The 1,153,433-nt window shown below is 39.2% G+C and overlaps 3 protein-coding genes and 2 pseudogenes across 6 annotated transcripts; 3 read left to right on the top strand and 2 right to left on the bottom strand.

Annotated features, from left to right (window-relative positions):
• Nucleotides 1-75,953: 75,953 nt before the first annotated feature.
• On the top strand, nt 75,954-459,479 carry BMPR1B (bone morphogenetic protein receptor type 1B). Of its 2 annotated transcripts, none has more exons than XM_036340048.1 (13): nt 75,954-76,087; nt 244,026-244,127; nt 301,343-301,437; nt 395,042-395,201; nt 407,109-407,211; nt 407,733-407,835; nt 423,895-423,991; nt 425,048-425,186; nt 429,081-429,273; nt 430,462-430,759; nt 447,297-447,472; nt 450,416-450,546; nt 455,577-459,479. In XM_036340048.1, exons 4-13 carry the CDS (start codon nt 395,059-395,061, stop codon nt 455,700-455,702), a joined length of 1,509 nt encoding a protein of 502 aa, XP_036195941.1. In that variant the 5' UTR covers nt 75,954-76,087; nt 244,026-244,127; nt 301,343-301,437; nt 395,042-395,058; the 3' UTR covers nt 455,703-459,479. The 2 variants fall into 2 exon arrangements, with proteins under 2 accessions (XP_036195941.1, XP_036195946.1); XM_036340053.1 differs by having other exon boundaries at nt 395,045-395,201.
• Nucleotides 459,480-462,967: 3,488 nt separating this feature from the next.
• UNC5C (unc-5 netrin receptor C) lies at nt 462,968-835,653 on the bottom strand. 2 transcript variants are annotated; one of them, XM_036340076.1, is made up of 17 exons: nt 835,202-835,653; nt 620,917-621,138; nt 588,214-588,357; nt 569,134-569,237; nt 537,750-537,930; nt 536,356-536,523; nt 533,936-534,100; nt 516,384-516,440; nt 514,174-514,365; nt 513,180-513,524; nt 510,279-510,366; nt 499,610-499,778; nt 495,738-495,971; nt 480,713-480,862; nt 478,354-478,518; nt 470,906-471,084; nt 462,968-469,772 (listed from the first exon to the last, which is right to left on the bottom strand). In XM_036340076.1, exons 1-17 carry the CDS (start codon nt 835,323-835,325, stop codon nt 469,607-469,609), a joined length of 2,853 nt encoding a protein of 950 aa, XP_036195969.1. In that variant the 5' UTR covers nt 835,326-835,653; the 3' UTR covers nt 462,968-469,606. The 2 variants fall into 2 exon arrangements, with proteins under 2 accessions (XP_036195969.1, XP_036195960.1); XM_036340067.1 differs by lacking the exon at nt 516,384-516,440.
• A 139,410-nt stretch (nt 835,654-975,063) lies between these two features.
• LOC118654374 lies at nt 975,064-975,792 on the bottom strand (annotated as a pseudogene).
• A 78,483-nt stretch (nt 975,793-1,054,275) lies between these two features.
• On the top strand, nt 1,054,276-1,055,451 carry PDHA2 (pyruvate dehydrogenase E1 subunit alpha 2). 2 transcript variants are annotated; one of them, XM_036307550.1, is made up of 2 exons: nt 1,054,276-1,054,800; nt 1,054,882-1,055,451. In XM_036307550.1, exons 1-2 carry the CDS (start codon nt 1,054,276-1,054,278, stop codon nt 1,055,449-1,055,451), a joined length of 1,095 nt encoding a protein of 364 aa, XP_036163443.1. The 2 variants fall into 2 exon arrangements, with proteins under 2 accessions (XP_036163443.1, XP_036163348.1); XM_036307455.1 differs by having other exon boundaries at nt 1,054,276-1,055,451.
• Nucleotides 1,055,452-1,098,662: 43,211 nt separating this feature from the next.
• On the top strand, nt 1,098,663-1,099,898 carry LOC118655618 (annotated as a pseudogene).
• The last annotated feature ends 53,535 nt before the right edge of the window (nt 1,099,899-1,153,433 follow it).

Below are 1,153,433 nucleotides of genomic sequence, written 5' to 3' on the forward strand. Positions count from 1 at the left end.
TTTCCGAGTATAAACTTGGAAATATAAGTCGAAGTAATTCCGGCTTTACAAACTGAAACTCGCCATCCATTTTGTTCTGTATAAATGATTTTGCTGCTGCTGAATAATTTTTCTTTCCTGGCACCATTATCAGTGCTTCAAATGAAGCATGAACTTAATAAGCACTAAAGTGAACCCAGTGCTTCTGCCCCAAGAAAAGATAGAAGTCAATATTGTGACTCTATTATAATTTGCTTACTCATGAATATCCAGGAGGTTCAATCTAGATGCTCTTTAACAATATCCACATGGTATAGATGTGAGAGTAAATCAGAGCTTAGCGGGGAAATGGGTTTGATTACTCCTGGGGGTCAGACAGGGTCCAGTCAGGAGGCAGAAATCGCACAGTAACTTAGGAGAAGTTTAATGTGAAGAATTACTAAGCTGTATAAGAAAATAACTGAAAATAGAGGACTCCAAAGGTAACGTAGGGCTGAGAGAGAGGACCCAGGGAAGGACAATCTTCAGAGGAGTTCCTTGTTGGAGACTGCAGCTGTGGTTTCCTGAACTGAAGGGCAGAGTGCTCTGTTTGCCAAGACTGGGCCTGGGAACAAGGCAGCAGCCCTCCAGAATGCAGGTGAGCCAAGGTGGGTGGGTGTGCAAAGGGAGTTGGGGTGCTGCTGTGGGTCTGAGGCCTGGAACACAGGGTATCCGCATCCAGAGGGCTGTAGCAAGGTGGCCACCGGCCCCGGCCAGGGATGTGAAGTCACCGATGTGTGCACTCTGGTGCACTCTGGGGCAGAGCTCCACCAGATGTCCCCACACGCACACCATGGATGGACCACGCAGCCAGAGCAAGAAAAAGCCAAGTGCAGCACCTGGGACCAGGAGAAGGCCTTTCCTTCTGAAATATTGCCTCAACTCCCTCGGCTGATGGCCGACAAGCTTCACACACTTTCAAGGAGAAATGCTTGGGGTCCAGTTTATTGTCACAGAGCAGGTAGTGAGGGTAAACTTGGAACTGAAAATCAATAAATTGACAATTGGCATATCTGGGTGCAAAATAAGATTTTCAACTATATTGAAAGCTTCATAATCCAGGACACCTATGCATATTTTTAGGGAAATGGAAAGTCAACACTCAATTCTTCTTTTATAAAAAAATCTCTGATATTATGTCTTCAGTATGAAAAGTAAACATAATGTTTCATGGACTGTGTTTTTCAAGCTCTATCCTCTAAACATCCAGTATAATTGAACAGTTCTAAATATTTCAGAGATTTAATTAGATCTGTGCTAATAAATAAGCAATGGGTTTTAATGGGTTAATTTTATTATATACTCTAATGCTTTTCCTATAGTTAAAACTAATAAAACCTTCTTAGTTGAAGGTTTGGGTTTGTTAATTGAGATTTCAGAAGTTTTTATGTATCAACCTAAACCCTTATCATATAAAAATGATTATTTTCATATTCAGTAATAGAAAGAAACATATTTACAATTTCCCTTTCTCAATAAACTAAACCATGAAGGATGAAGCCCCATGGGTCTATAAGAATGCCATTTTTTTCTATACTCTTTGTAATTCATGTGATATATTATCTGTTACACTAGTATACTGCAAGGTTATAAATTTGGAAAAACTCCAAGAGGCAAGTATTTTTAACACACATATTAGACATGAGAAAATTAAAACTCAAATAATACTATGAAAACATAGTTATAAACTGGCAAATCCAAGACTTAACCTTTCTAATAGATTCTAATAGATTAGAAAGAAAATTTACTATAGCATCCACATTCTTTTAGAGTCCCTCTTATTAATAAGGGACAGTCCCAAGTTTTCAGTTAGTAAAGAATAGGTTTAGGAATTACTTAATTTTGATAGAGTATATAAAACTTAAAAGCTGTATCTCTGACTGATGCAGTTGCCTGCAACACAGATGTCAATATTTGGGAAGTTTGCAATCGGACCATCTGTTCTGCAAGGGTATGTGTAATGTGGTCGGCCTCTCTGCAATGCACCATTTGCTGTTCTTTGTGCTTTTGCTACATTTCAAAGAAGTACAGGAATCAGAGTAAGTTGGTTTGAAGTGTAGGTAGCACCAAATGTGATACCGCGCAAATGTTGGGAAGGCTGTAGGAAATGCAATAAAAATTACTTCCACATCCAGAGCTCAGTAATAGCTCTTTATAAGAAGTTGGAAAACAGTCTAGAATGGGTGCCACCTAGCTCAGTGTTACTTTGCAGTGTGATAAAGTTAGTTCCAGGCTGTGAATCTGAAGAATGGAAGATGGCAAAGGTGTGTGACCTCAGTGAGAAACTGCATATACGTCCAATTACACTGACAAGGTTGCCTAAGGTTCTTTTTTTTTTTTTTTTTTTACTCAATTGAAATAAAATCTCTCTGCAATTTGGTAATGGCAGGCACCGCTGCTAGGGCTGCTGAAGCATAGCTGGAAAATCCAGCCGCCCTCACATCTGTTTTGCATGACCTTTCAATCATCAGCAAATACTTGTGCCACTAGGAATGGAAGTCTGGGTAGGTTATGGCTATGTGACTTTCTAAGCTATCGCTATGGAAAACATATTGAAACAGAATTCACGCATGCCATGTATTGTGCCCAGAAATTATAGACTTGTCTGGGTGGTGTTAAGGCTTTGACCTACCAAGAGTGCTCACACCTGCTTCTTACATTCAAGTTGTTAATCCTTTGTTCAGAAAATGAGACATATTGTGAAATATGTGAATGGACTGCTATGGCTGAAGTCTTAAATGTTTAGGATCTGAAAGTGGTTCCCAGTAAAATAACCTTGATGAAATATTGTCGTTTAGCCTTTGAAAGCTTACGTTTACTATACATCAGAAACCTGTGTGGCTTGACTTGGCTCCCAGCTTCTTTGAAAGCCAGGACTGCGTTATGCAATGCTTGCTTGAGTTCCAGGTTGGAGTGAAATGTTCTGAAAATAAAAGAAGAATCTCCTGAAAAGATTGTAATGAAGTTTACTCTCACGTGAATAAATCTCCTTCTCCCACTAATGGGCTGGGGGTGGGGGCAGGGAGCCACTGGAGTATGTTCAAGAACACAGTTCAGTTTATCTCAAGATCAGTGCAAGCTGTTGTGCAAGCAGAGCTTCTCCAGTTACACTGAACATGGGGGACTGTGTGTAAACGCACGAGTCAGGTACTCACAGAGAGGACTTCGCTTTGAAGAACCCTGAAGGGCACTGGCATTTGACAGACCTCTCTGAGTGTGAATCTTGACTGCACCCAGTTGAACATGTATGTAGGGTTGCCACAGGCAGGCTGATTTTGAATCACCTCCAAATCACTGGTGTCACTTGTTTTGCTTTTTATTCAACATTTAAGTAGAGGGATGGCTGAGCACTTTGTGGAGAGAAGGAGGAGGTGGGGGAATCCCTGGAAGCAGAGAGAACCTCCTAGAAAGCTCTGGCCCACTTCGCTCTGCCCCATCCTTGTCCACCCCACTCAGCAAAGCAGCCCTTAGTCAGGGGTGAGCCGGTGTTGCTCCACGATCTCCCTTAAGAGTGTCGGTGCCTGACTCTCCGAGGCTTATCAACCCCATCCAACCCCGTGGAGTTCTCTCTCCAAGGATCACCCTCGTCAGTTACAATGTTTTCCATCTTATAAAGTTCCCAGAGATGATTTTAGAGCTTCTTGTGGATTGGCACCCTGGGCAGTCCACCAACTTCTTTAAGTGGTATTCCCTCACTCATGAACCTCTGACTTTGGAAAAGCTACAGAACATGTCGCACCCTTTTGTCGTTGTTGTTCTACTAGAGCAGTGATGGCGAACCTATGACACGCGTGTCAGAGGTGACACACGAACTCATTTTTTTGGTTGATTTTTCTTTGTTAAATGGCATTTAAATATATAAAATAAATATCAAAAATATTAATCTTTGTTTTACTATGGTTGCAAATATCAAAAAATTTCTATATGTGACACAGCACCAGAGTTAAGTTAGGGTTTCTCAAAATGCTGACACGCCGAGCTCAAAAGGTTCGCCATCACTGTTCTAGTGTGTCCCCTCACCATCTTGAAGGACACTTCTCTAACGTCTTGGAGACTTGTTGCAACACTTAAGTGAGGTAGTGTGTGCACATACCGGAGCCACAAAGAACCTCTTTTTGAGGAGATAGTAAGATGAAACAACTAAAAAAAACTAATTAAAGTTGTCAATCTTTTGTTCATAAAATGAGACATAGTATGTAATATGCAAATGACTGCTATAGCTTAAATCTTGTGTTGCCATGTAAATTTGGAAATTGCCATCAACTATCTCAAGAGATTGACAATGTGCATGTAAGCTGAAGAGTCTCGCCATGAAAAATTTAGATAGGTGCTTCCCAAATATATTTGACCACAAACCCCTTTATTTATAGAGCATCTGGTATGACCTTATTCGACATAATACAATTTGGAAAATACTGGCTCATGCTTTCCCATTTTTAGGGTGAATGCCCTGAGTCATGCCTTTCTTCACATTTTAAACTAGTGGTTCGCAAACTCTGGTGTGCGTCAGAATATTCTGGAAAGCTTGTTAAAACCACCTTGTTAAGCCCGGCTGGTGTAACTTAGTGGTTCAGTGTCGACCCATGAACCAGCAGGTCAGGGCACATGCCGGGGTTGCGCGCTAGATCCCCAGCAGGGGGCGTGCAGGAAACAGCCAATGGGTGATTCTCTCTCATCATCGATGTTTCTCCCTCTCCCTCTCCCTTCCTCTCTCTCTCAAATCAATAAAAATATATAGTATACTTTTTAAAACCACCTTGTTGGGCCCCACTCCCAGAGCGTCTGGAGCCAGGTGAAAATCTGCATTTCGACCATGCTCCCAGGTGCCGCTGATCCTGCTGGTCTCGGGAAGCCTAGCGAAGCACCTGTTCCAGATCCACACCAATGCTGCCACGTCAATATGCTGAGCGGCACCCCCAGGCCCACCCCAGAGATGCTGGCCTCCTCGAGGTGGGATGGGCCCAGGCACTGCCTTTCCGAGGCGCTGGGTGATGCCACTGGCAGCCCACAGGCCACAGAAACACAATGGTGAGGGGCCTCCGGAGACTCCAGGTACAAACCAGCATTTTCTCTCTTCTTCTTGTGTCTAAAACCAGAGGCTCACTCTCCTGTTTCCAAAAATTAGATGCATAGAAAACGCGATCTGCTGGGGAGTTTGGCAAGTTTATTTGAGAGTCTTTCCTTCCCAGACGCCGGTGGCACTGTTGGGAGCAGGTCCCCCGCAGGTCAGGCCGGCCGTGCCCGCGCTGGGCTGGGCCACTAGACGCCTGCAGTGGACTGCAGCCTGCAAATGGCAGCTTTGGTTTTGATTTCATCATTTCAGATCAGGCACGTTCATTTTCCTGACCTTTAAAGATGAACTTTAAGCGCAGGGGGAGGAGCAGTGAGTTACGGAAGAGTCAGGAGTAATGGATTTGAGCATTGGCCCAGTTTGATCACTAATTCTTTCTCTGATCCTGGAAATGGTACTTATCCAATCCTGACCAGACCTTCCTTTCCTATAAAAAGTAACTGGATCAGTGGTTTCTACACTTTGTTTGTAAGTCTCTTTTGAAACATTTTCAAAACCTAACAGAAAACAGGCAAGGGGTGAGCACTTGGCACTTTCATTTCTTAATCTTTTAGCCGAAGAAACTTCTAATCTGCAAAAACAGTAAAGAAACCCTGGATTCCCCAGGTTCTCAGGAACGGGATTTGTACATGACTTACCCGGAAGGCCGCCGAAATTGCTTCCAGTCCAACGTGAAGCCACCTGTGGGGTGGTGGGCCTGTGCTTAGGTCACCTTCCCTGCAGTGACCCTGGCTTCTCCTAAGGCGTTGTTGTTGTTTCTGTTTTTAATCGAAATCTATTTCTTCAATGCTTTCCCCCCTAAAACTAACAAGCAGGGACTTTTTTTTTCTCCCCAAACTATTGAAAACGACTGTAGTCTGGGCGGGAGAGGTAAGAAGAAAGGTTGTCTGCAGCCACGCAGGGAGGTCTGGGACTTGCTTTGTTTTCTTAGCTGTGCTGTGCAAATGAACTGAAGGTTTAACACGTAGGTGCTGTTTGAAGCTCTAATACAACAGGGCCTGGAGGTGGGAGCCCAGCAACACGGTTGCCGGCCCTGCCCAAGGCCCCTCGCACAGCTGTTCTGGAAGCTGCGAGGCTGAAATTTGTTGCCATGGCTTAGACCTAAACAAACCCGCGTCTGTTCTGGTACGTAGGCCCTGTTCTTCGAGGACAGCGCTGCTCGCTCACTCTACCTCCATCTGTGGGACATACGGGTTTCAGTCATTTCTCTACCGGTCCCGTTCTCAAGGGGCAGTCTGTTATATGATATAGTGCCTTGTCACTTAGCCACCGACGCTGTGGGGTTGGAATCCGCCCATTCCCTGGCTTTTCCCGGCTACACTGCAAGCTCTGTCCTCGGGGACCTTGCTGTGGGACCACCTTGCAGGCGTTAATACTTTTCCCACTAAACCTGCTTGGACACAGGCCAACCTGAGTGCTGTGCTCGGCGGAGTAATGGAGATTCCAGGGCACCCTTGGTTCGTTTGGAGGCAACGGAGCACAGTATTGCCCTCCTCCATCAGATCTCAGAGCCGCCCTCTTAAAAAAAATAATAATTTAAATATATATATATAGTTGAAAGTATTACAGATGTCTCCCATTCCCCCCCCTTTAGCCTCCTCCTCTCAGCCACCCCCTCCCCCTGCCAGATCTTCGCTACCCTATTGCCCATGTCCATGGGCTATGCATGTAAGTAAGTAAGTTCTTTGGTTTATCTCTTCTCGTCCCCATATTGAGGTATGCCAGCCTGTTCCATGCAGGGCCATCCTCTTTTAATTCTCTCTCTCTCTCTCTCTCTCTCTCTCTCTCCACACTGCCCGCCCCCACTGCTGCAAAAACACACACTCTCTGGACATGACCCTCCTTTTGGATTATAGCACAATGATATTTGGCCCTGGTTTTGAGTTTTCTCCATCTCAGAGAACTTAGAAGCAATTTCAAGGAGTAGAAAGTCTCCTAAGAAACAGTAAAATCATATTACTTCTCATTCCACGCAACATAGTGAGGAGCTAGAAAATGCACACGCAATCTTGTAGCAACATAAAGTAGAAACACAGCAAAGGAAAACTATAGCACAGACACAAAGCACAGGCCATGTTAATTAGGACAGCCTCTCTACGCGCGCGCGCGCGCACACTCTCCACGTATTAGTAACAACAATGGCATTAAGTTATTTTCCTGGCAGCTGAAAGCAAGGCGCGATGTGGTCTGCACAGTCAGGTTTAAAAGATGCAAACAAGCGTCATTCCGGGGAAACCTCCTGGCCCTGGATTCTGGAAGGAATGTATTGTGCGGGTCCTTGTGTGAGAGACCTGGGGTAACAAAACGGCCCATGTTTTCAGAGGCTGAATGGCTAGGAAAAAACCATCCTTTCTGTGAAGTCGTGTTTCATATCAGCAGCTTCTGAGAGCAAAATAGTAAATCTCGGCTCAAAACACAGATGTGCGAGGGAGTGAAGAGAACATGGCCCACATATGTTGGTGCCTCATCCAGTCTTTCACACATTCATTTATTGACCAAATAGGTATTGGAGCACCTAAGAATTTACATTGTACCATTTGGGTCACCAGGGATTTAACACAAGTCCCTTCCCTCCAACAGCTTACATTCCAGTCAGGAGAGACACAATCAACACTGATGGTGCAGAATATCAGACGGCAAATGAGAACTGAAGAAGGGGGAGGGAAATGTCAGTGTGGGCTAACCAGACAGCAAGGAAGGGAGGGAGGGAGGGGAGGAAACACGTGGATATTTGAGAGAAGGTTCTTCCAGGCAAAGGAAAAATCTTGGCATGTTCAAGGAACAGCAAAGAGCCAACGAGGTTGGAGTGAGTCGGGGAGAGAGAGAGGAGACTGGGGAGGGGGTGTGGGAGGGGGTGGGGAAGGCCCCAGAGTGCCTGGTGGACCATTTTAAGGACTTTGGCTTTTACTTTAATGATAAATAGTTAACAAGTCCTTTAGGCTGGTATATGTTATTCATTCTCTCTCCCCCCCTCAATCCCCACTTGTGAGGCAGGTCTTTGGCAACTGGAGGGCCACATTCCACTGTCGGAATGAATGAAGGCCTGAGTGTGTCTGTACCATTACTAACCACCTTTGACTTTTACTGTGATTTGCTCACAGGGCAGGGCTTCCTGAGCACTCTATTTTTGGCTTGTAAGAGAAATTATGTAGTTCTCATCTTGATGAAATTTCACAAGTCTGGACTCCCTCTCATTTCCGTAATACAAAATTTAGTAGTCTCCAATTTTCCCTTTCTTGTTTCTTGCTGTTTCTGGGGCTGGAGGAAGTTCATTCTCACAGGACCACCGCGCTCTGAGGTGGCCTCTGACGATCCCTTGTTCAGATCAGCCCTGAGGCCCTGGGAAGGGGCCCCCCATGGAATTCTTAAGGCCCAGGATGCGTGGGAAGTAGGTGAGGTGACCAGCTGTTAAGTGGCTGGCAGCCCAGGAGGTGAAGTCGATGTGCCCGCGTCCACAGGTGAAGGGAATGGCGTCTGCCTTCTCCCCAGGAGCCCCGGAAGGAGCGGTTGTGGAACTCCACTTGACTTTAAAATGAGACTCTTGTCTTTTTTTCAATTTCATCGGCCCATAGTCTTAAAGCGATTCTAACCACTGTCCTAGAGACCCGCAAAGCTTTTGGGGAATCGCAGTGTGATCCCACCCCAAACATTTTTGTCCAGAAAAAAGAACTATCAGGAGCAGTTCAGAGGTAGAAGGGGTCCATAAAACATATCGTGAATGTCTGCGTGTTAAGAGAGTATCTGAACATGTGAAGACTTTGGTGTTGGGGACTGGCTCGGTGGTGGAGGGTATGGATTTAGGTGTGGCTGGGCGCCTCAGACCCTGTGCGGCACCGTCAGTACAATGGCTTCCTCCCTCCTGCCCTTTGCTCGTCTTCTTGAGTGTCCGTCCAGCTGGACAACGTTCACCTTGTTCTTCAAACTGCTTTCTGGCCAGGGAACAGAGTGCTCCAAGCTCTACACACAATCGCCTCTAAGCACATGCAAGAATGTCTTATACTCACAACACTATTTGTGCCTGCTGGACTCCAAGCGCACCGTGAGCATTTGCCAATGTGTGTGGCTAGTTATTAGGAGCTTCAGGATGTTATGAACATTTGACAGCTGATCTTTTATCCCGTGTAAGAAGGGCTCGTGTGTGTTGTGTCTTCCATGACCACCCGCCTGGGCCCATCCTTCATCAGAATAACCCCCAAACACGTCTCTCCAATTCTGCCTCCAGATCACCACCTCTGTGTGACATCATGGAAACTCGGTGCGCACAGATCTCCAGCGAGATCTGTGCTGGACAGATATTGAAATGGATTGCTGCAGGAGGGCCTTGCTTATCTCCCTCCAGAGCGGGGCTTATCGCCCCAGCGAGGCTTTGATGAAAAACACTCCCCGGGCTTCCGCGTACCTCGGTGCATCCAAAGCATTTCACCATCAAGTCTGAACACAGCCCAGAGCAAAATGAGAGCCGGATCTTGTTAGCCGCTCAGAACGAGGGCCATGTTTTGGGGGTAGATGAGGAAGCAGCTGTGACAATACATTCTAGGTGTTTCTGTTATCGATGCTGTTATTGTCATTTAACTTGCAGGGTAGAAGTAGTTCCTGGTCGTGGCTGTTGCAGTTGGTCCCCATTGGTTTTGAAAAAGCAACCACCAGAAAGACATGTCTTTTCCAAGTCAGAATCGGCCTGCACGGGAGGTTGCTATGACTGTAGGGTTTATGTATGGGATGATGCTTACGACCAAATCAGAATTGGAAACCTATGCAATGTCTGAGTGTTTACTTTTCAAGTAATTCCACTCCTTCCGAGGTTAGAATTTGGTAATGTGAGGTGATCATTTTCAGCACGTTCTCTGAAGTCCAAAAGGAGACAAAGGAATGTTAGACAAAAAGAAAGATTTTGGGTGATGGCGAAAACAAGTGCTTGTGGGGGATTTCACGAGGTCGCCTATGGCAGAATTAGACCTTCTCTTGAAAGCCCATGTTCTATGCCCTCATCCATAAATCAGGAGGGCTGGACTCAATTGCTGATTTCAAGAACATAACGGAAAGAAAAGGTAGTTGGGGCCTTAACTAAGTCAGGGCAACATGATAGTCTTTTTTTCTTGTTGTTAATCCTCTCCTGAGAGTATTTCCTCCATGGGTTTTCAGAGAGTGGAAGGGAAGGCAAGAGACGGAGAGAGAGAAACATCCATGTCAGAGAGACACATGGATTGGCTGCCTCCTGTGGGTACTCGGGGATCGAGCCCACAGCCCAAGTATGTGCCCTTGACCAGAATCAAACCCAAGACCCCTCAGTCTGCAGACTGGCGCTCTAACCACTGAGCGAGCAACCAGCTAAGGTGACAGTCATGATGATCATAATTTTTATCTTTTATCACCGAAACTGGAAACAAACAACATGTCCACTGCCAGTTTTGACCTTTATCTGGCCATCAGGTTCTAAATGTTTTAAACATAGTTTCCAACCATACAAATTCTGAAGATTGTACATCCAAAACGTCAGATTTCTGTTCTGATCTCAGAAAAGAGAGCCTGGGGCTTCCTGACATGCTGGAGCCAAGTGGCTGCTTGCCCTGGTCCTGACACGACTTCCCCTGTGCTTCTGTGACACGCCGAGCACTTCGCTCGTCCTTGCTCTCCGCCTGGCCCAGCAGACACTGAGCATGAGGCCCCTGACCTCATAATGAAGAGTTACGGAGGGCGCTCAGGAGAGTAACATCGTTAAAGGTTGAAGAAGCAAGGAAAGGGACCAAGCGATACGTGAAAACAGATCTTTAAATCTGCGGCGTATGGCTGTTCGTAAAGTGGCTGGGAATCCTTCATATCCACTGACCTTCGTTCAGATCTTCCCACGGAACAAGCTGTTTTGGGGAGTGAAGTGCTGTGTGTCAGCTCAGGGGCCGGCGAGTGCGCCGTGTTACTGTGGGAGGCGCTTTCCCGAGGGTCTGACCCTGGTTTGGCTGCCGTTGAAGGCCCATCTAGGAAAAGCAATTGTGCCCAAGGTTACATGACGGGAGAACTGCTCTCTGTAGACTGTGGGTAAGGAAGTTCATTCCTGATGGTGTAAAGTGATGCAAAGTACCAGGTTCTGAGTAAAGTTCCTAAGGGAACTATACACCACGAAATGAGTCTGATTTTTTTTTCATGTTTTATGAACAGAAAGTAATGTTACACCCTCCTCAGTAGATGTCCAGGGTTATGGTGTGGAGGAGGCGGTGGGCTGTGGCTCTCCTGTTAGCCCTGAGACTGGGCCTGAGAATGTGTTAAAGGCCTGGGTCCCACGTCCCTCTCCTACCCTCCCAGTCTTTGGCAGAGGATAGGAGCCAGTCTACCTGAGAGCACATTGGTGGCCTGCAAAATAGAAAACATAGTCCATTTTTGGTTCTCAGGCTTTGGGGTTTTTATGCAGCATTTACGTTTCCAAAAACAGCAAAATTCAGAGGTTGTCAATTTTTAAATTTTCTGCAGATTGACAACTATCATTTGCTATGCAAATCATTGCATTGAAAAAAAAAAGACTATTTTAATATCGAAGAAGTTGTAAGGACATAATCTCAGAATAATTGACAGTTGTTCCCAAATATAGATTGTTGGCAATGTAGCCCTGATGCACGTAAACGCATGTGTTTTTACAGATACAAATTTGCCTGATCTTGCTCTGAATGAGTGAATGTTTTAACATAATCTGGTATTTGGGAACATTTGTTCTTAACAGCACCCATTTACAAATTGAAATATTTTTATTGCCACTGTGATTGAATTTTGATTATTGCTTTGTTTTCATGTTAAACATCTGCCAAGTTTTGTTTTTTAACTTCACATTATCCATCTGCCAAGATTTTTCCCCAACTTTTAATTACAAAAGCCATTATCACAACATCTTCCTGTGCTTGTAGAAATGACTTACAGATATTTATAGTCGGAGTTCTGTGTCACTTCTGAGCACATTCCTGAAACCTTGCAGAAAAGGGCCTGTCTGCCCTATGTTCTCGAATTCGCAGTTCTGCCTGTGGTTGCAGTTTGATTCCTTTTAATATAAGCCGTGTAGTGGAGGTGAGTGCTGCTTGCTGGTGGTCATGGGTAAGGCAATTATGAAGTCTGACATTATTCTTGGAATGATTTTAAGCAAAATATCATAGTTCATCAAAATCTGTCTGCAAAAACGCCAACAAGTTAATAGTCATTTATGTACAGAAGGAAAAAATTATGGCTGCCAGACCACCTTCATGTGGGAGATTTGGTCATAAATTTTAAATATCCATTGTGAGAATTATATTATGTGTAAGGAAATCAGCATCCTGCAGTTTTACAAGTGGGCCTAGAAGGGCATAATGCACAAAGAAAGATTTAACAAGAAATGTGAGCAGAACAGGCAAGTCAGCCATTCTAAGCCTTCTGGTGCCTGCTAGAACACTTTTGCATAAGGGCATCGTTCCTAAGGTGTTTTTTTTTAAGTCAAAAGCATGGCATGGAGTCCTGAATGTCTTAAACACAGTGTTGCTACCATTTTTGAATGCTTTCTAGGTGCTAAGTGTCTGACGTAGATCGCCTAACATACGCTTTGGAAGAGCCAACGAGTTGTAGATAGTGATGAAGCTCGAGTCTACTAAGAGACTGGTAACTTGCCCAAGATCTCAACCTGGTAGGCTAGCCTGTACCTGGCACTAGTATCATTTTTTTTTTAAAGGCCCTATCTAAGGTTAGGCAAATCACAGAAGTTTGCCCCACTGGACAAAGGAGTTATAAAAAAGTGTCAGCCGCCTATGTCCATATAACCCCCTCTCCAAAAAAAAGGGGGGTGGGGAGGATTCAGCCAAGACATCGTGGGCACAGATATCATCTTTATAAAAAGGAAGTGTCCCCAGAGCAGACACAGTGCTGAACCAGGGCATAAGGCTTGGTGGGCAGTAGGCTGAGATTTAACTCCAATTCTTGCCTTACTCCCTCTGTAGCTTCGATGCGTTACATCAACTGCCCTAGGCAGACCACGTAGCAAATAGAGCTCCTGGGAGCCAAACCCAGGCTGTGTGAGCCTGGAAGTACATGCATGATCTCCCTAACCTTCCTTACTCACCTTTAACCCCTGGGTCAGCCCAATGGGTGGGTATCTCTATCATCCTTGCACAGGGCAGCCCTGTTTCTTCCTTTCTTCCCCTTTCCGCCAGCATTCTGTTCCCATACCAGTGGTCGGCAAACTCATTAGTCAACAGAGCCAAATATCAACAGTACAACGATTGAAATTTCTTTTGAGAGCCAAATTTTTTAAACTTAAACTATATAGGTAGGTACATTGGTATTAACTTAATTAGGGTACTCCTAAGGCTTAGGAAGAGCCACACTCAAGGGGCCAAAGAGCCGCATGTGGCTCGAGAGCCGCAGTTTGCCGACCACGGCCATAGGCCATCTTTGCCTTTACATCCCCAGTGAATGAGGCAGCATGGACCCTGCACTCACAGAACTCGTGTTCTAGAGACATCACAGTTTCATAAGCAGTTAAACAAACAACTGATGCCCATGCTGGTGAGTGCCAGCAGAGGGGACATGGAAGGAGCCCAGGAGGTTAGGGAGGGGCACCTCATGTAGACTGGGCATCAAAGGAGACTTCCGGGGCAGCTGGGGCTAAGTTGGTAACTGCAGAAGCAAGAACAGGAGCTCACCATGAGAAGGGGGCAGGGGGGCACGAGATGTGGGCCGCGGAGAGAAGCAGGGCGAGGATGATGAAGGACCTCCCTGGCCACTGCGAGGAGTTTGGAAGTTATCGTGGGGCTAAGGGAAACCATGGAATGTTTTTAAGCAGAAACATGATGTCTTCTATAATCCTGCGTGCTCATGTTTCCCTATGACTTTAGAAGTTTGTCTTTACTTTACACTCATATTGCATAACATGTTATCTGTTTTTTAAAAATAATTTGGAACCATTTTTAACAACATTTCTAATCTTCCCCCAAAAGGTTACTCTGGTCTGCAGACCAGACTTGGCCCTCCCCCCCCTCGCCCCCGCCCCCCGTCCTCCATCACAGCATTTAGCACAGTTCTCTGCAGGCTCATTTCTGCAAGGCTTTGTTTGCTGCTTCCCCGATCTGAATATAAGCTCTATGTACTTAGCACAGTAAATACTCAATAAATATTTGTTAAATAAATATCCAGTGACTCCCCAACAGATGATCCTTGGGAGCTGGAGCCCGAGGCATGATTTGGAAACTCCCTGCCACTGAAGGGGAGTTTAGAACAGGCTCTCAGGTTGTGCACAGTTAACACTGTCTTCCATGCGGCCCTCCCTGGGTTGACATTACGCTGCCATTGTGTCTCCTCTGGGGGAGGCCATGGCTCTCATGCTCTCATTATGAACAGACATAACTTATTAGAGACATTTGCCAGCCTCTGAAGAAAGTAGGGCTTTGGCTGCTGGAGCAGAGGGATGCCCAGTATCTCCCTCAGTTTGGAGGCCTCGGAACTGAAGCCTTTACAAACTCGCATCTTCACATCTACTTACATCTCTTGTTTTGGACTGCAAACCGGATTACACATTGGCCCTCATCAATTCAACAAACAGTTATTAAGTACTTGTGTTTCTCAACATGGATCTGGTTCTAAAGTAATCAGGAGTAGACACTCTCTTTGGCCACTGGGCTAGTTTCCTATTTGTGCTATAACATTTTTCACAAACTTAATTGATTAGAACAACAAAATTGTACCTTACAGTACTAGGGGTTCAGAAGATGCTATATTGTGATTTAGAATAAATATGTATTCAGTCTTTGTCCCTATTCCTGGCCCAGAGCTCCTAAATCCCTTGTAATTTCCTACATGAGAGCAACAGAGGTGTCTTTTGTTACGTTAATGAGGTAACTTTTGAAAGCACCTAAGGATGGGGGCTGGTTGCCAGGGAACCAATCTAGTGATTGAAGGTTGACCCCAATGGCCAATGATTCAATCATGCATATGCAATGAAGCCTCCCCCAAGACCCCAAAGGATGGGGTTAGGAGAGCTTCTGGGTTGGTGAACCTGAGGAGGTGTTTGGACAATGGAGCGCCTAGGACAGTGATGGCGAACCTATGACACGCGTGTCAGAGGTGACACGCGAACTCATTTTTTTGGTTGATTTTTCTTTGTTAAATGGCATTTAAATTCATAAAATAAATATCAAAAATAATAAGTCTTTGTTTTACTATGGTTACAAATGTCAAAAAATTTCTATATGTGACACGGCACCAGAGTTAAGTTAGGGTTTTTCAAAATGCTGACACGCCGAGCTCAAAAGGTTCGCTATCACTGGCCTAGGAAGTAAACTGTTTATATGAGTTCTGTGAGCCCCTGTAGCAAATTAATCGAATCTGATCTGTAGCCAGTTGGTCAGATGCACAGGTGACAGCCTGGACTTTCGATTGGCCTCTGAAGTGTGTGGAACTGAGCCCTGTGGGGTCTGACGGTCTCTCCAGGTGGATGGTGTCAGAATTTAGTTGAAGTGTAGGACACCCAGCCGGTGTCTGCGCGTGACTTAGTGGTGTGGGAAAACATACACACTGGAGTTGAAATTGGTACCGCACTGTAGAGGTCCAAAATGGATCTTGGAGGGCTCAAAACAAGGGCTTGACCGGGCTCTGTTACACTTCTGGAGGCTCCAGGGACACATTTATTTCTTGCCTTTCCCAGCTTCTGGAGGCTGCCTGTATTCCTTGGCTCTCAGCCTCTTCCAACAATTGTATCACTGTGACATCTGCTCCCAGACCCGCGCCTCCTTCTCTCACTCCCCTCTTTCATGTATAAGAACCCCGGTGATTGCATTGGCACATCTTCATAATCCAGGATCATCTCTCTATCTCAGTCTCCTTAATTTAATCACATCTTCAAAGTCCCTTTTGCCGTGTAGATACCATGTTCCCAGGTTCTGAGGGTTAGGATATGAGCCCTTGGGGGCTGTTATCTGCCTACCTCAGCTGCTACATGGTGTTTCTATCTAATTGGTTTCTTAAAAATGATGTGGATTTTAGACTCAAATTAGTCAAAATCCTGATTCATCCCCCCTACTTCCTAGAAATACAACTTTAGGAATGTTATTTATCTAAGCCTCGCTTTTCTAATCTGTCAAATGGGGAGAATATTACCTTACTTCATAACGTTATGAAGTTAATAGATAATAGTACATGTCACTGCCTGCACCTAGTAAACACTCTAAATGTTAGATATTATCATTGTTAATTCCTTCTTCTTGAGCATCATCTCTGATAGCACATGATTCTCTTTGAATTGGGGAGATTTCCCAAGGTTTGCCATATTTCACTATTTTCTTCCCTAAGATTTTGGTTAACTTAAAATTTTATAGTTTTCATAAAAGGGACCTATAAAATACTCAATAAAAGTAAGTTCAGAAATAGTCACTGAGTGCAATACCAGTTTTTAAAAATGGCTTTCAATTCCACAAAGAATTTTATGTAATTTAGAAACTGAGTATGCCCTCAGAAATGTTTTAAAAGTGCATCGCTGCCATTTCAGTACGTTCAAAATTCCCCTCCGCCTTGGGTGCTTGCGGTCTTTATTAGCACCTACTTTCCTCTCCTGAGATTTGGCCAAAATTGCTTCTGGACTCTTTACTAGAATCATCATGACATATTTAGGGCTTGCACTGTAAATTAGGCCGTGCACACCCCTACCCTCCTCTCTAAAGCTAAATTCCCATAGAATAAGGCTCATTTCCTGCTGCTTCTTTTCCAGCTGACTTTTGGATAATCAATTTCCTATAAATTCAAAATGAGATGCCAGTTTGCCATAAAAAATTTAGAAAGATCCTCAACAGCTGCCTGACGCTGCCTTAAGGCAAGGTTCTGTTAGCCTCTTTCATTTCCTTTCTCCTTGTTGGAGAGCAGGCTCCCCTGCTGCAGGACGAGCTCTGCTCTGCTGACAACTGGCACTTGGAGTCTCCACACTGAGGTCTGTGGACGTATTTTGAAAACCTTGCCAGGACAGAAGGAACAGTGCCTTTGTTGAGGCCATTTCTAGGACCTCTGAGCTTCGAACAGGACAATTTTCGCCTTACATACGTTTACAGAAGAATTACAAAACTGAAGTATGATTATAGAGCAATGAAGTTGGTTTCTAACAACATGCCAGAAATTCTACATCCAATGACTGTAGATCATCTATTCATTCATTGCACTTCTAGGTATGAAGTTAAAAGATATTGTTAAATGACCAGAATTTTTACCCATGAGTAGTACACGTTAAACCCTATGACCACACAGTAAATGTAGGTTACTGCTTTTGCAGAATAGATGGTTCCTGAAATATTATGTGTTAGATTTTTGTAGTTAAGTTGTTATTAATGCCCTATAGGATTTAATCATTTTAAACCTTCTTTCAGTAAATCTTTTTGTATAACTGATACGTTCTAAAACAGTAATTGGAGTAGTGTTGACACAAGCATAGACAAACAGTTCAATAGCAACAAGCAGAAGGTCCAGATTTAAATCCATGAACACAAGAAAAGTTAATCTACATCAGCCATAGAAAGTCACCTTTTCAATAAATGGTGCTGCTGTTACTGGTTTCTCATGTAGGGGGAATATTGGATTTATACTTTTCATTACACACAAAAACTTATTTCAAGTGTATAAAGATGGAAATGTAAAAAGTCAACCTTCAAAAGCACTAGAACAAAATGTAGGAAAAATTTTTATTACTTTGAAGTAGCATAAAAGTTGTAAAATATCTCACACACATACCTAACTTGTTTCCATATCTTGGCTATTGTAAATAATGCTGCAATGAATGTGGGGGTACATATATATCTTTTTTAGTTAGTGTGTTTGTTTTCTTTGGATAAATACCCAGAAGTGGAATTGCTGGATCATATGGTGGTTCTATTTTTAACTTTTTTTGAGGAAACTCCATACTGTTTTCCACAGTGGCTGTACCAATTTACATTCCTACCAAAAGTGCACAAGGTTCCATTTTTTCTTTTTTTTAAAAAAATCTTCACCTGAGTTATATTTTCATTGATTTCAGAGAGAGAGAGAGAGAGAGAGAGAGAGAGAGAGAGAGAGAGAGAGAAACATCAGTGGGCGAGAAAAACATTGATCCTTGCCTCCCGTACGTGCCCCTACCAGAAACCAAATTTGCAACCTGGGCACGTGCCCTGACTGGGAATCAAACCTGTGACTCTTCAGTACAAGGGATGATGCTCCAACCAACTGAGCCACACCAGCCAGAGCACAAAGGTTCCCTTTTGTCCACATCCTTGCCAACACTTGCTAGTTCTTGTCTTTTTGGTAATAGTCATTCTAACAAGTGTGAGGTGGTGTCTCATTGTGATTTTGAGTTGCATTTCCCTGATAATTGTTGAACACCTTTTCATGTACCTGTTGGCCATCTGTATGCCTTCTTGGGAAAGGTGTCTATTTAATTCTTCTGCCCATTTTTTCATCAAATTGTTTGTTTTGTTGCTATTGAGTTCTTCCTACATTTTAGACATTAACTGCTTATCAGGTATATGATTTGCAAATATTTTCCCCATTCAGTAGATTGCCTTTTTATTTTCTTGATGGTTTCCTTTGCTGTGCAGAAGCTCTTTAGTTTGATGTAGTTCCATTTGTTTATTTTTTGCTTTTGTAGCTTTTGCTTTTGGTGTCAAATTAAAAATATTATTGCCAAGACTAATGTCAAGGAGCCTACCACTTATGTTCTCTTCTAGGAGTTTTATGATTTTATGCTTGTCTTTAATCCAGTTTGTGCAAGATAGTAGTTCCTTTCATTAAGACAATAGTTTTATTCTTTTGCATGTGGCTATCAAGTTACCTTAACACTATTTATTGAAGAGACTGTATACAATTCACCTATTGTGTATTCTTGACTCCTTTGTCATAAGTTAATTGACCACATATAATATGTGGGCTATCTCTGGACTCCCTGTTCTGTTCCAATGATTTGTATGTCTGTTTTTAGGTAAATTCCATGCTGTTTTGATTACTATAGCTTTGTAATATAGTTTGAAATCTGGGAGCATGATGTCTTCAACTTTGTTCTTTTTCCTCAAGATTTCTTTGGTTATTTGTGTTTGTGTGTGTGTTTTCCTACAAATCTTTGGGTTATATTTCTGTGAAAAATGCCATTGGAATTTATAGAGATTGCATTGAATTTGTAGATTACTTTAGATAGTATAAATATTTTAACAATATTCGTCCAATCCATGAGTATGGAATATCTTTGCATTTTTGCATCAACTTCAATTTCTTTCACTGTCTCATAGTTTTCAGTCTTTCACCTCCTTGGTTAAATTTATTTGTAGGCATTTTACTTTTTATTGATGAAGTTGTAAATTTGATTATTTTCTTCATTTGCCTGTCTGATAGTTCATTATTAGTGGATAGAAACACAACAAAACTTTTCTATTGATTTTGCATCCTGCAACATCATTGAATTTATTGGTTCTAAAAGTTTTTGGTGGAATCTTTAGGGTTTTCTAAATATAATATGTCATCTGCAAATAGTAACAATTTGACCTTTTTTCTTTCTGATTTGAATACGGCTTGTTTCTTTTGCTCGCCTAATTGCTCGAATGGGGACTTTCAGTGCTATGTTGAATAAATACGGTGATGGTGGGCATCTTGTCTTGTTCCTGGTCTTAGAAAAAAAGCTTAAAGCTTTTCACCATTGAGTATGTTAACTTGGACTTGTCCATATATGACCTTTGTTATGTTGAGATACATTCCCTCATTTTATGCATTTTGAGGCTATATTCTGAGGTGCATACACATTTAAAACTTTTGTATTTTCCTGGTGAGTTAAGTATTTTGTCTTTATTAAATTACTGTCTTTACTTATAGTAATACTTTCTTTTGGCCTTAACATATAATATAGTTATGTCAGTTGGGGGCACTGCTGATATAGAGCCACCTTAATTTTCTTATACAACCCAGGTGGTGTGAACTTGGACTACAAATCCAGGCCAGGGCTGGCTGGCCTGTGATTCTCAACCGTATCCTGAAGGTGTGGCGCATTTGCACCCCTGCTTGTTGTGGGAGGACTTCCTGTATGCGATCCCTCATTTCTATTTCATTTGTCAGGCAAGGCCATTAAGGACCCATTTGCAGATCTGAACCTCTTAGAGCAGTGGTTCTCAACCTTGGCTGCACACTAGAATCACCTGGGAATCTTTTTAAAATCCTGATTTCCGGGGCTCATCCTCCGGAAATTCTGTTTCTTTGTTACTAATGTTGTGGCCTCACCCCATAACAAAGAAACAGAATTTCCGGAGAATGAGGCCCGGAAATCATGGTTTTAAAAAAAATTCCCAGGTGATTCTAATGTGCAGCCAAGGTTGAGAACCACTGTCTTAGAGGAAGAGGCATCAGCCACATTACTAAAAGCTATATAGATGCCGAAGTTTCTTTTATTCTCCTATGCTCCTTATATTGTGAATTTTATAAAAAATACTGTTATGTGACTAGCATGTGGTGAGCTTAGGATTCAAATCCAGACAGTCTGACTCCAGAGTTTACAGAAATCAGGTGGATACAATAAAAAGTTAATCAAAGTAAGAGCTCTCTTCTGGATGGTAAAACCTGGCCCTATTTCTCCCTATCATGTGCCCATCTAAAAACACCTGTTAGAAAACCAGGATTCCACATTTATCACCATAATAAAAGCCTCCTTAATCAGGTTCTCTTCTTTGAAATTCAACAAGTCTGACTAAAACAATTGAAAAATATTGTTAGAGAAATCTTTCCTATCGTCAGTCAGTATTTGAACAAAATGAAGGTGTGTTCTCATTAACATTACACAAATGTACCGCATAAATCAATATTGTTTTCAATTCACAAAGTACATTCATATTCTATACAAATGCTGTCCTTGGAAATGGCTTCATGTTCTTTGCCCCGTTAAGAACACAATATTTGTTCATTTTCCAATTTTGTTTAAAGAAAGTAAACTGGGTGTCACCTTCTGAGGTTAATATATTCGTAAATTTCTGTTAAGTTCTTCCCAGTTCTTAAACTTTACTCTGAAGTAAAACATCCTGTCTTCCACCCTCGTTTTCTGGCAACAATTCTTTTGCTCATGGTGCACAATAATGAAAGTCGGTATAAAGGTTAGCATATTTCATACATTTATTTCCTTGTCTATGACTAAGCCATGTTTGTAATTTTTCGTAAGCCTGTCCTTTAGAATTTTCTCTTTTTTCAAATTGTGGAAACTTTGGTACTATTGGCTCTTGATCTAATGGTTACAAGAGAATATTTAATGGGTTGGTGGCAGTTTTATTGCCCCTTAAACATTTAATAGGTTTTCTGCATAATTTCTCAATGTGTTCTTATTTGTTTACTTTTTTATATTTTTGGTGTAAAATTGAAAACTTATGGTATTGAATTTTATGACATTGGCACAATTCCTCCTCCACAGTGGTAACATATACTTCCATTATACTCTCATTTCTAGGGGCTAAAATACGGACTTAACAGCACAACATGGCCCCGATCCATAAAGTTTTATATTTGGATCACTGTTACAAATTGAAAACTTTTTCTTTACTAAACTAATAAGGTTAGAGTTTCTTTTTATTTTCATTGTCACTTAGTATAAATACACTGGCAAACTCTGGAACTACATTTTGTTATCTTTTTTTTTTTTTAATTAAACATCAGTTTGATCAACTTTGTTGTGCTTGCCTAAGTCTGTTCTAATGGAAACGGCACCGGGTGGGAAGTCAGGAAATTCAGATTCTAGTCATAACACAGCCGCCCATGTAGATGCTGCGATCCTGAGCCTCTATGCAGAGATCCAACATTTCTTAAGGCAAATTATATTTAAACAAAAATCTTACAATGTGAACATCAGACCATCTGAAAGAGAGTGCAATGTATTATCCTTACGGAGTTATTTTATAATTCCAGAAGGATGCAGTTTCCTTGATCAAGCAAGTCAACCCTTACCAGAGACGGGGCAGAGAGGATTTTTTTTAGTTGTTTGAAATGACTATTTTGCTCTTCATAGTTATTTAATTCACAAACACAGTAATTATTCGCTTAGAAGGTACCTTTGTTAACAACTTTTGCAGATCACTTTATAAAAAGCATTCTATCAGTCTGTGCACCACTGGCATCTCTATTGGTATTTATATTCACAATTTAGCAAAAATAAAGTTTAAAGAGGCATTTTTAAAAGTCCGTACTTTAAATGGGAATAATCCTAAGTAATACTGCAAGTGTTTTAGTGTGGTGTTTAGACTTTGTATAAGGGGCACAGACATAAATGTTTTTGTTCTCACATTTCATACATGAGAAAGTTCATGACAATTTCTTCTCTTGTCCTTTGGAGAAAGCTCCGAAGGAAGCTGACTGCATTTCTCAGTTGATTTTACTTTGTTTTATTTTTTTCTCAGTTGATTTTAGCCCAGCCATTCCATGCATAATTCAGAGCCCACTGTTATGAGACAGAACGCCATTCTGTTTCGTTGCAGGAAAGCTGAGTGTGAATGCCCACTCTACCTTTTTGTTCATGTCTCTGCAGTCTCGCTGGGACCAGCACCCACTGATGTCTTTGTGCACTTACTTCCCTTTTGGTGACCTAACCCCATCCTTCATCTGTGCCCCCCGCAGCCATCCCAGAGGGAGGACTTCTCAGCAGCTGTTCTCCCTTGGGGAACCACTCCCTCCACCCTTGCAGGTTGTTCAGGAAATCTACCCAGGATCTCACTCATAAACCTCCTTATTCCCCTCCTGTTTTTCAGTTTCCGAGCAAAACTTGAAGTTGTCAGTGCCCGTTCCTTCGCACTGGTGGTTTCAGACCCAGTCTTGCCTCCTGCTTTGCTTTCGTGATGCCCCACAGACCAAGCCTCAGCCAGCCTGGCCTCACCACCCCTCCCAACCACTGCATTGCTCTTGACCCTCCCCAGGAAATCCAGGAAGGGAGAAACAGCCCCTGCCTGCCCTGCTGCCCCGCCCTCCCCAGGAAACCCAGGAAGGGAGCCCTCCTGAAGGGCAGTGCCACGCAATCAGCACCACTTATAATTATGGTGTTGCTTTTGTGAGTTGAATAAATTCTAAATGAAAGATGAGTTAATATTTAATTAAATTTATTTATGTATTTCAGAGAAAGAGCAGAAGGGAGGGGGGAGAGAGGGAGAGGGAGAGGGAGAGAGAGAGGAAGAGGAAGAGGGAGAGGGAGAGGGAGAGAGAGAGAGAGAGAGAGAGAGAGAGAGAGAGAGAGAGAGAGAGAGAGAGAATGACTTGTTCTTCCACTTATTTATGCATTCATTGGTTGTTGCTTCTATATGTGTCCTGACCGGAGGATTGAACCTGCCACCTTGTTGTATGGGGACAACTGAACTACCCAGCTAGGGCATGAGTTTATGTTTTAAAGTTACAGTTGTTTAGGCTGGAATTCTTCTTTTAGTTCAAAGAAGGACAGAAGAGCCCTGCAAAATTAATTTCTTCTTTTTTCTCCCTGCTGGCCTCCAAATCAGCTAAGACTTTTGGAAAGCTTGTTTTGCTATGACCATGTAATACAAGTCCTCTTCGGATGAACTTAACCAATGTTCAGGTAACAGTTTTGGACCCTATTTTATGTGTACACTGAATTAATTTGTATTTAATTTAGTAATTTTATTCTTGATGCTTTAATGAATAATTCATACATAGTTGTAGCACTGAAAGGAACTTTGGTCTATGTAGGTGGGCAAACATCTGAAAATACTGAAGTAACTATTATTTCTCTAGTAATTCATTTCTTTTCATTGTTTGATGAAACAACATTTATTAGGCATTTATGCTCTACAGGATCCTATAAGGGAAAAGTTTACAATCTAATGAACAGGTCAAAATAATGAAAGTTCATCCCAATATGTATTTCTCCCCTCTGTTAAAAATCAAAATTCAACTGAGTAAATCTGAAGACCCGATTGGCTTTCATTAGACAATTCATGAGTCAGGAGTGCCCTTCTACTTGCTAGATGAGAGGCTGCCTGGTTCATGTGTATTTTTGAGATGGGTGGAAGCCTTCCCCTGCCATATGGCTGATACCTTCAATGGCCAAGAAACTTTTAGAAACTATGTTTTCACCTTTAGACCAATGTCTACTAGCATATGACCTTTTGTTGACCCCTTGTCTCACACTGATATGACCAGCTACTCTGGCTCTTAAAGGTTTTATACTGAAGTCCATCAATAGCAGGTTAAGGAAGATATACAAGCCCTCAATTCAAGGGGCCCTGTTGGGTAGAGTCTAAAGCCCCAGGACTGGGTATTCTAGAGGCTTTATCAGAGAAGCACAGCCTTCTAGCCCCACCAAAAGGCACCTGACCAGGTACTCCTGACCACTAACACACTTGCAAAACTAGAAGGCATCGAGCCTTGGGCTCACATCTCACAGCTGAAGAAGGCTTCACCTTCTGATTCTTCACACCAGCTAGAGACCCCCAAATCAAACCGACTACGATGAGAAATAGCTGACATCAATGTAGACTGCTCCCACCCAAGATGCCAGATGAAGACTTCCTACCTTAGCAACACGCGAAACCCTTTTCTTCTGTTCTTTTTTCCCCCTGGCATTGGACTACAAACAGCACCATCATCCATATCTCCCAGGCCATTGCTAAGGGAGGTAACCTCTGTAATTTAGAACAACTTTTTATTTCAGGCTAGGATAAAATTACTGGACCCTTGGCTTGAATGGGAAAATGTACCCCAACAAGATTTATCCTTGTCTGTATCAATTAGCATTCTCCTGGAGTCTACAAATGCCTAGCTTGCGGGTGTAGCTGAGAACGCCTCTTAGATTCTCTAACTGTGCTCTAATTGTTCTAGAAAGGACATGCCAGGAGGCACAATCCGTGATTTAGGGTTTTCTAACTTTGGCAAAGCCAGATTTTTCTGGTTATAGATAATAATAGGAATATCATCAGACACCTCTTCTTAACTCCTGGAGACATCATAGATCCCTTTGCTAAGGCATTAGCTGCCCAGGAGGGATCCTTAGACGGTCACTGAACAAGGAAGTATCTGTGCTATGGCCAACACCACCTGCTCTACCTGGATCAACACTCCTGGGAAAGTTGGAACATGGTTACATAGCATCATTGAGAAAGCCATTTGGCTTAAAAGGATGACTCCTGCAAAGGGGGTTTTCTTGGTCTTGGTCTTGGGGGCTATGGTTCTGAAGTGCACTCCTACCATTGGGAATTATTCTTCGTCTGGTTATCATAAAGCTCTCTCTGTATTCTCTCAAAAGCTTTAAATGTGTGTTTGCAGCAGCTAACTGCCAAGCCAGTGACCTCCCTAAGACTGGAATGTCAAAGAGGGAACAAGACCGATGTATGGATTATGAACCTGGAACCATGACCTGTGAAGGTGACAGCAAAAAGGTCACGTCACACCAAGGAACAGCAGAGCTGCAGAGCAGCAGCTGAGGGTGATGCCAATGCCTCCCTTTTGTGTCACATCTCTCAGTTAAACTGAGAAGTATGATCCAAGGGCAGGGGGGTGGGGGTTACTAAACAGAAAACTGGCCCCAAATGGTGTCACTTGTGCTGAAAGCCCATGATACCAAACATAGACGGAATTCCCAAACTAACTGCCGTTTCCGCCTCTCCCCAAAACTGTCTTAGGCAGCCTGGACTTTTCTGAGCAATGCTGGTGAGGTGCTCTGCCAGGTGAGACCCACAGCCTCCGCACTTGCTTGAAATAACCCGCACTTTCAACTTCTTAGTCCTACCCTAAGCCACTTTTCAAATTTCTTAGCCCCACCCTCTTCCTTCCATTGCATACAACTCATCGGAGTGCCTCTCTGGTTGCTAGGTGGGACGCTGCCCATTCATGGATGGCTAATGAAAGTCAATTAGATCTTCAAAGTCACTTGGTTGAATTTTGTTTTTTAACACTTCCTTAGATGCTTATCTTATATGCTTATTTGTCTTCTTGCAGGAAGGACAAAATCCCTCTTAAATATACTGTTTTCACTAAATCATGAAAGATGTTTTATGTCATGGTTCCACATAAAAGCTTCAGTTCTTATACTGTTAAACACAGTATTATGTCTTAAACCCTAAGCATTCTTGCTTGTGAGCTGAAAATTAAGAATCAGGATCCAGTCAAGCCCTTCCAATTGCTTTTGGAACAGGTGTGGGGGCAAAGCTGTGAAAACAGAAAGCTGAGCACCAAGAATTCCCATGGCCTTCAGAACGGCGCGGACCAAACCGAAGGGTGGTCCAGCAGCCCCTGCCAAATGGCACAGCGTGCTCTAATCACTGTATATTTTGAGAGCAAATGCCCTGGAATAACAAAACATTTTTACTTTATTTTTACATTTTGAAAAATAGGAACTATGACAGTTGTGAGAATTTTCTGTGTTGGAAAGAGAGATTATGGGGAGGGCCCTGAGCTTTTTCATTAGGGAAGCGAAAGAAAGACACAGGGGTACAGTCTCCTAGGACTCCGTAGCTCGAGGGTCCTCACAGCCAGGAGTGCTGTGGGAGAAGGCAGAGTGTGTCACTGTGTCCCACACAGCGCTCCCAGGCCTGCCACCACACTGCGACTCAGGCCCCTTCAGGTGCTACCACCCCTTGGGCCCTGCCCTCAGTGCTGCTGGAGCCCTCTTGGTCAGGGAGCGGTAGGGACTCCGTGCTCAGGGACCCCAAATCTTGTTTTGCTCCATGGACCAGTCAGTAAGCATCTGTGGGACTCCATTTCCTCATTCAAACAGGATAAATAACACAGGCCCCTCGCGGGGTCAAATGAAAGGATGTATACAAATGGACTTTTCAATGCCCAAGTCTAAGGTGTGAAGGTGGGTATTTTGATTTTCACAACGAACTGCCAGTCGCTCTATGTGCTTAGAAGTTTTAGGGAGGGAGATCAGGAAAACAAGAAAGGTGTTAGTTGAGAAAAAAGAATTAGAAGAGATGTAAGGCCAAAGTAAAATGAAAGTAAGAGGAGGGTAAGGGGGAAATGGACAAGCAGTCAGAAGTGGGAGGTGAGCTCAAACACTGAGTGTCTACTGTTGCTGGTTACAAACCATGAAAACACACTGCAGGTTGTGCTGGGGCGAGGGGCTGGGAGTGTGAGGACAGGAGCAAAGGACAGGAGTGTGAGGAGGGAATTTATAAGTGACGTGGGGACAATAAGCACACTGTAAACTCCTAAAACAGGAGCCATTTTTATCTATTTACTTCACCTTGTCCAGAGCAATAATGATTTTTAAATATTTAAATAAAGTCTTAAATCTTGCAAAGCAAAAACAAAGACACCTCTGACAATCTTAAATTAAAAAAAAAAGTCATTTATTGGAAAGATACTGAACAGCTCACAGAGATTCTAGGAAAAACCAAAGGATCAGGGATGCTTGCAGGGATGATGGGAGTCTTTCCAGGGCACCAGCAGTGGCCATCCAAGCTCTTATTTCCTCCTCCCTACAGTGCACAGAAAGGAAGAAACAGCCTAGAGATCTTATGTTGAAATTTCATGATTTCTTTTAACGTTTTATTGTGAAGTAATTTAGACTTAAAGAAAAGTTGTGCAAATAGCACAGTTCCCGTATACCCTTTCCCCAGCCTCCCCAGTACTAACATCATGCATAGCCATAGTGCAATGATCAGAAGCAGGAAATGGACTTTGGTGCAATACTATTAAATAAACTGCGGGCCGTATTTGGGTTTCACCAGGTTCTCACCGAGGAGTGTTAGTTATACGGAGTCCCATCCAGGGTTCCACTCTGCATCTCCTTAGCCTCCTCCGGCCTGTGAGGTTCCTCATTCCTTCCTGTCTTTCTTGACCTTGACACTCTTGGAGAGTACTGGTTGATTAGTTTATAGAATGTCTCCCAATATGGGTCTGTCCAATTTTCTTTCTTTTTTAAAAATATTTTTATTGATTTTAGAGAGGAAGGAGAGGGAGAGATAGAAACATCAATGATGAGAGAGAATCATTGATCAGCTGCCTCCTGCATGCCCCCTACTGGAGGTCAAGCCCACAACCCAGGCATGTGTCCTTGACCGGAACCTAACCCAGGGCCGTTCAGTCCACTAGCCAACGCTCTACTCCCTGAGCCAACCAGCTAGGCCTGTCCAGTTTTCAAGGATTAGCTTTAGGTTATCTGTTTTTGGCAAGAACGCCACAGAAGCAACGTTCCCTTCTGAGTTCATCACATCAGAGTTTACGGAATGTCCATGTGTCTTCTTACTAGTGATTTTAACTTTGCTCATTTGGTTCCTGTGGTGTCTGCCAGCCTTCTCTACTATAAAATTCCTACTTTTCCCTTTGTTATTAGAAAACATCTTGTGAGGAGATACTTTCAGAGGACCCACTATACTCCTTCTCATTGCAATTTTCTTCACTAAATTTGATAGCCATGAATAGTTCTTGCCTTAACACAATGTTTGTCTAACAGTGATTTTTCTCACCCCTTTCTCTATTTATTAAAGAATTCCATAATTTCTTAATATTTGATTGAGGTGTAATAATGATATCCATATTCAGGAAAACAATATTTTTACCCAAAACAACAATATTGGATATCAAAATACAGGTTGATTTACTGAGACTTTTTACTGTTAATAGCTCCCAGTTACTGCCTAATCTATTAGTTTATTGAATGTCTCCAACTATTGTAGCCTAAAAGCCATTTTTAAATAACCATAGAGAATCTGGAAAAATTAGAAAACTACTTTGCAGTAGTTGAAAGCTATACACTAGGATTATGTAATGTAATGAGATGAAAAAAAAAAAAAAACCCACAGAATTAGAAAATGGTTATGATTAAAGGAATCCTAATTGAATCAGATGATATTTGTTTAAATCAGTTAAATGTTCAGGCCTGGCCAGATAACTCAGTTGGTTAGAGTATGGTCCCAATATGCCAAGGTTTTGGGTTAGATCTTTGGTCAGGGCACGTACAAGAAGCAATCAATGAATGCATAAATAAGTGGGAAAACAAATTGATGTCTCTCTCTCTCTCTCTCTCTCTCTCTCTCTCTCTCTCTCTCTCTCTCTTCCCCTTGCTCTCTCCTTCCTCTCTCTAAAATCAATCAATCAATAAAAAATAAACCAGTTAAATGTTCAGACTTATATGACATGGTGTGGGAGGAAATATATTTAAAATACACATAAATCGTTGTAAAGAGGATATGTAGTCCTGTTAGAAAACCAGAGGCCAATGGTAGGAATTGTTCCAAAAAGAAGCAGCTTTCAGTAAGTGTGGGGAGACTTTTATGAAATAATTTGCCACCATTTTGATAAAAGAAAGTACACAGGGGCTCCACACTCTAGCCTCTAAGTCAGGAACAGCCCTGGGGGAGAAAAATTAAGAGCCTAGAGTAACTAGAAGGTGTTAAGGAGGCAATAAAACCTTTTCCTCTACATGGCAGCCAGGAACTGGCTGAAGGAGAAGGTGCCAGGGGCCATGAAAAGGTCCAATAACTTGAACCTGCGGCATTATTTCAGATCACAAAGTGTAGGTGGAATAACTGATAAACACTTTGCATAAAATGAAGTAAATGTTCCTAATTTATAGGGTCAAGGGGAAAATGAAAGAAAATAAAACATACTTAACGATGGCCGGTATTCAGTAAACAGTGAATAAATAGTATTCATTTTCACAACAAACACCCAATTGAGTGTTCATGTAGTTTTACATTAACTGTTTGGGCCCTAGTCCTTTGTACTCATAGTAATGACTTCTGAAGTGCCTTTTAACTCTGAAATGCTATGACTACACGGCCCTAAGTGGGGAATTTGAAACAAAAAAAAAACTGCATGTTGGACTTGTAGAAAGGCCGACCCAACTGCCTTCATTTATTTATTTATTAAACACTGGCTATATGGCAGGCATTATGCTAAAGGCCAGAAATTTTTAAACTAAATAAATGGCACTCATTCCCTGACTTACTTCAGGCTCGCACTCTATTTTGACAGATGACCATGCAAACAAAGTACTGCTACGTAGTATGGCAGAGCAGTGGGCAAAAGGGGTGGTCTTCCTGTGTGCGTGGGGGCTGGCCCATGACGAATGAGAAGAAATGTATCCAGCCCTAGTTCGTTTAGCTCAGTGGATAGAGCACTAGCTTGTGGACTCAGAGGTCCCAGTCCCAATTCCGGTCAAGGGCACATGCCCGGGTTGCGGGCTTCATCCCCAGTAGGCAGCATGCTGGAGGGAGCCGATCAATGACTCTCTCTCATCATTGATGTTTCTGCCTCTCTCTCCTTTTCCCTTCCTCTCTGAAATCAATAAAAAAATATATTTTTTTAAAGTTTTTATTAAAAAAAAAAGAAAGAAAGAGAGAAATGTATCCAGGAGAGGACAGTGCACATTAGGTAGAAGAGTTTGTTTGAACCAAGGCATGGCATGGGGATGTGGAAGTGTGGGGTGGTTTAGTGATGAGTATCATTCTTGAGTGTGTAGACAAGAAAGTGGTTGAACATGAGTCACATTCATTTGGCAAGTCTAGAGTTTGACCTCTACAGGCAATAGGAAGCCATTGAATATTTTTCAGTAAAAGAGTCACAAAATAGGTAATATTTTATGAAGTATTTTTCAGCAGGGTAGAAAATAAAATTAATGGGGAATGACTTGAGGCTGAGAAAACAGTTTGAAAGACTATTTCAACAGTTCAGGTAAGAAGCTATGACTTCAACTATGGCAGGACCCATGGAAATAGAGAGGAGGGGAGGAATTTCATATGTATTTGGAACTATGGTAGCCTCTCTGAGCTCCACATCTGTAATATGGCTATCAAAGTATTTATACTAACCTTCTCACTGAAAAGAACTACAAGTGCTGTGCATGTGTGTATTTTTTTAATCATCAAAATGCAAAAAGAGAAGAAATATTAGGCCAACACCCATGTAAAAGGCAGTAACCAGAAAGGCAAGCAGAGCTGTTATGCTGAACTTGGCTTAATTTATCAAGGCCTTGGGGAGTGTGAAGGGCAGAAGACAGAGCCCTTCTAATGTAAAGCTGGGCAGTCTCACAGGCAAATTCCTAATATAACTGGGACCTCAAAGGGTTATGCCACATGTGTAAGGATGTCAGAGTGAACTAATAATAAACTCTCTCTGCTTCTTTCTCTCCCCCAACCTCAGGGGATTGTAAGAATTGCAAGAAAAGTTATTGGGCAAAGCAGAGTATGGGGGAAAATGAATAAAGCAATCTCTGAGAAGTTTCAACCACAGGCCTGTGCTAAAAAAATTTTTGTAGGCAAAATTTACATCTTTTGAGAGCCTTTCCCCCACACCCCCCCCCCAAAAAAAAGTTCAAGCCTAGAATTTAACTTAAAGTGTTCCAGGACTGCTGGTACCCCTGTGTAACTAACAGAAGTAATACAAATCCCTGTGGAGAGACCCACCTACATTTAGGACTCAAAAAATTAAACTAGAATTTTTCAAGGGAAAAGAGTAGTTGACAGTGAAAGATAATGAAGCACACAAAAAGATAAAGTACCATAGGCAAGAACAGCAGGAAGCAAAACAAGATCAGTATAAATTTCAAATATTGATATGAGACACATTTTAGTGTAAACATAAGTATAAATTTATATGTTTAAGGCAAATCATTTTAAGGAAAGAAAAGACAAACTTAAAGATACTTGCAGGGAACAGGAAAACATTTTTCAAAAGTCTAAGCAGATTTTACAATGAACAAAACAGAGCTAGACGAATGATAATTGAAATTAAAAACTCAATAGGCAGCTTTAACTGCAACCACAGCTGAAGACAGAATTAGTGAAGTTAGGGGCCAGGAAAGACCTTATTAAGAACCAGAATTTGCAAAAATCTAGGGCAAGAGTATGTCAGGTAGAGGGGATAGAAGAGCAAAGAACTGGAGAAAGGAATATGCTTACATGTTAGAAGACAGAAAGAAGGCCAGGGATCTGGAGCATAGCAAGTGAGACAGAAAGTGTAGAAGTTGAGGTCAAAGGAGGAGGTGAAGGCTATAACACACTAGAGGCCCGGTGCACAAAAATTTGTGCATTCGGGGGGGTCCCTCAGCTTGGCCTGTTCCCTCTCGCAGCCTGGGACCCCTCGGGGGATGTCCACCTGCTGGCTTAGACCCGCTCCGCGGGGGATCGGGCCTAAGCTGGCAGTCAGACATCCCTCTGGCAGCCCAGGAGCCCTCGGGGGATGTCAACTTGCCAGCGGGGAGCAGGCCTAAGCTGCAGTTGGACATCCTTAGCGCTGCTAAGGAGGCGAGAGAAGCTCCCGCCATCACTGCTGTGCTGGCAGCCATCAGCCTGGCTTGTGGCTGAGCAGAGCTCCCCCTGTGGGAGTGTACTGACCATCAGGGGATAGCTCTTGCATTGAGTGTCTGCCCCCTGGTGGTCAGTGTGTGTCATAGTGACCAGTCATTCCCAGTCCTTCTGCTGTTAGGGTCAATTTGCATATTACCCTTTTATTATATAGGATAAAGGCCTGTTGCATGGGTGGGGGCCAGCTGGTTTGCCCTGAAGGGTGTCCCGGATCAGGGTTGGGGTCCCACTGGGGTGCCTGGCCAGTCTGGGTGAGGGGCTGAGGGCTGTTTTCAGGCTGGTCAAGACCCCCAGCAGGGACCCTCACCCCTTAAAGGTGTGGCCAGCCTGGGTGAGGGGCTGATGGCTGTTTGCAGTCTGGCCACAGCCCCTTCAGGGTGGGGGTCCCCTGGGGTGCCTGGCCAACCTGGGTGAGGGACTGATGGCTGTTTGAAGGCTGGCCACAGCCCCTTCAGGTTGGGGGTCCCTGCTGGGGTGCCTGGCCAGCCTGGTTGAGGAGCTGATGGCTGGTTGCAGGGTGGCCATGGCCCCCAGCCACCCAAGCTCCCAGTGGAGGCTGCCTGGAAGCAGGTATCTGGGATTTATTATCTTCTGTAATTGAAACTTTGTTGCCTTTAGTGGAGGCCTCAGCCGGCCAGGGCAGGCAGGAAGCTTGGCTTCCTCCATCGCCGGGGCAACCAAGCCTCCTGCTTGCTCCAGCTCTATGGCTGCTGGCCGCCATCTTGGTTGGGTTAATTTGCATATAGTTGCTCTGATTGGCTGGTGGGCGTGGCTTGGGGCGTAGCAAGGTATGGTCAATTTGCACGTTTCCCTTTTATTAAATTAGATAGGACTTCCTGTTCATAGGACTTCTTGCCATGTGGAGTTGGATAGTACACTAAGTGTGATTGGAGCCACTGGAGAAGAAATTTTAAGACAGTCTAGATTATATTTTAGGAATCATATTCTGACTATATTTTATACAGAGTGGATTGTAAGGGGATGATAGTGAAAACATGGAGAACATTTAGAATCCCACTGAAAGTGCTCACTTCGGCAGCACATGTACTAGAATCCCACTGAAGTAGTGTCAGTGAGATGTGATTGTAGTGCTGATTAAGGTAGAAGGAATTATAAACACTTGGATATCTGATTTATGGTGGAGGTACTGGGACACGATTCTCTGTGGGTCTCTCATATTTTTGCATGTCTTGTAGAAGAGGCACTGGTGGTTTTGCTTCTGGACTACCTTTTCTGGACTATATCCCTCTGTAGAGGGAACAAACTTGGAGAACAGAAATAGTGTCTTTCTATGGAGCAAAGAGCAGGCATGCCTACTGGCCATTAGAAAAGATTTGGCTTCTTTAGGTTCAGTGTTCCTCTCCTAGAAAGCAATCCACTGTGTATGCAAGTGTCAAGCTGTGAGAACTGGGTCTTGAAGAACTGGTGTAAGAAAATGCAAGTTCTCTGGCTCTAACTGTTGAGTAATAAACTTCTTTGTCTCCAACTGGATATCCTTCTGCCTTTGCCAGCATCCATAAAACTGAGGCATGGTAACCTGGTAGGTTGCAAGTTAGGGAGTGTATCAGACCTTCCAGAGCTCTTGACAAGAGGTTGAGACTGACTAATGAATTGCACAGTGAACAGCACAATCCCATAAGAATGAGACATTGTATGAGAAGAGTTCCCGGTAACAGAAAACCCAAGGTTGGGGGTCCTTGGAAGTTCTGGCAATTTATAGAAGGAAGAGTCAGCCATAAGAAGGAGAAAGTAGACCCTGACCAGGAGAAAAAGGACAGAATTGTATACTAGGGATGATGATTGATAAGAGCAGGATAGGACTTCAGTTCTAGAAGTGTGCCAGAGCACTACATTAGGGTGTGAGACGTTACTTAAGCAGAGGGATCACAAGAAAACCCCAGTTATACGAATGAGGGCGTGTGGAGGAAGAAAACCCAGACACAGAAATACATGCGTGAGCGGTTGAACAGTGTGGTGAAGTATCAGACAAGGAGGTTAACATTGGGCAAACAGTGATGAAAGTGAGAGTCAAAGGAACACAGTTGGCACACTGTGGGAAGAATGTGGCCACAGAGCTCTGACCCGGGAGCCCTGGCCCTGGCTCATGTCAAAGAGGGAAGTACTCAATGGAGCTTCACCGGAAGGGAGGCCGGTTATGGCTCAGGCTGTTTTAGTTACCGTCTGCTGCGAATCTGGATGGATTTAGGACTCAGGGTGTGAAATGGGCAGGTCACTTGTTGGGGCTGAGAAAGTCAGAGGTATTGGAAGTGAGTCAGGTGTTGACATGTGTATTCACGCTACAAGCCAGTGCCATCTAAGTAGGTTCTCTCTTTGCTTCTTGTCAAACATGCCCTCATCAACTGAAGCCTTGGCAACAAATGTCAAAAGACAGGAATTTGTAAATCTACTAACTATGGGTTAAGGTTATTAATTAATTATTGAGAGAGAAGCCCCTTTACCGTGGTAATTATAAACTCCATTTACCCAGAGCATTCAAGTGCCCGTGTCTGCAGGATACAAGAGCAGGGGCCAGCACACTCACCAGAGGACACGATGTTTCCCTCGCGTCTTGGACGTTCACCACAGACTTGGAATGTGTGGTGGTGCTGGAAGGGTTTGGGAGCCCAGAACCCCCAGGGGAGTGAAGCTACTAAGTGTGTTAAACAGTTCAGGTTTGTCAAGCGGGGTAGGTCCAGCCCTGCTGTGCGTGTCGTGGGGACTCCACTGGAGAAGACAAGGGTGAGAGTGGCCCCACAACACGTGGGTGCAGTGAAGGAAGTTCAGGGATACGCTTGTCCCTGGTCCCCGACACAGGCTCTGCACCTGGGAGGAAATGACTTCTGACATAAGGCAAGTTTATGATGTTTAAAATGCCTGGAGTATTAAAGTAAAATAATAATTTTTTAAAAATGAGTCAGAAAAGTCCTGCTTCTAGGACTCCATTCTCTTGCATTGATGCCTTCCCGTTTCTTAGCATCGCATGCCACAAATCTTTCAAATCTGCTTCTCGTTTCTACCTTTTGCATGTTGTAAACACTTGATATATACAGTAACGATGTCCTCAGCCCTTTTTGACTGTTTCCAAGACATATTTCCCTTAAAAACTGGTTTCTTAAATAAATTATCAGTTACTTCTGTTTTTTTCTTAATCTTTATTGTTGAAAGTATTACATATGACCCCCCTTTTCCCCGTTGACCCCTTCTAGCCTGCACCCCCAAGGCATACTTTCAATAAGAAGTAACAGAATACCCAAGTAGCTGTGGGTTAAGCAATAAAGACTTCTGATTATTTTACACAACAGGAAAAGTGAAGGTAGGCATTTGCAGGTTTCATGAAGAAACAGCAATGTCACCAAGTTCCCTGGTTCTTTCTACTTTTCTATTCTATCATCTTTCATCATGGTAATAACAATTTGGCTGTAACTTCCTCACTTGGGGATGCAAAGCAGAAAGAAAGGGAGGTAGTAGAAGGCCTTTGCCCAAGAGGTTGTCTTTTCACCTGGGAAGAACACTTGTTTCCAGATGCAATGTGCTATCTCTCCAGCATCCCTTCGGTAGAACTGGATCCCTACATATTAGCCCAAACTGGGCCACATGCCTAGCCCAGACCAATCTCTAGCAAAAGAAAGGGATTATCATGATTGACATAGAACAACATGTAATGTCAATCATGTAATATCAACATGGATTAAAATTTGCTGCATATTGTAATTACCTTTGGAGCTTTAAAATAATATGGATACCGCAGACTCATCTCCAGAGATTCTGCTGAAATTGTTCTGGGGGGTGGTCCAGGCTGCAGATCGGTTTGTTTCCCAGGTGATTCTAATATGCAGCTGAGGTTGACAACTGCTACCTAAAACACCAGTCATGATCTCTGAGGGCTGGAAGAAGGGCCTTGCTTTTTCAAGGGCTCTTAGCTTCCAACTGAATGAAATTGAAGTAGGAAAATGACTGCTGGTATGCTTAGATTCACATTTTGTTCAACCTAGCCAATCCAGGGGAAAGGTTCTCTTTGCCAATATTTCCAGCAGAAGTCCAGAACTGAGTCTCTGTCTTTGGGTCTGTGCCATCCTTGAATCAATCATTACGGCCAAAGGGATAGAAAATACTAATGAACCAATCCTGGGTCAGTGCCAGGAAAGGAAATTACATCAATGGAGCCAAGTAGACTGCGAGTGGGAAAGGGGAAGTGTTCTCCCCCAAAGGAACATGTGGGTGCTGTTATTAGAGAACAGGGGAAAGAAAACCCAGGAGGCTCACTAGTGCTCAGTTTATATTTATTAAACGAGTGAGTTGTAGAGTTCTATGAATTCCTCATCCTTCCCGCCCCTAAATGAGCACAGGGCATGGTTAGCACACCTCAGCCTTATTCAATCTGAGTTCTATTCTTCACAGGGACTCTACTGATTCATAGGATGTGGATCTTTGAAATACAATTTCTTTTCTCTTCATGTGTTTAGGATGATTATTTCTATTCTCAGGCAGTGGAGGAACTTCCACTAAACATAATGAGGACAGTGGTGTGAAGAAAGACATACATTTAGGAAATAAAATTGAGTGTTTTTGTTCAAGTTCAACCCTCCGATTATGACAGTACCAATTGTGCAGCTGTACTTGTTAAATGTTTAGTATCATAGACTATCATACCACCTGATTATCCATTTTCAGTAAGCAAAAGTATTTCACCTGAAAATAGTTGTTTTCTTCACAACCAAACCAGAGTACGGCTTTATTACTGACACTTTAAAAAACAAAACAAAAACAACTAAGTCCTATTGTGGCTTGTTATCCTGCCTTTGTTGTCTATTTTCGTATTAGCATAGCACTCAGTTACAACCCCCACAGGTCCTGCAGGATTACCGGGGGCACAGAAAGCACAGTCACGAAGAAGGAAACGTTAGGAAGCCAGAAGCATTTCACACAGTTTGTATCCTGACTCTGTGACTCTCTACTGTGGATTAATCATTAGCTTTAGGGTAATTGCTCTGCCTGCTGAGTTTTTTAAGCATTTTCCAAAAGACATAAAAACAATATTTTCATAACAGCTTACATGAGGGAACAGTGAGGTGCCTCTTACAACCTCCAGGTAGGGTAAATGGAGGGAAAAATGTGGTTTTCTCAGCATCACTTGTGGCACTCAACCCAAGTCAAGCTGGGAAAGGAGAAATGCTGATGAGTCTTGTAGGGTTTTTGTTGGTGGTGGTTGGTTTACTTATGTGTTTGATTTTAATATCCTATATAATAAAAGCCTAATATGCAAATTGACTGAACGGGGGAATGACCGGTGCCTCTAGTAATATATAAAACATGTTTTTGCTAGCTTGCATAGGTCTATTGACTCAAAGCAAACAGCAAAGGAAATGAGGGTTTCATTGTCTTGTTTCATTCTGAGTACCTTGAAAGGGAAGTATTCTGCAGAGTCAAAGTTTTCAGTACTTTCTAGGGGTGTAGGCACCATGGTGGTAGGAGAAGCAGGCACTCGTGTGTGTGTGTGTGTGTGTGTGTGTGTGTGTGTGTGTGTCGGGGGAGAGGGTTGGTAACAATACACGGGACATAGAACACAAGGATTGAATTATGTCTTTAATCCCTGACACTCTAAAAATCACCAGCTAATCCCAACGAAGGAAATTTTACACATAATCCTTTGATTTTGCATCCGTGTGAGAAACCTCAGTCCCACCTCAGTTATATTTCCTTTTTTTTTGCTACTTTTCATTGGAAATTTTAAAAAGATAAATGCATACAAAGAAGAACATGACATTTCTACCACTCAGGATGAACCAATCTTAACATTCTTCCTTCCTTCATTCCTACTTTCTTCTTTCAACTTAATCATTCTTTTATTTTTTAAAAAGGATACATATTGACTATAAACAATCCAAACAATGAACATAAATACAAAAATGAAAGAAAAAGAGCCAAATTGCTCACTCAGAAGTTACCATCATTAACATTAGGTGAACATCAATTGCAATATTTTTCTTTCCATGTAGAAAAACAAAAATTCTTTTATAAAACTGGAATCATACTATAGATGCTGCTTTTAATTATAAAAGTATTCATTAATTTTACCTGACTTTAAGAAAAAGGAAAACTGAAATGGAACAGAATTAGTAGTTTAATACATACTTATACATATGAATATACATATACACCTCAGGAGATATTGTTTTCTCAAAAATTATGCTAAGGCTTAAAAAGGATGGAATAATTCAAAGTTGGTATTGTCATGATTTTTTAAAAATTATTTTTTAAACAGTAGAAATTAGCCCTTGGTTATAGAAGCTAGAACATGAGAACCCTCATAATACCTCATTTTCTCTCCTTCACATCCTGACTTTTGTTGTTATATTATTGCCTTTATATTGCCCAGGTTTATAATATAGCACTTCGTACTGTAGAACATACGCTTGTTCTTATTAATTCTATGTTTAAATGTACTTAGTGCTACTATCATCTCATCGCAACATTCTCATTTCTACATTCAGTATTTTGAAACAACTCTTAATGGCTGGATTTCATCATCAAGTAATTTTTTTCAGAAGGGCTTATAGGACTGTATTCTTAAGTTCCTTTCTTGAGGTGGTGTTGGTTAATAAAATTATATAGGTTTCAAGTGTACAATTCTATAATACATCATCTGTATATTGCGTTGTGTGCCCACCACCCACAGTCTTGTCTCCTGCTGTCATCATAGACTGCACCCCCTCTACCTTCCACCACCCCCACACCTTCTTCCCCTCTGGTAACCACCATGCTATTGTCTGTCTGTTAGTTCCTATCTCTTATTCATTCATTTGTTGCTTTCAGTTTTGTATTCCACATATGAGTGAAATCATATAGTTCTTGACTTTTTCAGTCTGACTTATTTCGCTTAGCATGATATTCTCAAGATCCATCCATGTTGTCACAAATGGCAGTATTTCATCTTTTCTTATGGCTGAGTAGTATTCCATTGTATATATGTACCACATCTTCTTTATCCAGTCATCTATTGAAGGCCAAGACATGGAAACTTATGTTCCTTTCTTTATCTGAGAATTCGGCCTGTTGCATTTATATTCGAACATTTTGATTGATAGTAAAAGTTATGGGTCATGCTTTCCTTTTCATCAGAACTTGGCAAGCATTGTTTCATTGACTTCTAGAGTTGAACTTTGCTTTAAAATAGATTGAAAATATAGGCTGATATTTCTTTCCAAGGAGATTTCTTTTTCTTTTTTCCCCCCTGTAACCTGAAGTTCAATAATTTGTGTGTGTGTGTGTGTGTGTGTGTGTGTGTGTGTGTGTGTATAAGGCTTAAGATTTCTGTATCAGATTTCCTGAAATATAGTTTGTATCCTGCAAATATCATTTTTTCTTTATTTGAGAGAAACTTTCTTATGTTATCTTTGAATATATCGTCTATTCTTTTTATGGGCTCTTTGCTTCAGAGAACTCACTTATCCTTATTTTGGAATTGACTTTGTTTTCCCAAGCTATCAACTTTGTTTGATTTAAATTGCAATTTTTTTTCTCTCACACACAAAGTTTCCCATCCTGAAGATCTTTTAAAATTATGATTGTTTTGTTATTCTCATTAAGGTGAGCAGTGCAAAGCACTTAAAAGGAATCTCCTTCTGTGTATTGAATTTTATATTTTTCTCTCTTGAGTTTTTGTTCATTTGGGTTTGCTTTGAATTTTTTTGGTTTGTTCCTATGCTCTTGCTTCCCTTTGTTGGTAGGATCTTGTTTTTTGTCATTTTAATGTTTGCACATTGCAGAGCTGCTGGGCTGTTTCTTTTTGTACTAACAATGTGTGAGTGGTTTCTGAACTCTTTCCATAATATCTGAGGGTTGTTTTTTTTCACTTCCCACCTACAGCTTGCGATTCTATATGTCCTTACCCTTTTCTCTGTGCCTGTAAGGAATGCGGGGGACAGGAATAGTGTGTGGCTATGTTAGAGAGCCTGGGGTCCTGCACCTTTTTCCTGAGACGTTATTCCACATCCCGAACAAGAGTTCGCTCCAGCTCAGTCCCATTTACACCGGGGAGGTCTCCTGGGCTGTGGATGGCTTTCTGTTTCACCCATTTGCCCCTTAGGCCCGTTCCCACTATTTCGCAGTCAGAAGAGGAATTTGAAAGTAAAACCAACTCAGTTTCTTTTCCTCCATATTTGGAAGTTTTTGTGGGAATTCTCAGATTTTTGTGAACCCACCGTTACGCTTTCTGGACAGCCGAGGGCTGTCTTCTGACCAAGCTTTGTCTTTCACCATCACTTCATTCTGAACCCGGTGGTTTCTGACTGCAGTGCTTATGTCTCTTTCCATGTTGGGCGATTTGATAAGTTTTTCCTTTGTTGGTTTGCACATTTTTTTAAAAACCTATGAAAGGCAGCTTTAATGGTGCGGATAAAGCATGTACTCTGGAGCCGCCCTGCCTGGCTTCAGGTCTCTGCCACTTGCTCGCGCTGAGACCAGGGGTCAGATATTCAGTTTCCACGGTGTTAGTTTCCCAGTCTGTCAAGTGCCTTTCTGACAGAGTCATTACTAAGATTAAATCAGTTGATATATGGAAAGCGTTTAGAATAACTTCCAACATATAGTAAGCACTTAATGAATGGTAGATGATCTTTTTGTTTTTTTATTATGGCTAACTTTAAGTATTGAGCAGTGGAAAATTCTTTTCAACCTATTACTTAAACCAGAAGTCTCTGATTCTAGTGTTCAATTTCATAATCTTTTTGCATCTATGATACACACAGGCTAAATCCACAATGAAGTTACTCAGAGATTGTATCCATCAGTCCAAATTTTCATTTGCAAACTCAAATCATATCAGCATGCCCATTTTTCTCCATCTTTCTTTTTCTCAAAAAAAAAAAAAAAAGCTGTCACATGTTAAGAGTGAGAAAATCTATGACTTCGGGAGAGTTTATTAAGCACTTAACAAGATCTGGTGTATAGTAGGTACCAATCAATGTTTACTGAATAAAGATATTTAAGAGTTGCTTCACACGGGGCGTTTTTTGTCCCTCTAAGGGCCATTTGAGAGGCCATGCCATTCTTTTATGTATTGTGCATCCTGAAAAGAACCAAATAAACTAGTCATCTAGACATCAGTTTTTATTGTTAACATGGTATATTTTAAAGTATTTATTTTGGCTCTCTTTCAAGAAAGCTGACCTCTACCGGCTTTTCCCAAATATCGGGCCTTACAGGTGTGCCACAACCAGGTGCGCAGGCAGTACTATCGATTCCTTTCTGCAGGTGGGCTGAGTCTGGGAAGCTGGAACTCCCTGCCTTGGGCCTTTTCTGCTTGGCACTACCACAGTGATCACTGAATACGTGCGCCAGGGCATGGGAGAGGTTCGGAAGCATGAATCTATGCGGTCAGGAGGTAAATTATGCTGCACAGCAGGAGCCCTCAAGTAGATCCAGGACCATCAGGCTAGAAAACCAATGACAGGCTTAAGAAGGTCCACAAAACCCCGAAAGTTTTGTGCAAAGTTTGGGACGTTGTTTTTCTGAGCAAAGGGTTTGTAGTTTACAAAAACCTCAAGAACAGTGTTTTTAAAATGCAATCTGAGATTCAGAATCATCTGAAAACAATGATATTAAAAGCATAAATTCCCAGGGCCCATCTTATTGGATATTAAATCCTTTTAAATTACTAAAATAAAAAATCCTTGTGTCTAGCAGTGGTTCTCAACCTGTGGGTCGCGACCTCTGAAAATACATTCTGTATATCAGATATTTACATTACGATTCATAACAGTAGCAAAATTACAGTTATGAAGTAGCAACGAAAATAATTTTATGGTTGGGGGTCACCACAACATGAGGAACTGTATTAAAGGGTCGCGGCATTAGGAAGGTTGAGAACCACTGGTTTGAATTTTTTTTTCCTGTACAAATGTCAATTTTATTAAAATGAAGTAGGGTAATGCTTGTGGCAAAATTGTAAAAAAAGAATTTATGGTTTGTATTTGACAGTAAGTCTGGATTTAGTGATAATATAAACAGGTGACAACAAGTTAATAAGATCTTATGCTTCACTGATAAGAGTTTACTTATAAATAAGAGAGATGAAAATTTCCTTTAATTCTCCACAAGTTATATACATTTCAAAAACTTTGAATGGAAGTTATAGAAAAACTAACTTTAGATAATAAAAAGAACTTTCTCTCAATCAAAGCTGTTTAATGATGGAATGGGTCCTTCTGGGCAATAGTAATTTTCCATCTCACTAGAGGGATTGAACAAAAGGGCAAGTTCACTTCTAAGTATACTGTAGAGGGAATTCAAACTTCAGGAGTATTGGGATTCCACTGTTGGGGTAGTGCTTGTGGCACATAAATATATGGAAATGTTTTTCCTATAGAATTATATTGTGCCCAATGGTTTAAATTACTTTTTCACTTGATAATAATATATTCTGTTGATAAATCTTACTTAAAATTTAAAAAACAAAAATTATATCCTATTTTTCAATTACAGTTTACATTCAATATTATTTTGTATTAGCTTCAGGTTTTCAGTATAGTGGTTAGACAATTAGAATATAATTTTAAAAATATATATATTTTATTGATTTTACAGAGAGGAAGGGAAAGAGATAGAGAGTTAGAAACATTGATGAGAGAGAAACATTGATCAGCTGCCTCCTGCACACCCCCTACTGGGGATCGAGCCGGCAACCATGCCCTTGACCAGAATTGAACCCCAAACCCTTCAGTCTGCAGGCTGACATTCTATCCACTAAGCCAAACCACTAAGGGCTAGAATATAATTTTTAATGTTTACCATTTATTTAATCTTATGGATAGTCATATGATAATATTCTTTTAGTTATTCTCTGATATTAAATGTTTACATTTTTCTTACTCTTGGTTATGATATACAATATTGCAATGCACATCCATGTATGAAAATTTTGTATATATCTGCATTGACTATTGCTGTACTAACAAATTACCCCATACTTAATGGCTTACAACAACAACAATGGCTTAATATCTTCACATTTTCTATGAGTCAGGTTTTAGAGAGAGGCGTAGCTGGGTGGTTCCTAGGTTGTAGTCAAGATGTCAGCTAGGGCTGTAGTCATCTGATGTTTTTGTTTGTGTGTGTGTTTGTTTGTTTGTTTTAAGCATACAATACAGTGTTACTAACTATCATCACTATGCTGCACATTAGATACCGAAAACTTAAAATTATTCATTTTATAACCAGAAGGTTTATACTTTTGACCAACATCTCCCCTTTTCCTCCCGGTAACCACAAATCTTTAAGCTTGGCTCTTTTAGATTTCACGTATAAGTGAGATCATATGGTATTCATCTTTCTTTGACTTGTTTCATTTAGCATAATTCCTCAAGGTCCACCCATGTTGTCACGAATGGCAGGATGTCCTTCCTCATGGCTGAATAATATTCCGTCACATAGAAAAATACATATATTCTCATATTTGCTTTGTGCATGCATCCATTAGGTTGTTTCCATATCTTGGCTATTGTGTAGTATGCAATGTGCAATGAACTTGAAAGTGCAGATAGCTGTTTCTGAACCTGTTTTTATTTTCTTTGGTTATATAACCCAAAGTGGGATTATTGAATCCTATGGTAACTCTATTTTTAAGTTCTTGAGGAACCTCCATACTTTTTACCATAGTGTCTGCACAAATTTCAGTCTTACCAACAGTGCACACGTGTTCCCTTCTTCCCACATCTTCATTAACACTATCTCTTGTCTTTTTGATGTCAGCCATTCTAACATATGTGAGCTGATATCTCATTGTGATTTTGATTTGCATTTCCCTGGTGATTAGTGATGTTGGACACTTTTTTATGTACCTGTCGGTCTTCTTTGGAAAATTGTCTACTCGGTACTGCTGCCCATTTTAAAATAGGAATGTTTAATTAATTTAGTAAATTTATTTACTTATTTTTTGCTGTTGAGTTATATGAGTTCTTTTTAAAAATTTTAAAAATATATATATGTTTTGATTTTAGAGATAGCAGAAGGGAGAGGGAAAGAGAGGTAGAAACATCAACGAGAGAATCATCCATTGGCTGCCTTCTGTAGGTCCCCTACTGGAGCTTGCAACTTGACCACGTGCCCTGACCAGGAATAGAGCTGGTGACTTCTTGGTTCCTGAGTCAACACTCCACCACTGAGCCACACCAGCTGGGTGAGTTGTATGAGTTATTAACTGCTTAGGGGCTGTATAATTTGCAAATATTTTCTCCCATGTCATAGGTTGCCTTTTCATTTTGTTGATGGTTCCTTTGGTAAGTTTTTTAGTTTTAGTCCCACTTGTTTATTTTTGCTTTTGGTGCCAATCCAAAAAGGCATTGCTAAGGCTGATGTCAACAACTTACCCCCTGTTTTCTTCTAGGAGTTTATGGTTTCAGGTTTTATATTCAAGGCTATAACCCGTTTAGTGTGTGGTGTCAGTTAGAGGCCTAGTTACATTTTTTGCTTGTGGCTGCCCAGTTTTCCCAACACCATTTATTGGAGAGTCACCAGAAGTCTTGCCAGAAGCTGAAGACTGACTTTCATGGCTTACTCTCATGGCCAGCAAGATAGTGTTGGTTTCTGGCAGGAGGCCTTAGTCCTTCCCATGCAGGCCCCTCCACAGGCTACTTGAGTGTTCTTACAACATGGCAGCTGGTGTCCCTCCCCAGGCCAATAGATCTGAGAGAGAGAAAGCCAGACAGAGCTGTTCTTTTCATGATTTAGTTTTAGAATTCATATAGCAGCGTATCTGTCATGTCGTGTCTGTTAGAAGTGAGTCTTCACTAAATCGGTCCACCTTCAAGAGGAGATGAATTAGGCTCTATCTTTTGAAGACAAGAGTATTAAAATTTTTTATGTGTGCATTTTTAAATCACCCCAACAGTTAACCTTAAAATAAATTCCTAAAGATGAGCCTTGAAGGACCAAATGATATGGAATATGTTAAGGGTTATGTATATTTCTGAATTGCCCTTCAAACAATTTATACTAATTTAACTCCTATAGCAGTACATATGAGTTTTTATTTTTTTGAGCCCAAGGAAACACAGAAATTCTCTTTAAAGCAGGGCCTTCGCTTGTCCAAAAGGTGCCTTTGTAAGAATAAGAAAATGTTTTTCCTTCTGTGGGCAGACATAGGCCCCCATCAGGGTGTATGGCATGGTATGAGGAATGCCAGCTGGTTTTCAGCTCTCCCTGGCCTCTGGATTTGACACCCTGGTACAGTGGCCATGTTCAAAGTTTATTTTTTTCTGAACTAGACTGTCTTTTTCCTACGCATTAAAACATATTTGAGTTTTCTTCTCATTCTAATCATTAAAGAATGGCCCTGTCTAATTTACACTTTAAATTTATTATTATGTATACTGGAGAATAATAACAACTTACTTCCTTAACAACCTGTTCTATACACATTTTACTAAATTGGGCTGGGTTTCTTATCCGTGCTTGCCCTGTTTCTAGCCACTATCCTAAATAAGGGTAGTGCTGTGTCACCATATTATGACAAAATTGTCTGTGATTGAAGTGATTCTCAGTTTGTTATGATACAGGCGAGATTCTAAAATGCTAGCCAGGAAAGTTAAGTATGTACTTATAAGCATCAATTGCTATTGACTATATTCACAGCTTCTGCTTTTCTTTCTTTTCTTTTTTTTCACCTTTCATTTCCTGTAAGGGGATGTGATAAACCACAAAACTGGCTGTGAATCTTACACCTCCTACCCCTTGCCATCCTGGCACTTATCTATATATATAAAAGCCTAAGTGACCTTTACGACCAAAATACTGGAATGACCAGTTGACCTGTCGACCAGTCACTATGATGTGCACTGACCGCCAGGGGTCAGATGCTAAACACAGGAGCTACCCCCTGTTGTCAGTGCACTCCCACAGCCAAACTCCCACAACCCCTCCCCCTGAGTGGCCCCCCGATTGGCCCTGATGGGGGGAGGCCAGCTGGCCAGGCTGAGGGACCCCACTCATGCACAAATTCGTGCACTGGACCTCTAGTCTTTCACAAAATATGCAAGCATATCTATGCCAGTTGATGTAGGAACACAACAGCCTATTCACATGTTTTCTATTAGAAAAAATATTTAAATTACAATGCTGCTTAAACCAGGCTATAATTACCATCCATTGTAATGTAACCCTCTCTGTTTTTGTACAAGATCAACATCAATTTTTCCATAGTTTTATTACTGTTACTTTCAATCATCACTCATGTCACATCCTTCTTAAGATTGAAAAATATTTTCTTTAAGTGGTAAAAGAAAGATTTTATAACTGAAGTTTTGGGAACCTTGTCTAATATAAATGTGGATGATATTGTTAAACAGTTTGACTATTTTAACTGATCTGACCCCAGCGGTGTTTTTGTTTGTTTGTTCATTTGTTTTGTATTAAATTGACCATTCAGTTGAATCATAAACAATACAACTGTTTATGTGGTTAGCATAATGAAGCCAGAGACATAGTTGCTGTTTCTCAGCTACAATATTTGGGCATGATATTATCATATTCAGTTCTTCATTAAATCTACGCTTGGCAGTAGGTATTAAGAAGAAACAAGAGCTCAGATTTACTTCCACAAGACTCATGGGAAGTATAACTGAAACATTACTTAGAATGTAATTGCTTTTCCATCAGAAAATTTAAAACGGAGAGATCACTTTTCCAGGTGTCAAATAAGCAATGAATTTTTTTTAAAGTGACAGAGTTGTTGACACTTATCAAAATATATTCTTTCTATCAAACAAAAATGAGTTTCACTATCCCAAGAGCATCCAACCTCACTCATAAAAAATATTTGAGTGGTCACTGCTAAATAGATATGAGTTAAGTAATTTTCATGAAGGTGAACAAATCCTAATATGACTAAAACAGGAAGCATGCTAGTGCCTTAGAATTCATTCTGAAATAGTCCCATTTCAATAGATCAAACAGAAGTATTTTAATAGACATCTCAATTCTCCATGTCATCTGTATTATATTGTAAGAAATCTCCTTTCCTCTAAAATGTGAGTGTCCTTTCTTTAGTTGTCAACCTGAACTTTACATCAGCGGAGAAAATGGTGTGAGAAAACGCGTTAAGTGGGCCAAGAGTTTTGCTTAAATCAATTTCTGTTAAAGTGCTTTCTCATTTATCACCTCTGAAAGGACATTGAACAAAGGCCCTCTGAGGTAACTTTTGTCAGAGTACCAGGTAAACTGCTGCTTAAACATTAGCTTAGTCTAGAGTCTGAGTCTTGGGGAAGGAGGGGGCCGTCTTCAAATGTTAATCTATTAGAGGAACTAAATTTATTTTGTTGAGTAGTGAACTTCTTTTTCAAAAATACAAATCGGTCACTTGAGGCTTAACAGTTTCATGTCCAGGGTGGGAACTACAGTGTGAAGCGTGATCTAGGCAATTAAGAAATTTAAAGGTTAAAAAAAACAGATGGGTGGATCGCTGGAAAGATCCTTTCCAATGCGACAGTATAAAAGGTTTTATGTGTACTGTGAACCTGGAATATTTGGATCTTGTGGGGGAAAGTTGACTTTGCTGGCAGAGTTTGCCGACTTTTTTTCTTCTTGTTTTTATGTTGTCTTGGTATGTGGCACCAAAACCAGACTTCAAAGTCAAGTGCAGATTTTATATATGTGGGGAGTAAAATCATGTCTATGAGGCGTTTTCACAGGTTTTGTTTTATTTATGCAAGTGATCAAAGTCTAAGGGTAAAACAAGAAAATGTAAGGTGAGATGCCACTTGGATTAAATGGTCTTAATATTTAGGGTACAGCTGTTTTGAGGGCATCATGTATCTGAATTAGTCCCTTCATTCTCCGCATCTCCTTTTTGGCAGGGACATTCTGAGGGTAGACCAAATTAGAGGTAGGCAATAAATTGGAACACAAAAGGAAAGATTATGCCTCCACCGAGCCTGGCTGCACCACCAATGTTTATTGGAACTTTTTCTTTTTTATTACCACTTGGAATTTGAAAGGAAAAAGAGAAAATCTTTTCTGTTTTATCACTTATGTTGGATGTAGTCAGGAGGAAAAAAAGCACCTGTGGGGATTTTAGTATTTATTTCTGTTTAAATGAGAATATAAATAGAGCCAGAAAACCCTGACTGTACGTGTGTACGTGTGCTTGTATGCGTGCGCATGTATACAGTCTCCCACCCCCTCAGAAGTGACTGTTACTCTGAGTGAGGGAAGCACAGGTTAGGATGCTGCACAGAAGAAAATCTACAATGATAGACAAAACTTCCAAGATGAAACGCATTGACCTTTTATTTTTTATTTGATTCTTTTTTGTTGTTGTTGTTAATCCTCACCCGAGGATATTTTTCCATTTATTTCAAGAGAGAGAGGAAGGAAGGGAGAGAGAGACAAAAACATCAATGTGAGAGAGACACATCGATTGGTTGCCTCCTGCACATGCCCCAACCTGGGGCTGGGGATTGAGCCTGCAACTGAGACACATGCCCTTGACCAGAATGGAACCTGGGACCCATTGGTCTGCAGGCTGTCTCTTTATCCACTGAACAAACCAGCCAGGGCTGATTCTTCAAAATTCACTTTGAATAATATATAGCATGCCACGCTGGCACATTAGGTCCTCGATAAATATTTTTTAATAAATTATAAGCTAAGTTCCTGCAGGCCTCGTGACCGCTGCACGAAGAGCAATAACTCTTGCTCTTTGCAGGCTAGCTGCAGGACCAGCTCCCCTGCAATCTCACCCTGTGATTTCTGGGAGTTTGAAAGGAATGTCTCACATGAACTGAATAGCAGGTCTGCATAGCCTCTGCTGCAGCCCTCTTCCCGATTTCTGCTGATTAGAAGCTGCTTGAGGGGCTCGCCATGGCCATGCTGATACCTTTGCTAAGCGGCAGCCTCTGGCCTTCTGAGCAGGGTTGCTGAAGTTCTGTAGGTCTGTGTGGACCACAAAGGCTAGGCTCTGCACAGCCTCATGGAGAAGCACATTCGTGCACTTTCAGGTAAAGGGCACTCCCTGGAGTTGTGCCACAAGGAAGCTCTGCTTGCACCTTCTGCGGGTATTAAAAAATGGTACTGTATTCCCTTGCGTCCATGCTATGGCGATGGCGTGTTGGTGAGAAAATGGGGAAAATCCTCTTTCCCTCCATGCGATACACATGTGGCCACCTGAGCACTGAAGAGCCCTGCTGTGTCCTGTCTCCTCTGACAACAGCAGCTTCAACTCCTGGCTGCAGCCTCTCTCTACACAGGCCCCGTCAGGTGCAGGGGGACCAAGGTTCCAGAAGGGTCGATTGCTGACCCGTTCTCCTAGTCCTGGCTCCACGAGCCATGAAAAGATTTCACTCACCTTGAAGAGAGCCCGGCACATCTGTTTATTAGGCACGTTTGTCATGTTTGATTTTCTGTTTGAGATCAAGCTTGGACTCTGGCTAGATTTTGGATTTTGAGTAAATGAATGAGTGAGTGGATTTTGGTGTCTGTACCTACACCTATATCTGTATTAAACTTGGTTTGTGATGGGAAAAAAATAATAAAGCCTATATGTGGAACTGGTGGAGTTTAAACCTGAGATCTATCATCAGTGCCTGTAGGAAAGATAAGTTCATTATCTCTATGTTTTCTGTTTATTTAGACCCTCTCTGTATGATTGGATGAAACACCTTTGAGTTTGATAGAGAAACCTCACTAAACTTCCTAGTAAACAGGCCATTGAATGAACAGTAGGAGACGCCCCCCATGTTCTCTGGGGGAATTCCTATAATGTCAGGGCTGTTTGGGTTGCTTTACGTGATGGATACCTAATGGTCCCTGGGGCAACTTTAGTGTAAGTAACTTCACCCTTAATTTCAAAACAAAACCTCGGTTACCCTTAAGTCACAGGAGAATTGTGGTTTTCTATTTAGAGGTGCATTCACAGTCTGGAGCCCCTGCTGTTCCCAGGGGCCGAACACCCTAATGGAAGAGCCAGGCCCTCCAGCCAGAATGCGGTGATCAGCACTCACACTCACACTCACACCAGCCCAAGGCCCTGCAGCAGGGAGTCTGCGGATGCAGGTTACAGAGAACGTGCAGATTTTAAGGGTAGTGGTTCTTCAGTGGTTCTCAACCTTCTGGCCCTTTAAATACAGTTCCTCATGCTGGGACCCAACCATAACATTATTTTCGTTGCTACTTCATAACTGTGATGTTGCTACTGTTGTGAATCATAATGTAAATATCTGATATGCAGGATGGTCTTAGGCGACCCCTGTGAAAGGGTCGTTCAACCGCCAAAGGGGTCGCGACCCACAGATTGAGAACCACTGTAAGTCGCTACTCCTTCTGTGATATCTCCCAGTTTACCAGGGGTATGCTCATTGGATTGATTCAAAGCTTTTGAAAAGCATTCTCTATTCCTGATAGATAAAAGTTTAAACCCTTCAATTTGCTAACAAGGCACTGAGTAATGTGGCCCCCAACCTCCCCTTCCCCACTGTTTTATAACATCTCTGGCTGTATGGCCTATGCCCAGCCAACACTAGACAGTGTCATTGCGAATCTACATCTGACAGCCTGCTTGGCACTTCTTCTGTCTGGAACCATCCGCCTTCTCTTCTTGCAACATGGTCTCATTCAGCCATAATAACTATAGACTTTAGGGCTGTTTACAGATGACCAGTTCCTCCTGCTTTCAGACCCTTGGTAGGATTGCTTTGCCCCTACCCCATTTTAATTTAGACATGGTCGTGTGACTTCCTTTTTCCAGTATGCTGTGAACAGATGTGTTATGTATCAGGCAGAAGGACTCAGAGTCCCTATGAACCCCCGCCAGCCCTGCCACCACCCCCTCCCACCCCCCACGGCTGTGACAAGGTATGTGTTGAGATGAAGTATCTGCTGAGCAGCAGAAGTTCCCTGCCAACTAGAACTGGATGTGTAAGGAGAGAGAGAGAGAGAGAGAGAGAGAGAGAGAGAGAGAGAGAGAGAGAGAGAGAGAGAGAGAGAAAATTTGGAGTCTGTGTGAAATCAACAGAAATTTTGGTGCAGTTGTTACCTAGCTTACCCTGATTGACATACTAACTAAACCCAATTCAAATGTTAGTTTATCTAAGAACCCGGCTCGCTCAGAGGAACCCTCTGTCTTCTAATGATCTTTTCTCCATTCACTGTGGCAGAGCCGAGAACAAACTAGAAGCTGAGCCTTCAGCAGCACAAGCTGTATTCAAGGGCCAGAGAAAGGAGAGGCGGGAGTGGAACTCACATCAACTTCTGGAGAAGTCTGGGGGAGGGGGACCACATAGTGAAGGGAAGGCATGTGCATTACTTTTGGGGAGTTGGGGCATCACCCCTTCCTTCCCTTTTAGGGTCAGAGTTGGCTCTCTCAGGGCCAGGTGGGTGCGGTTACCATGCTAATGTATTATAATGAAGCTCAGGGTCTCCTGGAGGTCAGGCCAGCTCTGCTTGTTTTTTGTTATTCTAGCCCTCTTCCCTCTTACCCTAGACCTGAAATGGAAAGATAAGTGCACAGGATTTCAACAGTGAGGGGCCACTACCTCTCCCTCAAAGGCACATTGATCACAGGGCTCAGCGCTTCCCTAATGCTTTGTACATAACTCCATGGCTGCACTTGCCAGGGTGCAGTGATTGATCTTTATTGACTAGACTCTTTCCCCGGTCACACTTTGAGCAGCCCCAGGAAAAGACCATATCTTCATCACCATGGTTATCCTCCCCTGGCGTCGATGTTTACTCATTCTCTGGAACACTTTTTGGCACATGGTTGATATTTAATGACTATTTTTAAATAAATAAGAAAAAAGGACATCAGGAAACCCACTTTCCTCTTATGATTAGAAGAAGGTTTTTAACAGCTCCTTTGTTCAAACAGGGAAAATAAACTCATTAAGTTATTGGGGCAAGCTTTTTTTTACTGTTATTCATTTAAAGCCAAGAATGTACTAAATTTAGGTAAATGACTATTTTTTCCTAAAATAATCTCAAAGGTTGATAGTTAATCATTTTATTGATTATGTTTAAGATCATTAAAATCTGCCTCTGATAAAATCAAGTTATTTCTTACCTCAATCGCATTAAATTAATCATCAATATTGTGGTTGCTTATAAATATTTCATTAATTCAGTAAATATTTATTGACTGTCCATGCTGTATCTGGCACTGTGCTGAGTACTGAGGATACAGAGATGAGTTAAACACTGTGCCTAATGTCAGGAAACTTACAGCTTAGTGGCACAGAGATATAAACAATTAAAATACAATGTGTAACGGCCATGACTGAAGCACACACATGCATCATTTATGAACACAGAAGCAATAGTCCAGCCTGAAGAGTTTAAATCAGGAGAGTGACATGATCATATTCACAAGGGGAATCAAAGATGGCTATAGGGTAGTGCCAGAGATGAAGACCATGGAAATAGAAGCACATGTAGATGAAACTTAATAGAATGATTTGGACATGTTGAGTTTGAGGTATGGGTAGGATATCCAGGCTCTATATCCTGTGGAAAGTTGAAGATACAAGTCTGAGCTTAAGAGATACCTGTGCTAAAGACAAGGACTTGGAGTTAGCAACATTCAGTTAGAACATAGGTCCCAGCATGTAAAGAATAGCAAAGGAGAAATTCAGACAGACCATGGTTCTCAGAAAGGGAGAAGAGCGATACTGCCTCAAAAGGGGGCATTCTGACCATCACGATGATTCAAATTGGAAGTGTTATTGGAATTTACTGTCCTACAATGAAAGGAGAGTTCTACTCAATAAAAATTATCTTGCATTGGGTGTGACTTTTGAATATCCTGGTCGACACTGATGCAGGTAAAAACATGTTCTGAGTCCAGAATTGACTCCATTTTATATGTAAACAAACGGTTTATTTTTCAGGGTTTTAATGTATAACGATTTTCCAGAAATGTAGCTACCTGATAAATAATTGTGTGGTTGTTTTTTTATGCCTGGAAGTTTTCCAAGAGTTCCTTACCATTTTAGAAAATCATACAGTTGATGACAACATCATTCATGGTATTTGAGTTATACAATTGTATTAATCTATGTTATAATTGTCACCATTGATAATCAAAGATATAGGTTAAAGAATTTGATTATTTAATTATGGCTTTTAGTGTAGTTGAATCAAAGTATTTACATACGGAAGTATGTACTAATTTATTATTAATTACTCCCTTCTCATTATATTAGTTAACATATTTTACTGACTATTTTTAAACTACATGTTGAAGAAATATTATTCATTCATTTAATTTCAGGATTCTAAATGGGGTACCACATGATGTATATGTATGATAAAAAGGGGGGCATTGGGGCTGAGTGAGTCTGGTAGGTTATCTCCAAACCTGAAAAGGCCTGCGATGTACTGTGCTGCGTTCTCAGTGACAGCAGAGCCGAGATGAAACGATTTGTCATTTATTTTTGAAGGGATTTCCTTGCATGCCCTTAAAATGGTCACTGATGCTGCAGGCTCCTGAGCTTCAGAGATTACCTCCCATCCTCTGGGGGGCGTGTTTCTAGCAGGGCAGAGGCCTTTGCTCATCTTTCAGAAAGGTTCGTTGCACTCGTCTTCAACAGAGAGGGCGGGCCACTCGACAGGCCCAAAGGGTTCAGCAGAACCTGAGATTTCGAAGCTCTTGAGTGCGTTGACTGAGCTTTTACGATCCCAAGTCTCAGGCTCTTCCAAGACTGGTGCTGTCATCAAATTGACTTGTCAGGTTTGAGAATGCAAGCTGTCTTTCTAATCCAGGTCAAAGCCCGACCCCCTGCTTTTTCTGCCCTTGAGCCGTGGGAGATGAACATCTTTGCCAAGGAAGGTCTATTACTCGTACTTCTCAAATTGGTGATTCATTGCCATTATCTTCACTGCCTTTTTCTACTGCATCAATAATACCCAACAACAGCCATCTAATTCCCTGGTGCTACAACCAGTATATCCCTGTACTTCTCAAATGACTGAGACAATAGCACCCCTCCGTGCATTCCTTCCACCATCACCCGATACTCCTTCATGGCGGTGAACAATGCCTTGCTGCAGCATTCCAGGGGCTCTCATAACCCACCTCTGAGCTCTTCCAAGCCCCATTATAGAATTGTTCCTAGGACCACCTCCAGTTCTGAGTCCTAGGTTGGATTTCCTGGAAACCACTCTGAGGTGGAGGTCTGCGAGTAGCAGGTATCTTGGGGCGTGTTCCTGGAGTAGCACCTGCGAGGAAGGCATGACTGGGCAGAGAAGTCAGTGGTAACAGAGCCTCAGCTGATGCCACTGGGCGGGGGTCTGCAGGTGGGAGTCTCCCAGATTAAAGCAAGGAGCTCCGGGGACTTTAAAATGTCACATTAACCAGTGATTAAGTGAAAGCAAACCTGAGGAGAGGACCTCACACTGGGACATTACCTTTGACTAAAAATAATTCCCAGAGAAGGATGCCGTTATGACCCATAACAGCCAAATTATCGTTATTACCTCCAGCTCTAGGGGGCGGGTGGGGAGGCAGAGGTGCCTTTGTCCTGAGGGGACCACCTGTGTGGTGCACCGCAGCAGCGCTACAGTTAGGAATAGCTATTTTAGAGGTCCTGGGAGGGGAAAGGGACATGAGGATTCCAAGCAGCGGGAGCAATGAACAGAGTCGTGTTCTTCCCTGGACCCCTTTTTATTGCCACTTACTAATTCAACCAAGATAAGGTGGAAAGAGCATGAGCGTGGGAGGCAGACAGACCTGTTTTCAAATTACAGTCTGAAACTTGCCAGCTGTGTGACCCCAGACAAGGTATTTTAATGTATACTTCAGTGTTTTTACCTGTAAAATGAGGCTAGAAATGCATTGACATGGGGCTAGCATAACCATTAATGAATAGTTGGCATTTATGAGTTTTTGTTCTGCACCAGGAGCTCTTCTTAGTGCTTCTCATGTATAAGTTCATTTACATGGACTAACTTTATCAGGGAGGGATTATTCCCAGTTGTTTCACAGATGAGGAAACTGAAGTGCAAAGATGTTCAGTACCTTGCCCAAGATTTCAAAACCAGTAAGTGACAGGGATGGAGGTTTGAATCTACATAGTCAACGTCACAGCCTTGACTTTTAACTATTATTCTGTGTTCCCTTGTAAAGTATTTTGGTGAAAGAACTCATGAATGTAGAGTACCTGCCACACAGTAGGCACTCAATAAATGATCATTTCTTTCCAGTTTCCTCTTGGATGAATTTCTGGAATTGTCTAGTGTAGCTTGGTCTTCTGGCCCATGTCACAGGCCTCATATGACCAGAGCCTATGCGTTTTATTCATGTCATGTACTCATATATTATTGCAAAATGCTGAAAAACATTTATTAAATAAGTGAAAGAATAAATGACAATTTTAAGAAAATAGTGTCTAGTAATAATCTGTAATATGATTGTGGTCTTGGTTATACTACGATATACACTGTCAAAATGTATTGCATTAAACACTTAAATGGGTAAATTTTATGTATATTATTCCTCAATAAAGCTGATTAAAAATAGCTTCAACTCTTAGAGAAATAAAAAAGAAACATTCTGTAATACATTGAGTCACCATGGGATGCTGAGAAGAGTTTTCTATCACTAGAAAGGGAATCTAGTAATACAATTAGGTCATCCATTGCAGGAAGATTAAGTTTCTAGTTCAACCAAGATAATATAACAACTTGAGCTCAATGTTTCTTTAATTGATTTACCGTTTACTCTCTGCTGCTGCCATTATTCTCAGAATACTCTGAGTAAATTGTAATTTTAATTTTTAACATGACTTACTAAATTTTCTAGGAAATTGAACCTCACTAGCATGGTCATTTTGGCCATATCCATAAAACTCAATGAACAGGAAATGGCGTACTGTTCTGTAGTCCCTAATAGTCACATACAGTAATCTCAATCAGCCATGTTAACACGGGAGGATATTCCACATTAATGTTATGCAGTCTGGAGTAGGAAGACTCCCTCAAATGCTATTATTTAAAAATATATATATTTTATTGATTCTTTTTTTATTATTAATTAAATCTTTATTGTTCAGATTATTACAGTTGTTCCTCTTTTTTCCCCCCATAACTCCCCTCCACCCAGTTCCCACCCCACCCTTCTCCCTCACTCCCCACCCACTGTCCTCATCCATAGGTGCACGATTTTTATCCAGTCTCTTCCTGCATCCCCCTCACCCCTTTTCCCCCCAAGAATAGTCAGTCCACTCCCTTTCTATGCCCCTGATTCTATTATAATCACCAGTTCATTCTGTTCATCAGATTATTCACTTGATTTTCAGATTCACTTGTTGATAGATGTGTATTTGTTGTTCATAATTTGTATCTTTACCTTTTTCTTCTTCTTCCTCTTCTTAAAGAATACCTTTCAGCATTTCATATAATATTGGTTTGGTGGTGATGAACTCCTTTAGCTTTTTCTTATCTGTGAAGCTCTTTATCTGACCTTCAATTCTGAATGATAGCTTTGCTGGATAAAGTAATCTTGGTTGTAGGTTCTTGGCATTCATCACTTTGAATATTTCTTGCCACTCCCTTCTGGCCTGCATAGTTTCTGCTGAGAAATCATGGGTACTCCCTTGTAGGTAATTGACTTTCTTTCTCTTGCTGCTTTTAAGATTCTCTCTTTGTCTTTTGCTCTTGGCATTTTAATTATGATGTGTGTTGGTGTGGTCCTCTTTGGATTCCTTTTGTTTGGGGTTCTCTGTGCTTCCTGGGCTTGTAAGTCTATTTCTTTCACCAGGTAGGGGAAGTTTTCTGTCATTATTTCTTCAAATAGGCTTTCAATATCTTGCTCTCTCTCTTCTTCTGGCACCCCTATAATTCGGATATTGGTACGCTTGAAGCTGTCCCAGAGGCTCCTTACACTATCTTCATATTTTTGGATTCTTTTTTCATTTTGCTTTTTCTGTTTGGGTGTTTTTTGCTTCTTCGTATTTCAAATCGTTGACTTGATTCTTGCGATTCTCTAGTCTGCTGTTGGGAGTCTGTATAATATTCTTTATTTCAGTCAGTGTATGCTTAATTTCTAGTTGGTCCTTTATCACGACCTCGAGGGTCTCATTAGATTTCTTGTAGGTCTCATTAAGTTTATTGGCAGTTTCTAGAAAATTCTTGAAAAACCTTAAAAGTGTGGTTTTGAACTCTATATCCAGTAGTTTGCTTTCCTCCATTTCTGTCATTTGTGTCCTTTTTCTTTGTCTCCGGATTTTTTCTGCTTCCCTGTGTTGATAAAGTGGTTTTCTGTGCTAAGTGTCCTCTAGGCCCCAGTGGTTCAGCCTCCCCAATTACCTGAGGAGGACACTCTTGGTGCACCCCCTTGTGGTCTTTGTGCACAGTCTTGTTGTAGTTAAGACTTGACTGTTGTAGGTATCACTGGGAGGAATTGACCTCCAGGCCAACTGGCTGTGAGAATCAGCTGTGTCTGCAGTGGTAGAACTTCTGTGCTGGAGACACCCCTCCGGGGCAAGACTTGCTTCAATGGGGCTTTGGTGCTCACTGAGTCTGCCCCCTGAGTATGTCCTTTATGGTTCCACGGAGCTGCAAACTGGATGGTCCCACTCTGACCTCTGGGTACACTGACTCCTGGATCTCTAGGGAGGTGCTAATCTAGCCTCTGCCTTAGGCTATCCAGCAAAAGCCTCCCTGCAGGGATTGGGTGGGGTGGGTCCCACGGGATCAACAGGGCAGGGCTAGCAGTTATGGCTGCTCTCAGAGGCTCCGCTTCTGAGTGTCCCAGTAATCGCTGCAAGCCCCTCCGAGAGAAAGCTGCCCTCGAGTTCCGACCAATGCCAGACAGTCCCGCTTCTCCCGTATGAGTCTGGGTCCCCAGAGACTCGCCCAGAACTGGAGCTCAGAGCCTGAGACTCCCTCCTGATTGAAAACGACAGCCGCGCCCTCAGCCGCCAGCCCACTCCGCGTGCGCCTCTGTACCTTAGTATTTTACTTCCGCACTGCGCCTCCTCTGAGTCTCAGTATGCTTTTCTCTTTCCTTCTAGTTGTAGAATTTCCACTCAGCCAGCCTTCCTGTGGTTCTGGATGATGTCCATTCTGTCTTTTAGTTGTATTTTTGAAGTGGTTGTTCGAGGCAGCAAACTCCGGTGTTTACCTATGCCACCATCTTGGTTTCTCCATTTTATTGATTCTTTACAGAGAGGAAGGGAGAGGGATAGAGAGTTAGAAACATTGACATCGATCAGCTGCCTCCTGCACACCCCCCACTGCGGATGTGCCCTAAACCAAGGTACATGCCCTTGACCAGATTTGAACCTGGGACCTTTCAGTCCACAGGCTGACACTCTATCCACTGAGCCAAACTAGTCAGGGTGCTATTATTTTTTATTATCAGAGGGATGAGGTGGTTTCATTAAGTAAATTTGTATGTTATTTTCTTAAATTGTCAAATCCTAAACATTTACTTTATGTTACGACTACAAATGATGCCACTGAAAATTATACCATTTGGTTTGGAAATAGTTAATAGTCAACTTTGAGAATCAATATTGAAAGTTTTTATTGTGCAAGAACAACTTAACTTGGTTTTCTACAGTATTTATTCCCTCAGGAATTGATCTCATGATAATAAGATAAAATGCTGTATTGCGTGTTTCAAAAAGTTTATGGTTATATGTTTATAAATAGAACTTTGTTAAAATTATATAGGGCAAATAATGATGTATCGTGTTGTATTTAACTCCTGGTTTAATGACTTTTTCCTTCTAAAACGATTTGCCAACTCTGGAACTTTTCAGAGTTTAAACTTCTCATATATTAAATATGCATGAACAAATTTTTTCTGGGGTCCTCAAAGTTTTCTTTTTTTAAGAGGATCAAGTTTTCCCAAGACCAATAAGTTTTAGAAATGCTGAGGTAGACAAAAAGACCCAATATCTCAGCCTCTCAGTTTCTTGCCTTTATTGAAAGTGTATTTATCACCTAAGTATAATGGAAGAACAAAGGGCAACCATTCATGTCTGATCTCCACACAGAACACCCAACATAAGCAATTTCCTTCTTAACATCTCCAATTAGGTGTCTCAGGGGCACCTCAGGCTCCTCATGTCAAAGCTAAATCTCTTCATGTTCTCACAAAACAAGTTCTTCTTCAACTTTTACTGTTTCAGAAAATGGCATCATGATCCACCCAGTGCCTTAAATTAGAAGCCTAAAAGTAATCTTCTATGCCTCTCTTTCTTCCACCTCCATGTTTAGTCATTTATCAAGTTTTGTCATTTCTGCCATCTTTTTTTGTGTGTTCACCTTTAAAAAATATTTTTAAATTTTATTTATTTACTTAAACTAAAATATATTTGACATACAACATTGTGTAAATTTAAGGTGTACAGCATGTTGATTTGATACATTTATATATTGTAGTATGATTGCCCTTGTAGCATTAGCTAACAGCTGCATCACATCACATACTTCATGCATGCACGTCTGTGTGTGTGTGTGTGTGTGTGTGTGTGTGTGTAATGGGTCAGAAAATAAAGGTCTAATTTTCTAGGAAGCTTGATGTTTAATATAATATAATATTAATATAATATAATATAATATAATCCTATATAATAAAAGTCTAATATGCAAATTGACCAAACGGTGGAACTAGTGGAATGACTGGTCGCTATGATGTGCACTGACCACCAGAGGGCAGATGCTCAATGCAGGAGCTTCCCCCAGCCTGCAGGCCCCCAGGCCAGCCAAGGCAGGTGCCAGTGGGGGGCCTCCCGATTGCCCCGCTGGTCGCCCCCCAGAGGGAGGCAACCAGTGGCGGCAGGTGGGGCCAGTGAGCAGGCGGTGCCAGGCCAGCCAAGGCAGGTGCCAGTGGGAGCCCTCCCCTCATTTTCCCGCCAGTTGTCCCACAGATCATCCCAGATCTCTAGCCAGGGCTAGGGACCCTACCTGTGCAAGAATTTCGTGCGCCAGGCCTCTAGTATAATATAATAATATAACATAACATAACATAACATAACATAACATAACATAACATAACATAATATATATAATATAGTATAGTATAGTATAATATAATATAATATAATATAATATAATATAATATAATATAATAAATATAATATAATATAATAAATATAATATAATATAATATAATATAATATAATATAATATAATTAATATAATAATCACTGAACTTTGCATTAGATCTCCTGGACTTATTTATCTACTAATTGCAAGTTTGTACCCTTAAACATCTCTTCTATTCTTCTCCCACCAACCTCTGCCCCTAGTAATCACCATTTTACTCTCTGTTTTTACAAGTTCAGCTTTTTTTAGAGTCTACATAAGTGATATCATACAGTGGAAATCTTGCCATTTGTGACAACATGAATGGACCTTGAGGTCATTATGCAAATGAGATTAGTCAGAGAAGGACATTTCTAGTTTCTTAATGGCTCTCAAATCTGTCTACTACTAACCTCCAATCCCAGAGTCACTATCTTAAGTTAGGACCACCAGCAACTCAGATTCTGATCACTGTGACAGACTTCCAAGTGTCTCTTTGTTCCCCTCAAATCTGCATTCCACATCTTGCACAGATTGTCTGAAACAGTGGTTCTCAACCTTCCTAATGCCGCAACCCTTTAATACAGTTCCTCATGTTGTGGTGACCCCCACCATAAAATTATTTTCGTTGCTACTTCATAACTGTAATTTTGCTTCTGTTATGAATCGTAATGTAAATATCTGATATGCAGGATGTATTTTCATTGTTACAAATTGAACATAATTAAAACATAGTGATTAATCACAAAAACAATATGTAATTATATATGTGTTTTCTGATGGTCTTAGGCGACCCCTATGAAAGGGTTGTTCGACCCCTAAAAGGGTCGTGACCCACAGGTTGAGAACCGCTGGTCTGAAACAAGCTAGTCGTGTCACTTTCTCATCAAAAACCTTTTATGGACTCTCCATTCACCTTAAGGCAAAGTATAAACTTCTTAAAATAAAGTATGCTCACTAAGCGATAGTATCCATTTGCTAGGTTGTCTTAAGGGGAATAACTATTATACCTGTTATCGTCCTCTTTTAAGATAAAGAAACTGGAGCATGGTGTGGTTATGTAACATGTCCAGCTTATCAGTCAGCAAAAAAGATCCACTTTGAGTTAAGAAGTAAGGAATTTATTACAGTATCGGTGTAGTATTATGAACTGTTGGAAAGAAGTTCTTAAAGGAGAAGCTGAAAGATCAGAGGGGTCACCAGCTGGTCAATAAGAAAAGCCAAGCACATTTAGCCATTCAAGTGGGACTGTGAGAGTGCTGGCAGGTAAGTGTGTGGGAGCTGATGACTTTGTGGGTCTGCAGTTAAGCACCCAGGGGTGCTCCTTGGACTGTTCTTGGTCAGAGAAGCCAAAGTTGAGGAGGAAGAGAGCTGGGAATAGAACAGAGGATAGTGAGGACAAGCTGGAATCCTCCATACACCTCTAGGTCTGTCCATCACTACATCCAACTATGATGACCTTAAGAGGGTAATGGCTTCAGCTTCACTTCCATCTCCTAAATCTTGCACAAGCTCCTTATCTGGTCAAAGCTAACAGAGGACTAACTAGGGAAAGAGAATATGAAGTATGAGTCTCAAGTTGACCAGGTTGATAATAGAATGATTCATCAAGACACAGCTTATAAGTGTTTCAACCAGGATTTGAACCCAACCAGCCTGTCTCAAGTTCTATGATGGTCCCCCTTATTATGGCCTTCCTGATCTGATTCAAGATTGCTTTACTGACCTCTGCTTTTACAGATTCCTGTTGTACATGCTCAGCATCAACCATACTGAACTACCTCTGTTTCCCGACTATGGGCTGATCTCTCTGCCTTTTGGGCAAGTGCATCATATACCCTGCCTTTCTTCCTCTGTTGTCTGGCTGAGTGTTATTTTCCTTTCAGGCATCCCTACGCTATCACTGCCTCCATAATGCCTTCCTTAGCCTCTAAAGCAGTGGTTCTCAACCTTGGCTGCACATTAGAATCACCTGGGAAGCTTTTTAAAATCCTGTTTTCTGGGCCTCATCCTCCAGAAATTCTGTTTTCTTTGTTACTAATGTTGTGGCCTCACCCCATAACAAAGAAACAGAATTTCCGGAGGATGAGGCCCAGAAATCAGGATTTTAAAAAGATTCCCAGGTGATTGTGATTCTAATGTGCAGCCACGGTTGAGAACCACTGCTCTAAAGGTTGATTTAAGTACCCTATGTGTGATAGGATCTAATGCTTGATGCAGTCTTAGGACTTACCATGTACCCTCTACCAGGGCAGATGCCTGACTGTCTTGCTTACTGTAGTTACCTAACACCTAGCACATTGGCTAATAAATCATGAATAAATAACCACAGTTTACTAATTTCTTATTTATTTAACTTTCTCTCTGAAATATAAACTCATTTGAGACAGAGATTTTTGTCTTGCCTGATGTACCCTCAGCATCCACCATAATGTCTACTTGTATAATATCTGGTGAATTAAAGAGGCCAAAAACAACTGGGGAAAACTTAAAATTCAGATAATCAGTTGAATATGTCCTCTACCTGGTAAGTTTGGTAGACAAAGAACTTGTGAGAATTAACGACTACTTGAATATTCTTCGGGTTATATCATTAGACTCATTAATCACTCTTCTCTATTCATCTTTTCAGGTATGGTTATCAAGGTAAATGTACAGCATGATATACTAGGTCATTCTCTTTCTGGGTTTGATAACACCACAGTGAAATTGCTTCGTAGGAGATTCACAGGTGGGCAGTAAAGATGTGAATAAATTATGGTTATCAGAGAAGGGGGAAAACTCTCTGACTTCCTTTGACAATTCTTGTTGATTATCTTGTTAGGTTCAATTACTGGGAGCGCTGGGTTGAGCAGTTCTGCTGGCTCATGAATTCTGATAAAGTCCAGGAATGAAGTAATTACGGTGCCCATTCAGAAGGAGGCTGCAATCCAGATGTAGTATATAGAAAGGTAAAGTTACTAATGTGTTTTCTATGAAAATACACTGGTTTAAATAGGAAAACCAAAGCGAAAGAATGTGCTGCACATTAAAGTGAATCCCAAATCTTATAAATCCCTCTATGAGGAAAAGAAACATGGAGGAGGAAATTACATGAACTAGAATGTGATCTTGGAAAAGATATGTAATGTATTCTTAGTGGCTCTATTGGCATGCCACAGGAGAGGGAGATGAACATTTTTTAAAGGTAAAATCAATAGTATCAGCCACCTAAACTAAACATTAGGACAAGATAAGCTTTTGAGGGATAAAGGAAACAGTTTTAAATAAATGATTAACATGTCATAAAGTTTTACTTATTTTAACAAAAATGCAACCAGAAGTGTTAATTAGCAAGTTTATGAATCCAGGTTCTGTTTATGTGGTCTTATGAAGAATAATTATTTGTTAGTATAAGATTTGTAGTCCTTGATACGGAGTGTCAACAAAGGCGAGTGTTGGCTGAGCCTGGTGAAAGATGAGATGTTTATGATATGCACACAATTGTGGAAATTCAAAATCAGACTTCTTGTTTAAACAAATGATTATGGTTAAAGTAGAAGTGTAAACAGGACTACAATTCATGACACATTCATTCTTTTTCATGCTGCAGTCATTAGCTTTTCACCTTCACAGTAATGCCCATATGACTAAAGACCATGACTAAAGGATTTGGTAAGACCTTGCTTTACATGAAAAGAACAACAACAACAAAAACCCAGACAAGACAATAAGCAAAGTGCTGTGAAGTGGTGTTTAGTGAATTCCCTAGGCTATGGGAATTCGACTGTCTGAATCTTCCTTCTTTTCCAAACATGTTATATGTATATTGACATATTCTAGGTCTACATTATATAAATTAGTCAGATACAGGACTTAAATAGTTTTGAATGAATGGAAACCTTGGCATCAGGGTTTTCCATTTGTTGTCATAGCAAGATCTATATTACATGTAAGGAAAATGGTTGAATGCAGTCAACCTGGTCATAATATATAGAAATAAATGCTGTTTTTTTTTTATTGTGGTAGATTGGTATACAAGGTCATATATATTTTATAAGTTTATAGCACCAGTACTAAATTCAGAAAAAGATTATATGCATTTCAGGTGTACAACTTTATAATTCATTATTTGTATACACTGCATAGCGATCACCACTGTAAGTCTAGTTACCAACCATCACCATGAATGCTGCTTTTTAATAACATAGTAAAACTTAGGAATCTTAAAATTAGAAGTCTATTCTCTCATGGGTATGCTGAAACAAGGCCTTCAAAATGATTATTTATTAATTGGAAGGTGCTAAGTAGAATGGCAAGAATTCTGAACTTAGTGCCTTTTTGGTATAACAGATAGCAAGGCTGGTAGGTAACTGGATTCTAACCTTGTTACCTCCCGATGAGCATCACACCTGGGCACTAGTCTATCATACTCCCAAGGAGAAGTCATCCTGGAGAGCCAAGATCATTAAAAGAACCACAGCAGCCGCAAAAACAATATTGTGCTTAATACCCTAGCCACCTCTACACTATTTCTAGGTACATTACACGTTTATCTGCTTTCACAAATCTTGTATTATAAACACAAAATTGTTCAGTTGCTAAATGTAAAAATATTATCAATAATTTTGAGATTATGATGAGTTGCAGATACAGTAATAATTGTTTAAATTTACCTTTATTATTGAAAGCACTACAGATGTTCCTCTTTTTCCTCCATTGACCCAGTAATAATTCATGTAAGATGTTCTATTGAATGATTTGAAAGTCATTAAAAGCCCTCACAATCATTAACTTTTTGGTCAACTGCCTTAATTACTTTCTCATTAAAGTGCAATGGCTTGGGCAGTGTAAGGTGCAACTTTATTAATGCCTGTTCAAAAGCAAAAGTAGTCTTTCTTGAAAAGAGTATTTCTAGAATACTCTTCGTGCTCATTGGGTGTCCTTTGGTTTGTTAGCACTATTCTAAATACTATTTCTGTAAAATGTGCACAGTAGGCTATTGTCACAGGTTTCTTGTCAGCTTTGAGAAAACTCTCTCTCTCTTTCCCTTTCTCTCACAGAGCTGATACTTGGAGTCTGAAGGGTGATATGCCTCTATTTCAGGACTCATGTTAGAGTATTAACATGGTTTAACTCCATTTACCCTTTAATTCTGATCTCTCTCTCTTTCTTTCCTCTTTCCCCTCCTTCTTCCTTTCTTCCCCCTCCCTCTCTATATCTGTATCTATCTCATAAATATAGGACAGAACAAATATACTATGATTTCAAAATGAGATTAGAGTTGCCTGAAATATATATATATATATATATATATATTCATTAAACATGTATTCATGTTGATTAATATGCTACAAAGTGTGCTTCACGCCAGGGGAAACAAAAATGCAAAGATATAGTCTCAACCTCAAGAACTTTAGCAGTTAGAAGAAGAGAAAAGATGAAATAAAAACTTAAGATTTAATATAATTTCAATGCCTTAAAACCTTCACTAGAAGGAAAGGGAAATGCTAAGTTAAAATATTTCCTTACTATCTGTTAAATTTGGAATTTCAATTAGGCATAAAATTATATTTTTAACATCAAACGATATTGAAAGTCCTCTCTGGTATCTGCACGATAGCTTTCATTAACATTTCACTGTCTGTGATATCATCTCCGTAGGTCACAGCGGTGAAGTAACTTTAAGAGAGTGAAACATGATAAAATAGCTTCAATCATTAAGTGTTTTCCTGTTTTTGTTTCATGGTAGAACAGTATTCTAAGGTATGTCCATGGTTCTAGATGGATTTGTTGCTAAGAGCAAAAAGAACGAAACGATGTATTTGGTTAGAAGTGCACTAGCTTGCACTTTTCATTATAGATAAATGTGTGGCAGTGTTCAGAAGTTCTGGTTAAGAATGTGAGCTTGCAGAAACCGGTTTGGCTCAGTGGATAGAGCGTCGGCCTTTGGACTGAAAGGTCCCAGGTTCGATTCCGGTCAGAGGCATGTGCCTGGGTTGCGGGCACATCCCCAGTGGGAGATGTGCAGGAGGCAGCTGATCGATGTTTCTCTCTCATTGATGTTTCTAACTCTATCTCTCTCCCTTCCTCTCTGTGGAAAATCAATAAAATATATTTATAAAAAAAATTAAAAAAAAAAAAAAGAATGTGAGCTCTATACCCTAAAAAACCTGGCTTTAAATAACCACTCCATCATGTACTAGTTCTATACTTTAACAAGTTACTTAATTTCTCAAAACTTCTTTTTCTTCCTCACTAAAATGATGGCATTAATAGTATCAAGGAATAAATGAGATAACAAAGTAAATGTATAGTACCTAGTACATTAAAAAGCAATGAATGAGTTATATCCATTATTTTTACCATATTATTGTTCTTGGCATTTCAGTTCAGTCCAAATATTATTTCATTTGATCTATAATAGCAGTTTGTGTGAGAAAAATCAATTTTTATTATTCCATAAGAGCACTTGGTAGTTGAAACAGTAATGCTATGAAATTGATATGCATTGTCATGCTAGGCTATTCATTCATTCTTCATATGTTTATCAAATCCTTAATATGTACCAGGTGCCAGATTACTAATTGTGTGTTTGTGTCCTCAGGAGCTGTCATTTACATCAGAAAGGAACTTGGAACACTGCGTGTTCAGATAGGAATGCTTGAAAATCTGATGACATTCTCGGCAGTATATAATTTGATGACTGGTTTATTTTTACCATTTAGAGGTAATAGTTTTATTATGGACTAAATGCCTCCCGCTCCCAATTCAGATGTTGAAATTCTAACCCTTAATGGTGAGATTGAGCCTTTGGGAGGGCAGAGCTCTCAAGAACGGGATACTACCCTTACAGGGCAAGAAGGGACCAAAGTTTTCTTCTTTTGCCATGGGAGGGACAGTGAGAAGTCCGTCATCTGAAACCTGGGAGGGGCCCTTATCGGAACTGGACCATGCTGCTACCCTGATCTCCAACCCCTAGCCTCCAGAACTGTGAGAAATACATTTCTGTTGTTTAAGCCACCCAGCCTATGCTATTTTTATTGTATCAGTCCGGACGGTCTAAGAAAATAGTCTTTGAATTCCTGAACCAGGAATGAAGTTACTGAGACAGTAACTCCCAGGCTTGACTGAACTACTACCATCTAGGCCTTCTCCATTCCATACCTGACCCAAATTACTACTCAGGTTGGCCTGGCCATTCTGTGCAAGGCCATGGCTTGCTCTGACTGCACAGTAAATAAAATTGTGTGGCTTTTACCTTCACTTAAAAAACATTTTTCTATTTTAATTGTTTTTAATGAATCCCAAACAGAACTCCATGTATCTATCTGCCTATATAACACATTTGTAGGGTATTAATTGTTAGTTCAAACGACCTCTTCTGAGTGGCCAATACAGTTAGAAATCTACAGAAGGTTCTAAAATCCAGCCTCATGATTTTAACATAATTGTGACGTTTTGTTGTTCTATCTTCTTTCAACAGCAAAGATATATGGAAAATCTATTATGTCCTAGACACTGTGACATGTATTAAGAATATTAAAAAGTATTAAAAAATGACAGTGGTAATGCAGAAGTGTGAGGAGTGACCAATTTGCCAGGGAAAATGAAAACCTATTTCGTGAATGAAAAGACATGTGACTAGGGTCTAGAACAGCGGCTCTCAACCTGTGGATTGCGACCCCTTTGGGGGTCGAACAACCCTTTCACAGGGGTCGCCTAAGACCATCGGAAAACACATATATAATTACATACTGTTTTTGTGATTAATCACTATGCTTTAATTATGTTCAATTTGTAACAATGAAAATACATCCTGCATATCAGATATTTACATTACGATTCATAACAGTAGCAAAATTACAATTATGAAGTAGCAACGAAAATAATTTTATGGTTGGGGGTCACCACAACATGAGGAACTGTATTAAAGGGTCACGGCATTAGGAAGGTTGAGAACCACTGGTCTAGAAGGTGAATGCCAGATGATGAAGGGATCGTGGTCAGGGGTCCAGATGGTATATTAGCCAGAAGAAATGGTGGGAGGTGTAAAGACATCCGGCCAGCAGTCTGTGAGGTTGAAGTTTTTGGTAAGAGATTCGGCTGGAAGGGGGATAGTGAGCCCAGATTGTGATGCACCCTGAAGATCTTATTGGGATGCGTGGACCTTTTCATAGACAAATGAGAAACTTAAAAATTTTTGAGCAGGTGAGTTATAATTATATCTTAAACATTTCATGTATTCTGACCTGTTGTGGAAATATCTAACTCAATTGAATGAAGAGTGCTTATTGACCAAATCACAAAAATGATATGAATTCTTTCTTCTAGAAAGAAAGCTATCTAGATATATTTGAGTGATTGACTCAGTTTTCCTCCTTGATCTTTTGCTTCCTCATTCCTGTTTCTTTTTGTTTGGTTGGCTACTTGGAGGACTTGTTTTCTCTGTTGGTTCTGTCCTCCTTAGACTTCAGTTATTTTCCTTTTCATTAGTAATAGCATGAAACTTCCAGAATTTGTTGAATATTGCTAATGAGGTCTGTGGCTTTGTTCTACAGTATGCCCTGGAGAACATCAATTTAGCTATTTTGTGGTATGGAAATCTATATGCCTTTCAATGTTCTGGTGTGGCTATCTTCCCAATAAATAATTTCAATGCATATTATATTCTTAAAATTAGGAATGTCAACAAGAAATTTCTAAAATGTCATCTTTGAGTTAATATGATCATATACAATATTATTTCTGACACTAACACAGTGTTAAATCTTTCTGAATACATATGAGGCACAATCGAATTCACGGGACAGAGGTTCATTTTTTCCCCTCCACTAGCTTAAAAGAATTTTCAAATTTAAGAACATACGATGTAAAGATAGGCTTTCAGTTAGTAAGAGTCAAAACCCATTCTTTTCCGGTAGCTTAATAGATTTACTCATGTGTTTTTGTTCTCTAACTTTCTGTTCTCTCTTCTAGTACAGAAGGAAATAGTTGCTGTATATTTCTTCCTGAGGCACACACTGTAAATATACTGTGAGTCAGGGAAACACTGAAAAGTTCCAGGGTTGGCAAATTATTTTAGAAGGAAAAAGTCGTCAGGAACATGAGACTCCAAAGAAACAGATGTAAGAATTACTTTTTATAAATTTTGTTGCAGAACTTTTTTCCTATTTTTCCAGTTTGAGGAGTTATGTAGGTGTATGGAGTAAGATGGTTCAGAAAAAAAAAAGATGCTTGGGCTTTAGAAATTTAGAAAATAAATTTTTAAAGTTGAAAAGAAATGACATTGTATTCCAATTTAATTTCAAAAAGATTAATTTATATCATCAGCTCTGGATAATTTGCAGCTTATAAGTTGGTGGGTATTATGTCTGCTTTTATTAAAAATTGGAACAATGCTGACAGCTAAAGAAAGTAAAATTATTTTAGCATTTCTACTTCAGGTGTTTTTTTTCATGGCTTGTTTCTGTTTCAATTGAGGAATTCTATTTTTCTTAAGCTTGCATATCGAACAAAATTAATTTGTTATGTAACTAGAATAACTAGAATTTGTGTGTTTTTTCCCCATATGCAATCACAGGTGTTTGTTATAAATTGAAATAAAGAGAATAGCAGAAAATAGAAGTTTTAGGATATAAGCTTGGGAGTACTTTGAGGTGTATTTTAATTGTGAGATAATCGCTGACATGTTTTGCACCAGAATGAATTACTAGCAACAGAGTCATTCATATTAATATTAAAGTTATTTAATATCCACATTAATATTAACAATTATGTGAATTATGTATTAATTATATTTATGTTGATATTTGTATTAATATTTTACATTGTTCGCATTAATGACCTTAAATATAGATCCAGCATGGCATGTAGAAAGGGGTCTTAGAGATTTTTGGTCTGCCCTCCCACCCACTGTAGCAACCCCTTCCATAATATCCCATCACTACCTTTCCTTGAATGTTTGTAATGGAATCTCCCTACCTTATGATGAAACTTCAGCATGAAAAAATCTGATTTTGAGCTAAACGCACCCATTTCTAGCCAGCAAAAATGGTTATGTTAAAAAATAATGTGGTTGAGGAGAATAGGAAAAGACAGGGAAGGCATCCTCAGGAAGTTCACAGCTTGGCATTAAGTGCTGATCCAGGGAGGGAAATGTTCAAAGCCACAATCCCAGTTGTCCCATGTTCCTGGCATTACCAGCTTCCCCCAGCAACTGTTTAGCCCTCCAAGAGCTTAGGAAGCTGCTTAACAAAATGTAAAGGACTCAAGTACTTTGACTTTTTATACTGTCTAGGACCAGGCTCATACATTATCTTAGATTCAAGATCTTTATGTCTTTTTGTGTAGTGTCTGTTCATTAGATACTTTAAAATGATCTCACTGCTCTGGAGTCGTTTAGTTCACTGACGAAGGCTCAGGTGCTGTTGCCACGTTGCCGGGGCTCATCTCCTGCCTCTTCCACTTTGTAGCATGGCTTTGAGCGTGTTATCTGACCTCTCTGGGCCTCAGTTTCCTGATATGAAAATGGGTATAAAATAGTACCTCCTCTGAGACTTCAATGTGTTAATATGTGTGAAATGCTCAGTAGTGTGCCTAGCACACGGTAATTATGCACTAAATGTGGCTTTTATTGGAGAAGCCACACATTTCACCAGTACTTATACATTCTTATATGAACAAGTGAGGATTTAAATGCTCAAATTATGGAGAGGTTTGACCTTTCATTTTATGTATGTAGAGTCAATGCATTAGCAGTGGGTTATAAAACAACCACAGCAGTATGAATTGTGGGGAAAAAGAAAATATTTCTTCCTTCCATTGCGATATTTCTTTCACTTGATTCCCAAAATATCTCAAAAAAGAGACAATCTTTTATTCCACATTTAGAGAGAAATAATTTAAAAGCGCATGGTCTAGAATGTTACTTAACATAGTATACCTTGATTTATAATAAAATATTAATGGTGGTCAGATCCTATTTAGTTTTGCAAGAGGAGTAGAGGCAAAGGGGAAAGATGGGGGTATAAGGGGTATCAATAGAGAAGAAAGAGTTGGAGAAAATGGGAAGCTGAAAGCACAGAAGCCAGTTCACATTACCTTGCTTCCAGGTCTGTCCCATTTAACTTCCTGTGAATTCCCCATATTGAGTCCCGTCGAGCTGAGCAAATGTCTCCCTTAATGGGAAATAAGCCTGCGAACTCACTCTGAGTCCTTCCTCTTGCTGCCTTGGTGTCCTCTCCTGAGATGCTTTGCACTTTTAGATGATTTACATTTACAGTTGGATAAAAAAGAAATCGTGCTTTTGCCCAAACTTGTCAGGCCACCAAAGTGAGCTGCTCTCTCCTATCCTCAGTAGCTCCTTCCCTAGTAATTCCCGTTGCAGTCCTGAGCACACACCCCGGTAGCCCTGTCACTGTCTTGGCTAAGATCTTTACTCTTTGCATGAAAGACTCCTAATTGGTTCTGTGCTTCCATTTCTCCCCTCTAGGCACTTCCAAAGGATCTTCCCCAAATCCCGAGGCACCAGTTAACTCCTTGGTTTAAAAATCTCTAATGCGTCCCCATCGCCTTACAAGGAAGAGCCTGTTTCATTAGCGTATCTGATGAGTCCATTCCTGAACCCTGCTTAGCCTGAGATTCATCTGCTGTATTTGCTCCTCATGACTTGGGAACAGCATTGGGCCACCAGCTCTCCCTAAGGCACCGTGCTTTTTCACACGGTTCCCTCACCTAGAAAGCTTATTCTCTTTCTAACCACCCTCGGTTCTCTGAACATCCCCTGATAAAATGGGACAATTCTGCATTTTTTTCCTGGCTTTCCCAGGTTGAACCACCTTTTCTTCCATGATCCAAAAGCCGTGTGTTGATTACTTCTCAGAGAATGTCCTAATTTAAAAAAAAAATCTTGTCTCTTATGAGTTTCAAGAAAGAATGGAGAGGGTTTGAGTCTCAAACCCCAGTGTGTGGCATGCCCTGGGTACTCAGTAAATGTTGATTGCTTAATACAGCCGTGGGCAAACTACGGCCTTCGGGCAGGATCCAGCCATTTGAAATGAATAAAACTATTGAAAAAAAAGACCATACCCTTTTATGTAATGGTGTTTACTTTGAATTTATATTAGTTCACACAAACACTCCATCCATGCTTTTGTTCCGGCCTTCCGGTCCAGTTTAAGAACCCATTGTGGTCCTCGAGTCAAAAAGTTTGCCCACCCCTGGGCCTTAATAGCTTATACCTGAGATTCCACATCCCCCGCCTATTGGAATCCTGCTTTCTAGGGCCCAACTCAAAAAGTTTCCTTAATGGTGCCCTCTCTGATTCCCTTCCACCCAGAATGCTTTTTATTTTCTATCTTCTTCTTAAAAAAAAAATGTTTTTATTTATTTGAGAGAGAGAAAAGGGAGAGGGAGAGAAATACCCACCGGCTGCCTCCTGCACGCCCCCTACTGGAGATGGAGCCTGCAACTCTGGCATGTGCCCTGACCTGAATTGAACCAGTGAGTTCTAGATGCACGGGGATACTCAACCACTGACCCACACTAGCCAGCAGAATGCTTTTTCAAAAAATGAAAACCTATAGAATTTTCTTTATTCCTTTGATCTGGATTATTTTTAAAAAGTTCTTTATTGTTTAAAGTATTACATATGTTCCCTTTTCTCCCCATTGACCTCTCCCCAGCTGCCCCCCCATGGATTTTTTTTTTTTTAAATATCTTGTAATTTTCAAAACCTACCTACTTTTTTTGGTAAGTTAATTGAAATGGAATCTCTGTGTCTTCCCTACACAGAGATGTCTACATTCCCTGGATCAATGTTTGTGTCCAATAGATGCTTAGAAAGATACTAGGGGCCCAGTGCAAGAATTTGTGCACCTTGAAAGGAACTGTGGGCCACAGGCTGCGTTGGGCACAGGGGTGGGTCGCAGCCCATCCTCTGTGCCCCTGCCTGGCACCTCCTGCAGCGGCCCCTGGTCCCCTGTCTGCTGGCAGCCCTGCTCCTGCCACTGCCACTTCCACATGCTGACAGCGCTGGCCCGCTCGCACCTGCTGACAGCGCAGAGCGATTGGGGCCAGTACCAGCAGCAGGTGCGGGTGGGGCCGGCGCTGTCAGCAGTGTGAGCAGTAGCTGCTGCCCCGATCACCCCTTAGGAGCAGGGGGAGGTGGAGAAGCTCTCAGGGGCGATCAGGGCCGGCAGCTGCCACTCACACCCGCTGACAGCACTGAGCTATCAGGGCTGGCACTGGGCACTGGCAGCAGGTGTGAGCGCTGGGCGGGACCCTGGTGCATGGGAGCAAAGAATTTTCAGTAACCACCAGAGGCTCGCCCCAATGACATGACAGGTGCCCTGCTTTGGTCTGGTGCCCCTACTCACCTGCTCCACAAACTTGCAGTGGCCAACGCCCGCCATGTTCCACGCATGACCCCTGGTAGTCAGAGCACATCATAGCAACCGGTTGTTAGGTTGTTTGGTTGTTCCACCATTTGGTCTATTTGCATACCAGCTTTTTATTATATAGGATTTGCTGTATAGAGTTAAGCCAAGGACAGCCAATCCTTAGTACAGCTTCTGAATAGATGTGGGCAACTCCAATACACTCTGTTACAAAACGTTCCCTACAACATTGGATTTACTTCACTGCAGTTTGTGAGGACTGAAATTCTAAGAGGGAAAATGTATTTGTCAAATTAAAGTTATCAGTAATTCACACAATAGGAAGGGATCCATTCACTCAGATTTCTTTCCTCTTTAAAGCCAGTTAATATCAGAGAATAGAAATGATAGAATATTTGACTAAGGACCAGGAGGAAGGTGACAGAAGAGCAGAGAGGACTTAGGGTGAGGGAAAACTGGTGGACTCTACCTTGGGAATCTTGGGACAATAAGATAAGTACTGGTGCTAGGGACTGGAATGAAGGTGGAGTAGGGGTGGTGAGATGATACCAATGGCAAGTGCTACTTGTTGAAAACTTTCTAGTGTTAGGTTAAACAGAACTTTTTTTTGTTGCAGTCTGGCTTGGGAACCAGAATACAGGTTAGTTCTGAAAATAATGTGGTCCAGATACATTTTGGGGCAAATAGACTTTCATGCGGACCCTAACATTTCTTTGATGGTAAAAATGTGCTCACATTTCACAGACTCTTCATAAGTTCCTGGAGCACCACCTGCTTCTAAGTGGGAGCTGCATAAAATAAATTGATACATATTTGAATTTATGTTCTTATTGATAAGTTCCAAAGATTATATTTACTGTCTAGTATAAAAAAGATTTAATGGGAATAATCTAAGAAAAGGGAGGAGTTGAGAGAAAATAGTAGGCTAAGAATTAAATAGACAATAGAAATATATGTGAAGAAAGCTGTAAAAGCCCAGCTGGTGTGGCTCAGTGGTTGAGCCTGGCGGTCACTGTTGGATTTCCAGTCAGGGCACTGGAGTTTTGGGGCTCCATCCCCAGTAGGGGCGTGCAGGAGGCAGCCGATCAATGATTCTCTCTCATCATTGATGTTTCTCTTTTCCTCTCTGAAATCAATAAAAGTATATATTTTAAAAAGATATTGAAAAAAAGAAAGTTGGAAAAAAGCTGTATCAGTGAAATTGTATTACACTACTTAAATCACACACTTGATGCTCACTGGAGAGGGTTTATCAATACGTACATTAGGGAGATGGCAAAATTTTACATGAGGAAATTAATTCTGGAGGATAGGCAGCTGAAAGGCATTGGGAGGAAACAATTATTTGGAAGTCATTAGCTATCTCCCTGGGAGATAGAATTGGCAAAAAGACTGAGTTTAAAAGTCTCCTGAAAGACTGCGGACTAGCTTAACATATATTTATGTTCTTAAAAAATGTTTCAACACTTAAAGATTTAGCAAGGAGACCACAAAGTAAAGACATATACTTTTCCAAAATAAACAGTCCTAATTGTAAAATTTCATCAAATACAAATGGAAGGAATTTCCTTTTGGGGTTAGTTCTTGTTTGCTTGTTTTTTAACAGCTTCAAGATATTTGAAGAAAGGACATATTTAATTTCCCCAGGAGACCCAACTCTATGTTTCAGGGTTCTTCAACTCCCTGTCCAGAACCGCAGGCATAATTCGATGTGCATATGTATTGTTTATACGAAGCGTGTCAACGTCTTAGCAACTTCTCCAGGGTCCATGGCCCTGAAAAGTTTAAATCTACTGCACTAGGTCAGCTTTGGGGGCGCCCTCCCAGCTCTCAAGAATCTTTGTGCTTCAAACACAGATTTGAAAATAAATAAATAAAATAAAAACCCCTTCTTACACACGAAAAAGCGAGCATCTCTGATGGAAATGCAAGTGACACTCCGTGAAGCACAGTGAGCTTCGAAACTTCACCCCTGACCCAGGGCCGGGGCCTGCGTGACGCCCCGCAGCACCCCAAGGCCAAGGGCCCTTCCTCGGACCGGCCGCGTGCCCTGGGGCAGCTCCAAGTGCGCCGAGCAGTGTAATCCCTCCGTTAAGTGCTTGGCTCGCAGTCTCCAATCACTAGTGGGAGCTGGAGAGGGCGAGTAAAAAAAAAAAAAAAAAAAAAAAAAAAATTCCAGCGGCCGCGAGTTGCAGAGGGAAGAAAAGTCCGGGGCGCGCGGCGGGGCGGCCACTGCAGCCGGAGCGGACGGTCGCGGTGCGGGCGGCGCGGGGCGCGGAGTGGGCGCGAGGCCTGTGCGGGCGCCGGGCGGTGCGGGACGCGGGCCCCGCGGCGCCGGGGCAGGGACGACAGTGCGGAGCGCCGCGCCGGCCAAGGCGGTAAGACTCGGGCGGACCGCGCGGCGCCCGGCGTGCGGGAGGCGGCGGCGCCGGGCGGGAGCTGCGGGCGCCGGGCTCGGGGTGGCGCTCCCGGCGGGAGGGAGTGCGCAGGGGGGTGAGGACCACCGCGGGCGGCTCAGCCGCTGGGCGGAGGCGACGGGAGGTCTGGGGGTGGCCGCCGGGGCTTTGTGCGCGGGGGGCTCCGCCGGACCCCGACAGCCCGCGCCCGCGTTGGCCGGGGCCGGGCGGGCGGACACGTGCTCCGGCGCGGGGGGTCGGGACCGGCTGGCCCCGGGCTGGGGTCGGAGCGGAGCGAGCGGAGCGCAGCCGGGAACGGGGACCTGGCAGGGAGCCCGCCGCCGGCCCGAGAGGCACGGAGCCCGCGGCCCCCGCTCGCCAGCCACCTGCCTCGGACGCGGGGACCCAGCCCCGCAGCTGCGGACGGTGCGCAGCGGGCGGGTCCCGCGTCCGCACTTGCTCGGACTCTCCTGCCACTACCTGTCCCTGCCCTCGGTCTGCGGCTCTGTCTGTCATGCTCCCAGCGTTTCTGTCTGGCTGCTTCCTCTAATTCTCCATCCCATTCCCTCTTCCCACCCCCTCGGGCTCGCTCTCCCTGGTCAGCTCGTCTCTCTGTCTCCCTCTCCGGCTCCCACTCCTTCGCACTCTCATCTAGAGCCTGACTTTGGGCTCCTGGTCTCTCCTTCCTCCTGTCCCTGGCGCTCTGCGCGCATCAGTCTACCTGTCCCTGCTATGGTCCCTTGCGGGGTTAAGATTTCGGACGTGAAGAGAAGACCCCCCTGGAAGTTGCCCGGTGGGTGTCTTACTCCCTCTGAGCCCCGCTCAGCTCCTTCGGGGCCCTTGAAAGTACTTTTCGGTAGAAGGGGAGCGCGGTGGCTTCCCCGCTACTGTTAGGAATCGCTCTCGTCACCTTCCCACCAGGGTGAGGTCAGTGACGGAGCAGCCACAGAGGTGCCCAGGGAACGAAATCAGGAGAGGAGGGCTGCTTAATGGCCTCCAACATGTCAGGGGGCTGCACCCCACAGACCTGCAGCGAAGCACCACCGCCTGGGAAAGGTTCCTGACCTCCCCCAAGAAACACAAAGGCTCCACCACTGACGGGAGGGCACAGCTGGAAAGCACTGGAAAATACTTTGAAAAAGCACCTACGAACATTTCTTGCTTCACTAAACTGATGCCAACCTGTTTGTTTGTTTGTTTGTTTTGTTGGTGTTTTTTTTTTACATGTATTTTTAGGGTCCTAGTAACAACTCTCCTAATTATTGTTTTGGGAACCTCATGAGAAATGTTCTGGGTCAACCGGGACATGTGTCTTTAAGAAAATACTCGTCTTTGTACTCTTACAGCTCTTCACAGTCTAGTGATCAAGAAAAATTATTTCTACCTGCAAAGAAAATAGGAAAGGATTTGTCAGTAATTTTGAAACCCGAGACTTTCCAGAGATCAATAATTTCTTTGGAAAATTTTCTCTATCAGGATGTTTTGAAGGATATTACATCTTAGTGAAATATGCACGTTATTACACACTTAGGTCATTGTGCGATGCAGAAGAGGGTTGTGTGCTGTACGCAAGGCATAGTAGTGATGTTTTATTATTTTTTTATGGGAAACATAGCTGGGAAATTAATTGCTCTGATTTTCACTGTTTTCTTTAGTCATGTATAGTGTACCTTTGTTTTTAGCCAAATATGGCCCAGGGCTACAAAACTTGATACAGTGTGTTATTTGTCCAATCTGAATTACCATTTAGAAAACCACCTTTTCCTTTTGGTCACGATATAAGTTGATATGATCTCATTACTCCTGTGGTGGGGTCTGCTGATGAATTTTAATGGCACTGCTTTGTGATTCTAAATCAAAATGTTAGTGTTTGGTGAGTTAAAATCTTGATTTATGTCATGTTAGTGAATCATCACTATTTATGGGGGCTTTGCCACCTTGTCTGCCAGGTGCTGCCCAGCCTGTGGCCCAGGCAGGGCTGTCGGAAGCTCCCTGTTAGGGTATTGTCCCTGAGTGACGTGCTGCCTCTACTGACGGCGTGTTCATATACGTCCCCCTCAGAATGTTCCAGTCATTAAATAGTATTTATTAAAAGGAAATTGACTTAATATTTCCCTCATAAACTTTGAAAACTGTGTGCAAGATGGCCTGATAAATTATTTTTATTATAGTAAATGCTGATTTTTATTATTTGTTTATAAGGCAATTTAAAATGTGATATCTTTTGGTGCATGTAGCCACCTCCACACTTCCTCGGCGCTCAACTCCTGCTTATCATTCACGTATAAAGTCAGTTGTCTCCTACTCCAACCCAATTTTCGTAAGACCCCTCATGGCTGCCTCTTAAGCTTCTGAAATCATCTCTTTCAGTATTCACCTCTCTGCGGTATAATTACTTGCTTGGCTCTTCGTTGCTGGGCTGTTTTCGCCTTGATCTGGAGGTAGTATTCCTTTACTTTTTTTCTCTGAATTTCAGCGACCCAGTAAAGTACCTGGCATATGAGAAATACTCAAAAAATCCTTGAAGGATGATCTGTTCTCCAATTTGTCTCTACCTTGCGGTACTAATTCTTTGTGGTTGCTTCAGGGAAATACTTGAGCATGGAGTAATCACAGATCGTAGAATGAGGGATGAAAAGAGTCTTCGAAAGCATCTGACCACACACGTTAGTAATGACGATGAAGCAGATGAGGCTCCAGGAGCTTGGACACCACGCTCAGAAGTAGGCAGCAAAGCCACCTGGGCTATAGAACTGAGACCTTGTGCTCTTTTTCCACAGGCCACAGTTCCTGTCACTGGACTCATGCTTGCCTTCCTTCACTAGAAATTGATAAGTCTGTTGTTCGAAGCTAACAGTTGTTATATGAGCACTGAAGATTTCTTCTCATGCCACCCAGAACAAGATCATGCATGAAATGTATCATCTGCAGTAACTGATAATCATTTGTTACACATATGTATGGCGGTGATATTTGCCTTTTTAGAACACTGACTTCTCCGTTTTATGTTTTGAGTGCTGTGTCATCTTGGGCAGACCAGTTATTTCTACCTGCAGAGAAGATTTAGGTTCCTTGCGACTTAAATGTTCTCTTCTATAAGTTTCTGCCTGTGTGTTGAAGGGGGGTGGGGAGAAAAGGAAGTTTGGACCAGATTAGGGGTTCTTTTTGAAGTTATTCTTCAGAGACCACCAGTTTAACTCCCGGAACAACTGCAAATTCATCTGTTTTACATATCAGACTTCCTTGTGAGCTTTTGTTTGAAAAAAGGCTAACACAGTTTAAAAAAGGCTTGAAGACCACTTCACTTGATGTTTTCCAATCTGCCTTCCAGTACTTGAATTTCATAATCAAGATAATTTCCAGCTTTTAAATCTGGGCATCTGGAGGATGGGCGATAAAGGTCTTAAGGATAGGAGGAGAAACTGAGATTGCATGAGAGCTATTCATTCCAGGTTTCCATGTGGCAGATTTGATGCAGTGGCCTGAATAGGGGGGAAGGGGGGGGGGGCCGGGAAGGGTGAGGGGAGGGAGGGGAGGCGCGCATGGGCCTGGCTAGAAATACAGATTCAACAGTTATTCACAGGAAATTAATGATTAAAATTGAGGAAAACAATAACTTTTTAGGTATCTGGGAAGAGAAAGAAATGAAGATTTAGGGGTGGACAAGAGGGACATTTTATGATACTTCTGAATATTTTTTAAACTCATGTATAGTATTAAGATAGAAAAGGATAGATAATGCATAATTTACATCAGACAACAATCTCTTTTCATGATTTTTAGAGCCTCCGCTTATATGTCAATTATCTTAATTACATCCATTTTTGCTTAGATGTTTGAGTGCCTACGTTTGCCCGGCATTATTATATGCTCTGAGGACACGCAGCCATATGAGACCCAAGGTCCTTGCTGTCATTGAACTTGCATGCTAGAGAGTGAAACACAACGAACTATAAACAAGCACACTAGAAAGATCATTTCCAGTAGTGAAATTGTCATTAGGAAAACAAGATAGGGTGATATGACAGCAAGGGACGGGGCTACTTTATACAGGGTGGTCAAGGAAGGCTTCTCTAAGGATGTTCTGAACAACAAGAAAGAGCCAGCCCAGTGAGGATCTGGGAGGACTTCCTGGCAGGGGCAACATTAAGGCTGTCTCTAAAGGGGCTGGGTGCACACTGGACTCAGGCAATTAGGGGAAATGGTAGGAATGAGGTCAGGGAGATAGCCAGGCCCATGCTATGAAGTGTGCATTTCATTCAAAGTACATTTTATTGAATCCCTGGAGAATTTTAAACAGAGAAGTGAACAAATCTGACTTAGCATGTCTGTCTGTAGTGTGAGCAAGAATGTCTGGAGATGACGTGGGAGGCTATGAGAAGTCTTTAGCTGAGCGTTTGGTGGTTTGGCCACCGGTGGAACCGAGCGAGATTGATCCGACATTGTTCTTATCACAGAATGAGTCATTGAATTGAATCAGGCTTCCTCTCCCTTTCTTTTTTATTTTTTTTTACTTGATCTACATTACAGCAACCCACTGGTTCAACAGTTGCTTTTACTTTTAAATGCAGACCTCAGCACCTCACAGTTCCCAGATGTCACATAAAGTTTGTGTTCTGGTTACAAAGGAAAGGAAGCAAATCAGAATTCTCTAATCAGGTTCCAATGTCATTTTTCTCTACCCCTCAGCTTTGAAAACTTCGCATGTTTCTTGAAAAACTTCACTGTAAAGTCTGCTTTGTCAGATCTGGAACTCACCCTTCATTGTATACCCAACTCTTTGCAATGAACTAGTATACAGTAGGCATTCAGTAAATATTTATGGAATGTTGTTGGATGGAGTCTGTTAGAGACCCATATTTTTTTAAAAAGATTTTTTATTGATTTTTAGAGAGAGAGGAAGGGAGAGGGAGAGAGAAAGAGAAGTATCGGTTTGAGAGCGAAACATTGATCGGCTGTCTCCTGCACACCCCCTACCAGGGATTGGCCTGCAACCTGGGTATGTGCCCTGACCGGGAATTGGAATTTCAGCCTTTTGGTGCATGCGATAACACCTAACCAGCTGTGCCACACTGGCCAGTTTTGATTCAGCTGACTTTGTTTTGCCTATGTATCAACAAGTATATGGCTCCGTGGGCCTTCAACTTTAGAAGATACTAAATAGCAAGTTTAGAGATAAGTTTTCTGAAAGCTGTGTTTATTTAGTGGCTCAAGGAAAAAAGATACAGTCCAATAATTTCTATAACATCTCTTGCCTGGCTGTCTTGAGATAAACATTTTAGTCATTTTTATAGCAGTTAGATAGATATAAACTTAAACAAGTACAGACACATCTGTCACTAGTTAATTTGTTGATTTATGAATCTGAAACAATTCCAAGGAAGTCTGTAATGATGGTGCCTTCGTCTAAATTAATCTCTTGATAGAAATCAGTGAGTGTTATCTAACTAATACACTTTACAACTGTCTATAAAAGGTACTAAATTATCTAATCTGTTCTTTTTCTGGAACAAACTACTTCTTCAGCTGTTGTCCAATAACCATTTAGCTGTAATAGTACACATAGTGGGGAAATACCCTCTTACTCATCCTGTTACAGAATGTAGCACTCTGCTCAAATGGGGTTGCATACAACTTGGACACATTTTTATATATCTAGCTATTATCTTTCACTGTTTCTTTAGCACCCTTTCCATTAGCCAAGAGTCCCTGCTATACCTGAGTGTCTTTTCTTACTGTGTAACTCAATTTGCTAAAACCTCACACATCAGTACTTTGGCCTCTATGTCAGATGCCTTCTGTTGGCCTCCAGATCCTCAGGCAGTTAGGGGAGATGGTAGGAATGAGGCCAGTGAGATAGGTAGGCCCATGCTATGAAGTGTACATTTTATTCTCCCTATGTTCTTTGCCCACTAGGCTACCTGGGTGAACAGCTCTGATTCAAGATGGCTTAGGGCAGTGGTCAGCAAACTGCGGCTCGCGAGCCACATGCGGCTCTTTGGCCCCTTGAGTGTGGCTCTTCCTAAGCCTTAGGACAATGATGGCGAACCTTTTGAGCTCAGCATGTCAGCATTTTGGAAAACCCTAACTTAACTCTGGTGCCGTGTCACATATAGAAATTTTTTGATATTTGCAACCATAGTAAAATAAAGATTTATATTTTTGATATTTATTTTATATATTTAAATGCCATTTAACAAAGAAAAATCAACCAAAAAAATGAGTTCGCGTGTCATAGGTTCGCCATCACTGCCTTAGGAGTACCCTAATTAAGGTAATAAGAATGTACCTACCTATATAGTTTAAGTTTAAAAAATTTGGCTCTCAAAAGAAATTTCAATCGTTGTACTGTTGATACTTGGCTCTATTGACTAATGAGTTTGTCGACCACTGGCTTAGGGCATTGGGAACCCCCAGCAGGAGATTGGAGTGGAGAGGCGGTATTTTTTCTCTTAGCTCCTTCCCTGCAGATCAACGTTTGCTGCCTGTGTCCAATGCTCTCTTAAAGGAGTCTTCTCTGTATTATTCTGTCCTTCCAGATCCCAGTAATCTCTTGAATAGCTCCTCTGCTTTTACTATCCTGATTTACTCTACTACCATTTAGGTTCTTTCACATCCCTGCCTATACTTACTAAGTTGTTTGTAAATAAATCCCCTTCTACTTATCAGAAGTTGTAAGAATTAAGTGCCCATTTTCTATTGATTCAGCTTTTGAAAGCCTCCTCTTTTTTTGGAACCTTCCTGGATTGATTGGTAAGAGCAGTTGACCTCCTTACCTCTGTTGGACATCTGCTTTCCAGTCCAAATTATATGATTCCATCAGTGCAACAGTAGCATGGAAAACCTAGGCTGTCATTATATAAACACTATTCTGTTGACCAGTTTATTGCTTTAACCTTCTTACTTGATAGCCTGTATGCACATGTAATTTGTTGTCTCATTCACTCTTTTTTTTGTTTGTTTGTTGTTGTTAATCCTCACCCAAGGATAGTTTTCCATTGATTTTTTAGAGAATGGGAGAGAGAAGGAGAGACAGAGAGAAACATCGATGTGAGAGAAACACATCAATTGGTTGCCTCCTGCAGGAGCCCTGACCGGGGCCCCGGGCCAGGGAGGAGCCTGCAACCAAGGTACATGCCCTTGACTGGAATCGAACCCGGGACCCTTTGGTCCGCAGGCTGATCCTGTAGCCACTGAGCCAAACTGGCTAGTGCTCATTCACTCTTTTATTCATTCGCTACTGCAGTGCCATATTTATGGAGTCACTTTTTAGGGCAGGCGCTGTGCAAGGTGCTCTGGATACAAAAAGGCAGATGTTTGCCCTTAATTGGGATGAGGATTAGGGAGGAGATAGGAAATCAAAATAAACTTAATGTTTACAAATCCAGTTTGTGATGAGGGCTGTGATAGAGAGGAGCAGAGAGGGCTAGCATTTGCTTGAGATCACAAGCAACTGAAAGGCCGAGGCTTTTCTGAGGGGCTTTTGCTGACCTGCATCTGTTATGCAGCTTTTCCAAATAATACAAACAGTAAATCTTCTTGAGAGGAGAGTTAGAAATTGCAGGTAAACCTACAGAAAATAAATTGCCTTAACCTAGTACCTAAAGTTAATATTTTAATATATATATATACCCTTTAAGAATTTTCTTGTGCATTTTTATGTGTTTTTAAACAAAAATGTCATGTATATTATGTTACTTGCATTTTTCAATTAACTATAATAATAATACCATTCTATATCAATATATTCATTTTGAAACGTAATACTTAGTGAATAATAATTTAATGTAGAATCACAAGCTTCCTCGTCTCCCTGCTGGTTGTATTTTTTCAAATTGTTTGTTTGTTTATTTATAATCCTCATCTGAGGACAAGTTTAGAGAAAGGGAGGGGGGAGCGGGGGCGGGGAGGGAGAGGGAGAGAGAGAGAAACATCTGTGTGGGAGAGGAACATCCATGGGTTGCCTTCTGTACATGCCCTGAACCCAGGTATGTGTTGTGATCAGGAATTGAACCTTCAACCTTTCGATGCACAGGATGACGACACTCAACTAACTGAGCCACTCTGGCTGGGATATTAGAATTTTTTAAAAGTTACATAGGCATGAAGAAGAAAATAAACATGACTAGTAATCCCACCATTAAATAAGCTTTAGAAATTATGAGACATTGGAATTAGAGAGTATAGAAATGGCCTAAGTCATACAAATTTTTATTTTATCATAATCCCTTTGGTTTATAATGTCTGATCAATTTAATTAAATAACAGAGAGGGAAAACAATGTAACCAAACTTCTCTTGTTAGTCATCATGTTGTAGGGATTTTTAGGTCTAATACCATTGCTAGTTCTTTTTGTCTCATTAGATATTAAATGTAAAACTAGAGTTTGAAGTACTATGAGCTATTTGACTAATTCAGATAAGCAATTTGTATATAACATTTTGTTTGATTTGATTGCATTTGCTTTCTCGGGGTGTGCCATGGAACAGCGATTTTGTGGAATGTCAGGTGTGTAGCCAGCGCAGGAAGGATCCTATGGGCGGCAGCAGAGCCTACTGGGTAATGGTGGGGACTGGAGTTGGCCTATCTTTGAATTTTGGCTTTATCACCTGTTAGCTGTGCAGCCTTGGCCGAGTTACTGAACCTTCTGTCTCAACTTCATCATTTGTAAAACAGGGATGACAATACTAGTGATTACTTTATAGGCTTGTAGGAGGATTAGACTGGCAAATATTTGTAAAGCACTTAGAGCCATGCTAGGCACATGTAAACACCACGGAAGCATTGATAAGTAAATAAATGCTAAAAGAAATCTGGGAATTGCGGATCTTTTAAAACCGCAAGCCTTCTTTGAGCCTTTAATGTGCTGATGTGCACTGTGACGGTGCTGAGGAGGGGTATTTGACCATGGGGCACGTAGTTTTCCCTGCATATGTCACTGGACTAATAATGTTCCTCAGAACACACTTTGGGGAAAGATGGATACAAATAATCGGCTAAACATTTCACCGTTCTTTTGCCAGCACTTGTTACTCTATCCAGCACACCTATCAGAGAGTAGGAACCCAGGTCTTGCTGTGTTTTTCCTTCTCCTTTTCTTTTTAGAGGTAAAATGAATGTTTTACTTCATTGCCCGGAGAAAGGCGTTCTTGCCAGTATAGATATGAGTATCCCCTGGGGATCGCTGAGCCCCAGGTTTACAGTGTATAATGTTTTCTCAAAAGCTGCTTATTATAAGTTTTTCTAATAATGTCCATATTCATTGACGTGAACGTGGGAATTAATAGGGAACTGTAACAAATAAAATAAAAACCACTCACTCTACCACACAAAGATAGCCACTATTATGAACAGTTTGGGTCTTTTTTTTCTTTCTTTACAAAATTGGGAGCATAATATAATATGGTTTTGTATCCTGCCTTTTGTCCTGCTTTGACTTTATTTATATGATGTTCTCCATCCCAGACGTGCGGTGATTTCTGGCTTTCAGATGATTGGTAATCTACATTTCAAAAGAGCTTCCTTCCTTACGTACCAAATTCTGCGGCCAGAGACAATATGAAAATAAAATGGTGCATCTAGCATGAGTTTCTCTCTTATGTTAAGTATTCTCGGAAATTGGAACCACCTGGTAAGCAGTTGGCAGTTCAGTTTAAAAGACCTGGACTAGGTGACCTCAGGTTGCTTCATTTTTATGAGTCACTCCAGTGTTCTAGCCAGCAGCCAGACGGACGCATTGGAATCCACGACTAGGCTGGTTTGGAGGCATTACTGACTCACCCTGAGTGACTGTAAGTGAACTTATATCATGTTGAGATTAACTAGGAAAAGTTATCCAGGGACGCCCAAAATAAATATAACTACTCTTTACGTTTTAAATGATAAATCTGTTCCCTCCATTGCATGTTGAAGGTAGGGCTCTAATAATATACCAACATGGAGGACAAACATTGTCTCTGACTATTTTATCTTGTCCTATAATTTCGAATAGGAAATAATATTATATTCATATGGCATCACATAACTAAGAACTTTAAAAATACTAATTGTTTTCAGTTTTTACTCTGTGTGCTTCATGAAGTACAGATGGATGCCATAATGATTAAAATATATCAGCTCAGTAAGCCCTTTTTCATTCATATGTCCTTCTTCAACGATTTTGAATCTTCAGCTCACTGGAGATTAAATTAATCACTCTTTACAACACTTATCTTTTACATCAGTTAGCAAATTAAAATATTTAAGGTCTCTCTGAAGAGAAAAACCATGCTATGTTGTTTAATTGAATTAAATTAGCTTTTCATGGAAATTTACCTAGGAGCTGTTTCTGGAATCAATTTGGAAAATGATCTTTGTATTCTGTGGCATTTATGTTTGATTATGTTTTTCTTAGTAATTCTCAATGGGCCTGATTCACTCCTTGCTTTAGTCATCAAACCCTTGCAATTTTTGTAGGCAAATTAGGCATTTCCTACCCCATAATTATGCGTGTTTATGGATAATGTATGCTTCCTCCTTATGGTAAAGAATTCTTAATTCTATAACTTAAAATTATCTATTTTATCATTCTGTAGAATATGTTAAGGCTGAGCTAAAAGTCACATGTAAATTAACTTCTTCCAAAAAATGTTTTGTAGAATTTAAGTTTTGATACCTTTACCAATCACAGCAGGTGCTGCTGCTTGTAAAAAAAAAAAAAAAAAAAAAGAAAGAAAAGAAAAAAAAGGGCAGATAATCTAAAACTTCTTTCAAATCTATTGCCTGGGAGCAATCTGTATCTCAGGCACATCAAAGATTTTGTGCACTACATTTTTTGCATTCTCTCTTGCCCTGTGATCTGTGATTTACAAAGTCATGAAGCAATGGAAAATTGCTTACTAAAAAACTCAATTTTCTAGTTTTTTTTTTTTTTTTTTTTTTAGCTGTAACGTTTATCCTTTGTGATCAACAGCATGAAAATATATTTTATATGCTTGGACTATAACTTAATGCCTTTATTTCTTGACTACTTCATATTTAGCAGTTTAAAGAACTTCAAAACATATTTAGCTTAAAAAAACACACAACCTTTGCAGTACCTGCCACAATCTGGATGTTAGAACTGTGTTGTTTTTCTCCTCAGTCCTGTGAATACAGGAGTGTTCATTGAACTCTCTTTACTTCCCTTCTCTTTTCTTCTTCCTTCTCTTTTTCTCTCACTTTTGAACTTGATTTGCAAACCCTATTTCCTCTACTTTTTCTGAACCAGAGGGTGGTTAAACACATACTGGTTTTTATGATCCTGAGCCTCCAGAGCAGCGGTTCTCAACCTTCTGGCCCTTTAAATACAGTTCCTCATGTTGTGACCCAACCATAACATTATTTTCGTTGGTACTTCATAACTGTAATGTTGCTACTGTTATGAATCGTAATGTAAATATCTGATATGCAGGATGGCCTTAGGCGACCCCTGTGAAAGGATCCTTCGACCGCCAAAGGGGTCGCGACCCACAGGTTGAGAACCGCTGCTCCAGAGTATTTCCGTAGTCCTTACTAGCTTACCAGCCTGTGATGGATTGGAGTTTTTGACTAGGTTAGCATAATGACAATTGGTATTCTGTAAACATGATCTTAAAATACTTTAATAATACTATAGACAGATAATAACAGTAAGGTACATTTATATTTTGTTATGAATCACTTATTTAATTACATAATTTCATTCAAAATATTTTTATGAAATGTCCATTTAAAAATATATTTTTATTGATTTCAGAGAGGAAGGGAAAGGGAGAGTTAGAAACATCATTGATGAGAGAGAATCCTTGACCGGCTGCCTCCTGCATGTCTCCTCCCCCCGGGGACTGAGCCCACAATCCGAGCATGTGCCCTGACCGGGAATTGAACCATGACCTCCTGGTTCATAGGTCGACACTCAACCACTGACCCACACTGGCGGGCAAAATGTCCGTGTTTTAAACATTGAAACAGATGCTTACAGGTAAAAAAACAAAACAAAACTAAAATGGCGCAGATATATATTATATAAAATATATTATAGCTATTACTTGGGTCTAGACAATTTTCATTCCTTTATATAATCTGATATACAAAAATCTAAAATTTTATTATATAGGGTTTTCACCAAGTACTCTCAGGCTCATATTTTATTGGAAATTCCATGTATTTATAATTGTGGTTTGAAAACTCTTAGGCAATCTTGAACACTTTTTTTTATAAGTTACATGCAGCCTGACTAACCATGAGACTGTAAATTCCATTTTTGGCTCATCTCTCCTAAACCTGGAAGGTGTAATGCAGTTTAACAATAATATTTTACATCTTTAGTTTGTGAATAATGTCTTTCTTACAAGTGGGATTATTAAATATTTATGCAGTATGAAAGAACTTGATGCCATATATGTCAAAGAGATAGTCATGTCTTGCTCTAAGGGGAAAGATGTTTAAAATTACAGAAAATACACTATCAAAAAATAAATGCAGAGCACAAATAGACTGAATATGAGAAAAATAAAGTAAGTTAAGAACACTTATGAAGTGCCAAATTGACTCAGTCTATTATTCTGTCTTTAGGCGATGCCAACAGGAGATATTTTAGGGAAGTCTAGGTCTGGTGTTTCATGATTTCACTTTCAAAATTTAATATTATATCCTCCAAATATCTTAGTTTTCCTCAATATAAACCACTGCTCTCTTGTGGAACTGATGAGAATTTCTTAGTTTGTTTAACTTCTTGGCTTTATATTTCATTCCTTAACCAAGTTGAGTATTATAGTTGAAATATAGCAGCCATAGCTTAATATTTGTCTTGTCTATACTTTCCATTGTTGCATAGAGTCTTGTGAGTCTTGACATCTATAATATTTCCTTGTGGCCTTCACCTTTCTAGACTCAAAGAATGCTGATTTTTCTTATTTTACATCATAGGCCTATTCTGTGGACCACGTGGTCATTTTATTTTTATTTGGTTGGATTTTCCTCAGTTTCTAAAAATCCCCTCCCCTTTTCCCTCTTTTTTGGAGTAGAGTTATAATTTATTTATTCAGCAGCAGATATTTTTAGAGTGCTAGGCAGTATTAGACTAGAACTGCATCTAGTATTTCAAGTAGAGATGCCCCATGGTTTTAAATAGGATAAGAATCATGTGTTTCGCCCTAACCGGTTTGGCGCACTGGATAGAGCGTCGGCCTGTGGACTGAAGGGTCCCAGGTTCGATTCTGGTCAGAGGCATGTACCTTGGTTTCGGGCACATCCCCAGTAGGGGGTGTGCAGGAGGCAGCTGATTGATGTTTCTCGCTCATTGATGTTTCTAACTCTCTGTCCCTCTCCCTTCCTTTCTGTAAAAAATCAATAAAATGTATTTTTTAAAAAAGAATCATGTGTTTTGTTCTTGGTTGATGTTGGTGTCGTTGTTAGCTTTCTTGGCTATGGGAATGCATTCATTCCGTGACTTTTAAGCTCCTTTCTGTTATCACTAAGGCTCATTATTTTGAGCAGTACAGTCTGTATATTTCCTCTCCTACATGCATAACCCTATAGTATTCTGCGTTGAATCATATTTGATGTTTCCCCCTAGTAACTCATAAAATTTTGGAAATCTTGTAGGTTATCCCACTAACTTGGCATTTCACATACTGGAAAAACTTAGTATCTTTTGCAGACCTGGAAAATTTTATCTACATTTCCTTTTCTACATCATTTATAAAGATGTTAAATAAGACCATTTCCAGCACCTTCCCTATTTATAGTTTTCTGCCAGAGTAATGCCTTTTTTTCACTGTCTTCTTTGTTTCTCCAGTAAAAAGTTCACCGGATCCTATGGTGATTCAGTTCTTTTTAATAACTTTTGTGGTAGTACCTTGTCAAGGGCTTTTTAAAAAAATGGAGTAGATTATATCTACTGATTTCTCCCTTGAGGCTCCACTCAGCTTTTAATTTGCCAACACATGATCACCCTTGAAAAAAATCAAAGCTAGTCCCGCCCCATCATTTGCTAAATTCTTCAGTGACCTCATGCTTTTGCATAGATGGACCTCACAAATGTGTCAAATTGCCAAGAAATAATTAATGCACTAAGTTGAGGGAATGTGAAAGGCTGTGGATAAAAGAGATGAAATTTAGCATCAATGTGGATGGTTGAACTATATAAGCAAGCAAAAAATAAAGAGGTTACCTTGTTTGAGTCTTTCTTGTGTTATAGGCAATGTGCTAAATATTTTCTTTAACAGAGTAGTGATTGCTATCCCATTTTACATATAGATAAAAGAATTTAAGGCACAGCGAGGTTCCCAGGTGGTAGTCCAGGATTCTAATATAGAACCATCTGATTCTAATTCTCTATTTAAATGTTGGAGTACTGTTAGAGCCAGGCATCGTGTTAGTTATTGGTGATACAAAGATGGCCAGCACCCTGATGGTTTGAGAGCTTGGAAAGACCCCAGAGGGAAGGAAAAGAACTGTGCGTAACAACTGTATGAGATGGTAATTGTGTGTGAGAGCATAGAGAAAGGTTGATCATTGAAGAGTGTTTAAGATAGAGGCTTGGGTTATTGATCCTATTTTGAGAAGAGGAATGGATAAAGAAAGGAAATGTTCAAAAACTTTGGAAAAGTATATTTTGAACCTTAAATGTTATAATTTTCCCTCTCTTTCTCTCCCCCCCTTTCAGTTATGTATCATTTCTATACAGAGTACTGGCACTGTTTTTTTTGTTGTTGTTTCTTTGTTTTTTAGAGCAAATGTACTATGTCTTTACTAAAGTGGACTTCCATTTGATCCACATGGTGTGTGTGTGTGTGTGTGTGTGTGTGTGTGTGAGAGAGAGAGAGAGAGAGAGAGAGAGAGAGAGAGAGAGAGAGAGAGGTAAGGTGCATTTAACATGGGTTAAATATAGTGAAATTTTTTAGTGAATTTGGGAAATCAAATAGCTCTGGTAATTTGCTAAGAATATAGACATGCAGATGATGAAAAAAGATAATTTAAAATTGATCAATTTATCTGAAATGACATTTAAAAATTTAAACAATTAGTTTGAAGGAAGCACCGTAACATATACCTAATAGTAAACATTGGATTGTGAGGCTTGGCCAACGTGCAGTTGTTGGCAGGAACCAAAAGGTATGCACTAAAAACATAATAAAAATCTTCAAGGAGAGTTTGATCTTGAAATGCTTGTAAACTGTTTTTCCCCTAATATTTAAGTGGACTCTAGATCACCATGTGTAATAGAGATATTACCTATATTTTAATCTCCTATTTTGATTTGTCAGAATGTGCTAGAGTGAAATGAAATTACTTCAGTAGCTTTCCAGGCTAGTTTGCAACCTGCTCAAACTAACGTTGTCTGCCGGTCAGATAGTTTACTTCATATCTCTTCATGCGTCTCCTGTATAAAGAGTCATAAGACCTCTTTTGCTTTAAGCATAATACCATTGTGTTTACAGAGCAAAATGCAATGAGGTCTTTTGGCTGTGGCCATGGAGTTTAGCTAAGGCAGAATTATTAAATTAAAAAAGAAATCTTTAGTTTTCCACATAACCAGATTAAATGTGTATTTTACGTGGAGCCAAAGTTCTATGGGGAAAGTGAAGTTTAAAATAGATTTCGGCATTAAAAGTAAAATGGTAAATTTATAAAATTTTACATTAAAATACTATATAATGTTAAATCAACACATTTTTTGGAAGCCCAGTAATCACCATTTGATTTTCCAAAGGAATATAAATATCACAAAAACATACTAAGCTATAGTATAATTTGTAACAAATCGAAAGCTTCCTTGGAGTGACTTTTTATATTCCAAAATACAATTTTCCCATTATGGAGAATTGTATTTATGTTGAACATAAATAATCAGATATTTGCTTCACTAATGATCCAGATTATTTTAAAATCATGTTACTGGATTTAACGATACGACCTCTGTTCTGCAACCTTGTGTATACTGGAGGCTTGTTATGCATGCCAAGGGTATTTCCTTTTATTTGTTTTCATTTTACCTGCCATTTAAATCATTGAATGACCCTTCATAATTTTATTACGAAACCATATAATAAGGAAGGACTAGTCGATTATTTTTTACTTTAACTTTCATAATCTTATATAATTCAGATCTTCTTTGTGTTCTCATTTCTCAGGTCAAGTAATTCTTGTTTTGCAATTTCTCATCACAGTAATGAATGGGATGGAGTAATATGTTTCAATATATTTATTGTACTTATTTACCATTTTACAGCTGTTCTCTCTTTCAAGGAAGGGGGGCAAGTAGTATGTTGAAAAGAACACAATTGGGAGACAGGAAAGGCCATAATTAGTTTTGGAACCTCAGACTGATCACAGAAATAAAAGATTGGCCAACCTCTCTAAGGTCTTTCTGGCTCTGAAATGCTATGATTCTGTAACCCAAACTGGCAAATCTTATCATAGTGTGGCGCTAGTTTCTGGAGAGCAGGGCACCAAAACTGTTTCATGGTTTTGTTTTTCCTCTCCAGGTGGTTTTGCAATTTCAGAGACAAAAGAGAATATTCATGAGTTAAGTCCCTTCCAAACCTTATAACCTCTGAGATTTTATAATGATTTACAAGAGAGACTGATACTTACAAATTATGTAATTATACTGTGTACCATTTTACATCTTGTTTAAATCTTTTATTTGGGGGTTGCAAATAATTTTGGTTAGTAGGAAGTAATTCTGCCTTGGTCAATACTGTACTTTTTTGGAATTATTTTCTAAGAACTTTAAGGCACGTGTTGAAAAAGGTTTTGTTTAGAAATCAGATTCAGTTTCATGTTTGACTGCATTAGCTTATAATGGCTAATCTTACTATAAATAAAATATGCAGAGCATGCCAGCAATACGGGTTAGTTTTTTTGTGATTGTAATTTTTCGCTAATCAATAAGAGTGAGTTTTTTTGTGTGACTTACTGTTACCCATTCTCAGTATTCTCTTTTAAAATCCTTTTTAATATAGAAGCAAAGACTTAACTGGGTTGAAATGTACATTTAAGCTGGTTCTATGAGAATTTAGATTAATTAATGCCCAGTGTATCTTTTCCTAAAATATTCTTTTTTTTTCTTATTGTTCTAGGGTTAGATTAATGGTCAGATTCCTTTAAAATATCTAGGACACTTGATATGTTACTATTTTCAAGTTGAATAGTAATTTTCTTTTAAGAACCATATTTTCATACAGCACTCAACTCTTATTTTTGTATGTGGGAAGATTTCAGTGGTATTTTCTAGATTATCCATAGCAAATTTTTAATGCCAGCATGTTTCTGGGCAACCTTTCCCTAGAGCAGTGATGGCGAACCTTTTGAGCTCGGCGTGTCAGCATTTTGAAAAACCCTAACTTAACTCTGGTGCCGTGTCACATATAGAAAGTTTTTGATATTTGCAACCATAGTAAAACGAAGACTTGTATTTTTGATATTTATTTTATATACTTAAATGCCATTTAACAAAGAAAAATCAACCAAAAAAATGAGTTCACGTGTCACCTCTGACACGTGTGTCATAGGTTCGCCATCACTCTAAGGATGACTGCTCTAGGGTTCGCCACTGCTCAGTACAATTGTACTTACCGAGCTGAGTAAAATAGAATTGAGTAAACAAATTATCGGTGCCCCTCGAATCCTTCCTGGAGCATTTGCTTTTCACGTGAATCAGGAAGCCTCTACGGAAAACGATTGAGTTGCTTGTTTTACACGACTTAATTGCTCTTAGGAGATAAGGGAAACAAGATGAAGGAAAAAACTGAAGTTCTTAAGAAGTGCTGAAAACGTTCTTGACCTAAAATTCTTGAATCAGAAATGAGAAAGAAGGTGAAACAGAGTAAGGCCCCTTCATGTGGAACTTTGGAAGTTGGATTGAAAAATGAAAACATAATCTAATTACCTTTATGCCCAACACATATCACTTTACTTATGAATTTCTCATCCTGATACTATTCTTTTTGCTTGTGATTTCCTCCTCTTTTGAATTCTGATTTATAGTTCACTTTCAGAAAATATTCTCTGAATCCCATTTCACTGGACTCATGGCTTCCTTTTGTCTGCACGCACCTGGTCTCCGTTCTTATGTTCTTTTCTGCACTGTATCGATATGTGATTACTCGTTTCCTGAATCAGTGTAATTAACATCCTCACCATTTTAACTGTATTGAATGCTAAAAACTGTCTTTTGTGTCTCTGATTTTCCACATGTTTCACAATATGGGTACACACTCAAAGATTCTTGGTCAGTGTTGATTGGCGTCCCTCATTTGTATGGTTCTAAGCTTTATTTCCTTATCATTGTGAAATTGTTCTCTTTGAAAAGAGATAAGGAGCCTTAAGACTTAAAAAAATCTATCATTTGTTGTATTTGTTTTAAAAATACATCCTGGGGCATGAAACAGAAAAAAGTATTCTCTTCTGTATTTTGACTAAAGCCAGTGTACAAGTTGTACACTGGAATTTGGAGGCAGATGCCTGGCTCTCTCACTCATTGTCCTGATCTGTAAAATGGGGATAAGAAGAGCACCTCCTTAGTAAGGATATGTGGGAATTAAATGAAACACCTGGAACTCCACCTTATACAGTAATTGTTCAGTAAATGTTCACTCTTATCCTTTATTTTAGACTAGTGGCCCGGTGCACAAATTCATGCATATTGAAAGGAAATTAATTAGAAGAAATATTTTAATATCACTATTTGCCCTTTCTCTATAATAGAGTGTCAACCAAATTCATGATCGGCAATGACAGATGGAAACACATGTGTGTGATTGGTGCCAGTGAGAGCTTTATATTTATAGTGCGTGTGCGAATCAACTTAGCCTTTTATATATATATAGAATAAACTTGCTTAATTAGACCTGCTTTCTGATTTAGCTAAACTTTTTTTTTTTATATTTTATTGATTTTTTACAGAGAGGAAGGGAGAGGGATAGAGAGCCAGAAACATTGATGAGAGAGAAACATCGATCAGCTGCCTCCTGCATGCCCCCCACTGGGGTTGTGCCCGCAACCAGGGTACATGCCCCTGACCAGAATTGAACCCAGGACCCTTGAGTCTGCAGGCCGATGCTCTATCCACTGAGCCCAACTGGTTCTGGCTGATTTAGCTAAACTTTTTCCAGCCCAGTGAAGCACCCCAACTTCTCTTTCAGGTAATTGTCAGCAACACAGCAGTAAATATCAACATGAGGCAGATTATTATTGTAGATCATGCAGGGAGAACAAAGGGTAAAATATTTAACTGCAACAGTGTTTGACTACAGTGGGGCCTTGACTTACGAGTGTCCCGACTAACGAGTTTTTCGAGATACGAGCTGTCTCTCGGCCGATTTTTTGCTTTGAGTTGCGAGCTAAAATTTGGGTTACAAGCCAGCTTCAGATACCCCACCGCTAGTTGGCGCAGCGAACATCACAGTGAATGCCACAACATCAGCCCAGCATCACGTGTCTCACTCGTTCACTTTATGATTTGACATATGAGTAATTTGAGTTACGAGCTCCGTCATGGAACTAATTAAACTCGTAAGTCAAGGCCCCACTGTATATTCTGTGCAGTGAGAAAACCTGAAGTCATTTTCAAGGTCCACCATATCTCACTTCTTTTCAGTCGGGTTAAGTTTATAAGCTTTCTAAATCTCCATTTTCTGGCTAACGAAAAGAAAATATGATTCCACCAAGTCTCTTATCTACCTACTCCAGGACTTACATGAGGATCAAATGAGATGAGGCATGTGAAAACGCTTCACAGACATTTGGTTACAATGTAAAGTGTTTCCACCTGGCTATAGAGCAAGATGTGTTCCTGGGCTGAAGAAACTCCAAGGAGGCTAGTCACTAGGAAGAGGAAGCTGGGCGTTGCTACATGACGTCATTATCTGGATGGTCAGACACTTAGCATATTAGTCTTATATATATAGATTGCCAGTATGCATCATATGTACCAGCTGGCCGGTCAGTTGGACGGTCGGATGGACGTACGGTCGGTCGCTTAGCCTTTTATATATATAGATGTCTCTAAGTGGCATTGGAACTTGGCCTACTTTACCAGGTGTCTGTAGGAGATTGTTCTGCTGAAACAGAATGAAGAAATTTTACAGTTAACCAATTTTAATAAGAAATAATTTTCTTATAATATGTTTCCAAAGGCAAAATTTTTAGGGCACAAATATTCATATTAAAATGTTAACTGTCTAGTTAGAAACAAGAAATTCCTAGAGACAAAGTTATTTCCTTCCCTTTTTATTCAATCTGGTATCCTTCTATTTCTATTTCAAATGCTTCTAAAAAAAGTTTATATAATGAAATAAGAAGATAAATTATGTTCTTATTAATTTGAATGACATTTTCCCCTTGGATGAATTATGAAAAGTCTGGTTAAGTTTAACATTAGTGGAGCTTGAAGAGATGTTAATATTAAGCAAGTGTTTAGTTGCATGACATGATCAGTTTACACTATTGCAGAACCTTAATTAAAGTTTTATTAAACTGTGTAAACCATGATCCAGTTTGGATTTGAGAGTAGATAGACATCTGTTTCAAATATTATTACTACAGTTAGAAATTAATAGCTCTTTTCTCTGAAAGTCTGACAGTTTCCCTTTTGAATCTTTTGTTTCTGTCTTCTCACTGTTCCCTCTGTATTAAAATTTGTTTGAGATGTTAAGATTATCTTAAAAAATCACATTTATAATCTGTCAATATCTATGCAAAAGAAAAGCAGAGAAGTGTTTGGGGGTGCTTATAGAAGAACGATAAAACAAGACTCCTTTTCGTTTTATGTTAAAGCAAATTTCTGCCGCGTTGCATCAGAAGCATTGAAGACAGCTTCCTTGACTGGGGGCCCTGGTGTCTCATTCCTCCCACCTCTTTCTTCTCTTCTCCCTTCTGCTTTTTTTTCTTTATGAATTCAAGGCTAATTCTAGGTAAATTTTGGCGTCATTTTGCTCACTTAAGCTGTAAGCATAAAGTGCTCTAATTTTCTTATATTGTTTCTTTGCCTTACATTAGAAAATTCTCCAGTAAATGCTTTTTTGTTAGCTAACTGTGTATTTGTTTTATTCTTAGTTCTGGAAAGGAATCTTGGTATCATATTTCACTTAAATGGAATATGAATGCTATCTAAAAACATTAGAATTTAATTTTTTTAGTAAACCATGCTCACTAAAATGGTAGAAAACACTACTTGGAGTCTGTTATTTGTAACCATTTTGATATGTTTTTCTCACTCTCATGTATTATTTTTAGATTTTAAAAAAGGTGGAAGTTACCATCTTAATTTTACTGTGTAAACCATGTGTATTTATTTGATTTTTGCTTGAAATTATATAATGAATGTTTTCTCATGTCATTAAATATGCTTCAATGTATTTTAATTAATAACTGAAAATATCTATTTACATTTTTCTTACTTTTCATCATAATTAATACATTAGTGGATTTTTTATGAATAGATCTTAATTTTTTTATATGACAGTTTTTATATATAACATCAAATTGCTTACCAGTGAAGTTATTCTAATTTATAATCCTACCAACAGTATGTCTATTTAATTTTACTCAGAGTTTTAGGTGTGTTAATAAATATTTCAACTATATTCACAAAATCTCAATTAGGCTCAGAAAAGACAAAACAAAATATGAAAGACCCAAACAATGAAGTAGTTTTGAATAAGTAGGAACATGCTCCATGTTATTTTTATTTAAAAAAAAAAACGAAAAAAAACCCCAGTTTTTACTACTTACAAATACTGACCATTACCTTTGAAATATAATTTCATAAATTTATACATGAAATGCAAATTAACTTTAATCATTTTTCAATTATATGATTCTGCATTTTAATTTATAACACTAGAAATGATTTAAGGAAAAATCTATCAATTCACACAAAAATCTTTGAAGTCAAAGGCAGAAGTGACCTAGGGGGGAAAAAAATCTCATCTAAATTTTCATTTGATATGCAAAGGAGATTTAAGATGGTTTTGTGCTTTGTGAAAATACCCTTGTATCATGCAATTGCTTTAAGAGGGACAGACTCATTTCTGCATCCACAGAGAATACTGTGCTGCATACTAGCCCAGGATGCAATCAGAAGGGTGTGCAGCCCTGTATGGTTTTGACAGGTCACCTGTCAAACTCAGGACATTGGTAGGGACAGGGTACGACTCTGAAACTGGGAAGGGAGACATTTGGGTAGATGTGCTTACTGTATGGAAGCCTCAAATTTCCCTGTATTTTTTGGCCAGAGGAACATAGCCTTCCCTTCTCTGGAGTCTATACAGTGACCTTACCTGAAGTTAGTGCTTTATAAGTTGAAGCTAATACTTCTTGAGACCTCACATGATCTCTCATTACTTTCAGGTTGAATAGTCTGCGTAGGGTCTCATCTTAGCACAGGCTAATTGGGGATCCCTGCTCCAAGAGGAAGGTACTGTATGTGAAAACAATTGCAAGGTAGTATGTCCTGTCAGGGATCATGTGAACATTTGTGGGAATAGATCTTAAGGATATTAAAAGATGGTTAAGACATGGACTATGAGACACTATTGGGTATAAATTCATTATCATATGGATACTTAACTGTGACTTGTGAGTAAATGTTCTGGCTAGGGCGTGTGGAAATGTCAGAATTTCATTAGCATGTTATTGAGGAAAGGGTCATAAATCTTAGCAGGATTAGAAAGGATTTGCTTCATAAGACTTGAGAATCCACCACGTACATTTCCTAGGACATTCCCTTCACCAAGGCAACAAGGGATGCATTGCTGAGCCTTTTGCTGACGGCCTAACCTGCTGTAGCGATAGATACTGAGCCCTCGATATGGCACAATCCGGCCAGCCCCTGGTGGCAGATGGGTTATCTTGGACGTGTTTGATCTCAGAAGAGGTAGAAAATTGTCCTTACCCGGAATTGACATATATACCAGATAGAGGTTTCTTATTCACCTGCTTGCAGAGACGGGCCAGTATTATCATCTGAGTGTTTAGTCTACTGACTGTCTAATATATTAACATGATACCCCATGCGACATTTGCTCACACCACGGGGCCTATTTTATACTTGAGTCCATGATCACAGGATTCTTGCATCTTATTATGTCCCCAACACCCAAAAACATGTGGGAAGAAGGTGGAGTGGCCTGTGAAATAGAGGAAAGGCTCGGTGAAGGTAGCAGCTGTGGACAAGTCTGGGTTTGGATGGACTATATATGGTGCTGAGTTAATAGGTGATAGATAGATGATGGATGATAGATACAGAGATAGAGAGATAGATAGAGCTGAGTTGGTACAGATGAAAAGAATCTGGAAATGAAGGTTGAGAGTTGGATTTACCTTCTACCATCAATCACAGTGATGCACTTGCAGATTTTATACTTCCTGTCTTTGCAGTTTTGGGCTCTGATGGGAAAGAGGCCCTGGTTCCTGGAGGATGGGATAAAGAGCACTGTAGCTGGAGTTATCAGTGAGAATTCCATTGGGTGGAACCTGAGACTACCACCTGTTCACTGTGGGCTTATGACAGTGCACCGGCAGGCATAAAGACGTTGCAGCTAGACCAGCCAACCTTGAACACCAGGGAACGTTAAGGTCACTACTACACAGTTGGTACAGGGAGCAGCATCCTGGTCCTGGGCAATTCACTGGGCCCCACGCGGGTGCTTCTCTGCCTGTGGTAATTGTGAATGGATGATCTACGCAACCATAGCCTGGCAAAGACAAGGCAAGTAGAGGCCCAAAGCCCCTTGGGAGTAAATGTCTGAGTCACCCCAGAAGGCAAAAACCCAGACTACCCAGAGCATGGGTTAAGGGAGAAGGAAATGTAAAATGGGACGTGGAGGAGGGGATGACAAATACAAATGTACTGAGCCAGTTATGCCTAGCACGTGAACTGCCGCTTGGTTTACGACTCCCTTTTTCCATGATTGCGAGGCATCACCATGACCTGCACCCTCCATCCTGGAGGAGAGGCAAGGGCCGCCTCCTGCTTTCTCACAGGAGATCTGCATGTCTTAAGGGAGTGCAAGTCACCTGAGTGGCACCAGAGGAGGATTGCACGTCATCCAGTCTATGTGCCTTCTAGGCCCTCTGGGCCCCGCCTGCCCACATCTCAGCAGCTTCCTCTGCTTCCTCTTCGGAGCAGCCCTGGGATATCATCTGTCTGCCTGCCTCTGCCACCGCCTCATCTTCGTCACTTCTGTCCTAGCCTCCTCTGAGGAGATGAGGGCCTGGCTCTGCTGCCTTCATCACTCCCCTGGGACAGGAGTGTCAGTAGCCCCAGTGCCGAGGTGCCACCTGAACAGAGAGGCTGTGCTGCCCAGGAAGCACAGCTTGGAGTCTGAAGGAGATGACACCCTGGGGTGGCAAACTGCCTACTAAGAGGCAGAGAAGGGAAGGAGACAAACAACTGTTCATCTTTCCTTCCACAGCTCATTCTAAGATGCAGTGGTGCCACCAGCCTGTCTGTGTTGTGAAGGCTGAGTATGCATTTAACAGGTAAACTGAGGCAGGAGGCGTGAGAGGTGTTCCAGAGAAAGAGCAGCAGCCTCTGTGGCATTATTAAGGTTGGAAGAGGCAATCTTCTTTTTAAATTTTTTTAAAAATGTATTTTATTGATTTTTTACAGAGAGGAAGGGAGAGGGATAGAGAGTTAGAAACATCGATGAGAGAAACACCGATCAGCTGTCTCCTGCCACTCCCCACTGGGGATGTGCCCGCAACCAAGGTACATGCCCTTGACCGGAATCAAACCTGGGACCCTTGAGTCCACAGGCCGACGCTCTATCCACTGAGCCAAACCGGTTAGGGCGGAAGAGGCAATCTTAATGTGACTGAGGAATTGGAATAGTTTGGTAAGTTGAGATCATAGGAGAACTGGAAAAAAAAGAGATTTGAGTGGCAGATAAAGTCCCGATCTTGAAGGTTTAAAAGTAATCTTGAGTTTAACAGTGATTGCCAAAGTGGTGAGCTTGTTCATGGAGGCGGAGGAAGAGAAGAAAACTTCTGTTAATATTTATTTTCAGTTTCATCCTTTATAAACTTCTATTTTATGTATATAAATATATTAGTATAGTAGGTCATATCTTATAAAATACATATCTTATAAAATATTTGATAGAAGCCAAGGAGAACCAATATGAGTTGTTACTGTTGCAACATAGTGAGCTAACATAATCCGATGCCACTTTTATTTTTTTTAATTTTCAAAAGGATTTCTGAAAGGAAGGAAGAGGGAGAGAGAGAGAAACATCAATGATGAGAGAGAATCATTGATCAGCTCCTTCCTGCATGCCCCTCCCCCCCCCAAGTGGGGATAGAGCCTGCAACCCAGGCATGTGCCCTAATCGGGAATCAAACTGTGATCTCCTGGTTCATAGGTCAACGCTCAACCACTGGGCTGTGCCAGTTGGGCAGATGCCAGTTTTAGAACAGTAGCTCTATTGAGTGCCAGGATAGGTTGTGGGGTGGGGGTTCTGAAGGCAGAAGAGCTAATTAGGAGGTTTATGACTTCCAGATGCTGAGGATGCATCCTCACCACCTCCTCCCTTTGTGCTCTCCCATCAATGGCACTGTTCAGATAGTCACAAAAAGGGGAAAATATGGCGTAACTAATTTCCTAGGGAAGGATATATATAGAAAACCTGTTATTGGAACATTTTAAAAAACATGGGTCTGGATTAACTTAATAGAAATGAAAACTTATACCACTTTGAGTTTACTAACACAATTGGGGAGGTAGGTTACAATGGACAGAACTACAGACTGTGTCGCCTCAGGTCTTGCTGTTTGAATTTCTGTTTGGTAGAGCCACATTGTATTTGTAAAAGCAGTGATAGTACTTTGTATATTTGGAGATGGCCAATAAATTGTCTGGTCAAGTGTGCGTGCGCTTTTAAAAATGCTGTCTTAAATTTTTTAAATGCTGTTTTATTCTGCAGACATACCAGAGTTGGTGGTGTTTAGGTGAAGTAGTATTTGCAACAGTAGGTCTGGCTGTTCTATTGAACAGTAAGTTGGGTAAAGTTCCACTGTGACAGTTGTTGGCGGCATCAAAATGTTTCTTAACAGCCTGGACATCCAGTATGGGTATATATTGAACAAAACAGTATTGTAAACATTTCTCTAGTTATTTACAAATTATGGAATAATTCAAACCTTTGAGAGGAGATTTTAAAAATGTTTTTAAAGTTTTACGTTGATTGAAGATCAGTCTGAATGAATGGAATAAAGGACATTACTTAAGCACATCTCTTGATTGTTCTTCAGCCTCATCATGGACAGACTATAGATAACAGATTTTCCCAGGAGAATGTATTCTTTCTGTGCTTTTAGTTTGTGTGTTGCCCATATGTCTTTATTGGACTTCCTCACGTTTCTACTGATTACACAGTTCCAATGATTACTGCCCAGTGTTCCTGGACATTGTTATTGTGTGCTGTAAGGAGGCAACAACAACAAAATAATCTGCAAAGTAATTTTTGCTTATTTCTCATTTATCTTTAACCTGCAATTATGATCAGGTTAAATAAGGTTTACCTATTTATTTAAATACTGAATATAATATGGAAATATATAAAGTATAAATAGTTTGGCCTTTGCTGGGGTACTCCGAGTTCAAGAGATATATGTAAGATATTAATATAATTTATTTGGAACCATGATTTTATCTATTTCTAGAATATTTATTTTTAAAGTGCTAAGGAATTATTTCAGGAATGTATATTGCTGAGGTATCTATCCTGTGAGCAGAAATGCAGTTACAAATGTGTTGTATGGAAGAAATGATACAACTAAATACTAAATACGAATTTAAAGGTGTAGGGAACTATTGAGGCAAAACTGTGACTAACTTTAGGTCTAGAGATTAACAGTGAAGTGGAATTCACATTGACCTAGGATGGACTATATAGTATTTCCCAATTTTTCCTAATAACAAGATTTTCCTGGGTGGTAGTGGTGGTGGTGGTGGTGTGTGTGTGTGTGTGTGTGTGTGTGTGTGTGATTGTGTATGTGTGTGTATTTTAAAACACTTCCGGGCCCTTCCTGGAGAGATTCTGATTGAGTAGAGTTGGCATGGGGCTCATGAGTTTGTATTTTTAACAAGTACACTATGATTCTTCTTATTTAAGCATGCTTGGCAAACACTTGAGTGGGTGAAAGAGTTAGACTGGCAAAGAGTGTCTATTGACTGCAGCTGCCAAACGAAGAGTAGTACTTAGGCTATTTTATGAGGACTATTTGCCATGTTAGTCAGTGGTTGAATTTATAATAATGATGATGGGGAATAGTCCTAGTCATATATAACTATGTTGCTTCTTCATCATAACAGCTAGTGTTTGCCAGATATTGTATTTATTTACCACATGTAACATTTGTGATTATTAGTTATATGTCTCATCTGATTTTTTATTTTATTTATTTATTGTTTTAACAGTAATACTTTTGAAAATAGTTAAGATTTCTGCAGCTCTTATTTTTTTAAATATATTTTTTATTGATTAAGATATTACATATGTGTCCTTATCCTCACGTTACCCTCCCCCCCCCCCGCTCATGCCCTCCCCCCCCCCCCCCCCCCCGTTGTCCGTGTCAATTGGTTAGGCCTGTATGCTCGCATATAAGTCCTTTGGTTGATCTTTCCCCCTTACCCCCACCCTCCCCTACCTTCCCTCCAGGGCCCGACAGTCCAATCAATGCCTCTCCGTCTCTGGATCAGTCCTTGTTCATCAGTTTATCAGTTTATGTTGTTCATTATATTCCACAAATGAGTGAGATCATGTGGTATTTATCTGCTCTCCAGTTCCATCCATGCTGTGGCAAATGGTAAGAGTTCCTTTTTCTTCTTCCTCTTCTTAAAGAATACCTTTCAGCATTTCATATAATGCTGGTTTGGTGGTGATAAACTCCTTTAGCTTTTTCTTATCTGTGAAGCTCTTTATCTGACCTTCTATTCTGAATGATAGCTTTGCTGGATAAAGTAATCTTGGTTGTAGGTTCTTGCTATTCATCACTTTGAATATTTCTTGCCACTCTTTTCTGGCCTGCATGGTTTCTGTTGAGAAATCAGCTGACAGTCGTATGGGTACTCCCTTGTAGGTAACTGACTGTCTTTCTCTTGCTGCTTTTAAGATTCTCTCTTTGTCTTTTGCTCTTGGCATTTTAATTATGATGTGTCTTGGTGTGGTCCTCTTTGGGTTCCTTTTGTTTGGGGTTCTCTGCACTTCCTGGACTTGTAAGTCTATTTCTTTGACCAGGTAGGGGAAGTTTTCTGTCATTATTTCTTCAAATAGGTTTCCAATATCTTGCCATCTCTCTTCTTCTGGTACCCCTATAATTCTGATGTTGGTATGCTTGAAGTTGTCCCAGAGGCTCCTTACACTATCTTCATATTTTTGGAATCTTTTTCTTTTTTCCTTTTCGGTTGGGTATTTTTTGTTTCTTCGTATTTCAAATCTTTGACTTGATTCTTGGGATCCACTTGTCTGCTGTTGGATCTCTGTATATTATTCTTTACTTCAGTCAGTGTATGCTTAATTTCTAGTTGGTCTTTTTTCATATCCTCCAGGGTCTCACTAAATTTATCAGCGGTTTCCATAAAATTCTTGAAAAACCTTATAAACGTGATTTTGAGCTCTATATCCAGTCGTTTGCTTTCCTCCATTTCTGTCATTTGTGACCTGTTTCTTTGTCTCCGCATTTTTTATGCTTCCCTGTGTTGGTAGAGTGGCTTTGTGTGCTAGGTGTCCTGTGGGGCCCAGTGGCTCAGCCTCCCCAATTACCTGAGGTGGACACTCTTGGTGCACCCCCTTGTGGGCTTTGTGCACAGTCTTGTTGTAGTTATGCCTTGATTGTTGTAGGATCACTGGGAGGAATTGACTTCCAGGCCAATTGGCTGTGAGAATCAGCTGTGTCTGCAGTGGGAGAACTTCTGAGCTGGAGACACCCTTATGGGGCAAGACTTGCTTCAGTGGGGCTTTGGTGCTCACTGAGTCTGCGCCCTGAGTGTGTCCCTTATGGATCTGAGGAGTTGTAATCTGGATGGTCCCCCTCTGACCACTGGGTACACTGGCTCTTGGATCTAAGGAGGTGCTAATTTAGCCTCTGCCTGAGGTTACCCAGCAGGAGCTATGAGGAGAACTGCAGATTCCCCTTCCTTTTTTGGAGTTTGGAGGTGCCCTGATGAGGCCAAGCTGTGAAGCAATGCAAGCTGCTGTGGGGCCTTGGGCCTTCTCTTGGAAGTTCTGGGTCTGTCTGGCCCAGCTGCAATTTGTTAGGTAATTTTCAGGTTGCAAAGGACCAGGGCATATATATGCAAAAGGCTCTGCCGCAGCCTGGGTGGGGCGGGGTCTCAGGGAATCAAAGGGCGGAGCAGGCAGCTATGGCTGGTCCTCAGCCCCGCCCTAAGGGGCCGCTCGCGCGTCTCAGTGTCCCGGTAATTGCTGCAAGCACCTCTGAGGGAAAGCTGCCCTCAAGTTCAGAGTTCTGCCTGCTGCCAGACAGTCCAGTTTCTCCCCGTATGAGTCCTGGGTCCCCAGAGACTTCCTGGAACCGGAGTTCAGAGTAGTCGGGAGCTTGTGACTCCCTCCCCATTCAAAAAGACAGCCGCGTCCTCAGGTGCCGGCCCCTTTCCACACGCTCGAGCCTCCGTACCTCTGCACTTTACTTCGGCACCTCCTCTGGGTCTCAGTGTGCTTTTCTCTTTTCTTCTAGTTGTAGAATTTCCACTCAGCCAGCCTTCCTGTATTTCTGGATGATGCCCGTTTTGTCTTTTCGTTGTATTTTTGAAGTTGTTGTGGGAGGCAGCAATTTCCCGGTGTTTACCTATGCCACCATCTTAGTTTCTCTGCAACTCTTATTTTATTTTTTAAATAATTCCTTAGTGTTGAAAGTATTACATGTGTCCCCTTTTTTCCTCATCTAATTTTTAAAAAAATATGTTTTTATTGATTTGAGAGTGAGAGAGGAAGGGAGAGGGAGAAAGAGAGAGAGAAACATCAATGTGAGAATATTGATTGGCTGCCCTCTGCACACCTCTACTGTGGAGGGGGTCCCTGGCATATGCCCTGGAGTCAGTGCAAGGGCTGACCCTAAGCCAACTGAGCCAAATGGGCCAGGGCTCACCTAATATTTTTAAAACATTTTTTTAAATGATTTTTAGAGAGTAAGGGAGAGAGAGAACATTGATGTGAGAGCAAAACATTGATAAGATAGGCTGCCTCCTTAATGCCTCATACTGGGGATTGAGGCCACAACCTGGGCATGTGCCCTGACCTGTAATTGAACCAGCAACCTTTTGGTGGACTGGATGTCTCCCAACAAACTGAGCCACACTGGCTAGGGTTAAATTTTATTTTTTAATCCTCACCTGAGGCATTTTTTAAATTTTTCTTGATTTTTTGAGAAAAAGAAAGCAAGAGAGAGAGAGAGGGAGAGAGAGAGAGAGAGAGGGAGAGAGAGAGAGAGAGAGAGAGAGAGAGAGAGAGAGAGAGAGAGGGATATGTGAGAGAAACATCAATTGGTTGCCTTCCATTCTTACCCAACCAGGGATCAAACTCAAGACCTAGGTATGTGCCCTGACTAGGAATTGAATCTGTGACCTTTTGGTGTACAGGACAATGCTCCAACCAACCGAGTCCCCCAGCAAGGGTTATATCTCATCTAATTTTAATCTCATTGCATAGGTATGAGGAAACCAAGACTCTGAGAGTTAGGACTTAACTAGCGTCAAATTTAGTGAGTGGGGGAGGTAAGATTTAAACCCAGGCAATTTGTTGCCAGAGTTAGCACTCTTAACTCAAGTATAGATTTATTGATTCCCTCTTTCTTAGAAAAGGGTTTCCAATTCCAGGGTTCCTCAACCCCAGCATCCTTAAAATAAGAAAGCAATTCTGGTAAGAGTCACTTTTGGGAGTTTTGTGAAGGGACTGTTGCCATTCCCAATGAAAGGTGGCCCTCAGCTCTCAAAGAGTGCTTTAGTATGCAGAGAGGCACAAGTAGCCTGACGTGGTCCTAGAACAGTGATGGTGAACCTTTTGAGCGCGGCGTGTCAGCATTTTGAAAAACCCTAACTTAACTCTGGTGCCGTGTCACATGTAGAAATTTTTTGATATTTGCAACCATAGTAAAACAAAGACTTATATTTTTGATATTTATTTTATATATTTAAATGCCATTTAACAAAGAAAAATCAACCAAAAAAATGAGTTCGCGTGTCACCTCTGACACGCGTGTCATAGGTTCGCCATCACTGTCCTAGAACATTCCCATTCTTAGTTGTGAGTCTCCAGATATCAGCTGAGAATTATACATAAAACATCCATTTTCTCCACCCCCTCACCCCCAAAAAAATCCCATTATATGAAGCCTCCCACACATACACTTTCTTGAAGCCAGGAAGCATCGTCACATGTGTTTTTACTTACTGACAGGCCTTCGGCAGGTTTAGCTGCCTCAGTCCTGAGGGTGAGTTTTATGGTGACATCTGCCTGTCAGCCAGAGCTGCAGAGTGGAGGGTTTAGTCCCGGTGCTGATAATCTGAGGTGTTGACTGTGGGTGAGGTCAGGGGTGGGAGAGTGTGATTTACGCTTTGAGTCCTCAGGATTATAGACACTGAAGGTTTCTCTTCTCCTAGCCCTACTCCTCCCAACCCCATGTTTTAAAACAGATTAATTAATCTTAGTGTTGAGATCTGCTCACTCACACGGCTCTTCCAAAAGCCGCATCCAGAGAGGAAGATAGCAGACAGGCACTATCCTCAGCAGGATACTTGGGTTTGTGTGTGTGTGTGTGTGTGTGTGAGTCACTGTGGTTTTCATCTAAAACTTCCCAGTGAGCATCCCAGGCGTGTTTTAGTGTCGTTTCTCAGACTACCCCCATAAACCTTTTCTCTCCAGTCAAGTTTGAAACGAAGGCAAGATGACAGTACTCATAATATGCTTCTAGAATGTAACTTCATTGAAGCTTTCCCATCAGTCATTCTGGTGCGAACTTGTTCTCTCTGTTGCTCTCCTGATGTCTGAATAGATCATATCTGAATAGACTTAATGGTCACGACATTGGATGGAGGCATGGACTCAACCTCTCATCTCCAGGGAGAGAAGACACTAGGAAATTCCTTCAGACGTTTTAGACAAAGGGGAACTGAAAGCCAAATTTAAAAAATAGGTGATTTCGCTCTTGTGAAGATGACTGTATGTGTTTTAATTCTTGATTTCCCCCTCTTGTTTTGTGTGCATTTGATTCGGTGGGTGTCACTTTTTCTAAGTGGAATTCAGTCAAAACGTGTAGTATTGGTGATTGGGATAAATGTTCTCTTTTTAGACAGAACTAGAGGATGCTCCCAGGTTTCTTTCATCGTTGCCTTTGTGCTGTCTCTCGCAAAAGACATTCTTTCATGGCTGTGTCTCCGGACAGACATTCCAGACTGTTGGCAGGACCTCACTGGCTACGTTAAGTCAGGAGTTGCTCTTTTAGCAAGGTTTACACATTTATTATCAGAGATATCATTTTTGTAGGAAGAGCTTTTGGATCCAGATGTGAGATTTTTATAGTAGTTTAAAGTTTATATTTGAAGCGTGTGTAGGAGATTTATTTTATGCCATTTCAGGGATTGGGAAATAGCCTAGTATAAGAGTTTACTTTAAGGCTTATTTAGACATTTACTTGTGGGAAGCAAAACTATTTTAAGGTCTTTTAGTTGTTCTACTGTTTTCTTTTGGTCAGCAACTGGCCTCTCCGGGAACAAGACAAGGACTATTAAACACGTACTGTGAGCGCAGTGCTCTTCCCGAAGGCACGGGGGCTGCCGTGCAGGCGCGAAGCCGCATGCCTGGGTGGCCTGCTCGCCCTGGCCATTCATCAGCTGTGTGACTTCAGGGCAGTCCCTCCCCATCTTTGGACTTTAGTGTCCTCAGCTGTAAGGTGGGTATCAGATCACAGTCGCTATTTGCCTTCCTGACTGGGTTATTTTGAGGATCAGGGAAAGCTATTCTTTTCACCTATTAAATGATTATCTAAAATTTTATATATATATATATATATATATATATATATATATATATATATATATAATTACAATTTGTTCATGTGAGCAGGGTTTATGTAAAACAGATATTTAAAGAGCAGTGTAAAATAGGCTACAACCAAATGCAATTCTTTTTCCACAGTGTCTGTTTTGAAGATCAGGAAGGGGAGAGACGGATGGAGGTGGGTTAGTTGGAGGGATTGGAGCTGGAGGGGTAAGTGTGGATAGGACACAGAGTTATCACGGTGGTAGGAAGGAAGGTAGGTAAGCTGATCAACCTGATTGTTCCCAAGGCCATTGAAAAATTTCTGCCTTCATCTGTCATTCTAAATCCTTCATAGCGGACCCCCGTGGTGCCTGGGACTCTGCTTACTCCTTTGTCCATAGTATTTCCTCTTCCTGGAATTTCTTCCCGCCTCTTCTCCTCCCAATCCACTGTCATATTTCTCATGACTGATGAAGTGCCAGCACCCAGTGCCCTTGCTGCACAATTGCGCCCGCCCCCTCTGCTTTCCTACCGTACTTTCTGGTGGACTCCATTACTGACTACCCTTTGTGCTTGTTAGATGTGGTGCCCTGTGGCTTATATGTATCATTTCATCATTATAATGGCTTCATAAGTTAGGTAGTAATATTCTTATTCATATTTTATAAATAATAAAAAACATCCCGAGACTTTGGAAATTTAAATTTGTCCAAGGTCCTCTAGCTAATACTAAGAATATGTACCTATTCTGTGCAAGGATGGAGATTTGAAAGATACTATCTAGGTACTTGATTTTCAGAAGTTTTTACACACAAATATGAAAGAATAAAACGAGACAAAAATAGTCTTTGAAAACTTTCCCCCTGGATTTTGCTGAGCAATAGATAAAATGTACTCTATGATTAAATAAGTAATATGTTGAATTAATTAAGAGTTAATTATACCAGAATCAGGTCTTAGGAATGTATTTTCTCTTTTTTTCACTGGTGATACTTTATATGATTTAGGTCCAAAGAATTCTCTTTTTTAAAAAAAATGTTTTTATTGATTTTAGAGAGGGGGAGGGAGAGAGAGATAGAAACATCAATGATGACAGAGAATCATTGATTGGCTGCCTCCTGCACATCCCCCACTGGGGATTGAGCACGCAACCCAGCATGTGCCCTTGACTGGAATCAAACCTGGGACCTTTCCATCTGCAGGCCGACACTCTATCCACTGAGCCAAACTGACTAGGACCAAATAATTCTTTATTCTGGTTATAGGGTTCTGTTATTTCATATTTTAAAATGAACATACAACCAAGCAAATTGATTGTTTAAAAGTGATTTGGTTTGCCCTGGTGTGGTTGAATGTCGACCTATGAACTAGAAGGTCATGGTTCGATTCCTGGTCAGGGCACATGCTTGGGTTGTGGACTCAATCTCCAGTGTGGGATGTGCAGGAGGCAGCCAATCAATGATTCTTTGTCATCATTGATGTTCCTATCTCTCTCTCCCTCTCCCTCTCTGAAATCAATAAAAATATATTTAAAAGTGATTTGGTTTATTTTTTGCTGGGAGGAATACTTTTCCAGGGGACAAAGCATGTTTTATAGGTAGTTGTAGTAGTTGCCTTGTGTAATTGTGAGAGACAGGTGGGTAGGCATCATATTTGTTGGATGTTTGACTTCCTGCTTTTTCTAGGTCATTGGTTCTGGCTGCACCCCAAGCATTTGTGTTGAGATTGGCGTGACCTAGGACTGTGACAGAAGGACTGTGCTCCTTGGCAGCAGGCTTCAGGAGCTTGGTAAACTAGGCCACTCTGGGAGACTCTTCCTTTTTGTTTGTTTTTTTAACAAAGGTATCTTTGTCATCCCAGGAGTTCAAGCATCTAGCCTAAAATTACCTTTGTCCAAGGAGGTCGGTGAAGAGAGAGATGAGTAAGGTAAAAATAGAAGACTTTGTGGTAAATGTGGAATTTGAGCTGAACCTTGAGGGATGGTAGGTCTGACTTGGATGTGTGGCACAGAGGACATGAGCATAGATCTAGAACTGATACCCCATTGAGGGTCTTCGTGGAAGTTTTCATATGGTTAGAGGAAAATGTTTCATGGGGCCATAAAATTCACTTTTATTAAAACTCAGTTGTACAGGGAAATATGTACTTTATTTTGTGTATAACTGATCTTGACTTTCTAGCAAGGCTCATTTACTCATTGCTTAAAGAGTGATAAAAGAAAACAAAACCACCCATTGAGCCAATCTAGGTTAAAAATAGTTTGAGTTTATAATTTTAGCAATCTACTTGGGTAATAATACTTCTCACTAGGAAATATCACTCATCTCTCAGGTATCTCATCCTTCTTCCTAAGCACATCTCCCAGATGGTGCGTTGCACAGGATGCTGGGTAGGGGAGAGTTACTGGCTTTGTGCCCATTGCCCACCGCCCTTCTCTCTGGGGCCATGCCTCTTGCTTCCCGCGTTGCTAAATGCGCTTTTACCCTCCAGTGCTCATGGTTGCACCTGGTGAACTCATGTTCCACTCTTTTTCATTCTCTCACTGAGTACTCACTTGCTGCCTCCAGGCTTCTCCTTGGCTCTTGCTGGACCATGGAACCCTTGAGGTCTGGCTGTGAGATGCACTAGGTCATGCCTGAGTGGTCCACCTCGCAGACCGTGTTCCAGCACTACCTCAGTTTATGGCAGTGATCTCCCTCGGAGAGGCTTCTTGGCCAGATTCTTAGCTGTGTCTGGGTCTGGTCTACCACACAAGGTATTCCAGTGCAGTTCAGGAAAGCTAACCCTCAGTAACTCCCTTCCTGCCAGTAAACTGTGGTTTCCTGTGATATGGCTTCATCCCCGTTCTGTAAGAGCATCCCAAGACTCTCCAGTGAGAGAGGAGCTTGTGAGCATAGTGGGATTATGAGAAGTAAAGGAGCGTGAACACTTGTCTACTCATCTCGGTTTTCTGTCCTCTCCTTTCCCCACAATTCTCCCAGTGTCAAAAACAGGCAGGATTCTTCCTTCCTCTTCCTCGCAGACCTTCCTTGTGTAGGATTCTGTAGTTCAGCTCAGCAGAAAAGGCAAAGACAGTGATAAAGGGGCTTTATGCTATCTTCTCTCAAGATAATAACTTGGTTTACAAAGCTCTCATTTTGCTGCAGAAACTTACTCTCTGAATGTTACAAGTAGAGTATTTCTTGTCTTGCTTTACCTTTGCAATTATTCTCTGGTACATCCTATTCTCTCCATGATGGAAGGGTGGGACAGCTATGGGAAGAGGTTATGTGCTCAAAAAGTCAAAAGGGAAAAAGCACATTAACATTTCAAAGTATGTTCCTTACAAGTGGTAAAAAGTGACTCAGAAAATTGACCCAGGATCTTTGAACCAGACTTTCTGTAATTTGTAGGATTAGTTGATAGCATGTTTACAACTAGGGGCCTGGTGCACGAAATTTGTGCACTGGGGGTAGGGGTCCCTCAGCCCAGCCTGCCCCCTCTCACATACTGGGAGCCCTCAGGGTATGTCCTGCTGTCGGCTTAGGCCTGCTCCCTGCTCCCCTTGGAGCCAGCTCCGCCCCTGCCCCCTCTGATCACCGGCTCCACCCCAGCACAGGCCTGAGACCTCTGGCCGAGGCCTCTGGCCTGGTCAGGGGACCCCCAGCCCCCTCCGATTGCCGGCTCCTCCCCTGCCCCCTCCGATTGCCAGGTCTGCCCCTCTGCCCCCCTCCCCCCAGCCTCCTCTGCCACCTGCCTGGCCAACAGGCCTGGACACTTCAGCGGTGGGGCTGAGTGCCACCATCTTTGTGATGGAGTGATGGCTAATTTGCATATTACTCCTTTATTAGATAGGATGATACTTTCCTAAAGGGATGTATGCCCAAACAGCATATCTGCCTCTTGGACAGTTATAACAAATATTATCTTATTAAACTTTCTAAAAAGTCTTGCATTAAAAAATGTATTTATTAAATTTTTTACTTCAAGGCTTAAAAATATTGTTAAATACCTACTGATTCTTAGAGCTCAAAACCAAACAGAAATCAGAGATTTGAATGGCTGTTTATACAACTTGCTTTGTCATTTGAAAACTTTTTTTTTTTTTTTTTTGCCAAGGACCATTATTGAGCCTCTAAGGAAGGTATTTTTCAAAGTTTAAGTGTATAGTTCATACCTGTTCATCTAGTATTTACTTTGAACTGCACTTCAGGTAGAAATCATTTTATTTGCGAACTTATTTTTTGTCAGAGTAGTTCGTGTGATGTGGAAACCATTGTGTAACACATATGCCTAAGCAGTGAGCCTTCTGTTAGATCCAGTTAGAATTTTCTCTTCCGATTAAATGTGAAATTTGAAATGTTGTTTCACTTGGCTATAGGCAAACAAATTCACTGGGGACCTCTTCTGTGCCAGCTTTCTGCAGACGAAGAGTGTAATATTAATAATATTTACGTTTACATAATTCTGGAATTCATTATAGACAGAAAAGGCTAGGAGGTACACTGGCTGAAGTAATGTACCAACTCATAGTGCTTATTTGAGACTTTTTCTATGACCTACAAAATGAGTAAATAAATATGTTGTACCTGTTAAAGGGATAGATGAAGACCAGAGTTAAAGAAATAAGGACACGCAGATTTTTGGAACTGGGAGGACTGAGCTAGTGTCGTTATATACCGTGTATTGAAGCAGAGAAATGAGGTCTAGAGAAGTTAAATAATAATTTTAAGATTCTGAAGTGAGCACTAAAATGTAAGTTTACCTTTGTAGGTAAGCTGAATGATGATTTAACATGTAAGTAAATTTGTTTTTGGATAAAACACTACACTGAAATTCAAGAAATTTTATTTCTTTTAAGATCTTAAAACAAATGCACCTTATGGATGTTAAATTCCCCTATTTTCTATCTATATTTTATTTACTGAAAGGAAGTATATTTGAAAAAACTTATAAATATGAGAATGAATAGTTTATATTTTTATTTTGAAAATAAGAATATTTTGTGATTGATGACAAAGGAAAACTTCACTTTGTTGCAGAAGTCTTTTTGTCCCCTAGGTGGAATGGTTTGTATTGAGCCACCGGGAAATGATCTGTATATCATACGTATACTGTTGTTCCCAACAGTTGCAATGGGTAGAAAAGTTACAGGATAATTATGTTGTTCTGATGGGGGTAAGAGAGTTAATATGAGGAGTAGTGGGAAAACAGTGCGGATGTAGATGGAGACTTTTATTGTTGAAATCTCCATGTCCTAACACATGGGAGCTACTGGAAAGTTATATGTAGAATGAATGAAGAAAATACATGAATGAATACACATGGATTTAGAAAATTGTAGCCAACAATAGTGTACCAAAAGAAGATTTTCCATGCAATTAATACACTGAATTCTCTTACATTTACTTGATATTTTCTTTGCTGCCTGGATATAGCAGTAAACCATATATATTGGAATCCAGTGCAGGGCAATAAATATTCTCCCAAGCAATACGTTTTTCAGAGATGACTTGTGTTGTTCAATTCAGCTTTATTCAAGGAAACCAGTCTTTTGTGATATACATGGGATGTTCTCCTTATTGTGCCACGCTGATCGTAGGGGCATATATAAAATACACTCAGGCTGTGCCGAGGCACTTTTAACACCATTCAGCGAATTCCGTCAGTGTCCACAGTGAGTATCTATATCTCAGGCCCAGAGTTAACAGTCTTCTTCATCCTAACTGGGAATTTGAACAGACTTGAGTAGTTGGCTCAGTCATTCACCTTGACCACGTTGTTGGTAGCAGACTGTTAACTGCTGGGCTTTAAACTACTTAAGCTCAAAGACTGTTTCCTCAGGAGCAATCAGAGCAATACCTGCCTCAGAGGGTTTGGGTGAGGATGCAACGGATCATTTCATTTGTCACAGTTCAGGAGGAGTAACTAGAAATTCCTTCTTTACTTTCCCTCCTCTGGATTCTGTTACTATATTGCAGGTCAAAATGTAATTAACTCAGTTATGCTTCCAATGTTTTGATATTCCTTTCAGTACTTCTAGGGCTGCCAAATAAAATACAGGACACCCAGTTAAACTTGAATCCCAGATAAACAACGAATAAATTTTTAGTATGAATTTGTCCCAAATATTGCATGGGCATACTTATACTAAAAAATTATTCATGTTCATCTAAAATTCAAATTTAACTGATATCTTGTATTTTTATTTGCCTAATCTGGCAACTTTATTACATGCTGAATTTTACATTATTAGCAATTGATATTCCTTTTTCTTTTTTTTAAAAAAAAATCTTTTTTTTATATATATTTTCTTGATTTTTTGCAGAGAGGAAGGGAGAGGGATAGAGAGTTAGAAACATTGATGAGAGAGAAACATCGATCAGCTGCCTCCTGCACAAACCAAGGTACATGCCCTTGACCGGAATCGAACCCGGGACCCTTGAGCCCGCAGGCCGACGCTCTATCCACTGAGCCAAACCGGCCAGGGCTGATATTCCTTTTTCTTATGACATTAAAGACATTACTATTATGTAAGCTCATAATGAATAATAAATATGTAGTTGCCAGTAATTCGTGCATTATAATATTATATAATGAAAGTCATATATAGTAAAATAATCAGATTTGATATAAAAGTTTGGTATGGTTTTTATTGTAAATGCCTGTCTTAATTCCTTAATTTTTGAATTAAGAAACTATTGAGAGAGAGAGAGAGAGAGAGAGTGTGCACAAGAGAGAAGTTAGAGAGAATGAATCAGTTCAGTAGAGAGAAACTGTGAATGTAACTTGGATTATAAATAAATTAACTAATGAAAGGAATCCACTTAAGTAATTAAGAATAATTTAACATCGACAGGTGAAATGTAGTAACGTGTCAGCCATAACTGGGACATTGTGATTGGAGAGAATAACATCATGATACAGTATTTTTGTCTGTGAAGAATAGAAAGTATATTCCACCTGGACCCAGCATTATGTTTAATGGAACTTTGTTTTCTATTGCTTCAGCATTTAAAATAGTAAATAGTTTGCCACAAACTCCAGGTAGAAATCATTTTCTTTGGGAACTATTTTTTGGTAAAATAGTTTATAAATATTTAGACATTTTTAGATTTGAAAATTAAAAACTGTAGACTTTTTTATTGCAACATTGTTTTATTAATATTTGCAATTTTTAAAAAATATATTTTTATTTACGTTTTACAGAGAGGAAGGGAGAGGGATAGAGACTTAGAAATATCGATGAGAAATATTGATCAGCTGCCTCCTGCACGCCCCCTACTGGGGATCAAGCCTGCAACCAAGGTACATGACCTTGACCAGAATCGAACCCGGGACCTTTCAATCCATGGCCTGACGCTCTGTCCACTGAGCTAAACCAGTCAGGGCAGTATTTGCAAATTTTTATTTTGTAGTTTTCTGCAATTGTGACTTTGTAGCATTTCTAAAATTAAATGAACATCCTATTTGTTTCTAATGCTACTTTAAAGTTTTTTGTATGTTCTTTTCTATATAGGCATTTTGTACACAATATAAGAAATATTTTTCTTATGGAAAAACCAGACAGAAAAATTACTCATGGCTCCATTACCCAAAGAAAACTACTGGCATCTTTTTAGTATTTTGGTCTTCATCTTTATCTCCATATGTATTTTAGATTAGTCATAATTATACTATTATTTATAATATAGCAACATTACACAATTATAATTTTAATGGCTACTTAATGCTATATCTTGCTGGGGTATAATAACTTACTAGTCTAATATTGTTAGGCATTTAGTGTAGTTGCAATTTGTTTTTATTAGAAGTAATGTTGATAGTGAGCAGTTTTGGCATATGGATTTTTATATGGGCAAGATTTTACTTTAGGCTAGTTACCAATGATAGACTTTAATGATTCAAAGAAACATATAAACATAAGGTTCTAGATACTACTTTAAAGTTATCTGAAAAGATTGTGCTTATTTTTGTCAACACTGGCAGTCAGTGCTGAATTCCTGCTTTTATGCCACCATTTCAGCATTGACCTTCCTTATATTTTCAGTAGTTTTTGCTAATTTGATAATTAAATAAAAGTAAAATTTGTACATTTCTTTGATTAATTATTACTGTGATTAAACCTTTTTAGGGGTGTTTGACCCCTGACTCTTTTTTTGTTCATTTTACTTTTTATGATAGTTTAATCAAATTTTAGAGTAGCAATGTGCTATGTAGGCATGTGAGGGGACCTTAATAGGTGCTTGTTGCTTGAATATTGTAGGTAGGTAGGACATTAGATAAAATTGTCCTCTTTGGATACTTTTTAGTTTCACCTCCTATACACCATCATAATTAAAAACCCTGCAAGTTTGCTTGAAATGAAGTTATTACTCCCCTGTGAAGTGTACTAGCCCATCAGTTCTTTCATAATGTATAAGATGATGTCACTTTCGAGTCTGAGGGTCATGCTGAATGTAAGTCAGACGACAAGCAACAAATTCTAGTACAGCTGTCTTCTTCCTTATTTCTAAATAGTGCTTCCCCCATTCATGTATTTTGTCTCCATTTTGCATACACTGTGCAATCCCTCTGTGCCAGCATGTAGAAAAGAGAACTAGTATTTGCATGAATAGTTTTGATCCTTCTCTTTCTAAAACACATTTGTTTTACTCTTCAGAAACAGTGGCCAAGAATCTGAAGGACTCAGAAATACCAGTCAGCTTTCTACAGTAGGAAAAAGTTTTTGCATAAAGCTAAATACCCATCTGGTCTCTGACCGTCTCCAAGATTTGAATTAAAGTACAGCCAAGTGTGTACCCACGAGGAGAGGGAGGGACTCAGGGAGCTGTTGTTATTGCACTCTTGAACCTGAATTCTCCAGAGGAGCAAGTATGTGTCAGTCCCACCTCTCAGTTGTATTGCAGTTGTCTCAAACCACAGAGGAGCAGGTGAATTTATAGCTTTTTTTGGACCCTAAAACAGGTTGGCAATGGACTAAGATCCAGATGGCATAGTGTTTTTTTCTGTCTAATGAGCTTTAAACTGAACTCTAGAGAAATGGGAAGAAAGTTTTATGCAGGCTGTCATTCTCCATCTAGCTGTAGCACTTTGAGGCACATTCCCTTGTCATTCTACATGTTGGCATTTATTTACTTCCAAGCCGAAGTATTTTTACTATTTTGTGTCAATTTGTTCATTGTTTGTTGGGAATATACTGTCTTTAATGAGTGCCATATTCACTTAATTATACTCAGAATGCTAAGCAATAGTATGTGGAAATTTGAAAAACACATAACTTACAGCACGATGAATAGATTATAACCAAATACAGCCAATAGTTGAAGAAGTCATTGTGTTCCTGTCTCGTAGAGTGATGTCTAGTCATTTTCCAGGGTTAGAAAGCCAGTGCAACGGGAGAAGCTTGAAATTTGGTAGGTGAATGGGAATCAGCAGTAACTGGTGTTGTGTTTTTGTCCCAAGGTCAGAAATGCAGCAAGATGGGCATGTAATCAGATGTTTCCTTACAGAGACAAAGCAAATGCAATATTATTTGTGTTTTGTATGGCGTGCAGAGCCAGATTAAAAAGTCTATTCTCGAAATACATGAAATGTACTTCATACCTAAACCTCCCCTACTGTAAAGATGTTGGGAATTGGATATATTGGGGATTCCCAAAAAATGGTACACACTTTAACAGCTGACAACTTACTTGGTTTTCACTCCTTTTCAGGTTTAACTGATTTGAAATATTAGTGAAGCCAGACTAAGCTTTGAACAAAGAAAATGTATCTCAAAGTGCCACTAGACTTTTTTATGGGGACACATAAAAGATTAAGATTAGGGTACAAAACCGGCAACAGTTGACAAATTGAGGGCACACAAATACTGAACAAAATGAATCTTGATGTTTGCGATTCCATTGTTTCACATTATCAGGTGTGCCTAGACCAGAATGGTCATCAGTTTGAAAACAGGCATTGAAAAAAAAATTATTCATTTCTGTAGATTGTTTTAAATTTTGAGAATGAACTATATGTTAATAAACACTGACTTTATACTCATTCAAAATGTGTATACATTTTTTGGGGATACCCTGTAGTTATTTTTTCCAATGTCTCTTCTCTTTAAGATTCTAAAGAAATAGACAAAAAGTGGTAGAACTGTAATAACGAAGGATGAAACAACCTTAAATCTTTAAAAGAATAAAATTGGGTTACTTATTTAAAAAAAGTTAAATCGTGTTTCTTGAAGCTCTTTATTACAAGTAAAGCCAAAGAAATAGGCCAAGTATGCATTCCTACTGGGATCCATATGCCATTTTTAAACCTCGTGTGCTGAGTGGCTACCTTGGTGTCAGGCACGTAGTATGGTTAATTGATGCTAATTGGGTTAGTTGGGTATGATTGTTTAAAGCAGGGATGAACAATATTATGTGTTGTATAAATTATATTTATTTTATAAATTATATAGAATGGCATGTATTTAATGTGCTTTACATATATTTTTTATGCTTTATATACTTATATATAAAGCAGGGATAAAATATCTGTATTCGTTATATATAATATGTAATATATATGAGGTATATATAAAAATCTTTTATAGTGCCTAACATACTGTTAGGAAGATTGTGTAGAAGATTTACTGATTACAAGGAAAAATCAGATGCTCATATGATTCCTTATGAAATGAGAAACAGTAGTATAATACTAGTAAAGGTGACTGAATACTTACTGAAATTTACAACTATTAATTTTAGACTCAATGAGTATATCCTAGTTACAAAATTGCTGACTGTTGCGTAACAAGGATATCCCAAATTGTGCAGTTCTTAGCCGTTAGAAGAGATAGAAGTTTATTTCTTATTCACATAAAGTCCAACACAGGTTTTCTTTCTTTCTTTTTTTTTAAAATATATTTTATTGATTTTTCACAGAGAGGAAGGGAGAGAGAGAGAGAGTTAGAAACATCGATGAGAGAGAAACATCGATCAGCTGCCCAGGTACATGCCCTTGACCGGAATCGAACCCGGGACCTCTCAGTCCGCAGGCTGACGCTCTATCCACTGAGCCAAACCTGTTTCGGCCAAAACAGGTTTTCTGACCAATTACTGGTTCTCTGATAGTGACTCAAGGACCCAGGCTAATAAGGACTCAGGCTAATGACTTTCCATGTATAACCCACATGGGGCTTATGTGCATCAAGCCAACTGCGGGGATATTGATGTTGGAGTTTCTCCCCCCATGTCTGAAGGTGCTTCACATCCCGTTGGCTAGTCCTCATCTAACCGCAGAGGACTGGGAATATAGTCTAAGATGCTAGACTATAGATAATGAGCGGCAACCCAGCCTTTTTAAATCACTGTTTCTTTTCATTCGTGAATAAAATAAATCCAATCTGATTATTATACTCCAGTCTGGGCTGATTATTAAGAGAATTAATGTGTTTTTTTTTTTAAATCAAGCTTATGTTGAATGTTTGAGTACAAAACTCCTAATTTTAAGAACTGCTAAGCTTCAATAACTTGGTCATGACAGCTTTCTCCAGTGCCAGAGAAGGAACATTTGAATCCAAATATTTTCTCTGTATAAAAGGCCCACCCACAATAACATTCATTTGCAGAAGGAAATGATTTATTGCTCCCTGTGAATGAGTGCCAAAAAAAGTTTTCTACTGAAATATGGTGCCAGTGTTTCCATATAAACACAATTTTACCGTATTCAGAGACGTGGAAATGTATTTTTTCATAGAATTTATAGGTTTTGAGATGTAAGGGGTCCTCATAAAGCCTTTGTGCAGTTCAAAAAACTTGAAAACATTTAACTTTTATAGTTCAAAAATGCATCTTCTAGAAATGATACAAGCAATATCTAGAGGACATTGAAAGCTTTTTTCTTTTCTTCCAATTTATGTGGTCTGCTGACCAGAGGATATTGGCTTACTGTTCTCATTCATTTAACAAACATTTTTTGGCATGAACTGTGCCCTGTGAGATAGACACATGCTTAGTCCCTAGTCCCCCAGAATTTAAACTCATTTAAGGAAGAGAAGGGCTAAGCTGTGAACTGTAACATGATATCCATCCTATTATAGAGGGAACAGTGAAAGAGGAAGAGACTAATGTTTTTTGAGGAAAGTTTATGAAGTTTTCATAGATGATAGCATATCATCTTGTCCTTGAATAATCAATTGGTATTTGCCTGGAATAGAAAGAGGTTAGAGAATTCAAGGCTATGGGCAGGATGGGCAAAGTGACGGAAGTTTTGAGAATTCCTGGCACAATTGGGATCCTGGAATTAATTTCAAAAGGCTGGAAATTTAGCAATTTGGGGAGAAATTGTGGAATGTGAGCCTTTTTTCAATAAGTTGAACTGGTTTTATACATCATACTGAGCCTTTCTGCTTTTTCTTGTAGGTACTGGTTAGGTATGTGAGTTTTTATATTTTTATTGATTTCAGAGAAGAAGGAAGAGTGAGAGAGAGAAACATTAATGATGAGAGAGAATCATTGATTGTTTGCCTTCTGCATGCCACACACAGGGGATCGAGCCCACAAGCTGCCTGGGCATGTGCCCTGACCGGGAATTGAACCGTGACCTCCAGGTTCATAGGTTCATGTTGGCCAGGAGGTATGTGAGTTTTTAACTTGGGCAATGATATAGTCAGATCTGTATTTTAGAACAACAACCCTGTTAGCTCTGCAAATGATGTGTAAATGTTGAAAAGACCAGAGGCAGGGAGAGTGTAATCATTGGGAGTGGAGAGCCCAAACTGGTTAGTAGAGAGAGCCCACAGGTAGAATTGCCAAAAGTTCATCATCAGTTTGTTTCTGAAAGTATTTTTTTTTTTGGTTTGTCATGAGAAATTACAAAGATAACAATGAGTTAAATTGAGTAGCATATTTGACTCACACTTTAATAAATTTTTTAAAATACCTGGTTTATAGACTTTGCAAATCCAGGAAAACAAAAATTAAAAATATATAAGAAAATTAAGATAACCCTTATTTTTTCTTGTTGTGATAATGTTTGCTATTTTACCTGAAGGCTTCTTCCTTTGCTTCACCTCATGAAGGGATTTTAACCATTGTCTAATTTTATTAATTGATGTGTTAATCCTATATAATAAAAGGCTAATGTGCAAATTGTCTCCTCCTCTCGACCAGGAGTTTGAACGGGAGTTCGACTGGGAGTTCAACCTGGGGGCAGGGCCGGCTGGCCAATTGCCTGTGGCCCCTCCCCGCTTACCCCCTGCCAGCCCGGCCTGCTAAGCCCTGATTGGGCCTCTAGTTAATTACATAAATGTTTACAGAGCACCTGCATACAGTCAGAGATGATAGGTCAGTGGTTCTCAACCTTGGCTGCGCATTAGAATCACCTGGGAATCTTTTTAAAATCCTGATTTCTGAGCCTCATCCTCCAGAAATTCTGTTTCTTTGTTACTGATGCACCACATGCACCACATTAGTAACAAAGAAACAGAATTTCTGGAGGATGAGGCCCAGAAATCAGGATTTTAAAAAGATTCCCAAGTGATTCTAAGGCACAGCCAAGGTTGAGAACCACTGATCTAGGTTGTGAAGAGAAATTATACCACTCCTGCCTGCATGGAGTTTAATATTTTCTTAATGGAGACAGATAACATATCAAATAAATAAGAAAATCTATACAGTGGCAGGTGGTCATAACCTATAACCAAAGCAGCGGGAGCCACATGGCAACAGTTGAAGGGTCTGTTATTTCTAGACTCATCAAGGAGAGCCACTCAGAGAATGGAACACGAGAGGAGAGATCGACAGGTCGTGAGGAAATAAGCCATCGGACTCCTACAGGGATTTCCAGGCGCAGAGAACAGCCAGTGCCAAGATTGAGGTAGAAACCACTGGTCTACAGGTGAGGGACACCAGGAATGGAATAGTATGACAGGGAGGGAGAGGAGGTATGAGAGGGGATGGAGGCCAGATCACTGGAGCCTCAATGGCTGCTCTTAGGGTTTTGGCATTTTCTCTGAGTTTAACAGGATGGGAGAGTTTGTGTAGTGATGTGACATCATCAGACAGAAGTTTAGAAGGAAAGCATTGGCTGCTGTGTTGAGAGTAGACTGCAGCTGGCCAAGGTGGAGGTGGTGAGGAGCTTAACTTGACAATCAGTTAAGAGGGAAAAAGGTGGCTTAGACTAGAGTGGTAGCGGTGGAGGTGGGTCATATCTGTTGGCAGATTGCATACATGGTATCAGAGAGGGGAGTCAAGGATGACTTCCCTCTCTGATGACTCGCCAAGGTTCCAACTGGAAGATGGAGTTAGCAGTGTCAAATGGGGAAAGCAAGAATGTGGGGTGGAAAAAGCAGGAGTTTAGTTTGGGACATCTTTAAGGTGCTCTGTCTATAAGACATGCAGGTGGAAATGCCAGGTAGGCAGCTGTCAAGTAGATCACCTTAGAAGTCTGAAGGTTAGGATAGAAGTCTGAGTATGTTGTGATTATATTTGGGAGGAGGCGGAGAGAGAGAGATAGAGGTTTGCAAAAACCTCAAATGTCATCTGTTCATAAATATTTAAAAATATAATATTTAAAAATGAACAAGGATATGTTATAATGACAAAAAATATTGTTTTTATAAAATTGTATTTCTCAGGAACCTCTTTCTGTTTTCATAATATTATCTTAAAATTATCTTTTTAAAATAGATTCTCATTTTTAGAAATCTGGAATTTGGTAAAGGGGAACTGAAAAGATGATTTCTCTTTACTTTGGGTTCAGAAAGTAAGCTTTCCTCGCCCCACAGCATGCTCCTGCCATACATAAACATTGTGCTTACTAATTGTTTACCTATGTCCTTACCCTGCTTTCCAGGAATAAGCGTTTTTGACAGGGTCACACGGTGAGTGCCAAAGAGCAGAACGGCGAAGTGGTTAAGAGTGTGGGCTCTGGAACACGTCCTGGCTCAGCAGTTTATTAGCTGGCTGAACTCAGGCAAACTCCTTACTGTCCCTCCACCTCGCCCTCCTTGATAGTAAACTCACTTGACATAACGTAAGTATAGGATTGTTGTGAGGATTATAGATGTTAATGCATAAAAAGTCCTTAGAAAAGCGCAGGACATAGAGTAAGTGTGTAAATGTTAGCAATTATTATCTGCTATTGGTTAGATGGTTACTCTTTGCCAACATTTATACTGGGTCCTTTGCATATATTATTGCACTATATAATTTTAAACTATGTTTCTGCACAGACTATCTTTACTGCACAAAGTAACAGCATTCATGGGAAATTAAATTTAAAAAATGGTGTGACCTCTACACCTAAAATGAATAAGGTCTTTTCATTTCTTTCTAAGTCCCTCTGAGACCTGTTCATTTGCATATTTAATGTATCTTTTTGGCAATTTTCTATGTTGTAAAATGGTCATAATGATTATACATTTTAATATAACAAGAATTACATTACACAGTTATACCTCTGTTCATGGATATTTGGACTTTATAATCAGTACTGCTATATAATGTGAATTATGCATATTGTCCAGCAAATAATTCTCATTTATTCCACTTATTTCCCAAGGTTATATTCCTGAAAGTGGAATTATTGGAAATTATTTTGTCTTCTTTCTCTAGAAACATTTTGCTAAATTTCTTCAAAACTGCACCATATTCTCCTATTAGTGATGTATAGTCAATATTGGTATCAATATTAGTAATATTTTTTTATTTTGCTAATTTGGTGGTTATTAGAATACTGGTAAATTGGTTATTGGTAATACTATTCTTTGTTTTGGTAATTTGAGGGGACACTGTGCTCAGCTGGAATTAGGCTGTCTGCATTCAAATCCCAGAATTGCACCTGATTAGATGTGTGAGCTTGGGAAAGTTACTTATCTATTCTAAATATCGGTTTACTGGTCTGCAAAATGTGGAAACACCATAGCCTGCCTAATATGGTTATTTTAAGAAGTGAATTAGATGATATGTATAAAAAGCACATAGTATCTGACATTTTATCAGTATCTGACATACACCCAGTTATTTTCTTTCTGTACTTTTGACTACTAACATGATCAGTGATGCTGATTTCAAAACAGTTTTGATACTTGTTTACATTTTTATTTCTTTTGTGTGGATTGTCTTTTTAATGGCCTTGGCCTATTTTATCCTAAATAATTAGTATTTTTTCATAGGATGTAATATATATGTTGATATTTTATCTGTCATTTTGGCATTTTATAATTTCTTTGGTATATTGGTTTTTCTCCCTTATATTTTATTTAAAAACTATATGTCATTACAACCCCTTCTTATATATCTGATAGTTTATGTTAGTTTTTATATAATTTGAACTGTTTGGATATTCCTCTGCATTCTATTTGGAATTTTTTATAAAATGTGAAATATGGTTCTAAATAGTCCTACATTGTTGACCATTATTCTTTACCATTATTTTCAATAGCTCAAGCTCTTCTTCCTATGGAAATAAAAAAGATGATATAAAATGCTTCCTAATAAAAATCCGGCTACTGCATTGTTTACTATACTTTACCTTTCAAAAAGTGAAGTTTACAGAAGTTACAGTCAGGTAGCTTAGAAAGCACTACTATTAAGGAAAACAAAGTGGCCCAGGCCCATCCCACTCAATAAGCCTTTAGTTGGAAAAGAAAGGTGCAAGTCGTTTTCCCCCGTGTGCCTGCTTGTGGAAAGATAGTAATTTCACACCTGTGAAGTCTTTTGAGCATTCTTGGCCAGTACAGAAGACAACAGTTTAATTATGAGAAAAAATGTAGTATAAATTCCTTAGAAAATTTGTCATCAGGCACTGAACTTTTCAAATACTGTGTGTTATTTTCCTTTCATAGCTTCAGAAATTTCCCCTTTTCATTCTTTGATTACTCCCAGTTCTGGCTTTACTGTTTCTTAGGTTTGTGGCCTTTGACACCTTAGTCCAGGGGTGGGCAAACTTTTTGACTCGAGGGCCACAATGGGTTCTTAAACTGGACCGGAGGGCCGGAACAAAAGCATGGATGGAGTGTTTGTGTGAACTAATATAAATTCAAAGTAAACATCATTACATAAAAGGGTACGGTCTTTTTTTTCAATAGTTTTATTCATTAGCCTCAAGGCCTCACTTTCTCGTCCTTATCTGCAAAATGGGAGTCCTAATACATCCCTTATAGCAGTGGTTCTCAACCTTGGCTGCACATTAGAATCACCTGGGAATCTTTTTAAAATCCTGATTTCTGGGCCTCATCCTCCGGAAATTCTGTTTCTTTGTTATGGGGTGAGGCCACAACATTAGTAACAAAGAAACAGAATTTCTGGAGGATGAGGCCCGGAAATCAGGATTTTAAAAAGCTTCCCAGGTGATTCTAATGTGCAGCCAAGGTTGAGAACCACTGCCTTATAGGCATGGCTTATAATCAACTATATAGTACTTTGTTGCATTCAGGTGGTGTCACTCTGATTGATCAGTGCCTGTGTCTCACTGGTTGTTAAATATGTTTAAAATTTCCCCTGCTTGCAGGGTTACTGTGAGGATGCGAGACAGTGTCTGCTATTTGCTCCAGGCTCGAGAGGGTGCTGATGGGAGATAGATGCTTTTCAAGAGAAGGCATACAGAAAATCCTTCCTGATGGCTCCACCCTTCTCCTCTGCCAGCCGCATTCTTGAGGAGTTTCTCATACAGACGGAATGTGTTATATACCTCAAACGCGTTGAGTGGAAAAGAATGGAAACCGTAAATCGAGCTGGGTGGTTGTTAACTATTGCTTCACAGTAGGATCACCTGGGAGGCTTTTAAAAACGAAGTTAGAAACTCTGACGTGGGGCCCAGGCAGTCCCTTCTTACAAAGCTCTGCGGATGATTCTGTTGTTAATCTAGGTTCGAGGACAAATACTCTGGATTATTTTTCTGTAATAAAAGCAGTACTGCTCTTTGCATTCTCTCTCTATTTGATCACTTTATTAGGACTTCTTTCTAGATGTCCCTGTGGTCAGTTCCTTACAGTACCTTTGTCTTCTGCTTTTATTTATACTCTTGCTATTTTAGTTTAGCCTTCTGGGTTTCCTTCTTTATTCATAATAATAATATCCAATATTTATATACTGCTAACTCTGTGTCAGGCTCTAAGGACTCTCTATATTTAACTCATTTAATTTCCATGAGAGCTACAGAGGATACTTGCTATGATCACCCCCATTTTTATGTGTGAGGAAACTTAGGCACAAAGAGGCTAAATGCCTTGCTCAGGGCTACACAGCTAGCAAGAGACAGAGCTGGACCTCATGGGTAGAGTCTACGCTTTTAGCTTCCAGGCTCTGCTGTCTCTGTAGTTGTCCCAGGGACTGTTTTGGGTGCTGAGATGAAAGCATCGGTTCTCAGATGGAACATCTACACTCGGTGGAACATACAGTTTAGTGGAAATTGTAAGCGTGCTCCTGATTTTTGAGTCAAGATCTTGTGTTTCAGCAAATGCTCCAGCCCTAAGCTATTCCCTCACCCCACATAATTACTTACAGTTGTGTATAATTGAAAATATATAGTACTCCTACTTCAAGAAATGTTTTATTAGTCTAGCCTGATTTGGAGGTGAGTGGACATTTATAGAAAAAAGTCCCATATCCATTCTCTAGACCAGCAGTTCTCAACCTGTGGGTCGTGACCCCTTTGGGGGTCGAACGACCCTTTCACAGGGGTCGCCTAAGACTATCAGAAAACATATATATAATTACATATTGTTTTTGTGATTAATCACTATGCTTTAATTATGTTCAATTTGTAGCAATGAAATTGGGGGTCACCACAACATGAGGAACTGTATTAAAGGGTCGCATTAGGAAGGTTGAGAACCACTGCTCTAGACCTTTTAGGTCTGTTTAATTTTCTCTTCTAGGGTTCGTCTTGGGCCGGAGAGTACAATTTTATAGTTAAAACTTGCTCAGTCCTCTCAGGGAGAATGGCTTTGATATATTTTCCCCTCTTCCCCTGCTCCCCCCTCCCCCAACTGGACAAAAGTCAAGTCTTCAGACCTTTCTTAACCTTCATTCACCATTACAACTTCTCTTCGTGGCATCTCATTCTTTCTGAGCCCTGTTAAATGACACAAGTGGCTAATGAACTAATTGGAGCTAAAATATGGCTGATAGTAGCTTCAAGAGCTACCCGCTCTGACTCCAGTTGCGCTTTAGCAGGCGTTTCTTCGTGAGCTCCAAAGCAGGGACCGTGTGGGAATTCCAGGCACCGGGCACAGCCAATGGAATTATTTTTAGCTCAGTGGCCCTTTCATCACCCCCTCCAGTAACACCACTTAAGCAGCAGCTTACTCCCTGTGTGTGTAAACAAGTTCTTCCCCTCCTCGCCAAGGACCTAGATGTGAGCCCCTTATTCAAGCCTTCACAAATGGAGCATTGGTGGGGACCGTCCACTCTAATCTGAACGCTCTTGAGATTTTCAAGTACATGCTGACAGAGATTTTGTGGGAATATGTAAGTATCTGCTTCATGGTGAGAAGCAAGTTTTTAACAGGGAGCTCACCCAGTACTGTACATTTGGACACAGTTGGTCAGACCTTAACAGTGCACCAGAATTTACTTATTGGTGTTTTTTTAAAGGTTGGCTTGAAAACATTTTATTCAGTTATAGTTAGAGGAGCGCTTTCCTGCCAAAAGGTACAGTTCCCAGAACAGACTGTCATTCTGAGCTTTTATTCTCTTCTTATTCTCCTTAGCACCATCTATTCCCCCCCTCCCCCGCCCCCCCCCCTCACGGTTAGTGAGTAGCTAAACGAATAGAAATTTCCTGGGTTTATTTTCAGTGTTTACGACAAAAACTGTAGGATCCTTGCAGCTTGGGAAACACATCTTGTTCTGAGTATTGCTCAGTACCTCCCCGAGTGAGGCCCATGGAGACCCCGCTATAGACCTGAGCGAAGAGGTAAGGAAAGCTAGAGCGAGTCTCCTAGGACGCTCAACCTTGACTCTGTGGAGCAGGAATGTTAGCCAGGTGGCCCCATTCCAAAGTTTATGGCATAACTTCACCAAAAAATAAGTTATTAAATGAATTTAAAAACAATTGGGGTATATGCCACCCACAATAAACCTTTGTTTTCTTGGAGAGCCTTGCAGAGCTCATGATTCTGAGCAGTTTACCGGTGGAGGACACCTGACTGCCGGTCTGCCTTTTCTGTGGGACTGTAAACTCCTCCAGGGCAGGGAGAGCGCTTTGTTCATAGTTTATTCCCGGGACGGTGCAGGCTGTTCCATGGAAAAGTGTTTTTTAAGTGACGTAATGTATGATTCAAACATTTTCCTCATAAAGTTTCAGCAATGACTTGCATCAACAACAGAAGCCTTTTCTCTGAGTACTTGAAAGAGATCAGAACTTTTAAAGAGACGAACTTGTTCTCAGAGGGCTGTTGTACCTAGGATTCTAAACTCAGGTTGTAAAATACCAGTGACAAAGTCAGAAATGTAGGTATATTTTCAGTTTTATAGGCAGTAACAAAGTTGCATAGATACCTAATCTAATGGATACTCAGAAACTTCATGTATTAGAAGAGGTCAGTTTAAACCGATTAGGAAAAAAGAACCCAGTTCATTTTACTTTTAGCATTCACCTTCAACCAAAGAACATACATTGCTAAAATTGGAGTTTTCAAAAATATGGTATTCCCAATAATTAGAATAATGGGTTCTAGGAGAGATCATTAGAGCTCACGGTGTACTGTAACTCTTTCCCGCTGTGACAGGGCACGCCATCGCCCTTCCTCAGATTTTGCCTAGAAGCCTTAAAAGAATCTGTTTATAAACTGGAACCAATACTTAAGTGTCACTGGATTAACACTTCAGAATTTCATGTTTACACATCTATTTCACAACTCTCTTTAATATGCTTTAAAGCTGGCTGAGACTTATTTATGTGTTGCACAGCTATACGGGGCTCCATAATCTATAGCTACTTTTTTTGGAAATTAAATTTATTGCCACAGAAAATTGTGGCGAAAATAAAGCCAAAAGGTGTTGCAACCTACTAATTGGAAACATGTATTCTGTATCTAGTAAGCATTAGTAAGCACTTAAGAGGTAGGTTTAATTTAGCATATTTGATGTATGTTCAATACTAACAAAAAAAGATTTAAAAATATTGCTAGTAAAATTTTCTCAAAAATAACTTTGGTATATATATATATATATATATATATATATATATATATATATATATACACACACACATATGTGTATATATAATTTCTTTAAAAACTTAAAACAATCTAAACTCTAATCCCAAATGGAATTCATAAAAAGTGTTAAGTTTTGGCTTAAGCTAATGTTGGAAGTGGGTCCTGTCTGTAAGGATCTTAAAACAATGAGATCAATAGAGTTCAGTAAAAAGCAGTACCCATGCATGTTTGAAGTGCATTCCATAAAACTCTGGAGTTCCTACTGTTTGTGAGGCATTGTGCTAGGCTATATGGATATAGGAATGGACACGCTACAAGTGCTAAATTGTATGGATTTAATTATAACTGGAATAAGGACAAGGTTCATAAATGCTTTCTTCTGTGGCCTGGGTGGAGCCGCATTGTCAGCAGCTAGTTACAAGAATGGGTTGCTTGTGGCCAATGCATCGGTTCAGGTGTAGGTGAGTGAGTCTGCAGCTGCCTTTGTTCCCCCTCCCACACTAATGAGACACTCCTTTCTGTGTGCTGGTACAGAGCTCCCTGGTAGCACTTGTGTAGTGACTGCTTATCTGTCTGATTTTTTACTGGACTTTGAGCTCCTGGAAAGCAGAGACCACCCTTAGGTTTACAGTCCAGAACTTCGTGGCACATTGAGCATTGTTAATGGTGGTTGGATTGATGGGTAATGGAATAAGTTGGCAAGAACATGGAAATTGAAAAAGAGAGAAGAAAGACTAAGGAAGAAGATGGACAGGGTAGAATAGAAGGAAAGGAGGAGCAATAAGAGAGAATAAGAGATGGCTTACCTCCTCTTTCCGGTCCTTTTCAGATAACACTAACTGAACTCCTGTCCCTGGGGGTGGAGAGGGCGTGATATGGCTTTGCGGCTGGGTTTGGGCTGAGGTGGGTCCCCAAAGGTTATGGAAATGTCAGTACCATAGGCATGACACATGACTAGTTTGGGTGCATTCCAGGAATACAGGCTAAGCTAGGCAGTGGGGGACCTGTTCACCCCTATTTAGTCTCCTGAATAGCAGCTTTACCTCATCAGCTGCTGAGCCAGTGGGAAGGATACACCAAGACTTTTCTAGTGTGATGCTCTCCAGCCCAGCATTCTTTCCACAAGGCTGTGGTGCGGTCCCTGTCAGCTAAACTGTGGCTGGTGATTGCATTTGAATGGGAAATCGTATTCCCAAGGTGTGTACTTCAGTCGAATAATATTTTTGCCTCCTAGTTAAAAAGCATTCATGTGAAAAAATTAGTGTCTTCAGGTTAATTTTTGGTGTTAACGTTTGGCAAACGTTTCCCCAGGCAGCCCCTGTTGGTGCCATACTGTAAGCTTTCTTGTTAATCAGAAACTCTTCGAAATGCTTAGTTGAAATACTTTGAAGTCATCTGTTACTGAGGGAGGCTGTGTTAAACTTTCTCAGCTCACATCCTAAATTTGGCTCACTGAAGTGCAGCATAAGTTTTTAAAGAATTCTGAGACAAAGCTACTTTTCAAGATTTTGTTTAAAACGAGAGTGGCATGGACAAAGGGAAGGGCTCTTTGCCGTTGAGGGGTTGGTGGGAAGACTCACTGAATGGAAAATTAGCTTTGGTTCCCTTCTCTTCTGTGCTTCTCCCCGGGGGGCAGCCAGGCTCCCTGGGTAGAGGTGCGTGAGCCATGGGAAAAAGTGGGGGCAAATCTGTTTTTAGATCTGTGCTTTGAGGAACTCTGCCCCCACTTCAGGGAACCAGTGGCTGGAAAGTGATTCTGAGAGATAACTGGCAGAGGAGAAGAAAATAGTGGTTACGGTTATGAAGAAAATATAAAAAGACCTGATTACATGCATAAGATACATTACACAGTGAGCCCTTCACTGCACACACAGCCCAGGCTCTCTGTATGCCAAAGTACTGACCCTACATGTATTTCCCGGGGCTGGTTTCTGCCTGAGATATGAACTAGAGAAAAGGTTCGTGTACCTATCTGAGCAGCCTACAGATTGGAGAACATATTTATCTTGGTGTTTTTTTAGTTTTTAGAGTTGAAAGTCTTATTTGGTGTTTACATTTCTTTCAAAACTGTAGTGAAGTAAAATTAAATGCATAATGGAGCTACTAATTTAAGTGGTTAACAGTTTAAAGCATTTTTGTTTGGGCGTTGATGCATTAACGCACGGTATAATTTTAATTGGCCTCATCACGGCCAGCACTGCCCCGACATCCATCTGTTCAGCAGGAAGTTGAGGAAACCTTCCCACCGTAGCTTTTTCCTTCGTTGTGATCACCCCAGTTAAGAAGATACTCCTTTCTTTGGGCTGGTACATAGCTCTGGGGAGCATTTATTTTATTAAATGGTGGTTGTCTGTTCCATGCCTGATTCCTTTAGTGTACCATGAGCGTGTGAACATAGCAGGTACCTAATCACCTGTGCAGCTTCTATGCTTTAGTCAGTTCATGGTTTGGCCCTAAGCACATCCATGTGCTATTGGAACTGACTCATTCTTAAACATCCTAGTTATTTCCAAAAACCTCACTAGATCTAATAAATTATAAAACTCTCTTTTACGTGATGTTTAGAGGCTTAATTTTGTTTGAGAGAATGAAAACATTTAATTGGGAAAGAAGACAAATACCAACCTTATTCAAAACTAGAGGCCCGGTGCACAGATTTGTGCACCAGTGGGGTCCCTCAGCCTGGCCTGTGCCCTCTCGCAATACAGGACCCCTCAGGGGATGTTGGACTGCCAGTTTCAACCCAATCCCCACAGGCCAGGCTGAGGGACCCCAGGCTGCGGATATCAGGCCAAAACTGACTGTCTGACATCCCCCTAGGGATGTAGTAGTGCATGAAGTGGCAGGCAGCTGGGGAGGAGCCCGAGCTTGGGCCAGGCGCTGCGCCACTCCCACTCATCCTGGCCCCGCTGTGCCTGCCGCTGCTGCTCAGTAAACTCACTGAGCGGTGCTCCTGCTGTGGGAGCGCACTGACCACCAGGGGGCAGCTCCTGTGTTGAGCGTCTGCCCCATGATGGTCAGTGCGCATCATAGTTACTGGTCGCTTAGGCTTTTATATATATAGATTAGAGGCCCGATGCATGAAATTGTGCAAGGGACTCGGCTCTCACAGCCCTGACCAGCCCTTGCAGCCCCTTGTAGCCTCTGCCAGCCTTCGCAGCCCCGGCTTCATATGGAAGGTGGTCCAGACGGTTGTCTGGAAGGATGTCTGGATGGTCGTTCTGTTTGGCCTAATTAGCATATTAGCTATTTATTATATAGGCCTAGAAGCTCAGTGCACAAAATTTGTGCACGGGGAGGGGGGGTCCACCTCAGCCTGGCCTGCACTCTCTCACAGTCCAAGAGCCCTCAGGAGATGTCCGACTAACGGCTTATGCCTGATCCCACGGGGAGCAGGCCTAAGCCAGCAGTCGGACATCCTTAGCACTGCCGTGGAGGTGGGAGAAGCTCCCGCCACTGCTGCTGCGCTTGCTAGCCATGAGCCCAGCTTCTGGCTGAGTGGCACTCCCCCAGTGGGAGCACATTGACCACCAGGGGGCAGCTCCTGCATTGAGCATCTGTCCCCTGGTGGTCAGTGCATGTCATAGTGACCGGTCGTTCTGCCGTTTGGTCAATTTGCATATTAGCCTTTTATTATATAGGATGTTTGAGTCACAGAAAACTTTTCTGTTAAATCAGGAAAACAGTAGGGGAACCTTGGTGGTAAACTTTTGAGTAAACACATTTTAATATTAGGTAAATTTCTGTTTTGGTCTGTAAATTTGAAGCTATATGTAGTGTTCAAATTACTTTCTAGTTTGTATTTTCTAAAAGAATTTAGTTACTGAATGTTATAGATATGAATGGAGCCCTTGAGTCAGTTTAACTAATCTAAATTGACATTGTATTTCATTGGTGTATCAATAATTTTGCATTCAGAGAGAAAATTCCAATTCAGACTGACTTGAACAAGAAAGGAGTTTATAATCTCTCTTAAGTGGATGTCGAGTGCTGGAGCTGATTGGTACAGATGAGAGGCTCAATATTTTTATTGCAGACTGGGATTTTTTTGGTGGTAGTTCACCGATAGTCTCTGACTGTGTTGACCTTGTCATTTTGCTATTAGCATCACACACCACCTTCACATATGGGAACATTTTAATACATTGTTTGCGGGTAGTTTTTAATCGCGCGCTAACAGGTGGCACGGGCCATTTTTGCAGTTGAATAGATTGATTACCGTTATACCTGGAAGTACATACATAATTCACCATTGTATGTGTTAGAGACCCAAATTTTGTCCTTTGGAATTCATATATCTGCATGTTAGCATCCCTTTAGAGCAATAAAAAACTATAAAAATAAACGTATTTATATGTTACCCGCATTCTACAAAAAACGTATTAATACGTGTCCCGCACTCTACTACCAGTCAACGTAAAACGTATAAATACGTTTCCCGCATACAATGTGTTAAGAGGCAGAACAGGTACCATCTCTTTTTCTGTGTCCTTCTTGGTATGGAAGAAATCTTGCCCAGAGCCTCAGAGAAGACTTGTCCTCTCTTATTGGGAAAAATTGGGCCACTTGCCCATTCCTTAATCATCATTGACAAAGGAAATGAATGACAGTGACTGGCTTACACTTACCATTTGTGCTAAAATAGATGTTGGGGAGTAAATCAAAGTGGCTGCTCTAGTAGGTAAATCTATACTGCCTGTGTACAAATGTCAGAGTGCTTTGCTGAATAGGAAAGCAAAATGTATTTCATTGCACATCAGTGAAAATAGTTGTATAAGAAAAAAAACCCCAAATCTGATAAATATATATTACTTTTGTAGAGAAATTAAAAAATACGACAACCAGGAAACTTTCCTCTGGTTTTCTGAACTTTGGAGCCACATACATGATAACATTTCTTTTTTATTTCATGCCTTGCATTAGGGTATTACTCTCCATGTCATTGATAACTGGGACAGGGCCTAAAAGTTTGATTTTACTGTGTGAAAAATACTTGAAACATTTGTATGAAAAGAATATGAAATATTTTCTTTCTTTGTTTTTTTGTTTGTTAATCCTTACCTGAGTACATTTTTTCCATTGATTTTTAGAGAGAGTGGAAGGGTGGAGGGGAAGGGGGAGAGAGATAAGAGACAGAGAGAGAGAGAGACATCCATACATCAATCTGAGAGAGACACATTGATTGGTTACCTCCCATACTCACCCCTACTGGGGCTAGGGATCAAACCTGCAACCCAGGTGTGTGCCCTTGACCTGGAATCGAACCTGCGACCCTTTGTTGCGCAGGCCAACGTTCCAACCATTGAGCAACACTGACCAGGGGCATATTTTGTTTCTTATTTTCTTTGCTCATAGCCAGTGAAGAGATAAATGGCTTGACAGAATGGCATTGAGTGTGGAACTTAGATTTTTGAAGATGCATTGTGAAGCATAAATGAAACATTAGTTACTTAAATCTGAAGTAAGTAGAAATCTCACAGGAGGCTTTTGGCTGCAGTCTATTGGTAGTAGAGTTTATAGCTGGTGAAGAATGTTAAGGTTAAGTCAGGGTTGAAGGGATATTGCAGATGTTATTCTTCTGTCAAGGGCAGCCATTTGCACACCTGCAACATTGGGGTCTTCTTTCAGTGAGCATAAAAAGCTCACCAGGGGCCAGACTGTTTCCAGATTTACTTCCTGTTCACTTTGTTCTCTTTCCCACTGTGCTTTTCTGCCGTGTCCTCACTCTCATTTGTTTAAGCCATTTTCATAAGGGATGTTGTTCTTGTGGAGTTTAGATTTTCTTGTAATATAAAAAAATAGGGAATCGTTGAGATTCCTATTAAAAGTTTTTTTTTCATTTAATTATCCTTACTATTAATAAGGTGATTATAAAGGGAAACTAGTAAATGTATTCTTTGGGGAACACCAGTGAAGGAGGAACATCTGGAAAGTTCTGTGCAATAATAAAAATGGAAACAGATGCATAATCGCTACCCTGCCTCCTGTCACAGTCTCTGTTATTAGTAATTTAGGAAAAATTTTATTCTGTCTACCCACGAGGAAAGGTAAATATATAGTCATAATATTAAATTGTTGAAACTGAACTCAATACTTTTATACTAATCTTAGAGATTTCAGTGAAAGGAATCTTACATTTCCAAGGGTAACAGTTTTGCCAGTAAAATGCAGGAATTAAAATATAGTAACTGTGATATGACTAGCCAAACAGATGTAAATTATTTAACTAAAATAATTTACATGATTAAAAAAATGCAGCATATTACTACTTTCAAAATGATATAATTATAAAAATAAACCCAAATTACTGAATCCTAAAAAAAAAAAGTTTATGGATTTTTAGGAAGTAATTTTTCTAATATGAAATATAACCTAATTTGGCTCACTAAATGAATACTCTTCCTAAAATGACATTCTATGTCGTAGGTGTTCTCTTTGCCCCATTTCTTTTTCTTTTTGAAAAAGCCTATATTGTTGAAAGTATTACATATGTTGTGTCCCCCTCTCCCCCCGGTTGAACCCACCACCAGCCCTCACCACACTATTGTCTGTGTCCATGGGTCATGCATATACGCATGCAAGTCCTTTGGTTGATCTCTTCCCACCCGCCTTACCTCTGAGATTCCACAGTCTGTTTCATGCTTCGATGTCTCTGGATCTATTTTGTTCATCAGTTTCTTTTGTTCATTAGATTCCACATATGAGTGAGATCATGTGATACTTGTGTTTCTCTGACTGGCTTGTTTCCCTTAGCATAATACTCTACAGGTGCTCCATGCTGTCTCAAAGAGTAAGAGAGCCTTTTTTTTAATAGCTGCATAGTATTCCATGTTGTATATGTACCACAGCTTCTTATCCTTATTTCATTTAGCTCTTCTTCTGGAGAATTCTCTTGTTCTTTCATTTGGGGCTTTTCTTTTTGTCTCCCATTTTGGCTGCCTGTTTGGGCTTCAGTCTGTGTATTAGGTAAATGTGCTAGGACTCCCGGTCTCTGGTGCAGGACAGTGTCAGAAGCTGTTTGTGACTGGCCCTGGGTATTGTTTAGAGCTATCAGCAACCCATAGCTTGTGGCTCCCTCCACTGGAGCTGGGTGCCTTTGGAAAGGACCAAGACGTGCACCAAGGTCTGCTTTCCTAGCCCAGAGTTCAGAAGGAGCGAGGCAAATGCTCAAAGCCTCCAGGATCCACCTCTGCTACAGTCTGATTGTTATTCTGGGCCTCTTAATTTGCCCCAGGCTATGGACTCCACAGGGTGGGTGAGAGGTTTTCCAACAGGGTAGGGCAATTGCTTCTCCCCCAGGCAAAAGCTGGCTAGAAGGCAGCGGTCTGCAGAAAGAGGGAGTGACTTAGCACAGGAAACCCGGGTGGCTGCCCTCTGAGCTCCAACCCCAGAGCCCCCAACCCTGGACTCTCCTCACACAGCTCTAGTCCACTCTGCCCTCCTTCTGCCAGAGCCCAAGGTGAGTGGCTGTGCACGAAATCTTATGCATTGACCCTTCAAGAAGGTACCTGAATTTCTAGCTGTCTCTCTCTGGCAGACAAAAACCCTGCTGCTTTTCACAGCCAGATGTTGTGGGCACCCTTCTTAGTTCTGGTGCTGTGGGATGTGGGGGGTCCTGCTCGGGATTTAGACACCAGACTTCTGAGTGGGAAGCCCCACAGCTGAGATATCCCTTCGGAACTTCAGCTGCTGTTGTGGGAGCCCTGCCAGCCCTTCACACTTCCTACCTGTCCTTGGTTATCAGGGTTCTTTCCAGCTAGTTTTCAGTTGATTATTCAGGATGGTTTTTTTCTGTATTTTAATGATAGTTCCAGATTGGTCCTCTCTGCCCATTTCTAACCCCCACTGTGTTTCTCTGGTTGTGTTGGTTGACACTTGAGCAGCAAAAGCATCTTCTTTTGTAGGATAAGAATTTCAAGGGATAGTTCCTCTGTCTTGACATTAATCTGATGATGTTATGTAAGGTCCATATTACCCTTTGGAAATCGAAATAATCCTTAAAAATCAAGTTTATATAGAGGACTAAGCTCCCTCAAACATATGTTTCTGTGCTGTTTTGAAATTGCTGCCTCTCAGTCTTTTACTCACAAATTCAACAAATATGTATGGAATACGTATAGTGTGCCAGGCACTGGATTAGTCACTAGAACAGACAAAAATCTTCTTCCTCACTGAGTTTACATTCTTTAAATCCTATTAAATATTCACTGATGCCTTCTTTTTTTTAAAAAAAATATATATTTTTATTTATTTCAGAGAGGAAAAAAGAAGGAGAGAAAGATAGAAACATCAGTAGTCATTGATAGGCCACCTCCAGCATGCCCCACACGGGGACTGAGCCTGCAGCCCAGGCATGTGCCCTTTACGGGAACCGGACCTGGGACCCTTCAGTTCTCAGGCCAACACTCTCCACTGAGCCAAACTGGCTATAGGGCCACTGATGCCTTCTTTAAGAATTAAGTCTGTTCTTTCTTTTTATTTCCCTAGAAATTTATTGTTGCTATTCTTATGGCAGCCAGCAGTGCTTAGCTTTTAATACAGCACTATTCGTGCTATACAGCACTGATCTTTCACTATAACATGAAATATTTTAAACATGTACTAGGTGTACCGGTTAATAATGGCGGATTTTTGTAATCAAAGAAAACATGATAATTTCAAGAGAAACATCAAAAGTGCTTTATTCAAAGTAATGTCCATGGCTAGCTACACATTGCCCCATCTTTCAGGTAATTTGTGGATACCGTCCCAATAGAACTTTTTTTATTTTGAGGCAGACCATTCAGAGACCCAATTTTCCACTTCTTCGTACATTTTGAAGTGCTGCTCAGAGTGCGTGTGCCATCGATCCGAACAAGTGGTCATCTGAAGGAGCAAGGTCTGGTGAATGCGGCAGGTGGGTTAATACTTCCCAGGCAAGATGTTTTAACGTGTCTTTAACTGGTTTTGAAGTGTGTGATGGTGCATCATCATGAAGCAAAATTACTTTGCCGTGTCTTCTGGAACATTCTGGTCATTTCACGATCAAAGCGTGGTTCAAATTGATTATTTATTATCGGTAGCGATCAGTATTAATGGTTTCACCTGGTTTTAGAAGCTCATAATACACCACACCTTTCTGATCCCACCAAACGCAGAGCATTGTCTTCTTTCCGAAGCGATTTGGCCTTGCAGTCAATGTTGATGGTTGACCTGGATCAACCCATGATTTTTTGCATTTGGGATTCTCAAAATAAATCCACTTTTCATCGCCAGTCACAGTTCGATGCAAAAAAAGACTTTCTTTTGTGCCGTTGAAGCAACATTTGACTGATGACTTTTCGGTTTTCCATTTGTCTTTCGTTCAGTTGATGTGGCACCCATTTTCCTTCCTTTAAAATCTTTCCCATTGCTTGTAAATGATCAGAAATTGTTTGCTGAGCAACGTTTAATCTTTCTGCAAGTTGTTTTTTAGTTTGACACGCATCTTCATCCAATAATGCTTGTAATTGTTGGTCTTCAAACTTTTTTGGTTGACTTGGACATTCTTTGTCTTTCACATCGAAATCATCACTTTTAAAGTGTTTAAATCAGCGTTCACAAGTATCTTGAGATGGAGCATGTTCACTGTAAGCTTTCCAAACTATTCAGCAGCACTTTTCTTCAAAATAAAGTAATGACTTAAAACTTCCCGCAAATGCTCTTTTTTTGGCACGAAATTTGATATTTTTAGTGTAAATATATCTATGATGTTAACATCTTCAGAACATTTGACATATGAAGTTTTGAAGCTTGTTGTCAATACAACAAAATAGCGTACATATCAAATCGCATATATATCAATATATGTGTAACTCCATCTATTGAAAAAAATCCGCATTATTAACCAGTGCACTTAGTAATCACAGTTTTTGTGATTAAAAGGAAGGAGAAAAAGAAAAGTTGCTGGATAAGATGAGTACAAAAGTTACCAAAGAGGCAGTGCAGTGTAATAGAGAGATGACTAGAGTGTGAGTCAAAAGACATGTCATAACTTAGTTCCATAAGTTGGTGACTCACCCTGCTGCTCCTTTTCTAGGTGAACTATAACTCATGGTAACACGCAGGGAGGAATGACACACAGTTTTACACAAGGTCTTTATAAACCGTAGATATGATCATACGTGAGAAAATATTTTGACCTGAACATACTTAAGGACTTTTATTCCATTGCTTTAAATATTTAATTAGTAAATGTGAACAAATAATACAGATTTGTGGCTGTCCGTATTTCAGATTCAAAACAGTGTTAAATTATGCATAACTTTTAATTAATGGATTGATGATTGAAGCATTGAGAGAATTTGATATTCACACCACAAAGTACAAAAATTAGCTTTGCAAGAAAGGGTATTCATGGTTGGATGATCCATGCCTGATCTGAGGTTGAGATGCTGTTATTTTATTTGGACAGGATTTATACATGGTAAGAAGTTGGATTATTTCCAAGGACGGAATTATTTTCTGCTGAAATATATTTTAAGAAACAGTTCTAAAGAGTCAAATGTTGGTTTTTCCAAAGTGTATTCCTCAGAGTGTGGTAAGATGTTAATAATTGTTCTTTGATTGAAGGATTTCAGGGTTAAACAATTTTGTTTGGTAAACAATCTACAACTGTTAACTTACAGCAGAACTTTTCAGAGCTTTTAATATGCTAATGTGCACAGTGAAGTTTTAAGAGGGCATCCAGAATATGTTGCATTCTCTCTAACAGTATTTGAGAATGGATATTTTCATTTCACAAAACATCTACTAACAACACACCGAGGTGTTAGTCCCTGGAGTGTGGTCCAAGACCAGCAGCATCCGCCATCATCTGGGCCCCTCCCCCACACTTTGCCTCAGAATCTCTGAAGGTGGGGCCCAGCAGTCTGTGTTTTAACAAGCCCTCCAGGTGACTCTGATGCATGCAAGAATCACTGCACTGGGTTCCTGGAACATACTTTGGAAAATAAAGATCTAATGAACTTAAACTATATATGCTTTTAAAATAAAGCCAGCATTCTGTTCTGAGTAGTGATGTTTAGATCTCGGCTTTTCATGCAGGGGTGTGTGTGTGTGTGTGTGTGTGTGTGTGTGTGTGTGTGAAATCATCAAAGAAAAAAAAAGTAAATGTATTCTTGCCAAGTAGAATAGGTGTGGTGGAATAAAAAAAGGTGTTGAAAGTTTATGATTCAGGATTTAGTAAAAGTGAAGTTGGATTAGCTTTAGATTTTGCATCTGACCTTACGCACCACACCCTGACTACTTTAGATTTATGCTTCCATAAATTGAAGAAGTGCATAGTTGCACACCGTGGATTAGGAAGAAATTCTCAGGATTTTAATTTTCATGAGGAGCTTTGCCTTTATCCTTTTCTTAAAGCTTCTTGACTCCCTCAGTTCATTCCAGCAGGTCATAATTTCCTTACGATGTTGCTCTTAGGAAATTCTTTTAACAATTACTTACTGGCTTAGTAGGGACTTGGTAGGCACTGTGCTAAGTGCTGCAATATGTTGGTAAATGGGGTGCTGACCATCACACAGCTTCTTGTGTATGGACGGTAGAGGCAAGGACACAGTGTTGTCTAAGGAGAGACGTGCTCTGGTAAGAAGTCCAAGATGCTAGGTAAGAAGGAGGGGCACACAGCCTAGACCTGGGGCATTGTGGAAAGTTCCTTGACAGAAATGCAGAATAAAATATTATGATGTAATGTATGAAGTTATTTGTATTGCACAGTGTTTAACTTGAAAAATAATATAGGAATCTTCTAAAGTGTTTCTAAATTTGGGAGGGAAAAGCAGTACTTAATTTGGGAGCATGTCTGTGAACAGTGGGCACGTCCTCATGTAGGATAAATTCAGGGCATCTGTCTTTTGTAAGTTGGCTTGTAGAAAAAACAAAGACCATAAGAATCTGAATTAAAAATTTTTGGAATTGAAATTTAATAAAATAAGTATATAATGATGGAGTTATCTATTATAAAAAGAATATTTATATTAAATAAATAACTCTTGTATATATTTTAGTTGTTGTGAATGCCCCTGGAAACAAATAACAAGTTATTTATTCAGATATCTTCCAAAGGGAAAACTCCAAATTTAGGGAAAATATTAGAAATATGTATGACTTTCTCAGAGATGTTGATGTGTAAATATGATGTGTGATTAGAGAATTCTATCTGTGTATATTTTACATTTATGTGCTTCAGTGTATTTCATCATTTGTGAATATAACTGTCTCTTTAGACACATAAGTTGTACATACTGTGTGAATAAATCTAGTCTTAATGTTGAAGTTCTAATATTTAAAGTATTTTTGAGTCACTCATCTTTATTAATTACCTGCTAATTATCAACATCATATATAGGACTTGATTCTTTATAGATTATAATTTTAGATTCTTCCGCCCTCCCTTTTAAAAAACTCTTTTAGGAATTGTTATTTTACTGGGGTTTCCTTTTGGGAAATTTACCTCTACTAGAGATACTGCCATAGTGTCTGAAATAGTAGAGGTGGATGTTAATTATATAAGTATGTATATAAGTATTATTATTATTTTGATTTATTGCTGGAGGGAAATACTTACCTATTTCAGACACTATTATTCCTCCAGTTAACTAGAATCCCTAAGCCTTGATGGAGAAGGTGTATTTGCTCCATGGAACAGCTGGCTTACCTGCATAATCAGATCGGTCTCTTGTAGAAAGGGGCGTATACAAGTCACACTGCATAGGTCAGATCCCCGCTCTGCTCGCACATCGAGCATGCCACATAACTTTCCTTTACAGAGTTTCCTCACCTTTAAAATGTAGATAGAAGTACGACCTGCTTCATAGAGTTATTATGAAGATTAAAATGGTTAATTAGTATGAAGAACTTAGAATAGGCCCTGGCACATACTCAGTGATCAATAAATATTAGGGATCACCATGCTTTATTTGACCTTCAATAACCTTTCATTATTCTCAGGGTAAAGAAAATACCCTTAACAAGGCCCATGAAACAGCCCCATTATCTGGGCACTTACTGTTGTCCACATTTCTCTTTCTTTTTATTGTTTGGGGGATTTTGTACCTGTTTGTTATTCTCTACCCTGAAATGCTCTCTTCCTCATCCTCCCTTGGCCAGCTGATGGTTTTCTCATGGTTTTAGCTCAAAGGTTACATCCATGCTTAGCCCAAAGATAGATAATAGCCCCACTAGCACTCCACACTCACAAACTAGATGCTGCCCCTGTTACTGGCTGTGTTCCATCTAGAAATTTCACTGTGTAATGATACAGTTGGCTTGTTTGTCGTCTCTCCACACTACAGGGTCTTAGGGACCCACAACTGTTCTGAGCACATAGTGAGCACAGAATAAATATTTGGTGAGTGTGCAAGTGAGGAAGTCAGTAAATTATGAGTAAATGAATTGCCCTGTGTACACTTGGGTATTATGCATATTTGGTTATTGTAAACACAATCACCAGATAATTCCTGATACATGAGATTAGACATTTTTGTTCTTGAAACTTGAGAAGGTAAATGCTTCCCTGTATGCAGGTGTGTTTGAGACATACCCACACAGAGTGTAATGTTTGGTTTAAATGAAATCATTTCTTTCAATATTTGCAAATTGTGCAAAATAGAACAAAATATTATTGTGCTTAAAATATGCTAATCATGATTTGAACATTGCCAGTCGTTCCCCATTATATGTGGGGATTTCAATATCGCAACTTGAACAGCTTTCCCAGGCTGTGGGGCTGTAGGAGGCTCAGCTGTGTCCCTGGGGGTGTGCCTGCAGGGATCACCCTGAGGCAATTGACTGCAGGAAGTCATTGAGAATCAGGATTAGTTGGATGCCAAAGGCCTTACAAGTGTAGTGGGCACAGAGCACTTCCCTTAGGTCCTCTCCCTTATTTTCTCCTCTCCTCCTTGTCTCCCTTAAATTTGTCGCACCGTCTTCCCTACTTTTAGCATGTTTCTCCCTTCCTTTCCCCTCCTTCTTGCAGCTTTGTACACTTGAAAACGAACCCCTGCTCCTTCCTCTTTGGTTTGAAAAACTGAAGGGAGGCTTTTTTTTCCCCTTTGAAATTCTTTTTTTCCCTTTTGAAAGATTTCTCTTTTGAATGAATCGCTGAAGTCTGCTATAATAAGCAGTGAAAAACTGGTCAGAATTAAACCTGTTCAAAGACCTCAAATTCCTGTTTCACTAGGAGATTAAGGTTTAGTGTAGGAAATGAAATTCTCCAGTTTAGAACATTATGAACCAGAACCAATAAAATGGTTCACCAGAAAGGGAGTGTTTTATATTTTCTGGATCATTGATTATCCAGTACAGAAGGTTCAGCATCACCGACACACAGCAGTTAGCCGCTCCTGCAGATCTTACTCTGAAAGGGAAGTGGCGGTGGCTACTTGAGATATTTTGATAATAAAGGGGACTAATTTTCCCCCACTGATTGGACAGTTCTAAGGAAGGCTGTCATTAACATCTCAGGGGCGTCTGAATATTGTGCCATGTATTTGTTTTTCTTTGGAAATATTCTTTAAAGATAGGGAATAGTCATTTCTCCTCAGCTTGTTATCCATTTGACAAATATTTACCTTTGAAGTTTCTTGGCCAGTTTTAAAAGACATAGATTTTTCTATAAGGGGTTTTAATTTTGTATAGAACACCCAGGCTTATCTTTACAGCAATATTAAAAAGCAAGACATGATTTGTTAACACTATTTTTTTGGGGGGGGAGGGGGGCAGCAGTTTGCACACAAGCTCTTCAACTATAAAGTTATTCCCAGTACATGCCAACACCATCTGAAATTATCTTCTTAAAGAAATGCCTTTAAAAAATGGGATGACGCCGAAACCAGTTTGGCTCAGATGATAGAGCGCCGGCTTGCAGACTGAAAGGTCCCAGGTTCAATTCCAGTCAAGGCCATGTACCTTGGTTGCGGGCACATCCCCAGTAGGAGATGTGCAGGAGGCGGCTGATCGATGTTTCTCTCTCATCGATGTTTCTAACTCTTTGTCTCTCTCCCTTCCTCTCTGTAAAAAATCAATAAAATATATTTTAAAAAAAATGGGATGACTTTCTAGTAGGGTTAAAACATTTTCAGAATTGCAATAAATTACATCAGTTGGCAAAACATTTTACTTTGTCATAGGGGTAATCTCTTTGGCGATTAAGCAGATATGACCAGAAAGATGCAATAATGTATTTTTAGATGCCAATTCATCATGTGTCAATTTTGTAAAACTCTACTATATAAAGATTCTGTCTCCTAAAACCATGCTAATTTTTCTTAAAAAGTGAGATTACTAGTTACTTAAAAGCCATCGTTTTTCCGATTGTCAGTAATGACGGTCCATGAAGTGGTTGTCAGTATTGTTTCTTGGTTTACATTCAAATCTTACTTTAGGGGAAGTCTTTCCTAGAGAGCCACTTTAAGGAGATGACTGCTGGAAACATTGAAGGACATTATTTTAATAATGACTCACCTACTTGTGGTTCTTCAGCATGGGTAGATGCTTTAAGGGCTTGGTGCAACAGACTAAAAAGGGCTTAGAATTTTGGTTTTAAAAGGTAAATAATTTTGGAGACAGACTCATGGATACAGAGAACAGCTGTCAGAAGGGAGGGGTTCCAGGCTGGGTGAGAAGGGTGAAGGGCTTAGCAAAGAAAAAAAAAAGACTCATGGACACAGACAATAGTATGGTGATTGCTGCAGGGAAGAGGGCATGGGGGCAGGTAGGAGAGTGGAAGGGGGTGTACATGGTGATGGAAGGAGCCTTGACTTGGGGTGGTGACCACACAATATAATATTCAAAAGATACTATATTTTAGCCCAAAGGGCATATCCATGTACATTCAGAATTGTATACCTGAAACCTATATAATTTTATTAACCAACTAGAGGCCTGGTGCATGAAAATTCATGCACTGGAGGGGGGTCCCTCAGCCTGGCCTGCCCCTCTCACAGTCCAGGAGCCCTCAGGGATGGGAGGTGACCCGGCGATAAGGGGAAGGTGACGCCCCATCACACCTCTGCTGCTGCCACTGCCTGTGCCTCGGGCTGGCCTTGCGTGGCTGGGGGGCTGAGGGGACTGGGGGACTCCGGAGACAGGCGCGTGGAGCGGCCAGGCCCACCTGGGGGCGGGCCCGGTCTTTCCATGCGCCTGCCTCCCTGGCGGCACTGAGGGGACTGGGCGCCACCATCTTGTGGCTGTGGGCGGCTGTGGGCGCCACCCTCTTTGAGGGCGGGGCAGTCAGTTAGCATATTCCCTCCTTATTGGCTGTGGGCACCGCCATCTTTGCAACAGCGTGAGGGTCAATTAGCATATTCCCACTTTATTAGACAGAATGCTACCCCAATTAATCCAATTAAAAGAAGATAGCATACAAAAAAATAAATAAAAAGTAAGTTATTTCATTTACTAAGTGAAAAGGTTTTTGGCACACATATAAAACTTAGCAGCGACAAAACTGAGCTTCCTCCTGCTCCTGGCTCCCAACCATTTAGATGTCCTCTTCAGAGACAGTTCTGCAATCAGGTTCATCCTTCCGGAGATTTAGTGTGTGTGTGTGTGTGTGTGTGTGTGTGTGTGTGTGTGTGTGTGAGATACATAGATGCACATGATACCAAATAGTGTATTTAGCATATATATTAGAGCAGCTATGTATCTTGAAATACACTGTTATATATCTTGCTTTCATTTAATGTATTTTGTTAGTCATTCCACATTACTACATGTAAACTTACATTATTATTTTAAATGCAGGGCATAGATCTGATATAATATTTGGTTCCCCAGTCATTTTCTATTTACATAGATGTGTGCACAGAACCGCAGGAGCGTACTCGTCCCTACTGAGCTTGTACCGATTTCCACGCCCACCCACACTGTGTGAGCTGTGTCCTTTCCTCTGTGCTACCACTGAATATCTTAGCAAGCTCTCCAACTCTTGCAAAGCTGATAAAGAAAATGTTATTTCGTTGGTGTTTTAATTTACATTTTCTTATTATGAGAGAGGTTCAGCATCTTTTCATTTTCAATTTAAAAACCACTTCTGTTTGATTTTTTTTTTGTAAAACGTTTCTTCGTATTATTTTTTTATGACTTGTTGGACTTTGTTCTTGTTTATTTTTTAGGCACTTACTATATATTAGGGAATAAATAGCCCTTTGTGCAGATTTGGAAATATTTACTCGGTTTGTATTTTGACTTGGTTTATGATTTTTTTTTTTTTGGCTCAGAAGCATAAGTAACTTATTTTTGCCATTTACTTTCTGCCAAGCACCCTTTAAAACCCTTTAATTCATCCTCATAAACTTATTTAATCCTCAAAAAATAAAAATAACCCTGAGGAGTTAAGTGACTTTGCCCGAAATCTCACAGCTAAATTGAACTCACGTAGTCTGGCTTCAAAGCTCACACTCTTAACTACTATACTGTACTGCCTAAATCCATTTTTCTTAAACTTTAAAAATGAAATGCTTCTGAATTTCTTTAAAAAATATAATTTGCCAGGTTATTTCCTCCTGATACGGGCAACTGGTTATTAGCAGGTATACATTTTAATAAAAGTTTTCAAACAGAAATACAGGGACAGTTTTACTACTCACTTCAAAGTAAAATGGACAGTTATTTATTCTTATACTCAGATTTTTACATTAGATGCAAGGAATTTTAGGCAGAAACTGATATCTGGAAGGTAATATTTATAAACAGTAGTGCATTGTGCTTTATCTTTTTGTGTCTGAAAAAAATATGAATACTTATTTACTGTGAGTGGGTTTTACATGAGATGTAAATGTCAGACTGTTAGGAATATTCTTTGGCATTGCAGAACCCTAAGGCAACACATAAATGTGGAGTCAGGTTTCTATGGGATTCCCACCTTCAGAAAAGTGGGCAGAGGCTATAGTGCTATCTATAACCTTAGCTCTCTATTACGCTTTCCTGGATAAGCCAATTATTGAGCAAGACCTTCTGTGAATACACTAGTTGGTTGTTTTCTGTCTTACATGTAAAAACCCTTTAAAAAAAAAAACCAACAACAACACTGCTTTTTTTTTTTTTTAACCTGATTGCAATTTTTAAAACTTTGCTGCCTTGAAAACAGTATAATTTAAGGGCTTATCTGTAGTCAAGTTTTATGGGTCTGCGATAGAAATCAGTAAATCGTACAGCAGGTCCCAGAGGAGGAAGACAGTTTCACCAGGGAGTGAAGGAAGGCAAGTGGGAAGGGCTATGGGGATGAGATGGCCCCTGAACTACTTATTGGAAAAGGAGAAGGAAGCAGAATTGCAAATACGGAGTTACACACAGAAGAGACACACTGTTCGCCTGAGGGCTGCAGGGCTTTTAGTGTGGTCTTGCAGGAGAGAAGACACAGCAGTTGAAATTGGTTGCCCCCGGGGCAGTGCTGTGCAAAAATATATAATGTGAGCCACGCAGGTGATTTAAAAATTTAAGTTGCACATTACGGAAAAGTAAAACAAACAAACAAGCAGGTAGAGTTAATTTTCCACTTTAAGTAGAAAAGTTGAATGGCCTTTATTGGTAGAAAGGAGAACTTTTCCCCTGAAACTAGGAGGCGGAGGAGGGCAGGTAAAGATTCGTGTCTTGTTGGGGGTTTTGAAAGTCTAGGGAAAATGGAAGATGATTTCTCAGGTATAGATTTTCAGGAAGAAAAGGAAACTTTTACAAAATCCAAGTTGTTCATAAGTGAAGAACTCTATTACCTTTGTTCAGTTTCTTCACACCGAAGAAATGGCCTGTGCTTCCGAGTGCCACGGAATATAGATGGCAAGAAATATCAAGAAAGAAGCAAACACAGTTTCATTCAGATTTTGGGAGGGCGATTCTGGGCTGACTGTGCCACAGACAGGATCTTGGAAGTTTTAAGCTAAATCATAAAGGAAGGGATGGGTGTGGACTGATGGGCATTCTTGATGTCAAGCCCTAGGAATAGTGATGGAGAGAGAATGTGGAGAGAGAAAGCAGAATTGACTTGGATACAAGAAAAGATGAATGGATAATACAGTCTTTGCTCTCTTAAGGCAGTGTTTATTCAACTTTTTTTTTTAAGAAAAATATTTACAACTTGTTACATAAAATGTATCTCAAACACTTAAACAATGAAAGAAATGTACTGGCTCACAGGATCTAAAAGGTCAGAGGTATCAGGCTCAGGCAAGGTTCCCCGGAGGCTCCAGGTGTCACAGGGACCCAGCTCTGTCTTCTGGGATACTCTGGGCTCTGCTCTGCTGCGCCTGTTGGGGCGGTGCCGTCCTCAGATGGGATGTCCTCATTACGTCACATCTTCATGCCTTTACTCTCCAGAGGAAGAGCCAAGTGCATTTGCACCAGAGATTTCAGTGAGTGTGCTGAGACTCTGATTAGATGGCAGCTAGATTGTGAACTCCCACCTTGGGGCCGGGAATGGAGTTACGGTCCCTGGGATTACATGGGTCCCCAGTGGAAACCAGGGCTTATTGGGGAAGGGGAAACGATGCTGGTGATACACCGAGAGTTCCCACAGAACCTGTGGGAAAGGCGAGTGAATACTCCCCAGGGACCTTGGAAGCACAAACTTAAAAAAAGCCTCCTGTTTTATATTAAACTAGAGGCCTGGTGCATGAAAATCATGCACAGGTAGGGTCCCTAGGCCTGGCTAGCCATCAGGGCCGATCAGGGCCTTTCGGCTGCCAGCCGGGGCCTTCCTTCGTTCCGCGCCACCCCCTGGTGGTCAGCGCACATCATAGCGAGCAATTGAACTCTTGGTCTCCTGGTCGAACTCCCAAGGGGACACTTTGCATATTAGCCTTTTATATATATAGATATTAATTACAATTCTACATTATACTTCACAATACACTTACATAGAAATAAAAAATTCTGCTTGATTCTTTGAGTAAAAAGAATGATACAAAGCTATTGTTTAACCTGTGCCTTTAAACAGCCTTTGGTACCCATAAGTGTTTGTAAGCAGGTCTTACATCATTTTAATCTGATGGGCTCTTTAAAACACATGTTTATGTATAAAATAAGGAGAACACTGAAGTATTTGTTAAGTATTATATCCTAGATATGTTTTAACCATGTTTTTATTTTATTTTTTAAAATTACGGTCCATTTTAAGGGCAAGTTACCCATATTTCACTTCTGTTTACAAGTCTTTGGAATTAGCCACCTCTTGAATATTAACAACCATGGTAAAAAATATTTGAGAACACGTGATTTTTTAGCATGTTTTGTACCCTTGGCCATTACTCTTAGTCTGTGAATGTGTTTAGTAGCTGTAATTGTGCTGCAGAACATTTTAAAAGCTAGAAGTGAACTCTTAACCCCAGGTTTCCTCGGAGATAATTACAGTATGAAAAATAACTAAGAGAAAGAAAATCCGTCTTCATTAATAAAAATGCCTTACTGGGAGTACTGTTTAGGACCTTTTACATTTAATGATATTTTCGTTTTATACATACATAAGCACACGCTTACGTCTGCCTGTCTGTTTTTAGGAAACAGAGTTAGTTATCCATTTACTCTGATACCCAGATCTCGGGATGGGACTTGGATAGTAAAGAGACCTCTGGATTATTTCCCATCAGGAATAGGATTTACTGTATGCCAGTCACTGTCCTAAGGTTTAAAATATAATTACATTTAATACTTATATCAACCCTGAAAAACTCAGGCTCCAGCACAGCCAGTAAATTATCACGTTGTGGGATCCAGGCAGCTGGACTGTGGTGTCCCTGGTCTCAACCACACACTGTTTTATTCTTAGTTATTCTATTAATAAACAGGAAGCCTCTGCCAGGTAAAGCTGTGGGAGTTCATTATGAAAACAGTTTGCGGGGATCCTGTTCGGAGATTTTCCACGTTTGGGCTCTGGCATCAGGGCAGGCTGGTTCCCAGAAGCTCACATCTGTGCGGTGCCTTTTGAAGTCACGCTTTGCTGGGTCTTTGATGTGTTTCCTCTGTCCAGGTTCCTTTCAGGTGTCTAACTTCAGATGAATGGCAGTGGAGCCATTCTTCCCCAGCAGCATAATGGAGCTGGGGCTCTTTCATCCTTGTTACGCTGGTCAGAACAGGCTGGATTACTGGAGAAGTTTGTTTGAACTAATCAGAATATTGAGTTGGAGGTTTAGTTTTGGTTGTTATTTTATGTGTTTAGTTCACTCAATGACAAATTAAATTAGAAACTTAAAAAGAAAAGTGTATGGAAGCACCAAGGGCTCTATTCAAAAGCAGTGTGGTGAGTGGTTTCGTTTTTGTTTTGGTAAGCAAGGACTGGATGAGAAGTCCTAAGGACAGTTTCCTCTCTGGGCTCATTGAGATGCAGCTTAGTGTCACCTCCCTTATGTTGGGCACTCATCTCATGCTTCAGTTTCACAAAGCACTTCCAGTCTCGTTGGCACAGTGTGGCTACCACCCTAGACACAGAACTTTGAAGGAGTATTAAATGCAAGTATACTTTTCTTTCTGTTTTGAATCATCAGTATGATTTTAATAAGCATAAATTATTTGAATTATTTGAATATTTTCAGTGTGGATTGTTTACTTTGAATCATTTCATTATGGATTGCTTTTCCATTGTGGATTTGCTTTTTTTTTGCCCCCTATCCCTGTCCCATTCAGCTCCCTCTATTATAGTTACAGGAAACAAAACAGTCTTAAGGAAAATAGGTTTATTGGGAAGATTCAGAACAGCTCAAAGGAAAAGTTGAACAATGAGGCTTTAGGATTGGAGCCAATTGCCTCTTGACTTATCTCTAGATATTCCCAGGTGTGGATGACTTGTCTCTGATCACCTTCTCTGCTCAAGATTACAGTTTCTGGGAGAATGTGTAGGGGGACCCTAGTCAGTTCCCCATTAAGCCCCTCCCCTGGGCCACAGGGATGGGGTGCACCCAGTAGGGGAGCTGCTGCAGAAGGCTGGAGATGGGATGTAGGCCAGGTCTCTCTCTCTGCCTTCCTCTTTGTCTTTGTCTCTCAGATTCCACCCACACTCCCAGACATAAGCAGTCTAATTTGATGCAGGATTTTGCTCTAGGGAAGAAAGACATGCTGAAAAAAAGAAGTAATGGCTCTGAATCCCAAATCACTTTCATATTGATCGCTGGGTAATTCTCAGTGAGCCATGGTTTTCATTAATCAGGAGTGCAAATTGATAAGATTAATGAATGTGGCTGAGAGGATAATAGTGGGCCAGAACCTAGAAACCATGTATTTCCACCTGTGCTCTTCAGGGGAAAGCCAGAGAGGAAGGAGGAGGAAGAATTAGATTAGTAGTTGTGCTGGTTCCTCTGGTTTAGCTCCTTGGAGACCTCTCTGCTGTCACCACTGAGAGCAACATAGAATGTTAACCCTCAAGGACGAGAGAAAGAAAATCCTCAATATATCACAGATGACATGTTTCATAGAAGATTTTTAACTATGTAATTTAAAGAGTAAGTAATTAGGTAAAAAGTTACATGAGGGAATAGTTTTCCTAGGCTAAATTTATGGTTTTTTTAGTCATTTCAGTTCAGTACCAAAAAGTTTTGCATTTTAAGGCAGTTCAATATTTTTTTTTAAAAATATATTTTATTGATTTTTTACAAAGAGGAAGAGAGAGAGAGATAGAGAGTTAGAAACATCGATGAGAGAGAAACATCGATCAGCTGCCTCCTGCACATCCCCCACTGGGGAAGTGCCCACAACCCAGGTACATGCCCTTGACCGGAATCGAACCCAGGACCTTTCAGTCTGCAGGCCGATGCTCTATCCACTGAGCCAAACCGGTTTCGGCGGCAGTTCAATATTAATTGTTTGCTTAGAAAAGGTGAGACTGACAATAACCAGGAAATTCATATTTTAAGAAAGACTCTAAAACTTAGGGAGACTCCTATTTGTTTCAGTCACAGCTTAAAGTTTCTATCTCATATCTATATCCTTTATTAAAACCCGTTTTTAATTAAAATGCTGTCTAGGTGTAAGCAAACATGTGGGGTGTAGTACATTGACATGTAACCCTTTAAGAAGACATGCTAACTCAGTGAGTGTTATTATTTTGACTTAATAGGCTATCAGGATACAGGGGAAAACTGTACAAGAATTATTTTCCCCCAGGAATCTGTATTTAATCTTTGTTAACTTATCAAGTATATTAAAAGGTGTCTTGCAAATTGCAGTGAAAGTAAGCATAAAAATATCCAGCTTAATATAATTGAAGTATTGGCAGATGAGTTCTAGCCTATCTGTCATAATCTTAGGATTCAGTTAGGAATTCATAGAAAGGGTAAGCTAAGTTTCAGTTAAGCTCTTCCATTGAGTCTATGCAAGTCATTTTAGGAGGGGAATTAAAATTCATTGAATTGCTGTGTATAACAGTTCTCTGTAATTAATCCCCTTAAGTATCCAGTGGGGGCATCTTTTGGTAACAGAAGTATGAACAGGGGGGAATTATTTTAAAGAACTAATCACTGCAGTGACTTTCATGGAATTTTAGGGGGAATGCAGAATTCATCTTCTGTGGGGGAAGAGACGTCCTGGGGAGGGAGGGACAGGTGAAGATAACCCGAGGCGGCAGTGCTGGAAGCCCAGCAAGGAGGCCAGCCTGCCTGGGGCGCAGGGACCCCGGGGGAGAGCACCAAGAAGGCATTCGGAGAGCTGACCGGCAACACGGTCATGCTCGGACTTGCAGGCAGCCTTAAAGACTTCAGCTTGTATTTTTAGAGATATGGAAAGTCCTGGGAATGTTTTAATCAAATGAGTAACATGAGTTGTCATTGGCTTTCAAAAGAGCATTCTGACTGCTGCATGGAGAGCAATGCGAGGACGAAGGATGGGAACGGAGAGACCTGCTGGAGCCGCCTGCGGTTATCCCGGTGCGCCGGGGTGGAAGGCATGGCGCTGAGGACAGAGAGTACGATCCCATGTATTTTAAAGGACGAACTGAAAAGATTGAGTTGGATGAGGGACATAAATAATAGGGGAGCATCAAGAACAAGTGCAAGGATTTTTTTTTTTTTTTTTAAGATCAAAGGATGACTATCCATTTATGGGCTGGCCAAGGGAGCCCGAGAGGTGAGGGTGTGGGTGAAATCAGGAGTTCGGTTTTAGGACATGTTGAGATGTTCATTAAAATGTATGGGTGAGGCTGGAGCTCAGGGAGGAGCCTGGCTGGAGATAGGAATTTGAGTTGCATTGCATATAGGTTTTTTTTTGCTTGTTTGTTTTGTTTTGTTTTTAAATATATTTTGTTTTTTTTACAGCAGGGAAGGGAGAGGGATAGAGAGTTGGAAACATCAATGAGAGAGAAACATCGATCAGCTGCCTCCTATACACCTCCTACTGGGGATGTGCCCGCAACCAAGGTACATGCCCTTGACCAGAATCGAACCTGGGACCCTTCAGTCCGCAGGACAACACTCTATCCACTGAGCCAAACCGGTTAGGGCACATATAGGTTTTTGCTAAAGGCACTAGAGTGGATGAAACTAGAGAGTAGCTAGAAACTAAATTTGAAGACTGACCCTGGAGCTCTCTGAGGTCTGGAAGTTGGGGAGATGAGGAGGAACCAGCAAAGGAGGTGAGGTAGAAGGCCCTGTGTGTATCCAGGCAGTCATGTGAGGAAAGTATATTAAGGACTAGGAATCGATAACCTTAATGAAATCCTGTTTAAAGCTCAGCAGCAGGGAGGGTCAGCTGATGACCTTGATGAAAGCAGGCTGGCACGTGGAGGGAAAGCCTGATGCAGTTGGTTTCAGGAGAGGACAAGCGTGGAAGAAGACGTTGTGGGCAGCAAGGGTAGGCGGTTGTCTTGAGGAAAAAGGTATTTGGAGTAGGAAATGAGGCAAGAGACTTTTTCGGTTTCAATTTCGTTTTTTAAAACATGGAAGTAAATCCAGCATGGGAATGATCCGGTTGCGAGATACAAGGGGGTGGAATGACTGCTGTGGTGCTGTCCTTGCGTTGGCCAGGGGACATGGGATCTAGTGCAGAAAAGGCACTGGGGTGGGGGCCTAGTCTGGATGGACACACACACTGGTTAGTCAGGAGGAAAGTCAGAGTGTGCGGGCACAGACGCAGGTCGGTAATTAGATGTGGCGGGTAATTAGATAAAGTGCGAGGGTTTGGGGGTATTTACTTGTTTATGTAGTTTGGTGTTTAGTTCTTGTGGGCTGCCCTATAGAGAGGACGGAAGGGTGTGGAAATGGGAAATAAGGGCTGGAGAGAGCAGCCAGAGCTAGAAGCAAAGGAAAGGCTAGTGGTCAACGGATTTTTCTAACAGCGGTGGCTTGCTACAGGGTGTATTGTATTCTCTCTCCATTTATTCCAGTCCTTCAGTCAAAACCTCCAGCACATAGAGGATTGTCCCGATTTGCTTCTTTCCCTTCCGCTTCGTTCCTGTTGATGCCGTTCCATCAGCCCCGACACTGCACATGAACACCAGGGCTCTTAGTGTGCAGCCAACTCTGACTACAGAGTTGAGACAGTGCAGGGAGATGACAGCATAGCCCTTCCTACCTTTTTTTTAATCCTTCCCCTCATGCTTCAGAGCAGTTGTTCTTCCGTTTTTGTGCCATGGCTCCCTTTGGCAGGCTCGGGAAACGGATAGATGCCAAGATAATTTTTAAATGAAAAAAAAAATTCATAGTATCACAAAGGAAACCAGTTAATGAGATACAGTTTTCAAAATATAAAAAATACACATGAGTCTTTTTGTGCGTGAACCAATAAGCTCTAGTGACATGACCGCCTCAGTTTCAAAGTAGTTAATAAGTAAACAACATCGTGAGCTCTCTGTAACAACTGAGATCTGATATGAAAATAGATTTCCACTGGTGACAAGGTCACAGGTATTGATACTGTGACTTGTTGCCTACTTTCATAATTAAAGGAAATGCTAAATTTCAGCTAAATATATATTTTAAAAAAAACACAGAGATGAAATCTTTCCACTCATCCACGTTCTAGCCTGCGTTCTGTGAATGGACCTTTAGGGAGTGTGTAGACTTCAGGTTAATCACTGATGGTCTAGCCTCCTACCCCCATTTTTTCTGAGACCTGCCCCGAGGGGGTATCCTAGATTGCTTTTATACCTTGAATGTCTTTCTCTATCCATGTGTTGTTTTTTCCCTTTCTTCTTAGAATAAACTTGCATTTCTTCTCTCTCCTGTCTCCCAAGAGTCAGGAAATAGCCTTACTTGCCTGGGTGTGGCCAGCACAGTGATTGGCATGTGTTCTTTAAATTTACTGCTTGTAGAAGGCGCTAATTAAATGTTTATTGACTAAATAAATAGATGCTCTATTTCCAATGGAAATTCACAAACCTTTGTATAAATTGGAGAATGCTAGAGTAACTGTCTTCCTGCTAGTGAGGGGAAGATCCTTATAGGATTAATGGACATCATGCAAGCCCTATTGGTAAACTCAGTAGAGTATTGTAAATTCATCAGTTAACATGAAAGTTAACATCCTCAGAAAGGAATATGCTACACTTCCAAATTTAAGTAATTTTGATTTTAAAAAAAGTTGAGATTGACGCTCTTTGTCAAACCAATTCGTGGTTTCCATGAATGTCTGGTAAAGAAGATAATGTTAAATGATTTATAACTTGCTGGACTTAATAATTAAAAGTATGGTTAACCTTAATTTGTTTAAGTCATATGTTTCAAAATATAGTTTTGATTTAAATTTTGCAAATTAATGTAGACATGAGTTATCTTAGATTAAAAGGATAGATTTCAATGGCAATAGAATTTAGTTTTGAGAAGAAGTCACTATTAATAATAGAGCATGTTTTTTGTCCTTAATATAAAATTATTTTTATTCTATCAATTTCCTGAATTAAATTTTCTCATAATCCAGTAACTGATATTCTTTGAATACATACCTCTCATTTAAATAGCTATTTTATCTTACTGTTGTTATTTTCTGTTATTCTTAATTATTGAATTGTTACTTGAATTTTTATATGTTTATATTTATGCCAACATAAATGAGTCAGTGGAGGCAATTTTAAAGCTGTTAGATCAGTGCGTGGCATATAATAAGTCTTATACAATAAAAATGAGGAACCATAAACATACATATAAAGAAACATTTATTCTCTTCAACTATATTAAAACCTGTGTGTAAGCTCTTGTGTGTCTTGTAATCTCCTGTCTTTGTCTTGTACGTCTCCTTCTCCCAGACACACCAGGCATAGTGTCTGGCCCCTAGTAGGTTATCAGTGAATATATGTTGCAAGAATGGAAGCCCTAAAGAGGAGTGGTCATTAGAGTGGAACAGATGGAGAAAATATGTATTTTTCTGGTAACTCGTGCTAAAGGCGAACACACTTTTCCTTCTTACCCATGTGTGTCCAGTGCAATTAGTATTTCTCACACATTCAAAATGATCATGGATATTGCAGGTTGCAGAGGTGGAAGGAGGTACAGTGTTCAGCTAGGACACTGCAAGGCTGTCTTGGTTCTTTACGGCCAGCCTCCACTCTCATTGGCTCCATATGGGCCACATCAGTTGGACAGCATTTTGAATGTCAACTGTGGGCATAAGTGAATATTTGGAAGAAAATTTATTCAATTAGTCTGTATAGATAGAAGAGGTATGTATGTACACACATATATATGGACATTACTATATGTCTGATATGAAGCATCAATATAATTTTAGCATATAACCAATAGAAACAATTTATAAATTAAAACACCTATGTAAATTAATTTCTTCAAGTCACAGGTTTCAAAATATAGTTTGTAAGTAAGCTATAGTTTAATATGACTAAAAATAAGGTATTTTAACATGTTACTTTCCCTAGTTCCAAATGCAGTCATGGTAATGAAAGTATGTGATTGGTTTTATTACATTTAGATACTTGCCAGTTCAGTAGGGAATTCAAATATTTTATAGGGCCATGAAAATTAATCAGTAGTATTTCCTTCATGTAATGGTAAGCACCCACATTAAAATGATCTCATTCCATATATCTTATTTTTTGATCATCATTGTCTTATTTCTCTCCTTAAAACATAGACAGAGCAACTACTGCAGTGTATATAAAGTAATTTTATACTTGCCAGTTGATCTTCCCTTGGGGGCTACTGTAGTTTTTATAAATTGCTTGCTGACTTTGAAGAAACATAGTCCTGTTCTTAGGAACTCATCTGGAAAGGGCATTTCTTTGGGGATATGGAGACCATGTGTGGAATTTCAGCTACAGGAAAAATTCTGGAATTTAGAAAAGGAAATATTGGGTGGTTTAAAATTGAAAGTCCATTTGTGAAAAGTTGGTTTGCTCTTAATAGCCATATTTTGTTTTTAGAACCTAATATATTGTGGCCTCCTGTCCCCAGTCTGGAGTTTTCAGACTCCTAGGGACTTGCAGACACAGATTGGTACCACTAGTTATATTATCCCTGTCAAACTTAGTGATTTGAAGTAGTATAGTCTTGATTTATTTAAAATGAACAAATACTGTTTATTACTTGAAACCAGCAATTTGTTTTGGTTTACTAAATTTTTCATGACATGAAGTTCATAGCGTAAAAATAACAAAAAGGTCCCCAGGGAAAGACTCATGTCATTTTGAAGTTTGACCAATACAATTGTCAAATATGTGAGATGTTCCCTCTAAAGATTTGTATCGATTAATATATGTTAATTTGTAAAGCTTAAGAACATAAACTATGTAACTGAATTTTACTGTTTTTGAAAAATGAGATATAGGCGACCTATATTAGTTTCAGGTGTACAACAGAAGATTTGCTATTTGTATACATTGTGAAGTGACCACCACAACAAGTCTAGTTAACACCCATCACCATACCTCAATGCTTTCTTCTTGTGATGAGCACTTTTAAGACTTAATTTCTTAGCAACTTTCTACAGTAAAGTATCATTAACTCTAGTCACCATGCTGTACATTACGTGCTGTACAGAACGTACATATTTTGTAAGTGGAAGATTGTCCCTTTTAGCCGCCTTCACTCGTTTCTGAATTGTGCTTTATAGTGGGTATCAGAGTTTGGCCTGGCCAGGTAGTTTAGTTGGTTAGAGTGTTGTCCAGATGTGCCAAGGATGAGGGTTTGATCCCCAGTCAGGGCACATAAGGAACCAACCAATGAATGCATACATAAGTGAAACAACAAATTGATGTTTCTCTCTCTTGCCCTCCCTTCTTCCCTCCATCCCTCCCTCACCCTTCCCTCCCTTCCTTCCTTTTTCTCTCTAAAATCAATCAGTAAAAAAAAAAATAAAACAATTTGAAATACTTTTAAAATTCTTGTTTAAAGTTGCAAATGGTTGTATTATATTTTGGTGATATGTGTATATTTATATATTATTGTCCTCAATTTAATGGATATAATACTAAATTCATATTTTTTAAAGCCACTGTTATAGTACTGGGATTAAAAGATATCCAAAATAAGCTTTGCTCTTTTCAGGGCCAGTGTTATTTCTTCTTTCTTTGTTTCTTTTTAGTTTTTTTTTTTAATCTTTTCCTTGCAGAGGTGACAGGAGGTCATGGTTGGACTAGCAGCACATGCCACAATCAGGTTTTAGGAACTCTGAACAGATATCACACTTCACCCTCAGTTGCTCCCCATCACTGTAAAAACACTGAAGCTGTTACTGAAGACTGAATTTTGTATGGATGAATTATGCAACATTGTGGAGTTAAAAAAATAAATAAATAATTGTAGAATTTTTTACAGTCCAGTTTAATTTTTTTTTTTTTTTTCTGAAGGAAGGGTTTATATAGCCAAAATGCTAGCAAGAAAGGACCAGGTCCTGGTGCATACTGAACCAGCAGAAGCAGGCAATTTAATTTTTAAGAAAGCTTTGCTCATTACATTCTTAAATATGCTGATAAGAAATTTCTCATTCTAGTGATTTGTATTCCTTTTCTTCAGGATGCTGTTTTAAAAATACCTAGCCTAAAGTCTTTACATTCAAGTTATACTTACTCTTTCCTGTTTAATCTGTAGTTGAAAGTAAAGTAACTGAGTTATTGCATATTTTATAGTCTAACTTATGTTTGAGGACTACCACGAAGCTGTGTAGCTCTATATTCCTTCAAATTCGATGCTGTCTCGTCTATTTTTAACATCACCTTAACATCCTGAGTGATAAAAGTTGATATGATACTCAACTGTAATCCTCATAAAATAAAGCAAAAGTCTTATGAAAATAAGTTATTTTTTATAAAAAATTTTAACACATACATTTTATTTCTTTAATCCTCACCTAAGGATATTTTTCCATTGATATTTAGAGAGAGTGGAAGAGAGAGGGAAAGACAGAGAGAAATATCAATATTGAACCCAGGACCCTTCGATCCGCAGGCTGACGCTCTATCCACTGAGTAAACCGGCTAGGCTTAATACATACATTTAAAAAAATAACATGAATTTCTATATGGAAATAATTGGGCATGACTATTCCAAGAACTATGAAATAGATTCTTGTATACTAGTATATGTGTAGCATCACTATGATGACCATAGCTACGATTCAGGCTAAAAGAAAATTGTTGTATCAGAGATGCAGAAACAAGCAGTATTGTGATTGTGGGTGCAAGTGTTTGATGGGACGAACCACTTTTGACAAGACTTTGAACAAAACAAATTGCTTGACTTGCATAGTTGTGTTCTTGAAAAATTCAGTGCATATTGAAAACCTTTCCTAAGTACTATGTGTTTCTGTAAAATGGAGTAAGTTCTATATTCTGATAATTATAAACATATTTTTCACTCTCATGAGTCTCTATTCATTCAAAGTCTTGAGGGACCCAATAATATTCTCCGTTTGGAATTCTCCTTTGTGTATTGCACTAAACTTAAGCAGACCTCTTTTCAGCCCAGGAAAAGCAGGTAATATTTCCTTGTCATTTGGCGAGCCAAAAATGTGATCACTTATTTTCATAAAGGCCAACCCCAGGTGATTCTCTTGAGAATCTTTGCTCTAGGCTCAGCTCTTAAACATAGGCCTATTTCCCAATGCATCGGGGTGTTTTTTGTTTGTTTGTTTGTTTGTTTTTCCTCCTCTGTAGACTACCCACTTTTCCCTATTTTGTACTTTAATCAAAAAGGATAAGGTATTCACATTTGCTTCTCTTAGAATAAGCTTAGTATCCATTGAATGGTATAAGATCTAATCATCTAGGTGTAAAAAGAAATCTTTAGGCAAATTACTGATTACTGACAAACCATTGGAGTTGATTACCAAAGAGAGCCTTTCCTCTCCTTTTCTCTAGTAAGTGCAGATTCACTTCATGGAAAGATCGAGCATTTTATTTTAAAATATGTGGGGGGATGATGACAACACGAAACATTTATAGAACGCTGATCTAACAGCTGTGTTGCTTGCCTTATCTCTTTAAGTCTACTGACCATCTGATGAAGCAGGCATGGTTAGAGCCATAGAGAGGTTAACTACTTGGCTCAAGGTCACACAGATATTAAGTAGTAGAGCCCGGATTTAAACTCAGGGTTCTCCGACTCTGCCACAGTTGCTGATAAGTTGCAGTGGTGTTCAGATGAGTCTTTTCAGAAGTGGCTCATCACAGTGAAAATGTGTCTAGTACAGACCTTCAGAGAAGCTAATTTCGAATAACATTGATCTGTAATCCCCCTTCTTTTACCTTCTTTTGAGTCAGCTAGATGCATGGGATATAAAAGTAAACTGTGCACAGAAAGTCTACTTGGTGTTATTTAAGTGTCAGAGTGGCAATGAGAAATTGATGGGGCCGAGTCCTTCAATCTTGCCAACATCCTGATGCTCATCTGTGATAAGCGAGCGAGCTTGGCCTGCCTGTGTGGTCTAGAATGGTAGAAAATATGAAAACACTGCCATGTTACTTAACAAAACTATGTGAATCACAAAACCCAGAAGGCGAGAGATAATGCTTATTTTTTCTTAACCCCCTCAACTTCAACTACTGGGAAAGCCTGCTCACTTTCCATTTTTCTGGTGCGAGGTACCAGGGGAGAAAAGGAGCTCGCCTTGCTGCCACTGGTGGTGTGTTTGTGACTGCTGGATAAACAGTGCCTGCGGGTCTCCTGTGTGTTGTTCTTTCAGCGTTAATAAATTGATTTAAAATAAATAAAGTTACATGAAGGGATCAAATGAGTTCTTGTGCTTGACAGTGAAATAATCAGATTTTAACTTACTTAAAATTTAGAGAGGCTTCCCATTAAAAATAGCATTTGATTGCAGTTGCCTACACAGACAGCCTCTTCCAATTTTCTGCTAAAAGACGAATGAAGAACTAGAAACAAACAAAGGCATTAATGAGGAGGAAAAGAACTAAATTGCTTGACATTTTGATGCATTTCCTTTTCCTGCAAGGAACTGGGCTGGGAAACAGAGCCAATCTCAAGCCATGATCTTTGAACAGAGCGGAAATGGGGCAGCTCTCTGCTGAGGCAGGAGTGCTGCTTTTCTGAGGATGCTGTTGTATTCCCATCACTTAGGCCTCCATTATCTTACATCTGTATAGCAGCTGTCAGAACAAAGAAAGCAGCAAGGACATGAAGCAGAGGGAGAGTTGGAGCCACTAACTACTCTATCCTGAAAGGAACAGGTCACCTCAGGTAGAGGGATTAAGGTGGGAATGAAGAACGGGAGGGTAAGGCATTTTAGTCTGTGGGTGATTCTTTTCAGACCAACAGTGTTTAAAGCGAAGGTCCCTCTGCAAACCAGAAGACTAGCTTTAAATGAACTTAAGTCACTGAGAATTGGGCTTGTACCTCTTTGTATTTATCTATATTCCAGCTACAGTATTGAGAAGGGATTTCTATAACCATCCAAGAGCACAAGGCAAGCCCTCTGTTTGATGGTGGACACCATCATCATCACAGGAAGAGGAAATAGAACAACTCAACTAAGTGGGAGCAATGAACATATACTGTTGTACTTCAGGCTAAAGTCATGTCATCCTGGAGATGCAAGAGAAAAGCACATTTTTGCAAATATTTAGAAGAACATTTAGAAAACAGTTCAGCATAGCAGAAGGTAGAAGGTATGGTACCTTGGAACTGCAGCAGAGAAAACATGTTTTAAGAAAGGTAAGGAAAGATTGAAGGAACACTGAAACTGGGAGTAGGATATAAGTCTACAGAGGAGGCGAGAAAGAAGAATTAGTGTTTTGAAATACTAAATGAATGATGTGGACAACAAACTTGAGGAACTTTTATAGATTTTAGAGAAGAATCAAGATTGAAAACAGTGAGATGAAAGATGTGGGGAGAGAGAACTAAAATTCAGTCTAAAAAAGATACATGCAAATGATAAAAATCCAGCCTTATTGTTAGGCAAATAAATGTAAATGAAAATTAAAATGTGTTCTCACTTTGTGCCAATCAAATTAACAAATATTTACCAAGTGCTACACTTTTGACACAAGTTCTAGTGAAAGTGCTCTTTGAAATGTACATTAGTTTGGTAACATTTTCTTAAAAAGGTTAGCATGTAATCTGAAGGAACAAATCATATGTAATAAGATTTATATATAAAGATAACAGAAATTGGAAAAAAATTAGTAAAGTATGGGAGACTTAAATATAGTGATAATTTATAGCTATAAAATTATGGTTTTGAAATTATTTCATGATATAGAATGCCCTTCCCATCTATATGTTATAAAAGCCTAAGTGACTATTCGACCATTCGACTGGTAGCTATGATGCACACTGACCACCATGGGGCAGACGCTCAATGCATAGGTATGAAAACATGGAACAGATTGATGAATCTCAGAGGGAAGGGGGGAGGGGAAAGGGTGGGAAGAGGTTAACCAAAGATCTTAAATGCATATTAGAGGCCTGGTGCATGAGCACCAGTGGGGTCCTTTGGCCTGGCCTGCAGGGATCGGGCCGAAACCGGCAGTCTGATATCCCCCAAAAGGTCCCGGATTGCAAGAAGGTGCAGGCCAGGCCGAGGGACCTCACCAGTGCACGAATCCTCAAGTACAGTGGTTCTCAACTTGTGGGTTGTGACCCCTTTGGGGGTCAAACAACCCTTTCACAGAGGTCGCCTTAGACCATCGGAAAACACATATATAATTACATATTGTTTTTGTGATCAATCACTATGCTTTAATTATGTTCAATTTGTAACAATGAAATTGGGGGTCACCACAACATGAGGAACTATATTAAAGGGTCGCGGCATTAGGAAGGTTGAGAACCACTGCTCTAGTATAATATAATTTTAGTGTTTCCTCAGCTGGATGCTGATAGGTAAACAAGGAAAATAAATTTGGGAAGCTGCTTGCTACCCAAATTAGTTTTACTTCCTAAGGCATTTATGATTTGAAAAGTCATAATAAATGTTAGCACATTATAGACTGAGAAATTGTGCAATGAAGATATCTGCTAACTTTGCTTAAACTGCTTTATACCATTTAATACCACAGAAGACTGCTTTTAGTGAAATAGATATTAACATGATATTATCATCTGCAAGAAGAATGTCCTTTAAATACCAGTTTGGGAAACAATATATTAATTTAATAAAAATGAAAGTAAATATACACCAAATAAACACCAAATAACTTAAAATTATCTCTGAACAGTGGAATTGTTTTGTACATATATGGATAAAAATTTTTTAAGTAAGCCAGTCAGAGAAAGATAAATACCACATGATCTCACTCATTTGTGGATTATAGAGAACAACATAGACTGATGAAAAGGGACAGACCCAAAGACTGAGAAATAGCGATCAGGCTATCAATCCCCAGAAGGAAAGTAGGGGACGGCGGAGGTAAGGGGAAGAGATCAACCGAAGGACTTGAATACATGTATATAAGCCAAACCAATGGACATGGTCAACAGGGGGATGGGAGCATGAGTGTGTGGGTTGGGGGGGGGGGAGGTTGGAGGTTAATGGGGGGGATGAGGACACATTTGTAATACCTTAACTAATAAAAAATAAAAATTTTTAAGTAAGAATTTCTTCAATAGCAATGTAATCCCTTTTTTGTTGTTAATCCTCACCCGAGGATATTTTTTCATTGATCTTTTAGAGAGAGTAGAACAGAGAGGGAAAGACAGAAACACTGATATGAGAAAAACATATCCATTGGTTGCCTCCTGCACACACCCTGACAAGAGCCTGAGCCGGGGAGGAGCCTATAACCAAGATACGTGCCCTTGATGGAATTGAATTCAGGACTCTGGTTGGCAGGCTGATGCTCTATCCACTGAGCCAAACTGGCTAGGGCATAACCCCTTTTTTAAATAAGAAAACACAGTAAATGTATTATTAAAAAATAGATTTGGAGAACTGCTGGTGTAAAACTCAGTAGTCATTAGAGGATATAAAATGGACCCATAATTCTGGTGGAATTTTATGGTTATTTGCTATTACAAAATTTGGGATCAGGTATTTAAAAACTAGAGGCCCACTGCACAACATTCATGCACCGGTGGGGGAGAGGGATGTCCCTCAGCCTGGCCTGCACCCTCTCGAAGTCTGGGAGTCCTTGGGGATGTCTGCCTGCTGGCTTAGGAGTGAGCCTAAGCCAGCAGGTGGACATCCCTTGAGGGGTCCTTAGCACTGCTGCAGAGGCAGGAGAGGCTCTCGCCACCGCCGCTGCACTTGCCAGCTATGAGCCCGGCTTCTGGCTGAGTGTCACTCCCCCTGTGGGAGCGCACTGATCCTCAGAGAGCAGCTCCTGCATTGAGTGTCTCACCCCTGGTGGTCAGTACACATCATGGCAACTGGTTGTTCCTCCGTTTGGTCAATTTGCATATTAGGGTTTTATTATATAGGATGTGGAGAGAGAGATTTTGACCAAATATTTAATGACACACAGAGTTGGTTCCTCCTTAACTGTGTGGATGATGAGTTCTAATAGACCAAAAACTTGAAAGAGTTATCCTGAGTCAAGTAGAGTGAACATAGTTGTTTTACCAGTATGTTTCATGATTTCATTCTAATCAAAGAACTGAATACAGTCCTTATCTTATTTGCTATTAAACCCCAACCATGAAACATGGGGCAGGAAGGTTAGCCATTGATGGTGGAGGGGGTATGTGTGTGTATGCTCCTGTGTGCATATGTGCACACTGTGTTTAAGCTTTCTAACTTCTTCCTCATTTTTTCACTTGTAATATGTCAGTGGCTCTCAACCTTCTGGCCCTTTAAATACAGTTCCTCATGTTGTGACCCAACCATAAAATTATTTTCATTGCTACTTCATAACTGTAATGTTGCTACTGTTATGAATCATAATGTAAATATCTGATATGCAGGATGGTCTTAGGCGACCCCTGTGAAAGTGTCGTTCAACCACTGAAGGGGTCTCGACCCACAGGTTGAGAACTGTTCTAATACATCAAAGTGAAAGACACTGTAATCTTATCTCTTCAGTCTTTTTCCACCCTTTCCAAATCAACTTAAATTCTTCTAATTATTCACAGGTGAGATTAAGTCCAAAAGAATTCTTGTCTATGTTATTGTATTTCTCTTCTTTCAGAGATGACTCCTTTCTTTTTGCAGGTACGTTAATAGATAGGCATGTCAATATAGCTTACTATTGCCATATCATATTATTGTGTTAATGCAAGAATTTTAGACTAAAAGGCAAATCTGGAAGTGATTTTGCTCCTTGCCTTTTTGAAGAATTTGAATTGTGGTCCCATCAGACTGTCTAGAGCATGTTAAATTGGGAGGTGAAAGAATTAAGCTTCAAGATGTTACACTTTATGTTACAATGGGTACTATTCACTTTAGGTTGTAAAGCGAAGTTGAAAGAAATGTATATTCTAATCTAGTCAATAATTCTTTTTAAACACACAAAAACCCAGCTTTTTCTGTTTTCAATTATTCAGGTTAATTTTTGTGTGATTTAAACTGAAGATGGTAGCACACACTATGAACAGCTTTCTCCTGAGGTGTGTTTTAATTCTCACATCAATAAATCAGCCTTATTTTATGTACTGTGGCATATATAGGTAAAAAGCATTACCCCTCCCACATTAATTAAGTAGGTAAAACAATTTCAGAAGACCTTGTGCACCTTTATTTTTTGAACATTCAAAGATAGGAAGTACCGGAATCCTCATATGGTCAGCTCCTGCATTCTTGATTTGGTGAACACTTTGATCAGTGTAGTGTGGCAGTTTTGCAGCCAAATCCCAAACCAGGTGGCATAAAGATGATGAACTTTAAAACAGCAGGCTTCAGGGACAAGGCTTTTTTTAAAAGAGTTAATATGCAGTAATAATAATAATAACTGAGAAATATGTGAAAATAACAATAAAACAATTTTGAGTAACTTTTGCCCAGAATGTGAGCAAATGACTTAATAGCATTTAAATGACTAAAGGCTAGTGTGGTTAGGATTTCAAAAGGAAATCACTTCCATTTTATCCAATCAAAAATCCTCTTCCTGGGTCTCCAGGAGCTCAGCTAATGATTTGCATTGTGACCAGTGTGGTTTTGGGATCTTCATCTGTAACTAATTAGAACTGTGCTTTGTTTTGTTTTTAAATCTGGAATTCCCACCTGGAACTCCCTAATTGGAATAAGAGAAGCCAGTTTTTCTGCACCCATTCTCCCTTCCCAAATAGTTCCCTACTATTTCCTAAACTGGGTGAAGTACTGCTGTTGAAGGGAGAAACTGAAGGTTGAAAGAATTAACAAGGCTTTTTATTTTATACAGATTTCCCTACAAAGGGGAAAATTCGGTCGCCTTTGGGAAAGGAGGAAATAAAGTGAGGTGTAAGAATCAGATGATATAGGCTACAGACTTGGGGAGCAAAAATTGTGTATTTAGAAGAATGTGGAGTCCCAGAAACATCATTAAGATGCTGAGCAAATAAATACTGTTTCCAAAGTAGTCATCAGATGCTGTGGAATGAGATAAACATAATGTCACAAAGGGCAGCTCTTGAGGACAAGGGGCACTTCCTGTTTATTTTTTAATTCTTAGGTCTTAAACAGCAGTCTCACACAATAGGTTTGCTTAAGTATCCATCAAGAAAATGAAAAAACTGAGGCATATGATTCATTATATGGATTAAATTCTTTGTCTCTATCTTCTTAAACTTCTATCTGTTGGTCTGTGTAGCGAGGTATATTCCTATTTTTAAGAAGATGTCTGCTATTTATAGATACTCATTTTATTCAGTTTTTGCAGGAGTTTGCTCTTCTTCCTGTTAATAACATTGAGATTACAGTGCAGTAAATTCTGTTTTTAATAGTTAACATGGAGTCTTCTGAGTCATGTTGATTCTATGCATTTCTCTGCCAACCCATCTTACAATACGTTCTTTGAGTCCACCGGAAAGTTCACTTTTGTATGTCTGTGTGTCTTTTTCTTGCACAGATTCCCATTCTGTTCCATTTCATCCCATTCCACTCTTTATTCTTTCATATAGGTGTATAGATTTTTCACTTTTGCCTTGAGAGATAATAGCATAGCATTAAAAAAAAAAAAAAGAGGATCATCATAAGGCTGACTTTCATCCATGTAGGTGAATAGGTTGCATTTACTGCTTATCATTTTAGTGGAAATAATAACAGTAGTTGCCAACTTTCTATAGTATTTACTATGTGCCCTATAGTACCTACCTACCAACACTGAATCTTGACTGAAAAGTCTTAAAAGAAGGCAGGATGACTTGGGAGATTCCAAAATGTAACTAAAAATTATGAAACTTAAAAAAATAAAATATTTTAGTTTACAGAGTTCTGTGTTTAATAGAAGCAGTGCTTCTAGATAGCACACCGTGCTGTATCTGTCCCTGCAGGACATTGGTTGATGGTAGTCGCCACACCAGGTAAAGGGAGACAGTGGAGGGACTGTCCTTAGCACTCTGTGGTGGTGAAGAGCAGTGCTAGGATGTTCTTTCCCATAAGATCCTCACTAAGATCTTCCGGCCGTCCACACTGCAAGGTGAAGAAATGACCAGCACTCTGTATTTATTTTGCAATTGCTATTTGGTTTCTAATTTGGGTTGTGTATTTTCCTTTAATGCTTCATTTTGACATAATGTATTTTAAAATGGACTTTTCCTGTGGATAAACATTTTATGATAGGATTTTTCTCAAGTTCTAGGCGACAATGTGGCTGTGTTTTATTTACTTGAATCATTTGTGATGAGAACCAGACTCAAACTTATTTCAGAAATAGTGTTAATTATACAAATGAAAGAGGCAGATATCTTTGTGGTTCATCTACACATTTCATAGTTGCTCTGTAGTGCATTCCTGTAGCCACATCTAAATAATCATACAGCATCTTTTAATGTTAGCAGATATTTTATACTTGCCCATTAGAAGTTGTATTTATTTAATGACTATACAACAATGCCTGGTTTCCAGGCAAAATGAGATTCAGTACATGGGTAGGTAGTATATAGTAAAGAGGTTAAAGGTAATGGAAGATACATTCAGATATACATGAGTTGTGTATTTAAATTGTTCCTTTAATTTATGTAGATTTTAGTTGATATCATAATGGTACTTACAAAAACAAAAGTAAAAAAGATGGCAGGTCAGGATATGTTCTCAAGCATCAACATTTTGTGTGGGCACAGTTCCAGGAGTAGGTATTGTAATAGCAATATTGTAAAGAAACAGTAGTCTGTGGCTCGAGTTCCCACTGCACCCTGTCTCCAGAAGACCCTATTCAGATTGGATCTCAGCCTCTCTCCTAGTTTACATCTCCTCATAGCAGGTGGGAAGTAATGGCGACTGGTGGGAGGAGGTCAGACTAAAGATCAGTACTTAAAAAAAATTGGATTATTAAAAAATCACCATCAAGAGACTGTTGAGAAGGTTTTGGCGGGGAGGAGTAGAGGTAGAGGGAGGATTGAAAAGTCATTCCGTGTATTAGGATGACTTGAATTCCGTAGGAAGGAAATGTTAGTTTAGGTACTATTTCTGAGCCATGCAGTTTTGCTTTTTGTTTGATATTTTATATTATACATAAAAGTATTTTAATAGCTTATTAGCATATGGAGGTTTGTTTTATCTGTTACAAATGATATACTTTAGTACAATAGTTTATAGAATTGTTTAGAATTTTCAGGTTTATATGTACATGTAGATTCATTCAGAAGAATAAATGTAGATTTAGTGATTTTTACTATTAAAACAAATAGGAGAATGTAGTACATATTTCAGAACACAAATCTGTGTATCCTGTTTCCTACTTAAGATCTTTCAACAGTTCCCATTGCTTCAAGGTGAAGTGTCCAACGTCTCTATCCTGGGAGCCTCTTATTTTTCAGTTATTCATTTGCAAAGCATGTGCCCGTCTCCAGTCTGCTCCTTCTCCCGTTCCCAACATGGGGTTAAGACGTCATCCATCTTCTCAAGCTCTTACATCAACATAGCCCCGTAGCTTTTCAGAGGATGACAGCTTCTTTTCTCTGATCGAGAAAATACGGGTCATGAGAGATGTCCACCAGCATCTGCCTACATCCCCACACATTCACACTGCCTTCCCTTCTTTCTCAGCATGAAGATTCTCCCCTGTCTGAAGCAGTTTTTCTATTCAGTCTTTTTCTATTTTCTCTACTTCTCTTCTTCTCTGCTAATTCCTTCTTTACCAACTCTTTTCCCTTTCAAAACTCTTCCCTGACCCAATGGCAGCCTCTAACTGCTGCTCTAACTCTCTCTGGAAGGAAGTTGTCCATGTTCTTGACCACCTTTCATTGTTTATTTCGTTGTCTGTAGCAGGAATTGCTGTCACTAATGACCATTGATTTGCCAAGTCCCATAAACACTTGTTTAGGCCCTGTCATATCCCCTATATCCAGTGGTGCCACATATCGAGCACAATAAATATTAGTTAAATGAATGACATTTTTCACTTATCTTCTCTTCATCTTATTTATATGACTGCCCCTTCTATAGGCTCTTGTACTGGCTTTTTAATATCTGTGTTCTCTATTGAAAGTATTACAGATGTCCCGTTTGTTTTGTTTTTTTGTTTTGTTTTTTCTCCATTGACTCCCTCCTCCCTGCACCCGCCCCTCCCAAGCTTTTGCCACACTATTGACTGGTTCCATGGTCTGTGTATACATGCATATAAATGTATCTTCAACAATAAAGATAAATTTTAAAAATAATACCTGTGTTCTCTAGGTTCTGAGAGACCACTTTGTCTCTCACTCTAGCTTGATTTACTTTTTCTTTGGATAGACTCACATTCACAAGCATGCCTCTAGACATGTACTAGTAGCAGGTCTCTCACCTTAAGTCTTGACCCTGGATAAAAGACTTCAGTTATTTTGTGTATTTCATAGATACCTCAAACTCAGTATGGCCAATTTTGAACACCAGATCAATCCCATCAAGTGTGATTCTTTTATATTATTACCTATAAGTGAGACCCCTCTTAGTGACATCACTAGGTACATTAACACTGAAACCAGAATCTAGTATATTAATTTTGAGTCTTCCTCTTCTCTTTGTTCCCATATCGTAGGGCCTTGGCTCAATGACATCTCAATTTTCAGCTGGAATGGCCTTAGTTTAGTCTCTCTGCCTGCCTCTCTAGCTTTGGCTATCTATGTTTTGTTATTTTAATTCTTTTTGAACCTAAAGAAAACTTGTTAGAGTTTCACAGGAATACAGGACATTCTTTCTTTTCTTCTGGAGTAAATTAAAAATACTAGTTTGCCAATCTTTGGGAAAACAGAATTTTTCAGAACCTCAAAAAGTGATTGACACATTGCTTAGTGTTTATGGCTTAAATATAATTATGGTATTTTTGAAGATTAGTTTTAACTGCATATTAAGACAATAATGTACTTTCTTATTTAGTAGAAAAGAGGGCTGGCTCCCCACTGTCATTGGCTCTGGGCATGGGGAGACTAATGGGATTACATTTCCTTGAAAGGGGCCAAGAAATGTGCTTTGTTTCCAGTGTTGAAGGTTAAGCATGACTTTAACTGTTGTATCTGAGGGAAAGGCCAAGCTAGGCAGAGAAAAGACAAAAGCCAATGTTTAATGCTGTGAAAAGAATCAGGGTGGAAATGATCTTGGAACATGAAAATGTTTGAGTTTATCCAAATGCATTTGACTTAATTAATCAAAACTATTGCATAAAAAGATGAGTGTTTATGTTCAACTTAATTTATTTAGACATATATTTCATCTCAGGGATTCCAAGTTTGGTAGAATAGACATGATGGATTGAATGTTGCCCTTTAATTTCTTCCTTAACTCATAATTTCTTGTTAGTATGGCTTATTTACATAGTAGCATGAGTCTTCATGCAGTCATTTAAAAATTCAATGAGTTCTCTGAGGACAGGGCTAAAAAATCAAAGCCTGTATCTTAAATTTCTGTAAACCCATTTTTTAAAGATAAGAGCGTTGTAATTTGTGTAAATTCTTACTGTCTTATCCACACATATAAAGGAGGAATGATTTGTTTTGCTACTTGCTAGATAATGTGTAAATTTCATTTTACTCTTTTCATCAATGTAAAAGATAAAACCTCCATAGCTTTTCTTTTAAAGTCTAGTCTAGAATCATTATTCACATAATGTATGAAAACAATTTTACACTTTTTCCCCCTTCAAACCTTTTTCCTTTATATTGCTAAACACTAGAAGAAAGTCAGATTTTCCCTGTGATGCTAAAATTTCTTCCAGATCGTATGCTGAAGTACCCTATTCCCTTTTCCTTTGAGGCCCTTCTTAAATGATCAGCTGTAGACTTTTAAGTATATTTGGCCAGCTCTTTAATCTGAGTTACTTTGTCTAAATTTATACTCCTCAGATAGCATGCATCTTCAGTTTTCAGCTTTGTAAATGGGCTATACTTTAACTAGGTAGTATTTCTCTCTCTTTTAGGTTTGATTAAAATTATATGTGTGTTCCATCTGTATTGTATAGGTTCAAAACACCTGCTTGGTTTTGAAATACAATTATTCATTATAAAATATAATGTGACTGTGTTTCTAAGTATGCATACTTTTCCTAATTGGTAACATTTTAATTTATTTTCCTGAGATCATATAAATATCTCTTTCAAAAATTTAGTTTTTATCGAATTGTTTATGTTTTATATATGCTTGGTCTTTATTCTTTCTAAAGATGTGAGGATGAGTGCTTTTAAAAAACAGCGGTACCACTCTCTACTTTGAGGTCTGGTCAGTATTTGTGTAAAGCATAACAAATGTCTTTTAGGTTGATTACATCATTAGTAGTACTTTCAAGGTGATTTTTAGCAAGTCTTATGGATAACAGAGTCGAAACTACATGTAGTTTACATGTTTAAAAAGTTACATTGCTAATGAAAGAAGTTGTAGAGGAAATTTAGATTTTTAAGGAAAAGAAATTTATCTTGTCCTAAACAGCCTTTAAAATTCTATTTTTATAAATTCTGTCCAGTCTTAACTAAATTTTGCTTTTAAACCTTTGGACAAAAATGCATGTTACATGGTTTCCTGCAGTGTGAACTTAATGCCGTATTTGGGCTTGTTTTTGTGATTTTCTTCCACAAAACTTGGAACGCAGTCTTGAAGAAAGGTTTTTGGCTCTCATGGGCCATCATAGTCACACAATAGTTCTTCATCACTGTAGAGTGTCTTGCTGATGTATCTCTCAGTTTTTTGACTTCCCCTTCTCTCTATTTACTCTCTATTTACAGCCAAGACTTCTTGAAATGTTTCAAGGAGAGGGAGGGAGGGAGGGAGGGAAGAAGGGAGGGAGGGAGAGAGAGAGAGAGAGAGAGAGAGGAGAGAGAGAGAGAGAGAGAGAGAGAGAGAGAGGCAGTTTTACCATTTGTGATAGAGAACAGGTTTACCTGGTTATGCTATTTGCTGTGCGATGATTATGGAATTACTGCTATAATAGAAACTGTCAGCTTTAAGTTATCAATACATGTTTTGGATTAATAGCATCCTTAGCTTTTGTTTCTCCTCAGTCCTTGTGCTTGTTTCATTATACCTTACACATTGGAGAATTAGGAAGAAAAAGAAAATGATTTAATGTTTCATCATTTAATTGAACTTTTCTTGAATATGAAGAGAGAAATCTATATTTTCTTGTTACGAGGCTTTTGCATTATTTGTGGAATTCATAGTCTCCTCCCCAAAATTATCCTCTGTTAGCACAGTGATACTTAATCGCTCCAGCAACATTGAAGATCTTGCATTGGATTCTGACCTTACTCTGGAAGCGTTTTCTCTACATATGAGATGATGCAAAGGTTGACATAACTTAGAGTTTGAGGTTTCCCATGGTGGTGTGGATGGTGTCTGATGGTGTGCTCTTGAAGGACAATTGGGGAGCAGTGGAAATAGCCTCAGATGAGCAGCTGAATAATCTGAGTTCTCAAGTGGACTCTTGTTGACTAGGAGTTTCAGGCATTGACCTTTAAAAGAGATGATTTTTTTGGGGGGGAGGGGGGCAAGGGAGAAGTATTATATTAAATGATGTCTGTGCATTATTTTACTTAATTCTTATAGTAAATGTGAGTTAGGCATTCTTGTCCACGTTTTACAGATGAGGAGAACAGGGTTAGTGAAGTTGAGCAGTTTGCTCAAGATTGACCACACAGCCAGTCACTAGAGCTGGAGTTCACATCCAGGGTCTATCTGACTCTAAGACTTAGCTCCTCACTGCCCTGCGTTCTGCTTCTTGTGAAGACCATGTGCGTATTGTGCAGACTAAGTAAGCTAATGTGTACGTCCTTTGTAAAGTACGCTATGAGTCTCGGTATAGTAAAATAGGAACATATTTGGAACTTGGAACTGTTGTTAATCCCTTCTGCTATTTTTAGGCTTTCCATTTATTTCATAATTTTATATGTAAATATTTTACACCATCAGGATTGTTAATATTTTGCCAATGTCATGTCTCTTGATTTGTGACATATTTGTGTTATTTTTAAAACCTTTACTAAGAGGGAAGAAAATCTATGATTCCCACCCCCACTTTGTATTCCATGGAGTTTTGTTCTGGAAAAAAAAATCAATAGCTTTTTCCTCAAGCTTAGGATTTTCTGGACTTGAGAATTTAATAATTTTTTACATCATTTACTTATAATTTTGTGCTACAGAACAAGATCTTTAATAACACTTTACTCTTTTGAACAATAGTACAAGATAAACACATACAGGAAAAGATAATTGCTTCAGTAAGGATACTGAATGGTCAAAACATTTTAAACAACTTAGTTTACTACCTATGTACACAAGCTATTTTGAGGGTTGTGTATTGCTGAGGTACTTGAAGGGCTTATTTAGTTAGGATGCATTGCTGAAATACCCTAAGGTTTGATTCTAGAATGCTTGAAAATTTTTAAATTGCAGGAGGCTAACAAGTGAATGCTTACTCATGTTGTAACACTTTTCTGTAATTTCCCTCAATTTCTGAGGTTGTCCTCTGGTACCTTTTTTTTCTTCTTCAGTTTAGGAATAGATTTTAAGTACTCTTGATTCCAAGTAATTTGTCTAATTGTCCTAATGCTATCTTTATAATGATTTTAAGCTGCGGCACTAGGAGTGAGTGCCCAGGGGCTGGATAACTGACATCCAGGCCATGAGGTCTGCTTTCTCTTACTGGCCCCTGGGCAGCCTCTGTGACCTCACCAGGGCAGTTTAAAACATCTTTTACCCTCTAATCGCTTTGAAGGCAGAGTTTTAGAATATGGTTTGGGAATTCAAAAATGATAGTTTAAGAAAAAGTAAATGTAAATATTTGTAGACAAAGCTCTCAAGTTTAAACTAGTTTAAATACCCTCTAAAACTATAAAAAAATTTCAATATTTTTTTAAATGCAGGAGCAATGTGGTAAAAAAGTCTCTGATTAGTGTCACATATTGAGTAAAGGCTATAAGTATTTGTTTAGAGTAAGTATTTTGAAATTATATTTTTTGAATACAGTAGAAGTATATTAAATTATTAACCTTACTTTATGGTGCATCTACTGTTTTTTGTTATATGTAAGATTCATCTTTTATTAACCACATTTATATACCTCATTTTGTTTATGCATTCATCTGTCTGTGGACATTTGGGTTGCTTTCACCTCTTGGCTATTGCGAATAATGCTCATGTGGGTGTGCAAAAATTTCAAGTGTTTAGAACAGCCCCAAGTAAACATTCGGCAATAGATAATCACTGGTTGCCGGTGACTTATAAATGCTTTCTGCGGGCATACAACTGAAGGGTTTAAGATAATTTCTGCTTCTAAGAAGTTTGAAGTGAAGACATTTCAACTTCATACTATTGAAAGGTAATACAAGTCCACACTGACTGTAAGAGGTTTTGTGGGCTGTGTCTTCATTTATGAGAAACCCAGCTGATCAGGTGGCCCACCTCCTATGTGCCTAGACCAGTGATCGGCAAACTCATTAGTTAACAGAGCCAAATATCAACAGTACAACGATTGAAATTTCTTTTGAGAGCCAAATTTTTTAAACTTAAACTATGTAGGTAGGTACATTGTTATTAACTTAATTAGGGTACTCCTAAGCTGGCCTTTGCTAAAAACGTCCTCAATCTGATTGAGGTACGTTCGCTGAGGTCGACCCCTTCCAACTCTCCCATCCACACTCGTCTTGTATACTGGTTTCGTCTGTCTCCTTTCCGAAAACCGACTTTTGCGCATGGGCCACGAAGTTTCAATCGCACTGTATGTGCGTGCCAGCACGTGGTATTTTGTGGAAGAGCCACACTCAAGGGGCCAAAGAGCTGCATATGGCTCGCAAGCCACGGTTTGCTGACCACTGGCTTAGACTATACCTGGAAATATTCTGCCTGAATTTTGCTCACTTTAAGCCAGCCTTCCTGGGTGAGCTTTGGGCAACCTTGTGACAAGTGTTTCTGATGACATTCTCTCTCTCACCTCTCTGGCCTGTGTGGTCAGAGAGGTATATTTTTCTGTCATCTCAGGGACTCTCCTAGAGTTCTGACCACCTCAGTACATGCCCTCAGTCTCTCTTTCTAGTTTATCTTCACCACTCTTCTCTTATTTGCCTGAATTTTTGCTTGTCTCCTTCAAGTACTTTTGTGTAGGTTGGATCATCTACCTGGTCTTCTCACGCCTTCTCTGATTTACTAAATCTTATCCATGTACTTCAAGGATATGAATCCTGACTTTGTAACGTCATTCATGTTACGTATTACCTATGTCTTGTTGCCTTTAAAAATTGTGATAGAAAGTACATAACATATAATTTACCATCATACTCATTTTTAAGTGTGCAGTTCAAAAGTGTTAAATATATTTATTTTGTTCTGCAACAGATAGCTTTTTATTTTGCAAAACTGAAAGTCTATGCTCATTAAACAATACCCCATTTCTCCCTTCTTTCCAGACTCTGGCAGCCACCATTCGACTTTCTGTTTCCATGAGTTTGATCCCTTTAGGCATGTCATATTAGTGGAATCATACAGAATTTGTCTTTTTGTGACTGGTTTATGTCGCTTTGCATAATGTAGCATGTGACGGTATTTCCTTCTTTTTAAAGGCTAAATAATATTCCATTGCTATGTATATACCACATTTTGTTTATCCATTCATCTGTCTCTGGACATTTGGCTATTGTGAATAATGCTCCTGTGGGTGTGCAAATACTTCTTTGAGATCCTGCTTTTAGTTCCTTTTAATAAAATTTATCTTTGTTGTTGAAAGTATTATAGATGTCCTCACTTTTCCCCCATTGAATCCCTCTAACCTGCTCCTTCCCCTCCCCCCTAGGCCTTCACCACACTGTCTGTCCATGGGCTATGCATCTATGCATGCATACAAGGTCTTTGGTTATTCTCTCCCTGACCCCCCCCCCCCCCCGCCTTTTCCTCTGAGATTCTACACTCTGTTCCATGCTTCCATGTCTCTGGATCTATTTTGTTTGTCAGTTTATTTTCATTATATTTCACATATAACTGGGATCGTGATACTTGTCTTTTTCTGTCTTAATTCCCTTAACATAATTCTCTCTAGGTCCCTCCATGCTGTCTCAAAGGGTAAGAGATGCTTCATTTTTATAGCTGTATAGTATTCCATTGTGTAAATATGCCCCAGCTTTCTTATCCAGTGATCTTCTGATGGGCACTTGGGCTGTTTCCACATCACAGCTAGTGTAAATGTGATGCTATGAACATATGAACATAGGGGTCTAGAAATGGGGTTGTTGGATTATATGGTAGTTGTATTTATAATTTTAGAGACCTGCCTTGCTGCTTTCTATAGTAGCTGCACCATTTTACATTCCCACCAACAATGTACAGGGGTTCTAGAGTCTCCATATCCTCTCCAGTGCTTGTCATTTTCTTTTTTTTAAACAGTAGCCATCCTCAGAGGTATGAGGTGGTGTCTCCTTGTCGTTTTAATTTGCATTCCCCTGATGGTTAGTGACGTGGAACATCTTTTCATGTGCTTATTGGACATTTTGTATATCATCTTTGGAGAAATGTCTATTAGGTCCTTTACTCATTTTTTAAAATTGGATCATTTTCAAAATTGATATGTCAGAGTTCCTTATATCTGCTGCATATAAAACCCTTGCGAGCCATATAATTTGCGGATATTTTATCCCTTCCGTAGTTTGCCTTTCCATTCTGCTGATGGTGAAGTTTCTGAAGTCTGGTGTACTCCCATTTGTCCGCATTTGCTTTTGCTGCCTGTGCTTTTGTTCTCCTATCCCAAGAACTCATTTCCAAATTCAAGGTCATGAAGTTTTCCCCTTATGTCTTCTTTGAAGAATTTTCATTTAACTCTTAAGGTTTTTAATCCATGTTGAATTAATTTTTGTGTAAGGCAAGGGTCCAACTTCATCCAACTTCTTCTGCTTGTGGATATCCAGTTTTCCTAGCACCATTTGCTGAAGAAACTGTCTTTTCCCCATTGAGTGGTCTTGGGACCTTTGCCAAAGGTCACTTGATCAAATATGTGAGGGTTTGTTTCTAAGCTCTCTATTCTGTTCTATTGGTCAGTATGTCTTTCTTTATACCCATACCACACTTTTTTCCTTGGCTTACTGGAGATTTTTTTTTTCTTTTTCAGGATTGGTTTGGCTATTTGGGGTAGCGCCTTTAAAAGCTGTTGTTGGCATCTACACATGTGTTTTGTTTTTGTTTTCTAAATTACATTTGTAAAATCTCCATGTTCAAAATAATCTGTTTTGCTTGTTTCCTTTCTCTGAAAAAGACCTCAGTGTTGGGCATTTCTATAAATAGAGGTTACAAACAGTATATAAAAGAAGTTTTTATCCATAAGTGGCGTAAAAGCAATCCTATATAATAAAAGGCTAAAATGCAAATAGACCGAACAGCGGAACAGCCTGTCGCTATGATGTGCACTGACCACCAAGTGGCATGTGAGATCATGGCAGGTGCTGGCTGTGGCGGGATGGTGGAGCAGGTGAGCGGGGGTGCCAGACCAAGGCGGGGTGCTGGTCGCTATCATCGGGGCGAGCCTCTGGTGGTAACTGAAAATCCTTTGCTTCCACACACCAAGATCCCACCTGGTACTTGCCCCTGCTGTCAGCGCCGGCCCTGCTCGCACCTGCAGCCGGCACCGGAGTTGCCATTTGCACCTGCTGCCGATGCCTGGTGCCGGTCCCGATCACTTGGCGCCATCAGCGGGTGCAAGTGGCGGCTGCTGGCCCTAATTGCCCCTGAGGGCTTCTCCACCTCCCCCTGCTCCTGAGGGGCAATCGAGGCAGCAGCTTCACTTGCGCCCACTGCTGGTGCCGGCCCCAATCGCTCCACGCCATCAGCAGGTGTGAGTGGGGCCGGTGCCGTCAGCCCATGGGAGCAGCGGTGGCAGCAGGAGTGAGGCTGCTGGCAGACAGAAGACCAGGGGCCACGGCAGGAAGAGCCAGTTGGGGGTGCGGAGGATGGGCCAAGACCTGCCCCTGTCTACTGCAGCCTCATGGCTCACAGTTCCTTTCAAGGTGCACAAATTTGTGCACTGGGCCCCTAGTACTATAATAAAACCAATAACAAAAAAAAAAAGGGCTAATATTTGTAGCTTATTCATGTTTGTGTCTCCTGGACTTGTTGCAATGTCTGGCACACAACAATTATTTAGAAAAGACTAGTTAAATTACTGCTGTAAGCCCCTTTTAAATTGAATTTATGTGAGTTGGATTCTCTGGTGAAGGGCCAAGTATTCTACTCATTATCAAGGTGTTCAGCTGGCTGATCTTCCAAAATAGTTGAATTATATATACTCAGTCCATGTATTCTATTTGTGTTGGATGGAAGAAATGCAGCTGAGTAGTGAAAATGAATTTTCACTACAAAATAAGCAAGTGAAGGAAACTACAACGTCCGAATACTTGTCATAATAAAATATATAATTCTTAGAGGATTTTCTCTGAGAATATAAATCAAGACTCCTTGAGTTAAGAGGATAACAAGTTTTCTGGTGTGATAAGAATTAAAATCATTAATCCTGTTTCAAACAAACTCTTCTTTGGCGAATTAAAAAAAATCAGTGAAGATCTAGATTCTTAAAAAGTTAGAACATAGCACAGGTAAAAAGCCTTCCTCCGTAACGGATGTGTTTTTCACATTTATTAAAGCCCTGATGAATGACAGGAAATGTGACTATGTAATTGCTTTTTGCTGTCTGTGAATTCAGCCCCCTAAGCAAGGAAAAGGTTTCTTATTTTAAAATAAATTCAACACAAACAGGTAAGTTAATGAATGAACAGCTGATGTTTACTTTTCTTCAAATTGAGTACCTATGGTACTCCTCATCATTTGCTCAAACCCAGATTATCAGTGGTGTAAAGTGGTTTAAAATTTCTGAAATTGAATCAATATTGCTTCCTGTTAGATATATTCTCTTACGATATGGTCATGGGAATTTCTATAGAAATTCATGAAGACTTCTTTTTGTCCTAGCATCTGTCATTGGGTCTTGGGCGTTCTGCTTCCAGAGTCAAGGCAAATTATCAGTGAGGACTAAGGCATGGAGTTTCTCTGGAGACTTAGTGCTCACAGTGAGAACTGCCAACCCAGGAGGTTGTCCAGCATAAAAAGATTCCTGAAATCAAACAAGCAGTCCTTAGCCCAACAGTTTCATTTTATCAGCACTGCTATCCTTTTGATTTTGCTGTTAGAAATCACATTTTCACCTCTATGTTTTCTTGAGTTTAAGTTTATAGGAAAATGTCTGGAAGACATTGGGGACCTTGATCTAAGCCATGCTATCTCAATTTCACAGAAGGTTGTTAGTTTCCCACAGTCAAAATTCACTTTTTTAATTCCTTTTTTTGGGGAGAGGGGCAAAAAACCAGCATCATGTGATTTAGAGATGTGTGCTTGACTTAAGACTTTTATAAATTATTAGTGTTTGTATTTTTTGATAGTCATGAGTGCCTCACTCTTTAGGAAAAGATATTGTTATGGGAAGATGGAAAATAAAATAAATAATAAATATTTTGTTTTTTAAAAGTTGTAATACTGGGTTATCTACTCAGTATAAAAATTCCTGTCATATCATAAGTAGGCACTCAATATTTATTTATTCAGTGCACAAATAAAAATTTAACGTGATGATCTTGAAAATTATCTAATTTATTGCATTAATCATTCTGAAGCTAACATTTATCATTGACTATTAGGCATTTTCAAAACACTGTGACTTTTTATAGATGAGGGGATTGAAGTCCAGAGGAAGTTGAGTAACTCATTAAGGCCAGGATGAGACATGTTTATCAATTCATTAATTCCTAGTTACTAGTCAGATATATGCTCTGTACCAAGACAATATTTCTAAGTGAATTGGTCTCATGTAGGCATTTCAAGCAAGATTACCTATTCTATGTAAGCATTTCAATTTGATTCTCTTTGTAGAGTGATGTGATTTATGTTGATTGTACCATTTATTAATAATTTTTCTTTGTGATTGGAATACTTTTAAACTTGCTATGGCTTTAAAATATAGGGTTAATAAAAACTAGATCAACTAATTTCATATTTGGCATCATAACCCCATGAAATTTTGTTTTTCAAACTATGAAAATGTTCTCTTTTGTGAATCTAAATCAATGTCTCTCCTGATTTTGGGTTAAGTATATTATATTCTAACAAAATTCTATGGTAACTTCGAATCAACTGTATATAAAATTGATTTTATTTTGCTTTGGAATTGTGGGAATTTTATTACACTAAGTTTGGCAGTCAAATCACTTTGTCAATTAAATTCAGAGTTTAATTTGTTGGCCTACTTAATCTGAAACTACTATAATGAAAAAGTTTTTTATGGTCTTATTTTTGACCTTACCTGACTACACAAGCATTTTGCTTTTAGTCTTCTTTCTTATTCTATGTCTCTCTTGTTTATGTCTTTTAACTGGAAAAACATAATCATACCTAATTAAGATCTAATCATGGTTTATACAAATGTTACTATAATGGGATTTTGGTGATGTGAAAACTAACAAAGGACTGTGAAAATTTGATAATTTGTCTTGCTTTCTATATTTTAGGCAATAAAGTTGATTAGAAAATTTTCTAGATGAAAATATGGTTAATTTACTCTCAAAGTTTGTGGCTATTCTTTCAAGTAAAATCTTTGATTTAAATAACATCCTTAAATTACGAGCATATCTAGACTTTATATTTGCTTTTTTTTGAAAGATGGCAGTCAAACTTCATACCGTATCTGTAATTCTATCATATGGAGTGTACTATATTTTTTATGTTTATAAGATAGGAACTCAAAAATTAGTTCAAATATACATTTTTTCCGAATTTAATTATTACATTGGCTCTGCATTTAAGTTGATTAAAGGTCACCCATACTTTTCTCAAGCCAATAGATTAAAAGTAATAACAACTCAATTTTTCCCCCTTTGTTGACAGGTTGGAATTCAACTTACTCTTTCTTAGATGTGAAAGGAAGGGAAGGTCATTTCTTGCTTTGTTGGTAAAATTAAGGTCATAGTAATTATTAAAGAGTTTAGGATGTTTGTTTGGCATCATTTTTGCTTTTTGACATTTTGACTTTGTGGTATGCTGAAGTCAACTGAACGATAATATATTTTATACAATGAATGGAATGTACAATTGTTCCTTTAATTAGCAGTAAAAACACATAAGATAAGGAAACTGGTATAAATCAACAGGACAAAGTGGATGTCAATATGTTATATAATGAGAAATTAACTTGTACCCTTTCATTTGAAATGTTAGCTTACACATTTAATCTGTTCAGCAAACATTTACACTCTTAGTAATAACCTTTTCCAAAATATTGCTGATATCATCATGATAACATTTTTGGAATTATGCTGTTTTCAGGCAAATGCAATCCATTATACTTTCAGGCCAATAGTTCTAGTTGGCTGCACTCATTTGAGAGGGCAAATGTGAAACAGGTGGTATGGACCTCAGAGGCCCAGCCCTGAGGAGATTGCCATTGACCTCGGTGACTTCCTGTGGAGGCTGTTTTCTAACCAGTTTGTCCCTCTGTATAGCTGCTTTTTATAGTGAGCTGTAATGTTCGGGCAATGTTACAAATACCTCTTATATTTTCCATTTAGTCTTTACAACAGCTTGGTAGAGACTATACTGTTAATACTTTCCCATTTTAAAGATGATAAAACTGAACTTTGGAAGCTTAAAGAAAACCTGTCCAAGATTACCTGGCTTGTAAGTGATAGAGCTGGGATGAAGTTAACCACTGCGTGATCTTTATTGCTAATGTTATACTGAAAACCTATGATATCATTTGAACAGTTACCCACTAGCAGACTGTTGGTTGTCACATATCACTGACAGCTTCAGCTGCAAACTCACATCCTTGGCCAAATCCTGCATTTGGGTAAAATTCTATATTTCTCAAATCTCTTCAATTTTGACCACCTAATTTGTTTTCAGTCAACAACAAATATATAAATATTTCTATGGGAGTACCAATATTGACTCTCCTTTAAGTTAATCTCCACAGTTCTGTTCGTGCTTTTAAAGAAATAAATTGTAATGAAAGTGAGAATAAGATTCAATAAAAGAGAATAGAATTTTAACCTTTTGGTTAGTGACTCATTATATTTTCTAGTTTTCTTTTTAAAAATTGTTCAGGAAAATATTTTCTTTATTATTTTATGCTTCCTGGAATATTTGTTTAATATTGCAAGGTTAATGGCAAGTTCTATGAGAGGAAATCACTGCATATTTCTTTGAAAATGCAATACTTAGGAACATGAATTAAATGCTTGTTTGAGTGAAGAAGTTAACATTCATAACACGATAGGTTTCAGACACAGGAAACTCTGGTCAGAAAAATCTTCTGAGTAAAGAGTAGGAGACTGAGGAGATCTGAACACCTGTTCACCAGGGCTGTGTCATTTTCAAATGTATTCTACATTATAATTTTATTGGAAGGATTCCAGTAATTGTTTAGTTGCTCTCTTTTTAGAGTCTTCAAAAAATTTAGTGAAATTGTTCACCCTTTTAAAAAACATATTTTATTGATTTCAGAGAGGAAGGGAGAGGAGAGAGAGATGGAAACATCAATGATGAGAATCATTGAGCATCCCACACTGAGGATCTAGTGCACAACCTGGGCATGTGCCCTGACCTGGAATTCAATCGTGGTTCATAGGTTGACACTCAAGCACTGAGCCATGCTGGCCAGGCTCATTTGCTCTTTATAAATGCTCTTTCTGGCACTAACTAATTTGGCTCAGTGGATAGAGCATTGGCCAAAGGGTCCCTGGTTCCATTCCGGGTCAAGGGTATGTACCTTGGTTGCAGGCTCCTCCACAGCCTTGGTCAGGGTTAGGGCTCATGCAGGAGGCAACCAATTGAGGTGTTTCTCTCACATTGATATTTCTTTCTGTCTTTCTCTCTTTCACTCTAAAAAAATCAATGGAAAAATATTCTTGGGTCATGACTAACAACAAAAACAATATTGCTCTTTCTGTAATGAAGGTAGTGCCATCCACCTGGTGGCAGCCACCTGAATTATACATCTAGTACAGGGAGAAAATGAGAAGGCTCTAGAACAGTGGTTCTCAACCTGTGGATCGCGACCCCTTTGGGGGTCGAACGACCCTTTCACAGGGGTCGCCTAAGACCATCGGAAAACACATATATAATTACATACTGTTTTTGTGATTAATCACTATGCTTTAATTATGTTCAATTTGTAACAATGAAATTGGGGGTCACCACAACATGAGGAACTGTATTAAAGGGTCGCGGCATTAGGAAGGTTGAGAACGACTGCTCTAGTAGCTTTCGAACCTAAATCTCTTGATCGACATCCCGCTACACCTAAGGTGAATAAACACCTCTTCAACATGAGGCAGAAAATGTTAGGTGAAGAACAAGAGCAGTGAATGTGAATTAGCTTTTAAGGATCTGGATGCCAGAGAATTGATAAGTCAATTTAGAGAGGTGCCTAACTTGCTCTTAGGAATTGGAGAATAAGTGAAATCTTAATGCAACTTGAAACAAGAATAAGAATTTTTCACCAGGTGCTTCCGTGAGATTGAGCCAGTTCAGGTTCTATAAGAAAAAGGAAAGAAAAGATGAGAACACGAAAGAGTTGATTGACACTTGTTCTGTGTGAACATTGCAGGGTGAGCTGGTGCATAATAACGATGGGAAGATGTGCTTTATTTTTCCTGTATCTTTTCTAATAACATGAGCAGTAGCATCGTAAGAGTTATACTCTTGATGTGTTTGACTTTAATTTATCACAGCAAAGTCTATCAAATTTTTTAATATCACATCTGATCAAACTTTTCCAGAAATAAAGTGAGAAGAATTCTGCCAAAAATTTTTATATCATTACTAAACATACTTAGTAAAGTTTTCAGAAAGTTACTCATTCCATATTTATAAAAAGTTTATTTGCTTGCTTTAAAGTAACAATTTTAAAACACAACAACACAATTTTAAGAATGAAAAAACAAGACAATTTAGAACTATTATTGTTACTGCTTTTTGGGCTATCAATACAACTTAATTTTTCTCCCCCCAGGTTAAGGGTTTTGAGGTTACATTTTCCACTTGGTAAAGTCTAGTACATTATGCCATTATACTGAAAACTCGACATTGACTTGGGTATCAGAATCATGGAAATTTCCTCTTGGGGAGAGATGGTAGGAGAGCGAGCCAGAAACAATAGGTCTTGATCTGGCTGCTGCTTGCTTCCAAAGTATAGCATCTGGGGCCCGGGGCAGGGCTGACGTGCCAGGATGAGGAGTTTGGAAAAAGTTTCATTCATTTATGAGTCATGTTCCAAGTTGTTGATGGGATCAGGGGTTGGCTTCAGGGTTGGGATTTCTTGCTCGTCAGTGAACCAGAATAAATTGTAGAAGCAGGGAGAACCTCAGCCTGTGAAGCGGGCCCTCATCATTCTGCTGGGAGTGAGGATGCCTACAGACTCCTTTCCCAAGGAATAAGGTTTAGGATAAATGGAGACTGTAGGTTTAATCTTGACCCCACCCTTCAGTATGCAAGGCTTCTAACAGAGTCAACCCTGAGAGTTGCTCAGCCCATAAGTTAAAATCTTCACTATATTTATAAAACACTGAGAACAAGGAACATAGGAACTGAAATGCATATATATTCTTCCCGTGATGTCAGCTGTCAAATGTATTGAATTTCATTTCATATATGTATTGTCTAGAAATATATTTAATCAGACACTTAAACATACTTTTATTGGTGAAAATAATTCATGTTTATAATAGAGATAGCAGAGGTAAAAGGAATTCTACTAACTCAGGACTATTTATTTAAAAAAACCTGTCTTGTGAACCTATTGGATAGCCAAGTTTGGAATTATTGGCATGAAAAAGGCTCATATGTTGCCATCGTTTACTGTTCTTTCTCCATTGAAGGACTGGGGAGGAGGACATCTTTCTGTATATTGTTTAATTTTTTGTCTTTCTTTCCATAGAGGGAAATTATCTTAATAGCATGCAGAGGGAAGCATGATCGTCTTTATGCCTTCCCTAGTCCAGGAAGCAAGAACTAGTCTATCACTAGATCCATGCTTTCATGTGGGAACACATATAGCTTTGCCTGATCTTGGAAACAAGAAACACTGTTCACCTCAGCAGAGTTTAGCTTGAGAGAGTGAGATCTGCCACTTCGCCTCTTCCTTCCATTATTGTTCTTGTTTGTTAAAAGTGCCTTCTACTTGTCAGGTCCTGTGCTAAGCACTCAGCAAACACTGTTTCATTTCTTGTCAAGAAGTCTTTAAAGGAGAGGAGATATTATAATCTGTTCTTTGTACAGAGGATGACTTTATTAACCAGGCTCAGATAACCTGGCGGGAATTGAATGAGTGGACATTTGAATTTAGGTCAGTCTGACTCACAGTACTTTAAAAAGATGCGGTGTTTGTGGTTTTCAAATAGGGTTGTCAGACTTCTTCAGAGGTCTTGATATCTGAGCAAGGTTTCAGGAAAAATATTGAATGCATGTGTTATTCAAAGCATTAGACCAGCAATTTAATGGGACAGTTTTGCAAGTGCATAGCTTTTCAGGGAGGGGGGGAAAAGGTGAAAAGAAGGAAGAAGGGTTCCTTGGCAGTTGATAGTGAAGGGGGGAAAAGAAGGAAAGGGGCTACATTTTGGATTCTATAAAACAAAAGAAAATCACTGTGATCTCTTAGAACCCACAACCCTTTCCCCCTACCATCCATCAAATAAATAGACATGTGAACCATACTCCCCAGCTAAAGTACCAGCATCATCAGTGCATATAACACATCATCTGCATGTTGCATTATATATTCATTTTGCCAGACTGACAGAAGAGAGCACCAAAAGTATTCCGATATCACCACTCTAGCAGAAGGAAAATAAATCTATACAGAACGAGTGAGAAAATCAGGAAATGAATTTTTGCACAAATCATTAGTGCAATTGGTTGGAGGAAAATAACTCCCATGCCCTGAAAACAACCAAGAAATGGGGGGAAAACCCCCCACAAACAAACCTATGTCTACACTTCAAACAGAATTCAAGGTACTCAATAAGTATTTAAGTCACCGTAACCGGTTTGGCTCAGTGGATGGAGCGTCGGCCTGCGTACTGAAAGGTCCCAGGTTGGATTCTGGTCATGTACCTTGGTTGTGGGCATATCCCCAGTAGGGGGTGTGCAGGAGGCAGCTGATCGATGTTTCTCTCTCATCGATGTTTCTAGCTCTCTATCTCTCTCCCTTCCTCTCTGTAAAAAATCAATAAAATATATTAAAAAATAATAAAAAGTATTTAAGTATATTATAACCCACCTTTAATCAGATGTTTTACAACTAAAAACAAATTAGGGGAAAAAAAGCAAGGAAAAATGAAAAATAGTATTGAACTCAGAAAATACATGGAAGAAAAAAGTTATCTCAACAGTAAAGATAAATTAAAAAGCACCCAAAAAGGAATATACGCAAATGAAATTTAATAAAAGCTATCAAAGAAAGACAGGAAAAGTACCAAGAGAATGCAAATGACATAAAGCAGCAAAACAGATCAGAGAGAAAGTAATGAAAATGGAGGACAGGCAATGAAAGAATAATTTGACCTCCTGAAGAAGAAAAACAAATTTATGTATAGAATAACATAACTCTTAAAACTACAGTACAGGAAAACTTTCAGAAATAGAAAAACACCCTCAATATCTGCACATCAAATATCTGTTTATAAGGGAAATTTAACCTCAAAAAATCAACTCTGAGATTTAGCCTATAATCTATAAAGGCAAAATAATTAGACTGGCTATCAGACTTTTCAACATCAACATACAAACAAAGCAAGGCAACAAGGAACGGTTTATTATTATCATTAAACTCAATGAAAATAAGAAAAATTTAGTCCTTCCTGAGTACTATTCCAAATCTTTTAGCATAGCAAACAACAAACACCAAATGTAATAAGTTATACACAATTGCACAAATTAATGACACATTTCATTAATTAATGATACACTAAATGTATCAGCCATACCCATAAATGTGAATGGGGTTAACTCAATTAAAAACATTTTAATTTTGGCACACAAAATAAAACCCAACTATGTACAATTCTATTAGAGCAGTGGTTCTGAACCTTCCTAATGCTGTGACCCTTTAATACAGTTCCTCATGTTGTGGTGACCCCCAACCATAAAATTATTTTCGTTGCTACTTCATAACTGTAATTTTGCTACTGTTATGAATCGTAATGTAAATATCTGATATGCAGGATGTATGTTCATTGTTACAAATTGAACATAATTAAAGCATAGTGATTAATCACAAAAACAATACGTAATTAAATATGTGTTTTCCGATGGTCTTAGGCAATCCCTGTGAAAGAGTCGTTCAACCCCCAAAGGGGTTGCGACCCACAGGTTGAGAATCGCTGTATTAGAGAAACACCTAAATCAAGATGATTTTAAAACTCTAAAACAGTGGTTCTCAACCTTCCTAATGCCGTGACCCTTTAATACAGTTCCTCATGTTGTGGTGACCCCCAATTTCATTGTTATAAATTGAACATAATTAAAGCATAGTGATTAATCACAAAAACAATATGTAATTATATATGTGTTTTCCGATGGTCTTAGGTGACCCCTGTGAAAGGGTCGTTCAACCCCCAAAGGGGTCGTGACCCACAGGTTGAGAACCACTGCTCTAAAACTAAAGGGATGGACAAGAGTGTACAAGATAACTGGTAGGGGTCCTGTTATCACACAGAGTGGAATTCAAGCCTCAAAGCTCTAAGTGTAACAAGGAAGGACACTTTTTAAAAAATATATTTTTATTGATTTCAGAGAGAAAGGGAGAAGGAGAGAGAGATGGAAACATCAATGATAAGAGAATCATTGATCGGCTGCCTCATGCACGGCCCACACCGAGGATTGAGCCTTCAACCCAGGCATGTGCCCTGACCTGGAATCGAATCACAACCTCCTGGTTCATAGGTCAATGCTCAATCATTGAGCCATGCCAACTGGGCAAGGAAGGACACTTTTAATCCTAAAAGCCACACTCTACAATGAAGTTATAATACTTATGAGCGTGAATGTTCCATATAACCCTACAACAATCCTATGGAACAAAACTAGAGGAGAGGCAAGAAGACAGAAACCCACTGAAAATAGATGACTTTAGTACACGACACTCAGCACAGGACAGATCAAGTGGACAAAAAATTAGTAAGGAGATAAAAGGTCTAACAACATAATCAGCAGAGTGGGCCTTATGGATATATACACATATATTCATATATTCATATATTCATATATATAGTCTATACTCTGACAGTAGAGACTACACATTCTTCTCAAGTACCTATCACATGTTCACAAAAGTTTATCACATATCAGTCATCAAGAACACAGCAGTTGCTTTCATAACTTAAAAATATGGCAGATAGCTTTCAATCACAATGCATTAGGATCAACCAAAGGACTTGTATGCATACATACAAGCATAACCAGTGGACTCAGACACTAGGGGGGTGAGGGCATTCGCTGTGGGGAGGGAGTGGGGGAGGCCAGGGAGAGGTCAATGGGGGAAAAAGGAGACATGTAATACTATATGTAATACTTTAAATAAAAAAGAATTTTAGAAAAAGTAGAATTTTATAACAAAAACATATTAGGGGCTTTAAAGGAAATAGAAATGACCAGTTTACAGAGAGAAGACCAGGAGCTATGCACCAAGTTTGTGGAACGGAAAGGCTGTGAATCTTCATTGCTGTCAGGGTCACAATGTTGTTGGGTTAAAGAAAAACCTGCCATATTAGAATTGAATAAAAATTTTAATGGGCCAATCCTGATGCCTAATTCAGTAAACTTCCTATTTTTCCTATTATGTGCCAAACATTTTGTGTACAGAGATGCAAGAGAAACTCTTCTTTGCCTTGGAGAAACTCCCAGGGCATGGACTGAGTAATTATAGTTATTATTACAGTGGCAGAATGGACTGAGTGCTATGGGAAAACACCCGGCATCTAATCGAGTAGTTCTACAGGTTTTCTTTGCTATGGACCAACTGGGATTTCATGTAAGTAGAAGCTCTCCATACCCTGTGTTGTTTTTCTGCTGTACCTTGTGGCCTGACTACTGCAAATCCTGTTTCACAGACTGCACACAGTAGGCATTCGGTTCAATTAAAACCCAACTGATGATTTTTATTTATCTCAGTTTTGCAGCTTATAAGTACTTTATTTTTTTTTTTATTGATTTCAGAGAGGAAGGGAGAGGAATAGAGAGATAGAAACATCAATGATGAGCAGGAATCATTGATTGGCTGCCTCCTGCAGGTTGGACCGAGCCCACAACTCAGGCATGTGCCCTTGACCAGAATCAAACCTGGGACCCTTTGGTCCGCAGGCTGACGCTCTATCCACCGAGCCAAACCGGCCAGAGCATTATAAGTACTTTTATATCGTTTTATTTTTTTATATTTCATAACAATCTTTTAAATAAAAGAAGAGGTTGTCATTCCACTTGGTAGATGAGAACTTTCTTCTCAGCAGGTATTTTCTGAGCTGCTTCCTGCTCAAGGAGCCCTTCTCTCACTGATTTTGGCATAGCAGTGAGATGGCCACTTAAGTCTTCTTTTTATTGGTAAAAAGTAACTTTAAACTTTTTAAATTACTTGAGTTAGACTTGTTTTAGCCCAACTGGAAAGTCCAAATTCGAAAAGAAGAAAATACTTCCATTCTTTTGTCACCCAAGTAACCCCTTTTTGCACTTTGGTCTCTATTCTTTTTGTCCTTTCTCTCACATTTCCTTAGCAACTTCCTTTCCTCCTCTTTCATGTGCAGCCTCTATATGTGTGTAATTAAAAAGATTGTATGTATGCACTGTTCTTTTATATAGTGTGATGGTGGGGCCAGGGACAATGATAAGTTACAAGTGGGAAGTTAGAGGAAGCCATGGAGAAGGCGACTTCTGATCTGGGCCTCAGAGAATAAGGAAGGGTTTTTGAAAGGCAACAATGCGGCAGAAGGTGATATCATGGTAGGTCAAGTTCTCTTACTAAAAGCACAGGGGCAGGGAACTGTAGATTGTGTTTGCAAATGCAAGCAATAGCGGCTGTATTATTGTTCCTTACATAATGGCATGAATAATAACAGTATTGATGGCTTTCTATGGACTAGGCACTGTTCTGAGCACCTTGTAGACATTACTTAACTCTTTCCAATTGCATGAGGTAGGTGCGATTATTAGTCATGATTCAGGGGTCCTCAAACTATGGCCCATGGGCCACATGCAAATACAAATATTGTATTTGTTCCCATTTTGTTTTTTTACTTCAAAATAAGATATGTGCAGTGTGCATAGGAATTTGTTCATAGTTTTTTTTTAAACTATAGTCCGGCCCTCCAATGGTCTGAGGGACAGTGAACTGGCCCCCTGTTTAAAAAGTTTGAGGACCCCTGAGTCATGTTGTAGATAAGGAAAATAAAGCATAGAGAGATTAAGTAGTAACTTGGTACAAATGACCCAAAATTTCTAGGCTACTCCCAATTTCAAAATTTGTTTAAGATTATTTACATGGATTTGAATTGTTTCATTGGATTTTATTGTTAGAAAAGTTACTAATGATAGATCTCTAAGGAAACCACTTAGTCTGTTGTTTCCTGCACTGAAAATCTGACATTTTACCCATATTGAAATATTTAAAATTTTATAATATACAGTAATAAACTGAAATAAGTAGTTTTCAAAAAATATAGGCTTCAGTAGCCTTATTTTTCTTATTTTAAATGTATACTGGAGACTCAAAGAATGAGAAAGACATTTATAATGTAGTTCTTTTAGTATGTCAGTACCAGAAGTGTCTCGTGGGTCTAAAAGAGACCCCCATCTTAACAACTTTCTGTTGTAAATGGAACAATAGTGATGTTTCAAATGTGTTATCCAAAAAGGAACTTAGTGAAGTTTTAGTAAAGATAGTTTATCCCTTGCCTTTTCTATTTTTAAATACACACACACACACACACACACACACACACACACACACACACACGTTTCAGAGAGGAAGGGAAAGGGAGAGAGAGAGAAACACCAGTGATGAGAGAGAATCACTGATTGGCTGCCTCCTGCATGCACCCCACCAGGGAGCTGGCAACCCGGGCATGTGTCCTGACCAGGAATCGAACCACGAAGTCCTGGTTCATAGGTTATGCTCAACCACTGAGCCATGCCAGCCAGGTGCTTGCCTTTTCTCTTTTTATCATAATTAGGCTGTGGTTAAATTTTTTCCAATAACAACACATAGTATACTAGATTTATCAAGTATCTTGCATGTTTGATAACTGTATTATTTCCGTTTCTCAGATGAAGAAATTGAGGCTCAAATTAGTAAAATGAAAATAAGTTAAGATTGAAATTTAGGTTTGTGCAGCCCCAAAGCTCATTCATATTCTACTCAGCAGTGCTAACATTTGGGTCCTTTCAACACACACACACAAAACGGTCCTTGAAAAAAAAAAGAAAGGTTTTTACTCTTTGTTCTGATAGGAACCGAGGAAGTGCTATTCTTCCTGGGTCTCCCCTGGTTTTTCCCGTTGGTCCTGCTGGCAGTGGAGAGCTTTCCCATCCGGAATCACCGTAATGTCCCACAGCCTTCGTGCTCCCAAACAGGAAACCTGAGAAGGAGCCACAGCCTCCCTGTAAGCAACAGATGGTTACTGTTTAAAGGAGAGTAAACTCTGGATCTCATCTGTGAAGTGATTTTAGGGGTTCGTGGAGCGGGTGGGTTTGGAGGCTTAGTTAAGGGAACAAGCTAGGAACAAGATTTAGGAGGAGGAGGAAGAAGAAATAAACAAACCCAATTTGTCTGTAGCTTTTTCACTCTTATATACTCCTTAATCACAATCACATGGCAGGTTGTATTTTTCTGCCCCCTCCTCCACCCCAAACAGAGGGGGAGGGCATGGCAGGCTGTCGAAATTTGTAGTGTGTTGGCATCCAGCAAGTGAGCTTTGCTCTGGGGTAAGTCCTGTGGCTTGTTTTCTGCCTTCGTGAATAGAGCCTTTCCGTCTTTGCCAAGCCCACAGTTAATGCGGTCAAGGGATTTATTATGAAATGTACTAAATCTTGGCATGGAGCTAATTGCATATAACAAGAAGCATGCTAGGGGCTGGGACCTGAGGAATGACACATGCAAGAAGCATTCTCTTTCTGATGCTGCTGAAAGAGGTTTTGTGTAGGGGAATGTCTGCATGTCTGCGCTTATTGCTAATGAGGTAACCCCTCACCCAAAGCCTATTTCTGGGTTACTTGTTAAAGTGAGTGCAGAGTTAGTTCTCGTTCTCTCTCTCTCTCTCTCTCTCTCTCTCTCTCTCTCTCTCTCTCTCTCTCTCATTTATGAACAATTGGCAATTCAAGAATGAATGTTTATTTACTGATTCCAACTTCCCCTCTTACTATATCATAAAACATACATCTATGGCAATTTAAACCTATGTAAAGGTATAAAAGGCAACTAGATAAATCGTGTTAGCTCAGGCTCCCATAACAAAGTACCATGGTGTTGGTGGCTGAAACAACAGAAATTTGTTTTCTCGTGATACTGGAGGCTGGAAGTCAGACCAGGGTGCCACCATGATGCACCTGATGAGGGTTCTCCTGCTGGCTTGGAGGTGGCTGATTTTTCACTGTCTCCTCACTTGGGGTGGAGGTGGGGTTGGTGAAGGTGAGGGTAGGGAGCTCTCTCCTCTCTTCTTCTAACAGCACTACTCCCATCATAAGCCCCCCAACTCCCACCTCATATAAACCTAATTATCTTCCAAAGGCTCCCTCTCCAAACCATCACATTGAGGTTTAGGGCCTCAATACATAAGTATTTGAATGGGGAGGGGGCAGGGCACATTTTAGTTTATAACAGAAGTATATAAAGGAAGAGAAAAGTAATGCATCTTTCTTAGTCCATTGCATATCCTTAAAACTTTATTCATTTAAAAATTTTAATCTAAAAGTAATAATTGAATAATTTAAAAATAAAAATGGAATATTGTGTATCCTTTTCTAATGGTTTCATAATATTTCACAATTTCTAATGTTTGCTGTATGAATTTTCTCAAAGCTTTATTTGGGATATTTATCACCCTAATGTATGAATTGCATGTCATAGTGCTTAATACTTGTTTGGTATATTAAAAACTTATACTTTTAGCATTTTTCCCACAGTACATACCTCATATGTCTTAATTTACTGAAATATACAGAGAAAAACCAATAAAAGTTGGTTCAATGAACCATTTACATCCATTCTTGAATATTATGAGAAACATTTGTCCGCATAACACAAAGAAATAACAAGAATTGGTTTAAAAGGGCACATTTAGGAATTAATGCAAAGTTTTATTTCTATCTTACTAGATTAGTAATTTTTGTGTGCACACAAAGCTAATGTCTTGATACTTAAAAGTAAACGGGAAGAGAATGATCTTAGCGGTTTCTCTCACATGGTTAACACTAATCTTTTTGGTACTAGTGGTTTTTGAAGTGGAAGTAATCCTTAAAACAAAACAGCTTGGCCACAAATTTCAGTCCTGGCACAGCAAAAAGGAAATGTTGGAGTGAAAGTGTTTGAAGCATTTGAAAAAAAAAAAATAACATTCAAAACCAGAACAACACAGAGATCATTTGTATCATCCCTCTAACACTGTAAATTCATTCATATTCAGGGCTTATCACATCAGTTTGAATTTTTATCAAGTGCCACAAATTAGCATTGATTGCGATGGAAAAAAAAAAAAAACTTGATGAGTTACAGAGAAGTGACGGTTTGTTTGCCTGCTCATTCATTCATTCAACATTGATTTACTGAGGTTCTCCTGTGTTTGTGGCACTATGCCCAGTGCTGTGACAGAGAGATAAACAAATCAGCGATAGCATTTACCCTCGAGTACTTAATTTTGTACTTACTTCCCTAATACCAAATTGAGTCCCTCCTACACGTACAGTACTGTCCTGCCTGTTGTTACTGAAAATACAAACTTCATTAAGGATAGTCCTTCCCAAAAAAGCTTGTGCCTCATCTAGGGAAATACACATAAACACATAATTGCTCTTAGTTATTAAGTTTAATCACTGGAGGTTCGGTGCCAGGTCTAAATAGAGGTTAACATTTGAGGAGAACATATGGTGTTGCTAAACCATTCGCTGAGTCTGGTATGTGCTACCCCAGTCGTTTAAATCCTTGCTACCCTAAGGGTGGTCTGAAAAGCAGCAGCATTGCCATAACTGGAGAGAGGTTACTGGAAATGCACAACCTCAGGTCCCACTCCAGATCCGCGGACTCAGAGTCTGCATTTTAATAAGAAGTTTTGCATGATTCACATAGGTGTTGAAGTTTGGGAAGCTGTAATGCAAGTTTTGACTTGTATTCATAATTATATGAGATGAGATTTTATCTGATCTCATAGCTGAGCTGTTTTATTTGCACATGTATTCTTTTAACAAGCATTTGTTGAACACAAAGATTTATTGAACATGCAACCAGGTGCTGTTGACCAAAAAACTGATGACCAAAAAATAATAATAATAATAATAATAATAACTTTTAGCCACAATTAATAGCTAAATAAGTTCTGTAACCTAGTCAGTCTGGAGGATAAGGAAACTTTATAGAAGACTTGATACTTGACCTGGACCTTCTTAAAAGATCCACAAGGATTCGTTTAGGACAAGAGGGAGAAATATCTCAGATTCTTTTCTCAGATTCCATTTATCTGTCAACTTTTGCATAGCTTAATTACTAGATATAGGTTGTTGAAAGTATTTTAAAAAATTAGGTAAGCTCCCAAATCAAGGTTTGTATATTTTGGCGCATTTTGTGAATGAGATATTACCTTTTTTTTTTTTTAAAAAAAAAAAATACACTTTTATTGATTTTTAGAGAGAGAGGAAGGAGAGGGATAGAGAGAGAGAAACATCGATTGGCTGCCTCCTGCACGCCCCCTACTGAGGATCGAGCCTGCAACCTGGGCATGTGCCCTGACTGGGAATAGAACCAGTGATCTCTTGGTTCATGGGTCAGTCACTGAGCCACACCGGCCAGGCTCTACTACTTCTTAAAGAAATGTTATCTAATGAGCATTTGAGTCCAGTGTGAGTAATTTTTTACATTCTGAGCCTCAGTTTCTTTATCTGTAAAGTGGGAATATCAGTTCTACAAGGTTTTAATGAAGATTACAAAACACTTAGCACTATGTAGTCCAATAAATTATAATTGTTATTAATAATTATAAGAACAATTAATTTTTTCTTGACATATGTTGCTAGTTTATATTAGAAAAAGGAAAATACAGTGTAATACATGTTTAAAATAAAAAATATTCCTCTATAATAATAAGTAAATAGTAAAACATCTTCCTGTACAATCTAAAACACGATAAGGTAAAAGTGAGAAGTCATGAGTCATAATGCCCCAAAACTGAGGACATATTTTCACCTTCTCAAAGAGGAAACTTGCAAACTTTACATTCTCCTTTGGCTCCAGACTCTGTACTTGACTTTTTATAGTCAATTCAGGACAGGCTTTCTCTGTCTATAGTAATGGGCCATTTCGATCCTTCTTAATGAGGCTTCACTCTACTGCCTTTCAAATATTTGAATAGTAAATTTGTGTGAAGTGGACTCTTCAACGTATTGTGGGTGGGCTTCCCAAGAAGAATTATATGCACCTGCTCTTAGAGAAAATAGGACTTTTTCTTTTTCTTAATTCACAAATTTGGGAAGCACATTTGAGTACCAAGTTGATAAATAGCCTTTCTCATATAAACAGAAATTGAATTGGTTTTCTCTAATCGGCGAGCAAGAAGTGTTCTTTATTCCGCGCTCAGATACTGGGTTCACTCACTGTTCTATAGTTTGACTCTCGTGACTTCACAGAGATTTCTTGGTGCCTTTCCATCCGTGTAAAATGGCCATCTGAGAACCACCAGTCGAAGGAAAATGTCAATGGGAGGTGTTAACCTGAAGGAAGGTGAGAATGACGGAGAGCACCGACTGCTGTGCGGCCTGGTCAGGAATGGACAACAACATAAAGGGGCCAAGTTACAGAACCGGAGGCCCACAGTGAAATGTGCTGCTCTCGGTCAACAGTCCATTGTTGTCGTTGGCAGTTCTTGAGAACCTTGTCATGTTAATGTAGTTACTGAAATTGAATTTGGAAATTGTAATGTTGCTCTCATATTTCACTTAAAAACAGTGCTAACTCCCACCTTGAAAGGGATCACATATATCTCATGAGCAGGGCACTGCTAATATTTTAGTAACCCCACAAGAAGGATAATGAAATGAAATACTGTACAAGCACAACCAGCTTGCATTTTCTTTTCCAAACTTGCCTGCAATGAGATACATAATGTAAAAATAACCCACTACCAAGTTCTCTTTGCAAATGCCCAAACGGTACCCATTGTGTCAGAGATCACCCTGGGTTTGTGTGACCTTGGCAATGTTTCAAGGGTTATATTTCACAGGAATCAACTGTTCTTGAACAGTTTCTCCAGTGTATTGGCACAGACCAGGTTTCCTTAAACAGTCAGCATTTATATCTCCTTTTCTCACCTATTTTCCTTCAGCAAACATAGCCATTATGGCATTTATAAAAGCAGAGAGAGACGGGGAGACGTGGAGAGAGGGAGGAGAAGAGAAGGAGGAGGAGGGGAGGAGAAGGAAGAGGATGAGGATAAGGAGGAGGAGGAGGAGGAGGAGGAGGAGGAGGAGAAAAGAGAGAGAGAAAGGAAGAAAGGAGCTCTTTATTACCATTAGTGCAGAAATTTCCATATAGTCTCAGGGCAATGCTGTGATAACTTTTTGTATTTTAAGGGATTGGTTCTTTAAGGACTTCCTTTTGGGAACACTTTATTTTGCTTATTACTCTCCAATAGAACAGTTTAAGATATATTTATAAAGCAGGACATTTATTTTCTTTGACATATCTTTCGGTCATTTTTCTCATAGTGAGTCATTGATTTGAATTTTGGTTATTTTGGAATTATTTGAAGAATAATTATTTTCAAACTTGGTAATCTTAGGCATTGAATACTAAGAGAGGCTGCTAGCTATTTTTTTTGTTCTTTCACATTTGAGCATACTTATTAAAAATGGCCAAATAAAGGCAGTCCTTTGATCATTATGGGATTTAAAAATTATATTAAATTCATGATGAAATTACTAATTTCCTCCTCTTGGCTGTCTAAGGATTGGGCTGAATAGTTATTCTGGAAGTACTGTGATATGGAAGAATAATAGTAGAAAAGAAAAATAGTTTATATTGATGTCTGAAGTTCTTGAATATAACTTCTCTTTGGAGAGACTTGGTAGTATCATGTCCACTTTTTAATGTAAACAAGTATCACAAAATTCTTTTTTTTCTCTTGGTTTTACAGCTGTATAGCTGGTCCAAAGTTGAAAATGTGTTTGTTCTTGAAAGAAAAATAGCCCTCATTGCTTAGATTAATGGTGCTTTAAGACATGTTTATTCAAAGATGCCAGCAAAGAGGTGAATAGGCTAACCGCTATACATTAGAGATCATTGTGTCATTCACAACAGATGCAGTCAGTGGACTGTTTATGCAGCAGCCTTCAATTTTTCTTTGATTTATAATCTAGGAAAAAAATAGAAATGTTTTATCTTTATTTTTTCCTTTTTTTAAACAAAAATATGGGGAGTTTGGACAAAAATCCATTAATTCTAAAAATTAATTTATGAAGAAAGCTTAGTTTGCCCCACTTCAGCTGTGATGTTAAATTATACATTCAGGGTCTTTCAAGAGTTCCATCGTACAGTTGGATCAAGGAAAATTATCTTGATTTTGGTATCTTAGAGGCAGCTTACAGGTTTACACATATAATCCACTGGTTACATTTGAACATATTGCACTTCAAAGTAATCATTAAGAAATACGCTGGTGTTTAGAAGATGTGTGACATTTGTCTTTTTTGAAGGGTATAAAAAATATGCTGTATATATAGCACTTAGTTGTTTTTTCTTTAAATCAAGATTTTTCCTAAACTGTTACGCTTCTTTTTGTGTTCAGTTACTGGAATTCATCATATGAGCATTCTAAAATTGGCAAATGTGATTGCACTATATGCTTTATTTAATGCTAAAATGTAATACAAGCATATCAATCATAAAAGGAAAGGGAACTAACCGATCTGTGTTTATATGTAGGGTTTCTCAAGAGAGTTTCTGGTTGGCATTTGAGTTGAATTCTGTTGGTGACATTTTATATATATATATATATATATATATATATATATATATATATATACATACATATATACACACACTAGAGGCCTGGTGCACAGGTTCCTGCACCAGTGAGGTCTTTCGGCTGTCCTGCATCCTCTCGCAATATGGGACCCCTTGGCGGATGTTGGAGAACCAGTTTCAGCCCAATCCCCAGGCCGAGGGACCCCACAGGTGCACAAATCCATGCACCGGGCATCTAGTATGCATATAAGATCTTTGGTTAATCTCTTCTCGCCATCACCCCTCCCCCCTTCCCTCTGAGATTCATGAGTCTGTTCCATGTTTCCATGTCTGTGGTTTCTGCTCCTGCGTTGAGTGTCTTCCCCCTGGTTGTCAGTGCACATCATAGCTATGTGCTATGCCAGTCACTTAGCCTTTTATATATATATACTAGAGGCCCGGTGCACAAAAATTTGTGCACTGGGGGGGTCCCTCAGCCTGGCCTGTGCCCTCTCGCCATCTGGGACCCCTCGGGGGATGACCACCTGCTGGCTTAGGCCCGCTCCCCGGGGGATTGGGCCTAAACTGGCAGTCAGATATCCCTCTGGTGGCCCAGAAGCCCTCGGGGGATGTCCACTTGCCAGCGGGGAGCAGGCCTAAGCTGCAGTCAGACATCCTTAGAGCTGCTGAGGAGGCGGGAGAGGCTCCCGCCACCACCGCTGTGCTGGCCGCCGTCAGCCCAGCTTGTTGCTGAGTAGAGCTCCCCCTGTGGGAGTGCACTGACCACCAGGGGGCAGCACCTGCATTGAGCATCTGCCCCCTGTAGTCAGTGTGTCATAGTGACCAGTCATTCCCAGTCATTCTGCTGTTAGGTTCAATTTGCATATTACCCTTTTATTATATAGGATAGAGGCCTGGTGCATGGGTGGGGGCCAGCTGGTTTGCCCTGAAGGGTGTCCCGGATCAGGGTGGGGGTCCCACTACTAGTGTCTGGCCAGCCTGGGTGAGGGGCTGAGGGCCATTTTCAGGCTGGCCACACCTCTTTCAGGGTGGGGGTCTCCGCTGGGGTGCTTGGCCAGTCTGGGTGAGGGGCTGATGGCAGTTTGCAGGCTGGCCAAGCCTCCCAGCGGGGACCCTCACCCCATTAGGGTTTGGCCATCCTGGGTGAGGGGCTGATGGCTGTTTGCAGGCTGGCCATGGCCCCCAGCCACCCAAGCTCCCAGTTGAGGCTGCCTGGAAGCAGGTATCTGGGATTTATTTATCTTCTATAATTGAAACTTTGTTGCCTTGAGCAGAGGCCACAGCCGGCCAGGGCAGGCGGGAAGCTTGGCTTCCTCCATTGCTGGGGCAACCAAGCCTCCTGCTTGCTCCAGCTCTATGGCTGCTGGCCGCCATCTTGGTTGGGCTAATTTGCATATAGTCGCTCTGATTGGCTGGTGGACGTGGATTAGGGCGTAGCGGAGGTGTGGTCAATTTGCACGTTTCTCTTTTATTAGATTAGACTAGTGGCCTCCTGCACAAAATTCGTGCACGGGGTTGGGGGAAAGGTTCCCTCAGCCCAGCCTGCACCCTCTCCAATCCAAGATCCCTTGGGGGATGTCCAACTGCCGGTTTAGGCCCAATCCCTGATTGCCCCTAACCCCCTGCTGGCTTGGTCTTGCCCCCAACTGCCCTCCCCTATCAGCCTGATCGCCCCTAACTGCCTCTGCCTTGGTCACCACCACCATGGCTTTGTCCAGAAGGAAGTCAGACGTCTGGAAGTTGGTTGACTGGTCTAATGAACATATTACCCTTTTATTAGTATAGGTGTGTGTGTGTGTGTGTGTGTGTGATCAGTCTCACCAGTATTTCTTTAGATGTAACTTTTAGAATGGATAGCAGTAAAGACTTTCTGCTTATAGATATTTATTTTTCATTTAATGATGTAGTTCTAGTTAAAAGCTTTTGGGGGGCTTATAAAAATAAAACTATTAACTCAAATGATAAAAATGAATAATATCTTTACAGATTTGAAAAATTTGTCCTCTTGTTCTGTTGAAGTTAATGTAACTTTTCAAATTTATTATTTATATATATATATATGTATATATATATACTAGAGTCCTGGTGCACAAAATTTGTACACGGGTAGGGTCCCTAGGCATGGCTGGTGATCAGGGCCGATCTGTGGGGTGACCAGTAGGGTGAATGGGGGGGCCCCTCCTGGAACCTGCCTTGGCTGGCCTGGTGCTGCCTGCCCCCTGGCCCCACCCCCCGCCGCTGCCGCTTGTTGCCTCCCTCTGTGGGGTGACCAGTGGGGTGATCGGGGGGCCCTCACTGGCACCCACCTTGGCTGGCCTGGGGCCTGCGGGCTGGGGGAAGATCCTGTGTTGAGTGTCTGCCCCCTGGTGGTCAGTGCACATCATAGTAATGGTGGTTCCACCGGTCATTCTGCTGCTTGGCCAATTTGCATATTAAGTTTTTATTAGTAAGATATATCACTAACATATATCACTGGGTCTGTGCATATATTCATACCCCATAAGTACAATATTTTTGAGAGTTAAATCTAGGCTTGATGATCAAAACACCTGTTTCAGTACAGAAAAAAAGATTGGGAACAGAGTTTTAAATTCACATTTGATAATTGGTTTTATTTGATTGTTTTTCTGATGCTCTGAAGCTTGCTGCATTCAAATATGAAAATACAAAATTAGTTCTAATTTGAGCCTGGTTTTCCTCCACCAATTAATTATACTAGTAATTATCATTTCTTTGAGAACTTATTAAGTTCAAAACTAAAATATTATAGAACTCTCTAGGGTGTATTTACCAATATAAAATGTCTGTAAATTGATTCTACAATCTAAATGAGAATGTAACATTTTGAAAAAACTTTACTATGTTGTTACATTTTTTGTGTATTTTAGGTTACATTAAGTTTCTAGAGTTTTACAGGAGTCATTTTTTTTTGTTTGTTCCAATAGGTGAAATTACAGCTATGAGCAAATATTTGTCAAAAATTATTGGCTTTCGATTATTAGGATCTTTATATATAAAAACCTAATAGGCAAATAGACCATAAGGCGGAACAACCAAACAACTGAACAACCGAAAAACCAGTAGCTATGACGTGTGCTCACCACCAGGGGGTGCGCGCGGAACATGATGAGTGTAGGCCGTGGCGGGATGGTGGAGCAGGTTAACCAGGGTGCCAGACCAGGGCAGGACGACAATTGCTGTCATCAGGGTGAGCCTCTGGTGGTTACTGAAAATTCTTTGCTCCCGCGCACTGCGGTCCCACCCAGCACTTACACCTGCTGCCAGAGCCGGAGTCACTGCTCACACCTGCTGCTCTCATCTGGTGCCAGCTCCGATCGCTTGGCGCTGTCAGCAGGTGTGAGCGGTGGCTGTTGGCCCCGATTGCCCCATAGGAGCAGAGGTGAGTGGAGAAGCCCTCAGGGACGATCAGGGTCAGCAGCCATTGCTCACACCCACTGCCAGCGATGGCCCCATTAGCACCCACAGCTGGCTCCAGAGCTGCCGCTCACACTTGCTGCTGGAGCCCGGTGTTAGTGGGTGTGAGTAGCGGCTGCTGGCCCTGATCACCCCTGAGAGCTTCTCCACCTCCCTCTGCTCCTGAGGGGTGATCAGAGCAGCAGCCATCGCTTACACCCACTGATGACACTGGCCCTGCTTGCACCCACTGCTGGCACTGTCCCCAATCGCTCCATGCAGTCAGTAGGGCTGGCGCTCTCAGCACATGGGAGCAGCAGCAGCAGGAGTGGGGCTGCTGGCAGAGAGGGGACCAGGGGCTGCGGCGGAAGGGGCTCAGAGGATGGGCCGAGACCCACCCCTCAGCCCACTGCAGCCACGTGGCCCACAGTTCCTTTCAAGGTGCATGAATTCGTGCACTGGGCCCCTCGTATGTTATAAGATGATTAAGTGTCAAAAACATGACTCTAATGTAAGGAAAGACTTGGGACCAATAAATTAAATTATATCCTGAATCTAAATAAGTGAAACGCAGAGATAGTGCTGATTTGAAAGGTTGGATATCTTCTATGTATTTATGCTTATATATAGCAGTCAATATTCATGAAAGTCTGATTTATTGATTCCTTGGCTTACTCGTGAATCTGAAAGGGTTACAGGGAAACCTGAAACATTTTACCTGATAGGATTTTCATGCTTACATGTATCAGCTAGTCAGAATGGGTTTGTGGCCTCAGCCTTGTTTTCCTAAAGTTCTCTGGTCAGGAGAGCTACCCTGTCCCCTTGGCCAAACCTGGCTCTGTGCTGCACCGTCATCATGATGACTGGGGATTCAGTCTGCAGTCTGAAATGACCACAGGTGGCTTTGTCCCAGCTCTTCCTGCTTGTGTAGGATGACCTTTAGTGGCCTCCAAATTGTGCTCCCAATATAAAGTGATAATAATATCCACCTTGTGTGACTCAGGGAGATTCAAGGAGATTCAAAGACATTGTAGGTGATGTGATACATTTGAAGGCATTTGGGAATTTTGGTTGGTACGGTCTTATTCTTATTTACAAGCAGCCCGATGCACGAAGATTCGTGCAAGAATGGGCCTTCCTTCCCCTGGCTGTTGGCACCGCCTTTGCTCTGGCCAGGAGCCGTCTTTCTGTCTTCGTTCCGGCCCGAAGCCACCTTTCCGCCTTCCCACACTGCGCAGAGGCCTGGAGTGGCTGGGGCATGTGGAACACCTGCGTCCTGCCCTGCCCCCGGCCGCTTGGCGCCTGCTTATGCAAATTAACCCACCAGCTTGGTTGGGTTAATTTGCATACTCACGCCTGATTGGCTGGTGGGTGTCACGAAGGTATGGTCAATTTGCATCTTTCTCTTTTATTAGTGAACACTTGAGGCCCGGTGCACAAAAATTTGTGCACTCGGGGGGGAGAGGGGGTCCCTCAGCCCAGCCTGTGCCCTCTCACAGTCTGGGACCCCTCAGGAGATAACGACCTGCTGGCTTAGACCTGCTTCCGGGTGGCAGAGGGCAGGCCTAATCCCTAGGCGCAGCCCCTGGTCGGGCTCAGAGCAGGGCCGATTGGGGAATTGGGGCGCTGCCCCCTGTCATGCACACAGCAGGGCGGATTGGGAGGTTGCGATGCCACCCTCAGTCACGCTCAGGGTAGGGCTGATTTGGGGGTTGGGACACCGCCCCCTGTCACACTCAAGGCAGGGTTGATGGGGAGGTTGCGGCACCACCCCCTGTCACGCACAGAGCAGGGCCAATCAGGGGGTTGGGGCGCTGCCCCCTGTCACGCACAGAGCAGGGCCGATCAGGCGGTTCGGGAGCTCCCCCCTGTCACGCACAGAGCAGGGTCAATCAGGGGGTTGGGGAGCTCCCCCCTGTCATGCACAGAGCAGGGCCCATCAGGGGGTTGGGGAGCTCCCCCCGTCACGCACAGAGCAGGGCAGATCAGGGGGTTGGGGCACCGCCCTCTATCACCCACAGAGCAGGGCCGATCAGGGGGTTGGGGCACCAACACCATCACACTCAGGGCAGGGCCGATGGGGAGGTTATGGCTCTACCCCATCACACACGGAGCAGGGCCCGTGGGGTGGGGGGGTTGGGGCGCCGCACCCTGTCACACACAGAGCTGCAGGGCGATCAGGAGGTTGGGGAGCTCCCCCCTATCAGGCACAGAGCAGGGCCGATCAGGGGTTGGGGTGCCTTCCTCTGTCAGGAACAGAGCAGGGCCGATAGGGAGGTTGTGGCCCCGCCCCCTGTCACACACAGAGCCGCAGCGCGATCAGGGGGTTTGGGCGCTGCCCCCTGTCACGCTGATCCCGGTGCCGGGAAGCCTCTGGGCTCCGCTGATCCCAGTGCTGGGAGGCATATTACCCTTTTACTATATAGAATAGAGGCCTGGTGCATGGGTGGGGGCTGGCTGGTTTGCCCCGAAGGGTGTCCCGGATCAGGGTGGGGTCCCCACTGGGGTGCCTGGCCAGCCTGGATGAGGGGATGATGGCTGTTTGCAGCTGGTCACACACCCTTCAGGGTGGGGGTCCCCACTGGTGTGCCTGGCCAGTCTGGGTGAGCGGCTGAGGGCTGTTTTCAGGCTGGGACTGAAGCTCCCAACTGCTCCTTTTTTTCTTTTTTTTTTCTTTTTTATTCTGAGCCAGCTTTAGCTCTGAGGCTCCAGCTCTTAGGCCTCCGCTCCTGAAAGCAGGTATCTGGTTTGTTTAGGTTCTACAATTGAAACTCTGTATCAACTCCAGGTCTGAGATCCCGGCTAGCTGAAAGCTGGTTTCTGGGGTTTTGTTTAGCTTCTATTTTTGTAACTATGTTTCAAACTGCAAGCTCAGAGGCCTGCAGTGGCAGGCGGGGAACGTTGGAGTCCTCCGTCACTGAAGCAAGCAAGCCTCATGTTAGTTTCAAGCTGCCTGGCTGCCGGCCGCCATCTTGGCTGCCAGTTAATTTGCATTTCGCCCTGATTAGCCAATGGGAAGGTTAGCGGTCGTACGCCAATTACCATTTTTCTCTTTTATTAGATAGGATGTCTTCTGATCACCCAGAAAACTGTAGCATTTGAAGCTGCCACCTATCCCCCCCAACACACACCCTCCCTCAAAGTATCTGGTGTATTTTAGTAAAAATTTTAAAAAATGAAGCAAGGTAAAAGTGAGCTATAACCCTGTATATTTCTTTCCAGTCTTTCTATAGATTTGAAATAAGAATTAAAAGCAATAATGTATAAATTCTTTTTCATGCTGCTTTTCATATGTAATATCATACCATGAGTTCTTTTCCCCCAAATTCTTTTTTAAAAAATATATTTTTATTGGTTTCAGAGAGGAAGGGAGAGGAGAGAGAGATAGAAACATCAATGATGAGAGGGAATCATTGATCAGCTACCTCCTGCATGCCCCTTACCCACGATCGAGTCTGCAGTCCAGGCATGTGCCCTGACTGGAATTGAACTGCAACTTCCTGGTTCATAGATCAGTGCTCAACCACTGAACCACACCGGTGAGCTCCCCAAATTTTTTTTAAACAGTATATTTGAGGAGTGTATAAAATGTTTGGCCAAGGAGCCATACTGTGGCTTACTTAACCCTTCCTCTATACTTGGATGCTTAGATTGTTTCTAGTTCTTCATATTATAAAGTGCTACTAGGAACATTAAAAGCCATAACATTTTATCTGATTTGGGTATGTATTGTTAATATTGGTTCTTAGCTGTGGAATTACTGAATTAAGGAGTAAGAGTACTTTAATGATCCTGATATTTACTGAGAAATCATTTTCTGGAAGGTTTTCATTGTAGTTTAAATTTGCTCCCTGGACTAGGCATTCTCTTGACTTTTCACACTTCAAACCCTCTTCACGTTTCTAGGTCTCGCTCTTTCAGAAACCCTTCCCAGACTTTCCCCAGCACTCTTGAAGAGGGCCTCTCATTTTCCCAAGTGGTTGGGGACCTCTCATACTCAAATTTATTAATTTAATTTGGGAATTCAGTGTTATCTTGAGGTAATAGCAGGTATATACTCGTATTAGTTTCTTGAGGCTGCAGTAGTAAATTAGCATGTTTAGTGGCTTAAAGTGATAGGAATGTATTCTTTCACAGTTCTTGAGGTCAGAAGGCCAAGAAGGACTGGTTTCATGAAGGCTAAATCAAAGTGTCAGTAGGCCCCTGCTCCTCCGGAGGCTCGAGGGGCGACTCCATTCCTTATCTCTTCCAGCTTCTGGTGGCTCTTGGCATCCTTTGACTTCAGGCCTCATCACCCCAGTGTCTGCCTCTGTGGTCCGTTATCTTCTCTTCTGCACGTGTGACATCTCCCTCACCCTCTTTCTTCGGGACACTTGTGAGGGCACTTAGTGTCCACCTGGGTATTCCAGGATAATCTCCCTGTCACCCTGTCACAGGGTCCTTAATCAACCTGCGAAGACCTCATCATATCCGGTCGCATTCATAGGTTCTAGGTAATAAGACCTAATGTCTTGAGGGCCACCATTCAGGCCCTTACGATGATATGTTACTAACATGGGTTTAGTACTTTGAATAATGATTTAATTTCTTTAAATCTTATGTATTAGAGCAAATAACTGATACCACTGGAAAATGATATAGTTGAATATGAAATGGGAATATGAATATAAAGATGTGAAGAGTTCTCTTTAGTATTATCTCACTAATAGTATGTGACCTGCTATTATGTGATTTATTAGAAATTTCCTAACTCAAATTCTTGAAAAGTTACTGAGAAAATTTTTAATAGTGTCAAAATTAAGCATATTAAAAACATTTTTTAAAATGGGACTATTTCTTCTGGAATAAATTGGGCATATTTTTTCTTCCTATAAATACGTTTGGTGTCAAGTAAGTTTCCCTGTTCACCCACACGTTGTACAGTTGTAGTTTCAGGTATATATTTCTGACAGTTTATACCAGGCACAGAGATTGCTACTCAAATCGCTACTGTGCAGTTCCTCAAAATAGCAGGTTGTCACTTCTAGACTCCCCGTACGAGGGAGGAGCTCGGGGAAAGGCAAGGGTTAGAAATAACCTGCCAGTTCTAATCTTCAGAACCTTTGCATAAACAAGATTGGAATGAAAACAGTGTTGGTTTTTTTTTTTTTTTAAATTTGGAAACCTGTAACTTATCCAATCATAACATTCCATGCTGAGTGCATGTACACTTTCAGAAAGACACCATATTGTAATGCATTAGGTCCCCAAATCTGCTTCAGTACTGGCTTTGTGTATAACTTGAACTTCAGACGTCAATTGGCTGGATGATGTATTTTGATATCGCATCCAATAAAATGGAAAGAAAAGATAAATAGCCAGAAAATTATAGTCAGCATAGCAGTAACAAGGTTTAAGAACATTTTATGTGTTAAATCAAAATGTTAAGTCCTGTACTTATAATTCAGAATTATAGATGTAAAATTTAAGTTTCCGTATGTATATACAAATATTTCAAATAAGCCAAACATCCTAAACCCAATTATTTTTTTCAAGGATGCATATATTTATAGTATTAGTTGAGGCCATAATTGGGACAGTAAAGAAGATGTCTGTGTGTATTTGAATGGTAAGAAAAGCAAGTAATAAGTTATTTGGCTGCTTCTTGTTGGCACAGAAGCAATTTTGTTATTTTTTTTTTATGGCAAATCTTGGAACTCAAATAACTTAAAAAATAGAATATGCTTGCAGGCATATTCAACATATACTCCTGGTCCACACCTATGAAAACTGTAAGACAATTCACCAAAAGATAAAGCAGAACAAAACAAAACAATAAAATCCCAGAATAGTTAAAATAGCCTTTAATAAGAGTGTCAGACCTCGCATGATCCTGCCCTGTGTCATCCATGTCAAAGTAAAATAAGCTTTTGTAACAGTAATGGGCCAACCTTCTGCAACGCCTTGGGCAGAGGTTGAAACTCACAAAACATTCTCTTCTTTCTAGGTGAATGTATAGAAAAGATCCATTGGTTTTCATGTTGAGTGTAGTGACCCATTAATGGGGCTATATCATCAATACAATGGTTTATAGCTAGCAATTCAATAGATTAAAATAAAATGGAAAACACTAAAGTGCTTCACACATAAGGATAAGCATTGCTTTGTGAAATTTTGTTTATAGTCTATAACAAGAAGATTTATGCTACGTAAATCTTCTAATAAATTATTCTTAGAGCTCTCCCTTAGTGGGCAAGGAGTGCCTAATATACTGCTAGACCTTTATGTTCAGATCTTGGGAGGGGTGGAGACACTATATGGAAGTTTATTATTGCTGGTAAGTAAATGGGGTGGGAGCAGATACAGAATGTTCTGAAGTGAATTTAACATGACTGAGAGATTCTTGACCAGCTATTCACTCTCCTAAAATTGTGGATAGGAAACTCAAAAAGTTGTGTCTAATCTAGGAAATAGATACTAAAACAGCAATGAAATACCACTTTATACCCATCAAACTGGCAAAAAAAAAAAAAGTCCCACACAAACAAACCAGTATCTAATATCCCTAACATTGGCCTAAATGTGGTGAGGGAATTCTTTTCTATAACTTTGGAAAGCAATCTGACAAATCTTGGTATAGTTGAAGATGTGCATATCCTATGACCCAGCACTTCCTTGGCTATGTGTCTACTGAGGAGGAAGGAACTCTCTTGCATGTGCACAAGAACACTGTAGTAGAGTGTGCATTGCACCATTCATACATGTATGTATCTGTATGTAGATAGACATATCAAGTTATAGATACATACTGACTGCATATAATACATGGATAGCTGATTTCTGCTATACTCTGTTTCATTAAAAATAAAGAAATGATTAAGAGGGTAACCAAACTTGCTTTGAGTTTTTTCCTTTTGTTCTCAATACACTCTGTGCAAACTGTGAGTGTGTATGTATGTGTGTGTACAAGAAACAATCTGACCATCCTTCTATTGAGGAACAAATAACAAAATAAGGTTTATTTATCCTGTAAATACACTAGAGCAGTGGGGTCAGTGAGTTAGATTTATCTGTACCAATGGGAAGATAGAAAAACACTGCAAAGAATTCAAATAGTTTATTTATATAAAACTTACCGTTGTTTGAACCAACCAGTATGTGGTATTTTCTTTTTATGGCAGAAGGCTAGAACACTAATACACTTGTGAAAGTGAATAAATATGTACACATTTATGTTTTATTTTGTAAACTCAATTTTATTAGATAATGAACATCTATTTATATCTTACTGAAATATGGAATCCTTATATTAAATATGTCACATGTGTATTCTGGATGGTAATCCTATATAATAAAGAGGTAATATGCAAATTGACCATCACACCAACACACAAGATGGCCGTCCCCATGTGGTCAAAGATGGCCTGCAGGGGAGGGCAGTTAGGGGCGATTGTGCCAGCAGGGGAGCAGTTAGGCGTCAATCAGGCTGGCAGGGAAGTGGTTAGGGGGTGATCAGGCTGGCAGGCAGAAGCGGTTAGGGGCAATCAGGCAGGCAGGCATGCGAGCGTTTGGGAGCCAGCAGTCCTGGATTGTGAGAGGGATGTCTGACTGCCCCTGTGGGATCAGGCATAAACAGGCAGTCGGATATCCCTTGAGTGGTCCCAGATTGGAGAGGGTGCAGGCTCGGCTAAGGGACACACACCCCCATCCCTGTGCACAAATATCGTGCACCGGGCCTCTAGTACTTTATATAGTTCTTTGTACTTTAAATACAATGTCATACATCACTTCATTAGCTAGCAAGCTGACACCAATGACTTACTTTAAAATGCATTCCAGGGCATGGCAGTATTACAGTATATATTTGGCCATATGACTTACAGATGTGCAATTCTATAATAATAATTAATGCTTTTGGTAATGACTTGAAGTATTAATACCTCTCAGGCACTTTGTCTCCTTTGTTAGATTTACTATTAATTTTATTTTATTCCAAAAAGTGGTAAGCAATGCATATAAATATGGTAGGAAACAGTAAGTTAGAATGTCAGGTTAATTTAAGTGATCATTCATTGCTTTGAGTAATAGCTAAATATTATTTACTACATTGGCCTTGTAGTAACTAGCTGTGTTGGTTTCCATTCAGCCTCACCAAGTGATTTGTGAATTACTAGTAAGAGAAATCAAAGATAAAATTGTGATCATTGGTGAAGCAATTTTTTGCTTCTAAAATGAAATGTGACAAAAATGTAAAATATTATTTTCTCTAGTAGCAAGCTTGGAGGTAAGCACTCTGGGGTTTTACGATTGTGAAATTTAGGTATGATAAAGACTGATTCTGAACCTACTCACTTTTTTAGCTTTGCTTTGCTTTTATTCTACAACATGGCAAAGATCAAGAAAACAAGCTTGAGTTATTGCACTCCTCTATTACCTGTTTTTGTTCCCCATCCCTCAAAATTCTGTGTTTACTTCAAATGGTACAAGAAGATAAAGGGAGTATTTTATATGAAATAGACTTCCCTCAATTTTGACTACTCTATTTTTAATAGTCCTGAGCTTTAATAGTCTTGGAAACTTTAAATAATCCCTATTTTTGGCAGACATCATGAGAATTGTTTTGGATAAATTATTTTAAAATAGATTTCTTCACTTACCTCGTGTACTATTTGTGAATTCCTTCACAAACATTGTCCAAAGACAGGGACATTTTCCTGTTAGTTTAAGGTGGTCATGACTGTCAGAGTGTCATGAATTTCTCTCCTGACCTAATAGCATGCGTTGACTTAAATGAATTTTCTTAGTTTTATTCATTCAATAGCAAATTATTTTATTTTTCATTTCCCAATTTTAATCATATTCAGAATATATATATTATAGTTTCACTTCCTATTGCTTCTGTAGTGGAGGCTACTAATTACTAACAGAGTAGTTAATCCTTTGTAAACTATAGCTTTTATACTTTAAAAACAACTCTTTTTTTTAAAAAATATATTTTATTGATTTTTTACAGAGAGGAAAGGAGAGAGATAGAGAGTTAGAAACATCGATGAGAGAGAAACATCGATCAGCTGCCTCCTGCACATCTCCTACTGGGGATGTGCCCGCAACCCAGGTACATGCCCTTGACCGGAATCGAACCTGGGACCTTTCAGTCCTCAGGGCGACGCTCTATCCACTGAGCCAAACCGGTTTTGGCTAAAAACAACTCTTAACTCATATTGTTGATACGGATTAATCATTAAAATTAATCTATATTTTCTGTGGACTTGGATTTTATAACGTCAGGTCTTATTGTTACATCGCTTTCCTTCAATTTCCCCTTTAAGTAACTCCATTATATATGTACCCAAAAGGTAGGCGGTGGGACCGTGGTGCACATTCTGCATTCATTTGCATTCCTGAGATACTGAAGGCTCTGTACCCAGAATACCTCTCGTTGCTCCAACTTAGCTAAAGGCCAGTCCATCGAAGCTGGGCATGCGGAGGGCAGGGGAGCACATCTGTCTTTCTGATTTTATTTGAATTACTTCTCTGTCTTGATGGAAAGTTTGGAATTTTTACATTTACTAGGAGAATAATGACTTATTTTACAATTTAAATAGAATTTATCTTTTTTTTTAACTGTTCATTCTTATTTTTCACTAATAGCAGTAATTTATTTCCTTTTGGGATACCGTAAGCTACAAAGGAGTATTTAAAGCATAATAAAACTTACAAAGTAATTTTGGTGATTTTAAAGAAGTATTTCACAACTAAGTTTTCTTCTTCTCAGAGAAACTCTTAGCTTCTGCTCAGCCAAGATTTTTCTCTTCTGAAAAGTATTTGGGTGTAATTCACATTATCTCCGGTGACACTGCTTTTTCCTGGCCGCTGAAGCTGAGTAACTGTTCAGATTGAAAATTTGTTTCTGTAGATATTTTGATAAATCAATCTGTTTTCAGTCACGTCTGGTTGATTTGGGAATCCAAATGGGTACGTGCCTTGGAAATGCCTCTGTGGACCAAATTAAAATTAAAACCTTATTTTGTTGTTATGCTTGATATTTGCTATTTTTGTTATGTCAAAAAGCCCAGTTCAAATACCAGTGCATTTCAGACCAGACATTGGAGTTTTACACAGGCAAAAATTACATAAAATATTCATACTTCAGGGGCAGCAGCCAAAAGCAAAACATTTCATGACTCACTGGTAGTCTTCCTGACTGTTCATCCAAGAAAGACACATCCTTTTATTTTACATCTCTCTGGCCTAATCTGTTAGTGCTGAATTCAACACTGGAGGGCAATCATATGTCTTTTACTTTCAATTTTTAGGGGAGAGCTCACATTTCAACTCCTCAATCCAAACAAGGTCTATAATATTTAGGCAAATTATGGGTTTTGCAGAGCAGCTGCTGGATTATAATCTCTGCCAGGATTATCCCACCTATATCCTGGCAGATATCTCAGAGTATAGCAGGTACTCAAACCTGCTGTCACATTTGAGTACCTTCCAGCATAATGTTTGAGCCGTAGCCCTCAGACCAGGTCATGAACTCTGGGCTGTGAAATACAATCAGTCACGTGGGGAGGTTTTTCAGAATGGGCATGCCTGTGCTGTCCTACACCTGCCCCCTTATCATTTCAGAGGTGGTAGCTGGGCATGTGCATTTTGGAGAAGCTCTGTGTATTGTGACACACTGATGTATGGTGACCAGGTGTTGACTCTACCACATGAGTATCATAAACTCTGAAAATATGTCACTGGCATTACTCCTGTTTTCAATGAGATGAAGGCATCATTTGTGGTTTCCTATGACATTGCCTATGACAGGTGGAAGGGAATCAGGCTCTATTAACAGTAAACAATTAGTCGTTCAGCATTAAACTTCTCATTCAGGAAGTATTTAATTGGGTGCCTGTTATGTGCTTCAAGCATTCAGGATTTGATACTCAGGCCATAAATATATGCCTAGTCTGCTGTCTCCAACACCCCTCTTCTCCATTCCCTCTTTACCTAACTAACTCATCTCTTAAGACATAAATCAGGAAATGCCCTCTTGTTTCAGGGGACCTCTGGGTAGAATTAAAGGCCAACTCTCTATAGCTCTCTGGAATCCTTAGCCTATTGCTGTCATCTTTGTATCATACTGTAAATAAATGTTCTCATTATTTATGGCTTACTTGTATGTGTTCATTCATTGAGGGTAAAGGATGGTGACTTACAGCCTGGGAGACCTTTATGTCGCCATTGCTGAGCATAAAGATGGCTTGTTAGTATTCGCTGGATGACTTATAAGTTTCTCTATCTAGTAGTAGGATGAATGGGAATGCACACCTGGCTGGAGCCTTTACAAGTTAAAAGGTAAAAGGTCTTCAGGGAACATAGATTCTAAAGAACTACGGGGGATTTCACCTGTTAACCTCAAACAGGAGACAAGGAGAATTGCAATTCTTGAACAGGAGACAAGAATTTTTCATAAGTATTGCATTTTTAGACTTAATTAGACTTAAAAGTATATTGGAATTTCAGAACTTTGTAAAGGTAAATGTAGCATATTACTTAGTGTATGCATCTGATATTTTACATTTGAATTCGGCTTTTTGGTCACTTGTTACTTGTTCAACAAGGGTTGTTTGAATCCCCTTCTAAAAACATTATTATCGTGTGTCCTCTGGGAAGCTCTTCTTTCCTGGTAACCTCGAGACTCTCAGCTCCTCCATCTCTCTTGCTTGCTTCTCACCCTAAACTTCTAAATGGTAGCGTTCCTTAAGATTATGTTCAGATCAACTTCTCATATTTTTATACATCATTATCTGTAATGATATTATCCTTTCTCAAGGTTTATCACATCATTCACATGTCAGTGATCCCCATTTTTTTTCTTCATCTTCAGTCTTATAGGTACTAGTTCATTTCAAAAGCTCAGTCATGATTAAAGGGTGGACTGATGGTTATCTGCAGCTAAAGGCAGGGCCTTTCATTAAATCCAGTGGTGCTTCATTAATGCGTTCATGTTAGCTGTCTTTTCTCCTTAAAAAAAGATGAAAAACCCATATTCTTTGCTTTATTAACTCTTCCATGTGTATATTTCTTGTTGACTCCTCATGACCTTACTCTCTGTATTAGTTTCCTAGGGCTGCTATCAGAAATAATCACAAACTTGGTGGCTTAAACAACAAACATTCATTTTCTCATAGCTCTGGGGCCAGAAGTCTGCAATGAAGGTATTGGCAGTGCTGTGCTCCCTCTGCAGGCTCTAGAAAAGAACCCTTCCTTGCCTTTTCCTGGTTTCTGCTGGCTTCTGGCAGTTGCTGGCATTTTTCCATTTGTAGCTGCATCAGCTCAATGATACAAATCATTGGATTTAGGGCCCACCCTAGTCCAATATGATCTCATTTTAATTATTTCTGCAAAAGACCCGATTTCCAGTGTTCTGGGTGGACATCAGTTTTTGGAGGACCCTACCTTCTATACTCTAGGATTATCCATGCTGAATACCCAACACGAGAGGCAGCTGCCATGTAGAGCCAGCGGACAAAAGCTAGGAAATGAAGGCCAGACTTTACTGCTTATGAAGGTGTGGCCTTGGGCAAGTTACTTAATCAATTTTTTGCTTCAACTTTTTCATGTGTAAAATGGAGTTAGGATAATGCCCATCTCATGCAATTATTGTAAAGATTAAAATATTTAATATATGTAAGGTGCCTAGAATAATAGCTAGCACAAAGGAAGCAAATGGTGTAAACTGCCATTGCAGGCTTCTTGCTTAATAAACCTATAAAGATTCTTTCCTGAAAACTTGCTCCCTCTTCCTGATCTTACACATTATTTCTCCTCACTTTCTTTCTCACTGTGATGACTTCTGAGGTGTTGTGAAGGGTATACTATGATAGAGCGCCGGCTTTTGCACACCTTCAAGGTCAGTTCTGAACCAGAACCAACCCCCTCAGAAGCCTGTGCACGGCTGAGTGGCTGGAGATTGTGGGGCCGATTGTGCCTCCAGATGCCCGCGGTTGCATGGGACCCCTGGAATGCTAATTAATGTTCATATTTCCTTTTAAGTTACTTCCATCGCTACAACAAAGGGTTTCTGAGCTGGGTCCCAGAGTGGCATTCTCATTCACTAACACCCTCTTAGAAAACTGTATTTGAAGCTTTCTTGTCATTTTTAAGACTCTTACTAGTAAAAGGCAATCTAACTTTGCAAACCTAGTTTAAAATAGGCTCTGGAACTTTAGGTGACATATTCACACCAAAGATGCTAGGATTACTTTAGACTGTGTGCCTTCCAAGAGTGACACAGATTGATGGCAACTAAGGGACTCTAGATAAAGGTAGGTACTCTCTTCTTTCCTCTAAGAACCTTCTGCCTTTATTAGAAGGGATTTTTGCTTCAAAGCATGACTCATTTATACTGTTCTCTGCAGTATTTTTCCCCCTCAAAATTGAAGGAAAAACACATCAAGAATCTGAGATGATGGTAGTGCTCTGAGCTTACTTTGGGACTCCAGAGGTATTCACTGAAATAAATTCAAGTCTTTCCAGCCAATAGAGACCAGTGACAAAAAGTGAGACTTGGTCAAGCCAGTAATTTTATATATAAGTTTGGGTGTTCAATATGATTTGTAAATATATATTTTTTAGATATAATTGCTTATTTCTACTATACTTTGAATTTAAACTACAGTATTACACATTTTAGGTAATTCAGTTTAGAAATTCTTTTTGATAGAAAAAGAGAATTCATTAAACAAAGTTGACTCATCTAGTACTTATGGCAACCATATATATTATACCCTGCTTTTCACTTTATTGACTTGTTTTTGGATATTGATAGATACTAATGTATTCAAAACAGACTAGTCTAGTCTTCTGTTTTTGCACCGTGGGAGGAGCTGAGAAAGTTATTCATTCATCAATGTTATTTAGAGTGTAAATTTTATTGACTTGATGTCAGACTCTAAGGATATAGAGATGAATGAGACTCCACCTTATTTTTCAGGTGAATCTGGAACAGAGAATTGATGTGTAAACTGTTAAATTACAATGTAGTGTGAAAAGGGCAAGAGATGGAAATGATTAACTCTATCTAGGAATGAGGATGGGGAAAAGAGCTGTGTTTTAAAACAAGGGAATCTTGTTGGCTGATAGAAACGAAGAAAAAAGTGAGCAAGGGCTTCTCAGAGCCATGCATCAAAAATAAAAATAAAATAGAATTGTGATGTATTAAAGAACTACAAGCAACTTGGTTTTGCTTGAGTTTATAATGCATGCCTGTTCTGTTTTTTAGGACTTGTCTAGTTGCTACAGTCTTTGGTGTAGTTTGTGGAAATGAAAGAAATGTTATTAACATCATGATACTTGCCAAATCATTTGAAGAGGTAATATCAGTGGAATGAGTGAGATTAAACCCTGATTACTAAAATCACAAAATTAGAGGTTTGAGAAATATTAGCGAATACTACAGTCATACCATTTTCAGTCTCCCCCTGCTCTAGTACATCTGTGTAATGCACTCCCATGTGTAGTGGTGGCTCACCAGGACAGTAACTCTCAATCCTGGGCACTGGTATGGGGGTATGTTCAGTACATGTGCTAAGGACAGTCTAGTATTTATAAAAGGTAAATCTCCAAATATGAGTGGATTCATACACTTGATATTAATTTCTCACAGAGTAAGATTGTTGACTAGTGGAAGGATATGAGGTGGGTGGAGGTTTGGTGAGGAGTGGGCTTGGCTCCATTTAGTTGCTCAGGGATCCCCGCTTTCCAAAATTCCTTGGATGTCCCCAGACAAGTGCCATACGGGAGAAGAGAGATTGTGCAGAAGGCCCATCAGTTTTTTTATCTGCCCCCAAGTCCTGAGGTGACATACATAACCTTTGCTCATGTTCCCTTGTTGAGACTCAGCCACAAGTCCCCACCTAAATGCAATAAAGAATGCGGAATGTGGTCCCCTTTTCAACTAAACGCTGTGGGAGATGACCAAGGATCTTTGCAGGATAACCAGCCGCCCTTGCAACCAGGGTGTATTATAATTTCTAGGGGGAATAAGCGGGCTTGGGAGTAATATATAGTTTGAGAAAGGCTTGCAGGTGATTCCAGTATGTCCTCTTAGGGTATCTTCCTCTTTTCAACTTATTAAAATGAGCCAAATGCCTTTCTTTGCAGGTATGGATCCTAAAATTTAGGGAGGGTAAGTCTTGGACAAAGTTAAATTTGATTTACTATTTCATGTATATCCTGATTTTGCTTGTTTTTCTAAGAAGTCATAGATAGGGTGGTGGTGGGATTGCTGCTGCTTCTCCTCCCCGTCCTTTTCTCTCTCCCCCTCCTCCTTTCCCTCCCCTCCCCACTCCACTTCCCCTCCTCCTTTTCTTCCTCCTCTTTTTCTTCTTTCTCCTCTTCCTCCTCCTCATTATTATTTTTATGCTTTTTCCAGCCAATTTTCAAAGGCTGTTTTCCTTAAAATTAGAATTCTTATAACTCCTGGAAATAATCACCTTTAAATACATCCGGAAAATTATATTGCTTTTGGAAGAGGTGAAAATCCTTGGATTCATGAGGATTTGGTTTAATTTTTTTTTAAATGTAGTTTTAGATATACTTAGTAAAGATTCCATTAGGAAATAATTTCCAAGTAGACAACATATATGTATTGTGTAGCTCCTAAGCAGAGATGGAGTGTGCTTTTTGCTGTCCATCTCCAGTTCAACAGCAGATGCTGTGAGATTTACATTATTAACATGTAAACTTACTTATCTAAGAGGCACTATGAGTATGAAGACTAACAACAACAAAAAACCTTGGAATGAGATGCAGGATTGCTGCCACTGCTGATAATTGGTTTTGTTTTGAAAAAAGTCATTTCCTTTTGTTAGCCCTTGTAAGGAGTGGACTGGAAAGTAAATGAGATTTGTAGTGGGACAGATTTGAACCACAGTTTTCAGTCCTCTGAAAGCCATTCTATTTAGGTATGTAAATTTTGTTCTGCTTTCTAGAGAAATTCTTTTAAAGAATGATAAAGAGATGTGCCAAATAATAGATGGTGTTTAGAAGATGATTTCTGGTCGTTGTTCCATTGTCTTAGGCTCATTCTTGCTAGTTAGTTCACTGTGTGTGTGTGTGTGTGTGTGTGTGTGTGTGTGTGTGTAGCATCCTATGTTTCAGGCTCTGTTCCTAGTCTCAGGTGGTCTCTGGTGGGTACAGCATGCTCTCATGGAGCTGATGGTTTAGAGCAGTACTCTTCAATAAAACTTTTTTAATGATGAAAATGTTGTATATCTGTGGCCACTAGCCACATGTGGCTGTTTAGTACTTGAAATTCAGCTAGTGCAACCAAGGAACTGAATTCTTTTTTTTTTTTTTTCTTTTTTTTTAATATATTTTATTGATTTTTTACAGAGAGGAAGGGAGAGAGATAGAGAGTTAGAAACATCGATGAGAGAGAAACATCGATCAGCTGCCTCCTGCACATCCCCACTGGGGAAGTGCCTGCAACCCAGGTACATGCCCTTGACCGGAATCGAACCTGGGACCTTTCAGTCCGCAGGCCGACGCTCTATCCGCTGAGCCAAACCGGCTTTGGCTGAATTCTTAATTTTATTTAATTTTAATAGCTAGACATGCTGGCTGGTGGCTATTTTATTGGACAGTGCAAGTCTAAGGGAAAATTATACATTATTCAGGCAATCACACCATAAAATGTAAAGTGTCCAGACTGGTAAGTGGTATGAAAGAGACAGATATACTGCTCACATGTATAGAGTTTTATTTGGCTTATACAGGACTTTAAAGGTTTACGTTTGGGTGATAGAGATGGAGAGAAGTGGACAAATTTGAAGGATCAATAGGGTGTAAAATGAAAGGGATCTGGTGATTACTTTTAAAAATTGGGTGAAAGTAGATGGGTCCAAAATGACTTCTAGATTTCTTGTTTGTGCAATGAATAGAAAGGCCTATTCACTAAGAGAGAACACTGAAAAAAGACCCGATTTGTGAGTGAAGCGGATGAGCTTGGTTTTGTAACATTGGGTTGGAAAATACAGGCTTGAAACACAGAATAGAGGATTGAGATGGACATAGCCATTTGATGATTAAAGCTCTGAGCTTCAATTTGAGAGTTCAGTGCTTTATTTTCTTTATTCAAGTAAACATTTTGATTATAATACATGAAAGCAGTTAGCCCATGTGACAGAGTACTGTAGTCTGTGGTTTGCTGTAGCCTCCTTGTCTCTAAGATGAGCAGTTTTCAAAGTGATTCTTCAGGATCTGACATCGACACCCATCACAGGCTTTCCAATGGAAATGCATGAGTCTTTCTTCAGATGCTGTGTCATTTTCTCTCACCCATTTTATCCTCCGTTACTTATAAAAACCCCACTCTAAATGCAACCTATATTATACAGTTAATAAAATGGAAAGTCAATATATATTTTTCCACATTAGAAAGAGAGCATTAATTGAGCCAAGAGGGCCCAGGACAAAGTGAGAAATCCCAGTGCTTAATGGTGGGTAAGCATATGAAGGAAGGAGACAGATAACAGCTTCAGAGAGAACGGAGGAGTCTGTGAACTTGAGATTCCAGTGAAGTCAAAGAATGATCTTAGTGGATAGAGTTGAGTGAGTAGGCTTAGGGGAAAGAAGGTGATGGTTCATTAAAAATGTTTGAATAAGTGAATTTGATAGGGAATGTTGGGGGGTACTGATAATATTCAGGATCTGCCTACAGGAATTGATGACCAAAATAGAGAAGGTGATCATAGAGATTAATGGAAAAAGAGACCATACTAATTGATTAAAGTGAAAACATATTTAATTCTATTTTGTCTAAAAGGCAGTCTAAAACTATTATTAGAATTATAAGGTGGCTAAATGTATTTTATAATGTGCATATTTTTAAGTAGTAAGACATATTTTATGAAATTCATTTGGTATGTTACATAATAAAGCTAATGATCACATAATATCTTTTAGGGAGGTTTTGATCATTTAAAAATTGAAGGTTTTTTTGTAGAAAGTCATTTGAGAATGATTAAAGACAATTTATCCCATTATGTTAAAAATTTATGTACCTCCTCAACCTTGGCAGGTTCCATTAAAAAAATGCCTGAATATTGTATTTGTAGCTTTGAAGGTATTATTATAAATTAAATCACCCACCCATGCTTTGAAATCTTTAAAACTGAGTATTTGTTCTTTTTTTTATTTTTATTGGCTTTGACTGTTTTTGGCTGTCCTTACATTTTTGCTTCCTTTTTAAAATAATTAACTAAAACCACAACCTGGAAAGAACATGAGTTATTTGAATCTTATTCTGAAAAAGCCATTGAAGTTTTAAAACCTTCAGGGAAACAGATAGTTATCAAAAACATTTTGAATCACTCTCTGAACCAATTCTCACCCCTCCCCCCATCCTTGCAAAAATCACACATATATGAGTTGGCCTTTCTCCTGAAGGCTAAATAGTAAAATTTAATTCTAAAATCATATTAAAAAGAAATTGAATATAATTGTTCAGTTTGACAAATGTTACTTCTTGTTTTGCTTCTCTTTAAATGTTTTAATACCAAGACATTTAATTAACATGATGAAAATATTAGTACAAAGGAATGAAAATACCAATTTTCAGTTGTGATTTATTTGATCATTTCTATTACTTCATAGTTGCTACTTGTTTGTGTAATGTCAATGGCTCCACAGGTAACAGCAACAAGATGTTTTTTCAATTATTCTAGAAGAAAGACATTGCTAATTTTACTCAGACTTAAATGTTAAGGCAATTACATTAAAATTGTACGAATATACTTACATAACAGCACATTAATAAAAAATTGAGTTCCTTATTTCCTTATTCTCATGGGTAGCTTCATCCTTTTTTTTTTTTTCTGTTAATCCTCACCAAAGGATATTTTTTCCATTAGTTTTTAGAGAGAGTGGAAGGGAGGAGACGGGGCAGGGAGAGGGGAGAGATAGATAGATAGATATATAGATAGAATAACATCGATTGGTTGCCTCCCAACTGGGGCTGAGGATGGAACCTGCAACCCAGTTATGGGCCCTTGACCGGAAATCAAACCTGAGATCCTTTGGTGCAGGGGTTGATGCTTAGCAACACTGATCAGGGCAGATCAAGTCATTCTTTTTTTAAAAAAATATATTTTATTGATTTTTTACAGAAAGGAAAGGAGAGGGATAGAGAGTTAGAAACATCAATGAGAGAGAAACATCGATCAGCTGCCTCCTGCACACCCCCTACTGGGGATGTGCCCGCAACCAAGGTACATGCCCTTGACTGGAATCGAACCCAGGACCTTTCAGTCTGCAGGCTGATGCTCTATCCACTGAACCAAACAGGTCAGGGCAAGATCAAGTCATTCTTGATAAGGAAATGGGGTTACTGTTAGGTCTGATCAAATAATTGAATGGATACTCCCTCCCCTGGGAACTGACCTTTAGACTACTTCACAACTGACATTCCCTTTAGCTTAGATCCGTGGTTGGCAAACTGCGGCTCGCGAGCCACATGCAGCTTTTTGGCCCCTTGAGTGTGGCTCTTCCTAAGCCTTAGCAGTACCCTAATGAAGTTAATAACAATGTACCTACCTATACAGTTTAAGTTTAAAAAATTTGGCTCTCAAAAGAAATTTCAATCTTGCACTGTTGATATTTAGCTCTGTTGATTAATGAGTTTGCTGACCACTGGTAGACCACATTCCACTTGCAAAGACCAGATCCCACTTGCTAAGACCAGTGTCTTCCCTTTAGGACCCACCCAGAGAATTCTTTGCCCAGAAAAAGCCCAACTACAGTCCTTTAAAATCTCTGACTTCCCATCCCTGGGTTCTGGTGCCATTTTGGTTTTCCAGATGACCTAATACATTAATCATTCTTTATCCCTTTCGGCCTCGTGCATTCCTCCTTTGGTGCCTCTTAACAGTTATGAATAAAACTATGTTCCTTTATTTTTCTAAAACTGTCACCCCAAGACCATGCTTAGGATCATGCTATTATATTAGGAAGTACTTTGAGTCATTTTTGTCTGTTCTGGAAAAAAAAAACACCACTGATGAATAAAAGTGAGGACAGTAAGGTCATTTTGGCATTATATTATTTATTCTATTATTAGAAAGTATCTTTTAGTTGTTTCTGAATATTAGTAATTATTTAAACTTAGTGGAAAAAGTATGTATTTGGAAGATTTCACTGCCTTTGGGTTAGGAATTTCCAGAGATTTTTTAAAAACACAGTTTATATGAGTTTTAAGAACATATGTGGTGAACTTATTTATCGTGTAACTAGAAGTTTATACTTTTTGACCACCTTCGTCCATTTGGCCCACCCTCTGCCTCCTGCCTTTGGCAATCACCCGTCTGCTTTCTGTGAGTCCTGGGGATGTAATGTACAGCATGGTGACTATAGGTAACAATACCGTATTGTATATTTGAACATTGGTAAGAGAGTAGACCTTAAAAGTTCTCATCACAAGAGAAAAATGGTTTGTAACTGTGTGTGGTGATGGATGTTAACTGAACTCACTATATTCATCATTTTGCAATATAGACATATAGCAAATTGTAATGTTCACGTAAAACTAATACAATGCTATGTGTCCATTATATCTCAATAAAAATTAAATGGTATCAGAAAGTCAGAACCAGAGCAGATTTAGTGGGTTCATTGAAAAAAAAGAGGAAAAGGGGTGTTAATTGTGTTTTCTGTATTAAAAGGCATTCTGACAAGTTGTTCCAAATCTAATAATCAAAAATACCATACCATGCACAAGGAAACCCTATTTCTAAGGAGCAGCTATTCCAGCTTCTTTTACGTATGTAAACTATTGCCCAGGTTTCTTAAGGTTGTTCTTTTTTTATTGCTTTTTGATTATTTTTATTGAAATGCTGATTGTCTGTTGTTAAATAACTACATTAATTATACAGCCAGGGCCCAGCTTCTCAACCTTTTCCAGAAGAAGCCCCTCGTTTCCATTAAAGAGTTTTATGGGGGCTCCCCACACGTCAGATTTCACACAGCCGGCTACACTGACTTTTTATAAAGGTCTTTGAATGCGATGCCAAGGCCTCCCACTAATTGGTTTATGGGCTCAGTGTGGGATCTGTATCCCTGCCTGGGGAAGCCCATGTTAAAGGACTGTGGGAGTGAGGAGTTGTCAAACATCCCCAGAAAGAGCACTAAAAAGTCCTGGTTGGCTGCACTGTTGTTGCCAAGGAGCATAAGCAGAACACGAAACATGCCAAATGCTGACTGATTTTAAACAGTGACCCCTATTTCAGACTATACTCACTTCATTACATTTTTGGGAGCAAATCAAATCCCAAATAGCTCCATAGTGAATCTGAGTGCTTATTGCAAGGTTTGGCACTGGTTAATTATTGTTTTCCAAGTGGTTAAACAGTTCAACTAACTAGTTATTTTTATGTATTCTTTCAAGGGGAGATAGCTCATCACGGTTATCTGTGAACATTTAGTCTTGGGATAATGTGCTCAAAGCTGAGTGCTTCATCATCTTCTTTTCCTCGGCAAAGGTTAAGGAAGCACGAGTACCCATTAAGCTGCATGTATCGACACTAAAAAGAGTGAGTTCTAAACTTTAAAGGAGAATTGCTGTGGCAGAATGAAAACTCCTACTCCTTCGCCAGGCCCTGGTGTTTTCTGTGTCTCGAGAATCTGCTTGGCATTCTGAACCTGTCTTTATTCTAGAGACTGAACCAAGATGTTTGTGAGGTGTCGGTGTAGCTTCGGAGAGTGCTTCAGTTTGGTTAATGTTGACATGTGAACAGAATTAGTAGAGCCATGCTTCGGTTGGCTTAGAGTATGGCATTTTGTAGGCACATAAGTACAACCTGTCTCCTTGAAGGTTGATAGCATTAAAACTAAATGACATATTGAGATTTTGGTGAATTTTGAAATTTCTTTTCTTTTTTGGAAGTTGGTGAAGGAGAAAATTAAGTAAAGTCCTTTTTCATGTGATACAAATGTGCTCATTTTGTTTGTGTGATACTCTCATGCTATTCTGTTATACTATTAATATAATAGCAATGTGTAATATAAGCACAGACCATAACTAAAGCATTATGCGTACTAAGTGCACAATTAGTTTAGTTCTGCAAACTATAAAAAGTAATATCAGTAGTCTGATAATAATATTTTATTTATTAAATATGTTTTTATTGATTTTAGACAGAGGAGAGAGCGGGAGGAAGAGGGATAGAGACCGAAATATCGATGAGAGAGAGACATCAATTGGCTGCCTCCCACACGGTCCCCACCTGGGATCGAGCCTGCAACCTGGGTATGCACCCTGACTGGGAATGAACCAGGGACCTCCTGGTTCATGGGTCAATGCTTAACCACTTAGCCACACAGGCTGGGCAATAATCTTTTATTAATGCAACTATGACTTTTGTTCTTTCGAAGTTGGTCATAAGATTGCAAAATCTAAAGCAGAGAGGAACCTTGAATGGTAATTTCTTTACCATGGTGACTCCATGATATTTTTATCTCCATGATAATATGTATTATAATTATCTTAACATATGAAAATTATGTTAGCCTGCTATTATTTATTGTGTAAAAAATTACTTTTTAAAATCAGATTTTATCTCTGGATAACTCCTTGCTATGTCTTTATTTTGAATAAGGATCAGCTTTTATAGTATGATCCATAAAACCAGCCTTACTAATGTATATTAAAGATAAACATTAACCTACATTTACAAGTTCTTTTATGAACTTAAACCCCAAATTATGATGCAATCTTTTAACCATTGCTAACATTCCTTCTCTAAGTTGTACTAAAGAGAAGGGCCAAAATGCATAGAATACTTGCACTGCTTCTGTGCTACTATTAGATTCCTACCTCTCAATAGAACTCACATCAAAAGTGCTATTTCATTGACTCATTTCCAGTGTAGGTCTCTAGAATGTTTACAATCATGCAAGATATTCTTGTGTAGAATTAATCCATCTTTACACAGCTTGCTTTTTTTCATCAGACACTTCGCTTTATAATTGTTTTATTCAAGATCCTTCTGTTCATTTTTTTAATAAATATATCTTTATTGATTTCATAGAGGAAGGGAAAGGGAAAGAGAGATAAAAACATCAATGATGAGAATCGCTGATTGGCTACTTCCTGCATGTCCCCTACTGGGGATCAAGCACACAACCCAAGCATGTGCCCTTGACCTGAACTGGACCCGGGACCCTTCAGTCCACAGACTGACGCTTTTTCCACTGAGCCAAACCAGCTAGGGCCTTCTGTTCATTTTTAATGAAAACAAAACAAAACTGTGCCACCTGGTAATAAAATACATATTTGTGTTTTGAGTTATTTCCATTTACTATTACCAGTTAACATGTATTTGACATTTTCTCAGTTCTAAATGTACTTCATATTTTTAGTCTCTTTTAATCCTTCAGAGGTAGCACTACGTTATTTCTCTTCGAAGATGAGAAAATTGAGGATTAAGAGAGTTAAGAAGCTATTCTTCAGTCTCTGAACAAGGAAGCAGAGTTGGGATATCAATGCAACAGGCTTATGTACTCTGAACATTTTTGTTTATGAAAAGAAATACTGAACTTGAAGGTGTTCTTTAGATACTCTGATACATTGCTTTTTGGTGACTGCAGACTGGCTTACAGAGACTGCTCTAGGTACATAGTAATAGTAGATACGTAATAATTGTTGAATGAATTTCAGAGTCCAATTCTGGTGTTTATACTGGATACTGAAAAATGACTGAAACTTTTTGGATTTAAGTTTCTTAGATTCAGTTAGAAAAACAATGAATTTAGGTGTTGAAAAATGGGACATCCACATGCAAAAGAATGAAATTGGACCCTTATCTTACACTATGCACAAAAATTAATGAAAATCAACTCAAAATGAATGAAACTGTAACTGAATAACTGCTAGAAGAAAACATAGGGAGAATCTTCATGTCATTAATCTTGGCAGTGATTTCATGGGTATGCCACAAATAGCACAGGCAGCAACTCATCAAACTGCAAAGCTTCTGCACGGCAAGGGAAACAAACAGCAGATTAAAAGTGCAACCTACAGAATGGGAGAAGATGCTTGCAAACCAGATATATAATAAGAGTTAATCTCTAGACTATATTAAAAACGCCAAAAATGCAATAGCAAAAAAACTAATAACCTGATTTAAAAAATGGGGTAAGAAGTTGAATAGACGTTTCTCCAAAGAGGACATACTGATGGCCAACAGGTAGATATTAAAACACACACACACACACACACACACAACCATGCTCAACATCACTAATTATTGGGGAAAACAAATCAAGTGAGATATCACCTTGGACCTGTCAGGATGGCTGTTATAAAAGAAGACAAGTGTTGGCATGGATGTGGAGAAATTGGAACCCTTGTACACCGTTGGTGGAATATAAAGTGGTGCAATCACTATGGAAAACAGTATGAAGGCTCTTCAAAGAATTAAATATAGAGCTACCATATGATCCAGTCATCTCACTTTTGGGGATTTATCCAAAGAATTGAAATCAGTATCTTGAGAAGATACTAGCACACCCACGTTCTTTGAAGAACTGTTTATAATAGCCAAGATGTGGGAGAAATTAAGTGTTTATTGACAGATGAATGGATAAAGAAAATATGGTATCCTATCTAATAAAAGAGTAATATGCTAATTAACCATCACTCCTACACAAAGATGGTGGCGCTTAGTCCTCTCAGCCCTGCTGGAGTCCTCCAGTCCTGGGGTGGCTACTGAGAGCAGGGCCTGGTTGGCCGTCGCCGCGGCGACCTGGGAGTGGCCAAGCGGGACCCGCAGACAGTGCACAGCGGGGCCCGCTTGGCCGTCACCGGCGATGACCCGGGCAGCAGCCAAGTGGGCCCTGCAGACAGCAGAGAACTATGGGGAGCGGGCTGAAGCCGTCAGTAGGACATTCCCTGAGGGCTCCTGGATTGGAGAGGGTGCAGGTCGGGCTGAGGGAACCCCCTTCCCCCCACCCCCCAATGCATGAATTTCATGCACCGGCCTCTAGTATACATATAATGTCATACTATTCAGTCTTATAAAAGGAGGAAATTCTGCATTCTATGATAAAATGGATGAACCTTGAGAACATTTCACTGTATGTGAAATAAGTCAGTCAGAGAAAGATAAAAATACTGTATGCTTTATCTTAGTATTACATGAGGTATCTAAATTAATTAAATTCACAGAATTATTTAAGAGTGGAATGGTGGTTGCCAGGGGTTGGGTGAAGAGGGAAATGGGGAGTTCCCAATCAACAGGCATAGCGTTTCATTTAAGTGAGATGAATAAGCTCTAGAGATTTGCTTACAATTGTGTTTGTTACCAACAATACGTATTGTACACTTAAAATTTGTTAAGAGGGCACATATGTTGTGTTTTTACCACAATTAAATATTTAAAAAAGAAAAAAAAATTAGATTAATTGTCCTTTCAGATACAGTGATCTTTGGTCACATGAAATATTTTTCAGAAGCTATTTTTTTTTGTAGACTGAATAAAACCAGGCATGTTCTTCTTAGAGATGTAATGGTGGGAGGAGGGAGTGGCTGCAAAAGCTCCTTTGCTCTGTCTGCTTTGCAGTTTGAAATGTACTAGATTAGATGGTCTTTCAGCACAAGGGTAATCTGAGTTCTAGGTCTCCTTGATCGTGCTTTTCTGAAAGTCTGTCTTATACCTGGGAAGGGCATTAGGAAAATGTGCAGTATGGAGCTAACTAACACCAATAAACTACCATCGAGAGGGTTGCCTTCCAGGGTCAGTTGTTTCCAATTACTATGGCATTCAGTTTCAGGATGTTATGTCTTGACTAGCCTGTGCTGTGTTGGAGACTGTGGTATTCTCTTTCATTTTTGGAAGAAATTTCTCTTCCTTCTGAAAATACTTTTCCTTTTCCTCCCTGCCCTTAGGTATTTAAAACATTTACTTGACACATCTGTATTACTCCTATGTGGCCACTTGAGTTCCTTGTTTTCACTTTTGTTGCGACAAGCAAGGTAAAGTTGGAGTTTCAGAATTAAGGAAATCATCTTACCATCTGATATATTTCCTTTATAGTGACTGCTTGCTTTTATATTTTTAGGCAAAATTTACTGTACTCTTACATTGGAGAAAATATGTAGTATTTTGCTTTTTCAACATTACAAAATCTCAAAACAGGGACTATAAAAAAAGGGCAGAGGCAAATGTCTTCAGATATAGGATCAGAATATGTTCCAGACTTCATTGGTGGGGTAAGCTCTTTGATTGCCTCCCACCATTTATTTGCCAACTTCTCTCCTACCAAAAACTCATGTTTTCCTTCTGATTGTCTGTGAATTTTCAGGGAAACTGATTTCACCTTCTGCCGTTTAGATCAAGACAATCAGGGTATTTCATCCTTCTGGCTCCAGTGAGGTATGCAGGGTGGGTATGCGACCTAAGCCAATTCAATAAACTGAATCACAGGGCTTTGGTTGATATTGCAGAACAACAATGCTTTCTTTCTTGGTGAGCAAAGGGACTAGTCAGCCTCAGGAATTGCTGGCCCCTGTGTTGGAATAATGAGCTAAAACGGTATAGTGGAGAAGTGAAATGGAGCTGGGTTCTTGGTTATTTCATTGAATCATTGGATCAGGCCTTATCAGAAGCTCATACATACTTCTTAACTAACTTTGCAGTAAGGGAGCCAATAAATCTCCTTTATGTGTAAGTTAGTTTGCGTAAATCATTGCCACTGAACGAATTTTGCCTAATACTTCAAAGCCTTTGGTACTTTTGCCTGGATCTTTCTAACTTAGTTTACTTTCCTAGAAGTAAAATCTCCTGTCTGCCTTAGACCTTAGTTTCCTCACTTATTAAATGAAGAGTTTGTATTGGACTGTACAAAATATATATTGGATTACTTTTTCCCTCTGCTTCCAAGAAGTGAAACTCATGCCTGCTTGATCAGACATTTGTTGACCTCCCTCCACCTATTTAGAAAGACTCTAGGAATGTGGATTTCTCCCATACTATATGTAGAACAGCAATCATGTTATATACGTTTAGTCAATTTTACAATCTATGATCAACTCTTTTTGTTTTTGTCCCAGAAATATAAGGACAAATGATAGGGCTAAGATTTATGATGCCAAAGTTAAGCAGCCTGTCCCAATATAAATCAACTAATTTTGCTGTTTTTAAAAAATAACATACTGGCTTTCTAACCTTAGTTAGCTATATCCTAAGTGTTGTCAATAGTTAAAATAATTATTTGAAAATAGTTTTACAGATCAGCACAGATCTTTCACTTCGTATTAGAAGAATAACTCAGAGCAGATGTCTTAAAGATTTCTGAGTCCATGTCAAATTCACATGTAAAGAAAAGTACAGAAGTGCTTTGAAACTCTGACATTGTACTGGGGAAATTTTAATGAGAGTTTGGAAATTCGTAGGGACTTTAACCATCTATTTAACAAGATAAGCTAAGGAACCAAGCAGATTTCTAAAGCTGAATGGGTGGTGATGGTGGTGGTCGGTAGGTGTTGGTGGGAAATAACTTTTATTGGATTGTGCCCAATGGTGACAGGCAGCAATCAGGGCTTTAAAAGAATTCAGTGAATGGTAATTTGCAGCAATCCAGTTTCATGTAGCAAAGATTACCTGCAAGGCACACATTTCTTTTTCTTTTTGAAAATGACAGCTTTGATATGTGTGACTCAATGATGAATGACTTTGTGAAATACTATTTATGAAAAATAGATGTGCTCCTCCAGATTGCACTGCAGGGCATTTAATGTTTTTTTAATGAGCATATGTTTTACAGATTTTGCAAATTTTTGTATCAAACTCTTCTTGGTCTTATCTATAAAGCAAAAATCACATGATCATATTTGGGTCTTATATTGCTCTATTTTTTTCTGTTATGCTTGCTAACTAGACTTTAACAAAGAGCTTTCCTGTGTTCTGAAGTATTACTTAAATTAAAAATGTTTACACTTTACAATCTTAATTTAAGGCCAACCATAATATTAGCCTAGAGGAGTTTGCCCTGGAGTTCAGATGCATCTGCCATTTTGAATGGATGCTCCGGGGACCTGTCTTATTTTGTTTCTCTCAAGAACACCTTGTTAAATTTGGTGATCATGTCCAAAGTCAGCAATGCATGCTGAGTTTCATGAGTTATTTGGCTATACATTGGGTTGCATTTTTTAAAGCTGTCACTATTTTCATTGAATCTTATAGTGTTATATTGATTTATAGCTTGTGTGCAAGTGTGTGTGTCTGTGTATGTGATGGCTACATTTGCTTTCTGCAGTTTAAGAAATAGTTTAAAATAGTATCTTTTCATCGTGTTCATAAGGTGAAAATCTAGTAGATGAAATTTAGAAAACAGGGGCCCTCAAATTTACTTGTGTTGCTTTCTAAAACACATGTTTAATTTAAAGCATTTTTTTTTCGTTTTAACTTATTGAGAGATTACTTTTTCCTATGGTAGAATAATAGGAGTTACTTTAAAAAAGGTATCTCCTGTCTCAAAATTGGCCTAATATTTACTTTCTCTGTTTGAAAGTTATTTGTATGTAACCTATTCATCCAAATTTCCTAAGTTTCACTGACAGTTAACTGGTAAACTCAGATAATCTGGACACAACCAGCAGGAATCAGCATGGTTCACAGGAAAGGAGCCGGAAAAGCTCTAAAGGACAGAGCAGTTCATTCACTCCTTGTGATGAACTGATTTGCCTCCAAACCTGCATTAATGCATGAGCATTTTCTATTAAATGCAGCAAGTACTGACAGTGTTACTATGATCAGATTATTAGGTGCCTTGAGATGAGAAATAGTTGTGGCACATTTCCTGCCCTCATGGAGCCAATGGATCACTAGTGGCAGAAGACAGAAGCAAAAATCATGCCAAAGACATATGTAGGAAGCAGAGGGGACACAGGCATTCTATGAGGGCTCCTCGAAGGACAGGTCAGAAGCAGCTGGGGAAAGGAACCATTATGAAGGAACCAATGCTTGAGATTATTCGTGAAGCATTAAGTAGCCTTTTTGGGTGAGAGGAGGTGGGGGAAGGCTTTCAGTTGGCAGAAATGCCCTGAGTACAGACTGGGAGTTTCAGATTATTAGGCCTTAAGTAGGTTGTTCATGAAGAAAACTGGCACGTAGTTGTGTCTTAAACGCCAGGTCAAGGAGTGTTTCATGTACGTACTTCGCTAGGCAGAGGGGAATCACTCGCAGCTCGAAAGCAGTCACTTGGAACTGGACTTTATGGGGAGCAGTTGAAACTCCTTAGGAAGAACTGGAACGCATTCGGAAGTTGCTCAAAGAGTCAAGGGCCTAACTGCATCCCGGAGGAAGGAATGGAAAGAAAGACAAATGCCTGGCACATTGGGAACGTGGAATCCATTGTATTTGGCGATTATTTGAATATAGAGGCTGAGGGAGACTGGTGTTAAGGAAAATTCCAAAGTTTTGAGGCTGTGTGTCTTTGGAATGTTGGTTGTTATTATTTTAAAAATATCTTTTTATTGTTTTCACAGAAGAAGGGAGAGGTAGAGAGAGATAGAAACATCAAAGATGAGAGAGAAGCATTGACCGGCTACCTCCTGCATGCCCCACACTGGGGTTCCAGCATATGTTTTACAGATTTTTCAAATTTTTTGCATCAAACTCTTCTTGGTCTTATCTATAAAGAAAAATTACATGATCATATTTGAGTCTTATATTGCTCTGTTATATTTTTTTTTCTGTTACGCTTGCTAACCAGACTTTAACAAAGAGCTTTCCTGTGTTCTGAAGTATTACTTAAGTTAAAAATGTTTATACTTTACAACCTGGGCATGTGACCTGACAGGGAATCGAACCTGGACCTCTTTCATAGGTTGATACTCAACCACCGAGCCACACCAGCCATGCTGGAATGTTGGTTATCTTATTGACAGAAATCTGGGGGTTGGTGGTTAGAAGAAGGAGCTGTTTGTGGAGAGAAAACAGGAATTAGGTAAAATGGACTTCACATGTGCTCACCCCCACCCCATGGTTCTAGCACAGTGGTTCTCAACCTTGGCTGCACATTAGAATCACCTGGGAATCTTTTTAAAATCCTGATTTCTGGGCCTCATCCTCTGGAAATTCTGTTTCTTGTTATGGGTGGGGCCACAACATTAGTAACAAAGAAACAGAATTTCCGGAGGATGAGGCCCAGAAATCAGGATTTTAAAAAGATTCCCAGGTGATTCTAATGTGCAGCCAAGGTTGAGAACCACTGTTAAATGCCTCATCTGATGAGTAAGTGTGTGTGTGTGTGTGTGTGTGTGTGTGTGTGTGTGTGTGTGTGTGTGTGTTTAAATGTTTGTATCTGCAAGTCATTCTAATTGATACATGAAATTCTTTTATACATTTCTTAGATTTGGAGTTATATACAAATACCTGTATGAGCTTGATGGCAGACCAGTTACATTTTAATCTTGGTAAACGGTATAAGGTTCAGAGTTGAGATCTCATCTAATTTCTAATTGGTTCTTTTCAGACAACACTGGGTGGGTCTGTCATGCCAGTGAAGTCTTCTGGTAAGAAAAGAGGAAAGTACTGTTTGGTCAGGCGCTAGGGAAGAAGACAGCTGGCCTGGACTACTGACTTGGTCTTAGATACTAACACATTTTAAGAAGACATGTAAAACAGGGTCCTTACTTTTGCTTTTTGGTCTTTAGTTCATGCGAGATATTTTACATTAAGATACTTTATTTTTTCAAGGACTTTTGAGTATGTTCTTTACAAATGATAAAATGCAATTATTTAATTCTTATAAGCTCCTAGACTTAATTGCAATATTTAATGGGTGATATAAAGATAAAAACCTCCTGTACTGCAATTAATATTTAATAATAATCAATTAAGCGATGAGTTAGGGTGACTTTACTACATCACACAAAATCTGTGGCCCAATTCAGCATGATGATATGATTGTATTTTGTAAGTTTTACAAATGTTTTAGATAGGGCTAAAGTGATTTTACTGAATCCCTTAAGATTTATTAAAAAAACACACACACACACACACCACACAAATGAAATGATTTGTGACACAATTCATTGACTAATTTTCTTAACACATACACCTAGAACCAACCAAAGCTGTGCCTCCTAACAATTATGACTTTAAACTGAGGAACTTGAAAACTTGGATAAAGTAATGGTTTAAATGAATCTTAAGTGCTTATTGTAATGAGTATCCCAGAGAACTTCTCTTTCTGCCCACTGAGGTTTCGATTGTAGTCAAAGCCATCGTAAAATATTTCTTGGTATTTCTTTGGGAGATTGTGGCATAGTTTTAAAACTTGGGCAGGGTGACATGAAGTGGAACTATGTAAATTAGAAATACTTGGTATTCTTAATTTTCATCCATGTTGTCTCAAATGTCAGTATTTCATCTTTTGTATGGCTGGGTAGTATTCTATTGTATATATGTACCACCTCTTTTTTAAAAGTTATTTTTATTGCTGAGAGAATTACAGATGTCCCCCATTTTTTCCCTTTTGCCCCATTCACCGGGCTCCCGCCCCACCCCAGGCCTTCACCACACTATTGTCTAAAACTAAACTATTGTCTGTGCCCATGGGCTATGCATATAAGTTCTTTGGTTAGTATCTTTCTACTCCCCTCCCCCTTCCCTTTGAGATCTGTCAGTGTGTTCCATGCTGCCATGTCTCTGAACCCATTTTGTTCATCAGTTTATTTTGTTCATTAGGTTCCACATATAAGTGAGATCATGTGATACTTGTCTCTCTCTGACTGGCTTATTTTTCTTAGAGGGACTCTCCATGTCCCTCTACGCAGTCTCAAAGGGTAAGAGATCCTTCTTTTTTTACAGCTGCATAGTATTCCTTGTATAAATGTAACACAGCTCTTTTATTCAGTCATCTACTGATGGGCACCTGGGCTATTTCCAGATCTTAGCTATCTATCTGTCTATCTATCTATCTATCTATCTATCTATCTATCTATCTATCTATCTATCATCTATATATATATAATAGAGAAATATGCCAATTAATGAGGACACCCTAATGGGTGGACTGGACAAGAGGTTGTGGGCTCGCAGCATCAGGGGCGGGGCGGCAAGGGCCTCCATGCACCTGCGCTGAGGGAGGGCCTGATCAGCAGTGGCCACAGCTGCTTCAAGGGCTGGAGAGAAAGGAAGGGCTGGACTGGAGGGTGGGTGGCGCTGGGCTCCTAGTTGTAAATAAAACTGCATATGGGTGCACACATTCTTTCTGATTGGGGTTCCAGACTTCTTAGGATATGCTCCCAGAAGTGGGATTGCTGGATCAAACAGCAGTTCCCTTTTTAATTTTTTGAGGAAACTCCCTATTTTTTATCCATTCATCTATTGAGGGACACTTTGGTTGTTTCCATGTTTTGACCACTGTGAATAATGCTGCAATGAACATAGGGGTGCACATATCTTTATGAGTAAATGGATCTTGAGACTATCATGCTAAGTGAAATAAGGCAGTTGGAAAAAGTCAAGAACCATAAACTTTCACCTATGTGGGATTTAAAACTGAAAGCAATAAATGAACAAACAAGACAAACAAAAACTTATAGACACAGACAACAGTATGGTTGTTATCAGAGGGAGGGAAGGTGAGGGGAAAGTGAAGGGTAGAGAGGGCCAAATATATGGTGTCTAGAGGAGAATTGACTTTGGGTGATAAATATACAATGCAATATGCAGATGATGTATTATAGAATTGTACACTTGAAACCTATATGGTCATATTAACCAATGTCACCCCAATAAATTGAATTAAAAAAGGAAATAGTTGGTACATTTCATATGTCCAAGGTGCTATGCTAGAACTTTTTTTTTTTCTGTTCTCACATCATATTTATCCTCAGCAGCTTTTGTTTCTCTTCTGTTATCATCTAATCGCTAAAACTATTTTTGCCAACGTCATGGATTACCTCTTTTGCTGAAAAATCTGTTGGCCTCTTTTTAGTGCTTTTGCTGTATCTCAGGATCATTTGAATCTTCGGTGTTCCCATCTCAAAACTGTTCTCTGTGCTCTCCTAACCCACTTCTCACCACCTGTGCCGATGCTTCTACGTCTCCTTGGCAGGTTTCTCCATCCCTCTGCCTCCTGCTGGTGCTCCCATGAGTTTAGTCTTTGGTTTTCTTCCCTGGTCCTCTCCTGGCTCATTCGGTCCACTTTCCTAACTTCATTTATTAGTGTTAAATGCTAATGGCTCTCATATCACCAGAACAGGTCTCTCCCCCACAGAACAGGCCCTCTTGTGTGACTTCTACACATCTGCACTTGGAATGTCCACTGGAGCGTCAGGTTTGACATACCCCATGTCCCAAGCTAAAGCCATCTTCCTTCCTTTAATCCCAGTGGGTTTGCTGCTCGTCCTGTGTCCTCTCCATTAGCAAACTGCACTGTTATTCTCCCTGTTGCCCAAACCAGGAACCTAGGCATTGTCTATGATATCTTCACTGCTGTCTATCTCCTCAACGCAAGTTTTTAAATCTTTCCTGTTTTATTTCCTTAATACTTCTCAAGTGTAGCCACCATTCTCTGTTTTGATTACTGTGGCCTTAGTTTAGGACCCCTGCTTTCTCACCTTGAATCACCATACATGTCCCTTAACTGGTCTCCCTGCAGCCAGTTTTGCTCTTTCCATTCTAGCATCTGTTTGTCAAGGTGACTTAACAAAAACTTATTCTTAAATAGTTCCTCAGAATAAAATGCAAAATCCTCAGTATGGCATATGAGACACTTGAATATATGGTGCTGCTTAAATCTTCTGATCTTATATTTCATCACATGTCTGTGATTAGCTCCCAGTGGTCTTCAGAACCTAGCTGAAGCATCCACGGTAGCTCAGATCTGCCCTGTGCCCTGCTGTTCCAGGTGAGCTCTCTGTCCTTCCCTTGTGCTCCTGTGACACATGTGTTGAACTCTAAGACAATGTATGGCAATAATTTGTTTGTTATACTTTTAGTTTTATGGAGAGGGTCTGTGATGCTTTGCCATATATACTTACTATTTATAAGTATTTAACATAAAGCCATTAAGGGTACAATAGGAATGTTAAATGAATTAATGAGTAACCATACTAAGATCAATAGAACCTACATTCTATTCTGAAGTAGCTCACTGCCTAGTGAGATTTATAAGTACAAGTAATTTAGAAAAGCCATCAGCAATTATGCTAGAATGTGGGATTAGCTATTAAAACTCATGTTTTTAAGTAGGAAATGATTAAATGCTCATATTTCAAGAGACTATCTCTTGAGGATCCTATATAATAAAAGCCTAATATGCTGTGTCTGGTTGTCCGGTCAGCCATTCAACCAATCAAAGTGTAATATGCTAATGATATGCTAAGGCCACTCAACCGCTCACTATGATGTGCACTGACAACCAGGGGGCAGGCGCTCCAACCAGTAGGTTAGCTTGCTGCTGGGGTCCTGTGATCAGGACTGAGTGAGATGGCCAGACATGCTCTGGAGCCCTCCTGTGGTCTCTCCCTGGCTGGCCAACCTCCCGCGTCCCTCTCTGGCCCTGATCATGCACTGGTGGGGCCCCTCAGCCTGGCCTGTGCCCTTTTGCAACCCGAGACCCCTCAGGGAATATCAGAGAGCTGGATTTGGCCTGATCCCACAGGCCAAGCCAAGGGACCCCACTGGTGCACGAATCCGTGCACTAGGCCTCCAGTATATAATAAAATGACACAGAAATATTCATGACATTCAACCGTCTCTTTGAAATGAGGCATCATTGTAACATTTAAGGTATTCAGAGTACTTTACAAAACATTTTTATTGACTCTTTAAAACCTGTCTTTTGTTTTGTCAGTTTTAGGAGAACTCAACAAATGTGCAGCAGGGTGTATTAAATTTCTGGACATTTAGTTGGCTAGCTAGGATGCATGGGGATCAATGCTTGTTTTTCTTTTCCTTTCTGAAACTAATTATTATTACCTAATAAGATTTCACATGATTCTGGCCTCTGACTCTATGCTTTATAATTAATTCACTAATTACAAGAAATATAGTGCTTTTTTTCCCCTCTGTCAAAAACAAATTTAAGAGGACATAATGCAATTTTAAGAACTTGGGCCTGTTTGGTGACTCCCAGAGTTAAAAATCAAGGGGGCAAAATTTTGTAGAAAATAGTTAGCGATGCCTAACAATTTTTAAAGTTATAAATGACTGTGTATCATGGACTTTTACATTGCTTAGCGTAGCCGAGACTGTGAGTATTAACTCTTTGATTCCAAGGACAGGATCTCTTTCATTGGTTTTCAAGTCATGATTCCAGAGCCCTAGAATTCTGACAGATGTTTAAGGAACCTTGTGAGGAAGCCAAGGAGTAGGTGGGCAGGCTGTTGGTAGATCTCTGTGGCCCTGCCTTGCATCTTCCCCTTTTCGATCACATCCGCTGTTTTTATGTTGTCTATTGGAGGTGTGTTTTTTTTTTTTTTAAGGATATTATTTAAGAGTGGGGCGGGGGGACTTCTAAAATACTTTGGAAACCATTGGTTCACTTGATGCAAATATTCGAGGAAATCATTTTGTTGACAATCAGGAAACCCATGAAAATAGAAAATATACAACATTTCTTTCATTAACTACTGTTTCCATGAGTCACCTACAGTGACATCCTCAGAGATTTGGGGGAGAGCTGTACAGTTAAGGTGTGACATGAGCAAGGTGTCCTGTCTCCTTTGTTTTCTATCACTTGCAGTCAGCCCATGGCATTTCCATGTCTGGTCATTAGAACCTTTGGACCAGGGCCTGACAAGGATTGGGGGAAGTGGGAGGTGGGAATTTGGGGAACAGCGAGAAACAGAATTTTAATGCTTCCTAAGAGCAAGGGAAAGGGTTGCTGATTTTGCCAGTGTCATGGTGTTCTCATCATAATGCTAAGTACTTTCATTCCAGGAAACTGAAGACTCAGGGCAGAGTTTTATAGATTTTGGCCAAAGGCTGTTCCAGGGGAAAAGTTAATGTTTAAAGGTGCTGACCATTCCCCTAACTTATTTCATTCTTTTGGTTCCATACTTTTCTTTCCCACCCCAAATAGGATTATCCTAGGTGTAAAATCCAGATCACTACCATAGTAACCACACAAATACAGCACAAAAAAGTGCTATTTGTTTTGATTTCATAGTGATGGAAGGGAAACTACACAGGGAGCTGTTTAAGGGACATAGATGATGGTACAAAAAACGTTGTCTATAGGAGATGAGTTGGAATGCACTTTGCCTATACAATAATTTGTATCTGAGAAGTAGAATCTGGGGAGTAACTGTATCTTTTATACAGTTAAAAAAGTTGGCAACGTTGAAAACAACCCACTTTCAAAATGATAATTTTTAGAGGAGGAAAATTGAACTGTTAATCAGAAGGATGGGATTCTTTGCAGCAGAGATGGAAAAATACGCATTGCCATATGTGAAGAAGGTTGAGGGCAGTTTATCATAAACAGATAAGTATGTCAAATACATCCACACACACACCCCTGTTTTGGCCTCAGAAGACAAAATTTTATGGCCACAGATAGAGAAATATTGCGTATTTGTACATCTCTCAGATAAGTAGGCATTTTATTTATGCACATATTAAGAGGAAACAGTTTAAGAATAGGAATTAATCAGACCTGGTGCAAAGATATTGGAGGTTATCAAATTTGCTGGACCTGGTTAGAATGAGGTCTGAGCAAGTGGTGAGAATGTCACCCGAAGGTTCTGATTCATCCTTTATTCCACTGCTGATTATACATGAAGCATCATTGGATTCCTGGATTCAAATTATTGAAGTGGCTACAACCGCTTCAATTCTAATTGTAAAGGCAATATGTATAGAATATAGTTCTACTGCCCAAAGTAACCTCTGTATACACTTTGATGTCTTCTTCCTTCTTTCGTATGAGTGTGCATCTTACATACAACATTTATATAATACATTTTAATATAATGTGAATATTGGTATTAAAATTTGAATGAAATATGCACGTGATTTCCTAAACTGCATTGTGGTTTATTCATTTAACAATTCTTTATTTTGTGCCTGCCATAACCTAGGGATTCCTGGAATTCAACATTCCCTGAAAGCATGGCATTTAATGACTTCTTAATATTCTATTACATGATAATTTATTTAACTATCTCCTTATTGTTGGGCATTTATATTGTTTCAGTTTTTTTTATTATAAATGATATTAAATTATTATCTTATCTATTTTTTTCTATGTCAGGATATCAGATTTTTTTCTGAAGTAAAAGCCCAGTAAATGTAATTATATTTTAATAATCCTCAATTTAATGGTGCTGAGTTTGGAGAAAATTAGCCAAACAATAGGGTATTCAGGAACAAATGTAAGACATAATCACTGTCTTTTCAGTCATCCAGCATTCTGGATGGAGTTTACATGGCCTGGACGTGAACATCACTTTAGTGTGGGTGTATCACCGTTGTAGCATAGTGCAGTTGCCTAGTATGTAACAGATATTTGTTATGACAGATGGTGTCATTGTACACCAAGTTATTCATCTCTCATTATTGTTCTTGACATTTCAACACCCAGTTCTTATGCATAAACAGCTCTTAGAGCCTACCTGAGCTCTTACACTCTTCTGGGTCATCGATGCTATAAAAACACTTCACTGTACCATGGCCCCACTGAACAAAAGAGAGGGAAAAATTTAAAGAGAAAAGAAAATTCCTGCCCAATGCATAGGTGTTCTGTTGTCTTGCAAGATAATAAACAAATTTTGCTTTTATTGAATTTTGAACTATGTATGGTATTTGGTTCTTTTAGAAACACCCTGCAAGTAGCTAATGGCTATGAGATAAAAGATAAGCCATAGTTCTCTTTCTCCCTCCCCTTTCTCTTCCCTTTTGTGGGTGTGTGTGTGTGGGCGTGTGTGTGCACGTGTGTGCATGCTCACACATTCTCACATGTCTGTTTTTTCAAATATGCGATTCGGTTCATTCATTTCAGTCATTTGTAGTATTCACAAACATTCAGTCCAAAGTGTTTAATCTTCCCACGAAGCGCTTCAGAGATTCGTCATATGAGATCATTGGTTTCTCTTTAGTGCTAAGTCATAGCAAATTATCATCTTTTTTTAGGTTGATTTTGTAGAGTGTTAAATGCCATTTAAATTTCCCTTAGATATGAAGCCATTTATTTTTCTCCTAATCACTTAAAATAGCAAGAACTAATCAACCGGAGTTTTCCTCCTTGTTATGAATACACCAATCTACCCCTGACTCACGTGCGTGTTTCTGCCTTTAGGTCAGTGGGAACTTGTCCCAGCCGTGTTTTCTTTATTTCCCTTCATTCCTAATTTCTCTGAGGAACAAATGGCAGCATAGTTAAGCATTAGGAACTTGTTGCCGAAGGTGCTAACCTAAACATCAGTGCCAGGATACGACTGAGACTTAATAGACTAATTAATTTGTCTACTGCACCCCTGACCTGGGGATTTCGTACAATGGGCTGTACTCAAGGAACTGAGAGTCTGGTATCCAAAGTAGAGAAATGCAACTTTGTGTGCTTTATACATCAACATGCAATTAATACTGGGTTCTTTAAGAAAATAGATTTTGAAAATGGAACTTTATTCCATCACATGTTTTTGAAAGTACGATACTGCAAGATTCTGTGTGCCTTTTTGTTTGTTTTCTTCTCTGCCATTTTATAGCCGTGCTACACAGAACCCTCACGTTATTTGACCCAAATGTGCAGCTGACCTCCAGAGGAGCCTAATTATAGAGAATACCACAGGTTCTGAATTACCTATTCTAAGGGAGGATGCCCTCACAACCACAGTAACTCGTAGGAACAAATAGGAACTTAAAGCTTGAATGACATTTTAAAAAGTGTTTGCATTATGAATTCCTGACTGTGGTATTCATGTTCCTTTCAGTAAGAAGATTAGTTTTATTTCCTCTTATGTTCCTTTTCTCACTTCTCCTTCATGTTGGAGACAGTTTAAATATACTTCAAGGGCAGTTAACATTCGACTGCCACTGAATCCAAGGCACTGGATAGAAGCTCAATTGAATAAATCTATTCATATTAGTTTGTCAAGCTATGGGTTATGCTTCTCTCTGGATCTTGAGAACCCACAGAGAGGTAACAAATAAATGCTTTCCTGTTAGGATTTTATTTAGAACGGAATTTGTGAATTTGGAAGCATTCATTAGACCACCAAATGTCTGCTGAGCAAACAGCAGGCACTGTGGTAGGCACCGAGGATAAAGCAGTGAACAAGAATGACTGTTCCCAGCTCTGCTGCAGCTGATGGTCCAATAGTGGAAGTCACACAGAGAACAGTGGTTACCCCTTATTCGAGGTTTCACTTTGCATGATTTCAGCTATCTGCAGTCAACCGCAGTCTAAAAATATTTAATGGAAAGTTCCAGAAAGAAATAATTTATAATTTTAAATTGAGTGCTGTTCTGAGTACGGTGATGAAATGTTTTGCGGTCCCGCTGCATCCCTTCTGGGATGCGAATCATGCCTTTGTCCAGAGGAGCCACACTACCCGCCCCTTCCTTACTGAGTTGCCATCTCAGTTATCATCTAACTTTTATTTTGGCATACTGTTACAATTGACCTATTTTAATATTATTTATTGTTGTTAATCTCTTAATTTATAAATTAAACTTTTTCATGGGTGTATTTGTATAGGAAAAAACATAGTATTATATATGCATCCCCTCGGGGGCATCTTGGAACATATCCCCTGTGGATAAGGGGGACTACTGTGAACACAAAGAATAACAACAGAACTCAAGACAAGGCTGCTGTGATGCAGACAGTGGAACAGGGTAAAGGGACAGAGAGCAACTGGAATGTGTGTGAGATGTTATGTTAGCCATGGTATTAGGGAATAGCTTTCAGGAAGGCTATATTAGGCCTGAGAACTAAAGGATGCGATGGTAGCCTTATTGGCAGTCAGTTCACCTGAAGGCAGCATATACAAGATTTTCATGCACTTCTCAGTACAGGTGTGCTGCATGGACATACACAGAGTCCATAACGCTCAGAGCTGATGCTCAGAGGATACTAGCTAAATGAACAGAATAAATAAATATTGGCATATGATTTCAGAGGAAATTGCTTTGTCTTTCGAAAGTTATGTTGCCTCCAGTAGTGGAGTAAAAGATTTAGGTGTGTGCATTTTTGTTTTGTTTTTATGGAAATGTGAAGTGAGCCTCACATGGACAGTTTTTGTAGTTATATATTATTTCTTTTATTTTGCAGGTTTCAGCGTGGTCAAGAGAGTGCATGTGTCGGAAGTGGGTGTACCTTGCATGAATCATCAAGAGCATTGTATGCTGTAAATATCAGCGGCATATTTATCTGGTTGGTATTCTAAATCAAGTCAGACTTGGCCCGATAGTACACCTCTTAGAAATTAAACCATTGATATGAAGGGAAAGACCATAAATTGATTTTGTGTATCAGCTTATGTTGAGACAATTCACCATATGTCTAGCGAGGCCACATACAAGTTAGTTGAGGTGTTAACAAAGTCATTTGAATTCCTGTGGGGGGGGTGTGTGTGAAGGGGGTGGTACTGGTGAAGGCAAGAAGTCAAATTGCGTAGAGGTCAAGTGAAAAGAGTGACTGGGGACTTTAGGTACTGCCTGCAAGTGAATGTTATTTGTATCCATTTTTAAAAGAAAACCTGGCGAACAGGTATGTTTGCAGCCCTTTGACAGGTTGGGGGTGGGCAGGGGAGATGAACACTGGAACATTTAGTGTTTGAAAGACAGTCCAAGATCAGTAGATAGATAAACATAGTTTCCAGTTTAGGCTTTAAAGTTATTCTTGACCTGTTTCTTCTTGTTTTTTTTTTCATTGGGAACTGCAGTTTTAAAGGTAGAAACAATATTTCATTTATTCTCGAACTTAGAATGGATTTGATTTTCCGTAAAAATTCATGTTATACGTTGATGGTGTTCAGAGTCTTTTCTTTGGCTCTTGTCTCTACTCACTCAGTTTAATTGTATTCACCCACAATTGTATGCTTACAATGATTATGATTCCATTCCTCGAATCCCTTAGTTCAGATCCTTATCATTTCTCAGTTATACTCTAAAATAGTTTCTTAATATCTATCCACCTTTCTCCTTTCCAAACTGTCCACCATTTTGTTAGCAGAAAGGATATCTGATCCGACCACTCTACCTTCATTGACATTCGATGCTTCCAGGATTATGGCCTTTGGCATATATGTCCTTGGATGCCTCCAAGATTATGTCCTTCAGCTTCATCTCATCCTTGCCTGCCATTCTAATCTTGTCACTTGGCTCTATCCTTTCTGTACCTGTACGCATAGCCTATGAGTTTTCTATAGTTTCTCAGTTCATCTGCTTGCTCATTCTTTCATGGTTTTGTTCCTTGGCACTTTCTGTTCCCTGATTCTTGAATGCCATTCCTACTTATTGTTCACTTGGGAAATTTTTATTTGTCCTTCATGATTATATTTAAAGAAAATATTTTTTCTCTATTATTCTTTCCCTGGCAGAGGTAGACACTTCCTTTCTCTCCTTCCATAAGCCTTGAATACATCTCTGGTTTGATTGTCCATATAAACTTTAAAGTGTTTCCTTAGCTCTCTTAGAGTGCTCTGTAAACCCCTTCTGGATAGACACTGCCTTCTGTTTTCCTCTTTATCCCCAGCCCTCAGCTCATTAACTAGTAGGGCTTCAACTGTCATGTGTTGAATGAGCAAATTAATACATGCTTCATATTTAGCACATGATATTTATTATGGAACAAAAATTATAAGAATATGATTTAGTTCCTCTCAATAAGGTTGTGATTTTGTTTGGTGGACAAGACTTAAACACATGAAATAATTAGGGAACACAAGATAAGGCATAGTGTACAAAGGAATTATTTATATTATAAAAGTTTAGTTAGTAGTAGATATACATACACATATACTCATACAGGTACACACATACCTACATACAGTAGGTAGAGGAAGAGCAAAGGTCAAGTTTAAGTATGACAGAGGCTCCATGAACTAGATAAGAGTGTGATGGGATAGTGAAGGAGTGTACCTTAGTAAGTCTTAGATTGTTTATATAGGTTTAGTATAAAGCCAAATATTGATCGTTTTTATTTGTAAAGGGCCACAGATAAAACAGGAGAAATTAAAACAATGAATGAAAGTTGAGGTGGGTTCTTGGTATGTGTTGGAAAGAGATTAATCCATGCATAGTGAAATCTGCACTGAATAATTAAGTCTTAAATGCAGATGCCTGAGTAGGAAGGGGAATGATTGACAGAAGGATCTTACAGTGACAGTAAGGTAACTTCTCTTGGGCTGGGTTTAAACAATAGCTGTAAACAGTGTTTATTGGGATCTAAGATGTTATGACTAGAACACTGTTCACCCATGTGGGGAAAAGGAAAACAAAACCAGAAATGAAAGCAACAAAAACAAGTCAGATTCATTCGTTTGCAGTTTGACAGTGAGAAGGGTTTAAGTTGAGTAGATGAGTGGATAATAGAACTGTGGTACATTTATTCAATAGAATACATGCAGTTGTAAAAAAGAAGGATCTCTGAACCCCTGAGACATCATGGAGGGACCTGGAGAGTATTATGCTAGGTGAAATAAGCCAGTCAGAGAAAGACAGGTATCATATGCCCTCACTTACATCTAGAATCCAATGAACAAAAGAAACTGGGGAGCAAAATAGACCCAGAGACATTGAAGCATGCAACGGATGTATTTCAGAGGGAAGGGGTGTGGAAGGTGGGACGAGATTAACCAAAGAACTTATATGCATCTATGCATAACTGTGGACACAGACAGTAGTGCAGTGAAGTCCTAGGGGTGGGGTGAGCTCAGGGGAGAAAGGATTAATGGAGGAATAAAAGGGGACATCTGTAATACTCTCAATAATAAAGATAGATTAAAAAAAGAAAATGAAAAGACAAACAAAAATTAGTTAATGAAGAGAAACCATCTCCCTGAGGAGTCAAAAAAAGAGAGAATGAATCGGAGTGAGCAGGAGGTTCACAAACAGCCGGTGATTAAGTCTACAAGGGCTGAAATCTACAGCCACAATATGTACTGTACATTTCTTTTTCATATTAGTTTCCTGAGTATATTGAAGATAAAGCTGACTCAGTCCAGGATGTATGAGGCAGAAAGAAAATTTAGGGAACTGATACCCATATCGTTCCCCAAGGTCCTTTGCACGTTCCATGGTCTTCTGTGCGTGTTTTGTAGATGGTGTCCAGAGTTTTTATTTGTCCTCCTGGGAGAAATAGCATGTACTTATACTCCATCTCAGTCCAGAATCACTGCGATTTTTACAAATTCTTTTTGGTCCTTGGAACTTAGGATTGGAATATGTTCAAGCTTTTCAAACATAGGGAGATAGTTGCTTCAAGGTACTGTGGAATCTGCGGCACCACAGAAAACGATTCAGGGGTGGGCAAACTTTTTGACTCGAGGGCCACAATGGGTTCTTAAACTGGACCGGAGGGCCGGAACAAAAGCTTGGATAGAGTGTTTGTGTGAACTAATATAAATTCAAAGTAAACATCATTACATAAAAGGGTACGGTCTTTTTTTTTTTAGTTTTATTCATTTCAAACGGGCCAGATCCGGCCCGCGGGCCGTAGTTTGCCCACGGCTGGATTAATAGCTACGTTTACCACATACCAAACCGCTTTCAACGCACCTTATAATTTCCACAATACCCTATTTCTATGACAACCCTATTTGGAAGGGAGACTAGGACAAAGAGAGGTTTTTGAGCTTTGCCCAAGATCCCAGACAATCTGATTCTATAATCTGAATTTTTAATCACTGTGTCCCCTCTACCATTTGAGAAGGAAAAATATTTTTTAAGGCTCTGAGATCCTAAAGTGGGAATCAACAACTTTCAACAAATGATTAAGGAAATTGATGATGGAACCAGATTCCTAAAGTGATGGATTCTTATGAGAATTCTGTATGTGAGCCAAAAAGAGCTACAATTAAAATTTTTAATTTTTCCCACATTTCTCCTTTGCTCTAGAGTTAATTTCACAACTTCTATAATTAAGGGGTAACCCAATACTATGAGTTTAAAGCCAGAGTAATAACTAAACTTTTCAACATGAAATTAATGGTTCTTGACAATGTAGTGGTCTGTGATATTATTAGGTTGTCATGAAAATTTTAAAATTGCAATTTGAAAGTGATCTTGAGTGCCTATTGTACTTGCGAATTTGGAAATTTTCCTAGACTAATGCAGTATGAATCTGTGCTTGATTTTGTCAAGTTTGTAAAAATTCATAAACTTTGTTATTTAAAGTCAGGTCCAGAGGAAACTGATAACTCATATTTCATATCTAGCCATAACTTTATTATTTTCTCATAATTCCTTGATAGAGGCAATCAGGTAGAGGTGATATATTACTCATACAATTTTGTAATATGTAGCAAACAATCTCAGTGGTCTTTTTAGAGTTTTTAGGGTTAGTGATTATATTTTCTGATTTTCAGAGGTTGATGTAACTTTCTCCAGATATTACGTAGGAAAATGTCTCGTTTTGGTTTGAGACATTTTAAAGCAGAAGTCATTTTAGGATACCTTGACCACAATTGAAGAAAGCCAACACTCATGAAAGTACCTGGAGAACTTCAACAGTGTTCTAGTTAGTGCAGCCAATGCTGTAATAGGAATTGTTAGTCTTGAATCAGATACTGATTACAAATTAATCTGATACTACTCCCCCCCCCCCCCTTTCTTTTGGTCTAGGAACTGGGCCAACAATACTAATGCATTTGGAGGATGATGATGATGATGTAAAAATCAAACATTTATGAAATAACAGAATACAAATTCAAGATACAATTAGATACTGGATTTGTTTTGTTTTTTGTTTTTTCCCTCTGACTTCTTATAAATAAACTCAGGCTTTTGCAATATTGCTTTTGGGATCTTCACCATGCCTTAGTCCCTGCAGATAAAAATTTCTTTAGTCTTACCAGAGCTTTACGTTTTTAAAGATTTCTTTTTGTCTTTGCCACAATTGTTGAAGATGTGAAGAAAGAGTGTTTACTGAGTTGTACAAGACACAGAGGCTGCCTTAATATGAGCTAGTTAACTTAGATTATTATTCAATTCAGTGTTTTGGGATTTTTAAAAATCATGTCAGCTATGCATTTAGTCCACTGTAACTACACCAAATTTATTCCTCTCCTTTATGCCGAATTGACTATATTACCAAGCTCTATTATTTTATCCTGTGTTGGTCTCCAAAATTCACCCCTAAAGTTCATTCTCACTTTCACAATTTTCTTCACAATTCTTTCATTCTTGAATGACTGGTGTTTGGCACAGACTTTTAACTGATTTCTGTTTTAGTTTTCATTAACCCACTACATAAAAGTTGCTCTGAATTTTGAGGTACTTGGGGCAGGTGTATTATAACAATGCAGCAAATGATTATTGATTGGTTAGAAATGAGTTCTGAGTTCTCAGAGATAGAAATTTAGATACTTCATTTGAATGTTGGGACTTTTAATGATGACAATAAATGCAATGAAATACAAGTAGGTTCTTTCTTCACTACTTTGTATATTTTAGTTATAAAACTTGAACCCTGGCTATCCTATAGGTGATAAAAGAGAAAAAAGAAACTGGTTATTTATTTTGAGTGAGTAAACATTTAGTAGTTCAAAATGGTAAAGCTAAAGTTAATATTTTCTTCATACATATTTCCTATATTTATTTGTAAAATATATTTAGACATTTAAAAAGATAAAAATTGTTATGAAAGTTTTAGCAGGCAGTATGGGCAACATAAAGAAATAAAAGTCAGCATTTTTATAGAACTTTTTCGCATATCTGTGAGAGATTGTTGAATTGGCAACCATTCATTTTTGGGAGCTTATTTTCACTGGATTGCTCTGTGTTTTCGAGAAAAGAAAACCCCAAAATGCTCATCTAATTCTAGTTTGTTTCTTTTTCATCAAAGCGCTTCAATAAACTTTTAATTGTTGATGCTGAAAGCGTGCAGCAAAGGTTGTGTGAGCAGGGCTTGGCTTCTATTGTTTTGTGTTTCAAATATCACTCATCCATTTCCAACAGGTGTTCTGCCAGCTGTGCCCCAAACGTTTCAAATGATTGAGAATCTGTTTCCATACTTACCTTGCATTGTGGCTGTTTGCTGTAAAAGGAGTTCTCTGATTACATAGTTTTCTGACACAGCCGAAGACCGGCAGAGAGAAAAGCCAGTCTAATTGGAAGTGTACCTGCATGTTGTTATTGCATCCAAAGAAGGAAGAAGTGGGAGGACTGGGATTGTCTTGTGTGTAGCTCTGGTGCTGATAAATGGGCTTTTCTTTTAATCGTGTATATTTTGGCACATATATTTATGTTGTGGCAAGAAGGAATTTAAATGGAGTCAGGATAATTTTATTTTCACAGCTGCTGGAAGATACACTATAAGAGTTTGAACACTCAAAATTTTAGAGCTAGGTGGCTTATTAAAATGGAGGGAAAGATCTCTTATATTTTGCCTGTTTGATGAAAGGTAAAACAATTACAAGGTCTTTTCTATCTGTAAAATTACCTGGTTTGTGATCATATGACTGGATTGAAAACATGTAGGACATTTTATGAATAGATCACACTTTTGTCAAGATGTTAAACAAACTGTTGAACTTCTTGAATATTTATGTTCTACACTACTGAGATTAAACTATCCTTTGTTTACTTATTATTAATCCACCAAATAAACCCGTCTAAATAGGCAGTACATTAAACAAATCCGTTTCCCAGGGTGATAAGTAGAGTTTTCCTTCAGCTATAAATAATCATGTCCGAAACATCTCATTTTCAAACTGTAGTTATTTGTAACTGATACCATGTTTAAATGTCATTTTATAGCTGATATCAAATTTAACCGTTGCTGTTACTTTATGGTATACCATTATTGGAATGAATTCTAGCCCTCAGCACAACTCCAAATATAAGCAGGCGTTAAGAAATATTGCCTTACAGTTGCAGGCATAAGATACAGTATGTCCATGCAGATAAAATAGTCTTATTTGCAACATTGAAATATGTTTACATTTTATGGAAAGAATAAAACTGATGAGGAACTAAGGGAAATATCCAATACTTTCTCCAGTTATATACGGTACTGGGTTGTAAAACTGCTGTGATCTAAGGTACTGCAGTATCCTCAGTCATTAAACCTTCCACTAGTAAGTGCTGACTTTTCCTATTTACTAAAAAATTAAAACAATTAGAACTTTCCATTCCATAGTATATGCCAATATATGTAGTCTAGCATGGTGGTAGGAAAAGCTGGCTCTGGTGTTCGCTGTTAGTACGTGAATTCTCGCTCTCCCATTCATTTCTTGTGTGACATTGTGTAAGCTGCATCACGGGCATGTTCCTCCATGCCTTTACCTCTGAATGAAGATAAAAGCAGTGCCTACTTCATAGGTTCGTTAGAAGATTAAATGAATTAATATGTGTACAGTGCTTAAGGCAGGGAGCTAGAATGGCTTAGCTGTCATCATTCTGATGCTTGGTCCTCCGATACCTAAGGAACGTAGGATGAGAAATACTATTGTGGGGAAGTGGAGCTTCATATATCAGTGTTTGTCATGGTATTCATTTTAAAGTTGCAGAAACTAAAATTGAATGCTGTTAAATATTTTTTTTCAAGATGAAATGATTAGTGGCAGATTTGGGACTTGAGTTTAGGAAATTTTCAATGTCTTGCATCTGTTCTGTTTTTTGTTATTTTTTTCTTGAGCACTCAAATAATTTTAATAGTTATAATTTACACTAGAGGCTCGGTGCATGAAATTCACATGTGGGTACATCCCTTGGCCTGGCCTGCGATCAGGCCCACCCCCCGCTGCCATCCACCCCTGGTTACCTGTTAGCCATCAGGTGATTGGAGCCTGCTGGCTGGTGGGAGGAACCAAGAGGTCGGCCGTTCCTGCCTGCTCGCCGGCCCCACCCCCACTGTGGGTTGCCTGCTGTGTGTGGGGCGACCAGCAGGCCGGGGGCCTGGGTCTGGTGCTGCCCATGTCCCCTGCCACCCACCCCCGGTTCCCTGTTTGCCATTGGACGATTGGAGCCTGCCGGCCAGGAAAAGGGACAGAGAGGTGGTCAGTGCACCTCATAGTGACTGGTCAAACGGTTGTTCTGGTCATTCTGTCATTAGGGTCAATTTGCATATTACCCTTTTATTGTTTAGTATAGAGGCCCAGTGCACAGGTGGGGGCCGGCTGGCCTGCCCTGATGGGGACCCTGGATCGGGGTAGGGGTCCCCACTGGGGGGCGGGGCCGGCAGGGACAAGGGACCGCAGTCATTCTGGTCTCTGGTCGTTCTGCTGTTTCACTCGCTGGGCTTTTACTATATAGGGCTAGAGGCCCGGTGTACGAAATTTGTGCACTGTGGGGAGGGGTGTGTCCCTCATCCCAGCCTGCACCCTCTTCAATCTGGGACATCCCTCTCACAATACAGGACTGCTGGCTCCAAACCGCTCACCTGCCTGCCTGCCTGATTGCCACTAACCACTTCTGCCTTCCAGCCTGATCACCCCCTAACTGCTCCCCTGCCAGCCCGATTGCTCCTAACTGCCCTCCCCTGCAGGCCTGGTCACCCCTATCTGCCCTCCTCTGCAGGCCTGGGTCCCCCCTTGCAACTGCCCTCCCCTGCAGGCCTGGGTCCCCCCCCAACTATCCTCCCCTGCAGGCCTGATCCCCCACAACTGCCCTCCCCTGCAGGCCATCTTATGGTGGCCATCCTGTGTCCACATGGGGGCAGCCATCTTGTGTGTTGGAGTGATGGTCACTTTGCATATTAGCTCTTTATTATATAGGACAGTTGTTGCTCTAAGTTTCTCTTTTCTCTAATTTGGAACTTCACTAAAATAGTTAAAATGGTGCAAATGTATAGAGTGCAAACTTTTAGAATATTCATGCTTTTCTAAAATCACTTCAAAAATTCTTACTTGGGAAATGGTCTGTATGTTTTCCTGTAAAAGAATACTAAAATAAGGAAAACCAAACGCCTCTTTTAACATCTCCTTTTCTGACTGTGCCAGAGTGTGAAACTACTTAACATTCTGTGCCATATGTAATACATAGGTAAGCTCTTAAAAATAATAGTGTATTATTGCTTTCCATTTCTTTGAAGACCAAGATTCAATCCATTATGCTTCTATGTAAAAATATATGATAAGTAAAGGGAAATAGTTTTCTTTGTTTAGATGACCTTATATAGTTTCCTTCAAGGGCCTAATGATTTATATTGTAACTAGTGGCCCGGTGCACAAAATTTGTGCATGGAGGGGGTTGTCTTTCAGCCCGGCCTGCCCCCTCTCCAATCTGGGACATCCCTCTCACAATCCGAGACTGCTAGCTCCAAACCACTCACCTGCCTGCCTGCCTGATCACCCCTAACCACTCTGCCTGCCAGCCTGATCACCCCTAACCACTCTGCCTGCCAGCCTGATCACCCCCATCTGCCCCCCACTGGCCTGCTTGCTCCCAACTGCCCGCCCTGCTGGCCTGCTCACCCCCAACTGCACCCCCCTGCCAGCCTGCTCACCCCAAGTGCCCTGCCCTGACAGCCTGATCGCTCTCAACTGCCCCCTCGCCCCCCGCTGGCCTGATTACCACCAACTGCCCTCCTGTCGGCCTGCTCGCCCCCAACTGCCCCCCCCTCCCCTGCTGGCTTGATCACCCTAACCACCTCTGCCTCGGCCCCGCCACCATGGCTTTGTCTGGAAGGACATCCGGAAGGTCTCCCAGTCTAATTAGCATATTACCCTTTTATTAATATAGACTAGAGGCCTATTGCATGAAAAGATTCGTGCAATAGGCTTTCCCTTCCCCTGGCTGCTGGCACCAGTTTTCCTCTGGCACCCAGGACCCAGACCTTCACTCTGGCCACCGCCTTCCATCTTCGCTCTGGACACAGTCTTCACTGTGGCTGGAGCCTTCAGTCTTTGCTCCTTGCTCCGGCAGGAGTCTTCAGTCTCTGGCCAGGGCTGCTCCTGTAGCTCCTTCTGCCCCCTAACCTCCCCCTCATAGCTTGATCACTGCTTTGCCTGCAGACCTCGCCGAGGGGCTCCTGGGTTTTAGGGGGCCGCCTTGCCTCTGGATTTCCGATCCAAGATCACGGGCCACAGGGAAGGCAGCTCCTGGGTCCCGGGGGTGCCGCCTTTCCAGCAGCCGGGCTTTCCGGTTGTGATCAGGATCACCGGCCGCAGGCAAGGTGGCTCCTGGGTTCCGGGGTGCCGCCTTGCCTGCGGCCTGGCTTTCCGATGGCGATCACCAGCTGGGGGGTGGGCAAAGGTGGCCCTGGTTCTCTGATCCAGGGCCGGGGGGCAGGGCAAAGGAGGCCTTCAGGGCCGCCTTTGTCCTGCCCCCCAGCCCTTTCCTGCCGCCTGGGTTTCCAATCACCGTTCTGTCCTTCCCCTTTTGCCTCCCATCATTGCGGCTAAGTATGCAAATTAACCGCCATCTTTCTTGGCAGTTAATTTGCATATCACCCTGATTAGCCAGTGGGAAGTGTAGCGAAGGTACAGTCAATTACCCTTTTTGTCTTTTATTAGATAGGATTTTTGCAAAGTTTTGTGGTTCACAATAGGGTATCAGACCGTGAGATGGTGGTGATGCTACTTTTTGTGTAGTTCCAGTGGTAAGTGGGCTTCCTAAAGGCAGAACTGTAAAGAGGCCCTCATTACCTTCCCTCGGTGATTTTCTTTAATGAACTTTTTGCTTTATTGTAATGCTACCATAATGTTTACAGTGCAACCTGTATACCTGCATCGAAGAGACATTGAATGGCTTGGCTGTCTGCAACATGTAATACATTCCAGCCTTTTTCCGTGACATCATTGTTATAACAGACTACTTTGAGAATGTGAACAGCAGCTGTATACTTGTGTGAGTTTTACTTTATGAACCATAACCACCTTTTCAGGTCTCTACAAGTGATAGGGCAGCTTGATGCTTAACCAATGAAGCCAAACTCTGAGCAGTGAAATTGTGAACAGATCTAGTAATGTCATGGGCCCCATGTATGGAACATTTTGTAACACAACAAAGGAAAACAACAAGGGGACTGCAATTTAGCACGTTGGCTAAGAGGGTTTTCTTTATCTCTTTCTCAGTATAACTTCATAGAATCAAAGTAGAATTGCAGTTTGTGTCAATAGATATAGCATATCTTTCATTGGATTTTATAGGGAAACTTGATCAGATTTTCCAACATTTGACTGTTCTATTTCCCAGCTTTTAAAGAGAAAAGCAAAAAATTCTTGTTTCTTGAAGATGAAAAATATAAATGCTTATTCTTACCATAAAAGTAATATTTACTCTAATATGGTGGGTAATAATCTCTTGATTAAGTATCTATGGATTATTTATGTATAGGAAAATAGGTATATCTATTTCTAATCTGTATAATAGTAAAGCAAAAATAAACCACTTTAACAGAGAAATTTACATAACTGTTATAAGCCTACCTGAAAAGTTCCTTACTTTTTGTGTCTCAATAAACATTTTCTTCTTGAATAATAATTATTACTGTGATTTTCAGTGACAAACTATATGCTTTCCATGTGTCTCTTTTCTGTAGATAAAGTAACCTTGAAATAATGTCTTTTCCTTGGATGTTTAAAATTCTGCAGAGAATTTATATAAGAAATCAAAATTCCTGAGATTGGAACATTTTTATAAGAATATCTTTTATAATTCCCTATTTTATTTTAAATCTAGACTTTTAGAACATCAGCAATCTCACAAATGTATGACCCATGCTAAAAGTAGTGAGTTTTGCCATGGAATATTAGTGAGTATAGTTATCTCTTTGAATCTTAATACATTTTTAATACATAGGTAAGCTCTTAAAATTAATAATATATTACTGCTTTGCAGCCTTGAGCTCTAATTTTTAAGACTGCTATTGATGTCACTTTTCTTTGGGGATTAGTTGCTTCCTATGTAGCAATGTCAGAAGACAGAAATGTTTATTTTTCTTTTTCAGATTCCCAGTGAAAATGAAAATTGTTTGTGGTTTTAAAAAATATCAAATCTTGAATTTTTTAAGGAATAGTAATTCTAAACTTCTATCATTTTTTCCATTGTTTTCATGTGTCTTTTAGTTTGAAGTGAAGGTTAAAGGAAAAATGGCTCTGGGAAAACTCTTACAGAAGGCATTGCAGCAGTTTTGAAATAAGCTACATAAAATGAACTTTTCTTAGTGGCAAGGTTTGAACCTATAGTATATATTGTTAAGAATAGCCTAGAATTATGAATAAATGGCGAGTTTACAGTTTTTAACTTCAATTACTAAATTACTTCCTCCAGTTAAGCAAAAGGCCTACATTAAATACTAGTAGATATGCTGTTCTCTTTCAAATGCTATATTTTGAGATTAGAACTTTAGTTTATATCATGATATTCAGGAGGGCAAATTCAGATTAAAGACCTGTCTTTAGTAGAAAGGATGTGAGGTCATAATCTTTGTGTTCTTATGATTAAATTTGGATTGATTATTACTCAACGTTGAGAGATTTAATGGTTTGTTTATTGAATATGTCACAGCCATTTTGTGAACTTCTTTAAACAAGTGATATTTTCTTAGTTAAGAAAGTTGCAGTTGTGCCTGCCAGATTGCCTTACCACTACTTACATGCTTATCTCATAGTGAAGGTAGCTTTAATAAATTGGATAAAGTGAGACTTATTAGCGAGAGATTGCTTATAGAGTATTAGTATGGAATAAGACCATCTTAAAAATAGTCACAGTTCTTCCCAGATGCCTGCTTGCCTGTTTCTGAGATAATTAGTGACTGTCTTTCATGTGTATTAATCTTTTTTCTATTAGATTATAACAGGGGTGGGGAACATCCGGCCTGTGGGCAGTATAAGGCCCCCAAAATCATTTGCTCTGGCCCTGTCAAGGCATTAGGAGTGAGTTAATTAAATGTTTGACCAAATATAGCAGGCTAATTTTTAAGTTGATGATTTTGTATGGCCCGCAGATGATGTTATAAATATCCAAATGGCCCTTGGTGGGAAAAACGGTTCCCCACCCCTATATTATAAGGTCTTTGAGGATTGGAACATTTTTTTACTTGTAACCCCTCTACCCGCTCCCTGTGATTGGGATGAGAGTAAGTGTTCAATACAAATGTGTTAACTGAAGCAATATGCTTGTTAGCCAGCTAGTATTTGGGAGTCAGGTCACATACCTTGTGTGGTTGGATCAGCTGGACAGGTAGCCAAGGATGGTGTAGTAGTAAGATTTAATGTTCTGGCTCATCTTGGCTCATTTAGCGCCAGTCCTTGCAATTTCTTCTTCTTTGTTAATGATAGTGTTTATTTATTATGAATTTATTTATCTGAGAGAGAAGGAGAGAGAGAACATCAATTTGCTGTTCCACCTATTCCCCACCTCTTCATGCATCCATTGGTTGCTTCCTGGAGATTGAGCCTGCAAACTTGCCACATCCGGAAGATGTTCTAAGGAACTGAGCTACCCTACCAGGGCTGCAATTGTATTTTATTCTTGTAAAGAGGCCCTACAACCTGCACCCTCGGGCTATTCATGGCTTTAGTCCTGAATCACACTTTCTCTAATCGTATCCCTCTTCCAGTGACTCACAAATTCAGATCATACTACAGCAGGTCCCTGAACAGCATCATTTCATTCAACACCACGTTGGTATAATATTGATTAGAAAAAAAAATCAATTCCCAGCTGGGGCCACCGTCTGGGCGGAGTTTGCACATTCTCCCCCGTGTCTGCATGGCTCTCTTCTGGGGTCTGGTTTCCTCCCGATGGCAAACCTGCGCAGGTGTGAGATGAATGGCTTGTCAGCATTATCCCGGTCTCAGTGCCTGTGGGTGTGAATACACGTTGAGCTGCCAGGATAGTCCCTGGCCACCCTCGACCTTGGACGGGAATCAGTGGGTTGGAAAAGAATGATCTTACTTGTGTTTATTCATCTTTCTTCAATGTATGTGTAGCTCACATGTATTCCAGTGTTTAATATTAGAAGTATTTTTGGTCTTTATTTAGAAGTTTGGTGATGTTTTGTGACCAGAAATATGACATAGGAACCTAACTCTTATTTATATCAACTAGCCTGTGGTAAGACTGGTTTCATTATGCATCATTTTGCTTAAAATCACAGTTTCCAAGAACTATCCATGTCCTTAGAGACTTACTACACTGGGATTACTACTACGAGCTGTAACTTTTGGACTGCCATTATGTGTTAGGTACTTTATTTCTATGCAAATTCACTTAATTTTCAAGGACTTCACATGTGGAAACAAGTAACATGTCTAGTGACACCCACCAAACAGGGTCCCGCCAGGGCTTTCTGACTCCAAACCTCTGTCCTTAGCCTCTTCCTGGTCACAGCCCGGTTCCCCTGTCGCCTGTTCCCTTGGATTTCTGTAACTGTTAAAACCCTTCTCAAGTGCCTTTGTCCACCCCAGGTGTGTTTTCTACAGTAATACCACCAGATTCATTCTGAAAGGTCCTAGAAGAAGAGCATGTTGCAAAGTATGAATGAAGAAGATGGAAGACAGGCTGAAATTAGGGCTAGACTAGAGAAAGCAAGAGAGAATCCCAGTGCCTCAGTCCCTGACTGCAAGTTTTCAGTTTCCAAGTCAAATACTGTATATTTAAGCACAAAACCAATATTTCTGCCTAAAACTAAACCGAGTAAGTAGGTCTTTCGAGGCAACTAATCTTTTTCATCCAGATTTAAGCTAAAAACAAAGAAAGAGGAAAAGAACAGGGACATAAAGAGACATGGCTCTCTAGTCCCTATCCTCGAGGAGCCCAGGGCCTTTAAGAATTCATATGACCTGAGGTCCTTCTTAGCCAGCCATGTGACCTTGGGCAACATCTAAAACTGAGCTTAAATTTCATTATTTGTAAAAGGGAGATTGCAAGTCCAGATTCTGGCTGCACAACAGAATCTCCTGGGATCTCCCGTTCTTTTTTAAATATACTTTTATTGATTTCAGAGAGGAAGGGAGAAGGAGAGAAAGATAGAAACATCAATGATGAGAGAGAATCATTGATCGGCTGCCTCCTGCATGGCCCTAATGGGGATCCAGCCTGCAACCTGGGCATGCGCCCTTGACCAGAATCAAACCCAGGACCCTTCAGTCTGCAAGCTGATACTCTATCCATTGAGCTAAACCAGCTAGGGCCCACCTTCTTTTTTAAACTACAGGTGTCTAGATTTCTGCCTAAATTTGCTAAATCACAGTCTCTGCCTGGACTTGTGTAGAGGTAGGGAGTTGAGACGGGGTGGGGAGGTAGTGACGCATGCCTTGCTCAGGAGTGTGGGGCTTGATTTGTAGCAGGCAGGGAGGCAGGGAATGTTTTTAAGCAGTTTACGGATGTTTTCTTACAACAGTGAATGAAGGGAGGCAAAATATATGCCATCAAACAGGTAGTTAAACAGGTCTTTATTTTCTGAAATGTATAGTTTAGATTAAACAAATTTGTCAGCACATTCTCTGAAAAGAATAAAAGGTGAAGTCAGTTAAGAGACTAGCCTTTCTTTTCATGGATGGATTTATGTATCTAATTTGTTTGCAAATGAAAATTAATTCATTCCTTTTATTCGTTCAGGAGCATGTTAATTGTGTGCCAGACACAAATTACCTTACTCCCTCAGAGAAAATAATTTAATCTTACTGAGCTGCTGCCTATGTGTGGAGTAATTGAATTGGGTGATTTTGAATCAGGTGAAGAAGGCTAGATTCCTTAGGACCTTTTAATTGATAGGAAAAATGTGTTAATTTTCTGTCTCTCATTTGTACATTTCTCTTACATAAAAAGACAACTGTAATTTTTAAAAACCACAATTGTATTAGCCTTTGATTTCATTATCAAATGCAGAAGGACGTGCCACAGATGGCATTGTTTCTCGTTTGCAGTTTTTCTGGTCTAGTCTGCAGTTCCTGCTGTTTGTATTTGGAACAGGTTGCATTCCTTTTCCAGAAACCTTATTATGGGGGACAAACAAGTCTCATTTAAACTTCGGCTTTAGTATTTGCCATTACATTTCTTTCATCATTGATCTTAAAATGTTGGTTGAGGTTCTTTTTATGAAATATATATTTAAAACTTTTTTTCATTGATTGACTTGAGAGAGAGAAACAGAAACATCAATTTGTTGTTCCACTCATTTATGCATTTATTGGTTGATTCTTGTATGTGCATATGTGCCCTGACTGGGGATCGAACCCACAACCTTGGCATATCAGGCTGATGCTGTAACCAACTGAGCTACCCGGCCAGGCTGGAACATAATTTTACAGTAAGCTGGAAGCATCTCGAAGCTATTTCAGTTTCAACTAGCAGGCGGTAGAAAAGAGTAGCTGCTCTGGGCTTTCAGTTAATATTTTTTTAAGGGCCAAAGATCACAAAGGTAAACCTATTCATCCAGATTTATAAATTGATTGATACTGAATTGATTGATACTTAGGGGCTTGAGGCACCATGGTTTAGTGGAAAGAAAAGCAGTTTTGGATTTGTCATAATGTCTCCAAGAGGCTACAAGTTGCTAGACTTTCACCTTCACAAGTTCCTTAAGTAAATTTCTTCACCAAGACTCAGTTTTCTTGTCTACAAAATGGCGGTATTAATTCCTATCTGACAGAATTGCTGAGGATAAAATGACTTCTACAAATATGTATCAAATTTAATATTTTCTTTTAACTTTGTTTTATTTTTCAATTACAGTTGACATTTAATATATGACTTTCAGTTGTACAGCATAGTGGTTAGACATTTATTTAACTTACGTAATGATCCCCCCAATAAATCTAGCACTCACCTGACACCATGCTTAGTTAGCACCATATTGTTGACTATAATATTGAGTCTGGATAAATGTTATTTTCCTCAGAGGAAGGGTTCCGGCCACTCTCTAGGAGCATGGAAGTGTACATCACATGGGCATACCATGAAACCCAAGAGTTCTGTTATGGTTGATTGATCATTGATTTTTATTGACTTTATTTTTAAAGAGCAGTTTTAGGTGCAGAGCAAAATTGAGGTGAAAGTACAGATGTGTCTCATATGTCCCTGCCCCCTCATATGCATGGCCTCTCCCCCATCATCAGCATCCCCCACCAGGTGTAGCTTTGTCTTGGTTGATGTGATTAAATGGTAGGACATACAGTCAGACCGACAGACATCAGCAGGAGTTTAGAAGAGAGCCATGTCTATAAAAGCTGTGTTCAGTGAGAAGAGCTTCCTGGGGTTGCACCTTGAATGGAGTTGTATGTGAATACACCACACCAGACTGGGCCTTCAGACAGTGCTGGCAACGCTATTTGTTAAGACTAATAGCTAACACTCATAGCTAATATTAGTATTATTCCTAAGGGCAAAACACTAACATAGGATACTACGCAAGGCATTGTTCTTAGTGCGTAACATGTATTAACATATTTAATTCTTATGTTAAATATATGAGGCAGTAACTGCTATTATCCCCATTTTAAAAATGATTAACGTGATGTTGCCAATAGATTTTACTTAGCTGTGATCATGGTGATACGTTCATTTTTCACAAATTCACAGTGAAATGAAAGCCTTTACAATACCTCAAAATCCAACATTTAAAATTGTCTCATTGTATTCTTAATCGTGCCCTATAAACTTTCTTTTTAAAGAAAAGGTCTTTTTTATCATAGCCTCATTCCCATAAAGACATAATATAATTATTAACAACAACACAAAAGATAAAAGGCTTTCCTGGTTTTGGAATGTGGGGTAGCTTATTTTATAATTTTATAACTTCTTTTATAATTTAGATCAGCACATCAGATTTGCATGCTTCCTTATTTGTCTGATTAAAAACAACTGGTGAAGCTCATCTCTAGTGAGAAATAGAACAGAATGTTGAGTTTGCAAAATGTTTACGATAGTAGGTTTAATTTCTAGTTACTTGGGTGCATAACAGGCTAAACTTTTCTTTTTAACAATTTTGATAGACTTAGTGTGCTCTTGTCAGACTTTGTAACATAAATTGTGTATCGCTGGCAAATCCCATCAGTAGGTTTTTTGGCAGCTTTTTGGTGGAAACAGACTGATTTTTATTGTGTTGTTTAAAGGAAAAAATAACTGAAACTAATCTATCATTTTTTTTCACTCATCAAAGAAGCTGAGTTTCAATTTGATTTGGTTGTAACTTTTTTTCTAGTGAGATGTAGGCTGTATTCTTTGTGACATCAAAGAAAATCCTTTAGCTTCTATCAGAAATAGAAATTGTTTACGACATAGCTAAAGATGAACAGATTTGATTGTGATAAAAAGTTTTTTAAATTGTGGGTTTCTTTATTGGTGCACACAGCATTCAGTAATTGGTATTGGTTTGTCCATTTGCCAAAATAACAGATAAAGAGTCAATAGGGCCAGTGTGGAGTCCTCTAATTGGGGCCATATTTCTTGTGGGTATTAACTTATCTTTCTTTCTTGTTGTTCACAGACCTTGCTGTGGATTAGTGTTAACAATCCTGTGTTTGAGCATAGCTGTGAAACTGGATGCCTCACCTAGGAGGCCTGCCTTCCAAGGCAGTATATGGGGTGTGATTATAGAGTGTGAGATTCGCTTCCACTTGATGGGCATACTGTGCCCATGGAGTTTGCCCCTGTTGGGTGGTTTTTCGTTTTGCAGTGTGTGTGTGTGTGTGTGTGTGTGTGTGTGAAGGTGTTCACGAATTCTGTGTGGCTCTTCCTTTTTGTCTTTTATCTTGCAAGACTTCAGGATGTTTGAAATGAGCTCTGGTACTTATCCTGCCAAGTTTGCTATTTCATTGGCTCTCTGTTGCTCCCCATTCTTCATTGTCTGCACTGTAATTTTGGATGAGAAACATTTTTTTGTTAGCTGGCCCACCTCTCCTGTATGCCTTTAGCTCATCACAGGGATGCTTCAGAGATGATTTTGTTACCATCCATTTTTTTCACTCAAGTCTAGGAGGTAACTCCAATTAGTGAATTAAAATACATCATCCATTCTATGATGTGTGTTCTAATTTCAGAGATGTAACAGGGTGGAAATATGCCTATTGCGAAGGTAAAAATGTTACTGATATAAGATGTATTTCTATCAAGGATATAAAAATATTTTTAAAAATCCACTTATTTCACTACACTATTTTGACACATCAGTGAAATATGGTGGTTACTATGGGTTATCACTGATATTTGATATATAGTAGAAGAGGCATAATATGGATGGAACCCAGATAAATATATATATGCCAAATTCTATTCTTTGAGCATTTCTCTAAACAAGTCTGTTTTCAAAAGAAAAATTTTTTTAAATCCTCACCCGAGAATATTTTTTATTGTGTTTTTTTTTTTTTTTAAAGAGAGAGGAAGGGAGAGAGGGAGAGAAACATCAATGTGTGTGATCTGTTGCTTCCTGAACAGACATTGACTGGGGATTAAACCTGCAACCTGGGTATGTGCCCTGACTGGAAATAGAAACACCATCTTTTGGTGTACAGGGTGACATTCCAACCAACTGAGCCATCCGGGTAAGGCAAGGCTTTCTACTTGTTAATCCACCAATTCTTCAACCATCAGCATTCTACTGAAAAAGCAGCAATACTAGTAGTAATGTTATCATTGGGGCATTTACATATGGTCATTAAAACATGGTGTTTAATACCATAAGCTTTAGGGGAAAGTAGACTTAGGTTCTACTTTGAGCTTGAGCACATTACTTCATTTCGTTCAGTTTTTGCACATAGTAACCACACTTTCTACATAGAGCTGTGTTCTGGGTTACACATTAACATAAGGGGGACACTTTCCACAGTGTCTGGGCATGTGGCAGCTATCTTAGTCTGCTAGGGCTGCCATAACATACCACAGACTGGGTGGCTTAACTATAGAAATTGATGTTATCACAGTTCTGGAGGCTGGTAGTCCCAGATAAAGGTGCTGGCAGGGTCAGGTCCATAGGGGGTTGTAGATGGCCACCCTCCTGTTGCCTTTTCCCATGGTCATCCTCTTTGAATGTGCATTCTTGGTGTCCTAATCTCTTCTTTCAAAGACAGCAGTGGTATTAGAATAGGGTTCCTTTTTACAGTCTTTTAAAAAAAATGTATATTTTATTGATTTTTTACAGAGAGGAATGGAGAGGGACAGAGAGTTAGAAACATCAATGAGAGAGAAACATCGATCAGCTGCCTCCACACTTCCTACTGGGTATGTGCCCGCAACCAAGGTACATGCCCTTGACTGGAATCCAACCTGGGACCCTTGAGTCCGCAGGCAGAAGCTCTATCCACTGAGCCAAATCAGTCAGGGCCCTTCTTACAGTCTTGTTTTAACTTAATTACCTCTTGAAAGGCTGTCTCCAAATGCAGTCCCATTCCGAGGTACTTGGGGCTTCAGCATATGAATGTTGGTGGGATGCAATTCAGCTATAACAGTAGGTCCACAGTATTATTTAGAAATGCTCCTGGCTTACTTACATAAAGACTTCTTAGGTTATGCCTGGTGTCAAAGTAGTGTGGTATCATTGTGGTGAAATAAGTGGACGTGGTCCAGGACAGGTCACTGAGAACATTGGGGTTTTCACTGGGTGGGGAGGATGGTAGTGCGAGTTTCAGCAAAAGGTCAGGAGTTATAAATAATGTCTGAAATCTTGAGTTTTGAATGAGAATGGTATGGTTGGAAAAATTGTGGGAGAAAGCTGATTTGGCAGGAAAATAGCTTCATGTTTGTAAGTCGTGAGGAGATAAATGCCTATAAGATAAGGGGAGACCAGCTTTTAAGAGTCACTTGAAAGCCTGGTTGTTGGTTTTTTTTGTTTGTTTGTTTGTTTTTTAACTCACAGTAAAGACTATTGAACTGGAGAGTGATATGAAAAAAATTTTAGGAGGTTATAAACCTTTTTTTAAATTTTTTTACTCTACAAATTTCTCTGTTTTTAAAAAATTATCATGTATTTTATTAAGATAAGCAAAAAGTATTATAAAATATTTAAGGATTTGGAGTCTTTCTCATGGCCTTTTATTTTTATTTTATTTTTTCTCTTTTTTTTATTGTTGAAACTATTACAGATGTCCTGTATTCCCCCCACTTTGCCTTCCTCCACCCTGCCCCTCCGCTCCCCGACCTTCATTACGTTGTTATCTGTGTCCATGGGCTATATTTTTAACATGAAAAGTAAATATGTATTCACATATTACTTATATAATTAAAATAAATGCATTTTCAAAGCATTTGAAATGGTCTTGCTAGCAATCCATGATGATGGTTAGATAGTTAGCAGCCTCATAAGATGAGGAGCACCTTGAAACAATGTGTTCAGGGGCTCCCCTCTCCCTCCTCTGTGAGGTCTAAGAATTTTTCCCAAACCAGTAAGGTTGGCCTCCTGGGTAAGCCCTGAGTGAGCCAGTAGGCATTTTACAGAGACTCCTGAAAGTTGAATATTGCTTTGGATTATTAAAATATTTCTTACTTCTCACATTTCTGTTAAATATTTTTGCCATTATTACTGTCTGAGCCGCATTGGCTATCTTTATAAGGATAGCATTCTTTCTTGAAATGTAATATAAAATTTCATTACAAAATATGTAGTTGAGTTCCATTTCATAAAGTTAATTTACTTCACAGAGCGTTGGAAATGCTTTAGCTAGTGAAGTTTTGATCTTTGATTAAAATGTCAGGTAATAAAAATATTATGTGAGTTGAGATATATCTGAAAATCTAGGGTAGAGAGAATGACTTTAGTTACAACTTGGAAAGTTTTGTGAATTATTTATTTTTGAAATCCCTTTAAAAGTAATAAAATAAAAAGATCAATGTGAGAGATCATTTAAAAATTAGTTTCCAAAGATTTAAATGTTAATTGAATTGTCTACATGCTTTCAGTGTCAAAGTAAAAGCTTAATAGTTTTTGAATTATTGTTTAAATCGAGAGTTAGTGTCAACACATGTTGAATTATTGCATGAGCCTAAGGACCAATCCTCTCTTAACTTGCTAGAGTAATCTGAGATGCTTAACTTTTATCTCTTTTAGCTAATATGAAAGGCCAATAACTTAGTGACTCTTGCTTTATGATTGCAATTTTAGTCATAAATCATCTTTTAAGGAAAGTAAAATAATGTCTCAATAAGAGGAAATATTGTATCTGTGTTACCAGTTCTAAGTGAAATATCTTGTCATAATGGTTGTATTATTAAGGCTCTTGTTTACTTTAAATATAATTTCACATCACAAATCTCCCGTGTGCTAGAATCTTTAAGAGATCTAATCTTTGGTCATTGTTGTTTGTTTTGTTTTTTTCCTTACATGCTATGTCAATGAACTGTATTCACGGACAACCAGAGTAAATGGGGTCAGTTTCTTTTATGTCCACGTGTATTTGGAATAGGTGATAGTAATGTTAGAACACAACAAGAGAAAACTATTTGACATCCTGAGGCAATTAGGTATAAGGGTCTGCTTTAATTTTAAAAACAAAAGCTCTACTGTTTCTAGCCAGAAAACCAAATATCTTGGAGTTAAACATGGAAAATGTTTATAGTGTTGTATAGTTTTATTACTTCAGACAGAAGGAAAACAGTTTATTGAGTAACTTTTCAGCCAATAAGAAATTTTATACAGGCCAAAGAGGTGAATCAAAAAATATTTTCTGGTTTAGGGAGAATGAATGATAAAGGCTCAAAACACTTTCGCCATTCATTTTGAAATAAGTGTAATCTGTTTGTTTTGTTTTTGGCTTTTACATGACAGTAGACAGCTAGTCAAGTAGAAAGATTTGTGAGTTACAGAATTGTTCTTAAAGTGAAAAGGTTTGCCTTTTTTTTTTCCCCCTTCTTATCTGCTTTGCTGAAGTGCTTATGTGATGGCTGGAACTCAAGCAAATACCTTGAACCAAGAGCAAGCAGTGACGTGTTGAGGATGGTGGGGGAAAATGATACAGAAGGAGACGGAGTCTTTTGGGATTGTGGAGTTTTCATACCAAACCTGTCTGTTACCTGGGGATTTTGTTTATGAGAGAGAAATAATTCTTTTTCTTGTTTGAAGCCATTATTTTTGGTTTTCTATCACTCACAACTGAACATACTAATGACAGATGCACCGGCCCTAGCTGTATCTAGTCCTGGATCAGTCAGCTGTGCTCTGCAGGTCTGGTCCAGCCTACTGCCTGCTCTGTTCATAAAGTTTTATTGGCATACAGTCCCACCCACCTGCTTCCATAGTGTCTACGGCAGGTGTGGCTGCTCTCCTGCTACAGTCAGAGTTGAGTAGTTGTGTTAGAGACCATGTGACCACAAACCTGAAACATTTATGACCCGACCATTTATAGACAAAATTGTCTCACCTCTCATCTAGTCTATTGATTGACCTCATTTGTTTTTCTTTGAAAATGTCTCCTTTATCTTTTCTTTCCTTATCCCTTACCAGACTAAACATTGTCATCTCATATCTGAACTACTTTAGATGTCTTCTTGGAAGCGTCATTAAATCATTGATAGTTTTATGATTTATTCAATTTATCAGATATACTACAGCATAGTAAGCTTTCTTATACTTTATATCACTCCTCTGGTCAAAAATTTCAGTGACTTTCTTTCTTGTAGCATCAGGTTATAACATTTTTGCTTGTCTTTTCTGATTCTTTATATTCTTTCCTTTATTTAAGATGCCAACATTGCTTTCTATTCCTTTATTTATTAATCACTTAGCATGCTTTTTGAATACCAAAGCGTGCTAGGAAACATAAGAAAGCACCAGTTCTAGTTATCCTTTGCTTGTGAAATAGGTGCAGCTTCTGATTGGTCTCATTGCTGGTCTGTCATGCACGCTGCCTGCTGGGTGAGTTGTCGGGAAGGCAGTTCTGACCCTGTGACACTCCAGATTCCAGCCTTGGATATCCCCACATCACCCCAAGGCAGAATGTGCAGTTAAAACTCCATTTGTAGGGTAGTGTGCAAGGCCTTGTCTGACTTGGCCCTTGCTATGCAATATTTTTGTAACTTGATGTCTTTTTTTGAGGCAACCACCTTTTACCCTGTCCTTGAGGATGGCTTATCATTATTTGTTATCCTTTGCTTGTGAAATAGGAGCAGCTTTTGATTGGTCTCATTGCCACTAGTGTCACCAGTTCTGTTCCTGTGGCACATGCAGTACCTCTTTCTGAGGTATCCTTCTTTCTCCCCTTTCCTGCAAGAACGTGTCCTTTTTAACTCTTCCCAGGTGAAGCACGGATGCCACCTTCATTGCTAGGTGTCCCTTCCCCCTCTGGTTGAGTTCAGCACCGCCCAGTCTTGTTGTTATAGAGCAGTGGTTCTCAACCTTCTGGCCCTTTAAATACAGTTCCTCATGATGTGACCCAACCATAAAATTATTTTCGTTGCTACTTCATAACTGTAATGTTGCTACTGTTATGAATCGTAATGTAAATATCTGATATGCAGGATGGCCTTAGGCGACCCCTGTGAAAGGGTCATTCGATCACCAAAGGGGTCACGACCCACAGGTTGAGAACCACTGTTATAGAGTCTTGTGCATACTTATTGTTGAGCAGTGAGTGATACTTGTATAGTTGTTGGTTCACACAGTGCCTTCACCTCTACTGCGACAGTGGCTCTTTAGACTTAAGTTTCCTGTCATATATTCTCCTTGCATCTTTCACCCTTCCCTCATGCCAGATATCATAGCTGTGTTCTGTTTTTCTTGGTGTTATTTGATTGATGTCCTTCTGGTTTACCACAACCTGACCCCAGGCCAGAAACCCGCAGCTTTGTGTTAACCATTACATTTCCCACTGTAAAGCTAAGTACCTGACACACAACATACATTCAGTACTTGGGTTGTAGAATAAGTAAATAAACTAGTGGAGGGTAAAGACTTTTTTCTTTTCTATAATATTTGTGTCTGTGTCACATAGCTCAGAACTCAACAATGTTTATCCCTAATGAAACCTTGAAGATTTTTTTTTAACACCAAGAGACTCTTTTCTTCAAATCTTATCAGGAGTCCAATATATAAAACAAATAAAAGCAGAGCCATCATGTTTGAATACTGCCTCCCCCCCCCCCCCCCCCCGGCTCCCCACTGGACTCCTGAGGTAATGTCACAGAATCCCTGGCCTGGGGTGCAGTTAGGAAATGAAGGGAAGCCATAGTTAGAGTGGGATCTGCATTGGCTGTACAAGTAGGTGAGCAGTGCTTTTCATTAGCCCTGGCTGTCACTGTGCGAGCAGGCAAGCCATTCACCACTCTGGGACTTGTTTTCTTATCTTTGAAATGAGAGTTTCCTCTAATGTTCTTAGTGTTTCTTTCCAGCTATGTGAGCATGTTTAAAAGTTTCAGGTTTAGCCCTAACCGGTTTGGATCAGTGGATAGAGCGTCGGCCTGCGGGTTCGATTCTGGACAAGGGCATGTACCTGGGTTGTGGGCACATCCTTAGCAGGGGGTGTGCAGGAGGCAGCTGATCGATGTTTCTCTCTCATCGATGTTTCTGACTCTCTATCCCTCTCCCTTCCTCTCTGTAAAAAAATCAATAAAATATATTTTTTAAAAAGTTTCAGGTTTATCTCAGCCCTTGATCCTCACTTAGATGCCATCTCTTATTGGAATACCTTTCCCTCTCCTTTATGCTAATGCTGTTTCTCTCGAGCCCAAGACAACTTCCCACTCATCTTAGAAGTCTTCTCAAGCTACTCTGCTTACTGCATCTATCACATTCATTGTCTCCAGCACATAACTAGATTCTAACATGCAATTTCCCAGGACAGAGTGTCCATGCAGGAGCAGGTTTTAGCAAGTGCATTGTCCAGTCACCCATTTTGCTTACCTTTAACAACTAATATTAGTTCAGAATATTAAGGTACATTCTTAATATGTATGTTATTTACTTCTGAAGTTATGCACATTTTATAGGAACACTGTGTAAAGTATCTTCTATTGATCAATCACCTCAATTAGCTTTATTTGATTAATTGCAGAGACCTCATCTTATATTCCACTGTACTGCCTATCATTTCCGATTTACTTGTTGATTGATCATTTGAAAAGCAAACACCTGTTTAATTGCTCAAGTTATAAATAGAAGAAAATGTGTTTTGTATATCATTTGCTGATATTGTAATTCAAATGAGATTGTATTTACTTTTACAAGGGGGACAATCCATTAAACCCTTCTGTGTCCATTTTTCATTAGATAAAAGATAAGCACAGAAGAGAGACCTACTATTGTAGTCCTATTGGTTTTGATCCATAGCTCTGCATACTTTTTGTCAAATTGAAACCTCTTTGACTTTATATTCCTTATTGTTAAATGAGGGAATGCCCACTTTCTCAGGCCTGTTGTGAAGATGACTTGAACTAGCATCTGTCAAGAGCTATTCATGTAATAGGCACTCCACCAAGTTAATTGTTTATGGCATTTCTTACCCCTGGAGAAGTCTGAGGTAAGCTCTCTATAACCAAAGAAAAAGATGTAGATTTTCGAGAGAGTTCATGCAATGTGAATCCATTTATCTTCTTCCTTGGGTTATGAAAGATATTTCAAATTAAAGTGACAAGGCTTTTTCTTTTTCTTTAGGCTAGTTTTCTCCTAGTTTAAGAACACTGAAAAAAATTAGAGAATATAGAGAATTAATAACTTTAAGTGTTTCAAATTCTGCGGGACTGATTTTTTTTTTATTTTGAATTTATTTGGTGGTACACTGAAGAAATGTTCTTTCTGGTGAATGTGTTTCAAAGAAAATATAGTTTGATTTAGACTGAAAGAGTAAATTGTGTATGTTCTCATGTTTACATATATATGCACAAGAGTATTGATATGATAAATATATCGTTAGGCACTCAACAGCTCTGAACAGTATTTAAAAAGTAACAACCCTGTGATCCAACAATGGAACATTTGTGAAATTGGAAAAGACAAAGAAACATTGGAAAGCAAGGTCATTGGCACACAGGGAAAGCATTAGCCAGCAAAGCACTTAGAGTGAATGGACATGCGACCACACAGTTGTAGAAAAAAGATTTTGAATCTCTCAACACAAAGTTTTGGCTTTGGACTCCCTTAGTTTAAATATTGACTTTTGAAATGGGATGAAAGTTGATATATGCCGTGTTGCAATATCTTTCTCACCACATGTTAAGTGGCAGTAATGCAATCTTGTTGGATAACTAGTACTGTGTTTTTCTGATTTACAGCCCTGGTAATTTTTCTTGTTCTGGGAATACATTGCATGAGAACACATGTTGAAGCTAAAATTAGCTCCAAACCTACCTAAGTAAAAGTAGTTATTCTTCTCATATAACTAACTTACAAATATTTAGATTTTAAATGGTGTTTAAATCTATATATTTAATTAGCTTTCTCAGAAATTATTGAAAGAATAAAAATATGAGTATAGAAGCAAAAATAGCACCAGGAGTAATTACAATGAATGATAGGTCAGTTTTAGAAGAAACTAGAACACTTAAATACCCATGAAAAAAAATGTAAATTTTTATTATTATAAAAAACAAGCATATGTCCACTTATTCAAAGGATAAGGAATCTACTGTGAAGAAAAACATACAAACTTTTGAATTGGTCATAATATTTTTTTCAATAAATAGTTCATTATTCAGTGGATATTCTTTAAGTCATGAGTTCTTCATACTGAGCTATATGGAAATCCTCCCAGTAACTGGGTTGTTTCATAACCTTCACTTGATACGTATATATAGCATAAATGTTCTTGAGTTTATGATTTAATTGTCATGCTCAAGAAATTATAGCATTTTATTAGCTTTAAAGCACAGATAGAGTTGAAAACCTCAAGTTTGATGACTAAATTTAGATTATATGCAGTCATTGAAAGTACTTTATATCCTAGGTTTATACTGGAAAATTTTTATGAACATACCCAGGTGTATCTTAAGAAATGGTGGGGAAGTTGAACATATTCTGGAAGTTCCATAAGGGGAACGACTAACATTTGGAGAAATGTTAGACAGTCTGTAATGAAGCAATTATTTTATCTTAGGAAATGCCAAGAGGGAGCAGAGAAACCAAGTGTGTGAGATAGTTCTATATACAGGGGTTGGAAAAAGTAGGTTTACAGTGGTGAGTACATGAAACACAGAGTTTATTCTTGTATTATTATTGATTCATTATTGCATTATTTATTTGTATTATAACTGAAAACCTGCTTTTACCACCTCTGTAATACTGACATGCAGCAAGGAGATAAAGATCTCAAAATATCTCAAAGTTGGATTATATTCAATCTTTGTAGGTTTGTAGAAAAATAAAACTATAGAATTAAGAGATAGTTTTCTCTTATATTTTTGACCAAGCCTTTTTAGATCTTTTGTGTACTTTTCAAGTCTATTAGGTAGACATACAAACATATTTAACATCTTTCTCAGGCATAATGAATAATGGTATTTGAATTGAGAAGGCTGCCTAAAACTAGAACCATTAAGAAAGTAGAGACTCTTATAAATGCAACTTTACTGTTATAGATTATGTACATCAACCACAATTACTGCAATTTTCTAAAATTGCGCTCCATTTTCTTATTAACTTCTGTTAAAGAACAGGTAACTTTCATTTGCATGTGTTTTTGTCCATATGAAGGAGATTAGTTTTCTTTTTACTATTTTTTTAATAAAATGGTAAGAACATTCAAAATTCTGGTTGAAGTACTGAAAGAGCTCAAAATAAATCATATACAGAAATTTTTAGAGATCCTGAGATATCACACATAAAGGAAGAGTGACCCTATTCTTTATCTCACTTAGAAGGTATCTCCATAAAAAGTAGTGGTAACATTTTAGTAGTTTGATTAATTTTCCCATTAGCTATATAAGTACAACTTTATATTCAGGGAGATATTGTTTCTATTCCTTTTTCTCACTTTTGGACTTTCCTGACATCTCTCTAGATGCTAGTAATATTAGTAATATTAGTAATATTAGTGTGCTTTTATTAAACTTTATTTTCTCAGGAAGGAAGGGGTAGCCAGAGACCAAAGTGATTACAGCTTGCTAGTCAGAGTGGCTTCCTCCTGCCAATGACTGTCCACTTCACTCCCATGACCAGACCTCACTGAGCCTCCATGGGGAGGATCATTGTAAGGCTAAGCTCTGGCACGTGGTGAGTAATTAATTTTTATGAAAGTAAGGGCAAGTTTTAGAAAGCTATTTTTTATGGGCTGCCCTCTAAAATGAAATAATGAAAAAGCTATATTGAATTCTGGGCAAAATATGTTTATTTAAAAATTAGATATCCTACTTTTATTGGGTAGAAGAATGTCAGAGAGAAAATTTTCACTGCCTTTTTAGCCACTGAAATGTGAGCATCTTATCTAATAAAGAGGGAATATGCAAATCGACCGTCACACCATAACCATCAAGATGGCTCTGCCCACAGCAGAGGCGGGGATTCCATAACACAATATGGCTACGTCCACAGTGGAGGCTGAGTTCCTATAACGAGCCTTAATGAGCAATCAGCAGGGACCTGAGGCTGTGTGGCACTGGGCTGGGGCAGGGGACCTGAGGCTGTGCCTCCTGCCTGGTGGGGCTTGACGGGGGACCTCAGGCCACATCCCCTGCCCCAGTGCCAGGCTGGGGGCCCTCAGGCTGTGCCCCCTGCCCCGGCACTGGGCCAGGGAACCTGAAGCCACACCACCCACCACGGTGCCGGGCCAGGGGACCTGAGGCCGTGCCTCCCCACCCGGCGGGGCTTGACAGGGGTGGGGTCAGCCAGGTCTGAATCTAGCCCAATGGGGTGGGGCTGGCTGGGTCTGGATCTTGCGTGATTTTGAGGCACACATCAGTGGGCCGGGACTTGACTGACTCTGGTTCCCGTGGCATGCCCCAGACTCTGACAGGAGGAAGATTTTCATATACATTTTACTAATTTTCTTTCATCTCTGACACTTCTATTATAGAGAAAGGGCAAATAGCAATATTAAAATATTTCCTCTAATTAATTCCCTTTTAAAGTGCACAAATTTTGTGCACCAGGACACTAGTGGAAGAATAATTGAGAAGTGGCAATCTCAAAGTCACTTTATACCCCCTCAGTTCGTTTGAGCTTTGATCCTTATTCTAAAACTTCTAGGCAGCTCATGGTGTTGGGCAGGTGGCAGTCAGCTCTAGAATCCGTCCTGTGCTAGGTCAATGAGAATTTAAGATCTTTCTTGATTAGGGAGTTTTACCATTGGCACCATTATATTCTTTTACCTTTGTTCTGTGTTTCCAAGTAATTAGATCTTTATTCCTTGATATCCACGTCTACTCTTCACTCCAGTTTCTGCTCTTGGGTTTCTCTGGTGTTCTACATGCTTTTCCCAGCTTCCCCTTTTACTTGCTATGTGGATTTTCCAGGAAAACTGCATATTCATCTGTACATTCCAGGTCTCCTTGCATGGCAGCATTCCACCAATCCTTGTGAGTGCATTCTGTTCCAAAGCAGAAGGTCGTTTTTCCATCCCCTCCCCCCCTTTTTTAACATTGGGTAATATTCTCAGAAAACTCATAGCCCATCACAAAGCCTTTGTTTTTCATTCTAGTTTAGCCCAACAAAGTCCTGATTGCTTTCAAACTTCCCTTTTGCATTTTGGGATAAGGAGCCTATGTTCTTACTGGAATCACAGAGTCAGTAGAGCAGAAATCTTCCTTTTCTGTTTTGGTTTGCTCCTTAGCATTTATTACTAACATATGATGCAGTTCACTTTTGAATGTTGTTTATTATTTGTCTTCCCCACTAGAATATAAGCTCAATGTGGGCAGGGAATTTAGTCTGCTTTGTTCTCCTCTGTATATTTAGTTCTGTAACAAAGCCTGGTTTCCTATACTTTTAAAAGTTTGAACATTTACCACACGTAAGATTTACAATTATAGATTACAATTATAACTAGAGGCCCGGTGCACAAAAATTTGTGCACTCGGGGGCGTCGGGGGGGGGGGGGGGTCCCTCAGCCCGGCCTGTGCCCTCTCGCAGTCTTGGACCCCTCGGGAGATAACGACCTGCTGGCTTAGGCCTGCTCCCGGGTGGCAGAGGGCAGGCCCAATCCCTAGGTGCAGCCCCTGGTCGGGCTCAGAGAAGGGCTGATTGGGGAGTTGGGGCGCCGCCCCCTGTCATGCACAGAGCAGGGTGGATTGGGAGGTTGCAATGCCACCCTCAGTCACGCTCAGGGTAGGGCCGATTGGGGGGTTAGGGCACCGCCCCCTGTCACATTCAAGGCAGGGTCGATGGGGAGGTTGCAGTGCCACCCCCTGTCACGCACAGAGCAGAGCCAATTAGGGGGTTGGGGCGCTGCCCCCTGTCATGCACAGAGCAGGGCCAATCAGGGGGGTTGGGCTCCGTACCGTGTCACGCACAGAGCAGGGCCCATCAGGGGTTTGGGGAGCTCCCCCCTGTCATGCACAGAGTAGGGCCGATAGGGGAGTTGGGGCACCGCCCCCTGTCACACAAAGAGCAGGGCGGATCAGGGGGTTGGGGCGCCGCCCTCTATCACTCACAGAGCAGGACCGATCAGGGGGTTGGGGCGCCGCCACTGTCACACTCAGGGCAGAGCCAATGGGGAGGTTATGGCTCTACCCCGTCACACACAGAGCAGGCCCGTTCAGGGGGTTGGGGCGCTGCCCCCTGTCACACACAGAGCAGGGCTGATCAGGGGGTTGGGGCTCCGCACCCTGTCACACACAGAGCTGCAGGGCGATCAGGGGGTTGGGGAGCTCCCCCTGTCAGGCACAGAGCAAGGCTGATCAGGGGGTTGGGCGCCTTCCCCTGTCACAAACAAAGCAGGGCGGATTGGGAGGTTGTGGCCCCGCCCCCTGTCACACACAGAGCCGCAGCGCGATCAGGGGGTTTGGGCGCTGCCCCCTGTCACACTGATCCCAGTGCTGGGAGACCTCTCGGCTCCGCTGATCCCGGTGCTGGGAGGCATATTACCCTTTTACTATATAGGATAGAGGCCTGGTGCACGGGAGGGGGCCGGCTGGTTTGCCCTGAAGGGTGTCCTGGATCAGTGTGGGGGTCTCCACTGGGGTGCTTGGCCAGCCTGGGTGAGGGGATGATGACTGTTTGCAGCTGGTCACACACCCTTCAGGGTGGGGGTCCCCACTGGGGTGCCTGGCTAGTCTGGATGAGGGGCTGAGGGCTGTTTTCAGGCTGGCGGGTGACTGAAGCTCCCAAATGCTCCTTTTATTCTTTTTTTTTTTTTATTCTGGGCCAGCTTTAGCTTTGAGGCTTGGCTCCAGCTCTTAGGCCTCTGCTGCTGAAAGCAGGTTTCTGGCCTTTGTTTACCGTCTGTATTTGAAACAATGTTGCTATCCTGTTGGCTGAAGCCCGGTGGACTAAAGCAGGTTTCTGGGGTTTTGTTTAGCTTCTATATTTGTAACATAGTTGCTTAGAGTTGCAGCTCAGAGGCCGGCAGCGGCAGGCGGGGAACGTTGGAGTACTCCATCACTGAAGCAAGCAAACCTCATGTTATCTTTTAGCTGCCTGGCTGCCAGCCGCCATCTTGGCTGGCAGTTAATTTGCATATCGCCCTGATTAGCCAATGGGAAGGGTAGTGGTCGTACGCTAATTACCATGTTTCTCTTTTATTAGATAGGATTTTCAGATTCTGGCAAGCAGGATTATGTTTTTGTCATATATCTTATTTTACTTTTTATAGCCCTTTAATGTTTGTAGCTTGTAAATACATTAATATCAACCAGACCCTATTAATTGATCCTAAGACACATAGTCTTAACACACTTTACAATTGTTGAATTTAGGATTGATGTCCACATTTGACAATCATAGCATTTTTTTTCCCAATGCTACATCAAATGGTGGTTGGTACATCATATAAATAATGATATTTTACATTCTATGAAATACTTTTTAGTTATGTTTTGAAGGTTTGGATAGATTTTAAGCATCATTAAAGTTTAGTATCTATAGTTATTTGTTCCCATTTGAACCACAAAGCTACTAAGAGACTGTCACAAAAACACTTGGTAGTCTTCATAAACTTCATACACTTCAGTTACTGTAACAAAATGACATTTTGGAGGGGAGTTTGCTATTACTGAGTGTTCAACTAAAGGGAGTGGTTGATCACCCAGCAGTGATTTCGAGGTACTCTTCTCTCTTCGCAGGTAACAGAAACCTATCCATTGGCAATTTGACAAATGAAACCAACTCAACTGCACAGATTCAGAGCTTTAGAACTTAAGAAGGCAGGTTACTGAACAGGCTGTTCTCTAAGGGTTTCTGGAGGAAGGGGCCCTGGTGCTGAGAATGTAGACAGATTTCACTGCCAACTCAGATGTTTCCTAATGTGTGACCTGCTCCGTAAGGTGCTCTGTCCACCTCTGAAATAAACCAGAGGTGCCCTCTGGGGGCCTACACAATTTTTAATAGCATATTAGAATCATATGTTAAACAAGTGTTTGTGAGAATCTGGAATATACCCCTAAGGTAGCGAGGCAAAGAACTGGTAAGAACTGTCAGAGAAACTATGTCGAGTTGATATTCTATGAAATACTTTTTAGTTATGTTTTAAAGGTTTTTCCTTAAAGTGACAAGTAATAAACTACCTTAGTAAGATTTTGAGAAACAAGTTGATGCGTTTTATTAACTGATTGGCTTTGTAAAAAGTCACCCAACCTTTCCGGGCTTCAGTTTCAGTACGTCTGACATGAGAGAACTGGATCATGGAATCTATATATATAAAAACCTAAGTCACTGTTGCAACCGAAACAACCAAATGGACGACCGAACAGGCCTTGTGGGGCGACCAGGCTGGCAGGGAGGGCAGGGAGGGGTGACCAAACGACTGAACAGCAGGCTGTGTGGGGTGACCAGGCTGGTAGGGAGGCAGTGAGGGGCAACCAAATGACTGAACAGCAGACTGTGTGGGGTGACCAGGCCAGCAGGGGAGCAGTAAGAAGTGACCAGGCTGGTGGGGGAGGCAGTTAGGGGTGACCAGGATGGCAGGGGTCAGTTGGGGATGATTATGCCAGCAGTGGGGGCAGTTAGGGGCGATCTGGTAGGCAGGCAGGTGAGCAGTTAGGAGCCAGTGGTCCCGGATTGTGAGAGGGATGTCCTGGATTGGAGAGGTTGCAGGCTGGGCTGAGTGGAACCTCTCCCCCCCCACCCCCCGCCCCTCTCGTGCATGAATTTCGTGCACTGGGCCTCTAGTATGATAAATAAAAGTAACTGTTTTCCGTCTAAAAATGGATGAGTTTTAGAAAGGTTCAGTTTGATTTAAGTAAAAAAAAAATAAAAAAAAATTCTGCGTCTGTTGGTTGGAATAGAATGATCTCATTGGTGTTTGAAATCAATTCTAAAAACTAAATCTTACTAAGGTCGTTTATTACTTGTCACTTTAAGGAGAAACAATTTAGCTCTCACCTCTGTCACCTGTGCCAATTAACTGCAGGGTATAGTTTCCTGTGGCAATTAAAACATGATGGATACACATGTACAGTTCTAATTTAATTCAGAGATTCCTCAATTGCAGGCAACAGCTCCATATATATTTCACGTCCTGATCATGCCTGGCAACAGTAAAAAGATCCAGGCCTTCATTTAGAGTTAGTTAGTTTAAATCTAAGCATGTTAAAAAAAATTTTTTTTTATTACTGATTTTTTAGAGAGAGAGAAAAAAACATCGATGTGAGAGGGAAACATCGATCAGCTGCCTCCTGCATATGCTCCAACCCAGCATTGAACCTACAACCTAGGTATGTGCCCTGACTGGAAATTGAACCCATCACCTTTTGGTGTATAGCGTGGTGCTCTAACCAACTGAGCTACCGGCCAGGGCTAAATCTGAGTATATTTTAATTTGCCTTTTTTTTTAATACCTTGAGGTTGTAATATCTGACCACTTTTTGGTTTCATTTAATAATTTCACCAGAAGATTTGTAGACAATGTCTTTAAAAATTTTTGTTTTCCTTTGTAAAGTTTGATCAGAATATCTATTTCTATTTTTAGTAATTTTATGACATTTTCCATTTGTAGCCAGAACAAGATGTAATAATTTGTGCTTTTCATTTCTGTTGTTTCTAGCTGAAAACTAAATCACAGAGTGACTTCAAACTACAACTTATCTCTTACAATTTTTGTGGGTCAGGGATTTGTGTAGGGTTTTGCTGTTTGCTTTTGGTTGAGGGCCTAGCAGTGGTCGGCAAACTCATTAGTCAACAGAGCCAAATATCAACAGTACAATGATTGAAATTTCTTTTGAGAGCCAAATTTTTTAAAATTAAACTATATAGGTAGGTACATTGTTATTAACTTAATCAGGGTACTCCTAAGGCTTAGAAAGAGCCACACTCAAGGGGCCAAAGAGCCGCATGTGGCTCGCGAGCCGCAGTTTGCCGACCACGGCGGACTAGTGCATTTGCAGGCATGCAATGACTGGAGTTGGGACCGTGGGCAGCTGAGGCACCTGGGGGCTAGTCTAGCATCTCTCTCTTTTCATGTGCCTTCAGGGCCTGTCCGTGTAGCCTGTCCCCATGGCCTAGTCTGGGCTCCTGCACAGCACGCAGCTTTGAGACAGTGACATTGCTAGGGTGGCAGCTGAAGGCTTGGAGAATGAATGATACTGGGAGCAGGGTGAGCGTTGTCTTGCCCTTCTACGATCCAGTTGTAAATGACACAGCTTCACGTAGGCCATAGTAAAAATTGAAGGTGAAAGAATATCAGCTCTGATACTTGGTGGTTGGAGAGTGTCAGTTACATTATAAGAAGAACGTGGTGGTATGGGAGATATTATTGGAGTTACCGTATTTGGGGGACATACAACCCACCACTGTTCATCCCTTGACCATCATCATTTGCATCCCTCTCACATGTAAATATGCTTATTCATGCACTCAACGCTCCTAAGTCTCGTTTCGTTACTGCATTAGCTTGAAGTCCAGGACTTTGTTTCTAAACCAAGTCCAGTCCAGATGCAGATCCTTGGTAAGGCTCCTGAATACTGAGAACACTTGAACTATAGGTTCTTTTGAAAACCTGTGAGCGAAAGAGATGAATTATCTGCTTTTCACACACCCCAAAGTCAGTGGTGTGAGAAGCATAAAAATATTCTATGGTTCCTCTTGTTCAAAGAGGGAGAAATGAGAGGTTCTTATACTTCATAGCAAATCTGAAATCCAAATGTCCCTGCTGCCATTTGCTTAATTAGGGCTCTGTCTCATTCCTGGGAATTGTTCTCTGTGACTCTTGGCTCCCCCAAGAGTTCTTGTTTCCATTCTCTGAATCATCATTCTTTAAACACACACACACACACACACACACCAACCCCCTGCTCCCCCCCCACCCCCTGCCTTGCATTTATAGCTGACCTTCTCAACCTTCTTCCTATGCAGGGAAGTTCGCGGGTCCAAAGGACACTCTGACTTTGTATTGTCTTTGTTTCTGTTTAGTTCCAGCTGGTATAATTAAAAAATCTGCAGGGTTTCTTATGTATCAATTTATAATCTACTCTGTTAGCAAAAGCCACACCCAGAAAATTTTTGAGATAATCACTCCTTTGCCAGGTGTTCCCGGTGGGGATGCAGTGAGGTAACACCCTTAAGATTCTTAGTAGTTTGGTGGTTTAGCAGAGAATGTTACCTGTGCCTTTAAGATCCTTAGAAAGCCGTTTGTCTTAAGGGATCTATGGGGCATCATCTGACTATTCCTGAGGTGTTAGAAGAGGGTATCTATAGTAACATGCATACCTTTATTCATAGACCAACTCTCTCTGACTACACCTGGCATTTTATTCCCTGAGGCTTGCTCCTATTTTGAGACTCTTTTGCTCTCTGAAGTAACAGGAAATGAAAAATGGTTTTATTTTCAAACTCAGAAAATAGTTCTTCCAAATTTTGCTGTCAACCGAACATTTTCTTTAACTCATCTATCTCTACCCACATCTAGTCTGAAGTAGCAAAAGACAGGCAGGTGTTCCTTTCAGTGTCCTGCCTGGATTCCTCCTGAGCTAGTTCCTTGGAGCTCGTTAGGTACATTTCCTGTTTTCCACATCGTGGGTTGCAGACAATAGTATTGCTGAATGTTCTGCTACTATGTAACAAGAGTTTTATATTCTTTGCCTTTAGAAAACATAGTCCTTATTTTTCTGGAGCCCTTATAGTCCAACTCTGAGGCCTCCCCGGCCGCCACTCCTTTGGCTCGCATCTTCTCTCTGGTCCAGAGGTCAGTACCGCATGTCTCGAGTTTACTTTGAGTTTTACTTTATTATTATTATTATTATACTTTATTATTATTATACTGCTTCAGTTCTGGTATCAAAGTATATTCCAGCTATCGGTGCTTTTAAAAAGATAACTGTAAAGTCTTGTGGTTTAAAACAGCCGAACCAAAGTTATCACCTCCCCTGATTTTCTGGATCAGGATTTGGTGCAGAATTCAATCGGGCGGTTCTGGGTCAGGGTCTCGTGCTTTTGCAGTCAGATGGTGTCTAGCACTGGAACAGCAGGAGGCTGAAGCGGTGAGACGCTCTGCAGACTTAGCTGGTCTGTTCATGTAGCCTCCAGGCTTCTCTGATTTCCCCACATTGGCTAGTTTAGTCTTTGTTACAGCAGCGTGCCTCCACAAGGTTAGACTGCTAATGTGGCAGCGAAAGGCTCCAAGATCACGGATTCTGATGAATGAGTTAAATCACATTTCATTGCTTGGCCTTGAGGCACATAGTGTCACTTCACCATAGCCATAAGCTCATCCAGTTTCACGGAGAAAGAATTGAGATCCCATTTCTCAACAGGATGCAAGAAGAGCAGTTGGGATGGGGGAATATTGCTGTGGCCATCTTTGAAAAATAGCACCTTCTACACTTCTTTGTACCTAATCCTTACATGTTAATTCCAAAGTGATAGAATATAGATATCCAAGTCAGTGGAGATATAGACAGTCTTTTATGGTAAACAAACAAACAGACATGCCCTAGCCCAGTGGTGGCGAACCTATGACACACGTGTCAGAGGTGACACTAGAACTCATTTTTTTGGTTGATTTTTCTTTGTTAAATGGCATTTAAATATATAAAATAGATATAAAAAATATAAGTCTTTGTTTTACTATGGTTGCAAATATCAAAAAATTTCTATATGTGACAGACACGGCACCAGAATTAAGTTAGAGTTTTTCAAAATGCTGACACGCCGAGCTCAAAAGGTTCGCCATCACTGCCCTGGTCGGTTTGGTGGATAGAGCATCAGCCTGCGGACTGAAGGGTCCCAGGTTCGAATCTGGTCAAGGGCACATGCCCGGGTTGTGGGCTCGATCCCCAGTGGGGGGCGTGCAGGAGGCAGCCAATCAATGATTCTCTCTCATCATTGATGTTTCTATCTCTCTCTCCCTCTTCCTTCCTCTCTGAAATCAATAAAAATATTAAAAAAAAAACACCCAAACACACACACACACACACACACACACACACACACACACACACAACTTGATCATCCTTGCTTTCATTGTCAAATTTTGCTATTTAAACATTCGGCGAATTTCTGGTTACAGCATTTAATGAGACCCTAAAATTGATGTTTTCCTCTTGGCTAAGCCAAAATTATGATTGTGGGTGGTGCATGTTTTAAGTTATATCAAGTTCTCAGACATGCAGAATTTATGAATGGTAATAGTTTGAACTGGCCAGCTATTGAAACCTTGTGTTTTTGTAAGAGAAGAGGGAAAATGTTTCCTAAAAATGAAGAGAGAAATTTTAAATCTAGCTCCGTATAAGTACTGACAGGTTGTCCTATTGATTCTTAAAATTAATCTTTTAAAATATCAAGAGTCATTTGGTTGAGCTTCATGACTATGAACAGTGAAAACTGCATTAAAGGTGATGAATGTGCAGCTGCCAGCATCTCCTTTCTGCTGGGCCACCTCAGCTCAGTTGGCCTCCTGTCACTGCATGAACGTGCGCTGTGGAACGTTTCTGGCCGTTGCAGATGTTTAGTCTGCATAGGCTTGGACCCTGTTCACTGCATCTTATTACCTGGGTTTCCCCTTCTGCTTTTAGCAACAATGCTCCCCAGCTAGCCTGTGTGGGCGAGCCAGGCATAAAGCAGCTTGTGAAAGCCAAGAAACCAGAAAACTGCTACTTGGGATGACTGTGTCTTCACAGGGCTGTCAGGGGCCAACTTCCATTCAGCCCTCTTCACAAGATCAAAGGTGACACAAAAAGGAATGGAAAACACCACAATAAATCATCACCGCTTATTGCAATGATTGTACCTAGGAAAACACACCACTTTTTAGCCATCAACCTGGCTTACTGACAATGAAATTTTGGTCATCGCTAAATTGAAGGCAGTGCTACTTAGAGAATTATTGATCTTTTAAAATATATGCAAAATACAATTAAATAAATTCCAAAATAGGATTGATTATTTATGTCATAGTCATAATTTGCCTCAACAGTTTACCTTCAGGTAAATTTTTCTGAGATAAAATATGAATTCCGGCAAACAACCTAGTGGAACTGACAGTAAGTTTGTTCATTTAATTATAACCTGATTTTTTAAATAATTGAATTGTGTTTTCAAACAGAGGATGTTAGAGCTTTAGGGAAATAGTAAGCCTATAAAAGCAACAGATTACAAAAGAAAACGAGATCATAAGTAACATGAGGTGACAATTGGAATGTCAAATTTTGATAAAAATATTTTCAAATCATTTCAGTTTACTTCAATTAGTAAAGTAGTTGTTATACAAAAAGGAGTAACAATTTAGTTTATTTAGTGTTATTATTTATTTATAAAAATTGAACCTGTCATTCAAGTAAATGTTTTATTGTTAGTTTTCTACCCATATTCTAAAACTTGTTTCTTTTTTTTTTAATCTTTATTGTTGCAAGTATTACATAAGTCCTCCTTTTTCCCTCATTAATCTCTTCCAGCCCTTTCCTGTCCTCCCCTTCATCCCAGGCTCTCACCACCCCATTGTCTGTGTCCATGGGTTATGTATATGTGCATACAAAAAAACATTTCTAAGAAGGTCAGTAACTTATTGATTATTGGAGTAGTAATTATGTTAAGTATATGTGTTCAGCATTGTGTAAGGTCAGATAACCCAAAATTTGTTAATAATTAAAATTGTTTAAAATTGATTTTTAGAGAGAGAGGAAGGGAGAGGGAGAGAGAGAAACATCAATGTGAGAGCAAAACATCAATTGACTGACTGCCTCCAGCACACCCCCTACTGGGGATCTAGTTGCAAGCCAGGCATGTGCCCTGACCAGGAATCCTCCAGCTACCTTTTGGTGCATGGGACGATGCCCAACCAAGTGAGCCACGCTGGGCATCATTTTAAAACAAACTTTTTAGGCCTTTGTGTTTTTTGCTCCCCTCCCCTCCCAGCCTTCCGGCCATTCTCCACAGAGCTGTATGTGTAGCTTTTAAAACTGCTCAGCGGCTTCTAATTGCCAGGCAGATAAAAGGTAAGGTATGTTTTCATGACAAACCAGGCCTTCCAGGATCAGGCACCTTCTTCCCTTACGTTATCGCCTGCCTCTCCCTGCACTGGAGCCTTGCTACATCACAGAGACTTGCTTCACATCCTGGCACAGACTATCCTGTCAGTCACAGCTATGCCTTTGCTCTACCTCTTTCTGGAATGGTTCTCCCCCTGCCTCTTCCTCTCCAGTGGTTCTCAACCTTCTGGCCCTTTAAATACAGTTCCTCATGTTGTGACCCAACCATCAAATTATTTTCGTTGCCACTTCATAACTGTAATGTTACTACTGTTATGAATCGTAATATAAATATCTGATATGCAGGATGGTCTTTGGGGACCCTGTGAAAGGGTGGTTCAACCGCCAAAGGGGTTGAGACCCACAGGTTGAGAACCGCTGCTCTAGACTAATTCCTATTCACCTTGTTAAGACTTACTTTCACCTTACCTCCCCAATGATTTAGGTCCATATATCTTACCACTATGTGTAGCTCTTGTACTGCTCTTATTACTATGCATTATAGCTTTTGTCTGTGTGCTACTTGGAAGCAGTAGTTGTGTCTTTTTTTACATTTGTCTGTTACAGTGCTTGGTATATATTAGATATTCAAAATTGTTTACAGAGTGACTGAATGATTTATGGTTCTATTTTATTTTTCATTTGAGTCTGCAGTCTCTAATCTTTGAATCGTCTTTCTCCTTGATCTAGCCTTCTTATTTGGAGCACAGCAGTTACCTCTCATTTCATATTTTCAAGTATTTCTGACTTCTCTTTATTTTACCAAGACGGGAGAGAATAGTAGTCAGGGCCCTGAAGTGGTAATGTGTATTTGCAGAAGTTCATATAAGAGCTATGCTGCTTCAATGTGTCTTACCTTCAACAGTGGAAGGTTAAGTCTTCATTATACATTCATTAATTAGGTGTTTCTTTAACCCCACCTAGAAAGGTACTGTGAATATGGAAAAATGCATAAAACATAGCTCCTGATTTCAGTTAAGGTATTGTTTTCTGGAAAAGGGAAGCCAGATATAATACAAGTTGGGAATGCTGTAGGTCTTCTAAAGGCACAGAAAGAATTCAAAGGCTGTTTTGAGGTAGATTACCTTGGCTGGCTTTATCAGAGAGAGAACTTTAAGAAGAAAGGGTTGAGTAGAAATTGCCATTCTTTTTTACTCACATGCTGTGAATTCCATAATAAATGGACTGTGTGGAGAATGGGTTGACTTCTTTTTTGAAATACCTTTAAAGAAAAATTGGGGGTTGTGTAATATTGATACATGCAATTTTTGATAAAATACTGTTTGGGGGCATGCAAATAAAGGAATATGGGTGTATGTTCTATGGAGTGGTTGAATTGTTAAATGAAATTCCTTCAGGTAGTTAGTGGATTTTAATACGCTATTAGACCCCAGAAGACATGCTATATCAGCAGAACTCTGAGGGCTGGAGCTCCACGTGATTGTTAAATTAATTTCCAGCTGATTGGTTTGCTTTCCTGGAGTGTGAGCAGGATTTGGATCGCTTTTGCTTTTCTTACAATTTAATTTTGGTTCCTTAGTTTGTGCATGATTATTAGTTGTTAAAAAATAAGAATTTAAATTGACACTAAGATTTGGGGAATGCAACCTTTTACTACTGTGAGGAGACTTCATTCTCTACTAAATACACTCCAAGAATGTGTTGATATGAACAATAGATACCAGAATTATGTGCCACAAAATGATGTACCATTTACAGCAGATGGGATCAAGTACTCATGTGACCCATATTAGAGGGATCCCATGGTCAATGTTACATACTAAAAAAAAAGAATAATGTAAGCAAAATTTATATACTGTCTCAAATGTTTTGTTTATCGTTTTTTTCTCTCAAGAGACAGTGAAGTTACTCATGCCCTGGCCACCAGGCTCAGTGGTTAGAGTGTTGGCCAGTGCACCTGAGGATCTTGGATTCAATTCCCGGTCAAGTGCACGTACCTGGTTTCAGGTTTGGTCCCTGGCCCTGGTCAGGGCTTGGGGCATGTACAGGAGGCAACCAGTCTATGTGCCTCTCTCACATCAATGTTCCTCCCTCTCTCTCTCTCTCTCTCTCTCTCTCCCATTCCCTCCCTTCCTCTCTCTCTAAAAGTCAATGAAAAAATATCCTCAGGTGAGGATTAACAAAAAAAAAAACTTATTCACAAATGATAAGCAAATGTATTCTAGAATATATAGGGCAACTACATAAAAGCAGTGAATCAAACATGGATATAATTGCATTGGGCATTTCCAGGACAACTTTTTACCTGAATGATTTGAATTTTTAGAAGGAAGTATTTCAATAATTGCTTTTGTTTTTGTTGTTCTGGAGAATGTGCTTTGGAAACTAACATATTCCTAAAATGTATTTCTTCTTTTTACCAGATTAGATATGAAACACTTTACTTGCCTGACAGAAATTTCAGATGCAATTTTAATCTTTCAATGGCTGCTTATGTAATTAGACTAAAACTTAAATACCTTACTGTGGCTTGAATTAGTGCTTATCACTTGGGGCTGCGAGTCAGAATTACGTGGAGGGCTTTAAAGGTACTGGTCTCTGCCTCCTGCTCCAGTGATTCTGGTTTAACTGGTCTGGGATATGACCTGGGCATCTGGGTTTTTATTTTTGTTATTTTTAAAATTTTAAAAAAAATATATAGATTTTTATTGATTTCAGAGAGGAAGGGAGAGGGAGGGAGGGAGAGAGAGAAATATCAATGATGAGAGAGAATAATTGATCAGCTGCCTCCCGCATGCTCCCTACTGGGGATTGAGTCTGCAACCTGGGCATGTGCCCTTACTGGGAATCAAACCATGACCTCCTGGTTCCTAGGTCGGTTGATGCTCAACCACTGGGCCACACCAGCCGTGGGAGCATATGGGTTTTTTAAAGCATCATAGGTGTTTCTAATGTGCAGAATAGTTTCAAAACCACTGGCCCAAAACACCCACATCATTCCGTCACTGTCTAATTATTTGACTTCATTGTGTGCCAACTCTTGCCTGCCCCTCCTTTTTTTTTGTCACTTGAATACCCAGGGTGGTTCTTACCCAAGGGTCTTCCTGTTAGCAATTTCTTTTTCCTGGAATGCTCTTCCTCCACGTCTTTACATGGCTGTCTCCTTCTCATCATCAGGCCTCAGCTCCGGCAAGACTTTTCCTACTCACCCCTGTGGAAGCTTTCTTTTCCCAGCACCATCACTTCATTCTGTGTCACTGTTATCACTGCATGCCCTTTCTTTTTCTCCATGAGATGTTATATTCATTGGTTAGTTTCTTTTTATTGGCCACTAGAATGTGAAGTCCAGGTGGGCATGCCCAGCATGTTTGGTTCACCATCATCTTTCTAGCACTTAAAACCAAGCCTGTCATATCACAGTTACTCAAGAAATATTTTTTTGAGTAAATGAATATAAATGTTACCCTGACCAGTTTGGCTCAGGATAGAGCATTGGCCTATGGACTGAAGGGTCCCAGGTTTGATTCTGGTCAAAGGCACATGCCTGGGTTGTGGGCTCGATCCCCAGTGTGGGTCATGCAGGAGGCAGCCAATCAATGCTTCTCTTTCATCATTGATGTTTCTCTCTCTCTCTCCCCCTCTCCTTTCCTCTCTGAAATCAATAACAATATATTTTAAAAAATGAATAAAAATGTTGAGAAAAAATGATTACGGGAATACACATTGTTATATCTCCCCCTAAAAAATAGCCTTAAAAAAACCTGGGATCCCATTTTAAAAAATGAGAATAAATCATAGGATGAAATGAGTGAAAATGTCAATAGGCAAAGACGAAGTAAACCTAGAAATGCAGCAACACCCAAGACAAACTCTAAGGGAGGTGATATTAAGCCTGGGATAGATTCCACCAATTGAAGCCCTCATTCACGCCATACTTTGGGGCAGTGTGTGTGTGTGTGTGTGTGTGTGTGTGTGTGTGTGTGTGTGTGTGTGTATGTGGGGGTGGGGGGATCTTACTATCATCCTGTAGTGCCACACATTTGAAATTGTCATATACTCTGTGGTTAACTTCTATTTTAAGGAATCAGATGATCACCTCCCTCTCTAAAAACCTTCCCTGAGCTCAGTGTCTAGGAAGAGTCAGGTTTTCTGTGCTGTCTGTCTGTACCATGGCCACTGCCATGCCCTATTATAATGATCTGTGCACCAGGCCTCTGGCCCCTTTTCCAGCCTCCAGCCTCCCTGAGAAGAGGAACTGTGTCTCTAGTGCCAAACCCATGACAGGCACTCGGCAAGTGTTTTCTTGAATGAAAGCATAAGTAAATATGAAATACTCCACAAGAAGCATTTCAACTGCTAATTAAAATTATAAAATAGCCCTAGCCGGTTTGGTTCAGTGGATAGAGCATCGGCCTGTGAACTGAAATGTCCCAGGTTCATTCCGGTCAAGGGCACATGCCCGGGTTGTGGGCTTGATCCCCAGTGGGGGACTTGCAGGAGGCAGTCGATCCATGATTCTCTGTCATCATGATGTTTCTATCTCTCCCTCTTCCTTCCTCTCTGAAATAAATAAAAATATATTTAAAATTATAAAATAGTTTTGTCAGGAATATGAGGAAGCTGAAATAGTTTTTAATAGAGCAAAGCAATAAATAATGGGGGTGTGATGTTATGCACACTTAGGAAATTAGGAAAACGTGGCTGGTGCCAATAAGTCTGAGCACTAGTTTCTGACTAATATGTGGCTTGTCATCTGAACAAGGTTTTCATCACTCACATGGGACTTTTTATACATTGTTTACCCTTTTTGATAAAGTTCTTTTTAATAGCTGCTATTCAGATGGATGCATTTTCCAGTAACACCTGATATGCATTTTAAAAGTAGCCTTTAATTGCTATTGAATGCTGGTAAACCCAAAGATAACTTTCATCCATGTACTCTGAACTTTGATGTTCTGCCCAAAAGAAAACGTAGCCATCTTTGGGCATATAAATGTTTCAAAATTCTCTCTGTAGAGGCGCTATTATTTCCATGGGTGCTCTTGTCACAATTTTAGCACTTAAATACTACTTAGGGCCACTTTTTCAGATTATATCCTGCTTCAAAATCTCGACAGTTCTACTATGCATAATTTTATCTGAAAGTTGGATTAGTAGGTATTTCAAAAGGGCATTTACTCAGTTGAAATGAACATATTTTGGTTAATGTTGTGCAATTATTTATTGCCTCGTTTTCTGTCTGTAGTGCCAAACCCATAACAGGTACTCAGCAAGTGTTAAAAAAACAGAGAAAGAAGAGTGGCTACTCGGGACAGAAATGCTGGTCAGGTCTCCCCAAATCATCCTGAAATGCACGGTGGTGTCCCTGCTTTGCTGCCGGCACTCCGGGAACTGGTATGTGCGTTTTCCCTTCTGTTTTTCAGAGGGATCACTACCAGTGCCAATCAAGCCTTTTGACATGTTTTTAAGAAGGAGGTGACAAGCAAAGAGAGAGAGGAGTCTTGAGTCACAGCATCCAAAGAAGTTTTCTCTTTTTAAACTTTAATGTACATTTCCATATAGTTGGAGCTAGTCTTATACCAGCTGCAATTTCGTAGAAATAGAAGTTTACAGAAGGTCATTTTATGAAGAGACACAGAAATGTGGAAGAGCTGTTATATTCAGGATTTCCAGCAAGCATAACATTGGGCATGGTAGTGTAATGTGGGATTTGTGGGCCAAAGGGAAATGAAACCGAAAGGGTAGCCCCAGGTCAGGATAGTGGAGAGGCCTGTATTCTGTGCTGAGAAGTTTGAACCCTCTGTTGTTGGCTAGAGGAGGTGTTGAAGAACAATCTTCAGTGGGGTAGTGGCGTTGTGGGAGATTGGCGGGGCAGCAAGGAGCGTGGTGACAGGAGGCTAGACTGTGATTGTCTCAGTATTTAAGGTTCCATAAAAGCTCAACCTGATTTTTGGTAGGAACAGAGGGAAGGGAAAAGAGGGAACGAACTTGGGCGTCTATATTTCAAAGATAGACACCTGAGTATGTAGCAGCTGATTGGAAATAGGAGAGAGCAGAAGTGGGACGTGGAAATTTTTAACTTGGATGACTGAGTGGTGGTACTGTCATTACCCAAGTAATATAATGTGTGTGTGCTGCCATTCTCAACAAAAATATGTGTGCTTCAAATTGGAAGACTTCAGTCTGTCCCCTAGAAATTATTATTTTTTCCACAGGAAAATAACTTTTTGAAGACGGCCCCTCTGATATTATTGAAAAGTGTAGTAGTGAGGGCCAAGGACTTACTGTGAAAGGCCCTGAATTCAGTTTCTGTCTCTGCTTTCATACTCTGACACATTGGGCTGTTCCCTTACCTGCTTTGAACTTTGGTTTCCTCATACATAAAATGGGAACACTTTCTCATTGGCTTGTCCTGATGATCAAGTGAGATGAAATGTGAAAGAATACTTCTTAAATACAAAGTGCCATGTACATGTGAGTTGTGAGATTTGTACATGCTATTAAGAGTTGGGTAGTGAGAGGTTTTACCCCATGAACAGGGATCCCTTGACCCTGAGGGTATGTTTTGAGATTCCTGTAGAATATTATTTCATATTCTCTATTGGTGCTACTTAAGCATCAAGTTTCAGGTCCACTTTTCTAAACACAAATTGTTATGAAAAAAACTTATTTCAATTCAGTGTTGAAGTTCAATACGAATTGTCTCCAAAGTAAAACAAAACAGCCGGTGTGGCTCAGTGGTTGAGCATCAACTCAGGAACGAAGAGGTTGCAGGTTTGATTCCAGGTCAGGGCACATGCCCGGATGCTGGGCTCGATCCCCAGTAGGAGGCATGTAGGAGTCAGTGAATTCATGACGTTTATCTCTCGTGGATGTTTCTCTCTCTCTATCCCTCTCCCTTCCCTTCTCTCTAAAAATCAATAAAAACATATTAAAAAACCAAACCAAAACAAAAATACCAGCAGGTTATTACTAAGTAGAGGTGCTGTTTAACATTATTTCATCTTTTTATTGGAGCATAAAAAAATTATAAGGATATTTTTTATTCTTTTCTTTTCTCCTTTTATCATCTACTTACCCTCAGGCCAATTCTAGCTCTGTTCTTGGTCCCTTTAGACCAAATACCAGAATGAAGCAAATGGGAGTGGGGGAGGGGAGAGGGCTCATCATTCCCTCCTGTTCCGGTTTCATCTATTCTGAAGCAGTAGGACTTTTTCCGTATTTAGTCTCTTTTTCTGTGTTACACCTTAGTTCATTTTGATAGTACATTTCAAGAAAGTTTCAGGTCCTTTGAAGCAGAACAGCCAATAGAAACATTTTATATGTGAACCAAAAAAGAGTAGTGGTTAGCTCATCTGTTTCTTGTTAAAATTAGTTTGCATTATTTTCTTCCTGTTTTGCTTGCTTTCTTTGGAAATTTGTTCTGATTAGAAAAAGTGGCTTTAGAGTGAATAATTCTATTCCTCAGCTTTACGGTCTAAATCCTCCCTCTGGAAAACAGATTCATCATAGAGTAGTGAAATAAATGTTTTATTTTATGAATGATCAGACAATATACATTCCCATTTTCACCGCCTGATCAATTTTAACCATTCAGTGATATTTTTATGAGCTACTGCCTTATGATGAATGAACAGTGAAAAAGGTCAGCTTAAATGTGGTAAACAAGTCTCTCCCTCCTCCATCGTGTTGTTAGTTTTTGCAGAATCCTTCCTGGCTGGGATTCCTCCCTTTGCACTCTCAGCAATGCATGGCGTAGCTTGTTTCCTGCTCTCCTTTCCTGCCTTAGAGAGGACACCTACTAATTTATCCAGATTTCAGGTCCACTGTCCAAAAAAATGTACTGTAATTTTCTCTAGAAATAAATATTTCATTAAATTAATATCACATTGCTTATCATGGGTATCTATACTAGTATAAATGAAAAGATCCTCAAATGAGTTGTTCTTGAAAAAGTAACGAGCATTAAGAGTTCAGCTACATGTTTAGGATGAAAGAAAACTATTCAGAGATTAATGGAATTAAAAATTCTCATCATAAAGATTCTTATTATCTCATAGATTTAACCTAATTTCCATTTTAGAGTGATGGTAGCAAAATTTAAATTAGAATTAATTCCTTCATTTTCAGAAATGGGTATTAAATTTATATGATGAGTTTAAGAATTGTATACTTTTTTAAAAGTAGGAAATGCTTGATATTATATTGCAAATGCTTGCTATATTAAAAACACTTTTTGATATTATCTTAAGTAGTATATAAATATGTGTGTGGCTATAAAAGCAAAACAAATGGAAATACTAATCCATAGCTGGGAACTCAGATATAATTAAGCATGAAGAGGCACTTGTATAGTTTTGATTTAAGTCCATTTAGCAACAACTGTCATATTAAAGTAACTTGATATTCCTGATGCTTTTCACTCTTTATATCACATTATTTTATTAAACATAATTGAGCTTTATTATTGATTCTGGTTATATGTGTTCTATACAATATGAATTTCAGAACAATTCTTACTTATAAATGATAAAATGTTTTATTTAGTTTGGTGCTAGTTGGAAAGTTAAAAAAGACATCCATTCTGGGCTATGGCTTTCTTATTTAGTATTTTTCTTCTTTCAATTTATATACAACATTGTTCTAGTTGAAAAGAACAAATCACCTATTTATTAACTGTACAGTCAATACTTCTGAAACTAATCATGGGTAAGTAGAATAAACTGGCAGCAGTGAAGGTTAGTAGACTTGTGTATGATTTTCCTATGGGTCCCGAGAGCCCAAAGTATTTATTACCTGAGAACAAAAAGCCTTAGAGTTAAAGGTAAGTGACTCTGTATATGATATGACTAGCCATAGGCCCATAGAGGGAAAAACAAGGAGAAAACAGACCATTGTAGAGTCAGTTTTCTTTTCTCCTCAGTCATTCCACTGAAAGCCACATATCCCCTCAGGTCTTTCTGAAATATGACGAGGAGCTTGGGTTGCTAATATTTTCCTGTACCCATTTGCCCCTGAGGAGTATCTCGTTATTTATAGTGGTGGATAAATCTGTAGTATTCATTCCTGATTAAGTTTGTCAACAACATTTAAAAAATCATTCACTACTTAATCAATATTTTGCTTTTTTCACCTCTACCTTCAAGGAAGCACTAAATGAAAATATTAATGGGTAACTGGATTACAATTCTAGTTTCCTAACATTGATCTGATAGAGAGCTTAGTATTACCAGACTAAAAATACTCATGCAGATATTTACCATCATACTAAACAAAGGATTAGCAGATTTTCTTGGTAATTGTATTTTTTTTAAAGTTTCTTTTCCTTTGAAAAGTTTCTCTTACTTTCTATTGAAATTGCATAAAAATTCAAATGGTTAGTTAAAAAACAAACAATATAGTAATAAGTCAAAGATTTTAAAATTCTAATATTTTATTTGTTTATTAGTTTAATCATTTCTTCAGCTAACAAGTGAGTGGCTATATCTATGCCAGGTACAACAAGCTGGACCCTTAAAAATATGTTTTAAGTTTTATTTGGTCCTAGAATTTTCTGAAATTCTATTTAGTGGAAGTGAAGAATAAATAGCCAAAAGGCAAATAAGTACTTGAAAAATGCTCAACATTATTAGTCATTAGGGTAATGCAAATTAAAACCACAGTGAGATTCTACTTTATATTCACCAGTATTGCTGTAATAAAAAAGACAGATAATTACAGGTGTTTGAAGGATGTGGGGAAATTGGAACCCTCATACATTGCTGGTAGGGATATAAAATGATGCAGCTACTTTGGAAAACAGTTTCACAGTTCTTTAAAATGCTAAACATAAAATTACTATATTACTTAGCAATTTTACTCCTAGGCATTTATCCAAGCATAATGAAAACATATGGTCACATAAAAACTTGTACATTAAAGTTCATAGCAGCATTATTTATAGTAGTTCAGAAGTGGAAACAACCCAAATGTCCATCAGCTGATGAATGGATAAGTAAAATTGGCATATCTATACAATAAAATATTATCCAAAAATGAAAAGAAATGGGCCACTGGCACTCAGTGACACAGGAAGTAATAGTAAACCCATTTTATTGATGAGGAAACTAAGGTTATATAACTTATGTAACCGAGACAAACAAAACTCAAGTCAGCTTGATTTTAAAACATGTCACCTCGATACTGTAGTGAGTTGTTGGTGTTCTATCTGTTTGTGGTTTTAGGTTGTTACCTTTATCTTTCTCTTTTCGTCCTGGCCAAACTTTGAAAGTGAGATTTTATTCACTTGCTTACCTCTCACCACCAATGGAAACAGCTCAGCCGCCATTGCTCTCTTTCTAGCTTTTTAAATACATGCTTTGTTGAAATATAATTCGTAATATGCTGAAATTCATCCTTTTAGAATGTGCAGCTCAGATATTTAGAATCACAGTGCTTGGTGAGTGTTATGTTTAATGGGCTGTTTTCAATCCCTTTCCTATTTGATCTTTCCGTGGCATCATTGTTGACCGCTCCTTCCTGAATGCTCCATCCTCATTCATTTTCTCATTTTCTCATCCTGCTCCTACTTACACATATGTATTACAGTCTGTGGGCTTCTGTTTCTTGACCCACCTTTTAAATGCTGGGTTTGGGTTACTTTTCATTATCCATTCTGTCGCTGAGAGACCTCTTGTCTTAAGGAACCACCTATGTTGGCCAGTGGCTCACAGATCTCTAAGATTTTGTATAGAACACAAAGTTATTGGGTGTTTATTGTGTGTAAGACCCAGTTTAGGCACATGAAATCTGCGCTGTCACTGAACTTACATTCTGTTGGGAGAGACAGGCAATAACAATTAAATGATAAATAAGGAAGTTTGTCATTTTGAATAGTATGGTAGTGGTAGGATTCCCCGGAAGTTATTTGAACGGGGACCTGAAGGAAGTGAAGGAGTGAGCCCCAAAGCTGTCTGCAAGAGAACATGCCAGTGCAGGAACAGCAAGCTGAAGGATATGAAGGGCAAACTTGTCAGGTTCATTAAGGAACAATAGAAGGACGCGCGGGCTGGAGCTGAGAAAATGAGGGGGCTGTAGTTGACGCTGTCAGAGACATAATGAGGGGGCAGATGCAGTAGGGCTTTATGCATTATGAGAAGTTGAGCTTTTACTCTGAACAAAATGGGGAAGCAGGTAGGGCTTTGAGTAGGAGGTGAATATTACCTGAGTGAATTTTTTTTAAGTGACTACTTTGGTTTCTGTGTTGAGAATCGCTTATATTGGTTTCCAGCCCCAAAACAAGAATAAAAGGCTACTGAGTTGGTATCTTTCTCTCTCCTGTATTATAGATCAATATATTTGAATGCTTTTTGAACATATACACTTGGTTATAGCAGATACATCAAGTTCATTCCATTAAAGACTAAATTTATCTTCCAAGTTGTTTCTGCTTTCTGTATAACTCTGCCTTGGCAAAACACCCAGCTACCAGGAGGAGAAGCCACCTTTGACTTTTTAAAAACTACTTTTTTAGAGAAGTTTAGGTTTACAGCAAAATTAAGAGGAAAGTAGAGTTTTCCCATATGTTCTCTGCCCCCACACATGTGTAATCATTATTATCAGTGTTTCCACCAGAATGGTACTTTTTGTTGCACTTGATGGGCCTACACTAACACATAATTTTTACCTGAAGTTCATAGTTTAAGGTTCACTGTTGGTGCTATACAGTCTATGCGCTTGGAAAAATATGTAATGACATGTATCCATTATTATAGTGGCATACAGAGTATTTTACGCTCTAATAACCCTCTGTGCCTTGCCTACTTATTCCTCTCATCCGCATCCCTTACAAATCCTAATCTTTTTACTATTGCCATAGTTTTGCCTTTTCTAGAATGTGCAGTAGGTGAAATTATAGTATGAGTATATATCCTTTTCAGATTGGCTTCCTTCACTTACTAAAAGGCACTTAAGTTTCCTCCATATCTTTATGGCTCGATAGCTCATTTCTTCTTAGTGCTGAATAACGTTCCATTGTTTGGCTGTGCCACAGTTATCTATTCACCTACTGAAGGGCATTTTGGTTGCTTCCAAGTTTTGGCAATTATGAATAGAGCTGCCATAAACATCTGAAAGTTCCTGTTTTTCTGCATCCTCTCTAGCATTTAGTGTTGTCAATGTTCCAGATTTTGTCTATTCCAATAGGTATCTGGTGGTATCTCATTGTTGTTTTAACTTCCATTTCCCTGATGACATGTGATGTGGAACATCTTTTCATATACTTATTTGCCATCTGTATGTATATTTTTTTTGGTGAGGTGTCTGTTAAGGTCTCTGGCTCATTTTTAAAAGTGGTCTGTTTGTTTTCTTATTGTTGAGTTTTAGGAGTTCTTTGTAAATTTTGGGTAACAGTCCTTTATCAGATGTGTCTTTTGCAACTATTTTTTTCACAGGGAGGGTGAGAGACAGAGAGAGAGAAACATCCAATGTGAGAGAGGCATCAATAAATTGTCTCCTGACTAGGGCCAGGAATCTAGCCAGCAACTGAGGTACATGCTCTTGACCAAAATTGGACGAGACACTTTAGTCCATGGACCGACATTCTATCCACTGAGCAAAACTGGCCAGGGCTGTCTTCTCATTCTTTTAACATTGTCTTCTGCAGAGGTGAAATTTTTAATTTTAATGAAACCACTTTATCAATTATTTCTTTCATGGATTGTGCCTTTGGTGTTATATCTCAATATTCATTGCCATACCCAAGTCATTTAGGTTTTCTCCAACATTACCTAGGAGTTTTAGAATGTTGAATTTTAAATTTAGGTTTTTTTCAATACATTTTGAGTTAATTTTTGGGAGGGGTATAAGATCTTTCTCTTGATTCAGTATTTTGCATATGGATGGTCCAGTTGTTCAGCACCATTTATTGAAAAGATTATCTTTGCTCCATTATATTGTCTTTGTTCCTTTGTCAAAGATCAGTTGACTATATTTATGTGAGCCTATTTCTGGGCTCTCTGTTCTCTTCCATTCAGCTATTTGTCTATTTTTCCCCCATCACAACACTATTTTGATTATTGTAGTAAGTTTAAAATTTTTTTTATTTATTTCAGAGAGGAAGGAAGAGGGAGAGAGAGAGAGAAACATCAATGATGAGAGAGATTCATTGATCAGTTGCCTCCTGCATGCTCCCTACTGGGGATTGAGCCCGAAACCTGAGTATGTGCCCTTGACAGGGATTTGAACCATGACCTCCTGGTTCATAGTCAACGCTCAACTACTGAACCAAGCTGACCTGGCAACTGTAGTAAGTCTTGACGTCTATTAGTGTCAGCCTCCAACTTTGTTGTTCTTCTTCAATATTGCATTGGCTATTCTGAGTTTTTTGCCTCTTTATGTAAACTTTAGTATGGGTTTATTTCTACAAAATGACCTCCTGGGATTATGATTGGAATTGCATTGACTCTATAGATAAAATGTGGAAGAACTGACATTTTGACAATATTGAATCTTCACACTTTTGCCTCTTTTTTTAAAAAAAAGTATATTTTATTGATTTTTTACAGAGAGGAGGGGAGAGGGATAGAGAGTTAGAAACATCGATGAGAGAGAAACATCGATCAGCTGTCTCCTGCACACCCCCCCCACTGAGGATGTGCCCACAACCAAGGTACATGCCCGTGACCAGAATCGAACCTGGGATCCTTCAGTCCGCAGGCCGACGCTCTAGCCACTGAGCCAAACAGGTTAGGGCTACACACTTTTGACTCTTGATGTGTTCCTTTCTCTTCATTCGAATTTGAAGATAAAACCCTTTAAGTTCTTCTTAATAGGGCATATCACTTACTTTAATTTTGTCCACTGGTTTCCATTGATTAATTTGTTAGTCTCTTCTTTGTGCTACCGTTTAACACTCAACATTAAAATTCTCGCAGTTCCTTAAAGAAATGCAGGAAGAATCTTTTTATTCCTTCTGATTTTGTTAGGGTACTGTTGAATCCACTTCCTTGCCCTGCCTGGACAACCTCTATCTTATTTAAATGACCCATATAAAGGCAGCATGTGGTACTGTAGTCCTGTATGGTTTGGGCTGAATTTCAAATATGCTATTCATGAGTTATATGATTTCAGACAAACCCCTTAATTACTGTAAGCCTCATTTTCTCCATCTTCAAAAAGGCAAAGGCATACCCGTCTGTCAGGGTTGTATTTAGTTAGAGAATATATTTATTAAGCCCCTGTTAGGTGATAATTGCTCAATAAATTATAATGCTCCTCTCTAGGCACATGCTTTAGAAAGACAAGAGAAAGATTTAACTAAAGTCCATAGTTTTCATTGGGGCTCTCGCTTTGTGTGGTACAGTTCTAGGATTTTGCTAAATGCATAATGTCACGTACCTACCATTACCCTCTCACACAGAATAGTTTCACTGCCCTGAAATCTCCTTAGAGGGAGAAAGGTGATGAAAAGTTTTATATTGCAGGTTAAAAACTTGGGTTTTATACAGTAGGCTAGCAGTCTCCAACTATTTTTGTTCACATCCCTTTAAAAGAATTTTGAAAAACTATGTAACCACTCACACATTACCAAGTTAACATCTAAAGTTTTTCACCTGTGGTAAAATATGTACTTGCAAAGAATTTAATTTCTACCCTATTGGAACTATTGGACATTTTAAAATAAAACTTGTATCAACTATTTTAAGAATACTCAATGGAATCTAAATCCACAGTAATTTAATAAAACCATTATTCATTTAAATAATAATGAATAGACTCTTCTGTGAAAAGCTGAAAAATTTACATTACTATTTTATTTTCTTGACCTGTATTTCCATCTCACTTCCTCATAGAATTTTTATGTGATATTTTTATAGTTAAAAGTCTTTAACTGTTTCTCTATCATACTTCTCTTCAACAAAAATGTAAGGAATTAATTGAAATTTTAAAATTATGAATTTTCTGTGACCCTAGCGCAATCTACTATAGTAATATTTGGGATATATGAGAGTGTCCCTTTCTTCTGTGAAGTAAAAGGAAGGTTGTTGTGAATAAAGCATCGCTGTTAGCCGGATATTAATAAAGAGTTTATGTAGAAGAGAATTTGGAAAATGACTCCATTAAAACTATCCATTCAATTGCTAACTAAAAGAAACCAGTCTGAAGAGGCTATAGTGTATGATTCCAACTATATGACATTCTGAACAAGGCAAAACTATAGAGACAGTAAAAAGACCAGTGATTCCAGGGGTTGCATAGGGGGAGAGGAGTAAGTGAAGCGCATTCTTTAAAAATTTTTTAAACAAATGTATTTTCTGCTTCACATTCTATGCTCCAGCAAGAACTGCTTGAAGTTCTCTGTCATGCTTTTCTATGCCTTTGTCTTTATTGTCTTACCCTTTGCCTTCTTTGCCTCACTGCCTTCTACTCATATTTTAAGATGCAGAAGTCTCCATTGAAGAATTACTTATTATACCTTTACTTCATATTGTCTCAGATGCCTGTGTTTCATATGCTCCCTCACTACTCTCCTATAGTCTCCCTTATTACATGAACACATTTTTTTTTGTAGTTAGGTTTTCTTTCCCCTCTGAAATTGGACTGGAAGATCTCTAAGAGTAGGACTTACATATTATCTTTGTCTTTTCAGCAACTGGCTATGTACTTTTCCTGGTAATAAGTTTGGATAAATATTAATTATTGAATGAAACAAGGCAAAATGGATTTCAGTTGTTAGAAAGTTAATTAATTCTTGTGCACAACTCTTTTGGGTCAGTTAAACTGTAAAAGGCTATTTTTGTTTTATGCTAGTTATTTTTCTGGCTTATGGTAAGGTTTCAGTAAAATTTCACATGAAGATAGGATTTTGAACTTAAAAATGAATTTGAGAACCATTCTTGTGCTAGAAAGAGCACACCATTGTGAGCAATAAGGGAAGGACTCTGGTTTTAACTCTGCTGCAAACTTCCCTTGTGACATGGGAAGTTAACCAACCTGGGAGTCCACTTTCTCAACTATAAAATGAGTTAGTGACCAAATTATTTCTGAACTTGCCTTTATTATGAATTTAACCAAGGGAAGAAATTTTAATAAAGCAAACATATGACTATTCTTGGCTAAAAGAAAAAAAAATATGACCTTGATTTATTTTCTAATCATTCCTACTGTGGATATTGTATGTGGCATATGTGTGTAATGCTGACCTAGTTCATATCATCTGCAAACATCATGGCTTAGATTTTATCCTTAATCTGAAAAATGTATAAAGTAAAATAATTATAATTATTTTTAATTATTTATAATTATAATTCTCATGATTAAAAATCTAGTAGTAGTTAATATAATATGTTGATTCATATAATTTATGTTTTAGCTTTTTTCACCAAATACATAATTTGATCTTTATTAATATTATACTTTCCAGTGCATTTCTATAATTCTGGAACACAATATCTCTGTGTGTTCCATTACTCATTAGGATTTTGAACTAAAAAATGCAACCTTTTTCAATGAGGAGCATTAACAACTACGGCAGAAAATGCTTTTCTCTATCTTTTGCTCATTCACAATATGTAGAAATTGTAGTATTTCAGTTTTGTGAAGCTTGATGGAATGATATTTAGGTCTGACCTTTATAAAGGGTTTGAGATTATGTTGTTTGGCCAAAACAAAGGCAGTATTTCCTTTCTTGTCTTCCACTGTGCCCAGCCCCCCTTCTTTCCACCTGCTTGAGGAAAACGATTTCTTCAGACAAACCTCATAATTGCCCTTCTGTGCCTGATTTGGGCCTCAGGAAAGGCCCATAGCATCTGTAAAGCTGGCAGCAAAATGGTATTTCCAGGCAGGCACAGGGTTGCTGGGTAGTGAGCCAATCCCCAGCTTTGTCTGAGCAGCTGAGAACTTTGCCTGCGCATTACCACGGTGTTCAGTAACACAGACCTGTGCCATGAGCAAGTAAAGCCCAGAGCAAGTGTCAGGGTCAATATTTATAGACCACGACGTAGCTTGCCTTGCAAAGAGAGAAAACGAGAGGCACGCACAGAGGGCAAGGAAAGAAAGACTGCCGTGCAGGGGGACGTTCATTTCTAATGTTTGTTTTAAATTAAAAAAGTTCTTTTTAACTGTCAGGTTCAAACCTCTGCTGAATCATAACCATTTGCCGCTGAGCTATGACAAGAGAGGAAGCAAAAAGTTAGACGAGCAAGCCTGCCCTAAGTGAGAAGGTAAGTAATTAGCCAGCTCCGTCTCGCTTTTACTCGTAAACTCCATCTCCCTGTTGGCTGCTCTGCATCAGGGCGCATGGGGCTGTGCAGCGTGTGAACGCTGAGAGGGGGGCTGCCTGCTGTCTGAGACGGTTCTGGGTGGAGTGTAGTTGTGTGTGCTGTTCTTAAGAATGCCGTGTGCGTTCATAACACGCTTAAATAACGTGGGCGGCGGGACTAGGGCGCCAGTTTCATGGTGTGTCCTATCAGCAAGTTTCTGTTTCTTCATTCTGTCAAACTTGTGGTCTTCCTGTTGATAAATTCCTATTTGCTTTCTACCAGATTTAGAACATGAATATTAGTACATTTCAGTAGCCTGTGGTCTAGACATGGAGTAGGGGGAAATTCAGGTGAACATGTGAAGATGAAGTAGTAGACCTTGTCAAAATGCCCACGCTCACGCCCCTCTGACAGTGCACCGAGTGAAATGATGGTCCTTGTGGGAATAGAGAGAAGGAGTGATGGAAACTAGGAACAGTCCCCTTAATCCACGGGGCAGAAGACTCTGCATGTAGGCGAGCTTCTCAGCTTGTCCAGCGACTTGTGAGATTGGTTCTTACAAAAGGCAATTCTCTACTAAAGATGTTGGCTTAACATCCCTTGCTCTACACATTCTTAGTTTGTTTGTTCCATTTGTCACACGTAGCACTTTCACACACGCTTCTGGGGGGCTCAGTGCTGGAGTATGTTCATTTAACATCATTGCTTTGCGTATCCCAGGTTAACACGAAGAGCAATGGTGCTGAAGGGGGCAGAAAAATAGTTTTTGATGTATTGTCTGATTTAGAAAACTCATGGGATGTATAAGCCTGTGCTCTATGTCTACTACACATAGCTTATAAGGTAACTGTTGCTTTGCTGGAAGCATGGTGTTCTCTTGATGAGACTTACCTACTGATGTAGTGAAAGCTTCCTTGTGGCTCTGAGTTTTGTGTGTGTTTTTTTTTTTTATTGTGGAAGATGAGCATTATCATGATTATTTAAAAATGTTAGGTTAGGTTATACATTGCAGATGATTACATAATTCCAAAGGATTTGACTTTGGGCGGTGGGCATACAACGCAATATACAGGTCATGTATCACAGAAATGTGCACTTGAAACCTATATAATCTTATTAACCAACGTCACCCCAATAAATTTAAAAAAAGGAATTTCTGGATTACATATTTAAGTTAAAAACAAAATAATATTAAAGTTGCTGTACAGCTTGACTGTGGGCCAAAAGACATACAAAGAAAAACGAATACGCTGGCACAGGTTTGTGTTAGGGCTGATACACAGGAGCCAGCTCATTCTAAAGTGAGATAAACTCCAGAGCAGCAGCTGGAACAGGTCTACGTGTCATCAGATGAGGCCAGTGGTTGTAGAGCATCTCTTCTGAAAATCACGTATAATTTTTAAAGTAATGCAAAATGTTTTAAAATTAATTTTACTAATTCAGAAATGCTTTAAGGCTAATCTAATATCTAAATTGAAACTATATTTTAACCTTCATTTAATGCTTGTTTTAGCCTCTGAATCAAGCTTTTCCTTTGTACTTTTTCAAGCTCTGCATATCTGTTTATTAATGAGTTTGATTTAGATTTTTGACAATAATATATTTATTTTGAAAATGGAGCCATGATTGATCTAGAATGGGCATTTCTTAATTAAATTTTTCTTTTCTACTGCCTCTGGGTAATATCTCATGATCAAGATTGTAAATTCAGTTCTTAATTCAATATCTTCTATTTATTCACTTTATACATCGTATAAATATATGATATTGCTTGCTTATGCCTTTCTTATTGGTCTTATTTTTATTCCATCTGGTATGTTGTTTCTGAGGTACTGTGTGGAAATTTTTGGTGGAAACAGGCCAAATAAAATTACTTCAATAAAAAGAAACTAAAGAAAGTTGTCCCTTGAATTAAGAGAAAAAATATAAAATTGTGACATTGGTTGACAAGGTCTAAAATGTAATATATTTTCATTGAAGGTTGGTTGAGCATAATAAAACTTGAAATGCCTTCTTAATATATTTTGGCTTTAATGTTAATCTGATATTGGCTATTTATCACATTTGTAAATAACATTTTATATAAAGATATATTATAAAAATGATACGAGGTCCTTTGTATCTTGTGTTAGCTATTGAAGCAAGATTAGTGAATTTAGTTTGAAATGTTAATTAAAGCTACCCTCTAATGGATCTCAATGCCCCTAGTCTCATAATCTCATTCCATCTGCTGTATGACCCTTAAAGGGGTCAACCCCCACACCATGACCACTTCACTATCCATGACCACTTCACTGTCAGGGTACTTGGTACAGTGAGTCTCTTCTTGATCCCACTGCTACTTTTATTCTGCAGTCACCTTTTGCTCTTCTTACTGGCTTATTTTCTACATCTCTCTTGCCCCCATGAGAGTATTCTCCTTTTCTTTGCCTTATGCTCCAGTGATATTGAACATCTTGTATTTCTCAAAACAATCCATACAGTTTTGCCCTTTCCTGGAGTATTTTATGGTGCTCCCTATACCTTGAAAACCCCCTTTCTAGTCTCTGCCTTTCAATCATAATGAAGGCGTCCCTCCTCCGCATCCCTGCTGGTCCACTGTCCGTCTCTGTGGTCTGGCCTCCTGTATAGACCCTCTGTCACAGAACTTTGAAAGTCTGATATGTTTTGTGTTTCTTTTTCAACACGAGACTGCAAGCTACTTGTAGCCAGGCTATACTTTTTTTTTTTTTAATGTTGCTCCAAGATCTAGCACAGCACAGAGACTCAGAGCTTGAACTAAGGAAAAACTTTATTATGTTGATCTTTAACCGCCTTTTCTCTTTTTAAAATTTTATTTTTTTCTGTCATCATTTATCTCCTCCATGTCTTCTTCCACCTCCACCCCTGAAATCACCACACTGTTGTCCATGTCCATGAGTTTTCTCTCTCTCTTTTTTATTTTTTGCTCAATTCCTCCCCACCCCAACCCTCACCTGTCTGCCTGCTCTCTCTTCACATGTCTTTATTTTGCTTGGTAGTTCAGTTTGAGTGAAATTCCACATATGGGTGAATCATATGGTACTTGTCTTTACCTGACTGGCTTATTTATTTAGCATAATATTCACCAGGTCCATCTATGCTGTTGCAAAGGGTAAAATTTTCTTTCTTTTTATGGCAGAGTAGTATTCCATTGTGTAAATGTACCACAGCTTTTTTATCCACTCAACTACTGATGGACACTTGGGTTGCTTTCAAATCTTGGCTATTGTAAACAATGCTGCAATGAACATAGGGGTGCATATATTCTTTCAAATTAGGGTTTCAGGTTTCTTTGGATAAATTCCCAGAAGAAGAATCACTGGGTCATAAGGTAGTTGCACTTTTAATTTTTTTTTTTAAATATGTTTTATTGATTTTTTACAGAGAGGAAGGGAGAGAGATAGAGAGTTAGAAACATCAATGAGAGAGAAACATCGATCAGCTGCCTCCTGCACATCTCCTACTGGAAATGTGCCCGCAACCCAGGTACATGCCCTTGACCGGAATCGAACCTGGGACCTTTTAGTCCGCAAGCCGACGCTCTATCCACTGAGCCAAACCGGTTTTGGCGTACTTTTAATTTTTTGAAGTAACTCCAGACTGCTTTCCACATTGGCTGCACCAGTCTGCATTCCCACAAACAGTGCACGAGTTTGCCTTTTCTCCACATCCTTGCCAACACTTGATGTTTGCTGATTTATTGATGATAGCCTTCCTGACAGATGTGAGGTGATACCTCGTTGTGATTTTAATTTGCATTTCTCTGACAATTAGTGACATTGAGTATTCTTTCATATATCTATTGGCCATCTGTATGTCTTTCTTGAAGAAGTGAGTATTCAAGTCTTTTGCCCATTTTTAAAATTGGATTGTTTGTTTTTTTGGTGTTGAGTTTTGTAAGTTCTTTATAAATTTTGGATTATATCTCCTTGGTCAAGGGAAACAAAAGAAAAAATAAACAAATGGTAGTACAACAAAGGAAAGAGTTGTTGCACCAGCAAAGGAAAACATCAGCAGAATTAAAAGACAAACCACTGAATGGGAGAACATATTCGCCAATGATACATCTAATAAGGGGTTAATATCCCACACTGTCTTTTCTTTATAGACTTTTATTTTAATATGCTTTTAAACTTTGATTAATTGGATTGCAGGAATGCCCCTCAAGTAGATGATAAGTGCTTTTGAAACAATAACAATGATTTAAATTTTTTAGTTTGTTTCTCTTTCTACCACCAATCACAGTAACGGAAGACAGTGTTACACCTTCGAAAGGCCCAGAAAGAATTTCAGGAGATACTAGGTCCATCCTCATGTAGCTACAGAATTACAGAGTGGAATGGCTCCCACTGTTATTGATAAAAGTATATACTACCTAATTACATTTACTACTAGGGGCCCAGTGCACGAATTCATGCACCTTGAAAGGAATTGTGGGCCATGAGGCTGCGGTAGGCACAGGGGCAGGTCTCAGCCTATCCTCTGTGCCCCTACCCAGCCTCTCCCACCACAGACCCTGGTCCCCTGTCTGTAGGCAGCCTCGCTCCCGCCCCCGCTCACCTGCTCCACCATCCCACCGTGGTTGACGCCTGCCATGTTTCTCGCATGGCCCCTGGTGGTCAGCGCACATCATAGTGACCGGTTGTTTGGTTGTTCTGGCTCCACCGTTCAGTCTATTTGCATATTAGCCTTTTATTATATAGGATTGTAGAGATAGTAAGGGATTTTGAAGAAATAATAGAAAATCATGGTTTAAAAATTCTCAAACCTTAAAGGGGATATTTCATTTCAATTAGGAGAATTTGCTCCTCAAATAGAAATGTTGAAAGAAAAGGATGTCAGTGATTAAAAAAAGTAGGTAAGAAACACAGCTGTTTCTTTTAGTTCTGATATTCAATAAAAACAAAATTAATTTGCCTTTAATTGTTTTACTTTCCTACCATACATAAAATACTTACTTTGATTATGAAATATTTCATAAACCAGAAACAAATGTAAAGCTTCATGCACAATTTAGAGTGATTCACAACCTTTAATTTGATTATTTTTACTTCTTAGTGCATGCAACCAGCAGTTTCCACTACTGTTGAAAACTTATAAACCTCTCCCCGACATTGAATATGACTCTTTTGTTTGTTTAACCTTGAATTGTATCTGTCTTAGGAATGAAAACAAGATTGGTATTTTCATAGGCAAATGTAATCGCCTATTAATTTGCTTGGAGTGGATTATAATTCTATATAGAGTTTCTCTTCAGATATTTTTCACCCATATAAGTATCCTGCAGATAAATAGGTATGGAGAAGGGGACTTACCAAAGAGTTATAAGCATAAATTTTATGGGACTCCTGTCATATCAAATAATGTAAGCATTGTAAAACTGGAAGAACGGGTTCCTTTGGTTGTGGACATGGAAATGTACCTAGTTCCCATCAGCCAGTGATAAGAGAAACTCAAAGTTGCCTCAGTACTAAAAGATTACTATAAAAATAAAAATAAAACGTAAGAACACTGCCACCAAGATGAGGTCAAAGAACTTTGTGGTTAGAATGAGGCATAAAGGATTTTGGCAGAACAATAAAGTCTTATTTTAATATTGTTAGCAGCCTAAGTTGCCAAAGTTTTTCTATAACTGCATATCATTGGATTCATAGAACATTAAAGGAAAAGAATAAATTAATCATGGATATGGAACCTTAAACCTCTTCTACTTTAACTTTTATTTTATAGATATGAGCAAATGTGATATGGAGAGGCAATGTAACTTGCCAAATACTGCTTTTAAAATAGCTATTTCACATTTTGATTAAAAAATTATATTTTTTATGGCTTTTTCTGTTTGTAATTGTTCTACTTTTATTCTGCATATTGCATGTAAAGCTCAATTTGTCATATCTCTGTGTTTTGTGTTGTATTAGACACTTTTGCATTGTTTCATAACTCCCGAAAGTTAAAGCTAATAATTACTGCCCCCAACTGGGATGGGGTACTTTTCCACTCCTCACCGTAACATATATATACTGGCTTTCATGGCGCCCCCAGTGCTCTCTGGTAGTGCAGTCGGATTTATGCCCCGTAACTATACTCCTTTTTAGCAGAACATGGCAGATAATCCCGAAGCAAAAGGCAGAAACTGAAAAAAAAGTTGACGACATCTAAGGGATTCCAACAGAGAATATATGGTTACATTTTATTTTATAACTTTGTTTTTAAGATGATTCTTTGTTCTAATTAATGGTTGGAAAACTTTTCCATTAAAGCAAAAATCAAAGAACCAAATGTGCTTTTGCAGAGTACATTGACTTTCATCTAGGGTTCTTTAAATAATGTAAGTAATTAAAGGGGCAGGGAAGGTCAAAACAAGCTTGTTTTGTATGTGTCAACATCTAGTAAGATTTGGCTCCGTTATTTCTGTTCCCACCACTCCCTCCCCCCTCAAAATGAGGTTCTTTGGTTCCTTTAATTTTTATAAATATTAAGATCCCTGAAAAAAACAAACACTTGTATATCTAAAGATGAAATAATTTTTGAGCAAATAGCTGAAGGTTGTTCTCAACCTCAGGCTATGATTTCTCTATCTTCTGTTTCCTCCTCCCTCAATTCAAAAATCAAAGTGACCATCTCAATCAATGGTAAAAGTCTGATTAACCCTTAGTGAACATTGTTCATTAGACTGGTACTTTGCACTTCAAGTATATATCACCTATCTTTGCAAACTCTTCCCTGCTAAGAGATTTATAATTTTAAATATTCCCTAATAAGATAGAGGAAACTGATATTTTATTTAATTACTAGTGAACTTGAATCTGATGGCAGTATTAGTTACTAATATTTTATTCTTTATCATTGATCTACTTATATGCTCACTCTTTTTTTCAGAGCTGTATTTCTCTTGGGTTAGAAGAGTCTTTTTGGTAAATCAAGGATCTTAATTCTTTAAAGCCCTACTTTTTAAGTTTGTTTTATACATTTTAAACATTAAGTATGTTTTGAAATATATTTATAAAATCTAATCAATATAGTCTTCATAGCCTTTGAAACTTTAAAAGCTCTTTTCTATCCAAAAATAGGAAAAAGTTTTTTTTTTACATTTTTTAGCTTAATTTATTCAACTCTTAATGCTATGATTCACATGGACTTTATTAAACAAGTGCTTCAGTACTTTTGTTGAATTATTATTCCCCTTTCCCCCATTTTTTGTTGCATTCACCTCTATATTGTATCCTGTGCTGCAAATTTAAATCTTCATGTTACCTCTCAAGTTGTTTTGCATTAAAATTTTTATCTCTATGGACTAAAAGTTCATGTTTCTTGTGAAATGAAATTTAAGCATTGGAACATGTTAAAGTGTTGTTGGATTTAACTTGGCATGCTCCTTGAAGTTACTGTAGACAGGAGGCTGTGTATATTACTTATGTTAAAACAGACCTAATAAGAATATGATTCTGTGTGAGTAAGAAATTATGCATTAATAATAGCCACCATTTATCAAGGTTTCTAGATACATATATGGCATTAAACCAAGTACTTTATATGATTTCATTTAATCCTTGTAACAGACCCTTGAATGACTTATTCTGATTTCCTCTTTTCAGAATAAAGAAACTGAGACCCCCACATGTAAAGTAGCTTGATCAGCCTCACATAGCTAGTAAGTGATAGGGTCAGGATTTAAAGTTGGACCTGGCCAAAGTCCATCTCTTAGAGAAGCATTGCCAAAACCAGAAATTATTCTTTTCTCCAGAAGTGATAATAGATGTGTGTCAGATGGCAAAACCCTTCTTAACTTGGGTCCATCTGTGAAAAAAATGAGCTCAGGAACAATGACGTTCAGAGTAAATAGGCAAGTCAGTGGAATCGGTGCTATAAAGAGGCTGGTGTTATTTGGGATCAGCCCCCAAGATGCCAGAATCTTAAAAATGGCAGGGAGTAATCCTATGCTTTAAATCAGAGTGAAAGATGCGAAAAAAGAAATCTTTCAACTTCTTCAAATGTTAGTACCCCGATTGGTTGTATCATTTTCTTCCCTTTGGAATCAGCTCAGCCTTGAGTCCTGCCTCATATGCTTCACACACAGCACCATTCCCTCCCTCACACACCTGCTCATGACCTGGGCAGGAACATGGGCACGGACCTGCCAGGTCAGCAGGGAGTGACTGTGCCTTCTGGGTCCCTGCTTCTGGAACTACACGTTTCATTCCGGGGAGAAGTGAGTCTACCTGACTGGCATTCTTCATTCTCATCTCTATTTTCAGCTCCTCGGTTGAGAGATTCAGTTGTTGCTGTGGTATAGAGCTTTGGTGTTTAAAGCAGAGAGGGAGTTGCGGTATCATTAGATCTCAGTACATATATACTAATTGGTTACCTTGAAGACATAAAAGAGGAGGGCTTAATCTGCTGTGAATGGAAATACCTCATAAATACAGTTTTTGTTTGTATACGGGTTTGTGTGTGTGTGGGGGGGGGGGATCCATGTAAAAATTTATAGAAAGAAATAATTTGCAATCTTATTTGTTATACATTTGGCCACCATGAAGTTATTTGTTTTGTTTTTCATTGAACTCAAGGCAACCTATTTTGCTTAAAGATAATGCAGGACTTTTTCTCCTTGGGTCACTCTGCCCTTTGTAGATATGTTCATATATCTGTGGTGAGATTTACACTACACTTTGCTGGGTTTTTTAGTTTATAGCCCTGCCTTGGAAGTAATTATACTTTTTATGTTATTAGTTATAAAAGTATGAATGCGTCAGTATATGTACTAATTAACAATCTTAAACATTTTAAAGAGATTATTCTTGTTATTTATCCTTTTTTTCTATAATTTCTTTTTAGCTTCCAGCTTTATTATATAGATGAGTAGAACTGCCCGGTGCATTTCTCCCTTTACCAGCTTTAACTTCATCAGTAAATCAATATCTCATTATTCACAGTACTAGTTTAGCTTACTGACCTTGAAATTTACTTGTCTGTTTATTGTCAGAGCTTGTTGACACATTGAACTTGACTAGAATAGAGAAGGAAATCATGGTGACTTAGAACACATTGTTCTACTGAAGTAATTCACAATTCTTGAAATGTGTATTTTTTGTTTATTGGTTTATATTAGTCAACAAACAATGACTATAGTCTTTTGTAATCCTTTTAAGTTATTATTGACTAGAGGCCTGATGTATGAAAATTCGTGCAAGAATAGGCCTTCCTTCCCTGGCTGCTGGCACCGGCTTCCCTCTGGCACCCGGAACCCAGGCTTCCCTCCTCTGGCCACCCTCAGGCACCTGGGACCCAGGCTGGCTTCCTTCTGGCCCTGGCTTCATCAGGAAGGATGTCCGGAATGATGTCTGGTCTAATTAGCATATTACCTTTTTATTATTATAGGTAGAGCCCTGACCAGGTAGTTCAGTTGTTAAGAATGTCATCCCAATATGCCAAGGTTATGATTCCATCTCTGGTGAGAGCATATACAGGAATCAACCAATGAATGCATAAATGAGTTAAACAACAAATCAATGCTTCTCTCTCTTCCCCTCCCTTCCTCTCTCTCTAAAAAAGCAATCAATAAAAAAATATTACTGGTAGAAATAGACAGTTACTTTGAATGGCATTTTTTCTTGTGCTGTTGTGGCAGTCTAAAGTAGATTGGTTCTTTAAGCTCTTTAAGCACAATGTCAGCTTAAAGTACGTCTATGAAAACCATGTGTTCTTAACTAGGGGAGCTGATTTTGTGGTCAATTTGAAGCCATTCTTATACTTCATGTTTCCCCTAGTAGAAAAGAAATGTGATATTTATGCTAACATGATTTCAATTTCTTAATAATCCAAACTGCATATGGTATGCTCCAGAGGTTGAAAATCAATTTTTTTAAGTTTTGGTTAGATTTTCATGAAATATTTTCTGTGACATACATATGTTTCTGTTTACTAACCGTGTATCATCAGTAGTATTAATTGATGCTCTTAGAGACTAAAGCATGCACCAGATCAAACACTGGTTCACAAACATTATAAGGCATGTAGAGCACACAGATGGCCACTTGTCCTTTGTGTTTCTGTCCTGCGCTTACCGTATGGCTCCTCACATCGACATTGGACAGTTCAACAAGCAGGCTGACCCGGGATGACCTGGTGAACAGCAAAGGATCGACCCCGTCCATCCAGGAGCCATGCAGGCTATCAAACCCCAGCCCCCAACCCTGTTACCATCGTCCTTTACCGGTTCGCTCGTCTTCCCTCATCTTCCTCCTTTGTTTCCTGGTCATTTTTTAATTTTATTCATAAGTGTCTGTTGCATCTTAGCCAGTTACGTATCATACCAAGTTGTGTGGTTGATTTTTTTAAAAAAAACTTTAACATTTCTGCCCTAACCGGTTTGGCTCAGCGGATAGAGCGTCAGCCTGCGGACTCAAGGGTCCCAGGTTCGATTCTGGTCAAGGGCATGTACCTTGGTTGCGGGCACATCCCCAGTAGGGGGCGTGCAAGAGGCAGCTGATCGATGTTTCTCATCAATGTTTCTAACTATCCTTCTTCCTTCCTCTCTGTAAAGAATCAATAAAATATATTAAAAAAATAAAAATAAATAAAAAGCTTTAACATTTCTATCGTTTTTCTTCCATTTGTCACCCAATTATATCAGAAAAGTCTTTTTTGGTACAATTTGAAGGAAACCTTTGCGATTTTAATGGAAATATTAAATGCCTACCAGTAAGAAAAACTTGTATCATAAAATGTTAAAGTGCAGTTAGTATCTTTCACAATTTTCCTGAAGTCATTTACTCTCTGATTTCATAATTAATGGTAACTTGGTCAATATTATGCCATGGATTTGTATATAGGACAAGAATCTCATTTATCCTAGTCATTCTGTGAGCTGTTTCTTTTTTTATTACTCTTATTTTAAAAATGAGGAGTAAATTCAGGGAGGTTAAATAATCATGGCTAAGATCACAAAGCTTGGAAAGTAGGACATGTGGGATTGGAACCCAGTTCTTTCTGATTCTAAGAACGTTGCAGTAGAGAGTATGGTTTTCTTTTAAGGTAGGTAATTTCACTTTCCCACTTCTGTGCTTTTGTAACTGCTTGAGACCTTGCATAGCAGTGCAGGCCACTTTCCAATGTAACCGAGGTCCAAACCAGGGAGGGGGCTGCAACTTTATTCCCTGCAAGGAAGACGAGGCTCTGTTGTTACTTACAAACAGAAAAAGTAAATCTTAATTATTCTCCTTTCATTCCTTACTTTTCTCACTTCTGTAACCCTTTCAAGGTTCATTTATGTAAAGAGGTAACAAAACAAATACTTAGGAAAGTATGTTCTTTCCAAATAAATCTACTCTGTTCTCTCAAATGGGTTTGTGGCAGGTAAATCTTCAAGTGTAATCGCTACACTCTTTGATTTCAGTTAGAGTTAATAGACTTTCTCATTAGTTATAAATCACACTGGGATGAGTTACATTGTAGGTTAAATGTTTTTCCTTTTCCTTGCTGTTTTCTAGGAGCTTTATTAGAAATTATGTGGGGCAGGAAATAACATTTAAACAAATATAATTTATTTTTAGACTAGTTAAGAAACTTTAAAAAAAAGACCATATGGAAGAAAGTAAAATAGTAGGTAAAAATGACCTTTAACAATTATTGATATTTTTCCATGACCATTCTAGCCCCATATTTGTAATATGAAATTAATATGTAATTTAATGTTGTTATAAATTACTAGAGGCCCAGTGCATGAATTTGTGCATGGGTGGGGTCCAGCTGGCCTGCCCTGATTGCAGCTGATTGGGTCAGGCCAACAAGGGGTAGGGGCGCTGGCTGGCCCCGCCCCCTGGTCAGACTCCTCGTCGAACTCCTGGTCGAGGGGACAATTTGCATAAGCCTTTTATTATATAGGATAATTCATATTTGTAATTTTTTAAAGCATTTCCACACCCATCTCTCTTTTGACTTTGCTCACCAAATGTTCTGAAGCAAGTATATGCATTTATGAATGGAAAAATTAACATAAAATGAGGGTGGGATGAAGATCCCAGACTGGAAAGCTAAGAGTTTTGACCTTACCAGAATAGTTACTCACTCAATGAACTTAATTATAATATGTGAAAATATAGGAAAATAAATATGTAATTATGTTAACCCATAGCAGACACTAGCAGAAGTAATGAGTAGCAGGTGCAAGTCATTTAAGAAAAATAAATTATGAGAGTGTTAATACTGAGAACACTTTATGAATTTAATTTGGTTGTTTCTGAAACTATGAATTTAATATGATTATAGTGGCAGAACACCTAAACTGAGCTTGTAGGAGTCCAGTTGGAGACTCACTGATTTATCACATAAAAATTCTTAATCAGTAGTAATATTTTCCTAAAGATTTTCATAGAAGTGTTGGTATGTCGATAAAGCATTTATAAGGAATACAAGCCAATTTAAATAAACTACTGAATGTCGTCTTACTCTATATGGGGTAAAATGCAGACAGTATGATAATGATGAGTTATATGAGCTATGTAAAAAGCCATAAAATTTGAATGAAGTGCATTTATCAAATTGTTTTTTTTTTCCTTTAACTCCTTTTCTTTCTTCTCTCTCTCTCTTTGTTTGTTTGTTTATTGATTTGAGGGGGGAAAGAGAGAGAGAGAAACATTGATTTGTTGTTCCACTTTTCTTGTGTGTGCACTGACCAGAGATCGAACCCTCAACCTTGGCTTATCCCCGTGGTCGGCAAACCGCGGCTCACGAGCTGTGGTTTGCCGAGCCACAGTTTGCTGACCACTGGCTTATCCTAACAAGTCTCTAACCAACTGAGCCACCTAGCTAGGGCTGTTTCTTCTCTTTCTTATCATCTGTAATGACATGCTATGGGATTCAACTTTTCAGTGCGTCCATCCAAGGCAGACACCACCAGTCCATGGGTTTTCTCTCCTTTTGAGCCCCAGTGAGCCTTGAATCTGAGCTTCCACTGAAGAATCAGTGATTAGTTATTTGTACTGAAAATTCAAATTGAACCATACTCACCTCATTTCATCAGCAGAAGCAGATTCTGCATGGAAGAAAGACTTAGCTATGAAAAAAGATAGTTTAATATATTTAGAAAAAGATTTATTATTGCAGGGTAAGGTAAGAATTTATTTAACTAGACGTAAACAGAGGACACAATAGGAAAAAGATTAATACATTCAACAACATTAAAATGAAAAACTTAGAATGGATTTTTTAAGACTTGTCAGCTAGTGTACTATTTGACTGAAAGCTGTCTAGGCTGCTGTTTTACTGCAGTAAGCATTTAATTATGTGTACGAGTTTTCATCTGTGACCTAGAGTGTACATGGAGACCCCGGACAGTCCAGCTTTTGTATAAGAACACATTGCTGCGCCTGCAGTGCTGTAGACACTGTGGTTGTTAGCTGCATCTTCTTTTCTTGCGCAGTTTCTTCTTCCTAAAGGAGAGGTCATAGTAGGTTAAAGTTGATTTCATGGAATTGAGGAAATATGATATTTAAGAAGTATTTATGGTGTATATGGCAAGCTCAAGCATAGTGTTCAAGATAACCTTATTATCTACTTTGATAATTTATTTGATAGAGTCCTAAGATTTTGATAAGTAATTAAAAGGGTAGGCTCTGAAGTTAGAGAGCTTGGGCTCTCAGCCTTCCTCTACCACCAAGTAATTGCATGAACTTTAAAGACACTAGTTAACTTTCTGGGGCCTCAGTTTCTTTTTCTTGAAAAGTGGGATTTTGCACTTGGGAAGAGCCCCTCTCTTGGCGTGAAGAATGGGTGAACAGAATGAGACCTAATGAAAACGTTGACTTAAGACAGAGGCAGAGGGCTGGAAGATAGGGGGAATGATAAAGACTTTTTAAAAAGCAAAAACCAATTAGTAGGGAACAGGAATAGTGACAGATACTCACATGTTGTCTGACCTGGCCAATTGGATGGATGCTGGTATGGTTTATCAAGATAAAAAATATAGCAAGGGCTATATTTTAGAGCAGCGGTTCTCAACCTATGGGCCGCGACCCCTTTGGCGGTCGAACGACCCTTTCACAGAGGTCACCTAAGACCATCCTGCATATCAGATATTTACATTACGATTCATAACAGTAGCAACATTACAGTTATGAAGTAGCAATGAAAATAATTTTATGGTTGGGTCACAACATGAGGAACTGTATTTAAAGGGCCAGAAGGTTGAGAACCATTGTTTTAGAGGAAGTGTTGGTACATCTCCACGTGTAAATAGTCATCTCGTACTTGGAAAGTAATACGCACCATCAGTCACACGGCTGTGATTGTGTGCCTGCACTCTGTGTCTCTCCTGAAGACTGTTTACATACATTCCCGCAGATGGCTGTTCAGTGGTGTGTTTTCTGCTCCTGCTGGGTAAGTCCTTGCGTGCCCTGAAGCAGTGCCCTCTCTGTTTTGGATTAACATCCTCAGTTATCCACTCTATTGCAACCAGTCTTCTCTAAGAACCACATCATCTAGGAGGGCCTTATTTTGATGATCTTCCCTTTCTTTTTAGTGTCTTGGTGGACTTTGCTCTCAAAATCACCCCAGTTCAGAAAACAATTTCAATACGTTGAACTTCAATAACAGTGGAGTTAGCATCTCTGTTCCTCAGAAATTACTTGGTCCAAATGAAGCTTCAGTAGACCAGCCCTTAGACCAGCTCTTTAAACTCCAGGGCACTGAAAGCAACCGAGAGCTCTATACCCACGTACTCCAGAGCAATGGCGTGTCTTTACGTTAGGGCTTCTAATAAGAAAACCACTCAAGTATTTAGTAATAGCTAAGGAATATTGACTTAATTGTAAGTTTTGGTGTCCATATAGATCAAAGTTGTGTTAGACTTGTAACATCTTATGTGATAGACTAGGGTCATCCTCAACAGCTATCAGGACACAGTGTATGTGTTTAATGTCTCATCTTCTGTATATAATCTTTCTACCATTTAGGAATTGCTTTTGGATGCAAGTAATGGAAACTGGAAATAATGGTAGAAAAAGAGAAGTTTATTTCTTTTTCATATAAATAAGTACAGAGGTAGGCAATCCAGGGAGGGTGTGGCAGTTCCATAGACATCACGGATCTAGTCCCTAGCACGGGGCTTCCATCCTCAAAGACACATGATGGTCCTTGGTTGCTCTTGCTGGTCCAGCTGTCACGTTCAGTTTTTAGGCAGCAGGACAGAAGGAAGGATGAGGGGTAGGTCATATGGATAAACCTCCTACTCAAGTACCTTCTGGTAAGCAGCGATTCAAGATGCCCCGCCTCTGGTTACATTTCCTGGACAGCTTGTAATCAAACGACCACATCATGGTCTTTTAGTTGGTTATATTGCTGCCCTGACAAACCAGGATTCTGTTGCCAAGGAAGAAGGGAAGAATGAATAATGGGTGATGACTAGATTTTTTTTGGCCTCATATATTCTACTTAAGATATTGGTGGAAGTATTTTATAGGTAAGTAGAAAAATGGACGTTACTCTTTCGTCATAAATTTGATGTGCAGGTGCCCTATCCTGGATTATCACTGGTGGATAGCTTTAACGTTCATTAGCATTCTAAACTGAGAAAACAATTCTACTTGTTTGTTCTTAACACATAAAGTTAAAATGCATGGTTCCATGTAGAGATTAGAATCACTATTCCTGTTAATATGTTAGATATTGAAAAACTCAGGGACCAGCTAAAGAAGTCTGTGTTTCAAGGTACAAATATGTTCAAAACCTTAGGTCTGCCCAAGAAAAGCTATGTGTTTTAGGCAGGAGAAAATGAGGCAATAATTTGTCAAAAGACACAAATGAATAAATTGAATTATTTCAATAATTACAGGGCTTATGAATCAAAGGGAAATTGATTCTTGATATATTTGATTCATTTGCAGTCTTAAGTATAAACATTTAACCTAGCCATCAGACAATTTTATATGACTTTACCTAGGCTGCTTCTAATTAATATTGATTTTGAATTAATATTAGCTTACAACAGTTATTTTTGGTACTTTTCCAGCTGTGTAAATACTCTTATTGCATAAACAGACTAAATTTAATCACAGAATTTACTGTGCTAGCAGTATTTATAACTTCATTGTGGGCCCAATGTTTTAAACATCTGTCCTTCATTTACTATATCTTTTATAGACTTTTATAACACAGGCTGAATTATGAGTATTTACACAAAGATAGCACAATAGTACGTGGAGGAAAGAACAAAATTTCTGAGAAAAGAGTTTCTTTATAATGAACACTGTTTAGGTTAGCAACGCTGACTCCCATAAAAGCAAATAGGGACCGGTCTGAAATAAGTAAAGAGCATTTTTAAGAGAGCTCCTGGAAGACTACATTTTTATAATATTAAAAATGTCAAAATCAGGTTTTAAAGGGGAGAGTTATGTTGCTGGTTGTTATTTTTAAATGTCTTTGTCTTGTGTTAAAACCATCATGCAGCTTTTCCATTAAGTAACAAGGTCTTCAACCGAAGTAACATTGTATGGCCTGGGGAGAATTAGGAAGGTGTACAAAATAGAGGAACAGAGTTAGTGAATAGGATTTTCAAAAGTGATTTTTCCCCCCCATCCAACAATGGGAGACAGTATCTGTCCAGTTTGGTTATGTAAAAGTCGTAGAATTTTATGTTTATAGTTCACTTTTCAGTTCCAGCCCTGCAAGGCTCCTCATGTATTTCCTCCAACTGATTTTATTTCGGATAAAATAATTTTTATCTGATTTTCCTTTGAGAAAACATAGACATTTGCTCCTTGGCTGCCTGACAGGTACGGCTGAGCACTAAAGGACCCACGTGCATTAGCCGCATGAGACAGCCCGCCCCACACAGCGATGCCCCCCAGGCTAGCTGTTTGTCTTCTGCAAGAGGCTGACCGGCATGAGAAACAAGGACTGGGACTGCTCTGCTCCTCACGATCTCACACATACTGTACAGCTAAGGGAGCGAGCAGTGTTCCTAAGGATGATTGAAGAAAATCAGATGTAAACTTCTGGAACAGTACCACGGGTGCATGGGAATAGAAGCAAATAGTAAGGGCAAAGAGGTGGTGGATTTGGAAGAGACGCTGTTGGAAGTTATCAACCTGCATTGGAATCTGGATGTCTGTTGCACTTGTATTTTATATTATAAGATTAGCATTTTATCGTACTGTTTTGTATTATATATCTGCTTACATATGTATATATTATTTTCCCTAAATAGACTGTGGGTTTTCTGTGGAAACTACTATCTTTTACTTCTCTGGGATCTTCTCTAGCATCTAGCATCGTCTCAGATACTTTGTTAGCCTAAAATACAGATAGTTAGCTGGACCTGGATGGCAAATTTGGTTAGTCATTGCTCCTTGGTTCAGAGTTTTGAGGATTCTGAGGCTATGTCTGTGTCAGTAGAAAACAACTGAGTGATCAATTTGCCAGGGACTCTGATTTATATATTGTTATATATCTGGAGCTTAGAGTGGTTCCTGACAGTTATGTAAGTACTAAATCAAATATTTGTTAAATGAATGAATAAATGATTCTGTAATAGTTGAGAGAGAAAAAAGAATAGCAACATTTTTGCATCCTGTTACTAAATTAACGCTAAAGTACCTTCTAATTCTAAATTCTATGATTAGTATTTGTTAATTCAGCAAATGTTATATCAGCATCCAAATTCAGAAGCTGGAGTATCTTAAAATTAATAGACTCTGTCCCCAAAATATAGGTTCCAGGGTAATAAGAATAAGTTAATAAAGATTATCTTTTCTGAGTGTTCAGTAACATGATTTAAGAAGCAATGAAAAAAATTGCACCTATATTAACTTGATTAATATGTTTAAATTTTAATATTATGCTAAAATCCAACTAATATGCAACTAGTTAATTGAGTGACATTCTTCTTCAATTTACTTGCAGTTATATAGAGTGAAAGCTTATTAACCTGCCTATCGATAAGGTTCAGGGAAGACTGAGTTCAGTGTTCTACGTGAATACAATTGTATTAGACCATTTACCTGATTTCATCATTTAACTTCAGCATCCTAGAAGAGACTTTCTACAGTTTCAATTGAAATCCTTTACACATAAAGTGGATTCCTGGAGATCAGGTGATTAGAATTGCAGATATTTACTATCAGGGTTAACTAGTGCTCCGATCTCCTGACTTTAAAACTGATGCCTTTTTGAAATGTCAGTATTTCCCAGTGATTTTTCTCCTACATATTAGTTAAAGGAGATACTCTGTTAAAGAACAAAATGGCTATGTGCTACCCAGAGTGTCATCCATGAGGGTTGTGTTGGCCTGGGGATACGGGTGGGCTCTCTAGTACATGTGAGAAGGTGCAGCCAGAATAGTGGCCTTCAAGATAGTCTCTGGACTGCTAAAAGGTCTCCAAAAACCTTTCAGGGCATGTGTGAATTCAAAACTCTGTTGATAATAATACTGAGATGATACTTACCTTTTTTACCGTGCTCATTTTCTCTGATGGTTCACAAGCAATGGTAGAGAAAACTGCTGGCATCTCAATGCAAACCAAGGTAGTGGTGGCGGCAGGTGTACTGTTCACTATTGTGTTCTTTGCTGCCACACCCCTGAAGAAAAAAGAAAAAATGAACTTTTAACCTTAAAAAGTCCTTCATAAAGTAATGAAAATTATCAACTTATTAAATCTCAACTCTGAGTATATACCTTTTTAATACGCTGTGTGATGAAATGAAGGTATGCCTCGCCCTTTCACTGCCTACTGAAGAGACTGCACACTGCAAGTACAACAGTTTTACTCAAGGAATCGTTGTTGAACTAATTTCTTTTTCATGGATCAATATTTTTAATAAAAGAGTGACTGACAGACTAATTATGGCAATTTAGGCTTGAATATATTTGTGCACATGTCTTAAAAATGAATAAAGTGAGCCTATCAAGGAAAAAATTGACAGTATTTGTGCTGCTGATATATTCTGAGCTTTTAAGTAAAAATTCAAGTAAGTCCAGATCTGAAAAACTTGTCATTGCCACCATGAGCTTGAGAGTATCCAAATATGTAAAATATCTTTTTTTCTCTTAAAAATATTTTTTCCTTACAGTTTACATTTCAGTATAAACTCAAGTTCAGAAATCCATCCCTTTTTTCTTCTAAATGATTTTTGCCTAGTTAGTTCAGGATTACACATTGTACCATAAATGAGGAATTATAATAATTTAATATTCATACTACTGTATTTAGTTACCAGATTGATTAATTTTTTTTCTTTGATGTGACATTTTTATGATATTGGTGCTGATAGTAACAGATGTGACTTCTTTTTGTTATTGCATAAATAAATATGTTAACTTTTGCAAGTTCTCCATGAGTCAGTAAAAACATTATTTTTGTCATTTATTGATATTTTCCAAGTGATTGATGCATAATATTATAATGGATAAAATATTTATTCAAAGTTCCAGGAAGTAGAATGCTTTTAATGTAGCAAAATACACATATTTTATTGTTAGGATCAGATTTGACATCGCAGTTAAATTTTAAGAAACTACTACATGTTGAGTTTTGGTGTAGTACCAAGGAAGAGCATCCACAATATCTGAAGGGCTATTGAAATATTTAACCCTTTTACAGTTCTCTTTATCTGTGGGAGACCGGATTGTTTTGATATTCTTCAACCAAAGCAACTTAATCACAACATATTGAATGCAGAAGCAGAGTTTAGAATCTGTCTTCTGTTAAGCCAGATACTTTTCACCACATTATTTTTATTTGAGGGAACATGGCTATTATTCATGAAAATATTTATGGTAACATTTAATAGATTTATATTGTTATTTTAAAATTAATAATTATATATGTCTTAGTTTTAATCTCTAATATGGAAAATAAAAAATCGAAAAGAAACAGACAAAAATAAACATAAACGAAAGTTCTTTGCGGTTCTTAATATTTTTTAAGACTGGAAAGGAATCCTGAAGACAACAACTTTGATAATTACCTAGACTCTAGATTAGAGCAGGGGCCTCTTCACCTCGGTAGAGAGTGATGTTGCTTAGTTTTGTCTCAGTAAAAATTTTATTTTCTTTTTATTTTTCATTTATTGATACATTCAAGTAATAATTACTATATACCTTTTGTCTCCCAGATACTTATTAGGTGGTGGGAGTTATTTCAAGTAAAGATTGTGTCCCCTGCTTATCTTTAAGCTCCTCTAGTGCCAGGTTCATGTGTTATATTTCTCTTTACCCCGTTCTGGTAAAGTTGTTGAATATCTTTCCTATTTTCTTCATCTTGACAAATACGGAGATGTAGCTTGGTATTTTCATGTTTTGGCCATTTGCTACTATTGCAGTGATTGGCTAATACTTGAACAAGTATGTCATGTTTTCATTCCCCTTTCTTTATATATGGATTGTAAAGAGAAGACACAAAAATGGCATGGGAAAGAGAGAGGTAGAGTATTAACAAAAGATTTTCAAAGTGTTTTCCAGATCTACCCCTAACTTTTGCAAAGCCTGGGGCAAGAATACAAATGGAGAATTACATACCATGTGCCAAAATATTTAAAGGTTAAAAATTAGACTAACATAATATTATATAAAATTTGTTTATTCTTTTACCCTGACAAATATACCATCTAACTTATTAGAAAAATATATGTAAGGCAACAGTTTATGCCAAGTAACTGTGGATAGCACAAATTCAGAATGATCATCTTTCCACCAGTTTATTCTAGGGAGATGCAGCAGCATTGATCAGACAAGACAGAAGTGTAGGGAAGAGGATTTATCCTCATTTTTTGCCATTCCAACCTCTTCCAAACATTTGTTGACACAGAGAAAACACCCACTTTTGCTTTCCTTGTATAAGAGAAGGTTCTTTCTTCTCCACTCGGTATTCAGCTGTGCGGCCATCTTGTGCTCTTCCCTTAACCCCACTATCGAAGACATCACATGTAATGCCCAAATGAGGAGTCTGCAAGGTTTCAAATCTTCAGTCTTCAGCGAACCATGCAGGCATCTCCTCTTCCTGACAACATTGCTCCTTTGAAGTCTTCAAATGAAACTGAAGTTGGAAGGCTAAGTTGTTCCAATGGAGAGTCCCCATATTTATCTGAATCCTGTGCTGGACTACTGCTGGCTTGGGAGAGATGTCTGACCCTGGTCCTTGCCCCCCGCCCACCCCCCCCTTGATCTTCCCCTCTTCCTTCTTCCTGTGCCACCAAGGACTTACCTTGCATATGTGGATATCTCAGCCCTCTTGTCCAAATCCTGTCTCACATGGCCAGTACTAGTTGCTCTTGGATATCCTTTTGGTTTAGGATTGTTCTCTCTGGCTCTTTGGGAAGAGAATTCTGGGGTCACAGGTATGCAGAGTGAGATCTGAAGGGAGGGATGGTAAGGTACAGATAGGCACATCCCGTTGGACCCTGGATCATGCAGCCAAAGAGGATTGGAGCCAGTACCTCCAAAGTGTAGTCCTCAAAATAGGGACCCTGTGTTCCCATATCTAAGGGCACTACTGGTTTGGGCCACATGTTACTTGTATTAGAATGACCAGGTGTGCTCTTTAAGGATGCAGGTTCTTAGGCTTCCCCATACCGGACTTAATGAACAAGAGAGCAGCGTGGCACAAAGATGGGTGTTAGGAGTGTTGCCTGTCATAGGTAATGTTTCAGGTGTTTCCTGGGCAAACTACTGCAGTTCCACTTAGCATTGCTATTTAATTGTGGCCTTCCAGGAATCTTCTTAACCATGTAATCTAATTTAACTCTTTCAGCAGCTCTTTGAGGTTATTATTCGCATGTATCACAATGTATGCTGTAATATCATTGTGGAATTTGGGTCTTAAAATGGCCTTGGGATATAGCTTTCAGGCCAAGGTTCTACATTTTTTCATGAGGATTTGAAAATATTATTGTTATAGAATACATTCTCTTACAGTTATGGTGACTCTAGAGATTAGATAAACTTACATTTACATCAAAGAGAAAAATACTATTGTGAAAGGGGTAAACAGATGTAGAAGGCTTTTGTGGAGGGAAATCCTCTGTAAATTTTGAGGAAAACACTGTCATTTTAATAAAATCAAGTCACATTAAGTAACGCAAATTTTATTATACAAGTAAAATTGGCATATTAAATAATGAAATTTAGTTATGAAAAACTATATTTGCCACCTGTGTACACCTGTAACAATGTAATAAAATTTTCATTTTCATTTTGTTCATAATTTGTATTTATGGTGCTTTTTATTTTGAGAAATAATTTTAGGTTTCCAGAATAATAATACTATCTATAGAGAAGTTACAGATCTAGCTGGGAAGTATTTGGAAATACCTATATTATTTTTGGAAAATACTTTTTAAAAAGAGTGACTGGTCGAATGTAAGAGTAACTAATAATAGTTCTAGAAAACCAATAATGAAGCCATTTACTCTACTCACTTTAAAAAATCTGTGGTCTTAGGCCTGTAAACTGTTATTTAGTAGCCGGGGGTCGGGGGGGGGGGACGTTGCTAGTTACTGCTAACCATACAGTACTCTAGTTGTTTTCCAGAGTTAATATTAACTACCACAGAATTGTAATTTATAATGGGAAAGTATTTCAGTCACTGGAATTATCTGGATTATTTAGTATTTTGCATCTCTGTGAAATACTGAATGGCCACTTGTTCATGGAATCATAGGAACTTTTTGGACAGCTATTTTGGAAACTATTTCATACAACTGAAGTGTCTTCCTAATGATACTGTTTCCCTTTTAAAAAATCGCCTTGGATTCAGTTTTGGCTTGCATAGGCAAATCCACATAGTCCGCTTAAATAATGGGGCCTGAATTGGAAGAGTTAATCTTCTAGTTCAGCTTGAGCTGTGTTTACTGATCCTTTTCTGTTTCTTGTTAATTGGCACCTCAGACTATGTACTAATTAATGGGAGAGCAAGGGGCAGGTGGCGCCGTTTTATTTTGATAATCCTTGTCAGCAATGTCTGTGTAATCTTCTTGTTTAATTATAATGAATGTGCATTTGGGGTGCATGAACTTTCAACAACTTTTTTCACTGGAAGTTCACTGGTCAAGGACAGTTTTGCAGCTGTCAACCACTGCTACATATTCCATACAAAGCCGTTTGTTTTACCACTTTAGTTACGGGCTCACACAAACGAGTGTCTCTAATGGAGGTACTGTGTGTTTCTTTGAAACTAGACAAGTATAACTCTATCCAGAGAAATGAGAGAAATCTGCGCTTCCTCTAATTGTGCTTGTGTGTGTGCAGCGATGGTAAGAAATTTTGTTTAAATAGGGGCATTTAACTTTTAGAGTACTTAATGGATGAAAATATTAGAGTAATGTTTTCTCTGGAAGGAAGCGCCTAGGCAGGAAGTCAAAATAAATGGAACTGATTTACTTAAGAATTTGCAAGTTTTAGTTGTGAAATGACTAGATAAATGATTCTGTTGGAAAGGAGGTGTACCTCCTGGAAGATGCATATTTTGCTCATTTCCATTTTAAAGAGACTGTTATGCTTGCAAGTGTAAAGGTGGGTTTAGGCAAAATAAATTCACAACAGTTTCGAAGTTTGGGGATCAGTCTTAAACTTATGTTCCAAGCAATGCGTTGTTTATTTGGGGGAAGCAGGAGAAAGGGAGGGAGGAAGAAGTAAAAAAACATCTCCCTGTTCATACCTTGAAACTTAGTGGAAAGGAAATAACACCCAATTTATAAGAACTCCAATGTAAACAAACAGGAGCTATGATAGGAAGTAGCACTGGGGCCAATTTATAAGGCTTGGTCCATGCTCATTTTTCAGATAAAACTTCCTGTACTTACTCCTAGCCATTTTGGGCCAGACCATAACCAAAATAAATCTGCCTCAAGTGGTGAAAGGAAACATCTTAATTGGTGATATTTTTGAAAAATCAGATATAGTTGCTTCTGCTATTGATACCTTGAGGCAATTTAATGTAAGTATTATTTAAGATAAAAACGTAAATTTATATAAGTTTGCATGTTAATTATATATGTATAGTTTAATGAAAATATTGACATTTATTGGTTTTGTACCTAATCAGAGAATCTTCACTTAATTTAAATTTACAATTAAAATGAAAATAAAAATCTGTGAATTTCACCTAAATATGTGATTTTCTTTCTTTTTTTTTTTTGTGATTTTCAACCCAAAGGCATCTTTATTCCCTTTCTCCTGCCCCAGGGGACATTTGGCAATGTCTTTATTAGATATATTTTATTTTTACCTATCGGAGGAGGTGCTACTGACATCTAGTGAGTAGAAATGGGGGATGCTGCTAAACATCCCAAAATGTACAGAACATTCCCCCACAAAATATAATTATCTGGCCCAAATGTGGATATTGCTGAGATTGAAAAACCTGCTCTACCTAAATGATGCCTTCTACTGATGAAACACTATTTATAATCACTGGATTGTGAAGATGATGGAAATTTCCCATGAAATACTATACAATTAAAGAAGCAATCATATGTGGATATGTAAGTATTGGGTTGTGTGAGATTATTTAATAAATAACATAACAGAACAAGGTTGGAGGGATCACAATACCAGATATCAAGTTATACTACAAAGCCGCTGTAATAAAAAGTCTGGTACTGGCGCAGGGACAGGCGTATAGATCAATGGAACAGAACAGAGACTCCAAAAATCAACCCAACCCATTATGCTCAATTAATATTTGACAAAAGAGGCAAGAGCATACAATGGAGTCAAGACAGTCTCTTCAATAAATGTTGTTGGGGAAATTGAACAGGTACATGAAAAAAAATGAAACTAGACCACCAACTCACACCATACACAAGATTAATCTCAAAACGGATAAAAGACTAAATGTAAGTCATGAAACCGTAAAATCCTAGGAGAAATTATAGGCAGAAAAATCTCAGACATCTCTCATAGCAATATGTTTGTGGATACCTCACCTACGACAAGGGAAACCAAGGAGAAAATAAACAAATGGGACTACATCAAAATAAAAAGCTGTACAGCAAAAGAAACCATCAACACAAGGAAAAGGGAGCCCATGGTTTGGGAGAACATACTTGCCAATGATACATCTGATAAAGGGTTAATATCCAAAATATATAAGGAACTCACACAACTTAACAAAAGGAAGACAAACAATCCAGTTAAAAAATGGGCAGAGGGCTAAACAGTTTTACTATATTTATATTCAAAATGTAAGAAAGCACAGTAGTTACTTGGCTTAGAAAGAATTTAGTGTGACCAGAACAGGTGATATGTGTCATGTCGCATGCTGTTGTGTTTATAAAGCTTGTATTATTTCCTTGGTGCGGAGTAGCTATGTGTTAGAGATTTTCAAGAGGATTTTAGCCAGGCAGCTAAATTCAGGCCTCGGTTCATCAGATTTGAGATATTTATTCTCACCTCTTACTCATAGGTGATCTTTTTGTCAAGATAGGATCATAGAGTAAATTTAAACCAGGTGTTTAATTACAATGGAAACAATATCTTGATTCCAAATTAAACAGTTGAAATTTCATCTACTCATTATTTTTCATTCATGACACTAATACAACTACATATATGCTGAGCAGTACTTATCAAACACCCTTTTTTGGCATTCTGGCATTCGTCGTTGGCCTACCAAAAGTTGCCAGATCAGTTCTTACTGATTTCCTTGTATAATAGGGCAGATACACTATGTACACATTTAAAAACTATGCAATATTTTACACATACTATCTAAGGCATATGTAAGCAGTGCAGCATAATATTTTTCTGTACAACAGTGACACTGTAGCTCAGAAGTTTAAAATCCCCATTGTTAATGCTGCTTGATACTTTGGCTGACATAAAGGTGCTGGTTTGCTTTTTGAACTCCGGTCTATTCTCAGGTATTTTTGGCAAAGTGTGTTGTATTCAAAGAGCTGAGCAGAACATTAATATATACTGAGTATGTGAGAAGTGGGAAAGATTTTTGTTAAAATATATATTCCCCCCAAAAATAGTTTTCTCAGTAAATGAAAGGTAAGTTGTTTAGAAAACGATTCAGTCATCTTTAATGCCTCACTGCTGGGAGAGGAGAACTAGGACAGGCCCTGTGGCCCACCGAGCCTGGGAGACGCAGGAGGCTTTGTCCACAGAAACACGAAGGCGCATTCAGCTTGGTGCCTGCAGTATATTTTATAAGGAAATCTGCGTCTAAAAATAGCTGCTGAATGAAACTTCTTTTAGAGCACAGGACCATATGGTTGTTAAAGGGCCACTTTGTTTTATTGGAAAGAAAATATGAAAACTCCCCATTTGGAAGCAAGTCTTAGTAGTGGCTGTTAGAAAACACCTTTTTGTGCAGTTACTAGGTAAGTGTTCCAAAACAGATGTGTTTGCTAACTACCTTGATTAAGAAACTACCTTAATCAGCATTTCTCAATTTCTGTTACAGTGTGCTTTTTATACAATCATTTGGCACATTTTGTTTTGTTTCTGTGTATTTTGGCAGATGTTCAATATTTGAACCAAAATATGAAATTGAAGAAAATTGTATTGAAGTTCTAGGTGATCTTTGCTATTTAGTCTTTAAAAAGTCACATGATCTGCCCAGTCCAGACATGCAATGTTATCTTCTATGAGAGGAATTTTTTATATCTGCAATGCTTATAAGTGCATGTGCCTATGAAAAAGTCCATTTCTGTTGCATTAATGCAGTTTTTGAAATGTGAGTGTATAAAAAGACTGGGAATTGAGTTCTAAATGTGACTTTATTAAAATGATATCAAACAGTATATGCCACAAAACTACTACCAATTTAAATGAATTGAAAAGATGTAATATAAAGTTATTTTCCTCTGACAGAAGAGAAGAGAACAACCTGATTTATTGTAGGTAGGACTGTGTTATGGATTACCAGTAATCTCTTGGAGCTGTTAAGTATGTAAAGAAAACTACCCCGTTAGCAAAATCATATTCTAAAGTTACATGAGGAAAACTTCAAGTGCTTTGTTTACCTCTGTAAGTGCAGTATATCTTATTTATAGTAAATTGCCATTATGTTTATTCTCTTAAATGTGAGAGTATTTCCTGTTTCTAATGAAAACCCCATACAGTCCAAAGTAAATGAAACCTAACATGTTTCCAGCTTGAACACACACATACACACACCAAACTTTTTTTTTTTTTTTTTTTTTTACCTCTTCATACCTTTCTTCCCTCTCTCTCTCCTCCGGGACCTCTGCCTTCTATACAGCACATGCCTGCCAACAAAACTTCTAGTATGGCAAAATGTTTTAAATTTATATGTTCTTTCCGACTATTATGTCAAAGACCCTTGAACTTACTTCAGATCTAGAAGCAATGATGGAAGCCTTCAACACTCACTTCTTTTAAAATGTGTTTATACGTGTTTGTGTAATACATTTTGGGGTTCCCTGGTTTTTGAAGCATATGCTCCAGTGAAACAGACCTCTCAACAAAACATATTTTAACATATGCCTGTTTATACTACATGAATGAGAACGTTCTAATGGGAGGGCTTTAATTTTGTGCACTATCTTACAGGTTACAGTCACGCTTTCACATGGGATATGTCCTTTGGTGTGTGTGACAGTATTGTGAGGCATAAGGAGGTTTCTGTTTCCTCTCAAGAACCGATGCTGAGGGACTAATTGCAGTGGAGCTGGGATCTGTGACCCTCAGTCCAAGGCCCTTTCCATTAGACCACGCTAACAATTCTACTTTAAAATTCAGCAAGATGAAACTACTTACGAATAGTAACTAGTTGCATTCAGATTTGCTGAAACTGCCTGTATAGCCCAGGAGGCCAACATTCTTAGCTACTAGAGTAATGTTGATTCTAGTAGCTAATATATTAGAATCTCTAGTTGCACACCACATATTTTTGTGTATTAAAGGAAGAAGTAACATGAATTTATCTGATCTTACTCTAGATTGATCTTGAAAATGGAAGATATTTCATGCTTTTCAGATTAAATTTTTTTCTGCCAGGAGAGTGTCCCCGCCTTTCCCAGGTCAGTGCTAGGGAAAGCTTTCCGAAGCCTCATGGATCGGGAGAGGGGTGTCCGGTGCCAGTACCTTCCCCTGTAACCCATGGTGCCCGCCCTTGTGAGGGTTGCCTGCTGAGTTACTCAGTCTGTGGCCCAAGCCGTTCCAGAACACAATCAGCAAGAGATAATTGCATCTGTAAATACAGTATGATAACCCACCTTACTTCAGACATTCCAAAAGTGTCCCTTGTGCCAATTGTGTGCCAGGCAGAGTTATAGATGCTTTGGACTCTGTGGTGAACATGACCAAGTTCCTGCCTGCAAAGTGCTGATGTTCAGGATGAGACAGATAATAAGTATATAAACAAAGATGATCAAGCCAGGAAGAGACAAATGATCTGAAGGACAAAAAATAAGTTAGAAAAGTCGGTGGTTACTTTTGTTAAAAATGGTCATAAAACTGAAACCTAAATAATGAGGATAAGCTAGGAAAACAAGTATAGGAATCATGAAAGGAAATGAATGTGGTGTGTTTGAGGGGTAGGCAGAAAACCAGCATTCATGGAACACTTTGGACAAAGGGGAAAGTGATAGGAAATGAAGTTAAAGAAGCAGGCAGAGGCCAAATCATGTCGGCCACTGTAGCGAGTGTGGTTTTATTTGTAACTGGAGGTTTTAAGCAGAGAAGTAATATGTGACTTACACTTTGTGGATGTAACTTTGATTGCTGAGTGGAGAACTCAGTCGGTGGCAGGACATAGTAGAATCAGTAAACTAAAGAGCAAGCTTCTCCAAGCTTCCACAAGATACATGATGGTACCCTGAGCTAGTGTCTGTGCAGTGGCAGTGGTGAGAAGTAGTTCATAGTACTACCAGGTCTTGATATAATGGATTGGATATGAAATTAATTGGAATTAAGAGAGACCTAATGGTTTGTGAACAGAAATATATAGCTTTTAGAGCAGTGGTTCTCAACCTTCTGGCCCTTTAAATACAGTTCCTCATGTTGTGACCCAACCATAAAATTATTTTCATTGCTACTTCATAATTGTAATGTTGCTACTGTTATGAATCATAATGTAAATATCTGATATGCAGGATGGTCTTAGGCGACCCCTGTGAAAGGGTCGTTCGACCGCCAAAGGGGTCGCGACCCACAGGTTGAGAACCGCTGTTTTAGAGCGTGAAATGCTGATGACTTGGTTAGCTGGCTTGCTTGCATTCACTCATTCAGTTTTGTAGAAGTGTAGGTACCCTGATAGACTCAGCATTTTGCACAGGAATTCCTTTCCAGAGGCTGCTGCTTCAGGAGGTTCCAGTGCACTTTGTCAGAAGGAGAGAAGGTGAATGGGATGGATTTCTGAGTCAGTTTTTAAATTTCAAAGTGATTTTCAGGAACATCATTTTTGCTGGGAATAACTTTTTGACTATCTGTGTAATTGTGTTCAAACTTTCTATACACTGGAATGGTGTTTTTTTTCCCCTGTTTATCATATTTCTGTTTACCATAGTTTGGTTTATCAAGAGAAAGTGAAGAACATTGACCAGATTTATCCTATGAATTAAAAAGACTTGATACAATCTTAATAGCTTATTTTAAGATAGCAAATCTCATTGTTAAACTCTTGTCTAGGTGTTTTATAGCTAGCATAGGTCTATGATTGCATCTTTATGTATCACAACACACTTGACAGTATGTCAGGGCCCCTCGTATAACCAGTGTATACATTATATCTTTGCTCATACTTTATGTAGTATATGGAGGTTGATATTTGAATCTTTAAAAATTTTATCGTATATATCACATTTTATCATATATAAGATTCAATTCTGTAATCTTAGGAATTCAATCACAAATTATAACACTATGAACAACCCTAAAATTACAAAAAGGTGTAGACGTCAGATCACCTTTGTAAAGCTGTACCTCTGTACAAAATTACTTTTTCTCTATACTGGCTCTATCCAATTTATGCATGATTTCTCACCATTTCATACTTCAGGCACGTTTTGTCTTTATGTTCTTGGTGTTATTAGTAGTATTTTTCATTTTTCTGAAAAAAAATTTCTTTAATCTTTATATGAATTTTAGATAACAAAAGTTTTTTTCATAATGGCTATATTATTTTAGATAAAAATGATAATCAGGATTATTCTGAATCTCATTTTTGTAAAATGTGGTGAATCATGCTACAGTATGTGTGTGTGTGTGTGTGTGTGTGTGTGTGTGTATACATATACCATTTTAAAAGGAAAGGCAGATTTTTCTTAACTAAATATTTAAAATTCTTCATAGTCCAGGCTATTGCTTCTTTCTCTGTGGCCAATTACAAAAGGAATGGTGCTCTTTTAGGGTCAGAAGATCAACTAGAGTTTTTGTAAAACATGAAGAAAAGCAGTATTCATTTCCAAACCCAGAAGAACCTATTTCCGCAATTGATTTTTTTTCTTATGTGTTTTTCTTTTTAAATAATTTAAACTAAACTAAGTTAATTCTTGGATTAATTTCTTGGAGTCTGAGATGTTAAACCAGTTATCTGAGATTATCTGATTAAAAACAGGGATAAGAGAAAACCAAAATTCCTCCATTTCTCCTGCCCAAACCCCACATGCTTTTTCCTCAGTGTGTGATTCTGAGCGGCAAACCCAGCTTGCTTTATTATTCAACTTTCCTTTTGAACCGATGATAAAATGCTGAGCCTTCATGTCAAGCCTGTTCTGAAGATGTCCAGAGTCACAATAAGCCCATTGTGATGAGAACAGCAAAGGGTAGCTACTTGCAAAGTTGAAAATCCTTACTTATTATCTATATTCTAATTACTTTGTGCCTCAGCAGTCTTCAGCTTACTGATTGGGAAAACAAGAGTCAAAATACATGATCTTAAGTAGATTATAAATGTTTTCACTTTCAGTCTTGTACTTCAATACCCAGACCACTGAGATAATATATTGGTACATGAGATGCCTGCTTTTATGCACATATATGCATATGTTGTCTGTAATGTTCTATTCTTTTTACTAGGGGTGCTAATAATTAATGGCCCTTTATCTGTGTATCATTAACTTTCCAATACTTTGTATTGTATTGAAGAGGCAAACTTTCTACCATGGAAGAGCCACCAGAGTATACTATTATTCAAATAAATTTACTTAATGAAGATCATTTCTTCAGTGCAGAGGCAGAGGAAGGCAGCCCAGAAGCATTTACCCCAGGAGGTTTTATAGGGGATGATTGCAGACATCCCTAAAGACAATGAGGCACTGGCATTTGCTTAAGAGAGGGGTATTTCACTCTGAGGACTCATGCTGGAATTAACTGGTGTCATTTTGAAGGAGGGTTTTGCTAATTGGCATCTCCCAATTGTATATAATGCCAACACCTTTTTCTATTAATTATTTCCCATAAGCATAGCTCAGTAAAGCCAGCACTCAGTAAAGCCAAACTCTCTGCAAAGTTATTAAGGTTTAAGAGGAACTGTTGCAATTTAATTAGTTTCCAAAGCCCTATGTGAACTGTAACAGTTGGTTGGGATTACTGGTATTTGTAAAATTTTTGTTGTTTAAAGCTGGAGGCATTATGTTCATGCATTGTGGTGATGGCCTGCTGAGCAATTGCAAGGTTCATTATGCGACCAAGACTGTCAAGGGGCATTTATAGATATTCATGTGCAGTGAACCCTTGAACTTGAACTGGTCATTCTTGTCTCCTGTGGCTGGAACTGTGTTTACGCTAAACGGCAGGAGAAACTTTAATTATGAAGCTAGAAAAGAGGCACAATTACCTCAGTTTAAAATGGCAAATGGACTGTTCATAAATGTACCTGCAGTTTTTCTCCTCTACTATAATAATGCTTTCTGTACTCTCAAGGAAACTCATCATAAAGCTAAGGTTTAAAATTTTTAAAAGATGCATTTTGGGTGGTAAATATAGACTTCCAATATTTTGTGTTTCGGTGTAAAAGGATATTAAAAATCCATTATCCAGGAATTCTATTTATAGACCAAATATAAATAAAATTTTAAGTATTAATATCAAGTTTTAAAATATGGTCTAAGCATTACACATCAATTTGAAAACATGGAAGCAATTAAAAAGCCAAGCTCAAGAAATATGCATATACATATATATCAGCACATAATTATGTGTCAACACTAAAGTATATATCACAATAATTAGAATGATGTCTTAGTTAGTGTGCCTCAACTAACTTTTAAGTTCTTGAGAATAGAAGCATTTTCATAAGTAATCTCCGCATACTAGCTCACAATGCTCAATGCATAGAGCATGTTCAATGCAATTTTGTGAAACTGAATTGAAGAGAGATATGAGAGAGACTGTGGTATGTTAGAGAGTATTGCAATTGGGAATAAAAAGTTACTGTTGGGGTGCATGGAGATTGGTAGCAAGAGATGGAATTAGAGAATTAGGCAGGGAAGTTGCTTCTCTTCTCAAGTGCTTGGCTTACCTCCTGGAGCCATTGCAGCACTTTCAGCAGCTAATCACTCTGACAGCAATGTGGAGAATGGGAATGGGGCAGAAGTAAGAAGCCAACAGATTCATCCAGGCTGGGAAGTGGTATCCTAGAAGCCTGGGCTAAACAAAGGCTTTTTTGTTGCTTGTTTTCCTTAAAAAACAAACAAACAAAAAAACCCAAAACCACTTAAAATTCTTATTGTGGTAAAAGCACACAACATAAAAAAATTACTACTCAATCATTTTTACGTTACAGTTCGGTAGTATTAAATACATTCATATTGTTGGGCAGCCAATCTCTAGAACTCTTCATCTCTGTGAAAGTGAAACTCTGTCTTAGTCTGCTCAGACACCAATACTATAATACAATAGATTGATTGGGTGCCTCAAATAACAGACATTTATTGTTCACACTTTTGGAGTCCTGGTCAAGGTGCCAGAAGATTGGGTTCTTTTTTAAAAAATATATTTTTATTGATTTCAGAGAGGAAGAGAGAGGAGAGAGAGAGAGATAGAAACATCAGTGATGAGACAGAATCATTGATCAGCTGCCTCCTGCATGCCCCGCACTGGGGCTCAAGCCCAAAGCCCTGACCAGGTATCGAGCCATAACCTCCTGGTTCATAGGTCAATATTCAAACACTGAGCCATGCTGGCCGGGCAAGATTGGGTTCCTAGTGAGGTTCCCCTTCCTGGCTTGTCATACTGCTGTCTTCTTGCTGTTTCTTTACATGGCGCGGAGAGGGCAAGAACACAAGGGAGCTAGCTCCAGTCTCATTCTCTTTTTATAAGGGCACTAATCCCGTCATGGAGGCCTCATCTTCATAACCTCATCTAAACCGAATTATCTCCCAAAGATCCCGTCTCCAAGCCATCATAGCAATAGTAATCTTCCGTAACTGGCTTATTTCACTTAATATGTCTTTAAGGTTTATCCATGTTGTTGCATGTCTCAGAATTTCCTTAAAAGAATATTTTGTTGTAAGTATACACTAAACTTTTTTGTTCATTCAGCTATTGCATTGCTTTCCACATTTGGCTATTGTGAATAATGTTGTTAGGCACCAGGGTGTATAAATATCTTTTCAAAACACTGATTTCACTTCATTTGGATATATATACTCAGAGGCAGAATTTATGGATCATACGGTAATTCTATTTTTAATTTTTCAAGGAGTTATCATACTGTTTTCCATAGCACCTTCATGGTTTTACATTCCCATCAACAGTGCACAAGGGTTCCTATTTTTCCACATTCTTGCCAATGCTTCTTTTTTTGTATGTGTGTTTTTAGAGTAGCCATCCTGCTGGATGTGAAGTGATACATCATATGTTTTTGTTCTGCATTTCCCTTATGATGAGTGCTGTTGAGCATCTTTTCATATGCTATTGGCCACTTATATACCTTCCTCAGAGAAATGTCTATTCAAGACCTTTGCCTGTTTAAAAATTGGTGGTTTGTTGTTTATTTTTTGTTTTTTGTTTTGGTTGTTATTGTTGAATTGTAGGCATTCTTTATATATTTTGGGTAATATAACCCTTTATCAGATATGACTTGTATATATTTTTTCCGTATTAGCTTGTCTTTTCAAGCTATTTATTATATCCTTTAATGCATAGAAGTTTTAAATTTTGATGTGGTTCAGTGTATCTATTTAAAAGATATATTTTTTTATTGATTTCAGAGAGGAAGGGTGAGGGGGAGAGAGATAGAAACATCAATAATGAGAGAGAATCATTGATTGGCTGCCTCCTACACATCCCCTACTGGGGATCGAGCCTGCAACCCAGGCATGTGCTGTTGACCAGAATCAAACCTAGGATCCTTCAGTCCACAGGCCAAAGCTCTATCCACTGAGCCAAACCGGCTAGGGCTAATATATCCATTTTTTATTGCCTGTGCTTTTGGTGTCATATTCAAGAAATCATTGCCAAATACAATGACATGAAGCTTTTCTCCTATGCTTTTTTCTAAGAGTTTTATAAATTTAGTTCTTAGATTTATGTCTTTAATCCACTTTGAATTAATTTCTGCATAAGGTATAAGATAAGGATCTATTTTTTTTTTTTTTTTTTGCAAGTAGATATCCAGTTTTCCCCACTGTTGAAAAGACTGTCCTTCGCCCATTGAATGGTCTTGGCAACCTTGTTAATGTTCTTTATGTACTGCTGGAGCCAAAGGAAAAAGGGGCCTTTGGTGCATGTAAATGAGGGAATGACCTAAGACAGAATCTTGGGGAGCCACTAGAGACTTTCTAAATCAGTTAGTCATGGAGGCAATTCCAGAAATGGAATGGCGAAACCTTGTCAGATCAAGAGCACAGAAGGAGGGACTTAGAGCAGCTCCCTACACCAGAAAGAATGTATATGCAATGTTTTGTTTTTTTACCAGGGTTTCTGAAATAGGAGGAAATGTTACAAACATGGACACAGGTGATTGGCAGGCACTTCACCCAAAGGAAATATAAACTGTAGTAGGAAAGGCAGCATTCAAAAATAGTTATAATGCAGGATAAAATAATAAGATATCATGAGAATGATACTGATAGAATGCTATGGAATCTAGAAGAAGAAACAATTACTTCTGCTTTGACTAACAGTTGGGTCTTCCTGGTAGTGGCAGACATAACCACAGAGATTGCTGACTAACCAAAATTTCAAGGTCAAAAGCAATAGAAAGCAATCACAACTAATTTACACAGAAAACAAAATTACTCAGAATATATGTCCTAGTTCATAGAATCTCCAAGAGTATATGTGAATCCAGCTTGGAAGAGATATAGCCTAGAACAATACTTAAAATCCCATCCCAGAATTTATTTTGCGGTAAGGACACCAGTGTCAGAACAGTTTAGTGAAGATAGTTCAACTTATGCTGCCCTCATCATCAGTGCTAGATCTGCCTTTGGAAAATGAATGTTACCGCTACTGCTCCAACTACTACCAGTCACAATGAATGTCCTGAGATCCTCTCTTAGCTTCGTATAAAGTCCAGACACATGCATCTGATTTGGAGGTTTCAGTCAGGTACTCATGTCCCAGCTATAGGAGAGGCAAACACAGTATCTGGGGTTTGTTTGTTTTTTTAGCTCTGTTTTGATAGAGTTCTGTCCCAGACAAGTGGAAAATGGGCAACATATAAGAAGTGAGAAGGGCTTAAACCTAGGTGGCCACAAAGTATGACAACGTCCACGGAGATTAGAGAGGTTGTATTTGAATTGCTGTAGAAGAAATAATAATATTTAGTCATACATTTAGAGGTGGAAATATGGGGTTGGCAGTTCAGAAAAAAAGATTTACCCTGATAGTCAAAGTGATATTAGCTGAAGCCTTGACATTACAAGGGAGCATGTTCAAGAATAAAAGAGATCATTGGGAAAGAATCATGATCACCTATATTTATATGAACACAGAGGAAGAAACTGGAATGGCTAGGCCCTCATCATGAAAAACGAAGGAAGGGCTTCTAGTAAGTGTCTATTGCATTTAATTTGTTCAGCGTAGAATAAAGAATTTTATTAGAATGGTGAGAATAGAGGTCCAGTCGGGTCCAGTAGGGATTCGGGGAGGGGTTTGTATTGGTGAATAGAGCAGTAGGGTAGGCTTCATGGAGATGAGGCTGAGCGAAGACTTGTGGGAGATGAGGGAGGAAGCGAAGTAGATATTAAGGGAAGAAAGTGTTTTACGCAGAGGAGCAGCAGATACAAGGCTCTGAGCCGGAGCATGGTGTGTTCGAGCCACAGGATGAGGAAGAGGGAGAATAATAGAAGAGTCCAATGAGATCATAGGACCTTGTAAGCCATCACAAGGACTTCGAAAGGACATCCTAAGCACTACCCGAGGAGGGTAGCACTTTGATATTTCCTGTAGCCCAACATGAAGTTAATCTATCACGTTTCATACAATTCAGAAAAACTTCAAACTTACTTTCCATAGGCTATTCCTATTTGTAACAATATCTGGAAAGATAACAAACACAAAGAGGTGATGTTATATAACCAATACAAAGTGAGGCAAGAGTCTTTATTGAAGAGGCGAGGTTCAGCTATGCTGAATAATTTGTAGTCCTTTCAATGGAATCCATAGAGTGAAGGAAACATTTTGTTGTTCAATTGTCAATTTCTGATTATACACATATCATCTTAATCAAAAATTGAGAATTCTTTTTAAACAACTATTTCTAAAAGAGCAGCTACTTCATAAGAACTTTCTTTTTTTCTTTGCATGTCCTTTGGCGGAAGTGCTAATGAGATGTATTGAGGTCTTGAGGTGTTTCCACTGTAAACTTTGGGGAGACTTCAGTGTGGAAATGATGATGACTATTTAGGTCAGATTGGTCATCTTAATGGACCCTAAATCATCAGGATAAATGCAAGTTTTATTCATTTTGGTTAAGGGTAGATTTTAATGTTTTATTTGGCATAGGCCTTAAGATAACTCAATACTTGACTAATTTTTCAGCTGGGTATTTCGTAGTAGCAGACATAACCACAGAAATTGCTGACTAACTGTAACAAATGTAGAGCAAGGGGGTCAAATAAAGGAATGCCTATGGAACTAATTCTTTTGTATTAGACATGAATAATATTACAATTTTATGTGTTTCCATTGGACTGATAAAGAATTATTTTCCTGTCTAAATAGGTCGCTGGTTTTATCTGATATTGTGATCATTAAAGCTCTTCCTCTTCACCTCCATAATTTAAGCCTCTTGCTTCTCTTATTTCATGCACATCAAGTATTTCCTGATTTGCCCTGACCGGTTTGGCTCAGTGGAGAGAGCATTGGCCTGCGGACCAAAGGGTCCCAGGTTCGATTCCAGTCAAGGGCATGTACCTTGGTTGTGGGCAAATCCCCAGTGGCGGGGGTGTGCAGGAGGCAGCTGATTGATGTTTCTCTCTCATCGATGTTTCTGACTCTCTATCCCTCTCCCTTCCTCTCTATAAAAAAAAAAAATCAATAAAATATATATTTTTTAAAAAAGTATTCCCTGATTTTGCCACAATGGTCCAGATCAGTGGTTCTCAACCTGTGGGTCGCAACCCCTTTGGCGGTCGAACGACCCTTTCACAGGGGTCGCCTAAGACCATCCTGCATATCAGATATTTACTTTACGATTCATAACAGTAGCAAGATTACAGTTATGAAGTAGCAATGAAAATAATTTTATGGTTGGGTCACAACATGAGGAACTATATTTAAAGGGTTGCCAGAAGGTTGAGAACCACTGCTTTGGATAGAGCACAGGAGAAAGGGTTGTACTAAGTCTGATTTCAGTGTTCTGTGTCATTCTCTGATCGAAAAAGGTCTGTAAGTGGGGGGTTCATTTCATTTCTTTTTTTACAAACTAGTAGTTTAAACATTCAAACCAACCCCCAGTCTTGTGAAAAATTATCCATGTATGGAATCTGTTAGAAAGGCTTCAGTGAGATTATCAAAAACTGTTACTTCTCATTAAAAAAATTCAAAACACTAAGCAGCTGTGCTTTATATCTGGGACAGGTGAAGGAAGATAAGGGGATTGTATTTATGTATATTTGGGATACAGTATGTTCCAGGCATCCTTTTGGTGTCAACCATCTGTCATTAGGAGCATATTTGAATATACACAGTTGACTTCTGGTTGGTACAAGAGATGAAAAGTTTTAGCATGTCAAGAAACTGAATTTGAAAACCATGGCAAGAACATACTTTATTTTTATGAAAATCTTTCTTTATATGCACGTAGATTTAAATTGTCACTTTAAAATAATTAACTTTCTGTAGTCTTTGTATTTCTTCTAGCATAAATTTTTAAATGCTTCTAAGAAATGGACATATTGCACTGTTGTTGAGACTATCTATGGAAAGGCTAGTATATGCTAAATAAAAACAGAGCGTTTCTCTGTTATGAATGTCTCTTTTCGTACTTTAAGAAACTTTTATCATGTCATTCCTTATATACATACTTAAGTATTTTCCAAACAGTGAAAAATAGATTGTCCAGGAGCTGTCTTCATATGGTGTGTGACCTTAAGCCTCGATTCTTCAAGTGTTCAAATAAGTGCTATGCTTTAACTCCTACTGTATTTTTATACGTATATTAAAGTGTTCCTTCTTTATTTCTCACATACAGTCAGAGGGAGTTATGAGGAATTATACAAGATAAAATAAAATTTTATTGACATTATTGTTCCTATTTAAAATTTTATCTTCAGTTTACTTGGTGTTTCTTATTAGTTCAAGTTGGATTTGCATGAATTTAAGGCACAGCTGACTTTAGAATGAAGTAAGAGTGATAGTAACCCTCTTTAAGGGGTGGTTTACGTATGAAAGTATGTTCAGATTTTTCTAATGGCTAGCATGGGATGCACACAGGACTAGAGATTTTGATCTTCTGTTCAGGGATGTGTTGGAACTAACGATGAAAAGATCATATCTTGTGAATACCTCTGCAACGGAGCTGCAGGCGAGTCAAGTTACTGCTTCAGTGGTTCAAGATGTTCCCATTGAGTAACTTTAATTCTGAGGAGTCTGGGGCCAAAGTGGTAACAGTTATGATTTTAGGATAAACCCCTTTCTCACATAGTGCCTTGTAGTGGGGCAGAGTGGATCCAGAAAAGCCTTCTCATCATGTGAAGAAAGCAGCCTCTTTTGTTCACTCCGACTCATCTGCTGGGGAGGGCTACCTGAGTGGGTTCCATTCACCCGCTCATTCTTTCTCCTAAGCCTGCAGGGCGGCCTCACTATGCCTCCTCATGCACAGGCCTCTTTCAAGAAAAAGAAAAACAGAAACCAAAAAACCTCTTCTCCGTTCCAAGGCACCCCACTCACCTTAGTTGCTTCACTTATAAAATGTGCTTGATGAAACCTGCATCAAAGGGCTGCTGGGAAAATTAAATGAAATGTAAAGAAGATACGGCTTTAATTTTGTGATAATATGTATCTTTTAATTATTGTCATTTTTATAAAGAAAATAGGTATTTTACAAAATACATATTTTATAAATATGTATCTATTTTAATTATTATTATCATCATTTTTATAAAGAAATAGGAGAGGTCCATCTCTCATTTGATCTGAACCTGCTGACCTCTGAATGCACTGCCATGGCTTCCAGAGTGTCTGCTGTCCCCCTTCTCTGACGTGGACAGGTTTGAGATTCAGGGTAAGAATTTATGGAGGTCACGTTCCCCGAATGAATTTCACCAGCCCCCAGAGTCTCTGAGTCCTCTTCCTACTGAATGGACCGTTTCTGCTTCAGTTATTTCTGACGGAGCAAAAACATAGGGGCCCTCGCTAGTGAAGTGCTGATATCAGATCCTGCCAGCCCTCACCAGTTCCAGGCCTTGTTGACACAGGCACTCAGCATTCTCATCTGTAAATGGGGGTGAGGATGCTGACAGGGAGGCAGTGAGGATTCAAAGAGGTAGCATATATTAGGTACATAGCACAGTGCCTAACGAATAGTTAGAGTTCACCAAGTTCATCATCATCATCGTCATCATCCTATATTCTATCTAGAAATTACTTCCATAACTTGCTTCCCAGCTCCTGCCAAGACATCTTTCTCCCATTCAGTTTTAGCTTTCGGTCTGAAATAGTTATATCGACCAGGTCATGGATTACTCCATAGTGATTAATGTCAACAGTAATCTCACATTTTATGTGTCACCTAGTTCCCTATTACTAGGGTACAGGTTTGACCTTATTAGCTGTTGAACAACACTGAAACCAGATAATAAACTAAGCAGAATATGCCTCTACTGGGTTAAAGGGAAGTCTGGAAGTTTGTTTTGCTCTTATTAAAAATTAAATTCTTTATTGTTTAAAGTATTACATAAGTCTCATTTTCCCACTATTGACCTCTCCCTGGCCACCTCTACCCCCCAGGACATGCCCTCACCCCCTTCCCCCTGTCTGTGTCCATTGGTTATACTCATATGCATGCATACAAGTCCTTTGGTTCATCTCTAACCCCCTCACCCCCACCTTCCCTCATAGGTTGGACAGTCTGTTAGATGCATCTATGACTCTGGTTCTAGTTTTGTTCATCAGTTTATGTTGTTCATTATATTCCACAAATGAATGAGATCATGTGGTATTTATCTTTCTGCAACTGGCTTATTTCACTTAGCATAATGCTCTCCAGTTCCATCCATGCTGTTGCAAATGGTAAGAATTCCTTCTTTTTACAGCAGTGTAGTATTCCATTGTATAGATGTACCACAGTTTTATAACCCACTCATCTACTGATGGGCACTTAGGCTGATTCCAAATCTTAGCTATTGTAAATTGTGCTGCTGTGAACATAGGGGTGCATATATCCTTTCTGATTGGTGTTTCTGTTTTCTTGGGATATATTCCTAGAAGTGGGATTACAGGGTCAAATGGAAGTTCCGTTTTTAATTTTTTGAGGAAATGCCATACTGTTCTCCACAGTGGCTGCACCAGTCTGCATTCCCACCAGCAGTGCACGAGTGTTCCTTTTCTCTGCCTCGCCAGCCAGCACTTGTTGTTTGTTGATTTGTTGATGATAGCCATTCTGACAGGTATGAGATGGTACCTCATTTTCGTTTTGATTTGCATCTCTCAGATTATTAGACTTTGAGCATGTTTTCATTTGTCTCTGGGCCTTCTGTATGTCCTTTCGAAAAGTGTCTGTTGCTTTGGTTTTTAACTGTAGAGCTTATCTTAGCAAATTAACTGAGTTAATTTTCATTGGTAGTTTAATCACGCAAGTGGCCTTTATTTCTCTTCCTATTCTTTAATGTTAATTGCTTTTTGAGTATGGTCTGCTTATATCATATGCAGGCTGTGCATGTCCTTGTTATATTCATGGTCTGAATGAGCTTTTAAAAAGAACTCTGCAATCTCCAGGTAAGTGATAGTGTCATAGATTTAAGATACTCTATTATAAAATTCCATGAAGCATCTTGCTCTGATGAGTTTGGCTGTGCACTGATGGCCAAACAATGCCCTCCTAGTACACAGTGTTCCAGTGTTTTAGAAGATTATAGTTTAAGGCTTATTTGTTCTTTTTCTAAAGCTATCTCAGTTCTTTTGAATGAGTTGCGGGGGGATAGGAAAGTTAAAAGACCAACATTGAAAGCCTATATCAGATGATATTGCCATGTCCATTCCATAATACTGGGGTTCTACACTGTTAATAATAATAACATTTATATTAGGTGAAAAATGTTTTATGCTATTGATTGGTGTTTAGTTTATATTAAGATATATGTAGAGTATTTTACAAATGTATCTCCTCTATTGCTTTCATAAATTCTTCAAAAAGAGATACCTTTGATGTGTGGTTGTTATACAAAGCTATGTTTCCAGTTCTTGAAATATATACTTAATGAACAATTAGTTTTGAAAAATCTTCTAAAGCCACTGCGACCCGGTTTAAAGTAAAAGTTTTAACATTGGAAAGCTTGGGGTGAAATCTGGATGTCTTTATATTTGTGTGTGAATTTTGTTTGTTGCCACTGGTAACTATAGAGAATTTTTTTTCCCAAACAGCACCCTTTTAATAACAATGGTCTCCCCAAATATACTGTGGCATAGCTTTAAACTTGATTAAGTCTGTCTTGGACTCCCCCCGCCCTCTCCCTGAGTAAATGGAAGAAAAGTTTGGCAGGTTCCATGCTGTGCACTTGATTGATGTCCAGAACATCTGAAGGACTTTTGTGTCCTGCCTGCTCTCCATGAGTGCATAATGTGTGAATACTTAAAGAAGGTCAGCCCTGATCACATGTAATCTAGGCCTGAAAGCAGATCAGCAGTGACAGTCCTATCCCATCAGAAAGAACACAAATCATTCTCTCCATGCTTCAGACAAGTTGTGGGATATTTTCTCTCTCTTTTTACCCCTTCCCACTCACGGGGACCTTGGCAGAGCCATGAAAGCGGAGGGAGGACGTGCTCAGAATGCTGTGTCCTTTGCTGGAGGGAGGAAGGGATTGTTTATTTGTAGGGATGGGATGGGCTTTCACTGTGCAGCTGAAGGGAGCTTCGGGTGGTTAATGACCAGCGATGTGGAATGCTGCAAATGAGAACGGGGTGAGAAGGCAGGAGGCAGCCTGAGAGCGGGCTGAAGTCCTGGTCTTTATAAACTCCAGAGTCAGGAAAGACATTTCTGTGCAAGTGAGTTCTAGTGCTATTTCCCCCCCCCCCCCCCACTCCCATATGGAGTAACTTTTTATATCGTGACGTTAAGTGTATAGCCAACATCCAAAAAAATAAAATGAAATTTTCTGTATCGTTCCAAGTGCACTTTTCTACTTTTGGCACACCGAGCATGGAAGTTTGAAAAAGATTTTAGTGCAAAACTCCGGCATGGTAGGGACCTCGAATCTGTAGCTCTCAATAGCAAGAAGGACCTAGCTGTTGTTTTTAGGTGTCTGTGTGTTTGAATAGAAGTTTAATTAAAAAGTAGATGTTGATCTAAATAATATTAGCAGGGATGTTCAAGTAATAAAGGAAACGTTCGCCCCACTGTACTCGTTAAGGATAATGAGGATATTGCTCCATTTTCTCAGATAAAAAAGGAAAATATTTCTTATTTTACCTCAAAAACTTGCCTAGCTCCTTTTGAAATATAATCAGCTGCAAGAAGTAGTTGCGGTCAGTTCACACGATGTGCAAATACCTCCTTCAGAAATGAAGGCATCGCTTCCTTGTCTGCAGGTTCAAATCAAATCAGGTTATGCCCAACGTCTCCCTTCGACTCTTCCAGCCTAAGGCCGCTGCTCTGTTGGCATCTCCAGTCTCAGACTCTTGTGTTCTCTGCAAACACTGCTCTTTTTCTCACTCCTAAATGTCTGTGCCATCTGTTCTCTTAGCTTAGTCTTGCTTGGCCCCTCCTTCGCCCTGTGAATTCCTTCTTATCTTTGAAGACCTAGTTCAGATGCCTGTTCCCCACAACTCCACTCCCCACCCCCAGAGTTAATCTTTGTTTATCCACTGGATTTCCCATGTTCCTTCCCTATAGCAGGCAGTAACTGTATTGCACTGTCATTGTTTGATTGTATGTTTGCCTTCACCCATCCCAGGGTAAGTTTTGTCCGGAAAGCAAGTACTATTCTTTTGAAAATACATCATTTTATTACAGATTTTTAGGAGTCTGTGTGTTTGAACAGAGGTTGAATTAAAAAATAGATGTTGTTCCAAATAACATAACATTAGCAACACTCACCTCATTGCTCAATACTCTCAAAGACCCAAAGTTTACTACTGATGCTAATTCCTATGAGTTTGCTGTGCTGTCATACACAAGTCAAGAAATTACCAGTACATTTTAGAAACATTTAATATCAAAAGCCATTAAATCTAATTGTATGGTAGCCCCTCAAAAAGCTACAACCTGCATTTTTTTTAAAAAAGTATTTTTCTACAAAAAATCTTATCTGCTATGCAAAAACCTATACAGTTTTTATGCTGAAGGTAACACTGAGCTGCACTTGAATTCACACTCTTAGCAAAACAATCACCGGAGAGCACACACATACTCCACACACATCATTACTTTGTAATGTTCTCATATCCCCTCACTAGACACAGTCCCTCATACCGTTTAAAAACTGTATACAGTGGGGCTTTGACTTACGAGTGTCCCGACTAACGAGTTTTGTGAGATAACAGCTGTCTCTCCGCTGATTTTTTGCATTGAGTTGATAGAGTAATTTGAGTTAACGAGCTCCTTAATGAGCTCCTTAACGAACTCGATCTCGGAACGAATTAAACTCGTAAGTCAAGGCCCCACTGTAAATACAAAGATCAGGAGATTGGGGGGGGGGGGGCGTGTGTGAAAATAAGTCACGAATCAAAATTGTTAAAAAGATAGCGTAATTTACAACTGTTTCATGTACTTCTACTTCAATTATGTGAACATTTAATGAATAAAGTACCAATTACTTGAGTAAATAAATATTTGCTATTGAAAACTTCAAAAACTTGATTTAACATCAGAAACACTTTGTATCCTTTGTGATAGGAAGGAGCAATTTGGTAAATGTTACATTAAAGAACATTATTGCGAATCAGGGTTTTGTGGATTATTTTTATCAGAAGGCAGGGGAGTAGTGAGAATTGTCAGGAAATTGCTGACCATTTTCTGATGTTCTCTTTTCTGAGCGCTGTTGTTTATTTACTTATTTAATCGTATAAAATCTTCACAGTTAGGTAATGAATAAACTGTAGAACAGAGTTTAAATAATTTGCCCAAGATTATACAGATAGCGTACAAGCCTCTCTCTGCTCCACAGCACAGACTCCATTAATCTATGATGAGTGGGTCTGTGTAAGAATTCTGTGTGACATGTAGCGATGACATGTCCTATTCATATTGGTAGTGCAATCTGAAGTCGTCCTTTCATATTTCCTTGTTTTTCTCTCGTGTATATTTTCAAATTGAGACCTTTCTCTTAATATTGTCTCAGAGCTTTCTTTGCAGCCTCACTCATTTGGTGTGTATTTTAAGGTAAGCATGCTGAATCATAAGCAAATTGGGATTGTTATGCTAAGCCAGATTTCTGATCTACCTTATAACAATTTTATTAGATCTTTCGAGCCTCGTTGTCTGGAACCTAATTACGCATTTTATAGAACATTGTTGGCACCCAGCATATGTTAAACCATATAGGCAAAATGGAAAGAATTAATAGGGATAGGTCTTGAATTTCTTAGCATTGTAAATGAAAGAAAGAAATCTGTATTAACAAAACGTCTGACTACTCAGTGGAGACCTTTCCCCAGACTTTTCATCTAACTTTCAGTTCATCTCACATAGTTGGAAGTTTAAGTTCAGAGACCCATCCTATATGCTAAAATCTGAAAACTTTTAAAAAAAATGATCAATTCTGATATTTATTTATTATCAAATACATAGTCCAAACTTGTAACCTGTATTCAGAGTCCTGAACAATCTGGTTCTCATCTGTCCAGCTTTCTCCCCAACCATTTACTAATAGGAACTGCCTGCTCCAGTAACATTTTTCTTCTCATGCTGTTGCATAAATGAAATATTAATCTCACCACTAATTCTTGTTCTCTCCTCCCCATCTCCTCTATTCTGTATATATCAGTTATATTAGTTCAGTTCATATTTCAGCATCCAGATGTCCCTTCAGTGTTTGGCCTAGTCTAACCCTTCCCCTACTCTGATTTCCCATCTTTATTGAATTCATGATGAATTTATCATTTCTATGATTAATTTATCTTCATCGTAAAACATCTGACATTTTTTATTTAGTTCTCTTATGTATATATAAAATGCTTATATTGCTTTTTCTGTGGTATTACAAATTTCTTCAGAAAGCACATAGTACAAAAGCAGAAAGGGTTGCTGATACGAATTGCTTAGAACTGAATTAGGATTCCAGGAGGAGAGCAACAATTCTCTCTTTATGTTTGAACCATGTATGGATGCCCATACCGGGGAAGTGTGAGCGGTGGGAGCTGTCCCACGTTTCAGCCATTCGCTCCACGTCCAGAGAGCAAGGCTGGCTTCCAAATTGGCAGTGGAACCATGTTGTGATGTGGCTCTGAGCCCAAAACAGAAAGTTTGAACAAGAGATCCTATTGCTTGATTTTTGTCTGCTTTTCCCACATGTGACCCCTCTGCTCCTCATCACTCTGATTCATGTTAGTATGCCTCAATCTCCCTTCTTAGCTTAAAGGGATGTGGATAAATGATACTGAAAGACTACCTCGTTCACCACCCCCACTTCCATTTTCCTGATGTGTTAAGTGGCATGACTTCTGTAAGATACAAAACGTGTGGGTTCTTAAGCGTAGGCTGCTCCAAGATATCCTACATGGTTAAAATCGCTGTGCTTCTGTTAAATGCCATCTCATAAAAGTGGGAGGTTTGGGTGTTGGGTTGATAGCAGCTAGTACGGTAATGCTGGGAGATGGCAGTATGTGTGCGTGGAGGGGTATGGGTGTCTCTTAAAAATAAAGAAGATGGCAGAGATGTTTTTCCAAGGTAATAAATCTTAAAATATTAAGTAAATACATCTGATGACATCTTAAGAGTTAATCATTGCAGTATGTCTGTGGTCTCATAGTCATGAATCCTTAATAACAACTTCTGTTTGTGCCTGTCTGTGGCAACATTGCAGTTCCTACACATACTGGCAATTCATTTATATCTCTTGCTATTCTTTTATTATTGTCAATTCTCAGAGCAAAAGAAAACAAATAGCCTTTTGAAGTTTTTTTGTGTTGAAAAGGTCACCAGAATATCATGGAAAATCAAATTTTACAAAATGTTAATTGTTTACTTTGAGGCACAGTTACATTTAAAATATAAAATATTGAATAACTTACAGTGGTTTTATTTACATAATAAGTGGTTAGTTTCACAGTAGTTCTTATTTTCTACATAGGAAACTTCGAACTGTAGTCACTTAAATTAATTGATTAATGAGTAGCTTAACTAAAACATTTTAACCTAAAATATTCATTAAGGACGTGTATTTTAGGTGGCCCTTCTTCCTATCTGTGCACTTGATTCATAGGCATTTGCTTCATTATTTAAATGTAGATACAGGGTGAGAAAACTGCCATAGCATGACACTTGATGGGTTGCAATATTTCTATTACTTCATTAGAAAACAACCACCATTTTTTTCTGCTTGCCTTTCTTCAATTCCCAGTGAACAATGTTAGCAGAGAGAAATCCTTGAGCAAAGACATAGTTTCTTTCATGACAGTAAAGTGTAGGTGTGCGATGCTTTGGAATCCCTTCCTCCCTGCCCCAGAGATCTGGGGGATTTGGCGTGGCCAGGGCAGAGGGAGGTGCCTGCCTGTGCTGGCCCCCGTGTGGGCAGCTGGGTCAGGCGCTTTTCTTAAGAAAACAATCCTGCTCGGGGTCCTCACCGCCCTTTGTTGTCCTCCCCACGAGGTGATCAGTGGAAGCCTCTGTGGTGACAGCACCAGTCTGTAACAGGCTTGTCTTTCACGGTCCTGTCTCAGGCTTGCTGGCAGGCTTGCCTGCAGCTCTGACGAGGGTGGCAGCAGAGGCGTCTCAGGGAAAGAAGGGAAGGCGAGAAACAGGAGGCTTCCACCAGGCAGGTCGCACTTACTGCTCTCCTGCCGCAGTGGGTTGGCTGGAAGAACTACCCTGGCAGCTTCACATTGCCTTGCTCATCCTTCTGTCTATGCACACCAGGGGTAAGAGGACCAGTGCCCCACAGAACAGTGCTGACAGGGGCCTCCGTGAATGTCTGCTGTTGTGGCTCTTATCACAGAACGCAAAGTTCAGGGCAGAAGTTGAATGGCGAAAGGTTTTCAAACCCCATCCTCCAACTGCTCTGTAATTTAACTAGTTTCTCTGTGAGGGCAAAGCTTTCTAGGTAGGGTATTCAAATAATTTTAAAGTGACTCAAAGTTTCTGTTTTCTCTAGTAATTAAGAAAAAAGTACAGCCCACTTTGGAACTTTGATTATAAAGATGATTGTCAGCATACTGTCACAGCTTATATGGGGGAGAATTTAAGAAAATAACACTAATAAACTTTGTTTTGATCATTTTAAGTTGAATACGGTTAGATTTTTTATAGATTAGCTAATTAACTTTGAAGTTTGTTTGAATTTTTATATGGATGCATGGAGTAAATCTCTAGTTTTATAATGGCAGTAATTATAATTTGTGAATATGTCAGAATTTATGCACATTTAAGAACAGGGTTTGCTTAGTGATCATTTTGTCCAGAAGAATTATTTTTGTATAAAATTGACTAAAGGGTAGCACAATTTTTTAAAAAAATAAAAGAGTAATTATAAGAGTTAGGTGAAGTATTTTCAAGTTAGAAGAAAGGCGACTTAATGAACATGAAACAACTATCTGTGATAGTGATTTGCAAGGAGGAAGTCATTGCTAGGTTGGAAATAAAGAGAAAATGGCTTTATAAAATTAAGCCAGGGGACAAAGGGAACATGTATGAGATCAAAATACATTGAGAGTTCAACCTCATGTACTTGCGAATGCATTTTACAGAACCTATTGGCCATAGTATTTATTTAAAAGTGTGTATTATCAAATGGCATGTACTTTTGATTGGCACTTATAAGATTGTTTTTGTAATCTCAAAGTACTCCATGGCATTATTGCAATATTGTATTTTATGGCTTGGCTATGGGCGATGCTTTTAATTTCTGATCTAGATAAATGTAGTTCAAAGGAGTTTTGTGTATTTATCTGAAGGAACAATGGGTAGTTCATTTACCTGGTTTGATAGTTTATTTTCCAAAAATTGTTATTATCTGATACCTTGTAGAAGACTAGAAAGACCTTAGGGTAAATATTTCTTAAGAATGTTTCATGAAGCTCAAAGCATGATGTATGTGAGGTGTAATTCTTATTCCTATATTCATGCTATCCTATTTCTTGATTGCCTGAGGTAACTTTTCACTTTTAGCATTTTCCTTGAAACATATGCATACCTAGTTCATTATTGAGATGTGTCAATAAAAAGCAAAGAGGCCATATGCTAAAGACTGAATCTTTGAATCATAAAACTTAGGCTTAGAATAGACCTGAAAATAATGGATAGCTGCTTACTTTTCCAGGAAGGGAGTTGCTTCCTTCCAGGTAACATAGCCTTTTGGCTCCTTGTCCAGGGCACTTTCATGTGTGTATTTGTGTGTGAGTGTATGTTTCTACTAATTTATTCTGTAGCATAGTGGTTAAGAATATGAACCCTGGGCCCAGGATGCCTGGGTTTGAGTCTTAGCTCTACCACTTATTACATGTGTAAACTCGAATGAGGTATCTTAATTAGTTTCTCAAATTTGTCAGCTGTAAAATGGGGATAATAATATTTGCCATAGGGTTGATTTGATTACTAAATTAGTACACACACATAAAGTGTTTAGAATAGTATCTGGAACATATGATTAGTATCATTATTAATAATATTAACTTATGCATGAATAGGAGACAACCAAACTGGAAATGTAAATTGAGATACAATTTCAAAAGAATCCCATAGCTTATTTTAGTATTATCAACATATTGAATCTCAATATGTATTCTTACCTTTGTCAACAATGAACTTTTAATTTTGGGGGGGAGGAATTTCTGTACCTATAACTTTTTATAAAAAATAAGCTTCATGGTTCTTATGATTTTTCTCTGATGAAGAAAGAATGTGCTATAAGCAGAGACCAAGAGTTTAACCAAGACTAAACAACTTTAACTCTCAAAGTCAAATATTCATTGACATCTTGTAATGCTTTGCAATGATTACTTCAGAGAGAGTGATGATCACAAAAATAGATAAATAATAAGCACAGACAGATGATGTGGTTATGATTCTTTTTTTTTATTGCTTAAAATATTACAAAGGGTATTACATATGTGTCCATTTTATCCCCCCGCCCTAACTTGATTCTTAAGTTAATGACAAAGCCAAGATTAATATTCTGACCTTAGTTCCATATTTCAAGTAATTATGTTTAAAAATAACTTGAGACATTTGGAGAATATGAGGTTCAGGCTAATAAAAAATTTTTTAAAGTAGATATATGGAAACCTAAAAGTTCTATATGGAAGAAATACGTACACTAGTGCCAAGTCACAGTAAATGGAAGGAACTCTTCCCACTTGGAACAGAGAAGCTGGGGTGACCTGTGTGTGGGGTGATTCATCAGCCTAAATCTTATCACTGCTTATATCTTATCTTCATTGTTTTACTTGAGGAGACACAGGTTTAGAAAAAAGGAAGCAAGGGCACACCTTGGTAGATGCTTTGAACAACATGTTTTGTATATTGGTACATTGTGATTGCTTCAGAAATGCATTTTTTAAAGGTAGGGATCGTGGGATGGAGAATTGCCGTCTTGTTTAAAAGTGAAAATATGAACTGTAATGGTGAAAATTTGTAGTTCCCATTTCTACTTAAAATGTACTACCCTGCTTCTTACTTTTCCAAACACAGAAGGGAATCACAGGCAATTAAGTAAATATAGTGCAATGTGCAAACAGTATTAAAGCATCATTTTGGTCACTACCAGTCTTCTTAGTTCTGCTGAAGGAATTTAGTGAGGATGTAAATATGATGGGTTGAGAGACCTAAAAACTAAAGGACACTTTCTGTTTGTTTTTTTTAACACATTGGTCGCAGTAATGTGCCCTTCCTGACATGGATGGGCCTCCTGTTATGGAATTTAAAAAGGTGAGATATTTATTTAGCTTTCTGTTAAATGTATATGTGAACATTTCTACAATGTTTTTCCCCCTTATAATCATGGTAGTAAATTATTATAGCAATCAGATAAAGATCAAAATTGGCAGCCAACTTTTTTTTTCTTTAGATTAGGACCAATTCTATGCCAATAAAGACTTATAGAAAAAATAGGTGAGATGGGAAGTAGGAATCAGATCTTTTTAAATACATAAAATCCCCAAATCCAATGAATAAAAATAGCTCCCCATCTTTATGGTTCTTACATTTTTATATAACCTAGATTTTACATCCTGCCTCTTCATTGCCAGGTCATATTCCATAGATTTCCTATTGCAATATTTGTGTTTGACCTGGTTAACACTAATTTAAATTCAGAAAAATAAGTGTTATTAAAGATTTTTAAGTAGGACTAAGGCAAATAAAGAGTGCTATAACAGGAGGATAACAAACATAGCTGTGAATGTGTAGTTTCAAAATTAGAATCGTAAATATTGCTATAGGGCATCCATTTTTGGTAATATTTTCAGTGAAAAATGATCTGTGTTACCATATGGCAAAATACAGTGAAAATCTGAACTGTTAGACCAACACAGCTGTTAAATGCGTAAATGCAGTTCTGTGTTTAAAATATTTTCTTCTATAGCTATTATGTGGCACTTTCAACAATTAACCTCAGCCTATTAATCGGTAATAGCTGCAAGTGGTGAGCATCACAGATGTAAGAAATTTGATCTCTGCGGTAATTTACCTGGGAGGAAAGTGACTAAACTGTTTGAGACTAGCTGTGCATGTACATCTTTCATTTGATTCTTGGAAATTAATATCTGAAACTGTTTTTTGACCCCTCCTGGGGTCCAGAGTAAAATTACTGTACACATCTAGCTTTTTAAAAAACCTCATGAGTATGTGCAGAAAACTGGCTTTAGTTCATAGGTTTTTACTGCCTGACAGTATCCTGTGGTACATAATGTTCCCGTTCCCAAATTCATCTTGGTATCTTCACAATTTTTATGGGAGTTTTACATGTAAGGAAATAGTGACTTGCATCACTTGTGCATCAATCATTCAACTTCTGTGATGTGGGAACTGCACTGATGCGATATCAGCCAAATGTGAGACAATTGAATATAACAAGGCATCTTAAAGTTTTTCTGTTTTCTTTCAAGTATAAGGTACGCCAAGGCCAATAGCGTGCAGCCTCAGAAAAGCCGAGGCCAGCTTTGTTTTGCAAACTCTGCATGAAGTCATCTTTCTGTCATGTTTGTAGGAATATTTGTGATCAAACTATGCCGTTGCTAAAGTGCTTAGCTTTATTTTGGTTTCTCTTTAAGCAAAACGAAGGCAACGTTGTTTTTCAAATCTGAAAAATATCTGCCAATTCTAGATGTATATAATTTTAATGATTATGCACCTTTTTATGGGGCTCAATCCCAACTGAATGTTTGTCTTGGTTAAAGTTAATATACTCAATGGAGTATTGTTTTCAAATTCCATTACAAAGTCTTTTTATGCTTCTTTTTTTTTTTTTAAGGTTAGTGTTATAAGAGTAATATGTTGTATTTACCCATGAACTCTTAGCTCGTTTGAGTGAGGGAATGGCAGCAGCTCTTTGGAGGAATATTTGAGTGGTCTCTGAGCTTCACGTAGGCTCTGAAATCAGCTGAGCAGTTGAGCATTGTGCAGTGACCTGGAAAACAACAGGAGTTCCATCGTGACATGGTAACAGAAGGGACGATGCCATCTAATTGAGGCTGCTAAACAAATTGCCTTTTTACTTCCACACATTCCTATACATATTATACGTAGCCACACACATATGTTTCTTATATATTTGTTTTCATAGGCTTATTACAGCTTATTGAAATCAGGGAATATCACTAAATATTTCCTACTTGATTTCCTATGCCCTGAGTGAAAACTTGTTCAAATTGGAGGCGGGGTCTAAAGGAAAAGGACCCTCTTGCTAAATCATGTGGTTTCACAGACATATGACTTTTTTTTTCCAATGGGCATTTCTGGATATTTGTTTTTGGCCTGGATTTTATGAATATATACTAAGCAGTTTATTCGCAACATGCATTTTAATAGCTGTTATGAATATTATTAATCTATTCTACTTTACCTCTTAGAGTGAAAAATATATTTTCTGTCTTTTTTTTTGTTGTTGAACAGACTTAATGACAAACATCTTGCAAATTCAATTTTCATATATTTCATCTCTTTCTTATGCCCAATTTAATCTATCAAAGCCACACATTGTAGAAGACATCTGGTATTGAGCTTAAGCAGCTGGGTTTCATTTGTAAAGGTTTTGAGCAAATTTCAGTGCTTGCCAACAATAATATAGTAGTTGGCCAATGTGTTTTCTTTGTGGCAGCTTGGTGCAGTGTGGCAGAAGAGTCCTGAATTCAGGGTCAGGTGACATGAGGCTTTTCTGCAGATGTTGCAGGAGCACTGGCTGCCGGCTCGCTGCAGTGGCTGTTGCAAAGGAAGCAGCCTGAGAGCGGTGTGCGATCAGTACCATCCATCCATTTGAGAAACAAGGAGTCCACAGTTTTCCTCACGTCCTGCTTCAATGTATTTCCTGTATCAGAATCACTGTAGGTCATTTTTAAGATGTACTTTCCTGTACCTCACCCCAAATCTACTAAACCAGATATTTGGGAGCTGAGCCCAGAAAGCTGCAGTTGATTAAGCTGCCCCCTCTCTAAGGGATTTGGTTCACCCCAGATTACAGTTAATACATTTCAGTTCATTCTTTACCTACAGACAAAAGCTATACCCCTTCCCTTTTCTTTTCTGACCAAGAGAAGAACCTATTTTATTATCATGTATTTCAAAGAAATAGGAATTGATTTCAAGAATAAATTACCTATGTAATTCAGAATATCTTTCATAAAATATTACATTAGTACGGCCTATTGTTTAATAAAAGAATCCTGGCACTATTAAAATACTAGGGGCCCAGTGCATGAATTTGTGCACCTTGAAAGGAACTGTGGTCCGAGAGGCTGTGGTGGGCACAGGGGCGGGTCTCAGCCTATCCTCCACACCCCCACTCGACCCCTCCCGCCACGGACCCTGGTGTTGTCTGCCTGCAGCCCCGCTCCCGCCACCACCACTGCTCCCCTTTGCTGATGGTGTAGAGCGATTGGGGCTGGCGCCAGCAGTGGGTGCAAGCAGCAGCTGCTGCCCCAATCGCCCTTCAGGAGCAGGTGAAGGTGGAGAAGCCCTCAGGGGCAATCAAGACTGGGCTCTGGCTGCGGGTGTGAGCAGGGCTGGAGCCTGCAGCAGGTGCAAGCGCCGGGCAGGGGCAGGACTGTGACGCGCAGGAGCAAAGAATTTTCAGTAACCACTGGAGGCTCACCCTGATGACAGCGACTGGCGCCCTGCTTTTGTCTGGCGCCCCCGCTCACCTGCTCCATCATCCCGCCGGGGTCAATGCCTGTCATGTTCTGCACTCTGCCGTCTGCTGCCGATGCCTGCCTGCCATGTTCCACATGTGCCCCCTGGCGGTCAGCGCACATCATAGTGACTGGTTGTTCGGTTGTTCTGTCGTTCAGTCTATTTGCATATTAGGGTTTTATATATATAGACTAGAGGCCTGATGCATGATATTCATGCAAGAGTAGGCCTTCCTTCTCCTGGCTGCCGGCACCAGCTTCCCTCTGGCTCCTGGCAGGCACCTGGGACCTGGGCTTCACTCTGGCCCTGGCTTCAACCAGAATGATGTCTGGTCAATTAGCATATTACCCTTTTATTATTATAGATTGCCCCTATTAATGAAGAAGGGATAATAAGTCTTAATATACTTGGAACAATCCAGGTATGAACTAAAGGATTTCTGGGAGAGTGAAATAGAGATGAGAATCCTAAATTTCCTCTTTCTAAGATATGTTAATTAAATAATCTCTATGGTCTTTGGACACCTGATAGGCTCCTGGAATTTTTTTCAGAGTTTAACTCTGTGAACTACCCCCAGAAAGCATCCTATTGTCATTTGGATGTTCCTAAGCCTTATACCTACCTCTAGTTACATTCAACGTGTTATTCCCAATGAAAATAGTTTGCTTATGAATGCATCTTCTATTATCTCAAAACATATTATAACTTAATTATAACTACAATTCCATAACTTTCACTGGTTATTAAATATTACTGTGTCTTAAAAATTCTTAGAGGACTACTGTTTCAATATTAAGTTATAATTTCCCCCCATGTTTTCCAGATATAAATAAACAAGTTACATTTAAAAAAAAGAAAATAGTTTGTCTTTGTAGCTGTTTATGCCATTTTGGGGACTGTTCTGGAAATAAACCAAGTTATAACTCTCTGCTTCTGCTGGAAATGCTCTGTGCCAGAATCCTTCCTACTCCAGTTTATCATTCTTGTTTTGCTGGTTCTGAGTCCAGAATTGAGTTTTCCAGATAAACACTGTGAGGTCCAGGGCAATATGGAAATATATGCAGAGAATGTGTGGTTTGTGTGAGGATTGCTTCTTTGGAAGGTAACAGGTAGTGACTGTCTGTTATTAAAATGTCATTAACTAGAAATGTGCTTTTTACTTTGTCTTTCTTTGGAAATTAGCACTCAACCTAGTCACTTTAGGGAACTCCTGCATTCCTTCAGGGGTTTGATTTAAAATAAACACAAACATATATACCCACACATACACCCCATGCCGGAAAATATAATATTAAGAGGGTTCACTTGGGACTGTCTTGTTCCAGGGTCCATGTCATTCATGGGCTATATCTGCAGCTTTTTAAAGTTTCTGGAGGAAGCTCTGAAATGCAGCTGTCTCTAATGTACTGTGAACCTTGAAAAGGAATTTCCTTTCAAGTAAAAACGGAAGTAGTTTGTGTGTGGGATGATGGAGCTAGAGGTTTCTTTTAACTGGAAATAAAGTGCCATTATATAAACAAACATCTACACAACCTAATGTAAACCCAGTAGGAATATATGCTACTGGCACCCTCACTTCTACTTAAAAGATCGAGTTAACTTTAATGATCTACTTGTGTTTTCTCATTTTTACAAGTTGTTAGATGACTTACCTAAAGTCTCACTATTACTTCTAGAGCCAGAACCAGTACTTGGGATTCCAGAGTTTTAGTTTTTGTTCTTTGATGAATGACATTTAAATTTGACTTCAGAATTGTTATTTATGCTGAGCATTTAGAGAGTCAGAACAAAGTCTTTGCACATAAACATGCTATTTAAGAGAGAGATTGCAAAAACACACATCTCCACCACCAGGAATAAATAACCCAGTATATGAATAAAGCTCAGAGCTCATAATTTCTGCTTTGATTTTCCTATTTATTCTAATACATACTAGTTTGTAAAAAGTACTCTATATTCAACCACATTTAGGCTATCATAATTTGGTGCTCAAGGGAATGCAACTTAATTTTTTTTTTTTCTGAGCCACATTATCTTAGCATCTGACGTGAGGAGAAGATTAAGTTAGGAACACATTGGAGTTGTTTTCTAGGAAAAACATTTGCATTCTGCATTCAACAATGGAGGATACTTATCTTTTTCCTATTCCTGAGTTTTCTTGTAAATGTTAAGTTGAAGAGACTATTTGCAAAATATCCTATGCTGCTATGACTGCAAACAAGAAATGTGATCTGCAGCTTTATACTTGGAGAGTGAGTGCCAACACCTCTACAGGTTTATTTCTTAGTGCTAAAATTACAAGGTTATTGTTCCTTTCCATTGTAGGGTATCACTTATACTGAGATCCTTTAGATGTGCACATTGGACTTAATAGTTTGGGCAGTTGCTATAGAATGTTTTAGAATAATTGATGAACTGTCTTTACCAGGTAAAATCTCTGCACTGTTGATCCTAATTTTTCTTCCTTTCCTTTGACTATTTCTGTAGTAACTGTGAAGCTAGACTGTGGCTTTTGCAAACTGAATGAGAATACTTGGTCTTTTGTTCTGTGGCTTTGGTTTGGTTCTTTGCTACTTAAGGGGTGTTAAAGATCTGTTGAGGATTTCATATCATCTTTTTGTATCTGCAGGATACTTGGAACAAAATCACCCCCCAAAGTTCTCTAATATTTTACTTCTCAGACTAGATTGTTATTTTTTATTCCTATGGCTTTCAGTGAATCATAACCTTATTATTTACAAAATAATTGAAAAGATCTGCAGTGGTCGGCAAACTGTGGCTCGCGAGCTACATGCGGCTCTTTGGCCCCTTGAGTGTGGCTCTTCCACAAAATACCGACTTCTGCGCATGGGCCACGAAGTTTCAATCGCACTGTACGTGCGCGCCCGCATGTGGTATTTTGTGGAAGAGCCACACTCAAGGGGCCAAAGAGCCGCATGTGGCTCGCGAGCTGCAGTTCACCAATCACTGGTCTAGGGGTAGAAAAGTGGCATTCTATTTTTTAAAATACATTTTTTATTGATTTCAGAGAGGAAGGGACAAGGGGAGAGAGATAGAAACATCAATGACGAGAGGGAATCATTGATCGGCTGCCTCCTGCACGCCCGCACTGGGGGATGGTGCACGCCCCCACTGGGGATGTGCCCTGACCAGGGATTGGACCATGACCTCTTGGTTCATAGATTGATGCTCAACCACTGAGCCATGCCGGCTGGGCAAAAAAAGTGCCATTCTTATATATAGTTTGTATAGATATTAATCATCTCATAGATAATAACTGGCATATTTCATTTGTGATTTTATAATTCACGATTCCAAAGATGCAAATGTCAGCATTCTTATCTGTTAATCTGTTAATTTGTGAACGACTGCATTTGTAGATATTAAGTACAGAGCAAGGTAGGGATACCTGCTCTTCTTCATATAAAAACATACATGGTTTACAGTTTTATAGCTGTAGTAATTACAATAGCGTGGTTATCACTACGGTAGAAATAGACCAATTGAACATAATAGAGAGTCATGTATATGGGAACAGTATGTGCAAAAGGGGACATTGAAGATCACTGGGGACAGGTAGACTATCTGAAAAGTTCGCCTTATAACATGTATAAAAATCAGCTCCAAGTATATTAGAAAACTAAATGTAAAATTCAAACATTGAAAATGTTAAGAAACTAATAATAGCTGATGTTCCAGGTATTGATCTAATCACTTCACATATTTTAACTCATTAGCATTCCACACAATATGAGATAGGTGTGATTATTAGCCCCGTTTTTTAAATGAGAAATGGGTTAAGAGAAGTTAAATAATTAGCTTCAGATTACAAATTAATACATGGTAGAGTCTAGATTCAAATTAAGATACCTGGTTCTTGTGTCCATTTCATTAGCATCTATACAATAGAACATCTCTTAGACGAGAATATTTATATAACTTAACGTTTAAAAACATGTAAAAAACTCAAAACAAAAAATATTTTATAATTTCTTAACAGTAAATTTAATAATAGTTCAACATAGTAAATCACAAATAAGACACTTGGAAAGTGTGTTGTAAGACGTGTAACTGAGAAATTATTATTATTATTAGTTGTATATAAAGAATGTCTTCAAAAATGAAAAAATACAAAAAAAGTGGCAGAAGGCATGAGCAATCATTCATAGAGAATAAAATGGAAATATAGAGGGAAAAGCTAACTAAATAGAGAAATGCAAGTTAAAATAATATAAACTACAGAGTTTTAGTTAACAGATTGGCAAAATAATGAACTTTCTGAAATCATCAAGGTTTGGCAAGGATGTGCAGAAACGGAAACCCTTAATGACTGTTAATTGGAACATATACTCTTTCAACTGTTGAAGAGTGATATGTCATTTATAGATCTAGATAGTAATTATATAAAATATTCATAAGGTTAAGTAATAGTTTTTTATATAACAAAAGCACAAGCAAAACCAAAAATGGATTTCATTAATTTAAAAAAAAACACTTTTGTGCTTCAGAGTACATCATCAAAAAAGTGAAATAAGACCCTGTAGAATGAGAGAATATATTTACAAAAAGTATCTATATAATAAAAGCCCAGCGACCCTTATGGTGGAACTACCAGAACCACCAGTCACTATGATGCAAAGGCCCCAGGGCCAATTGCGCAGCTGCCACCAAGGCACCGGTAAAGAAGAACGGAAAGGCGGCCAGCGTGAGCGTGCAGCTTGAGATGAAGGCCCTGTGGGACGAATTCAATCAGCTAGGCACCAAGGTGATCGTCACCAAGGCTGGCAGGACAGGGCACCCCTCTCCCTGCTGCGACTCTCCCTATGGGGCACCAATCTTGGGCAGCGGACTTTGGCCTGACCCACGCGAGTGAGGCTGAGAAGCGGGGTTGGGGGACATGGCCTGGCCACCTGCGGGTCCAGCTCCTTTGCTCTCCAAGTCCCGACTCTAGCGACAGCCGCCAGGCACGCCAGGCCAGAGTACTGCTCAGGAGGCCAGGAAGGTGGCAGAGAGAAACCCTGTGGACCTACCACCGGACCAGCAGCCCAGGACTGAGCACTGCCAACAATGGGCCAGCTCAGAGCACACCGAGCTTGGGGGGGAAGGCAGCCGCCAGTGAGGGGCCTTGCCACCAGCCGGCTCCCGGTGGATCCCACTTCAAAGGAAACTCGGTCTTTGGTTCCTTAGTTCAGTGTATCCTGGCTAAAAAGGAGCAGCTGGGCACATTTTAGGGGAGAATTAAGATTCTAAAACAGTGTGTTCTGTTCTATGGAGATTGCTACCCAGTTGTCTTAGGCCTAAATTCTGTCACTGAGATCCGTGTCTTCCAATTGGCCTGTATTTGTCGTAAGGGCCCAAAGAGAAGAAGGGGAACAAGTTTTCCCATGCAATGGATTTGACCAACAGACAAAGGAGAGTGTGGGCTGTGCCTGATGTACACACAGAGACACCAGCTCTGAGTCCTCCTGGCCAAAGGGAGCTCAGGGCCTGTTTGCAGAGCCTTCTGGTGGTTTCTGTTTCCTTGATGAGGGCGTCTGCCCTGGGAAGCCTGGGGCCCATGCTCAGCTCCAGCTTAGTGGGTCTTCTCCAGGCTCCTCCCCTCAGCCAGCCCTGCCCCTGATCAACCCTGATCGGGGCAGGCTGGCCAGACCCCACCCATGCACGAATTTGTGCACTGGGCCTCTAGTATATTTGATAATGAACATGAATGTAGATTGTATAAAGAACACTTCAAAATCAATAAGAATAAGATAAATAACCCCAGTTAAAAATGGGCAAGTATCTGGATAGACATTTCTCCAAAGAATATATACAAATGACCAATAGTCATATGAAAAAGTGTTTAACGTTATTAGCTGTTAGTGAAAATCAAAGCAAGACCACAATGAGATACTACTTCACACACTAGAATGGCTGTAATACCATGTCTTGGTGAGAATGTGGAGAAATTGAAACCCTCAGACACTACTCCTGGGAATGTACAAAGGTGCAGTCACTTTGGAAAACAGTCTAGCAGTTCCTAAAAATGTTGAATATTAAGTTACCATATGACCCAGAAATTTCACTCCTAGATATGTACCCAAGAGCAGCCGTGGGCAAACTACGGCCCCACGGCCAGATCCGGCCCGTTTGAAATGAATAAAACTAAAAAAAAAAAAGACCGTACCCTTTTATGTAATGATGTTTACTTTGAATTTATATTAGTTCACACAAACACTCCATCCATGCTTTTGTTCCGGCCCTCGGGTCCAGTTTAAGAACCCATTGTGGCCCTCGAGTCAAAAAGTTTGCCCACCCTTACCCAAGAGGAATAAGAATCTAATGTCCACAAAAACAAACAAACTTGTATACAAATGTTCCTAGCAGCATCACTCATAATAGCCCAAGTTAAGAGCAATCCAAAGGTCCAAATGCATGGATAAACAAAATGTTGTATGTCTACATAGAATATTATTCTGCAATAAAAAGGAATGAAGTACTGATACATACTGTAAGATGAATAAATTTTGAAACCATTATGCTAAGTGAAAGCCAGATGCAAAGATCACATGCTGTATTATTCTGTATATGAAAAGTCAAGAATAGGTAAAACTAGACTGTCAGAAAGCAGATAAGAAGCTCTAGGTTTCTGGGATGGGATGCCGGGAGCAAAGAATGGGGAATGACTGCTAATGGGTATGGTGCTTATTTTGGGGGTGATGAAATGTTGTAAAATTAGGTATGGTCGCACAGCCCTGTACATATACTAAAAAGCTTTGCACTGAACATGTTAAATTGGTGCATTTTATGGTGTGTGAGTTATCTATATATAAAAAAGCCTAAGTGACTGTCCAACCGGTAGCTGTGACGCGCACTGACCACCAGGGGGCAGATGCTCAACACAGGAGCTGCCAAGCTGCGGTGACTTGGCAGCTGCGGTCCTCGGGTGATGCACATGGAACCAGAGAGGAAGGAGCCCAATTCCGGGGTGCATCACCCGAGAACCGCCCTCTCACAATCTGGGACCCCTCAAGGGATGTTGGAGAGCCAGTTTGGGCCCAATCCCTACAGGCCAGGCCAAGGGACCCCCGTGCACCAGGCCTCTAGCATTTCTATAAAGTTTCTAAAATATTCATAGGAAGGATGAATAGCAAATTTAGGAAAATGGGCAGAAGGGGCCAGTACTTATTTGATTTTATTCTATAATATTGTATCCCTTAATGATAAAAGATGTTAAGGTTTTATAAAAATGAATTGTGAGAACACAGTATGCTCAGACTTCTTTTTTGTATATTCTTAGAGGTTTCTAGAATAAAAAAGACAACCAGAAACAAAATTAAGTACAGATCTGCTCTCCCTCTCAGTTGGAAAACATTCTGGGCTTTTCTTTTCCCCTAATAATTGAAAACTTTGGTCCCAGAAAATATTCTCTACAAATGAAACGTTGAATTAGGGCTCCTTCATTAACTATTGTTTATCTCTTCTGATATCAATTGTAATAATATCTTATCTCTGAAATCAGAATTTTAGTGAGGCTGTTATATTTGCCATTTTATTAGTTGGTTTATGAGAAAAATTCTTTGTGATTAAGAGTTAGCATTAGTTTTGGTTAAAATCAGATCATTTTTCCTTTGATAAAGACTTAGAGTAGTCCACCTGCAATCCTGCTTGCTCAATTAAAGGGAAAAGATATCTTTTGGGGACAGCTGCTATCGATAATTCTGAGTCTGGGCCTTGTGGGAATCTGTTAATTTACTTCTGAAGCTTTATCATGAACTCTTCCTACACATATTAAGATTGTCTGGGGGACAGCGAGCACACCTATAGGCCAGAAGGATAAATCCTGAATCAGAAATGCCTATTACTTTTCTGTTTTTTTCTGTCATGGGGTAGAGTGGTTGGGCAAGTGTCCACACTGACAACCCCTTCGCAGATTGGAGGAACTCATAGTCATAACAAAACATTTCCCCCCAGACTGTTGTTTCATGCTTCTCCCACTCGGGGCCTTGGCTATCATTAGGTGGGAAAACAATCTCAATGCTTGATGTTTTTACATCAGAACATTAATAACAAGTGAGGCTGAAGCTGCGTCAGGGTAAATTGGACTATAGTGTGGCCACATCCACATACAGTTGAATCATCTTCTGTCACCATATATTGACCCCTTTCTACCCTCCCACCCCTGGAAGATGATTTGGCTTTGGGTGGTGGGCACACAATGTATACTTGAAACCTTTATGATCCTATTAACCAATGTCACCACAATCCTATATAATAAAAGGGTAACATGCAAATTGTTTACTCAACCAGGAGTTCGACCTGAGCTCGACCAGGGGGCAGGGCTGGCCTGCCAACTGTCTGGGGCCCCTCCCCCTGGCCAGCCCCACCCCTAATCGGTCCCCCCCACCCATGCACGAATTCGTGCACTGGGCCTCTCGTCAATTTAACAAAAAAAACATGAAATGATATCACAAGCAACATAAAAAATATATAGTTAAGCTCTGGCTGGGTAGCTCATTTGGTTGGAGCGTTATCCAATACACCAAAAGATTGTGGGTTCAATTCCCAGGTAGGGCACATACCTCTGTTGCGGGTTTGATCCCCGGTCGCGTGCATATGCGAGGCAGCCAATGGATGTTTCTTTCATTTCCGATGCTTCTCTCTCTCCTCCTTCCTCTCTAAAATCAATAAACATATCCTTGGGTGAGGATAAAAAGAAAAATAGAACTGAAATACAGTTGTCCTGTAGAGGACAAGTTAAGTAAAAGTTATTTTAACCCCAGAGTCTATAAACAGGAGCGACTAGAATAGTTAAACAAAACCAAAGGATGAGAAAATGTGCAGGGCCAGAGTGTGTGGGGGGGGAGTGTAAATTGTGACTGGCTGGTGGTTTTCAAATTGTGGTTCTTGTGTCAGCCTTACCTGGGAACCTGTTGGAAATATAAATTTCTTGGGTCCCAATCCAGATCTACTGAATCAAAAACCTCAGGGGAAGGCTCCAGAAATCTGTGTTTTAACAAGCCCTCCAGAGGTGATATGCACGTGCAGCTAAAGTTTGAGAGCCACTGGACTAAATTATGTTGCTTTGGCAATGCCAGGTGAGGAAGCTTGAACTTGATCCCACTGGCACTGGAAATTAGGGAAGATTTGTGAGCAGAGTTGTGGAATGATTAGTGTTTTAGATAAGGGAGTCTTCTGCTTTATTTTTCTAGTAAAAGCAGTTTCATTTAGGAAAATATAAAAATGCCACAATATCTAGTGATCTTATTTAATCCATACATTTCAGAAGGATACATTAATTTGTAGTTTCTGATAATTAAATGTGACAGTTTTTTAATGACTCAATAGAACTTTGGAAGTTTCCAACTTAAGTGATTTTTATTCACTATAAATTATTGAGTGAAGTTTTCTTTTGTATGTTATTTTATTCTGTGAACTTAAAAAACATTTTTGCAGACTTGATAGGATCTAGGTGTACTCCTAAATCCTAAAGATATTGTCCAAATAATTTTAGAAAATGGCTGAGGCCATTCCCCAGGTCACTTAACTGTGTAATTTTTCCCCAAGTATGTTTTGCATTTTAAATGTTTTCATTTTTCTCTTAATCTTATTATGTATCAGTAACACGTGGTGTGCTGGCATCTTCTGGAATAACACATTTGTTCCAAGTGAAAAGGACTAGGTTCAGAAAACCTAGTCAGCCAAGAAGTTTACCCGACAGAGACCTATATTGGGTCTAAAACTAATGTGCTCACATTTTCCATCAGAATTAAAATGGAATGAAACCAAGAAGGCACTATGAGAAGTTTGCTGGTCTCAGACCTGTAAGAACCGCATTAACTAAATGTGCCATTTAGTCCTCTAGGCGATAGACCGCATGTTGAAAAAGTTCTTTTACCTGAAAGTCTGAGATAGGCTGACTATTCCCAACATATGCTGTTCCTTTTCCCTGCTTTATTTCTTTAGATAGCACTTATCATATATTTTCTGGGAACTACTCTAAGCCTCGTCAGCAAGGCATTATGCCTATTACTCCACCTCCCCACTGTGCTATGGCCTTGGGCCTGGAACAGATCCTGGTACCTGGTAGGTGCCCAATAAATAGTTGAGTTAAGCAAGTGAATGAATATGTCATGTAGAAAATTGTGATTCTGGCTGTATTGTAAAGTTGGATAAAGGAAATTAGGAATAGAGAGCAGAGATCAGGAGCCTATTGCAGGCAACGGGGTAAGAAATGATGAAGGCCACATTTAGCATCCCTTCAACAGCATCAATGGAGAGCTGCGGAAGGATTACAGAAAAATTTAGAAGATTAAAATGATTACGTTGTTGATGGATTGGGTGTTTTGGATGTGAGAGAGGGAGACGGCTAGGAAGATTCTCAGGTTTCTGGCTTTGGCAGCTGGGTGGATGGTGGTTCTGTTCATCAGAGAGATACTGAAGGAGGAGCAGATTTAGAAAGGAGAGGGCTAGGTGGAGAGGCTTCAAGGAAGAAGGAGAACCTCAGATCTAAATTTCTGAGTTTGATGTATCAGTAAGACCTCTTAGCCTGAAATGATAGAGACCCTGTAGTTGGCTGAATGTATAGAACTAGAGCCCAGAAAAGGACACTTGGGAGTTAACTAGTGCCTAGTAAGGGTGTTAACTAGTGCCTACTAAGGGGGTTGTGACTTGATGTAGGCTAGTGATCTTGCAACAGTCAAACCAGGAAAAGCCATATATTACTCTGTGTTCTGTATGAGCATAGGATTTTTTAACTGTTGTTACTATTTCTTCTCTAAACTATTTTTTAAGTTATAAAGAGAAAGCTTTGAAAAAGAAAATTTTTAAAAATATATCCGTGATTAATTTTTGTTGGTACATTTGGAAAGAATGGAAAGGCATTTATCTTAGGATGAAGTGTCTGAGTACCCCTAGAGTGCAAAGAATTTACCTTTAGCTTGTCCTGGCTAGCCTCAAACTCTATATTTCACTTTCACAGCCATCTTCTTTTATTGAAAACATGTTGAAGTACTTTTTTTCCCTTTTAGTCACCGGAAATAAGTAAGCTCTTTAGTAAAACATTCAGAATGCATGCAATGAAAAATGTCTACATGTATTGAGTAAGATTTCTGGCATATATGTATCTGCTTAGTAATATAAATGTTAAACGGTTATGTTCTTCCCCAACACATTTTTCATGTATTTTGAAGCTTAGATTTTTGCCAATACCTTTTATAACTCTGGTTGATTTTTATTACCTTATTTAGTAGAAGAGAGTTGAGCATCTTGAACTGGTTTTCAACCTAAAATTTATTTTAAAAATTTGATTTCTCAAGGGGGAAGCACTGTTGAAAAATACTACTATATACAGATTCCCAGGCCATTTGAGGATAGTGAGGGGAGAGACACTGCCCAGTGAAATTTACAGAAACTAAAACAAAACCACTCTGATCTGTATCTATTAGTTGGTGAGTGCACTTTAGCTTTGGGTGAAATCTTTGACTTGTTATTTGAATTTAACCCTTGCTGCTTATTCTCATTTGACACTTTGCATTACTCATACGATGTTGATGATCTCATAGTCTTAGCTTGCATTGGATACTCACTACTGCACAGAGGCATTAGGGCAGGGGTCCTCAAACTTTTTAAACAGGGGGCCAGTTCACTGTCCCTCAGACCGTTGGAGGGCCGGACTATAGTTTAAAAAAAAACTATGAACAAATTCCTATGCACACTACACATATCTTATTTTGAAGTAAAAAAACAAAATGGGAACAAATACAATATTTGTATTTGCATGTGGCCCGCGGGCTGTAGTTTGAGGACCCCTGTATTAGGGGCTACACCGCCTATATTGCTACCAAGAAAACATAGATTCTGAACACAATATGTGGGATCTAAACTAGATTGCCAACAGTGAAATTATAGTTCCTTATTAGATGGAAGAAATTCAATTGAAGGGCCAAAGATAATCGAGATTTTATTATAAGAACCTTTTATATTTACTTAAAAGAAGCCTGGGTATTTAAGGGCGCTAGGAATAGCTGTTAGATTTCTCCATAGAAACAGAACCAACAGGAGACATATATTAAAATTATAATATAAATTAATATATATTATAAAGTAAGCATGCATTCTTTATAAAGAACAGGCTCTTAGGATTATGGAGGCTGATAAGTCCCAGGATCTGCAGTCAGGAAGCTGGAGACTCAGGAGAGCCAGTGGTGCAGTTCCAGTGCTGTGGCCACAGGCTGGAGGCGAGGAAGAAGAGCTGATGTTTCCATTTGAATTCAAGGGCAGGGCTAGGTAGTTTGTTAGTCCCTTTTCTTGTTTCTTAAAGTAGGCCTGTAGCGCTATTAACTTCTCTCTCAGGACTGCTTTCACTGTGTCCAACAGGTTTTGGTGATTATGTGTTCATTTTCATTTGTTTCCAGAAAGTTTTTAATTTCTTGCTTGATCTAGTTGGTAATGCAGGAAAAAACCCCTCTGTCCCAGGTTGAAGGCCAGCAGGCAGGAGGAATTCCCTTATAGTTGGGGTAGAGTCAGCTGTTTGGTCATATTCAGCCTTTCAACAGATGGCATGACGACCATTCACATTAAACGGGGTAATTAATCTGCGTTAGAGGATCTGTCGATGTAATTGTTAAACTCATCCAAAAATTCCCTCACAGAAATACCAGAATATTTTTTGATCAAATATCTGGGTATCCTATGACCCATTCAAGTTGGCACATAAAATTAACCATCACAATGACTTATTTTAAATCTGTTTAAATTCATTCAATCAATAAGCATGGCTCATTCTGGGTTTCCAAAGAAGGAGACAAGTGTTAAACCTTAATAAACCAAAATAAAGTAATATAAAATAAAAAATACAGGTTTTTCGTGTTTATAGTATTTTTTGTTGGTTTGTGTTTTAATCCTCACCCTAGGATATTTTTCCATTGATTTTTAGAGAGAATTGAAGAGAGAGGGAAAGACAGAGAGAAACATCGATGTGAGAGAAATACATTGACTGGTTGACCTCCTGCACACATCCTGACCAGGGCCCGGGCTGGGGAGGAGCCTGCAACTAAGGTGCATGCCCTTGACCAGAATCGAACCCAGGACTCTTTGGTTCACAGGTCGATGCTCTATCCACTGAGCCAGACTGGCTAGGGCTCATGTTTATATTCTTCACCAAGACATTTCTTTGTGTGTATGTTGAAGCTAAATACATGGACTAAAATGGACTTTCTTATTCTGAACTTGAAATTGTTGAACAGATGTTAAGAAAATCATATACTTGTTTTTTCCTTGTTATTTGCTTAGATCATAATACATATTCACCTGTAAGGTGGTAACATAATCATAACATAATGAACTAATAAACTCTTAGTCTGTTAAAAATGAGTACCATATCTAGAGGATACCACAAAAATGTTTTCTTCAGCATTTTTGGCCCCTGAGTTACATTATTCTATTCTTACTTCGTATTTGTGGCCCACTTTTTCTGCTGTGTGTTTCTGAATTCAGGCAGTGTAAAACGTTTGTGTTTACTGGACATAGTAGATAAACAAAGTTTTTATGTTATTTTTTCTTTGAAAAAGCATGAGAGTCCTTAGAAACATAATATTTAGCCACAAAGTATAGCTTATCACAGACTTGCCCCTTCTCCCACCCCCACCTGCACTCAGCCTTCTCTACACTTTATGAATTGAAAAGTACCAGGCAATTGGAGAAACAATTTTAAGAATTTAATAAGTGTATTTAGACACCGTGGAGTCAAATACAAAAACAAAAATTATCTGATTATTTTTATTTTAAAAATTTAAAGCATTTAAATGATTTAAGAATTCTGAAGTTGGCTCATATTGGAAATTATAGAACTAGGAACTCCATTAAATAAACATACTCATTTTCTTCATAGCTATGTCTTAATTTCTCCAAATTTGAATGATATTTCTTGTTTCTGGTTACGTGATAATGATAAGGTAGCTGCTTTTACAATGCAAAGGCTTTATGAAAGTGCCTTTATAAAATGTGTGTTTATCTCTCTTGATTGAGGAAACAAAAATTGAAGAAGAAAAGGGGGGAAAACCATTACTGTACATCTGGAAAAGCAAACGCAGTTCCCCTCTTTTATAGGTACCTTTGTCAGCCTGACTCAGTGCATCAGATGTGGTGCGATTGGAGTGATTTGCTCTCAGTGAGTTAATATTTGACTTGCCAGCCGGTCTCATTTTGTAGGCTGACCTTGGGAGCACTGCACTGCCATGATATCTCGTGGGCATCTCCCCACTTTGGGTAGCTAGGAAGTATTTGAGGCTGTGGCTTCATCCCGAGAAGTCCGTCTGTGTGATAATAGTCCAGACTGCTGTGTGGCCTTCAAGTAAACACCACACTGTGGTGAATGCTTTCTCTGAAGACTCAAGTCCAGTATGAAACCCATTTTTTTTTCTGAAAAAGGTTTGTGGCACTTATATCATAGCCAGGCCTGCCCTGTTGATTTAGATCAAAATCATTTCCTGCCAACATCATAACCATTTTTTTACGGTTCAGTGGTGCAGAAGGCATCATAAAGAGTTGGTGAAACGTTTTGGATCATTTGGAATTGAATGGGTGATAAAAATGAAAATATCTTCAACAGAGGTGAAAGAACTTCTTCTAAGGGCGGAAATAAAAGTATCTCCACACTAGGAATTTTCTAACGATATGAACCATTTGGAGAAACATAAAAGACCAAACTGAATGTTTGCAATTCCACTTAGTCTTTCTTCGTGTCTACTCTACAGTGGAGTCTTAACTGTTTTCTCTTTCACATTTTCGGGAAAGGATTCATGACTCCTCTTAATGCTTAATTAATATTTATGAAGTCCTTTGACAATGAAGGACTCATTAAAATTCACTTCAAAAGAAAAAGAGATAAAAATACTTGAAGACTAAAGCAAAATGTGGTGGCAACTAGAAATTCACATCTCTTTTTCATTGTGAATTGCCAAGTCAGGAACACTGCAAACAAGTAAGATTCTTAAAAAAATGATTCTATTTTAAAAAAATGATTCTGGGTAGTAGTTAGACTATAATCCACATATTTGATTATTATATAGTGACTTTAATTTTGCATTGACTATTATCTTAGATGAGTGCTTTTTTTCTGAAGATACTAGGAAATTCTACTTCTATGTAGATGGCATATCACAGAAGATCAGACTTTGGAGTCAAACTTTTTTGTGTTTAAATCTCAGTTTCAACTCTTCCTAGCTCTATGACCTTGTATATTTAGATTACTTAGGCATTTTGGAGTCAAATACAAAAACAGAAACTGAGGCACATCCTCAGTGACTCAGTTTCTGTATAGTAATTTGGGGAAAATAATACTGCATGACTCATAAGCTTGTTGGAAGAAGCAACTGAGTTAACACATGAAAAACACTTAGAATAGTGCCTGTCACACTGGTGTTTTTGCCTCAAGAAACTTTCAATTTACACTTCTTTGGCCCTAATTAAGGCCCTTTGGAAAGATCTTCCTTTTCCCTGGCTAAGGTGGTGCAAATGCTGCCCTCACTGATGGGCAGCATTTTAGCTTCCTTTCTCATTTCAATTTCCCTCCTCTTCCCAGAACGTCAAGGCACTGTGTCCTACCACTTAGAGCTACCTCGGACTGCAGCTGTTCTCTTGATGGAAACATGACATAGAATATAGGAATATCTACATATATATTCAGTTGCTTTCAAAAGCACAGTTTTTATGAATGAGAAGTTACTGAAGTTCAACAAGGTGTTTTGAAGCTAGAACAGTTATACCATTTTGGTGTTACTCCATGTAAACCATGGCTCCTTGGTAATGGAAATAAAGAAAGACCTGAGCATGAAATTGGGTAATTGACTAGAAAGTTACTCGCCTGTTCATCATTACTTTAAATATGAAATAGAAGTATTGAGATGAGCAGAGAAATACTAAGGCATCCATCCACATATTTCTCTTTCTGTGAGGCTTAACATTTGCAGAAGTAAGCACTGACCTGGAAACCAAACATTTGTGGTTCTGTTGATAAATGTATTCCTCTAAAGAACATCCCATTTATTCTGAAGTAATTTGCCATTCTACTTTACACACTATAGGTCATAAGATTAAATTTGTCTTCGCAAAGAGCTGAGTTGCTGTTATTTAACTCAAACCTTATCTTTAAGACAAGCCTCATAAATTTAATAACAATTAGTCATAGTTTCCACTGGAATTTTTACTGCTTTCACCATCTGTCCTTCTCAGTCTATATGCTAGGTGTTGGATCTGTTTCACAGTAACTGAATAAACTCCCACTTCTAATAACTATTTTCTGTTGGAAACATGATTGCTATATTTATAATTTTTGAGAAGATGATAGTGAATCTGCTGCGATTTATTCTTCAGTTTTTAGATGTGTCATAGGGATACTGTCTTTTCATTTGTTAATGTGTGCATGATACCGTATTAGTAATGACCCGAGGTTAGGATATATAATCCTTTTACCATTTAGTGGCTATTGTGGACTTGGTTGTGTACTCCTAGTTTTGAGTGCTAACTTTGCCTTTAAATTTTTAGCCATCTAGTCCTCATTTTGGAATGGAAATGCGTTAGTTTAGAGAACGCAACTAAATTCTCTCTACATTTCCAAGGTAAGCACTCAGGGCACTAGTACTGATCAGTTTGCTTCTTGGTGTTTGCTATATAATAAGGCGACTGTTTCCCAGCTCACTGTGATTCGTGGTTCCCTTCTCCTATCCAACCATTATCAGAACCCGGAGTTCACTTCCTTTCTAGTTGTCAAAGCTAATGGATCCAAGTTGTCGCGTTGTCTAATGCAAAGAGAAAAAGAAGAGAAAGAGGTCCAAGTGTTGAACTATGCATGTTCTGTAATTGTAAAACAGGCTTAAGTTTTTTGTGTAAATGGCAGAATGCTCAGAATGTGAAGAGAATTTCTAAACTGTGTGCAGAAATGAAAATGTTCAGTGAATAAGCTTATCTTCCCCCAAGAGTCCTACCTTGATTTACAACTCTCAGTTCACTGTATATGCAGTAAAATTTCAGGATGAAATGGTTCTTTGCTTGGAGCGATGAGATTATTTTGTGCTCTGCAGAAATCCATTCCAACTTTATTAGTATTGCGCTCTAGGAAGGTCTTATAGTATAGTTGGCTCGTCTTTTAGTCCATTATGATAATGAATATGTTTACTTATATAAAACTACTTTGAAAAGCTATAAAGTAATCTAGCTTTTTTCAAAAGTGTTTTTTTTAATATACTAAAAACTTACATGTCTTTCAAAAATTTGCATAGGCTAAAATTAGAATTGGATGCATATGTGAGCCAGTTAACATCAAACTGTAATTATTTGTTCACAAAGTTCAGCTAATAATAATATACAAATTGCTCATGCTTCTATGGAGCAAACTCTGTTTAAAGTACTGTTCTAATCATTTTACATCTATGAATTAATAAGTACTATTATTTCTATTTTGCAGATGAGGAAATAGAGGTTCATGGAGATTAAGTAAATAGTTTGAGGTCACATAGCTAATTATTCAAATTAATAATTGGGTAACCATATTTAAGTAAACTGTACTACTTTTAATAAGTGGATGATAATTGATAGGCCAGGATATACATTTGCAATTAACTTGTTCAAGGTGGGGTAACGTATATAACATGGTAAAGTTCCATGGAAACATCAACAAAGATGCATATATAGGGTGTCCCAAAAATATATATATACACACTTTAACAGCTAATCTATTACATTTTGAAAATGAAATGTATTTTAATAAACTGCCTTTATAATTATTCAAAGTGTGTATACATTTTTTGGTACACCCTGTATTTCTGATTGAGAAATGTTATATAGATGGTGAAGGAGAGGGAGGCTGTTGTGGGCTGAAAGGATATTATGAGCAAAGGCATGTGGATATAAAAAACATGGTGCATATAAGAAGAATAAGGTGTTGACAGGGAGAAGGTCATGGTAAGAGATGAAATTGGAAAAGTAGGTTGAATCAGTTCATGAAGAACCCTGAATGCCTTCATAAGAACTTTAGAACCATTAGAGCTTTTTGTTTGTTATGCTTTAGCTTTTTGGTTTTACAAGTTTATGCACCTGTGTTGTTATTTTTAGAAGGCAGCAGTGCAAATAATGGGCTATAGAAGTGGAGGGAGATCAGAGAATATAGAAGTAGCACTGATTAGGGACAGGGATAGAAATGAGAGGCTCTGGTTATTAGCTTATATTTTGCCATAAGGGAGCTTGTATTTTGCCATAAGGGAACAAAGCAGGTTTAGGAAAACCTATTCTTGTTACTGGAAAAAACAACAACCCAAAGCTAACATCATCATCATCATCATCATCATCATCATCCAGGTGATTTGGTTAAAATAGTTATGTGGAATAGTGAAGATCTCAGCTCAGCCTTATAACCTTATATCTGAGCCTCAGTCATTCATAAAAATGGGGATAATTGTACCACCGTGGTAAGTTCTCGGTAAAAAGTAGTTTTCTTTCTCTTATTTGTGGATCATTTCAATAGTTATTTACGTGCCTAAAGTGTACACAGCATACTGTGATAGTCGATGTATACAGTAAAGGGTTAATTGACAAGCCACTTTCTACATACAATCTTTATTGTCTTCTTACATTTTAAAGTGAATGTCCACATTACCTATACATCCTCTTAGTTCTCTTCCTATTAAAAATGGGACATTAGAATCCAGCAAAGTTATATAACTAGATTTATATGATTTTACAGGGTGCGGCAAAAGTAGGTTTACAGTTGTGAGTACTCAAAACAGAATTTATTATTGTATTATTATTTATTATTGTATTATTTTCCATACGAACAACTGTGAACCTACTTTTTCCCCACCCTGTATATCAATGGAAGATCTGAGGTAAATGATTAAGTATAGGTTAGTTATAAAACTTCATTAGCACTTTATGTGGATATTATAGAATGTATATGTGTATAATTTTTTAATCAGTTTAACAAACACATATATGTTCATGTACGAATGTTGCCAAGTGCAAGATGCTAGGCAGATCTACCAAATTGTTAACAAGTAGTAGCTGATACTGCCTAGCAGTTGGCGATAACTCATTAGGTGAATTGAGTATGGCATACAAGGCATCTGTTTTTAAGATGCACTTATATAAAGTGCTCTGAAGGCAAAGCTGATAATACAACACTGAATATGAGTTGGTAATGTTGGCGATGCATCATGTTCTGTCCTGCTGTTTCTTTGAATGGTGACACATGTATTTATCAGCAGTGGCAAGAGCCGTGTCTTCTTTTCATGCTATAGATATGAAAAAAGAATGCATATCAGCCAAGTCGAAGTTATGTAGAACCATCATGTGTTTGAAGTAGAAGGGAGGTTGGAGAGCATGTCTTTCTACCAACTCATTTGACTAATACGGTAATTCAGGATACACAGATAAACTATTGTGGCCCCTAGGTTGCTTTGAACCTGGCAGCATTTTTAGCATGATTGTCCCCATCTTTTCTGAGCCTTCTATTCTTCTTTGCTTGGCCAGGCTAAAAGAACTCAAGTATTTTTGGCAGGAACTAGACTGACTTACACAAATGACAATGAAAACAAAAACACACAAAGCAAATGAGACACAGGACTGAAAGGCTATGGTAAGTAACCATAACCTCCTGTGACTACTGGGTGACAATCATAACAGATTATGTTCAGGCCTTTGGAACTCAGGACTTACTAGAAATTTAGCTGAAGTGATTTTAAAGGGGGCAATACTGCAAAAAAAAAAAAAGCGAAAGGAACTGGAAGTGTTTGAAAGTTCACATGACAGGATCAGACAACCCATCTCTCAGAGCAGGCTAATAAGATTTCAGGGTAACAGTATATTTCAGTGGCCGCTAGAGGAGGGCACGTGCTATGATGCTGCTGCTTCCTCTCTTCATGCACAGCCCTACAATACCTTACGGAAGAGGGAATTCAGGTTTTGGTGCCACTGCTCTCTGATGTTTGTTCTTTTTTGCTTTGTAATGTATTCCCATTTTACTAACACTAAGAAGAATTAAAAACATAGACTTAATCAGTTGAGTTAATATTCTGTATCAGAGCAAAATTCACCCTTTATTAACTATAGTTTATAATTCAGTTAGTAAAATGCTCAAAGGAAGTAAAAGTTATTTCCAGACTAATATGTTAGTTTAATTTTGGAAATTCACAACTGCTGTTCATTGTTGGCTTGTCATTTTTCTTTCTTTCAGTATATATGGTTTCTTTAATCTATCCTAACCCCTTTCTCAGTAAACTCATTAATGCAACTCACAACATAAATTGTTTTATATGTGTGCAATATTCTGTAAATATGTAAATGTAGGTATCAGCCTTAAGGTCTGCCTGAAATTAGGTGGGTAAAGTCAGGGAATATCCATCTATACATCCATATGTAACATATAGATACATGGACTTAGTTGTGAAGGATTTCCCGTGTTTGTAGCTAGGCAAGCTTGGATTTATTTTTATTTCTCTGTCCATAACTAGTTATGATCTTAGGCAATGGGGCTTGGATGCCCTTTCCCCAAATTCTTTATTAGGTAAAGGAAGTAGCTGGAAGTAGTTAGAGGTGTAACACATTACAGTGTTTTGGAATGTTTTGGTTACCAGAGCAGCCGCTACTTTCTGCACATGATTCCTTTCTTTAGAAACACCCATTATCACTCTCTCTGTTACCCATCCAGGGAATGTGGTCATGGGAATAGCAGTTACTGTGGGGCACTATTATATGATGGTGTTGCCCCGGGTCATTTCCTTCACACTAAATTTCTAATCTGGACAGGTATGTTTGGCTGAGTCTTGTCTAGTGAGCTAATTCATTCATCGGTATTTCTTCCAGAAACATATCCTGAGAACCTATGTTTACCAGCTCAGCTTTATTTGGTAAATCGTCACCATGCTGGTTTTCCAAACCAAACATTCTGGCCATTCGGGAGATTTCCAAGTCAGTAGCACGGCTGGGGCAAGAAATCATGATTCCAACACCTGTTTCGAGCCGTGTTATCCTGTTACACGTGTGACTTGGCCTATTATTGTAAGAGCCGGTGCTCGGTTACATGTTTTGTATACAAGTGACTGCATTTTGGTATAAAGGCATGAGCATAGCATCGCAGGTGTTCCTTTCAGGGAGGGTCCTTTTGCCTTTCTTCCCAATACACTTACTCTCTCTTAGTCCTAAAACCCCCTTTCAGGTGGGCTGATCTAGGCTGGGAAAACAACTCCTTTTTTTACAACCCAGAAAGGAAATTGTGAAGGCCAGCCACCCTCTGTGAGGCTGACGGGGGCCCTGGGTGTGTGAGAAGAGATGGGATCCAGCAGCCACATGGTGGGGGGGGGGACTCCCCTGAGATGACACACGTGAATAAAAGTTCACAGTTAGGAGGTCTGTGTTGAATGGAGGGGGGCAAACAAGGATATTCCACACCTGGTGCTTCCTGTCTTCGCAGTGAGAGTGGGAGGGGAGAACGACAGCTGGGTCTTCAAGAATATTGAGGTTTTTGAGAAGCCACTGGGATTGGGAGACAACACATGACAAAGGGAGGCAGAGGAGAACCTAGGATCAAACCAGCATATTCCGCTCGTCTGCTCCAGCAGAGAGAGCCTCTGCCCCCGTGTTCCCCATGCACGTGGAACAGGGAGTGGAGGCCTCTGGGTCTGCTGCTTACTGACTAGAAGAGTGAGGCTGAGAGACTTGACGTGTGCAGTTATGAAATGTGTACGTACATTTTTCAGCCGCTCCCCAAACTGCTCTCAGAGTAGCACTGTGCATCCTGCTCAGAGCATTAGCTCTTGTTCAAGGCCCTGGAAAAAGAAAATACAAACATGTTTGAAAGGTTTCAGTTTTTTTGTTTTTTAGCATTAGCCTGGGGGGTTGTTCAGTAGTGAGATATTTCTGAGGTTTGGAAAATACTAGGAACATTTGGCAGAAAGAGGGGTTTGTGGGAATAATTTGTTACTGGTAGATCCTCACTGTGGACATACTTGTGGGAGGGTGTGAAAGGAAGGATTATACAAATACTGAATCTTTTGAGTGAATGTGAGTATGATTGATAGTGATGTTTTAAAGGCTCAGTGTGATTATTCTGGATCATTACTAAACGTAACTAGAAGGCAGACTTTTTCTAATCTTGATTGGGAACCCAGTCATTCAATGGCTAGCCTTTCCTTTGGTGACTATTTTTTTTTTTTTTTAAATAATGTCACCTTTAAGTCTCTGTCTGAGTCTAATGCAGGTTTTGAATGACTAAGTACACCGTTTTTAGTGCAAGCACTGATCATATACCATTTGCTGGATATGCTACTGCCATTTTTCTGATCCAGGCTTGTTATACCAGCAGTGAAAATACAGTTTTCCCAAGACCAACTAACTTATCATTATTCTAAGCATTTGCTATTGATAGCCTAACATTTAATATTTTGTGTGGGTTGTCTCAGTTCTCTTGGTGTAACAGACACGTATGTTGATTTTGAATATTTTATTGTTGTTCAACCCGTTATATGATTGGTGAAACAGCCCAGAAGAGGTGACAGTGGAGAAGGCATTAAGGTTGGCGAAGAGGTGGCGGGCGTTTGATGTTATGCAGCAGAGATGCTTTTGAACAGTCCTGCTAAAAAATACACCTCAGGAGATGCAGGATGTTTTCTCAAAGGAGTCCGCATCGGTGTGCTGTTCCTTCAGGGAGCGTTTGTAATGCGCACAGGAATGTGTTGGTGGAGGGATCAGATTCCAGGCTAACCTTCAGTTGCTTTCAGTAGTTGACATAACACACACCTGTGTGTTCTCTTCTCTGACCTCAAATTGTTTTGAAAAGCTCCTGACATCTGGAGGTGTGAAAAGGAGCAGATTGTGATATGGTTTCTGACAAGTAGGAGAAGTAAGTTCTACATGTAGTGTTTTACCTGAATGTGGCACTTGATTTATCTCATGTCCTTCTAATCAACTGTAAGAAAACCCCCAGTGTTGTTCCCAGATACATTGGTGTTTTTCTTGAAACATTGGAACATGCTAGAGAGAGAAACGTGTAAACATATTTCCATGAAAAATAGCACTCATGTAGTGTTTCATTTTCTTGAGAGGAGTCATTTTAGAAACTCTTTCAAAATAGGGGAATTGTTTGTGAGTAGCAATAGCACTGACAAAGGAAACAGACCTAATGCAACCTCACCTTCGACACAGTAGTAAGTAAAGCTTTCCTTGGTAACATCAGCGTCAGCATTGCCGTAAATGTTGTCACTTAAGAGAAAATATCCATCAAGTATCAGTAAATTTCCTTTGACCTTGAACTATTTGACAATAACTTTGGCAATGGAATCTGTGGTCTTTTTATTTTCCCCCTTCTTTGGTCATATTTTCTTTTTTATCTTTTTATTTTGTCTTTATTGTTGAAAGTATTACAGATGTCCTCCCATGGCCTTTTAACATTTTATGTATTGTATTTATATTATAAAATAAAATGTTTAATATTTTTATATTTCAACATCCCTGGGATCCTAGACTGATTTTTATTAAATTCACAGATTTTTCTTTTCAAAATTGGGCTTCCCTTGGTTTGGCATCAGTAACTTATTCCTTGCAATCTACTTAATTGAGTAGCTTCTGCTGTTTATCCTAAAATGCAGATAAATGGCTTTCAGCACAGTGTTTATAGTTTAATAGTTCCTAAAGTGAGTCAACATTATCTGCTAGCGCGTACGTGTCATTACTAATGATCTCTCTGCTTATACTTTCGTGCTAGTCAGGAGACACTGAACTCTACAAAGGCAAGAGCCTGGCACAGTTGGGGGTGGGTGGGCTGTTTGGGATGGCGCCTATTGGCAATACGTTCTTTCCCCTTATTGGTATGAAATGGGAAGAGAAATATGTGCTTTACCACAATTTTAGCGCGCACAAAATTGCCACAGAATGCCATATTCTAAGGGCTGGGGTGAAGATAATTTAGGAAGTGGCTATTAGAGTTGTTTGATTCCAGGTTATCTGTCTAATTAATAATCAGCACAAGTTTAATACTTTTCTGGTTAGGCTGTTTGACTACGTGATGGAAAACGGGAGCCACTGGAAATGTTCATATTCCTAACAAAAAGCTGCTGTGGTTTTAATGACGAAAACACATATATTTTTGTTTGCCAAGAAAGATGGAGAGAAAATAAATAAGTTTATTAACTAATCATTTACCATAAATAGGACTTGCTCCTTTTGAAAGATCATCTTGCTCTTTCCTTATGGAAAACAAAACAAAAAAACAACTGAGACTTTGCTCAGAGGAGGATCCAGCGGCCTGATGACCGAATGAGTTAAAACTGACGAGTTGTACCGGTCTCTAGTTCATTAAAGAGTGAAAGTTCTTGCCTGCCACCCCACAGGATTTCCCAGCTGGTTAGGTAAACGTCAGAGAATGGTTTCCCATGGCTGAAGCACCAGCTGTTAAATGTTGGTAAAATGTTTTGTTTGGTCTATGTTCTCTGTGAGTGTGGAAAACTTTCTAAGTGAAGTGGCGCTGCGCGTTGTCCGTTGTTTCCACATTAGTATCATTATGGTTTGGGAGCACTTTGGTCATTTAAATAGAGCATGACTTAAGGATATATTTCTTACCTTCTTAATCTGACACTGATATTTAAGGTCATATCTCCACTTCATCAAAATATCTCAGGCAAAAACATAGGATACAAAGGCCCATCTAACTTATGTTGGTGTGTATGGCTCAATATACAGAAACACCTGAAGAAAGGGTTTATGAGAGATAATTACATTTCATGTGGCATCTTAAATTCAGGTTTCTTGTTCTTTTTTTTTTTTTGGTTGTTTATTGTGAAATCCCATACTGATAATTATTTAAAAGAGGAAGAAGGAAACATTTTGACCAAGAATATGACGTATGTGCAGGTACATTATTGGCATACATGAAGAGATATAAATTGGATAAGGAAAATTTAAAGGTAAGATCAATAAGGCTTTTTAGAGACTAGGCCACTCAGTCTACTAGGCTTTATATAATTAAACACACACACACAAAAAGATTGCTTTTAGAGAATGTTTTGAAAACTGAAGCCATTTGTTTATCGAAAGAGGGACAGCTTGAGCAGCATCAGGCCAGAGTGTTCCTAAGTGTGCCATACTCAGATTGAAGATAACACAATCATTATACTAACAGTCTCAATTCAGACCTTTCCTCAGTGTTTCTGCCCAGAGTCAGCAAGATTGTCTTTTGGCATCTTATTCCTATAAATCACAGGGAAGTGGATGGTGCTTCAGAATCTCAGCACTATTTTAATATTTAATTAAGTGTAATTTTGGGGAAATTTTTTTATAGTAAAATATCAGGAGTCTGTATATTGCTAGTCACTTAAATACATACCCAAGACCCAGTTCAACCATCCTATTTTACTTTGGATGCTCAAACCAGATTATGGGAATAGTTAGGAGAATATTAATATATTTTGTGGCATACCTTTTAAATCTTGGTCCTCCTTTAGTTGGCCTCAGAGTATGACTAGGGACTTTGATGCAGTATTACCAACACTAATGTCTGCATATATGAATGTCTGAATATAGGGAAAAGCTATAAGACTTGCCAAATTCTGATGAGAAGAGAATGTTTTTATGGACATGGAATTCCTTTTGACCTAGTATATATCATATGGAATTTTCTTAATAACACTTTTTATAGACTGGTTGGCTTAGCAGGGAATTAATATCTAATGAATGAGAAAATAAAATATTGAGCATTTTCTTTAATATACACATTTAAGTTATATTTACATTTTAAAATTGATATTTTTTAAAATTTCAACTCTTTGTATATATAAATGAATGTTTTTTGGTTTTTAAACCATCTGCTATTAGGAAAGGGTATCTGTTTTTTAGATAAGGTTTCAGATTATTTATTTAAAATGGCATGGATACTAGCCTGGGAGACAGATGGTTTTGTGTTTATAGAGAGTGTAAAAGGAAACAGTGAAAGTTTTGGTGGGAGTGATTCGTCAGCAGCCTTTTTATGACAAAAGAACAACAATAAAAAAGGTAACTTCTCACTCACTCTCCCAGTTAGATTTTAAGGTTTGTGGGCATAGCAGTCATTTCATCTTCATCTCTGTGAAACCCAAAGTGCTATGTAGGCAGCCTTGTATATGATAAATATTTCTTTAATCAATCTGGATTGGTAGCAGTTTTATGCTAGGTTAAAACAAGTTGTTTTGTGTTTTGTTTTGTTTTTGCTGTTTTACCATACATGGTTAATAGGATAGTTGTGTCTGAAACATAAACTTTATGTAAAAAAATTTAATGAGTCAAGTCGATATGGTGGGATTTAATAAATAGATAAAATTAATGGTAATCATTTAGTTGTCATTTTTCCTAACATTTTGAATGGCTCCAAATTATAAAAGAAGTTTGACATTTAGTATAAGTAAACTTCTTAAAAATGTTTATGTAGCTGATCAATTTGTGAGGTTGTGCTTACTTTAAAAATAAACTTAGGAATTGCATGTTCAAGTACCCTTCTGAATGTCAAAGGATAATATAAAAAATAGATTTCTAGATATTCAAATGTCATCTATTTTTCTGCCTTGCATAGAATCAGAAGCAGCTTTTAACCATCTGGAAATGTTACATAATACACCGTGGTCAGTGACTTTCTTTTGGTTTCTTCCTTTTTGTTTATTTTATTTTTGATTCTAAGGTTTCCTTTCTCTTTTACCTTTCCATTGTCATATGCCATGTATCCTGCACATAGCTCAGTGCCTGGCCGGAATAATCTCTCTTGCCAGCTTATAATCAAAGGGCGTACTGAGCAAAACAGCTGAGCTGTATTAGGCAACCACAGTCTGGACTGCATTGCTTAACTGCTGAATAACACATCACAGGTGCAGGATTAGTGCTGCCTATGGTGCTGGTCTTTTTAGTGGAAACCCCTAGCAATTCTGTGCCTCCTCCTCATGTCTCATCCCAGGGAACCTGGCAATGATCTATCAAGCGCACAGAAATCAAATGTGAGTAGTGGGAAAGGCTTTATATCTTACAGAGGCTCCTTTTTCCCCTCCAGAAATTGTAAGCAAGATCAGTTAAGCCAAATCTGGCACAGGCACAAAAGATGATAGAATTGTCTTTTGGCATAGAGAATGAAATAGAAAAATTCGGGGGGAGGGGTGTCAAAAATTTTATGCACAAAAAATCACATGGCAAGGAAATGCAGTTTAACTTAGCTGCCCCAGCAGTGTATAATTTAGCTGACTTCTAAACTACTAACTAAAATGTCCACATATATTGCTTTAGCTTTTGCATTGCATATGTGTTGGAGTACGTGGTGTGCTTGCCTCTACACATTTTCAACACTGCCCTGGCGAAAATTAAATGTTGTGGCTGTGTAAAGTCCTTGTGGTATAATTTAACCATTCTTAGTTTGTGGCTCTGTGAATTCTTCAGCTATCTAGGACATATGACTAAATTCACGGATTACAAAAGTCAAGGTTGCTTTCTTGCAAAATGGCCTTTAAAAATGCAAAAATATGTTAAAATATAAATTAAGGATATGAATATTAAAACAAATGAATGTTTTAAAAATAAAGTAACTAAGTCATTTACTTTTGATCAGGAAGGTTAGGAATTGTTTTAGTGAGGTCAAGTATATTATCAGCAATGAAGGCGATTTTAGTAATTTATATCACTTTTGGTATCTATCTTAGAACACTTTCTATGAAGCAAAGCCCATGAATGTAAACAAAGCCCAGTAGATAGCACTGCAGGTTTTGAACAGTTGTGTATTTAGTTTAGTATTTTTTTTTCTTAAAACTCTATAATGGCATTCTAATATTCACATTGTTGTTTTAATTTTTATTTTATTTTTTTAATTAAATCTTTATTGTTCAGATTATTACAGTTGTTCCTCTTTCCCTGCCCCCATAACTCCCCTCCACCTGGTTCCCACCCCACCCTCTGCCCTTACCCCACCCCCTCACTGTCCTCATCCATAGGTGTATGCTTTTTGTCCAGTCTTGCTGATTATCATTATTCCATATTGTTTCATCAGAGATAGATCTTTAAGTTTATTGATGATGGTAGTAGTTGATAACAGTGCAGTCTGTGATATTTTAAAAGTATGTATGTATTCTATGCCTCAAATATTTATTTTTTGCCTCAAATATTTAAACACTTGAAAGAGCGTTGTGTGTGTATTTTTAGGTCGATATGCTCTTTAACAATTATTCAGTTAGAGGATGCAGACAGTATGGGGAACAGAGAGATCCTAAATGCTTTCCAGGTTTTTTCTGTGGGGAAAAAGAATAGCATGAACATGGTGATTTGCTTTTTGGTCTGTCTGGCTTCATTGTCACTTCTCTTCTCTACATATATGAGTCTGTTCAAAGTAGTTTTACACATCAGGCTGACTTGGAAGTGCTTTGCAAAGCGGCAGAGTACGTTTTAGTTTGGGGGGCAAGTTGAACATCTACTTTGATTAGCTTCAGGACTCTGTGGAGCAAAGCATTGATAGAAACCTCTCTGAACAGAACCCGAGCGGCTGGCCTGGCAGGCTGCCAAGTCTTTGACATTATTGTCGAAGAGACCATGTGTCATTTTCTTTTCCAACAATGTGGATTTGACCAGACACATTAAATATTTTTAAAAACACGGATATTTAGAATTTTTTAATCGTTCTGTCAGCTATGATTATCCTATTTGATGGGTATAGATTGAGTTGGATGTTAACTTATCTTGAAACATTGTGGCTACTTGCTTGTCAAGCCCCTTATTTCTTATATTGATGCTTTTATTAAACTACTTATACTCATGTTGTGTTTGGAATATTTTCAAAGATTTTTAGTTTGTTTGAACATTTTGGATGATTTTCTCCAAATTCAAAAGCATCTTAACACCTGAGGGAAAGGTTAACTGCTGTTTTACCTTTGAAGATTGTATGTGTGATAACCAAAGTACTGTCATTGCTATCATAATAGATTATTATGCACACTTAGGCTCAGAACTCTGTAGTAGGTGCCTATAAAACCAACAAATATAAATGTCTATATTGTCTGTTCACATTTATGTAATCTATTTAATCTTTTCATGATTTGCACAGGTCATAATCTAGTATCCCATACAACAAAACACTTGAATGATAGAAGGTTCCACTTTTTATCCAGGTGGTTTGGAGTCTCTTGGCAGGGTTTGTAAGATATACTGGTAAAATGTTGAAAACATGATTATTCTGCAGAACCTGAGTGATGTGGTAATGTGGATGTGTGTGGTGAAAAGAGAAACAATTGCCATTAAATGGAAACATGTAGAAATATTTGATGATAAAAGCCCCAGTGTCTATAGACAGCCAGCACATCTCCAGCATGTTAAAACTAAATGTGTTTTTCTTAACTTGCTCAATAGTGTTAACAATGAACCACTGAAATGAAAAACTGTCCTTATGTCTCCCTGGTTTTGCTGCTTATGTTTTCCATAAAAGATTGTGGTTGATTACTGCCACCCGTAGTAATCTTTCCTTCTGTGTACTCCTACCTAGGACTTACTTACATTTGATAATTGTATGTGGCATTGTGACATCTATTTTATTGTTTTCATATACTATTTTTGGGTTTCCATATGTAGTTGATTTTTCTTACCATGCCCCATGTGTAGTTGATTTGTCTCACCAGCAAAATTATTATTTTATTGAGGGTACTTCCAGAGCTCAGGGCCATTATGTTATGTAGATGGAATAGGTTTTATGATTACTTGCTAAATAAATGAATGTACCACAGGAAAAAAGAAAATTAATAACAATACGTTAGTTGACTCTGAACAAACTTTCAATGTTTCTTAAACCAAAAGGCTCTGTATTTTTATAGACTTTTGCTCACAGTGATGAATCTAGAAAGAAAGGGAAAGTAAAATAAAATAAAATAAAATGAAGTAATATATTTGAAGAAGAAAAGGAAGAGAAGTAGAAACATATAGGAGAGTAGTGGTCCGGTGCACGGATTTGTGCACATTGAAAGGAAATCAATTAGAAGAAATATTTTAATATCGCTATTTGCCTTTTCTCTATAATTGAAGTATCAGAGATTAAAGAAAATTAATAAAATGTATATGAAAATAATATGTAAATTGTTAATAAATAAACAATAATGACATGATATAACAATAACAAAGACATGATATAACAACAAAGACATGATATAAAAACAACAAAAACATATAAAAATAACAAAAACATGGTGTAAAAAAAACATTGATAAAAATAATGACTGATAAATTGATTAAACTTATTCTAATATCTCCCTGTATACCACATTAAGAGTAAAAACACTTTCAGAGTGCTTGACTAATTTCCCTTGTGATGAAGTATTTATAACATTAACTTCAATGTCACATGCTCTTCGAACTCGAGAGAAAGCAACATATAACTGAGCATGTCCAAAAACGGGTTCAGGTAGAATATTCCTTCTTTCTCTAGAGTTTGTCCTTGTGAGTTATTAATAGTCATCACAGATGCTGGCATCACAGGAAACCGTCTTTGAATTAATGTCAATGGGAGGCCAGTGTCAGATGGGGTCAAATAAATTCTTGGAATCAGAACAACTTCTCCTTCCGCAGATTCTGTTAATACTTCAGCTTTGATTATGTTAGGTCACAATCTTTTGATAATAAATCTAGTACCATTACAAAGATCCCATTTACTATTAAGATTTCTCAGTAGCATGATGATTGCACCTACTTTCAATTTTAATTTATGACACAGCATTTCCAAAGGAGTAATACTATTAAGAAATTCAATGAGAAAATTTTCCTTTTCGGCATCATCTGTTGAATCGATGGAATCATCACTCAAATAGGTGTGAAAATCTCCATCAAGTATACCCAAAATTTCTTTATTTAATTTATGAATGTGCTCATTTTTAGGACAAAGAATTGCATGTTTAGATATATTTTTAATATTATCTATAGATATACTATTTCCAAAGGTAGCTTCAGTAATAGATTCATTACAAATCATTTCACAGAGGATTTCAGTAGTATCCATTCTGAGAGCTATATATATATTGCGCATGCACGAGTCAACGTTTATTTTTAAGTTGCCAATGTGCGTCATATGTACCGGCCGGCCAGTCAGTTGGGCGGTAGGACTGATGTACGGTCAGTCACTTAGCCTTTTATATATATAGATGAGTGAACAGGGACCAGAGGAACAAAAAATAAAATAAAATAGGAAAAGAGAAAAATCTGAAGACTTAAACAAACAAAAATAGGAATAGCAAGTTTCTGCTGCCCAAAAAACGATTCACTCTTACTATGTGCAAGGAACATAGTAGGTGCTTTTCTTGGACTATCTCATTCAGTTTTCACAGCAAACAGATGAGTGCTGCCACTCTCCACATCCTCTGTAAGGAAGGTTAAGTGACTAGCTTAGGCCACAGAGCAGGAAAGTAGCTGAACTGGGTTTGAACTGTTCTGTCTGTTTTATACTCTATCCTGGTCAAGTCTGTATCCACTGCTCGGTGAACACACCTGATACTGGTTTCTCACCCGACATTTCATCCCCCTTCACCTTCCCTTGTCCCTCTTTCCTCTGACTCCTGAAACTCTTGAAGAAGAAAGATTTCCATGCAGGTAACATCACAGTTAATAATAAGAAAGTATACCGTTCCCTTATAATATACTAGAGGCCCAGTGCATGAAAATTCATGCACTTTGAGGGAGGGGGGTGTCCCTCAGCACAGCCTGCGCCTGCTCGCAGTCCAGGACTCCTTGGGGGATGTCCACCTGCTGGCTTAGGCCCACTTTCTGGGGGATTGGGCCTACGCTGGCAGTCAGACATCCCTCTGGCAGCCCGAGAGCCCTTGGGGGATGTCCGACCGATGGCAGCGGGCCTAAGCCATTTGTCGGACATCTTTAGTGCTGCCGAGGAGGTGGGAGAGGCTTGGCTTGTGGCCGAACAGAGATCCCCCTGTGGGAGCACACTGACCACCAGGGGGCAGCTCCTGCGTTGATTGTTTGCCCTCTGGTGGTTAGTGCATGTCATGGTGACCTGTCGGTCTGCCATTAGGGTCAATTTGCATATTACTCTTTTATTATATAGTATTATTATATAGGATGTGATTTTGCTTTGGTATTTTTGAATCAAAATTGTATTTATATTTTGTTACTTTTCAAAAGAATTAGGCACATATCCTAACTTTGTAGTAATCATTGGGTTTCATGTTGTTTATATGTGTGTGTATGCATGTTTGTGTGTGTGTGTGTGTATATATATATATATATATATATATATATATGTTTTTATTACAAACAACATAAAAATTTATTTGAAAACGTGTTAATAAAATAAAAACAGGTTAAGCAATGAAAATTGAGGAAGCTTAATAGACAGTAAATTAAATCATCAAATTGAGTGAAATGATTCAAGATTTAAGTGATAAAATAAAAATTAGTTATCTATTAAGTGTTCTTATTTAAGATCACTAAAAGTTATTTTTAAAATTAACATTATTTTTAAGCTCTGATTTAAGTTTTATTCCTGTTTATTATAGACTCTTGTGTTTAACAAATGTATTTAAACCAGTTTTAGTTAAGAAAGGAAATAGGCATTGCTTCATGTCATTTATTATCATACACGATAGCTAGAGGTAGAAAGGATCATTCCCAAAGCATTGCTGGCTAGTCCAGGACTTTCAAAATTTTCTTCCATTCATCTTTTTACCAAAAATACTTAAATGCAAACTAGTGTGATAAGAATTGCAATTTCTCTTCTTGCTCCTTGCCTGCCCTCTGGTGTAGAGGGGATAGAATAGTGAAGACACAAAATTTTATTACTTTTATATATTCAGAGAGCTAAAAAATAAGCAAAAAAGAAAATGAAGGAAAACAATTACTAAGTAGATCCTGTGGCACAAAATAATAATGTCATTTTAAAATGAATTTTGATAACTCAAATTCATTTCTAAGCATATTGTGTATTGATATTTAATTTTCCTTGAATTACCTTTGTTGTTCATAAAGATTGCTCTCTATGTATTTTAATGTTGGCAATGGATTCTGATGTTCTCTTCACTATGACATATAAAAACTGAAAATGTCTCACTTATGGTATATTTGCAGTGATAAAAATGTTACTGAGAAAAAAAAATAATCAAAATTAAATATAGCCAAAACATTTTGGGATCTAATGGATGAACATAGAATTTAAAATTTATTTGTTGTAGAGTTGTAGTAGAATAGTACATTTTTTTAGCATTTCACTTTTGTTTTGTCTCTGATTTTTCTGAAAAAAAATCTTGTTCCATTTTTCTTTTGTAAAAATCATATGGAAGAGTTCATAATATCATAAAACATACAGGAATATTTTAAAAATAATTTATATATTAAGTTTATACATCAAAAATAGTTATTTTATTGTTTATACCAAGTTTCTAGCTAATAATTGTCCATTAATTCCAAATAAGTAGTTTAAAGAAACTCTGCCTTATTTCCTAACTTATGCAAGAGATGCCATACAGAACTTCATATAACTATACACAAAGCAGCTGAAAACATGTATAGAACTATAACATATATCCCAGAGAAGATATTCAAGATTCAAGAAAAATAACTTTCTATTTAACCTTTGTAATTGAACGAAAGTCACATTATTGCATGCTAATTATTAGGTTATTTCATGAAATTTGATTAATTTGCCTGGAAATCTATAAATCTCTTATATATGGAAGTCCTAAGTAATATAATTTAGTTTTGATTCATTAAGAGTACACACACAGATAAGCACACATGTCTGGAAGTGATTTTGTGGTTCATTTACCCCTAAAGGACTAGTGGTCCTTTGAAAAATGAGAACCAATTTACATTGGCTTCCACATGCCTTACTTTGTATTATCTTAGTAATTTGGATAGTTAACTCCCTGGGTTATAATGTAACCAGCTAATCTAAACAGGATGCATCTGAAATATCTGGATTCACACGATGGGACTCAAGATTGGTCATGAGAAAGAGAGGAGGAGTGAGGGAGGAGAGAGAAGGAAGGTGAAATATGCGATGAGCTCCTAAAGAGTGACGCATTCAGTATAGGATTTATTCCGTGGAAATTTCTACAAAGTCTGACTTTTCTCAGTGTTTTTCCTTTACGTTTTCCTGTCAGCTTTATTTATAATTCTATTATTAAATATTTAAAAGCCGAAATTGCCCAGAGTGCTGTTGGGAAGAAATAATCAATTTTGTTGAAATTCTGTTCAATTTAATTAAATAGAAGCCTTTCACTTTTTAGCTTTCCTTGGTGGAAAAATCTTTTAAAGATTTAACTTACTAGTTTAGAAAATAAAATGTACTAAATTATACTTAATGTTTCTTTAATGGTTAGTCATCTTCCAATTGTTTCAATGATTAGCTTTTCTATAAAATTTAACACAAAATTAAGTAGCATGAGAATTAATAAAGACCTTACATTATCTTAGTGAGCTTACTAAATCAAAGTTTATTATCTGTTAAAGTCTGCCTTTGTTGTGTTTCAAATGGAAGGACACTAAAAATATAATAAAATGTGAAAAATACATTTTGATAATTGGACATTTGATATTTGGGATATATCTTCATTACTGCTACTCTATTCTTCATCTTGGATATTCACCATTATCATAAATACATATCTTTGTCTTTCCTTCTAGCTCTTACTTCAGCATCACTATTATCAGACTGAATTCATATCTTTATAAAATGATTATTCTTTGTCAAGCATTTAATTGCCTTTTTCATGTCTTAGCTTTTGTCTTTTTTTTTAAATGTATCTTTATCATTGAAAGTATTACAGACGTCCCCCTTTTTCCCCCTTTAACCCCTTCCACCCCACACCTCCTCTCACCACACTATTGTCTGTGTCCATGGATTATGCATATATGCATTTAAGTTCCTTGGTTAACCTCTCCCTCCTCCAAACCTCCCCTTTCCTTCTGAGATTCGATAGTCTGTTCCATGCTTCTATGTCCCTGGATCTGTTTTATTCATCAGTTTATTTTGTTCATTGGATTCCACATATGAGTGAGATCATGTGATACTTGTCTTTCTCTGACTGGCTTGTTTCACTTAGCATGATACTCTCCAGGTCCCTTCATGCTGTCTCAAGGGTAAGAGAAACTCCATTTTCACAGCTGCATTGTATTCCATTATGTAAATGTACCACAGCTTTTTTATCCACTCATCTACTGATGGGCACTTGGGCTGTTTCCAGATCTCAGCTATTGTAAATAGTGCTGCATATATTCTTTCTGGCTGATGTTTCAAGATTCTTAGGATAGATTCCTGAAAGTGGGGATCACTGGATCAAATGTCAGTTCCATTTTTTATTTTTTGAGGAAATTCTATACTGTTTTTCATAGTGGCTGCACCAGCTTGCATTCCCACCAGCAGTGTATTAGGGTTCCCTTTTCTCCACATCCTTGTCATTTGTTGATTTGTTGATGGTAGCCATTCTGGTGGGTATGAGATGTTTGATACCTCATTATTGTTTTAATTTTAATCTCTCTGCTGATTAATGACTTGAGCATTTTTAAATGTCTTTTGGCCATCTGTATGTCCTGTTTGGAGAAGTGTCTATAGAGGTCCTTTGCCCATTTTTTAATTGGATTGTTTGACTTCCTTTTGTCAAGTTGTATGAGTGTTTTATATATTTTGGAAATTAACCATGTATCAGATGATTGACAAATACATTATTCCACACAGGGGGCTCCCTTTTCATTTTGTTGATGGTTTCTTTTGCGTCTCTGTGATGTATATATCGGGTTCACCTGTCCAGTCTTCTGCAGGTGGGGGAGGAAGGTTACTAGCCTCTAAGGACTGCGACAAGATAGCTGAAGTTCTAACAACTTCTAAACTAGATTTAAGCTTCCTCCTGTTTTCAATACTCCCTTCTCTCTCACTTCCAAAACTAATTTGTGGTACCAGTATGGAGATTTCCGGGTTGAGTGGTAAAACTATTTCGACTCTTGGCTTTTTTCCACCTTTGTCTTAGAAGATCAGCATTTTGGGCTTTGTTAAATTAATTTCTGGCCCTGTTTCGGTGGTTCAGTTGGTTGGAGCATCATCCTGTACACCAAAAGCTTATGGGTTTAATTCCCATTCCAAGCACATACCTAGGTTGTCGGTTCGATCTAGTTGGGGCACTTAGGGAGGCAACTGATCGATGTTTCTCTCTCTCTCTTCCTCTCTCTCTAAAATCAATAAGCATATTCTTGGGTGAGGATAAAAACAATCAGTTTCTGCTTTCTAGGTTTTTATTGCTAGTATCTTCTCTTTATCTCTTTTACATTGTAGGTTCCTTTTTTAGCCCCTTTTGCTGTTATAAAAATAAAATTTTTGTTCAAAAGGACAGGACCCTGTAAATCTCCCCTTTTCAACAAAAATTACATTTTAATAGTCTTTCTTGTCAATAAATATACTTCTATAGCAACATTTTAATTGTTTCATAGGAATCTCATTTTAGAGATCTAACTTATCTCCTGTTTTAAACAGGTTGTTTTAAGCAATATTGCAAAGAATTTTCTCATAGCTGAATCTTATATCATTCTTTAATTTAAATAAATTTTAATTGTGACTCCTTTAAAATGTTTCTTACAAATTAGCATCTTATTTCCAATAGTATGAGGATATTTCCTTTCTAATGTAAACCATCCTATGTAAACATTTCATTTATTAACTTTTCTCACCAAATGGTTAATTCAGTGTATGTTTAGTTTATTCTACTTACAGGCTATACCTGGAACAGGATAGGTACCCATTACATATTTTAAGTAGGCATATTCACAATAAACGAAATTTTATTACTTTGTTTATAACTTTGAAGACATGGGGTCTGGTATAGACTGAAAATATCGCATTTGCATCACTTTGTATTTGAGGTAATTCAGGCCATAACATTAGTAGTATTGAGAACCAGAATTCAATTAATTAGCTTAATATACAGAAAATCAGGAAAAATCACCACAGATCTTTTTCTAAATTTCTCATTCTCTGCTATACCAATGGCTGAAGGTATCTATTTGCAGTTTTTAAAAATAACACATGCACACTCTACACTTCTATTTTGTATATTGCACTTAGGCCTAGAATTTTATTTCTTTAGCCTTACAATCTGTTAGATAATATTTTTGTTGAAATTTGATTTAATTAAAGGCCAGCTGCATGTGCTGAGAGAGATTTAAAATCAAACATTGCTCAGGGTGACAATTTGTGCAGTGATATTGCATGTTGAAAGCTTTTACCCCAATGTCTAGAAACATACAATATTGATTAATGTGTGCGCCCTTCTCAGACATAATTTCTTTCCAGAAGCAGTGATAGTGAAGAAGGAAAATAAGGAAACTATGTTACATAATGAAACATTGTCTCACTATTTAAAATGTGAAAAAAATTATTTTATATAATATCAACTAACATTTATTAACTATTACTATGTAACATATATATTCTAAACTCTTGACATGAGGTAGGTGCTTATAAGTGTCTTAGTCTTAAAGGTAGGGAAATAAGACACAATGAGATTATTTATAAAGTCGTCCGAGGTCAACTAACTGATAAATCGCAAAGCCTAATTTTGACCCCAGAATATCTGACTGTAGAGATCATGTCAACTGGAGTGTCTTCCATCAAAATGTAGACTCATTGATACTAACATGAGTAGCATTGGCATGAGTAACTTTTGCATAAACTGATGGGGAAGATGTATATTTTGAAATGTTATCTTAATGATAAGTTTTCATCTTCCTACGCAGTTTTTCAGGTTAAATATTTCAAATAATTTGTTTAAAAAATACATATTATACCTAAAATACAGACTCTTAAGAGACTGCTGGAAAGAGAATTTTAGGGGCCAAGTAATCTAGGTTTAAATGCTGGCTTTGTGATTTTTTATTTTATTTTTTTTAGATGTAAAGCTATAGGACATGTATTTTGTATTTAAATCTAGAATAGCCAGCATTTATGTTTTTTATAAACTGTGCGATACGGTTACGCGATTACAGTGACTCTGTAGCCCCCCGAGCGTCCCGGAGGGACCCCGCGAATTAGAAGCTGGCATGTTCATGTTATGTGATAAATGTCTAACGATGCTGCTGCCAAATGTAGTGCCGGGGCGCGCGGAGGCTCCTGTGGGGACACCTTTGGCCGTCACCGGTGGCGTCGGCGCCTGTCTTACACCGACGGCGCCCCAAGCCTCCGAAGCGGCAAGTCTGCCTTCGTTTTAAGAGGAGCAACTTCAGCTTCAAAGATCCTTTTAAGCTTCCAAATGGATCGTTTAAACTATTTCTTTGCCCAAGAGCTAAACTAGAGGCTCAGACGTTAGCTTGTGAAGTTAATAGACTTTCTTAAAGGGGTAAATGCATCCCGCTGGCCAATCGATGTCCGCTCCTGGCGAATGTTGGTGTCGCGCTATAAAACACGCCATCGATGGTCCCTAGATTAGTCCCAACAGTAGGTGGTTTTTCCCTTCACCTGAACCTACGTGGTCCGGGACTGCGAGGTGTGGCCAGACAGAGAGATGAAGGGGCTCGTCCCCTTGGAGCTCCGCGCTGAACACTGACACGTGGCTCTTGTGAAAGAGCCAGGTTTTGGTTTTCTTTCTTTGTCACATGGATTCTCCTGCGGGTGGATGGAGAGTGTGAGAGGAGACTGTCAGATCTGTTGCTGAGTTTTGTACCTGGATCTCATTTTACAAGAGACTCTTTAGGCAGGGCGTGTTGTGACGTGAACGCTTCCCTTCTTGGCCACTCCAGCGGAGTGGGGAAACTGAGGCCTGGGCTGTGACCCCAGAGGTCACAGCCAGAGGTCACGGAGCCCCTGGCGGTGGAGAAGGGTCTGGAAAGCTTGTCTTTGCGATTCTCCACGTCCTTGGTACTAGTGCCAGCGCCTCTGCAGGCTGGCCAGACCCGAGGAACCCCCCTCCTAGGGCCCCCCCACCCTGGGGCCTGGGCGGGGACGCTCCCTTCCCGGAACATTTTCCCAGCAGCAGCCCTGGTCGCAGGGGGAAACCGGCGGCCTGCCCGGGGCCCTGCCCACCGCCAGCTGCAGGGCACGGCACCAGGCTCGGCTGCCTGTTCCCAGGCGCTCCCTCCTCCACCTTCACCCCGGTGTCACCTCTGCCCTCTCCCTGCCCCGTGTCTGGCTTTGTGATTTATTAGTCATATGGAAATCACTTCAACTTTTAGTCTTAATTTTCTCATTGGAATATGGGGACGATAATATCTACCCATAGTATTACCATACAGATAAAACTAATCTATATAATGATGTCTCCTTGAGCTCCTTGCGCCCAAATACAAGATAGTAATTTAATCAAAGAGTTATGAGAATTTCCACATTTTACATGTGACATATAGTTATATATGCTACCTATAACTATATAATCTCTTATTTATAGAGTATAATTTTAATATAAAAACCATAAAAATACCTGTCTTCTGTTTGAATCTTTAAATGTCATTCAATATTTTGTTTGATGTCACATTATTCTTTAACAAAAGTCTTTGGCTTGGCTATGCCATAAGCTTAAATGCTTACCCTTTCTCCTTTTCAGCAGACTTCCTTGATAACATGCTTTTGCGAAGTTCAGGAAAATTAAATGTGGGCACCAAGAAAGAGGATGGTGACAGTACAGCCCCCACTGCTCGTCCAAAGATATTGCGTTGTAAATGCCACCACCACTGTCCGGAAGACTCGGTCAACAATATTTGCAGGTTGGTCATCTACATTATCCAAACCTTGTGTGAACAGGAAGTCCCTACTAAAGAGTTGTATGCTAGTGTTTCCAAGAGCACGTTTTAGGGAATAGTGCCCAAGCCCACTGACTCTCAGAGTTGTACTTATATTTAGAGAAACCAGGAGTTGCATTTTTCCTAAAATGCTGCTCTGAGTTTCTCCTTCCTCCAAACATCACACATGCACATAAAATAAACATAGAGCACAGGTCCCAGGCTCCATGTCAAGGAGCAAAACCCAATTATTTTCTTTTAAAAGACCTGATCCCCCAAATTAATTCAACAGCAGGGAGTATCAAATGTGTGTTTTTTGGTTTTGTTTTGTTGTAACCATTTGTCATGCTGCTGGTGCTAGTGTTTTGGGAGGAACTCCTAAGCTGCCAGGATTTATTCAGAAACAAACTCTGGGAAGCAGGATGGTGACAGGGCTTATGAGAGTCTGCCAGATGACAGGAAAAACATGGTCAAAGTACTAGACAATACACTCCTCAGCAGATAATTCTGTTTGCATAAATATTTTCTAACATTTGAACCTGGATGCTTTGCCTCCTTCTTCCATACACATCTTTATGCACCTGCATCCATTTCGCTGGTCATTGTAGCTGCACTTTCTCTCCTGGATGAGGACAGCATGGGTTAGAGGCACAGTCCAATAGGCACGGTGGCCCAGGGCGAGTGGGCCCAGGTAGCCAAACAAGTGCAGGTCTCAGAAGTTAAATGTCAGAGAAGCACAGCCTGCCTCAGGAAGGATAATGGACCCAATAAGGAGTCGGCTGCTAGGTGAGAAGTGCAGGCAGATACCTGGGCAGCCATGTGGGGGCCTCATTATCCAGAAAGGAGCATGAAGTTGAATGCATTTTTCCTTCCTGAAACCGTTTTTTTGTTTTTTATTTCTTACAAAGTGGATCTCACATAAGCTTATCAGTATGTCAGGAAATACATATTTCAGGAAATAGATATTATTAACTGCATGACAGGGAGGGAAGTGGGGCATACTCCTATGTATGTATTTCCTTTAATCAGCAAAACCACTGAGCATGGTAGGGGATGCTTATTTCTTACCATTGGACGTAAGGGCTTTAGGATCCAGAGAGGCCTGAGAGCTTGGCTCTTGTACAACAGAGCAAGGTTGGGTTCACTGAGTCTCGAAAGGTAAAATGATTCTAAGCTCAGGCACTATTTCCTGGGGAACAGTGCCTTTTTAAAATTTATTTTTATTGATTTCAGAGAGAAAGGGAGAGGGAGAGAGATAGAAACATCAATGATGAGAGGGACTCATTGATTGGCTGCCTCCTGCACGCCCCCCACTGGGGATCGAGCCTGCACCCCGGGCATGTGCCCTTGACCGGAATCGAACCCGGGATCCTTCATCCCCACACTGGCGCTCTATCCACTGACCCAAACCGCTAGGGCAACAGTGCCTTTTTATAGTGAATAGAAAAAGTATCAGGAATTTTACAAAGTTTACTGAAGACAGTTAGCAGGCGGAAGCGTATTAGGGGGCTAGCATGCTTTTTTTGTCTGAGTCTCTAGTAACTAAGAATAAATCTGTGTGTGTCATTTAAATCATCGTTCTGGTGATCATACGTTCAGGCTTTCTAAAACTATCCCAATTTCACGTTTTTGTCCTGTTTTCCTTATAGGCCATTGAAGTGTCAGGTTCATTGGGAAGACGGTGTTCAGGCAGGGCTAACTGCAGTGCGAATTCTCTGTGTGGGAAGGGGAAGCGTGGTGTTCTTAGAGTACAGGGGGAGGAGGCGTGGAAGGAGTTGAGCCTGGAGACTAGGGAAGGATTGCCAGTGGCCACGTGGGCTGTGTCACAGATGTTGGTCTGACTCCTGAGAACACAGGAAGCCATGGAAGCTAATGTTTAAGCAAGCAGGAGAAACAGTGACGATTAGCTTTTTTGAAAAATTTTCTTTTCTTCAGAGTTTTGGATGTATTCGAGGGAAACAAAAATGAATTTGAGAACAACAACGGTTAGGTTAGGGAAATTGGAAATGGATTCAGGAAGGACAGTTTGTGCGAGAGAAGATGATCTTGTAGAGGGTAGTGCTGGCGCAGGAGAGGTGGGTGTGTTGGAGAACTATTTAGAAGGAAAGTTTTATGCTGGTGAATTGTATATGAGAGGGCTTCACACGTTTCTGGATGTACATTTAGATGCCTATTATAGCCTTTCAAGGAAGAAGGACAAAGGAAAACAGTTGGGTTCCAATCTAGACATGTTGAGTTTAAGGTTTCTAACACATCCAAGTGAAGATATCAAAGGGTAGGCATAGGGTGTGGATTTGGAACTCAGATACAAGGTTGGGGAGGGAATGTGGAATAAAACGTGAGTCAGTTTTTGCTATGGAACAAGCTCAAAATCATAGTGGCTTACAACTAAAGACTATTTATGTATTTATTTTAATCCTTGCCTGAGGGTATTTTTCCATTGGTTTTTTAGAGAGAGTGGGAGGGGGAGAGACAGAGAGAGAGAGAAACATGGATGTGAGAGAGACACATCAATTGGTTGCCTCCTGCACACAACCTGACCAGGGCCAAGGATTGAGCCTGCAACCGAGGTAAGTGCCCTTGACCGGAATTGAACCTGGGACCCTTCCATCAACAGGCCATGGCACTCTATCCATTGAGCCAAACTGGCCAGGGCTATTTATTGTTATTTTTTAAAAATTCCTTTTCTACAAGTGGGCTGCCGCTGTGTTGAGCTATGCTGGATTGGGTGCGCTTGGCTTCGGTCTGCTACTTGAGCTCAGGCCTACTCCACATGTTTCTCCATTCTTTTTGGACCAGTAGCTACCCAGGGCATATTCTTTCTCACATGAGTGTGGGGGAGCCAACTTTTAAAGCTTCTGTTTGTGTCATGTCGTCTAACATTCCATTTACAAATCATGTCATAGTTAAGCTCAAAGTCAAGGAGACTATGTCTAGGGTGGGGCATGAAGAATTGAGAACTGTACTAGAATAATCCAATCTACCAGAGGAAGACAGCCTGGAGGCATGACATGCTTGGGTAAAGGAGGCTCTCCCAGGAGACTGAGAATTAGCAGTGAAGTCTGGTGTCATTAAAGCCAAGTTTACAGAGGGAGGATGCTGTTAGAGGTCAAATAGGATAAGAACTGAAATGCAGCAATCACATTTATTGATCTTGATAACTGCTGTTTAGAAATATTTAATGTGGAAGTAGCAATGGAAGCCAGATGGGAATGGGTTGTGAATTACATGGTTTCAAATTTTGATTTCTGACAGCAAAAAAACAAAAACAAAAACACCACTACAACCCCCCAAAAAAACCAGCAACAGTAACAATGGAACCCCTCAGAAAACATGGGTATACCATGACAGTCAACATGAATCAGTTAACTTGTAGACATCAATAGAAAACTAATCGTTATTGAGTATTTTTATAAACTCTAGCATGTTTATTTTATAGCATTCCCTATAAAAAATGTCACATTATCTACATTTTTCAGGTGAGAAATCTGAAGGTCTGAGGGGTTAAGTAATTTTTACTAGGTCACTGTTCGTGCTGATATGATGAGAAAATTGTGGCCAATATTCCAAAGTCTTGAATCCTTGACCAGCAGCCAACGCCTGACACTGGCTCTCAAAGGAGTGAATATTAACTCTTAAGTGAAAATGTAAATCTATTTGCTAATGATATATTGACTCTAGTTGAGTCTCCTGTGCACAGAGATCAATTGTGGGTGAATCACAGGGGCTACTTCTGGTCCTGTGCTCTAAGCCCTGGAATAAGTCCAGCCTTTCTGCCTCCATTCCTGGAAGCCAAGGTTACACTTGTTGACCTTCAAATCAGTACTTGTCAAACTATCTCTGTTGACAGACAGCCTCCCTCCTCCACCCCCGCACCCCCAATAACTTGTACACTGGTACTTTTCTAAATATAATAAAAATGTATTAGAGATTAATTAGAAAAATAAATTTAAAATACTTACAAATTATGTGCTCCTTTTTTCTATTTTCCACTAGATTCAACAGCTAAACGTATCGCTATACAAATTTCAATTTCTGTGTTAATCTCACAGACCAATAATAAGCTGTTTGCTGACTTGAAAGGGAGCAGCACCCTTTGAGTAATACGACACTAAACACAAGGGTGTCCTCGCTTGAGGCTCAGATAAGGGCTGGTCTAAGCTGTCTGGTTGTCTATGAGGCACATCTTAGCCAAGTTGAGTGTCTAGGTCAGGGGTGGGCAACCTTGTTGTGAGTGCGTGCCAAAACCAGCAAAATCTCTGACTCAAAATTCTTCTGCGTGCCAACCCTAATTTTTTGAGAACATGTTACGCCTACTTGATATCTCTTAAGGTGTACATATGTGAAGAACCTTGAATAAATAATAAAATTCATTCGTGACAAAAACACAGTATCTGATGATGAAAAATACATTTATTTTTTAATGTATGCATGTTATGTAAAATTACTTATTTATCTAAGATGCACCTACACTGAATTTATCTGAAAAATAAAAAAGTCGATATTAAGAAAAAAATTATAAATGGAACATTATAAGAGAGGGTTTCGCGTGCCAGCAAAAGTTACTGGCGTGCCATGTTTGGCACGCGTGCCAGAGGTTGCCCACCCCTGGTCTAGGTAGATCTCATGCTCATTACCACTCCCACATTCCTAGAGAGAATAATCCAAAACGTGGCCCAGATTAAGAGCGCATCATAGTTAAGAGATTCTGAAATCCCACATAGTAATTGAGAGAACCTGTGCAAAGTTTAGAGGGTTTTTAAGTTCTTCCTGAGTACCATCAATGATTTACTAGCCAACACCAAGGCCAAAGCCATGCTTGGCCTTGTTTCCTATCAGGTGCAGATGTGTCTGTTTCCAAATTCCATGCCATTTCCACAGCCTGATGGCGTGCATGTTGGAGGATGTGGTGTAAATATATCATGCATTGAGCCTTTTTAATATCCATAGTTCAGAGTAAGAAGTGAAGCCGTTGTCATATCTCCCTCACAATAATATCTGTCTTCTAAACATCTTTCCAGGTGTTATTTCACACTGTTAATCTTTCCCATTCCATTTCCAGATGCTACTCCTGGAACCACAGACTATCACTGCTTATCACTGGGAAGCTGCACAGTCTCCTTCAATCATTCTTTTTACATGACTTTCACCATGCCAAGATTCTGTCTCATTTTCCTGTCCTACCAAGCCTGCTTTATTTTTTTTCTCTATATGGAATCTGGTCCCACTTTATGTATTTTTCTTTGTTTTACTTGATTTGGTCTTTAATAGTCATTTTTGTGCCTGAATCATCACCTCTCTCAGGTTCCTCCACTCCCTCACACAAGTTTATTCATTTCTAAAATTTATTTTTTTACTCTTTTCCAGAGACAATTTTAAATACTTTCTCCTTTATCTTATCGAGTTCAGACTAAAAATTCTCCTGCCTGGGCGGTTTTCTGGGGTTACTGGTGTAATCAGCCGCATCAGATGTTTGCACAAAGGATGTGTAAGTGACACCAAGCTGCCTACATGAGGAATTAGATGAGTCTCCAGCTGGGCTTTGAAGAGTCACAAAGGGTAGAAGGAAAAGCTTAGGGACGTTGAGCCTTTTTACAAAGTTTGTATTAGCCCAGGGCTTTGAAAGCTCTTGCTGAATGTGGCGGTGTGAGTTTTTAGACAGGTGCTCCTGACCCAGGGTCTCCGAGTGTTTAAAGTGCACATTGTTCGCATTTGTTTATGTAGCTTCCATTGCATCCCGTTGATCCCACTGCTGCCCAGGCCATCTGAACACTGAGCTTTAAGATCTCTGTTTATTTATTTTTAGTGGATGTGGAGTTCAAACCAATGCAATAATGAGAGTGGTGGATCCTGCATCAGAACTGGTAATTTAGTAGGAAGAGGCTATGACTTCAAATTTGCTTATGAAGTCTCTTACAAGGAGTAACTCTCTTTTTGTGCCTCTCATTAGTGCTAGATGAGAATGTTAAGTGGCCCATTCATTGTTGCACTTAATAGAAAGTGAACAGCGTAGGGTTCTTTAAAACCATATATAGTGAACCATTGGAGATTTCTGAGCAGAGAAGGGGAATGTAAGGTTTATCAGGCAGAATCCAGAGAGAGGAGCAAGGGAGTCCTGCTGGAAGGCTCTCAGGGCAGTCAGATGAGAGGGAGTGAGGATACCTGCATCAGGTGGTGGGGGTGAGAATATACAAGTGCTCTATTAATATGAACATTGAGACTGCTTCAAAATATCCTGTACCTCACTGAAAAAAAAAAAAGAAAAAGAAAAAGAACAGACTAGAATGCTAAATCATTTGTTTGGCTGCCAGAGAAGGACATATGAGAGTTACACATCCTTGAGGATAAAGTAATACAAAGGCATCTCCTATATTGGCGCCTCAGAGGAAAAGCCAGAGAAGAGGGACAATCGTAGTCATATGTATTTCCAACCGTCCAGTAAGAACTAATGAGAAATTGGGGTCCCAAAGGCTGTTTATGGTGCATTTGACCGTAAATGAGAAGAGCCAAACCTTGCAGGTTCTGGGCGCATACCCGCCAAAAAAGAGTAGCTCTCGTTCCCTCAAAACTGAAGCGAGGTGCACCCCTTTCTTTATTGATAGTCAATGCTCACTTGGGCACGCCCAGCATCTCTCGTGGAAGTTATTCCCTGATGATCTTTCTACATGTTGCAGACACTTGCTTACCTTTGGAATATTGGGCAGATCCAAGGAGTTTGAATCTATAGTGCAGCGGTTCTCAACCTGTGGGTCGCGACCCCTTTGGTGGTCGAACGACCCTTTCACAGGGGTTGCCTAAGACCATCCTGCATATCAGATATTTACATTACGATTCATAACAGTAGCAACATTACAGTTATGAAGTAGCAACAAAAATGATTTTATGGTTGGGTCACAACATGAGGAACTGTATTTAAAGGGCCAGAAGGTTGAGAACCACTGCTGTAGTGCCATCCAAGGGCTGTAACAAAAATGTTATTATCACTGCTTTGACCTCATGTGACTTTTAAATTCTCAAAGGCTTTGCCTTTTCATTAGTTAACATTATGTAGAGAGGCATTTCAGTATTGATCATTTTGGGATTCAACTCTTGTTCCATTTTGTCAATTACTTTTCTTTGCCTATAACTCAGGGGCAGCATTTTTTTAAAATATATTTTTATTGATTTTAGAGAGGAAGGGAGGGGAAAGAAATATAAATGATAAGAGAGAATCACTGATTGGCTGCCTCCTGCACGTCCCCTACTGGGGAACGAGCCTGCAACCGGCTGCACTGGGAATCGAACTGTGACTTCCTGGTTCATAGGTTGACTCTCAACCACTGAGCAACACCGGCCAGGCAGGGGCAGTATTTTTAATTTGTGGTCCTTATTGGAATAAAATGATTGATCCTACATTTCTGTATATATAGCACCACTTTCAATTTTGTCTAAAATGATTGCTGCTTTTGTTTTCTTCATGATCTTCACCTCTTGTTGTGATCACTTCCAACACTCTGGGAATGATGTGGCAATAGCTGAACACATGTCAAAACTAAGCTTAACATGGCAGCCAGAGAGCAGGATGTCCAGACAGGCTGGTGGGAGGAGTTAGTCGCCTCTTGTGCCATTCAGCAGCCATCCCTTAGTGGGAGGTGGAACTGTCCCGCTCTGACTGGAGCATAGCTTTGTTTACATTTGTGCTTGCTGAAGAGTTGAAAGTCCTCAAGTAATTCTTAAGCTTTTATAAGAATAGAGTTAAAAGGACCAAGGCTTGGGTAAACCTTGTAAACACTGTACTCAGTAAAATAAAACAATGCATAGAGCACCTTCAAGTTTCCTTTCTAGCTAGCAATTTCAATGAGAAGCTTATAAATTATTTTTGCTTTGTTGCAGATAATATGCACTTGATATTCTCTCACCCTCTTGCTCTTACTCCAACAACATAGTTGATCCCTACCTTACTTGATGACTGTGGGACACTGACCCTTTTCTCCAGGGTCTCTCTCCCTCCCTCTCCATCACCTCTCTATAATTTTACTAGGGGCCCAGTGCACGAATTCGTGCACCTTGAAAGGAACTGTGGGCTGCGAGGCTGCAGTAGACACAGGGGCGGGTCTTGGCCCATCCTCCGCACCCCTGCCTGGCCCCTCCTGCCATAGTGCCCCCCCCCATCCCTTGTCTTCTGGCAGCCCCCCTCCTGCACTGTCATTCCCACATGCTGATGGCAGCCGGCCCCGCTCACACCCACTGATGGCACAGAGCAATTGGGGCCGGTACCAGCAGTGGGTGCAAGTGGCCCCTCAGGAGCAGGGGGAGATGGAAAAGCCCTCAGGGGCGATCAGGGCTGGCAGCCAATGCTTGCACCCGCTGATGGCGCCGAGTGAGCGGGGGCTGGCGCTGGCAGTGGGTACGAGTGGGGCCAGCGCTGACAGCAGTTGCGAGTGCCGGGCGGGACTGCGGTGCACAGGAGCAAAGAATTTTCAGTAACCACCAGAGGCTTGGCCCGATGGCAGCGACTGGCGCCCCGCCTTGATCTGGTGCCCCCTGCTCACCTGCTCCATCTCCTGCTGCAGCCAGTGCCCGCCATGTTCCGCACACGCATGTGGTGGTCAGCGCTTGTCATAGTGACCGGTTGTTCGGTTGTTCCACCGTTCAGTCTATTTGCATATTAGCCTTTTATTATATAGGGTTTCCACCTTTCTTTGCAGACAAGGGAATGTGTTTTTAACATATTTTTATTTATTTTAGAGGGAGAAGAAAAAAGAGAGAGAAACATTGATGAGAGAAAAACATCATCAGTTTCTGCCTCCTGCCCGCCCCCTACTGGGGATCAAGCCTGGAACCCAAACATGTGTCCTGACTGGGAATTGAACTGGCGACCTCCTGGTACATGGGTTGATGCTTAAGCACTGAGCAACACTGGCTGGGCGGGAGTGCATTTTTAAAGCTTAAAATTACCCTCGCTGATGTTTCTTTATATTTCCTAGGACACTGTAACAGTAACTTGCCAACAAGTTTACCAGCTTTTTCTATTCTCATTTTGACTCTTATAAGATACTTAAAAGTGCATTTCCATGTATTCAGATTTTGAGCAAGGGGAACTCATGATTAAGAAGGAATTAGTCTTTTTGGATTTAACATACTAAATCAGCTTTTCTAGTCACTATGAATTCCTACGGTCAGAAAATTAAGATGACTTTATTTCTGAAAATTCCTGAATTTTACTTTCAATGAGAAATGGAAGTTACACACATAATCGAAATGTGTAGGAAAGGAATAAAACACACACACTTTTGCTTATATTGTTTGCTTATATTGTTTACAGTAAATTTCTAAGGGACAGCTCTTGTACTTAAAGCCTTCAGTATTTACATGCTTTAGATTGTCATAGCAATATCAGTGTATGGGCTAAAATGCCCCAAATAAATTTAAGCATGGGCTGCTCAGAGGAAGTCTTTCTTCCACAACAATATTCATGCATTTGACCTTGCTCTAAAAAAGGGAGATTTATCACTGGCCCTCCCCAGCCATTTATTAATATGTTGGAACTTGGCTCTGCTAGTTTTCATAAACTGAGATATTTTGGATGACTTGAGGCTAATAAGCCAAGTGAGTAATACTAAGGGTGTTGATGATAGCCGAAGGGCTAAGGTGTGGCAGAATGCTGCTGCCACCAACACAGAACAGACCAACCCAGAAACCATGGCTAATAGAATGCTCAGAGCTTGCCTCCCTGACCTTTGAGGACTGTGCTGTCATGTCTGTCTTGGACACTGAGCATGCATGTACACGAGAAAAAGATGGGATAGAGTTCAGGCCTTTATTTCGTAGCTCACACAGCAGGGGTCTATGACTTATCTTGGGAGTCTGCTGGCATGCCTCGCACAAACTTGTGAAGACAGAAATGTTTGTTTATAAATATTTCTATATATAACAGTTCTTGTTTTCCATTTTTAGTCCCAGGAGGGGACAGTGGAAAAATGTGTGGGAAAGAAGCAAGAGATTCTTGATGAAAAGCCTGCTTCTGTAACTGTTTGCTTATTAGACTCTCATAGCTTTAATTTCCTCGTCAGTGAAATAGAAATAATCAGTTCTCATTGTTGTTGAGAGGACTAAATATGATAGAATAAGTGAAAGTTCTTTTTAATCTAAAAACCCATACAGAAAAAGAATATATCATTTCTTTACTTTCTAGGCCCGCGATTTTCAACGGTGTACTGCAAGAGGCACACTGGTGTGCCGCAGGAATTTTTAAAACATGCGATGCCTGACTATTTAGTCAGGGGCACTGACCTCTTTTCCCTTTGATTATTAAATTTAAAAAAAAAATTACAACAGCCAACGCAACAATAACTGTTCGGTGTGAATGAGTCAAAATTATAGTTTGTTTGGTTTTGTCAGATCAGCAAAAACTCTATTTTTTGGCATGCTGCATAATTTTAGTAATTAGTTTTTGTGTGCCATGAGCTGAAAAACCATTAACAATGATCTTGTTAAAACCCCTTCATTTCATTGTCCAACTTTACCCCACTTCCAATGTAAATCCCGACTGCTGAAAACAAAACCTGATGCTTTCATCTGACAGGCCAGCCCCGAAGCACAAGCACCAAAAGGCAGAATCTTCGCTCACTTCTGCTGTGCTGATCCCTCCTTAGTTTAGTTTGTGTGCCTTGGTAAGAGGTGAGTTTATTTCACAACCTCAGAACAAGGAGAGCCAGCAGAGACATTCACCTGCGTGGGTTCAAACCTCTGCTGCGCATACTCTCACTAGCTGTAGGCCTTTGAGAAATTACCCAAGTTCTCTGAGCCTCGGTTTCCTCATATAGAAGGTAAGAATAGTGCCACCTTCCTCAGAGTTGTTTTGTTCTGGGGGCAGGAGGTAACAATCAATGATTCTCTATCATCATTGATGTTTTCTATCTCTATATCCCTCTCCCTTCCTCTCTGAAATAAAATTAAGAGAGAGAGAGAGAGAGAGAGAGAGAGAGAGAGAGAGAGAGAGAGAGAGAGAGAGAGATCTACCCCAGCTGGTTTTGGCTCAGTGGATAAAGCATTGGCCTGCAGACTGAAGGGTCCCGGGTTCAATTCCCAGTCAGGGCACTTGCCCGGGTTGCAGGCTCGATCCCTGTGTAGGAGGCATCTGATCAATGATTTCTATCTCTCTCTCTCCCTCTTCCTTCCTCTCTGAAATAAAAGAATATATATATTGTTTAAAAAAGAGAAATCTCTTTTCAAGGACCAAAATAAGTGTTTAGTAATTGGTATATATGGTTATTAATTGTATATGTGATATGGAAATTCTGGGTACTTCTTTCTCACAGTTTTCTGTACAGAGGAACTATTACAAAATGTTTATTGATAATTAAGTCAAGTTCCATGAAAGGAAGTTTCGGGACTCTCTCAACAGACTGTAACTTGTAATGATCATTGAACTTCTTGACTTTTAATGAAACAAATGATGAGCATCTTCCTTTTCCCCTACACACACACACACACACACACACACACACACACACACACACACCACACCCCCCACACACACACACCACACACACACACACACACACACACACACCACACCCCCCCCCACACACACACACCACACACACACACACACACACACACACCACACCCCCCCACACACACACCACACACACACACACACACACACACCACACCCCCCCACACACACCACACACACACACACACACACACACACACACACACACACCACACCCCCCCCACACACACACACCACACACACACATACCACACCCCCACACACACACCACACACACACACACACACACACACACACACACACACCACACCCCCCCCACACACACACACCACACACACACACACACACACACACACACTTACACTCACACTCCTTGCCTGTTTGGTCTTTAGCACAGATGGATATTGCTTCACGATGATAGAAGAAGATGATTCTGGGATGCCTGTGATCACGTCGGGATGTCTGGGACTAGAAGGCTCAGATTTTCAGTGCCGGGTAAGGAAGAAACTTGATTCCACTAGATTCCAAACAGTCAAGTTTCAATAAGAGAAAGCAATTGTGTGGGGTTTTTTGTTTGTTTATTTGTTTGTTTCACTAGCCTATTTTTAGTGATTTGGAAAATAATTTGAGCATTTTCATTGGGCCAATTCTCCCTTCATTTTGAAATGAAATATGATGTTTATTTTTGCTGTTAATTTCTGGCTTAGTGTCTCATTAGACCTTCTTGCTCAAATTCCAATTTAGTTAACTGCATTATGCGTAGCTTTCTTCGTGCGCTTACACTGTGCACACCGGTTATTACAAATGTAGTAGTAATTTTGTTGAAATGCAGACATAGAAGTAAGGTAATACAGGATAATTTAAAAGAAATGACTGAAAAGTAAACAATATTTTCAACATGTTTGTGCAACAATTTTAAGTAAGTTACCTAAATAATCTTAATTTCTTAAGTTTGAGGTTATGTGCCTATGACATTTAGGGGACACCCACTAATAGTTTTTCGGGTTTAATTTTAGGACACTCCCATTCCTCACCAAAGGAGATCAATTGAATGCTGCACAGAACGCAATGAATGTAATAAAGATCTGCACCCTACGTTGCCTCCACTGAAAAACAGAGGTAAGGAAAGGCAGGCTTCCAAGCTGGAAAAGCCTTAGGCATAAAGAACGTAAAGACATGGATTATCCTTTCTTTTCTGAATGAATCTACCTGAACCATTTTCCACTGTTGGGGCAGAGGACAAGGCAAGACGCCATAATGAAACACTCAGAAACATGTGCAAGTGGTTCTTGGGAAAGTAGTCTTACATGGCTTCTCTCCAGCGAATCTTATTTCATAGCCTCTCCCCTCTTCTCCTAGAAAACTAGTTTCTAGAGCGTGTAGTGTATTTCCGAAGGGCGGAAGAGGGGGACAGAGCTTTATGCTTATCCCTAAATATTACTCAGAGGGTGTATTTCCTTCAGAAATGAGTATTTGTCTACATTTATTTAAAAAATAAAGGGCCTTAAAAAATTAAATAAATAAATAAAAATAAAGGACCTTAGAAAGGAGCACATCAGATTATTTCCCGGATTGTGTTTCCTTTTATCTATGCTAGAGTATATTTTTAGTCAGATTTCATATTATATATTGATAAAATATATAAAATGGAGAAAACATCTACAAAATTTAATTTCAAGATTTATGCATTTAAATTAGCACCCCCAGAGACTTCTTGTTAAAAATAGCTCTCACATTTCCTTTCCTCTCCTTTTTCTCACCAAAAAATAAGTGATTTGTAATTGTCACAGAAATCTAAGTCCAAAGACATAGATAAGTGGTTTAAAATGATTCTTCATGAGAAAAATTTTCCAACAAAATATAATGACATTTCATGGCTTTCATGATAATATTTTATAACTCTTGTTCCTACTGTAGCCTAGAAAGCTCTATAAGGTTATTCGTAATAGTTCACATCAAAATTCAGTCAGTTGTTTTGTTTGTTTTTTGTTAATCCTCACCCGAGGATATTTTTCCCATTGATTTTTAGAGATAGTGGAAGGTAGGAAGGTGGGGTGAGAGAGAGAGAAACATGGATTGGTTACCTCCCACATGCGCTCCTGATCCAGGCTGGGGATCAAGCCTGCAACCCAGGTACTTACGTGCCCTTGACCAGGAATGGAACCCGTATCTCTTCATTGTGCAGGCCGATACTCTAAGGACTGAGCAACACCAGCCAGGGCAAAATTCAGTCAGTTTTAAAAAATTTGCCAATCAACATGCTATGTCTTAAGGATACACAAATGGATGAAGGGAATTTTTGCTCTCAAACTGTGCACAGTTGGTTATGAGAAACATGTAAATAATTATACAGCAGTAGAGTTAGATTATAAAGTATAGTAAGAACACAACAGCGTGAGTGGCTCCCTCTTTCTGGCATGGAAAGATGTCAAAATATCTTCAAAGAAGTGATACTAAACAAGACTTTAAGTGAATAAGGCAAGAATAAAAATTTAAAAAACTAAAATGGCTAGTACAGCCAAGCATTATGCTAAGTTTACATTAATTAACCCATTTGAGCCTCACAACAATCCTATGAAGTATTTAGGATTATTAATCGCCATTTAAAGATGAGGAAATTACAGCACAGTGAGGTTAATTAACTTTCCCAAGGTTGCACAGCCTGTAAGTAGCAGTGACTCTAAACAGAGGCAATGGTAAGTGCAGAGGTTTGGTTTGTGAAATTTGAGAAACAGTAGCTAAATACAAGCATGTGAAACAGTTGTTTGAAGCCTCACTATTCAGAATGGGCTTGTAAACTAGTACATCATTATCATTTGGAGCTCCTTGGAAATGCAGAATCTCAGGCCCCATCCCAGACTACTAAACCCACATTTTTAAACAAGATTCCCCAAGTTATTTATGTACACATTAAAGTTTGGGCAACAAGCCCTAGCTGGTTTGGCTCAGTGGATAGAGCGTCAGACTGCAGACTGAAGAGCCCTAGGTTTGATTCTGGTCAAGGGCATGTGCCCAGTTGCGGGCTCAATTCCTGGTTGGGGACATGCGGGAGGCAACCCAGTGATGATTCTCTTTCATCATTGATGTTTCTATCTCTCTCTTCCTCTCCCTTATTATCTGAAATCAATAAAAACATTAAAAAAAAAGTTTGGGCAACAATTTTGCTAGAAAAAGACCAAGAAGTTTACAGAGAAGTTCACTGATATCAAATTGTAGTAAAATTCTAAATGTTTACTTTCAGTTTCCATAGTTATTTCTTTATGAACCAGTTTCAAAAAGTAGGTGGTCTGTGAACAACATTTTGAATAATAGCACTAGTACATGGGCTTATGGGTTAGTAGGGAGGGAGAGTGGAGAGGGAAGAGGGGCTGGTAAGGAAGGTAGAAATGATAGATTTTAGAATCTCTTTGTCAAGGAGGAAAGATTTTTAATGTGCAAGTGGAAGTGATGTATCCTAGAAGTAACAATTGGGTTTAGAAAAATTAATTCATTCTTTCAGAGGCTGAAAGGACTGCAGTGCATGTGTTGTCCTGTAGATGGAGCCAGGTTCTAGTTAGGACCAGGCAGGTGAAGGGGTATTCTCCGAGGAGGTGGAGGATGTAGGGACTTTAAAAAAGAGTGGGATAAATATCTAGAGAACTGAGTGAAAGGTTTGAAAAGAAGGACAGCAGCACTGAGAAGACATCCTTCGTTCAGGGCATTGGGAAGAGGATGCAGATGGATTATACTGAGGATTATGTGAAGTGTCTGCTTGGGTGGAGTTTAGTGGCATTAGGGTTACCTCCTTAAACGCTGGGGATCCCAGGCAGTGCCTAGGCAAGGTCTCAGTGGACGCTAACTCACACTTTTGTCACGCTCACTTTGGTGTGCAGTAAAGTCAGTGCAGACTGTGGTCTGAAAGCACTGGCATTTTTTACATAGTTATGCCATATACTAAGGGGTTTTTGTTTGTTTGTTTTTTGCTTCCACCATGTACGTTTTTATTGGAAGTGTACTATATATCTTTACTGGATATCAGTAATGCCTTGGTCAGGAACATTAGAGTTGCAGCCATATTGGATTGTGTTTACACTAGTGCCCTGGTGCACAGATTTGTGCACATTGAAAGGAAATTAGCTAGAAGGTGGCCAGGGGTGGAACTGGGTGAGACTGGCTGGACACACCCTAGAGCCAACCTCCTGCGGTCCCTCCCGGGTCGGCTGCAGCTGGAGTAGCGCCATGTGGCTCGAAGGGCATCTGCGGAGTGAGCAGGGTCTCTCTGGCAGGTAGGGTCCCTCGGCCTGGCCTGTGGGGATCAGGCCAAAACTGGCTCTCTGACATCTCCTAAGGGGTCTCGGATTGCGAGAGGGCGGTTCTCAGGTGATGCACCCTGGAATCGGGCTCTCTCCTCTCTGGTTCCGGAGTGTGTCACCCAAGGACTACCACTGCCAAGTCACTGCAGCTCAGCAGCTCCTGCGTGAGTGTCTGCCCCCTGGTGGTCAGTGCACATCATACCTACCGGCTGGTTGGATTGTCGCTTAATCTTTTATATATATAGATATGATATGTTAACTTCAAAGTAAAAGGCCAAGGTGAAAAGCAACAAGCATTTATTTGAGATTCAAAAGAATAGCTATTCAGGAAGCATTTATTCAGGCGGAAATCCAAATTGTGTTCCCCTTAGGAGGGGAAGGCATGGGGTTCTTATGAGAAAGGGAAGGAGAACAATAACATGAATAGAAGGAAGGAATTTCTGTAGGTGCAGATAAACTAACATAGTGATGCTAATTGTAAAGAGTGTCTTTAATTTTCATATCTGCTCTTAGTTATTTTTGCAAACAGTTATTTGTAGTATAGTTCTGCTTTCAGGCCCAGTCCAAAGGTTATTTTGTACATTTTTAACATTCCAAAGATTTGAGGAGTCAGACTTGCAAGCCAGTTCCTCTTGGATGGCAGCTCCAACTCCATTTTGAAGCGGCTACATTTATATTATTTTTCATAATTCATATTGAAGATATGTGTGTGTGTGGTTGGTATAAAACCCAACATAAACAACAGGGATGATATTAAAGAGTTACAGAGCCACCTTTTGATATTTTTAATTTTTGCTATTTTTTTTTTAAATACTTAGAACTATCCCTAACTGGTAGAGCTGGGGTAGTAATATAAATGTATGCCCACATATCATTTACCTACATATTTAAAACTCATAAACCAATATAGAAGACTGGTAAATGAACTACATTAGATTAACTTAACAAATACAGTCTCAGAATGATGATGGGAAACATCAGGTTGGCATTTAGAATGCTGGATCTACTGAGACATTCTCTCCAACATGGGTGTGAGTGGTGGGGATCCCCATTTTCATTTTTCTCCTGCACTGTGAGGTGCCTCTCAGGCATGCATGTGGACACCCGTGCCGTGCTGGTCTCAGCCTATGGATGGCGATGCTGTCAGCTGGAACGCCTGCAGCCCTCACCTGGGCCTGCAGTGCTGTGGCAGCCCCCACACACATTCCCCACCTGGAGTCAGTGCTGTGGCTGGACTGGGCCTTATGGTTCTTATTATGATTGTAAGACACCTCAGCAACAACTGTCGGGGTGCTTTGAAGAAAAAAAAAAGATTTATTATTCACAGGTTTTGGAGGGTATAGGGCAGTGATGGCGAACCTTTTGAGCTCGGTGTGTCAGCATTTTGAAAAACCCTAACTTAACTCTGGTGCCATGTCACATATAGAAATTTTTTGATATTTGCAACCATAGTAAAACAAAGACTTATATTTTTGATATTTATTTTATATATTTAAATGCCATTTAACAAAGAAAAATCAACCCAAAAAATGAGTTCGCGTGTCACCTCTGACACGCGTGTCATAGGTTCGCCATCACTAGTATAGGGTATGCCTGAGGGCTACACAAGGTCATGGGGGCAGGGGAGAGAGAGAGAGAGAGAGAGAGGGAGGGAGGGAGAGAGGGAGAGAGAGAGAGAGAGAGAGAGAGAGAGAGAGAGAGAGAGAGAGGAGAGAGCACTTGGATCTGAGGTTCTGTTTTTGTTGGACTGAGTGCGTGGTGCCTTGGGTTTTATAGACTCACTATTGGTGAATTTAAAGCAAAAGAGCGATAACTAGGTTAGGGTGCAGATAAGAAGAAGCAGGGTTACCGGAGTGGCCAGTTGTCTAGGTTATCTGGGGCTTTCTGAAAGGAAACTTCATGGTTATTGTGGTCTGGTATCTCATCTCACTGTTTTTCTAGTGGCTGTGTCTTACAGCTGGCAATATGGTTATTGGAGATTGATGTCTTTGAATGGATGCCTTAGTGATCAAAAAGCTTCATTATCAGGCACTTACGCCAGAACAGTCCAGCCGTCTGGTTTATACTCCACTCACATGTCTTGCTTCAGACACCCTTGGCCACCCCTCAGGACTTGAGGTACACACACCCTCTCCTTGTCCACCCTCGGGGCACAGAGAAAAGGAGAGGGCCTCACAATTCCTAGACACAAACCCAGGCATGAGGCCTGTTAAACAGGAGAGTCCAGACTTCTGGGCATCAGCCAGTGGTTTACATGGAGAGCGGAGTGGGCCAAGTTCAGGGTGGACACATCCTCTAGGTCCTGCAGATCCACTGCTATATGGAAAGGAGCGAGGTTGGAGAGAGCCAGAGCAGGGCCCTCTGAAGCTCAGAGCTCAGGCCAATTTTCTGGCATAACGACAATGGAAATTATCATAATAATCGTGATTATTGCTTATGTGAGAGGAATGCATACTTATTATGGCTCTTTTTAAGTACTTGGCATATACTAACTCATTTCATCCTCATAACCACCCACAGAAGAAGGTACTGTTATTATTATTCCTATTTCACAGACCTGAAAGCTGAGGAATTCTGAGATTAGATACTGTGGGAAATTTACACAGCTAGAATAGGTGGTGGAGAGAGGACATGGGCCAGTGTGTCATCTCACTGAATATTCTGTAGAAAGCTCTGAATGACATTCTAAAAAGATGCTTTTCCCCATGTGAGTCAGAAAACTCTAAACAGTGGTATTTCACATAACAATGGACAAACAATCAATATGATTATTTTCAAATTATATTATATTTGCCTTACACAGAAACTCTCAGACATGCATGATTACTATTTTTAGAATCTAGTTTTAGAGGTTGCTTGCTGTGCTTCTTGAATGTCCAGTGTGTGTTCTTATACTCCCTTTCCTTCCCTCCCTCCTTCCTCCTCTTCTTCCCTCTAATTTAATAGTTATTAAGTCCCAATAGTGTACTAGGCCATTGGCTTTCAAACTTTAAGTGCATCAAAATTATGTGGTGGCCGTGTTAAAATGCAGATTACTGACCCCCACCTAGTTTCTGATTTAATAGGTCCGAGTGTGCCCCAATAATTTGCATTTCTAAGGAGTTCCAGAGACAACATCTTGGAAAGCCCTGTACTATGCACTGCCTAGTAGATTAATGTATGTTATTATAGATTTACTAGAGGCCCAGTGCACAAAATTTGTGCACTGGAGTGAGGCGGGGGGGGAAGTCCCCCTCAGCCCGGCCTGCACAGTCCAGGATCCCTCTCACAGTCTGAGACACCTCGCTCCTTACCACCTGCCTGCTTGCTGCTCCTTAGTGCTCAGCTCACTGCAGTGGAGGTGGGAGAAGCTCCCGCCACCGCTGCTGCGCTCGCCAGCCATGAGTCCGGCTTCTGGCTGAGTGGCGCTCCCCTGTGGAAGCACACTGACCACCAGGGGGCAGCTCCTGCATTGAGCGTCTGCCCCCTGGTGGTCAGTGTGCATCATAGTGGCCAGTCCTTCTGGCTGTTCCACTGTAACAGTTGCTTAGGCTTTTATTATATAGACTAGAGGCCCAGTGCACAAAAATTTGTGCACTCAGAGATAGGGGTGTCCCTCAGCCCGGCCTGTGCCCTCTCGCAGTCTGGGACCCCTCAGGGGTGACCACTTGCTGGCTTAGGCCTGCTCCCCGGGGGATTGGGCCTAAGCTGGCAATCAGACATCCCTCTGGCAGCCTGGCAGCCCTCAGGGGATGCCCACTTGCCAGCGGGGAGCAGACCTAAGCTGCAGTCAGACATCCTTAGCGCTGCTGAGGAGGCAGGAGGGGCTCCCACCACCACTGCTGTGCTGGCAGCCGTCAGCCTGGCTTGTGGCTGAGCAGAGCTCCCCCATGTGAGAGCGCACTGACCACCAGGGGGCAGCTCCTGCATTCAATGTCTGCCCCCTGGTGGTCAGCGTGTGTCATACTGAACAGTCATTCCCAGTCATTCTGCTGTTAGGGTCAGTTTGCATATTACCCTTTTACTATTTAGGATAGAGGCCTGGTGCACGGGTGGGGGCCAGCTGGCTTGGCCTGAAGGGTGTCCCGGATCAGGGTGGGGGTCCTGCTTGGGTGTCTGGCCAGCCTGGGTGAGGGGCTGATGGCTGTTTGCAGCTGGCCACACCTCCTTCAGGGTGGGGGTCCCCACTGGGGTGCCTGGCCGTCTGGGTGAGGGGCTGAGGGCCGTTTTCAGGCTGGCGGGCGACTGAAGCTCCCAGCCTCTCCTTTTTTTTTTTTTTTTTTTTTTATTCTGGGATTTATTTACCTTCTATAGCTGTCACTGGAGCTGAAAGCCGGCTCCAGCTCTGAGGCATGGCTGGCTGAAAGCAGGTATCTGGAACTTGTTTAGCTTCTATAATTGCAACTTTGTTGCTTAGAGTGTAGCTTAGAGCAGGGCTGCAGCAGGCCAGGAACATTGGCTTCCTCCATCACTGGAGCAAGCAAGCCTCATGTTCACTTCAGCTGTGTGGCTGCCGCTCGCCATCTTGCTTGGCAGTTAATTTGCATATCTTGCTGATTAGCCAATGGGAAGCGTAGCGGAGGTATGGTTAATTACCATGTTTGTCTATTATTAGATAGGATTATAAATCTATGTCAAGTTACTATAAAAACAAAGACTATGTTATTAGAAGAATAGAGGGAAGAAAATTCCACCTCACCATTTTTTGTCGTTGTCGTTCTTTAATAATTACTCTTCCAAAAAAGTTAAATAATTAGCCTTATGGCAAGACATCTGTGTTACTAGATGCTAAACAATAACAGGCTTCTGATATGAGAGGTTAGAGATGTACTGAGTGTAGGGTGAACACCTACAAGTAATTTGTCCTTATTACAAACAGATGCATAGGAAACCTTTGCTACCAGTCCAGAGTTTTCTCGGATTCTCACAATCACATTCAGCAGTACTTATCAATGTAAATTTATATCCTTTAAATTTTATTTGTCATCTTTTGTTTCAAAAAAAGAAGATGCTGAGTGGCCAGAATGCAGCTAATTTTTTTAGGAATATTCATTTTCCTTTGCTTTGCTGATTCCATTTCAGCACCAGCAAAGCAGAATACCCTAGGAAAAAAGTCTTTCTCCTGAAGGAGGAAATGTCAAAGGCAATTAGATCAAATGCAGCATCTTCATCCTAAACAATAGGGTGTGATCTGGGAAACTCAGTAACACTGGGGCTGGTGCTGAGAGGAAGAAGAGATGTCTGTGTTGATGGAGACGCTGTAGGGAGCAGTGGCGGTGCTGGTGTCTGGTCTCTGCCTGCAGAAACAGTGGTGCTGGGGGAGATGGTTTAGGCCCTGACTCAGCATCAGGTGGTTGGACCAAGACTTTGTGAGTAAAGGATCCTCCTAAAATGGCATGTAGGTGGGAGATTTGATAAGCTCTCCCTCAAATTACTCATTATAGTCACTTGTTTTTATTGAATTGTCTTAAATGGGCACTTAAAGCAGTGAAAGACTGGTGTTGAAATGAACAGAAGCCCTTGCTTAATCAAATGGGATCCAATAATTTGGCTCTTACAAAATAAAAGTTGATATAATTTTTGAAGTAGGCATAAATTTCTTTAAATATGGGAATTACTCATATATATTACATATTTATTTCATAAAAATGTATCAGACATAAGATTCTACTATGAAATATGGTAAATCCATGTATTTTAAGGCAAATTATAGAATTTCCAAAGTTAAAATTTACCTTATTTTTTTTTTACTCAATTAAAAAATATATTCTGATCAGTTTACAGATTTTTTAAAAAATTGCTATTGGTTAGTTTAAATATGCCCGTTACAGATTAAACTCCATAGGTAACAGGTATTTAACGAGTGAAACACCTCCAAACACAGGTAGATCCAGTATATGATAGTGTCTAAAATGCAAAGGGCAGAATTTTCCTCCTTACACCTATATAACGCCATAGCAACATAAACCAATACTGAGCTATATTCCTTGCCGGGGAGTAAATCTACCATTCTTTGAAATGTTCAGCTCCTATTTTGGAATTTCCAGTTAGCACTGTATTGAAAGGATTTTAGAAATAGTCTTTTTATTTCTCATTGAACAAAAGTAATCTGGATATAAAAACTCTGTCTTAACTTCCTTTATTACCAAAACATTTATTGCATTTCCTATTAAAATTATTATTGCGATTATGAACCATCTTCTGGCTTCATAAGCACGGTCCTGTCATTTTAAGCAGTGACAGTCCAGCTAATTATCAAAGAGGAGACAAGTAGCGGCAGAATGCTATTGGGAGACCACTGGTGACTCTTCCTTGCCTCTCAGGGTGGAGCAGACTTCCCTGGAGAGTTCTCCGTTCCACTTACCTGAGCAGCTAGAGGGACCGTGCAGGTTGAAATCGGCTGCCCTAGGGAACTGCAGGCCCGTTCCTCTCCTGATAGGCATCTGGACGTGTTCGCTTTCCAAGACTCTGGCAGTGACTTGAATGTTTACATTGTTAATGCTCTGAGCACGGGTAATGGCAGATTAAAACATGACCAGCACGAGGGACAGAAACAAAGGTTTATTGATAAGGATCACCTATTCATGACCGAAGACAGGGAGGCAGAGATGAGGCTGCAGGGGATAGAGTTATTGGGGCAAAGAAAAGGAAAATGGGACGGTAATGCTAGCCTTGGAAAAGTGCTGGATGGTAAGGAAAGAATCCCTTCGGCCCTTTCAGGTCGCATTGCTCTCATAAATCAGACATTTGATAAGATGAGCAATAGATATAGAGTTCTTACAGGTCAGAGTGTATTCGGCATTTACATGGGAAATAAAAGGCAGTGAGGCTGAGAGTTTTAGTAAAATTATTTCCCTTGAATGAGAACGTATTCTGTATTCATATACGGATAATACTTTATGCTTATGTAGTTAGCTCCTCTAGTTTTGATTGAGTATCCAGCATTCTTCTCTTTGGTTTTCTTCAAATTTCAGGCCTTTTGTTTTTGTTATCCTTAAAATTGGAAATGCATTTTAAGCCAAGTTTCAAGAGATCGTATTTGCACATATATGTGCCATGGTATTTGCACGCCTGCACATGTAAACATTGTGAATCGGACTCTTACTGGCAGAGGTATTGTGCTCGCCTTGTGTTTATTGTTAACTTTGCCTAGAACCTAAGGGAGGTGGAGGGTAGAGAAAAATTTTACGGGGACAGTTCATTGTGTAAAGTCTTAGCCTACTTAGTTCTAAGAGCCCACAAATTATTTTCAAGATTTCCTAGGTAACACTTTTCAATTAATACATGTCTAATTATATCTGATTCCTGTTAATATTAAAGCCTTAAAGGCCTTTGGGAAATGTGTTGTAGTGAGTCAAGTTTCTGAACTCTTTTTTTCTGGACCATTGACAAGGTTTCTGAATTTGTTAATGTAAAACTGCTTATTTTATTTATTTATTTTTAGAACTAGAGGCCTGGTGCACAAAATTTGTGCAGGGGGGGTTTGGGGGTCCCCTCAGCCCAGCCTGCACCCTCTCCAATCTGGGACCACTCAGGGGATGTTCAACTGTGGGTTTAGGCCCGATCCCGGGGAACAGGCCTAAACCAGCAGTCAGACATCCCTCTCACAATCCGGGACCACTGGCTCCTCACTGCTCACCTGCCTGCCTGCCTGATTGCCCCTAACTGCCCCCTCCTCCCCCGCCAGCCTGATCACTCCTAACCACCTCTACCTGCTGGCCTGATCACCCCTAACTGCCCCCCGCTGCCGGCCTGGTTGCTCCCAACTGCCCCCCTGCCGGCCTGGTCACCCCATGCAGCCTGCTGTTCAGCCGTTTGGTCATCCCTCACTAACCCCCCTGCCAGCCTGATCGCCCCACACAGCCTGCTCTTCAGTTGTTTGGTTGTCCCTCACTAACTCCCCTCCCGGTCTTGTCGCCCCACACAGCCTGCCAGCCTGCTGTTCAGTTGTTACTGTTACTGTGACAGCGTCTCAAACAATTTTCATATGCCTCTATTATTAGTATAGATATGTATATTTTTATTGATTTCAGAGAGAAAGGAGAGGAGGAGGAGGAGAGAGAGAGAGACATCAGTTATGAGAGAGAATCATTGATTGACTGCCTCCTGCATGCCCCACACTGTGGATCAAGCCCGCAACCCAGGCATACCCTGACTGGGAATCGAACTGTGACCTCCTAGTTCATAGGTTGATGCTCAACCACTGAGCCACACCGGCTGAGCATAAACTGCTTATTTTAATGGTGTCTCATTTAGTCTTTTCAGATGCAGACTATTTCCAGTAATGTTTGGCCAGTAGTATAGCTCATAACTAATTGTTAAACATATATTTTAGACTAATGAGTATATTATAATGTTAACCATTATAATATTAGGGAAAGAAATTAATAGAAAGATATGTGGATTTTAATTTATTATAAATAATCTAAACTCTCTGAAATATTTCAGAGTAAGCTTGATTTTCAACATATGTGTTCATGTTCACTTCCTGATTTTGGTAATTAGATTACCAGTTGGTGAGGCAGTGTCCTTGTTCCCAGGAAGGGCACTCAGAAGTGTTTATGGGTAGGTATGGTATGTCTGCAACTTCAAATGGCTCTCCAGTTATAAACACATGCAAATAAATAAATAAACATGAATGCAAGTATATCCAGCGATGCATCACTTAATGATGGGGATGCATTCTGAGAAATGAGTCATTAGGTGATTTCATCATTGTGGGAACATCATAGAGTGCACTTACACACACCTACATGGTATAGCTTACTGCACACCTAGGATCCATGGTATAGTCTGTTGTTCCTAGGCTACAAACCTGGATAGCATGTTACGCTACTGAATACAAAGGCTATTGTAATTTGTTACACCACACTGTTAGGACACCTACCGTGACACTAGGTGATAGGAATTTAAGTTTCACTATACTATGATAAGATTATATAATCTGTCATGTATGAAGTCATTGATTGAAATGTCATTATGCAGCACATAACTGTGTATATAGAGATAGGCACAAACACACACACTAAGAGAACAAGAGAATTATAAAGTAAATATGGTAAACATTTTTTAGGTTGGAAATCTGTGTGAAGGGCATATTGGAATTCTTTATCCTTACAGGTTTTCTGTAAAACTTTATTTCAAAGTGATTAAAATATGTTCCTATTGATGGGGAAATAGAAACTGTGGCAGTCTTTTCTTTAGGAAATTTTGACAATGTGTATAAAAGGACAAAATATATATCTTTTGAACTAATAATTTTGGTAAACTAACAATTGTGGCAAAATACATAACATAAAATGTATCATCTTAACCACTTTAAGTGCACAGTTGTGTATTCAGTAACTTCATAACGTTGTACAACCATCACCACCAACCATCTCCATAGTTCTTTTCATTTTGTAAAACTGAAATTCTACATCCATTAAACCTTAACTCTCCCAATTCCACCTTTCCCCAGCCCACCATTCTACTTTTCCTCTTTATAAATTTGACTACCCTATGCACCTCATATAGTGGAATCATGCATTATTTATCTTTCTGACAGGGTTATTTCACTTAGCATAATGTCCTCAAGACTCGTCCATCTTGTAGCATATGTCACAATTTCCTTCCTTTTTAAGGCTAAATAATGTTCCAGGTATTTATAAACCACATTTTTTCTTATATATTCATCTTTCAGGGGACACTCTGATTTAGCTCCATGTTTTAGCTATTATGAACAATGCTCTTATATACATGGGTGCATATAATAACTTTTTGTGAAATATTTTGTTCATGAACTTTTTTGTTCATTGAAATGATACTGCAAAGGCATAAAATAAAATGTTGGTGGTAATTTTCCTAAGCAGTGAGGTGATGGCAATTTAATTTATTTTTGTTTAGTTTGTGGTAATTTTTTTTTCATGGAACATATCATACTTTTCATTGAGAAAAATAAGTTGCATTGGGTGGTATACGTTCCCCAGCCTAAGAGTTTAGGTAGCCGTACAGTTAAAGGTATACAGCACAGTTGGAAAATTTCTTCTCTGTGGTAACCAAAGTCATAAATTACAAAACTACCATTTAAAATTCAATAATAGTAACCACACTCTCAAGGATATATGATGCCCTTAATAAGAATGGTGCTAATATTATTACTATGTAAGTGTACCTGATTGTAGGCCAATTTTGTCAAAATATGTACCCGAGATTACCTGCGTATAAATCACTTAAAATTATAGTAAAATATATAAAAAAATACTTTGAATTAAAATCTCTGGCATTGAAGTCAGTTAATGTGCATTTGTATAAAGTTGTCCAGGTCATTCTTATTTCTGTGATGTTTGAGAAATCGCACTGTACATAAATCTCATTTGTTAGGAACCTGAGGTAAAACAACATGAATAATCTATATATATAAAAACCCAGCGACCAGAACAGCAATTGACCAGAATGACCAGTGGCTATGACACGCAGTGCAGCAGCCAACCAGCCTGATCCAGGCCCCAGTCGCCACCCCTCTCCCCCCAGCTGGCCCAGACCCCAACACCCTGATCAGGGGCAGGGTAGGCTGGCCAGACCCCACCCGTGCACGAATTCGTGCACTGGGCCTCTAGTATTTAATAATTTTCTCTTTAAAAGGATCACACAGTAATTCTTTGAGTAGACCATACCCATTCTTTTAATGAAAAATTGAAAAATTCATGTATGTATTTTTGAAGGGCATCTTTATTTAAAGTGAGGTGCATGCACATATACTGTATTTGGGAACATTTGAGGAATTCTATTCCTTTGTGTCCATCAGAAGATGACTATGTTTTATGTACAATGAATATAGATTTTTGAAAATACAAATTCATGATACAAACCACATGAGGAAAGCCTGTAAACCCATCAGCTGGATCTGAAATAACGATGAACTACCTAATTATATTCTAGGAGCATTGATCCATTTATTTAATTTGTTTATATTCTGTACTTATATCTTACTAGAAGCCTGGTGTATGAATTTGTGCACAGGTGGGGTCCTTAGGCCTGGCCGGCGATCAGGACCCATCAGGGCCAGGCCGATTGGAGCTGGGTCGATTAGGGCCTGTTGGCTGAGGGAAGGGACGGAGGAGGTTGGCTGCTGGCCCCAAGAAGGGAACTGACCCTTGTCCCCCCAGGGAAAGGGGCCATGTCCTCCCTACCCACCCCCAGTTCCATGTCCCAGCCCAGAGCCCAAAGGCCCTGGTGGGGTCAGGAGAGGAGGCGACAGTTGCTGGGCCGGGCACATAAGGAATGGACACTGAAGGCCGCTGGAGGTGCCCTGCCACCACACGGTTCCCCCCTCCCCCCTCCTCCTCTCCCTGCCACTGTGCCACCACTGCGGTGGGTGGGTGGTCCCCAGGGAAGTGAGAGGATGGGAGTGAGACAGACCCTTGTGTTGAGGGCTGACTTTCAATAGATCGTAGCAAGGGAGCTGCTCTGCCACATATGAAACCCCGACCCAGAAGCAGATTGTCTACAAATGGTTTAGCACCAGGGGCCAATGGGGGGCTGCTGGCTCGGAGGAGGGGCCATGGGAGGTTGGCTGTGGTAGTACAATGACCACTAGGGGGCAGCTCCTGCATTGAGCATCTACCCCCTGGTGGTCAGTTTGCGTCATAGCAACTGGTTGACCAGTCATTCTGGTTGTTCAGCCATAATAGTCGCTTAAGCTTTTACATATATACTAGAGGTCTGGTGCATGAAATTTGTGCATGGCGGGGGGTGGTCCTTCAGCCCGGCCAGCATCCTCTCCAATCCAGGACCCCTCAGGGGATGTCCAACTGCTGGTTTAGGCCCGATCCTGCAGGAATTGCCTCTGCCTCTGCCTCAGCCCACCACCGTGGCTTTGTCCAGAAGGATGTCCAGAAGATGTCAAGTCTAATTAGCATAAACTGGCAGTCAGACATCCCTCTTGCAATCCAGAACTGTTGGCTCCTAACCACTCACCTTCCTGCCTGCCTGATTGCCTCTAACCTCTCTGCCTGCCTGCCTGATATACCCTAACCACCCCTGCCTGCCGGCCTGGTCACCCCTAACTGCCCTCCCCTGCAGGCCTGGTCGCTCCTAACTGCTCTCCCCTGCCGGCCTGGTCGCCCCTAACTGCCTCTGCCTTGGTCCCCGCCACCATGACTTTGCCCAGAAGGAAGTCCGGATGGATTTCCGGAAGACGTCCAGTCTAATTAGCATATTACCCTTTTATTAGGATAGGTAGACTACAGGCCCAGTTGCACGACATTCATGTACTCGGTGGGGAGGGGTTCCCTCAGCCTGGCCTGCCTCGTTTCGCAGTCTGGGAGCTCTTGGAGGATGTCCGACTGTCAGTTTAGGCCCTCTTCCTGTGGGGAAATGGGCCTAAGCCACAGCTGGACATCCTTAGTGCTGCCGCAGAAGTGGGCTGCTGCGCTTGCCAGCCGTCAGCCTGGCTTGTGGCTGAGTGGCACTCCCCCTGTGAGAGTGCACTGACCACCAGGGGGCAGCTTCTTCATTGAGTGTCTGCCCCCTGGTGGTCAGTGTACATCATAGCAACTGGTTGTTCCACTGTTCAGTCGATTTGCATATTACCCTTTTATTATATAGGATAAAGAATGTCAAGTACATTTCTTTCAACGTGCTCTTGAACTAAGTGCCAGATGAATGATGATTCTTGCTAGCTGAAATTATTTAATTTTGGATATATAGACATGGTGTACCCCCCAAAACATATATACACACTTTGAATAACTATTAATTCCAATGGGTTAAATCTGAAGAAAAAGAAACATCAATTGAGCTACCAGAAAAAAGTGTGTATACATTTTTTGGGAAATCCTGTGTGTGTGTATATAGAGTTGCTTCCTAATTTTTAGGTGAAAATATTCTCTTTATCATAATGCTACTTACTTTCTTTTAATTTCAGATTTTGTTGACGGATCTGTACACCACAAAGCCTTACTTATATCTGTGACTGTCTGTAGTTTCCTGTTGGTCCTTATCATTTTATTCTGTTACTTCAGGTAAGTTTCCAACTTGTAGAGATAGAATTTTGAGTTTATCTTTGTTAACCTACTATCCTACCCTTGGCTCTGCCACCCCAGCTTCCTTTAACCTAATTAGATCTTAGATTTCATTGATAATATTGTTACTATTGATGAGTATTTGTCCTAATGAATCTATTAATAGATACTATCTCATTTGTACTTCAGATATCAAAATCACCCAGATAAATTTCACCCTTACGGAAATTAGGGCAGTTAGGGAATTAAGGAACTAGTTGCTACTGAGTTTGATTCTAAGCAGAGAAATGAGCATGTTGAACTTAGATTGTTCTAGTAATTACTTATTTACTGAGTTAACAATTTCTCTGGTATTGAAAGATTTTTAAAGATTGTTTTAGATAATCACATTAAATAAATTTAGTTACTATATTAAAGTTAAGTATGGTGGTTATAAATTAAACTTTTAGTCACCTACAAACTTATTTTGTAGTTTGTGTAATATCAAGGACCTTTAAATTCATGTTTCTTGCCTTTTTAAATACTCATTTATGATACAATTCCTCAAATGGGAGTTGATTCAAATAAATTTATTTCTAACCATTGATAAAAAATTTTTTAAAGCTTATATTTACTTATCTGTATTATTGGTCTATATATTACCTTATATGACAGGTAAGGTTAGCCATAATGTCTTTTGCACACTAAAAATTGATATCTATATTAATTAGGGGGACCTTAAATAGGGAAAGGCTTTAGGGCATGAATATAATGGAACTATACAGAAACATTAACAGACTATAGCCTGTTGGGAAATAATCAAAAGGAATGGAGAAGAATTGTAGATGGTTAAGACTGAGTAAAAACATGTAGTTTACTTTAAAGAATCAGTTAGGAAAATAATTATAATTTGTGTTTTGGAAATCATTACTGAGGGAAATAAATACCGAGCATTTAATCTTGCATTGTTTTTGTGTGCTAAAGTAAAACCTGCCAGGATGAATGTTTTCTCTGCAGTGTTTTGCCCGTATCATTGCAACTCAGTGTCTAAAATGATGTTCCTCTGTGCATCTTTAGGTATAAAAGACAAGAAGCCAGACCTCGGTACAGCATTGGGTTGGAACAGGATGAAACTTACATTCCTCCAGGCGAATCCCTGAAAGACTTAATTGAGCAGTCTCAGAGCTCAGGAAGTGGGTCAGGCCTCCCTCTGCTGGTAGGAGAAGGACATATTGAGTTTAAAGGAATGTTTTCTGAGAGGAAATGTCAGTAAATACAGGGTTTCATTTTACTGAAACAGATAGGGCAGGACAAAGAGGACGTTCTGTGCAATCCGTTAGATATCAGATCTCAGATGCGGGGCTTCCTGATAACATTTTGACATATTGGGGGTAAGGTGATTGTTTTTTAATGTCAGTGTATGGTTACAATCCAGACCCTCAGACATTCTGATAAAGAGCAGATTAGAGAACATGAAACATGGGGCCATCTTCCCTCTGTTTTCAGTCAGGATAGTATGACTGCACTTTGGCCTGGCTTTTGAAGGCAAAAGGATTACAACCAGCGGGGATCTGAGTACTTTTACAAGGGAAGAAGGCTGCGTTTCAGCCGGAGGGTTTATGTTTCAGGGTGAAGTCCTGGCTTTTCCATTCAGGAGAGGTTTAATTTTCTGATGCTCCACACTGCCAACCTGGAAGAAAATATATACCGAGTCCAAGGCACTTGCCTTAATGAGAAAAACATTCTGTTCCTTTATGGACCAGGCCAGAAAACGGTTGTTGGGACTCGGGATGGAAATAACAATTTTAATGAGAAATATTTTCCTTTATAAACTCTTACGATTGATTTTTCTAATCTTTGTTGTCTGGGTCTGGCTTTGGATATCTTGTTTACTTTATTCCTTAGGCCATTTTTTATTTAGTACTAAAAGTAACATTAAAAATAATCTCAAGGCAAGCATTTATCTTCTAACATTATTTTTGGATATACAAAAAGCTGTTTATATTTAATGAATACAACCTGAAGAGTTTGGAGATGAATATATACCGGAAACATCACCATAATCTATGCCATACACATACCCACCACCTCCAAAAGTTTCCGCATGTCCTCTTTGTTTACTAATATTATTTTATGGTGACACTTGATGTAAGATTTACTCTCTTAGCAAATTTTAGAATACATACACTACTGTTAACTGTAGGCACTGAAGATCCGTGGGACTTATTCATCTTGCATAACTGATACTCTGCTTGTTGACTAATACCTCCCCTGAAGGTCATAAACCAGACAGAAAGCCATTTGTGAAGTAGTCACTATGACCAAACTGATGCTACTGAGGATGTACATTCTTCTTATGTAAAAATCCTTATCAAATTGTTTGATTTTTATTTTGGAATTAATACATATCAAATATAGTTCTTATATTTAAGATATTATACATTTTTAAGACAAGTACAAATATTTAAATCCCTTTTGGTATTAATGAATCAGATACTGGTGTTCTTGGACTTGAAAACTATTTTTTTTCCTCCTTCTAACCCATCTTTCTTATTACTATGGAGCTATCTCTCTGAAGTCTTTGACCTTATTATGTTACTTCCCTGGATAAAACATTCTAATGTCCAATAGCATTTATGGGTCTTCTACATTAGCCTGGTCTGCATGGCATATATCATCTTCTACCTCTTCTCTACCTGCTCCCCGAGCCCTAGCATCAGCCTTGAGTAATGGTTTCTCAAACGCAGTAAGTCCTCATTTGACGTCATCAATGGGTTCTGAAATGACAACAAAACCAATTTTACCTTAGGCTAATTGACATAGACAAGAGTTAAGTCCCTACAGCATCTCTCCAAGGTTTTAATGAAACGACATAGAATGAAACAATGATAACTTTATGGGGAGCTCTTCAGACTTCTGGCTCGTGGCCTACCTCACATTTTATCTCTGTGACAACTTAACCAAACTGAGCCAATCTATTAATCCTCTGTCATAACATTTTACTTATGGTGTCAGTATAGCAGATTAAAATACTGTTAAATTGATGTTCATATGTCTATGTCTAGATGGGCTCTCACTTCTTCAGGGGTGGAGACTGTACTTTGTTCACTTTGTATCTCCCCATTTGATTAAAGGGGCTGTTCAATAATTTGTTTTAAAAGCTTTCAACTCCAACTTTTAATGTCCCTAAAAATACTATCTTATTTCTACAATCTAGATACAGAAAAATAGCATTTGGCTTATATCAAAAAATGATTAAGAACAGCCAGATCGCCATGGTTTGAATCCTGGCCAGATACTGGCCTTTATAGATTTGATCTCATTTAATCCTTATAGCAACCCTGTGAGGTAGTTCTCAAACTATATCCCTGCATTACATACCAGGGGCACAGGCCTAGATAGGTCCACCAGCTAGTATGTGGAGAAGCCAGGATTCAGACTCAGATGATCTACCTCTGGAATCTGTTTTTTTTTGTGTTGTTGTTTTATTTTTGTAATTTTTAAAAATATTTTTATTGGTTTCAGAGAGGAAGGGAGTGGGAGAGAGAAATAGAAACATCAGTGATAAGAGATAATCATTGATGGCTGCCTCCTGCACACCCCCTACTGGGGATCTGCAACCAGGGTATATGCCCTTGTCCAGAATAGAACCCGGGACCTTTCAGTCCCCAGGCCAACACTCTATCCAGTGAGCCGAGGGCTGGAATGTGGGTTCTTGATGTTTGTGAGAATGAACCAAATGTAAGTTAAATGAACCTAGTGAAGGAAAAATATCAATATTACAGATTTAAGATCTTGTTTTAAGACAATGCAAAGTGTGCAAAAATATGTATCTCACCTTGATACTAATTTGTTATATATTTTAACATAAGGGGAAAATTCATGCCCTATATATCTTTTTGTCAAATATCTTTATGTATCAATTTTTAAGGAAGGAATATCTTAAGGTAGTTGTATAGTTGTAACAATTAAGGTAGTTATGCCTGGCATGTGTGGTTCAGTGATTGAGTGTTGACCTATGAACCAGGAGGTCATAGTTCTAGTGCCAGTCAGGGCACCTGCAGGAGGCAACCGGTCAATGATTCTCTCTCATCCTGAAGTTCCTCTATCCCTCTCCCTTCCTCTCTGAAATCAATAAAAATATGTTTTTAAAATATAGTTTGTGTCTTCCCACTATATATATTCATATATGCATTTATTGAATACATAGTATATATTCAATAAATGGTAACATTATTTTTTATTCATAACCTATTTATCTGACCCTATAATGGTAAAGAAAGTGAAGTAAATTCTCTAATTGAACATTAAGCCTCTTAAGTGAAGAATCTTTTGTGAAAAATCTTTCTAGCCATGGCCAGCATGACTCAGTGATTAGAGCATTGGCCCAAAGGATCTGGGGTTGGATTTCCAGTCAAGGGCATGTACCAGGGTTGCAGATTTGATCCAGTTGGGACTTGTGGGGAAGGCAACTAATTGATGCATTTCTCTCATATTGATGTTTCCCTCTCCCCCTCCCTCCATCCTCCCTTCCATTCTCTCTAAAACTCAGTGGAAAAACATATCCTAAGTGAGGATTAGCAATAACAAGAATATCTTTTCAGTATGTGTTATTAACCCAGCCTTGATAAGCAAAGTATTCTAAACTGTATATTTGTGTGTAGGGTGTGTGTGTGTGTGTGTGTGTGTGTGTGTGTGTGTTGCTAATTCAGGGACGTGTTAGAGAGTACAGAGCATTATGTACAGCTGTATGTTTTTCAGTGTTTATATTTCTGAAAGAGTGGTAACTCCTTTATCATAAAAGCAGTTGTACCCATTTTACATAAAATAATTCTTTTTTTTTCTTTTTGGAGTCACAATTATAGTGATTGTATCTTACAGGCATTTTATTTATACAATCAAGCCTTAAAAGAGATATCTGAGAATGAAGTATAGAATGAAAGTTTAGGTAGAGAAAGACCAGAAACATTTGCTAAATCAAATAAAAACTTAAATAAACCGGCTAACTCTAATTTAGATGCAGTAATTGTTTCTTCTCTGGAGGGGAAAAAAGATTAAACAAATCTGTAGTGCTATGAATATACTAACAGTGTGTTTTGGGGTCTAACAGGTCCAAAGGACTATCGCTAAGCAGATTCAGATGGTGAAACAGATTGGGAAGGGTCGCTACGGGGAAGTTTGGATGGGAAAGTGGCGTGGCGAAAAGGTGGCCGTGAAAGTGTTCTTCACCACTGAGGAGGCCAGCTGGTTCCGCGAGACAGAGATTTATCAGACGGTGTTGATGAGGCATGAAAACATTTTGGGTGAGTGTATAGAGCGGTTCAGGTTTTTCTAGCTTTTCTCTATTTTTCTGTTAACATCTGCATATGAACTCATCTGTCTTGACCCATTCTGAAATATATAGACATTTTCTTCTTGGCGTGAGCCCAGGGACATTGTAAGCTTCCAAGGGGAGACCTCACAGGAGGCATGACTAAGGCACTTTTGTGAATGAGCAGTGGGATGGACATGGAGTCCTCTCCAGGAAATGCAAATACAATATAAGCATTTCTTCAGGTTGCTGAGGGTTTTAAAGGAGCAAATTTTTTGTTTAAATGTTGTGGAAAGTTGTAAGAATTTTATCTGAGTTTATAATAAAACTCTGGTTTATTATATCCAGAGTTGATACGGTTAATTGATTCTTTTTTATTTTCTCAAGTTAGAAATGACCTAGGTCAGTGGTCGGCAAACTCATTAGTCAGCAGAGCCAAATATCAGCAGTACAACGATTGAAATTTCTTTTGAGAGCCAAATTTTTTAAACTTAAACTATATAGGTAGGTACATTGTTATTAACTTAATTAGGGTGCTCCTAAGCTGGCCTTTGCTAAAAACGTCCTCAATCTGATTGAGGTACATTCGCTGAGGTCGACCCCTTCCAACTCTCCCATCCACACTCGTCTTGTATACTTGTTTCATCTATCTCCTTTCCTAAAACCGACTTCTGCGCATGGGCCACGAAGTTTCAATCGCACTGTACGTGCACGCCCGCATGTGGTATTTTGTGGAAGAACCACACTCAAGGGGCCAAAGAGCCGCATGTGGCTCGCGAGCCGCGGTTTGCCAACCCCTGACCTAGTTGGATCATTCAACTGCAAAGGGTGGAAGTTGATCTGAAGTGTGTGCTTTGACTGGGGTTCCTGTTTTATAAGCAGTGGCTTGTGTATGACTATAATACCAGGAGCTATATACTGTTAATTGGAAAGCATTTAAATATCCGCAGCTGATTAAAAAGAGGTCATGTTTTCAGATACAAACTCTTAATTGTTCTCTACCCCTCTTGTTTTGATTGATATTAGTAAGTTCATACTGTGAGGGGCATAGTCAGAAAACGGAATGAAATGCTAAACAAAAGACACCTATGACAAAGCATGGTAGTTGAGAATATGAATTATTTCTGATAATGTCCAGAAAACACTTAGCTCCAAATCTTTTTATCTTCTTTTCTTTTAGGGTTCATTGCCGCCGATATCAAAGGGACAGGGTCCTGGACCCAGTTGTACCTAATCACAGACTATCATGAAAACGGTTCCCTCTATGACTACTTGAAGTCCACCACCCTGGATGTTAAATCGATGCTGAAATTAGCCTATTCTTCCGTCAGTGGCTTATGTCATTTACACACCGAGATCTTTAGTACCCAAGGCAAGCCAGCAATCGCCCATCGAGATCTGAAAAGTAAGAACATCCTGGTGAAGAAAAATGGCACTTGCTGTATAGCCGACCTGGGCCTGGCTGTTAAATTTATTAGGTGAGTAAGCGAGGTGAACAAATGCACTTATGATTCTTTTCTGTCCCTTTCTGTAGATTATACATTGTGTAGGTCAGTGCTTCCAGGACATTTAGTAGAGGAGGAATTTTTATTGATTTTGACTTTACTTGGGAGGGAAAAAGAAGAAATACTTTCTTTCAGCACAAAGTGTTTGGGTCCATGCTACCCATTTCTATGCTCATCAGTGTCCTGGCTTCAAAACAGTGTTTGAACATCATTGGGTTCATAGCTGTCATGAAGCTGTTCAGAAAAGAGGAAGCTAATGTCTCCGATGATGTGGCCAGAAGTCTTGGTAACATTTTAAGTAGGAAAAGGTTTCAGGGAAGATCTACAGATTATGTAGTGATAAAGGCAATTTTTTTTTTATCTGATAAAAGAAAGATAACTTGCACAGGTGTTTTGTGAGAAAGAAACGAATAAACTAATAAACAGAACACAGCCCGTATTCAGCACTATTATACTATCGCTTAACCAATGACTATAACATCTGACCGCATAAATCAGCAAGTGCTATAAAACAGGGGTTTTCAGATCCTGATTGGGGAGTGGTTAGGAGGGTGTGGAGTTGGGGGAGCTGCATGGAGTGATACCAGTGGCTTCTACAGCATGGGGAGGAGGAATGCTCAATGGCTAAAGCTCTATTTTGCTTACTCTCTCTATGCAGAGCAGCCCCTTTTATCTTGCAGATGATTTAGTTACAAGAAATGGTCCCTCTGCTGTGAAAATAAAACAGCCACACAAAGTGAGTTTGCAAAGCACTGGCTTAGAGGGATCATCATATACCCACCTTATAAAGACTAAATTTAGCCCTAACTGGTTTGGCTCAGTGGATAGAGCATCAGCCTGCAGACTGAAGAGTCCCAGGTTCAATTCTGGTCCAGGGCATGTACCTGGGTTGCGGGCACATCCTCAGTAGGGGGTGTGCAGGAGGCAGCTGATTGATGTTTCTAACTCTTTATCCCTCTCCCATCCTCTCTGTAAAAAATCAATAAAATATATTAAAAAAAATAAAAGCCTAAATTTAGGCTTTGTCCTTATTAAATTGTTAGATCCTCCCTTGGACTTTTTTCCAAAGATGACTCTGTAAGATGTAGGAAAGGGCACAAAGGGAAAGCCATGGAGGTGATTAAAAGTTTGGAAAATGAAACTCACGAGAAAGAACTAATGAATTCGTATTTTCACCCAGAAGTGAAGACTGAGCAGGAATTGAATAATAGTCCCCCCTAGTAGAGGAAGGTCTTCACCATTAGAGGAAGGCAAATTGAAGCTCTTGATCTTTAAAACAGCGCACTAGGAAATGAATGGAACTGTAGAGTTAGGTTAGAAATATGAACCTCCTGCCAATAAAGATTATTAAATCCCCCCTCTCTTTTTGAATTTTTTTTTTGTTACCTACAAGCTTTTTCAAGACTTTTTTACAAAAAAAAATTCCCATCTTGCTTCTCAAATTAACAGCCTCTCTCTTTTCCTCCCTGTTAAATTTCTTGAGAGTTCCCAAGAATAATCTGCTTTCACAATCCAGTAATTCTTCATATCTGGTAATTTGGCTTCTCCATTCTCCACTGAATCTCCTTTATTGAGGGACAGCCTTGGTCTTGGTCACCACACGGCTTTCTGAATGTCCTCTCACTGTCCGTGGCATCTAAGCCTTTCTCCTGTTTTTGTAAAGTGCCTTTTTAGTCCAAGTTTGCCTTCTTTCTCTCTCTACACCAGTGGTTCTCAACCTTCCTAATGCCGCAACCCTTTAATACAGTTCCTCATGTTGTGGTGACCCCCAACCATAAAATTATTTTCGTTGCTACTCATAACTGTAATTTTGCTACTGTTATGAACCGTAATGTAAATATCTGATATGCAGGATGTATTTTCATTGTTACAAATTGAACATAATTAAAACATAGTGATTAATTACAAAAACAATATGTAATTATATATGTGTTTTCTGATGGTCTTAGGCGACCCCTGTGAAAGGGTCGTTCGACCTCGAAAGGGGTCACGACCAGAGATTGGCGACCCACAGGTTGAGAACCGCTGCTCTAGGGTCTGCTCTCTGGTTACTGCTTAAAGGTGTTCCCACCACTAGGTTTCCTGCAATCGCTGCTTTTCCTTCCTAGTTCCCAGTTTGGGTTGATCCATTCTAAAATGTGATGTGTGGGCCTGCTGGCGTGGCTCAGTGGTTTAGCGTTGACCTATGAACCAGGAGGTTATGGCTCGATTCCTGGTCAGGGCACATGCCTCAGTTGTGGGCTTGATCCCCAGTGTGGGGAGTGCAGGAGGCAGCCAATCAATGATTCTCTCTCCTCATTGATATTTCTATTGCACTCTCTCCCTCTCCTTTCCTTTCTTAAATCAGTAAAAATATATATATATTTTAAAAAAATAAAACATGAGGTGCAGGACATTTCCTTTGTCTGGAAGTTTTTGGTTTGTGTAACTGAATAAATCCTGTCGCATGATCTTCCCACTTGAGCTGGGCCAGTTGGGTCCTCTCTACCATGTTTCTAGGCTCTGGAGGAAAGCATTTTGTAGTTGCTTCCAATTACTAATTTTTTTTTCTATGTGCAGCTGCCAGATTTATTTTCTTGAAGCATAATTTTGAACATTATCATAATTTCATCATTTCTTATGGCTTTGGGTTAAAATTGAGCTTTTATTCTGAACACTTTTTACTTTCTCACATCTTCAGGTGTTTTTAACATGCATTTGTCTTTACCTGAATACCCAACATCCCCTCTTCTACTTTAGATAACTATTGTTATTCTCTTACAAATCTGACTTTAAGTTCGTCTTTCTTACATACTCCCATGTGACCCTGTGCACACTCTCATGACATTTCTCACATTGTCGTACAGTAATCATTGACCACTTATCTGTCGTTCACATTGGAGACTGAACGCCATGAAGGTAAAAATCATGTTTTTCTGAAATTTGCATCTCCAGTGCCTTTCCTTGGTGCCCATTACTTAAGCGTTGCTTCAACATTTTGTAAAATAGATAATTGAATGATTTCATAGGGACGACAGGATGAAGGAGGGGCGGGGCGGGGGGGACCTCTTCTTTTAGGTCCAGAGATCTTACACACTCTGGATTACATCCACCTTACTAGTTTTGTACCTACAAAGTTTCCAGCTTGTATGCTCTCTTTAGCAAACCTGAAATACTTGCATTTTTTCCTTATATTTTTCCTCCTGCCCTGTTTTTTATTGCATGATCTATAGATTAGAATGCCCATATTTCTCCATTTACCTTAATCCAATCTCAGAGTTAGTTGCCTTTAAGTCACTGTTATTCATCCCCCAGCTAGAAATAGTGATGTCATCTTTTCTAGTCTAATTCCTGGCCCTTGACTTCTCATATTATAATTATTTTAGCACATGCCTCATCTTTTTTACTAGTCATTGGGCATCTTGAGAGCAAGATCCATGTACAAATTAATTAATGTATTTCCCATTCACCATGACATAGTGAGTTACCCATTATAGGTATTCCAACATCATTTTGAAATAATAAATATTGGCCATATAAAACTAATTGAGAACTCATCTTCTGTATAGACCTTAAAACAAATAAAGAAAATAGGTATCTATCATATTTATGGAACTTAGTTCTGCTGAGTATAGGGAAATAAACTGAATAACCTCTAAAATTTCATGCAAACCTTGAATCTAAGAAGTGGAGAGGAGCCCAGCCTGCATGGCTCAGTGGTTGAGCATCAACCTATGAACCAGGAAGTCACGGTTCGATTCCTGGTCAGGGCATTTGCCCAGCTTGCGGGATGTATCCCCAGTGTGGGGCTTGCAGGAGGCAGCCAATCTATGATTCTCTCTTATCATTGATGTTTCTATCTCTCTCTCCCTCTTCCTTCCTCTCTGAAATCAATAAAAATATGTGTTATTTTTTTAAAAAAAGAAGCTGCAAAACTTATTTCTTTTTTAAAAAGTGGAGAGGAATATTTTAAGGGCTAATTCAGCAATGTGTTTGGCATATCTAGACTAGTTCACCAAGAAAGGAACTATTTGAGGATGCCTGTTCAGGTGTGCAACTGCGATGGCTGTGGGAAGCACAGATCTCATATGACTGAAGAATCACGGTGGGACCATTTACCATTCTGGACCTCAGTCTTCTCTTCTATTAAGCATAGTTGGCATTTGATAATTTCAGATGCCCTTTCACTTTTATATTCTACTAGTGGCCCGGTGCATGAAATTCGTGCACATTAAAAGGGACTTAATTAGAGGAAATATTTTAATATTGCTGTTTGCTCTTTCTCTATAATAGAAGTGTCAAAGATGAAAGAAAATTAGTAAAATGTATATGAAAATCTCCCTCCTGTCAGAGTCTGGGGCATGCTGCGGGACCCAGAGTCAAGTCCCTGCCCACCCGCATGCTTCTCGAAATCACACGAGACCCAGATCCAGCCAGCCCCGCCCCCATCAAGCCTGCAGGGCAGGGGACACAGCCTCAGGTCCCCCATCAAGCCCTGCCGGGCAAGGGGCGCAGGCTCAGGTGGCCTCGGGTCCCCCAGCCCTGGTGCTGGGGCGGGGGGGCATGGCATCAGGTCCCCGGCCCCAGTGCCTGGGCGGGGGGTGCGGCCTCAGGTCCTCCGGCACGAGGGCACAGGGTGTGATAACCATTTGCATATTAGCTCTTTATTTTATAGGATGTTTGAAAGGAACTTTGATCTTATCAATTTTTGAGCCTCACTTTTAAACCATGCTTTACATATTCCTTTGGCTCCCACTCTTTGCCTGACTTGCCTAATTTAGGGGTGCATGTCCGTGGGTATGCGCACACACAGATATTTAGAGCTTTTTATTACAATTGGGGTCAAAGCTAACCCAGGTTTGAGTTCTTAGACGTCATATGTGACCTTCCTGTGAGAACTTAACACTTGACACTACATGGTAAGTGTTCTCTCAGGCTTTTAAGTCATTTCTGGGAGGTTCCAAGGGAAATTAAGAGCAAACTGTGCTTTAGAGATTTCCTGCACATGTAATTTTTTTAAAATCCTGAATTGGTTTCTTCATACACTGTCCTGAAAGTGATGTAAGTGCTGTTGCACTTCCTGGCCAGCACAGATTTAATCCAGGTGATGCCGTGGCAGACATTACCATTGCCCAAATCTCTCTTGGGAGGAGAAAACAGGACCCGTGAAATCCCTAGGAGGAACTTAACAAAGCTTTTTATTGTGTATCTGGAGGATCAAGGAGCCCTTCTGGTACTACAGTGTCAGAATAATGTATATTTTTAGGGGGGAAATAAATCCTGGTTTGGGAGCCTCTCGGGTATTATATTTTAAATAGAAAACCTACAATGAAAACTGGGCTGTAACACGTGTCTCCCAATTGGTGATTGTCAGCTTGTCCAAGTACAAAGGAGACAGAGTTGCCCAGACCAGAGGGCACTAAATTTCCTCAGAGTCTTTCTGATGTCGCTATTTTTAGCACTGTGTCTGGTTTGTGTACTTGGTGGTTTTTGAAAAAAAAGGGACATGGCTCAATGACTTGCCAAAGTCACAAAACTAAGCTAATTAGGGGCTGAGTCAGCTCTCCCAGTCAAGGTTTCTGCAGCCACATCCACCTCCTATTGAAGAGTTTTCAGTTCTGAAGTTCTGTGTTTAAGAAACCCTAAGATTGCTCAGGATTTAATCACGAAAGCAATAAATGCTGTTGAAAAGTGAGGCTGAAACTCTCCTCTTTAGTTAGCATCTGACTGGGCAGAGCTCAGGGCAGCAAATCAGTCCCACAGCTGTTTGCAAGATGACCAGAAACACTATGGGCATGCACAGCCCTTCTTCTGGGGGCTGCTGAGGATCATTCATGCCCTGGGAGGTCACTTTAGTCTCCCTCAGAGGTGATTTAATATTATCTGGTATATGTGGTTAATTTCAAACCCCACTTGTAAGCTACACGCAAACCCATGGCCTCCCTCATATGTCTTTTGCCCCCAATCCTTCCTTCACTGTTCTTAAGAATTCAGTTCTTAACTAATTAATTAATTAATTTACTTATTTATTTATTTCAGAGATAAAGGGAGAGGGAGAGAGAGATAGAAACATCAATGATGAGAGAGAATCATTGATTGGCTGCCTCTTGCACACTCCGTACTGGGGATCAAGCCTGCAACCTGGGCATGTGCCCTGACATTTAACTGTGACCTCCATGGCTCAACCACTGAGCCACGTCATCCAGGCTTATATTTTTTCAAGCGTTTAGATTATTAAAGTGCACATGTTTGTTTCTGCTCTTTCTCTATTACCTTTTTACCTCCCTTCTTCCTCTCCCACCTTTCCTCTCTGTTTTAGGCATCAGCAACATCTACCAAAAGACCCTGCATGTGTGCAAAGGCTCAGTGAGATAGAGCGGCCTCGTTGCCGCCAACGGGGGTTCCTAACTGGCTCCCTGGGCCATAATGGGTTCTGCATGTGACTTTCACAAACCTGTCAATCTCCCCGCAGTTGCTGGTCCAGGGGGAATGTGCACTGTGCTGGACCAAGCAGGGGCTTTTCCCTTTGCATAACACTTCTTGGAAGAATTCCTGCTATCTTATATAATAAAAGGGTAATATGCAAATTGACCAAACGGTGGAACTATAGGAATGCCCCTGGCCCCCCACCCCAGCCAGCTCGCCCCTGTTGGCCCCTATTGGGTGGGTCGGCTGGAACCCACCAGTGCATGAATTTGTGCACCAGGCCTCTAGTGGATATATAATTAGGAGAGGCTTAATTACCATCAAAAATATTTAATACAAAGCAAGGTGAAGACAGATACTAGGTTTTTTAAGATCTCCTTTATTTTCGGACACCAATATAAAAATGTTTTGCCTGCCCTTCATCCAGTGTATGACACTGACGTTAAAAGGCGTTCCCTGCTCCACGGAGTCCTGTGGGGAGCTCAGATTCATTTTTTAGACCTCTCAGGATCCTATCTGGAGGCTCCACTTTCAGCCTATCGGATTCAGCAGTAGTTCTGTGATCGCCTCCCTCAGTTACTCTAATCCTGTGGTGCACACACACCACTCTAGGCACCAGGCCAAACCAAGGAGGACACTGCAGGCAGCCTGCCCAGATGCAGGCAGTAAAGTGGCTCCCTGTCTGTAGACAGTAAAACCAATAATGCCTGGCTCAGTTGGTTAGAGTCATACCATGCACTGGAAGGTTGCGTGTTCGATTCCCAGTCAGGGCCTGTGTGTCTCTTTCACATTAATGTTTCTCTCTTTCCCTCCCTCCCTCTCTTAAAAAATTCAATAAAAAAAATAAACAAAAAAAACAACCAACTAAACTAAAACCAGTAGCAATGATCACCTTGTGCCCAGGTTCTAAACAGTGTCAGTGATGACATACATTTCCCAGCAGGTGCATTGCTTCCACCTTCCCCTCCTCAGTAAGCCCCTCCCTGGCACGTGCAGAGAAGAAGAGGAACATCTTAGTCTTATTTCATTTCTGCCTTTCCCTCCTCTCCTCTCCGTTTTTCTTTGTCTCACAGCATCACAGTCTTTGCTCCCTTCCCGGGGCCTGAAGCAGTTGCCTTGGGAGCTCTCACTTGTGTGTCCTCCTGGGTGAGAAGTGCCATTCAGAGTGTGCACACCCTTAGGAGGCCTCTTGGTCTTCAGTCTAGACCTCTTACTCTCTGTGCTGGCTGCTGCTGCTTCTTCTTTTTTTAATTAACATACAACTGTCATCCAGGGAACTTTGGTCAGTAATATAGCTGTTTTCATGCCTCTTTATGCAATCCTAGCTGAGGGCACTCTGCGTTTTAAGATTCATATACAGATAGACTTCATCATCCTCATCTCACCTAGTATAGTAAGGAACTCCATGTCATTCACAGTTCTTTGCCATATCAGCCCTCTCCCTCCCATGTATGTTGTACCTTTTCTACATGATGTAGCTACTGGTTCTTTTCTTCCCCAAATACCATCAGCTCAAGGTACATGTTTTGTAGGGTATAGTGTAAAATTTAGTGATAACATTCATGCTATCAGAATATTTTTCCTGATTTTTTTCTTACAGGGGTTAACATCTTCTCATGACCCTAGGGCAGAGGGGAGACCCCTCTTCTCCCTAGCTGACTTGCTCATTGCCTCCAACCTCCCAAGTTACTGTTTATTTATTTCTCAGAAAACTTTAGGTATTTTTATTTTATCCTGCCCCAGCTCTACTTTCCCTAAAGTTCATAAAGAAAAACACCCATTAAAGTGAAAAGTGTGATTTCAAAACAAAGGAAGTTTTTTCCTTGAGAGTAATCTACTTGACATCCCTTAATTTATTTTATTTTGTTTAAGTTATAATTTTATTCTCTTCCAATTCTACTTAAGTCTGTATCACACCAGTACTCACATTAACAGGGACAAAGGCTGTGGTGGATCTGATGGTGGCATCCTATATAATAAAACCCTAATATGTAAATAGACCGAACAGCAGAACTACTGGTCACTATGATGCGCATTGACCACCAGGAGGCAGATGCTTAACGCAGGAGCTGCCTCCTGGTGGTCAGTGTGCTCCCACAAGGGGAGCGCCACTCAGCCAGAAGCCGGCCTCATGGCTGGCGAGTGCAGCAAAGGTGGCAGGAGCCTCTCCCACCTCTGCTGCAGGCAGGCAGTAAGGAGGGAGGGGTCCTGGACTGTGAGAGCCCTGGACTGCGAGAGGGACATCTGACTGCCGGCTTAGGCCCAACCCCTGGCAGGTGGACATCCCCTGAAGGGTTCTGAATTGTGAGAGGGCACAGGCTGGGCTGAGGGACCCCTCCCCCCCAGTGCACTAATCCGTTAATTATAAAATCTAGTTAATTATAAAATCACAAATGGGGAACAATGACCCTGTAATTCTGGAACCCAATTCTTCAATCATGAAAAGTGAGAAGAAGTTTTCTGTATAGTGAATGCAGTGCCCATGATTTTGTTGGGATATTTTCAGTTCTTTCTGGTAGAAACTTTTTTTTCCTGTAATTTTGTTGTTTATTGAGACAGTTTTTGATGGTTAGAGCCTTCTGCCTCTAACCTATGCCTTCATCATTGAAACGTATGTCTTTCTTGTTCTTGATCCTCCTGAGTTCTTTTTAATTAAAATATATCTAATTCTAGTTTATAGGGGTGGAGAGGAGCAAAAGTAGGTTTACAGTTGTGAGTATGGAAAACAGTTAATTCTTGTGTTATTATTTATTAACTAGAGGCCCGGTGCACAAAAATTTGTGCACTCGGGGAAAGGGGTGTCCCTCAGCCCGGCCTGTGCCCTCTCACATTCTGGGACCCCTCGGGAGATAACGACCTGCTGGCTTAGGCCTGCTCCCGGGTGGCAGAGGGCAGGCCCAATCCCTAGGTGCAGCCCCTGGTCGGGCTCAGAGCAGGGCTGATTGGGGGGTTGGGGCACCGCCCCCTGTCACACTCAAGGTAGGGTCGATGGGGAGGTTGTGGCACCACCCCCTGTCACGCACAGAGCAGGGCCTATCAGGGGGGTTGGGGCTCCATACCCTGTCTCGCACAGAGCAGGGTTGATCAGGGGGTTGGGGAGCTCCCCTCTGTCATGCACAGAGCAGGGCCCATCAGGAGGTTGGGGAGCTACCCCTGTCATGCACAGAGCAGGGCCGATCAGGGGGTTGGGGCGCTCCCCCCGCCACTCACAGAGTAGGGCCAATAGGGGAGTTTGGGCACCGCCCCCGGTCACACACACAGCAGGGCGGATCAGGGGGTTGGGGTGCCACACCCTGTCACACTCAGGGCAGGGCCGATGGGGAGGTTATGGCTCTACCCTGTCACACACAGACCAGGTCCCGTGGGGGGCGGTTGGGGCGCAACCCTCTATCACCCACAGAGCAGGGCCGATCATGGTGTTGGGGTGCCGCCACTGTCACACTCAGGGCAGGGCTGATGGGGAGGTTATGGCTCTACCCCGTCACACACAGAGCAGGACCCGTGGGGGGCGGGGGGGAGTTGGGGCGCCGCACCCTGTCACACACAGAGCAGGGCTGATAGGGAGGTTGTGGCCCCACCCCCTGTCACACACAGAGCCGCAGGGCGATCAGGGGGTTTGGGCGTTGCCTCCTGCCACGCTGATCCCGGTGCCGGGAGGCCTCTCAGCTCCGCTGATCCCGGTGCTAGGAGGCATATTACCCTTTTACTATATAGGATAGAGGCCTGGTGCATGGGTGGGGCCGGCTGGTTTGCCCTGAAGGGTGTCCTGGATCAGGGTGGGGGTCCCCACTGGGGTGCCTGGCCAGCCTGGGTGAGGGGATGATGGCTGTTTGCAGCTGGTCACACACCCTTCAGGGTGGGGGTCCCCACTGGAGTGCCTGGCCAGTCTGGGTGAGGGGCTGAGGGCTGTTTTCAGGCTGGCGGGTGACTGAAGCTCCCAACCGCTCCTTTTTTTCTGTTGTTTTTTTTTTTTATTCTGGGCCAGCTTTAGCTCTGAGGCTCCGGCTCTTAGGCCTCCGCTGCTGAAAACAGGTATCTGGTTTGTTTGGGTTCTATAATCGAAACAATGTATAACTCCAGCTCTGAGATCCTGGCTCGCTGAAAGCAGGTTTCTGGGGTTTTGTTTAGCTTCTATATTTGTTACAATGTTTCAAACTGCAGGCTCAGAGGCCGGCAAGGCAGGTGGGGAACGTTGGTTTCCTCCGTCACTGAAGCAAGCAAGCCTCATGCTAGTTTCAAGCTGCCTGGCTGCTGGCTGCCATCTTGGCTGGCAGTTAATTTGCATATCACCCTGATTAGCCAATGGGAAGGGTAGCGGTCATACACTAATTACCATGTTTCTCTTTTATTAGATAGGATTATTGTATTTTTTTCCATAGGAACAAGTGTAACCCTACTTTTGCCCCACCCTGTATTTTAAACATAAAAAAGTTGAAAAAAATAATGAAACATTTATGCAATAATTTTTTTTTTTGTTATAAATCCTCACCCGGGTATATTTTTTCCATTGATTTTCAGAGAGATTGTAAGGGAGAGGGGGAGAAAGAGAGATTAGATAGATAGATAGATAGATAGATAGACAGACAGACAGACAGAGACATCAATTGGTTGCCTCCATCACACTCCCTGACTGGGGCTGGGGATTAGGCCTGCAGCCCAGGTAAGTGCCCTTGACAGGAAATCAAGCCCACAACCCTGCAGTGCGTGGGTCAATGCTCTAACCATTGGGAAACACTGGCCAGGGCTCATATAAAAATTTAAGGTCACCAGATGTTACCAATTTGCCTTATTTTATCTGGTCTTTCTTTTTAAAACAAATACAGTGTTGAAGATAGCCCTGTTGCATTCTCTTCCCTACTTTATTCCCCTTTATCCCTGGCAGAGGTAATCAGTATCTGAAGTTGGTATTTATCTTTCCTGTATATGATTTTAAAAATTGACTCCATGTGTGTGCAGCCACTCCAATACATAGGGTTATGTTGTGGGTTTGGAGCCGTTTTCTCTGACTCTGCTCCCTTGTGAGTGTCCATCTCTTCTTGCCAACCTTGTTTCTCACCCCTCCCCATCCCTCAATGGAAAAGGAGGGGGTGGGACGCTGAAGGTGCCCTGACTTTTTCTGCCTTTTCTGCTTCCTTCTTTGCTCTTGGGCCCTCCTCCAGTTACTCCCTACCCCATCCTTGCATACTCTGCATCATTCCACTCTACTTGCCATCTCTCTTTCTCCCTTTCTTTTTGGTGCCCCAGTGTTCAGTGAGTTTAATTTCTGTTTGTGGCCTTGAAGATTACCAAGCTCAGTTTTTCTCTGTCCTTATTTAGGACAGGTAAGATCATGTTTCTGAAAACCCAGGAGAGAGATGCAGGGTAATTACTTTCAAGTACAGAAACCCTCCTGAGGGAAAAGGCAGAGCTCTATGTTTTGGAGGATCTGATGTTTTATAATATCAGATGTGAATTACTTACAATTATCATGGTTGTTGTTTCAGTGTAGTGCTAAAGGCGTTTGCCTTTAGGTTAATAGTAATCATTTGCAAATTAATTGGCTTAACAAAATTCTATTTGTCCTCTGATTATCAGTAATATCTCATTTTATGATCTATACATAATAGAGATTTTTACATTTATCCTTAAATTATCCAAAGTGAACTTTACTGTAAACAGTCCTCTTTCTTCTTTCATTTAAAGCATATAATTTGCCTGCCTGGTTCAGCGCAGGCTGTGAGTGGAGATGGATCAGTGCTCTCCTCTTTAGGGACAGACCACCTGGTTGTGACAGATAGTCAGGGCTGAGAGAAGTCTACAGTCTTAGGCAGAAGACAGATATTTGTACAGATACTACAAGTGAGCATATTTATTCGGGTACCATGAGGAAAATCACCTAGGGTGGAAAATCACCAAGGTGGACGAAGGACAGTCGTGCCCAGAATTCCTAGTCTGCGTAGGAACTGGTTTTGGAGGATTTGATGGGGATACAAAATCCTTGACTGTATGTTCTTCAGAGTTTGAAGGTTTAAGAGCTTAGAGGTGAACTATAAGTCTGGCCATCACAAATCTTGACTCTTTTATAAGATAACAACTAACTTTCAGTTTCCCATTGATGTTTCAATGTCACACATTCCATTAGCTCTTCCTGACCTCTTAAAAACAAATAATGCATTAAGGAGCTAAGAGTAAGAATGGAAAGGAGTTGCCTAAAATCTTTATCAGCTATGGTCAGAGTATATCTTTGACCTGAATGCACTCCTGTGGGGCCTGTGCTAAGATGGTTCTTGGTTTCCTTTCGCAGTAATGTTCTGGAACGTAATTTAGGCTCTTTGCTGTCTTTCCATCTGCAAACCCTCAGGTTTGTTTCTCTGCATAGAACTCAGAATTCTGTAGCAGGTGTCACTACTGTCTTCCTCTAATGATTCATAATTATAAATTACTAGAGGCCCGGTGCACAAAAATTTGTGCACTCGGTGGGGGGGGATCCCTTAGCCTGGCCTGTGCGCTCTCGCAGTCTGGGACCCTTTGGGGGATGACCACCTGCTGATTTAGGCCTGCTCCCCCGGGGGATTGGGCCTAAGCTGGCAATCAGACATCCCTCTGGCAATCCGGCAGCCCTTGGGAGATGTCCACTTGCCAGCGGGGAGTAGACCTAAGCTGCAGTCGGACATCCTTAGCGCTGCTAAGGAGGCAGGAGAGGCTCCCACCACCACCGCTATACTGGCAGCCATCAGTCTGGCTTGTGGCTGAGCAGAGCTCCCCCATGTGGGAGTGCACTGACCACCAGAGGGCAGCTCCTGCATTGAGCGTCTGCCCCCTGGTGGTCAGTGTGTGTCATAGTGACCAGTCATTCCCAATCTTTCTGCTGTTAGGGTCAGTTTGCATATTACCCTTTTACTATATAGGTTAGAGGCCTGGTGCATGGGCGGGGGCTGGCTGGTTTACCCTGAAGGGTGTCCTGGATCAGAGTGAGGATCCCGCTGGGGTGCCTGGCCAGCCTAGGTGAGGGCCTGATGGCGGTTTGCAGCTGGCCACACCCCCTTCAGGATGGGGGTCCCCACTGAGGTGCCTGGCCAGCCTGGATGAGGGGCTGATGGCTGTTTTCAGGCTGGCCTGTGACTGAAGCTCCCAGCCTCTCCTATTTTTCTTTCTTTTTTTTTTTATTCTGGGATTTATTTACTGTCTATAATTGAAACTCTGTTGCCTTCACTGGTGCTCCCAGCTCTGAGGTATCTGGGGTTTGTTTGGCTTCTATAATTGAAACTCTGTTGCCATCCTGCTCGCTCCAGCTCTGAGGCCACGGCTGGCTGAAAGCAGGTATCTGGAGTTTGTTTAGCTTCTATAATTGAAACTTTGTTGCTTTCAGAGCTCAGAGCCGGGTCGTGGCAGGTGGGGAACCTTGGGTTCCTCCGTCACTGGAGCAAGCAAACCTCCTGCTCACTTCAGCTGCGTGGCTGCCGGCCGCCATTTTTGTTGGCAGTTAATTTGCATATCTCGCTGATTAGCCAATGGGAAGTATAGTGGAGGTACGGTTAATTACCCTTTTTGTCTTTTATTAGATAGGATAGCACACACACACACACACAAACCACAGCATACTAATGAAATACCTACTGTGTGCTCACAGGAGAGGTGTCAGTGGAGAGACCTTACTTTATAATTGCAGGTGGAGCTTTTGCAGCATCTTTTAAATCTGATATTTTCCCAGTTTATCATTCAACCTCTTCTCAGCTCACTTGCCTTCCTCACCATTTATGACTTAGGTACACAAATGACATTTGTTATTATACCATGTGGGTAAATACTAAGAATTTATGTTTTAACTTCTTTTCCTAGTCAGAAAAGAATTCAGAACACTAAGACTTACATTTACAGATGATAAGCAATACCAGCTATTTAGGTTTTTTTTTTCAGTGTTATAAATTTACACTTTAACTTTTAATTTAGGAAAATAGAGTCCATAAGTCAAAGCTCCTGGGAGATCACAAGGGGCCTATGGGTACACTTGTTCCATGTCTGCTGCTGTAACTCTAGAGTAAGGATTTTAGCTGGAAGTGAATTTTAAAAGGTTCAGAGAAAGAAGCTTTGGATTTATAAGTTTTTAGTAACTATAAACAGTTTTGAGATCTACAGAGGGGCATTTGCTACCCTTTAAATTTTCCTAAGTGACACTACATATTTTATGTTTAGAAGACAGAGACTGAGGCAATAAAATCAAGCCAAGAAGCTCCCCTCCCCCCAACAAAAGGCACTAGTGTTTTGGAAAGCCTGGTATTGCCTGTGACTCAGCAAGACAAAGGTGATGTTCCATATTTCTAACTCTTCAGTGTTGAGGAGAAATAACATGTCAATGCTTGAGAGTCAATGGAGTGTGATGAAAATAAAAATAAAAATAAAAAAACCAAACAAACACTTTCTTGGGAATCAGGAGATAGGCACGTTTATCAAAGATGTTCCCCAAACTTCAATTTAATGAATTTTTGTACCTTTTCTGTTTTATAGTTTCTTCACCCATCAGCACTAGGGTTTATTGCTCTTCTTCCTAGTCCTATTCATTTTTATTGAGGTAGTTCTTGTTAAACCTACTATGTGCATACTCCTGTGCTGGCGGCAGTGTTACATGTCTCCTTTAATCATCAACCTGTCAGGCAGTGGTAGTTCAACCACTTTGAAACATGGGTGCAGCACTGGGGCGCCAGCTCCCGGCACGGAGGCAGTGGTTCTGCAGGCCCAGCCTGCAGACTAGGGTCCATTCATCACAAATGTCCTTCCAGTCTATAGGAGGAATTACAAGTGGGTCATGTGAAATTTTCATAAAGATAAAGATATATTCAACTAGTGGCCTGGTGCACAGATTTGTGAACCTTGAAAGCAAATTGATTAGAATTCCTGGTGCTGCCGCAGCTCAAAGGGCGTCTGCAGAGTGTGTGTGTGTGGGGGGGGGGGTGGGGGGGGATGGGTGCGGGGGTGGGGGAGTAGAAGAAGAAAGAAAACTCACGCTAGGGTCTTCTGGCTCACAGAGCTGGCTCCAGTGCAGGGACTAATGTAGTTGGTCCCAGGTGGTGGCCGGCAGGGCAGTACTGGAAGAGATGGGCCAGACATGCCCTGGAGCCAACCTCCCATGGTCCCTTCCCGGCCCCCAGCCACACCTGGAGTGGCACCTTGGCTCGAAGGGCATCTGCAGAGTGAGCAGGGTCCCTCTAGTAGGGTTCCTCAGCCTGGCCTGTGGGGATCAGGCAGAAACCGGCTCTCCGACATTCCTCAAGGGGTCCCAGAGTGTGAGAGGGAACTCTGCAAAGTTGCTGTCATACAGGGTGTGGGATGCAAATGCAAGTGTGAAGTAAACCAGATTCAGGGCCAACAGTGCCCAGCAGCAACATAACCCACTGCCGAAGGAGGAATTGCGGGGCCCCTCGAGGACCCCCACAAGGAATCGGGCTCCCTCCTCTCTGATTCCAGGGTGCATTACCCGAGAACTGCCGCTGCCAAGTCCTGCATTGAGCGTCTGCCCCATGGTGGTCAGTGTGCGTCATAGGTACCGGTTGGTCAGATGGCATTCACTTAGCCTTTTATATATATAGATTACTCCTTCCATCCTTTTATTAAAAATATATGCTATTTGATTCATGAAATGTCATAGTAGAAAGCTTTTTTAGGTCCCTGCTTATCAAAGTAAAACATTTACAAGTCTTTGTTGGTTCTCTGTCCCCCTTCCCTATTTTCCTTGTTTGGCTATCTAAAAGCTTCATAATACTTGGCTTAAAAAATACTGCCTCAAATAATCCAATTTTGTATTGCATAATTCATTTTTTTCAGAAGAAAGTTATTGAAATATGAAGGAAAGGGAGATATTTTTTAAGCATTTAATTTACGTTTAGCAATTATGTAGAGTTTATATTTGATCTAGTGGTAATGCAATCTTGTATTCTGATTGTCATCTTTATTGTGTTTTTACCTGTGAATATTTAATATAACTCTTGGCTAGGAATGTTTTTCCAGGAAATGGTTTTCCCTGAAGGGATACCTTTTCCCATCTTCCACTAACGCCCTGGTTCTGGAATCACCTTGATTTGACACTTGGTTCTCTTCAGTACTGACGGTGCTCTGCTTTACTTTTCCTTAGCGATACAAATGAAGTTGACATACCACCCAACACTCGTGTTGGCACCAAGCGCTATATGCCTCCAGAAGTGTTGGATGAAAGCTTGAATAGAAATCACTTTCAGTCTTACATCATGGCCGATATGTACAGCTTTGGGCTCATTCTTTGGGAGGTGACTAGGAGATGTGTATCAGGAGGTAAGTACCAGTGGTACCATTGGGCTACTACAATTCCTTTTTTCTCTCTCTTTTTTTAAATCCTCACCCGAGGATATTTTTCCATTGATTTTCTTAGAGAGAGTGGAAGAGATAGGGAAATACAGAGAAACATCAATGTGAGAGAAACACATCAACTGGTTGCCTCCCACATGCACCCGGGCCCGGGCCCGGGAGGAGCCTGCATCAGAGGTATGTACCCTTGACTGGAAGTGAACCCGGGATCCTTTGGTCTGCAGGCTGATGCTCTATCCACTGAGCAAACCAGCTAGGGCCAAATCCTTTTTTCTGATCAGAAATCAAAGTTGTCTACAAAATCAAATTTTGTCCTTTATTTCTGTTGACTCAGTCATGATCCTTCTAGGAAATAATACTTCACATCATAGAATTACCTTTGACTGCATTCTTCTCTCCACCTATGACTGAGGCATCTCTTCTAGGCACATTGTCAACTTCCTCTGTCTTTTTGAAGATCACCCTGTTCTATTATATGTATTGTCTCACTCTTGAACTCTTTCTCTAGCCATTGCTTTATCAAGTTAACCTCCTTCTCTACCCCTTCCATCTTCTTCTTACCAATCTGCTGGGCCCCCTGCCCAACTCTAGGGCCCCATTTCCTGTGGCTTCCTCTGCTCAGATGAAAAGACATAACTGTGGGGTGGGACACCCATTATTTAACCCCCCGCCCTACTTCTTAACTTTCTACAATACTTACTCATAAAGCAATTTGAAAACATCGGTTTTTATCAAAATGAAATTAAAGCATAAGAATATTATTATTGGTCATGGTAATCTTTTTACAAACATAAAGTTTCCCTAGTAAGGCTAACTAAGGAAACATCCTTAAATATTCAGAGGTGTTATTATTGCTTGTAGCATTGTGCCTACTGCGGCATAATTTGTCTTTTAGTAGATTCCAGCACCTTTCAGTTGAGGAGCTGAGTCTGAGGCTCTTTGGTATCAAGTATGTTGTTTATGGTTCTAGTCATGGTTGTGCTTGATAAGTAAATCCTGGTACTGCTGCTCTTCTTCTTGATGGAGGTGAGTTAAACTCACCTTCATGAAAACTGGAGCATGCCGAATATTCTGAAAGTGTAGCCTACAGTTAACGAGTCTGGCACTTGTATCTGGAAACCTTTGACAACTTACTAACTTTTCTTTCTTTCAGTTTTCTTATCTTAAGAGAGAGATGGATTATTGCACTACCTCAGGGGGTTGTGAGGTTTTTGTGATTGTAAAGAGAATTAATATTGCCTGACCCATAAATAGTACTCAATACATGTTAGCTGTTATTTTAAATTTTCACTTTGGTTGGTAGAACCTTAACTTACATTTAGAATCCTATTGAAATATAAAGGAGAGACAGTTAATCAATAGGCATTCATACTTCTGTAGCAAGATCATCTTCAGTGGTGCAGTGTCTTCTAATCACTCTAGAGATTCTGAACTTCTCATTAGCTTGAGTTGAAATAGAGCACATCCCCTCTGAAGTAAGAGAACTCTTTTTGGTCCAAAGGGAAGTTAATGTAGAACATTTTTCTGATTCAGATATTGAATAAATCTCCCAACATATTATGAAGAAGAAAAGGAGTAACAAAAACATAAATTAACTAACTGCCTATGCTTTGATTTTGTTTTGTAAAGAGGAAGTGAGCATGTTTTTGAACAAAATGTTTATACTTATTTAAGACTAGAGGCCTGGTGCATGAATTCATACACAGGTGGGGTCCCTCAGCCTGGCCGGCAATCGGGGCCAATCGGGGCTGTCTCGCCCAGTCCCGATCAGGGCCGGCCAGCGGCGGGGAGGGACCACGGAAGGTTAGCTAGCTGTGGGGAGGGACCCTCAAGAGGTTGGGACCATGGGAGGATGGCCAGCTGCAGGGTTTTGGCTGTGGGACCACACTGACCACCTGGCCAGCTGAGGGTAGGGACCGAGGGAGACTGGCCAGCCTCAGGAGGTTGGCTGTGGGAGCACACTGTCAACCAGGGGCAGCTCCTGCATTGAGCGTCTTCCCCTGGTGGTCAGTGCGCATCATAGTGACCAGTTGATTGGTTGTTCGGTCAGCCGGTCGTAATGGTCACTTAGGCTTTTATATATAGAGAGATAGGTTTATAGGAGTTGAAGGAATAGGATAATATAAGATTACTTTTCAAATTATGTTTCCCTGGAAATCTAAAGCAATTAGGGCAGCAAGAAGCCTGTATTTGAAAGCCTGTGTTTGGAATATGGGCAAAATGATTCTTAGCTTAAAAACAAGCTGGGGTACCCTGGCCAGAGTGGCTCAGTTTCTTGGGTGTTGTCCCATGCACCAAGTAGCTGCTAGTTCATTTCCTGGTCATGGCACATGTCCAGGTTGCAGGCTTGATCCCAGTAAAGGCCAGGAGGTAGCCGATCAATGTTAACATTTTTAGGTGTGTACATTTCTCTAAATTTTAAATATGGAAGAATGCATTCTTATGATTAAGCAGAAAAAATGTAAATGTGACATTTTATTCAAGTAGAATACACTGCCAAATTTATTATGAGATTCATAATCTCATATTGCAGTAATAGAAATGATCACATATTATACGTATGAGTTTGGAATGTGTCTGCCAAATTTGCATGGAGATTTAATATAGATTTTAAAAATTTTTGGCATACAAGAGCCTTTGTAAAATTGGAAGTAAATTTGAGGTGCTTATTTTACTTAGCTTTTGGAACTTAGAAGAAAAGGATTGAAGACCTAAAGTAATATGTTTCATTGGGATTTTCATTCATTTAAAAATTAGATTAAGTGTCATTTGGGAACATTTTTTTAGAGATTTATTTTGCTGTTTTTCAGGCTTGTCTTTAGTACTGACAGAACTTTTTTTTGAGAACAGTTTGTATGTTAGAATTTTATTTCACAGAAAAAAAGTATAATAGTAAAACCGTGTTTTCAGGTGCAGTGGAAGAATACCAGCTTCCCTATCACGACCTGGTGCCCAGTGACCCCTCTTATGAGGACATGAGAGAGATTGTGTGCATCAAGAAGCTCCGTCCCTCATTCCCCAGCCGGTGGAGTGGCGATGAGGTAAGGTTCCGGGAAGCCATGTGCTATAGAAATTTTCCCTTTTTGCCAAAATTCCAAATATTGATTGCAGGAGTTCTTATTCTTCTTTGTTCTGTTGGTGATGGTAGTGATGTCTCACTGTGATGATTTATATGGTGCTACGTGTAATGTGGTAAATTGTCCCTTTTTTCCTAACTTGATTTTGCCGCTTCCAAAATATATTGAGTGGGTTAACATTTAGCCATCATAACAGACAACATTATTTCATTTATTTGTGATGTCCTGACAATGGCATAAAGGCTCTATTTCTCTCTCTATGTGTTTTTATTTTTATTTTTTACTTTTTAAAAAATTCTTTATTGTTTAAAGCAGTGGTTCTCAGCCCTCCTAATGCCGCGACCCTTTAATACAGTTACTCATGTTGTGGTGACCCCCAACCATAAAATTATTTTCGTTGCTACTTCATAATTATAATTTTGCTACTGTTATGAATCGTAATGTAAATATCTGATATGCAGGATGCATTTTCATTATTCGCGACCCACAGGTTGAGAACCACTGGTTTAAAGTATTACATATGTCTCCTTTTCCCCCTATTGATCTCTCCCAGCCATTCCAACCCCCCAGCATATGCCCTCACCGCCCCCCCCGTGTCTGTGCAAATGGTTTATGCTTATATGCATGCAAAAAAAGTCCTTTGGTTGACCTCCCCACCTACCCTGCCTTCCTTCTGAAGTTGGACAGGTCTGTTCAATGCTTCTATGTCTCTGCCCCTATTTTTGTTCATCAGTTTATGTTGTTCATTATATTCCACAAATGAGTGATATTTATCTTTCTTCAACTGGCTTATTTCGCTTAGCATAATGCTGTCCAGGTCCACCTATGCTGTTGCGAATGGTAAGAGTTCCCTCCTTTTTAAAGCAGCGTAGTATTCTATTGTGAGGATGTAGCACTGTTTTTTAATCCACTCATCTGCTGATGGGCACTTGGACTGTTTACAAATCTTAGCTATTGTAAATTGTGCTGTTATGAACGTAGGGGTGCATATATCCTTTCTGATTGGTGTTTCTGGTTTCTTGGGATATATTCCTAGAAGTGGGATTACTGGGTCAAATGGGAGTTCCATTTTTTGAGGAAACTCCATACTGTCTTCCACAGTGGCTGCACCAGTTTGCATTCCCACCAGCAGTGTAAGAGGGTTCCTTTTTCTCACATCCTCGCCAGAACTTGTCGTTTGTTGATTTGTTGATGATAGCCATTCTGACAGGTGTGAGATGGTACTTCATTGTTGTTTTGATTTGCATCTTTTGGATGATTAGTGACTTTGAGCATCTTTTCATATGTCTCTTGGCCTATGTATGTCCTCTTTCGAAAAGTGTCTGTTTAGGTCCTTTGACCATTTTCTGATGGATTGTTTATCTTCCTTTTGTTAAGTTGTATGAGTTCCCTATACATTTTGGAGATTAAACCCTTATCAGATACAGCAGGTCCCTGGGTTCTGTCAGAGATCCATTCCTACAGCGACATAACGTGATTCTCACTGTAAGTGGGAGCCCGCTACATAAGCACCTGTGTCACTCACATGGAGCACATACAGAGCAGTAATGAAGTGAAACAGTAAAAAAATTTAAAAGAAATTTAAATTCCTGACCTTTACTTGCAGTAAATTAATAATAAAAAACATAAAGCACATAATGCACATTCATCGAAATGATGGAATTTTTTTAATATAAATAAGTGGGAGATGGCGACGTAACCATGAAACAATGTATGTCGAGTCCGATGTAACCCGATGACTGCCTGTATAACATTAGTCAATATGTTCTCCCATGCAGTGAGCTTTCTTGATTTTTTTTTGATGGTTTCTTTTGTTGTGCAGAAGTTTTTATTTTGATATAGTCCCATTTGTTTATTTTCTCCTTAGTTTCCATTGCCCTAGGAGCTGTATCGGTAAAGATATTGGTATGACATATGTCTGAGATTTTGCTGCCTATGGATTCTTTAAAGATTTTTGTGGTTTTCCCATCATATGATTAAGTCCTTTATCCATTTTGAGTTTATTTTTGTCTATGGTGTAAGTTTCATTTTTTTTTTTGCATGTATTTGTCCAGTTTTCCCAACATCATAGATTGAAGAGACTATCTTGACTCCATTGTATGCTCTTGCCTCCTTTGTCAAATATTAATTGAACATAATGGCTTGGGTTGATTTTTGGGTTCTATGTTCTGTTCCATTGGTCTATATGTCTGTTCTTGTGCCAGTAACAGGCAGTTTTGAGGACAGTGGCTTTGTAATACAGTTTGATATCTGGTGTTAAGATCCATCCAATTTTGTTCCTCTTTTTTTTTTTAGGATTGCTGCAGCTATCCAGGTTTATTTATTTATTTATTTTCATTTCATATTTGGAGAGTTTGTTCTAGGTCTGTGAAATATGCCGTTGGTATCTTAATGGGGGTGCATTGAATTTATAGATTGCTTTGGGTAGTATGGGCATTTTAATGATGTTGATTCTACCAATCCATGAACATAGTATATTCTTCCACTTGTTTATGTCTTCCTCTATCTCTTTTTTCAATGTCCTGTAGATTTCTGAGTATAAGTTAAGTTTAACTCCTTAGTTAAGTTTATTCCTAGGTATCTTAATTTTTTTGTTGGAATGGTAATGGGATTGTTTTTTTAGTTTCTCTTTCTGTGAGTTCATTATTGGTGTATAAAAAGGCCATATATTTCTAGGTCTTAATTTTGTATCCTGCTACATTACCGAATTAATTTATTAAGTCTAGTAGTTTATTTGATGGAGTCTTTAGGGTTTTCTATGTACAATATCATTTCATCTGTGAATAATGACTGTATAGCTCCTGCTTTTCCAATTTGGATGCCTTTTATTTCTTCTTCCTGTCTGATCACTATGGATAGTACTTCTAGTACTATGTCAAACAGGAGTGGTGAAAGTGGGCATCCCTGTCTTATTCCTGTTCTTAGGGGAAATGGTTTTAGTTTTTGTCCATTGAGTATGATGTTGGCTGAGGGTTTGTCATATAAGGCTTTTATTATGTTGAGGTATGTCTGTTTCTGACAGGGCTTTAGGTGGGGGTGGTGCTATATCGCTATCTGGTACCGAATGGCCCCTGTTCAGACCAGTCCCTGAGGGCTCTGTGGGGCTATTCAGTCTTTATTTCCTTTGTAAAGCTCAAGGTGTAGGCTGTTTATGGCTGTATTAGCTCTCTTGAGGCAGCTGGGAGGGGCTGGCTCTCCAGGAGAAAAATGGCTGCTTAGATTTGGAGAGTCATGACCTCCTGATCACCTCTCACTGTCTGTTCTCCTCCACCGCCTCTTCCCAGACTCCACAAATCTGCACCTCTACCTGCATCGCAGCCTCGGGTGAGTGTTTGCAGTTGAAAGTCCCATGAACGGGGTTTAGCAAATTAAAGCAAAGACAAAACAGGCAAAACAACCACGTGACTGCCAGTTTCTCTCCCACTAGCACCCCGTGGCTCAGTCAGCTCTTCAGGCCACCCTCTGGGAGCAGCCCCTCATGGCTGTGGACTTAGATCTAGATTCCCCAGCTGCCAGCACCCCTGTGGACTTCCTTTCCACAGTCGGATGTTACATCTGTCCCCCATGGACACAGACTTGGTGCAGCGCAGTTCCTTCTGAACCCTCTTGGCCTGGTGGTCACACATCTCTTTCTAGCCCAGATCCCTGATTCTACCGTTCTCCAGGCGTCCTCTGCCCTTCCCGGCTGTGAATTGTCTCACCAGCTCTGTCTAATTTGACAATTCAAGGAGGATGTTATTTGACTCAGTTGCTCCCTATATCTACTCTGGAACAAGGTGCAGGACATGTCTGCCTATTCGGCTGTCATTTTTCCTGTGTGTGTGTGTGTGTTTAAAGCATCATGAGTTTTTCTCCATGAAAAACCCACATGCAACATTCTCACATTTTGATGAGAGAAAAGATAGGCATCTGAAAAATGCCATTTTCTATACAGAGAAGTGATACACATTGACCTAGTTGAGATGCCTGAGGATGCTGTGGATCTTTGTTAATAAGGATGAGGAGATGAGATTTGAAGGAATCCACGTGCAACGAGGCTGTAAGGGTACAGTGGTGAAGCCTAAAACAGGTCTGCAAAGAAGCTGTGCGTAAGGAGGAACTGAGTGGGGCAGGCCTTGCCTTCCCTGACTCATCTGCTCCACATCCTCTCCATCCATCCTCTAAGCTTGCACACTCACCAAATCCTGGAGCGCTCTGGCAGGCTGGCACATTCAAGATGCCTGAGCATCAGACATGTCCCAGAGCCAGGGCAAACATGTGGGCAGAGCGCTGTTTATGAAACAATTCTTCACCGTTAAATGCATTTAAAAACAACCTTTGGATCATTGATTTTATGCTAAATCATACATATGTTTTTCAATGAGCTATGCAGAAAGCTTTATGAGATGCTGGAGTTACCTTCCTTTGAAGCTGGTTGCAGGCACTGGTAATACCCCAGATTCCTTCACTGAGGATTTCTAATGAAGTGAAATTGTGCTTTCAACAGGAAGACCAATAATTTATGTAGGAGAAAGTTATATCGAGGCCCCGCACAGGTCATGCATCTTGTTAAAAGCGACAGTGTGATGCTATTATTGTAGCAGACAGCTGCGACTTAGGAATAACTGTGTTTGTTTGAATAGTATGGAAGGAGATAAAAGATTTAAGCTGATCAAATGTTATAAACAAACCGGGAGTGTGGAGTGGAATACAGACTCCCTGCGTATTTTTGTATTTATTTAATGTTGACTTCAAAGACACTCTTCTTCAATCAGCACAACCACTTGCTTGCTCCTATCAGAAGGATGTTATGAAAATCTGTCTTAGTCATTGAAAATTTGCATGAAAAAAGAAGTGTTATGAAATGTTGTCTACATGGTTTTAAAAGGAGCTTTTGAAAATATATTCAAACTCCAGGAACCCCAAATTAAAAGCCAAATATCAAGGGCCAGCCTGGCACATAATAAATACATGTCTCTAACGTCACTCCCACTTTTCCGTTTTCCTCCCTGCAGTGTCTGAGGCAGATGGGGAAACTAATGACCGAGTGCTGGGCTCACAATCCTGCGTCCAGACTGACAGCCCTGCGTGTGAAGAAAACACTTGCCAAAATGTCAGAGTCCCAGGACATTAAACTCTGATTTGAGGGGGAAAAGAGAAGACAAAAGTAAAGAAAAAGAAAGCATCAGTGGAGAAAGCCAGCTCTTCCTCTCTTTGCGGGCAGAGTAGAAAATGTTCCCGAAGCACCCACAGTCCAAGCCTCGAACAGCCCTGCTTCCCAGTGGGTTCAGTGTCACCACTCGGGGAGCAGCGTGGACAAAGGCGGAAGTTCCCAGAAACAGGGATCCCTTGTGTGTGGCGGAGGTTGAAACTGCTCGGGTAACTTGTTGAAGACGTGGTGCACGTTGCTTTCTAAGAAAGCCCTGTATTTTGGGATTGCCCCCTCTTTTTATTTTTTCCTTTTCAAAAGATGCTTTAATTTTGCCAAAATATAACAAAGAATTTAGATGTTTTAAGGTTGTTACTATTCTAGTTTAAATAATAACAAGGAGAGTTCCTTGCAGAAATTCTGCTAGAAAGGAAATTAAAATCGTTTTTTTTCATTGGTAAAATTTTGTTGCACTCTACACACCAGAAGACAGCCTGTGAGGTTGGAGACCACAGAATGGAACTGTCTGAAAAGTCCGCCCCTGCCCGCTCTGACCACTTTGGCCAGCCCTGCTTGGGGGGCTGCCACAGCAATGTGAATGCACCTGGGTACACATGCCACCTGTCTGGGACCCACTTGGGGATTCCTGCAGGTGACCTTTTGCAGCTTCAGAGGATATGGAACAAATGAAGATTTTGTGTGATTCTATTAGAAGTCAGTGTCAGTGTTCTTCAGAACCACTTTGTGTTTCTGATTCTGTTAGGCATCTCTTTCATGGTCAAATCTCTTCCTTTTCATTAAACACAAGCAAAGCTTTTTTTTAATGTGCAGAGAACTGACCGATGCATGCTTTTGATCTCTTAAACGAAAGGCTCAATATTCAGTGAAATTGCCATCAGTTGAGTTGATGACCACACCCTTTAAAATAGAGATCATTGGCTCTTGTGTTGTAAGATGCCCAAGTTAGTAGGGTAGAGGATGGGGTTGGAGGTGCACATGGCTTGTTTTCTATATATGCAGAAGAGCCGATCACAGAAGCCTGAGAGTAAATGGTGCGCCCCTTATTTTGTATAGATAAAACCAGCTTCTTTTCATTATTGTCTGTGTCTTGTGTCTGAGTTAAGGGAAGGAGAGGAAGCATATGTCAGGTTAATGTAACTAAATTTTAATTTAAAAATAGATAACTATATCCTCCGAATGGGACACACCGAGGAGAGTTAGTGGAAGCCACAACATATTCTGGCTGCTGTGATTTATTTTTCCAGAATAGATATGGATCTAGCATGTACATCATAAGTGGTAATTTCATACCTTTTATCTATTTTATTTTATTCTCATTATGTTCAGTTCACTTTTTAATTTATTATTTTTGTATTCTCTGTGGCACTTGTGCAAAACATCTCTTCACCCACTTAATTCTGCAGAGTTTTCACTGTTGAGACACGAGTTCAATCATGGACAGGGCCAACATTCCTGAGCAACAGGAACATAAAGTTCAAAACTGTACGCATCCCCTCACCTGTATTCATTTACATGTTCTTACTATGGTTTTCTTTTATTTCTCAGAAACTCTGTAATTTAATAAGGAATTGGGAAATACTTCCTCCCTAGTCTTAAAAAAAAATAAAAAATAAAAGTCATTCCTCCCAGAGTCCTGCAGAGGGCAGTGTTTTATAACACATTTGCACCACTTGGTGATTGAAGGATGGACGTTTTTTGAAATTTTGACAGCTGCATGAAAAATGAGAAAATATTTTCCTCACTTCTGAAGTCGGCTTGCAGCTGGTGACTTGTTCATTCGGAAAACACCCTAGAGCAGAGAGTGACTGTGAGCTGGGCTTAACAGTCTGAGAGAATCATAAGAAACACAGTGTTCCATATTCAGCATTGACTTCCCAATGCTTCATAGCCACATTTTGTTTGTAACAAAGAAATAACTTGGTTTTTAAAAAGTTCTTGAATATGAACAAAATTTGTTTATTATAAAGATTAAAAACAGTTGGCTCCAAATAGAATTTTAATCAGAATGCTGCTTTTGGTGTTAGTAGAAGAACCTGAATGGCAATGTAATGGTTCCTTTCTCTTGTGTCAAATTGTGTTCTTTGTGATAGCTTAGAAGGAATATGTGGCTAGAACTAAGCGTGATAATCATCTGAGCCGTGGAGAGAAACTTCATTACCTCTAATCAGATCATCTACAAACAAATAAGTAAACATTTATGCCCATAACTGGGGACATGTTTTTTGTTTCTTGATTTTTTCCTAAATTTAAGTGCGGTTGGACTTCTTAGATAAAAATGTTTGCTCTTTTAGGTAAGTTTTTGTAAATGATAACTGCAAATCAGAACATTTTGGGGGGAAGTGATGATTTGAAAATACACTTGATTTCTAGGGAGGTGTTGGTTCCAGTGAAGAATGGCAGGAAACTTCTTCTATCTTATTTGTTTAGTTGCTTTGGAAAAATCAGTAGCTTAATTTCTAATTCTCAGTCTGATTTACTCCTTATGAACATCTAAAGATTGTTCCTGAGATACTTCAAAAGACTTATTTAGTTAGTATAGTCTTTCAATGCAACAAGAATTTATTTATGAATAGATTTTTTTTTTTTTGTCTTCACAAACTTCACCTAACTTAAGGAACCCTAAATTGTTCTTAAAGAGACTACCTACTTACTTCCAAATTATCCTTTTTTATTTTTAAATTCCTAGTAGCTCAGAAGAGGTGAATTGTATTTTATTTTTTGTTTTACCTTTCTATAGAATAAGTGGGGGCCTGGAAATTAATAATGTAGATGATTTCCTCTTGTCAGGACTGTTTCAAAGACTAAGATTTTCTTCTAGTTGCTCCCCCCAAAGGAATCCTAAAATACTAGTTGCTAGCTAATATAAGTTTTGTATGCTAAGATGTTCAGGTTTATAGTTTATTATGTGTATATATATTATATAAATATATATGTTTATATAAATATTTTGTTCAGTTTGGAGTCTGGCACAACTCCATTTTGTGGATTAGAGAGTAAAATATTAGAGATGATAAAGTACTAAATGAAACATAATATTTATTTATAAAAGTGTTGTAGATCGTTAAATCATAAGTTACAGTGCTACGAACATTGTGAAGAGACAGGCCTTTGACTTCCTGGAAAGCACTGTTCAAAAGTGACTAGTGACCATTCTTTTTAGTATCAAGACATAAAGCATCTTAGAAAACATGCTAAGATTTTATTTATAGGGAATTCTTTGTTTCAGTTGTTGTGTAGTCAGGTATAGCAAGGACCGAATAACAACCAGAGTTCACGTTCCTAGAGTCAAGTATATTCATTGGAAGTTCCAGTGTTTTATGTCGCTGGTCTGTTCTAGCTCTCCATGTTTGTAGTTGGAAAGGCACTGAAAGAAGTACAGTTTTTAAACTTGAATTGTTCTGTGGTTATATCTCCTTGGAAAACTCAGTCACAAAGCAGTGGAAACGAACAAAATGGCATCCGAAGTGATTTAATTTAGCCATTATGATTCCTCTTGTAAAACAAAGCAGAAAAAACAATGCCATATTTTTTTTTTTTTTGGAGAAGAGTTGGCAATAAAGAGTTTTGTTGTCTGTTTCAAAAGAAGACTCATTGTGTTCTTTTGGGGAACCAGTGCCTTATTGAATTTGTATATACTGTAATTATTCAGGACTAGGGAACAAACAACTGTATTGTATTTGTTACAAATTGTATATGGCTTTGTTTGAACATTCCCCCAAATAAAACGGTTTCGTTCTCCCCTTGGCAAGAACGTGTCTGTTATCTGATGGCTGTGCCTTCTTCTGACGTTGAAACTATCGCATTGTATCACAAGGCAGCTCTGAAGAGTGAGACAGGTAAGTGCACATACCTGGTGGCAAGGGAGCAAGAGCAATGGTCTGATGGCTTCTGTTTTCTCTGTAAGTAGGAGGCACAGTCATTTGCTGAGAGTGAGAAGAAAGGTAGGAAGTCAGTGGTTTGAAGAAGTGAGAATTGTACTGTGAAAAGTGACAGCTCAATGGTGGTGGGCAACGCTGAGGGCCCGATCAACGTTGATGCTGTGTGGCTGAGTGGCCGGGAGTGTGGCCTCTGGACCACCGGACAGCCCGTCTGTGACTCCTGCTTACTCATTCCCCTGGCTGAGTGACAGTAGGCTCAGCTTCTTCCCCTCGAGGATATGAATCACACTAATATCTACTGCATGCAGTGAATCTGAAGATGAAACGGAGTGACCCATGTATCAAGCATGAAGTAAGCCCGCATCCATTCTGAAGCATTAGCTGTTGTTACAAATTCATAGTGCTACTTATCCATGTAGTGTGAGGATTTCATTTGTCTATCAGCAGCCCAAAGGGTAGGCATGGGAGTGGCAATAACTGGATTCATTCAGGGCAGGGTTTATCAGGCGTATGGAGCAATGGGTCATAGAAAATAAAGATTATCATCTGACATGGTCCGCACTAGGGATGGGTTTAAAGAGCCAGCTGATGGGTCAAAGGACCGGGAACCCTGAGGGGGGTGAGTGGCACATGAGCAGTTTCTGAGAAAGTGGCTGTGGTCAGGATGAAGATTCCAAGAGGAATCACCTGGGGTCTGTCCTTGTGGATGCTGAAGCCCCCCAGGATGGTGGCACAGAGGGGCAGACACAGAGGGAGGCCAGGCCTCACACCTCTCCAGGGACCTCAGCTCGGATGCGTTTGAGGCAGACCGTCAGCCTTGACTTTGGCAGTGATGTCATGCTCTCCTGGGCTCAGCTTTCCCAACAGGAACCCCAGCTACCAAAGTTCCAAGTTGGGGCTCCCTGGGTGATATTGGGCTGTCTGTGCTGCCCTCTGTTTTCTTTCTGAAGTACCGTTTTGTTCTGTAACCGAATTTTCATTCTTTTACATGGAGTTGAATTCTCTAGGTCAGCCACAGGACTCACTTCTCACTTTTATTCTTAGTTTATACACTGAGTGGCCAGATTATTATGGCCACCTGTTGTTTGTAGGCAAATTAGCTATAATTTCGCATTGAAGTTTCTAGAAGGCCAGACCATTATAAATAGGGAAGCAGGTTGTTTATCACGACAGTAGAAGTGATTTTTTTTCTGAAGATATGGGTAAACAACGTGATTTAACAGCCTTTGAACGTGGGATATATATATATATACTGAGTGGCCAGATTATTATGACCACCTGACATTTGTAGGCAAATTAGCCGTACACTGCATCATATGGGACATGGAAGCTGAAGGCCTGTTTGAACACCTTTGCTGTTTGCAGTTACCAAGATAAAACGTCTCCAATTCGCACAGGAACACAAGGATTGGACAGTCGAGCATTGGAAAAAAGTCATGTGGTCCGATGTGTCAAGTTTCCAGTTGCATCATGCAGATGGCAGAGTGAGAATTGGGCGGAAACAGCATGAAAGCATGCACCCCACATGCATGAGTACAACCCTTCAAGCTGGTGGGGGCAGTGTTATGGTTTGGGGCATGTTTTCCTGGCATGATTTGGGCCCTTTAATTCATGTGGAACAATGTCTGAATAGCACAACATACCTAAGAATCATTGCTGATCAAGTTCATCCTATCATGTTGATGGCGTATCCCAATGGAGATGGTTTCTTCCAACAAGACAATGCGCCAGGTCACGGTGCTCGTATTGTGCAGGAGTGGTTTCAAGAACATGAGGGAGACTTTACCTTGCTTAGGTGGCCCCCACAATCACCAGATCTCAATCCAATTGAGCATTTGTGGGACGAAGTTAAAAGAGCCATCAGGCAGCTGGTTCCACAACCATTAAATCTCACAGAACTGGACAGTGCTATTCATCAGGCATGGTGTCAGATTCCTTGCATCACCTTTCAACATCTCGTGGAGTCAATGCCAAGAAGAATCGCCGCAGTATTGAAGGCAAAAGGTGGCCCAACGAAGTACTGATGGGTGGTTATAATAATCTGGCCACTCAGTATATATATATATCTCCCACGTTCAAAGTCTGTTAAATCGTGTTGTTTACCCATATCTTCAGAAAAAAAAATCACTTCTGTCGTGGTGAACAACCTGCTTCCCTATTTATAATGGTCTGGCCCTCTAGCAACTTCAGCACGAAATTATAGCTAATTTGCCTACAAACCTCAGGAGGTCAGAATAATCTGGCCACTCATGTATATTGTCACTACTTCCTGAGCCCTGGCAAACATTTGAGCTTGTAACCCCAGGTTTGAATCAGTCTTAAGTCACTCTCCCAGTTCGGGGCGAGGGGGTATTTCTTAGTGTTGGCACAGCTGCTCACAAACACTTTCTTGTTAGGGGACGGGGCTGGTTGCAGTCCACCTGGCACCCTTCTCCAAGTATAATCGATCCTTGAACAACATTGGCGTTAGGGGCATCAAAACCCTGCACGTTCAAAACTCTATGTGTAACTTTTGACACCGCCCCCCCCCCCATCTTAACTAGTAATAGCCTAGGGTTGATGGCAGCCTTACTGATAACGTAAACAGTCAACAGATATTTTGTGTGATAGGTATAGTACACTGTATTCTTACAATACAGTAAGCTAGAGAACAGAAGGTGTTAGTAAGAAAATCCAAAGAGGAAATGCAGTATTTAGTGAGAAAACCCCACATGTAAGTGGACCCGTTCAGTTCAAACCCCTGCTGTCCAAGGGTTAGCGGTAGTTCTTTCCCCAGGGACAGGGCTGCCTTCCCCGCCACGCCTCGGTCTCATAGCTGCTTTCCTGCACACGCTGGCGCCTTTTTCCTGCTTCGGGTGAGTGGCGGTGTCCTGTACCAAGGTGAACGCCTGCTGGGCTTCTGCTAGAGCTCTGGGCATCTTGTGTGCCTGGCTCACCCGCCATCTCCCACCTCTTAGTGCAGTGGTCCGCATGCCTCACTGAAAACCAGATCGCTCAGGGTGGGGGAGGGCCTCATATTCTTAGTCACAAGCTCCCAGGGGCCCCGAAGGCAGCAGTTCTAAGAGTCTGGTTCTCCCCACCAACTGCTCAGCAGTATCACCTGGGAGCTTTAAAAACTAACCGCCCCCGCCCCCCCCCCCCCCCCCGCCGCCCCCAACCTCTGGCAACGGAACCCAGGCACTCAAGTGGTTCCAATGTGAGAAGCCACGTGCCGGAACCTCGCCCTGTCCCCGAGGGGCTGGCGATGGCCACCCATGCAGACACCAGCAGCTCTGTGTCCTCGCGACGGAGCCCATGGTGACTCTTCGGGGAGAAGGGCTTTGCTAGGAAGAGATGAGAGACAGCGTTCTCTGTTGCTTATAAATATAATTTATTACCTGATTAAAAATTCTTTCTTACATTTTGTACATGTTGGCTGACAGAATAAATGCAGGCAAGTTACAAACCCAGGGGACTGCAGGGAAACGGGGAGGGGCAGCCAGAGAGAGAGCAGAGGCACCGGGCCCTCACCTCTGCTGCGGCCCCTCGGCGGGCGGGTGCCCTGCCCGGAGCACTCCTCCTCCCCGGGTTTTCTAGAAAAGGAATTGCATAGAAGATACAGCGAGAGGGAACTCCGCAACAACAAAAGAAGCGTCCCATGTCTGAAACACCAAGGTGGCCTTGTTGTGTTTAAAAAGAGAAAAATGACAAAGCCCCGGACCTCCATCTGACATCCCTGCCCTTGAACTGTTCCAAAGGGAACAGCAGGTGGACGACATCGGCTCTTCAGCACGGACTGCGGGGCTCCCCCCTGACACACAGGGGCTGTCTTCTTTAGAGAGAGCCAAGAGGAAGGCCAGCAGCTCGCCTGCAGCTCAGCACTGAGCGCAGTGAACACACAGCACTGCGCCAGCACACGCACGGATGGATGCTGTTCCCTGCTGCCCAGCTAATACACTGCGGGGTCGGGGGTTGCGGGAGGGGGTGTGTGTGTGTGACTTCCCCACCAACAGGTCTAGGAAAGAATGAAGGGAGAGCACACATCACAGATCTTATGTCCCACGCGTTCCTTTTGCTGTCCTCTTCTCCAAGGCCTGAAGGAGTAAGCACTTGTATTTACAACCCTACATTAGCAGGTGTCATAGGAGACTTTAAAAATCTAAAAGGGCAAAGGCGTTTTCCACGGGCCCTGGTTCCCTTGCTCTTTTAGGCCATTCCACCGTAAAACAGACGCGTTTTAACATGACAACATGGCTCAGGTCATGGTGCTTGGATGTTGCCTCGTCATCATGCTGAGGTTCAGAGGCCCAGGTCTCCTCATCCTGTAGGCTACTGATCAGCAAAACCTGCCCACCACTCAGGTTCTGAAGGCCAGCACTGAGGGTTATGACCCGGGGTCAGTGCCGTCGGGTTCAACAGCAGGTCTGACCGTGTCAATCCCAGTAGGCCTTTGGGATTGAAGGATGATGACGCATAGGATGGAGGCATACTTGAAAGGGGCCCTGAAGTGTGATGGCCTTGAGATAATAATTTTGCCGAGGCACAAATCTGAAATGGCACGTTGAGAAGCTGGTATATTGTAACATATACTTTGGCTGGTGAGCAGCCGATGGTATCTGAGGGCGTCTTTCCTGTTTTCTACCCAACAATTGGTGGGCCATGACCCTCAAGACATCAGCATGGATTCCTGACTCAGAAGACCTCTGGACAGATCTCAATACACAAGTGCTCCATGGGCAGAGGATGGCAAATAGCCCCTCGTCAGGGCTTGGTTTTGTGTGCTAGTCCCTGGGTGGAGTTTCTGTCATACCAGGGATGTTTTCCTTGACCATGCTGGAATACATCTGGGACATACATTACATTTGGTTGAATTAACCCATTATTATCCCACCAAAGATCAATACAGGGAGGTGACAGGCCACTGGGAAATCTGGGAGCCATCAGTTCTTCTGAAGACAAATTTTTGAAGTAGGCTTTCTGGAAATGGAGGCAATCATAGGTTGATAAGACTAAAGGATCAGGAAGTTAATTGCTAGACTTGGTCTATGGGGAAAACCCACCCAGTGACATATAAGGCCATCTCCCTCCTTTATAAAAATAGCAGGTTATCAGGCATGAATTCTGGAAATAGTTATGACTTTGTTTGGTTTACTTGACCTGTAGGGACATAGGCTTAAATTAACATTGCTTACAATGTATTTATTCCTCTTATGCCTTGTTCCATTAAAAAAAAATCTTTAGAGATACAAGGGAAATCTTTCAAAATGATCATTACAGTCAAAGATTATACAAATAGATTTCTTAGGGTAGAGAAACAGCACTTCATTGCACAGTAGCAACGTTTTAAGAATTTCAGTCAACATTAGCTCTGTAAAGTTAAAAACAAAAGAATATACAGAAACACAAACAAAAAACCCAGTGTGTAATAGTTGGTCCTACGAGGCACTCGAAAGGTAAAAAAAAAAAGTTTTAGTACCTTGAGATAAGAATAAAAATATTCCCTTATTGGATCTATAAATTTTAATGCTCATTGACTATTATCATCTTTGTAAATAATTGGCTTTGAGCAAACACTTTCTGATTCACAAAAGTTCCTCTGTTCTCAAAGAAGATGGATTAAACCCCATTTCATTTCAGCTGCTTCCCTGGTCCTTCTGTCTTGCATCAGCCTTGGAGTTGTACTGAGGTCTCTAAGCTAAACAGATAAGTTGTCTTGAGCAACTGCTCAGCAAAAGCTAAAGCTGACATTCAACCTGAAGCTGGAAACTTTCCCCACCCCCTTTGCACTCTCTTGCAGGTCTTCATATGGTTTTTATTCACTTGTGAATTCTGGGGAGATAGTGATCCCCTTACTGGCTCCCTTCCTCCTACATTGATGACAGAAGAGTAAGTGGACCAAGAGCATAGCTGTGTCTCTGATGTAGATGCAGAGGATACATAAGAAAAGAGCCTTGTCTTATCCTTTCCAGAAGAAGTAATAAGTTTGATTCTATTATTGAAGGAAATAGGAGAAATGCCATTCAAATATATGCTTACATGTGTAGTTTCCAGAGTGTCCTGAACTCAGTCTCCCTGATGTCTCCCTAAAGAATGGTCTACTATTTGAATGTTGTGAATTGAAAATCTACAGAATAGTAGGATAGATGGTGAAGCAGTTTAATATTGGACACCTCACCCAAGATATTGCCCTGCCTTGGAGGGGCCTCCACTGCTGATGGGGGATGGATTTTTCTAGGTAACTGAGGTGGGTTTCTACGTTGGTAGTCAGTCACACTGTGTGTGGAAAGGCTGTTGGCTGGGAGGACCTTGGTGTTACACATTCGCATCACCTTGTGCCCAGTTATCAATTCTGAATCCAACTTCTAGTCCTTCCAGATCACTTTAAGGAAATTTGAATGAGTGTGGTGAGGAAGAAAGAAGGAAGGAAGGAAGGAAGGAAGGAAGGAAGGAAGGAAGGAAGGAAGGAAGGAAGGAAGGAAAAGAAAGAAAGAAAAAGAAGAGAAAGAAGAGAAAGAAAAGAAAGCTTCTGCCCTTAGATCCCCAAATTCAGAAGAAAGAAGCTTCTTTTTTCTCCTTGATCAACAGCCACAATTTTCAGTTACTTAGACATAGGGTACTCGTTTTCATACATAAAACATTTCTTTCCAAGCAGATGTATCTCACATTTCCAGAAATAAATGTTAGAGGACAAAAATAAGGAGATTTAAAATAAAATTTAATATAAAGCCCAATGAAAAATATAAATGTTAAAATGACAATTCTTCAAAGACTGTTTTATAAAGATGCTTATGTATTTCTATTATCAAAATCCGACTTGAGATGTGTCATGAGGAGTGAGTTGATGACATAATATGCTCATAATGACATGCAATTTTTGATATGGGTCCTTTAATTGAGAAGAAAAAAAGTGAGAATACGAAAACTATATTTGAAGTGAAGTGTCCGCACATCTATTTGTTATAAAGGCCCTATTGACTCTGCAGGTTTTCAGTTCCTTTGTCAAACAACTTTTAGTGTTTTTATATTAGACTGAAAGTAGATTGTGTTATACACCACTAGATGGCACCATGCACAAGTGATAGGTATTCCCTTTCAAATGAAGTAAGCCTTGTCTTTCTGCACAAGCTAAATAAGCATGAGAGGCAGGACTGGTCACATAGAATGGTTGGTGAAGTGACCCCCTTGAAATGAAATGTTGGCTCTGGAGCTTCTAAGTTTGAGAGCAAACTAACAGTTATTACACTTTTCCAAAGAAGGAAATCAGAATTCATAGTGAAGATTATCTGACACAAGTGGTGCGTTATAAGTACGGAAGTTGCCATTTACTTGATAGGAAACATAACAGGGTTCTACAACAGATGATAGATGAGTACCTTACTTAATAAAGAATCAACCACTCTTCCTGTTTCTGGTGCTGGGATGCTGAACCCCAAAACATGAAGCCTCTGAAGTGAACGCCAAAGGCCCTCGATGGCTTTGATAATATAGTCCCTGCCTGCTGTGTTCAATATTTCTGCGTTGATGACTTTTTAATGATTTTTTTTCTAGTTCAAGTTTTGAATTGGTTAACTGGATAGCTGGACATTTGCTCCTCTCTACTTTTCACTAGGCATGAACGTTCCTTTGAGAGGCCTTCAGATTTCTAATTCTTGATTTCCATAGATGACAACCCCCCAAACCAGTAATGATGAGCAATCTTGAGAAGTTATTTTAAGATGAAGCAATGGATAATAGCTCTTTTTTCTCCTCCTCCATTTTAAAAAATATATATTTACAATTTTTTAATGTAGAATACAATTTTACTATCTTTTGGTCAAATATGCATTGGTATAGATATTATCCACTGAAATTGTTTATTAGTGCAATCTTTCCCTTTCATGATAAGTATAACATATTTTATATATGGTGCAGGGAGTGGCCTGAGAGAGACTGGTTATAGAATACATACCTACAACAGAAAATGTGAAATAAAAGGTCTGGAAGAAAAGGCTCCATATCAAGGTATCAATATTTTCTCAGTGACAAAGATGGAGGGGGCTGGAAATATCTAGAAGTCACCAAAATAGTCAGGAGAGGAAATATATGTGGAAAGAAGGGAGAAATATCTGAAATTACTTCTAATTCAAATCCATTCAGCAACCTGGACACCTCTAGCCCAAAAGGAAACCACAGCCATGTTTTGAAGGTCCTTCTTCAACTACATGGCTTCTTGTTTTTCAATCTTGGTTAGGCCACTGGGCTGTTAACTCTCTAATCCCCGCCTGCTGAATGAATTGAGTCCCTGTGCTAAAACAAAGAGCCTGTGATGGTCCTAAGGAAATAATGTATCATAGTTTACACAAAATAGTCCCTTGATGAACTATTTTTCAGTTAAAATTTTTTTTAATTTAAAAATTTTGACCAAGACAATAATAGAACATAACTTGCTACTAACAAGGAAGGCAAATAGTCCCAAGAGAGGAAAGAAAGTGATAATAAAGGATGCCATCTCTCAGGGAACAGCATAATCCAATGATGCAAAGACAAGACTTGAAAGCATAACAATTATGTTACAGGTTAGAATCATTGTCTTCCAAGTTGGAACTATCTGAAAGGCATAATGTAGCCTGGACAAGAGTCTAGCCTTGATGGATCTTTAAATGATCCAGCTCAGAGTCCACTGTGGTCTTCACACTGATGATTGGCACTGGAGGGGAGGCCCAGCGTTTTGGAACCTTGAGGTTCTCTAACCCCACCCCACTATTTAACAGGCGAGGACACTGAGGTCTAGTGAGGTTAAATAACTTTCCCAAGGGAGCACAGCTAGACAATGACAAACCCAGAATGAGAATTGGTCTCCTGATTTCCATGCCAGAGGCTGTTCCTCCAAACCCGCTGCCTCTAAGGGAGAAAGAGTCCTGAAGGCAGTGAGTGTGGGGCCACATGACCCCAATATTAAGTGAACTTGAATAGGGGACTCAGAGGAGAAAGACCCTGCCTGAGCAAGCCGCAAGAACAGACGGACAAAGCCAGTAAGCATTTACTACCTGTCTGGGGCAGAATGGTGGGAAAAGATGAAAGGTCAAGGAAGCAATGCTTATTTAATTAAACTGGTGACCACGCCCACCTTGTTATGGGAGAAGGTGAGGCAGGTCTAGTCAATAGCTAAATACTAACAGTACTGCTAACAAAAACCGAAGCTAAAAGAAAAGCCTTTTACTAGAATACTTGTAAATACTCATCAATAATAATAATGATAATAATGATACCTTAAAAAACACCACTTCAGATTGCATATTACAAACACACATGTTGTGAAGAAATGCTTGTTTGTGTGGTTGAACGTGAATCACTGTCTTTCCTGCAACACTGCAGCTTTATTCCCGGAGGGCACCGGGTGGGTGTCCTGAAGGAATAAGGACTCTTAGCTATTTCTCCTTCACACTTAGATTCTCCACTTCCCTGATACAAACAGTAACACTGGTTTTACAAGTTCTAGAAACAGAACACGATGGGAGGATTATCTGAGACACTTGATGCACGTGATTTGTAGCAAAAGACTGTGATTTCTCTGTGAATTGCTAATCGGAATAGACACAACAAACCGTCCACAGCTTCCACTTCAAATGATTTAAACAAAAATAGAACGAGCCATGGACAGTGTCTGCATCCCTGTCCAATTTGATGTAAACAACGTTTGTAGAAATTGGGTTTGTTAAGAAAGTTTATCCATATATCTGGATAGCAATAAAAAGCGTTTCCTAGGAAACTGTAAGATCCTGTACCACACAGCATACAGCCCAACAAAGAGGAAAATTAGGTTGGTTTCTAAATTCAAGGTACAAATGTACACAATTGTTCTTAACTCCGGGGACGAGGTCCCATAAAGTGGGCGTATATAGCGGTAGTTCGTATCTGTTTTCCTTCTCTCTCCAGCTGCCATCTTGCCTGTGAAGCTCATTGGTCTGGTCTGGGTTTCCTCCTCAGCTGTGATCCCTTGGACGGCCACAGACTCCCTGTGCATTCAGTCCAGCGTGGGTCAATACTGTCCTTCTGCTGCTAAAGACACGACGGTTTCATGTCTTCCCATTTCTTCCAGGACAGCTGCCAGCATGCTCAGGTTTCCATCCGGGAAGTTCTGTGCTTCCCAAAGATCCAGGATTACTCCAGTGGGGCTTGATTTGGTGGCAAAGTAATTCAAGTACCTATAATTGGGAATGGGCAAATGTGCTCTTTAATTTACAGATCTATTTTCTCTATATACTTTTATTGATTTCAGAGAGGGAAGGAGAGGGAGGGAGGGAGGGAGGGAAGGAGGGAGGGAGGAAGGGAGGGAAGGAGGGAGGGAGGGAGGGAGGGAGGGAGGGAAGGAAGGGAGGGAGGGAGGGAGGGAAGGAGGGAGGGAGGGAGGGAGGGAAGGAGGGAGGGAGGGAGGGAGGGAGGGAGGGAGGGAAGGAGGGAGAGAGAGAGAGAAACATCATTGATGAGAGAGAATCATGGATTGGCCAGGCTGCCTCCTGCACGATGGGATTGAGCCCACAATTCAGGCATCGAACCGTGACCTCCTGATTCATAGGTTGACACTCAGCCACTTAGCTACACCAGCCGGGCAATTTTCTCTTTACTTTTTACAACCTCTTCTGTCTCTCCATTTGCCTGTTAAGTCTCTAGGTCCCGCTTGAGAGAGAAACTGTGTTTTACAGTGACCCATCCTAAACAACTACTAGCCCATACTTAATTAGATCAGCCCCAGACAGGAAATGTAATGTTTAACTTTGTTAACCTCAACTCTGAGTAAGATAATTTAAGAGACAACATGTGTATGGGTCACATCCTAAACAGAAAATCAAGAGACTTAGGTTTTCTCTCCAGAAAAGGCTCTGACCATCTTTGACAGGTCATGCCCTGTCTCCCGCTTGGTAGCGATGGCAACGTTTTACAAGGACCAGGCCTCTGAGGTCTCCCTGTAACTGAATGTCAATGCTGCGTTTTGCATATTAGTGACTCATGCGGCTGGAGGTCCTGCTCTACAGGAGACGGAGAACAATAACTACTTTAGTGAGTGGATATATTACTTAGGGGGATTCAGCCTATCTGCTTTGCAGAGTGAATCACAAAAGCTGACACTTATAAATGTCAGATAAGCCCAGAATGTCTCTCAGCAATGTGTTTGCAAACCCATAGTGCACGATACAGAGAAGGGGCATAATGCCTGTTTGCAGAATGAAAGTAAATAGACGTATGGAGGGGTAAAAAAGAACGCCGCCCCATGTCTAACCGTTGCCAGCCTGGAGCCTTATGTCTAACAGAAACCAGTCCTGGCTCTGGCCATACCCACCTGTCCAGGCTTAGCTTGTGTGCCAGCATCCTCCAGTCGTGACCTCTTGTCTGGGGGGCATCCAGGCTGCTGCAGAGCTTCTGCCGGATCGGGGGAGGGATGCTGAATGCACTGGGGCCTGTCAGGGTGGTGATGGTGCTCGCTGGGTCCAGCAGAGGCAAGTCGATGCCAGTAGGTTCCTGTAGTTCAGGCACAGGAACAACACAGCATTATTTCCGGAGACAAAAGCAGTCCCAGTCACCATAATGCCTTTTTGAGCAATAACAAGAGGATGGGGGCCACTGTTCTTCCTAGTAAGAATGGCTTCCTGCCTGGGGGTTATGATTAGCTATCTGCGAGCTGGCTGGGAGGAAAGGTACATGTTGGGCTGACTTTGCATGGCCTGGGATTATGTATGAGTGAACAGATCTTGAACAGATCTGAGATCAGAAGGCCACAAGTTCAGAGCTTCAAGAGACTGCCTGGCCCTGAGGGGGAAGCCCCAGGCAAATGTCCCAGTAACTTCTCGCTCTAACCTCCGCAGGAGACGGCTCTGGCTGCTTCTGTTGAATGAAATGGAACACAGCTCTTCTCTAAATGATACCAAATTAAGACTCATTTTTTGAAGAAAATGGTGAACGCAATATACTGCTATAGGGCAAGCTGCTAATGGCATCTTCCAATGGCCGTGCACCCTTATTTTGTTTAAATCTAATTTTAGTAGAGAGAACCATACATGGGCTTTTAAAATAGTTTCAGCTCATAAAACAGCACAAATGCAAAAGTCCGAATTTCATCTGTAGGAGAAACTCTAATCATTTTCTGATCTGCTGCCGGTTGGAAAAGCAAAAGCAAATGTTGCCTGGGAACGATTAAAGCAATAACGGAAGAAAATCTCCTTAATCTACTTTAAATGTCACCTCTCTCTTTTTTTCTAAAGCAGGTAGCTCCTTGGGGTACATAATGAGTTGCTGGAGGATAGACGAGACACACACAGCTCCAACCATCAAGGAGACCCCGGTGTCTTGCAGGGCTCGGCGCCGGGGTCAGTGCCGCCACTGCCCAGAGCCCCCATACCTTGCTGCTCCCGTGCACGGGGCTGGCTGCTGTCTGGGTCCCAGTGTTGACTGACAGTGCAACCTGCATTCCAGGATCAGCAGCCAGTAGTCACTGCTAAGCTTGTGTAATCCCACTGCACAGGGTGCATATGCACATTAGAGCTAAACACATTTTTTTGTGCGTGGTAATACAGTGGTGTTGGCTGCCATCACAGTGTTTGGCTTCAAAACCCAAACCTTGGCAAATGGAGACTCTCAGGATTTCATTTGCTCCTTTGTGTTAACTCCAGCAGCACATGCCAGGATTTTAAAAGACTGGTAGGAAACACAGAAGCAACAATGGGAGTTGGAATCCCTGAATGAAAACATGACCCACAATTCTTTCCCTTCCTCTGGCACGGAGCTCCTCCCAAGGGACTGTGAGGAGAGAGGGCTCCTGTCTGCAAGGACACAGCGCTCTGACAAAGGGAACCAGAAGCGCTATCTGAGAGCGCTTGGCGTTTATCGATGGCTTTATGGTGGGGATGTCCGAATCCAAGTGCCCAAACTTACATTAGGCATAAAATGATGTATGTCTGATGTATGTCCGGGTTGGGGAGGGGAAGGTGCAGAGACAGCACATGGTATTTCCACAGCTTACAGCCATCCGCCACATGGAGTTCCTGCTTGCTTCTTGTGTGGACAATAACACCAGCGTCCAGGAGGAAACCCACCATGTCCCTCAAATACAACCACACCCTGACTGTGCCTCCCTGGAGGCTCAGTTCTTGCAGGGAGGGGTCTGCTTTGCACAGCGCTATCTCCAAAGACTCTTCTTGCTGTTGGTCTCAGGAGCTTCCTCCTGCTTACCTGCACCCCATCCCTGTCTGCCACACTGATCTTCCGGAAGTGCCAAGCTGATGCTTCTCCACCCCCTCATTGAGAAGTACTACATGACACTCCTGCCACACGGAGCCCCAACTTTTAATCAGGCCATTAGGGGTATCAGCACCATCTACCTGGTCAGCTGGTATGAGGTCCCAGAGGTGATGCCTGGAAAGTGCAGAGCTAGGCCTGACATGATGGAAGGGCCCCATGCCCAGGTGCTCCCACCACCTGACACTGACCCTAGTCTTTCTCAGGTTGCCTTGATGTGACTCAAACTTTACTCAGATTGGATCACTCACCGTCCCTAGCACCTCTTTTAAGATAATCTCCGCCAGGCAAACCCCTTAAAGTCTGGACCAAAACCATGTCCCCTGAGCCTCCCCTGAGCAAATTCGCCCATCAACCCGGAGACCTACAGCACTTCCCCCAGCCCTTCTGCAGCCCTCGGAGTCTGCCTATGCATGCTGGCTGTATTTATATATTACTTCCTTTGATTGCTCAAATTTCTTGGAGATGAGAGTATTTTTGTCATCCTCAGAACTTCTGTGATACTCGGCACATGGGAGCTACTGAGTTCGTATTTGCTGAAATGGAAGAAAATATTTGTCCTAGTAACGAAGGGGTCTGAAGCCAGTTTCTGGCAGAAGCCCACCCCAGAGTGGTGTGTGGAGCTTCCTTCCAACTAAATGTGACTAAGAGCATGGCTCTTCTCACTGCTACATCCTGAGGGCAAAGGCCAGGGCCAGGAAGGCGTGGCTCTCAGGAAGGCCTGCTCACCTCTCCATGTTGTCAGCCTTTCCTTAGTGAGTAGAGAACCATCCCCACTTCACCTGGACCTTCCAGCCTGAGTCTCTATCCGGGCTACTGTGCCTGTTTATTTCTGTGTGGATGAAACAAGCTCAACAGGGCATAATGTCTTGTCTCTTTTATCAGATGGCTGACAACAGCCTTGGCGGTAAAAGAAAAATACACCTCTACGGTTCCATTTAAATTTCATCTAGTAATTTCAGTTCCTATTAGCTCTTCCTTCACTTCCAGGTAAAGGCGGAGTTTACACTCACAGAATGCTTATTACAATAATCGTTTGTGATATGGGTACCATCTGTCTTTGATGTTGTGAGTCCCTTAGTTAAGCATATGGTTTCTCACCATTAACCAAACAGCTGCTATGAGTGATGACACACATTTTCAGCACCCAGTCCGCAGCAGATTCAACTTTCCACTCCCATATTCTGACTCTTCCTAAAGTCCACTAGGAAACCCAGGCTTTCCAATGGTCGCTTTGAACAGAGTGCAGAAAACAGAAGAGGCCAATAGATGGGAGGGCTATAGCAGAGTGATGTTACTTTAGACATTTTAAATATTATTTATTCTCTGTGTACACAAAAGTGTTGTGTATTAATAGTTAACAGGGGCTATAAGATCTTCCTCTATAGCTAAAACTGAATGGAAGGCTTGAAGAAGGCATGTTTCTCTCTTAGTGGTGATGGGTAGCTTCCCTGTTATTACTCCTCCATCCCTCTAACAAAACCACACAAAAACTTTTCTCATTTACATTTTGACATTCACTTATGCCCATACTTTTCAAACATTTTCATTCTTCTTCTTCTTCTTTTTTTTTTTTTATTATTAGTTAAGGTATTACAAATGTGTCCTCAACCTCCCCCCCAACCTCCCCCCCACACACACTCATGCTACCATCCCCCTGTTGTCCATGTCCATTGGTTTGGCTTATATACATGTATACAAGTCCTTCGGTTGATCTCTTCCCCTTACCCCCGCCCTCCCCTACTTTCCTTCTGGGGATTGATAGCCTGATTGCTGTTTCTCAGTCTTTGAGTCTGTCCCTTTTCATCAGTCTATGTTGTTCTCTATAATCCACAAATGAGTAAGATCATGTGGTATTTATCTTTCTCTGACTGGCTTATTTCACTTAGCATATTCATTCTTCTTTTTAAAAAAAATATATTTCTCTTGTCAGAGAGGAAAGGAGAGGGAGAGGTAGAAACATCAATGATGAGAGAATCATTTATCAGCTGCCTCTTGCATGCCCCCTACTGGGTACCTAGCCCCCCAGCTGGGAATGGAGCCTGCAACCCAGGCATGTTCCCTGACAAGGAATCAACAGTGATCTTCTGGTTCAAGCACTGAGCCACACCAGCCGGCAGACATTTTCATTCTTAAATTTCATGTCTGCAAGACTACAGGCTTGGTTTCCAGTTAAGGAATGTCTGGCCAAAGCACTTGGAGAGGAACAATTGCAGGCTCCTGACATCACCATGGTCTATGTCAAGCACAGCCTGGCCTCCCTGGCGGGCAGGGGTTCTCAGCCTGACTGCAGAGGCCAAGGGCCATGTCTTGTTATATGTGACTGCTGGGGGGACCCTGGAGAGGTGGGTGGCTGGGGGCGGGGTGGGGGGAGGGAGGGGGAGGCGGAGCAGCACATTCCTGGCAAGTCAGCTCATGCTTGGGAGGCAGGACATGGCCACTGAGACCCTGTCCACCTGCCAGCTTGCGGGTGACCCTAGGAAGGAGCCCCGTGAGAAGAAAGACCTCACAAATGGAGCCTTCCTCTGTTTGGTTATGGTTTGTCCGTCACAGTGCACCCCTTGTCGGAGCTTTTGATGAGGAGCCCGGGCTCAGAGCTGAGGCTCACTCCCCAACCTCAGGACCCAGCCCCACACTCCTCCCACCCCCCTCGGTGGGCCGCCTGCACCGCATTCAAATGCTAACAACAGTGGGACTCAGTGACCCAGAAATAAGAGCAGCACCGAGCCCTTTAATCCCCAAAGTCATCTGACTGCGGTCATTTCTGCCCCTCCCTCTGATTCCAGGCTGGCACAGGCCTTCTAGAGGACTGGGGGCTGGCCTCTCTGAGCTGACTGCCACCACGTTGCCCAAGAAATCCTCTTTTCCTCCACGTTGACAAGGAAGTCCCTACGTGGTGAGCACACTGTGCAGGACTGTCTCTTCCCTCCGAGGGCGGGGGCGGCGGACCTAGCGGGGAAGGGCCCTCCCTGGCTCGCTCTCATTCTCTGCGCATCTGATCCACCTTTTCATCACACAGCCAGCCTTCCCGCTGGACAGAAAGCAAGCATCAAAGGGGCAGCCCTCCTTGCCCCCTCCAAAATCCCGCAGCCTTTGTTGTCGCCGGCCTGGGTGGTTATTGAACTTTGCAGACCTGCTGGGCCCGGAAAGCGAACACACCCTCCAGAGCCAGCAGGGGTGGTGCTGTGCGCGGGGAGACCGGCTGCGGGGAGGGCCCTGCGGTTGCCATGGCACCCTGACACCCAGCTCCTTCCTGATGAATGTCACAGGGTCTGTGACTAAAGTTGTTTATGAGTCAGAAGTCTCCTGAAACTCCAGGAGGAAATGATGACCGCAGGGCAGGCTGTGGGAAGAGGGATGGAGCGTCCTGGAGGCTGACGCTCCCCGCCCTGGCTGGCAGAGGAAGACGGTCTGTAAATACAACGTGCAGAGCGAGGCTTGCTGCACCGCCTGACATTTCATTCCTCACTGCGCCGGAGACAGCCAGGGAGAAGCCGTCTTTTAAATCACACGCTGTCCGCTGTAGTGTTAAAATACGATGATCCCAGGCTCGGAGGCTCAGTATGCAGCACGGAGCCCCTCCAGGCCCTGGGCGAGCTGCTTCTGATCACTCTGCTTATTCTGCGTCCTTTGTTCCCAGCAGGGTGTCCACTGGCAAACCACAACCCTGGGGACCAGGGGACCCGATCCCTTCCTGGCACCCTCTTTCCATACAGAGCGCTTGCTTACACGTAGCAGCCTGTGTTGCTGTCCCTGTAGTGGGGACTTAGGAAAGTGACCAACTGAACTGAGTGAGGATCACAGCAGAGAAAGGCAAAGGGAGGCAACTAGGGGGAAATCCGCAGATTTTACTTTTATTTATGGAACACTTATCCTACCCCAGGGAAGGGGACATCTTTTCTTTGTTTTCTTAATTATCTTTATTGAGGTATAATTGACATAGAACCTTATCCTATATAATAAAAGCCTAATATGCCAAGTGTCTGCTCGACCAGTCAGCTGTTCAACCAATCAAAGTGTAATATGCTAATAATATGCTAAGGCCGCTCAACTGCTTGCTATGATGGGCACTGACCACCAGGGGGCAGAGGCTCCAACTGGTAGGTTAGTTTGCTGCTGGGGTCCAGCCAATCCGGACTGAGCGAGATGGGCCGGACATACCCTGGAGCCCTCCTGAGGTCCCTCCCTGGCTGGCCAACCTCCTGTGTCTCTTTCCTGCCCCGATCGTGCACTGAGGGGGGGGGAGGGGGGAGGGGAGGGGGGGCCCTCGGCCTGGCTGGCACCCTCTTGCAATCCGGAACCCATTGGGGGATGTTGGAGAGCCGGTTTTGGCCCGATCCCACAGGCCAGACCAAGCGACCCCACAAATTTGTGCACCGGGCCTCTAGTATTATGTATATAATTCAACATGTGTGTAGATTGTGCAATGATCACCACAGTAAGCCTAGTTAACATCCATTCTTATATATAGTTATTTTTTTCTTGTGATGAGGACCTTTAAGATCTACCCTCTTATCAACTTTCAAAGATACAATACCTTATTGTTAACGCAGTCACCATGCTGTGCATGACCTTCTCATGCCTTATTTGCTATAACTGGAAATTTGCACCTTTTGACCCCCTCACCCATTTTGCCCACACCCACCCCTGTCTCTGGCATATCTCCTTATATTTGGAGAATGATGTTTCCCAGAGATATTTCCTTTCAACAAGGAGGAAAAGGAAAGAGAAGGAAAAAGGAGGGGTGGGGGCAGAGGCCAGTTTCTCTTCATCCACCTTAGTAGGCAGCACATGATTCCAAAAAGGTAGGCGAGCTCCCTAAGGATAGAAGGGGGCAGGGAAGAGAGGTGGCCGAGGTGGGGATGTAGCACATCAAGAAATGCTTTGGGGAAAGTTACTTCATGTGCACATTACTTACATTAACCTTATATCTGGGACTCAGGTCTGCTGTAGAACATTAGAACATGACCCTTCAATTTATGTCATAAAAGTAAGATTTGTTTTTCAAAAAGGATTCCCTATGTTATTCCTTTAGTAGAGGCCCGGTGCATGAAATTCATGTGCTTGGCCCAGACTGCACCCTCTCACAGTCCAGGAGCCCTTGGGGGATGTCCGACAGACAGCTTAGCACTGCTGCAGTGGTAGGGGCCTCTCCTGCCTCTGCACTTGAACCCAGCTTCTGGTTGAGTGGCGCACCCCTATAGGAGTGCACTGACCACCAGGGGGCAGCTCCTGTGTTGAGCATCTGTCCCCTGGTGGTCAGTGCACGTCATAGTGAACAGTTGTTCCACCGTTTGGTCGATTTGCATATTAGCCTTTTATTATATAGGATGTATCTAGCTCTCTGTGTTCATTAAAATATCATGTTATTAACAAATAGGACCTATAGAAAGCTTTTAAGGACTTCCTATGTGGCCTGTATCAAGATACCTTTGTACTCCACATTGTCTCTCCTCCCCACAGTTTATTCTGTCCCCGGATTTCAGAGCTTCTTACCTCTGAGACGGTGCAGTTGAGCTGGAAGATCTGCCCTTCTCCTTCCACCTGTCGCACACACAGTTTGCAAACCAGCTCCACCGTGTTCAGGCTGAATCTTTCCAGAGTGAATGTGCAGTGGAGGTTTCTTTGAGACCCACTCCAGATGTGGTAAAAAGGAATTTCCTAAAGGATACCAACATGTTAACCACAAATGAGTGACTAATACCAAAAGTGAATTATCAGACACTGGGTTGCCAAGTACTCTTCTCAGCATTACACATATTATCTCATTTAATCACAACAGGCCTACCTATCTATAAATCCATCCCAAACTGCTTTTCAAATGAAAACGCTGAGGCCCAGAGATGTTAAATTTGCAGCCAAAGCCCCACAGCTAGTATGTGGCAGAATTGAGACTTGAACCCAGGGAGTCAGCCTCCACAATCTCTATACCAAACAGTCTGCCACTTGTCTCTCATTTACAAAAAAAAAAAAAAAAAAAAAAAAAAAGCCATTGTAAATGGATTAAATAAAACCTGCACACTCCAGTCGTTGCTCATTAAAAGGAAGCCCTGCTGTGGTGTTCTGCAGAAAAGCAAAGAAGCTCTAAGGGACCATGGGCTGATCCAGGTCCCTTTCATGCCCATATCCTCCCTCTGCACAGGACAGAGGGAAAGCAATGTGTACTGTCGTTGGAAACTGTAGACTTGGTTAGCTGCCGCAGAAAAGCCCTTGGCCTAAAAGCACTAAGCCTCTAACTGGGGCTCCACTGTGCATGCATTTTCACAAGTCTAGACCCCCTTACAGAGCCCATCCTAAAATCTGTTTCAATAAAGGAAAGAAAAGGTTGATACGTAAAAAATGGTTGGACAGGTGGCTAAAGGCAGAGAATGAAGTACAAATAGGGACACACTCCCCTCACCTACTTGGAAATTTGGGGCAAGTTACTTAACCTTTCCATGCCTCAGTCTCCTCATCTGCGAAAGAGTAAGCAAAAGAATACCTAAGTCAAACACCAGCTGGCGTTAGATAGGTAAACCAAAGTGCATGAGTGTCTCTGGCTGAGCGTAGGCATTCAGCCAGCCTTAGTTGAACTAATATCAGATAATCATTATTATAAACGTACGATTTCCCCTTATGATTACACAAAGGAATTATTCATAAAAGGGGAAGACTTGTGGACTTTTATGGCAGTTGCAAATTAGGGAGAAGAAGAAAGTAAAGGAAGAGATTTAATGAGAAAGTTAAAAGCCAGATCTCTCAATCAAGTGCTGAGTGATAAAGAAGACTCTGGCATTCACCCCCATAAAAGCGCAAGACTGCTATCCATTTGTCTCCCACCATGTACGTGTGAGTGTTAGACATATGAGAATATGAATGGAGTGGACAATCTCCCCTTCGTTCTTTCTAGTATATTCATTGACTTATACCAGGAAATCACAACCAGTCCAGTTGCAGTGCTGGCATGGGATGGAATTTACATGCATGTAGACCAGTCTTCGCAGCTTATTGAGGTGTGTCTGCATCTCCGGGACTGGAAATGAGGCTAGAGATCCTGCCACAGAGTCTCCTGGTAGCTCCGACGATGGAGGAGGAGGGGCAAACTCCTGAAGAGTCCCTATGCTTTTTCCACAGGAACATACAATGGGGCTTGGGGTCAGTATGCTAATATTTACTACAATCCTGACTAGGTTTTATTTATTGTTTTAAAGTATTTTTATTTATGTTTAGAGAGGGAGGATAGGAGAGGGAGAGAGAAAGAGAAACATTGATGTGAGAGCAGAACATTGATCGGCTGCCTCCTGCACGCCCCCTACTGGGGATCTAGCCTGCAACCTGAGCATGTGACCTGACCAGGAATCGAACCAGCAACCGCTTGGTGCAGGGGATGGTGCCCAACCAACTGAACCACACTGGCCAGGGCCCAGGTTTTATTTTACATTCTATTTCAGTTTCAAAACTGGGGTCTCTTCTAAGTTTTCAAAGTAAAGGGACTCTCCTAGCAAGGCCAAAGCCTAATTGTGTCATGAGGGATAACAGTGTTCTTCTGTTTCTCTTATGAATGCCTTCAAGAGTTTTTAAAATCAAGCCAATGTAAACATTTACTCTGAGAATGTCATGAGGGACTTGGAAGTCTTATTTGCTAGCACTAAAACAATGATAGTTCAATTATTTGAAGGAGAATTAAGAAAAAGGCATTCCTTCAAATATGTCTAGAGTATTTTTCAAAAATCTCAAATGATCCTAAATTATTTTGGAAAACAAGTGCTGATATATGTCTGATTTACGCCAGGAAAGGGAATATGTTATGTCTAATAAGTGCAGTCCTCCTTCATGGAGTTGGCTCCAAGCCTTTAGCTCATCTTAGGCACCTTACCTGATACTTAGCCAGCAATTTGCTCTTCCAGAGGGAATGGGCGACGTCGTGAATGGACAGGCGCAGGTTGTGGGTGCTGCCTTTGAAATGAAGAGCCTTTGGTTCTTCTAGGAGCTGTCCTCCCATCTGTCTCTCAAGCTGCAAAACTTCCTGCAATGACAAGGCCCAAATGAAAGCAAGTTACTGAATTGTGTCACTTTCATCAGCTCTCTCCTCCAATGAGTGTTTCCTCCTTGCGCCTTCCCGCCACCCTGCTATCTTGGGCAATATGTGACCTCCACTGCTGCAGCCTGGAGGCCCTTCAGCTGAAGCCCCTGCCAGTGTGTATGTGACTGGATCCTACTGACCATCAACTCCGCCTCAGCAATCACACTGTGGGGGGCAAATTCATTACAGAGTGCACTTCCCGATGAACAAGCGGACTGCTATTCACATACAGGAAAATAACCATAAGAACCTCAAATGGAAAAAAAAAAGAACAGAAAAAGAAAAAATAGGTGGAAATATAAATAGATAAGTAGATTTTCAATGAACTTTTAGGGAAAGGGGCAAGTAACCAGCAAACAAACCCGAGTCTTGGACTTGGTAAAACCAGCTCATGAACAAAAATTTGGAATGTTTGGGGAATTTTTTTCAATCTTTTGTAGTTTCCATACCTACAGAAATAAAATAGTAATATTTTGTTTAAAATAATCCATTGCAGGATTTCAAGTTATCAAAAAAAATGAATTGTGTTCACTATGTCTTATTAGAGGAAAATATACTGATGTAGATTAGAAAGGTTTCTCAGTATCATAATTGAACAAACAATTACTTAGCTTAACTTTTAAAAAGAACATCTCAGTAACTGTGGCTGATAAAAAATGCTATATAGCTTTACTTATACTATGCAGATGTAAAACGAAGACAAATTCTATATGTACTTACATCCCTCAAGCTGGTTAATGGGAGTTAATGGGGCATTTCCACTACAGCTGCAATTATCCGAACAGCATCAAACCACAGGTGATCAATGAACAAAATACCCTGGGTCTCCTTTGCTGTCTGCAGCAACCCTGTGCTCGCTGTGCACCCCTCATGCTTTAAAAGTTTTAGTGACACAAATATGAGGTACCTTGCAACCTTTTTTTTTTTTTTTTTTTAAATAGGAGTTCAAGAAAACAACGGAATTTAGAAAAATGTAATTTTTTTTCTTTGGTGAGATTTCAATAGAAAACATGGGGTTCAATAACAGAGGCCGTTTCACACACATGTATTGGGCCCCTACCAGGAAACCAAGCACACATGGGTCACAGAGGAGAATTGTGACTATGGAACCAGACTGCAGTCCAGTAAGTGCAGGGCTCACCAACATCATTGATTTAGACGTAGACAGCTCATTTTAAGCTGCTTCTTTAGCGGTTCTCAGCATCCATCCTCTCTGAGCCAGGCCACTATTCTGAACAAGGCAAGCTGCTGAAAGATCCTCTACAGCGTAGGATTTCAGACTGGGTCTGAAATGGTCTCAGACTGGAACTCCCCTAATTAGTGTCTGATGGAAGAGATGAGGCAATAGCACATTGACGGAAAGACCAGCATGGTCCAGCTGCTTGAGAGTATTGACGCTGAGGTTATTCAACTTCTCTGGCTGATGAGTAGCTATTACTTGTGACAGGAGCCTGAGCAGTCAGCCAGCCCCCAACCAGTCAGTTGCCACCCGGACACATATGTTGTGTCATGGTGCCTGGCTCTGCTGTGCCTGCAGCTAGGCAGGCTCTGAGGGACCCCAGTAGCTGCACAGATCCGCCCAGCCCAGAACCACATGCTCCTCTTGGACCTCCTCCTACAGCACTTCACACTCCATTCCGGATAAGAAGCTGGCCATGTGGAAATGAAGACGCATAAGAAAAGGGAGGGTTAATTGCAGTTTCTTTTGCTTCAGCAGCCAACTATAATGAGCTTATGTTGATCATGTTCATGCTCAGTGTCTAGTTAGCATAATAGAGAAAGCTGATGTTCCCAGTGAACCTGGCACCTGACAAATTCTAAAGCTAAAATGATGTTTGTTTATAAGCCATTAAAAGAAAAGAAACATAATTAGAAATCTTTGAGATTATAGTCATGCCAATCAATCAGTTCTAGCTTCTTTCCAGTAGACCCTAATTACCTCATCAAGACGTCTAAAGAGCAATCGATAGTAATTATCTGATTACTATAGATCTTCATTATGTCCAAATTATCTCCCTGGGATGTCTGAAAAAAGATGCATTGTATTCCGGGAGGTAATTGTACCCAACAATGTATAATCCACACTCCATTCCTACAATCAACATAGATTGCAGAGGATATAGAGAGCATTGTCAGTTTTCTTGGCAGGGAGGACAATCGAAAAAAAAAAAACCCAAAAACACCCTAAATTGCCTATTGGCCATGACCTTGAAGTCAAGAAATCTAATGCCACGTTTTAAGCACAAAGTCTGGGTTGGCATCAGCCCAAGACTCAGTCCTTGGCTTTGGCATTGACCTCCAGTCATGGTAAAGAGTTCTTAGCATAGAAAAGGACTGGGCCAGCTTGAGTCCTTTTTAGAGAGAAAGTCCCAAGTAAAGTGCCATTTTATTACATTTTTTAATTTAATTTTTGTAGTTACTTCTTTTTAAAAAAATGACAGTTGATATTGAATATTATATTAGTTTCAGGTGTACAGCATAGTGGCTAGACATTCGTATAATTTACAAAGGGATTCTCCCTCCCCCCATAAGTCTAGTACCTTCCTGGCACCATACATAGTTATTAAACTAGTGTTGACTATATTCCCTATGCTATAAAGAAAGTGCCACTTTAGATGAGACCAGAAAACACACACTTTCCATATTCCTAAGCTCTCCATCTCTCCACCAACCAGGAATGACACTATACTACTGCCCAGAGCTGGAGGAACCTGCCTTTTCTCCCCTTCAATTGGATGTGAACCCCGGTGAACGATAGACTGACCATCATGCTTAGAGCATCCATGCTCAGAGCAGAGGTCTCTAAACATATGTGATTGCCTATGCCTATCAGCCCAAAATCCTGAGCATTCATTTTTTGAGCGTTGTTTATTTATAAATCATATACCTATATTAGCATCAACATGTTAATCTATACTAATAAAAGCATAATATGCTAATTAGACTGGACAGTCAAATGACCTTCCAGACATCCTTCCAGATGACCTTCCAGACAAAGCCGGGACTGCGAGGGCCGAGGCCTTTGCACAAATTTCGTGCATCAGGCCTCTAGTATATAATAAAAGCACAAAGAAAGGCAAACACAGATAATTCATGCTGTTTTTCCCTCTGGGGTGTGCAAACTCCATTTTGGAGATTGCTGGCTTAGTCAGCTGTTCTTTCACTCATACCTTTGGGAGAAATCAGCCCAGGTGTAAATGACTCAGTTAAAAGGATTCCTACGAAACTGAAATTAAATATGTGTGTGTGTGTGTGTGTGTGTGTGTGTGTGTGTGTGTGTGTGTGTATGTGTGTATGTGTTGTTTTTTTCCCCCTAAAAAGTAACAACTGGTACATCACACTCAGGATGTTCAACCTCAAGGAAACAACAAAATAAAGGAAAAGATGATAACTAAAGCACAAATTAAATATATTAAAGTGGAAATTAAAGATATTATAATTAATAAATAGAACAACTCCTTAACAACTAAAATAACCTAAAACCATACATGAGTTGGAGATGACTTGCCACAGACAGCAAATCCCATATATGTTTGAGTCGGAAGACAGAAGAAGCAAGCCCCCTTGATGGGCTAATCAGGCTTTTACTCCATATTGTTATGGTTTAAGTATTATAATTTCAGATATTTTATAGCCGATCCCACTTAAAATACTGTAACTTGTATTTCAAAAAGCTTGATTTCTGAAATTCCTTCTGCATGAAATTTTGGTTATTACACATATGACACAGATAAGTAAGAGAACATTAAAATAACAGTTGTCTGAATCAGTAAGATACAGCGTCACAGTTCAGTGCTTTCCTTTCCTTAATCTTCCTGGGCACGTTCATTCAACTTCAATGAAGCCTCATGCTCTGCCAGGAACCATGCTAGGCTCTGGGGCACACAGACAAGTAAGTCCCGGTGCGTCCCTGCCTCAAGCCATTCAGGGATCATGGTCGGGAGACTGACAGATAAATATGTAACCCCAGCATAGAGTGCCCAACCATTAGGATATCCCATACTCCTTAAAGGAGAATCGGAACAAAATATATTTAAGGTCAAAAGATTTAGGAAGACTTAAGAAAAATCTCATGACCTTGGAAAGAAATGCGGTAATAGGAATCAGGATCATCTAGGCCAGGGGTGGGCAAACTTTTTGACTCGAGGGCCACAATGGGTTCTTAAACTGGACCGGGGGGCCGGAACAAAAGCATGGATGGGGTGTTTGTGTGAACTAATATAAATTCAAAGTAAACATCATTACGTAAAAGGGTACCGTCTTTTTTTTTTTTAGTTTTATTCATTTCAAATGGGCCGGATTCGGCCCGCGGGTCGTAGTTTGCCCACGGCTGCTCTCAGCTCTTTATTCTCAGAAATATCAATGCCACCTTCCTTGGCCAAGGTTGTCCTCCCTCCTGGCAGCACCCCACCTCAGCGCCTTGCTTGGCTCTGGGTGACTCTACCTGTTGCTCTGACCTGCTCGCTCTGCTTCTGTAGGAGAGGTCACTTTCCGATTTGTCAGCTCCATTTGCACCCTCTAACTTAACTCTTAAAAGACTCTCTCAGGGGTTAGTTATCAATAGAGGTGTTGCTAGCCCGTCCCTTCACAGTAACACACACTAGAAGCCCCGGAACAATGTCACCAGGAGCAGGCCCTGTGTGTCAGAGCTTGGTTCCCATGGGCGCCTGAGCGATCCAGTGAGCTGGCTGCGTCCCCAGCGCAGTGGCCACCCAGCACAGGCCTTGGTGGAGGGCTGTATTGATTCAGGGCACCTATGAGGGATTGCACGGAAGGCAGGGACAAGAGATTCCACAGTAGAAACAAGCAGCTTTCACAATAACCAATTAAACCAAGACATTATCCATGTCGAGCCATTAGCCTGGGCCACTTAAGAGCCACAATAAATCCAAGCTGTTTTAAAAGGCTGTACGGACAAAGGGAGCCCTTCTGGCCTACACCCAGCGCGCTCCCTCTCTCCCAGGCTCTGAGATGATAGGCTCTTCCCCCATTAGGGGCTGACAGAGCAAGGCCCGTGGGAGGAGCCCCACAGCTCCAACACTCTGGTCCCCTAACCCAGAACGTCTCTCTGCATTTCTGCCTGGGTTAGACCGCATCCGCCTCCACCGCCACTCTTTTTTTTTAATTTCAATATATTTTTCTTGATTTCAAAGAGAAAGGGAGTGGGAGAGAGAGAGATAGAAACATCAATGAAGAGAGAGAATCATTCATCGGCTGCCTCCTGCACGCCCCACACTGGGGATGAAGCCCACAACCCGGGCATGTGCCCTTGACTGGAATCGAACGCAGGACCCTTCAGTCCGCAGCCTGATGCTCTATCCACTGAGCCAAACCAGCTAGGGCTCCACTGCCACCCTTGTTCTTCCTCCCCCTCCGGGTCCTTCCCAGCCCCGGCCAGTTTCCCTGCGTGCCCATGAGAGCCCCAGGCGACAGAGCTGCTTACCCTGAGATTCATGAAGCCCGTACTTAAGAACATGACCACTTTGCCTGAGCGCAGGGCAGTGACTTGATGCCAGAAACCTTGTGAGGTGCCGGGGCCCTGGCTCTGTCCTCCACACTGTGTGCTCACACTTATCCCCTGACCACCGTCCCCCTGCCAGGAATTGCCCCCTGTCTCGCATCAGCATCACTGCTCTGAATTGTGCTGCCTCCTCTCCCTTGGAGACGCTTGTCTTAGCTTCCAGTTTCTCAAGAGCTGAACGTCCTGCCTCTGGGTATCTGGCTTTTAGCTTCCTTCTATGTCTGGGTCTTGTTTTCCCTCTCACATCTCTCCTACCACTCCTTTCCCTTTCTTATTAGAAATCTTATCAGGAGAGAAAGGAAGACGCCGATGATGAAGGTTAAATCTCACATAACTCATTAAAATCTCGTCTGCAAGAGAAGGTTGGAGGAGGTTAAAGCCAGGCTGTTTGTTGTGCCTTGCTTCTTTCTCGGTATTGTCTGGATGAGATCCGTCTGCACACTCTTTATTCTTGACGGAAACACAGAGCCCTGAATCAGCCGCATTCAGTGCTGCCAGGGAGCCTGGGGACAGCGCCAGGACCTGAGCAGGTGGAGGCAGCTCCTGTGGGCAAACCACCAGTAATACCACCCAGAGTTGGAGGGCAAAGGGCAGTGAATGAAACCGCGGCCAGCCTGGCACTCCGGGGGGGTCTGTTTTGGTCTGACTGTACTGCTCCCCGGAGAGGAACCCACACTCCACGTCTGGTCTAGGGCTCTGGACCAAGCACCAAGGGCCGAGATGGGCCGTTCCAGACCTGTGCCCACCTTCCCCATGCTTCTGCCATATGGACACAAAGCTCTGGGGGCACAAAGAACAAATTGGCAAACGTTTGTTCAGCATGCCACGCCTGTTAAACCTCAAAGACCAACCTCCAAGGATTGTGCTGACTGGTGTTTTTAAAAAAATCACATCTCCCAACAGATTTTATGGAACCTGCTTTGCTCCTATTCGTTCTTCCACCCCGTGTTGAAAGCTGCCCTTGTCGTTCAATGAGGGGTTTCTGTCTTTGCTATGAAGCTGGCACCACTGTGGCTGTCACAGCTGTGGGCCTGCACTCTTCCAAAGCAGAGGCCAGAGAGAGCGCCATCCTTCCCTCCCACTCCCCGCCAGCTTTCCAGGGTCACTGCTCTCAGCTCCCACCTGCCCATCCTCCTCTGGCCTCAGGCCTCTGGCTGCAGAGCTGGCCGCGGGGACATCTGACTGTCAGCGGCCTGGCCTCCCCCACCTGGCTCTCGTCACCACTGCTGGCATCAGGCCTGGGCATGCTACTCTCTCTCCCACTGCTCACGCTGGGGGAGCTCTGCCCTCACCCTGAGTTTTTCTGCCCTACTTCACCCTAATAATAAGGCTGGGCTCTTGTGACCACGTGCAAACACTTCCCAGCAAGCCACTCTGTTTCCAGGACTCTGACTGCTGCTCCCACAGCTGCCGCCGCCACGGATGCTTGGTTTAAGCTGCCCCTTCCAGCCGTTTCGGTCATGGTGGCTTGTGATGCTTGTGCAACAAAATGCCAAAGGGTAGCACTCAGGGAGGTGGGCATGCCACTTGTCCACTTCTGCTCATACTTCTGAGGAAAGATGATTCTCATGTCTACGTATCAGGAATAAGACTTTTTAGGTTGCTCTAGAACAATGATGGTGAACCTTTTGAGCTCGGCGTGTCAGCATTTTGAAAAACCCTAACTTAACTCTGGTGCCGTGTCACATAGAGACATTTTTTGATATTTGCAACCATAGTAAAACAAAGACTTATATTTTTGATATTTATTTTATATATTTACAGTGGGGCCTTGACTTACAAGTTTAATTCGTTCCGAGACCGAGTTTGTTAAGGAGCTCATTAAGGAGCTCGTTAACTCAAATTACTCTATCAACTCAATGCAAAAAATCAGCCGAGAGACAGCTGGTATCTCAAAAAACTCGTTAGTTGGGACACTTGTAAGTCAAGGCCCCACTGTAAATGCCATTTAACAAAGAAAAATCAACCAAAAAAATGAGTTCGCGTGTCACCTCTGACATGCGTGTCATAGGTTCGCCATCACTGCTCTAGAATTTCTGAAGTCATCTTGTGTTTCTTTTCACCCTCAGCACATCATTTTTAAGTTTCTGAATTAATTTTCTGTTTCCGCAGTAAGAAATCGCCATACCCTTAGAGCCTTGGAAAAACATGCATTTATCACCTTCCTTTCTGCAGGTTAGTCTGACCCAGATTCCCACTGAGCTAAAGCCATGGTGTTGGAGGGCAGCCTTCTTTCCTGGAGGCTCTAGGGGAGAACCCTACCAGGACCCTGCGCCATGTAAGGGGACACGTCACTGTGTGTAGATATCTTTGCCTGATATGAGCACTGAAGAGATGCCTGCCCACCACAACTTCTATTTTATCTTCCCTCTTTTCTCTATCTCTTAAAAAATTTATTCAAAATGGCAGGTTATTTCTAGAATGTACGCTAGGGCGAGGGCCAGGGCCAAGTCTCATGAGAAGATGACAAAGGTGAGTGCATTTGGAGGCACCAAATGATCCATGCCTCTGAACAGCTGACCCACCAGCCTGCTACCAAACCTGGAAATCATTCCACAATTAGATTGCAATTAGAGTTATATTTTCATTGAGCCATTGTCTTCAAAACGCAAGTATAATCGAACTGCCCACCTAAGGATAGTTACCATTATCAAGTGCCTATTTTGTGCCAGGAAATGGAGTGACTTTGGTCTCCTTGAATCTTCTAAGGGTCCCTGACGCCGATCAAATGACCGTCCAAAGTGGTCAAGTTCGATGACCAGAGCCACAGAGCCGAGAGTGGCAGAACCAATGAAGCCAGCCAGCCTGACGCACCCTTTCCTTCACGCCACATCCTTCCACACGCTCAGCAGGGAAAACACATTTGTAACCTTTAAGGCATTTTTTGTTGATGTTATCTAATATATGTGTTACATGTATGAATATATTCATTTAATTCCCGAGACCAGGATCCTGAAATTACATCAGGTTAGTTTTGAGGCTGTTTGAGGAAATGGAAAGAAAAGATATGGTTAATGAGGCCAATTCAATAGAGGGATGGCCTTGCCGGGGGGGAGAAGAGACAGGGCCGCAGGTGCTCCGGGTTTAGTAGGGTCACGTTTTGCCACGGAGGGGGCATCAGAAGGACACCAATGATGAAGGCACCCGGAGGCAGCACAACAGTAACACCTTTTACAGGCTCCCTGACTGTCTATCCATTCAGCCCCCAAAACTGAGTATCACACAGTCCTTAACTGGATTTCCTACTTTCTTTCATTTTCAGCATTTCTCTTTTTTTTTTCCTATTTTTTTAAACAAAATATGATATTTCACAGAGTTACTGTACCAAAGCTGTAGCCTAGTGTAGGGCATGTGAAAAACGGAGCAATGCAAAGAAGAGTCTTCTCATGGCAAATGACTACATGAAGAAAGCCAGCCTATATTAATACACATTTCTTTGTGTCGCATAGGCATAGTCATTTGCCAGAAATTCAATAACCACCACAGACGGCCCAGCTCATGTGCAAATAATTCCTCTTTTAGGTTCTGAACTTCGGAGTTCAGAATAAACCCCTTTGTTAACGTAGAAAAAAATCTCATAAATTATGCCATTATGATAAGGGGGCAGAAATTACTTATTTCCACGTAGATGAATGTTTCTCCTGGAGTGTTTGTAAACTTATTGCAAATATAACCTTGTTCTCTATTAATTTCTGCTTTATTATCACTAGGATTTAAGTCTTTGCAAATAATGAAATGAAAAACACCAATATCCTTAATTTAATCACCTGAACAGGAGGGAAAGAGGAAAGCTGTAGTAACACCCAATACGACCTTTTCAATAGATGTGACCTCTATGGAATTGGTTCTAAACTACTCTCAGGATTCTCAGCATCTTCACCTCTTTCCAGGAACTCAACTTGCACATGGCTGTCACAGCTCTTTCGAGCACGTGAGCAGGGGAAAACAACAACCACGTGAAAGGGGTATGAAAGAATTCATTTGTCTCCCAGCAGCCTTGCCTTTCCCTCCAGCAGTCACTGCCGGCATTCTAATTCTACATCAGTGCTTCCAAATTGCTAAATTGCAGCTTTTATGTTTCAGGTGATCATTTTTGCCCTCAGGCTTAACAAAACTCAAGGAAATTGTTATGAAAGCTGCTGAAGTGCAAGCGGTAGGTGGGAAGATAAAAGAATGCAGCAGGGTTGCTTGAAACTAATGCAGTGGTCTTGTCCCTCCAACCCCTATCCCCATGGACAATATAAGTGGAAATTCGTATTCTGGCTATGTTCAGCTCCAGACATCATCTTCTCCCAACAGCTCTCTGGACGGTAGGGTCCTTAGCCCTGAGAAGGAGAGCTCTACTGGGCTCCCCATTCTGCCTTAGGCCAGCATTCTGTGAGGGTTTCTGCAATTCAGAATGAATCCCCAGTGCACAGCCATAACTGTAAGAAAATATTCAGTCTGGGGAGACCCACTTTGGGGCAGCATTTGCTGTGCTGGAGGTGCAGGTGGTAGAGGAAGGAGAGAATTAAAGCACAAACAAGGAAGCGGGGCTCCATTTCATCAGAGCCCAGACTAGGTGCGGAGAGGCTGAAATGAAAGGTTTCAAGGGTAAAGGACAGCGGCTGAGGGAGCATCCCTTGGGTGGCTCAATAGGAGTTAAGTCTTTGTGAAACACAAAGGGGCTGTGATAAAATCAGGGACTTGGAGAGAGGAGGAGAGACTTAGAAGAAGTGCTCTGTGAAATCTGATGTGTCAAGGAGGGACAAATGAGGTCTGGCCTGTGTGGCTCAGTTGGTTGGGCATCATACTGTGCACCAAAAGGTTGCCGGTTTGATTCCTGGTCGGGGCACATGTCCGGGTTGTGGACTGGATCCCCGGTAGGGGGCATCAGTGTTTTTCTCTCTCTGTCCCTCTCCCTTCCTCTCTCTCTAAAAAAACAAATCAATAAAATATTTTAAAAACTATATATATGAATGATAAATGAAAAGATTGTGGAGAATCAGGGGGAAACATAGCTTAGGGCAGATATCTTGAGATTACAATAGACTCAATTAGCAATTTATGAATTTTTAGAGCAACTCAACATCCTGGAAGTAGAAGTTGAAGGCTCGTTCGGTGGAGGTCCTCTTTAGCTATGGAAATGAGAAAAACCTGCAGCAGTTCCAGATGGTAAGACATTTCAGAGTGGGAGTGAGTTCCCTGTGGATATGGCTAGGAGCAGATAAGGGTTTGTGGACCAGGAGACTGCAAAAGGTTGAGGGGGTTCTTCCTTAAGAACAGAGGAAAGTTGCTTGCACCTTGTGTATAAGAGCTGGAAGGTCATGTGATTGTGGTCCGAAAGGAGCAGCTTCATAAATGGAGACCTGGGTGTGGCTGTAGTGAGGATTAAATCTAGAGTGTGTCTACACTGGTGGATAGATAATATGGGATGATGTGAAAGCTACTAGAATAAATCTGGGCAAAGGAACAGTGATTAAGTGGTGACTTTGGATCTGAGAGGATGCTGGGAATAAAATGGGTAGAAAAAAAACAACACAAGGCAGGTACTACTAGCGTGGGGATATACAGGGTGGGGCAGAAGTAAGTTCACAGTTGTGAGTATGGGAAACACAGAGTTTACTCTTGCATTGTTACTTATAAATTACAACCTACTTTTGCCCCACCCAATATATTAAGGGTATTCTGCACCAAGGAACTAAAATGGGTAATTAATGACAGAGTAACAGAAGAAATAATAACAGAACAGAGAACTAGTCCCTGAAATACAGCGATGCCGCAGAAGTGGTCATGGGGTGTGAGAAGTATTGGCACTTTTCCCTCCTGGTCCTGTGGTTAGAGGGTGTCGTCCTGACTGTAAGGATTGTGAGAAATGTCATGTTGCAGTTAATGTGAACAGGTAAAGGGAGGGGGGAGAGAATGATTTGAGGATGTAGGAAAGTTTGTCTTTAATAGGGTTAAAGTTCCAAAAAGCTCCAAAAGAAAGTGTTTTGGATAATAGTTCTGAATCTTGGCTGCACAATGGAATTATCCAGGAAGTGCAGAAAACAAAAATACTGTACAAACAAAAACCAATACCCAGGCCAATTAGGTCAGAACTTTTGGGTTGGGATCCCAGAGCAAATCTTTTTTAAAGCTCCCCACCTGGCTCCTATGTGTGTAGGATAGAGAACTACAGATTTAGGAAGAGTGTAAGTGAGAAGTGGGGGGCGGGGAGGGGGGGTAAAGAAGGAGGAGGTATTTGCAAAAGACAGTGTTTATGGATAGCAGACAATAGAGCAGTAGGGATATGACAGAGAGACTGGTAGGGAACCCTGGCAGGCAGGGTGCCAAAAAGGCAGAACTGAGGTAATGAAGGGCCTTTTTCTGAGTTTATCGGCCCCCAGTTTCCAATTCCAGTTTGGTTGTGGCTGAACAAATTGTCTCCTTGTTAGGTTACTCAACTTAGACCACTCACCTGTAACTAGGATTTTGGCATTTCTGCACTATTCAAAGGCCATGAGGTATAAGACGCCTTATCCATTATTCATGTTTGTTTCAGGCTAAGTGCTGGATCCCCAGATGCTGAGAATTTATAGATGTCTACTTGGAAAGCACTGACCACAACACAAACTGCTCTTGGGTTGTTTTCACGGCTTAAACCTGTGCATCAGTCTTTCTTGGTGTTGACCACTAGTTAAAATAATCAAAATTACTTATAGACTATTATTTTGTTTGCATGGATTTGTGTGTGTCTGTTGGGAAGAAAGGTCAAGAGTGCCTGAGTGTAAGAACTATGTGTGTGAATACAAAATACGTGTATCAAATATTTCAAGTATGATGTAGATCTTCTGCAACGATTTTTCTTGGAATCATTAAAAAGATTCACCTTAATCAGATCCCACGACTCCTCTACAAATACACTTTTCCCTAAGAAGAATTTAAGCCTAGGATGATTTCTATCCTGACAGAGCCTTAGAAGTATCACATTTGCAAAGAATATAAAAGAAATAACCTGAGGCTTTACACTTGAGCTGTGTGTTCACATCATTTATTCAACATCAGAAACTCCTACAGGCTCAACCATCAAAAATATATCCAGTGACTGACTGTCTCATTCTCTTCATGGACCCAACCTGCCACACTCAGTCTTCATGACCCAGAAATACTCTCGATAGAAACACCAGAAGGAAATACCCTGATTTTTCAGAAAAATTTCTTTACTTGACACATTTTTCTTCCACTTCTCGTCTTCCTTCTCTGGGTGCTCATCCTTCAGAAGCTCCTTTGAAGGCTTCCATTCATCCTCCCTTGCAAAGCCAGGGCTCCCCTTTGATCCCTACGATTTAGGGCAGGCATGTCAAACTCGAGGCCTGTGGGCTGCATGCCTCGTTTAAACAAGGAAGTGGCCCTTTGAGAAACCCACTTTAGGATCAGAGAGTCCAGAGTGCAGCCAGAGGCCTGGGAGTGAGGCTTGGACTCTACACTCAATAGCTGTGTGACCTAGAGTGACTTACCTAACCTTTCTGTGCCTTGGATTGCACTTTTAAAAAATGTGATAATGAGCCCTAACCGGTTTTGGCTCAATGGATAGAGCGTCGGCCAGCGGACTGAAGGGTCCCAGGTTCGATTCAGGTCAAGGGCATGTACCTTGGTTGTGGGCAATCCCCAGTAGGGGGTGTGCAGGAGGCAGCTGATCGATGTTTCTCTCTCCCGATGTTTCTAACTCTCTATTCCTCTCCCTTGCTCTCTGTAAAAAATCAATAAAATATATTTAAAAAAATAAAAATGGGATAATGATATCTTACAAGGCTGTTGTAAAGATTACATGGGTTAATAAAAAATGTTTAGAAACTTGTCTAGCACATAACAAGTTCTCAGTAATGTTTATTATTTTTATTATTTTCTCCCTCGACTCTCCCTTGATATTACCTTTTATCACCATGAATGACAACTATCAATATACAATTGGTTCCTGAGTCTCTATTTCAGGATTTACTCTGTTCAGAGAGCCACACCCATATTTCTATGCCTTGGGCATTTTCGTCCTAATATCTAATTCCTATCTCGAACTCAATACCCCCAAAGCAAAGGCGCCATATCCACACCCTGAGCTGCTACCGACCACCTGGGTTTGCTACTGTGACTTGAGGCAGGCTTGCTCCACGCATTCAGTGTTCGTTAGCAGGCCCTGCAAGAGCTACTTGAACAGGACCTTCCACACCTATCCTCTTATTCACATGCCTCTGCTGTCACCCCAGGTCTTCCATGCTTTTCTTCTTAACTTGACTCTATCTTTCCACTGACAACAGACTAAGATTTTTAACATCTATTTCCAATCATGTCTTTCTTCTGTTTAAATTTCTCCAGTGAATCCCATTAACTCAAGAAACTGAATCTTAACTCCTCTAGTGGGCAGTCAAGGTTCACCCAACAAAACTCCCATCTGTCATTCTACTATGCACCAATAGAATCTGTATTCACTGTCCTCTCTGTTTCTTCATGCTATTCCCTTCACCTAGAAATCTCGTAGTTTTTCCCCATTATTGTTGGTCAAACCATATTTTCTTTAGGGCCAATATAAAATGTTAGCTTCTTCTCATATTTCCTTAAAATAATATGATGCCTCCCTCTCTTGAACTTCCACAGAACTTTGCACTCATCTATGGTATTTATCACACTCTGACTTGTCTCCTGGTCCTTGGCATGCTTCCTTTATTCCTCCTTTTAGACTGTAACTTCTCCTAAGGCACTTACTACATCCTTTACAGCTTCAAATGGGATCAAATGAATGGCAATAATGGCACCAGGTATTAAGCTTATTTATTCTGCAAAGCAGCAGCCTGTTGTCAAATGCTAACCCTCTCCCTTGCAGTCCTCATAAAAAGAATGGGAAAGCATATAAATGCAGTAGCACACAAGAGGAACATACAGTGTGAGCAATTATGCCAATTCCTTTTATAGGAAGAACACAGCTGAGATAAACATGGAAGCAGATCATTTACCAGCCACAAGTCTCCTTGCCAAATTCTCCCTTCTTAATTTTTCATTAAAGAAAATCAAGGAAGGTAAACAAAAGTAGCCCTTGGGAGGGATCAGTGTAGTGGAAACAGCTCATTTATCAGCCTGGTCTTAGAGAAATGTCTCATTTTTTTAAATAATTGCACCTTTTGAGGCCGAATACTTGTGTCCACACACTGGGGTGCACGCGCGCGCACACACTCACACACACACACACACACACACACACACACACACACACACACACACTCTAGGTGTGTGCAGCCAACCTTTGGGGTGAAGGTGAAGAGGGCAGGTCAGGCAGGAGCCACTTACCTTCAGGGCATCTTGGGTGTCGTCCAGACAGTAGACTCGGACGCTGTACTCTAGAGAGGAGCAGCAGAGTGGCCCGAAGATGGCCAGCTTCAGGCGCTTGGCTGCCCCTTTGGTGATGGACTGCCCGACCAGGGTGTAGGTGCTGAGGTTCTCTGTGAGGAGGTGGCAGGCTTCTGCATCCAGCTGAATGTAGCAGGGGGTGGTGAAGTTTTCCTCTCCCACCACCACCACATCCTGTGGGACAAGAGGGAAGGGGCCCTGGCTGAGCACGGAGGACCCTGATGCCGACCAATGGTGGTAGAGGCCGCAGGACCTCTTCTCCTGAATTTGCTTATTAATTTTCCTATTCTTTTTTTTCTTTCTCAGGCTTTATTATCCCTCTATTTCCATCTGTCCTTGTTATCTCCCTTACTTCCCTTGCCTTTACTGCTTATATTCTTTATTAAGATGCCATTCATTTAGCATGTTTTGATCTGAGAATCTACATAAAATTCCAAAGCAAATTCATGAACTATCTTTTTTTTCAGTGTAGCTGTATTTATTATGTGTTTATGAGAATTTAATGTTTTAATCTCCAAAATATTTTTGAGACCAAAGTACTATTTTATTTCAATGCAATTATAGCAGTCATTTTATTTTTTTATTTTTCCTAAAAGTCTAGGGTTTGAAAATAATTAGAAAACTTAAGGAATCATGCAATATCATTCTACCGTGTTCTTCCAAACTCACCTGCCAATTACTTTCTAAAGCAAAACAACTATTTTTCCTCAATAATTTGGCCAGCTGGACTCTACAGAAAGCACAGTATGGCCAACTCCATGCCTTTAAGACAATTTTCTGTGTTATTTTTCATGTAAGCCTTTAAATAATCTTTCCTTAGATGTTGAAAATATTTAGCAAGAAATAAAAATAAGTGGAAGTGATGAATTTTGTGAAAGCAGTTACTAACTCAATCAGTTTTTAAAAATATGTTTTTATTGATTTCAGAGAGAGGAAGGGAGTGGGAGAGAGGGCTAGAAACATTAATGATGAGAGAGAATCATTGATTGGCTGCCTATTATATGCCCCCTACTGGGGATCGAGCCTGAAATCTAGCTATGTGCCCTGACCGGGAATCTAACCATGACTTCCTGATTCATAGGTTGACACTCAACCACTGGGTCATACAGTTTTAAATTTATCCAAATGACACAGGAAACAGAAATTATCTGAAAGAGCAATCATAGAATCATTTACCAAGGGTCACAGTTCCACATGCTTCCCAAAGCATCAAGGGAATAGGGAGACAATAAGGAGTGGTGGAGACTGTGGTAAAGCAGAGCAAAGGCCTGTCTGAAGAGCTGAGTCTCCACTTGGCTTCAGCCCTTTGCAGCTTTGCATAAACTTAGGGCTACTGAGCACACAGCCTTTAATTTTTCAAGAGAAACTAGAAGTTTAGATTTTTATGTGAAATCGTCTTTTTCATTAATTCAAACTTAAAAGAAAATTTCATGTGGGAGAAATAAAATACATGTGCAGGTATAGCTCACCCTCTGCATTAGGCTATTCATCTCCACAGAGGCAGGAATTATATCTACTTTGCTTCCCACTGTGTCTCAGTGGGCCTGGCTGATGGCGAGCAAATAGTTATTTGTCCAAAAAATGAAGGCATGTTTCAACATAAATTGAGTCCCTGGGGCTGGACAAAGATATGAAAGAAGTAGCCCCCTGAGGTGGCTGTTTTTTAGTTAGGCCTTGCAACGTCATCTGAGCTCCAGGTCTCTTCATAGCATCCATGAAATCGTTTCTTCAACTGAACCTGTACCCAAAGATGAAGTTCAACCTGAATGGGAAAAGCTCGGCGTCTCCAGGTTTATTCCCGCCAGAAAGGACACCTGGAAAGCAGCTGCTTTCTGTAGCAGGGTGGAGGATATGGTCAAGAATATAGATGTCTCTGTCCTTGTCCGTGTCCCAAATATAAGTGTTTGCATAAGGACTGTCCTCTTCTCTTCACATCTCTTTCTTTTATTAGTATTGATGTTATTATTATTATTACTCAAGTTACCATTATTCACATTACCCAGACATAGTGTAATTGTGTAGAGAATTGTGCAATTTGGGGTCACTAATTGTGCAATTTGAACTAATCCTTTGGAATGTTTTTGAGATAAATTATTTAAAGCTTAATTAAATTAAAGTTAGATTTGGTTAAGTCTGGTCTTAACATAGAGGATATTCCTAGACTTCAATCTTGGACTGGAGGTCCTCTAGCAAGGAGTGATCCCCTCAAGTGGCCGAAAGAACATGTCCATAGAAGGAAATTCCAGTTAATCCAGGATGCCCTGCTGCTCTTCTAAATCCATTATGACTTTTTCCTAAAATATTATGTATAGTTTGTTCAAATGTTTCTTTCCTAAAAGGAAAGTATGATATGTAATCACAAAATATGTAACATATAGATTGGGTACTTGTCTTTGTAATGATTACACAAAAATACAAGGGTAGCTTTTTAAAAGTATTCAATTTTGAAAAATTGTTGTTTTTGATAAAAACATTCCTGAAATGTGTTTTCTTGAGAATAATCTAAATGTAATTTTTAGTTGGCTATTTTCCATATAAACAACAGACACTGTTTATTCAAGGGATAATAATGAAAATACACAAACGTTTAAAAAGGTATTAGGTCTAAAACCTTCATGGGAAACATAACAAATCCTCCAGCACTTTACTGCGGGTGCTAACCGAAGGGTTCTGAGGTCAAGAACAGGATTTTCTTAAGGCGCTGTCCTCCAGCACTGAGGGTGGCAACAGCCACAGAGAGGCAAGATGCCACAGGTGTGCCTCGTTCTACTGGAGCTCAGAAGACTGCTTCTGTAAGAACCTAACACTGTCTGAGCCAGGTGCAATGTTTCTTGACCTGTAAATGTAAAATTTATATATATTCACCAAAACATGTATACGCACTTTAATAGCTGATAGCTCAATTGATGTTTTTTTTTTCCTTTTTCTTTTTAGCCAGACTAAGCTTTGAACAGAGGAAATTCATCTTAATATGCTACTGGAAGTTTGAAAATGTAGTTGAAGTTCAAATACTACCTTTATAATTATTCAAAGTGTGTATACATTTCTGGGGACACAAAGTCCCCCCCCAAAAAAATGTCTACACATTTTAACAGCTGATAACTCACTTAATTTTCACTCCTTTTCAGGGGTAACTGATTTAAATAATGGGTGAAGCCAGACTAAGCTTTGAACAAAGAAAATTTAAGCACTAGATATTTTTATGGGGACACATAAAAGATAAAGTTCACGGTATAAAACCGGCAACAGCTGATGAATCGAGGACACACAAATACGGAACAAAATGATGCTTGATGTTTGTGATCCCATTGCTTCGCATTATCAACAGTGCCTGGACCAGAACGGTCATCGGTTTGAAAACAGGCATTGATTAAAAATAATTCATTCATTTCTGTAGATTCTTTCCCATTCTGAAAATGAACTGTATGTTCATAAACACTGACTTTATAATCAAAGTGTATACAAAGAAATTTCCCTTCCTGAATAGTATAGTATGAATATTCCAAAATGTGTAAGATTCCTGAGGACACTTTCCCTATGAGCTAGCTCATGCTTGACCATAATTTTCTGTGGCTACCAGTCAACAGATAAAGCATTCAATAAACAGCCTGTCTGTCTTTCCCCCTTCCTGCCTCTCTCGCCCCTTCTCCCCTCTCTTTATCCCCTTCCTCCACTTTCTCTCTCTTTCATTTTGAGTGTAAGATAAAATTCCATCCATGTTTTCTTTGAAAAATAAAAGCCTTCCCATGCTTGGTCCTGCTTATCTGCATGGATTGCTCCTGAATTCCATCTTTATCCCAACAGCAGCTCACCTCCCACTGCCCCTGTACTGCCTGGTTCTTGAGCTGTATCTTCCAGTCCTCGGTGTTGGGATCTGCGCAGTGATGCATGGTGAGGATGACTGGGCGGGTCAGCAGGGCGCCCGGAGGCCCACAGCTCACCACAGGGGTCAGGAGTGTCTGAGTGTCTTCCATGGGTGGCCTAGGAGAGCAGAGAACAGCATCAGTGACATTTCCATAGCATTTATGTGTATGTACTCTGAGATTTCAGATCTAAAATTGAACATTTTTTTTTTTTTTTTGAGGTGGGGAAACGGGAGTTAAGGCAGAACCAAACTGGAAGACATGCTCTTTATACTGAGACTTTGATCTTGCCAGACCGGAGGTCTTTATGATAACAGTGGGGCTGCCAGCATCCCTTTGATCCCCTTCCCTCAGATACAGGTCTGCCTTTGGTGACTTCCTTTGAAATTCATGTACAGATAATTTCAGGATGGAATGAGAAGAAACAGTACTTATGAGGTTACGTAACCATGCTTTCTGGTAACACTTGCCATTGGTCTCACAGGGTTTTAAGTACTTTCGTGTTTTGGGGACCTAACTTGAAAAAATACTTCAAAAATATCACTTAAAAACAAGGACACCCTAGAGCTAAACTTCCTCCAAATGATTTTCGGGAATAATTTAAGCTAGTACAGTAAATTCATTCTTTCAAAAGTGTCCAGACAGACTCTAAACTTGTATTTCTACAGTAATTTAAAATGAAATCTCTCTCCTTGTATACTTCATATTATGAGAGCCTAAATGGAAAAAAAAAAACAAACCCTTAAAGATCCAAAATCTTTATTTCACATCTCTCTTTTTAATTGCCTTAAATCTTTTCTCCGACAAGATTGTAATCAACAAACAAATGGATAAATTAACCCAAGTTATCAGTTGGCATGTGAAGATGTAGTCCCAAGATGTTGAGTGGATTGCCCAAAGTCTCACAACTAACAGCTCTATCGCTGGGACTAAGACCAATCAATGTCTTCTCAACAACAGTTCTCAGTATTACTCTGTCAGGTAATATGGCTTAAGGAATCATTGACTCATATAATTTTAGAGGAGGAAGGGCCCTTGGGATCAATAAGTACCATCTTCTGTCCAAAGCAGGAGCCTCTCTATAATATGCTGACATGTGGTTTTTAGTTTTTCAAATTTTTTTCATCCATTGATTTTAGAGAAAGAGAGGAAGGGAGGGAGGGAGGGGGAGAGGGGGAGAGAGAGAGAGAGAGAGAGAGAGAGAGAGAGAGAGAGAGAGAGACATCCATCTGCTACTCTACCCATCCATGCACCTATTGGTTGCCTCCTGTATACACTCCAACTAGAGATGGAACCCACAACCCTGGTGCATCAGGATGACACTACAACCAACTGAACTACCTGACCAGTGCTGGTTAGTGCTTTCACACATCAAAAATTGTAGTCCACGACTGCTGAGGCTCATTTCATCTATTACCAAATTACATATACAATGCATTCTTATTTAGAATGAACACAATCTCTCTTCCTGACACCTCTCAATAAACCCTTGACCTGCTTTCTTTCTACTGTGGCATGAAAGCCTTTCAAATATTTAGAGGTTGTTACCATGTCTCTAAAAATTCTTCTGTATTTCAGAGCAAACATTCTCTCAATTCCTTAATGTTTTAAACTTCAGCTAGAAAATCATGGTTTCCTGCTCTCTCCCTATATTTCTAGCTTCACTTTCATATAGATGTTTATCCGTGTTTCAATATCTTCACTAAAGTAGGTCATCTTGGAATGAATGTAATGCTCAAGTAGGCAGTACAAGAGAACTACTATTTTCTGGGTTTTGGAATATGTAGTTTTATCAATACCTCACAAATCATTGTATTGGGTTATTCTTAATCAAGTAATTATTTATAAATATTTTTAGCATGCTTGAGTTAGATGGGAAGATGGATATAATATGGTTAAACATCTTCTGTAAAAAATGAGGCAATAAAGCCCCAAGAAGGTCGGGTAATTTGTTAAACTAACCAATCTATCTATTTCTAACATGAGAGGCTCTTAGACTAAGTCTCTATAGTTATGTGTTTGCAATGATGATGGCTTTTGAACCTATGTACAGAAATTTATATTTAGCTATTTAATTTCTCCTTAGTAGATTCCAGGCAAAATTTCAGGACATCTATTTCTTAATGCTATGTCTTTCCTCCAAATATTGGCTGTCTCATCCAGTCTTTTACCCTCCATAAATCTGATATGCCTGCCACTTATGTTCTCATTCCAATCACTGCTAACATTGTAATACAAGAATAGGGCAAGAGACAGAGACCTTTCCAAGGGCACCACTTGCAATGTCTCTCCGGCCTGACATCAATACTCCAAGTTCTTTAGTTCAGCCAAATATAAACCCATTAAAATGTACATTGTCTCGTTCACCTCTTTCCATTTCGTTCATGTGGATATTGCAGGGACATATCAAATTCCTTTATAATGGCCATGGGCACTTCACATGGATTTTTCTCATCTTTACTTGTGGTTCATATATTAAATACTACATAATCTAGAAGTTAACTTATCTCTATGGCCTCATTTAACACTCAATGAGCGATAGCAGTTGTTACTATTTCTTTTTTTTAACACTGATGGAAGAGAATTCTCCATGGAGCGCTCATGTTTTTTGCAAGTTCCTATCTTCGCAAAGCAGTTGCATAGCACACACCTTGGAAGATAAGACAGTGCTTAGCTCTGGAGTAAATGGTAGACATGCCTACTTCTCATGATAAAAGTCTCAGGTTCCCTAGGCCCAGGAGTCCTTTCCCTGAGAGGCAACCACCGGACGTGTAGGTGTTGTTTATCCCTCTTTGCATCACTCCTGCAGAACCTGGGCTCAGGAAACTGGCACAGCAATGAGAATACTCTGGAGAGCGCTGTCCTTGTGAGTAATGAACTGCACTTTGTCTCTGACTAGGATTCTTGTGCCATGTGTCAGCATCTAACTGGCAGTCTACGTGGTAGCTCACAAATAAGGTTAAATCTTAGAGATTCCTTAGTTCTTGACAATTATTTTTATAAGTTCTGAGAACTCAATTAAAACTTGGCATATTTTTCCCTTAATAAAACTCGGCTGTCACTGCTTCCTCTCTCATTCTAAAATTTTACTAGCATCTCGCCAACCTATGGCTTTCCCCCTTTCCATTTAGGAAATCAAAACAGTTTTTGACTCCTTTTCATCTTTTAATATCATCTCCATTCTCACTGAATAACAACACAGTTTTATTAAATCTAAAGTTATCAAAGTACTTGAAAATGTACTTATATTTGGACTTTAAGGTTATTGGCAGCTTAAGAATTCATTACTATCCCCTTTGCCCCTTCATTTTCATTTCCTCTTAACCTAGTTTTCCCTCCTTCCTTCCAATATGAAATGCATTCTCTTAGATCATGAGTGAAGCTTTGCTTTTATTGTGTCATAGTTAATATTACACCCTCTGCCCTGAGCTTTTTGAAATTCGACTTTTCCTACCAGAGACAGTGGAGATGGGGAAGCAATGATTGCATTTTCCTAAGCACTACTCTTACCTTTTAGTTGCAATGATACCGTGAGCATTAAACTTTTCTAAAAATATATTTTATGTAATTTAATTTTTAAATTGAATTTATTGGGGTGATATTGGTTAATAAAATTATATAGGTTTCAGGTGTACAGTTCTATATACATCGTCTGCATATTGTGTTGTGTGTTCACCACCCAAGTCAAGTTTCCTTTTGTCACCATTTATCTCCCCTCGCCCATATCCCCTTCTACCTCTCACAAACACTCTTTCCGTCTGGTAATCACCATACTGTTGTATGTGTCGATGGAGCATTAAACTTTTAAGGAAGGAAACTAAAGTGGAAACCACTTCGGGTGGTCCTTGCAGTACGATTGAGGATTGGAAACATCTGTCCCTCAGTCTGCTGTTAGCAGCAGGTGCTTGAGGCGGAAGGAGGAGGGGTTCTTCTCATCACTGAGTTGGGGACAGAAGGGAGAAGACTCCCTGCTGGCCCAGGGAGCTGTCAGACCTGCTCTCCCCAAGCATACCCCTGGCATGCAATATTGATGGGCGCCATCCTTAGGGAATGGATAGCAAGAAGAGGAAGGGGCTGTAGGTGTCAAAAGAATTTATTAACTCAGTGAGGTGCAAGAATGTAATGAATAGGGAAGTGGTGAAGTGAAATTAATAGCAGGGAATGAAAAACAAAGAAGGAATAATGATAGAAATCTTTTTTGTGTTTTCAAGATGAAAGTAGTGCTGAAATTGGAAACATTTGCAAGCACTTACCGGAGCGACTTAGGGACCAACCGTTAAGATTTACCAAAGTTCAGAGTGTTTAAATTTACATTTTCTTTATTTATATAAAGAGATGATATTAAAATCCATTACACAGAAATAGTAGAAAATAAATATAAACAGGTCTGATTCACGTGTTTGCAGAGAAGGGTTTATATCTCATGTTATGTAAGCTATTTAAGCAAACATTGAGTAAATATTCATTGCAGATGATGTGGAAATGAACACAAAGCAAAAATTAGCCGCAGAAGCAGCAATTAAGTAGAATTTCAGGAATGAGCGCCGATTAAACTTTTACAGGCTTTTCAAAGTCCAATAATGACAATATCATGGTAAACGCTGGGCGGGTTCTGAGGCCGCCAGCACAAAGCGGTCAGGCAGGAGTTTCCATTTCCTGTCAGAGGGCTTTTCCCATATTTGCCTGCTGTGATCAGTGAGGGGACCATCTCTTGCACACAGAAGTGCATCAGTTACAAAACTTTCACAAGAGCAATTGCATTTGCTGCTCATGGCACAGGTGGTTAGGATAAGGATTTACGTTACCTCTTTTTCCAGAAGAGGAAACGGAAACCCGGAGATATTAACATACCTGCCTAAGGCTGCACTAGTCACAGGCAAAGCTAGAATGCAAACAGAATCGTTTGGTTTCCTTCTGATAATGGTGTATTTGGGGTTGCTCATCTGGGTCGGGCCTTGAGAAATTTGTTTGCCTCTTTGCTAGAGCAGGTTGAGAGCTGCTTATTGAAAAGAAGCTGTCTCCGTCCACCTCTGTGTGGGGCCGAGATCCCTTCTAGTAACAGGCATGTCTTTTGTCAGGTCCTCCAGGATGACAATCCAACCGTAGGCTCAGCTGCCTTTTAAAGCGGTTTCACATACAACTGGCAACTTGAAATATTTAAACTCTAGGTATCTGACAGGGAATATCTAACTCACTTGCTATCAAGTGAGTTAAAAAATATTGAGGAAAAAAAAATATGGCCCTATCTGGTTTGGCTCAGTGGATAGAACGTCAGCCTGTGGATTGAAGGGTCCCAGGTTTGATTCTGATCAAGGGCATGTATCTCGGTTGCAGGCTTGATCCCTGTCCCTGGTCTGGGCCTTGCAGGAGGCAACCAATCCATGCGTGTCTGTCACATCGATATTTCTCTCTGTGTGTCTCTCCTTCTCCCTCAGGTGAGAATTAACAACAACAACAAAAAAATTTAAAAAATATTGATGCAAGTTATTTTAAAGGGAGTGTCACCAATTCCCTAACCTAAATCTATCCCCAGATTAAGAAAGAACAGGTAAGTATTGTGCCCTGGACCGAATTACTAAATCCTTGTGTAATTATTTCACTTTGTTTATACTTGAACCTTATACCATCCACTTACATTGAGGGGCACTAACGGAAGCAGCCCTATGAAACTCATTGCTGTGTCTATTATAAGGATGTTGTCCTTTGTATTAATAAAATGTCTCCTTTAGGAGGAACCACAGACATTGAGCTTCTCCCAGGAACATTTTTTTTCCTCATGGACACATGGATCTTATAACTTACTATGTCCCCTTCTGGAAAACTTCGAAATAGTAAATCTAAGACCTAGACCTGTTATCAGAAATATGCTGGGAACATTTTATATTTTAACTCTTATCTGACTTTATCTTATCTTTTTAAATTTTATTTTTTCATCCACTTATTAAACATTTTTTTCTCCCATTGAAAAGACAGTTTTTATAAATCACCTTGAATCATTTCTTTATAAGTAGGATTTCAATAAATACACACTGCAGAGAACAGTAAGAGAATAAGACTTAAGTATACCTGGATTTGTCTCCCTTCCCCCTGTACCTTTAATCTCTTTATAGCTGTTCCTTCAAAGAGAGAATTTAGTGTGCTACTTAAAGGGAGAATACCTTGGGTTCCACTGAGAAATAATAATGTCAACTGTTATAAAGTTCCAAACTGCATGTTGAAATGAATGTAAACTTCCTACTATATAATTACCTACATAGAGATTTTTGGCTTACTATCCAAACACATTATTATTTATATTCAGTAAATATTTATGACTAGAGGCCCAGTGCATGAAATTTGTGCATGGGTAGGGTCCCTAGGCCTGGCCAGTGATCAGGGCTGATTGGGGCCTTCTGGCTGCTGGGCCAGGGCCTTCCTTTGTTCCACGCTGCCCCCTGGTGGTCAGTGCATGTCATAGTGAGTGATGGTCGAACTCCTGAGGGGACACTTTACATATTAGCCTTTCATATATATAGATAGTTTTAATTGCTTCACCACTAACTTGCACCTTAAACTCTTCCTACTGAGATTTCATCCTTTAAAAAAGTACCTAAAGACTATCAATGTCCTCTAGTTGACAAATCTAATAGTTTTTAAATTATTATTCTTTATATTTTAATTTTAACAACACCTCTATTAACCATTTCCTCCATCTTGAAACTCTCTTTACATTTGATTTTCCCTCCTAGGACACAAACATTCATTCTTGCATTTAAAACATTAATTTGAGGGGCCACTATATGCTAAGGACCATGACCGATGCAAATTCTTTATCCGCCTTATCCTTTCATGTTCTATTTAGTGTTGCTCATCAAACCCAAACTGTAAATAGGAATATTTCCCAGAGTTTGTTCCCCAGTTCTCTTCTTTCTGCTTCTGCATCTTTCCCCTGGGAGGATCCCCTCACTGGTGACTTGCCATCTGCATCTCTAGCAGGAATCCCAGATCCCCGCACTCACACACCCTGTGCCCATTTAACTCAGAAATTGTTCTTTCTCTGCTTGAACCAGTTGCTGCTTCTGACCTCTCTCATTGCTCTCACAATTCTCACAGCGCCCAGGGCTTGGTACCTCAGTCTGTATTCTTTGTGTTTTGCATCACTTCTAACCAGTTGTGAAATACCTTTTCTTCTGAAATATACTTCACTTTCTATTCCCCAGACTTGATCTTGGCTCTGTCACCTCTCCCCTCACACCTAGAGTATCGCCACAGCCTGATCAGGCACCCGGCCTTCCAAGGTGTCTTTCTGTTCCCTTTACCAGTTCATCTCACACACCATTTGCCAGATAATCTTCAAAAAGCATTGCTATTCCTGTATCACTTGGCTACTCAAAACCCTTCCATGGCCTCCTCTATAGTTTATTTAAAATGTTCTATTTACTTTTATAGTTGAAATGTCTAAACAGATTTTTTTTAGTATTTTGAGAAAACTGCTAGGCAAGTAGAGAATACAAAGAAAGGGAAAAGTAATGTTAATATCTTCAATTCAAATTGTTGTTCGATAAGCGATGACAATGGGTAAAATTTCCGTCTGAGGCTCATTTTTTTAAGCTGCTACTGGAAACAAGGCAAAAGGCCCATGTGAGTGCCAATTAATTGTGGAAATTGTATCCACGGGGGGAGAAAGAGGCTTTGCAGCCCCTTCAGAGACCCATAAGGCAGGGGAGGTAGGGTTCTGGGCACAGCCTTGCAGCTCTGCTCCCTTTTTGTCAGAGACAGCGTGTCCCATCTCTGCAGCTCATTTAGGCTGCTCGTGTGCCATTCCGTGCTTCCTCTTAGAGTCTATTCAGTAATGATAAGGCCCCTCTCATCACATTCTCTATGCCACATGCAATTAAGTTCAGGCTTCCCTTTAGACAGTTCACAGCAGCAGATGACCAGCTAGATGGGATCCAGCTAGAAAAACACCCAGTTCTGGATGCAATAAAGGAAATGAGAAAGAAGGAAAATGGAGAAAAATAATCCAAATTTCCCATCAATGCTTTAAAGGAACATTCATATCTCCTAATGTTCTCAGAGTCTCCTCTGCAAGAAGTTGTCTCTCACATCATGTGACGATAGGAGGGTCTTTAGTGAGCAACAGAAACTGGTCCAGCGCACACTAGAATAAGGAGGCTGAGGCGTGGCTTTTGTACTGGTGAGATGGAGGACTGACGGCATGTGAGAGCAAGCCGAGAGCTTTGTGGTAAGATAACCCGGGTATGAATCCTGCTTTCTCTCAACCCTTAACTGTGAAACCTTGGTTACGTGACTTCAGTTCCCCAAGCTTAGATTTGCCTCTTTTAAGTGGAGCTCATCACAACTTGCAGAGTAGTAGGAAGGAATAAATAAAATTAGAAGGATGCTGAATAGCCTGGCTGGTGTGGCTCAGTGGTTGAGCATCAACCCATGAACCAGGAGGTCCCGGTTTGATTCCTGTTCAGCCACATGACTAGGCTGCAGGCTTGATCCCCAGTAGGGGGTGTGCAGGAGGCAGTCAATCAATGACTCTCTTTCATTATTGATGTTTCTATCCCCCTCCCTCTCTCTGAAACCAATAAAAACATATATTTTTTTAAAAGTATGCTGAATAAATGGTAGCAATGTTTTATATCCTAAAACACATTCTTGTCATTGTGTTTTTACAAGAGCAAACCCGTCTGATTCACAACAGAAAGAGAGGAACTTTCTCATTTATTGGAGACAGTTATCTTTTTGTGTTTGTTCCTTGTTTCATGGTCTCTTGTGCCTATTTTTTTTAAGACCTTGAGGTTTCTCTGGCTTCATTTTGACAAACAGAACTTCTTTGATGTACACCAAATTCAATAGAATAATCCCCTCTGCATGTAACTTCAGGTGGTAGGCATGGCAAGGAGGGATTTTGTTTCCTTTTCTTTAAAGTCAAAGGCAGAGGAACCTAAAAGCAGAAGTTTGTCACTTTATCAATTTTCTGTGTTCTCTCTCTTTCATCTAAAAGGTACAATTATCCTGGTCAGATGCCGACTAAACTATGGGAAGGGAAACCGTGGGCGGCAGGTGAGAGCACAGTCTTTCAGCTTCAGCTGGCCTCCTCTGGCTGGATCTTCAGCTAAAGATAATGCTGACCAGGTGGAAAATAAGAGCCTGTGAATACCTCCATGCTCCTTGGGATAAAACACCAGCCAGTACTCATTTTTGTTTAAACAAAATATCCATGTTGGCATGGCCTTGAGAGATGGCAGTACTTAGCACTAACCTTGACTCTGAACACGAGAAAGGAGAAAAACAAAGCAACAAAGGGATATTGGAGTTTGCTAATCTTCATTTCTGCTGCTGCAGGAGAAGGCCTCGGAGGGCCCATGAATGTTACTTTGCATTGGAGAATGAAAAAAATGAATATTTGATGTGAGTAAATATACGTCTTTTAGTGATTTTTCTGTTGCTCAAATTTAAGGCATGAATAATGCTCAAGGAATTTTATTATTTTCTGAGGCTAGTGTTTATGTAGGTGAAAGCACACCACCTGGGGAAAAATGTTCTGGGTCCTACAGATTATAAATATCAGTACCTCCACCCTCGAGCATGATAAAAGAGCTTTCTGGCTACTGAAGAAGAAGACGACTAAAAATGGATGTTTTTCTGAGGATGACAGAAGGGAAGAAGAAAGGTATAATGTGTTATAATGATAACCCAATTCCACATTTGTCACTAATGCTTTGTATTCTGAGCTCAGGACTAAAGAGCTGATGCCTTTCCCCTTGGGAAAAACAGCAGAAATTACATGTAAGGATCATTATTTCAACAACATCTTTTATTTTAAGATGTATGTACTCTGGAAGCATACATCAGTCAGGCCTCTACAGCACTATTGAATGCATGCACTTTAGGTGGGAACTAAGCAAGAAATACCAGAATTCGTTAGAGGCCAGACTGAAAATTGAATTTAGGACTTCTAAACTCCTCTTGCTATTTTCACTTAAAATAGCTGCATCTTTATGATTATGACATAGTCAAAATGGAACCTTTTGGTTCAATCTAGTTTTAATCAACCCTAGCTCCATTTAGAAAGGCCCAGCATAGAATTCATAGGAGGTAAACGTAAGAAGGAGGTTGATAATACTTAAGTTAGAAAGAGTCACAAAAAGAAGAATCTACAGGCGAGAAGAGAGAGAGAGGCTGAAGTGGGGGTAGCAGTCACAGGTTTGAGTTTGTCTAATTCTTTGTGAGCTTTAATTCAATGATGGGAAAAGGTTGGATTCTTGAGCCAGGCCACATGAACCTGATGTCTCTGTGTCTACCCACGTGTCTCTCTGATCAACCTATGGGTCATGTCTCTCTGGATCATGTTTATGGCCGTTTTTACAGCTAATGTGGCCACAAGTCTACTTGGGAAGAGATCTCTGGTCTTCTGCCCATTCTCAAGATCCTCAAAAGTGTCTGCAGCTTCAAAGATAAAGAGCAGCAAAGATTCACATTTATACATCTTGGGAGACAAGGGCATGCCAGAAGCAGGGCACTCACGACACAATGTTTTGGGTTTATTATGTCTATTGTACAATTCTCTTTCAACTCAGACATGATTGATAAAGTCAAGTGCACCCGAAAGAAAGAACATAGTTACCTCATAGTTTCTTTCCTGTGTACAGTCACATACATTTCGTAGACTCTCCCTTGGGGAATGGCCCCAGCAGGAATCAGTAAGCTTACTCCTGAAGAGCAAAAGAGAAGAGGAGAAGTCACACAAGACGTATTGAAACGAAGGGAAACTTCACAGAATGCCTTTGAAGCAAGGGAAAGGGAGTGAGGTTTTGTGGCCATGTAGCCATAAGTCTACTTTTTCTCTAAAGACATGCAGATATTCATGGCTGCCTGGCTTTCCTTATTGGCCTCATTTGTTACCACAGCTCCCTCTGAACTGTTATAGAATTAAATGCATGGTCTAATTTTTAAAACTCTTATTTTATTTAAGGACTAGACAGATGATTCCAGTGTCATTTTCCTTGTAAAAGGAGGGGAAGACCAACAACTGCTCTTAAAATTCTAAACAGCTGTAATGATGCATTGTTTCTAATTAAAAGAAAAATCCCCGCAGGATTCAAAATCAGGGAAATACCAACTTCGGCAATATAAAAAACATATATTTCTGAAGTATCTGGTTAGCATCAGTGTTATTCCGGGACAGAATAATAATGGATGAAGAACTCCTTTCATCATACATAACTCCAGAAAGTGAACAGAACCTACTAGTTGTACTCACAACCCATCAAGCAGGCGTTTACTTAGTTGTGAATTAGTGCCATTTTGTAGGACATCGGATTGACCTCTGTTCTAGTTAACTGTCCTATAGCAATGGCTTGCAACCTGAACTTGCATCAGAATCACATGGAAGACTTGCTAAAACATGGATTACTGGATCCTACCCTGGAGTTTCAGATTTGCCAGTTCTAACAAAACTATATACATGTTTGCAGCTGTAACAAGTTGCCAGGTGATGCCAGGATTGTTGCCTGTGGACCACACTGCAAGAACCATTGGCCTGCACCGCTGCAGCATCACCTCAAGGAGGAATTCAGGGTGGGCAGCAACCTGAAGGTACTCAGCTTCTTCATGACTTCATTCCAATAAAGGCAGCTTATTCCAACTCACTAAAAATTTATGGAGCACCACTGTGGGTACAGTGTTTTGGCATTGTTGTGAATGCCAAGAAGTAAAAGATAGGGTTCTTATCTTTGAAAAGCTTATCACTTAACTAGAAAGGAAATGGAATATGCCAAATGAGTGTAGGGCAATAAGAAAACTTGCCGGACCACACTGGAAAGTTTCAAGAATAAAGAATGGAGAATTAAGGAGAAGTAGGTATTCAGGCCTTTGTAAAACAGGTTGAAAATGTTGAGGCCTGGCTTTCTTGAGAAAGTGAGTAGCGTGGCAGCTGTGCCGCTGTGGGACATGGAGTGTCACACTGGTGTAGTGAATGGCCTATTGAGGCACAGAGGGGAAGCAGGCAGACCGCACATCAGGCTACCATGCCTCAGTATTGTTCTTTTTTCCAATGGGAACAGTAAAATGTACCTGTGTATGTGTTATGGGGATGAAATAAAATGATGGATGTAAAATAACAGGAAGAAGGCCTGACATACTTTAGGTAACTATTGTTATGCTATTAAATAAAACAGTGTATGTAAATTACCCTTGCTTAGTACATAGAAAGTATTTGACATATGCTAGTTCCGTCCTTTCCACTTGAGAAGCCTTTATAATAATTAATCTGTGAAAAAGTATGAGGTGTAGAAATGGGAAGGAAAGGTAGACTTCAGTGAATATGATTTAAAAAACCATTGTCTTGTGAATAATATAATGTTTAAACAATGAAGAGCTATAAAGTATATGTTTTCCTATCCAGTTGATAGACTATTAAAATATATTTAAAATAATGGTTTCTAATGCACATACAAGAGCATGAAACTTAATGAGAAAAAGGTAAAGAAAGCATTTCATATAATGTATTATCCCAACTATGTAAAATGTATATAAAAATAATATTTCATCAACTATTTAAATTTCTTAAAATATACTTTTAAAGGTATGGGGTGAAAAATTACCAAGGCCTTGAAATGGGGGACTGAATTAGAGAAGGAATCAAAGACACGTTCATATTCAGACCCTGAAGACCAATTGGTTCTGTATATCAGCTTTTCTTATGTTACATGAAAAACAAATTGTTTCTTAATGTTGCATTTGCAAAATAGTCTTGTCCAAAAGAGAGAAGTTTGATTCACAGAGGAATCCATTAACCCTCTTATGACTCCATAGTTCCAAACCTAATACTACTACTGATCAATGAATGCCAAAGTTTAACAAACACACTATTAGTCATTAACTTAAACTCATAATTTAAGACCTTTATGAGGCTTATTCTCTCGAAGCAGATGACTCAATAAAAAACTGAAAACTAAATAATACTACCAAAGGACACACGCGGAAGCTGTGGTTCTAGATAGCTATACAGGAGCAGGAGTAAGGATCTTCTAACACCTTGAGGCTAAAGACTGCAATAAAGAGTTAATAACTAAAGATTGGGTGTCTATTATGATGTCCTCTGATCACCTAGAAATTAGTGCTATGAAGTATTGCTTCCTCTAGTGATTTGGAACTGAACCAACTGATATGTTTTCTAATTAATTTGTCCTTTTCAACTGCGTTGACAACAGCGAGAGCTTCTAGCTGGATGTGCCTTCTGAAGCTCTATCAAAAGAAGGTCAATGACAGTCCTAAATGACACCTTGGCAGAAAGCTGTGAGTATAATATTTATAGAGGAAGTGTTTCCAGAATTGGTTGCAGGAAGATGGATGGTTTTGCTGATTTTGTCTGAAGGAGTGTAGATTTACATTGAAAGCAGAGTTGGGTTAGATACGCTACATTGAACTTTTCAGGCCTAAAAAAAACAAATGAAAAAAGATTTTGGTACAAAAAAAAAATACGTTTTAAAGCTCCATCTTTGTGTTTTAAACCTTCAGGCATTACCTGAATTGGGAACAATAAGGTGGCCCCCGAGAGAGTTGAAGGTGCCAAATGCGGTGCAGGACGGATCAGACTGCTTTGCCAGACTCTGACTCTTCAGATTCAGAGCCTCATTCTCCAACAAGGACTGGGTCATCTGAGGGGACAGCTTTGATGCAAACTCAGAGAGGTCGTCCTGGGGGGTGACAGCACCTGAGGTGTTGTACACTTTGATTTTCAGGTTAGGCAGTGGGTCCAGAATTGGAGAGTTGGTCATGGGGATTTTGTCCGAGACATCGTGTAAGGCATAGACAGGTCCCCTGTACATGGCTGCAGCTGATGTGAGGTCTGGAGGTACTGCCAGGAGATCTGAAAGAGAAAAGGAATCTTACTTGAATACTTCATTCAGTCAACTTACATTAGTCAGTCTCCCCCTGACACTTTGAGTCGAATGCAAAGAAACTCAGCAAATATTGGAGATATGGACTCTACAGTTTTGCTGAAAACAGGGCAATTAGATGACGAAGATCCATTTTATGTTTGGCTACAAATAAATAGACAGATTCTGTATCATTGTTCTGAAGGTATTTAACTATTTCAACAGATGAGAATCCTAGATAGTGAGCCCCACTAGGTGACTATAGGTATTAGCCCCCTTGTCTCTACTGGATTTCGGTTCATCTGTAGACCACTGTGCTCATAGCAATACAAGATGCCCTGTCAAAAGAGAAAAAAGGGGATTCCAGAATCAAACAGTCCATATACTTTTTTTTCAACTAAAAGTTAAAAAGTATGACAGAGAAGCCTGATAGAGAGAGAGAAAAAAAAAAGATCCATGCACCTTGTCAACTCTAACATAAGTGAATGAAGTTAATACAGTAATTAACAAAACAGACCAAACCCCTATCCTCATGGAGCTTATGGTCTAGCTGAACTGGATATTGAACTGATTTTAAAGCCACACAGGGAGGTTACTTATTTGCATAAGTTGTCGATGTGAAGTTCAACGTCAACTGACCTTGTCTTGCTGCCTTGATGTTCACAGGCTGAAAGCCTCCGTTGAGTGCCGAAGAGTCAATAATATCAGACTCAAAGTCACGGTGATTCTTCCGATACACAAAGAGGGCCACAACCACAGAAATGGCCAGGCAAACAATCACTGCTATGACAATGCCAACATACAGAGCAATGTCATCTGAATCAGGAGCAGCTAGACGGGAGAAGGAAACATTGGCCACTGGTTAGGGACGTTTCCCACAGCAGACATGCGTATTGCTATAATTTTTTCAGACATTTATTGTCTTTTTTTATAGGTTAATTTCAATTCTAATCCAAAAGCTATATAAAACAACTGTGGCCTTTCAGTGGAAAATTATCCCTGATTTCTTCCCCTTTCCTACTCTGCGTCTATCCACCCACTCATCTGTCTTAAATGGGGCAGCATAACGGATCATTCATTCCAAGGCATCAAAAGAAACTGGAGCTAAAACCTTCCTGACCCATAGGAGACAAAAAGATTATTGCAAATTTCAGGTGGAAAGTTTGGAAGGTGGCTGGAATTCACTGATAGTTCTCTAAAAACATAAACACTCTGCTAGAAATATTTGGCATGTTCTGAATCTGTATATTTACTGAACCAGAATACTTTCCTAGAATCCTTCCAAGTCACAAAATAACTTTCTGTAGGACTCTTCTCACTTTCCCCTAAATCAGTGAGTGGGTGGGTGGGGATGGTGTAACTACACAAAGCAAATATTAGGAGCAAACATGTTGGACCTGAAAGGTGTGCTTTCAGAAGACCCAGATCTGAGGAGCAGAGGTCGCCACGGTAACTCCGGGCTTTTATCCAGACTCAGTATTACCTCTGAGAACCCTGAGCTTCTCACGGTCTCTTGTCAGAGATTACATCTGAGCTACTCATTACTGGAATAAAATACAGCTCTAGGGTGTACAGAGTAAGATAAAGGCCTGGTTCAGTGATCAGAAAGGTCAGACTATCCCTGAAGGCAATTAAGCATTTGACCAACACAGTGTGTGGTCAGATAGGGGGCTGGGGGGGGGGGGGGTGGTGGTGGTGGTGGTGTGTTTCTGGGTAAAGAGAGAAGAAAATTCCTGTAAATATTGCATGTTGCCTTGGTGGCATAGAACATGCTTTGATCCAATGGCAAAAGGTGATAAATAAAACAAACAAAAGTAAACTTTTCTTGAATCCTATTGACATCTTTAAATCTGTTTTTAGTTTTCTGGGACCCACACAAGTTTGCAGCAACGTTAACAGAAGCTTCTAGGCTCACTGTAAAGGAGGTGATTAAACAGGTACTCCAGGTGGTCAACAGCCTTTTTATACTCAATTTTGTATCTACGTGCATTGGGGGGATTGCAGATTTGTAGGTCCCAGGACCTCCTAAGAGTTGAGGAACCACTGCTCTCTCCTAAGACTCACAGACAAGCTTTATACAGTGAAGTGACTTCATTCAAATTGCCAGGGGCTCAGGGCGCCACCTACACTGTCATGTCATGATTTCTTTGAGGCATTGGCAGTACAAAGAAATTGTCTGTTGAAAAATCACTACATCTCTTTTAGAGTTTTGTATTTAAATGCACTGTATGTCAAAGGATTATTATTATTTTTATTTTTAAACCACTGTTTTTCCCCAAGTGTCCAGAATATCCGCTTTCCTACCAATCAAGTCAATACACACAGATCTTTTCAGAAAACCAGTGGCATCCCAAGCTTGGTTGTGTGAGCCCTGCTTTCAACGTGCTGACTTCACTCTGCTGCCGGGCCCTACCTGAGGCCCGCGGCAGGATTCTGAACTCCGGTCAGAAGATGATACCGAAATCCTTAATGTTTTATTTTACCAGGCTGCAATTACTTATTCAACATTCATGATTTCTAACTCAATAGATCTGCATTTTCTCAACCCTTTACTTTTTTTTAACATTTTAACCCAGCCTTTTATTTACATCAGCATTTTTTACGACATGTTTTGTCAGCTACTGGGCCCAAGCTTTGGATGTAGGCTGATAGATTTGAAAGCGGGCAGAAACTCGAAATGACCCTTTTTTCTCTTCCGCGGTGAAAATCTAATTTGCTTTTCATGTTAGAATATATTAGGCACCTATTTCCTGTGTGCACATCTGTGATCTAAGGAAAGGTAAACTTGAACTGGGGGCGATAACGTTAAAAGATTATTCAGCAACATAAAAACCAAACATCAGACTTACAAGAAAATCCATATTCATTCTGGGTTCTCTGTTCAGTTGAAATAGGATAAATGAAACCTTGAAAAGAAACAAAAAAATGACACAAAAATAGGAACAAAATCAAATTAATGAGGAACACAAAATGAGAAGCATGAAAAATGGTTAATTAAAAGAAAAGGAAACGAATCCCAGGGTCCTTTAAAATTCGGGCTCAGTGCAGAACTATGCTTTTGCATCTCCTGCCTGCTCTGGAGTCTCAGTAAGAATTAATAAGTAGGCAGATTGAATTTCAGAGCAAAAACTGGTCTCGAGTCACTAACTTTGGAGTGCTTAAAGTCTTTCTTTTATTGAGCATAACTCTAATGGATCTAATTTATTTCAGACATCATGGGTCATTAGCATAAGGCAAATCTTTTTTCCTTATCCCTGCCATATGCTTTAATTCCCAGGACATATTCAGTAAAGCCCTAAACAGTTTTTTTCTTTTTTATTAAATCATAACAGCTTGCTCTTGGTCTAATAGAACTAAAGGGGACCTGTCGTCATTGGTCAAAGGTTAAGTACCCATTTACTGAGCTGAGCCTCCACCACCTCTCCCTGCTCCATTTCGAAGTCCCTTTTTAGGAATTTTTTGTTGTTTCCTGCCCACTCCATTTAATGGGAATCCAATAGGTTTCGTCCAGGGACTGGCAGTTTGTCAATGCAATGGAAACTGGAAACTTTTTATTTGAAATCATTCAAAAATCAATAGGGCCTAGAGGTTACAAGGTTATTTATTTCAGGGCTTCAGAGGAATGGTGTAAATCGGGCAAAATGGAAACCTCATCTCAACAGTAGAGGCAGAAATAACTAGCAATCTTATGTTTCTTTCTTTTTAGTATATCTCAAGGTAGGAAACAGGAAATAACAGTAGTCATAATAATTAATAAAAATACCAATGTGAAGTAAAAGATTAGTAGAAAAGATTTAAAAACATGAAAGATGAACTTTTTGAAATAAAAAAAAAATATGGAGATTTAAAAAGTACAACTCATAACTGGCTCCCGCAGTTTCCTAATATTTAATATGCTGCAACATGAGTTAATCAAATGATCTGGCACCGTTTGGATTAATCAAATGGAGATGAATAAGAAGCATTAAACTTTCCTAGCAATACCCAAGGGCAGACATGTAGAGGATCTACAAGAATCACAATTAATTGGTTCAAAATCAAAGGTGTGTAATGCTTTAATGCTAAATCGTGCCTCCGGTAGATTTTTTGGTAGTTTGCAGAACACTCAGTTCTTACAAGCTATTTACCTATTTGGGGGAAGTAATTCTGAGAAACATGCAGTGCCACCTTAATGAAAGAGAGCTTTGCTGCAGCACAGACAGGTTTGCTTTGAATTAATATTTAATGCTTTACTTTAGAGCAATGATTGCAACCTCCAACTCAGTTTTATAAATATTATATTCCTTACTCCAGGTGTCTGAGTCCATGTATTAGGTTTGATTTTCATTTTAAAAGCTTCTGCCTGGTAATAACCCTTTTCCATTTGTATTCTGTGAACTCAATAATAGGACATCTGGGACATATACAGGCACTAGAGAAAACGTTATTTATTTCTGAACCCCAAAGACTTAAGATAATACAAGTTCACTGCTAGGAGAGGAGAACAGATCACTAATGTTGTCCTTTTGGTAGGGATGATGTTAAAGACGGATGCCAAGAGATATGTTTTTGGCTGGTGAGAGGCCCTGGAAATTAGAGTAAACTAGGACATTTGGGTATGATTTGGTGTTCACCGTGAACGTTTTGGTAAGAATCGTGAGGGCCTGCTCAGTGCACAGAAGAGCTGGAGCTCATAAAGGGAGAAGCCAACTTCCAGAGAAACAGAGCATGAGCTGAAATCTCTCCCTGTAAAGCCGTTCTGGGTTTTCTTGGCTTGTATGCCTACTTCCCAATAGAGTCCCTGTTTTTGATAGGCTAGCCAGGGAATAATAAAAATTTTTTTTATAATTTTGATTTTAATCTCAACTTTCCCACATTTATGGAGATCTGGACCACTCAATAAACATTTTTGTGCCTTATGGTATTTATCTGAGTCTTATATTTTATTGCAGGCACAGAACTGGAATCCATTCATTCATTCACTCATTCATTCATCCAACAAATTCTCTTGAACCTTAATATATGCTGGGTTCTATATTAGCCAGAGGGGTACAATGACAAATGAGATGGGAAAAGTCCCTGCTTTCATTCTAGTGTAACAGAAAAACAAACAGGAAAATAAATGATAAATAAGATCATTTCAAATGCTGAGAAAGTCCCTTTAAAAAATAAGACAAAAGAACACAATGTGAATGGATATAAAAGGATGACAAAGTTAGGGAATCAGGGAACAATTTTTTTGTTGAAATGAAGTCTGAGCTGAAACTTGAACAAAGAGAAAGAATCAGCCAAATACAGATCAGGAGGGAATGATGTTCCATGAAGAGGGACAGTAAATGCAAAAGCCCTGACATAAAAATAGAGTGGTTAGAGGGCAGTGAGTGAGAGGAAAAAGGGCCACTCAGAGGCATGAGCAGCAGGGAGATCACGTAGGCCTGGTAGTTCATGACAAGGCATTTCGAATTTATTCTAAATGAAGTGCAAATCCTGTGATCAAATGTAATTTTGAAAAGATCATTTGGGTTTCTCCATAGAGAGCAAAGTGACGTCATTTTATGGATGGTTTTTACAACACATGGCTTGGGAGATGTCTACCAATAGTTATATATATATTTGATGAAATGTTTGCATTTGAGGTTGCTGGAAGATAAAATTAAAAAAGTCTCACTAATAGTTATTCCTCATAACCATTTAGGACCAATCTAGACCAACTGTTATTTTCCTACATGGGCACATTTAAAACAGAGCAGTTCTCAGCGTACTCACCAGTGGTTCAACACCCCAAAATACTCCGTTATGGGAACACTGATAAAGGGATTTGGAAGGCAGCTCTGTAAAACTTTTTCCATCCTTTTCAAAACACTTCTGCAACTATAGAACTAAAACATCACTCAGGAGGCTGGGAGTCAGAAAAGAAGGGGGTGACTGTTCCAGCCCTTACACAAGGGGAACAGAATCACTTTCTAGAGTTTGTTTTTACACTTCTCCATCTCTCACAGAACAACAGGGGCCATTTTCTTCTGCTAATGAGGTGACCCTGCTGAGAGTAGTCCCAGCAATAATGAAAAATAATATCTCTGGCAGATCACAGTACAAAATAATTATTTTCCGTGTCACTATCAGTAGCCTGGTTCGTAAGTTAGGGATTTCAGTTACTTTTCCTACTACTTGAAAGTAAGGCCAAATGAGGAAGCACCGTGGCTGTTAGCCAAGGCAGTGAAACTGAGTTTTTCAAGTGTGTAGACTTTTGTTTGACTCCTAGCTCTGCCCTTTCCTTAAACATGAGAACTTGGTCAAACCACTGCACTTCCCAAAGCATCAGTTTTCTCATCTGTGTAAGGAGATAGGGAGACTCACTTCTATACAGTTGTGAAAAGGAGAAAGGAGATTTATAAAATGCTGGTACATAGCAAGCAATCAATAAATGGCAACTATATTAATATCATCTTGCACATTATAAGTACACTGAGATGCTGGGCTCTTAATGGCTTTTATTTGTAGAGTCAAGGCAACCTATTATTTAATGAGTGACCTTAGGACATTTGTTTGAATTTCAGATTCCCTAGTAATTATGGAGATAAGAAGCCCAGTTTTTCTGAGAAACCATGAGCAATGCACTCTTCTAAGTACTGTATACTTTCTCACCCTCTCCATTTAAAGAGGTTTATTTCTTGGCCTTTGTGGATTCTGGCAAAGATATAGTGGTGGGTTTCAGAAGCAAATGTCCAAGACCAGAGTGAAACTTGATGCTAAAATAGTTTGTCAACCAGAGCCAGTGTCACTTCTAAAAGGGGTATTTGGAAATGGGGCAGGGGATGTGTCATAACGATCAGGGGGGTTTTGTGGCATTTAGTGAGTGAAGGCTAAGGTTACTCACTTACTCAATGAGACTTGCTTGCCCCATTGGTTTCAGTAGCCTTAGCAACTGCAACTAGGCCAAGCTAGTGCTTCTACTATGGGACATGCTCATGCCCTATGACCTCCTAGTTTTGTTGTTGATTTTTCGTGTTTGGGTTTTTGGTATTGTTGTTCTTTTTTGTAATTTTAAAGAACATATATTTTCCAATGGAGAGACTTCCCTGACCTGAGAGAATAGGGGTTGGGAGAGTTTCATTGTGGGGAAAATTAAGCAAAGACATGAACAGTGCAGAGCAAGGGGAGGCTCTCTCAGATACTGAAGTGCTCCTCCCGCCAGGAAGCCATCTCACTGTTGCTCAAGACACGGTTTAAAGAGGTTATTTATTCCAGCGTTTCCCGATGAGGAAACTAAGTCCCAGAGTTGAGGAGTGATATTTTAAAGTTACCAAAAATGTTGAAGCTGAAATCTGATTTCACCCTCTTGACAGTAAAGCTCACATGTGAGAGTTTTGCATTATTCAACTCTGGGTGGTGCCATTCACATCTTGTTGACTGACTGTAGATCTGGATTGTCACTAGAGCAATTTGTGGCTGATGGTGGCTTGAGGAAAGGATGACTTTTTATAATTTTCACAAGGTCACCCTTTAGACCAGAGGTGGGGTTGCCCATATTTTTCAGCAGTTGTCCAACTTTTATAAAAGATGAGAGTCCATACTCAAGTATGTTAAAAAGGAAAGAGCTTTTCTTGGTTTTCTAGTCCATGGCCCCGAAGTACATGGCTCCTAATTGTGTAACAATATGTCTAAACATAACCTACTTGGTGTGTCTAGAGTTGGGAAACCTCAGAAACATTGCCAGAAACCATGTGTAAATCTTAATTTCCCCAGTAAACAGCAACTGGGTTGATTTTTCCAGTCTTAAAAAAATCATTTTCCTGCTTTACAGATGACAGTGACAGCCAAAAAGGATCATGATGTTGTGATTAATTGAAAAAAAAAATGATTATTTAAACTGTTTTTATGCTATAGATAATAGTTAATAGAAAAAAAAACTGCCAAGCAAATATATTGATGTGAGAAGTGTCAGAACTTCTGAGCATCACTAGGCAGGTTTAAATTCCTCAAAACCACTCTGTGCCTCACTACCTCACAACCCCCCGGGATATTGGTGTTAAAATAGATCAGTGGTTAGGATTTCCTCCCGTAACCCTTTCTTATCTGCAGCCTAAGGAGCAGGAGCATAGAGTGGTAAAAGGACTTGTCCAACATCACAAAGATGGTGAAACAGCAGACAGGGTGCCCAGTACTTAGGCTAAATAGCTCAACAGCCTTTTAAAGTGTTGTCTGGGCATTAACTGGTAGACTAAAATGAGGAGAGACAAGGAAATAATAGAAAAGGGCTTGATATATTCATGGATTACTTTGCATTTCAGTGATTGAATGAGATAATGCTAAAATAACAGAGATTTTCACCCTTAAATGAAACAACTTCCAAACAGTGGCCTCTGTCTCAAGTGTGGGGCAAGGCAAGAAGTGCACCAAAGTTGGATATTCCTATTCTAATGTAACTGGAGAGCCAAGCTAGAATGATGCAGTTGTTAATGTAGGATCATCACATTGTAGTTCGCATAAAACCCTGCAATAAATAAATATTTAAAAGAGAAACATTGCTTTCCTCAAATGATACCAACATGAAAAAGGAATATACACCAATAATTGGAAGGACACTACCCATTAGAAGAAAATCATATTTTAAAGCAATAAAAAGCTGATAGCTAGTTGTTTCCACCATTAATGAGCACACACGAAAAAAGGAGTATTTCAAAATGTGACTGATTTGCGTTCCTATGTTGGCTCTTGCACTAGCTTATAGTGGACATTGAGTGGGCTGTTTCAATTTTACACCTCCGTTTCTTCCTTTACAAGAGAGAGCAATGATTAGAGGCTTACCAAAAGTTCTGTGTGTAAGGTTATTTTTTTGTACTTTTTGAGTTTTATTAAATTAAACTCAGCTCAAGTTTGTTTCTGCATGGCCATATCTAACATAGTAGACTAGAGGCCTGGTGCACAAAATTCGTGCAAGGGGCTCAGCCCTTGCACTCTCACAGTCTCGACCAACCCTCTTAGGCCTTCGCAGCCTCTCTCATACCCAGCTGCTTTGGCCAGCCCTTGCAGCCCCAGCTTTGTCCAGAAGGTTGTCTGGATGGTTGTCTGGAAGGATGGTTGTCCAGAAGGATGTCCAGACAGTTGTTCTGATGTTCGGTCTAATTAGCATATTAGCTCTTTATTATATAGGATGGGAGTCAGAAGCAATATTTGCCAGGGTCTAAAGCCAATGCATTAAGTAGAAAGTTAATAAAATTTAAATTATATCTGTAATTCCTTTAAACTAAAATTCATGTGATACAGTAATATTTATGTCCACTAAAGTTGGGAATTAAAACTCTCTTTCTTCAGATTAGTTATCAAATTCCTAGCCAAAGGAAGATGGGTGGAGTTTTATAAAGTGTTCCTGCCTGCCTTCCAGATTTACTCATTATATTTCAATAGGGAGCAGCTTTGATGACCTTAATACACGGGAATTGATTTATGACATTGTGAGAATTTAAAAAATAAAGGATACTTCATATGTTATATGGGAGCTTGGATGTAAATTATGAATACAACTTAATTATAGTTTATAAAAAGCACTGTGTTCTATAAAAATACATGTGTTTAAATCAGGGATCCTCAAACTATGGCCCGCGGGCCGGCCACATGCAAATACAAATATTGTATTTGTTCCCATTTTGTTTTTTTTACTTCAAAATAAGATATGTGCAGTGTGCATAGGAATTTTTTCATAGTTTTTTTTTTAAACTATAGTCTGGCCCTCCAACGGTCTGAGGGACAGTGAACTGGCCCCCTGTTTAAAAAGTTTGAGGACCCCTGGTTTAAATCATCAAGTTTTGGGTGAGCTTGAGTCATATTCATCTATCTGAAGTATACTTGAGCACTTCAAAAGATCTGTCCTCATTTTTATGATCTTAGAGTTAAGAAGAATCTTTAATCTTGATGGATTTTCCCCTCTCCTCAACCTAGCTGCTTGGTCTTTCTTTTTGCCAGTGACTTTACCCTAAGCCAAAATATGTGATTTTTCTCACCGGGGTTACATTTCTTCTGATGCAAATGTTCTTACTGAAAACCTCCAGGGCCATTCAGAATAAGCATGTCCAGGTTTTGTTTTTTCCTTTTAGGTCAGTTCTTATCTAGCCAGCCCATCAGGACTGCACTAATGATGTCAAAGGTCAGGTCTGTCAAAGACACTCAGGTCATTTATTATAATTTACCACTCTTCTGAGAGTTTATCTATTGACAGGGGCTTAAGGATCTCCAAATAAATGAATACATAAATTCGAGGACTTGCCAACAAAAATTGCAAAGACCATTTGCTTATCACTGCTGTCAGTTGCCTAAATTGCTGTGGTCATTCAAGCTGCAGCTTTCACAGGATAGGAGGCTGTCCCGACTACACTGATGGCCTTTTTTCCTGACGGCAACAGCCACACCCTCTGAAAATGAACAGCTCGGAATTAACCTCTCAGGATCTAAAAGTCTTATCTCGTGACTCACAGTAGGTGAAGAATTAATGGCTGAAATTTAACTCAACAGTTGAATCAAATCCACAGTTCAGCTGCCCAAGTGTTTTTAATGAAGTAGACTCTATCCCCATCAATATTCCTTAAGGAGAATAATGAACTATTAAATCCAAAGGCAATGACATTATAATCCATGGCAGTAAAGACATCTGGTGGGAAAATAACAGAGTCCTGAAAAGGCTGCTTTCTTCTAGCATATATCACCCTATCCGCTGGGCTTTAAGGCAAAAGAAAATGTGATTGAAAGCCCTGGCCCTGCACCCATGCAATTTGAAGGAGTCCACACTCTACTGTGCTTGTCAGAGGTGGCACCTTTCTTGAATTGCTAGGAGTTTCCTTTCCATCATAGAAGCTGAAGACCTTGCATCCGTCCTCTCACACTAACCCGTGTGGGGGCTCCGTAGGTGTTCAACAGGTTTCTGTGGGTGACAGTTTCTAACCACATCCCTGCTTTCAAAAGCAGGAAAATGTTTTACCAGAAAGGGAAAAAGCAAAAGCAAACCACGCTTACTGTCCCGGAGACAGCAGAGCACTGTGTCGGGCAGCCAGTCCACACGCAGGATATTTATTTGCCAGCTGGGACACTACACCTGTCAAGGACTATACAGACGCAGCTATGACATCAACTTCTTCCAAACTACAGATAAAAGCACACGCTGTCTGACACTCACAATGTTGCATTCCCTATCAAACTGCTGTGCTGACAAGAATTGCACTGGAAACTGACTCGCACCTACTCAAATGCCTGCTATAGCGGTCATAAACACATCATTCTGAAGTCAAGAAAAAAGTATTTGTAAAGTAAATTATTTTCTCACACTAAATGCACCTGGGATTCTGGGGAGCCGGGTATGCAATGTGTCCATACCACAATTTACACATAGACTTCCGCCACTTCCTCTGTATGTCAGAATTAAGGGAAGAGCTGTGTGACATGTAAATTTTTTAATGAGGAGAAAGTGCTAAATTTGCAGACTGCATAACATTTTAATTTCCTGAAGTCAGGAAGTTCACTGATGCAGACATAATTCCAGGCAGTTCTTGTTTGTAAATTGCAGTTTTTAATTTGTCCACTGTGGCATAAACCCTCTTCAGCAAGAAGGAGCATTTCTGAATTCAGATTTGAATTGTTACATATCCCTATATGGGATTCCAGTCTTCAAATAGGATTAAAAGCTAAAGTCTAGAGGAACAGAGTCAGCATGTAATAATCTAATTGAGTGTATTCATATATACATATAAAGCACCATTTCTGGACTAAGCCATATGTATAGTCCTTGGATTGCTATTTTGAAAATAAAAAAGTAGCATGAATTGAACCATTATAAGGTAATCATGACATGGTAGATCTTACTACATATTCATTACAGAGATTATAAAAGTTCAAAGTTGTCAGGTCTTGGCAATACACTTGTATCCTATATAATAAAAGCCTAATATGCTAAGTGTTGGGTCGGCCAGTCAGTCATTCAACCAATCAAAGTATAATATGCTAATTATATGCTAAGGCTGCTCAACCGCTCTCTATGATGTGCACTGACCACCAGGGGGCAGATGCTCTGACCGGTAGGTTAGCTTGCTGCTGGGATCCAGCCTGAGCAAGGCAGGCCAGACACACCCTGGAGCCCTCCCAAGGTCCCTCCCTGCTGGGGTCCAACCCCAGCAGGTCCAGGGGTTCCCAAAGGCATAGACGAAGTCGGCAAAGAAGGAAGGACATGGAGACGGTGTTCAGTTGATCAGCAGCCTAGCCAGGATCTCCAGCCAGGATCTCCAGCCAAGTTCTTGGTCTGGATCTCCAGAGAGGTTCTGCTAAGGTCTCCATTCAGGTTCTGTGTCCATGTTCTCTTGCTAGGTTCTCCAGGTTCTCCAGCCAGGTTCTGTAGCCATGTTCCCTTGCTAGGTTCTCCAGCCAGGTTCTGCCCAGGTTCTCCAGCCAGGTTCAGTCACCAGGTTCTAGTCAGGTTCTCTTGCCAATTTCTGTAGTCAGGTTCAGTCCAGGATCTTTTGCCATGTTCTCTCCAGCGAAGTTCTTCTGTCTCTAGGTTCTGTGTAGGTTCTGTCTTCTAAGTTCTGTGTATAAGTTCTGTCTTCTAAGTTCTGTCTTCTAAGTTCTGTATTTATACCAGTTGATTCCAATCCTATCAATCTCTATTCCAAAGGTTAGGGCGTTTCTTATCTCCATTCCAGGGAGTAAAGATTATGTAGCTTAAGCATGATTGTTCGTAGTTAAAGTGATTAATTACCCGCCTGGCACTTAGTTAAGAGGTTTTATTCCCTCCCTAACTTCAGGGGAAAATCCCTACCTGGGGAAACAACCTTTCTCAGAGACCTTGGTTAAAACACATAGTGCCAAGAAGGTGAGCAAACATATTAAGAACAGTATGCCATATATGCCAGGTCCCTTGAAACAGCAAGGATGGACCGGCACCCGGCACCTCCCCAGCTGGCCAACCTCCTGGGTCCCTCTCCGGCCTCAATTGTGCACCAGTGGTGTCCCTCAGCCTGGCCTGTGCCCTCTCACAATCCAGGAATCCTTGGGGGATGTTGGAGAGTCGGTTTTGGCCCGATGGCAGAACAACTGGTCACTGACCACCAGGGGGCAGATGCTCAATGCAGGAGAGCACTGCTCAGCCAGAAGCTGGACTCATGGCTGGAGAGTGCAGCGGTGGTGGTGGGAGCTTCTCCTGCCTCTGCGACAGCACTAAGGATGTCCGACTGCTGATAGTCCAGGGGGCTCCTGGACTGTGAGAGGGTGCAGTCTAGGCTGAGGGCCCCCACCCCCCACCCCCATCTCAGTGCACAAATTTCATGCACCAGGCCTCTAATTTCAACATAAAAGGTAAAAAAGGTAAATATGCTTTTTGACTTAGCATTTTTAGAGATCGTCCTAAGTGCTTTTTTTCTTCTTCTGTATCTTTTTCAATTTTGTCTAAAGTTCTCTCTCTCTCAGTCTCTCTTGCCAGAACTATTTCAAGTAAATCCTATTTCAAAACTATATGGCAAAACCAGGGACTATTGTAATATAATTTTAGGAATGATATAAAGAAACCTAAATGGGTACACAGCACAATGGATCTCCCATTGAATAAGATACATTATTCTGCAGTATTATTAATTAAGTAAAAACAGTCTCATTTGTTATTAATGCTGTTTCTCATATCAGACATGTGTGTTCAGTTATTTTCAATAGTGAAAAATACTCCAAGTCATCTACCCTTTCTTGTTCAATGCAATTCATACCCTTCAGCATACCAAAGGAATCCAGTTTTTAAATGGTTTTTAAAATAACAATGTACTTATAAACCAAAAATGTCCAATTTTTTTCTGGGACATTAAGTGACTTTGATGGTTTTTAAATAACCTTTAAGAATGTGTTAATAACACCAATTTCTAGAAGTTCTTAATTTGAAGGCAGTATCTCCAATATAGGAACTACTTTTTCTGGCCAATAACTATATATCCAGTGTAACAGATAATGATATATATTATACTTCAATATCAACTAATGTGTACGAATGGCCTAAAAACCTTAGTTGAGCTTCTGAAATTGCTTAAAGATCATGACCTTGTTTCACAAATGAAATTACACAGCATCACATAATGAATCCAATTTATCAAAGAGTTTAAGGATAAGTGTGTTTGCAAGTGTATAAAATAGGCACCTGGGAAATAATGCAAAACTATAATTCAGTTCCAAATCCCCATGTCTTCAAATTCCTTTTATATATATGCACTTGATTTACTGGCTATAAGCAACTCTTGTTACCTAGGGTTTTATAAAGCAGAGCTTTATGCAAGTATTTTGTGCAAATACATTTTTGGTAATCTCATTTAAATCTAATCTAATGTGAATCAATGTGACCAAATTCCCAGGACGCATCAGTGATTTTGCTACATTTCAAATCCTGGGACTCTGCTTATAAGATATGCAGTTGTTTCTGGCGATCCTCAACATCTCTTTTTCAAAAAGTCATTTACAGTTATAAACATAATGAAATACAAAATATAAAGAATATGGAGAATAAAGTGCATAAGAAAAAGAAACATAATCAGTTATAATCTCACAAGCTTAAATGCCTAAATTTCATTCATCTTTTTCTGATGCTTACTTTTAGATACTTATGATGAAATGCATCTACAAATGTATATTATACTTTTCTTGTTCAACCAGCATATATACATATTTTATGGCTATATGATATTCCAACTTATGGAAATAGCTTTTGTTACTCAACCAGGGCTCTAATATTGGACTTTCGGATTTTTTGTTTGTTTGTTTGTTTGTTTTTTACAGTAAAATACAAAGAATATTACATATTTGGCATATGTCTTTTTCGGTATTTTTATTACTGAAATTTTATTCATTGAAGTAGAATTGCTGGGCCAAAGGCTATGAACACTTTTAAAGCTCTTAATTCATATTGTCAAATCATGTCCCCAAATAATGGTAAAAATTTGTATTCCCATTAGTAAAATACAAGAAATTCTATTTTACTGCACATTTGCTAGCATTTAGCATTATTATATCTTTAACATACTATATAATTTTGTAAGTAAACCTTTTAAATTTTTAAATTTGTGTTGAGGAAACATCTGATTTCTAAGACTTCTTACACAAACAACAAATAGCCAGGTAAACAATTTAGAAAACTTTTGATTAAATATCCAATGGAAAATTAAACATTCTAAGAATGATAAAGTCAAGAAAAATCTAAATTAAAACTGCAAGCAAACAAAGTCTCCAAGATGTATTACTTAAGCACAATAGGAAATGAAATTAAATTAGGAATAGCCCAATCAGTTAGTCAAAGCCATTAATTGGACTTTATAAATAAAGTTTGAACTCTATTGTAAGTTCCACTTCTTACCTGTCAGTCTTTCTCTATAATTATGATTTCATTATTTCTCTCATAAACAGTATAAAACTGGATTCTTTTCCTACTACAATTTTGAATTTCCTTTAACAGGTGAATTGAATTCATTTACATTGTTATCCCTGATTTATGATGATCCCTGATGCATACATCTCATTTATTGTTTTAATTTACCACATTTTTTGTTCTTTCTTTATTGTTCCTGCTCGGTCCTTAAAAATCTTATTTTGAATTTATGCATTCAATTTTTATGCATGTAGCCAGTCTTATCTGTAAAGTCTAATGCAGGTAGTATTATTGTTCTCTCCTTGAACAAGATATGGAATTAGAAAATTGTAACTCAGTCACACCTTCCCATATTCGGTGCTACTATTATCTATAATTTAATTTCATCTTATCTTCAACTTCCCCTTTATTAGTTTCTCCCTTTTTAAAAATAATCAGTTTTTATAGTTTGGTAATTTACTAATGAGAGTTTGTGAGTAGTAAGCCCTCTTTTTTTTAAAATTGATTTCAGAGAGGAAGGGAGAGGGAGACGAGATAGAAACATCAAGGATGAGAGAGAATCATTGATCAGTTGCCCCTACACGCCCCCTACTGTGGACCCAGCCTGCAACCCAGGCATGTGACCTTGACCAGAATCGAACCTGGGACCTTTTAGTCCACTGGCTAACATTCTATCCATTGAGCCAAACTGGCTAAGGCAAGCCCTCCTGACTGTTTGAAGATATTTTCAATTTTGTTCCCTGGCATGGTAAATTGTGGTTATACTCATTTTATCCTCATGGGTTTTAGCCTCCCTTTTATATAATCACTCACTTTATATCCCCCCCCCCCCCCCCCCCCCCCCCGGTATTCTGAGAAGTTTCATGAGCTCTACATTTCATTTTACTAATTTTCTCTCTAACTTTATCTAAAGTTTTCTCTAATTTGATCTGATTATTAATCTATTGAGTTGTAACTTTTAATCATGTTTATAATTGTAGACTTTCCACTTGATTTCTTTCCTAAATCTGACTGCCCTTTTTACAATATCCTATTCTTCCATTTGTGCTTGTATTCCTCTTAAAATACAGTTTTTGTTTTTATTTATTTTATAGTCTCATTCAGATTGCCCTAGGAATCCATGTTATGAGAGTGCTAACTCACCCATACATTATGTTGCTGACTCTCCTTTAAGCAGACTGTTCCCTTGGGTGACATGAAACTTTGTATTATAAGCTCATTTTCCAGACGGAACTATTTCTATCATAGACCAATGCACTTGGGTTGTGGAAAGAACTCTAAAGAATGGCTTGCTCTGTGCCCAGCCGGTGTGGCTCAGTGGTTGAGTGTTGACCTATGAACCAGGAGGTCACAGTTCAATTCCTGGTCAGGTCACATGCCCTGGTTGCAGGTTTGATCCCTAGTGCGGGGCATGCAGGAGGTAGCCGATCAATCAATGATTCTCTCTCATCATTGATGTTTCTATCTCTCTCTCCATATATATATATATATATATATATATATATATATATATATATATATATATATATATATAGAATGGCTTGCTGTTTGCTTCTGCTGGTATCCCAGAAGTTTTACCAAATATGTAAATTACACATCTTTTATTTTTGGCCCCCTGTACTTAGACTCCATTCCAAAGCTGGGTGTAGGACTGTGGTTTTACTATAGGTTTTATTTATTTTTCTTTTCGCTGCCATGAATTTTCCTGTGGCTTCCCTAGGTTGGTGGGTAAATATTTTTTAGTTATTTTTCATGGAAGGAGCTGCCATTTATGAAACCCAGCTTTATGCAGGGTTCTTGCTTTCAACTCCTGGCCTCAGGCTCTTGCAAATTCAGGGCTTCTGCCTCTGTGCCAAAACTGAAACCCTCACTCCCAACCCCACATCCATGTCCAATGAGGATATATCTTCCATCCTACAGCCATGTTCAAGGCCCCTCTTGGTTATTCCCGGGTCTACTCAGAACATTACTTCTCTAGCTTTTAGTTCCTGCTTCATTTCTAGCACTTGAGGAATCCCCTGTCTTTCTCTTGAACTTGATATTCTCTCTCTCTCTCTCTCTCTCTCTCTCTCTCTCTCTCTCTCTCTCTCCCTCCCTCTCTCTCTCCCCCCCTCCATTTCTCTTTCTCTCCTTCCCTCCCTCCCTTTCTCCCACCCAACCTCCCTCCCTCCCTCCAACACATACACATATGCACATACACCATATGTATGTAAGTCTTTTAGGTTTTAATATGTTATCCAAGATTTCTACATATCTGAGTAAAAGGTGTTTGTAAGTTTATAATATGGGAGATAAATAAGAAAGCAATGCGTCTGAATACAACTGTTTTGAACAAATTAGTGAATAAGCATTGACAGTGATATTTTCCATATATTCTACATTGTATTGCTTTTGACTACCACTTTGGCTTTTAAAATATACTACACTACGTTACCTAGGTAACTCTGAACTCTACTGACATCCACTATGAATTCTGAATTTGCCCTACCCAGCAGCTTATCTATATTTGACAATTTCAAGTGAAGTCAGAGGTTGTATTGCGCACTTGGCTCCATGGTAAATAGGCTAGCTTTATTTTGAGATAATATTGCAATTCTGATGAAGAACTATTTATTCATGCACTGAAGACACTAATTCTCCTAAAGTAAATAAACATTAAATGATAATTCCTAACCGTCAATTGCAACTCTCTGTCTGTCTTTTCTACTCCCATACTTTTTCTTAATACAGGCCTGTCCTTCTTACAAGCTTAGTACTTTCACTATGAGAAAACCTTTTGTTTTCCAAAAGAAAGGCGAAGAGCAATAATAATTCTTTGCAAGAATTTGGCAACAATATTATGTCAGAAACACCCAGTTTACTGGTAAACAGAAACTATTGCTTTCACTGTAAAATATTATAATTACACAGTGCAGCAATATTTCTGTGCTTTTTATCAGGGAGGAAATCAATAATATAGACTACAGTTCTCTGTTGCACTAGAATAGACATAGAAGGCAGATGAAAAAGAGTTTATTGACTTAATGGGGGCTGTTACTATAGCAAAGCAAAACTGTAAAAGAAAATAGATTTTTAACTGATTTTAATCCAAACACCCAAATGTTTCAGTCTAATAAGAGATTTGATAAAAAAATAAACAGAAACAAACAACACCAACCAAAAAACTCTCTTGTAGCTTCATTCCCTTTCCGTATTTACATACACACTTCATGCCATCATTATTGGCAAGTATCCAATCATAAGAAAAAATCCCATTAATGCTGGAAGAAATAAGCTAGGCATTAAGGGAATGCTATGTCTGAAAGTATTAATTAGAATATCTCATGTTTGTATCTGAAAAATGTCATAATTTAGAATGTGCCATTTTGTGTAACTAATAAAAGGCCCAGTGTTCTGTCTTGCGGCTTTGTATTCCTTGTTAAATAGGTTGCTTTGGGAAATTTTAAATATGCACAGTGGAAGCAGCAGGCAATTAAATCACCCAGAGTTGAAATATAATATTGAGACAGGGAGAGAGGGAGGAAAGAAGAAGTGAGGGAGAGGGAGAGGGAGAGGGAGAGGGAGAGGGAGAGGGAGAGGGAGAGGGAGAGGGAGAGGGAGAGAGAGAGAGAGAGAGAGAGAGAGAGAGAGAGAAACAACCTCAAATTTTGCTGTGTTTGATCACATGAATCAGTTTGTCAAATACTAAAGAAAGAATAATATATCATTAAAATGCTAAAAGAAGAACTCGTGTGACATATGTTTTTACTTTAATCCTCACTCAAACCATGCCTAGAGGAACAAACCCTGCATGTCTGGATAATGGTTAGTAAAACAGCTGTGTTACTTCCATGCTGCATTTTGGGTACAAACTTAGTGAGATGCAGTCCCCAAATCATAACCAGAAGCTGTGCTTTTTACACATAGCAGCAGCCCACTTTCAAAGAATGTAACCTACCGTGGACAGAGAAATAAAAGGCCTATTGGATTTTTATTCTGTGTCAGCAACATAATTACATATTTACTAGTATTTTAAGTAAGGTTTCTTTTTAAAAGGTCCCTGTGTGTATCGATTCTGGAAGGTAAACAGAATATCATAAAAATGGTAAAAATAAATTATTTTATTCATAAAAACTTCTATACAGATATATTTGGTTGTTTTGATTCTGTAAGCAATTTGTAATGTATTCTAAGAAATGTCAACATTTGCCTTTCATTAGTTTAAGATATAAAGATATCACATTGTTTGATCTATTCCTCTGTATAGGTGTACATGCAGAACAAATCTTAGTATCTTAATTCATGGTCATGAAAGGGGTGGTAAATTTTGTATATCTAAAGGCTCCTTAATAAAAAGGTAAGACTTTGTAGGTATGGAAATCAAACAACCATCTCATTAAGAAAACCTAAGGAATGAAGCCATGAGAAATGGTGACAATTTAGCTTAAAGCACCCATTGTATTCGTAAGCCAACCTTCTATGCCTATTTTAAAATTGATGTTTTATTAACATTGTTTCCTTTCAAAAAACATAATTTCTAACAAAACCCAGCATTTTCAAGGAGCTGTGAAGATGTTCCCATTAAGTATGTATAAATCGGTAAATCTACCTGCAGAAATGTTTCCTGTCATATATATATATATATATATATATATATATATATATATATATATATATATATATCATATCCAAGGGACCTTAGTTCAGTCACAGCCGTGGATTAGGAATAAATAGCTTGTGTGTTGGACGCCATGTGACTGTGAGGAGTTAGGGTGCCCTTGGTGCACTCTCACAAAACTGAGTAGTGGTCCTGGGTCTGGAAAGAATGGCAGTCCCTGCATGGAAATGTGAGCAAATCACACTCTGTCACTTGTCAACTGGGCACAGTTATTCCCTTTGGTTCCTGGGAGTCTACCTTTTCCAATTTGGGGAGATAACTAGTGTATTGGTATATTATTGAAGTTTTTGTTGTTGAAATAATTTTTCATTTCTCATATTTCCTGCCAATAATTCCAAGTGGTTAAATCTCACATCTCCCCGGTGTGTCCTTGGCTGACACAGACTTACTCTGCATGCAGAGCCCATCAGTGCAGTTCTTGGATTGCAAGACCAGGCCATCGCAGTCCTTGCCTCCGTTCTTGGGGGCGGGCGCCGTGCACTCCCTCCTGCGCCAGTGCGTGCACTCCGTCCCACAAGTAGACCACTTGCTCCAGGAGGTCCACCTGCCATCCACTGCCACAGAGAAAACCCAGCGTCAGGCCAAAGGGACAGGAGCTTTGAGGGCAGAGGGGAGCTGAGCCCAAGTATACAGCAAACACACAAGCTGAAGAAAATGCCCCCGTGGCGTACTGGATCTCTCTCAGCTGCAGAAGTGGACCATGCTCTGCGCACACCGCTGGGCTCTGTGAGCTCTCCTGTGAGCTGTGTGACTGCTTCCTCAGGGACACCCAAGGGAGGCTTAAAGGGACACACAGGACCAGAATTGCCACCAAAGCTGTATAAAAGTAAGTCATGGTGGTGCCTCTTTCTCTATCAAATGGTAAACTTCTGGATTTTGTGTTGAAAATTAGGGGGCTTCTTTTTGGACCCCAAATTCCTTTATGCATAGTGTCATATGAGGGGTACAGTTAACTTATGTGGGAGAAATGGTTGGTTGAGTTGGGAAGAAATCTACCTGTGTACCCACTCTTCCATCCATTCATCTATCCATCCATGTATCATGCATCAATATCTATCTATCTATCTATCTATCTATCTATCTATCTATCTATCATCTATCGATGTCCTATATGCCTCTTTTATTTTTTCATCTGGGCTAATTGATTCTCTTGAGATCTTCAATGCTTTCTTAAAAAGACAATTTTCCATTTATTATTTGATGATTCCTGTCCATTATTTTATGATGTATACATTTCTATTTTTATTAAAAATATATGTAGTCATTTTTAATTTTCTGCCGTGATTCGGTAATTTAGAATTGACTCACTTTCTTCCTATTTTTGGTGGCTGGCTTGGCAGTAATTTCAATGATAATGAGCAGAGATATCTCTATTTTAAAAACAATTTCCATTCATAAGTTTAAAAATATGTAGTAAATGTATTGAACATCTAATATACATAGCATCTTATACCTGCATATTGATAGAAATTATATCAATTTTAATAGTTTATGATATGATTTTACATTCAAATTGTGTAAATATATTATGCATATGTATAGAGACATAAACATGCCCACATGAAAAAATGATGAAAGCATTAATACTTTAATGGTACAGAGCTGCCTATATAAACAGCTCCCAGCTATCTGAAGAAAAGGCGTTTGCTTTGACCTAGAGCCTTAGCTCCCAGACCATTCCAAATTACACACACACACATTTCTACTTCGCTCAAAAAGCTCAGTGCATTTTTAACTGTGGGCGTCAACATGTAGGTAAAATATTTAAGAGTACAAGATAGAATCCTGAAATTGTAAACCTAGCTGGGTGTCAAAATTTGTCCCATAAATAAAAGCTCTCAAAGGGTAGGTTACTATTTTGATATTTGGAAATCAACACAGGAACATAAAATATAGATTATGTTTTTATTTCAGTTCACTTCTTCAGCCCATCTCTCAGAAAGTTTGTACTAAAGGATAAACCAAACAAAAACCAGGCAAAATAAAGGGAAGTAAAAAAGACTGTATTGAAACAATGAAATTGACAATATAATAGCTACCTCGATGGCGTGCACTAAATTTATGGTTTATTTCAAAATAACTCTAGCTAAACTTTTCAACTTATTGATTAGAGCTTAGGGAGTTTTGGTTTTAGTGGGTGTTAACTTCAGTTACCTGGGGATAAGAGCAGGTGACAATATAAAATAGCACAGAGAGATGCAATCTGGGCATAGGTACTACTGCACATAACTCACAAAACAGGTGGCCAACCTGTACAGATAATAAAGTGCTGACTGCGTTGTATTTTCAAAATCCATTAGCTCATGTGTCTCAAAGCTTAGACTTCCTTTTCATTCAGTCCAAATGTTTTATTTGCTCTTGCCCAGAAACTGACACCAAATATCAAATATTTCCGTCTAAACATTATCTGGGTTTTAGTTCCAATTAGTTCCCATGGCTTTCTGGAGATCAAGGGTTTTTTGTTTTTTTTTTCCTTTCTAAAATGTGTGGCTTTCAGTGGTGCTCAAATCTCTTGAATTGCAGAACCTGCAATCTTGGCTCCAGCAGTTCTGTTTAGTAATAGAGAGGGATTCTGTTGACGCGTGTTTAATCTCCTGTTTTATATGATTTTTCATGGCTCGGTAATAAAGTTAAGTACTCTTTTGGGGGAAAATATTTGATTTCCCAGCAATGTAAGCATCGAATGGGATGATGCATTTAAATAATGTTTATGGCACATGCTGGTCAAGGAGAAGGCTTTGTGTAGACCCCTTAAATGCATCTCTGGGATGGGAGGAGACAGTTGGAACGAGAGCGCTAGTTTATTTACCTGGGCACAATGTGGTACAGGCTATTTTCTGCACGCTCTGCCCTTCGCAGAAGGCACCACCGTTGAGGGGTGCTGGGTTGGTGCAGGTCCTCGTGCGCTTCTGAAACCCCCGTCCACAGCGGCTATTACACACAGACCACTCTGTCCAGGTGGACCAGCCACCGTTTACTGGGAGGAGGTAAAGAATAACATGTGGGTTACATGTTTGTGCACGCACACACAGACGCACAAACCACACACCACACATCGACACAAACTTATTCCCCAAGGGATCATAAAAATATCTAAAATTCAAAGCTAGAAGAGACCATGGACTTCATATCATTCAAAGTTTCATCACAGAGTCAAAGAATCTAAGCACAGAGATTAAAAAAAAAACAAAAACAAAAATGAATTACCAATGTTTACTCACCTGCCCAGAAAAGAAAATAGGATTGTGTTCTCCTTTCCTTGGCTATTGTTCTTTTTAAAACAAAATACATCCCCTTACCTAGTCAAGCTCTAAAAACTACTTTTGACGGCTTATCTCAAATAATAAATGTTCACATCCTTATGCCAAGGCTGTAAGTGGATCTGAAACATGGGAGCTGAATAAGATCATTCCGTCTTGTCTTAATACCAGATGATTGATTACTTTTCTTTAGCATATATAAACTGTGCAACCTTTTAAGGATTTTCGTCAGTTTCATTAAGGAACCATTGAACCTGGTCAAAAAAATAAAATCTTATATTGCTGGATTTTTTTACTAATTGAGTAGCCATTTGACTGAATTGGCGATTAGTTGATGTAATTGAAATGAACACCTATTTTGTATATGAGAGCTAATTATGGTGTTTGATGGAGATGTCACCATAGATGAGATTGTGAAGCCCTCGCTCTTACACTCTGCTCATTACTTACCTCGGAGATCTTACTCTGGAAAACACTCCTCACTATGAATCCCTTGATGGAGCATGTAAAGCAAGTTCCAGGAAGCTCAAGTTGCTCTGAGGTGTAGGGGGACATGTCAGTGCCAGTTTACCTGGGGTTTTGCAATCACTGGACTGAGCCAAGGTTCACAGAAGAGGCAACAGACTGCTTTAAGCATCCTCTCTCCAAATTCGCTCTGTATCCCGGTGGCCCAGGGCAGGGAGAGAGGAAGGCTCAGGAAAGCAGCTGGCACGTAGGCAGATTTCCTTCATTTTCTCATAAACTGACTGACAAAGGACTAGGAATTTCCAAGACCAGTCTTCCCATGAGCATCAGGGAAGCAGTGACACCTCACTGTCCACATGAGCAGCAGGAAGAGACCAGCCATGAGGATTGCCAAGGGGCCGCTCATCTGATGTTTTAAAATCAAAATGACACCTGCACTTCGACATGAACTAGACTGAGACCCCAAAAGCTCACTCACCATAGACAATGACAGTTGCTGTGGTGCTTTTCCTCTTGGCAACAATGTTTTTGGCGACACATGTATAGTTTGCGGTATCTGAGAGGCGGGCCTGCTTGATGATGAGGTTGTGATCAATAGTAATATAAAAATTCCGATCTTCAACTGGGTCAATTATGTCTTCATTTTTCAACCATTCCACCTAAAGAGGCACAAGAGAAATAGATAATTTCCCCGTATGTATCCCCAGATGGCTGCCTGTCCTAACTTGGGTTTTGCAACATGTATAACATTGCTCTGAGCTCTGAACTTCTGCAAACAGAGAGGAAGTAACTTTGGGAGGTCATGTGAAGTATCGCTCACCTGCCAGGCATGCTGTTTCTGTCTGTGCTGCGGTATTCTCAAATGTCAATGAACCCACGGGGAAATGCAGTGTTCAAATTGTTTTCACTTTGCCCTGCAGGCAGGAACAGGGAAGGTGCCTCTGCCAAGTTCCGAACCCAATCAAAGATAATAGGCTACGCATTTCCAACTGAACTCACACCTTTTGCTATTTGATTTGTTTACTTGTGGCCACCGACCTGCAGCTTTTCCGGGGGGGGGGGGGGGGGGAGTGTAAGAACGACGTGTAAAGCTCGAGAGCAGCTCCCACATGTCGCTCTAATAAAAGAACATTTGGATGATTTCCGCGTAGCCCTTGCTGAAACATATGGACTAGATTTCCCTGAAAATGCATTCACTTTAAAATGCTGTAAACACATACTTGGAGATGCATCTGAGCCAAAATAGTTGAGGGGGGAGGAGTGGGGGGAAAGATTTTCTACCAACTCTCAATATAATTCAAATAGCAGGGAAGTCATACCCAAATCTCTCCCTTTGTGTATCACTAGCAGCAAATCTTTGGCTTAAGGTTTGCTTCTGGGGAAACCTGATGGCAGACACGACTGTCCAAAACTAGTACACTGATCAATTTTCTATGCAATTAATACCAACTGAGCAACCGAGATGTTATCTCTGCAGAATGAAAAGAGGGAGATGCATGTGTATAAGCGGCCCTATGAGGGAGAAACCATTTCTTGTCCTGTAAATCGCTTCTTTTCCCACCCCTCTCCCTCATGCACAGGTTTTTCCATAAAGGAAAACAACATTGATATTTACCACATTTCAACGTCCCTTTAGCATTAGTGCGCATGTGAATGCAGGTAACCTTCAGGGGTAGGGAGTCAACAGTGTTGCCATTTTCAAAATCTTAAGCAGCTTCTCTAGCACCACAGGCGGTCTGGAAATTAATCTCTCAGTCTGTCAGTGGGCTTGACAATGCAAAGCTCTAAATTAAATCTAACCCCGGGACTCTAAGATAATGCTCCTCTAATCCACAGAAGAGAGGCCACAATTTAAAGAGAAAAACAAAAACCAACAACAATTCTGAAAAAAAATGTGAGAAAGTAGATACAAGCAACTATTTGTAATAATGTACATTTTGAAGTAGGTAACCATTCTTGGTATTGATAGTAATGGATGTGAGAATGAGAACAGAACCCATTAAAACAGTGGAGCTTTAAAACATGCCTTTTGCCCTCACATACTGACTGCACGTTCAGTCAGGGCCATCCTTGGAGATGCGTATTTGATCAGATGCTCATACTCACTTGACCTGGATGTCCTCACCTTTGGCCTGTGTGTGTGGTAATGTGATCCTGCTAGAAGTGCAAGGGGAAGGTAGCAAAAGTCACAGTGTCAGAAATCGACTTGACAGTCACTGAAAGCTGACATGGACATCTTAATCTAATCATTACCTAGCTTATCTATGCATTTTAGGACCTATACCTGCGACTGTGTTCTAAAGAGCAGCCATCAGGCTCCTCGGCATTTTGCCTGGAAGTGCCTAGGGGTTCCCCGCTCCACCACACTTCCCTCCCCAATTTCCCCCTCCACAATGTAGTACAGAGTGTGGAAAAAGCCTTAGGAAATTGGCTAATCCCAGTTGGAATCTGAGCTGTTACTCTCCAGAGTTCTCCTTGCAGGGTTACGCTGAAACTATCTCCTTGGGCCTTCATCTGAATGCACATTTTTTTTCTGGTATTCTCCTTTTCTCTCCTGCTTGCTCCACCTCTGAGGCGCTCCTGGAAGCGCACCCATAAAAACCACTTGCATTCAGCTCTAGCCGGTTTGGCTCAGTGGATAGAGTGTCAGCCTGTGGACTGAAGGGTCCCAGGTTCGATTCCAGCCAAGGGCACATGCCTGGGTTGCTGCTCGATTCCCACTGGGGGGTGTGCAGAAGGCAGCCAATCAATGATAATCTCTCATCATTGATGTTTCTATCTCTCTCCTTCTCTCTTCCTCTCTGAAATCAATAAAGAAATATTTTGAAAAAACTTAAAAATTAAAAAAACAAACAAACAAACAAAACCACTTTCATTCAAACCTTTGCCTCATGATTTGCTTCTGGAGAACCTGCCCTAAGTCTTGACTATTCAAAACCATGGTTTCTTCTATGCATGTAATATCCATTAACAACAGTATCATTATCCTGGTCAGAAACGACATCAAGAATCCCAAGGCATATTGCGAGCCACTTTTTATTTGAAGAGTTTATTACATGGAGGAAAGAGCGCAATTGGAATAGTTGACAAGAGATTTAAAAAGACGTACATGATTATTGGGTATATGGCCTTTACTCTTTTATACAGTACATGGCTGCCTTTTCCTTTCTTACCAACCTTGGAGAGGGGATTATGGCCTGAGCCCTGAGGACCCCTGAGGAGCCCCAGTATTGCTGGGGGGCACTGTCCTCCTGCCTGAACTCTGACTTTAACCAGAGTGGCTCCTCTTTGATCTGTTTTCCACACTGGCTCATTTGTATGCCTTTGTCTGAAGAAACGAAGGGTTGTACTGCTAGAAAATACCTGTAGAAATGAAGAGGGGAGCCCAGGACTTTTCCAGCTCCGAATAAGACCCTCCCTCTCTGTTCTGCACATCGCAATACTCCCAGTCATGCCACATGTCCTGCTTTGAGGCCACCATCTGCACGAGGAGCTCAGGACCAGTCTACAGGTCATCACTCCCCCCTGTACTAAACCCTCATCCTGTCTACACATCCCCATCGCCCCTCCTCCCAAACCCTCAAAGCCTTTCCATCCGGCCTTGGAGTAGTAAAATCCTCCCAAATTTCCATTTCTTTTCAGATCGTTTTCTTCACTTTCCTCTCACTGAAAACCACTCTCTCCATGATGCTACTGTTCTTCTGGACTCAACTCAAATGTGGGATGTTCCCCAAATCAACACACCACTGCGCCCGCGGCTCCCGTGGGTGTCCTCCTGCTTCTGGTCGGGCCAAACACCTTTGCTCTACATCTCATACCATCAGATTATGTCACCCAATTCCCATATTTCTGTAGTCATCTACGTACCTCTGGGTTCACAGTCATTTTATCCAGCACAACTTCTGTCATAATTTCTGATTATTTTAATAACCAAAAGATTACATTTCCAACATCTTGGCCCCTCAGTTCCATAACCCTCCCTCCGGTGATGACCTTGACGGCTAAGTCAACTACACTCACAGTCACATGTTCCAGGACAGAGGTGGTCAACTCTGACTTCACTGCAGAATAATGTGGAGGGCATGTACAATACATCAATTCTAAATCCAACCCAGAGAAACTCTGATTCACTGGTCAAGACTAATTGAACAAGAGTATTTTTCAAACTCCCCAGGGGGCTATGGTTTGCTGCGAGGGTTGAGGAATACTACACTGGACCGTTGCCTTTCAAGTGAGATCGTGAACCAACAATATCTATGTTACCTGGAAATTTGATAGAAATGCATAATCCCAGGCTCTGTCCCCCTAGACCTGTGGTTGGCAAACTGCGGCTCGCGAGCCACATGCGGCTCTTTGGCCCCTTGAGTGTGGCTCTTCCACAAAATACCATGTGCGGGCACACACATACACTGCAATTGAAATTTCGTGGCCCATGCACAGAAGTCGGTTTTCTGCCTGGGCGAGTCTATTTTGAAGAAGTACTGGTGATATTTGGCTCTGTTGACTAATGAGTTTGCTGACCACTGCCCTAGACTTACTGAATCAAAATGCAAATCATAATATCACCAGGGGATTTATATGCACATTAAAGTGTGAGCAGAACTGGCCTAGCTCTTGTCTTTACCAGTAATTGCAAACCTTCCTAAACCAGTTCCAATATTCTCTCATCACCATTTTCTGTCTTTCCTGCTTCTTCTCTGTAGGACTCCTATTTTAACAAACCCGCACCAGAACCCACAAGCTATTGAACTTACCAACTTTATCTCTCACCCTCTCATGGTCCCTATTCCTTTTTGTCAAGTGTAAATTTCTGACTTTTCCTACAATCCCTTGAATTATACCCTCAAGTCTCTCATTCCTTTTTCACTGCATGGTGCTCACTTGCTCACTCTTCCCTACACCACTGTTTATCCTGGCAGTGAAAAATGACTGTGGGCGTATCTTAAAGTCATGATAACAGAACTCAAGTGGGCCCTTAATTCTGCCAAAAACAACCACACTCTATTTCCATTTTCTGTTCACCGTCCTGCACTCCTAGACAGCTATTTCACACCTCCTCTCACCTTAAACACTGCTTCCCCCTGGATCATCACTTTCAGCTGATGACCAAGTTTCCACACTGCTGAGAACACTGACAATCACATCTTCCGAAGCTCCGCCATCTGCCTGCCCACCTCGATTCTGCACAGTCTGTCTTGTTACTGGGTCAGCTCTCTGTGCTCCCGTCACCTCGCATGTGTACTCTGAATCCCATTGCCTTCTCTTATTCAAGGGGGAGCCCAGCAATTCTCTTCTCTCTCTTTCTTAAATCACTCATTTCCCCTCTCCACTGAATCATTTCCATTAGCATTCAGACATGCAGTTATTTTCACAATGCAAAACAGAGTCACTCCCACTCATTTCTGCCTCTATTGCCCCCGCATTTTCCTGCTCACCTCACAAAATGCCTTGGAAGAGTTGTTTGTATTCACTCTCTCCAATTCCTTTCCTCTTCACTGCTACTGCACCTACTCTAATCCGCCTCCACCATTTCACAGAGCTGCTCTTTTCAAGGCATCAATTACTTTCACTGCGTTAGACGTGCTGGTGAGGGCTCCCTGCTCTCCTTACTTGGCTCAGCAGCAGTGTTTGACCTGGTTGGTCCGTCTCTCCTCACTTGCTTTCCCTGGACATGGCACTTTCCCGGTGTCTGTCCTACCTCATCCCATCCCCCATGGCTTTCTTGAGCTGAGGACTGTTCCCTGAGTGGACTCCATCCTTGGAGTCCTTGCACTAGAACTTGGACCTCTTCTTTTTTCTATTTTCTATCCATATTCACTTCCTTGATGAACTCATTCAGTCCCATGCAGATGACTTCTAAATTTATCTCTATCCAGTTTGTTTTATAAGTAGAAAGAGTAGACTCTAAAGTAATGATAAAAACCATGGTATAGTAAGTACACAAACCAGTAACAATTGTTTATTATCATTATCAAGCCGTACGTGCTGTACAGAATTGTATGTGCTATACTTTTATACAATGGGCAGCGCAGTGGGTTTGTTTACACCAGCATCATCACAAACACCTGAGTAATGCATTGCACTAGAACAGTATGATGGCTGGGGTGTCATTAGATGATAGGAATTATAATCTTCTGGGGTCCATATGTGGGGTCCATGGTTGACCTAAATGTGGTGATGTGGCGCATGACGGTACTCCCTCCCTGTCTCTCTTCTCTTTAGCATGTCAGCTCCTTTGGTGGCCCTTATGTACATCAGGGGGTGCTTTTGCCTTGGTGGTTCGAGTTTGCTGGTGTGCATGCCTGGAATAGTCATAACCCACGATTTGCTCCCTTTCCTCCTTCAGGTCTTTATTCAGATGTCACCTCAGCAAGTCACTTCCTGATCAACCTTTAAAACAGCAACATCTCCCTCTGCCTATGCCCCCAATTTCTCCCCCTCTTTTCCTTAATTTTCTCCATAGCACTTTTCATTCACCTTCTCATATAGTCTATATTTAATTTTTTTATTATTGTCTCTTCCACCAGAATTTAAGCTCCACAAATGTTAGTCTGTGTTTTTTGTCCTCATCTGAGGATATGTTTAGAGAAAGGAAGGGAGGGAGGGAGGGAGAGAGAGATTAAAGAGACGAGAAGAAAAGTGAAAGGAACATTGATCAGTTGCCTCCTGTATGTGCCCTGACTGAGAATCAAACCCACAACCTTTTGATGTAGGAGACAATGCTCCAACCAATTGAGCTACCTGGCAAGGACTTGGTCTGTTTTTGATCATGGTTATATCCCTGAGGCCTGGAACTGGCATATAGTAGGTGCTTAATTAGTGTCTCTGAATGTATGAACAACAAGACATGTAGTGGGATCAAGTCTGTTTAAGCACATGCATTTTTAGGTCTCTATCAACTTGGTACTTTAACTGTCAAAATTAATATTAAACATATTTTAAACACCCTTTCTCACTGAGTTCTGCTTCAGATTAAGGACACACATCTCCACTGCCTGAAGAAAATTCCTATAGAGCTGGCCTGAATTCCAAGTGGACTCATTGGAGAAATCCCGAGGAAGAGGAAGGCCTCTATCGTTATGCTGGGAAAACCCCCATGTTTCTCTGCCATTTATAAATCTAAAGTTATAAATGTGTAGCTAAGATGTCTTTGAAAGCACATAGACCACATGATACCTATGTGCTTGCTGGGGGGAAAAGGTGTTTGAGTCATTATTACAGAATTTCACATCGTAAACGCAGAACCTAGGTGCTCATAGTAAACCTGAGCCTACAACACAGCTTCCTAAGAATTTTAATTTTCAACAAAGAGTTAGGCATATTGTGATTTCAATTATATTCCACAAATACTGAATACCTACTATGTGTCAGGCATTGTGTCAAGCTCAGGGAGACAAAGGAACTAATCAGATACGTGCTTGCTTTGTGGAGCTCAGGGTAAGAAGACAAAGCTATACACAGTGTGATAGAGAAACCACACACACATGTGCCGGGTGAAAGTAAACTGAGGTTCAAGTAATGTGGGGAGAGCAGGGAATGTCTGAACTACTTTTGGAGGGGTGAAATTAAGCTTACTGTGAAGGCAAAGAGGACAGTGGAGGATGAGAAGGATGTGCGAGGAAGAGGACAAAGCAGGTTCTCCGGCACAAGCGTGGAGCATCTTGGGAGTCTGGGCCCTGGACAGTTGGGTGTTAACTGCTGTCAGGGGGAGCGGAGCAAGGGTGAAGTTGCTTTCAGGAAATCATTCCAGGGGCTCCAACGCCCTTTGCACATCTGGTCTGTAACTATAGTTGCTGCAACCCAATAAAGCTTTTAAAGTGAGGAAGCATAATGACACTGACTTAAAAGGTATTGGTTTAGGGGGCAATGTGGAGTAGAAAGGAAAGCTGGAGACCAGTTCTAGACTCTTGTCATAGTCCTGAGACCAGGAAGAGAGAATTAAGGATGTAGTGAGAAGGCTCCGATAAAGAACGAGTTCAGAATGTGATTTGATTGGACAAGGGATAGGGCAAGAGGGACCCATCTCCAGTTTCTGGTTTGGGCATTTATGTGTGGGTCAGGGATAAAGGAAGCAAAAAAGATCTGAGGACAGAAAGAATAATGCTGAGTTCAGATTTGGCTACAACTACAAGCAATCCAGGCAGCTCAGCATGATTTCAACAGCAGCTAAGTTGCTCAAAATTCCCATTGTTTCCATAAACAGAGTGATTGTTTTCTCTCTCATGAACTATGAAAACAATGACAACAACAAAACCTGGAAGACTTCTTCTTCTCTTAGATCATCTCTATCTTAGTACTAAGATATAACTGAATGTGGGTATTGATAAAAATAATTTATTCATTTTGGCTTAGACTACAATGAAAAAGTGTTCAGTGAAAATTTGAGGGAGAGTGTATGGAAGGGAAAACAGTGTGTGAGGAAAATTCTGTTTATCCTGTAAGGGATTGTCTGAATCAGCAAAAGGAATCCATATAAGAGCTTTATAAATATATCCTTTTATTTAAAAGTATATCCTTTTTATGCAGTGTCTCCAGAACCCAACACCACCAGAAAAAGTGACAGACACTCTTCCATTTGAAGGCAATGTCACAGTAAGTTTCTTTACATAAACTCTAAGTAAAATCCCAAGAAACAGTACAGTATCTTTCATCATGCTAGAATTTTATTGTATTGAATAGTAATTAATTATATTGTTGCAGTGCTGTTTATTTGTAAACTAATCTCAGTTAACCAGGGGTCAGCACTTTGGCCTCGCTTCTGAATTCTGTTCATATTTCAGTCATTTCAGTGCTTCTCGTTGATTTCACCAAGACTTTCTTTCTCTCATCCTCCCCATTTCACAAACCATCTGACTTACTCGTGGGAGAAGTCTTTCTGAGTTAGGAGTTATTTTTAGCTTTGCATAAAACATTCAAGAAGAGAGAAAAACAGGTTGGCATTCAGAAGACAATAAAAGGCTTTGTCCATAAGTCGTTGCCAGGTTTGCAATGAGGCAAAGTGCTGTTCCTGTCCTGGCTCAGTACCTGCAGTCTTTTCAATAATGTGGGGCATATTTGAAGTAGTTGATTCAAGTGTTTATAAAGACATGAGGTTTTATTAACAGGTAATACAATACTTACAAGGAGAGTTTAGGATGTCCTATTTGCATATCCTGTTGTTATGTTCTGTTGATTAATCCCATTGTATGCAATTGGGAATCTTACTTTAAGAAGCAGTTCCTACAGCACCAACTAAGAGGGCTGCTCTCTAGTCAGACTGCCTGGGTTCAATGCTGACCTCCACCATTTCTGTTCCTCTCCTGGGCAAGCTTCTTATCTCCCACTAGAGGCCCGATGCACAAAATTCGTGCAAGGGTCTCGGCCCTCACAGCCCCTGCTTCATCTGGAAGGTCGTCAGGAAGGACGTCTGGAAGGACGTCGGAAGGTCATTAGGCTGTCCAGTCTAATTAGCATATTACACTTTTATTATTATAGTTGTGCCTCAGGGTACTCATTTATAAATAAGGATCATTCTCAAACCCATTTCATAATGTTTTTAAGAATCAAATGAGTTAATACACACACCTGGCATACAGTAAATTTTTTCAATTCTCCCAAATAAGAAAAGGCTAATATGCAAATTGTCCCCTCAGGAGTTTGACCGGGAGAACGGGAGTTCAGGAGTTTGATCACTCGTTATGATGTGAGCTGGTCACCAGGGGGCAGCGTGGAACATTGTGGGCGACCAGTGGCGGTGGTGGTGGGGCACTGAGGGAGTGAGAGAAGGAGGAGGCAGGGAGGCTGGGAGGTGGGGAACCTGATCAGCCCTGATCACCAGCCAGGCCTAGGGACCCTATGGATGCATGAATTTTTTGCACTGGGCCTCTAGTTATTAATATTAGATGATTAAGGGTATACTAAAGAAGAGAGGAAAGAACCCAAACCACTCTAAAAAATACTGGAGAAATGGTGTTAACCTAAAAACAAAAAGTAAAATATATTCATGTCTGAATTGCTTTATCTTTCACTGACATTTCCATTGGGACAAAGTCAACTCACCATTAGATGACAACTTTTAAAGATTGTACAAGGAATATATAAATGATTAAGTATAAAACTGACCAATCTAGTTTGTATGCTAAACTTAAGTACTCATTTCCACTTAAATTCTATGAATCCATGTTTCCAGAGATGTAATTAGCATGCATGTGCTTTAGAACATGACATTTTAATCAGTCTGTATAAATATTTTCTAATTCTTTTGGGTTATAGACCACTCATCACACTACATTAGTTTTTAAAGGTATAAGTAGAATAGACTTTTAATAGAAGAACTTTTATAACATTAATTTGAGGAATTTTCATTACTGTACTTGTTATAAATGATGGGAAATTTCTATATTACTATTACTTTTACCTACACCTAGGCCATCATATTTTTATAGTTTTTATTTTATCTCTGTGAGTTCTCGTTTTTTCTCCTGCTATATCAAGTTTGTCCTCATCACTGGTTCTCTTAACGACATAAGTTTCTACTCCACCCCATCCTTTTACAATGGCACACACATCAGTTTCAACACCTTTGTCCACATCCCTAAGAAATGGAATTTCCTCCCAGCCACCTCAGTTTTTCCCCTTGCCTGCCAGTTCAGGAGCGAGGGTCCTGAGCTCTCCTCTGCTTCTCCTTCTCCCCACCAGAAAGGATTCTGGGGCAGAGGCACTTGTGTGATAGGAAAGAAGAGAGAAATTATGACCCACCTGGGGTTCTGGAATCATCACCATCCTTTGGTGGGGGAGAAGTAAGGGTGTGACATGGAGGGGAAGAGGGCACCCTGTGGCCTTAATATGCATCCTGACCTGGCTGAAGAGTGCCCCAAAGCAGATTTCCCCTGTCCTGAAATTGGGAGGACAGAGACAGGGGGTGAGAGGGATGGGGTGTGTTGGTGAGGAGTGAAAAAGGAAGAAGTCAGTGAGCTAGTGTGGAGCATTCCAGGTACCCACTAGTTATTTTATATTTACGATCTCTGTACCCCACAACTGCGCTGAGAAGGTATTTATATTTCAACTTTTCAAATGAGAAGGACGATGCTCACAGAGAAGCTAGCACAGCTTACACAGTTCCTGAGGAAGCCCAGGTCAGGACTGGCTGAGCCCTGGGCTCTCCTTGTCTACCAGGCCAAGAGCTGCCAGAGGCCACCTATGTGAGGCAGGCTTGAGCTTGGACAGGGTTGGCTCAGAGTCACGTGGTGGTGGCAGGAAGAACCAGTGACACCAGGACACACCTTAGCCACTCCAGACATGGACTTGGGCTAGCCTCTGGCCGGTGCTCCCCAGGAAAGTGGTGCCATCCATAGGAAAGAGGTGTTGGACCCATCCTCTGCTATCACCACTGCCCTGCTGACTCTTGGAACCGACACAGGTTTACTTTCAGAGCTGGCCAGAGAACTGGGTGCATTTTGCTTTCAGAGGCATCCGAAAAGCCTCCTTGCACTCCAAAATCACTCCCACATTGGTGGCAGCGACTTGAAATGTCTTTAAGAAGGAGGAGTTTTTAATTCTACCATTAGAAGGTTCTCTTCACATGCATATTACCTGAAGAAATAGCATCTGAAACCACATAAAGGATTATAAAACTCAGAGTATAAATGACTACGGGAGAATGCTTTCCAGTTTAGATAAAGAGGAGTTTGAAGGCAGTAGGATTTCAAACTGGCATTCAAGTACCCAGCCGTCTGCAAAATTTTCTAAGTGGTACACATGCAAAAATATTTTTAAGGAAATCAGCACTTATATCTTTAACTTCCATATGTATTTCATCCTAAAATTAATTTCCCCTGATAACTTTCTCCCTACTTTTCAAAACAAAGGATCTCTTTTTCCTCCCAATCTTACCATGGATTATTGCATAAGGGTTTAAAACCTCCAGGGTGCCAAACAAGTGAATAATTGGGGATATAAGTGTGATAGTTGACAGAGTAAGGGTCTGTAATGAGAGGGTAACAAATCCTTTTGCAAATCAGGTGGTTTACAATTCATTGCTCTCATCAAAATTGGAGGAGGATCTAAGATGCCAGCTGATGTGTCACTAAACATAAACTTAGATGAGAGAACACTATGTGATTTTTGGCAGGTGATTCTGAAGATGTGCAAAGAATAAGTAACTCCTTGTATTTCTATGGATGAAAAGAATATCTTCTGTATTTATGTCTATTATAGATAACCAATAGAAATAAAATGTATTTTATTCTGTCTCAAGTCAGTGGTAAGTAACATTCAAACATGCTAAATGAGCTAGCTGATGGAGAGTACAACTTCACTTACCTATAAAAAATCTATTTCCAATAAAATTCAGTATTTATGCTAAATAATTATTTTTTGAAATTTGCAGTGTATTTTGGTTGTTTAGGCAAATCATATGCTACTAATAATGAGTATACTGACAACTTAATCCAAAAGAAATTTAAGACCAATATCTATGCTTAATAAAATTTACATGCATATTTTATTACCCAAAAAAACATGAAATGATCAATAAAAATTTTATGCACAAAATATATTAGGGTAAAAATCTATAGAGGTAATAATGTAGCAGTATAAGCAAAAATAGAAGAGGGACACACACTATAAATATTCTACTACTAAAAAAGAATTTGTTCTCATATTTTGTCAATGGATGATGTTGGGTAAGAAATCATTAGAAGGTTTGAAAAGATACTAAATACTTATAGTAAAACCAGACATAATATCTTTTCTCATTATTTAACTTTATGATAAAAATTTTAGATACCAACTTAAAATATCTTACATATTTTATAAATTATATATAATAAAATATATGTATATATAAAGTCTTTTAGGGATATGCTAGCAAAAATTTGAAAATCACTGCACTAAGGCATGGGAACATGGTGATTCTGTCATCAAGAGAGAACTCTATCAGGGGAGAACGAAGGAGGCTGAGATATAAGAAGGCAAAATTACAGGATAATAAGAGTGGCAATTGGAGACCAGTGAATGGAACCCTCCATGTATTTCTCCTGGGTGCTTCTGCAGTTATGTATATTGCTTCACTTTTACATAAGGCCAATGAAATCTTGACAAAAGACACTTGAGTCTTAAGTACAAAAGCGTAGAGTTAAGACTCAGCTCTCCCATTCGTCAGTTCTATGCTTTTAAGCAAGTCATGTAACATCATTAAACCTTATTTTTCTGACTTTAGAATAAGAATACTAAATCTATCCTAATTCCCTCATAAGTTTTCTGTGAGATGTGAAAATCATAATATGTAAAAGAATGTTTATGACTGCTATACAACTTTAAGCTGGTATTATATGATTATTTTTCAACAGAGTAAATAATTTATTTCAAGACATAAATGTTTTACTAGTTTAACTGTCTTTTATAAATTAAGATTTAAGTTTAATAAACAGGAAAGAATAATATCTAGTGCAAAATGAATGACATTTTAAAATGCTTTTACGGGGCACATTTTTTAACCTAACACATTCCGTTAAGTTCTGTCCTAAAGACATCTTCTGTTGGAGGACATCTAGACGCTGTGATTCACCCACGTTAAATCTAATGGAACACTCTGTGCGGTTCATTATTTTCTTAGGCAACATGCTTCCTGGTGAGGACGCTGAGCCTTGTGATCAGCAAAGGGTTATCTTCACGTTGTGAGATATTGTTCCACACTCAGTCAAGGAAAGACAAACAAAAGTAAGGTCATCCTATTCTAGCTGAAAAGTGTCAGCAAATAGAAAAAAGAGAAAATTTACCCAGAAGACACAAATTTGAGGGAGTAGGCATCACAGCCAAGGCTATTCCCAACCCTGCCTTGCTGAACCTTGTAATTAGAAATTGCCCTCATTGGTCACTTCTTCTACCTCCTAGGCTCTTTGAAACTCTAGGTCATCACACATTTCGCAATATTTTGTGATTTCCCTTAATATGATTAGATGCTATGGCACATGTGTGTTTTCCTAGCAGACCAAAGAAACCAAAAGGTATATAAACTCCTCTCAAAGCTCTTTCTTTCTTCTGAGTGTCAGGTCACCCACAGACATGCATATGTCTCCTCCATTCTAAAAACAAACCATCGATAAAATCACCCCTTGACATGCCTGCCCTTCTCAGCTGTGCTTCCACATTCTCTTTCCCTTAGTGGCTAAAATGCTTGAAAGAGCAGAATATTCAGAGGCTCCCTCTCTTCACCCACCCATTCACTCTTCAATTTGCTGCTGTCCGGATTCGCACTCAGCACTCTACTCAAACTCCCCCTTCAGAGATGACCAGTGGCCGTCCTCCCTCTCCCGTGCATGGGCATTTCTCTCCCTCTGCTGTTTGGTTGCCACCTCGTTAGCTGTTCTTTCTAAAACCTCTTTCACTGGTCCCTTTATTTCATCCATTATGTTCATAGAGTTCTTTTCAGGAATCTCCTTAATTTTCTCCCCTTTTAATGTTATAGCAGCGGATCTCAATTTTGTGCATTGGGACCACCCGGGGAGCTTCTAAGACCTTCCCATACTTTAGGTCCCACCCGCAGAGGGTCTGATTTAATCTGGCCGGTGAAGGGCCTGGACATTGGTGTTGTTACATCTTCTCAGGAGATGCTAGTGCTCAGCCAGGTTTTGGAACAACTGGCGTACATTTGGCTGGGTGATCTCACTCTCATGGCTAACTCAAACATCATTAACAGCAGTCAAAACTTTTGGCAAGCTCCATTCATATTTTCCATTATTTCCTAGATAATTCCATCTGGATACTCTACAAATACCAAAAACATAGCAGGTGCTTAGTTGATGTCAATATCTCTTCACATCAGTCCTTTCTCTATAACCTTGGTCCTCCTGATCTTCTTCCTAATTGGTGGAGTTATGATCCTCCTCCCATTCTTACACTCACAGCTTACAGCAGCCCTCACACCTCTCTTCAAATCTATTCCATTAAGTTATGAATTATACCTAAAATGGTAGCATTCATACCTTAATGGAGTAGCCCTGCTCTGGCTACTGTGACACTATTTTAATTCTCACTAAAAAATAAATCTTAAAAAGAGTAACTTCAACAAAACAGTTCTCCGTTGTGTCATTGTTTCTCGGTTAAAATCCCACTTCATAATATGCTATATGAAACCTTTTATAAGCCATCCCCAATTATTGCGTAGCCTTGAAAACTTAATCCTACTCTCTAGACATATTACACTTCCTGAATTGTCCTCAGCATGTGACTGTCATTAACATGGCCACTCAGACCTCTATATTTTTTTGTGTACGCTACCCAGAATGCCTTTTTCTTCCTTTTCTGCTGAGATAATTTCCACTCATTCTTCAATATTCTCCTCAGGAGATCCTTCCTTTCTGTAGCCCATTTTTGTGTCTGCTAATTAGGGTCAGTGTTTTCCTTCATATGCATCTCTAGCATTCTTTACAAACCATTTATTGTATTGTACTGTAATAATTTGGGTAAAATTTGTGGACTCCTTCCATGGGAACTCTTGAGAACATGATTACACATATGTATATGATATATTCAGTGTGACACATTTGAACATATATTAATTTGTATATATATTCATTTAATAGTATGTTCATGGTACCTAGCACAGCACCCCAACAGAAATGTTCAAAATGCTTTGATTATTTACCCAATGAATATTTGTGGAGCATCTACTATGTGGCCTCACTCCTCCTGGCACCTGGAATGCATCAATAAATCAACGAATTCTCAAGAGAAAGAACAATATGTAAATAAGTAAACATACTGGATAATTTCAGTGGTCCTAAGGACTCGGAAAAAAAAAATAAATCAGCTCTATACCATGCTTTAGTTCAGGAGTCAAAAAACGTTTTCTGTAAAGGGTCATATAGTAAATATTTTGGCTCTGTGGGCCATATGGTCTCTAAACAGCAGCCATAGATAATATGTAAATAAATGAACATTGTTGTGTTTCAATAAAACTTTATTTATAAAATTAGGTGGTGGGCTGTATTTGGACTGCAGGCTACAGTTTGCTGACTCTTGTTTTGAATGTCAGGGAAGGCCTCTAGGACATGAATAGGACAATAAAACATGAATACCTAGAAAATGCTAATCATTCTGAGCCAGAGTGTTGCCGGTACAGGGAAAAGTAACTGCACATATTGTTATTTGAGAAGCAGAAATAAGGCCTTTGTGATTGACATGTGGTGAAAGAAAGAATGAATGAATGTATGAACAGAGGCATGAATGAATGAAGTTTACCTACACAGGAAATAAAAACTACCATAAGCAACAAGATTTGAAGCATTGCCTAAAACGAGATATATAGTCACATTCAAAAAGAAGAAACAAAGACAGGATTGCACAAGAAAGTAAAAGTCAGTAGGATCTACTCAAAATTGGCTCACTAATTAAGTATCTATTAAACAGCTACTATGCAGCAAGGACTACTGCAGGTGCTAGAAACTAGACAAAATGTTTAATAATTACCACTTGTAACATTTCAATAACAATATTTTGGTATCTAGAAGCTGAAAACGACTTCTAAGTACTAAGAAAGTATTGGTTATCACAGACCTAAGAGCAGGTTTATGACAAACCAAAAATATGTGATCTGGATACATATAGAGCATACCAATTAATTTTACTTTAGAAAAATATTTGGAAAAAATTCTTAGAAATCACTAAAGTGAAATGTTTAAAAATTGACATAGTCTGCCCTAACCGATTTGGATCAGTGGATAGAGCGTCGGCCTGTGGACTGAAGGTCCTGGGTTTGATTCTGGTCACGGGCACATGCCCAGGTTGCAGGCTCGATCCCCAGTAGGGGGTGTGCAGGAGGCAGCCAACCAATGATATGCTCTCATCATTGCTATTTCTATCTCTCTCTCCCTTTCCCTGCCTCTCTGAAATCAATGAAAATATATTTTAAAAAGTTTTGATATATTCTAAAAAATGGACCTGTAATTGAGTTTAATTTCTCTTTTGCTTTCTAAAATTCTAAATTTTTCATATTTCATGAAGTGTAGACAATAGCAATATGAAAAAAAATTATCATGCTTACTTTTAGAAAACTGATGAGATGATGTAACACTTCTTAAATAAATAAATATTCCCAAAAGATATCTTTGTCAGGATATGAAAATTGATCAGATATCATATCATGGTAATGAACTAAATTTCAAAACCACACAGTCAATGACACTTTTTTTTGGTTAGAGGAAAAAACATGGGCTTTGGATTCGGCGAGACTTGGCTCTGTGTCTAGCCCTCCCACGTGCAGAGTTTGCAGCGTTGTGTAGGCTGTAAACTCCCCAAATCACAGTCCTCACCTGCCCAAAGGGCTGGGCCTTCCCTCCTGGGGTTAGGGGAGGACTTAATGAGATATGGAAGGAAAGAAAAGTACCTGGATTTAAGAAACAGTCTATACGTTAAATTTAATTGCCTTTTCTCTAAGACTAAGGTGATCCAAACAAAGCTACTAGTATATCTGCATCAATGTATTTTTTTAATCTACGTATATTTTTACTGATTTCAGAGAGGAAGGGAGAGGGAGAGAGAGATAGAAACATCAATGATGAGAAAGATCAATGATTAATTGGCTGCCTCCTACATGCCCCACACTGGGGATTGAGCCCACAACCCAGGCATATGCCCTTGACCGGAATCGAACCTGGGACCCTTCAGTCTGCAGGTTGACACTCTATCCACTGAGCCAAACTGGCTAGGGCATCAATGTAGTTTTTAAAAATATGTTTATATTGATTCTAGAGTGAGAGGAAGGGAGAGGGAGAGAGAAAACACATCCATGTGAGAGAGAAACATCAATGGGCTGCCTCCAGCCAGGGATTGAGCCTGACCAGGAATTGAACTGGTGGCCTTTCGGTGCATCGGATGATGCTCAACCAACTGAGCCACGCAGGCCAGGCTGTATCGCTGTATTTTAAACGTTGAGGAATCAGTGTTGCTTAGTGTCTCTATTAAGAATTACGTATCTTCAAATTCATAATACCAACCAGGAAAAACAAACCTGAGAGAAATCTAACTTTCATTTCACCGCTGCACAGGGCTATCTGTATTGGCTTATGAGTCTCCATTCATAAAACTCCCCGGCAAGGAAAGTTCCCTTATTTACAGCCTCATTTCCTTTCAGTGTAGGTACCAGAAGAGTTGTCATATTTCTAGCCTTCCTGTATGAGGAGTGGTTCCCAGCTCTCATAGTAGGGAGATAAAATGTTTAGAAGTCCCTCCAGCAGTTAGGTCTTTCAGTTCTATTGGCACCTTCAGTCTGGCACAGAGGTCTCAAAACACCAGCATGGTTTTATTAATGAAGACCAGTGGTTCCCAATTTGATTTTGTGTTAGGACTGGAGCATATTGGCCCCATACTGTGTGTGCATAGGAAAGGTATATAAAACTGCCACCCCTTCCTCTGTGTGGTGTGATTTAAGGATCAACTCTTTTATGGCTCCTAGATGCATGTTTTTATAGTTTTACTGCTTACTGATATTTTATAAAACCCAGAACTATTGACTATATAAGTACTGCCCAGGAAAGAGAAGTTTTGGCAGCAAAGCATGGAAATTACTTTTCAATGGCTCAGGCTTCCATAACTTAATTTGAGAGGCTTCTCCAGCATTCAACAACCCCCATGTTTCAAAACTTCTGTATTATATCTTCCCTAAAAATGGAATTCTTCAGTTTAAATTTAATATTTATTTATCATCAGCCAAGACAGAGAAAAGTAGATTAACATTCCCAATAAATTATCCATTTATTGCTCATAATAAGTATGAGATAAATTATAACCCTCAATGTAATCTTGAATTCCCATACTCATTTTCTCACCTTTATTCCCTCCCCTCTCCTCTTTCTAATTTAACAGCATAAAAGCTAGACCACTAAGACAGATTCCAACAATTCCAATGTTGTGTCTATGAAGGGGGAAACCCATTTACACAAGACCATAATTTTCCAAACATTGTTTATCTCCAGTATTTTTTTTGTATTTTACTACTAAAATTGTTTAGAACAGAAATATGTTCATGTTTTAGCATAAAAAATAAAATACAAATATTTTGGGTAGAATGATGCAATAACAATAAATCACAATCATCTCCTCTTTCTTGTTGCCTCATCCTTCCAACCCCTGGGCAAAAGGAACGTATTGCAGAATGATTCATATTAAGGCTTTCTAGGAATGCCTGACACTATATCAAATGCAGATATGTTAAACGTCTGCTTTGAGTTGTTCCTTTGTTTTGTTTAGCAAATCAATGTCACAGTAAGAGAAAAAATATGTAATCTGAAATTCTGGTCTTATTTTCTGACCAACTGTTTCTAAAAGAGTTGTAGTGAAAATATATTTGAAGCCACAATAATATAGACATTATAACCACAATGATGGTGCTTTATTTTTACATGAGCCATATTTGCTACAGTGTGTATACTTTAAATTCTAAATTAAAAAGCTTTACCTAAAAAGTGCTTAAGATTTGCCTTGATTGTTTTCAAGAAGACTAATGTGATGATTTCATAACTCTTTTCCATACCGTCAGAATCAACACAGAAGCGTAAAGGCATCATCGTATTATGAAATAATTTGGCTGCATCTCCATCTTCTAAAACCTTGCCAAGTTGGACCACTAGTGCCAATAAAACAAACGGAACCATATCAATTTTCTTTTAATCAGAAAGCTCCAAAGTTAAAACACAAGAAACATATAAGCAGAAATTGTCACAAACTATAAATCCAGTGGTGACGGACATGTTTCCCACACCTGCAATACAATCCTAAAGGCTGAATTTTGTGATTTCTTTCAGTGTGATCTCTTGTATCAAGAAAGCTGAATACTTTTGGAGAGTTTTAAATAATTCTACTTCAGAACTTGTTTCTTTCCTAGTTATTTTCCAGGGAAAATAACAGTACCTGCATTTTACTGATAGGGCAGTGTAATTTATTTTCTTTAATGGAAGGGAAGACCACTTAAATTCTTTGCAGAAGTTCTTTGGAGATAGTTGGACGTTGGTTAGGAAATTACAAACAATAAGAGATGTTCGGCCCCAGCCAAGTAGCTATTGGCAACCTTTGTCCTTATGATGTATGAACTTTTTAACTGTGTGATTGGTTAAGGAATCGGCTAATCATATATGCCAATAATAAAGAGTAAAGCACCTTGCAGTTTTCCTTCCTATTCCACTTCCCTGTGAAAGACAGATGTGTTGTGTCTAATTATTCTCTGATTGGTATCGGGAGAAACATTAACATAATTGGCACATTTGTTCTAATTAACGGAGGGAAACTGCCACATGCCACCCAATATGAAAAGTGAGCCCAGCAACCATTAGCTAGAAAAATCCACATCTATCAGAAAGGTTACTATTGAACCCAAACTGGCCCTAAAGTCAGAACACTGAGGTTACAAAGGACATGGCAGAGCTGAGAAGAGTGCACACCTAAGAGAATGGAGACTGGGCCTAGAGTCATTGTGTGCAGCTACATTAATCAAACAAATGGGAAAAGCAATTATGTGGCAATTATCAAATGCACATGCAGCCAAGCCAAGCTTCTAGAAGAATTCGTTAGAAGTTGGGAGTCTGCCAAGTTTTACTGACTGGTTTAGAAAGGGACAAGTTTGAAGCTTTTCCTGTATTTGTATTTGTTTGTTTTCACCTTGTCCTTTAGGCCACAGATTCTCAAATATTGTGGCATTTTAGAATCACCTGGGAAGGGATTAAAACTCTTGATGGCCAGGCTGCTCATCATACCTAGTAAATCAGCATTTTTGGGTGGGATATAGGCATGAGTATTTTCTAATGATTCCTAGGTGATCCCAATGTGGATCCGAGTTCAAGAACGGGTACTGCAGGCTGGTTCTGATGATCTTGCTAAAATGCAGATTCTGATCAACTGGCCTGGGGCGGCGGGTTTGAGATTCTGCCTTTCTAAGAAGCCCCCAGGTCATGTTAATATAGATAATCTATGCATCACACTTGGAATAGAAAGGCCTTGACAATTCTAAAAGATAACTATAGCTAATAAACCTCTGTAGACTTTCACCAGATAATGTTTAGCTCCAACTGTTCTAGAGCTTGAAATCCCATTATTTTCTTCTGGTTTCTCACACTGGAAAGAGGTTTCTTTCATATATATATATATATATATATATATATATATATATATATATTATTGATTTTTTACAGAGAGGAAGGGAGAGGGATAGAGAGTTAGAAACATCGATGAGAGAGAAACATTGATCAGCTGCCTCCTGCACACCTCCCACTGGGGATGTGCCCGCAACCAAGGTACATGCCCTTGACAGGAATAGAACCTGGGACCTTTCAGTCTGCAGGCCGACACTCTATCCACTGAGCCAAACCAGTTAGGGCTGGAAAGAGGTTTCTTACCACCCTTGTAGGTACCTTCATATGACCAAGAAAGTCTTCATTATAGGGCGCAAATGAATTTTACCCATAAAAGTTGTGGATAAAAAGTGTCCGAGAGAATGGATGAAAAGCTGCGGTTCATATATACAATGAAATATTACTCAGCCATAAGAATGATGAAGTCTTACCATTTACGACAGCAGGGGTGGACCTAGAGGCTATTATGCTAAGTGAAATAAGTCAGAATGGGAAAGACAGATACCATATGATCGCACTTATGTGTGGAATCTAAAGAACGATATAAACAAACAAGCAAAATAGAAACAGACTCATAGATACAGAGAACAGACTGATGGTTTTCAGAGGGGAGGAGACTTGGGGGCTGGATGAAAAAGGTGAAGGAATTAAGAAGTACAAATTGGTAGTTACAAAATAGTTACATCACGGGTATGTACAGTACAGCATAGGGAATATAGCCAATTATATTTTAATAACTATGTGTGGTGCCAGGTGGGTACGTGTGCAATATTGCGAGGGGGGACACTTTGTAAAATGTATGATTGTCTTAACCACTAAGATGTACACCTGAAACTAATATAAAATGATACTGAATGTAAATTGTAATTGAAAAAAAAAAGAAAGTGAAAAACATGCAGCCAAGTGATTAATGTTTATATCCAACTCAACAAATAAAGAGTATTATCATGTAAAATGAGGAGTCTTAAAATATAAGAAGCAAAAGGCCATTTTAAAAAGTATGCAAAGAACCCCCACTCCCATGCTACCATGGAGACTGTTCTAGATGTTCTCTCTTGTCAAGAATCCAAGGCTTCTTTGTTTATGCAGCTATTTCCTTCTCAGGTTGGCAATAACATAAGGTGCGCATTTACTTGTGCTGTCCACTGTCCAATATACTTTGCCCCCTTTCAGTAGGTTTGTAAAAGTATGTGCATTTTTACGCTTGAAAATGGTTGGTCTTTAAAACAGTTAAAGTCATATCTTCAGATAATTGGAAAAAATAGCCAAAGGATAAAAAACAAGCAAATGGAAATTGTAGTGACATTTTGCACAGTTGTTGTAACTTCTGCAAAGGGAAGGAATTTGCTAAGAAAGGGAATTTGTTTTCCTGCTGGGGAAACACTCCCTTAATTGCACATACGCCTGGCTCATTGCTTTTGAGAGCTAAATGTTCACAGATCATACTGGAGAGGCAAACTTGTCTTAAAACTTGTCCATTTCTAAAGCCTGAGTTTAACTATGAGGATGTGAAAGTGTGTTGATACATGAATAGTGGAAACTACCAAAGAACCCAAAAGTAGAATGACCATACCTAATATCTTCCAAAGGAACAAAATGGCACTGCAAAGTCCTCAACATGCTAAATTTTCCAGGGTAAAAGGACTATAAATTGACTGGTCCACGGAAAGTTCCTAACCAGTCTTTGTTATCAACTTCCCTTTCAAGATAAGTAACTCTCAGCATTTCTTCTTATTTACCAACCAGAGGCCTGATGCATGAAATTCGTGCAAGAGTAGGCCTCCTTCCCCCGGCTTCCCTCACATCCCTGGCTTTGTCCAGAAGGTCGTCCAGAAGGATGTCTCGTCTAATTAGCATATTATGCTTTTATTACAGATTAAGAATGTTCATCAGTAGATGAGTGGATATAAAAGCTGTGGTGCTGTCTGGCTGTAAAAAAGAAGGAAATCTTATCTTTTGCAACAGCATGGAGGGACCTGGGGATTATTATGCTAAATGAAATAAGCCAAACAGAGAAAGACAAATACCATATTATTTTACTTATATGTGGAATCTAATGAACAAAATAAGCATACAAACAGAACAGAAACAGGCTCACTGATACAGAGAACAGACTTCAGCTGTCAGAGGGGAGGGGCGTTGGAGGGCTGGGTGAAAACAGTGAAGTGACTAAGCAAAAAATCCCACACAAAACCTCATAGGCACAGACAAAAAGTAGGGTGATTGCTAGAGGGAATGGAGCAGGGGGTGGTGGTGGGAGGTAGAAGAGGGTAGAGGGGGGTAAATGGTGATGGAAGGAGGCTTGACTTTGGGTGGTGAATACACACACACACGCAGAGTGTTTGGGACCCTGGCTAAGTCTGACCACCTTTAGAAAATACTGGCTCTTTGCTCCCTGTGCCTGCCATCTTCCATCCACAATAAATTTGTAGTACATATTGACTAGAGGTATATGGAGAATCATTGAAAGAAGTTCCAAAGCAAGACAATTTATGGAAGTAACATGAATTTTTTCAAGAAATAAAGGCTGTGGAAATAAAAGGCCTTCCTGCCCTGTGATGACAGACACAGGCCAGGTCATTGCCTGCTGTGGAGAGAGACTGTATGTGAAAATAGCTGGGATCTACTGACCACAGATTTGAGGTCATCGAAGAAAAGCTCACTCTGGCGGGGCTACTGAGCTCTAACATGGGAGATGTCACTCTCTTCTGAAAGGCCAAATAGTTTCAAGATTTTGCTTATTTAATAAAGTCAAATTTAAAAATGATGTTCAGAGTTTTTTCTTCCACAGGAATGAAAATAAGCCCTTTATTAGCTCCACATTTTTTTTCTTCTCGTCTACTCTCACCAATGACCAGCAACCGTCTTCCCTTGCTTGGGTTAAGGCAAGATCTCCTAAATGGTGTCCCTGCTTCCAGTCTCATACTTCCAAAAGCTGTTTTCCATAGAGCAGGACAAATTATCTTTCAAAGACACGCATCAGGACATGATCATCCCTTACTGAAACTTCCAGTGAAATTCCATGCACTGAGCAACAACTCCAAACTCCTCACCAGGTCTGTAAGTCCCCAAGCTCCTCCTCCGCACTCTAACTGAAGGTGCCCTGTCCTTGTCATAGCTCAGTGTCTCAGAGACTAGCCTCCTTTTTCATCGCTAACCACGTCAGTTCCCTCCGAGTCTGCGTCCCCCACCTGGAGCTTCCTGACCCAGGTCTTTTTCAAGTCTGGGTCTTTCCTGTAGTTCAGATCTCGGCTCAGACATTATCTCCTCAGACAGAGTCTCCTTGGATTGCAGAGTGACTCTTAATCCCCAGCAACCATCAGCCTCTCAGATATCATCTTGTTCCATTTCCTACAATTTGCATTGATCTGACAATATCTTTCTCATTTATTTCTATTCTTATTTAGTGCTTTACTTTGTTTTATTACACTTTAGGGACTTTGACTAGACTTGTACCTCCTGTAGCTAGAAGAGTGTTGGCCCTAGCTGGTTTGGTTCAGTGGGCAGAGCGTTGGCCTGGGGACTGATGGGTCCCAGGTTCAATTCTAGTTAAGGGAACCTGCCCGGGTGTGGGCTTGATCCCCAGTATGGGGCATGCAGGAGGCAGCCGATCAATGATTCTCTCTCATCATTAATGTTTCTATTTCCCACTCTCTTCCTCTTTGAGATCAATAAAACCTTATTAAAAACAAAAACAAACAAACAAAAAAACCCTATAGGACCAAAGAAACTATGTATGTGCAGAAACCAGGACACAAATCCTATATAATAAAAGGCTAATATGCAAATAGCCCAAATGGTGGAACAACCGAACAACCAGTCACTGTGACATGTGCTGACCACCAGGGGGCGTGCGTGGAACATGGTGGGCATTGGCTGTGGTGGGATGGAGCGGCAGCACCAGACCAAGGCGGGGCACTGGTTGCTGCCATCAGGGCAAGCCTCTGGTGGTTAGTGAAAATTCTTTGCTCCTGCACGCCTTGGTCCCGCCTGATGCTTGCACCCACTGCTGGCACCTGGCACCAGCCCTGGTCACTCGGTGCCATCAGCAGGTGTGAGCGGTGGCTGCCAGCCCAAATCGTCCCTCAGGGCTTCTTCACCTCCCCCTGCTCCTGAGGGGAGATTGGGGCTGGCAGCTGCCGCTCGCACCCACTGCTGGTGACAGCCCCACTCACACCTGCTGCCAGTGCCCAGGGCCAGTCCTGATCGCTCGGTGCCATCAGTGGGTGTGAGCGGCAGCTGCCAGCTCTGATCACCCCTGAGGGCTTCTCCACCTCCCCCTGCTCCTGAGGGGTGATCAGGGCAGCAGCTGTTGCTCACACCCACTGACACCGCTTGCACCTGCTGTTGGTGCCAGCTCCAGTCGCTCCGCACCTTCAGCAGGTGTGAAAAAGGGCCAGTGCCATGAGCCCGTGGGAGCGGTGGTGGTGGGATCAGGGTTGCCAGCAGACAGGGGACCAGGGGCCGAAGTTGGAGGGCTCGCAGGCGGGCACACAGAGGATGGGCTGAGACCTGCCCCTGTACCCAGTGAAGCCTCATGACCCACAGTTCCTTTCAAGGTGCACAAATTTGGCACTGGGCCCCTAGTCTATTTTAAGTCAGAGAAGGTTTATTATTTTTTTAAAAAATGATGCTGATATTATTTCATTTTATTATTATTTTAAATTTGGTTTACTTGGTTATCGGGGTTTGCAGTAATCTTTGCGTATATTATATATAAAGGCTAGATAATGACAGAAAAACACATGGGGTTGCTATAATAAAGAGGTGACAATGGCTGCCTTAGCCAGTGTGGCTTAGTTAGTTGGGCAGTTCCAAGCCCCTGAAGGATTGTTGGTTGGGTTCCCGGTCAAGCCACATGCCCAGATTCTTGGCTCGATCCTCAGAGGGGGACAAGTAGGAGAGTGCAGACTATGTTGCATTCTCACATCGATGTTTCTCTCTCTCCCTCTCCCTTCCTTTCTCTCTAAAAATCAATAAAAACTATTTTTTTTAAAAAAGAAGTGACAATGGCAACCACTGATTGGACCAACGCAAAGCTTGCCAGCTGACTACGAGCGGCGAACCTAATACTTGTGCAAACCTGTTTGCAAGGTTGATCATCATCTCAAAATCAAACCCCTTCTTGTTGGTATATGCATGCCAGGAGAAAATTCCAACAGGTGTTCGTGGGCACGGACAGCAATGTCTCTTTCCAAATTAGTATTCAAACGCTCTTATCTCTAAATCTCTTTTGCTTGCAAAGAATATAAAGCACAGCTCCGGAGACAATGCACCTGCATGGAAATGCGGCAACATGAAGCTCCAGTTATGAGGAATGGCAGCGGAGCATGCACGCCTCTCATGGAACGTGTTCAGTGGCCACATTAATTATCAATTAGCCTGAGAGCCACCTGATGCTCATCTGGCTGAGCCTCCAGCGGCCAGCAGCTTTTTGCTCTGGCAGTGTCGGCTTTAAAAAAATCTGTTCCCTGTTTATCAGGACTAAACCCGGCGAAATAATCTATTCCTTTGCATGTCACCCCATATTTCCCCACTTGCTAATTAAAGATGCAAATGTTGATAAATAAGATGCCGTTTTTGGAGCACAACTGGGTCAATAAGTTGAACACTGTGCCGTGTTCCTCCAATTAAACTCCTGTGAGAAATAGCTCCATGATAATTAGAGGAGCAATTATCCCCTTGTTAAAGGTGAAACAAATGGCGGGTTTTAGTGCAAAATTCAGTGTCGTTCCTTCTGCCATGCCAGCAAACCTTGTAGCCATTGCTGTTCCGATCCCGGTACTCTCCAAAAGAGGCAATCCGAGGACATAAAGCATCTCTGGGTGTATTTCTGGCTCACCATGTGACAGCAACATTTTCTAGGCATAAACCACAAGGAGCAAAGAGGGATTCATGTCCTAGAGTGCTGCTGTTCTGCGGGAGCAGCCCCGCGCCCCCGCATGGGCGCATTCATTCCCGGGGCTTTCTCAGGGAGATGGGGAGGTTTCTGTTGGAAGCGGGGTAAATGCCTCCCCAGAATAGTTTTGCAGAGATCCTAGCAAAAGAGTGATTGAAAATACTAAGCAATACCACTTCAGAGTATTTCTAGTCATTCTTTTTCTTTCTTTCACTCAGTCTAGACTTTAAATTTTAATATGATTGTTATTAACCTGCCCTATAGTTCTCGAACGAAAGTAGCTCTCAATGGCCTTTTAGTTCCTGTCCTGGTGGGTTGGGACCTTCGCTGCGCACTGCGTTCTCTCTGTAGGTTGCATCGTCAGAGGTGACAAATACCCTTTTCCTGGAATGTTCCATTTCCCGAGTTGCAGCCTCTGTGCCACATCCATCAGGGACTCTTTATTTCATTTAGTTAAATAGACTTAAGAGAATCTACTAAGGAACCTACAGTCAGCTGGTATTGGAGATAAACATAAAAACCCCTTTTGCTCCGATTTTATTGCCATCTAATTAGGCAGCCAAGGAGTAAACAGACACATTTGAAGGCAAGTCGCAGCCAGAGCTATTTAAAGTCATGGTACAGAGGGGCTGACATTTAGCCGGTCACACTGGTTGGTCCACACCAAGTGTCGGGTGCCATTGTTCTGTATCTGCTGCTAAATAACGGAGTGCCACCACCCCCCCCCCCCCCGTCCCCTACCCCGCCCCGTGTGCCAGTTCACTCCCTGGGAATGAGCTGCTGAAGTGTTTATAGCTGTTATAGCACAAGGCCCTCAGACCCTGTCCTGTGTTAAGGAAGCAGTGTGCTTGTTAAATATTTTATTTAATTTAAATATGTTTTTTATGTATTTTAGAGAGAGAGGAAGGGAGAGGGATAGAGAGATAGTGACATGGATGAGAGAGAGACATCCATGGGCTGCCTCCTGCATGGCCCCTACTAGTGATTGAGCCTACAACCTGGGCATGTTCCCTGACCAGGAATTGAACTGGTGACCTCCTGGTTCATGGGTCAATGCTCAACCACTGAGCCACACTGGCTGGGCTGTTAAATATTTTGAATAAATAAGATAGATCTAAAGACAGGGCTTAGAAAGGAGACCAGAGGAGGACACGACCAGGCCTAGAGCTCTGAACCATGGTGCCTCATCTCAAGGTACCCACTGCATCGGTTTCCTTCACCAATGACTATTGAGACTAGTCTTAGTCAAAACTGTCACCACCTGGAGACACAGAGTATAAGGAACCTGGTTGGGCCTCCTTCCTCCCCCGAGGCTTTCCTTGTCATTCTCTTTCCCTCTCTCTGGAAAGCAGAACTACCGGCAGTCCCCCCAGCCCCAATTTCCTCATATTCAGGAAATAAGAGGGCTGGGCCAGTGTCTTGGGATCATGATGACTACGTGGAGAAAAGTAACTTTAAAAATCAGCGTAAGGACAGCAGTACATCGTGACCTGTTGTAGGTATTTGTCATTGATAGACATTTACACAGATAAGGGCGTTTCCTTGTTTTCCAGCTCACAATACCTTCATTTGTAGCATTTAAGGATTCTAACCAGAGCAACTGGCTGGAGAGCACAGGAAGGCATGTTGGTGACTCTTCCTAGGACAGAGGCTTTGCCCCTCACACCCACAATTCCCAGCAGAGGTACAATGTGCTCAGTGACTGTTTTGAATTCTAGAGGTTGAATTTGGTGTTCTGTGAATCAATAGGTGATAACAGAATACTAGCACTAATCATGGCTGATATTTCTTGAGTGCTTTCTACATGTTTGCATATATTATCTCACTGAACCTCACAACTACTAGTATGTTCTAGATCTAGATAGATACTATCATTATCTCCATTTTGTAACTAAGACAACTTAGGAAGGAGAATTGAAATACTTTGCTCAAAGTCAGAGTTTGAAATGGTGATGCTTGGGCTTAAACCTAGAGTTCTGTAAGGAAATTAGTTTAATATTCTGCAATTAAAACTAAAGCCGAAAGAGGGGAGAAAATGAAATGTTATTACCTCAAGAAATGCCTATGACATTATTTGTACCGAACAGGTGCCATTTACTTAAGATTAGTAGAGTTCTTTAGAAACTTACCAACTTGCATGGAAGAAAGAAAATCATTGTTTTCTTATATTCTGCAAAGAATGCACCTGACTACTTTTCTAATGGAGTGAAACATATAAACCAAAGATCAGTTGACTCCATGTGTTCATTGAGCATTTACTATTCCAATTCTACAGAATCATTTGCCTTTGGCACAAAAGGAGCAAAAATTCTTGCCCCTGTGACCTAATAGCTGAAGGACAGATTTTATTCATGGTAAGAGTTTTACCTGCTGGTTTTTCTCTAAGATTAATATTTCACTCTATGCTACTTTTATGCATTTAGGTTCCTCAAAAAATAAATAGAATATTAAATAATAAGTGCATTTATCATTAAGTTAAAATAATCTCATGATTCTTAAACTCACAAAGTTACATTTCATCCTTTTTTTTAAAAAAAATTTATCTGCCACTCTTGAGTGAATCTTCGTTGTAATGTGTCACGTTAAGATACTCATTAGCTTTCAGATCTTGGTGATTCTAAGGGTTTGAGAAGAATCTACATAGGAGTTTATTAGCCTGCTCTCCAGGATGTGTGTTTGATCGCTCCTCTGACTTAAAAAAAAAAAGGAAAACGCATGAAATAGAGTTCTTTGAATGCCAATGGGTACATGAGTTTTGAGCTTGCCAACTGTTAATTGGTCTCTTCCCCAGGGGTGACACAAATAAAATTTATAGCCCTTTCTTTGCAGTCAAGAATCTTTTACTCCTTGACAAAGTGAACCACTAAAAAGTGAAGTTACTAGTCTCTTTCACTGAAAGCCTTTGCAGTGATCAGCTATCTTTAAGAAATATCAAGTCAAAATGAGGCTGTGGATACCCATGTTCCCCAGGATGTGTTTTGGTCTTTAAGGTAGGTTAGCAGTGGTTCTCAACCTTCTGGCCCTTTAAATACAGTTCCTCATGTTGTGACCCAACCATAAAATTATTTTCGTTGCTACTTCATAACTGTAATGTTGTTACTGTTATGAATCGTCATGTAAATATCTGATATGCAGGATGGTCTTAGGTGACCCCTGTGAAAGGGTCGTTCGACCACCAAAGGGGTGGCGACCCACAGGTTGAGAACCGCTGGGTTAGTGGATGAGTTTGCATCAGAATTTTAGAAATGCAATTAGGAGACAGATGCACTATTGCAATATGTGAAATGACATAGTGAATAGAGTTGCCTCCTTTCTAATCACAGCAAGTCATTCTGCATGTCAGTGTTGGAAGATCATTTGGTATGGTTGGGAAAAGCAGCTATCACTATGCCACAATCTCTGATAAGATGCTAGAAAATGACATGGAATGCCAGTTACAAGGCAAAAATAGCTCTCTTATTTCAAAGTAAAAAAAGAAACTTTATTAAGAGTGTCACTTTGTGTCTTTTCACTGACACATGAAGATAAGAATGGCCGTGACAGAAAAATGGAGTCATTTTGTAAAGGCTCTGCCTCAATTTCTAACTAATTCATTATTATTAAATAGTGAAGAGCAATCTGATGTTTAATTTTGTTGCCCATGGGACCAGTTAACTGAGCTGACTCCCACCTTTGCTTGAACCTTAAAAAAATTAAAAAACAGAAACCTAATAGTAAGTACACTGTTAGCTATTAAGCAGCTTTTTGGACAAGTTGTAAGTCAAAGTAGTAGTATTTTGCAATTTCTTAGATGGGGTAATTCAGGGCTTATTTTTACAAAATATCAGCTGACCCATATTTAGGCCCAAATTGCAACAGTTTTAAAAATACCTCTTTTCATATATGCGATAACGAGTAAGAATTCCAAAGGACTCAATGTAGTTTGGAGGCTAACAAGATCCACCAACCAATCGACAACTATGTCATTTGTCAAATTAAAGTTTTTCTGGGCTCCCAGGATACTGGATCAGCTAGGGTAACAGTGTCTTCATGCATCTTAGGATGTTTCCCCCTTCTCATAAAAGGGTGATATTGTTCAGAGTCTGAAATTATTTGTTAACAAACAAAGGACATGGTGTTAGATGATTTTCCTCAGTAGTGTGCTTGAGGATGATGGGAGTATCTCAAGAGCATGGTACTCTCTGGCAGGCCTGTCCCCCACAGACAGGCATTTGAAAGAACACTGCATTGTATGGTGCTAATGAAAAGGCAGGATATGAGTCTGATTCATAATACTCATCAGCAATTGATAGGCTTTGTTTTAGCAAAAACAGAAAATGAAAATGAAGAGTTTGATGGAAAGCTTATAGGTTGAAATTAATTGACACTTGTCATTCTTCAAGCATGTTTTTATTCCTGGTGTATGAATATGGCTCTTAGGTATATGTCCATGCTTAGATCATGGAATAGGAAATACATATGTGGAGTGCACAGGCTCACTGACACACACACACACACACACACACACACACACACACACACACATGCATACACACATACTTTTTGCATATTTATCAAGAATAGTAATACAATTGATGGTACATTTTTCCCAATAAAATAAAGCAGGATTTCTGAGTTCTTGAAAGAGAATGACAAAAATCAAACCACGCTGACTGGCTTTGTCCAGTGGGGCATTCTAATTGACTCCCAAGTCATTAATCAGTTCCCAATCAATCTATTTTGCCAGCAGCAGGCAGTTAGGACTCCATTACCAGCCATTCATCATTCCATACCCTAATTCACTGCGCCATTAGCCACGGATTAGGCCTCTGTTAGAATAACTAAGTGCCAGTTGCTAAATGCAAAGAATTTTTGTCACTCACCTCTGCCACTGGGATCCCTTCAGGCGGTCGACACTGGAGCAAAACTTCCTGTTCCAAGGATACTTCCTTCCCCAGGGGTTCCTGCTCAAATGTCTTGCGTAGATCTGGAAAGCGGAGGTAATGAAATACATGACAAAACTAATCTGCAATTATTCACCTATAGAAAGTGCAATAAACGTCTTCCAGTTTTTTATTTCATGTGTCTCTTTTTAAACCACATGTTGTTAATACTGTACTGCCACCTGGGTGATTATATTCTGTGTGGTGGAAATTATGAAATTCAGAGGTTATTCACTGTTCCAACTTTAATCTTCACTGGAATGCTTTGAAGGTCACATTAGCAATTAGTGAAATTCTTTCCTTGCATTTCCTTATGATGATGATGTTCACATTTTTAATCAAAAGAACCCCATTGTCATGATTTTTATACATACAGAGTCCTTGTGTACAAAAATATTTTCCTCTCTCTTCACAATGAATAATATCAGAGTTGTAATAACTTTGAGATCTTTTGATCAATAGCTCAAAAGCAAGTTTAAAATCAGAATGCTGGAGTCTTAAAATAATAAATATAACTTCTTGAGGTATCTCAAACATAAGGCAGGGGAAAGAGGAACTGTTCAAATGAGTCCGGACATCTCTCACTATATAATAATGTGGCCATTTCTTCAATAAAAAAATTAAATAGTCATTTCTGCCCAAATATACCAAGTACCTAGTTATGTATTTATATAGTTGTAGTTGCCATAGCAATATGGAGGCTTTTAAAAATTATTATAGGTGGTCACAAAAATGTTAGAAACTAGCTTGTCATTTTAAATACCAACGTTAAAAAAATAAACGATTCAGCCATAGAGCTTTGAAGCAGCACACCAAAATTTTTATTTCATACTTGTATAATTCAGCTCCTTTCAATAAAAAGTTATTGGAATTTTATCCACTTCATTTTAATAAAAATTTAATGTCTCTGTCCTTTTAACTCATATCCCTGATAAAAACTTAAGAACCTAAAAGCACCATTTTAGCCTGATGAACTAATAAGTAAAAACACCAAAGCTCTAGAGTATATACCTCTGTCTTTCATGAAGCTATTGAAAGAACAAAGCAGAACTGACTATCCCTATACTTGTAGAGCTGGGTCTTCAGCCTGCCCCCCTGCCCCCCCTCAGGGAGTGACCACAGGAATGCCAGAAATGTCCTAACTCCCCCAACCACCGCCTGAGTGGACCAATGAAGCTCAAGGAACGCAGCTAACTAAGGTCCTAACAATGCTATACCATAAATTGTTCCCTATGCGTCGCTGTTGACCAATCAGGATGTAATGAGAGATGGCTCAAACCTTAGAATATGTTGGTCACTTCCTGACCACTGTAATGTAAGACCCTGCTGAAAGACCCTGACCAAAGTGACCAGTCTCTGTAACCCACGTCACTTACCTAAGCCCACCCAAATGACTAGCCCTATGTAACCTTTGTTCTCCTGGGAATCGCGCTCTCTCTAGGCCGCTTGCGGCTGCTTCGGGGAATGTGGCTGACGAGGGGGGGGGGGGGGGCAAGCTAGTTTGAATAAAGACTCTCTGCTTTTGCATCGGAGGAGGCTCCCTGGTGGTTGATTCTTGAGGACCCCAAACTCTGGGCATAACACTATCAGAAAGCACCACCTGGAAAATGCACTAAGAAAAAAATCTATTGTTACATACTTGTCATTTTGTTGAATTTCTTGGCAAAAGAAAACCTTCAAGAGCTTAGGGATTGTGAGAAAATTATGAATGTGTGTGGGTCTGAGGTAAGACAAGAGACTGTCCAAATAGTGACAGAATTTCTGTCAGAAGGACTTTTCTCATTGAATTGTCAAAAAATTGAGTATATGTAGAAGTGGGCATTGAAAATCCACAGTTATTAAAATGGTAAGTTATCTAAATCATGTCCTTAATTTACATATAAGGAACATGTTTATCAAATTACTCAAAGCCTCACAGCAAAAATAATGGGTGCAGCATTAGAACCTGGTGGCCCCTGATTTGATACTTATTTTGCCACCCCACACATCCTTTTAACATCTCTTTTGGCTAAGCCGTGTCCTTCCAACAGAAACACTACTCCTGTTCTTTCTCTTCTGATATTGTAGCTTCTCTCTTTTCAATCTGCATTAAGATAAAAAATTTGGTAAAATACTAACTACTAATAAAAGTAAGAGCAGAAACGAATACATTTTTTGGGATAAAAGGTTCCTGACAGAGTATATCTACTTTTTGAAATATAATTCTGAAAACATCCATCTGCTGTGGGGTAGAGTGAAGACATCATGACTGGAGTTAGTTCTCAAATAATATTTTGACCCCCTTCTGGTAAAATTTATTAGCATATCACAAAATGAAGGCTGAGAATGAGAAAAAGTGAGGCACATATGTATCTAAATAGTCAAAACAAATTCCTTTAATATTTATTAATTATCTACTTAAGGTAAACACTCTACTAGGTGCTTAGGATGCAGATGTGAAAGATACAGAACCAAGACAAGAAAGGTAAGTTGAGATCTATTTATGAAAAGCCTTTCTGCCATGTGAAGGAATGGCAAACCCTGAAAGTTTTCTAAGCAAAGGAAGGAGACCAGATGTCATATTGCCCTCAGTGTGACAGATGGATTGAGACAGAAAGGAGTTTGGGAACCATCTGAGTAGACCACGGGATGATCGGATCCTCTAAGAGTGGACCGAAAGAGGAGAAAGCAAATTCTAGAAATAAAGAGATCACACATTCGAAAGAAGACCTAGGTGTTTGAAAAGTGCCATGAGGCAAAGATAATACTACATTTTTAGCTTTTGCAATTGTTAAGTTGGTACCATTATTAGGTACTAGTCATGAATTGAGCAGAAAAGCGAGGAGAAAAAGCAAATTAATTTTGTTCCATGTTCAGTTTGGTGTGTCTGTGGGATATGCAAATGGAAAAGTCCAGTACATCCGGGTCATGATTTCTCAACCTCAGCACTGTTGATGTTTGGCACTGGGTAATTCTCTGTGCATAGTGCTTAGCAGCATCCCTGGAATCCACCCAGGAGAAGCCAGTAACACCTCTCCCAGCCGTGACAAAATAAATTGCTCCAGAAAATACTATGTCTTCCGAGAGGGAAAAACACAACAACACACCCAACGTGAGAATCACTGGATGTGGAGCTCGGGAAAGAAGTTGGGGTGGAAGATTTGCGCTTCGTTGTCTAGGGGATAGCTGAAGTGCTGGAAACAGATGACATCACAGGGAAAAGACTGGAGCATTAAAACACACACACACACACACACACACACACACACACACACACACAAAACCCCAAAACAACAGGACCCCAACATTCAAGAGCTGCCAGTAAAAATGACATGGTGTGAACCAGAAAGCAGGTGAAAGAAGTAAAGACAAGTGTCAGAGGAACCAAGAGAAAAATAAAGTTTTAAGAAGATGGGAGGTCAACAGGACAAATACAGCAAAGACTCAAAGGGGAGAAGTCATTGGTTTGGGAAATTTAGGAGTGACTGGAGGAGACTCCAAGCCGTGTTGAGGGGTGGACAGGAAGCGGGAAAACGGCCATCATGAGAAGCTACTGCTCTTTTGTAAAGTTTTATGGTGACAAAAGTCAGCAGCACCATTAATGGAGGATAGATTTGAATGACGATTGTTATAATTTTTCTGAAAATGTAGTGTGGTTTTTGGCACAGTTTTTACATTCCTGCCCTGTGAAGGCACACCTTAGGAGGATCCTTGCTTCCTAATTGAGAATAATGACCATATGACAGAGGTATGTACTGCCAGAGACAGGTTTAACTGAACTATCGTGGAATACCATGTAATTATTTTGTTTTAATGGTTTGACTTCAAACTCACTATAAATATCATCTCATTTCTAAAATGATCTCACATTTAACCCTCCACAAAGCAATCCTTCTTCCAGAAAAAAATCCTTTTAATTCCTGCCATAAAACTTCCTCCCTAGCTTTCAGGTAGAATAATGAGCTTAGAAAATACTGTGGTGCCCAGCACAGCAGATGCCGCCAGGCTGCTCTGCAAGCAGAGGAGGGGTAGCGTTTTGAGCGTACCCTCTATCGCGCGGAGAGGTGATAGAAGGCAGGCCGATACCTTGCAGGCAGAGAGAACACACGGGTGACGAATGAATAAGCATGAAAAACGGACACTTGTCAGCCAGGCATTAGATGTAAAACAGAATGGTTCCGAACAATGTGGGCACTCCTGTCAGGGAAAAAGATGAATTTCAACCCTTGGAAGACCTTTATGATTCTAAATTTCTGTTTTCTTTCCATTAGTTCTAGGGCTGCTACCAAAATAAGTATAAAGGCCTTTCATTATAACCTAGATTACTTTTGCAAAGTCAGCCTGCCTACCTCTGATTTAGTCATTGATTCCACCAATTAAAAGAAAAACCAGCTTTGTCATATGCATGCGTTCAGAGAGCTGTTTACTTAGGAACATGAATATTGGCTTACTAAATCCATAAAGAGAAATCCAATTAGCAGATGTAGAATTAGGCCTGAAACGATATGGATTTCTATTTACCATTTACACAGTAATCAAAGAAAGGCTTTTAGAATACAAACACATGTGTGGGTGCAAACAATGTCTCATTTTCTATTAGAGAATACTGATGCATTCAATGATTTTTTTTGCACAATAATAATACTGCAGTTACAAATTATTTATGATGTGGAATACCTTAAGCCATGGCATTCTCTGAATATGAACTCTGCTTTTAGACAATGTGGTAATTACAAAGGGAGGTTAACCAGAAGTTCAAAGACTTTGTGGCCTTCACCTTCCCCATTGGTAAAATGAAAGGGAATGACTGGATACTTTTGCAGGTCTCCTTTGTCATAAGAGCCTATGACTAACTAGACTAGTGATGGCGAACCTATGACACGTGTGTCAGAGGTGACACACAAACTCATATTTTTGGTTGATTTTTCTTTGTTAAATGGCATTTAAGTATATAAAATAAATATCAAAAATATAAATCTTTGTTTTACTATGGTTGCAAATATAAAAAAAAATTCTATATGTGACATGCACCAGAGTTAAGTTAGGGCTTTTCAAAATGCTGACACGCCGAGCTCAAAAGGTTCGCCATCACTGAACTAGACTAACATTTTAAATGTGTATTTTAGGTGGAGGAGGGGGAGCTTATCCTTTGTTAAATAAAACACATCTTGGCTATATCTTTAAGGGAATATACCAATTATCAGTGTCCAATAGTAATAACAGAATAAATTATTATTTTTTTCAAATATATTTTTATTGGTTTTTAGAGTGAGAGGAAGGAGAGGGAGATAAAAAGAGAAACATCTTTGTGAGAGTAAAACATCAATCAGCTGCCTCCTGCACGTCCCCTACCAGGGGTTGAGCCCATAACCTGGCATGTGTCCTGACCACGAATGGAACAGGCAACCTTTTTGGTGTGTGGGACTATGCCCAACTAATTGAGCCACAATATCCAGGGCAAGAAATTATTTTGATGTATCTTTGAAGGGAACAGCTAATAATTTTCCTTTTAGGACAAATTTCATGGAATTTTTGGACACTTGGATAGACAGGTACAGGTAAGAGTATGACAATGGGAAAAGAGTGGGATTCAGAAGATTCTGTGTTACAAAAATCAGAAAATTCTTCAGACAAATCCAAGGAAGAATCACAAAAGCAGATGAATATTAAAGGTTGGATGACTATGAATTTTTTGGGATTACTTTGAGAAAACTAATTTTTTGTCTCTATGGAGAGATGGGTAAACTAATTTTTTGTCTCTAAGGAGAGATGCAAAACAGCATGCAAGAAAGCCCACCATGTCACTGTGAACATTTATGAAATGGGCCAAAAATCACATCCCTGTACCGAACCAACATCCCTCAGGCTACTTTGCCTGATACCATGTGAAAGGTGAGTGTGACCTACACTAGGAAAGTTGAGGATAGACAGGTCACAGCTAGAGTTTAATGGGTCTTACTACCATCCGAGTTCCCCTGAGCCCTCCTGAGTTTGGAAGGAAACTAGAGAAAAAATACCAGCAAAAAGATCTCCCTATGGTGCAGCAGGCAGGTTTCTGATGCTATTGTCTTTGAAAAAGATAATAAATGTGTTCTTATTCCAAGTTTTAAAACATTATTTACATTTATTAAAAACTAGAGGCCCGGTGCACAAATACGTGCACTGGTGGGGTCCCTTGGCCTGGCTGGTAATCAAAGCCTATCAGGGGGGCCAGCCGGCTGGGGGGAGGGGCTGTGGGAGGTTGGCTGTGGGAGCACACTGACCACCAAGGAGCAGCTTCCACATTGACCGTCTGCCCCCTGATGATCAGTGTGCATCATAGTGACTGGTCAACCAGTCGTTCCGGTTTTTCGGTCCTAACAGTTGCTTAGGCTTTTATATATATTGATGTGTATCCCATCAGCAATGCTACTTCATTATGCTGGACTATTTATTAGAATGAAATATTTTTTTAAAAGACAAAAATCTTGGCGATATGACAGACTAATACTTTGAACACAAGAATTCTCTGATGAAAATATTTCAATAGATATTTCTAGTGGAAATTAAATCTTAAATTCCACATAATAAGATAAATAAAATATTATATTACTAATGTTGGTTGTTTTTTGTTTTTAAACCTCAGAAGGTTAGGTGAATATTAAGAGCTAGTGAATTTGAAAATGTTTTGGAAGAATATAAAGGACAAAACACATGTAATAAATAATTACAAGTATTTCTATTTTTATTACTCAGAGAGTTCTGGCATGAAAGATGATTAATAATAGGAGTAAATTTTCAGTATGTCATGCTCTTACATAATTTGGCCATATAATCCATAAACCATAGTATGTAATATTCTTTACTATTTTTATGGAATTTAGGGTTTATTGCTGTGTTTTCCAAATGTGAGTCATGACTCCTTTGAGGGTTATATATCAATTTAGTGTACTAAAAAAACCAGCATTAAAATATGAAATTAAATAAATAGAAGATGTCAAGGTATATAATACACAGTGTTATTATATACATATATGTGTACTAACAGCTACACACACACACACACACACATCTGTGTACATTTGTATGTGTGAAGAGAAGGGTATTATTTAGTAGATCATGACACAAACAAATTTCATTTTATTGTAGATCACTGTGAAAATAACCTGAAAACAACTGGGAAGCAAAATAACATTGTGGTGGAGAGCAGGATTCAGGTCCTAACTCTACCACTTGATGAGGTGTGTGGCCTTGAGCACATTGCTTAACTTCTTCTTACCTTAGTTTATTCCACTGAAAAATGTCTATGACACTAGGGACTATTATATATAATAAGGTCATATAGGAAGAAGCACCTATAAAATTCTATCATCATGCCTCAAATATAATCTGTGTTCAAAAGAGAGTAATTCCCCCATCTCATCTTTTCCCATAGTATTAGTAAATTTTATTATGCTACACAAACATTAGGCATTATCCCTCTTAGACAAACAGTGAGAGAAAACAATTAGGAGTGTGGGAGGACTAATGGTTGAAGGTGACATGTCACAAAGAGAAACCCAGGGACTAACATGATATGCTTGAAAAAACACAGAACAGATCTAGTCCTTAGGTGGGCCCTGGGAATCTATAGTTTTAAACATGTTTTTTATTGATTTAAGAGAGAGAGAAAGGGAGAGGAAGAGAGAAAGAGAAATATCAATGTGAGGGAGAAACATTGATTGGCTGATCAGCTGCCTTCCCCAACCAGGCATCAAGCCCGAAACCTGGCCAAGTGGAGTTTAACTGGGGAACCTTCAGTGCACGGGCAACACCCATCCAACTAAGCCGCACTGGCCACGGCAGACTCTGCGATCTTAACTGGTCCCACATATGTGTTTTATGCACAACAGTAATACCTGAGAACCACAGATTAGCTGACTGTTTATTTATGGAATACCCACCACATGCATGGCACTGTGCTAGATCCTGCAGGCTGTGGGAGGGAGGAGCTTGGGAGCCTGTGGGAGCCAAGCCGACCTGCTTCTGCACTTGGCTCTTACCAACTGGTTTACTGTACAATGAGTCCCTCTTGGTGTGTCCACAGTGTCAGGAGGACTCCCTTTTGCACCGGATGATGGCTTACATTGCCTAGCACAGGACTTGAAATTTTATTTGTATCTAGAGGCCATAACCGAGAGAATGTTAGGAACAATATTTTTTTCCCCCAGAAACATGCACCCACATGGTTTGTCTATTACTTTTCTAAATTTTAATAGAGACATGGGTATAAAACCTACCCCTACTTTTTCTTCTTGCTGCTCAGTTCTAGCTGTATGTTGCCATGCAGGAATGCAGGCTTAGTGGATCACAGGCAGCATATATGATTGCTAACAAAAGTTAGTAATATATCTTATTATGTAAAATTCTAAAATTGTTGTCAACTGTTTAAAGTTTATCAAAATATTTATATGAGCCAAAAATTTTAAAAAATATATTTTATTGATTTTTTACAGAGAGGAAGGGAGAGGGATAGAAAGCTAGCAACATCGATCAGCTGCCTCCTGCACACCCCCTACTGTGGATGTGCCCGCAACCAAGGTACATGCCCTTGGCTGGAATCAAACCTGGGACCCTTCAGTCCGCAGGCCGATGCTCTATCCACTGAGCCAAACCCGTTAGGGCTATAAGCCAACATTTTAAGAGGCAAAAAGTTGGTGTGTTATACTGGGCCTGTGGACTGCCATTTTGAGGTATTGGTCTAGCAAGTTCAGTGCTGAGGGTGTCACAGTGATGTTAATAGCTCTTGTGGCCTCTCTCCCACTTCAGAGATAATCTTCTTGACTTGTCCCCACAGATCCCCTCCTTCTCACTTTCAGACACTTAATCAAGAAAGCTGACCAAGAGATCCCAGTGGCAAAGCCTTTTTTGTGAGTAGGATAGCACACGTACCATATCCTGAATTAGTCTTTTATAATTATTAGTTTATGTCCTTCACCTACTTTCAGAAAGAATGGAAGGCAATACATGTCAGAGGATTAAGCAAGATTTCTTTAAAAAAAAAGCAAACTATTAGCACCTCAGTCAGGTGAATCAAAAATTTCTTAATGGCTGAAAAGACACTTTGTTATCATTCTTGTAATTCCTGACAACCATATGGAATAAAAATGTCCCCGCATTCTTTTCTGAAGCAATACGTTCATTGCTACAGTTGCCATGTCTGAAAACCGGAAGCTCTTTCATGTACAGAAGTAACCTGTCAAAGGGGATTATGACCTGTGCTCCATTCTTGCTTTCAGAGTAGGAATGGCTGCCTTCCCTTTCGGCTAGTGTGCCCATAAGTAACCAATCACTATATTCCTCTCTGTGTCTGGACTCAGCCTCAGGGTCCTCCCCTGCGCAGGCCCCTGGGAGGCCACAGCTAGCATTCAAGATGTGGTGCATTTGCATCCGCAACCTACAGTTCCTTGTCCAGAGCTTCCTGACGTGGGGTATGTCTGCACGGTTGTGTCTGTTTTTCTATCACGTATTATATCGCTGTTAAATTTCACTTCAAAAAGTGAACTAATCCCAGTCAGTTGCTTAATTTATACATTCTAGAGTGTTTTGAGGTCAAATATATCTTGGTGCTTAGTGCATTATACATCCTGAATAAATGCCAAATTCAATTCAATTTCCAAAGTAATCTCCCGTCCCCTTTACTGAAGGTCTGATGAAAACAAATTCTCTTATGGTGCGATACAACCAGGACCCTAAGAAGTTAACTCGTTTGTTCTAGATCACAAGCTTTTTGGAAGTGGCCAGCCCCGTGATATGGGTCTGCTGAAGGAAGAGTGTTGTTTACTGGCTTTATTTCTTGTAGAAATGACCACTTTAAACAACTAATATTTATTTTCTCACAGCTTGAGGCCAGCGATCTGAAGTCAGTTTCACTAGGCCCATGGTCGGCAAACTGCGGCTCGAGAGCCACATGCGGCTCTTTGCCCCCTTGAGTGTGGCTCTTCCTAAGCCTTAGGAGTACCCTAATTAAGTTAATAACAATGTACCTACCTATATAGTTTAAGTTTAAAAAATTTGGCTCTCAAAAGAAATTCCAATCGTTGTACTGTTGATATTTGGCTCTGTTGACTAATGAGTTTGCCGGCCACTGCACTAGGCCATAATCAATGGGTCAGCAAGACGGTGCTCACTCCAGAGGTTTCAGAGAGAATCCATCCATGCCTTGCCTCTTCCAGATTCTGGTGGCTGTCAGCCTTCCTTGGATTATGGCTGCATCCCTCCAGTTTCTGCCTCTGTGGTCACATGGCCTCCTCTTCTCTCTGCCTCAGGTGGCCCTCTGCCTTTCTCTTATAAGGACACTTGTAATGGCATTTAAGGCCCACCTGGATAACCCACGATAACGTCCCCATCTCAAGATCATTAATTTAAGCACATCTGCAAAGACCCCTTTTTCATGGCAAGTAAGATTTACAGGATCAGGGTTTACCTAGTAGGACCATTATCCAGCCTACCACAGGGGTTAAGAGTGTGGAGCCTGGGTCCATGTGCCTGACTTTAATCCTGGTTCTGTACTTAATAAGGTTCATGTGCTTTGGTTTTCTCATCCTAAAATGAAGGCAATCCCAGTACATATAGGGTTATTGCAAAGGTTAAATAAGGTGATACACGTAAACACACTTAAGTCGGTGGTGTCACATAAAAGCCCTCTATAAATGTCCTCATTCAGATTACCACTCCATCAGTGTAGCTGTCAAACTTTCAGAGTTCATGGTTGTATTGATACTTAAAGAAATTAATTACTTTATTTACTCATTTATTTCTACCAAGAGGCTACACTCTATGTGTCAGAATTAAGCCTCTTGCGTCCCAAATTTGGCTGGTCTTGACAAAATGACCCCAGGTTTCGGGAAATTCTGTGCTTAGAGAGATTCATGTGGAGTTATCTGCTGCTGGCCATCCATACTCTGTGACTCGGGCCTGACCTTGCATTAAGCAAGTACAGCTGCTTTACAATGATTCTCATTTTCCTACTTTCAAATTCTTTTTCAATTAATTCTTCTTCATGCTTAATGAATAGAGGTGCTAAATACATTTTTAACTTTTAAAAAAATTGCTTTAATGTACTTTCAAAGTACTCCTCTAGTGAATAAAATAATTCTATGGTCACATATAGTAATAATACTTGTGTCATTAAAGGGGAAAATGTGCCTTTCTTTCAATAATGGTAAAAGGGGCTAATTATGTTGTCATAGTAGAGTACAACTTATGCTTAAATCACCAGATCTGGCTGCTAACAGGACATAACTGCTGTGAACAGACCATCACAGCACATATTGTGAGAACTAGATTAGTCTTCTGCGCTTTGGGCACTTATTAAAAGTGAAAAATGCCTGAGTGTAGGCCATTATAACCTTAAAAAGTTTGTCCTAGTCTTGTTTTTCAGGAATTGTGTATCTTACCTTTGCTGGATTTCTTTTTAAATCATGAAATTATTTATTTATTTATTAATTTATTAATTAATTAATTAATTTATTTATTTATTTTTAAAATATATTTCTATTGATTTCAGAGAGGAAGGGAGAGGGAGAGAGAGTAGGAACTTCAATGATGAGAGAGAATAATCTATCAGCTGCCTCCTGCACGCCCGACATTGGGAATCGAGCCTCAAACCCAGGCATGTGCCCTGATTGGGAATTGAACTGTAACCTCCTGGTTCATAGGTCTACACTCAACCACTGAGCAACACCAGCTGGGTCAATCACGAAAATGTTTGTATTCAGAAAGTCGATAATTTTTAAATGTAAGGAATACAGTATGTAAAAAACAGATGAAATTTTTTTTCACTTGCTGTTTCTTCTAGAATATTGGGAAATATAAAATAAAGCAGATGAAAGCCAACCAACCAACCAACCAACCAACCAACAAAAATAAAGTACATGAAGTTTCCTCTATGGTTAGATAGAAAAGTCAAGACTTGTCATGTTTCTGAAAATCTGCACAATGAACTGGACTGCAAAGAGAAAAGTTTGCTTAAAACTCAGATTTACCATTTACTAAACAAGTGACTTAGGCAAGTTACGTGCTTCCATGCCTCTGTTTTATTATTTGCAGAATAAGGATTATACCTGGATCTCTCTCATAGGATTGTTGGGGGCATCGAGACTGTTAACAGGCACGCAGTGGTTCTCAACCTTCCTAATGCCGGACCCTTTAATACAGTTCCTCATGTTGTGGTGACCCCCAATTTCATTGTTACAAATTGAACATAATTAAAGCATAGTGATTAATCACTAAAACAATATGTAATTATATATGTATTTTCCGGTGGTCTTAGGTGACTGCTGTGAAAGGGTCGTTCGACCCCCAACGGGGTCGCGACCCACAGGTTGAGAACCGCTGCACAAGGGGCTTTACAACAGAATTGGGCACATAGTAAGGACACCATAAATGTTGGCTACTTGGGAATTTGTAAAAGTTTAATGAAGAGGAAACACTTTGATTGGTTTCTGTTATTTTATAACCTCGTCTTACCTTTGAAAAAGCTGTTTTTGATGACTCTTAGGAAGTTATCACCAAAATTTTCATAATACCATAATTCACACCTAGCGACAGAGGTTAGAGTGATCCTTAAGCAAATAAGCCGAAGATTATCATGGTGAAGGGTTAAGTTGTGCTGAGAAATGGCTACTTCTTACTGCATTGAGGTCATTTCAACAGAGAAATCTCAAGTGAACACAGTCCCTGCAGAAGGGAAGGGCCATTTCAGCCATTCTTCTTTATTTCTTGGCTTTGGGGCATTTATAGGACATATTTGTATTCACAGAGTTCTGCTAAAGTTTTTTTCAAATAAGTATTTTAGAGCTAGAACTCCAAATGACATCCATTACAGAGAAGAGGAAGAGAAAAAACACATACGAAGCCATTCTTTTATAATTCACACTGCATCTTTCATTTCAGAAAAAAATGATTATATGTCATCACAACATTTTTTAAGGCATGTCTTAAGGATAAATAATAAGAAACATGCCAACTTTATGGATGAGTACCTGACATATCAAAAAGGTAGGACTCTTTTTTTCAGAGTACAAAAAAAGAATGCAATGATTGCAGTCAAGCTTTTTTTTTTTTTTTTTTTTTCAAATAAGCATTTTAGCCATAAACTTCACTTTTCACCTAGCATAAAACATTGCTTTAATGTCACATTTTAGTCTGGTGGGTTACCAGCTCTTCCTATAACAAATAAATAAATGATTTCCCCCAAAATATAACTTATGAGACAGTTTTCAATCAATTGGATGTCTAGCTCTCAAAATAAATATGGGCTATAAATGTCTATAGATTTGTGGGCTTCTACAAATCTTGGGACCTTCTATCCATATATAAAAGCAAATATGTTTGGAAAAATATAGACTCATACTATTATAGCATTTAATCTTGAAATAGAAACAACATGATTAAATACTACTTAATATAATAGCTGAGATTTATATAACACAAGAAGAAATTAATTGTTAAAACTTTCTCTTATCTAAAAAGTCTAAATTCTACAATTAATCTCCTCTATTTCAAGATCTGGCCTCTGTAGTTTATAATGGGCTTATTAGGGGCTTAAATGGTTATACAAAGAATCAAACAACACTTTAATAAATAGGTGATTTATTCCAATGTGTTGGCAAGCCTGCTAAGCTCTATCAAGATAGTTGGCATTAAACATCTAGATACTTTCATAGTATAATATAAATCTTTCAGAATACCTAGTTAAAGAAATACATTATTTGGCTAAATTCCATAATTAATTAATTTTGTTTTTTGCTAGGTAGAGTAGATAGGAAATGGAAAAAATGACATAAAAGGCCATGAATAATGAGTTCTGTATAAAAAAGTCAACACAATAATTCACAAGATTATTTATATATTTAATTTGAGATACTATTACCACTACTATAGAAATATCAATTCATTCATTCCTTTAAGATATTTATTAAGTTCCCACAGTGTGCCCAGCATCGTTGTAGGCATTTTGAATTCATCAGTGAAAAAAACAAACAAAAATCTTTGTCCATAGGGATCTTACTCTCTAAGGGGTGGGAATGATAGACCAAAAAGCATAAACATAATAAGTAAATATGTAAGAGTTTAGAAGTTAATAAGTACTAAGGAGAAAATGAATAAGCACAGAAGTGTAATGAGGGTTTGAAGTGTGTGTGTGGGGGGGGGGAGGGGCGGGGAGTACAGAGGCAATCACTTCAGGTTATCTGATGTCTTAATTCCTTGGGTAATAAGTGCATAAAATTCCTTGGGCAATACAAAGAACAAATGATTAGCATTCAATAGTATCATCACTTTGCCCTATCATATGTTTTCAATTTAATTTCAGTTTTATACGTCTTCATTTACTTAGCACCATCTACATGGAAGGAACTATGTTTAGGTATTGGGGTTGTTAACCTTTAACAAATAGACACCCAGATATTTCTGCAGCAAAATAGCTTTTTTGAGAACAAACACTTGCAATTCAGGACATGCAGTCTAATGGCCAATTCAGAGAAACAAAGGAGAGTTATGCTCTATTACAGACTGGGGAGGGTCTATTGTAGGTAAAGAGTCCATTGGAGGAAATGGAAAGTTTGAAGTATAGTGACTTTTCATTGGCTGAGTTATATCATTCTCCTATTGGTTGAACTGTTATGGGCAAAGAGGAATTTTCTTCCTCCTGCTGAGATGGTAAAGTAGTATCACTTCTTATCCAACATTCAAGGCAGGTTGCTGGGGTTCTTGTCCCAGCATCAAGAAGGGTTCAGGAATCTGGAGAAGACTGTGTGTAGACTTTAAATAAGAGTCCAGAGATGAAGTATAATTTTGAAAGGCATTTGGGGGTCAGAGGAGCTTAGCTAAAGGAGCTAAGACCCAAGATCTAAATTCTCAGGTCTCCTCGTTTTAGGACCAGATGCTTTTTATTAACACAATTTGTCCTGAGGCAAGGCAGAGATATACACTTCAAAGGGTCAGGGTTTCCTACAGAGTCCATTGTCAGAATGGTGGAATTAGCCTACGGCTGTTCAGGTGTTTGGCCAGTAGGAGGCAATAACATGTAGATTAAGATGCCTTTTAGCTGTCTGGCAGCCAAGCAATAATCCCTTTCCAGGTTTGGGGAAATGCCTTCAGCCATTCCCAGATGCAGCCCTGCTGTCCTGCTGGAATTGGTCTCTGGCAGCAAGTCACTTCCTGTTGGGGTCAGTTGGGTGCCCATACCTGAGAGTTTTCTCTTCCTGCCCCCTGAATGCATTTTAAATGAGGTTTCTGTTTCTTCATTTTCACAGGGATATAATGTAGAAAATAAAGTGCCTGTCCTTGTGAAGCTTATACTACAGTGATTCACACAGTCAACATAAAAAGGAAAAAAAATAATGATTAAGAGAAATTTTCTCAAGGAAAAAAAAAAAAAAGCAGGCTTGGGGTTAGGAGAATGACAGAGCTGAGGTCAGTAGATTTTAGGTAAACTGGTCAAGGCCTACACCTCTGTAGCGGTGATCCCAACCCCCTCCCCTCAGAGATCTGTCATCTATTCCAAGCTCCAAGCCTCAGGCAAGATTTTTAATCTCTGTTGGTTCTCAATTTACTCACCTGTAGCATGATGATGATAATCTATCACACAGAGCTGCCCCAAGGATGGAATGAGATAATCCATGTAAATGTTGGTCAAAGGTTACAAACTTTCAATTATATGATGAGTAAATTCTGGCTATGTAATATACAGCATGGTGACTATAGTTAATAATACCATATTGTATACTTGAAATGTTCTAAGACAGTAGATCTTAAGTATTCTCACCATAAAAGAAAAAGGTGCCTGAGGTGAAAAAAATAAAGTTCATTGGAACAGCGCCTCCATAATGATCATTATTCTAGAATTCATCTGCCCAGTACCAAGCGCACGTGCCTCTTGAGCAATTGACCTGTGGCTACGTTTAAAATTGAGAAGTACTGTTGGTGTAAGCACACCAGATCTCAAGGATTGGTATGGGAAAAATGTGTTTGTTACTTGTTTATATCAGTTAAATAACTAAATAATATATTTTCAAAATTAATTTTGCCTCATTATTATTTTTTATTTTAATTTTAACTTTTTTTGGTTAATCCTCACCTGAGGATATTTTTCCATTAATCTTTAGAGGGGAAGGAAGGGGGAGAGGCAGAGGGAGAAACATTGATGTGAGAGAGACACATCAACCTGCATGTGCCCTGACCAGGGCCAGTAATCAAGCCTGTAACCATGATATCCAACCAGGGACTCTGCAGTCTGCAGGCTGACCCTCTATCCACTGAGAAAAACTGGCTAGGGCTAATTATTATTACTTTTTTAATCTTTATTGTTGAAAGTATTATGTATGTCACCATACCATACTTTTCTCTGCTCATGCAGGAGTCTCCTCTCATTCAGTCTCTTCCAGCCACTATGGCCAATGTGGTTTTCTTGGCACTGGCCTGCCTTCTGCCTAAGGATATCCATCCATACTTTTCCAACTTGCTGTTCCCTCTGCCAGACTCCCTCCCTCTCCTCTTTCGGGTTCCTTCAATTGCCACCTTCTTCCTGAGGCCTTCCTTGAACACCACCCCGCAGCACTGCTTAGTACCATTTCTTGCTTTGTTCATAGAACTTACCACTTGTTTGTACCTGATTATTATTGATTAGATTTTCCCCCTCCTCACCAGAACACAAGCTCCATGAGGGCAGGGATCATCACTTTTTTTTTTTTTTTTAGGGGAGGGGTGGTTCATACCACATCAAATACCTACAATTGGTCCAAGAACAGACAACATATTTGCTAAATATTTGTTAAATAATTGACTTTTTACAAATAATGAAGGAAGTAAGAGAAGGGTGATATCCTTCAGTATGATCAATTGCTGGAAAGCATAGAAATCAAAGTATTTCTAATGTAGCATGCTTAATACGAAGAAGTTCTTTGTGGTCAGAGTTGAAAACATAGGCTGGATATATAAACCATGACATATGGTGTTATGGGCTGCGTTGTGTCTCCCAAAATTTGTGTGTTGAAGTCCTAATCCCCAGTACCTCAGAATATGACTTTATTTGGAGAAAGGCCTTACAAGAGGTAATTAAGTTAAAATGAGACCTTAGGGTAGCCCTAATTCAAAATGACTAATAGTTTTTTTTACTGTTTTTATTATTGATTTTTAGAGAGAGAGGAAGGGAGAGAGAAACATCGATGAGAAAGGAAATGTCACTGATTAGCTGTCTCCTGCATGCTCCCACTGGGGATGGAGCCAGAAACCCAGGCATGTGGCCTTATCAGAAATCGAAGTGTGACCTCTTGGTTCTTGGGTTGATGCTCGACCACTGAGCAATACGGGCCGGGTGAAATGACTAATAATCATATTAAGAAGAGAAATCTGGACCTGGACTTTTACAGAGGAAAGAGGACTATCTACAAGCTGAGGACAGAGGCTTCACAAGAAATCATTACTGTTGGCATCTTGAGCTCCGACTTCTAGCTTCCAGAACAGTGAGAAAAGACTTGTCTGTTGTTTAATCCACACTGTGGTGCAGCGGTTCTCAACCTGTGGGTCGCGACCCCTTTGGGGGTCGAACGACCCTTTCACAAGGGTCACCTAAGACCATCGGAAAACACATATATAATTACATGTTGTTTTTGTGATTAATCACTATGCTTTAATTATGTTCAATTTGTAACAATGAAAATACATCCCTGCACATCAGATATTTAAATTATGATTTATAACAGTAGCAAAATTACAGTTATGAAGTATCAACGAAAATAATTTTATGGTTGGGGGTCACCACAACATGAGGAACTGTATTAAAGGGTCTCGGCATTAGGAAGGTTGAGAACCACTGCTGTGGTGTTTTGTTTTGGCAGCTCTAAAACACTAACATAATGATATATGCCATTGTAAGGAATTTAAATTCCCAGGAGCCCCTGTAAATTTTAAGCAGGGAGAGATGCGATGAGGCCTGAGTCTTAGGAAGATTGCATGTGTGGTAATATGGAAGAAGGTTGGAGGAGGGCAAAGGCTCGAGGCCCCAACACTAACTGGGACGTATTTACAATGGTTGTGGTCTACCTCATGGTGAAAGGAAGGAAGAGGCAAGTAGGGAATTGGGGAAGGACAATCCGAGCCAGGACTGTTGGAAACTCACTGACACCGTAGAGATAAGTGATATTGACATCTGCCACAAAAAGGGATTTAGAAAAATGCAGACCCGCAAAGGGGTTCGGAGGATAAAACTTGCATGGATTGTAAGTTTTGGTTTCATACTTGAGAAAATTTCTCAAAATGGAACCTTAAAACAGATTATAGCAGCATTCATGCTGCTCAGGATGTGAATAGTATTCATTGAAAAAAGGAGTCTGCAGAAAGAGCTGCAGGCTACATCTCCTTTTGGGGATAATAACACCATACTAGTACATCAACTTAGCATATTAAACATCAGCATATTAAAGAATCTGGGAAGTTCTGCAATGAAGAAACTTCTATAACTTTGGCCAAAAAGAAGGGGGTATTTTCAACACTGATTTGATTATACAACGCGTTTTGTGAGGCACTGCTGAACCTCTCCCTGAACATGAGTACTCTAGAAATTAACACAGCATGGAGAATAGTGGTAATTTTGATGCAGTAGAATGTTTCCAAAATAAACAGAGAAGCTTTGTCTGGGTAATCTTTGTTCCCAAGAGCAAATCTAGTCAGCATTGTCTTAAATTGGCAGCATAAGCTCATTAAAGGAATATAGTTGGTTTTCCCATAACCTAATTATTACCAGATTTTCAAAATATCAGAATCTTTTGGAAGCAGCACTATTTTTTTTTTCATGTTCCAAAAGGAAAACTACTCAGCGCCTTGAAACAAACAAACAAACAAACAAACAAACAAAAAAATAGTAATATTCTGCTGACTTAAGGGAAAAGTGCTCAAATGCAGAAATCTGAGAGCCATTTTTGACCATTTTTTTTTTTTTATGCAAGAGCAGCCACACTCTAAATTTTCCCATATCCCACCGGCCCCCCACACCCACAGGGTCTGTGCACAATGACTCACATGCAATGCGCACGTAGGCCTTCCGGCTCTTGGTGGTGCCCGCTGAGCTCCAGGCCACACACTGGCACCAGTAATCATCAGGCCCAAAGAGTTCTTCCACTTGTTGGCGCGAAATCTCAATGCTCACTTCCCGGACAATGAGACCTAATCAGAGAAAGAAGAATTAAGTCTGGAGAAGATTTGTACTAAAGAAATACAAAACATCATACCATGCTTTTTCCCACTCCGTGATCCTGCTTGATGCCGTAGATCAACATCCCAGATATTGCCTCTCATCTCCTCTGATTTTCCTCTGGCTCCAGTCACTTGACTCACAACTTTTTCATTCTCTTATTTGCTTTTTCAAATCTTCTGGATTCATCAGAAGATGAAAGTGAAGATCTATTATTCCACAAAATTACACTTTCCCTCATATGGCCTAATAGTCATCCTCTACCAAGTTATCTCCTCCTGTATATTTAAATGTGAACTTGAATTTCACAGCTTCTAAGGATTCTATCTCAATTACATAGGCTGTGGGTAAGAGACCCACATGCTGTACAGAGAATCTAAATCTTCTTAAGAAGATTTAGTTCACGTGAAATGAGAGAGAACCACCTAAAACTATAATCATAAGTGCATAAGTTAGAAATATGTATACCTACATATCAGGTTTTATCATATCAGCAAGTAATTTATAAATATGTGGTGATTATTTAACAATTAAATTATGTTAGCAGATGTGTTTCAGTTATTAGGTACACGTTCTCTGGAAAGATATAGTAGCCCCAGGTAACAAACCTTTCTCTATAATTGTGATGTAACCAAAATCCTGTTAAAGATAAAGTGGTCTCCAGCTAAAATGCTCAAATACTTAGAATTTGTTTCACAGAATTACGTAATCCTAAATAACATAAATTTAACTGAGAATCTGGGATTATCATTTTAGGGGTGTTTATCTTGAGGATTCAAAGCCTATTTCAGAGATTCATTCTGCAGTTTGCATCTTTGCACTGAGCAACAACAGAGATCTACAAGATATATGTGCGTGACTGTCAGTTCTCCTAGAGACTGAACTTGCACTTTCCAGATGGAGTGTCTATTGAGAGAACTAAGAGGGCACCCTTGGGGAGTAGAAGAATTTGCTCTGTGTCAAGTATGAGCACAGGAAGAAAGTTTAAACATATTACTTTCTACCGTTGACTCATTCATTCATTCATTTATTAATTCATTGAACAAATATTTATTATGTATCCATTATATAAAAGACACTGCCCTAGGCTGTTGGGAAATGATGAGTAAGATGGTGATTTTCCTCAATGAACTGATATTATTGTAAGGAAGGAACATATTAACTACAGATCGCACAATTTATTATTTAATCATAATTGTGTTCAATGCTGCAAAGGAGACATATAGGAACACAGAATGAATAACAAGGGGAATAAAAGACCCAACATGAATTATGTTTGTTAAATTATATGGGGAGAGGGACAGGGCATATGGAAAGAAGCAGGAAAGAGAATGGGAAGATTGAGGTTCCAGGAGAAGACAAGTCCCAGACACAGAAAATAATGGCATGGATGCAACTAGAGATGAGAAGGGGACCAGTTTTTACACAGACTTGTAGACTAGTGGTTCTCAATGTGGACCCCAGTACAGCTGTGCTAACATCACCTGGAATTTGTTGGAAATGTGAATTCTTAGGCCCCACTTCAGACTCAGAATCAATAACCTTGAGAATCAGGCCCAGCAATCTGCATTTTAATTAAATCTCTAAGAACTCTGATACACGCTATAGTTTGAGAACCACTGTCATATAGCATGGTTAGGATTTTTAATTTCTTCCTGTGATCTATGGAGATTATTAAATTGTCTTAAGCAAGTAGATGATATAATCAGATGATAATTTTTAAAAATACGTATGTGATGTATGTGATAAGTGTTATATATACTTTAACTGGTTCTTTGGAGTTTAATTAGTTCCTCAAAGTTATGATTTCTTAAAATGTTTGATTATGACTTTTTGGTACAGGTGACATGAAAAGGGTGTCATCTAAAGATTTTTTAAAAAAGTATCCCAGAACTTACCCTAAAAACCAAGGATAACAGCACTCAGGGAAACTAACAATTACCCAATAAAAGTAGTTGCTGACCCACTGGGGAATAAACAATATTTCCAACAAAAGCTGATGGGACTTTGAGTCACAGAAATGACTAAGCCCTTAGATTGATTCGCGAGTCTCTGAACTGGGATGAAGCCAAGGAAAGTGGGTTTTACAACCCTCAGTCAGGGAAAGACCCTGAGGGGCAAGTCTATATTGTCAAGACTTACTGAGTATACTTAACATTATTTTGAAAGTTAGTAATTCTCTTATCCTATCTAATAAAAGACAAACATGGTAATTAAGCATACCTCTGCTATGCTTCCCACTGGCTAATCAGCAGGGTATGCAAATTAACTGCCAACAAAGATGGCGGCCGGCAGCCACGCAGCTGAAGCAAGCAGGAGGCTTGCTTGCTCCAGTGATGGAGGAAGCCAAGGTTCCCCACCTGCCGTGGCCCAGCTCTGAACTCCGGAAGCAACAATGTTTCAATTATAGAAGCTAAACAAACCCCAGATACCTGCTTTCAGCCAGCCAGGCCTCAGAGCTTAGAGCGCCAGTGATGGCAACAGAGTTTCAATTATAGAAGGTAAACAAACCCAGATACCTGCTTTCAGCCAGCCACGGCCTCAGAGCTGGAGCCAGGCCTCAGAGCTGGAGCCAGTTCTCAGCTCCAGTGACAGCTATAGAAGGTAAATAAATCCCAGAATGAAAAAAAAAAAAAAAAAAAAAAAGAGGCTGGGAGCTTCAGTCACCCACCAGCCTGAAAATGGCCCTCAGCCCCTCACCCAGGCTGGCCAGGCACCCCAGTGGGGACCCCCACTCTGAAGGGGGTGTGACCAGCTGCAAACAGCCATCAGCCCCTCACCCAGGCTGGCCAGACACCCAAGCGGGACTCCTACCCTGATCCGGGACACGCTTCAGGGCAAACCAGCCTGCCCCCACCCGTGCACCGGGCCTCTATCCTATATAGTAAAAGGGTAATATGCAAACTGACCCTAACAGCAGAAAGACTGGGAATGACTGGTCACTATGACACACACTGACCACCAGGGGGCAGGTGCTCAATGCAGGAGCTGCTCTCTGGTGGTCAGTGCGCTCTCACAGGGGGGACCTCTGCTCAGCCACAAGCCAGGCTGATGGCTGCCAGTACAGCAGTGGTGGTGGGAGCCTCTCCTGCCTCCTCAGCAGCGCTAAGGATGTCTGACTGCAGCTTAGGTCTGCTCCCCGCTGGCAAATGGACATCCCCTGAGGGCTGCTGGGCTGCCAGAGGGATGTCTGATTGCCATCTTAGGCCCAATCCCCCAGGGAGCTGTCCTAAGCCAGCAAGTGGTCACCCCCGAGGGGTCCCAGACTGCGAGAGGGCACAGGCCAGGCTGAGGGAACCCCTACTCCCGAGTGCACAAATTTTTTTTTTTTTTAAATATATTTTATTGATTTTTTACAGAGAGGAAGGGAGAGAGATAGAGAGAGTTAGAAACATCGATGAGAGAGAAACATCGATCAGCTGCCTCCTGCACATCTCCTATTGGGGATATGCCCGCAACCCAGGTACATGCCCTTGACCGGAATCGAACCTGGGACCTTTCAGTCCGCAGGCCGACGCTCTATCCACTGAGCCAAACCGGTTTCGGCAGCGAGTGCACAAATTTTTGTGCACCGGGCCTCTAGTGCTTATATAATGATCGGCTTAAAATTCTTTTTCAAGTAACTGGAATATTCCAATCCCTCACTCCTCTATGAAGAGATTAGTATATATTTTAGCCAATGCCCAACTAACAAAATATCCTCCACAGCAAAAATTCCAATTTAGTAGCAAATACTACTTTCGTTCCTCTTTCCTGGCCCCTGCCTAAGCCCCTCATTTCCTATCTTATTGTAATTATTGTCATTTTTCCGACATCTAGAAATCCATGCAAAGATGGATCACCGCTTTTCCATCCCTCCCCCCACCTTTTTAAAAATTCCACTTTCTGGTGTTGAATACTTTTGCCTGTTTTACTTGTTTATACCTTCTCTCTTGGTGCAGAAATTCACTTACTGGAAACAAAGCCCTTCCTGTAAAGTTGCTGCAGTAATTTACAGTCACCAAAGGGCTGATAAACTTGCTGTCTGTATTTCCTTAGTCCTATTATGGCTCTTTCCAAAATGCAGAGCAGCCACAAATGGGCTCAGGATATAAAACCACATACAAATATTTTCTGCCCCAAGATGATAACTTTAGGTTTCATTCCCCTCACCCCTTTTACTTAAAGCAATTACAGGAAACCTAATTAAATGCTAGGGGAACGTCACTAGGGCCACTGTAACCTTTTAGTTCAAGTACATTCTACTGACCACGGATCTGAAGCCTTTTAAGAAGCCACAGACCCACCCTCCTGTACAGGAATTATTCATAGTCTGAATGTTCTGAATTGTGTGGCCCAGGCTCCCTGTGGGTGCTGGAGTCAAGCACACACCGATTTTTGTCCTCAGCCTCACAGACACCCCATTCAAAGGGGATGGATTGCAGTTGCATACAGTTGTCCTACCACATGCTCAAAGATTACTTCCAAATTTCGGTCAACAACACAAGAACAAGAAAGAACTGAACACAAAGTAATTAAACAAAGCTTAGAATCCCTGAGAACCTGCTGCATTATTCAAACTCTGAGCTACTTGGTCACATACCACCTTTTCATTACCACGGGTACATTCACTCCCTATCCCATTTTGCTCATCAAACCAGAAGCTAGTGGTGTGGGTAAAAGCAGGTAATATCCTTTCTCATGGAAAGTAAAATTGCAAATCTGCTTGAAGTCTTGAGACCGAAAAAACCAGCTGCCTTGAAATTTGAAATGCCATCAGCATTACTTCCAACGCGGGCTGCTTTGAAGAGCATTTGGGAACTTGAAATTGGTTTCAGGTTATTTAAAGGTGGGGAGGAAATGCTTCAATCTCCAGGACTTACTCAAACACAAATGTGCATTTCCCATCACATCTGATAACATCAAAGACTTCCCATCACTGTTCTTCCTTTAATAGTGGCGTCTCAAGGAGGCATGTTGTTTGAAGTTTACAGTGATTTGCTTTTATAATAGGATTCATTGTGGTTTGGGAACCAGAGTGCAGGAAAGTAATTAGCATCATATACCAAGAAGTCTCATAATGAGTACAAATATGCACTTGTTAATAGGGAGTTTCAAATGATTTTAAAAATTCAGATGCAAGTGCAACTCTCTGTTTGGCTTGTGGTGAGGTTATCCATGATTATGGCAATAAAATCTGCTAATTGACATCTATACCTTATCTCTAGCATAATTTTAATTTCATAAGAGTGGTTAGGCTCCACAAATAGTGCTGTTTTTTTAAGAGAATACTATATAGGGATTACAAGTACATGATGAATCCTGTAGTATAATTATTTAAAACACAATCCATATTCCCCCAGAAACGTAACCTATAATGGTTCCAACAGGTATGAAAAGTCCACGAATGTCAAAATTACATTTAATTCCAGTGATGTAAAGTGGATCAAATATCACCTACAGCCTTCAGCGGTCATTTATCTTATTTATTTATTTATCTTATTTATTTATTTACTTATAAATATTTTTATTGAATTCTGAGAGGGAAGGAGAGAAAGAGAGAGATAGAAACATCAATGATGAGCAAGAATCATTGATCGGCTGCTTCCTGTATGCCCCACACTAGGGATTGAGCCCGCAACCCCAGGTATGTGCCCTGACTGGGCATCAAACTGTGACCTCTTGGTTCATAGGTAGATGCTCAACCACTGAACCACATTGGCTGGGCTCTGAAGTGGTATTAAAAAATCAAGCATCATCCTAAAAGACTTTTTTAAACGTGGCTATTAAATTTGTACCTTCCGATACCCCATGTATGTTTCACTAAAAAGCAGCCTAGCCCCATGTTAGACTTAGATGCCTGAGTTGTATTTCTCATCCCTCCTAGTTGCTTTGTCTTTCATCTGGCAAATGGAAGTTTTGAGATATCATGTTCTGCAGACTCCCTCCCACTCTCTTCGTATTGTGCGAAGAGCTACAGGGGTCACTGGGCAAAATCTCATTATGATACATTCACAGTTAGGGGTTGGTGGACCATGTACAAAACTGCAGGTAGGGATGTTCTGTAATATATTACATTTTATTGAATTAGTGTGGTCTCTTTTTCATGTTTTCTTCCAGAGCCTAATCCTATTAGTTTTCATTAATTTGATCTAAAATATGAAACATATCAGTTCTAGATGTCTTAATATAAATTAAACCACACAAAACACCATCATTATTTAAAAGGATGTCATGCCATAACAACTGACAATTATTTTCACAATTTGTAACTCACTAAAGTAATCAAAATATGATGGCTTGAAAGGCAGGACTTTATAATCAAGACACTGTTTGATGTTACATGAAGTCATCTGCCAACCTTTAAACTACATCTGGAAAAGGAGACACTGTGGACACATAATTTGCAAACTTTCCTCTGAAATGTTTTCCTCAAATTTTTAATATAATATTTAATATGTAAATAGACCATCTAATTAACTAAAATTACTTTGTGTAACTGGGAATTAGAGCTTATTGGTGCATTAGATTTATCATGAGTATAATTTTGTTTCAGTTACATTTACTATCTTTGTGATCCAGATCAATTTACTGAAAAGGTAAAGGATGACATGGCTGGGACTGAATGGTTCAAGGGATTTGTTTGGGAGTATTTCATACCTAGGTCATTGACTTGATTCCTTTTTATGTGGTAGTTTCTAGTCACTTGGTTCTGTCTGACATCCTGTGTCCAATGAGGATCTGTGCTTTTATTGTTACATTTTTGTTTTGTCTAGAACTGAGAAAAAAATATTCATTGATTGTTCATCCAGAAGGAGGAGACTTCTAGAAAGCTATATAGCAACCATATATAAATTCAGTTTTTCCTCTTGAAACTTGAAATTTTAATTGCAAAATGATGTTAAAATAGTGACAAATGTTAAAATATAGTGACAGTTAACACCATTTTCCCTTTCCTTTCCAGCCACCATCAAGCTTAGAGATGCAAATATGAAGGGTATTTGGAGTGTGGGTATGCAAAATATTCTTCCTTACATATAGAGTTGTAATGAGTTGATTGAAATTAATCCTACCTGCTTTGGCCCATCATTTAATTCCTGTTCTTACCTTTGGTGATAAAAACCCTGTTTAATCTCTGTTTCAAGAAGCCTTTCTGAGATCAAAATGGGAACTAAAATGCTTTTTGTAATTTACCTCTGCCTTGTGTGTCAATGTTCTTTAAAATATTAAGGAGCAACTTAGTGAAAATAGGACAGTACTTTGTTTAATTTGGAAGGACAGAGCATATTCCATTAAGATAGCAAATATATGACTCTCCTTAAATATTTTCTATTAAACACCTAACTTACTATATGTATATGTGTGTGTGTGATTTCATATATATATGAATGTATAATTCAAACATTTTTTTCAAAAGTATAGTGTTTAATAATTATCTAAATCTAACAACATGCATTTCTATGTATCCTAATTTCATGTGATTTATTAGTAATATTAATGGAAGCAATTTTAACAAAAACTTAAAAAAGATTTCTGTCAAAAAGGGTGGGGAATAATAACATGTTCTTGGATGTTAACATGTTCTTGGATAATAACATGTTGACTGTATACTTGTGAATTACTCTTGTTCATTTATTCATTCAATAGGTATTTGTTGAGATTCTATATGCCATCCACTCCTCTACGCACTGTGAATACGGTGGTGAAGAAGACAGAGGAAGTTTCTGTCATTCCAACATTCCATTGTGGAGGTAGTTCTTGAGCATCTATTGTGTGCACAATAATTTCTAAGATAGCTATAGAGATGAATTGCTTATGGATTCTGCAAAGTGTACTCTCTAATACTAGAGATAAAAGTAGAAGTTTACTGAGTAAAGAAACTCTGTCATATGCATTATATATCTATCAGTATAGTAATGAGTGAATAATTTATATTTTTGTAGCCATAATACTCAGTGGTGTTAAATTCCAGATATTAAGTAAATTTAATTCTAATTCTAATTCAGAAGAATAAAGGTAAGTGGTATTTATTGAGCACCTAGCATGTGCCTCAATTAACCTGTATAATATACCTTGAGAATTAGTATTGCTATATCTATAATATGGGCAAGTAGCAGACATCAGAATTGAAACAATGTTTTGCACAGCTAATAATTACTGAAATCAGGATTTAGCACTTGTCTAAATCCAATATTTTTAGTCTTTTCACTGCACCAAATATCCCTCAAACTGTCTCCAAAAAGTGTTCTCTGGTAAAATGAGTTTGGGGATTTCTGTTTAGTGTACCCTCCTCCTAGAAGCTCAGCATGCTCATCAGTATATTGAGGCATTGGTCAGAACCTCTGCCATAAAGATGTCTGTTTAATTTGTATTGCCACCATTTTCCTCAAATGTATTAAATCACAGAATCCTATAGTTAATATAAACACAGAACCCCATCTTGCCATGGCTTTGAATGTGATTTTGTTTTCATTCTCCATACATTGATTTAGTGAATAAAAGTGATTGATTGTTTGGAAAATTCTAATAAGAAAGCTGTAGTGGAATGGGGTGAGAGGGGGTGATCAGGGGAAACACGGAAATGGAATATTTGAGTGTGATGCTATAGCGTGGTTTGGGTTTAAAGATTTAGAGAGGAATCAGAGATACTTTAGGAAGAGAGAATAGTAGGAAGCCAAAGGGCAAAGATGAGAAAGCATGGAATACTAGAGGGGAGAGTGGCTCATATAAAACAATAGAACTAGGTGGAACAGAGATTCACTGAAAGCCGTGAATGGCAGCTAGAGAAGTTTGTTGTATGGAGCAGGGAGCCTCTGAAAGTTGTAAGTTGGTGAAATGACATTTTAAAAAATGACAAATGCTTCAGGAAGATTAATCTGTCTCTACCAGTAAACAGGACTAATCTGATTTATTTAAATAATTTTAATTATTATTACAAACTTTGTTTTCATATCTCTGATCGTACATTGTCATTAATCAGAAGTGTTAACAGCAATATTCTGGACCCTCTGAAAACACTGTCTGACAATGAAAGCCAGGCACATACATAGAGAAAATGATTACTCATACTGTTGGGCTTTCCTTTTGTACTTACTCCAAACGATTTAGAAAAAAGTATTAAGAGCAATCACCTCCGGAGTCATTGCCACTCATAACAGTTCACATTCATCATATGTATTTGGGGCAGCTATTTGTTTATACTAAAAGTAATATACTATTATTTCATATTCTTAATGAAACTTCTAAACCCAACTTTAAAATTTAACTCATCCAAAAACATTATTACAGCTGGGGGCTAGGCAAATATTAATCCACTATACAATAACCTACTGATTTATTTAGACAAGAAAATAAATTCCTGCCCTGCATTTACTATCTGACTTTGGGAAAATCATTTTGGAAAGTCACAATTATTCTGAGAATAAAACTACATTCTATTCACAAAGTTACCATTGGAGGTACTAATGGGAGGAGCACCTTGATTAGAAATTATATTAGGCACATGTCCAGCTGAGAAAGAAATAACTGGTTTTAAAATTTTTCAACAGAGTCGGGAGAGTTAGGTCTGGGTAGGGACATAAGTGCCCATGGAAATGCAGATATGGCTACCACATTTTGCAACGGGGTTCAGGCAGCAGGAACCAGGTCTAGTGAATCACCCTGAAGTGTCTTATACTTCAGCCAGCACACTCGGGGTTTCACTGGTATCCTAAGTCCCCCACTACTGAAGTACAGGTGGCAGGAGAAGTGCTACTTTGACACGATGAGTGGAAGGGTCTACTTATTTTGGCAACTAAAATGCTGGCACAGCTCATCTATTAGGAATTCCTTATATCCTCATTCCAGCATATAGGTGAGACAAGGACATTCAGCAACTGAATGGGAATTCCTAAGTGAGCTCTGAGTAATTTGGGGCAGGATAAGCAAACTTCCATATTTAAATGAAGATCTAAAATTGATGAGCACAGTGATGTCTTCTAGGATTTTCCCTTTCCAACTAGGATGTGAGTGCCATCAGGATAGAGGACTGTGCTTCTTGCATGCTGTCGCCTTGGCCTGAAATAATACCTGGCCCATATTGTTGGCATACAATAAATATTTGTTGATTTAATAGAAGAATATTTCCCCAGGACTCTAGTACCCATTTATTGAAAATATATGTGGTTGTCTCTAATTATGTCTTAGAAGAAAGAAACTTGGAGTCATGATGGCAGCTGTAGCTCTTACCCTGCCAGAAAAACATCCTGACACGCAATTTTTGATTTAAACTTTAAACATTCTTGGCATTTATACTAAGAATGGGGGGGGGGGGGCGGTAGTTATCATAATGCTTTTTTAGGGCCTCCAAAATTGTTCAACATAGCTGAGTAAACATAGATTAAGTACCAATGAAAAGATTCTTTATCTTTTTTTTTTTTTAAAGAGCTCCAATATATAAGAATGACTAGTTCACAATAAGAAGAAAAAATTTAACTTGTGAAGTTCCAAGCAGTGATGAAAAATATTAGCATTTAATATTTTCAAGCCCAGACTATGGATTTTGATCTTCTACAGAAACACAAATTTTTAATTTTAGCTTTACGTAGGGTCTGAGAAATAACTACAAGGGTGGGCAAAGGTAGGTTTACAGTTATAATACACATAATGCAATAATTAATAAATAGTATACAAGAATAAACTTCCACTTACTCACAACTGTAAACCTACTTTTGCCCCAATCTGTATCTGTTCTGATATTTCCAAAATATTTCTATATATTCTGAGATCATTCTTTTAACTTTCCAAAGAGAGAGATAATTTAATAAAAACAATGCAACCAAGTATAAAGCACTTAAATCCTCATGCCCCCTCCCTTTTTTTAAATACAGAGAATGTCTCTTTGCTCTTCTAATGATTCTAAGTTAGATATACAGTGGGGCCTTGACTTACGAGTGTCCCGATTAACGAGTTTTTCGAGATATGAGCCGTCTCTCAGCCAATTTTTTGCTTTGAGTTGAGAGCTAAAATTCGGGTTACTAGCCAGCTTCAGATACCCCACCACTAGTTGGCGCAGCGAATATCACAGTGAACGCCACAACATCAGCCCAGCATCACGTGTCTCACTCATTCACTTTAAGATTTGACATATGAGTAATTTGAGTTACAAGCTCCGTGACGGAATGAATTAAACTCGTAAGTCAAGGCCCCACTGTACTTCGTTTTTGATAAACACAAAGCTTTAGGTAGAATTCCAGAAGATAATACTGCTACAGATATGCCAGTAAAACCTGATTTTTAATTACTCCTTGGCCAGTAACTTAATTGAGAGTATGATCTTTGAAGAGGTTGTGGTTCAAATTCTGATTCTTCCAGTGACTACATGTATGAAATTGAGAAAATTCCTTTGCCTCACTTTCCTTAATAGGAAATAGCAATCAAAATTCCTAACTCAATGGGTTGTTTTAAGGATTAAATGAAGTGATACATGTAAAACTCTTAGCAGAATAAGCCCTTAAATAAGCTAATATAATTTCAGGAGCTGGAATGGTTTATGCTATGCTGTGTATTAAATAACACCCCTCATTTCAGGGTGTTATTTACAAAGTAAAAGCTTACTTTTCTATCACAAAAGTCCCCAGGGAAGCTGTCCCACAGGAGTTTTCTTAGCGATTCAGGGTGCATCTATGCTGAATCTACATCCTCTTAATCATGGCTACCAGGGTCTCTGAGTGAGAAGAGAGAAGAGAAAGCTCATACCTGCTCTTGAATGACCTGGCTCAGCAATGGCGACATAACTTTAGCTCATAGTCTGTTGACTAGAAGTAATCAGTTGGCTTGGCTGAATAGAAGGGTGCCAGGACTTGTAGTGTTCCCGTGTGCCCAGGAGGGAGAGCAGAATTGGATCTATTAGAAATCCTACTCCAGTAGAGTTGATACAGCTACTTAAATAGAAAATCCAAGGAATTGAATTTTTAAGAAATCCTAGTGACATTAAAATATTCATAGTTATCAAGTAAAAATAAATTTGGGTTTGTTTTCTGTAGTGTGAAAGTTTTTACTGATAGAAAGAGCTAAATATAAAAAAATAGAATATTTGACCAAAAGAAAGAACATAAACCAGATTTTTGATCTTAGCTTGGCTACCATCATGAGTAACTTTAAAGAGGCCTTTACATTTCTTATTTTCTTAGTTTAAATCAATAAAAATAGATAGTTCTTTACCAGTGTACTTCACAAGAGTTTTACTTAACAGGAGAATAAGAATAGATAGTTCTAAAAAAAAAAAAGATTGATCAAAAGAAATCTTTAAGAGAAAGTCCTTTTATAGACAGACTGCATGTCAAAGCCTGTCAGCTCCTTGCCTCTTCCTAGGAACATGGCTTGATCACATTTTCTAGCCTCCTTTGTTTCAGAAGTGGCCGCAGAAACAATCCCAGTCCCTAGACGGTGCGTGGAAGGGACATGTAACTTTTCTCGGTGATGCTGCTGGTGGGTGTCCTCCTTGCTGCCTTTCCTTTACTGCTGGATGGATGCAGAAGAGGATGAGGGCTAGGAGGATGGCAAAGCCACAGTCGGAAGAGCCTAGGTCCATGCCTGACCCAAGGGAGCTGTGCTGTCCTGCAAACAAGGGCATCTTCCTGCAGGACAGATGTCCCATTCCGCCGTGGCTGAGTCAGTCTGTTTTGTGGTATTCTCATTGTTACTGCAGGTTACCACAGTACAGACGTAAATGATATACTGTAATATGTTTGGAACAGCACAATGGGTCTTCATAAATGACTAATGAATAAGTGGATGAAGAAAATACAAATCTCATGATACTTTGGTTCAATTTTGACTATTGAGGCAGGAAATTAAGAAGCTAGGAAAATTCCTTTGCCAGTGGAATGGGGAAACTGAGACAGATAGCTGATTCTAACTGACCTCCTCCAGCGCCCTGACTCACCTGCCTTCTTCTCCCTTGCATGGCCGCTCCCTTAAGCATGAAGCCTATAGGACAATGAGGTTCTGATCAGCACCAAATAATCTTAGGAATAAAGCCTCAGGTTGGTTGTACGCAGAGACAGAGTTTTGGTCAAACTAGAGATAATATCTGGGCCTCAGTTGTGTTTCAGGTCTAGGCCCAGACAAGCAGCAAAATCCGATGAAGTGATGCCAATCCGATCAGGACCAGATGCAATGACCAATGACCCCCTTCTCTAGCTACCACAATCAGTAGAGATCAAAACCTTAACCATATAAGTTAATTTTGATGAGTCAGCATATTAAGGACACACCTAGAAAGCCAATCACTCTTCTATTGAGATCCTCCCTTGAGACCTCTCCTAGAATTACTATCTTTAGAAAAACAGATAAAAACCCTTAAGATAAAGGACACAGTGCATGCTCCTGCACCTCCCTTCTTCAGGTGTGCATCTTAGCTCCCTTTTCTCCTAACCTCTAAGGGCCCTTCTTTTGCCTCTATAACTTGTTTCCCGAGTCCAAGCAGCCCACTGGGTTCACTTCTGTCTCTGTGACTTTCTCTCTAAAAGGCCAGGGCAGCTCTCTAAGCAGCACATTCAACTATTCTCTTTGAGTGTACGTTCCTTTTGCATGCGAAATAAACTTCCTCTTGTGCTAGAGTCCTTGGCTGGGAATTCTTTCTTTGCTGAACTCAAGAACAGAGAGCCCACATCGCAGGTAACACTATGATTTAGAGCTTAGCTCCAAACCATTAAATTGTTTTTTATTCCGCAAAGTCTTATTAGATACACAGAGAAGCTTTATATTCATTTCAACTTCTCAATTACCTGAACGTGTAACTGTAATATATGCTCAAAACGCTATAAAACAGAGGAATTTGCTCATTATGTAACAAAATAGGAGTTTCAAAATATTATGTTTATAATATTTTTCTTTTTAGAAGAGTGATACCTGATTCTGGCTGCTGTGTGTTCCTCGTCTTCATAGCCACTCTGTATTAGCATCACAAAGAAGAAGAAGGAAGGAGAAGTGATGGTGTCCCACTCGGAGCTCTGATTTCCTGATACATTTATGTGACTGTATAATACTGCCAACTGAACAAACAGCTTCAATCATGTGTTGTTCATATCTCCAGGCAAAGTTTTGTTCTATTTTCTTCCTTTTATAAATGTATTCCCTTCAAAGGATACATACCTACTGGATAAACAGTCTCCATGGGGGAACAGGAAAGCCTGGCTACTTAATGTGTGCGGTTCAGTGTCATGAGGTGTGGAGTCACAGTAAATAATATTTTGTGATGACACTCCTGCTAATAAAGATGATGACATTTTCATGATTAGCTATGTTTTTAGTAAAGGGGAATTAATGGATAAGACTATTCTGTCTGAAGGATGCTTACAACATGCTGACAAACGAAACTGGGCCTTAGCGTAAAATGGATGTTACACAAACAGTATACACATGCACCTAACATTACTGTGTCTATGTATATGCATATCATTCACCCAGTATTTTCTTTTTACCTACAAGTTGAAGTGCATTTACTTCATACCCTACCAGGGGCCCATTTGGTCACATTTATGTCAGGTCCCACTTGCATATGCAGTGTTGAATGAATCAGATTTTAATAAATGTCCTTGGAAATAAATGTCCTTGGAAATATATTAGAGATAAATAATGAGCTACTATATCTGGTCATAAACGTATACTTTTTTTACTCTCAGAATCCTAAAAGAAACATAACCTGACCTATTATATACATATATGAAAAAAGAGAAAAAAATATAGTCATGTAAAAGGATCCTGGTTTATTATTCTTGAATGGATACGCTATAGACAAAAACATGTTATCATAACAGTTCAAAAATTCTCTTGCAAAGGAAATACTGAATGAGGTGGGGGGGTCAACCTTTCCATCATGTTTTTTTGTCACAACTCCATGGGCTTGTGGCCCTGGGCCAGCCTAACAGCAGACAGCTGCAGGGCACTCAGAATGCCAACCCTTCCATGCCTGTCCTCTCAAAGGTACTGCTCCAGCTGACCACCAGCACACTTTCACTTTGCAGCAAGATGGTTTGGCAAGCAGACTGGGAGGGCAGTAGGGATAGCAATACAGATCAAGTACCGATAAAAATAGATTCACCTTGATAAATAAAAACAAGACTTTTAGGTAATAATGTACATGGATGTAGTCATTAAAAAATGAGAAGGGCCCTGGCCAGGGTAGGTCAGTTGGTTAGAGTGTCCTCCCATGTTACTGTCATAACTAGCCAGCTGATATTAATAATAGAAAAGGGGCAAAGGGGAGGCCAGAGATAATAAGCATGGCCATCTGGGCAGCTTCACCAGGAAGCTGCGGGTTTACACTCCCCAGGGAACCACGGGTCCTTTCCCCGCAATTCACTAGGGAAAGCAGTCCAACAAAGAGGAAGATGAACATGTGCTGGGACGGTATAGGGAATGTGCTTGCTTGGCGATCTAACTTGGGAACAAAGATAATTGGCTAGGGGGTGAGCCACTGCAAGTGCACAGAAATTTGGGAATACAAAATCCCCAGAAACAAAGCAATTCTCTCTCTTGCTCTCTCATCCCTCTTGCTGCTTGTGCTGCTGTATCTGGTTTGTTCCATGACCCAGACTAGCTACCATGTGGTCCTAGAAGCAGTATAGCCCACGGCCAGGCAGACCTCACAGCTAGCCAGGTGCTGGACTGGACTGTGACTTATGAATACAGAAACTCTGGGAAGTAGCTTTGGTTCTATCTCTGTTGAAGTAAAAATGGATTTTTTTCCATGGTGGGATGGAAGGAGATGGGACCTTGGAAACCCAGGGGTTTCATTCTATAGAAATAAAACTTTCCACACTACCTCATCCACCCATGGGGGCCTCAGGAAATTCTTATTCCCCCAGCACCCCAAGAGCTCAACTTCCACCAGCAAAAAGTGAGAACACAGAGGCGGCCCCACTGATAACACCAATACTCTAAGGTTGTGGTCCATCCCTGGTCAGGGCACATATAAGAATCAAGCAATGAATGCATAAATGAGTGGAACAACAAAATTGATCTCTCTCTCTCTTTCTCTCTCTCTCTCATCTCTCTCACATAAGATCAATTGAAAAAGAAAAATGAGCCCTAGCTGGTTTGGCTCAATGGCTAGAGAGTTGGCCTGTGGACTGAAGGGTCCCGGGTTTGATTCCAGTCAGAGGCACATACCTGGGTTGTGGGCTCGATCCCCACTGTGGGGCCTGCAAGAGGCAGCTGATCAGTGATTCTCTCTCATCATTGATGTTTCTATCTCTCTCCTCCCTTCCTCTCTGAAATCAATAAAAAAATATTAAAAAAAGAAGAAAAATGAGAAGTACAATTTCTTTCTCATGAGAAATTTTGACAATAGCCTTACAATTGCCATTACATTCTACCCCAACCCCTCTCCATAACCCAATACCTGTCCACTTCCTACACCTATGCTTACCAAATAATATAGATGTATGTCCCCCATACATGCCTCAAAAGTGTCACCCATTCCTCTGCAAGCTTCCTGCTACTCATGCAGTTTCAGGTTTGTCTGAACCGTCTATTAAGTGAGCCATCCCTTAGCAACACTGTGAAGTTCCATCCCTATTAAAAGTGAAGCGGGATCTAGTGTCCTAAGAAGAGAACCAATAACAGTGCATGGCTATTATTTCCTGAATTCCTGACTCTGAAATAAATCTCACTGCAAAAAACAAAAAGACCACATGGGCCAAAGTTAAAAAATAAAAGGCAAAAATAAAATGTAGAAAGTTAAAAGAAAACACATACAGTCTTGCCAAAGGTTTGTGTTTTACATAAAGCTGCAGTTGGGACTTCACAAAGGAAATCTCTGCGCTTTTTATTTCTGGTTCAGAGGATTTACATGCTCTTTCTAATGATCTGGGCCTGCAGCACTGCTAATGCCTCCCAGTCCCCAGCTTAGCTCTCATGCAAAATTGAAGCACTTTGGAGGCAGTTTAGTTGCTGCAGATGAATCTCGATGTTCAGGAAAAGGCATAATGGCTGTTTAGCACTTGCTAAGAGAAGCCGAGGAAATCAGGGGGAAAAATCTATTGAACTGAAGCCATCTGGGAAGCCAACTGAGAGTGACTGCATTAACACCGTGTTTACATTCCCATTGTGTTGTAGGCCAAGCAGGAGTGTGTGTGTGTCCTTGTGTGCAGGCAATTACCAAGTGAAGCCCTTTGGGGTATTTTGGCAATTTTGGTTTAATTTTGGCAACTCCCATCAGGAAAAAAAAATGTCCTAAGCATCGTGGGTATGAGAATTTCCAGGTCTCCATGAGATAAGATGATTGCTAAAGTGCAGAGCTTGGCAAGGATGCCGTGGGCATAAGGGGAGTGAGCGATATGCCGGAGCCTGGCTTTTCCTGTATCTGGCTCGCAGTCCAATGCAACAGATTGGGGAGGCTTCAGAAAGCTGGTAAAGAACACTAGGGAACGCTTTCCTTGCCTGCTCCATTTATAGTTCTCTTAGAGATTATTCACTAAATGAGGGAAATTAGCCAGGTAAATGCCTTCACTTTCAGGTCCCACCACCCCTCCTCCCTGCCTCTATCATCATGGTCTTCTTTTCTCCTGGTATTCAACAGAGAAGTTACAGGTTTCCAGCAAAAATGAGAGGAAGGTACAGAGATTTGCCATCTACCTTCACCCCCATACATGCATGGTATCCCCTATCAACATCCTTCACCACAGTGGTATATTTGTTACAATTGATGAGTCTACACTGACACATCCTTATCACCCAAAGTCCACATTTAACATTCACTCTTACTATTGTGCATTCTATGGATTTGGACAAATGTATATTAACATGTATCCATTAATACCATGTGAGAACCACTGCCCTAAAAATTCTCTATGCTCCACCTAGTCATGCCTCCTTCCCTGTTAATCTCATCAACCACTGTTTCTTTTACTGCCTCCATTACTTTGCCTTTTCTAAGATGGTATATTGTTGGAATCATACAGTATGCAGCCTTTTCACACTGGCTTCTTTCACTTAGTAATATGCATTTAAATTTCCTCCATGTATTTTCATGACTTCACAGCTCATTTCTTTTTAGTGCTGAATACTATTCCATTATCTGGAAGCACTACAGTTTATTTATGCATTCACTTACTTGAGGACATCTTGGCTTCTCCCTAGTTTTGGAAGTTATGAATAAAGCTGCTATAAACATTTGTGTTTTTGTGTGGATATATAAGTTTTCAACTCCTCTGGGAAAATACCAAGGAGTGCAATAATTATATCATATGGTAAGAGTATGTTTAGTTTTGTTAGAAACTGCCAAACTTTCTCCCCAGCAATGAATATGAGTTCCTGGTGTCCCACATCCCTGCCAAGATTGGTTGTTTTCAGCGTTCTGGATTTTGGCCAGTCTAATAGGTAGGTAGTAGTGTCTCATTGTTGTTCCAGTTTGCATTTCCCTGATGATGTATGATGTGGAACAACTTTTCAGATGTTTACTTGCCATCTATATATCTTCTTGTGAAGTGTCTGTTAAGGTTCGTTGCCTTTTGAACAGTGATATTAAGCGACGTTTTCTTAATAAATGCTTGATGACTGTAGTGGACGGAATGGGAGCCCCTAAAAATGTATGTCCACAAATGAATCCCCAGAACAGGTGAATGTTTAAATTAAGGATCTTGCAACCCTGAATTACCCAGGTGGACCCTAAATCTAATGATGTGTTCTTATAAGAGATACACAGAGAAGGCAGACACAGAGGAGATAATGATGGAAAGGCGGAGGCAGAGACTGGAGTGATGCTGCCACAAACCCAGGAATGCCAGGCCAGCCACCAGAAGCCAAGAAAGACAAGAAACACATTTTCCTCTGGAGTCTCCTTCGGTGGTGAGGCTTTGCTGGATTTCAGACTTCTAGCCTCCAGAACCGAGGGAATACCATCTGCTGTATTAAGCCATGACTTTCATGTTAAATCACTGTGCAGCCCTAAGAAACTAATACAGAGACTAAGGGCATTTTCTCTCTGTCTCTACAATTGGAGAGTGGACTCAAGAATCTGACGGAGCAGAAGGTGAGGAACAGTGGTCTGCCATGTGGTGTTCTTCTGGTCTCACGAATACTCAGTGGAATGGGTGTGGGGAGGTAGCCTTTAGGTCACGAACGTCACTTCATACAGAGGGCATCATTGTCTCGGATCATCGCGGCAGGGTTATAACAAGAGGCATGCTATCCATTCCCTGCCCTTCCTGGAATTGCCTTGTACAGAACATTCCCCTGGGTTTTTCCAGCTAAATTTTAATTCACTCAAGCCCTGGAGTTCCCCCTCCTCCCTCAGGAGGCTGCTATCCCTCAGCCTGAGAAGCTTAATGGGCAGAGACAGAGGGAAGGATGTTGAAGGAAGCAGGGCGCTCCGCCAGGTAACACGATAGCATGGGGCCTCCAGAAGGTTTCATGAATTCTCATAGAGAGAGGAGGGCCTGAGCAATGGTAAAGCACACACTTTGTTCCGTCTCTCTCTTCCCTTCTCTCTTTTGTCCCCTCCAGACTGTGATATTAAGTGCATAAGTCTTACGTGTGTCTGCTTACAGCAAAGTAATATCTGGGCCATAGTTTTTGAACAGCACTTCTCTGTACTGCCTTTATGCTGTGTTTTCACAGTGTCTCTCCACTTCCCCAGGCCTGGTTAACCAGCATTAGTGGAGAGCTTGAAACATGCAACAGGTAGACCAAAAAAGAAAAAAAGAGCGATGCCTTGTTCCCTGTTAAATCTGGGGGTGAGGCCAGGCCATAAGGTATTCAGCTATCACCCCCTCCCTATGATATGCAGCCGGGGTTGGCAGCTAATACCCTAGCCTTTCTTTGTGGCTCTTGCCTTCATGTTCTTGGAAATTTCTTCCAAAACAGAGTTGTTGTTTTTTTAACATCAGGGTAAACCCTCAACGAAATCACAAGTGAGTCCAAGATTTCCCTAATCGGAATTGTTTTTCATGGCTGCATATTATGCTTCTTACATGCTATGCTTGCTTTTAGACCAGGTCCTGATATTTTGCTAATTGTAGCTCTCATGTTATGCATGCTGGCTGCGTATCTCCAAATAGTGCTTTTCAGAGGAAGTGGCAGGAGTGCATATTTCAACAGGCATCCATCCACACGAGGGCTCTGAGAATCCCTAGCTGAGGGACTGCTGGGATTGGGGGGAGGAGACTAAAGGGCCCAGTCCCAGGAAAGCACACTCCCCTCAAGGATAGCATTATATCACTCACTGATTGTCACATTTTTAACTAAAACAATCTCTGCTGTGTCTTCTCAAATGCCAACAAATATGTTGGGGTGAAGAGAGAAAATAGCATCAGAATTTTAAGCAAATTATTGAGAGACTTTTGGATAGTAAGAATTAGTGACACAGAGACTCCAAGAGAATGGATAATATTTTATGACATCACAGAATAAAAAGGACAACAATCTAGGTCATTATCTCATATGTACTAACCAGAGATTTTTATATTTAACACAATAGGTATAGAGACCAAAAAGAACACTTCAATTTTGAGAAAAAGTCATGTTCCTTTAGAAAGCTAACTCTCTTTCAAACTGAAATTTTTCTTAAAGTCCCTTAAACAAGATGATCAATCTATTTCATATTGCAATCCAGAAACTTGTTAAGTATGTTTCTTTCTGTGAATGAAGAACAAGAAACTCTCCTTAAAACCCTCACACAGTATAGCCAAAGGTTTGCTTAGAAATACATCATGACTTTTAACACGTGTGCTATCCTGGCTTTGAAGTGGGCATATTAAAACCTGAAGCCACAGCATATGCATGGTTGCTGGACACATGGCAAAATTGCTATAGCAACACAACCACTAGTTTTGTTCCTGAAATGCTCTGTTTGGGTAGCAAGTAATCTAGATGAAGAATGGGCCTTGGGCTCTTGCTTCTTAATGTAGCCTTTGTGTGGGCCTGATGATGGGTAGCACTGGATTTTACTCTTTTCTAGTATATGTGCTGCCAAAGCGAGCACATTTTTACTCTTTTCTAAATTTGGAAAAATACACACACACACACACACACACACACACACACACACACACAAATACACCCACACACATATACATATGTATGTACCTACATATCTACTTATAGGCATATTCCTGACTGAACTATATTAATCAATGTTTTCATCTTAGCTGTGAGAAGAAAAAAGAGAAATGCATTACAAGTAACCTTGCCCTAAGTGTTAATTGCCAAGAGAGAATTCCTTTGTGTCTATTACATTCAAAAGTCTCCCTGTATGTAATTTTAGAAAATTTCTGTTTTCCTCTAATGAAACACAGCTTGCTTAAAACTGCATTGAAAGGTGTAATGCTTTCCTGCTTCTACTTTACAATCATGTTCTGGGCTGGATCTGTACAATAAACACATGCTATTAACATTTTCTATACAGTATGTAATGCAAACATTAAAAATCTTCCCCATGGGATATAATTAAGTTAAATTACACAGTTCTACAAATATGGTATACTCAGGGTGTCTTGGTGTATATGTAGGGTCTATAAAATTAATATTTGCAAATATTGAAGTTACTAAAAATGTGTAAATCACAATTAAAAACTTTACAACAAAAGTAGATTTGAAACAAACAAACAAAAAATTCCAAATGTATAGCCTAAAAATTTTCAAGCACTCACTTCTGTTTGTAAGTTAGGACAAGAGCAGAGACACACACCAGGTGTATAGACAATGAGAGAGCCCAAACCATGCACCTAGCTGACAGGATCTTTGAGCTAGAATGGAATGATAAGAACAGTTAAAATCTAAGTTCTGGAACTCTGATCCAACCGTGTTTTTGTAATTGCAGCTGAGATTATATAGGCAATGTCAGCCCAGGTGTTTACATTCTTAATGTCAATGTGAAATTAGGATGAATCAATTGTGAGCGCTAACAGAAGACTATGAGAAAGTATTTATTTCAGGATAATTGATACTGTGTTATCACCAGCTACTTTCCTGCCAAGTTGTAAGACTGACTAAGTGGAAACGCCTTCATGTACTAAATGGATCCTTGCCAATTTTCTACTTTTATTTTGGGGCCAGCCTCATACTGAAAAGAAAAAAAAAAAGTTAGGCTCTGGTATTAAAATAAATACCTCTGAGAAGGATATGCTATATTAATTGATTTATATTCTAGAATAATTTCTCTTCATTGGTAGACACATATATTATAGATATTAGCCTCTATTCCTGCAAAGGCAATACTCCTATTGGCTTAAATTTAAAGAAGATTATGGAATACAATTCCAATAGAGCTTACAAATTTTATGCATCATTTACTAAAATGTAAACAAAGCCCATCTAATTTTCTTTTGAAAATGTTCACTATGTCAACAAGAACTGAACGAAAAGTAATTATATTGCATGGAGAATAATGATTGGTCTGATATGTGTACTTAATGTGTAAAATAACTCTTCTTACAGAGATTATGCTATTGTAATGTATTCCTTAAATTACCTATTCATGAAATATTCCAAATAAAACATCATCAGTATGTCTCACTAAATTTGAGTTACCCAGATTTAGTAGGATGAGTGGCTATAACCCCACAAAACAAAATTTTATTAATCATCCTCTGTGTTCAGTGCCTTGTGTTATAAATTTCAGAAAGGCAAAAGCTTTAGAAAACATAGATCATATCATACCATTCCAATCTAGTTGAAGAGAATGAGTTTTTTTAATCTTCACCCAAAGATATGTTTATTGACTTTAGAGAGAAGGAACGGAGAGGAGAGAGAGAGAGAGAGAGAGAGAGAGAGAGAGAGAGAGAGAGAGAGAGAGAGAGACATCAATCATATGTGCCCCGACTGGGGATTGAACTCAAAACCTAGGTTTGCGTCTTGAATGGGAATTGAAACTGCAACCTTTTGGTGTACAGGATGATGCTCCAACCAACTAAGCCACCCAGCCGGGATGAGACAGAGGTTTTATATATATAAAATATGTACGTAAATATATGTATTTATTATATACTGGAGGCCCGGTGCACAAAATTCATGCATGGGGGGCGTCCCTCAGCCCGGCCTGCACCCTCTCACAATCCGGGACCCCGTGGGGGATGTCTGACTTCCGGGTGGGATTGGGCCTAAACCAGCAGTCAGACATCCCTCTCGCAATCCTGGACCGCTGGCTCCTGCCTGCCTGCCTGATCACCCTGAACTGCTCACCTGCCTGCCTGATTGCCCCTAACTGCCTCTGCCTGCCTGCCTGATCACCCCTAACTGCTCGCCTGCCTGCCTGATCATCCCTAATCACTCTGCCTGCCTGCCTGAGTGCCCCTAACCGCCTCTGCCTCGGCCAGGTATATCGTGGTCCAAATAAGCCCTCCCCCCGCTCCGCCTCAGGAATGTGCTGTGGCTTTGTCCGGAAGGACATCCGGAATGACGTCTGGAAGGTCCTTCAGGTGTCCAGTCTAATTAGCATATTATGCTTTTTTTATTATAGATGAATATAACAATTTAAAATAATATGATATTAAATTATAAGAAATTACCATTTTGTTCCTCAAAATGGTTGAATATTGATAATTTCATATGGTTTAACCTACTACACATTTACACTTCACATGTATAATGAAAACGGAAGTACAAATAAGAGAAATGTAGACATGTATGACTTGGTTTTTATAGAAAGATTCATCCATGAGATTTCATTTGAGATACTTCTTTAAGAATGAGTAAGATTTTAACAGAGGTGGGATGGGAGAAAGTATGGTATAAAGTCATTAATTCATACAATACATATGTATTGAGCACCTAAAAGTACCCAACACCAAGTTATGCATGAACTAGAAGAGTGAGAAAGACACAATCCCTGATTTCACGGAGCTTATGCTTCATCTCATAATGTTTACACTGCAGAGGAGCAATAACTTGGGAAAGAGACTGATAAGAGAGCTGTCCCTTTCAGTATTAAAGATTAGTAAGAGGCCAGAAGGTGAACAGACCTATTTCCTAAAGTTCCATGGGCCGCAAGTAGGACTACCAAGTCAAGATAACGAAAAACCAATCACACTCTATTTAATGAAGAGCATGCTGATAATTCAGAGTTTAAATTACTGTTGTAGTCTCACAACTTAGTTTCTATGATTATAAGATATAATAGCACAGAGTAAAGAGTGTTTGCCTTCATTTAATACATTTTTAAAAATCCCACCTAATTTCCTGCTGAAATTATATAAGCAGCATTTTCTAAATCATGTAACGGGGTGACGTTAAGTTCTCACGATAAAGGTTCTGTGAAAAAGATTTCAGTTGCCAAATATGAGGTTAAAAAATGTTTTTCACTGCAGAACTGCAGGACTTTTACACGCAAATTGACTTTTTTTTTTTTTTCCTCAAAAAGGAGAATATAACTGTTGCAATTTCCTAAATTATTTAACCATAAAATTTTGTTGGTTTGCTTTTTTCTTCTTCTTCTTCTTCTTCTCATGAAATAGCATTGATAAGACCCTGGTGGTTCATTGAATGAAGTTTAAGGGAAAAGCCATATTGACCTAGTACATGAGGCATGTGCTGGGGGAAAAGCTATTCGAATAAGGCTAGAGAGTTTGATTAGGAACAGACTGTACTGAAGCTTTTGAATATATTACCAGAGAAGATGTACTTTGTTCCATGGAGAAAAGAAAGCCATTACGTATTTTAAGAAATTAAAATAATATAAACACTTAGACCAGTGGTTTTCAACCTTCTTGCCCTTTAAATACAGTTCCTCATGTTGTGACCCAACCATAAAATTATTTTTGTTGCTACTTCATAACTGTAATGTTGCTACTGTTATGAATCGTCATGTATATATCTGATATGCAGGATGGTCTTAGGCGACCCCTGTGAAAGGGTCGTTCGACCACCAAAGGGGTCAAGACCCACAGGTTGAGAACCGCTGACTTAGACCTATAACTACCTGGAGAATGGATGGCTAGGAGAAAGGCTGAAATCAAGAAGGGTTGGGAGGCCTCATAAATAAACTAAGGGGTATATAATGGAGGCCTATAACAGGGAACAGCAGCAAGAATTAAAAATGAAGGTTGTTTTGTGGAAGAATTCTGAGGTGAAATTGGCTGTATTTGATGATCATTTTGTTGGAGTAAAGGATGAAGCTGAAATTTCTATTTTTGGTCATGGAATGGAGAGAAAAGGTGTATGAGCTAGAAATACAAGAGGAGAAAGAATTTCAATTGTGCCATAACTGCAATAAACAGGGAACTGAGTGAGCATGGCTTATCTATGAGAACTCCATTTTGAGAAATGCAGTTCACTTAAATTTGTGCCCATTTATAGCTTCGCTTCATCAATTTCTTTCCCTGTCAGGGCTCACCTTTTGTTATTTGGATAAATGTTAAATACACTCAAGAATAAAAAGTATCAAATCATAAGTACTATCTTAAGTTATTACATTAAAGAATCACAAAAGGCCATATTTGGAAAACCTGACATAAGGCAAGAAAGGCAGATGAAAGCACGAGAGATAAAAGTTGAGCTGACATACTGAATCAACATTTCTTTTCCTGAGAAAAGAGGTCATTATATTACACTAGAGGACCAGTGCACAAATTAGTGCACCAGTGGGGTCCCTCCGCCTGGCCTGCAGGATCGGGTCGAAACCAGCTCTCCAACATCCCCCAAGGGGTCCTGGATTGTGAAGAGGGTGCAGGCCAGGCCTAGGGACTCCACAGTGCACAACCAGGGCCGGGGAGAGATGCAGGAGGTTAGCCAGCCTGGGAGGGGCCACCACAGGAGGGCTCCAGGGCATGTCTGGCCCTTCTTGCTCAGTCCTGATCTGCCTAACCCCAGCAGCAAGCTAATCTACCAGTTGGAGTGTCTGCCCCCTGGTGCTCAGTGCACATCATAGTGAGCAGTCGAGTGGCCTTAGCATATCATTAGCATATTACTCTTTGATTGGTTGAATGGTTGACCAGTTGACCAGACACTTAGCATATTAGGCTTTTATTATATAGGTCTAGATGCTCAGTGCTCACCAGGTGTGGGGAGGTGTCCCTCAGCCCAACCTGCACCCTCTCGCAATCTGGGACCCCTAGGGTAGGGTCCCTAGGCCTGGCCAGTGATTAGGGTCTATTGAGGCTTTCCTTGCACCAGCTGCTGGCAGCTGGCCCTGCCTTCTCCCCTGCCACTGCTTGCCATCTGTGCAGCACTACCCCCCACCCCCACCCCTGCCGCCAGTTGCCTCCCTCTACAGGTGACAGGCATGGGGTGCGATCACTTGGCTGGCCTGGGCCTCCCTCTGTGGGGTGATCGATCGCAGGGCCCCCAGATCAATTGCCCTGCAGAGGGAAGCCCCATCCACCTGCCACAGTGCTGCCAGCTGGGTGGCCTGGGCCTCCTCTGTGGCCACTGGCCAAATAGCCTGGGGCTCCCACTTTGGGGCGACAGATGGCGGGGCTCCGTGATCGATCACCCAGCAGAGGGAGGCCCTGCCCACCCGGCCTGGGCCCTGGGATCAATAACTGTGCAGAGGGTGGCCTGGGCCTCCCTCTACAGGGCAATCGTGAGGTGATGATGGGCCCCCCAACCAATTGCATCGCATCCGCCTTGGCTGGCCTGGCGCCAGTGCGTGTCATAGCGTGGTCGTCCAGAAGGTCATTCGGATGGTTGCTCTGCTGTTTAGTAGTTCTGTGATTTTGCATATTACACTTTTATTATTATAGATTATTATAGATAGCTCTTTTTATTTTTTTAATTTTTAGTCTGTTCTGAGTATAGTAGTTTGGGCAGAATTTAGGGAGACACTGGATACAAGGGCCAAGAGAAAAGGCTTTGAAATCAGAGATTCAACTCCTGCCTCTGTCCCCTCTTATCTGTTAGAGTTGGGCAAGTTAGTTTCGTTATCCTGCTGAGCCCCAGTATTCTCATTTACAAACAAACCCTAAAATTATGCGATGTGATTGTTGTGGTAACTAAATGACCTCATATGTGTAAGTCATCCAGCATAAAGCTTGGCACTCTTTTTATTGTTGTTGTGCTGCTCCTATTGATAACATTGTGCTAATGTGGGATGTAAAGGGAAAATCTTTCTAAACTCCCTTGCTTCTTTATAGAGGGGCAATAGTTGCTTTTTGTTGATGAATCTTAGGTATCCTGGAAACAAGGGTTGAAAATAGAAAATAGAAAGAAAGCAAGCAGCCAAGCCTGAGTTTTGCTTAAAAATGTAACCTTAAATTTTTGAACAGATCAAGATTTCAATGGAATTCTGAAGAAACTTAGTTACTTATTAATATACTAGAGGCCCAGTGCATGATATTAGTGCACAGGGGAGGGAGGATCACCTCAGCCCAGCCTGAACCCTCTCCAATCCGGGACCCCTCAGGGGATCGGGCCTAAACGGGCAGTTGGACATCCCTCTCACAATCCAGGACCACTAGCTCCTAACTGCTCACCTGCTTGCCTGCCTAATCACCCCTACTGGCCTCCCTGCCAGCCTGAACACCCCTAACCGCCTCTGCCTGCCAGCCTGGTTGCCCCAACTGCCCCCCCTGCCAGCATGGTTGCTCCTAACTGCCCCCCTGCCAGTATGGTCACCCCCAACTGCCCTCCTATAGGACTGGTCACCCCCAACGGCCCCCCACTGGCCTGGTCGCCCTTCACTGCCCCCTTCTGCTGGCCTGGTCAACCTTAACTGCACCCCCCTGCCAACCTGGTTGCCTCCAACTCCCCCCCTGCTGGCCTGTCGCCCCCAACTGCCCCCCCACCGTGTCAGCTTGGTCGCCCCTCACGGCCCCTCTCTGCTGGCCTGGTCACCCCTCACTGCCCCCCCCCTGCAGGCCTGTTGGTGCCAACAGCCCCCTGCCAGCCTGGTCGCCCCTCACTGCCTCCCACTGTCACCTGGTCACCCCACACAGCCTGCTGTTCAGTCGTTTGGTCATCCTTCACTGACTCCTTTGCTGGCTTGGTCGCCCCACGCAGTCTGCTGTTCAGTTATTTTGTCATCCCTCACTAACCACCCTGCCGGCCTTGTTACCCCACTCAGCCTTTTCGGTCGTCCGTTCGGTCATCCATTTGGTTGTGAAGGCCTCTGGCTCTTTATATATATAGATTACCAAATCAAGAGCTTCTGAATATTGAAAATTTCTAAACCATCTGATCTGCTTTCCACTTTTCTGTTTCTAATATTACATATTTGCAAGAAATGCAAATGTGGTTTAAGTGATGGAAAGGCAAACAATTCCAGTAATGAATGAACTTGAATCAGTACATTTTATGATCAGTGGTATAGCTTTGCTCAGTGAGTAAAATAATTGTTTGCTTCATACTTCAGAGCAAGTGAGTCTATTTAGTATTCCATATTTAAAAGGAAACATTTTTTGAGTTAGAGAAGAACTGTCATTATTTTCTTCAGCTTATTGTTCTTTAGTTTTTCAATGTGATGGTACCTTTGATGAGAATATATTTGAATGCAGTTGATTATTTCCAGCTGCAAGGCAATGTATCTGATTGCCAGTAAACATGCTTCCCATATCATTATTTTAAAATGGAGGTATCTATAAAGATTAATTGGTTTGCAATGACTTCTCTCTGTCCTGTCATCTGAGAACCAATTTTAATTTTTAAATACCAAAAAGATTTCTCCAATTTGTAATATATTTCAAGATTTAATGTATTCTAACATGTCTTGTGATTAGGAACCATTAAGACCCCAACAAAACTATAATCAGACTATTTTAAGTGGAGATTTTGAAGACCAAATTTTCGAGTGTATCCAGCTTCAGAGATTAAAAATAACACCAACAAAACCAAGCAGTTCAATTTCAATACCAGTCATAATATTTCTGATTTCACAGGAAAGCAAAGAGCTTTAACTATTAGAGACCTACGCATTTCCCCCAATACTGTAGAGATTGGAGACTTGTGATAGCAGGCAAAAAGATGCAATAAAGTACTTTGAGCTTACCCCTTCTCCCCAAGGTTTCATTATTTATTATGAAAATAACACATTCACAGAATTGGAGGGAAAAAAGAATAAAAGAAATCTCCTATCACCCCAGATTCTGAGCTTCCAACTACTTGTTATTCTCTAGAAAATCCCAATGCACAGACAAATATATGTGTATCCTCTTTCCTACATAATGAGAAAATATTATATACAGTTCCATACTTCAGTTTTCACTTAAAATGTTATCTGAGAGATTCTACTATAGCTTTATATGTGGAGAAACCTCATTGCTTTAAAAAGCATCATAGTATTCCAGCCTAGGAATGAACAAACAGCTGTTGATAGGCTACTGTAACAAGGGTACAATGGACAACCTTGCATGCAATCTTTGTGCTCATTTAGACTTTTACCTTTAAACTGTCTAAATTTGTAATTAGTGAAGAAAGGGTACATACATTTAAGTATTGATTGTTATTTGCAAATTGTCTTTCAAAAAGATTGTGCCAATCTCATCAACAAAGTATGAGATATTCTCTATCCACTCCTTTTTCAGCCCTGTATACTAACGCCTGTTTTGATCTGGACAGCATCTCCTTAGATGCCTTTTAATTATTTGCCTTTTTTCCTATATCTCCATGTTCAAACTCTGCTGAATTTTTTAATGGGTTGCTGATCTTTTGATTAAATATCTTTAAGAGAGGGAGGAGTGTTGAAGGGCTGGTTGGAAAAGGTAAAGGGATTAAGCAAAACAAACAAACAAAACCCCCCACATAAATAACAGTATGGCTAATACCAGAGAGAGGGAGGTAGAAGAGGGTAAAGGGAGGATAAATGGGGACAGAAGGAGACTTGACTTGGGGTGGTGAACACATAGTACAATATACAGATGATGTATTGTAGAATTGTACACCTGTAACCTACTAGCATATAATTTTATTAACCAATATCACCTCAACCCTACATAATAAAAGCATAGTATGCAAATTGTCCCCTGACTGGAGTTCTTCTGGGAGTTTGACTGGCGGAACCAACCAGGGGAAGGGAGGGAGTATGCAGCTGGCAGCCGGCAGCCATTAGGGACCCTGCCAGTGCACAAATTCCATGCATTGGACCTCTAGTAAATTCAATAAAAAAAGAGACATAGTTATACATTAATTAAATTAGCCCTTTGATTTATATACTAGTATGTTCACAGATATAACCAGGTGTTTTTGTATGTTTGTTTTAGGGGGTTTTTTTGTGTGTTTTTTTTCAGAGTGAGGGTCTGTACCTTGGTTTTCTTTGGATGTTCAAATCAATAATCTATAATAATAAAAGGGTAATATGTTAATTAGACCAGACGTCTTCTGGATGTCAATCCGGACATCCTTCCTGATGAAGCCAGGGCCAGAGGGCAGCCAGCCCGGGTCCCAGGTGCCTGTGGGCAGCCGGAGGAGGGAAGCCCGGGTCCCGGGTGCCTGCTGGTGGCTGGAGGAGGGAAGCTGGTGCTGGCAGCTGGGGGAAGGAAGGCCTACTCTTGCACATATTTTCGTGCATCAGGCCTCTAGTGCTTTATTATAAGACTTCTCCATGTTGTCTTCATTAAGAAGGCTTTGTCCACCAATGAAACCAACCAACCAAACCAACTAACCAACCAACTAATTGAATTTGTCTCCTAGTGATGATGGTGGTGATGATGATGATGACATTAAAGCCCTAAAATCTATAATTTATTTTATTTTAAATACATTTTTTATTGATTTCAGAAAGGAAGGGAGTGGGAGAGAGAGATAGAAACATCAGTGATGAGAGAGAATCATTGATTGGCTGCCTCCTGAACTCCCTACTCTGGGTTTTGAGCCAGCAACCCAGGCATGTGTCCTGACCGGGAATTAAACTGTGACCTCCTTTTTTACTTTTCTACCTGCCTACCTTGTGGTTTGAAAAATCATCTTTATTGAATTGTAAAATGCCTTAGAAGTTTGAGTATTCTCTGGTCAGACATTCTCAATGTCAGAGCAGTTTTGTTTTTATTTCTAATATTCCTACGTAGGCATTTTCATTACTTTGGTAAAGAGAAGCCTAAATATGTTTGTGACTCTCATTTTAACTTTTATGATTTCCTTCTTTTCTTCTTACCATTAAAATTTCTGTGCTTGAAATCTTTACAAATAAATGGGCTAAAACAAATAAAACTCAATTCACTTGAGATTTTGAAGACATCTGGTGAAGTTATTTTCTGAGTAATTAGACCAAGAGGTGGGACAATTCCCTAAAGTCAGCTACCCTGCAGTTGGCTACCCAGTCATTTCTGCAGTCATCAGCTAGCATGCAGGGAGCATATTGATTTGCAAACTGACAAACAATTGGGTAGAGCTGCCACCTGATTTTTCTCAGACCATTTGTGTTACAGAAATATATGCCTCACGTGTGTTTTAGAAAGATGCCTCTTCTCAGCCGGTTCACAGTATGCTCTGTTTCTTTATGTCCCACCACCTCAATATGCTCTTTATGTTTTAAGAGACATTAAAAGCAGACCCCCCTCAAGTGCTGGCCTTTGCTTGCCCTTGGTTAATCCCACAGTTGGATACAAATATGATCAATTAATATTTTCAAAACGTATCCATATTTAAGAATGAAAATGAAGATATTTCAATGCTTTCACTTTTGTCATATAGGCACTATTTAGCTTGGGAATATGGATCAGCGAAGTCTTAATATTTAAAATATATGTCTTCATCTTATAAAGTCACAGATCTGGAAGTGATCTGAAAGTTCACATTGTTATTCTCCCTGCTGGAGAGCAAAAACACTTAACCCACCGTGGAAAGACATATATCTTTCCAATTTAAAATAACTCTAGGAGATTCCACAACTCTCTTAAGTTACCCACTGTGGAGTAAATAATTGCTATCAAGAAAGTTTCCTTTATAACCAAGCTAAATTTCACAGGTTATTAAAATCAACTTTGTCCTCTCTACGCTTTTATTATTACTGTTAAGAATATTTACAGCACAATACAATCAGGAGTTTGAACCATGTCAGGAGCAAAGATACTCTGATCAAGATGCATCTTGATAGATGGTGACTCACTCACCATTTCTCTTCTGCATGGACCCCACACTATCACTATTCCCAATCACCCTCAGTTTACCTTTAGCTGAGCTAAGTAATTAGGGTTCATTTTTTAAGACGTAAGGTAAGAATACAGGATACTTTGAATCTATTACATTTTAGATTGTTTGAAAAAGTATAAGGAGAAATTATCCATGTGAATTAACATTGGAGAGTCATGTAAACAAGTCCAATTTATCCTGAGTTGAATGTGTTCCCCAATCACAGGCTATTTAGACCTGACACCAGTTCTTGACACAGAAGTGAAATCCAACAGCATCTTTCACTACAGCATTTACCATTTCTTCAGTCTATTAATTTTCATTATTTATCTTAGCATGAACCATGTTTTAGTTCCATGGAATCCAACAGGAATCAAGTCAAGATTTATTTATCACATTTTACTTTGCAACGCATGAAAGGAGATCACCAAATACTAACCAAACTGATTCAAACTTTTGGCCACAGAATAATAACTCAATTTTCAGTTTAACTAATTGAAAGGACAGTATGACGACATGCTAAAGTAGTAAGTGGATCCTAAGTAGTAGTCCAAATGCAATGGAGAACTTACCAGAGGTTTCATCCACTCTCTCATCTACTATGTGGTCCTTCTGATGAACCCACTCACTATTGCACTTGAAGTAGATCTGGGTGGCAGGGCTGGCTTTACAATACAGGTTCACAGGCTTATTCTTCACAATATAAGCTTCTTCAGGCTCAATCAGGAAATGTGGCAAAGGTTCAGGTGGATCAGATGGAAAAGTTTCTGGCAATTCATGAAAAAAGTCGTCATCTGGTAAAAAAGAAGAAAGTGGAAAATGTTCAAACATAGTAAACACCTGCATTTTACTTGCTACTCATTTAAAAATAATTCCTTGTAATCTAAGGAAGCAATGTGAATGACTGCTGTGTACTAGGCGGTACGCTAGGCCTACCGACTGGTTGCTCAGTTAAGGATTTAGATTATTCTCATTTTTGTGCATGGCAGAACTCAACATCAGGGAGAATAAATATCTTGCCCTGGCACACAGGTAGAAAATAGTGGAAATGCCATCAGGACCCAGGTTTGTCTTCCTCTAAAACTGGGATTTCCAGATATAGTACTACACCTCCCACTATAAAGTGTTACCCTTGAGAGTTGATAAAAGTAAAAGCAAATTTTGAAAAATTCTTTTGAAAAATACAAGGTTCTCAGGTAAATCTTTGCAAGGAACTGAGAAGGAATATTAGAAACATGAATTAAGGATCAAATTTACCCTTATTTTTAAAAGTGCACCACATAAAATATTCATTCATTCAACCGCAAATATTTATTGAGTTCAGAATTATGCTAAGTACTCGAAATATAGATGATAACTTCAATTCAGACAACAGGAGAGCCACAATGGAGCCTAGAATCTAGCAATTCTGTTTGATCTTATTTTGAAACTACACCTCAAATGTAAGATGTGTTATATGAGTAGTCAAACCTATTTTCATTATATTACTAAATATTATTATGAAGAAGAATAGTCTCATTTTTACATCACTGAAAATGGTTAAGTATATTGCTGTCACCTGCTGTTGTAACATTGATGAATAAACAAAACCTAAAAACCCTTGAGATATTTGCATACTTTAAGGTATATTTTCTTTTAATTTGAGTTATGCATAATTCCAAATTTAAAAAAAATAATAAAAGTGCCTTTAAAAAATCCTTACATTTCATCAAAGTGAAATAAAAATATAGTCTTCCAGCCTGGCCAGTGTTGCTCAGTGGATTGAGCGTCATCCCTTGCACCAAGAGGTCATTGGTTTGATTCCTGATCAGAACACATGCCTGGGTTGTGGGCTTGTTCCCCAATAGGGGACTGCAGGAGGCAGCAACTGATGTTTCCCATCGATGTTTCTCTCTCTCTCTCCCTCTTACTCTCTCTCTAAAATCAATAAAAATGTATTTTTTAAGAAAAGTCTTCCCATACACTATAAATAAGTTAAGCCCGATAATTCTCTTCCTATGCGGAGCAGAGGAGACTACAATTATTATTAATTCTCTATGTTGATTAAGCACCCCAGGCTAATATGTAAATTTAAAACTCTGAGGTCACAATTAAAAGTTTTTACAAGTTCTATAAAGTATATATATATATATATATATATATATATATATTTATATACATATAAATATATATATATATATTTATTTATTCAGTAGCAAACAGAGAGTATGGTATTGGTAGTTGAAGACTGATTGCTCAGATGTTACCTTGCAACTCATTTCATATGTCACTCAGTTGCTGACCTGTTTTGGCAGACAGCCATGGACTATGTGGATGTTTGTCCACTAAGGACCCTGGCCTGGGACTTTTCATGTAGGTCATGGGATAGCTGTCAATCAGGAATGCATCCGGTCTTTGCCTATTTGTTTTGCAGTAAAAATTGGCTTTGCTTGCATCACAGACAAAACTAGCTTTCAAAGCTGCTCTATCATTTTAAATTCCTGACACTGGATGTAAATGACGTTTCCTGTGGCTAGCTTCCTTTCTCACTTTGTTTTTTTTAATTTGCTTTCTTTAGGCAGAGCATCACTTCTGGTTTTTCTATTGTTAAACAACAGGATCCAGACTGTCAGGGTGCCACAGGATAACTCTGCCTCTGTCAATTTCAGCTCCTTTAGTCAATATGCAAGAACACTCAAAACTGCTTAAATAAACAATAGTTCAGAAAGGCAAAGGAATGGGGAATTGAGGTATTAGATCCATCAGCACGGAGCTGATGTCTTGAAGGCATTGTTCAATTTTTTCTTTTGAAGCACTGCCTGTTATATGTAATGACAGGCTGCAGATAATCAATAAAGCTTCATAAAATATCAGACCCGAACGCTGTAAAATGTTAGCTATTGTTTTTAATTATTGTTCATGAAGGCAGAGGGTCAATTAGATTTATTTTTACTATTGGTGTATATTCATACACACAAGAACTTGCATATGTCTTTCATAACAATATATTTATTTAGGTATGCAAAATATAAAAAGCCATCCAAGTCATTGATTTAGAAGCTGAGACTTGTTCCTTTAGAAGGAATGATGATTACAAGACATCTGAAGGTTATATATTTCCTTACCTTATTCAATAATGTAACAAAAGTACTTATACATTTACATTCTACAGAAAGATAGAGAGGCACTAAACATTGATTACTCTGCCTTGCCAAAGCATGTATTTCTCTTTTCTGATTATTTATTGTACACTACTGTGAGGTCTAAGGGAAGCTGAGGAAGTCACACATATCTTCAAGTCAGAAGGAACACTGTTAAGTTCAGGGGGAAAAAAGTAATTATTCAATAATGTACTTTAAAAAAATATGTGGACAAAATAACTTTGAATTTCCTTAATTTGGGGTTTTAAGACAAGAGGATTACTACAAATAAAGAAAAATAATTCTATGTCTTGGTTCAAGGCTTTATAAAGTGTTGATTTTTTCAATATGCTTAATAACATTTAAGGTGCAAGTTATAATAGGAATTATTTCTATCATTTGAAATGTTTTCATCATGTGGTAAATCCAGTGTTTCTTTTGCATATAATTCTAGCTCTGTAGGAATCTCATGTCTTAAATTTGATCTAGAAAGATACCTTAACTAACCACAGCATATTAGCTTATTAATATTTCTCATAATATACATACAGTATATTTAAATCTATGCTCTAGATGAATTCACATCAGGCAATATGGCACATCATTTCTAGTACTCAATTCAGGTGTTGGGAATGACATTTATGAAGATAATTTTCAAGATCTGTGCCAGTAAGGTATGTATAGTGGGAGAGATATAACAACATGCAAATGGGTGGTGAGGAATCCCTCATTCTCCATTCACCACTGTTAGCCTGGGTACCAGGCCCAGCCATGGAAATAGGTCCAGATAACTGCTCCCCGGCCATCAGGTTAAGCCTGCTAAGAGAACGCTTTCCTTGCTGTAGACAAAAATGGAGTCAGCATTAAATTTAAAATAAAATGGTATTTCAGAAATTGTCTTTTTATGAAATGGATTTTTTTTCCTAGAGTAAGTTTTAAAAATCAAACAAGCAACCCAATTCTCTTCAACCAAACTTTTAAAGGGAAATTGCTGAGTATTTAAGGAACCAGCATGGCTACATCTATATGTATTTAACAAGGAAAAAATGATCCTAACTAAAACACATGTGTATTTAGCGAGAAAAAAAAAAGGACCATGTACACATTCCTCTCCAGGAACATTTAGTTCCTCTGCACTACGCATTTGCCTCACACATATGTGGAAGAATCCACTTTTCAGTTTTTGCAGCCAGTTTTATGCAACTATTCCCAATTTTTAAAAGCCAGGACTATATAGAAACAAGTGCTTAACACTAGAATAAATATTCTTTGAAGGCGGGGACTACGTTGTTTTCATGTTTACTTTCCATAAGTCTGGCATAGCGCCAGGCACAGTACAGGAGGTCAATAAAAACCTTATAGAAGCATAAATATTATGACAACTTTGATCATTCCTAAAGCATTCACAAGGTATGTTAGAGCTTAGGCCGTGGGCAGACTACGGCCCGCGGGCCAGATCCGGCCAGTTTGAAATGAATAAAACTAAAAAAAAAAAAAAGACTGTACCCTTTTATGTAATGATGTTTACTTTGAATTTATATTAGTTCACACAAACACTCCATCCATGCTTTTGTTCTGGCCCTCTGGTCCAGTTTAAGAACCCATTGTGGCCCTTGAGTCAAAAAGTTTGCCCACCCCTGGTAGAATGTCTCAAATTCAGTTACACATATAGTGTTATAACAATAACATCTACGAACTAACTGGCTAGGAAATTTATGTGGCCCACTGCAGAGTGAAAATCCGGGAATCCTTGTTAAAATGTATGAAGAATTCAGAGACAGTGACGGCAGAGCATTAAACCAAGCCCAGGTCCTGGGTGACAGGACGGGCCCCACAGCCAGGAAGCTAGCTCTGTCTATAGTGTCAGTTACTGAGCGTTCCACTCCATGGGATGTCTGAGAAATGACACTGCATCTCTATCAGTGAAGATTCATTTTGGAATGCATTTGGTGTTCCCCAGCTTCTTATGGTGAGTAGATGTTTTCTGGAAAAGATATGGCTTTTCAAACTATGAAACCGAGACTCCAATCAATTCTCTAAGCACAGGTGCCTGCAATGGTGTGCAGGTGAAAGTGTGCGGTTTTATCTGTTCATGTTTTCCTTTTGGATGTACCCCAGTGCCCACCTTGAGTCTGATCCAAAACAAGGAAATCCCTGCCCCATGGAGGGAAACTCTGTCAGGTCCCTAGGGGACTGTAATACAAGGGATGATGAGGTTGGAGATTCTTTGAGCTGGTAGACTGTTTACTGAGATCGGTTTCTAGCATGCACTTCATTTTATTATACAAGTAAGCCAACTTTCTGATATTATTAAGGTCATGCTGAAAACTTGGATGCTATGAAATAATGATTTAATTTTTCAGTAGGGAGAACACTGAGTGCTTCCTCTTACCCCTTTATTTCTTAATCAAAATATCTGAAGAGGCTCCTGAAGTCTTCGGGTGATCATAGGAACTCAATGTGTAAACAACCACCTCAGACTGGAAACTCATTTCTGGTAACACGCCACAGTTATTCCAAATGTTTTTTTTTTTTTAATATATTTTATTGATTTTTTACAGAGAGGAAGGGAGAGAGATAGAGAGTTAGAAACATCGATGAGAGAGAAACACCGATCAGCTGCCTCCTGCACATCTCCTACTGGGGATGTGCCCGCAACCCAGGTACATGCCCCTGACCGGAATCGAACCTGGGACCTTTCAGTCCGCAGGCCGACGCTCTAGCCACTGAGCGACACCGGTTTCGGCTATTCCAAATGTTTATATTGTGTAAAGGCACACCCAGATGCTGACATTGACTACATTATGCTATTTGGGCAACATGACTGATTAATTACATTGCTAAATACATTTTCTACATGAAGTTCATTCAAGTTAACAAAATAAAATTTCCTGAGTTGGCTTTGTGTTGTACATTGAATTCAGTATTAACTTTGAGCTATCATTGCCTTTTTTATTTCGATATGACATAACTATTCATTTTGCCCTCCTCTAATACTTGACTTAATTTCCTACTTTCTACTATTACTCAATAATGCTATTGACATTCTAATCTAGAAATCAGGTAAATCTCAGTATTTCCTTTCTCTGTTATCTCACACAGCCTTTTGTTTTGTCATTTATATACAAGAAAAGAAAGCTTTGCACCATGTATTATTTTTATAGACTTTCATTCCACCTAATTCTCGACAGGAAAATATTATGCTAGGCACATCAATCTAGGAAGTTTTTGGTTGCTGGTTTTATTGCTATATATCAAGCTTTAATTTTCATCAACTTAATACATAAGTTTCTGTATTTCAGAATCATAAGACTTAAACTATTATTGCTTATATCATAAAATATAGGACTATTATCTCTTTGTCAGAGACCTGAAGCATATTCTGCTGAAATGGAATTTACTTCCAAATGATTCAAGAGCAATTTAAAATGAATGACTGCAAAGCTAATTTTATCTGCATTTGGCTGCCCATCCATCAGAGAGATAATTCATGATATATTACAACAAAAGGCAGCTAGAATTAACTATTTGAATGAGACTCCAGCTTATTTTTTTAATATTTTGATTAAAATATCCTTTGGAAGACAAAGACTATGGTCTATATTTCAAGCAACATATTAATGGATTCATCATTTAAATTTAAGTAGCTGAATATATAATGCCGTAAATGTATTGTGCAATTTGGAGCTACTGAATAATTTCCAACTCCACAAGAAAAAAAAAAAAAAAAAACTTTTCTGCTTTTAAAGACACACTTTCTACCTAAACCATGTCCATACATTACTCACAGTGACGTGAAGTCAACATGCTATCTGACATGCACTTACCTGTGAAACAGAGGCACCTCCTTCTGTCTCAGCTTCTCCTTCTGCTCTATTTTAAGCCTTTATGATCTCTGACTTTTACTAATATAAAATTTTTCTATGTGTTTTCCTGCCTACCCTCTCTACTTCTGCCATGTGTATATATCATGCTCTTAGAAAAATTTTTCAAAAACTTATTTACTCTCTCCTTCAAGTAATTTAATAAATAAAATATAAAGCAAGATGGCAAGATGTTTTTTTATTTCAAATTAGTTCAAAAATATTTAACGATTGATGAGGGGTTAAGTTAATGTGAACTTGTATATACTGGCTGTGGGGTAAATTGATATTATAGTAGATATAATTTGACAATATAAATAAAAATTAAATCTCGGCATATCTCCAAATAGGTTATCCTCCTTCTTGGAATCCATGTAACAGATACTATGACACACACACACACACACACACACACACACGCACACACAAAGATGTTCACTGCAGCATTGTTTATTTAAAAAATAAGTGTAATATAACAACAAAAGGCAGTTGGAATTAATTATTTGAATGAAACTGAGAACAACTAAAAATCATTTGAGGAATGGTTAGATAATTATTTGTAATACTAGAGGCCCGGTACACAAAAATTTGTGCACTCGGGTGGGGGGGTGGTCCCTCAGCCCGGCCTGCGCCCTCTCCCAGTCTGGGACCCCTCAGAAGATAACGACCTGCTGGCTTAGGCCTGCTCCCAGGTGGTAGAGGGCAGGCCTAATCCCTAGGTGCAGCCCCTGGTTGGGCTCAGAGCAGGGCCAATTGGGGAGTTGGGGTGCCGCCCCCTGCCATGCACAAAGCAGGACGGATTGGGAGGTTGGGATGCCACTCTCAGACATGCTCAAGGTAGGGCCAATTGGAGGGTTGGGGCACCGCCCCCTGTCACACTCAAGGCAGGGTCCATGGGGAGGTTGCAGCACCACCCCATCACGCACAGAGCAGGGCCAATCAGGGGGTTGGGGCACTGCCCCCTGTCACGCACAGAGCAGGGCCCATCAGGGGGGTTGGGAGCTCCCCCCTGTCATGCACAGAGAAGGGTCCATCAGGGGGTTGGGGAGCTCCCCCCTGTCACACACAGAGCAGGGTCGATCAGGGGGTTGGGGAGCTCCCCCCGTCACGCACAGAGCAGGGCCCATCAGGGGGTTGAGGAGCTCCCCCCTGTCACTCACAGAGTAGGGCCGTTAGGGGAGTTGGGGCACCGCACCCTGTCACACACAGAGCAGGGCAGATAAGGGGGTTGGGGCGCCGCCACTGTCACACCCAGGGCATGGCCGATGGGGAGGTTATGGGTCTACTTCGTCACAGAGCAGGGCCCATGGGGTTGGGGGGGGGGGGTTGGGGCACCGCACCCTGTCACACTCAGAGCCACAGGGTGATCAGGGGGTTGGGGAGCTCCCCCTATCAGGCACAGAGAAGGGCAGATCAGGGGGTTGGGGCGCCTTCCCCTGTCAGGAACAGAGCAGGGCCAATAGAGAGGTTGTGGCCCCGCCCCCTGTCACACACAGAGCCGCAGGGTGATCAGGGGGTTTGGGCGCTGCACCCTCTCACGCTGATCCTGGTGCTGGGAGGCCTCGAGGCTCCGCTGATCCCGGTGCTGGGAGGCATAGTACCCTTTTACTATCTAGGATAGAGGCCTGGTGCATGGGTGGGGCTGGCTGGTTTGCCCTGAAGGGTGTCCTGGATCAGGGTGGGGGTCCCCACTGGGGTGCCTGGCCAGTCTGGGTGAGGGGCTGAGGGCTGTTTTCAGGCTGGGACTGAAGCTCCCAACTGCTCCTTTTTTTCTTTTTTTTTTTTTTTTCATTCTGGGCCAGCTTTAGCTCTGAGGCTCCAGCTCTTAGGCCTCCTCTCCTGAAAGCAGGTATCTGGTTTGTTTCGGTTCTATAATCAAAACTCTGTATCAACTCCAGCTCTGAGATCCTGGCGGGCTGAGAGCAGGTTTCTGGGGTTTTATTTAGCTTCTATATTCATTACAATGTTTCTTAAACTGCAGGCTCAGAGGCCAGCAAGGCAGGCGGGGAACGTTGGAGTCCTCTGTCACTGAAGCAAGCAAGCCTCATGTTAGTTTCAAGCTGCCTGGCTGCCGGCCGCCATATTGGCTGGCAGTTAATTTGCATATCACCCTGATTAGCCAATGGGACGGATAGCGGTCGTACGCCAATTACCATGTTTCTCTTTTATTAGATAGGATGTCCTCCCTAGAGAATACTGTTTCAACCTTAAAAAAAAGGAAGCAAATTTTTTATGTATAAAATCAGAAGGACAACCATTATTTACTAAGCAAATAAAGCAAGTTCTTAGCCAATCTGTATTAAAATGATGCCACTCTTTATAAAGCAAGGAAGGAAGATGAAGGAAGGAAGAAAAGGGAGAAGAGAAGAAAGAAGGAAAGAAACGTGTTAGTGTGTGTGTGTGTGTGTGTGTGTGTGTGTGTGTATGAATGGCTGCTTCAGTAAGTCACAAGAAGTGTAAGGTAAAGCCTACAAGCTGCACACACAGACATATTAACAGGAATTACTTCTGGGACGAAGACTTGAAGGCCTTAAGGGGAAGTTTTACCTTCTATTTGAACTAGGTCTTACAAATGCCACATCATTTCCCCCCACAAATACTACATTATTGATGATTTCAATATATTTAATGTGTGTGTTTTTTTTAGTTTTTATTCAAATTAAGAAAATTAAATAATCTCATGTGCAACTATTGCTTCAGTCTAGAATAACCTCTTTAGGGTTCTTCACTAACTTAGACCTACGCAAATCAATTATATTGACACCATAAAGCCTTACATGATGTCTCCATTAAAACATATTACTTGTATAGCATTTATTTCATTATACCTAGTTTACTTCATTTTCCTCTTATTTTCCATTGCCTAATGTTCCTATCACTGTGACCTCTGACTTTGAACTAAAATAGTTTACTATCTTTCTTACATTTTGTTCAAAAACAAATATTTGTTGATTTGCCTTTTATATGCTACAACTGTCACCACTGTGAAAGTTGAAGCTGCATTTTATCTCTCAATGAAGTACTTTTACTTATAAAAAATGAAATAAAAGACATTACATTTATGATCACCTAAATTTTTAAAAAAATATATTTTATTGATTTTTTACAGAGAGGAAGGGAGAGGGATAGAGAGTTAGAAACATCAATGAGAAAGAAACATCGATCAGCTGCCTCCTGCACACTCCCTACTGGGGATGTGCCTGCAACCAAGGTACATGCCCTTGACCAGAATTGAACCTGGGACCCTTGAGTCTGCAGGCTGATGCTCTATCCACTGAGCCAAACTGGTTAGGGCAATGATCACCTAAATTTATAATACAAATTGGTCAAATAATCTAGTGATGTAAAGAAGATGTTAATAACTTATCAGTACTTGACATTCACTTTAGAGTGCTTTAATTTTAGGATATTTGAAAGGTTTGCTAAGATGTGTAGAGACTTATATAGTGAGTTAAGGAAAAGTTCTATTTTCTTACTCTCTATTAATAGTTAGGGTTACAAATCCTATACTCCTACTAGAGGACTGATGCATGAAGATTTGTGCAAGAATAGGCCTTCCTTCCCCTGGCTGCTGGCACCACCTTCACTCCGACCAGAACCACCTTTCTGCCTTTGCTCTAGCCCAGAGTCGCCTTTCTGCCTTCTCTCTAGCCCAGAGCCGCCTTTCCGCCTTCCCACGCTGCCCAGAGACCTGGAGCAGCTGGGATGGTGTGGAACGCCTGCATCCTGCCCTGCCCTGCCCCTGGCCACTTGGTGTCTGCAGGCGTGAGCGCTGCCTACAGGTCCACCATCTTTGTCGGGTTAATTTGCATACTCACGCCTGATTGGCTATGGGTATCACAAAGGGATGGTCAATTTACATATTTGTCTATTGTTAGTATAGATTATGAACTTCAGGAATCTGAAGAACAAGTTCAGAACAAGTTCAAAAACAAGTTCAGAAGACAATTATAAAAATTGAGCAATTCTCACCCTGACCGGTTTGGCTCAGTGGGTAGAGCGTTGGCCTGTGGACTCAAGGGTCCCAGGTTCGATTCTGGTCAAGGGCATGTACCGTGGTTGTGGGCGCAAACCCAGTGGGGGATGTGCAGGAGGCAGCTGATCGGTGTTTCTCTCTCATCGATGTTTCTAGCTCTCTATCCCTCTCCCTTCCTCTCTGTAAAAAAATCAATAAAATATTTTTTTAAAAATTGAGCAATTCTCAATAGATAAATAAGACAACATAAACTTAAGGGTACCCCTTACTAGTTAACTAAAATAATGATCTATAGTTTAAGAGAATCAAAGATTTGCAAACTCAATGTTTTAATATATTCACAGGACACATGCTGATCACTTTATAGGAGACTCTCTGTGATGGTCAGTTTCATGTGCCAACTTGGCCAGGAACACATTTCCTGGTTATTCAATCAAACACCAATGTAGATGCTGCTGTGGAGGTATTTGTGGATGTGATTAAGTCCATAATTGGTATGCTAAGCATAATAAGCCAGTCAGAGAAAGACAAGTATTACATGATCTCACTCATATGTGGAATCTAATGAAAAAAATAAATTGATGAATAAAATAGATGGAGAGACATTGAAGCATGTAACAGACTGTGGAATCTCAGAGGGAAGGCAGGGATGGGTGAGCGGGAGAAGAGAGATTGAAGAATTTATATGCATAACCCATGTTTGGGGGACAGCTGTGGGGTGGAGGGGCTCAATGGGGAAAATGAGACATCTGTAATAGTTTCAACAATAAAGATAAATTAAAAAAACAACACCCTGAAAAAAAAGACATTATCCTAGATAGTCTGGGTGTGTCTCATTCCAGAAGTTGAAAGGCCAGATCAGTGTTTAATTGAATAACCAGCAACAGCAGCCTAGCCAAACTGACACATAAAAGTGCCATCATCCTTCTCACAACTTCATTGCCATCCTGTTTCTTAACTTTTGCTCATGCTTCAGATATCAAATATCCCTTCCCCTGAATGCCTCCTCCCTCAAAATGCTGGACATTAGCCCTTGCTGTCATCTTCCATTACTCTCTACTCTTCTTCTTGTTTGTATTTCTCCCCCACTGCAAGGCAAGTTCAGAACATTAAAAACAATGTTTATCTTATTCATTTCTGCATAACTGATATGTAGTCTAGTGTCTGGCATGGATTTCAAGTTTCTTTTCCTTTCCATTTGAATTGCTATTCCTAAAGAAGAGCTATACAATAGGATATAGTGATTACTCTATCAATAGAAACCATGAGAATAAATCTTTGGCCCTGCTGGTGTGGCTCAGTTTGTTGAGCAGCCTTCAGTACACCAGAAGATCTCGGGTTTGATTCCCATTCAGAACACATATCCAGGTTGCAGTTTCGTCTCCCAGCATCTATCTATATTTCTCTCTCACATCGATGTTTCTCTCTCTCTCTCCTTCTCCCTTCCTCTTTGCACAAAATACAACAGAAACATGCATTTTATAAAAGTGGTCCTTTAGTACTTATAAGTACAGAACCAGTTCCCACATTTAAAAAAAAACAATTTACAACTATCTTCTACACAGCTATTAATACCATATATCATAAGGCGTACACAGCCTTGGATTAAGAATATTCCCTCAGTAAATAATGAGTTTAATTTAAAACATTGTGTGAGTGGGAAATAACATGATGCATTTGATTATAGTGCCTCTTCAACCTCTTGGCCTCATTTGACACTTGACTTCAATGCTCCACTCCCTCCTTTTTGAAACTTTCTCCTCTCTCGGGGACTGTGCATTAGCACTAGATGGCTTCCTGCCCCACCTCTTTGACCTTTCTCTTTCTTCTTCGCTGCTTGAATACAGTTCAACACTTACTAAGGTTCATTCCTTTAGTCTCTCCCTTGGGCATCTCTCATCCACACCACTAACTTCAATTATCAGATCATGTCACATGCACAACCTTCCTCTCCCCCCACCCCTACTTCTTAAAACTGTCAATGTCTTTGCATTGACCAAGAATGAAATCCGACTCTTTACCAAGGCCAACAAGGACCCTCCTGATCTGATTGTCTCTGGCTTCTCTCTCTGTCTCATTTTCTACCCTCCTGATCTTTGTTCTTGGCTAGTATTTATATCTTTGAACACACCAACCTCAGGGCATTTGCACTTGCTCTTCGCCCCTCTAGAAAAGATCTTCCTTCTCCTTTTGCCATTTAGGTTTTAGTTCAAGATGTCTCCTTGACAAAATAAGATTCTTGACCACCCAATCTCAATCTCTTGGTGTTTCTCTCCAAGAACACATCATTCTATTTGATTTTGCATCACCTATCGCCATCTCAAACTAGCTTGTTCACTAAGTTAGTTGCTTATTATTCTTTTCCCTCCCACAAAACAACAAGTTTCATGGGATGGGAAATTTTATCTATTTTTTCAACACTATCCTCAGCATCAACATCAGATGAACATGTCTTCACTCTGAAGCCAGCTTATCCTTTTTGTTCAGCTCCTTTTTTTCTGACTATATAATATCATTCTCATAGGGAAAAGCTTGAAGTCCCATCTCCCTACCTGATTGAATCCATCTACTTATACAGCATTTCGTTGTCTCCCTCAACATCAATCCTTATTCTCCTTTTCATCATGAGAACTCAATTTGAAGCCCTTACCATTTTCATTTGGATTATTATAAGGGCTTTCTTGTTGATTTGCCTTGATCCTGACTTTCCTCTCTTAATTCCATCTCTACCACTTTACTATATGACCACTTGTAAATAGAAAGTGGAATCATAACAGCTTCTGCTGGAAACCTTCAGGACTCAACAAAACATGGCCCAAAATTGATTTTATTTTCAGCTTATTTACCACCTCTTCGCCAAATCCAAATTTGGTCATCCTATAGACCATAAACAGTTTTTAAAATTTCTCCCACTTATGTATATTTGCTCTGCACATATAATGCCTTATTCCCTACTGAACTTTAGATTTTGAATTAGTAACTTCTTAAGAGTTCCCACTCTTTCTTTGGGTATATAGTTTTGTCTCACCTTAGTTTTCTCTCTTTTTAAATTTTAGACATAATTTATGAATAAAATTTCCAAATTTGTTTTTCATTAATAATCTCCATATACAAACTGCAGTTACTATATCACTTCCCACCATCCCACTCCCCAAACCTACCTACTGTCGACACTAGTGTGCATTGTTCTGGATCTTTCTCTATACAAGTTACTTATGCAGGTGTATGTGTATAAATGTGTGTGGGTACATATATAGCACTAAAAATACAAATGCTTTGTGTTGACTATTGCTTTTTTGGTTTGTTTGTTTTAATTCTCACATGAGGATATTTTTTTCTATTGTTTTTCAGAGAGAGTGGAAGGTGGGGGTGGAGAAAGAGAGAAAATGAGAGAGAGAGAGAGAGAGAGAGAGAGAGAGAGAGAGAGAGAGGTGAGAGAGACACATCCACTAGCTGCCTCCTGAACACAACCCAACTGTGGGCAGGGAGCAAACCTGCAACACAGGTACATGCCCTTGACTGGGAATTGAAGCTGAGATCATATGCTCTAACCACTTAGCAACACCAGCCACGGCTTGACTACTGCTTTTTATAGTAAATTCTCTGCTTTACTTGATCCATCATTTGTCAAAGTTGGTGCTATGATTACTATGTGCCAACCACTATCTTTAGTATAAGCCAACATCCAATGTTCAAAAACAAACAAACCCAAAGCCACTGTAACTTCATGGTTTGGTAATGCTGCATGACACCAAAATTTCTGCAGATGTTTTCTAACAAAGACAGCGTCAGAACCATTATTAAAAATCATGTTATCTTTAGCTGCTGGATCCCTGTGCATAGTTTCCATGTGGCATGTGATAAAATTCATATTTCGTGATTTTGCTGGGAAAGGATTAAAGGATTCATTCTTCCTGCTGAGTGAGGGTACTGATTATGAACCAATATTTCCATTTTTTACCCTTTTTGATGGAGCAAATTTCATTCTTCCAAAATTTACTGTTTTGAAGGATAATTACCCAGTATCCTGAAGAAGATGGGAAGGGCATGCATCATCTCAATGTACCACTGCAAGGTACAGGGGTGGTTAATGTGCCACATTTTCAGCTCCCTGCCACTGGGAATCACAGCAGTTGACAGTGGGTCACAAAATCATTAAACCTGAAGGCAGCACCTCCTTCTCCATGTGAGACTTCACTTCTCCTTGACACTTTACTCCTGAAATCCCTTTAGGCTCCTGGCCTTTTCTCCTGCGTGTAACCCCCACAACTAATTAAAACTGGACAAATCTTGGGCGAAACAGTTTTCTTTCAAAGTGATTCATTCAAAGTCCTCCCCCTCGCCCCCAGGCATTTTTTGGTCACTTCAGCTTAACCTGCCATTTTTACATGACGTTGAAAGCGATGAAGTATTTTTATAAGATAAAAAAATCTTCCAAGACCTAAGTCTACCTTAATGTCTCAGATAAAGACTAGATTTTGAAATATGACAAATGCTTCAGCATTTCTAGAAGTTTACGAGTAAACAAAAAGTTCCAAAGGCTCTGGTCTCACTAAAGACACCTAAACTTTTAAAAATGTACTATTATATTTAGAACTATAATTAAATTCTGCAACGACAACAAAAAGAGAATTAAGTGTAGCTTAATTAGGAACTGATTCGTAATAAGTTCCTTTTGGGAATTATATTGAACTTCAGAATTGAGCAGCAATTGTAATATTGTTGTAAATTTAGAAAAAGACAAAAATGAAGATCAAAGGAAATAAGTCTGGGAATGTGGCACCACTTAGGTTTTTTTGTTTGTTCGTTTTTTACTGAGATAAACTTATTCCGTTTATTTGGTTTGAAAATATAAAGGTGGGGAGTGTAGCTTTTGTTGTTGATAAGAGGGCTGAGCTCTAGGGCTGAAGAATGAATGAGATTTACTGATAGCCTCTGTCTACCTTCTCCTAGTTAAAGTCAGAGAAGTGTTTTCTCAGTTTAGCAATTGCTGCCTGTACAGTTTCTAAGAAGAGGTAAGGGAAGATTTCTATATAAAACTGTTTTTCTACATTGTTTAATAATATTATATTGGCATCTCATTTTTCAGCTATCATGTGGAATGCAACTTTTTTTTTTTAATAGAAAGTGTTTTGTTTTGTTTTCTGTTTTGTTTTTATTGATTTAAGAGAGGAAGGGAGAGAGTGATAGAAACATCAATGATGAGAGAGAATCACTGATCAGCTGCCTCCTGCACACCCCCTTCCAGGGATCTGGCCCACAACCTGGGCACATGCCCTTGACTGGAATCGAACCCAAGACCCTTCATTCCCTGGACCAACGCTCTAACCACTGAGAAAACAGGCTATGGCAGTATGTGACTTTTTTAATAATAAGCTCCCTATGTTTTTCATAGATGAAAGCACGAGTTTTGATAGTTTAGTGTGAAAGAAATTCAGGTCCTTCTGGCTTTGTGATTCTGAGAACTCCATGGGTGATGCTGCCTCCACAGCATGGAAACTTGTTTGTGAAGACAATTTTCTTACAGTGCTATTGTTAGAAATGGCGTTTACACAATGACAAAAAAATAACAAATACTTACAAAGCACTTACAAAATACCAGGTATCCCACTAAGTACTTTATAATTTATTCCCTCATTCAATTCTCACGTTATCTCACTGTAAAGACAAAACAAAACAAAACAGAAGAACAGAGAGGCCAGTTAACTGGCTCAAGGTCCACACAGCTAATAAGAAGCAGAAATTCCTTTTGACTATCACTCAACACACAGACTTAGAGAATCACCTGATGAATAATAGGCTCTGTGGAGTTTCTCAAGGAGGTGCCAACATCTATTTATTAACTCCAGGTCAAAATGAGTAATGTACAGATGCTAGTTTTTCAATATATAATTTTGTGCAACCTGTATGTGCTATACTCTTCAGATCACAGCGATATGTTCTCATTGCCCTTTTATTTGGTTTACTTTCTAACTTACTAAAGCCTACATGTTTATAATAACTGCTTTAAATTACCTGTAGAAGCTAGTCTTTAAGTTTAGAGAGAAAAAAAAAGACTTAGCAATTCATTGTTCATTATATGGAGAGGAACAATCAAACATGAGTGACACGAATATGTGTAAGCAATCTGAAAACTGTTAACTACTTCCCAGAATAAGGTATTAGCACTGTTTAAATTATTGTCATATAAGTAATAACAAGCTAAGACAATGTGCAAAAAGAATGTAAGGAAAGTATCCTAAGATACGTAATGCAACTCAACTGCAAAATTTAACAACTTTTAGCTGTTATTTTTGAGCAAAAATCTTTACTTGCATTTGAAGTGCTTCTTTAGAATACCAATAATATAAAAAATGTTTATGAAGTAGTATAAACTGAGACAGAGAAGGGTGGTTTGAATAGATACAGGGACACTGAGGGTACAGCTCTGGATTTTTTTTTTTTTTTATAGGAGGTGGATTTTTTTTGAACAGTATCAGTTTTCCTTTCAATAAGGTCTCTGTTTTGTCAAACCGCCAAAAAGAGAAATAGGAGTTGACAATCTTTACAAATATAAAGGCCAATGATTTGTGGCAAGGAAGAATAACAAGGTTTCCTCATGTTAAGGAGGTGTTTTATCAGAAACGCACCCAGGCCTAGAAAATCCAGGTCTTTGAGCACATGTGGTTCTTTTCAGGAAGGCCTACTCTTGCTGTCTTCCACTTCAGTAAGCTCGGGAAGTGAAGAGCCGTTCTGTGAATACAGCTAGTCCACTGACATAGCAACATATCATTTTCCAAAGTTTGAGAGAGCAATGGATTGATTTCAGGGTTCACAGCAGGGCAGGGCAAGACATACGGCTCATATGGCTTTCGGAAACAATATAAATTCATAGAGCTATTTCAAGGTTTCATGAAGATGTGATAAACTACTGGATTGGGTTACACGTTTCCTCCTGCAGGGACTATTTTATCCACTCCTCTCAGATAAGTCAGGCTGACTTGTTGTTTTCATGCTCTGTTTTTCTTCAAATCTACTTAAATAAGCAGGTTGATTTCAGGGCCGACCCCCTCACTCCCTCTTTCTCAGTATGGGTTCAACTCAAGTTCTTGTGAAATCATGATCCTTCTCATACCTTCCAAACTGACTGCTACAACAAGTGAATCCAAAAGTAAACAAAACTAAAGGAAAATAAAATGCAGTTACCAAAGGATATTGTTCTGTGCCCATGTGGTTGCAGAACCAGGCAGTATTCATGGACATACAACCTATGCAGCGTGGGCTGCAAGCAGATCGAACGCCTGTGTCTCTAAGAATACACACAAGTCCATCAGGCCAAACTGCCACTTCACTCTCACCACAACCAGAACCACATCTAAAACAAAGCACACAAAATCCTTCCAATAATCAGGAGAGCAGAGACGCAAGGAAGCTATAAGAATTGGGTTGTTTCAGTTGAAATCACTGCCAGTGCTTCAGGGAAAGTTTCCACTTACATGATCTGTGAAGAAAACCCAGCTGCCTGTTTTCATAAATTGGAAAATCATGTTGAATCCTACTGAACCATAGACTCAAAAAGTATTCTTATAAGTTATCCATTTACCCATTCACTGTTTCTGGTTCTTCAGTATTCTCAGAGTACCACGCTACAAGCCTAAAAAATGTCCTTACTGTTAGTTACTTACAAACATGATACTTCACAGAGGTGATTGCATGACATGTAAAACTGACTGGACTCAATGTCAGAAGACTGATATTATCAAAATATACATCCTCTCTGAGCCTTAGTTTCATCACCTTTTAAATGGAAGATAATGTAACAGAAACATGTTTTCTTTTTTTTTTTTTTTTTTTTTTTTGGTCCATCATCCATTTCCTCTTGTTTTGTGACAGAAATGTCTCTTATACTCTCAGGCCAGGTGGTTCAGTTTCCCATTCAGGTATCTTTAGTCCATCAAAACACTCCAATCCTGTGACCACAATGACTGGTTCAAGGTGAACACATGACCCAAGGTAGTGTCATCAAAATGAAACCCGGGATTTTGTCGTAATGGAAAGAAAATGATTGCTGAAAGGACTGGCTGTTAGTGTGGTGCTGTTATTGGCCAATTGATGTGGGATGGGAAGAGCAAGCTTGAATGAAGCCAACCAAAGAAAGGCAGAGCTGGGAGATGTAGAGAGAACATAGTGAGGTCATCATTTGGGCAATGGGTCTGGTGGCAACTGAACTTAAATGGATCTATATGGGATTTATGTTACCTGAACCACTAAATTCATTTTTAAAAAAATATAATCATGTTTGGTTTGGCCTTTCACTTGCACCTGAAGATTCCTCACTATTATAGTGAGGAGACTGAGCTGACATACCAATCCTATATAATAAAAGCCTAATATGAAAATCAACTGAACAGCAGGACAGGTAGAATAAGTCACTATGACATGCACTGACCACCAGGGGGCAGACACAATACAGGAGTGCTCCCAGCCCGCAGACCCAAGGCCAGCCAAGGTGGGTGCCAGCGGGCCCCTCCCCCAAGATCGCCCTGCTGGTCACCCCACAGATGGGCCCTGATTGCTGGCCAGGCCTAGAGACCCTAACCGTGCACGAATAATAATTTTGTAGAGTTCTTGTTTAAACTCAAAAGCCAAAATCTTTGGGTTTTCAAAATATATTTGCACTTTTATTCAATTAAATGAAGGATAGGTACTCTACCAGAGCTTGGCAATTTAAAGAAGAAGAAAATATTCTAAGGAAGTTTATAGGCAAGTAGGAGCATTAACATGTGTTAATAGGAAACTATAAAAAGGTAAAAACTCTGGACTCTATCACAACCAGGGCTTCCATATTACATAACTCTAGGGGGCACCGCTGACACCCTAGCTTATGTATATTTTATCCCCTGGTGGCACACAGAGAAACCTTAGCTCAACTACACCTCTGTCAGCTGGCAGGCTGGGCCAGCCAAACACTGTACTAGCAAGTATTCTCAGTCTCCCTGATAGTTCTTGGCTATTGCATTTTGTAGTGAACAGATTATGACCCACTGTCTTGGAGTTTTTAAGGAGATGTCTGGCAGCCAGCTGGCACACAGGTTTACCATGACACAAACCAGATGCCAATCTCGGTGATCTTCCTTGGCTGTGCTATCATTTGTGAGCGCTCAGCTGGCAGAGGCGCCCCTAAATCCAGCACGTGCAAACAAAACATCGCATCTCAGGATTACGGAGGTCTCCGGGCAGTGGGAGATTCATTGAAGACCAGATTAATTATTTGGCAAAACAAGTGGAGCTTTTATGACTCAGAGGTCATTTACAACAACATACTTTCGCACTGTCGCCTCAGCGATAATACTTCATTTTAAGTGGCAAAATCAGACTGTAAGTAAATTAGTATCCGAGTTAATCCACCAGCTGTGTGTTTTGATAGTGATTAATATGCACCATATAAAAGAGGCTTTGCTTCTCTCTTGGTCTCAGTCACAAAAGAGAGGGAGAGAAAAAGGTTCTTTGATATAATGCCCCTTCTGAAGCACTGCCAAGGTAGTTCATTGTTTAATTACAGAAAAAGACTCTGAGACCTTCAGAAAGACGCTCTTTTCCTTTTCGGGTGGAATGACAGCCACAGCTCCCCTGGTCACCAGCCTGAGCTCTCCTGATGCCTCCCTCTTGGGGTCAAACTCAGACAAGGCCACCTCCCCTTCACCGGCAAGACAGCTTCCCCCGGGTTTGGGCTGGTTGCTTTATTTTCCTTACACGCTGAGGCTCGCTCTTCTGTAGGAAGCAGTTGTAACACCGAATTTGAACTAAGGTGGACGAATTCTTTGGATAGAGTGTAGGACCGCCACCTCCACAGGCTTTCATATCCGAATTTGTCGCTAGCTTGGGAGCATGTCCACAGTTATCCATCTCCAGCCGCTGCGCTTACCCCTGATGTGACACTTTCTGAAACACCGAAGGTCAGGAGGCCGGGTCTGGCTGTAAGCTGAGCTGGCAAAACACACCTGTGTCCGCCTGGCTCTCGTGCTGATGCTCAGAGGTGTGGACACTTTCAAGAGCAATTTATGGATGTAGGGGCAGCGTTGGACTGTTTCAGATACGTGCTTAAAGTGTTCCATTTTTGATTGCCCCAGGATGACTGCTATTTTTATCCTATTGACGCTATGATTGCGTCTGCAGGTTTGGTTTGGCTGCTCAAAGTCTTAGAACCACATTGCGGAGCCCTGTGAAAGCTGCGTGATTCTGTGTGCTTGTGCTACAGAGAAGGCGCCGGACCTCAGCGACCCACAGCCCCGGCTTGAAGGCCAGGCGACAGGTATTGAACACGGTTCTGCCTCTTTAAGTCTGTAACTTGGGACATGTAGCTTAATATTTTCTTCTTCATCAGTGAGGATTAAATGTTTCTACATGAAAAGAGTTACAAGAGTTTGCCTGGCATTTAGAACACACTGAATAAACATGCCATCATCATCATAAATTATCATCACTGTCTTGATGATTTTTCTGCCCTACCAATTTCCTCAATGATTTATCTTACTGTGGTTTATGTTATTTTTCTAAGCATTGCCAAGTTCTTTATCGAGCACTGTGCAGTACAAGCAGAACAAAACAAAACAAAACAACATACATAATTTATTGTTTTAACTTTCTAACAGAGTTTAAAAGGCACATGCCCTAAATATCAATGCTTATGAAAAGTTATTGATAATTAACAACATGAGAAGTAAGTGCAATAAGGAGACTGGTTGTCTGGGATGACCAGTCCAGGGGTCTGAGCTTCAGCATTCACCAACAGGGCAGTATATTCTTTGCTATCCTGGATTTCACTGTCATGTCCCAAGTAATTTCCCCCCTCCCCAATATCTCTCCACACTAAGAAATTTCCTGAGAATCAGTTTTTACCTATTCAAAATTTTTAAATCTTCACCTGAGGCTATGTTTTTTATTGATTCTCTCTCTCTCTCTCTCTCTCTCTCTCTCTCTCTCTCTCTCTCTCTCTCTCTTTTTAAGGAAGAGAAGAAGGAAAGAGAAAAAAAGCAACCATCAATGTGAGAGAGAAACATTCACCATCTGCCTCCAGTATGAGCCCCTACTGGGGGATTGAACCCACAACCTAAGTATGTGCCCTAAATGAGAATTAAACCCAAGACCTTTGGTGTAGGGGACGACACTGCAACCAACTGAACCACCTGGCCAGGGCTCATAGACAAATTTTAAGCAATAATATATGTTGTTTTTCTACTACTTGAAGACCAATTAATTGTGGTCCTATGGAATATCATGAAGCAAAGGTACTAAAAATTTACTCTCTGGTCCTCTCACAAAAAGAGTTTGGAATTACCTACTTTTCAAAAGAAAAAGGTATGAGTTCATGATTTTTAAGAAATGATAAGCATTCTTCTACAACTTATGTTAATACAACTTATGTAATCTCGAAAACACTAATCACTGTACAAATTATATTTCATGCAAAATGTACTATGAGACATGAGTCACTATACCCTTTCCTCCTGAACTTCTTGAGGAATCTAAGCAGCCGGAAGCATCCAGCAATAACAAAGCAAACACAATTGCAATCCCACTCTTTTTTCTGGATTCTTCTAAGTCTTGAGAAACTGTTTCATAGACTAAAATCTCCCATGTGAATAAAAAGTCAAATCTTGAACTTGATATACAATTAATTGTAAAATATAATAAGGACCCTGGTTAACAAAGTGCTGGTTGTACATCTAATTTGCAAAGAGATTCCATATTAAAACCTTTGTGATCTTCTGATTAAGTCCAGTCAAACCTAACTTTGTATTTTTTAATTGTTACAACTTATTTTTGTCACATTAAACAGCAGAGCTGTACATTTGGTTTATTTTAAAATAACAGTAGCTTTTCTCAATGAGGCAATTTATGCCAAAACACTTCTCTTTGTGACCATGTCTAATTTGCAATGATATCAAGTCTACAAGCAGCTGAAGAAAGTAAAGGGACACTGTTTACCTTTAGAGGAGTTTAGGGACTTACCTTCATAATGGCGTGCATTTGACTAGGCATTAAAAATTCAGAAAAACTCATCGCAAACTTATCTTATTTGACATTCACTAAGACCCTGTAGATCGGGCATGGGAGGATTTATTAATCCCCATATTACATACAGTGATATGGAGGCTCAGAAAACTCAATAATAGACCCCCCACCCCAAATTCTCCCTCTGCTCAATGGCATGTCAGAACCAGAATCTGGGTCTTCTCACTTCTTCTCCAGTCCTCTTTACCATTATGCCTGTGACACTTCATTTGAATTTAGATATTAGAAATTCTAAAGCTTCTACATATTCAGTATCTGTACTTACCCTCTAATTATGATCTCCTCTGCTCACAAACCTTATTGGTTATTCCTAGAAAACCGGAATATACTGAGATTAAGTATGGTTTCCTAATAACATCAGATTTTTGAACGTTACTATATATTATACTAATTTAATATTACCTTTGTTTGTTCTGATGTTTAAACTTTTGCATAGGCTAATTTGCATGATTATGTCTATTTTAGTTGTTTCAAGAAAATGGATCACATGGCCTACCATACTTAGCCCATTGAAGCTGTTTCAGAAAATCTCTTTGAATTGACCAGCTTCTATCTAAGGAGACGTTTGTAAGAATGTGTTTGAAATGGAACACAAAAATATATTCAGAAAATTATTTTACATTATCTTCCTAGAAATGGCAGAGAAATTCATTCTGATGAAAGACAGATACAGTGCAGTGAATAGACGCTTTCACAGAAACATTAGAGCCTATGAAAATAACGCAGACACAGTCGAAATCAGCCCCTGGCGTGCGGACAGCCTGCTCAGCACAGTGTATGAATACCCCTTTCATGATTTAAAAGCATTTTGATGTCTAAAATAACATGAAATCTAGTTATCTGTGATGTATGAAATTGTATAACCGAGGAGTTCAATTGAACACTGAGGTATTTGGAAACACAAATTCAATAAGATAATAAATCTATGTTTTCTTTCCCCCCTACCCCCAGAATCTAAGCAAAACAGCTTGTGTTTTTATAGTATCTTTTTTTTTTTACACTGTCAATTTCAAAACACTTCAAAAATTATATACATACTATTACATTTCAGGTTAGTGTATGGCAATGGTACGAATTATTAATTGATTCAAAAACATAAATACACGGAAAAAAAACAAACCCAGAAACGAAAGAGGGAAAAACATTTTACAGAGCAATATGTTGAAAGGTAGGCCAGCTCTGATGACTGCTAATGTTTATTTATGATGCACTTCATTAAACCCTTTGACTTTTTCAAGGGGCCACCTGTAAATCGTTATAATTTATACTCTTTAGGAATGTGCTCTTCTCTCAGTCATTACTCTACAAACCAAGTGTTTGAGACATTCCCAAAGCCCAAGTAATTTTAAGGACCTAAGCCAGAAATACCCAATACAAATATAATGCAAACCACATAGGCAATTTAAAATTTTCCAGTAGTCACATGACCAAAAATAAACAGAAACGCATTTAACTTAAATAACATGTTTTACTTAACCCGATATATCAAAAATATTGTCATTGTAACATATAATCAACATAAAAATTTATTGGTATTTTATATTCTTTTACTTATACTAACTCTATAAAATCCAATTTGAATTTTATTGATAATTTTAGCAATCTCAACTTGAGAGCTAAATTTTCACTGGAATTACTTGATTTGAATTTGGTTTTCACAAAGTTTATAGCAAACTAATTTAGTAGATTCACACACCTAAAATGTTCCAAATGTATTTAAACTTTTCAATAAGTGAATCTAATATCAGTTTTAAATTTAAATTAATGAAACTTAAATAAAATGTAGGATTTCATTCTTTTGTAACACTAACAATATTTTAAGTCTTCAATCATTCAGTATAGATAGGGTTGTATATTGGACAGCATCAACCTAAACAAATTAAACAAAACAGAAGTTTCAACTGGAATAGTATTATTTTCTAACTTGACCCTTCTGTAATAAAAATATTAAAATTTTTGTTGACTCTAAAATATGAGGAAATAAGAAGTCTGTGACATTCTAGAGCAGTGGTTCTCAACCTTCTGGCCCTTTAAATACAGTTCCTCATGTTGTGACCCAACCATAAAATTATTTTTGTTGCTACTTCATAACTGTAATGTTGCTACTGTTATGAATCATAATGTAAATATCTGATATGCAGGATGATCTTAGGCGACCCCTGGGAAAGGGTCGTTTGACTGCCAAAGGGGTCGCAACCCACAGGTTGAGAACTGCTATTCTAGAGGAAGAAAACAAGTAGATATGGCTACCTTTTGCAAACCTAATTTTAAAACATGTTTCCTTTTTATCCTATACTAGAGGTGCAGTGCACAAAAATTTGTGCACTCGGCGGGGGAAAGGAGGGTCCCTCAGCCCGGCCTGTGCCCTCTCGCAGTCTGGAACCCCTCGGGAGATAACGACCTGCTGGCTTAGGCCTGCTCCCGGGTGGCAGAGGGCAGGCCCAATCCCTAGGTGCAGCCCCTTGTCAGGCTCAGAGCAGGGCTGACTGGGGAGTTGGGGCGCCACCCCCTGTCATGCACAGAGCAGGGCGGATTGGGAGGTTGAGATGCCAGCATCAGTCAAGCTCAGGGTAGGGCCGATTGGGGGGTTGGGGCACTGCCCCCTGTCACACTCAAGGCAGGGTCTATGGGGAGGTTGTGGCGCCACCCCCTGTCACTCACAGACCAGGGCCAATCAGGGGGTTGGGGCGCTGCCCCCTGTCACTAACAGAGCAGGGCCCATCAGGGGGGTTGGGGCTCTGTACCCTGTCACTCACAGAGCAGGGCCAATCAGGGGGTTGGGGTGCTGCCCCCTGTCACTCACAGAGCAGGGCCCATCAGGGGAGTTGGGGCACCACCCCCTGTCACACACAGAGCAGGGTGGATCAGGGGGTTGGGGCGCCACCACTGTCACACTCGGGGAAGGGCCGATGGGGAGGTTATGGCTCTACCCCATCACACACAGAGCAGGGCCAATCAAGGGGTTGGGGCGCCGCACCCTGTCACACACAGAGCCGCAGGACGATCAGGGGGTTGGGGAGCTCCCCCCTATCAGACACAGAGCAGGGCTGATCAGGGGGTTGGGGCGCCTTCCCCTGTCAGGAACAGAGCAGGGCAGATAGGGAGGTTGTAGCCCCGCCCCCTGTCACACACAGAGCCGCAGGGCAATCAGGGGGTTTGAGCACTGCCCCCTGTCACGCTGATCCCGGTGCTGGGAGGCATATTACCCTTTTACTTTATAGGATAGAGGCCTGGTGCATGGGTGGGGACTGGCTGGTTTGCCCTGAAGGGTGTCCTGGATCAGGGTGGGGGTCCCCAATGGGGTGCCTGGCCAACCTGGGTGAGGGGATGATGGCTGTTTGCAGCTGGTCACACACCCTTCAGGGTGGGGGTCCCCACTGGGGCGCCTGGCCAGTCTGGGTGAGGGGCTGAGGGCCGTTTTCAGGCTGGCGGGTGACTGAAGCTCCCAACCGCTCCTTTTTTCTTTTTTTTCTTTTTTTTTAATTCTGGGCCAGCTTTAGATCTGGCTACAGCTCTTAGGCCTCTGCTGCTGAAAGCAGGTATCTGGTTTGTTTGGGATCCATAATCGAAACTCTGTATCAACTCCAGCTCTGAGATCCTGGTGGGCTGAAAGCAGGTTTCTGGGGTTTTGTTTAGCTTCTATATTTGTTACAATGTTTAAACTGCAAGCTCAGAGGGCGGCAGCAGCAGGCGGGGAATGTTGGAGTCCTCCATCACTGAAGCAAGCAAGCCTCATGTTAGTTTCAAGCTGCCTGTCTGCTGGCCGCCATCTTGGCTGGCAGTTAATTTGCATATCACCCTGATTAGCCAATGGGAAGGGTAGCAGTTGTACGCTAATTACCATGTTTCTCTTTTATTAAGATAATAAAAACATAATATGCTAATTAGACCAGACGTCTTTCTGGATGACCTTCCAGACGAAGCCGGGGCTGTGAGGGCCAAGGCAGAGGCTGAGGTGGCAAGAGCTGAGCCCCTTGCATGAATTTTGTGCATAGGGCCTCTAGTTAGTAATAAAAGTTTTAGTCTACAGTTGAACTGTCTAGTACATTGGCCACTAGCCACATGTGGCTACTGGGCATTTGAACATGCTAATCCAAATTGAAAAGTGGTGTAAGTATAAAATACACATTGGGTGTCCAAGACTTAGTACAAAAAAGAGGTAAAATGACTCATTAATAATGTTTTAAGTCTCACTGCATGTTAAATTATCGTATTTTAAATAAGATTATTAAAGTTAATTTTACTTGCCTCATTTATTTTTAAACTAGAGACCTACAGCATGAAAATTTGTGCACTTGGGGAAGAAGGGGATCCCTCAGCCTGGCCTGTGCCCTCTCCCAGTCTGGGACCCCTCAGGGGATGTCCACCTGCAGGCTTAGGCCCAATCCCCGGAGGATCGGGCCTAAGCTGGCAGTTAGAATCCCTTTGGCAGCCGGGGAGCCATTGGGGGATGTCTGACTGACGGCTTAGGAGAGTGGGCCTAAGCTGCAGTTGGACATCCTTACCACTGCCAAGGAGGCAGGAGAGGATCCCGCCGCCGTTGCTGTGCTCGCAACCATCAGACCGACTTGTGTTTGAGCAGAGCTCCCCCTGTGAGAGTGTACTGACTACCAGGGGGAAGCTCCTGCATTGAGCTTCTGCCCCCTGGTGGTCAGTATGTGTCATAGTGACCAGTCATTCCTGGTCATTTTGCCTTTAGGGTCAATTTGCATATTACCCTTTTATTATATAGGATGCAGCTACTAGAAATTGAAAATTTCATATGTGGTTGTATATTTTTATGGGACAACACTGTCAAGAGAGAGATCTTGCATCAAAGAGTTGATTCCTGAGGCTGCATTGCTTGGTTTTTGGTTTATTCTGGGCATGTGATTTCTAATCTTCAGAGAACTCCTCTTCACCAATATGCTGCCCAAAAAAGACCACATATTCATGGTCACAGTGGAGTCTGATGACCCACTTTCTTGTCATTGGCTTTTGCAAGTAAAGTTAGGATGGACCCTTAACTTTTTGAAAAGGAGGTTTTATTTGTACAGTCGTGTGCTGCTTTTTGTCAGGGAAACGTTCTACGAAATAGATCTTTAGGCAATTTGGTAACTGTGGGAATATCGTACAGTGCACTGACAAAACCTAGATGGTATAGCTTACTATATGCACTTAGGCTCTATGGTATAGCTCAGTGATGGTGAACCTATGACATGCGTGTCAGAGGTGACATGCGAACTCATTTTTTTAGTTGATTTTTCTTTGTTAAATGGCATTTAAATATATAAAATAAATATCAAAATATAAATCTTTGTTTTACTATGGTTGCAAATATCAAAAAATTTCTATATGTGACACGGCACCAGAGTTAAGTTAGGGTTTTTCAAAATGCTGACAGACTGAGTTCAAAAGGTTTGCCATCACTGGTATAGCTATTGCTTCTAGGCTGCAAATCTCTATAGCATGTTACTATACTAAATGCTATAGGCAATTATAACACAGTGATAAGTGCTTGTGTATCTAAACATAACTAAACACAGAAAAGGCACCCTAAAGTATATGGTATAACAGATTTTACAATGCTGCACTTACATAGAGTATTTACCACGAATGGGGTTTGAAGGCCTGGAAGTTGCTCTGAGTGGGTCAGTGAGTGAATGTTGAGTGAATGTGAAGGCCTTAGACATTACTGCATATTACTGTAGACTTTATATAAACATGTATACTTGTGGGACACTAAGTTTATAAAACAACATGAGATTAAATCAAGCACAAGATAAAGTGATGCAATTAAGAGATGAAGTAAACATGAGATGTATGAGGCTGCTGCCAGCGAAACACAGCGTACTGTTTTACAGCGAACTTTTCTTTTAATAAGTAGAAAGAGTACCCTCTAAAACAGTGGTTTTCAACCTTCTGGCCCTTTATTTATTTTTTTAAAAATGTATTTTATTGATTTCCCACAGAGAGGAAGGGAGAGGGATAGAGAGCCAGAAACATCGATGAGAGAGAAACATCAATCAGCTGCCTCCTGCATACCCCCCACTGGGGATACGCCCACAACCAAGGTACATGCCCTTGACTGGAATTGAGCCCGGGATCCTTCAGTCTGCAGGCTGATGCTCCATCCACTGAGCCACTAAGTCAGGGCAACCTTCTGGCCCTTTAAATAGAGTTCCTAATGTTGTGACCCAACCATAAAATTATTTTCATTGCTACTTCATAACTGTAATGTTGCTATTGTTATGAATCGTCATGTAAATATCTGATATGCAGGATGGTCTTAGGCAACCCCTTGTGAAAGGGTCGTTCTACCGCCAAAGGGGTCGTGACCCACAGGTTGAGAACTGCTGCTCTAAAACATGATAAAAAGTATAGTATAGTAAATATATAAACCGGTAACAGTTTATTGTCATTATCAAGTATTCTGTACTATACATAATTGTAGATACGTGCAGTAGGTTCATATATACCAGCCTCACCATAAACACGTGAGTCATGTATTGTGTTAGGATGCTTTCATAGCTATGATGTCACTAGTTGATAGTAATTTTTCAGTCCCACTATAACCTTATGGGACCTCTGCTGTATACAGGGTGTCCCCTAAAACTGTATGCACACTTTAACAGCTGATAGCTCAATTTTGAAAATGAGATGCATTTTAATAAGCACTATCTTTATAATTATTCAAAGTGTGTGTATACATTTTGGGGGACACCCTATATATATGGTCCATTGTTGACAGAAATGTTATGTGGCACCATGACTGTATTCATTTTCAGCTAATTGCTGTTTTTATTCTGTTAACCTTTTTTGCTCACGTACGTTTGGCAGCTTGATTTGTGCTTTTCATTCTTTAGGAGTTGCAAAAAGTAGCCAATACACCACCCACGGTGGGCGACTCCAGCAATTACTGCATGTAGTTGTACATTGGTATCACAGTAGGACCAAGGCACTATTAAAAAGGCACTGCACAGATGCTTATATGAATCACAGGGTGCTCAAAAGAGTAAGTGATTTTTACAAATGCAGCTCAAAGTGGTCATTCATGTCTTAATAGGCAGGCAGTTTGTAGTTTTATTTAGGCCTCAGTCTTCACATTGTCAATCTGGTTACCATATATGTAGCACAATCCTGAGGTTGGCAGGAAAGTTGAAAGCCTGCTGCCTGCTCTGCCTCTCTCTTGCTGAGCAAGGAGGAGGGAAATGTAGCCGCTGTAATGTTATACTAAGAGATACTAAACGATTACCTGGATTTGGATTGCTTAGGTTGTACAGATAGATGCTGAAGTGGCATCTGGAAACTTGAGTGTGGAGAGCCCATATAGTGGCATTATCATAGCAGGTTTTCTAGAACCTTCTTTGCATAAATAACTCAATCATATCCGGCCTTTGCACTCTATCTTAGTACAGGGCACTGTCACCAGTTCCTCAAAGCAACCTGACACAGACCGTGTTTGCTCATGTTACCGAGGTGCCAGCACCACTTCTGATGCCGACTGTGCTTCACGAAGTTTCCTGGCACCTCTCAGGAACAGAGAAAGTTTGCTTCTACATCACAGGCTCTCTGTGTTTGGCTCCTGAAAGGAATTTTGCCTGGGGCCCCGGGGCTCTGATACAACACACTCTTGCTTGGCCCAGATAACAAGAAGCAGATTTCTACCCTGCTTGTAACGCTGTGCTAATGTGCCTCTAAGGATCCCATGAAGGACGCCCATAGAATGCAAAGTAGTCAAACTTCATTAAAAATACACCATCTAATAACACCATTTACAACCTCAGACTTTCAACAGGAAACAGCAAACAGAGTTATACAGAATGATTGCCTACTGGAGGACCATCAACGTCAGTACTTCCTCTCAAAGGGTTGATAAGGTTGCCAGTAGGACGAAAATGGAAAATAGCTAGTGTAATTCACCTTCAAAAGGTTAATCTTGCTGGAAGACAAGAAGTGGATTGGCAGTTTATGTAAACACTGACATTAGCACTCCATGTGGTATCTATGTACACTTTAAATGCATAAAACAATACATTGTCTAGTTTTAATAAATAATTATATTTTAGCTACTAATTCCGGTGACTTTTGAAAAGAGTCAAGCTGCTATATTAATAACATAATATATGCCCTTTTCTCTCAAAATTATTTACCTGAAATCTCGACTATAAATAGAAAAAGCATATCCTTGGGAACAGAAAGCCAGAGGCATGAAATGTTGATACACTTGTTTTTCTAATAAAAATCTGACAAGTATTGGTAGAGGTGGAGAGAAAAGAAGGAATACACTCAGGGGGCTATGCCGAACATCTGCCCATTAATTTATGGCTTGAATGATATAGAGCTGACATCACTAAGTAGTTTAATATCTTTTCCTTGCTGTTATGGTCAACATCTATCATCTTTCATTCATTTAATTGGCACTGTTTTTCTCAGAATTTCCAAGACTTTGAGTTAAATAATATTACATTAGTTGAGTGCCCACTGTATCCAGGCACAATAGTTGGCACCTGAGTACATGGCCTTCCTAATCATTACAACAATCAGCTTAAGTATGAGCTTCATATATAGTTGAGGAAACCAAGGATGAGAACAGGTTCCCCAAGGTCATGAGACTTGTATATACTGTAAAGTGAATGCTGTTCTGTCTGACTATAGAACACGGGGTTTTCTTTTAAACTACACTGTTACCATGAAAGAAGTTATGAATGATAAATATAAAATTTTAGAAATATGGTTCTATCAGAAAGGATATATGCATCCCTATGTTCATAGCAGCACAATTTACCATAGCTAAGATTTGGAAACAGCCTAAGTGCCCATCAGCAGATGAATGAATTAGAAAACTGTGGTACATCTACACAATGGAATACTATGCTGCTGTAAAAAAGAAGGAATTCTTACCATTTGCAACAGCATGGATGGAACTGGAGAGCATTATGCCAAGTGAAATAAGCCAGTCAATGAAAGAAAATGATCTCACTCATTTATGGGTAATAAAGACCATTATAAACTGATGAACAAAAATAGATACAGAGGCAGAGCAGCATTGATCAGACTGTCAAGCTATAGCAGGAAGGCTGGGGAGGTTTGGGGGGCAGGAGGAGTGGGGTAAGAGATCAACCGAAGGACTTGTATGCATGCATATAAGCATAACCAGTGGACACAAGACACTGGGGGGTAGGAGAGGCTGGGGGAAGGTCAAGGGGGAAAAAAAGGAGACATATGTGATACTCTAAAACAAAATTTAAAAAAATATATGGTACTAATTGTTACCAGTGGACAGAGTATTATTCTAGAACAGGGGTCCTCAAACTTTTTAAATAGGGGGCCAGTTCACTGTCCCTCGGACTGTTGGAGGGCCGGACTATAGTTTAAAAAAAAACTATGAACAAATTCCTATGCACACAGCGGTGGCAAAAACACCCGGCGGGCCAGATAAGTGTTTTCGGCGGGCAGCATGTGGCCCGAGGGCCATAGTTTGAGGACCCCTGTTCTAGAATGTCTGCCTACATAAGCCCTGAGGCAAAAAATTCTTTTTCCAGAATTTACAAAATGAATAATCTAATCTGATTTCAAGAATGATCTAAGCTTTTAATGTCTTTGACTTCTATCATTAAACTTAAAGTTAGTCCCAGCTGGGGTGATTCAGTGGTTGAGCTTTGACCCATGTACCAAGAGGTCACCATATTGATTCCTGATCAGGGTACATGCACGGGTTGCAGGCTCAATCCCTAGTAAGGGGCATCCAAAATGCAGCCAATAGATATTTCTCTCTCATTGATGTTTCTATGTATTTGTCTCCATCCTCTCTCTCTCAAATCAAAAAAATATATAAAAACAGCAACAACTTAAAGTTAGTAATTTATATCACTTATTTCTATTGACTAACAGAGATGCTGTCTTGATATTGAAAAAGATTCTCCTGAGATAAAGGTGAGTGCCTATTACCAACTAGCATTACTGCAGCAATTATTCAAAAGTAAGTATTGAGGTTGGTTTTTAAAGCTTGGTGATAATTGTGATTTTTAAGAATTGCTTGAAATAGCATGTTCATTAAACTTAGGACTGATTTTAGTGAAGTACCATTTTTGGATTGAGTAATGTTTACATCGACTATCATTAAACTAGAAGTCTCTAATCCCTATGACATTTCACTTAAATAATGTTCTAAATGTAGATAAATAAAAAATGAACCTATAATGAAACTACAACATGTTCTTAGTCATATAGAATACAATAGGATATATTTTAGTGACATTTAATAAAACCACAACATTTAAAAAAATATATATTTTTATTGATTTCAGAAAGGAAGAGAGAGTTAGAAACATCAGTGATGAAAAAGAATCATTGATTGGCTGCCTCCTGCATGCCCTAATGGGGATTGAGCATGCAACCTGGGCATGTGCCCCTGACCGGAATTGAACCTGGGACCCTTCAGTCCACAGGCTGATGCTTTATCCACTGTCAAACCACCTAGGCGCAGTGGTTGGCAAACTGCAGCTCAACAAACTGCGGCTCACGAGCCACATGCGGCTCTTTGACCCCTTGAGTGTGGCTCTTCCACAAAATACCTACTTCTGCGCATGGGCCACGAAGTTTCAATCGCACTGTGCATGCGCACCCGCACCCGCATGTGGTATTTTGTGGAAGAGCCACACTCAAGGGGCCAAAGAGCCACATGTGGCTCATGAGCCGCAGTTTGCCAACCACAAATAGGGTAAAGCCACAACAGTTTTAATCATAATTCACCCTCCATCTGTTAACACTAATTTTAATGAGTTCACAGATAGGTATTCTAATTATGCAACAGAACAATCCTTAAATCCAGTCAGACAAGGAATGGCACATGGCTGACATTAGCCTGTGGTCCCTTTAGTTTTTTTGTCTGATAACAAATTGAAAGGTTGTTCAGGGAATTATCCTCTATCTAAATGATGAATTGTCCAAGTATATCGCCATCCAAAGGAAATCTCATAACTCTTCTAGCAATTCAAATTCTGTATGTTCGTTTCTCTCTCTATATATTTCTCTATTACACTCTTCAGGTAACATAAGACGGCATTAAAGGAAAATAAGCCAGTTTTGTGTAAGATCATTAAGTTAAAAAAAAAGCAAAGTGATTTTTCTTTCCTATTCAAGTTTTGATTTGAACCAATCATGGATGAGCTGGGGGGAACAAAGAAGTAAAAAAAAAAAAATTTCACAATGAAAGTGTTAAATGCTCAGAACTGTGAGAGGGATAATAATTAGGTAGTTATTTATGATTTTATATATAATTGAAAATTGTGGAAATGCTTGAAAGGAACATTTACTGAAAGCAAAGACTTGATATTTGGGCTAACATTTCAATTCTTGTGATTATTTGACTGAAGATAGTTTGGTTCCTTAATGCTGACTTATTTTCCCTTTCTTTTCCTGTGTACTCTTATCCCCTTTCCTGACTTTAGTTCAATAACTCATAAATCTGGATCTCTAGATTGATTTCTATGGGTCAAGTGCAAGTTGCCATCTTAATGGACATCTTCACTTAAATATGCCATTCACATCTCCCAATTCAAAGAGGGTGTAAAAAAAGCTGGCATTTTTAGACACCTGTCATGAGCAAAATAATTTATGTCTACACAAATTTCATATCATTACCACTAGTTCAATTCTCTTCCTGTGTTGTTTAGCTCAAATAGTGTTAATTAAATATAATTTTATCTTAAGTTGACAAAGTTAGAAACATAGGAATCAAGTTTAATTCTTCCTTCTCCCTTACTCCTCACACCTACTCCTTTTTTAAGTCTTGCCATTTTTACCTCCAACATGTGTCTAAATTCCACTCCATTTTTCTTTCCCACCAGCTTTTGGTTGGGTCCTCACCAGCTTGACCTGAATTTTTACCAGGACCACCTATCTGTTTTTGTTGTCTAGATCATCAAGACACCTCACTGACTATGGTTTTTGTTTGTTTGTTTTTCTAAAATGCACTCTAACCATATTACCAACTTTCTCCAAAATCTTTTCATGTCTCCCCTTTATCTCTGACATTAAAGTCAGTCATCTTGCATTTATTTTCCAAGTCCTTGATAATATGGCTCTGGTCTATCTGGTCTAGCTTTTCAGCCTCATCTGACATCTGCCACACTACACTGGTCATATAGGACTTTTATTCTTGGCCTTACTTCTTAGACTATTATTCTTAACTTTAATCTCATTTAACTTGTTATAATTGCAACCCTCCCTCCCCAATCCAGCACTCCCAATTCTTCTTGCTTTGCTCCACCTTTTTCTTGCCACAACATCTCTCACCTTCATACCTAAGAATAATTTACTTATTTCTATATCACTTACTGTTCATTTTTATCTCACTATAACCAGGGCCACACTAGAACAGGGATTTTTGTCTTTTTTGCTTATCTATGTATTTTTTCATTGGAAATTACTAGAACAGTTTCTAAAACATAGCAAGTGTTCAGTAAATAGTTGTTGAATAAATGAATAAAGTCCCTGAATGATATTGTTCCTTTATCATCTGTTTCCAAGGCACCCTCATCTCTTGCCTGATTGCCCATCTTCTAGCTTGAAAAATCTCACCTATCTTTAAACTCTTAGATATAAATATTGCCTTCTTTTTGAAGCATTTCTTGATTTTTAGGTGTAATCAATACTCATTCCATGCCTCCAGAGCACTTAACCCAGTAATTTGGATTATGGTTTGCTGTCTCTACTTTCAAAACAACAACTAACTGTGGTACATCTACACAAAGGAATACTACACTGCTGTAAAACGGAAGAAACTCCTACCATTTGTAAGAGTATGAATGGACCTGGAGAGCATTCTGCTAAGTGAAATAAATCAGTTGGAGAAAGATAAATATCACATTATCTCACTCATTTGTGGAATTTAATGAACAACATTAACTGATGAACAAAAACAGATCCAGCCGAAACCGGTTTGGCTCAGTCGATAGAGCGTCGGCCTGCGGACTGAAAGGTCCCAGGTTCGATTCCGGTCAAGGGCATGTACCTGGGTTGCGGGCATATCCCCAGTAGGAGATGTGCAGGAGGCAGCTGATCGATGTTTCTCTCTCATCGATGTTTCTAACTCTATCTCTCTCCCTTCCTCTCTGTAAAAAATCAATAAAATATATATAAAAAAACACACACAAAAAAACAAAAACAAAAACAAAAAAACAGATCCATAGACAGAGAAGCATCAATCAGACCGTCAAACCTCAGAGGGAAGGCAGGGGAGGGTCAGGGTAAGGGGGAGAGATCAACCAAAGGACTTATATGCATGCATATAAGCATAACCAATGGACACAGACACCAGGGGGACGAGGGCATGAGCAGGGGGTAGTGGGGGGAAGAAGGGGATAAGGACACATAGGTAATACCTTAATCAATACAGAAAAAAAATGAAAGCAATATATCTTCCCATCTGTCTCACTATGCACACACAGTGGAATTAATACATGTTCAGTAAATTGTTTAAATAGAACTCTAATTGGGACATAAACAGAAAAACAAAAGAAGGGTTTATGAAACCTAGTAAGGCTACTATTTTACTTGAGAAAGAGCAAGGACAAAGGGAGACAAGGTATAATTTCCTCAAGCTCTACTGACTCTTCAGACAGAAGAACCAGACAAGATTGAATAACCTGTATTAAGTCAATAACATAAAACTTGGAGACTCATTATCATTTAATTCTTTTAGAACAGCTGATGTTAATTTTCGATGTACTTAAAAGGGCAAATGCCATATATAAAAACAAGACTTCTAGAGAACTAACATACATAGTCCTTGGTTGTTTTGCAACTCCCTTTGTCCATCACAGCTTAGCTTAAGAGATCTAAGGACATCACAGCAGTGGAATTTGCTTCAGGCCACTAGTGAATTCTGTGTGCTAAGACACTACATGGTATGTCAAATGTTAATTAGACAAGGACATAAACGAGAGTTGGCATTAGAAAAGAGGCAAGCATTGATTTTCCTTTTCACTTTTTATTTATTAAAATGCTAGAGAGGAAACAGATAAACTTTCTTGGCTCAATATTTATGACCAATTTCTTTCTTTTAACTGGAAAGGCCAGTACCTTCCAAGGTGAATCAAAAGCCTGTTTTCAGTTATCCTTTCTTTAAGCAACTTTTCCCCAATTATAATAGGCTCCTTGCCATAGTACCATTTGGTAGATTTTTCCCCCATAGGTTATATCTTGACAGAAATAGTGTAATAAAAGAACTAAGATTGTAAGGGATGAGAAAATCCAGACTACTAAAAATAATGCAAACACACTTTGCATAAAGCAGACCTGTCATTGTATTTCAACATTTGCTGAATCATTTGTTATGAAAAGAAAGAAACAAAATCACTTAAAATTATTATATATATATATATATATATAATATATATATATATATACACATATATATATATATATATATATATATATATATATATATATATATATATACACATATATATATATAATATATATATATATATTAGAGGCCTGGTGCATGAAATTCATGCAGGGGGGGGGGTCCCTAAGCCCAGCCTGCACCCTCTCTAATCCGGGACCCCTTGGGGATGTCCACCTGCCTCTTGCAATCCAGGACCACTGGCGCTTAACCGCTTGCCTGCCTGCTTGCCTGATCACTCCTAAAAACCTCTGCCTGCCTGCCTGATCGTCCCTAACTGCTTCCCTGTTGGCCTGATCACCCCTAACTGCCTCTGCCTCGCCCCACACCCAGGACCCAGGATTCCCTACCTCTGGCCAGCTCAGGCAACCAGGACCCGGGCCGGCTTCTCCCAGGCCAGGTTCTCCTGGGCTGGCCACAGCTGCAGGGGACAATTGGTGGGCAGCTTTGCCCGGACCGCAGTCGCTGGTGTCCGGGACTGTGGGGCAGGCAGCTTGTCCTACTCCCAGGCCACAGCCTGGCTGGTCCCCATTCCTCTCTCCCCAGTGCTGAGTGTCTGAACCATTATGGTGTGATGGTGTGAGGGTGTGATGACCATTTGCATATTTGCTCTTTATTATATAGGAGATATATATATATATATTTCTTTATTCTTTTTTGTTTTCCCCAATTTCTTACAAGTAGGAATTTTTAAAATAAATAAAATTTCTTAGAGCAAAATAAATAAATAAATAAATAATAAAGAAGATGCAGCATAATCTGTCAGTTAAGAGATTAAGAGCCAGGTCTCTGTATCTACATTGCCTGACTTCACCATTTAATGAACACCTGTGTGAATGCAGGCAAGTTACTTAACCTCTCTGTTCCTCTGTTTTGTTTTGTTTTACTTGAGAAATGGAGATAATTTCTTTACCAAGTTCAAAGCATTGTTATGCTGGTTCAATGAGTTAATATGTACAAAGCACTGGGAACACAGGGACTATATAAGTGTTTGTTAAATAAATCGCTGTTTACAGAAGGAAGCAAGCTCAAACCTCACAGTATACAGACACTTGAGAAGTAATAAATCAAATGGGTATTTAATTCAAATTTCCACTCAGTACAACATCTGTTCTCTTTCAGATAAAACATTAAAATGCAATAACCCTTACTAACCCTTGGCAATTTATTTATAAAGACCATTTTCCTCATTTCTTAGCATTGGGTTTCAAGGTACCTGTCTTTCTGGTGTCCAGATTACAATGCAATTGGCACCAGATAAGTGCACTGCTTTCTGTCATTTACCTCTTCAATGCAATGTCTCCTGAAATCATTTCCTAAAACATGTAATAATCCTTTCACAGAACGTATAAAACCTAAGACACCGATGCCTGTGGTTTAAAGCTGATTTCCTTGAGTTTCCAGAGAGGAATTGCTATTGACCACCTTCATTAGGAAGCTATTGACCCTTCTCCAGTGGAGCATCTTGAGAAGAAATTCACTAAATATGCCCATATTTCATCTTTTGAATATCAAGATGCAATAGGCATGCTGAAGGATATGGTTTATTTAATCCAAAATTAAAATGTTATAGGCTACATTACCTAAAGTAAATTGCTTAATAAATTTAGAAGAACAGCTGCTTTCTCAAACTTTGACATCTAGGTATTTGAGGCCTAAATTAGGTGAAGGCACGTACACAAGTGCTGACAAAATAGTTTCCGTGATATTTCCAATGTTTTATCCAGTCCTCCCTCCCCAATCACATACACAAAAGCAATTTTCAAACAGGAAAATGTTTCTCGTTCAGGTAACATTGATTCCAAAAAGATTTCTTAATTTTTCTTCTCACTTTCTTAATCTACAAAATTGAGAAATAGTAATAAAAAAAAGAAAGAGAATAAACATCCTGATTTTCCTTTTTTTTCAGGCTTGTTTGGGTAACACCGCATTTTTATTAAAAATCAGTATTCATTCCACGTTCAAAAATAGATCCGAGGCATCTTCCAATAGCAATACATTTAAGGCAACAGCACTTAACATCAAGCTGAACTAATGTGAGATTTCTGGTTTGTGAATACGGGAGAATTTCTTGCTTTGTTTCTAAGCAAAGTACCCAATATTAATTCTACAGTGCTCAGAGGATGCAAACATAACAACGGAATACAACCTAGATTACTTTATAGTTGAGTGTAGGAGATGGTGCCATCTCTAGACTCTCAGGAAGATATACTAACACATGACAGAAAAGTACAAAAAACCTTCCAAACAAACAGAATTCTGCCAGTACCTAAGAAGTGATTTCTGCAAAACCATATATGCCAAAAATTCAACCATTTCCTACAACGTCCTCTGTTACCCACAGAGTGCAAGCCATGAAGTTTTGTCTTGTGCTATCATAATCACCTCCTTACAGTTTTCCCTATTTTGACCTGAAACTCTTAGAATACAACTATTCCCCAACACCATAATGATCTTAAACATGAATGGACACATGCCACTATACTACCTAAGCCCAGGAATCGCTTCATTTTACCATGGTCTAGAATGCCCTATAGCTACACAACCTGACACTAGCTTCCCATCCTTACTTCCTACCACTCTCGCCCTCCTCAACTCTCTTCCAGCCACTCAGGCTTTGTGGTGTTTGCCAAACAGTCTCTTGTCTCTTGCAGTTCTGTCAACTGGGACATTTCTCTTTCCACTCTGTTCTCCCAACTCATCCAGGACCCTTCTCTATTGTCACCCCCACTCCCAAGAGAAGCCTCCCCTGACCATTCTCTCTCTTTAATTACTACTTCATTCTTCTTTATAACCTCTTCATCCAATATTATGACACACGTTGATTTGTTAATATATTTTTTTTCTAATTCTTTATCTCAGTTGTCCTCAAAGTGTTTGTTTCATTGCTGTATCCTCAGCATTAGCACAGTGACATACTAGGTACTCAACACATGACTACTAAATAAGAGAACAGATTTCCAGTTCATAGGAAATAAATGACTTTGCTGTTAGACTATGGGATATAGAATGAAAGACACTGGTTTATTTTACAAAACTGGGAAAAGGGTAGGATACTTCCACTAACTACCTTTTGGTTGTTGAAATATGTTAGGTTTTAAAATAAGAATTGGTTTGTGAAGCAATTCTAAATAGAACAGTTGTTTTCATGACACTCTCTAAGTGAATCACCATAGATGAGACCTACCCTCTAGTGGGCTTAAAACAGTCATCTTTCATAAAATCTGAAGAATGAGTCTGTATTAGCCTTTCAATGATATTATAAACAGGTCTACCTCCCAACACAAACTGGGGAAGTGTGCGCTCTGATGTTAAAAAGAGAGGGGGATATCATAGCAACAACCCTCAAAATATCGATGTCAATAAATTAGTAAAATAACCCAGGGAAAATAATATTTCAACTGAGACCTGGTTCAACATTTTCAGGCTCATAACAAGGGTGCAAATGAATGCCATATGTCTAAATAGTTCAAGGTTATACATTCAATCTAACAAACTATTAAACTAAATATTTGTTTAAGTCTGATCTTGAAAAATATATCTCCCAAGGATTGATTATGTGGCTAAGTTCTAAATTATGATTCTTTAAGTGCTCTGAGTTCCATGGTAAGTCCAGGGGGCATCATGGAAAGATCTAAAGCATTCTTTCCACCCCTAGATCCCTTAGTTGGCCTAAGTGGCCTTATAGGCACTTGCATAGCCATCCCATCCTCCTGCAGAAGCTCTGTCCATACTCCTTATGAACAGTTGTCTCTTGACCACCCATTAGACCTAAAGATGTACACAGTGATATCAAGGTTTGCCCTCCAGAGGATAAACTGAGAGAACTGACAAGAGCTGGTCCTGGAATCAAGCTAGAGCCATATAAAGAGAACTGTGGATCCATGGGTACTCACAACATAAGAGGTGGGTGAGGAGGTGCATAGCTGGAGGAGGGCCAGAATGGGGCCCCGTGGAGTGCAAGCCCTCTCCCCCAGGCCTAAGTGTGATATGGTTCAGTGCCAGTCAGAATCTTTCTATACAGTAGTTAAAGAAGGAAGCCAAAATGTATGAAAATCAAACACAATACATAAGTCATGTGAAGTATATATAAAGTTTAGAACATAAATTACAATAATATTATAACAGGTTGAATTGTAATCCTAAATAGTTAAATCAGCACTTCAAGCATTAAATAGCGGAACTGAAATGGAAAACAACATAGACTGGAGTAACACGCTGAAAATACTTAGAGCCTAGGAGTGGACATTCTATCATGTTTGGCTTTCCTTCATTCACCTTGCCAAGAAGCTTGTCATCCAGCTGACTCAAACATTTGGGTAAGCAGTAGATGAACAAATGAAAAGCTGAATTAGAAAAAAAGTGAGAGAAAGTGGCAAACCTGAAATATAGAGGATATATTTTAGGGTTCTGAATTAACTTCAAAATGAATTAGAATTGATTATTAAGGACATAATTGAAGAAACTAGTTTAAAACTTAGTTAAAATTAGCAGAAAGAAACCATTATCAAAATGCTTTCTATTAAGATTCTTTAATTTCATAGAAAAATAAAATTTAACACTCCCAAAGAGGGTGCAAAAACAACAATGGGTTATTTTGAAATAAACCATCACCAAGAAATGAATATAGCATTTCTGCAAGTAAGAATAACAGAACAATAGTAGTAGTGCAAACATGATTTTAAACATACTAGAAGCACAGTGCACAAAATTTGTGTGTGTGTGTGTGGGGGGGATCCCCTCAGCCCAGCCTGCACCCTCTCTAATCCAGGACTCTTTGGGGGATGTCTGATTGCCAGTTTAGGCCCAATCTTGGGGACCGGGCCTAAACCATCAGTCGGGCATCCCACTCACAATCCTGGACCACTGGCTCCTAATCGCTCACCTGCCTGCCTGCCTGCCTGGTCACCCCTAACTAACCCCTCTGCTGGCCTGATTGCCCTTCACTGCCTCTGTGTGCCAGCCTGATTGCCCCCAATGGCTCCCTCCCTGCCAGCCTGGTCACCCCCAACTGTCCCCTTACCCCCTCTGCCAGCCTAGTTGCCTCTCACTGCACCCCCTGCTAGCCTAATCACCCCCAACTGCCCCCCCCTGCTGGCCTGGTTGCCCCCAACTGCCTCCACTGCCAGCCTGGTCTCCCCTCATGGCCCACTGCCAGCCTGGTTGCCCCACACAGCCTGTTTGTTCAGTCGTTTGGTCATCCCTTACTAAACCCCCTGCCAGCCTGGTTGCCCCACGCATCCTGCTTGTTCAGTAGTTTGGTTGTCCCTCACTAATCCCCCTGCTGGCCTGGTCATAGGCAGTCATCTTGTGAGGGCATGAGGGTTAATTTGCATATTACCTCTTTATTATATAGGATCAATGCAACCTACTAATCTGAACAACAGACATCATATCATTAACCTGAGCCCAAAGATATTGGTAACTTTTAACACTCATTCCTAATAAAACTATTGAAAACAGGGCTAGCAGAAGAGTATTCTATAACAAAGTACCTATTTTAAAGTGAAAAGCAATGTTCTCAATGGCAAAATTCTTAAGAATGTTCCATTACATTCATGTTCAAAATAAAAGTCCTAACTTTATTTTATATTTTATTATTTATAATATATTATTTAAAATCCCTTATAAAATGTTTTTAAATAAAGGAAATAAACATAAAAGATATTTATTTTTTCCATTTATATTAATGTCCTTACTATATATATCTATACCTTTGTAAAATTTTATCCTTGAGATATAGATATACTTCATACATATTTGTACACACATACACACACATGCACACACATAAACATACTTTTCTGTGAAATATGTTTGTGCTACAGCTTGTATTGTTGAGCTATAAGGTGGTTCATAATTCCTATCCTAAAAAAAGTTATCTGATATTAGAGACTAAAAAGAAATAGACTGTTTTTAAATATTAAAATTATTTTCATGAAAAATTAGGTATGCTAGTGTATCACTAGTTATGTTGGCTTAAAATAGAGTCAGCTTGAAAAACAACATTCAACTTTTTACCTTTATATGCTTCCTTTTAAAGAAATAAAAGTGTTTTTATAATATTTATTATAACTAAATTCTGAATATATAACTTTGAATCCAATTGCAGTCTTTTGACATTAGGTTAAACTTAATAGGGAATAAGCGTAGGCCACAATTACATAGGATTTCTTTGATTAAATACTTTTAAATTACTTTCAAGATAAAGTAATGCTATTGTGTACACACACCCCATATCCTTTTATTACTTTACTAGAGGCCCAGTGCACAAAAATTTGCATTCGGGGGGGAGGGGAGGGTCCCTCAGCCTGGCCTGTGCCCTCTAGCAGTCTGGGACCCCTCAGGGGATGTCCTCTTGCCAGTGGGGAGCAGGCCTAAACTGCAGTTGGACATCCTTAGCGCTGCTGTGGAGGCAGGAGAGGCTCCCACCACCACCGCTGTACTGGCAGTCATCAGCCTGGCTTGTGGCTGAGCAGAGCTCCTCCCATGTGAGAGCGCCCTTACCACCAGAGGGCAGCTCCTGCATTGAACATCTGCCCCCTGGTGGTCAGTGTGTGTCATAGTGACCAGTCATTCCCGGTCCTTCTGCTGTTAGGGTCAGTTTGCATATTACCCTTTTACTATATAGGATAGAGCCATGGTACACGGGTGGGGGCCGGCTGGTTTGCCCAGAAGGGTGTCCCAGATCAGGGTGGGGGTCCCGCTTGGGTGCCTGGCCAGCCTGGATGAGAGGATGATGGCTGTTTTCAGCTGGTCACACCCCCTTCAGGGTGGGGGTCCCCACTGGGGTGCCTGGCCAGTCTGGGTGAGGGGCTGAGGGCTGTTTTCAGGCTGGCGGGTGACTGAAGCTCCCAACCCCTTTTTTTTTTTTTTTAATTCTGGGATTTATTTACCTTCTATGGCTGTCACTGGAACTGAGATCCAGCTTTAGCTCTGAGGCTCGGCTCCAGCTCTGAGACCTCGGCTCCTGAAAGCAGGTATCTGGGTTTGTTTGGCTTCTATAATTGAAACACTGTTGCAGCTCCAGCTCTGAGGCCCCGCTGACTGAAAGCAGGTGCCTGGGGTTTGTTTAGCTTCTATAATTGCAACATTGTGTCTTAGAGTGCAGCTCAGAGGCTGGCAGCGGCAGGCAGGGAACCTTGGCTTCCTCCATCACTGGAGAAAGCAAGCCTCCTGTTCGCTTCAGCTGCCTGGCTGCCAGCCGCCATCTTGGTTGGCAGTTAATTTGCATATCTCGCTGATTAGCCAATGGGAAGGGTAGCGAAGTTCGGTTAATTACCATGTTTCTCTATTATTAGATAGGATTGTTAAAATTCAAATTTGATTATTTAAGATGTAAGCACCTTCCTGAATATATAGTTTCTTCTTACAAGTCAAGCACAGTCTCAGCCTGGCCCCAGGGTCTCACCAGAGTCCGTAGACAGCTGTCTTGGTTAACCTGCTTTTTGCCTAGTATCTTCAGCTCAACCCAATGAAATGCTATTATTATTCTTTACTCGTAGGCCTTCATTGTTAAACATGAGACACAATTTGTATAAGCAAATCACTTTTCAGTAATTTTCAGGGAACGTAATCTGTTGCTTGATTGTATTTTGAAATGTAATAGCACTGAGGGAAAAGGAAATCAAACAGCTATGACAAAAAGAGCAGGTAAGGAGGCTTTATGGTGGCGGGAAGGCTGCATTTAATATTCTTATTTTAAAACCACACTTTTCAATTTTATGCTTTATAATGAATTACAGCCAATTACTTCCCATCAACACTGATAAAAAGATCTGTCCAACTGTTCAACATTTGCTCTACTAATTGAACGATCAATTATTCAAATAAATGATTCTCCTTATCAAGCTCCAAGGAAATCTTGGTCTTTGTTTCAGCATCAGATAGAACACAATATGGAGTGGTAAAGAGACCACATCCTGGTAGAATTCTAAATCGTTAAGAGAAAATCCCTCTAATTGAGCTAAGGTTTACAACTAGAAACTGCTTCTGTATCTCATGGGTTCTGATCTTTTCTGAGAAGCTAACCCCACTCTCTCATAGTCTACTATTTTGCTGATTAATTCATTGCCAGGTAGCACTGTGTTCCTTAGGAACATGCCCTTTGTTAGGTAATGGGTTTTAATGATTAGTCTAAATGTACTCCTTCCTTGCCAGCAAAGAAAGACCTCTCCCTAAGTTATCTTAGTCCCAAGAGGACTTGATGGGGAGTGGCTTCTGGGGAGGTGGCAGGGGAATTCTCAGCTGACAGATGGCAGATGTGTTCTGCATTCACACCCTACATTTAGGTGGATTAATAGTAGCTGAAGGTCATTCTGTGGATTTGGTCTTTTAAAGGCAAAATAACTTTTTTAAAAGACTCAGATTGTGTGTGTAAGTGTTCATAGTGTTCAGGATTCCTTCTGCATAACTGACTAGCTTTAAATACATACACATGCATCCAAGCAGGAAGGGCTCACACTATAGGACAGGGTTTTGTCTCAGTATTACATTCATACACAGAGCCTGGACACAGTCGTGTTTTGAATAATTTTCACTCATGTCTTATCTTACATGGGAACCTATATTCTTTTCTTTTACTACTTTTGCCTACATCTAAAAGCCACCTCAGTAATAGAAACACAAGATTTAGTAGCGTATTTACAACTGGCCTAACTTTTTTATCTTCCCCAAACTAAGAACACTTCAATGAGAATGAAAATTATAGTTTTGAAAATTCGTATTAGTTTGCAACTGAATTGTCCAAATAAAAAGTATACAGTAAATGGAAAGTGTAACCTACTTTCAGAATAGGAACCAAAAATCAGATTCCCAGATAGAAATATAATCTATAAATGGTAGGAACATTTATTTACTAAACTGGATGGAATGCTATCTCAAATCAGGCTAGATTAAAGTACTGATAAAAGCCCATGTAACTGTAGCAATTTTTGATATCCTAAGACTATTATGGTTGATGATCATTTAAGGAACTAACAATAGAGTCTAATTTTTTGCATGTACAAACAAATACTGCTTATGTAAATATCTGTTAGTAATACCTTCCTCAGAGAGTGTCTGAGGGATCACCAGGATATGAGCATAATTGAGTTGGGGACTTTGACACAGTACCTGATAGTGCCTGGCCCATCATCAGTGTCCTATGGATATAAATGAATGAATGAATGAATGGCTCCAAGTAGCCGTGACTATTTCAAACTGTATTTAATTGTTCTTTCACAGTAAATTTGAGGGAAAGCGTGTGATTTGAAAATTATAATTAGATTAAAAACTACAACTCCTTACATTTTACATTAGTGACTTCCTATGAATACAAAACACAATAATGTAGGGTTAAGGTTAGTTAAAAACAAGTTGACTTACTGAATGTTTGTTATATTTCTAGAGAAAACACTACATTTTCTTGGTAAAACTTAGAAATTCACCTAGGAGCTCCAGTGGCGCAATCGGTTAGCGCGCGGTACTTATAAGAAATTCACCTAATATTTTACTAATATTTTGTTTTAAGACTTAACCCGATTGGCCACGTGATAATGCTCTTGGGTTGAAAACTCAAAATTATTATGTGTTTTGAAAGTAGGAACTACATACTGAGGATAGTTTATTGGTTTTCTGATACACATCATTTGAAAACTATTAGTGGATAAAGGAAAAAGGATAACTGGGACAAGGAGAGACAAATAAAGAAACAGACTGATCAATAATAAATAGGATACTAAGATACACCCCAGAGACTACATGCCTCCAAGTTCACTTAAGTCTTAACGTACTTTACATTTCAAATCATATCTCACAGAACAAGTGATAGGATTACACTGCTAAATCCATAAGCATTGATTTTTGTCTCAGTCACAGATGCATGCTGAGCACTATCGGAAAATTTGCTAAAGTAGGTTTATGTCATACGGCGACTACTACGTAGTAAACATTCTTTGTATAAACTTGCTGAAGTCTTTAATAAGCAATTATCTAAGCTTTAGAAACATAAACAACATTACATTATGCAAATTCCTCTCTGAGCTTGTTTAGGAATCGCTCCCGTTTTTACCATTTTTCATTGTGGCAGAGGCCTTCCTATTCCCCAAGCGGAGTATCCCGCTTTCTGAAAATCTCAGCACATGTGTGTGAGCTTTCAAAGTGTTTTAAGGAAATATCCCCAGTGGACTCTGGAGAGCTTGCCTTCCGGTCAGAGAAAGAAGAAGCGCTCAAATGGGCTATTATTTTCACTGATAGGTTGACCCCATTCCTTGTGGAATTTTGGATTTAGTTTCACATGATTTAATTTCACAGGGTAGTAGATCAGTGCTTAGCAGCCATCAGAATTATAAGGACTTGGCACTTTTGAGACAAGGGGAGGAATCTGGGCAAGTGCATGCTTAAGAGAAGGAGGTGACAAGCTGGGTCCTTAGACTGGGCCAGTAGATGTATAAGAGCCATGAATAGTTGCTGGAAGACTTGTGGCTTAATGACGTAAAAATAAGTATCATTGCAGGGGTTTTTTGCATTTATTACTTTGCAACACTACTCTTTGCGATGAGGAAACTTTCTGAAACATCCTTCTTTAAAGTTTCTGTTTTGAAAATTCTCTTAGTTCCTTACTTTATTTTCATATGCTTTGATGGAAAGCAATCATATTTTGTCCCATTTTTGTTTCAGCTATTTTCTCATTTCTACTTTCTTTCCATGTACTTTAAGTGCATCTTAAATATACTTCTGATTTTAATGTTTAAACTAAAATGGAACATTTAAAATTATTTTTTAAAAATCAAGATTATTAATTTGCATTTATGTGTCATTGACATGGTCAAATTTGAATAGAATATGCATAATACATTATAAAGAACACAAGTTTGCTAATATAATTTGTGTTAAAAATTACTATTTTCCTTAGGTATAAGAATTTATATTCCCTACATGACCATCTTTAACATAACTTCTTAAAATTAGTCACTTACAAAAGAACAAAAACAAAACCAAGCAAATAAACTCTGCAAACCAAATCCCCAGATTTGCTGTGATGCTATTTTTCTCCTGTTCCTTTCAATGTGTGACAAACAACTTCCTTTTGTGAATATCCAATTTATTCAGAATTCATTAAGTGATCATCTCTAATTGCTAAATGATTAGGCATTGAGATTCACATTTTGCATGTAGCTAATAGCACTGAGTCCACTTTAATGAACTCAACCTCATTAAAGAAAGAATCTTTTACCCAAGTACCACGTGACCAGTGAAATGTTAAAATTCATATTTTATTCAATTTTACCATAACAATTTAAAACCTGCATTGTGACATTTGTTATATGTGTAATTTACGCCAGAGAGGATTTTACTCCAGATACAGAAGAAAACAAGATCCTTAACATTTAAGTTTTTTAAAAAAATTCTAATACCCAATATCATTTATGTTTATATATACTGTATATATTCTAAATGAGCTTTGTATTTTAGAATCATGCTTTTTAGAAGAAATTTACTACAGTATCATGAAAGAATAAGAAACAACTTGAACCTCTTACAGCACAGATGAGATGCATGCTTTGCTTCTGAGTATGAAGACGCACCATTATTGAACATCACAGTGCTTCTACGAGAGCCACTTTGAAGAGCTACACCACGGAGCTGGTTGTGTTGACTGTATATTTCTGTGAAATTATTCATGAAAGTGCTGAATGGCTTGAAGTTCACAGCAGATCTGGTGTGAAAGGAAAATATGTGTATGTGTGTGTTTGCCATGATGCTAGAAGAAAATGTAAATGGGAGGAGGGACTGCTCTAATTCTTTTTTTATCTTTTAAAATAAACATGCCTTTTCTAGCTTTGTCAAAGAAGAAAAACCACACTACCACCACAATATATCCCTGACTGTGAGATAGTAACCTCGAGTAGAATTAACTTTAAAAATAATTAAAACTTGAAAAATATGTCTAAAGCTCAGAAATTAGAATGTCAACTTAAATTGTACAACTTAATTATCTGATACTAACTTCTGAGTATTTTACTATCAATAATGGAGATTTATAAATACCACATAAAATAGTGCATAGTAGTCCTTTCCTATCCAGTATTTTGCTTTCTGTTGTTTGTCCTGAGCAGTTTGAAAATATTAAATGGAAAAATTCCAGAAATAGACAATTCATAAGTTTTACATTTTGTGCTGCTGTGAGTAGTCTGTTGAAACCTCGTATGTTTACTCTTTGTCCTACCGAATCCAAGCCATTAAACTTCCCTGTGGCCAGCATATCCTCTGTTCCTCAGTCACTTAGTAACATATCGGTTATCACATTGACTGTCCCAATAGCACTGTGCCTGTGTTCACATAAATTCACTTTATTTCACAATGGTCCCAAAGCACATGACTTGTGAGGCTAACAATTCAATTCAGGTATGCCAAAAAGAAGCCATGAGCGCTTTCTTTAAGTGAAAAAGTTAACGTTTTCTACTTAAGCAGGAAAGAAAGAAAATGATATGCTGAGTTTCTAAGATCTACTGTAAGAATGAATCTTACATAGTTTCATATATATACTGATTTTATATACATATATAACTTTCATACACACACACATCACACATCTATGGGGAAAAACAGAGTATATACAGGGATATACAGGGTTTTGTACTATCTGAGGTTTCAAGCATCCACCAGGGGTCTTGGAATGTACCCTGTAATAAGAAATACTGTACACGTCCCAACTACTATTAAATGGCAATCTAAGTGCCTAGATATTAAGAAAAACCCTGCTAAAACATTACATGAAAACTACAGATTTACAAGACTACCAGGATAATCAGACAATGGGATCTTCTCATGGTGATACGGTATCAGTTTAATGATGATTGGCAGTTGACCACAACATACCTGGGATGTAGGTCTGTGTGTGTCTGCATGTGAGGGGCAGCTGTTCACTAACAAAGTGTTGCTAGCAGAAAAGAGCAAACTCCAAACCTAGGATTACTACAGCATCCGCCTGCCAGCTCAGGAGCCCCAGAGGCAGCTGACAAAAGTCTGGTTTCCTGGTTTCCCAGGCGATCTGCAACTTATGATGATGAGTAAGTTCAGGTCAAAAGTTGCCTGTGTCAAAGTCCAGCACTTGGCAAATGTAAAGTCCTTTTAACCAGAATCATCCTCTCTGACCTGCAGGAATATGTCCAGGTGGTTTTGTGGGAACGTAAGCTTACAGAATTTAGAAGCCTCATTAAAAAAAAAAATCCAAAGTTATGTACATAAATTTAGATACAAATTAAATATTTTATTTGGAATGAGAGTGGAAGACATAAATTAAAAATTGGGAAAATGACATATACTACAAACATCACAAAACTCAGAAAAGTAACACTATTTTCTTCTGAAATAACTGCTTGTTACACTTCTCTAATACGTTTTCTCTTGCATTTGTTTTGTTGTCCACTCTGATGGCCTTTCCATGTGACAAAGGTTTTGCATTTAGTATGTATGAACCTGACGTATCTCACTTCACCAGGTTATAATAACATCCTGTAATTTCAAGCCAACAGCCCATTCTCTTGGTCTTTGAACCATTTTTCAAATACTGTTTCCCTCTGGCGTCTTACTGCTAAGCACAGGTGCTTGGTTCTACTTTTGATGGCATGCAGCAGTGGTCCGGGTAGTACACCTATTACTGTGAGTCACTCCTCTCCGTTTCACAGCCCAGCAGATAGGACAGGGGGCTTGGTGTCACTCCTGTTTTCTCCTTGTCACTGCTTTGCTATCTTTCCTGACACCACTGTCATTTCCGGTCTTTCCTTAAAGCAAGTTAAGATGGGGATTGGGGATCTAGAACCTGAAATGTTTTGATTTTTGTTTTTTTGGTGTGTGTGTGTGTGTGTGTGTGTGTGTGTGTGTGTGTGTGTGTGTGTGTAAAGCAGAAAAGCATCAATGATTGCTGTGGGGGATGGGGAATTACTTTATTTAATATGAAAAAAAAATAAAAATCTCACATTCAAAGAAGTGCTCTCCCTATTTTTGAATTGAAAGCATCTTAATTGCCTTTCAATCTTTTAACACTTTCTGGCCCACTATTTGAGATAAACTTCCATACTAAAACATAATGTATACACTCTCCAAAGATCTTTTATTCTTTGAAGTCATGATCATCGTGCATATTTGATTACTTCTAGTGCCCTTCATGAGAGACAATTTAGAGCTATCGTGTGTCGTTTTGCATAAATCAATCTTTTGGGAGCAGATAATGGCTTAGCTTTTAATCATGCTTATTAATATATGAGCAAGTTGGCACTCAAAAAGGAATTTCTAAGGCATTGGTGATCCATCCCCTAATTTGGGTAAGTACATAGTATAGAGTCCCCAGGCAGAGAAATGTACTGTCAGCCTGTGTCCCTTTTTGGCAAGGGGATAAATAGCTTGCCATCATTTGATTCTAAATTGATTCTCCTACTTAGCTACGGCTTTATCAATGCTTGGCTGGATGGGAAGCTGGAGTGAGCGCCTTCCTTAGGGTGCACTGCTTTTGATGGGTTGGCTGTCAAATGCTCCATTGTCCAAATTACACTGCTACTGTAGATTTCCTGCTAAGAAACAATTTACTGTAGCACTGGGCTATCAGTCTTGTGGGTTGTGTTAGTTTTGGGGTATCAAAATCTGATTAACTTACTGCAGATACACAGCAGTTCCTACTGTTGCTTTCCCCAAATTTCCATTTGCTGTATTGTTAGCAGGATATGATAACAAAGGCTCTATACAGGAAACATCCTAGAATAAACAGCAAGCAATGCTGCCAAAGTCTGATGCACTATCAAAGCTGAAGATAAGCGTGAAAATAATGAATAAACAAGAAAAAAGAGGAAGCTAAATCCCCAACACTTTCTCGTACCTTTCTTCTTTCAACAAAGGACACCTAAATTATCCGCTGTCTGTTCCCTTTTAGTCAGGCATATTTTCCAAACTGATAAACACCTATCAAGGATGGCCACTCCAAACTGAATGTGCATGGTTTTTCTTTATTGTTGCTGTTAATGGCACATAAATAGAGGGATGTTACAAAGAAATCTCTTTTGGTGATTTAATGTTTTCTTCTTTTTAAAAACTATTCCCATAATAGTCATCCTCAAGATTTCTGTTTGGGTAAAGTCTCAATTATCCCTTTCCTGATGCAGCACAGCAACTTAATGATGAGTCTGTTTACCTTTTTCTAACTGCCTATTTATATAAACACTGAACAGCAGTGTACCAGGAAGATTTCTGTGAAAATGCCAGATGCTTACTCTATTCAATATGAGGGAGTTGAGCACTAGGCTTAATTTAATCAGTGCCTTCAAGACAGGACTGAACATCATTTCTAATATTGAATCTGTGATAGATAATATCGACATCCATATTTACTAACTTAATTGAAGCATGACAACTAGCTTTAATGCAAACTTCCCAATTTTTAATAAGCTGAGCCATGGACATCCTCATTACACTGGCAAATAACTGTACATGTAACCTTTTCACCTTCATTCTCAATGAGAGCCACTGGTTTCCTCTTCACATTAGGGCACTCAAATTTGTCTCTTTCATCTTACATTTATAAAACACAAATAGGATTTTTTAAAACATTATTTTACTTTAGTCCACTAAACATTTTTGTAAATAGTATTAATTAATTTACTTAATAAAGTATCATTGATTAAAGTAGTGGTATAGTGTTGGAATGTGATTTAATCTAAAAGAAAATAATAACTAGAACAGTACGTTTCCATCCCAAATATTTTATTATATATAAATATAACTAACTACGTATATATCCCAAATATATATGTAACGCATACATGTATATATGTATATGTGGACATATATACAGCTGATCCTCAAACAACATAAGTTTTGACCACACAAGTCCACTTACACACAGATTTTTAAAAATAAATATTGGAAATTTATTTTCTCTCCCTTATGATTTTCTTAATAAAATTTTAGCTTCTCTAGCTTACTTTATTTTAAGAGTACGGTATATAATACATATAACATATAAAATATGTGTTAATCTACTGGTTATGTTATTGGTAAGGCTTTTGGTCAACAGTAGTCTATTAGTAGTTAGGTTTTGAGAGAGTTGAAAGTTGAAAGTTGTATGGTGATTTTCTATTGAGTGTGAGGTTGATGCTCCAAACCCCATGTTGGTCACGGGTCAACTGAAAATATATATTTCAACATGGCCGAAACCGGTTTGGCTCAGTGGATAGAGCGTCGGCCTGCGGACTGAGGGGTCCCAGGTTCGATTCTGGTCAGGGGCATGTACCTGGGTTGCGGGCACATCCCCAGTGGGAGATGTGCAGGAGGCAGCTGATCGATGTTTCTCTCTCATCGATGTTTCTAACTCTCTATCTCTCTCCCTTCCTCTCTGTGAAAAATCAATAAAATATACTTAAAAAAATATATATATTTCAACATGTTTATATAAAAGCTTGTCAATGTGATGGTTAAGAAAAAAAAACTAAATATTATTTCAACATTCAGCCCATCTCTGCTTTCCTTTTTAAATCAACTTCATGAGGGAAATATTATTGAATAATGACTGTACCTTGTATACTAAGTTCCATGCTTGGTCTTCCAAATATGACATGCTTATGGATAGTCATTGTTCTTAAATAATTCACAGTATAATGAAAAGAGAGTTGGAAAAATAATTACAAATGCAAGAATAATAGAAGTATAAAGCAAAGGGCAAAGGGAACCAACTGTGTCTGCAAGGGAAGAGTCAGGGGAGATTATGTCTTAGCAGGATCGTGAAAGACCACCTGGTTAGGTAGGCAGGTGGGTAAAAGGCACTCTATACACTTGCCATGTTGCTGAAGTTGGCCCAAATGGAGCCAATGTGAAGAAACATGGGAAGATTGGTGCAACTGGGACACTGACCTCATGCCCAGGAGTGTGGATAAAAGCTCCAGAGTAAATAAGTGCCTGGCCGGTAGAATCAAGAAACTGAAAAATATCCTCGCAAGAGGCTATTAAATAACTTTTCAGAGGAGAGGGTCAAGTCCAGATTTCCATTTAAAAATGCTTATTCTGATGGTTGTGTGGAAAAGGGACTGGACGGGGTAGAAGACAGAAAGAGGATACGTAGACAGAAGAATATTGCTAATCTGGTGGGAAAGTATGGAAGCTTGTACCAAAACCATGGCTTTGGAGAAGATGACGAAGAAATTTTAAAAGATCCTTTTTAAGTTTTGAGGAAACTCCATACTGTTCTCCACAGTGGCTGCACCAGTCTGCATTCCCACCAGCAGTGAAGGAGAGTTCCTTTTTCTCTGCATCCTCTCCAGCACTTGTCCTTTGGTGATTTGTTGATGATAGCCATTCTGACAGGTGTGAGATGGTATCTCATTGTTGTTTTGATTTGCATCTCTCAGATGATTAGTGACTTTGAGCATGTTTTCATATGCCTCTTGGCTTTCTGAATGTCCTTTTTTGAAAAAAGTGTCTATTTAGTTCCTTTGCCCATTTTTTTTATTGGATTTTCTATCTTCCTTTTGTTAAGTTGTATGAGGTAACTATAAATTTTGGAGATTAGAGCCTTATCGGATATAATGTTGGCAAATATGTTCTCCCATGCAGTGGGATCTCTTGTTATGTTGTTGATGGTTTCTTTTGCGGGGCAGAAGCTTTTTATTTTGATGTAGTCCCATTTGTTTATTTTCTCCTTAGTCTCCATTGCCCTAGGAGCTGTATTGGTAAAGATATTGCTGTGACATATGTCTGATATTTTGCTGCCTATGGATTCTTCTAATATTTTTACGGTTTCCCATCTTACCTTTAAGTCCTTTATCCATTTTGAGTTTATTTTTGTGTATGGTGGTCTAGTTTCATTTTTTTTGCATGTATCTGTCCAATTTTCCCAACACCATTTATTGAAGAGACTGTCTTAATTACATTGTACGCTCTTGCCTCCTTTGTCAAATGGAACTGCCATTTGACCCAGTAATCCCACTTCTAGGAACATACCCCAAGAATTATGTTCAATAGCAGCATAATTTACAATAGCCATGATTTAGAAACAGCTCAAGTGTCCATCAGCAAATGAGTGGATTAAAAAATGTGGTACAACTACACAGTGGAATACTATGCTGCTGTAAAAAAGAGGGAATTCTTACCATTTGAAACAGCATGGATGGACCTAGAAAGCATTATGCTAAGCAAATAAGCCAGTGGGAGAAAGATAAATATCACATGATCTCACTCATTTGTGGAATATAATGAACAACATAAACTGATGAACAAAAATAGATTAGAGACACAGAAGCATCAAACAGACCATCCAACCTCAGTGGGGTGGAGGGGAGGGGTAAGAGATCAACCAAAGGACTTGTATGCATGCATATAAATACAACCCATGGACACAACAGTAGGGGAGTGAGGGCATGTGCTGGGGGGTGGGAACAGCTGGGGAGAGGTCAATGGGGGGAAAAGGAGACATATATAATACTTTAAACAATAAAGAATTTAAAAAAATAAAATAACCATTTTAATATAAAAAAGAATTTAGTTTTATTTACATTTCTTCTTCCTTTAAATATCCTCAGGACTCATGGGGCATCAAATAAATAGATGAAAAGATCCTTAAAGGCTGAACTGAGAAGATTAAATCTTCCATTGGTTATAGGTACTAGGGAAAGAGATGAAGTGTCTGGCTTGGCTGATTGGTGCTACCAATAAATTAGACGAAGAATGTAAGAAAAGGACAGAGTTTCAAAAAGGGAGAAGGAAGATGAGTTTCCTCACATTGCATTTGTGCCCAGAGGGAGGTCTGGAGCCCATTTGGAAGTGTCAGTGGGAAATCTCCCAGAGTAAAGTGAAATGTCTTCAAACACTGGAGCAATTATGTGTTCCCTGTTTATATCCTCTGTTCACTCACTGCTTTGTAGACTCTCAATTAAAGAAAGAAAAACTTTCATGCTCATAAAGACTTCATTTTATTTCAGACATGCTCTGAAAGCACAACTGTGCTGTTCATTATTTCCCCCTATTGTATAGATAAGCTGGATTGCTCATACCTATAAAAAATGTAGATTACAATTTTCAGAAAGATAGGAGAACATTTAATGTTGTACTGCTCAATTTCATTTTGTTCTTGTAAAAAATTTATATTTTCATTAAAATTCATTTTTATCATCACTAAACAAGTACGAACTAAAGCCAAATGTCTTTGAATGATACTTCCCAGATCTATAGAGCATAGAAAGAGGAATTTTAATAGCACAATAGTTTATTCTAGAGTACTGCTATTAAAAGTGTTAGAAGATTCCATTGTTATCAAGTGGACAGATTTAACATTAGAAGGAGGAAATAAAAAAGTGCTTATAAACTTGCCAATCATCATATCCTTACAACAAAATTATTGTATTTGCTGATGGCTACCCAAATTTTATCTCCAGTACTGGCCAGTGGCTGAAGGTTCATTCTGGTGATGACAGATTCCGGTAGACAACCTATGTAGACATCCTGCTGGGACCTCAGATTACACATGTTTAACAAACATAAACCCCCAGTTTTGTTTTTTATTTAATAACTTTATGAGCTCTGTTATGTCCAGAATTCTTTTCTTTGGCCATATTTTAGTAATGACCTGAAAAAATCAGGCTATATTAAGATAACAATTGCTGCATAAAGCAAAACCTAAAAGTTGCTCAGGGCCTTACTCAGATTTATATAGAGTAGAAACATCAAAAGCCCCAGTCCCCTCCAAAGGACGTCTAATGTTCATTCTACATAGCATCTGTTAAAAGTGCCACTGTTATTGCTGGAATCCATTCTGAAACTTGTTCTGACTCATTTGTAATCATCCTATATAATAAAAGGCTAATATGCAAATCAATTGAACAGTGGAAGGATCGGTTGCTGTGAGGCACACTGACCACCAGGGGGCAGACTCTCAATGCAGGAGCTGCCCCCTGGTGGTCAGTGTGCTCCCACAGGGGGAGTGCTGCTAAGCCAGAAGCTGAGCTCATGGCTGGCAAGTGCAACAATGGTGGCAGGAGCCTCTTCCACCTCTGTGGTAGCGCTGAGAATGTCCGACTGATTCTCCCATGGGCCTAAGCCATCAGTCGGACATCCCCTGAGAGCTCCCAGACTGTGAGAAGGCACAGGTAGGGCCGAGTGACCACCACCCCCACCCCCCATCTCCCAGTGCAGAATTGCATGCACCAGGCCTCTAGTCTATCATAATTTGCAGTCTCTTCCCCTGTTACTTTTCTAATGTTTCTCCCATTTGTAGTTTAATTGCCCATAACTCACTCTTGCATTATTACAACCATTTCCAACTGGTCTCTGAAGTTAGGTTCACATGTATTTTCTGCATATCCTGTTGGCTAAACATTCATGTCTTCACATTTTTTTCAGTGTTATCTCCTTTTTTATAAAAGGAGATCTTTTAAAAATTTTTAATTTTTGATTTGAGAGAAAGAGAGTTTTGTTGTTCCAGTTATTTATGCATTCATTGGTTGATTCTTGTATGTGCCATGATGGGGATCAAACCCACAACCTTTGCATATCAAGACGATGCTCTAACCAACTGAGCTACCCAGCCCAGACCAAACACTGATCTTTTGATACACTCAAATATTTCTTTCTTCTGAGCACACTTAGCACAGTTGCACAGTTTGAACATGAATGCCTTTGATCATTCCACCACTCTATCTGAAGCCCTCTGTTCTGTGCCTGTTTAACCTTTCAAAAGCAGATGATCTCAAAGTCTCTCTGATGGTGGTGCTCTCCCTGACATATACAGCCAAACTTCTGCTTTGGCTGTGACTTGCTAGTTTCTCTTGGGGACAATAATGGTGAGAGCAGGAGACCCCAAGGCCATGTCCTCACTTTCTTTGTTGGGGAAGGTGAATGCTGGAGCTATTCTCACTTCCCAACAAAAATGTTTTTGTCTTGTGCTCTTATTATGCTTAATTCAATGTAGTAAAGAAGTTTAATTTTCCATGAGGATGTTCTGTGGTTGTTAATGGACATTCATATGGATTATAATCTAAGATTAGAAATTTATACAAGATGTCAACAAAATGCAAGATGTATTATCAAGGCATGGGCATGTATGGCAATGTTTAAGCTAACATAAACTCTAGCCTTCTAGAAACAGTTCTCTTTAGTCTTCACATAAATAAAATATGATATTTTAAAAATAGTAATTAAAATCTGGAAGAAAAATATATTTTAACTCATACAGAAATAATATTGTTAAAACACATTCATGTTTTATGTGACATGATGCCCTATTTGTTTAAAGTCAATATCTTAAAGAATAAACAGACATACTCAAAGGAAATATTCTGACATTTCTAAGTTTGTGCAACTTTCTGACCTAGTTCCACTTTTAAAATGTAAAAAAAAAACAAGTGCTCTGAAATTCCACCCAGATGCAATGCTAACAATTCAACATTAATGGTTTTAAAAATAATGCCAAGTACATTCTAAAACCCCATGCTTCTGCCACTGCTGACCTGACTATGAACTTTTGTAACCAACAAGAGCGAGAAAATATTATTTTTGCCTGTGATAACACATCTTAAACATGAGTTCTGTGTAGGCTTTCACTGGAGCTGACAGAAACCTCCGTCCTAAAATAGTCTTACTTGTAATAACCTGATTATCTCAATGAATTTGCTGTTCAGTGGAAACTGCCTAAATGATTGACTGCTCCCCAAAAGTATAGGAATGACTTCCAAGCTATGTTTTCAAGGCAGTTAGGTAGATAAGCAAAACCCATATAAATTCTGCTCAAGAGATGGATGGTTGTACATTTGTTCCAGAAGGATATTTTTCATGTTCAATGAGTAAGCACATTGGCTTTAACATTGAAAACTAGTGATGATCTATTTTTATGCAAACACTATAAACATTACACAGGCACATTAATAATAATAATACCGAAAAGGGTTCTGAGGAATAGAAATCCAGGTATGTGAAGGATGATGTAAATTAAGAGACAACCAACAACAACAATAATAAGATAGCGAAAAAGATCAGTGATTTACCAATCTGGCACGACATAAAACTAGCAAATGTGCCTCATGATGTTTATTTTTGCTATAATTTTCAGTACATAAAGCCATACCTTGATTAAAAGTCTGATCTATTATTCATAGAATAATTTTCAAAAATTTGTTTATAAAGTCTTGTTTCAAAACAAAACAGATGCAAACTAATCATCTTGGAACAGGTAGGCAAAGCAAAATTTTCACAGTGAAGCTGATAAACTCCGTTGCTTTTTAAGAAAAAGCACTTGCACACTAATTAAGCAACAAGGACAACAACAAAATGAAACTGACACTCTCTGCTCTTCAGGGTTATACACTTTGCCTTTGGGTGACCGTGGTCATTCATGTACAGCAGTTGTAAAGTGTAAAGATGCCTAGAGTTCAAGCTGTCTCCTTTGATAATAATTCATATTCTGAGCATCTACTCCGTGCCAGGCACAGGGCTGAAGATATATACTCATTTAATTCTTTAACAACCTTATTAATTAGACCTTATTCTGGTCTCCATTCTAGAACAAGGAAACTAAGACTTGGAAAGGTGAAGTAACTGCACAAATTCACATAATTTATAAATGGTGAAATCATGACACAAATGCAGCCAGTCTGATTCCAGGGCCATGCTCTCAATTCCTTTGCTATAGCATCTCTCTATATGGCCCCAAAACACCACTATTTTAAAGTAGTGGTAATTAATAAGCATATATATATATTAAATGAAGAAGTATTTTCTAGAATCTGCCAGGCAAACATCCACTGTACAATAGAACATTGTTTCTTTTTCTTTCTTTCTTCCTTTTTTATTTTTATTTTTATTTTTTTTGCCAGGTACAGGGAATGCTGCAAAAAGTCACCCTAAATATATTCCATGGATCTCCCACTTGGCAATTTGATAGGCCTGTTATTATTCAAAATACTTGTCTCTAACCATAATAGAGCAATTAAATGAAACAAAACAGGTTACTTTGAAAGTGTTTATAAAGCAGGGCTCATGGTTACACAAACCCACAAAGCATTCAAAGCTGTTAGAAAGGAAATCTGGTCAATTCAAATACTAGCAATCACAGTTAAGGTAGTTTCCCAACATTTATCTTCCCATCTGTTTTTATAGTAAACTAGGGGCCCAGTGCAAGAATTCGTGCACCTTGAAAGGACCTGTGGGCCTCAAGTCTGCAGTGGGCACAGGGTCGGGTCTCGGCCCATCGTCTGCACCCCAGCCCGGCCCCTCCCGCTGTGGCACCGCTCAGTCCCCTGTCTGCTGGCAGCCCCTCTCCCGCCACCGCCACTCCCATGCACTGACAGCACCTGCCCCACTCGCACCTGCTGATGGTGCGGAGACATTGGGACCAGTGCCAGCAGCAGTTGTGAGCAGAGTCGGTGCCATCAGTGGGTGCGAGGGGCAGCTGCCGGCCCCAATCACCCCTTAGGAGCAGGGGGAGGTGAAGAAGCCCTCAGGGGTGATGGGGCGGCAGCCGCCGCTTGTACTCACTGAGGGCGCTAGGTGATCAAGACCAGAGCTGGGCACCAGCAGTGGGTGTGAGTGGCAGCTCTGGTGCCAGCTGCGGTGCGAGCAGGTGCCAGCAGTGGGTGCAAGCAGTGTCCAGTTTTTGGACAACAAGAAGTATCATCCTGGTTCTTTATTAAGCAGAATTAACAAAAGGTAAATCACCTCAGATAAAAGGGAACTGGGAGACTCTGCGGGGTTTTTAACTCAACCCATTGCTCCAGTCACCACTGGTGGGTTAAAGTCAGGAATTGGTGAGATAGTTAGTTGGAAATTAGTGCCAGAAAAATTGCAAACATGTTCAAAAGCAGGCACACTCCCTAGGACTTATAAATAGGAGAGTTTCAACTGAAGAAATCTCTATAGCATTTTCATTCTTGGCTTCTTTTACATTTTCAAGAGATAAAGTTACAACTCTAAACTTCTTCAGGATTCCACTGGCATTTATCCTTTGGACTATATTTGATGGGGAAATATAACCAAACAAATAAACACAAAAGTAACCGAATGAGATGGCTCAGTGTGTCAGGAGGTTTGAAACGAGGTCCAAGTCCAGTGTGACCTGAAGCAAAAGTCACTACCTCTCTGGACCTCTTCCTTTATTTCTCAAATGGAGGTGGGGAGGTTCATTATCTCCACAGGCTTCTTTTAGCTCTACGAGTTTGTGATTCTAAATGGATACTAAGAAGCTAACTCTTACAGGGTGCTTTCATTTTTCATAGCACCTTCTGAATTTACTTCACAACAACCTGGTGACAGGCTTAACCTCCTCTTGTACTAAGGAGAAATCTGAGACACAAAGAGGCTAAATGTCTTCCAAATTGACACACTTTTAGAAATTGGGGAGCCCGGGACTGCAACGAATCTAAATCATTTTCCAGTATATTATACTGATTGTCATTTTCTGAGAATTGCAGAAATTATGCTGAACAATTTTTATCTGTTAAAATCATGATGAGAGATGCGCTCGACAGATAACTACCATTTCTGTCTAATGTATCTCGAACTCTTTTCTTTCATTGTCAACACCACTTATTTTACATGCAAACTCTTAGAACTCAGTGGGAACATCTACTAAACATAGATAAACAGTACTTAGTAGACACTGTCATAACTCTTTTAATGATGGCAAACCTCAACTTTTTTCAGTTAACATGTACAAACTATGAAGCGAGCCATGTTTTTTTCATGGTAAAACTATTTTTAAGTAAGTACTAATAGTATTTACTAACGTAGGTTGAATAATAACTTAAGACTTTTTACAGAAATGTATCTCTTGGGCCTAGAAGAACTAAATAGCTTAAAAATGTACCTAATTTTCACCCAAGTACCCTTACCCCCCAAAACACCTGGCTTATTATTGAGTAATTAAGCAGTTATCTCTAACATTTTCTGTGAATCAGTAAAATGTATTATATAACTGAAATATTTTTAGGTTAAAAGAAAACATTCCAGTTAAAATAACTAGGAACTAATTTGTCCAAAATAGGACACATTTTTGGCATAATTTCAACAATTGGAAGAGCAATTTTTTTAAGAGAGTTTGGATTATCTAAACACTTTCCCAATAGTCTATTCAACTATAGAAATGTTATCACTGTCAAGTGATTAAAAGTGTCACAAGATAGAAAATAAGATAATTTTAATTTATCAGATGTTTTATAAACCAATTCTGCTAAATATATATTACTGGTTCTGAAGGACTGATGGCACATTGACTTAACCATGACTATCTAAAAGTAAAAATCTCCCAAGAGACTCTATAAAGAAGATATATACATGTCACATCCCCCCAGGGAAATTCCTTCAGATCAGTATGTAGGGTATTAGATGTCCACAAATGCCCCCTTTAACCTGGAAACAAAAGAGAAAAGAAACAGAAGGGAGTTTTACCCTTGGGGAAACATAGTAAGTCACTGGCTTAGATTTATTGTACTGCTCTTCTATTATGTGTCACTTCATGATAAAATGCAAGGTGGGAGTAGAACAGATGGAGGAATTAGATGGCTCAGAAGGAATCGAAAGCCATGCCTATTAAGTGCAATGTTGCCTCCCCCCACTGAGATATTAGGGATTATTAATAGGATAAAGCATAAAATGTTGAGTAAATGTAAATAATTTGAATTTTCCAAGATGGAACTTCTGAGACCCGATCATACTAGCTGCCTGTGGAGTAGTGTTGGAGAAATCAAGGGGGAAACATCAAGAAAGGAGGTAAAATGTCCCTCCTATAAGACACTTGTAACGCATGTACTATGTGGGCTGGACTGGTAACTCACAGGACACTTACTATATCTTAAGGTTCTCCTGGAGTATTTTCTAAATTAGAGTTCTTCTAGTTAGCATTTAGACTTGATTAAGAGGTTCCACTGAATGCCATTAACATTCCCAAATATTTTTTTGTTGCGTCTAAATATTGAATGAGGTTATTATTTCTGTGGTCTAATTACCCACCCCCACTTCTGAAACATGGACATGTGTATAATTTTATCAGGTTTATGTGGAGAAGAATTAGCTTGCTGATACTTGCTTCCTGTAATCACTTATTCACTTGAAATTAAAAACATAAAATGGGCATTTTTCTGATGTGTTATTAGAGCCAGCTGTTCCATAAATTACAGAGTTTTTTATAAAACAAAAACAAACAAACAAAAAACCCACAGAATTTTATAAGCAATTTTATACAACCTGCTTTTTTCAAGATCACTTACTGTATGTTTCTCCTCTAGGCATCAACCTGGAGGACAATTGCAAGTAAATAAGATTCAAGTTATGATAATGACACTCAGTTTTGGAAAACGTAATCTCTGATAGTTTCATTAAGAAACAGGAAAACAAATGAAGAGGTGTGGCTGGGCAGCTAAGGACATCTTACCTGCAAACTCGTACTGGGTACGGTTAATGCATTGTCCTTGATGTGCTTTTTTTGTCCTAAAGAATATACTGATGCTGTGAAATAAATCTATTTTCTGAAGTATTGCTACTTCAGTTTTTTTCTTGACTTCTATACCCAGCTGCTTTCTAACTATCTAAGTCTCTTGTTCACTCCTGAATTTTTTTGAATAATTTGTGAAGGTATCTTCAATCTTATTGAAGCAATTTTTGAAAAGTGGTAATGAAACCTCACACACTGGGGGGAGCGAGCTGTGCAGCCAGCGCCTCCTTACACTAGCAATAAATGTTCCTACTTGGAAAACTCCTCTTGGTAGCATAAGGATCGGCCTTTCCCTACGCTAACTGCCAAAGGATGAAAACTGGAGTAAATATAACCGAGTTCACTTTAGCAGCTAAAACTATAATGTAATACTTTTCCATTGATTTCCAGAGATAGGAGATGAATTGGGCTGGAAGAGCTTAAATACCGGGATAAGTACCTCCCAGCAGATTTATTTACATAAATCAGAAGGGGTAAGAAAAATACACAATCATCATCCTGGAAAGGTATTTGCTACATATATGTATGTTTTTCTCCTCTGTCATTATCTGAGATTATTTTTGTCTTTTGTTAGTGTTATTCTGCTGTTTGCTACAAAATACACTCTGCAACAAGATGCTGGCTCAAAGCAATTTTGCAGGACAAACAGCACTAGAAAATTTGATAAAAAAAAAATTGGAATAAGAACAACAAAAAAAATAAAAACCCTCGCTCACTTCTATTGCTGACACCTTCAACAAGGGGCTGTGAAAATGGTTTCATTAAAAAATAACAAGCCCATGCTCACCAGGGGATAGTCGGGGCAAGCTGAATAAAAAATTCCTCAATCACTGCTCAAGTAGGTCACCTAGAATTAATGCAGAGGGCAAAGATTCACAGCGAGCCCCCTATTTCCAGCCAGTCTGCTTCTTCAGTCCTCCTCTGGCCACAAGGTAAATGGCTTGAAGGAGCCTTCCATCGTGGGCAGGCCATTTGGACAAGCCTCTCTTTACATCAGTGTAGAAATGGCTCCTTGTCCTGTAGACTATTAGTTTGAGCTCTGGGAGTTGTCTACGTTGAAATGCTAACAGACTGCTAATTGGATCCAAAGTTATTTGCCTCTTAACCATGTATTTCTGTGATTTTTTTTACCTTGCTACCTTACTTTTCAACATAGCCATTAATTCGGTTGGATGGTTAAAATGCTGATTTTCATCACAGGAAAGCTATTTTTCTTCTGCACAATTTCTAATAAAGCATGATTAACTTTATTCTTTTATATCAAGCTATATTCTTTATTTTAAAAATCAGAACCAAGTTCCTATATGCAGAGCTAGAGAGGCATCAGTCCTGGTTAGATCTCTAGAGTCCAAGTCTTAGAGTTCTCTCTTTTGCTGACATCCCGAAGCTGAAGAGCCCTCTTCTTAAGTAAAAGGCAGCATGCTGCTCCAGTGAAGACACAGGTCTTGTCTTTAGTACTAATGGAGGCGTTTACAGTCCTGAGTTTTGCTATTAAAAGCATCTGGGTTCCTCCCCTGCAAAGCAGATCTAAAGTTTCCTGAGTGCCCAAGGATTTACAGCCAAGACCCACTATGTCTATGGAGGGCTGGCCAAGCAATTTGTGAGGCTGAGAGGTCATGAAAATATGGGGTTCCTTGTTCAAACACTATTAAGAATTTCAAGATGGCAACAGCAGTTAAACTAAAATGGGGTCCTTTAAACGGCCCACGCACCCATTAGTAAGTGTCAGTCCCTAGCTCTTTGGGCTGCACTCCTGGTCACACACCCATTAAGCTGGCCCTGAATGCCTCTCAGAGGTGGGATGAGCATGCTGGCAGCTTTCAGAGCAGACAGTTCCTCTCACTCCACCAAGAAGCAACTTCTTTATTTCTTTTAATCAGCCCTTGAGGTAAGAGCCATAGGAAATAACCTGCAGACTATTATAAACAGATACCGGACAAGGCGTTTCAGCTTGGAGTCAATCCATAACCTAGGACTCGGAGGGTTTGTGTCTCTAGGACCAGGGAAGCTATGAGGAAAGAGAGATCCTCAGTGGAGAAAACATGTGCTTCCCCATAAAAGCAGAACACCTGGGTTCAGGATGTGGTGCTCTTTCAAGAGCTACATGATTTTTTTTTAAAATACATATTTTATTGATTTTTTTACAGAGGAAGGGAGAGGGATAGAGTGTTAGAAACATCGATGAGAGAGAAACATCTATCAGCTGCCTCCTGCACACCTCCTACTGGGGATGTGCCCACAACCAAGGTACATGCCCTTGACCAGAATCAAACCCAGGACCCTTCAGTCCGCAGGCCGATGCTCTATCCACTGAGCCAAACTGGTCAGGGCAAGAGCTACATGATCTTGTCCAACTCTCTAGAACTCCTTTTTCTCACTTATAAAGTAAAAGTGTTGGATATGATTACAGGGTTCTTGAAATGTTTACTAAGTCTATGAAATAAAGAAGAGAGATACTTGGATTTTCTTTTCTCAAAGAGGGAGACATGTTTATTTTCAATGGGCATTTAATTTCATAGGAGGAAGAGGAGGAAGAGGAGACTACCTGCTGAGCTCTGATTAAATGCTTTACATGTTCCATTTAACTTATTTATTTATTATCATTTTTATAGAAAATTTTATTCAACATACATTTTCCAGCAAAAAAGGCAATATACAGAAAGAGTTGGTGTACACCGCTGCTACAGAATTTAACTAATTTAGTTTACATTTATTTAGTCTAAACTTCCTAAGTACTTTATGTGGTAGGTACTATTATTATACCTACTTTCCAGGTATAGGAATTGAGGCCCAAAGAGCTTAAGGTTACTGGCATTTACTAAGCTCCTACTGTGTGCTAGAACCCAGGGTTCCAGTACATTCAGACCCAAGGAAGCCAGCAGGCTGAGTGCCACCAGAAGGGGTGGGAGAAAGAGAAAGGGTACAAAGTCTTGTGTATATTCTCTAGGTGCCATGAGGAGTAGAATACAGAAGAAATGCGGTTTGACAAATGGGAAGTAATGAAAATTTTCTTAGAGAACCTACAATAGGTTCTACACGTAGTTCTGAGAAATACAAGTGTTTTCACAAAGTGAGAAAGTCTAATGAATCCCATGGCTAATAAATTGATGCCTTTAAATCTTTGTCAATTGGTTATATTTTCAACTAAACAAGGATGGGTATGAGAACTCACATTTGGTTTTCTGTTAATCTCATTCCAACAATTATTTTTAAGTAGTATGATTAGAGAAAAGTCAGTAAGAAAACACGTAGGCACCTAAAGGAGTTAGTTAATTATGCCCTAGACAGGTGGTCAGCAAACCGTGGCTCGTGAGCCACATGCGGCTCTTTGGCCCCTTGAGTGTGGCTCTTCCACAAAATACCATGTTTTTAGCAAAGGCCAGCTTAGGAGTACCCTAATTAAAGAAATTTCAATCGTTGTGCTGTTGATATTTGGCTCTGATGACTAATGAGTTTGCCGACCACTGCCCTAGACAAAAAACAATTTTTTTATATCTCTCATAATTTTTCATTAGATATTACACTAACAATCAGTTTTCAGATAAACACCAAATTTGTTTTTACACTATAAAAAAGTACATTGGACAGGATACACTGCAAGTAGAAACTTAAATAGCTCTTTTAATGTATTTTATCTGTGACACTGGATGCCTAAGAAATGAATATATACAAAGTGACCAGTAGCATTCTTAAAATTCAGTTCTTTGGACAAACATCCATATATGGAAGAAATAATGTATTTTTTACTGCACTTCACATTTTTAGACATAGACTTCAGGGAATAAAGCTCGTTTAAATTAGCTGTGCAAAGCAGAGAGTAAAGATCACCTCATTCTACAACATCAAGACAACTATCAAAAACATTTCTTTAAAACTCTCATGTATATTTCAGAGCAGTGGTATTATTAATTGGCTGCATTCTGCTCCATCTTCATAATTCAATGTCCAGTTCCACATATGCTTCAGAAAATTGGCATGTTTATTGCACCCTTGGGACACAATTTCCCAATAAGAACTAGCCAAACATAGCTTATTTTGCTTCCTATCTGAAATGCTACAGTGGATTACATACATCCTGGCTCCCAAAGAGCAGGAAGAAAATTTATATCACTAACCACAAGCAAACGGAAACAAAGGAGTCCATGCTTATCATCCAAACCATTTACCTTGGTCATCAAAATGACTTGGTAACCAGAAGAAATGATCTCCCCAGAATTTTAACGAAAAGCACCTTCTACTGCAGAGTAATTGAATCTATTCCAAATATTCCCAAAGTTGCAAGCAAGAAACCCTCATTTCTGATTATGACACCAGTCCTGCCCAATTCTGGTGGCCAGATTCTGCAAACCACCTACCAAATTAGTGAAAATAATCACTGCAATTCACAAGTGTAACTTCACTCAAGCCTTCATTGTTCATTCATTCAATTATTTGAGGGTCAGCTAAGCAAAGGCCTGGGTAAAGTTCTACCACAGCAGAGAATGCTCCCCATTGTGTGTGTCATTGTAAACCATTGTTGACTTGCTAAAACTGTCCCTCTGAAAATAAAACTTAGATTTTAATTACTAGTTTAGACAAAGCAATGAATATGTACCTCTTGTTTCTTGTTTCTGTTGCAAATTATGTGTTTCTAGAAGACAATAGGGCATTGATTTCAACCACAAGTAAAGCAAGGCATCTGGACTTTGTCTTAATGAGATAAAGTTTAGTTTGTGCTTTCTCAGTGGGATGGTTTCTGCTATTTAATTAGTAGCAAAAAACTTTAGCAGCCTGTCCTTTTCTGCCAGCAGTGGAAATGAGGTTGCTGCAGAAGGCTTTCAGGGAGAAATGCAGCTTTATAACTAATTAGATAAAAATCACAGAAAAAAATCTTGTTTATTACTTGAGAGGAAATGGAAAACATTATTTGACTCCATGAATTTCCTGAATAACATAGAAAAAACATAGAATTTAGGTTCTGTATTTCTCCACTGAAGTCTTCCAAAATAAGGCCAATTTACTTCAAGCATGATGTTTTTATCACAGGATTTTCTAATATCTTAGACAACATTAGGATACCAAATATGAACAGAAGTATATCACCTGGAATGCTATGTCCTGAAACAGAAATGCAATCACTATAAAATAAGAAAAAAAATGACACAGGAATTATCATGCCAGAACCAGTATTCTAAAAATGCTAACAGAGACATGATTAAGTACCAATTACTTTAATTTAAACAGAGCCTTCCCTGGAGAATAGCAGAAAAACCTTGTCAACAACTTCACAAAAAACAAAACAAACAAACAAAAAAAACCCCACCCCACTAAACTGCACACAATAGGCAAAAACTATTTCAAATTATTGAAGATAAAAAAAATCATGGAAAATATGTTTTCTCCACTAGTGTTTTCAAATTGTATCAGGTGTTTTTCCTGCTGAAAACCCTTCAACGGATCTCCACTGCTCTTAGGAAAAATCCTCACCAAGGCCTGGAGTTCCTTCCTACCTGACCATCTTCACGCATCCAGACTCAATCCCTTCTATTTACACTGGTCCTCTGCCAATCTCTCAGATGGACTTTGCCTTTCCTGCTTCAGAGCTCTTGCACTTATGTCCTCCTGGCCTACAGTTTCCTTTTTTTTCTTCTTGAATAGCATATAGGCATTCTTTAGGTGGTCAAATAATGCTTCTTTAGGGAAGCATGCCATCATCACCAAATCCAAGTACTTTTTTCTTGTTATCCTCTCTAACGCCCAAGTGGGTTTTCTTCATTCATGTTTTTCTTAGGACCCTTCTCCTTCATGGTACTTAAGAGAAATTGTACTGACTAAAGCACAGACTAAACTTTATCTCATTAACACAAAGTCCAGATGCCTTGCTTTACTTGTGGTTGAAATTCAATGCCCTATTGTCTTCTAGAAACACAGAATTTGCAACAGAAACAAGAAACAAGAGGTACATATTCATTGCTTTGTCTAAACTAGTAATTAAAATCTAAATTTTATTTTATGTATAAGAGTAGGATTTTTGTTTGTCTTTAATATTAGTCTCCCTTATTAGAGTATGTGTTCCTCAATTACAGGGACTGTGTCTTCATTGTTTAGCCCTAACCTAGCACAATGTCTGCATATATTCACATATATATTTCAGGAAATAAAGGTTAAATTTTCAATCATTGTTCTTGGTTCCTAACACTGCTACAGATAAAAGTAACCAATTGTGTATGTATGTGTATATATACATATACATATACATATATATATATATATATACTTGTAGTGGGCATATCCTAAACTGATCCCTATGAGTTACATCCTTGAATGATCCCCTTTCCTATGACCTGCTTCTAACAGAATATGGTAAGCTGATGGAATGTTGGTTTTGATGAAATAGGCTGCTGTGCTCTGAGAGGGGCCTGGGGCGAAAAGCTGTGGGCAGACTGTAGGAGCTGAGAGTAACCCTCACCAATAGCCAGCAAAAAATGTGGCCTTCAGTCTTACAGTCATAATGAAATAAATTATCCAACAACCTGAGGGAACTTACTGGTACTGGTGGATCCCCCAAATCAAGTATCTGATGAGAATGCACTCTTGGCCAACACCTGCACTACAACCTATTGTAGCCTTGAGTAGAGAAGCCAGGTAGGCTGTGCCTGGACTCCTCACTTGCAGAAATGATGAGATAATAAATGGGTGCTACTTTAAACTGTTCACGTTTAATTGGTTCATAACTAAGTGCCTTCCATGTGCACTACAGGATTCATAAGTTAAGATGCACTTTTCAGAACCTGTGGTGGGTGTGCTGCTGTTGGACAAAACATATAGTCCAACAACAATAGGACTTAATAGTAATGCAAAGTAGTCAACATATATATTCAGTGCTTTCATGATAATTTTATTCTAGTCCTTATCCCAGCGCCGCTGGATTGGAGCCCTTGCTGGTGTTTGGGGACAGAACAAGTGGCCAAGGGCCTGAGAGAGGTGATGCTGATTGGATTTGATCACACAGAGCTGTCTGATTCCCCCCTTTCATATGAGGCCAGGAACAATATTTTATTTACCTGTGTATCCCCTAGATGCATAGTTAACATTCAAGAAATGCTGACTTTTAATTGAAAGCCCAAGAGACATTAGAGTATGATGGAGCATGGCAATGATAGCTTCTTGAAAGCAGCATCTTAACATTGGTTATTAGAGATGTGGACAGTGTATTACCTATAACTAGATGCCCAGTGCATGAAAATTCATGCACTGGAGGGTGGGTCCCTCAGCCTGGCCTGCCCCCTCTCACAGTCCAGGAGCCCTCAGGGACAGGAGGTGACCCGGCAATCAGGGGAAGATAATACCCCATCACACCTCTGTTGCTGCCACTGCCTGCAGTGCAATCCTCAGCCGGCCCTGGTTACCTGAGTCTCAGGCAGCCCTGGGAGGCTGGGCAGCTAACAGCTGAGACTTGCCTGTGCCTCGGGCTGGCCCTGGGCAGCTGGGGGACTAAGGAGACTGGGGGATTCCGGAGGCAGGCTCGCAAAGCAGCCGGGCCCACCTGGGGGAGGGCTTGGCCTTGCCGCGTGTCTGCCACCCCTGTGGGGCTGAGGGGACTGACTGGGCACTGCTATCTTGTTCCTGTGGGCACTGCCATCTTTGAGGGCTTGACAGTCAGTTAGCATATTCCCTCCTTATTGGCTGGGTGCTGCCATCTTTGTGATGGCCTGAGGGTCAATTAGCATATTCCCTCTTTATTAGATAGGATAATAAAAGTGTAATATGCAAATTGACCAAATGGCCGAACAGCGGAACAACAGTCTGGACAACCTTCCTGACGACCACCCTATCACATGCACTGGCGCCAGGCCAGCCAAGGCAAGTGCGATGTGATTGGTTGGGGGGCCCTGCCATCACCCTATGATCACCCCGCAGAGGGAGGCCCAGGCCACCTGCTGGCGGCACTGTGGCGGGTGAGCAGGGCCTCCCTCTGTGGGGCGATCGATCTGGGGGCCCCCCGATCCATCACCCCATAGAGAGAGGCCCAGGACACTGGCCAGCAGCGCTGTGGTGGGTGTGCAGGGCCGGCCAGTGATCGCCCTGCAGAGGGAAGCCCAAGTCAGCCAAACAATCACACCCCACACTTGTCGCCCGCAGAGGGAGGTGACCAATGGTGGTTGGGGGGCAACGCTGAACAGATGGCAAGCAGTGACAGTGGCAGGGGCGGGCCAGCTTCCAGCAGCCAGGGGAAGGAAAGCCCCTGATAGGCCCTGATCACCAGCCAGGCCTAGGGACCCTACCCAAGGGGTCTCGGATTGTGAGAGGGCACAGGCTGGGCTGAAGGACACCCCCCATCCCCATGCACGAATGTTGTGCGATGGCCAAGGCAGCAGCTGGGGAAGCTGTGAGGGCCAAGACAGCAGCCAGGGTGGCTAAGAGGGCCAAAGCAGCTGGGGTTCCCTTGCACGAATTCTGTGCATTGGGCCTCTAGTTAGAGATAAAGGAAAAACAGCTTTTCTCCTATCTTTTGTAATTTCAGGTACCAATTATCTAGTTTTTTTTTCCCCTAAAATCTGTTTCTAAAAATGTATAATTTGTAGTTTTATTCATTTTGTGAAAAGTAAATCTACTAATGCAACATCTTCATTTCATTCCACTTCTACCTACTTGAAATTTTTTTTCAGAATGCTTTCTCATCAATGCTATTAAGCCACATAAAGATATCATCTGTTTCACTTGGCTGGTTATAATTTGTAAATGGCTCTTGCCCCTGTGTAGCATCAATCAGACGTGCATTTCCAGGTTCCTCTCTTTGGCCTGGGACTGCTGCCCTGGCTCACTGGAGGCTCTGACATGAAGAAAGGGGTCTGGGCGTGGACAAAGGAGTCCTATGTTTAAGTCTGGGCTCTGTGATCAAGCACACTTCTCTCAGGGACTTATTTTGTGTAATAGGCATAATCATTCCTCATTTATTTCTTGAAGAAATGCTTAGCCTTGAGGGGAAAAAGTGCATGTAAATGGTTCCCCCTGTTTCTAATCACCCAAGACATTAGGGGGGAGGAGTAAACAGATAATCCCAGGAGGCCTTAAAGGGTTAGGTAAGTACTTAAGTGTTCCAGGGTGGTTTGGAGAAAAATATAATACATTAAAACATTTACAAGCTATAACACCTACTATCACTATATAAATATACTAAAACAATCAAATATGTATTATCTGTTTCATAATTATACCCCCTGTTTCCCTCCTCTCCACTTTATTTTACGTCTCTTCTCTAGATTATTATCTCCACTGAGCTAAACCTTTCTAAACCTATTTGAAATCCTGGTTCCTTGGCAGCAATTTCTCTAGAGTCTCTTAGTCTCAAGAGATGGCTCCTTTTTTCTAAAGTTGAAAACTAATCTAAACTCTCTTAGGGGCTCTTCTTCTGTGGTCCTAACAGTGATAGAAATTCTGGGTTATTTACTTTTTTATGTATTAGACACCAATTCTTTAAAATACAGTGCAAAGCATTAAGATATCTTCCCAAGGTGCTAAGTATAAATTGCTTCTATGTTCAAGAGGATGTCAAGAACGTCACAGCCTTGGAGGCAGAGAGGGAGCTTTAGAGAAGTGTGCGGGTAATTATAAGTGGGACGCAGGAGTAAGAGCGGTAAGTATCTATTACAAATGAAAGAGGGGGAAAAGACTGCATCTGGTTGAGAGAATCAAGTCAGGCTTCCTCGAATAAGGCCTTGAAATAGGCCTGCCAGTGTTGCTGAAATTTCCAAAGCCAGAGACTGGGAGTTGGCTGGGGAGAGAACATATGAGGCAAACAGCCTGAGCAAAAACATGTTGGTAGAGCCACCAAGAGCCTGTGCTTGAAGGAGTCAGCTTGGCAGGAACACAGCCCCGGTGCATCGGCAAGAACTCATGCTTGGGGACAAGCTTGGTGTGGAGGGAAAGAGGAGGCATTGAATTTGACAGTCAGTGGGAAGCCACTGAAAGCTTCTCCACAGGGAAGTCGGTAGCGCTCACTATATATTTACTAAGATGTTTGTTTTATGTCTACTACCTTCCAAAGGCCTGTTCCTCTTTGGGAGCTACTGAAATATTTCAAATGTAATACTTCCATTGTGGAAACAAAACAAGTCTATATTTTCCATATTCACAGCCAGCTACAGATTGATCACTATTTCACAAGTTCATTTCTTCTGGCCTCAGCTCATCAACTTCCATTTTGCTCAGTGTCCATGTCACTGCACTGCTCCTCACTGCTGCATGGACCTTTTCCAATCCCTTGTTTCAACCATTTGCTTCAGGTCATAATTAAAGAAGAAAACACTGGTATGCTTCCTCAGGAGTGTTTGTTGAGTCATCATTTAAAGTTCTTTCTTATAGAATAATCAATAGAAGGATATTTCCAAAGAAGCCAGCCTGGCTCACAGATGGATCGCTCTCCAGCAATGGAAAGCTACCTTGGGGGAAGGAAAGTACTTAGCCTCCTGTGTGGCAAGTACATTAGACATATATAACACGATAATTAAATTGATGAAGAGTCAATAGACTCTAAATGGCTGCGAGGAAAAAACCAAAAGCACATAAACACTCCCCTCTTCCATTCTGCTTTAAGAACAACTTTTATGTGATCCACTAGAACAACAAATTAATAATGCAATTGTTCGCAATTCTGAAGTAGAATTTATAATGTCTGCTAATCTTCATAATGCGCTCCTAGAAGGGGTTTGACTATACTCCGTATTTCAGTTAGATATAACCACTAAAGGGAAATAGCATATTTCTGGACAAAACTGTCCAAAGTGTGTCCAGAAAAAAAATATTAGTAGTCTTTTGAATTATTTTTATGAGCTGCTGGCATTGATAAAACTAGTCGTGTGATATCAAGTGCTCATGTGGCTGAGCCTCTGTTTCATTTCTGACTGCATTTGATGTAAAAATTTTCAGCATCTAAGCATTTTTCAGCCCTCACTTCTTCTTACAAGCTCCTTAAGGTCAAGAAAATCATATCAAAAGGCCGTAATATTATTATATGAAGAAGACAAAAGCAGACACAGTGTTAGGACAAGGTCCAAAGATCCAAGTCGTTCTTTGCCTCTAACTACTCAGTTGCGTGATAAATAGCCACATGAGTTTTCCTTAACGTTTTAATTTCCCAATTTATTAAATGAGTGTTGGTAGGGGGAGTTAGTCTTTATATTCATTAAGGGTGCTACCAGCTCTAAAATTCTATGAAAAAAAAGTTAGTCTGTTTTTCTATAATTTCTTTGTTCCTTAGTGAGATGCTGTGGATGGTTATCCTTAGCTTCTTCATAATTTTTCACTCTTTCCAAGTTGCATCATACTAAAAACAACCTATACTGTACATATGTCCAGGGCCAGGAAAAAAATAAAATCCTTGAAATCACATATGAGAGGTTTACTAAGACATCTGACTCCTCATTTTATTTTTATTTCTTTAATCCTCACTGAGGATGTGTTTTTCATTTATTTTCTGAGTGAGAGAAAAAGAGAGGGAGAGAGAGAAAAAAACATTGATGTGAGAGAGAAACACCGATTGGTTGCCTCCCATACTCACCCGGATGGGGGTTGGAATTGCAACACCAGTATGTGTCCTGATCGGGAATCAAACCCACTACCCTTTGGTGCACAGAACAACACTACAACCAACTTAGCCACACTGGCCAGGGCTGACTCCTCATTTTAGATACAGAACCAGAAGCTGGGAAAGTTAGATGACCTGACTGTGACATACATTTTCTATGGAGAGAACCAAAGTCCACACCTCCTGTCATCTCATCCTCCGCCAGTGCTTCCCAAACCTCAGCTGCCTGTGCTCTGTGTTTACAATTTCTGATATATTTGCTTGTTATTTGAACTCTTATTTGTGATTTTTTAAGACTGAAATCAATTCATGTTTTGACTTAAGTATATTTATTGTAAGAGGAATCTGTATGTCATCATAGCAATTGGAAACTTGTATCAACTGCCATCAATAGATTACTATAACATCTAAAATTAATGCAAAAGAATGCTTCGTCATTTAATTAGATACTTTTGCTTGCCATAGGCCTGGAACTTAAGGCAGACTCTCTTTGTTAGAAATTAGAAACAAAGATTAGCAAATGTGAAGAGATGTCAGCCATCTTACTAGCAAAAAACAGAGAGCCTTGTTTAAATTTAATGGGACCGAAAAAACACAAACTGTACTTTCATGATAGATCAAGATATGAGTCCAAGATTATTGCCTTTCTAATATCTTGACTTCTAACACCCCCCCACACATAAACAATTTGCTGGTTCTAGTTCCCATTTCCCTGCTTTCCAATGCCCTGCTGCCCATCTGTTGGAATAAATACTTCCTTTGTATCAATGTTAGGTTGGGAAAGAAGTTGCCTATCTTCAGCTAATATGCTGCATTATATGCCATAAGCTTCTTGGAGGCAATGCCATGATCCCCAGGTACTGTGGCAGGTTTTTTGAAGACCTTGGATTCATCCTAAAAGTTATTGTTCAGTTCCATTAGGGTCAGTGCTGATCTCATTTCTCTAAAATTAAGTGTGATGATTCTAGTTTGGGCATAGCTTTTATGTAATGCAACTAAGGTAGACTTGACTCATAGTCCAAATTTATCAGAATGTCACATATATATGATGTATAACAAAATATAAGTCATAACCACAGACTTCTCTTACTGTTAGTTCCTCAAGCCACCCTACTTCATTATCAAAGTTTATTCATTCCCTATCTCCATGTTTAAAGTTCTGAGTATAATTTATAAAGCAACTAAAACACTGAGAAATAAAGTGATATGCTTTTGAAGAATAAAAGCAAGATTCAAATCTTAATGCTTAAATATATTAAGAAAAGCAACTTATATATTGTACAAAAGCTGATTTACTCCAAACTATTTTTCAGCTATGTCATTATTAAGAAAATATATGACTGTTCAAACCCCCCACATATTTGCTTTTAAATAAAAATAGTGCAATGCTTATAGATGGCAAATTTAACAAACAGGTTAAGTGGACATGTTTCACGGGTTTCATGAAGGAGGTATAACTTATTGGTTATACATGAATAACTGCACCTTGCTCCTGAAACTCCTACTTCCAATAAAGAAAGAGAAAAACTACAAATGCACTAGAATAAAGAGAATGGGATAGTTGACAATAGTAAATGAAGGTTGTCAAAAGATGAACTCTGGAAATGAGATAATGAATTATTTAAAGCTAAGATTTTTAGATAAAGTTCTTATCTAAAATTCAATGAATAGCACATTGACTATTTGTGGAGAATGAAGGCATTTTCAGATATTAAAAGGGCACTAAAATTATATATTTTAGACTTGTCTATTCTTAAGAAGATACTGAACTCACAACAGCCTTTCATCTTTGTGTATTTTCAAATCAGTGGACATTAAAAGCACAATTCCTTATTCCATGGAGGTGGTCAAACTTTTGTGATGTTGAAAGGGAGAATGAAGTTGGGAGCTTGATGCCCTGTTCTCGGAGAGGCCCTACTTTACCATCCAAACTCAAGTAAGCACCTGCTGGACCACTGTTCTCTGTCCCTTTCCTCCTCATGTTACTAGTCCCACACGCATTCCATTTCTCTTGTGATTTTTTCTGAAGTCCTGTGTACTCAGCTCCATCTCCCACCATCACAGGAGGGTGTGGTCCATGGGACAGAGGCACTGCTGCTCTATGCACTGTTCTGTGCACCTAGGACTGGCCTGGCTCAAAGAAAGGGCTTCACCCAGCTCTGTGACTTCTTGTGGAAGGAGCATTGCCACATGCATGCTCCCAGCTGGCTCCTGGCTCTACCCCCTTAGAAAGTAGGTGATCATTATTACAGTGTAAGTAAAAAAAAAAAAAAAAAATATGTCAGTAAAAAACGGTGACTGTTAAGTTAGTACCTTTCATTTTATTTAATTCCCGGTCTGCCAGGTGGATATTATTACCTCTACTTTGCAGGTGACAAAACTGATTTTCAGAGGAGTTAGGTACTGTACCTGGGGCCACACTAGAAAGAAGTGCTGATGCACTTTTTAACGACATCTTCGTGTTCCTAAAACAATCCTAATCCACGGGGTTATACTGTCCCTGGTACCAATCCAAATGCACGGCACCTCATATTAGGTCATCGTCTCCTTAATGAATAATAGATGACCGAGAGATTCCACTTCAGAGGCTATCTGTCCTCTCTTACTTTTGTGTATTCATTACAAATCTACTCTTTAGAATTTGACAGATGCTTCAGCCATAACTAAAATCTCCCATTATTTTTTTTTTTTCAATTCCTGGAGGCAGGGAGAGAAGGGGGAGAGAGAAATGTTCACAAAGGGAAGTCTGTGATGCTGAATCAGCCTCAGAGCTAAAGCGCAGGCCTAGGATGCTGCTACCGCCCAGAGCAAATGAAAGAGCCACTTTGTTAGTAAAGGGAGCGAGTGTTAGGGGACACAGCGTTTAGCTAGAAGAAAGTCCAGCCTCAGGCACAAATCAGGGCAATTATTGAACAAATCTGGGGGCATCACATTCACTCTGAACACTAAAGAGATGATAGCCTTCTGCTCAAAGGCAAACGATAGCGTTCAAATGCACGTCCCACCCGAATTCAGCCCCTGCCCCCTTTGCCCAGGATAAAGAATCAAAGGGAGTTCAGCCTGGCTCTGCCTCAGGGTTGACAAATGTGAGACCAGCCCCTCCCCATCACCACCTGGTTCCCTTTGGACCTTCTAATGGTGCAGAGGGCAGAGGCATAATGCAATTTGTCAGGAAAGGGACAAATGCTGCAATAACAATGTCCATGTAAACTGAGCAAACGCTCGCTTTAATCGCCTCTACAAGCCAACCTCGCAGGAGTTCAGCTGGGAAAGCTGATGATCCAAAAGAAATTATTTTCTTATCTTTTATTGAAAATTTCAAAGAACACACATGCCACAGCCCCTGGGGACAAACCAGAGAAGCGCCAGGACAGGGAAGATGGATGTCTTCCAATGTCTTGACACATCTAACTTTAAGATATTGAGGACACTATCATAACTTTCTACCTTAGATGTCTTTATTAGAGAAACAAGATTTATGTCTTTGTTCTAGGGGGCAGGAGAAACTTGGATGTCCATAAAGGGTGTTGTGTCAGGCACTCAGCCAATCTGATTAGGGGCACATAGAGTAGAATTTTAAAGAGAAAGTTACCTTCCTTTGGGTGGCCTGCTTTCTCTCCCTTGCAATTTACTTTTATACATTCCCTTGAGCTTTCTGACACATTAGATTACTTTTTGTTTGTTTTGTTTCTGTTATAAGTTCCTGCAGGAAATACTAACTCTCTAGTTTCCTGATTTTCAAAAATGAATGTAGACATATGTTTAATATCAAGCTCCCTGGTACCTACCCATAAGTCTCTACATTTGAAGAAAAGTACATACATGTTACTTTAATTCACATATCACAGTATAAACTGGTATTACAATGAAGAAAATTAGGCAAATGAAAAAGTCACAATTAGGATCCCAGTTAGGATCTCAACCTCCTTATTGGTAAGTTTTAAATCCTTATAGTTGGCTAAATGATATCTAGGAGTATGCAGCTGGTTATGAAGTTGGAGCTTTTCGGATGGCTTTTATCAGGGACAACCACGCATCCCAGGCTAGTCATTATTTTTCCTCCCATAGGTCTCCTCCCACCTGTGTCCATTGCTACTGCCAACATTAAGAACCTCAGCATGTGTTGCCTGACAACTGCATGAACTAACTGGCCTCTTGTCCTCACTCCCTCCCATCAGTTCTCCAGAAGTGCTGTGGAACGGTTTTCTGAAAACACAATTCTAATCATGTCATCTCTATTTCCTCATTGCCTTCAGGGTGCAGAGGTGCATCCTGAACTGGGGTGACACAGTGTAGGGCGCGGCTATAGGTTTAAGCCTCAGACCGACCTGTTGGCAAAGCCACAAACAAGTTTCAGTTTAGAGGTCACAGTCCTCTTAGCATAATTAGGCTTGACCTTATGACCTAGATCCTTCCTGGGAAGCTAATGGGCTGTGGGAGGTGCAGCAAGTGCTGCCAAAACAAGTGAAACTCACAAGAACATTGTACCTATGGCGACCACTACCTTGTTTACCTCTCGCTATAAAATAAAGGCTCAGCTTGCCTCTGGATCTCTCTCTGTGGCCTCAGCCAGGCACAGGAAGATCCACCTATAGACCCAGCTTATTCTCTTTGTCTGTCAATTCTCCATCCTTTTGCCGCCCTCACTCAGACTTTCGAACCCTTGGCTGAGCTGGCTTGGCACAACAGAGGAGCTTCAGTCTCATCTCTTGTCCCTTCCTTTCTCTTCCCCCAACATCACATGTTCAAATTAGGCCAAATGACTACAATTCCTCACATGTAGGATGCTATTTTAAGCCTCTTTATGATCACACATTCTACTTCTCATTTTTAAAAACTCCCCGTTCTCATTTCTCTTCACCAGGTTCCTATCACTTTAAACAAAATTCAACTCCAATATTCTCTTTCCATGAAGGCTTCTCTGAACATATTCACTGTGGACAGCAGTCCCATCTTGGGGGAGGGGGGCTTCCCACGGGATCTGCTTTACTTTTCTCACACTTCACTGTAACCTTTCTGCACTGAAAGTTCCTTGAAGGAACTGACTTTTACCTTATAATTGTTTTTAAGAACGAAGAGTTGTGCCTGGCATATATAAGTGGACACTCAGCAAATGAGTGTTGAATAAATTAATATATTAAGTTAAAAGTAACTGTATTAGGTATAATATGAGAAGCATGGAAGTCAAACATTTTAAAAAAGAATGTACTGATGCCTAAAAATTTACCTATCATGCATGATTTATTTCCTAAGTAACTTATTGTTTTATACCTGGGGGACTATTAAAATGTAAATAATCTTGTGAGAGTTAGCACAATAAGTCAGCAACTCCTGACCTTGAATACTTTTTAGGTTTCCACTGATCACAGGGAGAACTGAGAACAAAACCCCAAGATATAGGTGGTGAGAGAAAGGGCAGGTAGCAAAGGGATGAGGTCAGGCTGTATGGGGAGCAAAGGGGAAAAATAAACATGTATTTACCAGCTTCATCGTTTCCCCTTGTCCCAGCTCTTGCTTTGTACCTTCTCAGCCGGGATGCTCCCTGTTTCTTTCACTTAAGAGAAATGAACAAAAGTGAAAGAGGCAGCTTCTCTTTAACAGGCACAAAAGATGGTAAGTGAAGAATGAAACCATCATTCCCATGTGATCCACTGAGAAAACTACCATCCTGCTTCACTAAACTCAGTTCCCCAAACCCATATCCCAATCCCTTGTCACGCCCTTGAGTTTTTGGAGTTATTACTTACTTTATTATACTTGAGGCATATCCTGTTCAGTTTTTGTATTGCATCTCCTCTGCTCCCAATATCTTTCGTAACATCATGAATGCAACCCAAGTGGCCTTTTTCGGATGCTGTCTGGAGAAGTTGACTAGAGCACTGACCGGTATTTCTCTGCCTGCCTCCTCAGCCTTGCTTTCTCAAGGGCCACCCATGGTGGAGCCTGGCTTCCAACATTTTCCCACAGAGGGCCACTCTTCAATCTTATCAGATTCAGATCAGATCTAACATCTAATTATTCTGATTGAACCACATTCATGTGGAGGCTCTTATTACCTTTCCACTTTATTGAAGACAACATGCTTCTGACAAATCAACTGAATTTGCTCTCCCAATGATGAGAGGCTTTAAAGCTACGCAGATTGGTTAAAGTTTCTCTCAGCACTGACTGTGTATACCTTGTTTTTCCTCTTTCTCATAACAATAATTTTGCATTAAAAACATGTTTCTGCCACAAAGTTGAAAACTCTTCTTCATAGCCTATTTATGAGTCTGTGCAATAGCCAAGGAAGCAGATCACGAATTCAACTGTTCCTGAGTTACAAGGCCACGCAGCTCCCAACTGCACACCCTGCACATGTACAGGCTTTCAATGACCTGCAGAGACACAGCCTATGAATGGGAAAGATGAGTCCTCACCTTCAGAAAAAAACCTGCTTTTATTGCACTCAGACACAAAAACACTGTCAAATTTCCTTGTACCTTGATAAATAATGGAGGTACTTTAGACAAATGCCAGTTTCTTTGTATCAGACCTGTGCATCGCTGGAATAGCACAGCAAATTAATTTATTAAACAGTTCACATGATTTGAATAATTCTGAAATTAAGGAGAAATTATTTTATCAGTTCTTTAGAATCACCTCAAATTCCTTATGTTTTAGTTTCCACCTCCCCAATCTGCACACACACAATATAGGTCTTTGTGGGTAGAAAAAGGCACACACACAAAAAGGACAGATAAGAAGAACAGGTGAAAGGTCATCTTAACAAAGAAACTAGTCAGGCATCCAAGGTCCACTCTGCTTGCAAAGTTGACTCTATGCTCCCAACACCTCCATGACTGGTGGGAGATTCTGAAGATAGGAGCTGAGTATCTTCGCTATGAAGGCTGTCAGCAATGACTTGAATTCTGTTAAGCAAAGGATGGTCTTACCTGAATTTTCTGTCACAAAAGACAGAGTCTAAAAAATTACTTAGCGACTAAGGTGCTCAGACCCAAGTGTGTCTGCATTTAACATGAATGTAAGTCTTATTACTGTGTGACCATGGGACTATGACCACATTTGTGCTCTCAATTTTTTCTAACGTTTAGTCCACAATCTATTCTAATAAAATATATATGTAAAATATAATTCAAAGTAAATACTCCTCTGTCTGAGAATATGAATGCTATAACCTTATCCACATGATGTAAATGGGTAAGCATATACTCTGAGGTAATTTTTTCAGATTCAGTAAAATGCCTTTGAACTTTGTAAACACATTTTCATCAAGTAGGTTATATAGTACAGTGAAGGAGAAAAAATGATCTGGATAATTATACTGAAAATATAAAGAAAACAATTTTAGAGATTATTGTGACCTTTCCTGTACAAGTGGGAAATAAAATAAAGTCCAAATCTTCAGTACAATATTTACTCATCATATTAAATTCACATAACCTTAAGCCTCTCCCTTGATTATAAATCCATCTGAGCCCTAGCCATCACAGCTAAGGACTTCTTTCTGTTCTCACCGTTTTGATACTTTAGCCTGAGCTGTTGTCACAGACCTCTTTAAAACTTCAAGGGAGTGCCAGAAGCATGAATGTAAAAGAACAAAGTAAATGATTTTTAAAAATACTAGACATGCAAAACTTTCATTAGTTATTACTATTGGTTTCACCTTATTCTACCTTTACTTACACCCTACTTCCTTCTTCTAGTCACAACTTTATAGTTCAAAGTTCCCAGATACTTTAGGATAATGATCTTCGAATTATGTGGCAAAAGGAATCTCTTACATTGTTAAACCTATAGCATCTTACCTCTAACTTGACTTTCTGAAACCAAATTTCAGATGAAGCTATAGAACACAGATGATTCATAACAAACAATTTGCATTCCCTCTAAAGCACAGATTAAAAAACAAACAAACAGAAAAGCAAGTCAATAAAAATAAAATGAATATGCTAAACTGATTATTTGTTGATTGGGCTAATATTGATTGAGGGTCTCTTACATGCCAACCACTTTTCTAGTCCCTGGGAACTATTTAGACTCCAGTGATAAGGTGGATTGTCTGGTTTTAATAAGTGCAATGCCTCATTTCATTAAGGCAAAGTTGGTTTTTAAAAATGAGGCTTATTACATGTATTGGATCTTATTTCCAAAACCACCTTGATGGGAGTCCATGATGAGTAAATTAGAAAGTTTGGGGTACACAGGGTGGCTATATTGCATGCTCAGGCGTGCAGGTGCCAAAAGACAACCCTAAGTGTGACCCTATCATTTTGAAAAGAGACACTTACTTGGAGACCACTTTTAAGTACTTTGAAAATCTTTTTAAATTTAACATTGCTTTTACTCTGATAATAACTGAAGGATACTAATATCCCTTTCCCTTACCCCCTCAAAATTCATTAGATTATGTATAAACATTGATGGAAGGGGGCATGGTAAGAAAGGGGCCTTGGGATAAATTTAGTAAAAATGTCCAGAGGGCAGAAGCACAACCGGCATGTGGAAGTTAGAAGACTTAAGTCATTGTCAGAAAGAACTTTTAAGCATTTATTTTATGGAAAGGACTGGATTGGCAGCAGAGGCAAGGGGACCACTTGTCAGGGTTTCTGTGGGAACGCGGAGTACGGGTTTTGAAAGATGACAGGCTATTTATGAGTTTTTTGAGTGAGGCTGTTCCTGAAGTGATGTATGCTACAGCTTCCCTAAAGAATTAGGAAGTTTAATTTAAGGAAAGTTTAATCTTCAGTACATTGTAGAACTGTGTCTGCCTTTAAGCCCAGTGGAACACCAAATAACTAAAGACTGCCTTGGGGACATTAACTTAAATGAAAAACTTGTGTAAATACAATGATGCAAGTCCTCTGTTGTCATGGATAAGTGCTACCTTGATTCCCTGGCTCTACAGAATAGAAAGAAAATAAATGTGCAAGAATTGAAAAGAAATATAATTTAATTCAAGATAAATGAGATTTTTCTGACAATTAGGAGTTATTTCTAGTTTGCTTAAATATGCTTTTATCAGCAGTACAGAAATATGCTTTCACTTTCAAAACTTCTAAGACATCATCCTCAAAATGTCCACACGGCCACATCCAAGTCGAGGGAAAGAGAACAAAATATCTGGCATAATTAAATGTCTCTTGCTTCTTGGAAAAATAAGCATTTAACAGTGTGTGCAATGTAAATGACCCAGCACCTAGAAGAATGTCTATCCTGCCAAAGGTAGCCAGTCCATAGAGATGTATGAAATGCACGTATTAGGACTACATGAACGCTATGATGGCTCTAACTTCTATCCCAGGAACCCAAAGCGCGCTGACTGTTGTGTCCCATTTCTTTCTTTAAATAGCCCTGTGAGGAAGGTTCTATGGCACTTGTCTTGCTGGTCAGACACAGAGGCCAAGGAACTTGCCCAAGGTAGTGCAAGAATCAAGAATCAAACCAAGTCTGCTCAATGCCCCAAACCACATGCTTACGCGCAGTCTGGGCTGAGGGATCTCCATACACTCATGTTTTAACAGAATTTTTTGTTAGACATTTCAGAATGAGCCCCCGAAGGACTTCTGTGGTATGAAGAAACATAAGTCTAAGGACACAGAAAAATGAAATGCATATGGAAATGATTTTCCCAGGTGGAGATTTAATGCATCTTTTTTACATAAATTAGCACTGAAAGTTCTAAATGTGCATTAAGTTTAGTCATTTGTTTTAAATGTGTCTCCCCCTACGTGCAGCCCTTTGACTTCTGTTCTGTTACTTTCATTATTAATAAGCTCCCAATGTTTGATATCATGCACTTGTTGCATCGTGATTTTCACATTTAGTGAGCAGGGGAAAATCATCCTCTTGATAATCATTTTGCAATTCTCTTTAAAATGTTTCCTTGGGATGTTGTTCAGATTGATTAAAACTAATCCAGAGAAAATAGGAGGCAAGCATCTTCAGTTCCTAAGCTAATTAGCATCATATAAATTCTGTAATTGACATAATATTTCAGAGTTGTATTTCATCATTCATTCGATGATTATTCATGAAATATAGCTAAGGCTGGAAGAAAATGGGGTCAGGCACCAAGGCAATGGGTAGGTGAATGTGCACATGGGACTGAGTATGTGCCTCTATCACGATGCCAAATCCAAGGAAAAATGTGGGTAGCTGTTATTTTGTTAAAGCCACACAAGATATTTCCTCTCCCTTGACCTGTTACCAAGCACAACTAAAACAACCACTAGTATATATGGCCCTGGCTGTGTGACTCAGTTGGTTGGGGGCAGTCCAGTGCACCAAAAGGTTGCTGGTTTGATTCCCAGCCAGGGCACATGCCCAGATTACTGGCTTGATTCCCAGTAGGGGGCGTGCAGGAGACAGCCCATGGATGTTCTGTCCTCTTGCACTCCCTCTCTCCCCCTCCCTTTCTCTCTCTCTCTAAAAAAAACCCACAAAACTATAATAATAAAAAAAAACTATATGTGAACACAGGAAATACAAAGCATATGAGAGAGACAGAAAATCCTTAAAAATCCAAGCATGCTCTATCAATATTATGCAAAGAATCCTGTACACAATGGGCATTTGGGGATAAACAGCACCTGTTTTCTCTCCAAGAACACCAATTGCATAAGATTAGAGACACAGCCAAACATTCCCCAAATATTTTTGGTTATCCATGAATTTAGTGACATGCTTTATGCATCTATTTATGTTTTTAGCTTTATCTCCTCAAAATGAGTAGAATCTTCTGTTGAACCTAGTATGCATTTTACTTTATTTGACTTCAGTGCATCTTCCCCAAACATCTTAAAATGGTCCCAAATTCTGGAACTACACAAAACGGACTTACTTTCTTATTAAGTTCTTGGAGAAAGTTAAACAACTGAAAGGTGTCTGATGTGCTTCTGGGCCTGCCCGGCTCCTCCCCCTCACACCGCCTCTCCCTCACGCACCTGCTGCTTCTCCCAAGGAAAAGAACTTTCCGATAATTAAGACATTTAATGATCCCGTGATGTGATTAGAAACTTTATTTTTGTTCCTTCTTTAGTATGAGGAAGGGGATGAGCAAAAAGTCGAGGGGGAGGTGGGAGACTGTTTTCTGAATGGGCCACACCCTGCACAGTCATCTAATGACCAATTCCTTCACTTGCCTGAAGGAGCAGTAAGGGGCCGACCCTCTGACTGTGCCAGACGCTGATGGCTCTGTAGCCTTCGTGTTGCTGTGGGGAATGGTGTACATGTTTCAGAAACAAGCACGACCTCCTTTGAAACATTTTTGTCTCTTGTTCTCTTTCGGAATTCGATTCTAAAACTATCCAAGTTTGGTTAGAAACGCCACGACGAGGGATTTTCACTCGGATGTGCTGATATTTTTGGAAATGAGAAGGAGTTTCATGTTTTCCTTTAAGCGATTTTTAGAATAAATTTGGTTAGAGATGGTAAGAAACACAAAATTGAGAAAGAAATGCAAATGCATCACAAGCCATCATGCTGTGATCTGAAATGCACAGCATGACTAGGAGGCAAGGGGTGGTTGGGAAGGAAGGGCAGCAACCTAAGGCCTGTCTTGCGCCACAAAAACGTGAGCACCGTTTACGGAACAAGCACCAGCCGCCGTGGCTCTGGCTCCTGAGGTTCATGAGCAGAAAAGGTGCTACCTTAACACTGCCCACCGTGATGGAGGAAAAGCAAAGCTTGCAGTGCCAATAAGAGAAAATCTTTCTTTACAAAGATGAGAAACGATGACAAGACAGTCCCTGTTCTTCATCCAAACCAGAGGCCAACACCAGCCCAGGCCCCGGACTAACTCCATTCCTCCCTAGACTGCTGCTCGCCCCCGCTTCCACCGCCCACGGCTATTGAATGTTTCTCTGCTGCTCACTTTCTGTATCACTGCCTTCACTTTGTTTTGGGAGCTCCACCTCATTAGGTGAGACACAATAATCTTCCATATTTTTTTTACATCTTTTTAAGTTTTTTTCCCATAGAGAAATATGTGGGATTGAGATAATATAAACAAAAATATATTATGCCTTAAAGTCAATATTCCAACAGCTGAAACATTAAGATATCAAATTTGTGATAAATGATTGATGGAGAGGGAGGTAACTACATCCAGGTGGTTTTTGGCTGGTTTCTAAATAGTCCCTCTCACTCACCCAGTTTTATAGAGGGAAATTCAGAGGACAAAGTGGCCTTGCTAATGTGTATACGCATATAAAGAACAAGTCATTCTTAATTTCTTAAGATGACGAAAACCATGAAGAACTGAAATAATTATCTGAAAACCTATATTTTACTCCATTTGCCTTTTTGTCCATAGACTGATGATAACATAAATTTTTTTCCTATTAAACCATTTTACTGATGATCGGAATGAAATCATAATGGGTTTTACAGCTTGAGTCTCCCCTTAGAGCAAAGGTGGACACTAAAAAGAGGTTGTGTTCCCTTTGAGTCCACAGAGAATATGCTATGGTTCTCAGCCAGCAGAATGCAGCTGGCTGCCAGAAAGGATTTCTGGTAAATGTCATTTATGCCCATTCAATTAAAATAAACAGATATTTATTGAGCGATACTATACATAAGACAGAGTGTTACAGAAACATGGTAACGCAGTCACCACCTCATTACCCTACAGAACTTTTCCTGGTTCAGTTCCACACCCAGAGAACTCACTTCTCCAGTGGTGCTTTTCTGGTGCGTGTTGCACGCGTACAAAACATGAACTCCTGCTGCTCTAATAGACAGACAGGATAATATAAAACACCCCAAACAAAGGATTCTTGCCTCCTGGAACAGAACTTCTGAAATATAAGCTCAGGATAGCTCAATATTTCCATAGAAATGGACAGCCTGCATCTTACAAGATCTTATAAATAAAAGGAACTTGATATGCAACACAATATTTCCATAATGTTTGGTGGTCTTCCTCTGAAGAAATGGCATTTTCAACATTTCTGCTTAAGATTCCTGAGAATAAATACAAATAATCAGACATGAACACAAAGCATTCGTAAGCATTTCAAATTTGCTAATTTATTCTGCACTGACATGTGTGTTTCTGATCAAAAAGATAGATCAGGTCAAATAATGTGTCTTATTTGATAAGTACTATGAATCTATATACCCTCTAAAATAGGATGGAAACTCACTGAACAAGTACCAAGTCAGTATCTTTAGGTTCCAATTCTAGTTATTCTTTGTTGTTATATTCATTGGGGATGTCTAATATAAAATCAAGGCAGTTTTAGCCTATTTTATACGCAATTTTATTGAGAATGTCAGATTATTTGTATCAAAGGGGACACATTACCAAAAAATCAATATACTCATGTCTAGTGATTCAACAAATTTGATTTGTTTTAGCTACTAGTATTTGCAACCTTTTATTTTTAAAAGGGGCTTATTAAATATTTTCTAATAATACTTTATGCAACTATGTTTTATTGATACATCTTTTAAAATATATAAATATTTTTTAGATTTCCAAATTGGTTTAAACTCATTTATTTTGTTTTCCTTTCTTTTTTTAAAATATATTTTTATTGATTTCAGAGAAGAAGTGAGAGGAATAGAGTGATAGAAACATCCATGATGAAAGAGAATCATTGATTGATCAGCTGCTTCCTGGGGATGGAGCCAGCAACCCAGGCATGTGTCCTGACTGGGAATCGAACCATGATCTCCTGGTTCATAGGTTGACACTCAACTTCTGAGCCATGCTGGCCAGGCTGTTTTCCTTTCCTTTAGATGGGAGTCTTTTTATAATTTTATTACAATGAGCTGCAATGAAAAATTTCAATAAAACATTGGCTTCAACACAAAGGTTCTGTAAACGTAGCAGAAACCATACTCTCATGTCTCTGGGAGACATCTGTACATTGTCACTGTAACATGGGAATGATACATGAGAGGCACGGAGCAGAAAAGGGAATGTAAATAATCCAGTAACATTTTTAAAAGCGCTTAAATAAAGAAAGAGTTCCAGTAAAGAAGAATAGAAGCGAGTTTGATCACATTTTATAAAATCATATAATTAGCCCTTGAGATGAACAAACCAAGGCCATCCTGGGATTTAATTCCAGGTCTACCAACTATTAGATACTGAGATTTAGGGCCAGTTCTCTGAAAGATCTAACTATCCTCAATTTCTATAATGTTGTAGCTCAGAGTTTTTACTCCATATAATACAAGCAATCTATAATAATAAAAGCATAATATGCTAATTAGACCTGACAGCCGAATGACCTTCTAGAAGTCATTACAGACGTCCTTCCAGATGAAGCCGCCATTGCGGGGGCTGAGGTAGAGGCAGTTAGGGGCGATCAGGCAGGCAGGCGAGTGGTTAGGGGCAATCAGGCAGGTAGGCAGGCAGGAAAGTGGTTAGGATCCAGTGGTCCTGGATTTCGAGAGTGATGTCCGACAGTCAGACATCTCCTGAGGGGTCCCAGATTGCGCGAGGGTGCAGGCTGGGCTGAGGGACCCCCATCCCATGCACGAATTCTGTGCATCAGACCTCTAGTATAAATATAAACAATGCTTTTCCACCTTTCAATTAGCAGACATATATTTCCCACTTACTTCTGCTTAAACAGCTTACTCTGCATCCTCAAAACTTCCAACTGATCTTTCTGGAACAGACTTTCCTGACTCCAGTTACCTTCAAAGTCCCTGTTATTGAATTCCACTTTGCAACGGTAGTGCTTTCTTCAGCATGATAAAAAAGACCTAATAAACTATGAAGGGTACTATCTGAATCAATGGCTTTGCAGACAGATAACAGCAAAGGCCAACAGAGCACATGTCAGATGTGCTGACTGGTCCCAAGACAGCAGGCAACATGCAACAAAAAAGAGAAGTTCAAGACCTCACTGCCGACAACAAGCTGCAGCCACAGCTTCCCAGCTGAGTGACAGGAAAGCCCATAATGGAAACATTACTCGTTTAGGTAGGTACACATGAAAGATTAATTTCCTGGATTGTCTGCATTTGCATAGTAATAATAAGTTCATCTCCTTGGCTTGTTCTGGCTTCAATTAGCAATTCTATTGTCATACCTGAGATGGGGAAGGAGGAAAAGAGAAAACTAAAAAAATGTCCCTCTGGAAACAGCAGCACTAATGGAGCTTATCACTCCCATCATTAATTTAATCAAAATCCTTGAGGCAGAGGGCTAGAGCAATCTGTTAAGGAAACATTTTCTAAAATGAGAGTGCTTCTCATTTCAATTAGGGCCTTGCTCTTTCTCTCTCTTTGAGACTTTCATTTTCTCTGTGTTCTCTCCCTTGCCCCACCCCCATCCCTGACAATGATCTGCAACTGGGGGCTGTATTTTTACTGAAGAATGTCTTCTTGCAAATGGACAACTGTGCAACAACACCACTCTACCCCACCTTCTTAACTACTTTTTAAAAAATGACATCTCAATTAGTTCAAACCCACTGTACCAAAGATACAGTCCTTGTATCTCAAGGAGAGAATACTCTGGAGAGAATGGAGTTTGCTTCACAGTGTACATGTTAATATGCTTTTCCCTTTAATTGTTTTACAGATAATGGCTGTCAGTGGGTAATTCTGCTGTACTTGTAGGGAGGTACTTGCATGCATGATAACTGTGTTGATTTTTAAACCTCAGGAACATCATTATTGAATACACATAAAGTGGTGGTGTTCTGCACTCAGCAGTGAGGCTTCGCCCTCCTACCTGCTGGGGATACCTTTACTAGTGCAGGCAAATCTGTTGACAAGCAGCCATTGCAAAGATGACACTTTCTATATGAAAGGGTTATACCTTTTGCCAGAGAGAATTTCCTGAGCTGAAACTCAAGTAAGTATCCCAGCAAGAATATGTCTCTGGGACTTGGAGGAAGTAAAATTGCATTTTGGACCTCTGTGACACTAAAAACTATAGGGATCTGTGGCCATGCAGCCCAGAATACAGGGGCTCCTTCTCCACCTGTGTTCACTGACAGTTTCTCCAGTGGATGCTGCTAAATGGAGATGGAAGCAAGGTGCCTTCTGGGCTCATCTTTCCCAATGCAGCTTTGTTTAAAAATTTTAAATAGCTGTAAGTAGCACTGTGGAAGGAAGAGGTGATGAAATTGCATGTAATGGATTCTATCAATGTATCGCTACAACATCTGAAAAAACAAACAAAGGCTCAGAAAATAAAGTACATTCGCACTATAGAAAATAAAGTTTTTATATTGTTCTTTTCCATTCAAACAAATAAGTGCTGGGGTTATCGTTTTCCTGTCGTAGCTTTCAATATTTTAAATATGTTTGGAAGTTGGGGAAGATAAATCACAAATAATCTTATAAAGCATTTTGGGAGTAATCGGCTTTAAAATAGAGAGTATGTGGCCAACAGCCCAAGTAATCTCTCTCTCTCTTTTTTTTAATGTAGACTATGTACTCATGCCTGAGAAAGAAGTACCTATCCATGTGAGCATGGCATTGGTGTGATTAAGAGACAGGCTCCATCACCTTTGGAGTAAATATTGTCTAACACTTCTATAACCTTATACAATTGAAGATACAAACTACAGTAAAAGAAGCATTTAAGTATAGATTTTTTATTATTTCTAGAATGAATAGAAATGTGCTCCTGACCTAAGTAAGAGGTCTTAACATAGACAGCTATAGAAGAAAATGAATCAACTTCCACAAACATTACACACTAACTGAAAAGGCCAGCATGAATTGGCTTCCATAAAAAGCTGTTGTCTTTAACATGAGGAAAACATTATTAAGGGTTCTATTTTTTCTCTCTCTGATTCAGGAAATTTTTAGTAAGTCATGTTGAAGAATGAGAAACCTGGTCAGTGATTTCTGAAGGTATAAGATAGATAGATGGATAGATAAATAAATAAATAAATAAATAAATAAATAAATAAGTAAATAAACAAACAAATAAATAAATCTATACTAATAATAGAGAAATATGCAAATTGGTCGTGATGTCATAACACAATGACTGAACAGCAGACTGCATGGGGCCACCAGGCCAGCAGGTGGGGCAGTGGGGGGCAACCAGGCCAACGGGGAGGGGGGGAAGTTAGGGGCAATCGGACCATCATGGGGGTCAGTTGGGGGCAACCAGGCTAGCAGGGGGTCAGTTAGGAGACACCAAGCCGGCAGGGCGGGCAGTTATGGATAATCAGGCCAGCAGTGGAGGGCAGTTATGGGCGATCAGGCTGACAAGCAGGTGGTTAGGGGTGATCAGGCTGGCAAGGGGGGGGCAGTTAGGGGCAATCAGGCAGGCAAGCAGGCAGGTGAGTGGTTTAAAGCCAGCAGTCCCGGATTGTAAGAGGAATATCTGCTGGTTTAGGCCCTATCTCAGGGATCGGGCCTAAGCAGCAGTCAGTCATCCCCCAAGGGGTCCCAAATTGGAGAGGGTGCAGGCAGGGATGAGGGACCCCCCCCCTCGCCCCCATGAACAAATTTCATGAACCGGGCTTCTAGTAAACAAGCAAACAAACTAACAGGAATATACTTTGACACCTCTCTCCCCCAACTCAACAGGAATATACTTTGACACCTCTTACCCCCAACTCCCTCCCATATTTGCATGCCTAGCCATAGAAACCAAAATTGAAATACTGAAACCATCATATATAGATATATTTTTTAATGTATGAAAAATAGGTAATACCAATTTCTCACACATGTCAGGAATTCTGTTGAGTGCTCTGTATATATATTAAAGTGCTCAATGCTCTCAGCTACTTTTACAGATGAGGAAACTGAGGCAAAGAGAAATACTGAAACTAGAAGTGATTGGAATGGGATCTAAATCCATAACTGCCAAACTATTCTGTCTCTACTGGAGGGAAAAGAATTGTAATAGGTTTCCAGAAATTTGACTCAGTTTCATTCTTGTCCATTATAAAGGCTCTGGATCTCTATTTTCTCATTTTAAAAATATCTAAATTATTTGAAGTTGTAGATTTCTATGTCACTATTCAGTTCCAATCTGCATAATCTTTCAAATTGTAAATTGTCCCCCTCTTCCCAAAAAGTTTAGTGATGGTGAAAGGACTTTTGAAATCACCAAATCCCAGCTCCCTCCCACCAGTAAGGAAATCTATTCTATAGTATCTTTGATTTGCAATGATTTTTCTATGTGAATTCTTCCAATGAAAGGCACAGCCCACGGGTTTTGCTCAATATTTTAATGTGAACACTTATCCATGGCTGTAACTATTCTTAGTGAATATGATTTATATAATTTCTTCAGCTTCTTTATATTTTTAATTTTTACACCTTTTAAGTTTTTTGAATAATTCAAATAATCCTACTCATAACTATAGACATTTCTTTTATAGTTTCTTTATCTGAAATTATTCATTTCAACTCCAAAAGAAGTTAAATATTTGCTTCTATTTTCTTATGTTATTTTTATGGTTTCTTAGTATTTCCCTTTAATTATCTCTTTAATCAATCTGTCATATATACTGGCATATATTTATGCCGTTGAAGAACTATAAATTTTGTGAAGCCTTACAAGTGATATTTGTCTATATAATAGGACATATATTTGAAATCATGATCATCCCTATTTCTTTTCCATCCAATATCAATTCTCTATATTAAATATGATCAATTCTTCCTCTTTTCAAAGGAATTTGAAACGTATTCTCCTCTGTATGTTTAAAAACTTGCCAGTTTTATTAGGAAGTGTATTGGTTACAATTAGATACAATTTTTAAAATATGCAGTGTCTATGCATTTTAGGGCAGAAAATTATAATTCCATAAATGCAACTATAATTAAATAGGATTATTGGCTTCCACATCATATCCTTGGCACATATACAACTGGTACTTAACTGAAATCTCCCAGATCTTTTTGACATGAATCACTATTGTCCAGCCCTATTTTCAGAAAATGCAGTCAATTAATCTGCAAGACTTTCATCTATTGGGCAATATATATGCATTTGATATACATTATGCTTTCAAATGGTGATTGTGTTTATGATTTAAACACAATTATGCAATTACTTGAAACCCACAAGGGGACTCAATGAGTGGCTTTGATAAGTGTGATAATGTGGAATATACAGATACTGGAGTCTCTATTAAGTAATTCTTCCTCATATACATACCGAAACATGATGACAACAGAGTGAGCAATACCTTCATTTAAAAAACACACCTACTGTCTGATAATAGAGATATCAAGAAATCCCTTTAAGGACACCAAGAAACAAACTTAACCCCCTCCCAGAAAAAGAAAAAAAAAAAAAAGAGAAGTTTTTGGCACCAAATGAACTGAGCGGACTACTTTTTTGCAAAGCCCTTTGTGATCTTCTTAAGCTCATCTATTCAGAGTAAAGGTCAAGTGGGCAAACCCAGCGATTCTATTTTCCCACAAAGCTGCTACAGTTTTCTGTCTCCTGACAGCCTCGTCACTAGGAGTCTATTATCTCCGATTCTGTGTCCAGCGCCACCCAGATCCTTAACTGGAAACCCATTAAACAGCTCCTTCCTTTCATGGGTTGACTTTCAGCTTCTTGTAATGGCTTCATGTTATACATCTAAAAGCTTTCTTGCCTTGCTCTGTTTGTTTAAGGAGGGCAATTTGAGAAAGCAAAGCCCACCCTAAACAAGCTTTTCACTACTTAGTAGAGCAAATACAAGTGCACTGGCTAATGAAAGCCTCCGCTGGTGCATCGGGTGGCACTTTAAAAGCAGCATTTAGAGAACACGTCCAAAAGTGGCCTTAAAGTCTGCCTTGAGAACTTGACTCCTACTTGAAGGAACACTTTGCATCTTCCTTTCAATAATAGTTAGTAATTCTTTCAAAAACACACACAAAACCCAAACTGGAGCTTGCTGTCTAGTCGTACAGACTACAGGTTGTGTCTGCATTCTCTCAAGACACAAGACACCGTAGAATAAAAGCTCTTTCTTGTTCCAATACCTGTTTTGCTTGGTAGCTGTTTTCTTGTTCAAGTCTTAATCCAGATCAAGAAATGAAACATGAAATAAAATCTAGTTGTTCTGAGGTGACAGCTGCTTGGCAGATCAAAAAATCAAATCCTCCCACTTTCAAAGTTAAATGGAGAAAAAAGGAAAGGAAAAAAAAATTGTTCCTGGCAGGCTCAAAGCTTTCCATTTGAAGGTGTTTGTACACTAATGTGACAGAGTGGGGCCAAAGGACTCATGTTCACAGCAGGGGAGTCAACACATCAAGTTGAAGCTCAAGTTAGCTGTTTTCTTATTTTTCATTGCATATTTTCTTGCCATTTCCTGACTGGCTATTCTCAACACATGAGCACACATATAAACACACTTATCCTTAACCAGGAAGAGAAAATAAGTATGGATAACTTACTGAAAAACTAATAGCCAAAGGACATACACATGAGATTTCCTGAGTTTGAAGGTTAATGTACATATTAACATTAATTTGTGGAGCAGGATAAGGATATATACTTATTTATTTAAATTTCATGTTAAAATGTATTCAAAATAAATGATTAGAAAAATCCTGGTTTACCTTCAGTTAAATGCCATTAAAAATATAGGTCACCCAGATGATAGGTTGTAGAATTGTGCACCTGAATTCTGAATGTTTTTGTTAATCAGTGTCACCCCAATAAGTTCAATAAAAAGGAAAAAAAAAAAAGAATCCAGATTACAGGTTCCAAATGGCAGAATTTTAGACTAGTATTTTCCTTTTATCTTTATCACATGACATTACCACACTGCTACTGTTCTCTTCCTGATATTTATGAGACAAAGTTAATGAAGAGAACAACTTGAATTATTAGGTAGCAGTTATCTTCGAATAAAATACAGTCAAAAAGCCATTCCTCCCATATGTTACATCTTGACCTGTTATTTCTGTGGGGCTTCTACCCTTGGTACTTGTAGTGGATACACTGAGAGCAGCTGTCTTCTTAAAATGTTGAAAGACCCAAGATTACATGGAGCCTAAGAACATCAAAGAACATAGGAACAGGGCAAGGACTCGTAGTTTATAGGGATTCTGGTGGTGGCCGGCAGGATGTGTCCTGAAATTGCTGACTTGGCTACAAGAACTCTGTAGTCTGATCTCAACTCACTTCTCCAACCTCATCTTTCTATCACACTTCCTCAACCATTCACACATATCCATCTTCATCCATACAGATCTATCTATTTGTGGACCCTAGAACCTACCATTTTTTCTCTAGTCCCCAAGCCTATGCACTTGAATTTACTTCTACCTAAAATGTCTTCATCCTCTCATTCACATTAATCCCAACTGTGTGACTGGTAACTCCCTCTCCCCCTTCAGTATCAGTTTGAATCACAATTGATAATGCCAGGTCAATGTCGGTTCCCCTCCCTGTGTAGTTTTGCAACACCCCTTCCTCACCCCACAGCACTCTACAGTTGATGGTATGAAGCAGAGGTTTTCAAAATGTGTCCAAAGGTTGGGTGCATTGGAGTCTCCTCAGAGGCTTGTTAAAACAGCATTTCTGGGGGCCCCATTGTCCTGCGGAATCAAAAGCTCTGGGAATGCAGCTGAGAAATCTGCACGTTAAATAGGATTTCCAGGTCATTCCTACCCATTCAGAACCATTATAGGGGGAAATATGTGCATTGGGGGAGTGAAAACAGATTAAAGATAACTGCTTTTTTAATATATCAAGAGAATCAGGGTAAAGACGAAAAACCCTAATGATAGTTTAAAACTGGAATATAGCCTTTCCATGGGGGTAGAAACATCTACATGTCTGAAAGACACACAACCTACCTCATAAAAGGGTGATATGCAAAATAACTGTCACTCTGTCACAAACATGGCAGTGCCCATAGCCACAAGATGGTGGCACCCAGTCCTCTCAGCCCCACTGGAGTCCTCCAGTCCCGGAGGGGTGGCCTCTGAGAGTGGGCAGCATGAGTGGCCACTCCTCCAGAGTCCTCCAATCCCAGGGGGTGGCCTCTGAGAGGGGGCAGCATGAGCGGCCTGGAGGAATGCTTGCTTTGTTGCCACAGCAAGTATAATAAAAGTTGGCTCCAGAACAGCCTGTTTCTTGGTGAGTGTGGGCAGGAGGTGGTCCTGAGAGCTTTTCTGTTGGCTGCTCAGGAAACAGTGTTGATGCCACCGAGGGATCCATTGGGGAGGAGGTGGTAACCACCGCTACGGAGCCAGAGTGGAGGAGGCGGGGGAAACGGAGCAGAGGAGACAGGGCTCCCTCTGCTCCTCAGGGGTGGTGGGTGAGCCGCAGTTCAGGAGCCTCCAGGAGTGGTGGTGCTAGGCCATCCAGTGCTGCATCCAATCCCTGAGGCATGCCCGCCAGCCTGTGATGCCAAGTGCCCGCAGCTGTCCTGCCAGAAGATGAGATAGGTTGTGCAGCACACCAAGGGCTGCCAGCACAAGACCAATGGAGGTTGTGGAGTGTGCAATCCATTCATGGCCCTTTGCTGCTATCATGCCAAACACTGCCAAGAAAACACATGCTCCATTCCCTACTACCTCAACATCAAGCAGAAGCTCCACCAGCAGAAGATACAGCACCGCTGACAGCACGAATAGCTCATGCACCAGCGGATGCCACCATCAACACCTGCACTGTGCTTCAGCCGAGTCTGCCTTCCCCTCCTTCAGCATCACCCTGGCCCCCCACACTGCATCCCAGCACACCCTGGACACCACAGCCCCGACTCTGCCCCAGACCTTGCCTGTGAGCATGTCACTAGCCGGCTTCTCCAGCGTGGCCAGAACTCAGCCCCCCACCACAGTTTTCACTGGGAATCCCACTAACCAGGTGCCAGCCCCACTGCCCTCCACCCAGGCCCACCTGCAGCAGTGGAGGCGCCCGGCAGATTGCACGTGAGGCACAGTAGTAGCAGCATCTGTACTGGGTGAGCACCAACAATGATTTACCCCTGAGGCACAGTGACCCCTGAGAGCCAGATGGCCCCCATGGGCCTTAATATGACCCAACCAGGGCAGTGGGCCTGATATTCTGCCCCCTTGGCCCCAGCAGTGGCAGCCGGCACCCATCCCCCAGTAGCAGTCAATGTGAGGCATGCCCAGACCCGTGATGTCTATGCAGACCCAAGGTGTAGCCACCTCAGAACATCTCTTCAGGTGCCCTGCAGGGCCTGCTGCGGGCCCTGAAGTCTCCCAGCCCCCCCAGCAGCAGCACATGCTCAACATCCTCAAGTCAAACCCTCAGCTGATGGCAGCTCTCATCAAATAGCACACGGCCAAGTAAGTGCCAGCCAGCCCGGCCTTCAGTCTAGCCCAGCCTGCTGAACCTGAACGCCATGCAAGCCAGCTGGCCACCACCTGCTGTCCCTCCGCAGCAGCGAGCAATGGGAGGCCTGAACCCCCAGGGCCAGGCCTGGAACATCATGGACCCGGGCGCAACCCCAGCGTGGCGAGAATGAGCCACAGAACAGAGAGAAGCCGCGGAGCAGCAGCAGCAGCAGCAGCATCGTGAGAGGCACGTCCGGCTGTCGGTTGTGATGGGGCGTCGCCTTCCCCTGATCGCCGGTCGCCTCCTGCCCGAGGGCTCCCGGACTGTGAGAGGGGGCAGGCCGGGCTGAGGAACCCCCTCCAGGGCATCAATTTTCATGCACCGGACCTCTAGTCTCTAGATAATTTCTTCCCTCTCTAGTCTAGAAAAATGAAATCATGTCCTATACATGTCAATTTCATCCTCCCTTTAAAGAAGACTGGAGAAGAATGTGTGTGTGTGTGTGTGAGTGTGTGTGTGTGTGTGTGTGTGTGTGTGTGTGAGTGTGTGTGTGTGTGTGAGTGTGTGTGTGTGAGTGTGTGTGTGTGTGAGTGTGTGTGTGTGTGTGAGTGTTGCAGAGAAGGACTTTTAAAAGAGACATTTTAATTAACCCTCATTTAATAGACAATGCTGAAACACAGGGGACTTAAGACATTCCTGACCTATAGCTTTTTAGTGATAATGATGATGATGAATGAGGCTACATCCTCTAGTCTAGAAATACTTGCCACAGACATGATTTCTGAACTTGCTTCCCCCACTTCGCAGTGCCTCAAATCAAGTAATAATGAAGTCAATCACAGGAACAGAAAACTGAGGGAACCAAATAAAAAGATGTAAAAAGAATGAATATAAATGAGGTGATGCAGCTCTGGAGACATTTTTTAAAACTCAAACTCTAATAAAGATAGTTTAGAAATTGGAATGACCCTCAAGGTTGGTTCTGCAATGAGGACTCATGATTCCTGAACAATTTTGGTGTTGTTTCTCAGGTTTTAATTAGCAGTGGTGGCACCATGAACAAATCCCCAGCAATTTCTAGCGGACTCCAGGCCATTTGGTCTCATTATAAAAGTCAGCTTTCATGGTTCCTGCAGTACCATTGATCTTAGCACAGTTGCTAATGCCAACAATCATCTCATTATTTTCTGTGTAATGTGGAGAATGAAAGTAAGTTTCTCTGTAGAAACATACAACATATTTTATTTTTACAATGTCTGATGGCTTTTCAGAAAAAGGGAAGTAACCATATAGTTTTCTAAATGCTAAACTATTTCTCCTTGTGTGTCAAAAACATTGATTTTGGCCTTTTGCCTACACCAAGAAAATCAGTGCTTTGAAGGCCTAAGCGGTTGACTACGTACACAGGAACTGTCATAATCTCTCACCCCCTACCTTTTTGGAAAAGAGGAATTCACAGTGGTTGGTCAGAATTCTGTTTAGGGCTGGAATAAGCCAAGACTACTCAGAAGTTTCCAGAGCCAATTAAATACCCTTGATTTACCGATTTAATAAAGAAACTCTGTCTTTTGACCTCCAAGGGTCAATAAGAACAAACATCAATAAAAGGGAAATGTTTTCATTGAAAACATAGGGAGATCAAGTACGAGCTCCTGATGTGATTCTGGGATGCACTAATTTATCAGTGAAACGCTCATGGTGGGTAACAACTCATCAAGGAAAAGAGCAATCTCTATTCCACACCTTTCAGGTTGTGCTACTTAAGTTTTCACAAAAGGATAGAAGCCAAACTACCCAGGATACTGATACTCTTGGGCACACTTAGCCAACTTTCAAGGAAACAAAAGTTCTTTCTTTTATGTCATCTAGGTCAACCACAAACCTGAAAACAAAAATTTTAAAGTAGAATCGTCTGCAGATAGGTGATCACACTGATAGACTCATTTCCTTCCTGCTACACTGAGAAGTACTCGTGGACAGCTGAGGACTGATGAATTCTAGTCTAATAGTTATCTTTATACTTACCCCCCAAAATACTTGTCAAAATATTCGATAGTTTAAGTGACATAAAACTGCAAATAATTTGAAATGTTTTTTTTTAAACCTATGGGATATGCTTATTATTATAAAATTAGATACCAATTCTATAAAAATCCATAGAAAAAGAATCAAATGGTAATATGCTAGAATTATCCTTCCTTTTGGTTATATATCTTTCCTTATTATCATTTTTGAGCATTTGTATATTTTTCAACATTTTCCTATGAATATTAATACAAATATATGTCAAATTTGAAGAGATTTTACAGTGAATATCTGTCTATAACTCCTAGATTTTACCAGTAACTGTACCTGTTTTATTATATTTCTATATATCTGTTGATTCTTCTGTCAATCAATCTTATTTTTTGAATGTATTTTAAAGTAAATTACAGCCCTAGGAGGTTTGGTTCAGTGGATAGAGCATCAGCCTGTGGACTAAAGGGTCCAAAGTTCGCTTCCGGTCAAGGGCACGTGCCTTGGTCATAGTAGGGGGCATGCAGGAGGCAGACGATCAATGACTCTCTCATCATCAATGTTTCTATCTCTTTCTCCCTCTTTCTTCCTCTCTGAAATCAATAAAAATATATTTTAAAAAAAGTAAATTACAGACCCCTGCATACTTTTTCTTAAATACTTAAGGGTGCATATCATTATCTAGACTACAGTTTGAAATGTGTTTAGTTTTCTATGTAAGTCAAACAAAATAGATTTCACAAATATTAAGTCCAAATTTGCTAAGTTTTGATAAATGCATGTGACCTTATCCCTAATTAGAATCCAAACCTTCTAACAAGCATGATCTGCCTGAAGCCTGTTTCTCTAACCACCACTCCAGTCCATTATGCCTACCTAGCTCATCTCCTGTTGCACTGGTCTTCCTTCTGTTTCTCACACAAGCTGAGCTCCTGTTGTCTTCACAGCCTGTCCATCCTTAGGTTAATCCTTCCTTTTGCCCCTCCTCATTCTTCAGCTGTCACTTTTAAATATCACCTCCTTAAAAATGCCCATCCTATCTGCTTATATAGACAGTCTTCCAACTTATGCTCTGTAATCATTTCATGAAAACCTGAATTACACATTTGTTTATGTTTTCTTTATGTAATACCTGTTCACTCTACCAGATTATAGGCTCTGTGATTTCAGGAACTATATATTTCTAATTCACTATGCCATCTAAAAGTGAAAGATAGTAGGCAGATAGCAGATAACTTGACTGAATAAATTATAGTCTCTGATTTCTTCTTAGAGGCTACTTATTTATTCTATTATAATGCACCATATTATTTCTCAGCCAATTTGTATGCTGACTTTTTATTTCTTCATGTAGACAGGAAGTTTTTGAGTTCCAATGCTTATCCATTTATATGTTTATTAAGCACCTACTCTGCACCAAACAATTAACTAAATATTGGGGCATTTAATAGGGAATGAAGCAGACATGTTTCTGTCTTCATCCCATAACAGGAAACAGAGAAATATAACACAGCATGAAAAGTGCTTTTGAAATACAAGAAGGGATATGTAACTTCGATCAGAAGGGTAGGAAAAGACTTCCCATTGAAAGTAGCCTCCAAGCTGAGTCTTGGAGTAGATCTTAGCCTTACTAGACTTCTTTTAAACACTAAATCCAAGACCCCCTTCTCTCTCATGTGTGAACTCCCTTTCACTTTTATCAACAAGGACTTTGGAGCACTTTTCCCTTCATGGAGAAAGAGCTAGTAATGTGTCAGAGTGACTCGCTTGGTTTCTAGCAAGTAAAATCCAGGGCAAGTTCAAAGCTATGACTATATTATCTTTCTCCCCATTGGTCTCCTTGAATATCCCATGGTGACTGTGAAGTTTCAGCTCAAAGAACTTATGATTTTTCTACTCTGTGCACTGAAGGCTAGCTCGGGAATATGAAAGCATATTGCAAGGCCCACGGAAGCAGTAAAGTCTGCAAAGCCCATTCCCTTCCAATATTTGTTAATTTCTCTTAGAGTATAGTCACACATCACAGGAAACTTTTGCTCTTGCAGAAAAACATATAACAGGATTTTGGATACTTTGAATACACTTTGCATGTCCCACATTTTCACTTATTTAAATTCATTCAATCATTAAATAAATAAAGAATCATATGTTTGCTTGTGCTGACTGGTTTGATAAGCACAAATTCTGGAGAAAGCAGACAAATGAAAGATTTTTAAAATTTTAAATAAACATTCAGGTCTTCCTGATTCTGATAACCCTTCCAGGTACCATGTTATTTATCAATGCAAAACAAATTTGAATGAATGAATCAGTAGAGGTTGAAGTTCAGTTTTGTATAAAAGTAGATAGAAATATAAAACAGTTGCATAGTAATTGTACTGTTAGTGACAGTATTGATCAGTCATACCTTTTTAACAGGAGGCTTATCATCTCCAATTAGAAAGTTAGTGTGTCCATCTTTCAAATTATAGTCAGTTCTGCTATAACTCTTTTTTTAAAAAAATGCAAATGCCCAACAGGGAAAAATCTAGGCACAACACAAAATTTCTCATTTGATTGTGCATTTTATTTTGCATGTAAGAATGAAAGATGAACACAGAAAAATGCACCCAGCTGAACTGAACCACATAAAAATACACAAAATTCAAACAAACACACACACACGCATCCTTCAAACATCTACCAGCTACTTCAGTTTGACACATGTGTTAGGAGCCACACCCATTCATATCTGGTGTTATACAGCTTCCTATTGGATTTCAGATAATCCTTTCACCTCTTTTCAATAACTCTCAAGCTGCAGCTCTTCCATAAGCAAACTTTAGGTCTCTTTCTAGGTAAAGTCCATATTTATTGTAACATTTATGTATTTCATAACAACTTACATGTGTAAAATTATGCTACCATGTTAATTAAGTTTCTATATTTGTATATTCTAGTTCAAATTTGAGTGTTACGCCCAACCACATTTTCCCCATAAGTGTTTATGATTTTTATTTCATGATGCTGCATATTGAGGTGACTTTTAGCAACATATATGTTGTATAATTTCCTATGTTTATTTGTATAATTTTTATGAAACTCCACTCCACAATTTAAAAGCACCATAAAATATTAAATGCAAATTTAGCTTAAATAATTTTGTATTCATAATTTCCTGTGATTATCCATATGCAGGATTGATAATAACTAGGAAAATAAGAAGTTATGATTCCATTCATGGAAAATCCAAAGAGAATACTAACTGGATGGATTAAAAATAACAGCGCGCCATCCTCACCAGTTTTGCTTAGCAGTAAGAGCACTGGCCCTCGGGCTGAAGGGCTTCAGGTTCTGTTTTGATCAAGGGCACATAGCTCGGTGCAGCAACCAACTAATGTGGTCTCTCACATAGATGTTTCGCTCTCTCTCCCCCTCCCTGCAACTTTCTCTAAAAATCAATAGAAAAAGTATCCTCAGTTGGAGATGAACAACAATAACAAAAAAAGACCATAATGCTACTTCTCTGAAATTAAGAAAATGCTCCTTTATTACATAATAGTATCTTCAAAGATTCCATGAGTGATTTTCCTAGAGGTGGATTCGATCTTTTTTAAAGGTAAAAAAGATTCTTTAGTACGAGAGAGTGGGGAAAAATACAACTATGAAATTAAAGAGAAATTGTAACCTCACTGATGGTGGATAGTATAAAAATATACAATTGAATACAGAAACTGCTTTGAGTGAATGGTATAGTTCTTGTTTATTTTTGAGACAATCATCTTGCTAAAAATGTGAAGACTGGTCAGGTCACTCATGACAAAAGGCCCTAGCTTGTTTTTGTTGGTTAACTCTGGGGATAACTCTGTATTAAAGAAACACTTTCAAGCTACCATGATGGTAGAATATTTTTCCAACATATAATACAATCGGGCTAATTGGTTTACAACCAATAGAAATGTAAAGAAAGTTAGCAAACTCTCATAAAAAACTAAGAAGGGGTATAGGGTGGTGTTCCTATGACATTTTTTTGGAACTTAGTCAATATTATTATCTTAGAAATAATAATCAGTGTGATTTTGTGGCTTATTAATTTTTATTGTATATTTTCTATGAAAGATGTATCATGGGATTTGTATAATGCTTCAATGAAGGCAAGAAACATTTTTGAGGTATTCAAAAACTCGGAATAAACTACTTTGATTTAATCAAACAAATTTTTGCTTGGCTTTTTCTTTCTAATAAAAAATAGAGACTTACTATAAAACAGCAGGTCTGCAACTTTCTCACTAAGGAAATAAAGGGAAAAAAACCTGACAGAGCAAATCCAAACCAATTAAGCAGAACAGAAACCATCTTAAAGTGAATAGAAGCATAGCTGAACATCAAATATAGGTGTAATATTTATGTGAATTATGTGAATATAATATACAGCTCTAATTGTGAAATTTACATAACTGTGTTATGTCAATTCTAATATGTTCATTATATTTTGTTAAAAATGTTATTAAAAATTCATATTTAGATGGCCCTGTATACTTGAACTAGTGATGTTAATATCCCCATAGTACTTTTTGTATAATCTAAAATCCTTAAAGGGTTCAAAAAATAAAGATTTAAAATTTTAAGGTCAGTATTTTTATTGAAGATTATATTTAATAATATGATTAAATGAGAAAATAAAAGCCTGTGATGTATTGCTATTAGGAACCTGTAGCACTAGGGGGAAAAAATCCAGAATTTTGTAAGTGCTCAATAATGTGTAATAAAGGATATAGACTGTCTCTCTCATGTTGACATGATATAACAAGAAACTATAAAAATAGACTACTGAACATTTTTGATTAGCACAGATCACCATTTTTTGTAATGAGCAAAGTAGATATTAAGGGACAGTCCAAAATAAAACTACAATTAGTTTTCCTGCAACACTGCAGTTTAGCAAAAATGTTGAATAAGTTGGATCCAATCACTGGAATGATACAGCTTCAACAATGAGCTCTAATGCTTCTGTTATAAAAGCAAAAGCCCAACTTAGACAACTTTGCTAAACTGCCTTGCAGCGTCAGAAGAGTGGCAGGATCCTTATCAGAGCGCCGGACTTCCATGGCATTCATTGCACAATTTAGCCATAGTTCATAAGAGTGTAGAGATCAAGGCAGAGCTTCTGGTAAACTTTGTACATTCATGGTTCTAAATTCATTAATAACCCATATGGATTGTTTTTCCCATCCCTACAACAAAACCAACAGTGAAAGAAACTTTGCGCAGAGAAACGCCATAAACAGGCATTGATGCTGTTCTACTAGATCAGAGTTTGGGGAAGCCTGTCATCATAACTAAAACATTAAATTTGTTCTGTGGGGATTGCTCTAGCTTTACCAGTAACATTTCTCATAAAGATGGCCCTCGACCTGAACTTGGTGATTCCATAACCAACTCCAAGTAAGAAGAATAAAAAACCTTATCTCTTATTTCTGTATTAACACAAAGCTCCCAAATAACTACATACCACTATTTAGCAGTACAGATTAGAAAAATCAATTCTAGTGGCTTTGATGTCAAGATGACTGTCGGACACCAGGTACTCTCTCACAATAATACAACCATGTGAGTTTATTTTTGAAAATTTCTATATACGAAAATATAATAAAATACATTCAAAGTGCATATGAAGCAAACATTTATTACTGAAAACAAAAATATAATTTGTGAAAAACGTTTTTAACTTTTTACTGATAAAAATGAGAGCAAAAATACAGTTTATCCCTTAAACACCCTTAAGAGAGAAGTGTGTTCTTTCTCACTGCATTTTGCATCTGAGAAATCTAAGCACACATTGCCTAAGGTGTGCTAGAATGGAAAATGCTTACCATGTGCATGGTATCTAAACCACTGTTTCTATTGATCCACTTATTTATAAAATTTGCAAGCAGTAGCTCCAGTTTCTGAAGATATTTAGTGTTCCAGCAATGAGCTACACATACATTCTCCTTTTCATGTTCTCCATAACCAGTGAAGCAACTCAGCAATAAACTGAGGAGCATTATGTAGCACTAGGTCAAGCCTAAATGCTAGGTGTTTGCTTCTCCCCAAATGAAGATGATACAAGGCAGCTTTGTTTTTGATCCCTAAATCCTCAAAAACTCTATCAGAGACTCAGCCTCCTTCTGCCCTGTCATGCGGCAAGAAAAATTACACAGGCCAAGTTCAGTTTATTTTTTCTTTTACTGGCTCTTGCAATAAGCAGTACATTATAAACAGTCTTATTCATCAAAGCTGGCCCCAACAAATACAGATAAATAATGAAGCACGCTAGGCTTCTAAAATGTAAAAGATTTATAAGCACGGCTGGCATGGATGGCCAGAGGAGTTGAGAGGCCATCTGAGCCATAAACTCAAGAGGAAAAATTGGAAGCATTTAGCAAAAAGAAGTGTTAAGTGAGTTTTTGTTTTCTTTCTTCTTTTCCTTTTTATGTTTTTAGACAAAGTCTATTTAACATAACACATAAACATCCCCTTAGTTATCTGATATGGTTAGGGTCATGGTAATGTTTCTAATAGATGAAAGAGAAACACTTTCAAAGAAAAAGGATTTTTTATTAAAAGTCTTTTTGAAGGAAACTTTCCAAAAACATATCACATACTTCCTTGTTTATGTGGAATGTTGAAAGTGCAATTAAAAACCTTTTGGGGTTATTTAAAGCATCATTCCCCAAAGTGCATTCTAGAACACTGGTTCTAAAAGGGGGATATTAATGGTATATAAGGGGAGGGGGGGAGTGTTCTGAGGTCAAATGAATTTAGGAGATGCTAATGTCAACTTGGATTTTCTTAAAACATTGAACATTCTGATCTTGACTGGCTAACTGGATGGAAAACATAAACCCGTACGGCAGAGTGTGTAGTGACACCACAAGCACTAAAAACAGGATGTCATTCATTCTCTTGTCATCTCATGGCGCTGCTCCTTCACAGGAGACCAAGCCAAGAGCTTACACACTCATGATGCTGATTATTTTCTCTTACTCACATTTATCTCCTGCCTTCCAGCTCTCTGTGGCCACAAATTTGGGCAACTGTTGCTGCTTTTGCTTTCTATTGATGGTGCTGCCACTTCTGCGCTCTATTTGACAAGACATCTGCCTTCAGCTGCTTTTGTTGGTGTTACTGTATGGACATTTAAGAATCACAGATAGACTCACTGTTTTTCTACATGGATAGAGATGTGGATATATATGTAATTGCATCATTTGTGAAAAATGTTTTTAACTTCCATATTATATTCAATGAATGGGAAGTGGCTTCCCTGTGTTTGTTGGCTTTTTTTTTTACACCCTTTGCACTAGTTTTAGAGAAGGAAATAAAAATGGAAAAACAGAGAGCCCAAATGAATTTAGTCACCTCTAATGTAAGTATTTTGCTTTCTAATTGCAAGAAATTAAAACAAAACAGATGACGGTTTTATAACCTTCATAAACAGTAAGTTAGTAGTGATAATTCATATCATTTACCATCAAGGTAGAATGGGTAGATTTTCTCCAATCATTCAATCTTACAATTGTTTCATATATTAGTATGATTTTTAATTAACAAATAATTTTAAAAATTAATAATTAAAACATAAGTGGAGACAATATTTATTTCTTCACAGTAAAAAGATAATAGTGTATATATAGCTAATCTCACCTGCATATAACTTTAAGTTGTTATTATATAGTTTTTCAGATGATAGTTATGGTGATGGTTAAAAAGAGAAAATTAGAATTCCTAAGACCTGACACTAAATAAAATAAAACCAAAAAAAGAAAGAAACATTTTCTGGAATGCTTGAATAGCATTTCACATGCCTCAGTGGACTTTTGAAAGGAGTTCAGTGAAATGAAATTTAAAAAGTACTCATCAGCAAACCTAAGTCTAAAATGCTTTTCTATAAAAAATTAAACTTATACTTGGCACTTACATCACAATTTCTTCTTCAAGGTATTTTACAAACATTAAGTAATCTTATAACACACCTGAGAATTAACAACGATATTTTGCATTATTTTTATAGTTACTCATTTGAAGTATCTAAAAATATTAAACTGAAATCATACTCAATTGATTCTAAAAAGGAGAACAGGAACAAAAACAATAAAACCTTCCAGGACATTGGAAATAGACTTAACATAACATTAGAATTTAGAATTCCAAATTTGCTTTTACTTCATGGAGGTGGCTTACATTCAAGAGTTTTTGAGAAGCTAGTTCAAAATTTGATACAAAAGGGCTAATTTCATTTTATAGCCACCAGACTTACATTTTGTGCCTCAATTCTATCTACTGCCTAAACAAATATGGCAATCTCCTCATTATCCAGTTTAATGAAAGGAAGCAATGGCATTGCTAATGCAAGGCATAATATAAAAATCATCCATAATGGACTTCAAATGAATCTATTACTCTCTTGGCACTAAATTTAATTTTTAAAATTGTATATATTTCCGAAGATAATACTGAAATTGTTTTACATTTAATTAATAGTGATGGAGGACTCCTTGGTTAGTGGTGAAAAATGAGTCCAGAGTGTTATTTTCTTAAATTGACATTTAACTAATAAGGAATTTCTAAATTGGTTAAGCTAGGTGTTGTTATCTGTTTAATATGTTAGTACTTGACTTTTTTTATCCTAAATAATGTTACAAACCAAAATTTAAAAATCTTGTAAAGATCTTATTATATTTAATCCTCACAGAAAAATAGTGTTGCTGTTTTCATTTTATGAATGAAATAACTGAGGCACAGTCGCGTAACTTACCAAACTAGAAAGATACACCTAGTGAATGGTGCAGTTAGAATTCAAACAAGTTTGTTTAGTGAGCTGGGGCTCTTAAGCATTTCTTCAGAGTAAGTCACTTACATGAAGCCACATAGTATAGAAAACCACCAGGACCACAAATGCCAGGAAGGCACATCAATGTATAAGCCAGCACAGAGGAAAGACAGGCAGCTTGGTGGACGGAAAAGATGTTCGACTTCCATTCAGAATCCAGTGTGGAGGATGGCTTGTATAGTCTAGTAGACATGTGACACCATGCACTGTGTCACCTTTTTGGGTCCCATTTACCTTAACTGTACAACAGAGGTGGATAGAAAAAGACTGTATTACGAAGTCTTAAAGGTCCCTATGTTTTTTTTTTTTTTTTTTTTTTTTAATATATTTTATTGATTTTTTACAGAGAGGAAGGGAGAGAAATAGAGAGTTAGAAACATCGATGAGAGAGAAACATCGATCAGCTGCCTCCTGCACATCTCCTACTGGGGATATGCCCGCAACCCAGGTACATGCCCTTGACCGGAATCGAACCTGGGACCTTTCAGTCCGCAGGCCGACGCTCTATCCACTGAGCCAAACCGGTTTCGGCCATCCCCCTATGTTTTTTAACAATGTATATTCTCTTCTATATGTACCATTTGCAGTAGGAAACATTTTGGTGAAGTGAAATAATTTTCTGAGCTATCTCACAAAGAATAATAGCAACGTGCGCGCGCGCGCACACACACACACACACACACACACACACATAGTCACTCATGTGCATACAAATATATGCTATGCATAGCTTCCTCCTGTACCATTTCTCATGCTAGTAACTCAGGCAGGTGTTCCCTAGATGCAGGGGACATAATGATGAACAGGGCAGTTTTTGCCCTCAAAGAGCTTATATTCCAGTAGCGGGAACATGAAAATAATAAGCTAACAGGAAATAAGGTGTGAGTAGGAAGCTGTGATATATTAGAGAAGTGAGACTTCTCAGGAAAGAACTAGATGATAAACATAAAGAGGCAAAGAACAAGGAGAACATTCCAAGGGGAGGAAACAGCTAACAGCAGAGCTGGAAATCAGGGTGGATAAGCCAAGAAGCATCAGGGAGGCTGGTAAGACACAGGCAAGGTGAGGACGTTCAGGACTGGACCAGAGGGAACACTGCCTCCGGGAGGGCCTCAGAGCCCTTTGTTTTTGTTATTATTTTTCAAGTATAACTGGAGGGCAATAAGCTACCTATTTTTAGTATACCTGCTGTATGAACTAGTGTTTTAAATATAATTTTCTCCGTAACTTTCAGGAAATTAAATCTTTACTCTGGGTTAAGACTTCTTAACTTACAAGAGATTCTTTTGGGTCATCTAAAGGCTACCTGCTATCCTAAACATACCTCAGTATTGCACGGACAATTAAAGCAGTTGGCCAGTCATCTTTCCCCCATCGGGCTTCAGCGGAATCTAGAACCTTTGAGAAGTTAATAAATAATTTCTCCTTTAGAAATCTGTCATATTTGAAAATATGATATTTAACAGTTTTTTCCATTTGTTATTTTACTCTATTACTTTAAGTTTATACTTGTTTTAGTGATACAACATGAAAATTGATGTTTCTGAATAAAAATTTACCGATTTTTAAAGGAAACAGCACATTTTTTTCGAGCTAAATATGTCTCTTTTTAATATTTTTATTTATTGGGCTTCTTTGGGATTAATGACATTTTAATTCTAAATGTTGACAAGATTTAATCTGTTTCATCCTGCATGATACAAATTCTTCATTTTTCATTAAAGATAAATTCAAGCCAAGTTTACAAAAACTTTCTAAGTTAAATTATGAATGTTTTAGTTTATGTAGTTGTATATTAATCCATCATCCTGTTTAAACACAAGAAAGATTTCCTTGGTCTTCTATCATGGAGATGGTTATCAAAATAGTATGTCTCCATATACAATAGTCCCCCTCATCCTTGGGAATATATTACAAGCCCCTGTGGATGCCTGAAACCACAGATGCTACTGGACCTTATAAATATAATGTTTTTCCTTACACATACTTACCAATGATATAGGTTAATTTATAAATTAGGCACATAAGAAGAGATTAATAACAACTTTCAACAGGTGTACAAGAGAATTTTTAAAACATGCAAAACCTGACTATTTGGATTGTCAAATCAAAAAATGACAACAGCCAACACAACACTAACCATCCACTGTGAATGAGTCAAAGTTATACCTTTTTTTGTCAGATCGGTAAAAAAATATATATTTTTGGTGTGCTGCAGAATTTTAGTAATTGCTTTATGTGTGCCATGAGATGAAAAAGGTTGAAAATCACTAATCCAAATGACTACTAAGTAACTAAGGAGCAAGGAACATATATGGTGTGGAAAAGGGATGATTCACATCCCAGGAGGGACAGAGCCAAGATCTCTCTTCATACGTAATATAGGAAATGACCAGACAAACAACAGATTTGGGGTTATCCCTTATCAACATGGGATTCCACAGTGAAAACAACACTGGTTTGATGGAAACCTGCTTCTCCTTAACCTCATCTTCCTTTTTGTAAACTACAGGATCCTCTCAAGTTCACTGTGGCCTCAGCAATCCCTTTTATAAAGCGGAGATACTTGACAATTGGTAGCCGGCACAGATTGCCTTATGAAGTCCTTTAGGAACCAAGGGGACATTAAATGTGCCATCGTTTTAAGGAAAACAATCCTTAGAACTGGAGCAGTGGGTTAAAATTCTTTCCTCCACTGACTGCTGGAACTCACAGTCTCTGGGTCTAGCTCAGATATTCCTGTGTTTTAAGTGAATTACCACCCCTCTGCAAATCCAAGATTTTGCTCTCATTAAAAAATTAAATGAAATATTATATTGAATCGGTCTTCAATTATATTTAGAAATGTACTAAGAAGCATATAAATAGCCACTCTTGGTAGATTTATTCTAATGGAGCCTTCAGTGCAGGGTTTAATAACATTGGAGGTAACTAAACTGACAGCTGTGGAGGCCGAGCCTTGGGTGCCTCATTCTGGAAGGGAAGGAGAGAGCAAATCCAATTAAAAAAATGACAAAGCTGTCACCTCATTCGACTTATTTTCATTATTAGTTGCCTTTTGATTTTCTATTTTTGCAACAGAGAGACTTTAGAGACATTCATATATCAAATATATATCACATTTCAGGGGATGCTTGGAAAACGAAATTACCAAGGTTTATTTTTCCCCTCCTTCCCTGTAAGTGTATGTCATTTTCATTCTTACCTCTTTTCTGTTTAATTTTATCTGATCACTCTACCTCCGTTTCTTACATACGTTAATTATAGGGATGAATCTTTCTTTTTCTTTTAGGTAACAGTCAAAAAGGGAGACGGGTACAGCCGAATGCAGTTTAGGGGTATGTTCCTCTCCAACTGGAATCAGATAGGGCTTCACCCTGGGACAGCCACAGTCACAATGTAGGTGTTGTAGCTTTTTCAGTAGGAGCCTGTAATAACCCAGCACGACAAGTACAATAAGTCTCCACGTAACATCACTGATAGACTTTTGGAAAGTGAGACTTAACATGAAACCAATTTTCCCATAGGTAAAATCCTGTTTATAGGTAATTGATATAAACAAGTTCGTATAGTATATTTCTGGTCACAAAAACATCAGTGAACTTCCAAATAAAGACCTCAAACTCTTCTAATACTAAACATTGAAATAAATGTGAGTTGGACATAGATTTAGAAAGATTAATTAAAATTAATTAGATAATGATTTTCCAACCCACTTCATCCAGTTCAGGGCAACGGGTGGCCAGGAGTTACTTATAAAGAATATCAAGCCTTGACCAGGTTGGCTCAGTGGATAGAGCGTCGGCCTGCGGACTCAAGGGTCCCAGGTTCGATTCCGGTCAAGGGCATGTACCTTGGTTGTGGGCACATCCCCAGTATGGGGTGTGCAGGAGGCAGCTGATCAATGTTTCTGTCTCACTGATGTTTCTAACTTTCTATTCCTCTCCCTTCCTCTCTGTAAAAAATCAACAAAATATATTTTTTAAAAAAGAATATCAAGTTTTTGGAAAATAAAGAACCTGCAAAGAGTGATTGTTTGTTTGTTTATTTTGTGGTTTTTGTTCTGTTTTGTTTTTACAAAAGGAGATTTAATAACATCTAGAATGAAAGAAAGATACATTTCTTCTCTACTGAGTGTTTAAAAGAGAAAGGCCCTCATTCAGATCACCAAATACAGTTCTTAAAGTAACCAACACTTCAACAAGTTAGTTAACCGGACTTACAATGATACAATAGATAAAAGTGGTAAATAAGAAGGGGAGAGTAAAGCAAAGAGTAACAAAAGGGAAAACTGAAAGTAAGTTGTAAAGATAGAAGGGAAAAATCTACAAACTGGAAGATAAGAATCCAAAAATGGTTGTCTGAGTCCATTCAGGAAAAACTAACATCCTGCATAATGATGCACTTTGAGACACTACTTAGTATAATAATACAAATTCTTACATACAGTGATTACTCAAAAGTCAATAAGCTCAAGATGATTACTATTTAAGAAAAGCTTATTTGATGCTTAATATTCTAAGTCAGAGGATTATTCAATTAAAAAATCATTATGACATGATTTTAGTTATAATTTTAAAAAATCACTCTAAAATATAGTTCAAAACACTTTACATAAAACCTCGCAATCCATTCCTAGACATTTACCCAAGAGAAATGAAAGCTTATTTTCAGACAGTAACCTGTACACAAATGCTTATTAGTGGTTTTATTCATAATTACGGACAGCTGCAGGGAAATTTAAACTCGTCAGTGGCTAAGCGAGGCATGATATATGCATACAATGGAATACTATTTAGAAATAAAAGTAATTGACTATCGACACATCCAAAAACCTGGCTGAGTCTTAAAATAATGATTAAGTAAAAGAAAACCGAGAAAGAAGTTACATATTATAGATTATCCTATATAATAAAGAGTTAATATGCTAATTAGATCAGATAGCAAAACAACCAGTGGGTGGGGGGCCAGGGCTGAAAAGCAGCTAGGTCAGCGAGGACTGAGCCCATTGCACAAATTTTGTGCACCGGGCCTCTAGTATTTATATAATAGTCTGGAAAAGGCAAAACTTTGAAGACAGGAAACAGCTAACTTGCCAAAGCTGTGAATAAGGGAACGGACTGACAAAAAGTGGTCATAAAGGCACAATTTGACCGTGGCCAGGGGCTCAGTTGATTGGAACATCCTCCTGTACACCAAAACATTGCCAGTTCGATTCCTAGGCAGGGCACATAGCTAGGTTTCAATCCCTAATCAGGGTGTGTGTGGGAGGCAACCAATTGGCTTCTCTCTCACGTCAACATTTCTCTCTTTCTCCCTTCTCTCTCTCTCTCTCAAAAAAAAAAAAAAAAATCAATAAAAACATCCTTGGGTGAGGATTTTTTTTAAAAAGGCATATTTTGGAGGTGAGGGAAATGTTCAATGACATTCAGCCTGAAAGTAGCAGATCCAGGATTTAAATTTAGGCTGTCAATGATAAATTCACTGTCAATAATAAATATTCTATATCTTCCTTACTTTGGCTATATAATTTGTGGTGGTTACATAACTGAATGGGTTTGTCAAACCTATTATAACTGTAAACTAAAAAGGATGACTTTGGCCGAAACCGGTTTGGCTCAGTGGATAGAGCGTCGGCCTGCGGACTGAAAGGTCCCAGATTCGATTCCGGTCAAGGGCATGTACCTGGGTTGCGCACATCCCCAGTAGTGGGTGTGCAGGAGGCAGCTGATCGATGTTTCTCTCTCATCGATGTTTCTAACTCTCTCTCCCTCTCTTCCTTTCTCTCTGTAAGAAATCAATAAAATATATTTTAAAAAAAGATGACTTTGACTCTCTGTACATTAAAATAATTAGTTCATTTTCTGAGACTGTCTGATTTGTAACTGATGGAGCATTAAATAGGTCTTTTTTTGATTATGTCTAGGGTACCAATATTACATATTAGCTATCTATTTGCTAGGTGGTTTTCATTTTATTTCTCCATCATCCCATATCATAGTTGAGTAGATTGGGAAAAGCTTACCATGGTCATTACCATCTGAGCTTATTTCTTTCTCTGTTTGACCCAATCAAAAATGACACTATAAACATTATTTCTTAAATATATTCATAGTATTTTGAACCATGGAATCAAGATAAAAGAGTTCTTGATATTCTCTTTTAAAATATATTTTTATTGATTTCAGAGAAGAAGGGAGATGGAGAGAGAGGTAGAAACATCAATGAGGAGAGAGAATCATCATTGGCTACCTCCTACATGCCCCCTCCTGGGGTGGGAGCCCCCAACGGCAGGCATATGCCCTCACCTGGAATTGAACTATGACCTTTTAGTTCAGGGGTGGATGATCAACCACGGAGCCATGCCGCCTGGGCAAGAGTTCTTGATAATCTTATATAATTCTATATCTAAACTGTGCTAAAAAGATGATATGAATAAAATTCTCACTAGAATTATTCAAAGATTAATAAAAAGATGATATGAATGAAATTCTAGTGAGATACAAAGGCCAAAAATGATAACCGCTATTACTTATTAAGCACTTACCATGAGTCACATTTTGCCAGGCTATGAACATGTTTTAAGGTTGAAAATTCTCCTATGAAGTAGGTGACCTAATATACAGAAAAGAAAACTTGTACTAGCCAATTTAGCAACCTTCCTGATGACACACAGCTAGTTAAAGTGGCACATCTAAGAATAAAATTCAGGTCTGTCTAATTCTAGATTCATTGAGACACAATGATAGAAAATAGAAAAGTCTAAAATAAGAAATATAAATATATATAAAGGATCTGCATGAAAAGGATCTTCAGAAAGAGGGAGCTTGGAGCTGGTCCTGGCAGATGGATACAACATTGATAAATTAAGGTGAGAAGACTTCGCAGTAGAGGAAACAACCACATCTTTGCTAACACTTTTCTATCTGACGTCCAGTGGAAGTGTGATTTCTCCTATGGTGAGGATCTTCGCTAACCCCCAAAGGAGACATACGCTTGATTACTGGACACTGTATTATAACATATGTGGAAAGAATACTGAAATGGCGTTGTAGTCCCACATGTAGCACCATATAGCCCAGCTGGGTTTTAGTTCACTAATCTATAAAAACAGTTCAAGATAGTATGATCTGCCCTGTCCACCTCTTGAGATGGTTGTGAGGATCAAATTATCTATAATGTCATATATACATAATTTATAAATATATAATCATATATATAATTTCATATATATTTTCATATATATAATTATATAGATATAATAAAGTTCAAACTCCAATAATAGCACATAAGGGATCATTTTAAGGAAAGGCTATTTAACATACATCTGTTTTCCTAGTCCGGCTCAAATATGGAGCTGAGCAAAAATGGTGGTAGTGGATGTAAACATGTTGCAGGTGTCCATAATGTGCAGGGGTGTGAGAAAGTGTGAAGCAACGGGATTTTCTAGGGACTTTCCTTTGATTAATTACAACTACCAACAATGCTGGCTGATTTTTTACATGAAAGTATGATAATGTCATAACACCTGAGAAATACTCAGAAAATTTGTCAGCATTCGATACACTTTGGAAATAAAGACTTTATTATTTTATGATTTACATTCTTTAAAAAGAAGAAAGAGACAAGAGAGAGTGACACATTTTTGTAGACCTGGCAAGATCTAGAAGGAGCAACTCTATGGTATCAAAAGGAAAGACCACTGTTACCTGGCCCACTTCTAAATAGCAAACCAATTAACACCCAATTGTGATAAAGTTTTAACCTTTGGGATTTTGTTTATTCACATTCTAGGTACCCAAAAGCAAAGAGAGGAGCACTGCTCTGCCACCAACACCAGAATTCCAGGCCTTTTATGAAACCATCCCTTAAAATATTTACACAGTGATCCCAGGTGTCATGTCTAGAACTAAAGTCATGCCTTTTTGCCCTAGCCCAGTGGTCGGCAAACTGTGGCTCGCGAGTCACATGCGGCTCTTTGGCCCCTTGAGTGTGGCTCTTCCACAAAATACCACGTGTGGGTGCGGACGTACAGTGCGATTGAAACTTCATGGCCCATGCCTGGAAGTCAGTTTTCGGCCTGGGCGAGTCTATTTTGAAGAAGTGGCGTTAGAAGAAGTGGGGGTGTTGGTTGGTTGGGCGATGGGAGACCGGCGCAGGTGGGCCGGGGGGTACCCAGCGTGGGGGAGGTACATTGGAGGTACATTGTTTTGAGGTACCTATACTCGTCTATCTGAAACAAGTACACAAGACGAGTGTGGATGGGAGAGTTGGAAGGGGTCGACCTCAGAGAACGTACCTCAATCAGATTGAGGACATTTTTAGCAAAGGCCAGCTTAGGAGCACCCTAATTAAGTTAATAACAATGTACCTACCTATATAGTTTAAGTTTAAAAAATTTTGCTCTCAATAGAAATTTCAATCATTGTACTGTTGATATTTGGCTCTGTTGACTAATGAGTTTGCCAACCACTGCCCTAGCCGGTTTGGCTCAGTGATAGAGTATTGGCCTGTGGACTGAAGGGTCATGGGTTTGATTCGGGCACATACCTTGGTTGCAGGCTTGCCCCCAGCCCTGGTCAGGGTGTGTGCAGGAGGCAACCAATCAATGTGTCTCTCTCACATTGATGTTTCTCTGTCTCTCCCGATCCCTTTCACTCACTCTAAAAATCAACGGAAAAATATCCTTGGGTGAGGATTAACAACAACAACAAAAAAGCATGACTTTTTTTCAACAACCATCTTTTCCCTCAAAAACTTGGAAGCCCCCACAGATGATGAAGAATATATTTTAAAGTGCCTAAAAATTTGCTTAGCACATAATAGTCAACGCATTTGTAGTGATGAAACTTAAGGGTATTAAGTAATAGTGATTCCATGTAACATAAAGACTGTCTGTGTGCCATAAAAATATGACAAATTCATAATCCAAGCAGTTGCTGACAGGCTGTTTATAGCATTTAGAATTCTCCCGGAGTCTCCGAGTGAAAGTCTTGTTACTTTGATCCTGTCAGTGGCAACTGAATCAAATGACACATCTAAATAAATGGAGCTACAGAGACCTTATTCAAAATGGCAGGCGTTGCTGATTTAAATGAGGCTTGAAATCCACCATAGCAACTTGAAACGTTTCCTACTCACAGTTAAGTAAGGTGATGTTCGTTTCCAGAAAAGAAACATTAACAGGAACCTATAAGAGAAGGTAGGCTGCCATTTCTGAAAAGCAACAGGAAAAAAAAAAAAAAAAAAAAAAAGCCCGCCAGGCTTATCCCATCATCTCTAAATGCCTGAAAATGTAAAATCTAGAAATAGTAATCACCAGGCAGCAGCAATATAGTAATGCCACTAATGTATGGTGGTAAAGTAGAGAAATTAGAAATGCTTTATGTCATAAATACACATCAAAGAATACAGACAGGGCTTAATATCTGCTAAATTTCAATGATTTTTAGTCTTTCATTATTAAGAAAAAAAAATCACCTATTGCTTCTGTCTGAAATAAGATGGATGACAAGTAATAAAATACTTACAAAAAGGGCACTGTATTGTTTCTCAGCTTACTCGAGCCAGAAAGTAACTACATTTTTCAAGAAAGAACTCTTTCATCAAGGTCTCTTTGGGGCTATTATAAACATTGTAATATACTGAGATAAATATTAAATTATTAACATAGCTATTTCAGAAGCTGGATTTATGTTTTATCTTATATGTCCCGAACAGTTAAAAATTCTGACAGAATTTCTGTTCGCAAAGTCAATGGGACAATGATAGCTCATGAAACATTATTCGAAGTTGTAAGTCAGGAAAAAATCCATGGGAGGGGGGAGACAAGAGAAAACCTCCACCAAATTTAAAGATAATCATGTTAGGCAGCTATTTGTGATTCCTTAGTCACAGCACATTGATTAAAACAGAGTGGTAATGTATATGCTGCATGATTTTGGACTTGTCAGTCCTAAAAGTTTGCTTCCACTGGTTATAATTTGTTTCCACATATTAACTTTTCACACTGAAGTATTTTCCCCCTCCAAACCTCTAATGAGAAGGATTGGTTAACACACAATGAATATGCTGTAACATTCTCTTTGAAACCCTGCAGTCAACTCTTTGCATATAACTTTCTAATAGAAAAAAAAAATCCCACATACTTCATTTTCCCTAAAGAGCAACATGAGATTTCCAGTCCTTTGCTTGAACACATAAAATATTAAGAGCCAATTTTCAGCTGCACCTCTGTCACTTCCATTATCATTCTACACGTCCAGAGGTGATAATGGACTCTGTAAATTGCAGTCTCTCTCCATCCCAGCCCACGAGGATTTCACCAGGGGACAGACAGTTCCACACAAAGGGTGGCCCAGATGTATGTTAATGGCACTCAGCAGCGAGTGGCAGACACCCCACACAAGATAATGTGATGTGTTACCCAGAGGACAGACAAAATGAGCAGAAAACAATGTCCTTAGGAATTCAGTAAAACCAACGATGACCTGTTCTTGCCTAGAAATCAAATAGGTAGCCCTATCTTCACATCTTCACAGAAGATTAGCATCTACTTCTAATGCCCCACCTGTGAAGGAACTGTCTGTCTAACCCAACACAGAATGAGAGTTCATGGACATGACATTTAAAGAATTATGAAAAAAGGCTGTTGTTTCCCTTTGGGTTTTTTTCAGACGTACCAAATAGATCTGCCAGCATTAGCAGAATTATCTTCAAACAGGAAATGAAAACAGGGCAAGGTAAAGAAACATGTTTATCTTATGCATTGCTGCAACAATACTCACCACCCTCTTTGGTGGGCAATTTGTCTACTAAAAGCATATTGTCTTGTAGGGAAATGAACAGGGTTGACACTGGGCTTTTAAATACTCATGCTTCCCACTAACCCATGCAAAATAAAAATCATATTTTGTGGAAAACATATAGGAGGAAGTGATGCGGATCTGGTTTTTCTCTCTTTTCCATTAGCACTACTCTAACTGTATGTCACACTCCAGGTCTGGGTGAGTGTTCATTGATTGAACCCGTGGACTGAATACTGATGATCTGGGCAAGGGGGTGGGAATGGGGTTGGGAGACAAGGAGGAAAGCATCCCCAGAGAAAGAAAAGAGACAGAGCAAAATCCGATCGCATCACTCGGGATAATTATGTGTAGCTCTTTCACATTATAATCTATGATATACTTGATGCAGAATCACTGCTTACTTGCTAATAAAGCTAAATACATTTTGGGGCCCATTCTATATTCTTCTAAGTAACTTCAGGAAAATCGGACCTCAAAAACTAGCAACACACAGAGAGGGAAGAAAGAAATGAAAAAAAAATAAAATAAAAAATAAAATAAAAGCAATCCAGTATAATAATTTCTCTGTTTATAAATTTAGGTTAAAAGATATTGAATGAGCTGTACCCTACCTCTTTTCCCCTCCCACTCCCTTCGGCAAACAGCACTAAGGTGTATTAAAAGTGCTGTGCAAAGCATTAGGGCTACAGTAAAAAAAGTACCCCAGTGATCACAGTTTTGAATAGAAGACGGACAAGCAACTCATTGTTACAACAGTGTGGTATTTGCTCCTGGAGAGGTATCAGAAGGCCTGCCACAGTTTTCTGGACTTATTCGTAGGATTTTACATCCTCCTCCTCCATATCTCTTTTCTCAAGAAAAACGGGGTATAAAATCAATGCATGAACAGAATTTTAAATTGATACATATTTACATTTCGTATCACTGAAAGCCAGGGTAAGTAATTCCACAGATGCCGGAAGCCTATCATGGTTGCCAAGGGAAGGGAGGAGAGAGAATTGGAAAGTTATTACTTTACAGTATAAAGGTGTTCTTCTGGGTGGTGAAAATCTTTTAAAACTACAGAGCCACATTGTGAATGCACTAAGTGCCATTGAATTGCACAGTTAGAATGGTTCGTTGTATGTGAACTCCACCTAAAAGTTTATTTAAAAATAAACTTTTGAGGAAACTCCATACTGTTTTTCCATAATGGCTGCACCGGTCTGCATTCCCACCAGCCGTTTTCACAAAAAGTTAAATGCACTAAGTGCCATTTGACCCAGTGATCCCACCTCTAGGCATATATCCTAAGAACCCCTAAACAACAATCAGAAAGAATATATGCATCCCTATATTCATAACAGTGCAATGTACAATAGCTAAGATTTGGAAACAGCCCGAGTGCACATCAGTAGATGAGTGGATGAAAAAGCTGTGGTACTTTTATACCGTGGAATACTCTTCAGCAGTAAAAAAAGAAGGATCTCTTACCCTTTGAGACGGAATAGATGGACCTGGAGAGTATTATGTTAAGCAAAATAAGCCAGTCTGAGAAAGACAAGTATTACATGACCTCACTCATATGTGGAATCTAATGAACAAAATAAAATGATGAACAAGAATAGATCCAGAGACATAGAAGCATGGAACAGATTGTCAAATCTCAAAGATAAGGCGGGGGAGGTTGGGTGGGTGGGAAGAGATCAACCAAAAAATGTGTATGCCTATTTATGCATAATCCATGAACACAGACAATAGGGTACTGAGGACTGGGGCAGGGGCCAGCTAGGAGGGGACAATGGGGTGTGGGAAGTGGACATATGTAATACTTCCAACAATAAAGATTAAAAAGTAGTAATAAACTTTTGAAATACTACTTCATTTCAAATTTTGTGTCACTGTTTGAAATAATCATTTTGTAGCATCACAAAAATTTACAGGATTAATCAATCTCTTTCTTCCTCTCTGTTTTTCTTGCTTTTTCCCTATATGCAGAAAATGGTGTGATCCTCTTTGAAAAAAAATCTGAGAAACTTTTTATATAATTGAAAAACTAGAGAAAAGATAATGCCTTTGAGGTGCTTTTTAAAGTTCTTAAGAGTGTAACAGTACAGTAGTATAACAGGAGGTACTATGATTGCATATGCCAGTCTTCTCAAAAATGTTCTTTACTATGAATTTTTAATGATGCAAGTAATTTTTCAAGATCATTGAGAGAGCAAGAAGTTATTCAGACATTAAATTTGTTCACAGTTTCTTGGCAACTCTGCAAGAAAAGAAGCAAGTGGGATTCCTGGGGGAGGGGGACTGGTGTACTAAAGAAATGATTAGAAGTATTATATAATTAGCTGCAGGTATAGCTGATTCATTTTTTAACCTGGAAGAAAATATGTTGGTGTTCTTGAGCATAGAATGGGACTTAGAATGAATCATTTTTGTTTGCAATTGTGGTTAACAACACATACATATACTTTTAAAGTGTCTGCAGCTATAGAACACATTTTCTAATGATTTGAACATACCAGTATCTTAATATCTGCTCAACATTTATAATTTTACAGTGGAGGCTAGGGGGAGGGCATTAAGGTACACACACTTGTCAATATTTGCAATCCAGAATGAGAGATTCCTCAAAAAACTGAAATTAGCCCTGGCCAGGTGGCTCAGTTGGTTGGAGTGTCATCCTGCACACCAAAAGGTTGTGGGTTTGATCGCTGGTCAGGGCGCATACCTAGGTTGCCAGATCAATCCCCAGTCAGGGCACCTACAGGAGGCAACCAATCTATATTTCTCTCTCCTTTCCCCTCTCAAAATCAATGGGAAAAAAAACAAAACAAAAACAAAACATTCTTCTGGTGAGGAATAAAAACAACAACCTTGAAATAAACAAGAAATTATACTGTCCTCTTAATGTTAAACTAAAATATGGAAACAAAAAGGATCAAAAAAGTAGCATGGAAAATGTACATATGTATTAAAAAGAGCATTTTAATCCCTGGAGATGCAGAGGACCATTAATCATCTATGGGCCATGTGGAAAAGGGAGTCACAGAGTTTAATATTCCAAGTATCTTTTAAACATTATTCAGGAGAGTATGAACTTGGGGCAATTAACTTTAAGAATTTCTTCCCATTGGCAAAGTCATGTCTAAGCTGGAGATAGATGTGGGGCCTGTGCTCTTTCCTTTAGCAACACCTTCTGCACTGTATTTGGTGTCTACCCGCAATGGCCCAGAGCCATGTGATCTATCCATATCTCCTTGCCTTGATCTCAAGCAATTTTTGCTTATTTTTCTATGCACATTCGCCTGCAGAGAGAAAATGCTTTTGTCACACAGACTTTGATATTTTGCCTCTGAGATCTTCTTACTGTACATGAATTATTTGGTATTCTATATGACTTGACTCCCCATGTTGAGAGAGAATGCACCACCATGGTCCCTAGGAGTATGTCACTCTATGTAACTGTGTTTCATTTCAGACTGGAATTTGGAGTTGATACCTCAGTGTACCCATGAGAAAAGATTAAATCCAGTCATGTCTGAAACTACAAGTGTGAGAGCCAGGCTCTAGATGCCAGTTTATTTGCTAAGAGAATGACTGCTGTTCCATGTGGCTTGAGGGTGACAGTTGAGGGCTTATCCCAGGTGAACAACAAACAGCTCTCAATATTGCAGAGAGACTGCAGGGGGAGGTACACCTTCCTCAAACTTTAATTGCTGAGTGTATTATGGTAATGATTATAACAAGGCAATGAAGCATTAATTCAGAATGTAATATTAGCAAATGGAGCAGACCACCAACTATCTAAGAGAGATTAAACTCATAAAATTAAAAAGAGAAAATCTGCTCAAGAGAAATAAAATTACAGGGTAAGTTAAGTTCATGTTTAAATCCTAGCAGTATATGTGTACAAGTAGGATACCAGGAGTGCAGGAAAGTAGGGTGTAGGGGTAGAGAGCTCATTGAGTTGAACGAACGTAACATAGGGAACATTGGGATAGTAGAAGTGGACTAACTTGTTATGGTAAACTCAGCCATCATAAATTTGAATATTGTCACTGACCGTGTCATTAAAACTATCCTAATTTTTGGATGTAAGATATTAATTTGGTTCTGGTGTATAATATAAATTCTGAAAATGAAGTGAATGACTTCAGATAACAGATATCATCTGATTTTAAAAAATATTTTTTGATCCAAGACATATTAAGAAAATTATAAATATTCAATCAAGGACTTATCTGAAATTTGGACATTGAAAATGTTGGGTTAAGTTGAAGAAGGAGAAATCATGTACCTGTGTACAAAAAAGGAAGGTTTTCTTTTTAAAAATATAATTATATTGTCACATTAAATGGGCACAGCACATTCATTGATAAGATATTTAAACAAATAGTATTAGATATTATATTTCCTATGTAAATATTAAACAGAGATTTATTTCTTTAAAAAATTAAAAGCAAATGAGAACATTTTCTATGTCCTAAGTACTTTAAGCCAAAAAATTGAATATGAGTAACATATGCAATAAAATAATATGTTCATTTCTAACTTCAATATTCCCAGGAAATACTACACATCTTAATACTCATTACTCTTGAATGAATTATAAATCAGTTGATGTAATTTAAAAATGCCTTCACCTACATGTTTAGAAACACATTAAACATAATCTAAATCACACTTTCTAATACTGGTTTTCCATTCAACCTGAATTCAGAAGCATTAGGAACTCACTCATTTTCTGTTATTTCCTTTTTTCAAACCTCTTATGCACATTGATTGTAAACAAATATTTTTAAATGTAGAGAAGGAAACAATTTTGCGTATAGAGCACAGATTTGTGATAGATTTTATAAAAAATGTTTATTAAAATAAACAGACATGCAAACATCAGGAGTACCTTCCCTCATCCTCTTTATCTATCATCCAATTTATACTGTCAATCGTGGTGACCATATCAAATACTCTTACCACCTTAGTCATTTTTCATTGTCTGGAAAAGGCACAGGGGACAGTACTGTAAGCAACCAATACTCCTGTACATCACATTTCCTGTTTGTACATTTAATGCTGTTAATATTTCAGTAGTTGTGGTACTAGGGTCAAACTGAAAAGTTTATATATTAATTATGAAGATTGAGATTGACAGTCAATGAGAAAGAAAAATAGGAGAGAGAGAGAGAGAGAGAGAGAGAGAGAGAGAGAGAGAGAGAGAGAAAGAGAGAGAGAGAGTGAGAGAAAGAGAGAGGAGAGGAGAGGAGAGGAGAGGAGAGGAGAGGAGAGGAGAGGAGAGGAGAGGAGAGGAGAGGAGAGGAGAGGAGAGGAGAGGAAGGGAAGGGAAGGGAAGGGAAGGGAAGGGAAGGGAAGGGAAGGGAAGGGAAGGGAAGGGAAGGAGGAAGGGAAGGGAAGGGAAGGGAAGGGAAGGGAAGGGAAATTCCCTTTTTAAGAATTGACAGCTGGCAAGAAAACAGTACATTAGTCCTACAACCATAGGAAGCACAGTAACTAAATTCTGCCAACAACCAAAGACGTGGTATGAGGACTTGAACCCCAGATGGGAACGGATGGGATTGCAGCACAGGTTAACACTTTGTTTGATTTTAGCCTCAGGAGACTGAGAAGAGAACCTTGCTAACTCATTCCTGGATTCTGTCCTACAGAGCTCAGAAAAGTGAACAGCTTTCTTTGTGGTGCTAAGCTAGAAGAATCTATCCTTAGAAGTGACTCAAAGATCTCCAGTCTAAGATCACTTTCTTTGCCTCATAAGCAAAAGGAGAAAAAAGTGAATAGCATATAATGCATGATATGGAATCTGGTGTCTAAGAATATTTACTTCTTATGAAGATATCTTTGTGTCTTCATTTATATTTCTTTTATGTTTCTGTTTCTGCTTAAAAATGTGGTGTTATGTGTGTGTGTGTGTGTGTGTGTGTGTGAGTGTACACGTTTTCCTTCATTTATAATTTTTTATTACATTTTTCAATGCAACTTATAAGGAGATGAGGCTCCAAACTGCCTATCTAATCTAATAATAGACAAACAGGGTAATTGACTGTATCTTCGCTACACCTCCCATTGGCTAATCAGCGAGATATGCAAAACAAAGATGGCAGTTAACTTGCATATGATGCTCCTGATGGAGCAGAGAAGGCACTGAAGGCGGCTCTGGTTGGAGCAGCGAAGGCTGAAGGCGGCTCCGGCCAGAGCGAAGGCCTGGGTGCCGGGTGCTGGAGGAAAATCGGTGCCAGCAGCCAGGGGAAGGGAAGGCCTATTGCACAAATCTTTTCGTGCCACAGGCCTCTAGTTATTAATATAGAGCCAACAATTTTTTAAGACTCTAGGAGTTTCAAATGAACAAAAATGGAATCTGCAGTAGGCATGAACAAGTCTTCCCAGTAACATTATATTTAAAAATATTATAATGATATTTAAATATCATTGTAATATTACATTAAATGTTATTTTTACCTCTGTTTGGCCAGAAAATAGGGATCACTGAGATAAAAAGATGGTTTAGAGGATTTCATTATCACATCTTTCTACCAATAGCAGTTTTGCTGAATGTGATTTTTCAGTCAGGTGAAAACTAAATGTGACATAATTTTCTCTCTCCCTTGCATATCTGTTTCTCTTTTCACAGAAGCTAACAAATAGTTTCAATCTACCTTTTCTATTCCTCCCTTTTTCTTTCTAAAGATACAAAATTTGTCTCTCATTTTTTTCCTTCTTAACCTCAAAAGTTATAGTCTCTTAGCAGGCCTCACTGAAGAAAAGAAAGAAGTTCAGTGAGGTCTCTCCTAAGGACTTTCAAAATTAACACTCATTTTTTTAGGGTCAATTGATTATAAAAATATATCTTCTCTGTCAGACAGGTAATTGATACTTACAAAATTTTGGTTTAAATGAATAAGTGAATAATAATGATTAAATTTTATTGAGTACTTACTATAGTTTTATACATGTTAACTACTTTAATCCTCGTAATGATTCAGAGTGCTATTATTACTATTATTTTATAGCATACTGAAGTTCCCAGTGGACCCCAAATTTAATTGTTATGGCAGGAATTTATAACCATCAGTTAACTTTTATTCCAAGCTTTTATGCATTAATATATAGATGGATTAATATATTCTAAAATTACAATTTCAATTGGCTTGTTCTAAAAAGATTTCTGCTTCTCATATCTTGCAATTCTAGAAAAGTTATGTGGACATTCTAGCACTTTTTCATTTATACCACAGCTAGCCACTTAGGAATTTGCCTGGGTTATTTTCTCACTACAGACAATTTTAAGAATAAAGTTAAAATGAAACCATTTCCCACTGGAAATTTTTCTTTAATTAGAGGCAAAAAGTACTACAATGGTTCAGTGTTTTTCCTGCCCCTTCCAACTCTTGAATTTCCCTTCATCTCCTTAGTCCTTTCCTATATTTAATTCAATTCAAATCCTTTCATATGACATTGTAATTATTACTTTATGATCTTTGCTCTAAAAACGACTTTGCATTATACCAGAAGATTAAAAAGAAAAAAAGAAAAATGTACAGTCATTCAGTAGATAGACACTGTATCATTCCAGTAATCAGTGTATTAAAAGTCCCTACAGGCTCATTAAGGTATCGGGCTATACTGGCTCCAGACCGGCCATTGTGCATTTTGGTTCAATAATGATTATGCACATGTAATTGATTGAGAATATACCAGACTCATAATTCACATTGTAAGTGGGTAAAATACAATAAATGTATACAAATAGACTATAATTACAACCCACTTCAATACAATGGATTTGATAAACTTCTTTATAAGTTATAAATATTTTAACAAGCTTACGAATGACTCTGTCTCCAGTTTTATCAAAGAAAATACAACTGGAGGCAGAGCAGTTAATGGGGGCGCCAACTCCTTTGGACGTAAATGAGGACTTGCATGTCACATCAATTCATCTCACCTGACTGTGTGGTCTCAGGATGGCTTAAAGCACTCTCCTTAAAGACTCCTGATTGTAGAATAGCAATCATTTGTTGTGATGCTATTTATTGCAGTACAATGTGGCTAACACATCCATTCCCTGAAATAACACTGTCCTCAACTTTACACACTTAAAAATGTCTTTCCATTTTTCAATAATTTTCTACACATATAACATACTTTTTACTTACTCATGGATTAGGAATTTATATGAATTATAATTCATAAAACATTAACTTCCTTATCAATTATTTTAAACAGCAATTGAAGTTATTTTTCTTAATTGCCGATGAGTCAAAATATACTGGCAAGTACTAAATTCATTTTCCCTTTGTTACATGTGAAAATAAATTTTCTTTGAATAAAATATAGGAAAACTTCATTTTAATAAGGGATAAGAGTAATAAATTACCAGAGAGCCCCCATCACGTATGTCTGTGGGTAATTACATCTTAAAATGTGTGTCTGATATCAAAATTCAGACTTTTAGGGGTAGAAGTATAAAGTGTGTTTTTCATATGCCCATATGGTAAACTCACTTTTTGAAGAGTTCTATCTATTTATACATATAAGTTCATAAAAATTAAATTTAAAATAGTTATAATTATTTTATATAACATATTATACATTTATATATAAAATATAAACACATTTATATGAACATATATAAATGCATTTATATAATAATAGTTAATAACATAATAATAATTTTTCTCCATAGAATAACTTAAACAGTTAGCAATATGTTTGTTTCACTTTGGCTAACTCAATGTCAAATGTTTATGAATCTTAATTATAGCTGCAAAATCCCTTTTGCCAAATAATGTAACATAATGATAGCAGTGACATCCTATCATATTCATAGATTCCCCCACACTCAATGGGATTCTACAGGTTGTATACACCAGGGAGATATAATCTTGTGGGCCATCTTACAATTCTGCCTACCACACAGATAGACAAAAGATGCTTATTATCTGTAAAAATTGTAGACAGCATAATATTGTATATGTAGGCACAATTGATGGATTAAAATAGTTCAGGTATTTTCTGATATGCTTTATTACGTTCTGAAAATAAATATTTTATTATTATACAAATATTCATGAATTTTAATTTTAAATTATTGACCATGACATCTATTCTATTTAGTTGTTTTCTGCTGATATACTAGTAAATAGGTCCTCTTTTTATTCTTTCAGAAAAACTTGAATGGAAGACTTCTTAATGCAAAACATCTCTTCCTCCAAGGATATTGTAAGAGACTAAATTAATAATAATTCACATACAGTTATACTGATTTTCCCCCTAAAGTTAAGATGTGATAGTCTTTTTCCAGTATAGAGCAGAAGGCAGGAATGAGTTGAAAAAATGTCAGAAGAGAGGAATCAGAGAAAGAAGGTGTTACTCTCTTTATGACTAAAATATTTTATTATGAACACATTATAATCAAATGCAGATATAAAAATGCTACCCTAGCCCTAGCCGGTTTGGCTCAGAGGATATAGCCTTGGCCTGTGGACTGAAGGGTCCCGGGTTTGATTCAGGTCAAGGGCACATGCCTGGTTGCAGTCTGGATCCCTGATGGGGGGAATGCAGGAAGAAGCTGATCAATGATTCTCTATAGTTTCTCTCTCTCTCTCTCTCTCTCTCTCTCTCTCTCTCTCTCTCTCTCTCTCTCTTTCTGAAATCAATAAAAAAATAAATGCTACCCTAAGTAAAATTATACATTATTGTTAGCTTTTTCAAAATACAACTAAAATTCAGAGAGAATCAAGTATGCACTTTAAGCTAAATGCCATTTCAGTTGTATTCCAAAAACTGAAGATGATAAATGGGATTAAGAGTAATGTTAAAAATGATACATTTTCTGGTCAGTTAAATTGTTTTCTGACACATTTCCTTAGTCTCTTTCTATTAAAAACAAACAAACAAAAAAACCCAAGCCAGTGGCTTTAATTGGGTCTGTAATGGGGCAAGTTCTAGTCCCTCCTCTGACCCAGTGTCTGCCACAAAGGAGGAAGTCAGAGTGGAAGCAGGGTGATGATACTGATGATGTTTGTAATGCTGTGGGCAAAATCAGACTGCTTCCCCTGCTAACCCACATATCCCTTCATATGGGCAAATGTAGCCCAATTAGAGGAAACATTTCTTTGTTCCTTTTGATTTTCTCATTTTTATTTTGTGGTTATATGATTGTGGGTATATGTGGTTATATATATTTATTGACTTTTTTATTTGTTTACTGATTCCTACTATCCTTTCTTCAACTTTTGGGGTTTTTTGGGGGGGTGAAGAAATAGAGAGAAAATGATGTCATCATACCATAAAATATAACCACAATTTAAAAATAGCTATTGCTCTTTATAACCGTTACTGAATGTGCAAAATATTTCTTCGATATTCACTCACTTTCCCTCCCTCTCTCTACATAAATTCCTTCTGTTTGACATATGTATGTGCATACAGATTATACCTAAGAATATACATGCTAAATAATTATAAACTTTGACAAGAAAAATGGAACATCCAAATCAGTCACAGGATAATGGCACAAAGTACAGTACAGATTTATTTATAAATTTAAGAAATATTTATTGAATGATAAATATGTTACAGGTACTATATTAAACATTAGGGATAAATCATAAACAAGACCTAGTCCCTGTCCATAAAGGCCTAAAAGCATTCTAGTGGAGAATATAGTCAAGTTAACCTTGAATATAAACATGAAATCCTCAGGAGTAATTCCCAGTTCAAGGGTCAGTTCTTGTAACATGGAAACACACAGGAGGCAATTTCATCTTAAGGGAAAGTCAGAGATAGCCTTCTATATTAAATGAGTAAGAACTGATATCTGTGATGTTTTAGACCTTTCAAAAATATAAAAAAAATACAGTTATCATTAGCATATATCCTCGGTTTAAATTGCAAATGTAAAAACTTAAGCAGATGATTTCTTCCAATGTTTTAAAATAACTCCTCTTGTTGGCAGGTATATTCAAGGTATGTAAGTGTATATATTTGTACTCTTTGATTCTCCATATTACTTGATTAAAGTAGAGCGGCGAGTCACATACTGTGAAGTCACCACACTCAAGCACTTGAACTGTGTAAAAACTGTGAAAAAACACACAGTTGGTGAACAGTTACAGGTCAGGAAAGGGTGAAGGCCTTGAGGCTGTTCTGCTAGTCTTCACATCTTTGAGGGTGGCAGTGTCTTTGATCTGCCTTCCTTTTAAACAAGGAAACCTGGGAATATCAGGAATGGTCATTTGATCTGTTTATCGTGAGGCAGGTAGTCCTCTAGCTGCCACCCTCAGACATGCTGTGCTCTCCCTACTGGCTAAACCCTGTGCTTTTATGCTGGAGAAAAACCAGGCTTCTAGTCACATAGACAGTTGAAGAAAGGGCTGATGAATTAGGTTGGTGATTGGAGTGGCAGCCAGGCTGCATGATCTAACTGTGCCCTCTGCACAGGGACAGGTGGTCGCAGGGGCGGTGGAGCAGCTAAATGTGTAGACGCATTCATAGTATGAGAACAAGAGGCTTCTGCTGCTAAGAGGAAGGGTGTTTATATAAGGAGGACACCAGAGTCTCCTGAGTTAAAGGGCAAGACTTAGCCCTAATGTGCAATGAATGGTGAACACAGAGTGAGGCACAAGCAGAGGCTGAAGCTCAGGTGACTGGCCCTGAGGCAGAAGGATGCACAGAATATTATAATGAAAGCTGCAAAGTGGAGCATGTCACAGAGGAAAGAGCTAGAAGCCTAGGGACTCTCAGTACAGAACAATCGTCCTAGCAGAGACTATGAGGAACCTGCATTACTACAGGTCTTGTGAGACAAAGAGAGAGGGTAATGGGGCTCTTGAACACCTGGGATAGTGCAACTGTCAAGATTACTGTAAATGCAGATCTTAGCATACACCTCATAGACACATTTACATCCATTTAACAATTTTTTTCACACAGACTTAGATTGACTCCTCATTTTCAAACTATAGCATTGGGTACTCCCTATACAAAGATGGCGAAGAAGCAGGCCTTGACTCTGAGCACACTCTAGGGAGGGAAAAAGATATGTGAACAAAACAGAGGTTTCCGTCTTAAGTATTTTTAAACTCTAAACTATATTATTAAACTAGTGCCCCTGTGCACAAATTCGTGCACATTGAAAGGAAATTAATTAGAAGGTGGCCGGCAGGGTGGGACTGGGCATTATGGGCCAGACACACCCTGGAGACAACCTCCCGCAGTCCCTCCCTGGCTGGCTGCACCTGGGGAGGTACCACAGCTCAAAGGGCATCTGTGGAGTGAGTGGGGTCCTTCTGGCAGGTGGGGTCCCTCAGCCTGACCTACGGATATCGGGTCAAAACTGGCTCTCTGACATCTCCCAAGGGGCCCCAAATTGCGAGAGGGCGGTTCTCAGGTGATGCATCCTGGAAAATCGGGCTCCCGCCTCTCTGGTTTTGGGGTGCATCACCTGAGAACAGCTCCTGCATTGAGTGTCTGCCCCCTGGTGGTCACTGTGCATCATAGCTACTGGTTGGACAGCAAGATGGCTGCTTAGCCATATATATATATTAAACTAGTGCCCCGGTGCACAGATATGTGCACATTGAAAGGAAATTATATATATATATATATATATATATATATATATATATATATATATATATCCTATCTAATAATAGACAAACATGGTAATTGACCGTACCTTCGCTACACCTCCCATTGGCTAATTGGCAAGATATGCAAATTAACCACCAACAAAGATGGCGGATAATTTGCATACTGCAGGCAGGGTGGGACAACGCCATCCCACCTGCCCTGCTGCCATCCAGGACTGCTATCTGTGACCTGGGGCCGCAGGCGTCCATGTGTGACCCAACCCGGGGCAGCCGGGCGGGGCAGCAGTGATCGGCCAGCCCGCCCGGCCTCCATCCGGGCGTCCCATGTGTGACCTTAGCCCGGGCGGCCGGGCGTGGCAGCAGCTATCAGCTGGCCCACCCGGGAGTCCCGTGTGCGACCCGAACTGGGGCGGCGCCCCAACCCCTGATTGGCCCTGCCATGTGTGTGACCCGGGGCAGTGCCATAACCCCTGGATTGACCCTGCCATGTGTGCGACCCGGGGAGGCAGGGCAGGCACAGAGGGATCGGGCCTGCCATCTGCCACCCGGGGAGCGGGCCTAAACCAGCAGGTGGTTATCTCCCGAGGGGTCCCAGACTGTGAGAAGGCACAAGTGGAGCTGAGGGACACCCTCCTCAGCCCCCCTCCCCCGCCAGTGCACAAATTTTTGTGCACCGGGCCTCTAGTGTGCATATATATATATATATATATATATATATATATATATATAATTGATATCCAGTTAAATAAAGGAGCATCTTAATATAATTATTGCTGAACCTTATTGTAAACAGGCTTTCTGAGGAAGGGCAAGATGAAGTACATCAATGTAAATACTTTTATACAAGCTGAAAATATGAGCTTACATAGAAAATTGCATGCCTTATTATTCACTGGGTACCAGTTTTATCACATCACAGAAAAGAGTTGGGTATGTGGATGAAGACAAGCATCTCAACTTTGTTACCCAATAAAATCTACTTGAAAACTCCTGATACTGAACTCCACCCTCAGGCTCATCTAAAAAGCTCTGTACTGGTTTACTTTTAAGGAAAACTATTTGGCGAAGGCCAAGTCATCCTGCTGGGAGGAACTGGGACAACAGGCATCCTTGGCAGGCTGCACAATAATGAATTGGTTCCTAAGGAAATGAAATTGTTACTGTTCGTTTTTGTCATTTACAATTGATTCATGTTCTGCATCTGGCATTTTAATCTTAGCATTTGAGAGCCATTCCATCTTTCTTGGGGACATGGGAATTAGTCAAAGACAGTTAAAGACGACAAGTATTGAGCGCAGCATCATTAAGAGGAGTCTGATTAGAGAAGTTTCTTTCCAGGCATTTGGAATTGTTACTTGACAATATCCTGTGTGGTATGTGAGAGGCATTTGTTTAGCTAGAAAAGTAAGAGAATATGAAAATATTGCCATTTTAAATCCTTATGAACATAATCATATGTGCTCAAACATTATCTATTAAAAGTGCAACACAGAGTAACGTTTCACTAATAATACTTCCAAATGTCATAGATGCTTTTCCTAATTTTAAAATTCACATCATTTTGTATTTGAAATGATTTATTGGAATTATTTGTTTGAATGAATTTTTCTTACCAATTGCTGTCTTATTTTCTTATCATGAACATGAAAAAAAGTCCAAACAAGCTTTTGTTTCAACCTAAATCTATTGGGGGTGTCTTCCCATGTATTCTTTGTGCAAATTGTACAACTAAAATATAATAATAACTATTAAAAATAAATAAAATAATAATTTTCAAAACTTTGATCATTTACTAGTTTTCTGAATGTGTTAAATGCTCTTTTTCAACCTTGCACAAAATGAGTGAACCTGAAGAGTTCTAATGTTCAAATGAAAAGATGTAACCGGATGTTAAATAATGAAAAAGAAATCCTTTTGCAGTTTTTTGCAGAGAGACGATCCAGGCTTAAAGTGATCCCCAGCGATGGAGAGAACAACGCGGCTACCTGTCTTCCTACTCCTCAGGCACAGAACCACTCCTGGGCCACCTGCAAGCTATATTAAGTGAACAATAAGAATTTTTTATAGTTTTTATTTATTAATATTAGAGAGGGAGAGAGGGAGAGAGAGAGAGAGAGAGAGAGAGAGAGAGAGAGAGAGAGAGAGAGAGAGATACTGAGGACTAAAGGACAGGAAAATGGCCACAGAAACACTCATGAGGGGAAGAGGACCAGTGTTTTTGAATAGATCCCAATGTGATCCATCCCTATCCCTATCTCAAGCAACATGGTAGCCCTTAATTTTCATTTCCCAAAAAATGAAGGAATGCATAGGCTTAACTGTGAAAGCTGTCATATTGACACAGTTTAAGGTAGACAATGATTCAAATTCTCTCATGGAATAAAAGGAGATTAAAATACGCAGTCCCTAACGTCCCTTTGAACTCTAAAATATATAAATCATTGTGGTACACTATGATAGTCTGTGGGGTTCTCAAAGATGACCTAGCTCCTCCAAATGTATTGCCTTTCCTTTTCCCTCCCATCCTTTCTGCATAGACTTGGTGGTTCTTTAAGGTAGATCTGCGCAGTCATTTTGGGTAACATGTAGGATGGGTAAAAATGAATAGAGAATATTCAGTAGTTTATTTTAGGATCTGCAATAATTTATATACTAGAAATTAGGTAATCTAATCGTGACAACTATACATAAACTAGGGGCCCAGTGCACGAATTTGTGCACCTTGAAAGGAACTGTGGGCAGTGAGGCTGCAGTGGGTACAAGGGCAGGTCTCGGCCCATCCTCCGGGCCCTCGCCTGGCCCTTCCCACCACAGCCCCTGGTATCCTGTCTGCTGGCATCCCTGGTCCCACTGCCGCCGCTCCCAAGCGCTGATGGTGACGGCCCCACTTGCACCCACTGACAGTGTAAAGTGATTGGGGCTGGTACCAGCAGCAGGTGCGAGTGGTGGCTGCTGCCCCAATCACCCCTCAGGAGCAGGGGGAGGTGGAGAAGCCCTCAGGAGTAATCAGGGCCAGCGGCTGCCACTCGCTCCCACTAACAGCGCCGAGCAATGGGACCGATGCCAGGCACTGGTGGTGGGTGCAAGTGGTGGCTCCAGCGCCAGCTGTGGGTGCAAGTGGGGCTGGTGCCGGCAGTGGGTATGAGCAGGGCCGGTGCTGGCAGTAGGTGCGAGTGCCAGGTGGGACTGCAGCATGTGGGAGCAAAAAATTTTCAGTAACCACCAGAGGCTCGCCTCGATGACAGCAACCGGCACCCTGCTCACCTGCTCCACTATCTCACCACAGCCAATGCCCACCATGTTCTGCACTCTGCCACCTGCTGCCGACACCCCCATGTTCTGTGAGCACCCCCTGGTGGTCAGTGCACATCAGAGCGACCGGTTGTTCAGTTGTTCAGTTGTTCCGCATTTTGGTCTATTTGCATATTAGCCTTTTATTATATAGGATGGATCCAAAGAACCAAAGTTTTTTTTTAAAAAAAACAATAGTTTGGATCTTTACATTTATTTTCTTTCTAATTTCAGTGCCAGAACTACAAATGAGTGATTTCTCCTTGATCTTCCTCCTTTTGCACCCCTGTGCAGGCCCTGGAATATGTACTCTATCTTCACCCTTGTTTAGGCTTCTCTCAGCCATACTTTGACTATAAAACTTGACTGCCCCATATCTGACCATACACTTCCCAAGGTGCTAATAAGCTAGTCAAGTAAACTGTGTTATTCCCAAGGGCCTATATCTGGGTAACAGCTATAAGTGTGTATTTCAACAATAGATATTTACATATAAACTCTTTAACACTGAAAAACTTCAGCCCACATAAAAGGAAAAATATTTTGAAGATCTCTAAATAAAGATAACCGTGACTAAACTAAATCCCTACAAATGACAAGTTAAGATGCTGACATCTTTAGTTTAGTAAATATTTTAGTTAATTCATTTAATAAACATTCATACAGGCCTATGTTATGTCAAACAATGCCTCAGTGCTAAAGACATTGGCTTGAACAAAACAGGCAAAAATCTTGGTTTTTATGGAACTAAAAACCTAGTAAAGTTAACAGACAGTAAACAAGATATATATTAACTGACAATCAACTGTTATACTACTACATAACATACTATGTAAAAACTACATATGTTGGACAATAAGTGGGAGATAAATTGGGACACTTGTAATTTGTACAACTAATGTTTAAAAGTAAAAGTAATAAACTCATTTAGTTCTATTTTTCCCATGTAACATTATTGGAAGCAGAGCAAGAACAACAAAATGTTGGCAGTTTATCTTTAATTGTTTAAGAAACACATCCCATGCTTTGGAGACATTGATTTATTAATTCTATAGTTATTCAACACCTACTATCCATCAGGTTCTATGCTTGACTTGAATTACGGATACATGGGTGAATAATATACACCCTAATCCTCAAAGGAAACTCATACTGTTATACCTTTAAAAGCCATTACTAAATCTCATTATGGTCTTAACTTCAGCAACTAGAGACATTTTATTTCTTAATAAGCATGGTGGTTTTAAGACATGTCCACGAGTTCTTTAATGCTCCTCCCTTCAAGAGGTGTAGCTGAACTGCATTCTAATTGGGTGTGGATTGGATCTAACAACTCACTTCTAATGAACAGAACAAGGTGAATATGTGTGGTACAACGTTAGACAGTGGTACAAGATGAATACCAGGTATGTGTGGTACAACAATCAGAGGCATGTGGCTTGCGGCTAGCCTTCTTGCTCTCTGTGAGATCTCTTGCTCATTGGAAGCCAGCTCCCATGCTGTGAGGACACTCACACCAAGATGAGAAACTGAGGCCTCCTGCAGACAACTATGTGAGGGAGCCAACTTGGCTGCAGACCCTCCCGCCCTAGCCAAGCTTTCACATGTCTCTGGCCCCTGCTGGTAGCTTGACCGCCACCTCCGGAGAGATCCTGAGTCAGGACCAACCAACTAAGCTCCTCCAGGAGACTTATTTTCAGAACCTGTGTAAACATAATACATGTTTTTGTTTTGAAGCTGCACAATTTGGGGATAACTTGTTACACAGCAATAAATAACAAATGTAATCTCAGTTTTGGAAAGTAGAGAAGGCAGAGGATACCAGAAAATGCAATCAGTGTGCATGTTTGTGTGCATAGGTGAGTGTTGTGTGTGCATGTGTATGTGTGTGTGTGTGTGTGTGTATGTGTGTAAGAGAGTCACATAAATACCAATCATAGATAAAAAGAGAGAGCAAAAGCACACCTGAGAGAAATACAGAGAGAGACAGAGAGCATGAAGAACCTCTGCAATATGCATTTGTTTTCTTTTCAGATTTTCCCTTGAATTTACAATCATTGTTCTGTAGCAATATATCCCAAAGTTGCCAAAGTCCTATATAGATTCTAAAGATACGTTTTGAAGAGCCACAACATTATGTGGAAGTTAAATGAAACCCTGCACTAAGTATTGTCTTCAGGAGGGCCCCTGAAGAAGAGTCGATATCTTAAAGGGAAGGGAAATTGAACAAATTTACATGAATCCATTTATCAGTTGAACTTGGACAACGTGGTCAGCAGAGGGTGAGCCACACTGGAAGCACATTACAGCAGCTGGGAAGGAGGAAGGAACTGCACTTTTGAATGAGATAGTAACCGAGGAGGAGTAGCTCCCTTGAGTAAGTCCAGCGTTGGGGGTTAGAGGAGGGTGATGGAAAATAAAGGGCAAAAAGAAGGGCCAGGAACAACACTGCAGGAATATTGCCATCATATGCCGTCACTCAGACATTATGATGAACAATGTGAGTACTCAAAACAAAGCAAGGCTATTTCATTAAAGGTTTTCAGATGGGTCAGATATTTATCAAGTTTTATGCTTAAAATCATTTATAACTAGAACAAGAAAATAAGCAGCATTCTGGTTTGTTATTTTAGGAAAGTGATAAAGTAAACCCATTTCCAGTAAGTCCAAATTACCTTTATGGTCTATTTGCTTAGATAAGCAGAAATTGCTAATTATGTTATAAATTGCAAGAACCTGCTTTACTAAAAAAAAAGTATGAAATATTTAATTTTTCAACAAGATAGGCTGATGGGGTTGAAAATTTGCTAGTTATCTATCATGACTGTCAGGAAACACTTAAATTATTTTTATCCTTATCAAAGAAAGGAAACAAAGATGGAAACTATTATCCAAATAAAATGAAGCCAAATTAGGGAATTTAGAAATACCCTCCTACAACTTCTTAAATTTAAATATAGAAAGAATGGCTGAAACTGAAAACTCGTTTTTTCTGAGTGTCAAGAGAGGGAAGGGACACAACAAGCCAGTAGTTAGAGGGTGGCGTTAAAAGTAGAACAATTCCGCCCCTCCCTTGGGAATGTTAATTCTGGTTTGTAATTGGTTAAATAAAAATAATATAAATATATTATAAATATAGATCAATAAATAATTCAGTGCCTCTATTAAATCTAAAAAAACCTTTAGCTTTGCAGAAAATTGGAATAAGTCAGGGCATATTTTCTGCTTGTTTCTTTAAGAATACAGGCCCAACCTGTTATTTACAATTCTATTCAAAATTTCCAAAGCTTTGGAATTGAAAAGCATAGGTGTGCATTGAAAAATCTACTGAAGGAATAGCAAACAAAACTTATTTTAAAGACTGAAATGGAAAATATTTTGCAGCTTCCATTTGATGGCTTTGCTGTCATAATCTGTCACACATGTGATATTTAAAAATACCTTTTTCATTCTAAAGTATTTTAATTAAGTCACAAAAGTGTAAATTAAACTCCTATGATGGAGTGTGAGGCCTTCCATTTCACATATTCACTATGACTTCTACTTTTTACTTCAATTTTCCAAAATATTCTTGCATGAAATAAGTTCCAAAGTATTTAACTTATCTGACTTTAGGCCAAAATCCCTCAGATACGGGGATCCTGAGAGATAGATGACTACTCCCTTGCCAGCTGTGTAACTTTTCAGCCATCGACACAGTGCAGATTTGTGTTTTTTAGGTAATAGTTTTGTCTAATTATTCTCCATATATTTAAATAGCTTATGTCTCCAAAGTGAGGACATGAAGACTAAAGAGTGGAAATCCGAAGTGAATGACTCATTTTATCCTTTGCAGCATCATTTCACTGCAGCCTGTTCCCTGTGCTGAGCCCCATGGTACTCATACAAATTCACCTTTCAATCATCTGTGTGGGTTAATGACACTGAGTAATAGCACATTAGCAAAGTGCCATTCCAGACAGCAGCCAGGCATGCCAAACAGATAATCTGACAATCGTTTCTGATTCATTTTCCATGAACAGAAACACTGTTCAGGCTTATTAACTAGCAAATCTGCATAAGGCACAGCATAGAGCACAGAACCTCCATTAAAAGTAGCAATCTATCTCATTAATGTAATTTACAAGGATATTTGGCCCATTCTATTGTTGTAAAATCTTAAAAAAAACAAAACTAAAAAAACACAAGCTCCTGTTCAACAAAGCTGTCCTTTATTTGTAGCAAGTTCTTATCATGTCCCTTATGCTTCATTGAAATAAAAAGATCATTGATTTGTTAGTAACAAAACTGTTATTCAAATATCTTATATTTGCTGTCAATATTGCAGAGAATTTAGAATTAAATTATTTTATTCTGAAATTTAATCTGATGATAGATGAAGCCGATGTTAATGAATGCTGAATCCTCTTCTTTTGTGTTTTGACTTTCTACTCACAAATTGCCTTAAAATTTACCCTTGGAACATATGATCATGGACCTGTTGAACCTCAAATATACGCACTATGATTTGAATAAAAATACACACTTGCCTAAGATTTCTGCCCCATGTCCATTTGTGGTAGTCTGTGGTCCTGTTTTATTTTAACATCTATGAATGGGAAGTTCATTGGTGAATACTGAAGTTCTCACTATATCTCTGAGCAACATATTCCATCTTTCTCTCCTGAGAGCTTGCTGCTTCTTTGTGCTTTAGGAACAATGTGTTGTATCCTTTCCTCTTTTTTTTTTCTGGGAAATTTCCCTGTATTTATCTTCAGATTTTGTGATAAGAGAAAATTCCATTTAGAATTCATCTATCTTTAACAATGGTTTAATTTCCTTTCATGTGTTTGCAACTATAGCTTTATGTTAAATTGAGGTGACCTGTTCTTAAGTATTTTCAAGAAAGCTATCGAAAGATGAATTCTCGTTGGAGAGCATCACATACAGGCAGATTTTCAAAAGTAGTGCTCAGTGCTGAAATTACTCAAGACGTATCTTGATCTCCAGTAGTCTGTGGCATATTCCATGTCTAGTATCACTTGCATTGAAAAATTCTACATGAGGGAGACAGTAGCCATAAATGACTTAATTATGTAAGAGTGAGGTTAGCACAGAGTCTTGAAATAGCAGAATTCTGGAAGGAAAATGTTTGTCAGGATAATAGTTCCCACCTGACAATCTGTTTCTTCTCAAGGTCCAACTACCTGACATAGATCACAGGGTTTTTCAACCCTGGTAGGCAACAGTCACAAAACACGTTTTCCCCTCAGCCTTCAATTTCCCTGTGGAGAGAGTGATATTTCATATAATCACATTCCTTACTTATATCGCCTAAACTGTCAATGATAAATTCTTCCTTCAATGCCTTTGCACTTGATATTTTCCTTTCATCAGAAAACATTAGTGTCATTATTTTCCCCACTTTGTTTATATGGCAGAAAAATGTGCTTGAATTTCTCGGAGTTGATGTGCCTTGTGACTGGCTTTGTGCCACAAACTCTAAATAGATAGACAGACAGACAGATAGATAGGTTTATTAGATAGCTCTATTAGATAGATGATAGATAGATAGATAGATAGATAGATGACTAGGAAACCTCTATGGTCAGTATTAATTTGTTATAAAAATCAAGCTGTCTTTTTGTTTTAATCCTCTGTAGGTCTCATTTGTTTTGTTTGCCTTGTGATTTTAATTGATATCAAAATATTTCAAAACTATATAAAGCTAGAAGTTATGCAGAATAAAAGACATTTTGCATGATCACAGCAGTTAAGATAATTGTCCCGTTAAAGTCACAAAAGGATTTTAAAAATGAGTTCTCCTATGCTAATTGGCTACCCACCTGGGAGACCTTGGAACTTACTGTTAACTATCTGTCTCAGCATTTCCTATCTTTTAGAAAAATTATTTTTTTTTAAGAATTTCTTGCTTGACTCTGAATCAAAACTATGTCCAGCTTCTTCATTCCCTAAATAGGCAGCAAGATCACTGATGGTACCAAAAACTCTCCACTACCTTTTTTGGAGGAATAAAGTGTTTGTAAATGTTCATATAATTATGCCATGCATAACACTTCTAGTCAGATAAACAAATACTTCTTAATGGAAACCATGTGATGCATTGTAATAACTGAAATTGGCCCAATTTATTCACCTTTACTAATATTCATTACTTAAGTCAGTTTGTCTAACTTTTTACTTCACACATATCATTTGATCTGAGTCCATTTCTTGGCCTTTCTTTTTAAACACATCCTTTCTAGAATTAAGAGAACTTCCCTCTGGGCTCATTGCAGATTGCTTCAGTAATGAGCCCTATTTTCAGCTGTTAGTCATGCTCCTTTTCTTCAGATCTCCGATACACGGATTAGCTTCTCAGTAAATATTTCTGTGTGAAAGCAATTGGTCTCCAGTCTTTGTAAAGTCTTAAAAAGCCTGGCATCTACCATCTCTGCAGGGTACTTTGCAGTTGTCAAAAGAATGCCAGAGTTTGGGGATGAAAGACAGTGAGCTATTTTCTTTACCCCAGAAGATTACAGGTAAAACATTCCACAAATTACATAAAATCTCACAGAACCAAATGGAAAATAATATAACTTTTTCAAACTTTGATGTCCATTAATTTTGTCTGAGAACATTTCCCTTATTACCTTTTCTGAATTTAAAACTATGAAAACTATATTTTGATATAGTTTCTGAAATGTAATTTCTTCATATGCTGCTAAGAGTCATATATCTTACATTAACCAAAACACAAAAGAGGGGGGAAAAAACAACTAGTAAAAAATCCAATGTAAAACAAAGATTGCATAGGCTGAAAGCAGCTAATGTAAATGGGCAGGACCCAGACTTAAGAACCAGGTCCAAGTTCCAAATGATTGGTTCATCCTCGCAGTGGGAAGCTGGGCAAGTTTCTCACATCCTCTTTCATAAAATAAGAGTAAGATTTGTCATGAAGATTTAGCAGCAGCTTATTTATCCTTTGCTTTACATGTATTAATTAACTTGTGTCTCATGACACCAATTAAGTGCCCAATAAAAGCCAACTATCATTTGTTACTAAATTGGGAACCGAAAGCTCACGTGTATGAAAACAATCCCCAGAACATTTTGGTTTGGGATGACATGTTGCTCAGATCAGATCAAGTCAATGTGATCATGTACATGGTTACTGTTCTGCCAGAGTTCCACTTTATAAAAAACAACAACACTATTGCTTTGAAGAGGAGAAAGATATACAACTATTACTAATAAAAATGATAGTTGTTTAATATTAAGTGATGCGTATCAGAGCAGTGAGAAATTTTCTATACTATTCTTGATTAAATCTTCTTAACTCCCTAAGGTATGTACTATTCTTACTCTTAGTTTCAAAATAAGAAAATCAAGGCTGACAGACATTAAGTAACTCCTTATGGTCACCCAGGGTTGTTTCACCCAGGTCTGCCTGCCTCCAGAGCCTGTGCTCTGTTCCACAGCCACGCGCGGGGAAAAGTAACCCGTACAAATTAGGTAGCCTCTTCCTGGGACCAATGGTAGCACCTAATAAATAGGTTCATATGCAAATTAATAAGGTAACAAAGTAAAAACAGTGCGTGGCACATAGTGCTCAACAGATTTTAGCTATTATTATGGTTGACTCTATTGCGGTCATCACTAGGCTTTTTAGCTCAATTCTACCACTCCCCAAACCCAGTACTGAATCCTCACCCTTTATTCAGTCTCTACACCATGCCCTCTCTATTCTGGCAACCTCCTCTGCATTTTATTTTTTTATTTTCAAGCTCTTTCCACCACCCCATTCCTTCTGGATAACATCTCTTCTCTAGTAATCCTTGCTAATGAAGGCTATGCCTTCTCCGTGCCTCTGTAGTCAACCTCCCTGACTCATAGGACAAGGGTAAGAGACTATCCTGCTTATTTCTCACTATTACTTTCCCCAAGACCTCTCACCAACCTCTCCTCTTTTGATATCCATAGTACCTGACAAGTACTTTCCGTAATCGGCTAGTGACACACTTCCACCTATTTCAATGGTTCAGGACTCTTCCTAGTCCCATACAGCCATTCTGTCATCTTTAGGGACAGCAGTGTTGACAGTGACAACCCTTCAAGTATGTTTTGGGTGGTTGCTTCTATTCCACACCATTGTTGTAAATTAAACTGACGTGCACACTTCCCCACAAGCCATTCAGGTAGCTTAAATCGGTACCAGTGCCTTTTCTTTATGTGATCTGCACTTTTTTATTTAACTCTATTAATAATAGACACAATAGTTTATTATGTACAGAATCTAGGGTCAAGAATGTATGCATATATTCATAAGGGGTTTATTAGAGACCTAAGAGTGTGAATGTATTTTTTCACCCATAAGCCCTCCTCCCCAACAGAAATGTAATTTACTTGACCTGGGTGTAATAGTTAATTCTACTAGTAATTGTCTACTTGATTAGGCAAAGGAGTGCCCACATATTTGGTTAAACATTATTTTAAATGCCTCTGTGAGTGTGAGTGTGTTTCTGGGCAAGATTAACATGTAAATCAGTAGACTGAATGAAGCAGATTGCCCTTCCCAATGTGGGTGGGCCTATCCAACCCTTTGAAGGCCTGAACAGAACAAAAATGGCTAAGGGAGAACTTGTTCTCTCTGCCTGTCTTCAAGCTGGGACATGGGTCTTTTCCTGCCTCTACACTCAGACTTGAACTGGATTAATTCTCAAGCATTCAGAGTCAGAATGGAACTTCACTATCAGCATCCCTGGGACTCCAGTTTGCTGATTGCAGATTGTGGGACTTCTCAGCCTCCATAATCACACACACACACACACACACACACACACACACACACACACACACACACACGGTTTCTTTAAAGAACTCTGACATACAATGGGGCTTCAGTCTATTACTTCTGAAATACTTACTACTTTAGGAAATTATTGCCTAAAATACTAATTGTCATGTCCTCAGAAATGAGCAATAAATGTCACCATTTGCATTTGTATATGATGGAAAGTGGCTGAGAATTTTCTCAAAAACCACCCTGCGTCTTTTTCTGCCATTGCACATAGCCTGCTGGTTTTGCCTCAGATGAAAATAAAGGGGGACGGGGCGGGGGAGGATGTTAAGATAACCACAATGCCACAATGGAATTCACTGGAACAGCAGCAGGGAGTCTCAGCAGTTCCCACAAGCCAGTCCTTTATGAGCACCAGCCCATCACTACCTTGTTTCCAAGACCTCCTGCTAATAGTAAATGTCTTGGTTTTGGTTCTGGTTTGTTAGACTGTCCACTGGCAAAGAACTCCAGTTCCATTCAGGCATAATAAATCATCAGTCTCACCCTAGCAAATAATTCACCCAGACTCCCTTCTGCCTTTCCTTTTCTGACTGTTCATCTCCTGTCAAGTGAACTAAAAAGGGTAATCACGTTCATCGTTTTGCAAATATTAAAGTCACATCAGCACTTTTCACATTATCTTTAACTCTTTTTTCCTTATTTTAAAAATACTCACTCCTAAGTCTACCAATATAAATTTTGCATATGTATAAAAATGTGTATTTTTCTCTGGCCGTTCTGTTGGTTAGAAATCTTAAACATAAATTTAAGTTGGTAGAACATGACTTTAGTATAAAAAAATATCATCCTGATTAGCTTTCTCACTTTAACCATCAGATAGTCTAATTATAAGAATGAATAAAATAAAGCTATGAAACAGTTCCATGTATTGTTCTATAGTGTATTATTAATTCAATTTGGCTCAGAAGGCACCTTAAACAATCACCCCAAATCAGGCCTCTGCTTACCTGCAGGGTTCCCTCTCATTGACACAATATCTCAATAGAGTAAATGTACCCCTGGTTTGGCTTCGATACCTCATCTTTATGGTTTTCAATCTGGATCCTTTTAAGCATGGAGCAAGTCCTTATAATTTTAGTCATACTCTTCAAAACAGGGGAAAAATGAAAAGAAAAACAATTAAAAAAACAAAAAAGTGGTTGTTAAAGAATAGTGTATGAGAAACAAGTTAACCATACAGAGGAAATGAGATTCTCAATGCAGTTACTAGGATATCCCATTCATTCATTCATTGATTCACTCATTCATATTCTGACATGTCAGGCACCATTCTAGGTGTTGGGGTTAAAATAATGAGCTAAATGGAATCCTCGCCCTTTTGTAGGTGACATTGTGGTAGGAAGAGACAACAAACAGACAAAACCAATAACCAAGCATTGTTATCCATACGTCAAGGAGTGGCAGGTGCTATGAAGAAAAATAAAAGTGGGCCGTGAAGAAGAGCCTCTCTCATAAGGAAGACAAAAGGAAGTGAGGGATCCGTATGCAGCTTTGTGGTTCACAATACGGACACTGGTTTTTCTTCTGAGTAAGATAGGGAGACGTGTAGTGATTCTGAGCAAGGTGACAAGATCTGATACATAGAAATCATCTTCTCGGTTGCTGTGTTGAGACTGTCCTGCGGCAAGGAAGGGTTTGAATCTCTGATATTAGTGTGAGAGACATGAGTGCTCAGCAGTTTCCGGTTCTCTTTCTCTGCCGGGGTGTATAAGGGGCAACGGGGCCCCGGTCTGCAGGTAGGCGGGGCCACAGGCCTGGTGTTGGACAGTGACCTGTGAGCAGCAGTGAGGTGTGTCACTTCTTTGCTTAGGCTTCCAGATTCTCCAGTGTCTTTTTTCCCTTATTGCTTCAGCTGTCGACGCTGTGAAGAGCACAGCCTCTGTCAGCCTGGATCCCTGAGGGACTGTAACAAGCTCCCCGCAGCCCCTTAATCTTGCCAAAATAAAAGCAGGCATTTTCTGAATCTGGGGATGTTAAGCCTCTGAGGTTTGGAGATTGGAAGACATTGTTGCAGAAGCCTACTCTGTTCCGATGAAATCGACTAGTCAGGAGGCTATTACAACTCAGTCCAACAGTGACAGTAGGTTGGACCAACGTGAGAGGAGTGGAGATAAGATTCCAGATAAAATTTGAAGGTAAAACCAAACCATTTGACAAATTTCTGTTATCTTTAGAATTACTTTTAACCTGAAAATAGTTTCTAAATCTGTGTTCTTGGTTCTAAAATGTTTGACAAGTGACAAATACAACCCATTTGAGCAAGCATATATACTTTCTTTGGACTGGTATTACATATTCCTATAAGTGGTCCCAAAACAAAGGTCATGGTGAATATCTGATATTTATATTTTGTCTTCCTTTCTTTAGTATGATCATATATTTTGAAAAATATATAAATTTCTATTTAATGGGACACCTTATATGTTAATTAGATATTCTGGCAACAATTTTCCAATAAGAAAACATACTGGGTGATATGAAAGTAGGTTTACAGTTGTGAGTATGTGAGACATAGAGTTTATTCTTGTATTATTATTTATTAATTATTGTACCGTTTTTCAAATGAATAGCTGTAAACCTACTTTTGCCCCACCTTCTATACAAAAAAACCCACCAAAACAATGCACTAAACTGCATTGGGTAGATACCTCAAACTAAAACATAATATGACAATGTCTACTATTATCTATAATAATAAAAGCGTAATATGCTAATTAGACCAGAAATCCTTCTGGATGTCCTTCCAGATGACCTTCTGGACGAATCCGGAGCTCCAAGGGAACCCTGGGGCCTGAGTGCTGGAGGGAAGCCGGTGCCCGCAGCTGGGGGAAGGAAGGCCTACTCTTGCAGGAATTTTGTGCATTGGGCCTCTAGTAGTGATATAAATGAGTGTCCTTAAAATTTTGCCTAAAGTTAAATAACAGAAGCTATTTACTTAGCAAACACATAATAAGGAAACAGTGATGTAGTGAGAACCCGTGCTTTGCGTCATGATCAAATACAGAAATCATTGACCTTTTTAAAATCAGTGCCTACAACACAATGTGAAAGAACTTTATGCAGTCCCAAAGTAAATTAACAGTGTCCTAATATTGTGTAATATAGCCTCCATCCACACAAATCAGTGAAATATTTCACATTTGCTCTAGGCATTTCACAACATAAGTACTTGAAAACTGAATGATTATTTTACTGATGATTACAATGATGATCTGAATTAAAAAAGGCAATATATTCAATATGTCTTGATTCTTTTCTTTTTAAAAGGGAAGGGAAAAAGATCTTTTGGTCAAAGCTTGTCATTTATTCTAATTTATATTTTGACACTTAAATCTTAGCTATGGTTTTAAAAGGGTCAAGACTTGCAGGTAGGGTTCTGTAAACTACATTTCTGCTCTACCCAGATGGCCACTTTTAAGAGTAATACTAGTAACAGAATAACCACAGGTTCAATCATGCCTTTAATTATAAAATCTCCTAACACCTTTTCCATTAAGGTTATTGTGATAGTTAAAAAGCATGTTCGATGACATCATATGCTATTATAAATTTATATTGGAAATAAGTTATAAAAAACTTTTTTTCTAAAAATATCAAGTTACTTAAGGGTAACTTTTGGCTGAAATATTTTTGTCTGATTTAATTAGCTTTGATTTTATAAAACATTATCAGGCTTACCTTTTTAGTTTCTGATTTGTTCAAATTCAAAATGTCAAATATACATAATAGAAAAGAAAATGTATAATTTTATAATTTATAACCATTACAGAAGTTTTTTTTGTTTTGTTTTGTTTTTACTTTAACCTTAGTGTACAATATGTTCCTGAAAATAGTACCTACTCCCCACTGACAACATCTCTTTGTTGTAAGCATCATTTTCTAGGCTATTATTTCCTAACCTGTAAGATGCAGGCCTTCACCATCCATCATCCTTTTCCTCTCTAATATTCTTTGACTCTAAATGTATAATTATAAGACATATAATTATAAAATGTGTAATTTTATAACTTATAACCATTACAGAAGTTTTTATTATTTTAACCATAGTGTACGTGTTCCTGAAAATATTACATACCCCTGACAATATCGCCTTTGTCTTCGACTATGTGTAAGCATCTTTCCCTCTTTTAAGTAAGTAAAAGATTTGATTGGGGATCCTTTTTGTCTGGCACACTATTTTTTACTTAATACTGAAAAGTATGTGCTTGTTACATAAACAAATAAAGGAATGAATAACCATCTCTAATACCTGAATGCAAGGTTTTATTAAAGGACTGAGGTAGCATATTTTCTATGACTCCATAAATATTTATTCCTATTTTAAAATATGCCCATAAATCTCTAGCACATATTTTGCCACAAGAGATACAAAAAGAAAATGCTATGTAAACACTAAATTCTTGGTACACTTTTAAATATTCAAACATAAAATCACTCAAAGTAAAACATTGCTTTTTGTCTAATTTATTCTATTTAGACAAAGAAACCAGACTGGTTAAATTTATGAGATGGTTAAACGTGCTAGTACTGACTTAGACTATTATAAATACTTAAAGTGCCACCAAAATTTGGCATATAATGAAACGTTTTTCATTTTCAGAAAGAAACTACAAATGTAAAGTGATATATTAGAGAACTGCTTCCTACCACATCCTAGTTATTTTAAATGGAATCTAAATTTGGGGTTTAAATTAGGAGAATACATGCAGCATAATTTAGAACAGGAAGTTTCCCTGGTAACCGTATATAAGTTGGCAAGCAGCACAAGAAACTATAGCCTTAGGTTCTTGTAAAGAAATAGGAAGTATACTTTATGACCTTGAATTCATTGCTGGTTAACTCCTTCCTCCTAGACTATGGCATTATATTTTTTGGTATGTCTTTTTCATTTAAATCAAATGCTTATAAGTAGATGGAAGAAAAACTTAGTAAGTCCCACCCTGTTTTCTTCAACATTTTTCAGATGTTTCATATTAGGATTAACAATGGTGACAACCTTTCTTCTTTTTTGTGGTTAATACACTTGTTCAATCAATAAAGCAATCTTTAGTCTCTTTCAGTCAAACTGCAGTGAGCTCAAATGACTTTTTAAGACCTCCATTCTGAAAATGTTCTAGAAATAACCACTAGGTTAATGGAAGAAATATTTATGTCAAACATTTCCTTACTGTAATTTCTGTGAACATAAATGTAGAACCTTGAAAAATAATGTAATACTGAATGCAGTATACTACCACTATTATTCATAATATTTGTATTCATAGTAACAATTAAACACAAATACAATGTTCTAAAGAGAAATCTGCATTAACTTACTTGATATAAATGCAAAGGAAAAAAAGACAGATGAATTATTCTATGTACACTTCCTAACAACAATAGTCCAGTTTTTCCTAGTTTTGTTTTAACAGATTTTTAAAGAAATTATTCTCAAGATCAAACAGCACAATACTTCCATAGCTCCTGAAGTTAGTTCTTTGTTAAAAGGCACATCTAAAATGTTTTTTTTTTTAAGTAGCTCTATATCAGTTCTTTGGTATCTGTGTTTCTTTGCAACCATTACTCTAATTGTTATATATCATTTAAGGAGAAAATGCATGTACAGGCAAATTCTACCATTAACAACAGGAACTCATAACACAAATTAATGGTAGCACATTCCCTTTTGTGGTTAATATAACATTTACAAAAGCTTTTTGTTATCCGTAGCAATATGCTGAAACTTCAGGACCATCTGGAAATAATTCTATTCACAGTCTCAGGAGGAGGCAAGAGTTATTAGCACAGAATATTTCAAATATTTAGATAACTTTAGATAATAATAACGTTAGGTAAAGTAGTAGCTCACGCTCACATGGACATGCATGCTCTCCAGCTCTCAGAGGAATCCTCAAAAAATATCAGGGAGAAAAATGAGAATTTGACTAAAGCATGCATTTGGCAGATATGTATTTATTCTCTGATAGGTGAAATTGTATTATCCCCAGAGGGAATAAGCACTTAATGTTGTAATAAAAAGAGAGAATTCAGGAGAAGGAAAGAAGGACGGAAGGAAGGAAGGAAGGAAGTCAGGTAGAAAAGGAAGGAAGGAAGGAAGGAAGGAAGGAAGGAAGGAAGGAAGGAAGGAAGGAAGGAAGGAGGGAGGGAGAGAGGGAGGGAGGGAGAGAGAGAGGGAGGAAGGAAGGAAAAGTACTTGTCAAGATCTAAGGATTTGTGATACCTGTTAAAAAATCATAGGTCATTTGACTTCTGATGATAGGCATTGCAAGCAGAATAAAAGGCTCTATGATGGAAAGGACATTGGCATTTTTAAGAAACAAAAATCAAGGCAAGTGGAGGTCATTGAGAAAGTAAGGAAAGGGGCTGGATGGAGAAAGTGGTTATGAGGAGAAATCAAGAATTCTGTTATGAACAGCCTATTACAGGAGGATATGTCAAATGCAGCAGGTCCTCTGATAATAACATCTCATTCAGCATCATCCTATATAATAAAAGCCTAATATGCAAACTGTCCCCTCCAGTGGTCATTCAAGGAAGTTCAACCAGGAGACTGGGAGTTCGACCGCTCGCTATGATGTGCGCTGACCACCAGCGAGTGGTGCAAAACATGGTGGGCATCTGCAACGCGCTGCGACCTCTCAGCAGCTACCTGGGGGAGGGGGTGATGGGATGGAGGTGCAGTGAGAATGTGGGGTGACCCCGAGCTTGCTCTCACTCCCCCTGCTAACCTCCCCTGGGACACCAGGGCTCATGCACAGGGAAGCCCCCACACTCAGGTGCCAGGTGTCTGCAAGGAACCTGCCCTGCACCCACGTGGCCTCTTCCAAGTGAGCCAGGACCACAGGGGCCAGTCGGGCTCCCCATGGGTTCATGCAGGAGCCTGTCTGTAAGGCTGGCCGGGAGAGAGCACGCTGCCTGCCCAAGAGGCCCAAGCTGTGCCCTAGGCCAGTGATGGCGAACCTATAAACTCATTTTTTTTTGGTTGATTTTTCTTTGTTAAATGGCATTTAAATATATAAAATAATATAAAAAATATAAGTCTTTGTTTTACTATGGTTGCAAATATCAAAAAATTTCTATGTGTGACACGGCACCAGAGTTAAGTTAGGGTTTTTCAAAATGCTGACACGCCGAGCTCAAAAGGTTCGCCATCACTGCACCTAGGCGATGTCCAGCCGCTCTCAGCACATCTCCCATGTAGGGACTCGGGAGCGTGACTCAGGCAGAAGTATTTTGAATATTTAGATGTTTGGTGATTTTCTTTTGTGACTTAGAAATATGCCTTAGGAACTTAACTCTTATTTCCATCAACTAGCCTCTGGTAAAACTGATTTTGTTATGTGTCAGTTCACTTAAAGGTGCAGTTTCCAAGAAACTATTGATGACATTCAGTAAGGACTTACTGTATGTAGTTGACTATATAACTCTGGATTTCAGGGCGAGGTCAGGGCTGAAATTTGGAATTTAGGAGTCATGAGCATGAAATGTCATGAAGCTAAGTGAGATTACTGAAACAGATCATCAGAGCCAGGGCACATAACACAAACAAATATATGCATATGCAGAGGCCCTAATAAGGTAGACAAAGAGGAGAAAGACCAGGATGGAGCCAAAGACATCAACTGATAGGATTGTGTAGAAAAAGAAGAGTTAGTAAAGGAGACTGAGAAGGACAGATCTAAGAGGTATACTAGCAGAGATGAAGAGGGAAAAGGAGGGAGAAGACCATTTCATGGTAGGCAGTCAAAAAAAGTATTTTGAGAAGAAGCAAGGGGTTGTGTTGGTCAAATTCAAATGATAGCAAGTTATCAAAGTCCTTAGAGAAGTAACTGAAAAAAAGGCATATAATGAGAAATCCTAATAATTTTGAACTTTACAAGATATTTTTACCAATAAATCTCCTAAAGTTCATGGTAAAACAAGCATTCCAATCACATTTCATTGCTAATCTGAATTGCTGATTCCATTGTGAACGTTTAATTAATATATAAAAGGAGAGCCTACATTGATTCATTCTAATCATTATAAAATAATTAGCATTTTGACTATACTCAGATTCTGCATGTATAGATCTATGAAGTAAAGCATAATTAAAACTTGTATTAGATTCAGCATCTGTGTTTTAAAGAGTGACCTTATTGCCTCAATAAAACCTCACTGAAATGTCAGCATAACCACATATATAAATGGAAAAGAAAATTAGCACCCAATGGTTATCTTTCAGTAATCTTCCTACTAAGAGGAAATTGTGTTCCTAAGATCATTTATCTGTTTAGTCATATTGATTATAAGGACATCTAAGACAAAGTCCATTATGTCTCTAAAGTTTTTAATTTGTATTCAAGGATAAATAACAAAATACTATAAAAGGTAAAATATTCTGTAGATAAAACCTGTTTTGAATTGAACAACTATTGAATTGTTATACAGCCAGGCAGACTCATTTCACCTACTAGATCAATTATATAATATCATTCCTGCTTCTCCTGCTAGTTGAAAGGATTCTCATGTCAGGAAATTGGGTTAGCCTAATTCCTCAAAGTTTACATCATGGAATAGAGTAGGAACTTAATATATACTTGGTGAATGAATAAATGAATGGACAGGCGGGAGCATAAAAGTAAGACAGAAGGAATACACAACACTGCTTCCTTTTTAAGGGCTTAATATTAGCAAACAAAACATTTTTCAATGACTGGTCTGAAAAGCAGATTTTGTGTGTGTGTGTGTGTGTGTGTGTGTGTGTGTGTGTGTGTTAAGAATTTATATGAAACAAGGAAGGAAATGTGAACACAAATTATTTAACTGGAGACTGACAAAATAATCACAGACACAAATGGAAAATCTTCCCAGTACAGTAGTGCTTTGCCATTTTAAAAGCGGAAAAGGGAAAGCATTTTGGAGAAGTGATCATATAAAAATGACTAGCTGAATTTGGCTTAAATCACTAGATAAGGGTTAAGCAGTGGTACTGTTTGGTGAATGTGAAAGCACAAGTAAATGAGATTTGAATCTTTTTGCATTTTGTGAAACGGCAAAGTGTTTATAATTTAATGGCAGTGTCAAGAGGGAGTGTCTATGTTCAGCTATTCAACTGGCATAATAATAATGCGACTTTTGATTCATTTATAGATTTCAGAAACATTAAATGAATTACTACTGATGAAATTTTTCAGCTGTTAAAAATATTAATACTTTTTCTCATTAATCATGTTTTCCCAACAGGCATAAATATGACAACACATTGTCTTGATTAGGTTCATAATTTGTCAGAAAAAATCTATTTTTAGAGTATCTAAGGCTTTCAATTCAATTCAAAACCACCAAAATAAACATTGCCTAATGAAACAAACAAAAAAACCTCTACATTTTATTTCCCAAAATAATATAAAATTAACTGGAATTTTAAAAAATTATACCAAAGAGTTCCCATAGTTTGCTTGGGGTACTAGAGAACTTTTCAGATCTTATTGTCATACTGCCTTAAAGTATGGCTAGAAGAATTTATTGCTTTTATTAAAGGAAGTGCATGGAGTGCCCCTCACAGATGTACCTGTGTTTAGATCACTTTCCCACATTAAATTGAATATGTAAAGCTTAGACTCGAAAAGCAAATTAGGGGAAGGAAGCGGGGGTGTCTTCTGTTTCTAAGAGGCAATGCTAAAATTAAAACTTATTAAACGAAATCTTAGCTAAAATTAAAACATTTTAAAATCCAATTTAAACTAAAGATGTTCGCATAATGCAGCGGTTCTCAACCTGTGGGCCATGACACCTTTGGAGGTCGAACGACCCTTTCACAGGGGTCGCCTAAGACCATCGGAAAACACATATATAATTACATATTGTTTTTGTGATTAATCACTATGCTTTAATTATGTTCAATTTGTAACAATGAAAATATATCCTGCTTATCAGATATTTACATTATGACTCATAACAGTAGCAAAATTACAGTTATGAAGTAGCAACACAAATAATTTTATGGTTGGGGGTCATCACAACATGAGGAACTGTATTAAAGGGTCGCGGCATTAGGAAGGTTGAGAACCACAGGCATAATGCATTCATATGCTCTCAACGTGTAGAAACAATACAATTTTTAAAGTCAATACCTATTGTGAAAGTTAATGTCAGTACCCAGAAATAACTAACAATTACTTTTCTTTAAATTTGATTGAAAAAATTAATTGGGGAAAAAAGTTGACTTCATTATAAATTAGAATATTTTTATTTATATATATATATATCATCACCATAAATGGAAATATTTGTAGATTGGATTTATATAGGATATGTCTCAACATGTAATGAAAGTGACCCAGTTACATACACTTGTGTTTATCATTTATACAGGCATTTCTAATTATTTTTAATGTAAATTAGCTAGTCATTAAGCTGGAAAGACTTTTTCTATTTTTCCCCAATGTCCCATATCCATTTTCATTTTCTTTATTTCAGAGAGGAAATTATTGCTCTCTATTTTTTCTCTGTCTACATAATACCTTATTTTCTAAGCCTAAATTAAAGGAAAACTATAACACATTTCTCACTGCCCTCTCCACAAGCTATTCTTTTTATTATCTGCAACTTTTGTCAGTTTAAGACAGACATATTTTACCAGTACAGAGGTCAGGTTCTGATGTTGTGTAGAGGCTGCCTGAAATTGACATGCCAGAAGGGAAAAGAGTGTCAATTTCAAGATCAAATTAAACACTGATTTTTTTTTTCTTGGCATTTCTAGTACCTCTGAGGAAAAGGGAATTGAGATCTACAAAATTATAATAAAGAGATAATAATTGATATGTAGTTATCATAAAGATCACATTAGCTTTGCATATACTATCTCTCTGGACATTCAGAACAATCTCAGTGAGTGAATAATCCATATATTATAGACAGGGAGCAGGAGCTCCAGCAGATTAAGTGGCTGCCCAAGTTCAAACAGCTATTAAATGGCACATCTAGAATTTAAAATCTGGAGTTCTGACTGAAAAGTTCATATTTATTTGGTTGACAATACAGTCATTATCATTTTTTAAATTATGAATTTACTGGACCTCTCTTAATTGACCATGGTAGCAACAACAACATAAAGATCCAAAAAAAAAAAAAAAAAAGAGAAGCTTTAATCTAAAGCTTTACGAAAGTTCAAGTACATGACAAAGATCTGGGTTCCATGCAACACTCTATTCATATGGAGCAATCAGAAATTATTCAGGGATAAAATATTCATATTAATAGCAACACTTTCATTTGTATATGGCTTTGTACTTTTTAAGACATTCTGTATACATTATTCTATTTATATTGCACATAGAAGCAATTCAATACATGTTAGTTAAAAATGAAAATAAATAATGAAATACTACAACTAAAAAATTGAAAATCTGAGGGCTGGGTGATTAGACTATTCTAAAGAAAAACAGTATTGCCCATTTATACAAAAATTATCTTGCATAAATCCTTACTTATCAAAACTTAGCAGGAGAGTGGAATCCTCTTTGATAAGTATACACATTACTTTAAAGCATATTTGGCATTTTCCTGATTCTACAAGTAAGGATTTACTGAGACTAAGAAATCAGGTTTTAACCAAAAGTGCCCAATAATTTTCTATTTTTTCAAACTAATGAGAGACTCAGATTGACCAGCAACAAGTATATATGTAACTAATTTAAAATTTATATTATTGAGTGTAGTTCAAACTGTACCATACCTGAATAGTGTCATATGCTAGGTATCTGAAAAATACAGGAGAAATAATTATAAGTTGTTTTTATTTTAATTAGAAAATTATGGACTTTCCATTCTCAGTCCGTTTTTAAACTAACTTAAAATATTTTAAAGTATGCTACTAACAAAGGAATTACTGATTTATTTCATACCCAGGAGAACCTTCATTTGATCAAATGACATAAATGAAAACAGTATTGAGAACAAGTATAAAAATCAATATATATTTGTACTTCTTTAAAAGTATAAATCCATATTGACATATGTCATGTATGAAATTTGAGAATATATTAATTCTTTTTAATATATTTTTTATTGACTTCAGAGAAGAAGGGAGAGAGAGAGAGAGAGATAGAATCATCGATGTGAGAGAATCATTTATCGGCTGCCTCCTGCATGCCCCCCTCTTGGAATGGAGCCCGCAATCCTGGTATGTGCCCTTGATGGGAATCAAACCCAGGACCCTTCAGTCCACGGTTGAAGCTCTATCCACTGAGCCAAACCGGCTAGGGCTATATATTAATGAATTCTATGCTTATTTCACACACTCTGTATTATTAATGAATTTCAAGAAAGACCCTGGTTTATTCAACAATTGGGGGTTTATTTTGTGAACACTATGGATCAATCACGATGCTGGATTCTGAAGGCCATACTCATGTGGAAATCACTAATGAGTTCCTAGGAGCACAAATTGTAAGACCTAGTGTAATAAGTGGAAACTAATTTTGCAAATGGCACACAGGTAAAACAAATAATAATTAATATTCTCCACATACTCATTTATCACTCACTCTATTGATTCTTTTATTATTTAAAAAGAGGAATTTATGAGCCATCCTATACAATAAAAGGCTAATATGCAAATAGACCAAATGGCAGAACAACTGGAACAATCAAACAACTGGTCGCTAAGACGTGTGCTGACCAACAGGGCGCGTGCGCGAAACATGGCAGGCATCGGCCAAGGTGAGATGCTGGGGCAGGTGAGCGGGGGTGCCTGACGAAGGTGGGGCACCCATTGCTGTCATTGGGGAGAGTTTCTAGTGGTTACTGAAAATTCTTTGCTCCATGTGCCGTGTTCCACAGTCCTGCCCAGCACTCATACTTGCTGCTGGTGCCAGCCCCACTCGCATCTGCTGCCGACACCGGAGCCACTGCTCACACCCACTGCCAGTTCTGGCCCCGCTTGCACCTGCTGCTAGTGCCTGGTGGCAGCCCTGATCGTCCCTCAGGGCTTCATCACCTCCCCCTGCTCCTGAGGGGCGATTGGACCTGGCAGCTACCTCTCGCACCCACTGCCAGGGATGGCCCCACTTACACCCACTGCTGGCACCAGAGCCACCACTCGCACCCACTACCAGCGCCAATCCCACTCACACCTGCAGCCGGTGCTGGAGCCACTGTTCGCACCCATTGCTGGCACCTGGCGTGGGTCCCGATTGCTTGGCACCATCAACAAGTGCTAGCAGCACTGCCAGCTCCAAATGCCTCGGAGGGCTTCTCCACCTCCCCTTGCTCCTGAGGGGCTATCAGGACAGCAGCTGCCTCTCGTACCCGCTGCTGGTGCTGGCCCCAATCACTCCATGCCGTCAGCAGGTGTGAGCATGACCGGTGCTGTTAGCTTATGGGAGCAGTGGCAGCAGGAGCAGGGCTTCCAGCAGAGAGGAGACCAAGGGCCGAGACAGGAGGAGCCGGGTGGTGGCATGGGGGATGGGCTGAGACCCATCCCTCTGCTCACTTCAGCCTTGTGGCCCACAGTTCCTTTCAAGGTACACTGATTCATGCACTGGGCCCCTAGTATAATTATAATGGTACTAAAGAAAGTTTAAGAAGTACAGCAATAAAAAAAACTCAAAAACTACTTCCCATGGGACATTTTCAAAGATAGACCACATATTGGGACACAGGCAAAGTCTCTTCAAATTCAAGAAGACTGAAATCATATCAAACATCTTCTCAGATCACAATGACCTAATATTAGAAATCAACTAAAATAAAAAAAAATCAAACACTTGGAGGCTAAATAGCATGTTATTAAGCAATGATTGGATTACCAAAAAGATCAAAGAAGAAATAAAAATCATCCTGGAAACAAATGAGAATGAAAACAAAACAATCCAAAATCTATGAGACACAGTGAAAACAGTCCTGAGAGGGAAGTTCATAGCATTACAGGCCTACCTCAAAAAGAAGGAAGGAAGGAAAGAAGGAAGGAAGGAAGGAAGGAAGGAAGGAAGGAAGGAAGGAAGGAAGGAAAGAAGGAAGGAAGGAAGGAAGGAAAGAAGGAAGAAGGAAGAAAGAGGTAATAAATTATCTAACTCTACAACTTAAGGAATTAGAAAGAGAGCAACAACAAAAGCCCAGAATGAGCAGAAAGAAGGAAATAATAAAGATCGGAACAGAAATAAATGACATAGAGACAAAAAAATATAAAAGATCAATGAACCAAGAGCTGATTCTTTGAAAGGGTAAGATTGATGAATCTCTAGCCAGGCTGACCAAGAAGCAAAGAGAGAGGACCCAAATAAATAAAATCACAAATGAAAGAGGCAAAATAACAACCAACCCCACAGAAATACAAATGATTGTTAAAAAAAATACTATGAACAACTATATTCCAACAAACCGGTCAACCTAGAAGAAATAGAATATCCCTAGAAAAACAAAACCTTCCAAAACTCAATCAGGAAGAATCAAAAAAGCTGAATAGTCTGATAACTATGGAGAAAATTGAAGCAGTAATAAAAAAAAAAAAAACTTCCAGCAAACAAAAGCCTGGGCTAGACAGCTTCATGGGGGAGTTTTACCAAACATTCAAAGAAGAACTGAAACCTATCCTTCTAAGACTATTCCAAAAAATTCAAGAGGAAAGCATACTTCCAAGCTCTTCCTATGAAACCAGCATTACCATAATCCTAAAGTGAGATAAAGACACTATAAAGAAGGATAATTGCTAATATCCCTGATGAACATAGATGCTAAAATCCTCAACAAAATTCTAGCAAATTGGATCCAGCATCATATTAGAAAGATTATGCATGCAAACACTAGTCAGTAAAAGATGGTATATAACTCTATTAATAGGAAATAAAATGGCTTTAAGGCAAAAAGTACTTCAAAAGATTTGTTTATTATATGAAAACTAGAGGCCCGGTGTATAAAATTGATGAACTGGAGTGGGTTTCCCTCAGTACAGCCTGCACCCTCTGCTATCTAGAACTGCTGGCCCCATAGGGATCGGGCTTAAACCAGCAGTCGGACATCCCTCTCACAATCCAGGACTGCTGGCTCCCAACTGCTCACCTGCCTGATTGCCCCTAACCACTTCTGCCTGCCAGCCTGATCGACACCTAACTGCTCCCCTACCAGCCCGATTGCTCCCAACTGCCCTCCCCTGCAGGCCTGGTTGCCCCCAACTGCCCTCCCCTGCAGGCTTGGTTCCTCCCAACTGCCCTCCCCTGAAGGCCTGGTTGCCCCCAAGCTGGCCATGGGGGCGGCCATCTTGTGCGAGGGTGTGATGGTCAACTTGCATATTACCTCTTTATTGTATAGGATAAGGGTCTAATCTCCAAAATTTATAAGTAACTCATACATCTTAACAAAAGGAATATAAACAATCCTATCAAAAAATGGGCAAAGGACCTAAATAGACACTTTTCAAAAAAGGACATGTAGAAGGCCAAAAGACATATGAAAACATGCTCAAAGTCACTAGTCATCCAAAAGATGCAAATCAAAACGACAATGAGGTACCATCTCACACCTGTCAGAATGGCTATTATCAACAAATCAACAAACGACAAGTGCTGGGAGGATGTGGAGAAAAAAGAACCCTCATGCACTGCTGGTGGGAATGCAGACTGGTGCAGCCACTGTGGAGAGCAGTATGGAGTTTCCTCAAAAAATTAAAAACAGAACTCCCATTTGACCCAGTGATCCCACTTCTAGGAATATATCCCAAGAAATCAGAAACACCAATCAGAAAGGATATATGCACCCCTATGCTCATAGCAGCACAATTTACAATAGTTAAGATTTGGAAACAGCCTAAGTGCCCATCAGCAGATGAGAGGATTAAAAAACTGTGGTACAGCTACACAATGGAATACTTAGGTGTTCTGAAAAAGAAAGACCTCTTAACTATTCTCAACAGCAAGGATGGACATGGAGAGCATTATGCTAAGTGAAATAAGCCAGCCAGAGAAAAATAAATATCACATGATCTTACTCATTTGTAGAATATGATGAATAACATAAACTGATGAACAAAAATAGATCCAGAGACAGAAAACCATGGAACAGACTGTCAAACCTCAGAGGAAGGCAGAGAAGGTGGAGGGGGAAGTGAGGGGGGCGGGGAGGTAAGAGATCAACCAAAGGACTTGTATGCATGCATATAAATATAACCAATGGACACAGACACTGGCGGTGGGGGTGGTGAGGGCATGTGTGTGTGTGTGTGGGGGGGGGGGGGGAATTGGCCGGGGAAAGATCAATTGGGGGAAAAAGGAGATATATGTGATACTTCAAACAATAAAGAATTAAAAAAAACCCAAAAAACTACTTTGGTCTTACATGTTTTTTCCCAGTCTTTTTAAATATATGCATTTTATCGTAACCTCAATTTTTATTTATTGCCTCACAAGCATTTTCATATAATCTTACATAATTTTATGATAAGCTTTAATAGCTATATAATATTCCAGTCACTGGAATATTCCATATCATAATCAAGGTATAATGCAAAGGCCACAATCTTTCAAATGTCATAAACTGTGTTTAGATTTAGATAACTGATTTACCAATTTACTACTCTGTTTTCTTTTTTAAAAAATGGGAAAGAGTATATACCTTTCAGGCTTTTCAAACATAAAAGATTATTAATTTATGAAGCAACTATCACCAACACTGGAACTCAGTAGAGAACTAAGAAATGCAAGCTAATGCTTATTATTCTCTGAATACTGTCAAATTAGGTTACAGTGGGGGGTAGACAAAAGTAGCTTTACAGTTGTGAGTACGTGAAACAGAGTTTATTCTCATATTATTGTTTTTAATTATTGTATTATTTTCCATATGAGCAACTGCAAACCTACTTTTACCTACTCCTGTATTTTGAATAATTATTCCTTTACTCGGGTCCACTACTTATAATGAACCCTGAGTTTTTTGTTTTTAACCTAAAAGCAGAAATATAGTAATTATTTTGGGAGAAACCAATTATTTAGGAAGCCATAATGATGGGCAAGAGTACTGTGGATGTACTTACAATTCAACATTTCGCTTTGACTAGTTGACAAGTATATATTACATAAGAAGAAAAACATTATACTATAAAAATACCAAATGAAATACTACCTGTCAAAGTGCTCTAAAATTTTAAATGTGTACACAAATCGTAACTAACACTATCCATTAATTATAGGATTTTTTTTCTTCATTGATTGGTTGTGGCTCAAATTTTTAGTCAACTTCCACATATTTGAAAAGAAAGTAGATAATCCTTCTGTTACATAATTTTATTCCTTCCAAAATATTTTCATATTGGAAAAGACAATTTTTTCTGGGGATGATGTATCATTATTACCGAGTTCAGATTTGATCTTTAAATATTTTATTTTGAAGTTGATTTCTATGAAATGACATGGTAAAGTTCACTTTGGTGGAGCAAGACACAGAAATACTACTTTAAATGCTGATACTTTGCTATCTTTTACTGCAGGAAATCTATTGTTCTGTTAAAATAAAAATGCACTTTTCTATGCTTGGAGAAGAAAAAGAAGCAAGTTTACATTATCCTCATTGGTAGTGTTTAGGTAATGAAACCCCTTTTCCTGTATGGAAATTGAGGAAAAGGAAAGTTTATCAAGGACCATGTGAAATGCACTCGTGTGAGGGAAATATTTTCAGTCACAGAATTTTAAAATATACCTCTTATTCTAGGTCAGATCCCATTCATTATGCTGTTTCCAACTTGAAAATCAACAAATCCCAATGGTTCTCAGAGTTCAAGGTGGGAGATGGATAGAATAGGTGGACTAAAAAGTCAGCTTCATACCCTTAGGCAACTGAGGCCCTTCAGGAATCTATGAAGGCCAACAAACCACTCAACTACTGTCGTTTCTTTATAAATAATTTCCACAGGCTGTGGGGGAACAGGCTGGACATGGCTTTCAGCTTCCTTGCAGGTCCTTAAGAGCATTCTCAGGTCCTGCTTCTGCGTAAGTGGCTATGACTCTATGGGAAGCCCTAGTGATCTCAAGGAGGGTGGCAAGGGCCGGCAGCATAAGGGTTCTCTTGCCTGGAAACCTCACTCCTCTGCACTATTCCTTTAATCAATCATGAAGGAAAGGTCACCTGACAGCTTTCAAATAACTGATTCACTTAACTACTGACATTGATCTGGGCCTGAGAAGGGAAGTTATGGGGAAGTAAAGGGAAGAGCACAATGGTCAACCACAGGAAAACTAAACACCTTTAAGCCTTGTAAAACCTTTTAAAGAGACCAAACACATTCCAATGAGCTCCCTCCCCTCAATCACAGATACGTGCCAAGCTTGCCAAGTTGTTAAGGTATCTACACTGATGTTTAGTTAGAAGTTGGTATATGTGTACACATATGGAAAGTGTACATATATGGGGGGGGAGGAGGGAAGGAGATACATAGGAAGGAAAGGGCAGCTCTACACTGTGATTAACAAGAAAAGACAGGGCCCTGTTTCAGAAAGGTTAACAGGCTACATCCTAGGCCGGATGTTAGAAAACAGAAGGCCTGGATTTTAGAAAACAGAAGGTATATGAGGATGAATCCCTCCACCCTGTGAAGACTGAATACACCTTTCCTGTCTGGCTCATTAGTTGCTGAAGCACTCTAAAGGTAGTCTGTCAAGCCCGTTCACATGGAGACTTAATACAAATAACATAAACTTTGGAAGTTCATTTTGTTCCTGGAGCCGCCAATCCTTTAACACCTAGTTCACAGAAATGTTGTAATATATCCTTTTAAGTAGAAAATAGATTTAATTTCCATTTTGGTTTCATTCTTGGCACCTCATCATGCCACAAAGAATATTAGTGAGAGGCTCTTTAGTTTCAAAGCAGTTAAAATTTCCTACAAGCCTTATCCTACCCATTTAGTTTCCTCCCAGATAATAAGCTCATGGAGGACAGGGGCCATATGTGCTTTCCTCACCATGATACCATGATAATCCTATTGCTAATAGCGCAATAACTGGCCCACGCTGAGTCCTAAATAAATAAGCCAATAAATGAATAAGTGAGTTCCCCAAAACCTATGCCTATCATAGTCACATCAATATTTTTAATTGAATTTATTGGGATGACATTAGCTCACAATACCATACAGGTTTCAAGTGCACAACCGAATAAAACATCATCTGCACACTGCATCAGGCGCCCATCGCCCCAGGAAAAGTCTCCCTTTCTCCTAAATTTTCTACACTTATTTCACTGGTCATATTTCTATGTGCTACTTTTGATTTAGCATAGAAATAATAAAATGAGTATCCTTGATCCAAGGTTCCTCAGCTGAATAAACAACAACTTGCTTTTATTTTTGATTAAGGAGAGCCATTACATGTTTTTCCTCAAGCTATTAGTCTGCTAGGAACATGCTGTAATTTATAAGTCCTATCAAAACTTTCCCTTTAATGAAATGAATAGGAAATTAATGCAGTCAGGCAGAAAGCTCTGTTAGCTAATAGTTTTTAGCATTTTCTTCTTTGAAATACTAGAGAACAATTTTAATTTACTGGTTATTTAAGGAGGGAAAATTCAGTCCCATTGATACCACCTTGATTGGGCTGATGTACAATGGTATATTCTCTTTTAGGCCAGCTATGTACTAGAACATAAAAAATAAATAAATAAACCCTCCCACTTTCTAACATTAACAGCTATTGTAAATAGTACTACATGACCATTAGCAAGTAAACTTCTAGAATAATACTATTTCCTATGTGTTAAATATTTGTAGAATGTACATAATTGGGGTTAGTGATAAAACATTGTACTCATGGGCATTAAAAGCATGAAGGGACCTGGAGAGTATTATGCTAAGCAAAATAAACCAGTCAGAGAAAGACAAGATCACATGATCTCACTCATTTGTGGAACCTAATGAACAAAATAGACTGACGAATAAAATAAATCCAGAGAAATTGAAGCATACAACAGGACTGATGGTCCTAAGCCAGTGGTTGGCAAACTCATTAGTCAACAGAGGCAAATATCAATAGTACAACAATTGAAATTTCTTTTGAGAGCCAAATTTTTTAAACTTAAACTATATAGGTAGGTACATTGTTATTAACTTAATTAGGGTACTCCTCTAAGCTGGCCTTTGCTAAAAATGTCCTCAATCTGTTTGAGATACGTTCGCTGAGGTCTACCCCTTCCAACTCTCCCATCCACACTTGTTTTGTATACTTGTTTCCTCTATCTTTTGTCACCCGCGAGTGATTAGCGGATGCGACTAGCACTAACCACTGCACAATGATACTGCTGACTGACTGGCTCACTCAACTCATGCATGAATCACACATGCCTCCCCTGCGCTACGTATCCTGTGGCCCACCTGCGCCGTGTCTCCCGTCGCCCGACTGACCAACACCCCCCACTTCTTCTAACGCCACTTCTTCAAAATAGAATCGCCCAGGCCAAAAACCGACTTCTGTGCATGGGCCACGAAGTTTCAGTCGCACTGTACGTGCGCACCCACACGTGGTATTTTGTGGAAGAGCCACACTCAAGGGGCCAAAGAGCCGCATGTGGCTCGTGAGCCACGGTTTGCCGACCACTGTCCTAAGCCATCAGTCGGACATCCCCCAAGGGCTCCCAGGCTGCAAGAGAGTGCAGGCCGGGCTGAGGGACCCCCCCAAGTGCACAAATTTTATTCACTAGGCCTCTAATTTATATATAAATGTATTATTTAGTTAAGAAAAGTTGAATGGAGTTTGCTTCCAAAGAAAGCTAATCATCTCCATTTGCAATGTATTTGTTGTTTTGTCCTATGATTAAGGAACACTTTCATAGCCAAAAGGTCATCTCCAGCATATCAAATAGTATTATTACATGCTAAAGAGTATAGAAATCTTAATCACTGTTGTTAAATTAATAAATCTTTTGACTCTTGTTATTACATATACAACTGAAACAAAGTTAGATGTGAAAAAGCTTTATAAAGGATTCTTTTGTCTATTATAATTCATTTTGAGGATTTAGCTTTGAGGCAGTTTCGAATTTCACATCTGATACCTCCTTTGAAAATATTCTCAGTGATGAATGACTTCTTCCATGTAAAACACTTTTTAAAATATATATGTATATTTACCAAAGCTTTTTTCCTCTTATATTAGAAATGTTTATTTCTTGATTGGAAGCCTGTGGTGATGAAGTCACAGATAAATACTACTGTAAAAAGAGTTTTATTTTCCCTCAATCTATTAAAATTGTCAAGTAATATTACAAATGAATTGTACTTTTATGTTGACAAATTAGGCTTCTAAGAAGTGGTCTTTATTCAATTCAAATATGTTCTTTATTAGTTTGAAGAATCTTATATTTTCAATTTTTACCATGGCTGTGTATTATTAATACTTCATCCTTAGCTTTGACAGAAGTTAATGAGTATTTGAATTTGATATTTTACTAATAAACATATTCCTTCTAGTTTGGCTGGTTGTCTTATTATAATGCCTTTGATTGATCTCTGATCACCTTATAAAAACTTTGGACTAGAAACTTTGTTAGTTTAATTCTCATATAAATATATTTTGACTTATACATAATTACAAAGTTCCATGACATAATTACTGAACAGTTACATGAAAATGGCTGATGTTCAGCATAAGCTTGACAACCTGTAGATAGCACTGAGTATATGTCAATCACCATTTTTGCCATTATTAACAATGGAAATAAATATCTTCATTTTATGAAATGCTTAAGAAAATTGCTCCCATAATTTCCTTTAAGGCAAAGCATAAATTGAGCCCAGGTTATTTTAAATATTATAGTGATATAAAATATTACCAGAATCTTTAAACTTTTTGCCTTGCCAATACTCCCACACATCTCCTATCCCAGATTTTTCAAATTATGTTATCTTGGATTCTAACTAGCTTTACAGCCCTTCTTTCTCCATAAAAAAAATTCCTTTGGCTTTTATTAAGAATCCCAAAATGTACTCCACATCTTAACTTCTTATTGAGGAAAAACGTTTAATTAATGCCTTCCATTATCTTTATATTTGTAATTATTTGACAATATATCTAACTTTTCCCTTCCTTAACTTTAATAGGTTGACATTCATTTTGATTCTTATTGTAATTTATTGTCTATTAGAGTCATTTGACATTATTCATCTCCTAATGCAATACATTCATTTTTTTCTAATACTGTTTGGCTGCCATTAGGACACAAACCTTCTGAAAGCTATTGAAGAATAAAAACCAAATGAAATAAAAACCAGAAAATTTTTAAGAGCCACTAAAATAATAGAATATCAGCCATATGATTTATGTGTTTTATTTGATTTCTACTCTTCTTACTTGAGAATATGCAAAACCATCTAACCGACTCTTTAAAAAAGCATAAAACAGCATGGTCCCCTGTCCTACTGCTCTAAGTTCTTCACTGTTGTCAGACACTTAACACTGTGTCTATTTTCTCCCATGTCATTTTGCTTATCCTCATTGGAAAATTTGTACTGCTAGCCTCAATGCAACAAAGCCACTTTAGTTTCAGAGACCTATGCATTTCTCCTCTTTCACCTGAGCCCTTAATTATCACTTCATATCAACATAAGAGGAACTTCACTTTAATGTCATTAATCAATCGTCACTACTTAATATCACTAAGAATCCTGAAAATCTATTTCCTATAGCTTTCACAATGCATGATTTGATTTTCACTCCATTCACATTATACAGTAGAGAAGACTTCTGTTCTTAAAGCCCCACAGACATTTTCCATGAAATAATCAACATTCAATGGGTGATAATAGAAGATAGTACTTCCTGGTGTTCAGATCCTGGAAAAGGGTTTCCATTTTTCTCTGCCTTTGTACACTAGGGCTTTCCCCCCTTTCTTATTGCAAACAGCTGAAAAAATTTACCCGCTGCTCAGTTCTGAATATAATCTGAAAACTTTTAGCATTTCTTTAACCTGTCTTCAAATCCTCAGTTGTCCATTTCAGGCACCTATTATTTCCTCTTAACCCCAAGTCTGTGACAAATATATATAAAGAACATATAAATGTGTTAAACGAATCATATTTTTGTGAGCCTAACTTCTTAATAGTACTCTTAAAAATAGTATACATTATAATCATGACCCTGGTAGTGAATAATTTAGGTAGTATTTCATTACTGATTTCATCTATTATTTAGAGTAGAAAATTTATAAAAGGAGTAGAAAATCACACATCATTTCAAGTCTATAAAAATAGTAACAAAATTGAGCTGTGGTTTCAAAAATTACACTCACATATTAGAATAGGTAGTTAAAATTAACTCTTGTGCCGAAATAAAATTAATAGCTCTTTAAAAATGTTTTCTGCAAAGACATTATACATGCATATATGTGTGAATCACTGACTAGTATCTTTGCCTTATGATATAATTGATTCTAATTTAAATTTGGGGTCATCTATTTTATAATTTTTATAATATTTCCTTATGACATTTTTTAAATTTTTACAATTACTTTTAATAAAAATTTCAATATTTTTAAGAATTATTTAAATTCATCCAGTCTGAACTCAGAACCTTAGCCTATTTTTCAGACTACTCATGGTACTCTCTTTAAAAATAACAATGCCAGGTACGGCAGGGAATCAAAGAGAAAAATCAACAAATATTCATTTCTTAATTTAAAAATTTTGCTTCCATTTCAATTAGTCCATTATCAAAGTTTGGTTTTAATTATTCATTAGTGGGGAATAACTTATTGATGAAGAACAGTAGCAAATGAACAACTTAAGGCCCTCAAAGTGTTACCACCCTGGTACAGGTCAACAGAACCAGGCAAACAAGAGGCCAATTCAAGAGTTCCTGCCCAATTTCCTTCCACAACCAGGTCTTTATGAGCAAGCAGTCGTGGAAAAGATCCTAAAAAAATAAACTGTGGAAACATTTCAGCAACTTAATTGAGATTTTGCAAGGCTCTCAAAGCCTGCATTGTTATAGCCCACTCTCATCAAAGACCATGATTCAGCTTTAGAAATGGTGCTATTCAAACCCTGCTGTATTAGCCATATATCTTAGGAATTTACTTCCTAATTATGCAGTATGCCTTATAAACACATTTTTGTCCTGTCATTGGGTGACATAATATTCTAAGCAAGTAAAGCAAATTGGTTTGATCATTATTATGAAATGTTCTTCCTCAACACGTGTCAGATGTAGGTTATGAGAATGATCGCTAAGTGAATTTAACACTTACTATGCTACGGGGGGAATATGTGTCCATATAACTTTATATCTTCTTGTACCTTCTACTGCCCCACAATTTGAAATACATGGAATGTTGAAACAGTAATACCATAGTTTCTGCAAGAAGTAAGAAACTATGTCTTCTGAAAAGATGAGGCAGTAAGGTCACACAGCTTTGATTTTTATCTCTGTCTCTGGGGAAGTCCAAGAAAGGATTCAAAGAACACAAGACTGAACTCATTTCAAGGGTGAACAGTAACTCTAAAGTGCTTTATGCTTGGGAGTGCTACCAGAAGACTAGCATATGTGCTGACTTACATCCTTTCTCCTAATATCTGGCAAAAAAAAAAAAAAAGGATGAAAAATGTGTTTCATTTATTTATGCCATTCATCTAATTTTTATTTTCATTATAAATTCATTTTAATCCTAACAAGTGGCTGGCTTTATTTTTACAACCTTCCCAGGAAATGTAGACAAAGTAGACAAGATTCTGCTATATGTAAATAATAATAAAAATCACCTGAAAGTAAAATCACTAGGTAGTTGTAGGATATTCAACTCTGGACAATAAGTTCAGAGCAACAGTACTATGAGAGTATTTGTATTTAGGATGTTGTTTTTATCTGTTACAGATGAGTAAGTATCATAAATTACTACATTTGATTGATGCCCAATAATACAGCACATTCCAGTCAAAATATGTCACCAAAAAACCAACACTGCATGATGGGTTTTGCCCCTAGGTGACAGGGATGTAAAACATAATACTCAGTAGTAATTTATCCTGTCACACATTTTAAAGTTGCTATTTTGAATGGCCTTCAATATACATATATATTTAAGCCTAGAATGTTGAATGAGGCTAATTGCTAGAGGGAAGGAAGGTCTAACAAAATGACTATGTCGTTGGCCTAGGTGGATGATAAATATGAGAAAAATTAATCAGAAACCACATCACCAATATGGGCTTTTTTAAAATAGCGGTACTGTATAAATAAGAAGAATGAAATAGGATAAAATGCCTGCTAATGTAGATATCAGTGATAATGTCCAGGATACATCTGATTTTCTTCCACAATTGTTATCGCATAATGTCATCACTCTTTGATTCTGAGGGCAAGCATATTAATAAATATAACAGAGTATAATCTTGGTGACATAAACAATAAGTGGTGTATGTATATTTGTGTATACTTAAAACACACATATACATTACAAGATTAGAAATTGTACTCTAAACCACCTGAAAATCATTATAATTTTATTTTAAGGTACATGGTAGGAACTGAAAACATATTTGAGAACTTAATAAATGTGCTACATTTTTCAGTTTTCAATGTTTTTACTCTCATGAATTTGAGAATATCAAACATACCAGAAGAGACTGGAGCATAATCATTTAAATTTCTTCTCTGATATAATACCATATTGTGCAAATGAACTGACAGATTCAATGGAAGTGAACAACTATTTAAACTGACTAATGAAAATGAGCTAATGATACACCAGTTGATAATTAGGATAGATAAATGACAGCTGGTAACTCTGGAATGAATAAGTTCTTGCTAATGACAGCCAAACAGACCTACCCAATGAAATGACTTAACCCTTTCCTCCCTCTTTCTAGTTCTTCTTTTTCCCTCTCTCCTCCCTCCCTCCCTCCCTCCCTCCCTCCCTCCCTCCCTCCCTCCCTCCCTCCACCCCTCCCTCCCTCCCTCTAGGTATTCTTTAACAATGTTTACTGTTATCACTACAGATATATTTTTCATCACTTCTATTTTCATAAATTCTTAGTTTCCTTCTCTGACTTCTCTTTTTTCTCAAACTTGTAACACCGAGCAGTTCCTAAGACCCCTTTCTCTAACCTCAGCTATTCTTATCTAATGCTCGGCCTTAAAAACTCACACTATGATGGTGCTGATGACTCCAATTCTCTAAGTATACGCATTCTCCCTCCCAATAAACACTCTCCGAATTCTACAATGCTGACATCATTTCCAATTAAAGATCTTTGAAACTCAGACTCATCATTTCCCCTATGACTTTTTTTTTTCTGCATGAGTTCCTGGTTTGTCAGTGGTATCATAATCTTTCCCATCATCTTGTTCATAATGCCACAGTCAGCTATAACTGATAGAGGGAACTTCTTCACTTCCCTGGACCAATGTGAAGTCATCCATTAGGAAAAGATATTTAACTCTAATGATTCCTTTTTATAATCTCTAAACTTCAGCTCTTCCTGTTTATTCCCACCACCATCACACTAAGGATGCTAGAATCTCACACTTGTTTTACTGCAAGAACCTACTGACCAACCAATTTTTCCTCTAGTCTATTTCCTCTTGGATCCCTTTTCTTACGAATCCAGATTAATCTCCTATGCACACTGTCTTTATACCATAGAATAGAGTTTGAGGGCAAACGTTTTGGAATCACACTGCTTGGGAAAGCATGCATGCCAGCTCTTTCACTAGGTTACTAATCCGGTAAAAATATTTGCTATTTTGTTGCCTACCTATTCCCTACCTATAAGAGAGGGTTGTTGAGATAAATAAATGGATTAATACAAATAAAGCACTAGAAAAGTTCTAAGACAAGTACTCAAAAAACGATGGCCATTATTATTATTGCCGTTATCATATTCCTCATAGAAAACTTGTAACAGCTTCCTATACAGCGCGTGATAAAGCCCAAACCCCTCAATCTGGCAATTAGGTTTTGTAATCTGGCCCTGCTTTAATGGCTCAGATTCAATGAGTAGCATTTGCCAAAAGGAATTCTCTGGCCAGCCAGGGTGAGCTAATAAAACACACTTTTGAAATTATGTTTTCATTTTTGCTGTGACTCATGATGTTCCCCTCTTTGTTTAATGTGTTTCCTTTTCTTTCCATCTTTAACATACTATTCATACTTCAATGCCCTACTCAAGTTTGTTGATTTTCTGAGAGGATCAACCAGGTCAGCATTTCTAGTGGCCCAAAGTTTCCAGAAAAAAAAAAGTTCCTCAAATTTGGACAAAGCTGTTTGTTATAATGCATCTTAGAGCTTAAAAAGGCACATTAATATTTAATGGGTTCTGAGAAGTCCTGCATTAAACAGCTCTTTAAAAACACAGTGTTCCAAATTTACTTAAAGATGGAAAAAATTTTTTTTCCCCTTCTAGACTCTATTAGAAATGAGGATATGAATATTCCAGAGCCAGGGCTAAAACGGAAAATCTCAGTTTTTAAACTGGGCTTTATTCACAATATCTCACTATAATCCTTACTTTCAAAGTGAGTCCAAATTAATCCTGGAGAATTAAGAATGTGGAAAACTTAATTTTTAACCCAGTAAAAATATCAACATTTGATACCACTGCAATAACAACAATAGAAAATGTTTACTCTTGACATATCAATTAAAAACTTTGAATGCCTAGATAAAGACTTTTTAAAGCTTTTTAAAAAAGTAACCATAAACATATCTACCCACATTTTCAGTGTAATTGTTATGTCATATCTGATGGCAGTTAGTAAAAGAAGTATAATCCAATGTTGATTAAAGTTTTGTTTTAAGCTTCCTTATCTATGAATTGATTTCTTGTAGACACTCTTAATCTATAATTCTATGCTGTTTTGCAAACATTTTAGCCTTTGACTCTTAATTTCTGGGCCCCACATTGTAGCTAAAATAATTTCATCTTTATTTCTAATATATAAATTATAAACCGAAACAAAGAAAGGCAAGGAGATGATGGAATAGAAACAAATTAGAGGGAGAGATTTAATACAAATTTGAAGACTGATATGCAATCTTTTATTATTTTTTAAATTTAAATTCTTTATTGTTTAAAGTATTACATAAGTCTCCTTTTTCTCCCATTGACCTCTCCCCAGCCACCCCCCACGCCACAACACATGTCCTCACCAACACCCCCTCAATCCGTGTCCATTGGTTTTGCTCATATGCATGCATACAAGTCCTTTGGTTGATCCCTTACCCGCTGACCCCCCCGCCCCCGCCTTCTATCATAGGTTGGACAGTCTGTTCGATGCTTCTATGATTCTGGTTCTATTTTTCTTCATCAGTTTATGTTGTTCATTATATTCCACAAATGAGTGATGATATGCAAGCTTTTAAATAATTATTCAACCTCTGCTGCTTACTAAAAATGTACGTACCCTGTTAATTCAATTAAAATAACTGTAATCATATAGACTAAAGATAATTATTTGCCAATTAGAGAGTTGTTAGGAGAAAAACACATTCCTCAAAATGTAACTTTTTATAAATGTTCATTTAATTTCATTCTTATTAGATAATTATCTTGATGTTAGAATAGCGGCCCGTTTTTTTCCAAATCATTATTTGCATAACAGTAACCAAACGTAAGCAACAAAAATAATACGAAAAAAACCTAAGTAAATATTAATCAGGCATATTACTATGTAAATTTTCGGTTTTCTATGTAGCTATAATCAGAATATTTCAAAAGAAGAGTATATTTGCATTTAATGTTGATAATTACAATACTCTGTTCAACATATTTTGTTTTCCACTTGTGAAATACTAGATTCTTGAAAGACAGGACATAATATAAACTGCATATATATTTTATTTAAGGCACAAAAATTGAGAATAAACTTAAAATACAGTAAGATAGCAATGTCACATATGAAATATCTGCATGTTCCTTTTATTTTGGGTTTCCCAAATTCTCCATCATATATAATAAAAAATATATATTTTAATCATATATATGTAAGATATATGTATATATATCTCACATATACATATATATATGTATATATATATACCCCTACGATCCATTTGTAAATACTTTTGATTATCTAGTAAATATTTATATTTTAAAAGGCAGGCTACAGTTTTATTTTTCTATTTCATTAAAACAGACCACTAGAGGGCAATGATCTCAGTTATAAGTGAATGGATGTAGGTCCTTAAAATAAATGAGTAGTTATGCTTAATGTTCATTCTTTCCTTTCTCCCTTCCTTTATCCTTTCATTTAAAAACTACTCTTCAGTGCTTACTGTGTGTCTGACGCTAGGGATTCAGAATTAAAGAAATCAAATCAAATACTGCCCTCTCTATCCCTGTGTCTCTCTGCATATACACATAGGCATATACATTTGAAAACAAAAATGGCTTTAGTGCATTCCTTTAGTTTTTATTTCTTCATAATTTCTTATATTTATATTTTTAACATAAATGCAGTGTTCTAGAGCAAAATCAGATATTCAGGCTTTGCCAGACAAGTTGTAGTACAGAACTTGGGCCTCCCCAACACTGCCCGTCAAAGAGCAGCTTTGGTATTAAGTATATTAATAAGTAACATCTATAGCCCAGGGGATGTTCCACAACTCTGTCCAAAGTTTGCCTCAAAATTTTCCTAACCCGTTTTGTCCAGCCTTGATATACAAAGAGAAAAGTGGTTGAGCTGTTGTAAGAGACAATTAAAGTCTTCCTCAAGTCCCCATGAGTCAGTGCCCTGAGAAACAGGTGGGGCGATTTCATAATTTTGTTGGTTATTAAAGGACACTGACACCCTGGGGATATTGATTCTGAAAGACAGAAAGAATAGTTGGAAAGCTCTTTTGGTGACAGAGAAGTTAATGATTTTGTGATTCACCAAGAGAAACTCCTTACAAGCTTTGATAATTACAGGGCAGCTAGTGCCACTGCCGACCTCATCAGATTAGCTGGAGCTAAGAGATCCATGGTAGAAACTGAACCTAAATACTACAAAGAAGTGATATGCATACATTTGTAAATTGTGTTTGCATGTGTGTGTTTTCTCCAATGAGAGATTGCTTTTAATCCTTGTTGATCTTAGATCCAAAGTGCTTTCAAACACGCTTTCATGGCTCGATAGATACTCCAGACACGCTCTGCCAAGCAGGTTGGCGCGGGCGAGGGAGGGGGAGGGGGGGGATGGAAGCGCCTCTCTTCCAAATGCCAAAAATGATTCTCACATAACAAGTGTTGTGTTAAATGCTCAACTTCATTAAATTGCACAGGGGGGAAATTCCAAGATACAGAACCTGATAGAGAAATGTTGAAGCACCAGGTCACAATCTACAGTTATTTAGCTAGTGTTTTTTCTCCACTTACTCCTTCAGAAGACATATGCAGAGCTCCCATTCAGGCTCCACGGGTACAGCGGTAACAGATCTGCTCTCCTGTCTACCTTCTAGAGAGAAAGTGCATGGTCCCTGCTAGATGCATAAGATATCCCTTTGAAGGTTTTCCTCTCACATGTGGGGGAAAGACATAGAAATTCAGAACTATGCAAGGGGCAAAAATAGAGAAACATAGAAATGTGTACCAAATATTGAAGCAGAGGTGGACGTTTTCTTCTGAGGAGATGGGGGTGGGGAGTAACATCCTGGGCATGGTCTGGAAGAGGATTTGAGGGAAGAAGATTGCTTTGTCAAATCATCTTGTTTTGGAAGAAAACTGAAGGATGCATAGAAAATACTAGTTAGACAAAGAGGAGGCAGCATGCCAAGTACTGGAAACCTAGCGGTTTAAGACTATGGCAATACACGTGAAATATGCAAATAAAAAGGGCTGGAAAAGGAGGCAGGAGGAAGGACTAGAATGTGAAGGGCCCCCATCCCTACAGAGCCTAGTGACTTATTTTAGTTGGTAATATGAGACCATTTATGTATTTTAAGCATACACCTTGAACTTGATGATGGAACACATAAAAATTATTTTTTAAATGTAAAAAAGGTATGAAAAAATAGTACTTTTGCATTTCACACCCACAAAAATATAAACTTATGAAGGTCTGAATAACAGAGTGGAGTTCAGCAGTTCTTCCTATGTTTATAGATCAGGATATTGACAGAGAAACTGGTTGCAGTATTTTCAACCGAGCACGAGGGATTTCTTATTCACAGCTAGCAGTCATCTATTCCTCTTCTCCAGGAACAATGAAGTAAGGGAAAGTTGTCATGGATCTAAAAAGAGTTCAGGTATAAAAAGCAATGAGAGAACTTCACCTCTCAAAATCTCTGGGCCTTCAAGGCACCCAGGGAAGAAACTTTTATGTAAATAACGGAATGATTTAAGTATATTTAAATTGATATCTGCTTACCCATAAAAAATAAAATCTAAAATTTGCCATTTCTCACATTTTAGTAGGGCTCAGAGATTCTCTACCTGAAATTATAGTTGTTCTGTTAATGATTGTGATAAATTAGATTTTCAACTTATTTTAATGCCAGGTTCCTGGAAACATGCTTAGGTATTTTCTGCTACTGCTTAAAAATATTTTTTTTAAAGTCCTAGGTTAACTGGTAAGAAATTAGTATAAAAATCCATTTTTTTTCAGGTGATAAAAGTCATTTCTCAGATGTGTTCGACTATTAACATAGTCAATATTTTTAAAGAAAACAAAATCCTTGATCAGTTAATTAATGTACCTCATAGATGCTGTCTATATGTACTTCAGCCCCAGGCAAAGGTGTCTCTCAGTGTTAAAAGAAAAACACACCTGTTTTCTTGAATGAGGTTAGCATAGCACCTCCACGAGTAGTTTGACACACCTAGTTCTTGTCATGGTGTTTAATATGTAAATCACACTGAATGACTGAGACTAAAAGCAAAGTGACAGTGCCTGCCATTAACCATGGATCACATCTCAGCATGTAATGCAATTATATGGCAGGACACAACTAATGTGGGCTGCCCTGGTGGGAGAAGGGCGAAAATATTGAATTTTCCTTTGTAATCTATTTACATCTGGAAATGGGGGCATTAGTCAGATTAAAGTTCAGAATGCCAGACGCACACAGGCCCGGTGTGCTAAGTGGTGCCATTCATAATGTGATAAGAAGGTAATGGTTAGGGAAACAAATATATTATGACCCCACTGATTCAGGGGGCAATTTTCTCTTATAAACTTCCATTTCTGTTACACTGTTTCGGGATACAGATGGAAATCTTTTTGAAATGTAAAGATCTGTCAGCATTATTAAGTATCAGCGCTACTTTTCCTTTTCTCTCATGAGTAGACAAAGTATATTGAATTTTAATAGTAATTCATAATAATTTTCACCCAGAGTTTAAGCTTAATATATAGTATCAAGACACATGAACAGAACTATTAAAATGTATATCTCCTCAATTACTTCATTTCTACAGCTGAATATATTAAATTAGAATACACCAAATTTAAGAAACAGGTGAAGTGGGATGGAGGGGCTTCAGGCAACAGCTTTAGAACAGCTTGGAAAAGCTTTTTGAGTTTTTTGGGAGTTGGAAAATTCAAACCTAATGATTTTTCTTGGATGCTCATGTATTACCAATAATCATGACAAGCCTCTTAACTTGTTTTTCCCTCTTTCCCAAAGCAGCTTTCTGACAATACCATTTTGTCAGTCTCAGAAACACATCTTCATTTTTCCCTGGCATCTTTCACCAGAAGGTATTTATACAAGATAATGGTTCCAAGATTATAGATAGCAAATAATAACTCAAGATCAAATTTATTGTAGGTATGTTTGATTAGCTGAGGAGTAACTCCACTAACAAAGTATGAATTTATATCTAAAGGCCAATATACTACAGTTTGCATATCTAAGTTAAGAGAACAGAAACATTTTATGCTCTGAATTAAGAACAAACTTAAAGTAAATACACACACTTAAAAATGTGTCTGACCTTAGTATGCTTTGACTAATTTATAAAATTTTATAGTTCTATTGGCCCTTGAAGTGCACTGAAATTCCCTTTGTGCTGGGTTAATTCTTGTCCAATAAGCTCCTCTTGAAGCCTTCCTTGGCAATCTCCACAAGTTATTATATGTTTCTATAGTTTGCTGTATCTTCCCTTTAAGACACTTATTACAATGGCAATTCGATAATTATCTAAGTCACTCACTCTTCACTGCTTATCTATTACACTGGCCTGTGTGTTCCTTGAGGGTAGGAATCACACATCCATTATATTTATACCGAATCTTTAGATACCAGAAAGCTGCCTCACAAACAGTAGGGATTCAACAAATATTTATCAAATGAATGAATATATGAATAGTGGCTTATTCCTGGATATTTTCCCAATTTAATAATATACTACCTTAAAGGTATTTAATTTCTTGTTTCTGAAATAAATACACATTAGGTGTATGGTTCTCCCAACTTCTTTAGGCATCTTTCAATTTGCATAGAAAGACTTAGGAGATGTTTACAATATATAAATGACAGAAAAAAAACCCTAAGTAACCTGAATAACTAACAATGATTCAAAAAAAATCAATGATATTTCACTTCCTATGCAATATATCTTTTAACTAGTATACATGTAAACTAATTTACCAATTATAAGCCAATTCCTAATTGTAGTATATTCATAGATCATGCTGCTTTCACATACATCTTCTCAATAAATTATTACAAGGGTCTTAGGGTAAAATGTTATTATCTATATCTTACCAATGGGCAAACTGAGGCTTAGAACATTAAGGGTCCAGCCCAAATTAAAACAGCTGGTAGATGTTCCAAACAGAATAGAATCTGTTCAGCTTTCTACTCTGAATGAAATCCCAGTGACAGAATTCTAAGAGTATTCCAAATCTTGCCCTTAAAATAATGTATTTGTCTTAGTATCTAAGTTTTCCCTTGTTAGCAGAATAAAATGGATAATTGAAAGCATCTAAAATTTTCCTTTATGATAGACAAAGAAAGAGATATTAAGCATGAATAATGCAGCTAAGTAGCTATAATCATCTACTATGCATAACCAATAGTCAACAGATGTTCAAAATAGATCTAACGGGGGAAAAACACACTTAAATATCTAGCAGGAATTTTTTAAATAATGCACCTTAAAATAAAGGTCAATTTTTTCTTTTAACAATAATCAACCTCAACAATTCTTACTTTTAAAGATAACATTTTTCTATTTTAGGGCTGTATGATGATTTCAGCCAAGAAAAACTTGGAAGTCTAAAGAGTGTATAAAGATGTTGCAAATTTTTTATAAACATTAACTAAACAATCTCTAAATGATGTGGTGTTATATATATATATATATATATAAAGGGCATGTATGTATGCATATATTAAATTTTGTATTATAACTTGTAAACTGTGCCTACATAGGACAACTCAAATACAAAATTAAGTAACTATAACTACATGCTTTTGGTCTGGATCACACAGGCAGAAACATCTTCACTACTTTTTCCCCTCAATATTATAGTAGCAATATAACACCTGCATTTTCCATTATAATCCCTAAAAGAAGTCTGCTTTAGTCCATCATTTCATTTGAATTAAAAGAAAATGTGATTAAAATTCATACTTGAATAAAATATGGTTTCTTGAACTAATCCCAGAATATAGTTCCTTCACACACAGTGCCAGAACGTAAATTCTGAACCAGAGGTTCTAAATGTTAAGCAAACGAAGACAATATTCACAGACATAGAATAGTACACCATTTGAAATATTCTCCGTTCATTCAAGCAAAACATACTAAGCATTGAGCATACAGCGAACAGTAAAAACACATATGGCCCCCTTTTGGAGAAATTGCTGGAGTTGGGCCAATTTTTCAGATTATGAAGATCACACACCTTCTTTTCAAAGATTTTTGACTGGTGGGCCTTGAAAATTCAAGGACGAGTGTGTGTGAGCACCTGCTGGTGGTCAGCGTCCTGTTCGGAGTGGGCACATGACCTTTAGATGGGCGGAATGATAGATTTGCAAAATATCCCACTGCTCCCAGGGTATAGGGTGTTCCTCAGTGCTGTCTCTAAGTCCACTGCCCTTGCAATCAAAGTAACATGCTCATCAATTCAAATACACATTTTTACATCAACATCTGCATCTGCTGTTTATCATCTTTTTTAAAAATTGAAGTTATGGGGATTACATTGGTTAATAAAGTTATATAGGCTTCAGGTATTTAATACATCATCTGTATATTTTATTGTGTATTCACCACCCCAAGTCAAGTCTCCTTCCATCTCCATTTATCCCCTCCTTGACCCTCTTCTCCCTCCCTGCTCTTTGCTTCTGGTAATCACCATGCTATTGTCTGTGTCTATGAGTTTTGGGGGGTGTTTTTTTATGCTTAATCTCTTCACCTTTTCCATCACCCCCCAACACCCCTCCCCTCTGATAGCTGTCAGTTTGTTCTCTGTCTCTTTAAGTGTTGAAGAGCCAAGCCATAGAAGGCATCATTTCAACTACACATTTAAAAATCTCTTCTTGAAATGACACTTCCTACATGCCCTAAAGGACTTATAGCGAGTGCCCAGTTACTGTTTTCCCATGATACATACACATAGAGAGCACTATAAAAAGAGAACTGAACCCCAGGATAGAGGTCTATGAAGCATGAAATAATGGAAGAGCTTAAGAAGGGAAAGCATGTGCTCATGGCTCAGTCACTCACTGATCAGCTTTCTTTTCTCTGAATTGGGACATTACACCTTTTCTCCTTACTGAAAGATGAATTCTGAAGGTTGAATGTAATAACGGATAGACATTCCTTTATAAAACTTAAAGCTATATACAAAACCTACTAATAATACAAATATGAAAGTGTTATTCAAATGCAAGACACTATTATTTTGCTCCTTAAATCTAACTCAAAATATCTTGCTTCCTCCAAATACAATTTTTACTTCTTTGAATGCTGCCCTTTCTTCATTTTGTTGTTCATTTATACTTTAATCTATGAATTAAGAGGTTTCTAAGCCCCAATGACCTTATGAAGGAATCAAGCTTATTACATATAAATATATGACTACCTGAGGTAGGATGCTTAGCAAACACAATAAACAGGATAAAGAGGGTGTTATAGCTATATCAACACACACACACACACACACACACACACACACACACACACACACACAACTAAAAACTAAAACAATGCAGAATCTTGAAACAGAATGAAAAAGGAGAACCATAGTAAAGTGCTGCTATACATATAATAAATACAATTTTCAGAATTAAGCTACTAACTCAATAGCACAGAGACATATTCTTCCAGGTTGGGATCATGCTATTTCTGTCCCTATACTGTAAATTGAAAATATTTTATGGTCATGAAAAGTTGGAATTGAGACAGCATTTTTTTTAAAAAAAGGATACCATTAAGAAGGGACATCTGGTCATTTTGGCATGATCACATTTCTGTTACTCAGTGCAAATAAATTCTTTATGAGAATGTGTCATTGATTACATACTCTGCATTTTAGCACTGTTTCTAAACATACTGTAAATTATGTTAAGCAACTCAGTGAGTCTCTGATACAGCTTTTTTTCCCCCCTCAAGCAAAAAGATACTGTTTGCTTCAAAAAGAATAAACTAGTAGACAAACCACATTTATAAACTCTGCAAGTGATGAGAGTGATGTTAAAACATCTGGGACATGTTAGAGAGTGCATTAACTCTAATCACGGATCACATGATGGCAGAATGTTTTTTCTTTAATGAGGAGAAAAAAACTGAGATAGTGAATGTGTTACTCAACATAACCCTGAAGTTCTTGTCCAAGAACTGATAAAGCGCTAGAGAGAAGGCCTTACCCCGCCAGATTTCCAGGACTCAGGCCACACAATCTCCTTTATGTTTGGCCTATGTGTCAATGGTGACAGTGTCTGAAAACACAAAGCCCATTTTCTCACTCCAATAAATCACAGGCTACCCAGCACCCAATATTTACATTGAACAAGAAGATGATCCTGTTCCCTTTCTTCTAGCAACACTCCATTTATCTGTTAATTGACTAACTTAGAGAAGAGGTCGCTACAGACAAGACTCCATATACAATGTTAAAATTTTAATCCCATCAACTGTAACATACATGAGAAAACCTGACTTAGAAATTACGCCATAAAACAGAGTGAAAATATTTTTAAATGTTGACTTTAAATATAAACATTTATAGGGAAAACCATATGGAGATCCAACATCAGATACATAAACATGGAGAAAGGCCAAATAAATTAACTACAAGTGCAGTAGCTCACCTTGGAAGAGGTTTCTCATATTCAACACGCACACGAATAATCATCTCACTTCAAAAAGTGCTTTTCAGCAATTTAGTCTTCAAGAATTGTATTTTTATTTATTTTTTTAGAGGAAAGCAGTCAAACCCACTTTGTGTTTGGTGACTGAGCTCAAAGAATAAGTAAAATATGATTCTCCTATTGATGAAGACACTGCTTTCCTAAGATATAAGTTCTTATAAATGAACATTGTGTTTTTAATCCTCACCTGAAGATATGTTTTGCACTGATTTGCAAGAGGAAGGGAGAGGGAGAGAGAAGAAATATCCATATGAGAGAGAAACATCAGCCTCCCATATGCACTCTGACTGGGATCAATCCCGAAACTTGGGTATGTGCCCTGAACAGGAATCGAACCAGGGACCCTGAGGTGCACAGGACAAGACTCCAAATAAGGCATAGATGATGCTCCAGTAAAATATATATAATGTAATATTTAAAAATATAATTGTGACACCCAGAGAATATATTAACGTGATGTCTTAGTGCTAGAGTATTAGAGAAATTGGTAGCAGTATTATTTCCAAAAGTGTCTTATTTGAAATTCCTTTTTAAGTTGAGAGAGAGAGAACATTTGACTAGAGAAGCAGTTCCTTATTTTCTATGAATCACACTTTCAGAAATGTTGCTTTAAGTTTAAATAAACATTTGGGGAATGTTGCTTCAGGACACAGAGAAAAGGGAGTTAAAGATAATTTTATGATGATGCTTGGGTACATTGTTAAGCTACAAGCAGCTGGTTAAGAAAAAATGTTCTAAGAGTGTAGTAATTGATACCTGAACCACTAAGAAATGGAACTGGGTGCGTGGCTTTAGAGGAATGAGTTTGAATCCCCAAGAGAAGTGAGAATCCATTTGGAGGGAGAAACCAGAGATCTCCCTTCAGGCCATCATACCACCCATCATTCCAGAGTGATTAAATGATTTCTTCCCTTTATAGACCGTAAAATAGACTTCAGATTGTTTCATCATCAGCACCATCACCATTACTTACACACATTGACATAAAAAACTGCTTCATTTATTAATTCAGAAAACTTCCACAGAAAAACAAATATAAATACCCCACGTGAGCGCGCGCGCGCGCACACACACACACACACACACACACACACACACACACATTTTCTTTATTAAGCCTTTCCTCCTTCAAGTGCTGACTGAAGCAACATTTTGATTGAAACGCACTGTAGTGATGTACAATCAACCCACCTGCCTAACTGCTTCACAGCAAACACTTTCTGATGTGAATGCAAGAGTGGAATTAATTCTGGGAGCATTCATTAAATGTTTTAATTGTCCAAATGCATAAGGGAAACAGAAAGAAGAGACTTTTTATGAATTTCCCAATTCTTCCACTGTCTGCCCTACTTACCTTCAAACCTAAATTGCAAACATAGCTGAAGGTATTTTTGTCTTTCCTAGCTGCAAATGCCTGCATCTCTAATAGAAATGATTTACAAAGAGATTTTGGAACATGCTGACTTCCTAATGAAGAAGGTCTGTTCCCAGAGCAGTCATTAACCGTGATATCACAAGTGCCTGAACCACTGGGAATCATACATACTGTTCCATGAGCAATGCCAAGATAGATTCTTCATCTTTAAAATAAGCTGAAGTACACAGGGTCTCTATCACCGCCCCCACCCCCAAATGTTGATATGCATGAAGAAATTAAAGCTCCAAAAAGGTAAATACTTTCTCAAAGTCACACAGCTCCTCAGGTCTCTAGATACACAACCTAGAACAAGATCTTTAGATCTCTTTACAGATCACACTACTTCCACATACAGACAATGAAATATATTTCTACGTGTATCAATGTTTTGTTCTGTCATTGTTCTAAGATTCTCCAATTACCCAGTTAACTCAAGACAAAAGGATGGGCTTTATCTCAAGAAAGAGTCAAACCCAAGTCAAGAGTAAACTTCAAGACTTACTTTTTTCATTTTTTATGATGGACTGGCTCATATTTGGTCTAGTTATATTAGTTACTATAACAAACTCCAAAATCCAGAATGGTGAAAACATGATGGACGTTTATACCTGAACTCTGATATAAATACTTGATCCAAAGAGACTGGGGAAAAATGAGCAATTTTTTTCTCTAATTTATTTCTGGCTTAATTTCATATTACATACTAAATTATACTCCATTTTCTTAGATCATCTACAAATCTGTCCCTGGCTGAATAGCTATATGTGAAAAATATATTATTGAAGCATTTTATAAAAATTTAGTTTATGTATTTGATTCCCAGATATTAAATTATATGTAAAACAATGTTTGAAAAAAAAACCTATCCATAAAAGAATTAAAAACCCAAACCCCTCATTTCTTCATATATTAGTACCCTACAAATGACCAGGGGCTTTAAATGATCAGTTTTGAAAGTGTAGTGCTATTTTTTTTCCAGTAAAAATGGTCAATGCTGGAGGAAAGCCATTTTGAAAGAAGGTATGAAAAAGAGTGAAAGCACCCACAAGTGTGAATGAGAAGTGAGGGAGGGATGGAGAGAGGGAAGGAAGAACTGGAAGGAAGCAGGGAGGAGAAAAGGAGAGGAAATAGAAAGGATGGGGGAAAAAAGGGGGAGGCAAAGAAGGAGACTTTGTACTAAAATTGTAGCAATGTAATCTTCTTTAAAAATTTTTATATTTTTTATAATTTTTTAATATTTATTATTTTTTATATTTTAGAGAGAGAGAAAGGGAGGCAGAGAGAGAGAGAAAAAGAGAGATATCAGTTGCCTTCCACACGCACTTTGACCAGGGATAGAACCCACAACCTGGGTATGTGCCCTGACCTGGAATGGAACCAGCAACCTTTTGGTGCCCTCACAATACCCAACCAACTGAGCCACACCCGCCAGGGCATAACAATTTAATCTTTATGAGAAGATTATTAACATAAAAAATAACCTACGGCCCTAACCAGTTTGGCTCAGTGGATAGAGCGTCAGCCTGCGGACTGAAAGGTCCCAGGTTCGATTCTGATCAAGGGCATGTACCTTGGTTGCAGACACATACATCCCCAGTAGGGGGTGAGCAAGAGGCAGCTGATCAATGTTTCTCTCTCATTGATGTTTCTAACTCTCTATCCCTCTCCCTTCCTCTCTGTAAAAAATCAATAAAACATATATTTTAAAAAATAACCTACACAATATGTAATTTTTTAAGACCTTAGAGAGAGAAAAGTGTTCTGTATTTCCAGTCTTTTAAAGTGCAGGATAGGGAGTGGACTGCCAACATCACAGTGGCTTTTGTTATCACCACTAACCTTCAGTGCCCAGGGCTACTGCCATCCCCAGAAGAATTCTTAAATCACTCCAGTATTTTAATCTTAGCCTTTTTTTCCTTTTTCTCCTAATAGTGAATCTGTACCTATAATAATAGAGACTGCTGGGGGAAATTGCATGTATTCCAAGCCATACGTTCTCAGAATTATTCTATTCAAAGATTCCAAAGTCTTCTGGTTTTGAGCTACACCAGGGAGCAGGGCAAAGAACAAGACATTAAGGGCCCCTTATATTTTCAGGCAAATCACAATGCATTTCAACAACATAAGTACCCTGGTACAAAACAGGCAGCCATTGCTTTGTTCCCACCTTAAGGAAACCTACCAAGAAAGGCAGCTCCTAGTTCAGCCAAAGGCAATTCTTTGAAGAAAGGAACAGCTGTGATCCCTTAGCCGCCAATATCACAGCAGCTGGGGGGTGCTTGCACTGGGCCAGTAAAGGAGATGAGAACAGGGGAGCAGCAGCATCCACTGTAGTCCTGCTCCTTAGAGACCTCCCATCACCTCTCTTCTGACACAAATGATCATTTCTTCATGTAGAAGAAACAGACATTAGGACAGACAAGTTATGATTGTTATTTGGGATAGAATGTGGGCGCGCAACTGATTAGGGGCATAATTTGTGGAAGAATGCATGGGAGAGAGAGAGAGAGAGAGAGAGAGAGAGAGAGAGAGAGAGAGAGAGAGAGAGAGAGAGAGAGAAATATCCAAAAACATTACTATACTAGTCTCACTAAACTGAGAATGATGCAGGGATGGTATTGTATTTCAAATTGAAAGAACAGGATAACTAATAACAAAATATTTTAAATCCTCACCAGAGGATACTTTTCCATTGATTTTTAGAGAGAGTAAAAGACAAAGAGAAATATCAATGTGAGAGAAACACATCGATTGGTTGCCTCTGGGGAGGAGCCTGCAACCCAGGTACTTGACCATGACAGGAATAGAACCTGGGACCCTTCGTCCCACAGGCCAACGCTTTAGTCACTGAGCCAAACCAGCTAGGACCAAAATAATTTCAATAATTGCAATTAATACGACATACAATAAAAGATCAAATGTAAACTTAGAGTCAATTAGATTTCCAATTCCAAATATACAATAAATTAAATTGAAACCGTATTACCTTCAGGATAAATGTCAAAAGTATCAACACCTTAATAAGATTTTTAAAAGCCTTAACTTCACCTCTATTAAAGGTATACACATAATTTATTGATTTTTTTTTTCCAGAAAGAAAATGAGGAGAACTATAGGTCAACCTAAATAGGACCCAACTAAATAAGCAGTTAGGAACTTACTACATCAGAGATGTGATTTAAATTCTAGAAGTTATCAATGCTTAAAATAATCATTAGCTTGCATGCCAATTTTGTTCAGCAGGCCAAATACCCTGCTCTGTGCAATGTTACCCTTCACCTTCAGGGACATAGTGGTAATTCAAAAAGTGTTCAAAAAGCTGAATTGAAATGGATTTTGGAAGACTGTACAGATTCATCAATCCAGTGATGGCTGAGCCGTCAGGGAGGCCAGAGGGTGAGGGTAAGATTAAGAACTGCAAATCAGGCAGGTTTAGGCTTCAATCCCAGCCCTGAATTTAGCTGTTGGCCTTGGACGAATCACTATAAACGACAGAGCCTCAGTTTCCTCATCTTCAATACTTCCTTGTGTTGTTCAGAGGAGTTAGAAGAAATAATACATAAAGGGCACCTTGCATGTTTTAAGCAGCAGGGCCTGTTATTGCTGCTGCTGCTGCTGCTGCTGCTGCTAGGAGGTGAGCAACATGCATTTAAGTGGAGCTCACAATCTGGCAGGCAGCTGGCAAAAGTCCACCTGCATGCAAGTTTTCTGTAGCCTGCCTGCCTGAGAAATTTCGAACAAAAAGCGAGGTTTCTGGCTTTTCTTGACAAACTGAAGGCTGTCACCATATTGGGCCCACGCTCCTGCAGTGAGGACCTGAGCCTTGCATGTCAGGCAGGACTGTGCTCTCTGGTTTGTCATAGTCCCTAACAGCGCCCATCATCCTCCACTCAGCACACCTGCTCAGGTAACCTCAGTGGTTCCAGGAGATGGTGACCCTTGAGTTTGCCAAGGAAGAGTAGGACTCAGAGGCAGGAAATAGAAATTTGCACAGGGCCGTTGAAGATGTAGTGCTGTGTGGTAGGAAGCAACAGGATCTTGGAGCCAGAGGCAGGACTTGTCACCCTAGTTCTCCATTAACACCTGTGTGAACTCGGGGCTCTATAGGGGTCTGTTTCCTCATCTATAAACTATAGGTACCCGGTAGGTCAGGTTTCTGAACACAAGGCAAGTCGGCTCCCCATCTGGGTTTCAGCTTCTCATGTGTTCTTTTTTTGAAAAAGATGCCAAATTACTGGGTCACTGAAGCCTGGCCAAATCACTGAAAGCCCTCTCTCCACATGGCCCTGTCAAAAAAAGAAACACTGCACACACAGTTGATGGAACACATTTGGAAGCTCAAATGCCAAAAGGAAGTATAATATACATAATAGTAGCAATTTTGAGAATGCCCTTTCCTGTGTTGCTGGCCTCATGCATTAGTTCTAGCTGAGTAAATATAACTATTTCCCCAGGTTTATTCCTCTTCCTAAAATACCAATGGATGCTCAAGCACTAGTGCTCATTAAATCTGCTTGATAATTCTTCTTGGGAAAAATTCCAAACTTATCCTCTTATGACTTTGCAGAACTACGTTTTAAAATTGAGGTATTTAATCATCATTCATTCTTTCTGTGTTTTTTATTTTATAATTTTTTAATAAAATAACCTGTAATTTCACAAGATAACAAGGTGAGAAACACATGTAACTCAAAATGTGTCACCAACATTCTCATCCAAAATAAGTACGTTTAAAAAAAATAACCTTATGTAATCCTCATAACAATGAGCTGAGGCTCTTTCAAAAACAAAGATATACAGAGCAAATATAATCTGCTTATGTCCAAGATAATTGTTTGGAAATACTACTCCTTTTCAGTCCAAAAATCCATTTCAGTCCTTACAGTTGGATTTCTACATAATCTGTAGTAGAAATTAACTAACGCAAGTAAACCAAATGATAGAAGTTTACTCATGGTTTTCTCTGTTATGTGTCCTTGCTGTTGAGTAGCCATGGGCTGCCCCAAATCAACATGTTAACACAACCTCGCAAAGCAGATGGCCATTTAGTGACAACTCACAGTAGGAGAATGATAACTAACTAGAATGGGAAAAAAGAGAAGAAAACATATTCTAGGTTTTCAAAATAAACCTTAATGTCTATTACTTAAAAAAATCTATTACTGGAAGCAAACTATTTTCTTTTCCACAGGACATTTTATTTTAAAAAAAATCATCTAGGCATCATGAAGAGTGAAAGTACACAGATAAAGCACAGTCTATTATTGGACATGGGCAAGGAAGTAGCTGTTCTGGTTAATCAATTATTCTCTTCAATTCCATGAAAATAAATTTTCAAAAGTATGGAATAAAGCAGTGATGGCGAACCTTTTGAGCTCGGCATGTCAGCATTTTGAAAAACCCTAACTTAACTCTGGTGCCGTGTCACATAGAGAAATTTTTGATATTTGCAACCATAGTAAAACAAAGATTTATATTTTTTATATTTAATTTATATATTTAAATGCCATTTAACAAAGAAAAATCAACCAAAAAAATGAGTTCACGTGTCATCACTGGAATAAAGTATACTTAATTCTAAAACCACTAAGAACATAACCTAACTTTTTCCATAGCGATTGAAAGGGCATTGCAGGATTTTGCAGTCAGTTTCCTGGTAGGTGATTATTCACCCCATTTTTCCAGGACAATCCCAGATTATGCTTGTTGTCCAGGAATAATTCTTAATAGCTTTCCTTTTCACTGACAAAAATGACCTAATTTGGGCAATAATTATGTGGTCTCCCTACCTCTAGGTCACTATTATGCATCTAGTTGTCCATTCAACACACTGTAGACAGATCTATAGTTTCAGTGATCCAATTATACTTGATTTTAAAAATGCTCTAAAAAATGTTCACCATACAAAATACAAACAAATATATTTCTACACAAATTTTAGTCAAGTTAAGGTTAAATTTAGGTTAGTTAGGTAATGAAAAACAAGTTTTAATAAAGAATGGTCAGAAATAATTTAAAGTTACTAAACTAGTAATATTAGAACAAATCTATTGCTTGCAATAACTATGAAGTTTTACCTTTCTGTCTGACAATCTAAAGCCCAAACTATTTAAATAATCATAATAGAACAATATTCCAAACACTATATAATAAATGTATTCAAGTTAAAAACAAAGTTGAATATAGGCCCTAAATGAGCCTCTCATTTTCAAAGTTGAAATAATATTCTCAAAATAAGTCAATTTTGCCCTATGTTGGGGGTCTCTAAAACTACTCATGTGGATTGGAAATGACCCTAAGGTAGTTATATTACCAACATTACAAAACCAACAATAAAACCCCAAAAGAATTATTATTTGTATTAATTCCCTCTTGAATAAAAGTAGCTGAGAGTTCAATTTTAAATTTTTTGGAAAAAAAAAAAGTAGCACTGAAGAAAGCAATAATAGGAACCAAAACATGTCTTTGTGATATCCTAAAAAGCATGGCATCATAGCTTTTTAGGGTATAGTTTTGAGTCAAGTGACAATATTAAAAATCAATATAAGAACTCTACAAATAAATGAAAATATATAAAATAAAATGACAAATATTGACTAAATTCAACTTAATGTGGTCAATTTCAATTCTAAATATTTTAGTAACCCCCCCAATAATAAAACAAACATTAATATGCAACATATATCAGTATTTTCCAAATTTTACACTACTTGTCATATTTTTCTTGCCTTTTACAGTTTTATACTAATTACTTAATAAATAGTATTTATTGAGAAATAATAATTAACTCACTTTTAATCACAGGGGTATATGACTGAAAATTGGGGCTTCTGACTAGTATTACCACTGAGTTAATAATGTTCAATTTTTTAAAAAAATATTCTTTAGTAAAGATTGTTATTTGTTAAGCTTTGCAACCTTAAGGTTTGAAATATTGGAGTAGTTCTCAGCCTCTGTAACTTCATGGTCTTCAACTCTGTAGTCTATAGCAGAGATTTTCAACCAATATGTCATAGCACACTGGCATGCTGCAAGAATTTTTAGAACATGCAATACCTGACTATTTAGTCAGTAGCACTGACCTAATTTCCCTTATATTGTCAAATGAAAAAATTACAACAGCTAACACAACAATAGCCATCTGGTGTGAATGAATCAAAATTATACCTAATTTTCTTGTCTTTTGGCAAAAAATAGATACTCGGTGTGCAGCAGAATTTTAGTAATTATTTTGTGTGTGCCATGGGGGTTGAAAATCACTGGTCTATAGAGTTATCAATATTAATATAGATTTTCATATAAATAAACATTCATGATTATTTTTATTTATTATTATTTTTTAAATTTATTTCTATTGTTGAAAGTAATACAGATGTCCCCTTTTTTCCCATTGATGCCCCTCCATCCCATTCCTGTCCCCTCCCCCGCCCTACACCCTACTTCTGTCTGTGTCCATGGGTTATGCATATATGCATATAAGTTCTTTGGTTGATTTTCAGATTGGTGGGTCAAATGAGAAACATAGCATTTGTTAAAAATTATCAATACTTCATTTGAGAGAATGCAGGGTGATTTTCTTATTAATCTAAAATATAAAGTTTCTTTACAGGTATGCTTGAATACGATGAGTTCAGGAACTTTTAATAAGATCCTGCCATGTGCATGGCTATGACACTAAACTGCAAAATCACGTCACACTCTTTTCCCATATTCTTCCCACATTTTTATTTTCACATTTCTGAAACTGGAAAATACCAGAACTTCAGAAATATTCATTGGCATTCCAGGTACTGTTTACCCTAGCAATACTCTTAGTTTCTCCAAATGACAAAAGGCATAAGAAACATTTAAAAAGCCTTTATTAAAGGGAGAGTAAGAAGTAAGAATACTACAGCTCTAAAAAGTATTACTTTCAAATTTAAAATTAATATTTATCAATTATCTATCTTTTCCAACATTTGTGAACAATGTTAGGCAAAACATTCCTGTGTTTTGAAATTATAATCTAAGGTTCGGAATTATCCATATAGATCCCTCAACCCTTACAATTTAAAGTGACTCGAATAATTTCAGTTAATTATAGAAATTTTTACAATTGAGTTTGAAGTAGTTCTACAGGGTGCTTATGCTTAACTCTGCCCACTTTCCCACCCATGGAGATTCATGCAACAGGTCCTCCCTCCACTTCATACATCCTTTAGCCTGAAGTTTAGAGAGAAGGGGGAAATATCTAACACAGCAATCCTCTACCTTCAAGCACTGACGTCATTTTGCAAACATCAGACCACTAAGGAGACCATTACTCAAAATCCAAACAAGTTTTAAAACATGTAAAACTGTATTTAAAAGGAGACAACAAACCTGTACAACTTGACAAACTCAAACTGTTGCTGAGAGATGCGGTAACGTCTGGCCTAAAGTAGCTTAGCTACAGCGTATGTAATAAAACAGCTAAATTTGGATTGGAGACTCATTTTGCACTTATCCAGCATAACGTAGCCCTGGGAGAGCAAAGGCAAAGAGCGACTGAAGAAATCAGAGACCAGGTCTCTGTAACTCCTCACTTCACAGCAAAGACAAGAGCTGTTAATAGGAGAAAGCCGGAGGGCAGAATTGCTCTCAGAATGGAAAGGTGGAGAAAATGGGAAGAGGTGGAGAGTAGAATCCTGCCCAGCTATCACAAAATAATGCCAGTGGCCTTTACGTTAAGTGATTGCAGTGCTTTATACCTTTCTCAAAACTGGCTGAAGAGTGTACCCGTGCCAAAAGTTCTAACCCCAGATCACATTTACCTCTCCTTCAACCTCTTTCGAAATATTTTCATTTATTCTTATGTCAATTTCCATCTTGAAGCTTTATATATTGCATCTGTAATATTTCATCTTCTTAAGATGATTTTAAGGTTTTTACAGACAGGCACAAGAAGCTATACTATTCTACCTCACTTATCTCTATGCGATTCAGAAATTAATACTTCCTGAACTGAACTGACCTCAGCTGTACCGAATTATTTTCTCCATCGCGAAAGTTAAACCGAACTGTGGTTTGAGAGGATATACTACATATTAAAATGATTAGAAATACATTCTAAGTTTCACAGCTACCAATTCTGATCACACCTCTCTCCTCCATGTAAATTTTCAATTCCGCTAGTGAGAATGCACGCAACTACCTGGGTGCTTTGTTTACCTGCATAAACACCGGCCTTACGTGAGGCTTGGCGTAATTTGCTTGACATTCTGAAGCAAAAGAATCCCAAGTGTCCAATGTCAAAACGTGCTGATAAATTACAAATAATAAATATATTATCCCCACCTCTTCTTACCCATGTGTTTTTTGGATAATACTTGAATCTCTCTTCCATATTTGGTGTCCACTTTGAAGAAAGACTGAGACCCTCCACAACTTACATATGTATTTGTAGATGGAGCTATCTTAAGCATAATGTGTCAAGCTTGACTTAAGTTTATTTTAATTTATCTACGGAGATCTTTTCCTTAGCATTTTTGAGGGCTGGTCTGTCCCGGTAAATTTCCAGAATAAATCTTGCGTCTTCCTTTGAGGAGGGCAAGATCTTGACATACAACTACTGTGGGAGCTAAAGGCATGCTGGCAAGAGCGGTGGATGACCGACTTCTCCACTTGTTTTCATAGTAATAAATATATGGTTAGAATTAGGCAGGAAGACAAATATTCCCCAGAATACGTGCTAAGCACATCTGGGGATGAATGGGGTCATACAGACTCAGCGCAATCCTCTCCCCATTAGACGGTATTCCAGTTCACGAGGTTCATTCATCCCACAACATTAAAAACAGCCAAAGTGTATGCTTACTTGGAAAAAAAAGAAAGAGAAAATTAACCATTTTAAAATGTAAAAGACTACCCAGGCAATTACATTTTCGTTTTGTTGATTTTCTTTAGTCTGTCTATGCCTTATATAATAGCATTTCCTGTAAGTTAGTGTAAACCCCAGCCCTTGGTGTATACATTAAGGTGAAAGAAAAATCTCTATATATAAAAGCCCAGTGACCATTACGGTGGAACGACCAGAACTACTAGTGGCTACCGCAGCAGCCAACCAGCCTGATCGGCTGGATCAGCCCCCCACAAACTCACGCAGCTCCACTCCTAGCCTCCCTGCACCTGATCGGCTCCCCCACCGGCTGGGAGCACAAACTGTGCTGTGGGCACCCCTTCTGAGGGGAGACGCCTGCCAGGTATACAGAAGGTATACAGAAGGCACTCAGCAAGGAGTCCACACAGGTTACGTTTGCACCTTCATGCTGTCCCCCCTTCCCCACCGCAATGCGGAAGGAAGCCTGATTCAGGAACACCCCGTGCTGACCATCCACGTGGAGAACACCCTGTGATCACCATCATGTCCCACAGACGCCTGAATCCACCTCCAGATGCTACAGACCCAGAGCGAGAAGGCCAGGACTGAGACAGAAGGCCAGGGAAAAGCTGGGCCGCCCATGGCTGTGTTCTGTGTTTGCTGCCCGACCCTGCTCCCCGGCCCCCTCCGCCCTTGGACAGAGGCCTGTGAGTGAGTGAAGAACTGTGGCTGTGGCTGTGGCTGTGGCTGTGGCTGTGGCTGTGGCTGCGCCTGTGGCTGAGCTCGGCCTCCTGCCCTCTTGGATAAGCAGGAAACATATTTACCTGCCAGAATCTAAAACCCTCTTTATCGGTAATAGCGCACATAATGCAAGACCCACATGTGTTTCTAAACAGGACTCTGGCTGCGTGCGAACCCCGATTGAAGGTGTGCTCTCCGCCTAGGAGGCTGCTAAGGCTGCTGCTCTCTCAAACAAATGCAACCTGGAGCGGTTTAAAGGGAAAAGGAGATAAAAATAAAACAAAATAACAACAAGCTCTGAAGCCGCTGCTGATGCCACCAAATCCTTCGCGGTGGTGGTGATGATGGTGTCAGAGGCCATCTCCCCACGCCCAGGGCTCAGACGGCCAAACTGTTGACACCTGCCAGGTCGCCTGGCACGGGCCTCATCTAAGGGGCCACTTTCAACCTCCTGCCACCTCCTGGAGGCGGGTGGGCTTGCGGATGGAGGCTTCAGTGTTAAAGCAGCGCTGCAGGTGTAGCACAGACATGCGTGGGCGTTTTGATGAGAGAAAACCTATACCAACCCTTCACAAATGTATTTTTCACTGTTCTGAGATCAGGCTCCCAGCCTTGGCAACTCTCAAATAGGCCTGAGCATTCCATTCGCCCAATGCAAAGACTGACCTGGGTTTCACCGAGACGGAACCCTAGGCCCCAGCAGCCATGTCCTTTCAAAAGGAAGGTCACCCTGGCTGCAGGTCCTTGCTCTTCGGCACTTTGAATATTTCTTGCCATGCCCTTCTCTACCCAGCAAAGTTCATTTAGAATTGAAGGCCAGATAAAGAGCTTCACAGACAAGAAAAAGGTAAAGGAGTTTAGGGGATGAGGCTGGCTGGGCAACCTCCTGTGTCCCCTCCCCCAAGCTGGCCCAAGGCCCTCGTGAGGCAGCTGCAGGACCCCACCTGTGTACAAATTTGTGCACCAGGCCTCTAGTATTAAAATAATAGTGCACTATCAAAACAACTTAGCTAAGTGTTTTCTTAAAGTAGACCTTGTATTTTGTAAATCCATGTTTAACATTTCTTTTATAACTTGATTAGAGGTTTTTATTGTAAACACTTTACTGTATGGATCATTATTATTTCTCCGTACCACTTAGAAAGGATGATGATATTTTATTTCTTTTAGAAAAAGGTGAAAATTGAAAAATGGTATCACTGAAGGGTGAAATTTTATGCAACAATGAACAAATACCTAATAAATTAATATGCAGTAAATTAGTAAAATTTAAAATGTGTATGAAAGTTTTGGGTCCCATTAAATACAGAATTTGTTTTGTTTCCCTTCTTCAACTTAAAAGTTATAACGGAGAATACTAACTTATATAATTGAAATCAAAACTTTTGGTCATATGCTATAATGAAATCAATGATTTGGTGTCCTTTGAAGCCATGAAAATTCATTTTAGAAAAAAAACTAATTTTTCCATCCATTCAATTTGTTCATGTGATACTCATTAAAATAAAGAGCAAAGCTGTTGGTTACACAATAAATACACCTTTTAACAACTAGAAATTATTTAATGTTGCTAAGTCACCTTTTTCTAAAAATGGAGTCTCGTCTTGTTTCAGACTTCATTTCTTGATAATGTTTAGGCATGTGGAGAATGTGGTTCATGTGCATAAAAGGAATTTATTACATTTACTTCTGTTTACAAAGAAATATTCTTTTAATACTGCTCTCAAGCCAGTTTTTATTTTGATGTTTTCTGGTCTATGTTGACGGTCTCGAAGTCTTTCCCAAAGTAATATTTGCCCCTTTAAACATCTTTCTGGCATTCCATTATGGGCACCTGCTGCCCATAATTACAGGTCTGTCTCCTAACCACTTCCTCTGCTTTATGTCAAGGCAAGATTGAGGCTGCATGATTACAAACAACTACCAGTTAAAGACCACCGCATAGCTCTCAGTGGTAATTATTCAGGGCAAGTTGGGTCTGTGTTTACTGACAAAAAAGATGCAGTTACTTGTTATAATTTCCTCTTTGAAGGCAGTGTAGCATAATCCATAATTTATTTTGGTCACCTTAAAAGTACCGATGAAAATATCTGATTCAATAATGCTTTGTAATGACATATTTCACTATGCTATTTCCTAGTCTAAAAAACAAAAATCCTGCCCGAAGATAACATAGGCTGTGGTCTTAGCACAAATAATATTTCAGACAATGGTCAATTATAGGGAAACAACTGAGTTTAACATGTGCTCCAAATGGATGTATTGTTCTTGACTCTGGGTTCCTCTGTCCCCACCATCACAAACTCCTGCCCCCAACCTTATATTCAGAACAACTTAGCTAAGTGTATTCTTAAAGTAGATCTTGTATTTTGATGATATTGTATTTCTTTTAGAAAAAGGTGAAAATGTTTGTGTCCCCAAATTCATATGTTGAAACCCTAATGCCCAAATATGATGCTATTAGGAGATGGGACTTTGGGAGAGTTTTGATCATTAGGGTGGAGCCTTGATGAATGGGATTAGTGTTCTTGTGAAAGAGGTCCCATAGAGATCCCTTGGCCCTACCACAGAGAGAAGGGGTTGTCTATGTACCAGGAAGTGGGATCTTACCCACATGACCATGCTGGTGCCTTGCTTTCTGACTCCCAGCCTCCAGAACTATGAGAAATAAATGTATGTTGTTTTTAAGTTATAGTCCGTGATATTTTGTTCTAACAGCCTGAATAGACTAAGACACATACCCTGCCAGAGGCTTGTTTATAGTGGAGAGAAATAAGAAGAAATACTCTGCAGAGCAATTTTGGATGTAATAATAATCTATATAAAACAAAATTTCTTCCACCAGTAGAAACTCCATTTATTTTAGCACTATTACATGCTAGAATTCTACACCTGAAAGCAGGAAAGGTTCTCTGAGGACTGTCAACGGGTACTGGTTTGACTTGGAGACCCTTTAAACTCTTGATTCTGTGTTTAGGCAACTTGACCAAACTAGTTAGAGTCCAACTGTGCTCATATTGCTTACCCATCAATTGTCTGAGCTTTATCTCCTTCAACTGCAAAAGAATGCCAGTTCTTCATTACTTAAAAGCCCCAAATTACAGGGTAGACAATCTGAAGTGGATTTCTGAAGGAGATGTAAGGTGATTGGCCTTTTAGGCAGAATCTAAGAGATGGTGAACTTTCATTCCTGAGACTTTCTTCATGGTCCACCTACAACTTCCTATTTAGCTCACTCTGTCCAGTAGCTCTCACAAAAGGATGAAGAAGAGAACGTGGAAAGTTCACACTAACTCCACCGCCATGACAAGTCCCAAGTCCCTGGAAGATATGTTATTCATGCATGAACACAATCTGCATTCATCCAACATCATTCAAAAGATCTACATTACATGCTGACTGTGTGTGTCAAGCAGCTTGTCACGTACCATTCTAGAGATACTACGGTGAACATGGTTCCTGCCCTCCTCATACTGACATGCTAGCTGGGGACAGAGGGAAGAGAAAAGAGTATCACCACTGCATGGCAAAGGTAGCCTTATGAAGGAATGAAGGTATAAACTAGATCATAAAGACGGAATGGAAGGCAGCCCGCAGGAAGGGATGGAACGTGAGGGAGGAACACTTGTTCACAGCGAAGGGGTAGGCCGCCATGCTCACTCGCTAACAGCTGGCCAAAACCCTGAAGCACGTCCCCGCCTAAGGCTGCACTGGAGCAACCTGTGTAAGATCTGGTGGAGGTGCCCGGACTGAGGAGACTAGAACCACAACGAACCGAGGAATGGAATTAGAGGCCTAAGAACAAATGTCACTGTCAGCCAAGTTGGCTGTTAACTCAGAAAGCCAAGTTAACAAAGTTAGATCTGATTCTCCATGCAACAGAGAGAGACATCAAAGGGTTTTAAGCAAAAGCGCTCTATGATGTCATCCATTAGGGTTTTCCTGGCGGATCCTCGTCTGTGAAGGACTGAGAGTGAGGCCAGGCAGGAAGCAGGAGGAACCTTCTTCAGAGATCCATTTGGGAGAAATGGACATATTTGAAACATATTTAGGTAATACATGCCATCTTTTCTAAGAGAACGTCATTAAAGGGTTGAATATGTTTAAATGTTGCAAACATAATTATGTGAGACTATGAAATAATTTAATTTTTGTTTGTTTGAGCAACTTGGCTTTCTAAAATTGCTCCCCTCCCTCCTTAAGAAAATAATAAGCGATGAACATTCATTCTGGCACAAATAAATATTGTTCGTGTCAATGAAAAACACACAAAAACCTCAGTAATCAGGCAACAGAACTGTATAAGACAGTTCAATGTCCAGAAAAAATGAACTTTTAAGAAGCTTATCTTTATTAAAACAAAAACAAGAAAAAAAAGGCAGGTATAGCCTAGAAGAAGGGGTTATAAATAGTCTCATCTTTTTAGTGGTTGTGGTTTTTTTCCCCTTTGGAAATCTTCAAAGAAAACTACTACAAACCAAATGTTATACACAGCATAAAACCCCAAATAAGCATTTTAATCAATCATTAAAATGATTGTAAGTTGCTTCTGTTGGGTTCTTTAAACAGACTAAGATCCTATAAAGATAAGAGGTTTCATAATGATGGAGGGACTAACCCACACTGCTGATTCCAGAGTTCTTATTAATTTTGCCTTTAAAGAGTGGGATGTTTCCTACAGCGCTGCTTTTGGGGAGCTGGGGGAGGAGGGCTGGAGTTAAAAACCTAAAGAGTGTTACACTTGTTTTTTAGACAAAGAAAATTACAAAGGAGTCAGTGTTCAGTGGGCCAATTAAAAGTGTTTCCTGCCTGGGTATTATTTTTGTGTGGTGAGTGAGTTATCCTTGTTTATTTAGTTACTGCATCTATTACATTCTGTTGGCTAAAGAATGTAATAAATGTAGTAATTAAATAAATAAGCATCTATTGTATTATTTTGGGTTACAAATGTTTGGGGTTATGTTCTTCTATTATGTTGACACATTTTGAGAGAAAAAGTTATGTCTTGTCTACATTTTACATTTACAATGAAACATTTTAAAGAACAAAAGGACAAAAAGGATTGATTATGTGAAGTCACAGTGAACTGAACTTTTTTTAAAAATATATTTTATTGATTGTTTACAGAGAGGAAGGGAGAGGGACGGATAGAGAGTTAGAAACATCGATGAGAGAGAAACATTGGTCAGTTGCCTCCTGCACACCCCCCACAGAGGATGTGCCCACAACCAAGGTACATGCCCTTGACCGGAATCAAACCTGGGACCTTTCAGTCCACAACCAACGCTCTATCCACTGAGCCAAACTGGTTAGGGCATGAACTGGAACTTTATAACACTGAATATTGTCTGCAGCTAAAAGCATTTTCTATGCCTGTTTTTTTTTTCAAAATAAAGTTGTTATTTAAGCAACGATACGCTTTCCTTTTATAAATACACATTGGAAAACATTTTTCAAGCAGAACTATAATCTCTGAATATTTTCCCCTTTTCATTTTTATATATCATAAATAATACCTGTGAGCCTGTGCAAAGTAGAGAGTCCAGCACAGTTTGTTCATAAACTAATCCATTAGAAAAATACTTTATTAAATGCAGTACACATCAGTCACAACACATATATTTAACAGTTTGGTATCTAATTTCCCTTTTTGCCTAAATTATAATATGGCCCTTATACATGTAACAATTCTGGACTTGCTTAGAAATCGCAGTTTAATAAATTTTGTGTCTATCCTAGGATCAGTAAATGCTTAAATGTGTTAAAATTTCTGATATAAGTCAAGAAGTTTGTCTCTATTCCTCTAGAAAGAATTTAACATTAACAAAAAGTAGATAATTTGCTAATTGGTTTTTTTTTTTATTCTTTTAACATATTTGTCTTTGCGAGTATAGCCAAAGTATAGTGGAAAAAAGTATAAACTTATTTTTTCCATTGACATTTATTAGGTACTACTTTTAACAGAATATATTCTGGATTCAAAATCTGGCAAAGAAAAAAAATGATCAGATCTGCATATATACATACATCTAATATATTTTTACTTCCATAACAGCCAAGAAAAGGAAATGTTAAACTGCCAAAAATAAAAAATGAGAGATCCTGGCAGGATAGCTCAGTTGGTTAGTGCATCATCCAGATATGGCAAATTTTCTGATTTGATCCTTGATCAGGACAAATACAACAGACCAATGAATGCATAAATAAGTGAAACAACAAATCAATGTTTCTCTCTCTCTCTCTTTCCCTCTCACTCTCTTTCTCTCTCTCCCTACCCCTTCTTCTCTCTAAAAAAGTAAAAGAAACCTAACACCATTCACTATTCTAAACAGTCATGATAATCCCACTATGAAATGGATATTATTAAATACTAGAGGTCTGGTGCACAAAATTCATGAACGGGGTGGGGTGGGGGGGAGGGAGGCTCAGCCAAGCCTGCGCCCTTTCACAGTCTGGGAGCCCTCAGGGGATGTCTGACTATATTTTTTAAAAATCACCCTGTACTTAATTTTCTTACTAACTCCTCCTTTTAAACTCCTCTCACTCTCACATTCTGTTTCTTCTTTTTATGTAACTATTTTTCTGGCCTCACCCCATTTTAGCATCCTTGTCTTTCCTGCTTTCTTTCCCTCCCTCCCTTGGAACCTCCCCTGGCCCCTCTCCCTCTCTCCCTCCTCCCTTCTCTCCCTTCATTCCCCATGTCTGTCTCCTCCTTACTCCTCCCCCCCCATTCACCTTTCCCTTGTGAGCCTAAACCCTGCCTCCCTCCCTCCTTCCCTATTATTACCCCCCACACCCCACTCCCCATGTTCACTGGTTTCTCTTTTAAACCTTCCCCTTTCCTCTCTGGGACCTGCTTCCAGCCCCACCTGAGAGCACTTTGATATTAAAGCTTCTGTTCAGGGGGCGTTAACCCCCAGCTCAGGGCTCAGTCCTGGCCAGACCTTCACTATCCCCCCTTCCCCGGCTTCCCCGCCGCCATCCTCCTCCCATTCCCTGCCCAGGATGCCCCAACTTCTAGTCAACAAAGTACACTTAAAGCGCCACCAACCTAACCCTGGCCAGTGTCCTTGGGGTTCAGCCATGGGGACAAAAGCAGTTCCCTCCTTAGTGTCCGACTCTGCCCCAGCTAAGCTGCGCCTCCCCTCCCAGCGTAGGGTGCTGGGCCCAGCGAGGAGTAGTGGAGGCCTGCGCAGCCCAGGTGCTGCTGCTGTGGAGGAGGAGCTCCTCCACCCGGAAGGCCTCCCACCAACTGTCCACCCCTCCATCCCAAAGGCCAGTGCTGGGGGCCACCGCCCTCCTCCCGCATCTGTGGGGGCTCCCATTCCTCACAGCCTGTGCCCCTCTCCTCACTGGGTGCAGCTGCCCTGCCCCCTGCGGTGGACACCCCCTCCCACATGCAACCCTGCATTTCCTTCCCTTTTCCATTCCTGCGTCTTTTTCTTGTTCCCTTTCTGTATTTCTGTTTCTCTTTCAGCCTGTCTGCATGCAGGCCTGCCTTCCCCCCCCTCTCCTTTCTTATCCCCTCCTATCCAATCCTATCCTACCTACCTTGGGCCTCGCAGCTGCCTGAGCAGGGGGCAGGGGACGCAGCCTGCTGACCAGTCCTTATGTGATGGTGTCCCAGATGATTTGCATATTCCTCTATTATTAGTATAAATTCTTCTAGAAAAATTTTTCTATGCATAGACATTTTAATTGCACCAAACTACACTATATATTGTATTAACTTGAATTTTTTAAAAATATTATTCTTCATAAAAAAAAATAGAGAGATACACTTGTAAAGTTATCCAAGAAAGTAGCAGTATGTTAATATTGCAGGATAAATTTTTCTAAAGCCTATTCCAAACTCTAATGCGATAATTGTCCTATTTCAATCAGTCTAGCATCATCTTGTTATTTTCAACATAATTCAATTTCATCATACTAGTTCATAGATGTGTACTAATTTATTGTGGGGCAAAATACAATGACATTCTTTTTTCATCTTGCAATAGAATTAAGTTTTATGCAATAGAAAAGGGAAAACATATGGAAAATAGTCACTTTTAACAGATGTTTTAATCTGAAAAAAAAAGTTGGTTTAGAATTAAAAATCAAAGTCCACTGGCTGAACTGAGACATATTTCCATCTGTTATTAATGTTTGAGTTACATATTAAAGATGAGATTATTCATCAAGTCCCTCATATAATACATTAGTAAACGGGATTTTGGTTACAAATGTAATTGCATAAACTCTGTCCATCTAAGCTTCCAATTCATTCCAAACAAACCTTCACAGTGGCCTGAATTGAATTAAAATAGTTAACAACACCAAAGAGTACTTCTTGATTTTATTAAGAAACAGTTGTATGAAAATCTGTGAACATAAAAGGGAAGCTTTTGCCACCCCATTATGATTAAATAGTAGTCCTTTTCTTCTTTTTATTTTCATTTTTCCTCCTTTTAAGCAATACATGGTTATGTGAGGTGTTTTTTAACATAATAAAGAAAAATTGACTGAATTTTAAAATATAAATAAATAAACAAACAAGTAAATAAATAAATGATGTGATGTCTTAGACTTATAAATAGTACTCAGGTTAGAAATGATGAATAATTCTGAGAACTAGAAAGTGTAATGAGAACTCAAGTGACCATTGTGAAAATGTACACAAAGCTTATGCCCGAGTGATTGGGGTCATAAGCTTAAGCGGGACTCCCCATTGCTGCCTGCACAGGCTTTCACTAATGGTCTGATAATGAGGGCTGGGGGCTGGACAGGGAGGTGCTCATAATACTTTACAGTGGGGTGAGCACGGCAGCCGCTGATTAATTACTGCCCTGTTCTCATCTCACACATTAGATTCCCGAGCAACCCTCACTTTGTCTCCACAATGGTCTCAGAGTTACAGAACACTGTTGTAGGGAATTCTTCAAGGTGACTTATTGAAGAATTCTTGTTCAACTTCTACAGCAGAGGGGATAAATCATGATGGAAAAATGAAATTTAAAAAGACAAAAAAATAATTCTTAGATTCTAACATATAATGGCAGTAAAAGTTTTTGTCTTTCAGATGATTAAAATGGAAATTAAAGCCCTACTGGTTTGGCTCAGTAGTTAGAGCGTCGGCCTGTGGACTGAAGGATCCCAGGTTCAGTTCTGGTCAACAGCAGCACATGCCTGGTTGCAGGCTCGATCCCCAGTAGGGGGTGGGCAGGAGTCAGACAATCAATGATTCTCTCTCATCATTGATGTTTCTATCTCTCTCTCCCTTACTCTTCCGATCTGGAATCAATAAAAAAACATTTTGTTGTTTGTTTTTTTTTATAAAAAAGGAAAGTAAAAGATAGGCAAAAGATAAAAAATGAGGGGAATGGTGGACATTTCCACCTTTGGTATCATTGCAGGCAGTATTAATACATCCTTATACTTTCAAAAAAATACCACTATGATAATCACCTTAAAAATAGGAACACATGGGATTGTACCTCTGTTTTCACTTTTCTCAATAGCTTGTGTCTCCCACCCTTTACACACAACTATTTACATACATAGCAGTGCCTAAGGAAGGGACTTCCTGCTCTTTCAAAATGCACTGAAAAGGTAAACACTGAGGCTAATAGTAAAGAATCTGTTCACTTTAAGTGAACATCTCAAAGTCGTGCACGTGAATATGTGTCCCTATGAAAACAACTCTCTCTGAACACCAGCTTAAGCTTCTCCATATGATTTTTCTCAAAGGCTCCCTTTTAAGACCATCATTACCACTCATTATCTCCTTGTTATAGACTGTTTCTTTTGTTTCATCACCAATCTCTGCCTGTTTAGCAGCAGCCCTGCCACTACTATCAGATGACATTTGTTTCACTTAATGTATGTAGTTTTAGAAGAAATTATAGAACTGCTATTACTGAATTATAGGAAAAAAAAATTCCTATGTACATTTAGCTGACACTGCATCAGCTGCTATTTAAACTGGGCTTAGCTAATGGACTTTTAATGTCAGTGGGGTTACGTGCAGTTACTGGCTCTTAGCAGAAATGGCTCCTTTCTATAAAAATCACTTTTCCTCAAGTGTGTTGTTTGAACATTCCTTTCCCTAATTTAGTGACTGTCACTGAATGGAAAACAAACTCAAGGACTCTGGAATCTGCTGTTATCTCGAAGACCCTCTTTTTAACCTTGCATCCAGCATTTAACAGGCAACCTCCCTCATTAGCATTTAGGCTTGTGATCCCAAAACTTGGTGAGGCATTCTTATTTACTCTGCTGTGCTTTGCAGAGTACTACTCATTTTGCTATGAAATCCCAGTGTAGGGAACGCAAAAGAACATACAAAACAATTTTTACTGCACCTTAGGATTTATTTGCATCTTTTAAGATCCTATTTCAGAAATGCCAAGTGATGTGGACATATGGTAATGATTAATATATATTTAGACATGGATGTGTCTTGTAAATATTTATTTATTTTTTTAATATATATTTTATTGATTTTTTACAGAGAGGAAGGGAGAGGAAGAGTCAGAAACATAGATGAGAGAGAAACATTGATCAGTTGCCTCCCGCACGCCCCCCACTGGGGATGTGCCCGCAACCAAGGTACATGCCCTTGACCAGAATCGAACCCGGGACCCTTCAGTCCGCAGGCTGACGCTCTATCCACTGAGCCAAACCGGTTAGAGCGTGTCTTGTAAATATTTAGACATTACCTTGCATTCCAATACAATATTAAATTAAACAAGGAAGCATATTATCCCTCTGTCTCCAGTGAAGAGTGAAGTTCTGTATATTCTTTCAACAGTAGCAACCTCTTTCCCCCTTTACTAACTTCATTTTTGCTCAATTAAATAAAGCTTTCAATACATGTAATGGAGACACCTATCCAGCCTTAGAGGGAGTCCAAGAAAACCAAATGTTCCCCAGCCTGGGAAGGTAACTCCACTTGATTAGTAAGTTGAAACAAACTATCACAGAATTCAGGAAAGAACAACACAGGGGTCTCTCCTTCTCAGCCCACAGAGGAGGTCGCCTTCCGCAGGGTACACACCAGGGAAGTCATCTCTCTCTTGGGATCACCCTGAGAGGGAGTCCTGCTCGCCTCTGAAGGATTTTACCTGCAAGTTGACTTTCTCCTGGGGTCAACAAATTTAGTCCATTCTGCAGGAAAACAGCAGAAGTCCCCCAGGGTCTGTAATAGCAGTGAAAGGGAGAGCCCCTCTCTGTCCTTGGAGGAGAGGAGGAAACTTGTTTCTATCAGATAAGCCACTGCACCAAGGAGGCAGAGGCCTCCCCTGCACAGGACATGAATGACTTAGCAACTGCTAGAGCACCAGGCACTTCTTGCAGGAAAGTCGATGTGATTTTCAGTCGCCATCCATTGATGAAATCTGATTTCCTACCCAAGGACTACCTTTATGAATGCGTTTTATAAGTAAACATGTTTGGTTTTCATTTCTTGAAAGGTTCTGTTTTGTGTGGTTTTTTTTTTAAGTATATTGCCAATTTTATTTGAAAATGAGCTCTCATTTCTAAAATAAAAATGGTTACACAGATACGCACCATTTGTGTATATATATATATATATATATATATATATATATATACTCATAGGAATTATTGAACTATACTTGTCTACTCCTTGTAACTCTTCATTTCATTAAGACTCTGCCTGACAATACCCTCCTAGGAAATAAGTCCACCGTTATTTAATTCAATAAAAAATGCCATGTGTCTCTTACATATGATCATCATTTCTAATAAATCCAATAAACTAGTTACCCCAGTGGTTCTCAACCTTCTGGCCCTTTAAATACAGTTCCTCATGTTGTGACCCAACCATAAAATTATTTTCGTTGCTACTTCATAACTGTAATGTTGCTACTGTTATGAATCGTCATGTAAAGATCTGATATGCAGGATGGTCTTAGGTGACCCCTGTGAAAGGGTCGTTCAACCGCCAAAGGGGTCGCGACCCACAGGTTGAGAACCTCTGGGTTACCCCCATCCCTCTGGAAACATGCCTATCATTAAAACTTTCCCTAGTCATCCTTTTATTTTTTTAATCATGTTATAGTAAGTAAACCATAACTTTCTTCACTGTGGTCTTTTAATTCTATATAGATATATGTATGTGTGTGTAAATATCAACAAAAATAAATAGATTAGTATATAAGAGAAAGATATTGGCAGCATTTTTTAAAGTGGACAATAACAGATAAAACTCCACTTAAAAATCTTTCCCTGGACAAAGAATGTGATTGGATCTCTGATGTAAGGGTGAGAGTTAAGATGCAGTGTTGGTATTGTTATTAATGACAATGTTTAACAGCAGCTCAGAAACTGGCAATGCATTCTATTATGACAACTGAAGGATTAATTATATATTCCAGAGGAATATACTCTAAGTTACTATGTATCAGCATACCTCTGATTTAAGTCTAGATTTCTCAAACAAGCACATCCTGCCCAAATAGGTCCAAGTATAATCCAAATGTAACTTTCTTCAAATCGATGCCTTTTATATACTGTCTTTTGCTCTGTTAATTGAAATAGGTGCAGATGAACACTCTAGATAAAAGTTTCAAGTCAGAGGGCTCGTTGAATAATATAATGATGAAATACTGATTTTAGGTTTCTCTTCCAGATAGCACAAATAAATCATGTGAACATGCCTGTTTTTCCTCAGCTTCTGAGAGCAGTTACCGAAATGGGTTTCTGTTTTCCACCAAGCTGCGCACTGTGTTGTGATGGCCACTGGTGGCTCCGAAGGCAATGTCTTAGGCTCCTTGCATCCTTGGGTTTGGTCCATAACACATTTTAAAGCTTACACTCTTTCATTATCTTATGGAGATCCAGGAGAAAGAAGGAAAGTTGCTAAAGAAAATGACAGGCGATGTAATTACTGTCTTATTTAGAATGACTTTTAGATTGTTACTTGCTAAACTTGTGTACTTCGACTGGTGGCTATGATGTGTATATTTGGCAAACTCTTTAGTCAATGGGAGATAAAATATATCATTTTCCCTTTATCAAAAGCTAAATTCAAATGTCAACATATTTCACACAGACATAATGTTCAAAGAGAAATTGCCATTATTGACTACAGCTTCCCAATCACAAAGTTATTATTGTGATAGTAATTTGTTTTTCTGTTTGGTATGGATTAGAGATAATACAGGTCTCCAACAAACACTTTTAATAAAACAACAGAACTTCTGTTATTGACTCTCATTTTTAGTTCCCGTAAAAGGTAGAGGATACTCTTCCACCTAGATCTTAAAAGGATTTTTTAGGTTCTTGAAATTTCAAAAAGATATTAGAATTACACAAAATATGAAGTTAAATACAAGTAACAAATTTGTGAATTCATAGAGAACAGAATGGCCCCTTTAACTTTAATCTTATACATGAATGTATTTCACTATGCCTATAATTACAAGTGAATATTATTATACCACATGCCCTATCATATTGCACTAGACTTCTATTGTCTAATAGAGTATACATTATAAATTAATTTAAAATGATTAACTTTCTATAAAAATATATACTTTATACTACTCTTTTATATGTTGTATTATTATAACCAACAGTTCTTTTGAATTTTGAGAGAAAACATCTGCCTTTCCACTCATGGAGATACATGTCCTTATAATTGGGTTGCAAGTACTAATCTGTTTTTATTGAAAAAAAATGATCATATACAAGGTTTTTCTTTTGAACAACAACAAAAAAAGAGAGAAGACAATAGATTATTGTTGCATTCAGGCAGTCCATGATTAAATAATCAATTAAGACATTGACTAAAACTGCTAAATGTTAGCATTCATCAATAAACTTGTTAAATGTGCTACGGGAGTTTCTGTTGTTTAACATCCTTAGTTTGAAGAGGAGATAATGCATGTTCATCTACCTAAGGCATTTTTATGGCTCTCATAATTGCTGAGAAATGAAAGTAGCCTCAAGATCTAAATGACAATGATTAATGAAGGTTAAAAACTCCCTATCCTCACAACATTTCTAAATAAATAAGACTGGTAAGTCTGGAGTTCAATTTGATTAATCAATATCATCTGTTAGCATGATTCTATTGAGCCCTCATATTTAAAATAAGAACTCTAACAGGCACATCAATATAATGAAGTCTCACCTGGATCCCGTCACTCTCAGGTTGCCCTTCTACATTGGCAAGAAGATATGGTTGGTGATTTAATTAAAAGAGGCTATTCCCCAATGATTGGAGTTTTCAGATGTTAGACTTCACTTCTGCCACACCAAGCACTTTTGAATCACTGCTTAGGGCGAATAAAGGTATACTGACATAAGGGCAAATATCTGCATATTTGGCACTTTCAAAGCTATAGTTTGCTTTCTAAATTATGACTTCAATTTAATTAATGTCGAAGTTGTTTTAACACTATCAACTCCGTGTAGAAAGCGAAGTATGTTTTAAGTTACTATAAAATCTAGAGACATTCTTCTGTGCATTTCAAAACCTCATATAGACTCCTAAGGGAGCAACTTTCTAAGGGCAGGAATGTCAAAATTAGAAACCATATTCAACTTCAACCCAAAACTTTTTGAAATTTCTCAAATATAGAACAATACTTTCCAACATTTAGTTTATAAAGAGTCCAAATATTTGCAACATAATGTTTTGGGTTTTCATAAAAAGGCAGAAATTCTGAGAGTTCTAATCAATTAAAAAGAATAAAAAAGCTTACTGTCTCTGATCTTGATAGCTTATAGTTATTACTATAAAATTTTTTATGTAAATCTCTAAATTTGGAGTTGACAATATTTAAAAAGAGAAACTATAAATTATTCAATTTAGGGACTTCTTTTTAAGAACTAGGATAAAGGAGATAGTAGAATTGCAACATTGCTCAAGGCAAATCTACTCCAAAAAAAGTTACAAAAAATTACATAAAATAAAGTACTGAGTTTCTGTGAGCTCTATTTCAGACGTCCTTGAACTACTTGCCACTGGGGCAATACCCAAGGCTTTGTACCTTCCTATACAAATACATAAGCAATTATAAATCCAAATAAAATATGAAGTCCAAGAAGAGTCCATACATAGCTTTAAGAAGTTACGGTTTAAAAAAGAGAGAATGAGAAAGTTCAGGCTCTGTAAGAACACACCAGGGAATCAGACATTAAAAGCAGAATGAAAATACTGTAGAAGAAAGATCTGTCCCAACATAAAAAAACAAACTAACAAATATCTTGTTTCATCATAAAAGTTGGGCAAAAACATTTGCACCAAACGTGAAAAATTAGCAATAACCACTTACCAAGTAGAAGTAATTAAATATGAAACTTAAAAAAAAAATGTTATCTAGATTATTCATGTTATTCTAAGATACTAAAACTTTCTATTGCAAATATAATCTTTATATATAAAAGGCCTGGTGAATATGCTTTGCCTTCAAATCAATCTAATTTTCTATATGTTTCATTGTGTTGCTATAACATGTATTCAATTATGTTCTTCAGACTGTACAACTGTACCCATTTTTTTTTTTAAAGAAAACCTACTGACATTTTGTAAAGGGCTGTTTTCCCCAAACCCTATCTGAAAACATGGGACTTGATATGTGTTTTCTTTTAATAAAAGTGTTTATTTATTTATGGAAGTCTTTTTCCCCTTCAATATTCATTGTAAAGAAGAAAGTCAAGGGTGGAGCTTGTAGCCAGGACCTAACTGGCCGGAATTGACCTGGCACTTTTAGAACTGGCATTGGGTTAATTTTCACAGAGGAAGCAGAAAGGGAGAAGTGGGACTCTGAAAGGAGAGAGCTTCCACATGCCGTTCAAGGAACCATGCCCTGCCCAGGAGTTCACAGCCATGCACTTTGGAGCATCTCCTCAGATGGCTCAGCCATCCCACTCTGAGTTCAAAATTATTCACCTTTAATTTCTTCAACTTCTAGATTTCTTTGCCAATGGTTTACACGGTTGGAAGACAAAGAATATTGCTGTAAATACTTTGCATGTGTTAACTCATTTTCAATCCGAATATGACTTGTCATGATCCTCGTTTTATATCAGAGGACATTGAGGCACAAGGACACTAAATAACTCATTCATTGCCAAACAGCGAGGCAGGGTGGAGGCAGGATCTTGAGAAGGTGGTCACCACTAAGATAAATGGCAGAATGGGCACACACCACTAACTGTCTTTAGCTTGTGCCTCCCCCAAACCAGACTAAACATATATGTCATCTAAGTAAGATTTAGTTTAAGGTAGTTGCAATGCAACCTTCCCACCAAGCTGCCACCCTCAAGTTCCTCTGTGTAGAAATTTTAGAACCCCCACCAAAATCCCCTAGCCTGACCTATGTTTACGATCATTGGATGCTTGAATCCGAAAGTACTACACCTGTGCCCACTGTTACCTTTCAGAATGTGAGTTTCCAGGATATGTTTATACATCTGTCTTTCTGAAAAATTATCTCGTTCAACCCTGTATCCCTAACAAATAGCACACAACCTGGGACATAAGTGTAGGATACTTGTTTGTTAAGGACTTTACTTCGAATACCACCACCACCACCCAAATGAGCTAGTACATTTTTGATTTGTGAAGAAACGTGAGCAGGTTTGTTTTTAACTGCCACAAATACAAAAGTCAGACTGAAAAAGATGTAGGCTAAAATCTAAAATCGGAAGGCAAGAGTGCTGTCTTAGTCCCTGCCCCACACTTCCCCCCTTTATCTTTCCGAAGTGGCTGCAGCCTGTAACGTTAATGTTTCTCCTGTCAGTGACTCCCTCTGCTGCTCCAGCAAAGCCATGACCTAAATCAGAAAAGTGCTAGACACAGTTAAGGCTTCACAGACCACACCCTAGCTGTGCTGTTCACACTAACTGGGGAACTTAGCACACATTGGAGAACAGTTATTTTTAAGTCTCAACAATAATTATAAATAAGCAAAGAGGGGTGGCCTAGTAGAGCTCATGCCTCATTCCTGTTCATATCCTTGGGGGTTGCTTTCAAAAGATCAGTATGGATTCTGATCAGGACTACAACAGATGTTAGAGGACCCTGTCATGTTCAATTCTGAACCCCCAGTATCCAGAACACAAAAGACCAAGGGGTCAATAAATGTGAACAATCGAATGATTCCTACTCTATGTAAATACTTGAGAAGTTTGTACTCTGAAGCCTTTTAAGCATCCCCTAAGTGAGAATGCATGACATTATTTGTCTAAACAAAGGTAAGCTCGCCTAATTTTCCTTACTGCAAATTCCAAATGTGAATTTATGAATTTACTCTGCTCCTAAAATGGAACATATATAGTATAATTGTAATGAAATTCAAGGTTGTGTGTGTGTTTTTATGTCAATTGTACCATACCAACATGTATATATGCACGAAAGCAATTTTTACTCTGTTATGGGAAGTATATTACTTGTTTATCAAAAATATTATAAATCAGTTTATGACAGTAGAGAATTATCCTAATATGATTAGACTCTTCAGTCATTTTCTGTTCTGAGTTTGGTGGTGTTAACACTGGAAACACTAGTTGGTGCTAGATAAGCAGAATTTCAATGCTGTAGAGTCCAGAAATAAAATGCACTTATGAAATAGGACACTAATTCTGAGGCACACCATTCAAACACACACACACACACACACACACTTTTCCTACTAAAATCGTTCATTCTTGAAAGTCAGAACTACCACAAATTCCCTAGAGCTAGGAGTTCCCAGCATTCCTGAATGAAACAATTAGGGCACAGCCTGAGAGGAGAAAGTTGTTGCCTAAAGCCTAGAGAATCTCCCAAGGACCTGCTTAAAGTGACCGCTGTCTTTCTTTAAAGCACAGTTACAAAACGCAGCACACTCACAAATAACACTCACTATGTTTTTTCATCTTAAACATCTGTTGTTTTCTTGGCTATCTCTGAAGAGACACATTTCCTACAACTTTTAATTTTCCAGTACTTCTCTAACAACAGAATAAAAAAACCTCATCCACATTGTAACATGCTTAAATTAACTTTCTCATCATAATTGCATATGTACTGTCATTCATAAAAATAGTTCATTCTGATGCTGAAATCCCCAGCACATGGAAATCATACTTCCAGGGAGCAACAACATCTTGTGTTGCGCTAGCATGTAGTCCACAAGGAGGAGAAAAGACAAGAAATTAGAAGGAAAAGGAGAACTGACCACGAGACCATGATAAAAGTCCGATTCTGGAAGGAATTATCATGGTGCTTTGACAGTAAGCAGGCAGGGGAATGGAGTGGAGTGATGGTGATAGTAGCTGATAATAGCCACTAGTAGAGTTGGGCACTTTCTACATTTCTGATACCTAACAGACAAGGCAGGAAGGGCTGGGATCAGGGAACATGGAAGATAACAAAGATAAAAGAGGTGAAATAATGTCTTTCGAAGATCGCAAGATTCAAACACAAAGAGTTTATTCACCAGGAACTGCAAATAGCTAAAGAAACTAAATGGAGGAGGCCAGTACTGAAATACACACATCTGGTAGAAAACATTTTACTTTTCCACTGAAGATCTGAGGAGCAGGTTCGAGTCTCAATCTCTGGCTCTCCTGGTCTACAAGAAGAAACACAGCACCAGTGGCAAATGTTGTCTACCCTGAGCATCTTTTATTTTCATCTCTCCTTTCTTCTTTCAATATGAATCCATTTACAACCTCCAGTTTATCTTTATTGATCCCTTTTCCTGTGCAGTCTTTTGTAATTTGGCTGCGATAAGCTCTGGGCAGGAATGTCAGATCTCCTGTTTGGCATCCTTGGGGACTTTAACTTGTCCTTTCTCCAAATAGTTCTCTCACTGCCTGGTCCCTCTCCCAGCCCGCACCCCAGGCTTTGTGCACCCAATAACAGCGGGCGAATTCCACGCGGAGTCACGCAGTTGATTCCACAACTATTCATCAGGTTGCCCACTTAAACTTCCAAACAGAGCCCCTCCCGCCCCCCCACCCCACCCCCCAGCACCCTTGGCTGCGGCCCTGAGAACTTCTTAACCAATTTCAAGAAACCTACAAGTTCATGGGAGTCTCCATGGAGATTGCTTTGTGAAATGGACAGATGAGCTCTGGAAGTATGCACAGGAAAACCAGGGCAGAACCTGGGGCGGGAGGCATCTGGCAAGGAGGAAAGGATTTATGAGCGCGGCCACTTAAGGCGGCAGCAGGAAAATTTACTCCCGAAGTAGAAGTAGCTATGGCTAATTCACAAAGCCTCGCTAATCACTTACCTCGCTACCCGGACCGCGCCGGCCTATGCTCAGCCCTGCGCTGGACTTCCCACGCCCTCGCCCCCAGCGCCCTCTCAGGTCAGAGTGAGGGCTGTCGGGACCCCCCGGAGTGTCCGAGCAGCCGTGTAGGCTATCGCTGCACCTTCTCTGCTCTCTCATGTTTAAAGAGACGTAACCAAGACGATGGGATGCCTGAATCATCTCCCAGTGCTGCAAAAGCTTCCTCCATTCCCACCACAACCGCACCCCCGCCGCGCGGAAAAGCGGAGCTGCCGCTTCAGAGCCAGCCACCACCAGAGAACTAGCCAAAAGGACCCAGGCTGGCGCTTTGCTTGGCCAGGAGGGTGGGAGCCCAGGTGACACGATAAACCCCGGAGGGGGCAGCGTGGGCTCTTTCCTCCCCGTCCCTCTTCCACTCCGCTTCTGGGGCTCAGCAGGCTGGGGGCCGCCGCTCCCGATTCAAACTCCAGGGGCACGAAGGGAGCTAGGTGATCAGCCCCCCTCCCTCCCCTCCTCCCTTCCCACAGCCAACTCCCCGCCGCTGTTCTCCCAAGCCCGGTTTGGCCCAAGGCCCCGGGCACTTATTTTCAAGCTCAGACGCGTTCCATGAAAATGTCAGAGTTATAAAGCGGCCGGTGACCCCGGGGACTTTCGGATTTGGTTTGAGCGTCCAGTCCGCTTCCCCAGAGCTCCCGGGCTCTAAGTTTCTGCGCGGCCAGCCGGGAGCGAGCCGCCGAGGCTGTGCGTGAGGAGGCGCACCCCCGGGCCTGCCGCCGGCTGGGAGGAGCGGGGCGGGTGGGCTTGTGTCTCCAGGGCGCCCAGAGCAGCAGCCGGGGGGCCCCAGACCTGAGTCCTCCGCCCTCAGGGACACATGTCCTTAGCTGCGCGCCCTTCCGCGCCTGGCGCGCTCCGAGACTCACTGAAGACCCTGCCACCCCAGACGTGGCACCGCGCGGGGAGCCTCCGGCACCCGGGCGCATCTGTGCAGCCACACGGACGCGCACACCGCGCGTGTCTCCACGTCTCTCGGGCACCATGTTCCACACCGTGTGCGCGTGGGGCAGAAAGTGCAAAGGGCACCCCAGGAGCCCACACGCCCAGGGGCAGATGCAGGTCCACACCCCGCGTGTCCCTGGCCCATCCGTGCCCATCTCGGAAGACGAATGAACCCTAATGACCAAAGCTTCCCGACTAGTTGGGAAAGCGGGGTTGAAAGTGGCTTAAGTGAGCCGCGTGGAGGGCCCCGGGGGCTCACGAAGGAAGCCGGGAGGACCGTGGAGGAGGAGAGGAAGAAGGAGGGAAGGCAGGCAGCGGCGAAGGGAGGTGGCCTGGGAGCCTGGCCAGCCCCTTACCTTGAGCAGCGGAGCCCGTGCGGCTGGCGCTGAGCAGGGCCAGGGCAGGGAGCACCAGCATGGGCAGCACGTATCCCAGTCCCAGTCCGCAGCGGGCCGCTGTCGCCCGCAGACTCTCCCTCATCGTCGACCAGGGTGGGCAGGGGGAGCACCGGCGCGAACCGCGGAAAGCCCCCCGGCCAGCAGCCGAGTCCGTGCACCGCGCCTCGTCCACGGGAAGGATGACAACCGCGCGCCGCACTCCACTTTCTCCAAGGGCAGGGGCCAAGGGGTGGAGAGGGGGCGCCGAGGCGGAGTTTGCAGGACCCGCTTCCCCGGTGCCTTCCGACTGGAGGCTCGGCCCCCACTTGGGAAGTCGGGGCGACGCCAGGCGGCCACCTCGGCGCTCCTCCCCGCAGCAGCAGCCGCCGCAGCTCCGCCGCGCGCCCAGCCCGGACTGTTCTCCCGGTCCCCTCGCCCGCGCCCCACACTCTCAGGCACCGGCGGGCGAGGGAGGGGGGAGGGGGAGGAGGCGGAGAGAACCGGGGGGAGGAGGGAGTGGAGAGAGAGTTGGGCACCGTGAGGCGCTCTGCTCTCCAATCTGTGTTCTCGCCACGCGTGGAGACGTCCCGATTGCCGCGGCCGAGTGGCCAAGGAGGGTCCCCTCCCCGCGTGGGGCGTCGGGAGGCTCCAAGACGTGCGCCGAGGAGGCGTGGAGGGCGCAGCCCGGCTCCACCCGGGGTAAGCGGCGCGGGAGCGCGCCCGGCCTTATGTAAGCGGGGATGCAGGGATGCGCGCCCGGGGCGGGAGGTGGCGGGCCGGCTGCGGGGTACCCGCGGGAGCGGGGAGAGAGACCTGCGGGAAGAGGCGGCTGCGGGGCGGGGAGCGCGCCTGCCCCCCGCGGGGCGCCAGACCCCGACTCCCGGAGCGGAGCGGCGCGCCCCCAGCCACTTGGCGGTGTGTTGCGGAGCCCAGCCCGCCGCCTGCCAGCTTCTCCACGGAGCCAGCGAAGCCGGAGCCAGACTCCCGGGGCCGGGACGCGGTCTAGCGCTTCCAGTCGGGAGACTGGTTAAGCCGGGGCGGGCTGGGGCTGAAGTCCTGCGTGACTGGGCAGAAGGCATGAAGCTCTTGCAGTGCCCCAACCGGCTGCACATTGGCGATGGTCCGCTCCACTCAGACTGCTTTATGCTCTAGGCGCCTGTAACCTCTCTGTCATGGAACAGAAACTAACAGCTCAAGGAAAACTCAGGCTTGAAGACAGCTTTACCTGCGTGCATCTTGGTGAGATGACACCGATGCCAGGAGAAAGTCCCAGCAACAATGCACAGGGTTTGTAGGGACCCACTTAAAGTGGTGATGGAACTTAGGACATGTTTTCCAAACTCCTAATGGTGTGTATAAGGAATCAAACTGCTATGAATTTTTTTAACACCCCCCCCCTTTTTTTTTCCAGGGAAGAATTGGCTGGGCAGCTAAGGAAGAATGTAAGATGGGTGGATAGAATAAGGAAGGCTAGACAAAAGGAAAGTGATTGCTTTTTGCAAAGGTTAATACACGCTTGCACAGCTAACATTCTGGGAAGAAGAAAACCACTTCCCCAAATTAGTACATTTTTAAGCTGATAATAAATCATGTATCAGGGAAATGTAAGCTCTTCGGTGCCAAGGAGGCAAAGTGTAAACACACACTGAGGAAGGACGCTTTCTGTCTAATCTGGGCTGTGCTCATAACTCGCCCTGTCATTCTGGATAAGTCAGGTAAACTGCATGTCTCGGTTTCTTCATCTGTGCAGTATTTTATTAGATGGTTTCATAGTTCTTTTCAATTCTAATATTCCACGGTGCTGCCTGCCGACCTCCATCCAAACCTCTACTCAATACAAGGTGTCTTGGATGAGTCTGATAGACCTGAAAAGGTCATCTTTGGCAAAGACATTGACAGATCTGGCCACCTCCCATTTCTATGCTAAAATCTCTTTCCTCTCTGTGGTTTCCCCACACCAAGGGACCCTGATATGTTGGTCAGAGTGTAGTTTCCAGCACCAGACTGGCTGGGTTAATTCTTAGCATATCTTATTACTAGTTGACAGATATTGAACAATAAAACTAAGTACCCCAGTTTCCTAATCTGTAAGGTAGGCCTGGTAGCAATAACTACCATACGGTTTTGTGAGAGATACATGAGTTAAACGTCTGCGAAGTGTCTAACACATAAAATTGTTAGCTGCTCTTCTCACCATTGGTACAGATTCCCATCAGCTGCACGCTGCAATGATGAATATGTTCTTGCCTGTGTTCTCCAAAATGGTAGTCATTTGACACATGTGGCTACTGAGCACTTGAGCAATGTGGCTATGGGAATTTTAATTTTATGCAATTAATTTTAATTTAAATAGCCACATGGCTAGTGACCACCATGGTGGGCAGGGCATCTAGGCCACTCATAACCTGTCATTTATTTTGAGGATGACATCACCAGAAAGGATTATAATTATATTTCATATTTGTCTTTACAGTTTTTCCAAGAAGGACAGCAGTAGTAAGGAAGAAACCCCCACATTTATCACTTTCACATTAACACTATCTAAAAGCTGTTTATTTACAATTTAAATGCCTATCTCTCCTAATTAGAATTAAACTATTTTTAAGGCAGACATCTTGTCTTGTTCATCATTTCATCCCCAGATCCTAACATAGAGCCCAATATATAGTTGGTGTCCAGTTAACATCGGTTGTTGAATGCCAAAAAGGCTCAATAGGAAAGAATCCTCAAAGTCTAGTTAGTTAAACAAAATTAAATTGTCACATAATCCTGTTTTGGGCATTGAAGTGCTCAATGACAGATACTGCATGAAATTAAGCCTTTAAAAGAAACGTAAAAGAGAAGAGAAGTAGTTCAACACTGAAACTCAGCCCCCAGGGGGCGGGAATGGTAAGTAGAGATGAAGTAGAAAAGGGAGGGGAAGAGTGATAGCACCAGAACTAGGACAGGGAAACAACCAGCAAATAGTTCAGCTTTACCAAGCAGTTGAGTTTCCTATAATCAAGGGTCGCTCATAAAACTTTCCTTAACACATCCTTCCTTGATTTCTTTTATTTTTTCTTCCTGAAAGATATAATGCAGTGTTGCTTAGGCTTCTGAGTGTAGAAGCCTAACTCACTTCACTTAGATCTGGGTTCAATTGTCACTGCTTAGAGAGACCTTTTCTAATCAACTACCTAAAATAGCACTCACCTCACCTTGCTCAATGGTATTCACCTGGTTTGGTTTTCCATCCAACACATCTACATATAGGTGTATGCAGACATATGTGTAAACATGTGTCTATGTATATGTATGTACTCTCCCATAGTATGCTTCTAAAGGAGAGGGATTTTTTCCCCTAGTAGTTTCACTGCTTTCGCCCCAGAACCTAGAAAACTGCGTGACACATAATAGATGGTCAATAAGCACTTATTAAATATTAAGTGGAAGAATGAAAGCCAATAGATTTGAAAACTTATTTAAGTCCTTTAATAAGACTTCTTTTACCCCCAAGACAGACTTTCAAATTATGAATATGTTTTTCTAGTTGTTGAATAAAATCAAATTTGGGTAAATATTTACCAAAAATGAATTTAATTATGAATTTTTCAGGATTGGAATGCTGTAGGTGCTTAAGGAACAGACATGAAATTTATCTCGCTCTGAAAAATATTTTTAAAAAACCACTTAATTTTAATCCATGTACCAGGGCTTTCTTTTTCTTGGCTGCAGTGAGTGGAGAATTAACTCTGAGATAATAAATCCCAGTGACAGGTGCTAATGGGAATTAAGCATGCAAATCCCCTGCATATCCCTCCAGTAATCGACACCAAGAAAATTATGCTATTTAGCATGTAGGCTGCTTACTTATGATATTATTTACCCTAAACCAGTATGGAAAAAGTTTCCAGATTAAGATTTAAGAAATAAAAAGAAATAGAAAATATATTTTAATTGTAGAAATATTTTATTTCATTTTATCACTCTCATGTTTGATTTCACACTTTTTGTATTTTATATCTTTTTAAAAGGAATCATCCTAGCAGGAAGTATAGAAGGAGGATATTTGTGAATATAAATAGGATGGTGATGAAGAAACTCTTTTCCAAACTAGGAGTTGGAGGTAAAATTACTGATAGATATCAACTAAGGAGAGCCAGATGGTCTTAGGTCAATTGGTTCAATCCCCCTTTTCTGCCTCAGTCCCCAGAAGGGAATTTGGCCTGCCATAAACCCATACACTGTGGGGCTTTATGCTTTATGTTAATTGTTTTAGACAAGACCCTTTTGGTTGAAAGTGATAGAACCCCAGCTCAAATCAGTGTAGGCAAAAAAGAGAACTTATTGCTGTACATACCTCAAATGCCATATATTAAAATGTCTATATTAACAAAGGCTAATATGTATTGATCATGCTCTGTGTTTGACACTGTTCTAAGTTTTTTACATATGATATCTCACTTAAACTTCAAAGTGAAGATTAAATTGAGGTGCTATAATCATCCTCATATTATACACAAGGAAACAGAATGGTTAAGTAATTTTCCCCAAGTCACAAACAGTTAATATTTATGAATGCCAGTCTAATTTAAGAGATCATTTTCTAGACCCAAGTACTGAAATATCCCCACTCACAGGACTTGGTTTCTCATTCCAATTCCCTTCAGTCTTTTGGTTCTGCCCCTTTCTCTTTGGAGTTCATTCATAGACCTGTTATGTCCACACTGGGATTCCTGGCACTTCCAGATTTATGATGTCTTTACCATGATCAGTCTCAGCACAAAGAGCATTTTCTTTCCCAACTAGCAAACAAAATTCCAGAATTATGTTCTTGGCTTATCTTGGGTTGCATACTCTTACCTTGGCCAAATGGTTGGACTATACTCAATGGCAAGGCCTGGATCATGTGCCCATTTCTGCAAGTGGAAACTGGAATTGAGAGTTGGAAGAACAGCTTCCCTCAAAGTAAAATCAATATGGTGAAGAGGAGGAATAGAAACCAAAAGAACGGATGTAGAGCTGACAAAATAAATATGCTTATCCCATGGTGTTGAGGCAGAATGAGTTCTCCACACTTGAGTTTTGTGCAACAGTACATCACTGTAGCAAATGAATTGGTTAAGGAGGACTGAAGAATGGCCCCTATTAGATTATTTTTTCCAATGCCTGGGAAAATTGAATACATTCAATTCAACTCAACTCAATTCAATTCAACTTATCTCAATTCAATTTAATTTTCAAAACTTTTACTCAGCCCCTATCCTATTGTGGATACATCCCAGAATCCCTGGGGAAGAGTACTCATGAGTTACAGTCCTTGAGCTCCAAAGGCTTGTAGACTAACAACAATATAGATGGATCAACAAAAGGATTACACATAAAGGCCAAGATGTTATGGAAACTCGTGGATAAGAGAAAATTTTGAAAAAGGGTATCTGATAAGAAAATCATGTACGAGTAAGATTTAAGTACTTGTGTATCAGTAATGCCAAGCTTCACACAAAGGGTGTATTTCTCTCTAACAACAGAAGTCTAGAAGTAGGCAGTCCAGGGCCATTATGAACCAGGAGCAGCTCACTCATGCTCTTTTCATGCCTTGGTTCCCTGTTCCATAATGTGTGGCTTTCATTCTCTCAGTGGCTTGATGGCTTTTCAACTTTCAGGCATCATGTTGCACTTTCCAGGCAGAAAGAAGAAGGAGCAACAGGCCCAGGAGGTGCAGCCACCTTAGGCACCTTCCACAAATATTTCTGGGCGGTCTCAGCCCAAGCACTTTCCATTTTCTTGATAGCCTGTCAAGTGGTCATCCTAGACCAGTCACCTGTGGTGAATAAAGAAAAGGGTGTATGAATGCTGCCTGGATCACGTATTTTGGACACAATTCTGTCTTAGAGAAGGGACTAGAGGAAGCTACAAAGAGAAGCTATGAAGCCATGAGATGGCAGAGTATATTCAGAGAGTTGTAGATGGAAAGTAATTTTACTTGAGTAAAAGGGAGGAGTATTTTTCTATCTCATTGCAAAATGAAAGGATGGAGTAGACTCTATATTCTTTAGTTCACTAAAGTATATTGAACTTTTGGGAAGTATATAGCACTGAGATAGAGTCTTCTCTATAGTTGGGGCATAGAGATAATATTTGCAAAATAGAAAGAAAACCATAAATAATGAAAGATGACATGAAAGACTGAGAAGGAAGAGAGGAGGAAAGATTAAGGGAAAGGAAAAAGGGAAAAGAGAACAAAAAAAGAAATAAATAAAAAGAAGGAAATAAAGTTCAGTGTGATTTCTTCATTTGTGTAAGATGACGTAATGCTATAACATGAAGAAAACAATGAAAGGCTCAACAAAATAATAGTATATGTAATTTAGGAAAAAATTACTGGAGATAGATATTATAATTATTATGTAAGAGAGCTTTTGTAATACCTCATTTTATTTTAAATTTAATTGCCAAATTGGACCAAAGTCATTTTTCTCATGTTACAGGTTGAACAAAAAAATACTCTATACAATGGTGGGATGATTCTGAATCAGGAAACATAGATTTAAGTCTACATTTATCTAATTTATTTCTCAGATATTCCTGTAACTTCTTTCCACTGGACAATATGAACACATGGCGTTGCCCTAAAAATGAAATGTGTCTGAAAATGCTTTATAATGTGTCAATACTTAGGACATTATTATGATGAAGTATGTTCTATATTGCTCATTTTATTTAATTTACATAATCATCTAAAGACTAACATTAATGATGGGAATTATACCATCCTACCCTAAACTTGGTGCTGTTCTCCATATCTCCTTTATTTTTGCTCACATCACCTATTCAATTTCTAAACTCATGCAATTTTACTACTTAAAGATCTCCAGGATCTATCCCATAATCTCCATAACCACAGACACACAATACATTGGCATGTTCCACGTGGTGTCTCATAATTACTTCCTTAGTAGCCAGTCTGCTCTCACATTCCAATCCATACTCTCCACATACCCCAGAATGACCTTCACATATACAAATCCTGTGATTTTACTGTCCTAAAATCCGGTTAGAAATCCTTGTTGTCTTAGGCCCCCTTTCTCAAAGTCCACTACAGGGAATTTCTGTCCTGAAAAAGGAGTACCAAAGAAACTGTAGTGAGCTAGATTGCATTATGCCTGGCCCTACTTTTTCCTTGTTAATAGAATTGCTTTTTGCAATTGCAATCCTACTCACTACAGGTGGGATCGAGTTCCCTGCCTCATTGATGGTTGCTTTTGTCAATGAATGTGGGAAGATGTGCCAGTTCCTTCCACGGCACCTGTCTTCATGTGCTCCTGCCGTAATCATGAGAAGAACATTCTCCAAATAACCATCAGTCCAAGGTGAATGAGACATACATGGAGACATGTGCAGCCTGAAGCCATGTCTACTGTCTGAAATTTAGAGTTTGGGTCCAACCCAGCTTAACTGAACTGCAGCAGACCCAGTGACCCATGAGTGAAAACAAACAAAACCAAAAATGCTTGTTGTGTTCAGATACCGAGTTCTGGGTGATTTTTTAATGTAGCATGATCACAGTAAGAAGTGTCTGGTATGCATAGTATGAGAAATCATGTCCTCAGATTAAGCTCAAGATAAATCAGATGCTAATCTCCCCTGTAGTGCTAACAAGCTAGCAGAAAATAAAACAGATTACAGTACTGAATTGGGTGACCCTGGGGAGTGCAGTGGGAGAAGTATGGATACATGGCTATGAGAGGTGCGTTCAATTCAATTAAATTTATTTTAAATTGAACTGATCAGCAGAGTCTTAAATGAGATTACATTAAGCCTGGTCCTTGAAGGATAAATAGAATTTCTGTTTGCTGAGTTGGAGAGGAGAGAATTTCAGGCAGAGGAAACCACTGAGGCAAAAGCAGGAAAGAGTAGAACATGTATGTCAAATATTAAATGACTTATTTTGAAGCCCAGAAAGCATTCTACTTAATAATATTACTAACTGTAATTTAAAAACAATTCTACCTGGTAATATGTTTGAACTATCATTAGTCAGGTATATATATATGAATATATATATATTCATATATATATATATGAATGAATATAAATGAATATAAATGAATATATATATATATTCATTTAACACAGCTTTATGTATGAAGTAGGTATTATTATCTTCATTTTAAGCATGAGTGAGAAAAATAAGGCTCAGAGGAGTAAAATAACTTCCCTCACTAAATTATAGTCAGAATGGGATCTGAACTCAAGTTTATCTGGATGCAGGCAAATATTAAAAGGTAAATGTAGGTAGGAAAATAGGACTAATTTTTGAAAGGCCTTTCATGGTTTGCCAGGTGGTCTATCCCACATTATATATATACTAGAAAACTACCAAAGGGTTTTGGGCAATGAAATTATATCATGCATCAATGTGCAAAGTGGATTAAATCCGGAAGAAAAGTCATGAAGTCCATTTCAATAATCAAGATGAGAAACAGTGAGAGCTTAAATGTAATGAGGAGTAGGAAAAAAGTGAAGGGGATGTATACGCGATGTTCAACTGGGATGGTGGCTACTAATTCCAGAACATAGGATGAAAAATTTGCAACATTAAATATTCATGGTATAATTAAGAATAAATTATGAAACCTTGAAAATCTACTTGTAACAGTAAGCTACCCTCAACTTAATTAAAAGCATTAAATAATTAGAAATAAGATATAAAGGTTGAGAGGGACACATAAATTTGTTGGGATGACAGGTGTTAATCGGGACTTCAATGGTTTGTTCAATATTGATATATTATAATGATTAACCAACATTTTGGTTACATGACCAGATTATTTTTTGTAGTCCTTAACACTTTGTGTCTGGCACGTAAGAGGTAATCAATAACCATTTTAAAGATAAAGAAATAATTTATAAGACTCTTTTATAATATATAAACAAATTAGTTATTACATATTAAAAATATTTTATTTTCAGTTTTTCCTAGATGTATTTATAAAGTAATTGTTAGAAATGTGTTGTGCTTTATATTATAGAAAAATGCCATAAGTTATGGTCTAGAACTATGCCTATGAAATCCTGCTGATCATGTATCTGGTGTATGGAAACAACAATATTGCTGAGCATGTAATCCAATCAAGAAATGAAGCCATAAATTATAATCAAATCAAACAAATATAAAAAAATGTGACGTTTGTGCTTATGGCAGAAAATAGAATAAAGGAGAAAATGTAAAATATTAATATTTCTAAGCTCATTTCATGATATTTCCAATAACTCAATAATGGAGCCACTTATACTTCATGTATAATTTCAAATGGAAATAGTGGATTTTGTTTTCTTTAGCATAGATGTTGCACTAATGCTAACTAGCATTATCTTGATCATGGTTGGGTTTTGGTTAATATATTGAATTAAAAGGAACAAGGAAGGTAGTAAGGGGAATACATTTATTTCTGACAAAATTGAGGAAAACAAATGAAAAATATAAAGAAAGAAACAATTCAAGTCAGAATTGCCCAGAAGTATTTTAACCAGAATTGTGTGAAACAAGAGCTAAAAAGAATGAGATGAAAGCAATGAACAGAGTGAGGAGGCAACGTTTTTTATTATCAACAACATCCTCCACCGTCCACCAGATGGCCCCACTGGCCAAGAACAGCCTGGTATTATAGAGCAGGATTCAGTGAGCTAGCTAGCATTAAGATTTAGGAGAAGATTAAAATTCAAGTACTTTTAGGGAGAAAGCCCATGCAATGTTTGGCTTGCTTGTTCATATGTAATTATTCTCTAGACTTTGAGCTTCTCAAGAAGGATTTTACTTTACCATAGTAATATTTTATTCATTAGCATTATCTTCCTCATTGCCTAACTCTTAGAAGACCCTAATAGTGCTTATAGCCTGGCCTACGTGCTTGGCTCAGTGTTTGAGCATTGACTTATGAACCAGGAGGTCATGGTTTGATTCCCAGTCAGGGCTCATGCCTAGGTTGCAGGCTCGATCCCTGCTGGGGGATATGCAGGAGGCAGCAGCTGATCAATGATTCTCTCTCATCATTGCTGTTTCTATCTCTCTTTCCATCTCCCTTCTTCTCTGATATCAACAAAAAATATATTTTAAAAAAGAGTGGTTGCATAATGAAAAAAAGTAAATGAGTCAATGATATAATACACTTATGTGTATTTTAATTTAACCAATTTTTTTTTTCTGTTGTCATTTGCTATTTTATTTATTGTTAGGGCCAGGAAAATCTCTTGATGATTATTATTCTCCAAGGTATATTTCACTTCACATTTCTGACACTAGGGAGGTTGAAGAAAACCACTTTTTAATTTATTTTTTGTCTGCTGACAAAAACACAGAGACCATTTACATGCAATGGTTTACTTTCCATCTTATTGAGTATCCCAGCCACAGGCCACAAATTGTGCTGGTTATAAATTCACAAATTTATTGAGCAAATTTGTGATTGTAGGAGAAAAGACCAAATAACTTAGAGACAATGTATTTCAATACCAGCGAAGGCTAAGACATCCCAAGAATATTTAAAATAAGTTATTTGAGCCCTGGCCAGTGCCGTTTGGTGGTTGGAGCATTGGCCCAAGCACTGAAGGGTGGCTGGTTAGATTCCAGGTACCTGGGTAGAGGTTTACTCCCCACCTCCAATCAGGACATGAGAGGGAGGCAACCAGTCAACGTGTCTGTCTCACATTGATATTTCTCTTTTCTCTTCTCTCTCTCTCTCTCTCTCTCTCTCTCTCTCTCTCTCTCTCTCTCCCCTCCCCTTCACTCCCCTCCTTAAAAAATAAGATAAGTTATTTGAGGAATGGTGTTGACATCTGCAAACTGGTGTTAGAACTTTACCTCTGCTTCCATGCCCTCGGCATTGCCAACTCCCATTCTCCCAGGAATAAAGTCCTTAGTCTGGTCAGAGCCTATTACCTGGAAAATTGATAACTTGAAGTCTTTTTGCATTTTCCCATGACAGTTGCTCTACCTGAAATTTCCTTTCTCACAAGTAGGCCAAATACTTTTCGAAATCTAGTTCAAATGTGCTAGCCCAGTATAACGTTTTCCCTGAGCCGTACAGTTAGAACTGCTCAGTCTTTTCCTGATGTCCACATGCTTTTATATCATCTACTATTGATATGCTATAAATGTATAGCTTCCTTCTATTAATTTATATGGCATTTGTGATTCAAATTTGAGTCTCAGACACCTTGGACTCTGTAGCAACAGTGAACTTGTTGGTCAACATATATTAAATGAGTAGTGTTTTTTAAATGTATCAATGAGCTCTTCTCTTTTGCCTTTCCATAAACAGAATAGTTCTCCTAGTCATTGCAAGGCACCCATCTATGTGGGAATAAAGGGAAATGTGCAGGAAATGGGCACACTTGTGGTTATGTTACCAGTGGGGAAAGGCCCCCATCTGTTGCTTATGGGAGTGGAATTATTGCAATATACCAATAAAAAGAATTTTCTGAGATTTGCACAGGAGAACAAATGATTTTTATTTACATGGAATTAAGTCCCTGAGTTTCCAAGGGCCTTTCTTCCTTATTCCTGCCATAAAAGAAGTAGAGCTGTGGCTTTCATAGGAACAGGATCAGAGTCAGTGTCCAGTCCCATACCTCATCTGGCTAGCTTAGTTAGTGTTTCCCACTGTAGTCCATCAGTCCATCGCATGTGAGTCCCCATGGCTGTGGGTCATATGGGCGAATGCAAGGAATCAGGAAGGAGAGAGCCAGCCCACAAGCCAAGAGTCAAAAGTCAAGAGCCAAGAACCAAGAGCCAAGAGAGATAATTCCTTTGTTTAGGGGAGTATGTATTCCCTAATTTTCACTGGCTTGAAGTGGCCACACCCATTCTGGCCAATGATATCTGTTCCCAGATGTGGCTAACAAACACCTTCCCTACTCATCCTAACATCACTGAGCATCCATCTATCTCCCCTTTGTAGGACCCCTTCTCCTAGTGATCTGTGAGGAATGGACCGGTGGTTCCCTGGAGAATGTGAAATTGCAGCTTCCTGGTGAAGCTGCCCAAATATCATGCCTATAATGTCTGCCTTCTCATCACTCTTTTCCTATTATTAATAACTAGCTAATGGTTTCGGTTGAGCAGAAATGCATAAGGGAAAGAATTCACATGTAGTTTCTGAACTGCAAGATGGAATTTCTATGTCTATAGTCAAACAATGGCTTTAAAAATTAGCTTAGATATGCCATAAAAAAGAATGAACTCTAACCTTTTGTGGCAAAAGAGACATAAGGGATATATGCTAAGTGAAATAAGTCAGACAGAGAAAGATAAATACCATATGATTTTTACTGATATGTGGAATCTAAATAAGTAACTGAACAAACAAAGCAGAAACAAACTCACAGATACAGAAAACAGACTGACAGTTGTCAGATGGGGGGGGGGGGCATGGAGGGGCTCTATGAAAAAGGTGAAAAGATTAAGAAGTACAGATTGGTAGTTACAAAATAGTCACATAGATGTAAAGTACCGCATGGGGAATATAACCAATAATGTTGTACGGAGTAATAAATATGTATGCTGCCAAGTGAATACTTTACTTATTGGGGAAATCACTTTGTAAGTTACAACAATGTCTAACTACTATGCTGTATACTTTAATATAATATTTAAAAAAGAAAATCACTGTTTTAATGAACATAAAGAGACAATGTTTGGAAATATGTCACATAAGCTTTTTTAAAATTTTGTTCTATTGCTTAAAATATTACAAAGAGTATTACATATGTCTCCTTTTCCTCCCCCTTGACATTCCCCTGGCCTCCCCTACCTCGTAGTGTCTTGTGTCCATTGGTTATGCTTATATGCATGCATACAAGTCCTTCGGTTGATCTCTTACCCTCCCCGCCGCCCCCCAATCCTCCCTGTCCTTCCTGCTGTAATTTGACAATCTGTTCAATGCTGCTCTGCCTCTGTGTCTATTTTTGTTCATCAGTTTATAATGGTCTTTATTATCCATAAATGAGTGAGATCATGTGGTATTTTTCTTTCATTGACTGGCTTATTTCACTTAGCATAATGCTCTCCAGTTCCATCCATGCTGTTGCAAATGGTAAGAATGTCTTCTTTTTTACAACAGCATAGTATTCCATTGTGTAAATGTACCACTAATCATCCAAGAGATGCAAATCAAAACAACAATGAGGTATCATCTTACACCTGTCAGAATGGCTATCATCAACAAATCAACAAATGACAAGTGCTGGAGAGGATGTGAAGAAAAAGAAACCCTCATGAACTGCTGGTGGGAATGCAGACTGGTGCAGCCACTGTGGAGAACAGTATGGAGTTTCCTCAAAAAGTTAAAAATGGAACTCCCATTTGACCCCATGATCCTACTTCTAGGAATATATCCCAAGAAACCAGAAACACCAATCAGAAAGGATATATGCACCCCTATGTTCATAGCAGCACAATTCACCATAGCTAAGATTTGAAAACAGTCACATAAGCTTTTTAATTTTCTAAAAAAATTGACTGTTTAGCAAAATAAAAATATCAATTTACTAGAAAAATAAACTAATACAATATTTAATTTCAACTGTAATTTAAAAAATAATAAACATTTAAAATTAGCCTGCATAGTGTAGAGAAAGATGCTACTTGTAATTAAGATTAAGGCCATTAGCCCTGACCAATTTGGCTCAGTGGATAGAGCATCAGCCTGAGGACTGAAGGGTCCCAGGTTGGATTCCTGTCAAGGGCATGTACCTTGGTTGCGGGCACATCCCAGTAGGGAGTGTGTAAGGAGGCAGCTGAATTGATGTTTCGCTCTCATCGATGTTTCTAACTCTCTATCCCTCTCCCTTCCTCTCTGTAAAAAATCAATAAAATATATTAAAAAAAAAAAGATTGAGGTCATTAAACTTCCTGATCTAGAGGATATGATATGGGGAAGTGAATAACCCCAAAGTGCAAACCTCATTCTATCTCTAAAAATTATGGCATAAAAGTAGAAAGAGAAGAGCAAAGAAGTCAGGCCTTATTTCTATCCATCGTTTTCCATGGGGTCCATTTGTGAGGGAGGGGAATACAGAAAACCTTTGGGATAAAAGGAGGAAAAAGCAAGCTCACCTTACATCAGCACCAAGGGCCTCAGTGGGAAACAACTTAAAAAGGGGAACTATCCTACATTCTGAAGGCAATTGTGTGTCAGTGAGGTACCCAGAATGCCCATAATGAGGACACACACACAGGGCAGTACTGATTTGAAAGCTATGGGGACCTCTACAATATCCACTCTGGGAGGACACTGACATGCGTGGGAATTATTTTGTTCTGTGGGGAAAGCAGCATTCAACAGATAAGCCACAGAGAACTGGTGGGCCTGGACCCTGACCAAGCGTTTTGAAGCACACACTCTGCTGCAAAATTGCTGGGTTCTTGCCTTAGCCAGTTTGGCTCAGTATTAGAGCGTTGGCCAGTGGACTGAAGGGTCCTGGACTCAGTTGCAATCAAGGGCACTTACCTTAATTGGAGGCTGGATCCCTGGTGCCCGGTTGGGGTGTGTGCAGGAGGCAACCAATCAATGTGTCTCCCTCACATTGATGTTTCTTTCTCTGTATCTCTCCCCCTCCCTTCCACTATCTCAAAAAATCAATGGAAAAATATCCTTGGACCCAGCCAGCATGACTCAGTGGTTGAGCATTGACCTATGAACCAGGAGGTCATGGTTCGATTCCCAGTCAGGGCAAATGCCCAGGTTGTGGGCTTGATCCTCAGTGTGGGGAATGCAGCCGATCAGTGATTCTCTCTCATCATTGATGTTTATATCTCTCTCCCTTCCTCTCTAAAATCAATCAAAATGTATTGAAAAAATATATCCTTGGGTGAGGATTAACAACAAAACAGCTAAATGTGCCTGATTCTAATCCCTGCTCTATCCCTTACTTTGTGAAATATGATAAATTTTTCATCAGCACTCTTGTCTAAATTTAGATACTGATAATAACTACCTTATCATGCTGTTATAAGAGCTGAACAAATTAATTCACATAAAACACTACTCACCATGCATGGGATTGAGTAAACATTAATAAATGTTAGCTATCTTAAAATATCATTAACATATTTCAGTAAATAAGAATCTTCCTGAAAATGAGGTTTCAGAAATCTTGTAGTCATTTCACAGATATAAACACTTGTCCTATCAAATATATTTGTAATAATTTGAATATTATAATTCCATAAGTACTTTTGTTTTACCTTAGTTCATACCAACATTTTTATTGACAGAAGTGAAAAATGTAACTTATGAATACTTAGTTTAAAAACTCAACATATTTTGTATTTCAGATATTTGGCAAAAGCATGCTAGCACAAAATGATTCAATTATGTGACTACAACGTAAAAACTAAAATGTGAGTAGCAAAAGTGTTTATGTTTGTACATTATATTCACAAAGCTTGTATCAAAGGAGGCCTGGAAGGTCAGTTCTGTGGAGAACAGAACAATATCTACAAATCCTCACAATGTTTTTTAAATGGAAAAAAGCACCCCCCAGGGACTGTGACACAGTCCTCACAGGAATTTAAGCAATGGGAAACAAGTGTATAATAGCAGTGGTTTTTAACGCTCTTTGCAATAAAAAGTTGATGTTACTCACCCATCACACTTTTCTCATAGTGTTAATTTGAGCGGTGTCTCCCACACTTTTTTACTTAATTCTACAAATGTTTGCATTTAGGAAAGTCTCACAGAATGAAGCTTATTGACCTATATGAGTAGCAATATTTATCTCATTAGTACAAGGGTCTAACCACCTGAATATATCACTCAGAAAATATAGACATATCCATTTTTAACATGTCAGCATTCAATTGAAAAATTATGGCACTGATGTATGTTTCAGCTCCCCCCCCCCCCCCCCCGCCACCACCACCACCACCAGGCATGTTAGGGGCTCATGTGCAGAAACCTGCCCTTTTGGAGATAAAAATGCCTATTTGTAAGGGAACAGATGGTATTCCTCAAGTTCAGAGACACATCTTAGGCAGCATCTCATGGGGAGGAGGCAATGCGGGGGAGAAGAGCTGGTGCTGTTTGAAAAGGCTTCCTGGGTGATTCTGATAGCTGCCCACCTCGCCCCCACTGTGCAGCGCTGATTTAAAGCTTAAGGATACATAAATGTCATGTAGGAGCTGATTTGAGCTGCAGAGTAAAAAATGAACCCTTTTCCTGGTAGAAACTCTTCTGATTGCATTTCTCTGCATTTTATGTCATAGTTTTCAAAGCCGGAACCTCCCAGAAATATACTAAAATAGGCTCATTTAAAAACTTGTGATTAGTTCACATATGACATTGTTTTCATTTCTTTTGTGGTGTTAAATAGCAGGTCCCACGGGGTCATTGAAAGATAATTCTTATTTTGGGTATGTTCCCATATACGTAAGTCACCATAAAAATAGGTCACATTCTGTATGGCATTATAATATAAGCAACCACAGGCACAAATACTATTAGTGGAGCTATTGAAGTAAATTTTGAGAGTCAGAATATTTAAAATAATTTCAGCCCCACTTATCTTTGAAAAATCCTTTAAATCAATTCTAGAGAATAGTGTATGTTTTGTATGTACAGATTTGCCCAGCAATTCTTATGCATGCTAAAATGTGAAGCTCTCTTGTTAAATTAAAGGAGAAAAACGTCAATATGCAGATATCTGAGCATTCAGACCATCATGACTTTCCGGTGGTGCCTGAATCCAAAGAAATGCGGGAGGCCAGGAAGCAGGGCTGGAAGGTTGCCCTGGTTTCCCACAGGGTGAAATAGCCCTTGCTGTGTTCCCATGGAAGGCTCCCATCCGGGGATACACTCTGTTACCTTTGTTAGAACATGCTGGGACGGAATGGATTTGGAACACCTAAACAAAAGAATTTGCTGGAATTGGATGACTAGGCCATGGACAAGGTTGTGTTTGAAGTTCTGCCTTGATAAGGCCGTGGATGCCAGAGCCCTTCTGAACCAGTTATGAGCTCGCCCAGCACTGCCACGGACTCTGGTATGAGTCTCATTTGCTTTAGTCTTTTTCTCTTTGTACATATCCAGTCCCCTCCAGGAATGAGTGTCTTACACCTGGTGACTGGCTGGTGGATTCCTCTGTGTGGGATTTCCAAAGAACAGGATCTCTTAATATCATGGAACCCATGGCCTCTCCAGCCTTTCCTGAGTCTGTTTACCTCATAGAAGAGCCAAGATATCAATGCTCAATCATTTCTCTATAAGGGCGCTGTCAACCTCAAGGCAGGGTGATATTTTAGGGACATTTCTGAACACTGATTCCGGAATCTTCCACTCTCAGTCCCAGCCCCCACATATTACTAGAGTCCACTTAATTTTTATTTTTTTCATGCTCCTATCTATATCCTCTCTTAGGGTTAATATTTTGAATTAGGCATGGACGGCAGCCCATTTCCCTCAAAATAGTTGAGACAACATGGCATTTTGCTATATGACAAGGAAGTATCAACTATAATACAGAACAGTAAACAAATAGTCATGTTTCAGAACTGTAGGTTTCTGCTCCTTGCAGATGGTGCTGCTTTGCCTCTGTGAGCATCTCACTGAAGTTCATGCCCCCCTGGGTGTCTGGTAGATTTCACGGTTGACACCATTTCTCCTGACTTTTCTACTGCATATCTCTTGCCATTCAAGGTCAAATGTAGAAGGCTTTGCCCCAGCTTCTTTATAACTCTGTGCAAACCTCCATCCCCAAAACTATGCCTTGCATAGTCAGTAGCTGGACTGGGTGGGGAATGGGGATGAAGCAATGTGTGATCTCAGTCTTCTTCTGATTTTCTGTTTGGCCCAGCCCTGCATAATTCCCTGATTTACTTCCTAAGACATCTTCTTACTTCATGTGAGGAGAAGAGACATGTCCACTTGTTATGGAGTTTGCTGTTAAATTACTGCTCATCCGTCAAAGCAACTTAGTTCTTGCCTCTGGAGTAAGCACTGGCCCTTCCCTGAGAAGGAGATAATCACTCCCTCCCCTGGGCATGGTATTTATTTGCATATCTGTGTCCACATCTTTACTGCGAAGACACTGAAAATTGCTTTCCTGGTTTTGAGCTTTATATCCCCAGTTCCTAGCACAGTCCCTTCCAGAGAGAGATTGCCCAAAATACCACAGCAATTGACTTGTATAATAGTTTACAGCAATGATTTTCAACCTTTCTCACCTCATCGCATACATAAACTAATTGCAAAAATTCTGCGGCACACCAAAAAATATCTTTTTTTGCCGCTCTGACAAAAATATGTATCATTTTGACTCATTCACACAGGCTGGCTATTTCTGTGTTGGTTGTTATCATTTTTTAATTTGACAATCTAAGGGAAAAGAGGTCAGTGCCCCTGACTAAATAGTCAGGCATTCATGTGTTAAAAATCCTTGCAGCACACTGTTTGAAAACTGCTGGTTTAGGGATGTACCTATCCTGACATCCATCTATTCAAAACCTGCACACGTATAATCACAGAAGGGCCACGTGCTCTAATTCACCCAGTATTTGTGTAGTTCTGACCTTTCAATCACCTGGATCTGGAGTTCACTCTGACCTTTCAACTCTCATGCTCCTTCCCTGTGAAAACCACAGTTCTGGTGTCAGACCCCTTCCTTGCCCATGGAGATTGTTTATAGTAGATATACGAGTCAGTGCTAACTGGTCTGACTTTTGCCAGTCTTTCCATTTCTACAGCTTCCCATGATAAATCTTGAGTTATAAAACTGCTATATTTCTCCATATAACACAGGGATAAAAATGAGAATCTGGCTGAAGAAGGAGAACCAAAGGAAACAGAAAAAAAAATGGAATAGAAATAGTTTCCCTTTCCTTTAAGAAGGGCAGGGCAGGAAAATGCGTAAAATTAGATGGATTCAATTAAAAGGATGACAAATATGCAGATCAAAGATGAATAAGGACTGGCAGGTACCCTTCGCTTCACTATTACAACTTCTTACGCCCCAGGGTCTAAAGAGGTCTTCCATGCCCAGTGACACAAGGAGGGCGCCCACCTCCATCTCTATTCTTCATTGCACTTTTCTTCTTATGTCTTTCACCCCCAGACTTCTCTGTCATCTCCAACTCAGTGAAAGACCAGGAAGGCAGTGATCTATCTTATTCTCCACTGATTCCATAGTGCCCCTCGCAGTGCCTTTCACGGAGTAGACAACCCGTAACTACTTCAATAACCAAATGGAAAATGTTACATTTTAAGAACCTGAAATTTAAAAATTTTAATTCACCCTTAGTCTATTCTGAATTAATACATATATAGAATTATTGAATATTAGGTCATTGACAAAACTATTCAATACAAAAATTATTAGAGTTAAACACTAGCATCATTTTGTGAATGCTATTTTAAAAAAGATTCCATTAGGAGAAGATTTTAGGGTAAAGTTTTAATAAGAGATATCAAACTGAAGATAACAGAAGAAAAAAAAATCCTACCACAATTGCAATGATAAGGACAATTATTTTAATAGGAGAACTCCCCTAAGGGAAGTAATGTGCTCGGACAAGAACAGCCCCAGCAGAATACATTGAGCAGAATACATAATAATGGCTTAAGTGCTCATATAAATGGGGTGTTACAGTCCACACATTAATCATCCATGCTTGAGTGTCTGCTTAAGTGGGTAATGTACAATATTTAAAATGCCATATTCAAATACATTGTTGTTCAAATGGATTAAAACTAAAAGTTCTAATATTGTAATTAGCATAGAGGTGCAGCACATTCTAATTCATTTAATAAAATTAATATTTTGCTTCATTTTTGTCAAAAAGATATTTGCAAAGTGAAGAGAGTAGAAAAATGATTTTCTTTAAAATAAATTAAAATCAGGACGTGATAAATCATCTAGATGCCTTACATTAGCAGTGTCTATGTAAAGGCAGAGATGAATGCATGCGCCTGTGATACCCACCCTCACCCCACCCCCACCGCCTGCCTCCTGTATGTCCAAAACCCATGGTGGGGGAATGAAGAAACAGGTGTGGTGATCAGGAACCCTATTTTGAGTTCACTGTCTTTTCTCGCCATTTTTGAGGATTCTGTAATATGTTCCTCTCAGTAAGCATCAACTAAAAATTTTATGAAGGAGTATATAGGTTTTTAGAATTCATAGTACATAACTATTGAAGGAAAACTTAGAAGATCATTGGACTAGTTCTGGTGTATTTAGGGACTGTTTCTTATCCACAATCAAAGGAAATTTATTCAACTGATAGATAGAAATTTCTACCCAGAAATGGAGATTAATATAAATGGATGGAACCTCAAATAATCATCTGTTCTAGTTTTTAGATGACTGTCCAGGTGGTATTTTTTTCTTGAATTCTATGAATTGAGACTTAATTTATTGTACCAAAATAATTATTACACCACATGGACTTGTTATGTTGAAAAAACCTGCTTTGAATATGAATCTAAATTTAATTACATTAAGTATTTATTGAAAAACTAATAACTGTTCAGCCTATCCAGTTCAGAAACATATGCACTTATGGAAACATGTATAATATAGTTACATATAGTATATTAATAAATACTATTGTTAAATAAAATGTATGTATATTAGTAAATATTATTTTTAGTTATTAAATTATATAATACATATAATATATAATACGTATAATATATAATAGATGTTAACTTAAATTTCTTATTAACATACTAGAGGCCCAGTGCACGAATTTGGTGGGGTCCCTAGGCCTTGCCTGTGGGGATCAGGCCAAAATCAGCTCTCTGACATTCCCCAAGGGGTCCCAGATAGCAAGAGGGCACAGGCCAGGCTGAGGATCCCACCAGTGCATCAGGGCCAGGGAGAGACCGCAGGAGGGCTCCAGGGCATGTCCAACCTGTCTTGCCCATTCCCCGTTGGCCAGACCCCAGCAGCAAGCTAACCTATCTGTCGGAACATCTGCGCCCTGGTGGTCAGTGCACGTTATAGCGACTGGTCGAACATTCGAACCATCAGATGGACACTTAGGATATTAGGCTTTTACATATATAGATTGCTGGGGTCCTGCCCCAGCAGGTCCAGGGGTCCCCAAAGGCGTAGACGGAGTCGGCGAAGAAGGAAGGACACGGAGACAGCATTCAGTTGATCAGCAGCCTAGCCAGGATCTCCAGCGAAGTTCTGGTTAGGATCTCCAGCCAGGTTCTGTGTCCATGTTCTCTTGCTAGGTTCTCCAGCCAGGTTCCCCAGGTTCCCCAGCCAGGTTCGGTCATCAGATTCCGTAGCCAGGTTCTTCAGCCAGGTTCTGGCTAGGTTCTCCAACCAAGTTTTGTAGCCAGTTTCTGTCCGGGATCTTTTGCCATGTTCTCTCCAGCGAAGTTCTTCTGTCTCTAGGTTCTGTATAGGTTCTGTCTTCTTGGTTCTGTCTTCTAAGTTCTGTCTCTTGCTGTCTTGTTACATCTGTATTTATACCAGTTGATTCAATCCTATCAATCTCTATTACAAAGGTTAGGGAGTTTCTTATCTCCATTTCAGGGAGTAAAGATTATGTAGCTTAAGCATGATTGTTCGTAGTTAAAGTGATTAATTACCCGCCTGGCATTTAGTTGAGGGGTTTTATTCCCTCCCTAACTTCAGGGGAAAATCCCTATCTGGGGAAACAACCTTTCTCAGAGAGGAGACCTTGGTTAAAACACATAGTGCCAAGAAGGTGAGCAAACATATTAAGAACAGTATGCCATATATGCCAGGTCCTTTGAAACAGCAAGGATGGACCGGCTCCCGGCAATAGATTACCTACATCAAGTAGGTACTTAGTAAAGATTGTTGATTAAAACAATTGTTAGTTTTATATATTATGACATACATTTTTCTTATGCAGGTTCAATTTTTCCATGTTTATTTATACCAGTTCCTTTACAAAATTATGCAAGTCCTATTTTATGTATTAGAAGAGCTGATAAGACAATAAATAAAGTAATACATTTCAGAATTTAAAGATACTCAACATTTTCTCATATTTATTATGCTAATGTAATACTTATAGCAGTAATTATCATTTAGTCATAGATAATAGAGTTTATAATGGATTCTGATTCAGTTAGATTCCACAATTAACAACCTACTCAATTATCCTACAGTAATTGGATTTTAGTACATCAGAAATAATGACTAAAACAAATTATTTCTATTTGGGTTGAAAACCTACAAACAGATGAAAATAGTAGCTATCCTTAATAATTTTGTTTTATGTGTTTTAAATATATTTTAAGATTTTTATGAAAGTACTTATTAAATGAAAGAAAATAACCATGCTAATGTGGTTTGTATTATTATCCTAACTAAAATTGACAAGTTTCTCAATTTGGAATTGTTTTTCAGAAAACAGATGTGTATTCCTTAAACAAACCATGCTTTACATAAAGAAGACTTGACTGGCAATGACATTACCTAAGCTTTTATATGGCAAGCAGTCTAATTTATTTAAAAGTGAAAATGCACTTAAAGTGTTCTCAGATTCTTCCTGGAAAATAGAAATACATTGATAATTATTATCAGTGGAAATATATTATGGCAAGATCATTTAATTTTCTGATCATCATGCTTACACTGTGAAAATCTTGACATTCACATGTAGTGGAAAATATTTATATAGATAGAAGAATGAGCTGTGAATGAGAAGATCCCAACTTAGGTATGTGATTGTCTTTAGTCAGTTGTAGTTTTTTAAATTGTTTAAAGATGATGTTGATATCCATTGCACAGAATGCAGTCAAATCACAATTGCAGCACTGTGTTGAATCTTTGCCTCATAAATTTAAAACATGAACATATGCAATGTGATGCAAATGTAGGAATACATTTTAGAAGCATTGGCAGACTAGAATGCCTCTAGAAGGCATTCAGGGTTGTAAAGGTCTGGAAAGCATGTCATTGGAAGCCATTGAGACTATCTAGTCTTGAAAGAGTAGACTCTGCAGAGCCATCTTTAAATATGTAAACAACTTGGGAAATAATAAAAGGATTCGATTTTTTTTCTATTATGTTCCAAAATTCAGAACTAGGCTTAAGAATGGAAATGAAAACAATATAGATTTTTGTTTGATTATAAGAATTAATTATAAAGCACTGTTATTTGGCTTCTGGGATAAATTTCCTCATGAGATAACTATTCATTGTGGAATTACCTAAGCTGACCTTCTTTTAGAAATGCTGTAAATCATACTAAACTCTAGGGTTCCTATATATTTAAGGTTGTTATAGTAGTTTGAAATTTTTTAATTTCTAAAATTCAGTGTTTCACATGTTTTCTTAAGAAAATCTCTCTTTACTTTTATGTATGGTAATAAGATAAGTTTAATTTTGCATACACTTTCATTCAACCAACAAATACTTATGGAGCAGTTACTGGGTACCAATCGTGGTGTTGAGTGCTGGGGTAGAGTAGAGAGCTAAACTTAACATAGTGTCAGCTTGATGAAGATCAGAGATTAATAGAGGCAGACATTACCAATAGTCATAAGTAAATGAGCAATTACAAACTCTGATAAATGGCATGGAGAAAATGCACAGTAATGTGACCTTGTATCATGACTATAAGCTTCCTTCCATTTCACCATTAACATCTAATGCAGCTGGTTTCATCTGTTACCTGAGGTACCACACAGCTGATTTATTGAACTCCCTATTTCTATTTATGCTGCCCTCTAAACCTTTCTCAGCGTCACAAGAATAATTTCCTCAAAATGTAAATCATATCATGCCTCCACCCTCCCTGAAATCCTGCAATGCTTCTGATTGCTCTAAAGATAAAGGCCACGATTATCAATGTGGCCTGAAAATATTTTTATAATGTAGTTCATTTCTATCTCCAAGGCATCACAAATTACTTTTCCCATTTTCTATATTCCAGCCCCTCTGAGGATTGTCAGCACTGGACCATTATTTCTTCTGCAACTGGGCCTTTGCACATGCTGCTCCCCCTGCTAAGTTCTTTATTCCATTTACTTTCACCTAGCTAACTCCATCACATGTAAAATCACATTTTGCGTTCTTATACACAATCATAAGCCTTTCTCTTATTTGATTAACACATATTTATTGAGTTCATGTTATGCACCAAGCATTATTCTATGTCTTTGGACTACAGGAGTAAACAAAACAGAGACACTTGCCCTTGAGGGAGAATAAACAAAGATTCCTGATAATTTATACTCTATCTAGAAAGTTAAGCTATTATCTATTTGTTTAGATCAAAGAGTTGATTTCATTGGATATACAACTATATTCTTACAGATTTTCCAATGTTAAGTCTTCTAATAATTCCTAGAAATGTAAGATTAGATAGAAGACTATATGTAAAATGGTTCGTTGCCAACAACACACACTATTCTACATTTGCAACTTATAGAGAACTTGGCTCATTCCATGCCCTAAGATTTCATAACTAAGTTGATACCATTATAGCATATGTATGAGTACATGTATATTTTATGTCTTTGTATACAGGGTGGGGCAAAAGTGGGTTTACAATGGTTCATATGGAAAATAATATAATAATTCATAAATAGTAATGCAAGAATAAATTCTTGTGGTCTCACAACTGTAAACCTACTTTTGCCCCACCCTGCATTTGTATGTACAATGCATATGTATATTAGGTATGATAACATAAGTAGATTCTATACTAGTCTCCATAGAAGGGAATAAACTAGTATTTTACCTTGAAAGTATTGAGGAATTCATTCAAAATTAGCTTTAACATTTGAGAAATTAAACTAATGATTTTATAGATATAGAAACAAGTTTACTTGTTTCAAAACAAGTGGTCATTAATTAACTAACTAATTAGTTACTTTAGGAAGCCTTTATTCATCATATTTTGTTGCACTGAGCACGAAGGGAGGCTTTAACAAATTATGAATCATCTTCACTGGTCTGAGGAATTTATAGTCCACCTAGAGAAACAACATAAATGAAACAATATGAGGCAGTATATCCACAAAGTACAACCATGTATAGTAAAAAGTGAATAATAAAAAAAAAAGAAAATAAGGAAACTTTTCCTCACCCCAATTATTTTCAATACACTTCCTTATTCAGCAAGATAACAGCAGTACAGCCATGAATTTATGTTGCATCAGATAAAATTCACTAGCGAGACTGTGATTTCCAGTAAAAGAAATAACTGCTAACTGGTGTTTTGTACTACTCAGAAAAAATGTAGAGGCAGCAATCTGGAGTCTCCAGGAAGCTTCTGGAAACATATGATTGTTATTGTATTCTCTTATGATCAGTTAGAAGGCTTTACAAGCTATGGATCTTAAGAGAAAAATAACATTTCAGTAAGAGTTTCTCCTTTGCAGCTCCCTGAGATGAGGGAAAGGTCAAAGGTAGTCTAACACATTTGTAGCTGCTTGGAAAGGAGCTGTGTCCGTCAAGGCAACTGCCAGATAAGATTTCGCGGTAATTGCAGCTCAGTTTTCTCCCATCACCCTGACTGTGGTAAGCGCTGAGAACTTGGAGCACTGGATTGAGGAAATGCCATGAAATGAAAGGACCATTGGTCTGGATAAAACTACAGTCAGTAAAAACAGAAAATAAACTTCCATGTGTTTGACCTTTAGCAGCTTCAGAGACTTCAAATAACATTTTCCCCCAAATTGCTTTTGAGTCCTTCATAGTTGTATAGTTGTAATGCTTTTTCTTTGGGTCACTTGAGAGTTTAAAATCTGCTAGCAGTTGTGAAATACCAAAAAAGGGATGTAATATATATATATATATATATATATATATATATATATATATATATATTTTTTTTTTTTTTTTCTTAAATGCAACTTAATCCAATAAAATTTAGGCCAAGGGCACATGGTAATTTAAAAAGTTATTATCAATCTTTACTGCAGAAGATATTGATAATGTTCATACTCTAAAAATATCTTTATTTCTTCAGGGTTGGCCAAAACAAACTTGTGTTCATTGGCCTACATCTTGTTTTCATAGGACTCAGTCCCATCAGTTGAACAACTTAATGTGACTCCAGGTTTCAGCTATTATTTATGCTAAATGGTTTTGTATGTAGGGCACACAGTTTAAAAGGGTGCACTCTGTAATATTAAATAATATGAAAAATGCATGCTGAGAACAGAATTTAAATTTGAAAAAAACTAACATGCTGACAACTGACAAATGGCCCAATTAACATTACAGACATTTTACCAAGTTGAAAAATGAAAAGTAAACAAACAAAAATTTATTCATATGGGAAGCAAAGTTAAAAAGTTTATAAAAATTATCTTTTTCCTATTTTAGCAAAATGACAGGCTTATTTTTTTAATTGCTTACCTATGGTGCTTTTAAAGAAACATATTATATGTGATTACCATTTAGGGGAATTATTAAAGAGATTTCATATAAATTGGATATTTATGTCTTGAATCACTTTGTGCCATTGGCTCAGTCTTTTAAGCCTCTGAGAGCAAGGGTATCTGACTCATTGCTAGAGCCCCCAGGAGATGGACAATTGTGGGCATACATCAGATCCTTAGATCCTCAAGACATTTTGTTGAATGATTGGATAAAGGCACCAAAAAGAAAATGAACACAGAAAAGCAAAATATGACTCTGAATATGAAAGCATTCTGGGTATACTATCAGTAAAATTGAGTTCAGGATGGTAAAAACAAAGTTTTGCCAAATTGATCTTGCAATATGAATAGAAGATGTTATAATTCTCCCAAATAATTTCTACCATCAGCTCTGTAGGAAAAAGTGAGTAATAAAATATTAAAAGTGCTCTAAAGATGAATTTAAAGTTACTTATGTACCTCCAATCATAGGAATAATTTAAAAGAGCACACCATTTTTTTTATTTTTATTTCTGGAAAATTGCTCTTTGGTTGGAAAAATGACCAGGAGACAGAAATAAGAAGGTGGTGAATCCACAGCAAAACATAGTTGGTGGTTTCAATTCTTCCATCAAAATATTTCATTAAAGATGTTTGTTCATTATTTTGCCCCTTCCTTCCTTCCTTCCTTCCTTCCTTCCTTCCTTCCTTCCTTCCTTCCTTCCTTCTTTCCTTCTTCCTTCCTTCCTTCCTTCCTTCCTTCCTTCCTTCCTTCCTTCCTTCCTTCCTTCCTTCTTTCCTTCTTCCTTCCTTCCTTCCTTTCCTTCCTTCCTTCCTTCCTTCCTTCCTTCCTTCCTTCCTTCCTTCCTTCCTTCCTTTTATTCTTCCTCCCTTCTTCTTTCCCCTCCCTCTCTCCCTCTTTTCTTTCCTTCCCATCCAACCTTATACAAATCTACACTAATAAAAGAGAAAAATGGTAATTGGCGTACGACACTACCCTTTTCATTGGCTAATCAGGGCTATATGCAAATTAACTGCCAACTAAGATGGCAGTTAACTGCCAACAAAGATGGCGGTTAATTTGCATATGTAGGCACAATGCAGGGAGGTGAAAGGGAAAGCAGGAAGAAGCCCCCTGCTACTGACAGTGATCAGAAACCCAGGGGGGAGCTAAGAGATGGGGGGCAGGGCAAAGGCGGCTTTGGGGCCGCCTTTGCCCTGCCCCCCAGCTATGATCGGAGAATCAGGCGCCTTTGCTGCCCTGGCCAGTGATAGCAGGAAGTAGGGGTGGAGCCAGCGATGGGAGCTGGGCACAGTCGAAGCTGGCAGTCCCGGGAGCTAGGGGTCCCTTGCCTGGGCCTAAAGTGGAGCCCATGATCGCAGGGCCGCTGCAGCTGTGAGTCCCCGCTGCCCGGGCTGGACGCCTCTGCCAGAGGCCTTAGGCCTGGGCAGGGGCGGAGCCTGCAACCGCGGGGAGCTGGGGGTCCCCTGCCCAGGCCTAATGCCTCGGCCAGAGGCGTTAGGCCTGGGCAGGGGCAGAGCGGGAGATCGCGGGGAGCTGGGAGTCCCCTGTCCAAGCCTAATGCCTTGGCCAGAGGCATTAGGCCTGGGCAGGGACGGAGCCTGCAACCGTGGGGAGCTGGGGGTCCCCTGCCCAGGCTTGACACCTCTGCCGGAGGCCTCAGGCCTGGTCAAGGGGCCGATCCAGTGATTGGTGATCAGAGGGTGATGAGGGTCAACTCCTCTGGCCGAGGCATCAGGCCTGGGTGGGGGGCGGAGCCGGGGATTGGGGCGATCTGATGGTCCCCTTGCCCAGGCCTGAAGCCTGGGTCAGAGGTGTCAGGCTTGGGCAGGGGGTGGAGCAAGTGATCAGAGGGAGATGGGGGTCCCCTGCCCAGGCATGATTCCTAGGCCAGAGGCCTCAGGCCTGGGTGGGGGTCAGAGCCAGTGATCGGGGGGAGATGGGGGTCCCCTGTCCAAGCCTAACACCTCTGGCAGAGGCATCAGGCCTGGGCTGGGGGCAGAACCAGTGATGGGGGGAAATGAGGGTCCCCTGCCCAGGCCTGACACCTCTGTCAGAGGCGTCAGACCTGGGCAAGGGGCCGATCCTGCGATTGGAGGGTGATGGGGGTCAACGCCTGAGGGCTCCCAGTATGTGAGAGGGGGCAGGCTGGGCTGAGGGACACTCCCCCACCCCACACCCAGTGCACGAATTTTGTGCACCGGGCCCCTAGTGAAGCTATAAAAAAATTTTAAACATCTACCTACTCTGGGATTTGAACTGGTTTAAGTAACTTTGCAGAGCTATTCACTTTACCAGATGCTAAGGATATGGTTCAGGTAAGTATAAAAATTTGGAAATAAAGGAGAGCTTGAAAGAAACAATTTTCCTATTTTCTTTCACTTGCTCATTCCCTCTCTTCTAGGACACTTTTACACTAATCCAGAAGCATCTAGTGTGAACAATAAATACCTTCCTTGATTCTATACTTTTTCTTGGACCTTCATTTAACTCTATTGAACAGAAAGTATTTTTATTATTTCATTAGGTTTATCCAATTCTCTAAGGTGTATCAGGATATCATACAAAATCTCATAGTAATAATTCTAATGTCAAGGTATGACCTATCATTTCCTGTTTATCACATGTCTCAGAGCCACATGCCTCAATAATTTCTTAATTTTTGAGGAACACTCTTTTTTAGAATATAATACCGGACTATGTAGAAAACATCAGATTGTGTCTCAACTTGTTGACACTGACTAGCTTTCCTGGAAGCACAGCCCTTGAGAGCCTAATTCCTTGAAATGACCTTACAGCATGAGAGGCCGAGGATCAATTCTCCTCTGTCACTAAGAATCTGCTGGGGATTATACCCAAGTATGAAGGTGCCACACTCTTTAACAAAACTAAAAGGTTAACATAGTTAAGTAATATTGGACTGCTGGGTGCCAGAATTTTTAAAGCAAATTCATCTACAAAGTCAATATGGACACAAGACATTTATCGCATTGTTTTATTATACATCCATACCTCAAACATTTAACATGTTGTCAGAAATAATACTTTGAGCTCTTAAACCTTAACCAAATGTTAAAGCAGGGACCACAGAAAATTAAATCTCCAGAGAAGCAATAGATCAAATTATATGATTTTTGTTCCTAGTTATTCCAATGAATCCATAAAAATAAATAAGCGAATAAAAATATGACTTAAAATGTAAATAGAATTTGAAAGTGTGCCATATAATAGAAGTATTTTTAAAAAATATATTTTATTGATTTTTTTTTACAGAGCGGAAGGGAGAGAGATAGTTAGAAACAATGATGAAAGAGAAACATCCATCAACTGCTTCCTGCACACCTCCTACTGGGGATGTGCCCGCAACCAAGGTACATGCCCTTGACTGGAATCGAACCTGGGACCTTTCAGTCTGCAGGCCAACGCTCTATCCACTGCACCAAATCAGTTAGGGCAATAGAAGTATTTTTGAAAGTGTCACTGACCATATGAAAGCATCAATAAAGTGGGATATCTAGTTGACTTAACAAGAAAAAAAGAAAAGATAAAAAGAAGAGAAGGAGGAGGAGGAGGGGAAAGTAACAGAGTTATAGAAGGTGAGAAGGTGGCTGTAGGAAGTATATTAATTTGAAGTAGTTCATTCTTGACAATTTCCGGCCTTTCTCGAAACAGGTTGTATAGGACAATTGTGTGGTAATAAAGTGGCTCTAATAAAGAAAGTTTGAGGGCCAAAAGAGTAGTGTGAATTGTGAAATCTATTTGTGATGTCTCATATGAGTTAAGATAGGTGAGTGCTGTAGAATATTAATCTGTGAGAGGAAACCATATGCTAGATAAGCGCATATGTTGTTTGCTTGACCATTAAATTCATGTTTAAATAATACCAAAATGCCTAGGTGAAGAGTAAAACAGCGATTATGTAAATGTTCAGCTTTATAAAGTCTCTCTATTCACAAGACAATTTTCTGAATAACCAATGTTTACCTAGTATAGGCATGAAGTAGGATTAGCAAGCAATGCAAAAAAAAAAAAGCAAAAAAAATCAGAGTAAAAAATATCTATTGCATCATGCTTCGTATAAAATATTCATAAGGCTATATTTAATTATTTAGGCTTCACTCTATAGATTTGTCTAAGTATTTGAGTTGTATAAACCACCCCCCCCATGTTTTCTAGTTTAAATAATGTTGAAAAAATGTCTTATCAGCAAGGTAGAATTTATAGGACATTTTAAATCCAATTTAGCTGTATAATCAAATAGTTTCTTTATATTATAAAAACATTATTTTATTTCTCTTCCCACATCCTAAGGATTCAAATTCAATTATTTAAAATTATTAAGCAACTCCTATACACAAATACACACAAATGCATCCAATGAAAATATACTCAATTGATCAGCTTGTTATTTATGTTGAATTTTTAAGGAGAAAAATCCCAGGAAAATAAGTTGATGTCAAAAAATTAAGTTTTACAGCACCCCTATTTTAATTCAACAATCATATTTCTAAGATCTGGGGTTAATATATATTCAGCCTGATTTTTTTACAACTTTTATTTGTACATTTATTTTCATTAAATTTGACACTTGCAATAAACTTTTAGAATAGTGAAATGTATCAAAACACCCTTTATTCTGAATAGTACAACAAAGAGAGTGATATTATATTCCTATAAGTCTTATCCACATGAAAAAATATATTGCAGTGTGATGAAAGGAGATAAGAATATTATATTACAAAACTGAATACAATCTTTAAGAATAGCAGTATTGCTACTATGGTTTGAAAAGAAAAGAAAAAGAAATTTCCCTGTGTGAGTAAAAATCCATGTTTGTTTGATGAAGCAGTATTAATATTTTGATAAGAATAAGATTTAATATGTAATTTTAGATGATCAACAACTTATATCAAACATTCGGCTTTTTTTGAGCAGCATATTACTCTTACCAAAAGTAATTTCTTTTTCTCCTTGGAGATGCTCCAGACTCTTGCAAAAGTGAAACTGCATAGATCTGATGGAATAAGTCTGTGAGGCCCAAGATCTACATTGTACAAGCTAACTAATAATCTTGCCATTGATTGAAATAAAACATGTTACTAATTATGTAGATCAGTCAGTTGATTGTGATTTTCATTCATGTGATCTTCATTATTTTCATGGCAAACATATGAAAGTTTATTTGCCTAATTGCCTGGGAAGGCACTAGAGTGATGCTATCTCTTGATTTAATCATGTCCAGTGTATACTGTATATATAAATAATTAAGAAATTAAATATGAGTCTGGAAGAGAAAGATGACGAGATCACTGTGAGATATGTAATTATGAGAATTGTATTCTTGAGATGAGATTATTATGAGATTATGTAATTATGAAATTTGTATTCTCAAATTTTGCCACATTAGTGACTCGTAAATTTAGAATGAATTGGGTGAGAAAAACATCATCTGAGAATCATCAGAAGTAAGTTTATATTTGCTTAGGAGCTCAGAATTTCTTTGCTTCTCCATGATTTTCAGTTTGTTATTTTGGTCATACTCCTTTATTCAGTATGACTCATCACATAGAAATCAAAGCTCAATCATCTGTACTGACAGGAAGCATGAGGACTATTGGTTTGAGTTGTGAAAGCTGTTGGCTCTTGGAGATAAAATTGTATGTGTACACTGAGTGGAAGAATATACAAATAAGATAAATCAAATAGAGTATTGCTAGGACAACTTTACACAACCATAATTATGGAATGAATCATTAGGTTTCCTTGAGAACATCCAAACAAATGCTAAATTGTGTTAATGTTTTAATTCAGAAGCAAAACTGGTTTTTTGAGGTTGAGACTGAATTTCATCAAATTTTCCCACATCCTTTACTGGCCCCCTATCCTAAACCTACCCCCACATCCCATCCCATCTGCCCTTTCAATTTCTGCTTTTTTTTTTTTTTATTCATTTCAAAGATAAATTCACCCTTAAGTGTCCCATGGATTTTTTTCAAACATACCTTGAGCCTCTTGAAGCACCATGCTATGTGCTGTATAAATGTTATCCCATTTACTCCCTAAAAAACACTCTGAGGTTGAGAGCATCCTGTTTTATAAATGGGAAAATTGAGATTGAGTGAGATTAGATTACTTGCCCAAACCTGTGCATCAGAAATTGTTGGAGCCAGGAATTAACCTCAAGTCAGTCAGACTCTAAAACTTACACTCTGACAACTACACAAACTTTTAAAATTTAATTCTCCAGACTTCGTCCAAGAGAAAATCATGTTAGCTCATGACAACATTCAAATTAGTCACTCATTTAGTTTAGAAGTATTTTCTAAGTACCTCAGGTGAACTCACTGTAGGAGAAGAAAAGATTAAGGACAGGTTTAAGTCCTGCCTGTACAAAGTACTTAAGTCTCCATGTTTCCGCTTATTCATCAATGTTGGGTAATCATGTCCATCATTATGAAGATTCAGTGTGATGTCCAGTTAACAGCACCTGGCACAGAGTGAGAAAGAGTTTTTAGAAAGGATTATTATGTTATCATTAGGGACAGAATCTGTGCCTAAGATGAGTGAATAGAAAAGTTAAAATATAATTGAGGGACAAAGGACCAATGCATAAAATGATTATAGGACAATTGTAATGCATATTAGAGTATAGGGGCCCAGTGCACAAATTCATGCACCTTGAAAGGAACTGTAGGCTGTGAAGCTGTGGTGGTCACAGGGGTGGGTCTTGGCCCATCCTCCATGCCTCCACCCAGCCCCTCCCGCTGCAGCCCCAGATCCCTTGTCTGCCAGCAGCCCCGCTCCCGCCCCCACCACTGATGCACTGAGGGCACCAGCCCTCCTCACACCTGCTGATGGCTTGGAGTGATAGGGGCCAGGGCCAGCAGTGGGTGCAAGTGGTGGTAAGGAAACTGAGGCACAGAGATGATGACTGCCTTGCCCAGGGTCACACATCTAGGGAGCAGCAGATCCAGAATTCCAAAGCTAGGATTTCCCACTTAGACAGTCTGGTTACAGAACCTAAAGAGCTTCTAGAGAGGCACTTAGCACACACTAGGGGCAGGGTAATCTGTCAGGAGGAGGGGTGCCATGGAGAGCCTGGTCTAAGATTTAGGACTGGAGACCTGTGCCCATTGTTATGTTAATTGAGAGTTTAACCCAAATGCTTCCTGCTTAATTCCTAAGAATCAGAGGATCTGAAACCTATCTTTGAGATGTAAACCTTTTGGGAATTGACTAGGAATTTTGCTGCAGAAAATGACAAGCAAGTTGGATTAAAGGACTAACTCCCACTTCAGAGACAATCACATACAAGAGGGAATGAACAAGAGATGTAAATCACATTACAAAAGTCCAAGTAACTGGGGTCAGGATGCAGCTTGGAAAGGAATTTATAAGGGAGGAAGATTATGTTACCTAAAATTAGTAATGAGATATAAGTGCACACTTAGGGGGAAATAGAAAGGATAAAAAATAGATAAGCAAGACATCTATCAATATTAAGCAGAATTAAAAAGGTAGAAAAATTAAGGTGAAGTGGAGCTGAGCTGGGGGCAAATTTTAACTCATTTATGAAATACATTTCTCTCTGAACAACTTTTTACCAGAGTTAAGCATTTCCAAACATAAATTTTAGTGAATTACTTGTTGACAGAGTATGAGCAATAAAAATGCTATTTATTACAGCATTATAATTACTTTGTTATTATTTTTAATTCCCAATATATCACTGTCTTGCCAGGGGAGTTACTCTAGCTTGGATTCTCATTTTTTAAATAATGTTTTTGTATGTCTGAAGCAACTAAACTATCTGCCTTTTCTTGCTCTTCTATTAACCTCCAAATCTGGTTCAGACACCCTCCTAGAGAGCTGGTTTATTTTAATGGAGAATGGTGCCGGGAAGGGAGATCGGGGTATGGGTGACACAAAATCTGGTTACCGCTGGACTCTTTAGCCATGACATACTGGGGACTAGGTGTGACTATTATCGGCGGGGTGCCCCTGTGCCCTCATCTATTACTGGTGGAAGTGGAGTTCTTGGGATGTCGCAAGGAAAGGAATTTCCTGAGACTGGCATGGGAGGATGAGTGATCTTTTTCCCATGGACTTAAACGCTTGGATTTCCAATGTCCCCTTTCCCCTGTCCCACCATGGTCAAAGGCCAATTTGGTCTTCAGTGGGGTTAGAATTAAGGCCACTGCCCAGAGTTCCTGCTCCATATTAAAGCACAGTCCAGCCCAGCGTTCTCTGTGTGAAGCTGCCTGAGGCCACATGGCTATGACAACAGACAATGAGTGCAGGTCATGGATCAAGAGAGTGCAAGGGAGCAAGAGCAGAACAAGAGGGAAAAAACTCTTGTCTGGGGTAATAACCAGGAGCTTAACCTTTCAAGATTCTGAGCACTTGCAGTGGTTTCACCCTCCCTAACCAATTATCTTTTCCCAGATTAGACTAACAAGCAAGCACCTTCCCTATGGCACTTCCCCCCCCCCCCCCCCCCCCCCCCAACACACACCTTATTTCACATGCCTCCGTCTCCCTCTTCGTTCCATCCCTTATCCAGAGATCTGCACGGAGTGGGCAGATGGTTACCTGGGGAATAGTTGCCCAAATGACCATGTTTATAAGGCCTGGCTTTCCCTTGCTTTTTTCCTATTATTAATATTAATAACTAACTAATTAAAATGATAGCAAGACCACTGTTGGTAGACAGGGAAGAAAAGAAAATTCCTTAATACAATAAACTTGAGTTGATGTTTACAAATTACTTGCACAAAACTCTGTACTTTCTTTTTAACTATTGCTTCAATATGATTGGTTGATTAAGGCTCTATCTCTATCTCTATCTCTATCTCTATCTCTCTCTATCTCTATCTCTATCTCTATCTCTATCTCTATCTCTATCTCTATCTCTATCTCTATCTATCTATCTATCTATCTCATCTATATAAATTGTCCTGCTAAATTTAATCTTTTAATGCTAGAAGCTGCTTCCCAGGCCATGTGTTTAAATTATAGTGCTGTCTATTTTTAGGCATCATCCACTCACACCATAAAGGACCATTTCTGTGTATTTTTTATTTATTTTATTATTGGCTTTGCAAGGATTAATATGATTTACAAATAGAATGCATGAGTAGAACCTTTATGGGAATAGTGTGATAAAAATGCTTTTCCTTGTTTTTCTCTTCTCTCCTTCTTGACCTTTAGTTATGCATCTGGAAAGTGGCCCAGGCAAGTGTAAGTTCCATGATCTTTCCTGTCAGCCTCACCAGAGTTGCATTCCATATCGTGGAAAGAAGGACATTTTCACCCTGGACCCCAAACATAAGGAAATAAAGCCCCAGGCTGACGACAAAGCCCCCTGCTTTTTGCACCCCTGTTATTCTATTGATGGTGTGGGATGGTCTTTCTCCCATCTTCTTTTTCCACAAGTAGCTTTGGGGATGCTTATTTCTCGTTTTGAAAACTGTGCATTTTAGCATCCCTGTGAAACAACACCCTTCCCATTCTTCCCCGGGAAATGTCCATCAATTTTTGTTATGGTTGTTGTCTGTGCCCTTTTTTCCTGAGTTGTGTAAAGATCTGTAGTTTGACCTTAGACTGAAATAAAATAAAATAAAACAAAAATTTTAAAACTTCCCTACCTATGACCAAAGCATCAAATCTTACTAGGAAAAAAAGAATTCTAAGCAAACTCTGTTTTATACAAAATTAAGTTAATTTTTCCAGGTGACAAAGATATCTGAGCTACTGAGGTTTTCCCAATGGAACTTGTACCTAATCTCAGTTGCTTATCAGCACTTAGAGGACAAAATTGAAATCATATAAATACATGGTGAAGAAAGAGATTTGACTTTGGGTGGTAAACACACAATGCAATGTACAGATGATGTGTTATAGAATTGTACACTTGAAATCTATATACTTGTATTGACCAAAATCACCCCAATAAATTAAAAACATTTAGAAAAAGAATTTCTGGGGAAAAATTTCGTCTTGTGCTAGCACATAAAAACTATCAGCCAGAAATTTCTCATGAAACAATCTAGATTGGCTAATATGCTGTGTCCCTTCCACCATCAGACCGGTCACTATGATGTGCACTGACCAGCAGGGGGCAGATGCTCCACGCAGGAGCTGCTGAGCTGCAGTGACTTGGCAGCTGCGGTTTTCAGGTGACACCCTCCAGAACCAGAGAGGAGGGAGCCTGATTCCTTGCTGGGCTGTGTGATTCCACCTTCGGCTGTGGGTTATGTTGTTGCTGGGGCACTGCTGACTCTGAATCTGGTTTACTGCACACTTGTGTTTGCGTTCCACACCCTGTACGACAGCAACTTTGTAGAGTGCTCTTTCACACTCAAGGACCCCTCAGGGGATGTCGGAGAACTGGTTTCGGTCTGATCCCCACAGGCCAGGCCAAGGGACCCACCTGCTGGAGTAACCCCACTAACTCCGAAAATGCTGGGGAGGTACCTGGAGGTTAGCTCCAGAGCGCCTGCAGCCCATCTTGCCCAGACTTGTCCCACTGGCCACCTTCTTATTAATTTCCTTTCAATGTGCACAAATCTGTGCACCAGGTCACTAGTTTCCATGTAAGACTTTAAATCTCATTCAACTCTACAAAAAAGAACAAAAAAAACCCCTCAAAAATCTAATTGCCAATCCCTTAATTACAAGGTATATTTACATTACAATACCACAATTTCATTGCAGGGAACTCCAACTCAACCCATCCTCCTCCTTCCTTCTTTTACTCCCTATATCAGTGGTCTGCAAACCGCGGCTCTCAAGCCACATGCGGCTCTTTGGCCCCTTGAGTGTGGCTCTTCCACAAAATACCACGTGTGGGCGCACACGAACAGTGTGAAGTTGATTTAAAACTTTAAGTAAAGTTTATTGCCCTGACCGGTTTGGCTCAGTGGATAGAGCGTCAGCCTGAGGACTGAAGGGTCCCCGGTTCAATTCCGGTCAAGGGCATGTACCTTGGTTGCAGGTACATCCACAGTTGGGGGTGTGCAGGAGGCAGCTGATCCATGTTTCTCTCTCATCGATGTTTCTAACTCTCTATCCTTCTCCCTTCCTCTCTGTAAAAAAGTCAATAAAATATATTTAAAAAAAAACTTTAAGTAAAGTTTATTAAGTTAATTTTAGGGAACGTTGTGGAGTGAAAGAAGATGTAGTGTCGAGGATTGAGAAAGGTATGTTGAGATGGTTTGGACATATAAAGAGGATGAACAAAAGGAGACAGACGAAACAAGTATCCAAGATGAGTGTGGATGGAAGAGTTGGAAGGGGTCGACCTCAGCGAACGTACCTCAATCAGATTGAGGATGTTTTTAGCAAAGGCCAGCTTAGGAGTACCCTAATTAAGTTAATAACAATGTACCTACCTATATAGTTTAAGTTTAAAAAATTTGGCTCTCAAAAGAAATTTCAATCGTTGTACTGTTGATATTTGGCTCTGTTGACTAATGAGTTTGCCGACCACTGCCCTAGATGTTCAGAGTGAGTTGTATAACAAACATTGAATATTTTGGTTCAAATCTCCAGATTTTTCTTTTTCATGAGTTATAAAGGTCACGCACTTACTTGGAATGTTGTGTTCAGAATTAGTTACATGTTATCACATAGCTTAATCACATCCTCACCTCAGAAAAGTTTACCTCAGGTGGGATCATTGAGCAAGAAACTGAACTGAGGAGTGATATGCCTCTCAGTTCTTTATACCGTATCCTTTTGCAACCTTCAAGAATATAATAAATTATAAAAATTACTTTACATCTGGAATTCTCTAAAAGAGGAAAATTATTGTTCTGTTTCCATTTTCTTTTAGAGTAAAAATGTCCTCAGATAACAAAAATCCTAAGGCTCAAATCTTTCACCTAATAACTCATTGAAAGCATATGCCTTTTAATATATTTGCATTTTTAAAAATATATTTTTTTATTAATTTCAGAGAAGAAGAGAGAGGGAGAGAGAGAAATAGAAACATCAATGATGAAAAGGAATCTTGATCGGCTGCCTCCTGCACACCCACACTGGGGATTGAGCCTGCAATCTGGGCATGTGCTCTGACTGGGAATGGTGACCTTCTGGTTCATAGGTTGATGCTCAATTACTGAGTCACATCAGCTGGGCAAATATATTTGCATTTTTATCTGCAGTTGATTTCACCTCACTGAGTCAGTAGTTTTGATGCTGGCAAATTTCTTCTATGAAATGGAAATGAAATTACTCCTAAAGGATGGAAAAAAGAATGCCCATCCTTAAAATAAAACAAGGAAAAATTTTGGGCATGTTAAAAGAGGTATCTTTACCCACACTTGATAAAAGGGAACATATGCATAAATTGTCTTACAGCTCTCCCAGATGGGGGAATTATACCTAAAATAGGAAAAGAAAATAACAAAGCATGTGAGTTAACTAACTTTGGTTTAATTACTCAAAAACCAGATATTTATCTAGCAAACCTGAATGCCAACTTGTGTGATTTTTACTAGCATCTGGAAGGTTTAATTGTTGAATGGATATTCTTGACACATGCAAAAGGGGGAAATGGAGAACAAATGCAGGTGAGCACTCAGAGGACCAGCCAGGCCACATAATTGTTCCAAACCACATGCTCATGGGAGAAGGGCTTTCACAAACTTAAACAATGACACTTTCAATTTCCAAGTGAAGACTCCTCTTCATTTTTCAACTGCAGTTTCTGAATACTGAATAATCTTCTTACTGTCTTTTCAAATGAACTGTAGAGTTTCTAAGTGAGACTTTATTTTATCCTGAAGAAACAGCTTTTTACAAAAGAGATTAAATGCATGCAGTTTTAAAAAACATGACTTAGAATTAAAATTTAAAACTTGACATGAATGTAAGTTATCCAGAGTACAGGAGTGAAGCTCAGAAACCCAGGTATCTCTTTATCCCTCAGATGAGTCTGGCCTCAGGTGACACATTCCATGTCCTTGACTCATACTAAGGGCCTAGGTTTAATCCTATTTCATGCATCTCTACTGAGCTGTGACAGTTATTTGAAAACTGACCTATCTGGGGTGGGGGTTGGGAGCAGGCTTGAAGAGGTCAAATTGGGGGGTGGGGGGGGGGAAGGGGACATATGTAATACTTTTGACAATAAAGATCAAAAAAAAAAAGAAAAAGAAAAAAGGAAAACTGTCCTAAACTGGAGCCACACAGACTACATTTATCTAATAATCAGACTTATAATGATGTAGTGTTATTTCTCACTCTCCTTTTGCACATTTCTTAATAATTTAAAATTGTAATAATCTCCATCAATCAATTAGTTGTAGAAGAATTCTTCCAGGACCTTGTTCTGAGTGTCCCCAAGCCTTGGCCTTAGGTCTTTCCTGGACCACAATGAGGTTGCTTCCCAGTGAGTTTCCCAAAGTGATTAGCATCAGCTATTTCATTTGCACTTGCTGCTTCAGTGCCAGCAATAATCTGAAAGCTGGTGAGAATACTCCATGCCCCCAAACTGGACTTCAATGGCCTGTATGTTTTGTGTTTGGTCCACTGGTTGTGTCTGCTTTCACCTCCTGTCTGTCTTTTACTTTTCAATACTACCCGAGGACTCTTAGGGCTGCTTTTTAGTTCCCCAACCTTAGCAAGTGTGCCTTTATAATCACAAAGTTGATAGCAAATGTAGAGCTATTACTTCTATTTAATCAATAAAAGACAGTAAAATCACAAAGACAGTTGAATTCCATTATTATAGTTTATTACTGGGTGGTCTGATGATAGGTTGGCTAAGTTTACATGAGTAATAAATTCATGTAAAATTGTTATGTTGTAAATATTTACTTCATAAAATTTTATTTTCTTGTCTTCATTTTAGTATAATCCCCAACCAAGTTGTTGTAATTAAGATGTCCATATTTTTTGTTAAACATTTGTTGAAACCGTATAATTCTTATATTTTTTTAATTTATTAATTTCAAGTTAGAGAGTGTTATCTTGGCCGAGGCAGTAGTGAAAGGAATAAAATCCTTGAAGCCATATTTAAATATAAAATAAACAATAATTGTGATACTATGTTTATAAACTGTAATGGAATCTCATATAAATTTTCATAGTTACAGAAAATACTACCATCTATTTTACTTTTATCTTGCAGTTTACTGTCACATCACAATTTTTACTGCTTAAGCAGTATATAAAAGTACACACAGTGTTTATTAAGATAGTTTTCTTTTAAATATTTTAAGGCTATGACAGTAGCATAATTAAATAACAATATATTGCTCAATTTGGCCATGTATACCTTAATTCAAGATGAAATCTTGATCTTTAATATTCAGTAAAGTCTCTATAGAAATTAATTTCAAGATTTAAATGTGATCTAATTTCCTTAAATTTTATTAGAATGTTATATCTAATGTAAAATTTATTTCAATGAGAAAAAATTCCCTAAATAAAAAATATTTTAAAAATTTAAAGTAAAGTGATCAAGTTTAAATTAGTTTTGTAACCTACTCTATCATGATCAATATTATTAATACTTCATACCAAATAGCTGTCTGTAGCTCAAGGTAAAAATTAATTTTATTTCTACCAAAAAACATGATTCGATCATGATTTGAGGAACTTTAGCTTATTTCCTTAATTCTCCTAATGAATTTTGTCTTGTCTACATTAATTACGATGATATAAACAAAATTTAGTCAGCATTCCCTAATGTGTCTCATCATCATTGTAAGATCAAATGAGAACATGTTTTATTAAGCTGTTTCACCTTTGGGCAGATCGGTAAATATCATATACTCCTTGTTTCAAATATCATTATTGCTATTGGCACCACTGAGACCGTATTTCCTTGTTACTCTTTCACACTATAAGCCTTTCCTGGCACAGAAACCTAAAGTTTTTGCCAAAATTCTGGCTTGAAGACCCTTTTCTTTGAACCATTATGCAATTATCTTTGAAATTAATGCCTAAAATTGAAAGCTATTTTCTCAGTTCTGCATTTTATTCAAAACATAATCTTTTTACATCAAGTAGAAAAGCAATAAAAATATCTTTAACTTTGATTTCTATATTTTTATCTGGTACTTTAGTAGTTTGTATAATAAATATAAGTTGTTTAATATGATTTTTGTTCCTTACAAATTAGTTCACTTGTGTACCATTTCTTCCTTTATTTTGGCTATGATGGCATTTCTGGTTTTAATAGCCTTTATATTAATAATATTATTCTGAATTATTTATCCTAGATAGTAATAATCTGTTTTAATATTTTTACCTGTCTTCATTTTTGTTTATTTTACCATTATATTGGTAAGTCACTACTATTAAATCTAGTGATTTTCCATTGTTTAAAAAAAAATAATGCACTGCCATTACCATAAAAGCATTATTGTGCTCAGCTCAATACTGAAGGAACATTACTAATGTTTTAAGAACAGCATTGCTATGTTTTATATTGGTAATTACTTGTCTGTGTTAAATGTTATTGATTCCTTACTATATTCAAATTTCCCTTCTCCTGCCCGCCTTCTAATAATTGCTTGTATGTGTGTTCTGTGTCACATTTCCTATTTTATTCTTTTATTTGCCAGTTTACAAATGTCTTCAATCATAAATCAGGCTCCAAAGTTGATCTTGAAGATTGGTTGTGAAAAAATGTTAAAGTAGAAACAAAATACTTTGCTTTTGAATTTAAAATCTAAAAATCTAATTTTCTGGGGTGAGGAAAGAATGGGTAGCTAGTGTTAAATTGGTACACAGCTTCAGTTTAAGATGATATAAATTTTGGAGATGGATGATAATGGTTGTACAATAATGTGAATGTATTTAATAACTCTAAGCTATACTCAAAGATAATAAAATGGTAAGTTTTGTTTTATTTTACCACAATTTTTAGAAAGCCCATTTCTACAGCTTTTTATCCATTTGAAATAAAATTGACATAAAGTTAAATATAAATATTCTGCTAGGATAATAGAAAAGATAACTGTAATAAAATTAAGTAGGATTATTTTTGTTACAAATATTATCATGATCTCAGAATGATATTATTGGCATTTCTAGAATTACCATCCAATAAACAATGATCAAGAACTTTTGTATTTTCTTGCCTAATTTACCAACTTCATAAATATAATTTTTTTATGTTCTAACAAGCAGTCCAGGGTTGCATTTGTTGGTTATAAAATGCAAATTGGGTATGACTAATTATCCTTTCTGTTTTCATTGTTTTGATCACCAGTAAATCATCCAGTAGATAATATGTTTGATTTCATCTGACCTATTTAAGCTGAAAATTTGGTGATAAATTTTTATAACTTTATGTTTATTTTTATCATTTCGATTAGATACTGAAACATCATTAAATATTTAGTAATGTTCCATTTGTAGATTTCATATGTCATATTTCATAGAAGTCTACTCACTTTTATTGTTATATATTTAAAAATTTAAGCAGATCGGAGAAACCAAGATGGCGGCATAGGTAAACACCTGAAATTGCTGCCTCGCACAACCACTTCAAAACTACAACTAAAGACAAAACAGACATCACCCAGAACCACAGGAAGGCTGGCTGGTTGAGTGGAAATTCTACAACTAGAAGGAAAGAGAAAAGCACACTGAGACTCAGGAGGTGCAGAAGTAAAGTGCAGAGGTATGGAGGCGCGAATGTGAAAAGGGCTAGCAACGGAGGAAGCTGGTGTCTTTTTCAATTGGGAGGGAGTCTCAAGCTCCCGACCGCCCTGACTCCAGTTCTGGGCAAGTCTCTGGGGACCCAGACTCATAGGGGAGAAACTGGACTGTCTGGCAGAGGGGAGAACTCGAGGGCAGCTTTCTCAGAGGTGCCTGCAGCAATTACCATGGGACACTGAAACCCGGGGCCTTCTTAGGGCAGGACTGAGGATCAGCCATAGCTGTTTGCTCCATCCTATTGATTCCCTGAGACCCCGCCCCACCCAAGCTGTGCACAGAGGCTTTTGCATATGAATGACCAGGCCCTTTGAGATCTAAAATTACCTAACAAACTGCAGCTGGGTCAGAGAGAACCAGAACATCCAAAAGAAGGCTCAAGGCCCCATAGCAGCTTGCATTGCTTCACAGCTGGGCCTCATCTGAGCACCTCCAAACCCCAAACAAGGAAGAGGAATCTGAAGATCTCTCCGTAGCTCCTGCTGGGTAGCCTCTGACAGAGGCTAAATTAGAACCTCCTTAGAGATCCAAGAGCCCTTGTACCTAGTGGTCAGAGTGGGACCATCCAGATTACAACTCTTCAGATCCATAAGGGACACACTCAGAGGGCACCAAAGACCCACTGGAGCAAGTCTTGCCCCATATGGGTGTCTCCAGCACAGAAGTTCTCCCACTGTAGACACAGCTGATTCTCACAGCTGTGAGAATATAAGTTGAGAATATAATTTAGTTACCTACAAGGGAGTACCCATACGGTTGTCAGCTGATTTCTCAACAGAAACTATGCAGGCCAGAAGGGAGTGGCAAGAAATATTCAAAGTGATGAATACCAAGAACCTACAACCAAGATTACTTTATCCAGCAAAGCTATCATTCAGAATTGAAGGTCAGATAAATAGCTTCACAGATAAGAAAAAGCTAAAGGAGTTCATCACCACCAAACCAGTATTATATGAAATGCTGAAAGGTATTCTTTAAGAAGAAGAGGAAGAAGAAGAAAAAAGGTAAAGATAAAAATTTTGAACAACAAATATGCATCTATCAACAAGTGAATCTAAAAATCAAGTGAATAAAAAATCTGATGAACAGAGTAAACTGGTGAATACAATAGAATCAGGGGCATAGAAAGGGAGTGGACTGACAATTCTTGGGGGGGAAAGGGGTGTGGGGGGTGGGGGAAGAGACTGGACAAAAATCGTACACCTATGGATGAGGACAGTGGGGTTGGGTAAGGGCAGAGGGTTGGGTGGGAACTGGGTGGAGGGGAGATATGTGGGAAAAAAGAGGAACAACTGTAATAATCTGAACAGTAAAGACTTATTAAAAAAATTTAAGCAGATCAATTGTAAAGTTTTCTTTTTTCTCTTCAGCATTTTTTGAACTGCACATACATAACTTCTATTTCTATCATGATCTCAAATAGTGATCAATCACAATGATATAAAAGTTTTCAAAAATTAAGTGTAATTGCATTGAAAAAATAAAAATTGAATATATTTTAATAAAAATACACATTAATTAAAATAAACAAAAATGTCAAAAATTTTAAATTATGTTTCATATATGTGTTGGTCATTAAATTACGTTCTTTATAATATTTGATTGCACCAATTGGGAGAAGGTACAATGATGCTTGAATCCGAGATCAATTAATTACAATATTTACTCTTATAGCAAGAATAATTAGTCTTGGAATCAAGGTTGGATATTAAAATGATCATGAAGAAATTGGGAGGACTATGTTTGAAACTAAGTTGATTCCCTGAGGTTCCTTTAGTATTTATACATCAAATAGTAAAAGTTAATGGAAAACTATACCAAGCAAAATAAACAAAACACAGGTTTTAGATTCTTTAGGAATTATTTTTTGGATCACTCCAACAGGTAATGAATCCTAACCATCCAAGGTTCTGGCTGAGGCAAAGGTAACAAAAAATGGGTAGTGAAAGAAAAATAACTAAGGCCTTATGGGCAATTATGGAATAAAAACACTGGACTTATTTTCCCTTGCTTTTTATGTAAGCACTAGAGGCCCAGTGAACAAAATTCGTGCATTGGGGGGTTGTCTCTCAGCCCAGCCTGCCCCCTCTCCAATCTGGGACCCCTCAGACATCATTCTCACAATCCAGGACCACTGGATCCTAACCACTCACCTGCCTGCCTGCCTGATTGCCCCTAACCGCTTCTGCCTGCCTGGTCGCCCCCTAACCTCTCCGTTGCCAGCCTGATTGACGCCTAACTGCTCCCCTGCCAGCCTGATTGCCCCAACTGCCCTCCCCTGAAGGCCTGGTCCCACCCCCCCCAACTTCTCTCCTCTGCCAGCCATCTTGTGACAATGTGGGGGTGGCCATTTTGTGATGATGCGAAGGCATGAGGGTCAATTTGCATATTACCTCTTTATTATATAGTACGTCACCTTATATAAAGCTGGTTGACATTGTTTAATTTTTCAGGTGAGTCTTGAGGTTTGAGAATATACAGGTGGAAATTTGACTGATTTCTAAGAAGGCGTTAATAATTCCCATAGAAGAAAACTGATTGTCACAAAGTATAACACAGTACATCAATAGATTGTCCTGTAACAGTAGCTGTTCATATATATGCCACACCTTTTTGGGAAGAAAGTGAGAGTTTTGTTTAAGAATGACATAGTTTGGTAGGCAAAAGAAGTTTTTATAGTCGCATGGAAGGTCAACCACATGCAGAAGATAGGTGTTGAGTAATCAAGGGGTATAAGCTGTGTAGGTTACTAAATTTTTGGTTCTCTGCCTCAAAACCACCCTTCTTTGTACTATATTATTATGCTGAGACTAAGATGTGGCAATCTACATTTCTTCTCTTTTTCTGGGGAGAGGTTTGGGGGAACCTGGTTCCTGGTTGGGTTCTTCCAATAGGGGCACTAGCAGAAGTCTGAAAAGCAGGAGAAGGAGGCGGACTAGGGTCTATTGTACTTTTGCTTCCTGTTTCTGTCAGTCTCTCAGGCATTGGTTCTCCACCCTGGTAGTTGCTGTTGGTTTCAGTTTCTTGTTTCTTTTCACTTGTTTATTTGTTTGTTTCACATTTCAGTTCAGACCTCAGTGTGTTCCCTCAGAGATTCCAGCAGCAGAAAGCTCGTGTATGTTCCTCAGGTCTTGTTTACAGCTCTACAAAGAACTCTTCCAGCTCCTGAGATACCAGTGCAGAGGTTTGTGGCCCAGCTCCCGTAGGGCTTCATATAAACTTCCAGGTTCTGAAAACTCAATCTCTTCTCTTTGTTCCCTTAGCCCTAGGAGTGGTGACTTATTTTAGCAGTAACTATCTCTATGTTACTCAGTGCTATATTTTTTACCTTAGTCCTCTTAACACTATTTAACATGTTTTTTATATTTAATTATTTCTGTGAAAATAACTGTTATGTATTCTGTTTTTCTGACTGGGCCCTACTACCTATTAATTATAAATACAAATAAATACATATTCTTTGAAAGTATTCCAATTATATATCAACATTTTATTTTTATTTTATTTTTTTTCTGTTCATCAGATTATTTATTCATTTGATTCTTAGATTCACTTGTTGATAGATGCATATTTGTTGTTCATAATTTGTAGCTTTACCTTTCTCTTCTTCCTCTTCTTAAAGGATACCTTTCAGCATTTCATATAATCCTGGTTTGGTGGTGATGAAGTCCTTTAGCTTTTCCTTATCTGTGAAGCTCTTTATCTGACCTTCAATTCTGAATGATAGCTTTGCTGGATAAAGTAATCTTGGTTGTAGGTTCTTGGTATTCATCACTTTGAATATTTCTTGCCACTCCCTTCTGGCCTGCAAAGTTTCTGTTGAGAAATCAGCTGACAGTCGTATGGGTATTCCCTTGTAGGTAACTGAGTTTCTTTCTCTTGCTGTTTTTAAGATTCTCTCTTTATCTTTTGCTCTTGGCATTTGAATTATGATGTGTCTTGGTGTAGTCCTCTTTGGATTCCTTTTGTTTGGGGTTCTCTGCACTTCTTGGACCTGTAAGTCTATTTCTTTCACCAGGTGGGGGAAGTTTTCTGTTATTATTTCTTCAAATAGGTTTTCAATATCTTGCTCTCTCTTATCTTCTGGCACCCCTATAATTCTGATGTTGGTATGCTTGAAGCTGTCCCAGAGGCTCCTTACGCTATCTTCGTATTTTTGGATTCTTTTTTCATTTTGGTTTTCCGGTTGGGTGTTTTTTGCTTCTTCGCATTTCAAATCCTTGACTTGATTCTTGCGCTCCTCTGGTCTGCTGTTGGGAGTCTGTATAATATTCTTTATTTCAGTCAGTGTATGCTTAATTTCTAGTTGGTTCTTTATCACAACATCGAGGGTCTCATTAGATTTCTTGAGGATCTCACTACATTTATCAGCAGTTTTTAGAAAATTATTGAAAGACCTTAAAAGTGTGGTTTTGAGCTCTATATCTTCCATTTCTGACCTTTGCATCCTGTTTCTTTGTCTCCGCATTTTTTTATGTTTTCTTGGTGCACCCCCTAGTGGTCTTTGTGTGCAGTCTTGTTGTAGTTAAGCCTTGATTGTTGTAGGTAATACTAGAGGAGATTTGAGCTCCAGGCCAAGTGGCTGTGAGAATCAGTTGTGTCTGCAGTGAGAGTATATATATTAACATTTTAAAATAAAAATATAATAATTAGAAAATTATAAAATAAAAATTATTTAAGCACTCTGAGGATTTCATATTTTAAAATAAAATTTTATAAAGTATTTCAATAGCAAGTATCAATTCTAGCATTTATTATATATCTAATTATGTCTAGAACTAGGCATACGCATATTTAAGAGTAATGTAAGTTGCTAACATTGCATAATATTCTCAGCCATCTTGTACAACTGTTGTGAATACCAAAGTCAGGAGAACATCCAGGGGTCTCATTTGGAAAACAGAACAAAACAATATAATGCATGCTCACATTACTGAGATTGATTCTTTACTTCATGAGGATTCATTTATTTATACTGAGAGGAAAAAATATTTACAAAATAATAATTTATCTTTTTTTTTTTTTTTTACTTGAACAATGTCACAACTCAAATCCTTCCCTCTTGGGAGTTGTGTTCTCTTACATCTATATCTGTACAACCCCATTATTACATAATGACCTGTTTTGACGTCATAGGACAAGAGTCATGGAGTATTTTTTGTGGTTTCTCACTGGTCATACTGTGTCAGTGCCGGGAGCCGGTCCATCCTTGCTGTTTCAAAGGACCTGGCATATATGGCATACTGTTCTTAATATGTTTGCTCACCTTCTTGGCACTATGTGTTTTAACCAAGGTCTCTGAGAAAGGTTGTTTCCCCAGGTAGGGATTTTCCCCTGAAGTTAGGGAGGGAATAAAACCCCTCAACTAAGTGCCAGGCGGGTAATTAATCACTTTAACTACGAACAATCATGCTTAAGCTACATAGTCTTTACTCCCTGGAATGGAGATAAGAAATGCCCTAACCTTTGTAATAGAGATTGATAGGATTGAATCAACTGGTATAAATACAGATGTAACAAGACAGCAAGACTCAGAACTTAGAATATAGAGCTTAGAACACAGAACTAAGAAGACAGAACCTACACAGAACCTACAGACAGAAGAACTTCGCTGGAGAGAACATGGCAAAAGATCCTGGACTGAACCTGACTACAGAAATTGGCAAGAGAACCTGACTAGAACCTGGTGACTGAACCTGGCTGGAGAACCTGGACAGAACCTGGCTGGAGAACCTAGCAAGAGAACATGGACACAGAACCTGGCTGGAGGTCCTAAGCAGAACCTCTCTGGAGATCCAGACCAGAACTTGGCTGAAGATCCTGGCTAGAGATCCTGGATAGGCTGCTGATCAACTGAACGCTGTCTTCGTGTCATTCCTTCTTCGCCGACTCCGTCCACACCTTTGGGGACTCCTGGACCTGCTGGGGTTGGACCCCGGCATGTCAGTGCGTGCGTGCGTGTGTGTGTGTGTGTGTGTGTGTGTCTGTCTGTGTGTGTGTGCTTGTGTGACATAACACGGGGACTGGAGAAGAGCTCCTCCCTCTGGGGACCTGAGGACATTACAGCTCACCTTAGTGTAATGAGATACTTCCGTGTTTACTGGATTTTATTTTTAAGACCATAAAACTTTTAACATCTTTTTTTTGTCTTTATTTTATTTCTCTCCTCTCTTTACCAACCATCAATCTTTATTTCTTTCCTAAAATCCATCATTTTTTAAGTTTTACTCGTTCCCAGAGAGTTTTATTTTTTCATGTTTCTATGACATAACCAATGATAGATGTCTTTTGTTGTCCCCTTCATTCTGATCTTCTAGTCCTCTTTCACTGACCCATTTTTCAAAGCAGCATATAACTTGCTTGCAGTTTTCACAATTCTAAAGCTCACTTGGCCATGTACTCACTATTTATTTACCTGGATCTGTATCTTCTTCAAGGGCCTCCATTACAATTGATGAATTTGCTCCAAGACTCACAGCCTCTGAAAACCTCCAATACAATGACATTCCCTTTGATAACTGATCTTATGAAAAACTTTAAGATTTTACTAGGGGCCCCCAGGGTCCTTTTCATTATGTAAGATTTAAAAGTCTACTCCTAAAGTATGAAAACCTAGCTGTATTGATATTATCAGAGTCACAATTATCTCCATTACCCAATGTATCTGCTCACTTCAGCTTAGCCTTGGTGTGCCATGTGGCTTCTGAAGATAAAGCAAATCCACATAGAAACCTTCTATTCTCTTTATTCCCACCTCATGGAGACCTTTTGCAACAAGAAGTAAACAAGGCTCCTTGATTCCCAAATATACAATTTAAGAAAATGGACAAAATATAGTCCTTGAGTTTTTTCTGCAAACCTGAATTTCTTGCTCTGGTTGGTTTAGCTCAGTGGTCAGAGCGTTGACCCGAGGACCAGAGGGTCATGGATTCAATTCCCAGTCAAGAGCATATAGCTGGGTTCCCCAGCCCCAGTAAGGGTGTATAAAGGGAGGCAACCAATTTATGTGTCTCTTTCATGTGGATGCTTCTATCTCTTTCTCTCTTTCCCCCCTCCTCCCTCCCTTGCACTCTCTTTAGAAATTAATGGAAAATATATCCTCTGGTAAGGATTCACAAAAACAAACAAACAAAGCAAAACAAAACAAAACAAAACAAAACAAAAACTTGAATCTCTTTTCCAGCCCTTAGACAAAAACTTCTGGAAGGGAGTATGGCCTAATTACCACAACTTGTCATGTTAGGGTGCCACTCCTCTCTGTCTTAGGCATTCTCAAGTGTTTAATCTGAAGTTGAACTTCTTGTCAGAACTCTCTGGCCCCTACATTCTTCTAGTTAAGGAACTGTTTTACATAAATACATTTATTTTACATACAAGTAGTTAAAAGAATTGAATATAATTTTTGGTTTCAAACTTTTATATTTTATTCACTTTCTCATTATCTACTGAACTCCAAAATAAATAGCTACTCACCACTAATCCTTTAATACATCTACATTTAATATTCTAGGTTATTCAAACAGAATTAAAATGCATTAATTGATTAAAAGACTATAATAAATTAAACACACTAGGAAACAAAACTATAAAACTGAGCATACATATTAGACTAGAGCAAATATACATAAATACTTGCCAGACTTTTTACCAAAGTAATGATTTTTTTTGTATAAATGTAGAAGGTAATGAAATCATCCAAAGAAAATTTTAACATCCTAGTAATGTAATAGGCAATAAAGAAGAATATACTAACATTCCCTTTAGAGTTTTATATTTAAAAATGAATATTTGAACTTTTGTGTGGTCATGAACTTACTTTACTATTTGATTATGCCAGAATCCTATATAATAAAAGCTTAATATGCAAATTGTCCCCTCGGGCGGTTGTTCAACTGGGAGTTCGACTGCTTGCTATGATGTGCTCTGACCACCAGGTGGCAGCACAAAACATGGTGGGTGTTGACGATGCAGCTCTGGCAGCGGGTGGCAGTGGAGGTGCTGTCAACCCCGATGGGCCCCGAAGACAGTGGGACTGCAGTGGGATGGTGGAGCAGGTGAATGGGTGGTGCCAGGCCAAGGCAGGTGCGAGCAGGGCCCTATAGTCCCGCTGATCACCTTGCAGAAGGCCACCAGTGGCAGCGGTGGGGGGCAAGGCTGCCACCCTGCTCCCAGGCACTGATGGAGCCGGGTGGGGGTCTTGGCCCTGATTGATCTCCCTGCAGGTGGGATGGTGGAGCAGGTGAGGGGGCAGCACCAGGCCAACGCAGGGTGCCTTGGGGCTGTGAGACTGGGGTGTGCGAGCTGGTGCCCGATCCCCACAGGCCACCCCAAAAGACCCCACCTGTGCACAAATTCATGCACCGGGCCTCTAGTAATTAAATAAGCCTGATGATTCTGAAACCTTCTTAAAATCTTGACAGAATAATTATGAAGTATAATTCACAATCTTTTTGTTGACAAAACACTATTTGCATGTGTATTATAATATACTATAGCTTTATACACAAGGTGGACAGAATAATCAATAAACTTCCTCATAGAGGTATGTGAGAATTTAAGGGAGTATGGAGCATGTGTCATTTGAATACATAATTTCCCCTTTACCCAAATCCCCAAATGCAGTTGAAAATCACTGATGGTGTTGCACTTCTGTTGGTGCCCTGCACAAGTTTTTTAGAAAGCAATGCTTGAAAATGCTATTAAGAACCTTAATATTCAAATAAAATTTGCCTGAGTTTGAACTTGATAGTAAGACATGTAATAGGGGTAGTAGTAACTCTCTTAGAAGTGTCAGGTATCATATTCTCTCATTGACAGTAAGTCCTATGGAGAAGACAGATATTCAATCAGAGCCACCTGGATAGCAAAGAGCATGCTTGCATGGTTTAAAATTAAACACATTTTACAGATTAAGCAAATACAATGATGGTCTGAACCCAATGGCTTTATCTTATCTTGAAAGCCCATCACCCATCTTTTGCTGACTCCCCCATTCTCATGTTCTAATTCATGACATTTCTCTGAGGACAATAATTCAACTACATGGTAAAAAATGAATTAATTTAAGCCCAAGCCCAGGCCTTTATTTATGCTAGGTATTGAAGATTAAATTGATATAAATGAAGTTTAGAAAGTTTATCTGATAAAGAAGATGTAAAAGTAAACATTAGGGAATGATACTCATCTGTAACAGGGGATGGATGTGGACAGTGTTCTCTGTCGGGCCTAAATTATTCAATTGAAGGACAGGTAAACAGAAGACAAGGTAAAGTTTTCAGATTCTTGAGTACTATTTCCTGTATTATTGTTATGGACTGCCAATTACATGCATGTAATGTATTCTTAAAAAAGATCGTACCTCTTTTTCTACTCTCTTAACTTGCAGTGCAGACGTTGACATTGAATTTTAGGCAGACAATACATTGCAGTGAATACAATGCAAGTTTTAATGCAATGTAAACCTAGGTTTCAGAATTGCATCATCACAAATTATTAGTTTTATACCCCTGGTAAGTAAATTTTTCTCTATTTTTTCATTTCATGACTTGTAAATTCAGGGTATTAATACTAGCATCACTGGATTATTTAGTATTAAATAAGACAATGAAAGTAAAGAGCCTTGCTCATGGTAAGGACTCAATGAGGGGTAGTCATTTTTGTTGTAATTATTTTCATAATTTCTACAGTTTTTCTACAGAGGGAAATTAAAGAAAACAAACAACAGAATTTCAATGTACTAGAAAATGTACTGAACCAGAATCAGAAGATAAACTGCTAGTTTTGACTCTACCAAGAACGTTCCAGATTCATTCAATGACTCTGTAGAAATGAATTACACTGGACAATTTTTGTTTGTTTCCTCATTTGTAAAATTGGATGAAGATATCTGAAACCCTAACTCAGGTATTCATAGTGTAGTCAGATAGTGTGTGAAGTTATGTTGAAAAATATCAACATCCATCATATTTAGTTGCAAGTAGACAGATAATTAGAATTGATAAGAAACTGTTATATTATCAGTGTTTTTAAATTATGAAATAGTGTGCACAATTGGAAGGACATAACGTTGAATATATAAAATGGTAATAATAAAGTTGTTGAAGCACCCAACAAGAAAAATAGACGCTGTGGCAGCGTCCTGTGTGTCCTGTCTCCATCACACTCCCCTGGCTCCATAAGAGGTAGCATGATCTTGATATTTGTAATTATCATTATCTTGGGCATATATGTATTACCACAAATAATATATTTTAAAATGAATAGACATAATATCACACAGGGGCATTCTCCTGTGACCTTAAAAAACATCTTTTGAGATGTAATTCACATACATAAAATTATGTAAAGTCTACAATTCAAACATTTTAGTTTATTCACAGACTTATGAAAACCAACACAACCTAATTTTAGAATATTTAATTAATCCCAGAAGAAACTCTATATCCATTAGCAATCACTCTCTCTCTGCCTTCTCAGAGGCCCTTGCCCTATGCAGCCACTATCTACATTCTATGTGACTTGCAATTTACTCATCATATGTTTCTGAAATTTATCCATGTTGATTCTAGTGACATTAATTTATTTTCATTGCTGATTCTTTCCTGCTTAGTCTATCAGCCACTGGGAAAGATTTGTAAAAATCTCCATCTATAATGGTTGATTTTTCTATTTCAAAGCCATGTCATTAAAGACATATACATTTAGAATGATTAGGTTCCTGGTGACATGAAACATGCTTTCATATAATAAACAAATCTTTTGAAGTACCTTTTGCCTTAAAGCCATTTTATTTCCTATTAATAGAGTTATATACCATCTTTTTCTGACTAGTGTTTGCATGTACATCTTTTTCTATACTTTGAACTTATCATTTAGGTATATTTCTTGCAAAGAACATATTGGTTAGCATTTATCAGATTTTGAAAAAAACATATTTTATTTTCAGATATATATATATATATATATATATATATATATATATATATGGTCTTATCTTTGATTTTCTAGCCTGGTTTATGTTGGCTTAAGCTGTCAATAGACAACATAATAAAAAGGCTTGATTCTTTTGGATGGTTGATGTTCTCACTTTTGCTGAGAATATTTTTATATCTCACCAAAGCAGGTGTCTAGTCAAGGAGAGCTAATAGTATTAGTTTAGTCAATTCATTTTCCAATTTAATCTCAAAATGAAAGCCCTGCATATAAACATTTCACAAACTAGAAGTGCCAATTTTTCCGGTGCTTTTTTGTGAACCTTGGGACAGTACAAGGAAACAAGTTGAAGCTGCCTAAGCACCTTTCTAGAGGCTGACTGTGTGGGTTCTGGAGGCCAAGTGGATGCATTCATCATACAAAAACTTACATTTGACTATAAAGTTATTTTAAATTACTGTTTCCAGACTTCTGAGCAAAACTCAGTTTGAACAAAAAAAGGAAGTATCAGAAAGTAAGCAGGAAGACACACTCTTGAATAGACTTAATTAAGAATCATTTCCCAAGGAATCTAAACCCAAATTGCTTCACTAAAGAGCAAATACTACCAGGTAAGAAAATAACCCAGTCAGACACATCAGGATTAGAACATGGGCCATCTGTTAAGGCATTGCTGGCTTCTTTTCACATCTGTAACATGGGGACTACAATGATACTTGTCATTAGTTTCACATTTGTAATTTTTTTTAAAAAAAATTACCCTTTATTATTTTATTATTAAAATCCATTAAGTATTAATTCTGCACCGAGCACATTACTAAATGGATGTCTTGAGTTATTGGATTTAATCTCACCCATTATTATCCCATTAGTATTCAGATGAAGAAACATTCAGGACTGGAACCCTCATCTGTCTAAATTCTTTTTAAAAAATTTTTACTTATTTATTAATTTTAGAAAGAGAGAGAAACATCAATTTATTGTTCTAACTATTGATGCACCCTCTGGTTCACTCTTGCATGTACCCTGGCCAGGGACCAAACCCACGACCTTGGCATATCGGGATGATGCTCTAACAAACTGAGCTACCTGTAAGGGCTAATTTCTTAAATGCTATGCACTGCAATTTCATAGCACTGTTTTATATCCTGGTTTTCTTCCTACTCCCATGAACTCTTTAATTATATCTCTTCAAATACTAATAACTTTTCTTCTACATGCAACTCTAGACATTTCCTGAAATTCCTGCTCTTTATCCTCTTTCTTCTTAATCTATATATTCTATGATATTGTTTATATCTAGGTCTTCAGCATTCTCCTTTATTAATTCTCAAATTTACATTTCCACCTTGATGGCCCTCCTGTATATCAGATTCTTATTTTCGACTACCTACTGAATAAAACCCCCTGGTGTCCTCATACTTCAAACTTATTATGTTAGAACCTGAACTCTCAACTTTCCTTATAAAACTTTTGGACAGCGTGGATGGACTTGGAGATTATGCTAAGCGAAATAAGCCAGCCCAGGAATGATTTCACGTATTTGACTTTTCATAATGGAGACATTTGCAGCTAAGAGATTGAACTGTGGCTGAAAATTTACCTATTTGACTTGGTTCTGATTTTCTCAGCACTTCTAAGGAGTGACTTCTTGCCCTTACGTATTGCCGTTCTAAATTCAATGAGGAAGATATTTACAGTTCTATAAATATCACTTTGGCATTTTACATCTTGTAGGAAAGAGCTTTTAAATTACAGCTCATTGCATAGTTTGAGATTTTTAAATGCCAACTAGAGACATAGAAAATAGACCTTTACTGGAGAAAACACCAAGTTTCAAATTCAACATTGAGAAATGTGCAAAAGTTTTAGGGGCTGCTGTGAAGAGTGAATATGTTATTTGATGAGAGAACATAGGACTTCAGCTTGTTTATTGAGCCACAGGGGAAAAATGGGACAATATTTGAATAATAGAAAGAAGATAGTTCTGTACTCTACTTCCTTTATATTCTACTTACATGATCACTGGAACAGTGGGTAGAAATCAAAATAGACACTCCTGGGCAATTGCAAATTTCTATACATCTTGGTAGATTGTGGAGACTGGAGGCATTCATTGCAGATGTGAAGATTTTAAAGGTGGATCATATTAATCTGTCAATAAATAAAATTCAGTAAACTTTTAATTGCCTTTATTAAGAGACTCATGAATGAAGCAGCATCCCATCCAGCAACAAGAAGGGTAAGTTAAAGGGTTGCACAAAATAAAAGGTTCTTTATACAATGAAGGGTGGGAAGGGAGCTATTAGCAGGAAGAAAAGAAGAGATGATTTTTAGGCCAGGACATCTTTTGGGCAGGAAAGGGAACAATAAGGTTGTTTTTCTTTTTCAATTATAGTTTGCATTCAAGATGATTTTGTGTTAGTTTCAGCTTAAGCAGCATTGTAGTTAGACAATCATATACTTTACAGGGTTTCCCTTGATATTTCTGGTAATCACTTCTCACCATGCATGATTATTACCACATTATTGATGGCATTTCCTATGTTGTACTTTATAGCCCCATAACTGTTTTGTAACTACCAGTTTGTACTTCTTAATTCCTTCACCTTTTTCACCCTGTTCCCCCAATCCACCCCTCCTCTGGCATCCATTAGTGTGTTCTGTTATCTATGAACGAAACAGCAAGGGTTTTATATGCAGATTGCCTCACCTTCTTATGTGTTTGTGTGTATATGTGTGTATGGGGGGGGGGGGAAGGGATTGAGAAGGCCCATGTGACAGATCACCTCGATGGTGTTGACAAGAAAATTCCAGACTGTTTGATTAAGATTATATCTAGTTATGGTTGAAACTGCAGTTAGGTCAGGTATGAAGTCCTGGTACTAACACAAGCGATGCCATTTTGGGCTCATGGTTTTCTCTTTAACAGTCTTCTCATAATCTAGAAAGAAAGTTCAAGAAAATATAAAGTTTTAAAAACAAACATTTAGACACTCAGCATAGCTTAGGGTTTTTATCAAATTATTATTGAAATATAATCAGTCTATTTGACAGATTAGTGATAAATAAGTTATATAAATAGCTTTCATCTATCACATGAAAATTATTTCTCTGATATTTTTGGAATTTAAATGTCAAACAGATTTGGTAGCTTCAGACAGGCATGAGCTGCTGATGCTGGCATGGAAATGTTGATGATTAAAGTCTGATTGTAGTATAAGGTTTACTCTTCTTACCATTATTAAGAGAAGAAAATTAAATGATTGCATTTTAGTTACAATTGCTTCTCTGATTACTTTTTATTGTTTTCCAAAAACAGCATAATATATGATAGGAAAACCCACAAAAAAATACAAATAAAAAGGTATGTTTGTTTATCTGGCTGTTGCTGACACTTCATGTTTTCTCCAAATCTAGAAATGTTATCTTCAATATATATCTTGAATACAGTTTCTGTTTGTGTTTTTATTTTTGTGTACATTTTATTAAAGTTTTAAACTTTATTTATGTATGTATTTATTTATTTTTGGTTTGAAGGGCTGGTTGATGTAAGCTCATATTAGTTGAGAGATCTGGGAACTAGTGTGGGCATAGTCTGAGTGCATAATTCCAGGAGGATATATGCTTAATAAATCTTTATCTGAAAGATCAAATGTCTCTGCTCTTTCTCCTGGCCTGGCCTTTCTTACAAACATGTGGCATGATGATATCTGACCTCCTGATTAATGTTGCTTTCATGCTCATGTCAGGTGGAAGGAAGCCCACTGTCTCTTTAGTTAATACCCGTCTGTCCTTCCCCTGGGTGAAGCTGGCCAGCACACTATTGTGGACTTTCTTTGGGGAGAATGAACCAAGAAAAGTGCATCTAATTTGTATTAGGATCTTCTCTCAACTTCAGTCCCTTTATTTTCCAGTTTGAGGAATCCAAACCTCCTTTACTTGCTTTCTTGCATTCTCAAGCAAAAGAGTCAGGACTCCTTTTGGACCAAACTGCACTTTATGTAGTAATTGTTTCTCAATATTATTATTTTTTTTGGGGGGGGGGATGGGTGATATTTTCAAATACTGATTCCTATTTTTATATTATGTTATAATATGTTTATAATTATATTATAATTTTCTTTCAGATCTGGAAGAGGTTGAAGGTGAGGCGAATTAGAAATTTGGGCTCAACTGGCCATTGTACATAGATTTTCGAAAAATCACTTTCTTTCTTGCCTTGCCAACATAATTTGATTCCATTATATAATCTATTTTATTATAGGCTTAACAACTGGAAAAACTTTCCAGTCAAAACTGAGTATCTGCAATTGCCTTCTCTAACTTTTTATTTGTCCTTTTCAAATAACTCTTTTAGATTAGCGAGAACTAATGTTGTTTCCTGCCATGGAGGTAAGGCTAATTCATTTGAGTGTGACCTGTTTCTTTTTCTGGAAACTTTCTGAGAGTTGGAATACACCTTGGCAAGCCTCTGTTTCTCTGAGAGTTGGTATTTGTACAATAAAGGCCATAAACATTAATCATGGCTTATAAAATATATACTTATGCATTTCCAAAATTTTGGTTGAAAATGCAGTTTTTATGTTTTCCTTGTATCTAGTTCATCAACTAACGTAGAGCAACCAGGGTCTCTATCCATTTTCCTTTACTTTTACTTGTCTGTGAAAAGATGACTTGAGATTGGAATATTCCAAGTAGATTCTTTTCAATAAAAGCCAAAACAAAGATTATAGAGTCTTTGCTATTTCATTCTTATTCTTGAGCATAAATTTGGTACCATAAAGATCAAATGGCCCCAATAATTCCAGCTGTAAATTTATTTAGAGAATTTATTTTCACAAACTGTATTTTACACACTAAGTAGCAAGTAGGAAAGCCTAAATGTTCACACCCATGTTATTATTTGTAAAATTATCCTTAGATGGTCAGATCCACTCTTTTCATTTTTACCCTAACAAGTGCTTCCCTTTCTTTTGGTATTCTCTTTCTGAAATTGAGTAAACATGTCATGGATATCAATTACGTCAAGGTCTTTCTTCACTTGCTGCCAACTATTTCAAACATTGATTTTGTTTTTATGCTTCTAGTATATGTCTGGAAGCATTTGTCTTTATTGTCTGGCTTGGCATTTCTGCAGCTTCCTATATCTGCCAGTTGTTTGCGCCTTGCAGTGGATTATTTTGCTATCCCATTTTTCTCAAGTACATCATCAACTTGCAACAGTCAACCTTTGCAAGGCTAGTGTCAATCTGAGTGTATTTGCTGTTCTGCATCCATCTTTTTACTCATTTCTATAAAAAAATATAAAAATCATTTCTGGCCAACATTTTGTATTTTAGTGCCAACAGACTGGTTATATTTTTATTCATGCTTTCTCTTTTCTTCCAATGAGTTCTTCTATTTTTTTTTTTTCTTCTCTTTCTTATAGGAACCTTTCTGTGGGTTAGTTCAAAGTTCAGTGTGTTCTCAGCAGTTCCAGGTGATACTCACTATATTTCCTTGCCAATTCATTCTCCCAGTAAGTAAATTCCGCTGATGACTTTGCTTTTTATTTCACTAAGAATATGCAAAGTTTTATTGCACTAAAGGGGTCTGTTTGCCTGCACGCATCACAGCCCAATAAAACAGGAGTTTGCAGCAAAGAAACTAAGTTTATTTTTGGGAAGTGAACCATGCCTAGAGACACAGGTGAGCTAATGCTAAAAGACCTGGCTCGGGATGGCTTCCAGGGGATGCGTTATATAGGGGGAGAATCATTAACCACAGTGACCAAGGGAGTTAGCATGCGATGGGGGTCTGGTCTCTACTGATTGGTCGGTGCTAGGGCAGTGCATCTGGCCCTGATGTCAGCTATGGCGTCGCTTTGTCTGGTTTTCCTGCTTTTCTGGGCCCGGAGCTGAAATACAGCTGAAGTCTAGATATTATCTCTAGCTTGCCTGAAACTCTGTCTCTGTGATCCCCAGGCCTGAGACTTTGTTCTTAAGATTATTTAATGCTGATAGAACCTCATTGCTCTAAGGGCTTAATGTTTAAAGGAGTGGTCCTGCCGGGAAGAAGGTGCATCTGCATCGAGTGCTGGATGAGGCCAGTTTGAATCAAAAGGGAAGACAGAAGAAAAGGTCATATTTTTAAAAGTTAAGTTTCTCTTGGTTCCACAAGCAATGAGAAGAAAATGTATTTATCTTCTTGCCACAAAAGGTGCAATATAAATATACACCTGTATACACTCTCTTTCCTCCCGCTATAATGCATCCAGTAGTCCTGTTCTTATTGAGACTATACTTATGTTTTAGATTCTATTCATTTTCTTCTATGCAAGGACCTTGGCTCCTGCAAATATGTCACCTCTTTTCTACATCATGGAATTTTTTTCTATTAATGTCATTCCCATTAGCATGAAAACATACTATAATATTTCCCATTTAAAACAAAGGCACAGGATGAGAGAGGGATGATTATTGTCACTTTTCAATCATTCAAATTTTACTTCAGTCAGACATGTTAAAATTAAACATAGTAATAAGCTTTATGCATTAACAATGTCAATTAATGTAATCTCTTGACACCAACTTTTTTTCTATGCACTATATATGCAAATTCTCAGCACAAGCCCTATTCTCTTATAAGGTAGAAATCAGATGGACCCAGAACATGTTTATATTAATTCTTAGATTGCCATCAAAGAAAAATATATTTAAAATTCAGAGGAATCTTAGATTCTGAATCTGGGACTGGAGTTTAAGAATATTTTTGGTATAAAAACAGGGTAGGGAATTAATTCTGAAGCTGGGTCAGCAATAAATCTGCATTTACTTGCCTTGAGTGTCTTCTGAGTGGATTTTCCTCAAGGATATGGAGAAAGAGGACTGCTCATGGATTTGTATATTCATGGATTTGTTTATTCCACTCTCTCTGAGCCAAACCTTCTTATATATTTTCATGATCAATGTTCAGTGGTACAGTGACCCCTTTATACATCTTTAGGTGTTGTGCCCAGATTTCAAGGTTCCCAAAAAGCCCACCAGGGAGCCAGCGAGTCTGATGCAAAAGCAAAGAGTCCTTCATTTCGAACTAGTTCGGCTCCCCGACCACACTCACCCATGCAACAACAGTAAGTCCAGTGGCTGAGAGATACCGAAGCCTGATGGGACAGGGGTTTTATAGGAGGGTGGAGTAAGGGCAGGAGAGGGGACTGTGGGCCCTGCCAATTGGCCAGGCGCGAGTTGGTGTCTCATTACACAGGATGTAGTCATATTGATGGCGTGCACTTCCCTTGATTATCATTGGCTAGTCCAGAGAAATCCTGGGCATGGCCAGCAGAGGCCTGGGCCTCTGGGAAGAAGCCCCTGCTGAGCACATGGCTCTGCCCAAAAATGGAGGACCCAGGGCAAGATGGAGGGCACAGTCCTCACCCCTAGATAGGCGTCCCTCCCTGAAGGCCGCAGGCCGCTCCCCAGCGCCGGTGCCAGGAGACGGGCGGGGACGGGCTGGCGGGAGCCTGCTTCGGGGAACACTGGGACCTACCGTGGGGAGCGCTGGGCATCAGGGCTCTAGGTTGAGGTCTCGCCCTTTCATTAGGTTATGATTGTCACTAACAAATATAATAACAAAATATTAAATTTGTTAGTCATTCAAATAAAATCAGACTTTATGATCACTCAACTAAGTCCAGTGATTAATATGGTGTAACCAGTAAAGCAGGGAAATCAAAGCACTGGAGTCAGGAGAATGCATGTGTCCAGGCTTTGTGCTCTTTGCAACATTGTTTTCCTTCTCTATAGATTGGCTGTGTTAGATTACATGATCCATATAGTCTTTTTTATTTATTTTATTTTAGTTTTGTTGTTAATCCTCAGTTGAGGATATTTTTGCTATTGCTCTCAGAGAGAGTGGAATGGATGGAGGAGGACGAGGAGGAGAAGGAGAAGGAGAGAGAAAGAGAGAGAGAGAGACAGAGAGAGAGAGAGAGAGAGAGAGAAACATTGATGTCAGAGAGACACATCAATTGGTTGCCTCCTGTACATGCCCTGGCCAGGGGCAGGGAGTGAACTCAAAACCCAGGTACATGCCCTTGCCCCAGAATCAAACCTGGGACCTTGGGTGTGAGTGCCAACATTCTAACCAGGGCCAGGGCTATAGCATCTCTTTTAGATGACTCATATGTTTTAATAACTCAAGGAATTTCTTTGGAGGTGCAACTAACCTTTAAAACTAAACTTTTTTTTGAGCTCTTCCTAGTTACATGTCAAGGCACTATTTTAAGTGTTAATATGGATTACATGATTTAATCCTCACAACAACCCTTTGAATTTTGGTACAAATAATAGTACAGATAATGACAGGGATGCTTAAAATACCCAAAGGCTCTCAGTTGGTAGTGGGGAAGCTGAGATTTAAACCTAGACCATCTGACACAAAATCTGATGCTCTCTTAACTGTCTCACAAGACTACCTCTTTAAAAGAGTGAACAGATTGGTAGAGTGAGCTACAACATAAGCAGAATAAAATATTCTATAATGAAGATCTGTGGTGGAATTCAATTTTGAAAATTTTAAAACTGGTAATTTTTTCACTCTTTACCCTCCTATTCCTAAGAGAGGAGTATTACTTCATTGCTTCAGGAAAATAAAGAATAATAGAATACAAAGAACAATGAGGCAAAATTTTGACTTTTGCACATCTAAACTCAGGACAAGGTAATTAGTCTTCTGAGCCGGACATTGTTTGATATGTAAGGGTTTTGACTTTTGAATTTCAAATGGTTAGGTTCTTTGGAGTATTGAAATAAAGTTCATGTGTTTTAGTTGTTGTTGTTTTTTGTTTTTGTTTTTTGGTCAGTACTCTTTCTCTTTATTATTGAAATCTTTAAAAAAAATCTTCATTGTTGAAAGTATTACATATGTCCCCTTTTTTTCTCCCATTGGCCCCTATCACCTGCCCCCACCCCCCAACCCAGGCCTTCACCACCCTACTGTCTGTGTCTATGGGTTATGCATACAAGTTCTGAGTTCATGTTGTTAAGGATGGAATTAAATGGGGAGACAAGGAGACAAGCTTACCCCCACTCAGAAATTAGATAGAGTAGCCTGGTCAGAGAAAAGGAGTTGGGAAAGAAGCAAGAGAATTGTAGCTTCATAAGAGGGACATATGTTCTCTTGGGCTGGAAAGTTCTGGAATAGGGGAAAGGTGATAGAAGCCCCAGATAGTCTTATAAGGAATTAAAGTGTAGCACGCATGTGAGTCAGCTTTCCTTTTTCTGGAACCTTAGGATTGTTAGTCTCTAAGAAGATCCTCATGGGAGGGGTCTATCTATGAAATGGATATCTAAAATGAACGTGCCTCCGTAGAAGAACCAGAAAGTTTGAGGTAAACTCAACAACTTTTCTGAGTTTGTGTCAGCATGGAAGGACACTGCATTGCTGTGCTGTTCCAGAGTGTGTGGAAGTTAGGTAAGAGGAGCTTTAACTCTGGAGAAGACTTGAGTTAGGGATTAGGGATAAGAGTGAAAGGGCATCACCCGATGGGCCAGGAAAGATGAGTGGTTCTAACAAGAGGTCAGAAGAAATAAAGAAGTATCTGTTAACAAAGAGGAAGTTATAGGATAACAAATAACCCACTCCCCAATTACCATATAAGTACCCTAGGAAATTAAGTGTGTCAGATTCAAAAAATGAGGCAAGGGTGTAAAATTGGGTGATTGAGTTAAACCCGACGGGGAAAAATTGTGGCGTTGACTAAGTTAAGTTTTCTGTCATCAAGTAGAAGAGGGCCTTGAAATAGAATCATAGTTCGTTTTTAGAAAATATAGATCAGTTAAATATTTCTTGCAGACCCAAATAAGTAAGCTAACATCATCATAGTATAAAAGGAATACTACATTGAGGAAGAGGGAAATCTTCCCAGAGGATTTGGGTTCTGAGTTGAGCCTTGAAATGTGAATAGCATTATTAGGCTAAAAATATGGGAGAGAGGCAGATGTGGAAACGGCATACCAGCTGCAGAGCGAAGAAGGCACATAGCTGTGAAAATTATTGGTGTATTCAGGGAACTGTATAACTAGGAACAGGACTCTTGGAGGCATAGTAGGATACATAAGAAAAGTGGCTTAGTGTTTAATCATGAATGGAAAAGAAGACTATTCTTATAGAGTTTTTATGTTTCATAACTGTAGACAATGAAAGGCTGTTGAAAGATTTTGAGTAGGGAAGAGATATAAATTGCTTGCCTTTTTGTTTCTCTTTTAAGGCCCATGCTTTTTTATCTAACTTCCTACTTGACATTCCCACTTAGATGTGTCACAGACAGGTAAGACTGAACCATTTTAAGGGTAAATTCTTGACTTCCTTCCAAATATCTTCCTGACTTCTCTATCCTAGGATATGGTATTTCCTGTTCCCTAGGTGCTCATGCTGTAATGCCCTTGTTTCAATTACTTGTCTACTTTTGCCTTTTCCCCTATTTTGTCAATACTGCTAGTGTAACAAGTTTCAAATGTTCATGCTTCTCTCCATCTCCCCTGCTATCCAGTTCAAGTCACCAGTTTCCCTCACCTACATCTATGCAAGAGTCTACTCTTCTCGTCTTCCATTCTTGCTTCCCCTACTCTACCCTTTTCATGACACCCAAAATAATATTTTCTAAACAAAAGTAAGTTTATGCTATGCTTAGATTCCTTCCATCACTCTTTACCACCTTTATTTTTTAAATATTTTTATTGATTGCAGAAAGGAATGGAAAGGGAGAGAAAGATAGAAACATCAATGATGAGAGAGAAAAATCCATTGGCTGCCTCCTGCATGTCCCACACTGGGGATTGAGCCTGCAACCCAGGCATGTGCCCTGACTAAAAAGCGAACCTCAACCTCCTGGTTCATAGGTCGATGCTCAACCACTGAACCATGCCAGCTAGGCATTCCTTATCACCTTTAAAACGAAATCTGAAATCAACATCATCAGCAGGCACTATATTATACACTCAATACAAACCTTTCCAGTGGCACATCTTGCCTCTCATTACTTTACCCTTTAATCTTCAGCCATACTGACTTTCTGGTGATATTTTCAAATGTTCCTCTCCTCCAACTCTCTGGTAACTGCTCATCCTTTGGTTTCCATTAGTACCATTTCTAGAGACTTCTGCTTTCAATCTCAATCCAAATAAAGAAAGATCTTATTTTAACTTTCATGACATCATTTCCTTTTTTACATCACAGTTTGAAATGATATGTTTTTCCCTTTGCTTACTTGTTTAATGTTTGGCTTCCCCGATAGACTATAAACTTTACAGTTTATTCTGTTCTGTTCTTTGATCAATCACCATTGCTAGGCCAGTGATAGGCACACAGTATATTCTTCTTAAATATTTGTTGAGAAAGTGTATAAAAGAGTGACAGTTAATGTATGAAAGCCAGGCATCAAGTCTGATGAAACAAATTGTTTAAAATCTTGATGACAAAAAAATAATGAAAGCTGAAATTTGTAAATTATAAAAAAACAAAAGATAGAAATGGATCACTTTCATATCCTAGAGTGGCACAGCAGCTCCCCAATCTCAGATTCCTGGCTGCCATATATTTTACTGCACTGCTTTCCCAAGAATGCCATTACCTGAACCAAGATGGCCACACAAATTCTATCAACAGGTCCACATCTCAGGCAGTAGAGAATGAATGGGAGGAGTGAGGAATGGGAGACATAGGGCATGGCCATTCTCTGTAAGGAGATTTTTCAGAATCCACATAAAACACTTCTCTTTATATCTTGTTGGCCAGATATTAAGTGGTCATAGCTAGTTTCAAAAGGGCCAGGAGTATGGTTTTCTAGCTTCAATTAGGGTTCTGTTATCAAGAAAGAAGGGGAGAATGAGACTGAGTATGAGACAATTGCTCTCTGCCGTATGGTGCTTCCGGTGAAAAAAGAAGGAGTGAAACACATATGGGCCATTGCTTAGAAGTCCTGAGTACTCAGTTCTGATTAGGTGCTCTCTACTATATCTCATTTTATTAGTGAGAAAAATGAGCTCAGTTAGAATTAAAATGTATATCGACACACTTCCTTACTTCTTATCACCCTAATATCATAAGGATCATTCTGGTCAACAAATGGTTTCACTTATGCTGACATATTCAACAAATTTCATTTGAACTAAAACTTTGTTGTAAGAAAGTCACAAAACATCCTCAAAATGTTAAACAGCTTGCACGGTGTAAATATTTAAGACAAATATATCCTAATATATAAACACAGAGTGGCTCATCTTTCTTGTAGATAAATCCAAACATAGCAAGGGGGGCAGTGAAAAGTCAGCTATCTTTGTTCAGATGTTGTTTAGCATATCCCCAGATGCAGTGGAAACATTTTGGGAGTGTTCTTTCCTTTCTGCTAATCCTTTTTATCATTGCATGATGTTTCAAAGTTTGGAGATATAATCCTGCTAATGGAAAATGTGTCCTACTAAACTCTCATCCACATAAATCTGTTTTGCTCCCAGAATAAAATTTTAAAATATCAACAAAGGTGAAATACTAAAATATCAGCTACCATTTTTGTTTTACATTAACTTATTTTAATTAAAAAACATCCTAGGCATACAAAATATCTGTACGGCCTGTAGCGGTTCATCTTCTAATGCTGTCTTTTGTTTATTACTTAGGCTAAGGTCGAAACTTTCTGTTTAGTAATAACTTCTCATAAAATGGGAGCTTTTTTCAAAATTTTATCGCAACAAAGTACAGATGTTCTTCAACCTACAATGAGGCTACATTCTGATAAACCCACCTTAAGTTGAAAATATCCCAAGTCAAAAATGCATTTAATACACCTAACCTACCAAACATCAGAGCTTGGCCTAGCCTACCTTAAACGTGCTCAGAACACAATATTCAAAAATCACGGACAACACAGTACACTGTAGAGTATCAGTTGTTTGCCTTCATGAACATGTGCCTGACTAGGAGTTGTGACTCACTGACACTGCCCAGCTTCATGAGAAAGCATTGTACTGCATATTGCTCACCCAGAAAAATATCAAACTTCAAAGTATAGTTTCCACTGAATGAGCATTGCTTTCCCACCATCATAGAGTCAGAAAATCAGAGGTGCAAACATCATTAGTGGGGGACCGTCGATACAGTAATGTATTGATTTACTGCTCACTAACAATCATAAGACCATGGCAACAATAGCAATAAACCAAATAGTGATTAATTATGGAGTATTTGCAGAAGTGTTGGCACTGACCTTGGTACTTAACACACGTTTTCTAATTTAAAATGATTGGTGATCTTTTTCATATTTCTGTGATGAGGAAATTAAGTTCAAAAAAATAGTAAACATTATATCCAAGAATATAAAGCTCACAGAATCAAGCCAAACCTGTGTGATTTAGGCCCTCTATTACCCCACTGTAGATTATGTGTATCTTGGCCTGTCTTCCCCTTAACCTTGATAGACATTTGTCTTGATGGACATTATATTGATTAAAAAACCTAGAAGATATAATTAAGAAGAGATGATGAATTTGTTTGCTTTTATGAAAGGTGTGGGTCATCCTGGCTGGTGTGGCTCAGTTGATTGAGTGTCGTCCAGTACCCCCAGAGGTTGCCAGTTCGATTCCGGTCACCGTATATGCCGGGGTTGCAGGCTCTATCCCCCGTGGGGGCATGCAGGAGGCAGCTGACCCATGTTTCTCTCTCACTGATGTTTCTCTCCCTCTCTCCCTCTCCCCTTCTCTCTCTCTCTGTAAAATCAATAAAAATTTTTTTTAAAGAAAGAAAGTGTGGTTCCACACCTTATCAAAAAGGAAATCCATTGACCCCAGTGGGTTCATGAATATGCTCCAAAGCCTGTGAATACCCTGCACTTTTGTACATTTATTTAGGGGGAGTGTTCATAGCCTTCATTAAATCTTACAAGGATTTGTGCTTTTGAAACGTCTAAGATTCCAGAAAAATCAATAAATATTCATGAGTGATGAACATGGCAAACTGATAAGAAATTGTGTTCACATATTCCTTTGAAATATAGCACTGCTCTTTTTAAGAAGCCTGGGCTGGTAAGTGGGTGAGACTTATTGAAATATATCCACTACTTTAAATTAGTATAGGAGAAAGGTTGAGTCAATATTTCGTAGAAGCCTGTGGCTCCATTGGAAGGTACCGGGTGTTTGCTGAGAACATAGGAACAGAGGTGTGAAGTGGAATTCTACTTGGACTCAGACTGTTTCCTCTCTGACGTTGGGGTAAGTTCCTTATTTTGTTCTCAGTTTGCTCATCAGTTTTTAAAAAATTGGTATGATGATATAAGCCCCATCTAATCAATAGGGGCAAATGAAATTGCAGATCTAACAAACAAAGAGAACTATTATTAGCAGTGAATTAAATCTATGAACTTCTCTACTTCATTCCAAGTTATATAATACTGACAGAGTAGGGGAGTCACTTTACTCTCTGGGACTTTAATTTCTCTTGGAAAAGTGAGAACAATCTTTTCCTACTGCCTCACAGAAACAGTGTTTGGAATAGCAATAACAACAAAGTGATATATTCAAAGTTGATTTCTTTAGTGAAGCCTGCCTATCTGAAATAGCATCAAGTTTATTAATTCAACAATAAACTAGATTCTTAAACTAGATGCTTGAACTAGATGCTTAAATTATAACTGGAATTAGAATAATGAACTAGGGTCATCAAATGAGTAGTTTTAATTCAATAGTCAAATAAATTACATAATTAATTCAATAGTTCTGCATAATTCAATATCCTTTCTTCCCTGACTATGATCCATTTACTACCTGATATTACTTAAGCTATTCATTTGTTTCTTTGCCTGTTGTTTCTCTGCTCCAGTACAATGGAAAATATATGAAGCCTAGAGCTCTGTTTGGGTATTTGCAGTACCTACAATAATGCCTGAAATAGAGTAGATACCAACAAATACTGTATGAATGTTGAATAATTTACAAGTACAAAATGCTTTGATAATCCTGAAGCAAAAGTTATTATCATTTCCATGCAAAATATTATTGCAACTCTCTAACTCATTTCTTATTTCTCTATTATTTCTCTTCTGTCATCTTTTCTTCCCAGTTGTTGACGAGTTCTCCATTGAGCTCCTATTACTTCCACCATAAATCTCCTCCTGCATCTCTGTTGGGCACTGTCATGTCACTGCTGCAGGCGTAACACAGGAGCCAGACTGCATGGTGACAAGGGCTCAAGCTCTGGGTGTCAGTCATGTGTGAGCATCCGGATGCAGCCACGAGCACCTGCGTGTCCTAGGAAAACTTGATTAACCTTTCTAAGCCTTAGTCTTTTCTAGTCTCTAAAGTGTGTTTTCCAACCTAGAATAGAGCAAGCAAGAAAGAAACTAGGAAAAGGGGAATCACACAATTTACCTTGACTAGACAGTGGAGACTAGTTTATCTTTAAAAGCGGGGCTCATAGCAATAACCTTAAATACAATTAGCAAAAGGAGTGAGTTTTAGAAGAGTGACATGGATTTTGGTCCGATTTAAGTTTCAACAGCTGCTGTCGTAACTAAGAAAAGCTGTTATATCTCTCAGTAACTACAATAATAAGCCCTTCTGTGGTGGTTCTCGCTGCTTGGACTTTAACAAATGCCCTAATTATGTGTTTTTGGGGGTGGGACATTTGATTATCTTCTGAAGCACATCAGGAGCTCCTGTGTGGGCAGAGACACAGACTGTTGAAGCCATATGGGCCTGCAGGCATAAGTATAGTAGCATGCTCAGAAACCTTCTTGGGGTATTTCTTCCATCCAAAAACTGCTTGGTGCATATTCCTTCTTCAAGCCTCAGCACATAAGTCTTTTCATGTTGAGAACTCTAAACTTTCTCAATAGGAAGGTGAAGTATGAAGATATAGGACACAATTCTGGAAGAAAATTAAGTATTACAGATGCCATTCTAGTAAAAAGCTTAGCTGGGGACAGAAAGTCCTGAGGTCAGTCGTGTGCCAAGGCATAGTTAATCTCTCACTTTTGAATATGAATTAGATATTGTATTGAAGTCTTTGGGCTGATGGGTAATAACAATTGGCTGGGGGCATCTGGATTGGTAGAATTAAAAGGGTTAGGAAAATGTTACCCATATTGGATGAATCTGTGAATGTGATCTTCCTGCACTAATTGTGATGAGGTATCCATTTTTTTTATAGACTCCACAGATTTTAACAGGACTGATGGCAATAGTGAATGGGCTTTCCTTTATATTTTTGATCTGTTTTGATGTCTTGATATTTACACATGGGCCTTGATTCAGTTGGTCTTAATAAAAAATAAAGAAGCTATGAATTTAAGTTGCTTGCTTATTAAGGCAGAAAGATGCTACCTGTACCTGCATGCATATTTGCACCTGTGTAGGTAATTTGTCTCAAAATGACAATAAAGCTATAATTGGCTTGGATTTCCACAACTTAGGTCTATGCCATTTTTATCATGGAGTAGTGGAAAAAAGCTACAAAGTTTATTGAAATAGAGGAGTGTGCCAGTTACCTTATGGATGCCTTACTCATATCTCCTCAGCACTCACCATTTATATATTCTAACAGTTTCTGATTATAAGCACCTGTGATTCCTGTCTTTCTCAGCTTTTTGTGGGGTAAGCTGCAAGTGCCTGGTTACTAACAATTCTAGGGGTAGACCTTAGCCCATGATGGACAGACATTGGTGCCCCTTGGATGGGATGACTATGCAACTTACTTTCTGGAGCTCCCAGAAGTCCCGAACAGGACTGAAACATCACACCATGATAATCTACTCTTTGTCATGCTCTGTGTAAACTTTCTGTCCTGTTTTATTACCTCACCTTAGTACTTAGGATTCTTTTTTTTTTTTTTAAATATATTTTATTGATTTTTTACAGAGAGGAAGGGAGAGAGATAGTTAGAAACATCGATGAGAGAGAAACACCGATCAGCTGCCTCCTGCACATCTCCTACTGGGGATATGCCCGCAACCCAGGTACATGCCCTTGACCGGAATCGAACCCGGGACCCCTCAGTCCGCAGGCCGACGCTCTATCCACTGAGCCAAACCGGTTTCGGCAGTACTTAGGATTCTTGGGGTCACTTGCTAAATAAACCATTTCACTCAAATCATTATCTTCAGCTCTTCTCCTGGAGGCAATCTAACCTAAGACAGGGAGTCATGAAAGAATGCAGAAGCATTGTGGTTAGAATGGTCAGAAAGAGTAACTTATGGATAAGGGTAGACCATATTCATTTATTCAGTTATTCATTCATTTACTACTCAGTCATTCTACGTTTACTTGGTGTGAGCCTGCACTGTACTCATGACTAACGTAGACTTTGTAACGATAAACAATACTTGGTTTCTGTTTATGGGGAGCTCATAGTTATTGAAATATCAGGCCTTTTAAGGACTTAAACCATTTCAATTTATTTTTCTTCCAATCCTTGGGACCAAACCCCCAATGGACATGATGGGATTCAGAGGATTTGCTAACTCTTCATCTACAAATGATGGGTATTTTAAAAATAACCAAAGGGCAGAGATAAAACAGGACCCTGCCAGCATGGGCTACCATTTTTGTTTCATATGCAAAGGGAAACCATTGCCATGTGGGCTCTCTACCCTCAGTTCATTAGCAGTGTCATTAGTGAATTCTTTTTTGTGTGGATTCCCTGGGTTTAAGATGCTCCGCAAGTGCAAAGCATTATGTTCTCAACTCTTACTATATTTTTTTCTTTAAAAAATCACAGTTTTGGTTTAAAGTAGCATGTAGGAGGGTTTCAGAAAACACATTTTATTCCCACTCTCTCGTTCTGTTCCTTCAGTACCATCTGGAACAAGGGAGAGTTTCCCTAATTGACACTAATGACTGGGAGATCCATTGCAAATTACAGAATTTTGCAGATTAGCAAACATCATTAGAAAAATCAAGGCGTCTTCGTTGAACTAATGTACTTTGTTGAGAACTAAGAAAAAAATTTAAACACATTATTAGAGCTTAATCTGTTAATATAAATAGATACTTAGTAGGGGTTGACTGTGCCATTAGGGAACACTGGGACATAATGCTCTGTAGAAGGAATTAATTGCAATTTAAAAAGAAAATGTCCTCATTCTTAATGCTTATTCTGAACTCTACCAGTATCCACACTAAACAAAAACTAAGACTAAGGCAGCGTCATCTCATAAGGATCTTAGAGGTCATCTGGTACCATTTGTTTTGATGTAGAAAATGCACAGGGATTATTTGTGTCTGTGTGTCTTTTTATGTTGCCTCTTATTGCTTTATAATAACACTGCTTATGTTAATGGAACTTTTGTGGTTTGTAAACATTTTAAATGTCAGCTGTTGAGGTTCTTAACGTTTATTCTCAATTCCCATTCCTGTGTGATACTTGCTTTTTATCGAGCAACAAAAATCTCTCGCTTCCTCCTACACACCAGTGTAAATAGTTTAATAGCCACAACCCATATATGCACACAACTTTCTTAGGTCCAGCTGTGTGTGCCTTCCACATACTTCAGGAATTAAAGAGGGGTGGGATAAGGAGGAGGGTGGGAAGGAGAGAATAAATATAGGGAAGAGAGTCACAGTATAGATAATTTAGAGATTTTTTTCTACATTTAGGTATTGTAGTATTCAGCAGTGTGTATCGTAATGTCACCATAGTATTGTCAACCTCTTTTCAAAAAGCAAAACAAAACTTTTAAAAAAAATCAAGTTGAAGTGAAGTGTGAAATTTTGTGCTCCTGACCTTCCTACTTTTCTGACCTCAAGGAACTGGGATCAAAAAGGTCACAGTGACATTTACTTCACGGTGATACAGACAAGTCAGCAGGCGGAGCACGCCCAGCAGAGGTGGTCAAGAAGTGACTCTGTGCATCCTCTCCATCTGGGAAGTGCACTGCAAAGCATCCTGGCTTACATGTGAGATAAAGTGAATGCATTTGAAACTAGAAGCAGGAAGACAAAAGATGTACATCTGATTGTATGACTGGATTAAGAGAAATGATGTCATCTGCCGGAAGCCGGTCCATCCTTGCTGCTTGACACAGTCGCTGCAGGATAGAAACATCTGCACAGCATATGTTTCAAGGGACCTGGTGTATATAGCATACTGTTCTTAATATGTTTGCTCCCCTTAGCGCTGTGTGTTTTAACCAAGGTCACCTCTCCGAGAAAGGTTGTTTCCCCAGGTAGGAATTTTTCCCTGAAGTCAGGGAGGGGATGCCTCTCCTAGAAAGGTTGTTTCCCCAGGTAGGAATTTTTCCCTGAAGTTAGGGAGGGGATGAAACTCCTTAACTAAGTGCCAGGCGGGTAGTTAATCACTACAAACAATCATGCTTAAGCTACATAATCTTTACTCCCTGGTATGGAGATAAGAAACACCCTAACCTTTGTAATAGAAATTGACAGGATTAAAATCAATTGGTATAAATACGGATGTAACAAAACAATAAACAGCAGAACTTCCCTGGAGATCCAGACCAGAACTTGGCTGGAGATCCTGGCTGGAGATCCTGGCTAGGCTGCTGATCAACTGAACACTGTCTCCGTGTCCTTCCTTCTTCGCCGACTCCGTCTACACCTTTGGGGACCCCTGGACCTGCTGGGGTTGGACCCCGGCAGTCATCTATTGCTGTAAGACAAACGGGACACTACTTAAGCCTTTGCCTATTTTTCTTAGTCTAAGTTTCCTCTGTTATTAGGGCTCTTAACCACATTTGAGTCTTTAAAATAAGTTATCTTTAAAAATTAAAATTAAAAAAGTATAAAAGCAGTTACATAATTTACTTTATTTTGTTATGCTGATGACTTAATAAACAATATATTAAACTTACTACAGGAAGGAAATTAAGATAGAATGCAAATACATGACACAATTTTACTTTTTTTTTTCCTAAGTGAATCTTTTGTAATCAAGTTCTGCTGAACTTTCTCATTTCTCACTGAACAAGATGGAAAAGATTAAAAGAGATTATCTTAGTCTGAGATATTATGTGGATTTAGTTTTCCCCCTATCATTGTAATTCTTTAGAGTACATTCTCTTAAGTGGTTTTCGGTCTTTTGCTGTTTTAAACACTGTAAATATTTTTGTTTGAAGGCTGTTTTATAGTGAGAGTCTCCTGAAACTTGAGACTCCTAAAGGATTTTAGATTATAAATGTAAGTGACTTAGTCGCTGAATGGATTATGCTGATAATAACTAAAACCTCACAGATCTTCCCAGCAAATATGCTGAGATTTGTTAAAATTAATCCAGAGAGAAATTTTGATACAAATGCATTCTTCATTCATATTCCTTAAAAAACAAAAACAAAATATAGTAAAGGCAAAAATAACCATATTTTAAGCACTTAGCATGTGCAAAGTTCGCACGAGTTGGAAAAAAAAAATTAATCTGCATATGAATGACTAGAACAGTGAATTTATTTTATTTTATTTTTATTTCTTTTAGTTTATATTGGTTCACCTCACTGAAAGAATTGGAAAAAGCACAGCACAAAAATTGGAAAAAGCACAGCACAAAAGAGGGGTTAATTGCTTACGCTTGCATCAGAAATGCATGACACCCTATGGTAGCACTGAATTTAATTGGAAACAAACTAAGAGTTGAATGATGCAGCCTTTAAAAACGAGGGTAAATAGGAATGTGTAGCATATTTTCAGGGGTTGGGGGTGGGGAGGAGGAACCACGGAAGCTTCAATCAATACAAGGGAAAAGATAGAGTGAATGGAGAGGAACTCTGATCTTTTCCCTTAGGGAAATATTTGCTTGGTATGGATGATATGTTGGTGAAGGAACTGCTGCTGAGTTTCGCTTTGCCGTTCCTGTCTGTCACTGCTGTGGTTGGAAAGCAGTCATTGCGAAGAACTTGAGAGGTGCTTCTGAACAGTCGCCATAACGTTTACCCTCGGGGATTTGGGCTCAACAACTCCAGCAACCAAATTGGCTCAAAGACATTTCATTTCAAAAGGCCTCTGTCGTGTTCAAAAGGAGCAAATCATCTTTAATCTACTGTTTAAATTGAAAGTGAAAGAGAGGCGACATTAACCTGAGGTCTCCACTCCAGTCACAGTGTACAATTGCATTAAAAGGCCTTGCTTAGAATGGCAGTCTAACAACACTCTGTGCTGCTGCTTTAAAATATGAATCATGCTCTTGTAGATCGGGAAGATGGTATGCAAATAAAGAAACAAATGCAGGTGATTATAGGGACATTCCACTAGAGCCTTGGGAAATGTTTTAAGCAATGGGGGGAAATACTCAGACCAGAAAAATACTCTAATTATTGTATAATCGGACTATTCCCTAGTTATGCAACAAGCTGTCTCCGTTCCACTCCAATGCTCTAATGGGGGCATATGCTATTCCCATTTTAAAGATAAAAACACCAAGACATGCCTTTTTTTGCTGTAATTTTACATTAGTATTCTTAGTAAAATAGAACCCAAATGGAAGAGAAGGTGAAATTAATTTCTGAGCCAGGGTAATCACACAGAGCTCTTGAGTTTCAGGCTTTGGCTTATTTTGTCATGTCCTACTGCTTCTTTCCTTCAGGCAGTCATCGGTTCTTCTGAAAGGACTCTGTTCCAGTTTAAGACGTGAGCTGGGATGGTGCTTCGGAAACCACATGGACATACAATTGTCATAGCACAGCATGAGGCATATGGTGGCCCCAGGGTGTCCAGGGCTGTTTGTGGGGTGCTGTGGGGTTCGCTGGAATTGTGATCTGCTTGCCAACTTGTCTCAACAACTTCGAGCATTTGCAACATCAGCCATAGTCAGTGTCATCTAAGTCTCTCAAAAAAATCACTCCTTAGACAAAGTAGGTAAAAAGTCCAAGGAAAGAAGGTCCAAGCCTAATAGCAAGCCATCCTGGTACTTGGACCTGCTCCAGCTTTGAGCCCTAGTTCATAATGACCAGTCTCCAAACTCCCAGTCACTGGTGGTGTCGAAGAAAGAACATGGGCTGCTTTTCAGATAATAAGTGGTTGTATTGAACAATTTTCCTAACCTCTCTGAGACTTATTTGCTTTATGGGCAAAAACATGTATTATAAAGCCCAGTTCACAAGGTTGCTTGGAGGGCTTAACATTATAATGCTCCCAGCACAGTCTATGATCTGATGAAACTCACTAAATGTCTGTTCTTTATTTTGCCTTCCCTTTTTAACTGCAATAATGGCACCTGAGTCTGAATGTGTGAGTGGTGGTGGCAGAGACTGTGTTTTCTTTCAGGCAATATCTCCAGCTCCTAGAAAACTGCCAGGAAGATGATGGTAGGAGCTCAGGAAATGAGATTATTCATGTCATTACAGCTTCTCTTCATTCATAATGCACCAGACACACTGGCCTTCCCACTTTTCCTTGCGTTCAAATTCATTCCTGCATCATTTGAAAACAGTTCTTTCCTTGGCTAGAATGCTGGTCCCACGGCTCTTCATATGGTGACCTTCTTCATGTCATTTGGGTACCAGCTTAATGGCCTACCTCTTTGGTGGAGGCCTTCCCAGGAATATTTATATATGAACAGAGTCCTTCTAAGTGAAGAGTCCATCTCAGGCCCAGATCCTCTGTGTGATCCCTCAGGTCCACCCACAGGAAGCCACAGGCTTTGCATGTCAGGCCTCACTGCCCTCTGCACCCCACAGCTAGTGCACTGCAGACTTCCAGAGGGAGTTTCAGTCAGGACTCAGTTTCCCCTTCCCCTGACCAGGCCGACTGTGCTCATGCTCTCAGATGCACACCTGCACTTCTAGCCCAGTCTTCTCCATTCAGGGCTTCCTTATAAGGGACCCTGGCTGAGGTGTGGCTACATTGACTCAGTACCTTTCCTTTCTCCTATCCCCCCGCTCACCCAACCCATGGATCTGTAAAGGTAAAGGAGCCTTTGGTATGAAGTTCCTCTTCATTAAGATGATTCCCCCACTTGCGCTTCACCCATCTGACCCTTGCCTTGTGCTGTTCCTTGGGGGAAAAATGGAACATTGGTGAGTTAGTATTTTAGGCTTCTTACTTGAACTGTGGCAGTAAGTGAGTACTGGCTTGATTGTTACTTTCAGTTTGGCACATTGTCCAAAATGACCACCTCTATATATGATTTCTTAACATGAAGGACTTGTCACTATTTGAAGTTATCTTGTTTACTTATTGAGTGGATTTACTGACTTGAATGCAAGTCCATGATTCTAGGAATGCTGTCTGCTCTGTTTATTGCTACATCTGCAGTACCTAGCAGAATAGCTGACATGTACTAGGTCTTCAGTAAAAATATGAACACAATAAATGACAGCTGCATATTTAGTAAACTACGTTATCTAGGATCATCCAGCAGGCAAATATGTGAGCACCATATTTTTCCTAAGGACAGAAATAAGATTCAGGCTTTTAATACCCATTCTCAGTTCTTCTTTTTTTCCTGATGTAAGATCTATCTTATACCATATGCATTCTCCACCTGCTTAGAACTTCATCCAGTACTGCTTGTAGAACCACTTGAAATAAATTCCATATAACTTATTGTGGTCTACACTTATAATTTGCATTGCTTTGTCTGCTACTGACTGTAAGTTGGCTAGAACATTCCTCAGTTGCTTTTTAATTATTTCTTTCTTTATTAAATACCTCATCTCTGTATGACTATCCTTTCCCATGTCCTGGGAATCACACAGTTGACCAATTTCACTTATTATAAAAGAATGCCAAACTCTATACCAGAGGCCTGGTATATGGATTTGAGCACATTGAAAATAAATAAATTAGAAGGTGGCAAGCTGGGTGGGACTGGGTGAGAAGGGCCGGGCAGGCCCTGGAGCCAACCTCCCACAGTCCCACCCTGTCTGGCCACACCTTGGGTAGTGCTGGGGCTCAAAAGGCCTCTGCAGAATGAGTGGGATCCATCCGGCAGGGCGTACGGGGTCCCTTGGCCTGTGGGGTCCTTTGGCCTGGCATGCAAGGATGGGGCAAAGCCAGCAGTCTGACATCCCTCGAGGGGTCCTGATATGTGAGAGGGCACTCTGAAAAGTTGCTGTTGCTTGGCAGCTCCTGCGTTGAGTGTCTTTCCCTGGTGGTCATTGCGTGTCATAGCTACTGGCTGGTCGTCTGGTCTCTTGGGCTTTTATATATACTAGAGGCCCGGTGCACAAAATTCATGCACTGGGGGGGAGGGAGGGTGTCCCTCAGCCCAGCCTGCACCCTCTCCAATCTGGTACTCCTTGGGGGATGTCTGAATGACAGACATCCCTCTCACAATCCAGGACTGCTGGCTCCCAACCGCTCGCTTGCCTGACTGCCTGCCTGCCTGATTGCCCCTAACCACTTCAGCCTGCCAGCCTGATCACCCCCCAACCACTCCCCTGCCAGCCTGATTGACGCCTAACTGCTCCCCTGAAAGCCCGATTGCCCCCAATTGCCCTCCCCAGCTGGCCCAATCACCCCCAACTGCCCTCCCCTACTGGCCAGGTCCCCTCCAATTGCCCTCCCCTGCTGGTCTGGTCGTCCCTAACTGCCCTCCCCTGCAGTCCTTGTCCCCCCAACTGCCCTCCCTCTCCTGCAGGTCCAATCACCTCCAACTGCCCTCCCCTGCCGGACTGGTTGCCCCCAACTGCCCTCCTGTGCTGACCTGGTCGCCCCCAACTGCCTCCCCTGCTGGCCTGATTTCCCACAACTGCCCTCCCCTGCCGACTATCTTGTGACAGCCATCTTGTGACCACATGGGGTGGCCATCTGTGTGAGGGTGTGGTGGTCAATTTGCATATTACCTCTTTATTATATAGGATTTAAAATATTATAAGTATACATATATTTAAATCTTTATTGTTTAAAATGTTACATATGTCCTCTTTCCCCCCTCATTAACCCCTTCTAGCCCAACCTTACCCCCTACCCCCCTGCCCTAGGTCTGCATCACACTATTGTCTGTGTCCATGGGTTATGCATATATATGCATACAAGTTCTTTAAAAATAAAAGAATATGGAATAGAGACAGTATGTACCCAGCAAAACCTAAAATATTTACTATCTTGTCCTTTGCAGAAAAACATCGCTGAACCTTTTCTAAAATCACCCATCCAGCTCCAGTGGCGCTAACACCCATAGGTGTACTAGCCATCAGCCAAAAGGTTGTGCTGATATGGTTAGTTAACCTCCAAAGAAGGCTATTTACTTAATTATAGAAGAAATTAGCTCTATTATCCTTGGTTTCTGTACCGGGAGTTCATTCTTTCAAAGTGATTTCTTATATACATCTGGGGACCAAGTTTTACTTGCCATTTCAAATACTAAGCAAACCCCCAAACACATCATATCTGCTCTTCTAATCAGAGCAGAGAGTTTGAGTACTACTTTGGACTTGACAGTACAGTGCTTGTGAGCTTTTTGAACCTTAGGTCTGGTAGCAATTATTTGCAACAATTTACTCTGGAGTCCATAGAGGATCATTTATAAATAAATAGTACTGAGATCAGTTTCTGAATTCATGCTGGCAAATATGAAAAGGGTGGGCCAAGGTGAGAAGACAAGGAGATTATAAAACCCAGGGAGGCAATTTGCCAAGGCACAGTCAGCAGAAATATAAAACTGTAGAAACTTCCACTGAATTTTCTGTTATTTTGATTAAAAGGCCTGAAAGGAAAGTTGACTGCATTTAGAAAGCATAGAAATATCTTTTTGGTTGAGAAGAACAGTGATCTTTATCCATTCAGTAACTCTTCACTGAACATCTGCTATTTTTAAACACTGTTCCAGGTGATGGAAATGAAATGATGAGCAAAATAATGCTCCCACTCTGACCCTTCCCCTTAGTGCGGGAGACTAGTATGTATATGTCAAGTGGTGGTAAGTTCCATCAAGGTAAATAAAATAGAGTATGGGAGATAAGAAGACTCAAAGAGGGAGGGTTGTTATTTCACATGGAGAGTATAAGGAGAATCTGGGTGATGAGATGACAATAGATCAGAGAGGAAGAAGTGGGAGAATTGACATTGGAACAGGAATATTTAATGTAGAAGGAATCGCAAGAGCCATGACCCTAAAGTGGCATGTTTTGTCTGTTCAAAGAATAGCAAAGAAGTCATTGCAACTGAGCAGAGGAAGAAGGGGAGAGTGGAGAAGGCAAGGTCAAAGAAGCAGCATGGAACCAGATCTAGAGGACATCATTACTTTCTATGTTTAACTAGAGGCCTGATGCACAAAAATTCGTGCAAGAGTAGGCCTTCCTTCCCCCGGCTGCCGACACTGGCTTCCCTCCAGCACCTGGGACCCGGGCTTCTGACCTTCGGCTGGCAGGCACCCAGGACCTGGGCTGCTTCCCTCCAGCCCTAGATTCATCCAGAATGACACCCAGAAGGATGTCTGGTCTAATTAGCATATTACCCTTTTATTATTATAGATGAGATAGAAAGCCACAGGGGCTTTTAGTGTAGGAAAGAAGTGATCTGACGTAGACTTTTAAAGGATACCTATGACTTAACCTCTGTGGAGAATCAATTTGAGAGGGAAGGGCAAGGATAACCACTGGGGTTTTAGTTAGAAGGACATTTCAATAACCTAAGAAATGATGATGGTCAGGACCAGGGTGGTAACATTAGAGATAGTAAGAAATGACTACTTTAAGAACATACTATATTTAGAAGCTATAGCCTATAATTTTTATGGATTGGATGCAAGGTATGAGAGAAAGAAAGGGTCAAAGATGATTATAAAGATTTTGTTCAGAACAAATGATATGATGAAGTTGACATTTGCTGAGATGAAGAAAAATGTGGGAAAAGCAGATGTGGGATAAATAAAAAGTTTCATCTTTTAATTTTGAGACTTCCACTGGACATCTAAGTGGAGATGTGGAAGATACAGATGAATGTACAATTTGGAGAGAGGTTTGGGCTGCAGAAATATATTTGGGAGTTGTCCTTTTAAAAGTTGTTACAAACATGAAATGGTATGAGTTGCTCCAGGAAGTCACTGTGCAAAGAAGAAGAATAGATGTCTGAGAACTGAGCTCTGGGTTATAGCTATGGAGGGAGACTGGGAAGGAGAAACCAGTTTGCATTTCCACCAGCAGTGTACTAGGGTTCCCTTTTCTCCACATCCTCGCCAGCATCCTTCCCTCTGTCTTTCCCTTTCCCATTCTCTCTGAAAATCAATGGAGAAATATCCTTGAGTGAGGATTAACAACAAAAAAAAAGAGAAAAAGAAGAAAGAAAGAGAAAGAAAGAAAGAAAGAAAGAAAGAAAGAAAGAAAGAAAGAAAGAAAGAAGAAATTGAATATGTCAGGAAAGGTATGGTCAATTCTGTCAAATTCTGCTAATATGGAGTAAAGTTAACGTTGGGTTTAGCAATGTAGTGGCCATCAGTGTTCTTTGGTGGAGAGCAGGGGATGATGGAGGCGGTTTAACAGAGAATGAGAAAAAAAAGTATGAAACCAATTACTCTTTTGAGTAAACTGCTCTTTAAAGGAGTTTTATTATAAGGGAACTTGGCTAACAACTAGATGGTATATACATTAAAGGGAACATTTGTAAAGGGAAATATTTTAGTATATGTGACTGCTGATGAGAATGAGTTGTGAAGAAAGTATTTAAAATGCTAAAGAGGAAAGGACAATGGCAGAAATAGTGTATCTTAATGCATGATATTGAAAGATTAGAGGAATTATGGAGAATGCATCCTGATAAAAGGAGAAATACTGCTAGGCATGAAAAGTGGTGGTAAGAGTGAGTGAAAATTCTTTGGATTGCTTCTATTTTCTTCGTGTAGAAGGAACCAGGGCCATCAGCCAAGAGAGAAGATAGGAGAAAAAATATTGCAGGCTTGAAGAGTGATTATAGAATGAATGTGACCTAGGTAACGGCCAGGTTGGGGATTGGGCCAGATCAGGAGAGAGGTCACTGTAGTTGCTCATGGAGCTCTAGTCCTGCAAGCAATGTAGATAGAGCAGAAACCCAAAGGTGTTATACTTACCATGAGTAGTCAGACTAGCATTAAGCTTCAGGTTCAGGAGATGTTACAGGATGAACTAGCATGGGCTATACAAACATGAAAACATATAGCAACCAGATCTCTTCTTTAATAGCAGAAAATAGAACCTATTCTAATTTTGAAAGGCCTCTGAAGAGAGTGACACCCTTTGGCTCTGGGAGTGTCATTGATTCGCTAACTCTCCCAATGAACAGAAGTCAGTCAAATTTAGTGTCTTTTTCTTTATGGGAAACAAGCATGGGGATATGGTGACCGTCTGAGGAGTATAGGGGAAAATATGTAAATAGCGGAAATAAATTTAAAGCCATGATTTTCCTGTGCTATTTTAATGGAGCAACAAATTCAGTTAACCAAATGAATTCTGGGTAAAAATTAAGATCTTAGAAGTTCCGTGAACCTTCTTCCTTTAATAGGTTCTACAGTTAATCTCTCTAGACCCAATTCAGTCATTTCTCTAGGATCCATGTTAATAATTTGCTGGAGGGGGGTTTCAAAATTAAGAAAAACACGTAGAAGGACACGTGGTTAACATCATCACTTCATTGTTGGCTATTGGTTGGTTGATTATTTTCTTAGGAAGTGTATGTGGATTAAATATATGCTTAATTTTATCTACAAAAATTTTGTGAAGACTTATTTAACATCACTGTGGCTTTTTATTTAATGTGTAGTAACTGCGAACATTGGGAGAGCATGGTGTTACAACCACTTCTTCAAGTTGAATTTTATGAACAAGAAGATTTTTTTTTAATATATTTTATTGATTTTTCACAGAGAGGAAGGGAGATAGAAAGATAGAAACATCAATGAGAAAGATAGAAACATCAATGAGAGAGAAACATCGATCAGCTGCCTCCTGCACATCTCCCACTGGGGATGTGCCCGCAACCCAGGTACATGCCCTTGACCAGAATCGAACCTGGGACCTTTCAGTCCGCAGGCCGACGCTCTATCCACTGAGCCAAACCGGTTTCGGCAAGAAGATGTTTTTAAAATGCTAGGGTTTCTACTATATTGTGTTTTAAATTTGTACTATTAAGTGACCTTTTTGTTTCATTTATAATCACGCTAAAATGAGACTTTTTCTCTTGTAACATTTTTAAGTATTAAAAAAGCCTTTATACTCAGTTGGCTCTAAAAGTCAATCCTTAACATTCAATAGATATATTGCAAGTACAAAATGCATTTTATAGCTTACACTTTTTTTATTACCCAATAAGGATGTTGTTCAAGGCTGAATTTTGCTATTTTATACTTCCATATTCAATATATTGATATTTGGTTTAGAGAGGAGTGGCTATTATAATAATGGTTATTATTATGTAAAACTTAATTAGGAAGAGCCATCAGTTCACATTGATTTTGGTGTACATCAATGTTAACCAAAGCTTCCCATTAAATTTTAACTTTAAAGAATTACAATGATAATTATAAGTCTATTTGCTGCTGCCTACCACAGAAGCACGTCATATAAGGAGAATTCTGAGACTGGTGTGCTTTTGTATGTGACTTAACCCACTGGACTCTCAATCTCTTCCTCTGTACATTAAGGAGATAAATGAGATGGTTTTGGGATCAAAGCTTTCCCAGCTCTAAGATCCCATGAATCCATTTGAAGTTATATGAGTCCTTGCACATTTAAAAGAGAAGTGTCTAGTATTTATCTGCTTGGTAAGCACATCTGAACTTGCTATCTAGTTAAATGTTTCTTAGAGTCATTACTTACATCCCTTTTTTCATTGCCACTGCATTGGCTTCCAAGCTGCTTTTTCTGTGATTTCTATCCTGCACTCTAATGATAGGTTGTTAATTATTTAATTCATTCAACAAGTATTTACTAAATGTCTAGTAGTTTTCAGGTATTATTTTGCCCAGCAAATACACAAGTTAACAAAACAGATGAAACCACTTTATTTCATAGAACTTAAATTTTAGTGAAGAAAGGCAATAATAAACCAGTGAAAATATATATGTCATGGACAGTTAAAAGTAGAGTGAGGAAAATAAGGAGGGTTGAAATTTAGGGAAAAGTAGAGTGGGGTGGGATGGAGGTTTAATTTTTAGTGGGATGGTCAGGAAAGTCCACTGATAAAATGACTTTTTAACTGAGACTGCTCACACATTTATTGTGAGTACTCATTTATTGTATGTCAGATAATATGTAGCCATAAGGCATTTGCAAGAGGAGAAAAATGTATAAACATAATCTCAAAATTCAAGATTAGAGTCAAGTGGAGATGAACAAACAAAGCATACAATTAAAAAAAGAAGTGTCCATGATATAGTGCCAAAACTATGAATTTAGTTTCATTCTCTTCCACTTTCCAGTTTCCAGTTGTATAATCTGGGAAAATTACATAGCATTGCTAAACATCAGTGTGTTCATCTATAAAACTGAGATAATAGCAGTGTGTTCATCTATCAAATTGAGAATATAATTATGATTATAACTTGTACCCTAAAATAAGTACAAAGGTAGGTTAAATGTGCTCATACATTTTTTTGTTTGTTTCTTATAGACTTAATGCCATAGCCAGCATATAATGAGTTGGCACTTAATATGTGTTTAATGATTAAATAAAAGAACAATAAATTATCCTTCAAGAATTAATTTTTGTTTTATAGTTTTACCCATTGTACATAAACAGTTACAGAATTTTAAAATAATAAATCTTGGTTAAGCTTTTAAATTTATGCTTATCTTTTGAATTATCTGAGCTATAACATAATCTGAGTATAATAGCAACTATGAATTGAAAACAGAAACAATCTTAAGAACAACACTGATTAAAATGGTCAATCTTTGCTCTGTAAATATAATTTTCTATAAACAAAAATAAATGTTAACGTTAAATCCACAGTTATTTTTTTAAACCTCACAGCTTCTTAGAGAGTATCAAAGAGTGTTATTTTACAAAATGAATGAGTCTATTTCCTTGTGCTATCTAGTACCTAGGTAACTGTATTTATATATTGGATTGGTGTTTGCGTTTAGAACCATTTTTAAACAGAGTAAAATAAGCTATGTCTCTTTTGATGCTAAAATTGGGTTAATCAAAGAATTTAATCAATTTCATACTGTAAAAGAGGTAATAATACAATATAAGTACTGTTATATTCGCTTTGTTTCTCAGCCATGCAGCACAACTATAGAGACCCACAGTATAGTATAATGTAGGAAAAACAATGTTACTTTTTGTCTCACACACTCACATTTTCAGTATGTTTAAATTAAGAGCCATGTTTAGGATTGCATGAGAAGCCACAATTCCTATACTTCATACACTTCCAAAATGGCAAACCTGATGCCAATAAAACCAGAAAATTGTTTTTGATGCATCTTAGCTTTTGCATAAAAAAAATTGAAACAAGCACTTAAGGCAAATAGTTGTCTTTCAAAGCTATAGTAGCTTTTTTCTCCTTCACAGAATCCATCAACTTTTGAACACAACTAAGTCATTCATTTGAAAACAGAGGTTATATTAGAAAAAAAATCACAGTGCATGCATGACTAACAAAATCCTCTCATTCATGAGAAAATTTTTATTTAAATTTCAAATCAGTAAGGAACCTTATTCAAACACTTTTGACCAGGAAAGAAAATGAACTCTGTATTTCTATGGAGATAGTTTGTGAAGCATAACATATGATTGATCTTATCTTCCTTACTAGAGGCCCGATGCCCGAAGATTAGTGCAAGAATAGGCCTTCCTCTGGCTGCCAGCACCGCCTTCACTCCAGCCAGGAGCAGCCTTTCTGCCTTCCCATGCTGCCCAGAAGCCCAGAGCAGTTGGGGCAGGGTGAAATGCCTGTGTTGTCACCATGGCAACAATGCAAACATCCTGCCCAGCCTCTGGCTGCTCAGAGTCTGCACTCATGCACGCTGCCCACAGTCCCGCCATCTTTGTTGGGTTAATTTACATACTTATTCCTGATTGGCTGTTGGCATCATGGAGGGACTGTCAATTTACATTTGTCTATTATTAGTATAGACTAGAGGCCTGGTGCATGAAATTTGTGCACTGGGCGGGGAGGGTGTCCCTCAGCCCAGCCTGTACCCTCTCCAATCTGGGACGCCTGTGGAATGGGGCCTAAGCCGACAGTCAAACATCCCTCTCACAACCCAGGACTGCAGGTTCCCAACCATTTGCCTGCCTGCCTGCCTGATCAGCCCCTAACCACTTCTGCATTCCAACCTGATCCCCCCTAACCACTCCCCTGCTAGCCTGATCGATGCCTAATTGCTCCTCTGCTGGCCCAGTCGTCCCCAACTGCCCTCCCCGGCAGCCCGGTCGCTCTCAACTGTCCTCCCCTGCTGGCCTAGTCCCCCTAACTACCCTCCCCTGCTGGCCTGATTGCCCACAACTGCCCTCCCTTGTTGGCCAGCTTGTGGCTGTGGGTGTCGCCATCTTTGAGGGTGTGGCAGTCAATTAGCATATTCCCTCCTTATTGGCTGTGGGCTCCACCATATTTGTGATGGTGTGAGGGTCAATTAGCATATTCCTTTTTTATTAGATAGGATATATTTTCTTACTACTGGAAGGTGTAGCAGGTCATGAAAAAGTACAGCACAGCTCAATGTTTAATTCACTTCATCAGTATACATCATTTATATGAAGCAAAATAATCCTTGATTGAACCCAATTATAATAATTGCATTACCCTTGGACAAATCCTTATGTTATGTACTGGGAAATACTTTTTGATGGTTAAAAATAAACTTTAATATATGCTGCTTGTAAACATATATTAAGTCATGTTGAATTACAGAAATGAACTATTTCTTATTTTCAACCATGACACAGGGCTGATGTCACTTAAAATTTTTATATCCAGTATCATTATTTGCAAGATTAGCTAGCCATCTTTGATTTTTAAAAATACATATTATACAACTGGCTTGGGAAAGTACTTGTAAAAATATATTATACAAAACTAAAGTTAGCAGAACATTTGAGAAATAAAAAGAAATGAAGGTTAGTATAATTATCAGTCTGAAAGTGACTTTGAATTAAGCTCTACAGACAAAATTTGACAGTGTAAGAAGCACAAGGAATGTAGTCAATTTAATATTTTCTGGTTTTGAGTATTAAGCAGTTTATAAATCAGATAATTAATTAGAAAAGATATTTTAGAGACAAAAGGGGCAGGGTTAGGAAGTCTTAGAATAAAGATGGTCCATGAGAGAGGAATGCATAGATAAGGGCTTTGAGACTCAAAATGCTTATCTTATTTGCACAGAAGATAGAGAAATGCCAAAGGATAAGGGGACGAAGGCATACATCCACAGAGGATAAAGAAAAGTCACAGGATAATGGGAAGAAGGAAACATTTTCACAGAGGATAGAAGAATGTTGCAGGATGGGGGGAGAAATAGGGGAACACCATGTGGGCTTTGGCCTTTGAAACTGATATTATTTAGCAGAGTGAACCATGAGGAAAGCATAGGGGTCCTAAATTAAGGAAGGGTCCAATTAGAAAGGGTCAGGTTTAAACAAAGAACTACAGCATATATAAACTGGAGACAAAGGGACACGAGTCAGAATTTTTTTTTAGATTATAGATTTTAGATTTAGATATTTGAGAGAGAGAGAGAGAGAGAGAGAGAGAGAGAAGGTCTTCCTTTTTGGGGGGCCCCCTCCCCAAGAGGTCCCCTTTGGAGACACCCCTGCCCAGATGGAGTTTGTATATGCTTTCAATAAACTTCCATATTTTTATTAAATAAATTTGTTAGTCCATGAATTTATTCTTCATCTTCATCAGACAAGGACCCACTAGAAGAAGTCTGCACCCCAAACCCCACATTTCAATTATATTTTTCACTTCTCTCAAATGTTTGCCATTGAGAAATGGCATTGTATGCATTGCCTTCCTGAAAAAACTTTTGATGAGGCCACAGATTATGTGTTCTGGGCAACACATTTTCCTTTGCATCACATCAAATCTACATGACTACCAAACTCCTAATCATAAATAGCATATATCACTAGAGAATAATGAAATATGATTCGTTGGGGGTGTTTTGGAGACAGAGAGCCACAAATAGCATGCATTTTCTACACACAAGTTCTGTAGAAATCAGAACCAGAAAGATAAGAATCAAAATATCTCTTTCACGGATACTGAATATTAAAGGACTTGGCTCATATCTGGAGGCAAGTGGGCTTCTTAATACTTAACCCCAAATTAGTGGGACACTTTCCATAGTGACAGAGACTTCCTTGAAGAGCAGGGTCTGTTCTCCTATGAGAGAGAAACAGAGGGATGGAATTGTAGGTGCACATTTTCTCCCTCATGCTTCCTACTTAGAAAAATCACTCCACCTGAGATGCAGTCAGAGTGTGGATAGAGAGGGCAGGAACATTAGCCAATGGAGTATCCTTCTGTGTTTGAGGAAACATCAGGAGTGGAGAAGCAGGCTGACCCTTGCTTCACATAAAAACCTCTTGGATATGAGGTAACAGTTCCAAATATGGAATAGTGCAAAGGTAGAAAGGGATCTGGACTAAAATTGCTATTTGAATCAATATTTTGCAAGCAGTTGCCATATGCTAAAAGGACAATGTTTTATAAATATTGTTGCAAAGAGGTTAAGCTCAATAAATAATTGTTTAATTAATAAAAGAATGACGTAAAATTGCCAACTGAACATAAAGATCAAAGTTAATTGAGTTAATTGGTGCCACAATTCCATTTGCCTTTAAGGTTAGAAAAAGACAAAGAAAGAAAGCAATATTCAGAGTTCTAATTTGTCCTGTTATGTATTTAATATCTTTATTTATGTTGTGATAGATGGCAAGAAATGGCCTCAATTCTTCCTTGCTTCAGGTATCCATGATCGTTGTCATCTAACTTTGCAGTGTTCTAGGATTGGCCATGTGGGCTTGTTTGGGTCAGTAGGATGTAGCAGATAAGACTAAGCTGAAGCTGAAAAACTTCTTGAATGAACAGACTTGGCCTCGCTCCTACATTGCTTCCATTACCATGCCTGGTCAGAGCCTGCTAGAATAGAAGACATGTAGTAAAGTCGATTTATTCTAGTTGTCCCCCCTGAATCCTGCCTAAGTAAGCCGAAAGCCAGTAGAACAAGTGCAACGAAGTCCAGCAGATCCAACTAGAAACCAGTGCAGACACTTGGGCATTGAAAGCTTATTGTATGCCATGGAGGATTTTTATGTAAACCATATGGTGGCAATAGATATATGGTACAGTGTATTTTCATTCTCCCTCCCTCCCTTTCTCTATCGCTCTTTTCCTCAGCCTTCTTTTTCTTTCTTACTTCAATGATAAATCACAATTTATTTGTCCTTTGCTGTGTGCCAGGCATAGCCAAAGAAATGGACATGTAAGGATAAGGCCCAACTGCTTTGTCTATCAACATCAATAAGCCATAAAATTGAGTGACTACCTGCAGCCAAGTATAATTTGGTTAATTGTTTAATTTAAAGCCCTTTGAGCATCTAACTGAAGGTAAATAATAGACAGTGCTTAGTCATTACTTTTTTCTGCTAACTCTAGCCTAATGTCTTAAAACCTGGGCATAAAGCCATGTGCTAATCTGTAAGGGTGTTGGTGTCTGCAGTGCCAGGAAAAAAAAAAATTCAAATGTTAGACACTTTAATCATAGGAGTTGCCAGAGAGAAAATATATTCTAATGTGGATCTATGTAAGATGTGATGATGTAATTATCAATATTAAAAGTCATACTTTTAATTGCCTTATTGAAAAATCTAAAACATATTGATTATATTTTAATTTAAAAGTTTTATTATGGAAAATTCTAACTGTAAATATAAAAGTAAAGAAAAAATATAACAAGGCCATATGCCTGTTAACCTAAACTCAACAATTATCAACTCAAGGCAATTTTTTTTTTTTCCCTTTCAAAGCATTTTGATTGTCCCAGAACATTCGTGGGAGGGTGAGTCCCAGCCGAGCTCCTGCCCACTCAGGACGCACTGCCCAGCCTGGCCTCGATCCCACACTAGGTCTCTGAAGGCTCAAAGGTTACGCCACTAGAGGGACCACAGAGCTCTCCCCGCCTCCCCCTTCCAGTCAGTGCGTCTGCCTCAGTGGGGAAAGCCTTTCATGTCACCGGAAGCACCTCTTCGCAGACAGAGCCAGCCTGCTGCAGGTCTCAACCAAGAAAGCACCCACTTCAGAGCTCTGGTGGTGGGAAGAGGGACTCGGCAGGTGGGGCCAGGTGGAGGTGGGCAGAGGCCAGGTGCTGAGGCCTGCCGGGCCGAGCTTCAAGGGCGAGTCTGGTGGTCAAGAGGCAGCGAGGAAGGGCATCCTAGGCCAGCAGTCTGTGTGTGGACAGCAGTGAATGTGAGCGGCCAGGCTATGGCCCAGCGCGGAGGACCTGGGTACAGGACAGCACCTCTGACTCGGATCGGAGCAGGGGAAGGTGAGGTCGTGCTAGGGGAGCAGGACGGCTCGCTGCTGGCCTAACTCAAGGCCATTTTTGTTTCATCTATACTCACCTCCCTAGATTTTATTTTGAAGCAAATCTATAATTTTATCTATATTATTTTATATGTAAATATTCAATACATATATCTAGCAGATAACGTTTGTAAAAAAATTATATCATTAATGAAAGGGCTTCGTCCCCTGCGGGAGTCGGGGGCTGAGGAGGGGAGTCGGCCTCAGAGAAGCCACTGGAGGGGGTGGCGTTTTGAGGCGCGGCAGCCTAGAGTGGGCAAGCTTTTGCTGGTAAAGAAGACTTAGGAAAACTAGGGGTTTCAGGATGCTCAGCATTATTCACATTCACCCAGGTGTTCTCTTTCCAAATCTTGGGGTCCCAATTTTTCCCAATCAATGCTCTTCTAGTTGGTGAATCTGTAAGTTCACCTTACATTTTACTTCTTCAGGTTGTGCAATTAAATGTTGGGTCTTATTTTTAGCAGGCTTGGCTCTAGGCTATAAGGAATAGTGATTCCATTGTCTGCCATAGAAGCTCTCTGGCTCCTTGTGACTTCAATGGGAGTTTAAAGTCCCAATCTTGTCATCTTTTTGTAAAGATCTTCAATGCAATAAGAAATAGTCTTCCATCCTCCCAGCTCTTAAAGTTATCATTACCACCACTTTACAGTTGTAAAGTGCAACAACCACTTTATCTGTCCTGGTACTTAACAAGCACTTTGTCACGAACAGCTGCTTATAACTTAATTTACCATGATGCCTTCAGATGCTATGGGTTGCTAGGATCCTATTTCACATTGGCATAGAATCTAGCCAGCCCTCAAAAACATTGCCAACCCACCAAAGAATTTTCTCAGTTAGGATCTATACAGCAATAGAACAACCAAACGATGTATTTCAACAGAGGGAATTGAATATATGAATTGATTTCACAGGTGCTGAAAATCTGAATGAGCAAACAGGGAATACTGGAGTCACTTGGTAATGACTATGCAGAAAAGCTACCACATTTAGACCTGGTAAAACAGAGGGAAGGAGTATGGGCTATCAATACAGAGAAGCTTACGTGAAAGTATCACATAGCTGTACACAGAATTTCCTGTCGGAGGCCTGTCCAACACCAAGGATAATGGTGAGCTGCCTGGGACAATGGAGTAGTGCAGTTGGAGGCTAGAAGCAAGGTTCTCTGCTGTGGTGCAATGTCCTGATAGGGCATTACTATTAGGAACAGTGTGGAGGCAGGGAAAGAATGAATTCATTCTCCTTTGTTCTTCCTTGAAGTCCTGCTATAGTAGCTCCTACTATTGGCAGAACCTAATGGGATGCCTGTTGGAAAATAGCATCCAAATTCCTGCTCCAGTATCAAAGAATATAGAGGATATGTCTGAACCTGAGGGTTAGTAGGCAACTGACCAGCACACCTATTACTGGGTTTTCTGTTCTCTTAATAGAGAGGGATATGTTGTCCAGCTTCACATCTTTGGGGTACCCTCCTCTGTTGTTAACAGTAGCTGTTCAATAATATAGGCTTGTGTCCTGTGAGATCAGTGTCATCTGCTTCTCTCACTTTTATGCGGAACTTATTTTACCTTTGCCCCAGTGTCTCCTTCCTGTTCAATTAAGTTTATCTTCCAGTGGTTCCTTTTCAGGGTGGACTGAGTTCTGAAAAGCAGTTATAGTTGGTTGGTTTTTAGAGCTTACAGGACCCAGAAGGCAATGTTCTGACCACCTATTCCTATGCCTCCTTTATTCACCTGTGAGCCGGAGCCTATATAGTCTCTTTAGGTTTCAGTGGGTGTTCTCAATCGTCCTGCTGAACTTTACATGCAGGTCGAAGACCCATTTGTGGATGAGCACTTGTTGACAGTTCATTTCTTGGAGTCTCTGGGCCATTGTAAGTCTCTTTGCCTCTTTCTGTGTCCTCCAGAATGGTTGCTTCTATCCACAGATCTTTCAGCAATTGCACCCACTTTGACACTTTAACCACTGAGCCTAACTGGCCAGGGCAAAAACATTTATCCTTAGAGAATGATGCGTTAGCTCTGAGGTTTTCCTAGATCCCTGCATCAGTTTGGGAAAGTTTTCTTGTATTTCTAGTTTATTGAGTATTTTTAGTTAAGAATGGGTGTGAACGTTTGTCAATATATATCACTAGAGGCCTGTTGCACAAAATTCGTGCACTGGTAGGGCTGATCAGGGCCTTCCAGTTGCTGGCCAGGGCCTTACCTCTGGCTGCCGGCCAGGGTGTACTTTCCCCAGCTGCTGGCTGCCAGCCAAGACCTTCCTTTTCTGTGCCACCCCCTCGTGGTCAGTGCACGTCATAGCAAGCGATCGAACTGCCGGTTGGTCAAACTCCCAAGGGCACACTTTGCATAATTTTATATATATATATAGTCTATTGAGATGATAATGTGTATTTTTGTTGATTGCTTTTTGCATGTGAAACCAACCTTTCATTACTGGGTTGAATCTCTGTTGATAATGGTATATAATCTTTTTTTATATGTTTTTGAACTTGGTTTATCAGTATTTTATTGAAGTTTCTGCCTATACTGATAAAAAATATCGATGTGTAGGTTTTTTTGTTTGTTTATTTGTTTTTGTTTTTTGCTTTGGTAATCTTGTTTTGCTACCATAGAAATACTAACTTCCTAGAATGAGCAGAAAAGTATTCTATCCTTATCTACTTATGGAAGAGCTTATGAAAAATTAATCATAGTTATTAAAGTGTCTGCAAAAGTAACCAGTGAACCGTGGATTTTTTTAAGTAAAAAGTTTTTTTTTGATTATTAATTCATTCTTTTTTACTTCAAGTAGATAGATTCATATTTTCTATTTTTTCTTGAGTCAGTTTCCTAGTTTGGGTCTTTCTAGGCACATATCCTTTTTATCTATGTTACCTATTTTGGTGGCATACAATTGTTCATTGTATTCCTTATAATATTTTTTATTTCTCTAAGATTGGTTGTGATCTGCCCTCTTTAATTTCTGATTTTCTTAATTTGAATTTTTTTCTTCCCTTTGTCTGTCTAGTTAAAGTTTACTAATTTCGCTCATCTTCTTGATAACCAATATTTGGTCTTGTTAATTTTTCTTTATTATTGTTCTAGTCTCTATTTCATTAATTTCCTGTCTATTTTTTATTTACTTGCTTGTGGTTGTTTTTTGTTTGTTTTTATTAGTCTTATCTTAGTGGTTCTGATTTTATTGGAGAATTTAAAAATGACTTTGAAGCCACTGCCATTTTGCCTAGGACTAGTATAGGAAATTTTAAAACTACAGAAAAAGAAATGTTTGTTGATATATGGCTTCCAGTCATATGAACTTTTTAATAAATTTTTTTGAGTAAAAAAAATATGATGCTGTTGACCCAACATTAAAATTGTGCAATTTCTTTAGCTGTTACTTATAAAATTAATAACCATTTTGAAGAAGTCAGATTGATCAGTTAAAAATTATTTAATTTCCAAATTTTGTAGACCTGAGTTAGCTAATAATTAAGCCTGATTCTGCACATATATATATATATATGTACATATATGTGCATATGTGTATACATTTATATATTTACATATGTATATAATTATTTTATAAACATTACATATGTATACTATCCTATATAATAAACGGCTAATATGCAAATTACCAAACAGCAGAACGACCAGTCACTATGATGCGCACTGACCACCAGGGAGCAGATGCTCAATGCAGGAGCTGCTCCCTGGTGGTCAGTGCTCTCCCACAGGGGGAGCGCTGCTCAGCCAGAAGCCGGGCTCATGGCTGGCAAGCTCAGTGGCAGTGGCAGTGGCAGTGGCAGTGGCGGGAGCCTCTCCCACCTCCATGGCAGTGCTAAGGATGTCCGACTGACAGCTTAGGCCTGCTCCCCTAAGCCATCAGTCAGACATCCCGCAAGGGCTCCTGGATTGCGAGAGGGTGCAGGCTGGGCTGAGGGACCCCCTTCCGGTGCACAAATTTTGTGCACCGGGCCTCTAGTATACCTATATATGTCTATAACTTATATTCACATACATATATTTTCTATATTTATATACATGTATGCATATTTAATATGTATATACTTTATGTGCATTTACACACACATTAAATACATGTGTATATATACATGTATTTATCTATACTAATAAAAGGGTAATATGCTAATTAGACCAGGTCAACTGGCCATCTTCTGGACATCTGACTTCCTTCTCTAGACAAAGCCATAGTGGTGGGACCAAGGCAGTGGCAGTTAGGGGTGATCAGGCTGGCAGGGGAGAGCAGTTAGGGATGAGATCAGGCTGGCAGGGAGTTAGGGGTAATCAGACCAGCAGGGGAGGGCAGTTGGGGGAGACCAGGCCTGCAATGCACTACATCTATATACAATGTGCACATTTACTGCTGTCATGTCCCTTTCTTCTCCACACTTCCTTTCCTTATAGTTTTATGTACATAAAAATATATTTATACACACTTTTTAAATAATTTACATTATGATATGAATGCTATCTTTTAATGAGACACTTGGCTCTGGGAAACTTGAATTTTCATAATATCACATAAAGAAACTTTCAATTCTTAAACATGTATAATTAATAAAAATAAGAATGAACTTTAAAAACTATGGGGTATGTTTCATATGCATTATTTCACAGAATTCTTACTATTCTGAAAATTGAGTATTATCTCCATATTAAAGAAACAGGCTCAGAGAGGTAAAGATCTTGTGCATAAGGATACAGCAAAGATTCAAACAAGGTTTGTAGAATTCCAAAAACATACTCTTTTTGATGTATAGCTCTGTAATGTCTCTTCAGGATTAGATGTGAAATACTTTCAAATACATTTATGCCTCCACATGAGGAGCCCGCACATTTTCCATATTTAATGGGAGTAAACGGAAGAACATGGAGGTGAGCTGACTAGACTTATTTTGTCTGCCTGAAAAATCTAGGCATTTACATATATATATATATATATATATATATATATATACGATTTAAAATATATATATATGATTTGAAATATATATATGATTTAAAAATGTGGTGAAAAATAGAAAACTGACATTGTATCAACATATATTTCTGCAGGATTAAGTGGCTGGTATGCTTTATAGCTCTTTCTAATCACTAAGATTTGATTCTGTGTTCACAGGTTTCCTAATTCTGCTACAATAAAATGGACACATGGCTTTCCAAAGAACAAGTCATCGATATTGACTTGTAAAGCCTTAGAACAGGCATAAATATCCCAGTTGCAATCATGAACAGAAACATGAAGAACTTAGTGATGAGTGACTTCTCCATTCTGGACGTTCTGATATGATTGATTATGGAGAGTCATAAATGATGTGAGTGATCACTAAATGGAATAGCCTCAAGGGACAAAGACCTTTGTCTAAGAAGATGAGTGTAAGAAGAGGGTGCAACATTCTATATGAATTATATTTAGGATTAGGAAGTGATATATGAGATCCTTCTATTGATATTCACGGGAACCCTGGGCTATTGGCGATCCTTAGGTAATGGAACCGCCTCAGGAGATAGCTGCTTAGTAAGAAGGGTTTTTAAAGTACTTTAGTTGACAGGACTTTTATCTCCTTAAGAACAGTACATTCACTGGGATTTCTGAAAGTCTTGAGGTCATCTGCATATCACAATTTTGTTATTTCCATCTCTCTCCAACCCATTATCCCATGTTGACCGTTTTCAAAGAGAAAATAAATACTATATTCTAAATGTCAGTTATGTGAAATTGTAAAAGATTGCTTCACACCTACATGTCTTTTGTTGTAGTGTAAAGGTTGCAGAATTTTACCAAGAGTAAACAAAAAGGCATGAGCTCCAATTAGTGCAAACATATCCCTCTTAATGGAATGATGACTAATTTTGATGCCTGATTATGAAATTTGTTGAGTGTGTGAACTACTGCCATGTTCCTTTCTTCTCCACACTCCAAGCCACCACACTACTGCCCATGATTATCAACCAAGAGGCCTGAGGCTTTGTTTCTGATAGTTTGCTTCTGCTTTCCTCTCCCCTGGAGAGTTTGCCTGTCTGTCACATTTAGTGGACACTGAGGGACTCTTGTCCAATGTTAGGCACAAGGCAACTCTCTTTGCTCCTTTTTGAGATTCAAACTAAACTTGTTAAAATGACCTTGTCCTCCTGTTCAGAACTCCCTTTGAATTCAGAGCATAATGAAAACTGTCAAAAGAGATCTTAGCCTTAAACTACTCCTCCTACCACCCATTTCCTCTCTTATTCTTCACTTTTTCTTCCTGAAATCCAACCCCTTCAAGTATATACATGACCCTCCTGGAATTTCCTGCTGTGTTTCCTATGTTTGCTTCAGCAATTAAGTGAAGCATCAGGACCTTAAAAAACAAACAAATAAATATTTTCCTTTCTTGTTATTTTTTTTATATCGTGCAAGGTGGGATGGCTTCATCTTTTTATCTGGATTAGACCAAGTTAAAATAAAATGAAGATATAATTGCTTACAAGTGGCAGTGAATTTAAGGGAAGCAAAAAATAATCTAACTGCATACCAACCACTGTGCCATGCACTTTACACACGTTTAAGTAAGACTTTTAGCTTTGTGGGCTAACTAGCTTGTCCATTAAGAAGTAGGAAGACAGCAAACCAGACCAGAACTCTGGATATTATTGGACTATCTGTTGTTTTTCTATTTTTCATGAAGTGATTGAAGGAGAGTTTATGGAATAAGATGATGAGTAAATCCAGTAACAGTTTGTGACCTCAAGAAGTTTAGCATTAACTGCAGGACAGACCTGTTCTGAGTAGTCTCATAATTCAGTCAGTAAGATGAAAATTTAAGAAAATAAAATTTAAGTTTTCAGAGCAGATAATTTTTATTCCTACCACTATGTACACGCATACTAACTGAAGAGGCTATTAAAAAGGTATTATTTTCTTTCTTTTTAACTTGATATTTTCTTCCTTATGAGCTTGGATTTATAATTTCTGGCAGTGTGTTGTGTGTGTGTGTATGTGTGTGTGTGTTGTATGTGTGTGTCTGTGACCTTGGACTAATGTTTTCTTTTTCTTTCTTTTAGTTACACCAGTTGTAAAATGAGGGTGGTAGTATCATGCTAAGATTAGCGAGGACCTTAACTAGATAAAGCCTGTCAAGTTTCTGTAGCTCTTGTCATTTGATGCAAGCACATTTGTAAATGACTAAAGATACAAAAATCAAGACTTTACTTGACTTATTTTAATTTATATTATAAAACTTCATGTATGTTGGTATTTTGTCTTCCTGCAAAATACCATAGGACTCAGAACTATACTCAGGGTCAAATCTAAGACAAAGCCATTATTATACATCATGGGCAAGAGTTTTACGATGAATAAAATGTGAATATGAAATAAAGTTATTCACATTTTAAATGCGGTTGATGATTAAAAGAATAAAGGCATTTGGTAAAAGTAAAGAAGATATCCCACTGCTTTAATATATAAACTGCCATTATGTCTCTACAGCCTTCTTTCTTAAATGTTTCACATTCAAAGTCTTACAACCTAATTTAGTTGGAGGGACATTTTAACCACAATTTTCTCAAGAGAGTTATTTTCCTTTAAGTTGTAGCTTTTACCCTTCATTGGATCACTGATTCTATTCGGTATCTATTAAAAGTGGTGACTTGTCTGCCCAGGAAAAAGTACAATGTCAGTCGAGGGTCTTCACTGAAAGCAACTCTGGTTGGCTCAAGCAGAAAAATGATTTACTAAAGGATTGTAAGTAGCTCACGGAATGTTTGGGTGGGACAGAGAATTAGGTTTGCAGGCCATATAGTTCAGAAGAATGCCCAAACATACTACAGAATGCTGTTGCCCATCCAGGGCTGGTATCAACAACACTGGATGCTACTGCAGGAAACTTGACTTTTACTCTTTTTGGAAACTAGTTCCTGTTGATAATACCTTTGCCACAAAGTTTTGAGGCCTCATGGGAATGAGCATCATGGTAAGTGCACAGTCAGAGTCAAATAGGCTGAGCCTATCAGTGCCTAGATAGCAAGACAAGGGGAAAGAAACGTAGTCCTGCCCTAGCTGGTTTGGCTCCATGGATAGAGCATTGCCCTGCAGAGTGAGGGCCCCCAGTTCAATTCCAGTCAAGGGCACATGCCCCGTTTGTGGGCTTGATCCCCAGTAGGGGGTGTGCAGGAGGCAGCCGATCAATGATTCTCTCTCATCATTGATGTTTCTATCTCTCTCTTGCCTCTCCCTTCTTCTCTGAAATATATATGAAGCTAGTCCTTGGTTGGTTCATTGATTTAGCCAATATCATCATGTTAGATCTGGGATGCTTATTGAGTACTAGGAAAATCATGAGGAATAACCCAAGATAATAGTTTGTGGGTTTTACAAAGTTCCTGAGAAGTCTGAAGATGACTCTGGCTGAGGCAAAGGGATTTTGTAAGAATTTTCTCTGGAAGTATCTGACGCTTTTGGCAAAAGCTATAGCACTGCTGTGGGAAATGAGCTATGGTTGAGTCAATAAAAATCAGTGGTATCACCCATAATGTTATAACAAATAATGGGAAATCCCAAGAAACAGGTAGGAAAAAGCTCACAAAGTGGTGATGTGAAAATAATGTCCAATATGGAATTAAACAGTGACTTAACCAAGAAAGAAAAATTACAATGAGGCAAAATTTGAAATAGGCATATACATATAAATTTAGTCTCAAAAGCCAAGTAATGCGTAAACACTGTGTGAGTCCATTTGGGCTGAAAAACTACAAACTACTGATTGGGTGGCTTAAATGACAGAAATTTATTTCTCATATTTCTGGAGGCTGGATGTCCTAGATCATGCTCCAGCAGGGTGCAGTTTTTAAACTTTATTACTTCTTTCTAGGCTCTGTCCCAAATACAGCCACACTGGGGGTTAGGGCTTCAACATAAGAATTTTGAGAGGACACAATTAAGTCCACTGCAAACATTTAGTATTTTTTATGCAATATTGTTGATATTTTATGAAGTTAGGAATTTTTGGGCTAAGCATTTTTAACCCAATCACATGTCATTGTGAGGAATACTAGAACAATATATATTTTTTGATATATGATCAAATATGTAATACATTTTTTGACATTAAATAATTTTTTTCAATTACAGTTGACATAGAATATTCTTTAGCTTCAGGTGTACAGCCCAGTGACTAGGCATAATATAACTTATTAAGTCAGCGGTTCTCAACCTGTGGGTCGCAACCCCTTTGGGGGTCGAACGACCCTTTCACAGGGGTTGCCTAAGACCATCGAAAAATACATATATAATTACATATTGTTTTTGTGATTAATCACTATGCTTTAATTATGTTCAATTTGTGACAATGCAAATACATCCTACATATCAGATATTTACATTACGATTCATAACAGTAGCAACATTACAGTTATGAAGTAGCAACGAAAATAATTTTATGGTTGGGGGTCACCACAACATGAGGAACTGTATTAAAGGGTCGCGGCATTAGGAAGGTTGAGAACCACTGTATTAAGTGACAACCCTGATAAATCTAGTACCCATTTGACACCAAGCACAGTAATTATAATATTAGTGACTATATTCCATATGCTGTACTTTACATCCTGTGACTATTCTGTATCAATTTGTACGTCTTCATCCTTTCACCTTTTTCACCCATCCTCTCAACCTCCACCAATCTATCATCCATTTGTTCTCTGTATTTATGAGTCAGTTTCTGTTCTGCTTGTTTATTTTTACTTTTTTTTTTTTTTAGTTTCCACATATAAGTGAAATCATACGGCATTTGTCTTCCTGTCTGACTTATTTTACTCAGGACAAAACTCTCTAGGCCCATCCATGTTGTTGCAGATAACAATATTTCATTCTTTCTTATAGGGGAATCATATTCCATTGTATATATGCACCACTTCTTTATCCATTCATCTACTAATAGACACTTAGCTTGCTTCCATATTTTGGCTATTGTAAATAATGCTGCAATGAACATATGGATGTATATGTCTCTTTTTTTGGCTTTGTTTTGTTAATCCTCACCTTAGGATATTTTTCCATTATTTTTCAGAGAGTGGAAGGGAATAAAGGAGGGTCGGGGGAGAGAGAAACATGGATGTGAGAGAGACACATCCACTGGTTGCCTTCCAAACATGCCCCAGATGGGAGTGGGGAGTGAACCCACAACCCAGGTACATACTCTTGACCAGAAATCAAACCTGCGACCCTTATGTGCACAATTGGTGCTCTAACCATTGAGAACACAGGCCAAGGCATGTCTTTTCCATGTAATGCTTTGATCTTCTTCAGAAGTGGAATTGCTGGGTCGTTCTTTGTTTCTTGTTATATAGCCTTTGTTTTAAGTAGTGCTACCCCAGCTTTTTTGATTGTTTCCATTTTAATTAAATATATTTCTCTACCCCTTTATTTTCAGTCTCGGTGTCCTTTCAATCTAAAGTGGGTCTCTTGTTGACAGCGTATCTGAGGGTCTTGTTTAGTTATTCATTCAGCCACCATATGTCTTTGGATTGGTGCATTCAATCCATTTTCATTTAAAGTAATTATTAATAGATTTATATTTATTGCCATTTTATTATTCATTTTCATATTACACATATTTTGTCTTCTCCTTAAAGAAGGCCCTTTAATATTTTTTGTAATACTGGTTTGGTGGTAATGAACTCCTTTAGCTTTTTCTTGTTGGGGAAGCTCTTTATCTGTCCTTTGATTCAAATTGATAGCTTTACTGAGTAGCGTATTGGCTAGAAGACCATAAGATTAGAGGACCTCAGATATAGTTTCTTTAGGCGTTTTAAAATTTTAAAATTAGGATTCTGCATTGAAATAGCAAAAAGGTATAATTCAATATTAAAAATACATTAAAAATCAACCAAGTAAATATGCAAACAAAAAACCATGCCATTATTCATCAGAGGTTGCAAACCAGAGCATTGATTGTAACAATCATGTCAATCTTAGAGCATAAATTTGTCATCTTCTACAATAGTACTTTTCTATTTTAAATTATAATGAATCCATATCATTTATCCTCACCAACCTAGTTTAGAGTGTACAATTTGAACCAAGTTTCATTTGTCTGATAATATTTTAAGTAATCCATATTATTTAGATATCCTCAAAGGTTGGTAAGTGTTCCTTATTTGCCTGTGGCTAGGGCCACAGGGATTGTTGACTAAATCTATTTCTTTCCTTAAAGGGACACTTTTCCCTGTTTAGAGTAAAAAGCCCCACTGTGAAACCTGATTTCACTAAGCGATTTATTTGCTTACTTCCTGGACATGTTTATAATGAAGCATTTTTTAACTAGAGCAGGTTTTGTTTATGATATATGATGAGCATATAAATAAATTGGTAAAGAGACAGATAAAGCAAGTTTTCTAAGAGACCATAAATATGTTGACTAAATGAACATTTTACACTTGATAACAATGCATTCATAGTTTTGTAAAATAATAAATATTTTTAGTGGTAATTTTAGATCAGATTTACTTGTATTTATTTTTTGGAGGAAGGTGTTTGGAATAATAAAGTGAACTCATATATTTTATTCCTACTCTGTTTTCCTTAATTATTTTACCTTAAAAATCCAAATTAATGGTTTATTTGGCTTTCTGTTTAGACAACTAATAATCTTTTCATATCATAGTAGCATTTATTAATTTTCAATAAAAAGGAAACTTTTTAATAAAACATGAACCTAACAATATTCTGGATCAGGCTTTGGGTTCTATTACTAAGGTATACAACCAATTGGCAGATAATAAACTTAAGCAAATACTAGTTGAATTTTAAATATATTTTATCTTTATTAAAGTGTATACTAACAGTATTTTAATTTATAAGATTATTTTAACTTATTAAAAACTGTACAAGGTAGAATTGACATAGAAAGATATAAAAGTTTAATTTTGTTGTGTTTCAATAATTTAGGAAATTTTCTAGATATTCATCCTACTAATGTGATTAAGATTTTACAATAAACCTCTAAAAGTGAATGTTTGTGGTGTCTTTCCATCATTCTAATATTCATTTTTGTTGAGATATTTGAGAGACATAATAAATAGTATCCAAAGGATGTCTATGCCTAATCTCTGAAAGTTGTGGATATATTACATTTTATGACAAAGGAAAATTAAAATAGCAGATAGAATTAATGTTGTTAATCAGCTCACTTTAAGATAGGGAGCTTTCCCCAGATTATTTGATTAATTACATAAGCAATGTAATTACAAAGCTTTTTAAATATGGAGGGACCTAGAAAAGGTTGAGGTGACTCAATCTGAGCGCTTGACCCACCCTTACTGGCTTTGAAAGTGGAGAAGGGGCCAAAGAATGCTGGTGGCCTCTAGAAGCCAGAGAAGAATTTAGGAAACTGATTCTTTGTAGAACCACTGTGCTGACACTGTGCCACCCAGGAGTTACTCTCGGTGCCTAGAGGCTGCCCAAAGGTCCTAGTTACTTGGTCCTCTCATGACATTACAACTTATTTCTTTAATCTTTCCAGGCTATTACAACATGTCATATGTAATGTAACCTAATCATGGAAGATATTATCCCCTCATACCCATACATCCTGCTACACTCAAGAGGAATGCATATACAGGTTGAATACACCAGGAGACAGGAACCTTGAAATTCTGTCTACCACACTCTAGGTCTCTCTTTCTCTCTCTCCACATACACACACAGTGTTTTGTCAATGTAGACATATCAACTTCATATAGTATTTAATTTTTTTTGCCATTTCACTCACAGTAATTCTCTGTTTTAATGACAAGATCCCATCTGAGTCATAAAAACACCATGGAAGACCCTGGCCAGGTGGCTCAGTTGGGTGGAGAGTCCTCTTGTGCACCAAAAGGATGCAAGTTTGGTTCTCGGTCAGGGCACAAACACAGGTTTTGGGTTTGATCACCAGTAAGGGAGCCTGTGGAAGGCAAGCGATCAATGATTCTTTCTTCTCTCTCTCTTTTTTTCTCTCTCTTCCTTCCTCTTTCTAAACCTATCTTCAGGCAAGGGAAAACAAACAAACAAACAAACAAATAAAAAACACCATGAAGAAGATAAAGAGGATTAATTTCTCTGTGCATCCTTTCTCTTATGGTGTTCAGTTGCACATCTGCTATAACCAAAACCCCACAATTACTGACACTAAGATTTCAGATAATCTCTTTTAATATTTATTTACATTAAACTTTTAATTTATGAGATTTAAGTAAAAATTAATGCACAGCTCTGCATTTATGGTGACAGAAATATCTGAACAATTTTCACTGATCTAGCACTTTATATTCTCAATGAGTCAAGTGATTAATTAAATCATAACTCTCCTATGAAAAATGATTGGGCATTTTTATAAATAAGAAATATTACAGCTAAGAACTTAAATCAAGTCATTCTGATTGTCCAGTAATGCATGCTCCTCAAATTAAAAATGTCTAATACACAAAAATATTGAAACATTTTCACTGAAAGATAACAATTGGTGTTATAAAATATATTTATTTCTACAGTAAATTTCTAAAAAGTATATGATATTTTTATAAGTAAAAAGGAGTTACAGACTATGTAAAATACTGTGTGTATGTACATGTGTGTATCAATTTTTTAAGTGCAGTTACAGACATGAATGGGAACTATGAAGCATTCGTTCAGAGCATGTATGATAGGCTCTCCTCCCCTGTGCCCAACCCAAAGTTTCCTGACCCAACTATATTGACTACAGACTAAAAATGAACCTCTTTAACATACTGTGAATGATTTAATTTTTGTTAGGGAAACTTAAAATTTTCTAAAAATATAATAGTAAAAAGTGATATGTTTAATGTATTAAGTTGATATTTTAAGAAATAAACTGCCATTTAAATACATCTTACAATTTTCCTAGGACTGCAATAACTCTGTAGTGAAAAACCATCTCATCTTTCTGAAAGAAGCTTATATATTTAACTAAAAAGAGTCATTTTGTTATAATCTGGGACCCAGGCAACCATGCACTACAAATCCAATTTGGTTACAATATAAATAAATATCAATTTTATAAAAATCAGAAAGAGAACAACGAAAGAGAAAAGTCACTAGAAATTACATTACTATCTCCCCACATACTACCGTTAATAAGGACAGATTTCCTTTTGGTTTTTATTCTTTCTTCCTGATGTGGCTGCCATATGGATCAAGTATATCTTGTGGGATACAATCACAAAGCATATTTATTCTTGTCTCCTCCTGCCTTTTTTCATTTATTCTGTTGACTAATTCTCCTCCTAGACCTAGTTCTTTTCCTGAATAGAATTTAGGGCAAGTCCCCAGGCTTATCTAGTCACTTTCAGATAATGAAATCTTCTCCAAACAGTACTTAATATTTTTAGTGCACTGTAATATTCAACATTTCAACTTAATTCAAAACATTTTCCTAGACCATGCCTGCGTGTAGGCTGGGCAGTGACAGGAGAGAGAGTGCTCTCTTCTCTTTTCCTGACTGAGGTCTTTTCCCCTCCTTCTTCATCTTGTCAATCACAGTGTCTGACCTCTGCAGGGGGAGGGAGGGTGAAGGAGGAGAGGAAGAGGGTCAGGCACTCTTTATTTTTTTATTGAAGGGAAAGGAGAGAGAGATAGAAACATCAATGATAAGAGAGAATGTTCCTCCATCACATAAATGTTCTCTCCCTCTTGGGGGTCTCATTGGCCCTGTGGGTGGCGATCTTAGGCAAAATCAGGACAAACCCACCAAGCTGTCTCTCACAAGAGGCCATATCGGGTCTCCTGTCAGGATAGTTTTGAGGAGACAGGCAGATCCCAATGCAGAAGTACTTTTCGCCTCAGCAGATTAACCTGTCAGAGAATTACTCACCCCCGGATTTCTCAAACTCATCCTGACATCTGTCCACCAGGTACGCCGACTGCAAGTGACAACTATTAAGTTCCTTGAGCAGTTTCATTATTGCCCTCTCTTTTTATTTGAGGTGAAGGAAGAATTTCATTAATTCTTCTTCCTGGCAGAGAAAGGTAGATGAACTGCATGTACATCAGAACCCCAAAGATTCTAGCCAACTCTGCTAATCTACTTCCCCTCTTGATGTATATGAGAAGGTTGAAAACAAAGGTTTTCCACAGCCTCCTTTTGCAAGTTCTAAAATATGCTCTCACACTTCATTTTGGGATATAACATCTATTTTCTTCATCCTCAGAAGAAGCTAAAAAAAAAATATTTGGTTTTAACATTGTATTGCATTAGCTTTAAAAAATGATAAACACTGTGCATATTAATGAATGTATAGTTTTCTTAGCAATCTTGTGATTCAATTATATATCCTGTCTTATTTAATTTTTACATTCTAAGCATTTTCCATCTTATTACATATTATTTGAAAACATGATTTTAATGACTACATAATAGTTAATAATATAGATGCACTGTCAATTATTTAACCATTTTCCATTGTCAGGCATTTGCATAAAAATTGATTTTTAGGTATTACAATTTAATAAGCACCTTTCTGCCAATTTTTCTTTCTAAAAGAGGTAATTTATATTCTCACCAGTATTGTTTAAACAAGTCCACTTTTGATAATCATTACCACATTTTTTTCAATGTTATAGGTAAAAATAGTATTTCATTGATTTGTCCATTTGTATTCATTTGTTTAAGTGACATTGAAATATTTTTGCATGAATATTGGTATTTGCCCTATATGAAATGCTCCATCTTTTAATAGATAGGTTTATTTTTTATTAGTTTTCTATATATATTTACTTTTAACATATCATTTTTAGAAATTCTGGTTGTAATCCCTTTTCCTTTCTTGTCTATTTATTTTTCACTTCTTTTGGTTTGAGGAAACTTTCTACAACCAGGGGAGCAATGGGCAGCTGCAGCTCATCCCAGGCTAACCCCCTGTCCTCTGATTCCCAGTGAGCTAAAGCAGCCCAGCCTAGGGCTTTTTACTAGTATATGCCCTCCCTTCTTTTACTCTCCTACGTTTTTGTGTGTTTGTTGTTGTTGTTTTTGCTGCTGTCCATAAATTCTGGCTTGCATTTAAAAAACCCCAAAAAGATAATTAATAGACATCAACCTCAGTGTGAATCAGCTCTCAACATAATCTGATAAGGGTCCCTTAAAGGTTAGGGGATATCTGCAGGGGGTAGGGGAGGAGAGGAGGAAGGAAATGGCATGGGTGGGTGCCTTGGAAGGAGAGTGCACCAGGACCTTAATTTTCAGGGGTTTTAAAAGCTGGGCATTTAGGGGAGGTCTTAGGGGCAGATCAATAGAATATTCATTAGCTTTATGCTCATGTACCAAAATGAGATTTATTCTCTCAATTTGTCTGTACTTGGGTGTGGTTGGCAAATGGCACTAATTGGATTTCTGTAGTCTCCCTCCCTGAGTAGTGGGTTTTAAACTATTTGCCCTCTGGTGGGGAGGAGAAGTGCAAACCATTTACTCTCTTTAAAAAATATATGTTTATTGATTTCAGAGAGGAAGGGAGGAGAGATAGAAACATCAATGATGAGAATCATTGACCAACTGCTTCCTGCATAGCCCCTACAAAGGATTGAGTCTACAACCAGGGCATGTGCCTTGACCAGGAAGGGAACCATGACTTTTGGTTCATAGGTCAATGCTCAACTACTGAGCCATACCAGCCAAGCCAACCATTTACTCTAAAGTGTCATAGGTTTAGGGAAGATAAGATTTACTTGGTGACTGCAAACTGCTGTTTAATGATCTGTTTTAGTTTCCCTATTCTCATTGTTCTGGAATTTTCCTAGCTTTACTTTTCTCTAACCTTCCCCCCTCAGAGACTTCCACCCCAAAAATCTCTTAGGATTGATGAAGGAGGATGGTCTGTCTTCAGTAACTGCTTCCTGTTGATGATAATGGCCAATGTCGGAGGGCATTGCTCAGTTGCTAGCTTCCCCAGCCTCCAGTCTGGAATATAGGAAAAGCAAAAAGCTAAGCCATTCCTCAAAAACTCAAGATCTATCTTCTTCTTCCCACCTTTCAGAGTCTTCTTATGTTATTTGCTCTACGGTTTTGTCCATAGTTTTACTTATACTTAATAGAAGAAATAGTTGTAAAAAGAGTCTATTCCATTTTATCTGGAACTAGGACTCATGTTGCTCAAATCCAATTTACCCTCAATTATACTATTAGTGCCTCTAATGACTGATTTTAAAACAACTCACAAATACATGAATATTCACAAGTGTTATATTTGTACTTGGTATACATATTTATTTCTTAAAAATCTAACAGCTAGTCAAGTTAAAGAATCCTAGTTGATATACAAATAATTATCTTTTACAGTAAAACTGCTTTATCAATTTGGTAACTGTCTTCACAGATAAGGAGTGATTTTCATTTAGGTAACTTTCCTTCCCAATGACAGTTAAAGTCTTAATACTAAAAATGAGACTCCAAAGTTGAAATTAATCCATTACAATATTTAATCTTTCAAATGCTTTAACAATTTGAAAGAAATGTCAAGGATTATTCATGGCTTATTCTGCTAAGAGGATCTAATTATGTTTAATCATGTTCTACTAGAGTTAATATTGCATGTGGAATGAACGGACTTGTTTATCAGAAGAGTTTATGCCTGAGCCTACAAACATTTTCACATTGATTTTTTGCAAAGATGTTTAAGATACTTCAAGAGTATGTCCTTGAAACACATACTTTTTAATGATTTTTTATATCTTTAAAAATTGCACATAAAGTTATAAAAGGGGCAACATAATCTATGTAATTTAAGACTTAAACTAATACATTATTATGCAGACTTTTGAAATCTATTTAATATATTAGTAATTGCCTCCTAATAATGTACATAATTGCAGCTTTTAAATTTATAGTATTATTTAACATATGTACTGTTACATTGTTGACAAAGCAGTTTTAGGCTCTGATGTAATATAGAATTAATATCAAAAGGGATTTAATTAAATATTTTATAATAATGTTAAGTTCCAGAAGAAATATGTTGGTTATTTTGTTTGCCATACAACTTGAGAAAAATGTATATATTATGTATTTTGCAGATCATCTCAAAATTAGAATTTATGTGATCGATAAAGCATATTTCTGTTACATAAGAATATTTATTAGCTATTGATTTTTATATTTTACTCATAGTGTCTAATGTAATACTCCAAATGCACATATTTGAATTAATATGTTAGTTAAAATGAATAATATTTGTAAAGTGCGCAACAAAAATTATAGGTGTGATGCTTTTTAATACTTTAATACTGGGGTGCATGGCATTTAGGCTAAAAGGTGGTATAGCACTGTGGCAAACAAGCTACTTTCTGAACTCAGCTCCATGAATGACTTACTGCTCCTTCAAGCTATATGAGAAGGACATTAGTGTGTGACCCCTCTCCTTCAAAGATATTAGAAATTATTGCCTAAAAAGCATTAGCAATACCTGGGAAATGGCTATTTTTTTTAAAAAAAATCTTTATTGCTAAGAGTTTTACAGATGTCCTTATGTTTTTCCCCCTATCGCCCCCTTCCACTCTGTTCCTGCCCCGCCCCAGGCCTTCACCACCCTATTGTCTGTGTCAATAGGTAATGCATATATGCATATAAATTCTTTGGTTAATCTCTTCCTGCTCCCCTTCACTCAGATTCATCACTCTATTCCATGTTTCCATGCTTCTGGTTCTATTTTTTAAAATTTTATTTTCTTGTTTAAAGTATTACAAATAGTAATACATATGTCTCCTTTTTTCCCTATTGACTTCCTTCCTGCCTCCCCTACTCCCCAGCACATGCCCTCACTACTCCCCCGGTGTCTTGTGTTCACTGGTTATGCTTATATGCATGCATACAAATCCTGCTGTTGATCTCTTACCTCTCCTCAACCCCTCAACCCTCCCCTGCCTTCCCACTGTAGTTTAGTTTGATAGTCTGTTTGATGCTTCTTTGCCTCTGTATCTATTTTTGTTCATCAGTTTATAATGTTCTTTTATTCCACAAATGAGTGAGATTATGTGGTATTTATCTTTCACTGACTGGCTTATTTCGCTTAGCATAATGTTCTCCAGTTCCATCCGTGCTGTTGCAAATGGTAAGAACTCCTTCTTTTTTGCCAGAGCGTAGTATTCCATTGTGTAGATGACCCAAGAACTCTAATGAATGAAATGAACTGATGAGTAAAATAGAACCAGGACCTTCAAGATGATGATCAGCAAGAAGGTGGAGAGGGAGAGTGTGTGAGAGTGAGGGAGTGATAGAGGAGTGTGTGGACGTGTGTGGATTTTGTCAAATGCCTTTTCTGAATCAATTGATATGATTATATGATTTTTTATCTCTCAATTTATTTATGTGATGTATCACGTTTATTGATTTGCAGATATTGTACCATCCTTGCATCCTGGGAATAAATCCCACTTGGTCATGGTGTATGACCTTTCTAATGTAATGCTGACTCTGATTTGCTAGAATTTTGTTGAGAATTTTGGAATCTATGTTCATGAGGGATATTGCCTGTAATTATCTTCCTTTGTAATGTCTTTATCTGGTTTGGGGATTAGGGTAATACTGGATTTCTAGAAAGAGCTTAGAATCAATTGTTGATAGGTACGTATGTATTGCCATTTTACCATTCATATTTTTATCTTTTCTCCTCCTCCTCTTCCTCCTCCTCCTCCTCTTCCTCCTCCTCCTCCTTCCTCTTCTTCTTCTTCTTCCTCTTCTTCTCCTTCTTCTTCTTCTTCTTCTTCTTCTTCTTCTTCTTCTTCTTCTTCTTCTTCTTCTTCTTCCTCTTCCTCTTCCTCTTCCTCTTCCTCTTAAAGAACTAGAGGCCCGGTGCATGAATTCTTGCACAGGTGTGGTCCGGTTGGCCTGCCCCCGTTGGATCCAAACAGGGCTGGGGCCAGCCAAGGAGAAGGGGTCATGGGAGGTTGGGTGGGGCCAGATGGCCGCAGTAGTGCGTGTGATAGCGACTGGTCATTCCGGTCATTACATCATTCCAGTTGCTTGGTTTTTATATATATAGAAACCCTTCAACTTTCATGTAATACTGGTTTAGTGGTGATGAACTCCTTTAGCTTTTTTGTTTGTGAACTCTTTACTTGACCTTCAATTCTAAATGAGAGCTGTGCTGGGGAGAGTAATCTTGGTTGCAGGTGTTGTTATTCATCATTTTGAATATTTCTTGTCACTCCCCACTGGCTTGCAAAGTTTCTGTTGAGAAATCAGCTGATGGTCATATGGGCATTCCTTTGTAGGTAACTAACTGCTTTTCTCTTGCTGATTTTCAGATTCTTTCTTTGTTTTTAGCCCTTGGCATTTTAATTATGATCTGTCTTGGTGTGGGCCTCTTTGGGTTCCTCTTGTTTGGGACTCTCTGCACTTCCTGGACTTGTAAGTCTATTTCTTTCACTAAGTAGGGGAAGTTTTCTGTCATTACTTCTTCAAATAGGTTTTCAATATCTTTCTCTCTCTCTCTTCTCCTTCTGGCACCCTCATAACATGAATGTTGGTGTGCTTGAAGTTGTCCCAGATGCTCCTTACACTGCCTTCATATTTTTGGATTCTTTTTTCTCTTCACTCTTCTGATTTGGTGTTTTTTGCTTCCTCATATTCCAAATCACTGACTTGATTCTCTGAATCCTCTACTACACTGTTGAATCCTGGTAAATTATTCTTTATTTCAGTTAGAATATGTTTAATTTCTGACTGGACCTTTTTTATGTCTTTGACATTCTCACTAAGATCCTTTAAAGTCTCACTAAGTCCTTTGAAGTTATAATTAAGTCCCTTAAAGCTTTCATTAAGATCCTTGAGTTTATAACCATTGTTTTGAACACTAATTTTCTTCCATTTTTTTGATTTGTAACATGTTTCTTTGTCTCTACTTTTGGCTGCTCCCCTGTGTTTGTTTCTATGTATTAGGTAGAGCTGTTATATATTCTGAAATTGGTAGAGTGTATTTGTGTATTAGGTGTCCTGCAGGGTTCAGTGGCTCAGCTTCCCTAGTTATCTGAGCTGGGCATGCTAGTTGTGCCCCTGTAAGGGCTGTGTGCACAGTCTTGTTGTAGTTGGGACTTGATTGCTATTAGTGTCACTGGGAGGGATTGACCTCCAGGCCAATTAGCTAGTGAAGACTGGCTGTGACTACAGTGGAAGAGCAGCTATGTAGTAGGCACCCTTATGGAGAAGGACTTGCTTCAGTGGGGCTTTGGTACTCACTGAGTCTGCCCGTAGAGTGTGTCGCTCATGGATGTGTATAGTTGTAATCTGGTATGGTCTGAAACTGTCTACCAGGTTTACTGTCTCTGAGGCCTCCCAGGAGATGCAAAGTCAAATACAGCCTGGGGCCACCTGGCAGGAGCTACAGAGAGGTCTGCAGATGGCTGCTACTTGTATTGTGCTTGTGAAATGTCCAGGTGAGGCCAAGCTGTGAAGCAAGGCAGGCTAGTGCTAGTGTCTGGTATTGGGCCTTGCTGATGCCATCTGCTGCTTATTGAAGCAATTTTAGAAAAGTCTGAAGCATGAGCCAGGATAGGTCATTCATATGGAAAAGCTGCTTCTAACAACTTGGGTGGGGCTGCAAATTGGATAGGGTGGGGTCTCAGGGAATCACTAACTAGAGTGAACAGTGTCAGCCAGGCTGATGGAAACTCAGATATGGCTATGATAAGGGAGGTCCCAGCACAGGAACAATGAACCTTGTGAGCACCCCCATCTGGGAGAAAGCTGCCCCAGAGTTCCTGCCCTGATGCCAGAAAATCCAGTTCCTTCTCATATGTCCCTGAACCCCCCAAAGCCACCACCCCAGCACCAGCACTCAGAGAGAGTGGAACCATGTAAGTTCCTGCACCTGACCTTTAAGAGGAGCTGCCTGGGTCTCCAGTAGCTACAGTGTCACTTAGCCACAGTCCCTGCTAGTTTTTATGACCTGAATTTACAGAGACTTCTTTTACCAGTTCTGGATTTTTGGGCAGAGGGTCCGGCGTGGGGCTGGGACCCTTTGCTCTTCACAGTAGGCCTCCATGGCCAAGATATCCCCCCTGATTAAAAACACACCACATGTGGGCATTGGACCAGCCCATTCCATGCCTCTGCCCCTCCCACTGATCTACTGATCTCAATGTGCTTTTTTCTTTACTTCTCTAGTTGTAGGACTTCCATTCAGCCAGATTTCAGACAGTTCTGAATGATGGTTGTTTTGTAGTTTAATTATAATTTTGATGTGGGTATGGGATACAGTGAGTGCTGGAGTTTCCTTTAGCCTCAATCTTGGTTCTCCGAAATGTCTATTTTGAAATCTAAGGAATTCTGTTCTCAAGTAATTTTGTCTCCTATGGGAAAAGGAAATACATATCCTCATATCCAAAATACTCTTCAATGATCAAGTCACCATATGTAGAAGCAGAGATGTTACAATTCTATGTCCTTAGCAATAATGAGGTTGGAGATATAGCAAAACCATCTCTAGAGATATTGTGTGGGATATTTCAGTATGTAAATGATATAAAACTCCCTATCTTCTCAACAACAGACTTCATTTGCATATTTTCCCTCATGAACCCTCTGTTTGGAGAAATTTTCTCTACCAAATCACCAGATTAATTTGCAGTCATTTATTTATTAAAGAAATACTGTTGATTGCCTGCTATAAATCAAGCATGATTTTGTATCTTGTAGACACAATTCACATCCTGTAGCTTAAAATATTTCTCTATTTCATAGTAATCAAAGACATAGGCAAATTTCTGATAGCTTCTGATCCTTAGGTGAAAACCAAGGCCATTATACTGGCTTGTTATAACACCAGACAAAAGTAAAATATCTTGGTACTTTGCTTTTCTTCTTTAGCTTGTATATCCTGTTTCTAAATTTAGAAAATAGCCCAACAGCCTTTTATTAATAACTGCAGGCACCTAAGGGTACAGAGAATTCCTCTGGGAGCAGTTGTCTTATAGCTTGAAACTCTGCTGATTTAAACACTAAGATCAAATGTCAGAAGTTTACTAGGATCTTTATTAAATTCTCTATTTGGTTAATTATATAGTTCCTGTACATATAGTGAGCATTATTAGGAATGAAATTATCTACATCTCTAAAAATTGCTCATATCTCTCATAGCTTCTCTTACTATTTTTCATTGTATTCTGAATTTTTAATGATATTCCTACTCCTTATAATTTTAAATAAAATCCAGTTCACATAAGAATTACATGCATGATATTAGTGTAGCATGAGATTCTCATGGTACAAACTGTGTGTGTGTGTGTGTGTGTGTGTGTGTGTGTGTATGAGGGAATTAATGAAAATTTGACAAAACTCTATCTTTACATTTCTTAATAAGCATGTTCTTTGCTTAAGGCCTCTTGACCTATATTTATGTCACTGTCATGAAAAATTGGTTATATAATTTAAGTGTTATATATAATAAAACAGTAGTGGCCTTCAACATTGTAAAGCCTATCCTCTTTTTTTCAAATATTTTCAGACTTCTATCTTTATTCCTGTTTTACCTATCTTTTTATTGTATTGAACCAGTTACTTAAGAAATATAATTTTGATGGATCACTTTCCCATGTATTGTCTCAGTGGTCTGTGTGAGGCTAAACTTGGGGGAACCCTTGATAATCATGCCCTTGTGAGTATCCTGCCATATCACCTCCAGACATGGCCATGTGACTATCTCTGGGTAATGCAACATTAACATTACACATTAATCTATATTCTTAAAATATTGTTCATGGATTCCAGATACCATGATATATGAGGAATCCCAAGTAGCCATGTGGAATGGTTCACATGAAGGAAAACTGGGTTCCTGATTGTCATCTCAGATGTCTACCATGTGAATTAAGCCATTTGGACCTCTTTTGTCCAGGAGTCTACCTGATGCTACATTGTAGGAAGAAAAAATTCTCCACCACTGAAGAAAGGACCAGAACAGAAAGTTTTGATACTTTTTAGACAAAGAAATAATAAATTTGTGAAGAAATAATAAGACAAAGTGGTTTTAGATAGGGACAGCAAATTGTGGGGAAGTGACTAAGAGATATATCAGGGGGGTGAAATACTAGAAAAGATGAGGATTATTTTCGTAAGTTGGTAGAGACTCATTTCAACATGGACTCCTAGTTTCAAGTAATAAGGATGTTCTTTCTTCCTAGTATAGGAAGACCACCTTCTCATAAGAATTTATGGCCTGTTTTAGGGTAGAAAAGTTAAACCAGAGAGCATTTCTAAATTATCTTCAGCTCAAAATAATTAACATGACAAAGCAGCATATTTTGGGGTGGCATGTCCTGAACTCCTTCAACATGAAGCAAAGGAAATTCATGGTCAATGCACTAACCCACATAACCATTACTATTAAGGTTCAGAATTGTTTGTTACACATCAATATATAGCAAAACATGGCATGGTATTCGCCCCGTTTTTTTTCCATAGCTAGATTTAATTCCTCAGAGCATCTGTATCAGGCTATCTAGTCAACAACTGTATTTCCAAATACAATCTATATTTTAGAAAAAAATGAAAAAGAAATGGCTTATTCCTGAAGGAGTTTATAATCTAGTAGGAAAGCTATGACATTTATAACTAAATTTGAGACTGAAAGTGATAGGTTTCTTGAGAGTTTCAGAAGTAAAGTATTATGTGGTTGAGTTGAGGATGAGTGGAAATGTCACAGAGGTATTTGGTGGCCATGAAAATACATCACTCAGATATTGTGTTGAGAGGAGAATAGTTGACCTTGAGTGCTAGCAGCTGACCCTCTTGCCCCACACCTGTCATCCACCCTTTCCATTAGCTCTAAACAGCCAATGACTGAGCATGATGATGGTACTAGTTCTGGCCCATTCTTTTGAGATGTGCAATTCCTCAAATGGGAAACTTTGCCTTGAAGATTTCAGATTGGCTTAGCTAAAACTTTCATAAAATTGTACTGCATGATTCAATTATGGCCTCATGCTCCTTTCTTCTACCTTTCCTTCACATGTTTCAGACTTGTATGTCCTTGCCTTCTTCTCCCTTGTCTTTAGTTTCCACAGGAACTTCTTGCAAAATATTTTTTTCTTACATATCTAATAAAATTTTTGAATTTGTTTCTCAAAGAAGCTGAATTAACACACCATGTGTTTTGGACCTCAAAGACAGGATTTGAACACCTTAAAGAATTACATTCAAGGTGATAAAAATAATGTGCAAAGTGTCTACAGAGAGGGAAATCTTGATGATTCATATACAGAACAAAATTTGACAAGATGCTAATGAATAGGAAGTAGAATCAAAGGAATAAGATAAGTAAAGTAGGGTATGGTTTTAAATGAAATGCAAAGGAGTTTGAACTTTGAAATAGATAAAGGGGAGGCATAGAAGATTTTGCATAAAGGAGTGACATAATCTGAGTTTTGCTTTAGGAAAAGTAACTGAGGAAGGCTGAATTAGAGAGATAACAGGTGCAGAACATGAATTAGGAGACTATTGCATCGAAATAAGCCAGTCAGAGAAAGATAAATATCACATGGTCTCACTCATTTGTGGACTATAATGAACAACATAAACTGCTGAACAAAAACAGATCCAGAGACAGAGAAGCATATCGTCAAACCTCAGAGGGAAGGTAGGGGAGGGTGGGGTGTGGGTAACCGATATAGGGTTGAGCCTCGGACTGACCTGCTGGCAAAGTCACAAACAAGTCCCAGCTTAGAGGGCTAAGTCCTCTTAGCATAATTAGGCTTGACCTTATAATACTCCCTGGATCTTATCTGGGAGGCTAATGGGCTGAGGGAAGTGCAGGAAGTGTAACTATGGTCAAAAAAGGTGAAACTCACAAGAACTGTGTAACTATGGTGACCACTGCCTTGTTTACCTCTGACTATAAAAGGTTGATGCGGCTGGAGCACCAGTGGAAGTCCTTCCTCTTGAGTTAGACTTACCTGCCTGGCCCCCCAATATTCCTAAATTATCTCTTGTCTTTTCTCTTTCATTTGTGTGCGGCTCCTCTTCCAGATCCTGAACCCTGAACCACGCTGGACGTGGAGGGGAACATTTACGACAGTGGGGGAAAAGGGGAGAGATCAACCAAAGGACTTGTATGCATGCAGATAAGCCTAACCAATGGACACAGACACCAGGGGGGTGAGAGCATGAGTGGGGAGGTAGGAGGCAATGGGGGATAAGGACACATATGTAATATCTTAATCAATAAAGAAAAAATAATAAAGAACACATTGATAAAAACAAACAAACAAACAAAAAAGGGGGGCTTATTGCAGTCTCCTATTTCCTTCAGTCCAGGAGGAAGTTAAATAAGAAGCCTTATCTTGTAAACCATGGGACAATTGGCACAGCCCTGTCATTTATACAATGCTCTGGAGTTTATAAAAAGCCGTTCACATAGATTTAATTTTATTGTCATAAATTTATGGAGTTATTTCTAATCTCCATTTTATAGAAGAAGAAACTGAATTTCAGAGCCTATGAAAGATATTGTAGTTCACTTATAGTGCAGATTTTGTAGCTAGCAAAACCATGGCTTAACACCAGATTTTCTAATTCCAAGTCTAGTGTTCTTTAGAGTTATACCAAATTTTAAATCCATTAAAAACATGAAAGTAAAGTGAGTCAGCCAACTTAAATGAGGAATTAGAAAACATATACCAAGTTAAGATTGGAGATAAATCATGTGGACCCATATCTAAGTGCATCTGGGGGTAGTCATGGGAGTTGACGGGAATATCAATGAAGAGACATTGGATAGAGAAGAGCAGTCAAACAAGCCCGATGAACACTTTTGTTCAATATTGAAGCAAATAGAGGAGGATCTAAGCAGGAGAAAAATAACAAATGCTCATTTAAAAAATATTTATTGTCACCTACCATTTACCAGCCTGGAATAAAGAGTAAAAACAGACAAAAATGGCCTTCATCAAGAATATTATATTCTAGAGATGTTAAAAAAACAGTCTTTTAGTTTTTTAACACTCATTAATGAAGGGGCTAGTTTTAACAGTCCAGTTAACAAACATAAAAACCACTCTGGTGTTCTTGATTAGAAAATGTGAAAGCAATTTACTTCTGGTGAGTTAAGGTATAGCCCCTGGTATCTGTAGTCTTACAAATGTTTATAGCCTTTGTTTGGGTTTTAAGAAAAACACATCTATCACTCAGGATATTTGAAATTTTCCTAGTAGTGTTTTTGCTTTGAAGACCTAGTCATCCCAAAGAAGATATTTTTTTGGGGAAAAATAGAAGATAATGAATATGGCTGCTGTTTCACAGAATGCTACTTCCTGGACTTGTGTTTCTATGTTCTTACTGCTTTCTGTGCTACCCAGACACATTGTCAGATGCAACAGAGGATCAGCAGGAGTATTTAAATCGTCTTATAATTGCCTCTTTGTTTATAAGAAATAGTTACTTAGATTTAGAAGATCACCCAGACATTACATTCTTCTCTCTTTAATTTTTTTTGAACAAATAGTTTTTGATACATTCTATAAGCTCCCATTAATTAAACTTAAGCCAATATCAACCTTTGAATTATTGAATTTCTAAATTGTTCACATTTATGACTTCAAGTGCAAAAGCATTCCTTCATGTAACACACACACACACACACACACACACACACACACACACACCCTTATGTACCAAACTGAAATTATGGCTTCAAGTTGTAAAATGTTATGAAACAATTTAACTGCGGGGCTGTTAATGTGAAAGTGTATAATGCTAGGAAGCTGCCCACTGAATAATGCCTCTCCAGAGAGAAGTGCTGACTACACACCTGCTGCCCTAAATGAAAGCAGACCCTGCGCTTCATTCCATCCCTTCACCCTAAAACTGCTTGGAGGCCACACGCCTCGTTTTGATATATCTCTCACATGAGTGACAAGTGTGTACCCGGGATAATAAAATGTGCTAAAATAGTCTGCGTGGCAGTGTTTTTGCTGATGTATTCATTCATTCCCTTCCACGTGCTATATTACCATCATGTATAACTAGATTTTATGAGATGGCTCACTGAAGTGAAAATCAAACCAATGAATTGTAATATGAACTAATGAAACCAGATAGAAAAGGCTTTAGAAACTGTTTTTGGAGCTTTACTTGTTAAGTGGATGTAAATTCTGAGTACCAGGAAGTAAAAGAAGGGGCAGTAATGAAGACATTGGGACCACTTTATGATAACTGGTTTAATGAAATAGTCATGTGAGCAATGGTGTCCCAGAGGAAGTCACTGAAATACGAAGGGGCAATGTCTCCAAGGGGGAGATGCACTTTGAAAGGGAAAGGAGTGCACCAATACGTTTACTTTTCTTTGCTGCCTTTTGAAAGAAAATCTTGTGATATTAGCATGTCACAATTCTTTTTTAAAAAAATTTCTTTGTTGGTTAAGGTATTACAAATGTGTCCTCATCCCCCCCCCCCATTAACCCCCAACCTCCCCCCCCCACTCATTTTCTCATCCCACTGTTGTCCATGTCCATTGGTTTGGCTTATATGCATGCATACAAGTCCTTTGGTTGATCTTTTCCCCTTACCCCCACACTCCCCTCCTTTCCCTCTGGGGGTTGATAGTCTGATTGCTGTTTCTCTGTCTTTGGATCTGTCCCTGTTCATTAGTCTATGTAGTTCTCTATATTCCACAAATGAGTGAGATCATGTGGTATTTATCTTTCTCTGACTGGCTAATTTCACTTAGCATAATGCTCTCCAGTTCCGTCCATGCTGTTGCAAATGACAAGCGTTCCTTCTTTTTTACCACAGCGTAGTATTCCATTGTGTAGATGTACCACAGTTTTTTAATCCACTCATCTGCTTATGGGCACTTAGGCTGTTTCCAAATCTTAGCTATGGTGAATTGTGCTGCTATGAACATAGGGGTGCATATATCCTTTCTGATTGGTGTTTCTGGTTTCTTGGGATATATTCCTAGAAGTGGGATCACTGGGTCAAATGGAAGTTCCATTTTTAGTTTTTTGTGGAAACTCCATACTGTTTTCCACAGTGGCTGCACGAATCTGCATTCCCACCAGCAGTGCAGAAGGGTTCCTTTTCTCCACATCCACTCCAACACTTGTTGTTTATTGATTTGTTGATGATAGCCATTCTGACAGGTGTGATATGAATACGCATTGTCATTTTGATTTGCATCTCTCGTATAATTAGTGACTTTGAGCATGTTTTCATATGTCTTTCAGCCTTCTGTATGTCCTCTTTCGAAAAGTGTCTATCTAGGTCCATTGCCCATTTTTTTATTGGATTGTTTATCTTCCTATTGTTAAGTTGCATGAGTTCCCTGTAAATTTTTGAGATTAAACCCTTATCGGTGATATCGTTGGCAAATATGTTCTCCCATGCAGTGGGCCTTCTTGTTGTTTTGTTGATGGTTTCCTTTGCTGTGCAAAAGCTTTTTATTTTGATGTAGTCCCTTAAAGAATTCTTTATGCAGAGTTCACTTTGTTCAGAGAAATCCCTAAAAGCATTTAAGGCATTTTGAAATATAAAAAAACTAACAAAATATTTCAAAACTTCTCTTGTTTGTTTATGGCTTTGAGGTGATATATTTGTGGGTTGCCATTTGATTAACTGTGGCCATGTGCAAAGATTTGCTATGAAGGAGACAGCTATAAATACAGCACTTAGATTATTCTTGGATGTAAAAAATTATTTTTATTGTATTAACATAAGCATTGTCTATAATTAATTCAGGAAAATGTGACCAGCAGATGTTAAAAACGAGGGGATGAAAGATTTTTAGGGAATAAGATATTGGGAAAAAGGTAAAATATCATCCAACAGATAATTTACTAAATGCAAAGACAATGTTACAACTTTAGGATGAAGATATCTTCTATAGATCAGAGCCTTATATAAGTAATCAAACAACATAATCACTGATAATTCTTCTTGATATGATACAGTAAGGAATATATAATATCACATGTAATATTTGTGCTGAAATACTAATACTGAATTTAATTATGAGGAAGCAAGTCCAGTATGTGAAGCACTCTACAATTAGTCTGGATACTAAATCAAAACCCCAAAACCAAAACAAAACCTACAATGTCATTAAAAAAAATACAGCAATCCAAAAGTATAAAAGGAGGTGGCACCATGTTAATCTAAAAGATATGGAACACTAAAGGCAATTATTATTTCTTGGATAAGAAAAATAACAAAGCAGATTATACAATACTGCCTTTGGAGAAACTTGTAATGTATAGTTTATTTTGGCAATTATTGCATAATAGTGATTTTTCAGTATTGCAATAGTATTGTACTAATGTAGGTAATTGCCTTCTTTTTAGGATATGTACGCTGTAGTGGTAAGTGTCAGGATGTTCCCAACTCTGTCAGATGGTACATCACCACAAACAGCAGTAACAAAAGAAGAAGAGATAAAGCAAATGAGGCAAAATATTTACAGTTTGAATAACACAACTAAAGAGCATACATGTTCATTGTACTAATATTTCAACTTTTCTGTAGAGTTAATATCTTGAAGATAAAAAAGTTGGGAAGACTGATACAGCTTATGGCATTTTTTAGTAGAGATTAAGTATACTTCTGGCTTTCTGGATATATACACACCTTACTGAAGAATTTAGATTCTGTTGCCACCAAGTATTATGAAACCTGCTTTTGAACAGTTATGTACAGATAAATTAGATCATTCAAAGTGGTAATTATTTCCTGAGGAGTCACAACTCAAAGTTCTGACAAAAGACTCAATGACATCAGTTGTTTTGGCTCAGTATTGAAACAAGAAATTATTTTTAGCTTTCTTAAATGATATAGGTGAACAACATTACATAGAGATTAGTCCATGCATACCTGTAATCTAGATGAAGAAAATTTTATCTTTGCACATTTTCAAGAATGTGGAGATAAAAAAATAAATAAACAACCTCATTGTTAAAAAAAGACATTCACATGAATTTTCTTACATAAGCATTAAAACAACCTTGGAAAATAAAGAATTCAATCATTCAATTATTTTATTCATGCCATTTGTTTGACTCATTCTATTCAATAATTTGACTTCTCTTATTCTTGCCAATAGATAAATTTAGATGGTTGTCAAAAACCATGCATAGAAGTGATGTTAAGAACATCTTTCATGGCAAGTTTTTCCAATCTAACGGCTTAGTGCATTTTTGAATTTTTGTGTTTACATGCCCAATGTGTGAAACAGTTCTCCTAAACATAGAATTGAAAACACACATCAAGCTGTTTTTCAAAATAGTAAAGTGCCTAAGTGTGGAAATGACTTTTAGCATGAGTTTTACTGCATAAACTTTATGCTTATTAATCTAGTTCACTATCACATGTGATCTAGGAGAAGCCTAAGAATACAAGGATGGTACAATGTCAAGAAATAGACTAATATTACATATGTAGTTAGTAGATCAAATACATTAAAATCTGTCTTTTTAAAGAGATCCTAAGAAGGCATTTGAAAACATCAAAACAAATTCTATTAAAGAAACAATACATTCTATTAAAGAATAAACCAATGGATATGATTTTAAAGTAACATCATACAATTATTTTCTTTAAATAAACAGGTATCTTCATATTTAACAGTACAACTTTAAAAGCATTCCCAATAAAATCAGAGAAGTTTAATGATTGACAATAATACTGTAACTTTTATCCTTTTGGGGGATGTAGGTTTTTTATAAATAATTTTGAAAATGTGTATGTATTTGTGAAATAAGTAGAAAAAAAGCCATAATTACTTACAGAATATGTTAATATATACTCATAAAAAAGTGATTTAATTGAGGAAAATAGACACAAAGCCTTTAGATCCAATATAATAAACAATAGCTTTTTAAATAAAAATAATTTTACTATAATAATATCTTAACATTGAGAATTAAATTTAACAACCTTAACAATTAAAAACCTTGAGAATTAAATTGAACAAGAACTTGTGTAGAATATATGTGAGGAAAGTCATAAAACTTTGATAATTGAACGAAGATTATACAAACACAAAAAATCCAATAACTGAGAAATAGTTAACTAGCTTGGTATATCCACTCAGTGGAACATAGTGGGACTTAGGGAGGATTCAACAACAACTGCCTTCCTTTCTGAACTTTGAACTAATTGAGCCATGAGCTGAAAGTGTCAGTGTATGTAAATGTTCCCCCTCCAGATTTAGATGTTGATGCTCCAAATCCCAGTGTGGCTGAATTTGGACATAGATCCTCTAAGGCAGTTAAATAAGATCCTAAGGATGGGGCCTTGATTGACAGGATCCATGTCCCTATAGGAAGAGACTCCAGAGACCAGAGATCCAGTGCTCTACCCACACCCACCCTAATGCACAAAGAAGAAGTCCTGTGAGCACACAGGATATGGCTCTGCTGCCCACAAACCAAAAGAGGCCTCAGAATGAAAGCTACCTTGCCAGAGTCTTGTTCTTAGACTTCCCAGCTCCAGAATGGTGAGTAATAAATCTGTGTGTTCAAGCCCCCAGTCTATGGTACCTTGTTATGGCAGCCCCAGTGGTAATAAGGGGAGAAGGAGAAAGTGACCCAGACCTGCTCTCTTGATCATTGATAGATTACCTTGAGAATTGTGGGGCAAGGACAATCACCCACAAGCATGCTCTTGGAAAAGGTTAATAATCCTTCTTCTTATGTGTAAATGTCCTCCTCTGATCTAGTCTAGTATGTCTCTCTTCAGCATCATTAATTCACCCCTTCTTCCCACATCTTTAGCAGCAGCAGCATCTATTGAGAACCTGACCACCGCTCACCTCCTCCACTGCTAGTGTTCTGGTCCATGCCCAATCACCTCTCACCTGGCATAGCGCTATTGCATCCTAGCGGAGTTCCTTTCATCTTCCTTGCACTTTTCAATCCATTCTCACCAAAGTGGTTCTGTTAGCCTTAAATCAGACCATGTTGTTCACCTTCAGGATGTCCCCCCAAAATGTATACACACTTTGAAAGATGATAAAGTCAGCATTTACTAACATACAGTTCATTTCCAAAATTTAAAAGAATCTACAGAAATGAATGATTTTTGTTTTTTGTCAGTGCCTGTTTTCAAGCCAATGACTGTTGTTGTCCAGGCACTGCTGGTCACATGAAGCAATGAAATCTCAAACATCAAAAATCATTTCAGTTTGGCTCAGTGGATAGAGCGTCAGCCTGTGGACTGAAGGGTCCTGGGTTTGATTCCAGTCAAGGGCATGTACCTTGGTTGTGGGCACATCCCCGGTGGGGGGTGTGCAGGAGGCACCTGATCAATGTTTCTCTCTCATCGATGTTTCAAGCTCTCTGTCCCTCTCCCTTCCTCTGTAAAAAATCAATAAAATATATGTTTTTTAAAAAAGAATCATTTCATTCAGTATTTGCGAGCCCTCAATTCATCAACTGTTGCTGGTTTTGTAGCCTAAACTTTATCTTTTAAATATCCCCATAAAAAAGTCTAGTGGGTAAATTTTCTTCATTCAAAGCTTAGTCTGGCTTCACCCTGTATTTCAAATCAGTTAAACCTGAAAAGGAGTGAAAATTAAGTGATATATCAGCTGTTAAATTGTCCCCCCAGAAATGTATACACATTTTGAATAATTATAAAAGTAATGCTTGTACTTCAATTGCATTTTTAAACATCCAATAGCATTTTAGGATGAATTTCCCTTGTTCAAAGCTTAGTCTGGCTGAAAAGAAAGAAGTATTGATTGAGCTATCAGCTGTTAAAGTGGTATACATATTTTGGGGACATCCTGTATATAAAATCCCACAATGTCTTATCTATTTCACAGTGACAGCTAAAGTTCTTACCATGGCCTGAAAGGCAGACCATCTTAGCCCTTGTTAGCTCCCTGACCTGATCCCCTATCACTCTCCTTTATTTCTTGTTCTTTTTTAGTCACTCTGACCCACCTTGTTGCCTTTTGAACATACCAGGAATGTCTCTTCTTCAGGACTTTTGCATTTCCTAGTGTATCTGCCTGGAACACTCTTCTCCAAGATATCCCCCTGACGCATCCTTTCACTTTTTTCCAGGCTATTATTCAAATATCAGTTTTCTTTATGAGATCTCACTTTTCTGCTATTATGGGTTGAATGGTGTCCTCCTGGAAAAAAAAAAAAAAAAAAAAAAAAAAAAAAAAGAAGGAAACACACACACACACACACACACACACACACACACACACCCATAAATTGAAGTCCTAATACCCAGCATCTCAGAATGTGAATTAGTTTGTAAATAAGGACATTGTAGATGTAATTAGTTAAGATGAGGTCGTACTGGAGCAGGCTGCCCCCTGATCCACTATACCTGGTGTCCTTAAAGAAGACAACCATGTGAACACAGAGACAAATGATGAGGAAGGCAGAGGTTAGAGTTATAATACTTTAAACCAAGAATACAAAGATTGCAGGCAAACCACCAGAAGGCAAGGAAGAGGCAAGGAAGGAATTCCCTTAAAGATTTCAGAAGTAGCATGACTCCTTGATTTCAGGCTTCTAGCCTACAGAACTGTGAGCTGATTACTTCCTGCAGCTTTAAGCCATCTGGGTTGTGGCCCTTTGTTATGGCAGCCCTAGGAAAGGAATCTGCCCCATCTGAAATGGCAATTCCAGGGACTTCCTGTCCCTTTAACCTGCTGTATTTTTACTTTAGCATTTGACATAATCTAACCTACTGTAGTTCACTTACTTATATTGTGTATTTTCTGCCTTACTATCCCCAAACTGTACTCCAAATGCCAGCCACATGTGGCTAGAAGTTTTTTCCGTTTTCTTCATTGCTCTGTCCTCAGCACTTAAAACAGTTCAAGATGCTGTACAGAGCCTCCGAACATGTCTGTTGACTGAAGCAATGAAGATAGGAATGAACAGGGAAATGAGCCAGGTAATTTGTTCCCTCTCTGTGGGGAAGAGTAAAGGGTGTTTCACAATGACAGGAGTGTTTTGGAAAATTGTTCCACTTACTGTATAAACTCTGGTAAGTGGAAAGGAGTGTTCTCTCTTATAAAATATTACACAGCAATTAAATGTAATTTGTGAAGAGTTTAAGTGACATGATAAATTCTTACTGTTTTATGAAAAAGGTGGCTTATAAAATAGTTTCTGCAGTATAATCACAGCTGTAAAACAGACACTTCAAATAAAGAATAAATTGGAGAAAATATTACAAATTTCTAATGGTGGTGGGCTTTTTGATGACTACATGTATGATTATTTTTTGTGTTGATCTTATTCTAAAATTTCTGGACATTGTGAAATTTATAAAATTGTAATTGATTTTTTCAAAATTATTTATCTCAGTTAGCCTCATGGCTGCCCATGCCTTTGAATAATACCAGGAAAGAAACCAGGAGTGAAGCTGTGATATTTCAGTGATGAAATTTCAAAACCACATTATAAAAGTAAGCTAATAATGTTGCCCCCACTTCTGTCATGTTCAGTAAGTTTAGGAACAGAAGCTTCCACCACACCTTTCTGCTCCAGGGCCTTGCTATGCCCATTCCTCCATTCCTTCAGCCAGAAGCTACTGAGTTAGAAGCTCCTTGTTCAATCAAGGAACCACAAATGATTCAAAAACCTTGAACTTCTAATGATAACCAATGCCAACTAAAGAGGCGTTGCATTCTGCCTCTATCTCTTGTTAATTTGAGTTAAAGTCTAGTGTATGTAATTGGCAGTACCTAAATTATATCAAAATTCCTACCTGCTATGGAGACTGGGAGCTACTTTTAGCTCTACTGCATCTGTGTATTAGAAGCTAATCGGTGATTGCCCATGAGGTGAAAAAGAATTTATCACAATGAGGAGAAAGGTCATTGTACTCTCATTTCTAACATATATTTGGGGGCGGGGGATGAGCTACCCAACCTGTGGGGAATGGTAAAATAGAAAATAAGACATTGTTAGGAATTACCCTCAAGAATGAAAGAAACCTTCAGTTTCTTGATTCTTTGTAAGTAAAAATTGTTAATCATGTGAAGGAGATCCAAATTTCTTTCAGAGAACAGACAGTAGAATTTAATGGAATTGAAGAACAAGTGTTTGTTGGCTACTTTCATTAGTTATGGCCAATTTTTCTGACTTTCAATTTTTCTATGTGCAAAAATTTTTCCCCCCTCATTTAGATGGAACCAAGCCAATCATTTAAAATGTATCTATTTGGTTGGACAGGGACCTAATTCAATCATCAGATACAATCTTGGAAAAGAGCTTTTAGGCTGTAATATAAAGAAAATGAAACCATTAGATTAACAAGAATCAGGCCTATAAATTGATAAATTGAGTTAGGCCTGCAGTGTAGATGGAGAGGAAAACCAGGAATGATTGCTGCAGGTAGGGTAGATTGGGTTTACAATATCTACCCGTAGAAATGCTAAAGAGCCTTTGTAGTTTATGAATAAGGAAAACAGATGTAACTAAATTCAGTATATACTGCCCCTTATCTTACCACCCTACCTCATCTGTCCTCAATATTCTTTTGTCTTCACAGTGTAACTCCTTGGCAGACTGGCCAAAGATGGTCCAACCTTGATATTTTCAAAGAAAGTAGAGCATTGAAATTTCATTTAATTCATTTCTGCTTTTGGAATCTTTGTTAGTTGAATGTTAATTAGGTCCTTCAGACCGGTCATCAATGCACAAATGTCAGAAAATATTGGAATTTATGGAAACTAAATTTGACTCTAAATATAAAAACGTCTTGCATTCACCAGTGAATGGTGGGTTTAGGATATTTAAGACTGCCTTTATTTTAGAAAGATGTGCCATGAAATAAGGAAAGACCTCAAGGGTTAATAAGAAGTTTGAACTTTGTAGTGAAGGGAGTGATAGGATTTGTGCTTTGTTTTGTTTTATTTTTTTATTAGAGCTATGTTTTAGGCATAGGAGAGGTGGTACTGCAGTCGGATTAATTGGTTAGACAACTGTACAGTACATTATAGGAGCCACACCCTAGGTTTCACAAGGAATTCAGCAAATGCAATAAAGAATAGCAAACCAACTCAATATTCTGAACCACTCTACCTACTTAGTGCTCTCCCTTTATTTTTCTCTCTTAACTTTCACAATTCCTTGCTTCATCTTGCTCTTACCACCCATTCAGCTGTCCATCTGCCTTTGTATCAGCTTAATCCTATATAATAAAAGCTTAATATGCTAAGTGTCTGACCATTCATTCGACTGTTTGACCAGTCGCTATGACACGCACTGACCACCAGGGGGAAGACGCTCTGAACCAGTAGGGGTCCAGCTGATCGGGACTGGGCAAGATGGGCCAGACACGCCCTGGAGCCCTCCTGCTGTCCCTCCCCAGCCCCGATCATACACCGGTGGGGTCCCTCAGCCTGGCCTCTTTCTCTCGCAATCCGGGACCCCTTAGGTGATGTTGGAGAGCTGATTTTGGCCCGATCCCCACAGGCCAGGCTGAGGGACCCCACTGGTGCATGAATCTATGCACTGGGCCTCTAGTTTAAACATAAAGCTCTCTTGGGCTTTTGCTCTGGGTTCTTGCCAGACTCAATTTTTAACTTTCTCTCTTGACATGGAGAAATTTTGAATTACCCTATTTGGGAACAATTTTCCATGGGTCTTTTTTATTTCTGCAAGTCTTGTGAATGAAGCACTACTTGTTTTTTTGTTTGGACTGTCTTTTCGTATGTTTGTGCAGAAAATAGCCTTGGAACCTATAGATAATGTCACCCTCCAGGGCAAGAAGCAAGTTTGCCTACAGCCTTGAGAAATGGAGATAATGACTTTCTCTAGAAAAAAGAGCAAAGAGGGCAGATTTAGTGCCCATTATAAAAGATTCAGGTTTCCCAAGCTCAAGATTCCACTCATGGAATGCAATTTGTATTTGTAGTTATCCATCTAGGCCCTTCTCTGTCACCCTATGCAATGCAGGGGCAAGAAGAATAGAAGCAAATATGATGATGTTCATGCTGCTTTCTGCACTGTGAGTAATAAAGTAACTTTGACCCAGAAAGCCTGTATCTTTTGTCAGCATCCTTGAGAGGGTGGCAGGTTGATTTTTCAGCTAGCAAGCAGTGAAATATCTCAGGCTTTTCATTTTTTTGTTTGTTTTCTTTTCCTGTTTGGGATTTTTATTTTATTTGAATTGTACACACTATACTGATAGATTAACATAACTTATCATTATAAAGTGTGCAAATCAATTATTTTTACTGTATTCCCAGAGTTGTACAACCATCTGCATGATCTAATTTTAGAATATTTTCATTACATCAAAAAGAAATCCTGTACCCTTTAGCTATCATCAGCCTATCTTCCTATCCCTCCCATGCTAATTTTTATCTCTACAAATTAGCCTATTGTGGATATCTATATCTATATCTATCTATCTATCTATCTATCTATCTATCTATCTATCTATCTATTTATCTATCTATCTACCTACCTATCTATCTATCTATCTAAAACCCTAAACGACTGTTGACCATTCAACCAGTTGACTGTTTGACCAGTCGCTATGACGCACATTGACCACCAGGGGGAAAACACTCAACACAGGAGCTACCCCCTGTTGGTCAGTGTGCTCCCACAGCGGGAACACCACTCAGCTGACCAATGGGTGCTCACGGCTGGCAAGTGCAGCTGTGGCTGCATGAGCCTCTCCCGCCTCCATGGCAGTGCTACTGAGCAGCAGTGGTGGACGCAGTGGGGCCGGGATGAGCTGGAGCAGTGCAGCGCAGACCTGAGCTTGGGCTCCTCCTTGGCAGCCTGCCGCTTCATGCACCACTGCATCCCTCCGATCGGGCCAAAACCATCAATCCAACATCCCTCAAGGGATCCTGGGTTGTGAGAAGGCACAGACCAGGCTGCAGGACCCCACCGGTGCATGAATCCATGCATCGGGTCTCTAGTTTCATATAAATAGAATTATGCACATATATGTTTTTAAGGTTTAAGCATGTTGTGATGTATATTGATACTTAATTCTCTATATTGTCAAATAATTTTCTGTTAAATGTTTTTACCAACTTTACCTTTCTATTCTTTAGTTGATGGATGTTTGGGTTGCTTAATTTTTGCTACTATTCATATGGCTGAACATTCATGCACAAACTTTTGCTAAAGCATATGTTTTCATTTCTCTTACCAGCAGTTTTTATTTTTTTTCATGCATGTATAAATTACTATCTGGAATTGTTTGCTTTCATCCTGAAGTATATTTTTAGTATTTCTTTTAAGGTAAGCCTACCAGCAACAACTTTTTTCCATTTTTGTTTGCCTGAAAGTCTTTATTTAGCCTTCTGTTTTGAAAGGTGGTTCTCTAGATATGTTTCTTGATTCACAGGGGTTTTGTTTATCTCTAGAACTTTGGCTATGTCATTCTACTGCCTTGTGGCTTCTATTGTTTCTGACAATGCCAGCAATTGATCATACTGAGTTTCTTTTATAACTAATAAATCATTTTCTCAAGATTTTCTCTTTGTATTTGTCTTTGACCATTTTTTTTCAGTGATGAGTCTGGGTGTAAATCAATTTGTTTCTATTCTACTTGGAATTCACTGAGCTTCTGGGATGTGTGGATTGTTTTTCATTGGGGAGTTTTCCAGCAACTTTCTTTAAATATTCTTTCTCTTTTCTCCTGGTAGTCTCAATATATATATATTTAATGGTGTTTCATATTTTTTTCTGAAGCTGTCACTTTTCTCTTTTATAATTTTTAAAGAATATTTTTATTGATTTTTAGAGATAGAGGAAGGGAGAGGGAAAGAGAGACATCAATGTGAGAGTGGAATATTGATCAGTTGCCACCTGCATGCCCCTACCAGGGATCCAACCTACAACCTCTTGGTGCACAGGACAACACCCAACCAACTTACTCACACCGGCCAGGTATCTGTTATGTTTCTTTAACTTTTTATTCTCTCTGTTCTTCAGATTACTTACTTTCTATTGATCTATTTTCTTTTTAAAATATATTTTTTTATTATATTTCAGCAAGGAAGGAAGAGGGAGAGAGAGAGAGAAACATCAATGTTGGGAGAGGATCATTGATTGGATACTTTCTGCCACTCCCTAATGGGGATTGACCCTGCAACCTGGAAATTGAACCCTGACCTCCTGATTCATAAGTTGATGCTCAACCACTGAGCCACCACGGCTGGACTATTGATCTATTTTCAAGTGCAATTATTCTTCTGACAACACAAGCCCACTTTTGAATCCTTATAGTTCATTTTTTTATTCTGTTTTTATAATTTAAACCCTAGCATTTCCATTTGTTTCTTTATTAATAATTTGTATCTTCTTATTGATCATCTGTATTTGATAAGACATTGTTATTAAAGCCTCTACTACTTCTTTAAACTTGATTTTGAACATCTTTATAATAACTGCTTTGGAGTCTTGCCTGCTAAGTTAACCAACTAGGCTCCTTCAGAGATCATTTCTATTGTTTGTTTCCCACACACCCACCCCATGGATGGGTCCTATTTTCTTGTCCTTTGCATGACTTGTCATTTTTCTTTGTTGAAAGATAGGTTTTAAATACTATATTGCAGCAACTCTGGATAATTATTATCCCTACCTTTTGGAGACTTGTTTTGTTGTTCATTTTCTTTTCCTTTGTATGTTTAGTGTTTTGGTTGGGCTGTTTTGGTGAAGCTGTTTCCCCTGCAGGGGGCAGCCATTTAGGTCACTCCTTAGAAGGCCTAGTCTGGGGCAGGTGCCCAGTCTGTCTGGAATAACAGTGGTTTCTCTTTACAAGGGCCCTCTGCAAGGCTCTCTTTCCCTTATCTCTCTGTTACCCTGTCTGCCTCTGTTGGTATCACAGGTAGCTGTTAACCTCCACTAATTGGCTGATGGTGATGACAGAGGTAATTGCTGGATGAGTGGCCAATATCCTCACTATGCCTAGGCCAGGACTCATAGTGACCTCCAGTTGTTCTCTGATGCTAGGAGCAACAGGGCATCTTTTATTTATTAGCCTTTATTTTATGGCTTATGTATGTATGTATGTATGTATGTATGTATGTATGTATTTTTATTTGTAAAGCTTATCAGCCGCTCTTTTGAAAGCATGGTTTTCAGTGATGGGATAATTTTTACATAAGCTGAGGCAATTTTTCTCCCCAGTGTTGAAAGCTCTCGAATATACACCTTAGAAACTCTACTAGCTATGCCTAGTCTTTTGAGGAACACATCTTGGTCATACAAGTGCACTGGTAACAGCTGAGGAAATGTCATTTTAGCTCTAAGTTATCATGAGTACCATTTGGTCTGCTACTGAGGTACTGACTGGATACAAAAATTACTATTTTACCTGTACTGAATACTTCATGTTTAAAAAAGATACGCTGTACATCACTTAGGATTAATTTAAAATAATGATTGCAATGCACTCAAACCCTCTCTTTGTATAAAAGAGTTGGGAGTTTGTTTTTGTTTTTATAATTTAGACCCTAGAATTTCCATTTGTTGGAAATTCTTTTTTCAACCCCCAAGAAGGTTTCATAGCCTCATATAATTACCATTTTTGCTGAATTTTCTGTATTATAGGTAGACAATAATACATTAAATCCATTTGTTTACAGTTTCTAGAAGAATAAACCCAAGCCATATGACGTATTGCATTCATTTCAACATTGTATTCTGATCTATATATTATCTGTCTATATTATTATTAGTTTAATGGTCTTGGAAGTTCTTTTGTTCTTTGTTGAACATTAAATAAGCTAGTTTGAATGTGTTAGTAGAAATACTAGCTTGAAAAAAATGCAATTTCCTTCACAATATTTATCAGAAAAATGTTTACTTTTCAAGGAAAAAAATATATTTGTAAGAAATAATCAAATTACTAAAATTTTACTTCTCTTGTTTTTGTCTGAAGTACATTGCAATATATATAGAAGAAAGCATGCTCATGGAACCATCCATGTCAAATTAGCATTGAGAATTTGTTTATACATAACAAAGACCTCTGAGGTCTTTTATGGAGATTTTGCTGTTCTTTATACAAAAGCCTTTTTCCTGCTTGGGTACAAACCCACAAACATTACAAACATATTAGATTCTTTCCTATCTTAGTGGCAATGATAATTGAAAAAAACCATCATGATTGATTCAGTAATAAATAGAAGACACATTTTTCTTTTCAGAAAAACGAATGTTGTAGATGAATACGAACCAATAAAATATTTTCCTCAGAGAGATATGTTTTTCCTTACTGTTATACTAAATGCTTTCACAATCTATACATTGCCCAAGTTGGAATTTCAAGATCATCCTCATTTTTTTCTTTTACCCCAAATGTGTTTGGTTGTGAAAGGTAGTCAGTTCTGTATTTATAATACTCTAAAACTGTCTTTCTTCTCTACCATCACTGTCTTGGCTCAGGCCATTACTGCTTTTCACCTGTTATGACAATTGTCCCTTCCTGATCTCTGTACCTCCAGACTTCTCAACATAAATCATTTATCAGAGGGACATTTATAAAACATCAACGTTATTTTCTGGCCTTAAAGCAGTCCATGGTTTTTATTATCTTAACTAGAGGCCCGGTGTATGAAAATTCGTGCACTGGAGGGGGTGTCCTTCAGCCCAACTTGCCCCCTCTCACAGTCTGGGAGCCCTCAAGGGCGGGAGGCAACCCGGTGATCAGGGGAAGGCGATGCCCCATCACACCTCTGTTGCTGCCACTGCTGGCAGAGCAAGTCTCAGGCAGCCCTGCGTGGCTGGGCAGCCGCCATGCAAGGCTTGCCTGTGCCTTGGCCCAGCACTGGGCACCTGGGGGGCTGAGGAGACTGGGGGACTCGGGAGGCAGGCACCCTGGGACTGGGCTCCACAATCTTGTGGCTGTGGGTGCCACCATCATTGAGGGAGGGGCATTCAATTAGCATATTCCCTCCTTATTAGACAGGGTGATTAACATACAATTCTTTAGCAGAGTAGGCAAGGCCCCTCAGGACTCAGGCTCACTTTCTTTCTCAGCAATTTCATCAAAGGCTCCTTCACTCTCCCCATATTATTCTCCAGTCTATAAATCATTTTCAGCTCCTTAATTTTACTATCTTTTACTTTAATCTCTTCTTATTCCTCTCTTGCTCCTTCTTTCTCTCTGCCTTTCTCTCAATTATTCCCTTGTGAAAATTATATATTGTCTGCCCATAATAGCCCTTATTCTTGATCCTCACCTGTCGAATTCTTATATTAACATTTAACATGCAACTATCCCACCTCCTTTATGCTAAAGTAGTTTGCTCCCACACCCAAAGTGATACTTCCAAAACACTAGGATCACTCCCCAAAGTTAGGGAGCACTTTTCTAACATTGTGTCAGTCTGAGTTTATAATTGTTGAAGGCTTCATGACTCTATATCAGTGGTTCTCAACCTTCCTGATGCCGTGACCCTTTAATACAGTTCCTCATGTTGTGGTGATCCCCAATTTAATTGTTACAAATTGAACATAATTAAAGCATAGTAATTAATCACAAATACAATATTTAATTATATGTGTTTTTAGATGGTCTTAGGCGAGCCCTATGAAAGGGTCATTCGACCCCCAAAGGAGTAGCGACCCACAGGTTGAGAACCGCTGCTCTATATTATTGTGCATTTCTTTGTTTATCTCAAACACATGGCTCTGAGCTTCTTCAGGGTGAGGATTATGTTTTTCAAATATTATGATCACTAGTTCTAAATAAATAGCAGATACATAGTTGGGACACAATAAGTGTTTAATAAGCATAGTACTTTTAATGTATTTTTATTGATAGGGGGATAAATAGAGTTAGCTCTTTAAAGAGTAATCAGAAACTTAAATAGTTGTTAAGGAAATAACAAAATAAAATAATATGACTGCATAATTAATAATTCTTGACATAAATTCTCTATAAAAATATGTATACACACAAATGTGGAAAACACTGTTGAAATAAAAGCAACAAATCATTATGAAGCTTGTGTTTATGGTGCTAGAACTCTGATGAGTCAACTTCAACTACTTGGAAGGTTATCATAGTTCTCCATTTTTTTATGAAATAATAACCATTGGTTATTAATTATTCATGTAAGCTATTTTGTGGTTGTTTTTATTTTTTTATTTGCAGGAAAGTTGGATATGACAACCAAAGATGGATATGGCAATTTTAAACTAGCAGGAGATTATACTATTGTCTTCATCCTTTTGTTTAATTGTGTTCCCAGATCCTGTACAATGCCATAACATCATATTGTGATTTAATATTATAAAATAGTGTTTTTCTTCTGCGCTGGAACTGGGAACTTATTGTGAAATATATTTCATTAGTCTCTTTATCTTCCATGTCTGGCCCAAAGACTAGGGTTTACAGGCTATCCCAAGGTGTTTTTTAATGAATGAATGGAATTTCTCAAATGCCTGAAATAATGTGATGATCTATAGTATGCTAACAAACTTTTATTTCATTATGAAAAATAAGACAATATGCCCTTAACCATTTGTTCTGTTTGGCTGTTTCCATGATTAAGCCCTAAGAGCAAGGAACAGGGTCAGTATCTTGCACTTACTAGGCTTTCTGTAACTTCCTTCTAGCGGGATCGTCTCATTACATGATATGTATTCATTTTTTAAAAAGTAAACAAGAAATCACCTTTAAAACATCAAATTTCCACTAAGGGTGCACATTACCACATTGTTTTAAATAAAATTCTATGGGAAGTAATTTGAATCAAGTTAAAATTGGTAGCCCCTAGGTGTTTCTTCAACAAGTTGGTCTGCTTGTGAGATTTTGGCTTATAATTGATATTTGAATTGTGTTGTAATGAAAATTGTATCATGGAAATAATTTTATTTGGTTGATAAACTATTTATCCATATTGCCACCAGATTTAAAGTACTTTGAAAGATGAAAGACAATGTTTTATATTCATTCTTATGATAACCTAACAGATTTTATCATGTTGAGATATCTGCTACAAAAAGGTAGTTCCATGAGCATGTCACCTGCTATTTTCCAAACATATGGGAACTTTAAGCCCATGATTGATTAATAGCCATGTTATAGGTTCAATTGAGTCCCTCTTCTCCACCCCAAAAAGATATATTGGAATCCTAACACCCAGCACCTCAGAATGTGACCTTATTTGGATTGAATCTCTCCAGAAGTGGTCAAGTCAGCATGAGGTTATTAGGGTGGGCCCTAGTCCTATATAAACATGAGATGATTGATGTCCTCATAAAAACAGGGAATTTGGACACAGACATTCACATAAGGAGAACACCTTGTGAAGATGAAGACAGAGATTGGAAAGATGTGTCTACAAGTCAGGGAGCACCAAAGATTCACAGCAAACCACCAGAAGCTAGAAGAGCGGCCAGGAACAGATCTCCCCCACAGCCCTGAAAGAAAACCAACCCTGCCAACACCTTGATCTTGGACTTCTAGCCTCCATCATTGTGAGACAATAAGTTTCTGTTTTTGAAGCCACACAATGTATGATACTTTGCTATCACAGCCTTTGGAAACTAATAAAAAATGTATCCCAAGTAATGAAAGACACATATCATTTGTTCACAGAAGAGTTTTGCATTTATTAGTTCAGATCCTCAGAGAAAGAGATACCAAAAAGGGATTAAATGTGCAAGTATTTTATTAGGAGATATGTCTGTGTGAAAGAAAGGAGGGAAGGGGCAGGTAAGGCTGGGCAGCTGGGTAGGGCTTGGAGAGCCATAAGACCACATAAGTCTGACTCTGGGTGGAAAGAAGAGAAGCGAATGGATGGGAATTTCCTAGATTGTCCTGCAATCTAAGGAAGATTCAGTTTCGCAATGCAATGTGGTTATTCAAGTGAAAGTCAGCTGTCAGTGATGTCTGGGTTTTCCAGGAAGAGGTTGGCCTTAGTATTGCCCCAGACTCATTCATGGACTGTGAGCAGCTGTGAGATGTGTGTCCTCACCTCTTATGAAGTGATAGATTTCCAACAGCAGTTTGGGGCCCTTGGTGAATTCTACTCCCTGAAGGAGAAGGTCTCTGAGGCACAGTACCATGGCCCCAGAGATGCTGCTCCAGTAACTGAAAAACTGATACAGAATTCAATCCTTGAAAAAAAGTGAACCAAAGGTAAATAGCTGTACAAATTAGAAAAAATTCAGTCCTCTAGAATATAAGTTAAGGGAGACCAGGTTGTAGAAAATAAATCAATCCTGATATGTAAAGTCTTAAGACAATAGTAAATCTTTGTTGCTCACAAGGCAGTGTAGTGGTAGGAAACTTGGGAGTGGGGGTGAGAAAATTTCCAGATCTACATAGACAAGGAGAAGACACATAACAGTAACTCTACTACGTTTAATATGTAGCTTCCAACTTTATCCCAGGATGGAGTTTGTGGCCACGGCACCAGTGAGCTGGAAAATAAAAAAATGGAGAGAGAGATATGGGAGGTCTAGGCCTTGAAATGGAACAGGTTCGCTCACTCACTTTCCACTGGTTAAAACGCTGTCATTCAACTGGACTCTGTTGCAAAGGATCTGGAAACGTGCCTGAGTTGTGTGCACCCAGGAGAAGAAGAGCATGGGCCTGTAGCTGATCTATCTTTATCACACTTGACATGATAACTATCAGCATTTGTGGCATCAAGTGAAAAAATTCCAGAAGACTGACTACAATTCTCATTTTTATCCAGCTGTTTGGCATTATGCAAGTACAGAAAATAGTCATTAACTAATAATAATACTCTTAAGATTAAAGGTGTCTACCATACTTGAATATACATTTTATAAATTAAGCAAGCACTAAGGGGATTATTACAATTTCATGTTTCATAATTATATAATTTCTCCCCAGTTTTCCAAATAGAAAAATTTAATCAAGGATTCTAGAAATAGATGTACAGATGGTACAAATGAAAAGTGTATGGAGGTGGATAAATGTGACATGTTGAATCAGTTCTATAAATAAATTCCTCTTCAGTTTTGTTTTACAGGTTTTTAAAAGTGTATTTTCAGGCTTTTTTAAAAAATTATTATCTGTATTCTAGATGTGTATGCATTCATTGGATTCTGATAAGAAAATTATAGAGGACTAAAGGAGTATAAATTATATTTTTAGTGGCAAAACAGTTAAAAACATAATTAGAAATAAATTAGGACTATCAATAATACTATTTTTTGTAGAAAAACAGTATTAATCAAATCTGGACAATCTGAAAGTTCACAGTGTTCCTTGCTGTCTACTTCTCCATAGTTTCTACTACATCTTTGCCCTACTGTGGACAATGTGTGTTCTGCCATCTGTAGACAGTCCCACTTTTCCCAAATAGCTCTGTAACCCAGCCTAACAATGGTTAGTGTGGCCCATATTGTCAGGTGAACTTAGTTTAGAAGGCCAAATGTATTAATTGAGAACTCTGAAAGTTTCCAAAATGCTCTAAACATCAATCTATCCATGTATCAAATAGGAATGACCATACCTCCTCATAAAGTTGCTGTGAAAAATAAGTAAGATAATTTAGGCTTAGTCTATCACAAACCTGATCTATAATTACTGTTCAATTTACTATAAATTGTTACTATTATTATAATTAGTATTACTATTATATATAGTATATATTAGTATATTTAGCAATATTACACATATTACTATTATTACATATGCACATTTTAAATCTTCTCAACTACTTAGTGGTATCCAGAAAATAGTTCTCAGTTCAAGCTGAAATGTTTGAAAATTTAATTGACCACTTCGTGTTTCATCTATACTATCAAATGCAGGGCCCTAAATAACACTGTAGGAGCCCTAACCGGTTTGGCTCAGTGGATAGAGCGTCAGCCTGCGGACTGAAGGGTCCCGGGTTCGATTTCGGTCAAGGGCATGTACCTTGGTTTTGCGCACATCCCCAGTAGGGGGTGTGCAGGAGGCAGCTGATCAATGTTTCTCTCTCATCGATGTTTCTAACTCTCTATCCCTCTCCCTTCCTCTCTGTAAAAAATCAATAAAATATATTTAAAAAATAAATAAATAACACTGTAGGAGAGTGGTCCCTCTGTTGAGTTTTTGGGGAAGTTTAGGTTTGTGTCCTATGACCACTGCAAGCGGCTTCATGTTTGTGCAACACTTTCTGGGGGTCAGGCTGAATCCATGCATTTTTCATCCTTATTTTACCTCTGCTTCCAACTATCACGCGAACCCCTTCCTGTCAGACCAGGCATCTCAGCAAGAAGAGCCAATGGACTGGAGTTACTAAGTTTTGAAACTGTTCTTTGGTTTAAGAACCCTCCCTGGGTCACTTGTTCTGCCCTCAGACTGTGCTGGTTGTTACCCCATGTCTTCCATGCGGATTGGTCTCCCTTCACATTTTCAAGAGAGATGAAGCAGTTTTAAAGTAAATTATTTGCATCTAGTGTAAGTGATTCTTTTATTGTTAAGATCATTATTTTTTTTCTGGAGTAATTTCTCTATATATCTTGGTATAAAAATCTATATACCAGATTTAGTAACCTCTCATCTCTAAGATGTGTGCAAAGGGATTCGGAATACACAGACCTTCAGTTTTACAGAGAACAGGGCAGGACCGAGTCTTTCACTGGTTCTTACGCTACACTGAAGGGCTCTCCTTCCTCCCTATCATCACTATTCTCCTATGTAGGATGAAAACGTCAAAATCAGGTTCTGTCCCCAACTCTGTTCCTCTCTAGCACTTGGGTATAATGGATCAGTGAACTCTGCAAAGCCAATGCCTAGCTCTTCTCCTGGAAATGATACAGTAATTCCATACAAAAAAAACTTGAATGTAATGGAAGTCCTGTCATTGGCCAGAAAACCACCTCATCTCCAGGATTGTCACTTATGAACACATGAGGTGGCAATAGTCCTTTTATGGATTTCTTCCTAAGCAAGTAGAAAGAAAAAGTTGTACTATGTAATCGTAGGCAACTCATTATACTTAAGCAAATGAGAACACTGATCTCAAAGAATAAGAATTGTTGTGGGTGTCAACAAAGTAGGAATTAGAGGCTCTAAAAAGGATCTGGTCTTGATTGCTTTCAGAGGATCAGTGCAGAATCATGCAAATGGAGACACACTAAATTTTTTGAATTTAATAATGACAGCAAGAACTAAAAGACACAGGCCCAACTACTTAAACAGATTCTTTACAATGACAAGAATGTGTCCTTATGATTCCAAAGCTATTGAAGTTTATATTTTAGCCACCCATAGAATACTTAGATTCTCAACTTTCCACATTCCATTTGTCTGTTAATTTTTTGTGAAATTTGCATTGGAGAAAACCAGCGAGAGCAAGGTTCTATATTCAGTGATTTCTTTTTTTTTTTTTTTTAGTTTAAATGCATTTTATTTTTAGACAACCTAGATGACATGCTTTTCTTAAAAATAATTCCTCTGCTCCAAATAAATTAAGGTCAAGATAAATGAAGTGCTCAGTATACCATCCATATGATTTGTCCTGTTGTGGTGTGTGGAGAAAAACAGCAGACAGTTACTATGACAGGTGATAGGTCCAAATTGCCAGATTGTTAATGTTTTTTTCCATTTATGAACCATCCTTAAAGAGAATCATATATGGGTCACACCATCCTCACATAGTCCAGCAGAGCAACCAGGCCATCTGGATTCATATCTTCACCAATACAGAAATGGCAGTTCTGAAATCAGCAAGGATGTACTGGATTTGTTCTGTAGCCTTGTCATAAAAGTTTTTACTCTTGCAGGTCTCTGTTGTTTTTGTTTTTGTTGTTATTGTTTTAGAGAAAAAGGAAGATAAAAGAAGAGAGAGAGAAACATCATTGTGGGAGCTGAACGTTGATCGGCGGCCTCCTTCATGCCCCCTACAGGGGCTGGAGCCCGCAACCAGGGGGCATGTGCCCTAACTGGGAATCTCCATGCACCAGACAATGCCCAACCAATTGAGCCACACTGGCCAGGGCATTGATTGATTTCAGGTCATCCTTGATGTACTTCTTGTAGGCTTCTTTTAGCTTCCTGCACATGATGGTTCCTGATAATATCGACACCAGTGATGACTGTGCTCTCTGTACTTTTGCCCTCGTGGCCTTTCGCAGTAGCATTTCCACTAATTAGCGAGTCCTCACTGTTACCCTCAGCTTTAGTGACCATCTTTGACTCTGCCTCCCAGGCACAGCTAGACTGAGGTCTCCCGTATCTTGTAGATGTCGGACAACATCTCTTCACAGCAGATGAGGTCCTAGTAGATGATCCTGATGGCAGCTGTGGGAGGACAACAGCTGTGTTAGCTTAGCAAGAACCCTGAACTGTGTGGCTGGAACAGTGCCATGGGATGAGAGGGGGCACAGGTGGGAAAGTTTCACTGATTTTTTGAGTTGGGTGAATTTTACCCTTGAAAAGATAAGGTACTATTTTTAATAAATGTAAATATTAGTGATACCACATGTTAAATTCTCATGTACAAGTGAAGTTCATTTATTTTCATTTTTATAGTAATGATATGATTATATGTGATTGTGTATATATATATATTTATATACATTTTTTATATATATTTATATATATTTATTTATATATATTTATATATATTTATTTATATATCTACACTAATAAAAGAGAAACATGGTAATTGGCATACGACCGCTACCCTTTTCATTGGCTAATCAGCGTGATATGCAAATTAACTGTCAGCCAAGATGGCGGCCGGCAGCCAGGCAGCTTGAAACTAACATGAGACTTGCTTGCCTCAGTGACGGAGGAAACCAACTTTCCTGCTGCAGGCCTCTGAGCAGGCAGTTTAAGAAACATTGTAACAAATACCGCCGGACTTCAGCCAGCAGATTCGTAACATTGTAAGCAAAGGCCAGAAACCTACTTTCAGCCACGCGGAGGCCTAAGAGCTGGAGCCAATCCTCAAGGTAAAGCTGGCCCAGAATAAAAAAAAAAGAAAAGAAAAAAAGGAGTGGTTGGGAACTTCAGTCACTCCCAGCCTGAAAACAGCCCTCAGCCCCTCACCCTGACTGGCCAGGCACCCCAGTGGGGACCCCCACCCTGATCCAGGACACCCTTCAGGGCAAACCAGCCAGCCCCACCCATGCACCAGGCCTCTACCCTATATAGTAAAAGGGTAATATGCCTCCCAGCACCAGGATCAGCATGACAGGGGGCAGCGCCCAAACCCTCTGATGGCCCTGCGGCTCTGTGTGTGACAGGGGGCGGGGCCCCAACCCCCTGAGCAACCCTGCTCTGTGCCTGATAGGGGGGAGCTCTCCAACCCCCCCCCCCCCACGGGCCCTGCTCTGTGTGTGATGGGGTAGAGCCATAACCTCCCCATCGGCCCTGCCCTGAGTGTGAGAGTGGCGGCACCCCAACCCCCTGATCGGCCCTGTTCTGTGGGTGATAGAGGGTGGTGCCCCAACCCCCTGATTGGCCCTGCTCTGTGCGTGACAGGGGGTGGCGCCACAACCTCCCCATTGACCCTTCCTTGAGTGTGACAGGGGACGGTGCCCCAACCCTCGCATCGGCCCTACCCTGAGCGTGACTGAGGGTGGCATCACAACCTCCTAATCTGCCCTGCTCTGTGCATGATGGGGCGGTACCCCAACTCCCCAATTGGCCCTGCTCTGAGCCCGACCAGGGGCTGCACCTAGGGATTGGGCCTGCCCTCTGCCAACTGGGAGCAGGCCTAAGCCAGCAGGTCGTTATCTCCCAAGGGGTCCCAGACTGCGAGAGGGCACAGGCCGGGCTGAGGGACCCCCCTCCCCCCCAAGTGCACAAATTTTTGTGCACCGGGCCTCTAGTATGTATATATATTTATATATATATTTACATATATATTTTATACTAATGATATGATTATATGTATATATGTATGTATATATAATTCAATTTAACTGAAAATTAGTGCAACAGATCCAATCACATAAATGACATAGGATCTCACCCATACTCTTTTATCTTTTTAGAGTTGGAAGATGACTGTTCTCATGTATTACAATTGCGTTCTCTAATTATTCATATTTGATAAAGAGACATAAAGTTAAATTAAGAAGACCTTTTGCTTCATCATTTTCACTTACACATTTATAAATCATTGTAAGGTCCAAGATGAAAGGATTCCACAGCTGACACTTGTCACTGACACAGATTTGGGGAGCCAGTGACAATGCATCTCTGTTAATGGTTTAACCTCTTGCACTGTGTTTCTACCAAAGGAAATACAGTTTTCAGCTTGAAGTATGAGGAGGATGGAGAAAAGCAACAATGAGCCTAACTCCTAAAGAAAAGCTCAGGCAGTGCTTTAGCGGAGAAATGGCCCCATTAGCCTCTGTAGGGGCTGCTCTCCAGACTAGGGCTGCCTTCGAGTTTTGTGTGACCCCTTGCCTCCAGGCACCCCTGTCTTCACCTCAGGATGAACTATTACAACAGTTTCTGAGACATTTAAAAGAGAAATTACAAAAAGTACCACTTGCTCCTTTTTATAATTGTTTAAAGAGAAACAAATAGAAGACAACAAAATTCTTTGTCAGTTACTTGAGTTAGCGATGCTGGGCAGACCTTCCGTTCCGACCTTTCAGAAAAATAGCTAAGGAAAGGGAAGATTTTCCCTTTCCCGTTCAGCAGGAAATAGAAGAAAAAGCACCCTGCTTTCATGAAACACGAATCTCAAGAAAAATATTTCTTCCCTGGGTTATTTATTTTCAAATTATAAAGTGAGTTAAGAAAAAGAAAATGATAATACACACACACACACACACATATAACATAGTATATGTCATGTAGATGTATATACATATCTTACACATTCACACTAGTAAACACTCTCATACTTCCCTGGTTTCACCACTATTTTCTTTGCTTCATCTCTTTGAAATCATAACAGTATCAGAGATGGTCATAAAATCATCCAATATGTTTCCTTGCTAAAGAGAAGTTGTTCTCCATACTATGTTTTTTAATTCTTTGCCCACTTTATGTTTAAATCACTCAGCCACAGGGAGTTCCCTTGAAAAAGTGTCCCATAGGCTGATACATTAGTGTACACAGATGTCCCATGATTCTAATCTAAATTTTCTTTTATGTGATTCTATTTGGCTGTTTCTAGTCCTGCCTTATCTCTACTATCTTAAAATCTTCTTTAAGATGGTCAGTGCTTTCATCTATCAGGAGAGACTATAATTATAAAAGCATCCTAGTTGATCATTATTTCACTTGTTATACCTACCAAGTTGTTTGCGTTGCTCCATTTTAAAACACCCTACTTCCCCCTTAGTCATGTTTTGTGAGTTGGGTAAACTGGTCTCATTACTACAAATACTTATTCGTTAAATAATTTTGCTTTTGTTGTAATTTTAAATTGACTCTTATTTTAGAAATCTCTCAGATATTGACAGTCAGAAATGCCCATGCAGTTAGTTCAGCGGTTGTGGGTTCTTCGGCAATGGGAGCTAAGTCTTGCTTAGACTTTTATCCCTACTGCAGCACTTGTGTAAACAAGGTATTTAGTGAAACAGTTATTGAATGAAAGCAAAACCTTATCCCCTCAGCTTGAGAAGCAATTGAAAATATAGTGTTTGCTGTCAGAATTTTAAAGATCAAACCTGTTTCTTCCTGCAAAACTGGCCCTTGTGTGATATTTCATTTAGATTGTCTCCCATTTCATTGCTGCTGTATGGGATATCGCCTTAATAATTTCTGTTTATGTTCACTATTTCAACATTCTTTTTTCCTACATCGATGCTCATTGAAAGGTTTTGAGATAGTTTTGAGCAGTGCAATTAGAAAGGGGGACTAAGAATAAAATTGTGGGTCATACCAATTTTTTTTTTTTTTAAAAAGAGCCTCCTGGGAAAAGAAATAAGCAGACCCTGTACAGTCACATGGGTTAGCTTTCTAGCTTCTTTCTCTTTCTCAGTTCTTACATGCTGCATTATGTTGAAATTAGATATTTAGTTGAACTAAGTATTATGCTTAAATTCCATGTAAAAGGGAATAAGGCTATCCAATTTTTATTTGATATCTATGTTTTTGGCTGATTGTGTTCCTTTGCTTAAGTTGGTACAGATATTTAATACTATGATCTTCTTGCCCATCCTGGGGCATCTCTTCATCTCCTGGATAGTCAAACTGGTGGCATCTATCTGGGCACAGTTACAAGTTCTTTGTGGATATTGACACAGGCATGCATTTCCTTTATGGCCATGATAATACTTAAACAATTTCCACCACAACTTCATTGTCTACTAGCAATGAGGTGAATCAGCTGTGGGCCTCACAAAACTGTATCTTTCACCAGATCTTTGTGGAAACTGACATGGCATGACATTACCGGTGATCATGCTAGCACTAAATATTACACACACACGGGACTCTTAGCCCCTCCTCATGCATGTTGAATAACTACTTTAGATTCTACACAATTCAGACACAAGACGAAGTCCTTTCAAAATCTTTCAAAAATATTGTTTTATCATGTATTCATGATTATTGTAGTCTTAATAAAAAATGTGTGAAGTTGCTGGAGGGACGACATAAGGCGGTACACAGAATTCCTGCACAAGGTTTCTACTTAACACTATTTGTTCTTGCCATGCCAAAGTGTTTCTGTCTCCCAAAGACTACCAGTTCCGTAAGTCTCAACTCTTTTTCTTACAGGTTCCTCCCAGTGTTGGGCATCTCCGAAGGCCCATCCCAGCAGCAGGGCTGCTTTCAATCAGCTGAGATCCTGTTGTAACTGAATAGCAGTCCAACTCTTCTCTCTACACAATCTGGCTTATTTCAGTGTCCTACAAGTGCGATCCCTAGAGCACTCCTTAGTAAACTTTCTGCACTCAAATCTCTGACTCAGAGTCTATTTCCTAGGAAACCCAACCTGCAACAATTATATTTTTAACTTTTCCTTTCTGTGTAAGAGGGAAATAGCTAACATAAACATTGAAATGTTAACATAGAATCTGTAGAGATTATATATACTTAGACACCTCTTAAAAGTGATGTTGAAATGAATCTCTAAGCATCTCAAGCCAAGATGCTAGGAATTTACACTGTGTCCCCCTGTAAGAATTTAAGTAGAGTTTAAGATCATGCCCTTGATTTTTATACAAAACACAGCCATTTTCAATTACTTAAAGCTGTTACTATAGATCTAATTTATTATATTCTTTCTGTACTTTATAGGTAAAATGTTGGTTGCAATGTCTTCTCTCAGTATTAAGGATATATAAGTTTATTTCCTCCTGTGTACCGATTTATTTCATACCTCTAATATAGACGATGGGCAAATTTTTAATTTTCTGTGGGAAATCATTATGAAAATCAAGAACAAAACACAGAACACCAAAAACCCTTAATATTATACATAAGTATTATTTGGAAGTAAAGTTAAGATTGTAACATTATATATTAATCACAATAATCCTCAAAATATGGTTACTTGCCTATTTTATTAAGATGGAATTCACACAAATCTTTGCAGAGCAATGTGTCAATAAAAACGACAATAGATGGAAGACAATCTAGAAAGTATCCACAGGCAAAATTGAAAGGACACACAGAAGAATGAGACTTACAACATGATAGCTGCTAGGATTTACAGTTTTATTATGATTTGCCCCTGGATGTCTTGCTCTCTGCTTTGCTCTGATCTTGGTAGAGGGCTGGCCTCTGAAGGTTGTGTCCACCGACTTGCAGGAGAGAGATTGGAGGAGGCTGAGAGTGAGGGGAAATAATACATCTTTCCCTCTCTCCCCACTGGGTGGTGTCTGCCACAGGAGCTGCCTCTCTGCTGCTCTAGCTTTTATCTGCTTTTCCTATAGGCTGAGCATACACCCCCTAAGTCCTGCCAGCCTAGCTGTGATGGCTGCTCTGCTGTTGTTCATCTTTGGTTTGCTCCAGCACCCCCTTCGGCTTTCCAGCTTTTTTCTATTACCTGGGCAGTAAAGTCTCTATTTCCCTCTGGTTTAAATACATAGAATGGTTTGTGGTTGTGCTGGATGGCCACAACTACCTGAAGAATACTCTTGTTCATTGCAACCAAAAATCCCAAATATAAATCGCCTTCATACCATTAGAGAAAAAGAAGTGATGTTATTATTACATTGTACAGAGCAGAAAGGTGGGCTCAGCATTTTGCTTAGGGTTACGTATGCAATGCACAGCTTACATGAGGTCTGTGGCCTCTAAAGTCAGACAAACTGGATGTGAATCACTACTTAACCAACCTGTGCTCAATTTTCTCATCAGTAGGATGGGGTCACTAGTCATATCTATCTCAAAAAATGTGAAGACTAAATAAATTGCTAAATATTAAAGTTGGTACAACAGTTACTAGAACATAGTATATGCTCAATAAAAGTTAGCTATTATTATTAGCCATGCGGCTTCAGTATTGTTTTAAATTATTTTGAAAATACAAACCAAGTTATAGTGATTGCTGTTGGGGTTTATGGCCCAGTGTGTGTTTTGAAAGGAAACATTTACATCACCCTGACCCAGTAGCTCAGTTGGTTAGAGCATCCTCTGAATACATGAAGATTGAAGTTTTGATACCAGGTCAGGGCACATATAAGAATCAACCAAATGCATAAGTAAGTGGAACAACAAATTCTCTCTCTCTCTCTCTCATCATTAAAAAAAAGAAACATTTACAAATGTATGATGTGATAGCATATTGAATGATAATATCTATTTTGGTTAAAAATCTAGTTCTCTACCCTTGATTATTGGAACAGTTTAGAAAAGCAAGATTGGTTTCTTTTGTGAAATAGTCAAGAATTCCACAATGGCTTAGGGCACCAAATGATTTCAAACCATCATCCTGCAATTAAAATGGCCAGAGCTGACCTGCTCTTTATTAAACATTAATCTTTGGCTTCTTCTGAATGCACCAGTGAGTTCAAGGTCTGGATATGCATGACTCATGCTAGCTCTGTGTCATTAAGCTATTTTATAGGAGAAAACTATTTTTCATTGTATTGAGTCTGAACTTGAGATTCTTTTTATAATTTGAAAATTAGCAGTTCAGAGTATATTGAAATGAAAAATGCTGGCATTTGTAACCTTCACCCAACTGAGAAGAACAATGTTTTCACCATTGAAATAAATACAGAAAACACTGTGGCCTAAAACTACCATGAGCATATATTAATATTTCATATATAATATTGTTAATATATCTTTAGAATGTTTTAATATTTAGTACTTATCTTTATATGAATAAGTTAAATTATGCTATTTATTTGCAATCATGTTAACAAAAAAAAAGCAAATGCATATATTATAAATAAATTTTCTACAAACTATCACTTCACTGTATATTTTATAGTGTTTTTAAGGTGTGACTGTGTCTCTAGGTAATACAAAATTAAGGGGGCTTGAAATAATCAATCTGAATAGTCGGACAGATAATTGTACCAAACATATTACTTTTTCAATTTACTTTAATCCTCATTATATTTTTTACCAGGTGCAAAAACTTCCTATAGATATTTCCCCCAATAACATCCACTCTATAATTGTATCTTTTATATAACTAATTACAAAACTTAACCTATGGCAATTTAGGTATTTAGACGAATGAATGTGTATTTAGGAGATTTTGACATTGACTTGGTAGCTGGGTGCCCTATCACCCTTGGATATTTTTTTTTTTTTTTTAAATATATTTTATTGATTTTTTACAGAGAGGAAGGGAGAGAGATAGAGAGTCAGAAACATCGATGAGAGAGAAACATCGACCAGCCGCCTCCTGCACATCCCCCACCGGGGATGTGCCCGCAACCCAGGTACATGCCCTTGACCGGAATCGAACCTGGGACCTTTCAGTCCGCAGGCTGACGCTCTATCCACTGAGCCAAACCGGTTTCGGCCACCCTTGGATATTAATGATAACCTGTGAGTGAGTGTGTGTGTGTGTGTGTGTGTGTGTGTGTGTGTGTGTTTTAGTGTTTTTTTTTAGTGATCATCTATTATAAAAATGTCTTATGATGTAGATAGCTAAAGGGATATCCAAATTCACTGTCAATTTTGTGTTAAATCGAGGTTTTTAAATTAGTGTATTTGAAAGGAAATGTAAGGCATACCTAACCTTCACATATTCCAGTCTTTTAAGCCAAAAGTACAAGCAAATATGATTTATAGTGGAAAGAAAGATGAAGGCTAAGTTTACACTAAGTATTTTTAAGCATGAAATTTATGAGGACAAAAAAGCTTGAAGGAAACGTTTTAGAAAAAATAATTTTTTTTAAATTTAAAATTTAGAAAAGAAAGAACTACTTTTAAACATTTCAAAATAAAGCATAAATTATTTGTGCAAACATATTCATTTATTGTGTACATGGGTTAACATAACTAATGACAGATTAACTGAAATGAGTGTAACCTTACAACAAACCTAAATATACTATGTGAGATAAAACACCAGATAGTCTCTTTCTGTTCTTTTTTATTTATTAATTAGTTTTAATTGAATTTATTGAGGTGACATTGGTTAACAAAATTATATAGGTTTCAGGGATACCACTTTTACATACATAATCTATATGATGTATTGTATGTTCACCACCCTAAGTTCCTTCTATCACCATTTGAAGAGGTCACCCATCAGTGATGACATCAATTTCAAACTAAAACAAACCTCAAAATAAAATGAGTCTAATTTCTTTACTGGACAATTTGCAGGCAGGAGAGGAGATATAAAGTCAAGAAGAATCAAACAGACCAAGTTTCTTAAGAACTTGGTATACAGACAAAAAGTCTGCTTTTTTGTCAACTGAATATAGACCAGCCCAGATATACAAATCAGTTATCATAAGTAAATTAATTTTTACAATTACATGCAGACTATTAAAGCTTCTAACATGGGATTTTAGATGGAGGTAGAGATGGATTCACTTTCAGGCTCTGCCCACAAAACTATTGGATCTTGGGTAAGAGCAATACATTCCTGACTTCATATACTAAATATATAATCCTAATATAAAAAGAACCAGGGTTCTTCACGACCTAAACATCCTGATGGATGACCAAACACCAGGCTAGGGTCCCAGCCGGCATGGTGGAAGTCAGTCCTGGGTCCCGGCTGCCTGTGGAGGGAGGCCCACGGCGTGTTGGTGGGATGGACCTATGGGACCTAGCTGCCCAAGGTGCAGCAGCGGGAGGGAGCTGTGGTAATGGAGCCATGCTGCCATTGGACTGGACTCTGGGTCCCTACCCCTGGCCCGCAGGCTCCTGAACTGGAGCCATGCTGCAATCTGGGAATCTTGATCCCTCCTCCCATCTGCAGGCTCCCGGGAACCGCAGCCATTCTGCGATCAGACTGGCCTCTTGGTCACTCTCCCCCCTCAACCTCGGCCCACAGGCCCTAGGAACCAGAGCCATGCTGTGATGGGACTGGACTCTACCCGAGGGGTCCCGGATTGTGAGAGTGTGCAGGCTGGGCTGAGAGACCCCCGAGTGCACGAATTTTCATGCACCGGGCCTCTAGTGTATCTAAAATTTGCATCATTACATATGTGAGAACTAGAGATTTAAAGCAAAGTGCCAGGGGTACCTGATTTGTAATTGTAATTTAATATTTGGTAATCTGGTAAAATCTACCATTTGAAGTAAGAATAGAAAAGACCATAGGTGTAGAGTTTACTTGGTTTATTTTATATTTCCATACATTCCCTGAATTATATTCTAATAAAATGCTGTGTTAATTGCATCTTATACATCTACCTCAGAGATCATGTTGATATTTACATTTCGAATTCTTCCCAAATTTTGGTAACCCCTCTTCATTGTGTTTTTATTTTGTCATTATTGATTAAATATATAGAATGTATGCATGACATGGAGTTGTAAGTATTTTTAGACTTAAAATTATTTATTAATAGCTGCTGAGCCCCACATCTAATGTATGATCACTCCCATCATTAGAACTGTATACTCTATAAGACCAAAACTCTTGGTTTTAAAAATGATTACTATTATGTATTAATAATTCTATGGAAGCACAGGAGACTGGAAAGTCTGTAAGGAGGAATCTCCAAAAGGTTTGGGGCCTCTGTGGGGACCTTGCCAAAGGTGGCAGACCCTGCCATGGCTTTTCCAAGCAAGTCTGTGCACGTGTGGACCCCCGGGTGTTTACTGGAATCCTTATGCTTAATCTTTAGGTGTCCTTGCTTAATGGACACTGCAGACACATGCGTCCTCCCAAGATTACTTACCCTGCTGATTATATCTAAAAGATAAACTTTATCTCAAAGTGCTGTTACAATAAAAGCCTGACGAGGCAGGTGATCGAGGCTGTCTGGTTCCTTTAGCCAGGCAGTCCCTTAGCCTTCTCTTTCACAGCAAATGTTGTGTCAGAGTAATCATTCATCCGTCACTCAGGGTCTGCTGGTCATCCCCAGCAAATAATAATAGCACTAATTGTTGGGCATGAAACATTGGGAGCTGACTCATATCCTTAAGTTCTATGTAAATGACATTTTATTTGTTCTGAGGATAAGACATAGGAAAAGACACCGTAAGGGAAATATGAGGTTAATCATATCCTGAACTTCCTTGCTGGGCTTGTTTCTGGCTCAAAGAGACCTAATCAAAGTTTTTAACAGCAGTAACTGAAGGATTTAATAATGTATATCATGTATATCATGCACGTATGTAACAATATAGCACATTGCCCTTCAAATCAGAATTTGAAGAACAGGTCTGGGTACTTTGTCATCTACTGCTTCTGTGAAGACATGATGCACGTCACATAGATTTCTCTCAGTCCTTCTGTAACTCATATCTTGGGATCCAGTGGCTGCCTGATGGATATTCCTGAGGACGATGGCAGTGCTATGGACTTTACTGTATTCCTTGTGGCTGCAGCTGGCCATCAAGGTCACACACAATGATAGCAAAAGCCTTCTAATAATAATAACAATAATAGCTACTTTTTGTTAAATTAGTATGAATAAGAAATATACTAAATTATACAAATTATCTTATTGCAACCTCAATATAAATGTACAAAATATGCCATATTATTATTCCTATTTTATTTATTTATTTTTTTAAATATATCTTATTGATTTTTTACAGAGAGGAAGGGAGAGGGATAGAGAGTTAGAAACATCGATGAGAGAGAAACATCAATCAGCTGCCTCCTGCACATCTCCTACTGGGGATGTGTCCGCAACCCAGGTACATGCCCTTGACCGGAATCGAACCTGGGACCTTTCAGTCCGCAGGCCGACGCTCTACCCACTGAGCCAAACCGGTTTCGGCATTATTCCTATTTTATAAAAGAAAAAAAGTGACTATGCTTAACTTGACCAAAGGCTTGTAGCTAAAAGTGGTAAAAAGAGGATCAGGTCTGTTACAAAATCCCAAGAGCTTGGTCACTATACTTTACTACCTTCTACCCAGGCTGTCCTAACTTTGTTACTCTTTTAAATGAGTATTTGTAGAAGCCAGGTGATAGTAACACAGGAGCTGTGCATCACAGTTTGCATTTGGTCTGAAATATTCCTGGTGAAAACGATTCCTGTTTGGAAGCCTATGGAAAAGTTCAGCTATTTCGAATGCAATAAAGACTTACTTACTAATTTCTGTGTCTGAGGCTTCTGTGCAAAAGCATTTTCAGACTTGGAAAAGTGTTTGAATTTTCTGAGATTTGGGAATACAGTGGAATATAATTTTTAAAGCAAAGACTGCACTATCATTTTCTCCACATGCATTAACTAAAGGCATACAAGATGGAGATAAAATAGAAATCAAAGGAGCATCAGAGTAGAAAAGCTAGTGCCAAGCAAAAAATGAATTGTTGATCCATCAGTTCTTTTCTTTGAAGTTTTGATATGAAAAAAAAAAATCAATGAAAAGAGGCTGTGGAGGAAAACAAACCAAAGCAAAACTTGTTTCAATAAGAGTAAAACTAAATCTAAGTTAGGTAATTTTCTCTTTTTCAAACACCCCAAAGAAGCCAAGCTTAGGATAGAGGACAACTAATTAAGCAACAGGACTTCAAGGTTCTTACATGAAAATGGAGGACACCTTCATTTTTAAAGTAGCCAGTTTCAAAGGAACTGTCCCTTGATTCACTCGTGACACCAATGTGATTCAGATGCTGTGATCAGTAATGCACTCCACGGCAAACTCATTTGACAATTCCTTCAGATACAGGGAGATGTTTGGAATTATTTATAAACAGCCTCATTTGAAAACTGGCTCTGTCCTGGTTGTGTGAAGAATGTTAATCACACTCATTTGGGGAAATTTACAAACATGATACATATAAATAGAATTCAGTTTACTGAATTTTGTGAATGCTTGAGACAGGCAAAAATGTATAAATCACCTGGGGCTTTAGCAAAAATAAAGGAAAAAGCTAGTTGTACATATTCCATTTATTTATCAACTGTTTACTGAGTTCTATCACTGCAAATATGAGGGTGTCTTAAAAGAGGGAGTGACCTCAGAGTATTGAGGATAAACAGGAGTTTTCCAAAAATATGAAGGTATATCAGAATTCCAGGCAAAGGAAAAAGCAGGGAAAAAGGGAGGAGAAATAATAAAGAGTCCAACCATTACATTAGGATCTCAAATCACGTATAGTATGATCAGTTGGAGTGTCTGTTAAAAATGAGTTACTATGTCTTGTTCCAGACCAAGTCAATTACAATCAGTGGTAGCAGGGGCCAAGAATTTGCATTTTTAATACTCACACCTAAGCGGTTTTCATACACTTTAAGATTTGAAAATTATTACTATGATGATGGTAACGGAATTTCACAATGTGCTTTCCATTTATAGAGAATATGCTGATGGCCGAGGGTTGGGCATAAAGAAAAGAGACCCTTGCAAGACTGATGCGCTGATCCTTACTTAACCTCCTGTCCCTTTCAGTCTACTTCAATCGGCTTTTGTTCCTAAACTCTCTCTTGTCAAGGTTACCAAGGATCTTTAGCTTTCCACCTCACTAATTCTCGACCTCCATCTCAGGAGTATTTGAAAAAATTGATCACCCACTCTAAAACATTAAATTTTCTTCTCTCCTAAGAACCCAGCTGGTATTCATTTCCTTTATGCTTTGTAAGCCTCTCTTTCTCCTTTACTGGATCCTCTAAAACTTCCACCTCTTTTTTTTTCTCTCTTTCTATACTTACTCTTTGAAGTTGTAGTAAATAATCACCTGTGTAATTAAACCCCCACATATCTATCACCAGATCCCTCTCTTTCCTTTTATTTTACACCAATATGTGCAACTATCGACTCCAAGTCTCCACTTTGATGCCTAGGAAGGAATTCGAAAGTTTATGTTTAAAGATGGGAATGCTTAACACGAACCTTCTTTCCCTCTAGTCTTACCCATCTTGGGTAATAGCACCCTCACTTTATCAGGCCCAATATTTAGTAATAGTCCTATTTCTTTTTTCACATTTCATGTTTGATCCACCAGCAAGACCACTGGTACTTCCCTTAAGCTATATCCCAAATCTGACATTTTCCCATCAACTCCATGGCTATCACTCTAGTTCAAGCCCATCATCACCTATTGCCTAGACCAGTGGTCAGCAAACTGCGGCTCACGAGCCACATGCGGCTCTTTGGCCCCTTGAGTGTGGCTCTTCCTAAGCCTTAGGAGTACCCTAATTAAGTTAATAACAATGTACCTACCTATATAGTTTAAGTTTAAAAAATTTGGCTCTCAAAAGAAATTTCAATCGTTGTACTATTGATATTTGGCTATGTTGACTAATGAGTTTGCCGCCCACTGGCCTAGACAATAGCTATGGTCTCCTCAGTGACCTCCCTGCCTCTATTCCTGCCCCATATGGTAACTTTTCTATAGTGATCCTCAATGATCTTTAAGAACATAAATCAGAAAATTCTACTCTCCTGATTAAAATCTTCTAATAGCTGCCCTAACTGGTTTGGCTCAGCAGATAGAGTGTCCACCTGCGGACTGAAGGGTCCCAGGTTTGATTCCAGTCAAGGGCATGTACCTTGGTTGCAGGCACATCCCCAGTAGGGGTTGTGCAGGAGGCAGCTGATCAATGTTTCTCTTTCATTGATGTTCCTAACTCTCTATCCCTCTCCCTTCCTCTCTGTAAAAATTCAATATAATATATTTTTAAAAATAAAATAAAATCTTCCAATGGCTATCATACTTAAAATAAAACACAAAGACCTTACCAAGCCTCACAAAGTCTTCTGTCTCTCTTGGCAATATTCCCTATACTTCTTTAATTTTACTGCTTCAGCCACCATGGTCTTGGTGTTTGACACACTGAGTCTGTTTTTCCTCAGAGGTTTGCATTTATGGTTTCCTCCAGCTGGGATGCTCTTCTTCAAGGTATCACATGTCTCTCTTTCTTACTTTATTCTGCTCTTTGTTCATGTATAACTCCCTTTGAATGTTCTTTCATGTCTACCTTATTTAAATGATTCTCTCTCCTCCATGTTACTCCATATTCCCCTTCCATGCTTCCGTTCATAGCATTATCATTCACATTGTCATAGAGGTATTTGCTTGCTTATGTGTTGTCTCTCCTCCACATAGCAATATAAACTCCATAGAGTTATTATTTGGCAAGAATACAGCTCTATGATGCTATTAATATTATAAAACTTTGGAAAAGCATGGCATTATTTGAACATTTTATGTATTAATTATAGCTAAACTTTTATGGGCATTTCATTGCAAGCTTTCATCAGAACAGCCTAATAACATTTAGAATTTTTGAGGTCAATAAAACTGAAATTTCAATTCAACTGTTGAAAGCAGTGGTAAAAATACTATTTTCATATGAAAGGTAGTGCAGGGAGCAGTTCTTTTCTGAATAAAGTGACTGTATTCATGATTTAGCAGAATCAGTTACTTTGCAATTGATTCTGACTATAGCTAATATTTGAACTTTAAGCACTGTGATCTCAGGATTTTACCTAAGGGCAGGTATGAATCACTCAGGGCTGCTGCAAAAACAGGCGTGATGTGCTCAGTAACGATTCCCTCAGCATTAAAGAAACGTTCTTCAAGGCAGGCTTCATGAAAAGTCCAACCATGACCTTAAGGTATGACAGCCTTTTCCATAAAATACAGGGACTGGGAAATTCAGCGTATTGTAAGAAACTCATTAACCCAGTAGGTAATACAGCATACAGCAACAGCCCTCGCTAGCCATTGGTGAAACAAGCTGAAAGTTTGAGAGTGGAATATGTTACACATAATTAAATATGGATCCTTCCTAATCAATAGTGAGGGCATAATTACTTTTCTCAAGGTTAGTTAGGCAGGGTTGTTTGAGGGGACAGAAACCAGAGTGAAGGGAATCAAGAAGACATACTAGAGAATCATGCATTTGGAAGCTGAGGAGGCTATTAGGAGCTTTGGCACACTTGAAAAAACCCGACTGCAATTTTATCAGTTGTCTCATTACAGAACTATTAGACAAGGTCAAGAAGGCCTATGAGAATTGATGCGTGCATTTAAGCAGTGCCTCCTTGCTTCACCAAGTTGCTCAATAATGGCTGCCAGATTTTCCTGTCTCTGAACAAAAATATCTTATATGAACATTTCAAAGTATTGCTCAATTCTGCCTTTTAAAGAATGTCATTACTACCCTGTGGAAACTATCAGTGATGAATTAATGAACATTTTTAATCGTGAACCGAAACTATTTCAACCACTGACTGGAAATCACGAGGGAGATAAATATGTACTTAAGTGTGTGTAGGTGTTTGTAAACATGTCTTCCCCAAACCAGACCCCTGTGAGGGAGGAACTATGAAGGGAAAGAGCTCAACAGCTTAGTCCCATCAAGCATGTGGGCTGGTTAGCATTCTTAGAAATGTGGTGAAATATTTTATCTTTCCTCCTTCCCTTCCTTTTTTCTCCATGCCCAAATATTTATGGAGTAACTTCCATGAGGCAAGCATTGAATATAGATAGGAGTAAACAATTCATTGCAAAGCTGTAAATGATAATGCTCATGATAAAGCCAGTCCTGAGGGCCTGCCAAGTGTTATCAGGTTAAAGGCTTTTCATTATACAACAAAAGGGTGACTTGCGCTCTTAGTCACATGAGACTGTAAGAATGTCTGCATATTAGACTTTATTTTTTTTAATTTTTAATATATTTTATTGATTTTTTACAGAGAGGAAGGGAGAGGGATAGAGAGTTAGAAACATCAATGAGAGAGAAACATCGATCAGCTGACTCCTGCACACTCCCTACAGGGGATGTGCCCGCAGCCAAGGTACATGCCCTTGACCGGAATCGAACCTGGGACCTTTCAGTCCGCAGGCTGACGCTCTATCCACTGAGCCAAACCTGTGCTGGTTGCATATTAGACTTTAGATAGTACAATGTATGAAGCGATTTCAAATTTATTCCAGGAACAAATAATGTGAATTTGATTTGTGTTTAAAGAAGGATGATATAGTTCTGAAACTTTTTTCCCCAGCATAATTGATAAAAGTTCTTATTTCAGAGATTTCCCCCACCCATAGAAATTTATAGCATTCTTTAAACAAATATTTTTCTTGATTTTAGAGAGGAAGGGAAAGGGAGAAAGAGATAGAAACATCAATGATGAGAGAGAATCATTGATTGGCTGCCTCATGCACGCCCCTTATTGGGGATTAAGCCTGCAACGCAGGCATGTACCTGGGAATCAAACCATGGCCTGGTTTATAGGTTGATGCTCAACCACCAAGCCACATCAGCCTGGTAGCATTCTTAAAACAGTCTCAAATTCTAACAAATACGACCCTGAAAGCACTTGCTTTTCTTACTTTTATTTCCAAAATTTTAATCTGTGCCTTAAAGAGACAGGAATTTTTTTTCTTTGTCTCTTTAAGCAACAAGTATATATCACATTTTTTAATTACTATGAAGTGGCCAAATTTTGATAAGAGATATATGTAGATATATAAAATGTTTTCAATTAGCCAAAACCGGTTTGGCTCAGTGGATAGAGCGTCGGCCTGCGGACTGAGGGGTCCCAGGTTCGATTCCGGTCAAGGGCACGTACCTGGGTTGCAGGCACATCCCCAGTGGGAGATGTGCAGGAGGCGGCTGATGGATGTTTCTCTCCCATCGATGTTTCTAACTCTCTATCTCTCTCCCTTCCTCTCTGTAAAAAATCAATAAAATATATTTAAAAAAATGTTTTCAATTAAATAAAGCCTGAGAAAGGAACGTCTCTTGATTATTATTTAGCAGCCTTTATTTATTTATATTTCAATATAAAGCACCAACACCAAGTCCCGCCCCCCCGCCCCCCCCGCCCCCCCCCCCCCCCGCCTCTGGATTTCTTTCCAAAGCTCATTACAGTGGAAATTGACACCCCATCTCTCTTCTTCCTGATACAGTGTGGACTCTGTTTAGTGACTTGCTTCCAGAGGACAGTTGGAAAACAAAAGAAACTTTACAATGGAGTAAGCCAGGTGATCAGGGTGAATTAAATTAATAAGTAATGCATCCTTGATATGACGTGACAAGAAAGGCACTTCACTTCTGTGGGTTTCCTCTCATAAACCTATAATCCCAGCTTAAAAATGAGAAGAAAAAAAAACATAAGACAAACCCAAATGAAGAACATTTTCAAAATATCTGCGCAGTACTACACAAAGCTGTGAAGGTCATCAAAAGCAAGGAAAGTATGACAGATTGTCACACACCAGAGGAGACAGGATGACTATTTGTAATACTAGAGGGTCGGTGCACAGATTTGTGCACTGGTGGGGGGCATGACCTGAGGGGATCAGCCTGCTGTGGGAGTGCCACTCATCCTGTTCAGCAGAGCAGAGCTCCCACTGTGGGAGCACCTGACCACCAGGGGGCAGCTTCTTTGTTGAGCGTCTGCCCCCTGGTGGTCAGTGTGCACCATAGTGAGTTGTCTACTGGTGATTCTGGTCATTCTGCCATTAGGTCCCTGGGTTTTTATGTACATAGATCAGTGGTTGCCAACCTTTCAGACCTCATGGACCACCAGTGGTCAGCAGACCACCAGTTGGTGACCGCTGATATAGATGGTATTCTGAATGGGAATAAAAGAAGACTTTGGGGAGGATATATTAAATTTCAAATAAAATATGGAGTTTAGGTAATAATTCTATCCTCATGTTGACTCTTTAGTTGAGACAAATGTTCCATAGTATTATTTGATATTAACAATATGAAGGATAGACAGGAACTCTCTGTACTTTGAAACTTTTCTATAAAGATGAGACATATATATGACTAATAATATGCAAAGTGTCCCCTTGGGAGTTCGACTGTGAGATCAGGAATTGTACCACTCACTATGAAGTGTGCTGACCACCGGGGGCGGCAGGGAATGAAGGAAGGCCCTGTTCAGCAGCCAGAAGGCCCCAGATCGGCCTTGATCACCAGCCAGGTCTAGGGACCCTACCCATGCATGAATTTCATGCACCGGGTCTCTAGTCTAAAATAAGAACTTTATGAAAAAAATCCAAAAAACATCAAGGAGATTACTAGAGGTTTTAGTAATTATAACCAAAGATTTTTATAACACAGAAGTGTTTTTTTTTTAAAAAGAATGTCTTATTGAGTAAACTCTTTCTGAGTTTCCGGTTTCCATTGTTCAGCGCATTCCAGGAATGCTTACAACATGGAGTCAATGAAACAGCACTCAGCACATTGCCTTGTATAAAATAAACCCTCAATAAATATTTATCAATTGATTGAGTAGGTTGGCAAATTAGTTTTCATCTTGGCTAAAAGTACTTATTACTTTGTTCTGTTTTCTTATGCAATAAGTAGATGGGCTTGGCGAGAAGCTTTTTCAAATATGAAAATACTAATCCCAGAAACTAGTAAAAATCAATCAATAATGTAGTAGGTTAATCATCCAATGAAGTAATTCATCCTGTGAAATGGTCTCAGTTTATCCTGGAGGAGTCTTGAGACAAGTCCACCTAATCAAGGTGACTGGGGAGAATAGGCTCAGGAGTGCATAGAATAGAATTGATATGAAGAGAACTCGGTGGATCAATGACATTAACATTCCTCAAGATAGCATGGTTAGCCAAAGCGTGAAGAAAGGGGACTCAGAGGAGAATAATTTGTCAGCGTTTCCCCAGCACTCTCCACAGGTGCCTCAGGCTACCGTAGCTTGATGTCATTAACTGTTAGGTTCATTCAACTAACCTACTCTGCTTGCTCTGATTAATGTTATTTCCTATGCAGATTTTTTAGTAGAAAAGTAATACTTTGGGTCACTTTTCTAGCTATAGTTCTCCTGGTCCATTTGTAGATTTGCATTTTTGGTTTACTCTCTAGTGTCTTGGGCATTTGGTTAACCTAGTTTTCTTTTGTGCTTAACATGTGTAATATTATTACCTGCTTTATGTAATTGATTTGAAATTAAAATTAGTGATAAAATGCATGTGCTGCTTAGTAAAATGTCTTTAATAGGCAGTCATTAAATCTTGAGACATGCTGTTGACATAATTGTTTTTGTCTGTTTGTTATTAAACCGTTTCCCATCTTCATCCTGAATTTGAGCCGTTCTGACAAAACTAAATTCTGTAACCTGAAAACTGAAGCATTACATTATGAAGCAGTTAGTCTCTGATGGAACGAAGCTTGGCTTGGCCCACCTAAGCAGCTGGTTGGTGTCCCCTCATTCCTCGGTCTCTGCTTGCACCTTCAGCACCTGCACCCGAGGATCATGGAGTGCTCCTTACACACTCATGACAGCGAGGAACAAGTAGGCTACTTTACAGGAATCTCTTAATTCATCACTGAAATGAGGCACGTCTGGAATGGAACAAAAACATTATTTAGCCGGCAGGTTTAGCAGCTGTGATACATGGTGTGCGTGAGTTCAATTTGAGTAGAATTGTGTTTAATTGAAAATTTGGCCACTACATAAAACTTTCACTGCAAAGATTAGTACGCCATTGAAGGGCTGCCAAGGGTGCCAAAAATGTGAAAGAAAGAGCCACTTGGGTTTTTTATTTCAAGAAGCAGTCAATGTTTTATAAAGCAGAATTCTAGAAATATGGTCCAGGCCCACTTTCATCAGAATCACCCGGGCACTTGTTAAACTGCAGACCCCATGGCCTACTGGATCAGAATCTCCCCAGGGGGAATCCAGAGATTTGCGGCTTTTACAGATTTCATAGGTAATTCTTATGTGGCTGATAGTCTGAAAACTTGGTTTTGCTTTATAAGTCATGAGAGAGCACTTCATAACCCAAGTGCTGACAGAATTTATTCATGGTGTTCACACCTTTCCAGGAAGTCTTGAACTTAGAACTTATTAGTACCAGGCAAAAAGGAGGGAGGCATGATGGTTAACTATTATGCCTGTTAATCAACATTTAAACCACAATATTGCTAGAATATGTTTTGTAAACTAAAGCTTGTACTCTGCATTTCAAATAGTGGGTGTTTTCATGACAAACGTCCTTTGGTTCAGAAAGTTTACTGATTTTGCACAAACATCTAAGCAAAGTGTCTGTTTCTAGATGCATGGCAAGTCTACCAAGCCTGATTTTTCTTTGTTTTGCATTTGTCAGAATCCTGCTGTATTTGAGGTTGTTTTTATTTCAATAAACATTATATTGAACATATATCAGAATCAAGATCTATCAAATTTAGCCTCATTGACAGGCATCTTGTTTTGATTAATTTTCCCGGGTATAAACTTGACAGATTTGCTTTGTTCATTGTCCAATGAACCCTGATATGTGTTTGCATTTTCAACTTTCACAAATCATACCTGAAGGAAAAATACATCAGACTGGTGTATTTGCAATGGAATGTTCATTGTAACACCAAGGCCACTGGAAACAATCATGAATATAGATTCCCTCTGGTCACATTGATGGAATAAGTAGATCATTGAGTACAGGAAACCTATGTATTAGTTGTATGACTTTGAATACATATATCTCACATGATTTCTGAGCCCCAGATTGCACACCTATAAAATGGGTTGATCAAATAAGATATTTTTTAAATGCCTGGCAGTTGGTAGCTAGAAAGTAAAAGAAAGTAGCCCTGAAAATAGCAGGATGCTGATGGGAGGGCAGACTGCAACTTGTGGGGCTCTGCTTTGTACAAAAAATGCAGAACTCTTCATCCTGAGCCCTGGACACCCAGTCTCCCAGGGAGGACTAAAGCCATTGCAGATGGAAAAGAAGATGGAAAGAATAAAAGTCGTTTTGTGGCACAGCTAGAACTCTGCAATTTTGTGATTTTTGAATTGAAAAATGAATAAGAATGTTATTTACTTCACAAAACATCTCCGTTGTACCATGGTTGAATGAATGTAGAATTCTTAATAAAGGCACTGTGCTCTGAGAAATATCTCTTGATGCATTTGAACTTATATTTCCTGTGTTACCGTCTTATTCTTTGACTGCCCATTTCCTGTCTCCCCCTTTATACATAATGGATAAAAGTTGTTTCTACATCTTATATTCTCCTGCACTTTTTGTTCTTATTAACATTTTTATTTTCACAGAAAGAGAGCAAAACGCCATTTCCCATGAAGAAAAGGAAGAGCTAAGGATTTTAAAGCCTTAAAAATCTTGAAAGCTATTAGATTCATTACTGTGCTTTCTCCAAAAGAGCCGTTTTAAAGGGAAATGGCCTTTAACCTTCTCCTGATTATGCAGTGATAACAGTTCCCTAATGAAGAATGTTAACAGAATTGGATTGATGACTTGAGGTTTTGCACAGTAATGATAAGTGAAAGGTAATATTTTCATGATAGTGCACTGGTGCTCTTTTTATAGCACTTTTTGAAAATGAAATCTGTGTACCCCTTTAATTTGGATTCAAATAAGAGAAATGAAACCCCACTCAAAAGAGGTGTGCAGTGTTCTGAGAGTTTTAATGAATCAGAAATAGAAAAAAACCATTTGCTTTGATAATTAGCATAAATATAAAATAGAATGCATGTCATTTTTCAATGTAGGAAAGCTTGTTGATCCATACAGAAATACAGATCCATAACTTTAGATAAAATGATAATAAAGAAGGAACTGAGTCTATGAGACTGGAGATGAAAAATCATTTTCTGGAAAAATTCCCCAGAAATGTACAAGCTTGAAAATTTGGATTAGAAGGTTTTGTTTGTTTGTTTTCATGTATTTCCATTTTATTTTTATTACATGTGTGTACATACATTTTGTTCCAGCTTATGTTTCCTTAGAATAGATTTCCAGAGCCAGAGTTATTGTGCTGAAGGAAAATTTAAAGCTGTTTCTATATGCCATTAGGAAAAATATTTCATATGTAGGATAGAAAAATGTTGCCAGACGTTTTACAAACATAGCATCTAAGAATGCCTATATCACTACATAACCATTGATGTTTAGCATGGCTACTTTAAAGTTATTGAAAATTCAGCAAGTACAAATTATCTCTTCTTTTTTTGCTAAGTTTATTTGATTACTAATAATGTTTTATATATTTATTTGTAATTTGCAGTTTTGTGAACTGTTTATTTATAAGCATGACCATTTTCAATTTGAGAATTAGCATTTGGTTTTATGCCTCTCTAGAAGTTCTTTTTATATATTAAGGGTGTTAATTTCATCACTCAAAACTGTTGCAAATGTTTTCTCAAGTTTGTCTTTTGACAAATAAGTTTTGATAATTTTAAATATAAAAGTATAATATTTATATATTTAAAATTTATGTTTTATAAATAAATGAATGAAGGCCTGAGGGGGTTAGAGGTGGAGGAGATTAATGAGGGGAAAGGGGACATATGTAATACTTTTTTTTGGCTGGCTTCCTTCCTCCTTTCTTTTTTAAAAATATATTCTTATTGTTGATAGTATTATAGATATATCCCATTCCCCCATAATAGCTTCAACAACAAAGATAAATGTTTTAAAAAGTAAAAGAAAAGTTAAACAGCAAGTAGGAAATCAATGGTAAATAAAAAATTAACATAAAAAGATGAAATTATAACATGAACACTCAAATTATAGAATGAAAAACAAATAGTATAAGTTCTATTAGAGCACAGTTTTGGCTCTCTTGTGCTATGCTATATCTCCAGCACCTAGCATCTTTCTAACATCCAGGAGATGCTCAGTAACTATTTTGTTGTGAATTAATATTTCTAGGTATAACATATTTAATTAATAATTCCGACAAAAATAGAATTCTATGAAAAATTAACTACTAGTGGTCTTATCTTTTATCCCTATTATTTTATTCTTTTAAGCCCTTAATTATCATATAAGCATTTTAAAATAAATGACTGTGTTTTATGCATGTCTGTATACATGAGATAGCTTATTATGGTGCCGTTCATACCAATTTATAGATCTGAATTTGGTGCAAAGAAAAAAATTCTGCCACACACAAACATACTTTCTTCCCCAAATCTTCATCTTTACCAAAATTTATATTTTCAATAATTATTTACTTGCTGCCTATTCTGTACTAATCATGGAAGTTGTGAGGTAATAGAAAATATATATGTTGGTCACTGGCACAGAGCACCTAAAGCCCTTGTAATTCCCTGAGTGATAAGATCATTAGAAGCATATTACTTTTTTCTATTGAGGCAACTTTGGATGGGCTCCTAGATGGCTCCTGGATGAGGTTTGGTCACTAGAACATCCAAGCTTGGAATTCAGCCCCACCTCCTACCTCCCAATCTCATGAGATTGTGCTTATATGATGAAGCCTCCATCAATTCCCCCAAATATGGGGTCAAGAGAGCTTCTGTTTGCGTGAACACACGAAGATGCTAGGAGCGTGGCACGCCTGGAGAGGGCATGCAGCCCTTCCCACATACCTGTCTTACACACCTCTTTCATCGGGATGTTCCTCTGTATCCTTTACATAGCTTTGCATAAAAAGCTGAAAAACATAAGTAATGTTTCCCTGAGTTCTGTGAGGCACTCTAGCAAAGTAATTAAATCCAATGGGAAGAAGGTCATGGGAAACTTCAATTTATACCCAAGGTGGGAAGAAGTTGTGATTAATTTAGGAACTTACTACTTGTGATTGGCAGCTGAAGGGGTGGCCAGGGCCTGAGCACTTCACCTGTGGGATCTGATGGTATGTCCAGGAAGAGAGTCAGAATTAACTTGTAAGACACCCAGCTGGTGTCAGAGCACTGACTGGTGGGGAAACCTCCATGCATTTGGTGAGCAGACGCATCAGAAGTGTTCTGTGTGAGGAGTAAAGGAGACACACAGAGAAAAAAACACACAGTGGGAAGAACTGCGTTTTTACCTACATGGAAAGGGGGGTGGAGGGAATTAGAGAGTTTTCTTAACAGAAGTTTTACTGATTTACCAGGCAGGATTTTTTGGAGGCAGGCCATGCTAAAGAACTTTGGCTATTTCAGACAAAAAGAAATGTGCTAGGATTGCAAGAGAATGAAGAATAAACAAACGTCATTGCAGGCCTGAAAGATGACTAGTAACTAAGGCTGCCCAAGAGGTTACATAGACACAATAAAATTTTGGTTAGGATGATGTTACAACTCCTGAGGATGCCATTGCTAAAGCTATAAATAGATTCTAACTCTCCCTTTGTCTTTGTGTCACTAAATCAAGATTCAAAGATGAAAACACAAGCATCTGATTGGTGAAATCTAGGTCACACATTCCATGCTTATTTTCTGAGAACCAAACCAAGGAGAATTTGCATGAATCCATCCAGGTTCTTTAGGTCAATGCCTCTCATAAGACTGGGTGCAATGGAGCATTCACTAAACTAGGAGCTACTGAAGGCTGGAGAGAAAACAACGCATTTATCTTATTTATGTAGAAATTTTGAACAAAACAAATATAACGTTTTCCTTTTTATGGCTTACCATCCCAAAGAAAAACTAGGTAGAAGTACAATATTAAAACTGTAATAAGCACATTTAAAAGCATTGTATAAGGATTTCTTTTAATTGTGAGAGACAGAAATTCAAGTCACAGTACTTCATAACATAAAGGAATTTGTCAGTTAATTAAAATGTCCAGAATTATGTCTGGCTTCAAATGGCACTGGAGTCAGTCTCAGACAGTTTGCTATGGGTTAGCTCCTCTGTCTCCATCTCTGGGTTTTAATTTCTCTCGCGTTGGGTGCGTTTTCAGGTAGCCACTTCCGCACAGGTTAGGAAAGGTGGTTCTACAGAAGCCCCACTGAAACACATTCTTCACACTTTGTAATTCCAGAGAATTCAATGTTGGAGCACTGAGATGGAAGATACAGAAAGAATAACTAACAAGAAGAGTCTTCACACATTTATAAGTGATAATCCTAAAATCAGGGAGAAAACTGAATGGAAAAGTATCTTTACTAAGAGACATTGGAAAAAAAAAAAAAAGGCCAGCTTCTAAGTTCTATATACCCAAGAAACAGTCTAGCCAGCCCTAATATGTCATATTTGTTCTTCTATAGAATATCCCTTTATCAAGATCTCTACTATGGCCATTATTAATTATTTTTTCATCCCAAAGTAATTCCCCATAATAGACTTTTAGTTGTCTATTTTGTTACTTCAGAGTGTCTTAATCACCAGAAAAAAAGAGCGTATCCTTGCAATTATTTCAGCATTTGAGCACTGATCCAATCCTTTCCTATATAGTAAAGAGGTAATATGCAAATTGACTGTCATGCCCTCACACAAGGTGGCCACCCCCATGGTGCTCAAAGATGGCCGCCACAAGATGGCTGGCAGGGGAGGGCAGATGGGGGAGATCACGCCTGCAGGGGAGCAGTTAGGCATTGATCTGGCTGGCAGGGGAGTGGTTAGGGGGTGACCAGGCTGGCAGGCAGAAGCGGTTAGGGGCAATCAGGCAGGCAGGCAAGCGAGCGGTTGGGAGCCAGCAATCCTGGATTGAGAGAGGGGTCCCAGATTGGAGAGGGTGCAGGCTGGGCTGAGGGACAACCCATCCCCCCCCCAGTGCACAAATTTCATGCACTGGGTCTCTAGTATTGATATATTCTAGGATAAGGTTGATAAGATATCACTCTAAGTTGTTCAGTTCTTGGCCATGCCTAAGGAAATGATTTCTATCAATTCTATCTTTTTCCTTCTCAACAAATAAGGACTGTGACACCTATGTGTGATTTGGAACACTAAGGAAAATCACTTTTAAAAATTATGATAAATATGATAAAGATGACAACCTGAAGAAGATTATAGGTAGCAGATAAATTAATATGTGTTTGTGGTGTAGTCACATAGAATGAAGCCAACCATCTTGAGAAACTAGACAGCGATGTTCAGAAGGTAACAGGAGTGATTCTAAGTACATTGAGGTCATGTAATTTAGTAGGGGTTTGGGAGAGGTAATTGGGAGAAATAAGACAGAAAAAAAAAAGGATTACCCCCAGTGAGCAAATCTGGCAAAAGGGACTGGAGAGCATGTCAGAAGAGAGACATCTGGAGCAGAGCCATATCCTGTCTACATTCTGGGTATATGGAAACTGGGTGGATTTAGTGTGGTTTGAGTCAATCCAAAGTTCCAAATCATTGAATTTTCTTTGTACCATATTAATCATCATGATAAATGTGTTGTCATATTTTGACATTCCTTCAGTTTTGAAAATTTAAAAACTTCAATATTTCATTATGATAGGAAACGATTTTTGTTCTAGCTCCTTTATATCGATATTCCCAGTGCTACTGTATAGCACAAGCTCTATAGCCGGACTGCCTGATCCCTCGTCCAGGCTTCACTGGCTCACATCTGCATTTGCTTTGTTTGTTATGTGGTGTAGATTCTGAGTTTGTTTCTCATCCTTCAATCTCTTGTAACTCATTCTCCATCCAGAGCTATCCTAACTTAGGTTAGAAATTCCATTTTGACTCTGCATTTCTGGAACCTAGCACCTTAGATACAGCTATAGGAAAGACTGATTCCTATAAGTTGTTGGAATAAATATTTAAATCAAACTTTGTAAAAGTAAAGATTCTAGGTTTAGATACTATAATTCTTCTGTATGTCTAGAAACTTAAGAATTTAGAAAGAGAGGGCCAGACATTTAAGAAATGCCATATTGCCCTAGCTGGTTTGGCTCAGTGGATAGAGCATTGGCCTGTGGACTGAAGGGTCCCAGGTTCAATTCTGGTCAAGGGCACCTGCCTGGGTTTCAGGCTCTATCCCCAGTAGGGGGCCTGCAGGCGGCAGCTGATCAATGATTCTCTCTCATCATTGAAGTTTCCATCTCTCTCTCCTTCTCCTTTCCTCTCTGAAGTCAATAAAAATATATTTAAAAAAAGAAATGCCATATTTCACAAATTAAGAGGAATAATTTTCATTACTATAACAAAACAAATAAACAGGATACCACTGCTGCATTTGAGTGGCATCAAAGTAGTAAAAGTTTAGAAATCAGGAACACAGTTCTACACTTAGAGGCCTAGGAAATGAGAACTGTCATAGTTATGATGTAATGTATATTATACATTTTTGCAATTTGGTGAAACAAAAGAGTATGCTCTGATTGATGAGTTGAGGGATGTACAGTTCGGATGTCCTAGGCCAGGCAAGATAATGGCAACATAAAACTTGCACTTGCTTCAATTTATCTCTTTTTAGACAGGTCTGTCCCTGGTTCTCTGTAAATTGATCAGCTCGGAAAGAATAAAAGAGCAACTAACATGCCCGAGATATTGTAAATTTCTGGCAGACAAAATACTATTTTATTCTATCCCTATATGATCTAATAAAAGCAATAATAGGTGCTTGACAAATATGTGTTGATGTCATTTCTTTGATTTAGTGAGCACAGTGGGAGATTAGAATTAGCACAGGACTCACTCTCTCATCCTAAAGGCTTTTAATCTTTCTAGGAAGACTAGAATTTATAGGTATTTGCTGAGAACCAGAGGAGTCTTGTTTCTATTTACAACTTTCTAAAGGACCCTAAACTGTGATCATAATGATCTTACATAGGCATTTTGCTGTAGCATGTGGTTTTTTTCTTCTTAAAAGCCATGATAAAATATTTATGACTTTTAATATTTATATATCAGTACATAGGTTGAAAAATGAGACTAGTGGCTACCTGTAAGATTGATAATTTTCCATTATTAAAATTCTTAATTCTAATCAATAGTATGCCTGTATGTTATCTCACTATTGACTTAGCTTTTTTTGTTTGTTTTATATTATCAATATTCTTAAAATAATCTCCAGTATAGTTCACTTTTAATTTTTCTATCATTTAGCATCTAAAATGAGGAGAAAGGTCATAATATACTTTACTCTCTTAAAAGTATGAAGTCATGTCTGTCACAAGATTAAATGTGTAATTATTCATAAGGTTTGTGGTGCTAAAAAAAAGAGCTCATTTTATGAGTGAAAAAAAATCAACATTTAACTTAATTTTTGAAATAAGATTCAGTACTTTTGTGTGTATTCTTCATGTAAAGTCAATAATATTAAGGAAAGCAAAGAATTTATGTTACTTTTATAATAGCATGAACATAATTTATATTTTTATTTCTATGAAGTCTTAAAGTCCTTATCTAGCTCTTCAATGGCTGGATAGATATTAATCATCTAAAGAAACTTTGATTTATGCAAAATTGCAGTCCTCAAACCCAAAAAGAATTTCACCAATTTCTATCTTTTCTCGCACGCCTCTGTGCCCAGCCTCCTGGATCGCCAGTGACCTCAAGAAAAGCAGGGCGTTTTCAGTGATTTACAAAGAAGATTTCTGTCAATGAATTTCTAAGAAAATTGGCTCAACTGTAAGTCTGGGTACTAACCCGGACAAGCAGACACCGCTCTGGAAGAGGCGGTGGGAGAGGAAATCAGGAGGAACTGATGACAGAGGCCTATTGCTTTGCGGTCACAGAGGAAGGAGATCGGAAAGGACATTAGTTTGTTTCACTCTTCTTACTGGGTGAAGTGGTTTGTGCAATTTGGCTTTTTATATCCACTCAGCTAACAAAAATATAATATCTATTGTGCCCTAAGACCACAGAGCGCTTTTTGTGGAAAATATAATAACAAACTGACCCATTGTGCTGGAAATAAAGTTCAGGACAATTTATAAGCATTTCTTTCTCTGCTTTCAAAACCACTCAGTAATGGGGAGGGGTGGCTGGGGAGGAATTACCTAATTCCTCAAGAACCATAATTCAAATCAAAAGCACTTACTTAGTCTAGATTTGTTTTACTATTCTTAAAATGAGTATAGCTCTTACGTGAAGAAAACAAAGCTTTGGTACTGTTTCTTTGATAGCTGATCAGTCATAAAATGGGTAAAATATAAGAATTAGTCATTTGCAACTGATCTGAATTGTTATATGGTCATTCTCTTCTTACAGCTGAAAAATCAATAAACACATGGTGGTTAATGGCTATTGCGGAACCAGCTGTAAGTGACTCTCCTGAGTAGAGAAAACTTCAGTAATTTTTAACATGCTCCGTGGCCTATACTTACCTGAAAATCTCTGCTTTCCTGCTTTTGCAAGCGACCTTTTAGCTAATGTGTTTTATAAGACCCGATGTTTGGCCTACACTAAAGAAATACATTTAACATGGTATAAACAAAAAGACATTTTAACAGTCATTGCAGGAAAAAAAGAAAAGAAAAGAAAAGAAAAAAAATTCCTTTACCTACAAACTAAATCCTCTTCTCTTTAATAAATGAAACCGTCAAATGATATAATTTCTTTCCCAATGTAGAGGTTGTCATTTAGTTTTGCTTTTAAAAGCAGAATGACTTCTGCTTACACTATCTTTGAACATTGATTTAATATTAAATATTTGAGGAGTTGCTGTCAAATTTGCTGATGATAGTAAATCCTTCAAAGGGAGTCCGTTTTCCTCATTTCATGCAGTTTGTGCCTCCGCTGGCTTTCAACCCACTCACGGAAGAGTAGAGAATGCCTGAAACCAAGAAAGAGCATTTGGTAGGCATGTTTATTGGAAATGTGCCGATCTTCACTTTGTATTTTACATACAAAGTCATTGGCTCATCCATCCAAATCCACTCGTGTGTTTGTATTGGAGCACATATATAGTGGATGTCAGCAACATTCGGAGATTGAGGCCAAGACTTGGGTCTAGCCCAAACTTGAAATTAGTAACCAGAAGTAAAATCCTCACCAGCATAAAGCACCTGACCTCAAAGGGTAATGTATAGCTCCATTGTGACATGTGTGGGCATAAACTTATGATCAAGAAAGGTTTGTTGTTGAAGAAAGTGTTCTGAATCCTGGGAGAAGGAAAAGAGTGCTGTTATGAAGTACAAATGATGTCATAGAAAACCAGAATGATTTCTTCTTGCATTTTGGACATGCCATCCCTAGGTGTGATTGGTGATTTTTAAAAATAACGAATCTTAATTAGTAATGAACAAACCAGAAAGTAAAAATTAAGGCAACAACAATAAGCTGCTAAAATTTGAGAAATGTTAGGCATCACCATACAGTCTAATAGATAAAAACCTATAATGAATATCAAATGATTTGTTGATAGAGAAGATGATGGCTGTGTAATTCTGAGTTTACAAAAGTAGAAGCTATTTTAACACACTTTAGTTATATTTATCTATCTGTATTTGTGTTTAAACATATTTATAATTATTATGTTTATGTCTTATGATTTTCAACAATTATAAAATGATTATAAGTGGTAAATATTCTATTTGGATAGAATAATGTCAATTTAATGAGGGATTCAATATAAAGGTCCTGTCCCAATTAAGCTAGACTAAGGTATGAATAAGTGGAATAATGATATATAATACCTACTGAATGCGTAATAACAAGTTTCTCTGGGTATAAAGTAATGCTACATCGTGGGCAATAGCATTTTTAGTAGAACCACAAGTGTTCAATCTGATTGCCTTCTGGCCTTGGTATTCTTCCCCAGTGGTTTCATCATCCTGATAAAGTTGTTCATATTAAGCCATGTTTGGGGGCATACGCATTTTTACTATAATGCCACGGTTTTGTTGCCATGTCGCTTTTACTTTGGCTCTTGTTCCCACTATTACAGAGCATAATTGTAATCGCTACTTTACATTGATCAGTTTTATTTTTAATTAAATTTATTGGATGACATTAGTTAATAAGATCATATAGGTTTCAAGTGTACATTTCAATGAGACATGATCTGTATATTGCCAAATATATAGTAACGGAAGATGATTCAACTTTGTGTAGTGGGCACACAATGCAGTTGATGGCTTCCACATAGTAAAATTTGCTTAATCTTTGCTAAGATATCATAGCATAGGGATAATTGCCATCATTTCACACAATGATGAAACTTAAACTTCGAAATTTAATCAATGTGCTCAAGACTATAAAACTAGTATTTGATAGCCCAGCCGGTGTTGCTCAGTGGTTGAGCATCTACCCACACACCAAGAGGTCGTGGCTTCATTCACGCTCAGGGCACATGCCTGTGTTGCCAGCTAGATCCCCAGTAGTGGCATGCAGAAGGCAGCCGATTGGATGTTTTTCTCTCATAGATGTTTCTATTTATCTCTCCCTTTCCCCTTTCTCTCTCTCTAAAACCAATACAAACATTTTAAAAAAACCAAGCAAAACAACCCCAGAAAACTTAGTTTTTGAGAGAGTCCAAAAGTCTGTGTGGTCTCACAGTTACAGTGACTCTTATTACAAGTATGGCGAGGAACAGGTGATAGCAGAATTGAAGTGTCTCTCCACATTCCATAAAGAAAACATAATTATATCATCACAGTGTAACTTTTCGTTTTTTCTGCTCCTCTTGATTTTATTGTATCATTAAGCGTTTTTGCTTAGAAATGAACTGGATAAATAAAAACTTGCTATAAAAGAAAGATCTACTTCCACACCCAAAGCATTTTATCTACTAGATGCTGACACCAAAAAGATCTTCTTATGGGAAAGAATAATGGGGAAGGCAGAGAAGAGAATCATTTCATGTTTAGAGCCCACTGGGAGCTTCAGAAATGTGAATCAATGACTTCAAGTGTGAAGTTATTCTTTCCATTCTTCAGTTGGTTTTATTGGCCAAGACTCATGTGTCTAGTTGCATGAACACCAATTTCTCACAAATAAAATCTGTGTGGACATTTAAAATTTTTTTGCAGGGTAGAAATATTATCACATTCTTGTACTAGCACCTAGCACACACATACACCTTTTGTACAGAAAAATTCATTTTACTGCATTACAAAAGCATAAGATTGATTCCAGTTTGGATTGAATACCAGTACCTTAATTTTGCTTTCCAATTTGTAACTTACAAAGTGTTTTTATGTATACTGTCTTGCTTGGATTTTTATAAGTGATAATTCCGTTTTACAGAAAAAGGCAGTGAGCTTCGGTGTTGTTTAATGTGGTGCCAGGAATTTGTCTATAGTGGCAGAACTTATGAGTTTTAGAAGTAAAATATTTAATCAAGATTTTTTTTGGACTTCAAGCCCAGAGTTCTTTCCACTCTATAATGCTAAATCAGTTTAGTGATGGCATGATTCTTAATGAGATTTTTCTGATAGTGGTTTGTTCAGTCAGTGAAAGTTATTATTCATTTACTCTTGAATTTTTCAGCAAAATGTTCAGATTTTTATATGCCAGATTTCATGTTAAGCAGAGTAGTTGTAACAACAGAGGAATTGAACAATTGAGGAGAAATGAATTAGTGGGAAATGAAAAGGTTTCTGCAGAGGAAACTACCTTTTGTAGCGAATGTAGATGAATAGTTTACAAGTAAAGATGTAAGGAATAATTTATATGAGTCAGTGTAGCACTTAGAACCTGGCTCTTGTGACAGAAAATGTTTCATAGTATTTTCTAAAAGGAGAATAAAGCCTTTAACTCAAGAAAACAAAGGACGACTCACTATGGTAAAGCAGAATTGGCAGGGGTAAGGAGAGCCTTGACTACTTGGCCTTTGTCTTTTAACTAGACTTTTCATTGGGCCACCTGCTAAAACTCTCACGGGAATGTTTACTTGCTATCAACCCCGGATGTCTGATGTGTTTCTGTATCTTGCTTTACTATTCTTACTGGTGAGGGTTCAGATCAGTCAGGTTTTGATAGGAGTTAGTCATATGGAAGGAGAAGAGTAACTGGTTTGAATTTTGATTCTTCTCTTAGCTTGCTGAACTTGGTTGGTAATGGCCAAGTCCATACAATCAGTGTAAGAAAATCATGATTAATACAAGGTGTTATATTCAATATGTGTCATTGGGGTTGGTGAATGCTGATTTCTGAAGATTAGTTACAAATGACTAGAGGAAAACAAAATCAATATAGAAGTTAGGATGTATTTTAACCCTGATTTAAGTCCTAAAATTTCACTTATCTGCTTAAGCTACTTTCAGTCTTTATGTTCTTGACATATTCAGCTATACCCCATATAATCAAGACCTTTCTTAAATGACTTTATCTTTCCAAACTAGCCTCCCAACGATATTTTCCCCTGTGGGCTTTCAGATGGTATAAATCCTACCCTATTCAGAGTCTTCAATATTACATTTGTTAGTACTCTTTCTGACTCTATAAGTGCTCACGTATTGAGCACATATTATATTCCAAACACATGGCTAAATCCCTTATATTCATTTTTCAACAGCCTGGATGGACTTGGAAAACATTATGCTAAATGAAATAAACCATTCACAGAAGGACAAATACCATAAAATTTCAAGCATATGTGGAATTTAAAGAACAAACTGAACTGTCAAGCAAAACAGAAATATACTCATCTATAGAGAGCAGGCAGACAGCTCTGGGGCATGTGTGTGTGTGTGTATGTGTGTGTGTAGGGAGGGAGAACTCATGAACATGGACAACAGTATGGTGATTATGGGGGTGGAAGAGATGGGTGGAGGTGGAAGGGGCACAGGGGGATAAATGGTGATGGGAAAAAAAATTTCAAATGGATGTAACCTTCTCAATTCCTCTTTGAAGTAAATCAGATCAGATAAAGATACTAAAACTTTTATTGGCCTAATAGCCAATAAATTACAGAGTTGGGATTAAATCTCAAATCTCTCTGATTCTAAAGTTTTGGCAGAGACAAGTAATTGCACCTCATTATCTGACATGCCCTTCTCTATATTAATGGAAGTTTCATATAAGTGAGTATGTAACAGCTTTCTTTGCTGCAAGGAGAGAGCATGTGACTGGTTCCCACCTAGTGAACCTGGTACACAATTTCTGGGCCATGGCCATAAGAGAAAATTCTCTCCTATATTGCTTCCTTCCTTGCTGCTGGCTGGAACATGGTTATGAAGGAGGAAGTCATCAAACACCCTCGTACCTCAAGATCAAAGCTGCATGTTTAGAATGCAGAGCAATAAATCAAAAGGTGACTGCGTCCTCAGCACCACAATTTGCCAGGTAAGCACCCACCCGAACTTATGAACACTTCATTTGGTGGTCTTCTTTTTGCTCCTTTTCTGTTATTGTTTAGTTTTTTTTTGTCCTTTTTATTAAATTTATTGAGGTGACATTGGTTATATAGATTTCCAGTGTACAATTCTATGTTACATCATCTGTGTATTGCATTGTGTGCCCACCACCAGAAGTCAGATCTTCTTTTCCACCATATAATTGACTCCCTTTACCCTTTACCATCCCACTCCTTCTCTCTGCTAACTACCATACTGCTGTGTGTCTATGAATGATTGTTTGTTTTTGTTTGCTCATTGTTGCTTTCACTTTATATCCCATATATAAATTAAGTCATATCGTTAACTTTTTGTCTGACATTTCACTTACCATGATATTCTCAAGATCCATCCATGTTGTTGCAAATGGCAGTATTTCATCTTCTCTTATGGCTGAGTTATATATATATATATATATATATATATATATATATATATATATATATATATAAGCTCACATCTTCTTTATCCAATCTATTGAAGGACACTTTGGTTGTCCTTGACCACTGAATAATGCTGAAATTTCAGAGCATAAAGGTATGTATATCTTTGGAAATAAATGTTTTCAAATTTTCAGGTACTCAGAAGAGGGGTTTCTGGGTCATATGTTAACTCTATTCTTAATTTTTTTGAGGAGCCTTACACTGTTTATCATAGCAACTGTACCAGTTTACATTCAATTTTGTGGTCTTTTATATCAGCCTAACTTCTATCCAGACAACGAGAATAAACAGTATGAAGGAGAAATCATTTAATAATAACTTTTGGCGGATTGCAGAAACAGTTTGAGCAGGTTTTGATAATTTATGCCAGAAGAGAAGGAACCCAGGCTTGGGAACATTAATAGCGACCAAGAATAATGGCCTTTAGGAGAATATTGGCAGTTTCACTATGGGTAGGTGAGTGAGGGTTTAGGGAGCAATTTGAAACATCCAGAACAATTGTGATCCAAAGAATGAGAGAAGGTGTAGAATATTAAGAGGCTCAGGACAATTTGCCTAGTAAAAGTAGAAGGGACTGGGAATAGTCAGAATGCAGTTTCAGAAATGGGGTTAAGTGTGAAGAATCTGAAAAAAATTCTAATTCTATAAGGTTCATTTTTTTTCTGGCTCTGTTAGATTGTTTCTGCGTCTGTCACAAATATAATTTATTTTTGTTCCATTTAGATGCTGTGCTTTTAATGAATGTGCCAAATAATTATCTTCCTTTTCTTGCCTGTTAATACTTTGGTTAGCTATTTCCTTTTTACATAAATATTAACAACTTCCTTGTTTTCAACAGCTAAAACTATTATATTTTTAAAGAAACTAGCTTTTCAAAATTCAGTATTTTATTGCCTTCAAAATGCACTATTTTATTTTAAATTGATTATATTTGAGGAGATTTATTATCATTTTAAAATATTAAATAAAAACTATTAAAAACAAAACATCCATATTTAATTTTTTATAACCAATATGAATCATAGACTGAATTCTAATTTATGACTTTTCTAGACCTATATCAGATATGATCCAATACCATTAAAATTCATTCAAGAATCAGAAACATGGTTGGAGTCTAAGCCATAAAATTCCTTAAAACTTCTTTGTGGAGGAAGGGCAGTCATGCAAAGCAAAAAAGAGATTGACTTTTCATAATAGACCATCGATCATACTGAAGGGGTCTGGGGAAATTGGGTATTCCCTTAAGGGAAAGAATTCACTCATTATTGGAAATTCAGATAATAAAATATTGCTCTGAAAGATTTCTGTTGTAATTTTCTATGATCTTTCCTTTACAGTTTAAATAAAACACATATCAAATATAGCAACTTTCAAGTACTTGGTTCTGCAATTATTTTAAAGGATGATGAGATATTACTATAAATATAATAATCTGGTGAGGCAAATATAGTAGAATCCATCCTTTAATTAAAATTTCTACTTTCCACTTGTTTTATCCCTTTACTTTATTTTTGCCTTCAAATGTTCAGAAGAGAGCAATTCCAATAAAATCCTTGAAAGGCTTTCCAACTCATCAATTTAATCACCAGTCATTATGAAGGATAGATGCAAGCTGTAGCCTGGCTATGGGGGAAATATCCTTCTGGTATAGGATCATGTGTTGCGGGGTGTTAAATTGTACGTTCCAAAAATGCCTGCATCCATATATAGCCCATCCCACATCCTTTTCTTTCAATGTGGCCTAGATGCTCCTCTACTGGGAGGTAGAGTGTGTGTTCCCTCCCCTTGAACCTAGACAGGCCTTTGTAACTTCCTCAACCAATAGAATGCAGCAGAAGTGATGTTGCATGACTTTGAGGGTTAAATCTTACCTGACTGCTAACTGGTTTGCTCTCTTTTTTGGACACTTATTACCATGTCATTAAGAAGCATAGGCTACATAAGGAAATAACACGTGGATGTTCTGGCTTACTGCACCGGTTAGTTCTTCAGCTGAAAGCCAGGATCAACTACTGTACATGGGAGTGGATTGAAAACTTTGGATGAGAGGAGTCCCTAGACTTTGAGTCTGTCAGCTAATACCCTAGAAATCATGCTTTACCCAACTTCACATCTGACCTAAAGAAATTATGAGAGATAATTACTAATTATTGTTATTGAAAACAATCTAAATATGAGGGTAATTGATAAGTAGTAATAACTAACTAGTACATGTGGTAACGGGGCACCCATGGTTACGAATAAGTTTTGAGAACCCTTTGATTTATCTGCTGGCTTTAGAATGAAACTGATAACTCTGTTGAGACATCACCCCAACAATGACTTTTTAAAAAGTTATAGCTTCTTGAACAACTCAACAAGCAAAGAAATCAAACAATCTAATCCTTAGATTGCTAGGTACACATGCCAAAGTTATGGAGCCTAAAGTGACTTTGAGGTTATTAGTATGAAGAAATACAGTGAATGTTTTTGGAAAAACATCAGCTATCATCTTATTTTCAATACAAGAGTTTTTGCACTTCAATAATTTCACTTAAGACTTCATCTGATCATTTAGTTTGATGTGTTCATATGTATTAGCTTCCAAAAATCTCTTTTAGAAATTTGTAATTATATTGAAGAAATTTGTTTTTCTCCAATTAGTTTTCTAATTGTTTTTAAAATGTGAGCAAGTACCTCTCATTTTGAAATGAAATCAATCTTGTTGCAGGTACCAGATGGACAGAAGTGGTAGGTGCAGTTCTGTTTTTAGGCTGCGAGCAGATGAAGCTCCAGGGGTATGAATCATTCTCCTCCACGCTGTCCTGTCTCTGAACATCCTGTGCAACTGTTCTGCTCTGGGGATCACCTGACCATTGTCTTTCCACTGGGACTTCAGGAATAGGCATTGATTTTAGTATTTAAAGACTTCTGATTCCCCAGGAATTGCAGTTAGGCCCTCATTTTATTTTCATACATGTTTATGTACTGAAGGGCATGGAGGAAATGACATATTTCCTTATATGCATTTTTTAAAAATATATTTTTATTTATTTTAGGGAGGAAGGAAGAAGGAGAGAGAAAGATAGAAACATCAATGACGAGAGAGAATCATTGATTGGCTGCCTCCTGCACAACCCCTACTGGGGACTAAGCCCACAACCTAGGCTTGTGCCCTGACCGGAAATCAAATCATGACATCCTGGTTCATAGGTTGACGCTCAACCACTGCACCACACTTGCCAGGCCCTTGTATGCATTTTTTTAACCCAATTGTAATGGGGGGATTTGAGTTGAGGAGTCTCTTGTCTCATTGATCTATTGACCTCATTTCCCTTAGCATAGGACATGGAACATGTATATGTTTTCTGATGAGGTATATATGTTTATTTCACTGAATATTAAAGATTTTTTTTTAAGTATGAATATATTTTCAGTGGCATGGAGTACTAACATTACTGTGGCTAATTAATTTTTCCATTTTATAGATTCAAATTTCAGCATTTAATGCACTTAATACATACAAAGTCTCCCAATTAACACATTAATGCAATTACAGCATTTAATAGACTGATGTTTGATTTGGCCCTAGAAGGCCTCTGTGGAAGGTGGCTGTCGTGTTCCAACAATATCCCGTTCTCTTGCCACTTGGAAAGGCAACGTTACTTTGTTGTGTGCTTTCTCTTGCATTTATAGCTCATTTTGTCTCTGGTTTGGCATGCTGGAAGCGCAGAGGAATGAATGGCTCCGGGAGCAGCCCTCAACCAATGACTGACAAGGGTTGATATACCGTTATCCTTTCTTCCTTGCTCCTTGGAGAGGTTAACGCTGAGGTTATGCGTTTTACATGGGCTCCAAAGTGTCATTCTAAAGGTTAAGCTTCAGTTACCTACAGTGGTGGCTGGCTGGGTAAGGTACCCCTTCATTGGTTGTTTTCCCTTCCTTGTTTCACATTCCCATTTTCCAGTGCATATTTCTTTCCAGGCCCACTGCCTTCTCTGCTGCCTAGAAAGAAATGCTTCTATCTTCCCCCTCCCAACACATCCCAGTAGACTCATGCTGTTACTGAGTGTTTGTTTGGAGAGGCATGGTGGTGTCCCCATGTACATTCAGCTCGGTTGCATCTCTTCTCACCTCAGGTCCTGCCCTTCCTTGGAAACTTGTCTGGACGGAAGCCATAGGAACCATTAGGTTTTTAAAAAGTGTGTATGTGTGTGGTGGAGGGTATAGGAGTGCCAGGCAGTACAATAAATTTTCCCTTTAAAGTTTATATAAGTGTTTGGGAGTCAGGGTGAAGAATGCACTGAAGAATAAAATCACTAGTAAATATTTAGCTCTGCCTCCATGTGGATGGCCAATCCTGTAGTTTGGCACTCAGACCTCTATTAACAAAGTTGATACTGACCAATTCCCCAGGGGGACAATCTAAATGGTGCCAAAGCATCACATGGGTGCAAAAATAAGGTAGCAATAATTGTATTTATGGTGAGCCAGATGAGTAGAATATATATATTTATAGGAATGAGGTGTTTTAAGTTTGAGGGAGGTGAGACAACCAAGGGAGATAGTCAAATAACAATAGGAAGCATGTTAGAAAAAACATCCAGTCCTCCTCCAGTGTGTCTCCTTTATTCTCACACACGACTACCACACTTACAATACTTCTGACGCTTGTAGTCGCCAAATTTGTGGAGGAGTCTTTCTTTCACCAAGTAATTTCTGCAACACAAGCAAGGTGTCCTCAATTTACCTCAGTATCTACCTAGAGGGAGTGTCAGATCCCATAGGTTAAGGGGTCCATCTCACAAGGCTACCCTTCCTCTACTTCAGATGTCGATTGCAAGTCCAGGTTCTCACCTGTGCTTCTGACCCATCCAGCCACTGTAAACCTCTTCAGGTTGAATTAATTTGCTAGAGTGGCTCACAGAACGTAGGAATCCAGTTACTTATGCTTACCAGTTTATTAAAGAACATGATCGAGGATACAAAGGATCATGATGAGGTACAAAGGGTGAGACCCAGGAGGGTTCTGAGCGCAGGAGCTCCTCCCCTGGAGGGGGAGTGTCACCCCCCAGGGCGGAGACATTCAGCGGCCCGGAAGCTCTCTTCACTCACACTGCTGGGAATGTACGGAGGTGCTCTCACGCTGGCATGATTCCCTGTTAACTCCATGTCTAGCCGCTTTTCCCTTTTATGGGAACCGTGGGGATGGGAAAAGGCTGACAATTCCAAGCTTCTACTCATGTCTTGGTCTTCCTGGTGACCATACAGGAGCCCACCCAGAGTTGCCTCATTGTAACAAAAGATGCTCCTAGTGCTTTTACCACTTGGGGATTTTCAAGGTTTTTAAAGGGCTTGTGTCAGAAACCTGGGGCAGAGACATAATTTTTTTCTGTTATCTTACATGTTTTATATCTTTCAGATGCTGAACTGCCTTCTAAGGTACATGGGTCTAGTTCACTGCTGGTCTTTGCTTTGCTTAGAGGGGGCATGTGAACTTGGGCCTGAATCAAATTATTGAGGACAACAAGGGAAATGTAAGCACTCCAACTAATACCTTTTTCTCACAAAGTGCCCGGCCTTTCTTCTTAGCAAATGTTAATAAAAAGTTTTTGAAAATAACACTTATAAGGCAATCAAATTATCAGCCTTTTCTAAGTATCCATTTCTCAGTCTGGTTTGGTTTGTTGTTTTCTGATAATACATTTTGTTCTTGAATATGCTACCACTGACTCCACTTCTTGAAGTCACCATAAATTATTAATAGATGTAGATGAAATACAAATTATAAATTAATAATATTATCAATATTACTTCTCATATTTGTTTTTACAGAAAATAGAATATCATTAAAGTAACTCCATCAACTCTGCTTTCATGAAGACACCCAAAAGTTCCCATGCTGTAATTAAAATTAAAATTTGAAATTACTAGAAGTATTAGCAAGTTAAAAATCTCCAGAAAATATGATTAGTCTCTTCCTTTTTCTGATGCTTCTGGAACTTCCCTTAAAAATACATAAATATGGATACTTTTAACAGGGTTTTAAAATATACTTATGGTTTTTATGAGCTGAAGTATGAAATAGACTTGAAAACTAGAGCAAAATATGGTTGAAAGAATATTTGTTTTTCTCTGGGAGCTGAAGAGCTTGTGAGTTTGGAATTGTAGCAGTCTTGGTTGTAAAATTCCAATAAAATTGTTCACCAGCTCCCTTCTGATATGGGACTAGGAATTACTAATTATCAGTTCGATGTCAGAGAGCTTGTGGTTATCTAGTCTATGACTTAGTATTCAGATCAAGGCCAATGAGGATGATTCTGATTATTATCACAGACTCCAGTGATAAGAATCTACTGATTGAAGCTATAAACAAAACAACAACACTGTGGCAAACATCTAATAGTACATGTACTCTGTCAGTACTTCTGGTGAAGTATCTAAATGCATGATAGTGGTCACAGGTTTTTTTTTTTTCATCATCTAACTAGTGCTAGAGTAATCCACTTGCTATGTTCATGTTTGATGAAGCATTTTTGATATTTCATCTATTATTTTGCCCCACTTTTTTTAAGCCTTTGATCCTTATTCTCTCCCATGTAATTTTATTTCTTTTTCATTAAAATTGGCTTTAAAAAAGAAGACCATTAAGATACACTCTGAGGCTGACAATTAGTATGCCCAGAGAGTTCCTAAAATGATAATAGTTGATTTAGCACATTAGCTTGTTGAAGTTATCTGCATGGCAGAGATGGCAGTGTTTTGTTTCCAGGCCCCACTTCCACATGCAAGGAGTAACAGAGCATGTCTTTGCTCCTTTTATCTTCCTCAGAAGAGCAGCCAAGTGGCATAATCAATGCTATCAGCCTGTGTATTTCACCTGGTGTTTACTTTGGTCATTGCTTTGAGAGTTGCCCTTATTTTACCTTTTTAAAATCTATTTGCCTTTTCTTCTTTATCTTATAAGAAAATAAGATTATTTTAGTGCAAGGTCAGGGTACATTCATTAAACACTCTAATATTTTTTTTTCTCAGCATGCACAAAGCAGTGAAAAATTGTCCTAATTACTGAAATAGTGTCAAGCTTTGGATATACAAAGAGCAATCCCTGTTATCAGGTGCTGAGGGAATCAGAGCTTTGCAGATGGCTTTGACTCAGTAGCTTTGCTGGTGACTGACATATATTATTGTACCTAGGAGAAATCAAGCATTAGATTGACATTTTTTGTACTATGAAAATAAAAATCCAGGAGGTATACATTAGGTCTTTGATGGATCAAAATAATTCTGTTGCTTTACAGAATTCAAAGGCAAAAGTTAATTCTCAGATTTTCACAAATGACCAAGCTGGCTTTGTCCTTTAAGTTTGCTGTGTATGTTTCCAAGCCATTCAGTTAACAAGATCAGGATACCGTTTCTGTGTGTTAAAGGTCACATTAGGGAACTTCAGGCCTTTTCTTCATATTGCTGTTTTTAGCAGTCAACACCAGCCACCTGGAGGAATGGCTACTATGAGGCCATCGCTTCTTTTGAAGTGACATTTGCTCAATAAATTTTTGTCTGGGCAATAATTGAAAAAAGTCAAAATGGTGTGCAGAAGTAAATGTCATATTCCCACAATGCAATATAAATGGAATTCATAATGGCTCACTGACTCACAAGACAGGTTAATTAAAGCCTTCACGTGGCACATGGAAGTTAGCACAAAATTTGCTTGACCATGTTATTTTCATGACTGCATGGATTGAATCCCTTAATTAGAATACCTGGCCGATACTGTAATCTGGTGTCAAATATAATTTATGTTATTGTTACTTTCTTTTGGATTATTTTATTTCATTTCCCATTGCCAGGAAGTAATGTTTTGAGGACTGGGTTTTAATATAAAAAGTCAAGCATTGCTAAAAGGCAACACAATCCCTGTCTCAAAGGAGTTGCTCTCCCTATACCAGGAATGCATGAAGGATCCACAGCATAAATGAGGAAAAAGCAGGTAGGGCTGTGAAGGAAACCACATGTAGACTTGGAAAATCACATTGTCTATTATAAAGTATGATCATATTGGTTTCTCATCCCTACCTGTTCCTTGGGAATCTAACAGAATGGACCCTGATATTTGGAATTAACTTTTTATGCCTTATTTGAACTAAGGAACAAACATCAATAAACATGCCCAAGGCAGAAACATCATTTCGATTTAGAAGAGGTTGGGTCCCTCTTGTACCTCTGGGCTAGCGGAATGGCAGCTTACACTCCAGCTTCTGGGAGGATTAGCTACTGCCCCTGCGTTGCCTAGGAATGCTCCCTACAAGTCAAAGGAGGCAAGAGCCTGAAGAGGAGGGGTGGGCCTCTTTTTATTATTATTATACTTTTATTGATTTCAGAAAGGGAGAGAGAGATAGAAACATCAATGAAGAGAGAGAATCATTGATTGGCTGCCTCCTGCATGCTCCTACTGGGGATCAAGCCTGCAACCCCAGCATGTGCCCTTGACCAGAATTGAACCCAGGACCCTTCAGTCCACAGGCCAATGCTCTATCCACTGAGTAAACCAGCTAAGGCAATGGGGGTGGGCCTCTTGAGCCTTCTCATTGTGGCCTGCTTGTCTGCATACTGTAGCAGAAGCATTACTGCTTCTTTATTCTGCTAAGATGGACAAATGACATGAAAGCAATATTGAATTTTTTTTAAAGAAGTTGAGAGATTTTTATTTGTTTCAACAAAAAAATATTTTCAGTCCTCATAAAAGATAATGCAAAAGCTTATTTCATTACAACCAAAATGTCTAATTTTAAATCTTGAAAGTAGGTTAACTTCCAATTTATCCATATAGCTATACAGAGATATATAAAGATACATATGATATAGAATCACAGAATATATATATATATATATATATATATATATATATATATATATATATATGAGGCCTGATGCACAAAATCTGTTCAAGAGTAGGCCTTCCTTCCCCTGGCTGCTGGCACCAGCTTCCTTCTGGCTCCTGGGGCCCAGGCTTCCCTTGCAGCCCTGGATTCGTTTGGAAGGTCTTCCAAATGGACATCTGGTCTAATTAGCATATTACTCTTTTATTATTATAGATATTACATGTAATAGCTATGACACAGAAGAAAAACTATACATATTTCTGTGTCAGAGACTTCAGGTTTCCTACCACGGTGCCTTTTCTTAACATATTTTTAGCTTAGCACATGGTCATGCAAAATGAAGATATCTTGCATGCACAAGCAGAGCAATCAAGTTGCTGCTGCTGCTGGAATTGAAACCAGTGGTCCTACCAGCCAAGGACTCCCCAGAGAGCAGAGCACCTCTCAGAGGAGAGATAAAGACACTTTTGTCTTGCTTAGGCCATTACCATTTTGCATATTTCTGTTACTCCTTACTGGGCACAGTCTTACTATTCAAGTGGTGGGATCATCACAAAACAAGTATTTGTAAAGTATTTTTGATCCGTTCAGAAGTTCAAGTCTGATTCTTGCTCTGCCTCTTGCCAAGTATGTATCTTTGGGCAACTCACTTCATCTTATTTGTTTCATTTGTAAAATGAGGAGGTAATTCCTACTTGAATAAGGAATAAATGAGATATTGAAATATTTGGGATGAGCAAACCTGTTTCCATAAAATGATCATATATAACCTAACATGCTAGTGAATGTCTGAGACATCTACCTACATATTTAATAAGGAAAAAGAAACACTACCTTTTGCATTTTATCTGAACATTTTCAGTAAGTAGACTTCAGAATCTTTTTTATAAGGTAAAGTTAGTGTATCTTCTACTTTATTAGAATCTTGCTTTAGGTAGAATCTCAGTCTCTCAGGACCTCTGTATTAATATGACTTTCTTTGAAAATTTAACTTTACTTTGCACTCAGCTAACCACCACTCTGACTTAATCACTATTTGCTAACATAAAACTTTATAGATTTATTTAAGATTACAATAGGGAAAAGGCGAGAAGTTCATTTTTATCACTACATCACACTGGGAAAATTACTACAAGAGCAATGATTTCATTACTTGTAATACAAACTTAATGACAGTTCTGAAGCAATATTTGATAGTAACTTCAGAGTATTTGTTAAATAAATCTATATAAGTAGCACATAAAGCTACCTTAAAATATTCAGAAAATACATAATTTGCTTAAGATATCTAAAAGGAGCTCCATAATAACGAAATAAAAAACATACAAAAATATGGGTTACACACACAGATGCTTATTACAATCCTGACTTCCCCACAATACCTAGTCTCTAAATCCCACAAGTTGCTACTATTTTTTATAACACATATGCATAACATATTGTTTAAAATATGTTTCAATAAAGTTTATTTGTTTAATAAATCTTTGAGAACAAAGAGCTTACATTTTCATTGTTTGTTGAATGGACCTTTATTTCTAAGAAAACATTAGAACTGAGACTTCAAAAATACATTGTCCTCCCCAAGTGAAAAATAACATAAAAATCACTTTCTATCATTTAGCAAAATTATGCCTTGGGCATAATATACAACCTAATTTCTGATGACTTTTTATGTTACCGTAAGTTGAAAAAATTCATATTACTTGAGAAGTAATATAAAAAATATCCTAAACTGAATTATCTCCTGAGAGGTATGATTAATATTGAGAAGGTAGTAGAAGAATTACAAATTTAATATTTCTAAACCACTATAGGTCAGAAAACAAATGTTCCATATGCTGCACACCACAAACTATTATTTTTCACATATTAAATTGTCATTGCTTAGTATCAATAGCTCCTAGCCAAGAAGACTGAAAAGTCCTATTTAAATTGTAATCCATAATTATCACCATCTGTTGGTTTGTGGTTTAAACATAACAAAGCCTCACACAAGTTAGAGAGGACAAAATGTCTGGGGATTTTAGATCTCATGTTTTTCCTAGCAAAGGATTTGCTTTGGTTAGATATTCTCAATCTGTTACCTAGGACCCTGGAAACTATTAAGAAAAATCTATGTTCTGTTCAAAATACAGGCATTGTCACTTCCTATAATCTCTACATGGAAACACAATTAGGAAGCCTCAATCCTGACCATAAAATAATGTTAAATGACACTTCTTGCCCATCTAACCTACTCTCCTTTTATTTTTCCTTTTCTGCCACCTTCTCTATATTTTGTCTGATTTTGATACCACCGCGTTTTAATTCATTTAATGTTAGGTAAACTAGCTTCTGTCCCACCCTTTTTCTTAATTTTTTTTCTTTTCAAAAATATTTATCATTTCCTAGTGACCAAATCACCTATTTCTTCTGATACCTTATCCTTTTTGACTAATCTGTTGTGTGTTGGATTGGTAACTAGCTCTTCTTTCTTGTTAATATATATTTTTTAGGACATTTATTCACTTCCTCTCCATGTACCCATTAGAGATTCCTCCAAGTAGGCAGGGTGCTTAAAGGGAGCAATGACCTTCGAGCATCAGGCCAGGAATGGACTTCCTAGGTTTATGTCTGCATCTATGCTAATCAGATTTCCATTTACTTATCAGATAAGTATTTATGGAACACCAATTATGTGCCAAAGCACCCAGTGCTAGAGATACAATGATGGACACTCAAAATCTGCTTGCTAAAAAGGACTTTAAGGACTCAATCATTAATTCACCCATTCATTCAAAACTATAATTTATAGAATACACATTATATGATAGGCACTAGTTTAGGCACTGTTAATATAGCAGTAAAGAAAAAATAATAATTCTTGCCTCATAAACTGTATATTCTCTGGGAAAAAAATACCATAAAGCAAATGGGCAATATAATATGACAGAAAGTTATAACAGCTATGAAGAATATCAAATTAAGATAAGGTTACAAGGTTGAGAGACAAAGATCCTATTTTTAGATGGGATAATTAAGGAAAGCCTTTTTAAAAGAGGTATTTTGTGAGAGGAATTTTATGGAAGTAGAGAGTGAGCTATGTGAATGTGTGAGGAAGACCATTTCAGCAGAGGATATAGGAAGTGAGAAGTCTTGAGATGGGATTTTGGTTTGTATATTTCATATACAGAAAAGCCAGTAAGGCTGGAGGGGACTGAAGGAAGAAATTAGATTAGAGTTAAAGCCAGGAAAACCATCTCATCATGACTTTTGTAGAGCATGGTATAAATTTTATTCTAACTATAGTGGGAAGTCATTGGAGAGTTTTAATGATTCCTTTAACATCTATGCAGAAAATAGACTGTAGTGGAGTAAGAAATGATGAAAGGGGACCAACTGAAATCAATGCACTAACTTGTCCAAGGAAAATATGAAGGTGACTTAGCTAAGGCAGTAACTATTGAGTTATAATAAGTCTTATTCAGGATATATTTAATAGATACTGCATAAATGGCTGATGGGTTTGGGGTGGGACTGTGTAAGAAAGAACATAATCCAGGGATGTTCACCCAACTTAGTGGATAAGACTAGGGAGGACTAGATTAATTTACCCTATTGTTGAAGTGAAAAAGATGAGAACAAGCAAGCTTAAGTTAAAAAAATCAAGAGTTTGAGTTTGTTCATATTAAATTTGCCAGGCCTACTAGACATCTGAGTGCAGCTATCAAATGAGTTGTTGGATACATTGAGCTGGAGTTCAGGGAAAGTTGAGCATTAGAAATCTGTATTTGCCAGTCTTCTGTCATGGGCCTGCTGAGATCACTAAGGGAATGAATGTTGATGAAAAAGAAAAGTCAAAACTGATTTCCTGGCACTCTGATTTTTTAAAGTTCAGCAGTAGGAGAAGGGGTGAGCCAAATAAAATAAGATAATAAAGTAAGAATAGATTCAGGAATGTGTGGTGTCTGGGATACCTAGTGAAGAAAGTATTTCAAGGAGAAGTCAACCCTCAACTCTGTCTAATGCTGTGGAAAAGCTGAGTAAATGATATCTTGAGAATTGTCTATGGGTTTGGCAATATAGAGGTCACTGATAATCTTATTGTAAATACTAGGGGCCCAGTGCACAAATTCGTGCACCTTGAAAGGAACCGTGGGCCGCGAGGCTGTGGTAGGCACATGGGCAGGTCTTAGCCCATCCTCCATGCTCCCACCTGGCCCCTCCCTCTGTGGCCCCGGTCCCCTGTCTGCCGGAAACCCCACTCCCACTGCCGCACCCACACGCTGATGACACCGGTCCTGCTCACACCCGCTGATGGCACTGAGCAATTGGGACTGTCACCAGGCACCAGCTGAGGGTGTGAGTGGGGTTGGTGCTGGCAGTGGGTGCGAGCAGTGGCACCGGCCCTGGCAGCGGGTGAGAGCGCCACACAGGACTGCAGTGTGCAGGAGCAAAGAATTTTCAGTAACCACCAGAGGCTCACCCCAATGACAGTGACCAGCACCCTGCCTTGGTCTGGCAGCCCCACTCACCTGCTCCACCATCCCACTGTGGCTGATGCCTACCATGTTCCGCACATGCCCCCTGGTGGTCAGCGCGTGTCATAGCAACCAGTTGTTCTGTTGTTCAGGTTGTTCCGCCATTTGATCTGTTTGCATATTAGCCTTTTTTTATATAGGATTTTCAGAGAAATATGGATAACAGAATGATAGGAGTGAGTTTAAGAGAGAAATAGGCCCTAGCTGGTTTGGCTCCATGAATAGAGCGTCATCCTGTGGACTAAAGAGTTCCAGGTTCAACTCCAGTCTAGGGCACATGCCTGCGTTGCTGGCTAGATCCCCAGTAGGTAGGGGGCATGCAGGAGGCAACAGATCAATAATTCTTTCTCATTGATGTTTCTATCTCTCTCTCTCCCTCTTCCTTCCTCTCTGAAATCAATTTTATATATGTGTATATATATATATATATATATATATATATATATATATATAATTTCTTTTAAAGAGAGAGAAATAGAACTGAGGAAACAGATACAGCTAATACAGATAATTCTATTGGAGAGTTTTTCTTTAAAGTGGATCCTGGAAATGGAGGTGAATGTTGGGTAAAAAGAGAAATAGCTCTTGTTCTTCTTTAAGTAGAAAAAGTGATAAGATCATGTTATGTGATGAGAAATAGTTTGGAGAGAGGGAAATCTTAGGATAAAATAGAGAGAGCAGATGTATTTATGTGAAAATGGATGGTATTGGTCACAGAAAAAAACACAATAGTCTAGCATCAAATTTTGAGTGTGTTGGAGTTTAGGAGATGACTGAAGCCTGTGTATTTCCTTCCAAATATTTCTCTGTCCTTGAGTTAGTCTCTTTATTAATTATCTATTACTGCATAAAAATCATGCCAAAACTTAGTGACTTAAAACAGTATTCATTTACTATCACTTAAGGTTGGGATGTATAGATGAGGACTTTGTGAGAAGCTGAGACAGGCAGCTCTGTCTCAGGATCTTTCATGACATGAAGCCAGGTGTCAGCTGGGCCTACAGTTTTTTGAGGCTTTTCTAGGGCTAGAAGATCCATTCCTAAGGGGGCTCACTCATATGGCTGGAAAATTGAAGCTGACAAAGTGTATCCTCTCCATTTGGGCTTCTTGAATGTCCTTACATGGTAGCTGGATTCACCTGGAGCAAGTGATCTAATAGATCAAGTCAAAGGCTTCAATGCCTTAATGACAGAGACTTGAACATTATACATTCTCACACTTACTGTATTCCACTGACCACACAGATCAGTCATTATTACAAGTGAGAGGGGATTACACAGGGCATAAATACCTGCAGATGAGGATCATTGGCGGCCATCTTGGAGGCTGACTGCTATAATCACTAAACTGTTTTTGGACTTTCAACCTTTCATTATTCTCACCTGTCAAATATGGAGATTTTACTGCATGAGTTCAAGTTCCTTTTTAACTCTAAAATTTCATGATTTTATTTTTCACCTGGGCATATATCTCTCAAACAGAACATATGAAGGACAGAGGGTTGAGTCAACTAGAATTTTCTGTTTTTTAGCTTCCTACTAATTTCTATTCCATTCATTTTTATTTTTAAAAAGTAGAGTATATGATGGCACTGCTTATTGAAAAGTGAAAGAAGTAGCTTTTTGAATAGTAAAATGCTCATCAGCTGGTTCATAAAGTAGACTGGGCCATGTTTATAAACAAAACAACTACTACCACCAAAACAAAAATTCCCACCATAGCCAGTTTGGCTCAGTGGATAGAGCGTCGGCCTGCAGACTAAAGGATCCCACATTCGATTCCGGCCAAGGGCACATACCCGGGTTGTGGGCTTGATCCCCAGTGTGGGGTGTGCAGGAGGCAGCTGATCAATGATTCTCTCTCATCATTGATGTTTCTATCTCTCTCCTTTCTTCTCTGAAATCAATAAAAAATATATTTTAAAAAGTTCCCCTGCTGTATTGAAGTTGATTTACTAAGTCATGATTAGAGAGTGCAGCCTAAAAATCCTTTAGGAAAAAAATATTAAAATACTACAAAAAACAGAGTGTGCCAGTAAAACAACTGTTAGTGACCTGATGGAAGAACCAATGGCTTTGGATCAGGAAGCAGGTTTGAATTTTTGCTATGTCTTAACCAAGTAGCTGATCTTCAGCAATCACCTAATCTCTATGAACCTCAGTTACCTTATATGTAAACACGGATTATACTTCACAAGATTTCTTGAAAGAACTAACTATATGAACAATGTGAAACAATTATGACCATGTTTAGCACAAAATAGGTGTTAATGATAGTTATTTTTCTCTGGTCTATATATTCTTTCCTAATCTCATTAAGTCCCAAGTCACTACTGGTGAGTACCTTGATTCATATATAATTATTTGTCATTCTATCAAATACCTAATTACTAAAACACTTAAACTACCCTCTGAGACTGGAGTGGCTAATGTGGTGTAATAGAGTATACTAGTATAACTAGCTATTCACTAATATCTAATGTCCTCCCTGCAGGAGAATTATGTTTATCTACCTGTTGAACTGAAGGACACCCATATAACTTTCTTTGGCCAGCTAAATAAGATATAGTGTGTCCTGTGCCATATTCCATGTTCCCTCTGCCACTGAAGCTATCAGTGTCCCAGAAAGTGGTTGCATGTCAATGACAATACAGAGTAGAGCCTTAGCCAATGGTCATAAAATGAAAGCAAATTATACTGGTACATCTTTGTGTCTTTAAGTGACTGAGATTTAGGGGATATTCTTTCTCTCTCCTGACTTATATACTTACTAAACTTGTTTAATACTATTCAAGAGTGAGACTTTCTCTACTTCATTTGTTACCACAATACCAATTTGAGAGACAAAGAAAAGAGACCAAAAAAAAATGTGTACAGAATTTCAAAGGCATTAGAGTCTAATGTCCACTGATGGCGAACCTATGACACTCATGTCAGAGGTGACACGCAAACTCATTTTTTTGGTTGATTTTTCTTTGTTAAATGGCATTTAAGTATATAAAATAAATATCAAAAAAATAAGTCTTTGTTTTACTATATTTGCAAATACCAAAAAATTTCTATATGTGACATGGCACTAGAGTTAAGTTAGGGTTTTTCAAAATGCTGGCACACCAAGCTCAAAAGGTTCACCATCACTGCATTAGACAGAGCCTGCATCACACTTTGAAATTCTATATCCACTTGGAGAATCTAAAAGATCATTTTTCTAGAACAATTTTGTGGTCAATGAAGAGATTTAGTTAGAGACAGCAGTTACATGTCTGTACTTTAGTACTCCATCTCACACATTTTGGAGGGTGGGTGGGGTGTAGCGAATGCTAATTCTAGCTAGAAATCTTCAAGCAGGAACACTGGGATCTATTCAAAATGTATTTTTTGAAGTTGGGAGATACAGAGGTCTGGAGCCTGAATTCTGCCCCAGAGAGGTGGCATGAATGGATTGTGGATTGGAAGAAGGTGGAGGTCTAATTTTCTCTAGGAAACTTAAAGGACAAGAAAAATACAAACTGTGTGAGAGCTAAGTGAAGAGGGTGCTACTTTATTGGGATCTGCTGGCCTGAAGTGTTACCATACAGCTTATCTGGGGAAAAGATGCACTTGTATTTCTGAGGCACAAGAGTAAGCCACCAGGAAGAAAGAAGTGCTTGGAGGGCATTGTGGCCCCTATCTAACAGAGCCCCATGGAAGGGCAAGAAGACTTTAGCAGAAAGAAGGTGGAGGTCTGGGATGACCTGGCATTCATTCAAGTGAAGGCAAACAATAGAAAACATCTGTCAAGATTAAAGGAATTTAGGAGAAACTGGCTCAACAGATAGTCTATTAAAATCCTTAAGAACACCTCACAGAACTGAGCCAGCTTTCAACTATTAGCGTGGTCAGAGTATAGAGCTGCCCAACTAAATAGTTGTTTTATCCTATACTCTTCTCCTTCCTCCACACTTTGACCTCAGATTAAACAACTGCTAGTGTGTTGATGGGAGAGGTGACTATGAAGAGAATGTATAGCAAAAGGGACCATCCCACTGTGCAAAGGGAGCAGGGCTGGCGTATGTGACTATGCGATTGTGCAGAGTGCCACCTCAGCATTCACATGTGTCTGTCATCTGAATCCTCTGAGTGGATGAGGTGGGACTAAAGTTCAGTGAGTTTCCTTTAGCCAATCCCTCTCCCTGGCAGTGGATTCTAGTGTGCTCAGAAAAAAAGGGGTACTTTTTTATAATTTTTATGGAGATACCTTATTGGCTAACAGAGAACCTGACAAGAAGAAGATTAATGGTAAACTCAAGTCACATTTTTGATCCATAGTATGAAATGAACTTAATAATTTCCAAATTGAGATACGGGTTTTGACTTAACATGACTATGGCATGGTGTGTAAGTGGGCAAAAAGGTAATTTAATATGCTGGAGTTGTCATAAAAAAAGAAAAGGAAGATTAGCATCACTGAATATAAAAGGAGAGTAGAAGAAAATATGAAATGCAACTTTATTAGGATCTGCATCACTCAATGTATTATGTGAAGGGCACAGAGAAAGATAGGGAGATAGAGTAAAGAGAGAAAAAAGAAAGAGAACACAAAACTGAGCAAGGCAGCATCCTCTGTCCTACCCCCCCCCCCTTTCCACACTATCTCCCCTCTATCCACTAAAAGGGCCTTATAGAACAATAAGTTATCAAGTTAATACGATGCTATAAGAGGCAAGTGACAAATATGAACAAAAGAGAAAATTTGTTATTATTGTTGTTGTTTGGTGGTGCCATTTTTGTTGTTTTTGCTATTGCTGTTGTGTGTTGGTTTTGTTTACTTTTGAAATTTTTTGTATTCGTTTTTTTGCATACGCTCCCTCCTGAAGAATGTAGGAATCCACTATGTTGTATTAGGATAGAAACATAAATTTATCATTCTAGCCTTGATTTCGCAGGATTGCAATATGATATACAGGCCAGGAGCAGAAGAGTAGCCAAAAACAAAAGCGGAAGGGAGACTAAGGGAGAAATTGCTTTTAGGCACCCATTCAAATTGGATTCACTCCAAATTCTAGCAATCAATTGAGATCAGTAACTAATTACTTTGCATCATCCTCTGGATTCTGAGTTTGGCTATGATTATTGACTGCCAAGACTATTATTTCTGATCATGGACAGTAACTATATATTCTTCCAGAAGTTTCTGAACTCTACATCTATATATGCATAGTCAGATAGATTGACAAATAAATATATACTAGAGGCGTGATGCATGAAATTTGTGCAAGAGTAGGCCCTCTTTCCCCCAGCTGCCAGCACCAGCTTCACTCTGGTACCCTGGACCTGGGCTTCCCTCACAGGCCCAGCTTCATCTGGAAGGTCATCTGGAAGGACATCTGGTCTAATTAGCATATTATGCTTTTATTGTTATAGGTATATTTATATATATGCATATAAATAGAGATACACATATATATTTCTAAGGCACCTATTAATATTTTTTGTATTTATACTCCCCCTATATAAAAGAGTGTTCTGTGCAGTTCTATTTAGCATTGAGTTTGTAAACATACTGCCATACAAAAAGTGAGCATGCATGAATGTAATTAAGTTAGTAGCTTGAGTAGCAATTATCTAAGTTAGCCCATCAGTTTCTCTAGATCCATACGTATTTCTAAAAGGCAATCACTCTAAAGAAGACTCTAGGTTTTACCATGTTCAATGTTTGTGGTATAGAATTTTGTAGTTGGAAAAAAAACAAGAATAATGTGTTCTAGGCATATAAAGAAGTGAAAGGGCTTTAGTTTTGTGATGGAAGGAAATTCTGAGGAATTCCCTGGGATAGGAAAGGAGGGAAGACAGTAATAAATTTGGAAGAGAGGATTCTACTTTAATGCTAAATTAAAGACCTCTGGAATCTTAAATTATGTCTATTTCAAGTGGCTTGCCTTCTGCTTCTTGATGACATATCCGTCTTCATGTGTTCTGTTAGTTTGCTCTCTGAGGTAGTTATTCATCTATTATCAAAAACTCAGGTGGCTGACAAAGCCATAGCCAGCAAAGCTTTAGCCAATAGTCTATATCCTGCAGCAGACAGCATGCAGGAAATTAGCCAGAAATACACATGGATCAGTGGTGGAAGGCCTACCTCACTTACAGTACTGGCATAAGTGTGAGGTAATACCATTCCAAATGATGGCCGAAAAGGCGCAGTGAACTTGCAATCATTCAGGCTTATGTCATTAATCATGGCATCAATCTGTGGAGGTGGGGAGTAGGGCTCTGTGACAGGACTTTCCCAACAACAGTAACTCCAACTTCAGAGTCAGGCAGCAAGTACCTTTTATATTAGGGGGACTCTGCTTCTATTCAAAGCATACCTAGAGCCATTAAAGCCATTAACTATGGGCACAAAAATAATTGCCATATATATATATATATATATATATATTTGAGGCCCAGTGCACAAAAATTTGTGCACTCGGGGGGTGGTATCCCTCAGCCCGGCCTGTGCCCTTTCGCAGTCTGGGACCCCTCGGGAGGTGACCACCTGCTGGCTTAGGCCTGCTCCCCGGGGGATTGGGCCTAAGCTGGCAATCAGACATCCATCTGGCAGCCTGGCAGCCCTTGGGGGATGTCCACTTGCCAGTGGGGAGCAGGCCTAAGTTGCAGTCGGACATCCTTAGCACTGCTGAGGAGGCAGGAGAGGCTCCCACCACCACCGTTGTACTGGCAGCCATCAGCCTGGCTTGTGGCTGAGCAGAGCTCCCCCATGTGGGCGTGCCCTCACCACCAGAGGGCAGCTCTGGCATTGAGCGTCTGCCGCCTGGGGGTCAATGTGTGTCATAGTGACCAGTCATTCCCAGTCTTTCTGCTGTTAGGGTCAATTTGCATATTACCCTTTTACTATATAGGATAGAGGCCTGGTGCACGGGTGGGGCTGGATAGTTTGCCCTGAAGGGTATCCCGGATCAGGGTGGGGGTCCCGCTGGAGTGCCTGGCCAGCCTGGGTGAGGGGCTGGTGGCTGTTTGCAGCTGGTCACACCCCCTTTAAGGTGGGTGTCCCCGCTGGGGTGCCTGGCCAGTCTGGGTGAGGGGCTGAGGGCCGTTTTCAGGCTGGCTGGTGACTAAAGCTCCCAGCCTCTCCTTTTTTCTTTTTTTTTAATTCTGGGATTTATTTACCTTCTATAATTGAAACTTTGTTGCCGTCACTGGAGCTGAGAGCTGGGCTCTGCTCACTCCAGCTCTGAGGCCACGGCCTGCTGAAAGCAGGTACCTGGGGTTTGTTTAGCTTCTATAATTGAAACTTTGTTGCTTTCAGAGCTCAGAGCCGGGCCGCGGCAGGCGGGGAACCTTGGCTTCCTCCATCACTGGATCAAGCAAGCCTTCTGCTTGCTTCAGCTGCGTGGCTACTGGCATCCATCTATGTTGGCAGTTAATTTGCATATCTCACTGATTAGCCAATGGGAGGCTTAGAGAAGGTACTGTCAATTACCATGTTTGTCTATTATTAGATAGGATGGATATATATATATATATATATATATATATATATATATATATACACACATACATAGCTGGGACAGGAGTTGGGTTGTAAAAACCACAACCAAAAAAGCCTAAACTTCATTGGAAGTTTCTTGTTCCAGCATCAGAATTGAAATACAAATCAGTGAATGGAAAGAAAGCCACTCCTCTGGCCAAGTCTTAATGACTGAGAGGATGAGAGAAAGGATGGAGGGTAAGAAAAAGGCTGCAGCTCTTTGGGTTTGGAGCAGCCTGGCTTGTGAGAAGAATTTCCAATTCCATTCGTTCACTAATGCCCTAGCATGAACATGATTACTTATGAAATCTAAGGACAGACACTGATGTTTGAAAAGTTTGAGTGAATGAAAATTTTCAATAACTGCAGTTGAGCATGTTTAGGAAAAGTAGAGAGATACAGGGCATGTTAAGGGAGGATTGAAAAAGCAAGGGGGAAGGATCCAAAGACATGTTTCCCAAATATTTCATCATGGAAGGTAGGGAAAAGAATCCATTTCACACAGATCCCAAACCAAATCTTTAATCACTGAACTTTGAAATGCTCTGAGGGTAGAAATCCCTAACTGCACCATTTCTAATGAAGCTCAGCTTCTCAGTCTTAACTCCAATGTCCCAAAGGGACCTGATGGGGCAAGACTCCTTACACATCCTATTTAATAAAGAGGGAATATGCTAATTGACCCTCAGTGCCCACAGCCAATAAGAAGGGAATATGCTAATTGACTGCCCCATCCTCAAATATGTTGGCACCCACAGCCAGTAAGGAGGGAATATGCTAATTGACCACCCACAGCCACAAGATGGCGGCGCCCAGTCCCCTCAGCCCCGCCTGCCTCCAGAGTCCCCCAGTCCGCTCAGCCCCCCAACCACCCAGGGACAGTCCGAGGCATAGACGAGCTTCAGATGGTGGCTGACCAGCCTCCCAGGGCCAGCCCTGAGCCACAGGCAAGCCTCAGATGGTGGCTGCCCAGCAGCCCAGGGCTGCCTGAGGCTCAGGTAATCAGGTAATCAGGTAATCAGGGCTGGCCAAGGCTTGTGCTGCCGGCAGTGGCAACAGCAGAGGTGTGATGGGGGTGTTGCCTTCCCCTGATAGCCGGGTCGCCTCCTGCCCCTGAGGGCTCCCGGACTGTGAGAGGGGGCAGGCCAGGCTGAGGGGCACCCCCTCCAGAGCATGAATTTTCATGCACCGGGCCTCTAGTTATTTAATATTCTCAATAGACAGTTCTGTATCCCATCTTTGGAACTGAAAAGTATACCTTCTCCCCATTACTTCATAATGAGACTCAGCAACAGACTGGAATAGGCAAGTGTTTTCTCTTCTTTGTCTTTCACCAAGAGCTGAGGGACCCTTTACCCAAATGAACTTGTGATGAGTGCCAGGCATTTTAAAGTCAGACACGAGAGTCTTAAGGGCTACCTATAGTCCAAATCCTGGCTTTACATATTTAAAATGTTTTAAACATATGTTTCCACAAATCTCATTTTAGCAATACAGCTCTTCGGCTTTTCTTAAATTTTTGAGCAAATATATAGCACACAATAACAACAAATCAAATAGCACTATATCCATTAAGTCCAAAACCCTGAATTTCCAACTCTTGGAGAACTGAATGTGCTTTTAAACTTAGAAATTATCTTCTCCACTATTGAGCCTAAATGCCACTATAATTATAGCCACCTCAAACTTATTCCTATAATTTTTTCTGCAAGATATACAATTAAAATAAAGTGGTAATCTAAACAATGAAAATAAATTGGAGCCCTGCAATTACATAGTCAAAATTTTCCCATGTTAAAACAGAATGAAGAATGGCATTATTAAATTAAAATGCCAAAATCCATGAGGAAAATGAAGTATGCCATGAGTAGGGAAGATAGAGGGTGATCTTAGAAACAGAACCACATGTCTGATGCTTGTCATGTATAAAACTGAATAGCCCTATTCTCTGTGGTCACCATTAGTGACTATATTCCATACACATAATTTTAAAAATATAACATGGGGAAAGAAATGTGCCTGCAGCTGACTAGCTCCTTCTCCTGCTGGCCACAAGCTCCCCGGCATGCCTCTCTTACCCACAACTTGTAGTACATCCAGCCAGCTTTGCTCTTGTAACCAGCCCCTTTGAGTATCTGAGATTACAAGTCCTAACTGCAACTCATCTTCAAATGTTTTTTGTAACCCCTTTACCCAAACCCAAAGCAGCAATGTTGAGAACAAAGTAAGTCACAATGGGAAAGAGTCACTTTCAATCTTGTTAACAATACTTACCTGTAACATTAAGTCCTGCCAAGTTTAAATATTCAATATGTGATGGCATAAGCACTTCATTTAAAACTGCTAGTGAATTTTTTGCTAGGCTTATTAGCTGACATTTTATTTTATACTAAGTTGTTATTATAAGTGAGTTTGATGGGCCATCACTTCCTGATTATTTACAGGGCAGTGTGACCAAACTATTGGCAATCTAGAGTAAATGCTTATTTAATAAGAAAATAGAATATGTTTAGTTTCTAAATAGATCATATTTGTACAATAAAACAAAGAATCCATATACATATGAATATAAGAAGTATGACAAATCATAGTATATAAATGAGGAGAACCCTCACTAACATAATAGCTTTTTAAGAATATATATTTTTATTGATTTCAGAGAGAAAGGGAGAGGAAGAGAGAGATAGAAACATCAATGATGAGAGGGAATCATTGATTGGCTGCCTCTTGCATACCCCCAACTGGGGATCGAGCCTGCAACCCGGGCATATGGCCTTGACCTGAATCGAACCTGGGACCCTTGAGTCCACAGACCGATGCTCTATCCACTGAGCCAAACCAGCTAGGGCAGGGGTGGGCAACCCCTGGCACGGGTGCCAAACATGGCATGCCAGTAACTTTTGCTGGCACGCGAAACCCTCTCTTATAATCTTCCATTTACGATTTTTTTCTTAATGTCAACTTTTTTATTTTTCAGATAAATTCAGTGTAGGTGCATCTTAGATAAATAAATAATTTTACATAACATGTATACATTAAAAATAAATGTATTTTTTATCATCATATACTGTTTTTGTCACTCGAATGAATTTTATTATTTCTTCAAGGTTCTTCACATATGTACACCTTAAGAGATATCAAGTAGGCGTAACATGTTCTCAAAAAATTAGGGTTGGCACACAGAAGAATTTTGAGTCAGAGATTTTGCTGGTTTTGGCATGCATGCACAAAAAGGTTGCCCACCCCTGAGCTAGGGCAATAATAGCTTGTTATTATTGAGATAAATGTAACTAGCCTGCCTTATAATAACTTCCAGGTTTAAGGGTCAAAACCTATAACTATGTAATATATATTATTATATAAATATACAATATATTATACAAGTATAATCTATCCTATATAATAATAGACAAACATGATAATTAACCATACCTCCACTACGATTCCCATTGGCTAATCAGGGTGATATGCAAATTAACTGCCAACCAAGATGGCAGCCAGCAGCCACACAGCTGAAGTGAACATGAGGCTTGGTTGCCCCGGCGATGGAGGAAGCCAAGGTTCCCCGCCTGCCGCAGCCCAGCTCTAAGCTCCGAATGCAACAATGTTGCAATTAAAGAAGCTAAACAAACCCCAGATACGAGCTTTCAGCCCTCCGGCCTTGGAGCTGGAGCCACAACAAAGTTCAATTACAGAAGGTAAATAAATCCAAGAATAAAAAAAAAAGAAAAAAGGAAAGACTTGGAGCTTCAGTTGCAGGCTTGGCCAGCCTTAAAACAGCCCTCAGCCCCTCATCCAGACTGGCCAGGCACCCCAGTAGGGACGCCCACCCTGAAGGGGGTGTGGCCAGCCTGAAAACAGACCTCAGCCCCTCATCCAGGCTGGCAAAGCATCCCAGTGGGGACCCCCACCCTGAAGGGGGTGTGGGCAGCCTGAAAACAGCCTTCAGCCCCTCACCCAGGCTGGCCAGGCACTCCAGTGGGGACATCCACCCTGAAGGGGGTGCAGGAAGCCTGAAAACAGCTATCAGCCCCTCACCCAGCCTGGCCAGGCACCCAAGCGGGACCCCCACCCAGATTCAGAACACCCTTCAGGCCAAACCATCTGGCCCCCACCCATGTACCAGGCCTCTATCCTATATAGTAAAAGGATAATATGCAAATTGACCCTAACAACAGAAAGACTGGGAATGACTGGTCACTATGACACACACTGACCACCAGAGGGCAAATGCTCAATGCAGGAGCTGCCCTCTGGTGGCCAGTGAGCTCCCACATGGAGGAGCTCTGCTCAGCCACTAGCCAGGCTGATGGCTGCCAGTACAATGGTGGTGGTGGGAGCCTCTCCTGCCTCCGCAGCAGTGCTAAGGATGTCCGACTGCAACTTAGGTCTGCTCCCCACTGGCAAGTAGACATCCCCTGAGGGCTGCCAGGCTGCCAGATGGATGTCTGACTGCCAGCTTAGGCCCAATTCTCTGGGGAGCAGGCCTCAGCCAGCAGATAGTCATCCCCTAAGAGGTCTCAGACTGTGAGAGGGCACAGGCTGGGCTGAGGGATACCCCCCACGAGTGCACAGATTTTTGTGCACTGGGCCTCTAGTATATATATAAAAGGCTAAGATATCATTAAGACCAAACGAATGAAAGGACCGGAATGACTAGTCGACTAGTCGCTATGAGGAACCATGGAAGGTTGGCTGGCCATGGGAGGTTGGCTGTGGGAGCGCACTGACCACCAGAGGGCAGACGCTCAATTCAGGAGCCTCCCCCTGGTGGTCAATGAACTCCCACAGCTAACTTTCCTTGGCCAGCCAACCTCCCTTGGTCCCTCCCCCCAGCTGGCAAACCTCCCGCGGTCCCTCCCACCATCTGGCAGGCCCTGGCTGGCAGGCCCTGGCCAGCCCAGCCCCAATCAGGACTGGATGAGACAGCCCTGATAGGCCCTGATCACCAGCCAGGTCTAGGGACCCCACCCATGCATGAATTTTGTGCACCGAGCCCCTAGTCCTATATAATAAAAGTCTAATATGCTAAGTGTTCGACCATTTGTTCAACTGTTCCACCAGTCGCTATGACGTGCACTGACCACCAGGCGGCAGACACTCCGACCAGTAGGTTAGCTTGCTGCTGAGGTCTGGCCTATCAGGACTGGGCAAGACTGGGCCAAACATGCCCTGGAGCCCTCCAGCGGTCCCTTCCCAGCCCCGATTGTGCACCAGTGGGGTCCCTCGGCCTGGCCTGTGCCCTCTCACAATCCAGGACCCTTCAGGGGATGTCGGAGAGCTGCTTTCAGCCTGATTCCCACAGGTCATGCTGAGGGACCCCACCAGTGCACGAATCTGTGCACCAGGCCTCTAGTATATACTATAAATATAATATGCAAGTTTATATCTGCAAGTTTAAGGGTCAGAAAAAAAGTTAATTTATTTATGCCATATATACCCACAGATATAAAATATATAACATTAAATGAAGTGTTTAAAAATATTTACCTTAAAAATTGCAGATTACATTACAGTTAACATTATGGCAAAGACTTAAATACATATGTAATGTACTAGGCATTCTGTAGCATAAAACAAAACTGTAGAAAGAAGATTGCTGGCCTCCAGAATGATAGATTTTAGTTGAAAAAACAAGATTCTCCACAAAGAAAAAGTAACCCCGTCCTGACTGTCCTCCTAATGGCATGTGGTTTCATCCCCCTCTGCTCGCGTTGATACCTTCTCCTTTGTTTGTCAAGCAATGTCTTCTGCTTGCTCTTTTCCTCGCTCATGTTTGTTTTTTTGTCTTTACATAAGCATTTGGTACTTATTATCTCATGTTTCTAGCCTCAATTTTCATCTTTTTCTTATGGTACACATATTGCATAAGCAATATTGCTTTCTCTATAGCATTGATGCCGATGCTGTTAAACTCTTGTCCTATTTCCAACTCAGCTCATTGTTATGCCATTGCTATTAACACTCAGATCTCAGTTTCCAGCTCAAATCTTTCCTCAGATGTGTGATGCCTACTGGACCATATAACTGTTGCACATTTCCAACTTTAATGTCTAAAAGCACATCCTTAATTTTACTGACTTTAAAGCCTGAAACATTTCCCTCCTTTTTTATTTATTACCTAAGTTAAGGACACCACCACACACCTAGTGAATAAGCTAGAAATCTAGATGTTCAATTGGACATCACCTGCCCTCACCACCTACATCCTTGCAGGTACCAAGTCTTGGTCAATTTTGCCTGGTTGATCATTTTAGATAGTGCTCATTACTGCCCATCCCCTTTACCAGGCAGCCTTAATTAAAGTCTTTACATTTTCTCACATAGATAACTGCATATCCTCCTAACTGTTCTTCCACTTTCTTGGCTGTCCCATTGAGGACATAATAATGCCAGAATGATTGATCTTCCCAAAATGTAGATATGATCATGCCATTTCTTTGTTTTTAATACTGTATGGTTAATCAAATTTTTTAGAATAAGTTCTAAATACACTTGTATATGACAGAAGCTTCCTCATGTGTCATTTTCAGCTCTTGCTTAATTTCTTAACACGTATACCTCAAGCTCTACTTCCATAAATGCAATGTGGAAATCTATATAAACTGTCCTCCAAGTCTGTCTGTGCAATGCTCACTGTCTAGTACACTTTGTTTCTCACATCCATTGACATTCTTTCTCTCATATGCTTCTTAAGCACACACAAACACACGCTTTACTTGGATAAATACAATTGTTTCTTCAAAATCAGCTCAAAGTTTTGGAGAAGATTGCCAAAGACAAAACCTCTCATGTCTGGATGTGTAGTCTACTAAACTCCCACGTGGTCAGGTGAGCACCTCTTTTAAAGTCATTTACACACTGGATCTTAATAAACTTTTTAAAAAAACTCTCTCTCTAAACTCCAAAGTTTTTCTTAGAAGAGTTCTTGGCACTTGGAAGTGTTTATATTGGTAGCACTAATTATTAAGCAATGTGGGAAGAACTTGTAGGAAAATCTAGTCCTAGTTAAAATGTAGTTGACAAAAGTCAAGTTTATGGTGTCTCTTATTCTTAAGGAAGAAAAAATTATTTAAGAAGAAATTATTTTATTTTCCTCTAGAGTCAAAGAGTAACAAATTCTACTAGTAGCTCTAAGCATATTTTCAGAACAAAGCTGTAAGTACTTTAATTATTTTCAATCAATATTAAGTTATCTTTTGAAATTAAGGCACAATGTAAGCAATAATTTAATTATACTTTTTAAAATGAATTTTCAAAGTGTCACTTTTCTCTTTAAACTTTCTGGTGACCCCAGCTTATTAAAAATAGAATTCAGCCGAAACCGGTTTGGCTCAGTGAATAGAGCATTGGCCTGCGGACTGAAGGGTCCCGGGTTCGATTCCGGTCAAGGGCATGTGCCTGGGTTGCGGGCACTTCCCCAGTGGGGGATGTGCAGGAGGCAGCTGATGGATGTTTCTCTCTCATCGATGTTTCTGGCTCTCTATCTCTCTCCCTTCCTCTCTGTAAAAAATCAATAAAATATATTTTTTAAAAAAATAAAATAAAAATAGAATTCAAAGTCTTTACTGTTTACAATACCAAAATGATTCATCTCATTTTCCCCTATCTCAGTGGTCGGCAAACTGCGGCTCCCAAGTCACATGAGGTTATTTGGCCCCTTGAGTGTGGCTCTTCCTAAGCCTTAGGCGTACCCTAATTAAGTTAATAACAATGTACCTACTTATGTAGTTTAAGATTAAAAAATTTGGCTCTCAAAAGAAATTTCAATCGTTGTCCTGTTGATATTTGGCTCTGTTGACTAATGAGTTTGCCGACCCCTGCATCTGATTGCACCTCCTTTTATATAGCATCCTCTCAGTAAATATTAGTAAGTAAATTCACTCTTAAATATATTATGTTTTCAGAATGTATGGATTTGTATCAAAGAATACCTCAGAAAATGATAATTGCTTATGTTCCCCATGGATCTCATTTGCTGCTGATTCAAGCATCTATTTAGCAGGATGTAGTCTTAGGTATTTCTTTTGCAATAGAAAAACCATCTCAAAATGAGAATTGAAAAATACATGTTTTGTGAAGTCTCTATGTGGTATATAATTACTATGGAGAAAGCATATGTTGAGAATTAAAATATTTTAAGCTAAGTTTAAACCCTAAATTTGCTGCAAAATTATGTGTTTGGTTTCCTTGAAACTGATAGTGAAGTCTATGTCAGGTATTTATTTGAAAATAACTTTGTACACTTCGAGAAATTCTTTATTCTACCTAATCACTTAAGAGTAAAAGGATAAATTCTGATACTCCAAGTGGAGTATTATAGATGATTAGATTGAATTTGAGTTAAATGAAGGGAAAAAATTTAACCTTAAGCTTTTCTATGATATAAAAGATGTACTAAAATTATAGTCCCTCCATTGAACATGGCTGCATTCTTCAAGCAGCATTACCTAGGACTTTTTACACATATTGTATAAAAATGTATATTGTTATTTGGTTGATCAACATCTCTTATCTTTAAAATAATATAGGCTTTCCATAATTCAATGTTTAAATGAAGAAATGTGTAATGTACTGTTGACTTCAATACATTTTTGGAGTAATTATATCTTTTATGATTGCTTTTTTTCCTTTTGGTCAGCATCTACATTCTTTTGTAAAAACAACCTATCTTCAGGGTGAAATTGTGGAAATGCACAATTAAAATAAGTATATTACTTTACTGTTTGTTAATTAACTGGACACTTTCAGCAGCGGATCTTTCAGCTTGCTTTCCTGAAGTTTTAAAGACTAAGCAATGTGAGAAGGAGGCTTTTTGCAGTGTATGTGGTATGGAACAATTGGATTTATTTCATCTCATGTGCAATAACATAGTGTGAAAATAAATGAGGAATGAAGGCATCAGTAATTAAAAGATGCTTTGTTTCATTTTATATGAAATGCCTTTATTCTATTTCCAAAAATAAAAATCCCTTCAAAGACACAAACAAAAACCCATACATACACACAAAAGATGAAAGTCATGAGAATTATAAAGGTGTTCAAGTTAGTGCAAACCATGAATACCAACTCAAAACAAGCTTATTACTGAGAGTGGACTAGCTATTAGGAAATTTGAACTCTGGATTCCAGATATGTGCAGTACAAACATAAAATCTTCCAAGAGATACATTTTTATAACTGTCAGAAAAGAGAAGATTTTTATAAAAACCAGGCCACGAAATTCATTAATGAATTAAGTAAATAAACTAACAAACAATTTGAATTTACTCCAGAAAGTCTAGGAGAGTTAACTAGTAGAAAATCAAGAAATATAATCATTACTTAACAGTATGTTTTATCTAGGTTATATAAATTAAACAAGATATCCTACATAATGAAAGGTTAATACGCAAATAGACCGAACGGCAGAACAACCAGAACAACCGAACAACTGGTTGCTATGATGTGCGCTGACCACCAGGGAGCATGCGCGGAATATGGCAGACATCGGCTGCAGTGGGATGGTGGAGCAGGTGAGTGGGGGCTCCAGTCCAAGGTGGGGCACCGGTTGCTGTCATTGGGGCACATCTCTGGTGGTTACTGAAAATTCTTTGCTCCCACACACTACTGTCCCACCTGGCACTTTCACCTACTGCTGGCACTGGAGCCACCACTCACACCCACTGCCGGTGCCTAGTGCCAGCCCCAATCGCTTGGTACCATCAGTGGGTGCGAGCACGGCTGCTGGCCCTGATTGCCCCTGAGGGCTTCTCCACCTCCCCCTGCTCCTGAGGTGCGATTGGGGCAGCAGTCACCACTCGCACCCGCTGACTGTGCCGGCCCCGCTCACACCTGCTGCTGGCACTGGCCCCAATCGCTCCGCACCATCAGTGCGTGTGAGCAGCGGCAGCAGAAACAGGGCTGCCAGCAGAGAGGGGACGGGAGGCCACAATGGGAGGGGCTGGGTGGGGGCACGGAGGATGGTCTGAGACCTGCCCCTGTGCCTACAACAACCTCGTGGCCCACGGCTCCTTTCAAGGTGCACAAATTTGTGCACTGGGCCCCTAGTGTTATATATTTATGTATATCTATATAACCTATATCTCTTCTCCTGGGGTGCACTTTATCTCATCTATGTCTTAGAGGAGCTCTAGGACATCTGCCTATGAAGTCATCCCAGGTGCCCATTCTTGAGCATCAGTTCCATGTGAGTGGCCAGGCATGTGGATTACTTCTCCTGGCTAGCATGGTGGGATCAAGCAAGACTGGGTTGCTAGAATTGTACTGACACACTGATTTTGCATGATTTTCACTCACATGGGACACAGGACGAATTCCGGGCTTTTGGTTACCTGTAGTTCACCAGCAATCTCTGGGTTTGAGCATTGGGTACCTATTGCCTCTTGCACATCTGTCGATAGCATGGCAGTAGGCATCCTTTGTGATGTGCACCAATTATCACCTGTACTTATGATAATCAGACAGCCCTTCCTGATATGACTTTTAGTGGACTGTCTGAGGCTCTCCACTAAAGACGTTGTGCTTGATGGCCATGAAAAGCCAACATGCTGCTGCTGACAATCCAGAAATGGTACATAAAGAAATTCTCAAAGATCTTGGTGCTCCATCTGAAGTGGTTCGCAGGATCCCAAATACAGCATTTCCCACTAAGAGACTTGCATTTGAGAGAATGTGTTTCAGAAAACACCAACCACGCTGTTTACAACTTATGTCCAGTCACTCCGGAACCACCGTGGGCAACTATTATACAGACTACTGCCGGAGTCCAGTGATGGGAGAATGACACACTTTCGATGGTTCCAGTGTCACACCTGTGTCCTCCAGCCGAATGAGCACCAGCAACACCTATTTGCTCTTCTACTAATTTGCCAGTCCACTCTGCTGCACGTAGCAGGGAGGGGCTACATCCCTTCCTCCCTTCCCTGTGGCAGCACCACACCCTAAGGTTTGTTTGTTTGTTTTAAACAAACAAACAAACAAACAAAAAGCAATAACAACAAAACCACCTGACAAATAAGGGAAAAACAAGTAAACTAAAGCTGTAGGGTGCAGAAGCGGGGAAGAGCGGTTATCCAGCCTAACCTGTAACCGGCAGTTTACACTTATTTCTTCCCAGAACTTTTAAATAGTTATTTCACAATGCCAACAGGCCCTTCTTATAGATTTCCTCTTTTGCTTCTAATTGATGTTGTGACATCATGCTCTCCTTGGTTGGTCTTACGCTGTGCCACAGGTGGGAGAGCCATTTATTGAATGAGAGGACTGCTCATCTCACTCATGCCATGGCCACTCTTGCTGGTGGTGCTGTGTGGAAGACAGGAATGCAGTCCACATGGAAAGAAATCACATTCTAGAAATGCAGTAATTATAGCCTAACCTGCTCAAGGGAGGACATAGAAGAAGTGCTGTTCTACATTTATGCCATAAATAGCTTAAAGGTAAATTGATCATGACCTGAAATAAAATGAGCATTTACTTTTACCTGCATACTCTGGGTAAGACTTGTATTTGTGGTCATCATCAATAAAACACAGTAGCAACCTTTAAGAAGTGGCAAGTAATATGTTGCAGCATCAAGAGTGGTGGTGTAAGTAGAATTAAATAAATGACATTGGGAGTTATAGAGTCAACAGATCTATATTGGTTTAATGTAAACAGATTCTAAAGAACCACTGCTTTGTGATTAACAACAGGTATTACCTTTTTCTTGAGGAAACAGATATTAAATTAGCTAGAAATGATGCATTTGGCAATAAAGAACAGAAAGGGTGGTTCTTAAACATGAGTAAGAATAGACTGCTCATTTTGAATACTATTAAGAACCTCCACAAACTCTGATTGGACAGTAAATGTGTAATTATCTCTCCTCTATCCATTATTCTGAATCATCTTTGATAAATCACTATACCCTGCATGAACCCATGAATTTTGTGATGCATTTTGAAGCTCTGTAAAGATATATTTGCCTTGAGTCCCACATAGAAGAGGGGGTAGCCTTCAATGACAATATATTAATAAAGACATGATACAACTAGCCTGGCTGGTGTGCCTCAGCAGTGGTTGAGCATCAAACTATATACTGGGAGGCCAAGGTTAAATTCCCAGTAGGGACACATGCCTTGGTTGAGGGGTTTGAGGAGGGAGTGTGCGGGAGGTAGTCAATCAATGATTCTTTCTCATCATTGATGTTTATGTCTCTCTCTCTCCCTTTCTCTCTATAATCAATAAAAATATATTTTAAAAAAGAAGTGATATGACTAACTCAATAAGAATTGAAAAGATATTTGAAAATTTTAATATTTTTGTTTAAAATGTAGTAAAAATTAAGTTGTGGGTATTTTCTGAACAAAATATGTGTTCCAATCTCAGAACTAACTTCATAATTATTGATGAAACAGTAGAATCTTTAGAATTAGACAAATCAGGATTTAAGTCCAGTTTCTATCACTTACTAGTTTTTGCTTCCTGGAAATAGTTACTGTTAAAACCTTAATTTCCTTATTGGTAAAATAAATAAGTCAGTCTTATCTATGTCAGGGTTGCAGTGACAGTTAAGTAAAATATTGCTCGCAATACACTTAGCAATGTTCTTGGAACATAATAGAAGTTGATAAATAATTGTCTATATAAACCATCATCACCCAAAATGAGAAACAACTTTACAAACAATGGATAGGATATTCATAAGGAGAACCATATAATGTCAGTGTGTAAAGTTGTGAATAAGTTGTGAGATGCATATTCTTGGATGCCAAAACTAAATAAATATTATGACAGTTCTCTCCATTTTATTTTATATGTTTAATGGAATTCTAGTCCAAATTTCAAATTATATTTTAATTTAATAAAATTACTATAATTTTCATATGAAAGAGTATATTGGCTATAAATTCTTTAAATTTTTTGGAAAAGAAAAGTAATGAGAAAAGGTTTGGTCTATCAAATATGTAATTATATAATGCTTGAATAATTAAAACTGGGAAGTGCTTGCATAAAAATAAGCGGACTGATACTAAAACTAAAGGGCCTAGAAACAAAATTTTGAACTTATGTAGATGCTGATGTACACATAGATATATAGATATAGATATGAAGTTAGCATCCCCAAATAATAAATATATAGACTATTCAACATATGATGTGGAAGAATTGAGTGTATAAGACTAAGTTGTAATATCACCTCTTTGTGTTATTCATGACTTCTGGTGTCTCAAAGACTAAATAGAAAAGAACAAAATCATTAAAAATAATAAGTAATTCTTGCCCTGGTTGGTGTGGCTCAGCAGGTTGGAGCGTCATCCCATAAATCGAATAGCTGCAGGTTTGATTCCCAGTCAGGGCATATACGTAGGTTGCCAGTTCGATCCCTGAGCAGGTGTGTATGAGAAGGCAACCAAACAATGTTTCTGTCTTACATAAATGCCTCTTTTTCTCCCCCCCGACCCCCACTGCCCCCAGCCTTGTCCTCTCTCTAAAATCATGCCTTTGGATGAGGATTAAAGACATTAATAATAAGTAATTATTTATAATATATTAGCACACAATTATGTGCAAAAAAATAATGGAAACATAAGAGATTAATATATTGGGTACATTACATTGTTGTGTTAAAATTGTAAACTAAACTTTAAAATCAGTACTCTCTCTAATACATAGAGCCTGGAACACAGTGTAAGATTGGTTATAAGACAAGTGTTCAGTCTTAGGAGAACATTTTAGTTATTTATGGCACATCCATATGATAGAGACTTTTTTGCTGCCATTGAAATGATCTTTTAAAATGACTTTTGACTATTTTGAAAATAATTATAATATGATACAAAAATCTGAAGAGATTAGAAATGTTAATATGATACTAATTATATTGGAAATTTTTTAAAGAAGAAAATAAATTAAATTTTCACAGCAGTTATCTTTGGGTGATTTAAATATTTTGTCTTTGTGCTTTATTCATTTACAGTATAAATTGTTTCAAATCACACTATAGTCAAGGTATATTTTAAGTTTATGAATCAGTAATATGGGTTTCTAAGGATAACAAGAAATTTGTGAAGAGAATCTATTTTTACTTAAATGGTTAGAAGGTAGGAAATCTTTCTTTACAGAAATTTTCACATGTAAGTAGCTATAGAGCTTGCAAATGGACTTTTTTCCCGGATAGATAGAAAGGAGGAAGGGAAGTTAATGTTAAAAATTTAGTTCATAGTTTCCTACTGGTGAGAATTAAATCAATAAATCACATGAGATTGTGGGTAATCATTGAATCTGGCAAGAACAGAGCATATAGTATTAAACTTTAGACCCACATTTACTTCTTGGGTCAAGGTTGACATATCAGGAAATGAAGTCTGGGGTATGAGCAGCATGAGAACATGATATATTTTTTGAAGTTAGGGTAAGGGAATATCCATGGAGAAAGACTTCCGTTATGTAGTAGAGTTCTGGAGAGAGATAAGACTGAAGTTGTCATTAAATGTAGCCAAGTCCTTGATGTGAGAAATTTCAGTTCATTGTTGAGGACACAGATTGCAGAAGCATATGGAAGCAATTAGAGGAAAGTAAATGAAGACTGAGGGTACAGGCTGCATGTTTGCAGAGCTTGACTAGATAAAAGGAATAATACAGGATGAGATCTAAAAGAGGCAATGAGGACTCTGGTGTCTCCTTTCAGAGCTGAGGAAACATGAGCAGGAAGACCCAAAGGAGAAGACAAAATTGATGATTCTCTAGTAGGGGGTAAGGTTGGGAGTACATGAGTGAAAGTAGTGTCTCATTTTGAGCGAATAGCAGGTTCTGCAGCAAGGCTGAGAGGTTAGATTTCAGATAAGAAGAGAACTTCTCTTCAGCTGAGATGAAGGGGAAGGAAGCTCTGTAGATATAAGAAATCATCAGGAGACAGGCAGCTGGGATGGGGGAGCAGTGTAATATGTGCGGGCAAGGAGCACTGGATCTGAAGATGAGACTGGCTCTTTATAAATTACATGCATGACCTGAGGACATGCCCAGTGTTTATTGAGCTTATTAACCTTGCCAAGTTGGGTCTGTTTCTCCTTAAGTCAATGGGGATATGATACATTCCATATAATTTTCTAAATAATTTAGTAAAATTCATTAAGTTTGGAAAATCTCTTTAAAAGTCATAATGCTTTTTTATAAGTAGGTGGTAATTTTTACCATGAAATGTGGTGAGAATAGGGATAAATGAGGGCAGATAAAAGTTAGGTTTTCAGAAAAATGCACCATAAATTTCAGTGCAGAGCTTGTGGCCTAAGAGAATGGAAGCTGCTTAGCCAGCTGGTGGCCCTGACAGAAGCTTGTTAAATTTCTCTAACCGTTGCCCAACAAGCTTGCTTTCTGAATACGATGCTATTGACGAGTGCCTAACCTATTTGAGCTTAAAGCTCTCCTTGTACACTATCTTCATTTACCAATGTGGATGATTTTATTGGCCCTTTTCTTTCAAAACCTCCCTGAGGCTTCTCCCATGGTGGCCTTTTAGATTTACAGTGATGGGTACTATGGAAATATTTTAGAATCTAGATGCACAGTGGGTCCGTGGGAACAGAAAGATTCTCACGCACAAAAAAAGCTCCATAAAACATCTACAGCCATTGTCTTAGGTTGCTCGGAGAAAACGCATTCATATTCATAATATACTGTATAATTATGAGATCCTGATTTTCATATTTCCCAGTGTGCTTTTTCAGCTCTGCTGTATTACCAAATTAAAGGAGACAGCACAACTTGACAAAATTAGAATATTCTGTTTTGTCTATTGCAGTTTGGCAGTACTCTATTTTTAATTTGCTCATCATTGATCCTAATAAAGACAAACTATCACTGTAACCATTGCCTGGAATGCAATACATTAGTTTTATTGTCTCTGCAACAGCTGCTCATGTGTTGCTTCCTCTGTCATTCAATAATGATGTGTCCCTTTCTACATGCAGTGCCAGAAAAGCTGGGAGCTCACAGCACACCTCCCTGTGAGCTGGATTAAGTACAGGAAACTCTAATTGAATGTCATCATTGTGTTTTTACTCCTTAGTTCAAAAAAGGGACGAAGAGAATGAAGTTACTTTGTAATATGTGTTGAATAAGTGAAGAATAAATGTCATGTTTTTACATTTTTTCTGGCTTTGTACATTTTGCCTTTCACCTAATCTCTCATGGCCTGGGTTTCCTCATGTAGAAATTGAGAATGATAGCAACTTCCTTACCTGCCTCTGTGAGGATCAAATGAGCAAACTTTGTTAAATTCATGTCTCCAGCAGAGATTCAAGGCTATCACTTACCTGGGCAATATTTACAACAGTGCCTTAAATCTCAATGAATGCATATGGAGCTTAATATTTCATCTTCATTATTTAAAAAATATTTTGCCAAAAAATGTTGCCTGTTAGCACGTTTGCAGGGGTCTCCTGAGAGAGCCTAGCGATCTAGCAGAATCTCAGTTTAGGATGTGATAACAAAGACCGCACCCAAACTTAGCTACAAAACAGGGCAAAGGAAACCCATGATGAGGCCAACAGTACGTTGTTAAAATGGGGCATAAGCGCTGCCTTCTTCCTTAGCTTCCTTTCCCCAAGACTTGTCTGTAATGGTCAAATGTGCTGCTCCAACTTCCTTCTAGGGGGCAGCAATGCCTTGGAATTTTGCCAACATTCCCTTGTCTCTCTTTAAACCTAGTTCAGTGACTCAGGTCTTCAAAGAAGCAAATCAAAGGAAATTATTGTGTCCTGATATTAGCAAAAGGTAATAGTCTACCCAAAATTGGTAGAATGGAAGGCTTATTGGAGACCATCTATAAAGAAAACACCATAAAATGATACAGTTAAGAGAAACTAATATATCATAAAAGACTGTGCAAGAAGTCCTCATTTCACTATTTAATATGTAGAGTTTCTTTTTACTATCACACATAATATGTTCTTCTTTGCTATTAAAATCAAGGTTACTAGGGATAAATGTGTGTTTATTTAAAGAATAAAAATTTGAGACATGGGTTTTTAAGTATATGAGATTGAAAATCTGTTGGGGGGGTGGGGGGGCTCGGAACTTTCCCAAGAAGTGTAAATAAATTTTAGAGGAAATGCAAATGCGCCTGACTCCAATTTGGGTTTTGTTGAATTTGCTTTGATTTTTTAGAGATATGTATTGAATTGATTATATTTATTTTGAATGAGGTTATGATTTTACAAAGCAACTCAAAGAACTGAACAGAAATCAGGATCCAACTCTTGACTCCTCTACTGGTCCTCTACTGTTTGAGATACTAGGCATTAGTAAATCTTGACACTACATTATACATGAATTTTTATTTTTTATTCCAGCTGGCCACATTCAGTTAAAGTTCTATTTATGAGGACTTATTAAAAATGTTTGGAAAGAATATTTAAAATATATTTTTGTATTATGATCCTTTTTATCATTATCTTCTAGAACTTGGTTTCAAACTCTAGGAGTAGGGGGTGAGTACCTGGGCCACAATGATTCATATGTCTGGGATTATCCAGTAGGAGAAAGATGGTGGCTCCAACAGTTGTTACTAAAAAATAATCCATAACATCTTTCCTTTCCTTACAGCAGGGGTTCTCAAACTTTTTAAAGAGGGGGCCAGTTCACTGTCCCTCAGACCGTTGGAGGGCTGGACTATAGTTTAAAAAAAAACTATGAACAAATTCCTATGCACACTGCACATATCTTATTTTGAAGCAAAAAAAAAAACAGGAACAAATACAATATTTGTATTTGCATGTGGCCCGCGGGCCATAGTTTGAGAACCCCTGCCTTACACCATCACTATCTGGGTGGAATGGGAAACATTATCATTTTCCTCTTGTTTTCAATCAAATCTTCTCTTCATTGTAATTCATCCTGAATTTTCATATAATGACTAGAAGCCCAGCGAGCAAAATAGTGCAGCCTCGCCCACCCACACACACCTAGCCAAACCTGCCGGCTGCCAGCCTTGCTGCGATTGGAGCCTGTGGGTCATGGGGGAGGGACTGAGAGGTGCTCCATGCACTTCATGGTGACCAGTTGTTTGGTCGTTATGGCATTATGGCCATGGGCTTTTTATAATATAGACTAGAGGCCTGGTGCATGAATTCATGCCCATTGAGAGGGAATTAATTAGAAGAAATATTTTAATATTGCCATTCACCCTTTCTCTATAATAGCAGTGTAAACCAAATTCACAATCAACAGTGACAGATCGAAATACATATGTGCGATTGGCACCAGCAAGAGCTTTATATGTACTGTGCATGCATGAGTCAACTTAGCCTTTTATAGCTATAGAATAAATTTGCATAATTAGACCTGCTTTCTGATTTAGCTAAAATTTTTCCAGCCCAGTGAAGCATCCTAAATTCTCTTTCAGGTAATTGTCAGCAACACAACAATAAATATCAACACAAAGCTGATTATTATTGTAGATCATGCACGGAGAACAAAGGGTAAAATATTTAACTGCAGCAGTGTTTGACTATATTCTGTGCAGTGAGAAAACCTGAAGTCATTTTCAAGGTCCATAATTTTTTACTTCTTTTCAGTCAGGTCAAGTTTCTAAACTTTCTAAATCTCCATTTTCTGGCTAATGAAAAGAAAATTACAGGGACTAGGATTCCACCAAGTCTTCTATCTACCTACTCCAGGACTTCTATGAGGATCAAGTGAGATGAGGCACAGGAAAACACTTCACAGACATTTGGTTAAAGTGTAAAGTGTTTCCACCTGTGTTCCTGGGTTGAAGAAACTCCAAGGAGGCTAGTTGCTAGGGAGAGGAAGCCAGGCATTGCTACGTGACATTACTAACTGGATGGAGGGAAGGATACTTAGCATATTAGCCTTTTATATGTATACTAGAGGTCTAGTGTACGGATTCGTGCACCAGTGGGGTCCCTCAGCCTGGCCTGTGCCCTCTCACAATCCGGAACCCCTGGGGGATGTTGCACTGCCAGTTTCAGCCTGATTCCTGCAGGCCAGGCAGCCAGGGAGGAGCCTGAGCCCAGGCCTGGCACCGCTCCCACTCATCCTGGCCCCACTGCGCCTGCCACCACTGCTTGGTAGCACTGCTGCAGAGGTGGGAGAGGCTCATGCCACTGCAGCTGCACTTGCCAGTCGTAAGCCCAGTGGCATCTGGCACCCGTCAGTCAGCTGAGCAGTGCTCCTGCTGTGGGAGTGGACTGACCATCAGGGGGCAGTTCCTGTGTTGAGTATCTGCCCCCTGGTGGTCAGTGCACATCATAGGGACCTGTTGTTCAGTTGTTCAGTTATTTGGTAGCTTAGGCTTTTATATATGTAGACTAGAGCAGTGGTCACCAACTGGTGGTCTGTGAGGCTTGAAAAGTTTGTGACAGCTGTACTAGAGTCCCGGTGCATGACATTTGTGCACTGGGGAGCGGGGGTTCCCTCAGCCCAGCCTGTGCCCCTGGTGGTCAGTGCACATCATAGTGACCGATCATTCTGCTCTTTGGTCAATTTACATGTTAGCCTTTTATTATATAGGATAGATACTTCACAATTATGATAGGAGTGAGGAGAAGAAAAAAAAGTTTGCCAACAGTTCTAAACTGTTCTATAATGGCCTCACTTATTATAAGGTTTAAAAAAATTCTTGCTTGATTGTCATTATTTTGCAGAATATATGGTACTGACATTTTCCCTTTTCCCAAAGGAGATAAAGTAATGGACCAAATGGGTAAAACTTTTCTCTGAGTTATATATAACTCAATTTTTTTTAGTAAGTTCTTACTCATCACTCTTAATTGCCAAATCATAGTGCTATGAAAAAATAGATTGCCACTAATCATATAATGAGATCTAATATTATTTATCTAGAAATATTCACTTTTTAACAGGTTTATTCACTTAACATTTGGCAAAATGTGCAATTATTACTGGATGAATTTAAATATCTTTCAAACACACTGTTCTTTTTTTTCTTTAACATTTCCTTGTCACTCATTTTAAAATATTTTATATGGTATTGATGCAATGGGAGTGACACTTTAAAAGATAAATTCAGAAATGCCCCTTTAGGATCAACCATTAGACATGAAATGTGAAATTCTGTCACACTGACATGAATGACTGCTGCTGTAATCACTAGCTTCTCTTTTATTAGTTTTTTTATTAATTAAATGTAAAGCCTACTACTGACCTTTTAAAAGTGCTCATCTGTTTTCCTTTAATTTCAAATATATTAAAAGTGAGTTTCTGTGTTAATTAAAATCTTAGAATTTATGGGGGTTTTAATTGCAAACAACATTTCAGTGGTGAACATGTAGATGAGAGGCACAGTGCACAACATTCTTAGTTGTGTTTGGTAATAAACCTATTATTGAATAATTAGAGGCCCAGTGCACAAATGTCATGCACCAGAGGGGTCCCTCGTCCTGGCCTGCAGGATCGGGCCGAAACCGGCTCTCCGACAACCCCTGAGGGGTCCCGGATTTCGAGAGGGCGCAGGCCAAGCTGGGGGACCCCACCAGTGCATGATCAGGGCTGGGGAGGGACCAAGGGAGTGCTCTAGGGTGTGTCTAGCCCATCTTGTTCAGTCCTGATCAGCCGGACCCCAGCAGCAAGCTAACCTACCGGTCAGAGCATCTACCCCATGGTGGTCAGTGCATGTCATAGCGAGTGGTTGAGCAGCCTTAGCATATCATTAGCATATTATGCTTTGATTGGTTGAATGGACGACCAACCGGACACATAACATATTAGGCTTTTATTATATAGGATGACAAGACATTTGAAGAAAAACATACCATCAACTGTATTGTCCATGCTTAGCTTGAAACTTGTCTAGAGAGAGGAAGATAAGAGGATCTCCTTGGGGAGTCATAAACTTTTACACTGGCATCTGAAAGTTCACTTTTACTTTGAAAATGTGAATGGGTTTAAAAATACTGTCAACATTCCAAAATTATTACCAGGATTAATCAATGTAATGGAAATATTTTATAAGCATACTATGCAACTGTAATTTCTTTTACCTTTGAGTTAAGATACTTTATGAGATAAAGGGTAAATAATGTCCAGAAAGTCACTGGAAGTATCACATTTTATTATTTATTATCAGAGCCTGTTGAAAAAATAACAGGTCCCTTTTCCGTGGCGACCTGTAGCACAGGTATTTCCCAACTGGCATCTTTGCATGTTTCTCCTCTGGCACCAGCCGGGTTTAGCCTTGTCACCCTGGGCTTTTAGGGAGCTCTATCTTTGCAGGCCAGGCTATGTGTGACAAGATTAAATTGGCACACTTTGCTTTATAGCTCTTGTGTTCCTGGCAGTGCTAGGCTCGCTGACACCTCTGAGAGAAGGCTCAGCTGTCACTCACAACCCATTAACACTACTGTTCCATCCTGCAGTGTCATTTTTCTCATTCTCGTGGAGATAATGCTCCCTGGAGACCTCTAATACCTGCAGGAATGAAAGAGAACAGCAGAGACAGGCTAGCTATCAAAGAGAGAACACACATCACAGAAGACCACGAATTCCAACAGCAGCATTTTAAAATGAGTGGAGAAATGAAACCCATGATGATGACTGAGTTGAGAAGGTGGGAGGAGGATGGAATTTTAAGGGAAATTACAACTTTTTAATAAGCTACTTTATCCTTCCTGCCTATCAAAAGGCATGTCCAAAACAATACTTGCAACTAGATAAAGAGAAAGCAGCTGCTCTGAATATGCCCCAGGGCAATTGGGGTAAGAATTTATTTACAAACAGGGATTTTGTATTTTATTTGGATGTTTATTTACCAATAGGCAGTGGATATAAAACAGCATACATTAAGGTGAATTGCTTAACAGTCTAAATAGAACAAGATCTCCGGTTATGATTGATTTATTCAGGTACAAAATCACCTTCCTAGTAAAAGCATAGAATAGAAACAGGATACGTGATCTTTGAAATCCTAGACCGGAGACTTCTTTTGTCCTATGATTGAACTACCAGCTGCTTAAGCAAACACAATATCGCTCTCCTTCAGTCCAAACTGTATATTGTTGAGTGGGTCACTTTATAAAAACTTACACTTTTTAATGTTTACTATATAAAGAGGCATTTGTAAGAACATGCTTTTAATTTCCCAGACTAATAATGGTACTATTTAGATTGCTATAAAAGCAAAAGAAAAAATCACCTGAATCTTGATATTTTCTATGGGAACCTGTTAAAGACATTATAGGAAATGACTACAAAAAAATTTAAAAAAAAAATAAATTGGTCAGATATTAGAACTAAAATTGGCTGGAAAAAATTCAGGATTATAAGAAAGATGCCATATCAAAAGCTTGTTACATCAATCTGCATCTCAGCCCTACTTTAATTTCCCCACACCAAGCAAAATGCTTATTGTTGGGTTTAACTGTTATTCTCAGGCTGGGGTTTGTACCTGCTTCGCTGCCTCCCCAGGTAAACACAGGTGCTAGAAGCTAAAAGGATGAATGTGGTGTATTCTGCTGGAGCACCAACTTTTTTTTAAAAAAGTGTTTGTTTTTAAGTATTTAAAGTAAATAATTTGTAGATTTTTTTTTTTTACATTAAACTACATATGGTATATTTTCGAGTAGGATAAAACATTCATGCCTATGTTAAGGATTTTTAAAAAGATGTAAAAGAGCCATCAATGAGAATATCTTCGGTTTAAACTGTCAGAATTCTGGTGTGCCTTAGAAATTGCGTTTGTTCCTCTCTTCCATTGATACACGTCCAGGAAGCACTGCTATCTAGCATTTAGCAGGGAAAAAGGACTCAGACTATCATGGTGTAGCAATGACAGTGGCGCTAATTAAGATCAGTGTGCAGTTCAGCCAAGTCTTCCAGTAGAAGAAACAACCTTTATTCCTAAGTTTACAGTTGGAAGGCCCAGTACACATCCATCACTCCAGGCTGGCGGCCAGCGATCGGCCCAGCGCACATGACGTGGCCTCTGTGCCCATCGAGGCCATTGTGTCGCCACGCGCGTTTGTGTTCGCGCGGAGGAGTGGGGCCCTGGCAGTTGGGAGGTGCCCCGCCTGCTGTGCAGACCTCCATGAGGAAGATGCTCGCTGCGGCTGTGTCCCGCGTGTTGCCCCGGGTCGCCCCGAAGCCCGCCAGCAGAATGCTGGGGGCAGCTGGTACTTTCGCCGATAACGCCACATTTGACATTAAGCCCTGTGAGCTCTACCGGCTGGAGGAAGGCCCCCCTGCCACCGCAGTGCTCACCCGGGAGGAGGGGCTCAAATACTACAAGACGATGCAGATGGTCCGCCGAATGGAACTGAAGGCAGATCAGCTGTATAAGCAGAAATTCATCCGTGGTTTCTGTCACTTGTGTGATGGGCAGGAGGCCTGCTGCGTGGGCCTGGAGGCCGGGATCAACCCCACTGACCACGTCATCACATCCTACCGTGCTCACGGCTTATGCTACACCCGCGGGGTCTCGGTCCGATCCATTCTTACAGAGCTAACGGGGCGCAGAGGGGGCTGTGTTAAAGGCAAAGGGGGCTCAATGCACATGTACGGCAAGTACTTCTACGGGGGAAACGGCATCGTGGGCTCTCAGACACCCATAGGGGCCGGGATCGCCCTGGCCTGCAAATACAAGGGCAACAGTGAGATCTCCTTGACCCTGTATGGGGATGGCGCTGCCAACCAGGGCCAGGTCGCCGAGGCCTTCAACATGGCCAGCTTGTGGAAGCTGCCGTGCGTGTTCATCTGCGAGAATAACCTCTACGGCATGGGAACGGCCACCGACCGAGCAGCCGCCAGCACCGAATACTACAAGAGGGGCCATTTCATCCCCGGGCTGAAGGTGGACGGGATGGACGTGCTGTGTGTTCGGGAGGCAACCAAGTTTGCCGCTGACCATTGCAGGTCGGGGAAGGGGCCCATCGTGATGGAGCTGCAGACCTACCGCTACCACGGACACAGCATGAGCGACCCGGGCGTCAGCTACCGCACCCGCGAGGAAGTCCAGACGATGCGGAGCAAGCACGACCCGATCATGCTGCTCAAAGACAGGATGCTGGCCGGCAAGCTGGCCAGTGCGGACGAGCTGAAGGACATCGATGCGGACGTGAAGAAGGAGATCGAGGACGCGGCCCAGTTTGCTACCACGGATCAGGAACCCCCTCTGGAAGAAATAGCCCATCACATCTACAAAGACAACCCACCGTTTGAAGTTCGGGGCGCCAATCCGTGGATCAAGTTTAAGTCCGTCAGTTGAAGGGAGACTGTGAATTTAGTGTGAGTCCTTCGAGGGAACGTTCGTGGCCAGCGTTAAGAATAGGTGTGCCCAATGATGTTAAGGAAGAATAAATGAAATCCAGAAATCAAAAGTCTTGTGTGTTTTATGAAGAGAAATTGAGATCCTTAAGGGTCTATTAAAGGAGATTAAAGGAGAGCAGTGATGCCCTAACCGGTTTGGTTCAGGGGTAGAGCGTTGGCCTGTGGACTGAAAGGTCCCAGGTTCGATTCCGGTCAAGGGCGTGTACCTTGGTTGCGGCACATCTCCAGTAGGAGGTGTGCAGGAGGCAGCTGATGGATGTTTCTAACACTCTATTCCTGTCTGTGAAAAATCAATAAAATATATTTAAAAGAGAGAGAGAGAGAGAGAGAGCAGTGAAAATGTACGCTCCGTGGAAAGGGATATGTCATTGAATGTACATTGTTGCATTAAAAGACACTATGAAGTTAGTCATTTAGTACTTTAAACGATACACTGAAGCACGTTAACATTTTCAATCAAGAGCTGGCTTGAGCATACATTGACTAGAACCAAGCAGTGCCCAACAAGCGGTAGGTAGAAGCCATCTTCCAACAGGAATAGGGGAGAGGATCTTCTAAAGAAGCAAAACAAGGAAGTCATTTGATTGGCCCCAGCTTAAGCTGCCTTATTTAGCAAAGCCTAGTTGGCCAAGGTTTCTGATTGGTTGTTCCTGAGTTTCATTTTCTCAGGTTTTAGTACATTGACTCTGGCTTCGGTTTTGGTTTGATTACAAAGGCTACTGAGGCATTAAGGCCACCTTAGTCTGATGGCCACCTAATTGTCTAATTTCTTATACAGTGTGAATATCTTAAAAGAGTATTGTAAATTTTTAGAAGTCTATAATAGGAAAAACAGGAAAATGCACAAGTATTTAACTTCCCAAGTTGTTTGCTGTAATAGTTCTATTTGATTTAGTTTCATGTTATTTTAGTAAATACTCTTATTCAAAGGAAAAAAGTTCTCCACCCTGCCAGGGGTTTGTGAGTAACATCACTATCCTGAGGTAGAGAGGTAATTTCTAGCCACACCAAGGTATCAGGACAGCTTACTGCTATGCATCTTACAATCGTTTACTTGAATTAGCCATTAATACTACCTACTATAATAGCATGCCTATCAGCACATACATGCATGCGTATTCAATATTAATGTTGCAGCCAGTTAACAGACTATTTTCCAATAAAACATGATATATATATATATATATATATATATATATATATATATATATATAAAATCAGGACACAGGGACATAAGATGGACATGTTTCATAGTGTACTTTATTGCAATATTTTTAGTATAACAACTTAAAGAAAAAATATAAAGTAAAATCTGGGGGAGGGGGTTGGAACTACATTTTTCTTTAAGCTTCAAGTTAAAGCTACTCTTAGTTTACAGTCCATGTACACTATTATTTGTTGCATAAAGAACTACCTTGGTAAATTTTAGACTAAAAAATGAATGAGGTGACATCAAAGAAATTGGGCAGAGGAGGTGATGTTGATAAAAAATTGGAAATAAAATCTGCCTTGGCAAGAACTGAACAATCACAGATAACTTTTTTCAAAGGAAAATCTCAATCAGATTAAATAAGTGTGATTTTCTCTACAGGGCAATACCATGCCAATTAGCAAGTCATGACTTTGTGAAAACATTTTTTTCATGCTTATTTTAGACTAATGACCTAAAATCTTATTGAGCATGATGGTTGGCATATCCTCCTCCTCTGAGATAGACTTACTAAAGTCGGAAATCAAAATTTGCCTGTGATTTAAGAAACAGTTTATGGAAAACACCAAAAAATCAGTTTTTAAAAGTTAAATCCCATTACTAGTAAAAACAGTTGTAACTATGCATGGTGATGAATGTTAACTAGACTTATTTCATTTTGTAATATACACATATAGCAAATTGCTATGTTCACCTTTACTTAATAATATATTATACAAGAGGCCCAGTGAACAAAAATTTGTGCACTCAGGGGGGTCCCTCAGCCCGGCCTGTGCCCTCTCACAGTCTGGGACCCCTCGGGGGATGACCACCTGCTGGCTTAGGCCCACTCCCTGGGGGGCTGGGGCTAAGCTGTCAGTCAGACATCCCTCTGGCAGCCCGGGAGCCCTTGGAGCATGTCCACTTGCCAGCGGGGAGCAGGCTTAAACTGCATTCGGACATCCTTAAAGCTGCTGAGGAGGCAGGAGAGGCTCCCACCACTACCGCTGTACTGGCAACCATCAGTCTGTCTTATGTTCACTATGACACACCTGGTGGTCAGTGTGTATCATAATGGCCAGTCATTTCCAGTTGTTCTGATGTTATGGTCAATTTGCATATTACCCTTTTATTATATAGGAGTGCCTGGCCAGCCTGGGTGAGGGGTTGATGGCTGTTTGCAGGCTGGCCACAGCCCCTCCAGGGTGGGGGTCCTTGCCGGGGTGCCTGGCCAGCCTGGGTGAGGGGCTGATGGCTATTTGCCCACTGGTCACAACCCCAGCCACCCAAGCTCCCAATGGAGGCTGGCTGGAAGCAGGTATCTGGGATTTATTTATCTTCTATAATTGAAACTTTGTTGCCATGAGCGGAGGCCACAGCCAGCTCAGGGCAGGCGGGAAGCCTGGCTTCCTCCATTGCCTGGGTGACCAAGCCTCCTGCTTGCTCCAGCTCCCTGGCTGCCGGGCACCATCTTGATTGGGTTAATTTGCATATAGTCGCTCTGATTGGCTGGTGGGCGTGGCTTAGGGTATAGCGAAGGTATGGTCAATTAGCATCTTTGTCTTTCATTAGTGTCGATATTATATTTTACTTTAAAAAGTTAAATCTTTACTGTATAGTATCAACTTTTACAAATGAAAGCTAAATACTTTCTAACAGAAAACCAAATTTTAGAATTCTGTGAGTGCATGAGCATATGTGTACACATATGTACAGGATTAATCTCCATACCTTTCCCCAAAGAGGTTTAAGCAAGTAAGATAACCTTAACATTCTGAAGTGAAAAAACAGAGATAAGCATTTAGTTAGTTTATAAATCAGTGATGTTACTAATGTATTTTGATTATTAATATTTAGCTTCGAGTTACCTAGATTGGATTCTCTACATTAAAAACAAGAAAAGCATTTCATTGTTGTGAAAATAATCTCATTCTTTGAATGAAAGGATTCTTCTACATTTTATTTGTTTGGAAATATATTTTCATAATCATGCAAGTGAAAGATAAGCTTTAATTAGAGCTATTTTCTCTTCAGAAATAATTTAAAAAGTTTGTTTATATTATTGATTATTTTAATATCAGTAAAATTTAAGATGTAAATAATTGATTACAAATGAAACTATCACCAAACCAAAATGCACAGATAATTCATTTCAGAAAAAATAATCTAATTTTACCATATTAGAGAAATTAAATATACTTGTCACAATCTATAATATTAAAAGCATAATATGCTAATTAGATAAGATGACCTTCCAGACAAAGCCGCAGCGGTAGGGCTGAGGCAGAGGCTGCTGCTAAGCGGTGGGGGCCGAGCCCCTTGCACAATTACCAGCATTCCTGGTGCTTCCTGTGCTCTGGGCTTCCACTTCTGGTCCTGGGGCTGCCATCAGAACTACAATTCCCAGCATTCTTGGTGCTTCCCACACTCTGGGCTTCTACTTCCGGTCCTGAGGCTGCCACCAAAACTACTATTCCCAGAATTCCTGGTGCTCCCCATGCTCTGGGTTTTCCCAGACCGAGGGAGCCATGTCCCCCCAAGCCTCCAGCTCTCCTGCTCTGCTCTCTGTCCGGGGACCAAGGGAGCCATGTCTCCCCCCAAGGGAGCGATCAAGAGAGTGACCAAGGGAGCCACATCCCCCCAAGCTGCCAACTCTCCCACTCTGCTCTGTGTATGCAAATTTCCCGTCATCTCTGTTGGGTTACTTTGCATAGTCACTCCTCATTGGCTGGTGGGTGTGGCTGGTGGGCATGGCTTGAGCATAGTGGAAGGATGGTTAATTTGCATGTTTCTCTTTTATTATATAAGATGATGTCCAGGCTTTTGTGTGTACATTCAGGAACTACAGTCCTATCGCTGGTTGTACACAATTCTATAATGATGCAAAACAAAACAAGTAAAAACCGAAAGAAGCAAGTACCAAAACAAAAACCATGTTTTTGTTTTTGTTTTTGTTTTTTAATCAGATCAATGTTTCTAACAATGTATCAAGCTGTAACTTAAAAAGGTATAGAAATGCAGCAGTTAGCTATTTCCTGGCTATACTACTGTGCTATTCAGTCTATTTTATCCACATATTAGTAGACCTAATAAGCCATGATGGTCATAAGAATTCCACTGTTGCAACAATGCTAGGTGATCTAAGAGAAAGAAGAGCTCCTCTTACACTAATTTTTGTGAAACTCTATAAAGGTAAAGGATTGTGTGCATATCTGTAATGGAATGAGAAAGGAAAGAGGTTAAGAAATTGTCCAAAGGGACTACTTAGATACATTAGAATTATGTTTATTTTTTAAAATGGATTTGTCTGCCAATTTGGTGCACAAAAACAGAGCAGATGGTGGTGAAAATTAACCTAATTTATTTGTGAGAAAGAGCTAGTTTAAAAATTAATATATGAATCACATACCATAAAATCTGTTCTTTTAAAGTGTACAATTTAGTAGGTATTAGTGTTTACAATATTGTGTAACCATTTCTGCTGATTTCAGAACATTTTCATCACCCCAAAGAGAAAACCCTTACCATTATCAGTCACTTCACATTTCCCCTATCTTTCCATCTCTTGGAAAATATGAATCTATTTTCTATCTCTGAATCTGCCTATTCTGGAAATTTCACATAAATCATATATTTCCTCTTTGTGTCTGTCTCCTTTCACTTATATGTTTTCAAGTTTTGCTCTAAGATACTTCAGTGCTATATTCTTTTTTATGGCTGAAGAACACTCAGTTGTATTTATTCATTTATTAGTTGATGGATATTTGGGCCTTTTCCAATTTTTGGCTAGTAAAATAATAAAAGCTAGTATTGATAAGAAAAAGTTCAGTCCTTTGCTTATAAACACAAAGATAAAAGAAATTTTAAAGGTAGGCAAAGGTAAGGCAATAGAATTTTTTTAAAGGCTTTTTATTTATTTTTAAAACTTTATCTTTAATATATTTTTATTGATTTCGGAGAGGAAGAGTGAGATAGAAACATCAATGATGAGAGAGAATCATTGATAGGTTGCCTCCTGCATGGCCCCCATTGGGGATCAAGCCCACAACCCAGGCATGTGCCCTTGACCGGAATCAAACCCGGGACCCCCGGGACCCTTCAGTCTGAAGGACGACACTCTATCTACTAAGCCAAACTGGCTAGGGCTGCAATAGAATTTATTATAATACAATCTCAATTAGATATAAAACAACTTGAAGACAAGTGTTAAAATATTCTATTGTTCTAATTGAATTTTGATTTTTAAATAGACTTTAATTTTTACAACAATTTTATTTTTATCAAAAAAATAAGAACCCATGAACAGACTTCCCATATGCCTGCACCCAGTCTCCCCGATTATTAGCATCTTAGGGTAGTATGTGGGAAGGAAGGAGCAATCCCTGCCGGCCTAGGTTGCTAAAACCATGCACCTCCCCAAGGAAGGCCTGTCTTCACACTCCAGGGAGATGATTTCTGAACCCTTGGAGTATTCTGCCAATGGGAATGTTTCTGTATGTCTGAGGCTTGAGCCATGCTGTACTAATTTGTCCAGACAAGTTTATCTTATGTGCCCATGTTACTCCACTCAGAGGAGATACCTGGAAGCTTGTGCCTGATTACTCTTGGACTTTTCTCCATGAGTCTTCACCCTTTGCTGATTTTGCTCTCTTTCTCTTTTTACTGTAATGGCCATAAGCATAACAACAACAAAATTCAAGTTTCTTAGTTTTACAGAACAATGACCTATGTAAAAGAGGAGTCCTAGAAATATTAAATGAGTAATTCAGGTTCACACAGTGAGTAATAATAAGAGCTATTAATCATAGCTACTGTTCTTTTCTGCTAGGGTGCTTTTGAGTGCAGGACAATATAGCTTAGTACTTAATATACATCATTTTACACAATATTTGAAATAGCCACATAATATGAGCATTTTAATCTTCACTTTACAAAAGAGGAAACTGAAGCTCCAGTACATTGTTTAAGATTGCATAATTTATAAATGGTAGAGGTAAATTTCAAAGCCAGGCAACAAAGTCCATATTTTGAAAATTGCTTTTTATTGTATTGCTTTCTTATCATTGCTTCTTATAACACTCAACCATGTAATAGGTGACTAAGTATGTTAAGAAATGAATGAATGGAATTGAACTAGAACCAAGAGATTTTTATCAATTACTTTACGATAAACAGAATTCAGATTTTCAGGGTCAGAAACACAAACGAAAATTGAGAGGGAAAGGGACACAGAGTATAGGAAGCACCTGAGGTGAAAGATAGCCACAAATGCTGTGATACTCCTTCCACTGAGAAGTAGGATTGATGTTCCTTCCCTCTGAACCTGGTGGGCCTGTGTCTGCTCTGACCATTAGAAGGCAGTGCAAATGATGCTGTGCAGTTGCAGGACCCAAGACATAAGAAAAAGGCATGTTTTGCTTCATGTGTCTTGGATCCTTATCTCTGGGAGTTGTGATTCTCCATTTGAGAAGTTCAAGTACATTAATAGCCCCCTGCTAGAGAGTATATGGGAAGGCACTCTGGTCACCAGTTCCAACTGACTCAGTCTTTCAGCCAAAACTGAAAAGATAATAGATATGTGAGTGAAGGCCATCTTGGACCCTCCAGAAAGCCCATTGCTCACTGAAAGTCAACAAGGGACCACAATTTCTTGAGGAAAAGAGGAATCTAGCCAAACTGCCCAGATTCTTAATGTAAAAATCACAAGAAAAACAAATGGTTGCATTTAAGAGTCTAATTCTTGAGGTACTTTGTTACATAGCAATAGATAATGAGAATAGAAAGTGGCGTTAAACTTAACAGAAATGGGAATTACATTCCATGCCAAGACTATCAAAACAGGTGAAGTCTAGTAAACCAAGTCAGAAGCAGAAAGCTTATATCAATGCAAAGGTTCACAATTTAGAAATCTCATGGGGGAAGAAATGAGTCTTCAATTAAAAGAAGAAAGCTCAGGAATAAAGCTACAACTGTTCAACATATATTTTTCCACCATCTGAAGCTGGTTCCACATTAACTGAAATAACTTAAACATTAGGTATTCAGTTTTTTATAGTAAAACTAGAGGCCCAGTGCACAAAATTCATGCACAGGGTGTGTGGGCGGCGGGGTGTCCCTCAGTCAGGCCTGCACTCTCTCCAATCTGGGATCCCTCTCACAGTCTGGGACTGCTGGCTCCTAACCACTCACCTGCCTGCCAGCCTGATTGCCCCCTAACTGCTTGCTCCCCCACACCAACCTAGTCTTGCTCCTAACTGCTTGCTCCCCTGTGCTGGCCTGATCGCACTCTTAACTGCCTGGTCCCCCTCTCAGGGCTGATCTCACCCCTAACTGCTTGCTCCCCTGCCAGCCTGATTGCCCCTAACTGCCTTTGCCTCAGCCCCTGCCACTGTGGCTTTGTTCAGAAGGAAGTCGGACATCCAGAAGATGTTGGTTGACCCAGTCTAATTAGCATATTACCTTTTATCAGTATAGATATTGTCAACCATAGATCAAAAAATACACTGCTGGAGAAACCAAGATGGTGGCATAGGTAAACACCTGAAATTTCTGCCTTGCACAACCACTTCAAAAATACAACTAAAAGACAAGACAGACATCATCCAGAAACCACAGAAAGGCTGGCTGAGTGGAAATTCTACAACTAGAAGGAAAGAGAAAAGTACACTGAGACTCAGAGGAGGTACGGAAATAAAGTGCAAAGGTACGGAGGCTCAAGCGCACACAGAAACGGGCTGGCACCGGAGGACGCCATTGTCTTTTGCAATAGGGAGAGAGGCGCAAGCTCCTGAGGGCCCTGACTCCAGTTCCGGGTGAGTCTCTGGGGACCCAGACTCATACAGGGAGAAACTGGACTGTCTGGCAGCAGGTGGAACTCGAGGGTGGCTTTCTCTCAGAGGTGCTTGCAGTGATTACCAGGACACTGAGAGGGGACACTGAGACCTGGGACCTCTTAGGGCAGGGCTGAGGATCAGCCATAGCTATTTCCTCTGCCTGTTGATTCCCTGAGATCCCGCCCCACCCAAGCTGTGTGTAGAGGCTTTTGCATATGAATGGGCTGGTCCTTTGAGATCTAAAATTTCCTAACAAGCTGCAGCTGGGTTAGAAAGACCCAGAACATCCAAAAGAAGGCCCAAGGCCCCACAGCAGCTTGCATTGCTTCACAGCTGGGCCTCATCTAGGTGCCTCCAAACTCCAAACAAGGAAGAGGAACCTGCAGATCTCTCTGTAGCTCCTGCTGGGTAGCCTCAGGCAGAGGCTAAATTAGCACCTTCTTAGAGATCCAAGAGCCTGTGTACCCAGTGGTCAGATTGGGACCATCCAGATTACAACTCCTCAGATCCATAAGAGACACACTCAGGGGGCAGACTCAGTGAGCACCAAAGCCCCACTGAAGCAAGTCTTGCCCCATAAGGGTGTCTTCAGCACAGAAGTTCTTCCACTGTAGACACAGCTGATTCTCACAGACAATTGGCTGGAAGTCAATTCCTCCCAGTGATACCTACATCAATCAAGGCTTAACTACAACAAGACTGTGCACACAGCCCACAAAGGGGTGCACCAAGAGTGTCCACCCCAGGTAATTGGGGAGGCTGAGCCACTGGGCCCTATAAAACACCTAGCACCAAAAGCCACTCTATCAACACAGGGAAGCATAAAAAAATGCAGAGACAAAGAAACAGATCACAAATGACAGAAGTGGAGGAAAGCAAACTACTGGATATAGAGTTCAAAACCATGGTTATAAGGTTTTTTAAGAATTTTTTAGAAACCGCTGATAAATTTAGTGAGACCCTCGAGGATATGAAAAAGGACCAACTAGAAATTAAGCATACACTGACTGAAATAAAGAATAATATACAGAGATCCAACAGCAGACAAGAGGATCCCAAGAATCAAGTCAAAGATTTGAAATAAGAAGAAGCAAAACCACCTAACCAGAAAAGCAAAAAGAAAAAAGAATCCAAAAATATCAAGATAGTGTAAGGAGCCTCTGGGACAACTTCAAGCATCCCAACATCTGAATTATAGGGGTGCCAGAAGAAGAGAGAGATCAAGATATTGAAAACCTATTTGAAGAAATAATGACAGAAAACTTCCCCTACCTGGTCAAAGAAATAGACTTACAAGTCCAGGAAGTGTAGAGAACCCCAAACAAAAGGAATCCAAAGAGGACCACATCAAGACACATAATAATTAAAATGCCAAGGGCAAAAGAAAAAGAGAAAATCTTAAAAGCAGCAAGAGAAAAAAATTCAGTTACCTACAAGGGAGTACCCATACGACTGTCAACTGATTTCTCAACAGAAACTATGCAGGCCAGAAGGGAGTGGCAAGAAATATTCAAAGTGATGAATAGCAAGAACCTACAACCAAGATTACTTTATCCAACAAAGCTATCATTCAGAATTTAAGGTCAGATAAAGAGCTTCACAGATAAGAAAAAGCTAAAGGAGTTCATCACCACCAAACCAGTATTATATGAAATGCTGAAAGGTATTCTTTAAGAAGAGGAAGAAGAAAAAGGCAAAGATAAAAATTATGAACAACACATACATATCTATCAACAAGTGAATCTAAAAACCAAGTGAATAAAAAATCTGATGAACAGAGTGAACTGGTGAATATAATAGAATCAGGGGCATAGAAAGGGAGTGGACTGACAATTCTCGGGGGGTGGGGAGAAAGGGGGTGTAGGGGGTGTGGGAAGATACTGGCCCAAAATCATACACCTATGGATGAGGACAGTGGGGCGGTGAGGGCAGAGGGTGGGGTGGGAACTCGGTGGAGGGGAGCTATGGGAGCAAAAAAGAGAAACAACTGTAATAATCTGAACAATAAAGATTTATTTTAAAAAAATACACTGCTGCCCTAACCAGTTGGATCAGTGGATAGAGCATCGGCCTGCAGACTGAAAGGTCCCAGGTTTAATTTCAGTCAAGGGCATGTACCTTGGCTGCAGGCCCATTCCCAGTAGGGGGTGTGCAGGAGGCAGCTGATTGATGTTTCTCTCTCATCGATGTTTCTAACTCTCTATCCTTTTCCCTTCCTCTCTGTGAAAAAATCAATAAAATATATTTTTTAAAAAAGAAAAGAAATACACTGCAGATTATGTCTACAATTTCCCTGACAGAGACTTTTCTCTAGTCCAGTTGGAAGTTTTCTTTGGATTGGTGAGTATCAGGCTTTGCTGAGTTGAAGCCTGCACTTGAAATGCTAAGGCCATATGCGAGCAAGTCCTTGGGAGCTCACAGCTATTCATGAGCAGTCTACCCAAGTAGCAAAGAGGAACCTAGGCAGCCAAGCACTCAGTTAACAAAATCTGAGAGGCAAAGTTGGAATGAAGTCAGAAACTGAGCCAAATTGGTGCATAGAGATAGTAAAGAGACAAAAGATTGAACCAGAGGCCGAGAGAATAAGGTGAAAATCATAACAAATAAGGACAAAGGGAACTAGTAGTAGTAGGCTGGCATGTTAGTGACCTTTGTGTTATCAGAGAAGTAAATACCTATTGGATGAATTGAATCAGTAATATCTCATGTATTGACAGTCCCGTTAGAACCTAATATTTCCTGTCAGTACCACTTGGTTTTAAAGCAATCCATCATTTATGTGACATTGAAATAAATTAGAGTCTGGACTTTGGTGTTATTTAAATCTGGGTTCAAATCATGGCCCCGACATCTATGAGAAATGGAACTGTGAGCAAATGACTTAACTCTCTGTATCTGATTGATGTATATGACTGTCGTAAAAGTTAAATGGAGTTATTGTAGCTTAGTTCTAGGTAAACCCAAGATAATCAATAAATGGAAATTTCTGGTACATAGGAAGAGAGAGCTATTCACTGAGAATGGCAGAATTTTGAAGAGACCACTTTTCCTCATATGAAAGCAATAAAAATATCTTTAATTTTATGTAAATAGCTAGGTTCAAGGATTGCAGTGGTCATAAAATGAGCTGCATGTGGAATACATTTCACAAATTCAGCCACCTTTTATTTTCTCATACCCTATCATTCTTGACTTAAGTAATTCTCTTATATCCAGCATTAGACATAGAAAATAGTTGTGAAGGACAAGCAAGTTTGGACAGTAAGACAATGTAAGAGTAATGGAACTTCCCAGGTTGCAACCAAAATTTATTCAGAACTAGAGGCCCAGTGCACAAAAATTTGTGCACTCAAGGGGGGTCCCTCAGCCCGGCCTGTGCCCTCTCGCAGTCTGGGACCCCTCGGGGGATGTCCACCTGCTGGCTTAGGCCCGCTTCCTGGGGGGACTGTTCCTAAGCTGACAGTCAGACATCCCTCTGGCAGCCCAGGAGCCCTCAGGGGATGTCAACTGGCCAGCGGGGAGCAGGCCTAAGCTGCAGTCGGACATCCTTAGTGCTGCTGAGGAGGCGGGAGAGACACCCACCACCACCGCTGTACTGGCAGACATCAGCCAGGCTAGTGGCTGAGCAGAGCTCCCCCTGTGGGAGCACACTGACCACCAGGGGGCAGCTCTCCTGCATTGAGCGTCTGCCCCCCGGTGGTCAGTGTGTGTCATGGTGACCAGTTATTCCCAGTCATTCTGCTGTTAGGATCAGTTTTCATATTACCCTTTTATTATAAAGGATAAAGGCCTGGTGCATGGGTGAGGTCTGGCTGATTTGCCCTGAAGAGTGTCCTGGATCAGGGTGGGGGGCCCGCTGGGGTGCCTGGTCACCCTGGGTGAGGGGCTGAGGGCCGTTTTAAGACTGGCCACACCCCCTTCAGGGTGGGGGTCCCTGCTGGGGTGCCTGGCATGCCTGGGTAAGGGGCTGATGTCTGTTTGCAGGCTGGCCATGGCCCATTCAGAGTGAGGGTCCCCCCAGGGTGCCTGGTCAGCCTGGGTGAGGGGCTGATGGCTGTTTGCAGGATGGCCACAGTTCCCAGTCACCCAAGGTCCCAGTGGAGGCTGGCTCGAAGCAGGTATCTGGAATTTATTTAGCTTCTATAATTGAAACTTTGTTGTCTTTTGCGGAGGCCACAGCTGGCCAGAACAGGTGGGAAGCTTGACTTCCTCCATCGCCAGGGCAATCAAGACTCCTGCTTGCTCCAGCTCCATGGCTGCTGGTGCCATCTTGGTTGGGTTAATTTCCTATAGTCACTCTGACTGGCTGGTGGGTGTGGCTTTGGCATAGCAAAGGTACAGTCAATTAGGATCTTTGTCTTTTATTAGTGTAGATTGTTCTATTGATCTATAAACTCCAGTAAAGAATGTAGAAATTGTGTAGATACTACTGTGGTAGAATTAGGGCTGGGAAATACAGATTTTGCCATTCTATTATAATATAGATAACTATAGATAATCTTAATTCCCAGCAAGTCATTCAAAATTATCCCCACTCCTCCTATAGTAGATACCTTTTTTAAAGATTGCTCCCAGATATTAACAATGGTCTGATGAAGCTTGAAACAAAAATTCAACCCCAAACTCTCCATTCAATTAGTATTATAATTCTGTTTCATTGACTTAAGTCATATTTGTCTGATTCATGAGGTTGATCTATGCAGCCTAGAGCAGAGATAAGAGGTCTCTGTACTGGAATTTGATAAAGAGAGATGGAAATTTTCCATTGAGGTTATGCACAGAAAAGAGCACAATCAAATTAGGAAACACTGAAGAGCAACAAAGACAGTTCATACAATACTTTGCTTTTGACAGGCCAATAAATACTCCAGCTGAATAATTTACCAAAAGAAAAAGAACCCACTCAAACCTCACGACCTTTGGAACAATGAGCAGGAGTTCAATTATCCACAACTGTTCTATTAGAAGGCAACTTTCCAGGCCGTGTGTTATTTCAGCAGTCATACGTTAGAATTATTAAAGAGGGAGATCACTGCCGTTGTCATTTCTGTGTCCTGCTACAGTTTATGTTACTTTCTTTTTAAAAAATAAAAAAAAAAAACAACCCTGCTGTCACATCAAGTAGCACTTTGCCAAAAAAAAGAAGGATAAAGTAGGAGGAAGCAACTATTTTAATAATATTTCTGGCGAGTTTGAGCTATTAGATTTCAGTGGAACACTTTATCTGCACATTACTAGAGTGATACTGTCACTTTAGAAAGTACTATATAATTTGCTTCCATTAGAGACTCAGAGTAACTTGCCAACAGCACCCAGAGAATTTCTCCATCACTACCCATATGGTCTGCAGTGTTGCAGAGTGAGCAGCTCTTCACTTTGTGGGGGTATATCTAGGTTCCAAGAATTAAAGAGCTTTCTCATTCACTGGTGTCTTGTAAAATTCTACAGCTGCCCTCAGACAAAAATCGATAGAAGTCATATAGAATATCACATACTATTTTGAAACCGAAGAACTACAGTTTACTACCAGTATGAAAGCATATTATGAACTCAGTTCTTGTAGAGGTAGCATATTTCTTGTGATTTAAGTTATCTTAAAATTCCTTTGTCAGTTCTTTATCTTTTAGTCATGATTTTTATTCAGTGATTTCTGAAACTCACTAAGCATTGCTCTTATTGCATTACACAGGTTATCAGTGAAAAATTTAAATGTCACCAGGCCTATAAATTGAGTTTACTGCATATGAGTTGCTAAGAGTGTGACTTGCCTATCCATACTATTCACTTTGTACTATCCCATTTTCTAATAACCCTATCACATTCTATTTTGTCAAAATTTAGTATGAAACAACATATGTGATGAAAATTTTATTAGTGGGAAACCTTTCAAATCTCTAAAATCTACGCGCCTTACATATATTAGCAAATTTAGGAAGAAATTTGTCATATGTACAATTATCTTTACATGTGTGTAAATGTTTCCTTTGAGAATAAATTTGCTCTTTTTATTCCGTCGTAAGGACTTTATTTTTGTGTTAACCAAAAATATTAAGGAGCAGGTGGTGACATTCTGTCAAGTGAAATGAGCAACAGTGTAAACACTATATTTATTAACATCATTCCTAAATATTCTCTTATTAATAAACAGCATTAAACTACTTACTATTCACCACGAGAGTATGAAACGCGCATTGGAGCTTCAAAATCAATGACATGTTGCCCTCTATCCAATGCTTCTCTTTGGCAAAGAGAAAAGAATCCACTCCTCAAACTCAGCATGCCATTTTTTAATTCACACTTAAATTTCCACTTGAGGAGGCAAGCCAAAACAAACTCGTCCTCCCTGAGATGCACCCTGGGAATAAGTGCCCTCCCAACTTTAGTAATTATCTGAGAACAGTCTTTTCCCACTCCCCTTTTCCATCTGAATAGAAGTTGCTTATTAGGACCTAGTTGTTTTCTACTCCTATTTGCATAATTCACAGATGTCAACCTGCTGGCTCTTTGTCCCATAGAATGATAGTCTTTGTTTGCTGAGTAAATTGTTCTCTCTTTGCAGCTATCATGAGGTATATACTGTGTAAAAGTTGTAAGATGAAACAACTTTCAACATTTAAATTGATAGATATTACATGTTTTCTATCTAGTTAATCCTGTCCTGCTTTAAGAGTTCCTCTTCTTGTATAAATTAAATTATGTACATGCCTGAAAAACAGTATGTGTATTTAGGAAATCTTTATTTAAACATAGGAGAGGTTAAAGATATGTAAATAGCTATTACTGTCACATGATTCTTTATATACCATACTTAAAAACATACTACAGTACTCTACATGGAAGTGTAATATTACTTAGTTACCAGAGCTTGGTAATAAAAATTAGAAATTATGGCTTCATATCCACTCACAATAACTTCTCAACAATTAATGGAGAGTTAAGTAAAGTGTTTTCTCCAATTGATATTCTATGCAATTCAGCCTTACTGCAAATATCACTTATTTTTAATACAAATGTTTCAGCATTTTCTTTATCTAAATTAGCAAGAAGGAATTTTTCAGAAGAAAATGATACACAAGGTCATAGTAGTATAAATAAAAGAGGCACATGTTTGAACCAATAGGGTTTCAAAGACAATAAATATAATTATGTTGTACAGTGGTAGCAGACTTGAGTGGAAAACACTTTTCATCAGAATATTTATCTACAATAGCATTTGGGAAGCAAAATATTTGGGCTCCAATAATATGTAGTAAAATTAGGTTTACAAATATCTAATTCAATTGGTATCTTTCTGGAGTTTTATTGCATTAAAATTTTTCTCTGTTCTTTCAAAATGGGCAATATTTACTGTAGATTGGTTCATCAGCAGTTAAGTGCAGGCAAAATTCATTGCATTTGTTTATCTTTATTGCAATTTTGGATGAGGATTCTTGGAAGTATAAGTTGATGTTAACAACCATATATCACAGCATAATTTTGTAAATATAATTAAATAATAGTGAACATAAATTCTTAATGTAGAGTCAGTTTCTTTGGCCAGGATTCAGAATCAGCTTAATTTATTTTTTAGAAGAAATCATTTTTTTTAAGGTTCAGAAAATTTGACTTGAATTTCTATCTTAAAAATGGGGTCTTTGATGGTAAAAACATGCAGTCAATTTTATGGTTTACATTTTTCATATGCAAGATGCCAAACATATACAGGATGCAAGCTAATCACTATGTAGAATTATCTTTTCATTTGATACATGCCAGTTTCTTATATGTTCAAATAAAACAGAAACTAGGGTCCATATCACTCAATTATGATTGTGCAGTATTGGAATATCTGTGCTTCACCAAGAAAATTTCTCTGATATCTGTCCTATGATTAGCCAGTTATGATTTGCATGAACTTCTAGGGTCTTGTACTGAACATTCTAAGATCTCCTGGAAGTTATGTAATATTTGAACCAAAGTGTCGGAGGTAACTCAAGAAAAAAATGAGGAAGGTGATATACTTCCCAGTGGACACGGTAAAAAATGCAGTTGTTTAGACTATATATAATCTCTTCTTTCCTCAATTTAACTATGAATGAACCAAATCCTATCTAATAATAGACAAACATGGTAATTGACCATACCTCCGCTATGCTTCCCATCGGATAATCAGCAAGATATGCAAATTAACCCAACCAAGATGACGGCTGGCAGCCACGCAGCTGAAGCGAGCAGGAGGCTTGCTTGCTCCAGTGATGGAGGAAGCCAAGGTTCCCCGCCTGCCATGGCCTGGCTCTGAGCTCCAAAAGCAACAGCTCTAAAAGCAACAGAGTTTCAATTATAGAAGCTAAACAAACCCCAGATACCTGCTTTCAGCCAGCCACGGCCTCAGAGCTGGAGCCGGGCCTCAGAGCTGAGCTGGCTCTCGGCTCCAGTGACAGCTATAGAAGGTAAATAAATCCCAGAATAAAAAAAAAAGAAAAAGAAAAAGAGGCTGGGAGCTTCAGTCGCCCGCCAGCCTGAAAACAGCCCTCAGCCCCTCACCCAGACTGGCCAGGCACCCCAGTGGGGACCCCCACACTGAAGGGGGTGTGACCAGCTGCAAACAGCCATCACCCGCTCATCCAGGCTGGCCAGGCACCCAGGCAGGACCCCCACCCTGATCCAGATCACCCTTCAGGGCAAACCAGTCGGCCCCCACCCATGCACCAGGCCTCTATCCTATATAGTAAAAGGGTAATATGCAAACTGACCCTAACAGCAGAAAGACTGGGAATGACTGATCACTATGATGCACACTGACCACCAGGGGGCAGATGCTCAATGCAGGAGCTGCCTTCTGGTGATCAGTGTGCTCCCTCAGGGGGAGCTCTGCTCAGCCACAAGCCAGGCTGATGGCTGCCAGTACAGTGGTGGTGGTGGGAGCCCCTCCTGACTCCTGAGCAGCGCTAAGGATGTCCAACTGAAGCTTAGGCCTGCTCCCTGCTGGCAAGTGGACATCCCCTGAGGTCTGCCGGGCTGCCAGAGGGATGTCTGATTGCCATCTTGGGCCCAATCCCCCTAGGAGCAGGCCTAAGCCAGCAGGTGGTCATCCCCTGAGGGGTCCCAGACTGCGAGAGGGCACAGGCAGGGCTGAGGGACCCCCTACCCCCGAGTGCACAAATTTTTGTGCACTGGGCCTCTAGTTTAATTATATTAAATGTTATGTGAAAACCAAACATAGCAAGCTTTCTCATTATCCTCAGCACAGAACACATGGTAAATGTTCCATAAATAAAGAATAAATAAGGAAAAATATATATTTTTACTGAAATAGGGAGAAAAATTGAATATGTTGGTTAGAAAAAGAGAAAATGTGAAGTTGCTTTTAAGTAAAATCAGCTTTCTCCATCTGGCTTTTCCTGAAGAGGTACTGAGAATAGATTTCTTGCCCCTTTCTTTACTGGTAAAGATGCATATAGCTCTAAGATAGAGAAAATCAAAGAAAAGGGTGCCTAAGACTATTTTATTTTAACCATTGTTAGTATGTAATAGTAGCAGAGGCAACTTGGCAAGCCACATGCTAGTAAATGATATATGGAAAGTCATAAAGCCTTTTCAGACATAAGGATTTTTCTTTAACTATCCCTCCTTTTTAAAAGTTATCATTGGTACTAGATGTTATTGATTTAAATGAGATGTCCCTTGATATTTATATGACCAAATGATTAAATAAATAAATAAACAAGAAAACAAAAATAATGAACAAATCTCCCATGCAGAAGATTTTCACATAATTTCTGTACATTCTCTGTTCTCAAGTAGGTGAAGCATAACTTCCAACTCCTTAAATGTGGGCTATGCATAGTGGCTTTCTTTACAAAAGTATAGATTAAAAATAGGAAAGTTTGGTAACTTGACAGTTAGGAAACCTGACAAACACCACCTAAGTCAGGTGATCAAGTTCAAGATCAACAATGATAAATAATGTTGATAGTATGTATCTTTGATATGATGTGATGGAAATGGCACTTTAACTCTATGGTCTTCTTCCCAAGATATATAACCTGAGTTTACCAGAAAAATATCAAATACCTATTGAGCCACATTATATCAAATGCCTGATTAGTACCCTCAAGGTCATCCAAAACAAGGACTGTCTAAGAAACTGACAAGAGCAGATGACAGAGACAGGAGGACTAGTAATATAGAACTCTGAATGGGATCCTAAAACAGAAAACTGACATAAGGAAATCTGAATCAAATACGAACAGGAATGAATAATATTTCCTTAGTATTTATTCATTAATTGAGAACACACTACTGTATGACATTTATAACATATACTAATGCATCAGTATTGAATCATGAGTTGTTTGAGATATTAAAGGAAGATGTTAACAATGAAGGAAATTGAGTGTGAGGTATATGGGAAATCTATACTACTTTGCAATTTTTCTGTAAATCTAAAATTGTTCTAAACTATGAAGTTTAATAAAAATTCTTATTTTTTAATTTAGTAATTTAAAAATTGGATTAATTTTTACATTTTCATAGAACTTCAAGCCCAAAAATATATTTTAGCACTTATTTATTAACCCAGTATTTAATTAATTTTCCCCAAAATATTTATTTATGACACTATAAGTTACATTGTTTAGAGTGTTAAAGAAACATCATCAAATTTATAAGGCCTGTTATAGGGTAAAGAGAGAAATTCCAGCCAATTAGGATTTTAGGGTATTAGAAAGTGTTAATGTATTAAAGGTTAATTAAAGCTATCCTATCTAATAATGGACAGATATGGCAATTGACCATATCTTTGCTACGCCTCCCCTTGGCTAATCAGCAAGATATGCAAATTAACCCAACCAAGATGACGGCTGGCAGCCACGCAGCTGAAGCGAGCAGAAGGCTTGCTTGCTCCAGTGATGGAGGAAGCCAAGGTTCCCCGCCTGCTGTGGCCCGGCTCTGAGCTCTGAAAGCAACAAAGTTTCAATTATAGAAGCTAAACGAGGGGTCCTGAAACTTTTTAAACAGGGGGCCAGTTCACTGTCCCTCAGACGTTGGAGGGCCAGACTATAGTTTAAAAAAAACTATGAACAAATTCCTATGCACACTGCACATATCTTATTTTGAAGTAAAAAAACAAAATGGGAACAAATACAATATTTGTATTTGCATGTGACCTGAGAGCCATAGTTTGAGGACCCCTGAGCTAAACAAACCCCAGATACCTGCTTTCAGCAGGCCATGGCCACAGAGCTGGAGCAAGCAGGAGCCCAGCTCTTAGCTCCAGTGACGGCAACAAAGTTTCAATTATAGAGGCTAAACAAACCCCAGATACCTGTTTTCATCAGGCCGTGGCCACAGAGCTGGAGCGAGCAGGAGCCCGGCTCTCAGCTCCAGTGACAGAAACAAAGTTTTAATTCTAGAAGGTAAATAAATCCCAGAATTAAAAAAAGAAAAAGCGAAAAAGGAGAGGCTGGGAGCATCAGTTGCCGGCCAGCCTGAAAATGGCCCTCAGCCCCTCACCCCGACTGGCCAGGCACTCCAGTGGGGACCCCCACCCTAAAGGGGGTGTGGCCAGCCTGAAAACAGCCATCAGCCCCTCATCCAGGCTGACCAGGCACCCAAGTGGGACTCCCACCCTGATCCGGGACACCCTTCAGGGCAAACCAGCTAGCCCCCACCCTTCCACCAGGCCTCTATCCTATATAAAAAAAAGGGTAATATGCAAACTGACCCTAATAGCAGAAGGACTGAGAATGACTGGTCACCATGACACACACTGACCACCAGGGGGCAGATGCTCAATGCAGGAGCTGCCCTCTGGTGGTCAGTGTGCTCCCACATGGGGGAGCTCTGCTCAGCCACAAGCCAGGCTGATGGCTACCAGTACAGCGGTGGTGGTGGGAGCCTCTCCTGCCTCCTCAGCAGTGCTAAGGATGTCCGACTGCAGCTTAGGTCTGCTCCCCACTGGCAAGTGGACATCCCCCGAGGGCTGCCGGGCTGCCAGAGGGATGTCTGATTGCCAGCTTAGGCCCAATCCCCCAGGGAGCAGGCCTAAGCCAGCAGGTGGACATCCCCAGACTGTGAGAGGGCACAGGCCAGGCTGAGAATTGCCCCCCCGCCCCCAGAGTGTACAAATTTTTGTGCACCGGGCCTCTAGTATATAAATAAATCCTTATTAATGCCAAAAACACTTGCCTATAATCTATCTATTTTGGAAAAGAATTAAATTGATTTTGGATAAAATGATAAGTAGCCCTAACTGATTTGGCTCAGTGGATAGAGCATCAGCCTGCGGACTCAAGGGTCACAGGTTTGATTCTGGTCAAGGGCATGTACCTTGGTTGCAGGCACATCCCCAGTGTGGAGCGTGCAGGAGGCGGCTGATCGATGTTTCTCTCTCATCGAAGTTTCTAACTCTTTATCCCTCTACCTTCCTCTCTGTAAAAAATCAATAAAATATATATTTTTTTAAATTAATAAAATAAAAAAAATAAGTAAAGTTCAGATTAACTTGACTTATTGCCTAGTTGGATTTTAGGTTTTGATCTTATTGCATGCAATAGTATGAATTTTGTATAAACAAAAATATTAAATATATTAAAGTTATTTGAACTAAAACTATTATGAAAAATAAGATATTACTGTTTCAGTCTAAGTATCAATAGTGTGTAAAGTGCTCTCCCTTATTAAATCAAAGTTTAATTAATCTTAAACATTCGGCCTACTTATTTCTGTTATGTAGTATTCAGGCTGCTACATGCATACATAGCTCAAGGTGCATAAACTCCTTGTGTTCATATAATCAATTTGCTAAATTGGTTCATTTATTTTTATAGGAATTTATATTGATAATATGTAGTATGCAACATTAAAGTAGATTATCAGGAGAGATTTTGAAAATATCATCAGTGCAAATTGAAATGGAAACAACTTACAGTTTGTCAATAATCAGATCATGAACACAGAGCATTAAACATGGGAACATTAGAAAGACTTGAAACAAATAATTAAATACTCTGCTAAAGCATTTATCATTTATATCTAAAAAGTTAAAGCCTAATTCCAGATCCTGTGTAAAAATGGACCTTTTTGGGTTATTTATTTTTGTATACATCTCTTCCTCAAGAAAAGAATCTGAATTTCGACATTTTATTTCCAGTCATGATCTGGGATGAAAGCAGAATGGCCTTACATCTACAATACTTCAGTGGCCATTACAGCACAGTTAATATATCAATTTAATTAAATTCCTATAGTGATTCATGACATAAAATATCAAAATAAGTTAACTTGCACTGAAACAGACCAAAGATCAATGTAGTGGGCAGAGATACAATGAATTAAATTAAAGTATAATTGCCAGCTACTGAAAAGATTGTGTGCATAAGTAGGTTGTGTTTTCTTTTTGTAAAGCAATATTTTAGAAAGACATCACCTAGGAAAGTTAGATAAGATAGATCCCAGCAGTTTCCAAAGATTCCTAAAGTCAGCCTTAAAGCAATGTCTAAATTATTTTTTTTACTGTATTTTAAAAAAAAGATTAAGGAACTATGTTTGCATTAAATAGAAATAAATGGAATTCTTTCTTACATTTCACTAAGTATAATATGAATTTTACATTTTCAAATGTGATTTACCGCTAACTTTTACAGTGTTTTTAGATAAAGTAATATCACTGAAATCCTTATGACATAATATACAAGCTATATGTCAAAGAGAGAATCTATGTGTCAAAGACAGAAGAGAGAAACAGTGAAACTGGTGGGTGAGTTGATCAGGTTCTCTAATCTCACTACCACACTGAACTAAATATGATGGTGGAGCTCTATAACAGTTTTGGAAGTAAGGCTGATAAGCCTTCGAACTTACAAAATTAATAGTTCTTCAGTATAAACAAAGAAAGGAAATGCTCTTTATTTAGTATCCCAAGATGATAAAGTGGATTTTGCTGGTAACAGCTAATGTGTTAGAGAAATAACAATTGATGCTTTTATATTTCACGGCTTTGTACATAATTTTTGTGATCTCTTGTATTTTTTCTGGATCTAACCATTTTTTTAAAGGAGCATAAAAATAATTTTAATTGGCCTCTAGGCAGAATTGACACTTCAGAAAATAAATTATTAATGTTTAGGACAGAATTCAGAAGTTGACTTAATCTATTTGGGCTGCTATAAAAAAAATGCCACAGGCTGGGTAGCTTACAAAACACAGACATTTATTTTTCACAGTTTTGGAAGCTTGATGAATGAATGGCACTTAGATGTTTAGTAAAATATCTTCTACTTAAAAATTTTATAGTTCTATGGTAGAGATATGATATCTAGCTTATTTCTTGTGTTAATAATCTTAGCTTAGTTACTGTCAGAGTGATTATTAACTTACAAATAAAGAAACATTTTACTTCATTGAATTAAGCATGGTAAGGTGTGTGGTTCGTGTGTGGGTCTTATGTGTGAATTAGAGTGTGAAGTAGTTCTGAAATCTTCCAGCCAGTTAATAAATATTAGGAGCTTTGTAGGGACTTGTGCTTTAGAAATCAGATTACCAAATATGCCTAGAAAATTTGAGTTGCTACTTTCACCTTCAATCGAAATCTACTATCTTGAAAAGTTCCACTAGTAATACTAATGGAAAAATCATTGACATAACAAGCAGATAAAACAGATTCCTATGTCTGTAACAGTACTGCTAACTCACTTCTATGTTAAAATTAGGTTCAATTATCTGTATATATAAAAGCCTAAGCAACCATTACGACTCGATGACCAGACGGTAGCTATGATGAGCGCTGACCACCAGGGGGAAGATGCTCAATGCAGGAGCTGCCCCTTGGTGGTCAGTGTGCTACCACAGACAACCTACCAGGGCCGGTGAACCTTCCATCATCCTTCCCCCTGGCCTGCTGGCCCGGATCAGCCAGGCCGAGGGACCTCACCTATGCATGAATTCGTGCACTGGGCCTCTAGTGAGTAACATAAAATCTCAAATTATGGTTGCTTAATCAAGACAGAAATCTGTTTCACTCTCACAAAAGTACTGGCCAAATATGACCTAGGCTTCATCATTCAATGTATTGCAATGTTCATGAAGTGGATGAAGTTAATTCAGCTTCACACACATAGGAAGTTAGGAAAGATGTTTAATGCTGCATCAAAACTTGACAAGTGTTAGTTTTTAAAGTTGCAATGTGGAATCTGAAGCCAAATTAATTATTCATATTAATACATTAAAATCTGTTTTGTGCTTTGCATTTTGAATGGCCCTTTTACCCATGCATGGGTCATCTGAAAATATTAGTTTCCGTAAGGTTTTCCAAATGTTGACATATTTTGTTATATAATATGAATTTAAAATCACTTTTGTTAGTGTCACTATAGAAAGGTCTTTAAATATTGAAAAGCTATCAAGTTCTTGGTGATGGATATAATTTTCCAAAAGTTTACTTTTTGCCTGAAGCTCAGATTTTCTCGTTGGCAAGAAGTGATGTTAGTAGTTTTCTTTGAATTGGCAGATTCACTTTGTTCATTTTAGAAAAAGCATCCCCCCAATATTCAGGTCTGAATAATCATAATTTTCTTGTCCATCATTTTTTTCTATTAAAAGTGATATTTCATGAAATAAGGGGCTAGTTCAACTAATATAAGGGTCTTTCCCTCAAGACGACTTCATACTTCAGTAGGCACAAGTGCTTAATATGTAGAACATATTTAATCATACAGAATATTATCACAAACATGTAAGACAGTAAAATTGTTGGGGTTTTTTTTGTGCTTCTTCAAGATATTGAGTGAACCTGTGTGTGTGTGCATGTGTGTGTGTGTGTGCAACCATGTATGCATGGTGGAGAAAAATGACTACTGGCATAACTTGTTGCTAGTGCCTTTATTTCCACTAAAATGACAGCAGTTTTCCCCATCAATGTAACCATCAGTGCAAATGTTTACACAATGAAAAAGGGAAAATGATGTCTTAGCATTATGAGGGAAAGCATTTTGGCCTCACAAATACCCTGAAAGGACCTTAAGGACCCCCAGTCATACATGGAGAATCATTGAGGTTGGATAGCATACATATAAATTATTTATAGATGCTGCCTCGTTATATAATTTTTATTTACATTGAAATTTTTTAGTATGACTAGTTTTGACATTTTGAACAATATTGGTATTATTAAAAGTATAAATGTTAACCGGTTTGGCTCAGTGGATAGAGCGTCGGCCTGAGGACTGAAGGGTCCCAGGTTTGATTCTGGTCAAGGGCATGTACCTTGGTTGCGGGCACATCCCCAGTGGGGGGCGTGCAGGAGGCAGTTGATCGATGTTTCTCTCTCATCGATGTTTCTGACTCTCTATCCGTCTTGCTTCCTCTCTTTAGGAAAATCAATAAAATATATCTTAAAAAAAGTATAAATGTTTGTCCATCTGGTTGAAAAAGTTCATTGTCACCTTAATTTATTTTCTTTTAACATAAATGAATTTTAGCATCTTCATATAAATTTATTGGTCAATATGGTACTGATGCAGGGACAGATGGACAATGAGACAGAAGGAAGAGTTTATAAAATGACTTACATTTATTGAAAAAGGTAATTTATAATCAAGGTTGAATTTCCTTAATAGGCAATCAGTTGGGAGAAGTAGACTCTTTAATAAATAATATTGGGGTAAATGGCTAGCTATTTGAAAGAAAGGTTTATTTAAAATTATTTTACATTTTGTTAAAATTATTAATGCATAAAATATTTTTAATTTAACTCATAAAGAAAAGGCTGAGTAACTCATTTAATATATATATATATATATATATATATATATATATATATATATATATATATAAAATGACTTATATACATATATATATATATATTGATTTCAGAGAGGAAGGGAGAGGGAGAGAGAAATAGAAACATCAATGATGAGAGAGAATCATCGATCAGCTGCCTCCTGCATGCCCCCCCACCTGGGATCCAGCCTGAAATCTGGGCCTGCAACCAGTGCCCTGACCGAGAATCTAACCATGACCTCTTGGTTCATAGGTCGAGGCTCAACCACTGAGCAACACTGGCTGGGCAGAATACCTTGGTTTTATATTTTACATTTACATCATAGCCAGAAGAGTTAGAGAAAATAAATCATATATGACTATATACAATTACTTAAATTTTAAATGGCAAAACCACAAAATAACTTACAAGAAAAATAATAAAATGGAAAATGTATATGTTCAACACATACTACAGATAATTAATTTTGCTTTTTAACATATTAAGTGCTATGATATGTGTGTAAGAAAAAGAAATAAACAACCTTTTAGAATAATAGGCAGAGAATATGAAGGTAAGATATTGAAATAAATCCTAAAAACAGAATAAAAACACTGAAACAAATAATAGAATCAATACTCTAAGGAGTATTTGAAGTCAAATCCTCCAGCTTTCTCATTACAGATGAGGAAACTGAAGTCTAGAAAGGCATAGATAAAAGTTAAATTTCTTTATTCTCTTTTAAGTGCTTTAACAATAATAGGCTATTTATTCATTTGTTTCTAACTAAGTTACCCAAATCTGAAGTTTTCAGTTGCATCTAACTTTAAATCTATGTCACTCTGCAACTACTTCAGGAAGATGTAAGACATTCTGTAACTACCCCATGCAAATGCAAATCGCAGAGAATGACCTTTAGCTATTTGCAACTGATATATTTTTAAAATAGACACCATCTGCTGTTATTACCCAGGACTAGATACAGTGAGTGGTAAAGAACTCAAGCTCCCGAGCCCAACTGCTCCATTGGAATCCTGGCTTTGTAACATATTAAGAGCCCTGAACAACTTATTGAAACCCTGTATGCCTCAGTTCCAGATTCCATACACCATCCTCATTTCTAAGGTTATTAGGGGATTAACTAATAACTACAAAGATCGATTTATACACCATCCTAGTTTCTAAGGTTATAAGAGGATTAACTAATAATTATAAAGAGCTTAGGGTTAGGCATGCCATACAGTAAATGCCCCATAAATGTTAGTTAGCTATTATCATTTTCATCATCATTTATAGGTGAGGGCATTTTTGGTGACTATTAACAGATTTCTCTTTTGTGTGTGGTTGCCCTGTGGCTTAGAGGCATGTTCTATCTTGTTCTGTTACCATCACAGAAATGATCTACATTGAGAATTGATTTCTGTAACCCAGTTATTTTCATAATGTATTAAGTAACATGATGAATGAATCCCAGGTATACATTGACAGTAAGAGGTTGGAGAAAGGATTTGGGGTAATTTAGGATAATGTAAATAATAGAATGAATTTATTATTTTAACCTTTTGTATGAAGAAAAACTTATAGAACCTAGTTCTAAAGTTGATGCAAGGGCAAAAAGAGAGAGTAAATGACACAAAGAAGGTATACGAATCAGATGATTTCAAATTCAGATTGCATCTACATGCCCTCCTGTTTGTCCTACAATATATTTCTCATTGTGAGGTTACTTTTAACTTGACCTTGATATTCTTTGAAAACTCTTCTGGAAAAACTAACAAAGTTAAGGGGCTTTATCATAAGGCTAGATATGTAGTATTTTAATGCAGCCAGGAAAACTAAATTGAACTGGAAATCATCTATGCATACTAAGGCCAATACCTGACCATTCTGAATGGATCACTGGTGGCTTATCACAATTTTGTAGAGATCGAATACTGAACATAGATAGAAAATGATTCTCAGGAGCTAAGAAAGCTTTCATTTTTCATGTTTTTTTCCTTTGTCCTTTATGGTCATGAACTCAATCAAATTTTGAGAGGGCTACCTCCCATCACAAGGATGATGGAAATGGGAATTTGGGTCTATTTCTTTCCATAAAGAAAGAGCCATGGGTATGAAAGCCTTACCACTCAGCATTTTAGCAATGTGCAATACAAAAAAGCAATCAAAGTTTTCTCCCACTAAATTCTCCTCTAAAAATACTGAATACCAAACACCAAATGGACTTTCTCCTTAAGTTTTTACTGTCATCATCTCTCTCTTAGAGGCATACGTTCTCAACTTTCATATGTTCTTATAAGTATTTGATGTGACCAAATATGATGAATTGAACTAATGGGTGACCATATAAGTATTCATGCTGGAAAAGGGTTTACTATACACTATTCATGACTTATTTATTGAATTTAAAAAACATATTTAGTATTAAAATTATTCCTCTGAATTTTTATGGAACATTTTTCTTCTTATTTTGGAGGACTTATTGTTGGTTTCTTTAAACAGAATTATTGAATATAATTCATATTCCATAAAATTAAATAATTTAAAGTGTATAATTCACTGAATTTTAGTATATTCACAGAGTTGCTCAACCATCAGTATAATTTAATTTTAGGACATTTTCTTTATGCCAAAAAAAAGAAATCTCCACTTATTACTGTCACTACCATTCTCAGCTCCTCCTCCAACCCCCAGCTACAGACAACAAAATAATGCATTCTCTATCTATAGGTTTGCCTCTTTTGTATGTTTTATATAAATGTAATCATATAATGCAGGGTGGGGCAAAAGTAGATTTACAGTTTTGAGTACACAAACATAATTTTTCCTTATATTATTATTTGTAATCTATTGTTTTCTCTTTGAATGTTTTTTTATTGATTTCACAGAGAGTAAGGGAGAAGGAGAGAGAAAGAAACATCAATGATGACAGAGAATCATTGATCAGCTGTCTCCTGCATACCTTCTACTGGGTATCGAGCCCAAAACTTGAGCATGTGCCTTGAACGGGAATCCTATTGTGACCTTCTGATTAATGGGTTGGTGCTTAACCACTGAACAACACTGGCCAGGCTGTATTATCCTACTATATAAAAACCCAGGGTCTGTAAGGACTAACCAAAGGCTCCACCGAACACCAGAAGCCAGTCTTGCAGTCAGTGCTGGGTTGCTGAGGGGGCTGTGGATCAGGCCTGGAGAGAGACCCACATAGAGAGGCAGGGTCTGATTTGCAGCCTCCAGGACAGCTGTTGATCAACTGTTGCCTCTCTCTTTCTCTCTGGGCTTTGCCAGCAGCTGCGCCTGTTTCTCTCCAGGCTTCTATGAGGACTGCTGATCAGCCCTGCCTCTCTGATCAGGCCTGGAGATAGGCCCGGAGACACTGACTGGCATAGAAACCGACCAATCAGAACCAAATTGGCTGGCAGAGGAGGGAAATTGGGGGCAAGATCAGGCCAGCAGGGGAGAGCAGTTAGGGGCGATCAGGCAGGCAGGTGAGCGGTTAGAAGCCACCGGTCCCAGATTGCGAGAGGGATATCCGACTGCTGGTCATCGGACATCCTACAAGGAGTCCCCTATTGGAGAGGGTGCAGGCTGGGCTAGGGAACCCCTCCCTTCTGTTCATGAATTTCGTGCACCGGGCCAATAGTTTTCTATATGAACAACTGTAAACCTACTTTTGCCTTATCCTGTATGTACTTTTGTGATTGGATTTTTAAAATTAGGATAATATATCAAGGTTTATTCATGAATAGCATACCTCAGTAATTCATTTCTTTTCGTTGCCAAATAATAATCTATTGTGTGGATATACCACATTTTGTTTATCCATTTCCCAATTGATATTCAGGCTGTTCCCATTTTTTGCCATTATGAATATTGCTGCTAGGAACATTCATATAGTAGTTTTTTTGTTTTGCTTTGTTTGTTTTTTATATATTTTATTGATTTTTTACAGAGAGGAAGGGAGAGAGATAGAGAGTTAGAAACATCGATGAGAGAGAAACATTGATCAGCCGCCTCCTGCACATCTCCCACCGGGGATGTGCCCGCAACCCAGGTACATGCCCTTGACTGGAATCGAACCTGGGACCTTTCAGTCCACAGGCCGAAGCTCTATCCACTGAGCCAAACCGGTTTCGGCCATATAGTAGTTTTTATGTGAATAAATGTTATTTCTTATGTTGTCTTTGCCTGGATTTTGTATCAGGTAATATTGAAAGCATAGAATGCACTGAGAAGTGTTCCTTCTATTATTATTATTTATTTATTTTTTTTGCAAAGTTTCTGAAGGATTTGTATTACCTCTAAATGTTTGGTAGAAATCATCAAGGAAGCCTCATGGGCCAGAGCTTTTCTTAGTGATTTCAAACATTTCTAATTTAATCTTTTTTATATACATCTATTCAGATTTTCTCTTCCTTCTTTAGTCAGTTTCATCAGTTTGTGTCTTCCTGGGAACTTGTCCATTTCATCTAAGTTATCTAGTTTTTTGGCCTATAAGTATTCCTAATATTTCCTTATAATCCTTTTTATTTCTGTAAGGATGATAATAATATACTGCTTTTTATTCATAAGTATAACAATTTCAGTCTTCTCTCTTTTTTCTTGTTAAATATAGCCAAAGAATTTGTAAATTTTGTCCATCTTGTTAAATAACTAATTTCAGTTTAATTGATTTTCTCCGTTTATCTTCAGTTTTTTTATTTCATTAATTTATGCTCTAATCTTTATTATTTCTTACTCCATTCATTATTCCATTGATTTTTAGAGAGAGTGGATGAGAGAGGGAAAGACAAAGAGAAATATCAATGTGAGAGAAACACATCGATTGGTTGCCTCCTGCACACACCCTGGTCAGGGCCTGGGCCAGGGAGAAATCTGCAACCAAGATACTTGTCCTTGACTGGAATCAAACCTGGGACCCTTCGGATACTCTATCCACTGAGCCAAATAGGCTAGGGCTCTTCCAATATACATTTGTTTCTCCTCTTTTTTTTATTGTTATTGTCATGCAAGTTAAGTATTTATACATTTTAAGCCTATTAACAGAATTTTATAATTATTGCTTTATGCAATTTTTTTTAAAGATAGGAGAAAAGAGTTATGAACAAATATCTGGTTTACCTATATAATAATCTTTACCAATGCTCTTTATTAATTCATATGCATTCTAGTTACTATCTAGAGTCCTCTCATTTCAGCCTGACTCTCTTTAGTTTCTTAAAAAAATTTTTTTGTAGTGCAGTTCTTTTAGCAACAAATTATTTCCAACCACAAAGCTAAAGTAAAATAAATAAATATGGGAATATCTTAATATCCTGTCAAGGAGCACTCATTCCTGAGTCTGCACATACCCCTGAATCCTGCTCACAGTGCCAATTGTGGGAGTACTTACTCCTTCATTCTTCTTCATTACACCAACTGTTGAGTCCAAGTCCCTCTGCCAGGGGTTGGACCTCCCTGGACGCCGGGTATGGGACAGAAAAGACATAAGAAGTCGTAGACGTATAAGAGAGTCTTTATTGTAGTCCAAGTAGCCATTGCTACCACGTATCCATTAGACAAAGCAGTCTAATAGTTCATAAAAGCAGCCTCTGCTAACACAGTAGCAAGCACAAGAGCCATCCTAACAAAAACAGCCAGCACCGGCTGGTCAGTAATACATCTTCCCCACAACGCAGTCCAGCAATGGCTGGTCAATAACATATTCTATACTAACTTAGACAAAAGAGGCTTCTTGCCAAAATAGTGACATCAGTCTTTGAGTTATAGAAGGACCTGTGTGTGCACTGTGTACAGTACAATCGCTGTGTCCTTGCTCAGATTGGCCTTGAACATCCTGATAAGGATTCCCATGTTCAGATTGGCCTTGAACATCGGCGTACTCTGAACAGGGTTCCCACATATCCCATTCTTTTTTGAAGGAGAGTTTAGCTAGATAGAATTTTTGGTCAACTTTTAACACTTTTTAGATATTATCCCATGTCTTCTGACCTGCATGGTTTCTCATGAGAAGTCACTTATTATACTTTTTGAGGAACACTTTAGAAAGTTGTTTTTCTCCTGCTGTTATGAAGAAGTTTGTTTTCTTTAACTTTCATCAATTTGATTATGCTAAGTCTAGTTGTAGGTCTCTGAGTTGATCATCTTAGACATTAGATTAATACTTTTCATAAAATTCAAAAGTTTTCAGCCGTTTTCCCCCAAAATATTCATCTTGTACTTTTCTCTTCTCTCTCTGGAACCCAATTATTTTTTATTTCCACACACTTGATCATGTTCCTCAATTCTTTGAAGTTTCCTCACTTTATTATTTTTCCATTTTGCCACTCAAAATGAATGATCTCTATTGACCTCTTTTCAAGTTTGTTGATGTTTTTTTCTGTCAAATTGAATCTATTATTGAGACACTTGTGAAATTTTTGTTTTTGTTATTTGTCTTTTCAAATCCAAGATATCTTTTAAAAATTCTACTTATTTTGTGATAATTTTTATTTTGTGAGACACCATTGTCTTTACATCTATTGAGTGCTTTAGACATATGGCCATTCTGGTATCAGACTGGTATCAGACTATTTTCTAGCTTTTCCTTTTAAGTTTGACTTGCTAGGAGGTCAACTTCAGATCAGTACAATTTTTTTGTTATCAATGGTCCATCAGAAAATGTTCTTAAATGTGATTCCTGTATATTTTCTCTCTTTTTCAAGGGCATCTCTGTGTGTGAGAAGGTACATCCAAACTTCAGGAAGTTTATAATACATTCTTAGTTTTCACTTCTTACTTCTACAGAGTTTTTTTTTGTTTTCTTTTTCTTTTGTAATTGAACCCATGATCTTTTTCCATTCATTTTTAGAGTGAGTGGAAGAGGGGAAGAAAGGGGGGAGAGAGAGAAGAAGAAGGGAGAGAGAGAGGGAGATAAACAGCAATGTGAGACACACACAATTAGTTTCCTCCTGCAGGGCCCCTACCAGAGCCTGGGAATCAAATCTGCAGCCCAGGTACGTGCCCTTGACCAGAAATTGAACCTATGACCCTTCAGTGCAGCGACCAACACTCTAACCATTGAGCACACAGACGAGGGCACTTCTCCAGAGTTTTGAGGTCAGATGACTCCTACCACCTCTTTTTCCTTGGCTTGAGCATAGCCTTTGAGATTCCCATGAATATGTTAGAACATTTCAAAGTTCTTTGTGGTCATCTGGTCCTCCAGGATTTAAAAAAAAAAAAAAATCGTCACTCCCCTTCTAGGCTCTCATTTGTTCCAACTGAAACTCAGCCTTAGGCAGCTGTGATGTTGCCAGCACATTGCTATGTTGCTATTGTTTCGGTTCCCCTTTACTCAGTGATCTGAGGCCCCAGTCAAATCAAATGGCCACTACATCACTGGGGATAGAGGTTTTCCAGAGAGCTGCAACTTCAGACAAAATATTGACTGCTCTGGGGATGGTGCTTTTAAGGGCACCCTCCCCCCAAAAAAGTTCTCAACTCACCCTCACTAACATCTGCAAAGCTGCAGGCTTTTGGCCCCTACATCACTGCTCTGAGGAGGGCTAAAGGTGGGGACTAGCCCCAAGTAAAAGATTTCACAGACCATGCTTCTTTAGAGAGAGGTTTAGCAGCTTCTCTTGGCTAGATATTCAGGTTGTTCTGTGGCTTTGGTTAATTTCTAGTGAATTGAGTGGTTTCTTCTGATCAGGGTGCAAAGGGTGATTTGTTTCCCAGGTTCTTATCCAGGTGGATTTGAAGAAGGAAGCCACGGACAAAAGGTGGCATAGGAAAAAGTGGAAATTTATTGGAAACAAGTACAGATTCCCACATGGGGAGGGGGGTGCCGAAGGTGGTAACCCACCAAGCTCCTTTTTCCTAAGGTTCATAAAGGCTGCAGTTCTTTGTCTTTCAATGCTGCCTTCCAATTGGTAGAGTATCAACTTCAAAGCTTAAAACCCACGTGATGCCCCCATCTCTTTCTCCCCCTTCAGTGGTAGAATTCTCTATCTCCTGTGAAAATCTCTTCTCCTCTTCTATTTCTCAGCATTGCTCTATCCCCTGTGAAAGTTTGTTTCCTCTTTCTCCCATACCCTGTGGCTTTCCCCTATCTTCTGTGAATGGATGGCTTCCTTTCCCCTTATCCTGTGGCACCTTTTGTTCTCAAGAATGTATGCCTTTTGGCAGTGTCATAGCCCTCAGCTTGGTAAGCATCCCCCATGGACCCTCCTTTTTTCTAAAACTCCATAAACCTGCCTAATTTACCCCTAAATTTCCTTTCACTAGAGTTCTGATATGGTTGATTGATTTATTTGCCCATATTTTTGTCATTCCAGCAGGTGAGCTAATTCACACAGGTCTTCATTCCATTATTTTAGAAGTCTATTTATATTACATAGTTTTTAAAAATGGTACACTGTAATCTCATTTACTTTCTCATTTCTGTTATAGCTTCTCTTCAATTGTTCACTTCCTATCTTCTTGATATCTGCATTTTCAAATGAAATTTATATTTATCATGCTCTTTTCATTTTTAATTTTATTGAGATTTTTCTCTCCCTCTTCCTCATAAAACATGTGTTTTGTGAAGGTGTAAAGAATATAAGTATCATTAAATAATTTATTTTTATTATGAATATTCATATTTTATAAGATTTTATTATTTAAGTGTTATTATATTTATATTTAGTTTATATTGCTTTTCTCAATGTTCTTATCTTTCAAATGCTACTTCCTCCTATACTTGGTTTTATAAAAAATATGAATTATTTTCATGCTAGTCTTTGCAATTATGAATTCCAGATAGAATAAAAGAGACATCTTTAAATTTTAAAAAGTACATTTAAATAGATATTCTAACATAAGATAGGATAGTTCAATTTTACCATAGTAAATTTACTGCAATAATTTTACATTACATTATTTACACTACATATTTTTCAAAAAATCAATGGTAAATCATGGCTTGAGAACAGTTCTTCAGTTAATTATGCACCAATAAAGTCCTCAATATGTATTATCATTTACAATTATAATTTGCTAGATAATACAGATGAGATGTAGCAATGACTACCATAATTGCCTTTTAATGCTGTGGTAGCTATAATATGGTTATTAATTATCAACTTGATTATTTTTGGTAGCAATTACTCTTTGCTCTAGTTACTGTTGCTGATAAATACACATCTTACTCTCCTTACCTTTTGCAATGATGTGACTATGATACATATGATTACTAAAGTACAGATTGTCTAAAACGGATTCAAATAATTTGATATGGTAAGATTGTCTCTGAGGTCAGATACATTTTCATTAAGCTGTTGGAAATGTAAAAAGGCATATAATATGGTGTTTATTTTTAAATATTAATGTTGCCCCATTACTCCCCCCCCCCCATATATTTCTTTGTATTTTATATACCACTGAACAAAATCTTTTGGCTACTTTAAATAGGGGAGTTGTTAAGAAGTGTGCTTCTATAAATGAGTGAGAATAATCTTAGGATTGTACAAACAGGAATAGAAAGTCATGAAATAATAACTCTTAAAAACTTTTTACAGTACTTAATAAAACTCATATTTACAAATCTTTGACGGTGACCAGTATAATATTTATAAGATGGGTGGACCTTTTATTTCCTATATCCCCAGATAAGAATGATGCTTGGTATCAAGTAGATGCGTAATAAGTATTTGTATACTAAATAATTGAATAGTGAAGTGAACTAAACATCTGGTAACAAGGAGAAGCTGGTGTCGGTGGATAATCAGCTAATTTTCACTGAAGAGATCATTCAATATGTCTTCACAGAAATAACTTCTACCCTAACATTCACCATTCAGAGACTCTCAGAAAAATATATTGGCATTCACTGAATCAGAAACAAAAGAAATTTGATACTGATGATGCTGATTTTAAATATAAGGTTTGCAGGTTCTTAAGTCAGTAGAGAAGCTTACACTTCCTATCGGAGTTATCAGAAGAATTGTGTCATCAGAACACACTTCAGTGAGCTACTATTTTAAGAAGTCGGAACCAGCCCTAACCGGTTTGGCTCAGTGGATAGAGCGTCGGCCTGCGGACTCAAGGGTACCAGGCTTGAGTCCGGTCAAGGGCATGTACCTTGGTTGCGGGCACATCCCCAGTAGGAGGTGTGCAGGAGGCAGCTGATCGATGTTTCTAACTCTCTATTACCCTCCCTTCCTCTCTGTAAAAAATCAATAAAATATATTTTAAAAAATAAAAACAGTTTTAAGAAGTCTGAACCAGTCCAGCCTATGCAGAAATATTTTGCCATAACAGTTATGTTGTTTTTGATCTAAAATGTTGTTAAAAATGGATATTTGTGTTTTAGTTTACTTTAATTTATTTTGGAGAGACAGTTTAAATAAGCTTAATGGTTCAAAATGGGTTTCCAGCATTGCAATGTGAATACATAATATTGTGACATTTCACTTTAGGTGGATTGATTTCTGACTATCATCCTGGAACCCACTAAGTCCTATGTTGGTGGTTCCTCTGAGTGAGAGATAGTGTATGGTATGTGTGTGTCTGTGTGTGTGTATACATGCATGTATATTTATGTGTGTGGTGGATAGTGAGCCCCTACAGACAATACAGGAGAAATACATAAGCATAAGTTTGTTTGAATAAAACAGTGGCTGCAGTACACCCCTAAGTTTTTCTTAGGATCAATATTTTCCTGGAAAATGTCACTATTTGAACAGCATACAGGACGGAGTGATGGAAAGCACTGTGGTTAAGAGCAGGGGCTCTGAGGTCAGGCGCTCCTGGGTTGGAGTCTTACTTCACTATCTACTGTGAGTCTTGCTGCAAGTTACTTAATTATTCTTAATCTAGTTTCATTATTGAAACACTGGCTATGAAAATAAAGTTGTGTCATGGGATTATTATGTGGATTTCATGTATGTAAATATCTTATAATTATGATAATCTTATCTGCCTTATAGGGTTTTTTTGTACTGATTTGAGAGACACACACATAAATACACACAGAAAGACAGAAAAAGAGAGAAATATTGACATGTTGTTCCACTTATTTATTATTCATTTATTGGTTATTTCGTAGATGTGCCATGAGATGGGAATAGTACCCACACCGTTAGCATATCTGGAAGACGCTCTAATCAACTGAGATAGCTGGTAAGGACCCTCCTAGGTTGTTCAGAGGAATCAATGTAAGAAAATTACTTTGTATACATAGTAAGGTCTAAATAAATATTATCTACCATTTTAAAAGCTACTATTACCAAGTAAATACAATTAAAATAATATAAAACATTTAAAAATCACACATGAAGGCAAATATAAGTATTAAATCAATTTTTAGACAAAACTATTTTTAAAACCAACAATATCATATTTACTCAATAACTAGAGGCCCAGTGCATGGATTTGTGTACTGGTGGGGTCCCTCAGCCTGGTCTGCGCTCTCTTGTAATTTGGGACCCCCTGGGGGATGTAGTAGTGTGTGAAGCAGCAAGAGGCTGGGGAGGAACCTGAGCCCAGGCCAGGCACCATGCAGCTGCCACTCATCCCGGCCCCGCTGCACCTGCAGCAGCCACTATTTGGTAGCACTGCCATGGAGGTGGGAGAGGCGTGTGACATTGCAGCTGCACTTGCCAGCCATGAATCCAGTGTTTGGTGCCCATCAGTCAGCTGAGCAGCGCTCTTGCTATGGGAGCACATTGACCACCAGGGGGCAGCTCCTGTGTTGAGTGTCTGCCCCCTGGTGGTCAGTGCATGTCATAGCGACTGGTTGACTGGTCGCTTAGGCTTTTATATATATAGATTTTCCTCAAATAATTGATCAGTAAGCCCATAGATGGGTATTTTTCTCTTTTCTGAGATATTTTCTTTAGCCTACTTGATATTCTCTATCCTGTAGTGGGAGGAGGCATGCTAGTAGAAGGATGGCTCATAGCCAGTCACCTTATTTCTCCAAGTCATTCAAGAGAGAATTCCAATGTGGATTTCACATTGCATCATTGATATGAGTGATTTATTTGGCCTGACTTTTTCTAAATGGATCCATACCAATAACTTATTCCAATTGTGATGTCCTTCAACACTTCTCCAGGAACAACTGAACAGATTGGGCTAAACTCTATAGTGGCGACAACATTAAAAATTTTTATATTCTAGACCTGACCCTTAAGACATCATGTTCTTCTTTTAGCTATACTGAATATAAGCTCATGACTTGGCAAGTGTTAAAGATTTATCTATTTATTAACATTTTACTCACAAGGATAAAAATCTTGAAATATACTGCATTTTCACGAATGTCCTTAGGATGGAAAGCAGATATATTTTTGTCACATTACATTTCATACCATTTAGGTCACTGTCATAAAACAGTCACCAGAAAAGTTAAATAAAAATGCATTATGCAATAGATTTTTTTTTCATATTTTAGATGCATATACACTTATACCTGATTGTAAATTTAGGTATAGAACTAAGAAATGATAGGACTAAGAAATCTGTGGAGTGATTGCCAAGGTCTCAAGAAGGTAAATACTTTTTTAAATAGAATTGTAATTTTTTTGCTAAAATGTGGCAAATTTTTCGTGTCTACCTTTATTAATAAATTCTTTTGTGTATTATAGATAACAATTAAGTGAAAAGTATAGTGGAATTCTTGCCATTTCATCCTCTTTGTCTGACTCTTTGGTATGCATTATGCATAAAAGAGAATGAAGTTGAGGGATGTCAGTCTATTCTTTAGAGAGTAGTAATTTTCCCACCGACTGGGCTCCTAAATATTTGCTAATTGTCCTCAGTTGCTTTTGTGAGTAGTGGATTGGACTATAGTGTGGATCAAAGCATAGAGGTTAAGACCATAGGATTTGCAAAGCTGTCCAAGTTCTACTGCCTAATTACCTTGTTCTTCTTCCCATCTCTAAAAGGGATGCAATAATAGTGTAACTATTATTAGACAGTTGTGAGGGAAAAAAGATTATAGTTAGCATAAGATCTAGAACAAATGAGCATTTATAAAATGAAAACTAAATATTTATTTCCCCCTTGTGATTATTATTTTACTAGAGGCCTGGTGCAGAAAATTTGTGCAAGAGGAGAGGGCCCTCAGCCCAGCCTGCACCCTCTCCAATCCGGGACCCCTTGGGGGATGTCCAACTGTCAGTTTAGGCCTGATCTGGCTTGGTCACCCCCAACTTCCCTCCCTCGCCGGCATGGTCACCCCTAACTGCTCCCCCACCAGCCTGGTCGCCCCACACAGCCTGCTGCTCAGTCATTTGGTCACCCCTCACTAACCCCCCTACTGGCCTAGTCGCCCCACCCAGCCTATTCAGTCATCCATTCTATTGCAATGGTCACTTAGGCTTTTATTATTATAGATGTGTTAGTTTGGGCTGAGGGATGCCAAGATAGCTATTGAAACATTATAAATGGGTGTGTCTGTGTGGATGTTTCTAGAAGAGGTTAGTATTTGAATCAATGGACTGGATAAAGAAGACCCCCTGTCACCAATGCAGGTGAGCATCACCCAATCCACTGAGGGCCTGAACAGAATAAAAAGGCAGAGGAGGGCTAATTCACTCTTTTTTGCTGTGTCTGGGACATCCATCTCTTCCTGTCCTTGGACATCTCTGCTCCTAGTTTTGGGACCTTTGGATTCAGACTTAGAATTACACCATCACTTTCCCTGGTTCTGTAACCTTTGGACTTGGACTGAATTACACCACCAGCTCTCCTGGTCCCCCAGCTCACAGTCAGCAGGTTGTGGGACTTCTCGTCTCTGTAATCACACAAGCCAGCTCTTATAATGAATCCCATTACATATTTATGTCTCTCTCTCTCTCTCTCTCTCTCTCTCTCTCTCTCTCTCTCTCTCCCTATGCTATATCTATATCTATATCTATCTATATCTATATCTATATCTATATCTATATCTATATCTATATCTATATCTATATCATCTAATCATCTATATCTATATATCTATATCTATATCTATCTATATCTATATCATCTATATCTATATCTATATCTATATCTATATCTATATCTATATCTATATCTATATCTATATCTATATCTATATCTATATCTATATCTATATCATCATCTATATCTATCTATAACTATATCTATACCTATATCTGTATCTATCTATATCATCTATCTATATTTCCATATATGTGTATATCCTATTGGTTCTCTTTCTCTGGAGAATTCTGACTAATATACTACTCCACAAATTACATCTTTCCTTAAATACATTGTTATGGATTGCTAAGAAATTAGTTTATCTATTTCTTTTCCTTACTTCAATTGATTTTTCAGGCTGGATTATTTCTCACCTAGAAGGATAGATCACACACTAATGCCTCATTATCAGCAGTTTTGTTTTCTGAGGTTTTAGTGACCTTCATGAACTGCTGTCCAAGAATATTAAGTGGAAAATTCCAGAAATATACAATTCATAAGTTTTAAATTATGTGCCTTTCTGAGTAGCATGATGAAAACTTGTGCTGTCCTCCTGCCCTTCCTGGATGAGCATCATCTCTTTGTCCTGTGTATTCGCCATGTATGGGTTCTTTGCCCCTTAGTCACTTAGTAGCCTTCTTGGTTAGCAGGACAACAGCCACAATCTTGCAGTTCTTGTTTCCAAGTAATTTTCCTTGACACTTTCTCTTTGACTATTTATTATTTAAAAGTAAATTGTTTAATTTTCATGTATCTAGATACTTTTCTGTTTTCTTTCTATTACTTATTTATAATTTTATTCCATTATGATCAACTCTGTATGATTGCAATTATTTTGAATTTGCTGAAGTATGTTTTATGGTGTGGGACAGTGTTGGCGAACCTATGACACGCGTGTCAGAGGTGACACGCAAACTCATTTTTTTGGTTGATTTTTCTTTGTTAAATGGCATTTATATATATAAAATAAATATCAAAAATATACATCTTTGTTTTACTATGGCTGCAAATATCAAAAAATTTTCATATGTGACACGGCGCCAGAGTTAAGTTAGGGTTTTCAAAATGTTGACAGGCTGAGCTCAAAAGGTTCGCCATCACTGGTGTAGGATATGGTCTTTCTTGGTGTATATTCCATGGATGCATTAAAAAAAGTACTATATTATATTATTTGATAGACTTTTCTGTAAGTGTTAATTAGATCCTATTAATTATGTTGTTCAGATGTACTTCCTTAGTAATTTTTTATCATATTTTTAATTTATTTTCTTTGAGTTGTTTTTTTTTGGTATATATATGTATATAATTGGTGGTAATAAACAATACAGATGTCTCCCATGCCCTCTCCTTTACTGTCCTCCTCCCAGCTCCCCTTACCCTGCCCCCGCTCCCCAGGTTTTCATCACCTGTGTCTATGGGCTATGCATATCTTACCTAATAAAAGAGAAACATGCAAATTGACCATACCTCTGCTACACTCACAAGCCAGGCACACCAGCCGTGCCCACCAGCCAATCAGAGCGACTATATGAAAATTAACCCAACCAAGATGGTGGCTGGCAGCCACAGAGCTGGAGCAAGCAGGAGGCTTGGTTGCTCAGCGATGAAGGAAGCCAAGCTTCCTGCCTGCCCTGGCTGGCTGTGGCCTCCACTCAAAGGCAACAAAGTTTCAATCATAGAAGATAAATAAATCCCAGATATCTGCTTCCAACCAGCCTCCACTGGGAGCTTGGGTGGCTTGGGGCCATGGCCAGCCTGCAAATAGCCATCAGCCCCTCACTCAGGATGGCCACACCCTCATGAGGTGAGGGTCCTCACTGGGGGGCTTGGCCAGCCTGCAAACAGCCATCAGCCCCTCACCCAGACTGGCCAGGCACCCCAGTGGGGACCCCCACCCTGAAGGGGCTGTGGCCAGCCTGCAAACAGCCCTCAGCCCCTCACCCAGGCTGGCGAAGCACTCCAGCGGGACCCCCACCCTGATCCAGGACACCCTTCAGGGCAAACCAGCCAGCTCCCACCCATGCACCAGGCCTCTAGCCTATAATAAAAGGGTAATATGCAAATTGACCCTAACAGCAGAACGGCTGGGAATTACTGGTCACTATGACACACACTGACCAACAGGGGGCAGATGCTCAATGAAAGAGCTGCCCCTTGGTGGTCAGTGCACTCCCACAGGGGGAGCTCTGCTCAGCTACAAGCCAGGCTGACGGCTGCCAGTACAGCGGTGGTGGTGGGAGTCTCTCCCACCTCCTCAGCAGCACTAAGGATGTTCTACTGCAGCTTAGGCCTGCTCTCCGCTGGCAAGTGGACATACCCTGAGGGCTCCGGACTGCCAGAGGGATGTCTGACTGCCAGCTTAGGACCAATCCCCTGGGGAGCAGGTGGACATCCTCCAAGGGGTCCCAGACTGTGAGAGGGCACAGGCCGGGCTGAGGAACCTCCCCGAGTGCACAAATTTTTGTGAACCGGGCCTCTAGTACGTATATAAGTTCTTTGGTTTATCTCTTCTTGTCTCCCCATCCTCACATCAAGGTATGTCAGTCTATTCCATGCCTCCATTCTTCCAGTCTTATTTTGTTGATCAGTTCATTTTGTTCATTACATTCCACAAATAAGTGAGATCATGTGATATTTGTCTTTCTCAGATTGGTTATTTCATTTAACATAATAGTCTCCAGATCCATCATGCTGTCCCAAAGGGGTAAGAGATCCCTCATTTTTATAGCTGTTTAGTATTCTGATGTGTAAATGTTCCACCGTACTGATTTTTTATGTATTAATTCTGTATGTTGCTGAGAGGGTGAAAGTTCCTAACTATAACTGTGGATTTGTCTGTTTTGTTTTGTTTTTTCAACTATATCGGTTTTTTGTTTATGTATTTTCAGGCTGTATTTTTTGATGCATCCACATTTGGGGTGATTATGTGTCCCCAGAAGCTTGATATTTTAAATTGTGCAGTGTTTATATTTGTCTCTAGTAATTCTCCTTGCTTATAGCAGGGGTCCTCAAACTACGGCCCACAGGCCACATGCAAATACAAATATTGTATTTGTTTCCGTTTTGTTTTTTTACTTCAAAATAAGATATGTGCAGTGTGCATAGGAATTTGTTCATAGTTTTTTTTAAACTATAGTCCAGCCCTCCAACAGTCTGAGGGACAGTGAACTGGCCCCCTTTTTAAAAAGTTTGAGGACCCCTGCTCTATAGTCTACTTTACCAGGTATTAATATAGCCTTTACTGTCTTGTTGATTAATGTTAACATACTATATCTTTTCTACACTTTTACTATTTGCCTGTATTGAATTTGAAAAAATTTTATATGCAGTATACGTATAGTTGGGATCATCCACTCTGCCAATTACTGTTTAAATTGACATACTTTAACCATTTACTTTTAAGGTAAGTATTCATATGTTAGTGCTTAAGGCTATCAATTTATTGTTTTCCCTTTGTTTTCTTTGGTTCTCATTCTTTTTCCTTTGTTTCCTTTTTATTGCCTTCCCATTGTTTACTTGAACATTTTCCAAGGCTCCATCTTAATGTATCTATAGTGTTAATAAGTGTATCTGTATAATTTTCATTGTGGTTACTCTGAGCATCACTGCACACACACAAACACAGACACACACCAGTTAACACCATTTCTGGGTGTCAATGCTTAACAACTTCTAGTGAAGATTGAATGCCTCTCTTCCATGTAAGTGTCTTTTTCTTCCTAGTCTATACTAATAAAAGGGTAATATGCTAATTACACTGGATAGACAAAACTGCAATGGCTACGAGGGCCAATAAGGGCAGGCAGCCGTGGTGGCCGGCAGTGGCAGCAGCAGTGGGGTGAAGGGGGTGGCACCTTCCCCTGATCATCCGATTCACCTCCTGCAAAGGGAGGTCATACTGTGGCTTAGGCCCATCCCCCTCATGAGTAGGACATCCCTGAGGGCTCCCGAACTGTGAGAGGGGCAGGCCGGGCTGAGGGATCCCCCCCTCCCAGTGCATGAATTTTTGTGCACTGGGCCTCTAGTTATAAATATTCGTAACTTGAATTTAAAATGGCATTGTAATATTTTTTCAATTATCAAACATGACTCAAGGCTCATAAGGAAAGATAATGTATAATATACATTGTCTATTATATGTATACATCCTTCTGTTTTTTACGTTGTTTCTTTTTCCTTCTAGATGCTTCAGTATTCTTACTTTTTCATTTTGTCGTTCCTTGAAAAACTTCCTTTGGCCAACCATTAAGGGAAGTTTTGCTGGGGATAAAAATCTTTGAGTTTTCTTTTGTCTGAGAATGTCTTTATTACTTTTTCATTTCTGAAGGATAAGTTTGCCATCTAAAGAATTTGCTGTTGCATCTCTGTTTCACCTGTTTGTCAGACAGCTCTGTCTTCCTGTACAGTGTCAGCCGCAAACCTGAGACAAAATGGCGAAGGTTGGAGTAAGAGGATTTGGCCATATTGAGCCCCTGGTCATCAGGGCTGCTTTATTTATTACTAAATCCTCACCGGAGGATATGTTTAATGATTTATTTTTTATTTATTTTTAGAAAGAGAAAGGGGGAGAGAGAGAGAGATTGATGTGAGAGAGAAACATGCATTGGTTGCCTCTTGTACGCACACCAGCTGGGGATGGAACCCGCAATCTAGGTATGGCTCTGACCAGAATCAAACCCCAGCCCTTTGAGTGTATGGGAATGAGCCACACTGACCAGGGTGTCCAGAGCTGCTTTTAATTCTGGCAAAGGGAATACTGTTGCCACCAATGACTTCTTCATTGACCTCAACTACGTTGTGTACATGTTCCAGTATGATTGTACTCATGGCAAGTTCAAAGACACAGTCAAGGTTGAGAACAAGATGCTTGTCATCAATGGAAGCTCCATCTTCATCATCCAGGAGTGAGATACCACCAATATCAAATGAGGTGATGCTAGTGCTGAGTATGTTGTGGAGTCCACTGGTGTCTTCACTACCATGGGGAAGGCTGGGCTCACTTGAAGGGTAAAGCCACGAGGATCATCATCTCTGTGGATTCCCCAAGTTTTTGATGGGTATGAACAATGACAAATATGATAATCCCCTCAAGATTGTCAGCAATGCCTCCTGCACCACCAACTGCTTGCCGCCCCCCTCCCACTGGCAAGGTCATCCATGACAACTTTGGCATCATGGAGGGACTCATGACCACAGTCCATGCCATCACTGCCACCAAGAATACTGTGGATGGCCTCTCTAGAAAGCTGTGGCATGATGGATAAGGGGCTGCCCACAACAGCATCTCTGCTTCTACTGGCACTGCCAAGGCTGTGGGCAAGGTCATTCTTGAGCCGAATGGGAAGCTTACTGGCATGGTCTTCTGTGCTCCCACACCTAAAGTGTCAGTTATGGATCTGATCTGGCAGCTAAAGAAAGCTTCCAAGTACAATGACATCAAGAAGGTATTGAAGCAGGCATCAGAGGGCCCCCTCAAGGGCATCTTGGGGTATACCGAGGACCAGGCTGTCTCCTATGACTTTAACAAGGACACCTACTCCTCCACCTTCAATGCTGGAGCTGCTCTCAATGACCACTTTGTCAAACTCATTTCCTGGTATGACAATGAATTTGGCTACAGCAACAGGGTAGTGGACCTTATGATCCACATGACCTCCAAGAAGTAAGAGTCCCCTGGACCACCAGCCCCAGCGAGAAGAGAGGCCCTAAGCTGCTGAGGAGTTCTTATCCCAGATCATTCCCCCAACATATTGAGAATCTCCTGACCTCCACAGTTTCTATCCCAGACCCCCGAAAAGGGGAGGGATTTAGGGAGCCCCACCCTGTTATACATGATCAATAAAGTTCACCATACCTAGCCAAAAAAAAAAAAAAAAAAAGAATTTGCAGTTGAGTTTTCTTTTTCAGTACTTAAAAAATGTGTCGCTTCCTTCAGGCTTCCAAAGTTTTAGATGATAAATTTACTATTATTCAAATTGGTATTCCTGTGTAGTTACTGTCACATTGTCTTTCTGGTTGCTTTCAATATTTTTCTTTGTCTTTCTTTTTCAAAAGTATAAGTATAGGTCTTTATTTGGGTTTATTCTGTTAGAATTCATTCAGCTTCTTAGATTTGTAGGCTTGCATCTTTTACTAGATTTGGGAAGATTTTTTTTCCTCATTATTATTTCAAACGGTTTCTTTCCTCCCTCTGGAAATCTAATGATATAAATGTTAGATCATTTGTTATTGTACCACAAGTTCCTGAGGCTCTGCTCAATATTGTTTGTCTTTTTATTTTTTCCCCTAACTTTGCTGTTCAGATTGGGTAAATTTTATGAGCTGTTCTCAATTCACTGTTTCTAATCTCTCATCCACTCTAATATTATGTTCATTCAGTGAGGGTATTTAAGAAAATTATGCTATATTTAATTTCTGTAATTTTCATTCAGTTCTTTTTTAAGTTCTCTTTCTTTGCTGAGATTTTTCTATCTTGTCATTTATTTCAAGATAATGAGTATCTTTGCTATTGAATATTGAAGCATAGTTAATACTAGCTGACCCGAAAATCCTTATCAGGTGATTCTAAAATCTGATTCATTGTAGTGTTTATATGAGTTGATTGTCCTTTCATATTCAGTTTGTGATTATCTTGTTTTTTTTGGTATAACAGGTGATTTTTTTATCATATCCTTGAAACTTTACCCAATATATTAGAAAACTGTGGGTTCTATTTAATTTTGTTTTAAAACAAACAGTCATCTGTACAAGTTTGGCCTGCTATTTGTTTGTTTGTTTGTTTTTTGAGCTGTAGTTCCAATGGCAGTGTGAATTTCAGAGCCTTTGTGGTGGTATATTGGTCCATTTGGTTAGTTTAAGTGTTGCTGGGTTTCTCACTTGTCTAAGCCCATTTGCTGAGTGTCTCACAATGCAGAGGGGGCACATGAGATCCCCTATCCATGGCCCCTGGCTTCCCAGTTTCTCTGGGAAAATAATGAGATGTATAAGCTTGCAGAATAAAACGCACTTGCTATGTCTGGCAGCTTGTTGTTACTGGGTCCATCTTGCTGATTCTGTAGCCCAGCCACTCTGCATCATGCTACGGAGGGGTTTGATTTCCTGGCCTGGGTTATTACCTGAGGTTGGATCCTTTGTCTTACCTAGTTCTGGCCGCTGTAACAAAATACCATAGACCTGGTGGAATAAACAAGTGCTAGATTTCTCAGAGTCTGGAGGTTGGAAATTCCACAATCAGTGCCAGTGTGGTTGGGGTCTTGGTGAGGGCCTTCTCCCTGGTTTACATATGGACACTTTCTTCCTTACCTTCATAGAACAGAGAGAGAGCTCTGGTCCCTTCCCCTTATAAAGACACCAATACCATCATGTAGGCCCCACCCCATGACCTTATTTAACCAAATTACTTCCCAATGTCCCCAACTCCAAATATCACTACGGGTATAAGGGATTCAACATAATGAATTTTTTTTTTTTTTTTTTTTTTTTTTTTTTTTTTTTTTGTGGTGGCAGGGCAAAATAGTCTTTTCTGCCTGGTTTGCCTACCTTACCTAATCCCTCGTGAATGAGGGAGGCAACCAGGTAAGAGGGGGCTCCCCAAAGGGGTGCCTGCTGTAGCTTGGCCCTCCTTGCAGGCTCTGCTGGTTTCCCTTGCCGATCCAGTGTTGCTGGGCAGCAAAGTGGTATCTTCGGGTCAGAGAGGCTGGCCAGGCTAGGCTGTCTGTGCCAGTTTCTCTGCCAGTTCTGCCCACTGTCCTGTGTCTTTTGGAGGGGCAGGAGAGCTCAGTGTGGTGGGAAAGAGAGGGCTTTGCCTGGCTGCTTTAGTTTGGTGGGTTACTCACTGAGCCCCTTTCCTGGGGTGTCAGGCTGGTCTAATATTCCCAGAAAGACATTGATCGCGGAAGAAAAATGAGCCTGTCTCGGCTGTCTTTCTTTGTTCAGTTGAGATTGGCAAATGCCGAGTCTGGGTGGCCTTTTCTGTTGGGTGGGAGGAACATCAGTCATTACATTGCTGTGTTTTTCCTTCCATCTCGGGGTCCACAGTGGTTTGCTTCCTTATTGCCTTTCAGAGTTTGGTTGTTAGTTACATTATTTCCATGGTGTATAGCTGTGCTCAGCAAGGAAGAATTAGGAAAAGTAGGTCTATACACTCTTGTGTGGACCAGAAGTCCCATATTATTTAACTTTCACAGAACAGCTAACCCTCAGATATTTGAATTTTTCATTTAAATATTAGGATCTTTCACTTATCTTTTTTTGCATACTGAATTTTAAAGCAGAGCTGCAGTCCTATGACAACATTACATTATTCCTCTATTAGCAATTCTTTAAGACTTATTTTCAAGTTTTGGAGTGAAATTTTCTGGTAGCTCAACCAACCAAAGCCTTACAGTACTTATTATTCACGCAGGCCTTCTATTAAAATGAGATTGAGCAGCTTTGCATAAAATCAAGAGGTAGGAAAGGATAAAAAAGACACAAATTAAATTTGTTCTTATATTTAAAAACATATTTTGGTGGAATAATATTATGTTTGATAAGCAAGATGATGCAAGCCCTGGAGTGTTGACATTATTGTGAATGTCTCCTTTAACAATAGATGTAGATTGAGAGCAAAGAAAAAATTTTCATTTGGAGCAATATACTTTAACAGATAACTTCCCAACAAAGTTTTGCTAAGTTCTAGAAAGACAAACAGAATTATTAATTAAACAATAGTCTTGGATTACCCATCCAGTGTGGTCAAGTTGTGTATTTATGGGCTGTTATTAAAACTTTAAATTGAGAAGCATTCAAAAATAGGTGCATATTAACCTGTACCCATCTTACAATATTTGCTTCCTAATTTTATTCAGTAAATTATTGTTATTTCTAAAACTAATAACTTTGGTTCTGTGACATTTATGGGCATATATATGATTCACTTGATGCTAAGATATTTGTTAGGAAGGCAATATCAAATTAAAACTTTTTCATGGGAAATCAGTTTCATTTATATGTCCACATTTCTACTAGTATATTGTGGAGAAAAGTGGGAATTGCTAATTACAAGTGTTTCTGTGCATAAACACATTCATTGAATAACTGAAACATAAATTGCTCAGTATCAAAATTTGATTAAATCATATGGCTCTAGAACAATCACTTTATATATTACTCGCCGATTTTAAGTTATCATTACATTTCTGCCCTTAGATTTTCCAGCAATATGTATTTGATCCAAAATTTCTTTATCATTGAGTATGATGTGAATCTGTGAAGCAGATTGACTTTTTCCCCCTTTTTCTTCCTTTGTAGTATCTAGAGCTAAGAGGATTTTAATCTGAACATTTACTCTGAGAAAATTTAATTCACTTTTCCAACTGCCCAGGATTAGTCAATTAGCAGCTATGGGAGCCCTTAAGGATCCATTCACTCTCTCAGTGTAGTGTGCAGAACAAATTAGTATTTCCCAAAATAATACCAATTAAGCCAACATAAAAAAGTTAGTATCTATATTAATCTCAAGAGACAAGTTATAATATCTCTCCGAAAGAGCTGTCACTCAAGGACAATGCTTTTTAGCTTGCATAGTTATGCTACTTTTATATTGTACTCCTAAAGGCTGCTTTTCTAGATGTCAGCTACTATTACTACCTCTGTTACTGCTGCTGCTGTGATGCACGCACACACACTGGTATGCATATATACATATACCACATACATTAAAAAAAATCTAAACATTTTGGTATTTCATTTTGTCAACTGCATATTCTTTTTTCTAGTTCTATGTTTTAGTACTGTGTGATCTTGGGAAATTTATTTCACTACTGTATGAGACATTTTCATCATTTGAAAAGTTAAAATGTTGGACTACTAGGTCATAGACTGGCATACTTGGGCCCCTTGACCAGCCATCTGTTTTGGTAAGGAAGGTTTATTGAAACGCACTCACACTCATTCATTCACTTATGCAGGATCTAAAATTGCACTAACACAGACTCATCAGAGCTGAGTAGTTGAGAAAGACTGTATAACCTGCAAACATAAATATTTACTGTCTGTACCTGAAGAAAATATCTGTCAATCATGGACTAGACAGATGATCAATAAGGTCCTTTCCAGGTATATGTATTTATTACTTACCGGTTAAGAAGATTTTGCTAAAAAAAAAAAAAATCTAGGTCTGCCTATCAAGTATGAGAATAAAAATTTTCAAATAGTTTACTACTCTAAAATCTTATCTATGAATCCAAATGCAAAAATCAACATGTTCTGTTTAAATAGGGGAATTGTCTCAAGTGGTAGTCTGTTAAACATAAAGTGCTAACCAGTGGTAGTAATATTTTTAGCAATTTGTTCATTTTTCTAATGTTTTAATCTTATCCTAATTATAAGACATGTAGCCAAATCTTAAATAAATCTACATTTCTTGGGAGACTTTTATGCAAAGTCCATTTTTATCCACTTTGGGAAATTTAAAACCCAGCTGTACTCCTGAATTAATCAGAAATGGAAAAAAAAATGAAATACAAGTAACTAAAATAATAATTCATAGAAAATAAAATATAGATACATGAAAAAGGGTGTGTATGTATTTACATTAATTAGTAGAAGGTATTAACAGTGAGGATTTGAGTTTTATTATATATCAAGGAGAAGGCCTGGCATTCATGTTCCATTGATGCATCAACAATGTGTTTTAATTTTCTTTGACTTTCAAAGCACTTAAATGATAATATGTCAGTTAAGTGGCCACTGGGAAGTGATGAACTGTCCATTTTCAAATTAGTGAAAGACCTTAGTACCTATGATCAGGAACTTAAGTTTCACAAAGAGGAAATTTGGGGTTTACTGTAGCATTGTGAAGAAGAGAATGAGAGCATCACTTTATTGTAAAACTTTTGGACTGAAGAATGAGAATGCATTAAAGAGCACAACCTAAGTCATGCAAGAGAAACCAAGGATAAACTAACAACTGATCTCCTTTCTCTTTTACTTCTCACAGAATCCTTGCCAGCTCAATTGTCATGTGTTAACTTATATTTATTTAAATATAGTTTAACATTTTGGTAGATTTTTGGCAAAAACGGTCATGACTATTCCCTTCCCGATATCCACATCCCTCGTAATGTGAATTTGGAAGTCCTTCCATTAGAATGTGGAGTCCCTTTCCCACTATTTATTTATTTATTTATTTATTTATTTATTTATTTATTCAGTTTTAAGATGATAATTCTTTTTTAAAAATTTCTTTATTAAGTTATTATATATGTGTCCTTATCCCCACATTACCCCCCACACACACACATGCCCTCACTCCCCTGGTGTCTGTGTCTATTGGTTAGGCCTATATGCTTGCATATAAGCCCTTTGGTTGATCTCTCCCCCTTACCCCCACTCTCCCCTACCTTCCCTCTGAGGTTTGATGGTCTGATCGATGCTTCTATGTCTCTGGATCTGTTTTTGTTTATCAGTGTATGTTGTTCGTTATATTCCACAAATGAGTGAGATCATGTGATATTTTTGCCCACAATTTAAATCTGGCCTCATGATGTGGTTTGGCCAACTGAGTTCAATGGAATTGATTGCATGACAGTTTTGAACAGACTTCAACAGGACTTGCATGCTTCTTCCTTTCACTCTCTGAAAGAGGATATCAATGACCCTCATGCCACAGTATTTTAAAAGCCCTCATGTAATTCCTCTCATATTGAAATGGGCCTAGCCTGTGTGTTCCATATAGTGCAGCAGAAGAGACAATATCTGACCTTCTAGACTAGGGTCATATGGGTATTACAGCTTTTGCTTTGGATTTTTTGATTATTGACATGGGTAAGTCACCCATGTTATGAGAATACTCAAGTAGTCTCATGGAGAGAGTTCAATGTGGAGAGAAATCAACTTGGCAGCACCACCTTGACAACCATGTTGCTAAACTTCCCTGAGGACAGATGCTCATGGCCCATTCAGTCTAAAGATGACAGTAGCTGCAGGTGACCTCTGACTGCAGCCTCATGGAAACCCCGGACACTTCTACCCAACTGAGCTGCTCTTGAATTCCTGCCCCACAGAAACTTGATTAGGGCTCTTCTTAAACCATTATATTTTGTGTGTTTGTTACACAGCAATTATTAACTAATACACTGTAACCAAATAGTGTGCACAGGCTTTAGCTGCACTAGGAACTATGGCTGGTCCAGGTGGCAGAGGCAGTATGTGCATGTATAACACTTTTAAATCTCTCTAGCTTGAGAACGAATTTATTATTTCCCTGCCATGAGTAAATTCTGATTATGTTTCTTCATTTTTTGCCTCTCCTTTATCTTCCTTCACTTATAAATTTTATTAGATTATATTGACTGTATTTTACTTTAGTTTTTGTTATTTATATATTACTAGAGGCCCGGTGTACAAAATTCTTGCAAGAGTAGGCCTTCCTTCCCCCAGCTGCCAGCACCGGCTTCCCTCTGGCACCTGGGCCCTGGGGTTCCTTCACAGACCCAGCTTTGTCCCATTCTAATTAGCATATTAGGCTTTTATTATTATAGATAATAATTATTATGACATTTAGTATTATTTGATTTATCAGCTTTAAATATCTTTTGAAACCTGGCTTTTAAAAGAGAAGTTTGGTATACTTACACTATTACAAAAATTCTTGTCACCTTTGAATTCTCAAAATTTGTTACTTATAGGAGTGCTTCATTATCAATATTTTCATGATAATGTTAACCATACTACTTACATTTCTTTCTGTCCTTGAACTTTATAGGCTTTTTGCTATTTTTATCATTAATCTCTTAGTTGGCTGAGATTTATTCCTTAATAGTTTCCTCAAGAAGACTCATGGGATTTAAATTGTTTATATGATCAAAACAATTTTGTCTTATCTTTATACATGAATGACTGGGAATGAAATAATTGGGTCACAGTTTCTTTAAAGTTTTTAGAATCATTGCTTTAATGTGTTCTCATTTGTCTACTGCTATGATAGAGAAATCTGAGGTCAGCCTGATTTATCTTACATTAAGAGGTAGTTTAATATTTTTGGTGAGATGCCAAAGGGCTCTTAATTTTGTTTCTGTTTTTTTTTTAAATTTTTTTTTATTGAAGTGTATTGGTATACAATCTTTTATTGGCTACATTAGCTTAGGTGTACAATATAGTGATTTAATATATTTTCACCTTACAATGTGCTCACCCCACTAATTCTAGTAATCATCTGTCACAATATAAATTCATCACAGTGTTATTGACTATATTCCCCTGCCCTTTTCAGCCATCCCCAACCTTTTTTCTCTGTTTCTGAGTCAGTTTTTATTATACTTTGTTTTTAGATTCCTCACATAGGTTAAAACCACACAATATTTGCCTTTTTCTGCCAAACATATTTCACTTAACATAATACCCTCTAGGTCCATCCAGGTTGTCGCAAATATGACAACGTTTCATTGCTATTTATATATATTCATATATATATTTGAGGCCTGTTGCACCAAGAGATTCGTGCAATAGGCCTTCCTTTCCCCTGGCTGCTGGCACCGGTTTGCCTCCGGCACCCAAGCCCAGGCCTTTCACTCTGGCCGAGTTCTAGCCAGAGCCGGCCCCAGAAATGTCAGGCTTCGCTGCTCCGCCGGCCCTGGAAACGACAGGCCTCTCTGCTCCGCCGGCCCTGGGCTGTCAGGCTTCGCTTCACTGCTTGGAGTCTATGTATGCAAATTAACTGCCATCTTTGTTGGCGGCTAATTTGCATATCATGCTGATTAGCCAATGGGAGGCTTAGTGAAGGTATGGTCAATTATCATGTTTGTCTATTCTTAGATAGGATATCATCTCACACCTTTGTCCAGTCATCTAGTAGTGAGCACCTAAGTTACTTCTATATCTTGGCTGTTGTAAATGATGCAACAATGAACATAGGGGTGCATATATCTTTTGAATTCATATTCTTGTTTTCTTTAGATAAATATCCAGAAGTGGAATTTCTGGGCCTTATTATACGCCTATTTTTAGTTTTTTGAGGAATCTTAATACTGCTCTTCAAAAGGGCTGCACCTATTTCAGTTCCACCAAGAATGCACAATTTTTTGTCTCCACATCCTTAACAACATATGTTATTTATTAACTCATTGATAATAGGTATTCTGACAAGAATGGTAGTATCTCATTACTATTTTGATTTGCATTTTTCTGATGATTAATTATGTTGAGCATCCTTTCTTACATCTGTTGTCATCTGTATGTCTTGTTTGCAGAAATAGTTTTTCATGTCAAAGGCATTCCTCCAAAGGGTTCTTAACTTTTTTTTAACAGAAATATAACATTTATTTAGTGTTGAATGTAACTGTCATAAAAAAGCTATAGGAGATAGGTATAATTCTAATTCCCATTTTACAGATGGAAAAGCTGTTCCCAATGCCATACAGGAAGTAAGTGACTCTTTGATATCATTTTGAAAGTTAAAAGCAACTGTATGATGAATAATCTTTCAATGTATGGGTAGTACAGCAGGGGGATACATGGCAAATGATTAAATAAGTGACTTGAAAGATTGAACTGATCGTCCCTTCCTTCCTTCTTTCCTTCCATCCTTCTCTGTTTCCCTCCCCTTCCCTTCCTCTTTTCTCTTTCTTCCTTTCACACATAAATTATGTCATGGCGGCTATAAACAGATATCTCAAAATTTCACATCATTCTGGACAAGGCCCTACAGATAAAGAAGCAAAACTGATTGGCAACAGTACTAACTATTGCGGACAGTTGGTTTGCAAATAGTCAGAGTTTTATTTCATCTTATTTATCTCGCTTTAGGGTATATTTGGAATTTCAAGTGGGAGGTGCTTCTTTGCAATGTATCACTTCTAATTCATCACATGTAGTGAATTTGTTGTGTGTTCAATGGCTCGTAAAAAAGAGCTGACCTAAGAGACATCCACAACATTTGGAGAACTACTTTTTATGATCTAAAGTGTTTTCAAATAACAGTTTTCAGGCTGAGGGAAGATTTGGAAATGTACCGAAATGTTTAGACATCTCTCTCAACTATAGGGATTTTGTTTTTGTTTTGTATCTGGTATGAAATAGTTGTTCTATAGGCAGAGATTTGGGAGTAAATGTTTGAAAGAAAATTCTAAAACATGGTTTACTAACATCCATTAAGGAAGCAGTCCAGGTTATTAAACTAGAAATTTACACTGTGGATTTTAAAATGGTTTCTTATCTCCCATAGGAGAGAACATTTGGCTGACCCACTCCCTTTGAATAATTAAAAGAAGGGGTCTGATTTCACCTCTAAGTGAATTTCTAAGGTAAGCACTTCACTAGTCTTAGAACTTGGTATGCATATCATTTCAGGGCATATTCACTTGTCAGTCCATATTTGATCCACTCTTGGGCCAGTGTGCCAATATGACCAAAAGTGAGAGGGCTGCTGCAGTACCACAGCACTATGACATTCTTTGTGATTTTCTTTAGCTTGGTTTGCTTTTTGTTAATCTCCCACTGAGTTTAATTTCTTCTCTAGAGTAGGAAGGGTCACTATGTGGTTTGATATTAGAAATAACTCTGCTTATTAGTATTTAGTATTACATAGAAGATGGTAAATGATAAAACATATCTATTTGGAAACTTACCATATGAAATGTGTTACCTACCTATAGTCCTTAGAAGGTGATAAACTGCTCTGTGGCTACCAGGTAATCTAGAAGTGAGTAGCAAATACTTGTGATGGTTTTCACCCCAGATCACCACTTACTATGTAATGATGGACATATAATCTAAGTTGTCTTACTCAAAAAAAGAAAAGATTTATTTCACAGTTGAAAAGGAGATAAAGTTTGTTTTCTCTCTCCTTTGGAAATAAAAGTTGTCGCCATGGCTGATGGCAGTTATCCTATAACCATCAGGGCAGGCAGTAGCTTAAAGGTAAAGCTGACCCAGAAATTGGCAAATTAAGAGAATTATGGGGCCCTGTTCATACCACACCTGGTGATAATCTACCTTCAGATAATAAATGTCTTTATAGTTTATGCCAATTTGAGGTAGTATCTTTTGAAATAAAATACAACTAAAATATTCTAATAAACAAAATCTCTTATGGGGTTTCTCTAACACTTCAATAAGATTGTTCATATGAAATTATTACTACAGTGTTGGGAGTTTATTTTAAACAAATAAACTAATATATTAGTTTATTTTTAATATAACTGGGAGAATGCTGCCACAGGGAATCTAAGTACAAACAGATACACAAAATTTTGTAGCTTAAATCTCTCAGATTCTTTTAAAAATAAAATATAGCGCTCTGATTTTAGACAGATAAGACATTCTCCTCATATCATAGATCAGACAACCAAAATCTAGACAGAAGCTGGTAAGCGCTGGTGTTTTCTTTTTCCCGATCCAACTTCTCTCCAGTACATTTCACGTTCTTACTGTGGAATGGAAGTGATACTCTACATTAGTCTGACCTAAGTACTAATTGCAGTGGACGTTTGTGTATGAATATGAATTTGTGTATTTGTGTGCGTGTGTGTATATGTATGCACACGCATGTGCCTATGTGTGTGCATCTGGACTCTCCATATGTAGTTATCACTTCCAGTTATAACACCCAGAACATTGTGGAGAGAGAATCAGTTCCTTTCTATTCTACCCAGGTGGTCTGAGGAGTGCTTCACCCACTGCCCCTACGTTGAAACATATGTTCAAAGTCCAAGTAAAATCAGGACATAACTTTCTCTCTGGCCAGGAGTGAACATATGACTTGAGGCATGTCAATAAGGACCAACCTGCATTGGAATCACCAGGCTTCTGCGAAAGCAGCTGGAGAGCAGTGCTCTCTCTCCTGGCACTCTGGAGTTTGAAAGCCTGTGTGGCTAGAGCTGCCTGTGTGTGCGGAGCCTGGGGCTTCATACCACGGATCTAGCTTCTCAGGCAAGAACTTCTACTTTTTGTTTCCCTCCTCTCTTCTTTGCTATGTACCCATGTTCAAATCTTTATAACTCACCAGTTATTTCATGGAAAAAGTGACTTAAAGTGGGGATCATTTATAGAGGGCCCAGTGTTGGGATACATTGGTGAGCAAAAACCCTGCCTTTGAAGAACCCTCATAAAATGTTTACAAAGCATGGTGCAAGGCAATTAAAATAGCATGGCCCGGATATCTGCATTTCAAATTGTTCAACTATGAGGAACTGTATCAATGCTCCCCTTCTATAATGCATTTAAAGAGAGTTGCATGCATATTTTTTTCTGAGAAAAAGTTGTTAACTTGATTATCAACTCATAAAAGCATGTTGAGAGCTACTATTAGATTCATCACCTCTCCTCCATTTTTTCACAGCACCCAACTAGTTAGGAAATTAAGGAGCTTCAAGATTTCTAAGTCTGCAGATAAAAATTAAGCTGTTCAGCTCCATGCAACTGAAGAATGTGTCCCCAGCAGGAGGAAGGAGGCTTGCGTGCATTTTCTCAATAAAACTGCTCATGATGACCAATATCTAGATAGAAGGAAGCTGGCAGTCTTTGGACTTATGAAGATTTTATCAAAGATAAATATAGAATTGCTGAATTCTAGATTTTGGAGGATGCTGATAAAAACAGAACAAGCAAAAACCAAAATAGAAAACAAAACCAAACCTTCTCTGTCCCTAATAAATGGGAAATAAAGTTATTAATTCATCACTTCTCCATTTTTAAATACAGTTAGTTTCCATTTATTAGGGAATGAAAATCAAAGAGCCGTTAGCAGAAGAGAGTCAGAATCAGTTTTGTGCTATCATAACAGGATGCCTGAGCACTCTACTGGGAGAAGATAATAATATGTTAAGAACTAGGCCAAGAAGCTTTTCCCACAAAGCTCAAACCTTTAGAAATGTTAATTTCCACCCAAGAACAGCAGGGTGGTTTTATTTCTAGGGGGAGGGTGATGGGTAGTCTATTTTGATTTTAAGTTTAGAAGGTAGGGTGTCATTTGTCCCTGAACTCTAAATGTAAATGAGCTCTTGATGGAATGAGGGCTGCCTAACCTACAGTAAGGAAAACTGCTGAAAGATGACAAAAATGGCAGGAATTAATGCTGAAGATTTTGCCAGAGGGAATGCAGAGTGAAAAAGGGATGATCTGATTATACATTCAGGGGTGACTGGTGAACCTCCCGAAGTTCAGAGGTTCAGTTTAGATATCTCTCTCAAAATTTAGCTGCTCATTTGAAGCTTTGCCAAGCCCAAGGGAATATAGTCTGTTACAGAAACTGTTGACAATTTCTGAAGATCATTGGGGCTCACAGAGAACCGCTTGCTTGTTTTTGCATTTCTCTTCACTCCATCTCAAGAAGAAAGGGTTACCAAGGTACTGTATTGTAGTTAGAATTCTCTGTTACTGCAGATTTTGCTATTGCGGCTACCCTCGGGGTTTCTAAAATAGAATGGAATTTTATTACATCAAGAACATTACTACTTTTAAAACTTTTCAGTACCAAATCAATGGGTCATAAAAGAAAGGGAAAGTAAAAGTTAAAATATCAATATCCTAAATTCATGAGAATTTTTATTGGCTCCATTTGTTTTCAAAAAGATGTTTGGTAAATTAGTGAATAATTAGATCGTCTCTTTTTAAAAGAGTCATTTGGCTCCTCTACCTAATTATAGTTGAATAAACTTTTTGTTGTTTGACATCACAGGCTGTAGGAATCATTCCATTGCCAGGCATTCAGCTAAAGATTTTATAGTCACTATTTCATTTCATTGTCACAAAGTTTGGCAGATTGAAAAACAGTAAACAAAGCAAAACAATACTCTCACACAAAACAAATTCCAACAGAAGCAGGTCTATTTCTGTCTGATGCCAAAATTAATAATGATCTCTGTACGCTTACTATAAAAATGACAGTCTATAGCTCCCCAGCATCAACATCACCTGGAAGCTTGTTAGAAATAGGGACTCTTAGGGGCACCTCAAACATATTTCATGAGAGATGTATTTTAGCAAGTTCCTGGGTGATTCCTGTGCATATTAAACTTGAGAAGAAATGTTCTTCACTATATTTTCATTTTTTCTTGATAATGAAATTTTGTTAGCACAACTGAAAGTTTTTAAGCACAAATACCTATTTCTTTTTAATTCAAAATTAAAATATCTTATTTTTCTGATTATGAGTATATATGCCTACTTAAAAATGAAAATAGTCATGAATCTATACTAATAAAAGGGTAATATGCTAATTAGACCGGACAATTTCCAGACATCTTCCGGGCGTCTTTATGGACGAAGTCATGGTAGTGGGGGCCAAGGCAGAGGCAGTTAGGGACAATCAGGCCAGCAGAGGGGTTAAGGGCGATCAGGCCAGCAGGGGAAAGCAGTTAGGAATCAGGTCAGCAGGGGAGCAATTAGGGGCAATCAGGCAGGCAGGCAGAGGTGGTTAGGGGTGATCAGGCAGGCAGGTGAGGGCAGTTAGGGGCAATCAGGCAGGCAGGCAGAGGGGTTAGGGGTGGTCAGGCAGGCAGGCAAGCGGTTAGGAGCCAGCAGTCCCAGATTGCAAGAGGGATGTCCGACTGCTGATTTAGGCCCTATCCCTCAGGAGTCCTGGATTGGAGAGGGTGCAGGCTGGGCTGAGGGACACCCCCTCTGTGCATAATTTCATGCACCAGGCCTCTAGTTTATAAATAAGAAAATAAAATATCTCATCATCTTATTTCTTGAAAATGAACTTTTTTTTTACAGTATAGAATAATCAAAGGAATAAACCTACTTTTACCACAAAACTAAAAAACAAACAAACAAACAAAACAATTAAATCATTTACTTAATAAAGATATTTTAGGAGAAATCATAACTTCATTTATAAGAGTTAGTGTTACAGAATTTACCAGGTGACCAGAGAATACACAGGAGTACGTGGAGATCCAGGAAAAACCCATTTATTTTCAGATGTTTCACATTTACTAGTACAGTGACTCAGGGTTCAGTTTTCTAAATCCTGAGTGAGTCAATATGGAGAAAGCTCTTCCTTTATACCCTTTGGTTTCTTTGTCCCCCAAATATGGATGGGACTTCTGGACCTTTCATGGGCTTTGCAAAAAGCCCCGTGTTTTGGGATGGGGGCCGTGAGACCACACCTAAAAGCCTGGCCTGGTGCCAGCACTAATATGCCCCTCTGGGGGTTGTGTACTGTTCATGGTTTATGGCCTCTGTAAAATGGGAGTACTTAGGTAAACAGGTCTTGCAAGACCAGATTGTGGAGAAAGGGGCAGTGACTTAATTATAGGCTACCAAGAATGTATATTAGGTTACTGGCACAGATTCAGACTGCTAGCCCCCCCAAAATGTCTTATTTTCCCCATCATTAGGAGACTTAATTTTTTTAAAGCATTGTAATATCTGACATTTTTAAGTGAGATTTCATAAGGAAAATTTTGAAAGCTATAAGGAGGGGGATGATGTGGAATTCTTTGAATTTCTGCTCTAAAATATTATACCTACAGTTTATTCAAACATGTATTTTTCCTTCCCCATCTCTTCTAATGCATTGTCCCTTTTTACCTCCCCTCACATAAACTGTTAATACTTAGCACAGGCAGAAACCATGAAGAGAAAGTTTGACAGGATTTGCTACCTAAAAATTGGTGTATCAAAGTGATACAGGATTTTTCGACTGGAACACACTGTGTTCCCCTGGGCAGGATGGTTCCTGGTATTCTTTGTCCTTCAGAGTTGAAGAATGAATCCACATATGGAAGATGGTATAGCAAAGGTGGAAATTTATTGAAGAACAAGTACAGACTCCCAGGTGGAGAAGGGGAAAGAATCTCACAGCTCAGACTCCCACAAAGGGAGGGGAGAAGAGTCCCACCAAGTTCCTGCAAGTCCTTGTGTCCTGATATCCCTTCTGATTGGTCAGTATTCCCTTTTAAATTGGTTACTATAGTAATTCCTGAGCTCAAAGGTCAAATCTCACTGGGACTTGGGAGGCCCTCCACCCTCATTGTTCTCCTATTCCTTCTGGGCTTTCTTCCTCCTTCTTTCTTTTGAAAATATAGACCTTTTGTTACTCCCAGTTCCCTTATCTTATGTAAATGTAACTCTTGCTGCTCCCTTTTGTTATGGAAATGTACCCTCTCCCAGCCCTGTGTTTTTCCATGAGGCCCCTTAATTTAAAAAATTCCCTAAACCTGCCTATATCCCCCTAAAATTCCTATTTCAAAAGCATAACCCAAGCAAATATCAGATGTCTGAAATTGCAATGTTTGTGAGAAATAAAGCATACTATTTTATATAGTAATAAAAATAAATAAAAAGCATAAATGTTCCAATGGGAAAATATATTAAATTTGAGAAAATATAAACAAGTGAAAGAATATACCGTGTTCATGGATTGGTAAAATCAACATCATTAAAATGACCACACTACCCAAAGTGACCTATAGGTTCAATTGCAGTCTCCATTAAAATATCAACAGCATAGTTCGCAGACCTAGAACAAAGCTCCCAAAATTTATATGGGACAAAAAAAAGACCCTGAAAGCTGCAGCAATTCTGAGAAAGAAGAACAGAGTTGGAGGGATCTCAGTATCAGATATCAAGCTGCATTACAAAGCCACTGTTCTCCAAAGTGCCTGGTACTGGCACAAGAACAGACATATAGATCAATGGAACACAACAGAGAACCCAGAGATCGACTCAAGTCGATATGCTCAATTAATATTTGACAAAGGAGGCAAGAGCACACAATGGAGTCAAGACAGTCTCATCAATAAATGGTGTTGGGAAAACTGGACAGATACATGCAAAAACAAATGAAACTAGACCACCAACTTACACCATAGACAAAAATAAACTCAAAATGGATAAAGGACTTAAACATAATACAGAAACCATAAAAATCTTAGAAGAATCCAAAGGCAGAAAAATATCAGACATATCTCATAGAAATATCTTTACTGATAGATCTCCTAGGACAATGGAAACTAAATAGAAAGTAAACAAGTGGGACAACATAAAAAAAAAAAGCTTCTGCACAGGAAAAGAAATCATCAACAAAACAACAAAAGAGCTCACTGCAGGGGAGAAGATATTTAATAAGGGTTTAATCTCCAAATTTATAGGCAACTCATAAAACTTAACAAAAAGAAGATAAACAATCCAATAAAAAAATGGGCAAAGGACCTAAATAGACCCCTTTTGAAAGTGAACTTATAGAAGGCCAAGAGACATATGAAAAAATTCTCAAAGCCACTAATAATTTGAGAGATGCAAATCAAAACAATGAGGTACCATCTCATACCTGTCAGAATGGCTATCATCAACAAATCAACAAACGACAAGTGCTGGCTAAGATGTGTGGAAAAAGGGACCTTCGTGCACTGTTGGTAGGTATGCAGACTGGTGCAGCCACTGTGGAGAACAGTATGGAATTTCCTCAAAAAATTAAAAATGGAACTTCCATTTGACCCAGTAATCCCACTTGTAGGATATATCCCAAGAAACTAGAAACACCAATCAGAAAGGAATATGCATCTCTATGATTGTAGCAGCATAATTTATAATAGCAAAGTGCCTAAAGAAACAGCCTCAGTGCCCATCAGCAGAAGAGTGGATTCGAAAACTGTGGTACATCTACACAATGGACTACTAAGCTGCTGTAAAAAAGAAGGTATTCCTACCATTTGCAACAGCATGGATGGACCTGGATAGCATTATGCCAAGCAAAATAAGCCAGTTGGAGAAAGATAAATATCACACGATCTCACTCATTTGTGGAATATAATGAACAACATAAACTGATGAACAAAAATAGGTCCAGAGACATAGAAGCATTGAACAGACTGTCTAACCTCAGAGGGAAGGAAGAGGAGGGTGGCAGTGGTGGTTGGGAGGGTAAGTGATCAACCGAAGGACTTGTATGTGTGGATGCAGATAAGCATAACCAATGGACACAGACACTGGGGGGGGGGGGGTGCGGGGGCATGTGGGGGGAGAGGGCGCAAGGGGTTGGGAGTGGTTGGGGAGAGGTCAAGGGGGAAAAGGAGACATATGTAATACTTTAAGCAATTTAGAATTGACATTTTTAAAAAAGAATAATAAACAGCAAAGAAAGAAATAAAAATAAAAATGGTAAGCATATAAAAACCTTATTTTGCCCTACCTTAGGAGAAATCATAATTTCATTCATAATCGTTAGATTAATATTTTAAAGCATTGTAATATCTGAGACTTCTAAATGAGATTTCAATAAGGAAAATTTTGAGACTGGTAAATGAGAATTCAATAAGGAGAATTTAGTATCAAACAACTGCAAAAGCATTTTTTCTATGTATTAGTTAAAGAATATTAAAAGAAAAGATTATGAGGAAATGTAGCTCCTTACACTTATAATTAGTTTTAAATTGGTACATTTCTAAAGTGCGATTGGGTGATATATATCAAAACACTAATAATAAGCACACATTTATTCATTAAATTTCATTTCTAAAACTTATGCTAAGAAACTGGAAATTTTCTAAATATGTTTATTAAAGCACCTTTTATAATAATATATAATTAAAAGATAATGTAGATGCTCAATAATTTAGGATTTCTTAAGTTATAATAGATTTATACAATTGAATGATGAAAAGCATTCAAATTATATTTTTAAAAGATATTTTTATTTTATGCATTTTTTAGAATATGCATGGGAATGAGAAAAAAAAATCACAATTCATTCTTTGAGTAAGAATATATATAATAGCATCATTTTGAATTGCTTTCTATTTTGTAAACTTTCAAATATGGCCATTCTACATCTAACAATTTTTTAAATCATCCAATTTAAAAAAAAAAAAGGTCATTTCACTTGGAATGAGATATCCACCTAGGATATATTTTATTCATTCTATGTTATCAAGATAACAGTGTAGTGTTAAACAAGGCTTTTAATAATTGTAGAAGGAAGGAGACAGAGGAGTTCCATATTATGGTGGTACTGGGGGGGTGGTGTCTATTCATATCCAAGTCATCATCTCTGAGGTCATAGTCAACTGTCATCAGTTATCCAAACTGAGATGACTGAAATACTTGTAGCCAGAACCTCACAATTCATGAGTTTATGCTCTCCCAAAGAAGACTGTCCCTTCACTTATTATTATCATTTCACTTTGTGCATGCGCACAAGTGAAATCACTAACAACAAGATAGAAACAAGAAATATTTTTGTCCTCCATTATTTATCTACTATTATCTATGGTCTATCTACCTATCATCTATCAATTGTAATGGATGGCTTTAACTTTTTGGCCCATCATTTATTACTTCCTTCATTTTTTCTGAGTTAAGCTACAAAGCTGAGAAGATGGGGAAAACACGTGTGCATATTCTAAAGTGGGGTCCTACACGTATTAAGGCAGTATAGTAAGCACTGACCATTCTTTTTCATAAAAGGGGATAATGGAGAGGAGTGTTTTTTTCTCTCGGAATCTGTATGTTTTCTACCACCTCAGCTACCAAGACAATGTGGTAGCAGGAGGGGTTGTGCATAAGAAATGGCAGGATGAGGACAGGCAGGCAAAAAGCAGAGAATGACATTTCATCATAGTTTTAATGCTTACTGAGATACAGAAAATTGTAGGGGTGCACTATACTGTTAACAGAAAGATATGTAAAAACCATTTTTGAGAGAACTTAACATGAGATCAGGTGAACTGAGCCAGTTAGTAGGGAAAGTGTGAGAAAGGAGGGCAGCGAAGGGAAACATTTTTATGTATAGCTTTACAATTTGGCTGGACAAGAATGAATGAAGGTCCAAAGGCTAAAAAGGAGAATAGTTGTGAGTCACCTCACAGGAGGCTATTTGCCTGGGTGAGGGGGATTGTGTGTTATAAGACAGCACCTTCATGGAAGTCCTGAGAAGTAACCAGATTGCAGGCCTGCAAAAGAAAGTTAACTGTACTGTTACAGAATTTACCTGGTGACCGGAGAATACACAAGAGTACTTGAAGATCCAGGAAAAACCCATTAATTTTCAGATGTTTCACGTGTACTCATACAGTGACTCAGGGGTCAGTTCTCCAAATCCTGAGTGAGTCAATATGGAGGAAGCTCTCCCTTTATACCCTTTGGTTTCTTTGTCCCCCAAATATGGATGGGACTTCCGGACCTTTCACGGGCTTTGCAAAAACCCTGTGTGTTGGGATGGGGGCTGGAAGATCACACCTAAATGCCTGGTCTGGTGCCAGCACCAGTGCTGATAACCCTCTCCATGGGTTCTGCATTGTTCATGGTTTATGGCCTCTGTAAAATGGGAGTACTTAGGGAAACAAGTCTTGCAAGACCAGATTGTGGAGAAAGGGGCAGTGGTTAATTATAGGCCACCAAGAATGTCCATTAAGTTATTGGCACAGATTCAGATTGCTAGCCCCCTCAAAATGTCTTATTTTCCCCATCAGTACAGTGAGGATCCCCCCTTACTCCCCAAGACTGTGAGGAACCTGCTAGAGTATCTTCCATGACAGATGTTGTATAGTCAGGAAGGACTCAGCAGCTAAATAAACATGCCTGCAACTTTTCCCTCTAATCTCTCCTCTCCTTCATCTGACCCTAAGGAGAAAAACAGGGGAGATGAAGAGTGAAGTACAGACCAAATGCCTTCTTCTATACTGCTGGCCATTGAACCACTTCTCATTTCAGATGTGTAGGGCATGGAAAATCTTTAATTTGCTTGTGAGATTAAAATGTTTATTTAGAGTAGCCTGAACTTCTAAATACCACGAAAGTGAAACTGTTCCAAGACTCTGCTCAGAGATGGAAATGACTGCAAAGGTGTGGGATCAGTTTGAGTTGTGTCTGCAGTGAGAAGAAGAGATCTAGTGAATCATGCTGAAGACATTTGTAAGAGAGAGAAAAAAATACGTTTCTTGACTACACCCTGTTGAGTTCAGGCAACTCAAAACACTGCTGTGTATATGGGGTCACTCACTTACAAATACGCTTTGCACTAATTACTTTCTTTTAAAATAAAGTGTTCCCAAACCCTCCGAACATATCTCATACAAATGCTAAGTAAGGTATTTTCTGTTCAATATAACTTCCACGAACTGCAAACACATTAATCCATCAACAAATAGGTATTTTACATTCACTCATTTAAATATATATTGAGTACTGCAAATAGGCACTAGGGCTATAAATATGGGCCTAGAGAGTTGTACATTTCATATTTCATATAAAACTTAATACAGCAAAAATGAACATGCTTTGAGATTTCCATTTGTTAAACATCATATTTATTGTTTAGACAGATAAAGGTTATTAAAGTGCTCTTGCTAATCTCACCATTGGAGTAAGGTGAGAAATTGAACTTAAGTATTGAAAAAGGGTGGAATATTATTTATTCACTAAGAGAAATACAGATAAAGTACCATGAATGTCAAAAGAAGAATCATATGAAAATGTGAAGCATTTCAGGCACAGGGAATCACACAGGTCTGTCAAATTAGTGTCACAATACTGATCAGGGATTCAGTGTTTCACAATCTAATTGCCCTAACCCCAGTCTTACATCTTCTACTCCAGCAATAGTAGCAGCTTCATGTCTGAGGTACTTCTGAGACTCTGCTCTCCCCCGACCTCACCAACCTATATAATAAAAACCTAATTTTTGCTAAGTGTCTGCTCATCTGGTTGTCTGTTCAACCAATAAAAGTGTAATTTGCTAATGATATGCTAAGGCTGCTCAACAACTCGCTATGACATGCACTGACCACCAGGGGGCAGATGCTCCAACCAGTAGGTTAGCTTGCTGCTGGGGTCCGGCCAATTGGGACTGAGTGAGATTGTCCGGACATGCCCTGGAGCTCTCCCACAGTCCCTCCCCAGCTGGCCAACCTCCCGCATCCCTCCCTGGTACTGATTGTGCACCGGTGGGGTCCCTTGGCCTGGCCTATCCCCTCTCTCAATCCGAGACTCCTCAGGGGATGTCAGAGAGCCTGTTTCAGCCTGATGGCGAAACAACCAGTCGCTATGATGCACACTGACCACCAGGGAGCAGATACTCAATGCAGGAGCTGCCCCCTGGTGGTAAGCGCGCTCCCACAGGGGAAGCGCCGCTCAGCCAGAAGCCGGGCTCACAGACTGTGAGAGGGCACAGGCCGGGCTGAGGGACTCCCCAAGTGCACCAATTTCATGCACTGGGCCTCTAGTACCTCCATAACTGCCCTCAGGTTAGGATATATTGTCCCCTTCATAGAGAGTGGGAAATTACCTTTTCTCCTGTCTCCATTCTGCTGACTTTTGATCACATATTATCTCTATTCCCATTCCCTTCAATTCGGTACATCCCTCCATGGACATTAGGTTCAAATGTAATAATAATGAAAAAGGCAGAGATTCATTCTAAAGCCAAAGACTGAAATCTATGTCCTGAGTCTGCTCCTTACTCTTCATGTTAGTGTAGTGGCTAAAAAAATACTTTTCCTACCACCTTCTAAGTTCCTCTAGATGGGCTAATAATCAAAGTGACATAAATAGGTTAACAGGAGAAAATGTCCAAAGTTTATTATAGATGTACATGCCAGGAAGGTGTCATAAGATAGGGGAATTCCCAAAATACATTAGGCAGTAGAGGTTTATATGTCATTATGAACAAAAGAGAAAGGGGGCAGGGGTCTGAGATTGAACACATGTAGCAGGTAAATTCCTGCTTGACAACCCAGAAAAAAAATGGGACGTAGAGGTGATCTAGTGACAGGCACCTGCTTGAAGCCATCCTATCTACCATACTTATTTCAAATTAGCTAAGGTGAGTGTGCTAAGATTTCCCTCTTAGAGTAGGTTTTTCTACCTAAATCTGTTGGGCAGGAAACGGAAGATTAAATGCTTTTGAGTCTTTTATTTCTTTTTATAAAAAATATTTTTATTGATTTCAGAGAGGAAGGCAGAGGGAGAGAGAGATAGAAACATCAGTGATTAGAGAGAACCATTGATCAGCTGCCACCTGCACACACCACATGAGGATAGAGCCCACAACCCATACATGAGCCCCGAACTGGAGTAGAACTGTGACCTCCTGGTTCATAGGTCAATGCTCAACCACTGAATCACACCAGCCAGGCTGAGTTTTTTGTTTCTTAATAACCAGCTTAAAAAATCATGATCCGGAAAGGAAGTTTTGAGTGGCAAATTTTGGTTCCCTTCATTAGCTATTCATTTAATATCCTGAGCTTCATTTTACTTTTCATATGAAACATCTCTAACAGTTATTAATATAATGTAAAGTATGATTTTTTAAAAATACTTTATAGGCTATAATAAAACATGTATAAACATTTTCTAAAACATTCAGAATTAAATCAGTCATGTTGCTGCAACACATTGCATTTAAGTGTATCTTAACACTTTATACCACAATAGTTTCAATTTATTTTTTCCTTCCCACTAGACAATGAATTCCTAAAGAGGAAGACTTATCCTCATTTATCTTTGTAGCCCAATCTACAGCATGGATGCAAGGAGGTTAGTTAGGGAGTATTTCAGGTTAGAGGAATAAGACAAAGATTAGCTAAAAAATTAATTAGATGTCTAAAATAAATGTGAATATAAGGTTTTACAATAATTTACAAGTTGTAGTGATGTAGACATATGACCTAACTTGTTTACAAGGATGTTTAAGATGCTTAGAAAAAAAATGGGTAAGCAGGAAGCCAATCTTATATGTTACCATTTTATCTTTTACATAAGTGAGATAAAAGGTCTGTGTAAAAAAAAATTTGAAGCATACATTGTCTTGCTGCTCATATACCAAGAGACTGGATTTCCAATAAAGGGTTGAATGACCTTAGGAGTTTAATTAATGTCTGTGATGCTCTCTTCATCTAAAGTGGTGGTAAAATCTTTGTTCCATTTCATAGGATGTCAAAGACCAAGAGAATTATACATATGAAAAGCTTGGAATTTTTTAATTCTTTTTAGGAAGGTCTTCTAATTTCCAATTCTATGCTGTTTCCACATCAGTGACATTTGAGTTATTGTTTTAATTTGAGTTTCCTTCAGGGCCCTGGCCCATGGGTGATCCTGACAGTGGAAATTTGTTTTCTGCATGGTTTCTCTCTGGGTGGGTGAAGCTGCTGAGCAGGGTGCCAGTCCCACACTGCTAGGCATCTGTCCTTATGTAGGAAGACCTGCGCTTCTCTTGGGGACAAAATTTGCCAGATGTCTTTTCAGTGAAGTATAGCTCTTGCTATTAAAACCCTTTCTCCAGATGTTGTCCTTCCTACTCCCTCTCACGCTACTGTGGTGGCTGCACTGCCAATGTCTAGTGCAGCAGCTACTCCTGGTGGTTGTGGGCTAATCACCCCAGACAAGAGCTATTCACCTTGTGGATGAGTTTACCTTTCTGCTCCTCCAGGTAGATGGAAGTCTCAGTTCTTACCTTTGTGGTCCTGCTGAGAGGGAGTGTTATCAGGGAAATGCATGAATGGAATTTCTCTGTTGCTAGTGGGAGTAGGGTTCTTGCGGTACCTTGGGAATAAGCATTTCTGGAAGCCCCTGCAGTAGGGTGAGATGTAGTTCAAAGCTGTATTTGTATGAAATGACACCCCTGGGCTTCCAAAATCCCATTTCCCTTCGTCCAGTCCTGGAAGACGTGCAGCTGAGGATTCAGCAGAGCTAGACGCAAAGCCAGGGTCCAGAGTTTCCGTTCCGTGGTGGAGCCGGGGCTGACACAGCATCAGGCTAGCTGTCATCCATCAGTACATTGTGTCCAGGTGGCTGTGGCCATGTGGGCAGATACAGAACTGTGAGAGCCCAGCAAGTCAGGAGTGTGAACCAAGAGAGCGAGAGAGAGAACTTTGTTCAGAAGCTTATGCATCTCAAATCTTCCTGTGCTTCCGATGTGACTGATGGGAAAATGCCTTTTCTATTTCACTCCGACATTCCTGGGCATGCCTACAATATTTGCCTTCCATTTGCTCCTTCCCTGTTAATTAATAACCGCGTTATGACAATGGCACCAGAACAGTGGGCACTCTCTGGAAGAGGACCGTGCCCTTGCCTGCTCTTGGCTTCTTCGAACCACTTGCTAACACTGACCCAAGTGCTGTCTAGTTAATAACCAAAGGAATATTCAAAAGGCCCTTGTTCTGTTCGTCTTGTTGACCTTCTTTATCTTATTCTGTTGATTTCCACCCCTTGATCTTCCAAATGCATTGATGCTCTTGGGGTCCTGAATCATGCCCAGTACTTCTGGTGAGGACCAGCTGTACCAGAAGGTGCTGGATGACTCAGCCTCAGGGTCCTATACTTACATTTCTGACATGTTCATGGCTCTTAGAACTTGTTTCCAAGACAAAATCCAGTGTCCCTCTATTGTATTGTTTACAGAACTGGTGAGAAGTGCATGGCAGGCCATCAAGTTTGTCCTCAAGTTTCTATGTCTTCCCCATTAACAAGTGTTGACATTGAAGAAATCAAAACCCTTGCTTATGATTCATTCCTTTTCAGTATGTTGGGGAACATCACCTATAATAGCCTCCATGGTATTTGCATACCAACTGCTTCAGAACCTGTCCAGATGCTCAACAAGGCCCTTAACAAGTGAGCTGAAACTTCACTTGTGTTTGCAGCAATGAAAACTCACCTGGAGACTCAAGCCCAGACTGATAATAAACATGATCAAGTTCTTTTATTGCAGTCTGTTCTCCTATATACCTGCTTGAAAAAGTCCTTCCAGGCTGTGTCAAATATTCTTTTTTTTTAATTGTTTTATTGCTTAAAGTATTACAAAGGGTATTACATATGTGTCCTTTGTTTTTCCCCGCCCTTGACAATCCCCTGGCCTCCCCTACCCCCCAGTGTCTTATGTCCATTGGTTATGCTTATATGCATGCATACAAGTCCTTAGGTTGATCTCTTACCCCCCTCCCACCTGCCCCCCAACCCTCCCTTCATTTACCCAATATAAGCAAGGCTGCTTGCTTTCCATTTCTTGTAACTTAAAGATATTACATCAGAAATTTTTTTTTTCTTTTAAATTGTTGTTACAGATACAAAGCAAGCTTAAAGAATGTCGGAGGAATCTCTTACTGCTTAACAACAGGAGCTATGATCACACATACAGACATACAGAGACTGTATGTGTGGATGGAGAAGATTTTTTGAAGCGTGGAAAGGATTTTTTTTTTTTCAAAGTAGAAACAGTCTTCTAATTTCTCTTGGCCTTCTCCCCTGGCAGTGCTTTTAGAAGAATTAATGAGATATGGTCTGAAAATCACTTTGTGCTCCTTAGAGAGGTACTATGCAAATTTAAGGTAACAGTATAAGGCGTCATTATGTTAAGAGTCAGGTAATTATTTGAAGGACTAGGAAACTTAACTTTAACTCATCGTGATTGAAATATTTGTTGAAATTTTGAAATGACTGATGGCAAGTTCTAAATGAGAATCATTACTGTTGTCAGTAACCTCAGAAAACATCACCAAACAATATTCCTTGTGCAGAGTTAGGTGTCTTATAAGCCTAATCATACTCATTTCCCCACAGGAGAAAATATAAAACAGTTTGCTTTAGGCACTATTGACATATTTCCACAGAGAGCTTTTATTTCACTTTATAATTCACAGAGGTATTTGACAATGCACAGTCCTCAGGTCATTTAACTAGCTTTTCAGTGTCATAAACGTGAGGTTATGTTGGGTTAATTTTCTTCTTCGTCCACCTGATCTGCCAAACTCCACCTTTTTTCCCTTTAAAACTGACAGCAAGATGACTGATGACAGCCAACTACAAGTCCCCTTTTTGAATGCATGGCCTTTTCCGGAATCAAGTTAGAAATTCAGGGGACACAAAGAAATCATGGTAAATTAATAAATGAAAATTGTTCAACACCCACTGACCAGTTAGGAAAATTACCATCATGCCCATTTGCTCCTAGAGATCATGCAAAATTGATAGTCTTTCAATTATAGAGAAAATTGATTATCTCACAAGAACCAAAGTAAGAAGTCTAGTGCAATGAGCTGGGAAGGTCTTTAGGAATGGCATGACCACCTGATGAGTGACAATTCCACGTTTAATTGTAATGATGGGCAATTTATAACTCTCCCTCTATTCCCCCAAAACTATGCCACATTAGCAGGGTTTTCAGCTGAGGGAGTTATATGCTGGGGGAAACCTCTGTGTTAGAAAATTTTATCACATCTCTGTGACAAAGATATCAACAAAGGCACTATAATAAATGACACTGGTTTTGCTTTGAGAAGCTAAATGTCTTATAGCAGAATTTTCCAACTAGAGATCCAAGCTTGTGGTTTTGATCACATGCCATTTTTCAGCATAATCTTTGGATCAGGCCAGCAAGGCAGAAAGAACTAAGTGGAGAGTATTCCTTATCTTCTCAGCTTACATTGTATAATAATGTATCATCCTTTACACAGTCTCCCGCTATCTGGTAACCTATCGGTCTCTCCCCATCCGCCCCTTATTTAGAACTTCTCATCATTAAACACACATGTCGCTTCTTCAGGGAATCCTAAATCCCTGAGACCAGGTGAAGCGCTCTGGTCAAACACATTATCACTGGGAAAGATGTTGAATCTTGGTGCAGTAGGGTAGCCAGAAGACACTGCAGGGGAAGAAATAAAAACTATTATTAGATTTGAGTGGTGTGACTTGTAGTGAGGCCTAGACAGGATCTTTGGGGTTCTCTGTTGGGGAACACAAGAGACTTGGTTGGAAAGTTGTGAGGAGGACATTCTGAGAAAAGGAAGTGTGTGGAAGGCTGCCTGCCCTGTTTATTGGAATTCTGATTAGGGGGCACTTAGGGGAGTGTCAAAGGCAGCACCTCTAATTATTCCTTCACCTTTTCCAACAAGTCTGTGCACATGTAGACCCCGGTGTTTACTGGAATCGTTTTGCTTAATCCCTGGATGCCCTTGCCTAGAGGACAATGTAAACACATGTGTCCTCCCAAGATTACTCACCCTACTGATTGTATCTACAGATAAAGATTTCAGTAAAAGCCAAAGGAGGCAGGCAATCGAGGCTGTCTGGCTTCTTCAGCCCGTTCTCCACCCCCCCCCCCCCCCAGTGAAACTGTGTCAGAGTAATCTGTTCATCTGTCCTTCAGGGCCTACTGATCAGCCCCAGAAATTCTCTGTAGGAAACTCAGGGCACATGTCTATATCTTGTGCTCCAGACTATTCTCACCACAGTGAGAAGTCTTAGGGAGTCAAATGTACCTTATCTTCTAGAAGAGTTTGAATACTTTGGGCATATATTTTTAAACCATCCTTTAACAAAACGCAATAAGACTGGAAAAGAGATGTGTGCGGATATCTGTTAACAGTGTCACAGCCTCTATGCCTCCACCCATCACACCATATTATTTTTAGCATCCTCTACTCCATTAGATGAATTTTAATTCTTGAAATAGAAAACATGTCTCACAATTCAGAGAAGTTATGCAGCACAGTGGGAAAAACATTTACAAAATCGAAAAATGCATTTCTGTCTTAAAATAGAATACCTTCTAATAATCTATAATTGGAAAGGCATTTTTAAGACAGAAGGCTAAGATAATATTTAATGAAGAAACACTAGACACATTAAAAGTCAAGAAAAATACAAAATGTCTAATATCAACACAATTATTTAACATCATATAGGAACTATTGGAACTACAAGACATTACAACTAGAAAAAGAGAAAAGTATATGAGAAGAAAAACCTCATTTGTGTCAGATTAATAGTTGCAAGAATTTTCCTAACAATAGAATCATCCTTCAAGATTTCTGAGTCTTGTACTGTCTATTCTGGAGAGCTTACTAGTATCCATACTAACAGGGTCAGGTAGTGTGAGTGGCTGGACTCTCAGGGACTGGGGGCATTGAGGAGCTCACTCTAACTCAAACAGTCAGCCTAATGGACTGAACATTCTTCCTTGGAGAGTGCGAAGGTGGCTTTCTAGGTGTAAGGTCAATATGCCAGTGTCCACCCAGCTCCCTGGTCCTCACCACTAAATGTATTTTCTCTAATCTGTGTCAGGCTCCATGCACTCTATCTCACTCACCTCTCTTGCCACACTCATTTTCTTTTTGTTCCCCAAACTGACTCTTCCCTTTCCTGCCTGGAGCCTTTACACAGTCTCCCACTACCTGGTAACCGATCGGTCTCTCCCCATCCTCCCCTTATTTAGAACTTCTCATCATTAAACACACAACCCTGATGTCACTTCCTCAGGGAACCCTAAATCCTCAAGACCAGGTGAAGTGCTCTGGTTAAAATATTCATAGTATTATACAGCTTTTCTTCATAATAATTATCTGACTTAGGATTAAATTGTGGTATAATTAATCATTCAGTATTTATCTCCCTTCCTCCCTCCTCTCTCCATCTTTATGAGATTAAGATTTACAATGGCCACCATTGAAACCCTAGACCTTGCCCATCACCTGTATTATCAGAGGCATGTTTGATGAATGAACGATTTTCATCACTGGAGACTTCTTATTTTTAGAAAGATATTCTTCCCCCAGAAGAAAACAAACAAAACGTTGCTGTCTGTATTAATTTCCTTCTCTTTGATCTAAGAAGAACTTTTTGAATCATTCAAAGAAATTGGCTTCTTCTTTCACAAAACAAGCTTATAATTTTTGAAGAAAGTTCTCAGGCCCTCTGTATTTTCCCTTCATATTAAATGGCATTCTCTCACTAATGAGAAAGGATTTGTTGAACATCTGCTCAGACTGGGCATAAAGTTCAGAGCTCTTCCTCACTCTTCATGTGACACTAGGGTTTCCAGGCCTTTCAACTCAATGCCAATGAGAATAAATCTTCAGAACATGGTGTTTCTATACCTTTTTCTCTAGGCCATTTTTTGTTGCTCTGTTATTTATTTTTTTTCTTTAGTGTACACATTAGTCCTCACTAGCTTCTGCGATTGGAGAAACGCACTCTTCCCTGTGCTTCTTGATCTTTTTATCTCAATATTCCCAAAATTTGATGCTGTTTTCCCCATGGATATCTGATGTTTATTAGTGGGCAGATGGTGGTAATAATAAAGAGGCTCATAAGGCTTAGTTTCAAGAATTATGTAAATTATGGATGTGGGAAGAAGTATAAAACAAACATATTAATACTTAAAAATACTTTCCTGCAAGATTTATGCCCAAAGGAAAGTGAAAACCATTGAAAGCTGTAATATAATATGAAATTCAAGGATGTCCTTTTTCAAAATGAGTACTGCATTCTGTAGGAGCTATCTTTTCTACATAAAGAGAAAAAGAACTTGAGTGGAGAAATTATTGTACATATAACATGGACAAACTAAATAAATAGCTTGAAAACCTTATAAGAAATGTGCAGGACCCATATGAAGAACCTTTCAGTGGCTATAAAATTAAGAAAAAAAATAATGAACAAAACTTACGATAACAAAGTAAAAAGTGAAAATGACAGGATGGAAAATGGCTTAAGCCAATTTAAAAAGTTAAGAGCAGATTTTAGACAAAACCAAGGCTGAAACAGTATTGGTGCTTCTATAATTATAGTAAACTGCCTTTAGTCAGATGTAAAACTTAGCATCTCTAAACCTTTCTGGCAGTTGCTCTCCCCAAAATGATACGTACTTTTGGGTCAGTTCATAGACTATCAAGGGAATCTTTGTGACTCCATCCCCCAGGGTCAGATCAAAACATTGGCTGCAAAGTAAGGGCTTTACTAGAACATGGTAACTTGGAGGACGTTCCTGACCAGACATCTGCTTGGACAGTAGGGCTGGGATATGAAACTTTTCCCCAGGCAGGTCCTTAATTTTATTTTTTTAAATCTTGGGACATCTTGTGGGACTCTTATAGAGGAAAAAACATGAAATGCTTGCCTTAGAGCAGCAGTTCTCAACCTGTGGGTCGCGACCCCTTTGCGGGTCGAAGGACCCTTTCCAGGGTTGCCTAAGACCATTGGAAAACACATATATAATTACATATTGTTTATAGTAGCAAAATTACAGTTATGAAGTAGCAACAAAAATAACTTTATGGTTGGGGGTCACCACAACATGAGGAACTGTATTAAAGGATTGCGGCATTAGGAAGGTTGAGAACCACTGTCTTAGAGGCTGTTAAAAAGTTAACACCCAGTTCAGCATGCTACATTAACTTCCAGTTCTGATTTGGAGCACAGAACATGCTAACTGAAAAGATTTCCTCCTCAAGGGCATATTTATAAGGATATTTGTTTTGTATCAGCAGTGAGAGGTCATGCTATCCAATATGGAAAAAAACAAAACCAACCAACAAAAATAAAACAAAGAACCCCCTACAACAGCAAGTTGCAATGTTTCTAAGATGCTATTCATATTTATCAGCATATATATATAACCTATATAGTAAAGAGATAATATGCAAATTGACCATCATGTCCTCACAAGATGGCTGCCTATGACCAGGCCGGCAGGGGTTTAGGGAGGGATGACCAAATGATTGAACAGCAGGCTGCATGGGGTGACCAGGCTGGCAGGAGGGGTTAGTGAGGGACGACCAAACGACTGAACAGCAGGCTGCATGGGGCGACCAGGCCTGTGGAGGGGCAGTGGGGGTGACCAGGCCAGCAGGGGGGAAAGTTGGGGACAATTAGGCTGGCAGATGGAGGCAGTTGTGGGTGACCAGGCTGGTGCGGGGGTGAAGTTAGGAGAACCAGGCTGGCAGGGAGGGGGCAGTTGGGGGGAACCTGGACAGCAGCGGGGGGCAGTTAGGGGCGACCAGGGTGGCAGTACAGGGCAACCAGGCCAGCAGCAGGGGGGCAGTTAGGGACAACCAGCTGGCAGAAGGGGGCAGTTGGGGGCAACCAGGCTGGCAGAGGGGGGCAGTTGTGGGTGACCAAGCCGGTGGGGGGGCAGTTAGGAGCAACCAGGCTGGCAGGGAGGGGGAAGTTGGGGGCAACCTGGCTGGAAGTGTGGGGCAGTTAAAGGCGATTAGGCTGCTAGAGGGGCAGTTGGGGGTTACCAGGCCAGCAAGGGGGGCAGTTAGGGGCGACCAGGCTGGCATTTAGGGGTGATCAGGCTGGCACACGGAGAAAGTGTGGAGTGATCAGGCTTGCAGTTGGGGGCAGTTAGGAGTGACCAACCAGGCAGGCAGATGAGTGATTAGGAGTCTAAACCGGCAATCAGACATCCCCCAAGGGGTCCTGGATTGGAGAGGTTTGCAGGCTGGGCTGAGGGGACCGCCCTTCCCCCCCCTCCACCCAGGTGCACAGATTTCATGCACCAGATATATATAATCAGCATATATCTCTATGTATCTGTCATCTATCTATATCTATATATCTATGTAAATCTATCTATCTATACTAGAGGCCTAGTACACAAAAATTTGTGCACTCAGGCGGGGGGGGGCCCTCAGCCCGGCCTGTACCCTCTCCCAGTCTGGGACCCCTCGGGGGTGACCACCTGCTGGCTTAGGCCTGCTCCCTGGGGGATTGGGTCTAAGCTGGCAGTCAGACATCCCTCTGGCAGTCCGGCAGCCCTCAGGGGATGTCCACTTGCCAGTGGGGAGCAGACCTAAGCTGCAGTCGGACATCCTTAGCGCTGCTGGGGATGCGGGAGAGGCTCCCACCACCACGGCTGTACTGGCAGCCATCAGCCTGGCTTGTGGCTGAGCAGAGCTCCCTCATGTGGGAGTGCACTGACCACCAGAGGGCAGCTCCTGCATTGGGCGTCTGCCCCCTGGTGGTCAGTGTGTGTCGTAGTGACCAGTCATTCCCATGCTGTTAGGGTCAGTTTGCATATTACCCTTTTACTATATAGGATAGAGGCCTGGTGCATGGGTGGGGGCCACCTGGTTTGCCCTGAAGGGTGTCCCGGATCAGGGTGGGGGTCCCCACTGGGGTGCCTGGCCGGTCTGGGTGAGGGACTGAGGGCCGTTTTCAGGCTGGCTGGTGACTGAAGCTCCCAGCCTCTCCTTTTTTTCTTTTTTTTTTCCTTTTAATTCTGGGATTTATTTACCTTCTATAATTGCGACTTTGTTGCTGTCACTGGAGCTGAAAGCCGGACTCCTACTTGCTCCAGCTCTGAGGCCATGGCCTGCTGAAAGCAGGTATCTGGGGTTTGTTTAGCTTCTATAATTGAAACTTTGTTGCTTTCAGAGCTCAGAGCCGGGCCGCGGCACGTGGGGAACCTTGGCTTCCTCCATCACTGGAGCAAGCAAGCCTTCTGCTCGCTTAAGCTGCATGGCTGCCGGCCGCCATCTTGGTTGGGTTAATTTGCATATCTCGCTGATTAGCCAATGGGAGGCGTAGTGAAGGTACGGTCAATTACCATGTTTGTCTATTATTAGATAGGATATATATATATATATATATATATATATATATATAGAGAGAGAGAGAGAGAGAGAGAGAGAGAGAGAGAGAGAGAGAGAGTTGTTGTCAATGACCTGAACACATTTGGATATAAACTGCCTTTATTTTTCTCTGTTGTTTTTTCAAATTCACTTTAGGAAGATTGTCCTTCCACTGGTCCATAATGAAATTTTAGATATGTTCCATCTGTTTCCTCATATTTTTTAGTTGTAAGGCCTTCCTCAGTTCAATAAATAAATTACAATGTCAGTAACAAAGTTTTTCACCTTCAACCTGCCATCCCTATCCTTCACACTTGATCTTAGCCCAAAGGCCGAGAAGCGATATCCCTATCCTTATACAGCCTGGAAATTAGAAAACGCTACTATTTGTATTACATGTCCCAACTGGGTGATTAACCATTTACATTTATGATGAGAGGGTTCTTAATTTCTGATTGATTGATTGATTGATCTAAAAGAGGAGTAGAGAGAAACCTATTAGTTAGCTACTGATTTTACAGCTATTTCACATTAGGACAGTGTTGACAGGTTTGTGGTTTAGGGAAGGTATATGAAGGTGGTACTGTTGGGCGAAAACAATGTAAATAATGATTTAAACAGAGACTTGGTTTAAAAATATTCTCAGCTATAGTCAGTAAAATTTTGGGGTGGAGAGCTGGGTGTTTTGCGTGGGACATACTAGTAGTAAGGCCACAGTGAGGTACAGCTCTATTCATAATGAAGACCCTGAAGGAGGAGACATTTTTAAAAAAATATATTTTATTGATTTTTTTACAGAGAGGAAAGGAGAGGGATAGAGAGTTAGAAACATCGATGAGAGAGAAACATTGATGAGCTGCCTCCTGCACACCCCCTACTGGGGATGTGCCAGCAACCAAGGTACATGCCCTTGACCAGAATTGAACCCAGGACCTTTCAGTCTGCAGGCCAATGCCCTATCGACTGAGCCAAACCAGTTAAGGCAAAGGAGGAGTCTTTGTGAACCCCAGCTTCAGAGGCAGAAGCAGTAAAATGGAGAGAAGGCCAATTCCAGAACCACGTGCAGAGGTGCACCCTCAGTATCTCCTCTGTCTATGTCGACTTTGTTTCCACGAGTTTTGTAGTGTTGTGTCTTTCTTTGAATTTGTTGCAAATCTCCAGCTTTTCACCTCCTGGACAAAGATTCTCTGGGGAAAGTTTTCAAGTGCAAGTTCAGAACAACAGCAGTGTCAACATCATGGAAAAAAAGTGAGTCAGGGCCCAAGAACATCCCCTAATCCCAGGAAGTCCTGGCCCCAGCTCCAGGGAAGGTGTCCACCTGCTGTTCTCTCCAGGAGGAGCTCAAGCATTAAATGGGTATTGGTTGAACTTGCTTTAGCCGCAGAACCTTTTTTGTTCTTACTCAGAACTCCTCCCCCCACCCCAGTGTGTGATGGGATGGATGAAGGGTTTGGAGCGGAGGTTTGGGAGGATGGGAGAGTTAACTAAGCAGTCAAGCTCTTTTTTTTTAGCTGAAGGAGAGACATGTTCAAGTTGAAGGCAGAACTGAAAACTGAATCACACAGAACAGTCAAAGGAAGTTTTATTTTAATAGGCCTTGGGAATGAAGAGAAGGAGCGAAGGAATGAGGTGGTTATCATGGGAAAGAAACTTGGAGGGGGAAAAGCTTTGTGTCCTCAGTACACACTGTGGCAGAACATCATAATACATCTTCATTTGTAAATATAAACAACTAAGAGAAACCCACTACCTATTCGAGGAAAATCAACACTTGGAGGAAATGGCTCCCATTGAGACACAATAAATGCCAGAAGAGAATTTTTAAGGTCTCATTAGCAATTTCAATGAGTTTTGAGAATTAATAAAATGGAAGCTATAATAAAAATATAAAACTGCAAAGAGATAGTTCTTGAATATTAAAAAACCCATTAAATTCTCAAAGTATAGTTTTGGGAAATGAACACATCTCAAGAGAGTAACAGAATATAGAAAAAATGTTTTGAGTTGAATACATGGCATTTAAAATTAGATAAAGAAATAGGGATTTCCTCAAGACTGCATTGATATATATAAAAGAGAAATAAATTATAAATGACATGAATATACATGAGATCTAATAATCTTAAAATGAAATGTACAGATAAAAAAGTAGTAGCAGACTACTTAAGAAAAACATGCACAACTAAATGAGAAGTAATAAAATAAAACTACTGTTTTAAAGAATGACTTGGGTTTTCATATTCCAAAGATTGTTCCTCCTTTCAAAGATAGATATTTATATGTTCATTAGTTCACTTATTCATGTGAAAATTGATTTAAGCAACATTTACTGAGAAATAATGCTTAGGGCAGCAAGTGTATATAATTTTAAAAATTACAGTTTTTGCCTCTGAATTCATGTTGTTTTGAGGCTATCACACAATTAAATATGTGAAAGTATGCAGCCCAGAGGTGAGCATCTAGCTCAGTTATGTTAATTTTTTTACCATACCCCATATTGTTACTGGTGGGGAGAGGTCCTCTCTCCATGTGTTGCTAATGGGAGTGGGCTTCTTGTGATATCCTGAGAAATGGAAATTTCTGAGTTTCACATGGGAGGATGAGATATTGTAAAAAACTTTATTTCTGTTGAATCAAAGCCCCAAGTTTCCAAGGAAGAGCTGTAGCTATGGTTTTAATCGGGCTAGGATAAAAGCCAGTGTCTGGAACCTTTGCTCCATATTGGAGCAGTGTCCAATCCAGCACCAGGCTAGCTTAGTTTGTGTGCCAGTTGCAGTCCATTAATCCATTGTGTTGGGGGTCCACATGGCCATGGGCCACACAAGTGAATGCAAATCAAGAGAGCCATGAGCCAAAAGCCAAGAGCGAGTTAAGAGAGCAAGCTCCTTTGTTTGGGAGGGTATGTACCCCCAAATTTTCCCAGGCTTGCAATGGCCCATCCCATTCTGGCCAATGATCTCTGTTCTCAGGTTTGCCTGATAGGCACCTTCCCTAATCACCCCAACTTAACTGCTCTGGAATCTCTCTCCCCTTTGTTAGACTCCATTCCCAGGGATCTGCAGGGAATGGGACTGTGGTTCCCTGGAGAGTTTGGAATTGCAGCTTCCTGGTAAAGCTGTCCAAATGACCATGCTTATAATGTCTGGCCTCCCTTTTTTTCTAATTTTCCATCCTATATAATAAAAGGCTAATATGCAAATCAACCAAACAGTGGAATGACCAGTCACTATGACATGCACTGACCACCAGGGGATAGACCTTCAATGCAGGAGCTGCCCCCTAGTGGTCAGTGTGCTCCCACAGGGGGAGCGCTGCTCAGCCAGAAGCCGGGCTCATGGCTGGTGAGCACAGCAGCAGTGGTGGGAGCCTCTCCTGCCTCCGCAGCAGCACTAAGGATGTCTGACTGTCGGCTTAGGCTCGCTTCCTGGGAGATTGGGCCTAAGCTGGCAGTTGGACATCCCCTGAGGGCTCCCAGACTGCTAGAGGGTACAGGCCGGGCTGAAGGACCCCTCCCCCTGAGTGCACAAATTTTGTGCACTGGGCCTCTAGTTATTAATAACTAGCTAATTACAACATTATCAGTATGATCTCTTCCTTATATTAAAGATGTAAAAAGTATATTTTGTTGTTTGTGATTTTGAGAACTAGTTTTATGTGATTAAGATTTATCTGCAAAGTGTTGGCAACCTAATACCTTATTTTGCAATAAGCAATGTTATTTCATTTTCAAAATATGAATACATTGCTATTTCAAATATATTTACACTGAACAAACAGATTTTTCACTTATTTTTATTAATTAAAAATAAATATCTGTCATCAGTGATCATGATATTTTAGAATATATTTGAACATGATATATTTATTTAATTTTATTTCGAATTGCATAAGTAACAGCTCAGGTATAAAATATATATATTTGTTGCAGTTACTTCTTAAAACTAATTCATATGCATCTATATATGTTTTCAAGAACTGAAACATCTCAAGAATAGGGGCCATGATAGTTTTTTATTTATTTTTCTTGATAAAGTTCTCAGTGCTTAGTAATTAGTGTAGGCAGATCTCATCTATTAATGGTGACCTCCTAACTTTGTAATATGTTTGTCTGTCCAACCTATGCTAATCAACATTGTGCAGTGGACAATTTATTTAGAGATAAACATTTTCACATGTCATTATCAAATCCTTTAAGAGTGAATTCTTCTCTGAAAAATTTCAATTAAGGTCTTTTAAGTGTTTAGATAGCATTTTACAAATTTGGACAAGATATCAAAAATGAAAATGAAACAAATAAATGAGTAATTTCCACAAGGGCAATATCTCTACCTGGTACATGTTTGCATTACAAAATTGATATTTTACAAATATAAACTTTCAAATATACATTTAAAAATTGTTATGCCCATATATGAACAATAGTTTAAAATATTCTAGATGGCCTGGAAATTGATAAGTATATATTTTAACCACCAAACATATATTTAATTGCCAAAGTGTTATGACTTCATTTTATGAGTTTTTTAAGTCCATGGGTACACATTTCCCTTTATGACAATATACATTCTCTTCTTAAAGAGGTGACTATCCCCAAGTGGGAAGGAATTATACACAATATAATATAAATGTGAAGTACTGCATATTTTAAACAGTGGAACTGAAAGAAATGTTGGAATTTTCCAGGATATGCTGACAGCTGTCAAATGTGGAACTAACATGTATCAGTGATGTCATTCCAAGAAAAGCATATAATTAAAGCTGAAGGTGGGAGAAGGGTGACAATGGTACAGAAATAGAACTTCTTAGCTGATCTTGAGCACTAAGTATGTAATGTAGCAAAATACATTTTATTAATTTTATTTATTTAGATGAATAGATTAGCTATGATTATAATAACTTAGAATTTCTTATATATCATTGAGGAAATGAAATGAGATGAATATTTAAATTTATAAGTGGGAAAAACATGACCATATCATTAATCTGTTAAAATAAAAGTTCAACAGAACTACCTATCAAAGAAAGTAACATAATATTGAAGTTAAGTGCATGAACTCCAAGGTAAAATAGTGGGTTCAAATCCTAGTTCCTGCAAACAGAATATGAATCTTTGGAATATTACTTGCCTCTTTCAACCTCTATTTTCTCACAGGTATGATAGAAATACTGATAGGATATACCTTAAAAGTTTATAAGAATTGAAAAATAATATTTCAGGGTTTTCAATTTGTGCTTGGCACATAGGTCTATATATATTTTGTCATAATAAAAAAGTCTGTAAGTAAATAATGTGCAGACATCAATTAGTACCAAACTCTTCTAGGATTAGTGTGATAAGATAGAAAGTATAAAGTGAAACCATAATGTACAAACTCGTACCAGTAATTTCATCAAGTCAAGATGCTTGGGTGGGTTGTGAAAAGCAGTGCTGAGAAGTATTATCTTTGCAACCAAATCAATCTGGGATTAAAATTAGCCACCCATCCTATATAATAAAGAGGTGATATGCAAATTAACCCACACACCCTCACAAAGATAGCTGCCTACGACCAGGCTGGCAGGGGGGTTAGTGAGGAATGAACAAACGACTGAAGAGCAGGCTGCATGGGGCAACCAGGCTGGCAGAGGGGGGCAGTAGGGAGCAACCAGGCCAGCCGGGGGGGCAGTAAGAAGAGACCAGGCCAGCGAGGGGGGGCAGTTAGGGTGACCAGGCCAGTGAGGGGGCTGCAGTTGGGGGCGACCAGGCTGGCAGGAGGGGCAGTTGGGGTGATTAGGCTGGGGGGCAGTGAGGGGCAACAAGGTTGGCAGGAGGGGGCAGTTGGCGGCAACCAGACCGGCAGGGGGGACAGTTAGGAGCAACCAGGTCAATAGGGGGGGCAGTTAGGGGCAATCAGGCCAGCAGGGGAGAGGCAGTTAGGGGTGACCAGGCAGGCAGGCATGTGAGTGATTAGGAGCCAGTGGTCCAGGATTGTGAGAGGGATGTTCGACTGCCGGTTTAGGCCCGATCCTGGATTGGGCCTAAACTGGCAGTCGGACATCCCCCAAGGGGTCCCAGTTTGGAGATGGTGCAGGCTGAGCTGAGGGGACCCCCTCCCAATGCACGAATTTCATGCACCGGGCCTCTAGTTCTTTAATATTTGTGAAACCAAGAAAAAAATACTAATACATTTTAATCTACTTTTTCATCTATATAGTAAGTATGATGTTCTTATAAGGCTATTATCTAAGAAGATACTTTATGTAACATAGTTCAGTATTTGGTACTATATTATGCCCTACAAAAATAATTGTTCTTGAGAAATGAATGTTTAGATTGCTTGGAACCCACCCTCCCACATTTAGTATTTTTAAAACATGAACAGAATATATTTTTAGAAATCTATTTGAATGTGTTAGAAAGCTGTTTGTGTTAAAGAAAAATTATTCTGACACTTCTTGTTTAAAAAGGTAATGAAGACTTTGTTCAAGACTATTTCAGGGGTTAAAAAAATCATTGCAACAGGGATGAGAGATTGTACTCCACTTCAAATACAACAAAGACGAGTGGGAATTATAATCAACAGAGTAGACTGAGAGGGTCAGTGGAAGAAAAATTACTAAGAGGAGATATCAAGGATTGGAGGTTTCTTTCTAAACTGGCCTAATAGGATTCTTGCTAAAAGTAGGCCAATGGCATCAAAGGTGGGAATGAGGAACTTACTTGTTCAGATGTCAACAATTATTAGATATCAAGGGTCGGGGATTGACTTGGAAAGACTCTTTGCTAAAACTGACTGAGATAGACTGAGGAAGAAAGAAGCCAAGTTGAAAAGAAGGCTCAAAGAAGCTTACCTAATGATATAAGAAATGCTGAGCAAAAATAAGAGGAGAAAAGCCAAGAGAAGTAGGCCTGCTATGATTTTGTTTAAGAGGTTGACAATAAAATAAAAGTTAAGGTGACAAGTGAAAAGTTGAACAGAACTTCTAGCAGACTTATGTGAATGGTTTGACAAAAATTGAAGTTTAAAATCCTCCAATCTCAAAATCAAGGATGAAGGGAAATTACAAACATTTTTGGGACCTTTTAGAATGATCTATGTTAGGAATAAGTGTGAACTGAAGTAGACTATCCTTTCCTGCGATTGATGTATAGTCTTTAAATATGTCCTTTCTACTTGGGTTTTATAACATGCACCTACTTTTGAAGCAGAAAAAAGTCCTCTTCTGAAAGATTAATCAAATATTTCCAGTTTCAGATCTGACATACCAAGGGATTATAGGGCAAACTGCCATACTTAAATCTGAAGAAACAGCAGAAGACAAAATATTGCAGCCAAGATCTGCTTTTAAGATCTGGAGAAGTTGCAGGAGGCATAAACTGATAAGTTACCACTTAAATGGCAACTTTGATGCATTGACGCAGCAGAAACATGACAATGGAACTATAAGGGCATACTTTAGGGGTAGGAGAACCTCATAGTTTCATAGATTTTACCTCCAAGAACCTCACCAGGTTCTCTTGGTCAAGAGCCAAGAAAAATCTCCTAGTGGCTCCAGCAAGAGGATGAGAAATGTAATCATTTTGAAATACACCCAGAGTGCTCCATAATGAAGGCCTAATCCAGAGAAAAAGAGTTACCTGGTCTTAACTTAACTAGATGGAAGAGTATTTATTAAGTTCTAGGTCTCGTTAGACTTTCATAGCATAGTGGAGCTAAGAAACACTTGTCAAGGCTTAGGGACATAAGCAGATAAATGACAGATATAAACGTAAGATGAGAAAATGCATCCCTTCTCCCATACTTTATCACCACATCAACATAATCACAGTATATTATCAGGGGATTACAGTTTAATGAATTGCAAAATACAGTTTCTATTAAAGGAATAAGGAAACACAAAGACAGAAGGGGAGACAAAAACAAGGACACTGGGACACTAGAAAAATTGTAAAGTCATGGGCACTTACAGCTAGAGCAAACATGAATGAAACCCAACTGATCCAGATAAACATAATGTCTCACAATAAAGAACTTTTACCAAATTTATATGACCTGACATATCACATCCAGATTTTAAAAGAATATTAAAAGACATTTTGAAAGATAAGAAAAAATAGTCTGAAGAGACAGACAGGCATGGGTACCAAACTGAGCTATGACACAGATCTTGAATTCATCAGACTGGGAATTCAAAATGACTATAATTAATATGTTAAAAACTCTACCTTAAGGTTAATGAACTAACCATAATAAATATCTTGAGGTTACATATGTTAGGAAAAAGCAGACAACTTGCAATAAGAGATGGAAAATGTAAGCAGAAAGGTGGGAACTCTAAGAATGAATCACAACAATTGCTAGAAATAAAAATACAGTAACAGAAATGAAGGATGCTTGTGGACTGTTATGGTTTCATCAACAGATTGGGCACGGCTAAGGAAAGAACCTAGGAGCTTGGAAACATGGCAAAAGAAATACCCCAAAATGAAATGCAAGGAAAAAGGAGTATAATCTAATCTAATAAGAGAGAAACATGCAAATTGATCGCACCACTGCTATGCCCCAAGCCACGCCCACCAGCCAATCAGAGCGACTATATGCAAATTAACCCAACCAAGATGGCAGCTGGCAGCCACAGAGCTGGAGCAAGCAGGAGGCTTGATTGCCCTGGTGATGGAGGAAGCCAAGCTTCCCGCCTGCCCTGGCTGGCTGTGGCCTCCGCTCAAGGCAACAATTATAGAAGATAAATAAATCCCAGATACCTGCATCCAGCCAGCCTCCACTGGGAGCTTGAGTGGCTGGGGGCCATGACCAGCCTGCAAACAGCCATCAGCCCCTCACCCAGACTGGCCAGGCACCACAGCAGGGACCCCCCAACCTGAAGGGCTGTGGCCAGCCTGCAAACAGCCCTCAGCCCCTCACCCAGGCTGGCCAGGCACCCCACCGGGACCCCACCCTGATCCGGGAGACCCTTCAGGGCAATCCAGCAGGCCCCCACCCATGCACCAGGCCTTTATCCTATATAATAAAAGGTTAATATACAAATTGACCCTAACAGCAGAACGACTGGGAATGACTGGTCACTATGACACACACTGACCACCACAGGGCAGATGCTCAATGCTGGAGCTGCCCCCTGGTGGTCAGTTCACTCGCACAGGGGGAGCTTTGCTCAGCCACAAGCCAGGCTGATGGGTGCCAGTACAGTGGTGGTGGTGGGAGCCTCTCCCACCTCCTCAGCAGCACTAAGGATGTTCTACTGCAGCTTAGGCCTGCTCCCTGCTGGCAAGTGGACATCCCCTGAGGGCTCCGGACTGCCAGAGGGATGTCTGACTGCCAGCTTAGGCCCAATCCCCCGGGGGGCAGGCCTAAGCCACCAGGTGGTCATCCCCCCAGTGGTCCCAGACTGGGAGAGGGCACAGGCCAGGCTGAGGGACCCCCTGAGTGCACACATTTTTGTGCACCAGGCCTCTAGTTTAGTTATAACTGTATATTGCAAAGTCTGGGACAACTACTAAAAACAATGTTCAAAGAGTAATTAAATAACCAAGAAAGAGGAGAGACTAATCATATAAAATGCTTGTTTAAAACCAGGCAAGGCAGAAAGAGAAGAAAACCAAAGAGATTAAGAACAATAAATATAAAACAGTTACAAACATAATAGATAATAATCCAAAGATATCATTAGCTGCTTTGTATATCAATGGTCTAAAAATACCAATAAAAATAAAGGTTGTCTGGGTGGGGTGGGGGGAGATGCAACTATATGTTATCTATAAGAAGCTACTGTATATATAAAAAATTGGATAAGATAAAAGATACATTATGTTAACACTATTCTAAAGAAAGCTGGAGTAGTTATATATTAATTTTAGACAAAACAGACTTCAAACAAGGAAAATTATCAGGGATAAAGAGGGGCATTAGATAATGATAATGCAGTTAATTCCCTAAGAAGACATACAAATCTTTAACCTGTATGTACATAACAACACAATGACAAAATATGTGAGGCAAAAACTGATAGAATTATAAGGAGAAATAGACAAGCCATATTATAGGTGGAGACTTCAGCACTTCCCCATCAATAAATACTAGATAAAGCAGGCAGAAAATCAGTAAGGATATAGTTTACCTGAGCAGCACTATAAATCAGCTTGATCTAATTAACATTTATAACTTCCATCCAAAAGAGCAGAATATGCATTCTTCCCAAGATCACATGGGGCATTCTACAAGATAGATTACATTATAGACCATAAAAAATATCATAGTATATTGGAAAGTATAGAACTCATATAAGTGCCCTGGTTGGTGTGGTTCAGTTGACTGAGCGTCAACCCATGCCCCAGGAGGTTGCCAGTTCAATCGCTGGTCAAGGGCACATGCCAGGGTTGTGAGTTTGATCCTCAGTAGGGGATGTGCAGGAGGCAGCTGATGAATGTTGTGCTCTCATTGATGTGTCTCTCTCCCTCTCCCTTCCTCTCTCTAAAAGTCAATAAACTATTCTTTAAAAAATAAGAAAGCGCACAGTGGAATTATAAAATATTTTGAGAAATTAAGCGTGCGCGCACACACACACACACACACACACACACACACACACACACCATCTGACAAAATTCTAGTAATTCAAGTCTAGTTTAATATTTAAAAAAATCAATGTAATTCGCCAGATTATGTAAAAAAAAAGTATATGCTTATGTCAACCGTTCAGTAAAAATATTTGATAGAAAGTATTCATAATAAAAATGAAGGGAATGTGGAAATAAGGAAACATTCACAGTGTCATAGGCAGTTCTAAGACTGGCCATCAAAGACCCTGGCCCTTCTATAATACAGTCTCTTTTTCTTGTGGGTGCCACCTATGAATTTAATGCAACTTCATTCCAGTGATTGTGTTACATTATATGGCAAAAGGGTGGAGCCTAACCTAATATAATCACAAGAAGCCCTTTAAAACCAGTTTTCTCCAGCTGTTAGCAGAAAAAGAAGTCAGAAAGGATCAAAGGTATCCTTGCTAGGAGCTGCAGCTAACACTGAGCCAGGAATAATGACCTCAGTTCTTCAGTCACAGTGAATTCAGTCCTGCCAACAATCTGACTGAGCCTGGAAGTGGATTCTTCCCCAGAATGTTCAGATAAAAGGCACTTGGCCAATACCTTAATTTTGACCGTGTGAGACCTAAACAGAGAAATTAGCTGAAATCAGCCAAGCTTCTGACCTATAAAATAGTGAACTAATAAGTGGGAGATGTTTTGAGACATTAAAGTTGTCCTAATTTGTTATGTACCAAAAGTAAACTAATACCTTGCCTGGTAAACTGTGTCCCCTTCAAATAAGCAAACAAAAACCTTACAAACCACATAAAATAGTTTGACTTTGACATTAGGATCTAAACATAAATGTTCATTATCACTACTTCTAATGAACATTTTTGCTGGAAGTCCCAGCCTGTACAGTAAAGCAAGATAAATAAATATGTGAATGGAAAAATAATAAATATAGTATCATTTTTCATAGATAGGATTTTGAACTTTTAAAAAGAATAGATGTACTTAACATGCTCTCTGAATTCAAGGCCATTATACAAAAATTAATTATATTCCTAATACTAGCAACAAGCAATCAGAAAATAAATAAAAGCATAGCATTTAAAATACCTTCTTGATCATAAAAGATTTACTCTAGTTAGGTGGAAATCTACTAATAAAAACTGTCTCTTCTCTCAAAGAATGGCATTTGGGGCCTTGCAAAATTTTTCCAAATGGTTAGAACTTTACCATCTTGGCACCTTCAATTACCTAGGTCATAATTGAGACATCTTTCTTGAATATTTAAAACATTTGAATTTCCATTTCATATTTGAGCCATGTGTTTCTGATAACTCTATATTCAGCTGAGCATGGGCATAAAATTTTGTGAGTAGGCATTTTTGAGCCTGTGAATAGTGACTACCACCAACACTTCTTGTTGTGGCTGCTTGAGCCCTTGTTTCTCAAGTAAAGCTGTGATTTAGAATCACTGGGGGAGCTGTTCAAAAATATCCCACCCCTTGGCTTTTGGTGGAGGTATTGATATATTTTAGAAGCTTTCCAAGAGATTCTAATGTACCTCCTGGGCTAAGAATCGCTTACTTAGGCCTATAAAACAGTAGTTATCAATTGTCGCTGCACATTAGTATTATCTGGAGAGCTTTAAAAAAACACTGATGACTAGGTCCTACCCCAAATTAATTAAATCAGAACCTCTGGAGTGATGTCTGTGATAGCACTGATTTCAAATGCTCTCCAGGTGATTCCTGTGTGCTGGCAAGAAAGAGACCTACTCATATAAAATCTGTCTTAGGGAAGCATTTCCATTCATTACATTTCTTTCTGTTCTCCAATTGAAAGTTCATCCTCTCCATGTTCCTCAGCTATTCTTAGAAACTAGCAAAGGCCCACACCACCAGTGTTCATTACTTAAGGCACCGGCTATCCAGAAATTTTGAACATATTATGTATGGGTCAACATTTCTTTCCGCTATTTTTTTTCCTGAAGTGGTGGGATAGATTTTTCCATTTAACTCTATTATTTCTATAATACTTTCCAGAATATTCCATTTTTAGCATCATAGCCTTCTAATATAGTTCTCTACATTTTGTCTTATATTTTCAGTTAGTGAGAAAATAGATGTCAAAAGTTTTGCGTGTAATAAAAGCATCCATGGCTGAATCAAATCTTGTGCTTCTTTTTATATTCTGCCATCAGGAACATTTAACTCAGGACTGGTTGTAATCTGTCATTGTCCTCCCTGGCTCTCTTGTCCTATGTCTCAATTTTCCTATACCATGCCTTAAGAATTAATTCCAGAAAATTTTAAGGTGCAATAAATACCTGTATCTTCACTTTACTATGGTTGTATTGCTTTGAAACTCAAATAATAATACTTGGGTTTTGTTGTTGTCTTTCTTCTCTCCTGGTCTCCTTGGTCTTCTCATTGAAACTCTTACCAGGTTTTTCTGCAACTACTTTGTAAAGACAAACTCGTATGGAGTAGCTCCTGACTTGCTCATACTCTTAAGTTTTCTTTTTGTGTCCGAGGCTTCCCATGAATCCTTTCTTAGATGCTGGCAAACTCTGGGGAATTATTTCTCACTTGGCTTCTCTTCTGTTGGATTTTCTGGTTCCCTGTCAATTTCACTGATTTAATAGCAGCTACACACCCCTTCCACTTATAGATATTTTAAGAGAAGCTAGAATGAGCGTATCTTTCTTTTTCTATGTCTATATTGGCCTTTAAGGTATAAATTTCATCTTCATAATTATCTAGTTTTTGCATAATTAGTGAACCTTTCTTCTGAGGAAAGTTCCTACCTAACCTTGAGTTTAATAACTCTGTCTTTTTAATTTAGTTTTTATACTTCTATCACTTTGGTCTGAAAGCAGAGCTGTACTATATTTAAACACTTTTTAAAAATATGCTTTATTTTTTTAGACAAGGTTTAAGCTCACAGCAAAATTGAATAGAAGGTACAAAGATTTCCCATATAACCCTGCCCCCACACATGCATAGCCTCCTTCATTAACAGCATCTCTCACTGGAGTAGGTACATTTGTTACAATTGATGGACCTACATTGGCACATCATTATCACCGAGAATCTGTATTTCATGTTAGGATTAACTTTTGGTGTTTTATAATCTACTAAAGGCCCTGTGCACAAAAATCGTGCACTGGGGGAGTCCCTCAGCCCAGCCTGTGCCCTCTCACAGTCCAGGACCCCTTGGGGAATGTCAGCTTAGGGTGATTGGGCCTAAGCCAGCAGTCAGACATCCCTCTCGCAGTCCAGGGCTCTCGCAGTCTGGAACCCCTCACTCCTTACCACCCGCCTGCAGCGGAGGTGGGAGAGGTTCCCACCTCCACTGCTGCACTTGCCAACCATGAGCCCAGCTTCTGACTGAGCAGCACTCCCCTTGTGGGAGCGCACTGACCACGAGGGGGAAGCTCCTGCATTGAGCGCCTGTCCCCTGGTGGTCAGTGTGTGTCATAGCGACTGGTTGTTCCACTGTTCGGTCAATTTGCATATTAGGGTTTTATTACATAGAAGGGGGTTGGTCAAATTTATAATGACATATGTTCACATCATTATTGTATTACACAGAGTAGTTTCATTGGAAATTATGGAGAAAGCTGCTATAAACATCCTTGTTTGGGTGTTTTGGTGGACATATGTTTTCAGTTCCTTTGGGTAAACACTAAGGAGTGCAATTACTGGATTTTATGGTAAGTATATGTAAGTCAGTTTTGTAAGAAATTGCCAAACTGTCTTCCAAAGTGACTGTACCATTTTGCATTCCCACCAGCAGTGAATGAGTGTCCCTGTTGCTCCACATCTTCATCAGCATATGGTGTTGTCAGTATTCTGGATTTTGGCAATTCTAATAAGTTTATAGTGGTATTTCATTATCTTTTTTAAAAAAAATATTTTATTGATTTTTTACAGAGAAGAAGGTAGAAGGATAGAGAGTTCGAAACATCGATGAGAGAGAAACATCGATCAGCTGCCTCCTGCACATCCCCCACTGGGGATGTCCCCGCAACCAAGGTACATGCCCTTGACTGGAATCGAACCTGGGACCCTTAAGTTCACAGACTGATGTTCTATCCACTGAGCCAAACCGGTTTGGGCTCATTATTGTTTTTTTTTTTCCTCCACATATTTAAATACCTTCTACTTTTTTTTCTTTTTAATTTCATGTGCAACCTTGATTTCTCAGACAGCGTTGCAAGAACTGGCTTTTGAATTGCCTTTTTGATCTTTGTATCTGAAATAATTTATATTATCTGGTTTTCTGCTCCAAAAAATAGATGATGGCATATTCTATTTCTAATATGGTTTCTCTTTATTTTTGGTTGATTTGTAAAATATACTCTTGTTATGAGTGACTCAACTCAAATCCGTAGTCAGAGCTTATCTAATATAGCAGAGATGGCGAACCTTTTGAGCTTGGCATGACAGCATTTTGAAAAACCCTAACTTAACTCTGGTGCCGTGTCACATATAGAAATTTTTTGATATTTGCAACCATAGTAAAACAAAGATTTATATTTTTGATATTTATTTTATATATTTAAATGCCATTTAACAAAGAAAAATCAACCAAAATATGAGTTCGCTTGTCACCTCTGACACGCATGTCATAGGTTCACCATCACTGTAATATAGTCATCCGGAGCCAATTTTGTAACATTTAGAAAACAACTTTTAAATGCTTATAAAAAGTCACCTGAGTTGAAGAATTTATCCTTTTCTCAGATTCTCCTCTTGAACTGAACATAGTTTAGAATATATTTAAAAATCATGGTTGGAGCAGACTATATATATATATAAAATTTGTCTTTGTGAACAAATGTATCTTAACTGCTAAACTGAAGATCAGTTTGAATATCAGGTTGAAAACTCAGGAACAAATAGAAAATTTGTGTTTTGCCTCCTACTTTCTAAGAAATCTATATAAGAAAAGACTTTTCAATGTTTACCTCATACTTACTTAGCAAAAGTTGGGCAAAAATATAGGTTGAGGAAAAGTTACCAAAGCCTACTCTTCAGAGATGGTACCATCTAAAGTTTGAGCTGTAGCTGATTCTGCCTGGTCTGCCTTTGTAAGGCTAGTGAGGCCTTCTATGGTCAAATTTATCTTGTTGATGCCCTGAGACCTCTCATAATTTGTTAAGGCCCAGCATAACTAGCTCATTACACCAGTCACTAGCCAGCAGACAAAGCTAAAGTTTTATCAATGAAATAATTTCAAAACACCTATGGCTTAAAGTGATATTTCTAGGACACAGAAGTTAGTTCTAACCTATAATAGCCAGTGGACCAAGTCTGGGTTTTTCAATTAAAAAAAAAAAAATTATAGGTGACCTAGCACTTAAAATCTTCTTTGATAGTAGTTAGTAGACAACATTAAAAACCATCCATATAGACCAGGAAGAATCAGAGAATCTGATAGATAGATTACAGCTAGTGAAATTGAAGCAATAATAGAAAACTCCCAACAAAGAAAAGTCCTGGACCGAATGGCTTCACACATGAATTTCACCAAACGTTCAAAGAATTAATACCTATTCTTCCCAAACTATTTTAAAAATTTCAAAAGGAGGAAAGACTCCCAAACTCATTTTATGAGTCCAGCATTATCCTAAATCCATAACCAGATAAAGAAAATACAAAAAAATTAAATTATAGGCCAATCATGGTTGGAGCATACATGAACATAGATGCTAAAATCTTCAATAAAATATTAGCAAACCAGATCCAGGAATACATTAAAATGATCATATTCCATGATCAAGTGGGATTTATTCTGGGGATTCAAAGTTGTTACAATATCTGAAATCAAGAAATTTGATACACCCATTATCAAAATGAAGGATAAAAACCATACTATCATATCTATAGACACAGAAAAAAAACATTTGATAAAAGTCAGCACCCATTTATAATAAAAACTCTCAGCAAAGTGGGAATAGAGGGAACATATATCATGTTAATAAAGACCATATATGACAAACTTACAGCCAGCATAATATTCAATAGGCAAAACCTACAAGAGTTTCCATTAAGATAAAAAACAAGACAGGGATGTCCACTTTCACCACTCTTTTTCAACATAGTACTGGAAGTCTTAGCTACAGCTGTCAGATAAGAAGAAATGAAAGACATCTAAATTGAAAAGGAAGAAGTAAAACTACTTTTATTTGCAGATGACATGATACTATACATAAAGAACCCTAAAGATTCCACCAAAAAACAACTAGAATGGATAAATGAATTTATTTATTTATTTTTATTTTTTTTAAAAAAATATTTTATTGATTTTTTACAGAGAGAAAGGGAGAGGGATAGAGAGTCAGAAACATCAATGAGAGAGAAACATTGATCAGCTGCCTCCTGCACACCCCCCACTGGGGATGTGCCCACAACCAAGGTACATGCCATTGACCGGAATCGAACCTGGGACCTCTCAGTCCGCAGGCCGACCCTCTATCCACTGAGCCAAACAGGTTAGGATAATAAATGAATTTATAAAGTAGCAGGATACAAAATAAATATCAGCATTCACTTGCATTTTTATACACCACTAAAGAAATATCAGAAATGGAAACTAAGAAAACAACCTCATTCACAATTGATAAATAAAACAAACAAACAAACAAAAAACTATGTAGGAATAAATTTAACCATGGATGTAAAAGATCTGTACTCAGAAAAGCATAAGACACTGAAGAAAGAAATTAAAGAGGATACAAATAAGTGGGAATACATACCATGTTCATGGATAGGAAGAATTAGCATCATTAATATTTCCTCAATACCCATAGCAATTTAAAGGTTCACACAATACTTATCAAGACACGAGTGGAATATTTCACAGAATTAGAACAAATTTTCCAAACTTTATATAGAGCCACAAAAGACCCTGAATTGTCACAGCAATCTTAAGAAAGAACAAAGTTAGAGCAATCATACTCCCTGATATCAAACTATACTATAAGGTCATAGTAATCAAAACAGCCTAGTACTAGCATAAAAACAGACATATAGATATGAAGAACAGAATAGAAAGCCCAGAAATAAACCCATGACTTGATGGTCAATTTATATTTCACATAGGACGTAAAAACATACAATGGGGTAAAAATAGTTTATTCAATAAATGGTGTTGTGATAATTGGGCATATACATGCACAAAATGAAACTAGACCACCTTCTTACACAACACACAAGAAGAATAAACTGAAAATCAGTTAAAGACTTACTAGTAAATGTCAAAACCTTAAAAATCCTAAAAGAAAACATTGGCAGTAAAATTTCGGATATTTTTCATAGCAATGTTTTCTTCTGATATATCTCTGCAGGCAAAGGAAACAAAAGAAAAAATAAACAATGGAACTACATCAAACTAAAATGTTTTTGCACAGTAAATGAAACCATCAACAAAATAAAAAGACAATCCATTGAATGGGAGAGCATGTTTGTCAATTAGATAGGTGATAAGGGGTTAATATCCAAAATCTATAAAGAACTTATACAACTCAGCATCAAAAAGCAAACAATCAATTAGAAAATGAGGAAATGACCTAAAGAGACACCTCTCCAAAGACAACATACAGATGGCCAAAAGATATATGAGAAGATGCTCAACTTCATTAATCATTAGAGAAATTATTGGAGCTATGGTCTCTCCAAAATCAATATTGGAAGAAACTGATGAATTGGAATCTCAGGGTTATTGGTGGGGGCTAATGGCTAAACTTACTTTGTCAAAAAAACTTTCAAAATACGTTAATAAAATAAAAGTAATTTTGAAATATTTGTTTAGGTAGTGGATGACAATACCATTTGTAGAGAATGATAAAACATTATTATTTAAACATTATTAAACCAAGCAAAAAGCCAGAAAAGAAATCACTATTGTTAGATACAACAAGAGAGTATTTTAGAATTCCTGAAAATTAAAAATATAGTTGCCCTAACTGGTTTGGCTCAGTGGATAGAGCATCGGCCTGCTCCAGGGTCCCAAGTTTGATTCTGGTCAAGGGCATGTACCTTGGTTGCGAGGTATTTTTGCCTTTATGTATTTTTCAAAAGGGAATGTGCAGGAAGCACACTCCCATTGGGGAGTGTGCAGGAAGCAGCTGATTGGTGTTTCTCTCTCATCGATGTTTCTAACTCTCTGTCCCTCTCCCCTCCTCTCTGTGAAAAATCAATTATATATATAGTTTTTGAAGAAAAATAAAACCCTTATAAATGAAATATCCTTAAGTTTGAACGTAGTTGGTAAGAAAATCATTTATAAACTAGTGGTCCAGTGCATGAAAATCGTGCACATTAAAAGGGAATTAATTAGAAGAAATATTTTAATATTGCTATTTTGTTTCCATCTCTCCATCCCAGTCTCTTCCAGTCTCTGTCTCTCTTTGTTTTTCTCAGCAGTCCTCCAGGCCTCCATGCCTCCCTCTCTCCCTCTTCCTCTTTCCCAGCTGGGAGGAGGTGGGGCCAGTAGGGGCAGCTCCACCCTCTGCCAGCCCTAGGGCCTCATTCTGAGAGAGGCTCTGAGAGTGAGCTGGATGGGAGGGAAAGAAAGGGAGAAAAGACTGTGAGCTGGTGGGCGCTGTGTGTGTCTGTGCATGTGTGTGGTTGAGAGTGAGTGTGAGTGCCAGCCCCACCTCCCCCAGCCCGGTCCCCACTGCCACAGTCCCCACTCACCTGAGCCTGCTGCATGCAGCCTGGGTGCTAGGTCGAGCCTTTGGTTGGTTACTTTGGATTTGATGGACGCTGCTCTTTATATATTTAGATGTCCCTATATAAGTGGCTTGCTTGATGACAAATATAGACACCTTCTTTATACCACATATGAGCATAAATTTCAAATTCATTGGGGGTGGGGGGGCACGGTTAAAATTCAAGTTATATATCTTAAAAAATTAAATTTATTTAGAAGAAAAGAGTTGAAAAAATTTGTATTGTCTTCTCATATGGATAGCTGCAAGATTAAAATCACATAGGCAACAAAGAAATTATAAATATGTATGTATATAAATTTAAAAAAAATGTTCCCTTTTGAAAAATACATAAAGGCAAAAATACAAAAAAAATCTATTTCTAACACTCATATACAAATAGATTTTATTTAAATATATATATATATATTTTTTTTTTAAATATATTTTATTGATTTTTTACAGAGAGAAAGGGAGAGGGATAGAGAGTTAGAAACATCGATGAGAGAGAAACATCGACCAGCTGCCTCCTGCACACCTCCTACTGGGCCTCCTGCACAGGAGTACTGGGGATGTGCCCGCAACCAAGGTACATGCCCTTGAATGGAATCGAACCTGGGACCTTTCAGTCCACAGGCCGATGCTCTATTCACTGAGCCAAACCGGTTTGGCTAAAATATGTTTTTATTGATTTTTTACAGAGAGGAGGGGAAAGAGATAAAGAGTTAGAAACATAAATGAGAGAGAGACATTGATCAGCTGCCTCCTGCACACCCCCACTGGGGATGTGCTTGCAACCAAGGTACATGCCTTTGACTGGAATCGAATCTGGGACCCTTCAGTCCACAGGCTGACGCTCTATCCACTGAGCCAAACCAGTTAGGGCACAAATAGATTTTATATAGATATTACAAACTGATAACTGAAAGGCAAATAAAATATAAGAGTAGGCAACTATATGAACAGAAATAAAAGCCAGAGGGGCAATAAAAACATTTATTGACTCACAGTAGGGAAAATGCAGATTATAACTGCAATGAGAACATTTTTTCATGTACAGGATTGGTGAATGTGAAATAATTGATATTCAATATTGAATAATATAAGGGTTAATATGTGGTCTCATAGGTTACTGGTGAAAACACAAATGTTTACAATATAAATTGAATAGGAATGAAATCTAGTAATGTCTATATAATTTAAAAATATTTTTACCAAAAAATTTTATTTTGGGTAACATTGTTATCTAAGGATTTAGCACTATTTATAGTGAAAACACATGTGTTTTGAATATGTCCTGGTGGAGCGGAATGCTGTGTCTTATGAAACTAGGCAGGCTTTGGGAAAAAAGAGGAGGGAAAGAATGCCTACCAAGACAGTAGAGTTGGTCAGTAATTGGTACGTTGTGTTGATACTCTGCAAGAACGATAAGAGAATAAGAGTTGTTAACTAGCAGTCAATTGCTAAGTTTGAAAAGGAGAAAGCGCAAGTGGTGGCTTCTAAAGAGGCACTCACTACCTGTACCAGAAGGGCAGACAACTGAAAGGCAGCTTGAAGATCTAATTGTGGGAGTTGCAGAGCTCCATTGACAGTTGAACTCTCAGAAAAGGCAGGTCTATTATGCCAACATCAGAGCCCTGGTAGGAAAAACTTGGAATCCTAAAATCAT

The sequence above is a fragment of the Myotis myotis genome, unplaced genomic scaffold (genome assembly GCF_014108235.1).
Source record: "Myotis myotis isolate mMyoMyo1 unplaced genomic scaffold, mMyoMyo1.p scaffold_m19_p_1, whole genome shotgun sequence".
Taxonomy (NCBI): Eukaryota; Metazoa; Chordata; class Mammalia; order Chiroptera; family Vespertilionidae; genus Myotis; species Myotis myotis.

Excerpts from the sequence above, each read along its gene's own strand:
- BMPR1B (XM_036340048.1), top strand. The coding sequence starts at position 395,059 with ATGCTTTTGCGAAGTTCAGGAAAATTAAATGTGGGCACCAAGAAAGAG. Across the intron at positions 407,836-423,894 it reads GCCTCCACTGAAAAACAGAG|ATTTTGTTGACGGATCTGTA; the intron begins GTAAGGAAAGGC and ends TTTTAATTTCAG. Across the intron at positions 430,760-447,296 it reads CTGGCTGTTAAATTTATTAG|CGATACAAATGAAGTTGACA; the intron begins GTGAGTAAGCGA and ends ACTTTTCCTTAG.
- PDHA2 (XM_036307455.1), top strand. The coding sequence starts at position 1,054,276 with ATGAGGAAGATGCTCGCTGCGGCTGTGTCCCGCGTGTTGCCCCGGGTC.
- UNC5C (XM_036340076.1), bottom strand. The coding sequence starts at position 835,325 with ATGAGGGAGAGTCTGCGGGCGACAGCGGCCCGCTGCGGACTGGGACTG. Across the intron at positions 513,525-514,173 it reads CATCAAGGCAGCAAGACAAG|ATCTCCTGGCAGTACCTCCA; the intron begins GTCAGTTGACGT and ends TTTCTCTTTCAG. Across the intron at positions 495,972-499,609 it reads CAGTACAGGGGCAGTGGGAG|GATGTGGTGGTGGTGGGAGA; the intron begins GTGAGCTGCTGT and ends CTTGTCCCACAG.